General features: G+C 37.8%; 7 protein-coding genes and 3 long non-coding RNA genes across 39 annotated transcripts in view; 5 read left to right on the top strand and 5 right to left on the bottom strand.

Annotated features, from left to right (window-relative positions):
• Window positions 1–5,370: 5,370 nt before the first annotated feature.
• TMEM200C (transmembrane protein 200C) lies at window positions 5,371–7,689 on the bottom strand. Its single transcript, XM_021525194.3, has one exon. The coding sequence runs from the start codon at window positions 7,687–7,689 to the stop codon at window positions 6,058–6,060; it is 1,632 nt and encodes a 543-aa protein (XP_021380869.3). The 3' UTR covers window positions 5,371–6,057.
• A 123,576-nt stretch (window positions 7,690–131,265) lies between these two features.
• On the bottom strand, window positions 131,266–142,369 carry LOC146768365 (uncharacterized). 2 transcript variants are annotated; one of them, XR_014952860.1, is made up of 3 exons: window positions 139,145–142,369; window positions 136,569–138,080; window positions 131,266–132,103 (listed from the first exon to the last, which is right to left on the bottom strand). It is a non-coding gene; the product is annotated as an uncharacterized LOC146768365 (long non-coding RNA). The 2 variants fall into 2 exon arrangements; XR_014952859.1 differs by having other exon boundaries at window positions 131,266–138,080.
• Window positions 142,370–305,926: 163,557 nt separating this feature from the next.
• ARHGAP28 (Rho GTPase activating protein 28) lies at window positions 305,927–381,822 on the top strand. 2 transcript variants are annotated; one of them, XM_021525193.3, is made up of 16 exons: window positions 305,927–306,066; window positions 306,234–306,508; window positions 347,277–347,476; window positions 351,937–352,154; window positions 357,758–357,845; window positions 359,722–359,879; window positions 363,404–363,569; window positions 363,682–363,773; window positions 365,138–365,215; window positions 368,352–368,514; window positions 369,710–369,792; window positions 372,693–372,890; window positions 373,584–373,727; window positions 375,278–375,402; window positions 376,059–376,123; window positions 377,962–381,822. In XM_021525193.3, the coding sequence occupies exons 2-16, from the start codon at window positions 306,378–306,380 to the stop codon at window positions 378,051–378,053; spliced, it is 2,001 nt and encodes a 666-aa protein (XP_021380868.3). In that variant the 5' UTR covers window positions 305,927–306,066; window positions 306,234–306,377; the 3' UTR covers window positions 378,054–381,822. The 2 variants fall into 2 exon arrangements, with proteins under 2 accessions (XP_021380868.3, XP_085429883.1); XM_085573757.1 differs by lacking the exons at window positions 305,927–306,066; window positions 306,234–306,508 and adding an exon at window positions 327,414–331,740.
• On the bottom strand, window positions 358,824–370,228 carry LOC144246493 (uncharacterized). The gene is made up of 2 exons (XR_013340189.2): window positions 366,879–370,228; window positions 358,824–365,257 (listed from the first exon to the last, which is right to left on the bottom strand). It is a non-coding gene; the product is annotated as an uncharacterized LOC144246493 (long non-coding RNA).
• A 1,469-nt stretch (window positions 381,823–383,291) lies between the features above and the next one.
• Window positions 383,292–479,700, bottom strand: LAMA1 (laminin subunit alpha 1). 2 transcript variants are annotated; one of them, XM_085573740.1, is made up of 63 exons: window positions 479,561–479,700; window positions 459,033–459,203; window positions 458,568–458,680; window positions 451,408–451,650; window positions 448,141–448,320; window positions 445,287–445,376; window positions 444,724–444,841; window positions 443,488–443,666; window positions 441,888–441,993; window positions 441,256–441,416; window positions 438,294–438,434; window positions 437,148–437,321; window positions 435,730–435,831; window positions 434,809–435,020; window positions 433,636–433,747; window positions 432,617–432,727; window positions 431,776–431,903; window positions 431,082–431,168; window positions 430,621–430,832; window positions 430,071–430,177; window positions 428,950–429,130; window positions 427,527–427,663; window positions 424,709–424,945; window positions 423,494–423,637; window positions 422,965–423,144; window positions 422,177–422,362; window positions 421,936–422,063; window positions 420,764–420,884; window positions 420,440–420,577; window positions 418,787–418,908; window positions 417,822–417,908; window positions 416,939–417,132; window positions 415,824–415,966; window positions 412,859–412,957; window positions 411,789–411,900; window positions 411,443–411,605; window positions 408,919–409,129; window positions 408,582–408,698; window positions 408,323–408,486; window positions 407,565–407,703; window positions 406,275–406,368; window positions 405,026–405,142; window positions 403,442–403,624; window positions 403,010–403,164; window positions 401,052–401,195; window positions 399,677–399,810; window positions 399,349–399,499; window positions 398,704–398,828; window positions 397,286–397,436; window positions 396,038–396,182; window positions 395,283–395,424; window positions 394,044–394,158; window positions 393,706–393,876; window positions 393,126–393,277; window positions 392,452–392,637; window positions 391,825–391,987; window positions 390,619–390,734; window positions 389,376–389,565; window positions 387,284–387,442; window positions 386,037–386,190; window positions 385,307–385,440; window positions 384,021–384,243; window positions 383,292–383,563 (listed from the first exon to the last, which is right to left on the bottom strand). In XM_085573740.1, exons 1-63 carry the CDS (start codon window positions 479,640–479,642, stop codon window positions 383,403–383,405), a joined length of 9,297 nt encoding a protein of 3,098 aa, XP_085429866.1. In that variant the 5' UTR covers window positions 479,643–479,700; the 3' UTR covers window positions 383,292–383,402. The 2 variants fall into 2 exon arrangements, with proteins under 2 accessions (XP_085429866.1, XP_077640394.2); XM_077784268.2 differs by having other exon boundaries at window positions 390,619–390,731.
• A 23,221-nt stretch (window positions 479,701–502,921) lies between these two features.
• Window positions 502,922–505,986, top strand: LRRC30 (leucine rich repeat containing 30). Its single transcript, XM_021525237.3, has one exon. The coding sequence runs from the start codon at window positions 503,023–503,025 to the stop codon at window positions 504,049–504,051; it is 1,029 nt and encodes a 342-aa protein (XP_021380912.3). The 5' UTR covers window positions 502,922–503,022; the 3' UTR covers window positions 504,052–505,986.
• Window positions 505,987–506,578: 592 nt separating this feature from the next.
• LOC110467856 (uncharacterized) lies at window positions 506,579–602,990 on the bottom strand. Of its 3 annotated transcripts, none has more exons than XR_014953397.1 (6): window positions 591,523–602,990; window positions 572,068–572,157; window positions 570,735–570,886; window positions 556,850–557,032; window positions 556,141–556,307; window positions 506,579–555,082 (listed from the first exon to the last, which is right to left on the bottom strand). It is a non-coding gene; the product is annotated as an uncharacterized LOC110467856 (long non-coding RNA). The 3 variants fall into 3 exon arrangements; XR_014953398.1 differs by having other exon boundaries at window positions 506,579–556,307; window positions 591,523–602,607; window positions 602,724–602,990; XR_014953396.1 differs by having other exon boundaries at window positions 506,579–556,307.
• A 453-nt stretch (window positions 602,991–603,443) lies between these two features.
• On the top strand, window positions 603,444–1,046,083 carry PTPRM (protein tyrosine phosphatase receptor type M). 14 transcript variants are annotated; one of them, XM_085573754.1, is made up of 35 exons: window positions 603,444–603,582; window positions 631,400–631,604; window positions 704,284–704,406; window positions 738,006–738,271; window positions 750,062–750,140; window positions 753,101–753,216; window positions 768,815–768,989; window positions 776,576–776,869; window positions 832,543–832,851; window positions 835,927–836,036; window positions 838,326–838,527; window positions 842,139–842,241; window positions 868,534–868,807; window positions 869,928–869,964; window positions 875,133–875,207; window positions 893,154–893,286; window positions 900,156–900,185; window positions 952,139–952,290; window positions 954,826–954,900; window positions 955,128–955,154; window positions 959,640–959,827; window positions 984,902–984,989; window positions 990,940–991,016; window positions 993,801–993,837; window positions 1,011,562–1,011,659; window positions 1,023,862–1,023,978; window positions 1,028,171–1,028,325; window positions 1,028,658–1,028,793; window positions 1,029,385–1,029,534; window positions 1,030,002–1,030,175; window positions 1,032,922–1,033,053; window positions 1,036,135–1,036,260; window positions 1,038,008–1,038,171; window positions 1,040,242–1,040,377; window positions 1,044,635–1,046,083. In XM_085573754.1, the coding sequence occupies exons 3-35, from the start codon at window positions 704,373–704,375 to the stop codon at window positions 1,044,686–1,044,688; spliced, it is 4,323 nt and encodes a 1,440-aa protein (XP_085429880.1). In that variant the 5' UTR covers window positions 603,444–603,582; window positions 631,400–631,604; window positions 704,284–704,372; the 3' UTR covers window positions 1,044,689–1,046,083. The 14 variants fall into 14 exon arrangements, with proteins under 14 accessions (XP_085429880.1, XP_021380855.2, XP_085429874.1 ...); XM_021525180.4 differs by lacking the exon at window positions 631,400–631,604 and adding an exon at window positions 958,869–958,880 and having other exon boundaries at window positions 603,448–603,582; XM_085573748.1 differs by lacking the exon at window positions 631,400–631,604 and having other exon boundaries at window positions 603,448–603,582.
• A 37,803-nt stretch (window positions 1,046,084–1,083,886) lies between these two features.
• Window positions 1,083,887–1,107,017, top strand: RAB12 (RAB12, member RAS oncogene family). The gene is made up of 6 exons (XM_021525178.4): window positions 1,083,887–1,084,257; window positions 1,095,388–1,095,448; window positions 1,102,974–1,103,112; window positions 1,103,633–1,103,722; window positions 1,104,397–1,104,501; window positions 1,104,783–1,107,017. The coding sequence occupies exons 1-6, from the start codon at window positions 1,084,014–1,084,016 to the stop codon at window positions 1,104,894–1,104,896; spliced, it is 753 nt and encodes a 250-aa protein (XP_021380853.1). The 5' UTR covers window positions 1,083,887–1,084,013; the 3' UTR covers window positions 1,104,897–1,107,017.
• A 28,450-nt stretch (window positions 1,107,018–1,135,467) lies between these two features.
• MTCL1 (microtubule crosslinking factor 1) overlaps window positions 1,135,468–1,153,433 on the top strand; it is a 101,719-nt gene continuing 83,753 nt past the window's right edge. For 8 of the 12 annotated variants that reach the window (XM_085573745.1, XM_085573742.1, XM_031504011.3 and 5 more), the window contains exons 1-3: window positions 1,136,240–1,136,373; window positions 1,147,622–1,147,846; window positions 1,149,347–1,149,505. In XM_085573745.1, coding sequence (XP_085429871.1) covers window positions 1,147,649–1,147,846; window positions 1,149,347–1,149,505 — 357 coding nt within the window. In that variant the 5' untranslated portion in view covers window positions 1,136,240–1,136,373; window positions 1,147,622–1,147,648. Of the gene's footprint in view, window positions 1,136,374–1,147,621; window positions 1,147,847–1,149,346; window positions 1,149,506–1,153,433 lie in introns of all 12 variants that reach the window. The other 4 variants (XM_077784300.2, XM_085573746.1, XM_077784295.2 and 1 more) reach the window with 3 other exon arrangements.

Below are 1,153,433 nucleotides of genomic sequence, written 5' to 3'. Positions count from 1 at the left end.
TAAATATACTGCAGGGAGGTCTTGCTAAGTTTGTGTAATATGGGGTGTGATGAGTCTGAAAGACAGTGAACTAAATTAGCACCTCAATGCCTCACATAAAGAAAGAGGCTCTGTTAAGCTGAAAGATGGATCTCCGGTTGGAGGACAAGTGTTCAAGGCTCTGTTCCACAGCAGGCTACTTGCATGGTTTGGAAACATCACTCAGAGGAAGACACTTGCATGCTGTCATCATTGCATACTGGTAACTATATTCTTCTCCATTTAAATAAAATAAAAATCTGGTGTTTGCACACTTTGTCTGAGGCTGTAACTGTCTTGTTTTTGCAGAGGAAGATAGTCGTGCTCTGTACCCAAGACATGAGAGAGAGAAGTACATGAAAAGGTCATCTGATAACTAATTTAATGGGGACTCTATAAGCATTTTAAATAGTAGTTTCTATTAGGCTCTGAGACTAAAGTTCTTTTCTTTAAAATGAATTTTGACTGTAAAGTCAGTGAATTAAAAACCTGCTGTACTCTTCAGAGAGACCTAAAGTATACTCCAGGAATGAGAGAGGAAGGCTAGTCTAAGGTGTTGCAGAAGTATCATATTATCCCATTAGGGGTTTATCCTCGTGGAGCTGACTCTGATGACTTTTACATGCCTTTGCAGGCAGTTTTGTGTGAAATGCTGCCACAGGTTTCTGTGCTGCTCCAAGGTGTGAAGGGAGCTACACTGCACACTATACCAAACCACCTTCCTGCAAAATTTTTAGCAGCTCCAAGTCTTGCCAGAACTGACAGTCATGTTCTGAATTCCTGCTCCTTTAGAGCCTGATTTAGCTGTTGGCAACAAAATGGGAGCTGCATGGTATAATCTCAGCCTGCTCTCAAGCAGGTCAGGCAGGATCATGCCAAATCTTATGAGGGATGAACAAAATGCTGTCTGAGGCAGTATGATGGTATTAAATCATCTGATGTGATGGTAAAACTTGATTGCTGAATGTTCCCTTTTTACTTGCCATTCTTTACTTCAGCTAGGAAGTTTAGCATGGAACAGGCTGCTTATTTAAAATCAAACCACCTCTACCCATTATTACCTTCCAGTCTGAGAGTATCAGCTATGTGTCCTCAGTAGAACCAAACTTGTCATATACTCAGGTAACTCCATATACATAAAAATAATAGAACTGTGTTTCAGCAAAACTGATAAATAAAGTGAACACAAGTGTTTTTTGTAATCTCGGTCTGGAGAAATGGTGGGAGACAAGAAAGGAAAAAAGAAAAAAAAAAATTCTCAGAAATCATAGACTGAAACTTCTTTGTGCAGAGGAAGGTAAAGGAAGCCTCACTGACTGAGTTATTAACATTTGTTTAGTTTGCATCTCTTTTCATACTCTCCCCCAATAAGATTCCTATCTTATTGAAATGTAATTTAAAAAGAATAACAATGGATAAGAACCCCTTTAAAAGTAGTATTTTGGCTTCACTACCTCTATCTAACTAAATGTAGATAAAAGACTCACTAGTTGAAAATCACATGCCATGTGTTTTCTCTATTTCCTGAATTATCCTGAAATCTAGTCAGATCCTTTATAGCAGTATAGTTCCTCCTCCAAACTTCAATGCCATTTTACCTGATTGTGTGTGCTTCTGTCAGATCTCCAGGGTTTCCCTCTAACTCTACGTTTAGAGTGAAATCTCCATGGTAGAAAATAATTTCTAGTGTGCCCACTTAGACTTTTCTGTTTTGGAGCTTCTGGAAATATTAAATAGAGATTCTGGCTTCTAAAATGAAACAAGAGTGGTGTATTCTTCCATGAAAGACTTTTTTCCTGTTGCTGTAATAACCTGTTTATCCTCTTAGACTGTGCCTGCTCATGCTGTACATCTTGTTTGCTGTTTGCAAACCCAAACTTAAGAGCAGTAAGTGAGTGACCTGGCTAAAGCATTACATTCCTTCTACTGGCAGTCTTGGAGTGGTGATAAAGAAGTATTTTGTTCCCTAGAATTAAAAAGTGTCGCCCCAAACCAATGTTTTTATTCACTACTAAGATTTTAATAGTCAGCTAGGAGTAAGCATTGTATTTTGTGGAGGTTTTTTTTATACAAAGAAAATCTGTTAAGCATTACCAAAGGTTGTTCTTCCAACTGAATCCAATAAGATTTATCATTCTGTCATCTCCTTTACTTGTAAAAAACCCTGTTGTTTAATTGAAGTCATATTGCTACTTCTGTGTAAACTGTTTTGGCTGTTATGAAAATTGCAACAATCCATAAGATGTGTATTTCAGACTGCAGACCCAAAACTATGTCAACAGCTACCTAATGCAATGTTTCTAAGTGCACTATTGCTCACTGTTGGACAGCATCAGTCCTTGAAAAGGTTCTTAAAAATGTATCTAAACAATACAGGTTAATAAATCTGGGATGTAGTTTTTTGCAGATCAGCTGATATGTCAGTAGTTGGGGACTTCAGTAAATCAGCCCAGCCAAGCAAGCCAGGTTAATGCAAGGATTCTAAATACTTTGTTAGCCAGTGAAAACTGAGCCTGAACTGGGTTACAGTATGATCACGTCTGCAGCTTCTCCAGAGTCCTGAGGATTTTGTAACAAACAGCAGCATGACTGAAGTACAATTAGGGCATTTCTCTGTCCTCAGACTGGTCCAAACAGCATCTACACTTTTAATGAGCATACACAACCTTCCTTCTAGGTATGGGGGTATTCTGAGGGTTGAGGCAAAAATTAACTTTCTTTTGGAAATTTTATATAAATATCATAGCACTTCTCTTCTGAAAAACCCAAATCAAACCAAAGAACACCTTTCTAAACCAAAATCTGAATTTTCCATAGCAAAAATGTATGGCTAAGTATGCCATCTGAACATATCTTCAGGGATATCCCTTCTCAAATACAGGGACTAATCGTGCTTTCTCAATAAACATTAACAATTTTTCCAAATTAGTTAGTTTTAATTAATTAAATACTTCTTAATAAACATGTGAGACAGACTATCTCTTCCTGCAACATGCAGGAAGCTGTGTATTGGCAAGTAGAGGCAGTTCCTGGTGCTTGTCAAGGACTGTGGAGGAAGCACTAGGTGGCAGGACACCAGAGAGGAAGGCTAGAAGGAGACTGGATTGGAGGAAAATACACAAACATCCTGTGACAGGATGTGCAAACGATGGCCAAGAGGCAGCTGGCAGTCCTGAGAAGCAGTCGGGGCCAGCTCAGAGGTACTCAAGAGTCACTCAAAGCACAAACCCCATCATCCCCATCACCTGTGGCTCACACCAGGAAAGGCTCAGCCCTTTACCAGCTGCTCGTGCTAACATCAGTCACATGCACGGGGTTGAATCTCTCAGTCGTTGTCCAGCACTGGGGTATTGGACTAACTTGCCCAGCTTGAATTTTAAACAAAGCTTTCTGACTCCAACTCCATCCCTGCAGAAATTGCTCAATAGTTTTAAGTAATAAATCTGCAAAAATAATGAGTTGCAAAGACAGAGAGGCAGCTTTTTCTGCTTAGTAATTTATATGCTAGAAAATCACTTCTTGCTGCTGTTATTAAAAAATCCAGCTCAACTGATGAAAGTTCATGTTTCACATCTTTTTTGACAACAGAGGAACAAGCTATAATTTTACTTATTAAACACAAACTGGTATAATTTTGTCATTCAAAAGACTTTGCAGTAAATTAATCATCAGAATAATTACTGGCCTGCTTTGATTTAAATCAATCTAAGGAGTAACCAAAGGCTTTTTAAAGCTGATTTTTTTGTTGTTGTGGTTTGTTTTGTTGTTTTTTTGGTGTTTTTTTTTTTTTCAGAGCACACCTCAGATGACAGAAGAAATAGTTACTAAGAATATTTTAAAAAGCATGTTTCCCCCTCTTGTAATAAAACAAACTCCTGTTACATCTTCATGAGGATTCCATGCTTCAGTAAGTAGTACACAACTTGCCTTTTCCCTTCACCTCCATGGAAGGTTTTAGTGTGAAAAATAACGAACAGGATGTCTTCATCTCTGTCAATAACTAGAATCTGCATCAGTACCAGGTAACTCTGCTCACATGTATCTCATAAATCTTGCTGGAAGTCACAGGAGAAGGAGCAGAAGCACATGCCCAGGGAGAACTGAAAGGAAAGATCCAGCATATGCCAACACCAGCTGAGCCACCTGCTCACCACTTCCTGTGGTGCCTAATCCAACCCCATGCCAATCCAGGCAGTTTTAATATGGACTTTTGCCAGCTGTGTGTTAGCAGTTCAACAGCAAAAAACACCACACTGATATTCATACTGTCAGTGCACTGGTTACCACTGTCAGGAGGAAAGATACTGACACCTGGATGTCTCTCTTGCTCAAGAGAACAAGCACAAGCACCTTCTGCTTCTCCAGTTTCAAGAATCTTATATGGCAAATTATTCTTTCTTTTCTTCTAAATTAATCTTATTTATTACAGAATTTTGCAGGCTTGTTAAATGCAATTGCATTTAGTGATAGCTATAGTCCATGTTGCAATGTACTGTAATGTAAGTAAATATGTAGCTAAGCACTGTAGAACATGGAACCACAAGAAAAATTTTAATTGCAACAAAGATTTCTGTCTGCCTACACATTGTGTTTGTTTAATGTTGATTTCTCTTCCCATAGTAGAGAAATGCCACATCCATATTTAAAATCAGAAGTATTGACAAGATCTACTGAGTGCATAAAGCTGTTTTGACAAAACACTCGTGGCTGCCATGCTGCAGCTACAAAAATGAAACAGCTCATCAATTTACCAAAACTCTGCCTACAGACAAGGTATTCTCCAGGCTCCAGGAAAGCTGATGCTTTTCTCATGCAGGAAGAAATCCTCATCATGCTGAACTCAGTGACAAAGTGCTGCTGACTTCAGCACAGCCAACTGCTACAAGATTGATAGGGCTATCATTATGCTTTAAAATTAAGCTTATGCACATGCATTCATGAATAGGAACCTCAACAGCAGAAAGGCTTAATGCAACAGTTATAAGGGAACTGCAAAATCCAGAAAGAAGATGATGCAGTTCAAGATTAATCACACAAAACCCTAATCTGAATAGAAGATCAAATGTTTAAATTTTTTTTTTCCTTAGCATGTCAAAATATCACATTTCTTAGGCTGTCTGTCACAGAGTACTGTCAGAAATAGAGACAGAATCGGCTGGTTGAATTACAGTGTGGTTTCTCAATAACTGAAACAGTATTTATTTGAAAATTACACATAAATTATCAATGACCTCCTTAAAAGTATAAAGCAAGCCTTTGGCTTCGTAGCATTTCTATAATCTTTCACAGTATAAAATGAAATAGTTTGTGATATCTGTAATTACTTACCAAAATAAAGAAATTTTTGGTAGGTTTTGTTTGTAAATATTTTATTAAAAAACATCTTTTAATGCTATTAGTCAATACATGTGTAATAATACTTCGAGAAAGTATCATGTAGTAATATGTATTTTGGATTCAGGAATGTTATGGTTTCAACTAAATCGTCAGAGCTCTGTTCTGCTCCAGTCTCTTCTAAACCATTATTTTTTCCCAGAATTTAAATAAACTCATTCTTTGTCAAGGTACGTCATCCTTAAGGCCTTGCAAACATTTCAGTAATTGAACCAAAACAAAGAGAGAGCTCAGCTTTCTTTCTGAAGACCACATTGCTTTCGAGCTTACAAAGGTGCCTGCAGCTTTCAAGCAGTTAGTGGCAAATCAGCAAGAAAGAAATCAGAGGAGAAGAAGGGGCACTTAAAAATCAAAACAGTAAAGTGCACAGCTATACCATCCAAAATTGTATTAATCTGATCCAAAGAACTTGCTGGACTGTGGATATTTAATACAATTTGGCTTGCATGAAACATACAATCACGAATAGACAGAAAGGATTTTCTTTTTTCTTCCTGAAGTCATCTACAGGATCTATGGAATTCAATTTTCAAGGGTAACATAGTGCAGCTCTTTGGATATTGATTGGTTTCCTAGTCCACAAGGAGATGAAGAAGCGGGGAAGATGTGGAGGGATGCAAGGTGTCCTCTTGCCATCTGTTTTATTTAGGTGCCCGTACTCTCCGGTTCCCCATCCTCCAACCCTAATGCAGCATGTGACTTAGAAATCATAAAGAGTTTCTCTTTATTTGTGTACTGTTTTTGAGTTTGCTGGGATTGTTCCCCTGTTTGTTCTCTGCTGGTAGCCTTGAGGGGGTCTATCTGTTCCTCCTCACAGTCCTGAATTTTACTGGCTGTAGTGTTGGCAACTGACTCCAAGGAGGTGCCTGCCTCCTCCAAGTGGCTGTAGCCCTTATTGCTGCTGGAAGGCTCAGACTGGGAGCTCTGGGAGTCTGTCCTAGTGATGGCAGGAGGAGCTGAAGGCGGCGATTCCCCCAGGTCTGCAGATTTGGAGTAGCTAGGAGATGCCTTTACCAAGAGGCTGGATTCCAGGACCCTCCTGACAGCTGGTGACCGAGGTGGCTCAGGGGAAAGGGAACGCCTGGCATCGGGCAAGCAGCTGGTGCTCTGCCTCCTGAGAACCAGCTTGTGCCTCCTTGTCCCACAGCCTCCCTTGATGTGGCTGCTGCTGAGGTCGGCTAGGCTCAGTTCAAACTCCCCCCGTGGGATCTCCTGGGCTCCCCGCTCACCAGGTGGTCTCTGCCAGCCTCCCCCTCCACTGCTTGGCCCCAAGGGCAGGAGGGTGAAGGTGCTCAGTGAAGAGCCGACGATGGAGCTGGCTGTGCTGCACCGCCCACAGCTCCCGGGTGGGCTGCAGGGCGGGCTGGTGACAGGGTGGCCAGCAAGGGCAGCACGCTCCTGGCAGATGCTGTACACAGCCTCAGCCAGGCTGGGTGGCTGTGGTGGGCCGCAGAAGGAGGAACGCTGCGGTGAGGACACCAGATCCGGTGGGGAAAGGGAGACACCCAGTCCTGGTGGCCAGGAGCTCTTGGCCAGCATGGCAGCAGCGCCCAGGCCTTCCCCACCAGGCTTTAGCTCCAGGCCCCGGGACTGCATGTAGTTGACAAAGCCATTGAGAGGGGCTGAGGCCGGGGTGCCTCCATCCTTGGCCCGCAGGCTGTGGGCATCAATGACGGTGGAGTAGAGGTCACGCAGGTTGATGATCTTGGTCTTCTTGTCACGGTTTTCGTGCAACACTGCATTGGCGCAGATGAAGAGGAAGATGCCGATACCCATGATCAGAGGGCCCAGCACCTTCAGCTTGTCCGAATGCAAGTAGCTCGAGAAAAGACGGAAAAGGAAACCCACTGAGGCCTGGGGGGATGACGAAGTAGGGGTGGACCCACTGGTGGTAGCAGCAGTGGAGGTGTTGGCTCCAGGGGGTGACTCCAGGTGGATCTCTGCTTGCACCCTTTCCTGGCTCTGGGAGCGGTTCATGAGGGTGCCACTCTGTGGTGCTGGGTGCCGGCCCTTGCCAAAGCTGCTTTCTCTGTACACCTGGCTGGGCTTTGGCCAGTAGCCCACCACAGCCAAGGCAATGCCCACCAGCAGTACCAGGATGCCACAGAGGGCAACGAACCCCGAGAAGGAGCACAGCTTGAGCTTGCCTTTCACCACCACCACGTCATTCTTGCGCTTCTTTTTGGCCTTGCGTTTGCGTTTGGGGAGTTGGCTCTGGGGCTTCAGGGGGTCCTGTTTCCTGGCTGAGATCCTCAGGAGGCCTCCAGTGGCAATCATGGCTGGCTACCAGCGCACTGCCCCCCACGGCCACTCCAGCTCCTGCAGTGAAAGGGAGAAGAGGATGAGAACCAAGGACAGACCTGCAGCACAAGAGATGTCTCTGCTTGCTTTTCCTCCTTCAAAGTCCTGGTAATTACAACTCTGAACCAGTGGGATGGAGGCTGACACTAACAGGCAGACCTCCGTTGCCCACACAGCTCCTGTGTGTGAGAAAGAAACAGGCAGACCAACAGCATCAAAGCAGCCCACTATACACCTGCCAAACAGCTAATTAATTATTTTATACCCCAGGTAAATGACAAACCTAGTAGTATCCACTAGAGTGAACAAAAAAAGATCTCATTCATTTCAGAACAAATGCAAAGCACCAGAGCTCAGAGGACACAAAGCCCCGCTCCCTAATATGTTCTGTGGTTAGTGATGTCATGCAGGATTTGAGAAGATGGGAGAAATAAAAGCAGGAAGGCACTATATTTGATCTATAGATACCACTCGTTTCATTACTTATACATTACTTGAGGGAGGGTCAAACATATGACTTGTCTTTCTTAAATGAGTGGGAAAGGAATTACTGTGAAATGCACAAAGGAAACATTTAAACACTGGAAAGTGGTGCCTTGTGAAAGTTTTTCCCTAGCCATTTGCACTTGATCTGCAATATTAGAAATGCATCTCTTGCCTGCGGTCCAGAGGCATCCCTAGTTTGGGAACATGTGCGATGTTCCAGGTAACTGTTATGTAACACTGACAAAGTCAACCCCCTCCCCCCTGCCCGCAGAAAGGGGAGATGGCTGGCAGGTAAGAGATGGAAGGTCAAATCCTATTAGAGAAGTGAAACTCCATGGGTCACCTGGGGAAACCCTAACCAATGCTTGCAGGAAAACTGGCAGAGGACTAAACTCTGATCATTTGTGGCTTTTGTTTTACTGGACCATCAGAAATCATCTCTCTGTTCCTGTGATCTGAGCTAAAACAACACAGTGTGTAGGAGTATTTCTGCACTCTGCAATTCTTTTTGCAACCTATCTCTTCAAGCTACCGAGAAGCAGCATCCCTTCCCCCTTTTCTCTTTCTGAGCATCCTATTATTTTTTCTTTGACGGGGCAAAAGATGACATCACTGAATATAATACGACTCACAAAGTTCAATTAATTGCACAGAAAGGCGATTAAGTAAGCACCTAAAATAAAATCCCTCCTGCTTCTCTTTGACTGTTCAGCCTTTAAATCTCGTATCTTTTCTGTTCTAATGCAAGAATTGCCACATATGCAGTAATATTGTATCCCATTTACTCTGTTTGTATTTTCTCCAGAAAAAAAAAAAAAAAAAAAAAGATGGGTGCTGTCAGCAAGGACGTTGTTAAATTACTCTCCGTGGTACTGCACTGTCAAAACAAAGAGCAGAGATTTCTCTTTCTTATGGCTAAAGTATTTATTAAAAACAGGGGACAAAAAAAAAAAAAGAGCGTATTTTGCTGATGCAAAAGTGTAATTTTCGGGGCATGCTTTGCTGTAATTGCCGATTCTTTGATCTCATTCTCTCCTGCCCTACTAGCCAGATGCCCGTCTCCTCTCCACGGTGATAACAGATGGTCATCAGCTCCGAAGAACGCTCCCAGTCCGGCATCGCCTGGCACTTAGTTTCGGCGATGGCGAGAGCAGCGCTCGGCAGGCGAAGGAGGGCACGGCCGGGCTGCCGGCCATCGCCAGCGGCCGCAGTGCCAGGAAACCACCCGGACGGGAGCCGCGGGAGCTGGAGCACGTCCCGCACGAACGGACTGAGACCCCCCGAGCCACCCCCGGCAGCCGGACCCGCAGCACCACGACCTTGCCCGGCAAAGCCCGAAGAGCGCTCTAACACTACTAACAGAACCGGCTTAACTCCTTGCCCGGGCTCCGGCCGGCGGGACGCCCGGCACCAGCCCCTGGGGCGCCTCTGGCTCCGGCGGTCCGGCCGCGCCGCTCCCGCCGCCGCAGCGCCGAGCTCCGCCGGGGCCGCCCGGGCGCGCCGGCCGGGGACCGCCGGCGGACGGAGCCCCCGCTCAGGACGGGGGTGCCGCGGTCACTTACCGAGGAGGGCCGGGGAGAAGTCCGGGCGGGAAGCGGGCGAGCCGCCGTGGGGAAGAAACTTTCCAGCCCGAGCGAGCATCCCCGCCCCGCCGCCGCTCACGGCCCCGGGCGGACGGGCGGCGGGGCTGGGCCGAGCGCCGGGCGCCCCCTCGGCCCCGCCGCGGCCGGCCGCCTCCTCAGGCAGCTCCGCGGGAGCGCTGCCCTCTCTCCACGCCGCATCCTCCCCGCCGCGGGGCCGCCCCCCGCGGCAGCGCCCGCCCCCCTGGCGGAGCCGCCGCCGCCGGTGCCGGTGCCGCCGCTGCGGGCGGAGCGCGGCTCCGCGGCTGCCCGCCGGACCCGGCGCCGTTGCCAAGCGACGGGAGCCGTGACACAGGGAAATTGCGGCAGGGCGGCCGCCGCCCCCGCCACCTGCGCACCTGCGCCCGCCCGCCGCCGCCTCGCCCCGCACCCCGGCGGCCCAGCCCGCTCAGGCTCCGCCCCGATCGCCGCGACACCCCCCGGGCTTCTTTCCACCACTCCCATCCTGGAGCCTCGTCTTCAGTCGCCTCGCCTTCGGGGTTTTTTCTCCCCTAAGTTTGCCAGAATGCTTAGGGAGAAAGTCAAGAAGAAGGTGAAAACATGAAGCAAGAGTTTGAAGAAGAAAGTGGCAGCTGAGATCCATCAATGGTGTCAGCCTGAATCTCTCCGTTTCAGCAGAGAATGGGAAACAATATTCTCTTTTGAGCTACTTTCTGAAAAGTGATTAAATTGAAGCTATCACCTTAGTGAGACTAATCTAACGTGTCCTGTCACACTGCTGCATTTACTCTTAGGAGGAGATTGTTGCTGATTGCTTTAGTCAAGTCATATTAGAGATTCACCACGACCTAGAAAAGCAAATCTCAGGCAGGTTTTTCCATAAATACAGAAAATCATCCTGTGGCTTGGGGCTTGCTCCTGAATGTACATAGGAGTGTTTGCTGGGGTGGATAGGCTGAAAACCTGGGGTCTTATACAGTAACCTTAGAGTTCTCTTGAGGCTGGAGTTTTACCTAGACTGAGCCAAACCAGCTTTCTTCTACCTCTTCATGACCTTTTGTGTGGAAGACTGTGGATAAAACAGCCTGGCAGAAAGCAAAGGGCAATAATGAAAATATTTGTCAAATGATGTTTTTAAAAATAAGGGTTCTAACACAGACTGGGAAAACTGTTAGAGAGGTTATGCATATTCAATGAAATTGTATGTATTCCAGCCTCAACAGTTCTGCAATTCTGTGGTCACCCAGACCATGCTATTTTGCATCTTTCACTCCAACCATCAGTGCCTGGTTTGAGACCAAACAAATTCTAATGCTGCACATATGCATTTTAATGTCATTTGCGGTTTGTCTCAGCAAAATCATTTGGGACACATTTTTTTTAGTACATATATAACTTTTGGTTATGCAACAGGCTTGAAATTTAAGATTTATTATTTAAGAACTTCTTTTAAATATGTGCTTTGAACCCTAGACTTCTGACACTCAGTAATTTGCTTTGTGTTCAGCCGAGGCTATCAGAGGAAACCAAACATATCACATCTGTTTCCACTGGAGACCTGTATCACATCAATAATGCAGCATCACCAGACTCTTCCTGAAAGACTCCTGTGTAAGAGACAGAGGAAGAACAGGACTGATTTTTTAAAGGGCAAAGAACTCTTTTCCCTATCTGAGTCATATTTTCTATTTCTGTCAAACGAAACCATTCTATTTAGCCATCTTCTTTATACAACAGCTCTTTTTTTGCCGTATTTTCATTGCTAAAGTTTTGAGTGATTGGGCTATCATCACATTCACAGTTTTCAAATAACTCTTAGCAAAATGTGTTGTAGGTGAGGCCAAATCCTGGAAAACAAGAAATATGTTCTTGGATGAAAAGCTTCTGAAGGTGTTCCATGGCAGATATCAATGTAATCTTAATTTGCTCTATGCGTTAAAAACCAGTTGTACAATGGCAGGCTGAATCTCGCACAGCAAACTACTTTGCCAAGTTATGTATCCCTACCTATTCTACAGATTCCTCTTGTTGAAAAAAAAAAAAAAAAAAAAAGCTTTTGGGGCTCTAATGAAGCATTTATTTTATTTTTAGGTCATATGGATTTTTATGTTCCCAGAAGTGGAATGGTTGCAAGCGGCAGCTTCCCTAATGGTCTGGTTTACTCACTGCCCAAGTGAATTTGTAACTCCTTGTTTGTATTGACTACTGAGCACTGCTGGCAGGCTCTGCTCCTGCCTCACTTGTATAACTTTCTACATGATGTTGTGCACTTATCATTAAACTGTGGGGAATGTAAATAATTACTAGGAATTACAAAGAGTGTATTTGAGCTGTGTTTTTTTTATCCTTTCCTCCTTCTCCCTTCTCATTTCTCAGTTTTCCTTCCTCCATTCTCCTTCTACCTTTTCCATCTCCTTTTCTCTTTTCTCTTTTCCATCTCCTTTTCTCTTTTCTCTTTTCCCTTTTCCTTTTCCTTTTCCTTTTCCTTTTCCTTTTCCTTTTCCTTTTCCTTTTCCTTTTCCTTTTCCTTTTCCTTTTCCTTTTCCTTTTCCTTTTCCTTTTTTTCCTTTTCCTTTTCCTTTTCCTTTTCCTTTTCCTTTTCCTTTTCCTTTTCCTTTTCCTTTTCCTTTTCCTTTTCCTTTTCCTTTTCTTCCTCCTCCTCCTTCTCATTTTAAAGTATACCCTTGGTTTGGTAAGGTGTTTGTACATAAGATGATAACCTTTCTCTGATCCTTGTCAGGGGATGTTTTGGTACATCAGTACTGCCATCGGTTTTAGTATATCCACTTGAATATGTTCCATCCCAGGCTGGCTGGGCACCCAGGAGATGTGTGGCCAAGTTAATATATCTCAGCCCTCAGCAGGCTCAAGATCCAAAAGCAATTCAAAAGACAACCTAAAGTACTTGGTGTACTTCTCTGAAATACTGTAGCATCTTTAGGTTCCAAACACAGACCTGCAGTTCCCAGTGTAGAGATCCAACAAAACTAAATCAGAGAGAAGGCCCTTGTTTTTTATAAGCACAATCTGAACAGCAGATACAAAGGATAAATATGGAAAGGATTTTGAACATAGTATAAAAATATAAGAGACATTTTGCATAGGTTTCAGGTTTTCCCCAGTGACTTTCCTTTACAATTTCTCAGGCACAGAGTAACACAATGGTCATTGCTATCTTAACTTACACCCTGCTAGCAGAACAAGTTCCAGTCAAAACAGTAGCTCTAGCCTGAAAGTCCTTTTTTAAGCTACAAATAACAGCTTATTTAACTATTTTTAATTAGCTAATTTATTGCATTAATAAAAACAAGAGCTGATATGCATTTTCTACATATGTTTCACAGTATATTATACTAAATGCCAAGGTTTTCTGAGTCTTTATTGCTTAAATTGGAATTCATAGCTTCATCTTATTTAATAGCTGGGAAAGTTGTGAGACCATCACTCCAAGTCTGGCCACTGGTCTCAGAGGGATGAGTGGTTGGTTTTTGTTTTATTTTTCCTAATCTTAGCCTCTTATACTTTGTTTGCTTGTTTCTTATGGCTGTAGAAATTCTGATTTGATTAATGGTGGAGGCTCTAGTATAGTTAATGATGATTTTATAACAAATGCAGAGGAAAAGAGCAGCACTGAGAATCAACCATGAGAAAATATCCTCACTGAGGAAATATATATTTTAATTCCTTACAAACCTACATCAAACACAGTGAATCTGCATTGTGTATTAGAGTCATCCAGCTTATTTGACATTTGGTACAATCAGAGGCAACTTTGCTTTTCATTGTGTAGCAAGTCTAGGTCTAGATAATCCACTGAGAGTGGATGACAATTTGCATGTCTGCTCTTCTTTCAAAATTAATTATAGCAGACATACACATTGCTGGGAACATTTGCCTGCATAAAATAATACAAAGCCATGAAATCTGGTGGTTGAAAGGTAAAGGGAATGAATGTTTTCAGATGAACAAGCTTTTTCACAAAAAAAAAAAAAGAAAAAAAAATGAAATTAACTACTAGTTTATCTTACTCCAGTTCTTACTGTCATTCCTGATTAAAAGACTTTTTTTTATTTTTGAGGCATTAATTACACTAACCACTTTATAAATATATGTATTTTTAACTGACATATGGTGAAACACTTGAAACTAGAGGAGACAGACTGTGAATTGCTCGTGGGTCAGTTGTGACATATTGCAGTAAGCCTGTGATGGTCATACCCGGAGGTTCTGAACTGTGCTCAGGGGCAGATGTCACTCACTTTCTTTTAGATGTTCTGTGCTTGACTTCTCAGATGGTTTAAAAACAAGCAGGAGCTATTCAGCCATGTCATTTGCCTTCACTTTTGATTTGCTGATACAAGACAACTGCAAGTAACTGCAAAAAATTGTGTGTGTTATTTGTAGACAAAGCTACATAGCAGCTAATCAGGATTTGCCTGTAAGGGAAGAGCAGTGCAGTATTTCCCCCAAATAACTGAAATTACTTATTTTTTAAACATATTTTTTTGAAGGTGTTCTCCTTCCGCTTCTCTTGGTGCTGTATGATGTAAGCTCTTTCAGATGGAGACAATCCCAAAGCTGCTTGACCCTAGCTCCAATGAGATATGTGTGTACAGTTGTTTCATACTTAGAATCATCTTCTTTTTTGAACATTTTTGTTGTTTAATTGAAAATACACAGGAAATTATGTGTGTATTTTGTAAGGCAAATTCATAAAATAGCTTATCTTCTGCCCTTCAAAGCAGTATTTGGAATCACTGGGAGAGCACTAGCCTATGAGAAATAATGTCAAAGCATATTGGATAGGGGATTGAAAATTTATTTTGTTATATACTGCATTAAAAGTATACTGTATGCATGCAAAAACACTTGTTTGTAGGAAGGGAACATTAGAATGAACCAATAACCTCTGACTCGTCCTGTCTTTTTTTCAGCTAGGATGACAAGTATTAGAGAGGTTTTTAGCTTTGGTACTTTAAAATTGTATCTGTTCAAAACCAAACTTGATACCAACATTTTTGCAACTCTGTGCAAAGGTTTTTCAGCAAGGAGAAAGATGCTTCTGTCTGTTATCTGCATTGCCCATTGCAAGTCCCAAAATCAGAGAGTCGTGGCAATATGAAAACAGCTCAAAGTAATCAGGGGGAAAAATGAGCAGATTGCCTCCTCCACATGGGGATAGGACATCCATAAAGTAGAGTTAGTCCATCCAGTCCATGAGCTGGGTAGTCAATCACAAGGAGCCACTATCACACAACGCCGACTATTTTATGGGTATTAAACAATTTCAATTATCTCAGTGTTTTCCCCTGTTTCTCAGGAATGCACCTGCTGCTTCCCAGCATTTCCTCAGACTGCTGGGAAGCAGGGCTGCCTTTTCATTATACAGAATACACAATGCCAGTGTCAGTTGGGGAAATTCCTGACTGGTCTGGTGAGACACTGGAACAAAGCAAGCAATCATAACCACATTTGGAATTAATATTAAAATGATTTGCAGTAATCTGCATGAAAGCACAGTCTATCAGTCAGGAAAATGAAACACTGATTGCATCCTTTCTTTTGTAAACAGAGTTTTCTTAGACCAGCGCTCCCCACATACTTACATACTTGTGCAGTTTGTTAGGTGTTTTGCCCTATATTATTAAAGGATTAACTTATCATTTAATAAATTGAAGCTATCACAGTATTGTTTTTGGTTTTTTTTGTATGCTGTCAAGAGAGATTAACCCAAATTTTTGACCTGTTTTTTTTTGTTTTGTTGTTTCCCTTCCTCCATGACCTGCAAACAATGTTTTACTCTGCAGTAGACTTCTCATCATCAATGTGGAGAGACAGTAAGTTAACATGGAGTACTCATCCAATAGAAATAGTTGTTAGGGTCTATTTTTAGGGTCAGTTTGCCCTGATGAATTGTGAATATCCTTTAAGATTCATGGCTATCAGTATCAGGGTAATACAAGATCTGCTCAAAACTCAAGGTCAAGTTCAAGGTTTAATGGCACATGGGAACATGAAGGAACACAAAAAAAAATATTTAGGACTCTGTTGTAGGAATCCTTGTGTTGCAAGAAGAAGAGCCACCTTGTTTCTGCCAGCTCTTCTTCAGCTTCTCTATAGAAAAGGGTCTTTAGTGTAAAAGTCAATAGCATTTCTTAGAGCACTTCTTAAAGGCAAAAGGTACTGTTACTAATCAGCACAGGTGTGAACAGCCGGGAGAGTTTTTTTGTGTGTGATAGGAGCTAAACTCTTCCCAGGCTAAAAGCAGCACCTTTCAATTGTGCAGGCTAAAATAATGTTGCTGGTGCTGGTCTTTTCAATGCTCCCACTGGTATAGGTTATGACCTAGTTAATGTATATATCTATATACCACAAAAGTGGAGCTCTTTGAGCTCTTCTATTCTTGACCCAAAGGCCTGGGTCAGCATGCTGATACATCTTCAGTTACACTTGTGTTTTGAATTTTTATAATCGTCAAAAGTAGCAAAGACTATTTTCATAAATAACACTGAACTTTGCCCTAAAATGGTAGAATGGTGATTTAACAGTGATCAGTAGGTGTTAAGTCCTAAAAGTAGACAGGAAATAAAACTCCTATTCAGAACTAGAGCTTGAATTCTATAATTATACAACACTTAGGGAATGAGATTGTAAGCCATTGCTTATTAAATATAATTCATAGCATTTTACATGGACGACTTGATTATTATTCTTTTGGTATACATGACACAGATCATACCTCTGCTTTTATTTTGAATGTCAATCTTGCAACATTCAGTTATGTTAGTCAAATGAACAGCATGGCACTAATTGTTCTCAAAGAGATTTGTAACTTTAAAGGTTTCAAATTTTATAATTCAAATAAAGTACAACTTGGTAGCACTTTTCTGTATTCATACAAGCGAGCTGAATTTACAAAAGGCAGATCTACAGGAAACATTGTGGTTTTGCCCAAATAAGAGAATATTCATAGCAGAAAGCCTATAGAAATATTCTTTTTTTTTTAATATAAGAAATATTACCATGAAAGAGTGAAACAAAATAAATGAAAAAGAACTAGAAATATCATGTGTGCTTGCTGTTACTTTTGCTTTCATTATGAAACAACTCTCCCTAAATTTAAAAGGAAAAAGCAGGGATACCTTTCAATTGTGCAGGCTAAAATAATGTTGCTGGTGCTGGTCTTTTCAATGCTCCCACTGGGGTAGGTTATGACCTAGTTAATCTATACATCTGAAGGAAATACAATTGACTTGTCATGAAATTTAAGCAGAGATACTGAAAGGACAATCTAGCCTGTAAGTACTGAAGAATTATGCATTATGTATTATGAAAGACACAAGGCTTTGGCCCCAGCTGTCAAGCACTAACTGTGTTGTTCATGTAGCAAGGTAGGAGGAACATTCTATAGTCCTGAGAGAGCTTCTGTAGTCTTGAATGTTCATGAAAAATGCAGACATTCCATGCAAAAGCAAAACGTATGTCTTATCTTGTGATGCAGAACATAGCTGATTTTCAGTCTTTTCTGTATATCTAGTTATTTTTAGCGAGTTATTTGGTTGAATTTTGTTTATTGATATTAATAATGTAGATTAGGTAATTTTGCTCTAAAGCACTCAAAAAGACAGAACCTGAAATAATGTTTAGTTTTCCTGAAATTTATTTGTGATTACACCTGGCTTTTGAACAGAAGGGTGGGAAGGGCCTTTTCACATTTTTTTTCTCTGTGCTGGTTTGAATATTTTGTGTGTGAAATGAAGCTTGTCATGCATGTGTGTTAAAAAGCCTCAATACCTTCATTTATTATGCAAGGTTTTTTTGATGAATGCTTATTATTCATGCATAGCCAGGAAATGAGGATCACAGATGTATTAACTGTTCATTTAGCTTTTAACTAACCGATCAGCGTGGAAGAAAATTTTGCACAGGTACTTCCAAGTAACACCTGCAGGTATAAATCAGTACATGGCAAAACAATTAACTCTCTCTATCAGAGCTTCTGATGATGTCTCAACCACAGTCAGAGCACTTACATTCTTCATTACTTATGATTTTCCTAGGTGTCCTTACCACAAAAGACTGTGTCAGTTCCTGTCTCAAATATAACATATTCCATCTCAAGTGTGTGAAATCTATCTCACCTAACTTTGAAAGGCTGTGACATGCCTACATCACTTCCAGAGTAATGACAGATCTGGTCTTCTCTTGGAGTGGCAGTCTGAGGGGAGTGGATTTCTGCAAATACTTTTTTCTTTCTAGTGGTGATAGAACTACTAAAAGTTTAGGTTTTGATCTTGCAGATTTTCACATTTCTGACTTTTCCCTCTGCTTATCTGTACTGTTTACATTACTTCTGCTGGAGCCTTTTTGCATAACATCATAAGAGTTGAGCAAAGCAAAGATCTCAAGGTCATATTCAACAGATTTCTATTCTGCATCTCATAATGCCTTTGATGTCCCAATATCTCATTCTTTACACCACTCAGTGACTTCATGCATCTCTATTTTACTTATGGATTCTTGAGGGAATTCTGCATTTGACTTTCAGCTTGGCTATATTTTCTTTCTCTATTCAAAAATTTAATTTAGTTCTGATTAGAAATCTGAATGATGTGTGTGCTGAAGTGTAGACAAATTTTTTTGAGGGAGAAAAATGGATAAGATAAACATTTCAGGAGAATGGCAGGTGGTTTCATTTCACTGGGTAACAATTTGAGAACAGCAAGTAACTCCTGATGGATCACATTGTAAGAGGTGACTTAAATAACAAGAAAAAGTTGCAGAACATTTGGGAGTGGAAACTCATGTCCTTGAAGTTTTATTATGAGTCTTTTAGCACAGATATGAGAATGAGAGTTGCTTTGTTTACAGGTAAAAGTGGTTTGGCTGCCCTTGAAACTCTGCTGTTCTTATTTACTATTGCTCAGTAGGCACTATATTCTGAATTGAGTTAGAAGGAGTACCAAATGTTAGGTGTGGCCTACAGACATTCACTCTAGTTCTGGCATTCCTCCCATTATCCTGGTTACTCATCCACTTGTCCTCCTTACACCATTAGCCACATGCTGTGCATAGGGTTTGTTTTAATAATAAAGGTTCAGACAATGTTGCTCTTTCTTCACTGGTATAAGCAACATATTGGGGACCCAAGTACATGCAGAGATTATTAAATGTTTACAGTATACTGGCTAACTGAGGAGTAAAATGAAAACAAAATATCCTAAAAAATCAGGCATGACCAGCTGAAGACTCTATTTTAGGACTTATCAAGCATGAGACAAGTCACATTCTCCTCATCTAAAAGGGAGCATAACACAGTGAACAGGACCTCTGGGTGATTAAATTTCAAGTAATGGGTCTAAACCCAAAGACTGGTGAATGGGAGCTTAGATCTTAACTGTTTTATCTTTAAATTTTAGTATTTACATTACTCTATACCGGACTTTTTTCAACATGAAGGTAGATGATATTGACTTTGGTAAATGCATCTTAGAAAAAAAAGAATCTATTATTTTGTTCAAAGGAGAACTCATCTCTTGGGACTTCATTGTGACAGGATCTACATCTGAGCACCATCACCTTTCTCCTAGAGACAGGCTGGTTCCCAAGGCTCCCATGACTGCATCTTCCCTAGAGGTATCCCATAGCACAGAGGGCAATATTGGCTTGCAGCAAATACAATTATTTGGTCCCAGTATGTCAATAAAACATGCTGTTCCTCATTCCAAATACGGAGATAAAACCCTTCTTCCTTTTCTGTTCCCTCTCTGGGTTATGCCTCTCTGTCTCAAATGTCTCATAGCGGAGAGGCTTACTTTTTGGGTTTGGTTTGTGGTTGGGGTATTTTTGGTTTTTTAATTCCATTTTCACTTTTTAAAAAGTTCCTCACTACTACTTTCACTTTTAAAAAGTTCCTCACTACTCAATCCCATTTGACATATCTCATATTTTTAGTAAGAATATAAGAAAAGTCTTACTAAGAATATGAGATATGTCAAATGGGATTGAGTAGAAACCTGATCCTCTGAGTTCAGTGTTGTCTTTCTCATAAAAGCCAGAAGAGTAAAACTATTCAGCTGTGTGTTTCCCCTACCTCTTCAACTACTAAAAAGGTAAAAAATCATAATAATTAAACAAGTGAACTAAAAAATATCTTAAATAAGATGAATTTCTTTTTTGTGATATTAATTTATATTAACTTTAACTTTTCAGTAAAATATCACTTTGAAATTGTCAAAGAGATATGCTTGTCTAAACCTGTTCAATAACAATATTTATTTTAAAACAAAGTTTTAAAGTTTGGGGGGTTTTGATAGCTTGTTGCATTAACTGAATAACTATCCCCCATCCTCAAAATGCTCATGCAGCTGATGAGGCCCCATATTTATCGTGTCTCAGACATTGACCTGTGAGTGAGCAAAGATGCAGAGGAATTGTCTGAGGAAACTGAAGGGTCATGAAAGGGATCAATGCTCTCCTGTGAAGTCTAGGTGAAGTCATACCTAACAGCTCATAAACAGCTAGTTTTTCAATTAATTTAATTGAAATACAGAGTAATGGAGCAAGGCCAATTTGTGTACACTTTCTGATGGATTCTGGAAATGGGGATGTACTAGTTCATTAAACATAGCTATGTTGCAAGAAAATTAAGTGGATTTGGGTTCTTTATCAGTGGAATTAAAGAAAGATGTCTTTCCTGTGTGTTGTTTGAGATGAAAGGGATGCAAACATATTATCTGAGCAAGGAAAACACAGAAGAGAGCATTATGTCTGTGGAGACAACTTACTGTGAGGAATTTCTATCCCGCAGAGCCTTGTGCATATATTTTATAGTTAGTGATAAAATAAATGGGATGCTTAGCATTTATGGAAAGGTAATCTGGGGAACCATTGGAATAGATAAAGTATTTATTTTATCAACTTTTCACTAATTGATGTGAAAAATTAGAGAATAGATTTTCTTCTTAGTCATATATGTGTCAATCTTCAAAAGTACTTCAATGAGTGATGAAATTGATGTAACAGAAAGTGACTTTTTTATTTCAGACAAGTGAAACTTAAAACCTGTATGTTCTTAGTTTACTTATTATAGCATCTGCTTTTGTAATTTATTTTAGAACAGCTTAAAATGTTGCATGTGGCTCTAACTACACTAAACTCCTGCCTGGGATGAACTATAAACATGAACCAAACTGAACTGAGATTATTCTAAGTGGACTGTTGACATATTAATGAATAACAGACAAAATTAACCTCTGTGTGGGCTATAACTATCCAAATGTGTGGAAACTTTGAAGCAGAATTTCTAGAATAAATTAGAAGGTGGAATTTGTATCTCTCATTTAGCCATTCCTGCATAAAGCCCTTCCACCCCTTGACACTGGCAGGACACATCCACCTGCAGAAAGTCTAGGGGGATCGTTGCTATGATGAGACCCACAGTGTTGCATGGTCCTGGTACACTACAGTCATCCTAAATCTTCTGCCACTGTAGTGTGAAGGTAAAGTTTATTTTATCATGGGCTGTGCTGCTCTGTTGAAGTGCTGTCAGTGAAGTTGCAGACAGTTTGTGACATGGAAAGTGATGAGTGTCGAGTTTGTTCCTTCACAGACGACCAAATCATTTCAGTACATCAGCATGAAGAATTTCATATATAGATATAATGAGGATATCACAGAACTGGCAACTTCCAATCCCACTCGCACACTTGTCTAGAGGTGTTGTTGTCATCTCCCACTCATAGAAAAATATCCAACACTTCATATGTATTTCACATGAAAAGAGCTACAGACATGAAGCAGAAGCTTGGATTGCAACCTAATTTTCAGTACTTTATCAACAAGACAAACTACAAAAGATACTGATAAACAGAGATATAATGACAATAGAAAGCTGTTGTGTAGATGTTCTAGGATTTGTCTAGTAAACAATAGCTGGGATTTGTTCTAGTAAACTAGGATAAACCAGATGTAAGGGGAAAATATGTTTAACCTTTCATAAGAAACGTCAAAATACTTAAAACACTGTCTCAAAAAATAGAGAGCATGGCCATTGTTTTCTAATACTTTTCTTCTTTAAATCTGAGATTTAAAAATGGATTAAAGTGATCAGTTTGGAAAGCAGCTAAAGCTTATACTGAGCAAATGATTACATATATTAAAAATATAATTTGTATCTCCAAGACATGCCATCTCTTCTAGGCTGGTCTTTTCTGAAGAAAATATGACTGCCCTTTCCATTCCTGATAAACATGAGTCAAGCTTCTTATGAATCCATGAACTAAACCATTTATTTGCAGCCTCAAACTTAAACTTAAGCATCCATAACCACTTAAGTCAAGGGGACTTATATGAGTGTTGTTCATATTTGTTTCTCTGGGACAAGCAGAAGAAATAGAATGTGCCTCAAAGAAGCACAAAATGAACAACCAAAGCCAAGGGACACAGACTGAATAAATATTGAGACTGTGATCCTGAAATGAATGAAAGCCTATACAATATAGCCTTAGGATTAATGTCAGCTGGAAAATGGTCCAGAAAGAAAGCAAAAGTGCTAGTTTCCTTCTTTCAAATACCTGTTTCATGCTTTCCAATATAACTAGGGGGTCAAAGAAGAGTCTGTTTTCTTATTAAAAGAGAGGATTTTTATTTTGAGGAAAGAAAAACTCAAGAGGTAACATAGAGCCTTTAGGCTAAATGGCAGTCTACTGAAGATGCTGTAACAATGTGACATTTTATTACTGAATTTGGACCATTCAGAATTAGGAACTTGATATTTACCTTATATAAATTCTGTCTTTCTGTGGTTCTTTCAACAGAACTGGCAAAACTCATTCATCTTCAGAAGGTGATGGAAAGGTAATTATTGCCCCATCTCTGAAATTATCCTTCCAGCTTGTGCCTTGCTGTGGTTATTTGCTCTAAACACAACAGAGTAATTAATATATTACTGAAAATGATTGTGGGACCCATTTTTTAAAAGTATGGGTGAGTCAAAATTAAGAACCCTGGAGCTGTTGTAAATATAATTTAATTTTTGAAAAAATAATGCATGACATGAACACTCAAGTTCTGACCTTGAATAAAAGGTTATGTCTCAAGGAAAGGCTTTTTGAATCTGAACAACTTTTACTGACACTGGCATTTTAATAAGATGGAACCTTACCTGTGGAAACTAATAAACATATGACAACAATGACCCTGCCATCAATATATCAGATATGACACCTACTGATGATGTGGAGGACACTGGTAAAAGGACAATATGCCAGTCTGAAAATCTATTTGCCTTTCAATCCATTTGTTTTGTTCTGTTTGGCTGCTTCAAGTGATGACAAACTGAGCCTTTTCACAGCTGAATAAGTATTCCATGGGACTATTCCTTTCTAACAATTTATAACTCAAATTTTGTGCTTGGCTGAAAATGAGTAATTAATCATGGTGGTCATTTGTCACAGGCTCTTAAACTCTGGAGAAACAAATCTTCATATTCAGAGATGCCTAGAATTTGCTCATATATGTTAGCTGTTTCCACTTACATTTTTTGACAATGCAGCTGACCTTTCTCTTTTTCTTTTTTTTAAGTAGTAAAGCGCAGCGGGAATCCAATGGCTATGAGGTGAGGCAGGTCATGAACTCTGTGCTTTCAGAATGTACTGTAATAATGAAAAAAAAAATCTCAAACTTAACTCTTTTTTTTCTCTCTGGTGTTATAAAGTGTTTGAAAATGTGGTGAGAAAGAGCCATGGAAGTGGGCACTTGCAGTTAAAAGGAGTGTTTGATTTACTATAAATAATTGTTCCAGCATTTAGCTTTTTTGGAAGATCTCAGTCAAATGCTATTCCCAATTTGGTAAATATTTTCAGGAGCTTGTTATTTTCAGCCAGAAAGGGATTGAAAACAGGGCTGAAAAAGAGGTCTGCAGCTTACATGAAGTCTTGACAATAACTTTCTTTTGCCATCCTGTGCAAATGCTTTTCAAAAGCACATTGGTGAAAGCTGCTGTGTAGAGAATAAAGATTTACCTGGTATTTGGATGAAGGGAAGAGGAAACAACTGTATTTGATTTAGATCTCTCACAATTTAGTTGCACTCACCACTGCACTGTGTCAAATATAAATTTACCTTGTTGTAAATGAGAGAGGGCTTAGACCCAAAACTTGGATGTTTTGGAAACCAGCAGCAGACTAATTTGCTACAAAAACCACATACTAAAACTAGGAGCTTAGAGCCTTTTCTTTTTGAGATGACCTCTTTCTCACAAAGCAAGAATGCTCAAAGGCTGGTCTTCACTTGTTCTCTTGCCCTAGGTTCACTTTTGTCACACTGAATAAGACCTGAATTTGTAAGTAAGGCATTCTCTGATAGGGGGTCCTTGCCTGCATTTAATGTAGACCCTGCTGAAAGTGAGGCACGACCATATGCTGCCCTGAGGCCTCTTATGGCTTCAGTTATACCATAATCCTGTGAATTTTTGCCATTCTATTCCAGGACAAAAACATCAGAGTGTGTTGTTAATTCTGACTTAATTTGTAGATTTTTTTTTTTTTTTTGCTGCATGAGTAAAGAAAAAGCTTGTGCTTGCCTCTTTTTTTTTTTTTTTTTTTTAATGATTATTATTAACATGCATTGAGATGCGGACAGTTTTATCCATTTTTTACACTTTTTTGGCAGATATATTTTAAAACTTTTAAATTTTCATTTAGTTAGAAATGACATTTCTATTGTTCAGACAATATGTAACCATACCTCAATCATTATTTTTACTGCTCCAGTACTAAATTTGGCCTAACCCATTTAAGTCATTTTTAGAGACAGATTTGCATTTGAGCTGATTATGTGAATGCCAAGTTTCAGCCTACAATGACTGAAAACAGCTGAATAGTGAAATAGTGAGTGGCACTGTTCATAAAGGAAACAGCTCCTGACCCTCAATGACAGCTCTGTGAATATGACGGGACAATCATTCTAGGATTGTTCACAGCTATTGCTACGCAGGTTCTTAATTTGTTGCTATCCTCCATCATCAGAACATGTTCTCTAACTCACATTTTTAGAGTGCTGAGTTTTATTTCTGTCTGTTTCCTCTGAGTGATATTTTGTGAAGGGCCACAATATTCATAATATCACTTGCATTTATTTTCATATGGCTACACTCTCCCTTTGGGCATAGCCTTCAGACAGAGATGCTACAACATGTTGTGCCAGAGCAAGGGTAGCCCCAGGAAATCATATGTCCAGACAGTCCAATAAAGCACAGCTTTTCTTGTTTTTCTCTTTATCTGGATAGTAAGTTGCAATTAGCTAATATAGCAATGAGTTTGGTCAGTCCTTAAATGATTTTTCTTGTGCTGAGTGCATGTGTGTGCATATGCAGAATGAGGGTGAGTGGGAAAAGCACCAGTGCTTTACAATAGATTCATTACTAGGATTCTGGAGGTGTGTGTCACCCCTCACTCCTTTATTTTTCTTTTTTCCTCTTAATTTCTTACTCTCCTTCCTGCTCTACACATTCTCACTCACTCCTGTGGAAGTAAGTCTGAGGTCTGGGGGAGGCAGGTTCAAGTTCACACCCACAGTCACTGCACTCCCCTCTGAGTATCTCACACCCACCCTGGCTCTAATTTACAGGGAACAATGCACAATTTTGTCTCAGGAATTCTGATGAAAAGATCTAGTCCTGGAATGTTAGTCCAAAGGGCAAAGTGTGAATGTCACCAAAGTGTTTCATGGATTACATAGTCTATTAATTTTATTACATACTCTGTAATTTTTTTTTTTAAGAACACCAACAAGATAATTTTTAGTATTTGAAGCAGTTTTAGCCTCTACTTGAAAAAAAACAACCAACTAAACAGCAAAACCCAGAAAAAAGAAAACAGAAAGAAGCATTTTGGGGGATACCCCTATTATTTCTCTAAACCTAGATAATCCATTACTTATTCACATGTACAACAGAACAGATTCAAACATGTAATTTTGAAAGACTTCACATAAAAAATACACCTATTCATCCTTAACTCTGGGGTAAGATAATTTAGCCATGTTTGTCAGTAGGAGTAAGGTGCTATAGAGACGGAAGAGTCTCTGCTTCTTCTACAGTGTGGGGTGTAGATCTGGTACTCAATGTATTAAATGAAAAGGGCAGGGAGAAATCTTTGTAGAAAATAACTAGTTTCACCTAGGAGTTTTTCCTATCCTTTTAGGTCCCCTTGGTTTTGGGACTCACAAAAAACCATGGATTTATTTTTGAGCAACAGCCACCATAAAAATGAACCCCAACCAAACAAAACCAGGAACCAAGCCAAATTTTTTTTTGGTGTCTAAATTCAGAGTGTTAAACACCATACTTTGCTTTACTGAGGTCATAGTAAGTTTCTTGCAAAGAAATCTGTCATTTATTGGCATCTCTAGGTGAATGGGATGCAACAGTCTTAAGACTACTTGAACAATTGGTTCTGCTGTAACTTTTACAAAGCCTTTGGTTTAGCCTTGTTAGACATTTTGTGCCTCAGATTTTATACACTGTTTGAAGTGTCTTTTTATACATTATTCATGTTCTCATCAGCACAATATTGAATTTTGACATCCTTCCAAAATCTGGTAACATTCATTTCCAAAATGAGACTGAAAAGGAATGGAGGGGAGATAAAGATCATATTTCTCATTTTTCACTGAAATTTATCTGACCGCTGACCTACTTTATTTTCTTGAATATCATGAGAGATAAAAGTGGATTGATGAAATAATTTCTACAGATATCTGAGTGAAAGTGAAATTAAATGGAGGGAATACAATCTTTAAGAGACTGGGACAAATTTACCATTGGGATCATGCCATCTAGGGGTAGTATAGAATTTATTGTAATTTTCTCATAGCAGAAACTGAAGATGTAAATTTGTATTAGTAAAGAGGTGCTATCACCTTTCAAACACTGAGGCTTGGGCAGGGATCAGATGGAGTCTGAGAAGTTGACATCTTAGTACTGGCACAACCCCTGTAAGCTAAGCTTTATTACACTCCTTCAGGAGCTTCTGCCTAAATCCCTGAATGCAGTAAATTCTGGTGTTGATAGAAAGCTGTCTTATCTTCAAGGAAAAACCATGGAGGAATGTTGTACCACTGCCTTTCCTCCATGAGGACAGCATTCACATGGCTCAGATTCACCAGTAGAGAACACCTCTTCCTGCAGCTTTGTCAGACAGGATACTATAGAGCATGGTATTCCTCTAGCTTGTGCTAGCTCTGAAACAAATGCTTCTCCACTCATTTGATAAAGTTGTAAAAAAGGCAGTGGAAGGTAACAGGTCTATTTAGAACAGATGCAAATTAACTTAATGCTCTTGTCCTGGTCTGTTTGAATTGACTGCTATGGAGAAGAGACCTATGACATTTCATGATATTTGGCAAAATGACAATATGAAATAATTGCTTGGACTTCATTTGAGTGAGAAGCCAACCAAGTGAGCACTCAAACCGAGAACTACATGGGCAAACCCAAAAATTAACAGCCATGCTGATGACCTCTGTGCCAGCATCTAAACTGGATGATCTCAGAGATGGTTCCTCAAAAAGTCATCTGACTAACCCAGCACTGCCTTCCAATCCATAATGCTCCTGTTTGGCCCCTAGAAGCAAGCAATTCTAGACAAAAATCATCATCTGGTTTAACCAAAATTGGCAGCTGTTACATTTATGTTGATAAACTAGAATAACTCCACTTTTTTAGTGACAATTACCACTTCAGTGGGTTGCAGAAAGAACCAATATAATTATATATTTTTTTTCTCATTAATGGTGAGTTGGATCAAAAGATAACTATTGTTTCCAGAGTAGGAAATTCTTGTCAATTGCATTTTTAGGCACTTTCTGCTCTATCAAAGACATTGTAGACACTGTAGAACACACAGGATATAAATCTGTGTTTCATCCTCATTAGCAATTATTTTCTCCATTCCACTGACCAAGATGAAAGCAGATACCTTAACTTCAATTCCTTACTGTGACCAAGCATGCATGGAGGAGCAACTCTTTAGGCACTTGGATGAATAGTTCCAAATATTCCTTATGATCATTCTCACATTCGCTGCTAAGTCTGTACACAAGTGCCATGCTGAGCAAGACCCTCTGAAAGCTTCACTCTATGTGATATCCTTGACTTCAATGCTGTAGCCGTCATTTTCAGGAAATTTTTATTTTTATTTTGCCTTTTTAACCTTCAGAATTTGTCTTTTCTTCAGGCTCTTAGGGAAGACTGGGTTGAGAGACGAACAGCCTTCAACTTATTTTTTCCTCATGATAAATATTTATGTGCTGAATTGTGATGAGCTGTCCTTTCTGTATTGCATATTACTGGGTATTTTAATTCATGAGATGGAATTCAGAGCAGAGAGGTGCTTCTGAATGTTTTTATAGCTCTAAATAAATAAATGAGGCAGACAAGTTTTTGTCTCCTCATCCACCTCTTCAGCAAGTGCACTTCTTTACTCTTCATTTTGTTGTTCCGCAGGACCAAGCCACCTCAGTGATAGACACCATGTGAATCAAAAGAAACTACATCAGCATCATATTGACATTCTCTCTTGAGAGTAGATAAAAGCAGAATTGAGAAACTACTCACCTTTTTCATTAGTTTTCTTCATGAATCTGGAATGCAGAGTTTCACCAGAGTTGTGCAGACAATATTTCTAAGCTGTCCTCAGAATAATTGCTAAGAAATTCTCCCTCTGGCTTCTGCACATTCTATATTCTTCCCATCATATGAGTATGAGAAGGCATCTTAAAAATGTGTCACAACAAGAATTTTACCTTTTGATTTTTATCTTCCCCCACTCCCAAGCTGTTGTGTTTTTCACTAACCTCATGTATTTGCTTTTTGAAAAAAAAAAAAAAACAAAACAAGAAAAATTGAAGAAATGTTCAGAAAGTATGAAAAGTTTAAACTTTCCAGTAAAAATACAACATGCAATAAAGACTTTAAATATCAGCATAATAATCATGAATCTTCCAGCTTCCTTCTGCAAAAACACATAAACCTGGAACAGAATTAAACTCATGTACTATTGATAATGCTTCTGAGTTGAACAAGTGAATTGGTCAAACCCTAGCGAAAAGTTCTTACTAAATAAGTAAAAATGTCAGTGTAGCATTTATTACATGCTTAAAAGATTGGGTGAAAAATGTATGATTCCTCTGGCTTTCTTTTATGATTGTGTGCTGCAAACTCCTTTTTCCTTTTTCCGTCACTTTCTTTCATATTTCCCTTTTGTCTCTGAAAAGGGCAGGAGAGGGATACAAAAATGTGGTAATTTTGTTTTTAGTGCCTTGAAAAATTTCCATTCTTTCTTTATTAAAAAATCAGTTTTGTCAGGATAAATTCTTAAGATACTTGAGAACAGAAGTAAAAGTAACTGTGACTAAGCCCTCAGTTCCTTGTGCAGTCTTGAGGTTGCCATATTGTTTGCCTGATGCCTACATTCCAAGGGATACCTAGACTGCTGAGAGCCACAGAGCTTTTGTGATAGGTAGCATGTTCTTGTTTGAAAAGCTCCTCTGAGCTCCTGAGATGGAAAGGTCTACAGCAGCAGGGAATGTTTCTTAAGGTTATGTGCAAGTAAACATAGGAGACAACTCTTCTAGCAGACTAGAAAATAAGAAATAAACTCATTTCCTGAGTTGTTTAACCATGGCCTTGCTACTTGCTTTTTCAACAAATATGGAACAATGAAAAAGTGATTCTATCACAGTGAACTCTGAGCTTTCATATCAAATATTCTTTATTTGTGTATTTTTGTAGGTAGAAAGTCAAGGAATATTATGCTTTGGGGTACAACAGACTTCACAGTGGTCGAAACCCTACTTTAGTGGTTACATCTCTCTGTCATGGGTCACAGGACTCCCTTTAACAGGGCATGGGGTAGAGAAAAGCAGATCCTGGGAACTGCCATATGCAAGCTCTTCATTAGAAATTACTGTTCTACTGCAAACACTGAAATCCAATGCATATCTAGTTATCCATCCAGCTTTATTCCTCTGAAAAAAAGATGTGGCTTTTTTTCCAGTATTTTATACACCTTAGTTATCTACAGGAAGAGCTCTAATGATCTAATTTTAAATCTTGTCTGCCAGTGCATTGGGCAACAGGCAATATTTCTTGCTAGATTTTTTTTTTTTTAAGAAGCATGTGGAATGGGATGTAGCATGACCAACAAATCATTTCAACTAAGTAGAGGTGGATCACTGGCTAGGGTTGCCATAGCTGGGTCCTTACTGGACAGGTCACTGTTCCATCAAGAACAGTATCTAGAAGAGAATTAAGGCATGATGTCAGTGTGTTAGGAACTTAGAAGCAGAACTTATAGCCAGAGTAATTTTCCATGGGAAGTACAAACCGGTACTATTTAGGTATTTAAAGACATCTTGTGGACAATGGCATGCATACAGTAATATCAGAGAGAAAAATACTTTTGGAAGTCTTAGGAAAGTAAATGTCTGGCTGGGGTGGCAGAGTAAGGTAATATGAAGTTCCAGCTATATGAGTGTTTCTTTCTTTAACAATCCTTTTTTTTATTTAAGAGACCTAGAAGGATAGTGAACTCCTGGGTGTATAATTAAACATTAAGTAACACATTTCTTCAAGAAGCAACTAAGGAGCCAAAGGTGTAGTATATGTAAGGTTAGCTTGCCCTGGTTTTGTGCCAGTCTATAGTTTTGTTGAGTTTAAAGAATCTGAGTTAGACATATTTTGATACCTCTATAGGTCACAAGCTGCTTGGGAGAAAGATTTTTAATGAGTTAAACACTGCCTGGAGTTGAGACACTGCAATTTTAGGGTTTTAGATGGCTGTGTCACAGAGAAATCTAAAATACTGCACAAATAAAGAGAAACAGAAAGGTCGTTCTCTCTGGCTCATGCCCTGGGAAGAGTCTCTATATGGCTCTTTCTTCCAGTTCCTCTCCTTTACCACCATTTGTTTTCTCCAAGGATGTCCTGTGTTTTACCCTTACTTTCTAACATTTGATAGTCAGTCTAAATGAAATAAGAAAGCAACAATTTTTATAATAGCATAAATTTGGTAGAATTTGGAAACAAAACAGAAATGTGGAAAATACAGCTCCTTCAAGACCAAAATGTGTGAAGAAAGTCTGTTAAAAATTAACATAGAAGTGTTTGAGCGGGAGGTAAAGAAGGATGTTCCTGATTTAGGGATCAATTCTGAACAGCATGTGGCCATCTTGAAGAGGTGGAGGTTCAACAGATTTTAGAGAAGGGGAATTAAAGGAATATTTTTACTTAATTTATGTTGCTGCTAAGAATCAACTGAAGTGTAGAGGAATCTATATTTTAGCTAGAAAAATGGAGGATGCAGAAGGAATGACTGAGTCAGCCCACTGTTTGCCCAACCTGATGTGAAGAAAATATGAGCTCTGAATAATAATTTGTCGATATCAATGACACACTAACATAAAAGAAATAAGCCTGAAAAATATTAAGAACAAATATATAATTCTATGGTACTACTAAGGATCCTTTAATTAAGAATCCTTTAATCCTGGCTGTCCTGGAGCCTGCACACTCTACCAGGAGGATGAGGAATGAGGTGCCCAGGGTACAGGAGCCTTTGCCAGTTGCATAGCAGGTCTTAGTAGAGTACTCCAATAGATGAAATCTGGAGAAATATCCCTAGGGAAGTCTAACTCCAGAGACACTGTCCTCTGTCCTTTCTATTGCAGGAGTGAAGGGACATCTCAGTGCAGGCAGGAGCTGTCCTCAGGCTGTACTGTGGCACTCACAGGCTACCATTCCTTCATGGACACAGAGGCAGGGCATCCCCACAGTGTTTGGGTTCCCTGTATTTAAACAAATATAGGACATGTTTGGGCAGAGACAGATGAGGATGAATGTCTGGGAGTACCAATTCTGAAGCTGTTGACACTTGGGGTTGCTGTGGGTGCAGCTGCATAGGATGTGGTCTCCTTGCCTCATATTCTCTGCTTTTCCTGAGCTCAGTAAAGAGAAGGGAGAGGAGGCAGGGCCAGAGAGTGAATCAGATGCCTGAAATTAGTTGCTGTGAAACCTTTTCTCATTTAATACCAATCTCAAAGGCCAGACTGCAGTTGCAAGAAAGGCAATAATAGAGAGCATTAAACTCTTGTGTAGTCTGTCTGGGCTTCAAATGTCCAAGAAAATGCTCCACACTGCTAACACCATGCCTTCTATCTCCACAGAACAGTAAGTGCATAAAGCTCCTGATACCAAGTATGTGCAGCACTGAATACTTAGTCATGATGGGGAACAACCTCTGCTGGCAGCAGAGGATGGTGCCTGCAGAGTGAAAACATTTACCAGCTGATGCTTCAAACAGCAGCTGCAGCATCCTCAGATTCACCAGCTCCCACTCAAAGGCCTTGCCTGAATCAATCCAACGTGCAGCAGGAAGGGCATGTGCATCCGTAGAGGAGCCTCTAAGCAGAAAAACATCTGGCCACAAGTATGCAAAAGTCTTTATCCCACTGGAACCAACAAAGATTAAGGTGAGAGCTCTATGGGGAAGGAAGCAGAGCCTTTTCAGTGTCAATGATGTCCATGAACCATTTGCGGGGGAAGGAAAGCAGTGAGAAATGCTGCTTTCAAGAATGGGAGAGGTTGAAGCACAGCGCAGTAATAACACATTGGATATTAAAAATATCAAGGCCTGCTACCTCATCATTCAAGAGGTGAGGGACCCAGGCTTGCACTGAGGAGAGGGACCTGTACTAGAACAGGAAGACTGAGCTGGGATCCCATTATTGGGTTGCTAAAACTTTGGTTTTATATCTGTGTATATCTGGAAGGACACTGTTGGTTGGCATTGGCTTTTGTAAGTATAGAACTTGGGAATGTCTTTCCAAAACATACATAACAAAACACAACATGTTCTCTAAAAAATGTTTGTGGATTTAGGTATATATGTATCTGTTTTCCTGTATTTATATGTTGTATGAGTATATGTAGATGGGGGAAAGAAGAAATACTTGACATATGGGTAAAATATAGGTCTGTGATCAAGCATTTGTTCTGAATAGTGGAGAGATTCAGAATAGAAAAGGGCAATATTTTTTTAGTGACTGAGATGGACTTTTATAATTTTAAAAGGATCTTTATACTGTGTTATTTGTCCATTACTTTCCAGAAGGGCATACATGATATATGGCTGAATGCCACAAACAATTTTTTTTCTAGTTGTCAATGAACAGGCAGTGTAGCTGAGAAGAGGATTGCATCACACTTTCTCCAGATTTCCTAGCTGGCAGTCTCTGCTCACCTCCCAGTGGCCCTCTGCTCTGCTGCTCTGTCAGTGTTTAATGTTCAGCTGGAAACAAAAAAAAGGATTGTCCTTTCAAAATGTACATACATCAGCCCTGTCTGAAAGAGAAATACAGCAGGAAACACTGATTCCAAATTGCTATTTAAAGTGTTGGACTTCTGAAATGCAGACAAAACAGAAATAAAACACAGGCTAAAAGCAGTGATTTTTGTTCAAGCAGAGAAAGAACTCTCTTTTGGCTCCTTTTTAAAGGCATTAGCTATATCCAAAGAGCAGTTGAAATGGGGTGAGAATAAAATGGTATTTCTGATGCAAACAACTAAGCTTTGATAGCAATAACTACTCCTTTAGATACTGGTCTCTGCTGTACTGGAATTTGGGAGGTAAAAACAGTTTCTTATTCCTGGTGGTAAATCTGCTGGGCTAAATCTGAAGCTAAAAGCTCCAAAATCTCCAGGCAAAGCTTGCCAAGTCTAAAGGCTCCTACTAAACGTATGTCATCTGGAGGCTGATACATGAGCTACTGCTCATATACTGCACAGAATTATGCCAGCCCCTTATGCAAAGCCCTCTATACAGGACACTGGGATTTTGTGGCTGAGAAGTGGGTCTGGGTCTGCTCCACTCTTTGGTGTGGAGAGAATGATTATTGCATACAAGATGGGCAGTACTGTGTATTGCATATGACATGCTTGCTCACTGGGTTTTTTTTCTACTACCTAGCCTGTGAATAATCAGAGACTAGAACTTGCATGGCACACTTTCTGGACTAATACCACTTGATGCATTAGATAGATCTAAAAATGAATCACTTGCTGTGCTGCTCCCCAGACATTCTTTTATCATTCTCCTTGAGTGATAGTAGATATAGATGATACCCCAAACCACCAAAATTTCTTTGGGTTTAGTGCCAATATTTAATGCCTTAAAAATGAGAAGATATAGCTCTTATCTATACTTAGAAAAGCCTTTTTGGGGATGCAACATGTCCAATTCTAGCAGAGACATATCCAGGGCTGCCATCTGCTACACTGAGCCTATGTCTTTCTCATTCTGATCCAATGCCAATTAAATCTAGCATACAGAAAGCAGAGGTAAGGAGTCCAAAACAATCAAGAGAACATGAAGATCACAGAGGGAAGTTGATGCCTCATTCATACACCAGTATGGATCTATCCACTAGCAAAGGGCTTAAAAGAAAGAGCAGAAGCAGGAGACTAGAAAAAAAATACAGTGACTGCATGGCAAAAGAAATGCTACTGTGTTGGTATTCCTGAAGCACTTCAGCCACCCCTATTGCTTAGAGTAGGCAACAATGACCTTCTCTCACAGAACTGGTATGAGCAGTGGCTGGCTTTTTATAGTGCTTTATTTAACTTACTAATGAACCAATATACAAACATACACTTGTATGTGCAGAAAATATGGACTGTAAAATTAAACTGTTTTCAGAGAAGGCCAAAAAATAGAGATGCAACTGCTCATGCTGAGGTGCTAAGCATCTGATCAAGCTCAAGAATCACAGTGCCCTGGATGGAGTTGGATGCAGTCTCTGGCATGTGGGCATCACGATTACCACTTTCTTCTCCCCCAGAGCACAGAATAATCAACAACAGACCATTTATTTCAAGCTAGAAAGGTGGCTGTAGGTGGCTGTCTGTGAGAGCTAAGGGCAGAACATAAGAACAAATGAAATGTTATATTGTTCAGACCGCGAACAGGATACTTCCTCTTATACCTGCAACTGCTCAGTTCACTATAAGTTATTTTCTGAGGTTTTCTAGTTTCTTGTGGTGTTGTGTAGAGCATGTCTGGCATTTGCCTCTTTATGTATTACTTGTCTGGCTTCTTTTTACACCCATATATGTTTTTTTCATAGTCACAGTAGGAAGGAATTTCACATGTACTATCCACTTGCATGAATAACTTGCTCCTTTTTCTGATTTTGAACCCAGATCTTGCTTTTTTGTCCTTAATTCTGGTGTTGGAAGTGACAGTAAGTGACTGGTCTCTGCTCACCTTCTTTATGTTGCTAAGAATTTCTTGCACCTTTACACTAAATACCTAAGATGCCTTTTTTCCATAATAAACAGTTACAGACTCTTCCTCAAGCTTTTCCTGCTTTTATTTATCCCTGTGGGTCTTCTATGAACCATATATGTCCTTTTGCAGATGAGAAGAGCAGAACTGAACACAATATGGGCATGGACAAAACATGGATTTATATTACAGTATGATGACTTTTAATTTGTTCTCTATTCTCTTTTTGATAATTCCAAACATTTGTTGTTTTGCTCTTTCAACAGCTATAGAACAGTAGAATGATGCTTTTTGTGGCCCTATGTACCACAAAATGACGGTCTTGTTCCCAAGTGGTAATAGTCAGTGTAGAGCTCATAATTTTTGTGTGAAGCAAAGATTGGTTTTCCTCATGTGCATCACTTTACATTTATTTACACTGAATTTCATCTATCAATTTATTGTCCAGTTATTTGGCCCCTTAAAGTTAGAAAAAACCATCATGGTTGTTCTTGTTCTTAGTGCCTTGGATTTTTGTATATTATCTGCAAATTTTTTTATCTTCTCAATTATCCTCTTCTCAAGTCTCTTAAACAGTAAAAGTTTCAGCACCATTCCATAGGAAATTTGACTAGAGATTGCACTAAGAAATGACCATTAATCCTATTTTTTCTTTTGATCTTTATATGCAGTTTTTTTTTCTGTACATAATTATTTTCTTTCTCTTTGATAACAGAGTTTTAAGAAGACTCTTGGAAATCCAGTTGCATCAAGTAGATAATTTTCAGCTACCCATTTAACCCTCTTCTTGCACCTTGAAGCCATGCTGACTACTTCAAATGAGGCACCATAAGTGGATAACACGTCTCTGATGAATCTTTTTCCCCCCTTACATGGCTGATGCTGTGCTTCTCTAAGTGACTTTTGACAGGCAGTTATTTTAGCTAGACTCCCATTTCCTGTTCTCAATAATAGCTCAAGAATGAGCATGCATCAGCTCTTGGAAACTGGCTGCAGCAATCTCATGGGGAGATATCATGTCGAATCTACCAATACATTTCTTGTGAAGGTCTGTGAGGTGCTGTCCAGCTGATTTACTCTGATGAGCATCCACAATGTCCATAGTGCTCTGTCTGTGTATGCGCGTGCACCCTGTTGCAACAGCCTGATTGCCCCACAGAATATCAGCTTCCACACTGTCAAGGCACCCACCTGCCTGCATCTCAGCAAATAATTAACTACTAGAATGGTGCCTCAGTACCTCATACTGATGGAGACCTCTTCTGCCAGCTCTCAATTTCTTTAGTAACCACTGAATGTCCTTTCAGGGCAAACCATTGGGGCTGCTGGTGAGATTGTTTTCATACTGGCACAGAAAACATTATAAAGTTACCACACCTCAGGTCCTGCAGGAAACTGTTCTAACTCCACTGACAAGCAAGCAGCTCTATGACATTTCTAGGTTTGGCCTCTGTCATTAAACAGGAAAGACCAATTACTATTTGAAGGTACACTGGTGTAGTATCTGGAGATTAAGGCACAAATGAGCTGTGCCTCTATCTGCCTCAAGGGGTATAGACTCTCTCACACCTTCCAAATACCTACTAGATTTAATCTCAGAGTATTTTTTTCATAATTAGAAGACTGAAAACCAAGAATAAATATTTGCATGTAAAATAAGCTGCCTTATTGTGGATGTTGAGTATTAATCAGACTCCAAATATTTTCATGTGCATGCATCAGTGCAAGGACACAGGCATAGGCCTACTCCAGAGAGCTCACACATAGGCTGCCTCTTCCTGACAGGGACCACTTAGACTTTCTCTAAATCTTTCTGGATGGTACCAACTGAGATTTCTCTCTGTGCTGCAGGCTGGGCATGCCCTTAGGGAAAGAAGGTGTACAGGTAAAATTCAAACACCTGTAAACAAAGAGTGCTCACTGAGAACCAATGGACGCATGGAGGAGTGTGGATCAAAAGTGGGTGGTAGAATTGCTTAAGAAGGAGAGAGCCCTAGCTGCTGGTAACCTTGGGGATGGTTACATAAGACCTTGTGGGGAAGAGTCCAGCTGCTGGACACTGCCTCTTGACAAATCCCAATCCTTAGCTTCCTTTGAAATGCTGATGGAATTCTTCCAAATGACTGCTTACTGCTTCTCAGAGTTGCTGCTATGACTGTGGATAGTAGCAAGCACTGTTTTTTCCATAACTTAGCTAAAATGAAAGGAAGTCCTGGCTAGATCATTGTGATTGGCTACTGTTCTTTGCCATGGAAGCTTGTGTTGGTGTGGCCCCTCCTTATCCCTCTGCATGATTAAACAGATGGGTCATTTCAAAAAAGCATGAGAAGAACAAGCAGGACTCTGAGTCAAAAAAAAAACCCAAAAAACAAACAAGCAGACAAACAAAATGTACACAGTTGCTGGTGTTCAAACACTTCTGCTAAACCTAAATAAGCTGAACATGGGAGGCTTCCTTTGGGGCAGCCTTTTCCTTTGTTCTGTTATTAAGAGGGGCAGAGAGGATGCTTGAGCTCTTGAGACCTGCATGAGGTATGTGTTTCTGGACAGGGGGATGTAGGGATGTGATATAAAACTCCTTTGAAAGGGCATCTCTTAGGCAAGAATAATTTGGACTAGGTGTGGATGTAGATAGTGATCTCCATTGTGTTGTTGCACATGGACTTCTTGCTTGTAGCTGTTTCTGTTGGATTGCTCTCAGGACATCTCAGGAGTAGCTTGAAGGAGTAAGCTGTGTGGAGGGAAATAGTGGTGGAATGTGAGGAACCTAACAAAGATAGTTGTAAACAAAAAGACCTAAAAGACAGTCTTTGGGTCTGTGTTGTACAGGGTACTCTTGGATAAGGAGGGTTTTTTAAGTCATAATGAGAGAGAAGGAGGTAATTTAAAATTATGTTTGTGCTTGTAATCACAAGCATTTAATGTTCTTGGGGAGCTATCTCGTATCTCCAAAATTCTACACTAAAATAATAAAAAATTCAGAGAACATATGCTTCTACATGCCAACAGTTGGTTCAGTGTAATCCGAATACACCTGCTTTGTGCAAATGCTCCTGTCTGAGTCTCAGTCTTGAGTGAAAAATATCTACACGGTTACATGTTTGAAGGTGTCAGAGTTTCCATCTAACTTCCAGGTTGGGCAGTTCATGTGTAGCAAAAATGGTGACAAGTGTAAAGGAAAAGGGGGATTATGAAACTGTGAGGAGATGTGCTTTATTTATTACATATGAAATAAAATTAAAAATTTCACACTTTTTAAAGCATACACAATTCTCACTTTGATTATTTTTAAAGTGCCGGGTTATCCTGTCTTTTACAGATATAAGTGAAAACTCCTCACAGTCCAGATGGAAAAAACATCTGAGTATTGCTCTGTTTTGCTGATAAAAACTTAAACATATTTATGAATACTACTTTTACTATCAAGCTGAGGATTTTTTTCACAAACATTTGAAATAGTTTTCTGTTACAACACTGCTTTCACAACAATGCTTCAAAACTTAAAAGTTTTCATGAAAGGACACGAGCATTTACATTTGTGGGCCTATACTCTTTTAGCTCATGTTCAACAGAATCCCTTAACAGTACAAATTTTTTTGCTTAGTTGATATACATGACCCAACCTGAAGGATAAAATTTGACATATTCCTCCAGTTCAGAGGATTGCCAAAATGTATACATGAACACATGCAGATATTCGTAAGCCTGATACTCTTGTGTATAAAACCTATGTTAGGGGTTTTTTTCAGTGCTGGATCAGATTGAGCATGTCTTGTTTCACCATTCCATTGGACCCATGTGCCAAACCATGATTATTCCCAGTCCATATCTACCTTATAATGTATACAAGACTTTTTCCAAAAGATATCAGAAAGATTAATATGAGTGATTTCAGCAACAAATACACCTATGTATTTCCACTTAGAATCTTTTAACATAGACAATCTAATTTCAGAGTTCTTCAAATACACACCTAGTAATATACACAATCTTAGTTCAGAGACTTTTCAGCAGCTGAATATATTTCACTGAATATGGGACCTTGGACACCTAATTTAACTTAGCTAGCACCTATTTTTAGATGACTAGAGACTCCAGCTAAATGCTCCTCCTAATATTTTCTGATATTTTATCTTCCACATCTGATTGTCAACTCAGACCCTTTTTATTACCTTTTTTCACTTGATTTTCAAATTTGATGCCAAGTCTTCTTTAGGTTTAATTTTTCTGAATGTAATGCTGGGAAATTTCAAACACCCTTCCTGTAGTAGTCTAGAAATCAAATCCACGTATACTTATTTTACACTTACTTAAATTTTTATCAGTTTTATTATACTATTTTAAAGCATGATCTGCTCTTCTTTCTCCTTTTCAAGATCTTGTTTTCTTCATTATCCAATAGGGTTCTTCATATGCCAATTGAGCATCCAATGCTGTTCTTCATATCTATTTACTGATGGTGGCGAAATGCCTAGATAAGGTGATTTAGTAAATACTTGCTTGACTCCATTATCACAGTATATTATCAGGTTCTAATAGTGAGGCTTTCTATCCAAGCAGACTGTGAAGCAATTTTTGATACGCCCCTCAGCCATCCTTTTCGTTGCCCAGCCTGTGCCAATTCAAAAACTGCAAGGTGAAAGAAGGCACTCTTTCTCCTGCTGTGATTCTTGAGTCAGCTTGAATATTTGTCAACACAACATTCTCAGTTTTTAATATGTGCTAGTATTAGTAATATACATCCCGGAGAGATTTCCCTTCTGCTTTGTGCATTTTTGTTCTTTATCCTGGTGTATTGTCTCTGTCATGAACTAAATAGATTTAATGAATACTAGTAACTATTATCTTTACGATATGCTTAAATCAACAGGTGGGATATTTTCCCATTAACCTACTAATAAGTTATATTATAATAAAATGATCTTAATGATTTACAATGAAGGACAATTTTTCATTAATTTCTGTGTAAAGGTATACAGGTAGCAATACACTTGGCAGAAAAAGAGTAAAGAATGCTTTAGCAGATACAGTATGCTGCAAAAACTATATTATAATTAATAGACATGCATAAGACACTTTTAAATACCAGTCAGGTAATTCAATGCAGCAAGAGCTGGCTTTCGTGGCTAAAAGAGTTTAAAATTAAATTTTACATAATGTTGGACTAGTTCATACTGAATTATTAAAATGGACTAGACTATAAACCAAAACCTTCATTACCTTGGGTTTCTTGAATTATATATATTTTAGTTAAGCTAGGTCTTCCTATAGGAGATCATGACTAATAAATAGCTTTGCAATTCTCTTCTACAAAGTCCCAATCCCTGCCTGTGTTCACATAAATAATTGTTGGCAGTTCTATATTTAGAATTTAGGCATTTCAAGGATATTTACTTTTACAAAGTGGAATATAAATAAAAGCCAGTGAAAATGAAATTTCAACAAATGTAACAAATGTTTTTTTCAGGCATCACACTGAAGCAAACCCATGCTCTTTACTTCATGCCAATCTCTCATGTCCTGTGTCTCATTTCTTCCTCTCTAATTGCCTCTTTGCTTCTGAAAGTCTTGCCTGATACTGACACTGAATTAAGCAAGGATTCTCCAAATACACTCAGGGATTACTGCATCTATGAGTTTGATTCTTGCTTTGAATTTAAAGAAAGTGATTCTGCCTTTGTAAAAAGGGGGTTTTGTCTTTTGGTCTGAATTTTATTTTCCTATAATATTCTATTACCAACTTTCCCCTTGTTACATGGATGATTGGCTGGAGGTCTGAGCAACCTGGCGTAGTGAAAGCTGTCTCTGCCCATGGCATGGGCTTGGAACCAGATGATCTTTAAGGACTCTTCTAACCCAAATCATTCTATGATTCTGTGATTCTATACAGCGTGACGACAGCACTCATTTAGATACGGAAGAGGAAAATTCCTAGAAATTAAACTTTTAAAATATTTATACATAAAAATGCAGGCAGTACAATAATGAGTTTAGAATTCCATTTGAAGAATTTTGGTATTGATACAGAAATGTTTTATTTCTTATGAAAAAAGAGGATTTGCTACCTATGAAAAAGAACCAATATTTAGATTAGAGCAAGTCAGGTAAAACATGTTACTCATGGAAACTTCTTTCCCTGATAATATTGCAAATATTTCTCTAACTACTTTAGAAATCAGTTCCATTGGAAAGTAACGATGTGAGATAAAGACAAGTGTAACTAGACAGTGGGGGTAATAAAAGGAATTCCCTCACTTAAATTATCTTTTTAATAGATTCTATTTTCAGGTTGCTTGAGGAGACAATCAAACTAAATTTGTTACATGCATGGAATAATTTCTATGGCAACTATAACATTTGTAAACAATGAAAAAGTAGGAATCACAGTAGGTACTTAGAATATTGTAATACTATTTTTATGTCACTTTCCTAGGGCTAGCTAAGAGGAGAAAAATACCGTTTTGCCTTTTATTTCTTTACTTCTACCTGCTAGTGTCTTATGGTGCAATTCAATCCTCTAAAAGTAGTGGAAGAGCTCCTGTTTGGATTTGTCCTTTGATAAATAGTATTTTTTTAATCTAAACCAAATTTATATTTGCAATTAGTACAGAAAAGAAAATACTGTAAATTTAAGAGTTGCATTTCTAAAAAGGAGAAAATGAATTGTTGCTCCTTAATGAAAATGCTGAATTATAAACACTTTCAATCATGGTAGATGTAAACACACAGGCAGAATTCATGTTTCAAAAGTGTCTTTCTCCTGGTGAGAAGTCACTTTAATCACTTTCAAAGATTCATTAATTTTAATATATTTTTAATTAGTTCAGTAAACTTGTAAGTATGATGAAGAGATAGCAATCAAGGTTGTTAATTTTAAGTATTCATATCCACTGTGTGGCATCAAGGCTATAGGATTGTAGTCAGTTAAAACGTTGCTTTTGGGGGAATTTTTTAACTGGATATAACTCTGAAAAATTAACGTATTTTGCTCAATCAAAGGAGGCAATATTATTTGAATCTCAGAACCAAATTACTCTTTTCAACAGCACACTGGAATTGCATCCCACATATTCCACTTTAGTTGGTTGGTTTAGTTGGTTAAGAAAAGAGCCATCAGGGAAAGCAAAGCCTCAGATGAAATTATCATATTCTGCAGTGATAAATCAATAAACTTGAAAGAGGAGGGAGAAATAGATGTTGAGAGTTGACAAATAATGTAAATACATCCCATAACATTACTGGATTGAACACACTAAATGAAGGACTGAAACTTAGCTGCTTTTAATGCTTTAGCTGCTCCTAAAGCTTTTATGGTGGAAAGGTTTTGCTACCCTTTAAGGGATGCAAGGAAAAAAATAGAAAATCAAGAATTTCCTTCCTTAATGACATGAACTATCTAAAGACTACTGTGATGATGCATCACAATTTATTAGTGATGCAGTGTTACTTCTTCAGAGGTCTAAGGACATACCTCATTGTTTTTCTGGACCTTTGTGGAACATCACACAGGTCTTATAATAATATACCTCTGGGAAAGAATACATGTTTCCCTTTATAGTTTTCAGTGCTCATGTTTATGGACTACAACATTAGTTATTGTTGAATGCATTTCTTTACAAATAATTGACAAAAGGGCACAGACCTTTAATTATGTAACAATGGACACCAACCAAACCAAGCCAAATGTAATTTTACATTTCCTAGCGATAGTCAGACTAAAGAGTGCTACAGCACTGCAAATACATTTTCATTCTGGATCAGCATATTTGCTAGGGTACATTCTTCCCTAATTGCATCAAAGAATCACAGTGGTGTAGAAGTGCTCTTGTTCAAGCCTAAAAACTTACGTAATAAAATTTGTCAGTGGATATTTGCAGCTGAATTACCTTTGTGTCTGGATGTACTGTATTCCCCCTTCTGCTAGCAATTACAGGATGCTTCACAAGAGATGCCAGGCATTACGCAGTGTTCTTTATTTGTGGTAAATTAGGGAGATGTTCTGGAGCACTGAGGTTGCCGAATGTATTTACCAAATGCCAGGTAACTGCAGTTATCATTTTATAGGAGAACAACTAGAACTATCTAATTGTGCTTTGAGTGTATACATCCACAGCAGTACAAATTACACCAGCAGTAGTGCTGCTATTTATACAGGTGGTAATAACACTACAGAAAATACCACCCACCTGGGAATCAGAGACTGTAGTAAAAGTCCTTATTTATCTGCCTATCAAAATACTCTAAGGCTGAATTTACAAAAGGGTAGTGTTTATATCAAGAGTGGAAAAATTGTGCCTATGCCCTTTTCACACACAGAAAATGGTCTGTGAGGGTTTTTTTTTTTTATTTGTGCAAAGGAAAATCACCACAAAAATACAGTGTACTGAATTGTGAGGAGAGCTACTAAACAAGTATAGATTGGAGGCCTGAGGAACAAATTATAGAAGATCAAGGCAAAAATTCACTTACAAGGATGTCTATTCTTACCCTTTCATGAATACCTACTCTGACCTGTAGTAGAATGGTATCATGTTTTAGCATACAGCTACAAATGGACATATTGGTTTGGCATGGCCTGGTTTTTGGCAGGAGGAGGGCTACAAGATGGTTCCTGTGGGAAGCTGCTGGAAGCTTCCCACCATGTCCAGCAGACCCAATCCTTAACAGCTCTGAAAATGGACATGCTGCTGGCCAACACTGGGCCAATGAGAGAGGTTGGTGGTGCCTCTGTGATGACATATTTAAGAAGAAAATAAAAACAAAGTCATGGGGTTTTCCTTCTAGTCAGAGAAGAGGAGGAGGTGAGAACGTGTGAGGGAAACAACATGGACACACCAAGGTCAGTGGAGAAGAAGGGGAGGAGGTGCTCCAGACACTGCAGCTGAGATTCCTCTGCAGGCCATGACCATGGTGAGGCAGCTGTGCCCCTGCGGCCTGTGGGGATCCACGGGGGATGCAGAGATCCACCCACAGTCCCCAGGGATCCACGGGGGATGCAGAGATCCACCCACAGCCTGTGGGGATCCACAGAGGATGCAGAGATCCACCCACAGTCCCCAGGGATCCACAGAGGATGCAGAGATCCACCCACAGCCTGTGGGGATCCATGGGGGATGCAGAGATCCACCCTCAGCCTGTGGGGATCCACAGAGGATGCAGAGATCCACCCACAACCCCCAGGGATCCACAGGGGATGCAGAGATCCACCCACAACCCCCAGGGATCCACAGGGGGATGCAGAGATCCACCCACAGCCCATGGGGATCCATGGGGGATGGAGAGATCCACCTGCAGCTCATGGGGCAGGTGCCCAAGTTGGCGTGGGTAGATGCCTGGAGGAGGCTGGGATCCATGGAAGACCTGGTGGAGAGAGAAGGCCCCTGCTTCCAGGCGGGAGCACCCTGTCCTTGGAGGACTGGACTCCGTGGGAAGAGAGCCGTGCCACAGCAGTTTTGGGAGGACTGTCTGCCTGTGGGGGGATTCACGTTGCAGCAGGTGCAGTAAAACTGATGCTTGTGAGAGTGGACCCACGCCGGAGAAGTTCATGGAGAACTTCATGGAGTACTGTCTGCCTAGAGAGGGACCCCATGGCTCACAGGGGAAGGACTCCTCTCCCAGAGCAGTGGAAGAAAATCTCTGGATTGAACTGACCAAACTCCCATGCCCTGTCTCGCTGCTCTGTTGGTGGGAAGGAGGGAGGGGCTGGAGGGGGAAAGATGTTTTAAGGACTTATTTTACTTCCCATTATCCTCTTCCAATTCTGTTAGCAATAAATTTCATTTTTGAACCTTAAGCTGAGCCTGCTTTGCCTTGAAATATTCCTCCCAGTCCTTATCTCACACATGAAGCCTTCGTTATTTTTTGTTCCTTTTTCTCCCCGCTTTGCCCAGCTGTAGCAGGTCCAGGGGGAGGGGTGGGGTGTGTGATCAAGCGACTCTTGTGTGTGACTGGTGTTGGGCCAGTGTCAAACCATGACAGTGGAATGCATGTCTAGACAACACATGGCCTCACTGAGGGTAGTGGTAACCCTGCTCTGGAGTCCTGCTGAGGTGCCACAGCAGTCAGTGCATGCTAACACATGAGTCTGTGTTTCCCAAGGGGCTGCGAACGCTGAATGAGTTGTGGTTGTGCGGGGTGTAGTGGCTTGTGTGTGCTGCCATAGAGTCCTAGCTCAATGCTGTCGAGACCCAGGGGAAGCAGAGGTTTCTGCACAGAGCTCCTGGGACCTCCCAGAGCAAGTGTGAGTGCAGGCAGAAATCTTCAGGGATCTCTCCACTCTTTACAGATGAAACATACCCTAGATCAGTGGGCATTCCCACTGAACTGCAATACTTAAACACTTTAGTTGGTTTAAGATGAGAAGCACTGCAGCTGTAATGATCTGACTATACTGTTCCACATTGACTTCTGGGGGGAGAGAGAGAAAAAACATCACTTGTTACAGCTGGGAAAGATAGTCAAGCTTATAGACAAGTGGGCTATATACCTTCAGACATATAGGTATGTTCTGGTGAAAGCTGGAAGTTAAAAAAAAAAACTCTACAGACTTGGCTAGTAGAACTGATCTTTAAAGAAATTCTTCAATTTCTCAAAAATTATGATATTAGCTGTTTGTTGGTGTAGTTGTATAACTAATATGACTTTCCAAACCATTCACTTCAATTTGCCTCACTTCACCACTGAATGAACTAGTGTATGCTGGTGTTTGCTGTAAATTAGCATTGTCCCATTTCAACTCATACAACTCTCTTGTGTAGGTCATCAAGAGCCTTCAAGAGTAAATTTCGTGTTAACATCTTTATAATTGGAAAGGCTGAAGGGAACCAATGGGGTTAATCCATCAAAGTACAGAGTGAATGTTTCTTCTTACAACTATTATATTTTCTAAGTGGGCTATTATGGTTTTTATATCTTCATTGATAAAATTTATTTTTTCATTAGTGGTTTTGAATTAAGGTGAAAAGAGAACTTAAAATGGTAAATGTAGTACTTTCACACTAAATGCACGTGATTATTTTGGCCTGGAGCCCAAGAAGAATGAAGAATTTTTCTCTGCTATAAGCTTCAGCATTAGTATTTTTCAAACTCTAAACACTTGCCAAAGAGCTTAAGATGCCCCTTCTCTCTCCTTCTATGTGTTTTGAGTTCTATTGCTTTTTGATGCACTCTCCTATGGTTTCTAGTGTCTCTAAATAGTTTAATTCAGGAAGTGGGATTAAGTGAAATATGCACAGATGGCTAAAGCAGAGGCTTGGTCAAGTGATTTGTCATTAAAAACAACTGCATTTTGTCTTGGCTATGACAGTCACTGGATCTAAACCTTTCCCAGGGAAAATTAAGGGCACTAAAAGGGCAGCCTGACCAGATTGTTATAGGGATGTGAGTGTAGTTTGTTCATGAATAGAAAAACAATTCAGGATTGTATTCCTAAATTCCATTCCAGTTATTGTCAGCCAACAGTGGACCTTCAGCCTCTTCTAAGCTTTTACATTTGTCATACCTGGATGACCTACCCTGGTGCCTACAGAAAACTTAAGTAGGAGAGGGAAGGTCTAGTTTGAGTAAATGTATTACCTCAAGATAATTGTTATGGAACTGAAGTTTGAGAGAGAGTCAGTCATTAGTACTCTAAGTTGTTTTGAATTTAAACATTTTAAGTTAATTTGTTTAGGGCTATATTCTGACTTAATGTCTAGGATTTAGAAGTGGCTAGTTCCTGATAGAGTTGATAAAGCATTTTAGCAGATAGAGGATGAGCCACTGATACATGGGAGCAGAATTAAACTTCGAAAAGCAACCAGCATGGAAAGATCCTGGGGACAGGAGCAGGAGCAGTGTGCAATGTTGTTCCTGGTGCCTTTGCAGGAGTGAGGTCTGGAGGAGAAGGTGCTAATGAGAAACAGTTGGCGTGCCAGTCCTTCATCTATCAAATGTGTGCCATGTCCTGTGGTGCCCCTGGCAGTATCAGCAGGCCTGTGGTAGGTGTAGACAGTCTGAACAAATGCCAGTGTAAGTGCACTGAAGGCTCATTGCAAGACAAAGTGGTGACAATCTCACTTGCTAGAGGCAGAGAGTAGAGTTTGATGTCCTGCATAGCATCCCAGCCTTGGCCTAGGCCTTGACAAACCACCACTATGTTCAGGTTATAACTGAGATTATTCAAATACTTGGTATTGTAAAGGTCTATATACATCAAAGAGAAACCCTGCTGTATTTGTCAAGAGCGTATCTTCTAAAGAGGGCAGTGATTCACAATGGGCTTCCTCAGGTGACCACAATTTGTACTAAATAACTTTGTTCCAGTGTAATTGCAAATCTCTGATTTGGATCAGCCACAGATTTTAATTATCAGCATATGCTTCCCTGATGAGTTGCTTGCAAAAGGTTTTGCTACATGCCTTTTTACAGATGTAAGTACTAACTATATTACATGCTCAGGCCAAAATTGGCACTTGCTTCCCTCACTGACATAGTTCTATGTGTTTTTTATTCCTCCTCTCAGTTTACTTTTGTAGATCGCCACACTTCAGTCAGGTTTATCCCAAATGTTTAAGCCTAATGTGCATTATAGGATATCTTCACAAGGTGTGTGCATGTGCATGAGTTACATTTGGAACAGCAGTGGTATTTGCACCATTTCAGGTGTATCTTCTCTACACTTCTGTATATGGATTTGCAGAATATAAGCTTAAAATTTGCAACATGTTGCATATTGCATGGCAAAGGGAGGGCTTCACAACATGTATTTGCCATCAAGGACAAGATCTCGGCAGGTGACTTAATTGATCCTTCACAGAACGGATGAAGAATTAAAAAATAACTCACCAAGGTTAGATTTTACAGTTTACGTTGCTTTGTCCAAATTGTAATGAGCAAAAATGTAGCACTGTGAAGGATGGGTCAAGAAACATTCAAGAGAAAGCAGGAAAAGTTCAGTCTACTTTTTTCCAGTTCTCCGAGTGTGATGATTTTCCCGGTCTAAAAGTCTGTGTGAGATTTTTAGTCAAGTGTTAATGCAGGTACAGACTCTTCTGTGAGCTGATAACACTGGGGTACAGGGCACTGACCTAATAGCATTCAGGCACCAAAACACTTCATAGCAGCAAAGGTAAATAAATTGAAATCCCCATGATCCATGACAAAACTAAATGTGGGAGTGTCTGTCAGGTCAGGCAGCCCCTGATGTGGCTGTTACTCAGGGTTTTGGCATTACAGCAGAAATATAGGCCCTTGTACACAATTTTTCACCCTCTTGTTGGCAGCAGGAGAGGCAATTTTACTGCTGAGTGCAGAGCATTTCCCCTTTACTCTTCTCTCTTTATGTCTGAAGAGCCCTGCACAGAGGGCTCTTCATGGGATAACAGAATCAATGCTGGTAATGCTTTTAAGAAATTTTAAGGTGTGCTGCCTACCCAAACAAGTTAGTTTAAAAGCAACTTGGTTATGTCTGCACAATTTAAAGTATCTGAAGTGTAGATATATTTTCAGATATGCCAGTTCTCTTGGCTAAAGCCACATTGGAACATACTACTTGCCATATTATGATACAATTACAGTGGGTAGACCTATACTGGCATTGAAATAGTATAAAATAAGATTTGAATGTTTTTAGTTTATATCTGAATAAAAACATCAACCTGAAATCCTACTGTGGAGTTTATATCACAGGCAGAGGCACATAAGGATCTGTGAATATTCTTCTACTTTATGCCCTATAAATTCTTTCCTTCTGGCAGGTCTCACTGAATAGCTCTTGTACTGTGTGATATTTGCTTTTGTGTAAGTAGCAGCATTCTGTTCAACTGCTTCACTATCAGTTTCTCTCCCAGCTGGAAAGAGATTCTTATGTTTCTTGCTAATGATTTTAAAACTTTGCATTTAAAAACTATTGGCTTCCTGCAATGCCCAGAGGATCCCAGTGTAAAGAAGAGTGATAGCTGAAATAGCCTAAGGGTGATGAAATCCATTCCCCTCATTTGGTATTGCCTCCCACTCATTCAATTTTGGTCTTTATTGCAATGAATAGAAAGAATAAAGTAGACCCCTCTGGACTTCTAAAATTTCCCTTGCAAAGTAACTTCTCAGTAAGAGACAGATCAAAAGACAACTTTGCACTGAAGTGCAGACTAGAAAAAAATAAAAGGTCTCAAGACTAAGACTGCTGGTGTTATAAAGCCTAAAGGCAGGTGCCCAGCTCCAGGAGAAGAATTCTCAGCGTCACTCCCTGTCCACTCCCGTACCAAAACTGGGATCTACAACAGGCACTGAACCAAGCCAAGAGACCTGGTGGCTAGGAAATGGCTGTGAGAGGCTCTATCCTCATGGTTTGGGCACCTTTGAGATACTTAGATTAAGATATTTGCCCTCTGCTTCAGGATTAGCTGGTTAGGGGCAACAGCTTTCCTTTGAAATGCATGGGTCCAGTCCCCATGGAGGGCAGCCAGTGCCTGTCCCACCAGCAAGGCCAGGAGCAGGGCAACTGTGAGACCTGGGGACAGCCCCAATCCCTGGCCTCAGTCACCTCCCTGGAAACAGGTAGACTCAGTCTGGAGCATCCCATGGCCAGGCATGGAGGCTGACCCTGCTGTGGTGTTGCAGAGGCAGGGGCTGACAACCCTGGGGGGGCTGAAATGTGGTCCTTGCCTGTAGTGGGGTGGGGATAACCCAGAGATGGGGAGCAGGGACAGGCAGGGCTGATGGTGTGTCAGGGCCATGGGGGTGTGATATTTTGCACCCACCTTTTGTGTGGTGCCGGGCACTGAGAACATTCCCTGAAGGAGAAGGTATGGTCCCAAACCCTTCCCACCCAGAGGGGTTTCCATTCATCCCTCCATTATAACACAAGGGAGGCCATGTGTTTCAACACTTCCACACTTTTTATCCTCCATGATGCAAAACCCAGTCAAAGGTGGTGAGCTCTTTGCACGGGAACCTCTGTGTCCAAATCAGGCTTGTGGAGCCCAGCCTAACATTGAGCCTGAGAGGTTTTCTTGTCAGTCCGGAACTCTGCCACTAGCCCACTATAATTTCAGCACCAGTTACTGTGTGCGCATGCATTTCTGTTCTTTCATGGAAAATGTGAAATTTACACTATTATATCTCACTACTTTAGAATAAATTCTATGTGAAAATTTCCATTTTATTGAACTTTTGTTTGCATCTCTTTAAATATCTGCTTTAAAGTGAATGTCAGTGTATTAAAACCATGGGTAACATTGACAATCAATATCTCTTCAATATGATAAAGGAAGCTGATTTAAATTAAAGACCTTTTTCAAAGTCATTGTTCAAAATTTCCTTATAGAGAAGTATATGAGCCAGTAATAACATAAAAACTCCCCTACTTGCTAGTTCTAGAGGATTTGTGAAGGAAATATAGGATTAATAACTCTGGTGAGTTTAGAACAACCCCAGCATTGAAAATTATAGAGGATCTCAAAACACTGAAACTTTTAAATAAGTCCACTCTGCACCTGTATTTTGAATGTAAAGGAGGACTTCAAATGGCTGACCACTTAATTAATTTAATTTAAACCATTTTGATTGCATGTGAAAATGAAAAGCATGTGTGAGTAAAATGCTTATTTATATACATGTCTCATGTGACTTCTTTAGAGGTGGGTAGTAAAAGGTTAAGGGACAAAAGACACAAGAGGGGAAATTATGATGAAATATTAAGGTAAGATTTTTGACTGTGACATTTTTCAGATATTGTACCAGATTTTCCATAGAATTCTAATACATCTCTAGTTGGGGATTTTCTTGACTGTACTGAAAAATTCCCTGATTCCTCTAAGTTGGTCCAGTTTTGAGCACTGTGTGGGATCAGTTGATACCCAGAGGACCATTGGAACCTGCATCATTCTATGGGTGGGTAAGATTCAGAGGATTGCCTATGCAAAGTGGTGAAAATCAGGGTTAGTGGGAAAAAATATCAAGTTTTGGTCTTTGGTCTTTCATTGTACAGCATACATTACTTAAAATTTCAGCAAAACTACAATTTCAATTAAAATTCCTCCTGGTAACATATAATTGATTTCCACCAAGAAAAAAAGTATTATAGGTCCTCAGGTCCTCCTATTTTTAAAAAAGACTATAAAATAATATAGAACTGAAAAAATACACATTGTTCAAACAACTCTCCCCAGGACCATTATCTCAGTGTGAACTGTTGCATATAGATGTCATTCCTGGAAAAGGGAGGTAAGGGATTCACTGGACAGAATTAAAAGGACCAAAGATAACATTAAAAATTATGGGCTTTACTTCTCATACTTGAGGAGCTAAGAGAATAAGGTGAGTCCATTGGTGTGAGTGGAGGAGGCACAATCCAGGGTCAGGCCTTTGATGATGGTAGGTTCTACGCTTTCATAAAGCATCAGCTGTGATTGTTGGAATATTTAACAGGGATATTTAATCACTTCACTTGGTGAAACAGCGTGTTGTGGTCTTTAGCCTGTCCTTGAATTCGCCTGATTCTGCAAGCAGATCTGATTGGATGCTGCAAAAGTGACAGGAACTTGGAAATGGTAAGAAGGGAAAATATATCAGTAAATTACCTAGTGGCAGTCTTCCCTGGCCCATTTGAAATGTTCCTGCCCTTTTCCTTCAGAATGAGTCCTAAAGTTATTGTCATTACCTAATGGCTGGAAGAACTGATGCCTCTGCTATAATAATTGACATATTTGATAAACATCCCACTGAGAAGTGGCGGGGGGGGGGGGGGGGGGGGGAGGAGTTTACAGCAAACTAAAAATCCTATCCATGAAAGAAAACCTTAATTAAAAACATTATAGCAAAGAGGAGTTTTTATGATATAGTTTGTATAGCCTCAGGAAATGCTAAATTGTCCAGCTAAATTTTGTTGGGTTTTTAAGGTTTATTTTTGTATTCATGTGGTTCTCCCCCCACTACTACTGGAGGTAAACAATAATGCATATACTTTGCTTGTCTGAGTCCTAGGCAAACACAGGAGTGGTTTGCTACACTGTTTAAGGATGAATGGAAAAGTCTGAGGAAGAGTGGGGCTCTGTCAGGGCTGTCAGGGAGGCAGATGGCTGTGTTCCCTCAGAAAGGAAATTCTGGAAAAGAAAACAGGGCTGGAGAGGATATTTCACTTCCACAGAAAATTCCTCTTCCTGGAAATTTTCAATCCTTTTGAAGACCTGCCATGTGGCCTGTCCCAGCAAAAGATTGCTAGCTATTTGGTATTTTCTCCAAGATTATGGAAGATTTTCTTTTTTTAAATATCAGTTGTAGTGTGCCATATAGGACTCTGTTTGAATCTAATTGATGAATACTCTAATCCCTGTAGAAACCGAATTTTTAAATAAAGGAAATTATCACAGAACGAAGAAAACACTTGATGTCATAAGAAGTAATTACACTGGGATTCATGAGAGTAGAAAGAATTATTAGACAGGAGAGAGACAATATGAGAATCACAGAAGAAAACCAGACAGGAAATAGGAAAAACACAGCAATTATCTCTTAAACAATTTTAAGTTAATTCCATATGTTTTATGGGATGTGGTGTATACAGAAGCTGCAGGAGAGAGGCTAAGAAAAAAGGACGATGATTTTCATGGAAGTTGCAGTAGTATAGATTTCCTGTTGAATCACAGTCTTTGTGTCTTTTACCACATCTGATCAATTAGACCACAATATAGCAGAAAACTATGCTAGAGGTACATCAGCTTAGCAGAGTTTATAACTTCAGCTGACAGAAGCAACATGGATGCATTTATACTTTAATTAGCAGGGGAAAAATCACATCAAGTATAGGAAGCTATGCCAATTTACACTAGAAGAAGAATTAGTCCTTGATATTTTGGATAATCACACTTGAATTAAAATTTATAAATATTTGTAGCAGTCTGTATTCTAGTTGCATTATTGCATACAGTAAATTAAATAAACAAGTAATGTAATTCAAAACCTATTATAAGGGCTTCTCTCCTGTTAACTGGGTCTGAAAATAAAAGGCAGCTATTATGCAAATGTAACACACCCTTGAATTAATTATGTATTTTAGATGATTAATCTAACCCATATTTTTTGTTTGTTGCTCCACTCTTTTTTGTTCCTATTAATAATCAGAAAGGTTTATATTATGAACATGCTTGCCAATCGCTTGACTTACCCTAACATACTGCATTATGCCCCATAAAGATGTTTCAAGCCTGTGTACATAGAGGTAAAAAGGCAAAATTAATTCCTGGGTTCATGCATTTTTATGTTTCACTTGAATGCAATGATTATGCACTGTTAATACAGATTTTTTCAACATTGACCTTTTCAGCATGTAAATAAATCATCTTCCTGCACAGCGCAATCAACAGGATAGAGGGTGATTGATTCAGGAGAAATTCACTTGAAAACTTCAAGTAAATGCTTTTATGAAAAAGTTTGCAGATATAGCATGGTCCAATCTAATGTGTAAGATGTGCTCAAGAAGCATGTAGTTGCAGTGCTCTAGTCTCTGCCTACCCATCATGTCTATAGCCAAATGGTAATTCACTGTTTCTGTAGTTGTTAGAGCATTTCTTTTTTGAAAAGAAAAGCAGATGACTAACAGTCAAAACTAGATGATAAATAAATACCTCTATTTTTTAGAGATTTATGGACTGTGTCATAACTGCTGAGGTGTGATCCTTTCAGAAACCAGATACTTCCATGCTGAAGGACAGAAATAACATAAACATAGGAATTCTTTGTCATAATTTAGTGCAAAAAAAAGTCTTCTACCATGTAGACCCCTGCATTTCTACAGTTCTGAAGCCTTTATTTCTTCTACAGAAGACAGGCTGAGAATTTTATAAATGTAGTTTGCACACCAAGGAGGCAGATTCAACTTCAGTTGGTCTATTATTGTGGGGTAGGACAGAAAAATATCACTTAAGTTTTTTTCAGGGTCCAAATTTTCTTTCCCCTATGAATTCTTTCCTCTTATCATTTTGAGAACATCTGGGGTCAGTGAGTTCTACTGCTGGAGAACATATTTATGAGGATAATACTGTGTGCTGAGAACAGATCTTGCATGTATTTTAGGGGAATAAGGAGAAACAGTAACAGAAACAACCAAGTTCCTGATATTTGCCAGTCACAAATATCAGCCCTGAAAAGAACAAAACCACTGCATATCAAGAGGAGGTCCTGTTTTTCAATCACTATTATTCCAAACCTCATCAGTAGCTGCTCCAGATGGCAGCTGCTAATGCTGCTGTTGTCAATCAGCTCTCTCTTGTTGGAGCCCAGGTTTCTATCAGAAACATCACCTGAAGGTGACACAAAGGTCAGTCCTCTGTGCTGGCAAAGTGCAGTAGTTGCTAGACAGTCAAGATAAAATAATTGTATTCATTCTTCCTGGTAAGGTGAAGGAAAATCCCTGTGACACTAAATTCCCTGTCTGCTGAGACATCACGGTGTCAATCTCTGACCTTGCACAAGAAAGGCCTTGCATTTCTGGCAGCAGTGATGCACTGAAGGTAACATGGCTTATCATCTTTCGCTGCTAACACCTTATGCCTCTTGTCTTGTCAGGAATAAAAATGGCAAGGTTGAATTTCATCACACAGAACCTAAGGAAACAAAGAACTGTTCATAAAAGTGCAGCCACAAATGGATTTGACTGCTAAAGCTTTTAAAATATTTTATTTTAGTTTGTTAATAATTGTCTGGTGAGCCCTTCTCTGAAATTAGAAAGACGATATATAATATGGTGCCTTGCATTTAATTAGAACATTTTATAATACTGCTTGTATGACTGAATAGATTTGGACAAAATACAGTTGAGTTGTTCTTAATTTGGTCACTGGAGAACTGCCATTTTTTTCACTTACAACAATAGAAAGAGTGAAAAAAATTATTACAAAAGTGGCTGGCCCAGAATCTCAGCTATCGCTAAGCAGCTCTCAGAACAGCCTGGGAATGACAGTGTGTGGGCATATAAATATAGACTTTTCACTCCTGTGGATGTCTGTGTCAGGATGGCTCTCCATATTTTCCAACCTCTATTTTTTCTTGTAGCAGTTAGTAGATGTTTTAGTCCCTCAAAATACTGAAAAAACACAAAGGCATAAAAAGGATTTGAACGAAAACCAAAAGAAAATAATGGCTTTTGTTTGTTGTTGTTTGGGGTTTTTTTTTAAGCATTGGCAAATGGGCTGTAAAATCTCTGTGCTTATATAGGACAATGAGTACCTGTAGTGACTTTGCCTGTGTATTTTGTATGGTTTACAAAAGAATACTGTACTAAACTGAAAACAGCAAAACCAAAAATATATAGGAAAAAAACACTGTATGGTATGTGAGACAAATCCTTCTTACTATAGCAAGATTCATGGCAAAGTCAGAGAGAAATCATCCCACATGTATTTTGTACTCCTAAAAAGTATAGAATTGCAAGATAATACAGGTTATTAAATTATAGTCCTCTACATTAGAGGACTGTGTTGAAATGCATTAAACTAGATGAATCCTTAATGGTAAGTATTATCTCCTATGGCAGAATGCTTCTAACAGAATAAAGAATCATTTGCCTGAAGGGACCAGTCCTGCTCTTCAATATCAAAAGAGTGTGCACATCTAAGGACAGACCTTGGCAACTTTTGTAGTCACAAAGGACTGCTTAGCTTGGGGACGTGGTGCTGACAATGCTAATCTTGGCAATATAACTAATATAAAGTGCTTGTTTTCAGCATTTTCTAGCATTACTGTGCTCCCTGAGACCTGCAGATGTGTTCCTGTAATTTTTTCAGAAACTCAGTTAATCCCATGTCTAATCTCATTTACACAGAAGCAGCAAAATAGCTGGGAAAGAAATAGCATAATGCTGCAGTCTTTGCCAGAGATAAGCACCCTAATTCTCTCTCTGTTATGCTGACTTGATGCCAGTGTTGCTTCCTAACTTCAGTGTAGTTCCCTCTACCCCCCATGTATAACTAGTTTGGCAGAACACACAAGCAGGTCCAAGGGGGGATGTTTGCAGGAACTTTGTGCATTTGCTGTATTATTCTTACATTGAAAGTATGTAGTCTGCTTCAAGTATGTGTCCCCCAAGAACTGGGTAAGCTGGAAATGCCTCAGTTGAGCAGCAGAGAAGGTGTTTATCATTGCACACAGGTAATGCTGTCACTTCAAGTAACTCCAAGCAAATCTAAATCTAGACTAAACCAGTGTTTCTTTTACTGGGAACTCTATTTCAAATTATTTACTCAGAATCAGAAAGCTTTTCTAATGAAGAAAAAATTGACATTGCACTGAGGTATTACCTAGAAGAATGTGTTATGCTTACTAATCATAAGAGAGTTGAAGGGCAGCAGTAATCCAACTTAGGACAGTGAATGAGCCAGGTTGATGCTCTCGTTATCAGTCTTCTCTGAAAAATTTCACTTCACTGCTTTTTCTCATTGTTAGAATCTGGGCACTGAAATGAAAACTGAAAACAGCGTGTAGCCCTTCTTCCTCCTGTTTTGGAAAAATACTTGGTGAATCATTAAACAGAATATTTCCTTCCTTTACCCTTGAGAAACAATGTTTTTAAGAAGCTAGGACTGGGATATATTGTACATCTAAGCAATTTTATGTTACCTTGTTAGTTTTATGGACTTAAATGTAATTTCAGAAATTCAAGAAAGAAAATAAGCAGTATGGCAGAGTAATCTGTTTTAAGAGAAGAAGGAGAAGAAGGAGAAGGAGAAGGAGAAGGAGAAGGAGAAGGAGAAGGAGAAGGAGAAGGAGAAGGAGAAGGAGAAGGAGAAGGAGAAGGAGAAGGAGAAGGAGAAGGAGAAGGAGAAGGAGAAGGAGAAAGAGAAGGAGAAGGAGAAGGAGAAGGAGAAGGAGAAGGAGAAGGAGAAGGAGAAGGAGAAGGAGAAGGAGAAGGAGAAGGAGAAGGAGAAGGAGAAGGAGAAGGAGAAGGGAAAGGGGAAGGGGAAGGGAAAGGGGAAGGGGAAGGGGAAGGGGAAGGGGAAGGAGGAGAGGGATTCCTCAGACATACATTGAATGTCCTACAGCTGTCCAATGTCATTGAGAGAATCATTTTTCTTGGAGCAAGTCACAATAAGTTTTGCTCTTATTTAACCTTCCTACTGCCACACTGCTAGGCTGGCAGCAATATGATCTTCATCCCATTGTCTCATACTCACTGGACAACATTTATTTTGTCTTATTACACTGGCATGAATGAGAGATACTAACCATGTTCACTTATGCTATTTTTCACTATAACCAACCCTTAAATTTTCACACCTTTTAGAATTAAAAACTAGGAAGAAATAAATATCTCTACTGAAATAGTTTTTTTTTTAAATGACTGCAAACTTTTCCCAGATTTTGCAAGCAAAGAGCAAAAACTGTACGTGACCTCTCTGTGTGGTTACCTCCATATAAATAAGATACAACATGAAAATTATTGTAATTTTCATCCAGATATCTTCTGACCCTTGAATACACAGAACGTTGCCCACAGCAAGAGCAGTCGATTCAAATGTTAATGTTCCCTATTGAATAGCACTAAGAAGCAGAAGACTGTTAATAGCTTTTGAGAAAGCATATGAATAGACAGAGTTCAAAGATAAAAGAACAGTCCCAGGATCTGGAAAAAAAACCCACCCATTAATCTGTAACAGTAAGTGGGAGGTCTAAATGAAGTATTGGACAGACTCAGATGCTCACATGTGCACTCTGTCTAATAGCACAGCACAAATTAAAAGGTATCAAAATTGCTGTATTCAGGTATGTCTGTCGGCACTGCAATTATCTTTTTAACTGGGGGCCATATGAATCACCACGCCAGATCACAACATATGTTGATCTAATTCCTTGCTTCTAGAGGTGACTAGCCTCTGGCTGGCTGGCCATAATCCCCCTTCTAACCCTCCTGGTTTTGGCCTTAAAGGTCTGTTCATACCTGTATGATTTTAAAAAAATCTATTTTTTTTTTAGTATAATTCACATGTTTTGGTGGAACCAGAATTTCCATGGATATGAGCAGTACTGAGAGGAGAAAGCAGGCATGCATAGAAAGAAGTAATCCCTTTATGGAGCAAATTTGAGATAGTAATTTTTATGATTCTTGAAAATGTGATTAAATGCACAGTATTAGGACAGTATTGCAACATATGTCACGTGTTATATGACATCTGTGAATGAGTCAGAAATGGTGTGCACTGAAATTTGGAGCTAAAAAACCATTTTGCATGCATGATTTTAAACTGTGTCATAAACACTCCAAGACAAGTTGTTTAACACCAATTTAAGTATTTCCTTGGAAGCTGTGTTCTCTTTTGACTTTTTTTTTTTCTTTGGACTTTAGTATGCTTGATCCATGTCTTCATATCACCTTGAGCCTTGCCATGTGTTGCTCTGTTTATGTGCTGTAAGTCAAAACAATGTTCTGGGTTTCTGAAGTCAGTTGACACAGCTTTTGTAAATTTTCCTTTCAGTGCAAAAAGAGTCTTTATTTCCAAAACATGGTTTTTTTCCACCGCTTTGTAAACAGAGAACTTAGGGGAAACTTATATCCCATTTCCAACTTTGCTGTAACTGCTGATATCTATATTGAGTTGTTGTGTTGACGTACAGGCTAATATAAGAAAACCCATAAAATTGCTAGTTTTCTGTTCAGCAGAATGAAGCAACATGATTTGAAAATTCCATCACCAGAGAAGCTAGCAAAATCGATGGCGCTACTGTGTCTCAAAGCTTCAAAGCATTAAGAAAAATAGCTATATTTGTGTTAACACCCTGTAGTCAGCAAACTCATATTCCCACAACGAGTAGGTCTGAAGACTAGTGGTCTTGCCTGGAAGTCAAGAGCTTTGGATTTCATTATGTCTTATTCTGCATCTTTGAGATTCTCCTGGGTAAATCACTTTTTCTGTGTGCTTTGGTTTGAAGTCAGTGGTTTCGCAGTGTGATGCGGTGCTGTGTCATTAGAGCAGCAAGTAAAAGCTCTCCAACATCCACTGCTGGCTTCCTGTAAAAGGGAAGGGAGAGGTGGGAGCATCGACAGATGGTGGATGCCACACACAACTCTTCACACACAGCTGTGGCATTCTGTTGAAGCCAGTCACTAGAAGTCTATACCAAGTCTTTATTTCTGCTGTTTGATCCTGTCAACACCTACAAATAAAGACTTGCAGCCCAAATGGTTTCATCTGGGGAAAAAAAAAATAAAAAAAAGGGAAGTATTTGCTCAGAGTTTCTCTTTAAGTAAATGTCAGACAAGTCAACGTGCCAGACATGTCTCTTAGGTACTCTCAATTGCACTGGGGCAGACAAGTTCATTTGTATCTGAAAAATGAAAATTTGACTGTGGAGGACCTTGCTGTAGCTGGTGGCCAATAGGAAGAGAAAAACTGGTCTTGAAACAAACTTCATTGTGTTGATGAATTTTTAAACCTTAATATTTGTGCTGGGTATTGTTAAGTGTTATGAGAAAGGGTAGTTAGAGGTGTGGTATCAGGTTAAGATGTTGAAGAACTGGATGGTGTTTTGACTTTTTCACTGCTTTGACTATAATTTTTCTTATATATTCTTACTCCATACCTCAGTTTACTAAACAGGATTTGTAATCCTGATTTGCTTGTCATGCCAGATCTAGAAGGCACAAATAAAAGGAGACAAGATTTGTATATTTTTTAATGTTATTTTATAAACACTAAGTAATAATAAAGGTATTTCAAGTACATTCCTTCCCTTCCAATAAAAATGCACTAAAAAAGGCTTAGCTTTGAAATAAAAACAAAACAAAACAAACAAAAAAACCTAACAAAACAACCCTGTTCTGTTCATTTGAAGACAGAGACCTCTATTTTCTGTGATTTGTGAAAAACAAAATCTATAATATGCCTGGCCCATGCTTAAGAAGATAAAACCTCACAAATATTGTAAAGAAATTGGTAGAATAATCTGGCAGACATATTTCAAATGAGAATCAAATACCCTTTTTTATTTTTTGCAGAAGCAAATGAATATGCCTCTGGATACAAGCTGAGGGGTAGATGGCTTGACCTCATTTCATCAGGGGATACATTTCCAAATGTGGTCAGAACAATATTGTGGTTTCCCTGAAGAAATGAACTCTGAGGAGATTATATGGCAAGGCAAGATGCAGTTTAGATGGAGAGATCTTGTTCCCAAAAGAAGAAGCACCAAGGAAGCAGAAATAACTTTTGGAAGAGATATTGAGAGTGCATTTTATAGAGTTATCTGATACGCAAGTTTTGGATCATTGTCAATGCTTCCTATGGAATCTTTCTGCATTTACCACAGACTGTTGGTAGGTTAAATTGCTTAAAATTAAGCTGATTGCTTCATTTTCTCATTTAAAACTTCTTTTTTCTCTATAGGAACTAAAGCTCTGACAGAAACAAAATTGGCATTCAGCTTGTCAGTAAGTAAAGGCATCTGTAATCCATAAAGGTAGCAGTGCCAATATTGGCATCTGTCTTGTTTCTGGTCTCACAGCTCTGCTGCTGAGAGCAGTGTGTATTACAGCCCTGCTCTCTGATACAAAAATTGCTCCATTCCCTGGAAGAAAGGTTTGTACTGTTATGTTGCCAGTTTTTATTGGCAGGCTACTGGTGTCAAAAGGGACATAAAATGAACAACTAGTATGGATTCCTCAGGAGGCCCATAGGAAATGTCTGTGGCTTGAGGGTCTTGTTAGCTCTGTCACAGCACTGCCTGTAACATTTTCAACTGTATCTGTGCACATCTGCAGATGCATCACAGCATTCCCTTCTAACTACTCTTGTTATTAGGCTGTAAAAAGAGGAGAGGTGTCAACTTGTGTATTGTTATTACACAGACCTTACAAAAAAGAAACACCCAACAGAATCCAGTAACATGGAAGTAGTAGTCAACATTTTGAACAGTATGATTTTTCTCCTTGATACTGACTTTACAATCATCATCCTTTTTTGTATCCATAATGGTTTTGCTCTCTGAGATTGGGCACAATGTGTATGATTTAAAAATCTCTGGATTGCTATTGATGCCTTTTAATTTAATGTTTACAAACCACCTGGCATCATCATACACTGCTTGGTGTGATGGTTTGAATGAAGTCCATGTGCTTGTTTCCTTCCAAAATGATCCTCATGTGTTTAATGCAGCTGGAAGACAAAGTATGTCTTTCAGATCAGTGGGGCTTATATATTCTGTGTGTCTGAATCAGAAGGCACTGTGCAAGGAATTGTGAGTTAAAGGGAAATATTTCAAATATGGTCTTTTCTGGAACTTGTTGTTTTAGGCTATCAAAACTGCTGGATGTTGCAATCTTTGAGCAGCTGTCTCCATTGCAAGATTTTTCTCTTCTACTCATATGTCCCTCTGAAATGCCTGCAGCAGTGATGACCAAGTAAAAGAATACTGTCCTAGCTAGAGACATTCCCTGCCTTGTCAACTCTCTTCAGTATTTCTTCTTACACTAGATATTGTCTCCTCCATGACAGCTTATCTATGTACAGGCTTTCCATTAATGCAACATCTTTTTGCTTTTTCTCCTCATTTTTTCCTAACCTCTTTTACTACTAAATTTGCAAAGTTGTAAGTTAGTGCGAATATGCATCATCTTAAGCTTAAGAGTAGGAGCAACTGGACAAAACTAGGGAGTCTTACATTCCTGGGAATATTTGCAGGTAGCTTTCCTGTGCACAAGCTGTTTGGTGTCAGTGGCTGCATGCACTCTATAGGTATGTGAGTTTTGGGAATGCACAAGGACTGTCTTGTGAATTAGTATTGACAACGATCTCTGTGTCATATTGAGCTCCTTCACAAAGTGAACTGGCTACAAATCTTACTCATCCTTGCAACAAAAAGCAGAGTCTACTCTGAGTGAATAATCTGTGTCTGCTCAAACACAGTCAGACCACGTCAACATAAAGGTGGGAACAAAACGTGGAGGTGGCTGGATGGAAAGTGCTCCATAATCATGACTTAATGCTTACAAGATTTTTTTATTTTACCTTTCCTCCAATCAAAAGGATAGCTGGAGGTGTTCCAAGAAGATGGATGTATGAATGGTAAGGTAATTCTACATTTCTCTAGTCTTGAACCTTAACTTGAAGTACAGCAAAGTCCTGCTACCTTGATACAAGCACATGGGAACACAAAGTATTTTGGATGAAGATTAAAGCAAAAATAAGGGATTTTTTTTTGAGAGGGAAGATATTTTTGTAACTTAGATTTGTCTTTCAGTGAAACTTTCTGCAGAACTGAACTGATTTTAAGGATTTCTCTTTGAGTAAATTAAGTATTTTTTAAAAAAGTGTATATTTTGCTCTATGATTCAGGTATTTTAAGTATGTGATATACTGTACAACAGCAATTGGATTCGGCTACCCCCTTAGCTAAAAAAAAAAAAATTCAATTTCTGAGAAAAAGAGAAAAAATCCAATTGTATTTTCTTAATAAAAATCTGCTTTAGAAATCAAATTACCTTTGATATATTTTATAAAGCAATAATAAAACTCCATATTGTTCTAATGCTGTGCAGAGAATCATTTTTCTTGAAGTATCAGTAGTATTATCTACATATATTGCATATTTGAAGTAAAAGGTTGTCCAGGGAAATATGGGAAGGTTATACTGCAAATTCAATCCTGACATTTTGTAAGAACTTTGGGTACTGCAGATATTTTTATTAGGTATTGGAGAATCTCAGCAACCAAGCAAAAAAAACAAAAAAAGAAACAACTCCCCTAAAAAAATTTCTCTTTTGTTAAAATCTAGTGATATGCCTTTTTTTATTATTCTTTTTTTCTACATAATGAGTATGCCTCCTGACAAGTTCCTTGAGCTGTACAACATTCTTACTAATCTTTGCCTCTTACATTTGTGCAATGCAGCATGACTTTTAAGAAACCTGCTAGATGACCATCACGGACATATTCTGGATGCAGTTTTGCACTGGTGCTGATGGTGAGAACATAGTCTAAACCACAGAAATATGTACTGGTTACTGATCTCATCATTATGCAGTTTTCATTAGCAGCAGCAGTACAGAGTAAAAGAAGCATACTCTTAGAGTGCAATTTCTCAGAAAACTGACACTGGAATTAAGTATTGTGAAATATTATTTTATATGAAAAATCTTACAACATTGTCCTAAATTCTCCTTCCAGATTACCTGCCTGTATTCTGTTGTTGTCCCTGGTCTTGATAACAAGCCCTCTAAAGACATTCTTCTGTGCACGGTGCCCTGGTGCAAGTACTGCCATGCAAATAGTGATGCAGACTGAAAATAAATTCAGGACCAACATAAAAGTTTTCTGAGAGAAAAAAATCCCACCAAATATTGGATACATGTAGCTGAATAGAGGGCTTAAACATGCAATCTGGGTCATTCAGGATCTTTGCTTCAGGGAATTTCACTTTTATGATGGCCTGAGTCAGATGTAGCTTGATCTTGACAGGGATCTTTTGCTTTTTGAAATTGCTTTGGTAGTCTACATGAAAGTCCTAATGCACACTGAATGTCACAGAACAGATGACACTTGCTGAGCATATCAGGAGTAAAGATGAAAGACTGGACAAAGCCAAATTCAGCTGACACTTGAACATGACTGCTGGAGACAGCTCATCTTTCAGTCTGTGTAGCAGAAAGAGGAGCTCACCTGGCAGTAGATCTGAACTCAAATAAATACCAATTCAGACTCATAAAGCTTCCTTCACTGAGGCAGACCACAAGGCACATTGGCAAGGCAGTACAAAACATTCCAAATGCATCTAGCTGTGCTGCAAATGCTCTGTTCAGAACTAGAAGACTGCTGGGGGTAGGAGTACTGAAATACTCAAAGTCCAGTGATTGAAAGGGAGTGTTAAAACCCCTCCATGCAGAAAACAGAGTTCATCTCTGAATGTTCTTTCTTCAAAGGAAAAAATTATTATCTTCTTTGTGTTTTAAATTTCATTTTAAAAACTCTAAAATTCTATCTTTATCAGTTATCTTTAGGTTTTCTCTACAGTTACTGAAAATGTGAAACTCTCCTGATGGAGACATACTGCAATAATTCACCTTCAATTTTGTTCAGTGACTCATTGTTCTTGGATAATGAAGCAGATAGAAAGATAGAGTGGGAAAATTTCAGATTTACCTTTTCCATAACTTTCAATTTTATTAAACACATTTCTGCTCTGTTACATTCTAGGATATCAGTTAACAAATTAAGTTCCTATGAAAACACTGAGAGGTTTTAGAGAATATTTGGATTTAATGTGAAATAATTCGAGATTTAATTTTTTTAATGCTACCAGATGGGGGTTTTAGGGGGTTAGGTAAAATCAGATATTATTTTAGCTTTCATAAAGAGTCTGGATTTCAAAGTTAATTTTCAACTGTTATTTAAAGTTTCAAACATGCTGTGTGGAGGTTCAAGTGGAGTCCAGTGTAATTCCACAGGCTATTGTGTGTTCCCTGAGCTGTGAAGTGCTGGACAACCTGTAAAATGCAGTCTGACAGCCTTCTGCTTACAGCCCTCTGCACTCTCTGCATCAAGGTTGCACACCTTGATGTTTTTGCATTGGACATTAGTGATCTTGGGCTATGACAGCTCTGCAACCAACTGATAAACCTCTTTTCCTTCATTTTGATGTCACATCTCATCAGAGCAGTAAATGTTTATGTCCAGTTGTGGCATCCTTGCAGTCCTTAAAGGGAAGGGAGGAATTTCATACAGTCCTTGCCTCTGCCCCTCAGCATCATCCAGCCTTTTGTCTCCCCCTTGCCTCGGGTTAGATAGAAAATAAAACCTGTTTGTCTTTCCTACAACAAAGATCAACCTAGGTGTACAATCAGGGCCAATGGAAGACAACAATCTTTTTTAAGAATTCCACTGAACTTCAGTGATGCAGATACCAAATTTTTCCCAAACACAAACATTTATACAAATGAAATAAAAGAAAATACTAAGAATACAAATTTTATGAGTAATCTTAAAGAGGGACTCATAACACTGTTCACATTGGCACATTGCAGTGCACTTTTTCTTCACCACAACTATTTTGGGAATGAAAGCTTTTTACTTGTTTCAGACAGCAGTTTGTTTTCTGTATTACTATTTCAATGGGACAACTGGAAGGTAAGTTGCTACTCAACTGGCTTCTTTTTCTATCTCAAAGGCTCACTGCATTACTTTACTATTACTTTTCTGTTCTCCAAGGCCATTTGTACTTGAGGTGAACTTTGCAGTATTGGTCCTTTTCCAAACTTTAAACATGATTGCAGTTTTTGACTGCTGTGATTTAAAGTTCTTGAAGACAAACATGAAGTTATAAAACCCTGAGTAAAGACTCTTAACATCTTTATAACAAGGAATGCAACACAATCTTTAGCAAGTTCCACAGAAGATTTTAAAGAAAGATTTGTGCCTTAGAAAACTGAAAAGAAAACCAAACCAAACCAAACCAACAATCCTTAAAGGAGTAGCACATTTTCTTTGGAAAGGAGTCTCAAGATAAGTCCCTAACAAATAAGCTGCTTACAAATATTGGCCACTCTAGAAGACTGCACCAAAACAAATATCCTTTATAGCTCTGAATCATTATTTTACATAAACCTGCAGGTATTTTAATGCATAGGATTAGGGATTAGGGAACCAGTAGATATGGTCATTTTAGTTTGAATACAGAGATCCTGATCTTTGTACTTGGATATCACTGTTTCAAGCTGTCCCTGGAAATAGAAGCCCAGTGTGATTTCTTAAAGAGTATGGCCAGGAAAGAGTATGAAAATATTCCCTGATCAGCTCTCAGACTTGGTATCACATTCAGAGCTTTTAAGAGAGTATTTTCATTTTTTTTTCTTTTACGGAGCAGTGTCACAGGGCCTCACACTCTTCCTTCCATATTCTTGAGATAGGACTCAGCATATTATATCATCTCCTCTGTGTAGCTCTCTTTCTAACCTTGCCCTTTCCATCTTCTGACATCACGTTGGGAATGGAAATTAAGCCTTTTCTTACTCCTCTTTCATCTTCCTGCAGACTCCTCTGCTCGTCATAATCTCACAATGTTTTTCTGTGCCTCTGTAGAGCAGAGTCACCACCTCTCTGCTTTCCAACCTGTCTTATTCCCATGTCTTGCTTACGTGTTGGAGGTGAATGGAGAAGGAGCCAACCCAATGCAGGGCCATCCATCATCCTCATTTCTTGTCTGTACTGTGAGCCTGGAAACTTTTCGAGGCAGACTTTTTAACCAGATATTGTTATGTTTATTTCACATTTTGAACAGAAGGATGGAGGTGACTTTTGGGTCATGAAGTTCATTATCACATTTCAAAAGCCCTGATGATAGTTAGTAATATAATTAGATTATTTCAAAGTTTTATATATTTAGGAAAGCTTATTTAATAAATTCCAATAGAGAATTGGAATCTGCTGAGAATTGCAAATCTACAAATAAAGGAAGATGGTGAAAGATACAAAGTACACACTTTTACAAGGAAAAGGCAAAATCAGATTCATGGTAATCTAAAGCATTGAGGTCTGTTTTTTTCAAATGATTGATTTACAGCCCCACATTTTTTATTCCTTTTCTCTCAAGAACAATAAATATTCTAAACAATAGATTCATAATAACTTGCTAGGCCATCTGGAAGGTGGTTTGGCCATGTATGAGCTTGTCAAACTGCTTTTTTACATAAATAAACCAGTAGAGCAATAGTCTGTCTAGAAAGATCACTTTTTTGTTTATTTTACTACCATCAGATAATCTCAGAAAAAAAAAATGCCCCAAAAGTTCTAGAAAGACAAACAACTGTCAAATACAAATAAATTGTCCAGATAGAGAAAGAAAGAACAATAATTTAAGGGCAAATTAGTGCTCTTTAGGCAATGAGACCTCTGTTTTTCTGAAGCACATTTAAAGGAAGATTTTTTAAAATGGAATTTGAGTAGAAAAGAAATATGTAAGAGAAAATGTGAAGAAAAATGAACATTTCTATAGTTATAGTTTGAGGTTAATGCCACAATACATCAGCATGCCACTGTCATTAAATAGCATTCCAGATCTTTTTCTGGCTCTGATCCCAGCAATTAAAATGATACTAGAATGAAATAGACAGATGATGTGCCAGAATTCTGACTGGCTTTAAAAAGAGAGGAATTGCACCCTTTGGTAAATGACAGTGATTTTAATCTCATGAAGAGCCAGAAATCAAAGATCCTTGTGACATAGCTGAGACCATCTGAACCCTAAGGAAATACTTAAAGGGAAATTAAAATGCAACATCTAGTACTTCAGGTCTAAGCAAAGCCCCACTCTCCTGGGTATTTGGCTTACAGAGGAGGAAAGCTTCCTAATTATGTCACATACAGGTTTGTTGGACAAGAAAATTTGGGCAAAATTCTGCATACTTTCAGACTCATCTTGGATGCCCTTGGCCTTCAGAGAATTAGAAAAGGAATAAGATAAGAACCAAGTAAAGGGTATGAGCATTTCAAGTGAGAACATGCTGACATTTCCCCCAAGCCCATATAGGATGCAATATCATAAACACTCATTATCATCTTGAATTATAGGTAGTGTTTTTATGTTATATACCCTTCATTTATATAAATTACAGCAACCTCCATCCTTTACTTTCCATCCCCCAAAATCAGACAGTCCTTCAGTTTTAATAAGTTGTGAAGACCCATTTAGCAGCAAAAAAAGAGTCAGCCAGAAAGACCCTTTTAGCAGCAAAAAATAGAGTCATCTGGAGTATAGCATAACTGTTCTGTTGCTGTTTTAGTTGTGTCAGATCAGGGATACCAACCAAGCAGAATCGAGATGTTGTTTTCATCACAATGTATTTTTCTCATGAGACAATATCCTTTGAGATAAGAACCTGACAGGTAAAACTACTTGGTATATCACCATAATTCTTCCCTGGTTTTTTTCTTCTATAACCCTCAATTATGACATGATGAATGCTTGCATAAGACACAGTACATTTACTTCATTTTCCAAGACTAAATTTAAGTCTCTTGGCTTATTTTTTAAAAAGTCTGACACTTCCTTTTCAGCAAGTAGGTTAATAATCACACAATAAAGCAATTTTTATTATCAAGATATGATAATATATTGATTTTCCATGGAAATTATTAAGTGTCTATAGCATCACCTCACTGACAGTTATAAAATAACACTGAGCACATGCTGATTGAATAATTTCAGATTAAATCATATTTATCTCATTTAGATTAGATGAAAAGGGAACTGATGTTTGTTCATTTTTCAGAAAATGAAATTCACAACATGAAAAGTAAGTATCTACTTTAAAAACTGTTTTTATTGTTATTTATAGACAGATAAAATATCACAGTGATTAAATTAATGGTTTCAAGGCAGTGATGAGTAAATTGCTGGTTTCATAATACTGCTTAAGTATTTATAAGTTTCTGAGACTTTTGCAGTTCTTCTCTAAAATCTTGCCCAAATTCATTTTATGTTAGTATGCCATGAATCTGATGATTTCTTACTGGAAAAGCCATAAATAAACAAAAGAACTTCTGACTCCCTGGGAGTTCTGGCTCTCAGCAGAGGTGAAAAGTTCCTCAGGAAGACATCAGCAGGAGGAAAATAATAATTTCAGGAAGTTCAGCCTGGTTACAGAAAAAGAAATCTGAGATCTTGCTTAAAATTACATGATGCCTAAAGCACACATCCCATTCCTAGGGATGACTGTCATGAGCAATGTGTCAAAGATATTGTTATGTTTAATCTTGTAAATCAAATATGATAGATGATTTTTTGATAAATAATTTTTAGCCCATAAAATCTCATTTTTGCAGGGCTCTCTAAACTATTAAATTGATCAGATGTCAGCAAGAAGCCAAAAAAAAAAAAAAAGCTATTTGCAAGACAATTGTTTTTGAGGTTACAACATTTAAAACTATTTTCATTGACAGGTTTTTATGCTTCTTGAGATGACCACTTGCTGTATCTTTATGTATGCACAGCTCTGTTTTGCTAAATTGTCACTTGCTCTGCCCTCGGATTATGGAAATCAAATGGCACCTCTCCATCTGCTGTAAATTGCTATTTGTAGATCTTTGGGTGCACCAGTATATTAAGAGCATGCAATTACCTCACTTCGTACAGATTAGGAGTTGTAATATTATATCAGCACCTCTAGTAATTATGATCTATGGAATTGTTTGTTTGAATCTTTAGCAGTTTGCCTGTGTAAGACAGGACCTGCCTTTCACTGTTTTTGTGTTCAAGTCATGGGTGTTGCCCTTGTTTAACAAGTAAGAAGATAGTGGATGTTCTTATCTAAATAACTTCTAATAGTTTCAGAAGGCTTCACTGCGTCAGTTGCTCAGTGAAGTCCTGCTACAAAAACTGCAGAGCAGATGCAGCTCTGAGTGAACCCTACACTTTGTTCCTAGAGAACAGACTTTGAAAAAAACATGCACTGTGATGGGGCCTCATCCAGGGAATGGTCATGGAAGAAACTGGAAATAAGTTTTCACTCAGCCATTAAGAGGTTCTTGAAAACTCCCATGAAGGGAAAGGGATATGTTTTGTAGCTACTGGATAAAACTCACCATTGGTAAAAGTGTGAAGAACTCCCTGAAATCTCTCACATAGAAATTACTTATTATTATGCACTGTAAGTAGCTGCTATGTGTAACAGTTATGCAAATGTGTCCAAGAGCAATAGGACAGCCATGTGATGTTTCCAAAGGTTTATAGAGGAATTCCAAGCAAGAAAAAGAAAAATGAAATGTCTGTCATCTGCAGATCTGAAATTCATATAAGTGAAAATTTCAGGCTTTAAAAAAATTAATTAGTTACCTGGTACTCAGCTAGGAAGTGAAAAAAATTACCATTTTAAATTTAGCACTGCTCTATTGATAGCTTAGAATATATGTTCTAGGAATGTTTTCCAAATTCTTTTACTTAAGTACAGACAACAGTCTTTGTATAGAAATGCTCAAGAGTCTGATTGTCTGCATTTGCATGTGCAGTTAATGCAATTATTAAATCTATTACATCAATTTGCAATGGATACAGGACTAATTATTTGTATATATTTATAATTATTCATCCAAACAGAGGTTTATATGTACATTTTGTCTTATGGCTAGAAATCCAATGCAGTTAAACAATTTTAATACTCCTTGTGCAATTAGCAGTTTCTCGGATAATTTTGCTCATGTAAAACATTATTTTGCATTCAATTTTGTAATTTGAGTCAAGATGTACAGTAGAGAATACTGGGAAGATCCTTAGCTGGTACAAATCACAGTAGCTTTATTGATTTCTTGCCTTTTTTTAGGAGCTGGAGTATTAGACAAATTTTTCTCCCATGTCTGTTCTACAGAGCTGTAGAGCCATGCTGAAACCTTTGCTGAATTTCTGTGCAGAAGCTTGCTAGTTTATCTCAAGGTTACCAGTGAGGGACTATAACTTTTTTAAATTATTTCCATAGGAAGTGAAGAGGACAGGTTTTACTTCAGCCAGAATAATAAAGATAAATGAGAAAGTGTAACTAAAACCCCATGAAAGCTGACACATTTAATTTGAACTTGAAGGGAACTGTAGTGCTGCTTTTGATAGTGCAATCATTTAAGCATATGCTTAACTTAGAAATTAATCAGACCTGAGAATGTGGCAGAGTTTATATACATGTTTAAGTACCTCACTAAATCAGAAACCTTATCCTTACCACATAGTTTGTCAAGTAATATAATAAATCTAGCTTTCCTTTGTTCAGAAATCACATAAAGCCAGGTTTGGATTTATATAATTGTATTTATTATTAATATACACTTACTGAATTCTTTATAAAACATTACATTGTCTAGGTCTGAAATTCCTGCTTTGGATATGTATTGTCACACCACTTGTGACAGCTTTTTGATTGCCAGAAAAAAAAAAAAATAATGAAGAGCTGAATACTAAAATACTAACCATTTATATATATATATATATTCTCCTTTTTTTCCCTTTCTTTCTCCTCTGCTGTTGTGCTGCTCATCCTAATCATTGATACACCAAGGTAAGGATTCAGTTTAGAACCAAGCACAATGATGCAGACTCAGTCTATAACCTAATCTACACTTCCCACTGCTGTTTTATTATTAAATGTTATTTCCACTTTCATTTTCATGCATAATTTAGCTAGAAATGTTAACACATTTTATTGATTTTAATACAAGATGAGAGTTCAGAAAAAGTTTAGAATTCTCTGCACAATAGAGTACTTGGAATTCCTGAACTTTGGCAGAAGTTGAGGGACTTGATAAGATTTCTGCAAAGAAATACTGTCTTCCTTTTTGGTGGAAATAATGAAGCATGAAAGTATCATTTAGCTATCCTGGCAAGTCTTCTTTCTTATTAGGGAATATGTTATTTTATCCTTTTCAAATTTATGAATATTTTTTCCTAGACAAGAATTGACAAACCAGGTCCTGTGAGTTTAAGTGGCTAATGACGTTAATATGGGACTTGAAACAGACCTAGGGCCCTTGGTGATATACTCTTTTTTTAAAACATATTTGTATTTTTACCACTATACTTTGCTAATCCTGAAGATTGAAAGCTATGATGAAGAAAGATGCCTCAATGACTGAGAATGAATTTGGTAGTGAGGAGATGTGGTCTATCACTTTTCCTGCCATGGGCTTTGGAGCAGAGATTCAGACAGCTAAAAGCAGTCATCTGCTGCTAATTCTGCCTGGCCTCCAGCTGTTGATGCAGAGGAGCACAGGTTTCCTGTGGTTTCTGTGTCATCATTGGCTCCCTAGAGGACTTGTTTTGGACATAGTAGTGTTGCTACATACATGCATGAGACATCCAGATCTCTCTTTTAGACTTGAGCAACAATTAGAAGCCATACAGGGAGGTCATTGTTCAGTGGACTTGCAAAAACCAAAAGCTATCTGACTCCATAGTACTTCTAATAAATGCTTGAAGAATATTAAATACATCTTTGGACACCCTAAATACCAAGTATCCCTTTAAAAATGGAACTTGTTCTACGTGTAGGTATTTATGAGATGCAAGGAAGCAGGGGCAGAAGCATGGACTCAGGCTACTATCCCTGCAAGGTGGTCTTGAACACCAGCTTAGACTGGTGGGCACTGGTATGTCCCCAGAGTGCCTCACAATGCAGTGGGTACATGGTTTTGACACAGATTACTGGTTGGAGGAGAGTCCTTCTCTTGCAAGGTGTTGTGAAAGTAAGGCTTTCTAGGAAATAGAGAACAGGAAAAACATTTTCAAAATAGACTTTCAAAATTCTTACTTTTTTCTACATCTCAATTGAAGCTGTTCCAGTAAGGGCCTCAGTTACTTTAGAAATTGTGACTGGAAAGAATATTTTTTCGTCAATGTGCAGAGGAGAGAGAGATTCTTGGTTTATGCTCGTTTATCTGTATCATTGCAAGCAGCTGAGGAATTATTTTCAAATGTTTTGTAATATTTAAAGTAACTTGTATTGAAAAATGTGGTGTTTCTCTTCCTTCATATAAAGAGCAATGTGTTTTGCCTTGGTGACTTTTATCGTGGTTGCCCTAGTTTTCTGTTATAGAAGTGAAAGGAATGATTCATGTTCTCTCCCTTTAATTTAAGCAACATGATATTTGGCCTTAATTATTCTCTTAAATATGTTAAAAAAGAATTTATTTAGAGTTTGATAAAATTTCATATTATGATAGGCTGAAGCAGCAAAACAAAGCCAGAATTACGTAGAGCATGACCTTTCCTTGTATGATGTCTCCTTGTATAAAAATAAGTCTCATCAAACTGTGATTTAGATGCCAAGCCAAAGGATGGTAACTGTAATTAGAGGCTTAAAATGGCAAGATGAAATATCATTATGTTAAATCTAAAATGAAGCCTCTAAAAAAATCAGGAAAATGTTTGATTTTTTTCCACTTTATTTATATATTACCCAACCAACTTACTTCTTGCTATTTGTCTGCAGCATCTTATATTATGGAAATATCCTCATTAATAGTATTCTGAATAAAATAATTGGGGTATTATGATTTTTTATTATTTTCTTTAGAACCAGCCAAATGATTGTTGTGCATTTAGAATGTACATGGGAAAAAAAACCACGCACAAAAAAAAGCACTATAAGGCTTATTTATATGGTAGCTTTGAAAATCTGGGAGAAAGGCATCATCTTATTTGCTGCAAGAAGACTTTGAAGGAAAGTAGAGCAGACAATACAGTTTCATTAATCCTGTGTTGGTACAGATTGTTTTAATTTCATACCTTTTCTATGTCATTGTACACTTTATTATTCATTGGTTTCTTGCTTATTTCTTTGGTAGCTGCTCAATTATTGTGTGGTTTGCAAAGAAACTGCTGACACAGCTTCAACAATTCAAGATTAATAAAGTCAAATGTATGAGTAATAGTATTCTAACAATATAGATAGTAATTTCAGGAATAAGTTTAGGCATTTGCCTTGGAGTAAAGCATGACTAATACCTGTAATCTAGCAGTGGAAAAATATAGAGGTAAAAATAATTTTGACTATGACTGGACAGAACAAAAATCCTGTAATCTCAGTAATAGCCCTCTGAAAGGATACTGCAAACACAGTTTAAGATATAAAAAGTTACCTAACAAGTACAGTGTTTAGGGAATAAATGGTGGAATACAAAGAAAGGGAAAAGTCTTCTAAAGAACTAAAAACTTTCCAAAGCAGGGATATGAAATCACTTTCCACCTCCCAGAGAGAGGGAGGTGTATTTTCAAACAGTGCACTGAGACATAACTGAGCAATTCTTGCTGGCTTTAAAGCGACATCACTACATGGTGGTGTCTACAATGGCTACAATGGCTACATTTCTGAGCACAGCTTTGAAAATCTGGCCCATAATGTGATGTAGTAATTATTGGAAACATCTAACAAGGAATCTGATTTTTTTTTTTTTTAATTTTCCCCTGACATAAAGCATTGAGACTGTTTAGATACCTATTCATCCTATACATTTAACATGAAAATGTTTAAAGTGATTTCTCTCTGTAAACAGGCCCATCCATCAAATGACATACACAGTTTTACTAGTTTCCAACTGTACTCTGTTCATTCAATTCAGTTGCCCTGGAATCTCCATTTCCTCCTTCTCAGTCTCCTGAACAAAACACATCCACAGAGAAGATGGGAAGAAAAGCATTCTTCCCAGCATGGTGTATCCATAGTTCCATAGATCTTTAACCTGATTTCTCCCCTTGCCTCCTTCCTAACTACATATTTGGGATATAAAGGTCAGGGCTAAATTATACACTTAGTGGTTTCTCCCCTTCTTGCCTCTTCCTGTTCTTCCACATCCCTTGTCTTCCAACATTGTTTTAAAATAAAGTATTTTCCTTGTTGATTGTTATCTGGTGTATCAGAAAAGTAAAATAGAATTTTACATTATATACCAGATTGTCTAACCTGTGGATTCACTACAAATGGAAGAAGTCTTTAAAAGAGAAACTCTGTCAGGAGGCTGAGACTAAAAAGGACTCATTAACTCTGATTCCTTTTGAGAAATACACAATAAGTTTAGAAGCAATCAAATACTGCCAAGGGAAAGTCTCCCATTATTTTAATCTGTTGAAAAATAATTTTCTTATGCAAAATTATTCTGCTTCTTTTTTTGAGACTGTCACTCTCATGATTATAATTCCCCAAGTCAATTCTGTTATTTATAGCCATACTTTACTCCTGCTGAAAAGGCAGAAGTTTAGATATCTATTCAGTGTTTTCTGGAGACAAAAAGTGAACTGAAAGAACAAAATCAGGAGTTTTAGTAAGGGGATTTATTTAAAGTGAAAATAATTTTCTGTAAATGTTTGATATAATTTCTCAGTATGTAAGCAAGGTTTTCTGGTCAAGAGTAAAGACAACAGCATTTTGTGAGTGTAATTTATAATTTTAATGAGTATAAATATATAATTTTTCAGGATATTTTTTTTGAGACTTTGTAGTGCTGGACTTTTCATTTCATTGTTGGACAGCCAGGGTATGTCAGACAGGCATGTGTAATGCAACCCAGCTAGACTTATTGAGCAAGGGAAGTTCTGGTGTAACTCAACATCCTGCTATTTGGAAACCAAAAATCATGCCCAAGTGGGTTCAATCCAGAATGCTGTACCTCATATCCACTCTCTTTATTCTTCTATATTCCTTCTTGCTTTTCTCTTTTCGTTTGGCACCAGAGGTGGAGTGACAATCACAAGATGAAGTTGCACAGCATCTGCCACACCATGAAAATCTCCCTGTTGGCCACCTGTCCCAGAATATGTTCTCATTCATGTGGCTAAGAACTTCTGCAAAATGCTAGCTGGTGAATCCAGACTATATTGAGTACCTGATACTGCATTCTGCCCTTCTGCTAGTTGTTATGTCTTCAATAAATGGTAATTTTAGAAAAAAAATAAAAAAGAAAACCACCAAACCCAGACAGAAATTCTTGAAGATAAAGGAAAAAGGACAAACAATAAATCAGTCATTAAGTCATTTTCATCAGACAAAATAAATTTCTTTTAAGTTTTTATATAATTTCAATAATGCAAAGCTAAAGACCAAATTCATTTTAAGCAAATGTGACAGGAATATAGAGTAATCTCTACCCTTGTGCAGCAAAGAAGAAAAATGACCTGCTGTGTTATGTTGACCCAAATTCTAGTTTGGATCAGACATGTGCACAGTGCTACATTTCCTAATGTAGCTGAAATCTAAATACTTAAGTCCTCTTTCTGGTTGCAGACCTTGGAATCAACCCAATGTGGTTGGCAACTTTTGCTTTTTAGTTTGTGCCCCTGACATTTCTTATTGTACCTGTGCATTGCGCTTGCGTGGCAAGGTTTTAGTTCAGGGGCAGCTACAGAGGTGGTTTCCATAAGAGGTTGTGGAAGCTTTCCCTGTGTCTGACAGAGCTGGGACAGACCTGCCACTGGCCAAACCCATTAGTGATGGTGGCAGCACCTCTAAGACAACAGGTTGCTCTGTTAGGAGGGGAAAAAACTGTGTGACAGAGAGAAGAGTGGAAATATGCCAAAGAAACAGCTCTGCAGGGACAGTGAAGAAGGAGGTGGAGGTTCAGGAGCTGGAGCAGAGATTCCCTGGCAGCTTGTGATGCAAACCATGGTGTTCCTGCTGCGTCCCCACAGCCCATGGACATCCAGAGAGGAGCATAAATCTGCCCATAGCCTGTGGAGGACCCCATGCTGCCATATTTGGATGCCCAAAAGAAGTCTGTGATGCTAGAGTAAGCAGGTTGTGGAGCAAGGTCCTGGCAGGACCTGTGTCCCTGTGGAGCAAGAAACCCACATAGGAGCAGATTTACTGACAGGTCTTGTGACTCCATTGAGGATCCATGGTGGAGCAGTCTGTTCCTGAAGGACTGTGCCCTTTGAGAACAATGCAGGCTGGAGCAGTTCATGAAGAGCTGTAGCCCATGGGAAGGACTCAGAGAAACTAATGGAGGACTGTTCCTTGCAGGAGGGACCCCATGCTGAGCAAGGGAAGAGGGTGAGGAATCCTCTCCCTTGAGGAGGAAGGAGTGGCAGAGAAAACACAGGATGAACTGCGCACAGCCCCTAATCCCCATCCCAGACTGCTGGGATGGAGGTGGGGAGTTAGGGTATTTGTGAGTGAAGTTAAGTCCAGGAAGAAGGGATATGGTAAAGTAGACTCAGTACATGAAAGATCAATGTTCAGTATGTGCTTAAGAAAATTAAATTAAATACATTATTATTAAGGAAATTAAGGCCATGGCTGTGGAAAATCTCTGGCTCTGAGCTTTTACAGCTAAGACTGAATTACAGTCTCTAATGCAACTCTCTGCCATTGCTCCCTCCATTTCTGTATATTTCATCTCTTTGGTGGCAGTGTTCAGTGGCTGCTTCCTACCCAATGCCAATTAAAAAAAAAAAAAAGAAAAAATAAATAGTAATTTAACTTTTTTCTGATTATAAAGATATACCTAAACTCATTTTTTCCCATTATAAGAAAAGAAATAATGTCTCTTTTCTGAGCAGCTTTATAGACAAAACCACCGCATACTGTAAAATTCAATCTAACACAGGAAGTGTAAAAGTCCTTCCAATTGCTTTTCCTAAACATAATTAATTCTAATCTGTCCCAGTCATGATCTTCCTTTTACCTATATGTTAATGCAGTCAGAATAGATCCAACAGCAGAAGGTTCACAAATTCCTTTCTGAGTCTTAGGCTATTCTAGGATTAAATCACACTGTCTTTATGGAGGTAAGCCCTTGTTTTCAGAAATAATTCTTAAGCAGTCCAATAGGTCTGCTACAAGTGATTAAGTCTTATTGAAATGAATGAGGATTTAGAATTTTTTCTTGTAATTCTTTTTGGTGCTTTAATCCCTTTTTACTTAATACTCATACCACCCTTTTCAGGAGTTCTTCCAGTTTTGTGAGATACTCTGAACTTCTAATGGTTTATTCAAGAGGCCACAGGATATTTGGAAAAAATGCTGGTTTTGCTGCATTTCATGGCAAATCACTAATTATTTTCAAGAAAACTAGAATTGAAAATCATAGATATTTGTTGATATAGAACTCTATTGCACCTAGCAGACCTTGTAGCCTCCATGAAAACTCTTCAGATTGATGCACTTGGTACACCCTCTCTGAAAGAAAAATATATCATTCTGCTAAGTTCATTGAGCTCAGAAATAAATAAGCCATGCAGCTTTAACCCACTAGTATTCATTTTACTGACAGTAAAACTTGAGACATGCTTTATCTGTATTTACATCCATCTCAAAGTGAATTCCAAGTTCTCAACCTGGAAATTTTTGTTGTTGTTTTGGTGAGAGGAGTTGTGTGATTTTCTTTATTAATTATTTTTTTACAGGACCAACAGTCTGATTTGTATTTTCCTACTTCCTTCTCAGAACTGTTTTGTGTAATCTCATCAAATACATTGCTGAAATCAGGTATACTTTAGTGCATCTGTATTACATCCAAAAATCTTGGGTTTATATCTCTGAAGGAGATCAGTTTGAACTGACAAATTTGTTAGGTTTGACAAGTGCTAATGTACTTAAACTACCTATCTGCTTTACTGATCAACTCATCTTGGTTTTAAAACCAAGAGTTTCAGTTTCAAATTTGCCAAGTCTTTTTTTTTTTCCCCTATGGGTAAAAATAGATTCAATGTATTCACTTTAAACTTGAAACTATGACATGCAGATTTCAAACCAGCCTTCATAAGTCATATGTACCAACTAAAGTACATTTCTTTATATGGTCTTTTTTCTAAAAGCTATTACTATCAATGACTTCTCATTTACAGGAAGAAATCAACAATTTATTTTTAAATAACCACATCCTAAATTACTTTGCAGTTCAGAGATCTGCTTCCCATGTTAGTTTCCACAATTGGGTTTTACAGGGAAAAACCACAGCATACCAGCACTAGGCTTTGTTTGAGGAAGAACTGCTCTCCTCTGCTTAGATTCAGTGTTTCCCTGTGAGCTCGCCCACGTACATCAGGCCTAATTTGGTCCGCTTTATGCAAGTAAGAAAAAAAATGAAAAGAAGGGGAAAAAAAAGAGATTGGGATGACTGCATACAGTCCTAGCTATCCAGAAGGCATATCAGCTGGAGACAGAGAGCAGTAACAGAGTGCCAGCTTCTGAGCCCAACTGAGTCTGACAACAAATCCCCGCGGGACTGAGGGAGCCTGTCACTGGCGATGACATGGAGCTATTGGCAGCAGAGGTAGCTTTAAGGTGCCTCCTACCTCCCTAGTAACAGCAGGTCTGTTGCTGAAAGCACTGAGAATCTTGCACATTAGCTATTATGCAAAATTAAAAGTCTAAGTTAGTAGCTTCAGCAGTCAACTCCTTGCATTTAGGAGATCCTGCACAGTTTCCCATGCACAAGTGTTAGAGTTTCATGGGTTTTTACAAATGTTGTTAGGACTGATGAAAGTTTTGGTTTCTGATTATGATTATGATGTGTCATAGCAATTAAATGCAAAATAAGGATACATAAATTGTATGCTACAATAAACCTGTCACTAAGATAGACATCGCGTGTCAGTACAGAGATTTGGAGACAGACAAATCAGTTGTCAAACATCTTAATTGCAAAGCTCTCTGAAAATGACTACCTCCATCACCAAAAATAGAAGAATGTAGCCTGTAGCTAAATAAATAGCATATTTATGTGTTTGTAGATAAGCCTTTTTAATTCATTTTGGGATCAGCACAGAAAAAACATGAGCTCTGTCCTACTGCTTATGTCTAACTCCCTAGATGATCATAAGAATAGAAACTATTTTTATTCTTTTCCAAATCAATAGATGCTTCTTCCTCAAAAAGGCTGAATTTGGCTTGCTTAGTTTATAAAAAAAAAATTATTAGACATAACTAGGTATCTAAACTGCAGTGAAAACAACAAACTCTGATTTTGGCAACTTCAAAATCCAGCATACAGAAACTTTTACTGTAGTTCTGCAAAATAGTTCCCATCAGTCTTTGTTGATTGACTAGACAATGATCCTAAGACTACCAAACTCAGAAGGACAACTTGCCATGATCTTGGAGTATAGTGCAAGACACTGGGGTGATCCCACTCCCACTTCACTAACTTCAAGGTCTAAATTAAGTCTTGTTCATGAGTACCAGGTGCACTGGACTTGATTGTAAAGACAGGTTGTAAGGACCAGCGTTACTTTAAACGCTGCCATGAATAAGTGGCTTCTCCAGCTAAGAAAATCCATGGAAATTGTGTGCTGCAGAAAAGACAACAAAGAAAAAGTGAACCCAACTAGAGTGAGAGAGGATAGCGATTGCTTATATTAAGGGTGACAGAGCAGAAGCTGGGTGTTAATAATGTTTTAAATTATTTTTTTCCTGCCTCAGCCTAAGAGACAAGATTTCAACTTCAGCTCACCTAAACTAAGGGAAGGTGAGACAAAGGAGAAAATGGGAACCAAAATATCAGAAGGAATATGAAATACCAAAAAGTATTAATTAGATACAGATAAAATACTGTAGCTCTCTAGTGCAAATACACAAGTATATTAACCAACAGCAATGCATAGATTTCTTTAATGATTTTATAGAAAAAATGTTATTCTTTTATAAATCTCTGAGTGAAAAAAATAATCTTAGATTCTGAAAAAACAATTGCTAAAATATTATTAGATGTTCTGTTTAGTGAGAAGATCTGAAATTATTCATCTTCCTACTTCTGCCTGCTCTCCACTCAGCAGTCTTTCTTCTTCAACCTCCTGGGTGAAAGCCTGTGAAAATTCAGGTCCTCCTGCTCCTAAACCTCCTTTCCAACAGTCTGTACCATAGAAATCCTATTCTTTTGATGTCACTTTTTTAATAACCTTCCTAAAGATCTGAAAAGAACTGTACTGGAATAAGGGTGATCACCTGACTCAGTTTCTGCAAAACCATACTGAAAATACAAGGGGAGTTTCCACATGCAGTTGTGTCACAGCACATACAAGTGGTTCATTTTCCCTCTATTCCTCTCTGCAGAACATCCAAGGAAACAGGAGATAAACCTTTCCCTGCAGTTGCATGGTAACTGGCTGTAGCTGTGCAATGACATGAAAGCCTCCAACACCTCAATCTTGCTAAGACCTGAGATACTGCTGTGGACCCGAAGATAATACTGCTGTTTGAAAAGGGTGAATCAGCTTCCCAGTGTGAATGCTTACCATTTAATGAAAGCTTACACATCTCTAAACATGCTCAACTCTAGGACTGTACCCAGTGATGAAAAAGTAGGCTTCCCATGTAATTACTGCTTTGCAGTGTAATGTATCCTGCCTTCTGTTGCCTGTCTAAAGCAGACTATTCTCTCTTCAAAATATAATTTCAACTGCTGTTATGATTTTTTGGCATAATCACAGGACTTTCTGTGAATAATATGACATTGGTGATGTTATTTATGCAAGTTGCCCATCTAAACTCAAAATACCCTGGCACCCATTCCTATACCAAAGCTCCCAGTCAATATGTGAGCAGGCTGAATGCCATCTGAAAACATAGACATGAATGTTGGCAGCCAGCACATCCTTTTTTTAGGATCATATGGGTGCTTGGGGCAAGAGTGCCAGCAGACAGTCTAGCAGAGTGCTGCTTAGGCTCAGAAACACATCCATTCTCTTTTGAATTTAAGCTTTTTTTGTTTCCATTTTAAGTTTACTTAACTATTCTTAAGTCTCCTTTAAAATATCAATGTGCTGAAAAACACATTTTATTTGCTGTTATAATGCACATATTTTTCCTAGAAGAAAATATTTTCCAAGACAGAAGTTATGATAGTAAACACTTTTGCTTTTTGTCCAACATTTTCAAATGTAAACAGTTTCAAGCAGTTTTTGAAGAGTCCTGAAGAAAATGTCAGTGGGTCCTGTTATGTGTGATATGACACAGGACATGCTGTATTCATTCTGACTTGGCGTCATATCACATCAGGGACACATGCAAGCCCTGCTACAGAGAGATGTGGAATCTCTTACTCTGTGCAGGCTAAACCTATTTCTGGCCTCTTCTGAGCTGGAGAAGATTAGAAAGGATTAGGTCTTGACACAGTAGTCTGACCTCCTTCTTCTAGGGTATTACAGTTACTCTTTTTACCAAAGTAAAATTCTTAATTGCTCTTTGATTCTATTTCATCTCTAGGACAAAATGACTTTGTGTGTAACGAGTTCCTTGGTTTGGCTGCACCCATGCTGGGTGATAAACTATTTTCCCTTGGTTTTAAGTTTTGAATATTCTATTTTTTATGCATTAGGAAACAAAACAATATTTTAAATATTCTGAAAGTTGTTTCAGTTCTACCCAGTTATTCTTCTCTGAATCCTCTTTGATTCTTTATTATGCATACTTTACATATTATTCCAGACACGAATAACAGAAAGCCTACATTCAATATAATTATATTCTTCATGCTATTGATAGTTCTGTTCTTTATACATGCTTAGCATAACACATGATTTATACCTGGAATTGCACAGTGAATAGAGGTCTCCATTTCATTAACTACAATGACATACAAGATCATTGATGTTAATGTAAAATCCCTTAAACTGCATGGATGTTTAATTCCTCTTCCCTCTTCCCTCAGACACTTGCCATTACATGTTATACTGGTACTAAAATGGATTTTGTCATTACTGCAACATGATTGGGTTTTTGCCTGCTAGCCAATGACTGCCATCCCTAGCAACATGGAATACCTTGGAAGTCAAAAGAAACTGTGGTGTCTGAGTCTCTTTTACACAGGGGGACATGAGTTACCTACAAGCAAATGTTCAAAGTGTCAGAGAACATAGAGGAGAGACACAATATTTCTTCTCAAAACAATGTTAATCCAATCTATTATCTCACAGAGGCATTCTGCTGTACTGGTTTTTGTTCCTGTATTAGGAAAAAAACCCATATTTGCTATCTGTTAGTGCTTTGGATCAGCACCTTTGATTAGATACTTCAAATTTTGGATAAAAAAGAAGCCATTTCTGTTCATCTGTTTCAGAGCTCCGAATATATTAACTCCAGGATGGGTAGTTTATTGCTGCTGCTGAGATATGTGTAAAAATTATGCTTTTGACACTTGTTCATATTTCTTATTATTTCTCTTTATAAAAAGAATTAAAAAGGAAAGGACAAGAAAAGCATTGCTTCTCAGCAATATGCCTGATTGCTGCTTGATTGGGCCAGTATCTTCTTTTACCAGCTTTCTATTTCTGTTATATCACAGAGTATGAAACAGTCAATTGAGTGTTATTTAGAGGTTTTGGAATTAAGATCTAAAATACTTACATTTGGAAAAAAAATTCTAAGTTTAGGATATTCCATGACGTACCTATAAATATCCTGAGTACTGGGATTCACCTTTCTCACAATATAAAAACCAGTAATAATATATACATGTACATATATATGTTTGTGAAAGTGTAAGGGACTAAGGTCTAATTTTGTCATTCAACTTTGATAATGTTGGTGTCAAGAGAAGAAGATATAGCTTCATTAACTCATGACTATCTGTAATATTTATAAAAATTAAATAAATTATAAAATCTTACTGTAATTTGGTAGATATTATTTGGTCACTTTTGTTCCTAGAGCTTGGGCACATTACTAAACCACAGAGTATTAGAGCTGACTGTACATGAAATCTGTCAGCCTTGTGTATTCTTAAATTTACAGTGTTTTGCAGGATGTTAAATGTTATTTTAAAAGCTTTTCTTTAACCTGTTCTTCTGTCAGTGGTTTTCAATTGAAGAAAAATAACTCTGTTTTTATAAGGTTAATTTTGCTTATTTTTATGCAGAGGTCAATGAAGAAAAAATGCCTGTGAAATTCTTAAGAAAGGAATTGCTATATAATTAATTTTTTTTTATACAAAACCTTTTCATTCTTATTGAAATTTTTTTATCAACACTAACAAGAATTAATATATCTAATTAAATAATTCTGTTTTGAAAGCACAGACCCTCAGATCTTGATTTCTAGTAATGTTTTTGATGAACACAAACTCTTTTTCCTGGAATTTTCCAGCTATTTATGGACCAAAAGCCCCAAGAATGTTTTGGGAAACCCAAGGGGGCACAGGTTATATAAAAGGATATGGAATCTCTGTGTTAAATTCTGCAGTGAAAATAAAATTTTAAATGATCTGCACTTCTAACCATGTTGGAGAGGGAGAAGGTAGGTGGGACCGCCAAAGTTATTTTCTACTGTTTGGGGTGTCTGAGCTGTCACTCAGGCTGATATCTCTACATCCTTAATTCACTGAGCAAGATGCCATGCTGGAATAAAACCTGTATGCTGGAGTAAAACCAGTTTCTCCTGCCTATACCAGCAACCAGCAGTTCCACCTCTGCTGCAAGTACCCCACCTTGTTTTTTCATGAAGCATTTTGTCTGACAGCATTGCAAACCAGCCCTCCTGGCTGCAAGAACTGAGTAACAAATGCCTTCTGTCACTTCAGAGTATTCCAGGTCCTTCCTTCTCCAAGCCATCCCCAGCCTCAACCAGGCTGCGGGAAATATCCTTGAGCTAACGCCGCAACTGTTCATAAGACATCCAGAATTGACAGCTTCAGGGAAGGGTTTTATGCCAGCAAAGAGCTTGCAGCATTGGGCCTCAGCTGGTGGAACTAAATGCTGAAGTGCTGTGGAGGGTGACTTATTCCCAGTCATCCAGCTATTTGGTGTCTCCAAGGTTTCTGACACATGAGCAAATCTTGTTGCAGTAGTTTAAGACATTATCATCACCAGCTGTCAGCTCGGCTGTTCTGCTGTAGGTTACCACCTCCACAGCAGCATTTGCTATTTGCAAATACTGATTCTTTACTCAGTCCTTCTAATTTTTAGCTTAGCATTTTGCTCAAACTCAGTTTCAGTGAAAAATTAAACTAAAATGCTGTATTCCTTACCAGGGGGTCAGAAGTGCAAGCTACAGCCTTCTCGAAAGCAAGAACTCTCCTGACTTAACCATGACAACTTGAGATCAAAGGAGTCTCAAAATCTAATTTTGTCACTCATGAGTACTTTCAAATGCTCTGTCAAATTCAAGCAATTTTTATTTTTAAAAAAGGTATCCCATGTACCTTCAGTCATGCCTATCTGAAAGATAAAACCAATAGTATTAAGGAGAATTCAAATTGTTTGCAATATCCTATCTGAAAATCTGTTTTGCTATTTATGGCTTTGCCATGTTTGAATATATTTAATCTGAAATCATCCATAATCGAAGCCTGCATTTTCTTGGAAATTTGTTTTAATGAAAATTACTCTATTTTCCTGAAAAATGAGACAAAAGAAAAAAATATTTTGTTTGGAAATGTTACAGAAGTTAGTTTTGTCAGCACAAGTGTGCTCTTAGGACACCCGTTTTAGAGTAGGGAAAGAATTGCAGCAAGAAGTGGATAATTGTAACACCAGCATGTCTTCTTCTGGCTCCAGGAAATTAACTTTAGAAAAACTTCAGACCTTAGTGTGGGTTTGCTTGAGTCAAACAGCCAAATACACTGAAGTCATCCTTTCTGGAGATCACCATACCTTCAATCTTCTGCTCACCAAAAATTCTGGCCTGCTCTCAGCAGCTTACAGCCCTTTTTTTTGGCAGTGCTATGCAGGGGTCTTCACTAAAGGCCTGACTATGTGATAAGTGGTTGGATGTGGGTGACCTCTAAGGTCCCTTTCCACTCAATCATTCTATGATTGCACAGCCTCAGTGCAATCCCTGTGGGGATAAAGATGGTATCTGAAATAACTGAAACACATCATTCAGTACACACAAAGATTTTCAAGAGAGAAGGACACATGCACGGCCCCAAGGGGTCCTGCAAGACCGGATTACTGGTACCCAACAAAGTGTAAAATCATGGGTGTAAAATCATGTACTCCATGGGTACATAGGAGCATACTCTCCCAGTGGTATACAGAAATTTCTGGACCAAAATATTTTTGGACCAAGGCAATTGATTAATTAATTTAACTGCCTTTTGAGTCCCTGTAAATATTTGTCATCTGCTATCTTCCATAGCAATGAGTTCTCTACTTGAACACTGTGCTGCTTGGAGAATGGATTTTCCTTTGCTTTGACCCTTTCACCTGCTAATTTCTTGTGATGTCCCCTAGTTTTGTATCATGAGAAGCAACGTCATCCCTGTCTTTGTGTTCTCCAAGTTGCTCATGGTACCATAGATGTCTGGTATAGTTCACTTCAAATATGTTTTTGTCAAGACTGAAGAATCCCACTCTGTACAATCTCTATCCACCTAGCTGTCTTGCCTTGTAACTCTTCTCTTCTTAACTTTATTGGTTGTATAACATCCTTTCCTGGGATGGGACAGGGAGGAGAATACAAAACCAATTCAATATGAAAGTACATCATCAGTTCACAATGTCATATTCACATTGTCTCTTCTCTCTTTTCTCCTCTTGCTCTTTTATCCAACACGGATAGTTTGAAGGTTTTTTTGGTGTTTTGGTTTGGTTTGGTTTTGGTGTTTTTTGTCATTGTTATTCAGTTCTAACCTGAAACGTAGAACTGGTAAAGTTAATCTAAAGCTTCTTCTCTGAGGTAGGCAGCCAATCTAGAGACAGCCAGTTAAGTATGGTTAGAAATATTTTTCCTCTTGTACAATGCTTTTAACTTTATAGTAAATAAATACCACCCACACTGCATTGCTCAGCTACCCAACAGCCTAGCAACAATTAGTATTTCTTCTCAGTTGCATTTTGTTTTGACTGTTGATTAATTTGATATCAGTAACAAAATGTATGTATTTTCTATTTTCCCTCTTATGAAATCCTTATAGCTACAGGTGTGCAGTAGTAGTAGGTTCCTGAGTGACTTCTTTTTCAGAAAATGGGAAGATGTAGAGTGAATGAGCCAGGACTTTGTTGAGAGGAAGAGAAAAACCTTTAGTGTCATGGTACATGTACATTAAGGAAGAAAATCTGCTTGACTTTGCCTGACACTTGATGCTTTTCTTTTGAGGTAGCAGCTGCAAGAATACATTAATATTGCATAAGCTGAGTTAGTGACAGTAAATATATATATAATTTTATGTGACTTGTGTTTTTACAGTTTGCTGGCAAAAATCTACTCACAGACTGATGATCTAAGGATTTCTCTGTTTGTGTTGGTTAGCTTACTCAGTGGCTCTTGAAGGACTGAAGTGGCACAAACATTTTCAGAAAAACTGTTGATGCTTGGAGACATAAGGCTGGGTTTCCTCTTCCCTTACATGTGAAGAAAACAATCTGATGAAAAGACTAAACTCTTTTTTGTCTGAGCAATCTGATAACTACACTCATCCATACTAGAAAGGTCAAGGGAGTATTTGTGAATTCTTGTGCTATCATTTAAAATAAATATTGTAGCTCATGAAGTTACATTCAAAGTAATTTCTGTGTAACATAGAATTTGTTTAAAAGTAGCATATGCAGAATCCATTTGAAGATTTGCATTTCATCTTCTGTAGTGTATTTATTCATGGAGATAAGTAGTGTTTAGATTACAGGAATTTTTCAGCCTGTGGCTATTTTACTTGAGACTGAATAGGTTTGTTTCCAGCACTTCAGTGTATCTGATAATGAATCTATCCTTGCAATCAGAATTTGCAGGACCCTGTATTTTCTTCTGTTTCCATTATTTAAGGATAAAGATTTTCTAAAATTTCCAGAGGAAACCAAAGGCAGCACGTGTCACATGCTTCTCTTTTGCTTAACACAGCATGCCACTGACTAAGCCCAAACACTTGAAAAGGGAGTTAGGGCCAAAAGCTGTCTTTAGCTAAGGGGAGAGACCTTTCTTTGGGTCTGCACCAACACACTGCTTCAGGCAGAGGTGTAGCCACAGCAGGTGGTGTCTGTGTGGCTGCCCACTCTCTTTGCCAGCTCACTTCTGGCACAGTTTAGGCCTGGGTCAACTGGCGGGGGGCATGGCAGAGGGAAAGGAATTGTCTCCATAGCCCACCTGGATGAGGGAATATCAGAAATATATCTGAACACATGCTGTGCTGCACCAGCTGTGATTCACCAGTACAGTGCTCGACTCTCCTGGTTACTGAAACTCCCCAGAGATGACTCCTCACTGCTTCAGTCTCAGCTGGAGTTCAAGATGTCCCTCATGTGCCTGTGAATATTTGCAAACAGCCTTTTGTTTTTACACTCATCCTTTTAAGAGGTGAGAGAAATCTCTTGAAAAACAATGCATAACCTTTAATGAAACATTCTACATTGTTCAACTGGTCCTGCTTTTCGTACCTTGCTAATGCAAATATCACACTTTGTATGCTGCAAGATTACTGCAGTCATATAAGCATGGAAATACCAGAGAAGTGCCATCTGTGATGTTGAGAATCAAAATGTACAGTGTTTATTCAGCTATGAAGAGTTTATTTTGCAAATACACATCTGAATATTTGTAGAAAAAACTATGTACAGAGTGTTTCATTTTGCCAGAGTTATGTTGCATATCTAATGCCTCCCCTTCACTTCTCTGTTTTGCTCATTCTTAAAGCCACAGAATGGGACAATTTGACTTCCCAGTGGAGACCATTTCTCTTAAAAGATTTCCATAGCTACAGACTCCTTCAAATATTCTTTCTGGTCCATATGTGCTTTCCAAACTAGAAGACCTCAAGGATTTCCAAACTCATTTTTTGGGCACTTCTCTTTTATGCTGGATCAGATGTGCTTCTGCAAAGGAATTGTAGTGTTGTACTGTAGTAACAGTGAGGTTTACTACCCGTATCAAAACCATGAATAATCCTTAAAAATCATAAAGATTAAAAACTAAATCTGGAAATCCTAGCAGTTTTTTATATTTCCTTGGCAAAACATTTCTTCTTGAATGTACACTTCTGGTAAACTGAGGTAATAATATTTCATATAACACAGTCTGATATTAGAGAAATATTAGAAATATTAGAAATATTTAGAAATATTAGAAATTATTAGAAATAATAATTTAGAAATATTTTTCTCGTTATTATTTTCTAGGACTTGTGAGCTGTCACTTTTTTGGGGGGAGGTGGGGGAGGGGAAGGTAGAGTAGCTTATCTCTGTCCTCCCTTCAAATCAGAGGAAGCAGAAATCCAGTGCTATACAAGCACTTCAACAGTTTGATGAGGTTGGCCTAGAGATTAAAAATAAAAATTGTGGCTGTCTATTGTTAGCCATCCAAACAAAAAAAAACCTGCAAAATTGCTGAGCAACCCAATATATTACTGATTTTATACATTCTCGCTGTTGAGACATCAGAATATTTCTGTCTAGGGGAATGATTTACATTAGATCATTCTGAATCTTGATATGAGGGGTCTTTCCTTTGGTGCTTCATAAGAATGACAAAGTGAACGCTAATTTAGATAGCCTTATATGAATGAGCATAATATCAAGATATTTTATGAAGATTATTCTTTTCTAGATAGATAAAATTTCATCTTTTTTGATCTGAGCAATAATTCTCTAGAGGGATTAAATAAGTTTTACACAGGGATTTTTACAAAAATTATTTTCTAAATTAGCTGAATTTCAATGTACATCTCTCTTGCTGTTTCTAGCTTGGGAAGTGTGAGACTGTAGTGATGTGAAATTTGTGTACTGAATAATTCCAAAAAAACATTGCTTCAGAGAATATTTATTCTGACTTCTTTGTTATTCACTCTTTCCACTTTATGTAATGATAATTTCCAGCAGATTTGTCAGTGTCAGTTCCATAGACTCAGGACAGTCTTGTCTTTAGCTCTGAACAACTCCTTTTTCAGCTAACTGTTCTAGATGTATCACCCTTGCCTCTGTTTGTTCATTAATTATATGCTAATGAACTGCCTTTCTTTTATTCTTTTGGAAACAGCATATCCACATCACTTCTAATTTACTTATCTCCAAGTATATTGCATAAGTCCTGGGAAGTATGCTGAAGAATCATTAAAAAAGAAAGTAAACAAAATAAATCAGCCAATATAAAAAATCTTGATACAAAAAAGAAATTTAAGCATTACCACTGGGAAAATGCAAGATCTTTGGTAGACAAAATGCAAGTATTTTCTTCTGCTTTGCCATCAAGTTTTTTAGCTCCATGGGTACTGCCTATTAATTTTCTTTGATCCATTTTAACATTTTTTAACTATTTAACCTACTTTGTGGCAGATTAAAAAATACTGGAGTTTTTGCTTTTTTTGTACTTACAGTCAGAAGATGGTATTAAGTAATTCTATAGCTCCCTGAAGGCAAATTCAAAGAAAACCCCAATATTTCATGTGCTGAAGAGGTTTGGGGCATTGCCCTTTTTTTCCTCAGAGTGGGGGAAATGAATCATTAAGATAAATATACTTTTTAATTTATTTTATTTTATTTAACCCCCATATGAGTTTGATGCTAATACTTTATTGACTTATTTTGTATTCAAAGCAAACTGAAACAGAACAAAACAACAAAAAATATTTTGCCTTTTTTGTGTCAGGCCTTTTATAGGTACAATTTGCAATGAGCTTTTTGTCCTAAACAACATCAAAATCTGAAAATGTAATACCTAAGGCCCAATCATACAAATGAAAATGAGAAGTGAACTGAGCTTGTGTTATTGCATTTCCTGCCTACTATCTAGAACAAATTGAATTTGGGTTTTGAAACACCAGGATGTCATGTCTTTCAGTAGGCTTTCTCCTTAGAGTGAAAGAAAAACCCACAGACAGTTGGGACTTTGTGTATCAAAATACAGTACTTATTCAGGACTAACAGCAAAAGTTCTAACTGTTCCCAAGTGAATATAAAGGTTGACCCAAAGTAAGAAAAAATGTGCTGAGAAACAGATGGCAGATGGGAAAACAATATCCCTGTAGTTAAGAGGAGGAACACTCTGGCAATATTAACTCCAGATTAAATTGTAAGATGGATCAGTTCCTGAAGGACAAAAAGCATACACAGAGCAATAGCTCAGAAATTTTGAAGTCTTGCAAAAGCCTGAGGAGAGAGCTGTTGCTGTTTTAATGGCAGATAAGTAGAACATAGATGGTTCTTATTTCTGGAAAGTTGGATATGTTTTCTTCTTTGCATATTTTATTCTTCAAATCAAGAGAATCAGGCACTAAACAGAGCTGAAGGAGCTCTGTTAGGTGTATCTGAATAGAGTTACACCTCTTATGTAGAAATCTAGAGTTCTAGAATTCCTGAATTCTAGTTTAGAAAGAAGATAACCTTTATACTGCAAAAACTAGAGTCCTTGACTACCACATCCAGAGATGGAAGAAGATATCCACTGAAGAAACAAAAACCTTGCTTCCTCTCCAGCAAAATATGTTGCTAAAATGGAGGGGACCAACAGTCACAGTTACTGGATTTGTTTAATCCTAGAGATAAACTCAACATTCAAGCAATAGCACAATAAGCAAATAGTGTTATGTTTATATATTAGAGTCACTAAAGTTTTCTTACACTTAAAATCAGTTCAGATTCTTGGTATTCTTGAGGAATTCAGTAAGATATTTGCTGCTTCTGTAATATTCCCAAATAAGATATCAGACTGTTAAAAGGGAAATGAGAGATGTCATCCCTAATTTTCATTGTGGAGATTTGCACTTGAAGTTAGGTATTAATCTGATACATGGAGTTCATATGAATCAGTTATTTCAAAAACCATAAATTTATTCTGATGAGATAAAATTCATTCTATAAAAGTCAGATACAAGCATCTTACCTACTGAGAACAAAAGCTTAATCCTCCTTATTTATTTTCTTGCAATTTAAATCAGGACATAAAATGTTTCCACTTTTCAGATTTTGTTCAAGGAAAAAAATATGGAAAGAAATTTTATTTTTTCCTCAGTTTGAAAGCTAAAGACTATCTTACACATTCACAAATCAGTCAAGTTCTCCCTTTAGAATTGCATTTCTTTTTAGGCTGCCCTTGATAATATTGCTTGGACAGGATAAAATTATGTATGGAAGAACAAAGAATAGCACAAATAATGGAGCACCTGTTACATTCAATCTTTTTTAACTGTTCAAATGGGAATTATGAGCATACTAATTCTCTATTATGAAACAGCTGGGTCACATGGAGGGTAAAATCAGTAATTGTTAAACTACATCTTTAAGCTCACTTAAAGAGTGTACACTGAGGCCCACAGAATTCAGCTCAGAAAATACTATTTTCTGATTCTATTGCAAAGTACAATACAGAGAGAAAGCAATGAAGGTACTTGAGAATGATGTTCTGCTAGGAAAGAACATTAGTTTGACATGCTGTTTTAGCTTAATTTAGTGCTCCAAGGAACAAAGAAATTGTCTTGTCTTTGTTACATTGCCTAGATGATCTGGGCAAACTGAATAAAAATCACTTGGGTATCAACAGGGCAACATAAGGTGAAAACAAATGTCTAAATTAATATGAGTGAATGAAAGTATTTCTACTTGGGCTAATTAGTTCTTTGAGAAGCTAGGCTTCTTCTTACCTGTCTTGTTGTTGAAGCGATGGTCTAAGGATATTTATTTCACTTAACTTTACTCTTGTTAATAAACAGAAATTACATCTTTAAGGGAGGTAAAGGGTGGCTATTTCTCGTCTTACAAGGGAAATCAAGATTTCCAAGCCAGCTAAGGGATCCTTTAGTTATCGCTTGTTCATTACCATATTTGCCCACACAATGGATATCCTGTGACCCTGAGAAGCCGGGGTTAGCAGGCAGATTGAGTTGTGTTTGGCAGTGGCAGCAGCTAATGCAGCACCAGATCCAAATTGATGGTCATGACTTTTCACAACAGCTTTGGTGGCTGTTCCTGACCTTATGGACAAAGAGAGCATCCCTCACCCAGAGAGTAGGAATAAATTTAAAGGAATGACTCCTAAATTTTTAGGCATCCATAACATTAGCCTGTTTTGCTCCAACTTGCTTGTTGAACCTCTGCTGCCCTGCTGCCACAGGTACAGACATGGATCAAAGGAGAAACATTGAATCGGTGGCATAGAGATTGAAATATCCATGCAAGAATCCTGTGACTTGAGTAAAGGCCTCTGTTCCTGAGGTTGGATATGAAATTTGCATGAAAAAATTATTGAATAAAAGCATGAGTCTTGCAGTGAAATGCATGTCTGGGAAGTGGAAAATACGTTTGAGAATCCCAAACTGTCAAGCAACTAAAACCCATCCTGTCTGAATGCTTTAACTATAATATGGAAAAAGGTCAACTCTCCTCTGGTCATATCTAAAATGACTCTGAGACATTCCTTTGTACCAAAAATACAAAAGAGGTGGCTGAGTAAATTGATTTCTAGTTACAAATCTATTAATGCATAGGAATCTAATGTGCATGTATAAGCAACCAAGGCATAGGTCTGAGACAGAGAATTAATTTCAAGTCTATTCCCCTTTATGGCATGTACTACACAACACCAACCTGACTACTTTATTTTAAGGCAATTGTCAGTCTTCTGGGGCCTGCATTTTTCCATTTCTTATGAAATGAACTGAGACATATAAATAAAATTCTGTTGGTTTTTTTCCCCATCTGGTCCTTTCCCTTCTGTTTCATTAATTTATAAAATTCCCTTCTCTTCTTGTCAGGCACTTTGTTCTGTGAGAGACTTGCAGTAGAGAATTAATGTCACAGAATGTGTGAAGAATTAATGTTGATCTGCTACTACAATGGTATTTTCAACATAAACTCTATGACAGCACAGTATAATGAAAGACAGGGATCTGAAATAACTGTGAAATCCTCCAGCAATTTAAGGGTCATATTAGCTGTAAAAAAATATGCTTATGCAAACAGTGATACTGGATACAGTGAAATATTGCCAAATGGGAGAGAACATATTTAAGAAGCTGATCAGAATTTGTGATCTGCATCAAATAATGATGCAGTATGAACGAAAAATATAAAAATTCTATACACAGTAGCCTTGAAGAGAGAGTGCAGTTTTTTGGCAGATACTCATCTGATCATAAGTCATCCTTATCGAGCTCACAAGGGCACTGTCCAAAAGAATTAATGTACTCCTGTCATGACTCAGGAGAAGATTGAGTAAGAAGTGCAAAGATGACTTTACATCTCTGTTTGGTATAGGTGTGATTGAACCCACCTCTGGTGTATGATACTGCTGTCATCAGTTCAGGTCTGGTGTATCCAGGTCAGGATGCATGTTAATAGGTCTGAGTGGGTGCAGAGCAGGCTGTAATTAGAAGCCTGGAAATGTTCTGCACAGTAAAATGCTTGAGAAGTTGCCAAAGGGAAGGTTAATGGGGTACTTGACCAAAGCTGATGAATATTGAAGCAGAGGAGCGAAACTTATGCATGTACCTGTGCCTAGGAGACAAATAAAACTAGTTCCAGTGGCTCAAACTGCAGTTCTCATGTTGGATTTAGAAAACATTTTGGGGACAGGCATGGTTGGGTCCCTGATATGCCAAAAAGGTAATGTGAGGAGAAGGAGGTATCTAAAACTAGTAAGAGTCCACTGGTGGAGAAATGGGCTCTTATGAGAAGGGGTTAAATTCTTTAGATTTCTGTCTCTTTCCCTACATTAAGTACCCTATATTAAGCCAAATCAATGTTTCTATGGATGTGAAAAGGATGTACTACAAGAAATTTGGCTGCCAAGGCTGACAAGAGAGTCTGATAGCACAGATGTCTTTTGGCCTTATAACTTATGTACTGCCTTCTTTGTGCTGGCTTATGTAATACTTGAATTTTTGTTTGTATAGTGGTTATTCAATCTATTAATAAAAATGCAAATATGTTGCATTTTTATTAATAGATTGAATAAGAGAATAAAATGGAAGTTAGTTTTGAGAGCCCTGTTCCATAACTTTGGGATCCATTGAGTTATTAATTAATTCTCATTTTAAAAAGCCATTTTATTTCATATATTTATTTAAATAAATATTTATTTCAATATTTCATATTGATTTCTGATTGTAAAGCAGAAACTGACAAGATAACCTGCTTCCCACCCAAAAGTGAATTTCTTCTCAAGTTACGTTGCAACATTGAGGAGTTTCTCAGCAACCCTCTGCAGATCTCATAGATCATGACATATTTTTTCAAATCAAAACCTGCACCAAGGGCCTAAATCAGTATTTCAGGCATGAAAATTCATAACTTTAATTTCAAAACTATTCAATGCTTAGAAACTCCTAGTGCTCTTATTCATTATTATTCACTCTTACTCATTATATCTCACTCATAGTCACAACTCCTTGGTAGTTTTTGGCCAATAGTTTGTTATTTGGGGGGACATTTTTTTATGGCACAATAAAATATTAGGCTTTAATTAAAAAAAAAAAAAAAAGTCTTATCATTGTAAAATGATAGAGAAGCCAAAAGAATAATTGACTGTGAAAGTAGCTACAAAATAGGTCATATGGCCAAAAGCAAATCTTCTGTTCTGCTATCATATTCTTACAGAAGTGCCAGTAGTATTAAGGATATTTTAAAAATTACCAAAGCAAGAAAATTTGAAGCTAAATGATGATTTGCAGAAGTGCTGAGTAACCACAGATCTGATTCAAGTCATAAGAGCTGCAAACATTTAACACTGCTGCAAATCAAGGAAAATTCTATTGCTTGCTTTTAGCTTTGCTGATATGTCTTTATAGTGTGAGGATGGGAGCTTGTGATTTCTGCTGAAACAGCACAGCATGAGGTCCCCAGGTTTTACAAAGAATGCCATCAATAACTTTTGTTGAGACTGGTGTGAAGGTCTTGTTCCATGCCCACATCTCAGAGCTCTGCAGAAATCCTGGCAGCCCATTCATGGCAGCCCATGCACTGGCTTGGGCAAAGCAGAGGTTATGGAAATCTTGAACTGAATGAAATGCATCCTGAGAGGGCTTCCTACTGTTTGAAGAGGAAAGGAAAATACTTAACTGAAATGACTGAATATGCCTAGCATAAATCTCTTACTAATTATGAGATAAAAAAGTGAAAGAATTCAAATAGGTCTCCCTCAATCTTTTCCTTCTTGACCCCATTCCTCCGAGCTTGTCTGTTAAAAACATTGTAATATTGCTGCTACCATCTGTTCACTTGATAAAATTGGCAGCTATGAATCTAAGACAATTCAGATATAAAAAAGAGAATTATTTCCCAAGAGTTATAGGAAGTTTGACACCATTTGAATGATACATGAAAGAATAGGCAATAACACAGGAGTGAGGAAACAGGACAGCCTCATATCCAGAGATGAGGATCTTCTAGTTTTTATATATTGAAAATTCCCATAATATGTTAGATGTGTGGAAAAGCTTGAATGCTTTTAAGTCACTCTGAAAACAGTCCAGCCTGGTCCTATTTTTTTTTTGTTTTTGTTTTTTTGTTTTTATTTTTCCACCTAAAAAAAACATGAGAAAAGCATCTGTTTTTCCATTCTCACACTCCCTGCTGCAAAAATAAAATAGGATTAGCAATGCTGATGAGGCCATGTCATACATTAATTTGGTTTTTTTAAAAACTTCTGTGCATGAGGCATACAAAATGCCAAGTGCTGGATTGTTGTGGACTAAAAAGTTACATATCTCACAGGAACAGTTTTTCAAAATACTGTTGTTTTGAATGGTAAATTAATTGGAGAGAAGTTTAGTTTTTTCTAACTGAATGGAGAGGAAAAATGTGGAGAAAACTCATTTTATCTGCCAACCTTGGAAATCAAGAATCAGTCATTATTGTCTCAGAGGAACACATTTAATTCTTAAACAGCACATTCAAGGACTGCCATGAACCGGCAGGAGATGCAGGATTACATTTAGTTGAACTTTGATATGACAAATGAACTTGATATGACAAACATGTAGAAATTCAGTGTGTTCACAGTATTAGGTGAACTGTTTGTAACCCTTTGATATTGTTTCACTGGAAGCAGTGAGGGAGAACTGCTAAGCACACCTGAACAGTACAAAGCAGTCATCTAATGCAGTCATCAGCTCCATATTATTACTTTTCCTCTGTGTAGAAGACATTGGAACTTCTTTAGTAACTACAGCAAAATATAGACCCTTATTTATGTCCTGATCCTAGGAGGAGCAGGAGCACTAGAGTGCCTTCTGTGCTAGAAGATGACTTCAGCAGAGGCTTTAAATGCTCTGCACTCTTGGTTTCAAGCCATTATCATTCATCCCCCTCTAGGGAATATGGAATTATTACTCATACATGAAATGAGACAGTGCTGAGGTTAGCAGCCCTTGTAGCTCTTTCCAGCTTAGTGTCAAAATGAGCAAGTGACACCAATATGTGTTTTCAAACTAGATTAAGAGAGTGCTTGAAGGGGGCTGTGCAAGGCAAGGTGACAACTGTCCTGGATGGTAGCCTTCTGCAAATGCTCCTCTCCTGTATTATGCTCCTACTCCTACTGACAAGTCAGGATGAGAGGATGCAAAGAAATCACAGAGAGGCAATCACAGAAACTCTTGTGAAAGGCAACTAACTCCTTGTTCAGCCTGGTACTGGGATGTGGCATTAGGTTTGAAATGGTGGCTGTCAAATTCAAATTCTCTTGCTGAGGGTCAACCTTCAGTGTTGCAAGGTCACCATAGGGTTGTGGGTTTAGATTGGTGGGGGCTCTTGAACACATTTTTAATAGGAGATAAGTCCCATATTTAGAGAAGGATTAAAACCCAACTGTGTTAATCTGTCATTTGACAGTAATAAAGTGTCAGCTTCAGCTGAGGCTCTTGGGATACTAAAGAAATATGAGAGAAACTGATCATTTAGGGGAGTGATTTTCAAAAGGGTATTTGGACATAACAAGCTAAGGGTGCTTGTGTTGTGCTATTCCAAAGCCATACTGTCACTATTCTTAGTACTGGTTCATGCCAGAATTAAGGCTTTGTATCTACATTATAAGCCCAGTTTAATGTTGTAAGGGGAAACAGTATCAAAAAACTGCCCACACAGAGTTCGTGATATCACTGCCACAGTGAAATAGTGGAAACTGCCACTTGTCTCTAAGAAATGCCACTCCAAGCACAGAAATTATTCTTGACTGCATATTACTGCCATTATAACAAAAAGGGAGGAATTTTAATTGAATACCATGCACTTTTTAAGTTTCCAGCTTCTGAGCTTGGCCAAATCTTTACCTCAAAGCCTGTACATGGTTCTTTTCCAGAACTCTTTGTCTCTCCATCACATCACAGCAACAGCACAGCACAGTCCAAAAAGTACAGGTTACTTTGCTGTAGAAGGCAGGCAGCTTGCACTGCTGTGTTGAGATATATGGGGTAATATTCAAGCATTATCTTTCCTTTTATTTTTTAGGCAGATCACTTACTCAATGTTGCAATGTGTTTAACAAATATTTTAATGCCATAAAACCAAAACTAGCTAAAGATGCATTTTCTTATTTTCTCTGCTTTATCTTCCCAAGACATCAACTACAGGATGAGTAGATCTTTGCTATTGTCAATAAACTAGCATTAAATCAGCATAATTTCTGAGGATTGTAGTAAACTGTGCATCAAGAGAAGTCTGAATTACCAAAGGCTAAAATAATACATAAAACAATTACTTTTCTTTCTTTATAACATGTGATCAGGCCACTGAGTTAACTTGTATTTCCTCTCATTCCTGGAAAAGAATTGATAATCCTGTTGAGAATGCTGTATTTAATATTTATCAAAAATAACCCCTCACAATCTGTAATTAATGTTCACAAAAAATCATGAAAGGCTTTATATTTTTCAATTGAAAATTATCTCTTGCCATTTCCATGACTGTCTAATCTGAAATCATACAAGTCACGTTCAATGAACTGCTAGAGAGTGAAGCAACTGGATGGTAGTGCAGCATAGAAGTGAAGTGGTGAAAGAAGCAGTAATCATATAAATAATGGATGAAATTGCTTTAAGTGCAAGAGAAGAGTGAGACACTATGTACTCCTCAAGGCCACTGTAACTGTGGCAACAATGATGCATGTACTGTCTTCACTGCAGATCAACCATATAAATATGTGAGAGATGGACCAGACATGGTCTGTATTTTTATTGTAGTCACTCCCTAGTTGTCTCTTTATTATTGAATAGTCTTCATGTCTTCTTGTTACATTTTTAGAATGTTTACAATACCTCCAAAGAGAAATTCCATCTCAATAAGTCAAGAACTTTTTCTAATGGAGAAGCAGAATATGGATGTGTGTGTTGGTGTATGTGCTTGGGAGCAGGACCTGGAAAACAACCCTGGCACCCTTCAGCCTCCCTGCTTTTAAGGCACAGGTTTATGAGGCTCACCTCTTTTTCTCACCTCTCACCTCACCTCTTTTTGAAGGCAATATTCCAGTTTGAGGTATGTATTTCACATGACCTAGACTCCAACCTAGAGAGGGAGGATTATTTTGTATATTCTCTAAATGTCTGGTACTAGCTTTGGCTGCAATTAGGGATGATTATATGAAATTTCTCAGGACATATAATTTTCAGTTGCTTCAGAACACACTGACCTGTTTACACTGCAGATAGATAAAGCTCTTTAAACCTTCAGTGTGCATGCCAGGAACCACAGAGGCATGAGGCTCAGAAGAATTCATACCATGTGTTAGTTCTCTACATCCCATAATCAAAACTTTTTTTTATGTATCTATTCCCTCCCCTTGGTTTACAAGAATGCTGCTTCTTTTAGCTCTTTAGCTGTGCAGTTATGTTCCCATCCTGCTGATACTGCTACTGCTGCCAGAATGTAAATTATGTCCACTATATAAATGCCAGTATTTTCACTCTTCTTTGAATATGGATAAATAGCTAGCAATCCTTAAAGGTCAACTCATATTCAAAATTGCTTAACTTAATTACAGGAATTAATTTTGAAAGGGCATTGTTCATCACCCTGTGACACAGTGTGTCACACTCCATCATTTACATTGCAGGCAATGAATGCTTTCCCTTTTTGGTCTACCTGTATTTTATGAATGAGAAGTTCCTTTTGTAGTTCACAGAATATCTGAAAAGTCTATATTACATATATTCAGTCTGTTTCCTGAACTGTAAAAAACAGAGAATTTTTCATTCTTTTGAAAGCTTATATTGCTATTTACACTGTCTGAAAACATGGTTTAAAATAGAAACATTTCTGGAAAAAGGCAAATAAAGACAAAAAATACAAAAAATGTGACATAGATTTGTGGGGTTTTTGTTTGAGAATATCTGTATTCCCTGAACCTATAGTCATCTAGAATTTTTTAGGGCTACCTAGTCCCTGTAATTCTGAAAAAAATTGGAAAAAACTGGAGAGTTGCTTTGTAATAAACTCTATAAATGTCCTTCCCCGGTGAAGTCCTAGATAAGAATCTGCTGCCTTGGAAGGATGTATTGATCACTACTGTCCTCTGAACTGCTTCAGCTGTATTTTCTGTCTTGGAAGACTGTACCCTTGTGAAAGGGTTTCTTAGCAGCAGGTGATCCTCTAGGTCTGCCCTCTGCCATTACTCAATGGTGAAGTGCCTTTACACAGAGGTGAAGAGATCCACAGGTACTGCTGAGTCCAACAGATGGAATGACAGCTTTTGGTACTATTACAACCACTAGACCAGTTGAGTCTCCAGTTCGCTGCTTTATGTTTATGATTTCTGACATCCCAAGTGGATGACAGTATTTAGTCATAAAATGCTCACATAAATAATTCAGCTGAATGTGGCATGGTTCACATTGTAGCTACATAGAGTCAACTGCAGGCTTTTTCCTGTGCAATAAAATCCATCCCAAGACCGAGCAAACCTCAAGCCTTATCTTCCCAAAAATGTGAATTTAATTTAATAAGACTGTCTTTGTCTAAAAGAAAATCTAAGTATGTTTTCAGCACTTGAAATTTTACAAGCCATTTCTTGCTACACTTCATAAAACAAGTCAATGATCCAGAGCAGAATATTAGCATTTAATTGGCTATTTTTCCTCTAACATTTGCTGTTATGCACTTCTTTTTTGTTTTTTCTTTTTTTTCCCTCCTATTTTCAAGGCCCCCTGTACTGAAATGTGTGGGAGAGGTTTGAGATAAGAAGTTTTCTCATGTGATTGATCAGCACAATTTCCTGTGCCTCAGAAGTGCCCGAGTGTCACAAGGCAGCAGCATCCTAGCAACTACTCACAGCCTCACCCTGGACTGGCAGTGCATTGAGTTGCTCTTTTACACTCCACATAATTAGAACATCTTTTCTCTGGATGTCTTTAATGAGCACAATGTCACCTTATAAGCTTTACCTGAGTAACAGGCATTTCAAAAGAAACACTTGATGACACATAGCTCTCATTTGTACATCCTCTCTGTTTTCACTAAATACCTGACTGAGTTTTTGTTATGTGGTCTGTTACATACTGCATGAGATAAGCATCTCTCACAACTGTTTTGGTAAGCTGAAATTGATCAATAACATCAATACATGGTTTATTATTGTGCAAGCATTTAAGAGAGACTGTCATCAGCAAAAATAAACTAAAAGACAGAAAATAATATACTTGTAACAATGGCTACTGCTACAAATACCTATTATTTTTAAGCAGCTCACATTTCTCAGTTATTTATTGTGTAAATTACACTGAAATATGTTATTGTAAGAGTACTTACCCCTTTTTGGTGAGTGATATTTTATACATTGTATAAGATAATATGATCCTTTTGATACAAAACACAGAGTATGACAGGAAAGAAAATTAAAGGTACCACAAACATTTATAGAAAATTTGTTTGAACAGGAAAATTGGAATTCAGAGAAAATGTCCAATGTTGGTTTTTGTCTCACTATTTTCAATCCCATACTCATTATTCCATCTATTCCCATGAGAAGGAAAAAAACACCATGTGTAGGGAGATTTGTTACACGGAGGCAAACTGAATTTCTGTGTGTTTCTATCAGTGGACAATTATAGATGCTTATGAAAGCAGCAGTATAATGTTCTGCTTGGAAAACCACTTTAGAGATAGGACGATGGATGGAAGCTGATATGACAGAGCTTCATTTCTGCTCCAACCATCTCAGTGAAAACCTAATATACACTAAACCAAGTGATAAATACAGAATGTCTTCCTTAATATCAAATCTTGATTGAATCATAAGAAAAGAGACCTTGGCAGAATATTTAATTCTGCTGACTGTATTCACTGAAAGCATTATGTGTGACTAGTTTGGATACCATACAATATAGATCCAAATATTATCTTGCTTTGATGTGTTTATAGATGACTAAATTCTCAAGGAGGTCGTTTTAGGCATATGTCTTAAAACTTTCAGTCTTTAAATGACATAGAAAAAACATTTCCAAGTACAAAGATATTCATATTATGTTTATACTTGCTGGTAAAATTGTTGTGGATATGCAGTTTTTATACATTATATTGACATGTTGCCATTCTGCTCACTCTCTTTTAAGTTTCCCAAGATTATACTTTAGGGGAATAACAGGATGGTAAAGGTATCCTGAAGTGGCAAATCTGCTATGCAAGTTTTATTCCTAAACCTCGAATCATTTGTGTTTTGAACAAAATGGGAAGGGAAAATCAATCTGTCTTCTAGTCATAATGAACAATAATTTTTCAGATTTTTGTTGCAGTTGAAAAACAGCTTTGTTAGCTCAATGAAATGGTAGTGAGGATTATGAACTAATCCTTTTTGATGAAAATTATAAATATGAAATAGCATAATGATTCCATTTTAACAGTTAGACATAACAGCAGCCAAATGCACACTGCTGAGAAAGAAAGGAGAAAAGGGGCACTCTCAGCTTGTCTACTTTATGAACACAGGTCAGAGACAGCTACAGTGGAGTAGCTCACTGGAGTAGCTCCTTGGAGTGCCTAATGAACTGAGACATTAGTTTTTTTACCTTGGAGTACTCAACTTTAAATAACACCTGAACATCCCCGAACATTTTTAATGCACCTGCATCAATCAGTGCTGCAGTGAAATATTTATATTTGAAGCAAAGCGTTTATGCAGAAATACTAATGTTAATCTGAACTGTATTTCAAATGCCACTACCTGTAAGGAAGCATTGCAAAGGGGGAAGTCTCCTGCAGCAGTGTGGTTTTAGAAAACAGATTTAGGACAATGTCAAGAGCATAGTATGAATACAGTATGAACAATTATATTAGATCACACTTTCTGGCTATTAAAAGAAGATTGCCTCATCATGTGTTTAAATCTGAAGACAACCAGATTGCTTTCATTGGCAGGCCTCCTTAGAGTTTTGCTGTCTACAGCACCAGCTGACACCATACTTATTCAATGTCCTCTCTTCTCTTCCCTGTTTAGTTATCTCCTGCATCTTGTTTTGGGTTTGTTTGGTTTGGTTTGTTTTTGTTTTTTTTTTTTTGAAGCTATGTGTTTGTGGGTTGGTCATCCTCTTCTTTTAATTGTTCTGTCTCAGAATAATTTCACTGGTTTTCATCAGTTTAATCTCAACTACCTGTGTGTTTTATAGATGGGAAAGAAAGCTATGGGTGAGCTGGTCCCCAGTATTCTTTTCTGAGTCAATGGTGAAGAAAAGGACAGTTTAGTGTTTGAATATGTCTACCTGGATCTCTGCATTAGGATGGGGCACATCATATCTCAGAAGTATTTCTTTCCTTTGAATCCAGGGGAAAGCTATAAGACTATAAAGCTATAACAAGCTATAATTCACACACGGATATATCCATAATACAGATAAACATATTTGTTTAGAAGAATTGCACTCTTTGAGTGCTTTGGTCAGAATAATAAAAATAACAACAACAATAAAAAAACCAAAACAAAACAAACAAAAAAGAAATCACACTGCATATCTCATGTAGTATTAAAACTCCAGATTGGGTAGGAAGTTTGGAAACACAATCACACTTCTGAGGTCAGTTAATTTTCAGGGCTTCATCTTAAACCAGTTAAGTCAATAGTAAATTTTTATGGCACAATGAGGTCTTACACACACACTGGGATTAAAATGTCTTGAGATAATGTGGTATTTGGTGGATATGAAAAAAAATTATTTTAAAATCCCTAAGTAAAATTATTTAAGCCTCTTATATAATCAATTATTTAATGCCATCTTGCCAATCAATACAACTCCTGCTCCTATCCAGAGTACAAGCTGAAGAGTTCACTCACTCCACTTGGTTGTGTTACAAGAACAATAAATTCCTGATGTGAACAGCACCTCATTCTGGTGGTAGCTGAATAGGACACCGTGTGCCACTTCTACATATTTCCAATTGTGAAAAAATAGCAAAGTGCCAAAATTAAGAAAGAAAACATATGCCCGGAGGGAAAAGAAAGAAAAGTCACATCTGCTGCCATTTTATCTGCTTCATGTGGCCAGCAAAGCAAACTTACTGCCTGAATCAAGGTTTTGACCATGTCCTGTTGTGTCACTAATGGCATGAGCAGCCTCTCCTTGGTTGTGTGCTCGTAGTGAGGAGCACTGAGGCAGAGCAGTCGTGGATGGGGCACTGCTGTGGGCACTGTACCTGCACAGGCCTGGGAGAGGTAGGTGGAGGAAAGGAGCTCCTTGGAAACTGCAGGGCCCTTTTCTTCTTCTCTTACAATTAGTTTTGTACTCACTGACACCTCTCTTTTAAGGTTACTTTGAAAGTCAAACCTGAATGCACAAGTCAGTTAAAACTGTGATGAAGAAAAACAACATCCTGTTGTATTTATCTGTGTCTTTTTTATCACTGTAGGAAAAGTTTTTAGCAGATCTGTACCTCCAACCAGCTTGCAGACTGTTGTCCAGATCATTCAGCTGAAAAAAAAATAACAACAAATCTCAGCTACTTCCCATTTGGAGGGAGTGGATAACCTAGCCTAAATTCATTATTTGATGTTTCTTGACAGAAGATTTTGTGTGTGTGTGTGTGTGTGTATAAAAAAGAAAAGGAAAGGAATCATAATTACCTTAAAATTATTTTTACAAAATGAACAGTTTTTTCTGTCCATTCACCTTTGTTTTGCAGATATTTATCCTGCAGTACATGCCTGCACAACTAACAGAAATAAAATTTTGACTCATTATCTTCTGAGGTGGAACTAAATCACTGTAGCAGCACTAATCTAAATGAACACCATGGGGCAAACAGCAGTGAGTCAGCAGACCTTTCGCTGCAGCAGATTTTCTTTGTAAGCATAATACTGTTTTCAGATGAAAGTGTAAAAATTTGTTCAGACAGCACACTGCAAGGCACACAGATTCTCAAATTCACACTAGGAAAATTAAAACAGATATCATGTATCCACAAAGCTTTCCCAAATGATTCCATATTTAGAAGCCACAGGACAGTGGCATTAGGCAAAAAGATAGTTTGTTGAATTAAACATGTATTTTTGCCCCCTACATTGGATCTAAATTGTTTGAATAATTTAACTGACTTTGATGGCGCACAGAAAAAAAAGTCCAGATTTTCTAGAACACTAGGAAAAGTAGAAATAGGCTTTCATATTACACATGTGATATATTTTTGTCATGACATCAAGGTGAAAAATACAGTCTTCCAGGGATATACTACTGGCCACTACAGACAAAATTTGAGATTATGGACTTTTTATCCATTACATGTATAAAAAGTTAAATTAACACACTCCCATTTAAACTACAAAGCTCTATTGGTGAATAATTTTTAAGAAGCTTGTTCAATAGTTGAAAGAATAAAATGGTTTAAACCTGCAAATACTTAGAGAAATTCTGTCATAAGGCACATGGAATTAATTTATCAGTAATAGGAATAATAATATTGGCTAATATCACACAAAAGAAATATAGTTTCATTATATCCATATATTTATACAAGTTTTTCATCCTTCCATTTCTAAGGCACCAAAGGACTGGGATATTGGGGCCCTATGCTACAAAAGGGAAAACATTGTCCTTAGACTCAATATAAACCTGCAGCAAGTCTATGGGACTGCTCTTTGAAGAAAATGGTGATAAATTTCAACCCTGCAACATAAACTGTGGAGGTGCTGAACTAAATCAATGTAGGCTACCCTGACTGAAGACATTTTTTTGGATTCTCTAAATAATGACAAGGTTCAGCTGCTTCCAAGACCAAGCTCTGAAGCAAATTTTGATCCCAAAAACAGGACCAAAATATTTGTCATGACCTTCAGTGCTTTTTCTCTACTGTGAGCATTGTTTGTTTCAATGCAATAATGAGCATGGAGGTTTACGCAGAAAACCAAGAGTTCATTTTTGACTTCAGGAACCTGAAATATTATTGATGAAATGAAAATAAATGGTGAAACTCCAGCAAAAGTTTGGAGTAATGAGAAAGAAGGCATTGAATCAGATAAATTCTTTAATGATATAACATGATCCTTTTTTATAAACAGGGAAGGGTGGTTGCATGCCTCTTAAACACAGTTAGAGATGGTGCTGCATTGAATACTTTAAGTTGATTTTTCATCACTCTTTAATTTTGTGGAATTCAACAACAACATTCAAAATATTTACTGATCTATGGCAGAAGTATTAACCCTGTTAAAATTATGAAATCTGATTAATTTAATAGAGTTATGAGAGTTTTAGAATTGTTTTTTTCTTAGTGTGGAAACTGGAGGTTATAATTAGAAAGTTGGTATTATCAACATATTTTTCTTGTCTTATTAAAATGTGAATTAGCTTCCCCTCTAATTTTTTTTTAATACCACCTCTGTCTATTACTTCACCTGTAACACTGTAGTGACATTCTTAGGAATAGATTCTAATTGTTTTGGATTATGTTTTAATTACTTGTTTAAGCCCATTGCAACTGATTTGTGGAAAATGTCAGATGTCTTTCCCAAATACCCACATCAAGAGGATTGCCGCTTGGTCCCACTGTTTTCATCAACAGTCTTGAGCCTTTCCAAATTCAGATCAAAATCTGACACTCCAAAACAGGCTTTAGAGTATTAGAGAAACATGAGATGACAGTGTTCTGGCCATAGCTTTTGGAGGGCTGGGCCTCATGTATCATTAGTTTTGATAAGGATGATGTGATTTCCACCATTATAATTGTTTTAAACATTATTTTATGATGGTATTAACTTCTATTGGGAGACTATTCCTGTACCCATCCTAATATGTTAAAATTTAATTGTGTTTATACTTGGCAGTGTTACAGCCGGTTTTAAACTGCCATATACAATTTCAGTGTGTATTGAGTGTATATAATGTGAATTTCACATTCAGGTACAGAATGTGTTCAGTCGAAAAGAACATTGTTTAACTGATTTCAAACCCACCAAGACCAAATCACATCAGTTGGTGTTTCTATAAATAAGACAAAACTCAGCCTACAGATGTCCAAACTTGCTCTTTATTTCAGTATGAACTGCATATATTAATCTGGAGGTGGGATATGTTTGACCATGGCTTGGCTGATCTTTGGAGTTGGACTTCTGTGATCCTTGTGGGTGTCCTCCTCCACCTCAGGATATTCTGTAATAATATGAGCCATTATTTCTTCTATGGATGTTAAAGTGGGGAAATCACTATTACGTCTGTATCAGCATGAGGGTTTCATACATATTTGTCATGTGTGTGAGTCTAGGCCTCCATCTTTATGATTTCTGGTGCAGTGTGGAGGCCCTGGCCCTGCAGCTGCTCAGAGCACAGCTCCTGGGTGCTCTCTCAGAGGACACTGGGGCCAGTTTGGATCCTGATGAACAGGGATGCTAATTTAAGGAAAATAGGAACAAAGTTTACTATCTAAGGAAGAGTCACAGAAGAGGCTTAGTACAGTTGGATACATGGAGCAGGACACAAGGAGGACTGTGCTGTTGAGAACTCCTGAGACATGTTCTTGTGTAGGAGGAGGGTTTTAAGAGCATTCTGAGCTGGGCTCTTCCTAGCTTGCAGCTGGTGACTGGATCCTCAGTGGGGTATCCTGGCAGCATGGATCCCATATGACTGCAGCAGCTTTCAAAAGGACAAAACATCTCCAGAGTCACTCTACAGCCAGGGGTAACCATAAGGATGTAGCCCAGCTGTGAGCAGGAAGCAGAATTTCTCTTCAGAAAATGCATAAATTGCAAGCTGGCTGAATTGCGGTTGCTCCGGAAACCATCCATTGAGTATCTTTACTCCTGTATGTGTAATTTCTCAATCATAACATTACACTAATAATGTTCTGGGCTTTAATATCCCCTCTTAGAGCCAAAAGAGAAAGGGAAAGGCAGAAGTACAGCTGATTGCAGATTGAAATGAGTTAACATACATTTACCTGAATATATTATATTGTAATAACATTAACAAGCACTGCATTGACCTTTAATTGAAGGACTGAATAAAATAATTGCAAATGCATGTATTTGATGGCATGGGTGTCTAACCAGATTTTTAAAGATGTCTTCTGTTTTGCCTTGGGGTTAAGATCCATGGAAAATCCACTTATGGATTTTTTTCAAAGATTTTCATAGGTCTTGAAAAACAGTAATAGAATGGTGTAATCATGGGGTATTTTAAGGGACACTTCCAAATCCTGTTTAAGAAAAAAATTCAACTTTAAAAACCAAGCTATTTAAAAGGGCATAAATTCATAGATGTTGTTTTTAAACTAATTCATAGCTTTTTTTTTTTTCTTTTGCTCCTATAAGGATAAAAATTCATCTCTTTCTGTATGTCTTGTAGCTTGTACAGTGTTTTGTTTTTTGAAGTAACCTCTTGTAAGCAAAATAAGGCTGGTGGGTTGTCCTTTTTCTCACACAGAAGGAAACAGTGGTGGCATCAAAATGACAAAGAAATAATCATCAAAGTCTGCATGAGATTTATATATATATTTTTTACAGTTGTCAGAGGGGATAAAGCTGCTGTTGGAAGCGAAGCAAGGAAATATTCAGAGGGGATAAATATCCATGGAAACATCTGTCCCTGCAAGGAATTAAGGCAGAAGGCAAAGACACAGGGCATGTACAGTTGAATAAATTGGTTCATTGGTATTTAGGAGGGATTATTTCTGGTTTTGACAAAATAAAGGAGAATCTTTGACAAATAAAAAGCTCTTGTTGCAGGAGCACAAGTTCAGACTTTTGATGACAGATTGGGTGGGTGGCAAACTAGTTGAGAGAGTCGGAAAAGTATTAAAGTATCTAGTAAAAAGGAGTCAACAGAGCAACCATTCCACCACAGCATCCGATTTCTCATAGATCCAAGCACTGAGGGCCACAGAAAGTACAGCTATACTTGTAGCATTTTGATACCAAAGGCATAGATATTAATCAGTGAGATGTCAGTGAAATGATGAAATATTGTGGGATCAGTGCTTGTGAATAAAAATTCAGTGATATATTTTTTTCTGACTAGGGTTTATGGATAGTGATTGTAGTTTATTCTATAAGAATAGGAATGGAAGAAAAGCAATTATTGATTTAAACTCATGGGCAATTCAAAATTATGTGGCCCAGGTTCTTGTACATGACACCTCTGATCAGTGAAAATTAAAGACTCAGAGAGCTGTTAGAGATTACCCCATCTCAAGGCAGATTACAACAGCACAAACTGGTTGAACATCCACATGTAACACTTGAGACAAGAAATGTGCTCTTGTGGATGGCAGCTTTGCTGCACTCCTGACCATGGTGGAATTTCAGGCAGACCCAGAGGACCCATGACGCCTTGTGAAGGCTGACCTAGAACAGTGGCTAGACAGAGTTAAAGAATAAAGTCAGTATTTACTAAAAGGCCTCAATGGATACACCTTAGGCAGTACAAGAGCCCAGCCAGGGCTACACCCAAGATGAACCCAAAATGATCACTTGACTGGATGACCAGTCACGGGGTCTCTCACTTTTGTAAGTTCTGGTCATTAGCATACTGGAGTTAATTGTCCAATTATACCTTTAGGTTATGAGGTTCCATCTTTGATTTTCTCTCTACAGTCCATGTTGTTTATGCTCTTGTGCCTGAAATTTAGATCATTTGTCCTTGGTCTCCATCTAGAGAAGTAATTTTTTTGTCTACCTGCTCTGTGAAGAGAGCTTACTATCTCTTAATATGAAGCTCAGAACTACACACTAAAGCAGTATGGAATCTGAAAAATATAAAAGCTAAAACCTGAGGCATCACCTAGATGATCCATTCATGGACAAGCCCCCAGCCCTTACAGGCTTACTGCTCATGTACAACTCACTGTGTTGTACCTTGTGTGGGTGCCCAGAAAAGAGGGAATCCTAACAGGAGACATTCAGTTTGTGCCATAAGCTGGGGGAGGCTTTCTGGTAACATATTTAAAAGAGAGATATTTTAGTATGCTAAAGGTTTACAGCACTTTTGGCATCCAACTGTTTTATCTGAATATACATGGACTGATTATCCTGAATGACACATTTGGATGCTGTAAAAAACCTTCACAAATTGTTCTTTGTACTGGTCATGTAATGATGATGAATCACATTTCTAGAGATTTCTCTCCCTCTTTTTCACTTCCATGGATGTGGTAGTGTAGAGGTAATTTGAACAAGTGGTCTTTTTTTCCATTCAGATACTTCAAACTGTGTATTACAATAAAAGCAAAGAGGAAGGCTGCTTGTGTTTTCATTGCACACTGCAGTGTGCTGAGAAATAGTCATTTCAAGGACAGGTAAACATAGAGAAATAAAGCAATTCTGCTGATGCTTTGCTTCTGGTGACAGAAGTTTGGCTTTCCTGGTGTGCAGAGGAGACACAGTATTTGGATTTTATGTCTTTTAAGGCTTGAAATCTCATACAATTTAAAGCACAGATTTGACTCTGACATGTGTTTGTTTGTTTAGTGAAGTAAACCTTGTCATATTATAATCTCGAGACTGCTGAAGAATATAGAGTAGTACAGCTCCATATACATATCACTTTATGTGATTCAGTCAAAGAAAACAATCATGTCTAATGACTAGAAAGACATTGATTTTTTTTTTCGAGAAAACAATTATTTGTTTGGATTTTTTTACAAGGATCTACAATACATCTATATAACCTTATTGGGTCTTTATATTAGTGGATTTATATATCTTGGATATTTACATCTAATATGACCTTGTCAACAGCTTCCCCTGTCTTGACCTCAGCACTGTGTCCTATCATGGAGCTTTCAACGTGTTCAAGGGAACCTGAATCCTAGTAAAAACTTTGTTTCTTTTGCAGGTATGAGCTTTCAGTGACACATTTCTATGTTTAAAAGCATGAGTTTTTGATAGCCAAGCAGTATATAGTATATAAGCAAACATGTATTTATATCTTTATGGGAAGCATCCCTCTTTAAAATCAATATTTAAGTCTCCCCACACTTCAGCTGTCAAAGTTCTTATGTCAAGACCCCACTGCTGCTGGTTTAGACATGAGACACATTTAATCTAACTCTAATATCTTAAAATCTATGCATTTATATCCTGCTTTCAGCTGGATAGTGTTCATTTTCTTCCCAGTAGCTGGTACAGTGCTCTGTTTGTGATTTAGGATGAGAATAAGGTTGATAACACAATGATGTTTTAGTTGCTGCTGGGCAGTGCTTCACATTAAATCACGGACTGCAGTTTCTCAATCCCTGCCAGCAAGAAGGCTGGAGAGGAACAAGTAGCTGGGAGAGGACAGCCTGGACCCCTTGGACCAAAGGGACATTGCATACCATGTGGCATCATAGTCAAGATATAAACTAGAGGGAAAGCTGGCAGGAGGCCACTGCTCTGGATCTGACTGGTACTGGTAGGCAAGTAGTTAGCAATTGTTTTTCATTGGCATCACTTGTTTTTCTTGGGGTTTATTTCTCTCTCTTTTTGTTATTTTCATTATTATTTTTGTTATTTTTCCATTATTAAACTGTCTTTATCACAACCTACCAGTTTTCATACTTTTTTTCTCCCCATTCTATCCCTTGTTTCCCAGGGCAAAATGAATGTGTGGCTGTGTGGTGCTTAGCTGCCAATTGGGATTAAACCACAACAATTTCCATCCATTCTAAATGTTTGTCTGAGCTAAGAAGTACTGAAAGTGCACATTTCTTTCCACTCTCTGTTACAAGACTCGAGACAATTAGTTGAAATGTGTAACCTTTGATTCCTTACTTGCCACTAAATGGAGATGAATCCCAACCTCTGTTTTCACACACTCCATTTCCTGAGCAGCTGCTTGTTTTAGGTCACTGAGCAGCTGAGTTCACTGCACCATTTGTAATCTTCTGGCTCTTGATTATAGCTGCACCAACCTGAGGAACCTAGAAACATCTTTTTGATTAAGTACTCTAGAGAGCACTCAGAGTCTACACCACCATAGGGCTTCAAGGTGCTCTGTGTAGTGACATCTCAGGTGACAGAAGCAGTGCTGTTACCTCAGCACAGTGTTGCAGGCAGGGATTAAGCTGTGTCCTGCTTCAGGCTGGTATCACAGATAGATTGCTCCCAATTCTGAAGCAGATTCTATTGCCAGTGTCTCTGAGCACTGGTCTACGTGGTGTAGATTGGATCTGTGCTTTATTCTCCTGTCCCTTCAGTCCTAATAAACCACAACACAAAAATCAATGGCTATACTGAATCACATGCTATCCCCAGAAAGTAACTTCATAGTTCCCATGCTGCATGTTGCCCCTAATTCCTCAGGAATTGTTCCTGACTAACATTGTTGAAAATGGAATCTGCCTGCAGATGAGTGGGGATCTAAATGAAGCTGCTGCAGTCTGGTGGTATTTTTACCTCACTTGCATGTACTGATTTATGTTTCCTGACAGTTTTTCTACAATAAACAACATGTATTAATGACTTAGTAAGCAACCACAGAAGAGTTCATTTGCCTTGCCATTGCTTCCTCATATGGGTCACATATTTGTCAGCAACATGTCTTCCTCTGCAATACAAGCATTTATTGGATCCTCAAATATATCAGGTTGCATTGTGACTTCATTAATAAATAAAACTTGCTGTTGTGGGGTAAGCTTATTTAAGGAGGCAGGAAAGAAGCCTTGTTATTATGCTTTTGACTTGCTAAACCCTGCAATAGGTATATTTATGTTTCCAGGGCAAAGTTTGAGTTTAGTTTAGGCACCAAAGTAAATCTTGGTGGAAATTGAGAACCCAATACTTATCAGGAAAAGTTTTTTCACCCAGAGAGGGGCTGAGCCCTGGAACAGACCCCCAGGGAAGTGGTCAGAGCACCAAGCCTGACAGAAGTATTTGGACAACACTCTGAGGCGCTTGGTGTGACTTTTGGAGAGTCCCAGGCAGGGCCAGGAGTTGGACGTGATGATCCTGATGGGTCCCTTCCAACTATGATCCTATGATTCTTTGTGAGAGTAGGTATCTGGAAATGTTTTTCATTGTTGTATTTGCTACTTCCAAAAGAAGCAAAACTTTAAAGATTTTTGATTGAGAACAATCAAAATGCTCATTTCAATTCTTTCTTCTCCCCTGATATCTTGACTGGAATGTTTACATTAGATATTAATGTAGCTAAATCAAATTTCAAACATTTAAAAAATTAATGTAAAATTAAACACATTTGATATTACCAGAGCAAAGCAATAAAATAGTCTTAAGTTATTTAATTTATAGTTTGGGTACAACTGGTTCAAATGGTTCAGACTTAGGAAATTATTTTAATAAAATTGCCCTTTCTGACTGAAAACTGAGTTTGTTTTTCCCCCTGTTCATTCATACGCTATTTCACAAATTTTTTAATATTGGGCTTTATAATTTTTATTACAAAATATAAGTCATTCTACTACAATTGGAATTTGTTTCTAATTAGGTATTGATGATTTAGTCTAGAAATTTAATTGTCACAATTTTGCTGCTTTTCTTGCCATTTTTGATGCAAACAATCATTTTAACTTCTGAAAAACATATTTCATTGCAAGACATGGAAAAAGTAAAGGAAAAGGAAATCAAAATTAAATGGAAATGGGAATAGAAATGGAAACGGAAATGGAAATGGAATTGGAAATGGAAATAAAAGTGGGACTGGAAATGAAAATGGAAATGAAAATGAAAATGGAAATGGAAATCACGTGTGCTTCTGTGGAATTACTTTTTTGTTCATGTAACAGAGTACTAAATGAATAAAAATTCTTTTTTATACATTATGAAGATTTAATATTAATTTCCAGGGCTACCAGGGGTGTCATGTGAAACAGTTGTGGAAATTCAGTCACAAGTTTCACAGCTGGAAATGGCTAGCAAAAAGCAAAATGTGTCTTGACCCAAAATGAGGCGTATCAATGAGAGGTAACCTGTGACTGAATGTCAGAAGAGACATTATAAAATTGCCATTTTTGTTTAGTTTTGCAAGCAGATGGTGAACTACTTAGACTGGAAAGAAGGGAGACTGTTTTTAGAATTCTTAAAGAATTAATTGTAGCACAACGAGCAGAGGACTTCATTGGTTTTTTGTTGAAGAGCTGTTTTTGGATTAGGTAGCTCTGAGGCCATGCAGTTAAATTTATGAAAAAAACCCCAGATTTTTATTTTCTCTTTTGCTAGAGCTTAGACATCTTGGAATGAAGGCTGATGTGTTGGTTTTAAAACAAACTGCATACTCATATAAAATATAGTTTTACCGTACTCTGAAAATGAAACCGTAAAAAAGTGATTGCTTTTTTTTTCCTGTAAAGAAAAAACGGTTTACAACTGATTTGCCTCCTTGGCAGGCTGCAGGGACAGTGGAAGCAACATACTCCAGAAGGGAGCAAGGTAAGGCACCTATGCAAGGAGGTTTAAAGAACTTCAGTTACCATAGTGAGGCTTTAGCGTGTGCCCAGCAAGCAAAGTTAAGAGAAAGATGTCTGGCATGGTGGCACCATTCACTTTAGCAGTGAATAGAAAGCCTGGAAGACCACCTTTGGTCTTCTTTGGGGCTGATTTGCATCTCCCATATACTTTAAACTTACACTGCTGGAAGAGATTCACCCAGATCTATAGCTCCACTCAGTGCCAAACCCAGCTTAGTGGTCAGCTGATCATTCCATGATGGTAGGGGAGGGTGATGCAAAATATTACACGGACAATTTAAGCATTGTTACAGAATAAGAGTCATCTTTAACTCTGCAGCTGAGTTTTGGAGGAGCTGTTAGAATCAAAGAATCATAAAATCTCAGAATCATTTGTTTTGGAAGGGACATTTAAAGCTAATTTATTCAAATCCCATTGCAGTGAGCGGGGATATATTCAGCTACACCAAGTTGCTTGGAATCACATCTAAAATGGCCTTGAAAGTTTCTGGTGATGGGGTTTCCCCAATCTCTTTTTGTCTTATTGCCTCAGTTTTGTAAAATTTCTACTAACAATGGCATCTCTTCCAAGGATAAAAACACAAAAGAGTAAATATAAAAAACCATAGTGTCTTGGTCATTAAATAATAAATTCAGTCTATATAAAAACTTAGGTTACTGAGCCAACCTTTCTTTTCCAGTGGAAATGTTCTGAAATATGTGGGGCTTACAAGAGTAAAGGCAGGAAAGAAGTGTACTTAGATCATAAATTTCAGTGCAGGTTTTCTTTATTTTTCTCTGAGCCCATGCTAGAATATCTTTGCAGCTTCTGGAATGTGCAGCATTTTCCTTTCCTTTGATTTAGTTACACTTTAAAAAAAAAATTGATTCCTTATTTATAGCTGTTGCTTTTGTTGCTTCCATAGCTCTGGTGATTCTGCAGTGCTGACAGTACTATCAGGCTTTCTGTCTGGAAGTGAAGGCTGGAGGTGTGACAACAGGTCTGAGGAAGACGAAATGCTGAGTGTGAAGTGTAATTTTTTTTTAGAGATCATTTCTAGTGATTTGTCCCAAGGAGCACTAAATTTATTTTTGTATATTTTCTTTTGGCCTGGATAATAAATTTTAAATTTTTATATTTAAACTAGAAGGTATAGAAATTATGCTTATCTATATTATCATATATACCAACTAGAAAATATAGGAAGTATATAAATCTAGGAAAAATATACTTAGGAAATAAGAAGAGCCTACATCCTACATGGCTCCTTTAAAGATCTTATAAATAAGAAAAGCCTAGATGTGACTGCCAAGCTCTGAAGATGATCAAAGTTATCAAAGCTGAGAAGCACTTGGTGAGCCTCTATGATAGCATGGCAAAGTGCACTCATATCTAAGATTAACTGCCAGTAATAATTATGTCTGCCATAGAGAATATGTGTTCTATACAGATTTTATTTTATGTTCAAATGTTCTTACACTGGTGTGGTGGTGTTGCTTTGGAAGATTACAAATATTTAATTCTGCTTTTTGCTGGAATTCATACATTAGTATCCCTACTTTTAATTATTTCCATTTTCTTTTTCCTTCTTGTTCTTTTTTTTTTTTTTTTTTTTGAGCTTATAACTATGTATGCAAAACCCTGTGAAATAGAAGAGAAAAATGAGTGAAGAGTGAAAGTGTGTAAGGACAGGAGGCAGTAGAGGCTGAGAATGCAGGGGAGTAAACATCCCCTTGTGTTTCTGTTCTGAAGAGTAGCCTCAAAACCTGAGTGACAGGAAGAGGATGTGCCCAAGGGCACTGGGGGATTTTGGCCATGCTGAGGGTAATAGAGCCCTGTTACATCTCCTGCTCAAAGATGGGGAGAGGTGGAATGTGGGCAGAGCAGAAAATTTGCATTACCAGCATTGCAGAGGGGTACCAGGAGGCTGAGACAACCTCAGTTTGCAAGGGAAAACTCACTGCCAATTTGTAGCGTCTAGGGATGTGCTCAGGGCAGCAAGCTCAGCTCCTCTTCAGAGAACACAGTCTTGTGGTGTACTGAAAATGATGCATCAGTTCAATAAATGACACTGCTGAGATCTGAGGGGAGGCCATCCAGTACCTCTCAGCTAGCCAGATTTGATTAGAGAGATGTGAGGAGGCACTAGCTGGCAAGTTTTATAGCAAAGGATGGCTGACCCAAAAAAAAAAATATCAATGAACAAGGGAAAAGCTGTTGAGCTCAGCACTTAGAATAATAAGGAGGCTTTTTATTTATTTTATTGTGATCAATCCTGTATTTGCTGACAAAACCCTGGACTACCTGTGATAAAAGTTTTAATTTACTTCAGTAGGTTCAGGACATCATCTTTATATTCTTGTTCCCATTGACGTATGAAATCCTGACAAGAAAAATAGATGCATTTTTTTCATTTATGAAAAACATCCCTGTTATAATATCCTAAAAGCACATGATACTATGTTTTCTGATAAAGTGTCAGATGAGATTGTTCCTCATCTCTTGATTTGAATGTCCAGGAATACAAATCCCTACTCTCAGAGGCAATCTACCTTTCATGCTTCATGGAAATGAAACGAGATTGATTTTTGTACAGTCAAGGTTTCACGTATTCCTTAGCAAGGGTGATGCTTGCCATCTGTTCCAGGGCAGAGTCAGAGCCTCTGGGGCTGGCAGAACTTGCCTAGATTAAATACTCTGTAAGGGATGGTGGAAACAGCCCTCATTTTATTTGATCAAGGAATGAACCTATAGAACCCACAAGCTACAGCCACAAGACACTGCTTTCTTCTAGAAATTTCAAAGCTAAGACTCTTTGGTTGGATATTAGAAAAATGTACCTTGCCAAGATGGTGGTTGGGCACTGGAACAGACTCCCCAGAGAGGTGGTCACAGCACAAGCCTGACAGAGTTCAAGAAGCATTTGGGCAGTGCTCTCAGGCACATGGTGTGATTACTGGGGCGTTGTGTGCACGGCCAGGAGTTGGACTCAATGATCCTTGTGAGTCCTTTCCAACTCAGTTTATCTGTGATTCTGTGATTTTGTGAAGCTGAGTAGTGCATTTAACTGAGAGTAGCACAGCTGTGATTATGCAATGGGAATGGGATGGAAGAGGCAAAAGCAGTGAGAAGCTGTTTAATTAGCAGCATCTAATGATGAGCTGAAGCATTTCCTACAGTCGCAAAAAGAGTGATCTTTTACATGCTGAGGTATTTCCATGAGATAAGCAGCAAGGTCATTGCATCTTCACTTAAGAGAATCAGAAATTTGTCGAGTGCAGAAGAAGAAAGAAGGTAGATATTTTAAAGGAGAAGAGTGCACAATTTTGAAACAGTATATGAATCCTGGAAAAGGATAGTAAGTTTTAATAGGGCTGTTTTTCATTAATGACAATAATGCATCTATTTTCTTGTCAGGATTTCATACACCAATGGAAATGAAAAAATAAAGATGACATCTAAAGCCTACTGAAGTAAATTAAACATTTCCAGTTATTTAATGGGGCCATTTTTTTCTCATTAGTAATTTTATCAATAGGAAAGTATATTGACAGAGAGGCCAATATTGTGGTGCCAATGGTCCTCATCTGACCTGAGGCACATAGACAAAATAATGCTAGCTGATGTGTACAGGAAGAGGTGAGATATAATTGCTTGCTATAATTCAACTTTCCCCGTACTGAGTTCCTCATTGTGGACAATGAGAAAGTCCTGACTCCTAGGTTAACCACCAAGGAAAGTGTTCTATATCACTAAGGTCCAGAGTAAGAAGAAATCTTTGTCCCACTTATTTATTTTTTTGTCCTGGAACACAGTGATGTCAAAGAATAATGACAGTGCAATTTTAAAGTTGTTTTCTGTATTAAAATAGTTAATTAACAGAACAAAGAACTGGTTTGGAGTCCTTACTCTGAGCTGTTCTTGACTCCTATGCAATTTGGAGCTTTCTGGAGATGATGTTTCCAGATCTGAAGAAAAATTGCTCCAAGGCAGTGCAGCCTTGATAGTTAAGACAGTCAGTCCCTCCTTATGCATTTTGTATTATTCTGCACAATTTAACAATGCTTAATATAATAGTGAAAACTTTAAATCCAACAGAAAGTCTAGATAGCATTGCACTGGATGGATGTCAGTATTACTCAGCAGCCATCATCAGGCAGCCTTCCTCCCTCTGTATCCATGTAAGCAACAGAAATAATTATAGACAAGTAATGCTGTTACAAAAGGTGGTTTTAAAAGGCAGCTCTCTATCAGGAATAGCCCCCATGTCTTCCATTTGACCCAGGCATGTAATTTTTCTTTCTTTCATAGATCCTGGGGAAAAATTCCACAGCTGTTTCTTCCCTCAGAGGCTTGTCCACTACTCTCCTGCTGGGATGTACCTTTCTGCTTTGGCTTCAGCAGCAGTGGCTGTGAACTGTGATAATTTTACCAGATGTTTATGTCCTGTTTCTGAGATTAAAGACTTGAATCTTTCCTAGCCATTTATCTTCCTAATTGGCTGAGAAAAGCTGGTTCTCACAGGCATTGTAATAGTCAAGCTAAACTCTGTTTATATAAAGTAATGTAAAAAATGAGGTATAGCTAGTGGATCTCAGTAGGTAAATAAAGGCCTCTGAAAAACAATCTTTAGAGAAACTATGTCCTCTTAAGACTGCTGTAAATAACAGCGGCTGCAAAATTATTTTGCCAGGCCAGCTGACTGTGACTTACATTTCTCTCTTTCTCTCTTGCCATTTTCTTTCTTGTTTCTTTTCTAAACAAGATTTAAAAAATTGAGATTATACTTTGCATCTGTCACAAATCATATATCTGTGCCATTGCCTGCATTCCTGCTAATGCATACTGCTTTCTGTGCTGAAGTTATATAAGAAAGTAAAGCTCCCTGTATTCAATTGAGTAGCTGAACCCTTGCCATGGTGCAGAACTTTTCCTCCTCTTGTCTGAGTCCTGTTGAGGATCCCTTTGGATAAGGAAAAATGCCAGATTCTTTCTTTAAAAAATCTCTAGATCAAATTTGACATTTGTAAGACACAAAAGCCATCTCTGATGTGTGCCCCTGTCTCTCATTCACAGAAGCATTTATCCCTGGTTCTTTTACAGTTCATGTTTCTCATTTCCAAGGATGTCCTATGTTTCTACTTTTCTAAAGATTATTACGCAAGGCTGTATTTAAAAAAAAACACATGACTTTTTTTTTTTGTGGAAGTGATTTGGAGGGATTCACAGTCTGATTCCAAGTCAATATTGACTTCACTTTCACAAATTTGAAACCAAAGCTGGGTTATAGTACAGCCTTAACATAAATAATTGTATTTTTTTCTTAAGTATTAAGTCTTAGAGCATCATGCAATTAAGGTAACATTATGAGAAGAATATTGAAAACATTTTATTTATATTTAAGTATGAGAAATATCCTGGTTACACTTAAGTATGATTCACAACTCTTATACATAATACTTTATTTAATGGTAAGTTCAGCTGGCTCATTCTTCAAGTTCACTGGAAATACACATGGGATTTCAATATAGTATTACAGTCACTTGCAGAGTCTCCCTAGAGTCATTAGCAACTCTCTGACTTAGCCAATAATTACAGGTTAAATAATAAATTTTGTTAACTTCCCCCTGTCATCTCATAAAGAGAACGCAGAAAAACAGGATGATAAAAATGACAGATTTTTCTTTCTAGTTGCCTCTTCCTAATTTCAAGCCTAATCAAACACAACTATATAAAGACTTATTGAAGCACAGAGTAAATTGGAAGATGCACTGATTCTTAGAATTTCACTTTAAAAATAAATAGATTGGTTTATCACTAGTTATGTTAATGAAATCTTCAAAGTGATGTTTCTTCTATTGTTTACTGACCAAACAGCATCTGGTCTTTGATGGATAATCCATATGGTCACTTTTCGCTTTTAAAATTTGTATTTTTACTTCTCAGAGAGTGCAAGTAACCTTGCATTTAATTTGTTTTTGGAATCAGACTCATCCTGAAAACTATTGCAAATATAGCTATCTGTGTAGAAGAATTCAAATAAGAACAAAAAGCAAAAGCAATCAGGCTATTAAGATATATATACGTGTTTCCATCAGGTAAAGGAGAATAAGTAGTACAGCAAATATTTTTGAGCATGATCATATTGCACAGGAGAAACTCAAATATGGCTGCCATGTATCATTATATAGTAATAGAGATTTCAACCCCCTATTTCATAGTGCAACATCCTTTGATATCATTTAAAAATCAGCTTATTGCCTAAAAAAATTGTGCCTTATCCACAAATAAATCATTATGTATATAAACCACAATGAATCTGAACCAAAAAGCTTTCAAGAAACATCAGGCATTAAATTAATTATTAGTCATTTTGTTTCAGTTTCCTTTGCTTCCTGTTTACTTTTTAGCTTCATATTTTTCTAAGATAAGCAAAAGTTTATATGACATTTTTCTGGTCATTATTTGCTGGGTTACCAATTTGGCAAGTGTTGTTGCTTTCAACAGAAGTTTCCTTCACTGACCCACCAGTATATTTAAGTGAGAAAAATTTGGAAGGAATCTGTGGTTTGTGCTAAAAAAGTATTGCAGCAGGTCTAATCGCAGGGTAATCAATGTAAATTGCTGTACATACATAAACACAGTTGCTATGTTTGTATTTGTGGCCAATAACTTTTACATTTTGATCACAATGAAAATATCAACCACTGTTCTCAATTCTTTTGAAAGGCAGGAAACCTTATTTCCATTGTTGCAGAAACAAGAAGATGAACACAGGGAAAATAACATGAGATGGTAATTTGAGTTCTTTCCATCCTCATTATTTTTATCAACCCCATGTTATTTTTGTTTTAGAATAAAAAATAATTTAGTGTTAAAAATATTATAACTTTCAAAATATAATCTTAGTATCTAAAAACTTCAAAACACATAATTCAGATTTCAGAATCTTTATTCAACAGATTCATGAGCCACAAGGCATGCACCCAGGGAAAGTACAATATGTGTTCTTTCAGGGAAAATGAACCACTGGTAGCAACTTGTCTTAGCACTTTAAGCTATACTAGACTTAAAATCCCATAATACTACAAAAAAAATTTAATAAAAGGTTGAAAATACTGGTATGAAATTAGAGAAGAAGAAAGTGTACAGTCCCCAAGAACTTTGCAAAAGACAATGTAGTTTTTAATCAAACCAGGAAATCAACATAAATATTATGACAGAGCACAATGAAATTACTCAAGATTAATGTTGTAGTTTGGCTTATGGTTGGGCCAAAGATGCACAAAGATCTAGAATTAATTTCCTGAAATATCCTTTCGAGATGTCTGAGCAATAAGTTATTTATTGATAAAAGAAATTTTGATACACCAGAAATACTATTAGAGGATTTAGTTGGGATTTGCCTAACTTTGCACATTAAAAATTTACCTGGCTTGACTAAAAGCCTTATCAAGATTCTACTTAATACCAATTGAGAAAAAGAGTCACCTTCAAGGGATAATATAACATATGGTTTGGTCATTGGCTTTAGGATGGAATGAATTCCTGTGTGGAAGTGTAATTTTCTCTCTTCACTGATTATGAAGGGATCCTTGTTTGACAGTAGTTGCTGAACTAGAATCTCATGAAATGATTTTGCTGGGGTTTTTTTAGGAGACTATCATGTTTGAAATAGGATTGCTGTTTGGTCCTGAATATCTTCCCTTCCCTTCCCTTCCCTTCCCTTCCCTTCCCTTCCCTTCCCTTCCCTTCCCTTCCCTTCCCTTCCCTTCCCTTCCCTTCCCTTCCCTTCCCTTCCCTTCCCTTCCCTTCCCTTCCCTTCCCTTCCCTTCCCTTCCCTTCCCTTCCCTTCCCTTCCCTTCCCTTCCCTTCCCTTCCCTTCCCTTCCCTTTTTCTTTCTTTTATCTTGTTGGGGTTTTTTAGTTAAACATTGAAAAAGAGGAAAACATTTTTCTATGGCTTTTTCCCTTCTTGGAAGGCACTTCAGAATTTCTCCTGTTGAATGTAATTTGAATGAAAAGCAGAAAAAATCAGAACTTTATCCTAAGAAGCCTTGACATTCACATTTACTATGGGTATTTTATTTGTAACAGTCCAGAAAATAGAAAAAAAATAAGGCTTTTTACATCTCTTTGTTGATGGCACCAAATATAATTTATCTACTGAAAACACACATAATTTTATTTAATTTATTACATCATTATGTGAAAATTATCTACAATACGGTTGAAAATCATGGCAATATTTTCATCCTTGAGGGAAGGAATAAACAATTAGAAGATTGATTATACTGTGGTTGCTGTTGACTTTTATTATTATTTGCTTGGGTAAACTACATGGACCATAAGAACCCAGACCATCAGCTGAGAAAATTATGTATTAAGAGATAAATCCCGCTGCAAAAATGTAGCAGTCAACAACACAGGAAAGAAAGGTTTACTATTGTGTTCTACTTAGTTTGTAATAGCTGTACTTAAGCAGCAGCCTAATCCACACTCTTAATGCTTTTGTTTCATTTTATTATTTGGGAGTTAAGTGACTATTGAAAAGGTGGAATCGTTATATATTTTTTAAAAGAAATTTTCATTTTATGTTATTTCTGGTGCTTCTTTTTTATTTCCCCCTAATAACTGTTAAAATCTAACACAAGTAAATAGAAGGAAAAAGGAATTTTACTTTTGAAGGACTTCAACCTGTGATAAAAAACTCACACTGGAAGAGAAAACTGGGAATTAAACTGAGCCAAAGTAAAAGAAGGGGGAAGGTGTTTTAAGATTTATTTTATATTCCTCATTATCCAGTGCTGGTTTGATTGGTAATAAATTAAATTAAATTCCCAAAAATATGTTTTGCCTGTGACAGTAATTGATGGATGATGTCATTTTACACAGGATAAGACATTTCCATGGTTGAAGGCAATTCAGAATTTAGAAGGCAAATTAAAGACCATGCTTATGGACTTTAAATACTAGACCTGGTACAAAACGTGGATCATTTCTGAAATATCTTATAAGAAAAAATATATCAGCTTCCTAAATAAAGAGGATTACAATTCAAACATAGAATTTTAACCTTCGCAAAGACATGCTTTAGAAATATACTCATTTTTTTCTCCATTAAAATAACATTTTTAACATATACACACCTAAAAGTAGGAGATGGCACATTTCATTATAATAGATTGGTTTTCACAGTCAGATGAAACTACTGTGTAAAAACAGTAGTTTTTACAGTCAGATTTCAGCAGAAGTCAACAAAGTTTAGAAACTATAAGAAAATGCATATATTTCTACCAACAGAAAGAAAAACAAAACCAATTTTTTAGTAGAGCATGCATAAATACAGTTTAGTATGCAAGCCATTTGCATTTTAGTCAGGCAGTATTTACACATTTACCTGACTCGGTGGTTCTGGGAAAAGTTAAAAGCTTCTTAACCAGGCATTTTTTCCTGATGAAGAATTATTCTCCATCAAATAATTATGTGGCTAGGGAATTGTAACACAAGTGAATGCTGGCCTACGTTTCCATCTTAAATCCCTGTCCTGGATAGATGCCAGATTCTTAATAGCTCTTCTGTAGTTCTCCTTGGCTCATCTTGGTTCATGTAGGGAAATTGCTGTGCCTCATCTCTCAGATACTGTGGGATGGTGTCTTCTGTAAACAGAGAGATCATTTCCCTAGCCTGCACCAAAGTCACACACTTCTAAAACAATAGTGATAGTCCATTCCTTTGGGAAGAAGATGATATAGACACACCTCATTGAGTTGCATAACATTATTTATTTCAGAGTTTAGCATAGTTTTTCCATTCAAAGTCCTTTAATGTTAGGGCGGAGGCAATGTTAATTCTCTATTTATGCAAAGATTAATCTTAGCATTTACAAAAAAGAACAAAACCAAAAAGTAGTAAAAACCAAGAAACACTTCCCGCCACTGCCCACATCCCCCCAGAAAAACCCAAAATTGGCAAAGCCACTAAAATATAGCACATTTATGTTACTTAGGACTGACTCAGACAACATTACTACACACATGCAATGCAACTGGTGAAGTAGTTACACACAGCTGGCCATGTAAAAAGGCTCAAAAAAAAGACACATATATGATTTCTCAATGTTACCCTATCTCAGATGTCTTACCTCAAGTTATTAAGAGCATTTTTCCAGGATGTTTTGGCATGTCCTACTGGCTGTGTTTGTCTTGCATTCTTCCCTAGCCAAATATGTTATCTTTTCTTCCATTTTTGTTTTTATGAGTTTAGTCTTTTAGTCTCTAGTCCTGGAACTACAATAGTTTGTTTTTTTTTCTTCCACTAGCTCCATGTGCCATCTTCCTTTCCATTAAATATATTTTGATGTCTCTTGCCTGAAGTTTTACAGAGGATTTCACTCCAAACTGATGACAAAAAAGCCTTATTCTAACCAATATTATTAGACTTTTCCTGTGCTCATTGAAAGGATCAGTTGAGGTAAAAATAATGGAGACTGCTTTTAAGTTTTACAGAGTCATATAAATATTATTGAGAAGAGACCATGGAAGCTATGTAGTTCAATCTCTGGCTCAGAGAACCATTAACTCCCCAAGAAAGAAAAGGTTTCATCGATGCCATTTTGTGTCCAAAGTTTTTATACAGAAAAATAAAATTAAAACAAAAGTTTAATCTCCGAATTAAGATTTTGATGTGTCAAAATACTGTGTTTTATATTTTGAAAAAACAGAAAATTATTTGCTTTACCTCTAAGACTTATTTTAAACTAAAAATCTTGTTTTAAGTTTTCTGGAAACTAAAGAGTTCCTGAGAATGCAACATTTTTTTATTTGGATGTTATAAAGGAAAATCTCAATTGTTAAATTTTAAAATGATAATTGTAGTATGGAGTTGCATTTTACAATGTAGAATTTCTATTAATAGATAAATGATTTGAAAGTAGAGTTCAAAACAAATATTTTTGAAAGAAATTTTGAAACAATTTAGATAGAACTAGCTGAACAAATCTTGATTTATTCTTCACTTTCTCTTTCATTTTGTCTAACAGATTTTCACTGTCATTAATTACTAAGGGGACAAAACTCACAGATAATGATAATCTGTCTCAAAACTGGAAACACTGTATTTAATGAAAGTTATCTTAGTGCATGGATTCCTCCTTTTTTAAATTTCATTTTCAGGTTTTTGGGTTTTGGGTTTTTTTAATTTTTTTTTAATTTTTTGGGGGGTAGGATTCTATGTAGATAGTTAGAAAAGTTTGAATATCTAACCATTTCCTCACAGAAAAAATATAACTAAGGGTATTTTATTAAAATATGTTATAGTTGCACCAGATAAGTGCAACTCCTACAAATTACTTAGGAATTCAGCTACAATGTTGCCAGTAGCAGATGTTAGTTTATACATCAATGAGTTAATTTCTGGTAAATTCTATAAATTTGAAATCCAGCCCTCAGTAATACTCTGCCATAGTTCCCTGCTATAGAGGAACCCATATTTGAAAGACTAAAATCTTAAATATTATAAGACTGACATTGGCCAAATATTTAACTAGAACATGCTGTCACTGAAATTATGTTTTCAGTAAATTTTTGCAGTTCTCTTCTTATGTCATATGTAGAAAACAAGAATTACTTACATTTTCTATTATGGTAATATAATTTGTTTTTCTTTCTATCAAGTACTAAGAATACACTGAATATTGCAGACAATCACAGTAAAATATAAAGTATATTCAAGCTAGGCTACAAAAGAAAAATGTTAACACTGTGTAACTAAAAATGTTAATCCTTGATATGGTCTTTCTCAAGCAGAGAACAATGCAAGGTTCTTCATGGAAAACTACAATATACTATTTATAACTAAGATAGGAATTTTTAAAAATTACCAGAAGCTAAATATGAAACAATATATTTTCTTTATTGAAAATGAGTCATGAAAGCTTTTTCTAATTTTTTTTTATTTTATACATGAACATTTACACAATTCCATACTCTTTTAATTTTTTTTTTTATTTTATCCTTGGACTGAAAGACCTTCTGCAGAATTTTCCTATTGCTACAGCTACAGATGCTCTTTTTATCTGATATGTATATAGAGGGAAGGTCAAAAACTGTCTGCTGCTAGTGCTCATAACAATTTGTAAATTACCATCTGTATTCTGAAATATTCTACATGGGAATGTAATTCCCAATTAAAATGGATGCACATTCTGCTTGTGGGAGATTGGTTTACCTCCTCCTAGCTACAAAAGCTGGAAGTGAATTTTGATTTATTGTTCTGTTAAGGTGTTTAGAAACAGATTGTGTGCTTCCAGGAAGAAGGGATCCAAATATTTGCATTACCATGTTTTGTACAAGGCAGCTCAGGACTCTTTTCTGAAATGGACTCACCCAAATGCTCACCACACACTGTTTCATTAGCTTCCTTTGATGTAAAACGTTTTACATGAGGAAATGCATCATGGCATGCAATAGTCTATATTCCTTCACTAAAAGGATATTTTCCAAGAAGAGACCAGAAAAATAATCAAAACTAGAATTTTTCAGGAATTCTAGCAAATTGAATGGTGACACCACTGGGAATAAAATGTGACCTAGTGTGCACTGAATTGAGGTATAAGTTCCATTTGGTTTGATTTGGAATGCGTGTGTGTGGTTCACCCAAAGTTAACAAAACTAACTGCTGATGTTCATAATAAAACATGGAAAAAGGGGTCCTTAATAAGTAACTTTCCCCCCCTTGTGCTGGGTAGGTTCAAGAGGTGGGGTTGATAACACAAAGTCCAGGAATGAACTGTCTCTCACCTTCATATTGTTTGTTTTTCTAGCTGTAATCCCTTGTCCTGTATTTGCTTTGCCTTCAATGTTCTGCAGTTCATGAGAACATAAAGTATATTGACCATCTCATAGACTATTATTTTGTTGTGAACTGTTTTTCTTTCTCACAAAAGGCTGTTAAAAGCTCATATGATGTTTACTATTCTTTGTATCTTTAAAAAGTTCAGTGAAGAGTTTAAATTCTGAATATAGCTGAGGCAAGATTTGTCAGGGTAAATAGTTCATTTTATGAGATCATCTGTTGTAGCTGAAGAAAAGCCTGGCCACTTTTTGGTTCATAAAAACTCCCACTGTGCTGCAGGTCTGAAAGAGTATCAGTAATTCTCATAAAAATTTGGGTTTGACTCCCTGCAAACATCAACACTTAATTATGTAGCATATCAAGGTTCCTCCACTATACTTTGAACACTAATCAAAGGACTTAAAACCTTTGTGCTATGCTTTTAAGGTGAAAAAGAAAAAAACAAAAGCAAGTTTGGCTCTCTCTTCAGAGGCCAGGAGGGATGATGGTGGGCATCGTTAATCCTTTGAACATCCATGGAAGGTTTGGCGCAGTGCAGGCATAACTGGATTGAATCTCATGGCAGAGACTCAGACTGTGCTGCTTTCCATAGAAATTCAGATCATCAAAAGGTGCAAACTCTGCTGAAAATTGTGTGGTGGAGAATGTGGTACCCTCCCCCAAAACAAGAAGAAGAAGGAACTTTTCCAGCTGTCCTTTCCCTCCCTCTTATAGCACACAGCCCACACATTCATTTCTAATTTTCAGTCACAGCTCCTGAAGGCAGTATAAATTTACAGCTATTGAATAGCATTTAAAGATAGTCAATAGTTTACTCAGAAAACATTTAACTGCTTTTCTCCCACAAGAGGCAGACAGTGACCTTTCCATTTTCAACTCAAATGATGCGCAAAGGAGTGACTGCACAAATGGGAACACTGTCAAAAACCTAAAGTTAATTCAGAGCTCAGTGTCTGAACTATTCAGTACCACTGGCTGAGCCTAATCTTGACATGTTAAGAGTGCAAATTTCTAAAATAGAGCGAATAATGGATTCTGGATAGGGGTAGCAGAACAGGGTAAGAATGCATTTATTCTGCATGTAATTGGAATTTGGCAACAAAAATTGAAATTTTTAGTATAATTGTAAATTTTTCAGATGGAAAGAAAGATGTTTGATCCTTGTCTTCTTTATGAAGATCAAGAATTGAACTTTTTGGTCCCAACTGCTCCTTTGCGTTAGAAAGGATCCTAGCACCTTGTCCATGCATATTGAAATGTTATAAAAGTATTCATAGTAGAAAAGTAGGATGTCTTCCTGCCCCCATCTAATTGTCAGATGACTTTGTTTACATGCTAATTCCCTCCTCAGGGATATGCCTCAGTGGCATGTCTTTTTGCTAATTAAGATTTGAAAATTCAAGTTTTCAATCTGCACTTTAAATCCATAAATGATAGTCAGGGTAAGAATTTATGCTCTTGTGAACATCCCTGTACCTCACAATGTGTCCAATGCATTAACCTTCAAAGAATTGTACAGTAATTGTTCAGAGTACTTTAAACACTTATGAGTGATCTCTTCTAACCTCATTAATGACTAATAATTGCATAGTTAATCATGTCATAGTAAAAGCTGAAAAAATAGATAACAAACCACAGCTCCTCTTTTCACAGTTTCAGTACTCTTTAGTTTCACTGTAAAGACACACTATGATTTAAAAATGAAATCAATTATATGGAAGTCTGCAAGCTTATTTTGGCCTTTGTAGAGGAAGACAATTGCTTTCATGAAAAGACCTAGATATTTATGTTTCAACATAACAGTCTATAATGCTGAGATTTATGCCTATTCAGAAGCTCTTTCATGGGTTTATTTCCATCATATTCCATCAAAAATCAGAGCAAAAGCCACCATCATCTTGGGAGAACTATAATTCAAATGAAGAAACAGCACTGAATTAAGCTTAGCATGAATGGGTTGGGCAAGAAACCACAGTCCTGGTACAGAGGGAATACAGAGCAGAAGGAGCAGAAGTTCTCTTTCTTCTCAAACTGCTCTCTCAATTTTTAACTAGCAGAGCACAGTAGGCATGAAGAGAAGCATTTGTACCTTCTCTTACAACAGGTGGTGTGCATTTGCCACACTTTTCCAGACCTGTTCTGCTGTTGAGAGACTCAGATGGAAACAGAGAGAGGGAGGAAGAGTATCATCTGTGAACTCATGTTAAGAGCCATCATGTGAACTCACATAAAGTCCTGGCCACCTACAATGTAAAACACTGAGGACACGCTATGTCTCCTCATGCCTAAGTGAGGAAAACATGGAGCCTATAACTTTTGTTTGTGTTGTCAGGCTGCCCAAAGAGTAGCTGCATTGCTACCCTGATTCTCTCTTTTCTCAAAGGAATAATCACTGATAGCCTTAAAAATGCTCCTTTCAGATCACAGAAAAGTATTTACAGAAAATATAAAAAACTCATCAATAACCATGTTTTGCTGCTCAGGGTTTACCCTGAGTATGGATTTCTCTAGAGTATTACCTCTGGAGGTCCATGTTAGTCACTTCTGTGGCTGGTGGTCATTGAACCAGAGCCCATGTAAAAGTACGAGAAAGCATCTTTGTTTAATAGCAATTCAAGCTTCAGGTTCTAGGGGCAAAATAACACCCTCGTTAGAGAACAGAATCATAGAACCACAGATTATCTCAAATTAGATGGAACCCATAAGGATCATTAAGTCCAGCCTTCAGCTCCTCAAGGGACCAAAAACTAAGCCATATGAATAAGACCATCATTCAGATACACCTTGAACTCTGATAGGTTTGGTGTTACTCCTCTGGGAACCAGTCAAGAACATTTTCCTAATGTCTAACCTAAACTCCTCAGGCTTCATCCCTATTGTGGGTCATGAGAGAGTTATCAGTGCCTGCCCTTCTGCTGCCCTCCTTGAGGAGGTCATAGGGTGTGATAAGGCCACCAGCTTTCTCCTCTCAAGGAGAATAAGCCAAATGACCTTGGTCACTCCTCAGAAGTTTTGTGCTCAGGGCCTTTCATTGTCTTGGTCACCCTTCTCCAGACTGGGATTTGATATCTTCTTGTACTGAGGTGTCCAAAACTGCACACAATTTTCAAGGTGAGGCTGCAGCAGTGCAGAGCAGAGCAGAGCAGGACAATCCCTTCCCTTGACCAGCTGGCCATGCTGTGCCTGATGCACCCTGGAACATGGTTGACCCTTTGTCAGCCAGAGCACTGCTGGCTCATGTTCAACTTGCCATCAACCTAAACTGACAGAGCTCTTTCTTTGGAGCTGCTCTCCAGCCTTTTGTCCCCCAGCCTATATGTCTAAATAGGATTACCCTATCCCAGGTGCAGAATCCAGAACCTGCCCCTGGATTAAAATTGATATTTTCCTGTTTTGAATTTTATTATTACATTTTCTGTATTTTGGTATTAATATTACTTAAAAATCAGGCCAGTTACAGGGAAGATTAATTTTAACAAAACCTGAATTTACATTTGAAGACAAAGCAAATGCTTGCTTCATGACAGGAAACATATTCAGTTCACTAAGAACTGGAACTACTTGTTTAACTAACTGTCTAGAAATTCATTGTTTGGATAAATGTACCTTATCTGAATCTACCTTTTCAGAAATCAGATAGTCCAGTACAACTGGCCCTTAAGAGACAAGAAAAGGAACACTACATGAAGTGAATTATAGCGGGTTTATAAGGTGATTTTATTACTTTTGGAAGTCCTGATGATACTTATCTGAAAATGCTTCTGAAAATCTTATAAGCTCCATCAGTGCTTGTGGTGAATTTTATACATTTCTAAGTACTTTCAATCTCTGATTTTCAATAGATAACTGAATCTGATGATAACTGAAATCAGAATGAAGGTTTTCTGATTTATAATTTGTCTCCATGAAATCACTTGGTGCTGTTATCTTCCAGGTATGATTTATGTATTTCCATCTTGTAGGTGAAAAATATCTTTCCTGTTGCCTCACAGGTGCTGGAATAATTCACTCAGAGGGAAAACGGAACCTCTCGCATTCCTTGTTCACCCATCTCAATTTGGTTGCTCTCTGTAGGGAGCATGTGAAAACTACTGAGCAAAAGATCAGATGTAACAACCAGTTATTTTTAGCCATTCTTTTAGCTTAGAAAACAGTTTGCTTCTCTCAGAAGTTTGAGATGTGCCTTTTAGTGTCTTACAATGCCTAAACATACACATATATGAGAATATTATTAATATTTTATTAATATATAATGAATATTAGAAAAATGGAAAAAGTAACTTATAAAATTTTGACAAGCAGTTTATACACAAGAACTATCTCTAGTTTCCAATTCACCAGACTGTATATTTTAAACATAACTGGAAGTAATTTTTACTTGATTGTGCTGGTATATAAAAACATCACATGTAAAATAGAGTAAATTCAAGGAAATTCAACTCTATGCTTTCAAAATTATTTTAAAAATCTAAACAAGCAGTTCAAAAATCATAAAATCAGAACACCTGAGAGAAATTACTTTCATTTTACTGTTTAATGGTTGCTTTATTTATTTAGTTTATCCATGTTCATGAAGCAGTCTCATGCTTTCCTTGTATTGTCTTTCCAAACAGCTGTGGGTGTGAATTCTGATGGAAATATTTGAGCTTGGAGAAAAGGCTTTTCAAAATAGATAAAAAGATACTTTCAGAGACAATTTAGAAGTGAATACTTGACTTTTGCTCTATTTGATTCAAAACAAAGTAAGCAAATTCTTCAGATTTTATTGGCATTATCATATAATCTAAAATATGTATACACTAATTACCTACTTGGAGTAGGTATGTTTTGTATTATGCTTCATAAAGTGAAACACATTTCTTAACATTCAGAGAGGCCATAGAAATAAAAATATCTGGAAATTTGGATTGCTGTTACTCCCCTTGCCAGTTTTCCAGCAAGGGAAACAAAACAGCCCTTAGCCCTTGTTACCAGCTTTGTCCATGGCAACCTCTGAGAAGACTTTGTGCAAACTCTTTGTTTTCCAGTTGCAGAAGGAGTCTTCTTCAAAATCTTCCACTGTGTATGAGTGAAGAGTATTTAGATAAAGAAACAAGCAAAAGTATACTGCCATTTGAACACATGATCTCTTCCTTTAATATTTTCATAAGAAAATTATTCTTTATTGATGATTACAAAACAGTGTGCTGAATTGTAAAGTATTCCCATGAATGCAAAGCTAGGGTTCATTAAAATTGCTTTTCTTCAGCTGAAAATACTCTTAATTCAATAGACAGGGCATCAAACATAAATTATTTTGATAGAATGTATTGTTCTGGGAAAGGAGACTATACCAAGCAACGAATATTGATGTGTGTAAAATTAAATTGTCATTCTTCCTGACACAAATGTTATTTCTCTTGAGAACAAACCTCTATCAATATACTTAATAGTTACAACCTCTACCAGATAATCATGTTATTGTTTGATTGCAATAGGCAGAGATATAAGACAATCTCCTTTGTTTCACAAGCTAAGTGAAAATTCTAGTAGAGCAGCTAAACGAAAGAAACACTTTATTATAATCCCTAAAATTAATTTGACAATCTGCAGGTCAATTCTTACATTTCATGACGCTCCTATTTCTTTAAATTGTAGCAATTCTTTCCTTAATATTTGTATATTGGCATGGGGAAAAGAGGAGTCTTAAAGGCCAAATCCCACCTCTCTTCAGTATTGTTTTTAGTATAAATTCCCTGGTAATTCTAATTGGTACTCCCTGGTACTGTTTTTAAATTCTACACAATGCTTGGGATTTGTTTCTTTGTTCTCAGACTTTTGAATTTCTCTGCCTCTCCTTTTTCTGTTTTGCATGTACCATTATATTTTTCTATTCTCCTTTATCTTTCTCAAACCCTTTTTACTCCAGTGCACTGAGACTGCTTACAAAACTGAATCAGAGGGTGAGGAGTGACTCTTTTATCTCAAAGGTGGAGACCCATATCACCTATAGCTTCAGGGACCTGTAATGCTGTCGTGAAACAATCCAAAATGCTGCTTACATTTCCCCCAGACACCCACAGTCTCTCAAGGGAATGAAAGGCATCCTAGATATGCATCTTCAGCTGCCACAAGAGGCCATGGGAATAGTACATCAATGAGCACCAAAGAGCCCTTTTGATCATGAAAAGTGTGTTATGGCATATTATACAGACCCTAGAACACACTGTGTTGCTGAGAGGAGATTCAGCAGTCCCATCAAAGGAAAGGATCAAAGGAGGACAAGTAGACATAGTTTAGGTAAGGGCTGATCATCAGGGGAAATTTACTTGTGAATAAAATTTGAGGATTATGTTGTCAAGCCTGTTTTCAACAAATAGAATAGAAAATATTTAGCTGGCTTCCTCTGGGGCAACTGGGAGAATGTAAAGTATTTTTAAAAATTCTTTCTTTGTTGAAAGAAAATTATACACTTAGCAAATTATTATTTTCATTGTCTGTCCTTGAGAATTCCCCAGAGGCACTGCAGTCTTAAGTGGCAACTTGTTGGAATGAGCAGTGCTGCACTGACTATGAAAAGCATCACAACCCATTTGAATCATTATCTGGCTATTACAAGGACATTTATAAAACAGAACATCATTTGAATATTGACTCACTTCTTAAATATTCACTTTGTTCATAAACTCACTTTTTTTCCAGAAGAAAGTGCAAATTAAAAGAGTGAAAGTAACCAGAGTAAATTGTATTAAGGCAGCAGTTACCAGTTGGTGCCATAAGCAATTACAGATTAAATAGAGTCTCAGAGAGGCATGGAAATACTTAAGTGGAGGCTTCCTCAAAGGATCCAAAAATGAAAGAATGAATTCTACATTTCCTCATCAAATAAGGATGTAACATGCTGAATTTGTCAGATGCCTATTTTAATCAATGCAAACCCAAAGTTCTCAGAGGCATGCTGGTCTCACAGTCCTCTAATTGTCTCAGAAAAATGTGGGCAAAAAGCATTTCTGATCAGCAGAAACGTTTATAATTTCAGATAAATACAGCACGTAGCTGAACATATGTTTTTGCCTTATCACCTGCAATACTTTGTTCCTGAGACACAAACTCTCTGCTCAGGTATTGCAAATATCTTTTTCCACATAAACCAGCACAGCAGCACTAAATGTGGTTGCAGTTCATCACTTATTATAACAACAACACTGATCAATCTTTTTGCAAAGTAACTAGAGAAGTGTATTTGTTAGAGGGAAAATCGTTGTTGGCAGACCAGGTAGGTAACCAATACATCAATCCTGAAAAATTTGGTAAGGGAGAGAGTCGAAGATACACTTAAGTCAATCTTTGTGATATAGAATAATCTATTTTCATCCTGCCATCAGAAGGCTTTCCTCTTGCTTTATCTGTCACATTATTGAAATTTTCTGCTGAGCAGTAGAAATATTGGGAGCCCTCTGTCTGGGTCTGCTTGGAGAAACATTATTGATATAGCGTGTGCAGAACATTTTCTTTGTGTGATTTATGGGTTTGATTTTCTCACACACTTTCTTCCAAACAGAGGGGCAGGGGTCAAACTGTATTGTCAGCTGCCTCTTAAGCTGTAGCTTTAGGTTTAAAGAGGCATAAAACTGTTTTGAAAAGGTCATTCTGAGCAAAGAATCAATTCAAGTTACAGAGATTACAGAAACTTCAAGACAAAGAACCTTGACAGAAAATGTATGCAAGGATATGAAATTCTAGCAAATCAGTAATTATTTTGTCCTTGTGTCAGCTTTTATGCCCCTCCTTTCAGAAAAATCTGGAAAAACATGGTCAGACAACAAAGAAATATCTCTTTTTGCAAGTTTCAGAAGAATACACTGATTGTTTTCCAGTGTAAATTCAAGATGAAAAACAGTAAAGTGCTCATTTTTGTAGTGTATTTTGAGGTGTTTGGGATTTTTTGTGCTTCAGATAAGGCAAACTTGTTCTACCATCTTCACAGCAGAAATCTAGTAGACTTAGGTCTAACCAAGGCCTTTGTTATAGGCAAAGTTTTCTCATGCCAGAAGTTGTGTTCCATAGTTGAACATAATGCAGGATTTCTGGTCACACACTAAGAGCAGGTACTTATAATATTTCATTTAACACTCTTATTGCTCAGATTTCCTGTGCCATTGCTCTGCTGGATTTGATTACACAGCTTGATTTTCACAGAGACTTGATAAACTGATCAAAAGATGTGTTCATTAGGTTTTTCCTTCACTCAGGCTGTGCAGTAATATGCCGCAAAAAAATCAGATTTAATTTCAAGAGTAAGAGAATAGGATTCATTGTCACTACTTTTCTTTTTTTAAAAACAAGAAGTCAAGTAAGTGTAGAGAAAGAAAGGCAGTAGGTTTTGTTGGTTTCCCATGGCACTCTTCCAAAGTATTATTTTTAGGATACAAACACTCATTTAAATGAAAGATTATCATACATCTAAGCTTTGACTGAATTAAAACCAAAGATTTAGTACCCTATGAAACACAAGTATGAAATTTTGGATAGGGGATAAAATACCCCAACAGTTCCTAACTGATCTGCATGAGTGAGAAAAAGGAACTTGATTCAAGCTCACAGAAACTGCCTTAAAATTCTTATTCAGTATTTTCACAAGTGCCATTTTGTGTGAAGCCAATAAAAATATTTTAAAACTTTATTAATAAATGCAAATGTCACATCTTTAAACTCATCTTTAAAACACATTGATATCCAAAACAGAAGAAATTAAATCAAAGTTTTAAAAATTCTAAAAATAAAATTTGTTTAATTGTGGGGTTACTACAAATATTTTTAAGATAAATGAAACTAAAAATGGCACAAGTTTCTCAGTTTACTGAATTATGGTAAAAATTAAAACTTTTGCAATGTATTCAGACAAGCAGATAATTGTGAAGACTTTTGGAAGCCCTTTTTTAATTAACACCCCTATCACACAGATATTTCATTGGGACTTGCCTAAAAACTTTGGGTTTAATTGTACCTAACACAGCATAATTGTCTATTAAATTAAAGAGTTTCTTAATGCAGTGTTTCTTAAATTGCATATTGCATTTTTGCCATGTGCATATAATTGATCCATATGACCAAATAATAATGAAATCTTCATCGAGACAGGATGCTTCTTCTCTCAGCAGCAGCTATGCTTATTAGCAATTCCTTTTGCCAATAAATGGAACTGCCAAACAGGATATCCTTGACCTTTAAAGGGTAAGAGCAGGGACATTTTGATAAAAAGCATCCCTTTTCAAATTAAATAGGAAACTTCAAATAATGGGCACATAAAATCAACAGTAACTTTTGCAACTTGGGTAGTAACTTTTCAGAGATATTAGCAAGACTGTTTCATATTTAGGTCACCTCACATGTGTCTGAAAATTTCAGTGGCAGTGCCTAACATATAAAAATCCTATATAGGAAAAAATAAAATATCAGAATGATGAAACCAATCCATTTTTAAAATCCTTTTGCTCCTTCTCAATGTGTTCAAACATGGGTGATTAGCATGTACGAATTTTACCTGAATCCAGAGCTGATAGCAAATGTTATCCTTGGCCAGTGTGATTGCTGATACGAAAAGATTTACTCTTATCTCTGAAGATGGCCATGGTTCTCTCTTGAAATATCGCTTCTGCCTTGAGAAAAGGCAATCTTGAGGAAAGCAGTGTCTTCTCCCCAAAAACTGTGTGCCAGCCTTCTCTTCCTCTTATGCCTCCATTGCTGTGTGTTTGCACCTGAGACTATTTAGATATTTTAACCTGATGTGAGAGTTTGCATCATGAATTTCAGTGGAAAAGATCACATAGCCTCTGAGAGAGTATTAAGTGTTCTGCCTGGACTATTTTCATTGATTTTCTAATTTATTTAAGCTTAGGAGACTTCATTTTCTCAGACTTGGCTGGAATTATACCCTGTGTCACACACAGCATTTCCAGGACAAAAACTTTAATTGAATTTCTTAATACTAAGAAAGAACCTTTTTTTTATTTTGTCTAGCAATGCCAGTGCTGACAGCCATGTTCAAGAAGCATTCAGATTTTCCTTTATTATCTCTCTGTGTATCAGGAAATGCACTAGCAAAAAGCACCTTTGACTCTGTTGTGCCATCAACCTTTTGAAGCACATTGAAAATACATTGAAATCAACAGGGAATCCTATTAAATAGGCAGTTGTACTGCCTTGGGATGTTTGCTAAAAGCCATACTGTTTTGGAATGAGGTAAGAAGGAGAAAAGAAATTGTCACATAATTAGAAAATATAGTTCTTTCTATACCGTTTGTTCAAACTACAGCACTCATTAAGGCAGTGGATGGAGAGTTTTTTAGGCAGGCATAGAGGAATAATCAGGAAAATAGGGGGACCTTGAATGACTCTGCTCATAGCACATGAGCAGCTCCTAGAAATGCTGTTTTGCTTTTAATCAGAAAGCGAAGGGCTGGCAGCTGGCTGCCCTGGGCTGTAATTCATCAGAGCACTTCAGCATGTAAGCAAATGGGACTTCAGCTGGTCCTTAAGGTGCTGACTCGGCAAAACCTTCCCCTTCCCCGCAGCAAACTCTGCCTCTCCACAGGAGGCAGAGAGTTCCTGCAGTGCCTGCACTCTCCGTGCCCTCCAGCCCATTGTCCCCCAGGAAATGACTGCAAGGTAGGCCCTTCTTTCACAGACTCCTAATGGAAGCGGACAGAAAGGCAGGACACAGAGAGAATGAAGCTTCTTGCCAAGTTCACAGAAAGCAGCAGTGAATAGTAAACTCGTCAAGATGCCAGGCAGCAGCGCAAAGGCTGCACCACTTTCTCTCCCTCACTTTGTTTGACCTGAACAGGGTTGGTTATTCCTGTCCTTAAGTCGCCAGCCAAGCAGGGGGGATTGGAAGTGTTTGCTGAAAAACCTTGTGTTGACCAGAATATTCTGCGTGTTGTGGAGAAGCATAGTGAGATTATATTTTCCTGAAGAAAATACTTCTCAGTGCCTTCTGCAATGTGAGGAAAGACTTGGCATTTTGTACACAGAGGAAGATTTTGGTAGGACTTTCCTGCACAGGAAGACAGACAAAATAAAAGAGAAAAAGTTTCATTAATTGCTCTGGAATGAATACATAATTTGAACATCTGGCTAGGGGACCTTATGTGGAGTGAAAAAAGAAATCTTTACAAAGAAGTACAATATACAATTTATAAAATATATGGAAACTAAAAGCTTCTAACATGGCTAGAGATACTGTGCATCAGTTCAAAAGTGCTTTGGAACCTAGGTTTAGGATTTCCAGAGCTGAGAGCTCCCCTCAGTTTAGGGACTTCACCCAAAAACAGATGCGTCCCTGGTATTGCACATCTTGGTACCAGAAGTCAGTACAGTTCACGGGGCTGTTAGGCACTTTGTTCCCTGTGTACTAAATGGGAATGCTAAATGCCATTGGACTGTGGAGCACACCTCTGGAAATGGCTAAGATGAACAAGGGCATGAAAAGACAGTGTCAGGACTGAAACTGCCCATGGGTGAAGAAATTCCTGAAAATTCATTTTATCTTTCATTCTGATTGTCCATATTACTATGTTGTACCAACAGATTATTAGAATGCAAAATGGAATGAAATATTACCCATTAGAGATGTGTTTGTAATATAACCCTCAATGCACATGACAAACTTGAGGAATGAATGACCTCAGAGAAACTGAAGCATATTTTATATCAGTTTTCACATAATATGGCTTCCTTTTAGTTCTGACGTATTTGGTAATATTGCAATGGACAGCAAACCCAGATTTGTCGTGATGCTCAGATTAAAGCTAAGGCTCAATTATTTATTCACTAAAAGTGGGAAAAGCATAGTAAAAAACAAGATGGAATTATACTTCTCAGAATTCTTATTTTTGAAATTATTTTTTATAATATTCAAAGATTAAAATTGTCAATCAATAACATATTTTGAGCAGTTAAAATAGTAATTATATCATGCATTATAAATTACTTATAAGAAATGAAAGTTCATTTGTCCTTATAAAATGAATTGAAAACAGCACATCTTGCCAAAATTTTAATCTCTATCCCACAGTTTATTTATAGAAATAATTAATGCCAGATCTAATAGGTACTTACCTAAATGTCATTCTTTCTATGTCTTCCATTGCAAAATGAGTTTCTTTGTACCCACAGTACAGTATCTCTGTGTAGTGTTTCAAGCCTCCAAAATGTATTAATATTGATTTTTTTGTATATTAACTGTACTTTAAAGAAAAATAGCAGTTTCAGTAATGACTGGAAAATAAGTAAATTTACTAGACTCTGAAAGTAGATTTCTTCCTCCTATCATCCTTTATAGCCCTATGCTCTTGTCCTGCCAGTAGAAGGAATATGACCAAAGTAGATCCTTGGTCAATGCTGTCCCCTCTGGGTTTTATCGGTTGGTAACTACAGGAGGGATTTATTGAGTGTGAAACTTGCCTGTCTCTGTGAGGAGTCAGTGAGAAAGTAGAGCAAACAACACAAACAGAGAAAAAAATCTCTGAGAAGAGTAGGCTCTCAGTAAAGGTAGTTTTGCTGCCTTCCCTGGAAAAAAAATAAATAAAAAAGGGACAAAAAAGTGCTCATTCAGTATAGTTAGGGAGGTCTTTTAGGTGATCGTTTTCCAGTCCATAACTCATGAAGTACATTATCTGGTAGGACTGGTAGTTGGTTAGACTGTAGCATTATAACTTCATGATCAGGCATTTAAATTATAGGGTTTTGTTTTGTTCCATGACAGGATGATTGAAGTTTTACGATCAGGACCAGAAAGCAATTAAATTCTCTTTAGTAGGGAGAGAGTATTGTAGCTTGTAAAGAAGAAGAGACACAGGCAGGCAACTGGATGTTGTTATAATTACTAGGGAAAATGTATTATTTTAAAACAAACTGGGTAAAGTCAGATTCAATTTTCTCTACAGTTACAGACAGGTAAAGGATTGCTGTTGACAGGGAGAATTCATGTAGCCTGTAAAGCTCTGTACTAGAAGATTTATGTGGGCTGCTTTAAAAGTCCATGTTACATTACAATGGGTAAAATAATATACAAATCCTACCATAAGCCAGTTGTTTTTCTTCAGTGAACTGCATTAATGTGATTAATAATCACATTATTAATAATAACCCCTCCATTAATGATCAGACACACAGCTTGCTACAGTGCAAAGAGCAAAGCTCAGTCCCAGTTAGAAAGGATCTGCTTTCTCATTCAGTTTATTGCCTGTACAGCAGTCACTCCAGCAGTCTTCTCACTGATGGGTTAAATTACATATTGATACAGAATTATATTCTCCTGAATGCCTTTGAGCACAGTCAGCATCACAAGTGTGCACATTTTCCCACCTTGAAGATGCAGGGAACATCAGGGATGCTGGTGGAAATTCTTAGATGAGAATATATTTTAATAAATCTTTGGGCATCTTTGGCACTCAGATGTGCTCCTTAGTTTTTCCTGGCATGCCAGAGTCTTACTTGTTATCTCTGGTTATCAAACGATAGATTAGCTCTCTCCTGGACTCATGCTGAGAGCTCTTAAATTGGCACTAGTGTCTTCTGTGGGGACATATTTGGAAAAAAAATAGTTGTTTAGAAAAAATATGCATTTGCCTGAAAAAAAATGTTTTTTAGGAGTTAGGGTGTTCATCACAAAAATTTCCACAGTTTTAAGGGAGCAAACATGGGTAAGTCAAGTTTGGTATAAATTTTCATGATGTGCATTTTTTTTATGTTTCTTTCAATATTTATCACAAGCCAGAATAATAAAAATGCATATTCAACCACTAATAGTCCTCAAAAATGAAAAATGACATTTCTATTCAGCAGTCTTCTGAGTCTCCTGAGATTTTACCACTGTGTACCTATTCCAGGAAGTCTAAAGCAGCCCTTGCAAATCATTATTTTAGTCCTATTTTTAAACTAATATGAAGCAGTGAAAAATAAAACAACAAAGTCTGAAGTCATACAGACCTGTAAAGCTTCTCAAAACAGCATTGTTGATTACTTTATTAGAAGAAAAGAACAGAAGAGTGGTGATTAGAGGAATTTTGTACCAGTGTTACTCTTTTGAGAATTATTGATTGCATCAGAAAATCAGAATCAAAAATGCATTGAAGTATTATCTAACTTACCCCAGATCAATACTCTCTTTACTGAGAAGCCTTGAAAGCAACATTATACAAGAATGTTTTAAATAGGAGCAAACTATCAAAGCAGAAATATAGAGGGTCAGGTTTTGGTAGGAAGAAATTATCATTTCCCTAGGAATGAAGAAAATTTAGGAGATACTACAATTATAAAAATTGCAAGTGATAACATTAAAACTAAAAAAAATGTTTATTAAAACTCAAAAGAGTAAATAGAGGGGAATTAATATGGCTTGGAATTTATTATATGCAGTACAGATAAAAGTGTAGCTAAATACAGGCAAAAATCCATGTCAGAAGTAAGGATATTTTTTTTGGACTTACATTAGGAATAAAGAATGGTAAAATTATTCATAAACAATGTAAAAAGCCTACATGTCCAATAAATGCTTCTGCTCTTTATTTGAAAAATAACAGAGTTGTGTGATTTGTTTTCAGAGGAAGACTATACACATTTCAATTTTATAGTATCCAAGAGAAATGTGATTCATGTCTATCCAGAGATAGATACCTTAAATAACAGCCAATTTTGATAAATATAATCCAGTCTTTCTGAGATAATCTTTGGTCTTTTAATATATCATGGAAATTCAAACAGAAGGAGAATAATTCCCTTGAATTTGAAAAGAGCAAGGGCCTGAGGAACTGCTGGCTGACTCAACTGAAATTAAAGGGAGAAGTTTGGTGCTTGGGAGAAGCAGTAGCTGCCAACAAAATCAAAACATTAGAGTGCAGCAGACATAAGTCCTCCAACGAATTTTCTAAAGAGTAAGTCCTATTTCCGTTCTTTGAGGTTAGAAAATCAGTTAGTAGCAACAGCATAATAAACTTGAATAGAAGTTTGGTATGACCATAAGAGCATTAGCAGTCTAGAGCACTAATGGAATTCATGTTAAATGGATAATGAAGAATCCAGTTCAGAGCTATTGCCAGGGGGTATTTGCCTTGAAATAGAGGTCCTGGGGTGATTAAAACCAGGCTGTTATCGAGCATTTTCATCAGGAAGAATGTCAGCAATAAACATTGCCCAAAATGTGAGTGTAAATGCCAAAAGAACTTGTGGAAGACCAGTGTGAGATTCATCATAACTGAATGGTGGTGGGGGGAGAGGAGAGGAGAGGAGAGGAGAGGAGAGGAGAGGAGAGGAGAGGAGAGGAGAGGAGAGGAGAGGAGAGGAGAGGAGAGGAGAGGAGAGGAGAGGAGAGGAGAGGAGAGGAGAGGAGAGGAGAGGAGAGGAGAGGAGAGGAGAGGAGAGGAGAGGAGAGGAGAGGAGAGGAGAGGAGAGGGGTTTTAAGCACAGAGAAATGCAAAATCTTCAAGAGTACCAAGTTCCTGTAGAAGGGGGGAATGGTACACTGCTAAAGAAGAACGTATAAATTATCCAGGAATCCAAGGGAGAAAGAAAGCAGCCCAGTTACTGATAGAGGCTATGCCAGAAGGGTTGAATAGAGCTCCTGGATGAAGAGGCAAGGGACTAACTTCTAAGAGTAGAAGGACTGAGATAATGCTACTTTTGCAGACTGGCACAGAGCAATTTTAAGCTCTCCCTGTACAATTCTGATGCACCCATGTAACAAATTACTTTGTGGGGAAAACATTGAGAAGAAATTTTGGAATATAAATGAAGTAAAGAAAAAAGCTGAACTAAAAATTCAGACATAAGGTAGCAGATAGCCTAAACAATTGCTGAATGCAGAGCACCAAATTGTTGCTTGCATTATTTGATTTATAGAACTTGACAAAAATTCCCTGTGAAATGCAGCAAGGTGGTTCTTGGCTTTGCAAACACATTTTCTATAACAAAAAACAGCCAGTGTGAATTCCCCAGACTAAGAATGGAGAAAAGCTAACATTTTCTGTTATTTATTTTTAACTGCCACATTATTAAACAGAACTGAAACAGCTACAGGACTGATGTCAGGAATGCAGAACTCAGCACTTGTTGAAATCAACACAAACATTCCAAATTCTTACCTGTCTCCAGCTATTGTGGTGCAGAGTTAATATCAGTGAGGTCCAGGTCCATAAGTGAAGCTTCTAGATGATATTAAAATGCACATAACAGCTCGTTATAATAATGAACTATAAGCTCTGGAGTATTTCTTTGGAAAATTAACTGTGATTTGCCTGCCTTCAATATTTCAAATTCCTGTTTAAATTCATCCAAGGGGAATGAGATTGGTATGAAACCAAGTTTGTTCTTATTCTCATACCTAGTAAAAATATCTACAGTAAATAAACACACAGCATCACGTAATTCAGTGTAGTTGGATATTTTCTGTTTTAATAAGATTTATAGGACAAGAAAAAGGGCCCAGGGACAACTACTTCTCCAATTTTTAATTTTTTTTTTTTTACCAAACATATGTAATATCTCTCCTCAGGAGTGCATCCTTTCAATAGAGACAGTGATCTAGTTGTTTTATTCCAGAAACTAGAGTCTAGAAATCGTTCACTGTAGATAATGCTTTCCATAGTGCCTTTTTTACAGCCTTTCTTTAGGACTTATGGATGATTTTATTTCTAAGTGAAGGGGGAAAAATAAAGGGAATAAGAGTTTTATATCTCATTAGTGAACAGACTATTTCCTTAATTAGCCTTTTCTTAAATTCTATGACACATCTCTAGTTTAGATGCACTCATTTTTATCTACTTGTTTATCTGGGTGCATTTAACTAGATGGCCCAAACAGTGATTGTGCAATGAGCTGTGTAATTGGTTTAGGATATGTACTTAATAGCAGGCAGGTGGTTGAGGTAACCTATTATTACCACAGGATTAGATTTCAGTAATGTGTTCCTGGTCCTATTTTTTCCCCAAGAGAACAATGGCTTGAGTAGGTGCTTGAGTAACTCTTCTCACAGATGCTTCTCATGTATCTGGAGGAGCTGGGTTCAGTTAATACTTAGAGTATGTCCAATGACATTTGGTGTAAATAATGAACCAAAGCATTATGCCTCAGCATTTTGCACAGTAATTACCCAAACTGAATAATTAAAAATACTCCATTGAATTATTTAAAACATGAATGATAAGCAGCCTGGGTAAAATTGCTTGGAGAAATATGGCTGTTATTGCCAAGGCATTCCTTAGTCTGTAAGTGAGTCTGATTGTGTGATCATGTGCAAAAGGTTACTTACAGCAGGAAGAGTCCTCAAACTGAGGTCTTGAAGTGTTTTTGTCTGCACAGTAAAAATTGCTGAGGTTTTTTTCTGCTTTAATTCCTCTCTCTGCTTCAGCACTAGCTACTGCTTTCAAAGCCTCTGCCCCTCTATATTGCCTGAACTCCCAGCTTCATACCTCTTCGTCCACCCACATAGGATTTGTGTTCTGAATATCAGATTATCTATAACATTCAAAGTAGAAGATTGATTCCATGCTCCTCTGCTTCAAAGGAATAAAGTAAATCTGGACTTAGGAAAGAAAACCCTAATATACAAAATATTTTCATATGCATATGCCACTTAATTTGCAATAGTATATAATAATGAAATAAGCACATAAGTCTTTCTCTCTGTTTATTCCACTACAGATGAGCTGACTTGATTATGCAGACAAATGTGCTTATCTTCTCTGATTTTCCAGGAAACCATATTAAAAATGCTGGAAGCTAGAAGTGCTCCAGCTAGAAGTTAAAGCATTGAAGTGATGTGATTGCTAAAAGAACTTACACCGTAAGAAAGATTTAATGTTTTCTTTTCAGACCTAAGTGCAGCATGTTCCCATCACAGTGATTTTTACTAGATCTTAATAATTAATAGACTAATATAAAATTGAAATAGTAGATAGGAGTCTATAATAATATTACAGACAGCATTAGTGTCAGGTATTAGCTCAAAAAGGGTGAGAAATACCCAATTTCGAATAAAGATAGTTCTTGAAGTACAAGACCACAGCTTAGATTTTCCTTTTGCACCTTTATCACAGTCAGCTAGAAGTGTTCTGGTAAGTAGACGGCTGAGATACAGGATTATTGTCTCACATTCAGCCTGCCACATATGCTATTATATTGTCTGCTCCATCAGACATCTCATTAATGGTCTGGTCTGACTATCTCCATGGAAACAGGGGGATAAAATCCATTTCTCCAGCATCATTGCCCAGCAGTGTTAGGTAACAGCCACCTTTGGTTCAGTGTGAGCACTGTGGCAGCCAGCACAAAACCTTCCCCACTCCTCACAGATCCTCTTCTCCCCATGCAGCTGCCTGAGCAGCGAGAGGTATTCCCTGTGACTAAAGGAGAAGCTTCTGATGACAATCCCCTTAAGGAGCACAGATGCTGTAACTCTAATTTTTGTGGGCATGCCTACAACCACAACTCTACTTTCTGTCTGCACTGACTGCAGCTCTGTTACAGAAGTTGCCCCTGTGCAGCTCCAGCCTGCCCAGAAGCACTCAGGAGTTTGCTGTTAGTGGTAGCAGGAGATGCCCCAGGCACGCTGCCTCTTGGCACTGCTCTGCATCTTCAGCTGAGCTCTCTTCAGCCCTTGGATGATTTTATTTCTAAGTGAAGGGGGAAAAATAAAGGGAGTAAGAGTTTTATATCTCATTAGTGAACAGACTATTTCCTTAATTAGCCTTTTCTTAAATTCTATGGCACATCTCTAGTTTAGATGCACTTATTTTTATCTACTGTGTTTATCTGGGTGCGTTTAAATACAGGGCATTTCCTCTTTCCCTCTCACTAATGACAGCTGAGGACTGTAGCCAAAATCTATTCATTTTGCTGAAAAGTTTTTTAACCTCCTCCAGAGATTTTCAGATCGATCACAACTGTTTTCTTCTAGAGCCCATTATCTGGGTTGCTTTGCAGAAAATTTGTCTTCATATTTTGGACTCACTACCCTGCTATTTCCAAACTCCAAAAGAATTTACATCAGCAGCTCCACTGCATAGGTCTGGCATGTGGCTAATGCTGCAATATTGTTTATGTTCATTGTAACTTATAAAAACATAAGTAGTTTTTTAAATTACAGACTTTAAACAACACATAGTCAATAAAAGCATTGGAAGCAACTAAGTCATCTTACTAAAAGTAGCTTCCTTTTTTTGAAACCAAGTAATTGTTTACCAATATTCTGCTGTCTTAATTATGTACTGTCTTAAACAGGGTAACTGCAAGTCTGCAATTAAAGAATTGGATCTGAAAATTTTCATCCCCACCTCCAAACATATTAACAAAAAAATGGAATTACAACTTCTGAAGAGATTTCTAAAAAATACCTGTTGGTATTGGGACTTTAACTGAAACTAAGCAATATTGAGTTATGTTTAAAATAAGCCTGTACAAATTTGCCTTTAAATATCTGTTGCTCATTTCTACCTTCACCTCTGCAGATGTGCATACACATGCATTTGTATATAAATTGGTAATTGCCATTAATGTAGAACATTACTACCCTATATATCTAGGTATAATATCTGGATATCATATCTCCATACAAAAACACATGTAGTTCAGATGTAAAATAATTTGGGCAAGCGTGTGTTGGTTAACTTATTTTTTATACTCACCAGGTGATGGTAGGAACTCCTCTATTACCCTGGTTATGGTATCTGCAGTTCCCATAGATGTGACATGTCTTAGGCTTCTTTGGGTCTTGGGAGCTTTAAATACTAATGACTTGTCAAAATTTAGAATTTCATTGTAAATGCAAAAGCCAGATTATGAAAAACCTTTAAATCTCTATAACCCTGGAAACAGAGATGCAGAATACTCTAACTTTTTTTCCTGTTACCTAACCTGAATCTTTCTTTCTGCAGTTTCTCCCCATTACTCCTTATCCTGTACTGTAAGGGTATCCCTTCACAGAAGACTTGTGTGCCTATGAATATGATCTCTGGCTTTTGTTGTTTGGGGTTTTCCCTGCAGGTCAGCAACTGCAATCTGTTCACATCATTCAGCTGATCTCAGTAAATCAGGTTTTCTAACTTCTGGGAAATTCCCTACTCTGTAGCTCTGCAGAGTTTTTTAGCAGAGATACCTGTAGCAGTACCAGACAGTTAAAATGGTGCTGAATAAGGTTATGCTCTGGTGAGATTTTCTTTCATTTTTTATGGTCTTTTCTTGATTTGTGACCTTTTCAAATTAGCTGGGCTCTTTTTTTTTTCCTGTTTCATTTGATTAATGGTGTGTAATACTAAACCTAGGATGCATTTTTACTTCACATTTATTCTATCCCCTGTGGCAGTGATCATCACTACTCTAGACTTCCATATGGATTTTTCTTCCATAAAACAACTGGAAAATTTCTGCTGCTGGAATAAGAGAATATAATGAAATAATGTCAGAAACTTTTTGGGTTTTCATTATAATGAATGGTCACTATCTACAATAAAGGAAGATAAAATTCATGTTTTTATAATACTTTTAACAGGAGTAAAATTTGTGTCATCTGTGATGTCAATGTTCTGAAATTTTTGTCATATATGAAATGTATGCCCAAAATGAAAATATATATTTTATCTATATACATGCATATATAAAAAATATATATGTATATGTATATATATGTACACACATATACACACATATACATATATATACACATATATATATTTTTTTATACATACATACATACATATATATATATATATAAAATGTCATTATAATTGTGTTCCCAGAAAGCTTACATAGTTTAGAAGCCTGTGACAGAGTGAATACAATCAAAGAGTACATCTTGTAAGAAGCTGGGTTAAAAGTGTCATTCTTCACATGCCAAAGAAAGTTACTGCATTTACTTGTGCCTCCAGCTGTGTAAATGTTACTTTGTCCTCTGCTTTGCTTCAGATAAGGGATCTGAAATAAAGCTGCAGAAGATGACCTGAAAATAGACTTATTTTAATCCACACTGTGGGTAAGTATAAATCGGACATTCCAGTAATCCAAATTTAAGAGGGTTTTAATCTCATTTGCTGAAGCCTTCATCTTGTCCACCTCACCACGAAGTTTCTGCTCTGCATGTCTTCAACCTTGCCTTGAGCTGCCAGATGCCTGCCTGCAATGTTCTTACAAGTCATCCAGACCCTTTGAAAATCAGTAGGACTCAGCTGAGTGCAAGCTATCACACTGTGCTAAACAACTGATTTCAGGTGATGCCCACAAGGCAGCAGAACATCCTGAAGAGTTACCAGGCTATTGATGGACTTCCTGAGCCCAATCTCCCACTGTACAGGCTCCTGTGCTTTTCTTGCAATTAATGATCCAGCAGGAAACACCAAGGGTTCTGGGAGATGTGGATTCAGCTTGTGCCAGTCTCAGAAATTTCATGAGTAATTAGTATCATCAGTTGGTACTAACTGAGAGAAGGAAAGGATGGTTAGAAACCCAATGCCTATTGCATACAGTTTTGGTTGAGGCTGTGCTTAAATCTGAATTATAGGTAATCCTAGAGCACCTTTAGGGGTTTTACAGTGCAAGTTTTAACAAAATTAAGTTTAACTATTCTTAGCTTTCTGTCAGCTGGGGAAATCCATGAAAGCATCCCATTGTATTTTATATTTACTTTTGTGGAGCATTTCTCCATTATTTTAAAAGTGTATATCAGAGTTGATTACTTGCTAGAATCTGGCCCTGCTGAATAGAATGGCAAAACACCCATTTATCCCAAGCAGAATTTTACTATCAAGTGAAGAGGGGAGAGCTCTGTACTTCTCAGGTTTAGGGGACCAATAGATCTTTTTTTTTATCTAGTCTTCAGGTAATATTTGTGATGTCAAAGAACCAGAATGTGACTATGCTTTGAAGCTTTTATATATTTTAAAATGTCATCAGTGCTGGGAAACCCAGCAACGATTATTGCCTTTCATGAAGCACCATGACATTTGTTGTACATTAGGAAATAATAAAGCAGAAGGATTTACAGATTTCTGTGATGTGGGTTATTAGTACAATGGCCCTATAACCTGGAACATGCCAGTGTTCTGACAGTGTTGTGATGAACTGTCCCAGTGCACATCATATCCTGGAGCTGCACATAGTGACATGATATACCATTTTAATTATATGTCAACATTTTAGGACAGGAAGTTTTTTCTTGCATTTACAAATTATACCAATCACAGGATAGCTGAGTTTGAAAATCACCTCTGGTTATGATCTAATGCTACTGCCTCTCTCAGAGAATGGTCAGTGAGAGCATATGGCTCAGGATCATATAAAAGTGACTTTTTAATATCTCCAAGGCTGGGCACTCCATACCCTTTCTGGGAAATACTCACAATAAAAATTTAAAATAATAAGGTATATTTACATGGAATTATATGTATTTCAGTTTTTGCTCATTGTCCCTTGTTCTGACACTAAACGCCACTGAGAAGAACTTCGCTCCATCTTCTCTGTTCTTTGCAACAGATATTGGTACACATAGATAGGATCCCTTGCTTGATTCTTCTCCTCACTTTCCAGGCTGAAGAGTTCCAATTCCCTCAACCTTTATGTATGAGGGATGCTTCTGTCCTTTAATCATTTTTGTGGTTCTTTTCCTGATGCACTTCAGTGGCTTCATGTCTGCCCTATGCTGGGAAGCCCGGAGCAGGACACAAAACTCCAAATGGACTACTAAGGGTGAGATTAGCACGTTGTGCCTAGTAAGCATTGACATAACTCTGAGGTGTACCAGCTTGTGTGCTGCAGTGCTGGTGATCTCAGTACCATGAGCAAACCTAGGATTGAGGGACATTTACCAACAAACTGTGAGCAGTCAAAATACAGCTTCTTGTAAAAACAAAAAATGCTAGCTGACAGCTGAGATATGTGTAGTTTGTATGAATCAAATAGGATTGTCTTTGTGACAGGAAATAATATGATTGTCATTGAGGAAACAAAATGTGACTTACACACCGCAAAACCAAAATGACAGAATGGATGAGAGTGACATTCCAGGGTGAATTGGCAGGGACTTGCTGTCATTTCCACCCCTTTGTATCTGCCTGGTTTGAGTTAGCCATTCTTAGCTATCTCACATAGAATAGTATCTCCCAGGATGACAATTCAACAACTTGCCTTGCGAGCTTTTTGTAGTTACTTTTTATTGGTTTGTTTCAGTGTAAATTTCTTACTGACTGTTTTTTTTTAATAATTCTCCTCAACTTTTCTGAAAAGAAATTTGTACTTTATTAGTAGACAACATCAAATGTCATCCTCATTCCTGACTTTATATTCTTCTTCTTCTCTTCTTTCAAGCTTTTAGAAGAAAATATTACTTTCCTTTTAAATTTTTATTTCCCAACCACTGCCTTCATAATTTTCATCTTTAAGAAAATTCTCTAAGGCCCTCCATATTCTCATGGGAGACTTTCTATGCTGTATAATATTGCTGCTTGATGGCAGCACAAGGAAAAGTGTTCTTTTGTGCTGCCAGGCTCTGCTACAGAGCAGAAAAAAAAATCTGAGCAGAAAAAAAAAAGCCACCATCAGACTGGTAAAGCAAGATCTGATGGTCAAAATGCCAACCCTCATCTAAACATAATTTGCACTATTTACCCAGAGTAAACCTGCCAAGTCACTCACACCTGCAGTGATGGTGATGTAGAAAATTTGCTGGAAACATTTTTCCTTTTCCTCTCCCCTCTCTGAAAGTTAAGAGGTGGCGTGTGGGAAGTTTTGCTTATGCCTGGGAATTATTACTGCTCTTGGAGAAGCACCAAGTTAGAGTACTTCTTTTGTGCACCCCCATGATGCTCAAGCTGCTGATGGGTTAGATTTCAACCAGGTTATCAGACTGCACCTGAGATACAAACTGTTTTTCTCTCCTAGAAAACTGCAGTTTCCTTCTTTCCCAAGGAACTGAGTTTCCTGGCATACAGCCAGTCAGGTTGGGCTGGAGCTTAGGAGCAATAAAACCTTAATCCAGCATGGCTAAATCCTTGATTGTTCATTTCTCATAGCCCTGGGCAAAATCAAATAGAAGTTTTCACACAAGATATTTTCTTTCCTTCCTATCAGAATATGACTACAAAGATAGTATTGACTTCTCACTTTCTATGTAATAGGCTTCGCTGCACTTTACCAAGTTTATCTCCAGCTGTTAGAGTATATTCTCAGTAGAGCCTGTGGGAGAACACAGGGATACTGAAATTTGTCCATGTTCACAAATAACAGTGTTTAAATCTACATGATGTTCCTTGAAGAAAATAACTGTCTGAGTCTTGCTTTTCCAGTCTCCAAAACCTGAACTAAGAGAAAAATAGTTGCATTTTCTGTCAGGAAAAAATATGTTTGTGTGTGTTTGAGTACTGTTTACAGCTTGAGAGTTTATATATTGGGGGTGTGGAGGAACAAAGGTTGGGGGGAGGCTACTTCCTCTAAAAATGTGAAAACTTTGGACTTTAGCACAGCCTCTAGTAAGCAGGTGCTACCTTGCAGGATAAATAAAGTGAGTATTTAATTAAGCATGTACCCAACGAACTCTTTGTATCAGAACACTTATGGTAAGCTGCAGAGACATTTGCACTAATTTAGACAGTCTCTGGGCCAGCAATAGGACTAAAAATATTTTCTAATATTCCTTTATTGCTGCTCTTTCCTTCTTAACAAGAAGAAAACCTGACCCAACAACATTTCATGGGCTCTAATGTCTGAAGACACTAGGAAGGAAACATTAACTTTTAGATTTTAACTTGTTTGAGAGTATTTTAAACTTAAGGGGTTCTGGGATGATTCTGGGAGACAGATCCCCTTTTTTCCTCTAAATATTCCTCCTATTGAAAAGCATTTTTGAGGAGACATAAACATTACATCAGATACTGTTACAGAAAATAAAACATGGGCTCTTATATTTATTTTCTCTTCAAAACCTTAGTTTAAATAATTTGTTTTCTTTAAAACAAGTGAAAACAATATTTATTCTCCTATCTATGAATATATGCCAGTTAAAAATCAAAAAATAGATTGTCCTCAAAGAAATGTGTTCTGCATAATTGCTTAGCTAAACAATGGCAGGTAAGCCTACAGTATCATTACTGCAGCTAGTCAGAAATGTCAAGATCTTAAGAGTTTGGAAAATTTATTGAAATTTAACACAAAAGTTTAAATGAATCTGTGAATTCGAGCAGTGTCTGCAATCTATTTTTATACCATACATCCAGAGTTTTTAATTAAAACATTGTTGCAAGAGTAATATAACCAATGAAAAGCATCTATTGCAAATTAAAAATGCACTTGGATACAGTGATTTATTAACCAATCATAATGAAATTATCAAATCAATGTAAGGAATTCTATACCTTTAGATCTTTATAGAATGATCACTGTGTTTTAGTCAGGCTGCTGAGAAAAAAGTTTATTCATTTTAAGCCTCTTAAAAATTTCATCTGCAGTGCCTAGTGAAGATTTGATACCTCATGTGTACAGAAGCAGATACCAGAAAGGGCTGGTTTAGCCCAGAGGACCCCAGGGTGCTGCTCTTTAGGACACTCAGCTTCCAGCTGTCTCAATGCTTGGCAGAATATGCAATGTCTAAATCAGCACATGTGTTTCTGTGCAAGTGACAATGCCAGTACAGTGACTAGAGAGCTTTGTAAGGCTGATATCAAACACTGAGTATGTCTAAAATCTCCATCACCATCAGCATCTTCCCACCCTTTTCTGTCCTGCTGGGATGAATCTCCTCTGCTTTACAAAGGTAATTCTTGTGGTCCTGGGCTCTTCAAGTTTAAATATTAACTTGAAATATTTCAAGTTAAGGGCTGAGCATGGAAAATTGAGCTGCTGCTTTTCAGAGTTTCTGCAGAGTTTCTCATTGGTGGGAATGCAGGGAGCTTGTTCATCCAAAGCTACATCCTGCTGCTTTGTATCAATGTAAGACAAAATTATATCAGGGTCTGGTATCACAGTGGGACTTACTGAATCTGCAGGATATCAGACTAAGATGCACCTCATGCTATTAATATGCCTTGTGCAGGCTAAATCAGGTCATTTGAACAAATCCTAATCTTGTTAATGGTAACTATAGCATAAACATTAATTTCAGACAGATGGGTATCACAGCAAAGTAAATAGGCAGGGTGCTGCTAATAGTAACTGCTGGTCTGTGTGTTACAGATGAAAAACATCTTGCATATATTAGCAACATTTACCTTTACAATAAAAATTGTAAATTTAATACTGCAAACTCATTCAGAAGACCTACATGACAAACATTTTTAGAGCATGTATTTGCAATAAGAAACAAAAAAATAATTTTCACATAAGTGATTTTTTGGTGGTGCCTTGATCTTATTTAAGTGCAATCTTTTACATTTTCTAGCTTTTGAAAATTAAATAGTTCATAATTTTTAGTAGAATATGCTACAAGTATGTTACAGGGAGCAAGCCTCCATCTCTTCTCATGGCCACTTTCTCCCTATGAAGTATTTGCAAACCCGAACACTGATTTTTACAAGCACCATACTGGAATAATCACTTGTAATTCAGCTTCAGCCACATGGGTGCCCAAGCATGTCCCCAGTCAGGCTCTGAGGGAACCATTTGTGCTACACATTTTCCAGCTGTCCTGCAGGAGCAGGGAGAGGCACAGACAGTCTGGGAAGGGGTGAAAGGGGAGCCTTCACAGGGGCCTGGACAAGGTCAAGACATGGGCCCATGGGAATCTCATGAAGACCTAGTTCAAGGTGATGCAGAGTGTTGGAACAACCCTCTCTACCAACACAGGCTGGGGGATGAGCAGATCAAGAGCAGCCCTGGGGAGAAAGACTTGGGAGGGTTGGTGGGTGAGAGGATGATGCTGGATACAAGCTGGCTTGCAGGCCAGAAGGACAATTGTATCCTGGGCTGCATCAAAGGCAGCATGGCCAGGGAGGGAGGAAATTCTTCCCCTCTTCTCCACTATGGGGAGACCCCACCTGCAGTGCTGCATCCAGCTCTGAGGTCCCAGCAAAGGAAGGACATGGACCTGTTGGAGCAAGTCCACAGGAGACCACCAAGATGATTAGAGGGATGGAGCACCTCTCTTACCAGGAAAAGCTGAGAGAATTATATTGTTCAGCCTGGAAAAGGGAAGGCTTAGGAGTGACCTACTTGCTGCCTTTCAGTGCCTGAAGGGACCCTACAAGAAAGATGGAGGGAGACTTTTTATAAGAGTGTAGAATGATAGGACAAGGGGGAATGTGTTCAAACTGAAAGACAGTAGATTTATATTAGACACTAGGAAAGAATTATTTACTGTGAGGGTGGTGAGTTACTGGAAGAGGCTGCCCAGAGAAGGTGTGGATGTCCCACCACTGAAATTATCCAAGACCAGATTGAACAGGGCACTGAGAAACTCAGTCTAGTGGAAGGTGTCCCTGCCTGTGGCAGGGCATTGGAACAAGGTCATTTTTGAGGTCCATTTCAATTCAAACCTTTCTGTGATCCTATTATTCTAAAATTCAATAGTCTCCTGAATGGACCGCCACATGAGAGGTAAATCATGGAGGGGAGGAGATGGGCAGCAGGTGGGTAGGGTTAGCTGTTTGCTGTCTGTGCTGTGGAAAAAGAGCCCACTACAAGTTTTTAAAGAGCTTCTTCAAATGTTTGCTCTGCTGGAGAAGTGATATTTCAGATATGAATGCAAAACTTAAGCCTTTAGTTGAGGATTGCATGCATAGGACTTTATTTAAGGTTCTACCTAAGTGCACAGTCTACCTCTGTTTAGTTGTATATGACCATAATTATGTGGTCTTCCTTTCACTCAAACCCTCAGTGATTTTCCTCTTGAACATCATTCTTTGTTATTTTCAGAAATGCAATACTCCAACTTAATGCATTAAATATGAAAAGACTTACTGAGGGGACCCAAACTATAAATTATTCAAAAGGCCTTATGGTGGAAATAATTTATTTGAAAACATTTATTATTGATTTCACAGTTTAGCTGAAGTTCCTATAAGGCAGTCATTTATTAAATATTGACTTCTGTTCAGTCCCAGATACGTTTATCTGTAAGACAGCACCTATAACCAAAGAGGAGCAAAACACCAAAATGTTTCAGTCACTGATTTAGGTAATGAGTAGAAAGTGTTTATTTTGCTAAAGCACTACCAAACATAACCAAAGCATTTACTTGAGACTACAAACATTGCGCACTGTGTCACTCAAAGAAAGAATGACTTCAGAGTTAGAACAAGTGGAATTAAATTGAATACAGGGATAAAAAATGGGCAAAATGTTATAAATATTAATTAAACTACAGTATGCTAATAAAGAACATGTCATCTTGAAAAGAAACATATTATTTTGCAGACAAGTATTTCATAATAGGAACCAAAACTACTACTACAGCCTTATGGAGGCAATAGCATCATTTTGAAAGCTGCACACAACACTGCTATGCCAATGCTGGTAAATTAGCTCCTTCCTACAGCCAGCTCTTTCTAGGCTGGGGAGTTAGTAATTTACTCACAGTGAAAAGTTCATACAGGTATCATTTGCTGATAGACTACAAAAAGTGACAGTGAAGAACTAACACAATAATTACTTTTTTCTCACTTCTTAGAATAATTTCATATTATCCAGTTGGGTGTTGTATCAAAAGAACCGGAAGGTAGTCTTATTCCAAAAATGGGCAAGTGAGGTCAGGCTGTGTGGAGATGCATGTAGATTGATGGAATCTTCAGCAGCATACTAAATTACTCCTGATTTCCTAAACTCAAAAAAGCACAGCTATTTGTCATTGTAGTGTAACAAAGCATAAAAATGAATGTTAAGTACATTAGCAGCAAGATGAAAGTAAATATATGGCAATACAAACCTGTGAATTATTTAGATGTCGCTGCTGATAGATCAATGTGAGGTGATCTGAATTTTTGTTATAATTTTCCCACCTAATGCTAATCATTGTCTGGAAATGCTGTTCCTGTGAGACAGAAAGGAAAGGGCAGATGCATGAAAGAGGCCAACATAAAGAAAGTATTTTCCTTCAATCAGTTCCACAAATCTCAGACTGAGGTATTTGGTAGGGAGGGAAATCCTTTTCAGCAGTGGTGTCATGCAAGTGAGGAACACAGAGGGCACCTACTGAAGAGCAGCACATCCAAAATACTAGTCTAGATCTGATTCAACACCATATATAAAATACTTGTGAAATCAGTGTCAGAACTATTTCAAGACATTTGACTCCACAATCAACCTGCAGTTCTGAGCATTACTGTGCTTCCTGATATTGTTTAAATTTTAATTTATCACCTCAGAGTCTATCCTGACCCTGTCTTTGATTTTTAAAGTGTTTTTTCCTTTCATTGTGCTGTGAGAATGTGCATGTGTGTCAAGACTAAAATAAAAAGTATTTTATGTACAGTAAGAAAAATCCTTATTTTCTTTTTAGCTTTTATATTTAGGTAACAGCAAAGCTTAGTCACGATGGTAAAAAATCAAAGGCGTCAATATTAATGCTGAAATTATAGACTCCACTCTGATGTCATTTGCATTCATAGGAATTAAGGATGCTTTATTCTGCTACCCTATATCACAAATCCAGATAATTCTGAAGAAACAATTATGGATTTACAATAGCATAAATGAAATATGGGCCTTAATAGCTCACATTGCCACTCAGAACTCATTGTCCGCATGCATATTTCATGACCATCACTACCAGCTCATCAGCCACTTTGCCATTTGTGCGGATCTACTGCGCTGTATATTTCTAACCTAAAACACTTTTCAGTCTACTCTTGAAGGCTGATTGAAGACAAAGCAGGTGTATCTGTGAAGGAGTGCCTAGTGTCAAAAGAAGAGCTGTGTGCTCAGCTTGAAGATCCTCCTGTGATGAAAGGATATACTTTCAACCTGTGACTGCCATGTCAGCAGCTGCAGCACATCTTTAGATGGTTGCCTGTGTCAGTAAAAACATATTCAGTTTTCAACACCTCACCCTCTCTCATGTTTTGGGGGAGAATAGTATTTAAAATATAGTGAGGGCCTAACTCAACAAAAAGAGAGGCATTGAAAGGTGTTGTTTTATCTTAAGTGACAAACCTATTGCTATTCATCAAACGGCTTCCAGTGTTACAGCAGTGCTGGATTGAACTCCCCTGCCCAATTAAAAGGTCTAGCCTAACCTCACATTGGTTTCATCAGTACTGAGCCTGCACTGCTGGAAGTGACAGCACTTAGGGGACTGTAAAATTGATCCAGCTGAGATGATAATACACCCTCTTCCTTTTCACAGCTCTTTTTTCTGATTCAGCTAAAACTAACTTTGACATGCGTGTGTAGCGCAGGATGAAGTGATGGTCCAGAGACTCAGAAGCTGTAAAATGCAGGAAGCTGTAGAAAAGACAAACACTTAAGAAGCTTAAATCCCATGGGTAGATGTTGTAATTCGCAGTTAGAATTTGCTAATTGAAATACCAGCAATCCACTAAGAAACTGTCCAACTGTGAAATCCACCATTAGCAGTGCTGGATATGAAGGCAACTTGAGGAGCCTCTAGCTGAGGTGACACCCACATGGTTCAAGTGCCCAGAGGAAATGCGGGCAAACAGGAGCAAGTACAGTGCTGCACTTTCCTCATTTTCATGCTTTAGTGATCTGAGTCCTTGGTATTACTGCAACGTTTTTGAAGGAGAATGCATTTTCAATAACTTAGTTTTTGAAAAATATTTACACAGGTTTGCAGACAATTTTGTTTCTAAATGATCATTTTAGACTTTTGTAAGTCAGACCTAAGTCAAATTTAGAAGAAATCTATCCTTTCTGCTCTATTTTTCTCCACAGGAAATATTTTTGAGAGAACACCAAATAAGCAAGTTGGAGACATTGGTCTGTGGATACATTTCAGAATTTACCCCATTTGGAACAAGAAAAGAAAGAGGAGATTGTGGCTCCATGGAGCTGCAAAAGTGGTGCTAGACAAAGAACTGTCTGGTGTAGTCTAACAAGAATAAATCATGGAGTGGATATGAGAGGAAGCACAAATGCAGAATAGGTGCTTACCTAAGTACAAGAAGAAAATGCAGTAGCGTTCAGTCCTCTCAAACACGTTGAGAAAGCAGGATGCTGGCATGATCTCTAGAAACATGATAAGGTTGAATGGAAGGGTACCCTTATAGTCTTTGTTGCGATAAGTTATTGTTACCATAATTGTAGCTGACTATGTGCTGCAAGATGGTGAAAATTGTCTTGTTCGTAAATGCATGACTGTCTTCTGACCATGCAAGTGTTTGTGGGTTTTTTGAGGGGAGACATTCTGCAGGATTCTTTGGAGCTCTCAATTCCTCTTCCTACAGTCATGTTGGAAAACTCATCCAAGTGCTTTGGTGGAAGAGAAGTCTAAGGGAATTCTTCTTAATGTGGTGATCATATGAAACACTAAAAAACCAAGGAAAGTCTGTGGGAAAAGAGACCAGACAAAGGGGAACAATCTGTAACTCACTTCTGTAGCTGTGAAGGGCTCTGCACACACTCAGATCCAGATGAAGGGAAATATTCAGGTTGAGAGCACACCTCTGCCCCAATGCAGACTTCTGCTTACAGGGAGGAATTATCCAGCTGCCTCAAGGGGATCAAAGGAACCCTGGCTCTTTGTCCAAGAAAGATGTTTGAAGTGTGTGTGGTTAACTTAAAGGTCGTATACATCCATATCAGTCTTTCCTTTTTCATAGTTTGCAAGAGTCTTAAAATAGTAAGGAAGAAAAAGAGGGTCTCAGAAACAAAATAAGATTTATATGGGGTTTGAGATAATTCCAATTCAAAATTTGTTTTGTCACAGGTTTTTTGTAACTTGTGTGCTGTTTTGTTTATTTTTTAATATGCCATTTCAATCTTTTAACCACTTGCTCCACAGGAATATTTAAGACTGCTAGACCCTTGAAAATGTTCAAATATTCTTGACCCTATAAGATTATAACAGGAATATTTATACTGGCATTTGTGGAATATTTACGTATGAGGAATGAATTTGGCTTTTATTTTATTTCCAATATTAATATTTGATCAATACAAGTATTTACTTTATCTTTCCTTGAGTTAAGAGGTTTGGGGCTTCATGTTGATATTCCCATATTGAAAGTGAAGTACTCCACGGGAGTGTGGAATGACAGCAGTAAGTGAACAGTAGTTTCCTCCAATGTAGATTTTAAAATGGAAGCTCAGCTGATGTCTCTAAACCCATCCCAAAATAAGACATAATCTCATTCATAGTGCATCTCATCAGTAACTCTCATTTACCAGTTCTTTTCTATACCAAAAACCTTTGCAAAAATAGAGTTATGGACAGGAAAGATTTTTATCATTTTTAATTAAAATTATATGCAATTGTGCTTGAAATCTTGCCTTCTGTTTTTCTTTTCTTTTGCATGCTGTATGCACAGTACTGTAAAATAAAATCAAATATGGTGTCCCTAGACTTCTACAAAAGAATTCCCTTCAGAACTGTCTAAACCAAATTTGCTATGTCTCTTTGCCTGCAGCAAGAATATCAACATATACTGTAAATCTTTCTGGTTCTCTCATTTCCTTTGGCTGTTTAAACTGCTTTGAGACAGTGAGTAGCAAACATAAAATACGTTATTGCATTCTGTATATGTCTGCAATTGTGATGCTTTTCTAAATTAAAATGATTATTTTTTCACTTTGTTTCTTTGTTCCTTTCTAAACAATTTCTATTCCATCTTTATGCCAGTTAAAGTAGTCCCACATTCTACCTCCCGAAAACACTTATTTTTTTTAGTTAGTTGAAAAATGCAGTTAAAAAAAAATAAAAACTGATGCAGCATTCCAGTCTGCTCACTCTGGAGCTCCTCCCATGAATGCCAAGGTGGGGTTGCTGGGTCCAGACAATGCAGCCCTTGCTTTCAACAGGCAGGTCTGTCTCCCTCATTTAAAGAAAGTTACTCAGTCCCAAAGTGTTTCCTTCTCCCCACAGGTAATGAAGAGGAAAGTACTCACTGTAGATAGCCATCTTTCAGATTTCTATAGTTGGGGGGGGGGGGGGGGAACCACACCCAAAATAGTAAATGCTGCCCTAGTTACTAGAGAGGGGAAACTGAGTTTACTTCACATTCATGAGACATCCTAAGCTGACTCTTGACTAGTCCTAGTTTTTGTCTGGGCACCACAAAGCCAAGCTGCCAGTAGTTCTGCAGTTCATTCCCAGGTCCTAGTCTGATATGTTGCTAATATTAGCTCACAGGACCTTCACTACCATGGCCTGTGGAAAGATTAAGGGACCCTTCTCAAAAGGCAATATTGATTCTAGTGAATATCTAGTGAAAACTGCGTTGAGCTTTTCTTCTGTTGCTCTAATTATTTCTCCAGCGCCACTCATCAAGCATTTAATCCTTAGTCAAGCTCCCATGCTTTTACGCCATGCTTTCTCATTATGTCACACACGTTTTGAGTTTCACAGTGTGAAAATAAGGCCAAGTTGCTGTCAAGTTGACATTCACCACTGCTGCTAGAAAACATTTGGGATATGGAGCTTGAAGTATTCACATTTGTTCTCAGGTCATTGTTGGAGATTTAATACTGGACACATAAAATTTAGATCTTATCTGTTCTGTCCACTTCTTGTCTCTCATATATTTTGCTTGTCAATATTGCTTTCCATCAAAATTGCAATTGCTAATCATACTCGTGAACACAAGCAGTTTTGTTCCCCAGGATAGCAATTGCACATTTCAGGATCTTTATTGCAAATCTAAAACATTCTTGCTTGTTTTGAACACTTTCAACTAAAGATGAATACCAGGAGTGCCTTATGTGTGGACCCTGTATGAAGATTACAACATCAAAAATAATAACTTTAATCCAGAGCCCCAAATAAAGATGGTTTCTAGGAAGCTGTGTAGGGATTGGGGTCAAATAAATCATTCTCACCACATCCAGTATTCTCTGCAGGAGACTTCTAAATGAGGTGGGTTTTGGGGAAGAGAATATAAGTTGGGAGACTCCTGCAGCATCAGTCACAGCCTGCCCTCACCTCCATCCTTCTCCTGGATGTCACCACACTGGGGAAGCTGCTGTGTGATAGAACAGGAAGGGACAAGCCCTCAGGTCTTCTGCTGAAGGGCTGTCACAAGAGCTGACAAGGTAACTTGCTGTCAAACCCAGTATTTATCTGTATGCCAAGGTATCCCTGGCCATCAGCTTTTGAGAGTCTGCTAAGGATGCATTTAGCATGTGGTACCACGAAGATACAAATATAGAGATATGATGGCAGACAGATCCCAGAAAACTTCTGGGGTGGAGGCCAACCTGGACTTCACTCTCCACATTAAGTACCTTATTGAAGAAGTACACATATAAACATTAGTTTTTACAGTTGTGGAATTAGGGGATTCAAGCTGATTCAAGCTGTCAATGTGCTTCAGCATTGAATCAAGCAACATCAGGAGGACAGTTGTATCTGCTGAAACTTTGCTTATGGGCTCAAATGGGATATAAGACTATAAGTTCAGTAGCATTTTTTTGTCATTTTACCTCTCCTAAATTGCAAAGTATAAACAGTTTTAAGTTAGAAAATAAACAGAAACAAATGGAAATTATGCATATTTTATTGTTCGGTTCAACAACAGAATGAGGATTTTTAACTACATAAAACACTCATCAAGTACTAGCAATCAAATTTAGACTTTATATAGCACAACAAAATAGAATGAAAAATATGAAGCCTTTCCAGACGAATAAGAATAACTACTCTATAAATCAAAGGATAACTGAATATTCTCCAGCATCTTCCTGCTTTCAACTATTTAATCCAAGTACCTTCTTCAAATGAGAAAATCTATTTTATATTAAAAAAAGCTCATGTTTATTAACACAAAAATCAGAGCATTAAAGCAACTGCTAGACAGGAATTTGCATAACTGAAAACTGCATAACTGTTTCATAATTTTCTCTGATGGAAGATGATTTTTTTTATTATATCTTTTTTTCCCTTGACATTTTTCCTTTTTCATTGCAATCCATCAAAATTTAACACAACTCACTAGGGACAGTTTCCAGGTCTCAACCCATGCAGCTCTATTTTCATGTATTTAATTTGCCTCAGAAGAGCAATTAGCTATATGTATGGCCTTCTTATCTGTACTTATTTTTTTTCCTGGAAACTACCCAATTGATGCAATATATAAAATATAGAATGTCATGCGAGGTACCTATAAGCCATGATACTGACAAATCCCCTTGTTTAAGAAAAAAAATATTTCTCATTAATCGATGTGAGGAATATATATATATATATATATATATATATATATATATATATATTTGTAAAAGAAGTGGTCTGATTTTATGTATTATTGTATTCATATGAGTAAACATAGCAATTAAAACAACATGTGATTTAAAAAAATATATCTGTTGGATGTCTTACCATAAGAAATAAACTTTCATTATTTTCAATAATATTATCCATAGGCTAGTGATAGATATACCATCTTGTGAAATATATGTATAATCTTATAGTCCTAAAACATATTTCTTAAAAATATCTCCTCTCACAGAACATAATTAATTTTAATCCCTGTGTTTAACACAAAATTGACACGAGTTCATTTTTTATTTTTTAAAACCCTGGATATCTAGATATAAAGATGACAGTGTGAAAACAAATGTTAGCTCTAACTTAATTTTCAACTTGGAGTGTGAATAAGAGATCTTCGATTTTTTTTCTATTGGGCTAAATATTCAGCTTACACAAAACAAATCACCTCAATGGTTGAATCTCCAAATAATCCAAATTTCAATCAAATCTGAGCCTTGTGACCTCAGTATCAGAAGGCATGTTCATGTGAAACATGTTTCTCTCTCTGTCACCCCTCTCTTTTTTTCCTTTCCTGAAATGATAAATTTTTTATCCCTTTTTAGTTTCTAAGTGAATAGTTTGCCTTGAATGGCTGACAGAAGGGTTTTATAAGTGTTTATCTGCTTTCTGCTACTTTTACTTCTGTCACTGTTCTATTATAAAATATGGTTAGTGTTAGTCACATGATCACTGATCCCTATGAAGCAAAAGACTTGGGTTATTTGTACTTACAAATAATGCATTATAGGTAGTTACTATAGCACATATCATATTACTGACATGGTTAACTAAAGGTTAAAAATACTTGCACTTAATTTTCCTAATAACTCTCTAAAGTCTCTGATGTTTGAGCATCTAATTTGCAAGGGCACGTATGCTGGTGTGAAACTATCTCTGTACAGGGTAGCAGGAAGTATTTCATCCTCTGCAGACACCAGCCTGCAAATATCCAGCAGCTGTTGATACTGAGCTTTTAAAGAACACAATGCATTTAAAGGAATGGAAGTGAAACTTCTGCACTGAAATCAATACCATCTTGAAAAGAATCAGAATATCTGCTGGAACAAAAGAAAACAATCCATAGGGACAAAAAAGTGGTCCTCAGTGAAGCAAACCATTGAAAGCAAACTGAAAGAGTGATTTAATATTAAAACCTTATCTCTTTATATTGTAAAATGATAAATAATTAAGCTCTTTCTACATAACTGGCCTGTAATTAGCAAGAAGTTCAAAATCTGCTCTAGGAGTTAGTACAAATGCAGACAGGCTACAGATTCCAGGATGCTGTTTCAGCCTATTTTTTCTGTCCTCAGCCAAAGGAAGAGAACATGTGAATGTGCCCGTGATAAACCTACTGTGTTTATGGATTTCAGCGCCCAAGGGGGCGGATGAGAGTGGGAGGCAGCTGCAACAAAACCAAAAACATTTCATTTTTTCCCTGAGAATTAAGAGTGTGTTCCAAAGGACAGCAATTTAAACTGGATTTGAGCCCTTGTAGTCCCCAGAAATCCTTAAATTTGAATTGAATGAAGCACATAGAACCCATAAAAATGCTATTGCACTATGTGTGGAAAAACGTTGCTTGGAAAGCACTGATGTGAGTAGCTTTTAATATCCCATTTCCAATCATCAGTAACCTAATTCAAACTGACTGCAGCCATATTTAATAAGTACAGTCTTAAAAATCATAGTAAATTAATTGTTTTCAACTTTTACTCACCTTCTGTTAGTGGCAAACCTGTTCTCTTATCTCTGACTAGAATTTAACCAGGTGGCAGTCTTTGTGTACCTCAGTGCCCCTCCAATTCTCCTTTTTCCTTTTAGCACAGCCCTACATTCATAAATACTGGGAAAAATATGAAACCTCTAAGTCTCTATATTATACAACACTGATTGCCCCCCCTTGCTGCACTTCCTTTCTACAATGACCTCACTATATTGAGGTGACCAGAAATGCTCATGGAATATTAAATATGACCTCATTAAAAGGTATAAATGTCCAACTACTACTGCTTTACTTGTATGTCACACTAAGGGTCAAATCAGCTTTTGGCTGTGTGCATGGACTTGACTGATCTAGTATTTCTGAGAGCATAATTTGGCTAACTGTGTCCAGAGAGGATGTAGTGTTTGTATTTATCTTCATATTTTCTTTATGGAAATTAGGGTGGGAAAGAGTCCAGAGCAATATGTCTTCTGTTGTGGAAACGTTTTTTTTTGGTCCTTACTATGATACAAATACAAAACACTTTGCAATATTTATTAGTGCAATTTTTAGGATGGGCTGGAACTGAGTGGAAATGCTGCTCCTTGAGCAGGGCTCCTTGAGAAATAGTGCCAAGGATTTTTTTGTTGACATTCAGCATGAAACTCCCAATATAAAAGCAATATAACATTCTGCTTTTAGTGGTGATCCATCTTTTCCCTCTTTTAACCTTATTCTCACAAAGGCAGCATCTTATAATTTCTTTCTTTCCACATCACCTCTTTTAATCCATCTGTCTATCTTCATAACACTTCCAGTTGCTCTCTTCTACATTCCTGACAGAATCTTTCTGTTTTGGGGTGCTTTGAACTGCACACAACTGTTGCTGATGAGGTCACAGCAGGGCTTCTGAGAAAGAAATTATAATTGGCATTTTGTTGTTACATGATGAGACCCTTCACAGACTGCAATTTTAATCCTTATTGGCCATTTCAGATTTATACCAGGTTTTATTTCAGAGTTTGTGTGCAGGTTTCATGATACCAGAATTACCCCTCTGTTGTGGAATCAGGGCTGTTGTGCACTGCAGGAATTTTGTTAGACTGTAGAGCCAAAGCAAAGTTTAATTGGATGCACCTAGCATGTAAAGTTATGTATAATCTAACCCTACAGCTTACTCCCAGGTCCTTAGATGCCCACATGGTGTATGTGAATGGGTACTTTTGTGAAGGAATAGTTTTGTGAAGGACTACAGCGCATTTTCCTAAGTTTTTGCTTTGTTTACAGGTTCCTTCCTACCAGGCCATTCTGATTGATTCACTTCAGGGTCCCACCTCAGCAATATAATAAAGAAGACAACTGCATTTGGCTCCTCCTTCTGCCCTTTTCACTTCAGGTTTTGCTCTCCCAGTTGCCCTGTTGATGACACACCATGCTTCAGGGTATGTCAGACACACTCTCAGGTTTCCATCTTCCAGTTAAGCTCTTCTCCTGCACAGCCCTAAGTCACATGTTTTCTTAATTTCTCCTTTGGTGTATATTTGCATTTTCCATCCTGGATGGGATTCTGGTCCATACCCAAGCAGGAAATGATACAAAGATTTGTTTGTTCAGTTGGTATAATCTTTTCATAATCATTTTAATTCTTTCTCCAGCTATGCCAAAAGACCTAAAGAATATTATTCTGTGTTCTGAAAGGCAATAAAAGCACACTGAAAGGATTGGATGGTTAAGAATCCATACAGTAAAAAGCAGCATACTTTCAACTTCTCTCTTTGCTTGCAGTCCTGTTACTTTGAGAGCTGTAGTCTATAAGGATCAGTCAAAAACGGATGCAAAATATACAAAGTCAAGATCCCTTCCATCCTGTGTTCTATGTTATTATTATCTTACATTTTAGAGTAAGTTATGTAGAAGTTACATGGAGTATATAATATCTCTCTGAATTAAAAACTGTTACTAAACCTGACCCAGTCATCAGCCATACATAGTTCAACTCTGTTTTTCCATGGTGGTCTGAACTAAACACTATAGAGAAAGTTTTCAAATCCAAGCAAGAATATGAGGGGGAACTGTCTGCACACACTTAAATAATTTCCTTCTTAATTTACAAAAATATATTTTCAGTTTAAAAATCATGAAATGAAAATGCAAATCCAATGCAAATCTTGTAAAGGGTTTTCTATCTAAAGAGAGATCAAAAGCATTTCTAGATTTCCCACCAACCACAAGTACTACTCTACTACCCAAACAATTGAATTCAAAAAGATTTGAGTGGCCACCACTGGTTTCCCTCTTTAAAGTTATGCTCTTTCATGTCTTGGTAAGTATGATTTGAACAACTGAGAGAACAGAAAATTAAAACAGCAACAAAAACATCAGGGGGAAAAAAAGGAAAAAGAAAATGCCCATGGCATAGAAATCAATTACTGAGGAAATCGCAGTAAATAAATTTCAGCAGAAATGATGTCAAGTATCAAATAGGAGAGGAAAACATATTCCTCCAGGCAGCAGAATGTATACTGTTTTCATCCAAACCCAGCAATGGCAATTCTGTAGCTGAAGATTAATGGCTCAAATTCTGTTGCACAAATCAAAACAGAGCATTCTAAAACCATCCAAAGAAATGATGCAGATTTAAAATGAGTATCAAGAACATCATTCAGGTGTGCCATAGCAAATAATAGACGAGACTGTATCCTGTATTCAGTGACTCACACAGAGTGAGACCTGCTCTGTAAAAGGCTGCAACATCTCCTTTTTTACCACCTCTTTTTCCAAGTCACTGCAGAGCTGGTAGCAAACTCCATTTTTTTTTCCAAGGGCTCTCATTCTGCTGGTAACTACTCCTGAGACAGAAGCAAGAAACATCCAGGTGACCTCAGAAAATGAACCCATTTTTACAACATCTAAATCCTTTGAAGGGGACACAGGAAAGGCCAGAAGCCTTTTTTCCTCCTCTTCTTCTTAGTAGCCAGGCACGTACCAGATACAATCTGGTCTAGCAGAGAATTAAATATTACTCATACTGGATGGAACAACACACTGAAGTCTTCTCGGTATCAATGGGCTTTGTGTCTGTACCACATTCAATTTCAGAAATAGAACAAGCAGTTCCATACATTTAACGAATACAGTGGAAAAGCATGACTTAATGATTAATGTGTAACTTGAATGTAGCTGAAAAAAACAGCAAGAAAAAGATGGAATTGGTAATAATATCTTTGCTACTCACAATAGCTGATCTAGTACATGATTTTGCATATAAATTTCATTTCTAATTTCACAGAAGATATGATGACGCAAAGGGGGAAAATATGAAAATAATGTTAGGTCTGCCATTTTTATTTAGTTAGTGAATTTTCTGGAAATGCACATAACTTGTATTAAATTTGTTTCTTTTTTTAAATAATAAATAAAACATCCCCACTGTGTGGATTATTTAGTTTTCTATAATTCCTTATTATGGCTGTGATTTTGTACCCAGGACTAGTGGCTAGTATTGTTTCTTTCCTGTAACTAAACTTTATAGACTGCAATTGGCATTCACTCAAATAAATTTTGTTTAGTCACCAAAAAAAAGTCTTTTTGTGAAGAAGAAAAAATCTTGGGTGTTAGCCAACACAAATCTTGATTTGCTTAAAAGCTTCAAAAAACAAAAAAGAAACACCAAACAAAACATTAAAATGGATGCAAACATAGTCAAAAAAACCTTTTGATTGAAAATTATTTCCTTTTTGTTCCTTTTTATTTATTTTCACTCAGTTTTGACATATAACTTCCCAATTATTATACTCATGAAATTTGTCAGTTTGGAATAGTTGTATAACACAAATTGTTTCTTCCTTACTGCAAGTTATTTAAAATGTAAGGTATTATTGTAGTGATTTTGTAACCTCACATTTTCCCATGTTTCTGTACATCTCTAACCCTATTCAAAGAAATTCATGCAGTGATACAAAATACCACCTGACTAGCTTTAAGCTTGTGTGGGATGAGTTTCTCTTTATTTAGAATTAGTACAGGAAACAGTTATTCAGACTGCAAGTCGCACAGGTTACATGGGCAACACAGAAAAAGTGTCTGAAACAGCTCAAATACAGAAATAAGAGGTCATGTAATATCTTAAAACTTTACCCCAGAGCAAACACTGAAATCCTAAAATTCATATGTAATTACATACAAAGAAAGATCTTCATATTTCATGTTTGTCTAGTCTCTGCTGTCCCAGTGTCTCATGAACCTGAAAATGAAGGACTCAGCAGATCCCCATGCTCCAGTAAAGGTCATTAAGTGGTAGCCTATGTCCATGGGATACTATGGGAGGAGGTCTTGCAGTTGTCAGAACATAAGAGACTAAAAGAGCATTATGCTTTTCAATGGAATGAAAATCATATCTATATATAGTCTGACTGATACTGGAAAGACTCAGCAGTTTCTGGGAACTGATAATAGTAGCTAACCACAATCTACTGGTACAGCCACATTTTGTTTTAAAATTCTTCTTATGGCTTTGTCTGCTCTCCATTCTTCTTTTAAAGACCCATTTGTAATATCCTGTGCATTTATGTGCCAGGTGAAAGATTATTTTCCTGTGGTTACTAATCATGTGGTATAGCATGAAGGATAGAGTCTCATTAAGGATCAGCTTTCTTAAAAGATTCTATTCATAGGTAATACTGCTTAATATAAATTTTATAGCACAACAGGGTTCTGTTCCTTATTTTTATTGCTAGGAGCATTTCTAATAAACACGACAATATGAGCAATATTCTATTACATTTGTACAGTATTTTCTATCTGAGGTTTTTCAAAGCATTTATGGAAAATATTTAGCATGCAGCAGGTCTGTGAGGAGCCTTCTGCTTTTCACTCTTATCTCTGCACAGTTGGACCCATCTTAGTCATTTGTCCTGTAAGCTGTTGAAGTTCATTATCACCAGATAAAAATAGCTCATCATACAGCTCAGTTCATGCAAACAGATAAAATTATGTCAAACTCAGATTTCAGATCAGTTTCTACCAACACTTTGGTTGACATAATAATTCTTCAGGCTGCAGTTTTTATAATCCAAAGAGACTATTGATGCTTATGAATATGTCCGGAAAGGACACAATTCCCTTTTTCTATCATCCCTCCATCCCCTCTTTCAGTATTTGTTTAGTTTTTAGAAGTTTTTATCATCTGTGAAATGGAGAAAGTGACCAAGACCAGCTTTTACTTCACGAGTAGGAAGATGTAGTCCATGCTTGTCTTTTTTGGCATAGAAACACAGACTAATTTACATAGTAAAGGTCCATGGATCCAAGGTCCTGCTCAAAGAAAGTCCTGCCCATGGCCTTGGCCAGGAAAGTCCTGAATATTCCCAGGGATGCATGTTCCACATCTTCTCTGGAGAACCTGCTCCTGGAATTAACCACTCTCTTTGTGAGGGCATTTTTTCTTATCTGTGGTTTGAGCTGGCCATACATGTGGCAGTGCTGCCCATGAGGCTCTGTCTCATTGCTCCCAGGACCTGTTGCTGACTCCTGCTCATCATGTACTTGTCAGGTCCCCATGTCCTCTCCTTCCCTGCTGCTTCCCAGCCTGCACAGGAGCTGCATGGGTCATTCCCCTGCAGATGCAGAGATCTGTGTTTGCTCTTGTTGAGCTGCATGAAGTTGCTGTCAGCCTGTCGTTCCCTACAGTTTTAGAACTGGTTTGTAATTTTTCTTTATTATTTTACCAGCCCTACCATTGCTAAACCTGAAATCAGGCAAAGCAGGCAGAGAACACTAAAATGAATGGCAAATGCTGTTATCATTTTCTCCTCTCCTCTGCATTTTTAATGAATGGGTGTTCTAACTATAGGAAACTGTGGGCAAAACACAGTTCACCACCACTGCTTGTGAGGGAAATGCTGCTCCTGTACTGCCAGAGCTGAAGAGCTCTCTCCAATACACAAGTGGCAGGGATGCTCCTCAGGAGGGGGAGAGCAGACACTCAGAGCTCAGGCTTTACCTTCAGCCTGCTTGTTTCTCAGATGTAGTTAAAGTACACAGCTGCTCAACTGTGCATGGGGACAAGTAATGAGGTGAAGAAATCCTCTCCTGCAGCACTGTAGATATTTCACTTAGGTTTTGAAAAGGGGAAGATGACAAATCAAACCTATTCTGTCTCAGATATGATATCCCATGTTCTTCACAGAGAGCACATCCAATCCTCTTTACAGTTTTTTTAGCATGAGTATAAATTAATCTGCTCCTTCCACTGGAACAAAATTATTTTGCTGTTTTTATTCTCCCCTAGAGAAAAAAGGCAGTTTCAGTTGTATTTGGTATCAAAAAATATCATCAAAACATAATCTGAAAGAGTATGCAATTATTTTTTCATTTCAGATCAGTCTTTGACAGACATGCCTGAAGGCAAAATAGATTCATATCCCTAACAACCTTCTCGAGGCTGAAGTCTATAAACAGATTATACAATGTGCAAATTGCTATTTCAACAAATCGGGAAGGCCTAAAATAAATCTCTGAAAAGTAAAGTAACTAAATTAAACCCCAGTGAGTGAACACATTCTGCAGAGCACAAGACTGGATGGACATTTAATAGATCTCTTTTTAATTACATTCATTTTGTTAAAGGAAATACTTCAAAATTTACAAAATCTGGATTGGTTCTTCTAAATGCTGCACTGAAGTCAAAGCAACTACACTGACTTACTTCTAAAGACCATGAAAACTCAACCATGTCATGAGGGTATGAAATGGGAACTTAGATACCACCATACAATACATATCCTGAGTACACTCTTGAATTACACAGGAGCCTGAGGACAAGTTGTCTCGGAAATAACCAAAACACCATTGTCTAAAACTGAGTTATATCTTCTGTAGTAGCATCTCCTTTGGGCTTTATTCCTGTAAGTCTTACGACAGCAGGAATATTTCAGATTTCTCAGTGAAACTGTATCTCTGGAAGGGGTTGTCAGAGTTCAAAGTTGAAACTTTTTTCCAGAACCAGAAAACTGGGTGCTCTGAAGATTCTGATTAAAACTAGCCAGTGAATCATAGCATCAAAAAATACAGAGGGAATATGTTTCAGGTAGGCAGCTGGCTGTCCTCAGGGACACACTGATGGCCTTAACTGTCCATAAAGAAAAGTTAAATAGTCTATTCTTAGAATTTAGTGCAAGGACACAGCCATGCAATCTTTTTATTTCCTCTTTTAATTTGTCCAGTTTCACTTGTCTGAGGAACAGATAGAGGTGCTGAAAAAGGAAGAAAAACAAAGTGAATCCAAAGGGAGATAAGCCTTCCGTTTCTTTGTCCATCTTAACTGTAACCACAGGTCACTGTACCGCATTCCCAGGGAGAAGATTGTCGCGGCGCGTGGCGTGCGCCCCCCCTCGCCGCGATACCCCGAGCGGTGGCGTGCTGGGCGGCGAGAGGGAAGAGAAGGGGCGGCCGCTCCCCCCGGGGTGCTCTGCTGTTCCAGTCGGTGGCGCGGGAACAGAGGAAGGCGACACGGGACTTGGGGGCGAACAAGATGGATTTATTCGGTGAGCCCCAAGACCTTGGGGAGAGGGCGAACAAAGGTTTTATACAGAACTTAAGGGGAGGGGAGTAGGAACAGCAACCAATGAGGGTAGGGCTGGGGAGGAGTTTAAGGCGGGACTAACATAACACAAACCTATCAGGGGAAACAGGGGAGTGGAGTAACACAAAGTAACCAATAGGGTGTTGAGCCTCACTGAATAGACAGGGAAGGGTCTGGAAGCAGGGGAGGAGGCTGAGAGGAATGACAGGGAATGTTCTGGGGAAAGGGGCAGGGAAAGGGAAGATTGACAACTTGGAGGGGAGTGGGTTAGGGCAGAGCTTGGGGAGATTGACAACTGGGGAGAGGAGGAGACGGGGGGGTTGGGGGGTGAACAGGCATTGAACAAATATCAAATAAAATAAAATAAAAACACACCACCGCAGAAGATGGTGCAGCTGGGGAGTGCAAGCCCTCACTGTGCTTCCCAGGATCCAGTGCAGCCCCTACACCAGCCCATGTGTGCCCCACTGCTGGTCTGCATCATGAAACTGGCTTGGTGTATATGCAGAAGACAGTAGAGCCTCTTTGTTTCATACACTGATAAGACAGGGATTTATTATTTGGCTGAAAGGAAAAGAAGATATCTGTGTCCTTCTTGTGACTAAATAATAAAATGTGTATGTCAGGTTTGTAGCTGATTCAGCAAGTAGTCCTATTACCACAGGAAAAAAATGCTGGTATGGCATGTCATGGCATGACCATTACAAGTATTCATCAAAGGAAAAATAAACCCCAAAGAAGGAGACTGATTTAATTACATTCAGAAATGCTTTTGATCCAATGAGAAGCATTATTTGTTCAATTAATGCTATACTAACAATAGTTCCCAGATTATCGCCAGAATGCTTAAATCTCTACATCTGCTGTTTGTCTATGGATGAGACAGCAGGTAATAATACTTTTCTTATTATGTGATCATCTAATATCCACATTTTGCAATGGAAGAACACAGCAGTATCTAAGTGGAGAGTTTTGTATTACAAGCAACACCTGTTTTAATTACTGCTGTGTAACAGTGAATCAAAATACAAGAATAATCCAAAACACCACAGTTAAATCTGAGGGTGCATCTGTAAAAAATGAAGCAAAAGCATGTGTGCTTTCTCATATGTTATCAAAATATGTACTTAAACATTTTAATAGAATTTTGGTCTCTTTTAAGTAGTAATACACTCTGGCAGTTATGCTAGCAAAACTTAAGGCATTTAAAGCAATAGCATTTATTCAAGATTTAGCATGCATTCCTCTCAGTTAATGCTCCCTAGGTCTTTTAAAAATCTGAATTATCTATTTATGTTTAAATTCTGAAACATGTTTCATTTACTCTGATAGTACAAAGTCTTACTGAAGCTTTTTAATCCATTTCAGCTTTAGCAAATATTCTCCACAGTATTTCAGCTGAAGGCCTTCCCGTTTGTCTTAATTTACTGTGAATAAATTTGTTTCTACAATTAGCACATGGGCCCCTAAAGCCAGAAATACCCTAAATTAGTGGTACAGTGCATTTTGGGATGTAACTTAATTACTAAATCGAAGAACTAGAACTATGAACCAGAAGCTTATTATAAGTATTAAGTTACTTGCAAGACCATACCGAAACTTCCCAATGGAAATATGATGGTCTTAATGTGTTTCACTAATTAAACCTACTTCAAGCAATGTGAGGCATTATGTAACATTTAAAAATTAGGAGATAAAACAGTTTTCTTTTTGTGAAGAATCCTTTCATATAAGCCTGCCAAAGCACATGTGACAATTAAAAGTACTATGCCTGTCATGTTAAACTTTTCCAGATAAGCGCAGAACCTTTTGTTGCTACAATTGTGGCTATTTGTGGGAGCAAGCAAGAAATGCCATGGGTGTTTTGAGTTTTTCTTTGCCTGCAAATGGGCAGATCAACAGAGTGATTCCTCTGTGCATTCTCTGTTCATGTGAAAAACATGAGCAGAATTGGGTGCCAGGAAAGCACATTTATCTGTTATGAGCTTCAGAAAATCTGTCTCCTGTGCTCAAAGGCATTGGTCTTCCACAAAGCCCTGGAGAGAAATTTGCAATGCTGTTGCACGAGACTGAATAATTCAGCTTATACTTCTTTTAAGAGTCACAAAGCAGAGACAACAACAAAGGAAAGATATTTGTTAAAGCAACTTGCTGTTTAGGCTTTTTGGCCAATGCAGTATCCCTCATGATAAATGAACTCCTTTGAGAGGACACAGAGCCATGCCCACTGCCGCTTAAGGTGAAGATTAAAGCAGTTTGTGAAAGCCTTAGCACATTTCATTGCCTTTACAATTTTGCCACCATGCCAGAATTTTAACATCACACAAAACTTATTTTTTTTCATAATCACATAATCTAAATCAAGAGTTTGGTTTCTTTATTTATAATAAGATTTCCATACATGGTTCCAGCTCCAGGCAGGGCACCATCTCTAGCATGGATTGTTAAGCAAGCATTGCCACATTAGTCACTAGACAGGTACAAAATGAACACTATTGAAATGTAAAAAAAATTGAGAAACAGATTAATGGGAAAAATAGGCCTCTGAAGTGCATACCATCTAAAACTGGAGTTCTTATCATTTTATTAATCTGAATTTGTTTAAAGTTTTTCATGTTACATTAAGCAGATTAACCTTTTTCTTATATTTCCATTTCTTGCAATGTTGTGAAACTGGTATAATAATACATAGCAAAATCATGCAATCCTACTAGTGAGGTTTACCTGCTTCCTAAAATAACAATAGGGTGAATGTTGTTGTTATCTATATGTAGTTTTTTTCATCACTTTGTATTGTATTGCATTACTATTTTACTTCAATATTTATATTGTCACAGTCTCTATAGCTAGTACTACTTACTAGCAGATAGCAGGGTAGCTGCTCACCAGCAACAAACTGTTTTGGCAGTGAGGTCCCTGGGCAAGATGGATGGATTCTGACCAACATAACAGGATTTTCTTCTGGAAAATTGGGAGAAAAACAGGAGAAATAGCGCTATTGTGAATGATCTGGAAAGGATTGTCACATAATTATATAATACAAAATATTATCAGATGATGCTTGAACAAATATAAAATTTGTTGAGGACACTGAAATCCTTGGAATGCAGAAGGACAGAAAATTTTTTGTCTCATTCAAGGAAAGAAGTTTGAAAAAATCTCTCAGTAGATTTAGTCTTCTTTTAATGTACAATTCTGCTTAAATTAAAGCAAGGTAGCAACCAAAAGTGATGACATTCATCCACTTTCAATCCAATTCCTGGCATATCTAAGCTCTCCAAAACCTTCAGAAGAACTGTATGGGTAAGTTTTGTAATGGCAAAAATCTTCAGGTAGTAAAAGGGTTCATTTACTCTAAAACTTAAGAAATTACAAGAAAATATAAGAAGTACAAGTGAAGAAATAAAATAATATTTTTATCATTCCTCTATTAAAAAATATTATTCTTACCTTTCTTACCCCAGCTGCAGTCAGAGAAAGTCAGGCTCTTAAGACTTAAAAATGGTTCCTTTTTGTCGGTTCTAACTGGCAATGAAGCATTTGCTATGGATTCACAATATTAAAATGCAGGAGAAGATGCACTGCTCTCCAGTCTGCCCTTGTGTCTAAATGAGTCTGTCAAAGAAGTATACTGAAATATAGCATTAATACAAGGGACAAAGCAAAAGTAATAACTATTTCTGATAATTCCTGCATAACTATTCAAAAAAATGTACAACAGTAAGACAGCATTTCCAGGGTGGTAGAATAACCTAGACAATGTTTTTATCCATGGATCAAATAGATTACCATATAAGCAAATAAAAATAAAGATAAAGTAGAAATAAAGCCAGACTTCATACATGATTTTTATTTTGTTTCCTTCCAAACCCACAAAAACCAAATACATCAGGAAAAGGATGATATAACTGTCATTTTATTGAAATTGTGATGCTTAAAAGCCAGCTTTTTTTAGAAGAATATAAATGCAAACACATAAAGAATAAACTTCTTAAAAATGGCAAAGACAAAGAAGGGCTCTAAGAAGAAGTCCGCTAAATGTCATGGTTTTAATGAAACCATTTCATTTTAACTAAATGGTCTTAATTCTCCTCTATATATCTTTATATATGTATAAACTTTATTTAACTTTAACTCTCATTTCTTTAGAAGTATCTAATGCCTGCTAAAATCTTGAGCCCTGGCTCTGTCTACTGACAGAGGGTTTTTTACAAGAAAATATCTTTTTAATATTTTCATTAAAGGATTTTTGGGCAAAGTCCTGTTTGCAAGGTCAAAACAGAGGTTTTATATTTCCAGGTCATAGAATATCCTGAGTTGTTAGAGACCCACAAGATCCATTGAGTTCAACTTCCAGCAGGTAGAACAATATCTTCTGCTAGTCTTAAAAGACCACAATACCATACCTGGTCCAAAGATAAAAAAACAGTGATAAATTACATATAAAAGTTAATTTATTGTATTAATTTAATATTATAATTTTAATATGAAATTTGATTAGTGCACTTCCATTTAATCTATGAATGGTTTTATAATTCTACCCTTAAGATGAAATAATTTTCTTTCCTTTAATCTCAAATTATATTCTCCTTTCACATTAGTTGTAGTCTTTCTTCCTCTCCTCTACTGCTGCCCAGATGACAATTAAACATTTATTTTCTGAACTTACAAATCTCTACAGCTCCTTAGTGTTTAATATTAAAGCCCAGGTCTGTCTCAGGTAGAATATTTTCACTATGCTTTTTTCTTTTTCAGTCTTCAGTTGTGGGGTCTGAGAGATGCAACTTTATTTTTCATTTTTTCTCTGAAGAAGAACATGTCCTTCTTTGATCATGTCTCAGAGAGAGTTCACAAGATTCTACCATCACCTACCCACTGACATGTTTCCTAATCTATATTCTCTCAAATGCTGTAGACACCAGACTTTTCATAAAATAGATATTTCACTTAATCCTTCTTTAACTTCCCAGCCCAGCCATTAGGCCTAGACCTGTGGACCATTTACCTGCAATTCTCCTTTTCAACATTTAGGACCTCAGTGCTATAACATGTCATTACTTGTCAATTTATTCCCTAAACAACTCTCTGGACATTGATTATGTTTTCTTGTATTTGTCAACAAAAAGCACATCAGATATTTGCTTCCTGGGACCTGCTGCAGTGAAAATAATATCTTCAGGACCTCTTGTGTGTTTACTGTCATCTCTCTGCACATTGTTAAGATTCCTTGTAAAATGATGGCATTCTTCATAATATATTTGAATAATTTTTCTCCTCCTCCCAAGCTCTACTTTGACAACCATCCTTTCCGGAGAGATCTCTGAAGTTCTGCTGAAATAGTTTTCTTTGGTGAAAGTAAGAAAGCATGGATGGTTTTTGATCCAAATATTTTTAGGACACCAGACGTTCCCATGTTAAAAAAAAAATAAAAAACACTTTATTCAGAGAGTATTCCTAATGAAATACCTATTTTAATAAAAGCAAATATTTTAATGTCTCATCACTGTGACTTACTTTCTAAGTGAATATATTTGTAATCTGTTAGAACATTACTGTCTACATGGGATCATTTGGCTATTTAAAATTAAACAGTGCTCTGGGTTGAAAATCTGCAGAAACATTCAAACAAAGCAGGAAAATTCCTTCTTTGAAGACTGCTAGCATGAGGCTTTTCAGGTACACCATGAATATGAAAGGAAAACTGGGAAATAAAGTGCAGTGTAATGGTAAATCTAATACAGCTTCTGAATTTGTGGCAGCAAAGCTGTAAGGTGACTTATACTGTTGAATTTAAACTAAGGCATGTCTGGTTAATGATGGAGAGGTGCATACTTGAGAGACATATTCTTTCCAACTTCCCTTTGAATGCATTAGATTCCTGAGGCAATGCACCTCAGGAATGCACCTCAACCATGACCTGTGACGTTTTCCTGTAATCGAACTACTCAACATCACAAGTTCTGGGAAAAAAAAAAGCAGGGAGGGATGTCTCCAAGCTCCATAAAGAAATCTATTTGTGATTGCTCATGCTCTACCCATTAAATGATTCAATCTGATGAATATAAAATTTCAGAGTTTGACAGTACACATGGGCCCAATGATGCTTGTATTCCTTCATCTTGCAACTCAATCTTTTACCAAGTGAAAATCCTGAAACTAAAAGTTCTATGACATAGATTTGCATATTTGATCTTAAATGTATAATAAATAAATTTATAGCTTCAAAGGATGCCATGTATGCCATGTGGTAAGATACAAATGAAAGAAAAGAGATCATACTTGTCAGTAGAGTTGGGATAAGCTGGGACTAAGAGTTTACATGGGTATTAGAAGTCACTGCTTAGACCTTTAGGACATGAAGTAATCTGATACATCTAAAACACTTCTGGAAGGAAATGTAAAAATTTGCAACATACAAGTGTATATAGTATTAATAACTGCTGCATAATTAAAAGCTTGAAGACATTCTCCCAGCAATGATTGATTGTCAAAAACCCATATCATTTCAGTAAGAAACTGAGTAAGAACAGCAGAGAAGTTGGGTGAAACATCTGAGCCTACAGGAGGCAGGCTCAAATTCTGGCCTTGTGTGTGAGTACTCAGTAAGTCATGGGCCCAAGAAGTTTTATCCTGTGCTTTTAGTGGACAGAGAACTGGCCTTTAACAAAACCCAGGTGAGTCCCTGAGCTGCAGCAGCCCCCAGGCAGACCACTGAGCCCCTGTACTGGCTCCGGGCCACTGGGCTCACAATGCTCTTGTGACTGGCTCGTCACCATGTTCTGCAGGGACTTCAGCACTTAAATAAATTAATAAATAAAGAAAATCAGCTCTAACTTGAGGAGCCAAAAGGCACAGTCCTCTGGGAGCTGAGACCTAAAGGATACGACCCTTAGCAACGAACCTGATTGTCCCAGGTAGGAGTTGTTCTAAAATTAACAGGAGAAGGATACAAACCAGCTCTTGGAATGAAGTGGCATAGTTAGGGAGGCAGGCTAAAAATCAAACTTTCATAAACAAGCAGAGAGACAGATGTCAGTGAAGTAAGCAAAATTTTATACAACACAGATATTCACTAAAATTACTATTACTGTCTCTCTGGGTGCAGCAGGTTGCAAGCATATTACATATAAAGATCACAAGGAGGCACTTTCCCAAAAGATCTAGTCTGAAGAATAAATTATGCAAATTAGTTCGTAAGCCCAAAAGTATTGATTTCTGTTTTGTAAAGAAAAGAGTTGTGGATTAAGTCTAGATTTTAAAACCAGTCAATGAAGATTTTCTTAACTTGCACTCAGAGATCTCTGGTTACCTTCCTTACATTGGAATTCTGATGTGTTTCAGTTCTGCCATGCCTCTATCGCCATATAGAAGTAGCAGCACTAAAGCAATTGTTGGAGAATCAGGCCTGAGATATTCAGAATGAGTAATGATTGACTTCAGAATTCAAGAAAAAGGGACTCATTTAATTAAGGCATCTGTGAGTATTTTTTAATAACCTTGCCCTTTAACATGTAGAAGTTTGAACATTTCAAGCAGAGCCCTATTAATTCCTCTCTCTTCCTCAGAATGATTATTGCTATTGTATGCATTTCTGAGGATGCCATTAGATAGAAGTAGGACACCATTTCCCCCAGGGATAAAGGAAATTTCCCCCTTTCCTCTTTCACAGAATAAAGCTATTTACATAGAGGAAATGGATGCATCACATTTCTAAGAACAAGCTGCCATGCCCACTAAGCCATTTTAATCTAGGAGTATGAACACTGCTTCTATGCAGCAAAGATACCTTCTCTCCTTCTGTTGTAAGAGCAGGAAGGTGCAGCTTTGTCTCCAGAGCTCAGCAGAGGCTGTTCACCATCAGGGCTGCTGCTGCTTTCTCCCACCTACTGTTACACTTGTCATCCTCTGCTCCAGCTGCAGGGACTGACCACCAGGCAGGAAGCCCACTCGGAGGAATGTCTGAGGCTTACATTAATTATTTTTAAATAAAGACAGCCTATCTGCCTCCAATTCCCTGTGGTTTGTGGGCTTTTCTGATTTTGTGGCAGCTCACTGCCTGTTTCTTTATTACAGTTTGTGAGTCACTCTTAGTAGGAATTAGGAAGTGACTATGTCTTTTCACTTACTTGGGGCGGAAGCTTATGTGACATTTGCATCATCCAGATTTAGCATCAGGCCCTCAAAATAGTCTCTGAAGTCTATTTGGGCTCGTTTCACCCCAACCCAAGAATCTGACCTATTTTATGTTTAGATTAGATTAAACTCTGCCCAGAAATGCCTATTTTTCTCTTCTGAGTACAAAAGGTATCTACAAAACAAGCTGAGATCTAAACAGCTGTACTATAGAAAACTAAATTTGTTAAATTCCAGATGGTATCAGGACAGACACAGTCTTGCGTGGGATTTACTCATGATGACTTGTGTGTTTGAGGAAAATTCTTTTGAAAGTGTTCCTAGATAGTCTTTGTAATTAACAAAGTAATTATAGAGTTCAGTTTAGGAAAGAGACTTTAGACTTGTGCTTAAATAATGCCTAAGGCTGAGATAGCCAGTTCAGGGAATGGAGCATATAAGACTGCTTAAGGCAACTCAGCATGTTACCATTAGGTATATAGGACTGGTATAGTACGAGTCACTACAGCCAGCAGACTCCAAGTTAGGACCCCTAACAACTCAGAGGAAATTATGGAATAACCCAAATCTGAAGTGTCCTGTAGGAGATTATTTGCCTATTTTTTTTGTTTCAGCTAAGCCCCTCCCTTAAGAATGTAAATTTACACAATTTGTGAAGGAAAAATGCACAAGAGAGTTAGACACATTAGATAGAACTTTAGCTGACTCTGACAATACAAAGGGCACCACAGGATATATATAAACACTGTCATTATTTGGAAGAGACATGAGGACAGAGGTTAGCCCACCAGCCTGCAAAGGAGAGCCAAGAAACTGTGGCTCAGATTCTTGAGGCAAAAGAAAAACAGCTTGTGAGCTTTGAGAGGTGAGGTTTGTAAGACAGCCAGAGGTTGTGCTTCTTAACAGCACAAAGGACTGCTCAACCTGAAGTGCTGAGGTGCAGGACTGAAGTGTTCCCTCAGCCTCAGGAAGCAGTTGATTTGAGATTTAATTTACTTAGGAGGTTTTCAATGAAGGCAAGAGCTAATGTCAACATTAAATATGGAGAAACTTGTGCATGTATATAAAGGTCATGCATAATGTAAAAACAGACTGCGTAGCATTAGATCTCATCTGGGCTCTCTGCAAAGCATGTGTGTGTATGTGACTGGGGATATGGAAATTCATGATGGAAGGATGATGCCCAGACACTCACTGATGCCACTTATTAACTGCACTTAAAAAGGAAATATAGCTTATACAAAGGGCTTGCAACATTATGCTGTATTTGTGCCCTTCAAGAGGGACAGATTTGAGATAATTTTGCTGGCTCCTCACTTCTTGGAGAATTGCTATTTGACCCTTTTACTGCTTTCTCTGCCAGCTGAGACTCAGCCTGATGTTAAGCCCAGACAACTTCTACATCAGATACTTTTTCCTCAGCAGTAGTAATAAATAAAAAATTATGTGAATTTGTTGCCAAAACAGAAAATTTAACTTGTTGATGTTAGGTTTTATTGTAGCAACAACAACTTGTCTGAAAGAAATTACATTTCCTAAACCTTCGTCCATGTGGCAGGAAGAGCTAGAAATAGCTCGTGTTTCACACAATGTGATAAAAAACAATTTTAAAATAAAAAAAATCAAAGGAGCCAGAGGCATGTTACAGTGAAGTCTAGCAACTACAGACAGAACAGGCTTTTTTAAATACCTCAGTCTCTGAAGTGTTTGCTGTCAAAAATATAAATGGAGTAGTAGAGATGACTAAAAAGACAAATGAAAAGTTTTAAGAAAGGTTTTAGTAGTTATTATAGGTAACTACAGCATTCCTTAGAAAGAAAGAGGAAAACACTAGGTGACTGTGGCAGAGAATTAAGGTATATATGCCAACCATTAGCAAACTATCACTTCTCCCAGTGGAGTAAATTCAATTCAATGACTTCAAGGTAATGGTAATTTTCTAAATACCATTTCCACTCTGAAAAGTTACTCCTGTGAAGCAATGAATTAGAACAGGAAATCGTACCAATAGATGTTTCAGATAACTGTTGAGAAAAACAATCCCTTCAGGTTCCCTGGGATCAGCAGATCCCTGCCATGTGGTGAAACCTACTCATGCAAGGACCTTGGACCCAAGTGCTGACATCAGCTTTTAAATGTACATCAGAAAGTGTAATTACTGCATTCACTCTGGCAGTAAGAAGGACTTTTTTATAAAAAAAAACCATGATGGTTGCTATTTTATTGTCCTAACAAATCTCTTATTGAAGCACAGAATGACATCAGCTGGGGGAACAGATATGTGAAATGTTAAAAATGTAATTTTTCTGAGGTGCCATTTCCTACTTTATTCTAAGCAGTGGCTGGTGGCAGGTATGTGGCTGGTGGCAGGTATTGTCTGTATGTTGCTATTTTTGGAAACAGGCATCAAGGTGCCACAGGAGATGGCAGGCTGGGTAGGCACAGACAACTTGTTACCAAGGACAAATTGCTGGATGTGTATGGAAAGCCTCAAATCTTTGGTCCTCAACACTCAGATTCTCAAAAACAAACAAAAAACACATTTAGTGTCCTTGTTGCCCATCCAGCTGATCACGTGCAGATGGCAGGCCACGAGCCTACTTGAAGGAGTCATTTCAGTTAGAGAGGATGGTAAAGTTATTAAAGAAAATACGGATAGAAGATGTGTTTTGGAAACTGGAAGGAGCAGAGGAGTGGTGGAAGTGTTCAGGTGCCATGGTAGGAGCAATTTGACCAAAGGAAGAAATCTCCCCAGAAATAATTGTGCTATTTGAGTACCAGTAGTTCTCTCCAAAGGCATTTATCAGAGACAGCAAAACTAGTTCTTGCTCCTCTTCTGATGTTTGAAGTATTTAATGAAATCCCACTTGCATTCTGAAACATAAATTAACCTTCAACTAAATGTGTAGAAAACTTTTACTGAGCTACAGGATCTTTAGAACTGAAATGAAGAAATATTTTCATATGTGGACTTTAAGCTACCATAAAAAAAACCATAAGCTTTATTGTCTTAAAAGAAATATATTGCCCTAGCACAGTTGTTGGTGGCTTTTTTTTCGAGCAGCAGTGTTCTTTAATGCACTTTAAAACACTTTAATCCAGTGGTTTTAGCTATTTTTTAAAAAGCCTGATCTTGAGGAAATTGCAGTGCATAAAATCATTCCTTTTGCACTACACTGTGGAAGCAGCTCCCTGGCCACAGAGAGTAGGCACAGACTCTCAGGATTTTCCTGAGAAAAGCAGAGAAGAGAATCAAAACAATTATTATCTCTGCTCCTTGTTGATCTCATGTGGAATGTATTCTGGAGATTGTTTACCCAAGGTGATTGCTTGATTAGATTCTAGTGATGGTGTTTCAATTCAATGACCAATCAGATGGACAGGTATATCTGGTCTCTCAGCAGAGAGTCACAAGTGTTTCTAGTTGGTTAGTTAGTTAGTTGTTAGGAAGAGTTTTTGCTACTGTAATATACTGTAATATAGAAATATAATATAGTACACTATAAGATGCTATCATAAAGCAATTAATCTAGCCTTCTAAGCCATAGAGTCAATGCTAATTATTACCCAGCTGAGGACCTGAGACAACAGTACACTTCTTAACTCAGCCTGAGTTAAGAAACTTCTCCCTTAAGATTGCCATAATTAGCACCATGTTCTTCTGCTTGTTGCCTATGTGGCTGCTGTTCCCCTACAAGAGATGGTCAGGTAAAATATGATGATCTCTTGCCTTTAAGGTGCCAGGTTTCCAACTTGACTTTGAAGCCAGATTATCTATGTTTCCAGAAAGAAATGTTTCTAGAACAGGATCATTAGTTTCAAAATGAAATTAGAGTGATGGATACTTCAGTGAGGATGACCAGGTGTTGATATGCACAGAAACATATATGTCTTGTTATAGGACTCTTCCATCTTTGCTGCAAAGATTAAAAGTTTTTTGACTTGCTCAAGGAGTTATGCTTAGATTTCATTGTATTTATTTTTTCTTTATTTTTTAGTCCACAAAATGTATCTTGCTAGCTTTTACTCAAAGCAATATTTATATAAAAACATGTTGTACATTTGCAGCTTCTAAAACCTTGGGGCTTTTTTTTAATGGCAAATTTACTCATTCAGTTCCAATACTAGCATGTCAAATTGACTTTAGTTTTTTCTGTCATCTCACTGATATATATTGGTCTTATGATGAATTTTAACTCTGAACCTTAAGTGTCACAACCTACAGCCCATCTCTTTGACAGCTTGAAATAGGCAGAGTGGTAAACCAATAGCTTATAGAATGACAATCTAAGAGAGACTTCTCTCACTTAATTTCAACCCTTTAAAGGTTAGTCAAAGCTTGCTGCTCAATCTAGTTTTAATAGCAGTGAAAGCCTCCAGAGGACAAGGAACTGAAGGAGCAGGGATAAGAAAGCTGAGATGTTCAATGTTTATTGACAAAACCTAGATGCCTAATATTGTCTTGAATTGAACAATCTAGATGTCTAACTTTTAGATAGCTGAAGTTCAATTAAGGAACTTACTCTATTAATGACATAAAAGTTGGGATAGCATCTAGCTTACATTCCCAGAGCTGTATTGATTCACAAATGCACACAAGACCCAGGAAAGAAATGCTGTTCTTAATTCAGGCACTAATGAAGTTACAAGTATGAATAAACATGTTGTCTGGTCAGTTGAATAAACTACTTCTAATTTTACATAATTATTTTTCAGAATACTTTTACAGCAGAACTGTTCCAAATTAAGTGACATTTGCTGTTATTTGTGCTGGTCTAAGTAAGCTGCATAATGTGCATATTAATGATAACTCTGGAATGTTCTCTTTGGAGAAGAAAAGAACCAAAAAAGAAAATTACTGAGTAATGTTAAACATCTCAGACAGCACTGATAGGACACATAATCTAGACAACAGGGACTAAATAAAGCTTGCTGATATGACAATAGATCATTTTTAACAAATAAATATCACTGAATTCATTCATTTTTTTTTTTTTTACTCAAATGATTGGAAACTACCTTATATTCCTATACAGTTCCCTGTTCAATACTGTAAAAACAGTAATATTTTTGAACTACTAAATGTAAGATTTAAATTTGGGAGCATGACTTTAAACCATGCTGCTAGCTCTCCATGATTTTTTGTATTTTTTCTGTCTTAGTCTTCATGGCTTTGCTTCTTCTCTAGATAAGCATCTGTCCATGAAAATGTCTTGCTTTCCATTTCGCGCAGACCAACCATTTGAGCTGTTCTGTTGGAAATAAATTTATCCTTATATATCTTCTTCTCTCTGTTGTCCATTTGTCCAGCATATACACTGAGCTAAGCTTTTATGGTTATTTAAATGGAAATCAGAAATCAGAAGGATTATTTCTGACTTTTTCTTCTGGCTACATAAACCTTGTTGAATCAAACACAATAGGTAAGATGCTGTAAATACAGAAAAAAATAATTATCAACTGTGGAATTCATTTCCCAGCTTATAAGCAACCAGAACTCATGTATCCAAATTAGGATGAGAGGAAAGCTGCTGTAGAAGCGCTTATTCCTCTTTTATACTTTAATAGGTATTTAGCTGACTTTCTCATATGTAGGTGCCTACATTAAACAGTTGATGTAAGGTATTGTGACACCCACTACTTCTATTTCTCTTCATCTCCGTTTTTGCTTCACTGAATCTTTTTTAAAGAATGACAGAGACCATGGACCTCACAATTCATCATGTTTTATTTTCCCTTTTCTAGCTCAGACTTATATCCCTGCATTTCACTTGGTAGGAAAAAACAATAGAACATTTTCTGGAGATCTAACTAATGCCTCCAACAGGTAATGTATGATAATGCATAATAATGTGTAATACTGGTTGCATAATATCAAATCAGGTATTAGATATGGCTACATTCATAGACCACACTCTCTTTTATTAGATATTGTTTCAGTTTTTTTGTGGTTTGTGTTTTAATTTTACAAATATTGTTATTGGGTACTTAGTTGCCAATTATTTTAGCTAAATTAATATTTGAAGGGAGAACTAATCACAGCAGTTCTAATTCTTTCATTCTTTTCCCAGTCCCCTAATACATTAATTTAATAGATTTATAATAATTCTCATTCTCAAATATCCATTGTTTTTTGGGTTTTTTTCCTGCTTCCTGACTAATAGCCTTGTTTCATTTGGGCTCCTTTGGGGCAGTTGTTTTGCTTTGAAATTTGGTACTACTGTGGAGCTAAGGATCCAGTAACAATGTTGCTGGTCTTAATGGGATGTTTTGGGATCAGGTACAATTAGGTTTTACAAGCACTGCAGCAGCCTGCTCACTCCTTAACCCTCTTTTAAATAAAAGTCTTGCAGTTGGTGCTGCATGGTTTGACAGGGTCTGCTCCTGTAGCACTGTTCCTCTCAGAGCTGCTCTCAAAGGATCCCTCTGCGCTCCAGAATTTTTCCTGGTTTTTCCCCTCCACTCCCAAGGTATTGATTATGCTTTGCTGCATTGCTGAGAGATTTGAAGGGATCAAATGAAAAGTCAGATATTAAATACAAGAGAAGCATATTAAGCACCTAATGGAAACAGATGAGCAGGACATTGTACAAATCCAAGAGTAGATTAAATGTATTTCATTATGTCCTCTGCTAATTTCTCACATAAAGCCCTTACTGTAGTGATTACTGATATAGAAGTGCTGGAATAGTCATTAAGTTTGAATCCCTTTTCAAACAATTATCATAGACTCTTTTAGGCAATTGTTAATTGTCTACCATTGTTATTATAAATAGAAATAAGACTACAACAGTTATTTTCTGCATTGTTAATAATGGATGTGAAGAAGAAACACATATATACGTTTATATAATCACTATTGTTATTCAAATATCTGATAAGTAAGAATGGTGGTAATTTCTGTAGGGGCTGTCTCTCCCATTTATCAAATCTTTTTTTTTTTCTTTTTTTTGTACATTTTTATTATAAATTTCAGGGAATATTATACACGCTGTTTTGATAGTAGAAAATGCCTAAAAAATATTTTTTTTTTACTTCTTTCCTCCAGAAGCCAGAAAGCAATCAAGTAATTTATAAGATGATGGAAAGTTTTAAGAAAAGAATCAGCACACTACATGTTAGCAACCAGGAAAATAAATCACTTAACAAGTTACTTAGACAAGGATCAACCTAAAAACTCACCTGAGTGAATACAAACAAATGTCTGTCATCATACAGGAGCTGTACTGTCATTTTGGACAAGCAGATACATGAGCTTCTTAGTGCACTGCAAAAAATGTCTTATCCAGTTGCAGCCCTCCAAAGACTGAATTGCAAGCTGAGGCATTAATTACAGTCATTGTAGACAAATGACAGTATACTTCTCCTGTGGTAAGATGACAAAGTGGAAACAAATTATGGGTCTGGCATACCTATTGAAATGCTAGAGTTTATTGAAGTTTTTAAGCCTGAGGCTTTCTGGAGATACCTAAATTACCCAGATCTGACACACTGATTTCACTTTTAAGAACTAAGTTATCATCTTCACTCAGTGACAAACAAAACTCAGGTGTAAAGGGTCACTGAGGGTCTGTGCAGAGACAGAGAATGAAAAGTAGACAAAATGTTTTGGCAGGCTATCGCACTGAGATGTAAAGAGCAAATAAGCACACTGATTAAACCTTTTTTATTATTATTATTTTCAAAGGTAAGAATATGCTGTAATTAACTGGGAGGATTCTTTCTGTGACTCTCCTGGTAAGCCATACTCTAAGTGAGCCATAACAGTTATCCTCATACATGCAAATTCAACCTGGTTACTTGGTCTGGGAAAAAAGACAAATACTGAGAAAAAGGTAACCATTTTAGCTGGCAATTCAAAATACAAATAACACTTCAGCAGATGCATTTCATACGATAGTTATAGAAAGTAATGGTGTATGCACAAATATGGATTTGGGCTGAAAGATAGCAGTTACCTGTTGGAGAAAAAAAAGAAAACAACATATTTGCTAAAAGATTCCATAGCAAAACTGAGTGTCTGAAAATCTTGAATAAAATATCTCATTCCTGTTGAAGAACAATGCATAATTCTGGAGGGTAACAGAAATAAAACTAACCCAAGTCTTCAATTATTCATGAGAAACCTTCTGACCTTGATTCAGGTCTCTTTCCAATCTGCTAGAATGCTTCCTTCTTTCAGCTTTATGCCAGCTCCCGTCTTCTGAACTGCAGTCTGTTTGTTCTGGACCTGCTATAGCCATGTGGCAATTCTTGATTTTTCTCTGAGCTCCATACATCACTGTTTAATCAATCTCTGCCAATGAAAATTTCAGATGCTGGGATATCCTCATTTATTGGTAAGGACAGACTTCAAAAACTTGCTGTCCCAAAGTATGCATTTAGTATTTACATGCCGAACTAGGCTAATATTCACTGAGTCCTGAACTGTGGGTGGAGGAACCATCCACAATTTTGGGCATGGAATGTTTCATACCCTGCTACTGTTCACCACAAACAGTTTTGTAGCTTATAGGCATATTTTTAGATGGATCTAGCTGATTCTTTCTTGGCTACCTTCCACTGAAGCAATGTCCAGCACAATTCTTTGGGATTCACTTAAAGTAGAGTCCATTGTTGCATTACGTAAACATTTTGCGTTGAACTCAAGTGTTTGAATATATATTAAGGCATATTTAGAAATATAGTTATGGTGAAACATTGCACAACTGTACAATGTGCATGCTTAAAAGGGCTATTCTGTAAATATGGGAAAGGTTTTTCCATGTTTCACAATCTGAAAAAATCCCACTCCTTTTTGTGTGCCTACCTGAAGACATATGGGAATTCTATATATAGGTTGGACATGGAGACAATTTAGCTAGGACCTGCCGAAGTCAACAGGATTATTTCCCTTGTTCTGTTCCTTAAAACAGATTTTTAATCAAACCTTTATTTCATCCACAGCCTAGTTCCCTTGGTATTCACTGGGCATCATCATTAATTCAGTTAGGAATATAAACTACTTCTGCTTTACAAACAATACTTAAACATACCCATGACTTTTATCTTGTGTCCTACTTTATGTAATTATTTATTCAACTAAATAGCTCATTCTCTTTTTAGTTTCCCTTGTGCCTTTCTTTACCTTCCCCAGACCTTGTATTGCCTCCTGGAGGAACAGCTCTACCTGAGAGTATGGGAAAAAATAAAACGTATGTTAGGATTTTTCCTCACAATAATATAGGAATTCAGAGACACGTGCTACAGAAAGGAAGAAAAACAGTTACATGAGCATTGATAACAGCATGTGCTGTATATTTTAAGGCTTACAGAGGACAGTAGCAAAATTTGCATTTACGGGTCCCTGGGAAAAAATTCTCTAAAAAAACTACATTCATAAAACTTTCACAAAGAAAAATGTCCAATTTGGAGCTTTTTCTTTAAAAATGAGATTTCTTTTTTTTTTTTTTTTTTTTTTGGTTATTGTTGGGTATTCCAAGAAGAAATATCATCTCTCCTACAGAACTACATCAGTTTTTCAACTGGGTTAGCTGGGTTTTGACTCGATTCATCAGGCACAAACTAATTTAACGTTCTTCTTTCCCACTGACTAATGAATATCACTGCACATGTCTGCAACTACCATTTATTCAGCAAGAGAAATGCCTTTCCTTTGAACAGCCTTACAGGATGAAAAATAGCACCTTCTGTCCTGTAATCTGGGTCATAGTATCTGCAAGACTCACAACTGCCTCCACCCTGCTTTGTGATGGACCAAGAACAATTCTCTCTCACTATTCACTGAAGAAGCCCATGTTTGGTAAACCCTGAAAAGTACTGCTTTGAGGCTCTGTTGTGGCTTCCCTTCTTGGTTCATGGCCACAGGAAGGCTGGCAGCATGAATGCAGCAAGAAGGCAAACATTTTTTAAATAGGAAAATACATATACAGGTGCTAATCACATAACTAGAAGAAGTACGGATTGAAAACCAGATGCAGGTGTTTGAATTCAGCCAAGTAAGACTTACTTATATTTTTTCTCTGTTTTTTCTTTTTGGTTGTTGCTGTTTTAGAAGCTTTGCCATAATTTGATAACAGAAAGAAAAATTACTAAGTACGATGAATGTGACAACAGTAATAACAATGCAATTTTTTTATTTATGTATTTATTTTAGTTTGGGCATAGCACAGTAAGAAGAAAAAAGACATTAAACATAGAATTACATTTTTCAGTTAAGAGAGGAACTTTTTTGTTATTGGAGTAAAATGTAACAAATGCGTTTTGAAAGGTCATTGTAAAACTAAGTAAACATTTTTCAGAATAACTGAATTTTAAGCTATATAGTAATGGAATTTAAATGTATTTGGCCTTGGATTTTCAGCAATGTCCCTGTCAGGTTTTGGTACAAGAAATATACAGAAGGTTTTAACTTTTTACCTGTAGGAGAAAGTGTGCATTTTCCCCTCACTTGGTAGAAGTGAGTTTTCACACAACTCTTGTGCTGTGTATCCATGCCAGGGACAGGAGAGGCAAAGAACCTCAGTGTCACATGAATCAGTTTTCTGTAGTTCAGCCAGACTCCTATGGCAGATATGTTATTTCTCCTCTACTCATCCTGAAATATTTAAAGCTGTAAAAAGAAACTTCTAAAGTAAATCCTCCATCTTTTAGCACAAGACGCTTTTCTCAACTAAGCACACTTTTGGGGTGCAAGAAGTTATATAAATATAGCTGGTACTAAAGCAAGAAACTTGCTATATTCTATAAAGTAAAGGACAAAATTCTATCAAATTCTATCTTCATTAAAAGCAATGGAAAGATGCATGTTGATTTCAAAAGATTGGATTGCACCTTCAGGTAAGAAGCAAAGACCCTGTAGGATCTGTTGCTACATCCTGTCATGGGAAATGCAAAGTGTATTCAGGTCTTTTCATCAGTATATCAGTCACCAAATGTGTAGGAGTAATGTTAAAAATCAGTTCCTAACAGACATGGAAACAGGATAACAAGATAAACTGGTGTTTTTTCATGACAGATAATTGTTCCTCCTCATCACTTAATGGTTTCAAGTATATATGAATGTAACAAAGTCAAGAGGTTTTGGCGAGAAAAACTGAGGAATAATGGAGAAAACATACTGCTGACTTATCAGAAACTGCTATGCAGGGTTTCTTTTCATTTTCTCCAGATTTCATAATAGGGAAAATAAACATGATGAAATGTTTGAAATCAGAATGTTTCCCAAGCCTCATGACTTATTGTTCTGTCTAACAATAACATAGCAACATTTGGTAGACAATTTTACGTAGAGACATTTAGCAAAGAAAATATGCTTTTAGACCAGTTTCTGTCCCTCAGGATTTGTAGAGATGCAACAGCACATTAAATATATGTCTTGAGCTTAAATGCCATCCACAAAAGACTGCACCATTTTTCAAGTTAATTCTTTATTCCATAATTCCCTTTTTCTTCCATTCACGCGGTTAAACACAACACTGATTCTAATATTTTGTTTCTGAACACTTGTGTAAAATTTAAGTGTAGAACTGAGAATGCATCCAGGGGCTAAAAATAGAGTTGTACCTCAAAGTCTTTTATAGATACTGTAGACTTTGAAAAACTCAACTCCTTTTCATTTTTTAGCCAGTCAAATTCACTGTAGGATACCATACCCTGTTTTCCTTCAGAGCTGTAATATGTTAATATTACATAGATTTTACACCCATAAGGTTTTGAGATCTTGAGAAAGCTCTTACAAATAATACCTGCAAAGGGGATGCCAGAAATAATTTTACCGTAGCATTCTTGGGGAATTCATTAAGCTGCAAATTGCAGAACATAAATGCTCTCAGTTGATTATATGTCCTGAAATTCTTTCAATATTATGGGGTTTTTTAGGGTAAAAAAAAAAAAAAAAACAAAAACACCCAGAGAAATACACTTTTTAATCACTGCCTCCTGCATATATAATCAACAGCGTATGCTGAAATGCTTGTGTGCTCCTTCACATGCAGCCTTACAGGTAAAGCAGAGGAAAGCACTTTACCCAGTGCAGAAGTCTTTCTGGCCCTTTGCATTTGTCCACAGCTAGAGATAAGTGCATTCCTTGTGTGAATGGGAATGGAAATGGAGATGCAGGTTCCTCTGTGTCTCTTAGAAAGAGGTTCAGAACAGAAGGGCTTCTCCTCCACTACCAAATATCAGCAAGGTGCTTTTCTTCCATGCCATGCTTTGCTTCACAGGCCCCCGTGCTTATGGGGCACAGCATATGCCCAGGTGCCAGCTTTAATGCCCCTAGGTGGGCAGGAAAATACCAGGAGAGCTATTGCCTTTGTAAAGAGATAACTCAGGATAAATTATTTTGTTCACACTATTGCATATATGCAAAAATAGCCCAGGACAGAAAAGGTGTGTGTGATACACATGCCAAGAAAAGATTATGTGGAACCTACTTGCTCTAGAGCCAACCTCATGGCATGGGACAATTTAACACAGCACACAACTCTGTCTGCCCTTGTATCAAGGAAAGTAAGTTTAAACAAAGTCTCACCAAGTCATTCAGTTCCATCCAAACACAAACCAGGATCAACCATATCTGTGTATATAAATGTCTGCAGAATGGGTGCCCAAAAGGATGGGGCCAGGCTCTTCTCAGTGCTGTGCAATAGGACGAGAGGTGTCCCAGATTGAGAAGCAAGATTTATTCTATTACCATCTGTGTAGCACTTGTCTTCTGTTAAGTGAGAAGTTTTCCTTATCTCCTCCACAATCCCTCTCAGGGGAGACAACTGCTGATAATGGGCTATTGAATGTCACTGCATGACTGATAAGAGCTATAACATCCCATTGTGAGATGCTCCACCCAGAGGGAGGAGCCAAGCATTTCTACCTGGATATAATCTTGAGTTTCTGGAACAGCAACACAGCTTTTCCTGCACTGGATTTCCCAGAGGAGCAGCTGCTTCTTCCACTGCAGGACGACTACACCCCTTCTTTACAGGATCACTGCTCCAACAGAACCATACCTGCCACTGCAGGAGGACTGCAGCCATAATTCCCAATTGGACTGCTGCCAACACCCTGACAGGGTGTCAGGTTGTATTCTGACTCTGTCAGTGTTGTTTTGGTTCACTGCATTGTTTATTTTATTTGTTTTTTATTTTTAATTTTCTTCCCTAATAAAGAACTTATTCCTGCTCCCATATTTTTGCCTGAGAGGCCCCCTTAATTTATAACAATTCAGAGGGAAGGGGTTTACATTTTTCCATCTCAAGGGAAGATCCTGCCTTCCTTAGCAGACATCTGTCTTTCCAAACCAAGACAAGAGGCAATGGGCATGAACTGGAACACAGGAAGTTCCACTTCATCACCAGGAAGAGCTTCTTTACTTCAAAGTTGACTGAGCACTGGTACAGTGCTGGTTTGCCAGAGATGTTTTGGAGTTTCCTTCTCTAGAGACTCTTAGGAGCAGTCTGGACACAACCCTGAGTAATGTGGTCTAGGGGATCTGCTTGAACAGGTAAATTGGATTGAATGACCTCCAGCAGTCTCTTCCAACCCAGACATTTTTTGCATTTCTGTGATTCTACATGCTCAGTTTTGCTCTAGATATGCTCTAGACATGTGCAGTAGAGATTCTCCAATATTTTTTCCTCCCTTTACTTATGGTTGACTCAAGCACTTCTTCTTTTCACAGTGTCTGGCTTGTGACACAGACAAAAGACTGCCCAGCGGCAACCCTTGCAATCTGCTTTAATGTGCGCTACTCACCAGCTTCATGCTTTATTCAAACATCCAGCAAAGAAGATGAAAGAAGACACAGACCACAATGATTCATACAGATTACAAATGTCTACTTTATAATCAGTGGAAAATAATTTGTGTGCCTCATCAATGACACTAGTCCCATTTATGTAGAAAAAAAAAAAACTAATGAAAAATGGGTTTCAACCTTGGCAACATCTACTTCTACTTACAATGGACAGCCACTGGAAATGAAAGAGGTATAGCTCCCTGCAAACAAAAGGCATATCTGAAGACATGGATGTGTGTTGCATTCCTAAGCATTACCTGAATTCCCCCTGCACAATGAGCCCTGCTGGAGAAGGCTGTAGGGAAGAAAGAGAGACATAAATGACATATCATTTTTGTGACATGAAGCAAAGGCCACTCTAAATTAAAGAGAAAGAAACTTTTATGTAATAGAAAATGAATAGGGTTATATTTTATGTCTAAAATACCATGGAAGTTTATGAACTCATAATCAACATTACACAAAGAGGTATATGCTTTATGAGGTGCTCTTTTACACTGTGTTCCTTCACACTGAGCGCCAAGAGGCAAGTAGAAATGTGGCAGATAGTGCCATGCATTTGTTTTATGTTTTACCTGGGGGTGAGGAAAATGAAAACTCTCTTTAAATTCTTGAAATATTTACATCTTAAGAATATCATCCTGAAGGAGGTCTTCTTTTATGTACAATAAAAAATAACCCCTTTACATAGAACTGTGCCTTAACCTATAAAAAACACTGAACAGCATTTTGCTGCCAGAATTGCATAGCTTTAAAAAAAGTTTCTTGCTTTGTTAGAGGTGGAAGTTTTTGTTAAAAGTCCTGAGAAGCTCAAAACCTACCTTAGATCCCAGTATAAGAAATTAAATGTATTGGAAGGAAACAAAATGAAGGGGGGAACCTATCCATTAAACATCAGTGATGGGTGCCAATATATTATTTTAAAGCCACACACAGTTTATTATATTGGGGAAGATTGATGTATTCCAGATACAAGAAGGTATTCACAGACAGCTGACAGCACTAAATATTTGTTGAATTCTTTAGAATAAGATAATAATTATCTAATAATTTATTGTTTTCCTTCTGTATGAAAATGAGATGCTTTCAAACACATTTAATGTCTCTGACTTTCTATAGTACCTCCTTCCAGTGATTTTTCAGCAGAGATACAAAATGGACTTTATTCCATCATTGTAACTTAGTATCAGATTAAATAATAATGCAAATATTTCTGCTATTCGTTTATCAGTATTCAAGTCACTTAATGGGTAAGTGAGGAGTATTTTATCATTCAGTCTACATTTGCAGATATGTAACTTGCTCGGGGGACAAAAAAAAAAGCTATCTGTAAATTTTTCTACACAATTTTCATGGGGAGTAATATTTCTGTAGCTACAGTGAAAGCTGAAGTGTATTTTCATTTTTGCTCAGCCTCTTTGTGGGGCTGTCCAATTGACCTTGATACAGCAGAGATAATTTGGTAGAAATATCTGGAGTTTGCCATGTTTGCTGTAGGTTGACTATTGTATTACCTTTCAATTAAACTGCTACATTTTAGGTGAATGACAGTTTAGCACCTAATTTATTACTTCAAAAGAGGCATTTTTCTTAACTATCACATGTAAATTTAATAAAATATCCTCAAATGTCACTTTTTGTATGTAAATAAGTTAAATAAATATGCAATTGCAATATCTGAAAAATTAGACCAAATTTTTTTGCTACTTTTCTAACGTAGCAAAAGGTTTTTCCATTCATTCCAATAGGTTTTGAATCAAGATCTCCATATAACTTCTGAATTCAGCAGTCTTTGTAATTTTACAGTTACTGTTGACTCGGAAAAAACTACATCTTTCCCAGCATGGTATAATTTAAAATTTTAAAAAAATCCTTAACCAGAATTTCTCACTTTCTCATATACAAAAGTATTTTTATGTATACATTAATAGCAAAAAGGAGTGGCAAGGAAAATCTCCACTCTTTATTGGATGGGGGTGGGGAGAAAATAGCCACCAAAGTCAAGGAAAAGGCCAAGGTAGTTAATGTCTTTATTGCCTAATTCTTTAACTGTAAGACTGGTAATAGCCAGTAAGACTGGTTATTCTCAGGATAACTTGTCTCCTGAGCTGGTAGACAGGGATGGGGAACAGAATGGACCCCCTGAAATCCAGGAGGAGCTAGTTAGTGACCTGCTGTGACACTTAGACGCTCACAAGTCTACGGGAGAAGGTGGGATTCATTCTAGGGTGATGAGGGAGCTAGTGGAAGAGCTTGTAAAGCTGCTTTCTGTCATTTTTCATCAATTCTGGCTAAATGGGGCAGTTCCAGATGGCTGAAAATTGGCCAATGTCGCAGCCATCAATGAGAAGGGCTAGGTGGAGGATCTGAGGAACTAAAGGCCTGAAAGCCCGACCTCGGTGCCCAAAAAGGTTATGGAACAGATCTTCATCTTGAAGGTCTCTTCCAGCCTTGAAGATTCTATGATTCTACTCTATAAAAAGTTTGGAATTTATATATAGGCTTTTATATAGACTTTTCATTTTATTTTTGTAGCTTACCCAAATCAAGTTGCAAGGAGTCTAAGGCACAAAAAAGATTTGAAAAGAATATTTACAAAATGTTTCCTTCATCAGTTCCAAGATTACATAAGGTACTCTTCCCCTATAAGATTTTGAACATAGCTCCTACACAATGCTGGATATTGCCTCTACTCTATTGGAAATGGGTCAGAAGTTTCTGGCACATATTTAACTTGTATTTTACTTTGTATATCTCTCTCAAAAGCTTTTTGAAAATAAACATAGTCTCTTCCCAAGGTAAGGCAATAATTTTATAGTTGACATAAGATGTCTTCTCTCAGACTGCTCCGTGTCAACTGCACTGGAAAAAAAGTGGTTCAGCTTGAGAATGAGTATTTTAAATAATAGCAATACTATATTCGAAGGAATACTTTTTATCACCATACCTTTTCATCTTGATTCTCTGCTGGTTTCCTCAAGCCTTGTGACCCAAGATCATTCAAGGCAGTGTCTGTAATGGGCTGGCAGATATTTTCACTTTATAGTGGATACCACTGAAGTCTAAGTGCATCATTCCTGTTAATATGAATATCAGGTTGCAATTCTCCATAATGGAAGAAGTGAATTATCAGAGATTTTTCTAAATATTTAAATGTGCTTATTATTAGAAGTATTTTTCTGGCAAGGATGATTTCCCACTTGGTGGCAAAGGGCCTTGCGTATTTGATGTGGTGCATCATAGAGAACAGAAGGAGGGCCCCTCATGGAGATTTCCTGTGCTTAGTAAAGGGATGAAGAGTCCCTACATCTCTAATTCCAGACCAAACTTGAACAATTCAGCTTGACAGACCATGGGATCCCCACCCTGGTGAAGATTTTTCAGGATTAGGAGGCATGATGCTTGTTTCTGAATCAGCTCCCTCATTTCCTAGAAATACTGTTTTTTCTTGTGATAAAATTTTGGTTTTTAACAAATGATTCAAAAGATTGATGAACAACCTGAGTAAATCTCCATGATTGGTAGCCTCATACTTGGTTTAATCTTGCAAAACCCTGGATTAATTTCTGGGTGAATTAAAAGAAGCTAGCAAGTTTTATTTTTCTCTGGTGCTAATTATCCAATTTTTGCTAAAGCTTTCAGTACGTATTTCTAGCCTTTGTAGCTTTTGTCCTGCTTCACATTCCAAGGAGGGAACATGTGATTTTATTGTTGACAGCAATTTTAATCAAGTGCTATTTCTGCTGGTATAGATAATGCTGGAGAAATCTGCATGTTAAAAACCCCAAACAAAAAAACCTAGAAACACAATGCAAACTTCTCTATAGCCTTGCATGTTTATCTTAACTTCAAACAACACAAGCAAAAGAGCAGAGTTATGTAATTTTACTACACATTCCTCTGTATTATCTATTATGTCTCACATCTTTCATTTTTTTTTTAATTATCCCATTGAAATTTCAGAGCTTTTCAGTTAACAAATATATCCTGTAGCAACACTTAATGTAGAAGGTAAAATAATAATTTTTATGTAAGCCTTTTTTTCTCCCCTGAAAAGAAAGAAACAAGTGCAAAAAGGCTACATCAGGACTGCTGGCATAAGTGCGGAGACAGGTTTCAGTGTAACAAAACGCATTTAATTACCTTGCCTCGAGTTTTGTGCTGATGTAGAAGTTGCAGGAAACTCAAATTTGAGTTATATAAATACCAATATTTAAGAAGTTTTATTAACTTAATGAAGAAAAATTAGCTCTTAAATTACAAAATATGTTTTAGTAATGCAGAAGTGTTAATAAATGCATAGGTCAGTATGGCAAAAGGATGATTGTCCTTGACAAGAAAGCTGATTGATTTTACTGAGAAGTAAAGTTTGCTTCTGTTAAACCTAAACAATGAGCTTGCTTTAGCATGTACAATTTATGCTTTATTGCCTAATATAAATATATGTAATAAATGTATGTATTTCAACTAAGCTTGTACTGTTCTGATCTTAAGATACCTGTAAATGGCCCTTTTCTTTATATGCAGATTTATCTATAATGGACCAATAAAACATGGAACCCTGGTTTATTGTGTGGATCACATTTGTAATATATATTTTGCTATAAGGTGTATTAATTAAATATCTTGAAAATATAAGGGGTGTTATAGGTAAATATTTAGAAAGTATTCTTTCACTCAAGTATCTACCTTTCAATTTGCTTTTATCATGTCAAGATTTTGAACATGAAAGTTCTGATATCTAGAAATGAAAACAATGCAATTCCCTCTAGGAAAAAGAATGCTTTGTTGAGCTAACAAAATACATTGTAGTAAGTTTTATGAAAGTGTCCAAAAGGAATCAACTATGAATCCTGTAAAAGGAATTAAAAACTAGAGGCATCCATGCTTAAGAGCACAAGAGAATACTTACAGGCAGAATTAATATCTTCTATTAAAAGATTAGTATAGCTGGAAATTTTAATAAACTTATGGACACATATATGTTTCAAATTGATGATGATTTCATGTACCCAAATGCTTGATCAACATTTCCAACTATACCTACTTATAAACCTTGTCTTGTTTGAAAACTGACTTCATTTTTCCTAAGCAGTTACAGCACCTTAAAACTTTATGGAGTTAAAAACTGCAAGCTTTAGTTAACCAGTGTTTGTCCACTTACATACATGGTACAGATACTGCACCAGATAGGAAATTTGGATTTGTTCTGGCATGTGTGTTCATGAAAACCAATAAATATGTATTAGAAATCATAGATTAACCAGACCAATATATAAAGCAATTTCATACAGATGTTAGCCACCAGATTATATTGTCATCAAAGAGAAAAGTTAGAAGAAAATTAAACAGAACATAATATTATAAAAGATAACATTTTCCCCCAGGTTTTGTGATTTTCACTGGAGATGCCTAGGACTTGTTTTCATAAAGGCCATTTGCTCTTTTGAGCATGTCTTCTAAATACAGCTCTTTGCTTTTCAGGCAGCTCTTTCCAAACAACACAATATTACTATGCATCCAGGTAAAACAGTTAACAAACTCAGGTTTTCACATGAAATAATATAAGCAAGAAATTGTGAAACACAGCATTACATATTTTTTCCCTAATTATATTAATGCCATCAAAATATTTTTATCACCATTATCTGATTCTCTTTCAGAAAGTGGCATGACATTCTTTTCACCTCACTCTGCATGCCCCAAAAAGTGAGTTGGAGTATGACTAACTTTAAAACATGAAACTTTAGTTACAGAAATGTCAAATTTTTAAAAAATTACTTTGGGAAGTGTCTTTTGCTCTCAGTTGAGTTTAGATACAGACAGGGAAGTCAAGGTGTCTCATATTTAAAGTGCAAAGTTAGATAAAAGTAGTCCCAAGGTGAGAGGTAAAGGATTACATTTTGTCTTTTGATAGTCTAGACTAATCTCATTTTGATGAATTTCATTAAAATATGAAGATTTTCTCAGGATATCTCATGGAAAAATTGTTCATATCTATTAGAGAGAGGAGAGATTCAAACTGGGACAATTTCATTATTGTCCTTTAATACATTAAAGAGAAACTAAGATTGAATCAAGACAAATATTAAAGGACAATTTACAGCAGGAGAAAGACTTCATTATTATAGCTCCTGTCTGCAGACAGACAACATAATTGTATCCTTTGGAAACCTAATGCAGTTTAACTATTGTAATATTTAAAATTTGTTCCTAACAGCAAAAAATAAGTTTATGCATGTGTATTAATGAGCCACACAGTAGGAAAACTGAATTAACTTGAATCACATTGCATATTATCAGTGTCAATTTTTTGTTAGTTTTGTAAATTTTGAAAGAATGCATAATTATACAATTTTTTTCATGAGTTCTCTATTTGCTTGATTTAACAGATGATTAGAGGCACGGAACAAGGAAAGATTGAGAAAAGGGTTTATTCAGCTGGAAAAAACAAGGCTTTGGGGTTACCTAATTGTAGCCTTCCAATAGAGAAGAGAACCTACGAGGAAGACAGAGACTTTGCACAAGAGCATGGAGTGACAGGACAGAAAGGGATAGATTCAAACTAAAAGACAGTAGGTCCGAATTAGGCATTAGGAGAAAGTTCTTTGCTGTGGAAGTGGTGAGGATCTGGAACATTACCTAGGGAAGCTGTGGATGCCCCATCCCTGGAGGTGTTCAAGGCCAGATTGGATGGGGATCTGAGCAATCTGCTCTGGTAGAAGGTGTCCCTGCCCATGGCAGGGAGTTGGAACTACATGATCTTTAAGATCGCTTCCAATTCAAACCATTCTATGATGGTTCACACACAAAGCTATTTTTTTTTTTCCTGTGGTCCCACTAAGATTTGATTCTTTCAATATGCCAAACTTTGTGTTTAAACTCCAGTGTTTGAAAATGCTGAATTAAAATAGAATTTATGCCTCTTTCCCATAAGCACTCTGAGATTCTTTACCTTTAAAACACATTTTTTATTGCTTTTAGAGGTCCTTCTCATCATTGAAGGAAAGGATAGCAATTCCAAGCAGTAATCAGTAGACCATTCTTTGTTTGTGTTTTTGGTTTTGGTTTTTTATTGTTCGGTGTGTATATCCCATCTGAATGATCAGAATTTTGGCTAAAGAAAATTACCGATTAAGTTCAAATCTACCATAAGCAACTCATGGTTTCATTCAGAAATTATTTAGTTTACCAATTTTCATTTCCTTGTCATGTTGTACATCACTTTTAAGCATAGTGTTTTAGAACACTATGCTTTTCCAGTTAAGACCAAAGAGACTGGATGACTGTCTTTCAGCTTAATCTCAGGTTTCCTCATAAACCTTTTCAGTTTCTTTTACCTCTTGTTACTGAACAGAAATCTCTTAGAAAATTCCTTGTGAACATTTCTTCTCTTGAAGAAAATCCTACCATTCTCTTTTAAAGTTCAGGAGAAGAAAAAAAAAACACATTAATAACTCTACTTGGTGTTCATACTGGAGAGACACACAGCTTCAGACAACAAAGAGAAATAACTTTCAATTTTTTTTAAAAATGTAAACCCAAAAAATGAAAAAAAACCCCAAAATGACTCACAGCAAGGACTTAAATTGTATAGTAACCAGTCACTCTTTCTCTTAATGTTTTGAGTTACTGGTCAGAATCACCAAAAAAACAAATGCTATATTTGAACATATGCCGTTTTTGTGTTGATGTACAGAATTCCCTGGGAATAGTGATTACAGATCCAATAAGCCATTGCTGATAGTTCAAAGTAACAATAGGAAACATATCCTGGTCCAAAGACACTTCTTTTGATTTTTGTGTACATGTGTATTTATTTATCTTTGAAAATTATTTCTATTCAATAGCTCCCTACCTGTTGAAACTGGGAGACAAAGGCTGAATAAATTCCATATAATAAAAAAATATTACTTTCATGCTGTCTAACTAAAATTCATAAATTCTGTCCTTCTCTGTAAGTGAACAATTTGAAATCTATGCCTGTGGCCTACAATTGCCAACACTTCACCGTGCTTCACAAATGTGTCTCTTGATGCCTGCCTTGCTTGCAGTAATTAATGATGACTCACAACTTGCCACACTAAAATAAGAGTCTTTGTTTATAGCTTATCTCCCTCTTCCTTCTTCCATCTTATTCAGAACATGCTAGAAATATTTAGGACTCCCAAAGGGTTTTATCAGGAAACAAATTTACAAGACTCAGTACTGCAAAAAATACAGCAGTTTCACTGAAAATGTTACCAAATAATATATAGTAACTACTGCATGGTCACACCTTCGAGCTTTTAAATATAAAACCAGAAATTGGAAGATAACTAACTTAACTCACCTTGAGCATAATGTCCCTCCTCTATCATAAAAGGTAAGATTAGCTAATAGGAAAAAAAGAAAGAAAATTATCCTGCAGACCTTTGCAAAACCATCTGGCATGCACTTTCCTTTGCCTTTAGACATTAATGTGTCCAATACAAATCACAAGTTTGACTTTCTAGGTATTTTCCAACCATTCTGGTTGCTGTCCCTCAGGCAAAGCAACACTGGACTGTCATGAAAGAGTAGCAGCAAACCCTGCCATGACCTTGCCATGGTGAGCACCAAAAAAATGAGCCCATGAAATGAAGGCTTTGCCAAGTGTCAGCCTGATTACCATAACAGACCTAAATAATTTTGCTGGAAGAAAAAATGAAGGAAAAAGTGATTATCGGGCCATAGAAAGTGAAGAGATACTAGATACACAAGATAGAACGTTGTTGCAATTTGCCAAAACTAAATAGGCAAAGGAGAAACTCTGTTCCACACACAGCATGATGGGATTCAGCTTTTTCTGCATTTTTGGCTGGGTTTTGTGATGCAGAAATACATGCTCAGCCACTCCCCAATGTATTCTGTTTTTTCTAGAGTTTCCTACAGCTTCTACAACTGAGTCTATGTCTACATCAGTCTCATAGAAATACAACAGCAGCATTGCCTGATAAGAACTGGTCTTGAGAGCAAAACTGCTGTTGCTGTGGAATTGTTATCCATATTATACACACCACAGGGGCTTTGCTGTATTCACTCTAGTCTGGCCCCTTAGACTGAATCCCCTCGTCACTGACATGCATTATGCATGCTCTTAGGCCCTTTTTCACACTGGAGGATCCTAGACTTCTAAAACTGCTGTACAGTATAACCTAAAGTGCTCTGAGTAAAAACAACAGAGACTCACTCAAAACCCACCTTCCTTAACTAAACTGAAATATGCATTCTTTGAGGATGGGTCTTCAGTTTCCTTCAGATGGTGTGTTTCTGAGGATGTGAAACAAGCTGTCCCTTGTCTGTCTTTCCATGTGGATATTACAATTATAACTAAAATTCACCTACAGTGTGTGGGACAGGGGGAGATAAAAGTCCTTGTATCCTCCCCATTTAACATTCCTTTACAGGAAAAATCATTATTAGTTGTTAAAATAGTTAGTTGTACAAACCTAAACAAATACTCTTATATTGATAGTCTGTAATATCTTTTACTTGTATAAAGCAGAATATATTATTACTCGAGAGAAGAATGACGCATTTTCTTTCTAGTTCCTTTTAGTTAAAAATAAAAGAAAAAAAAAAACAACCCAGACAGAAATAACAGAGAGTGTTTAAATATCATAAACATATTAGCTGGTATCCTGCAAGGCAGACAGTATTTTCCATGACATTCACAGACAGCAATATGCCAAAGTATCTTGCATCAAGTAGCTGAGTGGGAGGCAGAGCAATAATGCTATAAACATATGCCTGCGCTCTCACCACAGGGTTCTCCTTCTCACAATGCAGGACCAATTTCTCTGAACCCTCACTGTCTTCACACAGATAATCACCATCAGGAAACTCAGCTTTCCAACTCATAGCCAAGAGATGTAGAAATATCTGCTGCTCCTTGGTGAAATACGGTGTTGTGTGTCCTAGGAGAAACAAGTACGGAAGCAAGAGCAGCAAGAGGGATTACCAGTCTTAGTGATCACTGCAGGGAAATGTGTTTTCAGTTCCAGGTTCACTATTTTTTTTATTCTGTGACTGAAATGGAAATGCATAAGCTGCATTAGTGGGTGAGGAAGTCTTTTATTGTAGCTGCATAATCATTGCCATCCTTTCTTTTTTTTCCCCAAGGTGCTAGGAAACCCTTTCAACTAAACAGAAAGAAAGAAGAAAAATAATGAGTGCTGAACTAAAAACAAGGCCAATAAGCCACTTATTTGATTGAGTAGAGTAATTCCATACTTTAAATCAAGTTTTTCCATTCAATGCAGACTTCAATGCAGGTACAGAAATGCCTGCCCTACTTCTAAGCATAGCTCTCTTTGCTTTAGTATCTGAAGGAAAATCCCTACAGACTGTGTGACTGTAGCATTATGATCATTAAATTCAAAATCCTGTGAAGGTAAAAATACTAGAGCAGTCTGTCCAAAATAGTCACCCAAGTATCCAAGTAGAAAACTTGAGTTTCAAACAAAGAAAATGGACTAGAGTGAATTAGATTCTGAACTTTTGTCCTTAGTTCATCATAACAGAAAATAAATATGTGAAATGGAGGGAAATTCTAGACTTTATCTTTGAGGGGAAGAAAAGACCTTCAAAGACAGCACACACTACTCTGTGGAGATGCAATTTCCTGAGTAAAACTCCTGAATTTCAAAGCCTGATGCTAATAACTTATAAGGCCTTTTACATACTCAGTGAGTTGCCCTTTACAAAGAGGACTGAAACCAAACATGAATCTGTTATTTGTAGATGACCACAGAAAAGCTTGAAAGCAAAGATACCTATGTCATTTCCTCTTTCAGAGGCAAGTGCAATTAGAGAGTGCTACTAGCAGCAGAAGATACCCAATATGGAGACAAGTTCCTTTAATATGGTGGCAAGGAGTGTTTGAGATTCTTCACAGCCATAACAAGAACTCTGTTTTTATCTTCATCCCACTGAAGGCTGTCCTGGAGCAGAGGAGAGCACCCAGGCTAGAAAAACCTGTCTGCAACCTGCCCATCCCTCTCCACCTCTATTAAAAAACCTGCACTCTGCTAATCTTAGGGACTGAGTTGCAAACACAGAGTCAGAGGTCAACAGAGCAAAGGAGCAGTTCAAAATGCTTTTGGTAAACTCAGGTGAAATAAAGAGGCCTCAAGATTTTTTTGAGTGAATACAATGGGATGAAATAATGCAATGATGAAATTAAATTACAGGCTACTGTAAGGCGCTGAAGTTTATGATGGGTAGAGTAATAGGATTTTAGGAGAAAACAATTTTAATTTATGGTAGAGATAGCATACTACAAGCCCAACTTGATTTCTGAATATCCATGAAGATGTCATGTATTACCTCTTAGAGTAACAAATTAGGGAATACATGAACTATGACTATCTTCTTGTTTGTAAAAAAATGTAGTTTTTTCATTTGTATATTCAGTCACTGATGCTGACACATTTAGGTAAACATAAAGACTATTGTTACCTTTTATTGCAGCTTTAAGGTATATTTATTTAAGCTACCCAGGAAATAGAATACTTTTTTAGGGCTTCATTTTCTTCCCGGTTTCACCCACCACTGATGTATGCAACATGAAATCTGAGGAATCTTTGCAACTTGGCTATAATTTCCACATCTAACTACTGAACAGTGATTTTGCCTTTTATTAAAAAAGAAATTACTTTGGAAATAGTCTATGTAGCAAGTAGTGGATTTGGCAATGTTTCTGTTTGTATCAGAATTCACTTTAAAGTCTGAATTTCAATGTAAAATAATAAAAATAGATAAAGATTTGGGGGGGAAAAAAATAAAAAAAAAACCCATGATGGTCTCCAAGAATAAACTGGTATATTTCCCACACTTTGATCCATTTTGTGATGTCTGTTGCATATTTCAGCAACCTTAAGTGTGACTGCTATATTTATTAGTAGGAAAAACATTTCAATAGAGATGACAAACAAGCAGCCTCCTGTAGCATCTCTAGCAAAGTAACTCAGAGGTATTCATGAGAATCTTAGTGTTCCTTTGTATGCAGAGGGATGGGCATTCCAGAGGCAGATGTCCACCTTTTTTTAACATGCTCAGCTAAATCTCTTCACCATCCAGATTAAAGACAGATTTCTGTGGTGTGGAAAATGTACATACAGTTTTTTGTGTGATTGCCAGAAGGTTTAGAGAGTTATCATTACCTATGGTGTATCCTTGGGAATGAAGTCATCTGGGCTGTTCAGCATTAAGTTGAAAGAAAATAAAGCTAGTTTGATTAAGAAAGTTTTGATATTTCCTGTCATAATGAAAGAAGGAAATGTAGTTGAAATCAAATTTCACCTAATTCTTCTAAATGGAAATAAGACAATAGTTTGCATTCTCCACTAATTGTTGGACAAAGAATTTTTTATTCATTAAACACAAGGTAGAATGTATCAGAGTGAAGTGTTCAATCAAAAATATTGGTGGATTATATTAAGAAACTTCTTAGTTCTTACTGTTACGTGAGATATCAATATTTTTAATGACTGCGCAAATTTTGCATATGAGAAATTGTTGTATAGCTGGTGCTCCTACCACATTATTCCAGATTCTAATAACTTTTTAGTCTTTTCCCTGGACTATCTGTTATCATCGTTCTATCCCAATTTAATGAAGCTCAGGACTCCTTTCAGCTCCCTTCAAATAATCTTCAAAGAAAATTCTTATCTAGACAGAGGGAGATAGGATTGCTTTACAAACTGGCTCATTAAGCTGGCATCTTGGGAAGGTGGTGGGTGAGAGGATTACTGAGCTGAGTTTACATTTAAACAGCTTAGGTCTTGCTCTGCACTCCCATACTTTCCCATCTCCAGTTTAATCTGAGTCTGTATCTGCTCTCAAGAGCCATCTCTGGATAATGGGTAAGGTTAGATCACAGGCTTCCATCTCACTCATGAGACTACTTTGTTTCTATGGCTGCACTGCTGCTGACCCCACTGAGACAAAATTAAGCTGTCTTGGAGGATGTAGAGGTGAAATTCTTCTGCAGTCTGCAGGCAGCTCATCAGGATGCAGGTTACTATAGGTGCTTGCTGTGCCTCCAAATGGCTGCTGATTGTTCAGCCCTCCATGAAGCAGCCTGGACAAAAATCACAAGACACAGCAATTGGGTCTGAGTTAAAACCGCTGGCACATTTCTTCATTTCTGAAGCACATTTCTGCTTCAGGCAGTACTGGGTTGCACCCCTAAAAGCCCAACACTGCCAAGAATGTGGCCATGAACCAGACTGCCTGCTTTAAACAGTGCTGCTGAAATGAGATGGACTATGCACAGGCTTAGAGATCCATGTTTCTTAGATAACTTGCTTGAAATAATCACAATAAAGTGTGTGGAAGTGCACACACCCATTAAAAAGAAATTTTCCACATGGGCTTCCATATGCATACATATCCATGTAATATATCTGAATTTATAAACTACAGCATCTGCAGAATGGGGAAAAAATATTATTTACCTCTTACTAATGCATTTTTTCCTCCCACCCCAGGCAAAATGACAATAAATGTCTGTATTTATTATTTTAGAGAGCATGGAAATGAAACATTCCATTATTCTGGTCCTTATGAGAGTTGCAAACACTGGTGAGAGAAACTAGCAAAAATTTTTCTGCAATCTATGTAGGCCAAAATATGTGTGTATTTATGTTTCACCTTTCCACTGAAGCCTACACAAACCCCAGACTACTGAGTAACCCAAGTACCTGCTCAACTACTTGGCTTTGGAAATATCAGACATAATTTCCTCCAGTGTAAAACTTTTAATTTTCCTGGTAGTGCAATATCAGCAGAATCCAAAAGTCAACTCAGATCTGGGACCTGCAAGCTGGCTCTGCATCATATTTGTTTAAATATTACCTCTTGGACTTTCAGTTTTCCAGCTGTCCCTGTAGGCTTCAACATTAAATAATGTTGTACAAGACATTTAAACCAAATTGAAATATAAAATGATAAATGTATTAGATATGGTTTTTACTGTCTCAGATGTTAAGGTAAGCTTACAAATATGGTATATATGCCTACTTATGTGCAGTCTTTTTACTGTTCTGTCAGAAATATGCAGAAAATTCAAACTAATCTAAGCAAATGAGAAATATTTCTGCCAATTCAGAGTTCAACTGAACCTTTTCAGCTTCATTTAATTTCTACAAACCAAAAGCAATTTTCAACGGAGATAAATTATATTCACTGCAGGAATGCTAAAGCTTCTCAGATAAAACAGGCAATATTTGATGGACACAAATGTACAATAAAAAGCTGTTTATTCTACCACTAAAATAATCAGTTTAATCACCTTTTCACAGATTAAAATGGAAAATCTTTTATATATATTTATGAGAAAAGATGTTTTTACCAGACTGATAAAATAATGTGACAGTTTCTAGAAACACTTCCTGAGTGTAAAAGGTATATAAAAGATAGAGTAGTCCTATGGAAAAACTGTCCCTTCACTTACAGACCATCTAGAGGGAAGACAGTGGAAAGCATCATGTCCCCAGTGGACTCCTTACTTGAAGCTTTTCAGCAAGTAAGGACAGACAATTCACAGGAAGGGAGATGGGTGCACAGTGCATTCAGCACCAAAAAACATGCAGTTTATACATTATGGTGGCTTATAATTTGTCAGGTGGAAGGTCAGAAGTCCCTATTTCACTTGAAAGCTGCAAGACAACATGTTGCTTTTTATTTTATTTTAAACCATAAATTCAACTTTTATATTGTTATTTTGTTATTTTTTGTTTAAAATTCTATTTTGATTCCAGTGAAAACACCAGTTAACTAATTATTCTAAATGTAAGAGATATTATTGGTGTTTGTATGTATACAAAAATCTGATTTATGCATTTAATTTTGCTATGTTATTAGCTACAGCAGTAATTACAACTGTACTATAGTAATACAGATTGACACCCCAGAAAAGCAATTTTGCATTCATAGAATCAGAGAAATCTCTCTAGCACAAAAGCTTAAATGATCTTTGAGACTTAGATGCATGTTCTGGATCAGGAGGAGCATAACTATTAAAAGTAGTGGCATTGACATAACTTTCCACATTTAGGCAAAAGTCAATCATAGCTGATTTTTTTCTATTGGTCAATTACAGGTCCTCAGAGTTCACGTGATGGTGAGTACAAGAGTGAAGAGTGCTCCTGACTGATGATTAACACACATGTTATAGTTTCTTTCAAACATTAGATATAACACACTCATTCACTAAGTTGCTCAGTAAGGAAAAAAAGACATTTGCCTTTTCCTAATAAATCGTGGCACAGAGAAAAGACTGTGACTTCTGGAAAATAAGGCGAAGAGTAGTTTGAACACTGGATTATTTCCTTAGTGCAGTATTTTTAAAAATACTGATTTCTCATTTCCCTTGGCATAACCATAGTTTCTTAGCTCATACTCAGATTACATCAAATCCTTTCAAAATTAACCTAACAATGCTATTTTTATTCAATGGAGGACAAATGTGATACTAAAAGAAAGTTACAGGAGTTGTTATTATTATTATTAATAATCATATCCTGCAATACACTCCAGGAGTCCTAGGAATTACTGAATCCTATTTTGCACTCTAATATGAAGTCATAATCATCTCATGATTTCTCCTCTCACACATTTTCAGCTACAGTGGCTCTCGTATACAAAAAATACAAAGGATTTTATTTTACTTAGGTAATTTACCAAGTGCAAAGCCCTGCTCCTGGGATGGACACAACCAAAAAGCTCAGTACAAGCTGGGATCTGTATGGATGAGGCAGCCTTGCTGCCCTGGGGGACAACAAGGTGAACTTGAGGCAGCAAAGCACAGCTGCAGCAGCAAAGGCAAACTGGATCCTGGGCTGCATCCACGGGGCATTAGTGGCAGAGATCCTCTCTACTCAGAGCAGGTCAGGCCACACCTGGAGTGCAGTTCAGGTCCCCCACATCTCAAGAAAGATACAGACAAACTGGAGAAGGTACAGAGGAAGGCTGTGAAGATGATCAAAGGGCTGGAGTACCTGCCCCATAAGGAAAGACTTGAAGGAGTGATGCCTTTCATCCCTGAAGAAGGGAATGGGGACCTCATAGTACTTTAAGTATTCCAGTACTTGGAGGATGACCACGAAAAGGATGAAGGTTTTCCCTCCACAAGGAGGTGCATGGAGAAGACAAGGGGCAACAGACACAAATTGTACTGAGAGAGGTTTCATTTTGATGTAAGAAAATTTTTCCACAATGACACAATCGGTTTCTGAAACAACCTCTCCAGGGATGTGATAGAGCCCCACCACTGGAGGTTTCAAGGTGCAGGGGGACTGGATAATATATAATCTCATCTAGAGTCTTTTTTCCCATGAAAGATTTGTGGATCAGATGATCTTCTGAGGTCACTTCCAGCTGGGCTGTTGTATGATTCTGTAAGACATTTATTTCCTGAAGGTCTAAGAGTAATTACAGTGCATAAAAAGGGGCTGAATCAGAACCACAGAAAGATTGGAGTTTGCAGGCACCTCTGAAGGTTATCTTTGCCAAACTGGTATTTGAAGGCACAGCTAATGTCAGGTTTCTCAGAACTTTTTATGGATAAGGTTTGAAAATCTCAAAAAAAGCAACTTCTATTGCTTCACCATGTTAAACTAGAGCACTCCATTGTTTTTCTCCTCATGACTAATGGGGATTTCTTTTGCTGTAGCTTGTGGCCACTGCCTCATTCTTCCAGTGTGTATTTCTGAGAAGACACTGGCTTCATCTTCTCAACAACTCCTGTCTAGATGCACAAAGACAGTAAGTAATATTCCCTGACACTACTTTAGGATGAAGAAACCCAGCTCCTGTAGCTTCTGTTTGTAAGACATAAACGCCATGCTCCTAAATATTCTGGTGCTGGACTCTCTTGTTTGTTGATATTCTGTTTGTACTGAGGAGGAGAGATCAATAACAGGATGTACATAAAGCCTCAGCACCATGCCAGGCTAATCACTGATCTCAAACTGCTGCTTATCCTGCAGCCAGTGCAGCCCAGTGTGCTTTCAGCTCTCCTTGCAGGAGCACGCTGCTGGCTTGTGTTCTGTGGCACAAATAGGTTCAACCTTTCTGGCTTGAATAGCTGCAGTCATAATCATATTTGGGACTTGTCAGCAGGGCCAAAAACATCTGATTTAGAGCTAGTTTAGAGTGTTTTCAAAAGTAGAAGTAACAGAGCATACATTTAGCCCAAGTTTCAGGCAACAACAGCTTGAAGATAACATCACTTGCTTGATAAAAAATGTGTGGAGAAAGGCAGCACGAGTGATCTGGATGATGGACAGCCTCTTGGGAAAACACCACACTGTATGGTAATTAACCCTGAGAGTGCTGAGGGCTGTTGTTGAGGGACACTGGGCTATGTCAGATAGTTCCTGTTTCCTACCTTGACAAGCTCATTCAATCCACCTCCTTGCCCCAAGGCAGGCTCAGCCGCTGCTGACTCCATCACACTTGGCTAATGTTTGTCTCACCCACAGTCAGAAACCTCCCACCTGGCAGCTTCTCCCGGCAGCTACGTCCTTGCTGCCCTAACCTTACAGTTAGAAACAAATTCCTGATGTCTAACTTGATGCTGAGCTGTCATTTTAGGCTTCCAGAAAAAGATAACAGACAGACATCTGCAAGATGTGATTTAGGAGCATCTGGCCCTGCCTTAGACCAACTTACACAGACTAAGTGACATCCTGGGGGCCTTTCCAGCCCCATGTGCCATGCTTTCTCTGATTATCTTGTTGCCTTCAGGAAAATTATTTGACAGGTTAATCATCTGAAAGTTGTCTTTCAGTATGAGGCTGGAAGGAGTACTTAAAGATGACAGTGAGGCAAATGCCATACTAATGCAGCTAAAGTTAAAAACATGTTATAACATTGACCTTCTTAGGATATGATTTTATATCTGCCTAGATACTGCACCAGTTCCATTGTGGATGATCTGCTCTTTTTAAAAAAAGTAGTTTGAACTTATATAGCAACTTATGCATAGAAAAACAATTTTAGCAAGCCAACTTTTTTTTTTTTTTTTTTTTAATCTAAAACAACTCTACAATTAATCCAGAAAGAGTGAATCAGTCATAAAAAACATTTTGGAGGAAAGAATGTAGCGGTGTCCCTAGTCTAACAGAGAAAATCTAACTTCAGTATTTTTGGAGCTTTATTGCTGTCTCTGGACAAAGTTAATGAAATTGGATTTATCTCCACCTAAACTCATGCTCGATCATATGGACTGTAGATAGAAGTTAAATTCTTGCTGAGTTTTGAAATAAACTCAGAAAAACTCACAGAGCACTCAGAATGATTTTAAATCAAATAATATATTCTTCTTACTCTTAATTCCCTATTAGAATCCTAAAATGTTTCTTTTCCTCCACAAAATCAATGTTATATACACACTAATATTCCTTTTTGGTTTCTCAGGCTTGTAATGGATGGTATAACAGACTGCAGAAACAGAGCTTTCTATTTTTACACTATATACAAACTATGTAGAAGATATAGGTAATGAATGACCAGTGAGTTTGAATGCTACCATCTTTTCTGATTTTCAATGGCCACATGCCACCAGACACACAGAGACACTGAAGAACTGCGAGTAAGGCTGAATGAGATGTGCAAAGAATACTTTGAGGATCTGAAATCTAGGGCTTTATATAGACCTCAATGCAACATTAGCAGAATACTAATATTTCCTTTGTTCTGACCTTTCCTTTCTTCAGTCGCTTAAATAGGTGCAACCTTGTGAGTAGAAATTGTCTGCTCCTCTATATTTATTTATATTTGGAAGGCAACCATTCTTATGTAGGAGGAAACAGCAGTTGCAGGTGGCCATTCACTTGCCCTGTAGTAAAAAAATCCCAGTGCCTAAAAATCCCACTGAGCACACTGCTGAAACTGTCTGGATGTACAATGGCCAAGTGGAGCCATCACCTTGCTCAGGCACTTCAGGCAGGTCAAAAGGCCTTCAAGTGAAGCAAAGGATCATGTCTCCTATGATGCAAGTCTACTGGCATTTGTTGCTCCAATTCTTTTCCAAAAAAATGTTGTAGTGCAACAATGAACATGGAGATGGAGGCACCAGTGCACTACTTTCTTGATCACAATTTCAATTTCACAGTCTTAATTGCTACTTATGAGGCCCTGGGTATCTCAGTTGCCTTAGAAAGCTAATGGTTAATGCAATTTAAATTAATTAAGCGACATTAAACATTCATAGCCAGGATTTTTAATATTGTAGTCTTAAACCAGGGATTGTACTAACAGATATTTTTTTAAACTAAGAAGAAGTCAGTGCAGGATGCAAGACCTTGATAATGACTTGGCTACCAGATTGTTCATACTGCAGTCTGTCAAAGCAGATTGCCAGTGCCAGCCAGATATTGAAAGTTCTATTTGATTTATAGATTCCCTCTAGGTAGCAAAAAAGCCAGCGTGCTTTCTGTGCTTCAGTATGCACATAGGACAGAAAGTAATAGAATCACAACACAAGCCTTGAAATCGGTATAATTTTGAAATCTTTTTATGATTAAGAATTGCATAACAAGAAGTTGATATTTCAGAATCAGTATATGACATACTAATAACAAGTTGGCAAGTAAAAAAGTAATTTTCTGACACGCAATGCATGTAAATGCAACGCCCAAAGCAGAAATAGATTTTTCAGAACCAAGTAACTTTGAAGGCTAAATGTTAAAGTGAGTAATGAACTACTTAATTCTGAGGGCAGAGGTTCTTTTGGAAATTACAATAGTTTGCATTTAAATTATCTTGAAGCAGATAATCTTGATGTTCTTTACAATTAGTAGGCAAACTGTAAATACCTTATCAGGACAGCTAAATGATAATTAGATCCATTTTAAAACTATCTAAATTAAAGGCCAGGGAAGGTTATCTTCATTTCCTATTTACGCTCAAGGGCAAAAGTTGAAACAGTTGATCAGATAAAAAGTGGAAGGAAACATATTAAATACTTAAAATTTAAGAAAGTTTGTGTGAAGACTAGATCCAAAGTCCACCTCCTCCTGTCAGAACAGAAATTTTAAACAGCTCCTCATCAGAGAGTTTTGCTTTTCCACTTCTGCTGAAAAATGATTTAACTTGAACACTCTCAACGGTCTTTTCTTTAGCTTTTCTTCATCCAAATCTCCAGCCCATTCTTTTTTTTTTTCACTGAGCAGACAAGTAGAGTACTGGATACATATCTGTTGATGGCTTAAGGATTTTTGCTGATGTATCCACTCCTATGTAAGTATTCTAGTTATTTGAGCCTTGCTTAAAATTAAATTTCAAAATTTCACAATTTTGAAAAAAACCTACATACATTCCACTGGAAGGAGGCAGAAGAACATTCAATCAGTTATTAGAAGAAGAAGCAACATAAGTTGTTGAGGAAGCACAGAAAACCAAGAATTCTGGAAAAGGGAAGTACTTCAATTTTCAAAGATGTGAAATAGGGAGAATCAAGTAATACTAGGGGGAAAAAAAGGAGACAAGCAAAGGGAATTGAGAATGATGCAAAACCAGAAAATAAAAAGGTTGAAAAGAACTTTACTTTCCCAAATAAACAATGATTTATAAATTCAGGGGCACAGAGAAATTATAAAGGCATAAAGGAAAACTGAACAAAGAAAAGAATAACTGGGAGAGAGAACGGAGGCAGCACAATAGAAAGAGAATGAGATACGGATTGAATAGAGATAGAAGAGAGCAAGAGCAATGAAAAAAGCCCACATTCTGTGTTTAGATAGTGATATATATTTTTAGTACAAGTTTAATCTTTTGTGGCAGCCATAATTATGCAAAATAGCAATCTGCATCCTAAATATCTAGGAACAGCAGGAGTAGTGGTTTACAGTCTTTCTGCGAACACATACCATGTGTCAGAAATTATGACATTTTTCACCATGATAGCTGTCATCATCAGTCTGTTCAGAAATTCAGTGATTAAGATTTAGCCAAAGATTGTGTAATTTTTACAGCACTTATGTGGCACTGTTCTTGTTCTGACATGAGGATTTTTAAATAAGTGTCTGACACTTGATGATATCCTGAAATCAATAAGCTGAGACATAAGCCAGGAGGTATAAAAAAATAGGTTTGGTCTGTAGTGGGTTGCAATCACCACTACAACCTCTCAAAAATTCTTTATGCATCAAGCCATCTCTTTTAGCAGGAGAATAAGGTGTAAATTAAAACTGGCACCCTAAAAGGCTTTGAAGTCTAAAATAGCAGGATTAAAACCAGCTGTACTTGTTGCAGGAGAAGCCTGACTAAGAGAAAACCATTGATTCTCTAATGCTGTCACAGAATCTTCTTTCCAAAGTTTGGTGGTTTATTGTTGTTATAGTAAGGAATCATCTCAGACTTCTTACTGGACATTACTTAAAACATGATACATTGAACTAGTAACTCCAGAAGAAATATAACAACACTTTACTGTCCTTAACCTCCATGACACATGCTGGGAATTAAATTGGCTGGGCTATTTCTCTCAGTACCAGCACTGAAAAGATCTTGAAAGTAGCAGTAGCTATTTACAGCTAGCAGGCTCATTTTTAAGTAGGACAAACCCTAAGCCAAACACATCCGCAAAAGCTGTATTAAAAACAAGCTGTATAGAAAATAAAATCTACAATTTAGTTACAGAAACTGAGCAAAAGCAAGGAAATATCATAGGAAAGTAGCATCTTTTTCTTCAAAATGGATATCTTGATTCTAGTATTGTGTTGAATACTGTAATCATGTATCATGTTGACTTGGTCAAATAGTTATTGGTATGTAGATGATTCAAAATCCAGGTGTAGGACAAATCTTTTGTGCCAGAAAATAACCACTAGAAAATAGTGATATCAAAACATGTATGGTTTCTCTAAAGTAGGATTTAGATAAACATCATCTAAAATTCAGCTAATGTTATAGTCAAACAAATTATGATGACTTTCTCCCTCAAGAAGAATAAATAACATGGTAATCTATTTAGAAAGCATCCATTCCTTTTTAATTCTCTGTAAATGAATATAAAATATTCTGGTTTGTTGAGATGTGCTAGACATTTCCCAAATATTTAAGTAAAAGGGCTTCATTCATGATTGGTTATGTCGGGCACATGAGTATTGCTAAAATGGTAACACTATAGATTTTTTTGTCTGCACTAAGCTTCTCAATCCTCTCTTCAAACATTTGAATAGTGAGATTAGCATCTTCATTTGGCAAGGGAAAATGTTAAAATTCAGATGGAACTCATCTAATTTTAAGCATTATGGAAATTAATATGCAGCTTCCTATAGAATTGAGTTAATCAAGCTCTTATTATTGTTATATCTGCATATATTTAATTATAGCAAGTTCCACTGCATATTTCATGGAGAATTTTGTAAGGGTATGCAGAGCATGGCCATTGTCTTTAACTTATGAATTTTCATCAGAACATTGTAGGTCCTTTTTTTTTTGTACAGGACTCTAAAATCAGGAATCAGTTTGCTAGCTGGAATCAAGGTTCACTTCAAAACAAGAAAAAGTATCCAGAACTTTCAAATAAAAATATTCTTCACATTGATAATTAATTTTGTGGTTATTTTTCTAGCCTGCTATCAAACTGCTTTCTTATTGGTGCCACCCTATTAGCAGGTTGTTTGTCCCAAGTTTGGATACGCGTTCTGTTGTGGGTGAGGTTGTTCTCATATGGCAAGCCTGACAGCTGCTGTTTTGTGGAAAGTTTACTCATTTGAAATTACCACTAGTACTGTGCTGTGGCTCTGCTGCAGACTCAGTGGAATGGAAACAAAGGCAAAGTGCTTCTCTAAACAAACAGAAAACTGGTATCATTGCTTGTGCAGCAGCTTCCACTGAAAAAAAGAAAGAGGTGTCTGCAATCCAGCAGTGGGGCTGTGGTCTATGACCTGCAGCAAATTAAGAGCCTCAGGACAGATGGCCAGGTCTTGCTCTCAGGGAGGCAAAGAGCTGGGCTTCCATTTGGGGCAACCAGAGGTTTGGGATTGGTAGCTCATTTTCTCCTAAGGTTAACATGTTAAAGAGGAAGACCACCTATTGTGAAAGTTTAAAGTCATACTCATAAACCAGGTTTAGACAAGACTTTTCTCCTCACACTTTTTCATAAGATTCTTTTTCCCTGCCTGTTTTTTTTGGTTTTTTTTTTTTTTTTTTTTTGGGGGGGGGGGTTATCAGTGGCTTGAGGGTTTTGGGGGGAGGGGGGAGGGGCAAGGATGGAGGAGAGGAGGCGGAATAACAGAGGTCCAATAGCTCAAAAACACAGTAGACATATATAACAGCAGATTAAAAAAGAAAACTGCATCATTGGCCTGTGAAAGGGAATGAGTGAGCATGCTTTTTGCAATGCTCCCTGCAAAGACAAACATACAGAATCAGGGAGATTCGGGTCATAAAAACTATTTTGAACTTCTGCCTTAAGGCAGGGTTGCTGGCAGGGAACAGAAGCTGAAACACACATTTCCAGTTCTTTGAGTAACTCCCATGTCACTTTGATCACCCAATAGAAGATTAAGTTAAACATGGATGGTCTCATGACTCCAGAAGAGCTTACGGTGCTGTTTGAGACAGATCTCTGGAAAAGAAAAATATCTGCTCCACTGAGGAATATGTGCATTCCTCTTCATCTATGCCACATAAATCTGGAATTAAAGATGATGAAAAGTACATAATGTAAACCCTGCATCACTGTTGACATTAAAATAAGCAGCTGAACTGTTGAGAAAATAACAACCCTAAATTTAAAATTCAGTTGCCATATTGATGAATTACATTAATTTATGTACATACATATCTCAATAAACAGTAGCAAAATCAGGAAAGAACAAAACAGAGCAGTGATTATATAGGACCTCAGAGTATGCTGAGATCTACCTACCATAGACATTGGGTTTATTTATTCAAGAAAATGTTGCAATTTTCCTAATATTTCAGCTCCTCTGTGTCAGACACTTCATACAGGAATAGTTTCTTAAGGTACAGTGAGCCAATGAAACTCTGTGAATAAAGAAAAGGAAGAGACCTGTATACATTCTGTATACATTGCACAGAACTCAGCTTGTTCCTGTAAGGAACAAGAAATAGACAACTTCTACTGTAAATCTCTGCATTCTTCTAGGTTTTTCTATGAGACGTGTCCACAGACATCCTCAGGATGTCATCAGAGAATGTCTTACAGATCTCTGAGCAGACTGGGATTTTTTAATTTTTTTTTTTTTTTTAAACAAACCACAGTGAATCTCTACTTTTTACTGAAAATTTAGCTAGCAACTACAACACTTAAAAAGATTTGGTCAAATTCTGTGAAATGTTCTCTCTTTAAATTAAATGTTGTATTGGGTCTGATTTAGATGAAGTTCATTTTCCCGCAGCAGCCCAGTGTTGTGCTTTGTGTTTCCACAGCAGCACAGTGTTGTGCTTTGCATTGGTAGCCAGAAAAGCATTTATAACTCACCAGTGCTTTGGCTACTGCCAAGCAGGGCTGGCACCACCACTGCCTCTCAACACTCCCCCTCTATCAAGGGTCTGGAAGTGGCAAGATCATAGGAGGAGATGCGACCATGCCAGCTGACCCAAATTAGCCAAAGGGATATTCCATAGTATATGACATTGCTCAGATACAAAAGCTAAGGAAAGGAGAAAGTTGGAAGAAATCCCTTATCTACAACACATGCCTTCCAGAGCAACCATTGGCACCTGAAGCCCTGGTTGCCAGGAAGCTGCTGACCATCACTGACTGCCAGTAAACAAAGAATTTATCTCTTTTCTTATGTGCACATAAACTTTTGCTTTTTCTTTAGTAAATTGCTTTAACTCAACCTACAGGTTGTTTTCCATCTCATTTTCTCTCCCCTGTCCCACAGGAAAGGGGAGAGATGGAGTGGCTCAGTGAGCACCTGGTGCCCAGCCAAGGTCAACCCATCACAAATGTCTATAGAAAAGAAGGAAACCATTAAATAAAAAAATAGCAGAAACAGCCTAACATCATGAGTTGTTTGGCATTCCCTGGTGTCTTCTTTCACAGATGGATTATTAGAATAGTATGACATTCTTGATGGGTGCTCAGTAACTTCTGTTATATTAATAGATGATAACTTCTCAAGTTCATGAAGTTTCTAGTAACACTATAGACCACTGGCAGTCAAAGAGAAGAAAAGCTTTGTGGAAAAGACTGGCTAAAAAAGGTGAGAAGAACACAGATATCACAGAGAAGCCAAGTTTCATGATTTATTTTAGCTCATGCTTAAAAAATAGCACTAAATTACAGAGCATAATAAACTACATCCAAAAAGGTAGTTTTGCAAAAAGACATTAACCATGACTCAATAGTGCAGTTTTAGTGGCACAAGATATTGTAAAACTCTGTCAAGTGGGAAACACTACTACTTAAGACTAAGCAAATACCTGGAGAGATGATTTCTATCAGGAGTCCTTTTATAAATAAGAAATTCAGAAATTACAAAGCAATGTAATGTAATGTTCTATGGGCTCAGTCCAGCACACTCTGAGGTTTCTTTGCCACATGTGAACTGAAACTCAAGTTTCATTAGAGAAGTCCAGCAACTACTCCTAAGGCACATCACTGTAATGATTGCCCAGAAAATAAAAAAAATAATAATATTGCTGATTTTAAGTGTTTCTCTTGACATAAAATATTGCACCAGGCTGTGATTTAGAATATATGGGGCAGAGCTGCAAAGCTGCAAACTTTATCTACTTGCTTAACATCGGGTTACAATTGTTGGGATAGGACAACCATGCTTCATTGCATGCAATACATTCCAGCACAATCTCCGTCCACTTCACAAAGTGTTTCAACCATATTTTTGTCTTGGAAGAAATTAAAATGTACTGCTTTATTATTTTTATTTTGTACATTGCCAAAGGCTTATTGATAGTTGATGGGCCCTGTTTAAAAAAAACTGTCAAGATGAGGCATTTTATAAAGTCAGTAAATTTACTATTAAAGTCAGTTATTATTAAAATTAGTTAGTAGTAGTAGTAGTAGTAGTAGTAGTAGTAGTAGTACAAAAGAAGAAGAAAAAGAAACATTAATATGATCTGATTTTTAAAATATTGGTGAAATAATTTAAGGCAGCTTTTGATATTGTAGCTTTAATTATGTTCAGTGCTATGGGATTTGCTATTTTCTTTTTTTTTCTATTTTTTTTCACACTTCTTTGTGACATATCAATGGAGGTTCTCATACTCAATGGATCCAATTTAGATCTTGACATAGGTGACAGCCTAGTTCCTAACTATACTAAGTCACAATAAATCACATGTAATCATTCTCTTCAAGACAGTTTAGTTTGCAAGGCACAGCTGTAGAAGGATGGATCAAAAAACCATGGCTAAAATGGAGCTACATCTTCCTTTCACACTATAATTTTCCTGAAGGAAGGCTCTTCCAGAAATGGCATTTTTTACTATGGAGGATCCTCAACTTGAATTTAGATGAGTTGAATATAGGGCCTTAATGGAATTGTAGGGAAAGTGGAAGCAGGCCACAGCAATAAGTGTAGGGCACCTGCCTGTAGAGGATGAAAATTTCACCCTCAAGCATTTCTCCAAGCTACAGAACACCCACAGTAACTGTGGCACATAACAAAAGGTGATAGACAAAGACTGTAGGAAACACATGCCAGCTTCAAAGAGAAAGGAAGGGAATAATTACAGACCCGTGAGACAGTCTAATGTTTGTCCAGTTCCTTTTCGGAATGAAGCCTTAATCACAAAAAGCACTATTTTTTGGAGCTTCTGAAGCACGGTGACTGCAAAGGATTCAATAAGATAAAGGAAACAGTGCCACCTAACTGTGGAAACTGTAGGGGTTTTTTAACTCATTAAAGCCTAATGAACAGATATTTTGTATTTTAAAGCTTGGAGGAAGGTAGTTCTTTGTAGAGAAATCCTGCCTGAAATTTAAGTACCTGCCTTAAAATGGCATTACTGGGAAAATCTAGTTTTCAGGAAGAAAAGTCATCTTGACTGCACTGCATATGTTAAAAATCTGTGTTTTTTCATTTGAAGGCACCTAATAGGTACAGGACACATACTTAATTGAGGAGACCATATAGGAGCCATATGGCCTGAAGTTTCACTTTATATACAATAATTACTCCCTTTCAAACATAATATATGTATGAATATGAATACACAGACGTGCACATCTGCTTTTTCTTTCTTTCCATCAGAAATTGTTTTCTAAATTATCACTTTTTCTTCTGTATTAGAAAAAGCAAAGCCTGCTGTGACTAATTGCCACAGAAGTCCCTCAACTGAGAGCAGAATGGGAGTTTTATGAAACTTTTCACCTTAATGAATGAATGTATTTTGCAGTGCCAAGAGAATTGATCCTTAGGCAAGTATTGGCAGTGTAAATGCCTATCCAGATCTGAATTATACATGTGTAGGCTCTTAGCTGAGTTTCGAAAATCATCCTCACCACAAGTACCTGTGCAAAAACTATACACAGAATCTCTGAAGCTGCTACAACTGTTCAAGTGTCTGCATGTAAAACAATGAAGAGGAAATACTTTAAAAAACTAGTCAGGATGTGAGCCATACAGTTCAGTGAACATCATAGGTGCTAAATTGTTATCATATAAACCTTTTTATTTGCAATGAAAAGAATGTTTATGCTTGGTTTCGATGTATCTATTATAAATTCAAATGTACATATTTTGAGTAAGTTGTTTTCTAGTTGAAATAAAAAAAGATTTGATATGGTGGGCCCTGGAGTTTACACATGTGTCTGTTCTGAAGACAAAAACCCATCATCTCTTTCTTGGCATCTTATTCTTGTACCTTCTTTGAATCTATTGCTTATCTTCTTACACTTACATTACTTCACATTACAAATCTCTCACAAAGAAAAGGGTTGAAAACGTGAAGCAAAATTTCCATCAGCCAAAAACAAAATTTAATTTTTTTTGAGAACAAGAAAATAGTGTGCTCTCAGGCATCGGATTTTTAGCTACTTGCTTTGATGTTTCCATTTTTAAAATCTCAGTGGTTTTTTGCATGATTTTGCCTAACAATAAGCTTGGCTGACTAACAGTGTTATAGATGAGAATCTCTTTACTTCAAAGACTAGAGTCAATCTGACATTTTCAAATAACAATGAAGTATTCAGAAAACCACTGTTGCATATTCCAACACAGTAAAAAGAATCACACTTGAGTCTGATGCTAAATATGAGATCTCATTCCCACATTTGACATTTGATATAGGCTCTCCATCAGTACAGAAATATGCAATTATTTCCCTTTGAACTTTTTAGCTTTTTTGTTGGGTTTTTTTATAATGTTTTTAGGAAAACACCAGTAAAATATTTCAGTAAGTGATAATATATCTATGTGATCCTTGTTGAAATTTTCTCTCACTTTTTACTTCAGAAGTATGCTGGGAATAATGCAAACACACAATTCTGGGTCTTGATCTCTAAAGGATTACATGTATCTCAACATCTAGGAGAACCTTCATTTCTGCAATATGAATGCCACTAATAGAAGCCTGCCTGTTTCAGGGCTGTGTACTTTGAGTATGAAATATCCATATCTAAGAAAAGCGAAAATTGTGGCTGTGGAAACAGAATTCATAATATCTTCAACTGCCTGGGAAAGAGATCTCATTATCTCTCAGATAAACTAAGCTGAAAAGACACCAAAAGTTGCTCTTTCAAGTTTCTTTCATTAAGTATTAGGTATTAGCTACACTATTAATGTACACACAGAAAAATGTTCCCTTGGATTAGAATTTAGTTTATTGTTTTCCATCTTCAGTTAATAAGTTGGGAAAATGCAGCCAACCCCAGTTTATACTCCAGTAAGTGCCACTGGGCATCACTAAGCAGGTGGTTAGTAATTTTATTGGATAGCTCTTCTTTTTCTTGAATTTTATTCCTTTTCTCTCTCCTCTCTCTTTTCATTGCTATTACTATTATTTTAAATAGCACTATTCTCATTAGTATAATTAAAATCATTCATAGTAAATTTTATGTTGCTTCTGTTATTAAACTGTTCATTCCTGAGTTTTAATTTTTTTTCCCAGTTCTTCTCTCTATTCCACCTGGCTGGGGGGTGAGAGTGAGTGGCTGTATGGTGCTCAGCTGCTAGCTGGGGTTAAAATATGAGTGTCCTTTTGAGCACCCAACGTGAGGATGCTTCAGCAACACCTCCTGCTTTGGTGACATTTCAAAATCTTGCCTTCTGGCCAGTCCATTATCACTTCCAAGGTTCCTGGGTGACTAGGTTTTCTTATTCAAGCTTGTGTGATCAGTGTGACCCACTTGCTCTGTGTGCAGTGTGTGGAGGAGGCCCTTTCACCATCCAGCCCAGCACCAGCAGCTGCGGTGCCTGGAGAAACTGTGCTTGCATGGCCTGACTCTTTGGTGAAGGAGCATCTAATGTGACATATCTTCAAAATCAGGATTTCCACCCAGGCAGCAAGATCTTACGATGATGGTTTACCTCTGCACTGCCAATTATCCTGATTCCATTTCTGTTCCCACCCTCACAGGCCATTTGTCACCATCTGTGAGTCAACAGAGAGGTAAAGTATTGCTCATTTTTCTAATTTAGCATGTCATTCAGATTTTTGCTATTTCAAAAGTAAAATTAAATAAATAAGTATTCCATTTGTCTAATTCTAATGATAATTTTCTCATTAATATAAAATGGAAAAAAAATACCATTTTATTTAATTTCTGTATTAAGTGTTAGCTTCGCTATTAAGGGGCAGAAAGAAAAATCTTCCCTTGGGCTAATATTTATTTTACTGCTCCTCTTATTTGGTGACAAACTGGAAAAATGCAGCAAAAACCAGTTTATGCTGAAGCACAGCAAGTAGTGAGGCATGCAATACTTTAAGAAAATATGATACAAGTGCTCAAATGTATCACATATCACACAAGGATGTTAGAATATCACTCTGCTCTTCCATCTTGTTCCCACACTTTCAGTCCCTGACTTTCCCTACCTCTGCATGCACAAGCACTCACATACACAGATCTATTCAAATGCAGCATAACAAAAGCAATCACAAGAAACAGAAGTGATTGCCACACTCCTGAAAAAGACTTTTTGAAAAATATTGCACATGTCTTTTATATCAGCCATATCTAATTTTTTCTTAAAATAGGCTTTCTAACTAGGAATAATGATCTGCACAGATATTTCTGAAGCAAAATAACAATAAAAAGTTGCATCCTGTAAAATTAGAATTTGAACACCGCTAGTCAAAGTCAGTTGGTTAAGGAAAGATTGCTTTAGGCTCTTCTACTTCCAAAAGCACTCACAAATTTCCAGTTAGAAGCAGATCAGAGTTTGAATAAAACAGTAAGGAATGGAAAAGAAATTTCCACATAAGAGACACAGTACCTGCCATCATTTCAATAATTTGAACTGATTTAGCAGGAAGCTGAAATCATGGCTTGTATCTGTAGAGTCCTTGGCATATCCTAAAATCTGTCCAAAAACCAAGTTGATACCCTGGACATGTATACTTATGATTTTTACCTTGACTAGCAGAACAGAAAATTTGTTGTGCAATGGCGTAGAGATGTGCTTTTTAATGATAGATACTGACAGCCTGAAACAAGAAGGATTTTACTTTAATGTAATTGATTTCAGTTCAATTACCCTGATAATTTGTTGTTGTTGTTGTTGTTATTTAAAATAAAAAATATTTATATTTGATTTATATTATAAATAACACAGAGACTCAGAATTCCCTGTGTGCAAGATTTAGGTACATAGTAGCTGCTAGGCTAAAGCTTGGATGTTGAGATCACACAGTGAAGTTGTTTACACTATATATTTTCTGCTGATAGCTCTATAAAAGTTTCTGATGCATTACAACTGTTGCTGTTGGAAAGAGGAGCAGTCTACTGATCAGATCCCAAGAGATTCGTAGAACTTGCTATATTTTAATGGGAGTCAGTAGGACACAGGTATCCTGAAAATGCTTATTATCACTCAGGCTGTGTACCAAACTGAAGACAAGATACAACAAGAATTGCTGAGTGATGCAGGCAAAAAGGAAGATGAAAAGCAGAACAAAAGATTTCCCTGGAGGTAGTAAAATAGATATGGGAAAATCTGTGTCAGTGTCTAGGACTGGAACCTGCTATCTGTCCAGTGAAATGATCAGAAAGGCAGCTGAACTTTGTCTTAAAGGACTTCCTGGGTGGAAATTAAACCAGTGGGTGAAATTTCAGATAGCCAGACCACTGGGGGAAAGTCAAAGGTTCTCATGCTCTATCTGTTCTTGCTTCCAAAATTGTCCTGTGGGTGGTAGGCAGCTGGAAGTGAGTTACAGCAGTCCAAAACTATTCTCACTCATTATTTAGAGCTGGAGAGCTGTGAAGATGGGAGTTCAGCTGCATTATCTCTTCTCACCCTCCAACCACCTGCTATGATTTCAGCTTTGTTGGTCCTAAGAGTGACTGACACTGAATACACTAGTGACACAGCCTGGCCTCAAGAGGAGATGTAGGCTGAAATTGTATCCCTTGTCAAACAAGCCATCATTGAGATCAAGAGGCTGAATGTGGGACACAGAACTGGGCAGGGGCTATAAGGGTGGGTAAAGAGTTGCCGAGAGCTATCCAAGTGTTACTCCAGGGCATGTGGAGAAGTCATCTCATTCAAAAAAGCACTCAGGAGAAGAGTTCCTGTTGTCCTTGCTATGCTTATCATAGAAATCATCAGGAATTTTAAGAATTACGATCTTTCCTAACCTTTCTGTCCACTGCTTCCTTGTATGTATACATCGCTTTAATGAAAGCTTGCCTTCCTGCCTTCCCTTCTATTTTATCAAGTGTTTTTGCAGTTCTGTATTTCCAGGACATCGGAATGACAGCTGAAGTAACTTGCATTTTCCCAAGTCTCTGCCACATCACCTCACATTGGACACTATTTCAGTATGAGGTGTGCTGATATTTAACTCATCTTTTTATGTAAAGATGAGATCTCTAGAGCTGTAATTTTTCTGTTAGAACTGTTGGGCTGCCTCTGTTTCTTTTGTGTTTGTTTTTCATGCAGTGACCAAAATTCTGTATAGGCGACTCATTTCAAAAATATGACAATGATTTAGTAATGGCACTGCCTTTACTGCTGTCTGTGCTTCTCTTTATGCAGCTCACTAATGGCTTAATAATACAGCCTACTATTCTCTCCAGCAGATCTCTGAATATACAAAGACAGGCTATTAGAGATTTTCAGCAATTTTTGAAAACTCTTTTTCATTTAAACTAATCAAATTCAAAGTTGCTCCTCAGCATCCCCTGAATTACACATTTCAAACAGAGTTTCCCTGGCCATTTAGTCAGGGTTCATTTATTAATTTGGTACAACCAACTGGCAAAGAGCACAGCTCTCCTTGCTGGTCAGTTATTTGTCTCATGTCCACAGGAGGAGTCAGGAGTCTGAGGTTACAGCCTGACAACCAAAATACTTAAACCCTGAATAATTTGGCATGCCCTCCCATAAAGCCACTCAGTTTTTTTTTCCTTTTGTTAGAAGTTATTGACTTAACTGGAGAGAATAACATTATTGATAAACCAGGGAAGGATTAAATGCTATCCTCTGATATTCAACATGAAAATGTGTTGACAAATACATGCCTTAAAATACCATCAACTATTAAAGTGTATATTAAAATTAATTTTATTCTTGATAGAAAACACCATGCATTTTTAAGAATTACTTGCATTAATACCATTTTATTTACTGTTTAGATTCATGAATAAAGGTGAGGTTCTTGGATAATGCTTTTGAATATGCTACCTACTCCAGTATTTGTTGCAAAAGAACATTTCATAATGCTTAGGCCTTTTGGAAACTTCTCCATAAAACCCACAATATATGCAAGAAAAAAAAATGCTGATTCTTTTGAAATTTTATCATGGACTTCAATTAATTCAGGATTCATTTCTTATGTCACTACCATTTAAAAAAACACACAGTAATTTCCTCAGGGAGATTCACAAGATGACAACAAGAAAATGTTAAATCTCCCAATATGCTTTCTTTATGCTTATTGTTATAGGTTTGGCTAGTTTGTTCAATGGATAGAATCCACCAGTTGCTTACAATACCATATTTCCTCTTACAGATCCATATCACCTAAATTATATAGCAGGGCTAATTTGGTTAAAGAACAGTTAAACAGGTTAAAGAACTGCTCTTGACTACATGAATTTGTATTTCAGAACCTTGCTCAAATCAAAGCTACCCTTACTGTAGATCTTGTCAGCCATCTCCACGCCTACCCTAATGTCCTTTTAAAAATCCTGGAGCAGTGACGAGCAATGTTCAAATGGTCACAGTACCACATATACCCTCACACTTCAGTTTTATGTCATCAGAGGAAACTTTGAATGTGAACAGATTTTTGTGAAGCAGCCATCTTTCATAGAATATTCAACTTTTCATTCAATGCCTCTATGTTACTCTTCAAAGATGGCTAGCTTTTATGCACAAGACTTTTCCTATAAGCTTTATAAAAAAATTAGCACAGCTACAGCTTGTTAATACATCTGGCACAAAGCATGGATACTTGGAATTATTGGGCTTTTTGGCAGCAAAGTACCAGTAATACCCTAAGACTGGTTTGGTAGCCTTGTGATTATCACCCCATGATACCTGTTAGACCTTTTTTTTTCTACTTAGCAGGTCAGCAACTGGTGAAAATACTACAGACAATATTTTTCCAGAATGCAGTTGGCTATCAAGATGGGTTCACTGAGATAAAAGCTCCTAACAATTCGCTCTTGGCCAAAAATGAATTAATGCTGCTTAAAGGTTTGTAAAGAAAAAGAAGAGCAGGGAACAGTGTGTCTGTGTTTTTTCCAGAGGCAGTTATTTAGTGCTGGAAGGTGAAGAGTCAGCATTGGCCTGTATTTTGTAATACCATGGTAGTGTTGGTGCCAGTGTACCCTTCATACCACAGTGCAGCATTCACAAACAAAGTTTTGTTTGAAGATACAGACATTAGTCAGACTCTCCATGATTTAATTCAAGCTTGTTGCATACAGAGTAGGATGGGTTTTTGAGGTTCACACGCTGTACCCACACTCATTTTCCTGTTTACTCTCATGTTTTCATGTATGCCAACAAGTACTTGGGCTAAATGCATGTCTTCTCCACATGTGCAGAAATACATGCCCTTGTCACGTGCACCTGTGACTGAGATCTCATGGAAAGAGCCAGATAAATACTCAAGTATATGCTTGAAAATCAGTCTGCTTTTCCACAGGTTTATTGTCCCTTTTTCCTGAGTTCCAAATAACAAAACCTTTAGAAATTTTACTGTGACAGTAGAACCCCTTTATCTATAAAACTGCTCCATTTAATCTCAAAGCAGTGATTGTGAGTGCAAGACTGTTCATTTTCTGGAGAAGTAAAAGATTTCTGCTTCTTTTGAAAGTATTTTCTTTCCTTTTTTTTGGTCTGTAAAATGAAATGCCATGTTACATTGTCAGATGAATGAATTCTGATTACTGTATTTATATCAAAGCTGTCTACAATTGCTTCTTCAGAGTTTCAACTGCAGATATTATAACACTCTTAATAACCAATGCGGCCCTTTGCAAGCATAATCTTTCATTCACAGAATTGAGAGAACTGGAACAGGATCTCCCAAAATGGTTGAACTTTATGTAGTTTTAGTGGGTATTTTAGACAGGTATATCTCAGTCTTAATCTCACAATAACATTTGAAGGAAGGGGTCTTGGGAGGTCTCCTATTCAAAGCCAGAGAACCAACGAGGTTGCCCAGGGCCTTGTCCATTCGGGTCATAAAAACCTCCAAGGACAAAGACTGCACAGCCTCCCTGGGCAGCCTGAATCCCTGCCTGACTCTCCTCAGGCTGAAAACTTTCATTTAATCCAGTCTGAACACATCTAGTTCCCGTTTATGCCTATTGTCTCTCATCTACCCAACATGCGCCTCTTTTATGAGTTTGCTTTTGTCTTCTAAGTCACCCAGTGTATATCAGGAGCTGCTCCTTCTTTGCCTGCCCCCAGAAATCTTCTTATCTCCTGGCTGAACCAGCCCCAGCCCCTCAAGCTTATGCTACAGGACAAATGTTCCAGTTCCAACCATCCAGATGGCCCTCCATCCAGACTGTGATAGCTCAGCTCATATACAAGGACACAGGAGAGGAAAGTGTCAAAAGCTCTGCTAAAGTGAGGGTAAATTACATCTGCTGCCCACCCCTCATCCATCCAGACTGTCACTGTATCATCAAGGGCAGTCAGGCTGCTCAGCTGGCACCCACCATGAATTAGAGCCATGAATTCTCCTCCTCATCATCTTCTTCTCCTTCTGATATCCAGTCCTCATTCACAATTAGTGTTTCTGACAACCTTCATGGTAACTAAAACATTAGGAAGTTAGTAAATATTATTTAAATTTCTTACTAGGGAAATTAATTAATATAGTGCACTTTGTGTGCAGATCTATTTAAATATTTTTCATTAAATGAAACTAAATCTAAATCCAAAAACCAGAAATTCCCTAAACTAGGGGAAGTTTTCATCTAAAATGAAAAAATATGTGAACCGTACCTTACTTTAATAGTTTATTCCTGCTCTGAAAGTCCACTCCCTATTTCACCATATTAAAGCTTTATTTATTATGCTTATTGGTATTATGCTTCAGAAATAGTTGTTGAAGAAAAAATATAGTCTTAATTCTGTAGATTGTTGAATAGATAATAGTCAAATGCATTATAGATCTTAAATAATTTATGAAAAATAATTCACACAAAAGGATTTAGTTAAATAAATAAATTTTATTATGATATTTTCTAATAGTAGTTATAAAAAAGCAATGCAATACATATGAAGATTAGTGACACTATGACTTTCTGCATATATTACATTGTCTTGCATTTCTGACCTCAGTTGTTTTTGATGTTATGTGCCATGTTGTGAACATCTTGATGTAGTTTAGTAATTGGATATATTTTTTGCCCACAGTAATTTTATCAGAAAGCTGTAAGTAGAGAAAACCTTTTAATGTTATTTACAAAATTACATTTTCCTGGAAAAGTAATATTTACAATAGTACAATATTCAAATAGATAATCAGTTAATTTACTAATTGATGCCTTTATAATTCTCCCTGCTTCTCCTGGCAATGTTCTTCCTTCCTCTTCTGCATTTTCACCACACATCATTGTCACCCCTTATGCAGTTCAGTCACAACAAGGCTAAATTTTTTAAGTTTTCAGAATTCTTAAAATTATTTTCCAGTGTATGCTCTTTTGCTTCCCAGTTGCTTTTCATGTCCTGATTTCTAATGAACATCACTGAGGCCATGAGCATGAAATCCAGTTTCTCCACATCCAGAATGGCAAATAGTCAGTAAAGCAAAGTTGATTGCAAAGTATAATCTAATTTATAAGAAAAAAATAAGTACTTTGATAGGAAATAAAATTCCATAAAATCTGGAATAAAAATTATTAAATTGAAAAAAATCTGTGAAAAAAAAAAAACCCAAGGATTTACCAAACAGAAAAAAATAGGCTTCAAAACAACATGGAAGTGGTTTCCAGCAGCAGGAGTCATCTGATGTTATATTAAAGTACATAAATTAAGAAGTAATTTCAGAAATTACTACAACTCAAGTTTTCCTTTCCCAAGTGACTGACCTAAACAACACGTTGATACCTTGCTCTGACTCTAATCAGGTTGTATTCATGGTCAAGTGAATCAACTGTGATGATTACAGCATATTGCTAAGTGAAGGCTCACAGCTTCTTAGAGTACACACTCATCCATAGTTTCATAACATTCTGAATAATCAAGATTCAGCTCTGCTTATGGTTGTGGCAGCTGCTGATCTGGGTGGCTATTTAGCATTCAAAGTTTAGCTGGAATGATAAAAAGAAAGTAATCTATTACATTAGAGCAAATAAAAATATAATTATTAAATATTTGCAGTCTACATAATGTTTATCTTGTGTAAATAACACGAGTCACAAATCTGATTTTATTGCAGACTCTTCAATAAAATGCATCATATCTACTTTGAAACATTTAACTAGCATAATATCTTCTCATGTGTATCTTTAGCCCAAATGTGTTTGAATAAATTACTTCAAATCAGCCTTAAATTTGCTGTCTATTTACAAAGAATGATCATTATTGACCAATAAATGACTGTGTGGGTGCTATATAAAATAGAAGTGCTTTATATTATCTGTCAACTATGGAAAACCCGAAAAAGATGAGAAATTTCCTATCACACACCTTGTGATAGAATGTTATCTGTATCAAAAGGAGCTCCCTGTATCTCTTGTACTGTGGAGTCCAGAATTGGAGACAGTAATCTGGATACAGCCTCACTGTATCCAGGGCTGAGGAGAGGGCCAGGATCACCTTCCTCAGTCATCATGACTTGGAAGCAAATGCAAATTAATTATATTTTTAAAATTCTCACATTTTACTAGCACAGCTTTAGAAATTAGGACAGTTGTTTCACCAAGCTCTTTACAATTCTAAAAATAGTTCTAATAGTCTAAAAGAGTGCAAACTTTAGAATAAGATTAGATAATCAGAGATTAATTTCTTCCCAAGTAGTATAATCCTCCTATTGGATAGCCAGCAACTCAAGAAACATGACTGTGCAATGATGACAGTATAAATCAAATAATTTAATTGTTCATAAATGTCCTCTTATAACAACACTTTTTTTGTTGAATTGAAAAAAAAAATCTGGAAATCTGTTTTTTTTAGTATGATCTTCAAAATAAACTTCAATTGCAAATAAGATTTTTAATAGAGTTTCACCCTTTAAGTAGGATATTTTGAAAAATCAAACTTTGAATGCTTGTGGGATGAGAAATGAAATTATTGAAAACTGTGATTGTGAGAAATTCTGGGTAATGACCTCGGAATTTCTCTAGTTATTTGATTCTGTCTCTATGATGAAGGGATGCTTTGGTTGTGTAAATAGGGATCGAGACATGAAAGTATGGAATTTACTTGCAAACTACTCAGTTTGCAGTAGCTGATTCTGTTTCAAGATGACCATGGAAACTGGAGAAGTTTCAAAATACTCTGAAAGATGCAGGAATTGGAAAACAACATTTCTAACAAGTATGTAAGGACTTCATTCAGGTCCCCAAGAAGACCACAAAGAACTTGACAACTGTGTTTAAGTACAGGAACAAATACAAGGTCGTTTTAAAGGTCTGATGAGCTGGTGAGAAAGTCCAGCTGCTTCTACTAGAAACTATGGAAACTCATCTGGTGTCATAAGCATCCAGTGTAAGCATGGAAAGTAATGAATCATCACTGAAAACTCAGCATGATACAGCATTTAGAAATATTTTAGAAATATTTCTATGTTTTTAGAAATATTTTAAAGGTACTCATTATTTGGGCATAGACACATGAATGAGCTCACATTCTCCAACCTCTGTGTAAGAAATGTGTCAGGCAAGAGCTGAGACAAATAGTAACCCAGTCTTGAAATGTGGGGCTCCAAGTTCCTACATTCACCCGACTCCTTTGGAGCTTCTAACCTTGTTCTGGCATTGGCATGTTTACATTAAGACAAGTATTATAACTAAACATCAAGTTCCAAAGTTTCTTTCATCATCTTGATAAAACTAAAGTGGATTTTTGTCCAACACCATCACTTCTGTTTTGCTTGGGGTTTTTATTAGGATTTTCTTGAAGCATCAGATAAGCTAGCCACCTCTAAAATCAGGCTAAGGTTGATGGCCACAGGCCTGAGATAGCACAAAGAATCCATGCAACAACATTTGTAATTTCCTGCACTATTTGCCATCTGCTTTGATCTTATTACTTTAATTGAACATTTAACGTGTGAATAGCTAAGCAAAGGCTGTTAGCAGACAATGCCCATTTTTGCTGCTGTAGTTCAAAACATCTTGGTCGGTACTTCCTGTGTTTTGGCTGCTATTTCTTCTTCCTGCTGCTTTTGATTCTGCACAATGGAGAAAGGCTTTGAGGTTACTCTTAAACTCTGTTCCTACCAAGTAGAATTTTCCAGTTTTCTTCATTTCTTGCTCTGATTTACTGCAGTGATCGCACCAATTATTCATTAACACTGGGCTCTAACTAATTTTCTTTCCCCATGAACATGCAACTGTGCAGATTCCATTTGTGAGAGTAATTCTGGAGAGTAGTTACCATGTTAGTAGCTAAGGTGTACAACTTGTGTGCCATTGTATTTTAATTTATCTTCACTGAAAAATACGCTATATATATTTTCACTTTAAAGATATGTATAGGCAATGCAAGCATATATATTTTTGTGGCAATTGTGCCTTTTCTAACTGTAGGATTCAGTGAATTGGTTAAATTTGCTGATGTGCTTGTTATATCAGTGTTTTCTTAGATTTTTTGCTCACCTTTATAATCTAGACCATATTTTCCCTATTTCTTCATATCACTTGAGATACAAATCAGTATAACCTTTTAAAGTAGTTGGAATTTCTTTTCTGACTGACTATAATATTTAAATATTTATTACTCAAAGAAAAGAACTCAATGAAATAAAAAACTTGTCTGCTTGTGTGATGCCATAGTTAGAGTAATAGAAATTAAATATTGCTTGATTGTAGTGAAAAAAAGTATATTTATATTTATATTGCCTCATGGCAAATTGTTGCAGCTTTTTTCAGGAAGGAAGAAACTAGAGGTAAAGCTGGAATTAAACAGCTCCTTATCTGAAGTCCTTGAACACAGAGAAAATCTGGAAATCTGTCAAAAAAGGGAGGTATTGGGTGAGCTCTGATACACTCCACAAATCTTCATTTTAAAGCTCATTTCAAATTCATAATCCCAGAGCTACTGAGCTTTGTGACACAATTGCTGATGATTAGACCCAGCAATGGACAGCTTTGTCTGTTTAAAAGTGTATTTTATCTTCTCCTCTGTCAGTGGTTGCACAGAGGGAAGAGGGAGCATCTGTTTTGAGGGGAGGGCTGCTGTACCAGTGAAGTTCATGAAATGCAATTTCATTGCAGGAATATACCCATGCATACCAAATAAGTCCTCTCCACAACAAGTGACTATTCTGATCCTGTGGCACTAAATTTTTGAATGTCATTGAAGGGACAAGGCTGTTATTCCTCATCAAAGGATGCGGGATTTCTTTTCCAGAAAACTGAGAGTTAGATGAAGAGCAGCTTTTGAAAATATCTTCTGAGGATATTTCTCTAACTAGCATGTACTGCAGTGTCTTTGTGTTGTCTAATTAGATATGTGCTATCTGCTTCACTTCTGCCAAAAAAAAGTCATTTATCAGGCAGTAAAAGAGATTTGACTTACCTCACCTACTGTCAGAAAATTATTACATCGGTTCAATGCTTCTGTCCTAAAGCTACCTCACAGTCTCTAGTCAGCTTTTGAATCATGGAGTTAGGTTGATGCTCAGTGTAACAATGAGAATGAATTTTAAAGGAAAGGAGATTCTGCTGCTGAGAAAGTCATTCCCTGAACAGTGGGACATTTTGGGAACTCATTTTTAGTACTATCCTTTTTTCATAGAATTTTTATTGCATTGCACTTGATAAGTTGTCTTGCACGTGAAAATTGGTACTTGAGAGAAAAGAAAGGAACACCACTAAACATGAATGTGTGGTTTAAAAGTATTCTGTCTTGGTAATGGCTGATTGGCCACCACTTCCTTAAACTTATATAGGGGCTTTTTTAGGAAAATAGACATTTCTTTCAAAAAAACTGGTGAGAAAAGGCAGTGATTGGAGCAGTAACTGAAAACAGAAGTCCAATACTATATTCAAGTGATTGAGGTTTCTACATCAGGAAAAGTGGATTCTTCAGTGAAAGGATGACATCAGAGCATTAGTCACTGCCATTCATACTAACCTATACAAGAAGAACATGTTTGACCAAAACCATCTTCTATTCAGATTCTCAAAGGTGTTGAATCACCTAAATATGCAGAAAGTAGGCATTTTTCTTAAGACTTTTAAGAAACCACCAAATATTAAGCACAAGGAAATTAGAAGAGGAACAAGAAAATGCCTCTGGGTACTCTGTAAGTAGGGCATAGCTGCAGCTCTGTAATATCTTTATGATGTAACTCTTTGAGGAATTGCCCTGAGCTCTCTACAGTGCAAGAATATACCAGGAGCATTCAGAAGCTCTGCAAAAGTAAAACTCTAATACCATATTCACTCACAGAAGGAAAGTGTTATTTCATTATCCTTTTATTTGACATTCATTTTCTTCCATCAGCAAAAAATTCTTCATAATGGTGACTACTAGTTCTTGCTTCTTAATAAAGCATGAAGGATATTTCATTGGATTTTATAATTAAACGTATCTTCAAACATATTCAAAAGAGGCCAGTGCTATTTAACCAAGTAGTTCATAATAACCATCACCAATGACAGGACCGCTCCTCACACCATCCTCGACTTCTCTGCTGAAATTGCAAACTATTCCAGCTTTTGGGAGCTTTTTTCAAAGCCTAAAAAAAATCCATTTTCTGTTATTACATATGGCCATAAGGAAAATATTTTTTTTTCACTTTTGAACTACCTGACTTATACAGCTGCCACCTACAAAAATGAAGTCATACAGAATAGCCCTACACAGCCCTGGCTGTTTTGTGACCATTAATGCCAGAGCTGCTTCCTACACTTGACCAAGCTTGGCTTCACAATATTGTCTGTTACAGCTGATGAGAACAAACAGCATTGTCCAATTTACAGCTGAATAGTCTGAATCTACCATCTCAGTATAATTGCAGAATTTAATGTGGTCAGACACGAGCACAAGCCAGGACACAGTTTCAACTCTTGAAAATGTGATAGTGACAAGACTAGTGATTTGTATTAATAAGATAAAAATTTCCACTAGTGACTTCTTTTCATTCTCTTGATCATTAGTGGACCATCTGTGACATGTGATACTTGCTGTAGGTAAAGCAAGGGACCAACTTGTTGGTCCAGTGCAGGGTGCTGAAGGTCACTGCAAGGTAGAGGGGAAAGCAGAGGATGGCCAAGGCCAATTCTAGCTGGCTTACCCATAGTTTTCATCAAGGGAGCTCTTGGGTTTAAACAGGCAAGTTCAACACTGAGGAAAATCTAAATTTCAAGCATAATCTTTAAAAAGGTTGGTGAAAAAGTATTTTCAACTTCTTGAACTCTCTAGGTTTTAAATGCAGAAGCTATCCTTGTAAATAATTAAAGTAAATGCTGGAACAACTATCCAGGAGCAAATACTACTGTACATTCTCTCTGCCACCAACTACTCTGGTCATACCACATTCTACAAACACACCTCAAACGGCTCACTCCCAAATCTCAAAGACTCCTCGGAAATAATTTCCAAGCATTCAGTTCAGCCAGAATATCCATGACTTTATGCCTAAGAAAAGCAAAGTGCTTGACAATAATATTAACCTATAAAATTTTGAAGACCCAGCTGAAGCAACAGAGAAGACACACAAAGAAGATGATACAGGCCCAGTGATGCAGATATTTTTGATAATTTCTGAGGGTTTTGTACACTTCAAAAAGTTCAGGTATCAAATTCCATCAAAAAATAGACTTTGTTGAAAGGTAACAGCAGTTCCAGCTGCCTCTAATGGAAATATAAATCAAGCAATGTATTGCTGATAGTATTTTTCTTAATTTGTTTCTTGTTTTATCCTGTTTGCAAGGACAGACCACAGAAGTTCTTAGTTCCTTCAACACTGTCTATATCTGCATCAATTCCAGATGTTAATGTGTATATACAGATTTTTCATGTACTACATACATGTAAAGATTCTTTGCTCAAACAAATTTTTTTAGACTTCTGATTCATTGACTTATGTTCCTAGAAATCCAGGACATAAGACTTATGTTCTCTAGAAATAACTAGAGTTATACAGTTGTCAGGACCTGTAGTTCCAGTATTGTTGGATTCCCTTCATAGAGTCCCAGAGGACTTTTTCACAGGGCAAAAAAGTTTAAATCAGCAGTCAAAATCTAAAAGCCCAATCTCAATTATCAGTACTATTTACAAGACTAGATTTGCCTCTCTGTAAAAGGGTGAATTTGACTAGCTTCATGGAGCCCATGAGGGAGAAAGAAAAAGAGTTAGGACAAACATAAAGATAGGACAATATAACAAAAACAAACAAACAAACAAAAAAAACCACCCAGTATAATAAGCACGGAGTAAATAGTTGTCTCACCACAATATTCCCAGGGCTGCTACAAGGTCCTGCCCAGAGAGCCCTCATTTTTGCTTCCTTTAGCTGTGTCTGAGGTACTCGGTCTCTGCAGAATTTTGATACCCAGCACACCACTTTTCACATTTCAGTACAACCCTCATCTCCTTTGTTCCTGCTGCCAGATGAACTGTAGATCAGCACTGGCATTAGGAACAAATTGAAGCAATTTATTACCTGAAAGCTGCATACCACTGAAGAGAATACCAAACATTTATGAATGTGTCTACTCTACTATAAATCCTGACAGGAGGAATACAGTTTAGGAATTGATCAGTAGATACACTTTTAGCATACCAGTCTTATGAGTATGAAGTACCATGCTCACAATTGTGTATGTGCTCTAATTTACACTTACTACAACAGTCAATCTGTAAGGGGTAATGACAAAACATTACATTTGTTTCTAATATTTTACTTCTGCCAGCACTCTGCAAGTAAGCAACAGACCACCAAAGTAGCTCTTTTTACAATCTGCAACTGCAGGGTGGTCCAGAACTTCTCTGTTTATCTACAAAGCTTTGAAATGAATCCTGCTTGTTAAATCTTGTTCTTGTCAGTGTTTGTTGACATAAAAGAATTTATTGCTAAGGAGCCAGGTGTGATGACAAACACCTGGTAACTTGATGATCTTCATAATTAAAAGCTAAGAAAATGCTGCTCATTGTAAGGCCTATCATCAGAGGAAATACCTTCTGTTAGACAAACTGACATCATGTTGAGAGGGTTGGTCAGTGTGATGCTCCCATCTCCTTAGGCTATAGTGAAGCAAAGATGTCCTTTTAAATTGGGAGTGTTGGATAAGTTGTAATGCAATGCAGATTTCAGTAGAAAACAGTCTTAGTCTATGATGGATACAGTTGTTTGAACAAATGGAAATGTAAGTATTTCTGCATTTGCTCATATATTGATTGTTACATATCAGTGGCTTTTAGTTGCTCAACTTGGAGAAATATTTGGACAATTTTCAGAAAGGTGTGAAAGCTAATTATTTTGTGGAATTTTTGATGATGTTGGCTGTGATCTTCATGACCATAAAACAAAATCAAAAATAAATAATAACAAAAAACCAAAACAAATCAAACAAAAAAAGCACTAAATACCCAACCCTACTACCACTAGATGGCATTGATTCAGCAGCCAAACTTATAAACTTACTTCAGCTTTACCACAATTAAAGCTCATCCTAGTGACAGCTTTAATATTAAAAGCTCTCATAGCCACTGTTCTTCACTTTCCTTAATGTGTATATTATCCATCCCATAATTCTGTTATCTATCTCTCTATTTATCTATCTATCCATGTATCTATCTCACATACTAACATTGGCATGCATTGTCAAACTGTATCATTGCTGAGATGGATATGTTTCATAGATGGATGTAGGAGAAACTTTTCCTTTGATGCTATTCGACCATGCTACCACCTCCAGAGTTTGGGTGAAATCCCTGAGACTGTCAGTTTACGACAAAATCCAGAATTCAATGAACTTGGTTGGTAACTGCAGGTTGTTGGAGTTGTGTTGCTTTGGTGTCAATAACTCCAAGAACTCCTGTTCTGGCCTCAGGTTTTTACAACCACCTTCTTCAATCACTAAAGTATTCCTTTTCATGGGCTTGAAGAGACTCCTTTCTCTCCCATTAGACAAGAAGCCTTCAGACTGGGGATTCAGTCCCAGTCTTTCCATCTTTCCCACTGTCATTCTGGAGGCATGTATCAGGCCTTACCACTGTCTCCTGTATGAGCTCTGATGTGAAGGAAGAAGTTTTTTCCTGTTCTTTCTATTTCCATGTCAGTTATTTAAGAAGTGCAAGTACAGTGTCTGCTGCCTGCACCATTCCTGGTGTCATTTTTGGTAGCTGATCAACAAAATACACCTTGGTGTAGGGTAATGGGAAAGGGAATGGTGACATTTTTCTTCTGGCTGACTTTTCTTCCTACCCTGAGAGGACACCCATTGTGAAGACAAGCCTTTCTGTATGGGGTGATGGCGCACATATGACTCACTTGACACAAACATTCCCCCATATCTGAATTTCAGATATCTGCTCTACCCTGTAGAGGTTTCCTTCCTCTCTTGGAGCTGAGACAGCATGGACCAGCTGGGCAGCATATCAGGATGGCACTCACGTTAAGAATGATGTTTGGACCTCCACTTCTGAAGGCATGAGCATGCCAAATGTCCACACACGGGTGCACATGGCACAACTCAATCTACCACCTGTGGTTACAATGATGCTGTCCTGTCAAGCCTCTATGCCTTCTCTTTTCCTTCTCTGTGTGCTGGGATGCGCTTTTTTACCAGTTTTGGGGACACCAGACAGAGCTGGGTCTGAATGGTTAGCCAGGGAAAATGATGACAAGGCACAACAGTACACAGAGCAGGAGAAAGAAGGGAAGCTGTGGCGAGGGCAGAGGAATTTACATGTGTTCTGCTCCACTCAGAGCTGTCAGGAGAGGGGGAAGCTGTGGGGAAAGGAAATGTGATAAGGTCTGTGTTGGCTGCTGCAGTCTTGGAAAATGAGAAAATGAGACTTAGAGCTAGGAGGCAGGGCCTTCAGGAACCTCCTGTTAAGGAAATCTTCTCTCCCACCTTCCACTATGAATTCAAAAGCTTCTGGCTTCTGAGGCTTTTTCTGAACCCTCATGCCCAAGACCCTCCTTTTCAGCTATCAGAAGAAATTATCTATCTGTTCTGTGATCAGGTTTTTGAGAGCAAGCATGATTCTCAGTTATTCTAATAATATAAGCTTGAAGATATTTACACAATCCAGACTCACTTTTAGTAATGACTTGGTCAGGAAGAAGATGAAGTTCTCTGACATTGAATGAGACAAAGGACTAGGCTCACAAAAAAGCAAACATGCGTACTCAGCACCTCCAAGTCTGTATCCCACAAAGCCCTGCCAGAGATCCTTTGGCTGGGGTAGTCAATTTTCTTCACAATAACTAGTATGAGCATTTCTGTAATTTAGGGATCAAAATGTTTAGCATTGAAATTGCTGAAGCACCAAATTTATATGGGTTTAATAATATGAGCATTACAATGTGCATGTTGGATCTGTTGCCCCACACAATTTGTGGGCAGGTGAATAATGGAAAATTGATCAAGTTGAACAAAGCTGAAAGAATTAACATCCATGGAAGAGCACTTATGTGACTGACCCGCTGGAGGCAAGGGGTGCCATCCAGAGGAACCTTGACAAGCTTGGGACAGTGGGCTTCTATGGATCTCAGGAAGTTCAACAAGGCCAAGTGCAAGTACCCCAGGCCCAAGTCCTGTACCTGGGTTGGGGCAATCCCAAGGAATATATAGACTGGGTAGAGAATGGATTGAGATGTTCCCAGGAGAAAAGGACTTAGGGATATTTGTGGACAAAAAGCTCACTATGGTTTGGTAATGTGCACTCTCAGCCTGGAGTGCTGCATCAAGGCCTGGGACTCCCAACATTAGAAAGACAAGAACCTGCTAGAACAAGTTCAGAGGAGAGTAAGTTGACCACAGGGCAAGAACACCTCTCCTATGCAGACAGATTAAGAGATGTGGGGCTGTTCATCCTGCAGAAAAGAAGGCATCAAGGAGACCTCCCTTCCAGTACAGAAGGATGGGAGGGGGGCTTTCCACAAGGGCATGTAGTGGTAGGACAGAACTCACAGAATTCACAGAATGACTAGGTTGGAAGACACCTTCAAAATCATAGAGTCCAACCCATGCCCAAATACCTCAACTAAACCATGGCACTGAGTGCTACATCCAGTCTTTTCTTAAACACATCCACGGATGGGTGACTCCACCACCTCCCCAGACAGACCATTCCAGAACTTTATCACCCTTTCTGTAAAAAACTTCTTCCTAATATCCAACCTATATTTCCTTTGACGCAGCTTGTCTGAGTCCTTTGGTTCTGATGAGGGGCAATGGCCTGAAGCTGAAGGAAGGTGGGTTAATATTGAATATACAGAAGAAACTCTTTATTATAAGGGCACTGATACACTTAAACAGATTGCTCAAGAGAGGTTGTGGACTCCCCATCCCTGGAATTGCTTGAGACAGGCTGGATGGGGCTCTGAGTAACCTGACCTAGCATAAAGTTTCCTGGCAGGGACATTGTATTTAGATGATCTTTTAGGTCCTTTCCAACCCTAACCATTTTATGATTCTATGATACTGTGCTCTTAAATCACCATCTGTGTTCTTCTCTTCCCAGATTGTTTCTGAACAACCAAGGATGTACTGAAACTTTGGTAATGCTAAGGGGCAAGTTAGTTAAAAAAAAAGACCTGGAGGACCCAAACTGGTTTGTCTTTCTCAGACCACACTTGCCAGTTTGCTTCTAAAGAAAACTTGGGATGTAGGAGGCCAAAGGCAGGGCAGATAAACATCTGTATCCTGTAAACTGTAAGGAAATCAGAGCACCTTCCTGTAATAGGAGAGATTCAGTTTCAGGTCACTTTTCTGCTTGCAATAACTTCATCCCCCATTTCCCTGCTCAAGGCCCCAAGTTTCTGGCACCATCAGGTTTCTTTTGTGGCAGGTTGACCCTGGCTCGATGCCCAGTGCCCACCAATAACACTCTATCATTTCCCTCCTCAGCTGGACAAGGGAGAGAAAATACAATGAAAGCATAGTGGGTCAAGATAAGGACAGGGTGTCTTACCAATTACCATCACAGGCAAAACAGACTGTACTTGGGGAAATTAATTTAGTTGATTACTAATCAAATCACACAGAGTAATGAGGAAAAAAACCCTAACTCTTCTTCTCTCCTTCTGTCCAGTCTCAACTTCGTCCTTTCCCCTCCAGTGGTGCATCACACACTATCTCTGCTTGTCCTTCGCCATTAAGATGAGGATTCCTCAGCCTTCCCCTGCTTCAGCATGGGTCCCTCCCATGGGAGACAGTCCTTTACCATCTTCAACAGTGTGGGCCCTTCCCAGGGGTTGCAATCCTTCGGGCACAGACAGCTCTGGTGTGGGTCTCCCCCAGTATCACAAGCCCTTTCAGCAAATCTGCTCCAGCATGGGCTCTTCTCTTCACGGGCGACAGGTCCTGCAAGGCCCCAGTTCCAGTGTGGGCTTCCCATGTAGTGACAGCTTCCTTCAGGTCTCACCTGCCCCAGCGTGGGGTCCTCTGGCTGTGGGTGGATCTCTGCCCTCTGTGGATCTCCATGGGCTGCAGGGGCATAACTTCTTCACCATGGTCTGCACCACAGGCTGCAGGGGAATCTCGGCTCTGGTGCCTGGAGCAGCTCTTCCCTCTTCTTCAATCAATCTCAATGCCTGCAGGGCTGTTTTTCTTGTGTATTCTCACTCCTCTTCCCAGCTCCAATTTCCATTTTGTTTTTTTTACTTGTCTCTTCCTTCTAATGTATGTTATCGCAGAGATGCTACCACTGTTGGTGATAGGCTTGGCCTTGGCCAGCTGCAGGTCCATCTTGGAGCTGGCTGGTGTTGGCTCTGCTGGTCATTGTGGAAGCTTCTGGCAGCTTCTAACAGAAGCCATTCCTATAGCCCCCCCTTTCCTATCAAAACCTTGCCAGGTAAACCCAAGGCTTTAAAATTTACTGCCAAATTCAAGTCCAAAATTGGTCATAGGATATGCAACCATTGGTAACACATTCAAATGTCTTTATGAAATCAGACCCTAAAACTATTATTAGTTTCAATAGTTTTGTAGGTTTTTTTTCCAAGGAATCTTGATCTCCTTTTCCAGAATAGCTGGGCTGACTTTTAGGGTTTTATTCCCTCAGAACACTGTTCATGGCATGTTGCCATGAACACCAAGTCTTTATTACAAAGATAGACTTATTCCAGCTCATAAATTCTGCCAATAACAAAGGCTAAATTTACTGCAGATTACAAGCACATGGGATGAGTGGATAAATTGGATGGATATAACACAGAGGGTGAATGACTCCTGGTGGCAAAACTTGCCTAAGTCTGCAAATGAGGTGGGAGAGACATGAGAGGAAGAGAAGTCAGATTTTGTGAGGTCTTAGTGTGACTCCTTACAACTCTACTGTGAAGCCTGTCAGTAATCAGCAGGTGTTACATGACATGTACTTTTATTTCTGGATTACTTGTTGGATCATGTGTGAAGCTTGATCCTTGCCTGACACAAAAACCCATAGAATATATGGCAAAAAAAGCACTGCTCTAAATGCTCTTTTCTTTAACTGCAGAATTATTAAGCCCTAGGGGGAGGAGGGGAGGGATGTGCTCAAAAAGAGACAAATTTCATAGTTTGCCTGTTAGCAGTGGATCACAACTCTTATTAGAAAGTGATTTTATTTGCTGCAATTTTTTTATTTACAGCTAGAGATTAACTCAACTGTAGGCCTTTCAGAAGGCATTGAGCAATACTTCAGCCAAGTCACTCCTCTGGTGTCCTGCAGCATGTATCAGTCTATTTATAGGTGTAATCAGATCAGCAGCACATATGTATTTTAAACTCTTTCACACTTCAGAAGTGGCTGGTAGCACCCAAATTGTGTTTTGGGGTTGATACCCTGGTCCACACAAATTCCTTAGTTGTGCTGTGAATAGCTGGTGCTGGTCCCCATGCCAAGGACCACTCTAAATATTCAGATTACCAGTTGTGTTCTCTAACATCACCAAGCCACAAACATGGATATTTTTGACTTAATTTTTCTCATATTTGCCTGAAATAAGTCTTCTCCAGCTAAACATACAAAGCACTAGAATTCAAGTTTTGGTTAAGTCCTCCCATATCTTAGAAAACTGTTTCTCTTACCAAAACCAAACAGGACTGTGAACATTTCACCTTTTGTAACACAGAGTGATGAAACACTCATTACACAGGAATAAAAAAAGCAGCAGCCACTCCTATGTCTCTTGCATGTAAATTCTTGTTAGCATCCTTCAGCACACTGGAAACAAACCTCATTGCACAAAAACCATTTTTATCTCAGTATGAAAGTGAAGTTCCCTCCCAGACTAATGTACAAAGCACCCATAAACTCGTGGACATTTATCATGGCACGGATGTGACGGATATGACCCCAAGACACTTAAGAATTAATGCACAAATGCAGAAAGCAATATTACATGGAGACACTTGCAGTGGATCCTGAAGGATAAATTCACAACTCAGCCAATTAAGTCTATGTAAGGAATATGTACCATGGAATATGAAAAGAAATCACAAAGATATCTGCATGAATAAGATTTTTTTCTCATCCCATTGTGCCATTTGAGTATGAGAGATTGCGTTCAGATTACTTTTATTTCCTTTCAAAAAAATCAACAGAATTGCTAAAAAGAGTGACATAAAAAGCTGTTCCATTCATCCTTGAAGACATTTTGAAGATAATTGCTGATTTTTTCATACTTGCCATATTTGCTTGAGACATGAGCTATCCTACGGCAAAAAAAGCATCTTGGGTTTTTAAAAGTTCACTTGTGTTGCATACTGGTGAATGCCTGACATCTGCCTCTCTCTTCCAGCATTTAATCATTGCCCTCCATGTGCCCTCACATCACAAAAACAATCCTTTTTTCCCTCCCCTCACATAATTCTCAGTTTCTGTATTATCTCTGTCTTTGAAAAACCTCTACCTCAGGCTGTTTTCTCTTATTTGTACTTTGGCACTGAAACTATCATTGTTTTCATGAGTTATCAAGTACATGGCTACAAAATCAAAAGAAATATTTTGAGAAGAAGAGACATTATTAATTTTAAATTCCCATGTTTCTTGCCAAACTTGAGTTTTACTTCCAGAAGAACAAAGAAAAACACTATAAAACACAAGGAACCTTCAACTTTTGATCTATGGAAAATTAATAACCTTTTTTCTCAACCTCAGTCTTACAACCAAAAGTGATTATCAGTTTTAACCTTGAAAAAGCATCTGTGACTTGAGGTAAACTGTGGTTGGTTAATGAGGTTATCTAATGTAGCCCAATGAATTTGTCAAAGCTAATGATGATCAGTATATAGGCTCAAGGGATTTTTACATCCAAGCACAAATATCTCTTATAATTTTTTATTAAATTGCTGCTCTGTATGATTGTTGATCATATTCTACAAAAAAATAATTTGTAATCATCTTCCTTTGTGTAACTGTACAGAAATAGCATACTCAAGGTTGTTGCAGGTCTGTGTAGATGAAATCTGACTCATTGATGGATCTGAGGACAGTATAATAAAGTAGATTGATGTCACTAGAAGCACTTAATGCTCTATGAATTAAAAACATGGACAATATATTTAAGTAGAGTGGTTCAATAATTCATCATTTAGTGGACATGCAAGGAAAGAGAAACTTTTTGTCTCCCCACAAAAGTTAATAGAAATGCAGATTGGAGGTCCAAATGTCAATGAGAGGAGGGCAGGGGAGAAAGAAAGAAGGCCAAAACTCACCTATCAACCTATCAATAAAGCATATATATATATATATATATATATATATATATGTGTGTGTGTGTGTGTGTGTGTGTGTGTGTGTACTTGGCCATGAAGGGCACAGAGGATGCAGAAACATGAAAATGAGTGTTTTAATAAAAAATGCAGACTATAACATGCATATAGTAAGTATATATACATTTGATCTAAATTACACCATATCAAAAGACCTTGTATAAAGCTGTATTAAGTATTCATTTTTTCAAATGCATTTTTTGTAAAAATGTATCTTTCTGGTCTGTGGAATGCTTGCCTTAGCCTCTGCAATTCTTTCCTGTCCACTCCCATTTTTACAAGGACTGGCCCCTCCAGAACCCTGTGGGATTCTTGAGAATATTTCAGACAACCTAAAAACATATTACGTAAGGTACAAATGTATTCACCATACTGCTGTGTTCTACAACAAATTATTGTTACCTATCCTTCAAATGAGTCACTGTTGTAAACCAAGTACAAACCACCATCATACATGATAATTCAAGAAACTCCTTTTCATCCCGAAATAATTGCTACTAACAGGCCTCCTGAGTGTAATTATTTACCATAACATCTCTGTTTACTTGCACTGTGCAGCAGATCACATTTATGATGAAGTAACAAATCACAGGGGTTTTACTTTCTTTTTGCTGTTTATACAGACACCAGAATGGCTACAAACCCTAAATAATATGGATGACAAAGTAGGACAGAGACTTTTCCATATTAACATGCATTCATGTCATGGGATTCTGCACCAGCAGTATACTTTCCACCACAGGTGACACAGTAACAAGAAATTTCAGTGAAAATTTTTAATTCTTAGACAGATCTCTATATAAAAGACTTGTGCATATTACAGAAGCATATTATTTTTTTCTGTAAGCTAATAACTGGGAGACATGTACTGAAAGTGTCATCTACTATTCACAGACTGACTGAAATTGGCATTTTTCTGACTATTGGATTTCCTTACTCACTAGTTTTGATTGAAAGACCAATTTTCCCAAATTATACACTCCACTTTTACAATTTTCACCTTCAGGTTCATACTGAAATTAATTTTGTATAAGTAATCCAATTGTACTGAATTGAAAAGTCATAAAAATCTAAAAAAAATGTATATTCATAAAAATATCACATTTTTACATAAAATTTTTTTAGGCTCCTTGAGGACTCAGAAAAATTGCTGGCATATTTGAGAAAGCTGTGAATCTCTCTCTCTCTTTTGTTAATAGGATAAAACACACTTGTAGAACAAAATGAGGGCTTTTGAGTATGTGTAATACACACTACAAGTCACTAGTTTGAAAAGTGCCTGCCACTGATGAAGGGCTGTAACTTTGCTATCTATAATAATTTTTCCCATTGTTCTGACAGACTTAATCTACTTACATCTGATATGAAAGCAATATCAGAAAAGATAGGTATCAAGAAACAGCCAATTAAAGAGAAGTATATGCAAACATTCAATTTAGCTGTCTCTCATCTGTCTGATAATTTACTGTCTATGTGTTACAGAGCAGAAAACAACACATCCTGTGCAGTCTGATGCATTTTTGGGGCAGAATCCAAGAGTATGTCACCACTAGAGAATGTGCCCTTTCCAGAATTGCCAATAAAATAAGACATATCTGAACATGTAAACAAACATGGTTGTGTTTTTGCAGAGAATTGAGGGAGGGTTCTGGCTGATTACTACATTGTTTGTTGTTAATGCTATGTTGAAGCCATGGGTGGAAGCAGTTATGGACCACAGCTTCTGAGAAATATGTTCTTTTACTTCATAGGCAAAATTTCCTTGTTTCTGTAGAAGTTTGGATAAAAAAACAAAGTATGTAAAGGCAGTTATAATTAGTTCAAATATCATTGGTGATTATAAGGAAAGGCACTTTTCTCTGGCTTCTCACCTGAGATGAGGAAAGTGACTGTATGTGAATGAAAAGAGTATTACTAGCTTGATCATTTTTACCTGGAAGATTTTACAGATGCTATTTACTGGAAAAGGGGGGGGTTTGTGTTTATTTTTTTAAATTACTGTTGGAGTTAAAGATAAACCTTATAAACTTTTTCTGGGTAAAATTTGAGAATATCTACAAAGCTATGCACAGTACTGCCTCCCACTTTAGCTTCAATGATGCAGCTATTTGCATGTACAGATGCTAGTGTCCCTGCTGTGGTCCTGCTTACCTTAGCAGTACTGGATCTGATAAGGTATAGTGACAGTATATACTTTCAGTGCTCTATTGATTACATGTCTTGCACATTCAGAGTTCCAGAATGGAATTCTAGAGAATTTTCTACATTGCCTATCTGCCACGGATAACAGCACTTAAGTCTCAGTTTGAGCCCACAGAGAGCTTGCACAAAAGATTAGGTAAAACAACTTTGCTTGAAGGGGATGCCTTTGAAACACAAATATCCTGTCAGTACTCTTTTAATGTCTCAGTTCACTTCTTTCAGCTCCTTATTTTTCCCTCTTCTTTTCACCCTAACATGAAAGTCCTAGCCAAAAATGGTTGCTTCACAAAAATTAGCCTGATAATGAGAATTGCTACAAGTGGTGAACCAGACAGCTCTTGGTGCTATGATAATCTGTGTGTGAAATTTGCAGAAGCAAACATTTAAATCCCAGCTTCCTTTTAGCATTTCCTCAGTAAGTCACTGGCACCTGCAATATCTTGTCTCCTTCTTATTTTTGCATGCAATATATTACAATCACATGCACGGTGACCTAGTAAAAGAAATTTTCCACAAGACCCTTCATGCACTGGAGTATGAATCTCCTGCTGCTCATCCACATCTCTGCTGCATGTCAGAAGACATATAGCACTCATATTGATTTTTGCCTGGGCAGTCTTTTCTAAAATTGCCTACATATCTTTGCTCTGCACGATGTTTCTTATTTCTTATAAGTGTGAAGGGAGTTCACTACTTCCAAATTCCCATTTTAAATCAATGTTGCATTTTGCAAGGGTTTTGGCAGATTGTATCATCTTGGCCTGCAAAAAAATGAAAGGTGGCTCAAATAATTATTTCCTTTCCCTTGCTTTAGTTATCTGCTTTTCTATTATTAGGTTTTTGATAATGGATTACCTGCTTTTATGGATTTTTTCCTAACCCTTCCCACTTCATATCCTCCAAAAGGAGGAAAAGGCTGTTTTCACTAAATCCTACAAGTCCCACTTGTTTTTGTCATCACTTTCTCCTGGTTAGTTATTTCACACTCCTTCTCTAACATCCTCTTTCAGTTTGTAATTTTTCAGTCTTCTTTTCAGACCAACCATAGCATCTTAGTCAAAAATGTTCACTTCCTATTTGCCTGCAGTGGTATGGCTCGTTCTTCAAATTCCATTACTAGTTTCAGTCTTGGTTTTTAGCTCTTTCAATGCTCACCCTCACTCTGACTTGCAAATCACTTTTCTCCTCCTCTTCTCCAGAAACACTGCTCTTCATGAAGAATTCAATTCCTGTAAGCAAGGAAAAGAAGCTGTGGGTAGTATGGTGGCCCTTATGGGTACTAATAAAGGAAGGTTACACCCTTTCACATATACAAAGTAATGACAGGGTCAAACATAGTGGAAAATTATGGCATTTCCTACTCCAGAAAAAATACAGTGAAGGTACAGAAAATAGTGGGGTGGAATTTTCCCAAGGTTTGGGCATGCAGGTATTGCATTTTTGCCTATGGCTGTATCTGCACATATCTCTAGGTCTTCCCCTACTGACCTACAAGGTATCCTTTTTCTCCATGTGTCTCAGTTTACACAGCAATTTGAGTTTTTACTTCTCAAACCACAAAGGCAAGAGTGGTGAAGACATAAGGTTTTTCAACCCTGAAGCCACTAACTACTAATCTAATTAAAACAAAGTTGTAAGACATGCAATAAATATGTTCTAGTTTTTTTGTAGCAGCATTTGGAATACAATGCAGTATTAAGGCTCTGAGGAAAAGGGAAATATTTCTAAGATTTCTTGTCATTCTTAGCAGAAACTGAACTTGGGACAAAAGAAAGAGATCTTTCTGCTTTAACATTAAAGATGTTGAATTTTCAACCTAAAATTAAGGAAAGAAATCACAGTGAGGAGGTACATGAGTGTGGAGTTGCGTTATGTATATGTTTTATTATCCCTGTATTATGTATTGGTTTATTCCTTTGTACTCCCGTGTGCAACTTGGTTTATCCCCAGTTTTCCCGCCTTGTCCTCCCTTCCCGCCTTCCCAGTATCTATCCATCACCCTGAAAGAGGCATTTTACCCCCCCCGGTGCCTTGTCTATCACTCGGTGCCCCTTCCCATCCATCCAGAAGCTTCTACTCAGGGCACCGGGTGATTGGGCGAGGACCTGGGGCTCCCCCCATATCCTTCCCCCATTGGACCCCACCATATCCCCCCATCCCGGAGCCACCCCCTATCCCTATCCCCATTGGTCGTTGGATACCCCTCCCTTACAGTTTATAAGCCAGTGCAAGCACCTTGTGCTTGTTCCTGTTGGCTGGCACCGTTCTAGGACATTTGGCCCCGTTGGGCTACAATAAACTCGGACTTAGCCCCCAGCAGGATCCGCTCTTCATTTACCACCGCGAGGCTTGCTAGCGCTGCCCGGAACCCACAAAGGCACTCTCCAAACCCCAGCTGGGAGCGGCGGAGGGTGCCTCCATCGCCCGCCCTCGCCCCAGGATGAGAGCTAGCCGGGGCTGAGACAAAGGGAACCGGGGCGGGAGCGCGGCACATGAGGGCTTAAGAAATTATGGCTCTGAATTGTCATACTATGTTGAATATCAATAATACTGACAACTAATGCATGTATGTTCATACATAAAGGTATATAAGTGTGCATGATCACAGATTAATGCTATTCAGATTTGGCCTTGATTGGCTGATGGCTTACTGGAATGAATACTGCATTTTTTATAACCAAAATTTCAAATATGGGACCCAAAGGAGGTACTGAATCACAGTCTGTGGGAAAAATTAGTTTTGCTGTTTTGCAGGTTTCCCTTCAGTTTTGTTGAACTCTGTTTAGTTCATGTTGCTGTTATGAGGAAATGATTGTTTATATCTCTCATCTTATGTGTATTGGAAAATTGGCAGCACTACTTTGTAATTCATCACTTATTGTGAGTCAGGGGACAATGTATTTTCAACTTCAGGGCAAAGGATTATACAGAGTCATAAAAATAAAATATCACATCCCTCTGAGCTGAATCAAGATAATAACAGATGTCTTATACAACTTTGCAATAATATGCAGCAGAATTAGCAGGTTTTCATAGCCCTTAAGTTGTAGAAAAGATTTTTTTGTTTTGTCTGTTTAGATTTTATTCAGCCACCTGATGAGTCATGGTCAGAAACATCCCCTGTGAAAATGAGGCTTTCTGAGAGAGTAGTGCCTGGCTAAGAACTAAGCTATTTTTTACTTTAAGTTGCTGTGTGTTTGCATTCAACTCCACACAGTGACAAAGCCAAGATACAGTATGCAGCAGTGACACTGCTCTTTAAAATTCACAGAGCAATTATTCAGTACTTGTATTGTCTGCAAACTTTACAGTAATGTACAATGTGTACATGTATGCAGACAAGGTTTCACCCTATGTAATTACCCCTACTCAAGAGAAACGTTTTGGCACCTTGCAAAGCCCAGTTGCCATTTTGTCAATGAATTACCCGTCACATAATTTTCATAAACTTGAAAATATTTCAAGTTCCTAAGGGAAATTAATATTAAAGATACATCAAGCAGTCCATCTTGAACCTTGAATTTTCTATCTTGGCATGGGTGACCAGTTGATTTGGAAAGTACAGAACTTACTACTCCTTCATCTGAATGGCATATTAATGTTGTAAGCTACTTCATTATGTGTCATAAGTTAATTATAGTCTACTGAAGTAGATGTCAGTTGCTTAATAAATATGAAATCTATTCAATTTAGTTTTCAATAATGATTGAATATTAAATATTCAATGTTGTCAATTGTTAAAAGGAAAGAACAATATCTTTCTACAATATTTGTGTTGCAAATCATTAGTAGGTGCTAGCAGATACCAACAGTTCACATGAATGAAGGTTCTGAGATTTGAAGAGTTACAATTCAAGCTAATGGAAATTTTGACTCAGGAAGTGTGTATTATGATCAAATTTTAAGTTTTCTCTTTAATGATACATACAATAATACAAACAATATTATTACTTAGATAGCTCTGACAAATCTAAGAATCTCATGTCTGAAAAATAAATTATACAACTCCCCTTCATATTGTTTCCTTTAGGTGAAGGAAAAAAGTTTAATTCTGTTCTAATTTTTTTTCTCTCACTTTCTATGCTAAGTGGAAAGAGAAATCATTAGACTTGTTTTCTTCCTGCAAACACAGTGTACCATTTCTTACTTCATATGTTGGTAGCGTGAGTGGAAGAAATCCAACATCCTTTCCACCAGCATGCAAAGCAAGTTTATTTCTTTCTCATTCACTGTCCCAGCCAAGTTGATTGTAAAGGATAGAAATATATTTTTTAAAAATCCCTTAACTTTCATCCTATAATATTTTGTCAGCAGATTTAGTCACATACATGTAACAAAGAAGTTACTTAAATTATTTTTATAATTAATAATTATCTTTTTTTTTTTACTTTTGAAACCACTGTTGATCTTAGCAGAGTTTTGAAGATTCTGGTAAAAGATTTTATCTCTCTTTCACCCATACCTGGCATTCATAGAAATGTTTAATGAAATAGGGGACAAAGTAGCCCTGGCTCCCTGCTGCTCTCGGAGTTGCTCTTGTCAGTGTTTTCTGAGCCTCTATTAAGAAACAGCTGAACTTAGCTAAACCTGCAGTTACCAGAAAGGTTTTAGCAACCTCTCTCTTGGAGTTAGCCATTAAACTAAGGAAGATGTTGGCCACTGGGGAGAAATAAGAGCCTCTGTGTACAGGCACCTATGTGCCCCTGTGCATAATAAAGAACATGGCATGAAAAAACCCTCCACACATTTCCTCTATCTCTCAAGTGCAAGCAAAGCTATCTTTGAGACAGAAAATCTCTAGGCTGCATTAACATTTTAAGTCATCCTGTCACTAATGGAAAAGAAACAGCCAAGCAAAGGCTTCTTCTGTTTTGTCACAAAAGCACAAGGCACCAAGTATGCTGGTGGAAATTACCATAACTGCATATTACTGAGCCAAAAATAACAGAAACTCTCCATTTTACATCCCATCTGACTTTAATATAAGCAGCTCAGGTTTCTGTAGGGATTAAACTTTGTTTAGTCTCTGATAGAAAGCTAGTATTTAAGTAAATAGTAACCAGAAGGATGTCAATCAGCTTTGCCATAGTGCATGGCAAACTAAATCAGGAAATTCTTTTGCTGCTCACTGAAAACTCTGGCCAAGTTTTTGTGATTTCTCTTGTTAATAAAGTAGTGATTGAAATAATCTTGTGTTCAATTAACTGCGACATCATGAAAGATCTTTAATAAAAAAAAAGAAAATGAAGTACCATACTAAAGGTCACAAGTTTTCCAAATATAAGTACTTATATTGAGCATGAAGTGTCTGTTAACGTGTTCTCTGAGACTGTAAGCCTGTGCACACATGCTCTTCTGTAAAGAGCAGCAAAAGGACATTTTGCAGCACAAATTCATATTAGTCTGAGATAAAAAACAGAGCTATTTTATAATGCTTGCTTGTGTAGTGCAACCCATATTATACCCTAACTTTTCTTTAACAAGGTTCAGAGAGTTTCTCACCCTTTTCTGTTTCCTCCTTGATTCCAGTGAGTGCTAGAGGCCTTGGACACAGAGAACTCTCACAGCAGCTGCAATATCAAGGGGCTGAGGGCAAGGCAGATTGGAAGGAAGGCAGGTGAGGAAGGCATAAAGGTTTTGTTTAAGGCATGAAACATGTGGACCATTAACTGTGCTGGCAGCAAGGAAAGAGTTGATTGTAGGAAGGAATAGCATTTAGACCTGAACAGGTTTTAATCTTACAGTATTAATAATAAAAGATTTTACCCACAGACACTTATTTTGGTGTTCTTATGCTTATTTCTACAATGTTCACATTGGTTATGTCTACATATAAAATACCTTTGCAAGTATATTACTTTAGCTCACTGGTTTGTGTCCACCAGTTAGACCATCAAAATCTTAAATTCTCACTCAGCTTGGCACATACATACAAGGAAGTTCCTACAAATTCTCCTGGCAAAACCCATGGTGTTGCCAGGGCAAGCAGTGTCAATATTACAAGGTCTGAAGGCAGGCTGGCCCCACTGGTCCTGCAGCCATGGATAATTTGTTGAGGAGGGAGCATATGTCACATCAGCCAAGGCCAAGAGGACAAGGAAGGTGAGAGATCAAACTTTATTTGGCCAATGTGAACTGACTCACTAATATGAGAGATGAGTTAACCAGCTGCTCATACATGAGAATAAACCTGAGTCTCTGCCTCTCTGGGACCTGAAGTACCCCTGCAACACTATTATTTCTCACAACTCATATTTACAGGGCCTGTGTACCCACAATTTGCAGGTGATGGAAGGATGAGGAACACAGCCACAAGCAAGCAATGATTTTTGACAGACAGATTTTGTTTGAACTCTGATAATTGATGACATAACTCCTATTAGGACATTCTCCTGGATAGTAGTGAGGCATTCAAAATTATTTCTGTTCCTCTCCAGAACATGAGGATATACTACTTTTATTAAACAGATCCAAGAACTTCCCAGCAGAATGAAGTACCTCTATAATCTGCTTTCTGAAGTTCAAGGAAGCAAGAAAAACAAAAGGTAAATTCTTTCATAAAAGTGTCAGGATGCAGGTCTCGTTAGGTCTCTTGTGGAAGCTGTCCCAGAACTGTGTTTCTTTCCTCACTCTCAGCCTGAAATCTGGGTTACTCAACCTTCTTTGCAAAATCTTTGTTGAATCTAAAACAAAACCACTACCTTCTGCTAAAATTTATACTTGGTAGAAAAAATAAGTTGTGATGCAAGTATCTCAATGCCATTTCTTAAATGTTCTTTTGCTTGAGCCATGTCTGTTTTATAATGATCTTTTAATAATCTAAGAATAATAATCTTTGTTTTTCAATATAATGTTCAAACATCTAAAACACTGCTCAAGTTAAAAATTAGGTACAGCAGGTTCAGCAGCACTCAGGAGGCCAAGGTTGCTGCGTGTTAACTTCTGAAATTAAACCAGGAAGGAAATCTGCAGTTTCACCCTGAGAGATCACAGGACTGTCTCATGTTGTGTCTCCGCCTTGGAAACAAGACGTGGGATGTTACAGAACTGTGTTGAAAAGAAATTAAACCTTACCTATAGACCATGCTCCCTAAGAGAGAACTTTATGCATCATCAAAGAGCTTGCTACTAAATGTGGAGTCTGAAATGCTTCTGAGCTAAAGAACTGCTTGCTGTTGAAACTATTGTACATGAAATGACTATGAACCTGAATATAATTAAAATCGTGGATTACAAGATGAATCATATTTTGGTAATGAGTAGCTTGGTAGAAATATTATCATGTAAAAGGATATGCAGGATATTGTCTCAGTATTTCCCAGCAATCCAATATACATAACTTTAATGAAATTATGAAGTAACAATACAAATTCTGTAAGGTTTTTGGGCTATAAATGTTAGGTTTAGGTTTCATTTCACAATCTGTTCTTCAGAGGTCTTTGCAGTGTAACAGTGTTTTGCCCTGAACACAGGATAAAATTTCCATTATTAGGAAAAGCTAGTAAATTCTTTATAGGACTATTCTGCAATTAGTTTTCAAGTTTTTAATTACAAAAATCAGTTTCTACAAATAAAGGCTCTTTTTTTTTTTTTTTATTTTGACGAGTGAAAGACTGAAATAATCAAGTTACATGATTTCTCAATTCTTCCTTAATATTTCCCCTTCGTCATCTTACTATTGCTCAATGTTATTTGCCAACAATTTCCAGGTAGAAGATTGTGCCAATGACTTCTGGTGCTTACTGTGATTGTGGAGACTATTTTTGTGGTACTACATTAACAAGTGGCTTCAGCAGTTGTCACCTCCTTGGAAAGAGCAGACTGCAAAAATAGCTGGATCATTTGTGTTGTTCCAGCTCCACCTTATGCAGGATTTCCTTCCACAACAGACTCAAGTTGGTCATTTGCCTCATGGGACTTTTTAGCAAAAAAAAAAAAAAAAAAAAAAAAAAAAAAAAAAATACAGGACCCTACAAGGCTTTCTGATTATAACATGATCAAGAAACCTCCACTGGCAACATGCAATCATTTTGTCATTCAATTTGCTCAGATGAAGGGAATCTATTCTTATCTGTCTGGATAAAAATGTTCATGCTTCTATGATTCTCACATAGGGTCTAAGCAGAGAAAGCCCTGACAAAGCTGCCTGGGAAAAACTTATTTTACATCAATTCTTTTTGTGTAGGCATGCTCTTTGTTTCAGAAATCTTGCCCCCTTGTTATGGGTCTTACCTGCTTTCACATGAATACATAAATACATAAAATCTGAAGAAATACTGAGCTGAATGAGAGCAAAGAGCCATCTAGAGTGCACAGCTGGGAAAATGTAGAAAGGTAAGGCACACACAGCTAGGCCTGCATACTTCCAGCCAGCAGCACTCTTAAGATTTCAAAGGCAGAGTCTGCAATTAGAAGGTGAATTTAACCTCTTTTGAAACACATGTGATCCAGCAGAAGTCCTGATTCAAGTAGCTCCTCTCCTTGTTCATTAACTGACTGCATAATAAACTCTTAAGACTCATGAAATTGTGTCACTGAACAGGAGATGAGTAGTTAAGTAATGTTACTTAAAAAATAATTTTTTTTTACCAAACAAAGCAGTGATATTGTTGGAAGCACAACAAGATTTGTGTCATCATGGCTGGTACAGAATAAAGACAGTATATTAACCTATCTTTATCTGTACCTTCAGCTAACAGAAGTAGGGATTTTCAGCTACTACTAGCATCACACAGGCAAAACACTCACCTAACATTTAGCCTACACACTTATTATTTCACCAGAATATAGAGGATCCTTGTGTGAAAACAAATCTAGGGATACTTCATGTTTGCTTTTGCAAATAGATTAGCAATAGTCATTTTCATGGTCTTTCAGAATGTTATTTTTGACAGTACACTGCCAATGATTGTGTTATAATTAATGTTCTTTCTTATGACTTTCATTAAACAGAAATATTTTATTATGGATATGTTTAATATGCCATGAATTATTATGCAGTACTTTATTTTATAATATTAATTCTTAATTACTCTTTATTCTACATTCCTTCACAAAGTATAATTATACATGTTAGCAGTGGAAAATAAATCTTTCCCTTTGTGAAGGGCAGCTGGTTTGTATTTTCACCTTTTCTCTGCCCACATTTAAAAATTGCAGATTAGTCCATACAATAAATAGTACAATACCATCAACATGCTAAGAACAGTAGCTATTCTTTCAAGTGTATCCCATCTGTCTACTTAAGTGTTGAATAACAGCAATTTTAGCCTAATGTAGACATTTAAAAAGCAACAGTACAATAATTCAGAGGTGCACCTTAAGAAATTAAGGTGTTTCAGTCTGGAAAATAAAATATGTTCAACTGCACATGTAACTTCTTAGACAGGAATAGGCATTTAGTAACAGTAACCAGATGATATTTCAGCTACTAATGTATCTTCACCAGATCCTTATAGTTTAAAATAATGCACCTTAATCTTTAATAATTAATCATAAGCATCTTGAATTTTTAAAGATACATACATACGTACATACACACATACATAAATAATACAAATATTACTGAAAGAGCCTAGCACTGCAAACTGTCCATAGCTTTTCTAATAGGATAGCATAAAAATGCCATGAATGGAAGGGTCAATGTTATTTCACCTTTTTGAAGACCTGATCTAAAGCTCAACACTCTTTGGAAGTCATCTTAAAACATTCCAAATACTTAGTTATACTAGCAATTACTTTGGTTAATAGATCAAGTTAAAAAATTCAGGTAATGCTTTCCATTGAAAGCTTTATTTTTTATAAATATAAAGTTTCTCCATCTGTGAGTAAAAGCTATTCTGCGTTAAGGGTCAGAAGACCCTTACTTTTCAAATATTTCTTTTCAGATAATGCAGGGGACTTAAAAATCAGCCAACACATCTGAGCACACTGATAAACATATATAAACTTATATACATTACTCATATCATATATTCAAATTATTACTGCATCTTCAGTGCTTTGGCATACCACAGGATTTTTGTCATGCAAGCCTGAGTGAAACGCAATAACAGAATAAGTAAAAACAGCCTAAGTTAATCACTTAATTTCTTGATTAGCTATTGAACATCCTTGTAATAAGGATGAGAAAATGAGTAATTAATGCATCAGAAGAACAATCTCCTGATTTGCTTCTTTCCATACCACTATAAACACCTCTAATTTCTGCAGAAAAGATGGCTGTTGTAAGCCTTGTTGTTATAGCCATCAAATCTAAGCTCTTATGAATAGATTTGTGTTATGTATATTCATATTGCCTCATATATGTTCATTCTACAATTCACACTCTAATTCATAATATCAGTGCACATTGATTAAAAAATTAATATAAACTTTTCAATTAGCATCATCTCCTGCAGAGCATATTTGTCCCATCCAGTAGGAATCCTAACTTTCAGTTACATCAGGTTAAATTGTATGTTGCATTGCTAAAACATAGTGACCCTGTGCTTTGTTATGCAATCTTTCTAATATTATTTGGTTTGAATACCATTTAAAATGTGTGTGTTTTTAATACTGTGATAATCCATTGTTATTAGTGACAATTGTCCGCAAGGTATCAATAAGTACTAAGAACTCCCACTTCTCTTGTTACTTACTTGGCAACTTCCAAGTCAGATAACCATCTCTTTTATAGCTTGAATACTCAGGGATTTCCTACCTGGTTGCTTCTAAGAGCTCCCTAGGAAGGTAATGAGCAAGAGCTGGGTAGCAATCAGAGGCACCGTCTGTCACACAGAGCAGCTAATGGTTCCCTCTTGACTGTAGCCTCCTGAGTTGTGGACTGCATTTCCTTCACAGCTCCTGTAATAGGAGCTTCATTGGTTTTGTTTTTTTTTTTTTTTTCCTGAGTGTTCTGGTTTAGGAATGGTATTTAGTGCCCCCTCCACCAGGACTCCAAAACTACAGTGCCTCCTGCTTGCTTCCCTCTCGAGGCACAAAAGGCAAAGATGACCAGTTGAGATAAGAACAGTCTACTGGAAACAGCAATGAGATAAGAAAAGGAGCAGTAACAGCAACAATATAAATAATGAAAGCATACAAAAGACTGAGTGTGGTGCTCAACCCACCCACAGCCACATCACTCAAACTGCTCCCTCTGGCTGGGACCAGCATCACCGCACTGCTCATCTGCCAGCTTTGCTCCACTGGAAAGGAATGCCCTGGCAGTGACATGAAATAGCACTGAAAAATATTTGAGTCTTGGCCACATCCATACTGTTCCAGGCTCCTCCCCCTTGCAGGTACTGCAAAAAATTAACCCTGTTCATGATTAAAGACCTTGACAATGACTAAGCTCAGCTGGGAAGTATCAGATTAAAAAGCACATATTATGCTAAAAAAATACTACCCTTCTTACCTGCATACATTCTCTGAGTTTAAAAGGGAAATTAAGCCTACACTTAAATGACTGTTTCTTGATTGTTAAACTTGCACATGCTATGTTTCAGTTTCCGGTGATCATCATTTATAATTTAGTGTGCCTTGCTCCTGCGTCAGTAACACAGATTTACTAATGCCAGCATTATACAACTTGTACTACATTTAATTAGGAAATTCTATCTGATTGTTAGCACAGTGCATTATGTAAAGAGCACAGCACATTAAACTATTGAGCTCCTATTCGACAACCCACTTAGAAATGTTCCATCCAATGTTACAAAATTTATGACTGCAATAAGTGACTAGAAAGAGTCATTAAAAGGCTGTAGATTTCAAAGCTGTGAATGCACTTACACTGCAGTGTATGAAATATATGTTCTGGAAGTTCTGAAACAAATGTACATTTCCTCTAAAATCATTATAGTATTTTTGTTTCACAGATATTGCAACTATGAAAGATCAATTAATCTCCAAGAAAGAATGTAGGAGAGAGGAATCCTGGTCAGCGCCTGATGAAGGGAAGATTTTGTGCAATATGAGAAAAGAAAATCTATTCTTTGTACAAGCTAAATAGATTATTTCACTACTCTTCCAAAGCAGGAATATGTACTTTTTAAAGTAGGTCTAGACATGAGAACTTACAATTATACTTAATTGTATATCTTATTGCAGATAAGTGATAAAGTTTTCAGATAGTGAATATTGTGCTCTTGACCCACTACAGATTAATAATGTAATATCTGCCCAGGCGGTGAGTTAAAAGTCTTTACAGTCAGTGTCATGTATTTTAATGAGGCATTGGTGGGTTTAAAATCAAGGTAAACCTGCTAATAGGATTGTTAAGGTCAGCGAAGTTATCCCTGACTTCAAGCAAACTATGTACCTAATGAGCTGGCTGACTCATATTCTACACCTGAAATTTGATATTAAATTGGATTAATGTACATATTTTGTCAATGTCTCTTAAGAGACATTTTAAAATTATTACAACTAGAAATTATTGTGTTTTGGGGACATAAAACAACTTGCCCTAATATAGAAGAAGGAATAAAAAACTAGAGGGAAAGAACATTTTAAGTGTCCCCCAACTGCAAAGGGCCATTATATTGTAACAGATTTTTCTTTTTAAAAATAGTCCAAATTTAACAATATCTTTCTATATTTTTTCCAAAAAGATTTTTTTCTTTCAGCATGAAAACCACTATTGACATATTGCAGCTGTGTTTCCACTTTTACATGAGTATTCTGCTATGCCTTTTTTTTTTATCTCTTAATTAAAATCCTTTGTTACTGCAGTTATCAGTTATGTGAGAAAGAGTATTTTGAGGGGTTTGTGGTGTTTTTAAAGCTGTGATTCATTCCTCACCATAAGAGGGAATGTCTTGGAAGCACTAATTTCAATTCCAAAACCAAGGGAGACAAGAAGAAGAATCTTTGTCTCTTTGGGAGCAGGCTATGGAGGTAGCAGCATGGCTTCTTGTGCTGCAATGTAAATGCTTGAGCAAGGGCAGAGGAAGGAGACAAAGAGGAAACAAAAAGAGAAAAGGTATAAGGGTTAAGAATTGGGCAAGATGCAAGACTTAGGAGTCAATAAATGGAGGTGATGCTCGAAGTGTTGAACTTTCCTCTTTCATGACTTGAAGGGAAACCATCAAGTAAATAGATATATTGATAGCTAGGTGGTAGCAACTGATGTGCGCTTGAATTCATCCAAGGCAGAACATATCTGTCCTAGAAGCCTAAACAGACTTAGCCTGAGATACTGGAGCTATTAAAAGTATCACTGTACAAGCTGACAGCTGGGTAACAGCTTTATAGCCAGACTGCCAGAGCTGGCTCAGGGCTTCACAGAAAATGTGGAAAGCTATAAAGGCAAAACTCACATCCTGACAAAAGCACAGGAAACTCCAGTACTTCTAACAATATTTACCAAAGTAAATTGATTTCTTTGAAAAAAGCTTTCTTTTTAAGTAAGGCTGGACAGCAGGAGGAATTTAACAGCACAGTGGATTCTGAAACACACATGTTTTGGATACCTGTACCCACGTCATTACTACAGGGCTGGTTTTAAAATAAGTCACATTATCCTTCCTCTTGTGAGGAAAGCCCCACACAAACTTAATCTACACAGTGAGTTTCCTACCAAGGATATACTCAAGTCCCCCAGTACAGGCCAAGCAATAACATCAGTAATTACCTTTTCTCTTGGGAGACCTTTCAGTAAAAGTAATGAGCCTTTCCTGCAATGTAAGTGTTCATAGGACATAATAAAGTTCATTTACTTTCAAAGTTTAATTTTAAAATGTTGCATTTTAATTTAAACACAGTTTTCCTCTCAGTTATGCTAACCTGTTCCAAGTCAGATAGTGCTGTTTAAAAATAATCCAATTTCTGCTCCTCTTCATGAGGATTTCCATATGTATGTTGAACAATATAAAATAATTTAATGAAATTATGTAATTTTACTTACATTTATTAAAGTCGGTACAACATTGTGGCTTATAAAACAGCAAGGAAAACAAGAAACCTTCTGAAGCAGTTAGGGATAAACATTGATAAACATGTCACAGCTAATTGTTAAAATTTACTATGTAATTAAGAATTTTTACATTCCACAATAGGTCAAAAAAAACAGGACATCCCAAATTCACTGGAATGCCTAGTGGCCTAGCAGGTTGTATAGGATATTCTTATCTTATGAAGATCTAGCAGGGCAGATCTTCAGAAATATCTCACAATCACAACAAACTGTGTGTGTTCCTTCAAATTGATGACCATCAAATACCCTCAAAGTCAGTTGATGCTTATAATTAAATACCTTTCCAAACAAAGAAAAAAGTTCTATATCTATCCATTGTTAATAGGAGGAAATCTGGGTAAGCTAACCAGGCTTCTTCCAGGGAAAATCCATAATTTAGACTTGAAGGTGAATTCAAGCTGTGATCAAACTTAGTGAAGTATGACTGGGCAGTCTGAAATAGAAGACAAGCACTTCAAATTGCATCCTAGTTGTAACTTACTTTTAAAGTGGCCTTTTTTCATCTGGTTTTGCCCTGATGCTTTTTATAGTAGAAACTGAAAGAAAACAATGGACAGTAGCCTTTTGTTTCAATATTACCGATTTTCTTCTTATATGCCAGAAAGGACTTTATATTTTATGTATTCTTGAGACTGCATTTTCAAAGTTTTGAATGTTTTGATTTGTGAAAATTTTTCAAGATTGCGAGATCTGTGATGCTCTGAAAGGATTGATTCTGACCATAGTGACACGTTTCTGAAAGGAAGAGATTGTATGAAAAATACTTCTGGAACATGAAAAACTTCAGGTTGATCAGCCCCCAACCTGTGTTGGTCCTTGGAGTTAGTCTACCCCAGATGCAGGACCCTGCACTTGCCATTGTTGAGCCTTATTGTGTTTCTCTCTGCCCAAATCTCCAGCCTATCAAGGTCCCACTGAATGGCAGCACAGCTTTCAGGTGTATCAGCCACTGCCCTCAGTTTAGTATCATCAGCAGCCTTTCTGAGGGTGATTCAAACCCTTTTTCCAGGTCACTGATAAACAAGCTGAATAAGACAGAGCCCAGTATTGATCCATAGGGAATGCCACTGACTACAGACCTCCAACTGGATTCTGCTCCACTGATCACAACCTTCTGAGCTCTGATCTAGATCCTATGAGCTCTGCCTTTAGTTTTTGATCCACCTCACCCTGTCCATTCATTTCCTGAGCTTGCCTATGAGGATGTTCTGGGAGACAGTGTCAAAAGCCCTGATGTCAAAGCAGACAACATCCACTGCCCTTCCTTCACTGTCCCATCCTGCCATGTCATCACAGAACGCTACCAGATTGGTCAAGCATCACTTCCCCCAGGTGAATCCATGCTCACTACAGCCTTCTTCTAAATGCTTGGTAATGGTCTCCAGAATGACCTGTTCCATCACCTTTTCAGGGCTGGAGTTGAGGCTGACTGGCCAGTAGTTTCCCTTGTCCTTCTTCTAGCCCCTCTCGAAGAAACATTGGCCTTCTTCTAGTCCACAGACACCTCCCCTGTTCTCTGAGTTTTCAAAGATGGTGGAGAGCAGAAGAACAACATCTGTGGCTCTATCAGCACCCATGGGTGCATCCCATCAGAGCCCACAGATGTATAGATGTTAAGTGTGCCTAGTTGACCTCCAACCCAACCCTCTGTGACCAAGGGGAAGTCTTTCTTTCTCCAGCATTCTTCTTACTTCTGAAGTCTGGGACTGCTGAGAGACATCTTCAGAAATAAAGACTAAGGCAAAGAAGGTGCTCAGTAATTCCACCTTCTCTGTCTCTTCCATTACCAGGACATCCATCTGATTCAGCAGCACCTCAACATTATCCTGGATCTTCCTTTTGCAGCTGATATACTTGCAGAAGCCCTTCTTCTTGTCCTTGAGGTATTTTGCAAGTTGCATTTCCAGGTGGGTCTTGGCCTTCCTCATTGCATTCCTGCACAATGTTCCCATAGTGCTCCTACATGGCCTATCCTTTTTGCCGCATCCCATAGATTTCTTTCTTGCCTTTGAGATAGGAGGTCTCTGTTCATCCATGCAGGTCTTCTGCTCCTTTTTCCTGATTACTTTATGATGCCCTGACCTTAGAGAAAGTAGTTCTTAAATATTGACCGTGTCTCTTGGACGCACTTTTCTTCCAGAGCCATAGAGCCATAACCCATGGGATTCCATTTAGCAGGTCATTAAAGAGGCCCAAGTTAGCTCTCTGGAACTTTAGGGTTCTATCTCTGCTTACTGATTTGCTTCCCCTGTGCAGGATCCTGAGTTCCACCATCTCGTGGTCACTACAGGTGGCCTGTAATAAACATCCACAAGTGTCACTCATATTAGCTTGTCCCTTAATTCTGACCTGTAAACCCTCAAATCATGTGTCTGTCCCAGGGTAGATCTCAATATATTCCAGCTGCCCTTACACATAAGCAGCCCACCTCACTTTTCTGTAGTCTTTTCTAAAAGTACATAGCCATCCATGACAATATTCCAGTCATGTGAGCAGTCCCCCCCGTCTCTGTAATTGCAATGGGATCATGGCCTTGTGACAGCACATAGGTTTTCAGTTCTTCTTTACTCCCCATGCTTTGTGCATTTGTGTACAGGCACTTCAGAAAGGTAATCAAGCAACAAGTTTCCCTAGAAAGAAATATAATAACATCAGAACTTTTCCTGCTGTTTTCCTCTGAAATCAAATTCTGGGGAAATCAAGTTCTGGGGAAATTTACCTTACTCCAGAAGCATTTGCTTCTTAACAGGTTTACTTTTTATAAAAACGAGCACATGGAGTTAAACCAAAAAAGCCATTTGCCTCAATATCCTGTCATATGCTTAGGGAGGTATATATGAGATGGAGAATGCATAAAGGATAATATTTCCCCTGGTACTCCATCTCGGTTTTCAGCAATTAGGTGTGACTTCCTGATCTGGAGATCATATCTACACCATCATTCTCCATCACAACTGATCAAAATACCACTCCAAAAATCATTTAGTCAATTTCTGTTGAGTTATGGTGGTTTTAACATATGGGAATTGGTGCTAAAGGAACACAGTTTGTGGCCTCATACACCCTACTACCAAAGAGAATTGTTCCACAAGCAAAACAATTCTTCCAGTTTATGCATTTTTTCATGAGTTTTGAAGGAACAGAACGATGTAAAAGTAAGGAGCCTGTGAAAACAGAGTTTGAAAGAAGAAGCTGAGAAAGTTAAATACTTACAAGTGATTTGCATACTGTATTGCAGTAGGAAAGGCTTACATAAGGATGAAAACAAGATAGAATGGGAAGGAAAGGCATTTGCTAGAAACAGAAAAACATTGTTCCAATTGCTGAAATCATGCATGTTCTAATTAATATAAGAAAGGATTTAATAAAAATTCAGGCATATCAAATTAAATGGAAACCAGTGCAGACTAAACCAGAATTTGAAGTTAATACTAAAACAATAAAATTAAAACTAGTACTAAATGCTCCACACGCATCAGAAGAAAACCACAGACTTTAGGCAGGGAAGGCTGATCATGAGGAGATAGTACTACACAATTCTTTTGCCTTGCCATACATTGTGGAAATAAGAAAATTCCCCTTCTTTAAAATTCTTGTAGCGCACTCTGCAAAGGCCCTGTCTGAAACTGAAGTGGTTGCAGGAGGGCCATGGAACAAAGCAATGAACAAACACTAAAACATCACCAGACCTAGATCATGTGCCCCCAAGAGCTCTGAGAGATCTCAAGAATGAAACAGCTAAATTACTAACAGCACCATCTAACTTCTGCTTTAAGGCTCCCATGGCACCTGAGGACTGGAGTGCAGCATCTGTGGTATCACAGATGTGATATATTTTTAAAAGCTCGTTTGGGATCAAGAAACCTCTAAGTCTGCCTTCTTTACTGAGGAAATTACTACAAGTACAAACCAAGTGTAGAATTGCTGGATATCTTGCGAAATACAGCTTGCCTGGGAAAAGCTAGTGTGGCTTCAGTAAAGGTGAATATTTACCAAGTCATTGATCAACTTTCATACACACTAGAACTACATGCCTTGTTTGCATTTATCCTGAAAAAAAAACCCGCAGTAGAAGAAAATAGGTATAAAGAAAATAAATTTGAACAACTTTTTGGTATCTAAGAGTTAGGAAGAAAATCTCCGTAAATATAGTATACTTTTTAATGTATTTGTATAATTTAATGGAATAATATTTATCAAAGCTTTTAGAAAAGTAAAGTTTCCAATCATAGGCAAAATAGTAGATCAGATTCTTTTCTGTCCCAAGATATAACCTCATGAAGTTCAACTAGGGAAAGTGTCAAGTCTTTCACCTGGGATAAAACAGCCTGAGGCAGGAGGAGGTGCTGGGTGCCATCCTGCTGAGAAGCAGGTTTGCGGAGAAGGACACCCACTTGACCATGAGCTAGCAATGTGTCCTTGCTGGAAAGAAGGTCATCCTGGGCTGCATTAGACAAAGTGTTGCCAGCAATCTGGGGGAGGTGATCCCTTCTTTCTGCTCAGTACAGGTGAGGTCCCTTCCTAAAGTGCTGTGTCCAGGACTGGGCTTTTCAGTGTGTGATACACATGGACATAGTCCAGCAAAGGGCCACAAAGGTAACTTAGGGCACCTCATGTGTGAGGAAAGGCTGAGAGAGCAGGGACTCTTCAATCTGGGTAGGAGAAGGTTCAAGGGGATCTTATTGATATGTAAACACACCTCAGGGACAGGGTAGAAAGAGGACAGAACCAAACTCTTCAGTAATGTCCAGTGACAGAGCCAGAAGTGATGGGCACAACCTGAAACACAGGAGGGTCCCTCTGAGAATCAGGGAACACTTTAGTGTGAGAGTGACTGAGTGCTTGCACAGGTTTCTCAGAGATGTTGTGGAGCCTCCATCCCTAGACATATTCAAAACTCCTCTGAGCAACTGGCTTTGGGTGGCTGTGCTTGAGCAGGAGAGGTTGCACCAAATGGCCTTCAGAGGTCCATTTCTGCATCAGACATTCTGTGATTCTCTGATATCCTTAATGCCAGAAGAAAAGGAGAATGAAAAAGGTGCAGAGGGATGATTACCTTCCCAATCCATAAACTTCTTCAGCCCTGGATAAATTGGTATGCATTCATGGCCAGTCTAGTTTTAATTGTGACAAGAAAAATTCCACTCTGAAAGCTGCCAGGCGAGCTTTGGAATGGCATTGCTTTATCTCTCCCTTTTCTTTTTCTTTTGATCATTCTCTTCCTGTCCTGGCCATCATAAGCAGATCTATCCTGTTTCACTTGTGCTGAGAATCTTCAGTCTCAAGACGGGCCTGCTGTAAGAGCCTTTCCATTTTTTTGGGTTAAGAAATTCCTTCACACTTTATCTTTCTGATTAGAACTTTAGTCTTATTTCATTGAGGTCACCTGAATCTATATAGGTTGCACAGGCCACACATATTTTTTTTTCATTACCTCTCTGTACTCTGGTGGTTTCCTGCCAGAAAGTACTTGCAGGGGAAAATTGGCAGTGCATTACTTTAAAACATGGAAATTTCATGCTATTACTGAACATTTATACCAGTCTAACTCCTCTCTGATCAATCTGCCATTATACACTTTTTACTTACTTTCTTACTTATTGTTCCTTCTTTTACACAGCCAAATTTTATGCTTATCTGACATTTTTAAACAAGTTGACAGAGGAAATGCAAGTCTGGGTCACAGCTTTTGGTGGGGTATTTTCCATTTTTATCCAGGAAATCTGAATTGAGCTGTTACAATTCCACCTCACAGTTTAACTACTTTGGCTTTAAGAATGCAGAATAACTATCCTGTTTCTGCTTTCCTGAAGCATTCAGCTGGAGTTAGCTGTTGTAGTTGTGGTGCCTCCAGTCTGCAGCAGCCCTCCAGCTGAACTAGGCTAGCCAAGAGGAAATAACTTGAAAGAATCCATAACTAGGATCTGTTTGGCTGATAAATAAAATGTTTTGTTTCTAGTTTCTTTTAAGTTCTCTTTTCAAAAGCAGCCTTCTTGCAATTCTCTAAGTATGATTTTAAACATGTCAAACTTGAATCCTATTGTGTTACTCTTAACACCCTTATGCCTCTGTGCATGGGCCAGGGATAGAGCTGGCTGTAATCTGTGGCCCAAACCCCTTCCTTCTTCATAGGTGTTAACTGGATCAAGCTCCAGCAATAAAAGGCAGCAGTAAAGACCTGAAGCAGAACAGAGCTGCTCTAAGTCCCCTTCCAACTCAGCATATTCTCTGATTCTGTGATCAGACCCCAGGACCTGACAGACACATCAGGAGGGGAGCCAGACAGAGGGACGGTTCTCAAAATGTGGGGAAGGAAAAAAAAGAGGGGAATTTCTCATAAGGTTTCTGCAGCCATTCTACAAGATTTGCCCTTTACAAACAGTCAGATAGATTTGTAGAGACCTGTGAAGATTTATTGACGCTTGTTCTGAAAATTTAATAATACACTTACTATAATACGCTACTAATAATACACTTACTTTTAAGATGCCTTTTTTATATCTGCTGGTCTTGTCAGTTGGTAAACACAAGCATTTTCTTTCAAGTACTTTAAGTACTTTAAAGTAGGTAAGTAAAGTAAATAACCTAGTAAGTTATTACTTAAGTAAGTGCAAGGAATTTCATTTTTTATATCTTTCCACTCTCCAAAATGTGGGATTTTTAACCCAAATAACCTCTGTGCATGCCTAACAATAGCTGAATACCACAGTTTAGAGAAGCCCTGTGTAAACATTTGTTTTGGCAAAGTTAGTTGCCTGCTCAGTCTGCAGGGAATAGATTCAGTCCAGGTAATGAATACAGCAGTTCCCTGGGAGGGAAAGCAAGAAAGAGTAAAGATTTTGCATTGGGGCAAAAATGTATAAATTTTTAAATTTATAGCAATACTGTGTGTGGGAGCATTTTTCTCAATGGGTAGGAGTACATTCAGAGAGAGAGAGAGAATCTTGGCAAGGATTTTGGCTGCTGTGCTGGACTGACTAACCTCACCAGCTCACACTGAATATTGCCATCTGTGGTCATTTGCAGCAGTCTGCATGTTGCTGTTGACTCTGTATCACACACTCATAACCCAGCATACTTATCCAGGATTCACAAACACTGCAGGCTTTCTCTCAACTTTAGTAAATCAAATGCAGACAGTATCTTTAGCCCAATCCAGAAGGAGGCCATTAATACACTGTTTTGATCAATGATGTAATAACCTCGTTTCCTTTATCTAATCCAGATAAAGGGAGATAGACAGATTACACAAACAACCTCAGGAAAAATTTAGAGCTGCTAGAGAAAGCAGGCAGGATATTTGTTTTAAAACCAAGGTTTTAAGATTCTTTTTAAGTAATAATTTTATGTCCTCCTGAAGGCTCATGCTGCCAAAAGCACATGAACTGCTGCATTTTATTAGCTCTGTTGATTATCATAGCACTGGAAAGCTCAAAGGAACACTCTTACAGTTTCTGTCACCCTGGAACGTTTGGGTGGTTTCTCCCTTACCTCTGTTTCTCATAAAACACAAGCTGCTAAAACAGCTTTGTTTTTCCTTCTGTAATTCTTCACCAGCATAACTCATTTAACTGAAATTTCCTGTAGTGCTTGTTAAGCAAGGGAATCCAAAGCCATCTCAAGATAATAAAAGTTAAAAACTTCTTCACTCTGCATCCAAGGAATGGTGTGCAATTATTTCGGATTCAAAACTCCAGCCTAAAGAGTAGTACCATAAAATGCAAAATCATTAAGTGTGTGGGGACTACCAGAAAGCTGCACATTAAAACTACCAACTGTATTAGAATTAGGTATGCTAGTGCTTTTCTAATGAAAGAGACTCATTTGGTTAGATGGTAAAGTTAACTGGATCATTATTTTTGATCTCTAGAAGAAAGTTTATAGTAATGGAATTGGATAATGATTTTGCTGAAAGCAAAGAAAAGACACTTATAAATTATTCTCCAAAGTTGCACTTGTATAATCCACAACAGTACAATCCATGGGGTTTGCATAAAGATGTAAAAAGGCTTAGTTTTGTCCTATTATTTTTCTGCTTCAAAGCAGTTACTGGTGGATTTACACAAAGAACTTCTGCTGCAGGCAACTTCAGTGACTTTGTCAAAGGAAAAAAGGGAAGTTGGCTTATTTGCCTCACAAAGTATAAACTGTTAAATAGCAGCCAGAGCACAAACTTACAACACTATTTTTAAAATATGATCATATCTGCATCAGATATCATCTGAACAGGACACTAATTTGAAGAAAAGTCACAGGTTCAGTGCCAAAGAATGTCAGCAGGTATAAAGAGAGACACTCTGTTGTGCTAGATACAGTGAGTTGTCTGCAGATATGTCTGTTGAAAACAGCTTGACAGACAGATTTATGTTTTTTAATATTATTCATCTGAGAGAACTTATATTTGCAGACATCTGAAAAACCTTCAGTAGACCCCTAAATGTGCTCATTATGTTAATCTCTTTTTCAGACTTCTGAAGTCTAGGTTCACTTATATGAAGCAAGAAAAATTTGACTACTAAAAATCAAAAATATTTATAGATTCCAAAGTCAGCCATCTGCAAAACTCTTAGAAGGCATGAAAAATCATTGGTTCTAGAAACTTAACAGCAAACAAATATTATGTTAAGCATCATAGCAATAAATACTGTTTCTAGCAGCAAAGGTTTAGACAATGGAGCATTTCCCTTTTTTCTTCTTTTTAAGCAGTTTTTCCTTCCTATGTTGAAGAATATTATTGAATTATCAAACTGACAACACTTCCTAGCTCTGTATTTTAATATTTATATTAATATTAATTAATATTAAAATTAATTAATTTTAATATTGATTGTATCTTTTTTCTTTGAGGAATAATTTAGATTAACAGATTATTTAGGGGGAAAAAAAATCTATCCTTGGATTGCTGCTACTTACAGTACTGATGGCATTCTTATTCTTCTTAAATGACTCTATCCTTTAAAGCAATAATAACACTGGAAGGGATTAAGTAGGATCAGCCTGTTGAGACAAATATTGAGAATATAAATAATTACTCAGTCTCTAATGCGTTTATGAATTTTGTGGTTGTCTTTCAGTTTTGTCAACCATACAACCCTGTCTAACAAAGCACAGTTTTCTGGTTGTTTCCCCGACAGGGAGCACCAGGACTTGACTTTCCCACCACTCATACGTGAGACCAGGAGATAATTCAGCCACTCCAACCTCATACAGGCATAGCCATGTCCCAAATCTCTTTCAGCACAATAGAACTTCATAAGAGAACTTTGAAATTTTGTTGGCCCCATGGTTTTGGCCCACACTTACTATCTTGTCTGCATAGCATGTCAAATTAGGATCCACAGGATATCATCACATCACATCCAGAACAGCTTTGCCAAATTTCAGGACATAAATAGCATCAGTGCCTCTTTTCCCTTCCTTAGGTTTAAGGGGGAAAATGCAACCGTGGTCCAGATGTAGTGCATCATCTGGATGGTTATATCTGAGTTTTAGAGAGATTTGGAGGCTTGAAGTACATTGTTGTGTTGAAAATAAAACCCATCCTGAGAGGTATGAGTCAGGAAAAAAGTAAGTTAGGTAAATTATTATGGATACATTCTTTGAAAATGTCTATAAAATGTCAATAATAAACATATCTATACTTGTAATTTATTAAAAATGGTAGAATGAAAAATTTCAAAGCTATTTTATTCCAGTTAAGGAGTACAATCACCTTAAGAAAACATTTTTTTTCAAAATAATTATTTTGAAATAATATTTCAAAATATATATTTTTTTCAAAATATATATTCTTGGCTTCTAATAATGGACAGAGCTGAAGGTTTGATGCCACTGCTCTCTGAAATAATTCAGAAACTCTATCTAAAGAGATGTTATTTTCTCCGTTTTTTGGTATTATCTGAATTATTAGTGTCATATTGAGAATAATGTTGTTGTCATAAATAAATCCTGAATGTTTTTCTTACATTGCATAGTATGTGTTAAATTTTTTTCTAGGATAACTAAAACACCAGGTTGGATTCCTCTACGTGTGAATACTAAATGCAACTTCCTTTATTTCTTAAGTCTGTAATTACACAAAACACTATACACTCTATGTGATTACATGGAAAAGCTTGTTCTGGAAATTTGCATTTATTACAAATAAAGATTTATACTGTCATTACTTTCTCACAGAGATAAGACTGTAACAGGAATCTCATCTGTCTATCTGGCAATATCATTTCATGAGATTAAGTATTTTGATTTGTGTTGCAGATGTGTATTAGCAGCAATTATTAAAAGGGGTGCTTTAACCAGAAGTTTGGAAAGCCAGAAGGAACATAAGCTGCATCAGCTTTAGAAATCAACTTTTTGTTAAGCTTTTATTTGTATTATACATGAATATATGGTATTTGTTTTTCCACACTCTACTAGCATTCTGTCTAATCACAGAATGGTTTGGGTTGAAAAGGACCTTAAAGATCATCTAGTTCCAACCCTGTGCCATGGACACCTTCCACTAGACCAGGTTGCTCAGAGCCCCATTCAGCTTGGCTTGGTCAGGTTAACAAATATAAATAACAAAGTTTATTGATTTTTAAGATCTTTTTAGTTATCCCAGGGGCAGTGTTGACAACCTTAGGACCGTGCTGTCATACATACCTTCTGTGTTTGCTTGGATTAGAGGTTTCTTATTCTACCTTTCTGAATTTTGGAGTGGGAAATTTATGGAGGAGCCTGTTCAAAGAGCAAGACTCCCTGATAGAGAAGCTGGCATATGCATTCACTAGGAAATCTTCCAAATTTGTTTCTTAATCCTCATTCATACAATTTAGCATGCTATTGCTGCACTCTTTAGAGGTGGGGTTATCTTTATACTTCTCAGCTTTCTCACACCAGCAAAGCCCATCAACACAAATGTTCACATTGAGGCTTTTATATAAAATAGAAGGGAGTTATAAAAAAACTGTTGAATTGTAAAAAGGAACAAAGTTAGTATACATTAGAAAAAAAATCCCCAATAAAAAAAAAGACCACTAAAAACCACCTAGAATTTTACCAGTACCTGGAACACATTTGATTTTGTTTGACAGTTCAGCAAGGTCCACTCCTTATTTTCATCTTCTGTATGTCTCTCTTTTAATTTTAATTTTAATGACCCCTTACTTAGTCCAGATGGATGAGGATTTGTTTTTCTAGTGAAAGGGGTTTATTCTTAAGGTTCTCAAACTGTACCAGGCATTCTGTGAATAAGTTTTTTTTTTGAGACCTTATGATTAATATACAAAAAAGGATAATTGTGTACAAATTAAAATTAATACCATAGCAGTGAAAAAGATACAGTAATTTGTAATGGATTTGGCAATGTTGCACATTTAAATTAATAGTCTGGACAGTAGGGAAAGATGTTTTCAAATTAAGCCTGTATGGGTTCTAAGCAAGTTAGAAGGCAAAGTATGAGTTCAATACGATATATTACAATTTTCAATAAGGAAATCACATTGCAAGAGGTCTCATTAGTTACACAAAGAGACACAAAAAAGAATTCAAGGTAAAAAAGGCCCTGTGGCTCACATGGCACATAAAATGAACAGAGATAAACTGTGTTATATTCTCAAAAGAAAAACAGGAATGGGGAAGACCAAACCAGCATCTAAAAAATATATTATTCTCTACAAGACTTAAGAATCTATGCTTTCTCTTGCTTCTATAAGAGAGAAGTCTTAGATTAAATACCATAGCAAAGGGATGAACTAGGTGATCAAAATTCCTTTTAGATCTATTACTACTGCTATTGGAATTTTTTGAACATAGGAACTATTTTGTGTCCTAATGGAAAATCTGTCTGGCCAATGTAAGACAACTGACAAATCATACCATGCTTTCTGAAGTCTGTCTGTGCTATACTAAATGTAGCAAAATAGTTTTACATGTAGTGCATGTCATGTTCAATAAGCCCTTGGGAATCAGGAGGCAGGCACTTAGTAATCAGATTTGTCAGTGGTGGTGCTTTGTCACTTTTATGAACTGTTCAAAAATTAAAATTGGATCAGGCAGTAAAGATTAGGCTCAGATTTCTCTAGACACATTGTTTATATGTATCAAAGATAGTTAATTTTATAGATGTTCACCTAAACTCACTTGTCTGATTAAAGATGTGCCAATGCATTTCTTATCATTCTAAGTGAATTGATAAGAATTTAGTTCCCACCATGCTTACACAGCCTTGGCAATACTGGTGATTTTGGTCTCCTGAATAATTCTATGCCTAAGGGTCATGGCAGTGCTGGTGCTTGCAGTGATTTTCGTAGCAGGGACTGCATTCTTTTATTGCCTTATCTGTGCCTTGCAGAACTGCTGTTCTACCTTTTCTGCTTCCATCAGCAGCTGCCTGAGAATTCTCAGATATATCACCTATTGCTTGTACTTTTATCTCCACTTAAGCTCTCATTGCTCAAAATATGTCTCTAAAAGATAAGACTATGGTAGACTGATTTGTTAGACTGATTTTTAGCTTCTTGCTTTTCTCATTCTTATTGAAAATCTGTCTCAATGCTTCCATCTGTCTATGCAGTTCCTAATGTATGTTGTACCTTCTTTGTTATAACTTCATTGTGTGCAAACTTCAAGTTCTGCCTGATTGCTTTTTAGAGTATTTTAGGTCTAATAACAATAATACCAAGTGAACTTTTTAAAATAGAAAATACTTAATATATGAAACAAACAAGTATTTTTTCATATTCTGTGTCTTTTTCAATGAAAATCTCACACTATGCTTAGATTTACTGAAGAGAATTCTCTCTCTGGAAGTTACATACTACCACGGGAAATCTGAGATAATTTTTTAACTCATAAGTATTATTATAATCTGTGTGCATCACTCAGACTCATCTTTGCAAATGCAATCAGCAGCTAAGATGCAGGCTCTCTTTTCCTCTCATTCATAAAGCTCTTTGTTCTCACCTTTTATCACAATTTGCCTTTATTCGGATGATTGGAGGATATTTTTTTTTTTTGGTTGGAAAAGATTACTGGAATAAATTACATTTTATAATTTGGAAAATAACAAAAATATGTAAAATAAAATCTCTGCACAATGAACATGGTCTTTTGGCACTTACAGAAAATTCAGTTTTAACTGTCTTACAAGAATAGAAGGTTAACAACTAAAGAGTAGGAATGTAACTGCATTTCCTGTTTAGAAAGTGATACTACCAAAAATATGTATTTGAGTAGCTACATGTAATCTTAATGCTTTTACACCTGGAACATGTTATAAATTTCATTTTCAGTTTCTGTATTTTTTCCACAATAAAAAGATAATTTTCACAGAATCCCATTGCATTGTACTTTTGTAATCATTTTAAATCACATTGTTCTGCAATTATTATTTTGTATTTCACTCTGAATCATGACTGCACTGTTTCTTCAGCATTAATTGTAAGAATGAATGTCTGAAAAAATTTATCTTTTTCCCATCTGAAAAAATGCAGATGTATTGTGGCTCATTTCTTGATCCATCCAAAGCAAATTTTGTCAATTTAGTGATATTTGTTTCAGGTGGGAAAAATTGCCATTTTGGGTGTACTTTTCTCATCACTGATTTGGAGAAATGGACAACAGGCACAACTGGCTTAAAACAGACATGTTGGTTTAAAGTGACAGAATAAGATAGCATAAATCCTAACATGTTCCACGTGGAAAACACAGGCAGCATTGCATAGAATTTGTTTTCAAATTATGGTTTCCTATTTCTGCTGATTCCATGGGCTTGAGTTAAAGTTAAACAAGTTTCCTTTTAACAGCACTCCACTGAGTGTAATCACACTCTGTAAACAAACCTGGCTTAATCTTTTCTCCCTTTGCAAAGGAGAAAATGAAACAACCTTGTAGAAACAACTTTGGCAAAAAGACTGATATTTTTCAACTCACTGTAAATATGTTCTCTATTGGAAGAGTTGCATGATTACCTAATACATCATTAATAGTGTGGTGTTTAATTATAAACATATATATAATATGTTTCAGGACTTCTTTACCTCTACTCTTGTGGGGGTTTGTAACGAACAGCAACATAGCCTTATACGAGACAGATCATATTTTTAATATACACCCCTATTCAGCACTGGTCTGAGTGTCTGGTTAGCTTCAGCTCCAAAATTTAACAAAGTGTAAGCATTTCTGTTAGCATGTTTTTTCTCACTGAATATTCCTTTGCTGCAAAGAAGGTAGCTATCCCAAGTGATTTATTGTTTAATGCCGTAAATATCACATGGACCCTTTATTTATGTTACTATTTGATTTTTATCTGTATTTTAAACAATTTTAAAAGTCCTATTCTAAATATAAGTGGTCTTATAACTGAAGGTGTTCTTGTTTCAAGGATTGAAGTCCCAGAAATTGTGTTTATGATGCATAAATAGGCATGGTCTACAGAAAATATGCAATCCTGCTTCCATGACCATATGGATTCTCTGTGTGTGTCCATCCTCCCCAGGTTGGAAAGGAGTAGGGTCTCACCTTGCCCAGATTCTGCCACCCAAATGTTCAGGCAGGGATGAACCCCAGAAACACTCCCAGATGTGCTTATGTTAAAGATAAAATTTAAACCAAATCCCATCAAACGGCTGCAAGGAAACATGAACTAAATATGTTGGGTGGCCAGAAACAGCTGCAATCAACATAAAGTTTAGTGTCAAGAATTACATTCTTTTTAGCTCCAGAGGTGAAAACAGAGCAATTTGCAACTGTGGACTTTTTCTTCTTCCTTTAGCTCCATTTGGCTCCATTTGGCTGGCTCAGGCTCCATCACAGCTTGTGAAAAATATTTTGAAATATATCCAACATTGTTTTACTGAAGGAGGATCAGTCATTTCCTCACTGAAGAGGTGAAATATTTACCTGATTAAACTATTATGTTGTGTGCACTGTAATTAGCTACATGAATGCAATGACTTTAAAAGTACCAGATCAGCTTGACTAAGCTAATTAAAAGAATATAGAGATTTGACCTATGAAAATCAGGAGGATATTCTTCCCTATACCTCTAGGTAGAGTACTAAGAAAGATAATTGCCTAAAAGTTCAAAGACTTAAATTTGAACATGTCAAAAAAATTCTGAACAGTATGAAAATCTAAATCCAGGATAGAAACTTAATAGAAACACTGAGGAACCAGATTAGTTAGAATATGGACAACAATCAATTTATTACTAGAAACCAAACATTTCTTGTAAAATTTTATTGCCATTAAAATATCAGTGCTTTTCATATGGCCATTACTTTCTGAAACTTATGAAGCTTTCTGTTTGCGCTCGTTTTGGAAGGAAATTAGTTGATTCTCCACCTGTTTTCCAATGCATTTCAAAAACTACATGCTAAATTCCATTTTTTAATTCTGTGGAGAGGAACATTGACAACCAGTTTCCAAAATGACCGAGACTGTAAACACAGAAAAACAGGGAAAGGAAATAGAAACTCTGATTTGTAATCTAATGAAGAATCAAACTTAGCTGAAATGTTCTGCAGACAACACCAGGTTATCAAAGAAGCTGAGTATTCAACTGACTTATATGGGCAAAAAGCTCTTGCTAATCCATTCTCAAGTTCTGATCTCTGGAATTTTTTCATCCTGGTAGTTTAAAATTAATGCACAACAATACATTTTAGTCTCAGTATCAGACTAGCACTTTGTTAATTAAGAATCTCTACTTTTTTATAGAAATATTGTAGCCTGTAAAATCTTATTAAAGCTATCTTTCTGTTACCACTTCTGTGATGGAAAGGTGATGAATTTTGTCTAATTTTCCTTAAAAAATGACTCCAAATCTAAACTGGTTTTTATGTGTAGATTTTAAATGGAATAGCGTTATATTGTGTATAGAATTTTGACGAGAGTGAAAAGGCATCTACGTGATGGACAGCAATGTAACTCTATTATTCAAAGCATCTCTGTGGGCAATTCCTAGCACATGCTTTTCTTCCTGAAACAGGTGTTTTCTAACAGCTGTGATCACTGGCTTGATTATCTTGTTTGTTATTCATGTGTGAAGGATACATCAAAAAGAAGTGATTTTGTGAACAAATCTGCTTCCCAAAGTGCCTCTGGCTCCTCCTGCAAATTTGCAGAAAAATCAGAGCTTTTTCAGTTGAACATCTGTCTGCAAGAAAACTTTTGAAAACACCCTGCCACATCAGATGGCTTTCTTCGTAATAATGCCACTGCTGTTCCACAAACGATTACACTCATTTTCGTCTCAGGACTCAGCCTCCCTTTTAAATGTTGTTAGGATATCCAGTGCTTGATCAAATTTAAAGCAGGACAGCTTAGGATCACCACTTGTTAATGCATCAGCAAATTCCTTTCAGGAATGTCCTGTTCAGCATATTGTACTCTGGGATCAGTTGGTTCCTGTAAATGAGGTCATGAATCACTTAATCAGGATACAGTCCTGGAAAACAGTACTGTGGTTTGGAAATCTCAACATTCTGTGTTTTTCATGTGCCTGGATTTGCTAATGCCAGATTCAAATTTAATTGATATAGACAGATACAGTTCTAAGATTCCACATGACAGTATGCTTTTTTACAGCAGCCACAAGTACTTGTAATTACTCTAAGGTGGTAAAGAGAGGTACCAACCAGAGTGACACACACACAGAGAGACACACACACACTAATTAGTTCTGGGGTTCTGGAAATTGAAATACCTACCCTGTATGAAGTAACAGCTTGTTTTATAGGCTTATTTAACATTTCTTCTCAAAAAAATCAATCATGTCTGTAAACACACAGTTGTTTTTCTACCTTCTCATCCTTTATTCCTTTATCAACAAGTGATTCCTCTGTTTTGATCTTTGTAGCTATCAAAAGTTAGAACAAACACAGCATTGGGCTAAATCTGATCCTTTTGTCCAGACAACAGAACCAGCAAAAATAAAATCAAAAAGGGTTAAGCATTTATATTGGATTTAACAGAGTTATGCCTTGTTTTGGCAGTAAAATGTAGGACATCTCCTTCTTGCTCTACTTCCCTAATTCCACATTTGCATGTTGAATTCAATGACAAAATTACTATGAACTTCAGATGTCCTGTAATGAAAATAAACTGTCACATTCAAAACACATTGGGAATTATAACTGAAGGATTAAATTAAGTGACAGAAAAACAGCAAAGTGTTGGGAATTAAATGCTCCATTCACACTATCTAAGGAACAGGAAATGTCATCTTCAGAATTTATTTCCCTATAAGACTTTGTCAGGCAAAGTTCTTATGATTGTTTTCATGACACAGAGAGTATGAATCCTTCATTTTTTAACTGAAAATAATCAAAATCCCCTATGACTGTTCTGAATCCATTTTGTTAAAGAAAACCAGCTGAGACTACTATAAGAATGTGAATGATAGTGCTGGACAAGCCTGTGTCTCCTAGTCAGACTGAAAGGACTAAGTTCTTCATTTATGCTGCTTATAGTAGATTATGTGAACATCTCCAAACCTCAGCAGATTCATTCAGTGTGGATTTGTAAATAAGAAGTGTCTCCTAGTAAAAAAAAAAATACTCCCTCACCTACATTCTCTGTATGCCAGATTTCCTTTGGAGTAGGCTACTAGAAGTCTTGTTGTGATTTTTTGGCTTTATGTTCTGCTAAAGCAATTCCCTGAATGCTATTGTGCTCACTCCAGCGTGCTTGCTCAAGTGTGAATAGATCTTCAGTTTAGCTCTCTGTTCCTGAGATAGGAGACACCACATTCCTATGAGAAATGTCCTTATCAATCTTCTGTACTTGACATTATCTATACAAGGGGCAATAGAGCCCTAAAATACCTTGTGCCTCTGGACAATCCTGTCATCAGCTGTAGAGTGAGCCTGTTCTCACTGTTTTCCTTTGCTGTAGCTCTTCAAAGGTTATTTAACCCATGCTGGCCACAGACAGCTAAGCTGGACCCTATATCCAGTATCACTGCAGCCTTCTCACCAGCAGGTGATTATCACAACCACGCATTCTGCACAGGAATAAAGCATAATGAGAATCATCGTCATCAAGGAAACTGCAGCTTTCTCATCAAGCTATTAACACAACAAATACATTGAGTTATTTATTTTTCACAAATAGCTGAAAACATTTTCCTTAGCAGAAACATAGTTTAGACTTTTATCTCACTGGCCTAAATCTATAGAATAATTCTATTAACTGCCCTGGTCTTACTTTTATGAATTTGAAAGAACTGGGGCCTTGATACATTAAGACAGCCTTGAAACAGCTTTCAGACTCTAATTAGGAATCCACTGAAAGGGAAAAAGTGTTTGTTATGATAAATACTGACAGAAATGTAGTTACATAAGCCAAGCACTCCTGGTGTAATAACACTACCCACCTGTAACTCAGCCAAACAGAAGGCTAATGCCAGACAGGGAAACAAAGGGGGATCAGGAGGCCCAGACAGAACAGGAACCAAAAGGCCATTTGTCAAGCAGTGGTCTTTTCCTTCACCAAATATTGGCTAGGACAAATCCTTATATGTAATGGATCCATAAAACAATTAGGAGTGAAAGACTAAATTATCTAGCTCAGCTTCATAGATCAGTTGCCATACAGAAAATTTCCTCACTGCAGTTTCTCCTCTGACTGGAAAAACAAGACCCAAGGATTGACACCTTAACTTTGAAGTCACATTCCTCACCTAAGATATTCACAATTACAAGAAGTTTCAAAGGAATTTGGAAAAGTTCTGTAGAAAGTTGTTCTAGGAAGAATCCCACAGAAGTCCATTTCTACCTTTTCAGTGCAATTTATTTTTCAATATGGAGTTTATATTTGGTTTAGATTAGGCTTGATTTTAACTAGTTTCTTTAGAGGCAAGTATATTGCAATCATGTCTTTTATGTCAAGCCTGCACCCCCTAATCAATTTGATTTGGGAAATGTAAAGAGGTGTGATGGAAGAATAAAAATTTCAAAGACAGTTAAATTCATATGAGTTCCACAAAAACTGTCACAGGACTAGAGAGAAAAAAAAACCGTTAGTGGACTTTCTGTGCAAAAGTTAACTCATTATCTTTCATGTTTTGTCTGTTGATGCGACAGATGGCCCATAACCTGCTGGCCAAACTATGGCACATACCTCCCAGACCATGATGGAGTGAAGAGGGCAGATAGAACTGCTAAGAAATTCTGAAAATTCTCAGAAAACATGCAGAAGGACGGATCTGAAGGTATCAAGGCAGATTTATTAGACTAAAGTATATTTACAAAGGACATGAACTGATGCAAGGTAAATAGTTTGACTTTCTGTCATAAGAAGGCACAGGGTAATAAGCCATAGAAAAGATCAATGTTCTTCTTCCAGTTCTGTCACAGCTCTGTTGGGTGTTTTACCGGGTCATTCATTTAATCAGTCTGTGCACCAGATTCCCATAAAATAGGGATAAAATGCTTACTTTACAGGTTATAGAGAGGTCATTCGCTTTTGCTAGAAAAAGGCTTTGCAGCATTTGAAAGAAGTGCAAAATGTACATGAACAGAACACAGAAGTGAATGTAGGCAGACATCACGTCATCCATTTAATGTGACATCCATTTAAAATTGACACTACAGTTGGCCTAGGTTCATTTCTTATCAAAATTCATTCAGTGAAAATCTCCACACTAAACCATCAAGCATCAGAATTTGCCTTTTTTGTGTGCCTTCTTGTTCTTCAATTGAGAACCTTGCAACTACCTCCTCTGACAAGTGGGCCCTTGAGACAACCACCTGACACAGAGTCCAGCACAGGCTTCCCGGAAGGACCCTTCACCTATCCTTCTCAGGATCTTCATGCAGTTTTGAGTATTTCTGCTTCACACACATAGAATTCCCAAATCTCCAGCACCCTTTTATTTTTTCATATACAGCCAATCACCCTCTGAAAGTAAATGGTATCTTACCTTTCCTTAAGGGAACCTTTGGGAGTATAGCAACTATATTCAAGAAGACACATGTTGTCATGTGAACCTCTTCTTTCATGAAAACTGATCTATTTGCTTCCCCTCTCCTCCTGTCCAAAGTTTTCCATGTCTGCATGAGGCTTACTTCTTCTGAAGCCTTATTTAAATCTGTGTTTTACCTTTTGGCTTCTGTCCATAATGCTAGCACCCTCAGTAGCCAGACTAACTGGCCACTCTGATTTCTGTAGGATAGGTCTATCTGATTTTCAGGATATTGTAAACACAAATTAAAATGTGATCTATTATTATAATATCCAGCTTGAGAACAAGGTATGATATTTTTTCAGAAGGAAGTTCTATTATGGATATAGAGACATTTAGGTGACAATAGATGTCAGAGAAGCAAGTGCAGGTTAAAATAATGAATTCAACCTGCAGTTGAAAGTTCTTGAGTTAAGTTCACCAAAATACTGTACTTGCTTCTGTTTTCCTGGACAGCTCACTACATTTCTGATCTCATCAAATAGACATATACTCACTCATATTTGACAAAAAAGCTTTTATGTTTGAAATACTTAAGAGTGGTATCATAAACATATGAACAATAAATAAGTTCAGGCAACTGAGGTACAGAGAATGCGAATTATGCTACATCCATGTAGGATCACCAAGTATCTTTAGTATGGTAACCAAAGACAACTGTTGGCATGTGGTGTGGGGTGTAATTGAAGCTTTGTTAATAATTAGAGTAGTTTTACTGGAGTGCTTCCCTGCAGATTCTTGAGATTTTGTGGAGGTCATTCCTCATACTATTACAACTACCATAAATACCTTTGGTTGTCTTTCTAACTCTCAAATTAGCAGCTGCTATTCCCTTTCTAAAATGACCTTGTCTACTCCAGAGATACCAATACTTAAAATAGCAATATGGGTTAAAGAATTGAAATGGTTTACATTTTAATTTTTCCTTCTCAGTGACAAGGGTTTCTCATCTAGCAAATCTGGCTTTGTTATGGCCTTTGGTCCTTTCATCCCATTTGGAACAGGCTGTATTTGATGAAGATCCATTCAGAAAACTACTCTTAAAATCAACAAAGATAATTTCATGCATGTTAGGAATTCAAATCACTTCTGGTCCTAGAGCAACCTGACTCAATTCTTTCAGAATGGTCTGACAATTATAAAATAAGATTAATTACAGTAGGAAAGAATAAAAGCTGTGATATCTATTTTTCTTGTAAGATGGGTAAGCTAAGTTCAAGATATGGATCCTGTTAATTACCAGATTTTTGGTACAAAACAGTAACATTGTTACATCAATTTACATTTTCATTATTGGCACTATAGTTAACTGGCCTCATTTCCTAGGTTATTCATATCACAACTTTTGTTGAGTTTGACATTGTTTGATTGATCTCTCCTACACTGAGAGCCATCTGCCCACATTGTTATAAGCAGCAGGACCGCAGAAATTGACCATTTGTTACTATTAAAAATGGAAAACATTATGATTTCATTATGTCCTTAAACCATACATGTCTACTTCTGTCCTCTATAAAACACAGCATATCAAACTTCAGTATTCATTATGTTCAGATCAACTCTTTTCTGGTTTTACTAGAAGCTCCACTTTCTTTTTAGCCCAGGGGTGTTGAAAAGTATATTAAGCTTAATATTTCACACAAAACTAGGTTATATAATGGTTTGATATGTAAAGTAGGTGGACAGATGGATTTCTACTCTTGTGATCTGAACTAGATTAAATTAGAACTAGGTTTAACTAGGTTAAATTGCATGGTCTTAATAAGGTCATTTAGAACAAGAAAAAACATTAAATAAAGGAATCATTAATTCCATCCAAAAAATATAATTAATATCAAGTTTTATTTATTTATTTGAAGAAAAATAATCAGAACTTTTTTAGCAATAAGTTATTTTTCTAAGTAGTAATAAGAGAAGTTTATTAGCATAATCCATGCTTGATAAGCTGTATTCTAATGTTGGAATTTTCTGTTACAAGAATAATTTCTTCCATTCACATCTCCTATGATCTCTATGTGACAGAGGATTAGCAACTGTTCATAAACAGATGCTTGTATTTGTCACAGGTATTTTGGCCCACAGCCAGCAGTAGCCAGACAGGTGTTTTGTGCAAAACCGAAGTCAGCCTCACAGGAAGAGGCTGATGTCTAATAACTGCCTAATAACTGCTCCTCCCAGAAAAAAATCAGTATTAGAGCCACATCTGCTCCTCCTCTTGTGTCCCAGCAGCTGTATTTGAAAGTCAACAACTTTCTAGGCTAAAACACCTTTTCTTGATGAAATTCCTCAGCATTATTTTCATGCATCATGCAGCTGATTTGTCAACACTGCATGATGCAACCTAGTTATTCTGGTTAAACTCATGGCTAAATAAGAACCAGATTTAAATAGTTAGGTAAATTTATATTTCATTAAATAGAGGTCAAAACATGTTTCTTAATTCTTGTTCTGAATAAGGATTTTGATGGGAAGAATAATAAACTTTGGCAGTCCATAAATAGTGATTTGTATAGCCCAAAGGCTTAAATATTAACTTTTCACACTGCAGCAAGCAATGAACAAGTAGACAAGGACAGAATACATTCCTGAACAAAGCAAAATGCTTTTGGCCATGGTAAAATGTGTTTCCCATAATTTTTTTCTTTAAATGTAGTCAGAAAATCTTCCAAAATTAGTGCTACAATTCTCAAAATTTCTTTAGATATGTAGGAGAGGTGCATAAACTAAGAATTTCAGATTATTAAGTATTTTTGTATTATTTCTCCAATAAACAAATTATAGCCTACTCAAACTCCATTATGAAATCTGATAAGATTGATGGGAACTTAAGACACTCACAGTGAAACATGTGGGAAAGAGCAAGTAGACAAGAATGTTCCCTCTTCTAAGAGAAAAATAGTTGACGAAAGAAAGAAGTAATGCTGAAACATCTCCTAGAAGCAGAGTTTTTTGACCTAGAGGACAGTTTAGCAAAAATCCCAAAATCCTTAAAAGGAAGTATTTTATCTCAGTTATAGACTTCTCCGGTGGTGTTTTGGGGGATTTCTCTGTGGCAAGGAAATTCTGAAATTCTGCTTTCATTAGGATGCTTGAAAACATGATCAAGAACACAAAACTCTCAGAGAAGAAGTATTTCTAATTTTGATAATATTTTTTTTATCTTATAGGGAGATAATGGGAGTCTCTCAAGTTGGAAGAATAGAAAAAAAAAAAAAGAAAGCTCTTAGGAAGAAGATATCATCTTTGCTTTTTAATGTTTCAGTTCAGTTCTTAAACCACAATTATTTTGGTTAGAAAAGTGAGATGAAAAATCCCTATTATGCCAAGATGCATTTATTCTTGCTTATAGAAGAACTATTTAGGCACAGTTTCATTTTCTCTTTTGTGGCTGGCTATTTTTATAAGGACCTGGAAAATCAGATGTTTTGAAGGTGTTTTAAAGAAAATATATCTATGAAAACACTTGTTTGCCAGTCTTTCACACCTTTGTAGCGTTTTTGACCTAATCCAGAAAAGGCTAAGCAAGTCAAATTCTGTCATTGTATTTTTATCTTTTAAAAGGATCTGAATGATCCCCTTTTGGAGACTATCAGATTTGAGGCATTCTAGTCAAATTTTTAAAACTATTTAAAACACTCAAGTGGATTCCATAACTTTAATTACTTCACAATGTCTCACAATTTTTAATATTTACCCCCTTGCTATTTTAAATGGCCTGTATAAAAAGCTATTCCAGTGTCAGTAAACAAAGGCAATCCCAATTATCTGAATTCTCCCCTTTGAAGGAAAAACCCTCCAGAAATTCCTTTTTTTCCATGACTTGTTCTGCCTGTGTCTGGCAGCCTTTCTTGGAAGTTATATCTGCCAACCCTTGCTGGACTTAAAGTGGTAGGATAAGGTGATGGGTTTTATTGCACAAGCAGAACCCATTGTGTTATGAATCTATGGTAACACTGTACTTATCAAACAAGAAAAAATAAGTTCAGTTGCACTGCCAAGTACTTTATGTGCTGACCCTATTTTCGTTTTTATCAAATTTTGTGCAAGAAGGAAAGGGGTTTGGATAGATCCTGATAATGTGTGTCACTTCTGAATTCTGGAGGAGTGTAATCAAATCTGTAAGTGTTCTAGAGACTGATACACATTCCCATCATCAGGCCTGCAATCTCTATGAACTCATCAGAGTACGGAGAAGACCAGAAACAGCAAGATATAACATGTAAGATTGATTATATATCATTGCATACATGTCTCAAATATTCCCACAGGCTTAGTTCACGTTTTTTAGGTTTTTGGCTTTATTTCTGATTCAATTTTCAAGTAAGTTCAGAAAACCTTATGAATTTGCACTATTAGGAACAAGTGCTTTTTGATAACAAGGAGATTTTAAATACTGTATCAGTGATACACCAACTGAAAGCCTGCTCATTCCATGGCCTATAGATGCAGTCTGGAGCTTCTGAATTGCTCATTTCTTTTCATCTTTTTCTAGATTGCCTGGACCCCCTGGAAAATAGTAGCAAGGAAAAAGCATTCCTACATAATGAAGAACATGATCAGTGAAAAAATCTCTGACAATTGGAGGGGAACAGTGTGTGCTAATAAATACAAGACTAGGTAGGATGTAGAAACCAGAGTCCATCCCACACACCCTGTGCACATTCAGGTTACGTGTGAAAAAGCTGTGAGCAAATAACTGCCCATTTCCCACAGCTGCCTTTTAAAGTTAGATTTCTCATTTGCCAATTCACACGATACCACTTTAGCTCCACAGTAGTTCATTTACAGTATAAAATAATGAGCTATGAACTCCTGCAGCCTGGTTTTTGTGTCTGATATTGTACTGAATCAGAAATAATAGCTCACAAGACTAAACAAAGTGGAATTTTATAGACAATTAAAAGCAATTGTGAGACCATAGTAAACCAAGAATATTAATAGAAGCATAAAAAAATTATCAGCCATACCTGCCAAGAATTACGTGCTGAACTTTTATCATTTTACTTCAGCAAGGTATTTGGCACAGGAATGCTTAATGATAATCAGTGTTGGTTTCTGGTTTATGTTTAACCTCTGAATGTGCTAACCAGGAATGCAGGGAATCAGTCTGATTTTGAAATACTACTGAGTAGTTATGTGGGAGGGACTGTACAGCACTGTGGTCATAAGGTAGAAAAATAGGAGTAGATTTTTCTCTGGAATTTTCCTTTAATGCCATCTGGGAATATCATTCATCTGTGCCATAACAACCAAACCTAAAACCTGATGGTGATGCTCAGGCAATGGATTCTTAACAGCAACAGAACACTGTATATGATGGGCACAGTTAAAACTCACCCAGGCTCAACTTAGTTCTATTCCCTTCTGCAAAAATGCTGTACACTGGGATTGTCCTGGCACCATCAGATCTGTTGTACAGGGCATTGTTCAAATGCTGCTGTTGAGCCACTCTGTCACTGCAGGACAGGAGGAAAATGTCCTTTAGTCTTTATGCTTTAATAGATTTATAGTCTTTTTTTATTCCTTTTACAAATCACAGCTTTCTGTAACTGAATAAAGTTACATTAAGCGTCACTGTTTACATACTTTCTCTGCTTACTGAAAGTCAGCTGTCATGTAAGAAGTTTTCAAATGAATAATGCATTTGGAAATAGCAAATTCTTCAGCTTTGCAAAACCAGCAGGGCTTCAAAATGTATAAAAGCTTTAGTTTGCTAAGATTCAAAGTGGAATGCTGAAAAAAAAATAAAGAAGATTCAAGAAAAAGGTTCATTTCAGGGCTTTTCAGTAATTCCCCCTTTATTTACCAGAAAGCCCTAACGAAGTTCCTCTTCAGAGTTGTTATGAGAGGTAGTTTGGTGGAAGATTTAAAGAGTGAATGACTTTTATTTCTGTTCATTGTCTATATTATGATTGACACCGGAATCTGATACTGGACTCCTTGCACATCTCTTTCAGCTGAAACATTCTTGTGGAACACTCTGTGTTGTTTATATTTAAAATGGTATTTCAGCTTCCAGGGCATCCTATGGTCAAGCCACTATCTACCAGTGCATTCTGATAATATTGTTTCTAAAATCAGATGACAAATTGTGAATACTGGTTTCAAGGACTGGTTAAAACCCGCAAGGTTACACCCTCTTCAAATCTTTGAATTCTCAAATAGAAGGATTATTAAAAGAACATGATCAAGGTTAGTGGCCCCTAAAATTAGACCTCACAGCTGTGTTTTGACTTTGCTGTCTGTGTATGAACACAAACATCATCGGTGCATTTGGACTTCTTTAAAATATAAGAAAAATCTCTTTTTCTTTCCAGACTACCGTACCATTCATTAGAATGAAGGAATCTCAAGGCACAGTATTTGTATTTTACATATATTCCTGTATCAGTTCATGTTGCATGCTAACTGATAACACAGACATGTAAGGAATTCCATTAGAAAGCTTTTCGGAGGCAGGTAACTAAAACAGTCCCCTAATTTCAGATTTAGTTGACTTTTTCCCAGTTTAATTTATGTAAGATACTGTAAAAGGGCAACACATCTTATTGATGTGATGAAATGATACTTGTAGAAGAATTAGCTCTGAAAACCTAAAGAGATGAGTCATTCTTATCCTCACTTATTTTTAATTTGAGCACTAACACGTCTCTCTTCTGCTTTTACAGCAGTTTCACTTTCTAGGAGGACACAAGCATTGCTTTGAATTACAGTGACTTCTAATGACCCCAAGGCTATCTAGAAACTGAGGGACTGCTATGCTGCATTTGTTCATTGCATCTGTGGTGCCCTCTCCATGTCAAAATCATGTATTTGGTGGTGGAGGGTGGTGATCTAGGACTGGGCTCAGGTAGCATTTGCTCAGCAAAGGGGGACAGCATGCCCTCCACAGAGAGCTGGGCACCTGCCCTGATGGCAGGGTCTAGTTGAACCACATCACGCACTTTGATATCCAGAGGGACTCTGCAATCAGTAAAAGTGAGTTTAAATTTTCAATTTTAAGCAAATAAAGTTAACAAATGAAAAATTTAATAAACTTGTGGTAAGAGGATAACTTAGAGAGTTTTTATTTTCACAAAGTAGATACTCTGTTCACCATATGATTATCTGAAACTGAGGCAGCTGCGACCACTGCTCAGCCTCTCCTCTCAAGGATGCTTAGTTTGAAGTCTGCAATATAGAGCAATCTAGACCATGTCCCTGAAATCCCTGTAGGAGCTAAACCATTGTTACCTTAACACTTTGCTACTTCACTTTTCCTAGAAGCCACGTAGTAACTGTCCCTAGAGTCCTTTATTCTGTGTTAAAGGGAAATAATGTGGTGAAACAGGATTTACCAGGCTGGTTATATCTCTATATAAATGTTAGGAGATTTCAAATTTCAGTATGTGCTTTCCCTCAGATAGACTGGGGTTTGCTGAGACCTTTGGACTGCCGACGGTTTAAAAGATGTTTCAAAAGCACGAATCCTGGGTTCAAATATGAGCATATAAAAATATCTAGTTGGGGGTTGTTGTTTTCTTCCAAAGGTCAGTAATGTAAATAGTCATATGAGAGAAGGAAGTGGTAAAAGGCACTAGACTGGAACTCCAGGCAGGGTTGAGCTCCTGGCTCTGTTTCAGCTTGGGACTGCAGGCAATTCTTATAGGTATAGCATTTCACTGCCTCAGCAGGCTGCTATTAATTTATGTCTGTGTCTGAGGTCTGTGTTAAGAGGGATGAGAGCAGGGAGTCCTCTCTGTGAAGCAGCAACAGGGATCTTTCTGTGCCCAAGGCACTTCTTTCAGAGTTGACAAGGGGTCTCAGCACAGCTCTCCACAGGTAGTCCAGGCAGTTATCTGCTTCCTGGGGCTGAGCTTCGCTTCTTCCATGCTCACTGCAGTTATAAAATTATCATTTCAGACTATGAGAATCAGTTACAGGACTATGAAAATCAGTCATGGGGGGAAGGAAAAAGATCTCATAGTTCAAGAATGAGGGGATGTTTTTTTTTTTCTCCAGAACATATGAATTCAATTTTGGAGAAAAATGAATCTCAGACTGTAAGCACATGAGGAAACATATGAGGAGTCAGAACAAAGGGCCTCTTAAATGACAATCAGTCATTCTATCAACTCATGACTGTAGCAAAATGTTTTTGTTGTAAAACAGTTGTCTGACATATGCTTGTAAACCTGCCAAAAAGGATATCCCACCTAAACAAAGCAGAAAATAGTGGGGTTCCAGTTCAATATATCCCTGATTTTTCATAACTTTTGTTTATTTCATGCAAATACCTACAAAGTACTGTTAAAGTAAACCACAGCACCACTAAAGTCCCTCTGTTTAAACAGAAAGGCTTCTACTACTGACACCACCAGTCAGAGATGTCACTGCAAACCCAATTCAGTCTGCAGCTTGGCACAGCAGAGGATGGAACAGGGCTGCTTCCCTGATGGGATGGGGATTCTGATAAGGGGTTCCCTCTCATTAGGCACTGCTGTTTAAATTGGGCTCCTTAGCCATGATTTGCAGGGCTGCAAAGTCATCTGGTTAACTCAGTGCTGGTAGAGGCTCAGAGCCTTTCTATGTGTGTGGAAGCTATGGGAAAGGAACTGAAAGATCACTCACTCTACAGTGGGAGGGACCTGGCAGCAACAGGAATGGAATAAGCCCAGGCAGTCCTACAACTTAGGAGAGACAAGTGTTGAGAAGGTACTTTGCAAGCACCAGTGAAATTACTAAGAAAAAATTAAATTATTCCATCGTAAGCTTAAGGTATGCTTATAGCTATGCAAGTGGAACAGGCATTGGCAAGCTGGCATTTCCAGAACATTAAGGAAAAAGTACTAAAACAAAACCCTGGAAATTATTTTTAAGATTACATTATATTTTTAAGATTACATTAAAGCTAATCCATCATAAGTGACAGGATAGTTTGCAATACTAAGACCTTCTATGAATCCAAATACTCTTGTTCCATCTATCTATCTATCTATCTATCTATCTATCTATCTATCTATCTATCACGTATTGACTGGAATTTCGAAAAGTGACAAGTTAATATGGGGTTAAATACAATAGAATTATTAAGTCTATATTATGGTTCCATTCTTTGTACAGGAAATACAAAACAAACTGTTCTCACTAGCAATCATTCTTCAAAGTTATAGAGGAAAGAATATATTCTGTTAGGTATATAATATAACTAGTAGGTATAATTTCATTTAATCAAAGTAATGTCCATGTAGATAAAAGGAGAAAGAGAATGAAACCTTTGAACATATTTTTAACTTTATGCTTTATACAAAGTTCAGTATCTTATCAGGATCCCTGTGTAAAACAACAAAGATACATAATTTAAAGTCAATTATAAAAATGTTAGATGGGAGAGATGGGATGAAATGGGGATCCAGTAACTTTTGAAGACTGTTTTAAGAATTTATTGAAAGCTATATAAAAGAGCTCTCTGTTAGGGGGGTAACATCTCAAAATATTTGGACTATATTGAAGCAAAAGTATTCAACTTTAACTAACTTGTTAGAATTCTTTGAAGATGTTACTGCTATGATAAGTAAAGGGAATTCTAATTTAATTAGATTTTGAGAGGATACTTAGCACTGCTCCACATCAAAGATTACTGGATAAAAGGTATAGAACAAAGGCTAAGAGCTAGAGTGGAATAAAAATAATTTCTCAAAGAACAAAAGAGAATGATGTATAGCTATTTTTAAGGAAGAAAAGAGATTGTTACATATGACAGGGTTAGTTGAAGTATAAGCTTTAAACATTCTGAAATTTTTGAGGCATGTGTAGCTTGAATGAGACTTTTATAAATCAATGGGGACAGTTTCTGAAGCAGTATATCCACTTTGTCATTCACAACTGCCAAAAATTTACCTAACTCATGCAATATGAGAGCTTTTTCCAAGTTGATTAAAAACTAACGGACTAAGGGAACTTACAGATTTCTTCCGATATTCCCTTGTCTTGACAATGATCAAATGGGAAAAGAAAGACTGATGAGACATTTTCATGCCAAACTAGTCAAAAAGCATGGTAACTGTGCTTATCTAAAAGTTTATAAGAACAGTTTACAGGCTAATCTAAATTGGCACAAGAATTTTAAAACTCAGCAAAGTTGTAAAGCATACACAGCTATCAGACAAAAGCTGTGTGCTCACTGTCTGCACTGGCCTTTAAAACTACAGGCAAAGAGATTAGAGCTTCCACAAGTTCAAAACAGAAGAAAGTAGGAAATGTTGCCATCACAACTACTTTATGCCAAGACTTTATGTAGTGCTAATGGAAAAAGTGCTGGAAATTAAAGACAAGTTCAGAACAAGTTAGAGGAGCAGAGACAAAAAAGAAGGGAAGTGAGTTTCAGATAAACAAGGGCAGAAAGAAAATACGGGGCATATTGAGTCGGACAGGCTTTTCCTGTCCTTGTGCTGAACATTTCTTATGCTGCCTTCCCTGTTTCCTAGTTGTATAGTCCAGGTGAAAGGGCATGCTTTGCTCTTGGAGCCAAGTTCCAAAACTCATGGATTTTTTTTTTACATAATTATGATAACTGCTACCAGTCTAACCCTTTCCTAAAAAGTATGTTAGTAGTACTGGTCTCAAAAACGGTAACACAAAATTCATCATTCACAGCAGTCAGAGAGCCAAAGCTGGGGACTATATACCAATTCTGGGGACTGTGCCTCCTTCTTTGCACCTTTGTTGCACAGTGAAGCAGAACACTCTAAAGCCCTTTAGGGGATTACTTGCAACTTAAAATGGCACATATGTATTATAATTACACTGTATTCCAATAGAATCAGCACACTATTTGCAGTAAGAAATCCCTTTGATCCTCTCCACAAAGTCAGGTAAGTAGGTTTCTCTGACAGAAAGTCATTTTATTGAGTGATTTGATGGAGACAATCTCTCTTGGCTGGTGCAGTAATTGCAAAGTAAGAAGATCTCGGTAGCTATTCAGGATCATGAAATTTTTTTAAAATTATATTCTTTATCCTTAAAATAAAAAATATAATTTTCAACTTATTTTCAGCACACAGGCTGCAATAATTTTGCAGTCTAAATGAGGATGCAGTTCTCAGACAAACAATGAGAATAGGAGTTAGGTTGAATAGTAAAGGGCAAATTATCAAAGTATCTGCAGCACCAAGGGCTGCTGCCACTGCAGAGGCAGCCCTGTGTGTGTTACAGAGCAGACCACATTTGGATGGCTGCCCTCCTCATTGCTGCAAGCACAAATAACCAACTTATGAAGGAAAATTTGGCTCCCATAGACAGCCGTTACTAAGAGCACAGGCTACAGCACAGGAAACCCAGTCATGTTCAAGCCTTTTCCTCTGCTTAAATCCACGTTCAGTGTCCTGTATTGTTTTCTGTATATGCGCTACCACTTTGATGTTCTTTGGGGGTCCTCAAACTGACCTTTCCCTATTTTCCCAAAGAAAATTGTCCTGAACAATATTCAGCCCAGAGAGAAAATTAAGAACTAAAACGACAGAACCAATCTGCAAACTTGTATATGGGGTTCAAAGAATTATTGGAGAAATGTTAGAGGGCCAATGGGCTAGAAGAGTGGTCTGACGAACGACCAAACCTGCAGCAGAAGTTTAGGGTAATAAAGTTTTCTGGAAATGAGCCTTTTCTTGAGCAGGGCAGAACCTCAGAGTCACAACTCCTAGCACTTGTCCTAACTCAGCCCTTACAAGCTGGAGCAGTTGCTTTGATCAACCATTTGTGCTAACACTGTTTGCAGTGGCATAAATAAAGAGTACTTCTATTTTGGTCAGAGAAGTTTAGCCCAGAATAAAACTGCAGTGACATCAATATGAGACCACAAGGATCACAGCCTGCCAGTTTATGGAATAGTTATGAACCCACATAGACAATGTTTCCCAGGAAAAAGAGTTTTCTGTAATTCATTACTAAACTTTCAAATCCTCAGAAGAGTGACAGTAAATCCATTCTATTTATTGTTAGCTCAAGGTCAGTTTTGCTGAGTGTTTATCCTCTAGAATACTCTCACAGACCAGGTTGGACAAAACAGCCAATAAATAAACCATAAAAACATCATGTGCACCCTCCAAAAACACTCCGTTTCATGGTTGCATTCACAACTGCCTCAGCATGATGCAGCTTTTCTGACTCTCTGTTTCTATACATCTACCATTAACAAAGAGCCTAAGATTAAGCTGATGGCACTGCTGGTGGTTTTCTCTAAAACAGGAACAGCCCTTTGTCATGGACTGCCATCAAGGGGTGTGGTATTCCCAAGCAGATAGATTCTAGTCTGCCTAAATGTTAGAACTCAAAATGTCCCTCAGACATTTTTGGAAGTTCCAGGCCCTGGTCAGAAGCATTTTAGACCCTGGCAGGCAGCTGGAAACAGCTGTGATTTTGAGTTTGAGCCATGGAATGATTTACCAACTTTGCAGAAAGAACAAGAAGTCACAAAAGTTTAGATATTACAGCAGAAGTAGTTACAAATTAGAGGGAAGAATTTTTTAGTATTGTACAAGGGGGTTTAAACATCTGTACAGGGGGGTTTTTACTTTGTACATGGGGGTCAGAGGTTTTAAGATGGAGGAATGTGGGCCGGTCCTGTTCCTCCTCTTTCTTCTTCCTTACCTCCATGTTCTTGATGATGTTGGCACTCATTAATTGGTTTAGAATAGAAGAGTGCCATTTAATATAGGTTGTAGGTATTGGGGAAAAGCTGTAAACATGTAACACGTAATGTATCATATAAAAGATAGCAGCAGCCCTGGGCAGGGGGAGAGAAGAAGACACCAGACAGTGAGGGTGTCAGGGTGTGTGTGTGTCTCTGCCTGAGCTGCTGAGCAAACCGCAGCAGCCAGAGAAGACAATCTTGTAGATAACTCGCAATAAACTGCCTTGGGACTGAACAAGAAGAGGCTGTGGAGTTTTTCTTTGGAAGCACGGGTTGGAGGAGAGACTTTAGCACCCCACGAGACCCCTGAACCAGGCCTGGTTTTGACACCTAAAGAGGTAACACAAGGCTCAGGTGGACACCAGTGCTCAGGTCCAGCACAGGTTTCAGCAGTCAGGAGAACACTAAAGGCTTTGCATTGCACCAAGATCTGCTAACTCAGAGGGCATCCAGGAAACCATACCTGACATGAATGCAGATTTGGGAATTTTTCATTAGCAGGATAGTGATTGCAACTTTAAGGCTGTATTGCTAATGATAATAGGGTGAGGAAGTCACTGTAACGTGTTATAAACAAGTCTTCATATTGAAGTAATTCTCCCATGAAGTGAAACTCTTTTTAAGGAACATTATTGTTCCATATCATTGCTGGTGTTTTCTAATAGTGTTCAGAGGAAATGACTGGCTTTCAGAGTGCCAGATCCCAGGATATAGAAACAATGGGGGGCCCTATAAAATAAAAATTAAAAATAAAAAAAGAAGTAATATTTTTCAGGCAGCCTTCTGACTTGCTACAGAAACCTCTTCAATCCTACTGATGTTCCTTGCTAGGGACTGAGATTTGTAATAAAGTCAGTGCTTTTCAGACAAAAGTTCATTGCTGTTTTGAAACAAAACACTCACTATATCCAGATCAGCCTTCTCATTTAGTTTTCTGCACTCTCCTCCTTGTTTCAAGCATATTTCTAGGTTGAGGCCTTTCCTGACCTTTCAGGTTATCCCTAGATTTTTCTTTCAAGGAGTGGGTGGCATTTCAGTAGGCTGGGTTCACTTGCTCAATCACAACAAAGGAAAATAAAAATAACCCGTGAAAAACTGAAGTTGCTGGAATGTGTAATACTCAGCATTAAAATGGCACAAAGTGCCTGCCTATTTATAGCTCTTGTTTGGAGAAAGAGTGAGACACACTTTGGGCACAATGCATCACCCAGGAAAACGCGTGGCCTTGCATTCTGTGTGAAAGACTTTTTGTTTGTTGAAACACCAGTAATTTCCCAGGAAAATGAGGTTTATTCAGCATTTTGTTTATCTCTTTTATGCAAGCAAATGCCAGATTTGACATGCCAGTTTGGTTGCTGAGTAAACACTTGGATGACTAAATAAAATTGTGTAATTCAGATTAATACACATATCTTCATCATTAAATCTTTGCTGAGACATGCATGCTTAGCATGATTATACAAGAAATGAGTTTTCATGTATTAAAAGACCTGTAGTATCCCATTCATCAAATGATAAGACTTTGAGGTGGACAAAACACTCCCAATTTACCAGTACCTGTATTTATTTTATAAATAGCTTCTTTCTCCTTATTTGGCTCATGCTGAACTATATTTAATAAATTATTACTTTCTCTCTTTCTTTCAAAGTTTAATCTAATTTTTTGTTTTGTTTTCAAGTTCAGTAGAAGGTACGAAAGAATGAAATGTCAGAGAGCAAAACAACTGGAAAGAAACAACGAAAGAAATAGAAGAAAGCTATGTCCAAACACCATGCAGAAGACATATACAAAAAGACAGCAGTCTCAGTAGCAGCCCAGAGATTTTTCATCTTGTGTTTAAAAGTAAGCCAAGCCTTACTGTGCACCACGTGGGCTGACAGCAAACAAGGGTAAACAATAAGAATACTTTAAATAATAAGTAAATAAGAGTTAATAAAAACTCATTCTGTGGACTCAGGACCACAAGAAACTCCCTGTAGAGTCAGTAGGTCTGGTCTGTGGTCCATCTGTCTCAGTCCCCTGTCTCCAACAACAGCAACAGGAGATGCTGGTTAGGAAGAGCACATGAGCTGAGCCCTGCAGGCTCTTCTCCACGTACTCTCCAATACTCCCAGTTCCTGGGGCAGAGGCCAATTTCTGTCTATTCCCTTCAGCATGTCCCCATATGGTACTCACTTTGGAAAAAGAGCTGGAGACTCTCCATGCTTTTTGAGTCTGAAACCTGTAATCACGACAACAAAGATAGAATCAAAAGTGGGGGAAAGTGGAGTAGAAAAAAGAAGAGGAAAAGATTCTGAAGTAATGCAGCAGAGCACAGCCACTGGGAAAAAAAAAAAAAAGAAAGAAAGAAAAAAGAAGAAAGAAAATAAAAAAGAAAAAGAAATTCTGAACTGAAGCCAAATTATAAATGCGGTCCCGTGGATCCATTAAGGTACATTAATGCTGCCACCTCCCCATCTGTTCCCTGAAGTTCCAAACCAAAAACAATTCATCTGCAGTCTTGGCTCCCGTATTGTGTGAAACATTCATCTATTAAATTAATCTGGAGAAAATGTATCTATTTCATCCCCTGGTGGGACTTTGTTTTGTTTTGATAGGGCTGCATACCATGGATTGTAGCCCATTGAGGCCACAGATAAAAAAACATGTGAATAATAAAATAACAAATGAAACAAATAAGTAATGGCTACATGCAACTTTTTTCCTCTAGCAGAAATGCCCTTAGAATAACTGCAAATTTTTTTCTGTTGTTTTGAGAAGGCCAGCAATTTACACTAACAAAATTGACACAATAACCCTGAGAATGCTTATTTTTCCATTAACAATGTACAATGGCAAAATTTAATGGGAAATTTCCATGTTCTTAAACTCTGATAAAACTTTCAACTATGAAACAGAATTCCTTGTGCCAGTATCACAGAGGGAGAAACTCATGCCTGACCTTGTTAAGCAAAAAAAAAATCTAAAATGTTCTCTGCAATCTCCTTAGCCAGTAATTCCCAGATCCTTGGTATTGCAAAATTTCCTTCTGTTTACCCCCCGATTATGATAACTCATTTAGCTAACTATGGTGATGCAACCACCTCCTTGCAGCAGGGAGAAAATTTATTTGTAGTGCTTCTAAAACATATTTAAGTTCACAGTGTTCAATACCGTGACATAAAAGTAGCCTAAAAACATGACTTGATATTTTTAGCAAAGTTGTGTTCATGTATGTGTTTTCACTTAGGGCTAATCTGTATGATTTAATAACCATTAGGTGGAAAGCCCTCAAGTCTCCCTAGATACCCCACCAAAACTGGCACACACTCACTGCAGAGAATAAATCTCTAACTAAGGGAAGAATGTGCATTTCCGTAGCTCACATGGTATGCTCTCCATATCTCCTGTTATGGTTCTGTTTCTGTGGCTGATTAAATGTATTACCTTTTTTACCCATTCCTTTACAAAAGTACCCCCTAAATTGTTGATTAATTGTGGGTTGTCTGCTTTTTTTTTCTACCTCTGTCAAGGTTGGGATTGAAGGCACTTGAGATGGTATTTCATGTTTGGACTCAGGTATTTATTATTTCTTACCAATGTTACAACCTCACAGCCATGAGTTCTGCAGTCTTTCATTAGCAAGGCATAAAATGGCCCCAGCTAACTCTTTGTTACAAGGTCTTTTAAGACTAAATTATCCAATTAAGAAATGACACCTAGATTATTTTCCCTTTTAACCCAATAACTGATCCCTTGAAGCCTGCAATGCAGACTTTTCTGTCCAATTACAAAACATCACCCAAACCCATGAAGAAGAACGAAGAAGAAGGTAAAGAACAACCTGCCTCCATCCTCAAAATCCATATTGCTTCATATTTATTTCTATATTCTAAAACCCTAAACTCTAAGTTTTCCACCCTGTGATATTACACACTTCTAATCAACTACACACCCATAATCCCAGTGCTCTTAATCAATTTTGAAAGTCTTCTCCACAGCCTCAGGGCAAATGCAGTGCTCTCTTGTGAGTCTGTGCCTTTCAGCACAGGAAGTTTAAAATTCTCAGCATACAGGATTCCAACAATTAATTAAGCTGCCACCAAACGTGATTAGGGCACAGGACTGTGGGTCAGGCAGTTCCCTCTATAGTTATGTCTGGCACCCAGCATTTTCCTGCAAAAGACAGTTACAGCATGACAGAATAACAGACTCAATTAGGCTGGAAAAGACCTCTGAGATCATCAAGTCCAACTTATGACAGAACACCATCCATGCCAACTGGACCAGTGCACTGAGTTCAGTCTTCTTAAACACCCCTGTGGACAGTGACCCCATCACCTCCCTGGGCAGCCCATTCCAAAGTCTAATCACCCTTTTTGTAAAGAATTTCTTCTTAATGTCCAACCTAATCTCCCCTGGCACAACTTAAGGTTATGCCCCCTTGTCCTTTTCCCTAGATGCCTGAGAGAAGCTGATCCCTACTTGACTACAACCTACTTTCAAGTAGTTGTGTCATGAATGAGTGTTTAAGAGCACTTAAAGAATTATAGGAAAAATTACAAAAAAACACAGATTTAATATAAAAGCACAATAAAGTTTTCTGGTGAGGTTCACTCTACTACTTGTTCTAGTATGCTGTTTATAGGGTTACAAGAGAGTGGACTTTAGCCATAATAATGTTTCATCCTGGCCACACTTGGGGTTGGAAAGTTTCTTTGGAAGTTTGAAAACTCATTCCAGCCCTTCTCATGGATGGATGTCATACTGCCAAACATTCAGTCATCCGGGACCTCCTGATTTAGCCAGGACTGATGATAAATAATGGAAAGCAGTTCAGCGAGCTCTTCCACCACCCTAGTATGAATCCCACCTGCTCCCACAGACTTGTGAGCGTCGAAGTGGCACAGCAGGTCACTAACTAGCTCCTCCTGGAGTTTGGGGGGTCCATTCTGCTCCCCAACCCTGTCTACCAGCTCGGGAGACCAGTTGCCCTGAGAATAACCAGTCTTACTCTTAGAACAGTGAGGCAAAGAAGGCATTAAGTACCTCAGTCTTTTCCTCATGTTTGGTAACTATATTCCCCCCACATCCAATAAAGAATAGAGATTTTTCACTGCCCTTTTTTAAAACCATTTTTTATTATCCTTTATATAATTGGTCAGATTCAGTTCTAACTGAGATTTTGCCTCTAATTTTCTTTCTGCATGAACTAATGACATTCTTAAACATTTTCTGAGTTGCCTGCCCTTTTTTCCAAACATGATACAACCTTTTTTTCCCCATTTTTGTGAAAAGCTCCCTTCTCTACCAGGTCAGTCTTCTTTCCATCTAGCTGGTGTTTCAATGTCTCTATTCCTAAAACACAGTGTGTTCATGGAGGGGTTTATGAAACATGCCTTTCCCACAGGTATCTTTAATGCTATAAAGTGAATGCCAGCCTTTGATAATATGATTTCAAAATGAAAATACATTTATATTAATAATGGTGCCATCCAGTGCTTTTCTGCTGCATATTAAATTTATTTAGATATATTTAGTCTGTTTTATTTTAAATTTGAAAACATCCTCTTCCTACTGTTCATAAATTATACAATTAGGGTTTAAATTTGTAACAAACCTTCAAGTAAATTATAGCATTAAATTTACTTATAGAGATTTTAATTTGGTTTATTTGTGCTTCCTCTTACTGAAAATCTTTAGTGCTGCTGTAAATCAACATATATCAATTTACTTTTGCAGCAGATCTGAATTTGAAGTTACTAACTTCTAAAAATGTCTCTATCAAAAAAGCAAAATCCCTTTTGAATCTAACTCACTTCATTGTGCAATAACTTATCTAACACAGGTATTGCAGGGAAGTTCTGAGATAGCACTCCTGCATGACCAACACAAGAATAGGATTTCCTCTGACAACATTAATAACTATTTCTGTGGTGATATGTCAGTTCTATAATTAGCAGATGAGAAGAGTACTTTCTTCACTTTTGCATAGAGAAGGCAACAGTTTAGTAACCGGGAATTCATCATCAAGACACAGAATGTGAAAGCAGGATGAAGATGTAAGATATGCTTTTTGAAATACACCCCTCTTCTATAGATGGGAAGGTGAATTTGAGGTTTCACTCCTTGTATGGAGATGTGAAAAATCCAGTTAATCATGCTATTCGACTCTGTAATTTAAAAAAATGCAGCTCTTGATTACTCTTGAAAAGGAGTAGAATGCAATCAAAACAAGGCAGCTGATATTGACATGTCTGGCTATGTGCCCAAGGAACATTAGTGGTTCCTGTTAACACCTTTCTACCTTGCTTCATCAAGTTTCTCACATATTCCTCAGAACATAGCTTAAAGAATGGTTTAATTAACAGAGCTGTCCCCTGGTGAACACATAGCTCAGCTTTCAAATACACCAGCAGAGCTGGGGTCTACTGCTACTGCCTGGGAAAAAAGCTCAGTTATGAAACGGCAAAATGGAAAAATCATTGGCAGGATTATGGGGAAATACACATTGTATTTTACATAAAGCCATCCCTAGTAAATTTTGTTGTTTCAGGGTTATAAATGTTACAAAAAGGCTGAATGTGAAGTGATTTATGAATGTAAAAAGAAAGAGGCAACCTTCTTTTTCTTGTGTTTGGATATACTACCAAAGTGCTGCTGTAAGGATAAAGGTAGATTCACAAATCATTACTAACTTCAGAAATTGCATTTTTCCTTTGTTGCCTAAAAAAAAAGGAATACCTTTCTTAAATGTTAAAATGGTGGTTAAAGGTGGAGGGTGAGGAGGTGCAATGTGAATATATATACATATCCTAAACAAATACATATACGCACAAATATACACAGCCTCTTAGGAGTTTGACTGGCCCCTGGAAAATAGTACTTTTTATAAGACTAAAGGTATAAATCTCTGGTTGGCTTTTTATACAAAACCCTATCTTCCTATTTAACTTTTTATTACTAACCTATTTGTATGATGCGTAATCTATAAATGTTTATAAATAAGTATCATCTGAATATGAGGACTCAATTTCCAGGACATACACATATGTACTGAAAATGCTCATTGCTGTCTATCCATGACCATTTTTCCCCTTCCACACTGCAGAAACAAATTCCCATTTTCAGCTCGTGCTTAGAGGAACATTTCAAAGAAGAAACCAGCCTCTCCCAGTGCTACTTTTCTTAACCACATTACCACTCCTTCATGTAATTTTAACTTACTGCCTCAGAACAAAAAAGAAAAAACAGACCACAGCATTCAGCTGTGGATGTCAGCTGTCCCAGCTGAAGTGCTTAGATCAACATGTCATGAAGGAGCATAAACCTCATGGATGAATGAAAGGATATGAGCTTTTTCTGAAATTAAACCTCCAGAAAGCCCTATTGTGGCAGACAGATTAAGGAAGTTTCCTTTCTGGACATAATTAACATGGGAATAATATGTGGGTAGTTTCATCTGGGTTAAGGAGAAGCAACTTTTAAGATCTTAGAAAATAAATGAGGGTCACTGTTCAGCAAGAAACTACACAAAGTTGCGTAAATAATTTTTTCTACCCTTTAATATCCTTTTTAGGATAAAAGAATCCATAGTAAATCAATTTTTAAAAGACCATGTTAAAATTCACCAAAATGTGATATATATTTAAATTGAGTCTGGAACCAAAAAATGTGAGGCTATATTTAACAAAGATGAATGCTTGTTTTATACTTTAATTACAAACCTTTGCAAAACCACCAGTTGCCACAATACCTGATTTCTATTATCTTTGCTTAAATAGCCTTGTTAATTAGCCTCCTTTTAAAGGATAAGCAACAGTATTCTCTGTCGTTTCTGTTCTCAGTTTGAAAAGACAAAGCAGAATAACAAATAATTTTCTCAATTTTTTTTATTTTTTCATTTATGTCTTTTTCAGTGTTATAAAAGCAGTAGGTCTCACCCATGCCCTCATTTTCCCAGCTGACCACAACAAGGCACACGCACAGCTCTCCTTTATAGTAGAAAAAAAGACTCTAATCCTTCCAGTATCACCAGAATATAAGGTTCAGAGGCTAAACCAAGATTAAAAAATATCCTTCATTACACATAAAATTATCTGAAAGGAAATAGACCTCAAGACACAGTGAAAATTCTCCTGACACAAAGTCAGCCCCTTCTCAGACACTTTTTTTTCGTGTGAATTGGTACTGAGCAGTAGAAGATGCACACATCACTGCACTTGGTTTTTATGCAATGTTGTGTCACTGCTTGTTCTGAGACAGTCCAGGTGCTTTCTGATGGCACCAACTCTTTGGTATGATGAGGCTTTCTGCTCCCCACCCAAACATCTTTCCATCCAAATGAAAAATTAGAGAGAAGTAAGAGATACCCTTTGCCTTCTCCACCTCCTTGATCCCCCTACCAACCTCCCAAATAAAGATGAAGAAATACAGTGGTTCTGGATTTGGTTACTTTCACACAGACAGATACAAAATTTACTGCAAGAGGGCTGGGGAAATTTAGACAGTGCAAGAATTACATTTTTCTATGTATTATTTCACTCATTTTCCCTTGATTTAACCAGTGAAAAATGCTGTGCTTTACACAGCTTCCTTATAAAACATAATCTAACAAAAACTGAAGTTAATCTGGTCCAAAATTAACTTCTGGGTTTTGCCAATTTTGTCTAATTTTGCCCTGGGTAATTTAAGCTGGAAATGAGCAATGAAATTCAGAGACTTTTGTGTGTTTTGCAGTTCAAAGGGGAATCTTCCACTTTCCAGGATCTACTCTTAATGGTGAATGTTCTGACCATGTCAGGACAAGAATCCCTAGCTGACAAATCCTATTCTTTTAAGTAACAACACCCCCTTGAATTTGACCAGAAAAGGCTGTTTAAAATCAGTTTGAAAACATTAGAGTTCCTTTCGAAGCAATAGGTACTAAATGTGCTATGCAAATGTTGCCCATCATCTTGCTGCCAAAATGGTTATTAATTAATTAAATGTAGATACAGAATTGCTATTAATAACAGCAACACTTTCTTTTTCATTTCAGTAACCTTGAACTAGTGACTTTCTGTGTGTTTATATTTCTTGTTTATGGCTGTCACAGATATTCTTCAACAGATGAGCTGAAGGCTTGATCATACAAGCATATAGCCACTAATGTACGTTTCTGAAGTAACAGGTCAGTAAAGATTTCTCACTCCTAGTTCAAGCCCACTAATTCTTATAGAATTATTTTTTATTAATTATTTTGCAAATGTGTGAAAGTGCAAAGCACTCCCCTTGACAGAAGCACAACTTAAAATATGAAAGCACAAGCCCCTTGACTACAAAACCCAAGACAGCTGCTCATGGGATTATGGACCACAGACTCCCCACAGACTCTTCTCTTACTGCACCTTCACTTTACTGCTTGCCACCAAAACGATCCTCACAATATTTTCTTCCCACTAAAATGTCATTTGCATAGTATTTGAAAGGTCTAGAAAGCTATTAAGTATCTGAGAAAACAATTAGAACTGTCACAGTCCTGAGTGCTTCACAAACTAGTATTCAAGGGAATCTTACAGAAACACAAACACATTCGATTAAAATACTTTCCTACTTGTTTCCTTATAAACCAGGAAAACAACTTCATTGGGAACAGAATTGCTCTGATAGAGCTGGAGTCCAGCTCATGTTGTCTTGTACACTTTTCTTATGGCTGTTCATTAGCCCAGTTAAAACTCTGTTTAAAGGCTGATGTGTGTGTCTTGTTGATTTAGCATATTTTTTGGGGTTTCAATAAGATGCAGATGTCTAACCCCAAGAGCAATTAGGCATATAAACATTTTTAGCTCTTGGTTTGATACATGTCTTTTGGCTGATCAGTTTTCAAAATATCTATTTGTACTTTTGCCAAATAGTCTACCATTTCTATATATGCCTTCAGATTGCACATCAGCCCTTTATAAATCTCCAAATAAAATCTTCAATGTTTATTTTTTCTTAGAGAAAATCCCATTTAATAAGTGTGGGCCTCCTTTATTTATACGCATTTTTCTATTGAGATGGTAGCTGTATACTTTCTAAATGTTGGTGTTTGAAGGGTTTTATTATGGAAAGAGAAAATAAAAATAATACTAAAAATATATTGCATTTCTAGTGTGGGCTTTATCTATACATATCTTAAAACACATAATCATCACTTTTTGGCTGATGGTACTGCAAAAAGACTAGTGTTTAGAAAGGAAAAGGCTTTCCTGGAGTTTAGCCAATATTTTGTCAGCATCCTGATCTCCTAAAGGACATCCACTTCCTTTTTGATAGTGTTTGGTTCATTTCACTATGTGTGCTTTTTCAGGTGCTTAATTTCTTGAAGTAAATTGTGAAGAACATCCTTAAAGGGTGTCAGCAAATATTTTATAACATATATTTATCGTTTTTTGCTCTCAGATCCTGTTTGATATATACATATTGGTTGATTATTATTCAAAATACCTATTTGCATTTGTGCCAAATATAAAGTTCTATTAACAATTACTCCCCCTTGTCAGAGAAGGGGATTTCTCACCCTCTGGTCTAGGAAGGAAAATGTAAAACCAGGATAAGACCGAACACCCCAGTAATCACAGAACACTGGTCATTGCCTTCATCCCAGCCATCACTCATGGCACCACGGCCTATGGTCCTAGTGCTGCTTCCAGGGATTACTCAGAGCCTTCTCCTTCATTTCTGTCATCTGTACGTGGCTGCATGGAAGCTCCTAGAAGGCGTCCACACTGCCATGTAAGCAGCCATGATTTTATCCTGGGCAACCTGGCCTGAAAATATTTGAGCCAGGATATCTTAACAGCATAGCAAGAGCAGGCTTAGAGGCTCTGTACATTCAAATATTTATGCTTCCTGGGTGAGTCTGGCAAGAAGTGCTGCCAAGTGTACCTTTATCAGTGTCCTATGCTGGCTAATTTAAAATTAACTTGGGCACTGCCTACATGAGTCGCAGCAGCGTGTTTGACTGAAACCACTGTGTCCCTCCAAGCAGGGTACCCAGTTCAGGGGGAGGGTGGAGGTGAGAAGATAATTTTATGATTAAAAACCTGAGCTGCTTCACCAGAGAGACTGATAGTGTAATATAGCACTGCATAGCAGTGCTGGAGAGAGAAACCTCACTCAAGGGAGACACAAAAGAGAAGACCAACAAGCATTTTGGAGTGAACTTGCGCTCAGGATGCTGCTGGCAGCTGTGCCAAAGCTGCACGGAGGTCGGTCTTTCACAGCTGTGCTCAAAAGGTGCCCAGAGACATGTGGCCCAATGAGTAAAATAGGAACATCTTTGACATGATTTCATAGGCAGGACAGTAGTTTTCAGGAATTTGCATTTATCAGAAACTTATCTTTAAAAAAACAAACAAACAAACCCTAAAGAAGTGGCAAAGGAAAATAAAGGGATTTACAAATTTTCTCACTTTGTCCTACAGTTTTCTCTGAGTATTATTTCAGAATGAGACCCTGATTGTTCTTCTTGATTGTCTCCTTTGAGTGAAAAGCACTTAATTAACACAGAGAGATCAAGTTAAATCATGAAAAAATATCAAGTATATTGGTGTGTATTTATTTACAGGATTGCTCCAGATGAACAGGAGTAATTCACTCATTTTCCACTGCTTTTCTAAGTATGCACACAGCCATATCAGGCAAAACGAAAGCTTAATCTGTTTTCAGGAGACAGCAAGTGCAGTTCCTCGCCATGGAAATGATCCAGCATGTAGGAAATCACAGCTCCCGCTGCTTGGTGATTTAAACGGAGCAGATCCCGCGCGGTTCCTGCATCCCTTGGAAGAGTCCCTGCTCCACCAAACCATGTGTCTGTGTGCTTGAGTACTGCTGTCCACCAGATCGTTTCACTTAGGCAAGACTAATTCAGGAACAGGAGGAGTAGCGCGAATTTGCTTTTAAAAAGGAAACAAGAAAAAAAAAACAAACAAGTAAGTAGAGAACTATTCGCGGGGGGGAAGTGTTCGGGCAGGAAGCGTCCCGTGCAGGACGGCAGGATTATCTCAGGTTTCTCTTTTCCTAGGAATGTAGTAACTTCCCCGTGGGTTGTTTTGTGGGCGGTGTTTTTGAATTTATGCTAATTGAGCTTCGCTGACAGGGAGAGGAGCCGTGTCTCGGTGCCACAGCTCTCCTGACAGCCGGCAGCGGCGAGCGGCCGCCGGGCCGGGCCATGGGCTGGTGCCTGTGACGGGGCCACTCGCCCGCCCGCCGGCGTCGCCCGCAGCGCGGCCGGCATGTGCCTATGACCATGGAGATGAAGGACTCGGGCAGCGTGGTGCTGACAGCCTACCATCCCCACAGCCCGGCCAGGATCCCGGGCATGGAGCAGAGCTTCGTACAGGACATCCCGCCCAGCCATTCGCCCACCAGCAGGTAAGGCCTGAGGGGCGGGGGGCCGGTGGCATGGCCAGCGCTGGATGTGTGTGTGTCCTGGGTGTGTGTCCTCTGCCAGCCTGAGCGCTTCGCTCTGCTCATGGCGTGTCTCCGCCGGGGAAGCGGTTCAGCGCAGGGCTGCGGGTTGGCGCTGGGACGGGGAAACACGAGTGCGTGTTTTAAATGTGGCAAGGCGACAGATCAGCCCAGTTTGCTGCCCAGGATACGCACCAAGACAGTCCCTGCGAAAAAGGCACGTGGCTCAGGCTTCTGCTCAGATCGCTCAGGACTGTATTGACGAAAAGTGAGGTGGTGGGACCGGCTGAGCTTGGCACTCAGAAAGTTGATTCTGGCTTTGGTTTAGAGGATTATTTAATTCTTTCTCCGTTCACTCGCCGGGTCAAAACCAGCCCTTGTGCTTTTATCCGTGAAACTGAGGTTGCTGCTTTGCTTTGCACACCCACCTACACACAATGGGAGACTGCATCGCTAAAAACTTTGTCTAAATACGAAAATTCCTTTGTGTTGCAGGAAACTAAGTATTGTCTTAATTAATGCAGTCGTGTGTATATTTACCTTCCTGCCTTGTAAGAATGCATGTATTTGCACAGTTCGAAAACAAGTGGTTTGAGCAGTTTCACTATTTTAGAAAGTCTGATCTTTCTCCTAAACGTACATATCTGTGTTTTGCAACTTTCTCCAAAAGAAGTGATATAAAAGTTCATACTGTAAAAAGTTGAAGAAAGTAGCAAGTCTTGCCTATGGCTTGACTGAAAAAATAAGAACTAAAGTCTGAAGAAACAGCAGATGACATTATCCTCATGAATTAATTCTGTGTCTTCTCGTAATAAAAATAATTATATTTACTTCATATTGTTTATTTATAGCCCAATAGCTATTTTGTTTTCAATGTCATTATTTAGATTAGCTGCATCTTCCTGTTCTTTGTGTGTTTCCCTGGCTGTCCCATAAAGATAACTCCTTTGTTCTGGTAAACTGCTGTTTGAGAGCAGTACCAAAATACACAATTACATGTTGAGAAAAGAAACGGAGTCTGGGCTTTTAGACGCAGTAAGAATGGCATTTGCTACTCAAAACAGAGAGCAGTGGTTTGGCATTGGGTTACAGGGAAGTATGCATTTTTTTTCTCTGTGCTCTTCCCTTAGGAAGAGCATAAACTCAATCTCCCTCTAAGTTTGTGAGCAACAGAAATGTGGTATTTTGCTGTTTTTCTTGTAGGCGTGCTAATTGTTTTAAAATGCACTTGAAACTTAAGCTCAGAGTGTCTGAGGGTTTAAATCGCACATAAACCACATGCATATCACCTACAAAAAGCAGAAGTGCCAATTACAGCTCCTGAAAGGAAAAACTAAAGCGGATCCTGACATTTTGATGAGGAACATATTTTGGAAGCTCCTGCCATGAGGCAAAGCCATGTATCTCTCTCTATGTCTACATATCTATAAGATTTTGGTGATATCTCCCCTTTCTTGTCCTCAGCTTCCCACAGCTGTCTAATAGCAATAGTCAAATTCTGCCATATGGGCAGTCAGTGGCTATCTGAATTTACAAAGCCTGTTCGAGAGAGTGATTTTATTAACCCAGCATGAAGTCCTCTGGAATGCAGAACCCATGAAGGCAAATGTACTGAGTGTTTTAGCAAATGGTAAAACAGGCTCTGGCTTAATCCCTACTTCATCTTCTAAGAACTCTTTCCTGGACTGCATTTTTTGTATAGTTTCCTCAGCCGCCATCTAATCCAAGACCTTTTATTATAGGTTCTGTCTGGTGTTCCTTGATCCCTAGGGCAGCTACCCACACTATGGCGTGTTAACTCCTTAACTCTTCAGGAAAATTATTCAAAAAAGCATGAAAAGAGCAGAGGTGTCACCCTTTTCATGTTTGATAACAAAAACAGTTGGGACCCAGAGCCTGAAGTTAGCTGCTTAAGTTACATGTAGCTCTAAAGTAGTCTGTGTTTGAGATATTTATTCATTGGAATATAATCTGTCTTGGATATTAGCCTTTAATGTGGTAAACTGCTGACCCGTTCTCTCTCAGTTTAGGGATCAAGATTCTTCATTTTCCTTTCTCTTGTCATAACATTTTGCTTGCTTTAGAGTGATGCACTCTTTGTATTAGAATAGCTCCACTCACCAGAGTCACGCTTGGAGTTGTCTTCCAGCTATTTTCTCTTGCAGAAATTTTCCCTTTGGAAACCCTCTGATGAGAGTTTTCTCACAAAAAGTGGAATCTAATGCAGCCTCAGACAGCAATTAACTGCATCACTCCCCACTGTCAAAAAAGAACACTGATAAAAAAAGAAGGAAATATTTAAGTAACCATCACGAGCCCCTAAACAAATAAGTAATCTTAAATACTCTTGACAATCCAGACACACAGCTGAGAAGCCAGTGTACACAAAAGGTTACACTGACAGATGCATCAGGCCACTTGGATTCATATTCATACACAACTCTCACAGGGCCAACCAGGCTGGTATCCTGTGTGCATTTCTAAAACACGCTGCCAGCATCAGGGTCAGCATGAAGTGTAGCAGCTGCAAGTATTTCCATTTCTACGCCCAGTGGGTATATACCCCATAATAACTTAGGGGATAGTAGCTGGTGGGCTGTAAGGAGAACAGGAGAAAATTTGCTTAAATTGCTTTGAATGGAGGATGGATCTGTATACAGTGAAGGATGGAAAATTCATAGAAATAATGAAGAGGAGAGTGGGATGAAAGTTTGACTGCATAGTGATGACATCACCAGTTTGCAAAGGAGAATTGTAGCTTCCAAATATAGCACTGGATAACATCAATAAAGTGTCTAAGAAAGGGACCACAAATTCCAGCCTTCCTCCAGAACAAGAGTTTATCAGAGGGACTAACGATTTTAATATCTTTACTTCAATTATCCATATAGTTCAATTATATGTTTCTCTGTTGCATCTTGCAGACTTATTTAATCAGTTCTATACATGAGCTGGGGTGAGCCCTGAAAACTGCACTATTGAGTATCCTAGAAGAATTCTCCAGGCAAACCTTCCTTTAATGCTAATATAACTAGCAAGTTAATTTTCCATTTTCTCATGAGATATTAAGGTCTCTTTCCTTAGCTTACCATCTGCTTTTATGTGCATTTTATAAGCATTTATAGTACTCATATCTTTTTTTTTTTTTATTTATTGCTTGTGAGAATGAGGTGTTGGGGAGATCTGTTTTGTTTGCTTGCAAGTCAGGCTAGCTTTACAGCATACGAGTATAATGGGAAAGATTCTTGTTCTTGTGGCAACCTCATAGCTCTTTTTAAATCATGTTTATTAGAAAATAGATGTCACAAGTACCAGCACCAAAGAACCCAGAATATCACACTATCCCTGTCAATACAGATCCTGTCTTAGTGCAAAGGTTAAAGTGCTGATTCATGTTACTTAATGGTCAACTTTGGCTTTCTCATTTCAGAGAATGAAGGACTTTGTAGTGCACAAATACTGTTCCTGGGTTATATAGAGGAAAATTTGGGCCATGGCCATATGTCTTTCTCACATCCACTTTCTATCCTGTTAGGAGTAGCACAGGAATAACTCCCATGCTCAGAGGAAACAGGCGTGACCTTTATGCCAAATGGTCAGAGAGCTCTCTAAGGTAATTATGCAATTAGGGGAAGACAAAGCATTCCTAAATGAGTCATGCTCCAGCTTTCCTTGACTTCAGTATGATAATTAGTGTGTTCCTCTGTTTGCTATCAGCACATCTACCACCAAAGAACTCATCCTCTACTGCAAATCACATTTTCACTGCAATAAGTGGCTGTCACTTACATGAGTATAAAATAAGAATTAGGGGAAAGAAAAAGCATGTTCATAGGGTTTGTTTCTGCAGAATGGTGTGAGAGCAGCTTTTAAAGTGCACATTAAGAGCTTTTTATACATGGAGTAACCTTTTCAATCAATAATCACACAAAGAGCAGCATATATATATATTACCAAACCTAGGAGCTTGCTTTACCTTACATAGGTAAGATGTCAAAGTAGATGTCAGCACTACTGATCAGCACAGCCACGAGCCCTTCTTAACTTCCCTAGTCCCCTGCAAGTCTGGTACTTCCAGTTGTTTCAGAGAAATGCCTTCCCAATCTCTTTGCATTCAGCATGCCTCCCTCCTCCTACTGTCAGAGGGTTGACTTTCAGGCAGACATCACTAAACTGAAGAGTCAAAAAAGAATAAGAATATTTTCTATATTGGTTGAAAAATACTGTGGATTGAGTTACCTGCTCTCCAAGTCTAAGACTTGCAGAGTTGGAGCTGGTAGTCAAGTCATTACACTGGACAAGCATGACACCAGATTGTTTTGTAGGATTCATTCCTCCTTGCAAGCCCCAAGATACTACAGATATATGTCAAGGTGAGCTTAAGTGTCCAGAAATAATTCCCTGGAAGAAATACAACTGCAGGAGGAGTATTTACAGACCAAAATTTGTCTTGTGACAGGAGAAGCTATGTGAACAGCTCAGGTTTTATCCCAACAGAAGCAGATTTTATCTCACTGAAGTAAGGTCTGTAAGCCCCAGGGCCAGGTGATCTGGGTTGGATTTCTGTCAGTGTTGATTGAGCAGCTCCCCTGCTCAGTTGTATACAAGTGATGTCAAGAATGTCTTCTTGGTGATGCAGGATAAACAACCTTAACTATTTTGGATGTTTATCTCACCTTATCATAAACTTTCCCAGAAGGCAAAAATAAAAATCTGGCTCCTTTTCCACAGTAGATCTTGACATGACTTGAGCCTTTTGCAGTAACTTGGACTAGAAAGCTATGAATTTAAAAATTTTACATGTACTAAATGTGATAAAGAAAATCCCAGAAATCAGTAGCCTAGGAAGAAACAGCATCGGCACCAGTTGCACCAAACAAAAAAAAATATGGAAAAAATAACCTTGTTACAACTTAAAGAAGCTTTCTAAAATATGATTTTTAAAGTATATTTTTATAGATGCTAATAATAATAATTCTTAATAAAATACTTACCAGGAGGATGAATATAAATAAGTCAGACAATAGTAGACACACTTTTCCTGTAGGTTTTAGAAATATCCTTGTCCTCTGGGAGCCACTCTGAGGAATGTAGTATTTATAGCCAGCTCCTCATGTTGTGGTTGAAACTAGAGTTGGCTTCTCTGGTTTCTTTTTAGTTTGGTGCTCCTGCTGCTCTCCCTGGTACCTCCATATGTAGAGCTAATGAAAAACATCTGGCACTGTCCCTTTGATCATTTTGTTGGGTTGAGCATTTAGCCAGCTGCCCCATTCATTTTTAACTAAGTCACTTATCTCTGATTACATGAGTGTTGGAACTGCCTGCAAAAAAAAGAGTAGGACCTGAGAGCCCTGCATGCCCTACACAGTCTTGTTCAGATTGCATCTGGTAGCCTGACATCACTGGCATAACAAACTGCCAGGAATCCACAACCTTAGTGTTACTTCTGCACAGGAGATCATAATAATTCAGTGCAAATGTGTGGAAAACGTGTAGAGGTGGCAACTGCAAGACGCAACTATGGAGTACTAGTAAAAGTACTTACCTCGAGCACGATCTGAAAAGCATCTGGTTAGTGCTGTACAAATATAGAATCACATCCTGAAATAGTGTGGGGTATCCACAGCAAACAGTCAAGCTAATATCCTGGATTTCAGCTAACCCCAGTAGAGCAGCCATTTGGCCCACTGCATTGCTCAGCTCCAGCTGTCCCGGCAGCACAGCAGAGCCAGCCCAGCTGGCAGCACATCTGCCAGAGGGGCAGGACCATGTTCTGTGCAGCCTTCAGGTACCACCATGGTGGCTGCATTCAAAAAGCACAGGAGAGGTACCCAGAGAACAGAACCCAGAGTCCCATCCCAAGGTGGTGACTGAAGCTAAGCATCCTACCTAGAATTTTGGCCCCCCTTTTCCTGACTCCTACTTTCTCTCTCAGTGAAAATCAACTCATACCACCCTGGTCTTCCAAGTTCTGTCTGCGTGCTAGGGACTCAGAACAGGAAGGCATATAAAAATAAAATACAAGGGGGTGTGTCGTGTTGCACTGGGGTTGGAAGAAGAGGGGAGCAAAGGAGGACAGGAGAAGGACCACATTCCTAGGTGCATTACCTGATTTGCATCCTTGTGTGCAAATAAAAGGATCTGGAGTCAGAAAAGAAAGAACTCATAAATGTTGTTTTGTGGTGGGGAAATTTACAGCTGGGCCTCAAATCCCAACAGACACATGGGGTTTGGAATGGCATTAAGTAGTGATTTTGAAATCAAAACATGAAATGGTTTAAATGACAGGTTGTTTGAAAAAACCTGAAGGACTGTTTCAGCAGAGATCAACAGAAGTGCTTGAGTTGGCATACCGTGTAATTAATGCAAGCTAAAGATTGATGATCTGTGAGGGATCCCTCATTTCTGTGATTTATTTTTTCCCCTGCCATATCTTAACTTTCCAGACACTGTCAGAGTCTCTGAGGAGAGTGGAATAAACACTGGAGCAGGGAGTCTTTAATCAGCTTGTTCGTTTAAAGACAGTTATGTTGTCTTATTTGGGATGCTGTGTAATACTCAGCTACTGTAGGTCTGCAGGATTTTCAGATACATGAAATTGTCCAGTTTAGGATGGACTTACTCTGGATGCTTAGGCAGAGGGCAGCTGAATAAAGGAGAGACAGAAATCTCTCCCACTAGACGTTGCTGTTAATTTCTGCCTGAGGGCTACACAAGCCTTTTTAAAAATTTCTTGGTGCAGAAGGTCCTCTGACCAGATAAGGAGCAAGATAGTGACTATAAGGCTTTTTGTGGAGGGTAGAAGAGCCCTACCAGAGAGAAACAAGAGGAGAACAAGTATATATGGAGAAGAAGTATCAGATGTAGAAGTACATCTGTGTTGACATCATTTATCAGATGAAAGACAAGTAAAACAAGAGAAAAGCCAGGGAACTGTGTTTTAAGTACCTGTGCATTAAACCTCAGGACATCAGCCACCAAGTAACTCTCATAATTTGCTGCCAGAGATGGAAGAAGTTCTAGAGCTGTAAGACTTCATATTTTACTAGAGCTAATTAAAAAAACCCTAGTTTTCAAATGCTAAGACTTGGGAAGGGCATAATGAATGTATAAAGGCCTGAATTTGACTCATGGAATAGTAGGTTCTTTGTTAACTATGTCCCTGCAGAGCCTGCAGATAGCCAGACTGAGTTAATCAATGCAAAATATAGATATGGCAGTGGAGAGCCTCCTCAACATCAGTTTCTCTAATGAAAACTCAGAACAAAATGACATCCAATCATGTTTTCTGGCCCAGTGATTATCATACCTAGTGGTCAAGAGGGAATTTAGAAGTGAGAAGGATAGATCCTTTTTAAGGTTAACCTTGGTATAAGAGCAAGAACTGGATAGCATTCAAGCCAACATGAATTAGTCCTTTTCTTCATTCTAATTTAATAAAACATCAATAATAAATCAGGCAGTGAAACTCAAGTGGGGTATGAGTCTTGTTTGTACATACAGACTGACTTAAAGGACACTTAGGCATAGTAATAGAGGTTTTACCTCTGAATTTAGTGGAAATGGAATCAAATAATTAGAACTCATATACTTTTGTCAATAATTTTGCTTACAGGGCATGATTTGATAGTGCTATCTCCTGTCTCAAGTCAGGCTGACTTCTTTAACAGTATTCTTGCCGAATAGGGCATCCGTATGAAGTCTTAGATAATTAAAACGTAACAGTGACTAGGCCTGTCTTCTTTATGCACTACTTCCCTCTGTTACTCAAATATTTTGAAAACCTGAGTTCTAAATATTTGTCTGTATGTATCAGAGATGATTATAAAATCTTTGCTGTAAATACAGGTGAAACATGGAGCACGGGGGCCTAGGGCATTCTGCGAAGATGTTTTTCAGGCTCAGCTGTTCTTGGCCATTTGTGGGCCAGATGGTGCCCAGGTCACACATTTGCAAGGAGGTGAATGGAAGCAGAGAGTTTATCCTGATGAACAGAGGCAAGGGAAGCCCTGGTACTCAAGCTGCAGCAGGGATTTTAAATTGCAAGTGCTCACTTTTGGAGAGAGAGTGGGAAGAAGGAAGCTAGGACAGCTTTCCAAGAAAAGGAAAGGGATTTTTTAAGTACTTGGGAATCTTTTGTCACCTGCTGAAACAATAGTGTCTGCCTCATATGAGTCTTTCTTACATCTTCCACTCAGAGGATGTTTTTCACTGTAAGGCCCTGTGATCTGCGGCAATTCTTTGTTGCCACCTTGTTTGTTTGCTTTCTTCCCTCCTTCTTTCTTTCAATTAGCAAAGCAATTAGCACATGAGAATTTTAACATTACTAGTAATTTAAATTTTCTGGAAGTATTCATTTATTCTAATTTCCTGTGTGTAGAATATATGCAAGCCCATAGAGGGAGCATAAGGTTTATGGTTACCCACATGTTATTAACAATTCAGAGTATATGGTAAACATTAGAATTACTTGTCCTACAAGTCAAATATTAACTGGAATTTTCTTCAAGCATATTTGTTGAAATCATCTGTTGCCTCTGACAATGAGTACCAATTAAAAATAAACAAACAAGAAAACCTATGTCAGTTTTTTAAGAGCTTTCTTCATCGTATAGGAACTCCATGTTCTGTATTTAGGAAGCACACCACATTTTTGGAAGAGACATTGATTCTGCAGCTATTTTGTGTGGTCAAAATGCATTTCATCCTTAATGGACTCCATCTCTTAGGCCTTTTTTTTTAACTACTAAATTTGTTTTACCAGATTTAGCTAACCCTGGCCTGAAGTTAACTGTGCCACACTCAGCAATGCAGTAACATCATGCAAGCCAAAACAGCTTGCTCCAGTCTACACTGAACACAAGCAAATCTGCCTTATATGTCATGCAACAATAAATCACTAGTTTTCAGTAATCACGCATCTGTACATCATGGAGTTTATTGTCACGGGATGTCCATGGAGGCTCATTTTCTCTTTCCAGATTCAAACATGGGGTATGATATTCATGTGGATAACAAGGATGTCTATAATTGACACTTACTGCTATCAAAAATTCTAAAAGATACAGTTAAGTTGTAATTTTTAGGGGTAGCCTTCTCCTCCTTACATGAAGCTTTCTGAAGTAAGAAAGATGTGTATTGATTTTTTTTTTTTTTTTTTTTTTTTTTGCTTTCAGACACAGGACACTGGAATTTGTGTACTATTAGTATTTAGGCCCAGCTGTGATGTCTGTATTCTGCTGAAAATCTGCATTACAGGCAAAAAAGAACCAAATAAAGCAATGAAAAGAAAAAATAAAACCAAAGAGATTCAGTCTGACATCATGTGGTTTAACAGCAAGATAATAAATGCATGGCTTTAGTGCATATCAAGATTGCCACGAAATGACTGCACACAGGAATTCAGAGCATACTTTCATGGGGTGGCTCCAAGCAAATCTGAGCTCCCTCTGCCTGTGTCCAGGAGCTGTAGGGCCACGTTAGCACAGAGTTTTGCCCAAGCTAAGAAACAGCCATGGTGATGCACTACCTCAGCTGCTGGCTGCTGGCCCTGGGAAACCCATGTCCGTCCCACTGACAGGGCTGTAGGAAACTTGAAGGCTGGAATTCAAGGTGTTTAAACTAATGCTTCAGGACTGATAAGGAAAAAAAAAGCAACAAAACAAAACAAAACAAAAAAGCATGTGTTTTTCTAAGCAGGCCATTCTGCTGATTATTAGGTTAGGTTGGGTATTTTCAGGTTTAGGTACATAAACAGGTGTAAAGTTACACTGCAATTTTCTCAAATACTTTGCAGCCTGGAAGGGAAGCTTTATCCAACTTACCTGAACCATAGCAGAATATGTTGTTCTTTTGTGCAAATCAGATTCCTACAAGGGAAAAGCACATGAAAAAGGAGTGCTGCTTGTGATACTCACTTAGAAAAGCTTATTGACAACAATATGAAAGTATTCATCATCTGAATCCCTGTAGACTGCAGCAGAACAATCAAGGGTACAGCAGGGATCCAGCGCTAGTTCTGATGAATAAATTTAAAGAAGATTTTACATTTTTATTAGGTTAGATTTTTTAGGTAATCCATCTGAAGAGCAGAGTTCTGATTTTCTGGAAGTATAGAGCTTGAAAACCTTTTATTTCTTAAAAAAGACTGAGGCCAGTCAGCATCTGAATATCCATTAGAATCTCCTTTCTAATTAAATTTCATCAGCTGGGTCAGAAATATGATGATGTTCAGAAACTGCATTGAGCCACATTCAAACACTGTAAATAAGGTTTATAACCTTTATTCTTGAGCTGTCAGTTCAGCCTTTGGTTTCTGAATCATTTCATGGCATTGATCCAGTGCTTCAGTTATGCTGAAAAAGACACTGACCACTGCAAAAGTGGGTGGAAAAACATCATTCAGCAGTCAGCTGGGTATATCTGCTGAAAGTATGTCTGTAATTTTGTGAATAGATGGTGTTACTAAGAACAGAATGGTTTCTGAGACTGCCTTGAACCCAGCCAGCTGTAGTTAAACCCTCAAAGGCTGGCAAAGTGCATTCCTAATTATATCAGTGGAGTGGATGGCTAGATTAAGTTACCTCCTTTGAGACTATTGGTGATGAGTTTCCATCACTGCGATAGATTATATATTTCATACAAACCAAGGGGACCTCAGACTGTGCAACAATAGGAATGACCCAAATTCTGACATGATGCACACCTGCCAGGCTACCCTAAACCCACAAAGAGCCATATCCTGTTAATTCACTGGACATAGTAATAACATTTGATAGGCAATCTTGAAGACTTCAAATAAATCTAAACTTAGTATGGGATTAATCTTTGATATTAAGTACATCAGTTTGCACGACATACCAGAAAAAAAAACAGGAAAATCATAGGCAGTGGGAAGAGGTTTTTGGTATCTTTAGAAAAAACACATATTTATGGCTTTGGCCATCTTCGCAGGGTCTTAAAACACTCACTGACATCAGTATACTTAAGCAACTGGTATAGCTGAAGATAATAAGCTCAGTGTTTATTTTTCTGTACTTTTCTATGATCTATAGTTAGTTAAAACTTAATACCACTTTTCCATAATTTTTAACTACCTGTAAAATGAGTAATGCTCTGTAATGTAGTTATAGCAGACCAAATTTAACATCTTCTGAAGATCACTTGAAAGCAATTGGTTATCTCAGGTATAAACAATTAACTACACATCCTTAGGTACAGTGAGAGGTGTGACATATTCTTACAGAAGGGAAGGAAACCTCTTAATCTTCTATATAGCTTTCATATTTGATGAAAAGAGTTTGCTGACTTTGCAAGACTGCTGTTCTGCATTTCATGTTTCGGAGACATAAGGAAAATTCCTCTTTACTTGAGCTGACATTTCTGCCCTTTCTCATGCTTAAACCATGATATCCAAAGCTGGAGAAACATAGTGCTCTGTTCATGATACCAGGAAAATCCTTTTTAGAGTTAGGTGCTGTGGTGGGCTAATCAGATAAGTCACTCTGGAGAAGAGTACATGTTTGTTTTAATTGTTGAACTGTGGAGGCTAGACATAGTTGAGTCTTAGGATTACAAATGTAATTGACATCTCACCACACTGAAAGTCAGACCTAGAACTTCTCCTCATGACAGTAGGCTTTGGGCTTGCCTCTGAAGATCTAAATGTCCTGTGTCAGCATTCTGAGACTGACTCTGTATCTTCAATACATGATGTGTTTCTTTTTGTCATTTATCCTATTCACACTATCCTTTTATTTAGGAACTCCTAAATTCCACATGGGGATGAATCAATTATTAAATTTCTCTGTAATTGCATTTCTATTGTACCCACTTTGTGCATTTTCTGGACTTTGATGAAAAACAATGAATTTAGCCAAAAACCACTGAGCTACACAGGAAAGATAATTGAGTGGGGCAATTCTGTAATGGTCAGTCATGATGGAAAAACTTAGCAAGGCTCAATGGGATATTTTTCCTTTTACATTCATCACAGTCACTTTTTTGGATTGCACTCAGAGAAATATACTTACAAATGGAAATATTATCACAAGTTAGCAGTGGACCCCAAAATCCAAACAAAACAATGAAACAACGCAGGCTTTCCTTCCTATTCTGATTGCATCACTGGAACCACTGCCTAATAAAGGGATTTCGTTTGAAAAAACTTCCTTCTGTGTTTTTTTACAGTGCTGTGTGTCTGCATTCCTGTTCATTTATATGCTTGATTAACTGAAATCAAATACAATGATGCAGATCTCCAAGCAGCTATAAAAACTCAAAAGTGAGCAATACTAACAGAAAAAAAAATTCTACATTGCAATCTTCATGGGAATTGCTGTGCAGAAAGCAAAAGAGCTGATGCAAAATCATGTATGTGTTTTTCCTTCATCTTATCTGTCATTTTGTAAGAGGAGTTTGCTTTTTAGTGGACTTCAAACAGTTTTGTGAACAGGTAACAAAGGATGTACTGTTTGTGTCTCTGCCTCATGCACCACTGTCCTCTGGCCAGCAGCTTGAACGACATAGCTAGATTTTAAGAAATTCTGTAAGTGTTAATTGTGGGATTTTTCTTTCCTCTCCCTGTGATATTCTGTGTGCTTTTGGTATTACTTTTGACTTTTGCTAAGTTAGTCTTGTGGTTTTGGAATGAGTCCTGTAGATGTTAAGAATGGGGAAGGTATTTTGGTTTTTGCAGGTGATGTTGTATATTCTAAAAACAAATAATCAAATTGGTTCTGATTATAGCCATCAATTGAAATTAATAGAAATATAGAGATGTATAATTTTAGGCATCTAAGATAAGAAAATTGGTGAAGATCTACGTCATCCTAACTGTAGATTCCAAATGTATCACTCACGTGAAGATAAAAGAAAATAATACACATATGAACCTTAAGCAAGAAAACTTCCAATCATTAATAGAATATAAAGGAACTTAGAAGAAAACTCAAAAGCTAAGGGTAAAGTGGCAATTACTTAGCAAGAAGTACATAAGTAAAAAAGAAAACATACCTAAGATCTACTTGAATGGCTATTCCAGAAGTGCCTCTTGCTCAGTAGTTGAGGGCTTATTTTTGCATTTGCCTTGTTGTTGACAAAATCTTGGTTAGTCTTTCTTTGAAAATGGGTAATATTTGACAGCATTGGAAGAGATCTTTGTGAGTAGATACACTTTCCCATTACTAAGTAGTAAAGTGAAGGATAGACTAAAGCCATTATGAAAGCAGATGAAAATAATCAAAATTCTTTAGCTGAGGCTTGTTCTTGAATTCAGGGATTTGTTTTGATGTGGTGCTTTACTTAAATTACTGATTTAATCATGAACCTGTTGAAATTAAAGCTGTTGAAAAGTTCTGTGATTGGATTATGTGGAAAAGAACATTTTTGACTAGAATATTGAATAGGGATTGTAGAAATTTTTACTGAGAAGTCTGTAAAAGTAACTGACACACATGTTACTGGGCATTTTCACAAAGAAAGCATTTAAAAATACACATTCATTGCAGGTGTGATGGCAGAAGTTTTTTGACTGATTTTGTACATTTCTTTGATGCAACTCTTGAAATGCTAAAAGTCAAATTATTTATTACACCGTATTTGAGTTTTGACTGCTGTCCTATACAATATGTAAATAGGAAAGTCCTGCTTCCCTGGAAATTACGATAAGAGGGTAGCTTCTTGGTTAGCTGTGATTGACCTTGCGCTACTATCCAATGTTTGCCTAACAAAAATGAAATTAACTTGTTTTGCATGAAAAAAACAATCAGATAATATCTTGAGGGGAAAGCCTTCACTTAGACACATGTACTGTCTGTACCATAGAAAATTTTATTATTTACTGTATTTCTGAGTACTTTGAGCATTTTTTGATGGATGGGCTGGTTTAATCCCATTGACAAAATAAATAATGAGAGCAGCTCTGTGGCTCCTCTGAGTTGCTGTGGTTGTCTAATTTTCATTGGACACTTTATCATGAACTTACTCTGAGTAGCACTTTCCCTGCATTTCCTGTAAGGTTTAATGGACTTGATTTGCACATTGTTAGTCATATTCTGTTTCATATAGAAATGTTCTATACAAAATTGTTGGGTTGTACTTTTTTCACAGATGGACACCTGGGGTGATTAATTACATTGTCCAGTTGCTCATGAAGGACAAATTCAGGTGACTTCTAAGCTTGACTGTGGTCTGTGGCAGGGCATGCTCTGGGGTTCTCCTGACCATTCACCCAGCTCATATCATTGCCTCAAAATGTTACAATGAAGTCAGAAAACTCTCCCTGTCAGCTTTCAGAACTGCAGGTCTAAGGCAAATCTATGGACAAAAAGTGTAGGAGAAGCAAAGAAAAACCCGCCCATAGACTGGTGTATCTCCTGCAGTTGTGACAACTGCATCTATGGGACCATTTTCTGGAGGACAGCTCTAGAGGACTAGGCAGTTCACAAAAAGCAAAATGGCTTCATTTCGGTTTGTTCCTTGCTTGATCAAAAGTTATTGTCAAATTCCCACCAAACTCATAGGTTCTATCTGGTAGTCAGCTATCCCCAAACTACGTTCATTCTTTCCTAGTCTACTGGGGCTCAGAATCACAACCAAGTTGTGATGACAAAACAAACTGCCACTTACACTGTGAGCTTTTATAACCATTTAGGGACTTGCTCTTAGCGCATGGCTAATAAAAAGTAACTTAACTAGGCTTTTACTTCTTTCATTACAGAATTACTTTGAATTATGTCACGTTTGCCATGGATAAAACTTTCACATGGCAGTTAATATAGCTCGGTTGCTAATTAGGAACTTTTCCAGCACTAGAAATAGTATTATTTATCTTAACTCTCATAATTGTATTCATGTGAATTTCATTTCCCTGGACTACAAGAACTCCATAACTACACCTAAGAAAAGATTTTTCTTGGATGATGCATAGATGTAAAATAAAGGGGCATTATTGCTTCCTCCAGTCTCCACTACCAACTTTTGTGATAGGAAAATCTATGTTTCTCAGAAGTTCCCGGTCATGGTAGTCAGCTGTCAACTTCTTACATAAAAACACAGCAGCAGGAATTGTCACTAAAATTATTATCCAGTGAAGTTTAATTTATATTGGCCAATTCACTGGTCTTATCATTCATCAGTTCAGGATCCACAGCATAAGTAACTGAGAATAAAAGCTCTGAGAACACATGTTAAGTTCATCTAAAATTTCTCTCCAAGGCCAGGAGTAGATTAATGCAGTCATGAAAGCAAAAGTCTGGCGCCTCCATCAGCACCTTTTCCAGTTGCCTGAATGCTAAAATGATCACAGAAATTTCCTCTTCAGTCTAACTGCACAACCCACACACATGCACAGCTCCAACAAAGTGATGACTTGCAGTCTGTGCAAAAATACCCCTAACCTGCCTGGCAGCCAGCTGGCATGCCCTAATCCAAGCTCTGAGGCTCAGACTTGAGCCCAGACTGCTCTGTCTTGAGAGTCAGCAGTGCCAGCAGGGCAGAGAAAGAGGCACATGTCCCGCCTCGGCTGGAGCCCATGTCCTCCCTGCAGCAAAGTGGCTCCAGCTAGGACAGCTTCCAGTTGAGCAGTGCTCAATTGCAAAAACATCCATGTAAAAATTGGCCTCTGCACAAATCACAAGTCTGAGGAAGTTCTGGAGATAGTTGTAACCATGCTGGAAAGGAAAAAAGGGAAAGCCATGAGCTTGTTTAAAAAAACAAAGCAGCAACTAGAATTTGATTTTTTTTCCTGCTGCCTCCTGGCAGGTGACCTGTGTGAACACTGCCTGGCAGCATTCTTGCTTCAGTTTGAACCCAGTTTATAAACAGACAGAAAGCTGCCTTCCACTGTTCCTGCTCAGCTATCCTACCTGCCACATCCCCAGAAAACCCCAAAGGCATTAAAGTAACCTCTGATGCAGGCACTGATTCTCTCAAGTGCAGTAGCACACTCTACACGTTTGGAGAGCTCATTAGAGGACAGTCAGCATTTTCCTTCCTTCAGCAGCTCCAAACTCCTGATGGTCCTTTTCCAAGTACTGCTGATTTAGTTTCAGTCAAAAACAAGCAGCTGCTTTCCCAGCTCTTGGTTTAGCTCTGTACTTGCGAAAAAGTGATAAGGGGCAATTTCAGTGCATTGCCCTCCTCTGCTAGTAAACATGAATTGTTTTATTGAAAAGTCAAAGCAAAAAGGGAGAAAAGGGGAAAGAGATTAAAATGCAAAGTAAATAACTTATTAATGTGGGAAAGCTGACATAATGCCATCTGGTTTATGTCTGGTGCCTGTTCGGAGCTTGATCCTGCCGGGTGCTTAGTGCTCAGGCTGCTCCCTGTGCCGCTCTCCAGAGCACACAACACTTAAGTGCTTTACTGGATTGTGGCCAGTGTGCTGAGCACCTCAAAGGAATCAGACTTTGCTTAATTCTTCTGGTTTATAAAAAAACTTTCCAGCTCTGAGTCCTGGCACTTCTAAGTGAGATTTTTCCTTCTCTACTCCACACCAACACCCATATTTTTTATTCTGAATAGTCAGTTCCAAGCAGGATTAGACCACTGGCCCAGTGGAAACCAGAACAGACAACTGACCTCTGAGGAAACTCCAGGGAACAATATTTTCACTTGAGCTGAGGTCCTATCTAGAGTTATTCAAAATTCCTTTTGCTCAGTCAGTGAAAAAGTTCAGCTACAGAGCAGAAAGGCGAGTGTAATAAATTCTGGGGCACATTCAGCATATGCTCCAAAGGGGCAATAAGCTGTTAAATCAAATCAGAGAAATCCCTACTAAACCAGAATTCGTGGTGTGTCTGACAGCATACACTACATTAAATATTTCAAGTCGATAACTCCAAACATGGCTGTCAACATGATGTGCAACCTCCGTGCACTCAACTTTCATCTCTTTCCAATAATTGTGAATCTTTGTGAACAGCTGCTGTAAATTACAATTACTAAGTAAATTTTCAAATCTTATAGACAGATTTGTACCTAGTCTGAAGACCATGGTGAGAAAGGAATGATGAAGCAAGCAGAGACACTTTTTACTGTCATGGCAAATCTGCTCAAGGTTTTAGTTTCAGGGTCAGGCTGTGTAATTCCTCTATCAGCTGATCCTTAATGCTTTAAAAGTCCTTGAAGTGTACACACTCACTGTGGTGTGGTCTTGCCTGTGCTCTACATGCATCCATGCATGTGTGTGTGTATCTATGGGGGGTGTGTTTGTCACCTGCAGTGCATCAGCTGTACTGCTGAAGTGCTGATATCCAGCATTTTAGCCATGTGGAAAAACACTCTCTAGGAACACCACTTCTGCTCACCTGCTCCCTGCTCACTCTCTGCTTCCACTACAATAAAATTTTACCAGCATTGAAAACATCCATCCATCTTCAAATAGCTGATGTATTTTCTAAACAGCCAGCCAGAAAAAGAAGCAAAAACAAAAGAAATATGTACCTCCTTTCCTCAGTTACAAGATTAATGTAGGGCCTGAAAAAGACAAGCGTATAGTCCTGTATCATTGGTTTGATTGAGTCCACATATGTCCATACCTTTTGAGACTAGAAATCACTGGACCAGAGCACTATGCCTCATAGGCACAGCAGCTTTAAAATTGCCATGTAACTGGGTATGGGAAAATCTCTGGCCTTTTGTTTTTATTGCTATGCTTTTCTTACAACCCTAACTTCCTGATTGTATCTAATGAGAAAGAAGCAATTCCATCCCTGAAATGTGGCCATCTTAGGGTTATAAAATGACGTTTTCTGCCTGAACTGCAGGCAGAACATGGCTAGGGAGCACTGCACTCTGCATTGGCACAGGTGGGCTGCAGGCTGCTGATAGTAAACAGTAATTTTCAGGGTAGCTGGTACAAAGGACAGTGAGCAGGAGGCTTTTGTGTCTGACTCACACCTCCAGTGAATAATAATGATAATAATACACAGCAACATTTTCACAGCACATGGAAACAGACACAAGTGGCATAAGCACAGGTGGCATAAGCAGCAGACTGAAATGTCATGATCACTGTAAACAGATCTGGGTGTATGCTGGAATTTGTCAAGAATACTGGACACAGCACTGCAGCCCTATCAAGAAATGGATTCTCATGGGAATTCCTGGTAGGCCTTTTGCACCCAAAACCCAAAGCAGGTGTTGGTGGGGCAGAGAGTAAGGGGTATCTTCCTCAGTTAGTGCTTGTATGTATCCTCTGTGAGTGACACTGTCAGATTTCACTGCCTCCCCTTTACACATGCTTTTCCCCATCAGCTATGCTTTTCCCCTCCACTAAGTTACCAGATCATGTCCCATAAGACATAAATTGCCTTCTCAGCTCTTATGAGGCCTCATGAAACACTTGTCCATTGGAGCATGTGAAGAGCACTGCCTGCAATTGCATTAGCTGGCAAAGGAGGCTGTTACCACAGTCTTGGCAGTGTTGACACAAAAGCCTTTTTGAAACTCCATCTTTTATCAAATATCTTGAATTTTCTCTCTCTCTGATCCAGAGCTTTCTATTAGTTTTAATCAACAATTTTCTTCTGTCTTGCCAATGCCAAAAAAGCTCTGCCAGTGAAACAGTTGTTGCTGGGATCAGTACCAGCTGTTAAATGCATAACAGGGAGCTGAAGGGCTTTGCTGCAACAACGTGTTGCAAGAGGAAATAACTGTCAGATATCTTGCAGGACTCCATGAAACCTGTGACATTATCATATGGCTGGTGTCCTCCCCAGTCTTCTCACCTGGGTTTGTACAGATGTGAGAGGGACTGGGAAACAAAAGCTGTGAAGGGTTCAGTCTGGCCCTGAAGTGTTCTTCTATCTCTGTTCATGAAAACCATGGGTCCAGGTATATCTTGTTTACAGGACAGTGATGTTGAAGCCAGAGATTGCTCCATGCTGAAGAAAGCCTTGATCTTGAATGCATGCAGGAACTTCATTCAGGTTTTTGAAGGCATTTACATTGACAGGAGCATTTACCAGTCCATGCCAGCCTGAGTCTCTAGTACCTTCAGCTATTAAGACTTGCACAATTAAAGGAAAAACACCACTGTCAGCAGTGCTAGTGATGGTCTTGGTTCCTCAGGTGGCACTGACATGAGTTTTGCTTCTCTGGATGTGCCAAGTGCTGATCATGGTGGGCTCTAGTTCTCCGGATTGAAAACAGGAAAATCATTCTGTGGTGTCAGCTACACTTCATGCCCTATGGCAATGGTAGATAGTACTATATCTACCTTTTTTCTAATCTACTTTTTTTTTTTTAATCTCATGATAATATTTTCACATGTCATGTGTTTTCATTTTTTTTTTAATATTGAAATGTCTGTGATAGAATGAGTAACACAGATTCTTTATTTTGAACTTGGCAATAGAAGTTTTTTGTCCTGTCTTCTATTTCACTGTACAAGACAGCCATCCCAAATTCTGCATGACTGCCAGGGCCAGATATGATTTCATGTCAAATAATTAGCAAATTCTTAGACTAACATAATATTTATACATTGTAATTAGATATGTCTTTGACTTATGTATGTTTCTGTTTAAAGGAATGGACTTTGGGAATGGGCAATTTGTGATGGATTGAGCATATTCAAAGTCAAAATTGTGTACAGAAAGTAAAAACTTCTTTTTCCTTTGTCTCTTTGTATCCAACAGAATTTTCAGATGTGATGCGTATTTAGTTAGGGATTTTTAAAAGTCCTTTTCCTGGAGCACATTCCATGATTTACAATCTCGCTGAAGTAATACTGCTGATTAAAGTAGCATTACCAAATAAGTGAAACTAGTAAGGTATTTTGTCCAAATTAAATCCACCTTTAAGGAGAAACAAATTGGTCATCAGAAATTCACCATAGTTCTTAAAATAAAAGTTACTGGCCAAATATGAATCTGGCAGTTACTTTTGAAGTTACATTCCAGAGAGCAGATACTTTTGAAAAACATCTGTTAATATAAAAATATCTCAATACATTACAGTGGTTTAGCTTCAGTTAGTTCAGAAGTACTTGGTTAACATCTAAGAGAGGAAGGAGAATAAATATCTTACTTTTGGCAATCAGTAAGCCAGGGCTTTTACCCATTGCTTGGCTTTGTTTGGGTTTAAACAATGTTCCCCTGTTTTTGCTCAAGTTGCAGTAATCATTTAGCCCTTGATGTCATGCATCCTGGGTTTTCTATACTCTTTATAATAATCTTTGAATGCTCAGCCCACATCATATGTTATGAATATTCTTATTTTGGAGTAGAGAGGGAGGCAATCATTTTAGACAGCAGGAACCCTACTCCTAACATTTCCCTGTGCATCAAAGACATGGAGCAAGATGAAGCAGAAGTAAAAGAAAAACAAGTTTTAAAGATGGTTTGGGATAAGAAAAATCAAAATGGGGAAGGATCAGCAGAAAATACTGCTTTTAAGGGTCAGCATTTAACTTCTTTTGAGGAGTAATCCAAACTGTACCTAAAAAAGCCTCTTTGAGGCAGCAGTTGTTTCGGGGTGTAAGCTAGGTTGGACTCATGGTGAAGGGTTGGAACATGGTTGGGGGTTGGAACTAAATGATCTTAAAAGTCTCTTTCAACACAAAGTATTGTAACATTCTGTGATTCTATGATTCTGTTGTCAAGTTGTTGCAAGAAAGTGGTTCTGGAGAATATAGAAAATGGTGGTATTACAGACAATCATCTCAGGTCCTTCTTTCCAGGTGAAATGGCCTCAGCAATATCATCAATGCTATAGCTTATAACAATGCATCAGCAACATCACCAATATGAGCTGAAAAATATTATTTTCTTCTTCTTCTTGCCATGTGACTTGGAGTGTTTGTTATTCGTGTCCTCCTCAGTTAGTAACTCATCTTCCAGACTGCAGTCTTTTTATTTTTGGCCTTCTTGGTTTAGCTTTTAAAGAAATATAGCTCTAAGGGACACTAAGTGTCTTCCTTAGGGAACCGTTCTGTAAATCTTTGGAATTAGGATAAATAAAAGTTTGTCTATGATACTGCTTCATGCAAGAAGCAATACAGGCTTTTCTTAGAGGATCTAATAGGAGAATATTGTCAGAAGTCACCTTTGAGAATTTGATTGAAAACTAAGCAGGGAAATAGTATTTGTCCAAAGATCAAAGAGTCACCTGGGAAAAACTGTTTGTGAGCTCGGCACAAAACGCAGCTCTCCCCTCACACAGCTCCAGACGCTGTTACCAATGTATATATGGCCCTGGCTTACAGCTATCACAGGGGGCCCTGCAAAGCAAGCTCAGTCCCTTCCTGCTCATTGACCAGTGGAGGAGGTTTTTTCCACCAGGCAAGTTCATTTGTCAAGGTGACCTTCTCAGCCTGCGCGAGATAAAGAAAGCCGCCCCAGCGTGTTTGTGAAACCCAGCCTGGCGGCCCACGGGCCTCCTGCGAGGAGGCACAGGGGCATTGCCAAACTAAACCCTTCCCACTGGCACGCCAAGGATTTCACTGTTCCACAGTTTTGGCAACAAAGGCTCTACCTTTTGCGGTCCTTTTATCATGCTCTGCAAACCCTCTCCTCTTGTCTGACTGCTTTTATTGTCTAAATGGTCTTGAGGTTAAGTATTCTCTTTTGAAAAATCCCTGTTCTGTAAATTAATGGTCTCCTAGGCAGAGGTAAGACTGCAATTGAATCTTAATTGATCATGAGTGTAGGTAGGACATTTCACAGATCCTCTGCCAAGGCCCAGACAGAAGAAACAGATCTTCAGCGATCTCCTAAGAGAAGGTTTAATCTTCTGTAACATCTGAGGAGTTGATGTCAAGTCTGGACTGCCTGGCCATGAAATACTGTTTTCTTTCTATCTATATATCTACTTTCAAATACATCACTTACTAAATGTTAGCATATTGCCATTTTTATACCACAAAAAACAAGCCAGATTTGAAGCATGTGCAGTTAATGTATCCCAGTGTTAATGCAAAATCTAACTTGGAGAAGAGCCTCTGGTTTTTACTCACTACAGCTGGAATAGATCAGTATATAGAGACTCTGGAAAGAGCAGTCTTGTTTCAGAAGAAACCACCACACAGTTATAATCATGCCAGTGAATTTCTGTGGAATAATTAATCCAATGATAATTATTCCAGTTCCTTCCTTGTAGTTTTATTTTCATGCCTGCCATATGACATCAGTTAGACAAGTCCTTAAAGCTATTCCCCGGCAGCCGTGACCTGTTAAAACAGGAGACTGTATTCAGAAGTGGAACCAAAATAAAAGGAACATTTCTCTTTCAAGGGAAAAAAAGTTTGGGTTGATCAGAATAATCTACAAGAGCATGTTTCGAGCCAAGGAAAAGAATTGGCAAAAATCAGAAAAAGCTAAAACATTTCATTGCAACATCTTCTAAAATAACTTCTTTCTTTCTAATTTGTGTGGATTTAACTTTCAACAGAAAAGTAAAACAAATCTCTGAGATCTTCTGAAGTTCTACAGGAAAAGAAAATGGCTTTGTTTCAGAATAAATGAAGACTTTGTTCAATCACTTGTTTGGCCAAAGCCATGAAAAAAATCAGTTATTTACACAGCTAATTGTTTATTACTGGTATAACGTTTAAATTTAGAAAAAGAATAGCATGAAATAATGTGTCAGTATTTATCAGATGTATAGCATTCAGTATATCTGCTGAAATATTCCATCATTATGTCCCATATATGGAATTGGTTCAGAATTACTTATCTACAAACCATAAGACAGAAAACTCAAATATGAAGAGAAATGCCGGGGCGGGCAGATCCTCAGAGGGACACCTGTGTATATGTGTTCATCACTCTTTATTTTTAATAGGGCAGATATGATTAGGGCTCCCCACTGTGCTGGTCCTGAAGCAGTGAGGCAAAAAAATTATGTTTAGGCATATTTACACACTTCTATGGCAAGACTTTAAACCTAAAGGTTATTTAATATTTAGCTAAAGAAGATACTGTATTTTGGATGTAAAATATGTTAAGTAGGACTCTGTTGCTAGAGGGTCTCACCTCTCTTAATTTTAAATGCACCTAATGCCCAGTGAACAGTTATCCATTTGCAGCATTTATTAGCTCTCTGGAGAGTCCCTCACTGTTTATGGATAGCAAGAGAGACCTCTCAGCCAAGGGTGAGCTGCATTGCTCTTTGGAAGTGACTTGCTGCTGGCTGTGGCAAGCAGCATCCTAACTCACACATCCTGATTCACCACGTAACATGAGGAGGATGCAGCACTTCTGGGAGTCTGGGGAGTGTTTTGATTGCCAACAGCAGCCGAAGGGAAGATACACTCATAAATTGCTGCTCCAAGCTGACTTCCATTTCCTTGTCTCCCTTCCCAAAAACATTTTTCTCTACCCCACAGGCAGCTAGCTACAAGAAACAGGGGTTGAAAATTTCATATTTGCAAAGTGCAACCACATGTCACCTTAGTTTCTAGGAAAACCTAAGTCGTCGTTACTGATGATTGTATAAATTTTATCAGAGACCAGCCTTGGGAAAAGGCAATCCTAAAACTGTTTCTATAACACGAGGACAGTAATAGTGGGGACAGTATATCATTCGCTGAGAAGAGGGAGACGACATCATTGAAGGAAGCAGAGAGAGCAGTCTCATGACTGTTCAGCCTAGAGGTTGTCTTTACATGCTTGTAGAAAATAACACTGTAGAGATATTTACTTGGGATGATATGGAATAGCATTGTTTTATAATTCCAGGCAAAGCAGTAGGAGCTTCCAAGCAGTTTTTGGTCATCATCAGCTGGATTTGTAGCATGAATAGCCCCACAGTCCACTACCAAATTCCTGAGCCACATTCCCTCTTCCTTGCAGTTTGTCCTTTAATGCATAACCTAAACATGGTCCCTAAACAGACAATGGTAAATAACTAGAAGTTTTTAAAATTTTCAAGGATTTATGCAATCATAAAAGTTTCCTAGAAAAAAAAAGAAAGGTGACATTAAGTTTAAAACGCAGAGCAAATTTAACTTCAAGATGAACTGTAAAACCAAATCACTTCTGGTTTTGCTCTTTTCTGACTCTTAGGAAATCTGTGTCTGATTCAGGACATCCTTTCCCTTCTCTCTCCTTTGTTTCAGTCTTTTTTTTTTTTTTTTCCTCTGATTAAATAACAGGATTTCTTTTTCCTTTATTCTGCTGTAGGGTTTTAGCCATGTCTTTGAAGGAAGTATAGGATATCAAAAAGCTTATAACCAGAAAGTTAGCTTTTCCTCCTGTATTTCAGGGTGGAGGAATGATGACAGGAATGCTGTACATTTGACAGACCGGTTTAAGCATTTCAGTGCATAAACAAAGGTTTGGTGGAGGGAGTAAAGTCTGACCAACTCATATGTTTTTGTGCTCAAGAGTTTTTTCTTAGGGCTCCTTTGACAACTGCCTGTGGCAGGGAGCATTTTGCACAGTGTGCAAAAAATAATGTGTTTGCTCATCCCCCCGCTGCAGCTCAAAACCACCCTTAAATCTCAAGACTTTACTGATCTTGTGGCCACAACCCAGTTCTGGGCCACTATTCATATAAACCTGGTGAGTGCTTTTTTTCAGTAGGCCCCCCACTGATCGTCCCATTGTAAGAAAAGGAAGAAAGGTTTCCTCATAAATATTTGATTTCTTAACAGCTCTACTCTGTCTCTCTTCTCCTTCCTCTCTGGCTTTGCACACTAGGCTTCTCCTCTGGGTGGAGCAGCCATCTCCATGCAGAAAGAGCTCCTCATTAATTTGCATCTGGCCACTTACGAGCTTCTGCACTATGCTAATGACAGTATCTCATATCCCTTTAGAAGAAAACACATAGGCTGGCTCTGCTTTTTCTGAGCCACCCCACTCTCCTGAATTACAGAGCAGCTTAGTGCTGATTACTTTTTTTATTTCTCCTCTTAGGAAATGGATAAAAGGTTTAAGTTCTGACACAAACAGGAAAACATACTAAGAGGATTTATCCTGAAGGCATCTGCTCTTTAAATAGTGATGGAGCAGTGTCAGTCCATTTCCCAGAAGGGGCAGAAGCTCCACCACTCTTTGTTCCTGCAGCCCTTGTGTGACTAGAGGCAGAATATCCTGTCACAGGCTTTCAGATAACTCCCAGAATATGCAACTTGGTGATTATAGGCTAAGGAGGGATTCACTACCACTAGGAGCATGAAGAAGTCGGGTTTAAGAAAGACTCTTCTCTGCTCCTTTAAGGATAACAGCAAGGCTCTATTCTGCTCTGAGGTAAGACTTTGTAGAATTTACTAAATCAGTAATTTCTCAGCCTTTCAGACCATGTTCCCTCCCTCTTGCCTTCTTAAACAAGGAGCGACAGGAGGGTGAGTGAACTGTCAGAATTATCACTAGTGGAATTTTCCAGCTTTACCAGGCAGGAAAGGGGGGACAAAAAAAAATGTTCCACTGTAGAAAAACAACTGGACACAGTGGTGCAAGTGAAGGCAGTTTCAGAAGGGGCATATGCATGGTTTGATCGACTCAAGCTGTATGAAAATATGCCTCCAAAATCTTTTAATATAAACCCTTTCAAGGTTTTATTAATAAGGTGTTCATCTAGGAAGTTATACTCTGTTATATTACTTTATTTTTCTCTGTAATAAAACGTGTTCCCCTGGAATAATATTCCAGAGAGAGAAGAATCTTCACTTCAAATTGGATTGCCCACAATTTTTCCTGGTTTTGCTCTCATTTGATTTGAGGTCATAAATTTGCCTTTTTCAACTTTTGCCTTCTGATGTCATATAGTTGTTTATGGCAATTACGTGGATTTCAGCTCAGTGTCATGGCCAGACTCTAATTTGCACAAGAAGAGCTTTATGCAAACCTAGCTATAAGGAAATAAGAAACTTATTACTTGTTCCATGGGAGGAAAACCAGGACTGACAATTTAAGTGATGCATTTATAGAGATTACATGGGTAAATGAGCTAAAAGGCTTCTACATTCACAAATACGTTATCCTAATCCTAATTTTTCAAATTGTGCTCAAATTTGGCTTGGTCCTGTACACTTGGCAGACAAGGATTTGCAGATAGTGCAGTTTCTTTCTTATGACTGCTTTCAGTTTGAAAGTACTTCTTACTGATAACCTGGTAAAATCCAGCGTGCCAGGAGACTGGTGGGGAAGAGCAGCTAAAAATGTTTTCCTAGTAATGAAAACAGGAGAAATTCAAGGGACTTGGAAATTAGGACTTGTCCACATAGTTTTAAGGAAACTGAAAGCTTGTTTTTGTAGTCTAAATAAATGGAAACAATAGACTATCAGACTCACAAACAGGCTCTCTCCTCTGTTCCAAAAGGATTCCAGGGGATTTCTCTCCTACCAGCTGGCTGGCATGACACTCACAGCTCTGCACCTCCAGAGTAAACATCAGGAATACTTGAGGAGTTTCTTTTAACTGTTCTTGCTCTGGGACAGTTTTCTCACATACTGAAATGGCCAGCTCAACCTTTCTGGTTCCAAAGTCCCCCTGCAGCAAAATGTCATGAGCCAGGGTCATGACCATCAGCAGAAATAATACTCTGCCTTGGGGAAAATTTTTCAAGGATTTCTCACCCTGTTATTTCCTCCATAGGGGCAACATGAGGCCTGTACTGGGGGGTCAAAGGGAAGTCTGAAATTGCATCAGATGCTGCAGAGCAGTGCAAAATGATGACCATGGTCAAGATGATGAGTACATAATTGATTTTAATTGACTTTGATCAGGATGAAAGAGCAACTATTTTCTTCTTCCCTTGTCAAATATGAAATCTTACTGAAAGGAAATCCAGGCAACTAATATCTCTGGAGATTTGACTTTTGCTCCCTAGATTCTTGATTGATTTGTTTGGAAAAGTTAGTCTAATCAGTGGGATTATTGAGAAATTTCTACTGGATAATTATACTCCTAGCACCAATAGAGTTTCCAAGTCCCAGCAGTGTTCTGTCAGGATGGGAGATAGAGTTTACTGGCACAAATGATTGTCCAAGCTCCTTTGTCTGATTTTGTGACCCATTTCTTATATGAGTGGAAGAAATTTGAAGGATCTCCTATCACTGGGTTTTCCTATGTTTGTTCCCAGTGAAGGTGATCATGTATATACCATAAAAAGGCAGCTCACTCTTACATGTTAGGATTTTTAAGGCAGGGCTTTACGGGAAAATTGCAAAGTTATTTCTAATTCAGAAAGTCTCTCTGAGGCGCTGAAATGTAGATGTTTCTAGACAGCTACAAATTCTCCACTGTTGAGGTTTTAAGATGATGATCAAATTCTAATGAAAACCTAGAAACGCTAAACAATATTGTATTTTTCTTGAACTCTTAATTACTTCTTAAAAAATGTCTCTTCAAATGTATTATTTTGGAAAACCTTAGGTAGTAAGCAGCATATTAAGTTATCATAATGATACAGCAGTCTCATAATTTGACAGATCTTTCTCCCACCCAAATGATTCCAACTTCTTTGAAGAAGAAGTTTTCTTATTTTGAATTATGCTTTCATTAAGCAACTGATTAATGTTGATCCTGTGCGTCATATTATATAAAATATTCAATTTTATGTGTTATCTAGACTTTTTCACAGTTGCTTTTAGGAGATTACTCAGATGTTCCCTCCCTTTGTTGCTGTCTTTGTTGTACATTCATACATTTATTTATATGTGAGTATGAATCCATATAAATGTATAGTAATCTTCCCCTTAGGATACTGTGGATGTATGTCATAAAGGAAAAGGAGATTAACAGTAGAATACAATACAAACAGGCCAACTTTATGGCAGTCTTGCAAAAAATCCTGCCAAACAAAAGAATAAATAACAGCTGTGTTAATCAAAGCCAAATTTAAAATATAAGGCTTGAATTTAGATGGTCAAAGTCCCAGAAAACTGGGCAAGATTAATGTCCACAGAAAAAAGAACTCCAAGGACAAAGAGTGTAATAATATATATAGTTAAATGGAAGGCAAATTTTGAAAAGTTCTCCTGTGATTTAAAGGTCTAAGTCAAAACTGACTTTGAGAGCAGGAGCATTTACTTTCCTATAAATCCATAGGGTTTGTGCTCTGGAATCCTTCAGTCTTTCCTGAAAATAGGAGTTGGGTGATGGCCTGCCTTAGTCCCTTTTTGGAAGTATAATCTGTAGTTGCCTGAAAGTCCAAAACATGTTCTGGTCCAAGAATATCAACCTGGACTACCGACTCACACCAAAGAACTAGAGGTTTGAGCACGATTATTCCCTGTTATACTGGAAAGCCGTATGTCATCTGCTTTGGATTAAACTCACAAAGATGTGTTAGCCTATTCAAGATCCTGTGGAAGCATTTTGAATCAATTGTAACTGATGTAAATATAGCCCTTGACTGGAAATCATCCAGAGAGAGAAAGAGAGCTGCAGCAGTTCAGCCAAGATGCATTATATCAAAAGCATGGATAAGTAATTTGGTGTCCTTATAGGAAGGATAGCATTACAGTTTCACAACATTCATAAAGTGCCTGCACAGTGAAAGATCTAACACAGTCATTAAAAGATGAATGAATGCCCAATGAATCTTCACCTCCTATCATGGATCATGGCTCTCTTATCTAGGCAGGTGTGGGAAGAGGAGCATGAACCACAATGACAGAGGGCACAACAATGGCTTAGTCGTACTCCTTTGACAGGAGTATGTGAGCTTCCAGACATGATTTATTATGTTTGCATAGCAATATTAATTACTTTTTAGTGGTTATCTAGACAAGAATATGTACAGGATTGCAAAGGTCAGATAGAAACTTCAGCCAAGCTCTGTAGGACTTACAGAAGCAGTCCTTTTACTCACAGTGTACCACAGCATTAAGTCATGAACTAGCACTTGTATTTTTAACCCTCTTCTGTAACAAAACATCTGTGTCATTTTGGAGATCTCATTTCACCCTCATCCATAATTTTTATTTGATGTCTTTGGAGCTGTCATATGATGAATTAGCTCTTAACTATATAATTAATGAAGTGCTACAGGGAGTGGTTGAGGTGTTTTGATAATTACCAAATTCTGCTGTTATCTACTGCATGATGATTTGGTATCTGGGTTCAGACTCTGGGCTGTGACTGGTTGGGAAGTAGTCAGCTTAAAGAGGCAATTCTCTAAAGTCCTCTTTCCATTGTCCCAGTACAACCTGGTGCAAACTCTGAAGAGCTTACAATAAGCCAGTACAAAACAGTAAATGTCAAAATAACCAATAGTAACCTTCTTGTAATACATGTCTAAAAAAGATGCTGAGGAAATTTCTAGTGCAGTTCTGGGCCATCTAAGGTTTCTGCTTCCCAGGAGAATGTGAACTGGCATTTTGTGCCTATGTTAAGATGCTTCAAATTAAGGTGCCATTCCTCTATGTCTTCTGTGTCTTAAAGTCTTCCTCTCAACATACGCTTTTTTTTCTGTGAGATTTCCAAGAGCTACATCTTCTTCCCCCAGCATCAGTACTAAAAAAAGTTAAGTCAAACCTTACACACAGGAGTAATTTGGCTGACTTCAACAGGGCTGCTTGCTGGATTCAGAATTACTAGCATCACTGAAGCACCATATTTTGTAAATATTAATAGCCTCTGTAGCTTCAGGAACTGCAGTATATTTGAAAACCTAGCTTTGAAATACCTGGCATGCTATAGCTTTCCTCAGAGTCCTCATAGATGAAATATTTGAGACAAACCTCAAAAGTCATATAAGCAGGAGAACAAAATGGTAGTTGAAGGAAACTGGAAAGCTGTTGGGTGTGATGTATTAGTTTTTCCATTTAAAAGGTGATTTTTCTTGTTATGGTATTTTATGGGTATGTGAAGAAGTGTGTCAGTCTAATATTTCCAGCTCTCACTGGAGTCCTGCTGGTTTGGAAGCACCTCTGATTCATTTGACTGCTAACATAGAGAGGGCATGTTTTTCACAGCCATGCAATACAAACATTTGGACACAATTAGAAAACTACCACTTAAGATCTAGGATGTTGCCTTGACAGCTCTCATGAAGATGTTCTTTCTGTCTCTTTACCATAAACCTAGCAATTACTTTAAGATCATAGAAAACCTTTTATACTCCACTGATAGGAACTATATAGCCAAAGTATAAGAAAATGCATTGGTTTTTTTGTCTTGACTTCTTCATTCCACCATTGAAGACCTGAGATTATAACAAACTAAATTTGATTTTGTGGTTCACTGTTTCTTCTTAATCTGCTCTTTAGAGGCCTGTGAGGACCTATTAGGTGTTCTCTGTCTGTTGTGTTTGTCTCCATGAAAATTCAGCCTCCTCTCATTTCCATCACTTTTCTGTCATTTCTTAAGATGTCATTTGCCATCACCTCACCATGACATTTCATAGCAATGCTACTAGACTTAACTGGCAACTCAAGAGTTTCTTGCCAGCACAGTTTTGTACCTACATTTTAAATTAAAACACTCTAGACTAATCTCCAATAGGAGTCTTCTACCAGCTTTTGATTTAAAATCACCTTTATGTTTACACAGTAATGTTTGTATAATTACTGATATCTTGAATATGAGAGAATATCAAATAATATACTGAAATTTAATTTTAAAGTGAGTAAAACAGCACAAAATTTTAACCAAAAGAAGATAAGTGAATTAGCAAGAAATACAACCTTCAGTGTTCCCCACAAAATGCGAGTCAAAAGCCTATTCTGGTACAGTTTTCTTCTTAAAGCTTGAAGGTGAAATGTGCACCACATTAGCAAAACATCTATTGGTTCAGCAGAGACAAGAGGATTTACTTCTGTTAATATTGCCTGGCTGTTTGAGATTTTTTAGTCATTAATTTTTGTAGAATGTAAAGTGCCCTCATTGCTTTGACTGAGCTTTTTGCAAATATTTGGAACTGAGTGGAGAGATGGGCTGGTGTGTGACTATATCTGATAAGGAAATGTGACAGTCAAATGCTGTTGGAGAAACATGGGAATATATCCATCAGCTGCAATGCCCATCCCATGCCCTGTGTGCTTTGGCATTGGTGTCACCTCCCCACTGCACAGAGAGCCCCTCTCAACTTCTCTGCTTGCTGCTGTCCTACAGAGTCTCTCACCCCACCCAGCAGCACTTGATTTTGGAAGGTGGAAAGGGAAGGGAAAGAAGCAGGGTTCAGGGACATCTGCAGACAGAGGGATGGAAAGGGGGACAGAATTAGAGGTGAGGCCTCACATTGCCTCAGGTTATCAACAATAAAGTCACAGACCATTCAGGACATGGACAAGAGTTTCCATGTTGATGTACTTCCCAGCAGTTTCCAGCTGATGTATAACCGTTTTTCTTCAGGTAGAAATAGAAACCCAGCGCTGTGAGATATTGTCCAAGATCCATCTATGTTTCTTTATTCATTGCACATTCTTTATCTACACTGCTTTTTAAGCAGTCTCATTAACAAGAAGACAGACTATTCAACAAGTGTGGAACAATTTCCAAGGTAATTCATACAATCTTTACCAATGTACTTGAGTGGCAGAAAATAGAATTAAGCCCACATCTTAATTTTTGTTTGGCTACAGAAATTTCCAGCAAATTTTTCATTCCCTCTGACTGATTCAATATAACACAAAGTACAATACAACACAGAAAATACCAGCTGAGAGTCTGGAATTGCCAGATACCCAACCCAGAGCTGCTGAGAAAAATTTAAATGGTGTACATTTGCTCATGAAGTTTTTGTGATTTGTAATGACTTCAACATTAGCAGTACCACAAAGAAGGATATTCTGAATTTAAACATAAGGGATAAATTAAGCCAAAGGGGTTGTAACAGTTTATTGCAATCTGAGAATCTGATCCAGGATTTTCATGACAGTGTGAAGTTATTCATCATTCTGTCAAAAGATTCAATAATATCTAAAGTGAATATGCATTTTTTTTCAATAAAATAATTTTAAAGGTAGTGTTTTGCTTAGCTTTAAAAGTTCAGTGTGTTAGTTTACATTACTTCAGTCCACTCCTGTGAATACTATTAAGCCCAATGGTCAAAACATTTTGTCATGAATACCATGCATGACAAAAACATAAATGAATACATTCGAGTTTATTTATTCATATTTTATAGCTGAGGCGTGGCCTTCAATATATGTTAAAAACATCTAAAGGAGAAAGCAATAACTCAAGTAATGCTTGTTTGCTTAGGTCCTGAAGCCTTTGAAAAAAGTGTAATGGGTGGAGTGGTGACATTTACTTAAAAGCATCCATTAATTATAGGAAGGAAGAAAGTAACGGTTGGACTTCACTTAAAACTAAGCACAAAGAAAACTTCAAACAGACATTGCATAACTTTAAGCTCCTGTTTATATGTTCACTCTCTAGATGTATCTGCCTCCCTTCATTGCTTATATGAGGACCTTAAAGTGCTTACATTTGCAATATATGCAGTTTCATTAGATATTTTCCAGTAGACACTATAGTCCAGTTCTTTATGCTATTACCTTAAGTCAGTCAAAATTATTGACTTGTTTTTTGAAGTGTTTCAGAAAGTCATACAAATACTATTGAGTTTCTTAATGATAATAATCATGCTGGTTGAAAGGATAGCTCCTCTAGAGTGATATAAAAATAAAAATGTATATTCTTTCACATTTTCATCATAAATGTACGCAATGTTAGAAGATGTATTGAAACTTGTAGAAATTTTGATCCCTTATGTTTCACTGCTTCATTGTATCTGCTGAGTTTTTTAATATTTATTTTTCTTTAAAAACTCTTAATTTGTCACTATAGAGACAAAACTCTTCTAATATTGTCAAGTTTACATCTCACATGGATTTTATTTGGTTTACTTCTTTGTGTGGTGAATCATTTGGGCCCCTTTGGAGGTCTTGGGCATTTCCTGCACTTTTAACTATCCTTTTGAGTAATAAATAATGAATCTGGCTAAATGTGAGTTGCTGGCAGACACTAATCAATTTTACTGTGAAAAAATATTCTGGATCTGTCTGCACATTACTTTTCTCCTCCTTCTGATTCCTTGGTACTTGTAGTTGCACACAGAAGGATGCACAGTGGCCTGATGTACTCCAGCTGACATGAGACCATGGTGTACGCAGGGAGTGTTCATAGGGCTCTTGGTTACCTTTGAAATGACACTACCAGAGCAGTAGGAAGCAAAAGAGCATGACAGCACTGCCTTTTGTGAGATCTTCCTCAGGACTGCAGATAGCTCTCTGTGGAGAGACTGGGTTCATGCAGTGAACAGCATCACACTTCGTGCAGTACCAGTGTTTAGACAGAATCTAATATATTTGTGCTTCCTGCTTTCCTTTTCCTTCATGTGACTCTTAACAATCTTTGCTTGCTACTTTAGTTAAAACACTGCTCGCCCTAAACTGCAGAACAAAACACTTCTGCTTAATGCTATTTGTGTGCATTCACTGAGTAATTCATGCCAAGGACTAGTAGTAAACCCAATGTATTTTCAGGTCAGCCCAGGTGGAATCTGAAGAGTTTGCCTTGGATTTCAGAGTGCTCAGCTAACTAGGATCTCTCTGGGCGAGTGCCAGATGGAATTTATGGAGTCATCTACTCAACAGAAGTGGATAAATTGTACAGTCATGTTCAGCGAGCCTGGTGCTCCCGGAGCCTTTCATCAGCTCTAACTGATAAAGTGTGACATCAGTGGGTTCAGTGCTCAGACACAACTCGCTTGTACTGTAAAGGCACAGGAGAGCAAACATTTTCTGGAAGCACAGGATCTAAGCCCACAGTACATGGCCCGCATGCCTATGTTTCCTCCTGGGAAACTTTGTCCTACCCTGGATACATGGGTTTATTTTTAATATAAAATAGGTCTTAGGTGAGCATCAGCACAACAAAAGAATTTATCACAATAACAATAAATATGTGTGGGAAATGTTTAAGATGTTTGAACTAGTTGTCATGTCCAGCTTTTGTCTCCTGTAGGTCATGTCCAGATGTTTCTTATCTTGCCCATACCCACTGAAAATTACATGTAACATATTCTGCCATGATCTGTTCATGTTCTTAAGTCATCAGCATTGAAAACTGGATTAAACTGTTTCCTTTTAATGCATTTGAAAAGAATTCTTTCCAATTAACTTGAAAAAAAAATGGTTAACAGAACATACTCTTGTTAATCATTTGGGAACCCCTTCTGCCCTTTAGCAATAGCTTTGTTAGGAGAAAGAAGATGAAATAGAGTCCCTTTCAGATTTTGGCAGACACATTGCAGCCATGTAGTGCACTGTCTCTGTTGGATCGGGCCAACACTGAAGTGATGTGATTGCCAGTGTGGAGGGGAGGTCTGGGTTATGTCCTCAAAGGTCACTGTTGCCAGCAGGCAATACCTAGAGAGTATATTCCCTGAACTCCCCAAACTCAAAGGGTTTGATTGTGAGAGCCCTCACACTGAAACCCACAGACAGAGAGAGATTCTTCTGCAATCTCCATGCTTGGCTGAACAGGGGCACAATGTGGCCTTTGTTAGGCAGGGAACTTCCCTGCCACTTACAGTAACGTTGCGTAAGAGACAGTTGAAGAATCCAAGGTGAAACGCATTTTTAAATGTTGTCAGGTAACACTGCTCTGCAAATTCTGCAACTCAGTCTCCTAACTTCTGTTACTACCTTGATGAATTGCAGACAAAATATAATTAAATAAACAAAACTTTTAATTCCTGTAAATATTACAGCTATTTTCTCTTTTAATCTTAAGATTCAGTAGACAACCCATTTTGGTCCTAAAAACCATAGAAGCATAGAACATCCTGAGTTGGAAGGGACCACAAGGATCATCCAAGTCCAACCTCTATCCCTGTGCATGACAGCCCCAAGAGTCACACCATATGCCCGAGAACATTGTCCAAACTCTTATTGAACTCTGTCAGGCTGGTGCTGTGACCACTTCCCTGGGGAGCCTGTTCCAGTGCCCAACCACCCTGTGGTTGAAAAAATCTTTACCTAATATCCAACTCAAACCTCACTTGACACAGCTTTATGCTATTCCCTCATGTACCATTACTGGTCACCAGAGAGAAGAGATCCCAGCTCTTCTCCTCATGAGGAAGCTGTGGACTGCTGTGAAGTCTTCCTTCAGTCTCGTCTTTTCCAGACTGAAAAAACAAAGTGATCTGAGTCACTTCTCATACAACTTTCCCTGTAGTCCATTCACCATCTTTGTAGACTTCTTTTGTATGATCTCTAATAGCTTTATATGTTATACTGTGGCTCCCAAAACTGCCCCCAGCACTCGAGATGAGGCTGCCCAGTGCAGAGCAGAGCAGAGAATGACAATCCCCTTCTTTGCCCAACTGGTGATGTACCTGAAGTCTCCAGGACAGGGTTGGCCCGCCTGGATGCCAGGGCACTGCTGACTCATGTTCAGATTACCATCAACAGGATCCCCAGGACCTTTTTTTTGTGGTGCTGCTCTCTCTATTTTGTTCTTCAGTCTGTGCATATATTAAAGGTTGACCCACTCCAGGTGCAGAATCTGGAGTAAAATTCAAGTTGACGGAAACATATTTTGAAGAATCTTTTGTAGACTACAAAGAAAGGCAAAACAGAGAATTCCTGTGTTTTGAAATCTAACCAATAAAGTAAGGTGATAGTTTATTTTCGACCCCATCTTTGTTAACAAAGAGCAATGAGATTCACGTGTTTTGGAGTTCTGCTGGGCCACAGGATGAGAAAATTAATAATGAAATAAAGCCTTCCTCTGCCTCTCACTCAAATACTCTTTTACAAAGCAGGGCAATGTGACAGCAAGAGTGAGCATGATATTTAAATATTTGCTATACCAAATGCTAGAGAGAGGACAAGGAATCTTTAGCATCCACTGCCTACAACTTGCCTAACATCTGCAAGATAATCAGAAACAGAAGAGTGTAGACAGAATTGGGGGAATATTTTATGATCTATACCCTTCCTTGTGATCAGAAGCCATGAAGCATGAGCAGAAGGAAATAAGCAGATCACAAACAGTGCAGGAACAAGGTCATGAGGAAGGAACCAGAAGATGAGAGATTTGGGTTAAGAGTGAACTGTGCACAAAAATACTATTTTCCATTGCTGGTCTCTTCCTTTGCCTGGAATTTGTATACATTTTATTTAGAAGAAAGAGATCTATTGATACATGACTGCTAAAAATTCAGAACAGTTCTTAATAATGAGGAATACATGCTTTTTCCCTGTCAATGCAAGCTACTATCCCCTTTCTTACATATGGGAAAAGAGAAACAAATGGCTATACTGATAGAATTATTGCAGTGTGAAAAGGTGGATATTCATCCTACAATGACCAGGACAATTTGATTCCTTCACCTTTCCCATTCTTATAAATGTGACTAATTGTGGTGAAGCAGGTTCAGGACCCACTGAATGAAATAAAGATAACAGCCCACAAGAATAAGATGTCTTCTCCCTCTGTGTAAACAACAATCAAGTGCTGTTTTTAACTACAAGATGGCTTTATTGCTCCCATTTGTTTTATGGATTCTTCACCATCCATTACTTAATTAAACTCAAAATACAAACCGGCTTTATCATTACTGAAACTGTGAGCAATCATTAAGTGTCACCGAGCCAGCTCTTCATGTGGTTTTACAAACCTTTACTTTTGAGGATAGGGTAAGAAGAGCTTATTGGATCTGGCTTGGCTATTCTGAAATCAATAGGTGGTATCAGATCCTGAACACACTAGTGCAGTGCAAGATAAAATATAGGGTCAGGAGGCCTATTTAGCTGATGCATTTCATCAGTATTCTAAACATACACCAGGCCAAAACCAGAGTCAAACACAGCTGAATTAGCTTTCTAGTGCCCCATGGAAATACCCTCCTTCCCTGCAATAGTTTTTCCACAGCAAGCTTTCTAAATTATATCATGTTTCTCCTTCCTGGCACTCTTTAACCCTTTCTTCTGTGAATATCCAGTAATACAAGTTCTTTGGTAAGTTCTTATATACTTTTAGTTCTTATATACTTTTCCCTTTTTTTTTTCCCTTCCTCAGTGTTTTATGTGGCTTTTCTTTTTTATTTTATTCCATCCTGAAAAACATTTCAGCTCATTCAGTGGAGTTGCTATAATTTTTGCTCAGTGCTTTTAGGTTCATATTCCTCTCCCAACTTTTTCCATCAAGGAAGCCAGGATCTGAGATCCCTCCCATGTTTAATTTAATCAGCATTTCAGATTAGCACAGTACTACCCATGTATGTGAAGGAACAAAAGAAACTTAGCATGAACTTTGTGATCGCTGCTTGCTTAACAGGACTGGTTTACAACTTTTCTGTAGGAACAGCAGAATCAGATTAGTGAAAACTTTTTATTGTTCTAAAGTTTTCTTGAGACACTGAGAAAAAAAGACCAAAACAAAGGATGGCTTGAGGGTGAAAAAGGTGTCAGGAACAGAGGTTGTCTGCTGCAAGAGTTCCAAGGTAGCAGGCAACCTGATCTTCTCTAGACATTTCTGAGACAGTTCTGAGATGTTGCTGAGTCAGTGCTCTTACAGTGTCCTTCAAGAATTAATTAAAAGCAGTGAAGAACATGCTTTGCTTCCTCAGTAGGATTTTTTTTTTCCTGAAACTGTTTGGGCAGCTTTGGCTGGAGGAAATGGGAGACAGCTGCCATTATCACATAAAGGCAAGACCACTTCCTCCCAGACAAAAGTCACAGGTATAGGGGTCGAAACAGCAGCTGGAAGTCTTTAAAACACATGAGCTTTAGTTAGACATACTCAGAATAATTGGAGAAGGTTTGTACCAGAGCACCTGGAAGCAACCTTCAGATGTTTACCAATAAGGGTAAAGCACCTCTGCCTAACCTTTCTTGTTACTGGAATTTTACACAGCTTGATTTAATCTGGGTTGAGAGAACAAGCCTCAAATACAAAGTTCTCAGGAACTTTGTTCAGCTGCTTTTCCAAATAAGCTCTGTGCTTGTAATATTGTTGTAAATGCACATTAATTACACAGGAACCTTAGACATATTTGGCAAAGCTTGTTGCCAAAGCAGTTGTTGCTGTTTTACATGGTCTATTTAAGCAGTTAGCTTTCTGGTATGGTTATATTACAAAATAAGAACACTCAGTGTGAGGAGAAAAGCAACAACCCACCAAGCCTCTTTCTTCCTAATATGGTGAAATAAAAAGCCCTTGGTCTGAGCCAGCTGAAGTGCTGATGGAGTCAAAGCCCAAGGATCAGTGTGGTGTGGTGCCTGAAGAGCACAAAGGTCGTGGTCAAGATTCACACTGGGAGGGCAGGAAATGTTTAAATTCCCTGACCGTGACTAAATGATGGGAGGCAATGATGCTATCACGGATGCCCTCTTCTCATCCCAGCTCATGTTCGATTCCAGAATGGTGAGAGCGTTCTTTCCTGCACTTGCTGGCTCGGGAGCTCTGGGCTGTGCTATACAGCTTGAGTAATAAATCACAATATTTATATTAAGCAGGGACACAAATTTCTCAGTGAGCAGCTGTGTTGGGGTCTCAGGCCTCAAGCTGAAGAGGAGGCTGGTGAGGGACAAGCTGTGACAAGAGGACACACACCAGCCCTTGGTGTCTCCTCTGCTTGCACAGTGTCCAGTGAATGGGAGCCCCAAACACTGTTGGAATACCAGGCAGTTTTGCCTTTTTCCTTATTTGTGTTCATGATCACCTTTTAAACAAAAGAGCTCAGGTTTTCACAGCAACAAGCAATGGGTTGGTGGGTGCTGTTTGCTCCATGCCACCCAGCTCCCAGCAGAAGAGATGGGGTTTTCTGGCTGCTTCTCAGGAGTTCCATTTCTGCTGGTTAAAACCTCTGCTCAGGGATGCTTGGTACAGTATTAACTCATCATATTTAAGTCCAGAGATCCTTGGATTTTTGTTATTTGCTAATGTGAGGATGATACATAGGTGAATCCACAAAAGAAAGGGAAATCCATACAAAAACCTCAGAGACTGACATGTCCAGATGCATAATTCCAGTGATTATAAATTTTCAGGTACCCCAGCCATGTGAGGCTTTGGGGACAAAAGCCAACTGAAACTCCCATCTCCCCAGAGGGAGAGCTGCAACGAAAGCATTTTTAACCACACTTGTGTCACAAATTCCTCTCGCATTTGGTGACTGTGGCTTGTTCTAATTAAAACAATAACAGTTTAAGCACTGTGTTTTAAAGCAAACAAACTGTTTATGAGGATAGAATCAGAGAGAAATACTGAAGACAGTGCTTCTCTTCCCAGAGGACACGTCTCCACCACCACATAGCATGTTCTCTTCTGCTGTAATGTTATCACCCATCAGAAAGTTTTGCTTCCCAGCTTTTTTTCCAAGAGCACAGGGGCTAATTTGGCAGATGAATAATCCATATTATACCTATGAGTGTTCAAAAATAGGCAAAAGCCTGAGCTTTGCCTTTTATAAAGCCTGATCATGTCCAAAGCTGGATTTGTCTGTTGTTCCCACCACAGGTCCCCAGCCTGGGGCTCAGATCTAACCCAGAAGGACCTGCCCAGATAAAGTGAGGAGGCTCTGCCAGCCCCAAGGAAGCATCCAGCCCTTCACTGGCAAGGAAGGGTAAAGCAGAGGCAGCAGCACAATGAAGGAGAAGCATGCTCAGTCAGCTTTATGAAATAATACATTGTTTATACATCCATTAGGAAAACTTTGATAAGGAGGGAAACACTGTAAAGGAAATAACTTTTTTTCTAGTGGAGTAAAAGTGATGTCTGTGGTTTTAAACAAAAGTATTTTGGCAGGATCATGCCATACAGAAGAGGAAGAGCAAGGGAAACTGCATTTGAATTAATTCAGATAAGTGAAGGTCAGAAGACCTTATGTCAGAATTTTCCATTAATTCCTATGGTCTAACTCTCTGCAAAAATTGTTTTACCTCCTAACTCCTTTGTACAAATATTGTTGTGGTTATTACTACTGATTACTGTATCTACTGTAATTACACATACAAAAGCTGTTTACAGTATTGCAGCCATAATAATGCAAAAGAACAAAGCCAGGCAATTTTCATGGTAGATGTTATATGAGATTTTGAATGAATTTGTATAACTGTTTTCAGCTGCAAGTACTTAACAGTGGGGAAAAAGACAAGAACAAAAGAGTAAGGAGCAAACTTTGTTTTAATTCAATCCCTGTATTGAATCTTAACTTGAAACTTGATTTTTGTTGAATCGTAACATTTTTGAACCTGTGATCAAAACCTCTGTTTGACCTAGAATATGCTACTTTAATTTAAAGTCAAATGTTGTTTAAAATTAGTTTAACTTAATAAAAAAATCCAAAACTTTCTAAAAGGGTTTTCAATTAAAAAGTGATTATTTTTCCAAATTAAAATCTTTCAAGTTTGTGTTTTTTTTTTTTTCTTTTTTGGAGTGAAGATGAGTTTGTAAAATATTTCAGTGTTCCCAATTCTCATTTCTTCCCCCAGAGAAGTTTTCACTGAGGCATTTCATCCAGTAAGCAGAACAGGAAGGGATAGAAAGAGAAACTGAGGCAAAAAGAAGTGAAAATAGTTTTCCAGGATACTAGTATGAGAAAAAGAAATTGCATTTCCTGAGTTCCCTCTAGATTGTGAAATACTGAAGGACATTAAAGAGATAAATTACCAGATGCAAAATACATGTCCAGCCATTATTGTTGTGAACGACAGAGATCATGACAATTACCAGAGCTGTGTACTTGGCCTCTGAAATCTTGTTCCCTATTTCCTGGTATAGTCACAGGTCAAGCACTAGTTGCCTGCTTCCATTTGCATGGGACAAGTCAGCATGATAGAAAGATGATTTTATTTGTATGGCTTTGTCTTTTCAGAAAGTCTCTCTCTCGCTGTCGAAGAATTAACAGGATGCTTTCCAACGAGTCAGTATCTCCTGCTTTCAGTCGCTCCAATTCTCAGGCCTCCATGGACAGCACTTCCATGGAGGACTTCTGGTGTGAAGTAGAGAGCATCAAAGAGAGCAGAGAAGATGGATCTGAAGAAGCAATGCTCTTGGAGTTCAAACCTGCTGATGGTGAGCACATGAACACTACTTACTCCTCATACCCTGGCTTTGCTTCCTCTCCTGAGGAGCCTTCCTTGTGTCACTCAGTCTGAGCAGAAGTACTGGTCTGGATGTATGATCATTTTAGCTCCTTTTCTGAGCATCACAGTTAATCACTGGCAAGAAACAATAATTGTCTGGTTTATACACTAGAGCCAGTAATTAACTTCTGAAGTAAGTTTTGTTGCATTGATTTTAGTTGTGCTTCAGGAGGACAGATACAGTGTAATTCAGAAAATAAAGGCACTCAAGGAAAATTAAATTTTCAGCATTAAATAGATTAAACCAAAACATTTAAAGTAGAAAAATGTTAATTTAGTATGCTATAATTTTAAACTTTCCGGCTTTTGATAGGACATGATTCAGAAATTATTAAAGTCTTGAAGCAGTTTTTGGTTAGATGTCGTATTCCTCTATCAGGAATTTAATACTGCCTGTTTTGCTGAGATTGCCCAATTAACATATCGTCAAGGAGAGGTTAGAGATAAGTCTGAATGTAGGCATGCCTGTATAGTTCAGGCTGCCCACTAGACCACATTCATTCATCACTTATACAATGTATCCTGAAGGTATTTCTGCCTGTTACGTTAATGGTTTCCCCTCTCGTTAGGTACTGTATTTGGAAAAACATGCACTATGTGCTAGCTTGTTGCAATGGAGCTTTGTGTTAGATGATTTGATAACATCTAGAACAGTGGTTCTCATTTTTTTTTTAATTAGGACCCTCATCACAAATGCATTATATTGTGTAACACAAAATACCAGGTGTTACTATACAATGAAACCAAATTTCTTCTGAGGTTGTGACCTCCTGATAACTGCTGCTACCCTTCTATGGCTCCTGGCCACTGGTCTGGTAACTACTGATGTAGGGATAGATTTTGAAATGATGGCATGTTCTTTCCATACAATTATTAACACAAGTTATGATGTATTTTTCCTACCTTGACGTACAATGGGATGCCATTAATTCTGCTACCAGGAAGAATGGTGCAAAGTACTTTTTATTAAGCAATCAAATATGCAACCAGTCATGGTAAGTAACCCACACAGAGGTATCTAGCTCAGACCGTGTACTGTTTCCATGGGAAACACCTCCCATTCACTAGTTTCCATCTGGGCTCCCCTGGGAGCAAAGGGAGAAGACCACCAGAAATCTTGGTCTGCTGTGAGGGTTATGATCAGTCAGCCTAAATCTACTGTTCTGAATTTTGCTGTTCCTTACTGGGAAAACTCCTGTCTGGTCATACTCTTTAGCTTGGAGACTCCATAAAGAGATTGTGAGCCTCATGGTGCCTCCTCCATGCAATTGTCACCACAAACTAACACGTGTCCCTGACTTGTCTGCACTGTCAGGGAAATGACATAAATCTGTGGGCTGCCAAGCTGGATAACTTAGTAGGACAAGGCAATACAGGAGCTTATTTTCCAGAAACGTTTCCATCAGTTTCATCACTGCTGAACTAAATCTCCTCAACAGCCCAAACTCTGCTGCAGTCCCATGTTACCCTTTGTCTGAGTACACCTCATTACATCACATTGATTTTTCCCCTCTGCTGTGAATTAAAAATGAGACTGCAAGTCAAAATGCAATACATCTCCACACTACATTTACCTTCATATTGTTGTCTTAAACACATATATATGTATTGCATATACCCACACACAATCAGGCAGTGTTTGTCCTAGTTATTAACATCAGGAATATATTCAGTCTGGGATTATAAATCTTGGAAATAATAGTGAGTTCTATTAAGGTTCTAATAGGATAATACTCCTTGCCAATAATCAAAACACTAAAAATCAATGTGGAAACCCTCAGGGCAAAATAAAAGCAAATATTCATCACCCTTTTGAGATGTCTTTGAGAGGAGGAGATGAAGATCCCTTAGAAGGAGGCCAAAGGGTGATAGAAGCCAGGCAGGCATGACTGTCAAAACCTCAGTGTGATTTGCCAGACATCATCTGCAAAGGGCAGACAACAGCATACTTATTCTGTTGATTTTAGGAAATTCAGTCAAAAAAGAACAGAAGATCATGACAAGTGACACAAGGAATGAAAATGTAGAGAAGGAGAAAGTCATGGTGTATTTAAGATGTCCATGCCATGTAGAATTGCTTTACAATTTTTGTTGCAAGGCTTGAATGCTGTGAGTTACTTAAGGTTATTTCTCTGGGCTATTTCAGGTTATATCTGAGATTCAAAACAGGACATGCCTCTTTCCTAGCAAACTCTATGAGAAAAAGAGAATTACCTTTTCAATTTTCTGTCTTCTAGTGGAGCAGAATCAAACACAGTATCAAGACTATGCTGTATTAGTAGCTAACAATGTAAAAATAATTCTTTCTTAAACAACATGGGGGTGGGGGATTTACCTTAATTTAACACCAATGTGTCATAAAATTTTGAGCATTTTTAATGCATAAATTTCTTCTCTTTAATACTTTTACTCCTCTGATTACTGTTGTTATGTGTTAGTCTATTGTTTGTGTGTGGTTGGAACAGGAAAAGGGAAAAGTCAGAGAAAACAAGTCACAGAGTGACTAGTAAGTAGGCAGAATTTAATGTCTGCCCTGCTATTTTTCATAGCAAGTTTGATTACAAGCTCAGTTCTTGGAAAGAATATGTCAGGACAAAAGCAAAAATTAATGTAATTTAAAAGCTGAAACATGGACAGATGTGGCTCCAACAGCGACATATAAGAAAGAGAAGAGACCTTCTTAGAAAGAAGAGTGAAAGTGGCAGAAGAACCACTGATTCAAAGCTCACAGAGAAGGAAAAGGAACAGTCTCCATCCTGTCTGTGGATACAGAAAGAATAAGAGCAGAGACAAGCTTTTTTATGGGATACAGAGCTGGTCATACCCCTGGCTAACACAGAGCAGGGGGTTTAGAAGCAGCTATTTTTGTAGTGCTTTGTAAAGAGGCAGGGCAGTTAACAATGAAGTCAGTGATGGCACATGTATAAGATGGTTTTACTTGTCCCTACAGCCAAGTCCTGTAATTTTCTCTTTTGTGTATGTAACTGCCAAAGTGCAGCAAACTGGTGTCCATCAATCAGCCTGCATTCTGATGTCAAAAAGAGGCAATAAAGGGAGAGTGGAAATACCAACCTGCCATTAAGACTGGTGCTGGGACAAGAACAAAAAGTGCATTGACGAGTTGTTTTATAGAACATGCTGCAAATTAATCCATTTCCTGTTTGACATGTTTATTTGCAGTACCTCTTCTTCAGTCAGGGCTGGAATGAAATTACTGTTTTGTGTCAAGCAGCTTACTGCTGAGCTAGGACTGCTCACAAAACTGAAATGAAGGTCCTCAAAATCTCCTATGTGAAGAGAGACTTTAAAAGACTATGATATTTATTGTAAAAAGAACACAAATCAAAAAGCAGTGACAGCAAAACTTAAAATTACTGAATGATTCAGAGAAGGCAGATTGGGACCTTTTCACAGACAGATAATGACAAGGCACATTCATTTCAGGTAACAGGTATCAAGCTGAAAACCTACATTGTCTTCACATGGCCAGGTTTTGATAGTGAGGGGCCTGCAGGTGTGGCTCAGTGAAAAGATGCCAGAAGCATCTGCCATGTCCAGTAGAGCCAGGATAGAAAACAATTCTTCCCACAATGCATACCCTCACTATGGGACAAATTGCAGTATTGAACCAGTTGGGAAGCAGGTATTCAACAGATTAAAGAGGGTATTAGTCACTAACTGAGATCCCAAAAACACTGGGGTGTACAGTGCTAGCGAGTCTTTACGAATTAGAAGTTAGGGTGATACCTAGCATGCCAGGATGGCTATTTCTGCATCTGCCTCCCTTACCTGACCTCTTAGACACCTACCCCTTCCTGACCCTTGTTCTTTAGAGAGCAGCTCTGGTTCTTAACCATCTCATTCAAAGCAAGCAATTCGACTAGGTGGACGTCAACCTTCTCTCAGTGTGGCTTCTTCACTAGCTACCACCAACCCTCTGGAATATGAAATTGCATCAATAGTGTGCAAATACACCTCCAGTATTTCTGTTTATTTGAATTGGAATACTGATTTTATTTCCATTAGCCAAATGGCTTTCTTCAGTACACCATGCTACAAATTGTGAACGTGGCATAAATGGGAATTGAGTGGATTTATGCTTTGGAATTAGGGGTTAATTTTTAGGGTCCTTGCTTTGTCAGGTTGGTTATTCTTCTGCCTTCTTCACACATATATGTTGATTAAATGCCTCTTCTGTTTTCCACACTGACAAACTGAAAGTTTGTCAAAGACAGTATGTTTACAAAACTAACTTAATTTGCATTTGTGGCCTAAGAAAGGTTGGAATTAGAATATTCTCAAGGTAAAGACTGTGGTTGCAGTCCTCTTTTCCTTCAGCCCTCTCTCCCTTCCTTGCCAGGCTTATTAACATGCTGTCTTCCTCCACAGAAGGGGAACTGGAGGCAGAATGGCTGCAAGATGTAGGTTTATCCACGTTGATCTCAGGAGCCGAAGAGGAGGATGGCCAAGCCCTGCTGTCCACTCTGACCAGAACTCAAGCTGCTGCTGTACAGAAGAGGTACAACACCTACACTCAGACCCTGAGGAAGAAGAACAAGCACACAGTCCGGGATGTGCGAGATATCTTTGGCACCAGCGACTCTTCTGTAAGTGTCCCCATGCATGCCTTTGATCTTAATTTTTATGCAATTTGCAAGTAGCTCACAAAGTTTCCTCCAGATAGGAACCCTTTCTTGCTGACAATGCACAGACAGTAATTAGCAGTTTCTGACTTTAAGACCAGACTTTAATGCTGTATACAGTACATTTGAGAGGAAAGGAAGAAACCAAATCCAATGGTACACAGTTTTGTAACTAACGTGTAACATAAAGTTGTATCTGTTGCCAGCCTTCCTCCTGAAACCTCATGTCAAGACTAACATTTACTCCTTTATTTTTTGGAAATTGGTGAGTTACTCTTGGCAGCTATTCAAATTTTGGATGGCTTCTGGGGACACTTGCTATTTACTCAGCAGTCTCAGTGGCGAAGTAAAACTTGTCTAATGAAGCAACTGGGGTTCACACACGCATAAGCAATTAAACACCTGCCAGCACTATTGTAACTTGTACACTGGCAGTTACATTTCACTTACATAGCAAACAAAAACCTATTAACTGTTCATTTGCTTCATGGCTTCAGAAATCAGCAGTGCCTCTGGAGGTTTCATCCACTTTGCCCTGAGGATAGCTCTGAACACACCAGTTCCTGTCAGTACATGTTTTGATTCTGGTGAACGCAGTCAACTGTGTGAGTTTAGTTGCTCAAAGCAACATGGGATTTTATGTTTATTACTCATGATATCTTAAATTGGAGTCACCAATAAGATCACAAGCTCACCTTTGAAATAAATATTAAAATTGTTGCCATTATAAAACTCCAAGAAACTGTTTTTCATTATGGCATTGCTTTGTCCTTTCCTGTTTGTTCTACCATCTCCTCAAGGTTTGATATCCTGGATTATTCACCAAAAAAATTTGGAAAAAAATTATAGCTGCATAGTTATATTAAAATTACAGAGTTATAATGTCCAGATATTTAACTTATTTGTTTCCAAATTAAATGTCTGGATTCTTTTAAACCTTTTGCACATATCCCACAAATACATTCAGAAGCATCCAATAGTTTCCTGTGGGCAGACTTTCTTTCATGAGAGATACCAAGCACATTTGCATGAACATCAAAAATCTGGTGGTACTTCTAGCTAGATTAGCTCACTTCTCCTGATTCAAGCATCTGTAAACCATAAGGTGTTTAATTTTTTTTTACAGAAGCTTGAGTTTCCTAATAAATTTCAATTAGCCAAATAAGCATTGTACATTTCCTCGCGGATGGGCACATTATTGGTTTATTTTTGACCTGCTTATTTTCCCCTTCTTACTTGAAAATATTTCTCATTTGCAAAAGGAATTTGGATGTTCAGAGCAACTGCCCTTCAAATCAGTGTTTTACCTCCTCCAAAATACTAGCTCTGCATTGTGAAAGCCTAAAAGATAAAATCAAATAAGTAATTAAGTCTTCTAATTCTTTTTCCCACAAAAATATGCAGTTCTGCAGGTGCTGACCTAGATGTTAAACCCAGATGCCCAAACACAACTGCAGAGCACGGCATCACCTCTCCAACAGCCTGTGAAACACTGTATTTCTAAAAGCCTGCAAGGCCCCAACTCTCTAATTTTCCTATTCACCAGTGCTCCTATTTCTGCTGCTTGTTATGGGATTTAGAAATTTTGTCCTGATTATCAGCCCTTTAGGGATAAACACACTTTAGGAGGGCGTGTGTCCCTGACCTAAGGGTTTCCCAAGTAGTCTTTTTAATGGGGTATCAGCAGTCCCTGGAGCTTTGCTGCCTCTTTGGGCACGGCCCTACAGCTGCCAAAGAATCTTTGTGATTAATCAGTTTAGGGAAGAGAAGCACATTAAAAATAACTAGCCAAAAGAAGAGTGGCAGGAGTTGGGGACGGGCAGATCTTTTCAGCACAGCTGGGGAAGAGAGGCTGGTGAGGAGACTGCTTGAAATGACATGCAGTTTTGTTTCCCCATCCTGCCTTTTAGCTGGGAAGGGCAGAAGTAAACTGAACATGCTGCAAATAGCAAACCAGCTCTAATTATTTCACTTAACTCTATAATCCTCCCCATTAGGAGAATGGATTTACACCTCTTCCAGCAACCAAGAATCACAAGAGCCCAGAGGGATGGGTCACAGGATGGATTATTCTCTTCCTTGGCTAATGATGAGAGAAAAGGTGATTAGCTTACTAGGGTCACCTGAGATGAGATCAAGGGGACCACTAAACAGGCATAAATTAGTTGTCATCTGGAGTGGGGGAAGAAAAAGGTAGATTTGCCCAATTTTTTTCTCCCTGTTCTGAAAAAAACTTGGCTACTAGATGTTTTGCTGCTAGTGCCTTGTGGCCAGGCTCTGCATGGGTCAGCATAGAACAAAGGGTGCTTTTCCATCCATCCTTCCTTGAGGTCCATGCCTTCATGGTAGGAGTGTCCCCTCAACAGACAAAATGGACTGAAATAAAAGGAAATTCTTGTTTGATAGCTTTGGGGTTTTTTGGGTTTTCTTCTTGTTGCCTGTCCTGGAAAGGAGCAATGATCCTTAGGGATCCTGTGGATCCTTTGTACCCTGTGGTACAAAAAATGCTACCCTTGTGGTTATAAAAGGCTACCTTGGCAAGTAGAGCAGCCTGTCCCAGTTGAGGTGCTTTTGCTCTGCTTCAGACAGGTCCACAGCCAGCAGACTTGACTGACAGCCATACTACTGAGTTGTAAATTGGAGGATTTATTAAGCAGAGTGGCCTGATTTTTCTTACTGCTGGTACCCTGCTGCTTCCATCAGAAGCTGTCGGCTCTGCTGGTGCTCAGAGCTTAGAAGTATCAATGTCAGAATACAAATGGGGGACAAACATACATTCATTGATTCTGTAATTGTGGAGAGGAGATGAAGGACTGTGTTCATTAACGGCCCAACCCTGTACGTTGCAATTACTAAAACTCCTTAAGACTTTTTACAAGCATTTTACTTCAGCAATGCTTGACAAAATCATGTCCTAGTTAAAGAAGAACCACTTACTAACCCAAAGCTATTTGCATGAAAAGGTATTTGTGATGGCAGCACTAGAAAATATGAATATATTCAAAGCATGGGCAAATTGTATCCTGGACAGATATAATGTTATCCTCCTTCGCTTCTATTTCCTTTAACTGCAGGGATAAAATAAAATTTGGTCTCTTTGGTGCTCCAATGATTTGGTTTTACATCTTCTGCAATGAGGGTAGCTACTGAAAAAGTGTCTGTCTGCTTCATCTCCATCCTCTCCTTGCTCTTCTGATTTCATCTTCCCTTTGGAAATTCCTGTGTATGTTGTGGCAGCAAAGAGTGGGCTCATTTTTACTGTGTCTAATGAATCACTTTCAGTCAGAAATCAGGATATGGGAAGCCTCACCTTTTCTGGAGCCCTAGGCAAATGAATAAAGCTGTCACAGTTTATTTAAGGATACAATCTGACTCTTGGTCTTTCACATTCATTGAGAAAAGGTCTTCAAAAGTTCTTTAATTTTCTTTTACCCTACAGAAATAATGTGGATCTTTAAATTCATGCATTAAAAAGGTTTTATTCCCAGTGTTTCTAACATTAAAAAAAAATAAAGGGGTGGCAGGGAGGGGAGGAAGGAAGACATTTTCACAAAAGAGACACAGATTTGGTTTCATTATAGACTCTCACTATGGAGGCTGGGAAATGGGACTGAGAATATGACATTTTCAGGTACCCCAGTTATTGTGCACAGTTCACATTATTCAGGTCCCCAGGTTAGAGCTGCCTGCTGCCAGCCCTGCTGGGCGCCAGGCAGAGGTGTGCAGTCCACTCCATCTTCCATCTCTGTGTCTGCCTGCTCTTCCCTGCTTATCAGAACCAGGTTACTGCAGGTGCTTCATGACTCATTTCACTCATGTAACAAGGCTGGAAGTGTATTTTTTCTTAATAAACTTGACTGACCGGAAATCTATTCTGAATATTGTTCACAGGGTCAGACATTTTGAACACTGAAAGTGGATGAGCCAGTTGCTAATTTACCATTAATTTCTCCATCTGCATCTCAAGCAGAAGCATAACTACTTTTATGGTTGATTTTCCCAGATTGCTGAGAGAAGTTTAGCCATCCTCTCCACTTCTGTACTCCCAGCTTAAATTTATAGTGCTTTTTTGAAGATTTTTGTGTAAATGTTGTGGGATTTTATCATAAAAGTATGCAGTTCTCTTTTTTAAAAAACCTATAGTCCTTAGAGTCTTCTGGCAAAGGAAGCCCATGTGACTCAGATCCTGTTTGCTATCAAGTTCACAAGCCATTGAATGGACTTTCTCAGGAGAGATTTTATTCATGTTACATTTGACTTTGTTACCCGAATAGCTCAGAGGATAAGATTGGATAAAACAACTGAAACGTTGTTTCAGGCTTCCAATTGGAAGAGCTGCCTGTCTTTTAAATAGCTGATATTTTTTGACAGCCAAAACACTTCTCCTACACATTGACTACAGCTGGGGAAAACAGAATTTTTTCCCCTGAGGCATTGCTACTTGTTGATAAACAGCTGATTTAGCAATTTGAAGAGCAATTAAAAGAGCTGGTATTAAGGGCTCATGGGAGCAGGTTCAGCTGGAAAACTGGGTCTATTCCATCTGGCTCAGGGTGTGTGTGAGACAACAGGTTTGAGAAAGGCTAAGGATTTCAGGGCCTCCCATAAGGATGCAAATAACAGCAGAAAAAATGTTCCAGGTTTGAAACATCGTAGTTACTTTCATGAGTAACCTTCAGAGCAGCTTTATAATTCCTGACCTTGTTTTTGTTTGGATATTTTTTTACTCAAGAACAAATAGTTGAGCTGGCTGCTATTTCCCATGGAACACAGACACTCAGATTTGTCTTTATGAGCCACAAAACTGCTGAGGACAAGGCCAAAACTCCATTGCCAAGAAGAGGTGACGCTGCTTGAAAGTCACTCCTTGGGTTGTCAAGCACAATAATTGGGGTACCTGAAAATATCATAATCTTAGTGCCATTTCCCAGCCTCCAGAGTGAGAGTCTATAATGAAACTTCTCTGCAATGCAGAATGATTTCTGGAGTGGAAAGAAATGGATTTGAATATAGAAAATGTTTATTTGTTCCCTCAAGTTGTTTGTTGCAATTCACTGATAAAAGTATTAGTGTATAACCTATGAGAGGACATCCATCCTTTAATAGCTTTCAGGTGCCCAAATCATAAGAGGTAGCAGACTGACTGACTTCTGACAGGTCCCTGGGAATAGCAGGTATTCAGCCTGTGCCAGAGAGTCTTCAAAAAGATTTGTGGCCAAAATTATTAAAACCAGGATTAATTACAATTTGAGGAGGACCTTTTAGTTAGCCTAATTCTATACAGCAATTTACTTAGCTAATTTCAGTCATTTTATAAGACAGGATTCATTAGGTACAGCAAGCTGCAGTATTACTGACCTCCACATGGTCCAAATCTGTGCAGTCTGGGGAAGATTGATTCTCAGGCTTGGCTATAAAAAATATACTCTTGACTAATCACAACATGTTGCTTAATCTTGTCAAGAGAGTGTAAGCTGAGAGTGATACACCTTTGCTTGAACTGTAGCAGTTTCTGTCCATAGACGTTTGCCTTCACTGCACTCTGATCATTTTTCCTTGCCTTTCAGCCCACATTTGAGACAGTTCCAGTGTCACCAGTATCTTCTAATGGCATCCAGCTTCCTGGGCAGAAACCAGTTTGGAAATCAGTTAGCTGTGAGTATGGCAACATGTAACCAGTGTTCACTTCCTCTTAGGAAAATGACAGAGGGAAAGAGCCTTTTGTGGTTCAGAGGTTAGTCCCTTCTTTCATGTTGGGGCAGTACTGCGTATATTTCTTTAAAATCATTGTCAGCTTATTGTCATTCAGGAACCAAAGTTTCCCATTAAAGACCAACGTTGTACAGACACAGACTGCTGCCCTTGAGGCATCACCATCTAAAAAATGCTGATCATTGCAAGGCTGGGAATGTAAAAATAATCGGTAAGCAATATCATGCAGAATTTGTCCAAAATATGTCATCAGTGTATTTTCTTGCTGCAAATCAGAGAGGCATATTTCCTCCACATTTCTTCTCCAGTACTGCAGAAGTTGTAGTACTAGAAATTTATAAGTTTTCCTAGTTCTGCCCTGCTATTCTGATCTATGAATGGTGTTATCCCTTATATTCTTTGCCCTGACAGTGATTGGCAGTGCTAATGAAAGTAATAGTTCTCCTCTATCCAGTGTCTGGATAATTGTCAGCAACCTTCCACGAGAATGTTCATCTCTTAGTTTGAAAGCTCTTCCTGTCACCATTGTTCAGGGCTTAACTAAAGGGATATTAATACCCAAATTTCTAAACTAATCCTTTGGATGTTTACCTCTGGATACAGTGCCACAGACATTTTCCTTGGTGGCAAAAGCTGCTCCGCTGATACTTCTGCTCTGCAAGCAGTTTTACTGAAACAGATGAGGAACCAAATGTCATGGGGTACTATGAGTAGTCTGTGGTTCCAGGTTCAAGGATGGAAAGAGAGATGGAAAACATCTTAAATGGCTTGGACATAAGACAACAACTAAAGCCACAGTTCAGAAACCAGAAGCCACTTAATAACAAACTTAACTTTTTTCATATCAGACTTGTAAAATATGTGGTGTTGCAAAAAAGTCCCTGTAAACACAATGATTCAGAAAACATGGGCATGCACAAGTTTATAAGACTTGTAACATTTTTTTAATTCACTTTCTGATTGCCATGGCTTTTGAATACACTTGTGTCATGTTAGTAAATTCTTCTCTGTAGTCCTGTGGGCTGAAACTTTACTTTCAATTAGATTCATGATTCCATCACAAATGGATTTAGGAGCTCAACCTTAGAGGAAAGTTAAAAATTGACCTGAGATACTAGAGATCTAGAAAGTTGGCAACCCTGTAACTCATTTACAGTAGCATATTTCTGGACTTGATTGTATTGATTTCAAAAATTTTCCTCTGACATCCAGTAATTTAAGGAGGTGACTAAATTTTAGAGAAGTGCAATAAGTAATTTCACAATATCTACTATAAATGCCAGTAGATACAGTGCTTTTCAAACTGGAATATTGTATGTTTTGTCCTGTTATGGTGCTATACACCTAAACTATCAACAATGAGAAATGTGTGTATGTGAGTACATAAAATATATGCACAATGTCTTGTGATTGTAAATAAGTCATCAGTAACCTGAGAAACTGTGTCAACAGCATTTTTCTGTCAAGACCTTTTATTTGTAATTGTTCATTTGACAAGTGTCACCACAGTTTGCTGGCCTGGGAAGATAAGGATGGAGTAAGAAAACTTGGTAATTCCTGATAAACAGGAAGTTCCAGCTTGACTATATTTCTCATAGAAAGCAATAAGTTAAATACCCTAAAATGAAAGTAAGGATTTTAATTGTAAGGGGTTGTTTTCTCAAGACAAAACAGGAACATGCTGTGGTTTGCAATGAAATTCCTCTTTGAAGCACTTCCTTTATTCCTTTCTCAAGAATTTTGTCTTCTTGGTTCAATTTTTTAATGTCTCTGTACTAAATGCAATTCATTATTCTTATATAATTTCCCTTATTTTCAGCTAAGAGCTGCCTAGACTGTAGAACAGATAAGGGCAGCCCATCCATAACAGAAGAGCTCTCCTATGATGTCTCTTTCTCAGAATCCATTACAGTCCTTCCGAAAACCCAAGAGTGGCCAAAAAACCAGAGGTTCAAAAAGGAAGACTCAGCTTTGCCAGTAAGTTTCTTCTCCATATATTTCCTTGATTGTTTTCTTTAACACAGCAATTTCCTGTTTTATATCCCCAGTACAATGGAGTCTGTTAAGATACATCTGGCCTTTGCAGTGTGTGTTTTGTAGAGACTTCTCAATGTGCCTGCCTACTGCCTGTGACTGATTCCCAAAGTTAATATGGATATCCAAGCCAGGTTTTTACTTGTACCCATCATAAACATGTGCACCCAGATGAGTATGTGTAACTCAGTCCACAAATATTGCATCATCCACAATTTTTTCACACAGAAATAGCAACTGCTTATTGGCATTAAAGCTAACAATCATTTTCATTACTGGTCTGCTTTCCTACTTTTCCCCCCATGGATTATCTGCCTTTGTTAACATATGGATTTAAAATTGCTTTGCAGATTAAGGGAGGAAAGCAAACTTTATTCCTGAAGCAGTACTGGCTGTTTCCAGTCAGTATTGAGTGCAAATCACACTGTAGGAGATACTACATTAATTATTCAATAAAAGTTTGCCATATAATACAACCAAGCATTCACTGAGCTGTTGTGTCATTATCTGGAATTATTTCATGAAGTCATGGAAGTCAGTCACATGAGCCCTCACAACTTCCATCACTGAAAATTGGATACCACCTCTTCAGTGACATGTATGAAGTAGCTGTAAAGTATTTGGAAAAAATTCCTGAATGTTTTGATGTCCTGATGTCCCAAACTAATCTGAAATTGTTAAAATCCACACAGACATTGAATTATCTGAGAATTAGGCAGTTGTCCACCTCAGATTCCACCAAGGAAGAAGCTGAGATGCAGAAGTAAGCTTCTATGTTGAATAAGACACCAAGTAGATTACATAATTTATGTGAAATCCCTGTGCTTTTTCTTTTTCTATCTTTCATTGTTTGATGTTTTTTTTGGTTTTTTTTGTGGGGGTAACTTGGTGTCTTGTGTCAGCTAAGGGCATCTCTACACTCATCATGATTTTGGTCTTTAATACAACTCATGCACACTCACAAATTGTTATCTTCAAAAGCACAGACAACTCCCAGCTGACAGAGCAGGGAAACTGATGACAAAGAGTGAAGAGAAGATGCCATATTGAATATCATGGATCTGTGGATTAATAATTGATAAGCCTTAGAAAATGCCAGTATTGTGCTGGAGTTGAACTGCTCTGCATGCAGGAGGTAATTTTATGAGCTCAGAAGACCACACAAGAAACATGCCAGGTCATTGCAGAGTGTTTCTGAATAAAGTTCATCATAGCTGTTGATGTTGGCCTTTCCCTTGTTTCATCTGCTGCTGCTCGTGGTGTTTGGTTTTTTCCCACGGTGACTCAGACCATAATGGGCCTCAGCAGAAAAATCACCTCTCACTCTGTTACACTGAGCAACCAGTCACCTACACTCAGAAGGACAGTGGGACAATGGGGCTACACTGGAGGCTGTGCAACATCACACTTTCTCCAGGACAGGCATGACAGCATAGCCAACTTCATTGATGGTGTGTACAAAGCTGCACAGACATTATATATCATAAAATAGCATGTCCCAAGCAGCAGGGAATCCTCTGACTCCTACAAGAGTCAACTCAACATCCCCAGGAGCATAGGGATTTCCCCAAAGTAAATGTGATTTCTCCAATGTGGGACCATGGTCCATGTGACTTAGCTGAAGACAGCACAGAACTACAAGTCTTGAGTACACTGCACAGTTCCATGTAGAAAAAACATTGCAAAATATAAGACATGATCTTTAGCCAAAACATTAGTAATCCAATTTCAGGATAGCCCAACCTCCTTCAAACATGCATATTACACCACTATAAGAAAAAACACTGGAAAATTGTGACACAAGACAGAGAAAGAGAGCCAGACCCAAAGTTTGTATTAACCACAGCATCACGTCATAGTGACCCCTAGGAGTCAAACAGCCACTGTGGAAAATCTTTGTAGTACCCTTTTTAATCAGTTTTGCAGTGCTTAGAATTTTTTCTCTTTTACCCCAGAAAATATATGTATACAGTCTGGATTTTTTTTCTTTTTTCCAAGGTGAAAACTTTTGCACTTTTTGTATCACTAGAACCAAAATGTGTGGATATTCTTTAGTATTTTTTGTTTCTTCAGAAGGCTTAACTTCCATGCAGCTTTTGTCACATTTAGTCCCAGAAAAAAGGCTAACAATGTAATCACTGCATTCTAAGTCGGGAATATTCTGGGCTAAAACTGCCCCAGGCAGCAAGTAAAAAAGTTATGCCATTCCCTACACTCTTTCTCCCCCAATTATTGTTTACCCCTATTGAAAGACCATATGCAGTGTAGTTTATAAAGTCCTAAACTACATGATCTAGATGTCCTTTGTACTCTACTCTCTCCCTTTTGCAATGTGGTGTAAGTTTAATTCTGTTTTGATTTGGTTTAGGGTTTCGTTTTTTTTTTTTTTTTTTTGGTGGTGGTTTTCTTTTTTTTTTTTTTTTAACCTTTTTCTTAATCAGTCTGACTGGCTTAATTTAAAGGTGGGTTAAACCTTTTGAGACCAAATTTGTTTAAAAAAATTAAGGACTGGGCTGAAATCTCCAGAAGCAAAAAATTACTAGAGGCTGGGTTTCCATTCAGTTCCCTAAAGGAAGGAGATAATTTTGTAATACTATTTATTTATGCCTCTGACTAACAATACCTAGTTTAAATTTTTAAAAAAGTACAATACCAAAGATCCACAGTTCTTTGAAAAGCATGGTTCTTACCATGTTTTTTACTATGACTTTGTTATTATGCCTAACAATTATGTCAGAAACTGACGGGTGTTTGTTCTTTTTGACATTTGTATAAATGCATCTGTTATGACGCAACATTCCTGGCTCTGGTCCCTGACACTGCAGTTTCTAAAATATGTAGACATCTTCACATGCCCCCAGATTACTCAGTATCATTTAGTTTAAGTCTACTTGAATAAATTATTTGTTAGCTGCTGGGAGTCCTGTTTCTAAGCTTTCTTGAATAATAAAAGATACCACTAAGTTGGCAGGTTGGCTTCTGAACTAAACAATTTTGCTTCTGGGCTTTTCCTCAGATCTTTAGTTTGAACTCCCCTGTAAGACCTCATAAGTTAATAGCATTATGCAAGACAGCCATGGATTCATTACACACACACAATTAACACAGAACCATATCCATCATTAACTGTGTCAGCCACTTCAACAGCATTCAAAGATGTTTTGGGGAAGGCAGAAACAGAGCAAAATACTACATCCTGCAGAAGCTGGGCAAAACTTTTAAAGAAGCATGTAACTCATTTGTCCCGCTGAAGTGTAACCACTGAGGTGCTCCAGCACCACTTCCCAGTCAAACTGCAAGGGTGCATGGTGAGCAAGAAGCTCAGTTTTAGGGCTGTAGTTCATCTCTTTATTGTGATCCATCCACCTGAACACGACCTCCAATCACATCTGCGCGTCTCCTTTAAAACAAAAATGCACTTCCTGTAACTTTGGTGCAATTAAAGATGCGACCCATCTCTACTGTAGAAATTCATTGTTCGGAAAAGCCGTTTTGGACTGACAGAGGTTGGGGACCTCTCTCCCGAGGACATGAAGAAGATCCGCTACCTCTCCCTGATCGAGCTCACGGCCTTCTACGACGCGCTGGGCGTGGAGCTGAAGAGGAACCGCCTAGAGAGGGTGCGGGGCCGAGGTACCGTGTGTGGCATCCCCTTTGCAGTCACCTTCATGTCCATCAGCTTTGAAAGAATGTGCTTAGGAGGCTGTGTTTCCTTGTTTTCACATTTGTTGTTATTGTTTTTAAGAGAATGGTCTTTTCGGAGTCCCTCTCACCGTACTGCTGGAGAATGATCAAAAGAAGGTTCCTGGAACAAAAGTGCCCCTTATCTTCCAAAAAGTGAGTATCACTTGGTCTTCTTGGTCACTAGGATTTTCTTTTCCACCATTTGTATTGATACTCAAAGGAGTCATCAGATAAGAGAAATTTCTGACAGGCATTACAGACTGGCAGGTGTCTAGAGATTGTCTGACTGAATATTATGGTTTGAAAACTTTGTGACAAGAAGAGAAAATCTGCTCCTTTTTTGTTTTTTTTTATTTGTAGTGGGTACTCTTTTTGATTTTTGTAATTATGTGATACTATGCAGGAAACTTTGGGGAAAAAAAATGTCTTTCTGTTTCCCTTTTTCATTAAAATAGAGAGCCAAGCAAAACTGTGTGTGTGCAGAAGTGGCAGAGATGAGTTGTCTCAGGAGTTTTAATTTCACATTAATTCAAGGCATAGGTATTACTTAGCTAGTTTCCAGAATGGAAGCAGTATCGTATGACAAGACAAGGGTATTTAAATGAGACATTTGGCCACACAGGGATATCCTGGGGATGTCTTGGAGGCAGGTACACAGACACAAGTATGTGTGCAATTGCACAGATTTACACAGACTCGAAATGGCAACAGCTTTCCTTGTACATACTGACAAAAGAAGTGTTGGGGAGTGTCAGGGAAAAGAGTGACACGACTTGAGCATATACATGACTTTGCGATTAGCTCCACTGCTGCCCTATCAAGATAACATTGGAAATTAGATGATTAAAGGTTAGGGCAGGAAGCAGATCTGGTGGTGAAAATCCAGAGCTGTATGATTAAATGCTGGAAAAATTTTTTTCCTCTATGTTCAAAATTACATAAAATCAAAGCACTTTTTTTGTTTTTGTGGGTTTTTTTTTTGTTTTGTTTTGTTTTTTTTTTTTTATAACCAATTGGAGTGGAAAGTGTAGTCCTCTATTCACAGATATTTCAAAATAAAATATCCTGGGATCATTTTCTAATCAGAGTTCTCAGTTCCAAAAAACCTATGTTATCTATAGACCTTTCCATTGTGTCCCTTGGGGTGCACTTAAACATTTCTCAGAGGTTATTTTTCCTTCAAAACACCATTGTGTTTAAGTATATCTGCTGTTTCATTAATATATTTATGTGTTAATTGTTCTATAGCTGTGCCAACTTTCAAGTCAAGGACAGAGGGGCCTATTGCACTAGCAGTTTTTTATACTCTACGTACTCCTTACTTCAGGATCAGGACTATGGAAGCAGATTAGGCAGATTTATTTACATAAACTGTCTGGACTTCATTAGCTGACTCCATAGAAATGTATCTTTTTTCAGATTAGTTTAAAGGATACCTAGATTGAAAAGAAAGTCAGGAGTATCTTAAGCACTTCTGAGTATTTTCCTGGGTTTTTTTTTTTTGTCTCTTCTTTCAGCTGCTGCTCAAGCTTGAGGAAACAGGTTTGGAAACTGAAGGAATTCTGCGGGTTCCCGGATCTGCCTCCAGAGTCAAGGTATACACTCAAGACAGTTTTCTGTCTTCTGGACCACAGACTCTATGTAAAATAATACAGGATACACACAAATTCAGACTGAACACAAATACTGATCTGTGTAGCTCAGCATTCCTACTCCTGCCAGTGAAAGGTCAGATTAGTTCCTGGGAACCAATAAATCACAGACCATTTGGTCTATTACTTTGATTTAGTTAATGTTCTATATAAAGTGCAGAGGATGTTGAATGTGATTTTTCTCCACAAAACTTTGAGACATCCTTTCACTTTATCTCTGTCATCCAAAATTGCTGTGGTCTTATCTCTGTTTTAATTTATTTCAGAAATGCAGAGTTCCTAAACTGAGTGAACATCAGATAAAGATCTTATTCTATGTCATTTTAACCTCTGTGTCAATTTATTTTTCATTTATCATCTGTGATCTCGCAATTTCATGATCCAAGTGAGAGAAATTTGGCCTCTGTTCACTGCTGGCAGCCTGAAGTACTGCATTTTCACAGGCTATTTGTGGGCTATGAACACAGTATAATTGGCACCCAATAACCTGACGCTGTGGGCCAGTGATATGTGCAATTGTTTCTCCAGACCAACTTCATTCCAGGAGCTGGAGGAGGCAAATTAGAAAAACAAGGCATTTTTTTGGTTGGTTAGGCTTTTCTTTCTGGGCTTATTAGAGTCTATCTCTTTCCCAGATTTTTGGGGTTTTTTTCCTTATACTTTTTTTTTAATCTGGTTTAAGCAACACCTTACAGTGCATCCTCCTCCCACTTTTTCATGCAGGAAGTGTCAACAAATAATGGGGATTGCTAAACAGTTGGGTGGACTGAGGATCATAAAAAATGGCTGAATAAGAAAAAGCAGCATTACATGAAACACACTAAAGATAGGCAGCAGCATGCCAGCTCCTTCGACTCCATGTATTGATAAAAGTACCCAAAGCCTTGAAAAGTGCCACATCTTGCAGAAGGGAGCTCCTAACTTGCCCTGTACTTTTCAACTTCCTCATTTTTTCATACAAATGATTGAATCTTATTTTACACAATCTCAAATTTTTCCAGTCTTTCCATGGAGATTGCACAGCAGGGCTGTGCTCTAGTTCAATTATTTTCATATTCTTTGCATACACTGCACTGTGTCTTGTTCACTTCTTTTTCACAACCTTTATCCTGGGAGCTGCTATGAGATATGACTTCATATGCAACTCCTCTATACTAGGTGGTAAGTTAAACTGCCCATATAAAAGTTTTAAACTATTTGAGTTTTGGTTTCATTTGACTCTGCCCAACAAACCAACGAGCAATAGCGAGATTTTTTTCAAAGCAGATCCAGATTTCATCCTTCAAAAGCCTTCATACATTATTATGACATTAGGACCTGAGGGTATTTCAACTTTATTTCAGTCTTGTTTGGAAAAGAAAAGGCATATGGAAATGATTAAAGGTTTCTCTTCTATAAAACAAAGAGTAAAAGAAATTAATACAAGTTTTCCTCTGTAACCAAAGCTCCAGTGAACCAAAACTGTATGATAGTCTAGTGAAGGATCAGTCATGTAAAAAAAATTGCAGCACATATTTTAAAATTATTAGATGCATATATAGATACATGTATACAAGGCAGGAAGGCAGAGGAGAGAGGGAATTAAATATATAAAATATATGCTTACCTATATATATATATAACGTTTATGTTTCCAAAACCTTCCATTCTGTTTTTGTGGCTTTTTCCCAGTTCTCAGCAGAAAAATGTGGACTAGAATTCCGTCCTCTTGTGCTTTTGATGAGGTGGGGATTTCTGTTCCACATTTCCAGTCAGTTGCAGGAGAAAATTCAGTCTAGGTGTTTGTATTGATTATGTGCAAAGGATGTGACTACAGAGGAAGCTGAGATAGCCCAGATTAAAACCAGTAAAATGTGCTAGTAAAAATGACACTGTAACATTTTATGAGAAATCCTGAACGACTTTCTACTTCTGTTTGTGCAACCATTTGGCTTCATTATTTGTGACTGTACTTGAAAAGTAATTTCCTTCCATTCATGTGAGATGTGGCAAGCAGAATTCATTTTTAAAAGCTTTTCTGCCTGAATGGACTGAACTTTTTGCATAATAATAAAGTACATCTGACAAAATCATGATCTGAAACTTAATATTTGCTACAGATATATTTTATCATAAATGGTCTCGTAAAAAGCAGCAACAAACTTCCTATGGATAGGACAGTGTTTGGCCAGTAATAATTGTGAAAGCTGCATTATTTATGGACATCCTTATATTAAAATTCTCTCCTTCAATCTTTTTAACTCAACAATTTTTTGAGGACCTTGCATTTTTTGAACGGTGATCTGGGTTTGAAGCCAAATCCTGTCCTACTAGGAGCCTTGCTGAGTATTTCCCTTTCACATACGTGTTTTGAACACTGGATAGTGACTCTCCAGAACTTAACTGACCTTTGTTATGGAGAAGGAAGCTGCCTTTGGAGAACAAGGGGATTAAATGGGAACCCAAAATGGTATCATCATCAATTCTATCTTAAACCTCTCCCGTGTCTTTAGAAGTTTGGGGGGCGGGGAGGTTTATGCATTGAGGTTTTTTCTGACAGTAATGGATTTGAATATTTCTTTTTCTACAATTTGATCAAATCTAACTATAATTATCCTAATGTAAGTCTTCCTTTCAAAGAATGGAAGATCTGAATTTTAAACCATTTGCTCAAGGCCCATGGATTCAGAATACCTAGCAAATTCACTGGCAGTGAAGAAGAAACACCACTGCTTTGTGACTTAAGAGTCAAAAACTCTGGAGAGTGTTCTGAACAAAAAGAACAGCTGTGCAAACTGAGTTTTCTGCTTCTAGTTTTAAGACGTTGCACAAAATGTCTTGCTTTAAGGTGGTTCAAATTGTTCACTGGCATAAATCTAGATAGAGCAAATCAAATTTAGCCTGGGTTGCCAAATATCTGCAGGAACTTGACTTGTTAACCTGCTCTGAGCTCCACATGGTTGTCACTGGGTTAGGGCCGCTTTAGTTCAAGTGCTGTAGTACAAACCTATCTGCTGCTTGTAATGGGATTTCTGAAGTGATCACAAACTGCTCGATCAGCAGCAATGATTGAAGGCCAAATGTTTCTTTTATTTTTCAGAATCTCCATCAAGAACTTGAAGCAAAATTTTATGAAGACACCTTTGACTGGGACCAAGTACGAAATAATGATGCAGCAGGACTGCTAAAAATGTTTATAAGAGAACTCCCAAGCCCACTCTTCACAGTAGAATATCTGCCTGCATTCATCATGCTAGTAGAAAGTATGTGGAATTGGAGTTAGTATGGACTGATATGATAAAATGCAAGAGCAGACGTTACATTTTTTTTCTCTTCTCTGAAGTATTTAGAGAAAAGTCATGTAATTTTTTCTCCCTCTGAAGTAGAGAGGAAAACAGATCTGGTGCTTTGCCTAGACATTTTAATTTTCTGTAAGGTTTTGTTTTCAAAAGAGAAGGCTGTCTGCATTCAGCTAATTGCACAGCTTTGTTATGTGAACAAAACAACTGTTTAATGTAAAATTTGGAACCTGTGTACTGGTATACACAGTGACTGAGTAATGACTTTCATATATAGCCTCTGATTCACATTAACTGTAGGTTTTACAAATGAAAATTTCTGGAAGGTAAAAAACTCAAATCTCTATCCTTAATCTACTAGACCTACTGGGCCTATTTTATTTATGTTAAAGTTTATGTTGAGGTCAGATCATCGGTACAGAGATGTATGTGAGCACAGAAAGGTTCAGGCAGCTGGGCTTTGTTTTCAGTGTACATACACCCTCTCAATCTCAGCACATTTTGTTCATTTCTCTTCCAGGAAGAATGCAATTGTACCTTGCCATACCAATGACTTCACTGTAAAGTCACTCGAGCTAGGACACACTGAAGTCTCAGGATGGTGAATTTATTAGCAAATTGGTACAGAAAACTGAGGATCTTTACATAAGATTGCAGTCACGCTTTCAGTGTCTCCATGAGTAGCTTAAAGGGCAGAAGGAGGTGACCTCTCTCCATAAACTTCACATACCTGAGTGTGTGTGGACTGCTTTTGAGCTCCAGGCTGCATGCAGTTACAATGGCTCAGTTTGGAGAAGACTGAACAGGAGATGTCTGTGCAGAATAAAGTGACTTTGTTCCCTACAACAAATACACAGATATCTAAGAGAAACTAGCTAGTACTAAAAAATACTGGATTGTATATTGATTCACATATTAATATGGTTATAATTTTATAGCGCCTTGTGTCCCTGTGTGACAAAGATCCAAGATGATGAGGAAAAACCTACTCATTAAGGTGATTTTGAATTTGGGGAAAAGTGTATGGTTAATTAACACCTAAGCATGCTAGTCTCAACCAGGGACTAGCTGGTGTTTCTAGAACTGCTGACACACAACATTTTTAGAACAAACCAATTCCAGTTGGGATTTCAAAAGCATTAATTATTCATGTCTTTAGAAATCTCCAAGATCAAGTTACAACTACAAGCTTTGCATTTGTTGATCATGCTGATGCCTGAAGCCAACAGAAACACAGCCAAGGTAAGTTCTTCATTTGCTATCACCTGCTTCACCTGCTGTCACCTGTGGTGCTATTGACTTTTAAATGAGAGACTCATTTTTTTTCAGATGCTACACGGGGAAAGTATTCGTCTGTGTTTTTTGACGATTTCCCTCAAAAGATATTCAAATTTCCTGGCTGTCATTTCTTTTACAAGCAATTAAGAAATAATTGGGAGTATCCAACTGCTGGATCTCAGGCATCATTGTTATGGAGCACTCATTTCAAAGAGGCATATTCCTTGCTTAGTGTGAACAAAGGAGGTCCTGTTTCTGGAATTTTTGTATAACTGAAATTCTCCAGAATGAATTTGAAAGAGAAGCTGCCCTGTAGGATTTTGCCTAGTACTCCTGGTACTGGAAGGGCTTTCAGGGCACTGGACCAGGCTGCAGCATGCAGTCCAAAGTAAAAATGTGCATCTGTAGCACAGATGTCAGGAGCTCACCCTCAGTTTGCCTTACAAATCCATGCCCACCCCCATGTGCCAATTCCTGGTATGAACACAGTGGGTACAAGCATTTTGGATGTTCGGGAGCTCCCGGATCTGACTGCAGCTATGTCCTGACCATAAGAGACACTGGTTGCATCTTTGAGCCTGTTTCTACATCAAGGAAACCTGAGTGAAGAAGCTTCCTGGGAACCTTCAGACATTTCATCAGGTCCCTGTTCATCAAAACCATGCAAGTTTCCCATTTCTGAAGGCCTTTAATTAGTCAGTTTAGACACAACCTTATCAGTTCAGGTCCCTTCTTTAACCTGAATTTATTTATACAATAACCAGGGACAAGAACAAGAGCTGTCTTCAAAGCACCTGGAGGTCTACTAGTGCTCTGTAAAGAATGGGGGTTGTTTCTGCTACCAAAGTTCATTTGGATATAAAGCTGCATATGTAAAACACATGCTAGAGGAGTAGTCTTAATTATTACTTTATTACTAATTAGGCTTCTGTACAAAAATAGAAGTGATGACAAAACTTTACACAGCTCCACTCTCTTGTCTATAATGAGATCTTAGAAACTTCTCCAATACAGTTTCTATTTTGTAATTCTTGGGTTTGTAAAAATGTTTTAATTGCTATGTCAGAGTACCAAGACAGTGTTTTTAGTGGTATGGTTTTCATGGTTTAACCAAGAGGCAGCTAATACCTGTCATGGTTTAACCCTAGCCAGCAACCAAGCATGTGCAGCTTCTCACTCACTCCCCCATCAGTGGGATGAGGGAGAGAATAAGCAGTGTAAAAGCTGGAAAATTAATGAGTTGAGATAAATGTAATTTAAAAGGAAAACAAAGGCTGTTCATGAAAACAGAGCAAACAAAGGAACTCGCCATTTCCCATGGGCAGGCAGGTGTTCAGCCATCACCAGGGGAGCAGGGCTTGATTGCATGTAACAGTTACTTGGGAAGACAAATGCCATCACTGCAAAGTCCCCCCCTTCCTTCATCTTTCTCCCACTTTTTTACACTGAGCATGATGTCACATGGTCTAGAATATCCCTTTGGTCACCTGTACTGGCTGTGTTTCCTCCTTATTTCTCATGCATCTCAGCACTGGCAGCACAAAAATCAGAAGCCTGGGCTCTAAGCAAGTCCTAATCAGCAATAACAACAACAACAAAAAAATCTAATTATAAACACTGTACAGCACAAGTCCCAAACATAACCCTATACCAGTCAGCATGAAGAAAATTAACTCCACTCCATCTGAAGCCAGCACACCACCACACAGTCATTCCTTCAGTCCTCCCCCTCCCAGTGGGATGGGTGAGAAAATTTGAAAAGAAAAATGAAATTCATGGGTTGACAACAGCAGTTTAATAGGACAGAAATGAATGGGAAAATAATAATGATTGATTAATTAGAGCACACAAACTGTGCACAACACAGTTTTTCACCACTCACTGACTGATGCCCAGCCAGTTCTTGAGTAGTGGGCCAAGATTAGTTTTCCCTACAGTTTAGATAGTGAGCACAATGCCATATTAGTATGGAATATCCCTTGGGAGTCAGCTCTCCAGGCTATGTCCCCTCCCATGTCCTTGCCCCCTTGCTGGCAAGGCAGCATGAGAAGCTAAAGATTACACTTGGCTAAGTGTAAACACTGCTTAGCAACAACTAAAACATCAGTGTGTTATCAACATCATTCTTACCCTAAATCCAAAACACAACCCTGTACCAGATATAAGGAAGAAAATTAACTCTATCCCAGCTGAAACCAGAACAATATTGCAGAAGGACTCATTGGTAGACTCCAACTCTAGCCACAGCTGCAGTCTGTGCTATTTAATCATTCAAGCAAAATTCTGAATAAACTACCCAAAAGAGGAAATTAATTTCCTTTGACACTGCCAAGTATGTGCAGAAGTAAGGTCAATGAGCAATCACTTAGCTCTTCTTGCTTTGTTATCCCAGAATAAAAGTTTGAAGGCTGTTGGCAGAAATTTCAGGTTGTATTACTTGTGGAACTGGTGCATATTTGAAGAGAGACTAATGACCCCAAGTCACTGTGATATAAAAAGCTCTGGCTAGATACATCAAAATGGACACTTGATAATTTGTGAAGACAGGAACTATTCCCTTTGGGTACATCTTACCTCTACTATAGGATTCAAAGCCTTACTGTAGACACTGTATTTGCCTTATAAATTTGGGATTATGGTCTAAGTGATAATTTATTAATGTGTATTTTGATATCATTAACTATCCCCCTGTGGTTGACACAGGCTGTTGTAACAACAAGTATCAGAGTAATCTAAATACAATGGAAAGACCACAAAATTTCACTTCCAAGTGCAAGTATAGCAGCCAGACACATGCATTTGAAAATGCTGCATTTCAAGAGCAAATTATTTCCTGAAATTAAACAAGTCTTGCTTTTTTCCAGGCCTTTCTTCAGTTCCTGAAGAAGGTGGTTGCTAATGAAGGGAAAAACAAGATGAATTTGTGGAATGTGTCTATGATTGTTGCGCCAAACCTCTTCATCTACAAAGGGAAACGTGCAAACCAACAAGAAATGCAAGCAGCCGCCACCACTGCGCACATTGTGCGGCTTTTAATCCGGTACCAGGACATCCTGTGGACAGTGAGTAGTGCTGCTTCTCCTTTATGGTTCCATTACAGTGCAGTACTTTGCTATATGCAGGACGTGTGCAGAAATCAGAATAAACGGACCTTCCAAGGAGAAACAGTTTCTTTGGAAACTGGCTGTAGTCTTCCATGTCTAGAATGAGGCACCCTGGCAGATATTTCTGGATTGAGAGCTACCTTTCTTATCTAAGACACCTATTTTAGCATCAATTGCGTTCTGGAAGTACCTCTCCCACACCATTGTTTAAACAGAGTGATGCATAGAAGAATTATTTAATCTGGATGTGTAGGTGATATGTCTGAACTTGAATGTGGTTAGATATCTGTTTAAAGTCTGCACCACAATAAAATGGGACAAAAGTGTGTACAACTTTTTGAGCTTCTGAAGGTTGGCCTGGAGATATTGACAGTCTCAGCTTGTTTGCTCATAACAGAGGGAGAGTATAAAGGGGGTTGCAAAGACTACCTCCTGCAGCTGCAAACATCGCTTTAAAGTTTCTTATGGCATGAAAGATGATCTACAATTTCACCAAAGGAATAACTGTAGGTTCTTAGAGGAAGCTACTGATTGCATGTATCTTCTAGGAATAAACAGAGTTTCTGCTGCCTAAAATTTGTGCCCTTCTAAAGACCCAACACACTGGGGAAAAATTACTGTATATTTTCTGATATGGTTTCCTCCTTCTAGGTCCCATCCTTCCTGATTTCCCAAGTGAGAAAAATGAATGAGGCAGCAATGAACAACAGCAAGAGACAGCTGATGTTTGACAAAGGAGTGAGAAAACTTTTGAGGAGAAAGACTATGGAACGGGAGAGACCTGAAAGACCAGAGGTATGATAAAAAGATACAGGTTTTAAGGGCAGCTTTAAACAGCCTCTCTCCTTTATCTCATGAGAGATTCTGGGTGTGGAGAGGAAATTTTGCCATACAACGTAAGCTGATTTGAGAGTTATCTTGAAAGGTGTGCTTCTCAGTCTAATACTCTGATAAGACAAAGTTTTGGGAATTGATTCAGAAAAGGTAAGGAAGGCAGAATGATTTACAGTAGCCAAAGCTGCCAAGCTGGTTTTTTAACCTGTTTCATAAGAAATGGTTATATGTGGACTGTCCCTGACAGAGAGTCTTCCATGAAAGTTTAAAAGAATGAAGACTGGTGAATTGTAGGAGAAGTAATCAAGGAAAGGGCAAAGGATTCTATAGGCATTGAAGAACAAAAGAAAAGACAAATTAGGAAGGAATGATATCACAAGGTTATGAGAAATAGAGAATGAGATGCCTAGTACAGGCAAGAGAGAAAATGCAGAAGGTAATGTATGGGGAAAAATGTAGGAAGATAAATGTTATGTATGAATGGTGAATACATTCCAATTCACCTTTCTCAATAATTTGCTGGCACTGACTGAAGTATTTTATCTAGGGTAGGAGATACATTGGTGCTGCAGATGGAGACAGTGATGTTTGTTTTAAATGACAGTGTAGACTACTGTGCCGCAGAGTTACATTCAGGCCAGGATGAACACATCCTTCTCTGAGGAGAGTCAATTACTGAAGTCATTGCACCTTTGGGAAGACAAGTCCATTGATCGGAGTAATTGGCTCTACATCTAATAAAAATTAGGGTAGCCATGGCAAGGAGCTGAAATATGAAGGGTAAATTGGAGGCAAACTCTGTTTGGATAACTGAGTTTAATGTTGAGAGCACTTAACGCAATCCCCAGGTCTCAGATGTTCTAAATTACACAGAGACAGAGACTGGAAAGACTATTGTGTTCTAGTCAGCGTGGTATTAACTGGATTAGAACTGGAATGCAAACCTTGCTAATTGATTTATCCACCGTTAATCATGGAAGAGTGCATAAACTTCATAGATGATCATTTGAACCCTACACAAGGTCAAATTTCAAATTAACAGAAACCATATGGTACTTGATGTTTTACTGTACGCACACTTCAATCTGGTTGAAGATATAGGAAGCAGAAACAGAGAACTGGATTTTTATGCCTCAGGGGAATTTCATCTTCAGAAGGAAACACAGATATTCTTAATAATTTTTATGTTTTTAAATAAACAGTTGGTTCACTGCCAGTGTTAACAGAAATAAGTTAAAGTTACAATTCAAGGGCTTTACCCTGTGTGTATTTATGTGCTACTTACCAAAGAGTTTGTGTCTTTGTGTTGTATCTGATTTATGTCTACAAATTTGCATTTGTATGACTATAAACGTCTTTTGAATAGCCAAGAGAACGCAGGACAGTGAGTTTTGCAAGCAGCCTCAAATGAGGTTGCAGAACTGCTTGCAAATTGAGCTAGAGCAATATTTGCCTTAGAGTTACTCTATTGAATATTGATTTTAAGGAGCTGTCACTTTCCCTCCATGCAGTCTGACATACCGGAGGGAGTGATAAGAGTTTATGCTCCACTGCATTCAAAAGTCTCTATGGCAATTCAACTCAACAGCCAAACAAAAGCCAAAGACATCCTGGCTCGATTCCACTGTGAAAACAGGTGGGTAAAGCAGAACATTTTGTTTTTCCTGAACAACAATGTCAGAACAATAAATCAATAGATTGTTCCCTCTTCAAAGATTCATTGTGTTACAAGAGCTCTTTTTCTAATCTAAAATTGCTAATTTATGGTTATGTCGATCAAAGAAATTTTAACACTTATCTTACTCTTTTTATTTTACTTAATAATTTGCTCTATACAGAATCAACCTGCCCTCCCTTACACCACTAAAAATGTACATTAAACATATATTTTATAGACTTGCCACATAGAGAACCCAAAGGGATTGTTTTACATCTACCCATAAGTGTAGAATATTTTTATTTCTGTAGGATAATAATTATTACTTATGGGAAATGGCAAATTGTGTCTCTGAAAGTCTTTTCTGCAAAGTCTTCCCATGTTACCACATAATTTTGTTCTTTGAATAAATAATATAAAAGAAATTATATAAAAGGTTTAGTTGATTGTAGTGCAGTACTGTACCTCTGTAACAGATTCATTATTCTGCAGTGGTCTGTTCGGTATAAATTGTTGGTTTTGACAAGGCAATTTACAGGGGAAAAAATATCAAACTTGTTTACCATAGATGGTGGGTGATAACGCAGTGGTTATAACAGAAGGACAAACTGAAAGGTTTTTTTTTTCCATCCTAGCCATGGATCATCACAGAACATGAGAGGCCATATCCAAAGTTTACATGAAATTGGAGGAAATATAGGTAAGTCTTCATTTTGAAAATTAATTCTGAATGTTCTTAACCTCCTAAAATACCTCAAGATAGTACTGTTTTGACACAGCTGGGTCTCTCCTACCCTCCAGTCCATTTGGAGGAAAGGAGCCTGACCCAAAAGCTGTTAGAATCAATGTCATTATTTATTCCAACTCCAGAGTGACAGAAGGGGCATCCCACAGGAGAGAATGAACCCAGCAGCTGGATCTCAGCAGCACTTCTTACAGTCTTGCCAAATGCATCTGACCTTTTGCTTACCTCTCTCACTCTCGTAACTGAGCATTTTTCCATGGTTAAGAGATCATTGGTCTTCCTCTGGCAAGCACATTCCACCTTGCTGTCGAGCATTTTTCCAAGACCTCTTTCTTTTTTACTGTGTATAAATGTTAACCTCCCGCAGATAAAAACCCCCAGAATTGTGAATTCAGCCTCTGCATGTATGTATGCTCTATACTCACACTAATCTGTGCGCTTTATTTAGATTGCAAATTTCTTGCAATAGGGCTTTTTTCATCTTCTGTTTCATGCAGTGACACTTCTTATAATAAAACAACAGTGGGTTGCCCCACAAGTTTCTGGCTTAAAGGTCAAAAAACATATTTTAATTTGATGTTACACAATCCTTTCTCTTCTTACTCTCTTCTTTCCCTGTACATGCCAAAATTCTGGATGCTCTGTTGAAGTCAGTTGTAACTCACCTGATTAGATTATTTCTTATTTCTTCTCGATTCAGTTCTAAAGAACTTCTGCAAGGTTATTACAAAACATCACAGACTTACTTCAGTAGCAATCAGGAATCAGTCTTTATTGCTGATGATAACAAAAAACTAAATTGGATTTGTGATTTGTTTTGCCCGTCCAAACAGGATGACCAACTGATGCTAAAACAGAAAAATTGTCCTAAAGGCCTTGTGAAACAATCCCAAATATTCCTGCCATGGTCTTCCAAAAACTTGGGGCATTTAATTTACATCTTCATTTAAAATAATTTTTATAGTCCTAGATCCTTCAGGGTACTTTAGTCTGCTGATTATGCATTAATTCATTTATATTGCTTTCACTTGAATAAAATCATGAGGACCCCAGTGACCTTATAAGTAACTGTACAAAAATTTTACCATAATCTTGTGTCACAGCAAAGTAACCTTACCAGTGAAATTACTTCATTACCCCATGTACATGTAGTATAGTCCCACAAATCAACTTAACTCTAGAATTTATTGCCTTATTACTCAACTAAGAGGCACAAAATCCTCATTCAGGCAAAGGCAGCCACAACTTCCCAATCACTAGCTAATTAAAGAGCTGGAGTGCAGAGGAGTTTTTTTTTTAACCAGCAAATTGGCAACTCCCAAAAACCTTGTTACAGTCCCTGCATTACTTTCCAAAATCCTACTGTATGGGAACACGTTTAGAGACCTACATTTTCAGCATTTAAAAATAGTGTAGAAGTTAGAGTTGTAATTCCAGCTCAGTAAATCCAAAGAAATAAAACCCCCCACACTGCAGCACTTAGACTAACAGTGTTGTTGATGATTCTAAATAGACCATATTCACTGTTTGACTAAATGCTTTGTCCATTACTCAGTGTAATGCAGGATATCCTGCCTGGAAGTGGCAGTGAATTCACGACTGTCACAGAGTAAAATCACTGGCAGATTTACCAAAGGCCCTCTCTGTATCCAGGCAAGATGTTAGCTGCATGGACACACCAAATTAGGCTTGCTGTGTGCAAGTCAGAGGAGCATTGAAGGACTTTTTAACACAGCTCTGTCCCCGTGTGCTCAGAACATCTTATGATTCATAGCTGACAATTTCCTTTTCAGGTCAGCACTGTCTGGATCCAGATGCATTCATGCTAGATGTCTACCGTGCAAATCCTCAGGCAGAATGGGTGATAAAACCAAAAGCCAGCTGAAGCAGATGGCAGCAGTATACTGGACAAAAGCCAAATGGACAGGAGTGATGCCTGTCATTTTAAGCAGCTCTTGCAGAGACATAACAAAATGGTATCCACAGGACATCATTCCTACTTACTGTACTGTCCAGCTGATGGTCAGCACATAGTACTTTTGGTATTCCAGCTTCCAAACCATCGGAAAAATATCAGTTATGCTTTCACATGGATTACACTTGTGCCAGTTGGCCCCAGAGGTGAGGAGGGCAGACCAAGGTACGGTGTTCGTTTCCTGACATGGTGTTAGAACAATTTTTGGAAATAATGCAGTGGCATCAGATGAATGAAACACTACTGCCCACAGCATGACACAAAAGCATGACAGACACTGGAGAAGGGAAGATGTCTGTCAGGCATGGAAGGCAGGAGCTCAACACGCAGCAGTGGCAAGACAGCTGTGTGAAAACCAAACCTTTCTCCTGAAAGTAAACCCATACAGTGTGTGTTACTGCAATGCTTGTGTCTCTCAGTCACTCCTCGTGAGTACCTGATGCTGGGGGAGGGAGGCAGGAGGAGGAACTACAGACAGCTGTACTGCTCAGTGTACGTACCACTGTATGTCTCACTACCAGTCTTCCAAAATCATATCTGAATCCCTCAGCTGTGTGCAACTGTAATGCCACAAACCACACTCCCCTCCCTTCCCCTGTCACACAAGTTAAAGGAGACAAAGGGTAGGTGAGGAAGGGATATGCCCCTAGCTCTGCCTTTTACTTGATACTCTCAGAACTAAATCTGTGTAATGCCAGACTATGAGATGTGTTAATGGTGCCACAGTCATCACCTTTTTTGTTAATCATTATATTTTCTAATTTGTAACCTAATTCTTTTTATTTTGTTTATTTTAGCTTTAATATGTAAGCAATTTTTATACTCTTCAGCTGCATCAACAAGAGATCTTTGTTCAGGTCTTGGATAATACAGCATGGAGAAGAAACTGGGCTTCCAATGAGAAAAGGGATTTAATAATTTACACATTAGGTCTTTAAAACCGCAGCCAGTCTAGGCCCAGTTGTGCTGGGGGTTTTACAATACATAGCAATTTGCAGCTGGCATGAAGTCTAAGCAAACACACAGGCTGACAAGAGAATAGTGAGCTGCCACTGAATTGGGAATGTCAGATAGGTTGTCTCATTTGGAGCTAGTCACAAAAGCAGGTGGTGTCAGTCATCTCACTTCGGGCTGTGCTGAACTAAAAGAGGTTTTTTGAGTAAGGAAATCACAAATCTCTGGAAAAGAGCCAGTTGTTTTTTAATCTGTGTCATATGCAATAAGTGGGAACCAATGCCTTCAACTGCACTGCAATGTCCCCATCATTAGATGATGATGTTGCACAATGAAACCACCCTCAGCCTGAGCAATGATCTGGACACAGGGATGAGGCAGCAGCTCTGTTTATTACGTAGCAACCTAGAAGTACTCTGAACCAAGTTCTCCAGGTGAACTGGAGGTAACTAAAGTCTGCTGTCCTGCTGTCTGTAACTTGTGATGCTCTGCTGAAGCTGTGCACTGAGGATCTGAACCAGAGGCAGACCCTCTAAAATGTGTCAAGTTAATCGTGTTCTCTTTTTTTGTTAGCTGTCAGTGAAAGAAGTCAACATTGAATCAGTAACTTTACCAGCAACAAGAATGTCTACAGAGGGCAGATCCTATCTCCTTTCTTATCTTCTTGATAAAAAATGAGCAATTTTCTTTAAAATAGTGACATTTTTAACTTTCTAGTTGTTTTGGCAGGTTTTTTGTTTTGTTTTGGTTTTTGTTTGTTTGGATTTTTGTTCTGTTTTTTTGTTGTTGTTCTTTGTTTTTTGGTTTGTTTGTTCTGTTTTGTTTTTCCATTTTCTTCTTAACACTAAAGGAGACACAGTTGCAGCCAGGAAAAAAACAGGACAATTGTATTATAAAATACACTCCTTATTTTGACAACTATTTATTTTAAGTATACAAGAGATAGTACTTCTGTGGCTTGTTTGTAGGACTAAGCATAAACGTTTTGTCTGTGCTTTATTCCCTTTAGTTCCCTCTGTAGCAATGGACAGCTCTTTCTGCTTATGCTGCCCTTGAATGTTAGCTGTAAAACAGGACTAGTACTTTCTATATAAAGGCAACATAAGAATTAATTGAGTTAAATTCTACTCTCAGATGTAGCCAAACAATTCCCTAAGCAGATCAGGAGTAATGAACATCCATCTGGGAAGAACAAACTCAACAAAGGCTTTTTATGTGGAAAGTGCTTTGAATATAATCAGATAAATGCTAAGTATCATTGTATCTATAGCAAACTAAAAAGCATTCTGTGACTATACAGAAAGCATAAACTAAGGAAGTAATTTGAAGTGTCACAGCAAATGAGCTAACTTCCTACAGTACTTTCAGACAAATGCATTGACCTCCTTCATCTTGCCCACTCACTTCACTCCGTGCTCTCAATGACTGTGCAAGGGAAAGGACAGAGCAGCCCTGTGTTCATGCTGCAACTTGCTCAGCACATTCTGGACCTCATCAATGTTATTTCTGAAACAGATCTCCCTGCACTCTGTATAGAATATAAGGGGGTTTTGTACCACTTTTACCACTTCACAACTTAGGGAAATCAAATATGATGTAACATGCTGTGAGCTCTACTTTTATGCTGAAACTGCTTATAAGACATGCATATTAGCAGATGAACTGTATTATACGTAGAGTGGCCAAATACCTCCTGTCTCTGAAACACAATGTCATCATTCTCTTTTGATACAAATGGCCTTAATGACCCATGTGTAGTGGTTAATACTGTTCCACATCAAGTTGTTTTGTATTGTTTTGGTACACTAACTTGACTTAATATGCAGCAGACAAATGGAACAAGCTCAATGGCATTTTGAAATATGAGGTCTCAACGTTAGGTCTTATATTTCAAGATACTGGTTGGAGGCATGAGGAATTTTGTTTCTCCTAACAGAATATGAAGTCAAAACTAAGCTGCAAGAGGATTGTCAACTAACAAAAAGTAACATATGTGGAAAGCTATTAGTAAGAAAGTGGTAGCAAGCAGAGAGAAATTTGCTGAAATTCCAAAGATGCCTCAAGCATTTATATACTCCACGGTTCTACAAGGACAGCATTTTGCATATCAACACATAGAGAGAGAGTATTGTAAAAAGCAGGTGTTTCAAAACAGACTGGAATGCTTTAACCTATATATGCAGTGAATATCATTAGAAAGTCTGTGTGTGTGCAAATGTGTCTGTGTCCATGTATAATATTAACTACCTCACTCTGCATTTTCCAGGAAAAAAATATTTTGGCTTAGACATTTACTACTTAATCTATTATGAATTTACATTAATGCTGACAAAATATTTTTTTTGTATGAGGCAAGATTTGAAATTACAAAAAAATATATAGTAAAATATGTATTTCGGCATATGGATGAAATTTTATCCAAAACATGTTGCATAAATTATGCTTGTAATGTGAACCTTGTGAGATCAGATGTTGGGGTTAATAGACAATGAATACAAACACGCTGTGTTTCATTTTTATTTTTCAATGGGTTTCTATTAATGTGCGTCTTCTCTGAAAAATAATACAATGCCACTAATTGAAGTGAAGTGTTTGTATGTTTCCCTCACAATCCTCATTAAGTTATGTGTTTTGTTGAAGTATGCCAACATGTAAGTGTATTTGTACAGCAGTGTGTCCACTGTATTGTATCCATGTCAAAAATAAAAACAATACAACAAAGCCAGCTCTTCAAATGTAAACACGTGTATTTTGGATAGAAGCAGGGGGCAGAAAAGCAGCTTAAAAACTTTTAAAAGCAACTGTGTTGTTACAGCACCTGAACAGCTGTAACTGAGGCACCTCAATACCACCTGAAGAGAGGATCACATTCTGCCACCCTTGCTGAAGTGGAGGAGCTCTTTGCTCCAGGAGCTATTCCCTTGGATTACCTCTATGCAATGTACAAAACACACTGCTTGGAATCTTGCCTCATTGAAAGCAATGGCAAACTGCTTTGGAGTTTCATTTCAGCCAGGATTTTTTAAACTAGCATAAAATACATAGAGAAAAACTAACATTAGAACAAATTGTATGAGTGCATAGTAAAAGCCAAATAAAATAGTAAAGAACAAACAGAAGTACTGCTAGTTCAAAGAGAAAAAAAAAGGGAGATGGGAGTAACTTGCAAAGAACTATGTTTATTATAGATGCATATTAAAGTATGGGACACATTTGTCACTGCTCAGTAATCTAGCCAGTTGATGAATGGATGTCCTTACTTGATTGAGCACACATCCCTCAAACCTGGCTCAAGAACAGCTACTGGAAGACTCATTTTAGAAACTGAGGCAGGCACAGTAAGAAAAGACAAAGGTAAAACTGCAGGCTGGCCTCAAAACTGCCTCCCAGTGTCCATAAGAAATACTGCTTCCCAAAGAATGATTCAACAGTTTGCACTGCCAAAATACATCATTTTTCCCAAATAAGATCCAAATTGTTTCTTCAGCAACACATCATTTCACAGGCATCTGTACTGTAGAGATGCTGCTTGGCCTGAAGCTGAGTCCATGGAAGCATAAACAGGAACATAATCCATCTAGCCAATGCATGAGTGTCAATGAGTGTCAGAAGCACTGGATAGTAAGGCACAAGGAAAAAGAGCTGGAGCTACCCTATGATGTGTGACTAAGAAAATTCTATTCATTAAACTGAATCTGAGACCTTCAAAATTATGCCTTTACTCAGTCTCCTGCTCCCTCTGCTGGGCTATGTCCACTTGCATTTCATATAATCAGAGCCATATAATGGCCCGGATTGGAAGAAGCCTTTAAGATTATCTAGTTCCAATCCCCCTGTGGTGGGCATACTTGTAACTTCTCAGCCTACCAGGTCTTTTTCTTCTAACTAAAATACATGGACAACCGAACTACATGAAATAATGCAGTTTATTGTAGTTTTATTATGTGGTGCAAAATTATTACCTTCTTAGAAAACCGCCAACACACAATAAAGTGAAGTACTGTCAAGTAATCAAAAGAAAACATGCTGTAAACACTGATTAATAAAACTTCCCAAAAGAAAAATACTCAATGCCATTAAAATTGTTGTAGAGGTATTTGTTGTTTAAAACAATTTTGTTAAAATGCAGACATGGAGCTTCTGATTAAAAAATAAATGACCTGAGTTGGAAAACAACCAGAAAAATCAAATAGATGCAGGTTCTTATCAGTTCTTCTTTTCATTACAAAATGAGAATGCAAAATAACAGATCAACCAAAAAAAACCAAAAAACCCTCTCTCAATCCAGACAGGCTTTGCTACAGTTCAGTGCTCAGCCCCAGGGCAGGAATGAGGAAACACTCCACGCAGGTCAAAAGCTCTGCTAAAGTCAAACAATTCTGTATGTTGGCCCTTGGTCAAAACAAGGTTCCTCAAACAGCCACGGAATGAACTCTTGCTTGTGAGGCAGTTTTGCTTGACATCAGCTGAAAAACAAGCAGGAAATACATAAAATTTATTTCCACCAAACTGAAAAAAATACCAAGATCCAGGCTATTAAAACTTTTTTCCCCTCTGAAAGAGATAAAACCAACACCTGAGGAGCATCAAGTTCAATTCATGTTTGTATGAACTGTGACATCCCAACATGGACAGTCATTGCTCTTTTCAAGCATAAGCCATGCACAGCAAAAACTTGGCAGAGTTTGCAGAAATAATTCTTGCCAGGGGTCAATGAAGATGAGAGGGAAAAACAGAGGAGAAAGCCCCTCTGCATGGCTGTTTCTTAAGTTAAAATAGAAACTAGAAGGATATGAAGCAACAACTGAGCTGTACACAGTCACAATTCCCATGGCAAATCAAAAAGGAGCACATGTTAAGAGTCACTCTTGTGAGAGTAAGCACAGGAGGGACAGAAGGAAAGGGAAATATTATTGTACCTACCAGGATAACCTCCAACATAAATGGGATTGTTCGTATCTGCAGATGTTGAGTGGACGTAGGGATTATCAGTGTGAACCAAATTCCCATCAATTACCAGTGAAATGTGATGTTTGCTTTTGTTTGCTTGAAGCTTGTGCCATTTCCCATCACACAAGCTATTTGTGCCTCTTGGTTCGTATGTAGTCGTTATTCTGCCAGCTCCATTGTTGACATGGAATAAAATCTGTACAAACAGCCAGATGCCAATGAAGATATAAAGTAAGAATACATGAACTAATCTCCCTAGATAAAAGCACGATCACACTGGTGCAGAGATTTCCACTTTAAATGTTTGGCAATATGCACAGTTAATATTTACTTTGATGGGTAGAGTAGATCCTTACTAAAGTGTTTTTTAAAATTTAAAACAATAAGGTCTACCTCTATGCAATGGTCCATTGATACACTTCACTAGGGATTTCAATGTTTCTTACAAATACAAATCAAGACATTTTTCACAGAATCTGATACTTCAGATCTGAAATAAGAATCACTGTATATAACTGAAGAGAAAGAAGAATGGCCTGAAAGCACTTGTCATTGCCAATAAATGCACTGGTTCTTCTCATGTATTTATTTTTCAAAGCAGCAGACATTTCCTCAACTCTGCAGTGAGGATTAATATGTAAGTATTAACTGGGAAAATATGTCCTGCAGAAATAGTGATACGTAACACTGTCTCCAGCTAGGAAGCTTTGAATAAAAAATGAGCTATTTCTGCAAAAACAAATACTTAAAAGCAATCAAGTGTATATTTTTTTATGCAAGACATGACTGGAAAGCTATGTATATTGATTGTTAAAAGGTTTATGGAGCATAATGGCCAGTAGAAATAGAGAATGAGTTAATTGCTCATGAATATTGAAGAAGCGGTTACAAAACAGTGTGCATTGTATATGCAATATTTTTCTCAAGGACAAGGATAGCTTTGTGGCAGAAAAAGTATTAAGCAATAAAAAAGATATATATATGATCTAAAAACAAGGTATATAGTACAGGAGGTCAGAGTGGCTGCACACTAACATAAATTACACTAATTAAAAATCCAAAACCTTCCAGTGACTTCTGCTAATCACACATTTTATCATATGATGGCAGTGAGAAACCGAGACAAAGTCTGTCGCATATTTGCTCTGTTTCTTCCATGACACTTCACTGGTGCATTATTCCATGCACTCCAAGGGCTCTAGCCTCCCAGTTTCAAGCAAGCCCTGTGAAATCAGTGTGCCTGGCACAGGGCAGCCTACCTTGCCATGTACAATTTCCAGCCCAATTGCATCAACTTTGGCGCTGCTGACGCCGAGCAGAACGCCGTGCACCGCTGTTGTGCGGAACTCCAGGGTGATGTTCACATCAGACCGCACTTTGTAGCCTTCTCTGGCTGAAAATAAGTTAGAAGCTTCTAGCAGAAGACTTGCAACCCACAGTACAGAGTTAAATATATACATTACCACTAAAAGGTCTAAAGGACTTGTTAATTATGCTGCTGGTATGTGACCTTGCAAAACCTCTGGAAAATAAGTTTCCAAAATCATAATTCCCATTTTTTACTGGAAAAGATAATTTCCCAAGTAAGGTTTTTTTCAGTAATTCAGATTTAATTCATTCTATCTCATCTATAAGAAACAGTAAAGAGCACAAATGTAATCCTTCGTGTTACTTCACAATCTTTTGTCTTTGTATTCTTTATCAGACCTTAACATCTGAGCATGGGTATTCTTAGCTAATAAGATGTAGTTCATTTCTTTCCCAATGCTAAAATCATTATCTCTTTTATTTGTGCAAGATAGCCCTTTGCAGAAATGACCACTTTTGGATGAATGAAGTAAAAGGACTCAGTTAGAAATCCATATGCAGGGCATGCGCTAACTGTGTGAGGAGTCAGTTAATTACACACAGTTCCAGTAAGACCTGAAAGGAGTATGTTTTCCTTAACATTAATTCAGTAAGGCACTCTTTTCATTTAATGACACTTACCAAGAGCAGCAAAGCCACTTCCATCAAAGAAAGTACCATCTTGCACTGTTTCATAGCATTTATTCACAGCAAAGATAGAGACAGGACTCTCATTGTCCAGCTGATTGCCATTAATTGTCATGTTACCAATGCAGGCGGGAATACTGTGACTAACCTAAGCATATGGAGACATAAGAGACAGTTTAGTATAAACTGCTGCAATGCTCTCTCAGGGATTCACCTGATCTTATTGTAGATAAAATATTATCTGAACAAAACACAGCAGAACCTAAAATATTTATGTATTAAATTTCTAGTATTACATGTAATTATGTAAGGCACATAATGTCTTAAAAGTCAAAATCAAATTGTGTAGAAGCAGAGTATACACTGTCTATAACATACAGGAAGAACTGTATTTGCTTGACTGTGAGCAGGGATACACCCAACAGTAAAAACATTCCAAACATGCTGCATCAAATTAATGAGTAATCAAAATTTTTTTAGGCTATTTTGCAAGTTCTCTTCATCAAAATGATTTATCTGAATCACTCCAGAAAGTGGCTGGGCATTGGAACAGGTTCCCCAGGGAAGTGTTCACAGCACCAGCCTGACAGAGTTCAAGAAGCATTTGGACAATGCTTCAGTCACATGATGTGACTCTTGGGGTGTCCTGTGCAGGGCCAGGAGTTGGACTTCGATGATCCTTGAGGATCCCTTCCAAATCAGGACATTCTACAATTCTATGAGAAATATTATCATATCACTGGAATCCTCATTAATATAATGGGCTGCAACAAGGAGGAAGGTGACAAAACCTACCCTCTAAATGCATGTATTAAAAATATGCTTTAATCTAAAGACATCTAAACCAAGTCTTTCAGAGATATTTAAGGTGCCTAATTTCTGTTTGAATGCAATAGGAATCAGGTACCAAAATGAGGTTGTAGGTCGTGTTTTTATCTCATATTGTGAGAGACAGGAATTTATATTCTTTATTCATTTTTAACATGGAAAATGAAAAAAAAAAAGTTCTGTTAAGGGCTATTACTAACACACAAGGATATAAGCTGTAGCTGGACTCATTAAGCCATAGAAAGCTAGAAAGATTTATCTGGTAAAGGGTCATTACTTTCCTTGTTGCTTCTTTCCCTAAGTACTTCTTAGCCTGTCAAAGACAGGATGCTGGTTTAGATGAGTTTGCTGTACTATGCTCATTCTAGTCTTGTAAAATGCCAGAGGCACCCCCTCACCCCAAGCCTTCTTACATTCCCAAGATTCTTTGGTATGTAGTCTAAGGGGAGTCCTCCCACGTAGAGCTTCCCTTCCACATCCAAGGTGCTACCATCTCCCAGAGCATTGACTGCTACCAGTTCCTGTCCATCCACAATGATTGTGCCTTTTCTTTTAACATATTCCATCTTTACCTGGAAAAAAGGGAAGCGTGCAAACATAAATGAGTAAGCTAAATTTGTTACCTAGCCATCATGTGCCATAGAAATAAGCAAGACAATTGTTTAGTGGTTCAATTGCTTTGACATTCTGTTCTGGGGCAACCTCTTGAAATTCTTCCTGAGGCTAAGACCATTTCCGAATACAACTGAGCAGTTAAACAGCTTTCTTGCCTTCCCAAAGGCTCACAATGATTTCATAATATTCTGCCTAAGGTTTTCAGTATTTTATTATTTCTTTAAATCACCAGTTTATTGTCTTAGGATATGAGCAGGTCACTGAGTTTGGAGAAAGGCATTCTGTGCTGGCCTCCTGCAATTATTGTGCTGCCCAACAGCTGAGACATCTCAGCTGTCTGAAGTGCACATTCCTATGCTGTCATTTTTAAGATAGGCAGTGCTATGTTTTCCAGTTCTGTCCATCTTGTTCACTTTTGTCCTTATGCCTGCCTTGCCCTAAAACAATTACTCACATGTGGCTGAGGGAAGTCAGCTAGCTATTTATTCTTCTCTATTTACTTTTGTCACCACTCAGATTCATGACTAGGTTCAACGTGAAGTTTCATGAACATTTGGACTGGTAAGGGGATAAAATGGGTAAAGGGTGGTATGAGCAGAAGGCAGAGAATGAAAAGAAGTGGTGCTTCTTTCAGTAGCAATGCATATTAGTTTGCTTTGATTGCAGACAGACTGTAATAATCACCCCCAATTGGGAAGTGGTGTGACAGCCTTAATCTCTGAAGAAGCCTGAAGCTCTTGTTTTGTGTCCTGGATAGTAAAGATAGGTAAGCTCTTGGATGCAATCTGTTCAGCTCTTCAAATGTAGATAGTGTCAGTAGGAGTTTTATGTGAGTATGTATAATTTTTAAACATGCAGCTGTAAGTCCTAGAGCATTCTTCCTTTCAGGGAAGGCAGCAGAGCTTAACTGTGATATCTCTGACAGAAGTTCACATTTCTTTTCTTCATGTTATTTTTCCTGTTTTTTCTTCTGCTGATTATTTATAAAAAGCAAAAAGAACTCTGTTGATTCCCAAGGCACCTAGGAAAGCTGGCAGCTTTGTGTCATCAATCACTTTGTCCCACAGAAGCCACTTCTTAGAGTGAAGGCTTCACATATGGATAAGGGAGGGGAAGCTTAGCAGGATGAATACTGTCATCCTCACCTGCCTTTAGGAAAAGGGATATCCTCAGAGTTACTTCTAAAACTCCTGCAAACATCACAATCACTTCTCACACAGAAAGCCAGAGCCAGTAGCAGGTGGGTTGCTTGGAGGAACTGGGCCAATAGAGACTGACTCAATCTTCGTGCAAATGCCCCGAGTGCTGTGTGACACCTCCAAGCTGTAGACATAATTTCTCCTCAACTCGACTTAACTCAAGTCCTCCATTCATTTCAAATGTCCCCCTTTCTCATGTTGCCTTGACCAAGGAAAGGAGAGACAGTGCTTCTCTGTTGTCACTAGCTGCTGTGACATGCTCAGGCAATAAGCGGCAAGTGGGAGAAAAGAAAAACGTTGCACCCACAAATCTGTCACACTGTCACACACTGAAGTGCAGGTCTTTAGTGACACAATGCATTGAAATCTCTCTGTAGCAAAGGTCAGATTTTTTACACCTCTCTATTAGGTCCTTCTCTGTTGAAGATGATCATTACTACACAGTTGGTAAACTATTTAATTCCTAAATAGTTTGAGATACTTGACAGTAGTTGGAAGATGGATTTGATGTAGAATTAATGACAATTTTAAAAGGAAATAATGATCAAATAAAAGGTTTCTGAATGACTTCACAATTGGGTTAGAACCAGTGTGCTTTTGCAACACAGAAATTACACAGAAAAGGCAAGCAAAATCCATACCAGTACCTCCAGGGAAGAGAAAATGGAGCACAAGATTGACAACCACCTACCGTATGCCATTTTCCATCACTGACAACAGCTGGGTGAAGAGCTACTGCTTTTCCTTTGCCTAAATCAAATGAGAAATGGAGCTGTCCCCCATAAAGCTGTAGGGCTGCATAATCAACCTGGTTTTGGTGAGCCATGTAGTAAATCAGGCCACTGGAGGCAAAGGTTCTGAGATTCAGCTGGACGGAAAGTCTAGACAATAAAAATTCAGTGTTACTTAAAGGTATTTCTTCTGCAGTGATGAAAAGCTTTTCTGGACACAGAGAACAGCCTGAACCAATTTATTGTTATGAAAGGAGATTTATTATTACAAAGGCCAGAAAAGTAGAATTTGGGTTGATTTTAAGAAAGCATGATGTATTTCATAATGGAAATCAGTGCTGTGCCTGTCAGAAAAAGAAAAAAGTGCTTGTCAAAGAGTGAGATGAACTTTTAGAGGGACAGGCTCAGCTGTTTGTGATTGCAGGCTTGCTTATTGCCCCAAGAAAGAAACCTACTCCAGGATAACTTTATGGCATCCATTACTATTAGCCTGGCTTGCTGGGATATTATGGGCAGACTGAGAACAGAGGGAGGCTTAAAAGGTAGAGGAGATGAATGAGCCATTTATTATGGAGACACCAGGTTCAGACTACATGGCATCAATCATCTGCAATGTCCTTTGCTCATAAGCTGTAACAGAAGGGCTAAAGGAAAAAACACACTTTTCTCAATGCCTGCAGAGACTTCCTGAGCTGAAAGAAGCAAATACAAGTGACTTGCAGTCTGTGTGTTGGGAACCTTGCTGGGAGCTCCTCAAACAGGTAAAAGAGGTGCACACATTAGGTTTCAACAAAATGATTCTTCTCAGTAGTCTTTTCTCCTTCAAGTGCACCTTCAAACGTGAAAGGTGCACTTGCAGAAAATAGGGAGCAGAGGGTGAGATGTCATCTGCATAAGACAAAGGAATAGGGACCAAATGTGAGCTCTGTATGTGGAAAAAAGAAATCCAAGTACTTACAGAAGGAAGAGTGAGACTCAAGTCTGAGAGGAAAAAAAAATGCAGAATTCTGACCATGAATTACTAAACTCATGATTATTAACCTGGGATATGGTACTTCTTCCATTCAGAGCCCACAGAAACCTGAAGTGAGGACCATGTTCAAAGCTGGCAGTGCACTGATCAATCATGAAAACCATCACTGCAATTCTTGCAGCTCAATACAACATAACACTGTGTGCATGGGTAATTTGGGATATACTCACTTCTTCCTGACCGCAGACTGATTGAAGAGTAGGGTCAAGTGGCTGCCTTTGGCAAGTCCAAACTGATGGGCACCTTGAACATGATCAGGCAGCTCATCTTTTGCACACACTACCTGCTAATGAAAGGAATTTATTAAGTAGGATAGTGTCAGGTGCTGCCCAGCAAATGTTGAGTCATAATGGGCCTGCATAGAGCTTTGTAGGAAGCAAAACTAAGCCACAAGATAACCACAAAATACACAGCAAAACATCAATTAACTAAACTCGTAATAATTCCAACCTATCTTTAGGCTCAAAAAGAACTGGATCTAATGATTAAGCTATGTCTTGTAGACAGCACTGAGCTTTTCTACTGAGAAATGTTTGTAGTTTGAGACCTATTTTATTAACTTTTTGTCTTAATTGATAGCCCTTTTGATAAAAAATGCTGGAAGGTACAATTTCAGTGTGAAAATCTTATAGGTTTGGTAGAAATATTTTCTCATTTTATGAGGACACATATTTTTGTTATGATTTGGGATATGGAGAGCTGAGTAATAGAGTATGAGCCAAAGCTACATTTTAGCTCTAAAAAAGACAACTTATTTCTTTTTATAATCCTAAATTGTATGTATAAAACCTTGCTTTCTGTTGCTACAAAAAAATGGTTTCAGGATACTTTGGAAACCCTTCCTTATAAAGATGTGCAGCTGCAGGAGGAGAGAAGTAATGCTGCCTTCTCTCTTGGGAACAGGGACTGTGTGAGAGGTAACAGGTCCCATGCAAGCTGCATTCAGACACTGTATGTCTCTCAAGGGGTTTATGCCTCCTCTCTGACACAGAGCAGAGACTGCATGTGTGTGACCAGGAAAATGTGAATGCAAAACTGCACAGCTTATGCAAATCTGCACTGAGTCCCTTTGGCACAAGTACATAAAGATAATAGTTACTGTCAAGTCCTTCTGTTGGGAGACTATCATTCCACTTTATCTTTTTTTTTTTGCTGCCTGAAGAGTGATAAACCTAACTACTTTTGCATTCCAAATGGCCAACAGGCTGCTGCAAAGGTTAGTATCAGTTTTTCTAGAGGAACCAATAATTTCAAATCAACAGCCATTGAACCATTCCATACTGCAGAGGAAGCAAATATATGCAGTCTATAATTTGATAATTCTCCACAAAGAAAGGGCAAAAGAGATGGTAACTGATCTTTGCTGCAATACATACTTTTTTTGTGTCTGTGAGAGGTCTCAGGGGAACTGGTAAAGCCTGAAGTTCAGGTTGAATCACAATGTTTGATGGCTGTACAGCTGTTTTAGGCTTCTCAGACAGAAAGCAGCTGTCCATATCCACATGTTCATACTTCATGGAAGTGGTAAAATATAAAAGCCTGTATTTTTTAAAAAAAATACATTTTAAGAGGTGCATTTCTGCTTATTTCCAAAACAGAAGGAGAGTGTTTTATAAGGTCTTTCAATAATATCAGGAGAAAAGGAAAGAAGCGGTATCTATGACAAACAGATTGAGAAGAGGCAAATAATCTGTCCACAGAACAATATAAATCTACAACATTTCTGGAAAACCAATCTGTCTGTCACTGATGATGAAATTATAGTAGAGAAAGCTGTGCTTTGTGCAGCATCTCCGTAAACATTAAAGACATTGTTAATACTGTTTAGAAATATAGCTGGTAATATCCATTGTCTGGCTGTTAAAATACTCAGATCATGAGTATCATGCATATCTTATGTTAAAAAACAGATAAACAGAAGTGTCATGGAAGAGATCACAAAATACATTTAAAAATTACTATACATGGTTTTCCAAAACAAGGCAGTTATCCTTCTGACTTACTCCTTGTTAAAAATAAGGTTGCTGATACAGCCATGAAAGGAGCCAGCCAATTTTAGCCCTAAGATGCCCTCTCCTGCTGGAATGCCACCAGCGTAGAAGTTGGAAATATTAATGGGGCTATTTTCTGCTGCTGAACCAAGCCTCAATTCTGCAGGTTTACTTTCATCCACCTGTACAGTTATGATCCTGAAAAGAAAAAGTAAGGAAAACATTCAACAAGGTCTTAAAAGAGTAATTTTCAGATGAAAAGCATTCCTATCAGCTTCAAAAACATCCTCTTCTAATAAATAAATATTCCATTACTTTTATAATCCTTTCAATGTCTTAAAACTGGAAGCCCTTCTTTTGATGATTTTTAAAATGTAAAGTTTTGTCAAATATCTCTCTAAATTATTTTGATAGCAGTGTATCTTTTTTCTAATGCTATTTAGTATATTTGTACTCAAGTGCCCCAAGCTGTTCTAGAGATTTTGAGAGCTTTAGCTACACCTCTATCAGTAGCTGTATGCTGTATACAATTACCATGTAAATCAGAACATCTGCATTGACAGAGAAAAACACAGGCCTGATTATCCCACCTAATAAGCTAGCGAAGGTAATTCCTCAGAGAGTGCAGTGAACTGACAACAACATGCAGTAATTAAACAGGTAGTACTCTTTGCAGTCACATGTACCTCTTATTCCGAATTAGGATGACAGAGTGTTCTTGTCCATCACTGTATGTTCCATTAGCAGACTGAAGAACTACTTTCCTAGTACTTGCTCTATCTCCGGCATTAACATGCACTGCAAGATGACCATCAATCAGCATGATGGAAAAGAAGGGCTGTAGATTTAATCAGAAGATCAATTTTTAACTGTAGCTCAATTTTCAAGACACTCATTTAGTGTTTAAATAGAACATACATGGAAAAAATTTACCTCCAAACTTGTTGCAAATGTTTTAATGAAACTCAAAGACTAGTAGGAATTTTACTGGCACCTCTCAGAGTGCAAAGCCTTCTAATAGCAAACACAAAAGCTGAAAATTTCTCCGGTCAAACTTGCTCTAGGTAAAGTGCAGGAGTTTTTATTATACACTCACACCCACACACTCTTTCTCTTAAAGCAGGAAAATAGTAAGATTTTATCTTTAGATTATAGAAGATCCAACTCTCCATCAGATACACAATATATATATAGCAACCTGACTTGGTCTTACAAAATAAAAATGGCAAAAATAATCTTCAAAACTTCTTTGTTTTCAGTACTTGCCAAGTGTGCTTGTCTTCGCTGTCGCTTTTCCAGTCCCTTGCTGAGTCCAACGAGGATGATGCCACTGCTGTTCTTTGTAGCAAAAGTTGCCATCAGTTCTGACTCTGGGTTTAAGGATTTAGGTAGCAACTCAATATATCCATTGTTCATGATGCTTACACTGTGAATAGGCTATTTTATGAAGAACAGAAATAATTACTGAACTTATCCACACATAGTGTCAGGTAATAAACAAATGAAATATAGATTAGATTATCTTAGAATTTTTAAAGATAAATCTGTTTCAACTCACTGTAAACACAAATATTTACTATTATATTAAAATAAAGATCTCCTACCTCCAATACACAGCCTTTTCTTACTCCATATGAATTTCTAAGCAAGTCAAAGGTGGAACGAGATATTTCCAGATTCTTGATGCATCCCACATACATTCTACTATTAAGACCTTTCCTGAAACACAAAACAAGGCTTTCTTTCCAAGGAGAAGTACTTGGAATTTCCTGTGAGAAAAGATTAATTTCTCTTCAATAAGAAAAGAAAGAGAGATCTGTTTTAAAGGATGCAGTCAGTCTGGTGTAAGTGAAGAGTTTAAGTTTTACTCTCAGATGCTAAATCTGGTCTTAAAAAGAGTCAAAATAATGTTGTGCCCAAATTAATACATATAAGTGTGTAATGCTGTGCTGTTAGGTCAGGTAATTTCCCAAAACTTTAAGGTGAATCTTCAGCTGAAAGAAAATTAATTGTGTAAAAGGGTAACTGTAGCTGACTACCATGCAGATTTTCATTTTTCAAGTCTGGAGGATGCCTGGTTTGGTTCCTGGTTTAAGGCTGAGAAATCTAAGGCTATCTTGCCATAATCCCTTAAAGGCTGGAATGCCAGCTAAGATTAACAAGTCTGCACTCTATAATAACTGTGCAGAGACCAATAATGTCGTCAAATTTACGTTATTGTCAAGAGCATGCAGAAAGTTTAATTAGATTTTCTCTTGCCATATTTATCCTTTCACAGTGAAGCCAGTGGAAGAAATGTGACTTTGCAAGTTCAGTACAAATGTGTAATACAAAAAAAACCCATAAACTAGAGACCTGCTATAAAGTATGTATTTGCAATGTTTTCTGTTGATCTGTTCACAGTTGGTTTTCCTCTCTTCCAAGTTACTGAATTACAGGAATTTGAAGTACAACTTTCATCCTTAAGTGCAGTTTTGCCCATAAATGCCATCTGGAAAACACAAGGCTCGCTGAGGTAGAGACCAAAGAAGCATCATTGCATACAGCAGAGCTAGATGCTTGCCCCAGAGAGCAGAGGAGAGAGCTGTGGCAGCTGCTGTGGTGGAAAAAAACCTTGGAGGAAGAAAACAAAACTTTCTGATCTGAACTGCAACATCAGACCTACTAGTGGAAAGCACCATATCAGAGTTTGAAGTCAAAGGACAGATGAGGTATACATGGCCGGAAACTAAACTTCAGAATTCACTGTTTTTCTCAAATTTCAGAGGAGATAAGGGTGTGTAAAAGTTTTCCCCTCACTTTACAAAAGTCGTAGCAGAGGTGCAAAAACTGAGACACTTTACCTCAGAGCCCTCGATCTTGGCAGCCCACCAATGAAGATTGGGTCCTTATCAGAGCGGTTCAGGTCTGAGGCAACCCCAGGAGATTCTCCTTGCTTGGTTTCTTTATAATTAAGGTTATATGCATCCATGACTGCCAGAATTCCTGCAAAGAAAAGAGTAAAGATCTGGAGAAGGACATGAATACATATTTTTTCCTTTTGGCAATCTTGTCCATAATAAAGGAAAATGTATTCATTGACTTGGACATGTATGGACAATCTTCTTATTTCTAGAGTAAGCAATTTGTTGTACTTCCAGCTATTCTGTTAATCTCATTCATTCCTCTCTGCCAAAACTGAATCTGGAGTAGTCTACAGGAAAATAGATACATATGAGAATATGTTATAACTATTAGCACATATGTGTTATTGCCAAAACAAAGGCCCCCACAAAACAGTAACACTAAGTAATATTAAAATGCAGAAGAGAAAATGCGATCCCTCATCTACAGACTCAGACAAAAACTTTCGGTCTTTAAAGACTGTTGGTATGGTTTTGTGCAGCAGTTTCTAACTATCTGGTCTATGTGAGATGTGCTAAGCCAAATACAAGATTTGCACCGTAGTCCTTCTAAAAGCAAAGGACCACAGGTGTGGCTGCTAAAGACACTGCATTGGAAGTGATCAAATTTGGTTGCAGTGATGTTCTCTGCAGCTATCTTATATATTTGTATTTGTAAATATGCAGACACCCAGTCTTTTCAATCTGTAGCCTACCTTGCTTCTTATTCCGATTGAATGAGATTTTATACCAGGTTCCGTTGTTGTAACGATTCTCCGTTGTAAGAGCAAGAGGTCCTGAACCAAGATCAACAGTCACCCTCACTTTGCCATCAACAAGCTCAAGGGACAAGAAGTCTCTCTGAGAGGATGAAAAAAAAAATGCCAAAACAAAAACAGATTACATTACTGGAAATAAAATCTTCCTAAAGAATGCATGCCTGGCAGGTTTGGCCTACTGTGTGGAAAAGATTTAGTAACTCTTGTACCTGTACCCTGTACTATTTGATAGGCCCAAGATGCTCATCTTCACTTTATTTAGGAAAATTAAGTTACAAGTACCTCACAAGGATGTATTTTTTTTTGTTATTGCCCTTACTTAAATGTGTCATGAGGTTTGATTACTCAGCAGAAGAATGTTTAAATAACAAAGTCACATTTTCCTGTTTTTGAATGACGTTGAAAGTAATTTGGTTTGACAGCATAATGATCAAACACTACGATGTTCTTTCTGCAAGAAGCAAAGACGGTCTTCACAGAGTAAAAAAGACTTTCTGAATTGCATTGAAGGTTCCCCCTCTGAACTCTAAAGCTTAAATCAGATATTATTGTGCAATGTATTCAGGCAGTGAGTACATACAGCAAATGAATAATGCAGTGGCTCTGAAAGAATTTGTACCCAAACAAAGTTTTTCCTTCCTTCAGGAACAGAAAACCAACATCTAAGTACGTAGTAAACTGCATGGCATGACAATGAAGGTCTGGTGACGGGTCTAGGTTATACTGCTTTTGCAGGAGTTTCATTTGATTTGTTTCAGTGTACTGAATTCATATCTTATGGATGTAATTCAATATGGTTTTTCATTATTATATTGTCCTTCTGCAAGCTCAATTCCAAAACATTTTTACATTCTTAAAAGGTTCCTCCAACTGAAAAAAACTAGTTTGTTATCCTTACTGTTTCCTTTTCTATCCTTTAGTTAAGTAATCATTAATCTCAGTCTAAAATAATTTCTTTTTATTCTAAAATTTAAATAAATTGTGAATAATTCTTTTCATTGTTTAATTTTGCCCTTGGTTTAGGTAGATATTTGTTCTAATGAGTTGTCCTCTAGCATTCTTGTCTTTAGCCCTTTAGCTTACGATGTCAATCACAAGTGATGGCACAAAACTACAAAAAAGTAGCAATATGTTTTAATATATGTAAGCTGAATGACAGTTAAGGAACCAGATCCGTGTTCTTACAGTGCCATTTGAAGCAAGGTAGAGAAGAAGCCCATTTGGTGAAAAGGTACTGAAAGATATTAGTATCTGAGTCACTGTTGAGCGGAGTGCCTTCTCCACAACCGAGTATCCACTGCCATCAAAATGGAACGAGGTGTCCTCGTCCTGTGGGCTACAGAAGTAGAAAACCAGTATAAAAATGTTAATTGAACATTTGGGTTTTTTTCCCAGTAATTTTTATATAAAATATAAGAAAAGTTAGGTCATGGAATAGTTTGAGCTGGAAGGGACCTTAAAGCCCATCCCATTCCACCTCCTGCCACATGAGGGACAGCTTCCACTAGACCAGGTTGCTCAGAGCCCCATCCAACCTGGCCTTGAACACTTCCAGGAATGGGACATCCACAACTTCTCTGGGCCACCTCATCCAGCATCTCGCTATGCTCACAGTAAAGACTTTCCTCCTAACATCTAATCTAAACCTTTCAGTTGTAATCCACTACCCCTTGTCCTGTCAATCCATGCCCCTGTATATAGTCTCTCTCCATTTTTCTAGCTGGCTCCCTTCAGGCACTGCTCAGTCAGTGCAGCCTCCAGGCAGTAGTTTATAAAGTGTGGGGAAACACGTGGATCTTGCTGGAATGAATAACTGAAGGATTCCAGCCAAAGGCCACTTTCATTATGCAGCCTCACAACACACGATTTAGCCATGGGGAAGGATTCATACAAGATAAGTGTTTTTCCCTTATATACAAAAATGAAAGCCAAACCCAGTGATTTCCTAAGGGAAAAAATAATTGTTACAGCATACAACCTCTAAATTAAAACACGTCATCCAGTTCTCAAAATGCTTTTCATAATTGCACTTACAATACATGATCTATTAGCCCCTTTCCCTGCAGTACAAGACTTGTAAAAAATATCTCATACAATCAAGCAGCACCCTCTGCTGTTTCTGCGTGAAATATTCTGCAAAGGGAATATGGACAAGCATATTTATTTTTTATTCCTTAAACATAAAAATGGTATTCTGCAAAAGGCACCAAGCTCTGTGCCTACAGTTTTGTTATCGATTTTTTTTTATAAGACTGCTTTACACTGTTTCTTACCCTAGGAAAGAATAAATCTGTCTTACAAAAAACTACTGAAAAGCAAAGATTTCACAAGTATTTTGGTTCACTGGTAGTCCCTACTTCTCATCCACAAAATAGAAAGCAACAATAAAATTCCTCTGAGAAAGTGATTCAAAAATTGGAATTCCATACAAAGAAGTTATTTGATACCACTGAGACATTGAGATTAACGTGCTCAGAACTGTAAGTTAATGACCAGTAAAACAATGCAATTTGAGCTCCATATGCTTAGTTAGTACAAAATATAATATTACAAATGTAAATTACTCTAAACAAGTTAAAAAAAAAAAAAAAGAGACCAAATACCTTCCAAAACAGCCATTGCACTTGCCCTCTCTTTCTATGTAGTTCCAAAGACCGATAGATTTGCCATTCAGGGATGCTTCTCCTAGGCACCCTTTAAAATGGGTCACCTTAACAGCAGGTGATTTCTATAAGAAATGAAATATTTCATGAATATAATTAATGTTAAGTACTCTGAAAATTATGCAGCAAAATTTTTGCTTGGCTGTTTTCCTTGAACTTCAAATTTGTTAGATATAAATCATAATAAGAGAACAACATGTTTTAGTTTATCTATTAACAATTATAATAAATTGAAATAACAATAGATTAGTACATCAAAAAAGTAAAATAACTATGCCCTTGACCTACTTACACATTCCTCACAGCATGAATAACAATTGCCATGGAACAAGCAAACAAAACCTTTTGATAATGTTTATACATGGTACATGCACACACAGACTGCCCTGGGTAAAACTTTATGCAAAAATTTCTAGGGAAAATTAACTTCAGGATACAAGAAGACCCTTAGAGCATCTCTGCTTCATGCTCAGAGTACTTGGCATTTCTTGATGAAGTAACCAAATCAAGCCATTATTTCTAAGGCAAAACTATTTCTCAAACATGTTCAAAACAATTAACAGAATGCTGATCTCAGAATCTAACCTTGATCTGCCCTCCAAGTCCTCCAATAAACATTAGGGTTGACTTGTTGACATCCAATATGCTGGCTGTCCCCAGAGAGGTTCCAGATTTAGGTGAAGGCTTCTGATTGGAGTTCATTTCCTCTATGCTAAGAGTACCTGTTTTTCCAAACCTGCCAAATACAAATACTAATAAATAGTCATAGAAATCACCAGGCCTAATCAACACATACATACTCTTGGCTTCTCTTTCTAAAGACAAGAAAAATCTCATCACTGAAAATGAGTGGACATCGTTCAAACAGTGGATGCTTTGTTTACAACACTTATGACATTTTCATTTTATTTACCTGGTGGCATGTATTCTGTGCCATTTGTTGTTGTCGATTTGTAAATCAGGATATTCCACTCTCGTTGATCCAGAGCCCAAATCCCAAAGAAGAGCTACCTTACCACGTCGCATCTCCACTGCCAGGAAGTCTGGCTGAAAAACAGCAGAGCCTACTCTAATTCACGGTATCAAACGTGTATTTTCACCAGTAACATGGAGAAAGTCTTTCCAGATTCATGTGCCTACATCCCATATAACAGGAGTTGACATTTAGTAAAATCAGGTCTTTCACTCGCTTCTAATGAGACAAAACTCCCTGAGATTATATGCACATAGCTGAATGTGTAACCTGAATGTGTTCAGGTTATATGCAAGTAGCTGAATGTGTTCTACTGCAAGTAGCAGTCTGTGAAAAAGTACTGTCCCATGATAGTGTGCCACAAGGAACTAACAGCTGTGCATTTCTTGGGATTGCAGAGGGAATGAGGAGAGCAATGTGACAGTGAGCCATCACACTGCCTGTCAAGTGGGTGGATGCTCCGTGCTCATGAGAGCCAGCTTTAAGAAATTTAGCTGTATTACCAAGCAAAGGCAGGACGCTGAGACACTTGAGCATGTCCAGAGAAGAGTAACAAGGCTGTTGAGGGACTTGGAACACAAGCCCTATGAGGAACAACTGAGGGAGCTGGGGTTAGTTAGCCTGGAGAAAAGGAGACTCAGGGGTGACCTCATCACTCTCTACAACTTCCTGAAAGGTGGCTGTAGTCAGGTGGGGGTTGGTCACTTTCTCCAGGCAACAAATGTCAGAACGAGAGGACACATTCTCAAGCTGTGATAGGGGATATGTAGATTGGATATCAGGAAGAGGTTTAAGAGTGATAAAATATTGGAATGGCCTGCCTGGGGAGGTGGTGGAGTCACCATCCCTGGATTTGTTCAAAAAAAGACTGGATATGGCACTTGATGCCATGGTTTAGTTAAGGTGTTTAGGGCATGAGTTGGACTTGATGATCTTGAAGGTCTCTTCCAACCTAGTCATTCTGTGATTCTGTGAAATCATTTGACACACTCCAGCATGCTGTATGAAAGTATCACAGCAGGCATTACACTCCATGTGGTTAATGTACAACACAGGAAAAGAACGGGGAGTTTCAGCACAGGGCCAAGAGGCAATGGCTGAGGAATCTGGTGCTTTTATTGTTTAACTTTGAAAATCTCTGGAATCACCTAAGGCACAAAAATATTTCTACCTCTAGTGAACACATCCATCTGCAAGGGGCCTCACTTGGTTACTTAGTTTGAAATCAAGTAAGAAAAGCATATTTAAGACTTTCAAAAGTAATTTAAGACTTTTGACTGCCATCACCTTCAGTAAATGTACCCCAGAAACTTACCTTTCCATTGCTACCCAAGTAGAACAGAAGGTTATCTGGTTCAGCAGTTTTCACATTGAGTGTTAAGGTGTTGTAATTTGTAGATGAAATTTGGGGTTGATAGGCACGAATGCAATCTCTGTCTGCTGATACTGCAACTTTAATCTGGGGGGAAAAGAAGAAGACAGCATCTAAGCAAGTCTCAGTTACACAGCAATCATTGGTGGAGTATATATTTAGCTTCTGACCAGCAAATGCAAACGTTTTGCTGAGATACTTCCATACAATCTAAGTATTTGCTACCTTGGTTAGATTTTTGCAACCATCTAGGTATCACTTGATAAAGAGATTCACAAGAGAAAAGTATGAAATCTGTCTTAATACATTCACTTAATTGGGAGGTTTGAAGCACTAAACAAACTGTTCAAATGCCTCAGAAAATAACACTAAGTCTTGGGTCAGAAGATCATGCAGCTGCAAAAAGCCATGTCAAAATATCAAAAAATAAAGATATAGAAATTAAAAATGTTTTAAAATAAAGGAAACCATTTCTAATCTACCTGGAAAGATTTTTTTTCTTTTGAACAAATTAAGAAGGAGACTGTAACAATTCTGGTTATTTCAAATTTGTAACAGTTTACACAATATTTAAAAATATATTTGTGAATATATGGCAAGTTCAATTTTTAAAGATTAAATAAATAATATTCCTGTTGTCATATCCCTAAGACCACTGTTTAGTAAACTGATGAAAAATTGATCCAAGCTAAATGCAACCAAACTTCCAGCAGCTTGGCAGTATAATGACAGAAAATCCATCTTAGCAAGAAAAAAGCCTTAATTCCTTTAACTTCATGGAATATACCTGTAACTGCTAAATGCATATAGCACGCGTGTGTGTATGCACGCATCTGGACCAGATATATAAAGCTTCTCTTGTGCAGCAAAAAATTACAAACAAAACAACAAACAAAAAAGACCAAACAAAAATATAAACTAACAAAAAACCCAAACCCCCACAAAAAACTAAACCAAAACCTTTAACCCCTACCCCCCCACCCCAAAAAGAACAAATTCCCCCAAATTGGAAAAAGGGTCTTTGCTAACACTTCATTTCACCTTGCCAGGAACTTTTGTGGCTTATGACACCTCAGAAAATACCATTCTCTTTTTTTTGCAGAGGATTCATTAAGCTTCAGTAGACTGTGACAGAGAAGCAATAACCATATAATTAAGAAGATTTGCAGAAAGAAATGAGTGCCTTCCTTTTTTAAAAAAAAAACCTCCCTAAACCTCACAATAGCATATCCACAAGTATGTCAAAGGCATACCAAAAATTACTCATTGCAAAGTCATTTTCATATTTCTCTCACAGTCTAATGAGATCCATAGTACAGTTGATTCACTTTTTCTGTCTTTAAGGTCGAAGCAGAGGTTTGAAAACAAGTACACTGTCTTAAAGTACTCTGGATACTCAGCTGCTTCTTGCAAGGAACATATGGCCATGACAGGCCATAGATGGCAAATTTATCAATAGAATCAACACTCTTGACAAAAAGTTTGCAATGGTAATTGATGTTATATGGGGCACACCACACCAATCTCTAAATAACCTCAAAAATTAACATCTCGTACTAAAGAGAAAAGCTGTACCATCCTCCAACTCATCTCCTTCTTATCAAAATCACTCATGACTGCTCTCTGCCATACTATGTTACATTATTTTTATAGGAACCAGGAGGAAATAGCAGATAAATTACTAGCTGGATGTTCTGACAAACTCACAAATGCAATAAGAGCCTTGATGCTAAAACCTTAAAATATTGCCAGTATGATTTTGGCATCAGTCAGTGCTCTTTGGACTTCACTGAGACTCCACAACAACCAGGGATCTTGAAAGTAAATTTTAGGCACCTTATCTCAAATAACCTCCCTGCTAAAAGTGAAAATTCATTTCAGTCTGGGATGATAGAACTTACAGATGCTGCCTGCTTGCGGGCCTGGCTGATAAGTTCTTTAATTTCAGACAGGTTTCTGTTCAGGTTCTCCTCCAGCATTTTCAAAGGTTTGAGTCTATCCAATAAAAGACTTGCTTGTGCTTCAACTTCTTTAACTTGTTTTTCAGCTTTTAATGCTGTGGAAACATAAAAGAAATGTTGAGGCAGGGTGAAATTGCTAAAATACTTAGCCAAGGTAGCCAGCTTGTGATCATTTTGGTTTCAGCAACTTTTAACATCAGTAAGGGATATACATTCCATGTGAATCCTCTAGAGGACTTGTTAAAAAAGTTAGCATATTTTTACTGAATTAGGAATAAACTCTCAGTCTATCAGAATCTTATTTAATGCCTGTTAAAACTGAATATTAATACTGCTTCTGCAAGCAGTTACATTGCCACAGAGCAAACTTACCAGCTTTTGTTGAATCAGTTATGAGTTCACTTGTTTTCCTCAAAGTGTCATTAACTTGGGACAATGTAGAAGATGTATTCATTAGCTTTTGACTGAACTCTCCAAAGTGACTTAGATCTACCACAGCACTGGTGTTTGCAGACACAGCCAGCTCTTTCACTTCCAGCATGTATTTCCTGGTATCTGAAATACAGTTCCAAGGTTAAAAAACATTCAAAACTTTCATAATTTTGTGACTAACAAATGCCTGGCTTTGTAACTGCAGCTACAAACATTGCCAAAATACTAGGAATGCCATCAGTTACATTCCTGTCATAGTAAGAATTGCTTTCTTGTTTCTTTGGGGAACTTGGTTCTGCCTATCTCATCAGGAAGTTTGTATGAATGCATCAGGCTGGTAGTGTTTAAGTTCCCTACATGAGTGTTGGCACCCTGAGAAACTTTAGTCTGAGATTAAAGATTTGAATCCTATGCAAAGCTGGTGAGGCAGAAGGTCTATTACACCCTCTGGTTTTGGCTGCAATCACCTGTATACTGAGTGTACACCCCCAGTCTCAGCCTTCCCCTTACACCCTCTGCCCACAGGAGTTGGAAGAGGCTGCAGCTGGCAAAAAAGGCCTGAGTTAGAGCTCCAAGGTCCTCCGTCACCACTTTCTATGCAGAAAGCAATGCCACCACCAATCTCTGACCAGAGGAAATAAAAAGAGACAACTTCAAGAAATATAACAACAAAACTGAAATCAATGTTAAGCTGTAAATTAAGGAAAACACTCCTTAATTTTCAATGTGTAGCTTTGTGTTCGATAGCATCCTGCAGTTCATATCCAGTGTATCATCACTACTATTACCCTTTAGCCTGAATTAGGTCTCTGAATTGCAAAATGGGTATTTTAAGGCTTTGAATTTAGCATTCTAATCCAGATTCACAGTAGAATCAAACAACCCTAGCAAGAGGTCTTTATCAGTGTTTTTCTAACTTAAAACACATTACTGAGTTTGGCAAAGTATTTTGAATCCTCTTATTAACAACTTCAAAGTAGTTTTCTCTATTAGTTTCCGTGAACTTTATGTCTTGCCTTTATTCAAAATAATGACTGAAGAAACGGAATTCTGTCATTTTAGAAAAACACAGAAAAATAGATTTTAATCAATTAAATGAAGTCTGGATTTACAGCAAGAAAACATTTACATTCAGGCTGTAAAATTCACAGATTAGTACAAACAAATTTGAAGCAAGCCAGAAAAGAATGTGAAATCTCAGAGTTCCATATGTAAATTTCTCTGCCTGTGGGATTAAATATTCTATAACTTCACTCTCCTTACATATCAGTGCAATTATATTTCTATCAGAGCTCTTCCTGATTTACAGCAATGTGAAATGTGAATCAGACTACAGACCTTCTATAATAACCCAATTATGTTTATCGGGTTTACTGAAAAGAATGCAAAATATTTAGGAGGTTAAATGAAGTCTCCAATATAGTTTATAGCTAGGTCTCTGCAATCAGATAATGAACAGGGTTTTATTACAATTGTACTAGAGAGTTCTGTAATAAGGAGAATGCCAATATAAATTTCACTTACTGTTAGGCAATCCTCTGAGTGCCAACAGAGAATCATTAAGTTGGTTGCCAATTTTATTAGTACTTTCCTGAATCTTTTCTACTTTTTTGTTCAACCCATTCAATCCAAATAGAAGCCCTGTTGAAAGAAATAACATATGCATAAACAGATACCATACAATCCACACAAAACCGAAGTATTCATTTATCTCATCAATGGAGCTTTCTTTTTCAACAGAAAGAGCATTTTACAAACAGGAATGTAAAATGAATGAAGTGTAAATAGATAAGCTCCTATGGGCACTACTCTGTTCACAACTACCCTTTTTGGCCAATTCTATGATACTGAATGGCTACAAACAGCGAGGAAAAGGCTATAAATTAAGATTATTCCATAACTGTGAACTCTAATAATTTTTACAGTGTTCTTTATGCTTTATGTTATCTAACAGGAGCCAAAGAAGTGGCTTTTTTCTATATACTTGTGATCTGTTTGCAGAATCCTCTCATTAGAAATTAAAATATGTAGAATAGAAAGAACAAAAAAAGGTCATTCTGTCCATCTGAATTACAGAAAAATTATACATATTTGTAAACCACTGGTATTGCAAGACAACACTATTTTACAGTTACAGTTTATCTCTGTGAAACATTCTCTTTCTGTCCAATTTTGTCAAAAAATTAATTTAGGGTTTGCTTCTGCTCCTACACAAAGCCTTTGTTCAAAATGCTCTTGAATTTTCATGGTGTAGACTTCAATGCCTTGCTAGTATCTCTGGAGTAATAAAAAAACCAAAAGTATATTTTGAGTTTATGGAGAGAAAGAACTTCAGCTTTTTTTTTTTTGTATTTCAACTGTCCATCAGGAACAAAGAAAAAATGATTAGGATTTAAACATGTTATCTTACATACCTGTGTGATCCATGATTTATTAACTAAAAACAGATTAATGGAATTTTCAAGAATTATGTTTCCTCTTAGTCTAGTACACAATCTCTAATGCTTTAATTCATAAAGTTTGCAAGCACTGCTTATAGGTAAATGGGGTAAAGGTAAAGGCCAAATTTTTAAATGTTCTTACCCAAAAAATGAAAGTACTATGAGAACCCATAAAACATTAATCTTAATTGCATGATAATATGTACATAGTCATATACATATATTTACCTTAGCTTATGCTCATTAAAAAAGAAATAAACTACACAAAAAAGCACAAAACAGAAAATGTGGAAAAGAAATAGAGGCAGAAATATGAATTCTATAGAACTTACCATCACCCTTTTTCTTCAGACTTTTAGCTTCGTTCTGAAATTTGGAGGTAAGCAGTAGAGCTTCTTTTCCCAGAAGACTGAAAGACTTCTCTGGCTAAAAACACAGACATTAGGTTACCACATATGAAAAACAGAAATTCAATTCAAAACATTTAGGTATTTTCAGACACCTACATAAAGTTATTGAACATTCTTGTTATTTATTAAATATTCTACCAATTACCTTATTAAGCATCCATTAAAATAATACAAGTTGTTATCCTTTATTCAAGAATGTGACATTGAATGTCTTTGTGTTGAATAATTTAAAAAAGACAACTGTGAAACAAAACCTACAAGATTTTAGTTTCAATACTGCTAGTGATTTCGTGTTGTCTTTTTGTAATTCTCATTCCAGACCAAACTGAAAATTTCCAGCACTGAGCAATTTAAAGTGAGATATTTCAAAATCAGAGACTTAGAATCATTCTTTTACCTTTCTCCAACTGAAAAAAAACTGGAAAAACACCTTGAAGGATTCATGCTGTAGACAGCTTAAATAAGACAGAGTGCTATATAAAAGCACACAAGCTCACAAAACAATGTTAACTATTTTGATCACTGTCATGTAAATGCATTCCCACACATTTGCTTGTGCAGGTATAATGTGCATGACAAAGAGATGTGAAGAGGAAATAAAATTATATGAAACTGTTAAGATCAGATTGGGAACTGGTCTGGTTTTTCTAACCTATTATTTCAGTAACAATCTGGTAATCTTTGCAGGCAGAGGGATGGTAGATGAGACACAAACATATAAACATATATTTGTTATAAAATGTCCTCTACTAAGCAAAGTAGCTGTGTCTGGGAATATCCAGATAGAAATGGAAAAGGGATATGTCAAATAAGGAGATCATTGAATAATTCCAAAGGTGGAAGGGAGCACTAGAGGTTTGAAAAATTAAGTTCTACAGGAATACATGTCAGATGCCTGACATAAACCCTCATAGAATCAAGTCCAGTCCAGCTAAACATGCATTAGACATTAAAAAGCAAACAAAACAAAGGGCAAATGATACTGTGGCAATGAGAAAAGCAAATTAAACAGAACTTGAAATGTGGTGTCATTACTGCCTTGGAGTAGGGGTTTAGGATACAGTACATACTAGCTGGTAGGACAGGCTGCCATCAAGGACATGCCTCCATCAAGATGACTCAAGTTTTCAGCAAGTGCAGAAACAGCTAGAACAAATATTCCTAAATGAGAAAGGGGCAGATATAAATTAAAATACTAATTTTGATACTTACTAAATCCAAGGGGCCATTCACAGCTTTAGATGCATCATCTGCCAAACTCTCTATTCTTTCAATCACACTTTGGACACTGGAGTGAGTGTAGATAGCAGCAGCTGTGTTCAGAGTCAAATTTCTCACTCTAGAAAGGTCACTGAATAGACAATTAACAAGCAATTCTGTTTTCAATCAAGCACTGATTTCTATGTCTTCAATTACAACATGCACATCTTTCCAGAATACATGATGCACTCTGAAACAAACGAGCACACCTTGCCCAACGTTGCATAAGGGGCTTTCAATTCATTATTTTGAACTGAAAGAACCAGAAAAAAGATTTTCAATTATGGGGCTTTTTCATGTTTTGTTAGTTGCTGTTCTGTTTTGTTCCATTCCATCTCTTTTTTTTCTCCTATTTTGCTCCCTTTTGTTTATGTTAGTTTTTTCAATTTATAAAGACCCTTAGAACAAACAAATCGTATTACCTAAACAGAACAGAAACAAGCCCCTATCTGAAACTCAAAAACCAAGTACAGATACAGGATCTAGGAGGAAATTATAAGCATCTGAAATCTAATCTATAATAAATTTTGCTTTACTGAATTTATCTGGCTGTGGTGATGTCAAGAATTGCTTGCAAGAATTCCAAGCAAAATGAATTTCAGTTTTCAAAAGATGGGCAGGGAATTAGTTTGATGAGTTAGGCCTTTACCTATTTATGTTAAATCTGACACTAATGTAAATCTCAATTTTGTAATTCTTGAGTTGATCACCTCTCTAGTGCATCTGCAAGTCTTTGGAACTGGGTGGCATGTTCCTCAGCTCTGTACACCAAGTCAAGGACTCCTCTCACAGACATCTGCATCACCAGCTCATCCACATGATGTCGCAGTTTGGTGCTCCACAGGACCAACCCATCCTGGTGGACTTCAACGTTCTGCAAAAAAAAGTTTCCCTTTTTTTTTGGTTTTTGTTTCACTAGCAAAATAAACTTCAGAGTCTGTAAGAAGATGTTAAAACTTGAGGACTTACAAATGTAGAGTTCTCTACATCTTGGGCAAGAGCAGCAGCATCATTTAGTAGGACCTCCCCTTCTTGTATGAGCATGGTTGAGATTTCTTCACCTTCATTTATTTTTAGCTTTTTGTCCTATAGTATAAATCAAGTGTTTTATAGTAGGCTGAAAAGCCAGCTATACTGATGAGTTCACATAACATATAATATTGTAGTTTTCAAACAGAGGTCTGGTTTCCTTTAAATGTTTAAGGTATCATACATATGAAAACATTTAAAAATGTAAAAATCAGCTTTTAAACACAATCACATACTCAATATTTCTTATGCAGCAACTCTGACTATCCAGTCTTACATTTAACTCTGCCAGGTTGCTGGAGATGAGAGGAAACAAGCGATGGGTCTCATTGATGTTTGCCAGTGCCTCGTTCACCAGGTCCTGGGCATCCTGCAGTCTGCTGTTCTGCTTTGACAAGAATTGGCTTGCATTTGTTTTTAGTTCAGCAAGTTCCTGCTGGGGTTTGAGATACTCTTTCTGAACCTGGGTCAACAACTTTTCTGCAACTCTGAAAAAGGAGAGGAATCAGAACTTAAAGAAACAGCAAAGGAAGAACTTAGGCAGGGATTTCTTAAGGAGAAAATGGTGTCATGTGAAATTAATTTCTATGCATCTTCCTACTAAAGTCTGCCATTTTTTTCTAGAATAGCACACATACACATGGTGGCTTGGTTGTTCATCTTACCACACAAAATGATGACTGTCTGGGGAGAGGACAGTAATACAGTTCATAAACCTGGCATGTAATGACTAGAGGGGAAAGGGGTGAGTATGCATCACATTTGTTTGGACTTGATTTGGGACATACCCACCCACATCAAAATCTCTGTGAAACATTCCTCTGGGAGTACTCTATACCCTAATTGTAGTGATTCATATTTTGAATGTAGGATCAGAACATCATTTACAAGGATTGGCACTGGAAAGAAACAAGTAACCAGAACTGAAAGACACATATGCAAGAGTCCAGAAAAGTTTAAATATAAAATAAAAATAAATAGCCTCATTAAAATGAAAACTGATATGAACAATCTCTGCTCTTATATTTTTAATCAGCAACAGAGATTATTGGAAAAATATTAAAATCTCCCAAATCTGTCAGTTGTTAATTGCTTCAACTGTTCTATTTTGAAAAAAATTGCATCTTCATCTGAACACTTTCCAGAACTGAAGGAACAGAAATGAAAATTATCCTGAAAGTCTATTCCTTTGTTTCTCTTCATTTCAGCACCTATAATGAACATTGCTACTCCTGAAATGGTATTTTTACATAAATATTTGCCCTTGTTAATCTGAGTGCATATAACATAGATCTTTAGCCAAAGTGGAAGAAACCTAGTAGATTTCACAGTCATATACAGCAAAATGCATTCCATCTTTCTTGCTGAACAGCAGATGTACATTTGCATGGATATCCTAAAACTAAAATTTCAGAGTCCCTTCAATCAGAAGCCACAGCTTTAAAATGTTAAAAGATCTAAAAAATTTTACAAATCAAAAATGGCTTCACTGTACAGTCAAAATGTTATATTCCAAATAACCTGGGGCCTTTGTTTTTCATGGCAAATGTGTGGAGATCTCAGTTACAAATGTTGCCTGTTGCCTAAAGTACATTATCACAAACTCAGTCCACTGTGAGTCATGTGGCAATATCTACTCCCTAAAATACAGACTAGCAAGCTGCTTATTTAAATAATTTTTGAATTTACAGCTGCATTGCATTGAAATTCTGCAGAGCAAACAACCTTATAGAACTTATTAGCTCTCTTCTTCGATCTGTCAAAGGGCCCTTATCAGAGAGCCTTCAGAAATTTCCAGAGACTATAATTGAAAAAGTTAATTTGCAAACACCTTCTATAACAGTTCAAAAGTTGTTGATGTTGAAAGTCAGAACATTCTGTTACTATGGAACAACACATTTAGAGACATATTTGAAGTTCCTAATGAGAATAAATGGTACAGTTCTGGTCTATTTTCATGTTTATATAGTTTCTATACAGTTCTATATTCAGCAGAAGAGTCTGCTGAACAAAATGAGACATAGTACCAACACAAACAGTCTATCCTTAATCCAAAACACTTTATAAAAAAAGTTCAAATTTTCAGAAATATTCTACTTTGGTATAAATCTTTGTCCTTGAAGCCAGTGTTAGAATTCCTACAGGTTTTTGTGTGATATGGCATTGGTTAGTATTTTTGAAAGTGGAAAAAGAAAACTGCTGACTTTTGGAACAGTAATTTTTTTATCTTGCCAAGTCTGGCAATAAGCACTTATAATGAATATAAAATCCATTTCAAAATAGCCTTCAATTGGGGACAAATCAAAACAACAGAATATAATCCTAAGAAATAGCTGAGTGTGCTTTAAAAAAAAGCCTTGGTTTTATTGGCTGATCTTTGTGTTACATGTTCCAGGGGCAATCAATTGTCATGTCCTTCAGCAGGCCTGAGAAGTCCTGGGCTTTCAATTGACTGAGACAGTTTTCAGCCAAAACCAACACAGAGATGTGTATTAGGGTCAGATCTGAAAGAATCTGAAATCAGTGAGTCTTTTGACTTACTGCAAGGGAATTTTGTATCACATCCAAGTTAACAGGCTTTACTATTGATTTTACAGACTTCTAAAAGACTTTATTATTGATAAAGTATCACTTGGGATGACCAAGTACCACCAAATCATGTAACTCCAAAACAAAGTTCATAACCCACATCTATTACACTGCCACTTATGACAAAATGTTTCTCCAGATACCTCTTCAAAAAAGCAGTGTTGCATGGCAGAGACATACGTGAAATAAAGTTTTTGGTAGAACAGGCTTACTTCAGGACTGTGGTAGCATTATGGTGCTGTTGAACAAAATCCTTCTTGCGCAATGCATCCAAAAGTGCAGAAATATCATCCTGCAGGCTCTGAGATGTAGCATCTGACAGTGGCAGATCCAGGCCCAGTGTTTCATTTAGTGACAAAGCAACTTCAGCAAGTACTGAGCAGGAGAGTAAACCATTTAGTCATACCATTAAAAAAAAAAGAACATATTTGAATCCCCTGTGCAAACTGTATGCATTTCCCTGTGACATTTTCCATGTAAATAGGACTTTAAGAGCAGCAAAGGACATACCCTTACTAAATTTTGTAAAGAAATGGAAATATCTTAAAAACAGGATACCTTTGATGGTTGAATGTACTGTGTCAATAAAGCCAGTCAGTTCTTGACTTTTATTCCTGGTTTTCTGAGTCATTGTATCAAGTTGCTGAGCTTTTTTCAAAAATCTAGTTGTCTAGAATAAAATCAGAGATGATATTTGACAGTTCTCCTAAAACACTGATTAATTCCTGACTTTTGTCTATGGTTTTTATGCTTATTTTCTTAATATTGAGAATTTTTTAGTTTAAGGAAACAATGCTTTTTGGTAAGGTAAATCAAAGTGCTTTACAAATCTATGATGCGTCCATCCTTGCAGATGCCTTAATTGTGTTTAAAGTTCCAGACTCTCAAATCAGACTTATAAATTATTTCCATAATCAGTAAGCTTATAATTAGCAAAGCTATTTCTTTAATGAAGTAAATATTATAAAATTTTTTGTGGTACAACTAATCTTTGTTAATAAAATCACTGTTCTGGATACATCAATATTAATGCAATACAATAACAACACTCAGTGGAAGCACCTGGTTAGATTCTCTATACATGGCCAGAAAATTATAAGAACATTTGGTCAGCAAATGAGATCTAATGACTAAAGTACCGTGGTCTATTTCCTACCTATAATTATTCTCCTGTTAAGACTGGATAAAGAATACAGACGTTGTCTATTTTTCCTGTGAGACTTTAACAGAATTTTTTCTCCTGAGATTATTATAAACACAATACTACAGGTATCAAGGACTTTTTGGTGAACATTCAGCTATGACATGACTTTTAATTAGCTCCACATATGAAAACCAATGAGAAGAAAGTAACTCTCTCCAGTTTTAGGACATTAAAGGAACACAGCACAAAAAAACTTAACTTTAACAGAAACCATGTAAATCTCCTGTACAATATAAACCACTGTAAATTTCCACAAAGCAATTAACTCCCCTTTTCAGGAAGACTACAGCATGGACTGAATTCTTTCAGTGAACTCTACAGATTTTAAGTAATCTCTGAACAAATCTCTAGCGTTCTGCTATTATGCTATGAAAACTCAAATGATTTCTCCACATAGGCTAAGAATAAAGAAGCCAGCACCTACCTCTTCACGCAAGTAATCAATTCCTCCTGATAAATTCAGAAGATTTTCTTTTGCTGTATCTAATGAGTAAATTGGGTCTTCTCTAGGAACTACAGACCTCTGTAAGAAATGAGAAGTGACAGCTCATTGTAATTGGAAGACTTTGTTGTGGATCCAGAAAAGTTGGGAAGAAAATAACTATGCACACTATTTAGATTATTTGTATATTTGAAAGGACTGATTTTCAAAGCACACAAGAAGATGTAAATTAATTACATACGTACAGTTCGTGCAACACAGTGTACCATTTCTTTAAATAAGCAAGAATCCAGCCATGTCGTGTTTTTAATTGAGTAAAAAGGAAGGAAGCAGCAGTTCTGCATTCCTGATTCTCAATTTCACCACAGTCTGAACTGCCCAAATAAACTACTTTGAGGAGTTCCAAGGCCCTTCAAATTAAATATTTCATCCAGTACCATAGCTGCTATCATTTCAGTGGCTGGTCCTGTCAGAACAGCTGCACTAGAGTGTATCTGTGAGGATGGCCCTGGAGATCAGCAGTCCTGTGGATCCCTTTGTCAATGAGAAAGAATAATAGGTTGTCTTTGCCTTCAAGGTCACCTCAAACCTGCTCCATACAGCAATAAATAGGTCATTGTAACCAAGTTTATCATATTTGATACAGTCAAGACCTGAAAGAGAATACCACTTCTCTAAAGATGCAAAGAAACTTAGGGCATCTCTTACAGAGACAGCAAGTCCAGGAAAGGTTATTTTTATATGTCAGATGTTTCAGAACCAATCATCATAAATAAATAATATTTTTTTATTTATATATATATATTAAAAAACACACACAAAAATAAAATCCAAATGTAAAAAAAAATTACACAAGAGTATCCAACAGCCTTGTGTCAAATAGAAATTTTAAAGTCTTTTCCTCAGCATGAAAAACAAGTGAAAGAGAAAGCTAAAGCTCTTGAGCCTTAAAGGCCAGCAGGTTTCTTTAAAAGCCTACTTCAAAAAAGCAGGACAGGCCAGCAACCCAGATTAGGTATAATCAGGAGGAGTAAAGCAGGAGTCTTTAACTAGAAAAACAGAACTACTGAAGTCTTCCAATGGACGGAGGTGCAGAAGCAATGGAGTAGATAATCTGATTTGATAACACTGTCATTACCAAATGACCCACTGAAAGGTACAGAAAAGAGGAAGTACTCGAGTTCCTGAGCTACCAGCATGAGGCAGAGGCAACACAGTGAAGGGACAGCCCTTCAAGGAAGATCTGTAATTCACAGAAATAACCTTGGGGAATTTCTGGCCTCCAGCCACAATTTCTTTGCTACAAGGCAAAAGGCAAGGTAATCTTTAAATGTCCAGAAAAAGGGGAATACCTGCCTCCAAACAGAGAACAATTATAAGACTATCAACTTACCCCCACTACTAAGTCGTTTAAAAAACACCATGGCCCAACAAAAGCGAAATTACATGAGTCACAAGAAGTTTTAAGCACCCCACTTTCAAGAAAGTGGCATCTGGCTTTGATTTAATTTTAATATAGAAAAAACATATATACTAAAACTTAAGAAGTAAGTAGAAGCTTACTTAAGTAGTTACAATGAACTTACTACAAACTTACTATAGCTAAGAAAGTTAAATTTACCTAAGAAATAAACAGAAACTTAAACCGCCCTTATTTTTACATAAGTTTTGACTTTTCTTTGCAATAAAGTGCTGAATAAAAACTGCATATGGATAAGGTTTCCAAGTAAAAGATGATGGTGCAGGAGCAAACAAATAGAAATTAATTATAGAAAGCAAATTAATTGTATCCCTGAAGTATTACAATAGTTCAATACATTTATGCCTTAGGACATGCAGGAAGGGAAGCATAAACGAAGCTTTCAAACTAAAAGGTTAGCAACTAAAATTAAAGTATAAGAGTACCTCTGCTGAAGCATAAACATGTAATTTAATCAAGTTTGCCATCAATTGTTGTAAATATTAACATTTTGAAGTACACTGATTGGAATTCATTCTGCCTTATATCTTAAATAGAAGAAATTATAATTCAAAATTTTAATTTGCTGATTTTGGCAGCATGAAAAGACTCATATTATTTTGTTTTTCTTGTAATATAGTGAAATACAAAGAAGATGGCTTTGTTTCTGACTCAGAGGTTGTGTGCTTGACTATTGCTGAGAAGACTCTTACCAATAAATGTACTTAGTCATGAAGCAGGGAAGTTCCTGTTTATCTCTGGTTGTGTGCAGAGGCCACATGAACCTATTTCTCAGCAACAATAAATTACCTTCTGCCATCCAAAAAGTGGTATTTCATGCTTTGTTTAAGGGGGGAGGAACTGAAGGGAAGTTAGCCCCAAGCAGTCTGAAAGTGTCCAACACTGAAACATTCCACCTGACCTTAGTGCCCTGAGATGAAGGATAGTGTTAAGCACTTGGACTGCCACATAGCCAAAAAGAAAGCATATTGCTGTACCCCAAGCACCCCTGCTAATGGCAAAGCAGCCTACCACTCCAGGGAAGGACCCAAGGAGCTCTAGGGAAACACTAAATCTATTGCCATGGCAGCTCTTTAGCAAAGAGACCAAAAAGGGAGAAGACCTGGCCTGCTTTCTATTTCACCACTGAAAAGTTAATCCCTTTGCTAGCCAGACTTAAGAATGGACATAATCTAGGTGAAGCACATATATACAGCACATTCAGAAATGCATTTGGTGATTGAAAAATATATTAATCCATTTATTTTAATGCTAGTGCAATAGATGGAAAGAAACTTACACAGGCAGGCAAAAAACTTAAGGTATATTTCCACAGCAAACATAATGACCTTAATCTGGTATCACTTACACATATTCAAACTATGAACTTCAGGAGGCCTTCTGTCAAATCACCAGCACCTGTGGGTGGCTGTAAATCTTGCTTTAAAAGTGTGATTGAATATTTCTGCTGTTTATGTGTTCATTTACCTTCAGATGTTGTGCTGCATTCTCCAACTCTGTCAATATCCCATAGGGCATAAGGTCAATACCAGTGAGGTTCACTGAAAGAATGGCCTCGTTGAGATCATCCAAACTGTTTAACAAGACTCCTGTGCAATTGTCATCACAAGCTAAATAAAAAAAATTAAGGAAGCAGTATTAATATTAAAATGAAGACAAAAAAAACCCTTCACTTTTGATTTAGACAGTAAGTGCCTTCATCTTTTGAGTTAAGAGTGATAAAGTATAATAACTCTCAATGTACAGATTTGTAGTCTTGCCTTTCCCATCTTGCCCAAGAGTGAACTTATTCCAAACACATTCTCCTTAGGTTAGCACATATTAGAGCCTTAGTGGTCCTGCAAACTATTGAGCTGCTTGCTGCATTATAAGCTTATTGAGCCTATTTAGCTATTTTGCAATAAATCCATGTTGAAGTCACTCCATCAAACAGGTATGGCAGTCAGGAAATTTAAGCCTACAGTAGTTTAATTTCATTTATTTCTCAGAATTTTTTTATTTATACAAAATAAAACCAGAGTTCTAAATCCTGATTCATTATAGAAGCAGATTGTTGTGATGTGCCTTTCTGCTACTTACATTCTCATAAAAAATTACAAGAGTAATTACTGGGGGAATATGACTTATTTTTGGTGGAGAATGCCTATAAACCTGGCATAATTCCAAAAGTATTATTACAGCAGCCTCACATCCAAAGAGTCAATGACATAGGAATTCAAGATTTTGCAATAAATATTATACAGTTAGCAAAAGTCTTAAAATTATCTTTCCTTAAACTTGTTTGTAACACTAAATAAGCCAGTTGAAGGATTAACCACTTTGCTGATGTTACAATCTCTACTGTAGCTTCCTCTGTGTTCACAGAATGGTTGAGGTTGGATGAGACCTCCAGGGAATACCTTCTCCAGACCTCTCTGTTTTACAGAAATAAGGAGTTGTTAGGGTTTCTTTCCTTCACGAAAAGAACAGGGCCTGATATCATAAATCCATCCATTCCAGGCAGGGAATACCCATGTGCACATATATACCCCTGGAGCAGGGCACAGCCCCTTGGGAAAGTAGCCAATTTAAAAAGCACCTACACACACACTGGTCTTGCAGCAGAAGATGCCTGGGCTCACACTCCTGGCAGAGCTGCCCCGTCACCCCCGGCTTGCAGAGGCACTGCCCGGTGGCACCGTCGCAATCCCCGTGAACGGAACCGCCCGGATCGCACTGGCACAGACGGCAGCTGCCGCCAGCGAGCTGAGGGTCACCGTAGTAGCCAGGGGAGCACCTACAGGGAGGAACGGAACACTGTACATCACAGAATCACACAATAATGAGGTTCAAAGAGACCTCCAAGATCATCAAGTCCAACCTATGCCCTAACACCACTATAGTACCAAGTGCTAAGTCCAGTCTCTTTTTAAACATATCCAGAGGTGGTGATTCCACCACCTTCCTAGGAAGACAATTCTAGTATTTCATTATTCTTTCAGTGAAAATTTTTTTCCTAATATTCAACCTAAACCTTCCCTGACATAGCTTGAGACTGTGTTCTCTTGTTCCGCCAGTTGCTGCCTGGTGGAAGGGATCGACCCCAACCTGTCTACAACCTCCCTTCAAGAAGCTGTAGAGAGCAATAAGGTCACCTCTAAGCCTCCTCTTCTCCAGGCTAAACAACCCCAACTCCCTCAAACGTTCCTCGTAGGGCTTGTGTTCCAAGCCCCTCACCAGCCTCATTGCCCTCCTCTGGACGCGCTCAATTATCACAGGATGATCATCATGACATCAGATGTTACATTTACTGATAGCTTGGGGTCTTTATTAATAGCTCAACAGTAACTAGCAAATTACTCCAAGTCCTTGAGCACTCATTTATACACTTATTTATGAACTCTGAATAATCTGAGTTCACATATAGCTCATATTAACCAAACTGTCCTGGGGAGTTGAGAATAAATTGGATCATGTGTAACTCACCTCTCACAGTACTGTCCTTCATATCCTGGGAGACAAGCATCACAGTGGTAATCCTGAACACCTTTCAGGACACAAGTGGGACTAAAACTAGGGGAAGAATAAACAAATACCTGCTATCATATAAATAAAATACCATACAAAGACAGATAACACCTTCAGCCACTGGTTAAATACTGTAAGAAACAGTTTAATCTGTTTAATCTGATTTCATTTCTCTAGAAGTTGTACTTTAAGTAAGTTAAGTTTGCTTTCCCAATGCAGCTCCCTTACTGAATAACATGCTAGAGCACATTATGACCTTCCTTTAAAAAGGTAAGGCAATGTAAAACTGATGCTGTATGATATGGCTAATGCATGTATTTAACTGAGACTTGCTAGACTCTCATTCTGACTCAATTATACAAACGCAAATAACAAATATGCTTAAGCTTCTGAAAAAACCCAGCCTGTACAGCATTTTGTTTTTCAAAATACAAAGTTAACTGTTCCTCTACCAAACAAGCATGTATATAAATTTCAGACAAAAGACTATTTGTTCTTCCCCTTGGACTGATCTCATGAAAAGTTCTTGCATTGAGTGGGGATGGCTTGAATCTTTGTAAATACAAAATATTTTTCTCTGAATGAAGAAAGAGACTCACATTTGATACTAAACAATGTCACAGCAACTTAGTCAACCATCTATGAAACAGTCTATGTGTCTGTTCTAGTCTTAGAGAAAAAATGACTCATCTAACACCTAATCTCTCTATTTTAAAATTTCATAGAGTTACTAGTACAGCTCAGAATGCAAGCTGCATTTACTAAATAAAAATAGGCAGCATTCAAATGTCTAAAAATTAAGGACACAACAATAACCAATCCCTACTATCATAGTGTAGGAGGAGCAGAAGGAATAGGAGATTGGACAAACGCAAGAAATGGGAATGGTAAAATGTACAGTGGATTTAGTAAGTTCTGGTTACCTGACAGGGTTGGCCCTAGGACAGGCACAAGGAGAGCAGTCACTGGCAGATCCAGTTACTTTCCCATAGTAGCCTGGGGCACAAGCACTGCAGTAATCACCAACCGTGTTATCTCTGCAGTTCTGAGACACAAAATTCAGATTATTTAAAACAACAGCAAACGACAGGAGTAACTTTATCTACTCCATCAATACATGCATACAGTTTCCAATAATGATCTCTACATGTCACTATCCCTGATCAACATTCTCTGAGTGAAAAAACTTTTTATGCAAACAGAATGCCAGAGCATTTTCTCTTATGTGAATGCCCCTTCAGGCAGGCTGACCTAATTTCTTTTTTAAATTCATGTAAAGTCTATGTATGAATACCTGGCTTTTCTGTTTCAGTATTTCAGCAATTGCTGACTATCCACAGTTAGGATTAACAGATCCTACATTTTATTTGTCAAGAGTACTGATCAATAACCAGTGCTCTTAACATTAAAACACTAAATTGGTATTATAAACAAAATTTAACTGACCAGTCCCTCAAGTGAACAAAAATATTTTTCTGCTTTACCCCCCTTTTATTCTTTTAAGCTTTCTTTTTTCTTATTCTGTATTTCATATACCTGCTAGTGTGTATTTTAGGTTGGTTGATGAAATAAACAGTAGCAATGCAACCTCTTATTTTATGGGAGCAGAAGTCAGGTGGAAACCAACTCTCCTGCCTACACCACTCAGCTGGAAATGTCTGAGTAGTAATCCCAAAACAGAGATTATTTCCTAACCCTCAACAGGAAACTAAGAAGAATGATGAATATTCATCTCTGTGAAAGACCTATGCATCTTAGCCTTGTAAAAATGAGAACCTTAGTTCTTATTCATGAGATACAAACTTTTGTACAAACCTGAAAGCAAAAGAATGGCTTAGAAAAGCCCGAAGGAGTAAGGAAACTCACTTAAAAACTAAGAATGAATTCAGCAGACATTGACTTTGAACTAACCCAGTCACCACTGGAAAAAAAAAGCAACTGGGAAAAATTAGAAAAAAATACTGAGTAATGTCAGAGAATGTACTTAATATGCCTTATTTGGTTAGCTGAGAATTTGCTGTCCATAGACTGTCAGACCACAAGACAGAGGAATAAAATGGGATAAAATGAGAAAAGTAAGCAAATCAACTTAGCTGAGGCATATCTCTACAATACTGTAGTCTCTGGACATTAAAAAAAAAAAAAAAAGCCTCATTTAAAGCCACCCAGAAAATTCTCTTCCTGTAAAAGAATTTACCTTTAAGTCAGTGGTGCAGTAGGGCTTACTGCATTCTTTATTTCTTCTTTTAATTTTTGTGTGCCTAAGCAGACCTTGTCCAGAAGCCCAAAATGTCTCACAGAAAAACAGACAAATTCAACCGATATAGAAGTAATATTAAGAGTAAAGTTAAAACGAAAATAATTAATGATTTTGAGTATGTTAGTGCCCCAAAATCTTGCCAATTTTACTGAATGAACCATAAGGGAAGCTATTCTGATTTGCCATTTTTCAGAGTTATAGGGGAAAAAAAAATCACATTACACATTGCCATATACTTCTCCTAAAAACTCCTTGGACAGGTTACTGCCATTTCACTCTGGTGAAATCAATAGAAGAATGTATAAGATGTACATACCAAGCACTTCCCAGTGTCAGGATCACAGGTTTCACTGTGGTTGTTGCACTGGCACGGCACACAAGGTGCTATCAGAGTGTGTTGCTCTCTTACACCGAGTTCTGTATGCCTTCCCCTGTAGTATCCTGGAGCACAGCTCTAGTTGTAAGGGGATAGTAAAAACTTTATTTAAAAATTTAAAAATAAATAAAAAAGCAAAATTTTAAAGAAATTTATCGCAGCTGTCAACAGCAACAACAATTTTTAAAGCCATTAAAGTTGTTTTTTTTTTTTTTTTTAATTTCACACAGTTAGACACACAAGAAGGATTCAAGGGTTCAGTACCTGGCAGGACAATCCAGTGTAACCAGCAGGACACCTACATTGCTCTACAAGATGGGCTACAGGTCTGCCTATATGCATTTCTTCAAACTTGACTGCAGTTTCCATTGAGATATTTGCAATTCTACAAGATATATGCAGAAGAGAGTATGAACATCTAAAGAAGCATGAAAACAAGACCCAAAAACATTTTCATGTTTCAAGGTCAGGGCTACAATACATTATCTTCCATAATTTCCCATGCAAACATCTCAAAAACTGAACATTTTTAACTTATTTATGAGATTTAAGAATCTACAACCACAGACATCAGAAATTATTAAAAGTAGTAAATGTTGATCCCTCTCAGTCTGGAAGACTTCTCAAACCCACCATGCAAGAGTATGGAAAACTTCCCAAACCCACCATGCAAGAGTATGTAATTTTTCCTCAGAAATATCAGACAACTACATTTGTCTCACACAACAATTTTGGACATAGCTACCAAAAAGATAGTTGAGGGCACATGAATCAAAAATAGCACAAAATCCAGAGGGGGAAATCAGACCTCTTCAGAGTTGTGAAGACATACAAACATTGGGTTTTCATTGGATGCGCCTTTGCTTGTCTTTCTTGTTTCCAGGCTGACAGATGGAATGATGATAACCCATCCCTTCCATCTCATTATTAACAGTTCTGGACAAAATAGTAATAAAATGCTACTGTTCTGAGGTAAGATGATGTTATTACCACTGCCCAGAGTGTTTCAAGCTACAGGAGACACCTAGATTGATTAAAAACCCAAGAACTCAGGGGACCATGTGCTTCAACTGAAAAAAGAAATAAATCAATATCCATAAAAATTAGATGGGAAATGAATATTTTAGAAAATATCAAATATTTAATTATATCATCAGTCCTGCAGAACACTGCACCAGCCTGTGCTCCTTTGTGTTTTTTGATATCAAAGTAAGCAGGAGACTCACTTAGTGTTTCACAAAAAAGAATACAAAAGGGATTCTGCTGCAATTAAAAGTTATAAATGTTTTCTTGTCAGAGGAAGAGCAAAATCATAAATAGGAAATTGCAAATTTCCCTGAGGTAAGTCTATACTGTATATCTCAGTTGGGGCTATTTGTAAATTAAATTACAGGAAATGGATTACAATAAATAAATGCAATCAGAGGTTGCTTTACCTGCTTTGCTGTAATCCTTGGCCATAAGCTGCCTTGATAAGGATGTATTCAATATTGCTGAGCACAGACATGAAGTCAGAATGTAAGACAGGCTCATCAGACACAGAGTTAAAATACTTCCAAGAATCCTAGGGAAACATAACACATTTATTATTACTTTTTTTAAAATTTGTTGTTAAACCCAGGAACATTCATGTTTACTTCAAGGTAATGCTATGTTCCTGCCTGTGTTTTGGCTTACCTCCTTCATTTCTACTTCCTTGTCAGTTCTTACTCCATTTTCTGGAGAAGGGATGTCTACATAGATGACTAACTTGCTGGTCTGACCTCCTTTCATTAGAATCTGTGGCTCAAAATTTGAGGTTCCAAAGCCATCCAAAGCATAAAAGGCAACAGTATATCTCAGCTTCCCTCCATAGGCCATGAGCTGTTTGGATTAAAAGTTATTACTATTATTTATTCTAAGGTTCGAGCTACTAGTTGAAAATATCTTAAAATCATCTGTAGACAAGAAAACTGCCAGTCTATTGAAGAATTGGCAATAAAACAACTCAGTGGCTTTTCCACCAAGGTTAAATACATACTTCTAAAAAGCAGTCTTAGTTTCTTTACCTAGACCCTCTCAAGGTGTGCACTCAATTTTCATTCAATTCCTAAGCAATAGAGATTCCATGATCTAATATACTGATACACTGATTCTAGCATCAACATTGAAAATTCTTTTAGGTTTCCAAAATGAAACCAAATATATAATTGTTTCCTTTGAACAGAAACTGTGAAGTAATTATACATGGGTATTACCAATTTACAGAGTCAAGAAAAATCTTGTTAGGAAAGGGCAATGTAAATATATTGTTTGTGCTTGCTATATGTAAGTTCTATCACTAAATAGTTACAATATTATGACCTACAAGAATAGAACTAACACAGAAATATGTTATGAAGATAAAGTTACTATTCTAGAATAAAGGAGTGTCTATCGGACAACAAGGTTATCTACAAAGCATTCCAGTTATTTAATGTTCTTACCTGGTCTCCCTGAAACTGCTCTGGCAACTTCCAGTAAAATGTTTCTGTATTTAAATATTTTCTAACTATGGCAGCATCCAATAAAACATCCGGAAATTGTGAAAATACTCCTTCCACTGTTCCAGTCAGGTTACTTTGAGCTACTACATGCAGAATAGCCTGATCTGGAGTTAATGTTATCTGAAACACAAAAAGCAAAAGATTAATTCAACAAAATAACCTGTTAACAATTTTAGCTGCTTTGAAACAGTCAATAGTCCATCTTAGAGTAGTAATAAATGCCCAATCCAAAAAACTGTTAAATACGTTTGATATTTACGTTTTTAAGAAGTGAAGAGTGAAATCCAAGGTTCCAGAAATAAGTGTATGACCTTTTACCATTTGCTTTCTTTTCTGTTCTGACCTCTGCCACTGGCCCCATAAGCCAGTCAGGACACTCAGCCTGATGCATTAAATATGCACACCAGTGTGGCACCTAACATGAGGATAACAGCAAATTGTCTCTGTGTGCTTATATTGCTTTACTTACAGGAATTCGCACATGGTCTTCTAGTTCTGAACAAGAAGTAGACATTCCAAAACAGAAACATGGAGAACATCCTAGTGCATTGTTGGCAGACAGACCAAAAGTTCCAGGTTTACACTCACTGCATTGTAGACCAAAAACATTTTCCTGGAGGATATTTAAAAAAAAAAGTAATATTACACTCATAATACTACACTATATAAATGAAAGATGATTATTTTCTGAAGAAAAACTAGTTGTTACATAAACTACATAGAAGAATATCAATTATTGTATATACAATGCAGTACATTACTTTTTTCATTATTTTCCAACACTGTTTTGCTTTCTTTCTTAAAAAAAAACACCAAAAAACCACACACACACAAAACTCCCCACAAACAACCACAGAACATTTAAGTTAAGCTCATATATTTGACTAACAAAAATTAGCAGCTATGTATTTAGAATGAAGACAGAATTTCCTCCCAAACCTGCATCTGGAAAATGAGCTCTAAAAGCCAAATAAATTGCTCAGTATAAATAAGAATCAAGGGACCTATTCCCAAGTGTCTATTTTTCCACTCAATTCCCAGTTGGTAAGCTGAACCTCAAGAAACACCCAAAACTACAGTCAATGTCCACTGGTACCTTTAACCAGAGATTGGACAGACACCTATGAAGGCATAAATTTGTTGTCGTGAAGTAAGTTTTCTATCAGTCAGTTTTTCAAGAAATTATTCCCATCTTGCCAGAGAAATCTATACTATCTGTGTTTTTAATGTTTCCTTTCCTATATACAAGAATATCAGACTTCACTATTAGCAATATATCTGAGTTATTCTTAAGCACTTTGGTTGCAGCATAGGAAATTAATTCGAACTTGCAACATAAATGTATTTCAAAAAACACTGAGTCTCCATTTAGTATTTATTGTTTCTTCCTATCATTATAATTTGAATTTTCAAAAAAGCAGGCTGTATCATCTGAACTAATGTGTTGCTCTTAAACCTAAGAAAACCAAATGTGTATGAACAGAAAAACTTCACTGGTTTTCAATTTTTCCTGACTAATAGCAAGATCACAGAGAATCCTTTAGAATGATCTAGGTGTACTCATAAATGATGCAGATTGCCTTTTGAAGTCCTTTCAGCCTTGTATCTTCCTTGACTTTAATGCACTCAATGTCTAGAAAGCACTAATGCTTTCTGCTCCAGAAGGGGCTGAATAACTCGGTACCTTGCAGGTACAGACACCAGTTTCTTCTTCACAACCACAAACTCCTTCAGTGTCGTTACACGTCTCTGCCTTGGTTCCACTCAAATCACAGTCGCAGGCTACACAGTCTGGGTAGTCCCTGTAGCCCAAGGCACACCTGGAACAGTCTCGTCCTCCAAATTCAATTTTGCACTGGCATTGACCTGTCAACACATTGCACTGGAAATTGGCTGAACCAGCACCGCTACAGTTGCAAGCCTTAGCGGAAGAGAAGAAAGGTTCATAAATAGCAGATCTTTAAAAAAAATTTACAACAGAAACAGTACAGTAAATTTAAAAATGACCCTTAAAACCCAATGTTTGTCAATAAATACTGTACAATAATAAAATGGAAGAAATTCCATACAAAAATGAGGATGTTTGATTTGTTTTTTAGCAAAGAACTACATTTCCAGTAAACAGTGGATGGCAAAAAGTTAAAAGCTTTGTTGGTGAACCAAAGGAGTTGAAGGAATCTGCTCCAGAAAACAAAAATATATCCAAAATACTTAATTTACAGTACTAGTAATTGAATACAGAAAGTAAATTAAATTATGTTACATAAACACTGAATGGAAGAAATCTGTATCATCACTTTATACATATAACAGAAAGGAAAATCTTAAAACTAACATTCTCTTAACGTTTCAAGAAGCTTTAATAGCTTTTGCATCTTCCTCAAGCTATTTTTACTATTTGATGAGGAACCAAAAATCTCATTGCATCCCAAAGGTGGGAAGCTCAGCATGCAATGCAGCTCAGTACCAAAGGAAAACTGCTTCCTGGCAGGGCATCCTTCACTATGCAATCAGTAATATGAATCGGTTATTACAAACATGCAAAGTGGGTGTACTTTATTTGTCATTCTTTTTTGAAGCAGTCTGGATTAGCCTTCACTCTTAATTTCTTATCTGTAGTTACTTCACAAGCCCAATTCTGGTCTGTGGTTATTTCTAACTGAACAGGAAAAAAGTACATTCCATCTATCATCATCTACTGTGAGCATTTTCCCTGAGTTAATTTTCCTCATCAGCTCTCTTTGAGATGAAAAAGTCTTTACCTTGCCAAGACCGTTATGTCAAGACCCACAAGTTCTAGAAGAATTGCTGTCTATCCTTTAGCATTCTTCACAATTTTGCTGGTTACCCACAGCACTCTTTGTATTAAGCATTTTTTACTCTAGCACTGGGTACTGTAATGCTTAGTTTTATACAATTTACGGTCACACAGGTTGACGACTTTGGCTCTCAGGTGTCAGTAAAGGCCCACAGCTCTGAACATCAAACTCTAAGATATAATAATTTACATGTGTTCAATCTCTAGCTACTTGTGATAAAGATAAATAAAGACTCTAAGATACAACGCACTGTGATGCCAGCACACATGAAAAGGATTGTAATCTAAAAAAGACTATAGGTCTGCTACACTACTGCACCCAGAAATGGATACTAAAGATCAAGAAACCTCTAGAAACAGTGCCAGGTAAAGTAACCACTTGTGCTGCAAAACCAGTCTGGGCTTCTCAGCATCTCCCCATTTATGTAGAGAGTACGCAGAGTCTCTCCTGGGTTTGCCAAAAGACATTGCTCCTGATCTTAAGCTACCACATCTGACTATTCAGCATAGGGACTATCCCCCTGTTGGGACTATTATCTGGAGATCACTTTACTGTCTGTTGCATCAAGAAGGGATCTAAAATACTTTAGAGTACTTCACATTCATTACCGCGATGCTGCAACAAAAAGGAATGATAAATAACCTAGAAAAAGTGAGCAACTGCATATGACTGCATTTAATTGCACCTGATCATGGGAAAGTGCTGTGGAATCACCCTATGAAACGAACACCTGAAAGGAAATGCAGAGACCAGCACATTGTATTTGCAGTACATTAGGTAAGAATGACAGTAAGCTGACAGCTAACAACACCGTGGTTTAAAGACCAGTTGCCAACTATGTTACTATAAATCACTAAGATGGTTAACTCTGAAGACTTATTAGGAATACTTTATCACCCTTACTCTAAAAAATTAAAGAGAGAAAAAGAATACAAATTTATCTGACACTTAAGTACTCACTGCATGTAATGACAGCCCTTGTCAAGTTGATTATATTTGTGGTTTCTCCACTGAAGTTAGCCATTTCATTCATGTGATTGAGGCTTTTAAAAATCTCAACATTTAAAAAATATTTTGGACCAATGCCATATCTGACAGGAATTTACTGCATGAACCTAAAGGCATAAATGGTTGCTATTCCTTGGATTTGCACTGACTTCTCATTTTACTGCTAAATCGTAAGTATTAAGCTGAGATAATGGGAACTACCATTATTCCACCCATTAAACATTAATTCCGTTATACCATTTAAATTATAAATTTTCAGGAAAAATGTCTTCAGTGACTTTCAAGACACTTCCAATGTTCTTAAATCTGTAACATTATTACTTATTGATTTGCACAGAAAATATGTCCCCAGTTGCCCCTTGCTGCTATAATTCTGGTTTAGTACCACTGTTTAAACACCTAAATGTTAGAATACACATCTCACAATTTCAATGTGAACTATGCACCTATCCAGAATAAGCACTCTGATAGTATTTTCAAAGACAGCTCTCTTAGAAGGTTCTGCAATAAACATTGTGCCCTCTGTTGTTTTGCTGTTTTTTGTTTCAATGTGAGCATGGTACATAACACTGAGACAGAATAAAGATCTTGGTTCTCAAAAAAAGAGTCCAATTCTGACATTTCCATAAGGCAAACTGCTTTTAACAGCCATGGCTTTTCACCCAGCCTACATACCTTGCAACCAAGTTTAGGAGAAAGTCCCCAGTAATTTTCTTCACAGAGTTCACACTTTTGTCCCTGAGTGTGAGGGGGACAAATGCACTGGCCAGAATCAGCATTACAGTTGTTTTGAGTATGGGCACAGTCACAGGCTGCAAGAGAAACAAAACCAAATGGTAACTTTATCTATCTTATTTCAACTTTATCACTTTACTACAGAGAAAAAACTCCAAGACCACCAATTATCTTTCCTTGCTTATGCAGTACATTTGTCTGTTCCATTAGAAACTTCTTGTCGTCCCTAATCACTGAGAAACAAACCATGACCACAGTGACATTTCATCTTTTTGATGGAAGCCCATTATTGCTTATTGACTTAGCCTATTTGGTGTTTCAAAAAGCAGTGCTGTACTTCCACAGGGGGATCAACAAGATCAAACAAAATTACTTCTGGAGTAGAGTACATTTGTAGGAAAATTTTTCTATTATAGACAACATAAAACTCATCAGGAGATAAGCTAATGTTCTCAAGCAGGTGAAAGGAATGATCTCAAGAATTGCTTATTGAATAATAGGGAGAGATAATTATTTTTATAATAACTAACTATTGCAGGATGCACTTGGCTATTTAAGAAACAAAATACTATTCCAGTTAAAAGCAGAATTTCAAAAAAGTTATCTTCTTAATCTTTTTGGTAACATTTAAGTAATTTCCAACAGTCAAATGGTTAAAGGTACCCAAGGGATCTTTGATTCTTAGTATAGACAAAGTATATTAATTTCAAAACAATCTTATCACCATCTCACTGCATATTTCATTTTAATGTACTGTTTGAGACATGAGAAAAGTGGTTTTATCTGGCTGGAGAAAAGGCAGGCATTCCTTTAGCTATACTGTACTGAAAAGGGCATCTTATTAACATGAAAAATCAGGTTTTGATGGCATATTCTCCTTTTAGATGAACAATTTCTTCCTTATCATGACTAAAAATTGCACACAGACAGGTGATGATGGGAAAATAGACTCAGTGCCTTTTTATCGAAGTATGAAACACATATTTAAGAGTTAAATGAAAAAAAAATAAAGTAAAAATCTTTAGAAGTAGATCTTCACCTTCCCAACTGCAGAAAAAAAGGTTTCATTCTCTTTGAAGGACTGAAGGGTTTTGTAATGAAGAGACAAAGGAGCCATTGAGGATGTAATATTTCTCTCACGCACCCTTTATGAGTTATTTCATAGTCACCACCTTTTACAAGGAGTCACACAGTAAGCAAAGAAACATCTTGCTCCCTAGCTTAATCAAAGCATTAGTAGACCTTCCTACAGATTCTTCTGTATTGTCATCAAAACAACTGACCTTTGCCAGAGTTCAACATACAATATGGTGCTGAAAGAAATTCCAGACCAGCTCTGGAAGGATCATGGATTAGAGCTTACGTGTGCAGCCACCATCCTGGAACGCATAAAAGCCATGAGCACAATGATCACACTTCTCTCCAGCCACTCCTGGCACACAGTGACACTGCCCCTGATGATTGCAGTCCTCGGACACCGAGCCAAACTGACTGCAGTTGCAGGGAACACAGCCAAGCCCAGTAAGCAGCCCATAATACCCATTCTGTTGGAAAAGAAATAAATAGATTTGTGCTGTTCCATAAATTTTGAAAACACTACAATATACACTCTTGTTTTCTCTTGTTTACTCCCCATGATGTCTGACCTGCATGAATTTTGGCCAGCACTGCATGACTGCTGTGGAAAGACTCCCTGGTATTATGTCTTTACTGTTGCCAGATATAAATCAATATGCATTTGGGTGAAAAACTCAACCCTGAAATGCTCTCATGGTCCTCTAATCTCCCAAGCAAGCCACTATGTTTTAAAGCCTGATGTTATTCTAATTTAAAGACTTGCATGAGGGTGAGGCTGGGCTGTGCTGATCAAAGACCTATGACCTATGACTATGAATGAAAGCCTGGAACAGGGCAGGTCAGTGACCCAGTGTACATGCACATTCATTCAGGTGGGCCAGCACAAAAGGCAGTAACTGGGCACAGATCTCCTGCTCTGGTCTCTGATGTAGTTCTACACTTAGCATACACTTGAAACTGCTGGTTTATCTCACCATTAAATATCTGCTTGGTGTTATAGCAGGCCTGCCTTTCAGTTGCTGTTTAACCATGATGTATGTATTATCACCAAACACATTTCTTCAGATATTCCCTACTCAGATTTCATTTCACAGAAGCACAGCTCTAAGATCCCTTCAGGTATGTTAACAGCGTTTGGTTTGGTTTTTGACCGCACAGCACCAGCCTGAACAGCCCTATGCAGGAGGGTGCTGAGTCAATTACATAGCTTCACATCTGAAAGGAGCACATGCAGAGCAATTTTCAGCCACAAAAACCTCTGCAGATAAACTTTGGTCTCCACTCCACAGGCCCCTCTCCCCCAAACCTATTTGCTGCTATTCTCTGTGTCTGCTCAAATCAAAATCTATAGATCAGGAGAAAGATAAGAAAACCTATAAATTAGCAACAGGCAATGTATCTGCTTACCAAGCATTTATCACATTTTTCTCCAATTACATTTGATTTGCAGGAGCAGACACCTGTCTCATGTTGACAAGTACTTGAAAGGGAACCATTCACATGGCAGGCACAGGCTTGTGTTCAGACAAAAAGAAATCAAATTAAAAAATTATTTATGTGTATCTATAGACATCCATTATTATACAGAATTCAAAATCTGGTATAGGATGTGTTTCATCTGTTTATATCCTACAGATGCTAATATACCACAGAAATGCCTGTGCATTTGGACTAAAACTTAAAAAAAACCAAAACAAAACACCTCTGAATAGCTGTATTTGAAAAGTTTTTTTCTTCCAGCCCTATATGTGACATTCAGAAGTAGGAAAAACCCTAACAAAATACATTCTCCTCCCCCAGCCTAACCCAGCCCCAGAGTTTTCAACCTGCACTTGCCAACTCACAACTTGAAGGTCAACTCTTTCAGCAAAGATGCACACGTCCCCATCTGTCTTGCACGTGAACACTACACTTTTGTGTTCTTTAAATGTTGAGAGTAATAAAAATAACAACTTACCACGACAGTTCCTGTCAGTCACTGCATCCCCATAATACCCATCAGCACACTTTTCACAGTGGTGACCTGCTGTGTTCCCCAGACATTTCAGACACTGTCCTGTGGAGGGATCACAGTGGCCCTCTTCTTGAGGGTTTACATTGCCATTGCATTCACAAGGAGCACACGACTGTCCAGGCATAAGAGGATTCCCATAGTAACCATTAGCACACCTGCAATAGAGTTTAAAAACCTTATCAGCTGGAGCGTGGTCATGTCATACACTCCCCTCAATGAAGGGAGACCTTCCTTTTATATTTTAAACTAAAGTGTCTCTGTATTACAATGAAAGACAAAATAATATGGAAAATATTATTAGGAATGCTCTGTACATGCGCTATGAACAATATAAGGAAGATAAGATGATCAACACTTAGTGATGGCAATGATATAGATGTTTCACCCAAAATTAGTGTACATACCTTTCACATTGAGAACCAGTGTAGCCTGGAAGACATTTGTCACAGACAATCCCACCTTCTTCACTCAGCTGGCAAGTGGGACTGAAACTATTAAGAATAGTTATGGCAGTTTGCATCAATTCACAGAATCATAAGACTTCTGCAAATATTCAATATCCGCCCTTCCTTGCATATCTTGCTATATGAACACACAATCGCAATTTTTCCTAGTTTAACAACGCCTTTAACATTAGAATGTGTCAAAAAAAAATGTATAATTTTCAAAAACTCTTGGGTTTTTTTTCACCTGAAAAGCAAGATTTTAAAACTTCCTAAATATTTGGTTTTCATTCAAGCAAAGCAGTGCAATTACTGTACTGAGTTCCTTTTTTTAGATACTAGATACAACACTTCTGTCTTTCTACTGTTTTCTTAAAAAACAAGGAAGATAACCATGGCTTTTGTGCAAAGTTCAAGGACAGGTTGAATTATTACTTTCACCCACTGTGCAAAATCATACCAGTTCACTCAGCCTGTTTTAGCTCAGTCTATATATTTGTCTACCTCAAAAAATAATGTTTCTATGAGATATAAGCAAATAAAGATGAAGAAAAAAATTCCTTTTCTATCACCTTCAGATGTCATGACATTTTTATTTTTCTCACTTTCTGGTTTTGCTGAAGATGCAAAAGACAGTCTTGCATAAGAAGCTTACTTGTTTGCAGCAGAACTCAGAGGACATGCACAGGGCTGGCAGTCCTCAGATGTTCCTTGGGATGGATTTCCATAGAATCCAGGCAAGCACTGATCACAGAAAGGTCCTGTTGTGTTATGTTGACAAGCCTGTGAGACATGGAAAAAATCTTTTTGTATTTTCTGTTCATGGTTTTTTGGCCCCTGAGGGATTCCTAGAGCAGTCTGTATGCAGTATGACATCCAAGGAAGCCATTCTTCAAGCCATGAAGAACTTCCTAGAACCCTGAAAGTAAGTGTTGGATTTTTTTTTCTGAGTTATGACAATCCTGATGGTTTTTTCCTACATTTTAGAATATATTTTATGAAACCAGGTATATTATTTATACACATACTTAAATGTATTTCACACATTGCACACATTTGCAGTAACAAACATATATAGTTTTCACTGGTGTTTAGCCATTTTATTCCAGTAACATTAAATTTTCAGAAGAGATCTGAGAGCTAATTTTTTTCTTCACAAGGTAATGTGCAATTTCCACTGGTGTTAGTCATGGAAGATGCACATATATCTGCAAGCAGATATTCACTGCTTCAATTTGTTCCTTTCGGGAACCTGCAGAAAACAAAATCAAGATTTTTATCAGCCAGTATATGATGGCATTTTTATATTAGTTCTGACTATTCCCCACTTGAAATGATAAACTGAAATAAATTGTTTATTGGAAAACACAATAATGGAGTCTTGAAACATACTCTGAACTAAACAGTGAAAACCGACAAAAATAAACACTTGGTACCCATAGTTTGAAATTATGCACACTAAATAGATGCTTGAAACACTTTGAAGGATGACTTACAAAGCAAACACCGTGAATGTCACACTCAGTTGCATGTCCATTGCACTTGCAGGGTTGACAAATACCTCCAAAGAGTATTCCATCCACACGGTAGTACCCAGGGAGACAGGACTGAAAATAAATGAAGGGGAAAATAGCAGTAGCATTATGTGTGTTGAAAATACACTTCAAAACTTTTTCAAAGAGTGTGCTTCCTACCACCCACCATCCAACCCATTCACACTGTGGTAAATGAATGCTCTTTCAACCCTATTGATGTCACTGTAGCTCTTTTCAAGTGGTTGATTTTTACTTGCACTGGATAAAGGGGATAAGAATTAACTCCATCAAACTTTGATTCATCCCTTTGTTCCCTGGAGGCATGAAAGTTAACTTTTCTGTGGTTTAATATGTGAAATTCCTTATTATGGGACAATAGAACAGATATTCTACCACCTCTGTAGAATTATTAACAATGATATAGCACAATTTCAGTATTTTCATACTTAAATTATTTGTCAAAATAATGTCTGCTATTCTGCAGTAGGACTGTGCCTCTCTAAATCTTCTATTTACAGATACACAAGACACCACCTTGCACAATGCATTTCACCCCTGTGGGCTCTTCCAAAAGCTAGCATTCCTCCCTGCTAAGATTCCTCATTGCCTCCATAAACTTAATGGCACATAATAAGAATAAACTGAACATGATCCAGCTTCAGAAAAAGTGCTATTAATAAGTAAGAGAAGCTCAAAATATCTTTACAGAGTTTTAATAGCTGCTTCCTCTTAAACACTGATATTCTGAAGCACATCATCATCTTTTAGTGCCATGAAAAATAATTCAATAAATAAGTTTAAAATCCCATTTAGAGTATCTGAAAGAAAATACCTTCAGGATTGCATGAAGTATAGTAGGCAGCAATTCACCAAAGAAAACACACTTTAATGGTAGTTTAATTAAAGGCAGCCTGCCTTTAAACCTAGATCCTTTGCAATAGGAGATAATTTTGCATACACAAAACACTGTAAGAGATTACCTCACAGGATAATCCGGTGTAACCCTGAGGGCATTCACAGAATTCTACATCTGGTGCTGAAGAAAGATCTATAACATTTGCACTTGCAGTATCCAGGGTCACGGAGTCCAGCCTAGGGTTAAACAGGAAAACATCACATTCTTTGTTTCCCCAGACTTATGTTCAGCAGGACAGTTTGCTTCTGGGGAAGTAACACCAGTGAGCACTGCTCCCTGGCAAGGATAACTGAGGAACAGGCACAAATCTTTAAGAAGTGTGTGATCATACTCTTATCAGAGCATTTGCAGATGTCTCCTGTTATCATTATTGTTACTGGAAGAGACAACCTCCTCAGCCACAAGTAAAATTTTTGTAAGAAATCTGTACAAACATTATTGACAGGAATTGCTACTAAATGACAAAATATTCACAGAATTTTTTGAGTTGAAAGAGATCATCAAGTCCAGGTCTTAAATAAATGGACCATATTGGATTTGAATCTATAACTTTAGTGTTATTAGCACCATGCTCTAATTAGGGAATAAGGAAGAAAGGCTGTCAGTGAGTGTAAGGAAATTAATTAAGTAAATGATGAAGCTGATTCCCTTGAGAGCAATACAACTTTATTTCTGTATCTTGGAGAAGAGGTGAAACCAAAATCTTTAAGGTCTGATACTGTAAGCATCTGCCAATGCTGCTTTGAGACTATGGAATGATCAGCTAATGCATTGCAGCCTAATTTTCCTATTAAGGATCCCTTAGAGATGAGTCTCAATAACATCCACAAACATACATCAAAAGAAATTACAATCAACGTCTTTATTCACAGGTTTTCAATAGTTAGTGATGGGTTAACTTGCCACATACCCAAAGTAAGCATACTGTAGAGAGTTCTGGAGGCATTTCCCCCTAAAAACAGTAGTCATTGTAATAAGGTTTTTATGCACTCTTACTTTAAAGCAGAAGACAACATCTCTGCTGTCAAATATCTTTAAAATCAAATGTCCCTTACCATACACTCTATATGACTGTATTTTGGGGACAAAGACTGGTCTTAGGAAAAATCAATAAACAACATTTTTTCTAGAAACTATTAACATAAAACTTCAGGAATACTGTCACTAAGAATCATGATTCATATACAGAAAAATAAGAGAAGTAAATAGATTAACTTGAATATTTTATCTCACTTACCTGTACACAGCCTTTTTGGCAATGTTGTAGTTGGCCCTGATCAGAAGATGGGTTACATTTGCCAGAACAGTCATCAACATTTCCCGGTCTATTGCCTTTTTTGTATTAAAATCTATGAAATTCTCTGACACAAGTCTCACTGAATTAGAATACTCCTCATATGGCTGTAATGATAAGCCTGCTGCTCTTGTACTCAGAATCTGCCTGTTACCCTGAAATTGAAGGACAAGAGAAAATATTTTCCATATTTGCATGTAAATATTATTAAGCAATAACATTTAGTGTTAAATACACATCCATGTAGCACAGAGAAGAGGGAATCAAATTAAATTCCTTACATTAAGAAAAAGTAAGTAAAAGGTCAACACTTTCTGTGGCTTCAAGACCACAATCCCGTTCTCTCTCAATTCACAAACTTCAGAAATCTTTTGCAAAATAATAAACTGAGTTGCAAAAATTAAATATCTCTACAAAACAGAATCTCCTTTCTCCTCTATTCTATTGCTAGTACATTAAAAAAAAATGCTTTTGGAGATGGCTGGATTCAGTATAGACCCTTACTTTTTAATTGAAACATAAATCTAGAAAAGTAAGCAATCAGCAAGAACACTCACCTATTTCATAAGCATAAGTCTTTCCAGTTTATTGCAGTTTGTTTTGTAAATACAGCTTTGTATATTTGGTAATAAGCAACTCACCCATATACACACAGATTAAATTCTAAGTATTTAGCATTTAAAACTAGTATTGTATATCTACAATTTCAGACAAATGGATTAAAAAATGAAAGAAATTATAAGAATACTTTGATAGTGACTTTTAAGGGACTTAAAACTACTACTATAGAAATTATTTTATTTTTTAACACCTTCATAGATTCTTAATAACATCTGAATAGTAACAAGCTGAAAAAAAAACCACCTGAATGATGACATCCACACTAGACACTATATCACTGTCCACACTCTCCATTGGAATGTCATAAGATACTGTATACTTCAAGTCTCCACTAAAAGCTGTAAGCTGAAACAACAAAAAACAAAGCCTTAACAACACAATAACCTCCAACCAACACAAAGAAGTTACATGGGTCAGTACAATGTCCAAATTATAAGACAACTGTAGGATTACAAACACCATTTTACAGAACAAGCGTAATGTGCCGTGAGTGTCAGCACAGAAACAAGACCCGGCTTGCTTCTGTGCAGGTGGTGAGAGCTAGCTCAAGGCTCTACAGGTGATTCAGATAAGTGCCCTCATTCAGTGAAACACTAACAGAACTCTAAACAGACAGCTGAGGTGTACAATATAATCCTAGCCAAGGGGTACAGCATATAGGAATTTTTCACATTCCATATCTGACTCCAGTTCTGGGCCTCCCAGTACAAGAGATAGATACTGAAAAATACATACTGAAAAGAGTCCAGCAAAGGGCCACTAAAATGATTAAGAGCTTGAAGCATCTTTCATATGAGGAAAGACCAAGAGTAGCAGGACTGTCCCACCTACAAAAGGCTCAGAGAGATCGTATCAATATATACAAACATCTTAAGAGAGGGTACACAGAGGATGGAGCTGGGCTTTTTTCAATAGTGCCCTGTGCCAGGAAAAGAGGCAGTGGGCACAACCTGAAATACAGGAGGTTCCTGCTGAACATCAGAAAACACTTATTGTGAGGCTGCCTACACAGTGGCACAGGTTGCTCAGAGAGGTTGTGGAGCCTCCATCCTTGGGCATACTCAGAAGCAGCTCTCTGATTATGGTACTTGTTAACTGCTCCAGGTGTTCCTGCTTGAGGACAGAGACTGGGCAAGATGACCCCCAGAGGTCCCTTCCAACCTCAGCTATTCTGTGATTCTGCTGCAAAAACTAGGACACCTAGTTACTAGAGCTTTAGCTAGTAAACAGGGAAAAAATTAAAGACTAGTTGTTTGGAAACACAAGATGGCTAAGAAGCAGGCAAGAGATTTTAATGGTTCCATCTACTGTTCTTGGACAAGGCATTAAGGGTGTATGTTTTGGGATAAAAACCAAGTGCATGGGAAATGAGCATATAAATCAGTAACAGTCAAGAAAGATTATATCATGTCAGGGATAGGCAGGGAAGGAAGTGGAGAGATGATGGAAGGAAGTGGATGAACTCAAAGTGCAAAAAGAGGATACTGGGAATATCTGCACAGGAACATTCTGATTAGAAAAGCAGAGATACAGTGACAAGTTTGGTTATACTGAGCTTTATGCGTAATATTTAATTACAGAAACCATATATTTAGAGCGATAGGTTATGCTCAAGACAGAGAGCCTATGAAGGAGTTTTGACTTCTTAGCTGAGTACTTACTTTATTTCCTAGATATGCCTCAGGTGCTGACCAGTAATAAGTGTTTTTCAGTACTTTCACAGCCTCAGTGTTGTTAATACTTATTTGATGGGGTCCATCAAACTGGCTTCGCTGAGGCTGCACACTCCTTTCTTTGTACAGATCAGTAACGAGCCATCCAGTCATGTCTGAAATCTACAATAGTAATATTAATGGCAGTCAGGCAGTTGTGCCACTGAGAAAGTGTTCACCTTTTCATAGGTATTCACTCAAACTGCTGGATCTGAAACACTTCCATTAGCCAAGTCTGATACCAAGATATGCAAATATGTATATGTTCAGACTAGGATGGTCTCCACTTCTATTTGACAGGAACAAAAATATAATTAGTGCAATTTCCATCCTTCCAACAATATTAACATTACACCTATGCAGCTCCCTGAGACAGAAATGAAGAATTTCAAAGGCTTCAAAGCCAATTGTCCCCATTTATATATAGGGCTGAGCTGGAGGAAAGCAAAAACTACAGCCCCAGAAGAGGGACCAAGATGAGAGAACTTTGTTCTTCTCACAGAAAGAGTTTTTTATTCAATCATCTTAGAATTTCAGTCAATTTGATATGTTGTCCTCCCTTTTTTTCACACACAAAACAAAAGAACAAAGTGTAGCTAGCTCTGCAAAGACACATAAGGTGGGAAAAGAGTGGCCCCAAAGCCCCATAACTTAAGAACTTTCTAATCAGAAAACAGTGATATTTATAAACACTGTTTACTAAGAAACAGTACTGGCCATATTGCCAGAGGTCCAATAGCCTTGTCCATTAGGTATGAGACCAAGGAAAGAGGTTTGGGCTTATCTCTTCAGCATAAAAAAAAAAAAAAACAACTTTAACAGTCAGAAAAAAATTCATTTTTCCAATGCATTATTGCAGCCTTCATTACCCAATGCTTCTGATACTATTGCAAGTCAGCAGGGCCAAAGCCTGCACTGGGATGACTTGCTGATTACCTCAGAACTGCCCAATGATACTAAAAATCCATTCTCTGTAAGGAGACATACCAGAATCTGAAGTTAAGTTGGGCACATGTCAAAGAGTACATGTCAAATAGTACATTTTGCAGCTGCCTGAAGAAAGAATATTAGGTCATGGACATAACATTTAAATACCTGACTGATGGGCCATGTAAGACTGTCACAGACATCAGAAACACCAAAGCAAAAACACTCTGTGCAGCCCTGAGGATTTCTTTCTTGCAAATTGTAGAATCCTGGTTTACAGAGATCACAGTTTTCACCTTCTACATTTTCCTGTCAAAGGCATATAACATTTGGTTCACATCAGCATTATTATGGTAACAAATACCATGGATTAGGTGGGATTTAGGCATAACAGCATTCAGAAGGTTGTAAAAGAAAACACATTTCAGCACAGCAGGATTATTGAATAATACTCAGAGCTTAAAACTGAAACTGATTGGAAAAATTCATCAGAATTTGCCAGTTCATCAAAATCTAAACAAGCCCCAGCAAGGGTTCTATTGTAGTAAAATTTCAACACACAGGCAGGGTTTGAAAAAACGTCTGCCAGCTTGCCAGTCTACTTCTCTTGTAGCTTGACTTTGTAGATTGCTCTGGATAAAAGATCTCATGCTTTCTGAATCCAGATGGATTACCTTTCAGATATCTCACCAGACAGAACCCAGAACCCTTTTGGTGAAAGGCCAGGCTCTAGGAGCCACTACAGCCAGCTTCAAGACAATAGTTTCTCAGCCCTCTCTTAATATTTATGCTGTGATGCCCACTACTGCTGCTACCTCTTCCTGGAAGAACACCACATTTGCTGGCTGGCAACTCTTCCACCCAATATGCTCTGGGGCTAAGGTCCAGAAACTCCTGCTCCAGAAGTAGAGATGCTCCACTCTCTTAGCTCCTTTCACTGGTCTTCTGCCATGCAAATTGGGTAGTTCAGAGTATATAGCTACAGACCTTTTTCAATGCAGTATTTACAGGGAATAAAAAAGTCCAAAATGGTGTACCAATATTTTTCCTCATAAAATTTGTGCAGGAAATATGTGGCTATTTCTTCAAAAAAAGTTTAAACAATTGCTACTGACAAAGAAACCAGCAGAGAAAATATATAATAATTACCCACAAAGCTGGGCAAATAGCAGATCTCCATGGGCATTTCCACACACTAAGATACAGAACATTTCCTACTGCCAAGGACAAAATTCTTATAGTGTTCTGACTTCATATCAGGACAAGACCTGAAAACACACCACTCTCCAGTCTCAACTTTTGGTTTCAATTATGGAAAAACTCCAGTATAAATGCAAAAAGAACTTTACAGAACACCTCACAAAGTTCCCTGATACATATGGTTAGGACACTAGGACCACAAGGCACCCATGTGAAGAACTGTCTTACTGTTTTGAAGAGGCTTATACAAGCTCTGCATTACCATGTGAAATCCAAAGCTTGTGGACCAAAATCTGCTTTCAGAAGCAGTTAACAGGGTACCTTCACTTCAGTCACAAGAATCACTCCAGACTGCAGACTTATATCAGATCTGGTCCTGTGGAGCATATTTCAGGCTCACCAGAGAGAAATCTGAGACTTCCAACTGTCTTTCCTTCTGGAACAGTGTTTGGCATGTCAGATTACATCAGACCTCCCTACACAGCCAGATTACATGTTTTTGTAAGCAAAGTACAACCTGTGTTGGCAAAGCACACTAATAATTTATGATCTCCAGTTCTGATTCAAAGGTTGAGGATGGCTGTTTTTATTTTCTTATATGCAAACTTGGGAAAAATCTCAGGCAAAGTGTCCCAAGATAATGAGAACTTAAAATCGTGGATGTTTACAGAAATAGTTTTTGTATGCTCTTTTATTTCTCAGTCTTCAAGATAGATTTGGATCATACATTTCACTATCTAACATTATTAGACAGAAATTATTTATTTCTTAATGAAAAATAAAAATCTTACCCAATGATTAGACCTCAAGAGCTGTGTTTCAGGAAAGATCAAGTATCACAAAATGTACTACATAAAAAAAGAATAGAGTCTGCAAAGGCTTAGAAATCCTGTCTCTTTCATTTGGAGCACACAACTTTTCTCCTTTCATCTCCGTAGGTGGTCCACTGGCTACTGACAGTCTTTGAGATCGGGCCTAAAAATTCTGTATGCCAGGCTCACGCCCGATGAAAAGGGGCAGTTTCTAGTCCAGTTTATACCAAAATTTTCACTAGTTAGCTGCATTGGCTGATAGATACAGTGTTACCCTAGCTCAAAATCAGGCACTTCCATATTTAAATTGGTGATTGGAGCCATTTTATTTTTCCAGAGTCTTGCTATTAATATAGGTTTGATTTTTCAGATCAGATAAATTATGCAAAAGGACTAAATTCTCAGAAGAATTGTCAAGCAAACCATGTTATCTTTGGCTCCTGTTCACTATCATATTTGGCAACAAATACATAAACTACTCTAACATTTGGTACAGAAAATTAAGTAACTTCTTTAAATATTAGCACAACTTTTTAATAAAATTCAGTGGAATCTACAGCTGCAAGAAATTTTAAGAGGTTTGGATATTTACCAAAAAATAAAATGTTGCAAAATATTTTAAATATTTTTATGGTTTATATTTTGTAATTGAATAATTAAACCGTATTTCATACATATGTCTAGTGCAAGTATTCCAATAGTTCTTTCCAAATGCCTGCTGTTTCTTTACACAAAGCAGATGTTTTAAACACAAAATTTGTTTACAAGCAATCAGTGGCTTTGAAGAGAAATATCAGCTTATTCCTAAAATCAAACCCAGCTAGGCATGCTCACTCACTATGGCTGCCTCACACATGTACAGGTTTTATTTAATTTTAATGTCAATCTGGCACATAATTATAGAAAATGTTGTATTAGTAACATACAGAACTACTCAACAAAAAATACCATATTTTTCAGTACAGAGAATAATTAGTAGTTTTGAGTTCCAGGCTGCCAGGTGTACAACAGGTTACATCTTATAAAGGAAATGGTGTCCGCAGTAAATGAAGTAATTTCGCTATTAAAAAGGAGCTAATAGACCACAGATTGAACAAAAGTGGAAGTTTAGTACTCACTTTGCAAAGACAAGGTTCCGTGCATGGATCTTCATTGATGCTACCAACCAGGCTGCAGTTACAACGCAGGCAGTTTGGGTAACCTCGATACCCAAATGCACAATGATCACATTTTTCTCCTGCATAACCTTCCCTGCACTGACACTGGCCTGGCCAAGTCCCTTGAATAGCAAAAGTAGAGAAAAAAAATCAGAGCAGGCAATAGGTGGATTCAAGATATCTCAGAGGGTACAAAAAATTTATCATTCCTTTTTTATTACACTCCATGTCATATTCCAAATATATGTGGCACAAGGTCAATCTCACCATTTGTTTTTCACATTTAAAGAATCAAATGCACAGAAATTGCAGCTAAATGAATTTTGTTAGAGCTGTAACAGCATTCACAAACAACAGTGCTAGATCTCAACACTTCACATTGTTTTACACAGTAGGAGCCCACAATCCCCATAGGAGAACACATTCAGGAACCTGACATACCTTAAAATAATGAAATTGCGTTATGCCTCAGCCTCACCTTCCCAAAGTGATACCTAAAAGGCAGCCATTCAAAGGTAGCTAGTGTTCCCTCAACCTCAGTGACCTCCAACCAGACTTGAAGTTTAGGGAAAAGGCACTTGCTGCTTCCTTACCATGCTGAGAGTCAGAATGGTGCTCATCTTTAACACAGACAGAACTCAGAGAGCCAAGAGGGTCGCAGTCACAGGGATAGCAGGGGTGATCCTCATAGGGAGAAACCTATAAAATAAAAGTTTACTGGCAAATTCTCAAATTATTAACTGGGAACAGTAAAGTTACATCCGTTTCCTGTCACCAAAGCTAAAACAAATAAAGACTGGAAAAAGATAATATGGGGCAATAGATAAAGGGACTAGTCTAACTTTAGCAAGCAGAAGGATCAAGGGATTGCAGTCTAGAAAAAGCTTAAATGTGGCAACAGAAGCTGATCTTCAATAGCACAAAGACATAGTAACTGCTAATGGCTGGAAGCTGAAGTCTGACACATTCAGTATAAATAGACATTTTTTTAAAGTAACAGCAATTAACCACTGTGAAGGTTTGCCAAAAGGTATGGAAATGTCTAAGACAAGTGTGGATGCTTTTTGCAAAGACATTCTGATTCAAAGAGGAGGGAAATTAAAGAAATCCTTGGCTCTGTGTTCAATGGAAGGACAGCTTATCTGTTAATAAAGACTCATTCTGACTTCATGATCTATAAATCTTTGAAATATGAGGCAGTGCAAATCATATGGCAAGATTCTATTTTTTTTTTTTTTTTGCAAAGAAAATTGTCCTTTGAGGTGCTTTACCTGTAAAGCAAATCAGCAATGACCTCACAGTTAATGAGTTGATCGAATGCCTTTCTTCAATGCATCTTACAACTCTGAGACAATCTCTGACTTCAATTTATTTCTTTGGATGAGCTGTACCTGCTGTCTATCTATAATGCTATGGACTCACCCTTGCCCTCTGCACCAATTTATGTCAGATTTTTAAAGTATGGGTTTTTCAAACTATGCATGAACCTATTAAAGCAAGACCATATGGAGTAGAAACTTAGTTCTTAATGTCTCATTATAGAGAGACCTCTAACACTGCAGTTGCATGTGATGTTAGTTATGTAAGTTCATATGGTTAACTCTGTCAGACACATCTTAACAAATGTCTTGTAGAGTTTGTGACCTCTTTCCAAAGAGTGACACTGGAAACTACACTCAGAGAGTTTAAGTTCTGCAACAATCATATCAAGAAGAGCATTTGTTGCAACATCTCATGAGCCAAAGATTCTCATCTTCAAGCCAGGTTCTTTTTAACACTGATTGAAATGGGCTGATACAGCATGGTACACAATTTTTGCACTTTTGAAGACAGTGAAACTTTAGTACTTTGGACCTTCTTAGAGCTTTACCCACAGGAGATTTCCTGTGTACATTATTTCCTATCAGAACATGTATATTTGCACACTAGGATATCAAGTGTCATCTTCTCTTATAATTTTCTTCTGCAACATCTTGACTTGCCCTCCTACACACCTAGACAAGCATTTTGGTTCTTTCTGAAAGTTTTGGTATTAAGTAATTTACAAAAAAAAACCCCAAAAAACACTTCTATTATTCTTAGCTATTCTGCAACTAATAAAAAAAACAATATATTAATCACAATCAGCTGAAATAGGCATGATACCATGTTATAATTCAACAAAATATTAGAATGGTATTTTCTACATCTTACTTTGTGTGGTCTAAAATATCCATCAGCACACATTTCACAGTTGATCCCAGTAGTATGTTGAGTACAGTTTAAACACACACCACCTCCTATAAATTGGCCATGAATATCCATGCTCCTTTTCTGATCTGCAATACTCTGGTTGTAATAACAATCTTCTGCTTTGTTATGACAGTTACATTCTGAGAAAGAATGGAAAAGAAATCAATTTTTTTCTTATTCACACTGTGTAACATTTCCTATAATACTGACATTTTTTTCAGAGTTGAAAATGTAAGTGGAGGAGCCTATGAATTGAGCTCAAAAGTGTGCTTTTTCCCTTTAGCCATGCCACATGCTTCATCAGATATAATACATTATATTTCTTATCAAGTAAGCAAATTTTAAAACCACTATTATAATTTTAACAGCACTGTTTTTAGAAGTATTCTGTATATCCTACTACACCAATTTTGTCAGGACTGTTGTTGACAATGATGTGTGCAATTAGCAATAACTGTTACTTCTTCTGTCCTCTGCATTACAGATAAAAACCTGACTAATTCTTGTCTTATTTGTATGATAGATGAAATCTGAGAAGTCAACAAAGAAATACCTAAGTATAAATTTTATTTAGTTTAAAGAGTGATGACTTATGCAAAGATTTCAACTAAAAAGACTTCTTTTCCATCTGAAATTTTAACTTTTATCCAATAGGTTCTTAATTGTCTGCAGCTTGTGCTATGCATTAGTAATGTGAAGTGAGAAAATGCACCAACTAGCCTTAGCAACACGTTCAGCCACACTGGCACAGCCTAAGTCAATCTATCAGACAATCTGAAGTGTAATTGGCCAATAAGGAGTTTCTTTCAAAACATTTGCTATCAGAACAAAGTTCTTCATATGACAAAATTGATGATGAGCTGATGAAATTTGCATTTCAAGTAGCTAACAAAATAATTGATGCAAATCTGCTAGTTTCTACAGGAGTACAATAAATCCCAAGCCCCTTTGAAAAAGAGATTCTGGAAGCTATACTACATGACAACTCCACTAGCCAAGGAGTCACACTGAACAATTATGAAAAATCATCTGAACATTTATGATTAGAAGTAGGTTCTCTACCTCTGAACAATCCCATGAAGACAGTTAATAGTTTGTAGCTTTTTCTGGGGAACCAGTACAGATCTGTATGAAAGCAACCTCAACAAGAGAATAGTAAGACTTCATGAAACTACCTAAATTCCTGTGCATACTTACTTTCACATTTGTTCCCAGCAGAAAGGGTTCCTGGTCTCCACGGTTTTTGGTGGTAGCCTGGACAGCACTTGTTACAGCTCTCTCCACACGTGTTGTGTTCACACTGGCACTGCAATTTCTAAGAATAAAAAAAAAATCCACTTTCTTGAAATATTTTTTAATGGAAAATTTAATCAATTTTGCCAAAAGTCTGCTCAGTATCAATCTTACTCCAAAAAATGGCATGATCCAAAAACACCCAACAAGTGGCACTGAACTACTCTACCATGGTACATCAACTAGTAGGAAATAGCCTTTCCAGAGCAGGAGGGAAAAATCTCCTGTGTTGCACGACAGATTGTGTGTTGTGCCTTTTGAATTGTTTAAATTCAATGCCAAAGAAGAAGAGTTAACTTCAAGAAAGTTACACTACAAAACTCAGATATGCTTGCTCCGAAAAAAAAATATAGTACCCATCATAAGATTTATTTTAGCTTCCTCTTTCTCATTCTCCTTAAGTTTTTTTTTTTTTATCACTTTAATTTGAAAAGCTATTTTGCAAAAACAATGAGATTAAAGAATACCTTTGTGATTTCATCCAGTGGGCAGCTTCGAGCATGGCCATAACAAATACACATGCCACCAACAGAGATGTCTTTTATTGAATAGTAGTACTACAAAAAAACAAAGGTGAGAAATGTATGAATAAAAGACATTTACATGTATTCACATTTCTCTGCCCTACTCTGCAAAATGAAGTGCCAGCATTCAACTGCTCTGTGTAAATAAAAGAACTACTTGAAAATATTTGCCATTTGGGGAAGCCTTCTAATTTTGAGAGTTTTATTTGTCCCATGCTTTTCCCTGTTGGTATGAAACACTAATTGACTTTTAAGTATGTATGTAAAATTCCTCAGCTTTGAGATAGACCACCAAATGTGACCTCAACTGAAATGTACTTGCAAAAAAAAAAAAAAAATCTTTTTTTTCACTTTACAAGAAGCCATAAAGCATAAAAAATTGCCATATTTTAGAGTCAGTCTGGGGACTAAGAGTATGCTTCCTCTTCCTTAAAATGGGAACTCTCCCTCCCTTAAAACCACTTTGCACGCTCATTTTCAGACCAGCTTTTGGTACTACTGTGTGGCCAATGAAATCTTCTATCCAAACTCTTAGCTTAAAAATTGTGGATACAGCAGAATACTATCCATTAATATTGCCAGGTGGTGAACAGAAACAACATACATAAGGAAAGGATTTAATTTTCAAGGCAAAGAGGAGGCAGGAAATGACCATCTGGGTTCAGTTACAGCTGCAGTATCAACATTGTTGGCCTGTTTGTATCCTGGGAAGTATGTACTACAGGGGAATGAAAAGAAACTCTTTTTGAGGATACTTCTAAGGGAAGAGTTCAATGCTCTTGGACCTAGCAACCCTAATGTCAGCTGGTTCAGGAAGAGAGGTAGCCCTGGGTGGTCAGACATGCTGACTCCTGAACTGTTATTTCTTTGAAGGTTCTTGGAGTTGGAGCAAACTATCTTCTCTGATTTCATACTTATTTTTTTATGGTCTTAAATTTCTTATGATCACTATTTTGGGAGGATTTTTAATGTTACAGGCTTGAACTACAAAAGTCATTCAGGGGCTTACCATGAGCAGTCAGTCCTAAACTACAAAGAAGGATGCTCAGGCTGAGAAAGGGAGAGGACAGAAGCAGAATTTAATTTCTCACTGCATTCCCTGCTATATCTCCTTTGTCTTATTTTCTGCCATTGTATGGCTCACAGCAGCTGTGTGCAACTTGGAGTTGAATGAGAAACCAGTGACAATCAAATGCTACAGACAGAAGTAAATAAAAAAGAACACAGAAATAAAGGTGCTGTTGAATACTTAGAATCTGAATTGGCCATTTTTCAAGACTACATACAGGAAACAAAAGATAATTGGTATCAACAACCATAACAAACTCTTCAAAGCCAATAAAAACAGCATCCAAAAAGTTGGAAGCAGTTTTGTTACAGCTGGTTGCACAGCAAAGTGAGACCCAAGGTGAGACATCAGGATTTGGGAAACCTGGCTAACATGTGTAGTTCTTCATGTAAAACTGCACTAAGCAGTGCTAGGTGGATAAGTACTAACCCCCGAATTGCACAGCTGTGTATGTTACAAAACCGGTGGCAATGCTAGTTCTTCAAATTCTTGTTTCCCAGCTGTATGTTTGCATTCTTCCATGTCAAACTTTTCTTTTTGGGATGTGTGTCTTGATATGCCAATACTGTCAATAGATTTAAATATCAACCAGCCTGCTCTGTGGGAACATCTTACCTTTCAGGCTGTGTGTTTCCCTATTGCCAGTAAAGCACAGCTGGAGCAGCTGTCCAATACTCTCCTCTTGCAGTCTCCATGCTAGTAATTCCCACTGACAGAAAATGCAAACCATCCAGATTTTACACTTTAAAATACTGTAGTTGAATGGACACCTTGAAATTACCCAACAATCCCTGACCAAATCCAAGTTCCTTCCTCCCTTGTCTACTCAGCTATCTAGACAGCACAAGGATTGTCTGTATCAGAGAAGCCACAAACTGCAAGAATTCTGTTGCTGCACAAGGAAAAGTTGCCTGCAAATGTTTTTCAGGAAAAAGAGCTACAAAGAAAGGGGAAGAGGAAACACTTCTCATGCTCTCCTGTCCTCACAAGAAAGCCTACTTTCACAGAAATACTTGAAGCCTCTGAAGTGTTAACCTATGGGTCATGGGCAAATTAAGATGGTCAAAATTGCAAGATACAAAGCAGAAATCCTTTTCCAGCAGAAAAACTGTTGAGACTTCCAAAGTTAAATTTATGTGAGAACCTGAAGAAGTCAGCCTAAGTGGCTGGGGCTCAGTTTCCACAGTTGCAGTATCAAATCTGGAAATCAGTTAATGCCCTTGGAATTCTATACAAACATTTTACATTAATTTATGAGCTCTAAAGCAATTGACTATAACAGCCTTTATAAAATGACATGAAAATTCACAACAGTAACGTTTTCAAATAATTATGTTTATGAACGAGCACTGGGTCCTGAAATCCATGATACACCACAAAAAGTACTGCAGTGACATCAAGAGCAACCTCAAGGGGCATCAGCTCTATCAGCCAAATCATATTTTGTATTTTGATGATAAAACGCTATAAATACTGCTCCTAGCACAAATCAGTCACACAAACAAATAAAAATAAAACAAATAAAAAACATATTAAAAAGCTTTTTCTAAAAGCTGTTTATGACAAGATATTGTTGCTAATAGTGTCAAAGGCAAGGCAAGAATTATCTAACAACCGATCAGAGTCACTCTGAACGACAAGGATTAAGTACTTCTCCTTCTCAAATAGGTCAGAATAGACCTACTCCCATCAAGCTATACTGAATATATTTATGAATAATCAACTTACCCTTCTGGTAACAATAGGGTCTAGCTCCTTAGGATCATTATGGCTGAGAGTCATGAGGTCAGCATTCAGAGTTCTAATACGCTGCAGTCGCAGGCGAATGTACCGTGCAGAAGTAAATTCCAACAGCTTCTGTGAAGGATCATCAGCACTAGGCCTACCATTGATCAGTGATGTGTGAATCTGGAAAGAAAGGCTGACTTAGTCACAAACATAATTGTGATTCATTTACCACAACAAGCATTAGTCTGAGAATCAAAACCACAAAATTTATCTTGTTTCCCAACAACTCAGGATGGTGACACTTTAAACTACCTAGTACAAACATAGAATTTTCTGAGCTTCCTGAAATTCTTTGATTTCTTCAGCATTGAGAGCAGGACCCAACTACAGCACTGGAATTTCTAGCACACTATGTTTGCTTTTTATTACTTGGGCATCAGAGATTTAAAGATCCAGAAATGTCTGTCACAACCAACTGGCCTCACCTCCCATGTGGCACTTCATTTTACATGGTCTTTCCTGCCTAATATATACTCTCACTAATCAAAAGTAGTGTCTTCAAGCCATGAAATGTAAATTAGGACTCACTTTTTTACTCTCAAGTTAAAAGCTTGAACAGTAGAAATTCTACTGTCTAGAAATTCTACAAGTAGAAATAATGCAACAATGCACTTAAATCTTTATAGAGACTGTAGAGGAATCTTAACAAGCAGAAAAAGGGAGAAACAGAAGGGATACTAAGATACTAAAGAAGAAATACTCTGATTCTCCTTGCACACTGCTAAATTTGGCTAGTGTATTTCTTATAAAAGCTATTACTGGCAAAATGTCAGATTTGGCAAAAAAATGTTATTACTGATATCCATATTTAGATATGTTGTCTCTTTACCCTAACAGTTATTTCACATTAAGACACTCCAAGCTGATGGCAGAAAACTGGGATGCTAGCAAATGCTGGATACAAGGCAGACTGGTTTGCTGGGCCATTCTTAAGGGCAGCAGATAAGCCAGAACAAATAACAAAGCCCTAAATATACATATATTTACATATATTTTCCATAGAGTTCCAAGATTCACTAATGCAGGTTGAGATATTCTGTACAGGCAATATTCCTGTCTGACAGACAATCCAGTTACAAAGGAGCAGCCTGTCCTTTGAATGACAGCTTTTATGCATGTGTGTTGATCCTGCTGGAGGGCAGGAAGGCTCCCCAGAGGGATCTGGACTGGCTGGATTCCTGGGCTGAGGCCAATTGGATGAAGTTCAACAAGGTCAAGTGCTGAGTCCTGCCCTTGGGTCACAAAAGCCCCAGGCAGCGCTACAGGCTGGGGCACAGCTGGAAAGCTGCCCAGCAGAAAAGGTCCTGGGGGTGCTGGCTGACAGCAGCTGAACCTGAGCCAGCTGTGCCCAGGTAGCCAAGGAGGCTGATGGCATCCTGGCCTGTGTCAGCAGCAGTGTGGCCAGCAGGAGCAGAGCAGTGACTGTCCCCTTGTACTCAGCACTGGTGAGGCTGCACCTCAAATTCTGTGTTCACTTCTGGGCCCCTCAATCCAGGAAGGACATTGAGGTGCTGGAGCATGTCCAGAGAAGGGCAGCAGAGCTGGTGAAGAGTCTGGGGCACAAGTTCTGTGGGGAGCAGCTGAGGGAGCTGGGAGTGTTTAGCCTGGAGAAAAGGAGGCTTGGGGTGATCTTGTCATTCCCTAACTGGACAGGAGGCTGTAGCCAGAGGGGGGTTGGCCTCTCCTCTCAGATATCAAGTGATAGAACAAGAGGAAATAGCCTCAAATTGTGCAAGGGAGTTTTAGATTGAAAACTAGGAAAGTTTTTTGCATAGAAAGGACTGTCAAGCATTGGAGAAGATTGCCCAGGGAAATTATGGAGTCACCATCCCTGGAAGGACACATATAGATGTATCACTTTAAGAACATGGTCTAGAAGTGAAGTTGGCAGTGCTGAACTCATACAGTAGTACTCAATGGACTCAGTGACCTTAGTCCTTATTAGTAGGACTAATAGCTGGACTCAATGACCTTAAAAGTCTTTTCCAACCTAAAAGATTCTGAGATTCTCCATAGTAAACAGAAATTTAATTCTGTCATTTTTTTGCGTTACGTTTTTCCATCACCACACTCAAAAAAAAAAAAAAAAAAAAAAAGCAGTGTTTTGATAGTGAAGCCCAATTAATTATGTGTACCACCAGAAAAAAAGAATGAGAAAAAAATGTCACAAAACTGAATTTCTGGCATCCCTGGAGCTGGAGTTGTATGGGCTACTAAATGCACATTACAAGCAACACTGTTGCTATGCAGTGCTATGCAGTCAACCTCCTATACAGTCAAAAAGGGTTTTCTGGTTAATTGTGTGGAGAGACAGGTTTAGGTTTCTTTGTTTCATCTGATCTGTTAGTTTTATGTTGACTATATATTGGCCACATGGTCACAACATTGCAATAAACATTTTATTAAGGTAAGCGTGACTCTACTGAATTTCACTGGGATTTTTTTTGCTGTTAGTTTTAATTTTATGTGAATGGCTACATACTGTCCGATCTATTTTTTATCCAAGAAATAAAAACATATTAATGTCTGTGAAGCTAGGGGTTACTAACACTCTCCATGGGATAACACCACACTTATTATCACGGTCATACATTATAGCCTTCACGATGGAATAACCATTGGTTTTAATGTATCATTTCATTGTGTGGCTGTCTCTCCGTAATAAATTACAGAAGTACCATGAATAGAGTTTGTTAAAAGAAAGGACAATCAACAGCAAGACTGTACAACTTGTAGCCCTTTTAATTATGCTGCATCCTTGAAACAATGCCAAGGCTTGTTTAGGAGTTCCAGCTGTGCTGAGCACTTCAACAGTGTTAGCTGCTTTATCTCACACAACCAGGTGTTCCTAACACAGGAGTTTTCTCTACTAAATGAAAAAAACTGGCAGAACACAGAGCCTCTGTTATAGTTTTTCAGGATAAAGGAACTAATAATTCACAGCTAACAGCAACCATCAAATTATATGGTAAGAGAGAACAAAGAGTTTAGTAATGGGAACACATAGAACCAAAAACACATTTCATCCCAAGATTTAGAAGTTTACTATACTCCATGATGTAAAGATAATGTTATTAAAGAAGAATAACAGATCACCTGGTAGTGCTGAGGATGCTAAACTCTGTAACTAACTGCCATTCAAATGTTTTCAAATTGCTATCATTCCATGTCCCTAATCACAAACTGCAACTACAAAAAAACAGATACCTCTCCGTGTTCCAGGGGAACTAGTCTGGAATAATAGGAGGTGCAGATCACTTCATCATCTCTCTTGTAAGTTGGCGGCCCAATTCTTGGTGTAATATTGTAACGAGTTAAACATTCAGTATCACTAATTGCATAGTACTGCCATGGTCTGAACTCTGTGCCATCTATGGAGCGTTCCAAAATCCAGTTTCCAGGTCGTGGAGCATTAGCAGCTTTGATGATGACATATGCAACTTGAAAGACCTGAAAAAAAAATGCAAGAAGAAAATTTTAACACTTCATTGTACTGTGAAACATCACCAGAAGCCAACTGGGTAGGAAATTTAAATTTTAAAAGCAGTTTACAATTTGCGTGGGCAGAGGGTAAAATTTGGTAAAGTAACTCTGGATAAATTTTTTTGCACAAATGTTTGACAAGAGGTCCATCTAATTGTGTCCAGGGCATCAGTTTGTGCTGATGTAATAGCTGAAATCTATATCTATACTGCACATTTCATGATTAGTTGAGTATAACAATCTGTGGGAATTCCTTAGCTTTTCTGAACCACTGAGGGCTTCAAAAAAATGGAGTTTGGTTTGGTTTTCTTGTTTGTGTTTTTGTGCTTGGTTGTTTTCGTAGGATTTCTTATAAATTTAGCCAAAAAAACCTCTTTGGTTTACAATTTAGCAGGGAATGTAATGTTCTCTGTAAGAACATTTCTGATAAACTTTTCATACCCTTTGTTAAAACCTCTTTGCATTACAATTTCATCCTTTGTTGAAGTTATTTCAGCAGAAGACTACTTGCAGACACTGCTAAAAATACACAGAGACAAATAAGCTGAAAGTGACAAAAAAAACACGCTAAAATAGCTAATATTCTCAAGTAACATTGAGATGTATGTGTATGCAGGTATCTTGACTATTTTTCTAACAACCCAAAGTGAAATCCCATGCACACAACAGGACTGTTCACTTCTGTGAGTAGGCAGGGCAGTAATTAAGTTCATATTATCTTTTAAATTACTTTGTCATGCAGCCAGATAACCTGCACTGGCTCCAAACTCACTGCAGTATCAGACATGAACACTGAAGAGCCCTTACTGCAAAGCCACCATGTTCTCCCTTACCCAGTACCTGCTACATCCCCTCACTCAAAAACTTGCATTTGCAAACTTATAAGACTTCTATATAGGAGTTTAATGTTTCACATACATTGGAGTAACAAGCCAGGTTTAGATGAAAGAAAAATTATGTATTATTCAGCCATCTCAGAGAAATGTATTTCCACTTGAGCAGACAGTCTTGTTGGCTGCTATTATCATCATAATTCCTGCCTGCATGTGCAGTATTAATACTGTGTTGAGCTCCAATCTGGCTGCAGTGAGTTTTTTCATACATTATAAATTTAAATTTAAATTTAAATTTTTAGGACTTTTTTGTTGTTGTTGCAATACAGTAAAGCCAGAGCAAGAACAATACTTGCCACATTAAAGCAGGTTTTGATTTTGCCAAATGGGAATATAAACTCACAAAAATAAATAGTAGCTGCATTGTGTATGCAATTCAGGAAACTACTTTTGAAACAAAATATTATTTAAGTGAACAAAGCTTTGATTAGAAGATCTTGCACACACGACAAGGAAAAAAATTTGGTGATACTTATCTTCAAATGATTCACTACGCATAATATCTTTTAAAAATTAAAACAACCTTTTTTATTAAAATCAGACATAACTTAAACTACAATATTCATTTGGTTTGATTTTTGTTACAGGCACTCCAATTTTATCCTGTTAAACAACAGTCAGATACAAACAGAATACTTCTAGTTGTTCCAATAAATATGAAAATTTACAGAAAACAAAGATTTTGCTGTGACCTTTCAGCAAGGCAAGGAGATGCAGGCAAAAGGAGAAGCCAGGTCACTCTTTAACCAGTCTTAGAAATAAAATTCCTCTGGGTTCTGTGAATTCTTTGTTGTTTCACACAGTCTTAAAATTTGATCAAAGTTAAATGAATATCAAGAATTATAGTCCAGCTTCCATGAACAGAAGAGAGTCTTTTAAATAAAACCTACATCATGCCAACAATCTCCAACTGAAAAATAAAAGCCAAAAATACATGGCTTTAAAGGAACAAAGTACACCATCTGGGCAGACTTCAAGCCAAATAACTATATTCTCTACACACAACTCGGATTTCATGGATTCAGTTAGTGGTATTGAGTTTTGCACTCAGTTATAACCAAACAGAACCTGGTGTATCATCATTTCAGTACCCAAAACCCAAAGACACTTGTATGTGACAGGAGTTGCTTGTATGGATATTTTCTCCATCACAGATAAGAATATCACAAAACTATTAGAACTAGAGAAGTTTTATTGACTGGGCTTAGAAACAACTATGTACTTCCAAGTTCCTTTGAAGTCAGTAATCCTTCTCAAATGCATAAAAGATGCAAGTCTGGAACGCAAACCTTTTTCAAATACCCTGGTAAAAAATCTCAAAAACTCTCATATTTTTTTTATTTTTTTCCCACTCTGTTTGCTGTCATCAACTAAACTGCTTCCCTACTTATTACACAGTTGGCTGAACAACAAATGATCCACTTTTGATTACTTTGAGATTTTTCAAGACCCATTATAGTCTGCAGCTGATGTGGCTAGTTTTAAATCCAGTTCCAACTAGGAACAATGAGCTATCCTTCATCACAAACTAACTGCTGCAGTAAAAGGTATTCACAAGATTATGCAAGTTAAACTTATTTTAAATATCAAGTTCCTTGGTAAGGGGGGAGTGGAGGGAAAAGCCAGTTAAATATTAACATTTTCACAACAACTGCACATATTCAATGCACAGTTCAACAAATTACATCTCCTCTCAATGCTTCCATTTACACACATAGCTCACAGGTATCCCATTTTACTTCACAGGTAAATTTACATGATAATGAATATCAATAACTTCAGGAAAATTTGTCAGCCCCTGAAATAATATAGGTTAAATAAATAAATAAAGGATTTTGTAAAAATGTTCTCAGACTGGAGGAGTCACAAGACAACCTACCAGGAGGAGCTTTATTCTCGGGGATTATGTTTCCCAGCAAGGGAATGAAGCTGGAGAAAGGGACAAAGGTGTCCACAGTGCTCACGGATGAAGATGTTTTAAGGAATATCTGTAGGCAGGGATTTTTCAGACCTTCTATTCCACAGACTCTGCAACCAAAGTCTCTTGACCTTGTAATGAAAACTGATTTTCCATGTAAGGAAAAACGATTTTCCTTTGAGCACTTTTTTAAAGAATTTGACTTTTATAAGTTCTTCTTCAAGTTTGAACATCAAAGGCAGTTTCTTATCACTTTCCACGTTCATTCAGTGCCCACCAACCAGCCATGTGATAAACCTGAGCAAGAGCTAATGATTTGTATACTTTTATTTGGCTGTATTACTTTCTCAGAAGTAATTTCCTTATTGAACTACAAGGGTAAAAAGGGCAAGTCAAAGCAAGTTAGCAATTCCCAAGCCATATATTAGAAGTGCCATTTTACAGGTATTTCAATCCTGATTTTTAAAATGGGCCAAATAAACTTCTATTGAAGAAACTTTTTTGTAGCTGAAATGCCAACAAAACAAGAAATTTCTGCTTTAATTAGACTTTCTAAAAACCTTGTTTCTGTGAATGCTGATCCAACAAATGCATCATTCTTGAACACTCTCAGAATAGGAGACTAGATGAAGGAAAGTTTATCAGCTTATATTGTTTACAGAAATATCTTTTTAAGAGATAAAGACAGCTTCCTTCTCTTAGAAACTGTGAAACCTAGCAATTGTTTGCAGTATTTTTCTCTGATGATTCTGTGATGTTAAAAGTGCAAAATACACTAAATCCAGGAGAAATTCTAGTCTCATTAATTATATTTTCCTCAAGATTTTGATTCATTATGTGCAAACATTAATTTGGAATTGAAGGGAAATTTTATTGTAAGAATGTACAGATGAACACCCTGAATCATCAGTTTTACAAGGCCACAAAAGGCTTTTAAGGAAGCTTGCCACATACAATAAATCAGCATTAGTCCTGTAAAATCAACAGAATACCATTTTTTGACATTAGCAAACCATGTATCTTTACAGAAACATGTTCTTGCCAGTTGATTTCAAGATGAAAGCTCTGGAAATATCATATTATAATATTTACATTCTTTTCAACTTTGTAAAAGCAGAAACTACAAATTACTTCTATATCAGCCTCCAGTACTCATACAATATTCATAAGCTATGACTTAATCAGAAATGAAGTTGTTTTCTCAATTCAACTTAATATCAAGGGTCTTCCAAGAAGAACTAGTCTTGTTTTGCAATTCAATAACTTTTTGATATACAAACATCTGCCTTTCTGCTACACCGAGGACACAGAGTACATTTAAATACCTTTAGAAGCCTGAAGCATGGCAATAAAAACTGAGGTCGGTAGTCTTTGTTTAATGGTGTCATAGAGTAATATTTTACAGCTGGCTCAATCACACCAGTAAAATATATTATAGCCAAAATTTATTAGAATTGTAATTTCATAGTGCAACTGCCCAGAGGAGTCAAACTCAGACAAAAAAATGCTGTTTTTATAGAAAACCACTGCTGTGTATTTTGTTTCTGTAGAACTACCAGTGTAGGAAGCACAAGGTCATAAATCAAATCTTAGTGTCTTGTACATCAATTCTACACCTCATTGCTACACTGCTCTTCCCCCAGTTCTGGATCATTGCCATACATTTAATGGAAAGGGGGAGGAGGAGGCAGTGGTATAGGGTGTGGGAAGGAAAGATTATCATATATGTGGATCTTGGAAAGACTGAAAGGCACACTAGAATAAATGCACCTATTTGTCATGATGTATATGAGCTAGAAAATCATACTATAAGTACTCACTATCCTTATAAAACACTATATTAGCTACAAATAGCACAGATTCTGCAAAGGAGAAAGATAAAAACAGCAATTTCAATGCTGGTTTTATAGCTAGCCTTCTTTTCTTACTGAGACCTCATCAAACTACTCTGTAGTACAGCTGGGTTTAGACTAAATAGACTAAGAACAAGATAGAATATTAGCTAAAAGAATATCCTCTATTCCGTTCAACTTGAAGCCAAAAGGTAAATAGTCATAGAGGTTCACCTAGGAAATTTGGATTGAGTCAGTTTTCCCCATATTTGCCAGCCAAGAGTATGTTTCAGCACTAACAACCCAACTGCTTGGATTATATCTCTAATGTTTCTGTACTTTGGTAATAACCCCAAGAAACAATAAAACCCTCTTAGTCCTAGAACTTCTAATAACTGCTAAAAAAACCACCCATAATAACCAGATTTTTAACATCACAAAAAGGTATGAATACATTCTATACTCTGGCAAGGAAAGTTAAAGGACTTGTTTAATATGGTTCTTGACAGATTTAATGTACAACACTTGAAATGTGAAAAAAAAATACCAATGATGAAGTTGTACTGAACACCAGTACTGACTCTCACAAATATTTTTACAGGTCCTATTTTAAGCTATTCTGAAACAAATGTATGAAGTAAACAATTGCCAAAACCACTAAGGTGCTTCATATGCTTTTCTTTTGTGTTTTCTTTACTTGTGCTGACTGGCTTAAAGTAAGCACACCAAGTCAGCTCTAATAACTCACTGACTTCAAGCAATCTCTATTAACCAAATCCTTTCTCACAGAGCAGTAATTTACATTCAGTTTTCGTAGCCCTAGATGCCTTCTCTCTCTCAAACTCTCTAGGGAAAACACACAAGAAAGGCCCCTTAGGGGAAACTTATCAAATCAAATTAGTGAAACTGAGCATGGGTCAAGAGAGGAAAGATAGGTATTTGTTAAAACATCAACAGCACTAAGACTGAAGAATAAATGAGTCAGAGGGCAGCTCAGCTGGTCTGTTTCCAAAGTGAAATTGTTCTAGGACGATAATAACTGAGGCATCCATCCCCTCATCCTTCATTTTTCCTTCCTGTTTGTCCATTTACAAAACAAACACAAAGTTAACTCTTCAAATAACATAAACATCCTATCCTAACCTTCTGTCACTGACAAAAGGCACCCTGTGATCATTATCCTAACAGTTCTGCTTTCTAATTAAAGAGTAAACCATGCACTATATAATCTATGCTTTATTTGAAAACATCAAAGTTAAACTCTCTGTTTTAATCTTTAAAATAACTTTTAAGCAGGGTCCAGAGATCCTGCAAAAGCTTCTTACCAATTCTACACCTCAAGTATGCATTTCTTAGTAAGTAATAAAGCTGCTTCTTCCAGAGTTTAGAGGCATCCCCATATTAATAAGGAATTGCTGAGCTATGACTTTCAAACAACATAGGTAGGCCAGCACATAGATCAGTTCAAAGCAAAACAACAAGAAAAAGCCAAGAAAAATACATTTCTTCACCAATTATTTTGTCTATTCTTGGAGGAGGGTAGGAGACTTCTGATTCTTGTATGTCTAGCAGATGAACTTATAAATTAGTAAATACCCTGTACAGTTTAGCATGCTTCTGTCTAAGAATGACAAATCCCTCCAAGTCTGACCATGCAGAGTGGCCAAAACAGAGACCACCAACTTTTGCCCAGACAGTTCCAGACTCCCCAGGGTCACAAATCACTGTTTCAGAAATTCAAACCCAGGTCTGCAGAACAGCAGACAGCAAAAGTTCCTAGAAGATATAGTTTAGAACATTTTTTTTCCAGTGCTCCTTCCAATAAGATGATGATCAGAATCAGCCAGAAGCATCCTCACATATAAAATATGTACTTTGGCCAATACCCTGAAAACACTCCTGTTTAAAAATAGATGTTGAAAACACAGACTTTAAGTAACTTTTAAAAAATAAAAGGTGGAGGAAAACAATATCATAGGACTGCTGGGGGAAAGACAGAAGCATGAGGAAAAGACAGAAGGTTAGACAAATCTTCTTTGTATAGAAGTTACCACGACAAAGGAATTGGTACAGATGGAATTGGTTACCAAGACAGAAAGAACATGGATGAGAGATTTTACTAAAAACTTTTTTGTTTATCTAAAAACTTTTTTGTTTATCTAAATACAGGAGAGCTGCAATCAGTTTATATTGGCTTGTATAAAACATCCATTGAATGACACTCACATAAGTGTTACTCACCTGCCTTAAATCCAAAGTGATGGTGACCCAGTGGTATTGCCTGCCATTCTGAATGCTGGGACTCTGCCACCAGTTATTGGTACCATCGATTGCACTGGAAATTGGGTGCTGCTCTGTTTCAAAGCAAAAAAATTAAACATCTCTTGAAAATAAATCTCACTGAACTTTTCTGACCCAGCACATTTGTTCTTTCACACGAAGAACAATCTCTTCCTGTCATAAAGACGTAAAAGCTGAAATCTGCCCTCAGAGAAAAAAAGTTTGTCACTGGATCTTGCAGTGCTCAGTGGTGATGCATAGTGCTCACACTTTGTCAGCCTTTTGCTCCAAGGTAATTGCACTCACATAGTACAGAGACTAAACCCACAACATATTTGACTGCAGTACACTCTGTATTTAAGGGGAAGGGTTAAAAAAAGACACAAAGTCATGAAACAAACAAAATCCAAAACATGTGAAGCTTGCCTTTGGGATTGGCGCTGTGACTGTCACAGACACGGCACTGAGCGTTGCGCAGGGGCCGTCCGGGGACGTGCTCCACCAGTTTGCAGAACATCTCTGGTCCCTTCTCCCCGCAGGTAGCATTGGTGGAGATGTGAGCATTGCTGGCCAGGTTCAAAATGGCAGGAAACAGGCCTTTAAAGAAATAATGTTTATCAGCCACATTGTAAGGCATGCAAAGTTGGCACCGTGACAGCAGTATCCCTGTTTTTTCACTCCACATTTGGATGTTTTGTGCTGAGGAACACAAGAGTTTGCAAACCATTTCTCCCAGTTACTAAATCTTCCCCTGCATAGTGAATTGATCAAAATCTGGGGGACAGCTGACTCACTGCCAGAATCACAGAGGGATTATAGGGCACACACTCTGGCTGGTGTGGAAATTGGCATTTAACACATGCTCTTTGCAGCAGCAACACCACTGGCCTGAACGGGACACTCCAGACTTGAAAGATTTAAGGACTGAACTTTAAACCTTTGCTACAGACATCTTCTGCAGTCCCTGTAAAGCCTAAGGGATATTTTGCTTGCCACTTATTAATCTTTATACAAACACTTCAGTGTACTTTCAAATAGTTTTGCTCTTGTGCACTGGACTACTGTAACAACAGAGTAAGTTTCAAGATTACAGCTACCTGACCAGGAATCCTTCACTTTTTCTAAAAGGAGTAAAGTTTTACTTTGGTTTGAAGGCTACTGATAAAATTTCTAGAATACTGTATGTGACAGAAGTTAAGCACAGTCTCTCAATCAGCTTCCAGCTGTCCCTCATGAGCTAAAAAGCTTCTATTTCTTGCACAGTTATGGTGTAACAGAGATACTCCATTTCCACCCATACGTAACTCTTTGAAGAAGAAACAATTTTGAAAAGAGGAGTCCTGTCTTTACAGATTAACCCCAGTGGGCTAAAATCAAAGCTAGAACCTTGGTATGGCACATTAAAAATGCCGCAAGACTTGCTTGTGTTGCAATAGTAAGGCATTACAATCATTTGTCTTCTGTTAAAAAGAAATCTGAAAAAAATTAAAAGCCATATTTGTGGAAATATGTTCCTATTCCATTAGTAAAACTGTATGATTTTTTTTTACTTCATTATCCACAATATACATCTAAAGAGACTAAAATATTCAAGTTTTGCTTTCCTTAGCTGTTTATACATATAAATATCTCGAAGGTAGGTGCCAAGAGAAAGGTTCCAGGCTCTTTTCAACACTCTTCAGCAACAGGACAAAGAGTGATGGCCATAAACTAAAACAGAAATTTCACCTCAACACAAGGAGGAACTTCTTCACACCAAAGATGGCAGTGCAATGGAGTGGCTGCCCAGAGGGGTTATGGAGTCTCTCTCTGGAGATACTCAAAACCTGAACAAATCCCTGTGTACTGCTCAGGGTGACCCTGCGCCTTGGCAGTGTCATTGGACCAAATGACCTCCAGAATTCCCTTCCAACACTAACAATTCTGTGATTTAACAAGGTTACAGTAAATATTCCTTTCAAGTGTCTTTGCCCAGTAATTGCATTACTCTAGGAATATTAGAGAAAAGTTTCAGTGTTATTTAAGACTTGCTTCAGCTATTGAAAATTTGGCTAAATCCTAACCCACTGCACCACTGTATGAATAACAAATTGTGTGTTTTCAATTGTGCTGTACTTGAAATATAATAGGAGGGAGATGGAGCTTTTTATTTTTTTTTAAGTCCTGACTTCATTTATGGTAAATCCAGACTAGGTCAGATGCCTTGTTCTCATTACACCTAAATCTGATGCAGATGAGGATGCTGAAGACATCCTAATGACTACACCAATGAGACCCTTCTGCCAGTAAGATTTTCTACAGAGGCTTCTCTCACCTTGTGCAGAATGTGTGTAGTGCATCTCCAGATGTAAAGCTGGAGCCAAAAAAGAAATGCTGCCTCTGTTTTCCTACTCGACAAGAAAACTTAGCAGTGGAAGAGGGTGCCTTTTCTAACATTGTCCTCCAATTACATAGAATCTTTCTTATTCAGTATTAATTACTGTTCATGAAGGGATCTACCAGCCTGTCTTCATGAGCTCCCATGAAGACATGTCTCCATTACTTCCCAGGTCACTCATTACCTTCACTCACACAGTAGCCCTGGCATTTCTTTCCATTTGCTACAGTGAAATAATTTGCCTCCAACAACCTTCAGTCAGACTTGTGCCAAAGGAATAGCAACGCTCTCTCATGGTGAGTTTTCTGAGTCCCACAGACATAAAAAAGAGCACTTCAATCTAAGTGAGTGGCACTGGAGTTTTGCCCCAGGATCCAAATAAATAAAGGTTGTTAGCTTTGTCCTGTAAGGTACTGCATCTCTTCAAATCCTAGTTGACTATGTTCACCTCCGAATCTCTTTACCACAATTAAATTTTAAGGAAACTGCAGAGGTGCAGCCACTGATTTCAGGCAAGATCAAGGATAGTGTTGGAGATGATTTATTAGGAAACAATAAACATCTGGAACAAATGAAATTGAAAAAAGGCAAATTTCAAATAAGAAGAGTTGCATCTTCAAAGAACATTGTTCCTCTTTATTCTTGTACTAAGGAGAGCCGGGTACTCAGAGTTAGGAGTTCAAAAGCTCTTAGATGCTGCTCTGCCAACCTCCCTTCTCTCTTACTTCTCCAACCCCCTCCTCCCCAAAAAAATCAGGAAACCGAACATCTGCTAAGACATTTTTATGCCTTGTAGGAAGCAGTAGGTATGATAAAGATGAGAAACCACAGAATCAGTCACTTAAATGAGCCATTTACACATAAACAGACGACTGTCATCATATCTTGGTGTGAAATGTAAGTGGCTGTAATTGACATGAAACTCCATCAGAAGATAACATATTTCATTAAACTGAAACTTCAGCAAATTATATTTGCATTTTTAAGGACATCACAGCATCATTAAGTCCTTAGGAAAGGACCTCTGAGATCACGAAGTCCAACCTCTGATTACCACATGGTCATCTAGAGCAGGGCACCAAGTGCCACACAGAGTCATTTCTTGAATACCTCCAGGGACAGTGACCTGGGCATTTCCAATGCCTAACAATTATTCCCATGAAGAAATTCTGATCTTGAGGTCAAACCTGAATCTCCCCAGGCACAGCTTAAGGCTATGTCCTTTCATCCTATTACTTGTTGCCCGGGAGAATAGGCAGACCCTTGCCTGGCTACACCCTCCTTTTCAGGTAGTTTCAGAGAGTGAAAAAGCCTCTGCTGAGTCGTCTTTCCTCCAGGCTAAACAACCCCAGCCCTCTAAGTCCCTCCTCATAGGACTTACCCTCTAGGCCCTTCATCCATTTAACTTTCATGGTTTTCTATCTAAAGTACAGCACAAATGATACATTAAATTTGATTTATTATATTATTCCCACTAGAAAGGAAGGCAAGTGCTCCATGCAAAACCATGAGAATTACTGCTTAGCATTTGCAAGAGAGTATGATGGTCCTGAGAAAAGCTGGAAGAATTCTTAAACTAAACTCATTTACTTCTAACTGCTGGCTGGCCCTTTTCATGGTAAGGTGAACTCTTTCATTATTTTCCAGCTACTCAGATGCTCATTTGCCTCAAACCAGAGATTTGTACACACCCCAGTGCCAGAAAATGAAGTGTATAGAAGTTAATTTGACCTTGAGAAAGAATAACAATTGGTTCACTACAGCTCAGCACAAAAGCTAAGCACAATGTTTTCATTAAAGTTCAAACAAGTTGCTCTCATTTGTAAGGACTTGGTTTTAGCCAGATGCATGACTAAAACTTAGTAAGAGAGAACTGAGAATCTGAGTGGGTACTGTCAGAATTATGTCATTCAGAGCTTTCCTAGAGACAAAATACCTCAAGCTCAGAGGAAGTGGAGGGAATTACATTCCTAGTAAGGTGACCTGCAATGTGAATAGTGCAAAATTTGTCACATCCACACGCTACACTGTTCAATCCATCAGGAAATGACAAGAAGTAATTACGAGGTTGGATGGATTTGTTGTATGTACAGTTTAGCAAGCAGACCTTATGGTGAAGGACATGGCAGCAGTTTTCCAGCAAAACTCGGGAAAAAGACTTGTTCATAATGAAGCCACTTGTAACATTTTCAAAGGATGAACAGTTGGTCAGCATGCAGTATGCAATGGAAAAAGTATACAGGCAAAAAGCTTTAAGGTGGACGAGGCAATTTCTATTTAATATGCTTCAATATACCTATTGACTCTGATTCTTCAAATTAACAGGGACAGGTGAAGCATGCAACTTATTGGGGCAGATTTAAAGTACTCTAATTCAGGATTGCTTAAGACACCTCTAGCCAGGACAGCTATCCTTCTATTGTGAAGTTAGTGGTCAAGTATACCGCCTACATTTCTTTGGGAATTATTCTAATTCAAACCAGATTATACAGAAATCTTCACAAGTTCCTTGTTACTGATGTAAATATCATTATCTTTCCTGGGGACTCAAGTAAATTCTTTGTGGGTTTGTAGGCTTTAACTTTGTTACATATATAGAGTACCAAGGGCCCTGAAGTTTTCAACAAGAAGTATTTCAAGAATTTGGGACATTTGCAGGATTCTGGTAACTCCAACTGCAGTCCATGCATATTTGTTGCTTCATTCTGGATACACCTGACTTATTGCACATGAGCAGATCACAGCAATTGTAATCATTCCATGCAATAAGTCTAACATATCTGGACTTACTGAGCATTTTGTCCAGCTCAGATATCCTGTCCATCAGAGGATAGAGCAGCATCAGTGCAGTCTAACATTAGACTTACTCTCCATGCTCATCCCACAGCACATATCCATCACTAAATGTAAATATGAAAATCATATGCATTTGTGTGCCATCTATCAAAGCCTTTTTAGACATACTTTTTTCCCTTCCTTCTATTTAAGTTTTCTCAGTGTAAGACCCTTGGCTGTATTTTGTACAGCTAGATCTGAACAAAACCCCAATTCATTTTCTGATTAATGATTATGTTCAATCATAAAATTAATAGTATTTAATCACTGTTTTTTGGGTAGAAGACAAGTGGATTTGTGCATTTTGGCAAAACACATGCGTGACCTGTGTTTGTGACACATTAAACTGTATGAATCTTCACAATGTGACAGACAGAGTAAAACTACTTTTTACAGTTGGAATGTGAAGGGAGACAGTGCCAGGAATAGAAATCTTCCTCACAGAGGCACAGCTGATTAAAATAATTTCTCTTACAAACTCTTGCACAAACAGAAGGATGCACATGAGAGTTCTACTCTACATGGGCTTCACGCCACCAAATATATTCCACGAGCACAATTAAGAGAATGCATTTTGGTATCCAGATCAATATTGTAAGGATGGCAAAACTCTTACAGAAATGTCACATTTAGGACAGCTTCTTCCTGACTCCAGATTCACTGATTTGTCTGATATTTCTAGAAAGCTAACTAAATTAGGGAGGTGTCTGTTGGGTTTTTGTTTTGTTTTTTTTTAAGACAAACTAATGGGATGGGAAATGAACACAAAAGATTATATGAAGCAAGCCAAGGACTGAGTTCAGAAAGTTTTCTGGATTGGTCATAAGTGTATACAATGAAGCCTCTAAACCAGACTTCAGTGAGTAACATCAAGACATTCAGCGATGCCAAGAGCCTGATTTGTCTCTAAGTATTTTTTCATTTTTTTGTGCTGAGTGTAATAAATCAGTAATTTGCAAGTGAACAGAGTAGATCTGACTTAAAAAACATAAAGAGCTGATGTATTCAGTAACAAGGAGCTTTTATTGTGTCATTTTTCAGAACACAGAAATAGTTTAAGGAATCTAATCTCATTTGCAAGTTACCGTTTTTTTAAAAATGTAGAGGCAATCAGCAGCTCATAACAAGCTGGCAATGCTGAAGTTTGCTCACAAGCAATGGATTCTCCCTTCATTGAAAAAATTTACAGAGTACACAGTTGCTCAGAATAGTTTGATGCACCTCAGGAGAACAGAATAGACTAAAGATAAAATGTAATAAAATGTCAGCATTAGAATGTATAAAATATGTAATAGCATTACATACAGAAGTTGAGGTCACATTCTTTACAACATTCTCAGGCTGTTTTCAAGCACAGATTTAATTTAGTTGTTCTGTCTTATTCAAGTTTTGGATTAAATGAGTTTACTAAATAAAACTCCTGGAACTATCAGGCTTGGGTTCAGATTCCTAGCCTGCTCAATAGATTTACCCTCATTATATTTTACCAACAAGCAATTCTAGTTTAACCTTCTCTATACACTTTCATCAGAATCCTACCCTGTAATCACATCAAATATCTAGGCTGGTTTCCCTAAAATAAATGGGCTGAAATTGCTAACTTCTAACTACAGGAATTAAGGTACTAATTCTCTGTTCTTACAGTCAGAAAGAAATGTGGATTTAACACTCAACGTGCCTTATAATCCACTTTGTGGAGACACTGTGTAAAATGTGTTAGCTGCAGCATTAATCCACTTGAAAAGCTGAAAGTTTCACCACAACTTACGCAATAAGCTTAGGTAGCAAGCCCTTAGTTAGAAATTATTGTGAAAACTGATCACACCTTTTTCTGTAGCTCACCATAGAGGAGAATTTCTGCTAGCAAAACATCAGGTTTACAGGATTTAACTATGTAGTATGTTTAGGGTATTTTAGAACATCTGCAAACTTTAATTTGTAGTATTTAGATAAAACTGCTTCAGATTTATAGAAACCTCTACCATGACAGAACATTATATTTTCCTAAATCCCATTCTCTATTTCTTCTCATATTGTAAAGCAAAGCTGACTAGCATGTCAATCACAGAAATACTAGGTAGTGAAGATTACATTTACTTAATTGAATCAGCTTTTAATGTAAGAACATACTAAGTTTGTCTGTTCTCAAGAGCTTCCAATGAGGATATTCCTCAACATCCTTGACAAATCTATTCTGACACTTTATCACTTTAAAAGTTACAAATTTTCAGTCCTCTTTGCTGCATTCATCATCATGATCTTGATTACAACTTTTGTTTACCTGAGCTGTTATCACACTCTTTTCCAGACTATGCAAACAACCCTCTCAATCTTTCTACAGTCCATTTGCTAAACTGCTTATCCTTCTGAATTCTTGGCAGCTTGCATTTTTCCAACAGTGTGGATCCTCAGACCTCATCAGCACCAACTGGAATAGACTAACTTCTTAAATTCTTGACAGTTTCGTTAACACACGTGAGAATAAGTTTTGTATTTTTTCCAGATACTGCTGTTCTGTTTGCATTGTACACCAAGGTAAGTAAAAGATCCTGGTCTGCTGTACTGCAGAACTCGGTCACTTACAAAAGATAAATATACTCCACATCAGACCCTGAGATGAGTTCAGGTTATCTGTAAAACAGATTACTTTGCAGCCATTTGCTGAACACTCAACCACTTGCTTTCAGAACAGTCTGATGATTATTTTACAGCTCTGATCCACTCAAGCTTTTATAAATCACACTTAAGCAATCCAACTGGAGCGCCAGAAAAAAGGACAACAAAACAAGTTCATTACACCAGTTAATGTAACAAAAAACATTCTGTTTGAACTCCGCAAGCTGTTAGAGCACAAACAAGCTACAGAGGATGAAACTTTGCCCCTTCTTCTAAATGGCAAAGTCTTCTCTGCCAAATATTTTTTTCTGCAGTTGCTTATGTGCACTCAGCATTATTAATGAGGGCCATAATGCAGACAGGGTACTACAGCAAAAGCATTTTACCTACTGTGGTCTCCTTTAGGCTAGATGATGTGCTAATTAGTATTCTGTGCTCAGAAATTTATTGAAAATAATTACAACACTACAAATTAATAAAGTTATAACACTACAAATTAATGAAATTCCATCAAACGCAGACTGGAAACAAAGTAAGCAAAAGTTTGCTCATTCAAGAATGAACACCAGCTGCATTTTTCTCCCACAGCTAGCTTCCTCAATATAGTTTGTGAAGGTTAAGGAGCAAGTGTCTGGCATAACTTGCATGTCTTCCTTAAAATTCCCAAACGCCAGCATATAGCCAGGCTGATGGGCCCAATATAACAGAATTTGAACAAGGTAAAAAAAAAAAAAGTGCTTTTTCTTTTCCAAAGGAGGGCAGAAAACCTGAGTTCTAAGAAAAGTTTCAAAGTGCATGAAGTATCTATATACAAATGATTGGAAAACTAAGGAGAGAGGATAAGGCTGCAAAGACATGGTCAGAGTGCAGATACTTTAAACTGAAGAAGCTCGAGTTTTCAGCCCCAACCAGACATTCCTACAAACGTGCTACTTTGTTCCCAAAGGAGTGCACATCATCTTTGACAGTGTGAGCATAAAAACACTGGTGAATTCAATAGGTTTCACAGCTTACATCCCAGTCATGAATGTGGTTTCTGGTATTATGGCTTGGTCCTTTCACAGATTTCAGGTATTTGAGAAACAAAAAATCATTTCCTGGGGAAAAATAAAAAATCTATCACAGGTATTTCTCATACCTTCAATTTTGACAGTAACTTACTGCTTATTTCAATCAGAACAAACTAAGGGGTAGTGGAATAAAAGAAAACTAGATTTCATGCTAGTTTTCAGCATCAGACTGTAAAACTTGATATGAAAAGTAAGTAATTTTGAGTATTCTATCATGCATTTTCAAATTATAATCAATATTTCTTCTGTCAAGTCATGCCTTGCAAGTATTGATTTTTTTGTATGCTGTTGGCCAGTTAAAGAATCTGCCCAGAAATTGTCACAGCATTTACACCAAAGCAAAAGAGCTACAAGTTGACAGATGGGCAGGCTGCCAAGGAACAACAAACCTGCCAGACCATGAAATTAGTTCTTTCTTGTTCATCCAAAGCTTTTTCTACACTTTAAGGAGTCTGCATCACTGTGCTTGTTGGTTTGGGGGTTGTTCTTTCTTCTACTAGTACACTAGCTTTTTTTCTGTAGTCATCAATCGGGAACAATCTTTGCTCAAACCTGAAGTAAATACAAGCCACAGCTATTAAAGACTTCAGTGTCTTGTAAGTTTTGCTTATATGCTGCCTAAGATATAATATTAGCTTAAAGCAACAAAACAGAAGTACTGGCAGTGTGACTGGCATGTCAAAGACTAAGGACCTCAGTCACTTGTCACTTATGATGTGCCCCAATATCAACAAAACTAAACATTTTTGTTCTTACTAATGTAGGACCCATGGTAGACTTCCCTCATGCCCCCTTAATATGATTCCTTAAATAATATCTCCCCCTGAACTTCTTTTCTATCACCAGTTTTCAACCTGAAGCAAATGTCTTGTAAGTGAAAATCCTCTTGGGTTTAATCCTAATTAAATTTGCATGCATAAATGTGCAGCCTCAGCCTGCACACCTAATTATTCATTATAATAAAAAGGAAGTTATGACCGACGTACCTATTAGCCTTCTTCTGAATCTAAATTTCCATTTATAATTTGCAAATTCTGGGATACCTGAGCTTGAGAAGAATTTAAGGTTTAGAGGTCCCACTCAGTACTGTGACTCAGTATCACAACCAAAAAAAAGTCACTACTTTTTGCTCCATGTAAACATTAAGATTAAAACAGTTAGAAATGCCCATGAGTCAGTTGGCATCACCTTGTGATCATAAATTAAGTAGGTCCATTACAAAGTAACTCTGAAACGTATTTTTCACTAAGTGAAAGCTTGTTATTAACTAGATGTACATAAAATCAAAATTTATTTCATTTTCCTAATTTAAAAAAGATTTGTCACTTCCTTAATATTAGAAATTGCAGCTGTGTTAGATGAAGCTGAATTTCTATTTAAATTAAGTCAAATTTTTCCATTTATTAACCAAAGCTATAACAAGTTTAAGAGGTTTTGCCATCTCAGAACTACCAACTGTCCTGTTTTCAGATAGGGGAAGAAAAATATTTTCATTCCAAAAGGCACAAAGCCATTACCAGAGCATATACAGCTCTGTATCACTGCCAGATCTTCCTGGGTAGAAGGAAGCACATTTCCTCCAGCTTGAATGGACCTGAAAGGATTTGCAACTGTGTAACCCCAAAGACATGCAAAGCTTGGTCATTCCCCAATCTCTACTGACAAGATTTAGCAAGCAATCTCTAAGTTTCAAAGTTAATTGGGAAAAGCCTAGTGGGGCATTTTTGTATTTTTTTTTTTTTTTTTTTTTTTCAGAAGTAACCAACTGCTCAACATGATGTAGAGGTAGCTTTCTGCTCTTTGTAAAAAGTAAAATATATCCTGTTACTTTTTTTCCTAGGCATTTTACTCTAAGCAACAAAGTAAAACTGCAAATCACCATGCTTTGTTTGGTCTTGCATATGCTGGTCTCTAGGCACACAAAGTAAAAAATCTACAGGGCACAAACTGCAACTGTTTAAAAAAAAAATAGTACGGAGTCAATTGTTGCACATATTTTATGTTTCAAACTCCCACCACTTGTAAATTCTTATTTCATTATTTTACAGCAAATACCTCGATGAAATTCAAAAGCTTTTGTGTCACACAGGTTAAATTCCTGAAAAAGCGTAATTTTAAGTACCAAAAAAAACAAGGGGGAAAAAGAAAACAATATTTTAAAAAGTTCTTCTGTTCTGCCATTAACACTCAAGAACTCAGCCGGTCACATGGAATTTTAATCAAGTGTTCTGAAAGTATTTTGCCTTTGGCCTGAAAACAAGAATGATGCATCTCAGCCCAAAGCACAATTTTTAAGGAAAATTCTAACAGACTGAGAGTTCAAGTAGTTTAATTTAAAATTCAGCAATGTTACAGTGACACTAAAAAAACAGTGAGGCACAGTTGGATCCTGCCTGAAACACCCCAAACATTTTTTGCTGATGACTGTGGGAAATGCAGCACCATGGGTAGAGCTGCAGAGTGGGCAACTTATATCCCATTGTCCTTAAGAACGGAAAAGATAAGGGGGGCTGCTCCCATTTTAGAGAGATTGTATCATCTGTAGATATTCTTTGGTACACAAAAAGGGTTTTCCTCTTCCCTGCCACTGTACCACCAAGAATTCCCTTCTGACCCTCTTTTCCTATCACTCCTGCAGGATTCTCAGCTTACCAGAAACACCCAAACTTGGATGTGTCTATTATCACTATCAGCCATGGCAGTACAGTAACAAGCAGACCTTTCTACCAAGTACCCACAGTAGAGTTTCTGAGCAACCTGACACATCACTGGAGCTAAACATCAACATGGCAACCTCTGAACACTGAACACAGCTGTCCACCAGCAGCTGTGCTTTGTACCAATTGCTTCACCACTGCCTTTAGGTCACATCCTACTGCTCATCACAATGGAAAGATACTCAATCCATCTGGGAGTTCCCCACCACATCACATATATCTTTCTCAGCCAAGGGCTGCCTCCTCCATGTCACTGAAAACCTGCACTGTACTTTGAATAATCATTTCTTCAATTAGAAATATCCCCATTGCAATATTATCAAATATGCAGAAAACTAAGCTGTTCCCAGTGTGACCATGCCCAAGTAAAGAGTGGTCATCCAAGGATGGACTCTGCATTTGCTGCATGACTTCAGAATTGATGAACTTGCTCTGGAGAACATTGACAGACTCACTGTAAACCAATTTCAAGGAAGATAAACCACGATAGGTCTGGAAAGAACTTAATTACTTAGTTCCTGTAACTTTTAGTTTAAAATTCATGTTTATGTCTAAAGACAATTTCAGTATCAAGTTCATGGTTTTGCATTAGCAAAAAATGTGTGGTTCCTAAACTTCTAATCAAGACATAGCAAGATGTATTAGCTATAGTTAAAGTTACTAGCTATAGTAAAAAACAGAGACAAGTTGCAGACTTGCCTTCTATCTATACAAACCTTTTTCTTTATGCTGTAAGAGATATATTATCACATAAGAGTGAATTGAACTATTTTGGCAATTAAGACACGCACACAAAATGAACGCATTAGTTAGCAGCTACTGAAGGAATGAAGAACTGTGAGTAGACATAATATCAAGCACAGCAACTCTCCCCAAGCCAGTGAAGTCAATTTAATCCTTCATTTTGCCATCAAATTTTTTATGTCTTCAGCATATCTTAAAGGGTATTTTCTAGTAGAAGACATTGAGCACACATTTCAGAGACTAGAAGCTAAAGTAAATAAAAGGAATCCTTGAAATTTCAACAGCATATATTTCACAACCCTAATTTAAACCACAGGGTATCCACAGATCTTGACAATACAAAGACCCTTCACATCAAACTTCTGTTATCTAGCCCTTCTCAGCCAATAAAGTAGAAACAGTCTAATCATCAGAGGCATTGCCACACTGTTACAAATCTTTTCTGCCTTCCTGTCCTTAAGCAGTGGAAAGATACACACAACAGACAGCACAGCTAAGGAAAAGAAAGAAAAATATATGAATGGTATGCATGCAGAATAACATAGCACACATCTATTCATGCATCTGAATTAAAACCAGACAAGAAAAAGCAGTGGGCTCTCTTCCATAGTTTTATCAGTAAGTGAAGCACTTTCAGGAGCTGTATTTCTCACTTCTGTAAAGAAACAGCCAGGAGGAGGGAAGGTGGAATGCAGTGAACTGATTTTTAAAGTACAGGCCTACTGCTGGTGCTAGATTCTCCCTGATTCACTCACTGACTACATACTCCTAGATGGATAGGAGCCAGTGAAGCCTGGCTGGGCACCATCCAGCCTGGCAGCAGCTCTGCCTGGGTACGGAGCACCAGAGGAGCAGCCAGGCTCCCCAGGCTGCCCAACACCTTGTGTGCTTCCTACAAAGCTCACTCTGCCAGCACCCACAAAAAAAATGAGGGATAACTTGGATCCCTGCTCCAGTGCTCCCTGGCAAGGCTGCACCCAGCCACAATCAAATTGCACTGGATGTCTCACTTGCTACTGGGCTTTGTTCCTTGCCTTCCCACGCAAACATTTCTTTATATACATCTTTGGGTTTTCTGACAGAAGGCAAAATTGCAGTCATTCAAAAAATCTGATAAAAATAATCAATACTAATCTAAGTTACCATTAATGACAACTCCAATTCACATTTATGCTCAATGACTGAATTCCAACACTTTTTCCAGTCAGTGAGACTCACCTTACTGATTTGTAGAGTTAGGATTTTTCTATTAAAAACTTCCTGCTTAATTGGTTCCACAAGCAAAAAATAATAATTAAAGAATCAAACCAAGACTAGAGAAGTTGTTTTGAATTACGTGTACAGGTTCTGCACTGTCCTCTCAGACTTTCAGCAAATAAAAGCTATGGAAATACAGTGAAGAAGGTAGTGGGCACCAGCCCATTTTCAAGGCCATTTTTTAGCAAGCAGCAATAAAAACGCAGGCAGAGCCTGCAAGGAGAAAAAACAATGTTTCCACTTTGGGAAGACCATTTTTTAAACAGATTTTTAAGCCTTATTTTCATGCAGGAATCAAGATGGGGGCTGAGTACCACAGCGCAATAAATGAGCTCATAGAAAGGAATTACATTATGCTTGCAAAACAACTTTCAAATCTGAATCTTTAATCTAAAAGAATTGGTTAGGGAATATCTCTGACAGAGCTGTTGCTGTATCGAATGACAGATAAAAAAAAATCATCAAAAGCTAACAAGTTAAAGATGACAAAACAGAAGGAATTTATTGCTGAAGGCTGACATCTACTCCGCCTACACAAGCAGCAGTGGGATCTTCTCAGCCTTGGCCTGGTGGAAAAGCCCAGAAAAGACAAGAAAAAAAAAAAATCAACTGTGTCAGCCCATCAACCCACATTAGCTGCTGCTTTTACAAACACAAGTTGAACTTGTGGAAAGGGCAGTGGGTGAAAATACCTGCTATGAATCTGCCTCCCTTCCAATGGCTCTCTGAGCTCACATGGCCACTAGAACAGTTGTGATTTTCAGGAGATATTTAAAAGAAAAAAAAAAATAAAAAAAACAGGTTTTCAGGTAAATCCAAAGCATTCTATCTCTATGTTTTGCCCTGCACTTCTCAGGAATTGTAACTGCTGTTTCACATCAGAAAGAGAAATTTAAATTATGTGCACCTATAATATTTGCTATTAGAATACTGAAAGTTAGTTTCTAGTCTTACAATTTTATGTTTTCCTATTTTCTGACTTTTATTTATATCTACTGTAATTACAAAAGGAGTCTTCCAGTTTTCCTGTAAAATTGTTATGCATATAGCTTTTAATACTCAAAAATGTGTCTAAAATAATTATTTGCAGGGAAAAAGCAATTTTTCCAGCCTCTAAAAAAAAGCATAGAATGATTGAGAAACCACTGAAGTCCTTAAATAGCAAAAGTAACTAAGAAAGAATAAGCACAGATATACCTAGCCTTATTTCTGCTCTGACACACAAGCAAATAAAGCACTGGCCTCAAGGACAGAGAGCTGTACCCACATCTGCAAGCTCAGAGGCTCTGAGATACCACTTGAGTACTTAAAAGCATAAATAAAAATTTAAGTGATGTGCTCCTAAGGTTTACACCAACTAACAAATCACAATTCCTGCAAGGTGACCCAACCAATCTTGCCTTGCAAAACTTTTGCAATACAGTTTCTCAATTTGGTCAGGAAGGGATGTCTGCAGGGCAGGAAAAGCAACAAATAAAAGTAGGGGAAGGCAACAAACCTCACCTGATGATCTCTTGTGAAACTGATGCAAATACGAGCAAGTGCTCAACATACACTGATAGCCCTAAACTTTTAGAGATGCATTTTCTAAGTCCTCAGGGAATGGAGAAAATATTTACAACAGACGATTTTTTTTTTTATCTTAATCCTCTATCTAGAAAGCTTTAGAATGCTTTCATGTGATTTTTCTCTGTCACATACCTTTGTACTCCAAGAAAAAAGAAAATGGTCTGTGGCTTGTTGGTGATTTCTTGCAAAATAAATCAGGCAAAAAAACAAAAAATGGATTTTAAATGTAGGGCTTTAATCAACACCAAGCACATTTTCCCCATAGAATGTCTATTATGTTCCTTGCAGACTACCAGGAAAAATGACATTTCTCAGTTCTTTCTTCTTTTCCCCAACCACAAGTCAGGTCCCAGTCAGCAAAATTTCTCCCTAGTTGAGATCAATTACTTTTTTACACTACCTATACCTTTTAATAAGACCAAACCTCATTTATATTTAATAAAAGTTTTAAAATATATGTGTGTTGCTTATCATGAACTTAGGGAACCTTGTAGCTTTAAGACAATTGTATCCAGAAAAACAGCATTCCTGTTTGAGGTGACATCATCAATAGGTCATCTAAAATTGACCTTTTTATAGTGCTATATCAAAAAATTCCACTACATTAAAGCTTTGAGAATCAGATTGTTGTAGACAAAAATAATGAATTCAGAGGAAAGAAAAATCCAAGAGTTCTGGCATTACACCTACTCTTCCACAGAGTTTTGCTGGGGTGTACCAAGGCCAAGAGAGATGTGGCTGCTGCAGCTCCATGTTCCTAGGCCCAGCCATAGTAAAGGTGAGCAAGTATTCCCAACAGGCACATATAGAGCTACCCACAAAATGCAATGCATATATGGATATATGCAAACACATATGGCCAGTCACATAGACTCACAAAGACAGAAACACACAAATGCAACCACCACCAATGGTTTCATCCTGTTCCTTGCTCCAGGGGAAAACATGGATTCTTAAACAGAGACTGATTTCTTCAATGCATATCCACAATTTGGATTTCTTAAAATACCCAAAGCTGGAGACTCACTGGATCCAGTTACTGTGCTCCCCCACACCCAAGATCTCCCCACTGCTGCTATCTGGCATGTGAACCCCTGAGGCACACAGCTCCACCCCTGTCATGAGCCACAAACTGCCCTGCACACACACTCTATGGATCCCTAAACCACTTTGATCCCTGCATCTTCAGCCCTTCCTCCATTCATCCCAAAATAAATCCTGTGCAATCCCAAGATGTTTTCCCCTATATCCCAGGATGAATCCCATACCCCTGTAGACTGCCACCACCCCCATCCTGTAAGCTCTAAAGAGCTGCTCCCATGACACATCAGTGGCTGTCAGAGGAGAGCCCTGGGCTCATTTCTCTGGGTTTGTTATTGATGGTGCTCCACCTTGATCTTGTATTAATTTGTAGGTGAACATGAGACTTCTCACACAATCTAAGAACTTAAATAAGAGTGTGGACAGCTAATAAGTATCTTGGACCCTGCTACTTAGCCCACCCTAAAACACAAGGGATGTACAGGTTCACTGTAAATGAGATTTCAAACCCTGAGGAAAAAGTGGAAATTTAAGCCAAGTACACCATTCCACCCAATCTTGCCAAAAATTAGGTTTTTACCTTATCACAATGTTAAGTGATTCTGCCTCAAACTCCTGTCATATTTTTAGCTCACTGGTCTCCTGCCTCACACTGCAAACTGCAAACAGCACTGTTTTTAAGTCTTCCACAAGCCTCGAGGAATTTGAAGTTTCTTCTAGTGTTCTTACCAGGAAACAATATTCACATCAGCAGAAATACAGCAGAAATGTTAAAAGAAAATGTTAAGAAGTAAATGCAAACTTTTCATGGGATAGAAACTTTCTCATTTTCTATAACAACTCTGTTGCAGATGTTGGGAAAAAACTGATATTTAAGACTGATGGAAATTAGGTCTATTCAAGCCACTAGCATACATGAACACAAGATGCAGTATGGTGAAGCACTTAAGAGACTTACTTCAACTCATACAGAAAGCAATTGTGAATACAATACAACATCTAAGCCATCTTGAAATTCCAGAAAATTTTCCTCTGAGTACATTCTGGAAGTTTGTCTCTCTATTTTAAAAGTGTCAGAGGAAACTATTCTATTGCACAGAACAGCTTTGAATGCATGAGGTTGTGGTGAGGTGGCTGAGAGTGTAAGATCCACCTACCTAGGCTCAGAGATTAACATCCCTAATTTCTGTCAAATGCTGTAACTCCTACAATTAAAGTACATCACTTTTTGAGGTGGAACTCACTATCCTGAATTAGGCACCAAAGAGCCCTTCTTCACTAAGTAGGATTCACAACCACCCCATGATTGCTGCCAGGCTTGCATAACCCAGTAAAAAAAACAACTAAAAACTAAAACAACAAACAAACCCCAGAAGACATTGGTACAATAAAGGAGTTTTTCCTGAAGTCAAACACCTTATTGCTGCTTGTGGTAAATACATAAAAGAGAGGGCCTGTACTTATTTCTCCTTACATTTTGAGCACAGTAATTATACAATGGAAGCATCGGCTTTTTGTTCCTTCTGGAAGGAAACTTGCCATCTGGGCTGTACAGTAGCTCCATTTCAAAGAGAGGTCTGGAGAGATTTCACACACTCCTCCTCTGCATTACATGTCACAGCAACTTGGTAATACAGCACTATATTCAGAGATTGGAGATGTGGGTTCAAACCACCTCAAACTAAGGAGATTCACATAAATCTCCCACTGCCTGGGAATGTTGTCTAACAATATAATTTATATCACTTGTGTTTCAACAAAAAAAATGTGATTGCTGACCATAATGTCATAATTTGTATATTAGCCATAGCCTAAGAATACTTGCTAAACCAGATCCTTGAAGCAAAGCAGGTCTGAAACCCAATCGGTGACAGGTATATGAAATACCTGTGTTCATCTCTGCCCCGATGGAGCACCTTCCCAGGGCCATTCAGTTCCCCAAGCACCAGCACTTATCCAAAACCCCAAGAGCAGGCTACTTCAGCACACCAGCTTACACAAACAAACTGAAATGCAGCTGAGGAAATATTTAGTGTACAACTATAGCCTTCCAAGTAAACATTACCATAGTGGCAGAGTCAGATTTATGAAATACAGGCAAAACCATTAACTGATTTTCCTTTCTACTTTGAAGACATGTATCACTTAACTCCAGTATAACAAAGAATGCATTCCAACAGAGTAAAGCGGCTACAAGTCTCTGAAATGGCTTTTTGCTTCTGACGTAAAGTAATTCCTCTGTACCTAGACACAGTTACATGTTTCATGAAGAGTTACTCCATTAGTGAATACAAACGACTCAACAGAAAATGCAAACTAAACTTTCTACCATGATAGGAACACTTTAATAAAACACCTGTAATTAAAATTCCAACTAAATTTTATAGCTATGTAGATATTAATCTTTAGGTTGAAAGAATCAATCATTAACTTTCAAAGCTGTTCCGTGCAGTGACTTCAGTACCATGTGCTTCTTTTTCTTAGAATGGACTTCAGCACTTTCTGACAGACCCTTACAGCTGCGGTACCCCCCAGTTTCTTCATTTGCTGACAGGACAAAAGCAAAACTGAACAGTAAAACAAACAAGAAATACTTTGAGTTCTACCACAGCACTCTCCATGGCAATCCCAAGATACCTTTTCCCCAAGCTTCTCTAGACAACTGCTCTGAGAAATCTTTCCATCCTCGCTTCAAAATGTATTTTTACCTCAACAAGATGCTTACAATTCTGAGCTAAAGTTGTTTAGTTTCTGTAAAAGCAACATTGCTATTCTAATCTGCATCGCATTCTTCACATTGTTTTAGGATCAGTTATCTTGAATTGTGGCTTTTGTAAGGCAGTTCACCACCAGGGGGGTTGAAACTCACAGCTTCCTCGGATGATCTGTGCTCTCATGCTGAGAAAAAAAAAAATCTATCAACTTAATCTAATAGGAGGAATAGTATCTCGACCTGATCTTTCAACTAGAAAAACGTAATTATGAATTTAAATATTCCCAGGAGGCGTGGCTTAAAAGCAATGAAATATACTGGTAGCTTCAATCACTGACATAAAAAGCAACTGTATTTTATCCAGATGCCTCTACTCGTGAGCTGCTATATAAAAGCTACACATTACTACAGTGAGATCACTGTAAATGTCAATGAAAAAACCAAAAATGGTATTTGCTCTTGTCACCTCTACAAGCTTCAGGAAAATACCTACCTTTTATACTGCATGTTATCGTATATATTCAAACAGGAAATAGTATTGAATTAAGGTTATTTGATGCAAGATGGTACCTTAAAAAACTAAAAAGCAAAATTTATGTCACTTCAGCATTTCATTTGTTTCTACAACCGAATTTTCATAACCCAAGTACAGTGTATTTATTTTCAAACTGAGACATATGGCCTCTGAAATTTACTTGGGCTTAATTTTTGTCCTTTTTACCTAGAGGATATTTTGTACACATAATTATGTTAATAAACACTGGCTTTTACTGCAGCTTGTAAACATCCAGATGCTAATCTCCCACCCTACATCCATCTCAAACACCATACTTCACCAAGTCATGCATCTGCACAACATATGCCTTCCAACCATTTTCCATTCAAGATTTTTTTTTTTTTTTGGTTTTTAATAGAGACCTAATGGGGGGACTGGGGATTCATGTACAAAGAGTAGGGATCGGCAGAAATTCTGCGGTGGATCCCAGCAGCAGCTGACCCAAACCAAAGGTGAGAGCGTCTGGTGTCTACCAGCGCTTCCCATCGCGACCCAGCACACCGCAGAGTCAACCACTGTTAACCTCGCAACAGAGTGAGCCGATGTGCTCAGCAGCTTGGGTCCCAACAGGACAACCCAAGTTACAGCCGAGTACAAGTTACAAGTTACAAGTTACCCCGAACAAAGAGGATGCGCGACATGAAGTCATTCGCAGGGTAAGAACTCGGCGCGGAGCGTTCCGGTGTCCCGGCCACAACGCGCCAGCCGGCCCACGTGCAAAACAAAAAAAAAAAAAAAAAAAAAAGGAAAAGAGAAAACTTTCCTAAATTATCTTCATTACTTCTTCATGCTACCTCTGCCTCGTGCCCGGAAAGTGGTTTGGGACTCTTCTCACTCCGTATAACCGAGCTTAATGTGGTTTATATTACCGTCAGCGTGCAGCATCCCTTGGGGCTCCTTCTCTCCCTTCCCCGGAGAGGGAACCCCAGGACTGCAGCCCGTGCCCGGCTCTGACCCCATCTCCCGCCGGGACACAGGCTCCGCCGGGAGCTCCCGGGGCGCCGCAGCCCTCCCCCGGCCCAGGAGCGGGGAGCGGCGGGGTCGCCCCCTCCTCCCCCGGGGCTCTGCCGCCTCTCGGCGTCTCCCACAAAGGGAGTGGGCGGCCCCGGAGGCGGCCGGGCGCACTGGCCCCCGCCGCCGAGGGAGGAGAAAGGACTTCAGGAAAGTGGGGGAGGGCGGCCGCAAAACGTGGAGATGGGGGACGAGAACAGGGATAAAAGAGATGGGGGGGCCGTCGGGAAGCGTCGGCACCGCCGGACCCCAGCCCGCCTCCCACAGCGGGCTGCCTTGGCAGCCCAGCAGCGGCCGTGCCCGGCGGGGACGGGGACACTGCCGAGGCTGCCCCAGCCCCGCGGGGGACAGAGGCACGGGACGCGGCGGGCGGCTGCAGACCAACCCCGCAGGCACTGCCCTGCGGGGCATTGTGCTGCTCACCCCCGCACCCCCCTCCTGCGCTCACCTCGGGGCTGGCCCTGCCCCGGCACCCACAGCAGCGAAGTCGCCGCCAGCAGCGCCAGCAGCCGCCGCCCGCCGCTGCCCATCGCTGATGCCGCCGCTGGAGGGACGCTGCCCGCGCCGCCGAGCCCGCCTTATATGTGCTGCCCCGCCGCCCCCGGCCCGCCCCGCCCCGCACCACCGAGGGCTCGCTCACACAGCCCCCTACACACACACAGAGTCCCCTTCACACACACAGTCCCCTTCGCGCACACACACACCCTTTCTCACACACTCCCCTCCTCGCACACACGCGCTTTTCGCGCACACCGTCCCCTCCTCGCACGCTCGGGGATCCCGCGCCCCGCACCGCGCCTGTCCGGCCCCGCCAAACCGCCCCGAAGCACTTGCGGTCCCGACCGCATCTTGCGGGTGATGCGCGGGGTGCGGCGAGCCCGAGCTCCGTGCCTAAAAAGTTCTCGAAAACCCTAGTTATCGAGGTAAGGAATTTTTGCAATGAAGAGGAGGAAGGGAAAGGTGAGTGCGCGAAATAATAGGGTAAAAGTGTGGGAAGGGAGAAAGCACCGCGAAACTAATTCAACATACATTCCCATACGGCTGGTATTTGCACGTGTAAATAAATAAATAAATAAATAAATATCTGTTAAGGCTTTCCTTATAAATTTATCATCCCCACCTCTGAAACTTCGTTCCCATGCTGATAGTTTTCCAGCTCCTGTTTCACATAGCCACAACAAATCAGCCATGTTTGTAAATTAAATGAGTTCTCAGCTGCTAGCAAACTATGAGGCTGATTACTTTTTGTCCCATAGGAAATCTTTGCAGCTTTTTGATAATCAGCTACCTTATGAAACTAGCACGAAACATAGCAAAAAGATTGTAGAGATTTCTCAAGATAGACATATTTATTTGGTGCTTCAGGAAAATTCATCTCCATTAGGCTTTACTGCTTTAAGGTTTGTCAAGTCACAGAGCTTATATCTACCACACTCCTTAATGAATATTTCAAGGAAGGTGCAGCAGGGAGCACTTTGCTGGAAAGAGAACTCTATGCCAAAAATCGGTTAAGGTAGGGGAATTTGAGTCAACTTATACCATCTCTCAAATGCGAATTCCCTCTTTTTTAAGGAAAGAAAAAGTAGTCTTGTTTAAAAAATGCTGTTTATTTTTTTAGGTAAACCTTGTGCTCCTCTCCATGGTATTGGATTAAAAACCATATTTCAAAATACAAAAATATTTGTGAGTTGACATGAGCAGAGTTATGATGCAATTCTTCAAATTGTGGGCAGCTCTTTGCAGAGTTTGGACTTAAGCTTTGTTGGCTGGATCAATTTTTTGATTGATCAAGGAAGTCAGAAAATTCAGGAAAATAATAGCGAGTTACATATTTTACATAAAAGCAATTTCTTATCATGTAACTCAGTGTTATACTTGACAAAGTATAGCAATGTTTATATTCCAAACATAGACAAAGAGAAATATCTATGGGTCAAGGATATATAAAATGAAAAATTTCTGTCATAAAACTTTATCAAAGGCCTTCAAGCCTGCAAATAAATAACACTCCACATCTGTCCCTTCCCAACAGATCCATTCTTTGCTCACACCAGGAACTTCTTAAATTTCAGGACCGGCGAGGAGGAGCAAAGCAAAACATCTGTGGAGAGAAAAGTCAACAAATTTCAAGAGCCAAAATGTCTTTTGGTTTAAAATCATAGAGGTCAGGTTAAGGAATCCTCTGTGCAGGATCTTAAGTACCAGTTGGGAGCCAAGTACAAAGAAAAGGGAAAGAGGGAGCATCTGTGCAACATAAAATCCGCCAGTTTACAGCTTTATGATCAGTTTAACCACTTCTTCAAGTAACAGCAAGCTGAACAATGTTGCAACCATAATAAATGCCAGTTTATTATTACATGTATTTATCCTCATTAGAATATTACACAAGAGCTATGAAATGTAAATTGAGATCCCTCTCTGGACTTTATCATCTGACTTGATTATTACAGTTTAACTAAACATCTGTATACGAATAAAAAAAATCACCATTTAATTCGTTTACAGGAGCATATTACCATTGTTCAGTGCCCTTTATTATAATATCCTAGGAAAACAGTGAAATTTCTTCTGAAATTTCACTTCAGTATGTATGTTCTTGGAGAAGAGGATTACAGTGTTTTCCATTGCTCCTTTCCCCCAGTTCATTGCTGGTACTACAAAGTACCAGGCAATCAGAATGGTCCGCATTGCAAGGTACGGCACCACTAATATAATTTTCTCCTAACATCAGTTTCTAATGAGCTTTGAATGATTATGAGGATAGATGAGAATCTCAGCTTCTTAAGCTTCTTCACATTTACCCCGAATGAGTGCAGCGGGCATTGCAAGGAGATTAGGAATTTCTTAGTCTTTGACAAACCAACCCAATGAGAAAATGGAATGCCGTGGTACAGGTAAGACCACGAATGAGTGAAGAAATGCACACAAGAATGAGAGCATTTTAGAGCACTTTTGTGCATGTTTATACATTCCCCAAAAACCATCTGCACAAACTGAAACTCTGAGTGCTACTTTATCACACATGCATCACACAGCTAGTAGAACTACACATTCAAACAGTACAGGAAGCATCTATATTTAACAAAATTAAATTGTTGCTGCTCCAGCTTCACTTGAAAGAAGGACAGATATTGCACAAACTTTAGGAACTGTAATATCCAAATGCCTCACGCTTACTGGTCTTGTCAATTAAAATGTATGACAAAATAAACCAAGCTAACAGATTTGAAAGGTAAGACAAAATCTGTAAATACCCAGAAAAATACTCAGAGATGTGGTTATAGGGAATTTCTTAAAATCTTGGTTTTTCTCTCACCTATTTTCATTAATTATATTTGTCTTAAGGACTGAGTGTTTCAGTTGCAAAGGAATAGAAAATCCTGATAGTTAGGATGATGTATTACAAAGTGGATATGTTAGTCTAACCATCCACAGATAATAAACTATGGACAAAAACATTGCCATTGGCAGAAGCAAAGGTTTGGGAGAGTTCAAAATAGAGAAAACCCAAATACGGAGTCTGAATAGAACCACTCTGCTATCCTGCATGTAAGTAAACTCCAAGAGAACACCAACTATGTTTTTTCAGCTTTTGTCTGTGTTGCTGTGCTAAAGGCAGAGCTATTGTGTTAATGGCAGGTTCCCTTCAGGCCCCTCAGGAGCATGAGGTCACCTCCTGACCCCAGAGGGCAGCGGGGGCACTCATAGCTGTCAGCAGTGCTGTGCTTTTCCTCATCCATAGCATTTAATAACTTGCATATCCCACCATCCCACCTTACCATCCATCCCACTTCCAATGTGTTTAGGAACATTTCTACACTTGTGAACGCCACTGATGCAACAGCTGCTCGAATTGGGGTAGGGAATTTGGCATAGTTTCCAGAAGGAGGTATACCATTATAGCCAGTAGATAAGCACACATGAAGCTACATCAAATGGCTAAATAAGATTTTATCTATAGCTGTACTGTACAACAAAGGGTTTATCTTTTTGGGGGGTTTTTGCACACATTTGCAATCCATTCTGCCTCTCTCTCGTTATCTCATAAGCACCTCCCGAGTGTTCTGAAAAAGCATTTTGGAAATGATTATCACTATTAATTGGAGGTAAAAACAATACAATAAACTGCCTGTCTGCCACTAATATAAACGTTCAGTCGCTACTAAAAGCTGGTTTAGATAACTCTTCAGCTGTTCGCCAGAACTCAAGTATTTTTCTCCCTCCCTCAGAGAAGGACATCCAGAGGTTAATAAATCTGAGTTGTGACAGACTAAAGAGAGGAGCAAATTCAAAGCAAAAAGCTCTTCACAACACACCCTGCCTACAACTTCCTCTCAACAGAGACACTACATCAGCAACTTGACAGGTTGGAAGTGCAATCCAGAAAAGAGATGTAGGCCAAGACATCTCTCTGGTTCTTCCTGGTATTCCACAGCTGGTAGCCTGACACTCTGCTTCAGAAGGAAAAGTCTTTCCCCTTTCTATTCCTGAAAGTGATTTCAAGCTGTAATTTGAAATCCATATTACTTGGCTCTGTGAAGACAAAGGCTTCCATGAGGATTCAAGAAAAACTGCTGTTTCAGAGAAATCTGGAGAACAGTTTCTCCAGGAGCCTACACAAAGCTGTCACAGGCCAGTGGAAAATGGACAAGAAAATTGAATGCCTCCTGCCTAGCCAGAAAAGACACACCCAAGAGCAAGGTCCCACAAGGGCTTGCCTACTTCATGGTACAAGCTTCACTGATCTCAGGAGTTGCCTAAACTGAAGTGCTCACCAGATAGCAGGGCTGGCTTTGGAGAAAAGCAGGAGCTCCAGGACCATCTAGATGCCATAAAGGGGGAGCAGAAGAAAACAGGAAACTCTCTAAATTCATACTTTTCTTAGAACCATAATTGCCATAACACGGAGGTTTCTTAAAACTTGAGCTATCACCTATGCCTGGTATACGGCTCCACAATCATGCACCTCCCCATCCCTGACACTGACAGCACCTAGGATTGGTGGTACCCTTCCATCCAGCTTTCCAGGGGCTGTGAACAGTCCATCACACCCTCCTATTACCAGCTGTAATCTATCCCAGGAGCTAAAGGCAGATGGTCCAGACACCTCCTGTCAGGCTGCTCAGAAGAAAGTACCAAGGTCTACAGCAAGGAGGTCTAAGGCCCTACTAAGAAGAGGATGTGGGCAGGAATTAGAAGAGCACAGAAGCATCAGCACAGCCTGGTTGTGCAGGGTCTTTCCCTAATTTAAATAAAAAAGGCACAACAGCTAATAACATAATAAAAGTGCTTTAATAATAAGATACTAATAAGAAGAGGAATATAGACTGTAAGTCCTAGATATCTTAATCTTGGGAACCCTGCTCTGATGGAGCATTGGATAGACCAAATAAAAGCAGTGCAGTTCTCAGACTCTCTGTTTTGAAATGAAATACAGAACTATTTCATTATATGGCAGTAAATACATCAAATGCCTGTATTGTGCTTAGGCACACATGCTTGACTACAGAGACACTGCTTGTAACTCTGAGCTCTTCATGGCTACCAAAGCAGGAGATGCAGGCAGCAAGAGACACACGGTAGCCCAAAGCTGTGCCTGCAAAGGGTGGCATGGTTTGGAAACAGGTTAATAAAGCTGCATGGATTCCACATTGCAAAGTGAGTGGTGATGGTTTTCTGTTGATTGTTTTCTGCTGTTTTCCTGCTAGAATAGACTCATTGGTATCAATGATGTTGAAGGCAAGACTCAGCATATTTTCTGTGATACAGGAAAATGGTTATGACTCAGCAGGACTGATTGGATGTATACTGAATTACGGCAAATATAATCCTCCCCAAAAGATCACAGTGAATTCACGTTAATTTTTCTTTTGTTGAATAAATGGAACTCATAGGCAGGAGTGAAATATTGCCACTACAGATAATCAGCAACAACCTTCCATAATGCTCTTCCCAGTCTGAGTTTTAGTCTTTTTCTTATGTTTTGATTAAACTTTGCAGGAACTTGAAGGCTCCAGTAGCCAATTCATGTTAAGGAACAACCACAGTAAATTTCACAAGAGACATCTTTAACATGAGGAACAAAAGCTAACAACATGAAAAATTTTACTGTTCATCTCGCAACTGATCTTGTGGGAAAAACTTGTGGAACTTGAAGGATCCAATCCATCACCTCCAAATTTGTATTAGGAAGCAGTGAGAATATGACTTGGTCTTCACAGAGATGTGCAAGCTAAATGGCATTCAATTTATGGTCCTAACATCTCAGATAGTTCTGAGTGGATAGAAAAATTATAATTTAGCTCATACTTTTAACCCACAATTAATTTGTGAGAGCAGTTGTATTTTGTGGATAATTTTTGCTTCCTTATTATTTTGAAAAAAATATTAAATAGGAGTTAATCAGTTAATAATACCATCTGATCTTTTCTTCAGTGAATTTGCATTTCTTTTCAAGTGTAGTTGGGTATGCAGCTGGGAAAAGATCTGTAGGACACCAGTGTTATTCTGGTGGTTGATATTTTACTAGCAAGTAGCTGCTCAGAGAATACACCTGTCTATGCAAAAAATCTGTGTTAAAAGATATTGGTGTGAGATTAGTTAAGGATTCATTGCTCTTTTTTGTAGATTATATAGAGATAATGCAAGAAACAAAACTTTAAGAATGCATAGGATGAAAGTCAAGAGCTTAAATATGTGACCTTAGTCCAACTTGTGGAACAATGAACATCTCCAGTTGTCTCCTGCAGCTTTTAAAATTAAGTAATTTATTTATACACTTAAACATGAATTTGATGTCAACTTTAAGCTTCTGTTACAGAAATTTGCCTTAGAATCCAAATCAAGAGGCAATTTAACTTTATTAATGTGGGAGGAAATGTGAGCATAATGTGAGCTATTTTTTAACCTTAACTGCCATTCCTGCTATTGCAAGAAAGTGCCTTACACCTATCTGGAAAGCCATTATTAGCAAACTGAATAATTTATCACTTCCAATTTACAAGAAATTAGCCCTTCCTAAGACTGAAATCAGAAGCCATTTAAAAAATAATAATTCAAAAACTTATGTGAGGTTCCTAATTTGAGGAACAGTAGGAGCATCCTAATGTGCAATTCAGAAAGCATTATTTTAAAACCAGAACCAACTTTTCCTGTCTATAAAAGCAGGTGACCGTGCTTTGCTGCTACCTTATGGGCACCCTTACATGTGTTTCAACTGAATTTTCACAGGTGGATAAAAGTGGGAAATTGTGACATGTAAATCTCTGTGCTTCACCTTCAGAATGCTATTTAGAGTCATCCTCTACTATTCAAACGTACGGCAAAGGACAAAGTTTATGGGGCAATCGTAGGTTAATTCCTGTCAAGTGAAATTGCACTGAGTAGAACTTATTTCAGATTCCCTTTCCACCTACATATCTATCCACAGTGCATAGTCTGTATTAAATGCTGCCGAGGCTGGCAGTAGTGCTTGCTGTCTCTTTTGTGCTGAGTAAACAAAGGCTCATCAGTGAAGAAGAAGTCTAACAGTTTTTAATATCTAGTGAGGTATCAGCTCCACTTTAAAAAGAATTATAATTAAAAATTTATGAGGTATTGGAAATGTTTAGAATATGAATTGCATAGGGAAAAGAGGGTGTCTCTGTGACTACATAAATGTTATACACATGATGGATGGATCATCAGGCTGTATTTACTAAGGTGACTGTTTCTGTGTAAATTCCAGTGCTAATTAGAAGTTTGTTTTGGAGAACAAGACACAAAGCCAATCAGTTTGATGAGCTGAGAGATTAGAAGCTGAGCTCACTAGCTGTCTTTGACTTCAATCAAGAAATGCTTGTGTTTAAACAAATGAAAACATTATCAAACTTTAGTCAATAATGATCTTCAGTGACACTGCAGTGCTGGATTTACTGTTCCTGGATTCCTCCCTATCATAGCACAGCGTCCCTGACATGGTCGTGATTAGCATTGACTCCATGATTCCAGAAGGCTTTATTATACCATACTATACTATACCATACCATACTATACCATACTATACTATACTATACTAATTAAGAAACCCATCACCCTTACAGTCCAATACAGACAGACCTAACTGGTCCTTGATTCCAAAGCACCATCACCATTGGCCAATTAAGAAATCACCCTTTGGTAAACAAATGTCCATGACACATTCCACATGTTCACAACAGGAGCAGCAAGTGAAGAATAGTTTCTTATTCTTTTCTCTGATCTCACAGCCTTCCCCAGGACAATGCCTGGGAAAGTTGTGTGCTGCTCGCTGTGGCCAGAGAGCTGTGGCCACACTTCCCTGCACATTTCTGGTGGTCTGTAGGGAGCAGGCAGAGGTACTGTCCTGTGAAAGGTAATTAAATTTCTTTTGCTATTCCATCTGCAAAAACTTTCTTCTTTTTCCCCTTTCTTTTCCACTGCTCTGCAGCCAAAGGTGACTCCACCACAGGTACTCCCAGGAATGTTTAAATCTCTGGTATGAGGCTCCATCAGCCTGAAGATAATGTTTGTATATCTCATCTCGAGCTGCCCACAAAACTACTATTTTCTCTCTTTTGTTTTTCCAGCTTTCCTCCTGTGTAAACACAAGGGGGGATAAAACCACCTGACTGATGTCTCATGCACAGTGAAACCAAGGAAATATTCTTTCTCTTTTTTTAATTTTCTTTTTTTTTCCCTTAAAATCTTTTGTAAATCTATAAAGGAACATGGAAAAATATAGCTGTTACTGCAGTAGGAGTTTTGATAAAATATCAAGAACTACAGCAGAAACTTGGAATTTGTTTTGACAGCAAGTGACTGAATCCAAGACAACTATAAAATGAACATAGGTTATATAGGTCAGCATATGGAGTTTATCCTGTGATTTTGGGGAAATACTTTATATTATAGTATTCTGTAGTTTATATTCTATAGTATTCTATGATCTTTAAGATCATCAAGTCCAACCATCTACCTAGCACCATGTTCACCATTGAACCATGTCTCAAGTGCCATATACATATGTTTTTTGAAAACTTTCAGGGATGGTTACTCCACAACTTCTCTGGGCAGTCTGTTCCAATGCTTTACAATCCTTTCAACCTTACTACAGCCTCCTTTCAGGAAGGTGTAAATGTTTCCCCCAAGGCCCCTTTTCTTCCAGGCTAAAGAATCCCAGCTGCCTCAGCTGCTCCTCATAGGACTTGTGCTTGTGCCCTTTATAAGCGCTGTTGCCCTTCCTTCTCTGGAATTGCTTCAGAGCCTTGATGTCTTTCTTGTAGTGGAGGGTTCCACTACAGAGGGAGTAAATGTTTGCAATAATTATTTAAAAGGAGAAATAGAAACAACTCTTAATCAATTTAATGTCGTTTCACTGTCCAGACCTGAGAAAATCTTGCTACACAGAGAAAGCTTCAGTAAACTCCAAGTTTCTGATGTTACTCTGCAGCATTTAAGGCAGCCACAGGATGGCACTGTAAAACTGCAAGTCAAAACCCCGAACTCCGTTCCTGCTAACACGCACTTCAATGTGCTAATTGAAATCAATGCGACCAGTCGGCACAAAGCAGGTCCCACCAGCTTACTCTTTAATGGCTTTTTTTTTTTTTTTTTTTAATTTCCAGCACCATTCCCGAAGCAATTCAGCACCCTTAGGTTCAGGGTCTCACAAACCCTGCTGCTGTCACTGCAGGCAGAATCCTGGGGCTGGTGGTACCTGACAAAAGGCTGGACTGCTCTGGATGCTTCAGGCAGGAAAAGCAGCCACTCTGATGGAAGAAATTATGAGGCTGTCTGTAGAGGAGTTTTTTCTATTCCTAAACAGTTCAACATTTGCTTATTTCATAAAGCATTACTTTTATGCACTTATTTTTCAAGGGCCTGATGTAACTAATTAGTTGTGTGATTGTCCTCATCATTCATATAGTGCCCAAAGATTGACATTATCAGGCTTATTTCACACACTGTTCTCCTGATAGTATTTCTGTAAGAAGCAAAGTTCAGAGTAGGTTGCAACTACTCTGTTGGGTAGTTGCAACTACTAACAGAGTACGTGTGGGAGAGGGGTGTACATACTGAAACTAATGTGCAATGTTGAATATTATTGTGAGTACAATGGCTGCTTCTTGACTGTAGAATTTTAGTACATAATATATATATTTTGCTTCATCTAAATGTCAAATTACCCTCATCCCTTTGAAAAGCAACTTTCATGGAGCCCTTTATTCCTTAATATTTTCTAATATTGGGCTCCTCCTGGTACCATACTGAACTAGCTTATTTGCATTTGAAAAGTATGACACCTTTAAAGTTAATGGGTTTAATTGCTTTGCCAAGGTAATGGGTTTAGTTTTTATGTATTTTGTGTAATATAGTGTAATACTGACAAAATAATAAATTCCACATCCCATCCTGAAGCAAATATCTCATTAAAGTCATTAAAGTCATTATGAACTTTACCACACACACACACACACAAAAAAAAAAAAAAAAAAAAAAAAGATTGAGTAATTGAGCCTGGAATTCAGAATTACCACATGCCAGATTTTGCAGCAGTGACTGCAGCAAAGCTAATAAAATCCAGAATCGCTGGAGATAAAATCTTTTGCTAGCAGTAAATAATTAATAGGCAACTGTTACAAAAAAAAAAAAATTATCTAGGGAAGCTAATGGCTGTTCATTTTAAATTCTTTTTTTCCCTCTAATACACATTTTAAAATACTTATCTTTAAAATTAAGTTAATTTTTGTGACCATGTGAATTGGCTACACATTGTAACAGAGCCTTTCCAAGAATATCTGAAACATAACAGCCATCATGACAATTTTCAATAAATCATTCCTGTCTGGGAGTCTCAGAGGAAGAGAAGCTAAATGATGATTGAATTATCCTTCAATCTTTAAAAGCGATCTTTCTGAATCAGGGCTGAGGCACTGTGAGGAAATGGGTTTGGAGCACTAATATTTCTGGTATCATGATTTCCCCTGTTCTCTGAAGAGCCAATGTACCAAATTTCTGCTTTATAGATGAGATTTCGCAGCGCAGAGTTACAAAGTGGCCAGTGACTCCATGAAGAGGTTGAGGTACAGGATAGTGGTAGCGATACCCCACCTGAACTCCTCTTGCAGAAATGCTGCAGATGCTGGAATGCACCCCCTTAGATACCAAAGGCAGTGTGACCTGCATAAAGGGCACGTAAACCCAGAGTTACATGGCTAAAATAAAACTAATATCTCCAAAATAAAAGCACCAGGTCACAAAAGGACCTGATGGCTCTGCCTCAGCTTCCAGCTTCCCAACCATGTCTGTGCCCCAGGCAGAGCATGTCTGTGCTGCCTTCTCTCTCTCTGGCCAGGTTTTGCTATCTTCACCTCCAGAGGTAGAGAAGAAAGAGGCGTCTGTAATCAGGCTGTGAATTTAAAGGCAGGACAGATGCTGTTGTGGAGCAGTGTGCCCCTCTCTGGCCAGAGCTGAACACTTTTCATCCACAGAGAGATGAACATCTTATTTCTGCAGCATCTCCTGTTTTGCAAACACCAAAGTAAGAACGTGCCATGGCTTTTTAGCTTTTCCAGAAAAGCTGTGAGGCCATGCTTCCTAGGCAGTCCCAGTCCACCTAGATGATCAAGCAACACAGTCAGAGCCAGTGGTGGACAATGCTGTAATCCACCTAGCAATATTAAAGGTCTCAGTTGCAAAATCTCTCTGAATAAGACAAAATTATAAGAGGATTCAAGTCTTATTTTTTTGTAATCTGAATACAAGCAGAATTTGAGTATTTCCTGAAAACAAACAATATTTGCATATTTTAATCACATGATCAATTGAAACAATCAATCCTAAATTGTACATATATTTTGGTATATTGAAGAACCTATTCTTATATAATTGATGAAATATTTCAATGATCCTTTACACTCTACTAGGATGCTCAGTGGTTTAGACAGAAGAAATCTCACAAAGAAATCTTGCAATAACAAGCCTTACACAAAGCCTGGCTCCTGTACTCCACTGTCCCCTGCATGTTCCTTAAAAGTCTTTGAATTAATACCTTAAATATTTATACAGCTATTTGTTTTCTTATATTCTGTCAGGAACTAATGGGCTTTCCATTAATAAATTATATGATGCACATCTAATAACTTCAGTAGTGCTTGCAAATCTCTGTTCAAGGAAGATGTAGAGACTTGCACAGATGTGTCTTATGTCATGTGTCTTACCTGCCATAACTGGACAAATCCAATGGCTTTTGTACAGTAATTTACTGCTAAAATGTCAATAGAGAGTTTATATTAAAGGAAATTAGCTGTTCAGGCACAGTTTTCCAATAATCACTAGACAGAGATCTTTCTAGATTCAGAAAGAAGAAGGAAGGGATTGAGAGGTGTGATTGCAAGAGTCTATAAGAAAGTCCCTCCATTTCTGACTTTAAGATAAGTGTGAATCTTTAAGATGCAAAGCCAGAGGGTCGTGTTCCATCTAAAAACTAACAGGTGTGACTTTCAAAATAAACAGCATTGACTGACATTGATTCTGAATTTGACATGTTGTTTAGAAAACATATTTGTCTGGTTAATACCAGAATACAAAATAGCTTCACATAGTCACAATTATCTAAATGCAATGGATTGCATAAAAATGATATTTTTACATATACAAAATGTACATAGAACATAGTTAATATAATTTTAATAATTATGCTGGAAATATACAATATATCTTTATGCCATATGAAAATAGTGGCCACCTATACAGAGATTAAAGTTTAGTTTAAAAGGTTCTGCTTTTCATAAACTCATGCTGGCTGGGCCTGATCTCTGGTTGCCTGTGTGTGCCACAATGCCACTCAAATGTACTGCTCTGCATTTTCCCCTGGCACTGAGGTCAGACTGACAGGCTTATACTTTTCCAGATCCTCCTTCCAGCCTGTTTTGTAGATGGGCTTCTCTTGTCAATGGGGATCTCTCAAGAATAGAGAGATTTATATCACGTGGGATTTTAATGTCTGAAACAAAGCTCATCTGTCAGCACTTGTGTTAGAAGACCCCATATTGCCTAAATATTTCAGGAAGTAAGTTTTCATCAGGGGTCACCCTTGCATTCAGGTCAGCACAGAGCAGGAGCTGGAGCTGAGCTGTTTCAAATGTGGTGATGCCAAAGCTTACACCTCAGCTGAGCTGTGTAGTGGAAACTGTGCTCACTGTTGTCTTGAGAAGGATTCATTATAGAGCACATAAGAAGAGGCTGGGGATTAGTGCTGTAGTGTCTTCCCTAATTCTATTTTTTTTCCTTTATTTTAAAGCTGCAATAGAAAAACTTAATACTTCCTACAAGCTGTACATACAGTGTTGTAAAAAATGTAGACCTGTTTGCACCAGGAAGTACAACTGCAGTTCCAGAAGGTGGTTAGGAAAAAACTGCTTCTGTAGCACTGTTGGGCATTGCTGGTCCGTTCTCTGGTAAAAACATGGAAGATATTGGCTAGGCTGACCTAATAAGAGCAAAGTGGGGAAAAAAGTGTGCCAGGCTGTGAAATAAAAGAGTCTGTTGGTCTATCACAGCTGATGGTCTCACAAATCAGTGGTGCAGAACTGTGCTTACTACACAGAAAGAGAATCTCTTACAAAATCAACTAACATTTTTGCAGCAGATGTTATATGCTGCACATGTCAACTCAAGATGACAGTCTCCTAAATGCTTTTCAGTGATTGCCTGGATAGTTCAATAAGTTATCTGGATACCACTTATGCAAGAATGTTATGGCTGTATACTGCTGCTAATGGAGAATTTACCGTAATTTATGACTTCTACCTTCACAACATCTTTTTTTCTTTCAAAGCACTTATTTGAAAACTAATAAAGCATGTAAGCATTATAGTAATAGCTAAGATTTGTTCATGAGATTTACAGGATACAGTCTGAGTTGACACAAATAACATCTCTAACTAGTTAATTATTGTACTTCCCAGGACATTGATCCAGCAGCAATTATCAATATCAAGGTAAAACGCCATGTCCAGTCCTTTCCATTTTACCTGTACTCATATTTGTACACATTGTTTTGCTAATTAGAAAAAGAAGGAGTTTCTTTTCGCATTTCAGTCTTTCTGTATGAGGTGTGGCTGGTGCACACTCCTTTTAGCCCTGTCTTCAGCAGCAAGTGCCTCTAAGGAAGGTAAATGTACATCAAATTGGCAGCTCCTTAGGTTGTCCTCCAGCTTACAGTTTCTTTATCCTCAGCACCCACAGTCTGGCTCAGTCCCTGGGGCCTGAGGTGTATTCTAGAGGCTTTGATATGAGCCAGCCAACAGGTGAAATCCTCCCCCTACAAGATCTACATAATTCTCAAATCTATATATTGCTCAATCCAAATCTGTGCTCCCTTTTTTTTTTTTTTTTGCCACACCTACCTGCATGCTTCTTTGTTCCTGCACTTCTCACAGGGTTAGCAATTTACAACAGCTTTGAGCAGCAACCCCCAACTCTCCCTGTTTAAATGCTGATTCAGAGTAATTATTGCTCTTGTGTGAGTGTAATTTAAGGGATAATCCTGCAGATTGCTGCTGCTTACATTCACCTTTCCCTTTTTGTTTAGGAAGCAGCCTTGTTCAGCACAAACATTCATACAACTCATATAGGAGAGGGCATATCCTTGACTTATCATCATCTGCGATTCTTTTCACTTGACAGGTTGAAAAATGCATACACCTATTTTCTCTGATGGTTCCCTTATCACTGTGAGCCTTCCTGAGGCTAAATCTGCTCAACCATTCAATTTTGATTCTGGAAGCAATGTTAAGGCCATTAGCTGTGTCCACATAAGGATGCTGTTATAAAACTTGACATGCTTATTAATCATAAATTCAGTAGATATTCTGCTTCAGTCTTTCTGGGGTCTGCTTATGCTTCATTTATGATGTAAAGTGAGGGTTTAGGGGGAAGGTGGTGTATTTTTAGATCAGTATTTATGTCAGGTAGCAGAGAGCGTTCGGTATTTCCATATCGCTTTCCACCCAAGGAAATGCACTTAGCTCTTTCCCACTTGGATTGCACACAGTTTGCTCCAAAGTGAGAGAGTTAAAAAGTGCAGTGAGAGAAATTCAAGAACAGGTGGCTGCAGACAAATGTTCGCTCTGACTTACCACTACGGGACTAGCACCATCCCTTTGCCACCATATATTACCATTTATTACCTCTGTATCATGATACCATCATTTGAGGGGGAGGTAAAAACATCATATTAGAATCACTTTCCTTGCTGCTGAATTTCACTAGTGTCTTTTAAAGTGAAGCTGCCAAAATCTATATTCCTGAAATGGTACTTGTCTAAACCTGTAGAACACTGGTGGTTTCCAAACTGCTAGTTAAATGCATCTCACAACAATAATTTTTGGGTTGCCAAACTGACTCAATTAAGACATTTGTAACACATTGTATATTCAGCCTGGATTTATGAAATGGCTTAGCAAAGATCATTACCCTTGGAAAACAGGAATGTATTTCCATGGAAGAGGGAAGGAAATAGATTGTAACCTTCTGCTAGCATCTGCCACCACATTGCTCTGAGCCCACCAGCCCAGGTCATATCTGCATTTAGCTCTGGCTACAGATGAGATTTCTTGTCACTTGGAAAACAGCTGTCTGCAACTCTGTTATAATTGCATTTCCTCTAATTGCCTGCATTTGTTCGAATCCAATAAACTAAAAATGAAATGCAGCGAGGCAGAAAATGTGGAGATCAGCACCAAAGATAATATGAATGCAGTGGCCTGTGAACCAAGGCTCCTGAATTTTGCATGTGTAGAAGAGTTGAAAACAGCAGAAGAAGTCAGATTTAAGACCATAACATGGGATGAGACAATATGGCTCACCATGTTTAGTCTCCAATTTCACAGGCAACCATATAGTAGAATTACTTTAATCAATTTATTTAGTTCTGCATGTAGAAAAATTTAATGACAAATGCAGAGGCTGACTGCTGTTTCAAATCCTCTGCAAATATTTCATCTTCCCTGGTCCAGGACGATATGATTAAAAATAAAATACTCCAACTTCTTGCCCTGTTCACCCCAATCCAACCTCCTATTTTAATTTCATTTTTAAATAACATTTGCATTCCTTTCAAGCCACACATCATTTTCCACCTTTTTGAAGAAGTTTGCCTTGTTGTTAGGTGACCTGGCCACACATCAGAGCATCAATGCTCCCCTTCTACTTACCTCCATGGCTGCCAAATGGGCTGTCATTTCACCTCAGGTGGAATCATTAACTACAATACCCTGTCTTCTCACAGTCCAATAAGTGCTGAAACCCTGTGGTTGTACATCACAATTAATCTCTTCTGATGTTCAGATACAGAAGACATTCATGTTTGATTCTCTCTATTGGGAAGTTGCTCATTAGAGGTTGTAAAATAAGAGAGATGACTATTATGGGTGGGCTTTTCTTTTCCTTTTTCCTTTTGCCTGTACTTGGGCTTGAAGATCATATTTTCCCTTTGATTTACTCTATTTTATTACTTTTAAGGTAGTTTTTATATGCAAGTTACTTTTCATGTGCTTTTTTCACCTACCAAGCTATATCTTCTGCCTCCAGGCTGTGCTCTGTGGGATGTCCTCAGCTCCCCTTACCTGCAACTTGGCTCAGATCTCACCAGCTTTTGTTTGACCATAGAGTGACCCTTACTATTTCACAGAATTTCAAGTATCACTGTCATACTAATAATATCTAGAAACATTTCTTTACTGATTGCCTGAGAAATTTTATTTGTTCACTAAAGCCTTTTGAGCTAAGTATTCAATATATTTCCTTAAGTTAGAGCTTGGAAATTTAAAAGTCAGGCTATTAATTGTCAGCATTGAGTCTTCAAATGTCTAGAGGGATGTCTGCCCTTTCCTTTGATAATGTCTCTGAAAAATTCCAAACTGAGACACTGGTATGTGTTTTAGGGAGTTCTAATTAGATTCTGTTTTATCATTTATCAGGCATATGAAGGAAAATGTAGAGTTTCTTCTTGTATCAGTAACATTTATGTAGGAGTCATGGGTCTGGGATTAAGGCTCCACAACAGCTTTGATTGAATTATGTCTCAAGTTCTTTTTTGTAATCATTATTCTAATGGACTCTGGATGGAAATACCTAAACCCCTTCACACTGGGTTCCACTGATTTACAGTACTGATTTACCAAATTTCATGAGGACCAAGATAAAAAGAGCTTGTGCTTTCAACTGGAGAAGCATGCATTTAGTATATACACTAAATCAGGCACAAAGACCTGGATTACTTAGTGTTTTATTGTATTTCTGAAATAAGTTTTCAACTTCCCTCTGGATTTTTTCCAACATTTTCAAATACACCTAAACAATTAGAATAAAGATGAGGGTATTGGTACGCAGCAATGAACTTTACAATAGCTAACATTGAGTCACCTGGTCTTTACTGTGTCATGCAAAATCTCATGGAGCCAGAAGAGAGGCACATTGACATTAATAATGCCTGCACAGAATTGCTGATTTTAAAAATTCTGTTAAAATCAGCATGTTGGCAGATTGAGCAGGGAAAAATCTTAGACTCTTACTAGATAATGCCGAACTGATGGTCTTTCTTAAGTCCCATCTGTCTCTGAACTACAGGTACCACAAGTAGGACCCTATGGAAATGCCTCTCTTCTCACAGGGCCCTCAGAATTATCTCTGCCTTCTGTTTCCAGAACAGAAGTTGGATTTTTCATATTCCTGAAAACTAGACAACTGCAACGACCCATTTAATGTAGAATACTAAAACAGTCTTTGGAGGAGGGACTGGGAGTTTTGCCAGCAGCCCATAGAGTCGTGCTTATTTTTGGACTCTCAACACACATAGATGTTTAAGAAAACCCTGCTAATCTTGAGCAACAGCTTCACAAGAGGTGGGGATATTCCCCTCATTTCAGAGTGACACATAACCCCTGGGCACAAGATGCTTTGGAAATGTGGGTGTTGTACATCACAGGCAGCTGGGCTGAATCTGCTCCAGGTGCTGAAATATATCTGGAAGGACTTGAAGAGAGGGAGGGAAGAAGGCAGGCAGAAAGGCAGGCAGGCAGGAAGGCAGGAAGGAAGGGAGGGAGGGAGGGAGGCAGGCAGGGAGGAAGGAAGGAAGGAAGGAAGGAAGGAAGGAAGGAAGGAAGGAAGGAAGGAAGGAAGGAATGTGTTCTGCCTGAAGGCCAACCTTGTAGGCATGTGATGGACACTTAGATGATCTGTTTCTGTGAGACAGGCCAAGAAACATCTCTTATTATATCAGATTAAATTTAGGCAAGGAGGTCATGAGGCTGTCTCTTCTACTTTCCAAGAATTGTTGTTTTCTTATCATGCATCCAAAATGTAGGAAAATTATCTTCAAGAGCTCTGTGAAATTGAGTATCTGTGGCAGAGATCATGTGGCAGCAGTTACAGTAGAATTACTTCATCCAGTTTGGACAATCTGTTCCAACTTTATTTCCAAATTTATTCAGAAAGCCATGGACTTTGGGTAGCAGTTAGCAAACATCCATATTGCTCCTAGACAGGTGCAGATTATTTTACAGAAATTTATGAATGTAGATGTGACTGCTCAATAAATGTATTGAAAAATAGAGTAGCATATGCTTTCTATATTGCAATGGTATCCTCTGTGTAATGACTTCAGATACATTTGTGACTGGTGTCAAATCTGTCATCACCCCAGCCCTAGGAGGAGAAAGCTGAGTCATGGAGGCTGGGTGCTGGCTAAATAAAGCAGGACAGAGCCCTCTGTGTACTCCTGCAGGGTGGTGGTGTTCCATAGGGCACATCTATGTGCTACACACCTATTTTCTGCAGAAGAGTGGGCAAGCACCTAAAGGAAGCAAGTTTTGATGGTGCCAGGGAGAACCACTATGGGCAGCAGATGAAACAGTGCCCCGGAGAACATGGATAATGGCACAGTGCAGGATCAGGGGTTGCTTATGTGTAATATAGAAGGCAGACCAGCTGTTTGGCTTATGTACACACAGGGAAACTGTGGCAGAAGTAGGAGGTGCCAAAACAGTCATCCGTGTATTTGCTGAAATTTCAAAATACTATGGCAAGTTTGCAAAAAAGGAATAAAGCTTCCTCTAATTCCATGTTATATAAGAATTGCTGCTGTCCCTCACTACCAGGAGGAAGAGCCTGTCATTTCTAGGCTACACATACACATAGCCCCAAATCTCTTTCTTTTTATTTCATACTAGGTTTAGTTTAAACTTGTCTTCTGTCAAGAGGTCTAAAGAAAAATGAGCCCCTGTACAGGCAGTCATTCACCTCCAGGTCCAATTCTTCATGGGTCAGGCAATCCAGCAGCTCCACATGGGACCTTAATGAAACATTTCAAGAAAGCTCCAGGGACTGATAGTCATTAAAAGCTGTTAACAGCACCATAATTAAAAACAAATTAACAGGAAATCTGAAATTGCCTTAAGAATTGTTTCTGTCTTGTGTCACATCTCATAAATCTCAAATTACTATTAAAATTTGACTTAGTATTTCACAATAGCTGCAAGATCAACAAGCCACAACAACATAGTTAAAAACCTACAAAATTTGCTTTCTTAGCACTAAGACCAGAGGATTTCCCTGACAATCTGAATTGCACTGGTGCTTTTAAAATCCTTTATTAACTATATTTTAGGGGAAATAAATAGCAAAGGAGAAGATGGTTCAGTAGCTGCAGCTGTAGTTGCAATGAATATTTCTCCAGCACTGCTTCTTTTCTGCTGAACTTGAAATGAGTTAACCCTTTTTAGGCAAATCATCCTTCCTGTCACAGGAAGTATTAGGTAGTTTCTGTATACTTATTTAAACAGGTGTTTATTAAGACTGAGATAATGAATGAAATGAAAATTTCTTCCAAAAGAGTGTGGGTTGAATTTCCCAGCATTTCAGAAATTGTTATGCTTAAAGTTTTAAAGGATTTCTTCTTATATTAATACATTTGTAAAAATACTGAGACAGAGGAACTATATAAGGTTTTGATTCCACAGAGAACATAAAACTTGTTTCAAAATAAATTATTAACCTATACATATATCATAATGAAACTATAAGTATCTATTGTAAGCTAAACAATTTAAAAGACGATGACAGGATCAATTTTGGAGCAAAACAAAATTTAAACTCAGTGTGTCAAAATTGCTATGGTTTCATTAAATGCCTGATACTACCAGATACTTAATTAAAAGCTCAAATCCTATGGAAAAATAATTATGTGATGATCTCAACTTTTACTTAAAACCAGTGCAATTGATTTTCTGGCAAGTCCTGCCTGGATGCAGAAAAAAAGCTAGAAAATGTATCCCAAGTGCGTTCTACAGACTCAAAACCTGAAGACAAATAAAAGATCCCATAGATAATAGACTTTCAAATTCCAGGTCTTTTGTGAGCTCATCTTCAGATTTTTTTAGGGCTGACAATCCTGATTCCTTAAGAAAAAAAGACTCTAATAATTTGCATTGTCAAAGAATGTCAGAAAATATAGCTTGTCATTTTTGTCAGCTTACCAGTTTTTTATCATTGCTAATAATGCAGTTTATTATATTATATTAGTTAGACTACAAAATTCTCCAACAGGCTTTCAGTTATTTTTTTCCCTTGAATGCATTTTTGTTTAATCTACAAAGTGATTATCAAGTACACTCTGTCATGTAAAGCCCACCAATTCAGGCTTCCAAACCTGCATGCATGAAATTAATTTCTGCTTGCTGCCAGGCTATGTGGGCACAGGTCACTGCTGCCTAAGAGCATTCCAAAGGAATGGATCCAGCATAGCATGGCAAGGGCCAGGGCACGGCAGCAGGCAGCACAGAAAAAAAATAACAGAAAACTGTTTTTAACAAAGCCAGTCCAGGACACTAAGGGACCAGGGACTATTTTTGTAGAGAATTTTAGTTCCTGAGATGTCCAGATGAGGCCACTGTGGTTTTATTATCTCAATTGAAAGAAAAATTTAATTTGGTTACCTCAGAGTTTCCTGTCTCCACAACAGCAAGCATACTCAATAGCCTGTTTTTCTGTTGGAGAACAAAGACTAGGAAATGGTTTGTCTTTTATTTTTTTGTTTTGATTTGGTTTTGTTTTGTTTGGCTTTTTTTTTTTTTGGGGGGGGGGGTGGGTTTGTTTTTTTTTTTTGTTTCACACAGTGGTTATGAAACTCACCAGAGGCAGGAAGGGAACTGGACAATGAGAGCTGCAGATGTGGAATTTCTTTTAAAAATCCCCTTTACTTCTGCTTGATGTCTGGCAGGCAGTGGAGATACAGCAGGAGATGCTGTGAGGCTGAAGCAGAACAAGCATTTCTCTTTGATAGAGATCCCCCAGTGAAGCCTTCCAAAAACAGCCCAGCCCAGGCACTGCTGGGCTGTATCACAGGCCTGGTTTCAAATGGACAGTGTGATGCAAAGCCAGGAAGGATACAGACAGAGAATTTTGTCTGAGTCACACTGTTAGGAAATGAGGAATTCTGTGGTGAGAAGCCACAGCTGGCGCTGCCAAGTCTCCAGGCAGTAAACTCCAGTGTGTTTTGGAGATGGGGACAATGTTCTCATCCAAAAATATCTGCCCAGCCATGGGGGGGAGAAACGGCTACAGGGAGACTGTGCTTCCTTTTGTTTTGTTTTCACTTGTCACTAAAAGTGACCATCAGAAGAAAGAGTTCTGAAGTGACCATGGGGCCATGGTCACAGGTGAGAGCCCAGCCACAGGGAGCAAAGCCAGCCTCTGGTAGATTCCCTAAAGCAGATTCCTTGTGTCAGAACTGAGACTAAAATAAGGGAAATTACTAATTTTACCAATGCTCTCTAAAAAAGCCTTTTTCTTCCCTTTGCCATTGCCACTGCAGAAGCAAAATGCCATGTTCACATCCATGGATGCTCCTTGATAGTAAGTGCATTTTGAACAGCAGCTGGGCAGACAATACAAAGGCAGAGCTCATGAGGGGCTCATGCTTCCCCTTCTCCACCTGTTTGGGATGAAGTGCCACATTTTAAGTCCCCATCACGCAAGGCCCAGTCTTGCCCATGCCGTTGGGTTTCCTCTTCCCCAGAGCATCTCCTCTGCCTGCAGCATCAGGGTTATCTCTGGCACTCTGGGCAGCGTGTGGGGATGATGGTTAACAAGAACACTGAGTCAGTACGGCTGCGATGGCAATTAGTATAACATTTGTATGTAAACTGACAAATACTGGCAAAAAGCACTTGTGAGGGAGGGATCGGTGACTCACAGGCTGCCAACTCACTCTAACCAGATACAACTGGCTTCAGCCTTTTTCAGGCTCACCCAGGCACTCCAGAGAATGCAATATTTCAGCCTCAGCACCAGCTGGATTTATGCCACTCAGCCCTGTTCAAACACAGGTTTTAATTGCATGTCTCACTCAGCTAATGTGCCTTGCACTGCCTGTTGTGGTCCTGACTGGTGCAGGACCCCGCTCATCACACACAACTGCAGGAATGCCCCCTCTCTTCCCTCTCTTCCCAAGCAGATGCAACTCTGTGAGGGACCCAAAGCTCAAAGGAGATTGCGTGGTTCTTGGCAGTAAGAAGGGGCTGTAGGGATTGACTTCAAAGTGGTTGCTAGAGTGCTTCAAAATCCAGCTGCAGTTTTCTGCATAATCCTTTAGCATCGGTACTAACACCAGGTTTTAAGGTGAGGATCCCTGAAATGAGATAGCAAGGGAGGATACTTTTATCACCAAATCTCTCAGAAGGCAGCAACACATCTTCATCACCATAGATTCAATGGAGAGAAAAAGCCCTGAAAGCCTTGCACTGTTTGTTGCAATTTTCACCTAGGTTGGATGATACCTGAAGTTTTTGCAGATCCTTTTTATGGTCCCTTTGAGTTTAAATTTAGTGCATACGTATTCCTGTAGCAATACAATTTCCTTTTGCCAGCAGAGCTCACTTCAGCTGTTGTTGGGTATTATTATACCTCACTGCTCCTTTCCTCTTCCACCAGTCCCTCTATATTGGATCTAAATGTCACTTATAGTTCAAGCTATTTGACTGCCAGTTCCCCTGTACCCCAGGAATAGCCCAGGAAAACCTGAAAGTTCACATGGAAAGGGACATCAAGAAGCTCCATTTTCTAGAGTAGAAAAGAATCAGACTCCAAAAATCTGGTTGATAGATGTGAAAGTAGAACAGGACATTTAGGACAGAGTAATTTGGTTAGAACTGTGTGGTATGACTGCTCACACTTGGTACTGTGGGTAGCAAGAAATTATCCAAGTGGGCACAGATACTACTGGGCAAAATGTCACTGCTGCAGTGAATTTGGCACCCTTTCTGGAAATAAAGAGGCCAATCCTCACTACAAAGGACTAGAACTACAAAAAGCTAGAACTTTTTGTCAATATTATTTTTGTTTAACTTAGCAGAAACCAAGGACCAACATAAAAAGTTTTTATCAGTGTTTTTGCAGCATGTAAAATTTTCTGGTAGACTGGTAACTACTTCAGAGAAATCAGGAGCCAAATTAAACGTGGTTAGGAAAACATCCTTTAAATCTGAACTGAAATGATGACTTCTTTGCTTGTTTCCTTCTTTAGCTTGCTTGTTTGGTTTTTTTTTTAAATCACTCTTGCTAATTGTCCTGCAGTCATGGTATGTACCAGATAGCCAAGAAAGCTGACATGGTGAAGTTATATACAGCAGCATCCTTGTGACCTTTTCGCAATGAAGATACACGTCTGTCCAATAAAGCCCAGGCCAAATGACAGCGACAGCTGTCTTGTGGCATTCAGTTTGAATTGAACAGGTTTGCTCACAAGTCAGGAGCAAGTGTTTCATTACAGACTGTGCACCAAGATCAGCATAAGCCCCCAAAAGTGAAACTTTCCCTCAGCAGCTATGGAAACTGTTCCGGTGGACTGAGATGCACTTCACAGGCTCCTCCCTGTCTCCTTGCTTTGACTTTCCCACCTCCTGCAGGCTGTCATCCTCTGTTGGTATTTGCATATTGCAAGGGAATAAAACCTCAGTTCTCTCAGGAGTGAACCAGAGTGTTATGGGAACTGAGCACTCAAAGAGCAAGGAGAGAAGGAGCATGGTTTTCCTTAGGAAAGGCCCAAAGCTGCCTGCATGGGAAGATGCCCTTCTGGCAGGAAGAGAGCCCAAGTCTCTGCTGAAACGGGGATTGCGTTATGTCAGCTTGAGCCTGATAATGAAAGGGATGACCAGCACACCTGACTTTTTGTGGGGACTGCATGAGGTGCAGAAGCTGAACCTTTCACGCAACCAGCTGGTGGTGATTCCTCCTTCACTGGGGAAGCTGGACAGGCTGGTAGTCCTGAACTTGGGCGGCAACTGCCTCAAGTGCCTACCTAAGGAGATTGGGCTGCTGAGGAACCTGAAGGTCTTGTTCGTCAATATGAATTGCCTGAAAGAAGTGCCAGCAGAGCTCAGCTTGTGCAGGAAGCTGGAGGTTCTGAGCCTCTCGCACAACTGCATCTCACAACTGCCTTTGAGCTTCACTGAACTGACGAGTTTGAGGAAACTGAACCTCAGTAACAATCGCTTTGTGCAAATTCCCCTCTGCATTTTTGCCCTGAGAAGCTTAGACTTCTTGCACCTAGGGTCCAACAAGCTGGAAAACATCGCAGAGAGCATCCAGTATCTGGTCAATCTGCAAATCTTGATCGTGGAAAATAACAACATACGCAGTCTGCCGCGGTCTCTGTGCCACATCAGCACTCTGGAGCTCCTGAACGCCGATTACAACGCCATACAGACCCTGCCAGATGAGCTGTACCTGCTGCGCCGCCTGCGCCGCATTGCCTGGAACCCCATGGACAAAGGCCTCCACATCGCCCACAACCCCTTGGCCCGGCCCCTGCCCGAGGTCGTCGAGGGGGGGCTGGATGTCCTCTTCAACTACCTCAGGGACAAAAAGGAGCACAACTGAGCTTCCGCTGAGCTTGTCATTAAGCTGTCATCGGGACTCAATTGCATCGGAGAGCTTTCCTGCACAGGCATCTCCACTTCATAGTGCTCGGATTTTGAAGGCTACGGGTGGCTTTAGTAACAGTTGGAGGAAAGCAAGTAAAGTATGATGGTCTTGATTAAGTGTGGGAAGAGCAAACTTTCTAAAAATAGCCACCTCTGTAACCTTCACCGTTGTGGTACTTGGGGGTTTTTATTGAAAAAAAATACAATTCAGTTGTGATAAAATGTTTGCTCTTCATTTGACAGAAACAAATTAAAGCAGACTGCCAGACATGCAGAAATGTATATTTGACAGCTATTAGGCTGAAGAAATATTAATATAATTTAGACTTTCTCTCTGTGATTGCAGTTGCATTTCTACTCCTGCTCACTTCTTCATACACAGGTAAACCATGACATAAACAAACACTGCTGTCCAAGTGAATCTCAAGGAAAATGTTTGCTTTTGGCAGTGAATATATCCTGAGCTATATTAGCTCACAGACAATATATTACTGGTCAGTTCAATACCACTTCTTGTTTAACCCACAGCTGTGCTCTGGCCTGTATAAATTACATGTAGAGATTGCCAGTGACGAGGCAATTTGCCAGTTCTTTGGAAGTAGATCCCAAACATCCCCAGAGCTCCTACTTCCCCTGGTGAGATAAGCAGCCCTTCACATGGAGCCTCCTAGGATGCATACAGCAGTGCTTCACATCAGCTGGGAGCAGCCTCTGCACAAAGCAGAGAAAGGACTGTGGCTTCTTCTTTCACAAAAAGGATGGAGTTGCTCATTGCTTGATGTACAACTGCTCTCCTTTCCCATATCCCTGCAATCTAAGCTATGAAGTAACTTCAGGAGGCAGCACATCTCCTAAAGGTGAAATATTTCTTTCAGGAAAAGCAGCATCAACTCAGTCATCACCTTAAGTAAGAGCTTCAAAAACATATAGAAATTATTATTTCTGGGATTTTCAGTATCAGCCAGTAGTATAAAAGTCAGGTCTTATGTGGTTTCTCATATTGATCTTCTGTGAATGTCCTTCATCAAAGTTTTATCTGGTAATAGAGGCAGTATGAACGAGCTGATAACAATCTATGCAACATGGGGTTTTTTGTTCCCTCACACCAGTGTAAAACAGAAGCAGCTCTCTTGAAATCAGTTGAGATAAATGCTTGTAATAGCAGTGTAAGAGTGGAATGAAATTGTAACTCTTGAGCTAATTATGAGTATTCAAAGCAATTTTCAAAGTGCTTCCTATGTCAAATCTCAGGAATAGATTATTTTCTAAAATTTTATTTTTTCAAAATTAGGAAAGGCTGTGAAAGGCTGATCCTGCTTCTAATGAAGTTGATGGACAATGCCTGGCTGAGGGAAAAACTCCTCAGCAGAGGTAGGAGCAGCCCAATAACAGCAGACAATTTTGTAATTCATAGGTACATGTGAGTAAACGCAGCACCTTTGGTCACACTGACATTGCTGGTGTGATATTGAATGCCAGCAATGAGGAATTGGTGCTCACAGACCCACACTGGGTCTGCCTGCCCTGATATTTTATTGTGTTGGATTGTTTTGCTATGATTTGTTATCTTAATTGAGAATTTAAGTGTTAGGCCCAGAAATCAAAGTCTCCAAGTGTGCAGTCAAGGACAAATCTTATGTCTCTAGCAAACATGAAACAATTTTGAAGGATATTTTTGCTCAAGCATTAAGAAAACAAAGCAATAAAACAAATATTTTGTGAATTTTTATAACTTAGTGCATGTTTTAAATGCAAAGATATTTTATGTGTAGCTTTACATATATTTATTTCACCAATGGAAAACTCCAAGTTTTTAATGAACAATGCATGTAATAAATTAATATGTGATTCCATTAGCGACAAGCAATAAAGCTGCAATTATTTTTAGAAATGCCAACAGATAATTCTTGGAGGGGATTAGGGGCAGATTATTAACTTTTCTAAATGCCTATTTCATATTCCTAAGTCTGGCATGCATGTAAACACTGCAATATTGCTTTGCTGGAAAATTAGATGCCTATGGCATTAATCACCTGAAAAGATTTTCCACATGTCAGTACCCAGGATTATATGACACCGGATAGCCCCTGATATGATCTGACTAGAAGAGCTATGCACAGTAATTTACATGGAAGATATGAGGCTACAGCCTGTGTGTTCATTAGGATACCACTACAAGGGTGAGAAACACTGAATGATTCAAGAAAATGATCTCCAGACAGAGGATTAAAAGGCAAATTTGGACATAATCAAATGCATCTGCAAAAGCAGTTATAATATGAAGTGCAATACCAATAATTTAAAAGTAAATTATTCAATTGAATAATAATGACCTTTTACTCAGGCTAATAAACCTCTGCAAGCATATGAAACACATAAAAGTGACTGCCTTTTTAAACGGAATAATAAAATTGATTGAATAAATGGTGCTTTAATGTATAATTCAGATTTTGCCATTAAGAAAATAATTTCTACTGATCTGCTTTAGTTTTGGTTTTTTTTTTTTTCATTCCTCAGTCAAGGGCCCTGCAAATACCTTTCTCAGAGACATAGAAAATTATCTCTCATAAATGAGGGTAGTGTTCTGAATTCTTCCTGTAAAAAGAAAAGACTGTATACCGCTGTTATTGTATAGAAATATGCATGAAAGGCAAATAATGGCATATGTATTTGCATCTGAGTAGGAGCATGATAGAAGAAGCAAGCAAAGGCTCAGGAGGAAAATAGAATGTGTAATGTCACGTGCCAGCTCTAGTTTTGAGCAGGGCATTAGAAAAGAATTGGTGGATCTCAGCGTTGTCATCTGATATTAGCTGTGCAGTTGACAGGGAAAAAAGGAACTGAAAGGCTGCAGGGCCTCTAGTCATATCTCATAATATATGACAACAGTACCACTTCTGTGTGTATCAAGTGATACAAGTGATCAAATGATAAAATTTTATAACCTTTCAGAGAACTGTATGCAGAATATTATTCTTGTCCTAAGAAGCACTGAAGTTTTCTCATCCTAAGCCTCACAGCAGCATAACTTTTGATCCATCTATTATTTTTGGTGGTGGTAGTGTTCTAAAAGACTAGAAAATGTGGGATCCACTCATGGAAAGGATCCTTTTCTTGCACAGTGGCTTTTCTATGGCTGTCACTCAGAGAAGCTCTCAAGGTGCTCAGAAAAACTCTTGAGGTGGACAAAAGAAAGGGCAAAAAAGAACGAAGTGGAAAGAATATAGTCAGGGGTCAAGTTGGTTGGGATAAATGTAATATACAATAGGGCTATAGAATTTGCTTTTCAGCTGTCATCAACTACACTGGTTGTACATTTGATCAGATCTGGTGAAAAGGCTCCACCTCTTATTTTAAATTGAAAAGAAAGCTGCATTCTGTGTAAAATTTAAAGTCTAGTCAATAAGCAAAGCTTTTGAAAACTGGAAGGCTTCAGGCTTTTGGCCTAACCAAAGTTAGTGATTCAGCCTTTGACTGAAAGGAAAAAAAAGTCTTCTTAAGTATTGCATTAATACCTGACTGAAATGTCTTGTACCTACTGCTCTGAGGCTACTCAGCTCTGGCACATGGGCCAGATTCTTAATGCCACTGGTAAATTCCCAAATACATTGCCTTGTCCCAGCATGTCACCTGACCAGAAACACCAGTCCCTTACATGAGCAAAGCAGCAAGAACCTACAAAGACCAATTTCCAAGATGTGGAAAGTTTCCAAGATGTGGAAAGTTTCCAGGATGTGGACTGAAGGGGCATTTCAAAACAGTTTTCCAACAGAGTCCAATTGAAACATCTTGAAATTTAGATTTAAAAGATTATTAATTGGGATGAAAAATATGCCAACTTTTTATTTTGGCCAATTTGCCAATATTTTCTCCATACTTTTTTCTCATTTCCATGAAAATCCTCTTTTTTGTCAACACAAAGAACACTTTCTAGTCATTTTACTATAAGAATATGCATTCTGCTGTTTAAACTTTTTGGAACATAAATGACATAATTTCTTGTTATGGTACAGGTAGCTTCAGGAAACCAGATGTTTCAGTTAATAATTTTAAATCAGAGAAGGAGAAGAAATCTAAAAAATATTACATTGATTTTGGAGGGATTTGGACTTATTATTTACTTCACTAGGTCAGCACATTACTTGAAAAAACATAACACAGCATATAAGTTCTTCAAGTAGAAAAATCATTGATACGTCAGCTTGTTTCCTTAAAGAAAAAAGCCTCAAAGATCTTCATCACATGAAAGATGGAAAGAAAGAAGGAGGGAGGGAGGGAGGGAGGAAGGAAGGAAGGAGGCAAGGAAGGAGGGAAGGGGAAAGGGAAGGAAGAGAAAATTATTTGATTTCACCAATTTTCAAGGGTAAATTTGCTGCACAGTCTCCAGACAGCAGTTCTTGAGTAATTCAAGGAGTGTTTTGAACTGCCCAGCACAGTTCTAATTAGTATTCATGAAAATAATTATATAAAAATAAAAATATATAATAATTCATAAAATATTAAGGAAACGTGTATTATTGTGTCACATGTTCTTCTGCCATTCTCACATTTGGGAGCTGAAATCTTGAAATAGTTACAGATGAAGGAAAACTCTATCTCTAGAAGGGCTTGTAATTATATGAGAATATATACTTTTCCCATTTTATATGTGGCAAAACCCATATTTAACAACTCAGTAAATGTTTAAATTGGAATAAGGCTTTAGATATATTGCTACAGAGGTAGCCTTTAATACACACATGTGGAGTAAGTCTGAAAATCCTTTTATAAAATTGCATGATCATTCCTATGTACAAGTAAGAGGCAGATTAATAATTATAAAATATGATGCTCCCTCACTGATTCCACGCATTTATCTGTGGTGCAACAAGAGCCCACCAGCCTCCAAAAACCACCCTTCAGCACTGCCCAGCAGAACAAATACCATCCTGTATTGGTACAGCCACCTACAGCACAGGATTATTTTGCAGGCTTAAATGACAAAGCATGAAATTTATATGCCAATGTATGTGGAGTCATATCATGCATGGCTAAAAAGGTGGTTTCCAGCAAGGCAAGAACTGTATCAACAGCTTCAGAAAAGGTCACTACAAATTATGCTGCCTCATAAAGTGAGGTTACCCAGGCAGAGTGAAAAGAAGACCAAAGGGCAGAGCTATATGTTTTCCTAGGGCTCGGAAGAGTTTCAGATGCCATAAATTCATTGCTGGATAGCCTGCTTTTAATTTATACTGCCCAGATATTAAAAAACAAAAATTAATCTTTTTATACAACAGTCTGAGGTAAATATGTATTGCTTCATTTTCTTTCTGCTCTCCAGCCTTTGCATCATTGGCATGTTCACAGAAACAATGAATTGATTTTCTCTTCCTGCAAAGGTAGCGTTGCCAGGTGTGGGTGGGCATCAAAATGTACAGAGGTTTTTATCTCTCACCCTCCATTTAAGGGGTGCAGGACAGCAGAGCCTGACAGGCTCCACAACCACTGGTGACAGGATGAGTAACATACCCAAAACTGGTGTCATGCCCCCAGCACTCACCTTCAAGGTAATAGGCAAGGCAGTGGTTATTCTCCAGACACTGTTCTCGTGGTTGATAGAGAGAGATGGATACAGAGAGCTCTAGATCATCTGCAGACTAATCTAAGCATGTGAAGTAAGGACAGTGAAGCTATAGGGTACCCAAATGCCTTCCTTTGCCTGGCCTTCCTTGCCTCTGCAGCATGTGTGCAGAGGGCACAGACCCCCATTTCTCAGCATAGTAAAACATTCAGATTTGCTGAGATGTGTCAGAGAAACAGCAACACACCTACATTGCCCTGTGACAAATGCTTTTGATGTCAGAAAATTCTTTCACCCTAGCTATCAAAATGTTCCACCTCAAAACAGGTATAAGCAGGACATGTTTAAAAGAATTCTTGCATTTTTTAGAAACAGCATGCCAAAATCAGCTAAAAGAAACTACCAAGTGTGAGTAACAGCAAAACTGTTACAGTAAAGAATTTGCTTCCATGTAGAAAATATGGTTATTATCATTATGCTTTTCTTGCTTGTTCTCTGTCCTTCTTTTTTTGTTGTTGTTGGTTTTTTGTTTGTTTGTTTTTTTGGGGGGGGTTGTTTGTTTGTTTGTTTGTTTGTTTTTTGTTTTGACATAACAAAAGTCTCTGTATGTATATATAGGTTTCCATACTGGCCCATGCATGTATACATACTTTCACTGCAGGAAACAACACAGGCTATTATCCATTCCTAAATTGTTTGTGTAAACAGAGAAGTCTGGTGTAGAGTAATCTAGTGTCCTGTTAATGGCATTGACCAGAGAGCTAAAAAATACAGAAGAATAAAACCTTTACTTTGGGAAATTCATTCAACCAAGTGTGACTTGGTTAAGATAATGCCTTTCCATATCTATTGCTATGCACAAGGGTCCTCTATATCTTTCAGCACACTTATGTTCTCTTTCCAGTTTGAAAATAACACTGTGAAGAATGGCATTTGTGTGTTCTGTCTACCTACAGATGAAGCCATTAAAATACTAACTATGAGTTCAGTTCAGTAAATGAAATCTCTCTGAGCACATGTATGTGTGCCTTTCTGTGTGTGTATGTTTGGAGGTATTTGGGAGGTTGTTACCATGCTTTGCAATGTAGTATATGAAGAATATGTATGGGTCAACTGAGAAGTAGCATATTCTGCAGCAAATAAAATTCTGATAATTCAGCATCTAAATGGGACTTTAAACATTTGATGGTTAATTATGTTGCTTTTGAATTACTTACACATCCTCTGTGGTTTTTACCATTAGATATCACAAAGTTCTGTGGCATTTTTATCAGTCTATGTGGGGATTTAAAATATAGAAGAATTCTAATTTGGTCTTTTGCTAAATTGATCAATAATCATACAAGAAGACACATTCATTTTCTGTCACTAAAAGTTTGGTAGCTCTCACAGTAAACAATTTGAAATGTGTTTTTTATCCCATAAAAGAAGAAGTTAAATTCTACACACCCTGCTTGTCTAAGAAAAATGTATATATCTGAATGCTTCTGGAGTCCATTTTGGCTTGAATGTTTGTAGGGGGCTCGAGTGAAATCTTCACACTAAATTCTCTGGGCTGCTCCTAGAGATAATTGATTAAAAACTTTATTTAACTTCAGAAGAAATTTAGTAGTGATTGTTAGTAAAAAGCTGATGTATGTCTTTTAATCCTGCCAGTCAATATCCATATTTTATTTGGATAAGCAAATATAACAGTCTTTACTATGAGCCTCTCTTATACTGTGTAAAATCACAAAGCCAGTATCTCTCAGATTTCTGGTACTGCATTTTCTAGTCCCACTTAGAGGAACAGAGATTGCCCTGGTCTAAATGATGCCACAGAGACTAGAAAACAGAAAGGAAATTAATGCCCTTAGAACTGGTGAATTTTCAGTTTCACAAAGCTCATGCCAGACATAGATTTATTTATAATTTGGCTCAAAGTTATGAATTTACAGCAGTTAAAATGTTTCATCTTTCTTGGACTAGCATGCAGATATTGGAGTGTATGAGTGAGAAAATTCATCCAGCATGTCCAAGTCATTATAGGGACCAACCTTAGGGGAGAATGTGGAAATTCACTCAGAGTCCTTCCTTATGTCTCAGGTGTCCATTAGAGAGGCTATTTAATATTCTTTAGCAAGGCTAATATATTGCAAAGCAGTGACATTTCAAGACTTCTCCATAAAGCTAATAGCCTTTCTCAGTAAGTAATTTTCGCATTTACATCAATTCAGCACAGTTTAGATTTGGATAAAGACAAGCATCGCTTTTCTCTTGCCACTGTTGCCAGGGTGATGATCACCAAACTGTCCCAACAGTCCTTCCTCTCTTGTTCACTCCCCAAACCAGCAGCTGGCTATTCTGAGGACGACTTGGACTTGTGTGCATATTCAACAGCAAATGCACTGCAGAAAAGCCCCGCAGTTGTCTTAACACAGTTGATAGAAGCGACCAAATATTTTAAAATATCAGACAATCAATAAATACAAGGAGAACAAAGGAAAAGGGATTACAACTTTAGAGGATGTTGCCAGCCATATCATCACTGTAGTAAGAAGCCAGGAAAACTGATTTACAGTTTCTCCTGAATAACTAGCTGCATTTTCCCATTAATTCTGTTGCTTTTTCCTTTCATTTGTCCATTCTTTTTTGATTATGCTTTCTCCTTCTTATTGCTCCCCACTCTCCTCCTTTTATTTTTTTGTTGTTTGTTTTCTATCTTTGTTTCTTATTAATGAGTTTCAACATTTTTAATTAAAGTTAACTGCTTGGCTGATGCCAATTCAACCTTCCTTTTCTGGATCTGGCATCCAAATCAAGTTAATCATTAGTAGAAGCCTCTCTTCATTAACTACACAGAGGGATAACAGAAAAAAAAAGAATAAAAAGACAAACAAAATAATAAGTGAAAAATGGAGAATAAACTTCAGGGAGCAGCAACCAGTCTGAAGAGCAGAGTATACTTTGCACTTAGTGGCATCTTTCTGTGTCCCTGTACCTCCTAAATCCTCCGTTTCCAATATTATTCTAGATGGATATTTATCTTAACCAGCTCCTGAAGGGCTATTGCAATGCTATTGCAATGTTAAAAGCATAGGAAAGAGTCCATGCACCACCATGAAGAAAGAAGAAGTCCTGTCCTCTCTTGACAGTCTCCAGAGATCCTCTTCTGTTTCCCATGAAACCTCCCATAAATTCACTGTCCCTGTTACTTTGGAAGTGAGGAATGTGGACCCCTGTTGTCATATTGCTACAGAATGATTTAGAAACACATAAAATGAGAACAGATTCTGTTGCCTAGCTCCAGATTTTACCATGTGCTGTAGACAGTGAGATTTATGTCTAGTTCTCCCTCTCCGCTGCAAAATTATGCCTGCCTCCCTCCCTTTCATGTCAGTCCTTTAAAAGGGAAGCTGCATTGAATCTGGAGCAACAATGCATAGCCACAATTACAGAGAGCAGTAACAATTATCCTGTTCACAGAGAGGTACTCACCTAAAATTCAGGATATGAGGAAAAAAGTAGAATAAAGAAAGGAAAGACAATAGGATCCAGTAAGGAGGCACAAATTTTCTTGCATGGTTTGGACTGACCTTGCTTCTGTGCGTGTGGGGTGTGAAGTTCAGAACTGCCCTGCCATGACTGTCAGGTGGTTTTTTTTTTTTGGGGGGGGGGGGAGGGGGTCTCCTTGCATGAGGCATTCACCCCAGCAAAGCAGGATGAAGGAAACAGCTCCTGTCAGCTTCACCACACTCTGAAAACAGTGGGGGCTGTAGGGGTGCAGCAGTGAAGAGGGATGGACCAGGGTACACAGCGTGTTATGGCATAAGGTGCAGTAACTGCATAATAGTAAAATCTATTCACTAGTTCTGGAAGGAACCAATCAAGGCAGAAAATAATGTTGTTGCTTACTGCTGGGTACCTGAAGGTGCATCCAGCTCCATGGAAGGTGGTGCCACATCAGTTTTGCATTTTAAGGAAGGACACAAAAACTCTCCTGCCTCCAAGGAGAACCTCCTGTTTCAGGATCCACAGAAACTTGGGGGTAGATCTGAACTGACTATGACAATCAGTTTTTAAGTCTCTTCTCAGTCTGACACTACAAAATACAAGTCAAACCACTGTACAGTATCATTGAACAAATGCAGATAGAGTTCTATTACATAAAAGTAGGGAAATAATATGACTAGAAGGACACTAATACATTATACTCATTACATGGTAGTTTGATGTCAAATATATTAAATATTAAGCAAAATATAATAATCCCTCTAGTAATGTAAAAATGTTCACATTTTTAATCTAGAAATCTCACTGATGAGGCATGATTGTTCAACATCCTATAAGGCAGCTTTCTAAATTATGCTATTCCCTGTGGCAAGTGCAGGACAGATCACAGACTTAATGGAAGGAGCATTTTCATTTTCCCTGTTGCACAGTGGGATTTACATTTCAGCCCTCCAGCAAGCAGAGTTACTCATGATACCTTCTAAATTAGTACCACCTCATAAGCTGCACTCAGGGTACTTCCTAAATTAACAAGTAATACATTTAGGAATCCCTGAAAGGCTCATTATCTCCTGTCTAATATATTATTATCACTGTATATAATTTCTGACACAGTGTGCCCATGCCTTCTTCTAGTGAAAGATTCCCATAGGTTAAATAGGGCATTGTAGAGGTCCATTTCTGGCTTCCCATTATACCTCTGCATCTACAGAGGAATTAAGGATAACTGCAAAAGGATAATTCCTCTGGCCTTTCAGTTTATGTACTTCTGTACTTGCAGAATAACAGCAGAAGTGCTGGTCCATTCTGTTATCATTTCTATTTGATGGTACAAAAATAAATGCTGCATTCATAACTCCATCTTCAGATGAAAGAGCTGTCATTCCAAGGTTAGGATATCTGCTTCCATATCCCAAGCCCTCCTGTCTGTTTTAGGTATCTACATTGCTGAAATCACCTTTGAGCTGCTCATGCACCTCTGTGCTACTGCTCATGATAGCAGCAGGAAACAACACAGGGAGAAGAAACGCTGATATTACAGTTCTCGTTGGGAAGAAGCTGCTCATTAATGTGCTCTCAGGCTGTCACACTTTGAGATGTTGGTCAAAGGTGTTTACCAAACTGAAAATCAAGGAAGCCTTGTCTGTGCTAAGAATTTAACTCATTGATGACAGAGCACAGCAGCAGCTGGAGCAGCACTCACACAGGATTAGTCAGGGCATAAAGATATTGCTAACAGCTTAATACACCAACCCCAAACCTTGTCTGAATTCTCTCTCCATGTGTTTTTACCCCAGAACATGCCTGTGGCACTGGGGTTCAGTTGCTCCAAAAGGTTTTGTTCACTTAACATCAGTGTCAGATGTCTTCATCCCACACAGAGGCTGCTGGCAGTGGAGAGCTGCTCCTAGGCAAACAGGATCCCTGCAGGCATTTGCTGTGACAAAGGCACCTGTGGACTGGTCATCCACAGCTTGCAGGGGTTACAGCCATTCCTTGCGTCTCAGACACAGCTGCCACAGCCATCCCTCACTGAAGTTCTGTTCTACTTTCCTCCAGCAGGTGTTAGGCAGAGCAAATGCTGAAATTTCTGACTTTAGATGGAATAACCACAATTTTATTTATTTAGGGTTTATTGTGAGACCTGGAATAAATTACATCTGTGAGCTTTTAATAATGTTTTTAACTGTAGTTAATAAGCATTGACATGAAGATGTCCATCACCTTCTTGGAAAAGGGCAGCCAAGAGTTTACACCATAGGAGGGTATAGTTTATTTCAGGCTCACAAGAAGTCATATATTATATTTCTTCATGGAGATACCTTCCAGCTGCTCAGTGAGGTAACAAAGAAACAAATCCATCTACAGATTCCTTGTTACTTCTTTTGTGAATAGCCACCAATTTCATTGTAAACAATTTAACAAAGACACATTGAGCTAATTTTAACCCTACGACTTTGATGAGTTTAGTCCATTGACTTTGTGGAGGCAAATACAGAGCTGAGTCTTGTTTTTGATTAAGCTCATGAGTACAAAAAACTCTCTCAAAAATTGCCACTGTTGGACCTCAGCCAGCAGAGGCCTATAACTAAATAATAAGAACTTTTTATTACACTTTGATTATAATGGTCTGTTGGCTAATTATGCACAAAATGAATGTCTCTTATTTTTAATAGATAATCTTGCATCTATTTTTAAAGAACAAAGTCTCTTCTCTCCATTTTTGAAGGTACTGCTAACCAGTTTAAATACAGTATATTGGATTCCCGTATGACTAAATTTGATTTGCAACAAGAAACAGATCAACAGATTTTTCTTATCTCAATGCAAATATTCCCCATCCATGTGAATTAGGAGTCTCAGTAAACTCTGAGTTGACTCTCACAAACTCCTAGAATTCAATTTCCTGAGCAGGAGACAGTATAGATTAGTTTGATTTCTAATAAATTTCAACCCTCCCAAGGTAGCTACTGCCAGCAGTGTCTCCTTTTCAGAGCTGTAGCTCTCAAAATATAGGAGTCAGATACTGAGATTAATAATTGATGTGAAGTCTCCAGATCTTATATCTATTCCAATCTAAAGTAATCATATAAACTTTCAAGAAGCCAAAAAAAGAGTCCAAGTCAGAAGAAATGCATCCTTGATGTAGCCTGTGTGTGCTAAGACACAAGATTCCGGTACTTTAGTGATGGAATGTGTTCATTCACTACCACTAGAGACTGGGATTCATATTTTGAACCCATGCAGGAGCTGACTTGAGTCCCTAGAATTTATGTCTCCCCATAGCAAACACTCCATAACAAACTTTTCTCTTTCTGAAATTCAAATTTGGACCCTTAATTGTGAAGATCAGGTCTACAATATGAAGCATCTCTGGGTTACCACAGAGCATCTGTTGCACCAGAATCCCACACTGACTAATTCCAGGAGTCTTACCTCCATGCGTTGTTAATGAGTGCAGGAACAGTAGCAGAACACATGGAGGACAGCTTGAAAGTCTGCAAATCAGCAGGAAACCAAAGTTGAACATCCCCAGCAGATAAACTGCCCAGACCCAGTAGCAAGGTACAAAAAGAGTCAGTGCCTGAAGAGTGGTCTAATGAGGAAAATTAGTAGATGGTGGAATATGCCAAGAGCAGCCTTTTGACTACAAACACTTTTGAAGCCAAATATCCTAGTATGGGGGATTTTTTTTAATGGGGCCTGTTAAATCAGTACCTCCTAGGCTAATGATGATAGATAATCCCTCCTGCAAAACATCCTTAAGAAATAGGCTAAACATCCAGAAGGACATCATATGTAAGGGAATAATTTAATCAAAAACATTCCTGATCTGTCCTGGATATGCTTTTGAGGAAGCCTTCCAAAAAGTAAGAGTGTTGAATAGAGACTAAAATTATTAGATGCATAAACATGAATATGTGAGTTATAGAATTAAATCCACCACAATTGTGCATTGAGTGGCTACACCTGTATTTTATGAGTTCTGTCAGATTCAATATTTAGAAATGAGTTTTGAGAGCTATGATGGAAGGCATTATAAAAAATTCATAATATTGATTAGAATTTTCTGCTATAATTGCTCCAGATAAGATAATGCATAAAGGCATTCAGAGATGTAATGAACACGGTGAAAAGGACTGTGTTTAAAAACATGGATTGAAACTGACACCAGATTTGCACAAGTAACAGAAAGCCCTTTTACAAGGTGACATAAATACATCATAGGAAAGGGATTGGACTGCAGCTGTTTGATTGCTTGCACATGTACAGTGCCCATCTCACTGATGGACAGCTTTAGAGTTGACTGATCTTTCAAAAGTGCCTACCCAGAGGGTCCTGCTACACTGAGAGAGAGAAAACCATTTATTAATTTTTTTTTTAACAGGGAATGCCTTTAGCAACAATAGTCCAGACCTGCTTTGTCAGGAGGCCTATAGACACAGTTAGGTACATAGGCTGGGCTGGAGGGAAGGCTGGATTTCATCTTGCCCTCCTCAGCTCAGTGCTACATGGGGGTTCTCAGATTTACCATCTCTGCAGCAGAGCAGGAGACAGCTGAAATCATTTGGCTTTAAGAGGGGAGTATGCAGCAGATGGCACTGTTGCTTTAGCAGTCCTGCATCCGTTTCTTTTTCCCTTTGTAGGAAGTCACAGGTACAATTTTCCTTCCAATCGTCTCTCTTTCTGTGGGATTTTACCCTTTTTTTTTTTTTTTTTTTTTTTTTTTTTTTTTTTTGTAATCGGTTCCATCCACACTCAAATGTGATGCTTCTGTGTCAGGGTCCCTCAGTATGAGCATCAGCTGGGCAGTCCTGATTACACCCCACTCCTTATTTGCCACCACAACTCCTAGCATTTGATTTATGTAGAGAAACCCTTGCTTTTGCGTAATAATTTATTCCCATTGGTTCCTATGTATGCCAAATTTAATTAGTTTGTTACATTTTGGTAGTGTTTTTTCTCAGACATTAACAGCATCTTGGGGAAGCTGAACACGTTTCTTCCATGTCTTTTCACTTGGAGCACACATGGACTTTTATCTCTTTCCATAACTTTGTCTCAGTGATTTTTTTGCTTGGTTTTTGATGCAAGATGCCTTGAGGTTTATCTCCACTCATTTTAAAATTTTTATGCCAAGCAATTTTTAAAAGGCTAATCCTTCTGTGTTTTCCTTACCTCCTTATAACTTGTCATTTAGATGTTAAATTAGTTTAGACTTTCCTAGATGTGTTTTAATTAGTGAGATACTTCTTTATTTACCACTAACTGTATATGCATGAGCTGGCTTTTTAATGCAGTCCTATCCTGAAAGCTGCTGAAATCGTCCACTAAATCAACCAGCATCAGGACAAATGGAATGTTATGGAAGATAAAATCTTACAAGAAAAAAAAAAAAGTAATTGCAACTGCTTTATGTCTGTCCTAGGAAATGCTTAACTCTACCCTTTTAAAAATCATAGGCTTGGTGCCAAAATGTGTAATCCTGAGGTGCCTGGTCACCTGCATGGAAACTGAAACCCACTATTTGGTACCACTGAAAAAAAATAGTTTGGTGTTTCAGATCAGGAAGGTAAGAGTCCTATAAGGGGAATGGGAGCCTCCTAGTACAGGTATTAGGAAGCTCTGGGCACAGAGATGTGTCTGAATCATTCCCCACAGCTCAGATCCTGTGTCCTGAACCAAAGATGCCAACAAGAACTGCTGTGCCCCTGAATCCAACAGGTAGAACTCTTGTCTGAGGGTAGTGACCCCCATAGCTTCTGTGCTTGAGCTAAGCATAGAGCACTCTTTTACTCTGGAACATTGGAGGAATGTGGGAGGTGTGGGTACTGGCACATAATTTATATTTGTCTGAGTAGTAGGAAACCTTCCCACCAAGCTGAGATTTCCCATTCCATATTTTTATGTCTTGCTGTGGAGTGTGGGAGCAGTAAAGAAATAAAAGTTACCTTTATGGAAGACACAATGTCAAAGCAAGCCTGGCAGGAGATCCTGGATGTCAGCATCCCCAGGTGGTTGAGGCATTGCTCTTCTTTGCACCTCAGCTTCCCAGTACTTTATGTCAAAAAGAAGGTGGCAAAATGCCAGCAGGATTAAGTGACTGCTGAGTGCCAAGGTCACATCATAGGTTTGAAATTAGACACTAAATCCTGTTTTGATAACCAAAGTTGTATCTATACTGTGTAAGGCAGGAGCTCTTCCCACCTCCTGTTGAGATAAGCCATAATCATGCTCTGCTGTCATTGTGAGACAAATATGCTGTCCATCATCTTTTTGAGGGGTTCCTTTATGCCCTGAGTTTCTTGCAGGGTGACACAGTGAAATTCAGTATATCCCAACCTAGATCTGTTGGGCACAGGATTACTGAAAGTACTACATTCCTCATCACCTTTGCTTGTAGCTTTGAGCTAGAAACATAAGTGAGCCCCTGAAGTTCAAGACAGATTTTGTATCTGTCTGAAGCCCACACATCTTCCCAAATTCTAAATCTAAATGGGTCTCAAGGCATGAAAACGCTTGGTGCTGCATGTGGGAGCAGTGGACTGGCTGAAATGGGAACACCCATGACTGCAGGTGCCAGGAGCCTCCTGGCTGCTAGGACCATGCAAAGCATAGGAGCTACTAATTTGGCATGAAATTCTAAAAGTCTGTGCTGCCCTTTTGACACCCTGTAAATATTTGGTCATTTTCTTTGTTACAGGAGTTAATTGACATTAAGGGGTTTAGAGAGTGAAGACCTATATTTCATTTCTCCCTTCGAAATTTAGGAATTTTCCTCACAGCACAGAAATATTCATCCTCTTAGGCAAGAAATGTTGCCCTTTCAGTCTGTGTCTGGCTGCATTTAGCATAAAAATTAATTTTACTATGAAAGCAATCTCAAGAAAAAAACCTGTGTGTGTGTTTTCTAAGAGAATGAACGTGGAAGAAAAATCAGACAAAACAAAATAAAATAAATGCAAAATCTTTAGATTGAATTATGTAATCCTTACTCACATGAATATTAACTGGAACTATCCTCATGAGTAAATGTTGAAAAAGCGAATCAGTATCTCATAGGCTTGCTTTTGTTTGAAGACAGCTGGAAAACAATGTATTCTTTAATGACATATGCATGTTAATACAAATTGTATACTCTCCACTAATCTAATTCTCATGAAATGAGCACATCCATCATGGAAATTAAACAATAACTTCTTACTTGAACAAATTCTGCAATGAATATTTTACAAAAATAATTAAGAGATAATGTCAATTGGCTAGAACTTTATCATAAGAGAATGGTCTCCATTAGTAAGATTAAGACAAATTATGGAAAGTTATAAAATAAAATCCCATTAATAGTTTTTCAAACTATGACGCATATTTTTTTACAATATTTTATTATATTGATATTTTTTCTATTAAATCACTTGATTGAGAATTGTTTTAGACAGCTGAGTGATAATGGTCCTCTGTAACATTTTGGAAAATCTGGGTCCTGACAAGCTTCAAGAACATTTTTTTCCCCTAGCCAACAGTCAGTTCTATCAATAAAATAATAATTTCTTATTAATGTCCTATATATATTTGAAGAAGGCTATTTGATTTCTTTAGATAGTTAACTAGAAATAACAAGACATGCTTTGACAACATCACCACCCACTCATTTCTTCAGAAATGTCCATAAGAAAGGAATAAAAGAGGTATTTTTAAGCATCAAAAAACCGCTTGCTAATATTTGGTTTCAAATACATAAAGAGGTAGGTTTGGTTCTTATTTAATCTCAAACTTTTCCTTGGGGCAGAAAACACTGACATTTTCATTCCTCTTAGGTATAATGGATTTTGCCATATTTTCTTCATATTGGCTGCCTCATCTCCTGCACGGCAAAGACAAGCAATGTTTTGCAAAAAATACAAAATGCCTAATAGCCTCTGGGATTCTGCTCAGAGCTGGAAGCCAGCATTTAACTCTAAATTCTGCCAAGTCTTGTGTATGTTTCCTAGTAGATCCCAGCCTTTGTTTTAGATTTACAGCTGTCGTTCTAGGAAGCTAACAGATTTTACAAGTAATTTAAGTGCAAAGCTTCACAGGTTTACCTCATGTAGAGGTGGAGACTCTATTTGAATACAGAAACCTGCATTCAAATTGTCAAGAGCCCTGATGTGGTTAGAAAGTCTAACACTGTGCAGAAGTTCAGAGTACCAGCTATGAGAAACACAACTTCATTTCTCTGCCATAGCCAGTGAAAATCAATATTCTAAATTTTCATATCGCAGAGAATGCTGCTACATACCCAATTTAAGCTGATTGCCTGGAATAGCTAAGAAGAAGCAAAGCTGGAAAGACTTAGCACTTGTTGGTAAAGACATTTCTTCTTGAACAAGAGTTTCACACATCTGTGAGAGTCATTAGAAAAAACTTCCTTCACCTGAGTTATAGTTGACCATGTAGATCTTCTGCGTGTACAGGTAGGATCTTTTGTGCTCACTTCTCACCTCTTCATTTTTTTTATTTGTATGTGATAGAATTGCTTCAAGAGCAATTGGAGAAGGACCTGCCACCCCTGGCTAGTTTATGAGCTAGGCCAGTCATTCCTTTATCAGGGTCACAACAGAGAAGAGAATTGAGCCTCAGTTTCTGGTCTTCAAGGTGAGAGTTTTCAGCCTGTAATATATCATAGAATCATAAATATCCTGGCTTGGAAGGCTCCCACAAGGATCATTGAAATCCACCTCTCTGCTCTGCACAGGACAGGCCCAAGAATCACATCTGTGCCCAGTGCATTATCTAAACCCTTCTTGAACCCTGTTAGGCTGGTGCTGTGGCCACTTCCCTGGGGCGCCTGTTCCAACACACAACCACCCTTTTGGTGGTTTTCCTTTTCCTAATATTCAATATAAACCTCCCCTGACTCAGCTTTGTGCCATTCTTTCTGGTCCTGTCACTGTCACCACAGAGCAGAGATCAGTGCCTGCCCCTCCTCTTCCCCTCACAAGGGGGAATGCAATGTGGTCTCCCCTCTTCTCCAGGCTGAACAGACCAAGCGACCTCAGCCACTCCTCACACAGCTTCCACTCAAGGCCTTCACTGTCCTCGTTGCCTTCCTTTGGGTGCTTTCTAATAGTTTTATACCTTTTTTACATTGCAGTGCCCAAACCTGCACACAGCACTGGAGGTGAGGCTGCCCCAGCTCGAGCAGAGCAGGACAATCCCCTCCCTTGCCCGGCTGGCCATGCTATGCCTGATGCCTCCAGGACAGGGCTGGCCCTCCTGGCTGCCAGGACACTGCTGGGTCATGTTCAGCTTGCCATCAACAGGATCCCCACATACCATGTGTATATACATATATGTGTATATGTGTGTGTGTGTGTGTGTGCGCATATGTGTATGTGTGTGTGTGTAAATTGAGAAGAATTACCTCTTTTAATGGGAACTAGTGAGTACTCCAGGTTGTGAAGACAGTCAGCTCCAGCTAATGGCAACTGGTCCTTTCAGAGACCATCTTCTTGACTGCATCAAGCTCCTCAGTGTGGGGAGCTGGCAGGCACAAGCCCCAGCACCTTGCAGAGTTTTGATGTCTCTGAGGATCTGATGAATGTGAGCCCCTGATAATTACTACTTGGACTTAAATCCAAGATAAAGTTTAGAACCAAGCTGAAGCAATTATTACCTTCTCCAGATGTTATAAATGTTCTGATTGATGATATAAATGCCATTAACAATAAGAGGTTTGGTTTGAATGTTTTTTTTTTTTTTAGATAGCAGTGGCAGTTGTACACAATGAATTATTTGACTCATTATTTTTACTTTTGACATTGTCATTAACTGTAGCTATAAAAAATGCATTTTGCCTCTTTTAGACCTAATCTTGCTTTCATTTAAGTTAATGGCTAAATTGCTATTGACTGTGGTAGAATGAGCTCTATGCCTCTATATATTAAACTGCTGTAATGTAATTGCTTCACTATATGGATCAGTGTTTGTAATACAGGATTTAAGTTAATAATCCTTTTTATATTGCTATATATGTGAAAGGCAAATTTATAATACAGAAATAATATGGTCAGTGTTGTCAATATGAAAGATAAAGTCATACAACTTGCATTTTCCATAACAAATGTGCAGATTCTAATTAGAACTAAAATGAGCACTGCCTATGGATTTATCTTAACTCATAAGGATTATCTTCTGCTTTATAATATGAATGCAGGCTTTATAAATTGAGAAGTAATAATGAACTTCCAGGTTGATTAAAGTTGTCAGAGTAACTGGGGCAAGTTACAGCTTGAAGCCCATTGGTGAAGCGAGTTTTAAAAATACATCCTTGCTTATCTTGACTCACATTCTGCCTCATTTGATAGGCTCAGGGCTTCACCTCTGTGAAAGAAAAGATGTGGTACATCATGTTTTGAAGAACATAAGCAGATTTGATAGAAGTCTGGAAGTAAGGGCCTACTTTCATGTAAATGGAAATTTAAGACTGCATGGATTTCACTCCTCTCAAGCAATCATCACGGACCATGTTTCTTGGAAAAAAAAAGAGACTCATTTCAGGTAAGCTCATTGTTAACACTTTAGATTCTGACCTTTCATCAATCAGTAAATTCTTCTGAGTTTTTTACAAGCATGCAATATATTTGGCAATGCTGCACAAGGCCTTTGCAAAGGGGCAAATCAGTATTATTATTTATGTAGTCAGCCTATATTTGCAGATATTTGTTACCACAAACCTGAAGTAATTTATTATTGAGGTCATAGGACATTAATAGATCAAGTGTCTGGTAACAGGGACAATATTTCTCTGTTTAGTTTGCTACATAAGTAAATATGCTGTCTAATAGATAAAGTGGAAAGAGACTATAATTTAGTCAACAAAAAAAACCCCAAAACCACACTGGAGATAGGTATGTAGAGACTTCCACAGATAAAACTAACATTTCCTGAGAAGGAACTAATTCTGGTTTGTGCTGCCACTGTCAAAATAGAAGACAGCTACAGAACACTAAACTACTCATTAATACTATTACCACAGGCAAAGGTTTACCAGCAACAACACTCTAGCATGTCCTTACACGGGAACTATTACTCCCACCTCTCTTTAGTAGCATAGTCATTACTTACATGTTCAATCAGTGCTGCACATTCCCTTGTGCCCTGCACTGAAGAAGCAACCATGAAGAAAAGGTTTGGCAGTACTGGTGAAATTAATGTCCTCCTCCTCCTGGTCCTCATGGCCCACAGTAGCCATGACATCATGTAAGGATGAGGTTGCTGGATCTGCATAATGTTCCCTGTATACTTGAGCTTGGGGTTGCTGGTTTCTGTGAACATCCCTCTTACACATGAAACATGTCTCTAATGTTCTCTGGCTTGCATGTCTTTGAGTAGAGTAGTTACCCAGTCAAAAAATGTAAGGTAGGGCCACAGAGCCAACCTTTATTATGAACAGTGTATGTGTAATTGTGAAACATAAGCCTCTGGGAAGTGACCAAGCCTCTTGCCTTTAAAATAAAAATAAAGAATTTTATTCAGTTGAAGAACTCTCACAGCAGAGCTGGGAATGCCTCCCTTTCACTTTCTCCTGCCCTCACATAGCTGCAGACTGACAATCAACAAATGTCCTAAGATATTAGACACTCTTCAGGCTTAGGGGTGGGATAGGGTGAATAGCTTTTGAGCAAACATTTGCTTCCATGAAGAGCTCGCAAACTGGTACTAATGTATAAAGAGACAGTAAGCGTCCTCTGCCTTGCCCAGCTCTTTTTGAAAAAAAGTCTGTCCATACCCACTTTCAGCTGGTGCTAGACTGTTTCCTTCCTGTGAGGAGAGAAATACAAGTGCTCTTCATCCACTTCTCCTGTCTCAAGAACAGTAGACCTAAGGCAGAGCTCTGCTTGCATAACTCTGCTCTGTCTCTTGGCATAGGTGAGTCTCTTCTCATATCCCAGATCCATGTGCTTATTCCACTGAGAGCCTACAGGATCACCATATTTCAAAGTGGGATTAGGGCTGAATTTTTCATGCCCCAAGCCAAACTGCCAGGATGCAAACTTGCACTCAGACACTGTGTTTAATCAACCTCCAGAAAGTGACAGGGCAGAAAATATAAATGTCTCCTGCCCCTGGTGCTACACCATTACATTAAACCTCCTTCCTGTGTGTAAATCGTAATCTACTAATCTTTGTAGTTCTTGCATTGGTTAAACTAGCTATATGGATATGAATCAGGAGTTTAGAACAGGCTTATAGAAACTGTTTTCTAATTCTAATTAGTTCTGCTCAGTTTTATAGAATGTGTATACTTTTGCTTTTCTTTCTTCCTGGTCAGTTAAAATACCTATGTGAATAAATAGTTTCAAAGAAGACTTGTATTATAGGAAGGTTGTATCAGAAGGGATTTTTGGAGGTCAACCAGTCCAAATTCTTGCTACAAAGCAGGAGTGATTTCAAAGTCCAATTAGGGTTGCTCAGGGCCTTTACCTGTCAAATTTTAAAATCTCCAGTGATGGAGTTTCCAGAAACTTTCTTGGCTTCAAGACTTAAGCAGATTTTCTTCACAGAAGAGTGTTTCTAATATCTAGTCCAGATTTCCCTGGGTGCAAACTTGTTATTCTATTTCTCCTTGTTCCTCTGAGTCGGGTTTGGATTCTCCTGTCTGTAACTCCCCCTTAGGCAGTGGAAGGTAGTTATCACTCAGCTTCCTCTCCTTCAATCCACAGCTCCCTTTCCATACATGTCATGTCCTCCAGCTGCCAAGCAACTCGATAGTGCTCCACTGTACCTGGTCCAGCTTGTCCTTGTCTCTTTTGAACTGGGTGTCCCTGCAATGAGTGAAGTATTTCCTGTGAAGCCCCTCCAGTTCTGTGGGAATAATTCTTTTTCCCATTCGCTGGCTACACCTGGGCTAAAGCAGCCCAACCAGAGGTTCACTTGCACTGCTGCAAGGGTGCATTGCTGACTCCTGTGCAATTTGCCATCTCCAAAGGCCTCAGGCCATTTTCTGCAGAGCTGCCTTTTTGCCAGTCCCAAGTCTGTGTTACAGCTCAGGGTTACTCCATCTTAGGGAAGGACTTTGCATCTGCTGTTAAACTTTACAATTCTCCTGGAAAATAATTTCTCCTGCTTGTGGAGCCTTGCATGATAGTGTCAGCCATGACCTTCACTGCAGTGATGCCTCCCCCTAATTTAGCTCTAGATATGAGCTTCCTTGTGGTGTTAAATCAGTCAGGATGGTGATGAATAGCATTTAGAGAATGTTAAATGTTGTCAACCTCCACTACCACCAGTTCCTTTCAGTTAGACTTCCTTACATCCAACAAAATGTAGCAAAATATCAATTTCTTTAGGCTCTTTTTTCTTTGATTTGGCAGTGATGGTTGTTGTTTTATTGCTACACTTCTAGCAGGAAATCCATGGAAGTGTTTCCACCATTTTTATGATTTGTAAAATCTTTATGATTTATAAGCGAATTTACTTCTGCATTGCATTCAACCAGAATACCTGTTTATCAGATAGATAGTGGTAACAGTAACAGTGCTAATGCTACTAAATTTTGAATATACCTTAAACCAACATATGCCTGTGTGCATTTTGGTATTTTCCAAGAAAATAAGCACAAAAGTTCCCTCCTGACAATAATGGAAGATGAGGTATTTGTGGAAAAAAAGGCAGCTAAAATCTGACAACTCCTGTCTAACTGCCTCATCTATTGAGATTGCAGCAGTAAGGTCAGTTGTATATTTCACTCTTATATATTCCTAATTCATTCTGCAGGTACACATACGTGCATATACCCATACACACATGTGCATGTGTGCTCACACTTCTCTCATTCTCTCCCCCTGTATTTTCTGTTTCTTGTAACTGTCTTTAAATATGCTGAATTGCAAAAATTATTCTTTTATTCTTTAGTGCAAAACTACTTTTTATTTGTCCTTATTAGTCTATTCAAAGCTTTCAGCTTTTGATACAGAGGGATTTTAAATGTAGTCAATTTTTTTCAGTTTTTTGTTGGTTAGGAGGGAAAAAAGTTTCTTAGAAGCTATCATTTTCAGCTTTTAACTATATTATAATAATAAGGTTTACTTTTAAAAAATCAAATGCCTAAATCTTTCTTCTGATTTTGCATAAAATAAGCTTTTTCCCTTCTTCTTCCTCACAAAGTATAATTGACGAACTCCAAAAGTAAGCTCAGCTGATATTGTTCCTATTTTCAGTCCCCCTCATTCATAACCATTTGTATATACAGACTTCAGCATCTTTATCACCCACATTTCAGAAACTTTTACTGCTGTCTCTAGAGGTTGTCCCCATTCTTACTAAGTTAAAAGGTATTAGAAATCAAATACCATTAGCAACAATGCTCCTTTGCTGAACACTCTGGATGGCTGAGGAGGAGGATGATTCTACTCTCAGCCATTTCTGCAGCTCCCAAAACAATAGAATTACTCAGTGTAGGCTGCTTGATTTCTGCACTAATCATACTGAGTGTACCAGGTCAGTATGCAAGGCTTTATTTCCCCTTTTTTTCCACTCTGTGTACATAAGTGAATTAAGGGTTTTTTGTTTGCTTGTGTCCAGAACCAGGTTCAAGATCTTTGCTAAACTGGTTAAGTCACCAAGATTTCTAGGCAAGCATTTCTAATAACTGCTCTGGAGTGCTGTTTGCTGACTATAACCACCTTAAAGCTCCTCAGCAGCTGCCTCTCCCCTGCAGACATGGATTCCTCCCTATTCCTAGTGCAGGAATGTGGGTTTTGCAACACTGAGAGAACAAACTTCCTTCTCTCCCTTCATTTATGGGAACCTCACAATGTGGTATTTGAAAGCTGAGTGACACTCACTTAACTCCAGTGAACTGATTTTTATAATTCTTTTATCTTCCTGATCACTTTTGCAATGGAAAAGACTGATGTTATTTTAGACTGAAAGATGAGACTTTCCAGTGTGCCTTCAAACTGGGTGTGGGCAGTGCAGTCAGAGGGTTTAGGGACATCAGAAATGCCAGCAGTAAAAGGATGGCATGCAGCAACAAGTTTTTATAATCTCCAAAATCCCACCTTCTCTTCTATTTGCTCTCAGTTTACTAAGAAATAGGAAAACATTCCTGCTGTTCCAGGAACACATTTCAGCCAAACCATAAGGACATCATCAGGTCAAAATACTCCCAATTAAAAGTTAAATAAATTATGCCACTTATCCTGAAATCACAGCAAAAGCTACACATTAAAAAACACACCCCAAACAAAGGAAGAACCTCCCTCCCCCCTCCAACAAACCAGCGGTGTCCAAGCAAGTTTGCTGTTACAGATGCTGTAGATACATGTGTTACTGCTCCATTTGACTTACACGTGGGACTGTAGCAAATTGAAAGGAAAATCGCATCAGGTTATGCCAAGTCAACCAGAGAAATGTATTGTGTCTCCTTAAATGCATCCTTTCTCCCTGCTTCAGCTGAAAAGTGCCACAGCTGTGCTTATGCTGCTGGCAGTGCTGCGTGTGTGCTAGGCTTGGACTTCTCAGAACTGAGTTACCTTGGAAGAGCTGCCCCTAGAAATGCTGATCTGTACCCGGCCCCTCCAGGGCACTTGTGATTGCCCTGAAGGTGAGAGACCCAAGCTTCAATAAATTCTTCTAGAAATTCAGGGCAAGTACAGCACTGTCAAACAAGAGAGATTTAGTCAATTTAAAAGTATGAACTCACCATATGTTTTGTGAGTGCATAAAATAGCATTATTAGCATGAATAAAACTGTCATGGTTGCAACATATGTGATTATTTGCTATATGTGGTATTCATTTATGTACATTCTGGAGAGGTGTGGAAGTGTTTACAAAAGGATTCACATATTACCAGCAGTGACAGCTACATTCAAAATTGTCTATTACCAAATACAGGTTTTCATCTGCTTTTAACTTTTTGATCTTTTCGTTGTTTTTTTTTATGCCTGAAGCTTGATTTTGGGAGTGGGAGGGAGCAAATATTTCTGTTACTGAACTCAGCTATTAAATAGAGACATTTCTTTGCCCTAATGAAAATATATTTTGAAGAAGTTAACCTATTCATAAAATAATATTTCTATGGTATATTCAAGATTCAGACCAACCAACCAACCAACACATAAAACAATCAAATGGGGGGTTGGATAAGCAAGATGCACTGAATAATTATCCACTGTGTGGCCTTCCTTCAATTGTGTTCACTGAGACACGGAACCCGAAGGAAACTAAGGGAATGTGTTTGCTACAACCTCTAGCAGAACAGAGGAGAGCTTTGCTAAGCAGCAGTTTGCTCAGAGACTGTCAAGCAACAGAGAAGGTGGGCATTGCCCCCATAAGCCACGAATATTCAGTAGCTAACCATCAACATTTTAACAACAGTCAATAAGAGGCATAAAAAGGAATTGGGTATTAACACAAAGTTAAATTCTCCAGTGCTTTCAGACACACCTGGAGAAAAATTCCAAGTCCTTGAAATATCTTGGTCAAGGACATATCAAGCAATCACTGCTGCTTCCTTTTACTGTCCAGCTTCTGGAGGCAGGACTGAAAACTGTATGTCCTCTGAAATGTGTTCTCCTTTGCTATTGGTCTCTTGCACTTTTCAGTGCTTTCTCTATGTTCCTCCTGGAGTGTTGCTTGCCTAACAGCGTTTCAGAATTCAGAACTCAGTTGAAATATGACCAGCCAAATACCAGCATTTTCTGTAGTGACCTAAATGTTGTTTGTCCTTTTGTCTCTTTCTGATTGCAAGGGGTTAAGTTGTAACCAAATAGCTATGCCTTCACAACATTTCCAGGCAATTCCTTTTGTTTCCTCAGAGCTTGCACTGAAGTCAGAAGAATCTACTCAAATCTTTTCTTAGCCCCATTAACTGGTGAGTGATAAAGAGCTATGCTCTGAAATATAATTTCTTACTTCATGAATGCTAAGCTCTTTCAGAAACAGATGGAGGTTAGCTCTCTGGGAGAAAAAAAGAAAACCACAGCAATTTTGTGATGCTCAATATAACAATTCTTGAAGGAAGTCTCCTTTCATATTTAAAATAATTTGCTATTTAAACAAGCTGGTACATTTAGCACCACCCAGGTGGTGACGAACCACTTCTCTGGAGGTTCTGACTGCTTCTCAGACTGCCTGCTCTCTAAGCACACGTATCAGTCCTTGGGAAAAATCTGTTAATATAATTTTACCTCTTTGCCAGAAAAAATGCTAATCCAGTCCTAGGAGCTCTATTTAACTTTCGCTTCAGCTATAATATTGTCAATTTAAAAGGTACTGGATTTTGGATCTCATAAGAAATCACACAGGATGGAGCATGAAATCTGGAAATCCAAGGTTTTAAAGAAATCAGTTATATAAAATTCACTTTGTTGGTTCTTTTTTTCCTACGGGATGTTAGCCTTCTGATCAGCTGACATGAGCAAAAAAGTAGCCCAGTAATACTGTGAAAGGTAAAACTGAGTTCAAGTGGTAATGCTGCATTTTCTACACTTGGCACCCATTACTGTCCATAATACATATGTTTGCAATGTTTTCTGATTTCATTTACCCTGATGTAAACTCCAGAGTAAATCTGTTATGAACATGATTATTTTGGTTTTGTCCCCGTAGAAGCAAACAAAGGATTTATCCTTCTGTTGATTTCCCCCTGTAACAAGAAGAATTATTATCACAAAATGATGGAGTGCAATGTTTCTGATTATGCTAATAATAAACCCAAAAGAAATCCTTCAATCTTACATGGCCATAAGCAGCAGAACAAATTTTCTTGCATGCATGTTAAACAGCAGTTTATTCCCTTTCTTTTTCAGACAGGTTTAGAAGGTAAGCTGATACAAGAAAGTGACAGCCAAATCTGTAAATTCTCTCTCCCCATTATCCATGTCTGCCGAGGTACCATCTAGTGTAGCAGTAGGTACTTATGAGGTATTGCTATGTCCTTAATATTGTTGGTTTTAATTACTTTTCATTACTTATCCAGTATCAAAAAACATGCTTAATACTCTCATAAAACCAAACTGGGACATGATTTCAGCCCAAATGTAAATAATTTATAACTATGTACTATAGATGAGCAAAATTCTTCTTTCATGTTCACAGAGGAGCTGTCCCTGCACAAGCAGTAGTGAATGTGCTTTAGGTTGGTCTTCTCAAATAGTTTAAGTAGCAATAGTTTATTTTATACTAGATTTTAGCACTGCTTACAACTGCTGGGACACAGCATTCTCCATCAGATTCTTTGCATAAACAATTACAAACATGTCAGAAAATTCTCTGATGATAGCTTTTGCAGGAAGAACTAGTTATTCTTATGCATTTCCTGTGTACAAATGTGATAAAACAAAATTAAATTCAATACTGCAGTCTTAATGCAGCTTGTTTTTTCAATTTTTTTTTTTCTAAGAAAGATGCCTCAGGCAAGGCAAGTATATTTCAGTAAGGAAGAGATTAACATTTTCTAAAATTTCTAGTGTTTTTATCTAATACCTTTTCCTAAATTGCTAATGCATCTTCAAGCACTAAAGGTGCAATGGGTTCTATCAATCCACTTTCTGATTATGTGAGTTAAGCTATGCATTTGGGACCAAAAAAAGGAGAAAAAAAAAAAGCCTGAGTGAGTTATGTCTCAAATTGCTTTTAGTGCTTCAAATTCAGGCTATCAAATACAGAGGCACATCATTCAGGATTGTTCCAGCATTAAAATAAATAGTAATATAAGGCCCTTAGAGCTGTAAATGAATTACAATCCTTATGCCAGGGAGATAGGTTTGTGAGTGGGAGTAGAATCTTTTATTAGACTAATCCCTACGGTCAGAAAAAGTACATAGGGAGAGGCTATACACCAGGAAGACTTTCTCCTTTTTCCCATTGTGTTAGTTTTACCAGTAAAGATTTGCAAATTTTAGCTCACCCATGTCCTCTGACCATCACAGTTATAACCATAGTAACACAAGGCTTTTTAAAAGCAACCTGAAAACTAAAAATAAATAGAATGAAAAAACAAGAGGATATCTTCAGCCTGCAGTGTTTTCAAACTTTCTCAACTTTTGGCAGGTACACTGAGGTTACAGTAGGACTACTCAGAATGAGACTTCATAAATTAAGGCTTGTACTGCACTGCTGAGAACAAAAAAAGCCACTTTTTTTCCCAGGTTTTCTTCTTGTTCTAGTAACACCAGAGGACAGGAGGGGAGAAAACTGGGCTCTCTAGAGCAGGCTTTTGTGAGGCTGCTTGCACAATTTTGTCCTGGATGGATGGAGCTTTTAGGAAAGGCTATATTGGCAGACATTTCTATACCCTTCATGCTTCTGTACAGGATTTAGAAAGTATTTATTGTTCATACATGTTATGCATGGTATTTGACAATAACATTTTCCCCTTACAATTTAAGAAGCTGCACTGTGTCCTTCATTTCTGTTCTTTCTTTAATTCTGTTTCTTCTCTTTTTCTAGTCTCTGTCTCCATGTTTTTGCAATTTTGTCTGCTTTCCCATGAGCAAAGTCACTACTGCATTGGATAATATATCTTTAAAAAAAACTTAAAACTGCCAGGGATTTTTGTCTCCAGGACCATCTTCCCATTTCTCCTGAATATATTTTGCTTCCTGTCCCAGAAGCATGGAAAGTAAAACAAAATTCAAATTTTGTGGCATAATTAGGCCACAATTTTATTAATAAAAGCCATCTGGGAACAAGTGTTAATAACTTGTGCAGGATAGGTCACAGTCTCTTCTCTAATTGTTTTCACCTGCTGGAAGGCTCTTTCCTGCTTCCCTGCCACCCTGCTCTGTGCCAGCTCCCTGCCCTGCAGAGCTCTCCTCCCTCAGTCCTTTCCATCACTACTCCCCAGCCTAATCTCTGATTATGCAGAGACTAAAGGCCTAGAAAAAGTAGATTTTTTTTCCCCTTCTACTGATCTGGTAGGACCTGTGCTTTCTGCTGTGCTCTGATCTGATTTGACTTTATCAGGCAAAGTATGAGACTGTCATGAGATAAGTGTCTAAAGTGGCTTTCTGTCGCCTGCTGAAATGGGCTGGCCTGAACTCACCATTTCGTGTGACCCAGCCAGGTTCCTTGAAAAACCAGAAAAATTCACCCTGTCTCAATCAATCCAGTGATGGATGAAAATTACCTGAGGTCTCAAAATGTGGTAATGACTGCAGCAGGCTAAAAACCTGTCTGGCTACAAATCCCAGTGCAATCTGAGCATGAGGGAGACTTTACACTTTTGCTCTTTTCTACTCTCCTTGTAATTCTTCTACCAAATTTGTGTCTGAATTATGTCTAAGCCAAGAAACCAATGTTTTCTTGAAGTCAGGAGAAGGAATTCCCTCTTGGCTGTGGTGAAGAGTGTCCAGGCAAGGAACTATCTTGAGGAGGAATAAGCTCCAGCTGCTGCCATCAGCTATTCCCAGCTGCCTGCACAGGGGCTGTGAGCATCCCTGTCCACATGCCTCTTTCTGCACCCACAGCAGTCTCAAAACCCAGAAAATTCGTTTTACCAAAAACAAAAATATATAGTTTCAGCAGCTGATGTTCATCTTTAAAAAACCCCAGTAAACCCCATGACAACACAGGACTGGTAAACTTAATGATAGAGGAAGTCTGCCTGCTTTTGTTAATGTACCCTCTGTTGAATGGAATTGCAGTGTGCTACCGTCTGTGCAAACTCAAACAGAAACCTTGTAATTGAAGCAGTGAGAACAGGGAAGGAAAACATGAGAAAGAAAGCAGTTTGACCAAAGTCCTGTAGGCAGCCAGTGGCAGAGCAAGAACAAATATCCTCCAATTCCTAATTCCCAGTACTTTTCTCCTGTCATCTGAAAATTATTTATTTCAGACACTCACTATTTGCTGGTTTCAGTGGGTTAAATTGGACCAGAACATTTTGATGAAAAACAATCATTTTTATGTTCCAAGAATCACACTGAACAATCTTGCAGCTGATGTTTCTTAGGTAATACATAGCTGTTATACAGAATGAAAGTTTGCTCTAAGTGCTTGCTGCTGAAATGTAAGAGTGAAAGATGACTTTGGAGAGCCTCAGGAGCAGCTCAGGCAATGTGTGTCCTCTCACAGATAGAACAAGGAAATTACATAGTCAGGGACAAGGCAAAAATCATAACTGTTTTTTATTAGGCTCTGTCCTCTATTTGTTGGGATTATTGCCTTCACTGTCATCAACCATAAATCTGTTTCTTCTCCTTTGCACTGTAATTAATACCTTGTTTGTGTGAAGTCATATTGTGGAGGTTGAAAGAATACCCCCAGACCCTCACAGTACCACCAGCTTAAAGGGAAGAGATAATTTCTTTAAATAACCCTAATAATATATTTTGCTCCGAATAATATAGCACAGCAGAACTACCTAAAATATATGGCTGAAGTCTTTCTGAAGTGAAAACAAGAAATTTAATCCTGGAGCTTTCTTTCATTCTCTGATAGAACATCACATGTAAAAATATCAGGACACTATTTTAAGAACAAGATGATGTTTCATTCAGGCTGTGGGGTTTTCTCTGTGCTATATGTATTCCAATTGTGCAAATGCAATTGTACAATTGTAAAACTACCATAATTATGAACAGATTGTGTTAATTGGTATTAAAGAATAGTCATGCTGGATTGACTAAGTGAAAAACTTTAATTGGCCAGAGACACTTGGGTGATGATACCCAGGGAGTCCTATTAGCACTGAATTGATGTAGGAGCTTATCCTTGCAGTTGATGGCTATCACCATAGTGAAGGAAGTTGCAATGTAAAACTCCCACCTCAGATTTATGATCCTGAGAGATACAAACCACACTCAATTCTGCATGGTCTGAATTACAGATCTCTATTTAACGGGACAACATAGACCTGCTGTTACAATTGTATCTGTGATTACAGCGCTCTGGAGTGTGCATTGCATTGTAATGCAGTTATTTATGCCGTGCCTTTTTGCTTAAGGTAATAATACATCAGTACATACATGAAAGTCCAAGGAAATTATTGTCTCTCATTACTTGAGAGAATTTTCCCTAAGAGATGCAAGACAAACTCAGAGAAATTTAAGTTTTTCCCTGCAATTGTTCAGTGGTAACTTGCACACCAATCTTCAAAGCTTTTCTTTCAGCAAAATGTGTTATTCCTGTACTAGATAGTTTTGTGATGCTTCTATTCAGTATCTCTGGAAACTTTAACCCTGTTCAGATGTGCAGAGCTCTGACCTGTACTGAGCAGCAGAGAGAATTGCATCTCTCTTACAGAGACCAGGCAGTGTAGCCACCTGGAGCACTGTTTCTTTTGTTGGCATTCCTCTAATCCATGTTTCTATGGATCTGGTTTATAAATACAGTCTCATGTATCCTGAAACACTACACATTCCATTAAGAGTCTTTGCCTCTGTCCTTCCCTGAGATCTCCAGCAGCAAAGAGCATTGGTGCTATGGAAGGGTTGTGGAATTACAGAATTCCCAATACATTTCTGGCACCTTTCCAGGGGAGACTTTTTAAAAGCAGACCATGTGTTTTCTGAAAAGAAATAGGTAAGTGGCATCTGAGTCCTTCAGCTACCTTAGAAAAATTGTTAGAAGAGTCCACTTACCCTTTCACTGCACTGAGTTGCTTCCCTTGAGGGTGACCTCTACCATAACGAGCCAGGTGACACTGAAAGCTACAGGTCTCTCAGGACAGACACTCAGTCACCATTTGCTGTTTCCCACAGCACCTCGGCAGCTGAAAGCTGTTGATTTGATGTGACCACTGGAAAGAATTATTTGTTCAGCTTCAGTGGCACTGGCTTGACTTTGTCTGAATATCAATCCAGACATCATGGGAATACTACACCAATCTACACCCTTGACAGTGATGTCAAAGTGTGGAAAGATCATTAGGCTGCACCAAGCTAGGTTGGATGGACATTAACATACCATGAGATAACCTATCAGTGACACCTTAAATGAGAAAGCAACCCAAATACTATACAGGCTTGCCAAATTTCTCTGCGAAGTCATTCTGTCACTACTGAAAAAAATTGTTTGGCAATATTTTGCTAAAATATAATATGGAAGTTTTGGTTTAAAGTTGTTTTATTCACTGCTAATATCTCATTAACTCTGGTCAAAAGCAGAGTTCTTCATTTCCTTAGTATTACTTATATTTGACAGAAAGCAGCTGTAGGATACCTTCTCAAATCCACGCATGCTTATCATCACTGCTAGGACTATTAATTCACTGCAGTATACTTTAATGTACTATAACATTTAGAAATGGCATTTGGGTGTGCAGTAATACTATTTTGCACAATTAACCTCCAGTTCCCTTCCATATAAGCCTGTTCTAAAGAAATATCAGTTATGCTGTGTTATTTTCAAATTACATTGAGTTTTGTGCCTTTTTCATAATAAGTTGCCCTTTCCTCAGAGAGTAGTAACACACATTGAATTGTAATAACACTTTATTTTCCTTGCAACAAAGCAGTATAAATCACAGAGATAAAAGGAGATTAACCCATTCCCCAGCCCTAGATCAGACCACTCCTGATCACAGTTTTTAAAATCAGATTCTAGGTCCACATGTTAGTTTTGCAAACAATAAAATGAGTCAATATGAAGAAGAAAATCTTTCTCCTTGAATAAGAAAATTTTAAAAATTCTAAGTAATCCTGTCTTCAAACCTGTGCCAAAGAGCAAATCATCCAGTTCAGTATCACTGTAAAACAGAATTGATGCTTCATTTTTTTGCCTAAGACCTGTGAACCAGAATGTTCTGTTAGAGTGTAGGGCAGAGGACAAGTACAGATGGCTTGCTTTCTAAATTTCATCTTGAGGTATTTAATTATTTTTCTGGAACTGATAGTTTTCTAGAGACTTAGAGAACTAGAAAAGTATGGAATGGTCATAGAGAGACAAGTTTTTCAAAGTATCATGAGAATAGAGTTGGTTGTCTAGAACAACAAGCTCCAGCTCCATTATATGGAGGCACATAATTGTAAGACATTTTCAGAGGAGGAATATATAAATTTGTTTTTATTCAGGATATAGTGGTTGAAAATTTTAAACTCATTCATTAACCCTACTAGTGAGGAGTAACTATAGAGTCACACACAAATCTAGCAGATCTCACAGATTCAACGTTCTGGTGGAGTGAACAAGAAAAAGTAGTTTTTGGGATCTATTTGATGCCTTATGGTTTTGCAGTTCTGCTCTGTCAAAATGCACAGATCTCTTGGTACAGGTAGGAACCTCATTTTTTGAAGAAAGGTGCTAGAATTTTATTTAAAGACTCAGCATCTCATCATGAAGGAGAATGTTTCCATCAGACCCTACAACAAACATTCTGCTCTTTTTTTGCTAGCATATTTTAAAATTACAGTAACATGGCTGTCTGTGTTATTATCTCAAATATAAAAATGCATCCAAGATCTGAATTTAGCCCAGTGTATTTTCCCAGTATTTTATATTGCTAAAAAGAATGGATTTGGCTCACTCAAATTATGCTTTCTGTTGTTTCATGCATATGAAGACTATCAGAGCTGTATTTGTGCATCTCATTTCAGAATTTGGCCCAAGGGTTTAGAGCTCCTAATATTTACCAAACAGATTGTATTCAATTTGCTGACACAAATATATAGCTTTAATACTGCAAGGCTTTAAAAATTTATATTCATACCTAGATGCAGGATAAAAGTGGAAGTGAAATTAGTAAAATCTTCTGTTTATGTTGCTTATTTTGTGGTAGAGTGATAGAATTTGGCAAGCTAGTCTCATCTGGTTACCTCATTGCCTTGACTTTCATCCGAAGTTATCAAGGTTTTCACAAGAGCATGCTCTTAATCCCCCATAGCTTCTTTCTAGATTTTCTGATCTTGGGCTATTATGTTCAATCACATGTGAACACATTTCTCTGGCATTTGAGCTGCACAAATTCTTTTGTGTGTGGTTTCAAACAAGCTTTAATACACCGCCAAGTTGTTCAGTTTATTCAGTCCTTTCAAATGGGGAAAAATAAGTTCACAAAGCAGCGTAGAACTGTTCCAAAGGCATTGTTTCTAGCAAAAGAAAGAGGTTCAAAAACATTATCAACAAAGTTTTCCCCTCAGGTATACCTAGGAGAACATCTGGATTTGCCTCAAGTAACCAGGAGAAGAATCTGGGCTAATGAATTCAATCAAGATTTAGAAAACTGCCGACAGTTTTGATTTTGCAGAGCACAGACGTGAGCTGTTGCACAAAGGCAATGTAAAAAGAAATGCATAGAATGGCCAGTGTGAGAGTCCAGCAGGACAGGATGTATGCTAGGTGGCTGTCAAGCTTCTTTTGCCTGGCAGAAAAACTACGAATACCTCAAACACCTATTGTTATACTGGCCAGCAGACTGGAGTTCGCATGACATGGCAAATGCCCATTGCTTGCCCATTTGTATGTTTCCAGCCCTCAGTACTCCTGAATAAAAACCACAGGGGATGGAAAAACTTTCCATGTGGGACATTGCCCAGCAGCTCACTCTGGTGCTTCAGACATTCTACAGCCATGAAGACATGGCAATTTGGGGTTCCCACATGGGTCTGGGAGAAGTAGGCTGTTCCTGAGGTTCAGACACAGAAAAGGTGCTTGAGAGACTGTGTGAGGGCTGCACCGTGGATGTGCTGGATGGCCTTGGGCAGAATATGGATGGTTCTTTGTGCAGTTATCTTCTCCATCACAAGGCAGACATTGCCTGCTGCTGAACCCCATAAGCAGAGTTTCACACTGATGTGGATGAGCAGATGCAGTGCAAGATGGCAGCAAGGGGAAACCCCCACTGCTTTGAGATTTCGGTATCTGTTCTCTAAAATGGCATCATAAATTCACACAGACATAAGAAACAAAGTCCCAACAGCTGGATATTGTGGATTCCAGAGTAATATCAGCCATTCAAAATACATGCTTTTGCATTTTTCTTCTGGACTCATCCATAGGAAAAAAAAAGAAAAAGTCTGGCTGGCATCTATTCATTCTCTACTGCTCTCTTTGTATGAAATCTTTTTTACAAGGTTCATTAGAGCTACTTCTTTCCCTTCCCCCTACTATCCCTTTTATCACCCACTTTACCCACCTATTTTGCTTTTCACATTCCTCTTCCATTTTCATGCATCTTCTCTTCCCATGGCTTTGGCTATCACTTCTGAAGAGCTTGGAGTGTGTCCCTGGGGCTGACTTCTGAGCAGTGAGCTCCAGTGCTTCAGGAAGGTGACCTGTCAGTAGTTCTAGGCATGACAGAAAAATCAGCAAATAACATGAACATGATGAGATTTTTGCTTTGCACCCTTATGCACACACTTTGGGACTTGAATCCTCAGTGGTAATGCAGCACAGAGGTTGTTCATGTGCAGAAGCAAAGAAAGAAATTATCTTCAGATACATTAACCCACACAGAAGAAATAAACACAACTTTTGCACTGTTTGCTGAAAAGAAAATTGACTGAGAAGAAAATCAACACCAAAGAGATGAGTTAGGCATAGAGAATAATATATAGTCTCTGTTGCAACCATGGAGCTGAGTTCAGTTGGAAAGAGAGAAGGAGGGAAAAAATAGAACTTGTTCTGGTAGAGAAGAGTCTCTCATGCTGCCAATCAATTCAGTGGCCAAATTTGCTATTGTGATCTGATGGTTTAGCTCTGCCAACTCTTGTAATTATCTCTATTCCCATTCTCTATTAGTGGACTTTTCAAAGGATATGAGTTTCCACAGTGTCAGACTATGCCATGCAGTGAATACCACACCACCAGTGCGTTGCAAACATAATACAGCATAAATGATTTACAAATATAGCCTCTTGCAACAGTGGGTGGAACACAGCAGTTTTGCATTCCTAGGCCTTGGGATTCTGGTTTCCTAATGGGTGGCCTTTTGTCCCTTCATATTCTTTTCCTTACTGATCATGGTGTGGCAGCCCCATGCCGTCTCATTAGCTGTGGGAAAATCAAAGCATGTGAAAAGATGAGGAGGCATTCAGATACCTAGAGCTGACAGGTATCACAAAAGTGCTGGAAGAGCCAGAGGACTCTGGCCAGCCATTCAGTCTGCTGACTATTCCCCCAGACATCATTTCACAAGATGCTGCTGCAGAGAAGGGCATCACAGCAGTCCACAAACACAACACAGTGCTTGGTACAGGTCTCACAAGTGCTGCCACACAGGAGCAATGTTTTCAGATGTAAACAAAACTCACAGAAGCTGCATGACAGAGCTGTTGAAAGAGCTGCTGTGGCTGAGGGTGAGCAGGTGGTATAATGATTGAAGGCAAAATGAAATGTCTGCTTTGACTGAAGGAACATGTGCTGTTTCCCAGAAACTAAAATGTGGCTCAGAGACCCTTTAAGTACACACAGACATAACAAGAACAGTATCTAAGAAATGCAACATCACATACAATATGTAAGTAATTAATCATAATATTGAGAAAATAAGATACATCACACTAAAAATTCAAAGTGCTTCTTTTTTTAAAAATAAGAAACACAAGACTGAACAACCAGATGATTCCCAAGAGAATCTGATGATTAACTGGCTAAATCAGGACATCTGCAGGATGTAAGAATAATAGAAGGAAGCGGGAGTTTTGGCTACCACTTTTATAATTAGCAATTGTAATGATCTTAGCAGTGTCCTCCTGAAAGAACTTGAATATTCATGTAGAGGCACAGCATTCTGTTTCAGCGCTTTTGGTAACTGTAGCCACTTGCACAGTGTCAAGCACACACTCAAATCAGGAAGTCAAAATGAGTGCTCCAAATACTTTCTGTCAAAAATTGTGAGGAAAGCTGTTATTTGCATGCAGTAAGATGGGGAAGAGAAACATAGCGTCCAAGAGCTCCCTTGGCATTTTCAGTTTCCTAAATAATTGTCCTGCTTCTGCTTTTTTTTTTTTTATTTCTCCTCTGCAGATTAAATTCAGACTTGACCCAAGGAAATGCAAAATACATCTGAATCTGTAAAGTTAGATTTCATAACGTCAGGCCAGACATTAGTCAAAGGGACCCAAAGTAGCAGTTTCTATCTATAGAAAGCCAGGCATCCATTCACTCTTCCTGACTGGGTGCTAAAATTTCATAATGACCTAGGATGAGCCTGTAGGTCATACAGGGTTGTTTGTGGTCATAATTAGTAGTTAGGTGGATACTCTGACTGCTTCTCAGTTTTTCACCTTCACAGATACATCAGATATATGCCTGACCAAGTTGCTCTGCGTTTGCACCACAAAGAACTAAAGACCGATGAGATTCATCATCTTTGATGGATAAGAGATGGAACAGTCACTCCTCTGAAAGGTTCTAGAAAGAGGGACTCCCGTCTGCCTGCTGATTGATCTGTAGCCCTCAAAATGTTGAATATGTCCATTGCATATGTGAGGTGATGTGAGGAAAAATCACTTCCTTTGCTCCCTTTAGCCACTGGAAGATGACAACTCAAACAGGTTCTTGTCCATGTGAGTGTGTGCACATGTGTGCTTTGGCTGTGGGCACCAGGAAAAGCATGCAGTCCCCAGTTAATGACCAACACACACTAACAGGTTCATTATGCTTGTGAATTGCTCTTGGGCAAGCGAATGTTTTGCCTCTCTCCAGGACAAGAAGGAATTAATTAGTGGTGAGCCAGAAGGCAATGATCCAGGTGCACCCCATGTCCAGAGGAGTGGCTAGCAGCTGCAGTGTGGTATCTGGGGCAGAACCAGCTTGGAAGGTTCATGCCTAGGGAAAATTGCAGGCTGGTCAGGCTTCCTATTAGTCAGATCAAACTGATTTAATTTCCTGTGCTCAGGCAATGCAGTGGCTACCCACAGAAAGACTAATTTTCATCAAAATGCTACATTGAAAATCAATATATACTTTTTCTTTTCCCCTGCATCATACAAAAGTGTGTGGGCATACAGCTCCTCCTGGGACTCCATTTTCCAGTTTATCTACAGTTTTTGTTTGTTCTTTGCACATGAACTTGCTTCAGATAGAGCACATGCTTCAGATAGCACCATGTCCTATGAAGTGCACTCTGAGGAGGCAGGTCAGATTTCAAGCACAGAGAATATTTTGATGGATGCAGGTTTCTTGCCCAAGCATCCATCTGCCAGAATGGAAGCAGCGCTGCTGGTGGCTTGCCTTCACAAGCAATCTGAGTTGTGACGCAGTTGGCTCCAGCAATGCTCCCTACTTTGCATAGCTGCTGCATTAATTTAGCTGCTCCTCTCCAGCTTTCAGTCTAGGGTTCATTTCCATCACTGTCAAGATGCTCCTCAAGTTCCATCAGCGAGAAGTTCAAGTTCCTAGAGGTCCCACTCTTACCCTGGGCTGGCCTCCAAATCTTCCAGGTGCTGAAATGTTTTTAATGATCGTGCAGAACATGTCTTTTCTCAGTTCCTCTCTCCAGACCAAGGGAGTGCTGCAGCAGCACAACAAACACCACTGCTGATCTTCCTCTGTCATTTGTGCAGCCATCATATTTTACTGTGTTCATTTAGCAGAGCATTTAAAATTAACCTAATTAACAAAATACACCCAAACTAAAGAAAAATTACACTCAGCAAGTTAAAAAAATTAAAGCTTTATTGAAGACGTTAATCTTGCTGCGGACCAATTTTCACAGCAGGAGCACAAGTGCCCTTTTGGGCATGGGTGTGTGTACTTATAGGTATGAAGTTGAGCTAAGGTGCCTTGCCCGTCTGGAAGGAAGAGTCTTTGCTTTAGTCGCTTAATCTTTGGCATCAACTTTGTTGAATTTTGGGCAAAACTTTTATAGATAATGACTCAGGTGGGCTGCAACTTCAGATCCAGCCTCAAAAATTTACTTTTTCAAATCCAGAAACATGTGTGGAGAGGAAATGTATGTAAAATAGGGACATTTCAGAGATAGAAACTGCATGGAAATCCCTTTTCCCGGCATATTAAACCCAGAAGTTTATATTTGCTCATATTTGCAAATCCATTTTTTTGTTTTGTTTTGTTTAGCTTTGTTCAAGACTTACTTTTAATTACACAGTAAATAGAATTTAATGTTTAAGTCTAAATTGTACGTTTTGGACTGCATTCATCTACACAGATTTGCAAACAGCAGCAGTTGGACTCCTGAATAACTGAGGTGCTGATACTGGAAGAACTAGCTCAGGGACCACATTGCCTGTTCCTGTATACATGACAGTCAATGAAGTAAACAAATAAGAAAGGGATTTGGGGTTTTTTTGTGTGGTTTATTATTATTGTTGTTGTTGTTGTTGTTGTTGTTGTTGTTTTAAACTGCAATAATATTTGTGCAGAGGAGGAAATAATCCAGAATTTTCACGGTGAAAAAAACTTATGAAACCTACTTGCCCTTAGATGGACCAATCATGGCCTTTAAAGGCCATCTGAAAAGCAGCCCCAATATTCAGGGAGGCCCCTTGTCCCCAGACAGCTGCTGACTTGGAGGTCAGTGGGAAGGAAAAGGAGGAGCATCCTGTCTGCACATATTTCCCAGAGGAGAAGCTTTGCTGGCAAAGCCAGGAAAGATGCTTTTCAGTGATAACTCCAGTGCTTATTGTTTTGTGCAATATGGCCAGTCTTTCAGAAAGCAATACCTAGGTAGAAAGGTATTGTCTTATAGAAATGGATAATGGATGGATCTGAACTGACAAAAGGCTTTGCCTTTGTGTAGGAAGATTAAATAATTCCCAGAATATGCTGTTCAATAGCATCTCTATGCATCGAATACTTCCAAGGGGATTGTGTTGTAAAGCTGCAGCAAAGTGCCACCAGTCTCTTGGATTATCTCATTTGGGAATACTGAGGGTGTTCACAATTCTACACATGTAAAGATGCAGCAAGCATCTGATGTTTGAAAGGTCTCTCTGCAAATAATAGGGTGCTATGAGTTTTTAGTACAGGATTTTGTTGCTGGATTGTTTTGCATTGCTATTTGTCTGCTCTCCTTTTAGCTCAAATATTACAAGATATAAAAAGCAAGATAAGTGAAAGCAAAGACCAATTTTTGTAAGTGTTATGACACTGATTCATGAACAAGCCTGATATCATACAGCTCATGGGGAGACATAAAGGCTAGAGGGACATGAGCCCTGAATCTGAATTTCAACATAGGATTACTATTACATGTAATGTATGGTTAATGTAAAAAAGTAAAAAAAAAGCCAAGGAATACAATAGGATTCCTATACTTATGCACCAAAAAGGATATGGGGTAACCCAAAGACTAACAAGATTCCTTAATCTATTTACAGCTCATGGTGTAAAAAACATGAGCAGTCTGATCAAACAGTCCATTATTTTAACAAGTGCTCTCATATCTCAAGGCTTACAAAGTGAGCCCACCTCACACTGCAGGATGGCTTGTTATCTGGGCCACCCATAATGCTGGGACCTCAACCTCTACCTACAAGCTGCCTTCAGGATTAGGGTGAGGACTCAAGGAAGCACAGAGGCTCCAGGAACACTGCCACTGCAGAAGTCATAACCAGGGGAGCACAGCATTGCACCAACAATGTTTTCTCCATACCTTTCTCATCTGGGCCACATGTGGTGCTGGGGACTTTGATGTCAGCCCTGGGCTGCCACTAGGATTAGGGTGAGGTGTTCCATAATCTTTAGAATTATTATTGCTATTGTACAGCAGGGGATTTTTGCTTGGTTGTCTTTTTTTTTAAAAAAAAAACCCAACATGATCTGAATAAGTCTTTAAACTCCTTGCTGCTTGATGGATATTTTTCCCCTCACCCTGAGCATTTCCATGTACATATATCACCCCCTAGGAGTCATCTTTCTTATTGCCATGCCTGCTAGCATTTTCACCTCTTCCAGATGCAGCTTTCTTGATCTCATCACTAGTATTTCCATCCTTTCCACCTGCCCTCTCAGCACAGCCAAGCAGGGGAAGCAATTGACTTGCCTGATTGCACAGAGCAGCCTGGCAGGGCTGCTCCCTTAGCTTTCTTTTCTCCAGGAGGACTTTTCTAGATGGTGTCTGCCTTGAGGTGACCAAATATGATCTGGCTGCAGTCCAACCCTCCCGTTGCAGCTGACAGATGGAGGGACACTCCGCCCCTTCCAATTTTTGCATCTTCTCATGAGCCTACTTCATTAAAGAGTGTCTGTAAGTGTATATTAATGATCCAAACTACATGAGAAAGCTGATGAACAACTTGCAAGGCTTTGTCTCTCTTGACTGAAGAAACCAGCCAGACAGACCCCAGGAGTGCCACATTGTGTTGGATTTTTCCTGTGCCCCCCTTATACTGGACTTTCCCCATCTCTCCCTTGAGAGGAATAAAGCAGTTCCAGCTCATCTGAGGATTGTCTTTTTTCCCCACTCACTGGCAGCATTTTTTAAAATCTTCTATAGAAAAGGACTGTTTTTTTTCTTGCTGGTGACCACTCTAATGCATACGGCTGCTTTCTTGTAATGTCTTGATAAAGGGCATTTTAGCCCTGGGAATGCTCGTTTACTGGAGCAGAAATACCAATAAGGCATCACCTTAGCTAATGGTCATAGCAATGTAGGTCAGTGGGTGAAGAAAGAATGCTCGTGGATAATTTAACTCCCTACATGGGCACACTTTGGCCAGGAATGAAAGAGTATTTTAAATAAGGGTAGTCCATTGACTCTGAGGTAGTCTTCTGCACAGATAGGCAGAAGATTGACATGCCAGGGTCAAAGCACAGTCTTTTGCTCCTCAAACTGGCATAATTTAAGAGCAAGGGAATGCAAAGGGAAAGCACCATGCTGGATTGCCTGACAGTAACTTATCTAAGAGCTCAGCTGGGAGAATATTTCAGGGTGAATACTTTTTAAATAAATTTGCCTCTTTTCCATTTGGAAATTGTGTATAAACATGTTTTTTTAAGACTGTTTGTCATTCAGAATGATTTACATTGAGTGAAAATCAAGTTCAGGCCCATTCACAAGAAGCTTATTGCAGACTTTCAAAGAAGAATTTCAGTCTGATCCAATTTAACAGAGAGATCACAAGGCGTGCCTTCTTGCCTCAATTGGATAATTCTTTGATTTAGTTTTTTGATGTGAATATCAATTATTCATTTGAGTTTTAACATTCTAGTAGTATTTGATACTATTATAATGGTATATGCTGTTTCGGCAAATATTTCTGTACAGATACTACTTGTGAGAAAATTTACGGTGTGAAAATTAAAACCAAGAAAATGCAGCACTCCTTTCAAAATATAGATGAATATTCATAAAAGCATTACAGTATTTGCCTCCCTCTGATGTTTAGTGTTGCTCATTCATCCAGAGTCGGAAGGATATAAGCTGAGACATGATACTTCAAGAGAGCAGTGAAATGAGGAACTGGGGAGATTAAGTTATAAGATGATTGTAAAACTCCTGGACATTTTGGGGCTGAAAAGCTTTTTTCAAAGATGAGAGAATATACCACTGGGTGTAATGTACAAAACTAGCTCAGAAAATAGGACGTTCAGATGCAAATTACTTCAAGAGCCCTAGTCCAATTGTACCTTGCAAACAGGACTATACTGAGATAACAGAAATTTCAGTAAGCTTAATTTTTTATCAACTGTGACGCCTACTTCTAATGTGATAACATGCAGAAGTCTACATTGGAGCCTCATACAATAATATGTGGGTGAAATACCTTTTAGGAAAAAAAATTCACTAAGGAAATTATATGTCCAAATCTCTCAGGAGGCCGCTTTCATGAGAGGTGACTTAGTTGACCAACCAGCTCTAATGGCAAAGCCACTCACAAAAGTATTGACTAAAATGTTTTGAAGTATTCGGTGTTTTTCTGGTGTGTGATTTTTATTTTGTTCTTTTTTGTTTTATTCTACCTAGGATGAAGTGTTTGGGGCAGTCACTCAAATGCAAAGGAGCTATGTGGATCACACAGAGGTTTACATCAAGAGGTTTGACAAAGTCAAATGCAATAAGTCTTTACCAGAATTGCACTCTGGAATTGTCAGCGTTTTGAGCCCAAAGTGGTGAAAGTGAAATAATTGTGTTATTAAACATTTGGCTAAGCCACTTAGAAACCAGCAACTGGAGGAATGTCTAATCACAGTTACCTGTTTCAATACAGTTGCAAGAAAACAAGTGAGTGGGTCTGATTTCTCTCACATATGGGGGAGTTGCTACTATAGCAGTTTCACCTCCATCCCAAAGATGGAGCACAGGCACCCAGGAGGAGCAAAACTGCCTCACCTCTTCTTATTCTGCTGGAAATATTATATATCTGCAGGAGAAACTGCTGCAAGAAAAGATACGCTGAGAAAAGGAAGGAAGCAAAAACAGGCTGACAAAGAATACATATGATAGGTATAGAAGGACAGGCAGAACAGCTTCAGAGAAAAAGCCTGGAGAGTTTTTGGGTTGGGTGTTAGTTCAAAGAGATTCTTTGCTCATTGTTCAGTGCTTTATGTTGTTGTTGTTGTTTCATTCCTGCCGTAGTCAGGTCAAATAGATTAGAATGCATAACAACTATCTAGATTCAGCACGAATTTCCCTTTCTACCACACAGCACTTCAGTTGAGTGCTTGTATGAGCACACAAGTTAACCTCCCTGGAAACTGAAGGAAATGCAGCTACTGTCCTCCACAGAAGAGAGTCACAAGAAGCCATTAATTTCCTTTATGTAACCAGTAAAGTGATATGAAAATTACCAGCTGGTGTGTTTGAACCTCATTCTGCCCTGAATTTAGGATGAAGCTGCCCCAGGTCCCTGCTTCACTAGTGTTTCATCGGCTGGCATTTGAAAGCTGCTTTTTCATGACACTGAGTTAAATTTGCAATAAACCAGTCATTCTTTAGGAGATAAAACACATTAAAAATAAAAAAAAAGGATCTTCTGAGATCCAAAGATGTCAGCATTATTTTGATCCTATGAATTTGTACTTGTATCTCTTCTATGTCCTTTTCCTAAGGTTTCTATTTCTCACCCCTCTATTTAATTCTGAGGTACGCAGGAAAAGCTACCCCTTCACCTTCTCTCTTCACACAATAAACACTGAATGAAGTTCATACTGCAAGCATTGGCAGTAGAATCTCTCACTCCCCAGCAAAAAAGATTAAAAGTGTCTCTTGGCACATCTCATCAGGGGACTTCTTTTATCCCTTGAATCAACAGAAGCTTTGGATCAACAAAAAGAACGGAAGCAGGTGTGTTTTTACCTCATGCCAATCTGTCCTACTCTCCATCTTCAGTAAATGGTTCTTTAGCTCTCCAAAGGATACTAAGCACTTGGGTAACCATTTATTTCTGCTTTATCTTGACAGTACAAACCATAACAACAATAACCCTGGATGCAGAAGGACTCAAAATCATCTATGCTTTTATTATTATTTCATATACATGATATATGGGATTAAAAATCCACACAAACTGTCATGTTATCAGATATGAAGCAGTACTCTTCTTCAAGGTTATGTTTATCATTTCTCAATTACAACTTTTAATCAGAAATTTCTGGCTGTCCAGAAAAAGTATCTTTTGGTGGATATTTTCTTATCTTTATGAAAGTTGGAACCACAGTTTCACACACACTGTAAGACTTTGAAAGAGTGGTTTAACCTTCTGTTCATTCCCAGAGTCTCTCATTTACACATTATGCTTTCAAGCCTATGTTGGAAAGACTATTTAAGAGTTTTGCACTGAACTACATAGGGGAACTAAGGCAGCACATGACAGGAAACTGCTTTTTTTCACTGGCAGTTCTAACCATTCAAATTGTATATGGGATTATGGATACAGTGAGTTTTCTTGAGCTAGCATGAAGATGAACTTGCAGTTTGCTCTTGCTATGCTCTAGTCTTATCTGACATGAATAAGCACAACTCCAAAGTCATACTGTTTCCACATTAATGTTACTGTGCTGAAAGACAGGATATAGGACCTGTCCTGCAGCAGAGTGCGAGCAGTTCTTCTGGGTTTTATTTTTTGGCTTTCTTTGGGTTCTGATTTTTTTTAAAATTTTGTGAAGCAAAGCAGCAATTTCCTGCCCTACTCTCCCAAAAGAAATGCTTTTGAATCAGCAAAGAGCCAGCTGTTCTCCCAGATTTGTATTATCCTTTTTTGTGTTTCTCCTTCAGTTATATATTCTTGTTCCCTAACCTACCATAACCTATTTCCATACTTCTGCAATTGTTTAAGAAAAAGCGATCTCCCCCCGCCACTCCTTCCCACTGCCTGCCTCCCCAACCTGTTTCTGGAATCTCAAATCCTCAAGCATTAAAAGACTAGAGGCTTTTTTCTTCAGCTAAATTAACACCAATCTGCTCTTGTTAGCTTGACGTTCTCCCGAGAGCAGCCATACAACCTCTTCATTTCATTTCCCCTTCTCATGCTGCTTAAGAAGTAGCACATCCTCACACCAGAGACAATTGTGTGAATCAATTTGCAGTGACCAGCTTAAATGTCTCCTGAGCCACTCAAGCTTTTTTCATTTAGATTTGTAGAGTGTAGGAATAGCTACCTTGTGATGGCTGTAAAAGAGACCTGACAAGGGACAGAGGTGGAGTGCTTGTGTTGGCACACCATGCTTGCTCCTCAAGTCGGCTTCCATCGCCTCAGTGGGAGCATCATCAGGCCTGCTAAGCCTGCCTAAAATATTAATCTTTTTTATGACCCCTCCAGTTTTCTTCATGCACATTGGACATTTGGGCATTTGTGTAGAAAAGTAGTCTGATTTCTTCCCTCAGGACCAGTTTCATGCCAGTAATTCTTTCCAAACTTGACACAAGCAAGGATGAAATCCTGGTCCAGCTAAAGTCATTAGCAACACTCCCATGGGAGTGAAAGTCCAGATCATACTGTCAGCGTTTTGCACAAGAACCAACCTTCTCATGCCTGCTTTTCTGTAGGGATGTCTGTCAAAAGAGATACTCCTTCCTCATGGAGGAGAAAGAGCTGGAAGGCAAGTAAAACAAGGCCTGTATGGAGAGGATCTTAAATGTGACATTAGCACTTTTAAAGATGGTCTTTCTTTCCCTTTGAAAAGTGTGTTATAAACATAGCTGACAGGTGCAAAGCTCCCCCAGGCATCCTCATCACCCACAGAATGACATAAGAAGTTGTAAGAAGTAATTAGTGCATTTCTCTTTCTGCCTTTTCTCCAGTGAGTATTTCCTGGAGAGGAAATAACCATAAACAAACTGAGAACCTCTCTCTGTTCTGAAAGTCACACCTACATGGGAGTAGCTATCTAACCTTCTGGGTGATTATTCTTTTTTTTTTTTTTTTTTTTTTTATAAAAGGGTTCCGCATTTTTTTTAACCAGAGAAGAATCTTAATTTAATCACATAACCATAAACAAGTTCCTTGCTGGCCTCACTTGTCAAGCTGCTGTACTAGCAGCTATCCAATTACACACCTAATGTCTGTGAATTGTTTGGTCTGTTAGAGATGATTTGCTGTAGGTTGCAGACTCCAAGTTACTGCATCTGGTTGGAGAAAGACTTCGTTGCCATAGTTTTGATGACTTTTCCAACATTGAATTGTATCATTTCACTGCAACTCAAAGATGAAAGTAAAATACAAAATAACATTTTCTAAGATTTTAGTGTCTTCTTGGCTCTAAAATATCCCAAGGGCAGGGAAAGGGGAACCTCAATATAATCACAAAAGCATTTTTGGGATAGAAACTATGAAGGTTGAAAAAATAATAAAAAAGGTCAGTGCTGACTATAACATTGATCTCCTTTAGGTGCAGTTTAGGGTGAGCTGGACACACTGTTCTATGACTGGAGAATCCTCTACATTCCCAGAGAAGGTAATAGAGAGCATAAGATTTTCATGCCCAATCCTCACTCTCTGGTAGGAATAAACAACAGTAGCTATTTACTTGTTCTTTGTCTGGGCTATGCAATCACACACAAAAAGCTCACATGCTTTACACTACAGTAATTTAAATTTTTGGGGCTGCTGGTTTTGCTTGAAGCTACATATTCCAACTAACTGTAATCAGAAATATATCCACTATCAAAGGTAGAATATTCCCCTCTCTGTCCAGCAGATTGGTTTACTGCAAGAAAACTATCTGCACAAGCAAATATCGCAGACATGTCAGACTTCTAACGGAGCTATGAATTTTGGTAACAGTCAGAGGTAGAACATTAATAACCAGAACCATAAAACAAATCTAAAAACTGCAGAATAATAATAAAAAAAAGATATTTATAGAGGCAGCACAGAAAATGCAATAGTAAAAGAGCCTCCCTCTGGATCATCAATTCATGAGTTCTGTGATCCTAAATAACGGGCATGCTTCCAAACAATAAAATAAAACACATCAACTATTCAAAATCACTAACTCTCCTCTTGCATTCCTTAAAGGTGAATTGCAGCAAATGTATAAATTTTAGTGTGCAGTAACTTGTGTGCATTTTACTACCATAGGAAGTGAACTTCACAGTATTTATTGGAAATCATTATCCTCCTCTGCTTTTTAAAATTAAATTTAAAATTTGTCACAGCAGCAGCAAAGCTGACACAGCCTAATACTGGTGATGGAGTGATACTTTCTGAAAGGACTCCATGGAAAGATCTGCCACGATTTGCCATTAACAGCATCAGTAATGATATTTTCCTGTCAAAAATCTTCAAAAATAAGATAATTAAATGTTTGTGTCTAAGAAGGACTTATGGACAAAATCATAACAAGTCACAGAATATCTTTAACTGATCTAAGCTGCAACATCATTAAACCTCCATGGAAGCAAAACACTCTGCCCTATTTTCAGTCTTATTGGTTAATTAATTCTTTAATTCTTTATAATAATTTCATGTGGGACTCTGAGAGCAGATGTAACCACTTGCTCAATTATGGAGTGCTTCACACCTGCTGTACCCAGACAGAAGAGGCAAGCAGGTGAAAATCAAGCTTCTGCCTATTCTAATCAAGGCATTTTTTGGCAGAAGGAGCATTTTTTTTCTGTTATTCCAAAACACTCCTGCTTGTAAAAATCCCCTACCACCTTGACTACCACTCATGATTCTTAACATGGGGAAACCAGGCCTTTGCTATTAGAATGTTATCAAACACCTAAGGGTCATAACTATAATATGTTATATATACAGCTCAAGGTATACTTGATAAAAGAAAAGTAATAATCAAGGAGGGATGTAGTCAAATGCACATGAAATACAAATCTGAGGTTTTGGGTATGCACACATGCATTTACCTCTTTCATTGTAGGTGGACAGGCAAATATGAAGTGTTTTTATCTGATGTTCATTAACCAACTCATTTGCAGCAGGTGTTGGGGTAGAAATGCTTACTGTTTAGTTGAATATTGTTTTCATTTCAGCCTGAGGAGTGGTGAGGTTTTTCTATTCTGACCTCTTTCACACGATCCCATGCTGATTTACATAAATGGAATTTCACCATGAGTTTCATGAACTCCCTAATATCTTTCCAGGTGCCTTCTGACAAGACATAATTTGTGATTGCTTCTTTCAGTGTTATCAGATGTCTCCTGCAATCCACATCTGTTTATGGAATAAGTCACCTGGTAATTGGTTATTATTTCACACAGGCTTACTGAGATGGACTGGATTTAGACACTATTGTATTGGCAGTGCCTTCAGATCAGGCCTTAGGATTGTGGACCTCTGACCTAACTGCAAATAATGTTAAGGAAAAGCCAAAAAAATAATGCTACTAAATGCAGGGAAACTTCAAAAACAACAACATATGGCACATATGTAACTACTAAGTACCTACCAAGAAATCCTTGGTCTAGCACCATAAATCCTTAATCCAGAGACACCCCCAAAAGAGAGCCCCTAAATAACCTTGTAATAAGAATTCCACACTAAAGAATGGGCTCTAACATTCCCTAATCCATTTGGAGCCTTCTTCAGTACTTGCTTCTGCCTAGCAGGAGCAGTTAGACAGAATACTAAAATGCATATGCAACTGTTTAGTCACTTGAAATCTTTAAACACTAATGGCATCACAATCAAATTGTGGCATTCAGCCTCAGATCCAGACAGACAAGGCTGAATGTGAGCAAATGTAGACAGCTAAATTGAATGTTCATATCAAATGTGTAAGGATCCCTAGCTATGATTTTCCACAAGAATGTGTAAAAGGCAAGCTCTGTCAGCTGAGTTGTTGTAGCTCATGTTTTAAGGAGGTAGACATGGGTTAGGCAGATAACAAAAGAAATGAAAGATTATTCATCATTTGATGTTTTATAAACTATTCTATAACAATCTGTAAAAATGTCAAACAGAAAACCCTTCATTTGGCATTTCCTTGCTGTGTTCTTGTGAGGAATCCAACTCAGCAGGGACTTAAGCCTAACACCTTCAGATCTCCCAAGTTTCGGTTCCCTCTACTACCACAAAAAAAAAAAAAAAAAAAAAAAAAAAAAAAAAAAAAAGGAGCACAGCCAGCTAATGGTGGTAGAAAGCATTGTCATTTTTTCAAACATCAGGCCTTGAAGAAGAGCAGATCATAACAACTGCTCCCAGTTCCTAACTAGAACAGCAAAAGAGTCAAACCTCTTTGTGTATTTTCTACAGTTTATTTCTTCAGGGTTCCAGCAGCTGTTTCCTTCCAGCTGTTTCCTTCCTGTGGTTTATTTTAAATTAACACCACAATTTTGTGAGGAAGTGCTCAGGTGTGAAATAAAATGGTAGCACAGTCCTTGTTTTTGATGCTGAAAACAGTGAAAAAATGAAATAAGACTGGCAGATTCCTTAACAAGTATCAAATACATTTCTGTTGGTGATGATAGAGCCTACATGTTGCTGTCCCAAAAAATTTCACTAAAAACTAAAGGTGCCTAAGGCTCTCCATAGAGGTGTGTTTGATATGGATTTTCTTTATTGTGGGAAGGTTACAGAAGTAGTACACAAAGGTATTTTGCAGATAAGGTCAAAATAGCATAGTGATTTCACTGCTGGAATGTTTCTTTCTGTGTATGCTCCTTAATTGTACCTCAGCTTTCCTTTAAGAGAAATAACTTGTTTATTTCAGAGAAAAAAAAAAAACAAAAAACAAAAAAAAAAACAAAAAACAACTTTATTCAAGCAACTGAAAAGATAAAAACATGAATTTATTACAACTATGCTTTCATTTCTATAAATTATAGAGTCTGAAAGCAGCTGTCTGTTGCTTTTCTTTATGTAAAGGTGCTATCCCATCCTTTATTGATGTAAACAGGCTTCCATAGAGAGGTGTACAAAGAGCACTGAGACATTTTCAGAAGCAGAGGTGGCCACAGGACAAGGGGTTATGTTGAATGGGGTGACATCAGGCTGGTGACTGGTCACTAGTGGGGTTCTGCAGGGCTTCATGCTTGGCCTAGTTCTCAACATCTTCAACTTGGACACAGGACTCTAAGGTAAATAAGTTTGCAGATTATATAAAAGAAGAGTAGTTGTTGACACCTTTGAAGGTAGAGAGGCCCTGCAGAGAGACCTCAACAAAACAGAGGGCTGGGCAATTACCAACTCTATGAAGTTTAACAAAGACAAGTGCTGGATTCTGCAGCTGGCATGGGGAGGTACACACAGACTGGGAATGAGAGGTTGGAGAGCAGTGTCATGGAAAGGGACTCCCTTTCCATATATCCTAGATGATGGCAAGCTGAACGTGAGCCAGCAGTGCCCTGGCAGCCAGGAGGGCCAACCCTGTCCTGGGAGCCATCAGGCACAGCATGGCCAGCCAGGCAGGGGAGGGGATTGTCCTGCTCTGCTCTGCACTGGGGTGGGCTTACCTTGAGTGCTGGGGGCAGTTTTGATTGCCACAGTATAAAAAAAGATATAAAGCTATTACAAAGAGGCCAAAGGAAAGTTATGAACATGGTGAAGGGCCTTGAATAGAAGCTGTATGAGGAGCTGCTGAGGTCACTTTATCTGCGCAGCCTGGAGATGGAGAGACAGAGTCTCGCTGCAGTTACAACTTCCTCATGAGGGACAGAGGAGGGGGAGATGCTGATCTCTTCTCTGTGGTGACAGGACCTAAAGGAATGGAGTTGTGTCAGGGGAGGTTTGTATTGCATATTAGAGAAAGGTTCTGTACTCAGAGGGTGGTTGAGCACTGGAACAGGCTCTCCAGGGAAGCAGTCATAGCACCAAGCTTGACAGAGCTCAAGAAGGGTTTGGAAAAATATTCTTAGCACATGGTGTGACAGCTCATGGTTCTTGGGCTGTCCTGTAAAGGGCCAGGAGTTGGACTTCAGTGATGCCTGTGGTCCCTTCCAACTCAGAATAATCTATGATTCTGTCTTTTTAAGCCTGCCAAATTAGGTGGGAAATTTTGTTTCCACTATGGCTGCCAGTTTTGTCTCATTCCATTCCTGACAGGAAACCCAAAAATTGGCATGACTGATCCCCAGAGTTTGTGAAAATGCAGATATTTTCATTATGAGTCACCTGAATTGATGGCTCAAGCACTCCCATCTGCTCAGCTGCTCAGTATGCCATTAGGCAGCTTACTACCCCAGCAGGCCCACCTGGAGAGCCTGCCCACAGGCATTTCTTCAGACTGCTCCAGACATCTCCTGTCAAATGGGATGGGATACTGATGCAGCAGTTTTCCAGCCCCTGTGGAGACCACTGCTTTTTAGGCGTGGCTGGGCAGGGGTGGACTTGGGCAAAAATTCACATTGAGGGAAATGGAAGGAAAGCAAAAAAATACTTGTTTTCTTGCTATAATAAGAGAACCTTGAAATTTTGCTAGTCCTAGCCTAAAAGTGCTGCTATTGAGTCCACTGCATCTGTTGGCTAATGGAACTAGAGATGCCAAACCATTTCTCTGCTAAGGGTTACTTTGAAAATTTCCCAGAGGATAGCTGTGGTAACATTGTGATAACATTGCATCATATTATCATCTTAGAGCATTGCATCATGTTTATTTTGGGATGTAGAAAGAAATGCGCTTAGAATTTGTTTTTTGGATCTAGGGATCTGCCAAATGCTCAAAAAGGAGAATCAGACCTCTGATACAGTGCTGAAAAACCCACAAACATCAGGTACTAACTAGAACCTGAGCAGCAAAAGAACAGAGTAAAAGTTACCAAATCCTATTTTGTCTTGTCCTTTTTCCTCAAGAAATTTGAAGAATAATTTCCAAAGGTCATATGACATGGAAATCAGAAGGCAGTCCTCTGAGGTTGATGTAGTGGGTTGATGCTGGCTGGGTGCCAGGCATTCACCAAAGCTGCTCATTCACTTCCCTCTGCAGCTGGAAAGGGGAGAGAAAATAGAATGAAGGGTTAATGAGTTAACTAAATACCATCCCAGGCAAAATAGGCTTGAATTAGAGATGCCAGTCAAATTTATTGCTAACAAAATCAGAGTTGGACAATGAGAAGAAAAATAAAACCTTAAAAACACCTTCTCCCTTCCCCTCCCTCCTTCCCAATCCCATCTCCTGCCCCAGAGGTGCAGGGAGACAGAGAATCTGGGTTATTGGCAGTTCATCCCCTGTTGTTTGTCTCACTGCTCAGGGAGAGGAGTAGTTCCCCTGTTCCACTCTGAGGTTGCTCCTATGGGAGACAGCTCTCCATGAACTTCTCCAGCATGAGTCCATCCCATGGGCAACAGCTCTCTGTGAACTGCTGCCATGTGACTCCATCCCACAAACAGCAGTCCTCCCAGAATTGCTGCAGTGTGGGTCACTCTTCCATGGGGTGCAGTCCTCCAAGGACAGGCTGCTCCAGTCTGGGAGCAGGGCCCCTCTCTCCACAGGTCTGCCACAGGGTCACAGCCTCCATTGGGTGTTACCTGCTCCAGCACAGGGCTCCTACATGGATTTCAGGTGGATCTCTGCTTCTCCACGGATCTCCACAGGCTGCAGGGACACAGTTGTCTCACTATGGTCTGCACCACAGGCTGCGGGGGAATCTGAGCTCCAGCACATGCAACATCTCTTTCTCCTCTTTCACCTTTCTGCAGTGCCCTTGGTGCCTGTGGAATTGTTCCTCTTACAGACTCTCACTCTGCTCTCTGGCCACAATTAACTGTGCAATAATGTTTTTTTCTTCTTAAATACATTATCACAGAGGCAATATTCCCATTTCTAATTGTCCTGGCCTCAGTCAGTGGAACATCCAGCTTTGGAGCTGCCAGGGACTGGCCCTGCCAGACATGTAGGAAGCTTCTAGCAGTTTGTCACAGAAGCCACCCCTGTAGCTGCCCCATACCAAAGCCTGGCCATGTCCCAGACCAGGACAGAAAACCAATACAGTTGCCTTGGGAAGATATCGGGAATATGGTGATCATTAATTTTCTGTATTTGAAACTCATTAGAGTAAGACTGCACTAACATAAGAACAATGACATGCAGCAACTAATTTTTTCAGTGTTTGGCTGTTGAATGTATAATTTCCTCCATGCTTCTCAATTTGAACATTTTATTCAGTTCTGGCTTTGGTGTTAATCACTTCCATGTATACATAAATGTTGCTGTTGAACAATGACTCCAAAGCATTTTTACTGAATTATGCAATGTTTTTACCAAAGTTATCAAACTCCTTCACAGAAGTTTTGCGTGGTGTCAACCACTCATTTTGATGGTTTTTATTAAAGCTAACCCACAAAGTAACTTTTACAATACACACTTATAAGTACTGTGACAAATTTTTTGTGAGCCTGTCTAAATACCCCAGAAATAAAACCAAAAGGTATTGTAGGTATCGTAATTGTGTTTAACTAATTGCAGTCTTGTATCTAATTTAATAACACAAAGCAGGTATCCCAATAAATAAGATTATTTCCATGTTCTGCTAGGAAAGGACTAATAAATGAATACAGATATATAGAGGTATATATGCAGGACTGATTTCTGTAGAAACTCCTCTTGTAAAGACAGTTACAGAACCTGGTTGAGTAGCCCTGTATAAAATGAGGAATTTGATGCTGCTTGTCCTTCAAAGCACTGGATAAACGCATTAAACTGGACCTCATCATCTCCCTTAATAGTATTCCTGTTGCTAGGAAACGGTTATCTGGACCCCATCCATAAGCCTTGTCTTTGGTACTGCTTTCATGCTTGCAGCCCTAGCTCTGACATCCTTGAAATTGTGCTTTCATTTTTCATTGTCTATCCTGCTACTTTTTGCCATTTGTTTTTGCTTACAAAATCCAGTTTCACAAATGAGCAGATAAATATCACGTAACTAACCAGATGAGTAAAACAGAGATCTCCTTCAAATTGTATCCTACAAAAATATTCCTGGAGTTGCTTTTTGCCCTCACCATTTTTCTTGGGATAAGTGTTAGTGCGGATGGGACTACTCATGGAAGTTTTTAACTTTCCAAGTATTTACTGAAATGTCTGTATTTATGTGTAAAATACAGATTTTTCTTTCCCTTCTCTGCTGAGGTATTTCTTGCACTCACTTACTTCAAGATTATGCTTAATTAGAAGCCTCATTGCTTTGTTTGATGCTCTTTTAGTTGATTTCACTCTGCATATGCAACTTACCATGGATTTAGTAAAGGGAAAGGACACTAGGTCCTCTTTGCTTATCAAGCTTATAAATAGATTGCACAATTTATCTTTCAGAAATCCTAGCAAAGCCAAAATGATAATAATAGCTGTATAATTATTAAAGTGTGTTCCTAGCAGAGCTTGTTATCGCCTCTCAAGAATCAATGAAGGAATAGATGCTGTGGATTTAATGATAGGGTTGTTTTAGTGGTTCTTATTTTACAAAACAGAAGCAAGGAGATGGTAAAAAGGTCAAAGAAGGTGGCAAAAAAGGTAAATTCAGCATTCTGCTATAGAAAGTGCTCTTTAGGATCCTTCAAGGGTGTTTCTGAAAAGCTGGTCAGAGATATAAAAAAGCCCAAAAATCTAGACTTACCCCATTTAACCTTTTACATATCCCTGATTCAACACAATCTTCAGATATGCATTGCCAGGACACTTTTCCCTCAGCATATCAAACTTCTGACCTTGCAGCTGCTGTAAGTCAGTCACAGCAACACGTCCTGCTGTACCATGTTATAAATAAAGGTAACTTGCTCATCAAATGCCAAAGACTGGCCAGGGTTATACAGACTGATCCTGTATGAACTGCAGTTCTCACACAGGCAAGACCACCACTGACCTGAGACTTTATTTCACTGATGGCTTCAGCTCCCTTTTCATAGGGAGATATAAATCAGGATCCACCCAGACAGAGTCATGGGTTTAGACAGAAAATCCAGTGTGAGTGTAGTGTCCAAGGGCAAATTCCTGTATTCAGTAATCCTTCAGGTTTCACTGCAATGCCTGAAACCTTGCTCCATGGAGAGCTTGTCCACCAAGCTACCTGAAACCACTGAGAATCTTGCCTCTGAGCAAAGTTTTGCATCAATGCTACTGAAAACAATTTTTGAGTAATTTACATTTTTGTTCATTTCTTACACTGCTCTCTTATGGAGTTGGGTTGCTTTAGCCAGGCAAGTAAGGTCTTCCTTCTGCTTCTTGCATATGACAGTGTGTCACAAAGGCTCTCACTTAGCCCTGTCATTCTGCATTGCCAATTTAAAATTCATCTTTAAAACAGAGAAGAAGAAATTTGGAGTTGGGGACAAGATGCTGCAAGAATAATCTTTTTGTCCTGAAAGGGGGAGCCTAATGTTCCCTTTTCTGGCTATGAGCCTCAGATTTGCCATTAATGAAATGCTGGAATGCTTGATTTATATCACTAATAAGTGATATAAAATTTGTTTTGCTGCCAATGCAGACTGTTCAGAATGCAGGATGTGAACTGATAAACATGTATTCTAGATCACAGTGAGCCCAAAAAAGAGACAACATTGTAAAACATCCTACAGAGCACAGTCTTGCCATGAAAATCCCAGCATTAGTGATAACTACCCTTCAGTGAATTCAGAAATTACCCTGTGAATCTTTAGGGTCAAAAAGACATAGACATTGTCCTTGGATTTTACATCCAAATCCTAGCACTCACTGCAAGCTCTGATTTCAGAAAAACAAATTGTTCCGGTTTTAAGGCTGCCTTTGGGTGATATTGTTAACAGGACAATATATTTACAGACCAAACCAAATACAGGTTTAGCCAAATTCTTGTTTTGCTGAGGAAGATCTGATCACAACTTCATTACTTGAATTTGCCTGGCTGTCATTCATTAAAATATGAGTACCAGATATTTCACTGGGCCCAGTGACAAGGGTAAACAGTGCCACAGTAAAGGAGTTTAAGATATGCTCCAGCTGTCCCCTACAACTCCTCTGTCCTAAATATATCTCTGCAGTGGTTTAACTGGCTTAGTTTCCAGAAAGAATGGCAGAGGTTTAACTTTAGAATGAGCAATAAATAAAACAGGGGGTTTAGGGAAAGTTTTGTTCTCACCACACAACAGAGTACAGGACTTAAGAAGTAGCTTTGCTGTCCCTGTGTTTTGTTTTGAAAAGAATTTTTGAAAAAGCATGATCACCAAGAATATAGTTCATCTCTTATTTGTATTATCCTCTTTCAAAGTCTCAGTAAAACTCTCCCTTTTCTTATGTCTTTGCTAACATACCTTGGCAAAACCTTGGCAACAGTCAGGTTTTGCTCTGCTAAGAACAGCGTCTATCAGGCTGGTGGGGAAGTTCTTACTGCTTCCTTACACTCCCCTTCTCCATCTGCTGCTTAATATGCAGCATTTATAGCTCCTGTGGCAGGAGCTGTCTCGCGGCTGTGGGCTTGTGAAGGAGGTACTGGTCCAAGGACAAAACTCTCAGTTCTAAATTCTAGAAATAATATTACTTTTCAAGGTTTCTGAACTGTGTTGGCAAAGGGGTATTTATGGCAGTGACAGACAACTTCATAAAAAATGTCGAGGCATGAGTTCCCCCATTCACTCTTGCCTTTCTCTTTGCCTGTGAGACGAGAGGAGAGGAGAGGAGAGGAGAGGAGAGGAGAGGAGAGGAGAGGAGAGGAGAGGAGAGGAGAGGAGAGGAGAGGAGAGGAGAGGAGAGGAGAGGAGAGGAGAGGAGAGGAGAGGAGAGGAGAGGAGAGGAGAGGAGAGGAGAGGAGAGGAGAGGAGAGGAGAGGAGAGGAGAGGAGAGGAGAGGAGAGGAGAGGAGAGGAGAGGAGAGGAGAGGAGAGGAGAGGAGAGGAGAGGAGAGGAGAGGAGAGGAGAGGAGAGGAGAGGAGAGGAGAGGAGAGGAGAGGAGAGGAGAGGAGAGGAGAGGAGAGGAGAGGAGAGGAGAGGAGAGGAGAGGAGAGGAGATACTCTTTGGAAAGTCAAACTGTACCTTTATCTGCCTCAGAAGCATGTGAGTAAGCCATTGAGAAAGAAAGCAAGCTGGACAAAAGGATGTTGCTCAGATATATGAGAGAGATGCAATTGGCTTCATTGTCTAGTGTATGTCAGGAATTATAAGACAGGTTTGGGATCTCATTGCCTTCATGGTGATGAAACTCTTTGGGCTGCTGGCACATAGGCCTCAGGCTTTAAAGACCCCTCCAGGCAGGAGAATTCAGAGAGCACCTTCCAGAGGAGACAGTAAACCATTTTCAGAGTTGTTGTGAACTGGAACTGGGGAACTTAGCATGACTTGTGTGCATTGCAATCCTGTCTCTCACTAAGATTTACTACTCTGAAGTTCCCCACCCCCCAGGTTTCCTTCTCACCTTGCAGAGGGACTGAATCAGGACTGAGGCTGCTCCTCAGTCAAACCTGAAGGTTTTTGTGTGTTGCTAGCAGCATGGCAGGGCCAAGGGAGTCTTGCCTGTGGATTTGCACCTCCCATCACTTTTGCATGCTGTTTTTTTGGCCCCAGTGTCCTCAGAAGCACAGTGTCTGCTGGGCACTGTGCCACAAATCCTCTCTCAAGAAAACACAGGTGGAAAGCAGCAATTAATTCTGCTCAGTGGAACACTCATTTAGGCAGCATAGCTATTGGAATGATCACTGAAGATGAGGGGACCTTTTTGTGCTGTCCCTCAAGGCAGAAAAAGCCTCAACTCATATGTGATAGTCCTGAATGAAGTATGTTGGAATAGCTGGTTGAAAAAGATTTTTTTTTTCCTGATGCCTTTTCTCTACTGAGCACTCAGGTTAACAAGTGGGGAGCTCATTCAATTGAGCAGAGGCAGCCTCTGGACTCCTGTGAGCTTATTCTGCCCAAATGAACTTGTTTAATGAGGCAGCTTCCCAAGCCTGAAACTCATTCCTTTGAACTTCCACACTTTGTAGACCAGTAATTAAAGATATTAGAAAGAGAGGTTGAGGGAGGGCACAATTTCTTCATTTTGTTCTCTTGTTTGTTTGCTTAGAGTTCAGCCACAGGAAATGTGATATCTCTAGTGTTTAAAAGAAATCAGAATATAAAATATCCTGTTGCTTTTGTTTCTTGGCTTTCTCAGTTGCCAACTAGTTAACTCAACAGGAGAAAAGGAAGCCATGGTTTTTATCTTGGCATCTAGCTTCTGGCACTTATGCTTTTGTAATCAGCCTTCAGGAGATTCTATTGCATTTTTACCATTTTCATGATTGCTCAATTATCAGTCTGCCATTTCATCCAAACTTCAAGGGGACTTGACAAGTTCTGTTTCCACCATAGATTTAAAGCTGATTGCATCTTTGGGATCCTCACAAACTCCATCTCTGAACCTAGTGTTTTCCCGCAGGATGGTCTTGTTGTTTCTGGGTGTTTTTCTTTGGTTTTTGGTGGGTTTTTTTGTTGGTTTTTTTTTGGTTTTTTTGTTTTTTTTTTTTTTTTCTTGGAGGCCCTTTGTCTGTGGTTATTACTTTGGCTGCCTTAATAAGTAAGAGCCATCTGGAGGCATGGTTGACCGAGTTTGCACCTGCGTCTACATCTGCACTGTCTGGCCATGTCAGGTGGATGTTCACCTAAAAGATCTATCTCAGTGTGATAAAAAGGAAAAGAAAAGGGAGGGAGAGTCTAAAACTGTTATTCCTGCCTCCCTGCAACAGCAGGTGCACCAGATGGCTCACAAAGTAATTAGGGAGAAGAAACAGTGTCAAGACTTCATGTGGTGTGGTCTGTAAATGATCATCAAATCAAATTCTTTATCAAAGATGGAGTTTTCTCTCTCCCCACTGGCAAATCGATACACATTTGAAACAGCACATGTAATCTGCTTCCTTACGTGCAGGCACCTGGAATGCAGACAGAGAAACCTGGTCAAGAGACCATTCTTGTTAAGCAGCCATCTGTCATAACAGACTGTCCCTAAGCATTCCCAGCCTGTTGAATTGTTATGCTTTGCTTTCTTTGAAGGCAATATTTCCTTAAAAAATATTTTTTTCACCTCCTTAAGTGGTAACCTAGAGGAAATTTTGCCATGCAGTATGTAAGGTAAACAGCACAAGGCTTCCTGGTCAAGATGTGCTTTGGCAGCAGAACAAGGACCTTACACTGGTTTAATCTGCAGATCTACTTATTTCTAAAGCTTCTGTGTTAGCTCCCTTGGATGCAGGGAGACTCTTGCTCCTGCCCAAGCCTGCTGGACAGACCTACCAGAGCTGTGGTTGGCGTGTTGGGTATTTGTTAACGTAGGATAACGCACTGTCACCATGTCACAGTGTCACAGCCCAGGGTGCCTCAGCTGAGGACCACTGCATCCCTGCCATATTGCAAAGGGGCTGCTTCTGCACAGCTGTGTGCTGCCCTTCTCTTCTCCTAGCCCCTCTCTGCACTCACCTGAGCTACCCACTCCAACTACCAGTGTGTTCTCTCCTATTTTCTATGCCTTTGTCCCCATTTCAAACCCCTTGTTGTACCCATGGAACTCTGCACCATCCTGGCACCCATGGGAGCAACATGGATGGAGATTACAACCACTGGTGAGCAGATGAATGGCAGTCTTGTGGCTTTAAATACTTTTACAAGGTTATTTCTGAAACAACTCTTTTTGTCACACGCAGCATTTCGTTAAATAACTGCAGTAAAGCAATACCCCACAAAAAAGGAGAAGCCTAAAAACGAGCCTTCAGCTGGCTTCTCACATAATCACAGAACAGTGAGGGAGCAGCTGCACAAGGTTTAGATACTCCAGGATAAATTCTGTAGAAAAGCTTACACATAGAAAGAAGTTTTAACAATGTGTATAATGCTAGTCTAGAATTTGAGTCTAAGAAAGGCAGTCTGTTGTCCTCCTGCTATTTACAAACTGAATTATTTTGATTTGACTGTCAGCGTGTTTGGGTTCTTTTTACAAATTATATTCTGCTATGGTGAGTTTATATATTAAAATTGATAGATTTACCTTTCCAAATTTGTGAGTTTTAAAAAAGTTTTAATTTTAGTTTAGTTTATTGGAAAGCCTGTCTATAGCTGAACATTCTCTGTTAAAGGAAGTTATGACAGAGTTAAAGGGACACAGGGTCCCTGTGGCAAACACGTACTGCATGCAGGACAAGAAACCTCATCTGGATTACAGCACAGGAGACTGGAGTGGGCTGCTGTAGGGCCTTGTAATCTGCCAATACAATGTAAAGCATGGGTTACTGAACCCAAAAAATTTCTCCAGAACTGCATTTGCAGTGTTCATGTAAATAAATCTTGAACTATAATGTTTTTAAAAAACCTGCTTAGCAGCTGGCCAGCAGTATCTAAACTTGCTTGGCTTTTTTGGCCAGGACGTTTGGCACAGTTCTTACTCATTTTATACTGAGATCCAAATACCAATCAGAAGATAGTCTAATTCCTCTAAAAGATGAGTACATCTCTGGGACTGGACTGTGCCCCATAGAAATACACAGTGTTCTTGCTTTCTTTTAAAGGCTGCTCTCTACCTTCCCTGCTCCCCCTCTTCTCTCCCTTTCCTCTTCCCCCAGGCTTGGCAAGCCCCTGAGCCCAATTCTTGGGCAGATACTATTGCAGAAAAGGCAGGAACATCCTGTGATTTCTCAGGAAGAAAACTCAGCTCCTCACCTGAGCTGTCAGGCTCTGGGTCCCAACGACATTGAGAGGCCTCTGTTCCCTTGGATGGTTTGGCATACAGCCTGAAGATTTTTTTTTTTCTTGCTAACTAGCTAAAAATCAGGTACCTGCTCAGGATTCTCTGGACCAGCTGGACTTTAGTTTCTGCTCAGTGAACTAGGTGTTTTTGGTTTTGGGCAGATCTGTACCTAATATTTTTACTTATAAATCCTTTACTGCTTCTAGATCTCAGTTTAATATAGCCAGCAGTTCAACTCTTTCAATATCCACTCTCTGTTCAAACCTAGATAATTGTCTATCCTGTAATTACAGTGGTGAACAGTGTGTCAGTACCTTAAATGTGAATTCCTGGTTACTCATAGCCATACTCTTCTTCTCCATACCAGTAAAAAGGAGCTAAATTTCCCCATTGGTATTGCTAAAACCACCTTTTCAAATCAAACCTAAGCAAATAAAGCAGCTCTTGTATGTGCACTCTGACCTTAACTGTTTCCACAGCAGAAAAACTATTCTGTCTCACTCTACCATGCATCTGGAGTTTTCCCCATCAAATGTCTTCACTAAAAAGACAAAAAAAAAAATCTGTTTGTAAAATACCTAGATCTTTATTTTCCTGCAAGAGGCAGGCTAGGAGTTTTCCCCTGTTATAGTTTGCATTTTTGCTTTTGTTTTTGTATATCTTCATATGTACCAGAAAATACATTTTATTTCCCTACTGCTTTTGATTACTCCTGGTTGGCAAACAATGAAGACTAATTGTTTTCTGATGTAGCAGAAACAAACATGATTCTTATTCACAAGTAACCTTGGCAGTGTCAGAAGGGGCATACACAGCCCTGGGAACAATTTTCTTAGCTAGCTGTACTTACAGAGCCACAAAGAAAAGTCATTTTGTTGCTGTTTTTAAGATAAAACTATGGCAGAGAACTAAGATTCAATCCAACTCTCATATTCAAATTAATAGGTAATTAAGCTGAAATGCATTTTTAAATAGCAGGAACATGAAAACAGTGATGCAACTGTTCTTGGGTGAGGTTTGCATGGAAAAGAAGCATAGAAAGCTGCCCAGCTCCATCACAGCCTCAGCCCCAGACCACCTGATGAGAGGGGAAGATTTAGTGGTGCAGATACAGTGCTGTGTTCTAGAACTGTTTTTCTTCCACCTTATGTTATCAGCAGGGCTCTGTATAACAATATGTGGACATATAAGCTGGGATGAAACCAACCTCAGGCATCCTGCTGTACCCCTGTGCCAAACACAAACATGCCCTTAGTGATGGATGGAAGAGGGGGCAGGTAAATCTTAAGGTAGATGTATTTTTTTCACAGGTGTATATAAACAGTCAGTTCAATTTAACTGCTTACAAAATGAAGAAAATGGATATATTTGCACTGGTAGATGACGGAATAAAAAAATGTTATCGTTCTACAAATGGTATCTTTTATATGTTTCCAAAGAGAGAAAGAAAACAAATAGCAAAATTAATCTATTCATTTTGCTCTGTGGTAATGTTTCTTCAAATTAAATTATTCCATAATGACCTATTCAGTGTTTTGCATTATCTTTGAAGCAAACAGTCTATTATATTGGTACTTCTCTGGCCCTTAAAAGTGTGTCTCAGTTCTTCAAAAAGTGATGTAGGAAAGTAATATTTTCTTCTGATTCTCAAATAGGAAACAGGTACTGGAATTCTAAAATCTTAGTGAGTGTGATCCCACTAAATTTCTGTGCATAAGTTTTGCAATGGCAGAACCTTACAGGGGACCAAGATCAAACAAGAATGAGGACAAAACTATGTCTGAAGCTCACCTCACACTGAGCACACTGAGATCATCTCACACTGAACCCACTGGGATCATCTCACACTGAACTGAAACTACCCTTGCTTAGCTGCAGGAGTTTTGCTGAAGCAAGAACTAGAAAATTAGGTCTCTGTGCACATTAACTAAGTTAATAAATTCTTTTTTAGTCATAAGTGTAAAAGTCAAATTTCCAGTGTTTAAAAGCGGAGCATACTTGTGGTCAATTTGGATTCAAACAGCCTTTCAACTGAAATTCTGCATTGTGAGGATGTCGTACTAAAATATTTATTTTGTTCTGAGCAAAAAGCCAACTGTGCTCAGTGTATGTCTATGCTGAAACTACTCTAGGACTAAGCCCTATGTGGCAGCTATAACATTTGAATTAAGAGACACAGTAGAATATTTTATGGCTTTTCCAATTAAAATAATAATTATGTAGTGTCTATCAGCATGGAATTCCAAATGTAAGCCTCAGGGTCAAATAGCTTAGAAAACTGAAATTCTGCTCCCTTCCTGGGAAAAAAAAAAGGAGATTAAGAAGATTCTATGCAGCTTCATTTACATAAATTGCAAATATTGTTTACAAATAATACCATTTACTGGGTTCTGCACTTCATAAATGACAAAATATTCTTACTCATGCACCACAGTAGCATGAACCCCATCAACAGGCAGTGATTTTATATTTGATACTGTAGTAAAGAGAGCTCATTTAGAGGGGGCATGATATTTTTATGAGCACAGCTCTGGTGCCCTTGAGTATGGCAGGTAAAGCTCATTTAACCTGGTTAGCTTTGGGACTGAAGAGAACACATGGTCAAGATAGTTAGGATTCCTTTTTGGAAACACAGCACCAAACCTACAGAAGTAGATTTGAAATCACAGAACTGAGCCCAATTAGCTACACATGAGAGTAGATGCTGCTGAAGTGATTTTCCTTGAACTGAAGCTGTGTGGTGGAGGATCAATCAATCAATTTATAAACACCTCGAGGGTAATAATAGTCTAGTGAATGTGAATTTGTCAAGGACAAATTGTATCAAACCAATCTAATTTCTTTCTTTGACAGGATAAGTGAATAAGGGGGAAGCAGTAGATGTGATCTATCTTGGCTTCAGTAAGGCTCTTGAGTCTCCTACAGAGCATTCTCATAAGCAAATTATGGTATATGATTAAATCACCACAGAGAAGGCTCACAGCTGCTTGAGAAAACAAAATCAAAGAGAAACTATCACTGTTTTTTTTGTCAAACTGGGAGGACATTTAAAATTGTGTATTTCTGAGTCCATTTTTATTCAATCCTTTGCTGATCAATGATCTGGACGATGAAATCATGAGGATGCTTTCAAATTTGGAAGGAGTTCCATAAAATAGGAAATTGTTCCAAAAGCAGCTGATGGAAATTTGATAGAGGCACATGAAATTGCAATAGAAGTGCTTTGTGTATGTGAAACTGGGGAGAAAACACTCAGGAAGCAGTATAAGGCAGAGAAGGAGTTAGGAGGACAAGGACAGTGGCAACAGCGTGACACTACTATGTCAAAAAAAAGATATCTCTTTTTCCTGGACAAATTAATTTTCATTTGTGAAGGGTGAGAAGCTCTAGGTGGCTCAAGATGACCTTGCTTGAGCAAAGAGGTTGCCAAGATGACCTTCAGAGGTCCTTTGCAGTCTCAACCCTTCTGTGTCTCAGTATCAATCTCACTATTGAGATAAGTGATACCTCATTTTGAGTAAAGTTTCAGGGTTCAGACTATGTTAAGGATGTAAACAAACACTCAAAGGGCAACAGGAAGATAAGATAAACAATAGAGGCTTGAAAAATTTTACATCTGAAATAGACTGAAAGTGAAGTAGGCCACCTCGAATCATTTTTTGCACTGGGCAGTAAATGTCCTCCAATTTCTTAGTGTCATTAAAGCACATAACTAACATTTGAAAACTTGGGCTTCAACAGACTTCTGATGTATATTGATTTTGTGTTATTTTGTTGTGTATTTAAAAGCTTAGATGTTCTTTATTTCTTTCTCTCTAACTGAAGTTCGTAATGTTTACCATGTTTTCTTGTTTGCCTTTTTGCTCCTTTTGTTTTTGTGTACTGAAATATCCCTAGGCAGAAGAAACTCTGCTGTTGATGTTGGCAACTAAGATTTACAGAAAAAATATAATTTCAGCTCTGTGTATTTAGGGCTTTGTAAATTTTGTAGCATTATACCACTCTCTTCTGCATTTCTGTTCTACTGATTAGAGCAACACAGGTGAAGAAAATGAGTAATGCTAGACAGGAAAATACTGTGGCTTTATAGAGTAACTATTCATGAAGAAAAAGGCCTTGAAACATTTCCAGAACTGGAGGCAGAGAATTTATTGTTCCTGCTGGATCTCAGAATAACTACTGCTTTGTGTCATCATTTTATAATCCTTGTCTGTCAATAAACATAACTGTAGCTAGCAATAAAAATGATACAGGCTCAGTCAGGCAATGCTACCCTGGTAAAACAAATTTATGAGCCAGTTAATATTTTTAATCCTGTTACAGAGATGACCTCAAAACCCAGACCATTTATTTAAGCCTCTATCCCCTAAAGGAGCACATGTGCATGTCAGATAAATGAAACCTGCTTTTGAATCATGTTGATCTTGGGCTGAGGTTGGGCAACAAGAGGGAGAAAGGGTGGAACTGCAGATATCTGTCTGCAAAAACAAACCAGCCCCATTAGTGTCTGTCTCCTGTCCAGTACAGAGTTGGTGAAACACTCTTGCAGGCTCAAATGAAGCCATTCATTTGATAACACAAAATTCAGTATGCTGTATTTTTCCCTTCCCCACATCAGTTACATGCCAGCGATTATTCCAGTTCTACCATTGATCCAAGATGACTTTTCACAACAGGGAGCCATTCTGTTTATGCTGCTTCAGAAATCTCTGAGATGTTATTTGATCTACACCATCCATTAGATGCTGAATACATTTCCTTCTCTATTGTTTCATCTTATTAGGAAGATATGGCAATGACACTGTCTGCTAATTGCTATTCAACCAGTGCTTTGTGCCTTGTTAATTTTGACTAAGACTCTTTTCCTACATAGCACACTGTAGATATTGCTAATAGGAGAAAGACAGGTAGTTAATTGGTGTCTTGAGTGTTACACAGACAAATGAAAATTCACTGATAATCAGGTTTTCTTTGATGGAAGGGTCAGCTCTTCTCACTACTTGCTACACTGTGCTTTCTCTCTATGCTGCAAAGTACAGTATTTTATACTTGTAATGGCTACCAGAAGAATATATGCTGCTGCCCACAACTTATAATGAATTATTATGAGGAATGGTCACTTTTTAAACCTTGGCCAGGTATCCTCCTGAAAGTGAAAGCCAGGGAGGGTCCTAGGTCAGAATGTATTTTTGCACTGACTGCCTGAGTCTCCTGGAAAGTCTGCAACATACCAAGACAAGACATATGGTCTTAACAACACAGTTACAGGTTATAGGCACCAAGTATAAAGTAAGAGTGGCTACAAATACATGTTCTGATTTGGGGAAGCCAGATGAGTCAATTTGGCAATAGAAGTTCTAGTTCTAATCTGCCATATAAGAGAGGAATTTTTGATGGCTCCAGACAGCAATCCCTTGCTGAAAGAAAATAACTGAAAGGGCAAGGAAAAGAGTTTTCTTTCACCCAAGCTACTTACAAAATCTCTTTGTTCTTGGATTTAGACCCCAATCCACATCTTCTGCACTGCCTCATCAAAAATACAGGTTGATGTTTCACTACTTATGTCTTGTGTATACCAATTCTCTACTGCATCCACAGACATGCATCTCAGGCAAAAGAAATTATGACCCTTATAGAATGAGAGCTAATTGTTGAGATAGATGGACAGAAACAGCAATCAAATATCCTAAAACAGGATAACAGAAGCTTTCTGGTCATGAGCAAATATATTTACATACCTGATCTTATAGAAAAGATGGATTGAGTATACTTAGTTATCTTCCTGCAAGTTGGTAGTTTGTAGAGAATTGGTGTTCTGTAGCCCCCACAAAGTGCAGAACTGAGTATGCAGCATCTCTGAAGTAATGCCGAGACTTTTAGATTTATATGCCTGTATTAAAGACAAATTTGGTAACCATGTAGAATGCTATACATCATATTCAGTGTCTCTCTGTTCACTACAAAGGTTTACTTGTGAAAAAATGTTCTGGTTTCACTGTTAATTTTGTCCAAATTTCTGTATGTGAAGAACAGCCTTCAGACAAATAATCATTTAAATATAGCAGCTGAAGACAAATGCTAGGAAGATTATAGCATCAATTAATTTCTTAGACATTAGAATGGCTCTCTGGATAACAATCAGAAGTTGCCAGACAAGAAAAATCGAGCAGTAACGTAAATGAAACAAAAAGGCCCACTAAATTCAATACAGTCTGGTGACAGTCAAATTCTAGATATAGCTTCCTGCTGAACTGCAAGAAGGTTACGGGTGATCTTAATCATTGTGTAATGATATGGATGAGCACAGCTTGGAGCAGCACCCTTGCACTCTTCATTCTGCCTAATGTGCCACTGCTCCTGGACACAGAAGCCGATGAGTGACAACTTTTCAACCACTGTCTGAACTTACAGATATTATAAATTCAAAAATAACACCTTCATCAGAAAATATTTTACCTACATTGTCACAATAACACCTAGGATTAGAGAGGGGGAAAAAGAAACCCACCAGTTTTTATCTCTTCTCTCCTGGTTTGGTTTTTTGTGTATTTGAAAGCAAACTGTACATTGTCTGTTTCAATGTTTGCTCAGTCTAGACACTCTGTTATTCTTGGGGCTAAGGGAGCAGCTAGGAAAGGAGAGAGACAAAAGAATCACAGAGCAAAAAAAAGGAAAAGGATAATATGATTTTAAAATCTGGAGAAAGGTATTAACACAGGTTTTTGTGGATACATCTGGAGAAGGACAGGCAAAGTGTTTTAACTCACTGGATTTTGAGCTTGGAGAAAGGGAGGGCTGTGTCAATATTCTCGCTGCAGGGAAGGCAGAGAGAGCAGGGGAGGGAAGCAGGTGAGAATCTTCCTCCCTCCTGTGGCTGCAATTCTGTGCCTGTGTTGAGCTATGCATGTGCTACACACAGCCTTGGCAAAATGCTGATGTACTGCTCTCACAAGTCTGTCTGTGAAAGAGCAAACACTCTCCCTATCAGATCCCTTCCTCTCTGTGTCTTAGTGCAATTGGCAAGTTTGAAAATTACAGACATTGCATGTGCTTAAGGAATTGCTAACTCACCCTTCTGATTTCCTCCTTCCCTTCTCTTCACCAGGTGGGCAGTTTTCATTTTTCACATTCAGTTTCACTCCTTGCTTTTGCCTTTCAAATCTAGCAGTGACGCAGGAAGAAAAAATAAAGACGTCAGTAGTATAAAGAATATCTCATTAGTTTTGATTTATTATTTTTTCCCTTCCCTTGCACAGAAAACTGTAGATTTAATTTGAGAACCTAACTGGTAAACTGCAACTGAGAAGGAATTCAGCTGGAGAAAAAATGCAACTCAACATGAGCAGTTTTTATAGGCTTACTTAAATCCCTATACACGAGCTCTTTCTTTTCCTCTCCTACAAAATGTGTGTCACATTGGCTCTTGTAATTCTGACTACCCTAAAAGGCCACCTTGAAATTCATTTCACAAAATATCATTTCCAAAACATGTTTTCAAAACTTTATTTATTATTAGAGAGGGGAGCTGAAAATTTAACCTTTGATCTAGACTAAATAACTTTTTGCTGGTTCACCCTGAACTGTCATTTCCATTGAATGGACTAAAAGAAGCAGAACATCTGAGAAGCAGAAACCTGTTTTCTGAAAATGCTATGGTTCTGCCAGTGTCTCACAGACAACCTGGAACTAGTCTTTATCAAGCTGCTTTAAAAAAATACCATTTTTATTATTGCAATATTTCTTCTTTAAAAATAGGTAATTTTAATGATGGATTTATAAGTGATGAAAGCAGCCATTCCCCCAACCCCTTTGCTACAATGTGTGGGAACATTTACCCATTGCTATATCCAGGCAGAGATGATTCCAGGTGTCTGTTTAGTATTTGAAATGGCTGAATGGGTTTTCCACTCACCATGAGACCAGAGGGAGCTGAACCCACAATCTGCTATTAATCCCCATTTATTTTGCAAAGGTTTTGGTTGTTTTCAGAACTCAGATGCTGAGGCAAATTTTTGTTTCCTAAAACTATATACTAGTTCTGATTTTCCAAGTGACTAGATAAGTAACACAGCCCAGAGAAAGAGGAATGAGTGGGTAGGAGGAACAGGGAGGAATGGCCCCTGTGTCTAAAATCGACACTGACATATCAGCTTTTTGGGACTGGAGCCTGGATTGCCCTACAAATCTGTAAAGTGCTTAGCGCATTTTGGGCTCTGTGAGCTGTCGCATTAAGAATGACTTTGGCATGCACATAACAAACAGCTTTAAGCTCAGGCCAGTCAATATTTAACCTGGACTGGGATGGAGGAGAAGCATCATCCATCTGAGTTCCCAAGCTGTGAGATAAAGCTCTCAGCCATCAGGCAGATGTTCACATTATATTAATGGCTGCTGCCTATTGTTCATCAGCACTGAAATGGTTAACAGTTAGAATTACCTAAAATACTGTCTTTGGCTCCTGATCTTTTCTTCAGTGTTCTCTGACAACCCAGGTCAGCTTAAAATTCTTGTTTATGAGAAGAGCATGGCATAAGTGTGGCAAAAGGGGAATGCACCCTTTGTACCAGGGCAACTCAAGATAGGTTGGGCCACTGCTCATCTGACATGAACTTCAGTTAATGGAAGAAGCGATTCAGGAAAAATAATATTTAGGAAATATTCAGGAAAAAGAATAAATGTAAGTCCAGAATAGTAATCTGTATTCCAGGCTTTTACAGTGCTAATGTAAAGCCATAGGAAAAGGATATGATGCTATACAGAATTTATGAGCAACTGGAAACAATGTGAGATGTTGCAATATTGCTAGCAATAACAATTTGTGTCTTTGCATTGTTCAATGCAAAAATATCATGGAAAAATAATGTTACACTGTTTAACAATCAATGATCTTTAGACTGTAGTACTACTGAATGAGCTTTTGCTGAGAGGATTCTATCTATGAGGGAAGAGAAGAAGGGAGGGAGAAATTCTCTGTATTAGTTTTAGGTTCACAAAGCAGTTTCCATTTTCCAAGGAAATGCTACTGGAGGAAAAATAAAAGTAACTTTCATTCACCATTTTGTAACTATTAAATACAGATGCACCAGAATACAAAATCTTTTATTTTTAATTAAAAAATGTATGAGTGTTATAAATATGTTAAGCTCTTCTGTTGTCATGGGTCAGCACAGACTAAAAAAATGTATTGTTAAGCAAGCTGTAGTCAATATTGGTTTTTGTACTTCCAAAATTTTTAGCCAATGATTACATATTTGTGAATATGCATTTTGAAATTTATTTCTGCTAGCAAATACTGTTTCTACAAATAAAGATTACTTAGTTCCTCTTTAGGGAGAAAATCCAGATAAGCAGAGCCATGTAAAGAAGGTTTGGGAGCATTTGTTGGGGGGAATTTGTATGGGAGGAGGAGTGGGAGTGTAAAGCAGTTCTGAGTACTAATAAAAAGCAAAATGTCTCTAGAGAGACTTCATTTGTGTTTTTTCTCCTGTAGTGAGAAAGCTTTTTAATGAAAGAAATGTCCTTTAAATTCAATGCTAAGTGATGTTAAACTGAAGTGTGCATTATGGCACCAATCTAAAAGACTAACAGGTGTTTAATTGCTGTTGAATGATAAACTACAAGTTTTTTTTGAGACTATTTGTGTTAGGGGCTGCTTGTTTACAGCTGGGATCCTTAAGGAAAGAAAATTTTAACCTTGACAGAACAACAGCAACTGGAAAAGAAGTGACTGGCTGAATGACTCCATTTCCTTTCAAGTGCCCAGTGCAGCAGAGCAAGATATCATCCGGTGTGACACACAGAGGCTTTAAACAATAGCACATGTGGAAAACAGCTTTAAAATTTTTCAAAATAGTGATGAATTTGTAGAACAATGAATGTTCAGACCTAACTTCCTTCAGCCTTCTCACTCCCTGCTCCTCATCACCCTGGTACATTTATATAAGATTTTTATATCATACCTGAAGATTCCACATTTATAAAATAAATCAATAATTTGATGTATTAAGTGTCAATAGGAACCTGAAGAATGGGAGGGAAGGCTAGACATTTTGTGTAATTTTAAATAATTTTGTTTAATGGTAAAAACTAGCTGATAAAATTAAACCTCTAGTGTGTTCCCTTTCCTGGCAATCAAGTTTTGCAGAACAAAGAGAACAGAAACAGCTGAAGAATAGAGTTACTCTCGCCACCACCTCAGTCCCTAGATAAGCTCAGCTGGCTTGTTTATAACACTCCAAAGTTAATTTTGTATGTGGTTATAGTTTAGTGACAGAAAGTCCACCTATATTCTTGTTGTTGGCTGGGTTGTTTTTTTCCCAGTAGCTTAGCATGAGCATTCAATACTGCAGTAAAAGCTAAAGTCACTGATAATTTCCTTGGGTCATATCCATTGCATGGTGTTTTTAAGACCACAGAAGCCATTTAAGGGCTCAGTTCTGTTTTTCATGATTATACAAACTTCTGCTGGAAACAATATTTAGTGAAGAAAGCAAGTCTGTGCCCCAGGGCTTGAGGAGGATATCCTACTTCCACTGACCATTCCTGGATGACAAAGAAAACAGGATTTGACTGAAGTGGCAGAGCTAGAAACAATAGTAATATGAACACCTGTAACAGCACTATAATTAACATGGTAAAACCATGTTTTGGTACCATTATAAGTCAAGAGACTGTTTTCCTGCAATGACTGTACCTCTTTAAGATTGTGTAGTGAAGCTAAAAAGGTTGCTTTGCAAATTGTGACCTCTGTGACTTTTCTAAGGAAGGTCTTGGGATGCTTGAGAGGCAGCACGTTTGGAGTTGCTGTTTGTTAATTGACTCATTAGCTTTCACAAAAACGATGACCTCTACTAACAGATCCTTCATATGGTCCTCTTCATATTGAATTCTTCCTGACTGATTACTTCATCCAGTGGACGTCAGTCCCCTCCTCCCATTTGGTGCTGAGCATGGACTAGATTTCCAGAAAACCCTTTAGTCTTCTCTCTCCAGGTTTTCCATGTCTTCCTGTTTGTTCTGGATCATCTTTTGCTTTCTGTTCCTCTGCAGCTTCTGTTCTGTTTAGAAATAGCACCAGAGTGAAAGTGGTTAATGCAAACACACAGAAATTCTTGATGCCAGGATTCTGAGAATCTCCTCTTGATGGTATTTTTCCTTTATTCACTGTACAAAGTGCTGAAGCAATACCTCAAGGAATGTTGGTTTCTTTATTTTTCCTTGCATCATCCCCAGTTTCAGCTGATCATTGATTTCTTCTGACCCAGGATTCAAATATGTTGGACTCTGTTCCTTCTGGCTCCTGGAGATTTTTTGACTGCCATCTGACCAGGGCCCCCACAGCTTTCATCTGTTTTCACTCCAAATCCTTCTTCTAAAATATAAAATTATGTCCTCTAGCCAGCATGTTGCCTTTTACTTTTTCTGTGGTCCAGACCTCAGTTAAAGATTTAACAAAAGCAAAAAAAGCTCTGTTTCAAGCCAAATAAAGGAATAAAATCTAAAAGTTTTTCCAGATGAGAATGTTGGACATTTCACAGGCAGCTCATATGCTCTTTGGCAACTGAAATCCAGCACAAACTTTGCTCATGTAACACAAAATAGGAGGTTTTTTTATATAAACTATTTCTGGAGTTTCCAATTGTTGCCTTTTTCTTTTAATACTTCTTATTTTATAAAATCTGCATGAAAAGATTAAAGTATGTGAAACTTTGCATCTGTGGAGGCAGACTTCCTGAATTGTCATCTCCAGTTCCGTGCCAGGACTGCTGGGTGGCAACAGCTGCTTGTACTTCAGTGAACATCACTCTGTGCAGCTCCCTCTTGCATACAGCTCATCAGTCCCTCAAGGGTACACAGCACTGTCCTGAGTTTTCCCACCCCTGTGGAAGACCCCCCTCCTTGCAAGGACTGACAAGTCCAGCGGAATGTCTCAGTCACGTAGGTGATGTATACACCTGAAGAACTAGGTTTTTCTTTGAACATCAACAACAGAAGCCCCATTTCAGAAAAGCACTCTGATCAAACTCTGCTGTGCTCAGGGGAATCTGCTATTTAAAATCCAGTGGAAGTGGGGGCATTGAAAGCTGATTATATTCATGCTCACTGCACTGTGAGATTTTGCTTGCTATTGAAATGACTTTACAAAGAGAAACTCAAATGAGGGATGGATTGGAGGAGAGGATAAACTCTTTCCCTCCCACTTTCCAAATGACAGGCCTGCTGCAATGTAGTTATATACCACATTATGCTAAGCTTTCTCACAATACAAAGTACTATTCAAACACAATGTGTGATTACTACAATTTCCCCTCTTTGGTTCACAGATATTATATCTGTAAGCATCTCTTAATTTGCTGTTTGTGATACCCAATGCTGGACAGGATTTTCCTATGCCATTCATGTTGCCTGCAGAATTTCCTGTTGCTGTACAGTTCTCACCAGTGCAGCATGTACATGTGTGTGTGCTAGGGCAACCAAAACCCAGACTGGGCTGCTCTCAGCCTGCTGGGGAAGATAATTCTGGATGTACTGCTGGAAGAGATGATTCAGAAGGATTCATGACATTAAAGCACTACTGTCCAAATATATGAAACACATTTGGAATGTGTGACACTTAGAACTGATCCAGCTGGAAAGTGATTTTAAACAGAAGAGGGTGAATCTTTTGTTTCTCAGATGTTTTTGAGAGAGAATAGACGTGTTCTCCTCCCAAACCAGAGACTTCTTTCCTTCCTCCTTAATTCTGAGGACATCTTACTTGGCATAGGTTTTGTGAGCCACTGGTGCAAAACTAAGTTTAGTTCATGAAAACAAAATGACAATTACTTGTTATTCTTTAAGACCTAGTTTCACATAGCAAAGCACATGCAATAGGTTTGGTTTTTTTTTCTTGTTCCATGCATTTTACCTCTAAATAGTGAAAAAATATTATTTCTGTGGGGTGTTGTTTTGTATGGATCTTGGCAGCCACTTTGAGAGTCAGCACCAGCACTATTAATGCACTGAATCGTATCAAAAATTTCTCTCACTTTTCCAAGTGCAGCTAGAGGACTGAGGTTCCAAATACAGATATTTCCTGTGACCTTTAATTAAGCTGAGGAAAAGGCTGCCAGCTGCTGCTCGAAGCCTAATATTGCAATGGCAGGTGAGGAAGAAAGTGGATGTGCAGGTAGCTTTTGAAAGTGGTGGTGAGGCAGAAGGGTGAAGAGGTGGAGGATGAGCTGAAGCGGGGGAGGAATATAGAGGCACCAGTGTGAAATCTAAGAGACCAAAGGATTAAGAGGAACAAGGAACACAGAAAAAAAATGAAATCACACCATGAAAGGAGATCTTTTCTTACGAAGAAAGCACAGAAGCTGTGGCAGGCACACCTTGTTGCTGTCTGTGCTTTTATTGTAAGGATAGATACCAAAGAGAAAAGAGAGATTCTTAAACTAAAGGATTGAACTTGCCTAAGAGGAAGAAACTTAAGAATTTATGAAATCAGGATGCAAACTGGATTTCTATTTCTAAGAAAAGGAGCTTTCCTAAAAATTAGGCTCTGTGGGATCTCTTAGTTAACGATGCCACCTTTGTTGAAGGTGGTACTGGATAACTCCATGAAAGCAATCACATGACATGAATCTTCCCAGGCCTCTACTTATAAAATATATCAAATTTACACACACATAGGTGTAGAACTAGATGAAACATGAAATGAGAAATATGAAAGTTTACATGACCTTCAATGGCGTTATTATGGAAACTCTGATAGTACCACCATAACAATAAATGCTCATTTCATTTGTTCTGGGGAATTTGTTTCTTGAAAACATTTGTTGTCATGGTGTATTTTACCTAAGACATTTTCAATAAGAAAGAAAATGTTCTATAAGCAGAATGGCTTTAATATAGCATTGCCCCTTGAAACTGAAATACCTATAGTAATCAGTTGCACAAGAAAAAATGACCTGAGAATGTTGGGGAAGGAGGAAACAGGAGGCAGGAGTTGCTGTTGGCTTTCCTAGTTAAATTCAATGAACTACTGAGTGGTGTTGACATGGAAATTAATGGAGCGAATATTGTTTTTCAGAAGATATATTCATAAATATGAGCAACTCATTGCAAGTGGAAGTCTCTGGTCTCTACATGTGCCAGGGACTGGCTCTTTTATGTTTCAGTGCACAAATTAGAGATGCTTCCCAGGCTTTTGGAAACAATTCCAGATTTTTGGCAACTTCATCATTAGAACAGCATGTTGGAACAAACAAAAATTAATTCAAATCATTAAGATTTCATTTGTACTGTGGTCACCTCACCTTCCTGCTCTTTATTTTTGTACTCTTTGTTCTCGGATTCATTCTTCCAACATAACTTCTTTCATTCATAAGATATTAATTTTCATTGTCTCGGAGACTAACTGATGCTGTCTCACTTTCCACTCCAGCTCTGCCCCCTTGTTCTTGTACAGCTTACATAAAACTGATGCCTTTTGGGTTTTGCCTTTTTTTCTATGTTCTCTGTATTCTTCATATATATATTTGTAACTCTGTACTCACCCCTGGTGGGGGGGGGGGGGGTGGGCTTTGGTGGACCTCTTTCCCTAACTGCCTCTGAAGGCTTTCAAATAAAGACCCCCTTTTATATTACTTCCTTACTAAAATTATCTCAAGTTTCATTTCAAGTCTTCATTGCACTAAATAAAAGTTCTTAACTTACTCAGCAGAGTAAGTTATAAAAAGGACTTAACAACAACAGTGATAAAAGTCTTGCACTGATTTCACATACATTGCTAACCTTTGCCTAACTTGGACAGCATATGAAACATGTGGCAAGTAAAATAGTTATTTTTTAAAAATCAACTAAGAATCAGCAGGGTTTTGTTTTTTTTTTTTTTTAAAGGAGAGTTTAGGATAGTTATTGTAAAATAAATGTAGTTTTAAAAACAGGTACATTTTGAACTCATCAAGAGAGATGGTAAAATAAATACTCTTCAAAGTGTTTAATCAGTTTCTTACAGTTAGTCTTCCCAGGGCTTTAAAGTTTTTTCTCTCTCCTCCATAGATAGGCAGAAAAGTATCCAATGCCTTGTTTTTGTGAACAGAAAATAATATGTCTTAGATAGCTAGAGCCTTCAAATATCATGAATAAGCACTTAAAAATGCCTCACTGGCTGAGAAAAAAGAAAAGTAACTTAGATCATAAATGGATCAGTTTCAGAAATTGTAGTGATTAACACCATAGTAAATCTTAAGAAAAGCATCAATGAGAAAGATTCTGCCACCTTTATACAGGCTTAATAATAACTTACTTTGAAAAAGAAATCCCCACTGGAATTTAGTGAAGGAAGATACTTAGCAGTCAGTTTAAGTATGTCAAAGCCTGATCCAATGGCAGCAGAACTTTTAAGATGCTATTTTTGCCTATCTTAAATATTCACTCAGTTTGGAAGAGAACAATTTAATAAGCATGAGTCATCATGGATTTGTGAAAGGTAAATCATCTCAGACAAATCATAGTATTTAATGAAATAACTGTTGGTATAGACAGAGCCAGCAGATTTAACATATTTGGATTTTCACAAACCTGTAGTTAACTTTAGACATGATGGATTATTGTGTCATGATCTTTCAAATACAGGACAGTTAATAAAGTAAAACAAAATAAAATAGCTAAGAAACATCAGGGAGGTGGGAAGCAAATGGCTGAGATTACAAAGGCCTGAGCATTTTCACAAAAGCAGGGACCCAGAGGCATCTCTACTGAGATCAATGACTTTTAATACCAGCTTACATAATATTTAGAAACTGATGGCCTCTCATGAAGGTTCATTAGATTTTTGCCAATGGCTTTAGGTTGTGTTCTGATCTCATAATCAATTTATAGAGCATATGAAATTACATATTATCTGTTCCAGGAGGATCTTGCAGGCATGGCCAAACCAGAAACACAACAGTGAGATGAAAAGAAATTTAATATTTAAAATTATACCTTTAAAAAAATGAGGCATTTGAAGTAATATTCACATCATTCAAAGGGCATTTGATTTACTAATATGATTGAGACAAAGGATTCATGTTCAATAGAAAAGCAAGTATTTCCAAGCATACATGTACACAAGATCAGCTGCAATAGCCAAGAGGAATTGCTTTAGCCATCCATATGTGTTCTGTCACTTTTCAGTGCTATTACTTGTGCTTGAGGGTGTAAAGGCAATTCCTTTCTGAACTGTGAACTGAATGCTGGTGATAGAAAAGGCCCTTTGGAAGAAAACTAATTCACAACTTAAGTCAGATTATTTCTAAGACCTCCAGTAAGAGATTCACACTGTATATTTTTAGCTGCAGGTGACCTGAATCACTGTCTGGTGGTATCTCTAATACAGGAAGGCTTGACTGCACTACTCAACATGCTCTGTACTGCACAAAGTAGATGGTAGGAATGCCTCTTTAAAGTATGCAGTGCTGATTAGTAGGAAAATTAAGATTATTAAACTGATATGAAAAGTTTAGCACATATCCAACAAATAAAATTAAAGTTGATTGTAGATATTTTTAGACAGATGAAGACTTGAGACAGTTTCTATAAATTTGGAATAAAGAAATGTAGAAAAGCCTCCTATGATATGATAGTGTTTTACTAGTGCTGATGTACCGAAATCAGGAAATTTTAGCATGCTTTGAAAGCTGTGTGGTTATTAAATGTAGTGTACTAAAAGTGTACTGATCAATTGACCATGCTGCAAATTTAATAATTGACTTATTTTGCTTTGATTGATTTGAGTAGAGAAGTAATAAAATTATCTACATTCAAAAATCAAATACATGGATTTTTTTCCTTGGGATAGTCACCACTCAGCCTGATTTAACAGTGAGGGTGGTAAAACACAGGAATAGGTTACCCAGAGAGATGGCAGATGTCCCATCCCTGGAAACATTCAAGGTCAAGTTGGATGGGGTTCTGATCAACCTGATGTAGATGAAGATGCTCCCCTCCATGGCAAGTGAGCTGGACTAGATAACCTTTAAAGGTTCCTTCCAACTCCTACTGTTCAATGACTCTATAACTTTTTTTTTGGTTGGTAGAAATTTGCCTTCTCTTGAATAGTCACTCATCTTTTAAAATGTGGTGACGGTGTATCATACACATAAGGTTTACGCACTGCATTGCAAACATTTAATTTGTTTAAGTATCACTGGTATTACATTAGAAAATGTTTTTCACTTTTTTTTTTTTAAGATGGCTCTGCACAGCTCCATACAGACTTGTTCCACACAGCTCCCATGAACTGTCTGCACACAAAGTTGAATACTAGTTAATACGGCAGGATTCTGGATGCAAATTGGATCTACAACCCAAAAAATACATTTAATGCATTTAATCCTCTTCTTACCAGGATAGAACAACAATCAAAACACTTCATTTTTAAGTGTGGTATTTCACTTTAATTCAAGATCTATAAAAATGTGTCTATCAAGTACAGTTTGTGTGATATTTCACAACAGACGTCAATAAACATCAACTCACAGGAATTTTCCTCAAAACCTTGCCTCCAGGAATCCCACAGTTAGTGCAGGGTAAAAGTCAGGCTTCGTGGACAAGATGACTGTATGCCTGAAGGTCAGCAAGCTAGCACTTGGATCAATTAATAGCAGGGCCATCAACTAGAAACACTCTGTCCTCTGCTGCAGATTCTGGTGGGAACGACCTCCACCATCAGAAGCAGGAATCTGAGCAGAATTTTTCCTCCAGCTTTTGTGGGCATGGGAGTTCCAGAGAGCAATGTGCACTTCGAGCTGCATAGCAAACAGCCAGAACTGCCAGATGCCGACTCCTTCTGCAATCAATGGGCAAATCTTGTGATGCCTGTTAGCTACCTGTAGGATTTATTAGTAATCTGCAGGGCTTATTTACTATCTGTAGGGCTTGTTAGCTGTCTGTATGGTTTAAATATATATATAAATTTTTTTTTTTTTTTCAGAAAGGACACAAACAAGCTCTGTTCACACTCCAAGGCCTGGGTCCTACTTCAAATCACACTTCATGCAATTGTGCCTGATACTATTCTGAGACTGCCCACAATGCCTGCTGATTTTCAGTCTCTAAAGAATGAATAATTGGGAATGAGAGAACTTAAATCTATAAATGCCAGAAGGGTATAAATTGCTCTGCTTATGTAAGTAGAGGAAGTAGCTATAAAAGTAAGCAATAAACAACAGAGGTAAGCAATACTGAATATGAATTTTCTACTAATTTCTGTCAGTGTTTTAAAATTGGACAATAAGTCATTCAAGAAACCTTCTACTACCACATTACCTTCTTTTGTTTTCTGCATTAATTTTTTCAAACTTACATTAGGAAACAGCTAATCATAATTTCTCAGTGGTGTTTTTCTCTAAGGAAAACCTTCACTGTTCACAGCAGTTAGCATTGAATTCTTCTAGTCCTCCAGAGATTTGCACTCATTTCCCCAGTAAAAACTTATGCTGTCAATATTGCCCCTTGGTTCTTTACAAAACTGTTCCTAGAATGTTCCTATTTGTTTATAGTGGAGATTTGATTATCTTGTAATTTCCTAACATAGCCTTCTCTTAGGAATAAATCTAGGTTATATTGGCTCTATTTCTTATGATTCTGTGGATAATGTCTCCCCTACAGTCTAGAAAAACAAAGCAAAACACAATCTTTTTCTTGCAGTTCTGTGAAATTCTTTAGCTATTTTAATCTAATTTCTTACATATTTTTATTTTTTACTTTTATTTTAATGATTTCTTTTCTGAAATTAGTATCTGCAGTATGTGATAAAGATATTGTGATAAAGAAAAAACGACACTGGACTTATTTCAAATATATTTGAGCCCAGCCAGTTTTTGGTTTGTTTTTTTTTCACTCATTATAGCAGCATAATCCTATATTTGCTATAGATTTGTTGGTGAAAATAGATGAGGAAATTTGGAACAATCATTTTAGAAAAATCCTCAAGCTATTTAAGGACAGATATAGTATGAGATACAAACAAATGAAAATTAATTAATATATCTGTAGATACTAAAACTTAGTACTGCTTCAATTCTAATATATTACTTGGCACATCCACTGCCTATTCCCATATTTATATGTATTAAAAGTTGCTAAGATGGTTTTCCTTAAAAAAAAACCCAAACTACTCTTTTATTTTTAGAAATATCTATATTCAGAGAAAAAAAATCCACTAATCTAACTTCAGTGCTGATTAAAATGCAGCCCTGCTCCCTCTGCTTTGAACATAAAGCACGCTCATTATGGTGTAACCAGTTTTCAAATAGCTTTATCTTATTATATACTTTGAATGAAATGCACTAGTTTTTATTCAGAAAAACATTTCACTACCTGATTATAGATCTTGATGCTTCAGGGGACAAATTAAGAAGTACCCTTCCCCTCTACAGCTCCACCACAGAGACTAGGCAACGTTTTGTGTCTTATTATTCCATGTACAAGGCACTCAAATGAGGGCTATATTGCCACCTCTGTGTTAAAAAGAAGTTTTCTTTCTAGTCCTCTTAAATGATGAAAATGATGGGGTTTTGTCAGTTTAGTCCCTGCCCTTGTTAAAATTTGTACTCACATTTAGACTGCTAAGCAGGCACAAACCACCTGATCAGGTGTATACCCACACCTAAGGCAAGCCCAGTATGTGTGTAACAGCTCACAGGTAGCCAGGAGCCCTTTTGCAACCCCAAAGGGAACACAAGTTTAATTTCATGATTTCCAAAATCAGAAATTTAGATCAGTGAACAAGGGATCAGTGGGATCAAGTCAAGGGCAAGAGGCCCCAAGCTTTTTCAGACATCTCGGTGATGGAGTTCTTGTTGTGTGGCCGTGTGCTGGTGTGCAGTAGCTGAGGTCAATCACTGTCTTTCTGAATTGGTAGTGTCACACATCACAGCAAGACTCAAGTAGCCTAGGCAGAAACAGAGATGTTGTCCTTTCCATTTCCCACCTAGATGACATGACAGTCAGCATGTTCCCTACATGCTACAGACTAAATCCTGTCTAAATCTGTCCTGGGAGCCGTATCCACTTTAAGCCATGTGTAGTGCTCAGAGCCCAGCTTTCGGTATCACCTATTGGTTAAGGAGCTAACAAAGTGAGCTAAACACATCAGCAATATAAATGGTCAGGATCACTCCTGTTCATCTTCTGCTCCATGGCTCCAGAAGACGATGTGACTTTAAGAGAATAAACTGCAAGTAAAGGATCACATCTTTTATTTTTGTGTAATCAAGACTGATTTATAACACCATTTGAAATTATCCCTTTAAAACTTCCTTCCTCATACACACCAAAACCTAGAAGACATTTGCTTACACAAATCCATTACATCAGAGGAATTGTATCTGTTTGATGAATGCAGAATATTATCTTTTGTTATTCAGTATCTCAGTGAAATAAACTAGATGAAAATGCATGGGGTTTTTCCTCCTTTTTTCTCCAAAGCCAAGCCATTTTAAAATTGGAATGAATTCTTGATAACTTGGATCTTACAGGCAAGTCTTAGTAAACTGTTATGACCTTGAAAAAAGTTCAGTGAAACCACAAGGAGTCAGACTATTAATTCTGTTTCAGTTCTCAGAAAAACACCATCCAAATATTGCTGCCCTAAATAAATTAAAGAAATAAATATTGAACAGAAGGCAAAACTTGAACTAGCCAAAAGTTAAGCATAGAGCTTACCTCATGCAAATAAGTACCAATAAGCACCATTGTTTATTGAACCTGAATCAAATAAGGACTTCTTTTGTATGTCTCATGCCAAGAACAAAATAGGATTCTCTCTGCCACAGGGTCCCATAGGCAAAGTCACACTGAAATATTCTTGTTCACAAAAAAGAGACAGTCTGATTCAAACTCTGAATACATGATGAAAAGAACTCTCCCCCACAAAAAAAAAAAAAAAAAAAAAAAAAAAAACAAAAAAAACAGAGAACAGACATTAAGCTTAACTTCTCTTAAACAAGCACTAGAATGAAATGCTAGTAATTAAGGATGGAGACCAGTGGTTATATGTGATAAATTATTTGGCAGTTGTTATTTGCTTTAAAACATTTTCCCTTAAGGGGGTATTTATTATTCCTGAAAGCTTATCTGGGAACAAGAAGAGACCTGAGTAAGAAGCTGGATGCAGCAAATGAAACAATGTGCTAAATGATTTACTATGTAAAATTTGTGTACAATTTTAAATATGTAGAGTTACATCAATTTTGCAAAGCAATTTCTGTGTGCAATTTTTTTTTTTACTTTTACTTTTCACTCATGACTAAATAACTTTTAACTTCACCATTTCCATTTTTTAAAGCAGACTGCCACTACACAGAGACAATGAATTTTTCATATTTGTGAAAAGAATGAAAAAATCAGATTAATTTTTTGTTAATGAAATTTGGCATGCTTCAGAACTGAGTCAGCAAAGACACATGAAGCAGTCCAGTTTAACTCACATTCAGCTGCCAAAATGATCCACCTATTGAGCAGATAGCTGGCATTTATAACTCAACAGAAGCAGTTATGTTTATGTAACTACAAATAGTATTCTACTGAAAAAGCATATCAGAGCTTGTCTTTTTTTATTGATATTGCAAATAATATTTGCAGAATTTGGGAATGAAAAGCTTCTAAAGTTCTGAGCAACTTCATAGCAGACATAGCCCTATGTTTTTCTCCTTCCTTGTAATAATGCTGCAATTTTTGAGAAAATGTGCCATAGTGAGTGCTAAATCAGTCTTAATCATTCAAAGGGAGATTATTTACTTGTTATTGCTTAATAGACACAGAGGCTCAAACTCATCATTTCACTGCCTTCTTGACTGACAGCATCCCTGCTTGCACTCCTTCCATGATGGCTGGAGCAGAAGCCAGCTAAGCCAATAGCTGGCTGAAGCAGCTACAATTATCCTAGGATTTTATGAGGAGAACAAAGAAGGATGTAACTCCATCCTCTGCAATAAAAATAGTTATATAAAAAAAAGTATTTCTCCAGTGTTGTACTCCATTCAAGACATACCATGGTTTTAATAGCAGAATGAAACCCAAACGGCTTTAAAATTATTTTACCATTTCTGGAAATGCAGATGTTGCCTTAGTTCTCCTCAGAAACATATTAGTGACATCAACCTCCAAGCAAGCTCTCACAGGTTCTTAACAGCCTATGATTTCCTTCTTCATGTTTGCTTACCACAGGCTGATGGTAACACAGATCACTGAATATGTTTGCTTCTGTAAATGTTTCGAAATTTGATTAAATGCTGGCTGTAGATTTTGGAGGACAGGACAGCCTACATCTTGGTTCTGAATAACATTTTCACCATATTCTTTCACATTAATATATGATTTAATAACACATCTGAACTCACATTTTTAGGTCTATTACGGTCTTGTTTTCTACTTGTTACAAAACAAACATAAACCCCTAGAAATTTGAATTTGAAATGTGTGAGTCATTTTGAACATTATCTTATTGACTGAAGTAAAAAGAATAATTTTCTATTCTCCTTCTTGAAGTAGAACAATAAGTGTTTATGATCTTTAAAATGTAGCCATGCTGGTATTACAAATAAGGAAGCTAGTGGAAAGAATCAAACACCAAAACAGCTTTTACTTAAAAAGTCAATTTATGGAAAAGAATTTGTTTTTTGAGGAAAACTAATGAATTGTTTTGAAATGTCTACTTCCAGGGTTTATAGAATAAAAGAAAAATCTCTAAATCCCTGTGGTAAAATTGCTTGTAAAAATAGAAAGAAAAAAATAAAAGGATCATTTGATAGACAAGTGGTTGGTACCTTTTAAACCTGCAGAGAATTTGGGTTCCAGTTCTTTCTCCACAAAATGTCTAGAGATTAAGTACTGATAAAAGCAGGAACTGCAGGTGTGAGGATTCCCTTTTTTCTGACTCAATTTAGTTGTTTCTCTAGATGACTTTGTAAAGCTTTCTTTGAAGTCCCTTGAGAGGCTGTGCTTAAATACAAAAATTAGACTTGGCTCTGAGGGCAAGTTAACATTCTGTGTCCCCTTTGCTTGTCTTTTCTTCATGTTTTTTTTAAAAAGTGAAAGAGCAAACCTATAGGCTTAATAGCCATAATGTCCATAAAAGTGCTTTGGATGCAAGTTTCTTAAATGCATATTATATGTCATATGAGCATTCTTTTATTGGATTTCCTCTCAGTAGCAGAAAAAGAAGGACAGCCACTAATTATTTTTCCAGCAGCTGAAATAACTCAACATTTTTGTTGGTTAAATTTGATTCTCCCCCACCTGCAGACATATTTATTTTCCCTAAATATACATGATAAGGGGTGTATGTCAAGTCAGATGTTATGACTATACATGTATGTAAGAATATACCAAGCATGCAGACTTAAATAAAAGATAGCACCTCCGCAAAAGCATAGAAATTCACCAGCATTTTACACCTCTCAACATTCAGGACAATAGATGGCTTCTATCTTTTCTCTGTGGTTTTCCCTTAGTTCCAAAGCAGGACCAACTTGCTGTGAAATGGGTAGTAACATATGCACTGGATTCTAACAGAATGTGACTATCTCACTAGCCCTAAGTGACCTTTTAAACTCCCACCTTGCACATGTATTCAGAAGAGGTTCAGACGAGATCTCAAGGACTGGTAAAAATGTTAGCAGTGGCCTTCTGGCACTTGGGTTCTAAGCCAAATGGACTTGAACTCATTTAGGAAATAGTGGGATGCTTTTAGAAACCTTATCTTAAAGGAGACAGAATCAGAGCTACAAAAAGTGAAGAGAGAGAAAAATGAAACAACAGACTAAGGGGGAAAGAAAGCTAATGAAAAAGCAGAGTTGAAATAACCTTAAATCTCACAGCCTTAAAGAAAGTTAATATAGCATTACATAAAGCAGACTTTTGGACAAAAGAAGGAAATTGGTATTTCTGGTTGTCATGTGAGACCCAGTCATAAACACCCAACAGATTCTGTTCACTTTTCTAATCAAAATAAAGAAAGTTTGTATAGACAGAAAAGGCACCGTGGTTTGCTGCTGAGGGACCAAGAGGCCAGAGCATGTAATGAACTCACTGTTTAGCAAGTTTAGTCCTATTATAAATTACACACATTTGGAGAGATGAAATGCATTGCACATTTCTACACATTATTTACATGGTGGGAATAGACAGCAAGACATCCCCCCACTCCCACTATCAAAAAGTAATGTACTGCAACAGTATCAGAGATATTAAAAGAAAAATAGATCCAAAGACTGTTGATGTTGATTGAACTGGAAAACAGGCCTCAAAATGTAAAATCTTATTATGCTTACCATGAAGACCAGTTCAATGCTCTGAGTCATCATGACTCTAGAGCAATTCTTTTAACATTTCTGACAATGGTGTTTCCTCTCTGAAAGAGCAGAACAGGAGAAAATCAACTATATTTAGTTTCTGACCTGAGAACATGTGGGACAAAGAGAAGGTGCATCTCATAGAGTCTCTTCTGTGGTTTGTTCCCAGAAAGGCCTCAGCTGGAGGGGTCAGTCTTAGTGTGGCAGTGGTTCCCACCCTGACCAGCTATTCCTACAGGAATGTATGAAGCTCCTTTCAAACCTCAGCATACCGCTGCAAGAGGATAAAGACAGATCCCTTTATCTAAGAGTGGAGCTGAAAGTTTCACCTGTGATCTCCAGGACTTCCCTAAACACAGCTTTTTATAAACTTAGCCATTAGAAAATCCTTTGTATGCTGTTAGTTTAAATAAAACAGCAAGATTCCAATCCTAAAAATGCTGAACTCAAAAAGGCTGAATGCTAACTTGCCCAGCTCGTAACAACAACCAGCTAGTTCTGATCAGCGAATGACTCCTTGGCTCCCTTCTTAATGCCTAATTTTGAGGGAGGGGAAGGAACCGCATTGCCGAAACCACACCAGAAATTCTTTGCACTTAGAGGCAGACACAAGGGCTGCAGCAAATAAGACAGCTTGATGGAGTGCTACAGTGAAACAAGTACACAAAACTAAGAAATACTCAAGCAGACCAAGTACTTTGGCCCTGTGAGTCCTGACAAACAAAACAGTCAAAACACATCTCCACCCTCAGGAAAGAGTAAAGGAGCTCTCAGTTTCACAAGTGCCACTTTCCCACTGGCAGAGGAATGCATGTGAGATCCTGCCAGCCTGGCCCTGGGGGTGAGTATTGCTACTTGAGTTCCTGCTCCTTTAGCAGTCTGATCCCCAACATTGCATCCTGCCTAGTGCCTCCATAAAAACAGTGAGCTCCTTTCAGTGTACCACTGCTGCTAAATATTTAAGCTGTCATACACAACAAGCTTGTTCCACCAATCGAACTGAAACAGATGCTTGGCCCACAGAGCTAGAGGCTAGATGGCCATTTAAAGAAAAGTATGCATAATTAAATTCTGTCTCATTTTATGCCTTATCCTCCCTCTCCCCTTTTATCTCCAGCTACCATTAACAGGCTCCTTTTCATTCTCCCCTTCTTATCCCTTTTCCTTCTTTTCCTTTCATCCTTGTTTATGTCTTTTTCATTTTCCCCTACTTAAATATTTTTTTCCAAATCCTTTTGATCATCTGCCTCCTTAGCTCCCCAGTTCTTTACCCAGCTGTGTTCATGGGCTTTTCCATTTTATATCAGCTTCTCCCTCTCTTCTTTCTTACTACATTACTATTTCTTCAAATGAATTAAACCTTATTCCAGCAAGCCCAGGACCTAATTTCAGCATTGTCTGGAACAAATGTTAGTCACTCTTCCCTAATGAGCAGATTTGGATGGAAACAAAGCATATGGCTAGAAGGAACAGTGTGAAAATGGGGTGATAAAATCAGTGGTATGAAAATGAATTTAATTACATTATTCTTATCATTGTATCATCCAAATGCTCATTTGCTTTGACAATGATTTCTGTTCAGCATGTGTGACATTTTAGCCATATAGTTAATGTGTAGCATTGTCTCTCATCTGTTATTAAAAAGCAGTGAAAGGTTTGTCTAAATGAAATCAGATCTTCATTCGAACAGCAGGAATATAATCTTCAGAGCAAATGATCTTGGCAAGAGTGTCTGTGCAGGTCATGTATACAAATAGCTATTTTAATTATTCCCATATAAATATGCTTGCTTTCTGTAGTTGTACATAAACACATACACCTAGACTGGAATATGGGGTAAGTTAACCAGTTAAAAATTAACCTCATTTTTTCATTAAATTGGTGCAAATAGATTAATCTGTTCACTTTCACATTTTTTTCAGGCAAATTGCCTCTGCTTTGAGCCCTCTTATAGTTTCTCAATCTCCTAGTTTGAAACTAACACTGTTGAACTAAAGAATTTTTTTTGTCTAGCAGTCTAGCATTCTCTTTTTCTAATTAAAAAAGTGATAGTCTTCCAGTCTTCTTTACTGCAGCATCTGCACATTCCCAAGCCCTCCAGTCATGCACTGAGTGATTTGCAGATCCAATTTATACCCTTCAAATTCCATATGTCAGAAATATCTGGAATTTAAGTTGAGAAAATAAATGCTTTTGAGTTTACCTTATGAGATGCTCTGAAACCCATGGATGCTTTGGGTCTTCCTCCTGATTTGAACTGATCTCTCCTCTAAATTGGGGGATTTGTTATTTGTAATTGGGACTGGCAAGTTGCCTCTTTCCTTCCTGGCTCTCCTTATGCAACAATGTCCTACTCTCTTCTACACAGTACCACATTCACATCTCTCTGTTCAGCGATCATGAAAACATCACCACTCACACCAATCTCTCGGAACCAGAAGTCCTGTGTCAAGTAAAATTATTGGTCAGAACTAGTGTTTCTTAAAACTTACATTTTTGCCTCGAGAAGCATTAAATGTCTTTTTCAAACAAATCAGCTACTGAGGATGACATAACACAAACTCTAAGAATACCTCAGTAAATAGTACAAAGAAGACCTCTTAAGTTGGTAAAGCTACTACTCACTTCATTGTAACTTCTGAAAAAAAAAAACATTTTCCCACAATTTGAAGCATTTGAAAATGTTCTAATGCTCTATGCATTAAAACTTCACTTTTAATGTTGGATCAGTCTTCTGCAAACTCTTTTATTTATGTATGAGTAATATCCATAACATTAATTACTTGAAGTTTTTGAAATAGTTTGCATTTTATAGACTGTAATTCACTATAAAACAAGTACTACACATACACATGAAAGCACTGATATTTCTTTTCTTTCTGCACAGAATGAAAATAATGCCACTGATATATTTTCTGATTTCTCTCACCTGAAGAACTCAGTGAATTCAAAAAGGTGTCATCAATTGAGAGCAACAATCACATAATATGCATATACATAATGAAAGCTTTCTACACCTTCCATTGTGTCTTGTAGACTGCCCTCCTCCACTAATATTTCTCAAATGGGCTGGACAGCAAGGACCAAGAGGTATAAGCAGACTGTTCTTATTCCAAATGTCTTTTTTGTGTTAGCTACTGGTAAGTTCCACTTTTCTGTGTCAATCACAATTGTTTTATCTCTTTCTGAGTCCCTTTATTCTGGGTCTCGAATTCCTTCATCCCTTCATGGCATCCCATTTCATTAGTGCTTCTGTTACATGCTGAAGTTTTTCTTAACTGCACCTTTCCTTTCTTTCTTTGCTGCTCTTCTACTCCTTTCCTTCCCCGACTTTTGTTTCTCCTAAAGTCTCTGCTTTGAAACTGAATCACAGAGGAGAATTAAAAAAAAAAATAAATAAAAAAAGACAAAAGCTGTTCTCAAAGGCATCAGGAGCAGCCCAGAAATATTTGCTTCTCAGTAAAACCTAAAATGTTCAGTGACTACAAGAAACAACATTTTTACTTACATTTATCTAAGACAGATGCAGCTAATACAGCTGGTGCTCTGTTATTAGTGAAGAAAGTCTTGTGGCCAAGTGAGCTGAAACAGATTAAAGAACCTGCAGCACATTTATGTCAAAATGGTAGGTCAAAATATAACTTATGATGACTGAAGATTTAAGCACTAATTTTGAAGAAAGCAAGTGCCTGTAAGTGGGCAAAAATACTCCTAAGTTTTGAGAGGAGAAATAATATGTAATTCTTGGTTCTTTCTTTTTTGTGATGTGCAGACTGACAGCTTCCTCACTTAATCGTGCCAGGCACTATGAGTGTTACAAATATGTGACATTGTTTACCTTGCCTTCTTGTACAATTGTTATTTTTAATATTAGCAGAAATATTGGCATGCCATGGCAGTTTGAGTAATTTAGTAAGTCATTCATCTTCACAATTTCATTGCCTCCCAACTCCTGTCAGATTTAATTTCTAATTAAAATTTATTATTTTGCCAGTGCACTTAGTGACTGTTAGCGGAGCCAAACACGCGAAGTTCAAAACTGGACATAGAAAAAGGCATGAACAAAATAGGCTATTTCCTTTTGGTGTCTTTAACATCTACCTCTGTGCTATCTTGTAAGAGTATCTTCAGACACACCCTTAAGGCTAAATGGACTGTAAAGACCACCCATGCTGAATAACCTCACAACAAATTTCAGACTGTCATTCCCCAAACAGGTGACTAATGCAAAAAGTTTCCAGATCATCTCAGCTAACAGAAAACATAATCCATAGCAGGAATACTGCCCACTCTACATGGATCCAAGTCTCCCCAGACATCCTCTTTGGTTCCAGGTTTACACAAGCTGTCTTTGTATCATTATGCAAAGCCACCAGCTGCGTCAGTCCTACCAGGGAGATGACCTGCACTTTGTCAAACTAGATGTCCATGGGTTGGGGAATGGCCTTAGGACAGAGCCATGCCTATTGCTCCATATTCACATGCTTGACATTGTGCAAGCACTGCACGCTGGTTACCTACTTCAGGCAGCTCCTCAGTCACCAAAATGCGGCAGCTCCTGTGAGTCATGATGGGGAACTGGCAGGGCTCAGGAGCTTTTTGTGTTCTCTGTATGAAGAGAACAAAAAGGCCTCACTCTGGCATTTCACCATCATCTTTGCTTCATTCTGCACAGCTGCATATAAAAATCAACATGGACAACAGGGAGCTGGGACAAGGATAGGATGGTGCTTAGCATCCTGAAGTGCAGCCTGAGTGCTGAGGGAGCTGCACTGCTACTACTGGCTTCACTGGGAGCAGGACTGCTGTTCAAATAGGAGCAGCACTACTGGTGAAAATATTAAACAAATCAGGCATAGGCTTGTCCTTCTACTAGTGTGATCATGAAAATAAAAATAATTTGATTTCTTCTTTTGGGTTTTTCCCCAGTTACTCTGTTTCATAAGCTGTGTATCCCTGGTTTTGAAGCATTTCAGAGATGTAAAGCTGTTATTTCCAGTAACAGAACCAGTTACATCCCCTAATAATATGGATTATTCCAAAGCAGAAAGAATTAACTCTAATCTAGGAAACTTTAATGTTGTATTTGCAATGCTTCTGATCACAAAGGTTATTGTACTTAATTCATTAAATTATATTCGGATGAGCTTTGTCAATTCATTGTTTTCACCTGAATTTTTGAATTTGGCAGAGGTATAGACCTGATGTTACAGAATTGTTTTAATCTACTAATTCCCATTAGTATAGGTGTAAGGGTAAAAAAACCCCAGATCTTCCACAATGCAGCTTTCCTGTACATATAATTCCCGTTAACTTTAATCTAAGTTCTGCACAATAAGCAACAGCAGGATCAACACTCATTTTGAAAAACAAAGTAATATGTAATGATTCGCCACATCTGCAAAGCCTTCCTGCTTTTATTTTGGCAATCATTCTTCTCATCAAAATGGTTATTTAAACTTGTGAGAAGAATCCATTTCATCATTATGTTTTAGCACATACATTTATATCCATCATAATTCTTAATTTAGACTTAATAAAATAATTTATCAGTATAATGTAAAATATTAAGTAATTGATTTTTAGCACAATAGTGCACGAAGCAGGAGAATCAATAGCATCCATGGCCACAACAAATTTCAAATTATCATTCCCAATGCTTTAGACGAATCAATGGGTAGTTGATTTGCGACTAATTTTATTATGTGTAAAATGTTAAAAAAATTCACTGCATGTAAATAAAGTCATTCTTTGTCTGACCATATTTCTGCTCTTATTCTTTCCTGTGTTTGCTCCCCCCTTTGTCTCCTCAGAGCTATACTATTTAAATAAGCTTCCATTATTTTCAGTGGAATGGCTTGCTAAAGGGAAATATTTGTGTCCCTTCACTGGACATCTGCTGTTGGTATGAAAGCAATCAAGAGGAAGAAATGATGGTATGAAGCACATTTAACTTTCACGCCTCTTCATCATTCTGCACAAGCAAACACCAACAAGAATTCAATCATAAGTACTTCAAAATATATTCCTCCCCTTTCTAAAAAAGCAGATATTAAAAAAAGGAAAATAAAGAATAAGAATAAATTACTAAATAACAATAGATTTTGCATGTGAACCTTCCAACTTTTTAGTACCTCTCCTGATACACTATCAACATTAAAAAAAATTATTCAAATACTTACAAATATGAATTACATTCTACAAATGACTAAGACAAACTGTGTAATTTAGAGAAGCCATCATTATAACATATAATTTACTTCTCAACACTTTTTAACATATTAGGGTAAAAACCTGCATTCAGCACAGGTGGTGGTGTGAGAGGATGTATTTACACCTATGCTCATATCCTGCCTCTGATGGATTCTGCATCACTGACTACTCGGCCTGCCTGCTTAGAATTGACTCTGATGAGAGGGTATTGCAGTGTTTTGCAGGAGTATAAATTGTTGTTAAAGTGGACTTCACAGGAATTTTTTTTTGAGAGACAAGATATAAAGTTCAGATTCTTCCACTCAACTACAACTGTAGGAATAAAAAGAATCTTAACTTCCTGCTCCAACAGGATCCAATTTAATAATGTCTCATGCATCTCATATGACAATTGCATCAAAGTAATAGCAGGAAGTTGTCTGGAGGTGCTGCTGACAACATGAATGTTACAATGCTACATCAGAGTTAGTAATAAAGAGCTGAAGGAATGATAATTCCATCCATCAATCACTGTTTTTAAGACCCACAAAGAGAACCAAAGAGGCTGCATATTTCACTTCTGTTTCACAAACTCTTAATTTGCTGTAAATGAACTTTTGGGAAAACTTAATCTTATGCCAAGGCACAGATCCTATTATCTGATGCTAATTTAGAGCTATGGAAGAAAAATGAGAAAAAGACATATGAGTGAACAAATTCAAGAGGCAGAAAGAACACTAACCTTATACTGAATGTAGCTTTTCAGTTGACTTTTGCTTCTGTGCATTTTTGGTGGAATGCACCCAAGATGTCAGAAATATGTTTTCCCAACTGGAAAAACCATCTGAAGGGCCCTCGCAGATATGATCAGTCAATATTAGCACTGATGGCATCAGACATTAGTATTTCAGTTGTCTACTTCAGTTCTTTGCCTTTTATGAGGACGTCTGAAACTCAAACTTTTGCCAAGCATTCCTAGGGATTACTCCTAAAGGGAATGTTCCATCTGACAGAAGCCTGCAGAGAAACCCCCTCTAGAAAATGGTTTATCTATGGAGAGGGATAGACTAGAATATTTTTAGCAGAAAAAATAAAATTATATAGCTCTGCTGGTAAAACTCAGTGTGTGTTCCTTCTATTATGTAATAAGCACTAATTTATTTTGGAACAATTATTCTGTCTTGGAAGACAGAGAAGTTAGCTTACTTCACAGTGCTCATCTAAATTTCAATTCTTCTGGTTTCACTCTTTGACATGGTTGATTATAGAAGCGCTGAATAGAAAGAATAGCAACTTGAAGTTCAAATGAGTAGGGAGAGGTGGAACAGTATGGAACTTTAAAGACAATGAAATTAAGCCTAAATTTGTAATAGAAAAGGATGTTAACCCAGATGACTGACAAGATCAAAGCAACGAGTGACAAAGATGATATTACAGTCGGTATTTGTACAGACTTTGAAGACTGAATATATGAATATTTGCAAGTATTTGCATTTAATCAATTGTGTTTCTGCTTCTTTCCTGACCGATCCTATTCAACCTCACACAAATCTGAAGGTTGTATACTCTTGGTAGGTGTTTGTTTAACAGTGCTTCATACTTGGACTACTTTGCCCTCACCTCCTGTATGTACCTTCTAATAATGAGGACAGAGACACAGCTAAGGACATGTACATATTGGGAGAAGCTAAGAACAAGTAGTAAAAGAAAAACAGTGGAGACACTTCTTTACAAGGTATCAGAGGCTGGAACAATCATTAAGACCCATGTAATACATTTGAAGATGTGAAGGTGCAATGTGAGACAATTTTGAGTGAAGTAATGATTCTGATCAACCTCATTTGGAATACTCACCCACACCCTTTTCCCATTTGTCCCAGAAGCACCACTTCAGCTCCCTCTGGGGCCTTCAGACTCTGTTGGAGATATGGTGTAGGAGCAGTGGTCTCAATTGGACTGGTCGTAGACCCTGATGACCCAGGACTCAGCGTGTGGGTTTATGCTGGGCTTTATCTTGGACCTGTCTTATTGCAGTGGACCTGGCTCCTCATCCCTTAGGGAGCAGCTGACCCTTCCTGTTCCCTGACAGAAAGCTCAAATTTGAGGAGGCCTGCTTCTCACATATACTGTACAGACAGATATATTTCTAAGAGTAGAGTTAAAAGCCACAACGGTTTTAAGGTTTTGTAGATAGTTAAACAAATAGTTTCTCAATAAAATGCTGACATTCAGAAGGTGAGACATAATTTGGCTTGCAGACATAGAAATAAATCAAACACAATGTGGTATGAGGTGCATGTTCTTCCTTGTTGGTACAAATCACACAAGTGGTAGAAGGAGACAATTTGGATTATGGCATTGAAATGTTACGAGTTTACAAACTTCTACCTACCTAGGCTACACTCTCTCTTATCTATCTTATTATAACAATTATGAAACAGATATTCTTTTACAATCCAGTTAATTTTTTTTTCTTGAACTAGCAGTAACTATTTCTGTACAGCGTGTTCTGTTGCTCTTTCCTTCCTTCCTGACACTCAAATCCTAAAGTTCCCCCACAGTTTTACTTGGACACTTCAGACTTTTTTCTCACTTCTAGTTCAACATTTTCTGATTAAAGGTTGCTACTCTCTAATGTTTTAAATACTTCTCAAAGATCTGGATGTGTTTTCTCTCTCAAGCTCCAACTATAGTTTAATATCAAAACCAGTAGTGGCCATGTAAAATTTCCTCAGCTATTATAAAAAACATTGGGTTTCAGCAGCTGGAAACAAAGACTTTGTTTTTAATTACCACAAAATTTCAGAGCGATCAAGTGAATAAGGCAAGATCCACAAATAAGTGGATATTTGTGTGAATATCCACACAAAATTGATAATTATTGTTGCTTGCCTAAATAATTAGCAATAAAAAAAAAAAAAAGAAAGGAAAAAGGATGCAGTCATATTAAACATGGCAATATCTGATGGGGAGAAGTCACAGTTGTGATAAATGTATCTCAATGCCAAATGAATGAGCAGGGATCAGTTCTAATGCCAGCACACCCCAGCAGCAATAAGCTGGAAAGATAATAACCCTCTACTTAAGATGGAACATTTTGTGTGCAGCAACTTTTGCATCTGCTTAGATTGGTTTTGACTGACCTTAGATTCCAAGCAGTTCTTTGTGGTTCCTTGGAGGAAGGGAAAGACAAGGTATGGAGTCGATGTGATCTTTTAAGGACACAATTGGAACCTCACCCTACCCCTCAAAAAAGGGCACAGGGAGGCTTTTTTGAATAAACACTGGAGGAGTTACAGTTAAACTGAAAAAGCTCTTCAGTAACCATGAAACCATTATAGCATCTACAGATACGGATACGTTAATATTATGAAACAGAATATAATTGAGTATAATGCAATCAGTAAATCCTGGCAGATAGATAAGCACACATACTTTTCGTTTTGTAGCTTTAGACAAAAATCAGCAGTGAAAAGGTAAAGAGCATCAGTAAAACTCTGGGTGAGAAGATAAAGCTACCGAAAGATAAGTGACTATTAGCTGCTCTGTATTTAAGAAAAAGCCCCAAATGTAAAAAGAAGAAAATTTTGGCACATTTTTCTTGACCTACAGAGATGATGTTATTTTTGAGTAGTTCTTCTGAGGAAGGATTGCCCCTGGAATTTTGCTGAGCAGAAAAGTAGCTTTGATAAAATCAGAGAATTGGAATCATTGCCTGTCTTTTTTCTAACAAAGCAAATCATACTTTTACTCACTAGCTGTACTTAACTAAGAAAATGTACCCCTGTCCCAGGAAGAAAATTACTTTTTCATTATATTTAAACAGCAGTGTTATTGAAAGATTTGTGAAGCTTGTCTGCCTGAGCTTTAAAACAAGATGGAGAAAGCTAGTGAAAATCACTCTTGTCTAACTACTTGATAGTGCAAAAAATAGCTTTGAGCTGTGAGAGTGATGTTATCTGCTACTGAACTAAAAGATCAGGTGACAGCTGTGTAGTCCACATTCTTGGCCACTTAATCAGCATTGTCACAGGTCAAAAAAAGGCAGGGCGTTTGGGCCTTCCTCCAATATTTGAATATGAGTCTTTGCTTTTCTATTTCTGCTGTAACATGAGCAAGAGAGTGTTCCTGTTTTGTATCATTATAGGAGGGGTGACTTCATGCTACAGATTATGCAGGGTGGCCTTGATGTCTCAGAGAATTCACGATATGTTTACTTGTTCTTGTGCCGGTGATACAGAATAAAAAGCACTGCAAATATCACTGGCAATTTAAAGGTAACAGCTAAATAAACACATTCTATATATCTAATTGTTAAATGTAGATGTGTGCCTATCCAAAGGATTCTTCCTGACATAGGTTAAGCGGGCCTTTTTCCACATTATGATAAGTATTTGGACATCAGACCTCCCTAACCAGTAATACAGTTCTTCTTCAGTTTGAAATTTTCAAAAATCAGTTGCCAGAAGTAGCTCAGAAATCTGGAATATGGGAAAATATTCTGCAAGAGAATGATTAGCGAAGAGAGGGCAGCTCTGCCAGTGAAGTTTATGTAATAAACAGTGTAATTATTCATAATTTATCATCAGGTTGTTTAATTTTCCCTCAGAGAGATGTATAAAATTTTCACATTTAAAAATAAAACAAAATCTTTGCAATGAAGGCTGGTTATGTGCATTTCCTATTGATGTACATTAAAATCTACAAATTAGTTACAACCATTTCCAGATTTTCTCCTTATTCTACATGTTTTCCTGTCTCATGCTTTGAATCCCTTCAACAGCAATAATTTTATTTGTGATAATTGGAAACTCCTGTGGTCCTCAACTGAAGTATATCTATGTAGGGAACTGTAAATAGGTATTTCTTTGAGGTGATCCAGTTCAAGAACAGATGCAAGGTATCTAAAGTCTGTTTGTCAGTGAAAAACAATCAGCAAAGTACTTTTTTTTTCCCCCCGTGCAGATGCTTCCAATCCCCTCTCCAGCCACAGCTTAGCCTTTAATGAACTTTCTTGAATGCATTCTTGGAACCAAACCACCAGTGAACCTGTGGGCTTTGTCTAGTCTTTTCCTGATTCTTTTTCTCCAGTTCTTTTTGTACAGCTTCTGGACAGTTGTCATGCACTCTCCAGTACAGAACACAGTGCAACACAGCTCACAATTCCTGACCAGCCACGCATGACCTGTGTTTTCTATTGTTCTTGTTGGTTTAGCAATTCCCTGGAGCTCACCCACTTCTTAGATTTGCTGTAATTAAAGCAGACTGGCTGTCTTTTTGAAGGTCAAGCACTTTAGCCTCACTCCCACTGCGACTATGACCAAACACTCTTATAATGCTCTTCTGTAATCCTCAGAACTCAGCAACTTTCTATCTCACCTTCTCTAAACTAACATCAGGTAGCTGTGGATATAGGCTTGGATTTTTCCAATTCCCAGAACAAAGACAGGGTGGAGAGATACTGTTATATGTCTGAACACCATACTTTACCACACTGCACGGCTGATCAGAGATACGATTTCGTGTGCATCTGGACATTCAGAATTGAGAGAGGTAATCATTAGCATAAACATTAGTGGGTGTAACTGCTCATTTCTGGATTTTTAGTGGCAGACTACCAGAAGACAAAATTTAAAGTTTATTTCGTTGCAAGTTAAATTACTTACGATACTTCTTGAGGTTTTTTAAGTTTTGTGCGACAAAGGTAATACATTTTCTAGACCAGCTATACTTTCTAATTTTCGGAAGCTATAATTGCAGCTGTTAAAGAAAACAGAAATTAACTCAATTATGTAACCATGAAAAAAAATCAAAATTAAAAAAAATTTTGAATTTTTCTTGTTAGACACCCATAGGTTACCAAGACTTCGGGGAATGAAGGCAACGTCTTTTTTGGGGGGCGGGAGAAGATTGAAGTTCTAGGCAAACAATAAACTAAGAGAATACTTGATATTGACAAGAAGTCTGACGTCAGGAAACACAACAATTAATGCTATTCTGCCCCCTTGCGTTATCTTTTGAGGCAGCTGCCGTAGCCCCACATCCCGAAGTTCATGTCCCTTCGCGAAGACTGCGAGTCGCAGATGCATTACCTGAAACAGAGCAGCGTCCCGAAAACAGCACGGTTGGGCGATCACTGGAAATGATAGAGCTACGTGCCTAAGCTCGGACTTCGTGTGTTGTATGTAAAAACAGTTCAGAATACGCTCAAATCACTAAATATGTTGGAGCTCTCACGACTGTATGGGGGATGGGTAGAGATTGGAGTTCAATTGAAAGCGGCAGCGAAGCCGGCTAACTACATGGAAGAGCAGCATGAAATACAGAGAACCTGTGCTGGAGAAAAATCAGAACCTAGAACCTGAGTTCAAGCTCTTAAAACCAGCATTATCTAAATTCTTGTTTTATCGTTTTAGTAATCCACACGGAATAAACAAGGCATTAAATTTGGCCACAGTTGCAATTGAAAGGAAAACCTTTATTTGAAAGCGAGAACCAACAAAAATGTTTCCACCCTCTACAACTCCACTTTAGTTTTAAAACTGTTTTAAAATCAGCAAACACATCTTTGCAGTGCCATGGACACCAGGAGCCAGAGCCCCAGCGGGAAGACGGCTGTCATGCAGCTGTATTTCATACGTGACGCGGAGATAAATGCCAGAAGTCACACGCTGCAAATGATGAGAGATAATTGCCATTTTAATGTGATTTTATTTCCATCACTCCCTCACTAACTCTGCTAATTCTCGACGTTATTCTTCACTCGCAGGACTAAGAGGTGCCTGCGCCCGTGTCTTGAACCGGGGCCCGGGCTGGGCGCTCTCCAGAGATCCCTTCCCGAAACGCTCCGGAGGAGCGAAGGGTGGCTCTTACCGAGGGCTAGGCAAGAAGATTAAGTTTTATGAGCAGCCCGCCAATGCGAAGCAATTAATGTACACGACAGTGCCGCTCCTCGCTAGCCCGGAGAACCCTTTTACATCTCAATTTCCTCTCGGTATCAGCCGCTCGCCGTGCGGGCAGGGCTCTCACGCTTGCGGTTTCCGTGGAAGGCTGAGCGGTGGCCTCCAACTAGTTCGTCCGACAGGCTCCAGACCGCCTGTACAAACAAACCGGAGCGCTTATGGAAAGCCGGCGCTCTCCCCCTCTCCTGCGCTTCCCCTTCCCTGACCCGGTGCTCGGAGCAGAGCGGCGGGCGGGGGCGAGACCGCTCACCCGGAGTCGGAGCGCTCATTCCCGAGGGGGCCGTCCCGGCGGGGCGGGGATCCGCGGCGGCCACATCTTCAGTGCCTGCGGCTCTGGCCGGGGCCGGCCCGCGGCAAAGTTACCGAGTCTCCTGGCTGAGATTCTTTTGGGGTTTTTTTGTTCCGTTTCCTGCTCCCCCCGCGCTGTCCGCGAACTTTCGACATCATCCTGCCCGGCACGGAGCCACCCTGTCCTCAGCCGAGTGGCGCTCGGGGCAGCGGGGCGGGAAGGAGACCCGAGCGCTTCACCCCGCGGCGGCGGCCGCCCGGAGCTGCTGTCGGCGGCGGGGCCCGGCCGCCTCGCCCTCTAGCGGGATAGAGCGGCGGCGCCGGCGGCTGGGCGTGACTTTCCCCGCTCCCTTCAGCCCGCCCGCCCGCCGGGGGGGACCGCGAGTCAGTCAGGGAGCCGAGCTGAGCCGGGACTAGCGGCGGCGCCGGCCGAGGAGGCTCCGCGATTAAGGGTGCCCCCCCGGGCACCGGGGGAGGCGAGCGGCGCCCGCACAGCCCCCGGGGCAGCGGCGCGGCCGGAGGAAGGCAGACGAGTGGGCGGCCGGCGGCCACTTCGCACCCTCTTCCCTGCCCTTAAGAGCGGAGAGAGGGCGAGGAGGGAAGAACAGCCCGCGGGGCACCAAGTGCGGGAGTCCGGCTGCCCCCTCCTCCCCTGCCCCACTGGACTGGAGGGGGGCGAGAGGGGCGCTTCCTACTTTGGCAAACACTTTGGCACTTTGCTGGATTCGGAGGAGGAAGGGCTGGAAATATGGGGAAAGTTGGAACTTGCCTGGTTACTTTGGCCGGACTTTTGCTGGCAGCGGGAGCGCAGACGTTCACAGGTAAGGAGTCGGCTCGCCAGCTCGGGGCCGCGCAGCCTTCTCGGGGGCCAGGCGGCGGAGGGGCAGGGGGGAGCGCGGGCGCTTTGGAGGTTTGATTTGGGTTTTTGTTTTTTTTCTGTATATTTTTTTTCTTTTTCCCATCCCCCTGACGGGTCTGACACTTTGGAACCGCTGCGTCGATGGGGTGGAAAAAGTGTCCCGAGGAGGCAGCGGTGCCGGGATGCCGCTCCGCTGGCGGCCCTGCGCCCCGATGGAAGGTCGAGAGGCTGGAGGGGCTCGGGCAGCCCTAGGGCAGGGCTGGAGAGACGGGCGGGACTCGGGCTCGCTCCTGCGTTTTTCCGCCGCTGACTTCCCGAAAGTTTCCCGCTGCCCCGGCACGGGCGGCGGAGGGGCGAGGTGAGCCGCTCCCCGGCGCTCCGCCCGCCGCCGCGGCGGGCACGGGGAAGGAGGGCTTGCGGTGCTCCCGGAGGGGCCGGCGGGGCCCCGCCGCTCTGCCCGCCCGGCTGGGCACTGGCCCCCGCCGCTCCCCGCCCCCGGCGCTGCCCGGAGGTGCGGCTGTGAGACCCGGCAGAGCCGGGGGAAAGGCCCGGCCCCGCGCTCTCTGCAGCCCCAGAGCGGCACCTGAGAGGGCAGGGCAGAAAGTGCCAGCGCCTGGTGGGTGCCGGCGCTCACAGCCAGGAGGAGCCCCGCCAAGTACCCCATCAGCGGCGGCGTTCCTCCGTTCCGCGAAGCCCCAAACCTGCAGATGGTTACTTTGGTCTCGAGTCCCCTGCCTGCACCCCTGTCTTATTTATATGTTGGAGAAACCCATAATTTTGGACAGAAATTTGGATTGTGAAATAGTTCTGCGTGCTCCACTGCAAAGAGTAACTTCAGAATTCTTTTTGGTGTGTTTTGTTCCGAACATGAAGTTAGTGCAACTGAAAGCACGTTAAATTGAAGACATCTGGTCCTCAGCTCGTGCGAAGTGTGCTTTGATCTGGTGGGAAGCAATCCTTTTGACTCCTTGTTGCTCAGGCTGCAGAATAGTTTATATTTTGCACATTACATGTTCCATCTATGAAGCAGTGTAGCTAAACCAAGTTTTGTGGCTGGGAGTTGCTGGTCTGGTTTAGAACTTCATAAAAAAATCTAAAATTCTGGTTTTATATTTGGTTCCAGGGACCTCTTGTATACGTAGCTGCATTTCCCCTAGCTTCTTGAGAGCATTTTTACTGTACATGAGACAGAAGATCTCCCAGTAGAAAAATGTTTTGTTCCAAGGAGATAAGTAACAATGATGAAATATTTTCTGATCTCCTGTTAGAAGGAGAGTATGCTGTGCAGCGAATTATGAAACTGGGCTCAGTTATATTCACTCTACAACTCATTAATGTTGGAAGTCTAGTGTCGAGACTTCAGTGGGAGCACTTGTTTTATTAAGATAAATCCGTAACTCATTGCTGACCTGCGTGAACTGTCTTTTTGTTTAAAGTTAAGCTGGGGTGGCTCTTCTGGACATTTAAATGGCTTGTGCATGAGATGTGCTGATAGTGTACTGGGATAAGGTCTGAAGCGCTGTTTGTGTGGCTGAAGAACAATCCCACATTACTCTTTGATTTTTATCTGTCGTATTAATTTACCTGACATGCTATGGAGAGAGCAGTGCTGTAAGCCACAAACAATTCAATGACTTGTGCATACAGGTATTCCACGAGTGCAATTCCACACCTTCTGAGGTACTCAGTAACGGAGGCTGCTATTCACACATTTCAGTGAGATGGCAAAAGATGGCATGAGGTGCAGAATCTGCCCAGTTTTCTCCCTATATGTGTATATGTATGTTAAGTACTGAAGGTAAAGATTACTTGTGAAGATGTACATACATAATTTTTTCTTTTTAATGTTGATTCTTGCCACTTGGAGCAAAATTGATGAAACTTCCATTTTTGTAATTTACCATATGAAGCTTGTGTCTGGGTATCATTTTTGCTTGGGGGAAAAAATGCTATTTCTTTTGTTAAAGCCTTGATGCATGAGCATCATAGAAATTAAATGACAGAAAAATCCATCCTTGAGTTGGGTAGTTATCTTTTATAACAGCTGTCCCTTATATCATAAGGGAATTACATTACTAGCCTATGAAAAGTTTAAAAAGAAACAAAGCCAACTCCACACATGTTCTAAGCAAAGAATAGCAGTGTGTGAATTAAATGCCTGTGGCATTTATAGTTCCATTTTTATTTTTACCCTTTTTTAAATGGACTGATTTGTTTCACAAAGATTGGTTCTAATGTTACATTCAGCTATTGTCTTATTTGAGTTTCTTATTTAGAAAATAATCTTACTGAAAGATCAGATCTTGGCTTTTTAAGGCCTGGGAGCTTTCAAGTAATCTTTTGGAAGCAGCTTAACAGTTAATAACAATGAGATTTTCTCTGAGTCCTTAACTAAAGATTTTAAAATTCTGGATTCGTCAGTTCAAGAAGTAAATGATCTCAAGAATTGAATTCAAGAGGTATTACTGAAAAGATTGTCTTAAATGGACAGTGCTGCTTATCCTAAGTTTTTAAAAGTAGCTGGACTCTTTCTGCAAGATTAGTTTTGGGTTTGCATTTTATTACTATTTTTTAGTTTCTAATTAACTATAGCACACCAAATTTAGCTAGTTTTGTTTATAATTTTAGCAAAATGTTACGTAGTTGGTCTCATTGAGGACTGAATGTTAATATTACTTAAGTTCCTGAAAAGCGGTGTTCAGTCACAGAAAACGCCACTTGACTCCGCCATGTTCTTTCATCCACCTGCTTGGTAGATTATTCAGGCTAGAGAAAGCAATTCACTCCTGTAAGGGATCTGTAAACTTACATATTGTAATAGACATTGTAAACTTAAATATTTGAGCTCCATAAAATTAAGAGTCTGGATGGGAGGGATGAGTTCTGTCAATTACAAAAACGGGGAGCTGAAATTGAAAGCAAGGAAATGTGTAATAGAACTTGGAAATTGTGTTTTTATGAAGGCATTCGTATTCAGGTAGATGTAAATGAATTCTGAAATTGGTGCTTCTTGGTTACAGCCTGACTCTTACAGAGGGAGTGTTGGAGTTCAGGACATCCCTCTGGCTGGCCTGGCTGTCTCGAGACCCTGGCAGCGGTCTCAGAGACCCTGGCATGAAGTCAAAAACATCTGTGGCTTCAGTTTTAGCCCATGAAAAACTGCCAGCTCTGGATGAGGAATTACAAGTCACAGGGGTTTTAGTAGTGTGATATTTGAACTAACACAGCGTGGAAAAGTAGAATTTTGGGTTTTTTAGAATGTAATTCAGGGGTACAAGACAGAGGAATCTGGGTGTGTCTTAGCCTTTTTTCCTTTCTTCTTGTCCTCCATGTTTTGCTGTGATAGTGACACTTTTCTATTGGTTTAAGGAAGGGACGCACTGTACGATATAAATGTTAGGTATTGGTAATAAATTGTAAACACAGTATACGTAACTTTTGATATAAAAGGTAAACACCACCCGAGAGGGCACGCAGAATGTTATGGCCTCCTTGCAAGCCAGAGCTCGGCAGGTCAGAGAGAAAATATTATAGATAAGAAGAAATAAACAACCTTGAAAAAGCACAATCGGAAGCATTCCAAGACTCCTCATTTGGCTGCGTTCGGGCTAGGGAAGCAAAGACTCTTTTCGGATCTCTCTTGGGGTCACTCTGACCTTCAGGAACCACGAGAGAGAGGAATCCGCATACTGGCGTCCCTCTGGGTGGGCAGAGCCAGCCAAGGCACTGCTTCACCAGCTGGACAGAACATCAGGCATCGAACCCTAGACCGAGAAGAAAAATCCTAAGGAGAACAACCTGAACCCCTGCAGAGAGCAAATTGCTGCAAATTCGGACTGGAACGGAGGCGGCTCAAGGATGCGGGGTCTCCTCTACCTGTTACCTGCTGGCCAGAGACCAGGAAACTCTCCGGAGCGACTTTTGCAGACTGCACAGTTCTTGGTGAGATCAGTCAAAATAAGAACATGGTGGAAGTCTGGATCCGAGGGTGATACTTGAGCCAGGATTTTGGCAGGAAGTTAATACGCATCTTTATCATTTAGTTGCAAGGAGAGATGAAACGGCTGTGAAACTTTCGGTTCGAGCCAGAGCGATGCTGGAAGAATTGGAAGAAATTTCAGGGAATTCCGCGGGGTTTGTTTGCGAAAAGCAGACAGCATATACTCCCACCACAGGGGTGGGATGGGGGGGGCATCATCCTGCGAACTCCAGGAGAGGGAAACGCTGAAAAATCAGGGTGGGGAGAGGACCTGACACCAATTAAAGGGGTGCAGGGGGATCGGGAGCAGCAGCAGCAGCCCGGGCACAGTGCGAGGCCGGCCGGGGAGACCGCGGGGGTCGGTGGAACCGCGGCAGCACTGACGGCGGGGCCGTATCCCCTGACAGCCCCGCGGTGACGCGCAGGATGCGGCCGGCTCTGGGCACGGACCGCTGCACGGCACCGCCCCCTCCCGGTTACCATGGCAGCCGCAACGCCGCGGGCAGCAGCGCCGCCGCTGGCCGGACCGCAGCATTGCAGCAAAACGCAACAGCGTTTTCCCCATTTCTTACAAGAGAAAACACAAGAGAAGATGCAGCAGTACCGAGCCATTGTCCAAGATGCAAAGAAGGGGCAGCACTATGAAAATGGGTGGAAACCACAGTGTAAAGATAAATGCATTAGTAATGATTTAACTACCAGGGATGTCTCTAAAAACAGAGCATTTGAGAAATGTCAGTCAGATGGATTGCTGGTATTGAGTTTGTAATATTTTTTTTGTTTTTATAAATAATAAAATAAATATTATTAAGTTTTTATAGATAATAAGATAAATACTGATTATTGTTAAGTTTTTTGTAGGCAATGTTAACATAAATAGTGATTGTTGTTAATGTTATATGAATGCTTTAAAAAGATTGTCTTAAACTATTTCAAACATTTCTTGTTGATAAGTTGATCATATAATGTGAGTTCTCTGATTTTTGTGATAAGAATTATTATTAAGATACTAAAATATTGTTATAGTATTTACAGTCAGTTTTCATGTGTTTTACTATCTCTTTGTGTGATTGTTTACAAGACGTGTCTCTTCAGGATCCTGCTTTTGACTTTTTAACTACTCATATGTTTTCTTTATCCAATCTTTTATGCAGCTGCAATTCATCTTCCTTCACACTTTCATTGTCCAGATTTTGGTTCAAAATTTCAGATTTCAAATTTTCAGATTTATGAAGAAAAGGTTTGCTGTGTTTGAAGAGTCTCTATCTTGAGGGAAATTTTGGAAAGATTCAATTATTTGATAGTTTGATAAGTCTTTAATCATAAGGGTTCTAACTCACAACTGTTATTTCTAAGACTTGTGTTTTATAATGTGTTAAGTGATATCCTCCAATTAGAGTTCAGGCTATAGCCAAGCTTTAGCTCTACTTGGAGGAGTGATTGACCCAGATGTTTCCTGCATCAAAAAGTATTCAAGTCCTTTTGGCTTGGCAATTTGACTATATAGGACAGCTGAGCCTCAAAGTGAATTTTGGAAAAGCATGATCCAGACATATTTTCTGCAAATCTCTGTTGTTTTAAGGTTTGTCAGCTGTTGCAAACTCTGGGATGACAATTCAGTGTTGCAGTGTTTGACAATTGTGTGATTTTACATGTGATATTGATTGTATATTGTCTGATTGATTTTTATTTGTTGTTAGTTTCTTTACTACATGCATTGTTCTGTTCTTATTGTTTTGTTCTTGATGTTTGCTCATGTTTATAACAAAGATGTTGTTAGCTTCATTTCTTTATGCAATTTTACAGAACAGAATTGATAAAGAACCCTCCAGTCTCCATGGGGATGTTTGGTTTGTTTGTGTTTTAACAAGTGCAGAGTCGAGATGCATTTCAGTGAAGAATATGGAATTTTACCAACTGCAAGAAAGAGCTGACCTCTCCATAAGCAGAGCAGAAGATGCACATAAGATGTAGACTGGGCAAAGATTTGTGTTTCACCCACAAAAGATCATGGACTTTGGGTTTTTTCATGGGTGTGGGATTTTAGTGATGTTATAGAAGATAATTTAGTTACTGGATTTTGGTTGATTTTAGTAGGGCTTGTAATTCTTCTGTTCATTTTGCCATGCCTTTTCCAGTGCATGTGGTGGGCCATGAGCAGGGCTGCCAAAGAGGAGTTTTTGGTGCAAAGAGGTGAGGGGATGTCAAAGTCCAGAACATCCCTCTGGCTGGCCTGGCTGTCTCGAGACCCTGGCAGGAGTCTCAGAGACCCTGGCAAGAAGTCAAAAATATCTATGGCTTCAATTTTAGCCCATGGAAGCCTGCCGATTCTGGATGAGGAATTAGAAGACACAGGGGTTTTAGTAATGTGATATTTGAACTAACACAGGGTGGAAATAATTGAATTTTGGGATCTTTAGAATGGGGTTCAAGGGGGTACAAGATGGAGGAATCTGGGCGTGTCTTAGCCTTCTTTCCTTTCTTCTTGTCCTCCATGTCTTGCTGTGATAGTGACACTTTTCTATTGGTTTAAGGTAGAGATTCACTGTCTAATGCAGGTGATGGGAATTGGTGAAGAAATGGTAAACATACACATGTAGTTTTGAGCATATAATATGGAGCCACCCAGGACTCAAAGCGAGACTGCTATGGCTTCTGTACTAGGTGGACCATGGCAGATCAGAGAGAAAATATTATAGCTAAGAAGAAATAAACAACCTTGAAAAAAAACAACTGAAAGCATTCCAGGACCTCTTCTTTGGCTGCGTTCAGGCTAGGGAAGCAAAGACTCTTTACAATCTCTCTTGGGGTCACCCTGACCTCAGGAACCCTGAGAGAGAAATCCACAAATAACAATAAAAATTAAGGTGTATTTATGCCTCTGATACATACCCATGCTCAGTATCTGCAGAGAATAGGAAAGAAGTGTCTCAGCTAGAAGTGTATGGCTCAGCGATGATCCTTTGCCACATAAGGAGCAATGGTAGGGGGAAAAAAAAAAAAGTAACATACACAGTTGTACAGACAAAACCATGGCAATATTAGCATGAAGGAGTTCTGAAAACAGGTTAGGCTTCGTGTGTTCTGGAGGGGAAAGATGGGAAAGAAGGTATAGCATTTGCTGGAAGAATGGAAGAGATGAAAGTCACTAGAAAAGACGACGTAAAAAGATACTCTGAAGTCTAAAAGGCAGACAAATTACTTGTGGAAAACAGGAGTGAATTTATAATTATTCATGTTTTATTATTTTTTATTATCTTTAAACACATTTGTTTTTAATAATGTGTTTGAGGCTTAGATATGTCTTCTGACAGCTTTACATAGCAATAGTTGATTATCTTTACACATATGATTAAATGTATTGATGTTAATGAATCTTTAATATTTTTCTGCAAAATGGTGTAAACCCAGCAATTTGCTTATGACTGTTTGTTTTTCCCCTCCCCACCCCCAACGTGTAATCTACCCTGATTTAGAACAATAATTTTTGGGTAGAGTGGAATTTTTTGAGGGGTAGATTAGCTTTTTTATTGCTCCCCCCTGTTCTTTTTGTCTTTTTAATCTTCTTCACAGTTAAGCTATTATAAATATCTCTTACAGCATTTTTTTTGTTAATCACTAGAAATGTGTTTTTGCTCTGGAATAACTAAGAGCTAATTACCTCTTTTATCACTTCAGCTCTTCATCTTCTAGGAGAAGGAAATAGAGCATCACATGCCTGTTTTAGAGCAGATTTTTTTTTCCACCATGCATATTTTTGGGGGATTTTTTTTCTTGTTTGTTGTTTTGTTGTTTGTTTTTTTTTTTTTTAATGTTTAAGGCAGGGTTATTTTTGGGAAGCTTTCAGAAAGATTGTGCTTTATTATCTTGAATCCTGTCATGTCTTTTCTCCTGAACTCTAAAATCAAATGTGGTTTGGGCTATTTATAAATAATGTAGTGTATAGAATACTTTTGTCAGTGGACCTTTGTTTTAATTCTGTAGCACATAAATGTAGGCTCATTAAGTGAAAGAACTGTTTATTTGTGCTGATAAGATTCTAACATAAGATTGAGAAGGATATTACAGGAGTTTCTGTGTACTTTCAGATGGATAAATAGTGGATCGGTAACGTAATAGTTAAGGTTTGCTGGATGGATTGTTACAGATAAATTAAGTGGCTATTCAAGTTTTTTTTTTCTGGTGAATATACATTAGACTGAGTAAATAACTTCCACCCTGATATGTGCAGTTACATTCTTATGTATATGACTGTAATCTGTGTACTAGTTTATATGCCTCTGTCTTAAAGTTGATGAGTTACTACCCATTGGCAGACCTTTGCATTTTTCATGGTGTACTTGATGTAGAGGTGGTAGCAGAGGGGTTGTGGTTTTTTTTTACCCTCTATGGCCAAATAATTCCTTAATTTTGGCAGCTGATGCTTAGTCATTCTGATGCAGTAGTTCATGACCAAAAAATGGTCAGCTATATGCACATCTTAAAGTTTTGGTTACCAAGTCTACATAAATTTTGAGGGTAGAGTTCCTGAGCATAGAGTTTCTCATAGTTTCTGATAAAAAGAGTGTTTCCAGGTTATATCTCAAGGAGAGGTGAAGGTTTCCTAAAAGGATTCACATTGTTCTCTACCTCCATAGAAACTTCTGTTTGTCTCACTTCTGGTTTTTTTTTTTTTTTTACCTTCCTGGCTTTTTACTGTTCTAGGAAACAGTTCAGTGAACAGTTGAAATCAAACATGAAAGTCAATTGCCATAGCAGACATAGCACTTTCCTCTGTAGCTGCTTATTTTGGTACAGTCGCTCTTTCTTTTTACGTGATTTAGAGATTTGTTTAGTTTGAAAAATTTCATTGTTGCTTCTTCCATCTTCCACTTTTCTCATTCACTGTGAGAAGTCCAATGTTTCCTAATGACTGTACAGCCTGCTCAGAGTGTGCTCAAAGGTGTGGCAGAAACTTGAAAGAAAGTACTTTTGTTTCAAGGTGTTTGACACTATTTGCTTACCTGTTGGGACTATATAAAGCATATTGTAATTGCTGTGATGTTTCTGTCAATCAGTGTAATTCAGGAACAACAGTGTTCTGATGATTAATTTGGAAGTTAATAGAGTTTTTATAATGCCTCTTTTTCCTTAACTGTTTTAAGATATGTAATAAAATGTTGGGATAACATTGCCTAATAAGAACCACACCCCTGGAGGACATAATGAAGAAGACATACATGTGTATGTGTATACATACACACACACACACATACATATATATATGCATATATATACACATTAGAAAAAAATCTGGTTTAATAGTTGCTTAGGGATCAGAACTCCCACATAGGTGTGGGAGATCCAGATTTAACTCGGTGCTCTGGCATTTGATTGTGACATAGATGAGGATCTTCACAGATCCTCAGACCTTCCAGAGCAGTTGGAATTTTGGAATTTTTTTTTTTTCTTTCCACATGGTTGATAAATCTGTTAAATTTCCATTTACAAAACATTAAAAGAACGGAGGGTGGCAGCTCAGAACCCCCCCAAAAAATTAGAAAAAATCAACGGTAGCTTCAGTTTTCCCTGGAAACTCAAAAACATGGTTAAATACTGTCACGTTTAGGAGATAAAGACAGTTACGGACATTTCCAGAAACCATAGTTCTCAGTGGGGTAGTTCTTATGTTAATGACTGAAAACAGCTATAGCCTTTTTCCTTTAATGTTACCTTTTCTGAATTCTGCAGAGTAGATGAAGATTATTTTACAAAGCACCGCATTCAACACTAAAATATAAGCACTTTACATAACACATCACTTAAGCTTTTTCTTTTTAACTTCTGCAGACACAGCCTGATACTGAAGTAATTTCTCAGTTATGTAAGATAAATTGTTGTCCCAGGAATAATTTTGAGGCACTGTGTAGCTGATACCCTTTTTACCATATCTGAGAGATGTCATCTTGACTCTGTCCTAGCTCCTAGCTCAGGGGAAAACCTTTGCAAGCAACTTTCTAAATGGGAAAGAAGCCTTTTGGGGTTAGGTCTGTGAGCATCACAGACTTTGTGTTGGCAAATCAACAAAACCAAAAGACAACTAAACTTAGTATCTATTTAAAACCTTAAAGGGTGAAAATGTGAAATGGAAGCCTCTATGTTGCCTGACATTAGTACCTGCTGTTTATGTCAACAGCAAAGTACATGGATTGAAGGCTGCATATGAAGTTCATGATATGTGTATTATTTATTTTAACTTCAAGAATTGTTGTTAGAATTGCCTCCATAAATCTAGGCTAGTAAGGGATTTATGTGAATTGTTGTAGCACTTTCATTTGTGGATTTGGAAAATGCTGGGGTTTGTTTTATTTATTTAGGACTGTTTGAGACAAGCACACACCCTTTAGAGCAATTATTGAGCAAATACAGAGCAAATTGAAATTACATAGGGCCCAGGAGCCCAAGACAAGTTGAAATACACTCTTGACAAGTAAAACCCCTGACTTCTGCAGCAGCCATGCACCACCAGCAGATATGGACATGGCTTTTTAAATGAGGCTTGCAGAAGCTTCAGGGCTGGATCCTTACATGTACAATTGCTCTTTGGAAAGTTTGTCCATGAGAATTTGGGACTTCTTTGCAATCCTGAATTTTGGGCACTTAAATGTTACCCTTGTTAAAAACTTTCTGTGGCCACAGAAAAGTATAAACATAAGAAGCCTTAAAGTGTTCTTGAAGTTTTAGCCCAGTATATGGCATGAGGTTATCCATGTGGGGAAATAACCCCTTAAAAATAATTTTCCTCAGCTACTTCTGTTTTCAGTCATAGACAAACATACTGTAGTGCCTGTGGGTTGGTTCAGTGGCAGATCATTTCTGACTGTGAACTTCAGCCATATTCACCTGTACCTTCCTCTGTCATGCAGTAGAATTGGAGTGTTGAAGAGCAGATACTAATTCTGACTTGGAGTAAGGGTGAAGCATATGTTCAGACTGAGAATTTCAGATAAAGACTGTCTGGGCTTTATCTAGCTGAATGGCCAAGGTCAACTCAAGGGGAATTAGGGAATGTAAACAGTGCATGCATTTTCTGCTGCATTTGAAATTTTTTCTCTGATTCCTTTGGAGAAACAGATACAGCCTTTGGAGGTCTAAATTTTTATTTTGGAAGGTATTTGTAATGATTTGATGAATGGAACTGGAAAGCAGCAGCTGTGGAGTCATTCTGGCATCGGTCAGAAATTACTTAAGATGTTTTGGTTATATGATTGGGTTGCAGTTTACACTGCAACATGGAAACTTGCATTTTTAAAGTTACGGCTTGCCTGTCATTTCTGTTGGCCTATTGCAAAAAATGGAACCAGTTTCTGATTTGTAGCCCCAACCCCAAGACAGCAATGAATACTGAATTTCATTTGAATTATATTTAATTACAAAATGAACATAAATTTATGGTTTCATGAACTGGTCCACAGTAGATCTCCTTCAGTCAAGCAGTATCTCACATGCCTGTTTGCTTCAAATCAGTGCACATAGTGGGTGGATCACAGCTTTTCAAACAACTGTTTGGGAACCACTCACTGTCTGTGAGTGAGAAATCTCACGTTTCCAGAACTCAGTCTGTTGAAGTTTTCACAAAGTGCAGTATGCCACACTAGATTTGTAGCAGTGAAAAATTAATTCTTGTTTGTATGCCAGGATTAAAAAATGTGCATTTCTAGACTTTTGGGAGGAGGACTTCAAAAAAAGGGATCTGTATGCTTGAAACTGGCTTTGAGCAGATATGTGACATTAACAAGTAGCCAAATTTCCATGATTTTAGTGCTTTGACTCTGCCCAGTGGTCTAGCAATAAAAGAAAGAATTGGCCAATTACAGTAATCTTCCAGAGCTGTGTACTGTGGAATTTTGTGCAGAGGAAGAGGGAGGGTTCTTACCTGCTCTCAGTTCTAAAATTGTGCTTTAGCACAATGTATTTCACAGAAAATATAATACATATTTAACAAAGCTGTTAGGTGCCGGGCCACCATTAACAATACATTGCTTACCTGCCACCTCCTGAGCTCTCTCCACCTCCTTTTCTTTGTTGATGTCAGCTCCTCATCACTGTGTTCCACAAATAGAATCATAGAATGGCTTGGGTTGGACAGGGCCATGAAGATCATTTAGTTTCAAAACTCTTTTCATCTAGCAGGGACATGTTCCACTGGACAAGGTTACTCAAACCCTGTCCAACCTGGCCTTCAACACTGCCACGTTGCATCTACAACTTCTCTGAGCAACCTGCTCCAGTGCTTCACCAGCCACACAGTGAAGAATTTTTTCCCAATATCTAATCTAAATGTACTCTCAGTTGGAAGCCATTTCCCCTTGTCCTGTCACTGCGCTGCATGATGAAGTGTGCCTCTCTGGCATCTCTGAAGGCCCCATTCAGATACTGGCAAGCTGCTATGAGGTCTCTGTGCAACTTCTTCTTGAATAACTTGTGCCATGCTCTGGGCAGCAGTGACTGAGCTGGGGAGAGAGCTGAGCCTGCAGGATGTGCAGCTCTGCCGTGGATTTCCTGTGTTGCTGTGGGGCACTTTTGCCCTTCCAGTCTGGAGAAGTATGTGCATGTTGTCAGAAGGCTGCAGAGCCTCTGGGTGGCTGTGGTGGAAGCTTGGGGATACAATTCGTGACTGCCTGAGTGTCATACATAACAAGTTAGGGGTGTTGCCTTTTTTATTTCTCCTTGAGACTGATAAGACCAAAATGGTGCCATGCATGTGCTTGCACACATGACAGCAAAGCATGTGCTTATGATTAAGTGCTGTGAATGAGTGAGGTTTAAGTCCTGCTTTGCAGTGAGTGCGTTCTCAGGGAACGCTTGATAGCAACAGCAGGCAGTGCTGGTGGGGAATGAGATACAGCGGCCAGATCTAGATTTCAGACCAGATGGACGTTGTTCATAATATTATTTGGGTGTGAATGGTTTTTACTAGAGTGTGAAGTAAACTGATAAAGATTTTTTTGTTTGTTTTCAAGCTAAAAAGAATTAGTAATACGGGCCCTAATTATACAAACACAGGCTTAAAACCTGAAGATAAATACAGTCAGTTTTGGGCATGCTGTCAAAGTAATTAGAAAAAGCTCCTGTTATTGCAAGTAATTCAGATTTTAACACAAGTCAGCATGAACACACCAATATTGGCATTTTGTAGAAATGTAGTTACATATATAGTTTTTTGGCAATTGGAACAGCACTTTTCAAACAGTAGTTGAAATTTTAGTTTTGAAATTTTAGTTTCTTATGATAAGTAGAGTGGTTTTTTAGCCTACCTTTGAAAACTCATCTGGAGTATTTTTCTGTGTGAGCAGTGTGCCATTAAGAAGCATGCTAGAGATACCAGCTCTTTTAAAAAAAATCTTTCAAACACTGTTTGTGGGAGAAGATGACAAAGAATCTTTTGTTACATATGTCTGCTTCCATTCTTAATAGATCACAGAATCACTGAATCACAAGGCTGGAAGAGACCTTCAAAATCATTGAGTCCATCCCCTTCCCTAGCACCTCAACTAAACCATGGCAATGAGTACCACATCCAGTCTTTTTTATAAACACATCCAGGGATGGTGACTTCAACACATCCCTGGGCAGACCATTCCAGTACTTTATCACTCTTGCCGTGAAAAACTTTTTCCTAATATCTAACCTATATTTCCCTTGATGCAGCAAGATACAGAATAAATATGGTTTGCAAAGTCTGGAAGATGGTTGCTTCTTTATTCAAATACTGTGGTTAAATATTTTACAATATAATTTCCATACCTTGGGTTGACCTATGTTTGTCCATGTTGATCTATTAATTTTGGGCCTTTTTTCTATGTGCACTTCTAAGGCATATGCAGTGTATTTCACACTACTATTTTTACTAGTTAAAATTGTGCTTTAAGATAAGATCAAAAGTTGCCACTCTGTACTTACTGTGCAGAGTACTTACTTATTATTGTGTTTCCTGTTGATGAAGTTTCAATATATGAGCAGGCTGCTGGCCATGCCCACATCATCCTGTACAACACAATGTATGTTCGCATTAGCAGAAGCTGAAGTGGTCTATTAAAGCATTCAAGTTCTCACTCCCATATTGAGAGTAGCAGATTCCTTCTTAATCCTCATATAGCTGATGTCTCTGCTGGAGTGTTAATAGATAGTCTAATTTGTGAGCTAAATTACTAATTGTATTATGAGCCTAAACCTTATTAAGCCTTTTGTGTAGAATTAGATCACAGAGCTTTGGGAAGCTGAATGCTGGTTGGGTTCTGTTTCCTCTCTTTAATGATGGAAGCAAGTTTTACTGGAGTCTTCAGCACTATGTAGCTCTGAGACTGCAGCTGATTTCTTTTGCTGGCTTCTACAGTATCAACAGAATCATAAATTTGAAAGGCAGGGTAACTTTTAAGAATAGCTGAAGGTTTCCAAACAGCGTCTCATGTATCTGAAAGCAGTAAGATTAGCTGAGGTGAGGTCATGATTTGGACTAGAAAAGGATTACTCTGATCTTGTGTACACACACTGAGTGCAGGTCCCCCTGTGTAAGAATAGTTTAAATCATTCGAAAACTATGTAATGGCTGCAGTTGTATAATGGGATAATGGATTTAGTAGAGGTGTGTTCCTGTAATGGTTCAGGTAGATGAATTCTTAAGTCACTTGAGTTATTTTTGTTTCTGAAGATACTCACTACCCACCTAGAGATGGAAAATATATGCCTTATCACACAGCTATGCCATGGATTTCATGAGCACTCCTCATCTGTTTCTGTTCAAATCTATCTATTTTCAGAGCTGGTTCATGCTCCTCACTCTGACTTGGCTCTTGCGTTGGCCAGCTAATGCAGCCCAGTTGGGGATGGAGCTAATTGCCTCCAGCAATGAATCAGTAATAAACAAAGTGGGATTTAGTGGATTTTCACATCACTTGCGATAAATTTTTATGTTGATGTGGAAGGTGAGCTAATGCGCCTTTGATTTAGGAATGTTTCACTCAGAGCAATGAATTTTCTTTAAGAGAAAATTTACAGCTTCTCCTTACATTTTCCTGTGCATACACAAGATAGAGGTGCGGTGGTATAGTTTTACTCTCTGCACTTTAAGCACAACAGAACTCTGAGCTGTTGTGAGAAACTGGTCTGTTTCACACCTGAAATTCTCACAGCTCTCTATGTACTTAATGGCTTTGCTTTTTACTATTGTAAAGTAATGCCATTTGACATGCATGGGTAATAAGTGAAAATAATAGGCTGTATAGCTTGCATCACATCATCTTACGTTTTTAAAGAGCTTTTTCTTTTTCTATTCTTGCATTACATTTAGTGTTTCTGCATCACATTTAGTGATACTTTTTAGAGTATTGTAATAAAAAAATTGGTGTCTGTCATAAGAGAGAGAAAATCAGAGGCTTCAGCACTGGACTGTTCAATGTACATTGGTTCTTTTGAATTATGTACTGTATATATTTTTTTTGATATTATGAATAGAGCAGCCAAAAGTCATTGCCAAAAAACTAATTGTCTTCAGGTGTGTTCTGTAGAAGTCTGAATTTGTTAGGCATTTCTGTGTAGCTCCCAAGTTTGTTTTTTGAAGTGTTTTGTTAGGTGACTAGTTTATGAGGCAATTTTTGTATGTTAAAAAAAAAATCCAGTATTCACTTAATCAAACATAATCTATCTAGAGATGAAAACTCAAGGGCTCTACATTCTAAATTTCTGCTGAAGAGGGGTAATCATGCTGAAACTCACAATTGACCTTGTCTACCTTTTGGTAGCAAAATGCAACTCGCATTGGCTTAGGTTTGGAGGTGAAATAGTTCTGGGATCCAGGAATAAGAGAACTTCAGAGGTTTTTACATGCTTAGTCAGAGACATGACTAGGAAGGCAATGACTTCCAAATCAGGCTGCTGCTTCTGTAAAAGAGTCAGGTCATTGAGGCACACACTTCATTAGAAAGGCTGAACTAATGTTAAAAACCCTAAAGGTCTAACCTGATGTCCTGGGAGGGACTAAGTGATAATACTGTGCATGTACAGAAAAGCAAGTTAATTCCTCCATCTCTAGACTCCGTTCTTAAAAAGTACAGAGTCAATCTGTATAAAGATCTTTATAAAGATTGCCTTTCTCCTCTGATTTGTTAAATAGTCTTGGTGACTTTTATAGTCTGGCTCTGATTGATCTGTTTGTGGGGTTTAGTTTGTATTTGTATGTTTGGTTTTGGTTTTCTCCCTTAGGATAACAAGTGTTACTGAATATCAGTAGCATTCTTGTGGTGATTTTCTTCATGTTTTTTTTTGTACAAAAGACCAGGAGTTTGTTGGTAAAAACATCAAAGTTGTATATACATGCATTTTTGTTTGATCTAGTACACCACTTTCTCTCTCTCTCTCTCTCTATTTTTTTTTTTTTTTTTTTTTGGTAGGTTTTCTTCAGCACCTTTAATTAGTTATTTTGAGAGTGGGCTGCTGTACTGCTGTGGCTGGGAGCTGCACTACACCCATCATTCCAAACAGCATCCAGCCCTACAGAGTCAGAGAGAAGCCATTTCACTCATACTTTCACACTTCCTATGTAGGAGACGAATGCTAGAAGCAAAAGCTTAATCTTAGAACTTAACTTTTAAAAACACAAATAAAAAGAATCAGATGTTCTTCACCAGTTTTGTGGGGTTCTTTTTCTGTTATTTTTTTTCCCTGTAAATAAACTTTTGTGAGTATGAGAGAGGGGATGGGAGGATAGTTGTGAGGTAACTAGCTGCTTTACAGTGCTAATTATGGTATATATTACATATTAATAGGGAATTTTCTGTTGGCACAGGCAGAATCTCCCAGTGGGAGGCACAGGAGAAAGCTGTCTCAGAAGCAGGGAGCGATGAAAAGGCCTGGCTCTGCTCCTGTGCGTGGTGGCAGCACAGGAGTTCCAATTGTTCACTGAAGTTGGGGGCTGCTCTGACAAACCCTGGAGTGTTGCATCCTTGCCACGGAAGCAGCTAGTGCTGTACTGGCTCAGAGAGAGCTGAGCTCTGAGCGAGGGAATTTGTTCCAGAAGTTTTCCAGGGACTACTACTGCTGTTACTACGCAAAATGTAGGGACAGTTTGTGCATGGACGTGAAGCTTTATAAAAGCATTGAGAACTAAGAGCTTTTCAAGGTACATTTAGTTGCAGTGTTTTTCTGCTTAGATTGCTTATGGTCTCCTATATTTCATTTATGCCATGGGAGTTTGAGAGCTGTGGCCTTGGTGTTTATTCCTAAAGGAGGCACCACTTGTTTATATAAAAAAAAGGGAATAAGAAAGCATAACTGCATGGTTGTTATGTTAAATGAATTTTAAAGGCGGTGAGAAGAGGCATTCAGAGTTAAAAATGCTTGGGGGGAGAAATGAAAGTGCATTGAAGCTCTTTCCCCTTGAGGGCTTTAGACAGGATTGAGAAGAAGTGGTGCATACTGAAGCCTTGTTTATAGTCTTTCACTTACTGTTAATAAAACAGGGATGTTCTAAAAGGTTTCCATAATTAAAATGCAGTCCTTGAGTATAGTGCATTTTCAGAGTGGTCTAAAGCCCTGCTGCCTCTCAGACTGCTTAAATCACTATTTATAAAAAATTCTACAGTGGACTTAGTGTTTTGAAGTTGTTTTCTATGAGAATGATGTTAGAAATGTTGGGTATTGAATAAATGAAAATAGAATTTATGGGGAAGCTGATAGGCGTACAAATTGACTGGTTAGTAACTAATTACCAGTAAAGAGATTGTTTTTGCCTTCTTTCTTTTTTTTAATAATTGGCTGAATATTAACAAATTAGGTTTATTTCTAGAAAACAGCAAGTTTTAATGGTCTGGCAGAACTTAATAAGAAAAAAGCTGAAGAATTAGCATAATAAATAATTATTGCTTCCAGGGTTTTTATTGTTAAGATAATAAAATGTTAAAAAGCAAACCACTTGAGTAGAAAGTAATTGCACTGACAAGCACCACATAGCTAGCATTCACAATAAAGTAAACCTTCTCTCAATGTCAACCTGATTTGCTATCCACATAAATGCTTCCTCACATTATGGAAATGTGCTTTTTCTATCAACAGAAAAGAATAAAACTCCTGGCATCTAATTAATCTTCTCTGACATTTGATTTCATACTCAGGTTAAAACATGAGGCAGGTGGGTCTGGTTTCCCCCCCCCCCTCCTCACTCTGTATGACCACAGGCAAATCTCTCCATTAATGTCATGCTGCATCTATGTGTCGGTGCCTTTGCCACATGTCAGTCATTAATGCATTAGCATCACTTGGATTTGGCTCACATGCACCAGTTTTCCTGTCTGGAGGGCTTGGAAAATAGGGAACTGCAAGGCTTCAGCTCTACATCACAAGCATTTCACCTTGACCCTCCCTGTAAAGGAATAGGGATTCTGCTGTATAGGAGAAGGATTAGAAGTGGTAATTTGTAGCATTGGGAGTTTCAGAGTTGGTATGATCAAGGAGAAATAAGAAGCAAAACTGATTCGGCTTTGACATTTTTATTGATTAAGGATGCTCTTGATAAAGACTCAGAACTCTTAATGCCTGAATGTATTACCTGCAGTAGTTTAGACTTGTTGATGGCAGGATTGTTTATCTACATTGCCCCAAAAAACTCAACAAAACTAGTTAGATGCATTATGGGTATTTTATTTTCTGAAGTTCCAGTTAATGGTTTCTGCCAGAGGCAGTGTGCAGCTCTTGAAAATGTGGTGGGTTTGACCTTGTATGCTAAAACCTGGGTAACTCCATTGTATTTTTTACTTAGTTAGGTAGTATAAACATTTAAAAGGACAGTTAAGAACTTAGCTTCAAGTAGGAGAATCTCTTAGAAATAAAAGTGTTAATTCTAAACCATTTCATAATTAAAATAACATTAGGAAACAGAGATATATATTAATTTACATAATTTATGTATTAAAGTATTTTCTTATAGTGTTTGCATGCAAAACCCCCATGGTGCTGGAAAATAAATATGTGCTTATGAAGTCAAAAAGTATTAGGAAGAGCCAGTTTTGTTTTGCTTACTAAATGCAAATTATGAAAAATGTCTGCTTCAGTTTTTTTATATTTTTTAAAAGTTAAATTTTAAGCTTTTGTTTCTAGTGTCTGTCTCCTACATAGTCAGTGCATAAATTTGAGTGAAATTGTTTGTCTCTATCTGCAGAGATGGGTGGTGTTGGAAGGATGGGTGTAGTGCATCTCCAAGCCATGGCTCGGTATGGCAGCCCATTCTGTAAATTACTTGTTAAAGGTGCTGAAGAATCCTTACCAAAGGGAAAAAAAAAAGAAAAAAAATGACAGTGTACGAGATGAAACAGAAGTGCATATGTTACAACTTTGATGTTTATGCCAAATTGGTTTATATGAATAGTGTGCTACCAGAAGTTAATAGGCAAAAATTGTAAATGAGCCATATTCTCATTATGATGAGCACTGCAGTGAGTAGATAGCTACTTCATACATCACCTGCTTCTGAGCAGTGACAGGTAGACTCTGGCACTACAGCAATTAGCATTTAGACCTAAAAAGAGAGAAATTTACTCATGATTGACTTTTGGCAACAGTGGCTTTCACTGTGTGTTGTGACTGTTGTGTTTTGACTGTCTTTTGTAATCTTGAAAGGCAGCCTCACCAGATGGAGGTAGAAGATGGACCAGAGGATGCCAGTCTCTGCCAAATGAGGCTCGACCATGAGGTTTTTGCTATCAGGTTTTTCCTGGATATTTCTTGACAGACTTTGCCTCCAAGAAGCAGATCTAGAAACCAAGAGGAGGAGCAGTAACACAGCTCTGGTTTGCACTTACTAGTTTTGCCCACCTCGAAGAATGAGTATTGCTGGTCTAACAGCTTTTCAGAGCCTGTGAAATGTAGATGTGGAGTTGGAGAAATGCTGTCCCCCTCAGGATGGATCCTGTGTTGGTAGAAGCAGCAGGTTTTTTTAAAGAGATCTGTAGTAATGCTTTGCATTTATGTACTGCAGAGTCTTGAGTTGCTTTTGGGAGGGTTTAGAGTCATTAAACAATTAAAGAAGGAAGAGTACTTTGAGGGTTTTCCATCTCATCCTCTGCTCAGTGCTGAGAGAGTTAATTTCAAAGCCAGGTGATGTTACTCAGGTTGTCCAGTTGAGTTTTGAGCTCTTTAACGATGGAGGGACATTTTGCAGCCCCTTTACATTAAATGAACTTGCAAAATATGACCTCTAAAATTGTTTTGGTAAGTTAGAGTAGTATTTTTGTACAAGAAGAAATATTCCAGTGCATATTAAAATCTAAAAAGGTAAAAGTTAAAGAATTTTGCTTTTAGGTTTCAGAATGCATTGTGTTTGAAATGCATCTGTTAGGAAGCTCTTTCTTAATACTTTCTATAGTGTTGACAAATACGTTTTAAGAGTGTCAGTAGTATAAACTCCTGTTGCTGTCTGTCCTAGTTTGGTTCAGTGTGAGTATGCTTCTAACAGTGAATGCTTCTAATTGTCTTATTTTTTCAAATAATAAAATGATGACCTGTATAAAGGAAGAGTGTTGCTCCAGAAAACATTTTAATTTGGTTTTCAGATTCATGTAGGTTAAAGTCATAGACTTAACTACTTTCATAGCAGAAGTTTTCATTCTGTGGTACTGGCATTCTTGTTTAATAACAGAGAATACTAGAGCTCCCCTGATGAAGGTGCTTTTTTCAGTTAAAAAGTTCAGCAAAAAGAAAACACAGGAAAATAATAATAATAAAAAAACCCCAAATTGCATAATTAATAAAATGAATAAAATGTATTAAAAAAATTCCCAGTGGAGAGAAGTCTGTAGGTGAAGATAAGAATTACAGAATTGTAACTGAGTTTTGTCCTAGATAACACTGGCAGGGAAAGAAAAGTCATTACTCTGTTATACTGTGGAGAGTTTTAAGGAAGCGTAAGGAAGAATGAGTGATGCCTCTAGAGGAGTTTTTGGAAAGGAACAAGCACAAACATGCTTTCCTGATGCAGAAGAGCTAGAGTTTATTATACCATGTCTGAAGTTTTTTTCCTATACTTTTTTTTGTATCCTAATTCATTTTGCTATTGTTGGCAGCCATTTCAGTAGAGTTCCATGAATTCCAAGTGCTGTAGAAACCTGAACCTTTCTCTTTGTTTGGAGAGCAAATAAAAAAAGACTCAGACAAATGGGCCTGGCTAGACATACTTAGATCCCTTAGATCCCAGGCATGCTGCTATTCACGGGGGTATTGGTTCATTTGTGACATATGTAATTTAAGTCTCCATTGCTGTTCTCTTTCCTTATTTATCCTTTTGGCAATAAATTTTGTTCTTGCCAGAAATGTGCTAAGTAATGAGATGACACATGATGGTCATTTCCAGGGAATTAAAGTTCATGTTTTCAGAGAATTCTGGAGTTTATAATCACAGTAAAAACATCTTGCTAGTAATCACTGAACAGTGATAAGGTTATAGGCTATTCTGTGTTTAAATTAATTACCATGTCAGACTTCTTATTAGGAGTTGATGTATGATAGTTGAGGTTTCAGAAATTGCTAAAATAAATGTCTATCTTCTTTCATGTCTTTTTTCTGTGTTTTGGGAATCTCCACACGTTCAACACCATGTAGAATCAACACCATAAAATAAAGATTCCAGATGCAATTCTTGCGCTGTTTAAAATGTTTTGGGATTTTTTAAAAGTTCTTTAAAATGTTGCAAAGGGGATTTTTAATTCAGTTACTGTTGGTTTGGGTAACCGCATGCTGATTTTGTCTTCTGAGGGCATAAAATGCGGAAGACTAAGTAGCATGCTTTGCAGGTAATCACATAGCTGCTGTTACTTGTGTCTCCTTGTCCATGCATATGGACACATAAATGCCAATTTTAGGAGCTGTCAGTTCAAAGCAAGAGAAAACGAAGGAGTTAAAAAACATCACCACTTTACACTTGCACATCAACAGAATTATGAATATTGGACTTGGTGTAAATAAAAGATATCTGTGAACATTTCCCCAGAGCTAACATTTCACTCAGGCCAGCAGGAAAATTAAAACAATGAAACAAACCAAACCTCTTAAATTTACAATATTTTTTTCTGTTCACACTTTCATTATCTGACACTCTCAGGACTCAACACACTACTTTCATTTAGACTGTATTTTTTCTGCAATAATATCCCATCCTTCTTGCTCTAGTAGTACTTGTGGCTATTGGTGGGGTACTGCTTGCTGATAGGAGAATGGCATTTTGAACAGAAACTTCAAGTTCTGGCTGATTTTACAGTGGCTTTTTTTTATACCACATACTGTAACTTGTTGTAGGACTGACATTTATCCCTGCATGAATGGTGGACTGCATTTCCATTATACTATTCCTTTGGTTCATTGTCAGTATCTGATGACTAGAATGCCTTCACAGAAATGTTGGTGCAGTGGTTTGTGCATGTGATGATGGCCTTGGGTTTTTGGTGCTTGGAGGAGAAGTGAGCATTAGGCTATGGGAAGCTTGGCTGCTGCTGAAAGTTGTTACCAGCAGAGATGCATGAGTCTTCAAACACTGTCAACAACAGTTCCTCGTATTTTTGGCTGTAATCACATTGTTTAGAATATTTTAATTTTTCTGATATGATGCTATTGGTACATCAGAGGTATTTGAAATGTGGAGAAGAAAGAAGGGGGATACAAACAGAATTGGGAAAAGAAAGGGAATAGAAAACACAGTGGAAAACTGCAAAGCAGAAGAGAAAGAAAAACCAAATGTATAAGGAAAGGGAAAATGAAATTAACAGGCAGCAACAAAGTTTTCAGTTTATTCATGAAAACTACTTATAGTATGTTGAGCTAAACAGATTACATGCTGTTTGAGGAGCTTTTTTTTTTTTTTTGTATGCCTGATTATGCATACATTTAGGTAGATTTGGTTCTGTAACATATGTCAGGTTAATTTTTCAAGTTCTTGTATGCATATTGACCATAAGTTGGTACTGTCTTGTATCTTTCTTTGCAATGATAGTTTGCACTTGAAAAAAACAAAACATTTAAAATTAGGAAATTTCTTTTTAAAAAGAAAAATTCTACACTTTTGTCAATCTGGGCAACCCACTGTGTTTTTAATTGAGCATGAAATGAAAATAGATTTGTTTATGCACTTAGTTGGTGTTATCTGACCTGTCAATACTGGCAAAACTGCATTGGGGAGAAGTTTGAGGCTAATGTGTTGCTCTTCTTTTCTTTTTGACATAATTCAGAAGCCATAGTGTTTATAACTTAAAAACTAAAGCAAACACCCCACGGGGTGCGTTTAAAAAAATATAATCATGATGCTTTATACTTTTCCCAAACTAGCTGATTGCACAAAGCAAATAGCTGATCTTCCAAAATACTCCAGTAGATCTGTGTATGGGATTATTTGGATTGTCATTGTCATGACAGAAGTCATTATATATACATATATAAAAGTTATCTGCTACTGACCTTAGGCTAATATATTCTTACACCTATTTTATAGAATTTCAGTGTGTTAGTACATTAATGAAACTGAGTTTTCTGCAGCTGTAAAAGGTCTGTATATATATTATATGTTTGAGTTCTTCAGGCAGATGTGGGAAAATGCTTCAGTCTTGCATACTGTCACTTCATCAGTGAAAAATATTTCTGTGGTGTATGTAAGTTCAGTGATTGAAATATGACTTTGGATCTTATCCAGGTGATTTTACAATTTAATTTACTTATTTGGTATTTCTTGGGTTTTTTGCATTGGGCAAATGTGTGATTAGACAGGTGCTCTTGCACTGGTGTTGTGTGTAGCTTCTTACGAGTACATTTATGTGGAATGAATTATTTAAAATTCTCTCTTTTGCAGAAAATGCCCTATATATTTTGACTAAATTATCTTTTGACTTTAAATATTTATTAAGTATGTAGTAGAATTCCAGTGGTTAATTGGTTTTGCTGCAAATGTGTAACATAATGTAGTTTAAGGTTAGGTGGAACTATTAGATCATGATCTCTGATCTCTGGGGCACAAATCAAGAATTATTGCTGAATGAAGAACAAGTAACGCTGCACCTATAAGTATCAGGAGAGGAGTGCTCAGGAGTTACAGTGTGTGAAATCAGATGGCACTAAATCCCTTTTGAGTGGACACTGGCAATGTGGCTAACTATTTGAAAAACACAGTATTATCTTTCTTTTAGGATTTGTGTATGAATTAATTTACGTGATCTGGGTTGAGGTGTGAATGTACATTGTGCTGGCAGTTCTGTACCAGCGGTGCAGAGGGGCTTCTGGAAAGGCTGTGTGTGTGAAATAGCAGCGTGAGCCACCAGTGCTGGCAAAGCAGAGCAGGCAGCCCAGCTGGGAGCTACTCCAACTGCACTAGGAAAAGTATCTATGCAGTCTTTATAGTGCCTTATGCTGTAAATTCCTTCTCCTGAGATTTTTTTTCTCTGTATGTGTCTCTTATGTCATATTTTAAATGGAATTCAAGTTCTGACTTCATTATGCTGTGTTTCTTACACTCCATTTCACTTTTATTGTCTACTGCAGGAGATTCAAGAAAATCTTTTGAGTTGGTCAAAAGATGATGATTATTTAAAAAGATTTCCCCTTCCTCCTCAGCATCTGTTACAGGGTGGCTTGCAGTAGCTGCTCCTGATGCTGGCATCTTACAAACTTGAAGAAACAACAATAAAAACCCAAGATACAGTGTAGAAGACGTACACACAGAGACAAGAATTTGTTGCTGTTGGTGCGAATTAAATTGCCACAGCTGTTTGAAGTTAGATGAGTGTGCACAAATGTGACAGCTATTTTGACTGTTTAATTTTTTTCTACTTTTTTAATGTTTAACCTTCAGTGATTCTTTTCCCCCCATTGTGGTATTACATAGTCCAATTCTCATCTCCTGAATTCAAGCGCTGCTGCTTAGGGCTGTAACAGGCACTCTTCTGCTGATGTAGTCTTACTTTGCACCAAGGTGTTACAGAAGAATGAATTAGTGAGTAAAACAGAAGCAAGGCATTATCCTTTATTTATTTTTCAAAATATCTCAAAGCAAGCATATTAACCATACTGCATTATCTAGCTCCCTCTGAAGCTTGTGACTCAGTTGTTTATTATAGAGACCAGACTTTTTGCCCCTGTGCTGTTTGTAGCATAATACAGAATCACAGAATATGCTGAGTTGGAGTGGGCCCAAAAACATCAGGTCCAATTCATACTTCTTTGAGTGTATGTATTTTTAATAGAGTCAATAACACTCCCCTTTTTTTTGAGTTCTCAGACTATTTGAAAATTTATATTAATTAGATCTCCCATCATTTCCTCTCATGCAGTTGCTGCTTCATGGACATAGTGCTTGTTGTGTGTGTCACTCTTGGTAAAGAAAGCTTCTATAATTGGAATAGTTCTTCATTGTTTCTTTTCAAGTTACGCTAGATGCAGCAGGAAAACCAGATGCTCTCTCAGGGTGATCTGGGTGAAATAGAATCCTTTTAAGGATTACTGTAAATGCTGGTTTCTAATGTAATAGTTTTTAATTATATTGATTTAGCTAATATTTGAAGCTGAACTTCTGCTTCCTGAGCATTTCTTAAATTTTGACAATAATCTAAGAAGAGAAGGATGATATCTTGGTGGCTTTCCAATTTTCAGATGTTTTGGTCATATTGTTAACAGTTTAGTCAAAAGTCTATATTCTTAACAAAATGTTTATGACTTAATAGTAAAACCTTTGAATAAGGAAAACTTTATTACTCCTTGTCAGTGTGTTCATTGTGAGCTCTTAATTCATTCTAATAATAAGGTTATCAGGGTTAATTTGTAAATATTTCCACTTTTTAATAAATACGTCAATAAATGTACTTACTTAAAGCTAGAGATATTTTAATATTTTTAATATTGTTGCAAGGATACATATATGAAAATACGTATTAGGTAAAAAGTGTAGTTATGTCACATGATTTAAGGTTAAAAAGTACTTAGCATGTGTGCCAAGCTGAAAAGACGTGCTTAATCTCTCCACACTCATCATCTATAGCTATCTTTCAGCAGATCTCAGAGAACATGACAAAGGAAGATAAGTTTCCTCATTTTATGGAGGAAATGTGGATCATCTGCCTTATTGATTAATGCAGCACTTTTTGGGTTTTTGTTTTTTATATGTCATAACAACTATGAATGCCTCAAAAACTCTTGAAGGCTGTCAGTCATGGTGAAACGTGATTTTTTTGTCTTCTGCAAACATTCTGGTAGAATGCCTCTTTATGTGATTGGATATGACCCTTCTATTTGAGCTGGATAAATCTCCATGGATGTAAAACTTGGTTTCTAAATGAATTTAAGGCAACATAAATGTGAAAATGCACATACTTCTGTTTCTCTAAAAAATTAAACACTGGCTTTTACAATATTTTTATCTTTCACACCTTTGTCCATTCATCAAGCATATTCTGTTTAGAGAAAGCTTATGCAATGTAAACTTCCTGAAAGCAAATTTTATTTGAAATTAGTAGAAGTTTTAAAAAGTCACTCAAATACTACACTGTATGGATTAGAATGCTTATTTGGTATGTGTAGATTGGACTGATCTGGAGAGATAGCAGAAAAAATTAGCTTAATTTTTTGTTTTAATTAAACAAGAGTGAAATCAGTTATGAAGATTCTTGTGCAAATAATCTTCTGAGTAAGTATATTTTTACCAGTCTCATTTAAACTATCATGTTTCAGTATCACTGTCTTGTAATGCAGTTACTGTGACATACTAATTTGCCACTAATTTTTTATTAACATAATTACAGGAAATTCTAATAAAGTCACTTAAGCTGATATTAATTTGCTATGGCTTTGGTATTCTGTATTGGAGTGTGAAATACTGTGCTCTCTCTGATACACAATCTTCCTGAGATTTTGTTTTCTGTTTTCAAAAACTGTACAGACAAACCCATCTACTTCTTTGGAAATAAGTTCTGGAACAGTTTGTGAAACTTCTCACAGCTGGTCTTAATTACAATTGGGTAATATGTGGAGACTTCTGTGCTAGACTTTTAGAGTGTTTTTGCAGAGGTTTATTCCTGATCTGCTTCAGAATAAAATCTTTTTTTTATTTTTCATCAATCTCACCCAGGAAAAAACAGTAACAAACCTCTGCTTTCTCTGTTAATTTATTTTTCTGTGGGAGAGTTTTGTAAATTCTTGCTGTTGGGAGTACTTCCATTGAGTTAAAGATGGACAGAGATAGGAGTTTCCTAAAACTGCCCCAAGTTGGGAATACCTGCAGTGCAGTTAACCTAGATAAAACGTGATGGCATGCAGTGACACTGGTTATGAAACAGTTTCGACGCAACTGGTCTGGGGTTTGTTTTTCTTTCCTGAATGCTGGGCACATAGCCCGTGAGCCATTGCTGCACTTTCTAAAGACAATATCGTAAATGGCCGAAAAGCTAGAAAATATATGGCCTTTTTACTGTATGGACTTTTACTTCATTTTACATGAAGTTTTCATAACAAATGAAGATTTCTATTTCTTTTTTAATCTGCGGCAGCCTTAATGGAGAAGCAGCTTAATTATTGATAATTTACTGGCTAGATTTCACCCATGTAAATCTGCTGATGCCTTAGCAACAGCTACAGTGTATCATTTAGTGCTTAGGCTGGTTTTGGACTGTACAATATTATAATTAGAGAAAGAAATGTACAGATGTTGAATATGAGTTGTCTTGTTGGATTTTTAGGCGGGATACATGTGATGAGTGTATATGCATCTAGCTCCCAAATTTCTTGTCCCCCCCATTGCTGTCTGTAGGGAAGGAGCAATTGATGATTGTTTAAGGATACTGGACTACAACACAGAAGAAAGGAGCACAGGAGAAGACAGACAGCAAGGAAGCTGTTACCATTAAATGTGAGAAGCAGGACAGTACTTCACAATCAAAGGAGCATCACGGCCAGCCCTGTGAAGCCAGAGCAGTAGATGCATTTGGTCTAAGAGAAGACTACAAGCAGCTAAGGTACAAGGTTGACAATGCAGAGAACAAATCATTGACCAGAGCAGCATTACTAGAACAATCTCTTTAAAAAGTGCATCTAGATCAGATTGATTAGATTTATCTCCTATTTATTTATAATGTAGCAGTCACCTCTGTCTGGCAGTAACTGTAAAGAGAGTAAATGACTGATTCATTATATTTGTTTACAAAGACACATTTTGCTTTTGTGCTTAGTACTTGATTACTGTGTGTGAAATCTGCTATAACACTGTGCAGCTTTTTTAATGATACTGAATACTTACAATACTTTCAATATGGAACAAATGTACAAAACTTTGCAAAGCCACCTGAGGAAGATCATTGAAGATTATTCAATCTCCAGCACTACCTTTCTTTTCCATCTCCATTTGAATGAAGGAGTTTGCTGTGAACGTTGATTGTTCTTATTGTGCACTAATTTCACCACTTTTTTTCAAAATAATAGAATTTTGCTAACAAGCAAGCTCCTAAGCAGAACAGCATTTCTGAAGAAGGGTAAGAAGAAACCTGAAGTATACTGAATGTATTGAAGAAATCTCAAAATATTTACTTATGTGTCAATTCACCTAAGTCTTCACTTGAGCTTCTTTATGAGGGTAAAATGACATATTATTAGTTACATTTTTTTCCCTTCAAAAGATAGTAATTTAGTGCACTATTGTACTGAAATGTACATTGTATAGAGAAGAATGGGTTTGAACAGAGCCATGAGCTAGAAAGGAAAAGAATGGTGTTTTTAATGCCAAATTGTTTTTAGATGTTTCTAAAGAGTTGATGTAAAAGAAAAGCAGCAACTATTAAGGTACTCCTTTTAATTTGCTGCTCCAGCCATAATGCGTTCAGCAGTGCTTTAGGACTGTGTTAAGCACAACCAAGACATCTGTAGAGACTTGACATGGCAGAAAAGCATACAAGTAATATAAAGGCTGTACTGTGCCCATTTCCTTAAGCAGTACAGAGCAGAAAAGGGAATTTATTATTTAAATGTTTATAAAAAGAACAAGAAGTTTTAATGTGTGAATGTGCAGAAAAAAGAAGAAAGCCTAATTGAATGTTGCAGAAAGCTGCAGCTTTCAAAGCTAGTGGTGGCTTTTTCTTGCTGCTTAAATTAGGCTAGGAAGAAGGCTTTCTTTTCCATTAAATAGCATAATTAGCCGTACAGTAACTGTCTGAGTGTCTTCAAGTCTCTTGTTTGTTTTCATGACCTCCTTGTTTACTTGCAGGAAGTATTATCAAAGTTAATAAGGGGCTTTGCTCACTAAGAAGTGTGTGGGAAACCCACTAGAGAGTGGGGTATGATAAGTGATGCATGATATGAGAAATAATTTTGGAATTTTTTTTTTTATTTTTAGTGTAAGCATTGAAGTTTTAAGTTTCTGATTTTTGGGTTTAGCTTTTCCAGTGATTAGTTATCCCATGTTAATTAGATTCACCCTCCTTTTGCCTTGTCATAAAAATCTTCTGACAGGATACAACTGTTACTGAGTGTATAGATAATTTTGGACGTGTCTGTTGTACTCTACGTAAATGATACATCTACTGTGCTGTGTATGAAGTCTGAATCCATGAAATTTAATGAGTAACCTGGATTTAGCCTTTGGTCTCTAATGCCTGATGAATTGCCCACAGCCTTCCTTTTAAATGTATGAATTTCTTTTGTTTAAATATACGTCTCAATTTAATATTAGCCCTCATTTTGTCTCCAAACAAGAATGTAGTCCAAATAAACTCCTGTGAAAGGTTGTCTGCTTTTTGGGGATAATTTTTTACCCCCAGTTTAAAAAGAAGTATGAATTGGGATAATACACTTTCTCCTCATGGAGCGTAAATGTGTGTTTATTTTCATTTGGTCATTATTCTCTATATGTAATGGTTCATCTTTGTTCATAAAGAAGAAGGATTAGACAGTGATTGCGTGGGTGAGAACACCGACATCACTAAGTAACAGTGTTGGTCTCTTTGAAAAAGTTGGAAGTACTTTGATTATTGAATTAAACCTGACCAAAGGCTTGAAATTTTCATTTTAATTCATTCCAGAGTGTATCTAAGGAGCTTTCTTCGATAGTTTACTGTTTGATTAACATGCATATTCCTAACCCCAAAGAAAGCTTATGTAAATCTGTCTGTGTTCTAAAACTAGAGTAGTTGTATTCTGTAACAGATCAATTTTGTTTCTTTTAATTGAAGAGAAAAACAATGATTGGCAGACTGAATGAACTAACAACTGCTCTGGTTTACCTGAAAATTCTAACTTGGAAAAAAATTCTCAAACTCATTGCATTATTAAAGTTACGTCTGCAAAATCTCTAGTGTGTGTTATAGAAAATAGAGTTGTTTGCCATCCAACTCTACAGCCCTTATTAAGCTTTTTTCATTCTGTAAAGGCAATAGCTCTGAAATACAGAAGAGATTGCATTAAATCCTTGGCTGGCAATTTTGTGTGGGATTGAGTATTGAAATGCAGCAAAGCAAATAATGAAGGCATATGTTTACCTATAATTCTTTTTACCTTGGGAGAAGGATTAAATAGGAACAGTTTGGTTGTTGTCAAATTCTTAACAGTTGCTTTCAAGCATGAAACAGTCCCCCGGCTCTCGGAGGATTTACTTAGCAGTTTGAATAGAGAGGTCTTTACTGCTAATGGAACTGAGATGGCAGGCTTAAGCAATGGGGTGCTTTATAGCCTCTTCTGCCACTTGAGAAGATGTAACATCAAATAGCTGAAATCGTCTTGGTCTCCATTGGTGTTTGGGAAGTTGCACGAAAACTGATGAATAAATAATTCAGAGCTGTATGAACGTCTTGATGTCAGAGCGTTGCAAGTATCTAAAAGCTTGATTCACAGAAGGTTTAGTACCAGGAGACATTCTGTAGTTTTTGTGTGAGCTTTGCCCCAGGGAGCGTTTACTGAAGTTTCCAAAAAAAAAGAGAAAATAAAGAAACAAAATCTACTGGGATTGTTTGAGGTTTGTAGAGAAGTGTTTAAGATTCTAAAATATTCTTCATAAAAAGGGATATGTTGTATTTGGGAGGCTGCTTTGCAATTATTGGAACTATTTTGTAGTTGAGGTTTTTTTATCAGTTGAAACGTTTGCTGTTAAATTCCTTTGCTGCATGATGATTTTTTTATAAGAAAAATCTATGATTCTGAATATACCCCCATCCCACTATAAATCAGATTTTCACTTTCGTTTTGACCTCAGGCTGGGTTTCTTTTGGGTTTTTTTGTTTGTTTGTTTTTGTTTGTTTGTTTAAAGTTAGTATATGGGTACATCCCTTTTTTGCAAGGAGAAGGCCTCAGAAAGGCTATTAGGATGAGAAGAACATAAGATTTGTATATCCTAGGATTTCTTTTCCTTTCTGCCAAGTGAAACAACATTATTTAGGGTTCCAATTTTAAAAAGTAAGAAAGCTTTCCCTCCAATATTCCCATCTCCTCTTTAAATTTCTTATTAAACCTGCTAATGAGATATGTAGCATTTAGTAGCTTTACTACAGGGATCAAAATGTAATGTGAGAAACTATTCTGGTTGAATATGCACAAACTTGGGATAATTTTCTGCACTTTAAAAAGGTTCTTGCCTATTTGGTTCATCTAATTTCTTTGCATGCTAATTGCTGTGTTGGTACAGAGCTCTTAAATTTCAGCTTCTCTAATTTTTCCTCTGAAAGCTATAAAGTCTGTGCTGTGACTCATCTGTAAGAAGGTGCAATAACAATTCAATTAATTTATAGATTTGTAAATTTTAATTTCCTCTGTTGCCTACACATGCTTTCCCATTACATTTTACACTATTTTTTGGACCTGTATGGGGGAAGGTATTATGTAAAGTTATTGTCTGATGGCCAGAGAATACCAATCCTAGGGTGTGTACTTTAGTGTTAAATTACTGTCACTTAGATAATTTAAATGAATGCCTATTTCTAATTTGAATTTGTTTACACTTTGAAGTTCTGCTCTGTTGTATTTCATTATGCATTTTTTTGCTAGATGAAGAAATTGCCTATCAGAAGTCTTATTGTTGTTTAAATTCTCTAAAAAATGAGTAAATTGCCTCTGAAACCTTCTAAAATAAATAGCTATTTGGACTTCATAGTTCTTGTATAAAATGGCAGATTTTCCAGAGTTTCATTAATGCTTGTGTTCCTTCTAACAATTCTTTGGTTTATTCTGCCAGAATTGACTGTTGTGCACTGAAGTCTGCTGAGTTATCTAGCAAAACCAAAAAGTGGTACTGAATTATATTAATGAGTATTTTGGTTGTAGTATCAGCATTAGAAGATTTTTGACCTCGGCTTCATGTTTTTAATCCTTTGGTTATCATTTCCCTACCCCTCATCTCTTAAAAATTAGCATCCCAAGACTTCAGAAGCTGAAGTTTATGTCTGACAAAAAGGCTTAACTGTTATGACTACAGGTGATGACATCCTGAAAGCCTGTATTTGTACCTGTATTTGCCACTGGTCCCCTCAGATAATGGATAAATACTCTCTCACCTAATATATTGCTTTTAGTCTCCAGAGGAGCCAGAACCCCTCTGATTAGATTCCCTTGCAGTAAAAGGAACAGCCACTTTCATCTGGTCTTGCATTGCTGTTTTCTGCAAAAATTAGTCTATGGAATTTAATAACAAATGGGAAGTATCACAAAGTCTGTTAGGATAAGAAAATACTGCTGGGCTGAGCAGAACTTGCTTCCAAGCAGGCTGGAACCAAACCACAATGTAGCACTGGAAAACATTTTTTTATTTCTAAGAATGAGCCATATTAACAAGGGGCACCCCAGAGAAAAGTGTAAATCTTCCTCTAAAGGCTTTCAGGTAATGTCTGAAATGTCAATCTGGACATGTGCTCTTTGCTGTAAGCGTTCTGTCAAAATGGTAGGTGAATTCACAGTTCCCATGGGAGAATGGGAAAATGATGTCCATCTCCAACTGCCTTTGAAAGCTATGTGGTATCTTTTAGTCACTCACCTGATTCTTATTTTTTAACTTTTTTTTTTTTTTTTTTCCTTTTTGTCAGGGCTACCTTTGGTGGACAATCCATTTAGTGACCTCTTGCTGTGGAAGTAAGGGCACTTTTGTTCAAGTCAGCCAACCTTGGCGTGAGATATTGTTACATTTACTTGCCTTTTTAAAATGAGCATCTCTCCAGGGACTTCGTTAGCTAAACTCTGAAATGTTCTTGGGAACCTGAAGACTGGTCATCTCCTGTTATCCAGGAAATAGTGTACTTAGAATTCTGCTCATGTGTTCAGGGCATAGCCAGCTTTTACAAGCTTCTCTTCCCATTTAAAGGAAAGTCAGTGCTATTTTCCAGGTCAAGCACTCTTTCCTCAGCTGTGAAGTGAGGCACAAGACTTCTGAAATCAGCAATATGAAATGGGACAGGTTCATTCTCCTCAAATCTTTTGGGAACCCATGCAGTAAGGCAGTTTGTAGCTGTTGGCTAGTATTGCTGCAGTGTTTGGGATAAATTCCTTATGGATTAGAGGTTGGGTGAATTGTAAAGTCAACCAGAAAGAAGAGTATTTGCTCAGGTGGCTGATTGTGACCTGTGAGCTCATAGCCAAGATACAATTCCAGCAATTCAGTTGCACAGAGTTGCAGAGGGATGAACAATCAAATATTATTGGCACTGATGAAATCACTGGATTAACATTGAGAAGATGCTGGCAAAAAGATAATGTTTTAGCTGCCGTGAGAGTGCATACATCGCAGAGGATTTATTTTCTTGAAGATATGCAGACTTCTAAAATTGAAATCTTAAAAGAACAACACTCTGTCTGCATATTAGATTGGGCAATTTAGGGATCTGATCAATGCAAGCCCCTGATGTCCAATTTCTCCCTCTCCACAGTGTAGTTGTAAAAGAAGGCAAGAGAAATCTGAAATCCTGTGGGGAAATTCCAGCTGTATGTACAGATGTCATTGGGGTGTGGGTTGATCTTACACAGAGAGAGATCATATCAAATTACAGTGTTGAAAGGAACTCAGTTAATTCAAATATAAATTAGATAGGTGTATTATACAGTGTTAAATAATTTACAAAAGAGTATTAATTAAAACAACTTAACTGCTCTTCTGGAAATGTAAAATGCTAGTATTGCAGGTTAGTGTGCATGCTCTTGCAAATATTGGCCTACATGAGACTCTGTTTTTCTAAAATACAATAACAGAATTCCTATAGCTACCATTATTAACCAATTAGTGTGAAAACTTTGTTGAGGTGGTTTTAAGGCAGACTGAGTCGGTGTGGTGGAGCTTTTTTCCTAAAAAGTCTGCACTTAATAGCTCTCTCACACAGAAGTCTTCCAGGTCTTACGCATTATGATTGTGTAACAGGAAATTTTGAGCTCAGGGTCAGCCCACGCTAAGAGGGAACCCAGCTTGATGAGTTCATAGCTCTCCTTTTGTTGCTTTTGTCAATTTCTAGTCTTATTAGTGCTGGATTTTAGGAATAAATGTTCACCCAGCCTTCCTTGTGTTGCTCTATTGTTTCTGCTAATATTTTGCATGCATTTATCAATTACTTTGTTTAAAGACTGTAAGAAGAAAGTTTCAAGTATATCTTCTATTTGTGATTTCTACACAGTGGTGTTAATTTGCTTTCTGGCTATCTGTGCCCGGTATTTTAAAAATACTGTAATAAATTTTTATCTTAAAATTAGGATAATATTCCCACACCCCCAAGTTATATAAAATAAATGTCTGCTGTGGTACTACTGAAGTCATGTAATGGATAATAACAGTATTTAGAAACTTGGAAGTGGGTTCTGCTTTCTCATACTCGTAGTCAAATAGCCATTACTACAAAATTTTTGCTACAAAACCAGTGAATTTCTATTCCTCTTTGCCTTTGAAATTGCTAGTGATTTGATAAAAATGTATATTACTCTGTTTTGGCAAAGCAGAAATTTGTGTATGTATCATTACACATACTTAGTGGTGGGTTTCTGTAAAGCACAGTGGCTTATGCAAGTTGGAAGCTACTAGAGTTCATAAAAAATTCCAGAGGTTACTAATTATAGTTCTGGCAGCTAAATATTTTTAACCTCACGGGTTGTCCCTTCTTACAGCTTTTAGTTGTTCTGTCTTTTGTTGCATAATAGTATCCACACATCTCATTTCTGCATCCTGATTTAGGGCTTTACTGATATTTTAGTAGTCTTTATCCTTTCATGGAGATCTTGTGGAAATAGTTTTTTTTAATTAAGAAAATCAGCACAGTTTGCTATTGTGAAAAGTTGATTCTACTAGGCAAAAATTTTCCCTGTGTTCCAGGCCCAAGATAATTTAATACTGAAAAATACTGTTGAACAAAACCAGAAAGGGTAAAAGATTATTAATTGCCTGTTAAAAGGCCAGTTTCCTTCTTTTGTTTCTCTTTCCGTTTAAAGGAAGCTAATCTTGTTTGGGGGTTATGGAAATTTTTACGTGATGTGTAGATTATAAAACCAGAAGGGGATTGGGGTGGGAGTTTGTCTATTAATTGGTCTGTCAGCCTTCATAGTCTAGGCTGTGTAGCAACTTCCACAGTTGAGTCCTCCTTGAACTCCAGCATTTAATGTTCAGGCAGTGCACGTTTGTTTCTTTTGCCCCACGGTTCTATAAAGAGCCCACAATTGTTTAATTGTCTGGGTTTTGTTTGGGTTGGTGTCTTTGTTTTTAAAAACTTTTATTGTTGGTATTTTCTGTCCTTCCTTCCTGGAATAGAGGCCCTTGTTCTCAATACTCATTCTTTCCTTCTAAGTGCAAGTTTTCCTATGTGTTTGTCAAAGTGATTTTATACTAGTGGCTGACTTTGTGATTGTTGCTGAGGTTGCTGTGTAGTGCTCTTTATTACTTAGTTGCTTCCTCAGTCTTCCATCATCATCCAACTCAGTTTGGGGATGGTGCAGCTTTCTGAAAGGTTGTTTGCAGTGTCCTGTTGAATATTTTTGTTAAGACCTCCCACTGCACACCTAGTGTTTTGTGGCTTTTTTCCAGGTAATTACTGAATAGATTTTAGTTATATGTGAATATAGTTATATTTGAAGTATTTCAATAGATTTTACTTATATTAACAAATTTAATTTTTAAATTAATTATTCTGATTTTTCTGATACATTATTGTAAAGTCCTCATGAAAAAAATACATCAAAACTTATATTTGACAAATTTGCTTTCAAGCACACACTTCAGTTTTTTAAAGGTAATATCCATAAACTGGTGTTAATTTATGTTAGTTTGATATAATTGAACTTTGTAGCAGCTTTTCTCTCACTGGAGATTGTTTCAGGATCCAGGGAGAGTTCAATAGGTTTCTTGTTCTCGTCTTTTTTTTTTTTTTTTTTTTTCTCCATTTTTGGTGTCATTTCAGCTTTATCTGTTGATTACAGTTTTATCTCCTGAAATTTGTTGGTGTTTCAGGACTTCAGTTTCTTACATGGTTATTTCCTGAATACTATGCATGAACTTCAGAAATTCCTGAAGACATCTGTCTTGGAAAATTTAAACTATGTGATCATAGCAGACCTGCTTGTGACATGTTAATCATTGTTTAACATCCTCCTTTACTGAGAAAATAATACATTTTTTTCATTGTATAGAAGAATACTGCCCCTGTCTTTTGACAAAGGTAATGTGTGCAGCCTTGGATGCTTTTCTTAGCATTTTGAATATATGGAGGCTAAAGCAAGTAAAGCTACATCTTTGTTTAAAGAACTGTGTGACCTGCCAGAATTTTTGGGTTTCAGTTTCTCAGCCATAGTAAATGATCCAAAGCAGACAGTAACTTCACCAGGTTCATCAGACCATGCTTGTTCCTTAGTATTACAGCTTGCAGTTTTAGCCAACTTCCTCTGGAATTTGACCAGGGAAGTGCATTGGAAGCAAATGAAGGTGCATGGGCTTACACACTGTGTGATTAATACTGATACAACTGCAGTGAAAACTGGCTGGTAATCTTTCACCCTACTGTCAGAAAGTGTGCTATATGAACACAAAGGTCAGGAAATCCCAAGCATAAGCAAGAATGATTATTTTGGCTGTACACACTTTTCATCTAAGCCTTGAGTCAGAAACAAAAGCTTTAGCTTTGCCAGGTCTGCAGCATATTGTCCCAAGTGCTGCTCTCTGCTTCTTGCTCTGTCAGCCCCTCATTGCAGAACTGGAACCTCCTTCTCCACATTTAACAGCTGTAAAAAACTCAGAGGAGGAGGTAATTAGTTCCTGCTAGTTGTGTGAAAATTTGTGACGGAGTAAAGGAGCGAGGTTGGAGTTGGTGTGTGCCCGGGGAGCAGTAGCTGCTGTGCTTGGCTGTGTCCGGGCTGGCTGCTTGCCCACCTGGAACATCACAGCGGGGTTCTGTGTCACACCTCAGAGGGGAACAGCGGCGGGGATGAGGGAAACATGAGGACCCTGCTCTGTGGAATTTGGGATGAGATACGATAATTCGTTGCAGGAAATCCTGAGCTATTTCCTAGAGCTCGTATTTGTTCCATTGTGAAAGAAGCCAAAATGCTGATTTTTCTTCAACTTTGATGAAACTTAAATATACAAGTTAAAATTCACTTTCAAGTGGTGTGCAATGGAGAGGGCTTTCGAGAGATATTTTGTCTCTTCATTGCTGTATTTTCTTTCAAGGCTGTTTCTTAGTGTATTTAACATTCTGCTGTGTCCTCAGGACAGTTCTTAAGCTTCCGAGTGTCAACATTACTGAATTAATTATTACTTTTATTTGGATTTGATGAAGATTATGTTTTGCAGCATTTAAGGTCATTTGCCTGAGGTTGTAAGTTGAAGAATATGATTAGCTGGTTGGTCTGCCACTGCTTTTGTGGTCTTGGCTTAAAAACACATAAGAGATCTGCATGACAAAGCAAGGATTATGTATTTCCATGGTAGTTAAAAAACCTACCCAAATAGACTGGTAGAGGATAAAAGAAGAATAATTATGAAGGCTGGTTGCATTCCTGTCAAATTGCATTTCTTTCTATGAGTGCTACTTTTAGTGAGGTTGCTTTTCTTTCACCCTGAGAAAGCTGAAAACTCTTGAGGTCTGTACTTTTTTGTTAGGAACAGAATTAATTTGTTATTAGACAGGAGTGGCAAGGGTCAGCTAGACTTATTTCCAGAATGCTGTTGTTGTTCAGAAGTTAAGATAAGCAAGATAAGACAGTTGAAGTAAAATACTATGCCAGAATATCTACCTGAATAGCAGCTGAAGTATACTATTAACCTAGTGTACAAAACAAAAATATTATATTGGCAGCGGTTTTCAGGAAAGATGCAGGCCTTCCTGATCTGCTTGTTCCTTGCTAGCCGTCCTTGCCTTGAAAAATTGTGAGAGAAGTGGAACATTTTGCGTCCTTTTGTGAAGGTCAGTGTTGTGTAGTTTTGCAGAATCAACCAGTTTCAGAGTTAGGCATCCCCAGCTGAAAAGCCCTGCCAGATTATAATGCAACTAGAAGAGTGTTTTCCTAAGTAGCTGACTCAAAATTACTTTCAGTGCTGCTAATCCCCACACCTCCATCCCTCTCCCCCTAACAAATAACTCACTGAGCCCTTGGCAGTCAGCAGCCACAGAGGAAAAATCAGAGGTGATCTGAGTCAACAGATGTGTCACTCTGTGGTCTGTATAACACCATGATTTTTACAAGACTTGCAGTGTAACGTGGAGAGGAGGCATGAGAATAGAGCATGTGAATGATGCTGTGAGAGCATCACTCTCAAAGGTGACAAAGGACAAGGGAACGAGGTCAATACATATTGAATGTAATGACCTTGGTAGGAATGCCAGTTGTGAAAGTGTTGTTTAACGTGTGCTGCTGGTAAAAATATACTTTTGTTGTTGTTGTTGTTGTTGTTGAAGCAAATGGACTATCTTTAAGAAAAGTGCAAGAAAAAACTAAAAAAGTAATTGAAGGCTGCCTACCAAAGGTAGCTAGAGAAGGAAGGAAAAATCCAGCAAGGAGCCAATAATTAAAGGCACTAATTGGGAGCACTAAGCCCATTCATTAATAAACCTCTGTCAACAAAGCAATCAGTAGATTAAAGTCCATATAATGAAAACATTAGGATTGCAATACTAATATAAAGAACTAAATTAAGCAGAGGAGACACTGCTGTTGTCTCTGAAGATTCACTCTGTGTATATGTCCTCAAAAATTAAATTGAAATTCTAAATAATTAAATAGCTTTTACTGGCCTAGAGAGATTAAAAAAAACCCAAAATGGTTTCATCTGCATATCTTGTGGTTCAGTTTTGCTGAATAATACTGGGTTGCTTGTATTCCAGCCACAAATTTTTAAAATCAAAATGTAACCATTCTAGTCAGGAGTAGATATAATATCACAAGTAATTAGTCTGAATATTAGTAGATGATGTGTTTGCTCTGACAGAGCCTTAGTAAAATAAGAAGAAATAATATCTTTTTGGTAGTTCACAGATGGATTTCAAGTACTAAATGTTTCCTGGTAGAAAAAGTATCTCTATCATAGTGTGATGTGAAAGGCAATTATAGCAAATAAGGGATATTCTTTTGTTTTGGAAGAAAACCCTTGAATATCTGATCTTTGCAAAATGACAAATTTGCTATTTTTCAGTTGATAATTTCAGTTAAAATTGCTGCTAACTGCTTTATTAGATCAGGAAAGATTAGCCAAAATGTAGTGAGCCATTAGGACTGTTCTGCTAATTTATCTGTTGGATGAGAAAAAAAGAGATGGGATGAGTTTTTAAAACAGTAAAATATATCACCTTATTTAAGTATTACAAGATTTCTGATTTAAGGCCTTTTTTTATGATTCAGTGACATGGTACAGCATCCCTTTTCCAGATTTTTTTCCTTCTTTTTTTTTTTTCTCCTGAAGATTTTTATAGGACTGTAAGCTTTACTGCCATCTATCAGCTTCTGCCTACTTAGTCATTCACTGTTGTAATTGTTTATGCCACTATTCCCACAGCAAGAGGCATAGAAAATAATTGCTGCTAAAATTAGTTGAAATGTAGTCTGGGAAAGAAGTCCCAGTTCATTGTAGGCATTTATTTAGGTAATGGGTAACAATTGGACTTAGGCTAGAAAGTGAATTAGAATACTGCTGAAATTTCTGCATTTTTTTTAAATTGCAGAAACTTACATGGGATGAGGTAATCTGTTGATATCTTTGATATACCTAAAATATCTTCAATAAGTTTCTGTTACTGGTTTTTAATATATTGAAGATATGCAGCTGTTAAAAGTTCAGTATGGTACAAAGATGAAAATCCCATTACTTCAAGATTCTAAATGTCATAGATGTGGTAAAGGACATCATAATACAATGCAACCGCTTCCATCTTGTAAGCAGCATTTCCAATCTTTCAGTTTTGTATTCTAGAGACTAAGCCAGGCACATAATGCACGGTTAAACCTGGGAATGGTTCTGGATTCTGGCTTGCAGGTGATCTGCTGGAATCACATGCTGAGAGCAATGGTTGATGTCTCTGAGTTTCTTAGTAACTTGTCTGCGTGGGTTGTGTTTCTCCAGCTCCACGCTGCATTTGCGTGTGATTACAGCCTCGCTCAGATGTTCTAGCACCTGCTGGCTCTCGTACTTCCAGCACAGGAACACTGCAGGTAGTCATTAAAGCAAAGGCTTGCTGTGAGGTGTCTCTACCATGGTTGATATAGCTGCAGCCAAAGGAAACTGGAAACCAAAAGCTGTAATGCATATTTAGAAGGAGTGCTGCATTACCTTACTGTCTGAAGGAAAATGCATTTTGCTTGCGCTTAACAAAATGTATGTGTTCATCCTGATTTCTGCTGCTGGGATAGAAAAGCTGCTGGAGTGCAGCAGTTCCTGTGACATACTGTTGAACTGCAGCATATGCTGAAGTCCAGTGGCTGTTTTCTAGATACTCTTTTAATACCAGTGCACCAGGGGAGTTCTTTCAGGTGATTAAAATAAAGGAGAAAGATCCCTTTAAAATTCAAACCCATTTTTCTGTGTAAATTAAACATACTAGTTCATTGTTGTTGAGTCTTACTTTCAATAATCTTCCATTTTCCAATAGTCCTTTTTCACTTCCTAACTTGCTTGTGCTTGAAAGTGATAGCCAGAAGTTGTGGGACTCAATTGTTATTCACCTCTGGCAAAAGACTATATACTTTAATATTGTTGGGAATCTTGATATTTGGAGGTTGCTTCTACTGCATTAGCTACCTCTAAGTGTTAAACTTATTGTGAATGTCATTATAAGCATACTAGTGTAACTTCAGGATTCTTTTTCATCCTGTTGCAGTGTTGCTCTATTTAAAAAGACAAGTCTTTTGGCTCTTTTCTTAGATAAAAGCATCTTAATATGTTTTTAATCTTCAGATATAGTCAGATACTGCAGTAGACAATTTTAATGATAATTTTAATGATACTTCATACTGATTTCTAAGATAGATGGAGTTTCATATTTGGGAAAGTAAAAAAATATGGGCAAATAATGTGTAAGAGCACATGAATGGTATTTTAGTAGTGATGCATATGGTAAGAGAAATCAGAATTCCAGCACATTTGTGTTGCATTATTCACCTTCCTGTTGTTAAACAGTTAAGGAGTTAAATTAAAAAATACTTTTTATGTTTCACTTAGAACTACGTTCTTCAAAACACTGACAAAAAGCTCCATTAACTATATAATATCAGTAAAAGGTGACAGATCTCTATAATATATCTTTTTCTGGAGTTTTAACACTCAAAATAGATGCTTTTTAAGACAAGATGGAAATGCTCTCTCAGGATTTCTGTTGCTGAATTAAAGTACTTATGTTCATAGGAATGACTTTTATGGGCAGTAATCTACTAGTGGTGGGGAATAATTTCTACCACTTCTGGTCAGGGTAGCAAACCACAGTAAAGGCACTGATAATGTCTGTGGGATACCCAGGCATTAAATGCTATGGTATTTGTGGTTTCAGATGTGTGAAAGCAGTCTTGCAGTGAAGTTAAAAATCCAGGTCAGCTCTGTGCCCAGGCTGTGGGAGGCTGGGATGGTGTAGCACAGGCTGCACATGCCCTTGCTTTCTTGGGAAATGCTGCCTCTCTGGTGCTGCATCATTTGACCTGCAGATGTTGGCAGTTCAAGAGGTTTCTGACTTTTGGAAGTCCTGAACTGCATAGGGTGCTGGAAACTTAGTGTTATGTTAGCTTTTCATTAGTTGAAATCTAGGAATGGATGTCTGTATGTTAGGGTCATTGCATAAAATGAGGAATTAGTTGATATGTTTATTTCATTAATTGCTGGTTATATGTCTTAACTTAGAAGCAAAACTCATAAATGTTACATTTTCTTTTTTTTTTCTGGTCAGCTCTCTTTATGTTTTGTGTGTGCTGCCTTTTCCTCCCAAGGGAAGATTTTTAAGCATGTTTTCTCACTGTTGTTGAATAGTAATTTAGTTTAATGCTTTGCCTTTGTCCAAGGGAGGCAGGCCATCTTTTATGTTAACCAAGTTGTAAGGGTTTTTTCACTTGTTTCTATGTTTCTATTTCTGTCATTTGTGGTATTGCAGGTGAAAATGCATCTCAGTGTTTGGTGGCTCATATACTGCCCTGTAATCTGCATGTTTCCCATATTTCCATCACATTTTGTTTATTTTGATTACTTGGTGAGAGCTCAGTATGCTGATCATCAGCAGTTCAGGCGTCTGTGTATTTTGGGACTTAACAAAACACCTCCACTTCTTTCATAGGTATTCACAATGAAACCACACTGTTCAGCAGAAAAGCTGTGATTTCTGCTGAGTGAAATTGTTTTTTAATACCCATCTTATATTTTTATGGCCATAAAAGTAAGGCTGATCAGTGCACTCATCCAAATGGTCCAGCACTTTCTCATAGGGATCAGGCATAGAGTTTGAGAAAGGTTAAGAGTTTTCTCATTTTCCTTAGCCTCTTCCTGTGTTATGTACAGTTTTACAGAAAGTCAGTTAACATCTCTTTATCTTACTTTTGTGTCAGTGTTTAGTATCTTTGATTGTTGGTTGTACAGCTGCTAAACCAATGAACAGTTAATTGGGAAAAGGCTTTGTTGGGACCAAGTGATAAAGCATAGGTGTAGTGATTTTTATCAACATTCCGTGACTAGTTAATGTATTGCAGAGGAAATCTAGGAAGCCTTTATCTTTATTCTTTTTTTAAAATTATTATTTTTATTCATGTGGTTGCCTCAGTGCCCTAAATACTCCTGTGTCAGCAATTAGCAGGAGCAGTGTTTCATTAATCCGTCAGATCTCTGATGCAGCACATTTTAAGGCCAAGAGATAATAGGGAATCATTTGTTTAAACCTCAGGATTAGCTTCTGATGGATCAGGCTGCAATGTCATTAACAGCAATGGTGGTAGAACTGTAAACCAAAGCAGTTACATGGTTTGTGGTTGATACTCCTAAAATCAAACAGAAGCTCTGTTGCCTTGTACTTAGAAGCTGATAAACTTCACATAACTCACATAAATTCAAGGAATAGCTGTATTATTTCAATAGTGTTTATAGTTTCCTGTTTTATGAAACACTTAATATGTAGACATAACACATCTGATATCAAATTCTTGCTGAAAGAAACTTGGTTTTAGTTTTCATAATATTAATCTAGATACACTTTACTATTATTATAAATGCAAAAATCCATTCAAAATGTCTGCTCCCTATAAAGCACAGTAGTTCTGTTAAACCAGAGGAGTTTTTACATTCCTTGTAAGCTTTAGAATGAGGTGTTTCATTTCTGTGCTGAAGCACAAGCCTTTAAAAATGAGTACTCTTCAAAATGCTAGGAGTTGATTTAATTTGTAACTTACACACTATATTGAACTTGCAGATAATTGTGCTCTTATATTATAGAGATAAAAGAGGATTTATAGGTACTTTCTCCTTTTGATTGAGTATTTCTTTCAGAAGAACACTGTAAGTGCAGTAGTGGCTGAAATGATAAACTCTGCAATCCTGTTTGCTCCCATGTGGAGACAGGAAGGGTAGAGACATCCTATAGGACTGAACGGCAGATAGCAGCTATGTATAATCTACAGTATAATCACAATCAGGCAGGAGTGAGTTCCAGTTGCCCTGTATTGACAATATTAGTTCCATTTTCAAGAAATACCATGCTGCACAGAGTTGGGAGAGGTTGTGCACTGTGATCAGATAGATTCTGCCTGCTTTTTCTAATGCTCAAATTATATCTGTATAATATAGTATATTATACTTCTTGTTGCAAGTTAGCTTTTGCTTTCAGGTTCATTGGCCTCTCCAGTATATTTTGCTTTTTAGGTCAGTTGATTGGCATTCAAACCTCGCAGAAAATTAGGAGCTGAGGGCTTCTTCCTTATTCTATTGCCAAAACAACATAGCCTCCAGGTCAGTTGTGACCTATATATATATATTCACTTGCCAAAATGTACTCTTGCCTTATCTTCCAATACTGTGGAAGGGTTGTGGGGATTTAATTGAAGACAGTCCTGTCCTGGTCCTTGTTAGGGCCAAACAGGTCCCTGCTTGGATGCAGTACAGAGGTGGGTGGGAGAGAAGCAAATGTATTTGCTTTCCTTTCTTATCTTGAAATGTATCACCTAATGTGAAGGCGAAACTACCCTGCAAAGTCAAAACCAAGTAGAATTTTGTTGCTCTCATTTTCAGTTGTTATTATTCTTAATAATAATAATGTAACTATTTCAGTTGTTGTTATTCTTAATTGGAAAATAGGAGCAACTGATTGAACATTACTATTAAATTGCATTGCCTATTGAGTTCATTGACTCACATGGTGGTCCTCTGCACTTCTGAATAGTTAGACTGAGTATAATGGCACTAATTCTGCAGAAATTGTTATTGACAGATATGTTACTTTTTATAGGTAGACTTAAAGTTATTTCAAATCAGAACCCTACTGGAATAAGCAAGGTAATTAAAAACTTGAACAACATAAAAAACACCCCAAATGCCATAAGGTAAATAAATAAAGGCAGTTGGCTGACTGAGATGAGTGAGCTCCATTCAGCAGAGATATATTTATTAATTTTTAATTATATGTGCATAGTGTAAAAATTGACCATTTATGTGAATTTCTTGCTAGTGGTAACAAATGCCCAAAAAAATAATTTCATTGTAAAAATATTTTTCTTCTGTGCTTTGGGCTAATGGCAATTTAGGATTATGCCTATGAAATTAGAAATACCATGTTAATCATTCATCTGTTGTATTCTTGGAGCTCCAGCTGTAGCATCACATGTATTGGACCTGCAGTAGTGTGACTTAAGTCTCTTTTGAAGAAAGGGGAACTTTTAGATAAATAAAGGTCAGTCTGCTCTGGGATTGTGTTAGTGCCATAGGCTAGTGAAGCTGCATTTTCTGGTGTATGGGCTGTGGAGTTCTGCACAGAGTAAAGTGATTTCTTATTGTGCCTTCATGATCAGCTGTCTAACGTGGAGGAGAGACAGATATGGATGGTTGTTTTGGTGTTTGCAGTGTAAGAAAAAAATGAATATTGTTATTTGGCCATGATGATGTGAAGCATAAAGCAGACTTGGATACAGTTCCCATGTTACCTTTCTGACTTTGGTCTGAAATGTTTTGTACCTTAACACTTTCTTTTTCTTCTGTGTGGATTTTTTTCCTTGCCCTTAGTGGGAGGTCATAGGAAGAAATAGTGAGTGTAAACTGGAATAGATTAGACATGTGCCAGCTATAATGTCCAATTACATGGATTCCATAATTTTGAATAACCACCTCCTGTTACCATTATTACAAAGATGAAAGTATAGTAAAGTTTTCTTCATTCTGCAAAAAGTAGTGATTTTAATCTTTAAACTTGGTGACTTTATACCTTCGAATTAATCTTTTCTTTTTGTAATCTCCTTCTGTAATTTCTTCAGAGGATAATTACAGTCTTCCTAATGTGCAGTGTTTCCATGTAGCGCTCTAGTTGTTTTATTCCGTGAGATTTTTCAGTCTGGAAGTGATTAGTTTATTGTGCTGAATTGCTTGTCTTCCACGTTACTCTTTTTGAATTATTCTGGTCTAATTGTGTTTTTTCAGCCCTTTTCTTCTCCAGCTCTCGCACCCATCTCTTTCACTTTAGTGAAACACTAGATGGTTAGTGTATGCTACAAAGAGGTAGAAGAAAAAGCAGTGTTCATTCTGCAGATTTTGCATGAGGGCCCTGAGATCAGACTGTCGTCGTCCTCAGTAGCTCTGTCTGTCTGCATGAGTCTGTACAGTGAATTCATCTTCACTGTCACCTTGGGGATCAAGAGGGTTTGGTTTCTCACAGATGCCTACCCCAACCCAAAAGCTGTTCTCTTCCATTCTGTGTTATGGCATTTGTGGAGCAACTCGCAAGAGCCCTGGGGATTTCTCTGACATTAAAAATTAAGGGGGAAAAATGCTACAGAGTGACCTTTTATTAACTAGAACCTTGAGCAACTTATCAGGGCTGCTGGGGTAAAAGCAACACCATGGTGAATTCAAATTTAAAACTGGTGTACGTGCATTTTCAATTTCGTGTCTATTAATGTGTGCCCTTATGCACTGGCTGGCTGTAGTTTTCCTAATAGGAACCCTTAGCTTTGGAGAGATGATCCAGGCTTGGAGATTAGTTGATCGAGCATCATTTATTAAAAGAAATAGGTAAACATCTCAGCAGAATATTTTTATAATCAGAATCTGCATATACTGGAAAAAACTTCAGGATTGTTTTTCACTGAGATGGATAAAAAAAGCTACATTTCCTCATTTAGGTATTTGAAAGCCTTTCTTGGCTTTGTTGATTGGCATTCTGGGGCCAGGAGTCAGAGCCCCTTTTTCATTTAGAAAACCAGGGCTGTTTTGAGAGTGAGTCGCTCTTTCTATGATTATTGGAGTTAAAAGGAAAGACTGAGCAGTTTGTCTTTCACATGTATCTTATGGGACTTTCTCCTCCCTTCAAATTAAATAATTTTTATATAGTAGGATCATTGCAAATTCACCTGACCTGAGGCAGTCTGACCTGTGGTCAATGATGATCATACTGTTAAGACAGATATATAGTTATGGTGAGATGAGGCTGAGGGTGAATTACTTTTAAATTTGGGATGTTATTTCTGCAGCTGGGAATAAGCCACTAAATAAGAAGCAATCTTATTGCATGTATCCAGCAGAACTCTATCTTCAAACCAATTTGGCTTAAGAAAAATAAAAAAAATTAAAATTTGTCTCTGATGGATGGTGAATCAATAATCCCCTGCTGTAGATGAAGTGTTCCATAAAGAAACTCCATCCTGGTAGAGTAAATGGAGATTAGTCCTGCTAGGAGAGAAATCTTGTGTCATAAGTCAGTGAGACTGCTTACTTCTTCTCCCTCTAAGGCTCCTGTCTTGTTTCTTTCACTTCTTTCCCACAGAGAATATCGTGCTGATGGAGATAGAATGGCAATTCTCACAGTGTTAAACATATTTTCTCTTGGTTTGTGAAAGTGAATATTTTAGGGGAGATTCCTTAAAAATTCCTTAAAAATTGTTTTTTCCTTAGAAGTCTCTTCCCATGGCCTCTTTGCCTAAATGTTATCAGTGACCCTTACATGCCATATTTTGCTGTGCTTGTGCAAAAGAGAATCCTGGAAAGAGACAGAGGCAGTGAGAAGTAGAGAGGCTGATGAAAGGCCAGATACTCCAGCCTGTGAACTGTCAGAAACTGGGGAGTTTAGAGGATGGATAATAATATTTAATTTTTTTTAAAACCTTTTTTTTTTTGTGGGGAGGAGGGTGAGGGACAAAGTGTCAATCTCTGTATGGGACTTTCACTTACAAGTTTGACTAAAGGAGTCTGTGGGTTCCTTTCAACTCAGAATATTCTGTGATACATGATGGTGTTATGAGGATGGATAGAGATACACACACACTGTATTTATCTTACACGTTGTAAGTGGAAAAAGCTACAATTCAAGATATTGGGAAAATGTGTATTTAAGAACAAAAAGACCCCAGCTAAACAAAAAAAATATTTGAAAGCTCCGTCATCCTCTGCTCTTTTGTGATGGGATGAAATAATAGGAGTAACAGCGCAAAAAATTGAAAACACTGTGTAATAGCCCTTTCTTGGAATTACTTTCCATTTAAGCAATTTCTACATCTTTTAATACCTATAAATAGGTTAAAAATTCTTGCAGTAATACATATGGTGACAAACTAAGCTGTATGTTTTTTTTCAGGCTTGTACTAAACAATACCATTAGAGGAATTCAGAACAGATATTCATGCTGTGTGACAGTCTTCCACCAACTGTTTTATTTCCTGTTTATATATGGATATTAGGTTGGAAGCTGTGCTCATCTTGTAGGGGAGAAGGTGAAAACATGTCCTGGCTTGGCACAGAACCCTGTCAGAATAACACAGTCAGCTTCTGAGCTCTGTATCAGCTTTAAAGCCTGCCCCTTTGCCAAGGTGTATCCTATGCCAACTACTACTTAAGGTTCTGGAGGCTGTTAAAAAAAAACTTGTTCATTCTGGTGTATTTGCCCTTAAGACAGCAAAGACTCTTCTGGGTACAGGTTGTTTTGATTCCTGCTTAAAGCACCTGGCAAATTGGGCATGAATTGCCAGAACTGATGTGTTTTCAGCATCCCTCTCACCTGCACTGTCTGTTCATAAATTACTAGCATATGCTTGCCTGGGCTCTGGTGATTTGTTAGGAGAAGAGGACGCTAGATCTGCTGGAGTAGCAGTAGTCTCTTTTGTAGCACAATATCTAGTTCTAAATATGTTGTATGTAACACCCAGAAGACTACAACATTGATCCTTGTCATGTGGATGTAGACGTCAGGTCTCAGGTGCTTTAAACTATGTTCTTACTGTGCTGACATTTAATTGGATGACAGCCTGGATGTGAGGTTCCATAAAATAAGTAGTAGATCTGGAGTGCTTCTGAATATAAAATTTACAAATTTTTGTGTTGCTGATTTTTTTTATGAGCGTACAAGCTATAGGACATTATTTTTCAAGTTTTTACCTGGCTGTGAGTGAAAGCCATTACTGGAGATCTGAAATAAAATGCAGTTGGTTTAATTAATTAACTGTGTACTTAATGAGGACTCTTTATAATAAATACTTCTTGTGCAAGACCCTAGTGTGGCTTAGACTACAATAAATGGTTGTGAATTTTAGGGTCTCTTAATAAAATACTGTCAGATCTGGGCTTTGGCTTTGTGTCTATGGATGACCAGAGGATGACATTTATGGTTTCTGTTACTATTGTAAACATTCTGCACTATTTAATATTAATAATGTGTCTTCATTTGTAAATTATTCTTAGAAAATGTCAAAACACTCTTTAAAATCCTCACTTATAGGAAAGATTTAACAAAATAAACTCTAAATCACTATTCTTTGATGAAGTAGGATATAATCCTCTTAGTATGCTTTCATGATGTAAAAGAGAAACAGCCATTCTGAATTTAACACTCATATAGACCTCTTCTGTTTGTAATATGCCGAGACACCCAGCATCATATGTAAGAAGAAAAATACTTTAAAAAATAAAAAAGCAGACAAGAACTAGGATAAACTGCTTATCATTGTGTGCTCATGATGCTGCTGGTTTTAGAAGTAGGTAGCCTGTGGTCTTTCAGTCAGACTTGTTGCCCATAAAGAACAAGTGAGTATGCTACCTGTTAACGTGCCTCCCATTTGTCATCTCATGGCTTATTATGAAGCAGGAGAGAGGAAATGACTTGTAAAAACTTCAACATGTTTCTGTGTCTTTTCTAATTTTTAACTATTTTTATCAGCTTCTGTTACTCCATTCCTTTCTTAATGACAGTAATGGCAGTGCTGCTTCTCTCTTTTACATTTTCATTAGGACTTCTTTCAAATTTTAGCTTGTATTTCTCTTTCGTGGTCAGATGGTCATTTGGGCCAGCTGTTTCCAGTCAGTCTCTTACCTCTCATCATGAATCTGTGTGAAAAATGGGACAAGTTGGTGTACTTGAGTATCTGTCCCCTCTCATGCTGTGATCCCCCCCTGAAATTGCCTGTAATCATTGTTCTGTTGTTTCTCTGGGAGATGGGGAGGTGGGGGGAATGTATATTCTTTATTTTTGAAGGTTACAAGCCATGTTTGATTTCAGTTTCTAAATTTTACATTGACAGGAGGCAGATTGCAGTGAAGACCAAAAACTGACAGTTTAGGGCAAGCATGCTATTGCCTGAGGCAGTCAGGGATGTAGCCCACTCCATCCTTCTGACTTAGGACATTCATTCCTCCTGAGGTTCCTTGTCCTTTCTGATGATAGATTGAGAAAGACAAGCAGCACATGGGTAGACAAACACCTCACCCAGGCACTTGGTGCCATTTAACAGTTTCTTCCTGCATTTGACATTTTCATTTCCCTTCTTCACCTCACTCATCACTAACTGTTTGGGTCTTGTTTTCTGTACACAACACTAATAGAGAATGACAGAATACAAATACAAGCTCCACTACTCATTTTATATGCTGTATATTCTACCAAAATTATATAGGAGGCTCAACAGCTGGAACATGAAAGGAAAGCTTAAGATTTAATTGACATGGACCTTATGCCACTATCATTCAGGATAAAGTGCTTGGGGTTTCATTGCTTTTGTTTGTTTTGTTTTGTTTTTGTGTGTGTGGTTGGAGTTTTTTTCTTGGTTTTTTTTTTTAATGAAGCATAAATACTCAAGAATGTGTAGGTGTTTAATTTATTGCTCTGTGATTATTTTCTGAGTTTACTACAATCACAGTACCACTATCAAAAATCCTGGACCCATTAGAAATCTCTATTCAATAGTCTGTCCCATGCTTTGAGTATGGGTGTATCGTTGAAGTCATAATTGGAAAAGGGGAAGAAAGTAGTCCCTTGGAATAGGAAATAATTTTTATCTACTCAAACCCACTGAAGGTACAAATGGCAGTGATAAGGGTGAATTAAAAGAAAATGAGACTGTGATGTTCTACTGCTTGTCCCTACAGGTGCTTCAGCTGCAGGTGTAGAGCAATGTTTGGAGCTGTGGTAATGCACTTTTTTGATGCAGTTCAGAAATCTTAAATCAAGTTTTAGAGGTTTATTTCAGTATAGGAGGTCTGTCTGCAAGCTGAAGACCAGACAAACTGTAGCCTGCACAGTCATAAAATGAATGTGTGAGCTTTGTATTGTTTTGTATTGTTGAAAATAATGGGAAGCAAAAGAAGCTTATTATGCTGTGGACTTTGATTGCTGAAGAACTTGGCAATGCAGGCCCATTTACTCAAAGATCATGAAAAGCTGTATTGGCTTTAGAGGACACAAATGTGTGCATTCTTGCTTTCTATCATTGTATCCTTCCTGACTCTAAAAGAGGTGCATCTTAAGAAATAATGTGAGAAAAACTTAAGCTCCTTGGTTGTGAGTTTTTAGTTTTTTTTGGTTGGGTTCCCCCCCCCCCTTTTTTTTTTTTCCCCTGCAAGATATAGTTCTTTTTCCTTTGTATAATACACAGTATGGTTAAAACTTTTTTTTTTTTTTTCGGGGGGGTGGGAAATTATGTGCCAAAATATATCAGTCTAGTTAGATCTTCATTCTCAGGTGTCTGTAAATTTATGCTGTTTAATCCTCTTGCACACTGAGCTGCCATGAGGCAAATGGTGAAGACACAGAAAGGTTTAGGCTTTGTGTAGCTATTGCAGGCTTTCATTTAGCTATCACATCTTTAATTTATCTATATAATACACGGTTCTGGAAAATATGAAAATTCTCATAAAGTCTGTTATTGCATTGAGAAGCTCATTACACTGAGTTATGGAGCTATCTTGACCACTGTGACAGATTTGGTTCTCCTGCTTTATTTTCTGGATAGAGACTACATGTAAAATCATATGTTCCTAAAAGGATAATGCTACTGCATGTTTAGTATTAATGCAGAAAAGATGTTCATTGTAAAGTATAAAAAGGAATATCCTGAGCATTTGCAGATGCTTTGCTGAGAGTTAAAAAAGAACAGAATGCCAGATTCCGTCAAGAACAAAATGGAAAGGTTAATTTTTTATAATCATCTGTAATGTTACTCATAAATTTTCCAATTTCTCTGCTACTTAGCTACAATACATTATTTAGAACATAAAAGGTATTAATTTGAAAGACTGATCCCTAGATAAGCCAGCTTTCCTTTTTAATAGACCATTTAAAATACAGGGTGCCTAGCAAGAATTCTGCAGATAATATTTCTTATTGCATTACAATAATTACTTATTTCAGATTGTATTATTCCAGACATTTGTACTCTGAGGAGGAGTACATGATAGGATTTAGACTTCATATGTGATGATACAGCACCAGGTTCCCATGTGGAAAATCTGAATTTCTTTTGGTACATTATTTGCTTTAGTTCTGAGTATTTATGTAGTAAAATCCTGCATGCCATAAATGTGTCAAACCCTTTTTGTGTTCACTGTCTTTTGGTTTAAGATATATCCTCCCTTAAGCATTTCTTCTTTACTTCCTTGCAAGCATGAATTAAAAATGTTTTCTTGTCTACTAGCTGTTTTTTTCCTCTGCTTTAAGGCATGTTTATCCTTAAATGTGGAAACGAGGGCAGGATATTATATTTTCTTAATCATAGATGCTTCAGTCAGATGAGCATGATTCTCTTGCACTTGTGCATTTGTGTGTAACTTTGAGAATATAGAGATTTACAAAATTGCCCTCTTTAATGAATGATACCTGAACAAGAAAGCAAAACTAGTCTCTGTCAAAACCATAATTCTGAATTCTTAAGGAGGTAGCAAAAACTGTTGTTGGTTTATACTCCCAGGAAAGTTTGAAGTATAGTATTTTTCTGTAGGCACATGAATCAAGTACCCCATGCAAATAAAACTTCTGTGAAGGCTTCAGCTACAAAAAGATTACCCTGTAACTGCCTTATTAAATAGTTCCCTATTTTGAAGACAGAGTTTACGTGCAAATATTAAAGCAGCCTTAATCTGATTTTTGTTCAGTATTGGCATGCTTCAAATCCAAAAACTTGTTGGCTTTTGCTGCCCGTTTGTGGCTCATTTCAGGGGCTGACTTGTGTGAGTGTGCTCAACCAATGACTGGCACTTAACTGGATCTTCAGGAATCAGAGGACCCCTCTATGCTTTCTGATATTGCCCTGCTTCCTTATGATTTCTAGCACAGGTAGTTGAAGACTAGACAATTCTTTTTTCAGGGGTAAAATGTAATGTGAAATGATGATACAGTTTACTGGAGTTTTTATTGTGATATAGCTGTGAACGTTTAAGATTGACATATTTCTTGAAGGTCCACTTATTCAGTAAGAAGGAAAAATTTGTATTTTAGTAAGAACTTGCAAACTGTCTGGGGCCATCTGTGTCCTATAAAATAGAAAATGTTTGACATCAAATGTTACTTTTCTCATTTCAGCTGCAAGTACAAGGCAGTAGAGGAAGATGTTGTATTGCATTTGTTTGGGGGGTTTCTTTTATGATTACATAACACAACAGGCATTCACTTAAAGTTAAGCCAAGTTTCCCTGAATCATCTTTGCATTTAATGCTCTTTTTATAGTGACATTTACTAGGATGTGGTTGAATATGGTGTTTTTTTGGTCTTATAATTTCTCCTCTTGACATGCCCTTGCTGCTAGAAGGGTATAAAATCAGCTAAAGTATACAGTCATGAGAATCATTGCATGGAACAGCATCACTCTCCCTCCCTCTCATGCATTTAAAGTAATATGCAGGGATGGCTGGCCCACAGAAATTTGTTCTAACTATTACAGGTGTATAACTGATAGTGGGGAGGTTTTCTTCCTGTGTGGCATTAGCAATAGATACAGGGAAGGGTGAGTAAATCTGATCACCTGCATAGCTGATTCAGAACTAAAGCAGAATGTTAGATGTTGCTGCTTTTTCCCCCACTCAAAATTAACTTGTTTTTTCCTCAATTATATCACAAGTAAGTACTGTGTAGTTCTGTTTGTTTCTCCCCTTGACTCCCTTTAATGGGTCTCTATATTAAGAATCTTGAATGTGTGTTTCACTTATGATGAAGGGGATACTAAAGCTTTGGTTATGAAACTAGACAGCGTGCTTCAACATTACAGGTAACTTAAGCATATGCTTAGATATGAGGTACCATATGTTATGGAAGGAAAATTTTATGTGCAATCACTCTTGTAGCAGAATGGAAAACAATAAATCAAGAAAGGACATCTGGAGTCATGTTCTCTGGCCAATGACCTTTACATTTTCAAAAAGGAAGTTTATGTACTTCTCAAATATATCAACAGCTTCCAAGTAGGGTAGGTATTGCTCAATGCCCTTTCCAGGCAGGGCTAAGGGTTACTAAGTTTTGTTACTGATGTAGTGTCAACACTGTTTATAAAAATTACAATTTTTGCTATGTGCTTCATTAATTTAAACTGCTTTGAGATTGAAAATGGCTCTGGTTGGAGGTAGACAAGATGTTTAGTGTTACTAGAAGATCTTGAAAAGAGAAGGTATGAGAGATGCAGAAGTCCAAGTTCGAAAGGTCATGTTTTTGTTGGAAAGAAGCAAAAGTATGCAGTAGCAGGAGATGGAGGATGTTAAATACAAGGGAAGTTATTTTAAGAGGAGACTTTTGAGTCTTTTCTTCTGTGTTATTTTGAACTACCAGTTTTTATTCTCATATCTTTGATGCCAAATTTGTGTCCAAGCCACCCTTTTTCTTCACAGAAGGAATACACATGGTAGTTCTTGGCATATAATGGCTGCAGAGCAGGTTTGAAGCACATGTCATCTTTACATATAATTGAACTGGGTTTTGGTAGTTACTACGAAATTTAGCATCTCTTGATTCTCCTCCCTCATGGGGGTTCCCTTGGTTGCTTATGTTCTCTTTCCCCTAACTCTTTTGCCTGGCATACTGACAGTGTCATCTGCTTCCTTCTCTGTCTTGAGGGAGCTGAGCTGTTGAGATATAATTAGCAAAATGTAGTGGGTGGAAGAAGGAGATATGTTAGTACTTTGGATGGTTGTCAGGAGCATGTTTCTTTCTTTTTTTTAATTTTTTTTTAATTTCTAAGGAACATTGTAGTGTACTTTGAAGACAGGTTCGGATGTACAAGTGAAATATGAGTAAAACACCAAACTCCAATCTCTGAATTTAAAGGGTACAGGAACACAATAGACATATTTTGGAGATACACAATTTAAATGGAGAAAAATTCATAAATAAACTTAGGGGCTTTGAAATACTCAGTTTCTGTTGTTGGGTTTTATTATTTCTACTGCATCTTAAAAAGGAAAGAGTAAAATGTGCTATAAAAAACAGTAAATGTGTTGGAAACAAAGAAAGCTATAAAAATTTTATTCCAAAGGCCAAAATTTGTTACAAGGCGCCAGTATTGTGAATGGCTAATTTATGCATAAAGACTGAATTGTGTTTTGCAGCATGTCTTTTGTTCTAGTTTATCTCTTCATACAGTAGTCCTCTAATCATTAAATATAGCTTACTTATGCTGGAAGACAAAGTACTGTGTGTTTACAAATCTGCACAGTGATCTTGAAGGAAAGAATGTGTAGTTCTATTGTATTCATGCAAGTGCCTCTTTCATCTGTGGTCAAGACTAAAATTCACTGTGGCCAAAAAAAGAAGGTTTTTTGCATATTCTTAGGGGTTTTTTTTAGTATGTGTACAATGAACTATTTCTTGGCCAATAGGATTTTCAATAGAATAGTATATAATTGTTTTAAATGGTTTCCATATATTCCACTGTGTCAGAAAATATTATGCTGGAATTATGAGTTGGGTTTTTGTTTTTGAAACAATATTGTACTTTTAAAACTAGAGCAGGATGTTTAGAATGGTTTGGGCTTGGGCTGCACAACGTAATTTGTGTGCTGCTGGGAAAAGGAAGATCTTGTCCTTACCAGAACTTAGTTTCAAGTGCCTTAAAAATTTAATCACTGTAAAGATCAATATATGAAGTATTTAGTCAATATTTCGCAAAGCTTAAGGGAAGTTTGGAGTTACAAGATTTTAATGAATTATTGAATGTCACTTGCAGACTTGCAGGAGAGAGATTTAAACAAACTAAGAATACTTTTCCTTTTTTCTTTCTGGAGTGCATTGCTTTGTTAAGAGAAGCCTAAAGTATCCTAAGGCTGAAAGACAGTTTGTGCACAAGTCGCTTACCAGGCATGGCTTGCCCCAGAATTATTTGGAATGATCATATTATAAATGCATAGACTTTCAGGGCTACATGTAAACCGAATGCCATCTCATAAATTATTCATAATAGCCCACAGGTATAATTATCCAGAGAAGTGAAAATGAAGGAAATTACTTCCTATTAATGTTTGCTTATTCAGATAATTATTTTACTTATTTTTATTCAGATTTTAATCCTAAATTATCTGATTCCAGCTCACAAAATCTATGTGTACTTTGCAAGCATTTTCTTGTGATATAAAACCATGAAAGATGCATGAATCTTGCATGTTTCTGTTTCCTAACCAAATTATAAATTTTATTTCACTCCACTCAGTTGTGTTTTCAAACAATTTCCTCCTTTATTTCAAGTGCAGAATATTGCCATATTTCGACACGAGCTTCAGTGCATTACAGGATTTAAGAAGAGTGCTGAGGTTGATGAAAGTGGTTCTCTCCAAGCTGCCATGTATAAAATATGAGTGTCATATATGGAAAATAAAAGGCCTCTGCATGAAAGAATGTCAAGGAGAACAAAATTGCTTTAGGTCTTACTCTGCAAACAGGCATATATACAAATGTTTTTGCTAATGCGAGTAGTCCCATTGAATCAAATTAATCATGTTTGCTGTTTAAGATAAGGACTCAATCCTCTAACCTCTCTAGAACAAATGCAAAATTTATTACAGCTTTCTCTGCTCTGCAGTAGCTGGAGTAATGTCCATGTTGCCTCTCAGCCTTTGTAAACTGAAAAAGAGAAATATAATTTATATGTGTTCCTTCTTTTAAAATTAATTTTGGCCACTCTATTTTATCTTAATAGTGTTTCTGTGAATGACAGCAGCCTTGAGTTGTCACAGTTTTTTCAAGCATGACAAAGAGCTAAAACTAATTTTTACATCAATTGCATTGTCTGCTCTTTGCTTCTTTTGAAGCATTGTCTTCTATTTGTAGTTAGAGCAGATAATGGAAAGTAAGTTCTTCAGTTAACATAAAATCAAGTACCCTAACTCAGTCAAAAGAACAAAGGGATTTAATTATTTCTTTTGACTTTATGTGTTGAAATCAGACAACTTGTCTAATTTTAGTTGTTTTAACTTTTCCGGTTGATAGTGGCAAGAGACTTCTTGTAGGGTTGCGCATCTTATTTTTCTTGGCTGCCTTCCTTAGTATGGGATGGATTAACTTATACAGTTACTGTTGACTCTTTATTATAGAGGGGTTGTAAATTACTAACTGAAATAATGGCTTTTAGAGAGCTGAGAGGCAGTGAGTGGTTTCATTGGTATTTTTGCAGTTCAGTCTGTTGGGAATCCTCTTCAGATACACTGCTGCAGCTGCATGGTGTCAGCACCGCTTTCATGAGTGGGCTCCTATAAAAGAGAAATTAATGAGTGGCCTCTGCTTTTTCTTGATCTGTCCCTGATCCCTCCATAGATTCAATTAAAATGCATGTAATTCTGTATTTTGATGAAAAAATTTTTCTTTGCATGTTGGTATCTACACACACTGGTAAATAATACAGTAACTCTGGAGGGTCTGGGATAACAAAGAGATCAAATTAATAATGATATATAATTGTCTTGAAAAATAGGACAAGAGATAATTGCTTTAAATTAAAGGATTGGATATAAGAAAGAAATTAGAAAAATTCTTTACTATGAAGGTGATGAGGCACTGGAATACCATGCCAAGAAAAATTGTGGATGCCCCATTCCTGGAAGTGTCCAAGGTGAGGTTCCTTGAGAAATCTGGTCTAATGGAGGGTGTCCCTGCCCATGGTAGGGGGGTTAGAACGAGATAATATTTAAGGTCCCTTACAATGCAAACCATTCTATGATAATTTGGTTTGATAGTTGCAGTTGATCTTTAAAAATGCTTACCTGTGAATTTTAAAATTCTGAAACTATTCACTTTAGTGATTTTAAAGATAATCAAAAGCTTAAAAAAAAAAAGATTGATACGCAGAATTGATCGTCTTGCTGTATTTTTTGTTTCTTTGTGAGCTGCAAAAGTCTTGGTTTAGCAGGGTTAGGATTGCATGTCCTTTCTTGAGGAATAGGGTCTGCAGTAGGATGGCTCTAGGTGCAGTGGTGCATTTTGGCCATGATGGGTATTAGGAAGGGTAGCACTCCATCATTGATGTCCGCGACTCCCGCAGACTTCAACAGAAGAGAACATAAATGAGGATGAAAAAAGACTGTGTGATAGAAATCCATCTGGCTCTTACATCTTTACCTCATCAGTTATGAGCTCCTAGTGTTTGTGTTCAGGGACTTTCACAGCCCCTCACTACACATCTCCACCCTGCGCTGTCTTCTCTCATTCGCACAGATGAGCTGGTGCCAGCTTCCATCATCAGATGAGTAAAACTGTGGATGTCAGTTTGTGTGACAGTTTATCCATCTATGTTCACTCCATAAACCTCATTGTCAGTAGATGGCTGTCATCAAACTTGGATATGAAAATGTGGATGTAAATAAATCAAACAGTCAAAGAATTTCCTGCTGGCAGTGAGGTTCAGAGACTTTTTGTAGAAATACCTTCAGATTCCAGGGTCCCTGAGCCAGTCGACTCAGATCCACTAAATTTTGCAGACATAAACGTCACAGTCTATTCCAGTCTGGAGTACCAGTGAAGAATTTCCACAGTATCTTTACATTTCACTTGTATGAAACCAAACCCCAAAGAATTACCATTAACACTATGAACAGGGTCATGCTTGCACTGTGTTGTTACCAGACCAGCAGACAGAAGAAAGATGGAGCCAGGACTCATGCTAGAGAATGTCTGATTTTCAGCTCTTCTGTCCCTGAAGGGTCTTTGTCAAATGGTAGAGAATTCTGCCTTCGCATCTTATTTCATGACCTTTAACTGATTTTTTCCTCCGTTCCTTTGTATATCACTCTATCCCCTGCACCATCTCCTTCTACCACTCCCTGCTTTATCATTTTCTCTATTTCTATATTTTGGGGAAAGTTTGATCTTAGCATTGTTTGGTTAACAGTGTCTAAGTTTGAACTATGTTGAGTTTCAGCATTTGAGGGTTGTTCACATTTCTCCTGGAGGTATAGATAGATGGAAGAAGGATAGAGTCAACCTGTCATACCTGGAAATATGATGTATCTATTTTTGCTGCCAAATGTTAGAGTTTATTTGTTGACATCAGGATTTGTCAAATTGTCCCTTTTGATAGGTGTTTTGAAGAATTCCCAGTATTTAGGAGACTTAGTCTGCTACTGACGATGGTGGTTCTTGAACAGGGACTCCATGGATTTAACTGTTTCCTGAAGTCCATTTAAATAAAATGTCTTATTTCTGTTTGATTTTTCCTGGATTTCTCAACAATATTTTAGAAACTTCTCTGTAAAATCTCAGAAATGTAAAATGTGCAACTATGTTAGGACATAAAGAGCAACTTATATGTGCAACTTAAAAAAAAAAAAAATCAAGAACTTTGATTGAAGCACATTTCTAATTATAGGAAAATAAAGAAAGTAGTTGCTCGTTTATTTTCCTTAAATGAAAACCTTTCAGGGAGAGTAAAAGATATTTTAAAAATGCAAGGCATGAGAACAGTTTTCTAGATTTTTCTAAACTTTAATGAAATGTGAAAGTTCATCCTTAGGCATTAAAATCTTATTGTGCCATTGTCCAATATCTCTCATTTGTCCACTACTTTTGCTTTCCTCTTCACTTTAACAAGTGATCATGTGCACCAGCTAAATGTCTGATAAATCTTCAGGCAAAGCTGGGTTGACTTGTGTGGAACTGACTTTAAAAACACTTGATGGAACATTGCTTCAGTCTCTGAATACTTGTCAGCTTAGATTTATTACAGCTGCTCCCACTACAGAGATGTGCACTTTGGTCCTTCGGGATCTTTCCCTCTCTTTTGCTGTGTAGTCGCAGCTATTGCAGTGTCACAGTCGATTAATTATTCACTTTGACACTTTCGAGTCCAGCAGAACATAGGTAGAGTAACATCACCATAACTTCTGGGTTACTTTTCTCTCGTAGAGTTTATTGGGGTTTTTGAGTGAAAGCGCTTTTTGGTTGGTGGGATTTTTTGTTTGCTTGTTTGTTGGCATTTTTTAAGTGAATGGGTGGATGCTACGTTTTATTAATTCAGAGAAAAACTATTCCAATGTCTTCTGGAGGTTTACATAGTGTGTACCTGTGAAATAATTGGGTATCAACACCTTTCCCTAATAGATACCTTTTCTACATTTGTATTTTATGTAGTTATGGCCCAAGATTTTGTGTTCAGAGGTAGATAGCTGTATATGGTTGAAGGGGGAATAGAGATGAGAGATTACTTTGCAAGACCATTATTAAATACATCAAACTTATGAAACTATTGTCTTAGGGATGACCTGTCCTTTATTTTCAGCACTTCCAACAAGAAATTCAGAGTTCATATAAAATTGCAGCTGGCATGACATACTTCAGTAATTTGTAAATTAGATATTCTTAAAGATAACTTTTGACCCTCTGAAAATACCTATGATTTACTGCACTCTAATATCAGCAGGAAAAAATAATTTGACTCAAATGAGTGAAGCACATCCTTTCAGTGTTATAAGCAAAGATGGCTTAGTTACACATCTACTATTGATTATAACACTATGAATAAATTTTTTAAAAAGCCCACATGAAAAAAATCCCAACAAAACTTCACCACAAAACAAACCTAACCAAACTTCTTAAAAAAATCAATGCTACCAATATACAGAGTGGAGTCAATTGGAACTGATAATAAATCAACAACAATTTTAATTAAATTGGAAACCTTTGAGCAGTCTCACCAAGAAAAAAATTTATAGCCTATGTATTACCATATTTGTATCTCAGGTGGTTTGAGAAAAACTTCAGTAGTCAAGGTTAAACATTCAGTAAGTATATTTATTGCTCTCAGTAACATAAAAAAGTGTATTCTCTAATGTCTTAAGTGGAAGTATCATTTAAGATTTCAGTCAGCATCTCTTGTCTGCCCTCAGGATAAAATCCTTCCCCCTCCCTTTTCCTGCATCTGCGCAGGAAAAGTGTGGGTCAAAACTGAAGAAGCTTTTAGTGTTAGTGGTCAGCTGTGCTATTTAAAGTTCTTCTAAGTGGAGCCCCGTAGAGCTGGTCATTTATCACTGTAGAGTGGACTTAAGTTAGCACTGTAAGGTCAGTTAAATGTTCCTTCAAGAATTTTCTTCTGAGCCTTGGGGTAAAAGTATGAAACTTGACTTGTTACCAGCCCTTGTCAGAGAAACTGCAGTTGACAAACTTGAAAGTGGTTATGATCCTGACACACAGCACTAAGCCATCCTCTGCTTCATCAAGAATTGAGATTTAGATTGACCCACTTTTCCTTTATCTAAATTCTGGGTTTGCTTCTGTTCAAACAGAATGAACTGAAAACTCAGTTTCCAGGAGAAACTAGGTGAGTTTGTTCTGGAGGCAAATTATTTTGATTGAAATATGTTTTTGTATTTCTTCCTCAAGGTATTTACTTGATGCTCTAGACTTTTCTCCTCTTAATAAAAGAAGGTATACACAAATAAAAAAATAGATAATAAAATACTTTTTTCCTTGGTTTTGGTGAATTAATGTCTTCAGCAAATATGATAAAGGACTTCAGCCTACAAGAGTAAGGCGAGTTGAGGTGGAGAAGGAATCAGATGTTGCACACAATCTGTAAAGCTGCAAGCAGAAAACTTGAGTGGAAATGGAGGAGAAGTACCAGTATTAACAGTCTTGTACAGTAAATTTTGTCTTATGAATTCTCAGTTCTCTGAGGAGAGGGCAGTTATTACTAGAACATATCTGTTACCTCAGAGGAACTGGGTGAGAATGAGTGATCTGTAAGGTAATTGAACTATTTAGGTATTTTTATAAAACATGAATAATCTCACCTGGAAAGGTAACGGCTACCTGGGAGTTTGAATTTTTGAGTGTGAAGCTCTGATTGTTTAAGGAAATTCAGCATCCTGTGCAAGGTCCACTTCCACTGTTGACTCAGAGAACTGAGCATGCTCTGGGCTGGAGCAGTTTCTTGGTTGGGGTGCCCAGCACAAGCCTAGGAAGTGCTGATGTACCCCTGGAAATGGGTCAGTGGGCTGTTTAATGCTAGCATGTTCTCCGTGGTGACCATTAAGGTAATTGTCACCCTACTTTTACCTGCTTCCTTCGGCTGCTGTTTTAGATAGGTATTGAATCAAGCCCATTGTACTGGCTCTGAGAATAAGGCATGGATTTAGTCTGCTCCCAGCCTTCTTTGCTTCTGTGCTGTGTGAAGTGGTTCATTGTCCTTGGGTTAAAGGTCCCTTAGGTTTTTTGCTGTGTGAAATACACTTCTCTTGGGTATTTCCTACCAGCATTAAGAGCAGGCTTAGCTAACAATGATGTGTCATGTTTACATTTTACTGCTGTCTCATTTTTTTATCCACTAAGATTTTGATTGAAACTTCAATGATTACAGGATTATTTTAATCTGTTGAATATTTTAGTAGACTAAATTTTGGGAATGTAGATTTGTGCTTGGAAGTATTCCCTTGTCTAAGTTCCCAGCCACTGGATAGCCTTTCCAGGGTTTGGGATACTTCTGTGATGTTCTGTATTCATTAGGCTGGAAGTTCTTAACTGGATTGTTATTTGCTTGCTTTTTGAAGAAATCCAACTTGCAGTGTTCTGTTCCTCAGTGATGTCTGTTTGGGGTTTTTTGGTTTTGGCTGTTGTTTTTTTAATTCCCCCAAAACCACATTTGAGAGCCAAGTGTCAGGCTTAGCTTCAACCACAGTTTGTGACCCAGGTGTGGCATAGAGGGATCAAAGAAAATATTCTTGTCTAAATTAGTTATTTATAAGGACAAGAATTTTTTAAGTTCTGAAGAGTGCTATATAGATTTGCTAGTGTCTAAAAACTTAGGGAAGTGTTTCACGTTTGAAGTTCTTAAGACTATGTATAATTTTCTTAGGATCTGGGACTATGAAATTATTTTAAAATTACTATTTCAAGTCATCAAAGGAGTTATAAATGTAGTATTATTAAAATATGATTAACTTACTTCTGTTGTTCAGATGAAGTTAGTAGTCAGCCAAAAGGAATAATGACAGAAATTTTTGGAGTATTCTATTTGTCAGTAAATAAGCAGCATTATAAAGGCAGAATTTTGGTGTGAAGAGTTGGTGCTCAGGGCTTCTTTGGATATGCTTTCAAGGCAAGCTTAATTAAATAATTATTCATCTGCTCTTTGTGTAACACATTGAGTGTCCTCTAGACCCTTGAGCTGCTATTTTCTATAAGGAGGTTTTTTAGTGTTCATGGTTACACCTGTACTGTAAGTGTCAAGTGTTTCATGCCTATTTTAAAATCATGATTAGGTAAAAACTTTTGGATTTCACACACAGGATGAGCCAGTGTTCATACTTTTTTGTTCAGAGACAAGTACTGTGTGAATGCTGCTTGGTTAATCAAAGTGACTGAGTACCTTGTTAGCTTTCACTTTGAACCTCATACCTAATTTGCCTTTTTCAACTAACACCCCACACATCCCCACAATAAATAACAGTATATGTAAGGTCTTGACTAAACAATTTAGTTAAAAAAGAAAGACCCATTTATTTCCCATTCCATTTATTTCTCATTCCTATCAGTTGAAGGCCTGCCCTAGGTTTCAGCAGGCTGCCTGTTGAACAGCGGATGCTGAGGTTCAAAGCCCTCTCTTCTAGATGCTGGAGGGCTTTGTCCATGTGCTCATACAAGTTATGACATTTAGCAGCAGAATCCTTTCCATCTTTGCCCCATCTTCCAGGGCATACTGGACTTAATCCCCTCATACTCGGCTCTGGTTGAGTCCTGTGTCCAGTTTTGGGCCTCTTAATTCAGGAATGTCACGGAGAAGTTGGGTAAGTCTAGAGAAGGGCAGCAGAACTGGTGAAGGATCTGAAGGGTATGTCCTTTGAGGGATGGCTGAGGGAGCTGGGGGTGTTTAGCTTGGAGAAGAGGAGGCTCAGGAGTGACCTTATCACTCCCTGGAATTGCTTGAAGGAAGGTTGTCACCAGTGGAGGTTGGCCAGAGAGAGGGCAAGAGGACATGGCCTCAAGCTGGGCCAGGGAGGCTCAGGTTGGACGTGAGGAGGAATTCTTTCACAGAAAGGCTGATGATATATTGAATTGGGCTGCCCAGGGCGGTGGTGGTGGACACACCATCCCTGGAGGTGTTTGGAGAAAGACTGGATGTGGCACTGAATGCCATGATCTGCCTTACAGGGCGGTGTCCAGTCATAAATTGAACTCGGCAATCTCAGAGATCTTTCCCAACATAATTGATTATGTGATTCTGTAGTAATTGGTGGGTATTGCTGGGGTGTGTTACTTTTACTAGCTTTTTTAGGTTATGGGGCAATATGCTGTTAATTTAGGTCCATGCCTTGGTTGTTTCTGCCATTTATTGTGAGCCATACTGATTGTATGTTGTCTATCACCTCCTGAATAGACATATAAATACACATATTGAATACAAATATAAAGACTGGTCTAATATTCAAGTCAGCAGGGAGACAAGTATGTTTTTTTTAGTTGCTAACATTTTTAAAAAAAGCTCAGGATTAATTATCTGAAGTATTAAAGGAAAACAAGGAATGTAAAAATGATGGACTGCTTGCTGTCTTCCCCTTTAGCCTGTGTATGTGAAGCAGATGTAAAGTACTCTGCCAAATAAAATCTCTTGTGGATGGGCAGAACAGCAGTTTTGTGATTCCATATTCAGCCTGTTTTAAAATGGAAGGTGAGCTGAAAAGCTGTTTGGAAGATTGCTGCGTGGTCAGTGGTGGATACTTAGGGAAAGGAGAGAGATTCTGTATCAACAGGATCGGTACAAAAGACCTCTGGCTATTAGGACATCTACTCTTTATTCTGTCTGATGATTTGGCATCTCTCATCTTTAATGTGTCAGTCTACTAGAACTCTTTCAAAGGAAGTGCTTCTTTCTGCTGCTAGATTTTGTTGTGTTTTTTTTTTTTTTTTAATCTGAAGTCAAGGTCTATAAGACTAAAAATATTTTCAAGGGTAATAGTATGATCTGGAAAAGTAAGTGATGGGTATTTGGATATTTCAAAGTGTGAAGAACTGTATACATTATGTAGGCTGCTAATTCTGCAGTGCTGAATCCAGTGTATGTACAGTTGCACTGGAACAAAAATGCTTTTGCTGACAGTTAATTTCTCTTGCTGATCACATATATAAGTAAGTGTCTGTCGGGGCTTCTGCATTCACAGCTAGCCCACAGGAAAGCTTTCATCTCTGGTTTTCATGGAGAGCTTGTGGGAGGAATACTGCAGTGTGCTGTGCTGAGCTGCAGGTTCCCAAGGGCCCAGTTGCAGCTATTTGTGATTATCCTCTGTACTCTTTGGAAATTCAGGAACAGGTGAGAAATTATGTTGATTATACTGAAATAAAGATGTGGTTTATCCCTGAAAGAGAGTTTCAGAAGTTAGATTATCTGTTTAGTCGGCGAAGGATTCTTTGTGTGCTTAAGTTCTTGCACATCTTTCACCTCTCTCCAAGACCCCAATTTAAATCCACCACTCAGGGATATCGTGTGGATTTGTACACTTGCTGGTGGATTGTGGTTCCATATAACAATGAAAAGATTATGCTTATCCATGTTTATTCCATCTGTAACAGATGTAATATTAATAATATATTTTTTTTACTTAAGTCTCTCAGCTATAATCCAGTGCAAATTAACTGAAGTTAGAGACAGTCTTTATTTTAGTATTTCAGAGCACTTGAGGAAAGAGAACACATCTGAGTGATTACTGCTTGTAGATGTACTGAGATAGGTACTTTCTTTTTTTGCATATAACATGATTTTCAGTGAAACAAAGTTTTGGTGCATCATGTTCTTTCCACAGAGATAGGCTTGCTGTTACATTGACTGATACATAGTTTTGGTGCCATCCTTTATTTTTTGTTATGCAGAATTTGGGGCTTTAAGTGTATAGTATTAGGCAGTAATAGATGTTGAGGAATGCTGTGGCAGATTTCCTGAACTGTGGAGATATTTCAGTAGCAAATTGCCAGAAGTGTTGTCTTTTGAAGCTTCCAACATTGTTCTCAATTTTATGGAATAGAAGACATATTGGGAAGGGAAATGAGAGTCATATTGCCATTGCTCCTAACTGGTGACCTGGTCATCTGGTTAAGTGTGGTTAGTATCTCACAGGTACTTCAGTTTTCTAAGATTTTCACAGATGTTTGTAATTGGAAAGCCTGAGGTACTGTTCACTCAGCTAGATTAGCTGAATTGTTCCATTAAAAAAAAAAAAATCAAGTATGTAGGTATTTTTATGACGTTAGAATTAACTGTGAGTTTCTGTTTTGAAGTAGTGTAAAAGGAAATGTCCACAAATGCACAAAATTTATCCTGTGTTACTGCATTCACTGGTTAGACAGATCTTAGACATTACCACAGACACCCTCTATTATGGTTAGCATAAACCATTTAATTACTGCCCTGAATTTCCAAATAGGTCTGTGGGTAAATGTTTCACTTCATCAGCAGCTGAAGTGAGATGAAATGGAGTGTCTGGTACCACAGCAACACACATTTGTAGCCCTGCAACAGATGCATACTTTTCTAGATTTGTTGTTTTCCTAATAGAATTGCCTTTATAAGTAAAAAGTTAGGTACAATTTTGAATCTGTCTCAAAACAATAATGGTACACTGGATTTGAACAGCAGACAGCATTCCCAGTGTCTGTGTGCTGTGCTGACAATGTGAGTCTGTTACTGCCTACTTCTTTTAATAGGATTGCATATATGTTTATTGAGTGCTTTAAAATAATCCTTTTTTATTATTTTACAATATGACGATATTTCTTTTTAAAATGAACAGCATGTATGTTTAACATGCATTTTTAAAGAGTCTATAATTTATGTGAAAGCTATCATGGTGTAATAGCATTGTATGAAAAGCTCCTTTTCTTCATAAACCCTTATATTTAATCCCTCAAAGCAGCAAGCAACATGCTGGCCAGAGAATTAACTTCAGATTGGAGATAAAGAAGAGGCCAAAGTTAATGACAGCTACAGAAAGCTGAAAGATGTAATTCAAGTAGGAGGGTAACAGCTTGCAAAACAGGTTGCAATATTTGCTTTATGGTGAATAACTACTGCAAAAGAAAGTGTATTTCCTGTGTCTACAGAAAACCAAATTTTCTGATAAATAGATTCTTAAACTTAATATTCCTGCGAACATGCAGTAAGTTAGTTAGAGGGGTTATGTTTAACATGATACTGGCTAGCTGTTTGACGTTAGAATATAAATGGTAATGCTGTGTAATAATAAATTAATTACCATGGTCAGACTTAAAATTTCTGCATCATGTTATGAAATACTGAAACAGAAAGTAAAAGGGAAAGGGGGGAAGTAATAAGTCAAGGGAAAAGTAATAAATCTGACTTGCAGTTAAAACTTAGACTAAAATATACCATATTATTAAAAGCCAACAAAATCAAGATTTTCATTATTCTGAAGGTGCTCTCACATAAACACATAGTAAATATTCTGAAAGGTACAGGTATTTACCAATTATTTTTATTCATATTCTGTTAGGTGCTTCAGTTCTGTACGAAGTGAGTTTGTAAAAATTGATGTGATGCCTCTAAATGTAGCAGGAGTTAGAGAAGCTAAGTTGCACAGGAATTTACCGCTGTCTTGAAAATAAGATTTTTTTAATATGATCATTTAATGTCATCTGCTTGGGGTAATGTAAAATACTGTATGCATCTCTTAGCAGTCAAAATGTGAACAACATTTTCAGGTTTATAACGGACATTTTAAAGTAGGTTTTACTGTCATGTGGGTGTAACAGGCAAATCCTGGGTCAGACATTATTTTTGGCCTATATTCTGCCACAACATAATTCACAAAATTTCAGATGTCTGAAGTTGGAAAGGGCCTCTGGACATCATCTCATCCCTCTGGTCAGGCAGGGACACTTACAGCAGGATGCCCAGGGTCACGTCCAAATGACTTTTAAATATCTCCAAGAGGGACACTCCACATCCTCCCTGGGCAAGCTGTGCTGGTGCTTGGTCACCCTCACAGAAGGTAAGTGTTTCCTGGTGTTCAAAATCTGATGCTATGAGACCTCTCCTCTGCCCCAGCTCAAATCTTTACTTCTGTCACAGACTCCCAGCCTGAGACAATTCAGGAGCTTTTTTAGTTTTTCTTGTTTGGATCTTTGTATTCACCTGTCACTTGTGCTGTCTTTCAGTGCTGCAGGAGACTGCTTTGTTACTGAAGGTCAGCAACTTTGTCCTTGCTTAAAGGTGTAGTTTCCCTGGCATGGTGCTGCCATGTTCCCATTCCTCTGGGTTGGATCATGTTCTGCACACTCACTGTGGGGGAAAACATTGCGAGACTTCCTGCAGTAAACTAGAGTTGTTCCTTAAAGCATATACAAGTATGTTGTAACAGTGTTCAGCTGGCTTGGACACAGCACTGCCAGGGTTCAAATAAATTAACAATTTTATTTGGAGAATGAACTTAAAACCTGCTGGAAACATATAATAATGTAAATACGTAACAACATTCAAGCAGTGCAGCTGTCAAGATATGTTCATGTACAGAAAGACACTGCTAGTAATTCTTTGTATCACCTTGCATTGAGAGTACAGAAAGTTGATTCCAAGTACAAAGTTGGTTCAAAGTATTTATTCTATTGAAAACAGAACCAGGGGATTTATATCTTCTTATTTTGCATAGGGTATCTGTGTGGTTTGCTAGAACAAACATCATAAATTAAGGCTGCCTTTAAAAATAACAATTAGAAGTAATATAAAAATGTCATGTTTTAATCACCATAATTGAAACCTCTTGGAGAATGAAGCCAATACAGTCTTGGAAGTTAAATATGGCAGTTTATTAAAACAAATGGAATTGATCAATTCCAAGCTTTCCCAGTCTCAGCCTGTATACTAGAGCAGGAATAAACACAGCCTAAGAGAACACTTTAATGACAGAATCCTCTTATCTCAGATACCAAGTAATAAAAATAGTTATTATTGTCTGGATGCAGCTAGCTTAGCCTTGGCATTAAGTACCACCTGCCTTTTTAAAAAAGGCTGGCTGGTAAAGAAGGGCTACATGGACCAGAAGGGAGAAGGCTTTGATTTTGTTTTGTGCATGCTCTCCTATATAGTTCAAAAGGTAAAAGGCAGTGATGATACTTTTGAAGGGTTAATATTTCTTCCATAAACTTCTGACGCTGGCTTTTGCTTGAACTAATTGCAAAGATTTATAACCTGTAATGGAGGATTGGTGTGGTCTGTGTTTTTAGAAAAATAAGGATTCTTTTCTAAAGGTTTGTTGTGTATTGCATGAGAGCAATTAAAATTAGTCTCTGTCTCTGAATTCGTAATGTTTTGATACTGAAAAAAATCCCGTGTTTGAGAAATACATCCAGGCATGGCATAAGCTACCTCTTTATGAGGAATTTTGGAGTGGTGAGTGATGGCCCTAGAGGCCCATCTTGAACTGAAATGTTTAAGTTCTACTCTTAAGCCTATTTGAAAGGAATCACAGATAAAAAGTTTTGTAACAGAAACTTCTGGCTGTAGAAATTGGTGTCTATCATAATAGCACTCAGTCACTTCACTTATGGAATGGAATTAATGTTTTTTATCTCATGACTCCAGCCTTTAGATGTCAATTAAGCAAAGTAGTCTAGCAGAAGTGTATTGTTATATAGCCAGTCTTGTCAAAATAATGATGCTCTTTATACCCTAAGTAAGCACACTTTTATCTTCTGTGGTAGTACTGTGGACGGCTTTACTTGAAGAACAGAAATCAGGAGGTAGTTCTTCAGCAGGAAGTAGTTCTCCTCTCAGAGAAGTCACAGAAAATAACAGTATTTAAAATTTTTTTTTCCACTCTGCACAGTAAAATATTCCTAACACATAGTTTAGTTTTATCCACAAAGAATAGTCGTCACAATTTTATCTTCCCATGGTTCGTCTTTCATTATGATATAGTCAGCATACAACATTTGACATTTTTATTTTGCATGGTGTGAATGTTTCAAAACACAGGCCTATGGCCTCAGCTATAGGAAGACAAAGTTCTGTGCCTCTGATTTGCCACTTTGCACTGCTGCTTCTAAGTGATTCAGTTTATCCCTTTCCACTGTGTACCTTGAAGATGGATCATGAGCATGGACAAAGGGAAAATTCACCTTTGAATTTCATTTGCCAACATGTCAGCTTTGTCCTACGTCATGAAATCATTAATCTTAGTCTTAAAAAAGCCTGTACCAGTGCCATTTTGGGCTTGCTATCCTGTCTGTAAGGAGCTGACTCTTTTTAAGTTCAGCTGTACTCATGCAGAGGGTAATCCCAGAATCAGCTCTTTCCTATTGACTGGTTTTAGGCTTCAGACAGACTTTTCTAGAAGAAAATACAAGGAGTTTATTGAATCTGGACAATTAAAATGTCAAGTTTTTAACTTTTTTATTTGTGAGCTTGATTATTTTCTGTTTGTAGTCAAAAAAAAAGCAGTGGTGTCTTAAAATCTAAAGTGTCTATAACACCTTCCTACTTGTACTTTCTGAATCATCTGAAGTATGTGATATATTTCTCCTAATGTCTCCCTAAAATACGCTGTTCATATTGTGCTGAAATCACTCAATTCCGAGCCTGCTGAGCTTTTCTTAGTCCTTCTCTTTCACCTGACCAGGAAAAGAAAATGACCTGCCAAGTAATTAGTACAGTCTAGGTTAAGTAAAATCACCTTATCTTCAGGACATTTCATATACCTTGTAATGAATGACAGTGCTGGCATCAATTCACTTCTTCCACTTAAATGCTGTAGTTCTGGTTAACGGGGTTCATGTGATGGGCACATGGAGATGTTCAGAATTACAGATAATGGGCCTTTGACTCCTTTTGACCTTTCTTCTCTCATTGGATGGAGCAAGCCCTAATTCATTGTTCTGAGATGTTTAAATGGGTTTTTTTTGGTAATACATGAATTCCTTTGAAAAATATACTTCCTTATTTCTTACAAAACATAATTATTGCTTCACTAGTAAGCTATAGAAGTGAGATTTTGTCTTGGATGGCCAGTTAAAACTGGTTTCTTGTTTGATCATTAACAGAATGTTACAGTTAAACAAACAAATTGCTGACTTAAATGCCTCAAAATACTTGGAGAAGTCCAAACCCATTAGCTGTTTTGGATGACCTTGAGTTTATAGAAGAACATCCAATGTACTCCATGTGCTTTGCTAAGCGTCTCTGGGTGTTTTGCTGTGAGAATGGGCAGCCATGTATGCATCCACATATTTCTGTTCAAAACATTTGCTCGTGCTTATGTAAACAAAATGTTCAGTGATGGGACATCATTATTGTAATTGTGTGTTGTTAGGAATGATTTTCAGTTATGGTATGAAGTGACAGAATAACAATATAAGCAGTCATAATACTATTTGGGAAACATCCCGTTACTCATACTTCATGTAGCCTGTGGGGAAGTTCTTTCATTGCTTCATGTGCTGAAGTTCTTGGTTTATGTGATGAAAATGGTGGAATTGCATATTACAGCTAATATGAGTAGCTTCCTGACTTTCATTAAGTAGACTTGAAATTGTAATTCACTTATGTTTTTACTGATTTAAGTGACTTTGGCCTAATTTCAGTCCCACTGAAGTCAGTAGTTGAAGTGATTTTTAAATTATTCTTACTTTAAAAAAACGAGAGCTGGTTTGTGCTAATGGATAGATTATAAAAGTTGTTACTTAGTGATGGGGTTTAATGTAGCTGGGCAGTCATAGTAATTAGTATGTGTAATGTGCCAGGTTTTGCTGTGTGTAAATACTGGAAAGCTGTTATCACATACAAGGTGTCAACACTATTTTGTAATTTATCTGAAGTAAAATAATGTTGGCAGAAGTACTGGTATGACAACTGCAAAAGCTTAGGACTGTAAGAAGTGTTTATTTTCAATTTATATTTATAAAAATCAGTTTCTGCTTTCATTCCCTTCTGTGTGTCCCATACAACACTGACAGTACTAGAGACTTTGGGCATCAGTAGTAGTTGTGTACTGACTGGATTACTTTATTGTTAAAGATGACATTAAATGTGATAATTTAAAAAGCTTTTGAGAACTGTATGAGCCTATGATGACTTCTTGAGCATTTACAATATACCTTCTAAAATCTTCATTCTCTAAGACCACATCTGCAAAATTCAAGCTATTTGGATGCAAATTGTTAAACTACATTTTTCCCTAAGGACCTTAAATGTTCAGTGTAGCTGATGTGATAATATATTAGGTAAAATAAGTATTGAAATAAGTACTTCCCAGGTTAGACATTTCTCTGTGCATCTTTCTTGTCATATCTTGTTGGCAACAGATCTATTTTGTAAAATTGGCTTTTGATTCTTTGAAGCAAGAAAGAGGTTATATTTTATATGATGTTACATGATATTGATAACAGTGGTGATTTTGTCTTTTGTGTGGTCATGCATACATATATATTACTTTAAAGTGCACTTTATTAGGTAGAAAAGTGAAGTGTACTGTATTACTGATAGTTTTTTTATAGAATACTGTATTTCCATATTTATCCTGTTTATGCTAATCAAGCCATGGTTGTGTATTCATTTTAGCAGATTTTCATTCTGTGCTCGTCGATGTGGCTGTTTTAACTCTGTAGTCTTTATGTCTGAAGATGGGCCATAGAAATACAAACAAGGAATTGTATCAGCAGTATTTCATTACCAAAGCTGAGAGATGTCAGACATAATTACTGAGACTAACATCTGGAGTGGTTTATTGAAGGAAAACCTGCCAGTATTGTTAGCACATACAAAGGAGCATTATCCATATGTATGAAGCTTTATAACTGGAGCAAGTTGGGCAAGTACTGCAAGTGAAAGGTATAAAACACAACAAAGATAATTTATGAATTGTGCCTGCTACAGTGATGTGTTTCAGTAAACTACTCAAAACAAGCTGCATCAAGGTAGTGAGTACTGCCCATCTATAGAAAAAATTAGCAAAATCCTTGGAATACAGTTTTGAGCTTGTACTGAAGAATAAGGTTAAATGAAATGTGGTACTCTAGCAGAGAAAAGCTCTAAGGCAGCATGTGTCTGTAGGATGACCAGCTCAGTTTTGTGCCCTTTTATCAGGCCACTGTTTAGCTTTCTTAATGGTTAGTATTGAAAATGGCTTTGGCATGTTGAGGGTGTTGCTAATGGCTCTTCTTGTGCCAGGAGTTTGAAAGGATGGTTTGGAATAACCATACCTTTGACTTGCCTATACTCTCCATCCTGTCGATTCATAGTCTCTCCCTACCAGCAGAATGGGTGACAGTGACCTATGAATATCTGATAATTTCAATGGGCATAAAGCCTATCACTTATTTTGATGAATGTAAGGTATATAGAAAATGCTGAGGTGGAAATCAAGAAATCTCGTTCTCAGTTGCCTGCAATTTTCTTATCAACCTTTTAATATTTTCTGCACGAGGGTTCCTGTCACAGATGGGAGGATTTTGTGCAACTGCTATGCAGCACAAAGAATTAGTAGTGGATTAGTGTATTATAAATGGAGACAAAACTATATACATATTGCATCTGTGTCTTAAGTTTATTACTGTTTTTTGGGTTATGAGTTACAGTAGTAGCACCCAGTAATATTAATAAAATTATTAATCTAAATCCTCCGTACCCATCCATGGTTACTTACCAATATCTCTCCAGCAGGTGTATTAGAATAATAGATACTATTGGAGGGATATAATTGATAATTTAAATAGTGATCCCATGAATATGCTCAGTATTAATTGTAAAACTTCTCTTTTATCCAGGTTACTCATATGTCTCATTATTCTCACGGATATTCACTTTCTGGTCTTTTTCCCCCCCGTTGTCTGTAAGATAGCTTAATGATTGTCAGAAAGACTTAAAAAGTTGCTGTCAAATGCCTTGTAATTGGGACATCAAAGACAGGTTACCTGTGTTTTTGGTTTCTGGATATTTTCAAAATTTACATAACTTTTGAATATATTTTACATTAATTATTTTAAAATAAGTTTGCAAAAAGAACTGGTCACAAAGTCTTCAGCTATTTCCTCTACCACTTTTGGTGCTACGTACCTGTACCACTACAGGTACTACAATGTATACTAGGAAACGTAGAAGAAATACATTACTGTAAAATGTTGTTTTGTGTGAACTTGCAGAATAACCTGCTTTTGGAAAGTGATGATCTCAGTTGATTGTTTCCTATTGACCTGCATAACAAAGACCAAGATTGGTTACATGTAAAATGGAATGTGTTTACTGACTGCCTAAGTCCATATGTTACCCTAAAAGTTAACTTGCCCACAAAAGTGGTAGATGACCCATCCCAGGAAAAACTGAGTATCAGGTTGGGTGAGGCTCTGAGCAGCCTGATCTGCTTCCAGATGTCCCTGCTCATTGTGGGAAGGTTGGGCTAGATGGCCTTCAAGGATCCCTTTCCACCCAAACTGTTCCATGATTCTATGTGGCTATTAATTGCTGGTTGCAGAGCAGCTAGACTGCCCTGTTTTCTTCGCTACAGTAAATACTTGTTTACAGATTTGCCCTCAGCAAGGGTTTCAATTTATGCTTAATTACTAAAGAACAAATGAGTCCCCAAGGAGATGTCAAGTATTTCATTATATCTGCAAAGAGCTAGAGTGCTGTTTCAATTACTGTAGTTACTATTTTCTATACCAGCTATACCCTGTTCACTGGGAACATCAGTACTTTTTAGAATCAAATAGTGTTTGACTTAACTTTTTTTTTCTATTTCTTACAGTTTTAAGAAATTAGACAATTCTCAAGGAAGCTTTAATTGTAAAATGTACAGCTTCGTTAGAAGAAAGTAATAGCCCATTAGTCTAATATCTTCTGTGTCTGAGACTAGTATTTTGTATTTAGTAAAGTCAGTTCAACTACACCAAAAGTTAAAACTAGTGAGTATGGTGCACGCAGTGTCTTTTAAATAATTTTAGTAAGTCCAAATCATACTGAAGAGTTCCTGCTTGGGAGGCAGTTATAAGGAATTTTCTTTTGGGGATGAGCTAAACCCCAGTGATTTGACATGTATGAGAAATCTCCAGGTTCTTTATAAAAGATGTTTGCTCATGTAATGAGTTGCATTTACTTTCAATATTAAGTGTTTAAGAGGCCACTGTGGATTTAATCTTGGTCAGCTGTAAAGTTTGTGAAACACATGAATAATGTATATGGATAATGTAAGTAAATTAACAGTAGTCTAGTATTTATTTTAGAAGCAATAAACAGTGTAATTTATTACACTATGTCAGCTTTTCATTTAGATCTGTTTTTGCATAGGAAGAAATACTGAAAATATGGTGTTTGACAGTCTTATGGATAAAAATGCAATATATAATGTGCCAGTTTGGAACTGAAATATCTATTTAATGAAGCAATGTCAATGCAACAGATTTATGTTGCAAACAAATCTGTATCTGAAGACCAAGTTCAGCATTTGTTTCTGTACATATTACTGGTTTGGTTTTGCTCAAAAGACAGTAAATAGAGCATTTATTACTAAGGCTAAAACACAGCGTAAACCCCAACTTATCATGTTTCTGAACAGAATGATGATCATTATTTAAAAGAGCGTGCATCCTGCTCCCTCCCTTCCAAACCCCTTTAATAACCTTCATGTAATCCTTTAATCCTGTAAGCTTTTATCTGGGGCTTTGTATATATTACCAGAGCAACTTACTTTCATTACAGCATCATCAAAGAATGGATTTCTGATGTTCTGTAGTGCACAGGGAGAATTAAGAATTTTTAAAAACCTATTCCTTTCTGTTAGTGCTTTTCCTTTTGGATGTATTTTCTCCCTCTTTCTCATAATGTGTTTGAAAGGCTAAGCATTTACAGCTTGGAAGTGTAGTTACAAAGTCTTACAAGTTAATATTTTTTCTGCAAAACATCTTAGTGGGGAATAACTTCAGGTTCATAAGGAATGCCATGTAACTCCCTTTAATAATTTATGGTCTAAGAGTTTTCTCCATAGTGTATGACAAGCTGACCTTTTGCAAATTACCAGGACAGGAGGAATAAATGATTGTTACATTGAAAAATATGTATAAAGTAGTGAGTGTTGCATTTTTAGTTTTGAAGGACAAAGGTATGATCACATTCAAACTTTTTTAGTGGTTGATACAAAATTAACGTTTAACAAATTTTCTTAACAGCTTGATTGCTATAAAAAAGGTTTGATTTGAATTAACATTTATGGCAGTACTGTGATCTTTATTCAGGACAGATCTGTATGTTCTTCAATCAGTTGCGGTTATTTTAAATATAATGTAATTTTTAAAATTACATTTAATTACATTTTTTAACATTTCATTTAATTTTTATCGATTGGATTGAAATTAGTGGTAATGTCCAGTTGTTGTCACTAAATAAGCTTCAAAATTTTGTATTTGTTTTATACTTTAAAAATGGGAACATAGGCTTTGTGTAAGTTTTCTCAGAAGAGTCAAAGTATGGGTAAAATTGGGCATTTTATTTAAAAACCCATTAATTATATGGATACCTATGCATTTCATAGTTCTCTTTGGTAACTGAAATTACTGGAGAGATGTCCTGACTTTTTTTCACAGCCCTTCTCAGGAACATGTATAAAAGTTTGACATCTGTCTGCATATGAGGTGTTTCTACATGATTTTTAGGGGAAAAAAGCAGCTAAACTAAGAGGAGATACAGCTTTCTAGGTTAAATTTGAGGTGTATTTTATGACCATGATTTATGTGAACAATAACTGTCAGTATTTGGGGAACAATTTGGTGTAGAGTTTTGTTACTATATATTAATAACATACAGGATATATAATAATATACTACTATATGCTAAATTAACCTATTTAGAAAGGCTGAAAATTATAATCAGGTGTCTTTTGAAGAACGTGCTGAGGATTACATTTTTAAGGGGGCAATATATTTGCTGAAAACATTTTATTGTATTTACTTACCATGTTCTTTTCATCGTTTACTGAAATGTTTGGGCCTAGTGTTTTTCACTGCAAGTGTTCAGCCTATACATTGTTGCAGAGAAATATAATAAGTATTGAAAGAGGCCTAGATTATTTGCAGAGGATGAAAATAATTCCTAGGTCTCCAGCTTTTATGAGGAAGGAAAAATTGACATTGACTATACATAAAAAGAAGGAAGAATTTTTTTACTAAGTCTTTATAGAATTCACATAATCCACTTTATTGATCGAATGTTAGTTTTGTTTTTAATTCAAGGGTAAAATAATGAACTGGTTAGTTGATGTTGGGGTGTTTCAGTGATGGCTCAATGCAGCTCACTTGCTGGTTTTATTCCACCCATATCCTCTTCTCTCAAGAGCTTTATTTAAAAGCTGCAAAAAATAAACTTATCTAGAGCTATGTAAATGGAAGTTGGAAAGGAATAAATATTTAATAAAAAATTTGCAGTCACTCTTTTAATAATTATGATTTTTCTCTGTCTTCATTCTATAGTTTTCACAAATTTCTCTGTTTCCTTTAATTTCTTTCAACTATTGTTTTTAGATATGCTGAATAATTATTTTTTGATCATGTCTCTTTTGATGTCTCTTTGCATTCCTAATTTTCCTTCTGTAAAGAAAGGATCTAAGGACGTTCACTTCTATTTTTAAAGCTAGTGGTGTTTTTTACTCAGTCTTGAAATAAACTTGCTTATTCAGATCACTGGCTCTCTCTTTCAGTATGCCTAGAAGACCTCCCATTTATTTGTTTATTTATTTATTTTTATAGGTCATCTCTCTGTTTCACTCTCTCCTATTCTTCAGAATAAGCACTTAATTCATTGACATTTAGGGACCTCAGCTATAGAAATTAAAGATATTTGCTGTCTGTGTTAGTTAGGGAAAAGGAAGAAATACTGTACCCTCCCAAGATAGTTAAATAAATCTAAGAGGATTTACTGTTCTTATATCAATGAAAATTCAGCACATTTGCTTGCTATGTGCAGTCCAGGGATCTATTTCAGTATCCGTGGTAAAATGTGGAAGTTGAATAACAAAATCTATGTTTTCATCACCTTGCACATGTTGTATGATAAATTGCTGTTGTCTGTTGGGTTAAATACAGTGGATATGTGTTGGGGTGGAAAGAATGGTGGGTGATTTTTCTGTCCCTCTGTGTTTCAGTCAACCTTGACAATTGAAAAAAGGCAGTCTCGGTAAGAAAAGAGTTTCAGCATATTCTAGGAAGAAGTTTAATATGACTAAATCTTCATCCTTTGCCTATTGACTGGTAATTATTGAAGATAACTGCTATTTGGGGGAAAAATGCCATTCCTTATACAAGCTGACAACTTCTTGCACTATGGGACTTTGTAAATGGACACCTGAGAAAGCCCAGAAAAAGCTACAGAAATGTAAGAAATTGTTGAATATTGAAAAGAGATCAAGGAGAAAGAAAAGGAGAAAACTTGCTGTCTGGATTCCTTTACTGTAGGCTACTGCAAGGAGGGGCAAACAAACACTGTTTAGTGTGTCTTGACTGCTGCACACAGGCAGAGCAAGCAGTGAACAAGATTTGTCAATGAGCCATAATCTGCCTGATTTTCAGGGTCTGAGGTGAGAAGCAGTGGGTGCAAATCCACTGGAAATACTTAAAGAGATTAACTGTGGTGCTTTTTGGGTGCTGCAGTGAAATGCTGGATTGTCATTGGGTCTTCCTGATACATTCAAGGAGTCAAATGCAAACCTTTCCTGTGGCCTGTTTGGGGTCATCAGCCTTAGCTTTAAGGAATGTAGAGTGAAGTTCTGTCACTCATTGAGTTCAGGCAGTCTGGGATTGTGGGAAAACAATTAACAACTGGATTTCATCTTAAAATCTTCTCCAAATTGTACTACAACCAATTCAGGAGCTTTTTCACCATTTCATGGTGTCTCTACTGCTGTTGTAACTTGCTTTCAACTGCATGCATGGCTTCTGTCATCCAAGTAACACCGGGTGGGGCAAGAATGAGTGATTTTACTTAATTATTTTTCTGTAATATTTATGTCTAGAAATTTCTTCTACTTTCTGTGTGAACATTTATATCTCTGAAGAACAGGGGCTTGCTTAGTCAATAAAAGGTGGAATCATGAAGGAGGCCTGTGTCAAAAAAGAGTGCTTCTGTCTGCCCCTGTCAGGTGTGCCTTAAAGGAAAGGTACTGAGAAAGTTTCAAGAAACTGAAAATAGCGTTTTAGATTGCAATAGCATTTTTAACCTTAAGTATACAGCATCACTGAGGCTGCACACTGTAATTACATTGTCAATTGAGAATTGCTTAACACTTTTGATGCTTTAAACTATGACAGACTAATTCTGAGAATGTTATTTTAGTTCTGTGGCACTTGCAGTGGTGCACAGCTGCTTGAAATTTCTGAATGTACACTACTTTCTGCTTGAAATTGGAGACAAAAAGGAGCCTCTGAAATGAAATGTCAGGTTTCCTTTAAGGAAGATGATTCAGATCTAACCTTCCACAGTAGGTGGTATCACTGCAGATGAATGAAGAATTCTGCAAGATGTAATGCCATTTTGCCAGCAGGAAAACACTTTACATTGAAGATAAAAATGCTTTTTGAAAGCTCCTGGCAGACACAAAGTGACAAGGTAGTTCCTAGGCATTAGGTCTATATCTGGATAGAAGACATCAGAAGTACAACCCTGGGACAATATGTTCAAGGAAAGTTAGGATGAAATGAAGGTAATACAGATTGAATTTGTCCCTGAGGTTTTTTTGCTCAGAAATCTTGTAAATGTCACATTTTAGTTTTAGCAAACTTTATTTAAAATACAATTCTTTGTGCTGCAGTATGTTTAACTGTCAGGATGTGTTTGTGAAGCTGTATACCTGTCAGTCAGACCAGATATACAGATTGCTGAGATTTGACAGACCTGCTGCCTCATGTCTGTACTTTCATAAACTTTTCATAAGTCCTTTCATCAAAGATGGAGAAACTTGCTAGTGAAGTTATTATTCTGGTTGTTTGGGTTTTGTATCTTCTTCTTTTTTTTTTTTTTTTCTTCTTAATCTTTAAAATAGGTGTTCTAAGTTGAGTCCTTTCATTTATTTTTGACAAAAACATACCATGGAATTTTACTCATTTTTGTAGTGTGAATCATATGCAAAATGTTATTCTTCAGTTGTCTTCAATTACACCTCACCAGCAGCTAAAGTAAATACCCTGCAGGCTTTGAAATGTGTCGCATGTGTAGTCAAATCAAATCTTCTTTGTATTCTTGCTTTTGTTTCCTCTTTTATAAGTCTTAAGGGACACATTTAAATCCTGACTAGATTCTCTTGTAGACTTGTCTTTCATTGATGTACCTCCATAGGTTTCTTAGACTTTCTCCTGGTGCACATCAGCACATCCACAATCAGAAGTGGTTTCCATTAATTTTGTAGTGCACCTATCAGACATTTTGAGTTGTGGTAGTTTATGAATATATACAGTTATGTGTGGAGACATATATAAAGAGAATCTGTATCAGTTATTTTCACTTTATAGTTTTCTCTCAGGAATTTCAGATGCTTTACACCTGTGAGTAGATGAAGACCGATCCAGTAGAAGGAATAATTCCAAATAAAGGTTCTACTAGAGTGCTGTACTGGTTATGGAAACCAAAAGAGCTGTAAGTCAGATGCAGTCACATGCAAAAATTATAGCAAGATAAAAAACCCTTTGAAAAAGTAGATGGTATGGATTTTCTTTTTTGAAGCTTTGTGGTCTGGGATTTCATTAAAATGACAAGCTGTACATCCTAGAATTCTCTGTGAGATTGTTGTCAAACACCAGATAATTACCTAACAGTTGCTTAATTAGCTAATGGCTGCTCAAGTGAAGTTGTTATTAGAAAATATTCTATTATGTTCAACAATGTGTTTTTTACTTTTTTGTTTTAATAATTGCTTTTTACATAATTTTCAATATGTGACTTTATACCATGTTAGCTAATTGCTAGAAGAAAAAAAAAAAAAACGTGTGTCTTTTGGGAGGCTTGATTCATTATAGTCTTCCCTCCCCCAAGGTTCTGATGAAGTGATAATAACAAGCATTTTTACCAGATACAGGTTGAGTTACTTTATTTAAAAAATAGATAGTAGAAAGGGTTAGATACCTTACATACAAACCTTTATTGCTGCTCTTAATGTCAAGGGACTTGTTCTGAAGCATTTTTGGCCTTCAGCTTCTCTCTCATAATACTAGAACATTGTACGGTTCTGATGGAGATGGATTTAGACTATTTATTGACTGGATGTTTTTCTTGAAGCAGGCGTGGTGAACAGAAAGAATTCATTGAAATTCACTAATGTGCATAATTCATCTATCATAATTTAACAAATGGAAAAGACTTAAGACATGCTGCCATCCATCACAATTATTTAACTACACTCCAGGGTGTGATAAATCGTATTAAACAACTTTTGGCTTAGCAGATTCAGAGAATTGTACTGAGCAAGTTGCATCTTCTCTGTCAGCTTTCTGCTACTGTTCAGTGACTTGCAGTTTTGACATGTGTTACAAAACATTTAATATAAACTGGAGATTTTTCAAAGCTGTTTTAAAAACAAACTTGCATAGAGACATAAATAGCAGCAACCAACCCTAAATAGGAAGCAATACTGTGATTGCCCTTTAGAAGTACAAGTGCTGCTTGTTCACTGGATTATATGGTGGGGGGCCAGGGCTGTCAGGGAGCTGATTTTCTTACCAGGCAGCTGTGTCCAAAGTAAAGGGCAGGTAAATCCTAGTGTATTCCTGAGACTGTTTAGCCCTTAGGTGCAGCAGGACCCTTAGTTTTTTTCTTCCTTTGTTAAGATCAATATACTAATCTATGTAGCCTCTATGTTAGTTTAAGAAACAAGTTAAAAAAAGAGGAAATTTGTTAGGGTTTTTTTTGCTTTTTTGTTTTGTTTTTGTCTTTGTTGGTTTGTGGGTTTTTTTTTTTTTTTTGGTGTTTTGTTGTTGTTTCTTTGTTTGTTTCGTTTTTGTCCTGTGCAATGGTACTCCACAAAACACTTCCATGGAGAACAAATTATGGTGCACTAACTCTGATTTCCAGGCCTCAGCATGTGATGATTTAGAGTGAGCATTTGCTTCTGGACCACATCTCTGTGAAGAAGCCTACCAGATATGGGGAGAATTACTGAGGGGATGGAGGAACAGCAGTGCCTGGTAGTGACTCCACAGGGTGGGATGTGCTTGCTGTTAGACATAGCCCACATATGGAACTCTGGGGGTTGATGTGTTGCAGCACCATTGCCAACGTCAGAGTAAAGTCTTCATCCTCTGTTTACCATAGCAAGCTCTGAAATACTACAATTTAAGGGCTGTCAGACTTTCTTTAACTCTTGGAATGTGGCTTCCATCAGACCTATAGCATCAACTTGGAGAGTCTGGCTGTACTATGAATCCACATCTGTGGCACTGGTCAGTGGAACAGGATGCGAGGTCTGCACTTTGCAGAAGAGTTTTGAACAGATTCCTTTCCTAATCCTGTCCTTTTCCTCTTCCCTGCATTATCTTCTTACTGTTTAGTGCATGTCATTATGCTGAGGTGTTACATCAGTGTTCACTGAGTTGGGGGACAGGAATCTCTTAAGTGTTGCTCTCTGTTCTTCCTATGGTCCTTGGTTAATGATTCTGGTTACTTTTTTTAGGGTATATCTGATGCCTTCTTTTCTGTTATCCGTGCTTACCTTCTCCTGATCCTTTCAATATATTCCTTAAATCAGACATGTTCTTTTTTTTCCTTTGCAAAGAAACTCATCTGTATGCTTTCCTCCCCTCCTCCATTAGTTACTGCAGAATTTGCTGGTATTTCTTTGTATAAGTCATTGAAAATCCAAAGTCACATTCCCTGCTATGATGCTAGAATGAATGTTCAGACTGCAGTCTTTCCCTTCTCCAGTAAAAGCTCCTTGCTGTTGGCCTTTGTGGATTATCATGTTTGTGAATTTGCTGTTGGCTGTGGCATCTTTTGTTCCCCTTTCCTTCCCTTAAGCCAAGTTCTTAGTTAGATAGTTTTGCCTACCTGCTGCTTGGGATCATCTTGAAGCTGAACACAGGCTGTCTTCCATGCCCCCCAGTTAAGGGGCTTCTTCCATATGCTTACCTTCATTCAAAAAACATCTTCTAACCTGGTGCTGAGATTATGTGTTAATAAGTAGTCAAATGATTAGGCTGAGGAGCAGTGAAAGGCAGCCTAAGATGATACTAATTAGGGGCTTTTGGCGATGTAGTGAAAGATGAACAAAGATGATTACGAGAGAGTTGGGCCTTAAAGGCGAGGATTTACAGTTTTTAGTAAGGGATTTACAGTACAGAAGCTGTTGTTGATCTGCCATCTGTGAGAACTGCTTCAGCAGTGTTAATTTGAGATGTTATCTTGAAAATCTCTTCATGCATAAATCAATGTGATAGTGGTCCTTTTTAAAATAGTGAAGCCATCTTTATGACTTTATTTTTTGTTTGTATGTTAGGTGTGGACCTTAACAATGACCATGTTTTGCTTTACCAAAAAAGATTTCCAAGTTTTGTTTCTTGTCACATTTTGTGGGTGACAGTTGCACCACATAATGCTGAGGATATTGCAACACAGGGAATAGTTTCCTACAAATAAAATGCCAGAGTTTGGGCATTGCAGATATATACAAGTCTTATGATCAAAAGCAAGCAGGCACAGAATGAGACTGTAGTGTCTTCTCTTAGCAAGGAAGGATGTGATCAGAGTGCAGCTGAGTCAATGTGCAACATCCCCATTACCCCCATGTCCTGTATCTACCAGGATCTGAAGTATGGATGGCTAAAAGGATGGACTGTGAATAGGCCATTCTTCAGTATGCTCATTTTGGGAAAACAAATCATTACAAAACACAACAGCTTCCCCCTTAAAACCCAAAAAAAGGTGAAGGGGTTGGAGTATGGATATGTGCCACTAGTCCTTTGGCACTGAAGAACAGACCTATTGCTGCAAATCAGTGAAGGAGGAAAATTACTATAGGATTAATATAGCATTTACCTTAAGTCTACAATATTCTTGCATTTGAAGTTAGACTAAAATAATTCCCTAAAAAATTGTAAGGTAAATGTGCCAGAAAGTGTAAGAAAAATAAGAATACAAATTTTGTCTTATTCTTGTTGCTTAAATTAATTCTTGTCTGCTCTCAGGCTTACCTGAGGCTACAGGGAGAAAAGCAAAAAACAAAATCTGCCAAAGAACATGGGAAAATATGTCTGAATGTAATGTATGCATAAAATGCGGGACACTCATCTTGTAAATGAGGCAGTTTTCTGCAGGAAGGAGATCCATTATTTTGTAGTACTTTCACAACTGTGGAGAAGCAGAGGTGCTTTTTGTCAACCATGGTTTAAATTTTACATCAATAAAATAACCTTCTAAGGTACAGAAACTATTAAAAACAGTGAAGCTGGCCATTCATCTTGCAAGTCTCATCTAAAGAATAAAAACTTAATATAATTTTTTTCTCCAGAAAGTTCTCATGCACAGAATTCCCTGTCTCCATGAACATCTGCTTAGTCCTCTATTTAATTTGGTTTAGCTCTGTTTCTTTAGCCCTATTATCTACAAAATAAAATACTTTCTAAATAAATACTATCTAAATATTATCTACAAAATAAAATACTTTCTAAATAAAATACTATATCTCCCAAAACACGGCTAATCAATTCATGCCACAGGTGAATTATGTCACAATTTTTTTACCATTGTGAATAAAACAAATTGTGTGAAAAGGTGTGTGTGTGTGTGTGTGTGTGTGTGTGTGTGTGTTCTTCAAAGTCTCAATCCATTTTAGTGGAGCTATTTAAAAAGAGCAGTGACTTCACTGATTGTGAGGATATTTTCTGGAATAGGTGGTTGTTTTTCATCACTACTCTGTATGACTTTATATGATAATTTCATGGCAGGTTTTGGAGTGGCAGGTTCTATATAAAAAAGTGTTTTTATGTTTAAGTCTTGTGGTTTTCTGGCTTGTTTCCTTGATGGTTTTGGGTTTTGTTGTTGTTGTTGTTGTTCTTTGTTTGTTTGTTTTTTTAAGAAAGGATAGATCTGTGAAAGAATTTCCTTGCTTCACAATTTAGAACTCTTTTATAGATTAGGAATTGCCTTGTATTGTCCCTACTGCTGTTGTTGGCAGTTTACATACCAGCAATATAAAACTGTGAAGCTAGGCTGGTGTCCTTGTTTATCATGAGAATAAGACATTTTTTCCTCAGAATTCATTGGCAATTACTCCTGGAAGCAGAACTAATATGGATTTGGAAGAAGTAGAAGAAAATATATGCAGAATATTACTAATTGCAATAATAGAATTTTTTGGTGTATGCTTTTTAAGACAGGAGGAAGAGTAAAATAGATTACAAAAATTGAGAGGAAGTGGAGAAAGGCAGGGAATAAGAGATGGATGTGTTTTAAAAAGTAAGTTAGGAATCATTTGAAATTCATAAGACAAAGCAGTAAAAGGGTGAATAGGATGACCAAGCCTGTCAGTTTGCTGTAGTGTAGCATGGCTGCCTGGGAGTAAACTGTGTTACATATCTGTAATTCTTCATTGGGTAATTTCACTCAATATAAAGTTCTGAGAGATTGATTTTTTTTCTCAGGAGAACGTGATGTTTTGAGCGAACAAGTTTAACTTTTCAGAGATATGTGGCATCTGATATTTGTAAAATACTTGATTTGGTGCCATGTGACATGTTTATGTAGAAATTGTAATGGTACGGAATCATCAGCGTACATCAAATGTCTTTTAGAAAAATGGTTAATAGGCAATCAGGGTGGAGTATGTGGAGGTCCTCTGAGGATTAGTTTTAAATCTGATGATGTTATTAGTGATGAGGAAGAAATACAGAGTCATTACTGATAAAAGCATGCAGATGACAACAGATTTAGTGCCATGGTAAGTAGTGATCAGAGGAGAGAGAAGTCATCTATTAAGGTGGAACTATATGTTCTGACACAGAAATGACACATGCTTCCAGCCTCAAGAAACATTATCAAGGAGCCAGTGATTGAGAAAGACATGGAAGCCATGCTTTGTGATGTGTGATCAGAAATATCTGAAACACTTAGTAGGAGAAACACTTAGTATTATTAGTATGTCATTGGAATACTTGATCTGGCTCATGCAACATCTCAGCTCATGAATGACCACAAACTCAGGAAAGCTCTGAAGAACTATTCTGAACCATTAAGTCTTTGGAAGTGCACCTTTGAAATTCCTTACATCTAGAATCTATTCAGCAAGTTGTATTTACAAGATTTGATCTAGGTTTGGAAACATGCTGTAGAGAACTGCTGTTTAATAATTGAGGCAGGCCTCTACTACAAAGAAGCCTGAAGGACTAAACAAATTCAGGCTGAGAATAAAGCGGATTGATTTTTGGAAAAACTGGAGAGTTTAGTGGGTGTTCCTTTGGACCTAATGGGTGTCCTGTGGACCTAATGGGATGCATCAGAGCGCTGGTGATGTCATTACAAGGCCATTCTTCATAACCTTTCAAAGATCATGGCAACAAGGAGAGCTAGAGGAAAACAAATGTCAAAAAGAGTAAGGAAAAGGATCTGGGAAACAACATGCATGTCAGCCTCACCTCAGAAGGAGATGGAGCAACTAATTCTGGAAACGGTTTTCAGGCATATGAAGGACAAGAAGATCAGGAGGAGTTATCATGAACTCATCAAGGGGAAGTGACCAACATGATGACCTTAACCAACTTAATAACCAGATATGATGAAAGGGTTGGCCTGATAGATGAGAAGAGACCGCCACATATTGTCCACCTTGACTGCAGTAACTCACAGAGAAGCTGATGGAGTATAGGCTGAATGAGCAGACAGTGGGCAGGCAGAAAACTGAGTGAGCAGCCAGGCCCAAAGGGTGATGGTCAGTGGCACGTAGTCTTAGCTAGAGGCTGGTGGCTGGTGATAGACTTGAGGTGTCCAGTCCTGTTTAGCACCTTCATTAATGATCTGGATGAGGGGGCAGAGCACAGCCTCAGCAGGTTTGCAGGTGACACAAAACTGGAAGGGATGGCTGATATACTAAAGAACTGTTCAGCAAAATGCAAGGTCTTGCACCTGGCGAGGAATTGTCCCTGACATCAGTACAGGCTGGCATCTGACCAGCTGGAGAACAGCCTTACAAGAAAGGCCCTGTGGATCAAGGTGAACACACATGGACCAGCAACAGGTCCTTGCAGTAGAGGCCACTGGTATCCTGGATTGCATTCGGAGTATTCCCAGCAAGTCTGGGGTGCTGATCCTTCCTCTCTGCTCAGCACTGGTGAGGCCAAGCCTGGAGTGGTGGGCCCAGTTCTGGGCTCCCCAGTACAAGGGAGACATGAATATATCGTAGAACATCCAGTGAAGGGCCACAAAGATTGTGGACTGGAGTCTGTCTCTATAATAAAAGGCTGAGAGTGCTGGAATTGCACAGCCTAGAGAAGAAAAGGCTCAGGCAGAGCTTATCAATGACTATAAATATCTGAAGGGATGGTGCAAAGAGGACAGAGCCAGGCTCTGTTCACTGGTGCTGGGTGATGGGAGCAGAGGCAATGGGCACAGCCTGAAATACAAGAGATTCCCTCTGAACACCAGGAAACTGAAAGAAGTGACAGAAGTCTGCCACAGATTGCCTGTGATGGTTGTGGAGTCGCCAGCCTTACAAATACTCAGGAACTATTTGGTTGTTGTCACTTGACACGCAATTCTTACCATCTGATTAACTCTTTAGACCTATTTGCTACTTCAGATACCGAGACCAAGTACAACTTTACTAAGGATTTTTAAATGTTTAAGTAGGATGCAGTTGAAAAAATGTGAAAATTGCCCTGGAAGCTCAATTGTTTTAATGACTAATAAATAATTAAAGGTAAATCAAGAGAGATATTTGAAAATATGCATTAAAATGTATGTATATATTCCCTATATAACAAGTAATGTTAATATTATATCAGTACTTTGAAGTAATTGAGCCTAAAACCTCTGACCTAGCCTCATCTGTCATAAATCAATGACACTGCTCTGATCTATACTGTATGGAGACATGAGCATACACTTAACTATTTTTATTTTTATCCCTATCCTGAAGCAAACTTTAGCAACTGAGAGGGCATGACCTTCCCAGTGTGACATACTAGTGTCCCAGGAATATCAAATGTTTTTCATGAAGGATCAGAGATGCTTGTTCCAGCATTACAACCTGGAAAAAACATCCCTTTCATCAGGTGTGAACCACAAATTAATGGAAAGCAAAAAAGAATTTGAATGAACCTGACAGTTTTTTGGAGTCGCTCATACTCAGGTGATTACAGTCACTCACACACAACCTGGTTGGAAATTAGATTGACGATTTGTATGGCCCAAATTTTTCTTTCTGTTACAGTACAACATTTAAGTGAATTTACTACTGACTTAATCCTTTTATAGGCAAGAATTGAAAATAATTATCTGGGTAGTGTAGTGATAGTGCCCTATTCTGCTGTGTGGGAGGTTCAGGAGTTTGCTTCTTGGGTCATCTAAGCTTGGACATGTCAGTGTTGCAGTAGTAATGTTTTCAGCAGTGTCAAATGTGGGTCTCTCTTGTAGCTGAGGCGACCTTGTGAAAATACCAGAGGATTCTAAAATTAATGCATTTTTTTGCTTCTGAAAGAAGGTTATAGATGTGATGAATGAAATAAAGGATAATTTACTGCAAGAGATAATGACTAAAACTAAGGGGAAAAAAGTAGTAGCTAACTACATTTAAAAATAGAAAGTTATTTATACCTGTAGCACAGTTAAAGCCTGTTGTGCTATCTGAATTTAGCAAGCAGACCTGGGATTCAGCCTTAGTGCTGCTAATGACTGGAGGCATTATTGATGTAGTGAACTAATTACCCGTGTGATGAAGTTGCCTGCTGGAGGTTTTGACTGCTTCATCACTGTGTCACCTCCTACAGGTTAATTCACAGGACAGCACAGGTACAAACCTCCAGGTGGAGGTCCTGCTCTCCTTCATCCAGTCACAGAGTCGTAGTGACAGCAGTAGCTAATATGGAGATGAATATTTTCCTGAATTATTGATCGAGTAGAGCTGTATCAATGGTTGCAGAAATAATGCTTGCATCACCCAGCTAAAGTCTGTAGCACTTCACAGTTGCTGCATGGAAAGTGCATACTTGGGGACTTTTAAGAAGAAAGCCAAAAAAGGTAACAGCCTTTCTCACCTGAAGGAAAACGCACAGATATTAGAAAGAAAGGGGAAAAAAAAAAAAAAAAAAAAAAAGAGTGGCAGGTTTCTTAGGTTAGCAGACAGGACGGGCTGCAGGGGCTTTAATGTCTGATTTAAAGTTTGATCTACATAAAATTCTTTTATGGCATTTGTTCTCAGATGTCTCAGTGCACACATTAGAAGTCAGAACATAAACAGCTTGTTAAATTAGATAATAAACTATTTTACTCAAAATTTATAGGGAAAAATGGCATTAGTAAAGTACTTTAATAAGGAAAAAAATGAGTACCAATGTGTTCTGTTTTTTATTTTGCTCTACCCATTGATGAAGTAGAATATAAACTTCTGATAGAAGAGGCAGATGACTTATAAAATTTATCTGAACATTATTCATTTATAGAAGTGTTTAGGGTTTTTTTTTTCTGTTTTTAATGGTGGCATAGCTGAAAAATCTCTTGAGACTAGCAAAACTAATACTGCCTTTGTTCTTTACTTAAAGCTAGAGCTGTGTTGTAAATAGTCTGTATTTTTCATATGAGCTTAATATGCTGTAGTATAACAGGATGCATTAAGTGTTCTCTAACAACTGCAGAACTCATCAAGCAAATGGAAAGATTAGCCCTGAAATCAAGCTTCAAACTTTTATTTTCTCACAATCAATATACAAGTAATGCATGTTGGATTTATAATGATATGAGATTGACTGCTTAAATCCTTTTTAAAGTTCAAAGCTGATAGAGACAGATTGTGTCTACAAGCAATCCACAGCAGAGTTTCTAAGTAGAGGCTTGTGATAAATAAGTGAAATTGGGTTTGACTGAAATGGCCCATCAGTCCCATATGGGTTTAGCAGGAAGATTTCAGGCTCAAAAAGACAGAGGTTTGGAGGAGCATCAAGCATTGGTTTCACAGCACCTGAGATTGCTTTGTGGAGTCTGCTGGGAGACGTAAAGACTAGAGGCTCATTAAAAATGAGTATAGCACCAGGGAGGATGATTGAGCTTCAAGTACACTTGTGTTTTTTAGTTTGAAGAGTTTAAAGGTGAAGATACATTTTAAAAGCTGAACTGGCAGATGTGAAGAATGCTGTCAGGTTTCTCAAAGAAATCCCTTTATATAGAGATAAATAGAATGTTACAGTAGTTTTTTGACAAGATCAAGGGAGAAAAAAAAGCAAACCCAAAAAATTACTCAGTTCGGAATGTCCTGATAGTAGGATGAAATAATAGTTAATCTCTCAGCTATCAAAATTGAATTTTGATAAAACAGGTTGTCTTCAGTCCTACTATCTTATACTTTCAGAGGCAGTATTTACTGCCTGTAAAAGCTGTGAAATCTGGGGGAGAAATTAGTCTTGGGGCTACCCTTGAGGATATTATATCTGTAATAGCAGTTCAGCTATGGTATCTTCAAGTGTGCAATGGGTCCACTGCTTTAGAGATGGCTTTTACCTAATCAAGATTTTTAACTGTTCTACACTCTCGTATTTATTTACTTTAGAAAAACATTAGATTGTGCTTTAAAATCAGAACGTAGCTTCTTATTTGCTTTTTATTCAGATATAATATGTGCTGTTAACAGATACAGTTCTTACACAACACTTAAAGTAATATGAAATATCATAGGTTTTGATTAGTCTGTAGGAACTTAAGGATTGTTTGTCAATGTGTGTCCATTTACCTAATGCAGGAAGACAAGGAATGAACAAAGCCACGTTGACCTGGGAAGTAACACTTTGGTTTGGTTTCTTCAGTCAGAACAAGTGTTCTTTGGCTCAACCTGAATTCTAAATTTATGTGATAAATATATTGAAGCAACGTAGTCCTTTTTTTCATAGTCTCATAGCATGAAATGCAGCTAATCACTGTTTGTTTGGTGAAAACTTTTGTGGCTCTTAGCATGACCATAGACAAAAGAACAGTAGATGCTCAGTGTGTTACTTATGTTTGCCTTCATTCAAATCCATTCATTCCTGCCTATCCTTTATAACATGGGGAAAAGCTTTGTGAGGGAATTGAATAGCACAATTTCTAACTAAGAATGAAAGTGCTGGATTTTTAGTAATTTTAAGAAAAAAGTGCTGCTTTTTGAAGTTATTAAGAAGTGCCTTAGTGAAAAACAGATTCCGCTGGGATCAGAAATTTAATGGCTTTGTGAGTTGAATGGCGAGCAGGCTGGTTGTGGAAAAGGTGTTTTGACTGTCTTTTATTAGGCTGTATTTCCCCAGAGCCCTAGGATGGATGTAGCATGAAAAGGTTTGTCTTCATGACAAACTGAAAATCTAATGTGGTGTTTCCTGAACAGATGTTAGAGAGAAATGGTCTGGTGTGGTCTCATAATCACAGTCGTGATGATTGTATGTTTCTTAGGTTATACTGTGTTTTAAATAGAGTGTTGAGATGAGCAGACCCTGTATTTTGATAAATTTTGGCTGCAAGGCTCTTCCTCCCAGCTGGGATGGAAAAAAAGAGTAGTTCTCCCCACCCTGTTTTTTCCTTCCTTCTGAATTGCGTTTTATTTTGCTTCAGACTTCCCATTATATATGATTTTTTTTTCTTTAATATTGTCTATGCAGTTCTGTATTGTTTTCCATTGTGTACAGTTTTTTGGTGCTTTCCAAATGCCTTTCCCTCCTCTCCCCTTCCCTGGATGAATCTTTCTGTGCTGTTTTAGTGAGTTATAAAGATGCTGGGATGCTTAGGTGAGGTGAAATAAAAAGGACTAAGCAGTTTTGAGGATAATCAGTTAAAAAACTGGAATTCATTTCAATCTACGGAAAGTAGACATCTGTCTTATTTTGCTGGAATTTGCTTATCTTCAACAGATCAGCACAACTGTTTACATCCCTCATAAATACCATATTGAAAGATTACTGGTGAGTGATTCTTGAGTTTACCCTTTGTTAGGGTTAGCACTTCACCTAATGAAACAACTTTGCCTTTAAGCCTTGGTAGCTCTGTAGGAGCAAACGAAACCAAAAAAGAGTGAGACCAAAACAGGAATTTTTAGGTTTTTCTCTTTCCTTGCATCTGCACATGCTTGGCATATTTTGGTGGTAGATTCTCCTCAGTATACTGAAAAGAGAAGTGAAGATAAAATTGCAATAAAATCTGAATGAGAAAAGGTTAGAAGCATTCTACGTAATAATTAAATTAATAGGGGCAGCATCTGTTCCCAATCTAAGAAACCACAAATAGATGCTGAGTGGAAGAGAGATCCCTGTGTGCTTTGTCCCTCAGTTGACAGAAGGGCGAAGTGCTGCAGGCTGCTGCTTCAAAGTCGCAGTTGGGAGGGGCAGTGTGGTCCAGGGGCTGCACTGAAAATCACCCCTCTTCCTTTTCTTCCCTGGAAAAGAGTACAGAGACATCCTTGTGGGTTTTACTGTGGATTTCCAAAACAGAGATGTAATTTCAAACTGTTTAAGAGGTGCTGCATGGTGTCAAATTAAAGTATGCCTAATTGTTACCTTCTGTATATGTGAATTCACTGTGTGCATCCCACCCTCTTGATCACGTCCTTACCAGTCTCCATTTCAAGTAAATGGGGAAGAGAATTCTCCCATACTTCCCATATCTCTGTTCCATAGCATCTGTTTCCTTTGCCAGCCAGGACTGACTGAATGCTTCTACATGTTTAATAAAGGGGTTCTGTGCGCTCCTGGGTGGCAGCTATAAAAATAAATTAAATAAATCATAGGGTATAAACTATATGAAATAGGCGTGCAGTTGCATTTTTGTTTTTCTCAGTAGGCTTGTTCCACTGCCAGAATATAATTTGAATTTTTAATTCTGTTTTAAGTATGTGGAGAAGGTTCCTTTTGTTAGTTATTTGTAGGTCAAAGCTTTATGCTGAAATGTCTCAGGCTGTTTATACAAGAGATTTTTTGCATTTTGAAGCAAATTTTTGTCATGTATTTGTGATAAACAAAATGTGAAATGTATGAGAAATCCGCCTTTTATTTATTCATTTTTGTAGTGGTTTTGACCACAGTCCAGAATTTCATCACATTTGCTCAGCTCCAATAAAAATGTAAATCACCTGTCTCTCTCCCTTTTACAACTGGTATGCCCAGTGTGATCTTTTTAATTAGGTCTATATCTCTGTAGGTTAAAAAGATGTTACAAATTGGACTTTTGGTTGTTCTTGGAAAGTCTTTCCAAAGTACTTCTCATATGGAGCTTTTTTTGGTAAGGCTTTTTTAAGAAAGTTACCATAACATACATTTTTAAAGTAAATTCCCTAATCTAGATTTTGATTTAAGGATTAAAATAGAAAAGGACAACAATACATATACAAAAAAAAAAAAAAGAAACAAAAAACTCCCACCAACCCCCTCCCCCCAACAGCAACTTAAATTTATCCATAGCAGTTATTCATACAAGATATGTCTCTTACTATTAACTCATGTCAAACTGAAAGAATAGCTGTTATTTTTAACACCCAGAATGATTCCTCCCTTTAACTAAAGCATAAAATCTGATGACTTCTACAAATACGCTTGTTTTAATAGTACTTATCAAAACAGGGTCTCCATAATACATTTCTACATTATCCTGCTCGCTCTTTATGGGATTGAACACTCAAATATTTCTCTTGGTAGATGTCCTAACTAATGACAGCTGTAGCAGGGCTATAATTTGTGTATGTAAGCATGTATGTGCACTTGCCCGTATAATTGATGCCATACATTAAGAAAAGCAATCACTAATATTGTGAAATCGAACACCCTGCCATTAAATAATGCCACAAATAAGTTTGCTCATAGAATATTAATGTGAACCCATTTTCCTATGGGCCTCATAAATATTCACTGATACGAAAATGGCACAAATACACAGATTGTATTTGCTTACACAAGATAAATGAATTTTATTTTAAGAGCCTTTATTAATTGTCTTGCTTTGGTGAGTGGTTTCTTTTTTTATGTTTTGATAGCTCAAAGGAGTTTAAATGCATATTCTGAGAGGAAACATTGTTCAGGGCTTTTCAGTTACATCCAGGAACCCAAATTTTGAATTATTCTCAGTATCTATTAGAAAAATGTTAAAAAACATTTTATTTGCCTAAGAATGGGCAGCTTTCTGTGGGAAATTAGAACTGATAAATATGCCTTCCATAAAATTCAAGTTTCCTATATTATCCTCTGTCACTAAAACTGAAACATTTTTGGCAACATTCATGTTGATTCAGTTTCTGTCAGGTAAATGGAGAGAGAACAGAGAGAACAACTGTAAATGTTTTATGAATGTGTGGTGAAGTTTTGAGAACTCTTAAATAACAGCTTTAAGCATTTATCTGATTATTTTTTTTTTTTGGCATGTTGTCATGTCATCACTTGTGATACTGCTGGAATTGTGTCCATAAATTTGGAATTCCTTAGCATTCTTGTATGTCCTTCTCCACAAGTCGTAGCACAGTTTTATAGATATATTTTTTGTCTGTTTTTCTCCCTTAGGGACAGAATTAATATCAGCCTTTCTTATTTCTAAATACATACTTTTACCTCATGGTCTTTGCTCTGACTCATGAGATTTTTTCAGACAATTCTATTATCTACCTTTTTCAAAACCCATTCTGAACACAGCCACAATCATAAAAGGTCTCTAATTGTAAAGTCTGTTTCCTTTTGCTCTTCTCTCTCACTCCCATGGATATGTAGACTTGACAAAAGGTAGATACTGTTTTAAATAAGATCAACTTTATGCAGCACATGGATTTTCAGGCTCCCTGACCAGTAATATAGATTACAGAATTATTTTAGAACTCTGAACACTTGCCTTTGGTAGGGAAAAAAAAAAAAAAAAAAACATTGGTATATTTTGAGAGAAAATAAATGTTCAATTTTAAAACAGACTACCCACTGTTGAAAGCTCACTTGTAAAGCCTGGATAAGAATTTGTGGTGCATGTATGTCACAGCAGATACATGTCATCTCTGTGTGTGTTTTGAAGGCACACAGAGAAGAGTTTATTTCACTGGCTATCTCTGAGCTAGCATGTCTGGAAAGCCTTTTCAACATGTAATACTGTAACACCTTTGAAAGGGCGGGTAGAGCTTTTTTTTTTTTTTTTTTGCTGAGAATCTACATACAAAGTAGAATCTAGCAGACCACTGTGCTCAGTTTCTAATAAGTTGTTTAAACCATCCATTTACCTAGCTGAAGTTCATTTACATGAACCTTTATTGGCTCAACTATTTATTGATTTCAGAGAAGCAAATGGTTTTGAACTAGGCAATTTCTGACATCACCCCATCTATAGTAAAAAGTATGCAGCAGATCAGACCAGTGGTACAGGTTTACAGGCAGCAGTTCAATTTTTTTAATGTTAAAAATTGTACATTTATTCCCACTGTTGCTTTCTCTGTTAGTGAGTTTATAATTGAGAATGGCTTATTTCCTCTTTATGACTTCTTATCTTCTCCCAAAGGAGAAATTGGTTATTCTCTGATGGGATGGTTTGTCAGCTTAGAGGCACAGGATCCCATTTTCCTAATGCTTTGTTTCTCCGATCACTTTCTGTTGTCATCAGAGTGTCTAGATAGGATGACTGTCCTGAGCAGTAACCCTTCAGGAGAAGCTGACTAATTCACAGTCTTAACAACTGTAGTTTGTAATTTTTCAAATTTTTTTACCCAGGTTTTCAGTTTTTTCATTTTTCAGGTTTTTCAGTTATTTCAGTTTTCATTTGCCTTGGTACGTTGTCCTGGTGATGTGCTTGGTCCATTGCTCTTGGATGCAGGCATGTTCGTGGGGACAGGAGGGAATGCAGTTGGCTGAGGAATGCAATGTTGTTGGTTTGGGCAGAGGCTTCTTCTTTGCTGTGGACAGAAAGGGAGGATAAATTGCCTTAACAGGAGATTAATCTCTCCTTGAATATCCAAGCCTCCTGATAGGAAATGTGGTCTAGGCGTCCCAACTTTCAGATCAGATATCAACATTTTAATTTTTATTTCAAAGTATAGTTACATTGCACTTAGAGTTAATCGACATAACACCATTTCCAGTATGAAACCAAAAAGAGACAGCAGAATTCAGAATACTTTTTAAACGAGATAGGAATAGTAGGAAAACGGGGGATTCAGTAAACTTATCTTCTGGATGCATGTATTCTGCAGCAGAATTCATGGCACTATGGCAGATCAGAAGCCATATGTCTTTGCTGCAAAGAAAAAATTGATTTTACCCCAAAGCAGGGCCATTGCATCAGTTCTGGTATGCACTTATGTTCCCTTCTGGTGCTAGCACTGACACTCATAAGAATTTTGCTAGTTTTAGCGCTTGTACACTTGGCAGCAAATTTTTGATGGAAAGTGCATATTGATTTGAGATCTATCAAATCAACAGAAATAAAGCAGTGCCCAGCGTAATTTGAGCTTTTTTTCTTACGTTACTTTTTGTCATTTAAAGGATTTGTAGTATCCTGCTGTTTGCTAACGTATTCTTTGAGAATGCTTCCTAACAGATGTCAAGAGTCTTTAAAACATAAAATAGTTTGAATAAAAATGTATTCAAATTAGGAAAAATATAGTGCATTCTTTATCCCTTTTACTTTAATTGGTTGCTTTCATCTTAAATTATATTCCTTGTTTAAGCTCATAAAATTTTCAAGATCTCAAGTAATTTAGCCAGCTAAAATTGAAGTATCCAAAAAGGACTACATTCAGACAATGGCATAGTTTATACTAAACTGGGTTCATGATGGTTAAATGGATAATTGCAGTTGAAAGAACCATAGGCTCTAATAGACTGTGTTGCATCTTGGGCATTTGTCAATTCAGTTCCCCTTAGGAATCCAAAAATATCTATAAAATGCAGCACAAGCCAAAGAATCTTAATGGGATATGTATCTCCTGTTTTACTTATAAATATTTCAGTCAGCACAGAGATCATCCTTTAAAATACAGTTTGGCCATCCAAACGGTGATGTCAGTATAACAGGCAGGGAAATTGCTTTGCTTGATTAAACTGTGTAACAGCCAATATGTATTTTGATTGTTATTATTATCAATTCTAGTAGCAAAAACTGAGCAGATTTCTCAAGTGAGCTGGTGGATTATAAACAGCAGCCTGTCTTGGCAGTGGCTCGTGTTTCAAAACAGCTCAATGATGAGACACATTAAAGACCTGATAATTGCTCATATTTTACCAGTCCTTGTTGATACCATGGGTCCATTTCATGAGCTGAAAACCTTGCACAGTAAGATAAGCATGACTAGAAAATAGAAGAAGCAGTGCAGTAGCAGCCAGGAGGACTTCAGCAGAGGCAAATGTAGGGGTTTCTCAAAAGTTAATGACCCATTTCTAAAGAACTTCATCTTGTAGTATGGTCAAATGTGAGAGACAGAACTTCGTGGAGTTGGTTGTAAGCCACTAGGATCTTCAATGACTCTTAATTTACAGTAACTGTTTCTTGGCTGAGGTTTTTTTGTTGTTTGTTTTGTTCCACTCAGATGTTCTGTGTTACAAGCTTGCCTTTACTTCCGACACCTATATATGTCATGTATGCTATTTTAAACTGCAAATGGCTTTACATAAAGTCATGGCTGTGCAAAGCCTCAGTGTCTCAGTGTGGAAAGAAACCTGGCTTGACATCTGTGCTATTAAAGATCTAATGTATGCTGCTCAGTTCTCTGGATAGGTGGCTGTACAGCTTGATTACTTGTAGTGATACTTGCTGAACTTTATTTATTAGTTGTGGGTGGAAGGTGCTTAGGAATTGAAGGAGTTCAGAAGTTTCTTTCAAACTCTTCTTGTAACAGACATGGAAGATTTGATGCCCATTTTGATGAAGTTATAGTAATAGTAATACAGCAAAGGATGTAAGTGGCAAAGATGGAAAAAGAATACTGAGAGTATGATTTAGCCATAGACTTGCAAGAGAAATGAAGAAAAACAAGCAGTGAGAAAGGATCCTTTGTTGAGAAGCAAATGTCTAGACAAACAGAAATGTCATTCTATTTATCCATGTTTCTGACATCTTCTTAATTCATGAGAATGGTAGAAGCCTTTATTAACCATTTGTAACCACAAATCTTGCCTTTTTCCCAGTACTGGATATTTTGCAGTGCTTGACTGGGCTTCTGGGTTTGAGAAAGTAAACACTTTATATTATTTTGTCCTCTTATCACTAGAGATATGTTTGATGTAATAAAGTGTGGGAGCTATTCCATATATTCATTGGTCCTGGTTTGAATTGTAAACCCTGATTTATGCCAACTTCCATTTGGGTATATATTTTTTGCCAAGCTTGACTACAATAATACAGACTGCATAACTTGGTGTTTAAATTTATGTCCTATTATCATTAGCATTAGCAGTACTTTGTCAAGGAAACTACTTTTTTATTTTTATAAAAAAACACTAATATATCTGTTAAAGTTGATGTTTAGCTTGTATGTCTGAAACTTAGCTTGTGGTATATTTTATGAAGTTTGAAGTAATATTTATGCAAGTAATTCAAGTACTAGAAAAAATGTGTAAATGGCTGCCTAAATTTCGAAGCCTTCCCTCTGGAAATGTTGCAGATGTTATTTAATATACTCTATAAAAATCTCATGTATTTCTGAATTTTTTTGACTTCAGGAAAGAGAGTTTATATCTTCTGTTAACACTGAGGCAAAATGTTGGAGTTTGGATTTGTGAGTTTTTTAATAGGTTTTCTGTTCCCATTGGATTATCTAATTGAATTTTTTGCACTTAAATTTGTACAGAAAAAAAAAGCAGTTTCCAGATGTGCCAATTTCAGTCATATACTTAGATGTATTGGAGACTTCCTATAGAAAGATATTTTAGAACAGAGTCTAATACAGGATGACCTGCATTTGAGGGCAGGGCAGACATGGTGTGTCTGTAAAGGCCCATGTAATATTCTCACAATTAAGAGAAGAAAAGATTATATGTTTGCAAAGTTCTTGCTATGAATTTGAAATATACACTTTGGCTAGTTGTTAAGAAGACTGGACTTTAGTTAGGTGGTATTTGTCAGGTGTAATAGAATTTTGTCTTCTACTTTTTGATAAGTGTAATGGTTTAAAGTCCTGGGAAGAAATTAATTCTATCCTAGTGAAAATGGGACAATATGATACTCTGTAATGCCATTTATAGTTCTCTAGGAAAATTCAGATTTTAAAAGTAATTTTTAAGCTAGATTTTGTCTGTATCCTATTTTAATACAACTTGGCAAGGCTAAGCCTACTGTGCCTTTGGATAGATAGCAAAGATAATGAATAGCCCTAAAGTTTAGTTTTGTTTGAACAGCTGAAGAATTTCCTTTAATATGGACAGAAATATCTCTGACTAGAGTGATATTTATTTTCCAAAATAGGAAAGATGTCATTCTTCACTGGAGTGAAACATCAAATAAAACAGAATTTTGTAACCCTGTGTTAGTCTCCTGTTAGATGATAACAGCATAAAAAAGCTGAAGTTTCCTCTGTACCACAGGAAAAAAAGTAAAGCTTTTCCATTTTCTTGTGGATAATGTTAAATTCCATTCTTCTAAATTTGGTACATTAATTTTTTCCCTACCCCAGCTTGGGGGAACGTGAGCTTTTGTATCATCTTACTCTCTTCTAATTTACCTAGAAGAGAGTGAGAAAAAAAGAGAAAATAATACTGTTTTCTTTCAGAGATTGTGAGACTGAGCATAATTGTCATTTTGAGGTAGATGTGTTATGTTGTGCCAGAGGCACTGATCCCACAAACGGCTATGCTGGTACCTGTTTGCATTGCAGCACACCTGGGAGCAGTTAGGTTTTCCCTTACTTGGAAACCAAGATACAGGAATGAAAGCTGGTGTTCCCACCCTTAGAGTTTTCTTCTAAAATCTAGGTCCTTGGGTATAGAATTTTTTTTTTCCCTGAAGAATGTTAATCATGTATTTTAATATTCTGATTTTTACTGCTGTTATTTGTTTTTGATACCTGGTGATTGGATAAGAGAAATTTGTCTGCAGTTCTAAATTTTCTCTTTTTTACCCTTAGGTAAAAAAGGTTTTCATGAGAAGAAACTTTTATGCCCTCTCAGAAAGTGAAGATTTGTATAAATTGTATTAAAAGATATCTAAAAATGACATAGCCTGCATTGAGTGATGTTTTGCAGTTGTTAGGATTGGAGATTCTCTATCTGTTACTTGCATGCCTTCATTTTTACCTTTGTGTTTCTTTAACAGGGTGCTGCACTTTTGATGAGCCCCTCAGTTCCTGTGGCTACAGTCAGTCAGATGATGATGATCTCAACTGGGACCAGGTGAACGCGCCGATGAAGCCGTCCTCGGGTCAAGGCCTGCCATCGGGTTCGTCTCCATTTTGCTTTGTTTCTCTTCAACATTAGATTATGTGTTTGTCTAGCATTTCTTAGCAGCGCTGTTCTTAAAATGCTGCTTCATCTGAGTCTGTTTTAAGTGAAATACTCAGATTTTGCAGGCGATTTCAATGAGGTATATTTTGCAAATCAAAGGTTTGGCTTCGTTTGGGAAGTATAAAGGTTTGGAAGAAGAAATTGAAGCTTGGTGTTGTTGGGGAAGACTAAAAGAAAACAGAAAGGTGACATGAAAATGAATCTGAAGTAGTACTAGAAACAGGCAGACAAGGCTTAGTAAGAGAGAAAAGGAAGATAGACTTAGATATTTTCATTGAAAGATATAATAATCAAAATCTGTTATAAAAAGATTTAGAGAGAAGGAGAGGTGAGTGAAAAAGCAAAGGTATCCCAAAACAAAGGATCTCGATACTATGCTCACTGATTTTAAAAGATAATTGTGATACTATTATTTAAAGTATTTTTTGCACTGCATTTAGTTGGACCTTGCTCCATAGCAACAACCTGTGCATTATGCCAAAGTAAACTCACTCTAGTAATATAGTCATTGCCTTAGTACTTCACCCACAGAAAAATGTAAAATCTGGCCACTGGGTTTACTAGCCTAAAATTTACCAGTTGTTCTTTTTTCTAGTTTTTAGGTAGACGTGTTAAGACTGCCCCCATGTTAAGACTGCCTCCATTTCCTGGGATATGATTGCCTGCAGCCAGCTCAGCATCTGCTTTGGCTTTTTTAGACAGAGCCTCAAGTGACTATTATTATATTTTGGCAAAACCAAAAGACCAATAGATAAAATCACTTGTTGTAACATTAGGGGACTTCTTCCGAATCAGACTCATAACTTACCATAAATATATCCATAACACTTAAAAGCATTGCAGATGAATGTCCCAGTATTTCACATCCCTTTCAATGAGGTCTTTAAAGGACCCATAATGTACTTAAGTATTTATATAAAATCTGTTCAAAAGTTTGTTGTTGTCAAGAAAGTTTTCCTCCCTAGTTTTTGAGTAAGGGAGGTAGGAAATAGACAAAATGAATATTTAGAAGTGGCAGGATAAACAAAACCTGAACATATGCACTCATCATTAGTGTAGCAATATATGTGCTAATATATGATCACAATAGGTGCTAATACATGACACAATCAGCCTTAGATATCATTCACTTGTGAAAAAAAGGTTTTCAGTGTTCTTCACTGTAGATTTACCAGTGTCACCCTGAGTTGTGGATGACATCTTATCTAAGATTCATGGCTGAAGTACCTTTTACACTTTGCTTCCTATAGTAAATGCAGGACTCCCAAATTCAAGACGGATGTTCAGTGTCCTGGCATCTGGATCATCATACTGGATTGAGTTCATCAACCTAGATAAAGGAGGTTCTTTCAAATTCCTTTTAAAACTGGCTTTCAGCCAGTGGTCTTGGCATGTACTGCTAAACATTTTCTGAACTATTTCATTAGTGCTTGATACTGTTGCTCAAGTTGGAGATAGCAGACAGTTTATCAGCCATCTTGGCTAGTGGTACAAGTTGTGCATTCTTTTTTTCATTCATGCCACTGGAATTCTCTTCCTATTCCAAATTTCATTTATTACTCTCCCCACTTGGATATGTGAAAACATTGTCAGTATATGATGTTCAGTCTTCTTTGCAGATAGAACAGATAGAAGAGATTTAAATTTATGTTCTCTGATGACCACAGGGTTGAAGATTTTTTTGGTTTGGTTTTTTTTTTTTTCCAGTGGCAGGAATCTAGACTAGGGACTGGCATGTCTATAGAAGGAAAATGATATATAAATTTATCAGATGTCATACAACTTGTTTCTTGTCTTCTTGCATTTTCATCAGAAGTCTGAAATAATGTTCTGATGATCTAGTAAAAATCTATTTCATTTGAAAACAAGTTGTATTTACAGTTTAGGGAGTTTTCTTTCTGCCTATAAAGGAACAGAAATATTCTTTTGGAGCATTGGGTCAGAAGATGAACAAGTTAGTCTGAGGAGGGTTGAGGATATTGGTGCCTTAAAAGGTCAAAAACCCCTTTGAGAGGAAAAGAAATGCTCATTTTTTGCAAATGAGAAGCACTGTGTCTCACAGCACGATTTAGTCAAGTGGTATCTAATTTTTCCTCATAATTTCATCTAGACAGTTTTTTACTGTTCTTGTTCAAATCATCATCTTAATGATTTTAATTAGTTTTCAGTTAGCCTTAGCCAGAGGGTTATGTGATATACTTAAAAAATGATTTCAAGTAGTTTGTCATCAGTTTCTGAGCTACATATTTAGGAAGAAATAACTTCAGATGATAATGAATAGAACATCTTAAATTAATGGTTTTTGGGGAATTCTTGGCTTGAAAGCAAAATGCTTTGTGCAAGTGTTGTAATACTAGACTGAAACAAGAACTCTCAGTTCTGTACTCCCTTGTCAGAAGAAAAAAATTAATGCACATAACATTCCTAATTTCAGGCAACATGCTCCAGTGAGTGAGTTGATGTCGATATATAATATTTTTTATAATTTCGTGGCAGCCAGGGGGAAGCACACAAGTTGCAGCATTTGATTTCTTTTAATCCACATGAGAGTGCTGAAAGTATAGCAGCATCTCAGATAGATAAATGCTTTGGCTTGATATGTTATTTCAGTGAGACAAAAGAAATGTCATCTAATATTCATGCATATGTGTGCACTCTGTAATGTACACACAGTTTACATGTTTGTGAATATTTGAAATCCTGTTTTAGATGAAAATTACTAAACCGTATCAAAGGTAATAAATCCCAGAAGTGCTTCTTACAGTGAACTTAAATCTCTGTTGGATTGTTACTGTAGCACAGAAATAGGAAGATACCACTAAAGTTAGTAGGGTGCTAGTGTTCTAATTTCCTTGATAAATATGAGCATGGCCTCTAATGAATCAGTATTAATCTGAAATTGTATTTAATAGACCCAAAAAAGTAAGAACATGTATGAATATCTGTGTATATTCATATCAATTAAATTAATGTTGTTAAAATCCACTGCTCTTCTGTTTTAAGTGTCCTGTGAGTCAGATGGAGTAAATGCTGTTTGGAAGAGAAGCTCTTCCCATTTCTCAGCCTGTCTTCTCCTTGTCTTTCTGTTCCAAGAATGTGTGTTTAAAATAGTGTTCACAACTTAGTCATTATTAATCCCATCTTGCTTTATCCTATGGAACTGTTACAGCAGTTGGATTAGAGATTTACAATTACAGCTAACTAAGCCCTCTAGTTATTTAGCCAGTAATAATGTCTTGAGAAGAATATGCCCAAACAGTAGATTACTCTACTGGCAAGGTGTGGGCTGCCGGAGTGGCCCCTGTGAGAAGAGGTCAGGGATGCCCTGTGTTGGACACATCTGAACACAGCCCCTGGACCCACCACTGGGCACAGCTGAGCTCCTGGTGCACCTCCAGGATAGAATGTTGAGAAAGGGGTAAAAGGCACTGGGCAGCAGCTGTCAGAGAGAGAAGTGAGAATATGTGAGAGTAACAGCCCTGCAGCCATCCAGATCAGTGCTGAAGGAGGAGGAGGAGGAGGAGGTGCTCCAGACAGTGGAGCTGAGATTCCCCTGCAGCCCATGGGGCTCCATGGTGGAGCAGAGATCCACCTGCAGCCTGTGCATGACGCTACACCAAGAAAAGGTGGAGATTTCCTGAATAAATGGAGCAGACATTTCTGAAGGACTGTGTCCCATGGAAAGAGGTTGTTTTGTGCTTTTTTGAGATACGTGATTGCATTGTGTTAGTTCAGATACGGCTACAGTAAGTCATCGGTGACAGCAATGCAATTAGAATTTTATGGATTACTCTAAGGAACAGAAATATTGTCAGGAATCTTCTGTGATTTGTCATTTACTGGATATAATTTTTGTTCATGTCCATGTGATTTTTTACTAAACACTGTGTTCAGTTGTGTAGAATCTTTCCATGGTGTGTCACAGTTCCAGCTGATTTATGAATTACAGTAGTATAATTTTTATGCAGTGGTCAATTTGATATCTCTGAGGGGATGTCACTGCATTTGCAACAAGTCACTGGCATCAGCCTTTCAATTATTTTAAAACAGTTCAAACCCAAATATAAATCCAATATTCACAGGCTGCCATTCACTGTGTTGAAAGAATGCTTTCTGCAATGAAGCTTTCTGTGTTTAGTACAGTGCTGGTCAAAGCCAGGATGAGAATTCTGTTTGTGCTATTTGAGGTGATAACATATGATTTTCATGGATATATGTGATATTTTGAATGGCCTACTATGCTTATTTGTATTCTGAATATGTACTGTTGCTTAATGCCTATGCAGTGTCTGCAGAAAATGCTTATAATGCTTATATTATTGTTTAAAATGGCCTTTTGATACCTAGTAACCAGACATGCAGAGCTAGCAGATATTCTATAAACAAGGCAGTGATTCAGAGGAGTATTTATTATTATGGAATGTGAAATAGTTGTGTGAAAAATGTACATTGTTGTTTAATTGTGCATAGAAGAGTTGTGATCCATTTTAAAAGACATATAAAGTGATCATTCGGCAAGTGTGAGTTCAAGCCAACTGCAATGTTTTACTGTGTAAAATTATTATTCTTTGATTTTGTACTTTATCATTAAGCACATTTTAGCACTGCATTGCATTTTTGTTGTATATTAACAGGGATACTTCTCTTCCGTTTACATTCATATTGAAAAAAATGAAATAAATTTCTTACTCAGTCCCATAATATGTTACGTTATAATATGTTTCCCCTATATTACTTTAAATAGCTGCATTTTTAATTCATTTGAATGCTGTCTAGGGATAATATAAAGTACTGTCAAGGTGTGGGAGTTGCAGCTTGCTCACTGTATTAAAGTTAAATTTTTTCATAGAATTTTCTAGACCTGGAACAGCAGCATGTTATTTTATTGCACACCCAGGTAATAGCCGCAGCCATTAACAACATGCCTTTTGGCAAGCAGCTTCAGCTTCCAATTAATTGTGTAAGTTAACACCAGTTGCTGCTAATGTGGAGCAACATGGAGGTCACACAGAGCAAACCACCTGAGCAGGGAGCCTGTGCTGCCATGGCTACGGTGCCAGCACTGGAGGGGTTGGCTACTTTAAAAACACACCTAAAGACTTACTGAGTGGTGTGCTTAACAGGTCTGTTCAGCAACAAGAAAGATGCCACCAGCTATGTCTGAGGTATTGCTTGTTGTTATGGTCACTTTTGTTGCTTCTGGCCTGATTTAGAGATTTCAGCACCTGGCAAAAATGCTGGGTTTGTTACAAATATTGAGTATCTATCATTTTTGCAAGGGGGGAAGTAATTAATCAGCATCAGAATCCCTCTTTCTGAATCACTGATGGACAATGTTCCTAGGTTGCTTAGTAGGTGAAGTAGACAAATTTTTATAATGTATTTTGCCTGCATGCCTCAGCTTTCAGAAAATTAGTGCTAATGATATACTTAACCCTTTGTTGTAGATGTTCTCATATATGACTTTTAGTTTGCACATCTTAGAACAAAAGATTTTGAATATGAGCAGTGTGGTTTATGAAGCAATAACACCTAACAGAGATGGCTGATTTGCAGATTGCCATTTGAAGTAACATGCTTTCTGTAGTGTTCGTAACTGGAACTTGAGGACATCAGTTTTCTTGTTTTCTTATACATTCCATCAGCCATCTCATATTTGAGTGCAAAATTGGAGAACATGCTCAAAGTCACGGAAGTCAGTGGGAGACAGTATATTAAAAGCACGAGTAGCTGATAAAGCTTTGTTCAAGATGTTTGACTGAAATATGATGATATAATAGATTATAGCACTTTTTTAATATTGGAGGAACTCTCCTCTTCTGTAGAAGACAGACAGAAACTACATGAAAGATCTGGGAAGTCACTTCTCATTAAAGCAGAGTATTCTCAAAGCAACCTGGAAGATAAAGTTGACTGCTGAGGGTAATTCTTGAGTTGTACCATGTAGTGCCACAGAGTGCTAAGCAAGTCCTCTAACCTAATTCATTTACCTTGCTGTGATTGCATGTTTCCTGCTGAGATTATATCTAACATCTGCCATAATATATGCTGAGAAGCAGCTAACATAATAAGCTAGACACTGGAGCTCGGTTTGAAATCGGATTTCTTGACAGTGAAAACTTTTGAGATAAAAAAGTTCTTTTTTGATACACATCAGAAACCCAGTCTCCCTCCCCATCTTTCACCCATAGTGCCAGACACTATCCTTATGGTTAAGTGCATCAGAATCTAGTTTCAGGTTTCCTTGATAAATTTAAAATAGAAGTACTCTCAATAACTGGAGTTTTGTTCAGGTGTTTGTTTTTTCTTCCTGGACTCCTCATGATGAGCTCATTCAGATGAGGTAGGAGTATTCCAACAGGAGAGAGGAAGTTAAAGTAAGAGAACCAACAGGAGAGAGACAAAGTGCTTCATGTTGTAAAGCTGGTTAAAACCTACTTTTTTACAATACCTTGGAGTGAACTGGCATTTTTCAAGTGGAATATTGTCTGGAAAAGAAGAATGAGGTTACTTCTGGTAAGGGGCTCTTGGTTTGGAAAAGACCACATGAAGAATTCTTTTTCCTGGGGATATGCTTTAATCTAGGTAGTTTGAGACTGTGGTAATATAAACCAAGTAGCACATGCTTTAGTGTAGGGCTCCCTAGGGACTCACTGTGCTGAGGGCATGTTACTGCACCCTGTCATGGGTGTCTTACTGAAACCACTGCAGTTTCTGCTCCAGTTTTAGCAGACTTGTATGAAGTACCAATACATTTTTTGTGCTTGTTTGCCTGTCTGTTTTCCTCTGTTGAAGAACAAAAATATTTTACCAGTTCAAGCAAAGCTGTGTCCAAAAAGCCTATGAATAAACAGCGAGTCTGAAGGTGCTCCTCTAGGAGCTGCACTTCCTGCATTGAAAGATCACGAGAAAGGAGAATAATCAGAATAGTCCTAAATAAGCTTTTTCTTGTTTAGTAATTAATCTACTGGAAAAAAAGCCTCTTAATTTCTTGCAGTCTTCAGGGATTTTCTTTCAGTCTCATGCTTATCCCATTAGATTTCTCCTCATCCATCCTGCCCTTTAGAAACTAATAAAGAGTGGATCAAAACCTTTCCTTGCATTTGCAGGCTTTCAAGTGTGGAACGTGACTGCCTCCATTTCAGGGCCTAAGTCAGTTGTTGCCCGAGTTAGTAGTTTATCTTTTAAGACAGTTCTTCTATATGACAAGATCATAGTCATAGGCACAGTGAAAATGCCACTGAGCTGGAGACAGACTCCATGACTCTTCTTTAGGACAGTAGGTGTTAGACATTTTTAGGGAGTGTTTTTTAAAGATTTGTTTTTCAGAAATGTAAGAGGAATTTCTGCTTTCAATTAGATTTATGGGAGATTTTCCATACACTTTAACAGCATTTAATTTGTTGTCAGTCATTGAAAGTGATGGCATGTTGTTAGCAGGTCTAGTTGTGACTATAATAGGAGGAGCCAAAAGGTCACTGACCTGAGGCAGAGGTTGTTAAATGCTGCATGTGGCTGTAAGTGCTTCCAGATGTCTACAGTTCTTCTCCCAAGTTGAGGAAAGTCGTGGGAAATGTGGCAGCAGAGATATGTTAGTGCACAAGCAGAATGAATGAATTAGTATTTTTTTTTTTATGTAAGTCTTCTGGTATCTGAAGCAATTTGATTTCCCAGAATTTCAGACAAAGTCTTAGTCCTTGATAGTTGTTTGCAGTACTCAAGAGTCAGGGAAGAAGCAATTACATGAACTTCATGAACTGAATTAAAAGAACTCAGTACTTTTTTTCTCAGTGTTAAAGCAATATACTTACTTCCCTCACCAGCTGACATAATGCTTTCTCTATCTAGAAGTCACATTTCCAATCAACTGTTTTTTAGTAGCATAAAGGAAAAAAATATGCTGTCTGGACCTCATTGAAAATGTAATGGTGTACACAGTCATTTAATGAGAAAGCAGGTGCAGGTAATTATCCAAGTCATAATGTTGCAGCAGCTAATAACATCAAATATTTGTGATAATTGCAAGCAATTGATCACATTTCTGTGCTTCTCACATGTAACAGATTTGAAAAACATTTTTCAATACACATGTATTCATGTTAAAACATGGAAGCCACGGATGTACTTTTCTCACCAGTAGATATGTATACTGTGATTTTGCTTTAAGTTCAAATATGTCTGCTTAAATTTTTACCATTTCATTTTTTCCCCTTGACTTAGAGGGGAGGAACATCCTTCTGCCAAATGTGAATTCTTGATTCCCGTATGCTTTTAGAGTCTTTACCTGTTCTAGATGCCACAGTCAGCTCTTGTGTCATTCTGGTTTCTGCTGGAGCACGATGTAAGTCCCGGTGTCGTGCAGGAGGGTTGTCCCAGTGCCAGATGTGTGTGCAGCTGAGCTCAGATGGTGGCACCATCCCTAACTCGGGAGTCAGGTGTTGTTCTCCCCAGCATGGCTCTCTCCTGCAGTTCCACAAGAAATAGATGAAAGACACAGTTACAATGGGATGATCCTTAATGTATTCCCTTACTTGTATATTGAGAGCTACAAAAGAAAGAAAGGGAATGGAAATTTGCTAGGGGCAAATTTCTTTTATGCGAGGGCTGTGTGATAAGGCCACTGTTCAAAGGAGTTTAGGATGCTTCTTTCTCAAGCTTTTTTACATTCATAGCTTAAAGGTGCAAGGAAATGATGAGAACCTAAGTTGGTCAGTAGCCTTCTTTCTGCACGTGGGCTGTTGTAGAAATAAATCTGTAGAAGAGAAATTTACACTTGTCAGGCTTTTCAGAAGGCTCTGAGAGGAAAACAGAAAGTGAAGAGTCCTGTCCCTGGTCCAGTCTTTTATGTGTAAAATATTTTAGCAGTTTTCAGTTGGGAGGAATCAAAGGTAATTACTGTTTGAGTGGCAGACAGCACATATAGAGTGAATTTCACACCTTAGGAAATGACTGATTAATAGGGCGTTGTCATGTCTTTCAGAAGAGAAACTGAAAAAGAGGACAGGCTTTTAGAGGAAGGTTCTGGGCTTGTCTGGATCCCAGGTAAGGAAGGATGCTCCTGTAGGAGCTAGCAGGGAACCTGAGGATAGGGATATAAAACTTGATGCTTTTCTTGGCATTCCCTTAGGAGTTTTCCTTATTAAGCAGTTACACTTCAAATGAAACACCTTTGGAAGATACAGGATAATGATGAGGGTCCTGTTCTGGGGACATCAGTTGGATATTGTGCACCTGCTCTTGAGTTAGTGCCTCTGGGAGCTGATTTATCTTAAAAGCATCAGTCAGGACAAGGTGAAGATGTTACCTGTGTTTTGGAAGCTCAGTGTGTAGCAGCTATAGAAATGATTGTGTGTCAGAAACAAAGAAGTTGTCATGTTCTGGATTAGACTTGATGAGCAATCGCATCAGGTTCCCTTCATGAGTGTACAATGTGCCATGTGAAAGCTAAGGCAGCCCACAGCTTCAGATTTTACAGTGGAATAAATGGATATACCATGTATAAAAAGATGTGTTACATCTTTCAGCAATCACATTTAGGTGTTACGTGTGCTGTGGTGTTCTTGCCATGTTTAATTTTAGTGTGAGGAGCATTTGTGAAGGCAGAAAGTTGTGTGGAGCAATTTCAATTCAGCCATTTTACTTATTTGGCTTGCAAAATGGAAGTAGCTTTATGAGTGCATGGCAGATTTTTTTCCTGCTTTTTAGTATAGCAGTAATAACAATTGTATAATTAATAAGAATCTAATTATTATTTTAGGTGCAGCAACAAAAAGCTATATTTTGCCATGATATATTGTAGTGCCTCTTGAATGAAAATTACCCATGTTTTAGTGTGTCTACATCCAGTTGTATGTTTAAGTTAAAATAAAGCATTAAAACAGGTAATTTTAACTTCTGTGCTAGTCTGTAAAGAAGCAAAGTTAAATGGAAAAAAAAAAAAAAGAAAAAATAAAAAGGCATTAGAATGTGCACCTTTAATAGATAAAGTCAATTATTAGTATTTCTACATGTGAAAACCAGATTTATATTAGGTATTGTCTTCACCACTGCACAGCACCAGCAGGATATCAATATTTCTCTAAAGGTACACATCTATGATAATTAACTTGGTCCAGCCTCCCCTGCAGTTTCATCATTCTTGTCTCCTCTTCAAGCCTGAATGTATTGAAATTGTCTCCAACTCTGAGCTGACATTCTCTGTAGTATTACAGTTCAGACTAAATGAATCCCTTTCTAACAAGTTATTCTCCTTTAGAGATATGGTGGAGGTCAGCGTTGCTAATCTGCAATGATATTCTGACTCAACAGCAAGTGGGTTATAAAGAAATAATCATAAAAATGTTTTATTACTGGAATCTGAAATCTACAGTTATTATGAGATACTGAGAAATACTTAGCAAAGCACATGTGAAATTATCCTGACAGCAATAAGTTCTGTGGGTTTGTTTCCAATTAATGAATTTGCCTTTAAAATTCCTAAAAAGAGCTCCTGAGATCTTTATTCACTCGTATTGCTGTCATTCAAATGAAAATACTCCTTTGGAAAAGCTGCTAATGCTACTTTGCCACTCGTGATATGGAAATAAAAGTGTGTGATGCAGTGATGTTGCTACTTGTCTTTTGTATTTGTCAAATATAGCTTATGCTATGTAATATAGCATAAAGAATATAGACAATCCTTTGGTATAATGTCAGCTAGCCTAATTTCTTTCACTGGTGAATCTTCTTCATATTGAAAAGTATCTGAAAAGTAACCTGAGGCCACTATTTTGCATGTTAATAGGTAATCTGTTTTATTGATGGTGTGAATTTCCTTTATTTTGCCTTTCAAGAATCTTTCAATATTGCGGTAAGGCTGAAGCCTAACAGCAGCTCTAATTTTTGTACTATGGTTGTTAAGTGAGAGATCTTTATAATAGAAGCAAACTTTAATTGCCGAAACACTTAGTTTTATTACTTTGAGATGTTAGAGTTTTGTTACTTCAAGATTATCTTCTTGTTCTATTCTGTACAGTTCATGTGCCATCCTCCCTTGCTGGAAGAATATATTTATTTACAATAATTTTATTCTCTCGTCCTTCTGTTTTAATATCAGTATGTACATGAGATTTCTGTGTTCAGAAAGTCTTCATAGTGCCTCTCTAAATGGTGCTGAATCCTTTAGCCACACACAGACTTTACATTTTACATCAACTGTCATGTTTGTTTTTTGTGTGCCAAATTTCTCTCTTTGTGACCTCTAACTCTCAATGCTTTTTCTAAGCATTGTTATTTTTCACGGATTCATTTCCTAGCAAAAGCTTCGTTGGTGTACTGCATTTAAACATATCAATGATGCAGAGTCTAGGGCAGCACAGACTGCTAAATTCCCTAAAGGATTCTGGGATGTCCTTTTTTACCTAATAGTTCCCTGAGCTTTGCTTTGCTTTGCCTATTAAAATGTGCTCCTTTCTGTTCTTCCTCATTTGAAGAAAATTTGATGGAACACTTGAAGATAGGTCTAGAAAAGCATACACATTAATATTTATGGATGCGTGTGTTTTGACTCCAGAAGGGCTGACTAGCAACTGGATATAACCATGTTGATTTTCAATACATCTGCTGAGCCACAGGATATTCTGAGCAAGGTGGTTGCCTTTACTTTGAAACTAACACATGAAGAGATTCAGTCTTGCTTGGCTTCTCCATGCACAGGTGCATTACTTATATTCAAGATAAATAATATTAGTCTGCTTTTTTCCGAGGCATTCCTCAAAACATCAATACCTAATGCGAAGTTTCATAATACCTGCCCCTTCCATGTCAAGATTAAACTGTGAAAAAGCGTGTCTTTAGAAACTGATAAAAGTTTTCTGCAGCTTTTTGGTTGCTAATTAAGTGCAAACAGCAGATAGCACCAGGTTTTGCCCTCATCTGATATTCTTTATTTGCAATTCTGTAGTTGGTAATACATGACACATTAATTATAGCATGGTAATTAAAATTTTAGCTACTGGGTTTTTTTTGTTCAGTATATTCTTTGTTATGGTGTCAAAAAGTATTTTGCCTCCAATATTCTTAGAGTTTTTTACAAGAGATGTGTCTCATCATTGGAAATGGAATTTCTAAGTAAATTTAATTTTTTTTTTAATTGAAATGTTTTATTACAATAAGACAACACTTCATTATGGAAATTATGAGGACAGCATGCTTAAAATTTAGACAAGATGTTAATGGTTAGTAATGACTAAAGAAACCAACATTGTTTCCAATAGGGGCTTAAGCAGAATTTCAGTTAATTATGTCCATTACTGCCATGGACTGCACCTGAATCTTATTTTCTTATGCTAGGCTGGATATATCCAAATTTTCACAACTAAATTGTGCTGCACTGTACTTTGGGAGTATAAATTTGTAATTCTAACTAATTATGAACTTCTGTGCAGAGTACATGATAAATTATTTTTCTGTATCATTATTTCCTCTCCTGTTCTCTTACTGCTCATACCTGTGCCTTCACATCCTTTTTTAGGAATAACAGAGTAGCTTGGTCTATATAGTAGTGTTAACTTAATTTGGGAGATTATAGTTACAACTCTGTTACATTACAGAAATGTAGTTTTACTTTGCAATCCCACATAATTTTTGTTTTTACTTTGAGTCTCAAATGGGAATACACTTCTAAATTTGTTTAAGTTCCTTTGGGAGAATGATTTTTTTGTTCATTGGTTTTTTGTTTCTTTACAATGAAAGACACTACATGTCTTAATATTCTGTGTTTTCAAACAACAGCACTTTTCAAACATATATATTACTTCTGGTCAGTGAGAGTGGAATACTAAGTTTCTTTAAATAAAACCCAACCAAAAAGCCATAACCCTCCCCCTTCCCCTAAACTCCCAGCCTTTAAAACAATAAACCAAACCCAGCCTTTAAAACAATAAATTAACTGCTTTCATACTAAAAATTGTATAATGAAGTAGCATATCATTTAAATACTGGTGTACTAAATATAGAACAGTTATTAAATGGTTCCACACGTATAGCTAAAGGGAAAAATTCAAGGCAGTGAAGTTATGTGGTCCATATGTCTGGGAGTGGTAGTTTTCCTGCCTCTATAAAACTTTTTTTTTACTTCTGAAGGACAGGGAAAGACTAACATGACTTCTAGATTGTCTCAGACCACCCTGCTTTAGTGTTAGTAGATGCTGTCTCCTCAAAGCTCTCTTTTGTTTTGGGCACAGGCGAGATGCCAGCTGCTGGAATAGGCTGACAGCAGATACAGCCTGGTATTGCCATTGTTGAGGTTCCTGCAGTTCCCCTCTGTATTTTGCAGTATTTCTCAATCAAGAAAAGAGAGGAAATGAAATGTTGCTCAGACTTAGGGCTTGAAGGTAGGTTCTTCTTGGAGTTTTAGCCTTTTTTCATTAGCTACATCATACTGTAAAGCACCACTTAGTTATTTAAGGATTTAGGAAAATGAAAAATGTTTTTAAGTGTAGGAAAGTAGGTCAGAAGGAAGACAAGGGAGTACACATATTGAGTAAAATCATCTGTGGGGAAAGAGCAATTACAATATACATCTGAAAAAGGGTGCTTAGAAAATAGGAAAAGTACATATTTTCTGGTCTTGTGGTAGGTACTGTCTGTCAGCAGTCATCCTTGAAGTCTAGTTCAAGACACCATCCAGTTAATAAATGTTGTCTCATCTTGTGATGGGAGTCAGAAGAATCTATGCTGGAAGCAGACAATCATGTTGTGGTCTGAGTGGGCAAGTCTGCAAATTGTGCTGTGTGGTCAGCTGCTGGAACAGAATTTAGAAGGCAGGGGATGCTTCAAACATGAAATATCCAATAAGATGTTGGAAGAATGTATGTTAGTTAGCATTCATTCAAGTCTAATGCATACTGAAACTCTCAGAGAAGTTCTTTTGGGTGTTTTCTGGTATTTTCTTTTTATACTAAAGGAATATAACATTGAGATGGGGCTTTCTGAGTTATGTCAAATGAATCTACCTTTCTTCATTTTTAAATGGAGTGGAATATCTCCTGCTTTTAGAAGCCTCTCACGATTATGCTAAACATTCACCTCCTATTTTCATGTACTTTAAGATCATCCTTTGAAATAAATGTGATAGGTAGGTCATACTGCTGTTACTTTCTGGGTTGGTGGTAGACCCTCTCAGTTCATCCCTGTCAGTTTTCCTGGTCTATAATTAGTGTGAAATCTGTGAGTGCTATAATATTTTTTTCCTAACTTAGATAAAGGATCAGCATTACCAGGGTAGGAATGGATTTCTTGCATAAGTTTACTCACTGAAATTAATGAAATGCCTCTATGTGTGACACTGCAAACATTAAAATGTAATATAAATGTTTAGCTTTGCTGTAAGTGCTTTTGCAGAAGACCTGAAGCAGTAGCTCTTTGTTTCAGTAAGTGCTATCTCACATAACAGACAGGATTTGTTAAATATCAGTGTTGCTTAGGATTTCACTTTTTTTACTAAGGTTTGTACAACTGGAGAGGAAATACAGACATTATAATTATTTCTTGTGGATTAGCTAAGATGAAGCCTAGCTTTCAGGCAGTAGTTTCACATATACTACCTTAAGCAACACCTTCCTACCTCTGTTATCGAGGGTTGGCACTGGCTGTGCCCTCACAGATGGGGCACAATTCCACAGCATCTAAGTGCCGCCAGCAGGAGCAGGAATAATGCCATGGCAGTGGAATCCAATGGGAAACCCAGGTCCAGGGTCCAGCTAGACAGCTGGAGCAGGAGCCAAAGGTCAGAGACAGAGCTTCAGACAGGCACACCTCCAGCACTGCTGGGGCAGGGACTGGTCTAAAGCAAGGGTAAGGGGTGGCAGGGTACAAGGTGGGATAGTATGGTCTGGGAATGGCTTTGGGGATCTCACACCTTCTTATCACGCATCTCCAGCACTAAAAGGCAAAACCCCAACAACAGAGGAAAAATTGGTTGTGTCTTTAGTTTATTGTGTAACCTCATGGGACAGAAACAGGAAGTCACGGTATAAATGTGTGAATCACTTTCAGTAGCAGTATGGCTCTGTCGGGCTTAAAGAGCAATTTTGGCTATAGAGGTAGGCCTTGAAATGCTTCACAGTATCTTCTGCATGTCTGGCTGATGTGGAAGAGATTGGGTATCCATAATAGTTCAGGCAGTTTTTGCCCATTTAGAAAAACAATTGCCTTTGACTTCAATAAAATTTTGTACCTGGGGAAGCTAAAGGTTATTGAAGGTTATGCATTTAAGAAATGTCTCCTGAGAGAAGACCTTTTCTTTCTTCTGTCAGCATGATCTTTTTTTATGTTTGTTTAGCAAAACTGAAAAATAGTTTATTCCTCTTTTAGTTAAAACAAGGTGGGAAAAAGCCCAGAAGAAGATGTTAGTCACAGACTGTTTCCTGCAAATCAACCAGTCGAAGTGTATTCACTTACTGAAAGTTGATGACCTCGGTATCTTTTATGCCTACTAATGCCAAATATTGCTTATCACTTTGTAGTGAACAGTCTTTCTGTGCTGCTTCTGGTAGTAATAATGAAATAGTAAAACACATATAACAGCTTCAATGGGCTCGATTTCAACATATCTGTCAAATAAATAATAGTACATTGTAAGCTAAGTATTTGGACTCAGTATTACTTATGGACTTCGTTTCTGCTTTTCAGGAAGCAAGAAAATTAATTAAGGACGCAGAACCATGACTAAAAAATTGCTGTTTGTTTTACTTTTCAGAACAAAATGATGTCATGTTTGTGGATGTCACGATTGTGGATGCGACATCCGCATTTCTGTTTCAGTTCTGTGTGAACTGACAGTTACTGTCCTTGTTTCTTGCTTGTCTTCTTGCATAGTAATGTAGAAGCTTGTAAACAGGAAAAACAGGGCAAGGATTGAGAAATTGACATTGATATTTGATGACTTTTTGGGAGAATTATTCATCATGCAAGATAACTGCAAACAGCACTTAGCATGTTCCTCATAAGATAATTTCTCGTTAGCTGGCAGTAATAAAATTTACATTCTTATTTTTCCAAAAATGTCAAATGTTTATTTCCAGACATGAGTAACATCTCATAACAACCAGGAGGCTGTGTGGTGTCCTGCATAATTTACAGACAATGTAATTGACCTATGCAGGTTAAGTGACTCACTTGAGATAATGAAAGAGTGGCAGAATGTGAAATAAAGATGGGAAGTACTTAAGTTAGTTTGTGATTCCTAACAGGATGCCTATATTGCTTTCCATTCCAGAACACCAATGCTGACTTAAACCTGCTCATTGAAATAAAAAAACTTTACTGAAGGAGGCACTAGTAAAATGCAAACTTTTTATAATGAATGTTTGCACTCAGCAGTGAGTGATTACAAGAAAATGCACCAGACGCAGTGAATGTATTCCTGCATGAGATGACAGATGTTGATGTTGCTTAGAATGTGTTGCTATCTTTCTTACTCCAGTAAACTTCCAGGTAGAGTTTATCTTTATATTAGTGCAAGGCTGGTAAAAGTCCTTTTTATTCTTCAGGGAATTTTGTTTCAGAAAGCCTGAGCTACTCCTCTACAGCCTCTGCTCAGAGGCAGAACACTTTATGAGTGGTCGTGTGAAAATTTCTCTCCTGGTTAATGAACGATAATATTCTGATATTACTTTCCAACAGTACTAAGTATATTTTTTAAAATTTCTAAGTATTATCAGGTGATGCAGATCTGTTTTCAAGATTGCTTTTGAAGAGATAGATTTTCTTTGGCATTTCCAAGGCTTTCATTTTAGAAACCAAGTCACCGTTAAGATGTACATGGGCACTCGCCATGCTTTTCAGCATCTTTGGGGATGATTTGGGAATGATTTGTTATTTCCTTCATACCTAGGATCATTTTAACAATTTTGAGAATTAAAATCTGTAGCATGTTTATGTGAAAATTGGTGGAAAAATAAAGCAGAGGGATAAGGAAAATTAAGTAAATATAGAGCTTTAAGTAGACCATTCAAAATTATTGCACTAGATTTTCTATTAAAATGCCAAGTATTTTAAAAATAGTGAATGTTTATATTGTTCTGTTATTATATTAGCTGAGCTTTTGTGACAAATCCAACCCAAAATGCTACTTATCTGTGCTACTGAAGTATTAGTCATTGTTAAGTAATTACAGTACTAAGTGTCCATTTCTTCTTATTCTCAAGAAACTAAAATCAAAATCTACAGTTGCTGTTCTAGCTTAGATTAAAAAAAAACCATAAAAATTAGAATGAATTTATGTTTTATGCTGCAAATTTGTAAAAAAAGGCAAGCTACAGGGAAATAAGAGTTTATATCTCCCCATGCATATAAACTAAATATTAGAAAATTTTAATTATTTCTGGAGGAAAGGTCTCTCTTGAAGTATCAACAATGTTTTTAAGTATCTAAGCATGTATTTTGTTGTTACAGGAAATAAAATACTTTCTACTTTCCTCCTCATGCTTGATTAAAAAGGCAATTCCTAGTAATAATTTATTTGAAAACCCTTAAGAAATATTTTTCTCTGAAAATCTTCAGTGTTTTGAGTTTGGTTTTTTTATCAGACTGAACTAGTGTTTCACTGTTAAAAAAAAGAAAAATATCTTTTTAGATGCCACAAAATGAAAAGAATGCTATAAATAGTAACTGAAGTGCTTGTTTTTGGCTCAGTCACTGTTTTTCCATATGCTAGAAAATAATTTGAGATTTTAAAGGTATGAAGTACTATTTTGGTTGTTTAATGCAGAATTAAAATCAGTACATCTAAAGAATGCTTTTCATACAATAATTTAGGACACCTAATGGGTAGATAGGTAACTGAGGGATGTAAGGATGTGAATGCCTCCTGTGGTATTAAGACCTGGATTGTGTGTTTAGATCAGGTGTATGCTGCTTTTTTTGTAGAATTTTACTTCTAATGAAGTTCAAAGGCTTCATCTACCATGTAGCCATGTTCCTGGCACCTGGGGCAAACCAGACAGTACAGATGCTTATGTACACAATACACCTGTATTTTTAGAAATTATGATAGCTGTATCCCCATTAATAGAAATTAAAGAATTGGGATTCAAGGCAGAAGAAACAGCAAGGTTCATCAACTAACTTCTTTAGTCTGTTAATATATTGAATGCCTCTTGAAACTGATGTTGCTGAATAATGAGAGGAGGTTGGGTTGTTGAATATTCAGTCAGAAGGAAGGCATGCAGGGAGATGATCAGGAGGAAACCAAAGGATTGATGAAGCGGGCATTCCTGATGGAACAAAGAAGCTAAGTAGAATGTGACAGGACAAGAAACTTCAGAAATTTAAAGAATTAGATAGATAAACTGTGAGAATCTTAGATTATTTTTTGTAGGTGTGAAATAAATGCCAGTAGTTGTTAAAATAATAACACAGGGAATTAGCTACAATAAATAAATCAAAACCCAAATCCAAACCAACTTATCGTCTCATAGGAATCCTATCTTTTAATAAAAATATTTTTTTCAGCAACTCTACTTTTCAAAGAAATTAGGTTTTTGTAAAATTTTATTATTTTCCTAGTCCTTTGTTTCCTTCTTTGCTTTTTATTCTGAAGGATTGGATAACAGCAGTCATTATGGACTAGTGTTGATGAAAAGTTTACTCAGAGGGTATCAAGGCAGCAATTTTTTTAACCAGGTGGTAAGATTTCTAAATCAGTGAAACAGGCTTATAAATTGTAATAATTTAAATTAAGATTGTTTGAAAATATTCAGCTGGGGAAAAAATAACATTCTAGAAAAAACAAAAGTTCAAGATTATTCCTGTCTACTTGCTTGAGCTAGACTTGGTAAGCTGTAGGTCACTCCTGAAGTATCCATTGTCAGAATATACTACAGAAATTTTGCCCCTGACTTCTGACAAAACCAAGGCACTCATATCACATTCTTCTTATCTGCTAAAGCAGGCTGAACATTAAATTACTTTATGTTAGCAATATTGCCAGACCACACAACTCTAGGAAGTTCTGGGTGAAGTTTTTATTTTAAAAAAGCAGTAAGAGCTTATCTGCCATTGACCCTTTTCAGTCACTGCTTTTTCACTTTCCTGGTATAACCTCTCTGAATTTTATTACTGAAATACATGAAAAGGTGACAGACTTATAAAAAGATGAGAGGAAGCAGTATATTTGTAAGACTGAGCTGATTAATTCTCACTGACCTCCCACTACAATAATGATATCAACCAATCCACCTACTGAAGTGATAATGAAGTAGAAGTAATTAGGTTTTAATAAAAAAAAACTCCCTTAAATTATTATTTCAGGAAATTAACTTACATTCTGTTAAAGCTTAGTGAGTCTTGCCTGCTGTCTCATGACAGGCCTTATCAAATATGATGAGCAAAGAGTAGGAATAGCCTAGATGCATTTATCTAGCAATGGTTCATCATATTGCAATATCTGTTGAGTTACAATCTCCACAAAAAATAAAGTTTTAGTGTTAGGAAATGGGAAATATCGCTGCCTAACTGTAATGTTTTCTTTTCCTTTTAAAATAAGTACATTTCAAATGATTAAAAAAAAACCCCTCTGTGTATCAAGAGGATTATGTAAGCGAGTAAAAAGAGGATTAATTTTCAATAGACTTCTTTAGTTAAAAAACGTTAGTGTAAACTTGACACAAATGCAAACGGTGGTACTCAGCTTCCTGGGCATTACAGGTAATTAATTGTGTGCATAAACAGCGTTCAGTACATATTCTTGTCCTCCGTGTAGCAACTTCTGTGTGTCAGCAGGCATTTCAGAATATGTGTTTAAAATATCCCCACAGTTAAAGGAATATCTTTACAAGCATTTTTATTTAAATGTTTTTAAGTGTGTTGTTAAACCTCAGTCTCTGAATTTGCAGATTGCTAATTGTGCAACTTGTGAATAGATGCTGACCTCTGCTAGCTAAGTGTGCACTCACTTTCCAGTAGACCATTCTCCACTTTCCTCCTGTGTACAGCAGATGATAAGAAGGAATAGAAGAATATGATGAGTACAACAAAGATAGAGTGAGCAAGTGGGCAATTTCATGTTCAGGTTAACACAGCAGTCTTAGCAAACAATTCATTCTGCCTCAGGATCTGGACTTTTCAGTGTGCTTCAGAGTGAGTTTTTCCAAAGGGGTGGTTTTGTGTATAGTATTATTTTCCACCTTTTCTGAAGGAGGGACTTAAGACTCTTAGGGAAGCTGGAAGTGTGGGTTTCTATTTAAAAACAAGTCAACTTACAAAGGAAAGTAACTTTAAATGTATTTACAGTACCATATCTGCTATCAATTTTCAAAATTATTATTTTTTAAAGTCTTATTATACTCTGGTTTTTTCAATTTTATCTCAATTTTTGTTTTAATATATAGCTTGGAGTCTCTATACGTCTGTATACAAAGTACTGTCTAACTCACAAAAATGACTGAGAAATGGGGGCTGTATTATTTTTGTCTTGACTGAGTATTAGAGTTATAGGTATTGCTTGTAATCATAGCTGATTAAAGAAATATTTGTTTAGAAGTGAAGTTTTTAGTTTGAGTATGTTAATTTCTGCTATTGATATGATTTTCTGGGTTGACTGCAAATAAGACTTTAACATTTGGTGCATGCAGTTGAAATTTCACCAATAAAATGCTTGGAAATGTTGACAGAATTAAGGTGGCCAGGTTTCAAAGGATCATAGCAAAAACTCTAGGAGAATGAACTGCAAGTTTAGTTTAGTAAATCAAACCAAAATAATACTAGATTAAATAATTATAGGCAAAATAAAAAGGCAATAAGTGAGGTGAGAGAAAATAAATGCTACAGTGTCTCAACTAAAGCTGAGTTATTTGCCTAAATATGAAATTATGTCACTAAGTTTTGTATTTCTACTTTTGACACAAAGTTTTAGTCTGAATGAAACAGAAAGTATTATTTTTTCTGTAAAGAATAATTGAGTTTAGCAGTTATTTGCTGCAAAATTTTCATTTTCCTTTAATATTTTAATGTCATCTGTTTTGTTATGGTTATGTTTTATAATAGAATTTTTGTCCCATAAAAAGCTGTTGAAGTATCGCTTATTTGGTTATATGAAACAGATTTTGAACATAATGACAATAAAAAGTCTGTAGTACTTCAGAAAATACATTTATAAAGGTTCATGTTTGCAGACAAAGAACAGAAGTTTAATGGAATCGAGACTTCTAATACAGTCAGGCACAGTAAATATATCAGTTTGGAAGCTGAATTTTTAATGAAATATTTTAGATGCAGAAACATCGCTTTGTGAGTGGTTTGATATGCACCAAAACTATTGCCTGCACTGCTTGTTTTCATGGTTACGTTGATACAAGGCTCAGCTTAAGGATGCCTGCTTGTACACAGCAACTTGCTCTTAATGCTGGGGGCCAGAAATAAAAACTGTTGATGTAGAACAAGTGAATAATGAGTGACAGGCAGGAGCACTGGGGTGTAAATGTGGTAACATCTGCCTGGCTGTGCCATGGTCAGCCTTCATCTCCCTGCTGCAGGAGCGTCACAGTGGGATGGGTTCCTGTGGCACTGGGCTGGTGAGGGCTGCTCCATGCTCCTCATAATGGAAAAAAAGCCATTTGAAATGGGGATTGTCTCCCAGCAGTCAGGCCCAGCTTGGCCAGGGCAGCCACCACAGGGAAGGGATGGAGCAGTGGCTGCAAACTGCAGCCTGAGCCTTTATGGGTCACCCCTGAAAGCTTCAGTGGGGAGTGACACGGCTCCATGGGCAGCACAGGGAAGCAGAATGGTCATGAGGATGCCAGGCCAAAAGAAAAGAGTAGGGTGATAGAAAAACATTAATTTTAGTTTCCTAGATGTGCATTTAAATCCACGGGATTCTTACTGTCCTGTAAGTTTTGGCCAAGGAGCTTTTAAATGTAAGACGAAGTCAACAAAGAAGAAAAGTGCAGAACATTTGTTTTCTTTTAGATTGGCTTCTGTTTGATTGTTCTTTATTCTGCAGCTTATTTTAAATGCATGTAAACCCACATTCCTCTTTCACTGTAATGAAGACACTTATTTATCTCTCTTTTACTTTTAAAATCATTCACGTGCCTAAATATCCAGAATATTAATTTCTGGATTAAATTCTGGGCTAAAAAAAATAGTCAAGAGTTTAAGTCAGCATTGTCCAAACTTTTTTTTGCTCTAGCACTGCTACAAATCTTTTCATTTTCTTGCAGACCCTCAGACACCTTCAGTATAAAATTTAATTTTTGAAAATTTTGTGCTTTAATTCAATGACATTACAATTAGCAATTTTTAATAAAGCTGTGAAATGTCAGGTTCCTGCAACAGCAGGATCTCAGAACTCCAGAAGGCATCCTGCAGAAATATTATGCATGTACCTTCTGAATTTTTAATTCTATTGAAGACAAATTAAGTATCTGAGTGCTTTCCTGAATGGTACTTCAGCACATCGTTAAGCCCTTGTGTTAATTAGAGTCTTATGTTTTCCCTTTTTGAAAAAACCCACCCTGATTGTGTTGTTCTCTTGAATGACAATCTCAGTTCCTGGGATTGTGAGTCATGGAAACTGGAAGGCTTATTTCAGTGATGAATCAGGCCAAATTTAATATCTTTAATGCATCTCTAGCAGACTAGAACTTGAAAATAAGTACATTAAACAGTATCCTCCATGGGACTGCACAGGCAAAAAGCCCAACATGAAGTTCATTTGGTAAATATATTAACTGTTATATACACCAGTGAAATGATGTAGAGATGTTTTCTTCTGTATTTAAAGAGACTAACTAAGACATAGAAAATAGCCATAGTAGTACAAGACTTAAAACCAATTCCATTTGGGGCTTGGAAAAAGCCTCTTTAAAAGAATGTGAAGCAAAATTCTCATTTTATCAGTTTGCAGACGGCTTTGGGAAGTCTGCCGGTTGCTACAGTGAAGGAAATTATTGTGTGAATAAACACAGATAAATTGGCAACCTGCACAGTATTCATTCTTTGTGATGTAGTCTGTGACGTAATCTCGTCTAGATAAGAGCCTTTAAAGATAGGCTGTACTGTAATGGTTACCATGTAAAGAATAAAATAGCTGACAATGGATTTTTTTTTTTCTTCCTGACAAGAAGGTGGTTTTTGCAAGGAGAATTTTATTTTAGAACTGACATTATGTTGAATGAATAGTTTAATATATTGTTTAAAGAAAGACAATCTTAATGCTTTAATTTTTTTTTTAATTTGTCATGTAGTGTAACTCATTCACATAACTTACACCTTGGATAACAAATGCTTCTATTTTTTATTTGCTTTAGAATTTGAAAATCAGGTAGGAAAAAGCAAATCTGAATTCTTAAGATATGTAATTCTTCTCTTTGTCATTGCTAAGTGTAACAGGATCCCTAAGAGGAGGAAATCTAAGTGAAATATGGCTTTATATACCAATTTGTAGAAAATGCTGTCAGCTGCTTTTGTGGCAAAGGTATAAGTGCATTTAAAAACAAAAAAAGAGAAAGAAATGGAGAAATGGTGGTGTAATGGGTCTCTTAATTCCTATACAAAACCCAGCTAAGGCAATATTCCAAACTGATAAATGCACACACAGGCAGGTATAAATCTTGGTATAAACTAGTGTTAAATTTAATTTTAAAAGCAGACCGAATTTATGAGGATAGGGGGTTGTTTGGTTTGTGATTTATTTAAGATGGAAGTAATAGCCCCAACTGAATGTGCTATTCCATCAGCTTTAAAGCTTTCATATTGATACAGTATAAATTGACTAAAGTGTATAGCTTCACCGGCAGAAAGTGCAGTGGCTGATCCATTATGACTTAAACTGTCCTGTAGTTGCCATGGGGTGCATGTGTGTGCCTTTGTGCTGGTATAGCAATGAATTCCTGTGGGACATGAGCTCAAAGTAAAGGTCCTGAGCCATCCTGTTTCTCATCAGTGAAGCACAGGCCCTGATGTGCTTAAAATTTTACTGAGCGAGTCTTGTCTAAGGTCTCTGAAGTGTTTCTGTGGAAGAAAAATGCTGTGAATACTAATCGGAAATAATTTGTAGTTTAACTGGGGAAGAAAACCCACTACTTGCGGTTTGGAGTCTCAATGAGTGATTCAATTAAGAAAAACAGAGCTTAAAAGTATGTTTTAGGGAAGCCAGTCTGATTGTAATTATACTGGCGAGATTCTAATTTCTGAGCAAGATTTTTTTATGTGGAAGTAAAAGAATTGAAGTGACACATGGCCCATGCTAAGGGAGTTGTCAGATGAGTGTATTGAACAGATGAGACAAAGATGGGTGCTTTGGTTCAAAAGAGGAGGGTAGAATAAAAACAAAACTCCACAGATGTACAGTTGATGACAATGCAATGTTTAGCCTACTCTTTTGAATAAATAATTTCTTGTGAATTATCTTTATTCACACTCATGAAACCAGGAGTAAATTACTCCAGTAACAGAAAAGCCCTTGAGGATAATATGCTTCTAAAATTACTGTACTGTCCAGCAGGATTTCAGAAGGCTCTGTGTTATTGTGGGATTTAGGCACTACAGTAGTTTTTGTTTTCTGCCTTACAGATCTGTGCAAAACTGTTAGACATTTGAGTGAAATTCAGAAGATGCAAGCTATTTGTGTGTGGTGTGTTACTGCAGATACTAATCATTGCAACAACTATCAGTAGTTAAAAAATTAGTAATCAGCCAGGTGGCAGAATGGTTTCCAGGAACATTTTGTAAGGAAAGTACAATGACAGCTTTTAAATAAGAAGTAACTTATTGCTTGGATGATCTAGAATTGGAAGAGTATACATAGGTGTGATTGTTAGCCAAACATTAACCTAGCAACCTAAAGCTGAAAGAAAATTGTATCTCTGTAAAAGTTGTAAAGCTCACTGTCTTTGTGCCTTCAGAAGCTTTTTATATTAACCTCTGTGTTTAACAAACCTTTCAGCCTGTCACTGGGAAGGGAGAAGAGTACCAGTAGCACTTAACCCTGGTCTTGGAGATGGTCCATTTCAGATAAGAGTAACATGGATCAAGCTATGATTCCCTCTCCCCTAACCTTTCTACATTTACTTCTGCAAAGCTTTTATCCGAAAAATAACTGGTTTACCCCAGGAGCTCCCCTGAAACATGTTAAAGCTGATTCCTGCTTATCTCCTGAGTATTGTTTCTTAAATGCTGAATTGCATGGTTGAATGGTTTACAAAAATAATGACTAATGTTATTGGTGGTGCAGCAAAGAGAATGTACTTAGAAAAGAAGAGAGACTTTCTGGGCAGCAGCATTGTTAGCATGTGCTGGTTAGTTTTACAGATACTTATCTTCTGTAACAGAACAACTGGCCCATGCTTTGAATGCTAAGTTATAATAAAATGCAGGTTGATAAGGGTAAGGGGCTCACTGGAAAACACAGCTTGCCATTTTGTGTGCTGCTCTCACTGCATGAGCAGCTATTAATGTGGGGACCAAAGGCAGGAGTCAGGAGTCAGTTGGATTGGGAAGGAGCAAGCATGGGAGAAATACAGGGATAAAGGGATAAATGAGTCTCATCTCGTGTATGTATCTGACTGCTCAGCATGCTGCTGAGACTCTGCCTGATGCTTGGTTATTGCAATCTATCCTGTGTTCCTACTAAACCCAGTTTCTGCCATATTGTCCATTGATGCACTCAAGTCTCCAGTGTGTGTGTGAATGCTCATAAACTTCAAAACAAGCTAACCAGGGAGTGGGAGAATTGACTTGAGTGCCAGGAGCTGCTGTGGGACCATGAAAGTCAGGGGCTTTTGGGTATAGGGGCCAGAGCCTGGGGAGGAGCAGAGTGTGGGTTCCTCTAGCAGAGTGAGATTCCCCTAGGCTGAAGAGAAGGAGCAGGGCAGGGCTGTCAGTGCTTGAGTGCTCTGTGTGTTCACAGGGATGCTGATAAAGGCACTGTTTTCCCTGTCTGTTTTGATATGTCACACCATCTCTCTCATTCTCTTTCGCTGTATATCTGCCTGCCAGTGCTGTGAACAGCAACAGCTGGATCTAGGGACATGGAACTGTAGCAGCCTTGTGTCTGTCAGGCAGGGAGGTGAAGACTCACCCTAGTTCCTGAGAGTAGCCTAGATTTGGCTACTCAGATGCTTTGTGGGTTTTTTGGCAGTGTTTGTATAATTTCATTTTTTCCCAGAAACAGGTTTACATCTGTTTTTACATCCTTGTTAAGGAAGTTAAACAGGACTTAGTTTAACAGTTATGCAAAAAATCCAGCTAGCAGAACCTTATCTGTGTTTACTAGGATTTCTTCATTAACAGTTGCTTTATTTATTTAGCTTTTAATACATTTCATGTGTTCTCTTATACTGTTCTAATCAGTTAACTTACTATGTTAAGTTCTACATAGAAGTCTTAGATCTTTAGCTGTTGTGGTTTAAGCAATAGTTGCAGTCTCCTTCAACTGTACACCTAAGGGTTCGCTTTTTTTTTTTTTAGCAAGGCCCATTTGTCTGGTACAATGTTGATTGTTGCTATTTCTATCCTTACCCTTTAATCCTTTATGTACCACATCCTGTATTGTGACTTCCCTTACTTTTGTTCAGGATAAATCTAGCAGATGTGCCTAGCAGACCTCTTCCAATCTCAATGCAGGTACACAGGCTAAACAATCAACCAGTGGAGCTGTGCCCTATTAGGAACAAACAAGGCAAGGAAACATCTGTGAATGTAGCCTCTGAGGCAGGGAGAAAGCTTTTGTGCTGAACAAGTCCTATTCTGTTTGTGACGTTCAAAACTTTGTCTCATTTCCTTGAAAACAGAAGGGCCATGCAAAAAATTCTTCATGCACATACTGTCATTCTGTGTGTGACAATGAGTGGTTCAAGGTGTCTTTTAAAATAATTTTTTATATGCATGTTATATGCTGTGGTGAAATCCACAGTTGGTAACTGTGTGCTTTTTGGTTAGGGAAAGTTCTTAGAAGGGGAGAAAAGGATTTCTTTTTTGGGATCATCTGGCCATGGGAGAAGCTTTTCCAGGGAACAATAGGATAGGCAGTAATATATATGCTAACTGGAGAGCTCATACTTGGGAAGTTTTCTTAGAGTAATGGGGAAGAAACACAAAATTAGTCCAGACAGGATGAGAAGGGGGAAGATTTTTCTGTTAACTCAGAGAAGAACAAGTAGAGTTTGTTGAATCCATAAGGGCTATTGAAAATTGCTGGTGTGCCAGACAGGTCTGGAGGAAAAAGGCCCTTGTTGCAAAGACGTAGTTGGGCAGAAAATGTATTTGTTTTCAAATTCCTGTATTTTACCTCTCTCTCTCAAAAGAATCTGGGTTTTCAGAAAGAAGACAGTTTTTGAAGTTTATGTTCTAATAAAACATCATGTCTTTTAAGCCCTTTTGGTATTTTTTGGTGTGTTCACTTTAAAGAAAAGGTGCAGACAGATCTGTCTCAAAGCTCTGGCATGTTTGAAATCAGTCATAGCATAAAAGTTAAAAAATGTTATAGCTGGTGAAATACATTAGGTCACCTTTAAAGAAATCCAGCTGGCTGCGTCATGAGGACTCGTGAGAGAATTTGAAGAAAACTTGGCATACATTGTTGAGGGAGTTTTTTATCATGTTTGAGAAATTGTTTCTCAATCTTAGCAGTTTGTTGCACAGTTCCCATTGGCTGTAGAAGATACTGGTGAAGCTGCAGAGCATATTAGGATAGACAAAATGTGGGATGACAAAAATGAAAACAGAACATTGTCCTGCACTGGACTTACCTCTTCGAAAACCAAAAGGAGCACAGGTAGTTGTACACTTTGGCTGATGTGGGTTTTCTGAGTGACGGGCTGGGAAGGAAACCTTTCCCCCGTGGTGGTACTGCTCCATTTCCTCAGGCCTGGGCTGCATCTAAGGTGGCTCTCCGGGGACAAGAGGAGTGGCACAATTCCTTGGAGATTTTGTAGTCCACACCACATTCACCTTCCTTATCATACAGAGGGAGAATTACCTTGTAGATGCATTTCCTTTATTCAGACAAGTCAGGTTTCCCATTATAAACAAATAAACTAACCAAACACAAAACTTTCCATTGGTGTTCATGCGTGGAATTGCAGTTCAGATGTGATCCCTTTTCCCTGCCCTTCAGAAGGTTTTATACAAACTAAGCATTAACTTCATTCTATATCAAAAGTAGTCTAGGCTTTTTCTAACCTAAATGATTCCATGATATTAGGACTTTGGAAAGATCCAGATTTCTAATAAAAATTAGTTTCATTACTTTCAATTAGTTTCAGTTAAGTGTTTCAAATATATACCTACTCCCTGCTTTAGACTGCTCAACCAGAATTTGCCTGTTCCAGACCTGGGGAGATGCTGTTGTAAAGCTTTGTGTTTTAAAACTCTCCTTGGGTCTGCCTGTCCTCAAGTCTTACCTTACTTTGATTTCTGTTTTTCTTAAAATGCAATGATTGCTTCAGAAGTTGAATTTGAAACTTGAGACAACTCTCTCAAAATTTATGCGCATACAGTTTTTTTCTCTAATAGCTTGTGAACTTTGTATGTCCCTACTATACATTGCTTGCTTTTTTGCAAAGAGATAATATTAGTTATATAAGAAGTAGCCTTCAAAATGTCAGTACAGTGTTTGAAAATGTTGAGTAGTCATGAAGAAAACAGATAAACAGATTACAGGATGAGTAGTCAAAATCCATAAATATTGAAAAGGCTTGAATAAACAAACAGCATTTGTCAGAAAGCAGGTTTTTGGGTTTTTTATACTGGCCATTGGAAAAGGGGCTGCAAAAAATACAGGATTCAGAAATGCATGATTTAATATCCAAGATTGATCAAAGAAATTTCCAACAAAATTATGGGAGATGTGTCTAAGCATATGAGATGAGGAAGAATTTTAAGAATTGAATTTAGTGAAAGAATTATGAGGCTTATTAGTCTTATTAATTGTTCTGCTAAATCAAAGCTGGCATTATGGGTAGAAGTGAATTGATCTTTTAAAAAAATACACAGGAGTTAACGGTGGATTTTTTCCAAGAGTTTGAATCATTGCAAATTTGGAAGATAAACAGCTTGAAAGTTGAGATTAATGATGTTTTTAGGATGGGTAATAAATAATGATTGAAACTACCATGTTAAATTTGAGTAAATATTGCTCAAAAGAGGACTTAAAATTCACCTGGAGACAGTAATGGTTTGTGAGTTAATGAGCAGAACTGATGGGTGTTAGCTGAGGCACTGAAGGGAAGACTCTCAGCTGGTGCATTTTGGGACACCTCATTATGCCAGTTCAGGGATGCCAGCATCTCTGATGTTTGTGTGCACATTTCTACTGGGTGATGTCTGGAAGTGGTGCATTTGGGTGAAAGTTCCAGTTTCTTTAGGCAGTGCTAGTCATGCTTTGAGAGTTACTGCTGCCCTGTAATTTTCAAATGTTACCTGAAAATGTATTTTCTTTTTTCTATAATATTAATAAATAGTAAGAAAAGGTACTGAATAGAAAACCTGTTTTCTTTGCAAGCCTTGGGAGTTAAAGCGCAAGGTGGACTGTTCCTAAAGTCAGGTCCTTTGTTTTCTGCAGTACTTCCAAGGTGGACTGTATACATGTTTGTTTATGGAATACAGTAAATAAAATAACACTTTTATTGAGTTTGCCTTGTCTGAAAGTGGCACTCATTATGCTTGAGCCTCACACTTCATCTGCTTATGCACAGCAGTTCCACTGTCTTGAATAGTTCCACACTTAGTCTTGGGCAATGAGATAGTTGCAATCTCTTGTGAGTGATTGCTGTAGGGTTGGTTGCCATTTAGGGAATCCTGTTTTGCTATAAAAAATAAGCTTTTCTATGTACCTTCCAGTCCAAGACTTTCTGTGATTCTATGAACTGCCCAGTCACAGCATTTATGAGACCTGTCTGCACCTCAAGGGCATTTTGTTAATAAAGTAATACACAGAATATCTGTTCTTAAAATCAGACTTTTTGCTCTCCATCATTTAGCACATTTTTCAAGATCAAGGATGAAAATCAACCAATAGTAATGCCCAAATAAGTTAAAGACCAATACGTTTTTAATATTTATTGGGAAGACTAGTAATTTGTCCTCAACCATGTATAAGACTGGTGAAAAATCAACAAAGTAACTTTCTTTGCTCACTAGTCACATTTTCTTTATGCATGAAAAATGATACTGCATTCAATTTCATTGTGTTTGACATTCCCAGTATAAAAAGGATCTCTTAACAAAGTGAGATGAAAACTTGGAGAAGTGACTGGAAAATCTCTCTTATGCCATTCCCATCATTTTTTTTGTGGAACAGGATGTTACTTTTCCAATTGTCAGATTCTCTTTTTTAAACTTTTTTTTTTTTTTTTTTTAGTTCTGCCACTCTATATTTTGGCTGTCTTTTTGTATCCAGTATTTCACAGAAAATTTATTTTCTGAAAGAAATTTGAAAATCAACAGAAAGTTGATTTATGCTAATGAGAATGACCAGGATAGTTAATTGCCCATTTACTCTAGAGCAAATCCGTATTTTCTTTTTTCAAGTATTGCATCTTTTTAGAATTAATATTTACACAAACCAAATACCAGCTGAATTACTGCTGAACCATTTTTCTGTGAGGAATTGTAAACAGCAACAGTGACTTCAGTAAAACCACTGCTTTGTTGATTTAAACTCCTTAGCTATATGATGAAATACATGTTATTCAGCAGGGTTGTGGACTTAAGAAGCCTGAATTTAATGAATGATGAGCACCATTAAGTTTTATTACATTGCATGTAGTGCCTAAACATAGCCCTAAAGACTAAACCCAAGTAAATCCCATTTAAACATTTTGGCTGAGGAAATTATCATCATCCATGTGTTTAAACATGGAAGTACACTTAGAGAAATTAAATAAGTGTGATAAAATGAGTGTATTTATAGTAGGATGTGCACTTGCTATTTCTTTTTAGGAATGAGTATTCAGTTGATTATAACTTTACATGTTTTCTTGTGAAATCCTTCAATATAATAAATATACCAGTGTATTGTTTCAGTTATTTTTAATACATACTTCTTATGAGCTCCAGTATATGAGAAGCTGTTCTGGAGAGCTGATCCACTGTCAGAAAGTATGCTGTGGGGATTTTTGTTATTTGTTTGTTGGATTGATAATTTCCATGTAGAATATCTTGCCAGTTAATTTTTAGTGAATTCATGAACGCTTTAAGTATTGCTCTGATAACTTAGCAAATTATACCTTTTTAAGGTTTTTATATTTTTAATGTAAATAAATTAATTGAATGTCAGAGCATGTACTAATTGATGGAAGGAATATTAGCTTCTTTCCTGCCTGTTTTAAGAGAAAAACCATATTCATGACTTCTGTTTATGTTACTAATAACTAAGGATTTTTTCCCAATATATTATAGGAACAGACTGTGAGTTAAATACAGAGTAAAGCCTTTTAGGAAGTAAAATATTTATACTTTTATATTAAAAGTAAGTTCCATTTTTGTCAATTTTATGGACTTGTCTAGAAAGGAAATTATACTTGATAAATAATTTAAATTCAACTGGAAAACTACTATTATTGAATAGTTATACCTATTTAACATAGCTATGCAGTCTGGACAAAGGTTCTCCAACATTCCATTTCAAGAAATGACTTGCATTTCATTAGAAAGTATTGTCACCCATCAAAATAAGAAAAAGAAAAAAAATTAAAACTTGGTTTCTAATAACTATGTGATAAGTGTGTATGTATACTGACATTTTTCTAAGAACACTTAGCTATGCATTTGTAGCAGGGAACTATAACATATCCATTTCTGGACTTAGGAAAAATGCAGGGTTTAAATTATCTCATTGTCCTCAGGACACTCATGCATCTTATTGATATGTTTTCTTTCTAAAGTAGATACTGAATTTTATTTCCTTCTATGATACCATAGGTTATCTGTTAATAGAATTCTTTAATTTCCATTGTTCAACCCAGAAATATGAATATCTCAGAAATCATGTTGTATTTTTCTAACGTCTGTACAGTCTTTCAAATTCCAGAGGTCTGTGTGCATGATTATTTTGAAGGTACACTTCAATGAAACACATTAATAAGCACTAAAAAAATAGAGTATAAATTGACTAGCTGGTCATATGAGAGTTGTTTGAAAGTGACTTTAATTGAACACTTTTGCATTTCTTTTAATTTGCTGTTTTAAGTTGTGGCCATAATATAAAATTCAACCCCAGTCTTTTTATTTTTTTACCTGTAAATCTTACTGGTTTGCTTGTATTTGCATTTGTTCATTCTTTTGTCACCTTTTGAGGACAGGAGACAATTGTCACACTTGGAGAAATACGTAATTTGTGATTAGCTAGAGGCAGGCTAAGGAAGTGAGAACCTTTTAGACTCTGTCTGCATCACGTACTGTATCCAACCATCTGAACAGATAAAATTCTCTTAAATTGCATTGCAACTCTTGTTGTGGATTGACCCTGGCTGGACACCAAGTACACTCCCCTTCATCCTGGTCTCAACTTCACTCTGGAATTTTCTCTCTCCTCCCTCCCAGCAGTGCAGAGGGGCAGGAAATGGGTCAGTTCATCACACGTTGTCTCTGCTGCTCCTGCCTCATACAGTGTAGGACTCTCACAGTCTTCTCCTGCTCTGGTGTGGGGTCCCTCCCCACAGGATGCAGTCCTGCAGGCACAGATTGCTCCAGCATGGGTCCCACACCAGGTCACAAATCCTGCCAGTAAAGCTGCTCCAGTGTGGACTTCCCACACAGTCACAGCCTCCTTTGACCACCTGGTTGATCTGGTGTGGGGCTCTCCACAGGCTGCTGCAGGTGAACCATCCGTGGACTCCATGGGCTGCCGGGGCCAGCCTGACTCACGCTGGTCTGCAGCTGGGCTGCTGGGGAATCTCTGCTCCAGTGCCTGGAGCGCCTCCTCCCTCTCCTTCTGCACTGACTTTGATGTCTGCAGGGCTGCGTGCATGTCTCACTTATTCTCAGTCTTCTCTTCAGCTACAATTCTGTAGTCTTCTTTTTTTCCCCCCCTTTTAATTACTTCATCCCAAAGGCTCTGCCGCCATCACTGATGGGCTTGGCTTTGGCCAGCAGTGGGGCTGGCTGTCTTGGAGCTGACTGGCACTGGCTCTGTAGGACATGTGGGGAAGCTTCTCACAAGAAGCCACCCCTGTAGCTCCCCCATTACCTCTGTCTTGCCAGGCAAAGCCAGCAGAGACCATGCATGTAGAAGCACTCCGACTGCTGAGACCCACAGTTGATTCTGTACTACCATCTGTAGGTTTACTGCAGTGCAGCATTTGGGGCATTTTGTCTCTTTCCTTCCCACCTGTAGAATAAAGATTTTAATATTTACTAGTTGTACAAACAAATGTTGAGATTCTGCAGAAGAAATTTGAGATCAAATACCTACCACACACATATTACTCTTATGTTAGTAGAAGCAAAGAAAAACAGTTGAATTATTTAATTATGCTTTACTTACAGATATTACCATATTAAGATGAGAAATATTAGGAAGAAATTTAATCAGTCACTTTGTTTTTGCAGGTTCTTTCATGTTGGTGAATACATCTGGAAGATTTGCAGGACAGAAAGCTCACCTCCTGATGCCCCATCTGAAAGAAAATGATACACATTGTATTGATTTTCATTATTATGTTTCAAGCAAGAGTGGAGCTAGCCCTGGCATTTTGAATGTGTATGTGAAGGTTAATGATGGTCCTATTGGTAACCCAGTCTGGAACACATCTATCACTGCCACTTGGAGCAGAGCAGAACTGGCAATTAGTACTTTCTGGCCCAATTTTTATCAGGTATGTCTTACTTTCTATGAAACTCTGTTTCTTATAATAGCTGTCTCATTTTAACTTTAAATCAAAATAACTTTCAGTATTTCTGGTTGATGATCATCTTAATCAGATTTTTGTACATCATGCTAAATGTTTGTTTTTACATACATATGGCTTTGTTTCTATGTTTATGTATATTTATTGAAGTGTGTGAAATGCACAAATGCTCTAAAGGTGGATGAAATAATTATGCTGGAAAAAATCTAGAAACTTTGCCATTGATTTCCGTCAATTATCTCTGCTTCTCTGTAATAAATTCACTTGTTCTTTCAGTTCAGTAGGGGTGCTGGAATTGAATGCCAATAGATTTTATTACAGTACAGTCTTCAAGTTTGATTTAGATCAACAATACTTGTTGCTTTAGAACTAGCAGAATCCTTTGAATCCTCAGTTCAAGTCTTAACTCTGAATGAAATATCCATTTGTCCAGTAGTAAACATAAATATAATAGCAGATGTCATAGGGATGGGATTTTGAGTGCATCCTAAAGATTCAGGGGAATTTCGCTTAACAGTCCCTTAGGATGCTGGCTTTTTGTAGGAAGATTTAGACTATACAGTTACTTACTGTTCTGTAGTAGTTCAATGTTTTTCCTTCTTCCTCCTGTGAAAATACAGTCTGTCTCCACAAACAAGTAATTTAATAAGAGCATACCAGTGACATAGAGGTGTTACTGAGGCTCCTGCATCTTCACTTGAAGTTTGGAAAGTTTGAATTGTGTTTTATTTGTTTGCCTGTACTGAATATTATCACCATACATATGGTTTGAAACTTTCTGAAGAAAAGCCATCCCAAAGATGTCAAGTTCCTTGACTGTAGACCTCCCTGGGAGGTGCAATGTTGCTCTTCCACCATTCTGTTCCAGTGTGGGACACCCTAATTCTTAAAGCAATGCCCCAGGTATTAGTGCCACATGTGGCAGAGTCTTGTTGCAGTTCCTGCATTTGCTGTTTCAGGTAACCAGGTATTCGTTGTCCCGTTATATTTTAATGATGAGTTTGGCAATGTCCATTGCTGGTACTCTGGGAGGCTGCTCCTTTCTGTGGCTGCAACATCTGATTTGTGAGGATGTCTCAAGTGAACTCAGTCTGTCCTTTTCAAACCCTTTTTCTTTTAAGGAAAGAAAAAAAAAAAAGCTGAAGAACTTTCTGGAGTCATTCCCCTATGATTGTTTCACCCACAGTGAAACAGATAGTCCTACTCAAAAAGATGAGTTTGGAACATTTTATTCTTAGAATGTGGGGTGCCTGGCAGTGGATGCAACACTTGAAGACCCAGAAGAGCACATTTTTTCATTTTTTCTTGCCTCTGAAAGTGTATTCCTGGGTTGGATATTGGGTATTCACAGGGTCTGCATTTACATCCAGTGTAATACTCAAGATTCCTAGGAATTGCTGCAGCTGAGTTGGCAGAGCTTCCTGGAGAGTATTCAGAGAAAGCTTACAGACATCTCAGCAGACTTAATGACATGGATCTTTTATAATTGTCTGCAGGCTTGATGTGGTGATAGTCTCATGCCTTTTCAAGAAGAGCAGGCATATTTGCAGAGCTGAGGTTCACTTCAGCTGTGTGGGAGAAGCTGTGTGCTACCTAATTCTCTGGAGCATAAGGCTTTATCTTGATTATAAAGTCCAAGCTTTGTTTAGTCATATATCTCTCAGGTGAAAGGGCAGTGTATATTTTGTTGCCTGTCAGGGTTCAAGAAGTGTTTAGATGATGTTCTCTGTCTTTTGGTTTGGTTTTAGGTCTTCCTGTGAGGAACAGGAAGTTGGTATCCATAATCTTTAGGTGTCTCTTCCAACTCAGGACATTCCCATGACTCTTTGACCTTACATCAAGACTTCATGTTGCCAATTTGATGCCAGTGTTGAGAATGCCTTCCAGGGCTGCCAAAAGGCCTTTCTGTTTTCACTGAAATACTGAGGACCAGTCTGTGTTGTTAGCTTCAGTGGATGGTGAGAGAAGAGGATAGAGGATCCCACAGGCAATTTTGTGGCTGACATTGTGTATAAGTCAATGATTTATAATGTGGAATTTAGTGGAAGGTTTTGTGAACATGGTGGGTGATTCAGGAGTACTGAATATTGAGTAAATGTGTGACTGTGTCACTTCTGCCCAAGTCTGAAATGTCCTCATCTGTGTAGTGAATTAGAGGAGCTTCCAGTTTTCTCTCTTCTGAAAGGAGTCTGGTTTTTGTGCAGCAGAACTGCTCTGGAATCAGCAGTCAGTAAAGAAGAGGGTTGTGCTTCAAAGTCTCACTCTAGCTCTGAATCAAAATAGTACAAGAAGCCTTGACTCTGACTATTAATTTTAATGTAAATTAACATATTCTTAAAAATACACAAAACCTCTGACAGTTTGAAATGTTATTACTAATGTTATTAATAATAATCTGTGTCAGGTTTCTGGCAATACGATATATATGGTATTTGGCCATAGAAACAGAAGGATAACCTTTCCCATAGTTTTTTTCCTCAAGACCTGTCGTCTGGAGTTCACCCTTGTTTGTAGGTGAACCTTTACATGCTTGGATGGGGTACTGTAGTTTAGCAGATTACCACGTATCAGCTGATGTATAATAGATGCCTGAGCGTGTCTGTAATGGATTCCATGTGCTCTCCTTGCTGCTGGAAATGTTGACATTTTTGCATAATCTTTCTTTCACTGTGGAGCATAGTCGGTAATTTTCTTTGCATTTGCTGCATATAGTCTGAAATAATACCTGGTTAGGTACTGCAATTTAGCTGATGTGCCAAAAGATCTTATGCTATGTTAATATCCATGGCAGAGCAGGGAATCAGTGTTAAATACTGTAGCTTCACTGGTTTCCTTGTAAATAAGCTCATTTATTTTCAAGGAAGTGCTGTCACCATTTTAAGAGCTTACAGTTAATTGTCTTCATTTTTGGTTGCCTCCATTCTCTCAGAGATCTGTGATGCAATTTCCTCACTTGAGTACTGACATTTTCAATTTTTCATTGTTTCTGAACTCCTTTCATCAGTTTTCATGCTTTTTCTTCTTCACAGAGGGGAAGACAGGAAGTTAGTGCTGTATGTGGATCTTGTGAGAATATGGCTCCAAGTTAGGTGACAGCTCAGGTGACTGCAGGACTCACTTGATAGGTATATAACATAGTACCAAGTCAGTTTCCTGAGCTGCTATTCATTTTAGTCAAAAACTCCAACCTCCTTTGGCACAAATCCACGTGTTCCACCCAAACCCTCCAAACTGTACAAAACTTCCTCCCAGTGATTTTTTGAGTTTGTCTGACCTTACTGAGCATAATTGAGAAAATTCTCCTAAGAAGATTTTTAAGGAATAATGTGGAGCCTTTTTTAACTTTTCTTACACAAAGCTTGGTAGCTTCCCAATGAGTAATCTCCAAGAGAAGATGTGACATTAATAGGTGAAGGGACAAAACAATGTAATTGTGTGATTGTCTTTGTTGTCTTTTAAATCACATAATCTGTGTAGCCATCCACATCTGTGAATGTTGTATGATTCCATTCCCTTACCAGAACACCTGCAAGATGTCTAGATGCAAATGAAACCGAAATGTACTACAGAACTCTGAGAACAAATTATATATGATAACATTTCAGAGTTATAATATTTATAAAATTCAATATTTTTTCAAATACAGTGTGTTGTGTCTGTTTTGCTGTTGAAAAATGTAGGCAAAATAGCTCCCACTAAATGGTAGCTGACTACAAATCAGATTATGTAGTATGGAGTGAATTTTAATCCAACTTCTAAATATTTCTTGGTTCAAACTGTGTATTGTGAACACATACAAGCAAAGTGTTCAAAAGATTTAATAATTAACAGTAGTTTATTATTAGAACACCAGTTGCCCCAGCTTGTAAATATTTCTCAGGTTGGGTTTCTATTTAGAATCTATTTGTTAGTAGTGCAGTCTTTGAACTAAATAATTAATTTCTTTTAATGAACCCTTTTCTTTTTGCCAGGTAATTACTTGTATATGTTGCACACCATGCATAATCTGTACTACATATATATCACAAATCACAATTGCAACCTGCATGTAACAACATTAATTGTTGATTACTTGCTGATTATTTAAATTGTCAAGCATTCTGACAATTAAGGATATATTTAATTCCATAATTAATGATCTTCTAAGTACTACTGCCTAACATCTGCCATTGATTTTAGGGTATGTCTGAACTGCTGTCCAGTTAGTGATAACAGTGTTCTTGCAGTAACATGGGTTCAAGCTGTCAAACACCTTCTGAGTCCAAGATAATCAGCACAGCTTGTTCTTTTCTGCTGTGCCTGCTGGTCTCTGAGCTATTTGTTTTGACGTAGCTGGTGTATTTCTGCAGGTACTAGTCTTATTTCTGTTTTATAAAATCACTTTAGGAATGCTCCCCTGAGGAAGCATTGCCTTCCTCTTTTTAACATTGTGCCCAGGAGAAATTGTTTGCTTTACTGAGCTATTGCCTACTTGGTGCATCTTAAGGAAGAGCATCAAGGAGTTTATCGTGCCTTTGGAGACAGCCTGCAAACAAAACAAAGCTACAAATAATTCCTAAGACCTTCACCCTCCTCCTAACTTGAGTAGAATTAGAATGTATATGGAAAAAGAGATCTGAATGTTACATAGATTTTGCTGGTAAGTGGCAAGATTGTTTTTAGATTCTTGGGCAGCAGTCTCAGTGGGTTGAGAGGCTCTAAAATTGATGCTTTGAGATACAAGTCATGAAAAGACTCGTCATCTAGTGAGGAAAGGGCGGCAGGGTTTTTTTCAGCATATATTTTTATTTTCTTTAATGTTTTAATGTTTTTTTCCATTTGGATTTTTTAGCAGGAGTACAATCTGGTGATTTCAGGGTTGTTTTCCCTTGGTTAGTTAATTGTTCTCAGACCAATTAGTCATATTTAAAATTAATTTTATATCTTAGAAGTGTTGCCATTTTGGAACATCACAATGTGCAAAAGCTACTACTGAGTTGATTCTGGAGTGGGGATTGTGTTCCCTGCTTCTAACCCTTCAAGCAAGCAATTTAGCCCAGCACCACTGCAAGTCACACACCGTCTCCCTATCAGTTTTTATATTTTGAATTATTTGCTTTGTACTTTGCTGGAAGTCAGTCATGGCAGCAGTGAACTGAAACAAATCTTGATTAAATAAAGCAACAAATGCTGCAGATTTGAAATCCAGAAATGGAATTGAAAAGATTAAAAATAGCTTCCAGTATAGTAACACAACTGTCTGTGCCACTGCACCATCTTTAAATGCAAAATCTTATGAAGCTGGTATGAAAAAATGGGGTAAGAGCCTGGCAGTAATTCCTGATCCTTTTTAGTAAGGACACAAAGGAGTTACATGGTATCACTTCACAGAGATGAGATTTACACTTCACCATTCTGACATGTTCCCCTGTAAATTAGGAGTTTAGGGAATAAGAAGCAGCAGATCAAACCTAACTTCTAAAATCTGGACTTAAGCATACATTTGTTTCATAACCTGCTTTGTACATGTTTTGCTTGGAGTTTGGCTCATGCAATGTACTTAAAACCTCATCTAGGACAGAGTATTAAGCTTCTTGTGCAGGAAAAGTCAGGCTCACATTCTCATGTGTTGTGTGTGTTGCATTCAACTGCACACATACAATTCCTGAACTGTGCTTTGAACTCCAAAGAAACTTTGAAATGCATATTGCATTTTGAAAAACAACCTGTGTCAGGCATCTTAAATAGCTCTCCTTCATTGACTTATGTGCTTTGGGAATAACTATTTTGAGAAAGATGCGCCAGGGCAAACCACATACCTAAATTTAAAAACCCCCGGCAGTCTAAAGATGGTCACAAGTATGGAGCCATGCATTTTTTGCCATAGACACAAGACTCTGTTATTTGCTCCTGTCCCTTGTTCCTAAACTAGAAAAGCATTTGGGCCTTCAGTAGAGAAATACAAGATAGCAACTGTTTTAAAAACAGAAAGAGAATAATAAGACTTAACAAGCCTTAATGTTAGGTGGCACACTATGACACAAAATAACTCATGTGCACCTCTAAGATCAAAAGAGTAAAAGGAAGTTAACTTTATTTCTGACTTTGCAATATACAGAATTCTAAAAGTGACTGGATGATGAAATTGCTACCTCTCTAACTACACTGGTCAAAGCAACAGTCTATTCTCTCCTCCCACAAAGAAGAATGCAAAACAATCATTATTTACATGACAGTGCATGAGAAACTCTAGTAGAAATATGTAAACATCAGAAGGTATAGAAAACTTTTAAAAGAACTTTAAAACTTTTAAAAGAACAGCGTGACAGTCAGGAGTTCAGTTTTCAGGCTGGATTGCTTGTTTCTTTGTGGTTTTGGATTGGCAGCAGCCACCAAAATGTTGTTCCATGTGCTTGAGTGTGGGTGTGAGTGCCACGTGGTAGTCATGTAAGAGTGAGAGGTGGGGAGGGAAATGTTGTGAAGCAATTTCCCACCCAAGGAGGCTTAAACACAATTTAGGCAGCCCACATCAGTAATCTGTGATGGACCTCTGCAGGGCCTGGGAAGGACCAGGTCAGGAACCTCCCTTCACAGGGCTTGGATGGGAAAGCAGTTGCTGCTGTTGTGATCAGGCAGGTAGTCCTAGGATGAGTCAGAAAGGGGAGAAGAATTCGGTGCACAAGGTACAATCCAATTTTCTGGAGAGAAACTGTTCCCAGTGCCTTGTACAGTACAGTCAGAGAAAGGTGTTCTGTGCAGTGAAACAAAGCAGGCAGAGAGGAGAGCGCAGTGTGTGATGCAGCACAGCCTGCTGACTGGGGATGCAGGGCGGCAGGATTGCAGCCTGAGCTTAAGCAGCTTTCTCAGCACCCCTTTCTCTTTCTTGTTTTTGCAAAGTGCTATTTTTAAGTCATGTGAAGGACAGTGTTTATATTAGGTACAATCCACCTTTTGACTGAAAGTGTTGTAATTTTGCAGCAACAAAGGCAGGAATTTACAGAGTGAGGTTGTGTGGCAACAAAATCTGTTTATTTCTATTGTTCTTTGGAACAAACGAGTTATCTTGAGTCACACATTTTCAGCAGTAAGCATTTATGTTGGTGAGCAGACCCCCTTTCTTTGTTTGTATGTAGCAAGGGGAAGTGGCAGGAATGAAAAGCTAATTTTGCTCTTCAGTGAAGCAGGGAGGATCAGGGACAGTGCAGTGCTAAGCTGCTTCCCTGGTTCCTGTTTGGCAGGCCTGCTGCAGGGAGAATGGTGTAAAACAGCTCTCAGGGCAGCATTCAGCAGTTTTTCCTGAGCAAATGGATTCCGTGTTTTAACCAGTTGTTTCCGGGCTGATAAGGTGGCGGAATAATAGGCAAAAAATCCAAGGGCCGCCCAGTCTCATGTTGCTGGAGTGTTTTCTCTGTTTTGACTGGAGTCTTTTGTATTGCCTGCAGGTGTTGCATCAGCCATGAGAAAAGGCAAAGTTTGGAGGTGGCAGTAAAAAAGCTAATGCTTACAGGCCAAGCTACTTTTGAAATGGAAAATTAGGGAGAAAATTGGACGTGAAATAAGTTTCTAGGTTTCATTTCTAATGAATTTACTAGGAAAACCGATTCAGATTTGTAGAGTCTTGACATCCCTACTGTAAGGTTTTCAAGGTTACCAGAAGTGTTTCTCAGGTCTCTATGTCACAGTGTGTAGCACTCTTACCAGGACTTTCCGAAACCTGTAATGCATAGGATCAAATTACTTTTTTAATTTAAAAAGGGAAAATGCTTAGTTAGCAGATATTTGAGTCCATAATCTTCATTCATCAACTCAAATAAAACAAAATAATGAATTTGTATACAGCAATTGATGGTATTTCACAGCCTTTGAACAGAAGAGGGATTATATTGCTACGCTTGGAATAAACTGTCATGTTTATACAATCATAGAATGATTTACTATGTGCCTGTGTGAAAAGTTCCTTTCCAGCTCTCCTTTAAGTCCCTTTTAGGTACTGAAAGGCCCTAGAAAGATCTCCAGTATGTATACATAGATTATAGGTACACTTGCAATGTGGTATTCCATAATGTGACAAAGTTGAATGGAGCTCTGGTCTAGTGAAAGGTGTCCTTGCCCATTACAAAGATGGCCTTTAAGGTCCCTTCCAACCCAAACCATTCTGTGATCCTCTGATCCCTGTGCCTTGCCTTCTTCAGGCTAAAAGACCCCGGCTGTCTCAGCCTCTTCATAGAGGAGGTGCTCCACCCCTCTGACCATCTTCATGGCCCTTCTCTGAACTTCCTTCAAAAGGGTTTGTGCCCTTCTTGGGGGCCCCAGAGCTGGATCCAGTACTCCCAGTGGGGTCTCACTGAAAATGGAGTAGAGGGGGAAGATCACTTGCCTTGACCATTTGGTCATGACTGTTTTGATCCAGCCCAGGATGCAGTTGGCCTTCTGGGCTACAAGTTCACATGGCTGGGTTGTTTTGACCTCCTCATCCAGCAACACCCTCAAGTCCTTCTCCTCATGTCTGCTGTCATTGCATTCTGACCAGTCTGTATTTGTGCATATTTTTTCTTCTGTGTATGAATCAATGTTTCTCTTTGACAATGGTATGTCACTATTGGTTTTACTGCCTCTTTCTATTTACTAAAAATGGTATATTCCATGTCAGAAGAGACTAAAAGTTACAGTCATTAAAGTTGGTATCAGTTTGATTATTGCTTTTAATGGAAGCACAATTAAAGTGACAGTATTTCAATTTATAATTCTTTGTAACTTACTCTCTTCATGTCAATAATTGTAATTCAGTTGTATGTCCAACTGGCATTTCTTGATACGCTGCCCGGCTTTTTTGTGGAATGACATTTTTGGTATTTTGTCTAGAGATACAGCAGGGTATTTTAGATCAGTTATTGAGTTTTTCTCTGCTGTTGTCCTTGACAGTTCTGATTCATTTGTTTCAAGGTTCTAGTTTCTGCATATGAACTGAAGGAATAGGAATTTACAAGCTTTTTTTGGCTGTGAGTAGATTGCAGTACTGAGGTACTTAAATCCTCTCAGAGAGCCTGTAGCTAAGCTCCTGTTATGAATTATAGAAATCATTTTGTGATCTACTGAGGTATTACAAATGTTTTCATTTCTAAGGCTCAGGTTATGGGTCTTGCTGTAAGTCAGCTGGCTCTTTAGAAAATACTCTCCTATGCAGCATTTTAAAAAATAGTCAAGTCCCTATTATCTGGCAGTAGCATTTCTAGCAGAAAACTTCTGACTGGTTTGGCTGGCTGCTCCACAGGTGTGCATCTGCCAGTTCCTCAAGATATTTTTAGCATTTAGCATGTCTGAAAGCTGAGAACCTGAAAAAAAATTACTTTACTCTGCAGTGGTGGGATCATGGATCAGGTAGTCCTTTCAGATGCCTCTGTGCATCTGCTCTTATGCCAAGTGTTCCATAAGAAAGAGAGGGTTGATTTTTTTTTTCTTTTTTTTAAGATTATATTTCAGTAAACCCCAGAAAGTTAGTTGTTAATGTATTTATCTTCTTAACAGAGAAAGCTCAAAGCCAGTGGGGAATACAGGAAACAAATGAGTAACTGTCCCCAGCCCTCTGTGATTTGAGAGGCAGGTCTTTGCATGCACACCTAGATTCAGTTGTCTCAGACACTTTGTTGCAGCATATTTCCCTGGGAAACATTTCCATCATTTCTGAGACCTGGTTGTCTGCTCCCTGTTCTCCTCTACCGTGTTGTAACATCCCTGCCTCAGCTGCAGGTTTCTAGGTTCTCAAACCCTGTGGTCTTTCACTTTCGAATAGGCTCGGTAGCTCTTCAGGAGATGGAGCAGACTCTGCCTTTTTTCAAGGGCCTCAGCATAGTTACTTTTTTTTTCAGAGACTGTAACAGAAATGAAGAATGTGCAATTTGTCGGATTTCTTAATAGAGATAAATGCTTGTTCTTTTTTCAAAGTTCAGCGAATGAAAACAGGAGCTGCATTCTTGGGTCCTGCACTGCTGTTAAAACTTCAGGTTACTTAGTGCACAACACCTCTCTATTTCCATTTCAAGGCTTTTAAGATGAGGGTAATAATCATGGTTAGAAAAGTTATTTCAGATCTCTGAATGCAGGTTATTCTCTGAGACTTTGCTCTTTCTCTTCTTAAAGAACTTCTTCTTCCCAAGATAGTTAAGACCAATTCCATCAGGAGATTTTCTTCTTTTCAGGAAAGAGATCCTTTGATATTTTGAACGGTGTTGCTCTGGATGTTCTACTAAGTGCTGGGAGCCAAATCCATACCCTGTTCAGCCTGTTGCTGTGGATCAATAATGCCAACTTTAAGAATCAGTGGAGTGCTACCTTGCATTTAGAAAGCCAACTAATCAACCCTTTTCTTGCAGAACTTGTTTCTGAAAAATTTCTTTGGCGGCATTTGGACTTTGCTCATTGACATCTTGTGGTTTTTTCTTGTTGCATGATTCATGTAGTGGCAACACTGGCGCTTTAGGTAGAAATTTTGTGTAGATGGGAGGTACAATTAGAATGAATCAAGTATTATTTTCCTTTTGAGCCGTGTGGACTTAAGACCATACTTACAGCAATTTTATTCCAGTGAGACTGGGAGGGAGAAATGGACAGAGGTTAGGAAGAAAAAAATCTGGGAGAGAACAACAGGTCAGTGTCCATAGGTAGAGGAATGAAAAACAAGGGAGAAGGCAGAGCAGAAGGGCATGAGGGTTTTTCTCACTGCAAGGTTTGTTTTAAAATTAGAATTGTTGTTCTGAGAAAGTTTATTTAACATCAGGAAATTATGATATATTATGGAGCTGTATGTTATTCTCACAGTATGTTTTCATTTTGTATCATTCAGCAATGGATATGGTTTATAGTGTGTGCATCTATTCCAAGGTTAATTTCAGCATGTGTGAAAAATGGTTTCTAAACTTCAGCTTCCTCAGGGTGCTTCCAGTTACAAAAACCAATTAGAGTTAACTTCCCGAGCATAAGTAAAGTACTGGAAAAAAAACATCTGGATTTTAGCACGAACTTCTTGAGCATTGGTATGGAAATGTACCTGCTAACATTACTGGCATATTTTCTTCTATTCCATATAAACATTCTTGGGATTTTCAAGCTAAGTCTGTCAAACTTTGGAGAGGTTTACTTTAGAGTGTACTCAGCTCAAATGATGAGAACGGTCCATTTATTTTGTGACCTATTTATAGCCATTAAACAAACCGTGGCAAATGGATCTGCTTTGCTTAATTCACTGCAATTGGTGCAAGATTAAAAGCACGCAAAATAAATTCCTGAAAGTAGGAATAAATTCCTGAAAATAGAAGTGTATTATACCCTGCGAATCTCTGTATACTACAAAATTGTAATTCTTAAAATAAAAGCTGCTCATTCTGCAAGACCAAGGGTTGAAAATAAAATATTCCTCTTAATACTAAAGACATTTATTAGATAACTACTTTGGCAGATCAAAGTAGTTATCTAAAAAATGACCAACAAGAGAGATTTGTTATTTCTACTGTGAGCTATAGATGATTCTGCTTGCAAATCTCCAAAAATGATGTAAACATGAAAAAATGTAATTTAAAGTCTGGTTAATTTTAATCATAAACACAGCATATTTTGAGGGGTTTATGATGTTTTTTTGTTTGCCATAACATATATAACATATGAAAGAGTTTATGTACTTTTACATTACTTATTGAAAGAGTTGATGTACTTTTCCATGACAAACTGTTTTTATATTCCCTGTTGTCCAAAGATGCTAACTTAAATTATCTTTCTGCTTCTCAGGTTGTTTTTGAAGTGGTTACTTCAGGTCACTCTGGATATGTGGCTATTGATGAAGTGAAAGTTCTAGGACATCCATGTAGTAAGTACCTATCTTGTGTTGTAAAGACAGATCCCCTAAAATAAATGTGCTAGTATGCTTTGATAAATGTGGAGCAGAAGACAAGGAAAATGTCAGAAAACAATGTCACTGCCAAAATTTCAGAGTATATATATGAAGTGTTGTTAAATATGGCATCATTGCACCTTATTGTCTTTGAAGACATCTCTGCTATGTACACCTTGTGTACAGCACTTAACATGCGTCCCAAACCCAGACTGGGTGATATGGCAACTCCTTTAGTAAAAAATCACCAAATCATCATGATTCTGTGACTCTTAAGATTTTTGTTGATGAGGTTTCTGTCTGCATCAAAAATTCAGTGCAGCCACAAGCTAAGACATTAGTGAGAGCAGACAAACAACACAACAGCTGACTATATACAATTATTTTTTCCAAGGCTTAGAAGGAAGAAAAATCAGCTGGCTGAGTGAAGCTTTGCTAAGCAAGGTTACTCAGGGTACTTCCCAAGGTTCATGACTCAGTTTCTGCACTGTTTTACTTCTTTATGCTTCAGATATATTTCTTTATCTCATTGTTAAGGATATGTAATACTTAATTATCATGAATTGTCAAGTCAGACCTTATAAATAAAGCTTTAATGTGGTAATCCAGATATAATTAAATAGACTACTTATATAAAACATTATTTCACATGTATGCCGTTTGTTAAATAAGATGTATTAAGATCATACATGGAATAGGAGGTTGTGATCTTACAGACCAAATGACTGAGTGGGGAAGAAGACACCAACTTCTGTGTGATCGTTCCTCTTATAACATACTGTACTTGCATGCATTTCTTGTGGCTTTTAAGAAAGAGCTGTGATTCCAAATAAAAAGTACTCTATCAGTTAGTATCAAAGCACCTCATAAAAATGGTTTTAGTGTTAATGGCAGGAAGACACACACATTTCTTCAAATAGAGAGACAGTTATGCAGAATCAGCAGCTGTTATTTCTGAGTCACTTATTTCTAATAAACACTGCAGGCTCTCATGTTGTTAGAAAGTATAGGTGCTTCTGCATTTTGAATTTATATCCTTGGTTCAGGCAAGATAAGTCTGAAGCAGCATTTTGGCAGCTTACTAATTTTTTATACAGATCTTGAGAGGTTTGATGTTTGTGTTCGTACCAATCAATTCCCAAAACCTGCAAAAAATTCTTGTTAGTGTGGAGACTGAGTTATAGCCCATAGCATGTAGAGTTCTAACATAACAGTATTGAAATGCAAAAGCTTTAATGAAAAGTTGTTTGAAGAAGTAATTAAAATGTTAGTAATTAAGACATCAAACCAGTTAAATTGTCTAAGAAACTTGAGAAAGTTTGAAAATTGAAGTAAAACTACTCTGTGTCTAAAACTTTGTAAAGCTCATGATGATATTCTTTCTGTATATCCCCAGAAAAATAGTTCTGGAATTATTAACTCTTTAAACAAAATTGAAATGGGAGAAATATTTGATAGGCAGTTGCCTGATTAGCACAAAAACCAAGCAGAAGACTGTAGGCACATAGAAATTAAAGGAATGGGTTGTGATAGATAGGCAGGTTTTTGTGTGTATATGTGTTTGTTTTTAAAGCCCAGTGCTCTTCTCCACTTAGGCCATAGTTGGTAATTCAGAAAAGCTATTTTTTTAGAATTTTAAGAAGAGCAAGGAAACAGTAAAATGGAAGGAGGTAAAAGCAGGTTTAAAAAAAAAATAGTTGAAAAATGGGGAACATACTGAAGAATTTTACTGGATATTCTGACATTAATAGTTTCATAGGCAAAAAAGTGGAAAATTTTGGTCTGAACTCATTTCCCTAATTGGGAAATGTTTGAAGAAAAAAAAAGGCTATATGTGTAATAAATTTACTGTAAGGATATTTGAAAAAATATTTTATTGCATATTTAGATAATAATTTGAGGCTATTTTATTCCATCTCCTTTTTCTTATACTGTCTTGCACTGGATATTTAGCAACTTTTTCATGAAGCTAGCTATTTATAATTTTCTTAAAAATGCAATTTCTACCAGTAATAAGGGTTTTTAAGAAAATATCATCCACACTTTAAATTATTGCAATGCTCTGCTAGAAGATAGATGCTTAGTTTGCTAGTCTACTGCTAGTACTAAGATTTTCATGTTGAAAAGCAATGTTCACAGCCTGGTTTATCTATTAGTAAAGACAGTGCAAGAAATCTGCTTGGTTGCAGTAGGGTTTGAGTAGGTTGGGGAATATTGTGCTTTAAATTATAGGTTTCTTTATAAAATATCTATATTTTCTATATTACATGTTTGACTCTTTTTAGTAAAACAGAAATAAATACACTTTTTTACTTCAGCAGATAGAATTCTTGTTTGAATATCAGTTTCAGCTTGCTTGTAGGTATATTGCTTTAGTTTTTACTGAGATTGTCTTATCTTTCTAAATTAAAAATAAGCATTGGTATGGAGCATATGTGTTGTGTTTTGGGTTTTTTCTGCAGTGCTGTTGAAAAGTATTATGTTTAAAGAATGCAGCTGTAGTTGATGAGGAGTGTTATGTTAGTATTGTACCTGTTTGGTGGGCTGCACTTCTGAAGGATCTCTTCTATAGACAGTGTACTTGGCTAAGAAGAAAAACCTGTTCCCCTGATAAATCATTTCTTACTGGCTTGTGGTTGGTAGTGCAAGCATCTAATAGGTGTGTCTTCACAACATTTTTCGTTTTCAATACGATCTTTTTTTAATAGATTGTTATTTCAAGAGGGATGCTAAGATAGTTTACAAAGCAGGAACAATTACACAGCACCTTTCTATTCTGCTCTTTCCAAGGCATGGAAGTAAACCAACCTAGAATCTAATGTGTAGTAAGTGACTTGAACCTTTTAAAGCCAAACTATTTCATTTCCTTGGTGTATTTTCTTTATAGCCCGTACTTTGGTCTTGCATAACTTTAATGCTTGTATCTTTTCCAACAGCAAAAACTCCCCATTTCTTGCGTCTTCAGAGTGTGGAAGTCAATGCAGGACAGTTTGCTACTTTTCAATGCACTGCCAATGGCGGAACAGACTCAGGTGACAGACTCTGGTTACAGGTAATTTCTTTTTTTCCTAATGCATTGGTATCTGGAGGGAGGAGTCTGAAAGAAATGTAAAATGTGAAATATTATGGGCTCTCAATCTTATCAATATTAGATTTTATAACGCCTTTGAACTGCTCCATGGTAGGTATTCTTTTGTAGAAAGTGCTGCTGGAGATTTTATTGCCTTGTTTCAGTGGAATGCCTTACTAAAAATAAAGGTACTGTTTTCCTTACCTGTGGCCATCATGAATAAAGTCTAAATCCCCAAGGAAGAACAGATGACTTTCTTATAATGTCTGTGCTCTAACTATAGTATTATGCATAATGATTTTCTTGGCTTACCTCTATCTCTGTTTAGTATTTCCAGCTAAAATTCCATTCTTACCATTTATGTGTAGAGAAGACCGTGTATAACAATCAAATCTGACCTTCTGTATCTCAAAGCCAAGGAATCTTACTTACATTCATTGAGTCCATTGTTTTTTACTGAATCGGTAATGCAGCTTCTAGATGGGTGTCAGATCTTGATTTAAAGTCTGTCTCCAAATCATTTTCTTTCAGTAAAGATACTGTTCCCTTATTCATATGTGTAGCTTTGTATCAAAAACATGCTATTTTGCTTGATCTTTTTTAATAATGGAGGTGCAAGTTTAATGGCTGTCTTGCTGCCATTATTACACAGTTGTTCCTTCAGCAAGCAATAGTGAGTGTTTGGACTTAGCATTAGGGATACAACAGCCTCCAGATTTCCATACATAAAAACCAACATGCCGGAACTGAGACTTTGTGAGAAGGAAGTAAGGACAATCAAAATAAGTGAAACAACGTCTGAGAAGTTCAATCAGATGAAGCTACAGTAAGTGGAGAAAGAGGGATAGGTGAAATTGGCAGTGGCAACAGGTGGGACTTAGAAATTAAATTCTCTATGCTTTTAAGCAATTCCAGACTTTTACTATAGTTAACCTTTTCCATGGCATTTGCATTTTATAAATTATTTAAGTGTGTAGGTTAAACAACTGAGTAGTTACAAAATTTCTAGCAAAAAAGAAAAATTAAGATCACTTGAAAAGCAAAGCCTCATATTTATCTGTATATGAATGATGAATTGTTATGTCTGTTCAGAAAAAGCCTGATCAAGTACATTGAAGGCAATGAAGATCTCCCTTGGTTTTATTTGGGTTTACATGGGTATTTCCAGCCTCTTGCTGATACAAGGCTGATACTTTCCTAGTTCTCCATCACCTTAAAGACAATATTCACTGTTGGATTGGTGGAATTAGACTCCTGTCTTTCTGAAGCCACCAAGATTTTTTTGAAAGAATTATTTTTCTAGTCATGAAAGAGTTTAGCATGTATGGGAAAATAATGGGTTGCTATTTCATCAGCTATATTTGAACTTCGATGTAATGCTCTACTGTAAATCTGAAGGTAGAATTCAATATAAGGAAATCCTCATTCCATTCAGTTTTTTCAAATGTTTCAGGACAGTACCATTTCACAGAATTTAGGACACACATAAATTCTTTAGCATAATGTATTTTTTTTGTTGTAGAAATTACATACCCTTCTAGACTTTATGTAATACAAAACTGTTTTATTAACAGCATATCAATTCCAAAATATCTGAGCTTATTTGAGTTGATTCCTTGTTTATACATGAGATTTTTCTTTTTCTATATGAAGGATAAGAAAGGAGTGACAGACTAATAGAAGAATTTTATCTTCCTACAGGGCCACTGTTTATTTATTCTGCCTGTACAACTATAGGTCCCTCTGGTAATCAGCATAAGGTTGTGCAAATTCCAGGTGTGCCTTTGCATAAGAATGTTTTAGAAGTTGACAGGATCTCCTGGTTAGCTTGGATTTATTTTTGTACTTGTTTGCTGGTTTCCACAGATGTCTGCTGCAACATACAGTAAGGCTGATCAAACAGTTGCATGTGTGGGGTGCTGCAAAGCCAGGCTATGAGAGAGCAGTTCCCTACAGGACCAGCTGTATTTTAGCACACTAGGTCATTACTGGATAACAGATCCCCAGCCCTTGCAGCTGTCCATTCATCACCTGACTCTGGTTTTGTGGTGTGATGTTGAGGAATTTTGTATATGCCTGTGTATGGCATCTCATGATGCAGGACTATGAGACCAGTGCAGCTATCAGTAACAGCTCTCAGAAGACATGGAAATGTGGCATCTTCTACATCATGTGACTGGTTCAATGGACACTGAAGATCCTTGCATTCCCAGTAGCACTAAACCAAATATTCAACTACAAAACATCTTAATAAAAGGCATTCTTATATACACTAGAGCCAGAATAAAATGAACACCATTCCCTGGGAACATTTATGGTAGCACTCAGGTTAGAGGGATTCAGGCTTTAGCGGCACTGCAAACAAATCATGCAATCTCCATTATATGCTTAGTTTGTTCACCAGTAAGACTGAGCCTTTCCTACTATCCTCCTGGTGGTCTGTTTCATTACACCTATAAAACCTTAAGGGTACATAATAGTAAATAAATAAATAAATACAGTTGAGTGTTATTATCAGGGGTTTTTCAGCATTTCTGCCATGTAAGTCGTATCAGGAGACCTAATCTGTTTGGATTTGACAATTTCAGAATACTGTGAGATAATTTGCTCCCAAATGATTTCCAGTACCTGTCATTTTTCTCAGATTCACACTGTTAGTCTAAACTGCAGGTAAATTGCCAGGATGAAATCACAAACCCACTGAATTCAGTGACATTTCTGCAGTTTCCAGTAGTGGCAGGATTTCAGTACTGTACTTCTGCCTCTTTTATTTAGTACCTCTCTGCTTCTATGCAGCAGAGTTCAAGTTTAGAGGTACACATTTATCTGACTAACAAATTCTTTACTTTTTACAGAGAGTTGGTTCATTATTTTAGTCTCCATGTCTTTCCTAAGTACTTGTTGGAAACAGCTTACATGTTCTAAGTCCAATAATGCCCGGGTCTTGAAGCAATCCTAAGTGAAATCCATAAATCATACTTTATTTCCCTCACTTTTCTTTTTTTCCCTCTTTTCAATTCTTTCCTAGTCTTATTCCCTATGGAACATGAAGTCTGTTAATTTATGCAGTATTGTAGAACTTTTTGCAATTGAAAGGGCCTTGAGGGAATCGCAATTCATATGTTAGCTGCCCAAATTAGACCACTGAGGCATGAAATTTGTTTCATGATGCTGTGATCAGTATTTACTCTTTTAGGAAAGGGAAGACAGAAGGCTGTTTACCTACTGCATAGTGCAGAACAACATTTTTCCTCTTTCCACTAGGCAGCCATACTCTGTAGTTCATGAGGTATGATCACAAGCTTGTCAGATAATCTGACAGCAAATTGTGGGTATTTTCAATGATACCATTTCAGGTTAAATTCAAATGAAAGGACTCAAGAAAACCACATGCTATCATACAAGTTTGTTTTTGTCATTGTATTGAGTGTCTTGTCATTGGTCATAAGGTCACTGGTTAGATTGTATGTTTATGAATTCACAGCTCCACCAGCTTATTTTCTTAATGTAAACATGCCTTAAAAATAAATCTGAATTTCTACAATTAAAAAATCTGTCTCATCTGCTTACATTTTCTTTTTCACATCTGTGAACAACACAGGTTTTTGCCAGTATGGGATGATTCTTTCTCTCCTACTGAATGGTTGAGCAAAAATGTCATTCCTGTGCTCCCACTGTTGGAAAGAAATGAACAGGTGCAACACTGAACCATTAATAGTCAAATGAAAGCAGCTGAGATACTCTTCTGAAAATCCTGTTAGTGTCCACTAAATTGGCATAGGAAACACAAATCTGAATTATAGGAGAGAGGGCATAGAATTCCTTTTTGGAAGTAACCTGCTTTTGGTGCAGTGTATTGGCTTGCAAGGAATTGGCTTGGTTTTCCTTAGCTTCTTAGGCCTGTCTCCATCTCTTCATTTTCCCATCCTCATCTGCTTCTCCTCATTATTTGCAGTGGGTTCATTCAATTGCCTCTATGTGCTGCTTATTCTTAGAGTGAGCTACAGTATTATTTACAGGAAATTGCTGTCAAATCATACCCAGATATAATGAAATTCCATTTCAATATCAAACACAATCTTTTGGTACTGCAATTGCATTTTTCAGACATGTGCTCTGACTCAGTGTTAGTAGCCTTTCTTGAGAGAGGTTCCTCAAAGAGTGGAAAGCTATAGGTGATGAAAAAGACAGGTCATCACTTCATTGCAGTAATTTATTTTCCTGGCTTTATTCTAAAACACGGTTGAAATGTAAATAGTTACTTTAAAATATAATTCTCAGACACATAAATTGTATTGCAGAAATAGAGAACTAAAAGTAGAAATTTGTTGAAGGTGAGCAGTTAACAATAGGATCCCAGGATATGTGTGACAGCTGTAGTAAGCAGCATCATCAGATTTACCAGTACAAAGAGACTAATGGATGTTTTTTGATAAAAAGGGAGAGGGTGAAATCCTTCATATCTTGGTTTATGCATGCAGAATGTGTACTGCTTCATTTGCAGCCAAGAAACTGAGAAACAGTATCACTTTAATGGCCAATCTCTCTTCTACCTTAGGTAAATAGTTTATTTCCTGGATTTTGCTTTTCGTTTTGTCTTTCTTGAAAGCTGTCTTTCACCTTATTCAGTGTATTTTTTTTTATCCTCAGTACTCTTTGGCTGAAGGTGTGAAGACTATGAAAGATTTTATTCATCTATATACAAAACTACCTGTATGCATTATTTATTACTTTTTCAAAGGAAGAGATATAGTCCTATGTCAGAGGGAGTTCTGGAAAGCAAATTGTTTTCCTCAGGAATACAAACATACCCAAATGACAGATATCAAAAACATCCTTGTAAGAATGTAGAACAAGTGAAATTACTCTTTGCAGATGATGAAAATCAAATAGATTTATAGGATGTACAAAACTGTGTATGTGTGTGTGTGCTTGTTTATGTAAATTGCATACAGTAACCCAGAAGGTGAATGAAGTTCTGGGATTCCATAAGAATTTTTTGTTGTTGAGACTTTTCTTGAGACTTTCCCATAATTATAACTTTCATTGCCACATTTTGAAGCACTTGAGGAAAAAAATGTTCTGGCCATTTTGATAATGAAGCAGTAATTTAACTGTTATATCATACATGTGTCTTATAACTTCGTAACACAAACAGGTGGAACTATTAATGTAAACTGTACAATGAGATAGGCTTAAAGATGTTCTTTTGAATACTAAAGTATTTGCTGTTTGATGTACAGGTGCATTTGTGTACTACAGGAGTGCACAAGACCATTTTTCCACCTGCTCATGAATAGCTCAGTCTTCCAAGACTGGTCAAACCACCTTGTGCACTGCAAATTGTCCAGAGTACATTGCCTTGAGAAGAGCTTTAATGACATCAGTCAGCAAAATATTTTGCCAAGATTCCATGCATCCTAAAGCATATACATCCTGATGTGGTTTTAGTAGATAACCTAAGATGATTTAACTCTCAGAAGAACAATTAATGTCCTATAGGAAGGGATACTATACATTACATTACTGCATAGGTGAAAGTTAAATATTTTTTTTTTTAAGTCTGGTGATTATTTAATATTATTTCCAGGTTTTGGAATGTTAATTTCTTTGTGTCCCCTTTGCCACTCATGTATATATTTACTTCTTTTTTTGCAACATATATTCTGTATTTTCTATTAATTTTCATCAATCAGTTTTAGGGTTTTTTTTTCAGTAATTGCACAGTAATCTTACCATATGGCAGAAGAATGGCTATGAAGAACAGAGTGTGGGAGGCTTGTGATATGTATTGTGGTTGTGTTAGTCAGTGTCTGAGGAGCTGTGATCTTTGATGAAACCTTTTCCCTCATTATCTACCTTACATATGAATTATCTGATGCATATAATACAATTTTTTACATTTTTTATTCTTGTCTGAATACAGATTTTACTAATGCTTCTCTGATGTTAAGATTTCTCTTACTGTATCTTTAATATTTAGTGATACCAGAGACAAGGAGAAATTAATTAATTGTAGACTGTTAATGATAAATCCCAGTGAACATATGCAAGAAGCACAATGTCATCTTGAAAATGATCTATCTGTGAAGTGTTTTGACTTTGGTGAGGTTTTGGAGGTGGCAGAAACCTTTGAGTCTAGCGCTTTAATTAGTAAGCTGTATGCAGCTGGACATGTTTGGAGTGTGGTGGGTACATCCATTAAAGGTGGCTTTCCCCTTTGGACACCAAGTTCTCTGTTACAGGCCAGCTTCAGCAGCACTAAGTGGTACAGCAGGTGCTGTGTACTCTTCCCTTGTAAAATGAGCAGTTAAAGGCACAGCTGGAAAAAGTCAAATGCCTGCTAGTGCAGCAGCTACTCTGAATCTAAAGCCTTCCATGACTTGTATGAGATGGCACCCCTGTAACATTGGAGCCAGAAATAAGCCTTATATTCTCTCCAGATATTGAGGAAGCCTGGCCAACAAAGCTCCTCTACAGGCTATGCCTCCCAATCCACCCAGACTGGAACACGCAGCACAAAAAAGCCAAATCATGAAGGAATGTCTGTGAATTTTGTTATTAATAATAAAATAATTCTGATAGGGGTAGGTTGAAGAATAAACATCACTTCTATCATAGTGTACCAGCCCCATCATTCCTAAATGGTGTGTAAGTGTTACCCAAAATAGTAGAATTCTGGTGAAAATACTTAACTGAAAGTTGTGAAGTTCTATGTTCTGACATTACTTAAAACCCTTAAATCAGAAACTCTTCAGGTCAATAAGCACAACAGACCATTTTGATAGTGATGCCAAAAAAAGAAACTTACAGGGATATAAGCAATTTTGAATATTTTATTTAAAACCCTAAACCCTAAGCAGCCCTTGATGCAGTAGGAAAAAAGTAGCATAGATAGAGGGAAGATGTGCTTTCCTCTGTAGTCTTGCTGGTCATCCATCAGGCTGTAAGGAGTGATAATGGGTGGTGTCCTCCAAAGCCTTCCTTCAGCACCTGTCTAGCAGAGGTGGAGTCTGCTGTGCCAGAAGTCTGCTTGTGACACTGAAATATACATTTGATATCTAACTAGTATATAGTATATATATATATATATATATATAGTGTATATATATATATATATATATATATAGTACTATATAGGCAATATGGGGTCTGAACATTTTTAATAGAGGCATTAAAGTTTGAAAAAGCCTTTTTATCACAAAAATACTGCCCCTCGTCGGCTGTCTCTTTGGCAATCTCCAGTGTCCAAAAGAGACTTGGGAGAAGAAGTAAATCTGCAACATTGATCAACTGTAGAAGTTTCGCTTTTAGAGTTACACTGTAAACTCTGTTAAATCCGCTTCCTTATGGACAAGACTGCAAACCCGTTTGAGACCTGCTGAAGGCTTGGCAGAGTTTGTTTGCAAGTAACCTGAACAATTAGTGGATTTTGATATTCTGCATTTGCATGTTATATTTGTAGTCTCAGAACTGCCATGCAAGAGAGCTGTTATTATTTTTGTACTACAAGGATGATACAAAACTTGAACTATGGACAAAATACTTGTGGTAACAGGTAATAATAGTTCTTGTTTCTTCCTTTTCTCCCTTTTTTTGATATGTATCTCAGGTGTTCAGAAGGTACCAAATATTAATGAATTAACTACATACATTGATTTGCAGAAAATTTGCTTATCTGCAAACAGTTATGGACATAAGTCAGAGGAGATACATATAAACCTTTCCCTTCCTCCATACCCATATATATATTCTCATATGATGAACTGACCCATAAGAGAAGTTATTCTGGGATTACCTTTATCAGGGGTAACCTTTTTGAAAGGTCAAACCTTTTTGAAATTCTTGTTTGATTTATAAAATTAAGTAACCAAAGTGTTCACTTTTCAAGAAACTCATTGTGATGTGTTAGTCTTCCAGTTATTCTGGAGTGTTAAATTATAAAATGGTGATTAGCAGACATAAGATAACTAAACAGTTGACCTGTGCCACAGAGGGCTGGTTAAATTCAGCTTTCCTTTCAAGAGTGCAGGATGTTGGCCTGTTTCTGGATCCTGAAGACTGCCTTGATATGAAGCACAGTTCAGCAGAAGTAGAATCAGTCAAGGACATGCAAGGATTAGGGAACTGATGAAATAAATTCAGTAAATTTTCTGTGTTATGCTGGACCTTTGGGAGGAAGAAATAATGACTTTTACCATGAATACTGCAGGTAAAATGTACAAACTTACTGCTGGGAGGAAGGTACCTTGTTCAAATTAGAGTTGAGGAGAAGCTTTTTTTCTTCTTTTTTAAATAAAGAATAAAGGTTGTTGAAGCTGTTTTGAGGCAAGGAGAACCATAGTTTAAATTAAATCCAAGGAGAACACGATGGGAAGGAAACAGACTACTGGGAAAGGTGAGTGCTGGGGAGGGAGCTATTAAATTGTGACTGTCTCAGTAATTAAGACTGAAGACAAACCCCTCTATATCATCTTCCCTGTTACATGAGCCAATGTGTGCCTTCTTTACTACTGATTATTACTGCTTCATTGTCTGCATTCATACACTGCACTGTCAGTATTGAGGGGTTTATTGCAGTTTTCTGCCTCTGTTCTCACCATTCATTCCTCCCATTTGGAAGAATTGATCCAGGAGGCAGTAGTTGAGCCCCTCATGCTTTGTCATCCTCAAAGCTGTATGTGTTTCTATCTTAGCTGCTTCTTCCTTACCTGCTTTGTAGGACTCAGTGTTGCTTTGGGTTTGCCTGCTATTCTGATTGTTTTAAACTTTGGAATCGACTTCAGGGTGGCCCCAGAACTTTTTCTTCCCATGCTGCCTTCCTTCCTAAGATTAACACTTCTGCAGTGAAGGGAATGTGGGGCATGAGTGCACTGGTTTTTAAGTCTCCTGTCATGTAGTTGCATAGAAAAGGCAGACAAAGACCTGCATTGCTATGCTTTGTATGGTGTGTACCAATGAAAATTAAGCTAATGAACTCTGCTTCCTCATTGTCACTGCATCACTCTACTCCTTTCTAGCCCCTCCTGGCATCTGCAGAATGCCAAGCCCCAGAGTATTTAAATTCCTGTATATGTTCTCTTCAGTTTTTAGCAAGTTATTCATACTAGCTCTTGGAATTTTAAACACAAATAGAAGGATGATGAGACGTACTAAGTGTTTTGTACTTCAAAGAATTAAAATACAGTAGGTCGGCGAGTTCAACAAAATGCATAGTAGATACATGGATCATTGCCATAATTTTTATCCAAAGTATTAAATAAGTGTTAGATAAATATTTCCTGGTACTTTGTTTTCTCCAGATGTTTCCAAGGCTGTAGTTTCCTACAACTCATTTTATATTCTATTGTGTGCTATTAAAAATGAATTGAAAGAAAATTTTGAATTTTACATATTTTGTGAGCACTGGCAAATTGTTAGAATAAATAAACTCTTCTTAGATGCTCTGGAATTTAAAGGAAAAATAAGAAGTAGATTGAACAAGAGTTTCGTTTTTGGGTTGATTTTTCTTACTTCTATAATGTCTGTGTAATGGTAACAGATTTTCTCCTGTCAGAATGATGCAAAATAATTCCAGTACATGAGTAGAGAGTAACTGCTTTGGTTAAATTACACAGAATTTAATGACTCCAGAAAATGCATTGTCTTTGTTTACTTTCTGTGTTTGTATCTGTGTCTTCAAATAGATGTCAGGGCTTAATATTTGATGTGACTACTCCATGTGTAACTTAAATAGTGTTTTATGGTACTACCTGACAGCTCCAGCCAGTATTTAGGTTTAGTAATAATAAACAGGGACTTCTGCAGGCCTGTGTGATTTGAAGAAAAGGCTCAGTTATCAAACATTAAATAACTGAAAGGAGAAACCTTTCTTGAAAGGTAAAATAATAATAGTTTGCTTGAATGCCCATTAGTTACACCTGCAGAGTGCAATTCTGTCTCATAGAAGAATAATTCCAAATAGGACAATAATAATCTTTTTCCATCATGGCCTTATTACTTGAATGAAATATAGTTGTTAACTTAGACAGATGGAATAAATACAGGATAATCACAGGATATGTGATGGCTCTAATCTAGACTGACAGTTGTGTTGGTTATGAACACGAATCTAGAAATTCAGAGGTAGCCATCTTAGTTACTGGAATTATATGAACTCTGCAAAGCAATTTTCCCGAGGTATTAATTACTATTTGATTTAGATTTCATACATATTTTAAACAAAAATTGCTTCTGGCCTTGCTGGTTTTATTTGAGATCCCACTGGTATAACTCTATCACAATTTTATAAATGTGCATATTTGGAAGTGGGATAATGCAAACCCTTTCTTCTGCTAAAAGTATGAAAAGCTGCCTAATCTTCCTTTATGGACAGAGGGTGACTGATGTTTCCTTTTAACTCTCTTCTCACAAAGTTGTTGATACATGCCTTGAGAGTGACTATCGCTGGTAGTGCTTGATGTAGCATCCCAGAAGTTCAATACCTTTGAATTGCTGCTATGTCTTTGTTAAAAGTATTTCTGAAATGTTTAATATATAGATTGTTGCTGCTAAATTGCTGTTCATTTAAAAGACTTAGAGTTAGTTCATTGCCTAGAAGAGCCAGTAAGTGTGATTTAAATAACTATAACCTATTTCTTTTAATTCTAACTTACCTAAAATGGAAAAATAATGTGCATTTTAAAGTGCTTTTAGTTGTCTGTATATGCACTTAATATGTTGGTACTAGGAATATGGGTTTTTCAAGCTGTGTAAATCCTGAAGTTAAATTAAGCTTATTTTTATATCCCTATATATTAAATAACTTGTTGTTTAATAGAAAATTTATTCTTACAAATGACTTACTAGTTACGTATTTTCATTAGTTGGCTTAAGTAGCATTTTTTTATATATATGTATTTGGTATTTTTTGAAAGCTTTCTCTGAGCATTTGAAAATGCACAGGTTCCTCTGCAGCCAATGGAATCAGTTACTTTCATTTCTGGATCTCAGTGTTTATTCTGTGACCATAGTTCTTGTGTTCTAAGGAGGTGAGATAGCTCTGCCCAGGGGACGTGGCCTTTGTAGTCCAAGCAGGTCTAACATTAAATGATTATGGCAGCTTCCTCTTTGTAAAGAATGAAGTATCCTGTTCACACAGCTCTCCAACTCCCAGGGGCAGGAAAAGCTAACAGCCCTAATCAGTAGTAAAGCCTCAGACTTTTGTGTGGCAAAGCAGAGCTAAAGTAAAGAAAGTTAAAAGAACAGTGTATTTATTTTAAAATTATATTATAAAAAACCAAACAAATGAAACAAAAAAAAAAAAGCCTCACCCAGAAAACAGGATGCTACAAATTTGCTCCAACAACCTGTGCTAGTAGGTCTTAATACCAGTACTGTAGTGTTCTATTGTAAATCATGAATTTTATCCTCCTTTCTGGAATGGGGTTAGTAAATTACAGACTTGTCATTTTTTTGTTTATTTTTCAATAAAATATCATGTATTTTGGAAGACTCAGGCTTTCATGTAAAAAATGAGAATTTTTAAGACCTGCTCGTAAATGTCAGAATCTCAAAAAACCTGCGATTAAAGTTTTAATTACTATAGCTAGTAAAACATCATATCATAAGTGAACTCTTATTTGTGGGAGTTCAGATTGTTATACTAGTGAGGAATGAAAACTTACTTTTCTGAAGGCTACTAAAAATAGTTCTTTCTAAAGAAATTCTAGCACCATGTACTAGTATGCTTAATAAACAAATTTTCATTTGATATGTTATTTTTAGCCATTCTAAATGAAATAGCTGTTGGCACGCAGCACTAAGAGCTTGTAATTTATCATACAGTGAGCTGAAGTGGGCCTGTTACATACTGGAAACAAGATACCATACCTGGGTAGCTTACTGAAGTCATTGCAGTAAAACAAAATGTGAATCACAAATAGAGGAAGTGAAGCTGGGTGTGTGGGTACAGTTACAACAGAAATGATTCTGTAGTCATAGATCAAATTGTAAATAGCATTTTTTCAGACTAAAAATAGTCTTCTGCCATTTGTCCACTGCTGAAATAAGAGTTTGGGAGAAGTAGGTGTGGGATTATTTTTTTAAAAATATTTTCTTTGCAGCCTTTGTAGCTGTCTTCTTCAATGCCTATAGATTGAACTTTTTTTATACTTGGAATTCATTACCTTCATTACTGTTCCTTTATGCTTAGGCTTAAATCAATTAGGCAGTTCTCCTACTCATTTGCTGTCATCCCAGAAGTGAGGGAAAACTTGCTCTCTTGGGCTGTATTTTTTCTTGTGGAACGTAAAGCAATTATGTTTCTTTGTCTTTGTCTGTTATAGACACTATATTTTCCTTGAAAGTATTTCTCCCCAGAGAGACTAAAGAAAAAAATTTGGCTTATTTCTTCTCCTTTGAGTTCTAGTAAAAAATGTCATGGTAGTGATTCTGTGGGACTATTTGAGTTCTAATATATAATTAGATACTCTACACTTTGCCTCCGTGAGTTTGTAATGTTCAAGAGAAGTCAATCAAGATAATCTTTATTGATAATAATCTCCCATATATTTACAGCTTTGTTATAGTAATAACGGCTTTTTATTCTAGAACTCTTTCATTAATTTTGAAGCCACCATTAATAACCTTTTCTCACCTGGATTTTGATAAGAGGGAAAATATGCTCAAATCCTCTGTGGAGCCAAGCTGAGTTACATTTTAGCTTTCTCAATTTTTTTCATATGAGCAGGTGATGTGTGCCTCCTGAAGTCTGATTTGGCTTCTATTTTTTCAGTTAGAATTATTGGTATGTGAATCGATGGCATGTGTCACAAAGCCATGTAAGTCAATTATTTGATCAAACTAAGATTTTCTGTTGTAGAACAGCAGTTAAAACACTCAAAATCAGGTGAGATTAGTATATTTGAGAATCAGCAGAAGGTGAAAAAGATTATGGGACCCAAGTGAAATAGTAATTTATTGTTATTGCAACAGTGCATTGATTAGTTCCAATTCCCATTCTAGATATGCATGAAAAGGATGGGAAATATGTCCTATGGGGCTGGGTATTGGAGCAGTTGCCTTCCAGGACTGCTGGCAGTTTCTGTGAACACCCAGACTGTGAAGTTCAGGATTTCTACCAGCCACTTGGAGGTCTGAGGGAATGGTGTGGTAGGACACAGTTCTCTGTAGGACCAGCCGGGTCTGTGTATGCATCATATCTTGGCATGGTTGCCCCTCTTCATGAACTGCAGATTAAGGCAGAAATTACAGTGTCATTTCCTAGTCCTCTTTCTTCATCTCCTCCTCTGTGGGAACAGCAATATATTGTTATTTTAAAATATTTCCACAGTTATTCATTTGTATGGTAACTCGTAAGAGTCCTGGTAAATTGTGGATGCAGGTTCCCCACATGGAAGGGAGGATGTACTGTGCAGGCTGCAGAGCAGAGGGGCATGTTCACAGTCTAAATGAGCAGAGCTAGTTTAGGTCCTACAATTAATCAGTGTGTGGCAGTATGTTCCTCCCTAGGGAATAATTTACCCTATTTCTTGCCAGGATAAAATAGCCTGCATGCATGTTGCATGCCTTCCTGATGTTGCAGCTAGAAAAATGGGAATAGTGATACGGATGGGTGCAATGTAACCACAAGATTTGGGTGTGTACAGGATCTTTCAAGAGCCTGAAAGCTGTAGTAACATACTTTAAAGTTGGCTTATGGCTTGTGATTGATCAGCAGTTTTGCTTATCAGGATTAATTAAATTATTGTATTAGGTAAGAAATAATATAGCTTTTAAGAAATAATCACTCTCCAAACTCCTAATTCACCCACACCTTATCTCCTGTTATCGGCAGCCATTCTTGCTAGAAGGACTTTACAGTGGCAACACTAGTAAAAATAGTAGTTTTGAAATAGTAGTTTGAAATGTTTCTTTCCAAGCTTAGGTTTTGGTAACTGTGATGCCGTGTCACATAATCCACTTTATCAGCAGCTCAAACTTCAAGGAATCTTAAGGAGCTGTCAATTATCTGAAGTAATTCTCAATAATTTACAACTGAGTAATTTTTAAGGCATGATAGCCCATTCTTCTTTGGACACCTTAAAAACTTTTTTTTCTTTCTTTCACATAAGCTTTACATGACCCATGTTACCTTTTGAAGAGGAAATAACTCTACATTACTGTGCATTAGAATCAGTATGTATTGTTAATTATGTTGCTTCTTTGGTATAACAGCATGATTAACTTCGACTTGGTTTTCTGATTCATGGATGAGTTTAACTTTGTGTGACTGTTGTTTAAAGCCCTTTTGGTATAACTTGTATTTCAAAGATATTGCCAATTTAGTGGCAAATAAGATCACAGTAAAATCAGATCAGTATTTTCTATGTATCTTAAATTCGGCTGGAGAAACTACAGATGCCTGGGCAGAAAAACAGACATCACCAGATATGTTGTTTTATAGAAGCTTGATAGTGCAGGACCCTTGACCTGCTTGAAGCTCCTCAAGTCAGAGAAACACACTAAACATACCTGGTGTTATTATGTAGCATCTGATTGTGTATGTGCCTTCCTGGAGACAGTGATTTTTCTGAAGTGTTAGTTGGAGTTTGCCAGTTTCTCTTCATGTTTCAGTTTGTTGGAATACATATCACTGTATGAAAAGTGCTTCTTTCTTGTTTGCTTGTTTGGGGTAATGTTGTCAGTACATTTTGGTGGTCGCTTTGATGATTTTTTTTTCCATCCAGCTTTCATAATTCAATCATTACACATTTTCTGTGGGTTTTTGAGCATTCATAGTGCACATATCCTATTTCATGGTCAGGTGGAGCATGAGTTTGATGAGGATTTGAGAGCCAAGTCTCTCTGCCATTATCTTTGTTTCAAAGGACGTAGAAAGTTCTCATCTCTGCCTTCTTCTGTCTTCCCCCCTCCATTTTTCACTCCTTGTGCTCCTTAGCTGTTACAGGGCTCATTTTCTTGAGCCATACATGTAATGTGTTGAATTGACAGCAAGACACTGCACTGAAATAGAAAACACCCATTTTCCAGTGCCATGCTGAGGAAAGGAGAGGTGGAGACAGCTTCAGGTCATTTACCTGGTAAATCCCTGCCTAGTCTCTTCTGGCAGAGTCACTGATAACCCCCTGAGTGGATGCTGCTATGAGCACCATCCACTGATGTCTCCCTGGAAAATGCATATCCTAGGCAGCAGATGCCAGAAGGGAAGAGAAAGCATGAACTATCCTAGGCTTCATTTTTTTAAAAAAGAAATAAATTTAGGTATTTGTTTAAAACAAGCTAAGCAAGTAAATGTTACATTGTTCTCAAATCTTTTTTATTACTTAATCTATAAAGAGTTGAAAGCAGCTGTTACAGATTAATGGTTGTTCACTCATGATGAATGGTTTACCTCACATGGGAAGGCAGAAAAGTCTCACTGTCACACCTGTAAAAGTAACATGCAGACTTTTTTATTTTTATCTGCTTTTATCTTTCCTCTCCTCCTGGGGAACTTGAGAGAAATAAAATGGGCTGTCAGTATTTTTTTTTTTTTAATATGAGTAATAATACTCTTTATTTTATTTTCTTTGCCTAGGGCATTTATGTACGGGATGCACCTTTGAAGGACATAAAAGTGTTCAATGCCCGACGATTTGTAGCTCTTTTTAGTGTGGTGAATGCCACGAAGCGGGACGCTGGCAACTATCGCTGCATGATCCGGACGGAAGGAGGAGTTGGTGTATCCAACTATGCAGAACTGATAGTCAAAGGTACTTCACCATAGAAATCAGTGTTTGCATGCTCCCTGTATGGAATCAGGGCTTGCAGTTGCTAATGCAGCAAGAATGTCACCCATAGCCTGTTATATTTGATAAGAGGTTCAGTAAATAGATTTTATTTATGTAAATCTTAAGAGTCTAGCCAGATGTAACAAGGGAGTGGTAGAAGAAACCAGGGCTAATTAACTAGCTACTTGTTGATTGCTGTTTTAAATATTTTCCAAAAATGCACTGTTTAGACCTATACATCTTTACAAGCTTTTATTTAAAGTATGAACATAATAATGGCTACTTGTCTCCTTTGCAGAGGTTGCATTATAAAAATACACTTACTTCAAAATATGCAATATTTACATTTCAGTGAACACATAAAACACACATATTTCAGTATATGGAGGGATGTTTTTAAAAACTGTGAGGAACACTGAGATGTAAGTAGAATAGGGAATAGTCTGTCACCAGTAGAAGAGGATGCAAGAAAGCCATAATGAAGAATAAACCATTTTCCAAAAGCAAGAATAGCGTTTTAGTGAATGGGTTGTAGAGAAAATGAAGAGAAACAGACAAAAGAAGGATGTTGGGAAAAACCAGAGTATGAAGATAACAAGACAAAACAAATTGTAGCTTGAAAACCTAAGAGCTATTTGAATGGACAGATAAAAAAAGAAACAGAGTGGGTGAGATGAGAATATAATTTTACGGTGTGGTGGAAAAAATGAGGTTATTTCAGTCCAAGCATGAAAAGAAAAAGTAAATGGCCAAAATTTAAAGTAGATGGCCAAAAATAGATACATATGAAAGTCAGCAAAGAAAAGAAGCGTGGACTATAACCCCAGTAGGAATGATGAAGCATCTTTCAGACCTAACACCAGTGAAAACAAAGAGGAATGAGCACTGACTGAAGGAGGTAGAGGGAGAAGTTACTGTGTCAGTGGGGAGAGGTGCAGTAAGCCAAAGGAGTTCATTTCTTCTCAGTCTCTTAGATTCAGGGTGTTTTAATTTGTTAGTGCTTCTTTTGAGGTGCAATAGATGAAATTATGAAGCATATCATTAAAGCATTTGTGCTTACCCAGATTCTTTCAGAAAATTCGCACTGGGCACTGTGAGCAAGTGGATAGCCTTAGGGTGTAATCCCATTAACTGCTTGTAGAGTGGCAAAGTAATTATGGTAATCCCCATTGCCTGTGTTGGAGCTTTTATGAGACCACCTGCAGGTCATTCCTTCCTGACCTAAAAAGACCCATTTTAAGCATTGTGCTGTAAAACATTAGATGACTGTACTGAACAGCAGCATTAGGGGCTAATGAATAAGTACCTTTCTTATTGATGACATATCATTAAGAAATGGTATTTCCTATTTTTTAGCAGGTGTTCTGCAATATCAGTTAACAGACTTCAAAGATAACAGGTTGATTTCAGTGCAGCTATATACTTTTTAATCCATTACTATCTGTAAATCATGAAGAATGTACATATGCCCACACTGCATGTAATGTTTAGTATACTTGTGAATTGCTGATGGCTTAATAATGGTATATGTAAAAACAGTGGTGTAATTACTTCCCCCTCTTTGCTACAAACAATGAATTTAATTCTCTTCTCATTAACACTTGTGTAACTAAACTGCCTTAAGAAGAATTTCCTTGGAATTAGATGCCTAGAATGACAGGAGAGTCAAACAGAGCATCCTAAGTTGAAGAAAATCAGTTCTTCACATTTGTCATGGTCTGTTTCATCTGGTTAACTGAACCTGTAACTCAAGTTGCAAAAAGTTCTGCTCTGGAATAGGGCTTTTTTCAAAATATATTTGCTTTTAAGTCGAGATGTTTGCACAGTAGAGTGGGTTAGAACTTTGTACAACAATCATTCCACTTCACTGTAGACAAAGTTTCACTAAATAGGAGCTTACTCTAAGTAGATTCCAATTACGTGTGTAAAGATCTTTAAGGTTTGTAGTACTGTTGTGGCATGATGTTGTATGGTATTGGAGGTGAGGTACCAGAACCTTTGAAAAGAGCAGAAGGGTTGCTAGTTTCAGGTGCTGCAAATCAAACCTGCAATCACAAAGGAATAGGAATGACATCTTGAAAATGAAAGACATGTAAGAAACTGCCAGGTGTTCTTACTCTCATTTTTTTGTCTTCTTTTTTCACCTGAGTGAGCATGTTACACCAAGGTTTCAGCAGTATGGAGGGGGGGAAGGGAATTGCAATTAAAGAGCTGTCTGTTCTGTTATTAAATAATAGTAAACACGAATATTGTCTAGTTAATGAGAAAAAGCTTGTCAGTGAACAATTAGTCTGGCCTCAAAAAGCGGGGAGGAAAGAAAGGGTTTTATTTCAAAACTTGTTTGTGGTAACTTACATGCCTTTCAGAGGATGGTGTAATAAAGTATTGATTGTTCTATTTAAATAAATCCTGAAGGGGAGGTTTTCAATTTACCTGAGTGTTTGTTCTGATAAGAAAGGCTGAAAAGACAAGTGCCTTGTCATTGTATGTGCTCAAACGGCACAGTATCCTCATCTAAGTTTGTCAGAGAATTGGATTGAAATGTCACTTCATCTAATGGGAGGCATGAAATTGGCCTTATCAGATAACCCACTTATTGTAAAAAATATCAGCTCGTATCTAATAGATGACATAAGAGTAATCAAACATTGAGCAAAAGGAAAATAGTCGGGTGGAATTGATTAAATGCGTTTGGTGAAGTAAATTAGAGTTCTACTTACAGTCCCTAGGTTGAAGTTTTCTAATAGTGGGCAGATCCAACACAGATTAGATTTAGGAGAACAGAATGAGCCTGTCTAGCAGACATCAGATTATTACAGAGTTCAGACTGCTTATTGAGTTCAAACAAGGTAAACCTAGGTGTCAAATTGGTTAAAAGGAGTTTGGCTAGGTTTTTAAGCAAGGGCAAAGAAAGGTAGCCATCTGTAATGCTGGCAGCTTAAATGTCTGCATTTTCCAAATTTTTTAACACTGGGAACAGAAACCTCTTCAGGACCTCTAGGGCAAAGATTTTATTCTGGAGGGCAAAGTCATTTTGACATCAAGACATAGTAAGAAAATATCAATGTTTACTTTCCTGTGATATCAATTATTCTCATGCATTAAATATACATAGATACTTGGCATCTGTTTCTTGCTCTCTCCAGCTAACCTTTCATGCTGGAGCCATCACTATCCGTACCCTGTTTTTTACCAACAGTGCTGGCATTAGGACTTATTTTTATTGTTGCCCAACAATTCCTATAATGAAGTCCAGTTTCATAATGCTCATTTTCTGGCAAACTGACTAGAGACTTGTATTTTTCAGTGTGCGTGTGTGCATCAGCCTGGAGTTGTTGAGAAAACCTCCAAACAGAAGAGCTGATACAGTTCCTCCATCTTAGTGAACTTGCCATAGGAAAGTGCTGAAGGCTCTGGACTTGGAAGCAGTAATATTTTTTCAGAAGGGTACTAGTTATATCAAAAATGCTATTTTTCTCTTCCTGTGAAAATGTGTTCTCAAATACAGTTAGTTAACAAACTGCTGAATAAAACCCATCAAGACCCTGGGACTTGGTTGAGTTCATCTTTCACATTCCCCCAAAATTCTAAATACAGTGTACCAAATTTAATTGCAAGTGCAGATCTGAGCTCCTCTGGGGCAGGCTGGATCCAGGCACAGGGATCAAGACCTATGAGCTTACCATTTGTGTGCCTTTAGTATACAGTCCTCCATCTTGCTGAATCCTTGTATTTTGAGAGTAAAATGGTGATGGGTTAGCAATGTGGATAGTGAGGAGTGCAAGAACAAGAAGCTGCATATCCAGATGAGGGGACATCATTGCTCTCTGCAGCTGCCTGACAGGAGGTCGTAGCCAGGTGGGGGTCAGCCTCTTCTCCCAGGCAACAAGGAACAGGACAAAACCTCATGGACTCTAGCTTTGCCAGGGAGATGTGGGTTGGGCATCAAGAAGAATTTTTTCCTTGAAAGGATGGTTAAGCATTGGAACTGGCTGCCCAGGGAGGTAATGGGATCCCCGTCCCTGAAAACATTCACTTGGTGCCATGGTTTAGTTGGCATCCTGGTGTTTGGTCAAAGGTTGAATTGCATTATCTTGGAGGTGTTTTCCAACATGATTCTGTGATTTTGTAGAGGGGGAAAAAGAGGAGAAAGTAAACATATACACATTCATGTATTTCCAAAAAGTTAGGAAGTAGATTTTGTTATTTTTCAAGATAGTGCTTCTGAGCCGCGGAGAAGAAATGTCTATTTTTGTCGTCTTTAACTCACTTAAATCTTAGAGATTTACATTATCTCCAGTGGCATCTCAGTGTGATGCCTTCCCCTCCCAATTAAAATTTGAAAAGAACTGCAGAGTAAAAGATGCTAAGATGTTGTAGAAAATGTTTGGAAAATCTGTGTACTTTAAGAACAAAGAAGTTTAAACGAAGGAGTTGGAGTTTCAAGTGTGTTTTCAATTAATAAAACAGAATAAATAGTTTACATTCATGTATGGCTATATTTGTTTTTTTTATCTGTGCAAGAGAAGGGCTGCTCCTTATCATAAAGTCTGTCTTTTTCTCATATTTAATATAAATGATCTATTTATGTAGAGTGACCTGAGAGCACCTGCTTAAAGCTTTCTGTCCCCTACAGACCTCTGTCTTTGTAGGTAGCCACTATTGCCTTTCCCTAAGGGATTTTGCCCATTGTCATTTGTCAGAGAATTCAAGAGGAGATTTGAGGTCTAAAAAGGCATAAAATTTGAAATATTAATCCACTTACCTTCTTTTTTTTTCAGTTAATATTCCATTTTAAAACTTATGTTTAAAAGGGCTTCACAGTACTGAATAAATTTGTCTACTTGCTTCAGGAGGAGCTCTGCAAGGAAGAACTCTTTAAGCTAAGTCATTGTACTAAATAGCTACTGCTACAAACTTGTTTCTTCTGTCAGTTGAAAATTCCTCCTTGAACATACGCAGCACTGAACTATCAAGTCTATTGTACTGTTTCATAAAGGTATTAATTTGCATGTTATTTAATTGAGACTACCTCAGTGGCTGCCAGTAAAACTGCATTTAGTGAAGGACAGTTGTACTGCAGTGTGGTACTTACCTAAGTGATTAAAACTCCTCAGCATCCTAAAAATATTAAATCATTCTGTAAAAAGAAAAATGAAAATAATAAGGCAGAAAAATACATTTCAGACTTCAGTCTCAAAATCAGTTAATTATATTTGGATATACAGTGTTTGTATTAGAGGATCTGCTTAATTGAGCCTAATGTTTTTAACCAGTCACTTAATATGAGCATCATATTTGTAATGAAAGGTTGATTTCAGGTAGCCTCAATCTCTGGTAAGAAGGTAACTTTTAGTATTAAACCATATTAATAGTATGAAATTGCAGTATATGCAGGCTTTGCTGAAATAATGTAACTTGAATTAACCTTTTCATTGTGGTTCCTGCCAAATGAAAAACATGCCCTGAGGTATGAAAACACAACAAAATAGTTTCAAGTACTTGTAATATTTGGAATGAATTGGTGTAACCACTAACCTTAGTGACCTAACTCCTGAGTTTGCATTTTGAATGGCACTTCAACAGCCCTTAGTAGCATTTGAAACTTGAAAGTAATTAACTGTTCTTTCAGCATGGCTAAGTAAATGCCTTAGGATCCTCTATAAAAGTTCCATTTCACGTCTTGGTTCACAAAACAGCATAATGATTTAAAATGATAAATCATTTTGAGGAAAGTCAGAACTGCTTCCAGACATACTATCACTGTATGAAGCCATAGTTTATATACTTGAAGAAGAATAGTTTCAATAAAACTACAGTATGTTTCTAATTTAGCAATTACATCAGTTTGCCATATATTGCTGTTGACATAAAACAATGCTTTCACTGCTGATTTGAATATCTAAACAATATTCTTTGTGTCCTGGGATCTGCCACAATATTTTTATAGCTATTATTATGTCTATTCCAATTAGTAATGCTTAATAGATATCTTTGGAGATGTTCTGGTTTGCTGCCCTTTGTATTGTGTTCATGATAGTAATCACTTAGTTTTGTTAAGATGAAAACACACAGTGATGATGCCTGTGTTTGCTGGTTTGTAGTGTTGTATTTCAGCAATTGCTAACAGATTGCACAGATCGAAGCTTGCATACAAGTGTGCCCTGCTAATTAGAAACACTATCAATCTGAGGAACAGCTAATCTTCAATGTACTTAGTGCTCTGAGTTGCTCTTTCTATAAATGAAAAAAGGTAGAATACTGTAGGATAATTATGTGTTTGTTAAAATAGCAATTCTACTATTTTTCAGGAAGTACTGAATGTTTCCGGGAGATCCTTTCTCACTTCTGCTTCATTCTTTTATGTTCCTTGCTTTAACTGTGACTTTGAAGAGCATGACAAAATGATGAAATACATAAATTCAGCTTCTTGTCTGTTTGACTACATGTATTTCAACACAGAGGGAAATGGTTAGCAGAAGAGGCTAAATCTGAATCTAAAGCTTAGGGAAGACAGATGTCCTGTGTTCTTTGCATATTCTGTGTAGCCTTAAGAAGATGGCAGTGTTTGCTGATAGATATGTTAAGAATAGAATAGAATATTGGATCAAATAGTGCCTTATTACAGTGGCTTGATTTCATTCTACTTTACTATATTTAACCAACAGGAAGTCGAATTTTTGGCAGATATGATGCATGAAATAGCAGAGTAATTTAACCAGTAGGGAAGATAAGAACTTGTTATTTACCTTTAAAAAAAGATGATGTCTGCAAATTGTTTCTGCAGTCTAATTTAAAATAAGATGCCCATCACAGAGTAAATTAAAGTGAGTTTAAAACTTTGGTTGGTTTTGAAATATTCTGAATCCAAACTGTCGGGTTATCACTTGCATACTTGTTCTGTGATACAGAGCACCATTTCTATGTGGTAGTTAGTGAAAATAGCCATTACATGAAGTAGAAACAGACCTCTGGTAAAAACTCAAGAAATCCCCCAGCTTTCATTTAACCAAAGTATAGAACTTGAAAAATTACTGTATTTACTCTGCTTAGGCAGAAGTCTGAAAATATGAAGGCTGAGTAGTTGAGTACATGAAAAATAATTAATAAAAAATTCATTTTGTTTCTGTGCAGAAATTTCTGTTCTCGTTATGTGTAAGCCTAGGCTACAACATAAATGTTAGCTTGAAAACATTACTTTTGAGTAGGATTAATATTAATATCCAGAATGAAGTGTATTTGTATGAGAAAACCTGAGATTATCTTTCTTTTTAAATTGGGAGTTGCCATGGAATGTTGAATGAATAGAATTGCATTTGCACCTGATTCGAAGTTATGAAGATTAAACCAAAAACTTCAGGTTAAAATCTCCAACTGCATAAACAAAAGAACTCTGAATATTGCAGTTAATGAAAATAAGTCAGTTGTAGTGGTGATTTCTTCATATCCATGTTTTTATGCAGTCTTCAACTCTAATGTAATACAAAACCCTTCTTATTTGAATATTTTAGAAACAGAAAAAATGGAAGTGTAATCATAGCTTGTTATCATACCTTACTGTTTTTCAGAGCCACCAGTTCCCATTGCTCCACCTCAGCTGTCCTCAGTTGGTGCAACCTACCTCTGGATACAGCTGAATGCCAATTCCATCAATGGGGATGGACCTATTATCCAAAGAGAAGTCGAGTATCGAACTTCAAGTGGGAGCTGGTATGACATACAACCCGTGGACTCCACAAGCTATAAGATTGGGCACCTGGATCCTGATACAGAATATGAAATCAGTGTGTTACTTACAAGACCAGGTGAAGGAGGAACAGGATCTCCTGGCCCAGCTCTCAAAACAAGAACTAAATGTGCTGGTGAGTACTCCAAGGTGATAGGAAAGTTGTAAGCATCTTTCTAGGGCTGAAGACATAAGTTAATTCACTGGCAGATTTTACTGTTTTTCTTAAACCAGCAGGTTGCAGGAATTAATACTGAATGGTTTTAAGTATAATATATTAGCATTTTCCAGCTACAGTGACCTTGAAAACAACCTTCCGTGTCACTGTAGACTAGATGAAATAATGACTGTGCATGCTTTTTTTTTTCAATGTCAGTTGTATCAAACTTGTAGATAAAGTGAAAAGAGATCCTGGGTAACAGCAAAAGCATTCACTGTTGAGTCTCAATTAGCAGATGAGGTTTAGCAAAGGACTGCTTTCTTGAGTGACTGACAGCATGTCTCTTTACTAAATGAGATAGTGCAATTTTTGGTGCATTGTAGCAATCTTGGCCCCTGTTTTGGATGTTATAATTAATAGAGTTGACCTGTGATTGTAACAGCATACAAAATTCACCTATTATACAGAAACAATTGTAGAATAATTTTCAGTAAGACTGGCAGTAATATTAGTTTGGGATTTAGCTGCTCAGAAAATAATAGAGGATACTGTGACCTGGATTTTCTTTGGTCATTAGTATTTCCCCCCAATATTTTGAATCGTCTCTTTGCTGCTGTAAAGGTGGTGGAAGATAGGCAGGAGTGTGGCTAGAGGAAATGGGACTAACAAGGTTACAAGGTTAGCTCATTGTTCTTAGGCTTTTAAGGAATTAGTCTTACTTGCCTTTCTAACACAAAAAAATTATGTACTTCAACAGAAAAAATATGTTTCCATTGCATATACTTTTTTCTAAAGTCACTTGTCAGTGAGTAAATGTAATTTCAGTTGAATTGAATTGGTGTGATGTCAAACAAAAAATGAAATACAGTTGCTGTCAGAATCCCACTTGTATGTTCTGAAGATGCAAACTTATACAAGTATTAACTCTTTGATGTTATTTTTGGTATTTTTTCTTCCTCTCATTACTGGAAAGAAGTATTTAATGGAAAGTACCCAAAAGCAGAGCAGCAAAATTATAAAGTTAAGTACTTTGTATTTATAAGATAGGCTAAGATAACTTCAGTTTGTCAAAAGTGGAGCATAAAAATTAAGTATAGTTCCCTTCAGGAGGGTTTCGGGGTCACTGTGCTGTTCATAATAATGTGTCTGTCTAGACAAAGTAAGTACATATTTAATACACAGTTATTTCAGTTATTTTAAAATTAAACAGTTTTTCTAATAGTTTTTTCATCCGCTTGTATGATCAGCTAATGCAGTACTGGGTGCTGTGTAAGTGAGCCTGTCCTGTAGGGCTGTGTTGTGTTACCAACCCTGGGTTAGTCACAAATCCAAAATGCAGTGCCAGACAGGCTTCTGTGAAGGAAATTTAACTCCACCTCAGCCAGACTTAGTAGAGAGTGATATCCACAATTTTAGTTGTATTTAAGAATATCATATGCTCTCTGTTTTCTCAGTGGTACATACTGTTGAGTATTAAAACAGGCATTCAGTTTCATAAACCAGTGTGTACTGGTAGTGACTTGTAATACATCAGAATTATTTATGTTTTCATTAAGCTAAACAGTAACATTCTTAAATTAAAAGCAGAAAGTTAAATTACTCAAAATGTAAATTGAATGATGATATTAAATCTGTATCTACAAATTGTTTTGTTGTTTTTTTTTTTAATAGCAGAAGACCCTGCTTTGAAGGTGTAGTGGTTATTGGTTAACTGTTAGCAAGTGACATGCTAATAACTGGCCCAAGGGTTTAAAAAGAGATGCTGATAAACTAATGACGGTATAATTAAGCTGGGTAGGAGTAAAATAATGCTAGTCTCCAAAGCATACCATAGAATTAATAAAACAGGAGTCTTTAAGAGAAGAATCATTGCACCTTTTTAATTACTGTGATAATTGCATGCTGTTTGCCTGTTCCCTAGGGGAAGATAGTGAACCACTTGGAGACTTGAAGCAGTATGCTAGGCATTCAATAATCTTAATAGTTCTCCAAAGCATTTGAAATATGTTTTCATTTTAACAAAATGAGATTTCAGAGGCTTGTAATAGACAAGTCTTATCTGTAGCTTTACTAAATAAAAGCGTCTATAATTAGAATGCAAAGAAAAAAAATCTCTCCAGACTTGGTTGCATCACACTCACAGGAGCAATTGCCACTTCAGAAAGTGCTTTGTTTCCTTTTGATGAAATATAATGTAAGGGCTCTTTCAGTGTAATTCTCAGAAAGCCAAAGAATTACATTGAGGTCTGGATTAGATTTAACCTAGAATGTGGAGTTCAGGTTTGAAGGAGTTTAATGGATTTTGGCCATGATGAACTACATTTCAGTCAGGCTTAGAAAGAAAGGTTTTTCTCATTTAAAGGTATGAAATGGAGGCCTTCCCAGGTTGTCTGGAATTTAAATCACTGTTCCTGTGCTGAAAGCTCCCTCTCCCCACAACCATCTCATGCAGTGCTGTGAACCTAGAGTACAGAATGCCAGGAATGAGGCATCTGCAACTTCTCTGGGCAACCTGTTCCAGCTGCCTCACCACCCTCACAGTAAAGAATTTCTTCCTAATATCTGATCTAAACCTATTTCCAGTTTGAAGCTCTTCCCCTTGTCCTGTCACTATTGTTCCTGAGACCCAATCTGACCGCAAACCAGTAGAACTGTCCATTGTAAAACTGAAGTAGATATGTTGAAGGATTAGTAAGATAGACTGTGTTTTGTAGTTTCTTCTTATCCATATCAGTATTTATGTGGGCAGATTTATTTATTTCAGGGTATTCCAGCATGCTTTGTCTTTGACATTTGTTGCATGATACAGTTCTTGATCTGGTCTGTGTCTCTGCATTCTGGTGATGAAACAGTGCCCCAGTTAAAACACACCTGAATAATGCAGAACTGCTAAATGAGCTCCTGATTTTTATTTTTTTTTTTGCTATAGCCCCTCTATTAGGAGATGTTATTTCTAATTTATGTTGTTCCTTGAATCGGCTGGTGAACAGATATGTCTTAAAGACAGCTACCTTAGGAAGAAAAGTTAAAATAAAATCCTCCCTCCTGCTAAGGGAGGGGATTGTTAAGGCCCCCTAGAGAAAGTTATTTTCTTTTTCTCATTTTTTTTTTCACTGTGACATTTAGTATAATTTCTGAAAATTAGCATATTTTCCTTTACTGAACCAGAAAACTCTATTGTAATTTAAGGAAATTTAAAAAATAAATAAAAGAATCCTCTGATGAATTATCCCCAAACTGTGGAGTTTTTTTAACAGTCAGATCTCTACTTCTTTGTGCTAAGACACAATTACTGCCCTGGAGTATTTGCAAAAACAATCACTGTCAATTTAACCAATAATTTTCATACAATGAAGTAACATGAATGTTTTAATTAACATAGTTGATTTTGCTGTCTCTTCTTTCCTGTCACCTGAGCTTGTCAGGAGGAAAGCTGTTACTCCCAGTACAACTGAGCTCTTAAAACACTGCTGCACGTTTGTTGTAGAACGTCTGGTACTCCTAGAAGGCATGTTACAATCTGGAAGAACAGAGCAGAGGAATTCTTTATATCCCCTCTCTTGAAAAAAAAATAATCTTTGTTTTTCTCCATTCGCTCATTCCTTTGCATTCAGCTGGTTAATCTTCCAAGGTGTCAAAGTAATTTCACTGGTTCTGTGCTGCCCATTGGCATCCACTGGCATTGTGAAAAAAATCTACGTGTATCAGAATGCACTGATGGAATGAGTATCCTCTTCCCTCTGATCAGTTCAGACCTGCATCAGGTTGCACCAAGCAGAAGTATCTCTGGGCAGATGGCACAGGCCAGGAGCTGTCTTGAACCCTGCATTTAAATTCAATGTGCCCAGGTATGCTGGACAGTACTCACTGCCACCACTGACATTCTGCCCAGGTCCTACAGAATGGACAGCCTGTATTTTCTTCTGTAGAACATTTTGAATAATAAGTCAGTTTTGCAGTTGGTTTTCCCTGCCTTCCACCTTCTTTTGTTATTAATTCTCTTGTTAGTTTCTCACTTTGTCAGTGCCTATATCCTAGCCTTTCTTGAAACTCAGTGGTGCTTACTGCTGATTTCCATGCCCTTCCCCATTCTATATCACTATTAGGAAAGATGAGTTCCTTCCTAAAAACTTCTCTAGGTTGAAATGGCAGCTGCCTTTCTCTGTCCTTCAAGACTTCAATCTCTTGGCCTTTTTGTCTCAAGAAGAGAGGAAAGATATTAGTTTAACTGGGCATTAAGTTATTCCTTCTCATTGCTATACCGTGAGGAGGTACCTGTGCTCTACCTGTGAAGAGGTTCAGGGTTTTTTCAGGCATGTAACAAAGTCTTAACATTGCTTAGTTTTGTGATCATAGGAAAATGTCAACTTGCAGCCATACTGCAGTTTTTTTCCACACCTCTTTCTCTTAGCAATTTTTTTCAGAAGTTTTAACCAAGGTTTTTGCAGCTGTGTTGTATGAGAGCTAGACCTCGGGTCAGAGACACCTGAACCCTGAGGAGTAGAGTGCAGATATTGCACCATTTTATTTTCTATGGAAAGTTCAATGATATTTCTAAAGTCTCAATTCCTAACCTGAAACTGTAATAAACTTTAATAGAAAGTTGCATTGATTTATCAGAGCTAGAAGTCCACAGTGAACTTTACATTTTATTTATGCTTTTATTATGGAAGTAAAACCCTACTGTATTCTCCTTTTTTTCTAACGCCTTTCTGATACACAAACCATCTCATATAAGGTCACTTTCTCCTAAGGGTAAAAGCTATTTGGGTTTTCTGCACTGTAGCAGGTGAATTGCAGCTTTCAGATGTGCAGGAGATAAATGGAAAGATTTTAGTAGAATTCCAAGAAGATACTGCATAGTGAGATATATATGTTTGTGTGTCTGTATCACTGGTCACTTACTTCTGATGGGGAAACAAATCGGAAATGCATCTTCTTGGAAAGGGCCCTTCAGAAAACACAAATGGTTTTCAGCATTGACTAATGTATGAAAGCTCTTCTTTGGCAGACACTTGCCTGGAAACAAGTGCCCAAGGTGCTGCTTACTGAGATGACTTCTCTGATGCCGTGTTACAGAACAGCTTCCCCTTGTGTTAGCAGGAATCTTGGGTTGTGAAAAACCCAGATAATCCAAATTCCTACCATATCAAAATCTCTTTAAATTCAGTTCTGTTCCTCCTTGCCTCACAATCTAGAATTTCCCCTAGAAGTCCTTTAAATTCCTGGGGAGGAAAAAAAAAAAAAAAAAAAAAACCAAGAAGGAAAACACCAAGCAACATTCCGGACAGTCTCACCATAAACCCTGGGAAGATGATGGAAGGAACAGCCAATCTTGGAAACCATTTCCAGGAATACAAGGGACAAAAAAAAGATCAGGAGTTGTCAGCATGGATTCACAGTGGGGAAGTCATACTTGATGAACCCAAACTCCTTCTGTGGAGAAATGGTTTTGTAAGTGAGCAAAGAGCACTGGAGGTACACAAAACTTATCCAGACAAGATGCTGTGGTTGGCACTGCTAGAGTAAGGGTAGTGTACAGTGAGGGTTGGACCAGATGAACCAGACCTTTCCTACCTCAGCTACTCTGTGATTCCAAGTTTCTGTCAAAATCTTGAAAGAGAATATGTCACCATGGTGTTTGTTAAATTCTCCTAGACTGTTTTAATATGCAGATCATGATCTTTCATTGTATTCCTGTCCTTGTCACAGACAAAAGTTTGGGTTACACTGCATCTTTCTAGATGCTTCTCTAGATTTGTGGTTGCTAGTGATAGTGAAAACCGACAATTTCCTTTTAGGAAAGAAACATCATGAGAATATCTGCCCCTTCCTCTCAAATATGTCTTCCCTTTGCAGGAGAAGTCACAGGTTGGTTCTCCATTCAGTGAATCTTCAGCCTGTGAACATGAAAACTTCTAATACTGGCAATCAAGAGAACTGGTGTTATATAGAAATTACTAACACCTGCACTTTTGTGTCTCCATTTGTCCCTGAATAAATAGTTTTTTGTTAGATAGAGCATCCAGAGATGTCACTTGAGAAACAGAACATTTTCACTCTCCACCACATGAAGGGGAGGGAAAAAAAGAGGACACGAAAACTGCTGCAAGTATGTAGGTCTATTGGCTCTTTCTGACACATGTGCTTTGAAGTATGAGCGGAATATAGACACAGCCTAGAGTTGGTAAGGACACAGAACATGAAACGTGGCTATCAAATCAGTTTGTTTTGAGAAGCTGCATATTAGAAGAAGGAGAAACATTTGGGATTCTTTCCTGACAGTTACAGCTGGGTTAATATATGGATAGAAGCACAGTGTATGTAAAAATAACTGCCATGTCTTTGATTGTGTGAAAAGCAGTCTTATAAATGGTGACTTATTTCTTCACTTCAACAGATTCCCATTTCAAAACATTTGCAGAGGAAGAAATTAGCCTGCTCTTTGAGACAAATGAACCTTCACTAACTTAGAGCAGACCTGAGGGGCAAAATTATTAATTTCACATCTGCCAGGTGGAGGCAACGCGAATAAAACATAATGACCCTTAAGGAAAACTAGATAATATGATTTCTCTCGTGAAATATCTTCATCTCCACTCTTTGTTGCAGTCTCTTATTAGTTACAAGGATAAGCTCAAAAACACTCAAACAATTATTGTACCCAACTTCAATTCAGGAAGAACTGCTTGTTATGGAGTGAGAAAAACTCAGCAAGCTGGGAATGTATTGGTTATAAATAAAAGACTGCCATCTGGGCACCTTTAATGAAAGGGCTGAATAATAAATACTTGTAAATATTTGTAAAACATACTGTATTTACAGGGCATTCCTTAGTATTACTCTGGTCTGAACAAATGAAATACAAGCTATTTCATAGATGTTTTGGATATCTCTTCTCAGAAGTATATTATTACTGAAGATTTAAATGAATACATTGGTATTCTGTTACTAAAAACAATTAAAAATGACAGGAAAGAGCATTCTATGTATTTCCAGTGAAGTTTCATGGGTGCCTTGAAATTTATCCTTACCAACTTTATGCTAAGCACTTTCTCCCCTATTTTGAGGCCTATTTTTACATAAGCTGTTCCAATTCTCAAATGCAGTTATACCATACTGTCTTCCACTCATAGGCAAACTTAATTTTGAATTATGTTAATCCTTTGGCAAAAGCTTTAGCAAATGAAACAAGAAAGTACGACTTTTCCTCTGACTTGGTCTTATCCAAAACATAAGCAAAATCATACATTTGAAGTGACCAGTGTATATTTACTTCAGTTTGTGTCTAGAAGAATAACTGATTGTGTGTGCCAAGGAGCGTGTATGGGTATATACAGACCCACACCTATATCCCCATCTCTTTTTCCTTCGTATATACATATGAATCATATATACATATATACATATGTATCAACCCTATGGCCAAAGAGAATTTAGGCTCTAAAGGGCAGGTTTCTTGCTTAAAAAAAAAAAAAAAAAAAAAATATATATATATATATATATATAAATATAACTTCTGAGCTGAGTCTAAAACCTCCTTTTGTTTTAGGAGTCAGGAAAATAAGATGTATCATAGACATCTATGATATTAAATATCACCACTTTGTGAAAGTAATGCCATTTTCCCTTATGACAGACCTGCATGGCAGGAGGGAGCACCCAATTAACAACAAATCTGTCGTCAAATGGAGTATTTGATGTTAGATTTCTGGTTGTCTGCCCTGAACCTCCTGAATGGGGGCACTTGTTTGGCTTGCTCATCTTCTGGAATTAAATTCTGGCAGTACCGTGTCAAATCAGTTTAAATTTTAAGCAAGTTATTTGGATGAAATTTGCCAGTGGTTTTAAAGGGTATTGAAAGATGGAAATGGATGAACAGACACGCATGCTCCTTGATTTTAATATTTTAAGGCTCACTCTTTTGTTTGAGACTGTTAGACCGTATGTGATCTTGCCCAGCAGCTTTGGCCAGCTTTAAAAGCACATAACATTCTATTGAAGTATCTATGAAGCATGAAACATCCAGGAATGATGTAGAAAGACAGAGGTGCTGTAGTTTTTTAAACCTTAGAGTAGTTTGGGGTTTTTTTCAAATTACAAAAAACATAATTATCAAAGGTTTTTAGAAGGAATGGTATATTAATTTTACCTCACTTCAAAGGAAAATAAACAACTACACTACTCAGGTGCTTCCAGGTTTTCTCAGCACTTGGGAGGCATTTTGACTTTGCAAACATGTTTGTTTTGCAAAGGTAGAGTTGTTTGCAAAATTCAGTCTAACCATCTAAAGGTTCCCAGGAAGAAATGCTGGTGCTGAGTTCTGGTTTTTTGTTTGATAATTCCTTTTTGCTAGGAAGTTTAATTACAACTTTATTGCCTAGACTGTAGACTATGTGTCAAGTTTGAGACCTGAAATGTGGGCAGATCCTGATGAAGATATATCCTGATTTTGAAGAAAAAAATATTCTGTCTTCAGAGTACTAGGCTGTTGCAGTGCTATAAATAGGTAATTGTGTCCTACAATCCAAGGATCTCTCATGGTGAGCAAGTGTGCATCAAAATTCTGTTTACAACCAAAACAAAGTTGAGACAGTTCACAGAACACTAGACCTCAGCTTCTATATCTTTAAAAAAAGAGGTTTTTTTGATGATCCATCTAATTGCTGCTGAGTATGTTGTTTAGGCAGAGAGGGGCATCCCCATGGAACTGAGATTCTTCTGGACTCTTAAGAGACCATAAATATAAAAGTGAGGAAAGCTGCTCTGTATTCTTTTTTTCCCCTACTCTATGTCTACATGGCTAAGTGAATTCTGGCCTGGCCCAGGAAAAAAAACAAAAAAAAACCAAACAAAAAACAAACAAACAAACAAAAAAAAACCCAAACATTTTATTGGAAAGAATTCAGCAAGAAATACTAATTTAAATCTTTAAGAAGAAAAAAAAGAAATAAAATTGGGAAAGGCTTTGCTTAGGATTATCTAGTACTGTGTTAAAAGACAAATCGTGGATATTAAAATCAATTTGCCAGTAAAGTTAATGATTTATGGCTCTTACATTTCAGTATGCTCAGCCATTTCAAATATTTTCAACAATTCTGTTTGCAAATTTATACTTTTGATGTCTGCATTTAGCTGTCTTTTAATTTATACCGTGATTTGACCACCCTTGTTATTATTTAAAATATATTAACACCTATCTCTGCATTTAGTTCATGTTTACTCATTCCATTAAATTTGATCCACTTCCTGTAAGGACAGAGAAGGGCTTTCTTTTGGGAAAGGGAGAGTTCAGTTTCATTTCTTAGTTCATTATTCAGTACTTTCACAAAGCTGTCTGAAGGTATTTTGGTGCTGAAATTTTGCAGTAGAAAATCATGTTTATAGTGGACTGTTATATTCTAGAATTATTGTATGGAAAAATGCATGTAAAGCAAAAAGGTAATAATAAGTGTTTACTCTTGACATGCAGAAGTGCCTTTTCATTTCTATGAACAACTACTTTATTTCTGAAGTTTATGTTCTTTGGAAACAAAAATCAAATTGTCTGTCAGTCGTTCTTTGTTTTGACTATTCCTGCAGATGTTTTGTTGGCAATTAGCCTAAAAAATTTTGAAAAAATCAGTAATTTTCTTAATTACTGTTGTATAGTGTTGAATTTGAGAGGATGAACCAATGTGTAACTGGCACGTTTGGCCATGTAAATTAAAAAAATAACTTTAAATGACCTGAGCATAATTATGGGTGACTTCGGAATGATGACTAGCAAAAGTTGTACTATAATTAAATTTCCATTATAAATGTTTCAGTTTTTTGTCTGACATGTGGGGCTAGATTGTCAAGAGTATTCATTTATAAGAGGAAAAATTAGAGAGCTATAATTTATAATTCAGGGTAATCAATGATAGCATTTCTTTTGTCAAAAAACCTTTCACTGAAAAACAGCATTGCATTGTTAGTTGTTTTAAAAAGAAACTAAAAATCCTTTTGTTATTTTTTTCACTTACTGTAAAAGGAGGGGAAAAATTCTGGTTGTTGAATTGTGCTGTAATTCACAGTAATATTATGCAGATAGGGCTTCTCAGACTGTTTCTCTTCCTTAACCTTTACTTTGTGTAAGTCTCTATCTAAGGCTGTTTATGAAGAAGTATGAGCTTTTTAAGGCCACCTTAGCAAGATCCTATTTAGTCTTGAACAGAGTTGTTTCTGATAGGAGAAGTGACAGCATATTCTCATTTTCAAACTGTCTAGTTATTGACTGAGATAGACCTTTTGCTTTCCAGTACTGGAGTCTCAAAGAAAATTAATAAAAACATTATGAGGCTACTCTGTTAATTTCTACATAATCTTTCAAAGGGAGCACCAGCAAGGAGTATTATTTAAAAAGTTTGGGTACCAGATTTTTAAAGGCAACATCAAAGCTCAAAATCATTTTCATTTAACAATTAGATAAGTCATTCTTCTTCCATACACTGATTTGGTCTCTGCATTTACAGTAGTATTTTATGTGCTTCAGTTATCACTGTTAATTAGGCACAGGTTTAATTGCACTCTGATTCCTCTTAATATGCTATCTGTTAATTCTTTAAATGAAATGTATATGCCATTCATCTCAAAATATGGTTGGACTCTTAACTGAGTAAAAATTGCTTTCATCTTGCATACAAGTCTGTTAAAACAATGAACTATTACTGCTCTGATAGCATCACAGAACAGTTTGGCATGAATCTTCCAAAACTAATTTATTTCATTCTGGGTTAAAGTGACACAATCTCTGCTAAGCAGTTAGTGTACAATATGGTACTGAGTTCCTAAAACAAGTGCCTTGAAAATAGTTTATTTTCATAATGATTATTTTCAGAGACTGTCTACTAAAATTCAGAGTGGTTGTTTACTGCTTTGTGTACCACTTTACTGTAAATCTCTCCACTTACAGATCATTGACTATGAAAGCAGTCAGTGCTAAAATCTTAAAAATCTGTAATGAAACCACTTTTCTGCCTTCATCTTTATGCTCTGCAGTAGTTGCTTCCTGGTTGTTACTGCAAGTTGCTGAGACCAGAAACAACAGGTTTTATTCTTCACAAACTTGATTTATGCATTGACTGTTAAAACGATATGATTTGCAATTAGATAGCATCCTAGAGGTTTATTCTGCATTTGGAGGTTTACAGATGCACAGTTCTGCAGTGGATCAGATGCAAGTTTTTTTCTTTAAAATGTTTTGAGCTGCCTTCTGTTAAGAAGCTTCAAGTGGCATGGCCCAAGATGTCTTCTGTAACAATTGTAATCTAATAGCAGTTGATTTGACAAGTTGAATTGCTGAAATGGCAGGGCAAGAGTGTTCTGACTTTTCAATGTCTTAAGGATGCACAAAGAAGAAAAAACTAACATTCAGAGAATTCTATAAATACTAGTAAATCCCAGATCCGTCTAAACATTTAATTATTTCTTCATAGCAACTAGCTAATTACTTTGATTAAAAAAGGTTGTATGTAGTATGGCTGAGCAACTGATGGGAGCAAATCTTTATGAAGTTCTTAGATTGTAAATAAATAATGACTTATTTTTCAGATTTACAACACATGCATCTAGGTTTATTTTTGTAAGCACAAGTAACCAAGTAACCAATTTCTTTTTTTTCCTTTTTATTTTTCCCCATTTTTTTCCCCCACAAGATTATTTTTTTGCCCTGAAGGGATGGTGGAGCTATTAAATGATGATGGAAAGACACATACCAATGGATAAGATAATTTTAAACTCATTCTCAGCAAAAGCTAAACTATGTTTGCTAAAAGTTTCCATCATGATGAAAGAGGAAGAGTAGCCATTTCAGAATAAGTTCCTAATAACTGGCAATGTTGCACAAACAGTTGGTAAGGGACTGATGATAAAATGTGATGATTCTGTGCACTGGTGTCTCTAGGCGTATACTTGCTTGTGCTATTTCTCATGCAAAACATTAAATACAAGGTTAGCAAATTAATTCAGAAGTTACGTAGTTGCTTTAACGTGCCTGAATAAAAGCAAATGCTTTGAGTATTGTTTAAAGTAGTATTAGTGACTATCTGATTTTTTTCAGTATGAAATATTAAAGAATATCTCCTATTCAGATACTGTTTTAAAAGAAACTGACAGTGATTTCATTTGTCTTGGCTGGTACAAAATTGTCCAGGTATTCAAATCACCATTTTGTATTGCTATAGTAGACGAGCAGGACACATGATGTAGGGAAAAAAAATAAAATTGCCTGTTTTCAATTTTATGTTTCCACAATTACAAAAATTACCAGTTCTGTGTTTGGGATGGGCGGGGGGGGGGGAAGGCTTCAGCAGTGTTGCAGTGATATTAGATGTTGATATTACAGATGGAGTCACTTTTTCCAGTAAAAAACAGAAGCTGAGATGTGGAACAACTGAAGAATGCTCTAGAATGAGACAACCTGCAGGAATATACAGAAGGTGTCATGCATCAATAAGCTTTTACCTGTTCACAGATCAAAACTTGTGAAAAACTGGTACGCATTACAGATCCTAGCTCTTCATACAGGGAAACAAAAGGCAAAAAGCACTTTTCTGGGCTGGATGTGGGAGCAGAAATCAATGTGGAATCTCTCTGTTTTTGAGGAGGGAAGAGGGGAAATGAGCAAGCTTATTTGAGATAGAAGTATTCTAGATGAGGTTCAGGAGACCTTGAGTCCTTTCCTTTTGTGAAAGTTTTTATTTGGCTGAAGCACATTAGTCCAGGACTCATTGATCTTGCATTTTTTGCTGTTTTCCAGCATTTTAATTTGCTTATATGTTCCTCATTCTCATTACATTCCTGTTTTATTCATTATGTTTAACTCCAGTTTTTGGGTAGCATTTTATGTGTAAGCCACATAACAAAATAGGTTATGTAAGCCTAATCTTGAAAAGCACAGTTGATAAAGCAATAATTTAAATAACACTAGATTTTGGTTCTCACTACTAATTTTTGCTGCAAAAAAAAAATTATTATTTTAAAATTATTGCTGCAAAAAAAAAAAATTCTGAGGCAAGTCTATGGTAGTTATCAAAGGTAATCATGGAAGCAAAGAAATATTTGTTTTTAAGGTGCGAATAAGCAATCTAATTATGCTGTATAATTGTATTGCCATCATGCTGTTATTTCAGGTCATTTTATTTTGGCAAAAGTAAATATCAGCCAGTAAGACTAGACTAATTTTGCTTCCTATGATCAAATTGAAAAGGTTTTGTCAATATTTTCATAATAAACTTTCTGTTGATTTTGCCCCAGAGTTGCTATGAGTAATCTGGGGAAATGTTCTGGTTCCTTAGACAGCTTAGTGCCTATGGAAACAATAAATATTACTCCCATAAATTTGCTTCCTAAGATTCAGCAGAAATATGAGTTTCTAACTAAGAGTTTCCAACACAGGCTATCAGGAACAGTGATTGTGCTACTGAGTCTGTGTCTTTGGTAACTTCTGTAGGTAGCATGGAAGACGTCGTAAAAGACTGATTGAAAGCAGGAGCCAAACAAAGTGGTTCTGCTTATCTTTTAAAGGACTCATTTATTTATTTCCTATTTTTTATTTATATTTTAAATTTTGTTCTGTTCTGATGATAAAATACTTCTAGGGAAAACAACCTACTGCATCTTCATTAGTACCCACAAGTCTCTTTAGGGATAAAGATCAAGCATTTTAGGATGAAGGTAAGATCACTTGCTCCTATCAAATATTTAGAGACCTGCCCAGGCTGTTGAACAGTGATAGTCCTAATTTCTATTGATGAAGGACTAAAAACAGTTACTTTTCTAAAATAAGATCTAGTTGAAAGCCTCTCTCTTAGGACATTGTTGATTAAGTTCTGTGATATAATGTAAGATGGTGCTTCGACTTTCTGAATCTGAGCAGAATGTGGTCTTATTCTAAACAAAGACAACTGTCTCCTTAATCTTCCAAATTGCATCCATTAATTTTAGATAGGTCATTGCCATGGTTAAAGTATAGCACACTGACTTGGCTTGATTTCAATAGCTTTTTCAAGGATGATACTATTTGTTCCATTAGTGGAGATAGAAGTTGTCCAAACATCTAATATAAGCAAGAGAATTTCCATACCAGATAAAAAGACAAAATTCTGAATTTTATGCATGGATTTTATGCAACTGATTATAAATACTGTAAGAGATGCCAAGGAACTGTGCTGATTAAGAATAAACTGACAACAGTACAGCGTTAACAGCAGAGTTTCATGTTCTAGAAGAAAATAAAAATAATTTGCTCATATTGTCCAAAGAATTGGATTTGTTTGTGTTCTATTTTTAAAAATTATTAATGGAAGGGCACAGGTTTTTTGGAGGGTCTTTTTTCATCAGATTTCAAACAGTAGTAGAATCACTGAAAAAAGAACTTCTTGTCCAGTCATTAACCTAGCACCAGATAATCGCCCCTAAACTGCAACCTCAAGTGCCACAGCCACATAATTTGCTTTTCGAATGCTTCCAGAATGGTGGTTCCACCACCTCCCTGAGCAACATATTCCAAAGCCTCTTTCAGTGAAATTTTCTTTTCTAGTTCTAGTATCTAATCTGAACAATTTAGGGTCATTACCTCTCATCTTTTTACTTGAGGCATGTCAGAAGAGAGCAATCTCCACCTCACTACACCCTCCATGCAGGCAGTTGTAGAGAGCAATAAGGTCATCCCTGAGCCTCCTTCTTCTCCACACTAAACACCTCCAGCTCCCTCAGCTGTTCTTCATAAGCCTTGTGCTCCAGACCTTTTGCCAGCCCTGTTGCCCTTCTCTGGCCATGCTCCAGCACCTCAGTACCTTTCTTGTAGGGAGGAGCTCGACTGAACACGGCACTTGAGGTGTGGCCTCACCAGTGCTGAGTACAGGGGCACAATCACTGCCCTGGTCTTGCTCACCACGCTATTCCTGAGATGGTGTCAAATGCTTTTGTGGAAATCTAGGTAGACAGCACTCATAAGCATGTTGCTGTTGTCATAAAAGCAAACAGGTTGGTGAATCAAGGCTTGCCTTTTCTAAACCCATTTTGGGCTTAGAAACCCAACCCTGTGGGAATCCAGTTGGTTGACCCAGTTCTCTACTTGTCCTGTGGTGTGTGATGGCACTGTGGGTGATCTGCTCTGCCAAGGTCAGGCTGGGAGGCCTGTACTCTGACCCTTCTTGTAGCTGGGCTTTTTCTGTTTTCCAGTCACTGTGAAAAAGACTAAATTGTAGTCCCAAAAATATCTGTTATCCATTGCTGTAGGTAAATCAGTATAGGACATACAGATTACCTATATATCCACTTTTTAATTTTTTTTCTTCTTTGGGGCTTTTCTTTCCATGAACCAGCATAAGTTTTGCATATAGGGTGTTTGTTCAAAGTACAGATTATTCTTACGAGCTTTTTCACTTAATTTCACTTAGTTTATTCTTGTGACAGCTTCATTCGTCTCAGATCTTTACATTTTACTTTTCTTCCTTTGCTTCTGGTTTACACAACCCCTTTATTTAAAGCATAGTATTTAGAACCAAATTACACTTAAGTCCCACTGAAGTAAATATGCACACCTGTAAAAATGTGGTAAACTTTATGCTATTCCATTTTACTCTGTTTGGGGTGGTAAGACTGAATGGAGTAAAGATATGAAAATTATCTTAAGATACAGGCTGTAGGTTTGCTTTACTGTTAGTATCTTGTCCATCAGAAATTAAATGCTAGAAAGAAAACAACTAACAGATTATGCTCTAATGGACAGTATCTTTTTTTTCCTTTTCCCCCGCAACTTTATATAGGTTTTAACAAAAAAAATTGCTGATACATATGGGCATTTTAATTTTTTCAAAATTGTCAAAAATTATCAAAAGAATTATTTAAAAATACTAGTCTATTGGTGCATTTAACATAAGACATTGCAATGCTTTATTTGTAAAATGATTAAACTTTTTTTTCTTTTGCAATACTTTCAGAAAGAGATGTGAAGTTGTCACAGGATAGAAGAGGTTTGGCCATAGCAATAACCACAAAAATGCTCCCAGCTTTGGACACCTGACATTTGAGCTAGGATTTTATAGACTGTGCTCTAATCCTTTCCATTTCTTCTTAGTTCTGCTTTCGGATCTAGAAACTTCCCTGAAACTTTGGCTAAGTGTCTCTTTCAGTTGTGACCTGTTGTCTTTGGCCAGCCAAGGTCTGCAGCAGTCTCCAAAGGGATTGTCAACAGGGGAGAAGAAGCTCTTTTCTGTCTTGTGGAGGAATTATATTTGGCATAGGCACTCTTCAGGTGCTTCAAGCAGAACTGCCCTGTGAAACAGATCAGAGAAATCCCAAAGGGAATAATGTCAAAAGAATCAAAGAAATGTGAATGTCCTGCATCATCTGGTTAATCTTCCTTGTGAAATAAAGAGCTGCTTCAGAGCTGAATTTGATCCAAGAAACTCTTGACAGTTTCTTTGATGCTTTTTCAAACCAGAAAGGATATTTTTTTAACTTAAAGTTTCAGCATTGAAAGGACATCTATTGTTGATACATATGTGCCATTTGGTTTCTGTATGATCCTAGGAATTAGTAAAGCATTTTTGAAACTTGTGGTGATGAACCTTTTTCTTTAGTTGGATTACACTTTTATCAAGTCATCAGTCTCATCTTCACTGGAGTACTGACCCCTCCAGAGATTCAGCTAAGCACCAAAAGAGACAGAGATGCTCTTTCAGAAATTAGACGTAGAAAAAATTAGAAAGCCGCATTTCTGCACAGTTTTCTAGAGCTATATCATGTTTTGGATTATTCAGAGTTAATTTTTTTTTCCCCATAGAGATAGTGAACCTGCTCAAAAAGTGCTAACTTAAGCATGAAACCGTTCCTGGATGCAAAGGAGTAGCTGGGATCCATTTAGTAATATTCTAGTTGACACAAACCTTTGTGACCCTGTGTACAAGGAGGGTCCACTGGCAGACAGCATCATTCTGGACTTCAGAGCACATGCAGAAAAGGAATTTGGACATCTGTCAGAAGACGACACAGCCTTAATGTCTTGGAATAGGAGAGTGTTAAATTGTTGAGGGAAGTCCCTAGAAATGAGAAGATTTACTAAATAGTTCTTGGACTTGTTTCAACTAGTATTTTTGCTGAAAAACATAAGGAGGAATATTGGCTTCCCAAAGGGTTGGATTCCAGCCCCAGCACATATGCTTTCCCATAATTTTTTCTCCAGTTTCATGGTTTCCCTAGAAATGTAGAGCTGAAAATTATCAGGTGAATAACCAAACATCCAAATAGATTTAGCCATAGATTTTTTTTTCCATTAGAGAGACAAAAGCCAAGATATTTTCTTGGGAGTCTGCCTGCTTTTTCACAGTTTCATTCAGTCTCACTGCTTTGCTTTTGAAAGTCAAATTTTGAGAGCACTCAGAGATATTCAGAGAAAGCTATTTTTGATGCCTAGTCTTTTAAGAAAGAATCATGAAATCAGTATTTTAAAAGGAGATGAAAAGAGATTTACAGTCTATATAAATCCTATTACCATGCAGATATATAGTGAATTTTATTTTATGTCATGGATTAAAAGATCTTTAGGAAATACAGAAGTGATACTTTATCCTTTCTTGGAAAAAGCCAATTTATTCAGCCACTTTCTATAGAACCAGAGTGTGCTATAATAAGTTGCAGGATCATCATCAGGTAGGAAACACTTGCAGATCTTAAATGTCATGGATTATACCTTAAATGTTGACTTGTGCAGAGATTTGCTGTCAAGATACAGTTATACAGAATATAGTTATTCTTGGAAAGTGTTATTAGCAAAAGGAAGTAAAAAGGAGGAAATATGTAATGATCCTTTCAACAATCTGCAAGACACAGTATTTCATGTTGCAAAATGAACTTTCTTTTCCATGCCTGCAAATGGCAAATAAAAATTGGGCAGAGCAAAGCAGATGGAAAAACTGTTTTCATTTTCTTTATGAACTGACTTAAATCTTGGGGAAGGTTGGCATATGAAAATGGCAGTTTCAACTACAAAACTCCCTGAAATATTTCATCTAAGTATATTTTAACCACAAGAGTATTTTCCACATCTTGGACTGATACTACTGTATTGGTACTGAACTTCTCTGAAGTCTGTTCATTGAGATGGAGGGAACATATGATTAAATTCAGATGTTAGTATGTTTTCCCTGATGGCTAGTCTGTGGTTTGTAGAGCTGCAAATGTTTCTCTCCTCATAAAAGAAGCAATTCCTTAACTTTAATGATACCTGTAGTTAAGTGTGGTTCCAAAACACATAGCAGAAATTATGTAGAAACTAATTACACCACCTGATTTTCACCATAATAACTCGTGTAAAATAAATCTATGATGGGGTAATGGGTCTTACTCATCTTGTATTTTTCATGCTTTTATTCTGATTTATTTTGATTTTGTTTCATTGCACTTGATTCATTTATTTGTATATGTTTTCATTTTAACCATGCGGTTAGGAAAAAAAAGAAAAACAGAAACAGAAAAAACCATACTGTGTGGTCCTCTGCTGGCTTTTTCATGGCTGTATGGGTTAGTGCTGAGCTGACTGCTAGACTGAAGACAGAATTCCATATCTTGGGGCCTTGTCTTCTCCACAGCAGCTTTGCTATTGCCAGAGTAATTACCATCTCTGCTACTGTGAGAAGTCCCAGGCTCTGATCTTTAGAGGGTTTCAAAGCTGCCTGGTCTTGAATGCAGACAGTAGTAACAAACATCTCTTGCATAAAACTGCAGGCAGAGGGGTCATTTCACTGGTGCTTTCCTTTTAATGGATATTTCCCCCAGAAATGGCTTGCAACCTCATGCAGTCTTTCATTTCAAAATCACTCTTGGAGATAGAGTGGAGGCTAGAACTGCCTGTTTGTACTTTCATTGTGTTGATAAATAAGATAGCTTTAAATGTGGGCAAAACACTGTTAAGTGAGTGTGGTTTTTTTCCCCTGTACCTGATTTGTAGATCTCCATAAGATTTTTAACAGCTGTGCCATTGCTGAATGCAGCACCCTGGATAATGCATATAAGGCTATTGACTAGAGGTTTGTTCAATTACCTGCTGAGGATCACAGAGAAAACAATTGATGGAAGCCCAGAAGTTTCCACTGAGAAATGCTGATCCTGGTGATTTTTAAAAGGGTTTATGGTAAACTGTGTCATCTAGACTGAATTGGATACTGATGCTTTGGGACTTAAAAATGTTGTAAATCCACATGGTTTTTACTCAGTTACTTTGGATACATTTTCTAGCAGCAGATGGTTCAGAGCTGTGCTAAATTCTGCATAAAAAGGAAGCAATCCTCATGAATCTCCACACTTGCAGCTTTTTAGTACAGTGCAAGACTCCTCTGACTGTTTCATCTGTGAAATCTCAGTTGAGAACAATGGGGGTTAAGGGCATTTGCTGACTCAAGACTAATGGGAAAGAGAATAAATGTAATTTTCTAGGAGTAGAAGGGATAGATGAGATTTCTGTTAAGCCAAATTAAGTCTGCTAAGTGTTGCTAAGAGAAGAAAGCCTCTGGGTTGTGAGCAGGGCTAAAATCCCTTGTTGCCTTGTTATCGTGTCTGCAGGTAGAAAATGGTGTGGGTTGTGGAAGAGCCACATCACAGTCCTGTATTGCACTCTCACCATAATACCTCAGGAGAAGCGTAGGAGGTCTCAGAGCTCAGATGGGTCTCCTGTCAACTCTTACTCAGCAGTGGGAAACCCAGCAGTGCCCACAGGAACATGAAGCAGTAGACCAGGGGTTTTCATCAGATGGCCTTCGTTTCAAGACACTGTGATAAGATCAGACATTTGCAGTAAAGGTGATAAAAAAGTTAGGCCATATTGACCCTATTTACTCTGAAACACTTGTAATAGTAAATATATTGTACATAAAATAGTTCAACATAAAAAATTTCTCCAGATGAATATTGTAAGAGTTTCCTAAATTTCACATAAACAGTACCTGCAATAACTGCTGCTCATAATTGATATTGATTGTTCACCACACAAACAAAAACTGTGCCATATAGTAAAGCTTGACTGATAAGCAAAAAACATCCAGATATACTCACATTGTGAAGTTTTTTGGTTCTCCATGCAATTTTCAGCCCATACCATAACAGAAGTTGTATTGGGTATAAAATAAGGCAATCCTGTTGTTGCTGGTGTGTTTTATTTATTTACAGTTTTAAACAAGTTTTGTTTTAGTGACAGTAAAAAAACTAACAGTAGGAAGAGTTTTCAAAGCTCAAATATAATGCATATCTTGTTCCTAGGTATTAGTAAGGAATGTCAAATAACTGTGAATGATTTTAAGAAAGGAAGAAATAAACCATAAAGAGTTCACTGGGGGAAAAATATGATATACCTGTGAAAAACAGGTGAAAATTTGGAAAATATACTTCTATGTTGATTTTTCTTGTAGCGTTTACCAGGTGAGTTAAGTTTCTGTGTGAGAAAGAATGCATCCTGAAAATACTCAGTGCTTACACAATGCCCTTAGGTAATAAACAATAACTTTTGAAGATTCAGGTTCTTGGAATACAGTCATCCTACAAATTCCTATATCCAGCTGTTTCTAAAATACATATTTTCTTGGGTAATGAACGCAGGTAAAGCTTTTTTCATACTAGTGTGCACCAGTGTCTTACCATGTTAATTTGTTTTTTGTAGACAGATAATTTACAGTTTAAAAAAATATTTCTAATTAGAGACACAGTATTCTATTCTATTCTATTCTATTCTATTCTATTCTATTCTATTCTATTCTATTCTATTCTATTCCATTCCATTCCATTCCATTCCATTTCATTCCATTCCAGATTTTCAACAAACATCAAGCCTTGCTGAAAGGGTTTCAGTTGTTTTATAAGCAGACCCCTCTTGAGGTTGTACACAACTTCAGAAATTCAGGTAGAAAAAATTATATGTGATATTTCTTTACCTACCTTTATTTGTTTGGGATTTTTTCCCCTCTCTGCCCTTCCAAAAAAAAAAAAAACAACAAAAAAACATATCACAGTTACTAAGAAAGGCTAAGGAAGTGCAAAGGCTAAGGAAGAAAACAAGTTTCTAAAAAGGCAATGTTATCCCTAAGCAGTAATTACATGAGTTATAAAAACAATAAAAATAGTAGCTAAATACTACATAATATTATACTTGTAGCTATATATATTATATATATATTAAAGCTATATGACATAATATTAGTCGCTATATTATATGCATTGAAGGAAATAGCCAATGTTATGCAACATGTAAACTGGAGGAAATTCCAGGTGAAACCCACAACACTAAATACTTATTTTGCATTTACTGGCATGGCTTTATTATTTCTTAGCTACTGGTTTTCCAGCAAGAGCAAGTCTAATTATAATGGCATGTCATCACAAAGTACATTGCTAGGAAGCTGATCCCCACAGTTATCCAAAGGTAGATTATCCAGCTTCAAGTTGGTTGTGCCTACCCATGCAGAGACCTGAGCTGGCTGCTGGTGAGCTCGCTCGGGTCCTGAATCTGCATGGCATGTTTGCATGAGACTGCATTGGACCCCTCAGGATGAGTTGGCATTTCCTTCTGAGCCTTCTCCACAGGCTGTCTTTTCTCTGTTACATCCATATTGCACCTTCCATTTCAACTTTGCAGTGGCGTAATTTGTACAAATATTTTATATTACCTAGAAGGCTTTTTTCTGTCAGCTATCTCATCAATATTCTGATAATTCATTGAATCTTCATTTTAGTTGCTTACAGCCATGCAAACTTGGCTGGCCCTATAGCTTATGATATACCCATAAGGCTGTTCTGGTTTAATTGAAGTTCTGGCCTTAGACTGGTTTTTTGAGGAATAGGGTACAAGTTGGCCAAATGCTAATCAGACAATTTCTTGATTAGCAAGAAATTTAGTAGAGTAAAATCTGTGTTCACTTCCTAAATTTTCAGATGATATCAAGCAAATTTGAGCAGAGGGCTTTACTCAGATAAAACAGAGAATGTTTTATGTGACCTAGTTAAGGTTTGAGTCTTGCCAGTTCTCTATTTATTGTGAGGACTTTTTGTTCTTGGTAGTCACAAGTATAACTGTTCCAGTCTTTTTCAGTTGCTGCTGGGTGTGCTTCTTGCTTTTTCAGGCAGCCATGGTAAAATAATCTAACCCAGGGTAGTTTCCACAGCCTTAGTCTGAGGTGGTTTGGTGGAATGTTATGTCTGTGGAACTTGAATATGGCCCGTCTAACCCAAATTATAGTTCTGTTAAACCTGGTAGAAAGTAATGGAACAAAATTTAGGGTTTTATGTGGTTTCATATGAGCTGTGAAATCCTACTCATGAGGCCTGCAAAAAATGAACAAGTCTTCAGGGATATTTAAAGCTTTAAAAGCTTATTGTCCTAAGGAAGAGCCATGTTCATAAATTTTCTATCTCCAAAAATGGCTTTGGTTAAAAAAGAGCTTTGACAAATGTTGCGCCTCCTGAGCAGTAGGCTCTAAATGGTATTTTGGGATTACTGCTTCTGCTCTGGAGGTTTGAGGAGAAACTTTAGCATTGCCAGACTTGGTGCTGAAACATAAAGCCAGATGTCAGCTATTTAACTGTGTATCTGTTCAGTACATCTTTCATTATGTAATCAGATTTGCCTCCTATTTGAAGGTATTTGGTTAAGAAATCAGTAAATGTACAAAATAAAATAAAACTCAGTTCTCTAGTCATTATGACCTGCACACAAACTACAGTAGCTATTTTGAGGAGCAAAGTCAGATAATGCCTGAAGATATTTTAATTTTTATGGCTTCTGAAGTAATAGGAACATGCTGTGACTCTGGGGCATATTAACAAACTAAAATCCTTATTTGGATGAACCTCTTTAATACCAACTCAAGTGTGATGCAAATTTTATAAGAAAATAAAGCATTTTAATTTTTAATCCTGTCAAATATCTTGGTAATGTTTGGAAAAGATGGAGTTTCAGCTCTGTTCTGGAATATTTTTGCAAAATTACCTACCATCCATGCCTGGTTATGCAGATTGCAAAGTTTTTAGATGGCATATGCCCTGACAGGCCCCTTCAGAGGATCACAAGTATTTTAGTATGGAGATGAACTGTAAAATGCAGGTGAATAGTTTTCAGACTGTTATTTCCTGATTGGAATGTGTGGTGAATTAGCAGAGGAACACTACATAACAAGCCTTTGCCAATTTAGCAAGGTGCTAATATTGATGCCATGTTAACTACCAATATCAGGTAGTACTCCTACATAGCACAGAAATTACAGACTATCAGATGTGTGCAGTAGGAGGTCGACAGTGAAATCCTGTACAATGCAAAATATATGTTAAAAAAGTCAATAAACAGCTGACGACACACTATGGGAAAATTAATGGGTAGGGAAGAAAGGTAGTGGAATGTTCTATTATTAAGCTTAAAATAATTTTTTTAAGAAAAAAATTCCACTTTTTTGAATTATAGATAAAAGAAATCTTCTTTACATCTATACATTTTGTTTTCAGAACAAATCTTACAGAAATGAAAAATCATACAGAACTATTTATGTGTTACAAAACAAATATTTTTTATTATTTGTTTACAAAATACTTAACAAAGTACATTATTTTCTTTATCAAGGTGGAAGGCTGTCTTTTCCATGGAGTAATAGTAACAGGAATAGTTTCTGGTTCTTTTCATAGCTTCATTCCTGTCTTTGGAAATAGGTGTTACCCGTAAGACAGGGAAGGCAAACCTTTTTTTATTGGTCCACTCTGCAAGACTGCTTATGGCTTTCTGTTGCACAAAAGCTTGAAAAACTTGAATTTGGACATTTGTTTACCTCCATGAAGATCTGTGGCTCTGAAAGCGTATGGTACTTTCAGATGCAGTTTACAGAGCGTGACTCTGCTGGTGTTGCCCAGGCATGTGGGGCCAAAGGAAGAGAAGATCTGAGTCCAGAAAGTTCAAGTAAAGCAGAATTTCTAAGCCCCAGCAGGAGAATAGACTTTTGTCCTCTGGCCTTGTATCATGCCAACATCAGCATCCAGAAAGCATCATTAAGAGCTGATTGATTCTGTTTAAGTGTTGTTGAAAATGGCTGAAGGGATGGTGATGAAAAAATCCCAGAGCTGCAGCAGGAAGGCATGTTTTGTTAATCATTTAGTACTACTTTCCAAGCAGGTAAGCACATTAATAACTTGCAAAGGGTAACGTGTGTGTTCCCTAAAGCATTTCTTCCACAGGTGTGGAACTCTTGTTGTGATTGGAAAAAAAATTTTCTTTGCTTATAAAGCTTAATATTGATCATAGCAGGGTAAAATTGCACAGAAGAATGAGAAAGAGATGCATAATCATGTGCTTCTAGGATTTCCACTTGTCTTAGTTCATTGCTATTTTTGAAACATAAAGCTAACTTTTAGTCTGTGTCTCTGTTCATGTGAATTCATTTCACACCTTGAAATTTTTTCTAGTTACAGACATATAATATTACACTTTGCTGAAATAAATCTAGCACTTAACATATTTCTTTTCCATCATTGTGTAGTTAGTTTTGTTAGTTTACATTCTTCATAAGAATAGAAAAATTAAGTACAGTGGTAGTGGATATGAAAAGAAGTCATAAACCAAGGAATAAACATGGCTTCTCCTGTTGCTTCATCTGAGTTGCTTCCTTGATTCCCTTCTTTTACTTTTTCCTACTCCTTTCATTTCTACTTAGTCATGATAGATCACAGATAAATTAGCAGAAGTAAAGCTAATATTACTCAAATAATAGTGTGTTAGACTGGGTATAATAATTTACTGTTTCTTTTTTTTTTTCCCCATTATGCATTTAATATTACAGAAGAAAACACATTTTATTGGCTTGTGAGAAATAGTAGTCAAACATAAAAGAATTTGCTTTGTGTGGCAAGCACATTTCTCTCCCTCTCAGGATTTTTCATAGAGGTGCACAGAGAGAAATGAAAGAGAAAACAATTTCTGTTTCTGCTCCTTGTTTTTCCTATGCGGAATGTGTTTGGAGAATTGTTTACCTGGAGTGAGTGTTAATTGGATTCTGGTGAGGATTGTTTGAGCCTGATGGCCAATCCAACCCACCTCTCAAGAGAGGGTCATGAGTTGTGTGGGAGTTAGAGTCAGAGAAAGTAGTATGTAGTTTTAGTATCCTCCTTTTATATAGTATATTCATGTATTTTAGCATAGTTATAATAAGGAAATAATTCAGCCTTCTGAATTGAGTCAGACATTGTCATTTCTTCCCATTGGGTTTGCCTGCATTTACAATAGCTTTGTCTTTTTCCTTGCTGCTTTTTATGTTTGACTGAGATTTGTTTTCCTTGTCAGTTCAGGTCCCAAAACACAAGCAACTAGTGAGTATTTTTAGAGATCCTTTGTAGTGTCCTTCCTGGTCTCTCTGCCAGTCCAGAAGGACAGAGAATCTCCTAAGAGCCCATCTTGTCTGAAATCTGTCTACAGTTCAGATACACTAGAACATTTCAGGTAGCAGGCAACTCAGCTGTGCTCAGAAGTAGTTTATTGAGTCACACTCAAGTAAATCATATGGATGAATTTGTTGTTCCTACATTTATATTTTCAGATTTTGTTACTTACTTGTGTGGGTGAAATCTTGATAGGTTAGTGCAGTAGCTTTTCCATCCTCATATTGCTTCTGCAGAAGGCAAACATTTGTATTCTGTTACTCTTGAAGTGCAGAAATATTACATAGCAATTAGCACTGTGAAGATAATTGCCTCTTATGGGTACATTATGCCTCAGTTGTTTACTGCTAAGTGAAATGTGGAAAGTTGATATCAAATTAGGTAATAATGAAGGCAAGAGCTTGACAGAAGGGAACCTGTTCTTTACTTGTGGGTTCTGAGTGAGGAACTCTATGTATCAGGAGTGTGAGTCTGCTAAGTCTGTAGATCTTGTCAAAAAAACCTTCTACTGTGGAAAATACGCACCATTCCCTATGACTGCTTGGCATTTATGTTGCATCCCAGTAATATGTTGCTATAAATCCAGAGAAAAATTGTCAATTACCAGTATCCACTTGCATGCTTTGGTAACCAGCAAGAGCCTTGAAGAAAAAGACTTTGCTCCTCTCTGTCCTTCACATTTCATTTCTAAAAATGTTGTGCAGTTTCATCTGCAAAACTCATTCTGATAAGCTCACTGAACTGCTGAAATTGTCTCCTTTCAATAAATCTGCAATTACTATGTTATTTAGAGCATCCACTGCGGACTAAATCACAGTATGAAAGGGCATAAACTGTGTGTGTAATCACGAGTACAATGTGTACAATTCTTTCTACACTGACCCTAATCTCTGCTTTGCAAGAATGCCCTATAAAACATTCCGTACACATAATGGGCAAAATAACACGGGGTTATTCACAAATTCTGCCACTATTTTCCTTACTTGGTTCTTAACAGTAAATAGAAAGTCAACTGATTTCTTAAAGCTTGTTCTGAAACATCCTAAAATAAGACCTCACCTTTTCCACCCTGCTCTACAAAGAAACTTCTGGAGTATGAATTTCTGTGAAATGTAAAAACATGCAGTGGGGCAGTGAAAGACTGATTTTGTTTCTGTGTCCTTGACTTCTGAAGAAAAGTATGAGAAATTCACTTAGATGTTTTAAATGTTTATACTGTGTGAAAAGGGAAGTGGAGGAATGTAGCCTACACAGACAGCAGAGGACAGGTTTGGGTGAGGTGTGTTGTCCCTTTCAGTTCTGTGCTGTTTGTCCTATTCCCTTGTGTTTGTCTGACGTTACGGTGTGTGTAAAAGCCCTGCATAAATAATGAAGAGAATTTTTTTTTTTTTATCAAAATGCATTAAAGAATTCCATCTACCTTTTTCATGGATGGGACTTTTTATTCCAAAAGCATTAATATGGAAGAAATATTTTTAAACTCTATTCTGTATAATGCTAAATATTTTAATGGACTATCCCTAATGAAAGGCTAGAGATTTACCAGAGATATGTAGAGATTTGATTAATTATATAATTTGAACCCTCTGGTAATATATGTAAATTATCATTTGCCTTAGATTAGACCCTACTGGTAGAATATTATCTGCTTTGTTGATCATTTAGTGTTATAACATTATTATTTTTAATATATTAAAAGTGTTATGTGGGTTTTTTAATAGACTGCTCTTGCAAACTACATTAATATAGTATCTAAAGCATATTTTCCCTTTCAAAAAATTATTTCCTCCCCCTTAAAGACTTCTATCTCTTGAGCTGCCTTGTTGGTTTTCTGAAAAAATTCTGTTTATACACTAGTCCATTATCCTCTCTGGAAAACCAGCGTTGCATTTTAAACCACTCAAGTGAGCCGACTGGATTTGGCAGTGCACATGTGTGGAGAGCTTGAAAGGAATGATACAATTGATTCCTTGTGTTTAAGTCCATTATCATCCACTTTTTGGTAGATGGCTATTCAGGAGATAAGTAGTAGGTCAAGACTTTAATAAAGTCAAGAGCTAACTATTAAATATATTACAGGTCACTGTGGTGATTTTTAATTTTTTTCTCAGTCTTGAATGAGAAAACATTACTGTTATTCTAATGAAATATTAGCAGGGATGTACAAGTTAAATAATTCAGTAAAGCAACATTTTTAAAGTAGGCAGTATTGAAAAAATGTTGCTTGGTTTTTTATTTCTTTTTGTTTGTCACACACCATTAAATGTGCTTTCCTCCAGGCTAAACCAGACATCTGCTACTTTGGCCTACTTATCAAAAGAAATGAAACTTTCATTGGCATGACATCATTACATTTAAGCTTCTTTAGGAGAGGAAGAAGATATAACTGTATGAAGCCAGGATGCCATTTAATATCTAGGTGAGCTACCTCCTGTTAGCAGAGAGAAGTGTTAATTTGTAAATGAACACTCAAGTTCAAGCACTTCTGTGTGCATTCTCCTGCACTTGCTGACAAGCCCCTAGAGAGGGGGCTTATATCCCAAAGTTTAACATGTGAGTGGCCACCAGCTGCTGCCTTGGGAAGAAGAGAGATTAGCCAGTCAACAAGAGCAAGAAGTTGGGGATATCGATGTGTACACAGGTTTTAGAATTCAGGATTTCTTGACATCAGAGTTGGATTTTAAATTTCCTGAAGCTATTGTTTTAAATTACTGGCAGATTAAAAAACAATGTGTAGTACAGGCTATTGTCATCGCTGTGATTGCAATCAAATGCAAGATGGTTTGTTGGGGGGAGATTTGTGAGGTCTTTTTAATGCCAAAATTAAATCTTGATTTCTGGATAGAATTCTGGAGCTACAGTCACAAAATATAGAAGGGATTGCTGCATTCCACCCATTAGCCTGGAGCTCTCAGTCTTCTATATTCATCACATAGTGCTGTCTCAAAGGAGTCAGTAACATTTTCTTTCTAATGCTGATGTCAGGTATTGCCGGTGGGGAAGCTACACTTTCCTCTGTCTAGGTTTCTGGAAGTTTTAGCTATTTAGTCCATACGTAGTACTGGATTTCAAAAGACAAGCACGGGAGGGAACAATTAGTGGAAAACTTCTGCCTGGAAAGAAAGCAGCTCTCTCTGTTCTCTTTTTTAATTTCTTGTGTTCTTTACTAAGAAATTTTATTCAAGCAAACAGTGTCAAATTGAATTTCCTAGAGGCTTGCCCAAAGCAAACCACATTAGTAATTGAGAGCTATGTTTCAAAATAATGGTGCAGTAATAATATTTGAATATTTCTTAGTAAAATCTATGACCAAATAAAAAGCCAAACCAAACCCTAAATAAATAGTTCAGTATGTTTTTCCATTTCAAGAGGCCTTTTCTTTCTTCCCTGTCTGAAAATATGCTATAAAGCATGCAGCTATATTTCTGTTCTTTGTGACATCTTTTTGACCACCTTTCTGAAAGTTCTCAAGGAAATGGGATTTTGTAATTTCTTCATCCCACCCACTGCAGCAGTTCATGCAGTTACAAGTTTTTCTAATCCCTAAACTCCATCTTCTGTGCTGCAATGTAAATCTAATTTTTCAGCTGTAGACACAAAGAAAAGGTTATCCACTACCTGAAAGTGGTATTCTAATTGAGTCCTATGTAGTCCCAACAGTGTTACCTTTTTCACATATGATACTGCTAAATAAAAAATTATTTGAAAAACTTTGTGCAACTCATTGTTCTTGCCTCATGGCATCATCTCACGATTCTAATTAAGGAATAGTATCACGATGGTTTGTGGTAGGGTGGGATTATTCCTCTCTTTTTTCCAGAATTTTTGGCCGAGATCATCTGAGCTTTGCTGTTGCACACACCACTGGTGATAATTTTTAATAGCTACGGATCCTAGACAGATGCCTTTCAGCTACACTTTGGCAGGGTACCAGATCACTACATTTTCAGTGCAATTTTCCAATGGGATTTTTCTTTTGAGTCCACAGTGTAACATTTTGATTTAGGCTAATCCTCTTTAGTTTCTCTGAGTTATAGAAAACTTACTTAAAGTTGTGTTAGAGGCTTTAATAAGGTAAAAGCATATGTGTCTCTGTTTCCAAACCTGAGGCCTGTTGCCTTGTCAAAGAAATAAAATGTTTGTAATTTTCTGTATGATGTGTTTTTAGCAAGTCTTTTTTTGTCTTCTGCTAATTTGGCAGGGGTGAGGAGGAGTTCTGTTTCTTGCACGTAGTCTAGTTAGTTGTTCTAGAGGCCTTTAATTCTTCATGTGTCTTTCTTTAGGGTTTTAGAAATAGCCTTGGGAAAATCATACAGTATTTTTTTGCTCTTTTGAGATCTTGCTTGCAAGTTTTCCAGATAGTCAGTTTTCAAGTAAACAGGGTGACCAACAGGCCTAGGTGGGCAAATACCCAGCTTAGATCCAACTAACCTTCAGCATGCCTCTTCTTCCCTACTACAAGCTAAGATCTTGCCTCCTTGCATGGGCATTTTTGACAAACAGTAGGTCGTAGTTGATTTTTGTAGTGGATACTCATACAAAAGGAGCATTGCATACTTAGTTGTCTTGATGTCCATTCTGGATGCTTTTCCTTTTTGTTTGATACCAAACCTCTTTTCTCTTTGGTATTCTTTTTACCATAGTTTGTATGGTGGTTGCACAGTTCTGCTGCACCCTACTGATTTCTGTCTTTGCATGCATCTGTACTTAGTGATTTGACCAACTTTGTCATATGTTTCCTTATCATCTCCAGGGATTGAAAGTACAGAGGGTAGTTTTCTAAACTTGGATAACTCTTTAACCATCATCATCTTTGCTCCATAGGAGATAAAATATGCTTTTCAAGATTTAACAGTCTATGAAAATTTCATAGGTTTTGACCAAAAAAAATCTGTATAGAGAAATTTACAGCAGATTGGACTTTGTTGCATACATATATGTATTATTTTGTGGTCTCTATGGCCTTAATATGCACAATCCCTTCTGTGTTAGGTTATTGATTATCTGCATTGCTCAAAAGTAAAACATCACTCTGACCAGCCAGAGTATGTTACAAAACAGCAGAATGAACCAGAGCATAATGTTTTTACAGTTTGCAAAATTTTATTATGCACTGTACATTGAAGGAGTAATGACCTACCTCTCTGGTTTTAGACACAACTTTGTCACTCACGAAGGAACATTGTACATTTTTCTCTCCCTGAAATGGGTATCAACATCAACAGTGTAAATGACTTGCTTATAATTTGAAAAATGTATATATTTTTTTCCCCTAGAAACCTATGTAGTTTGTGATTTTTTTGTTGTTTGCTGTTTCAGCATGTAAATCTCATCTATTAACTCTTGATTTCCAGGAATTTTTCAGTCTGTCTGTATAGAAGTGCTTCCAAATACTGTAGAGCTAGACATAAATGAATAGCCAAGATTTAGCATTTTTCTTACAGTCATTTTATCTCTTTTATATCTGTCATAGTATGTGGTTAATGAATGAAGAGTGAGTTATCTTATTTCCAACATGAACTCTGTAGTGTCACTATATGGGATTTCCATTCCTAGCTGTGTCATTATCAGTACTGCTAAAAACAACCTAAGTTTGTTAAATAAATCCCATGGGCTTACTTTAGGTTGAAATTTTCATTGTAAAAGTAGTTCTTTTGAATAAGAAGAAGGAATGGAGGAAGGGAGGACATGGAGAATGAGACTCTTGGGATCATACAGAATCATAGAATCTGGAAAACTGAACTATGGAAAAGACCTTTAAGATCACTGAGTCCATTAACACAGCACTGCCAAGTCCACCACTCAACCATGTCACACCTGCATGTCTTCTAAATACCTCCAGGAATGATAACTCCATCCCTTTCCTGGGAAGCCTTTTGCAGTGCTTGGCAACATTTTCCATGAAGGATTTTTTCCTAATATCTGATCTTAACCTCTCTTAGAGCAACTCAAAGCCATTTTCTCCTGTCCAATCACTTGTTACCTGTGAAAAGAGGACAACATCCACCTGGCTGCAACTTCCTTTCAAGAAGTTGTAGAGAGCAATAAGATCCCCCCAAGCCTTCTTTTGTCTAGGCTAAAGAATCCCAGCTCCCTTAGCTTCTCCTTATGAGCCTTATGCTCTGGATCCTTCCTCAGCTCCCTTGCCCTTCTCTGGACATCTTCTAGCACTTCAATGTCTTTCTTGTAGTCAGGGGCCCAAGACTTAACACAGCACTCAAAGTGTGGCCTCACCAGTGCCAAGTACAGGGGGACAATCCCTGCCCTGGTCCTGCTGGCCACACTACTTATGATACAGGCCAGGTGCCATTGGCCTTCTTGGCCACTTGGGCACATGCTGGCTCATGTTCAGCTGCTCTCAGCCATCACTTCCAGGTCCTTTTCCACAAAACCACTTTCCAACCACTCTTTCCTCAGCCTGTAACACTGTCTGGGATGTTGTGACCCAAGTACAGGAGCAGGGACTTTGGCTTGTTAAGCACCATCCAGCTGGCCTTAGCCCGTCAATCCAGCATGTTCGGATCCCTCTGCAGAGCCTTTCTGCCTGGATGTAGCTCTCTTCACTGCCACTCCCCAGGCCTGGCTATCCAGACAGCAAACTGTGCACCCATCCAAGCCATGAGTAGCCAGTTATTCCAGGAGAATGGTGTGGGGAAGTGTGTCAGAGTCTTCAGAAAAGTCTAGGCAGACAACATCCTTAGCCTAGCCTGTACCTCATCGTCCAAGTGTGTCGTATGTCATGCATTGTCAGAAATGTATTCCTGTATCTTGGCATTGAAGTATTGAGACTGCATATTCTTCTGGAATATAAGTTTCATGAAAATAACCTCATTATAAAGTCATTATAAATTTCACCTTAGAAGTCCATGTTTGTTACTTGCAAGGTTCACTCAATGTACATTCACATGTACTCTCACTAATGTATACATTCACACGCATTTCCTTGTTCAGCTGTGATTACCAAACCCAGAGGTTTGGGTGAAAAAGAAGTCAAACTTCTGATCCTTAATTTGATTTCTTAAATGCATTTTTAATCAACTAAATCAGAACTGTATAGTTTCTAGAAACACAAATTACTTTTTGTTCCCTGTGAAAATGCTTCATTTGTTTTTTCTATGTACAGATGGTGATGATTTATAACTAAAGGAGCAAAAAATGATTTTTTAAAGGCTAATAAGAAGAAAAGGTACCCTTGATCTCCCATCAGTCTTGGTCATCTCAGAGTCATCATCTTCCTGTCTGTTGGAAGGTGTCCTTGTGTGTTTCTAATGCTCAGAAGAGCTCTTATTCATAGGATGCTTTTACAAATTGCTCTGCATTATAAAAATCTGCTTCCAACCCTCTTCTTCAGTGGTCATAAGTTTATAGGTCCAAGTTTCAACCTGCCTGTGTGAAATAAGGTACCTGCTGAAATTATAAAGCACAATGCTTGTAGACCCTTTTACAGGAGAGTGCTGTGAGTTGTTTCCACAGTAGCTGACTAGCATCATCTTGTCTCTGAAGAACAGCAGGAAAATGTGTTGAGAGGCAAAATACGAAAATGGTCACAAAAAAGGCAGTGGAGAGAAAACAGATTCACAGAAAGAACAGTCAAAGGCCAAGGGTGAGCAGTGGAGACAAAGAAAATAATTAATGCAAGCTTAATGAATGGAGAATTGGAAGGATCTTGACTCTGGAAAGATGTAGGGAAAATTAGTATCTCCCAACGATGAAGAGGGTAACTATAATAAAACAATGCATGGCAAACTGAAAGAAGCATATATCAGATTAAAGCACAAATGGCAGAAGGCAATTTTGCTATTTCTGATGCAATATGAGAAATATGGTTGCCAGGATAACTGGCTTCAGAAACCAAGAGACTGAGTCATGTTTTGATAGTGCAACAGAGACAGAGAGAATGGGCTTTGGTAATAGGCTGAGTGTACAGAGGCTTAGAGGGGGCTTGATGTTGAGATGCTTTAACCCCTTTCTTGATCTACAACTAGAAGAATTGTGCTTTTTCCTTGTGGATTTCTGCTTATGGTTTTATTAACTGTAAGGTCTGTGGGTTAAAATTATGAGTTTCTGTCATCTGGCCCTAAACAGGTGCATGTTCATTTTGGGTTTTTTTTTTTCTTCTTCTATTATGTAGAAGTAATTATTTATTCATTGTTTTCATTGAACTTTAATAAATACATGAGGAACTAGCTCACATTTTTGCTTGAGACATGTTAGTAACTCCTTTACATCTTCATCTGCTTGAAGATAATGGATGAAATGCAGGCTTCTACTGGAAATTAAGGCTATAAATTTACAGGTAGAGATTTCAGTCTAATCAATATTTTGCTGATAATGATAACAGTTTAATCTTATGAAATATGTTGGTTTTAAGATAGAAAATCAATGTTTGGACATGAAAAACAGGTGTCAAGTTTGACAGTGGCTTTGCTGTCAGTATCTGGAGGAGAGCGGATTAAGTCAGCAAGCAGAGCAGTAATTCTGTCAAACACAGTATGTGAGAAACTAATGAAAAAGTTAAAAACAGTGGTACTTGCTTGTGAGCTTTATTCCTTCAATAATATGTTCATTTATTTTTGGTTTTGTCTTACATCCCTTCTCCCTCTTCTTTCTTTCAAGTTGCAATTAAGAATACAAAATGTATTCTCTCTACTTCAGTCAGTCTCCTCTGTATTATGCTCTGAGAGCTGAATTTATTTAATTATGGCATAAGGAAAGCACTGCATTGTGTTTCAGTGTTCCTAACAGTTACTACTTGAAAGAGAACCAGAGCTATGTGGTCATGCAAACAAATACTCCAAGATTAAAAAACTGTTGAGAGACATAAAATGAGAACTCAGATAGGATAAATCTAAACACATTTCTTCATCAAATTCACAAGCACTAACAGGAAAAAAAGAGTTCTAAACATGTAATTTGTAATCAAAGATAGAACAAGTGTTGTATTAAATTAAGTAGGAAGCTTTCCTCTAGTGTATAAGAAAGCTCTGATTTTGCAGTCTGTTTTCCTGTACTACCTTAATTTTACCTGTCTACCTAGGAGCATTTTAAGAGAGAGGAAGAGACTGAATAAAACATCTTTGGTATTAGTTACACCTCCTAAGCTTTGGAAACAGTTCAGATAACATGCTGAAAGCACACCAACTGTTGAAAAAACTATTGTTTAAAGTTATGCTAATACAGAAAAAATGGCATCATTTTGGAAAAGGGTCTCCAAATTCTGTAGGTCTTTGCAGCTCTAGTAATGTGGAGAGATCAGCTCTGGCACCAAGTAACAGTGGTCATTGTAGGTCAGCTGCTCATTCATTTCACTGGGATCTGCTCACCTTCAGAGCTGTCTTCCCATCACTTGCCAAGTCTCACTCCCTCTCTTCTCTTGTGACAACAGGAGCCACTCCATCAGTACCAGCTCCCAGTATTGCCAGATGCATCAGCAGCTGCTACAGCTCTCATCTACAAATTATGGGTTATAGCAACACCATGCTGTTTCACTGTGAACAGTTAGAAGATGTCAGTCATGCTCCCACTTACAACCAGCATGTCTGTGCACTTGCAGTGCCTTGAAGCAGGCACACTTGACCTTTGATTCTAATTATACCCTTTTAGTGACTACAACACAAAGTCAGGATATTTTAGCAGAATTCTTGCAAAAGCAAAGCTAGATGTAATATACATGCAGAGCTGCTCTCTGCCTGAGATTCCACACCTGATAAAAAGAACTGGCCTGGGACCAGCAGTATCCCTGTCTTTTAGATGAACCTGAAACTATTGCCTGCTTTCCTTGCCTAAACTGCAAATAAATGAGAAGCTTTTGCCATAGATGCTGTGTCTTCATACAGACCTTTAGTTAGGCCCCTGATTCACCTGATTTCATAATGATATTATTTCATAACAGTACCTTAGCTGAAAATAAAGCCATGAGACTTTTTAGCAATTCTCACCTTGTATTTCTAGGTATCATTAGCTAAGCAGTGGACTGCTGAGGGAAGCTTTGCAGTGGACTGAAAAGAGAGAATATGCTCATATTTCCATGTTTTCTAGAAGGAAGTCAGTGTATTCCAGAAATAGTCTTTTCCTGAAAAATGCATGCAAAGCAAAGATTGTGCATAGGGAATGAATATTGCATTCAATTATTGTAGCTTTATGGCATTAGCTGCAAGCGACGATAATGTCCTTTCAATACTCCTCTTAGGAACTTAGACTCCCTGGAGAACCTAGACATCCATCATAAAATCTTAGGCTTCAGCATTCTTTGTTCATTGCTGTTTCATTTTCCAGTAGGGTGATCTATAAAGTTAATGTCCTGGGTTTTATCACATGTGGAAGCCATATGATTCATGTAGATTAAATCTTTTGCCCAGTGGATAAATGTGGATCTGATATTTCATCTCAGAGTGGATATTAAGAGCTGAACAAATGGTCTCCACTTTGCCAGCCTTCTACCTTGCAGGAAAATGACCAAGGAAAACTGTCTTGTTCACAGAAATTGAATTGCTCCAGGAAAATGTCATGACAGATTGTAAGACTAAATTTGTCATCAGTCTAGTAGGACAGGCTCATTGCTTGACAATCACAACAGCCTAGTTGCCATATGGATTTTTGAGGTCCATGCTGCATGCATTCCAAATCCTTGGGTTAAAGTTGGTTTCCTGACAGAGTTACCAAAACATGACATCGCAGCATTTGCAAGTCAGAAATATCATTACCAACAAATCTACTATGAATCCATTTGCTAGGAGTCACAAACTTGTCAAAGAAGGCAAGTCAGCAAAGCTTGTGAGGACCAGAGAAAATATTTTCCCCAGTAGAGATGTCTCCTGATTTTGCCAGGTAGAAATGTCTCCTGATTGTGGAGACTAAATCACCTCATGCAGGCTTCTCATTATTCCTAAAGATGGGCACTATGCAGTAAAGCAGTAAATGCTTTCATTAGACAGGAAATGCTTTCATAGTTCTGTTGAAAGAATAAACCAGTGATGCATAATAAATAGCATAGCCAAATTGTATTACTCCTGAAAGAAATTAATGGATAAACCAGAAACTGTATGCTCAAGCCTTAGGTCACCACATATTAAATGCTTATACGTTATTTTGAATGAAATGTTGCTCAGATATAATGCTGTTCTGTATAACAGGCTATACCTACCTAGGTTTTATGACATAAACCCTTCTTTGTGTGCTTTTAAGATTTTGCAAAACATCCAAATGTACCACAAAAATCATAGAAGCTTTTTATTTTGTGAGATCTATGTAGTCATCAAATAATTAATGACAGTGGATTTTTATCTTGTGTTTTTAATCACACAAGGTATTGGTATGAAATATTAAGGAATTATCATGTGGAGTGAAGAGAGAACATTAAGTGAAAATATGTGATTAACAAAAAAAAATTAATTTAAATTAAAAATGTACTGAAATGTACTGCTTTTTTTTTTTTTTAAGATTTGATTGCCTCAGGTCTGCTGTATCAGTGTAGAACAAGAACCTCCAGTCCTCTATTTTCTTACTTTACAACTAGTAGGTGACCAGTCTGCAAGCACCTTGCAGATACCCTAGGCAATATGCTTGCCTTAGCTTTGTAACATTGTAATTTGTCTTTTGTTGAAAGGATAGATTTATTTCATTTGCACTCAGGTGCCCAATTCTGCCCCCGGATGTGTACATTAGATATCAGGCTGCCTGACCAAAAATGACAGAGTGTGTTTTACTATGGGCAATGTTTTACTATAATATAAGATTGGAATGTTAGCCTGTGGTCCCAAGGGGAGCCGTTTGCCACCTAATGAAGTTGTTTTTCTTTTGGATGCAAGTGAAGCAGGTACTTTTTAGAAAGTAGAGTCAGTTCCAAAACGAAAAGAAAGCTTAAAAATTTCCAGCTCCATTTTGCCCTCTGCCTCAAGCCATGAATGTTTGATTTATACAAAGGACTTTGGCTCTTCTTCCACCTCAGATATTGCATTATACGAGTTACATTTTCTGTTTCCACAACATTATTGTAAAAATATTTTATCTAGAAAAACAAGCTCAAAGTGAAATGCAATGACCATTCAGACCATTCACATCATAATGAGTGTGTAGATTGTGCTATCCATATACTCCTCTGATTGGAATAATTGCTAAGTAAAGATGGTAATTAAAGTTCTTTCTTCTTTCTTTTATCCTCTCATTTTTTATGGTTCTTCTGTATAGAAAAATTTTTTGCCTCTGGAATCTTGCCAGCAGCTTCCATTCCTTAAACTTCAACCTTGTCTTTGCTGCTGTTCAAGTTCTGCTCAACAGCAAGGATGCTCTCTCCTGTAACTGCTGAAAGCAGTGTAAACTGCCCCTCCCTCCCCAACACTTGGGAATGTCTCCTCCTGCCTTTGCAGCTTTTCTGGCCAGTTGTGCCTGGACTGCCAAGGACTGGCTGTGATCTGCAATCTGCAGTGACTTAGGACAGTTCTGTAGACCAGCTGTCACACAAAGAGCTCAATTTTTCTCACCAGACATGCTTATTAATAAACATCTCATATGAGATCCAGCCATAAACTTGATGGGAGTCAAGAACAGGAGTCCTGTATTTTGTGAAATCATGTTTTTGCTAAAAAGATTATTTTTCTGTTATGACCTAAGTCCTCATGGTATGCCCTGCTTGCTCTTCATGCAGTATGTGATTTTTCTCTACTTTCTTTCCATAACTTCTATCATTATCCACTGCTCTTAAAAAAGCTAGTTATGAGCTATTTTGTCTAATTTCCAGAAAGAAAATTATACTAAATTTTTAAATACACCTTTTTTTATATTACTTAATAATTGGGTTAATGATAAAAATTAATGTACTGACATGGCTCTACTTAAAGTTTGGATATGTGGATGTGTTTTAAAGAGAAACAGCAATCATTACTGTTACCATATGGTTTGCTAGACTTAAATGCATGTAAATTTATATTTACACAGGAGTGAGATATCTGCAAATAACTACTAAATTTCTCTCCTGGTGGACAAACAGCTACATCTAAACCTAAATGTAGTATCTAATACATACACAAGAGAACCACAAGAGAGCTGAAATGGATACCAGCATTTTTTGTGCAATTCTGTAGCTTTATTGAGAAAGAATAAAATTCTTTAATTCTTGCAACTAAATAAAGGAATTCAGCATTCTTTGTGTAGTCTGTGATACTGTCAGGCATTTTTGTCCCTGTTACATTTTCAAAGTGGCTTTGTATGTACAGTGATCTTTATAATGACTACTGGGTGTTGCATGGGGAGTCAGTGGTTTTGGTAGATTGCCTTCGGAATGTTTCAGATGCTCTTCTTCACTCTTCCTTAAAATAAATGGAGAAAGTTTAAACCAACTATTAGGAATTTTATTTCAGGATATTCCAGACCGTCCTTAGGCAAAAATAGAATAATTTGTACATATATATATAGAACAGTCATCCTGCACGTATTTCTTTCATCTCCACAGTATTGCTATATTCATTTTGTTGTCCATATGTTTCTCTCTTAAGAGGTAGTTTTCCTGATCATTTTGTAGAGCTATTTCTGTTTTAAAAAATTGAAATGAGTTGCAAATTCTTTTGAATCTAATGGGTTTATTTGTTTGAATTTTAAATAGCTTTTCAGTTCCACTGAGAGCAAAATTGTTTCAACAACATGCAGTCATGTAGATAATCATATGACCTGCTGAATGTACTGTAAAAAATAATGTGGCTATAGTTACAAGCATTAGGCTTTACCTTTATCAAGAGATTCTAGCAACATCATAAACGACAGGGTTGAATCTTGAGTCAATTGTTCATGCTTTTGAAAACTGTAGATCGAATTAGTGCTTTATTTTATGTGAATTCATGGGGATAAGTTTGTATGGACCATAATTAATGCCTGTAAAGCTGCCAGAAGTCTCCTAGGGTTTGTACTTCCAGTTGTACCTAACTTCTTCTATGTGTTTTTAGTCTTGTTACTCTAAATTTATCTAAAGAAAATTTGGATAAGTGATTTGGCATAAACTTGTAAAAATGCATGCTTTAGACTTCCCTGTGCTAGAAAGGAAAATCACCATAATAATAAGTTCAGATTTTAAGCTTTGTGTTTTTAAAACCCTCTTAAAATATGTAAGGTGGCATTGCACAGCATGTATAAACACTACCTGTTTTTGTCTTTCACCTACAGCATTGATATATAGCACTTCCCTCCAGTGGCAGGTGACATTGTGAGCCAAAGCCTGATTCAAATAATCAAACGTTGTCTTTATTCAGCTGCTTTTTCATACGCCCTGAATCTGCTAAGCTAAACAGTCAACTAGAACCAAGAAGAGACTTTCTGATGAGATATTTGGCACTTCTGCTTTTTATCAGGGAGTCTGGGTAACTTGAAGATTTTGTGAAACATCTCTGCATGCTGTAGGAATAACCAAAGGTTTCCAGCATCCTTGAGGTCCCTCATTATCCAATTATATGTCTGTCTGCTGTGGGTCCCCCACGCTTCCTGTAGGCAGCTGAGAATAGCTGAAGTCTCTCTTCTAGTCTCCACTTCTGCTGCATTTTGCCAAGGGCAGTGGAGAGAAATGAAAAAAAACAGAAGTGTGTTTTCCTGTTTGTGTCAGCCAGCAGCTTTTACCACACCTGTCACTCAGAAAGTGAGACAGGAAGGATGGAAGTTCTTGGGATGCATCTAAAGCGTAGGACATGTCACAATATTGGATGTATGCACAGGGATACATGATAATGCTATGGTGAACATCTCTCCCAGGGCATTTGTATGCTCAAACACAACACCAAGTGAGAAGGATGATAGGATATCATTCTGAATATTGATAAGAGGTTGAACTTAAATGTTCCAATCTCTTGTTGTTAGTGGAAGTGTTGTATTTTGACTTTAGGTGACAATTTGGTATTTGATGGGAAGCCTGAGAACCCGTGCGACTTGTCTGTGTTAACTGTTTTCGCATACCAGGAGTATGTCATCCACACTCCTGTCCAACTAAGGCAAAACTTAAGGCCTTTGTCGACTTGCTTTCACTAATGAGCCTCTATGTCTGGGAGCTTTTCAGGTCTCCTTGCTGTAGGTGGGATCCCCCATACAGGGCTCCTGTGCACTGTATGATCCTGGGGGGAATTGCTGTTCTGCAGCATGCTGGAAAAGGCAGAGTCTTCTCAACTTGCAGATCTTTCTTCACTGTACTGCATTACAGAAGTTTTGCTATGACAGCCACATGTCATGGCTGTGTAGTGGTTGAATTCACTCATGAATTCAGAGAGAAAACTACACTTGGGCTTGCAGAAACACTTCTCTTATTTTAGCTCATAATTGAAAGCAGATTTTTTCCAGAGATCGTCTTGCCATATTGAACAACTGTAACACTTCCAAGAATTTCTCTTTTTTATTATTGGCAGAAGCCAGTGTTGGAAGTTTCAGATCAGTGAGTTAAATCAAGAATGTTTTTATACCATGCTAAGCATTTTTATAAAAATTAGTGCTGAAGTGGTTCCTTGCTGTTGCCTTCTGAGTTTTTTCTTCTGTCATAAGCAAGGACTGCAGTATGAGAGACCAGTCCCTCCAAACCCTGTTCACCTGTATTCTTCGTGTTAGTATTAGATGTTCAGTTCAGTGAAAGGGCTGAAAGAGCATTTACATACTTCTGAGCTGTTGCGTGAGCACCCCCTGTTTTAGCTAGTAAAAGAATGAATTTTTTATTGTTTTGGTGATGTGGTATTTTCCCAGTTAGGAACCAATCTTGTATTAGAATACTTGTAAATATGAACTGAGGTAGTGAAATCTTCATTTAAACAAAGGGAAGGAAAAATTCTAGTCAAAATATTCTTGAACATCTAACAGTAATTTGCTTTAAGGCTTCTTGAAAGTTCTGTCCATTGAAACTCCTATTTAATTTAATTCTTAATTAAAATCATTACTTTGTGGCATATCTAACTAATTGTTTAGCAAGAGTAAAGAAAGTCTGTGTCTTAATAATTTTCCAGACTTAACGAGCTGTAGTTATCAGAAGAAAGATGTTCTTTCTTGGATACTTCCTTTTCATGTGTCTTGAGTAGTCTTTTGTAATTTTAAAAAATAATATTGTTTTAATTACTATGGTTACATGCTGCTAGTGCTGATAGAGTTTAAAATGATTGCTTTCTGCTCCAATATTTAATGCAGTGTGAATTCATCAGCAATTAAACACAAAAAAAATTTTGTAGTGCAAAATTTCTTGTCTGTTTTAGGCTGCTGTCTGTGGAGGCCTTGACACTGTGTTGTTCATTCAGGGAACACTCACTATACCTGAATGCAAATGAAAATACTCAAAATACCAAACTAATCTGTGGTAGGTTGAGCTTGGCTGGCTCTGGCTGCCCGACGTGTTGCTATCTCAAAGTCCTTCCTCAACAGGATGAGGGACAAAATAAGATGGAAAAGGTCATGCATCAAGGTAAAGAAAAGTAGATCTCTTGCCAGTCACCATCAGATGCAAAACACACTCAACTTGGGAAGAACTAATAGGAGTTTTTGTGACTTGAAATAGACTTCAAATGTCGGCAGTGTGTTGGCTGGAGCCAGCTGGAGCCTGGCATCTCCTCACAGAGGCCGCCCTAGAGATCCTCTGCCAGCATCTGGACAGCTGACCCAGGACACCATCCTAACTCACCTGTTTCATGGTTTAGGAAAGGTCCTCCCCAGTTTAGTCCCCCCACCAAGACTTTCCAAAACCAGATCCACCTTCTCCTCCACCTTCCTACTCCAGGGATTTGAGAATTGGAGGCATGAAAAGTGAAAATTACACAGTTGTATGGGTTGGTAAGTGACTTCATCATTTGAATAGCTTGAGATACCCTGATCTTCATGTTGCTTTTCTTTCAACTTTCAAATAATACTGGAAAAGTAACAATATCTCCTTCCAATGTAACACTAGTGAAGCTGGTAAATAGTCTACAGCACATATCTTAGGAGGAGCCGCTGAGGAAGCTGTGATAATTTAGCCTGGTGGAGAAAAGGCTCTCTGGGGACATTATCCCTCTCTACACTTACCTGAAATGAGGGTTTAGGGAGGGGATTTCAGTCCCTTCTCTCAAGTAACAAGTGACTGGTCAAGGGGTAAATGGCCTCACCTTGTTCCAGGGAAGGTTTATATTGGGTATCAGGGAAAAAATATTGACAAAGGATTGTCAAGCCCTGGAAGAGGCTGCCCAGGGAAGTGATGGAGTTGCCATCCCCAGAGGTATTTAGAAGATATGTAGATGTGGCACTTGGGGATGATGTTTAGTAATGGCAGTGCGCTGATTAATGGTTGGACTTAGTGATCTTAGAGGTCTTTTCCAGACTTAACATTTCTATGATTCTGTTTTATGATTCTATAAATATCAAAGTACTTGGCAAACAGAGGATTTAGTTATTTAGATTGGAGTTATTGAATGGGATTTCTGTGATCTTACAGTGGTAAGTACCTAAGTCAGAAATTGAGCCAAGGTTTCATATTCTCCAATACAGGGATCTTTCCACTAAAACTTACCTCTGTGGATAATACTGATCCACACAAAACTTTAAGTGATGGATTGGATCTGACAAACAAGCTTTTGAGGACTTTGAGTGTCTGTCATTTTATCTAACTGTGACTTTTTTTTCCATTTTGATTGTGTGGTTTACTTTTGAGATCCAGCCAGGAGAACCTCATGGGAGTGTTTGCATCTATTCTGCACTGGTGCTATGCAACCTCAAGTGCTGTGTGCAGTTCTGGGCACCACAGTGTAGGAAAGATACTGAGCTATTAGAGAGTGTCCAAAGGAGGACAACAAAGATGATGAAGCCATAAGGGGAACACATGGAGCCTCTGTTCTACCTGGAGAAGAGGAGATTGAGGGGAGACTTCATTGCAGTTACAACTTCCTTGTGAGGGGAAGAGGAGGGTCAGGCACTGATCTCTGCTCTGAGCTGACCAGTGACAGGACCCAAGGAAATGGCCTGAAGTTGTGCCAGGGTGGGTTTAGGTTGGATATCAGGAAAAAGTTCTTCACTGGTAGCTGGGCACTGGAACACTGGAACAGGCACTCCAGGGAAGTGGTCACTGCACCAAGCCTAACAGAATTCCAGAAGCATTAGGACAGTGCTCTCAGGCACAAGTGGCTCTTGGGGTGTTGTCTGCAGGGCCAGGAATTGGACTAGATTATCTTTGTGGGTCCCTTCCAACTCTATGATTCTATTATTTAGTACAGCAAGATCAATTAATGTTTATAATACCTTATTAATGGCTACTTTCTGTTTTTGTAGATTACCTGTTGGAAATGTTGTTCTGAATATCACAATCCTTATTATAAGTCAATGAAATTATTTGTTCTTACAGAAGGAGTTTGAAATGCAGTTGTCCTACTGTTGGGAATAAACAAATATAAACCAGATGCTCAGTTAACAAGAAATTTCCAGTTTAAGTTGGTTATGCATTGTATGAATATTTCTAGATCTTGTGTGCATATATATACTAAATCCAGCAAACCATTTTTATTTGCATGTAGATTACTGACAAAAAAATAAGCATCATCATAATTCAAGATTATAGCAGACGACCCCTGAACCATTCTGCAAATTCAAAAGCAGGAGCTCTGCTATTGTTGGCTTCTCATTTGGTTCAATTATGAGTTACAATAAGAGCTTATATTTTCTATTATGCAAATGCAAATTTTGATTCTTAAAATGTATGGTTTATATCTTGCTGAATATTTCCTATTTTCTAAATCTGCTTTAAAACTTTATTTTCATTTTTAAATAAGGACATCTCCATGGCTATTCATTGACCTAAAACTCTGGGAACTGCTGGTTTTGAGATATTGTAGGTGCTCATTGCTTTCTATAGATTTGGATTTTATGATTTTTTTGCTTCCTCTTTACTTTCTTCACAGTTTTGTTAGGAAAAGCATGCTGAAAGATTAAAACCTTGCAAACTCTGAGCACTTCACAAACTCTGTGTAACTTATTATCCTGAATTTTTCAGTTTCATAATTGTGATAAAGACAGGGCAAAGCTGGCAATGAGAGATTTCTGTGCTTAGAAGAAAACTGCATGATTTATAACAGATGTCATCAATTTATAAATTCAAATTAGAATAACTTACGAATAGTGACTGTACAGTACTTGTTTTTTATTACTTGGTGTATGACCTTTTTCAGCATAGGAATTATTTTCCATTAGTTCAGTTCAATTGGAAAAAAACAATGCTTAATGGACTTTGAATCCCAAATCATTGGTGATAGAATTAGATAGTTTTCAGATTTATTTAATTGCTGTTGTATGCAGTTCTGTAATTTGTCACACCACTTTATATCTGGTGCACTTTTTCTCTGTTCTCCTTGAGTTGTGTGGTAAAATTGGGATGCAGGGCTCCTGAGTGATCTGCAAAGCAATCTGCTTCTGTCTCAGCAGAAGAGCATCTGCCTGTCTTGGACCAGTGAAACTGTAATCTAGTCCTGGCCCCTCTCCTTTGCTCATGTTCACAGGTACTTCAGCAACCTCCCATCACCTCTTCTTTCCTGAATATTTGATTGCTGCTTTGTGCTCTTCCATGTCAGTTATGGTTCTGGCATAAATGCACAGGTTCCTTAATGCATTTGACAGGACCAAGTGTAGAGGAGGGGAAGAAGCAAAAGGACATAGCCAAATGCAAAGTGACGTGTAGAGTTTAAAGCAAAGGATGCTGCAGGCAACAGAAGGAAATAAATGTCCTGATAAATGTTTAATCTTTAGGACTAGAGAAAGGGAATAAACAAAACAGGCTCAAGATCATGGATGGAAATAAAGCATGGTTTAAAGGAAATAAATGACACAGGCTTGACTAATATGTAATTCACATTACACAAAAGAATATTTTCTTTTGTTTTTTTTTTATCCCATTCTTGTGTTTGTTTATCTGTATTTTTTTAAATTATATATTTCTGTATTGAGGCAGATATCAAATTCCCAGGCATGTATGTTTTTGTGGGACTCTTCGGACTCTGTTAAATCTTAAAAATAATTAATTTTGAAGCAGTTTACCATCCGGTACACCCCCTTTTCCCAGCTGTTCTCCTTTCTCCTCCATTGGCAGTTTATTTTCTTAGTAAAATGTATCATTAGCAATGATAGGCTGATTTCTTCTGTGTTTCATGTTTCAATGTAACAATGGAAATTCCCTTCATCAGCAAGCATAGTTTCTTATGTTTGCTTTTTATGGGGAGTGACATAGCAAAGAAGACTGGTGGTAAATAACTTCTTGAGCTGTCACAAGAAAATTCAAACACATCTACCAGAGAAGGAGCAATGTGTGGGATTTCTTGGAGTATTTTCTAGATATAGCAGGAAAAAAAAGTTTGAATATATAAAACCAATAAATCAAGAGAGTCTCCTCTTAATGTAGGGACTTGTCAAAAACTTTAATTTATAAAATATTATATATAATTGAATGACACTGAAAACAAATGTTTTAGTTAGTGACAGTATTAAAGACAAAGATGGTATTTAAGATTGTGGGTGAAAAAACATCTTAAATTATTCAGTACTACTTGGGTTTGGATGAAACTCCTGAAAAAGTCCTGTGGATGGACCTAACATGAGGATGTTATCCAGACTGAGTTGCAAATACATAGGAGATTCTTTCGGGGAGTGAGTCTTGTCACGAATTAAACAGATTATTTTATCACCTTTACAGTTCTTACATGTTTATAGTAACTAGCACATAATAGTATAGTAGGATGACAGAATATTCTGTTCCCCTTTGACATGTGTGTAAGCTCAAAGTTACTTTTACCAGTTATTAAGAGAATCTGATTCATTTATCAGGTTTATGCATTTGAGAGCTATTTCTCAGAACTGATCCCACTGTACATCATTTGGTTAAGGTTCATTGCACATGTCAGATTAGAAAGAATGGTAAATACTCTCTTTAGATGAGTAACATTGATTGGTGACATTTTACATAGATTTTTGTACATAGATTTATGTGACCATGTTGTCCTGTCATCAAGGTTCAATCTAGGTTCTGTTTTCAATCCCCAATTTAGCTACCACTGCTGTATGTAACAGTTCTAAGATAATGTGATTTGTCAGTAGCAATAGGCCACAGTGATAACCAGAACACGCTGCTACATCTTATTCTGACTGATCTGTGCACCAGCATTGCCCATTTATTCTTTTGTGCAACATAACAAACAGTCTCTGGGCTTCTACTTTCAGGGCAGGTATTGAACAGCTGAAACTTTCACTGATTTACAGAATGGTTTCTCTTTTCTCTGGTTGGCTTTAGGGGTAACTCAGGCAGCGGTACCATAAAATGTAAGGATTTTGAGCATGCTAATCTGTCACACAGCAGAGCAACAATGTATGGCATTGCCATCAATACTAGTCACACTCCGAAGGTGACTGGGGCACTTTAAAAAAACCCATGTACCGTATTAGCGTATGGAGAGAATGGTTTACCATCTTACAATGCCCTAGATGTATTCCAGCCATTTCTAGGAAAATAGGCTAGAAGAGTTCTTTTGTATTCTTCCCTCACACTATAACTTCTAAATGTTTATAATGTTCTCCTGGGTTCCCATTCTTTGAGGAGTGAATAGAAGAGTGTTTGTTACATTCATGTAATTTCCCCTGTTTACAGTGTGTGGTCAAGTTGTGTCTGTTGTACTCATGAATATGCTTAATTATGAGCCACCCACCTGCACCATTCCTTAATATATCTGAAAGTTTGTGTATCGACCAAGGAAACCAGATGGTCTTATGTTCACTGAACACAGTTCTGTGTCATGGTAAATGTGTGAAGAAGGTGGCCACAAAAGCAATTCCTCAGGCCTTCAGCTTAATTTTCCCTGCATCTTCTCAAATATGAACAGCATCTCATCTGCACTCTGTATAAATTGGTCTGTAAATCTGTTCCAGCTTCTGAAAAGTGCCACAGGTGTGCACAATGTTTGCCGAAATGTATCTGTGTCAGATCAGCAGCTGATGATGTGCTGTGTTAAAAAATTATGAAGAAGTGATAGAAAAGGACAATAATGACACTGTAAAGCAGTCATGTGGTAACTCAAAGGGTTAAATTGAAATGCCTGTGATAGGTTCAATGGAGATGGACAGTATATACATCACAGCTCATTTGACTTCAATTTTCCTCTAAGATCATTCTGATCCAGCATCTCTCAAAGGCAGACCTACCAAAGGTAGCTTCTACCAGAGGTAGGCTCTTCATTTGCAATATGGTAATTTTTGCAAGAATTATTTGTCACCACCTTTTAATTCTTGATTTACATATTCATGGCAGTTTCCAGGGTGAAGTTGGGATAAATTGTTACTGCCGTGTGTGTGAAGTGGAAAGTATATGTCTGCACTCTTTATTTTTCATTCCTCAGATGTGTGCTTTCTTCATGCAAAAGAAAGAATACCTTAAGAACACATGCTTGTCTGTCTTTCAAACTCTGTAGAATTAGCTTGTCATGAAATATAAAACTAATGTGTAGTTGTAGAAACCACTGCCAGCATTTTCCTCACTAGTGGCTGATGGCTAAGAAGATTTAGAAATGAAAGGGGTTATTATAAAGTGATTACTGAATAGCTAGGTATGTCATTTTAAACAAGCAACTAAAATCTGTGTTGCAGATTTGGAATGTAATCTTGTTTGTATCATTCATACTTAAAATCTGATTTTGATTGTGGAGGAGTAATCATGTAATATAGGTAATTTGACAAAAATATATCAAATTATGGGTTTTTTTTCATACCTTATTTAAATGTATTAGAATTTAAATTATTTACCATTCAGAGTAAACCTATAAAATGACAACATAAAGAAATACTAGATTAAATTTACATGGGTTCACATTTAAATTTTACTATAAAGTGAACTATTCATATCAGCCCTCTGTTGAAAGAAAATACTGTATAGAAACCAACACTTTAGCAAATGTTACTACCCTTAAAAGGATGAAATGGATGATTACAAGTGTGTTATTGATGATTAGGCCAATATATTTTGCTACTGTGAATGTCAGCCTGAAGACACAGGCCTCATGGAATATGTGTAGCCATAAATTGGAGAAGAGATAAAGCATTAAGAAAATTTCTCCTGCATTATTTTATCACTCATTCATGTTTCTGTGTCAAGTGCTTGTAATAGTATATTACTAAAAGCTTAAATAAAATTCCTGATCTGGTTTCAAGCAACAGCTACACTTACTTTTGTAAGCAGTGAGCTGATGCCTTAGATGCTTACTAGAATTTGCTCTCCATTAATCTTCTATAGTGGCTAAATATTATGGTTCTCTCCCAACAATTCCTATATCTTAGTTTGTGTCTTATTTAGAAATAGCACAGAAAAAAATCTCTTAGTGATGATGTGATGCTAGTATTTAGGATCCTTCCTTGTAAAAGTAGACTTGTACTATATCTCACATTTGAATTTGTGAAGTGAGTGAGGATTTAGGCTGGCTTATTATAAGAATTTGGCCTATTCATTTTGTTGCTGTGAGCTGCGAGTATTTCACACATTTTGGAACTAACTTCTTTTGCCACGAAGTACAGAGGAAAAAAAGCACATTTCAATGTTATGTTCTAATGAGTTAGAAATGAGACTAAGAACTAGGATTCCATAGCTTTTGAACTGATGAACTGCAGCCTTCAGCAGGCAATTCAATTTCTTCTCCGTTTCAGTTTCTTTGGATATAAACTGGGGGAACGTGCTTTTGTCATACCTGATACAGATGCATAAGGTTTATCTACACAATACTTAAGAGTGTGTATAATAAATAATAAAATCAGTGGAAGCGTGATCTTGCATCTACTTCCACACTGAAGAAGAATGGCATTAGCTGTAATCTTCTGGCAGCACGGCAGTTTGGGAGTTGCTTTGGGTGATGCTAGCTTTTCTCTTTCAGCTGGTAGACTGTTGGCATCTTGAGCAGGAAACAGAAGCTGAGTATGGGCACATGCTCTAAAATGTGAATCTTCCAGCTCTCAGATGATGGGAAGTGGTTTAGTCCAGAGAAAGAAAACTACCTGTGGTAGCGGGTGCACTGAGATTTTTTTTTTTTTTTCTACTTCAGTCTAGTCCTGTTGATACCATCTCTCTGACCATTGTGACACTGTGGATGCTGATCATGATAGTAAAGCTGCTGAGGGAATTGTGTGCAGAAGGCTTATTCCTGCTTCTCAGTGCTCTTAAGTCTGGAATAACGAGGGTGCAAAAGGATCCTCGCGGGCTACTGCTCAAAGCTAGTACACTAACTTTAGAGTATGTACATCTTTCTGTTCATCTTTTTCACTGGCATTGTGACTGTGGAACATAATATAATTGAAAGAATATAATCAGACATAAGAAAATCTTTCTAAAATAACACAATTAAAAAGAAGACATTTTACTGAGAATTGGCAGAAACAGTCATAGTCTAGTTTTCAGCATATATTTTTTATATATAAGAAAACCTGATTATTCCTTCCTCTTTGGCATTGCAGGTGACTATGATTTCAGTTTTGCTGTCTCATTGTTCTTTCTTTCATTAGCACTAAACTCTGCAGGTCTTGGATCCCAACATTTTTTAAAGTGTCAGGGACTGATAGAAGTGCTGCTATTCTGCGGGAGACAGCTGGTTTTGCAAAAGTAGAAATGTATTCTTTTGGAAATGGTATCAGTTAGTATTATGAAATATTGGTAAGAATTTTAAATACAATAATTTGGAATCTTTCCTGGAGATGATGAGTATCTTCTGTGGTCTTTTGTGTTTTCCTGAATAACCTTAGTAACTGTTGCTATCAATTTCCATGGCTGCTCCATGACAGGAAGTAGAAGTATTCCATATGACACCAGTGTTTCACAAATCTACAATTATTCTGGGCTGGTTTTTAGCATTTTTGGTTGTTTCCTGAACATGCTGTTCTCTTAGATGAGTAAAATGACCAACTTCTAATGTGCTGCTCTTAACTCAAAGATTGTTTCTGGATCTTCAACAGTTTTGTGCACACTGGCATCTTAGTCTTTGTTTTCATTTTTAAATAGTGGGACTAGGCAGTACAATCACACCACCATCATTATATTAGGATTTTGATTCTGTTCATGAGTCATTTGTCCCTTTGTTTCTTTGTTTGAATACTTTCTTTTATAACTCAAATAATGGACAGTATGAAAAATCATGTGGTTAAAGTGTTCTTTTTCTCCCTCTAATCCTAACTGCAAAGCAGTTCTTTGTATTAACAAATCTGACTGAAATAAAAATGTGTTAAAAAACTGCAAAATTGCACCACCCAAAATCTTGCTCATTGTTTCATCAACTGCATTCCGCAGTTTTTGAAACTGGAATTTGAAAAACCCTGCTCTGTTATCAGTTTAGATAAATCATGTGGCATTTGGAGCAAAGAGCTCTTTTTGAACTTCAATCTGTTGTTGAAGAACTCAGATGAAAAAAATAACAGTATAAAAATCACACCATCACAGCTGAATGTGATCTTTTACACAACTGTCTTACCAAATTTGCAAACAACCTCAAATTGTTAGTAGTCATGTGTAGATTAGATTTCAAATCAAATGAGGACAAGCCAAACAAGTAAATTATTTTACCTATATTCTTGTTTGGCATTGACTGTAGATGTATACAAACAGGGAGATTTGTTTTCTAGAAAGAAACCAAATGTTGTTACTTTGATAGCAGCTGGCTCACAAGCCATGTTTTCTGTTTCCCTGCAGGTGGTCTCCACCACTGTAATGTTCTTTGGAGGCATTCATGAAATTCTCTATGACACCACTGGATACTGATGCTAGAATACTGTGGCTCCCACTTTACTCAGAGGGAATTGATATGAAAAGATATTAAGTGTTTTGAACAAGTCTGCTTAGGCAATCTGTGAAGCCTTTACTTTTAATTATCATTAACTAACTATTATGTTTTAAAAAGCTGTTTTGTGGATAATATCTTAAGTATTCAGTTCTCATTATATATTTATTTTCCTGTTTTATCTACCCCATACTTCCTGTGGAAGGACAATAGAGTCTGATGTGAAATTTCAGTCCTGAGAGTTGTTGCATAACTAAACTCCACTAATAGTTTGCCTCAACAAGAAATAAATTCTTAATTCCTATTGTTAGGTGCCTTTCAAATAGTATCTAACACGGACCAAATGTCTACAGCTACTGGAGTACCCATGGAGAGGCAGAAAATCACCATGCCATTCCTTTCTTGTTCTTATCTCAGTAGGTCTGTGCAGGCTGTGATGAAAAGACAAAACTTCCAGTCTCGAGTTTTCATCCCTAACCCCAGTTTTGATGATCAATGACAAGATGCTAAAAATACACCTAAATGTCTCTGTGATTCTGAAATTGAGTTTCTGAAAAAGCATTATACTTGTGGTAAAAGGTAAAGAGCGAAGTTCCAGAGAAATGAGCTGTGAATTGCAGCTGCAATGGAAATTGATCCTGTCTGTCAGTCTGTGCTCCATATTCTCAGGAAAACAGAGTGGAGCAGAGAAGGAGCCAGGATCACCGATTAATGGGATGCTAAAGTGCCAGGGGCTAGAACCAGGCTTGCTGGTCCCCCAGGTCAGAGCTGCAACTGTCAGAATTCACTGTCTGATTCCCTGCTGAACCTGGCAGAAGGAGAGCTGTATGAAAAATGCTGCAGGCACCAGCAGGGGAATGGGTAAAGAACTACCTGGCTAGGCTTCAGGCTTGACAGGCAGTGTGCTCCTTTGGGAAGAAAACCTCTTCTCTTACGAGTCGGGTGGCCTCATTTTCCCCATTTGCCTTATGATTTTTACCAGTAAGAAGTAAGAAAATAGCTGGAGTACTGAGGAGGAGCAGAGGCTGGGTTCACTTAGAAAACTGCAGTGGGTGGAGAGATCTGGCTGTGTAACCTCTGGAGGTGGGCATTTACCCAGTAAGGAGCAGGCAGAGGCTTAGCAAATAGCACTCGTCCTATGAAGTACATATGTTGTATATAATACAGTTGGTGTTGTGTGTTGAACTCCTTATTCTTGTGCTCTAAAAGGTGTGAGTTCAGCTGTGGTCAGCAGCACTGTGAAATGACACTTCTCTGTGTAGCTATCACTTACCATACCTGGTGCAAGGTAACAACAACAGACCATTGCTGGTTTGACAGCCTTCCACTTCATAAGGGTAAGTTGTGCAAGTCTCATGAGCACAATAGCAGCATCTCTGAAGGATGCCTACTTCTTCACTTAAAGTTGGTACCCCACCATGGGAAAGTGATAAATCCTGCAGAAAATAAAATCAACTGAATGAAATCATCATGCCGTAGTAATTAATTCCGCTTTCCTTTTAAATCACAGTCATTAGCTGTCATTCTGTTAGTGCTGAGTAGCAGTTTCCTTTCCCCAAATATCCTGTGTCCTTCCTGATGAAGAGCATATACCTTCCAGTGTATTAGAAGTGAGGTACTGTGCTCTCAGACCTGTATTACATTAAAGATAGATAGATAGAGACAGACAGACAGACAGACAGACAGATAATAAGATTTTTTTTTTTTTTTTCACAATTAGGCTGATCAGGCATTGGAATAGGTTGCCCAGGGAGATGTTGGGAATGACAATCCCTAGAGGTGCTTAAGAGGAATCTGGAATCTGGATCTAGCACTGGCTAAGGTGGTTTAGGGGTTACAGTGACAGTTAAGTGTTGACAGGTGGACTTGATGATGTTAAAGATCTCTTCCAACCTTGATGATTCTGTGATTCTATTCTGTGAAATATTTCCCCTGTCATCTACAGTGGTTCCTCCAGAGAAATTAATTTAGTTGTTAAATTGATCAATTGGAAACTTAGTTTTCTAGCTTTTTAACTGCTGCTTTTCAGGGCTGTTTTGAGCCACACTTTTTTTTAATCCCAAAATTCCATTGTTACCTTATCCAGTTTTTTCCCCTAGTTAAAAGTAGGGCTGTTAAAAAGCACTCATTGACAACAGGGTTCATTAGGACCCTATTAGTTGCATAATCTCTGAATGAATGGTAGGAAAAATAGATATGAGCTGTGTACCTGACAGATGCTGTGGGTAATAGAATCAAGTCAGGAGCCAAAGCAACCAGGCTATTAGCCTTGTCTGATGAACTTTGTCCTTTGAATATCAAGGAAAGCTCTATTGTCTCTATATTTTTCAATCTAAACTCTTCTTTCCCTTGTCTCTTTTGTTGGAGGTGAAAATATATCTGTCATTCTCATAGATTTAACTAGAGGGCTAACTTGTACTTTTTCTTAAGGCAACATGACATAAGAATACCTTCCTCCTAGGCAGAAATCTTGGTTAGGTTTTGATCCAGGTATTTTGTACAGCTACTCAATTTCTCTTCTAAAATGCTATGAATCAGGTTTATGTCTCTAATAAAATGATTTCTCAGCTCCCCTGTGAATTTTCTGATGTGCCCACTGTGGAACTAAGCAGGCTGTTCCATATTCTTGCAGGAGGAGCTTTGTTCAGTTGTTTAATGTTGTATATCAGGGTCACCTCAATTTTGTTGGGTTTTTATTCCTATTTAGCCAATTCAGATACAATTACAGTTGTACAATACCTCTCAAATGTCCTTTCCTGTTGATCATCTCACCTAAACCAAGAAATTCTTAGAAACTGGTATGAAATTAAAAAACAAACCAGGAAAACTCATTTTCTGTGAAGTTTATGTCTGAACTACACAGAAGTAAATGTTTAGGAAGTTATTGAGTGTGTATGCCACTCTCTGAGGTTTGCTTCATATTTATTTTAATGGTTGTAGCAATAGAAATGAGGCAAAGCTCCCAGATGCCAGAATTCTTATCTGGGATGCCTGGGCATGGAAGCAGATATAAATGGCTCAATAGCAATTTATCCTTAGTGGGGACATTTTTACCTCTCAGTTAAGTTGCTAGAAAGGAGACTAGGCTCAAAATTTGGTCTGTTTTCTCCATTTTTCACCAATTGCCAAATATTCTATAGTGGTTATCAACACTGTTTGACAGTAAAAATTAATTAAAAAATTAAAAAGCAGCTGGACGATTTAAAAGAGGGGAAAAATAACCTCTTTGTAGATACTAGAACAAGCGATTTCTTAACACCTTTTCTTCAAGGAGTTAAGATGAATAACATCTTTGAAAAAATATTTCAAGCATGCGGGGATTATGTTAAAAAGTAAAAAGATGAAATCCTGTGTAAATTGTTTAGAACATTTCTAGTGAAGACATGTTGATTAATAAACATAAAAGGAGGAAGATGCATATTAATTTGTTTACGTATAAGAATCTTCTAACTCATTAAAAGTCTTCTAAGTGTTTAACTAGTGAAGCAGTGGATAAAACCTGACATTGTCTTTAATCTTTTTGAGGACTCAAATATGAAAAAAAAACTGATTATTGCTAAATATGTATAATAGCTCTGTTAATGACAGTGTTTTGAAAATATGGGGGAGTGTCAGCTCAGTGGTTCTGCTGTAATATGGTGGAAATTTTAATGTACTTTTCTATCTCAGTTGCTTTGGCCAGATTGAAGAAAATTTAAGTTTATCAACCACAGTCTTTGGTGTTTGTGCATATATTTTTGTAGTTTTGATTGATGGCTCATTTTCATCTGGGAGATCTCTAGAAAAGCACAGATGCAGCATAATATCTTGTTTATTTTGTATCTTTGCTAAACCACTATAACAAATCAAGGTGTTTGTACTATTAACAGCTAATGTTTTTGTGGAAAACAACCCTAAAATGGTCTGTTTTAAAGAAATTGGAATATTAAATTAATGTCATGGACAAATAGAGATTGAGTAATTCCATTCAGTCTAACCTAAAAATAAATTAATAAGAAATAGCTGAAAAACCAGCTAGCCTTTGTATAAACAGTCCTGCAAGAAAATCAATGTATATTTGCAAGTTTACTCTGAAACTACATTTTCTTTTTAGATACTTGTTTTGTGCAGGTTATTGCTCTAAAAGTGTTAATCAAATAACTTGTGCAAAAGAAATTAGACATGCTTACTTTTGGCAAGCAAATAGGTTAAAAAGTATCATTTCATCTGTATCATGCAATTTGAGTTGAATCATAAGGACTTCTTAGTGTTTTGTTTGCTCTTCATTTTTCAGCAGACAAGACTTCTCACTCTTTTCTCCATTTCCCCCTGCTTTTTCAGAGGCTGCACTTCTATTATACTATGATTCTGTACAGCAATGGATGTCTGTTCCTGCTGCTCTGGCGCACTTGTAGAACTGTACAACTTGCTTCTCACGTCACTGTTATACTATGAATAAGTAATCACGCCAGAATTATGTTGGCAATTTTGCAGATCCGATGCGTGGGCCCCGAAGACTGGAGGTTGTGGAGATCAAATCTAGACAGATCACTATTTGCTGGGAGCCCTTTGGATATAATGTCACGCGTTGCCATCGCTACAACCTCACAGTCCATTACCGCTACCAGGCTGGAGGACAGGAGCAAGTGAGGGAGGAAGTCAGCTGGGATACAGAAAGTTCACATCCCCAGCACACAATTACCAACCTATCACCGTACACAAATGTCAGCATCAAATTAGTATTAATGAATCCAGAAGGACGGAAAGAAAGCCAAGAACTTGTCGTGCAAACTGATGAAGATGGTGAGTTTTTGTATTTACATATACATGGCACATGACCTGATAGTATAAATTCTCTGTTTAAGTGCATGTTCTGCTTTCTCTAAACTTTGCAACAGACTTTCCACCGACCTCACCATTAATAGAGTAAAGCTCCATTATTAGAGTGATCTTTCACATAAACTGTAACATCCCACAACAGTTTAATAATTTCGTCCTTAAACTTGTAGCTTCTGCTTGAGCTATGTTCTGCCTCTCTAAAGTTCCAGTATCAGTTTGAAGAAATTCCAGGTGATTGTCAGCAGTATCCTCATGGAAGCTTCTCTACTGAGTGATGTGGTCTGCATTTTGTTCTTCATTTGCAGCTTCAGTTTCTCTGTCTTTGGCTCTCTAACCACTGGACACTGTTAGTTGCTATTTCAACACTATATTCCATATACGGGCATTGAAATATACAGATATTCCCTTCCTTTTAATAATTTTCACCTCCTATGGGGTTTTCAGATCTCTTTTTTTTTAAAAAAATCTATTTAGATTATTATTAAATATAATAAATAATAAATAATCTAAATAGCTAATGTCTTTTTTGAGACAGAGACAGCAGGGTTGGATAATGTGTCTCTGCAATGCTGTAATAATGTTACATGAAAAGGTTATACCATCCTCCCAAGTCTTTTGTGATATTATTTTGATTACACATGCAGAGAGTTACTGCAGCTCTGTTAGCTACAATACCAAAATGCAACTTCCTTGTTTAATTGGTCAAGCACCAGGAATCAGTTTCATCTTTCCAGAATATTCTGTGCTGATATATGGCCCCTTACAAGTGTACCTTAGTTGTTTTGACCTTGGTTTTGGTTCTTTTAAACACATACAATTCAAAGGAACCTTGTCAAATGACTTGGCGTTGCTTTTTATCTGTCCACCTTCCATTTTTATCCTCTGAAATCTGAACAGGAATGGATTTGTATTGTCTTCCACATCAATTACAGATTTCCTTAAAACATGATGGAAATATTTCTAGTAAAAACCTAAGCAGTGCTGATCTTCTTTTATAATAAATACTTGAAGTCTGTCATTTAAGCCTATTAAATTATTTAATACATGCTGTATTGGTTTTATGTAGTGCTAATTTCTAACCAAAATATATGAGGGAATAAATTAAACAATTTAGGAATATATAGTTACTAATGCAACATTTTCAGTAAAGCATAGCTAACAAAAAGAAATGTTTAATTAGAATTAATTGTTCTGTCATGCTCTAAATTTAATTCAGTTCAATTGTAGGATGACAGCACTAAAGAGCTTATTGTTGTCTGGGATGTTTATGTGTTTTACCTAAAATTTCTTGTTCCTGTCTCTCTGGAACCTCATGTTATTTCAGAACCTATTAAAAACCAGTGTCGCTGTCTGAGAGAATACCTTGAAAAAAATTACAACTTTTTAGTGTATTGTACACATTCAGTGAGCTATATGTCTGAATGTTAAACAGAGTATACTAACCCAAATAATCATCATAATTTTTCAAATCACATAATCTTGTTGGTTGCAAGGGACTTGTACAGAACTCAACTTGTACAGTTGAGTTTGAGTACATCTCTAGGTGACCTCTGCCACTATGTGAACCTGCCCTGTATGGTACAGCTGCTCAGGGTTTATGACTTTCAGATTATTTGAGAGGTTACAGTGTTTTGCTCTACTTCCAGCTTATTTACACAATACTTAATTCCTCTTCCTTCACACATAAACCATTGCTCTCATGATTCCAAATGAGTTTTGCCAGTTCTCCTACTTGGAAGAAAGATTTAGTGCCCAGAATTAAGATTGCCCTAAAGGTGTCCTAGTGCACACAGGACTGGTAACCCAGTTCACAGCCTGTGTCCTTGGAGCATCCATTTGATAGAGCAAGGAGCTCTCTGGAGAACTATGGAGTGGTGATCAAAAAGCCTTAAACCTTGAGACGTCCCACAGCAACAGCATGGAACCGTAGGAAGCTCTGTAGCAGAAATATAGAGAAAGTTCTGTACCAGAAGTGCCAACAGGAAGGAGTCACCAAATGTCTTGCTTGCAGATTTTTCTATTCCTTAACCATTTGAGTAAAAATCTCAGTCTGAGAAGTTTTTTAAATCACTGCAGCAAGTGGCTTCCACCTTCTTTCTGTGGCAAATAGAAAATGTTATGTGTATCTTTCTATTGGATTTTCACATGGAGTTTCTGTCGAAGTGCTAACATCATAATGTCTGTTGCTTCACAACAGTCCTGTGTGCATTTTTAGGAGATTTTCCTTTTTGCATTACTTTGCCAGTGTTGTTACAAAATAAAATCACAGATATTTGTCTACGTGCCATTTACATTTCCCCTCTAAAAATTGTGTTGTCTTGGGGATAAGGCAATGGTTGCAGAACAAATGGGAAACACAGATAGATACCTGACAGCAGTTTGCATACCTTTCATCAGAACCTTCTGACATCCCTGACTCTTCACAGGTCTTTTTCCCACATTAAGAGACTTTAAGAAAAATTAATACTGTCCGATTTTTACTTTGACTGTTTCATACTTTTCTTATGTCCATTCTGTTGTCGGTTTTCAGGCCTATTGTCCAGTGAGCATTGCTGTTGAATGCAATATGTGGCTCATCTTTCCAGTATAACTTCTCTGTGAAACTATACCTTGTTATTAAATGCTTGTCCATTTTCATATATGAAATGTGTAATATCTTTTCCACTTTGGGAAGTAACACTGTTGATAAGTAGGTACCACAAGAATATTTTACTTCTTTACTTGTGTTTACTTGGGTAGATTCAGATTCTTATGTAGAATCAGCTTCTAAAAATCTGATTTGTCCTTTTTTTAAATTATCAGTAGAGGTTTACAGGAAATGTGTGATGCTCACTAATTCGTTCTTACACTGAAGGTGTCACATAATGGCACTGTCTTGTTAAATAAATCATTCTTCTGCTGAGCTATCCTGGCCTTTGCTTCAGTCTTTGGGGAAATTATGGTGGGATGATTTTTATGCCTCAACAGTACAAATATTTAAACAGAGCATGTCCTTCTGAGATTTTTCTTAAAACCACTTCTTTTTTTTTAATCTGTTAGTCCCGAGTGCTGTGCCACTTGAATCCATTCAAGGAAGTACCTTCGAAGAGAAGATTTTTCTTCAGTGGAGGGAGCCAGCGCAAACATATGGTGTGATTACTTTGTATGAGGTATCTAGAAATTTGCCACGTTTTATGTCTAGTTTGATTTTCCAATGTGCGTAATCATAAAAAAATAAATGTGTTTTTGCACTTTATGTAAAATTAATTTAATTTTTTTAAAAGTAGCCATTTAAAAGTAAATATAATGTAGGAGTAAATTACACAGGACGCAGCATGTCCTCAAGTTATCAGCTTTAAGAAACCTGCTATATCTAGAACCATGACACAGCATTCTATCTAGTACTCTAGATCAAATATTTAAAAGATTGAAAGACAGATATTAGCAAATTCCTTTAAAAATTGGAGACATAAGATAGTGGTTACAGTCAATGTCACATTTAGATAGGCATCATTATAGGAAGCCTATTGTAACAGAAACAAGCAAGGAATAATTTTTAAAAATCTAGCTTTTTAAAAATGCAAATTCAACAAAATTGTATGTTGTTAGATGTCTAAAAATCACTTGTTTTTCTCATGTGGAAGTCTGCCTGAATACCTCTTAGAAAAATTGACAAAAGGCTGCACAGATTAAGCTGTCAGACAGTAATCACTGTTAAGCTTCTTACCTGACCTTACTACAAAATTGGTATTGAAATGCTTTGTTTAAAAAAAACCCACCTAAATACAGTGTAAAAGAAAAGTTAAATTGAATAGTAACCTATTGATACTGTTTTGAAAACTTCTTTATTGTAAGAGGATAAAATGTTATGAAAAAATATGAATTGATTTTTTGTAAAGCTAACAACTTTCTAGCTACCACAATAGCTGCCTTTGTTCAGAGATCAGCATGTTTTAATTAAGTGTTAATATTGTTACTGTTGCTAGATTTATGTGCATAGAAACACAGGGTGGTAGATCTGGTTTATACCTAGGAACATGCCTGAATGTCTAATTCCACTGCTGAGGAGTACACCCACTGTATCCAGGCAGTTCATCCTTAAATGTGTACGCACACATGACTCCATCAGCTGTATTGAGATAGGGAGATTCATGTGAGCAATATGTTACCTTAATTTCTTTACTGATAAAAGTTCAGACAGTTGGCTGTTTAATCTTCCGTCATCTGATAGAATTAGAAGGGTTAGTTGGGTGCTTTTTAAGGTACTTTGAGTTCAGTTTATGGATGAGGATTTGTAGAGGATATGCCTGTATCTACTGTAATAAGGTCAGGGTTTATCTGAATAGTCTGAAAGTTTTTATTACTAATTTTCAGCCCTTCATTGATGTTATATTAGATGGCTCATAGAAAAATGAATTTTCATTAGGTCAGAAGTTTTAGGAAATTGCAAGTGTTTAAGGTGTGTAACATCGACACTTGGATGTGTCTATGTACTGTATTATGGGTCCTCTTAATTAAAATTATATTGAATAAGTTTAGCAAAAAGAATGGCAATTATCACTTTTATATAATAAGGGCTTTGTAATTACTCACATGAAAATGAAGCTTTAAAAGGAAAAAGGAGGGGTGAATAATTTTTACTTTTCTATTTTTTTTAATGGCTTTCATATTTTTAAATGGTTTTCATATTTTTAAATTCTCATTACAGTGCATAGAAATCAGTAATTAATAGAAGAAGTCTGGATAAAGTTTTACTGTGAACTTACATTAACATTTCTAATGAAAACTAAAAATACTGTTTGAATCAAGGAAAGAACTGAGGATACAATATACACTGCATATATTACTTAACATTTATCTTTTCTTCCCTCCAAATGAGAATATGACCTAGGTACAATATGATAACCTGAAAAATTCCAAATTAGCAATTGTAATAACTAAGCTTCAGACTAATATAGAAGCTTTACCCAGTTTCTGAAAAATTTGCTTTAAGCTGCCCTTATCATCTTTTACAGATAACCTCATTCAGGGCAAAGTGTAATTATAGTAAAGTCAGCTGTATCTGGGGGGCTGCACTCCCTCTTGGTCACTTCTCAGTTTTCACCCATTTGTTTTGGTTTTGTTACTGGTGCTGATCAAAACCAACATTAAGATGAATTCAAAATGTGGCACGGTTAAAGGCAGCATCTTGAAGGAATTAACATAAGCCTGATCCCATCCTTTAGAGTTGTAATCTAGCTGCCTCTAAGTCTCTGTATCTATAAAAGTAATAACTCATACAAGTTATGACTCAGTTCCTGTACCCCTTCCTGGGATTAGGGATTTGAAGAGTATAAGAGAGTAAAATAGCTTATCATAAAATGTCTGACAGCGCATACATCAGAAGGGCTTACTGGATAAAGATGCAATCTCTGTCGATCTGCTCTAAGGCAGTTTATAACTTTCTTATTCTTTTGCAGATCACCTACAAGGCAGTCAGTTCCTTTGACCCAGAAATAGATTTATCCAATCAAAGTGGACGAGTCTCAAAGCTAGGAAATGAAACACACTATCTCTTTTTCGGACTGTATCCTGGCACTACCTACTCTTTCACCATCAGAGCCAGCACAGCTAAAGGCTTCGGACCGCCAATAACAAATCAGTTCACGACTAAGATATCAGGTACTTGATCAAAGAATATTATTTCCTTATGATAATGAGTTGGGTAATTCTTTTGTTGTTTACTTCTTTAGAATTTAACAAGCTGCAAATTGAAAAAGGGAAAAAACACGTTCATCCCTGAAGATGTCAAAGTCATCCCTGAAGAACTTCTAAGTGCTTAAATATTAGCCAGTATTTTGAAATTCCTGTTCTCAACTGTAACATATCATTCAAGAAACCCCTGTGAATTATGTGTTTGCAGTCAATGCCAGCTGCACTTGCAACATTTAGCATAGGGTTTTTTTGGACCTGAAGATGAGGGTTTCATTCAGAGCTTAGTCAGCCTTGACATGATTCTAAATTAGAACAGTAACAGTGCTGGAAAATCTCTTTAATGAGCCATGAACCATCAAGAGTAGAGCAGAGATGCTGTACATCTAGAGCTCACTTTAAAATTGTAGTTAGCTGCCAGGCTGCCTGTGTTCTAACAAGCATGGGGACTGAAGTGGATAGGAAACTGTATTAGATAAGAACATCAGGACTAGTGGTTTTCAGATAACAGCATCATGACTCTGTCACTTCTGCAGATCCTTGACCAATATTTTAAGCCCTCCCTTGAGGCAGAGGAACTTTTCATTGAGGGGATAGAATATTATTGCATCCTCCAAAATGCTTACGTAATTCATGACAAAGAGTTTTAACTGTCCCCTTGATAACATTTACAGAAAATTGCCTTACCTATTTGTGGGCAACTGGGCTTTCCAGAAAGCATCTGGGTACAAAATCTTCCTTTTCTCTTATTGTCATTTTTTGTTCTTCTCCCCCATCCCTCATTTTCTGTCCTCAATGGAATGAAAAAAATGGACAAGTGTTTACCAGAAATAGAATTGTTTCTCCTATCTTATTATTGGAGAGGACAGTTAATGCAAGGTGGAAGTTACTGCCAACACAGCTGTTTGTAGAGAAACAAAAATGTTAATTTTCAAGTTAGACAATTAACTCTGTATGGAATATGAAAGATAAGTAACACTCATCAGTAAAGATGGAGTTTACTCCTATAATGAGTAGAGATTTTCTCTGTTGAAAATCAATGTCTGACACAGCAAACCTTTATATCAGTTAGGAGGATGATGCCACCCCTTATTAGAATGAGGAATGGAGACTACTGAGTATGGATGAGAATCTGGACATTTGAGAATAGTACCGGATCTTAAATTGTTGTTTTCTAAAATGTTATGTCATCAGCAAAAATTCACTAGTGGGAACAGGCATTTCAGGAGTGCTTGAGGGTGAGGGAAACCTCCAAATCTCCATGTGGCAAGGTTCTGCAAACTTGTCTTGTCTGCACCCCACTCTCTCATTGCTTCCTTAGTTACTGTACTAACAAGAAGTGTTTGCCTTGTGCTTAAGTAATCAAAACCAATCTCTGATGAATTTAAATTAGAAACAAAATGTGTGGGTTTTTTTAATAAAATTGAATTTTTAAATAAAATTGAAAAGTTCCAACAGCATTTTAACTGTTGAATATGGAGCCCTCTTTGCAGTGGTATTGGCTGTGATCTCATTGTCTCCCTGGAAAGTTTTGAGGCTCTTTTGTGTAGACAGTGCTCTCCATTTTGGACAGATGTGAAATAGAACTTCTGAATATTTCTGGATGAAAAGTTTCACTATTTTTTAGAAAAGATTAGGTGCAATTTGACTAATTTTTGCATTTTACTCCGACTAATTCTGGACTGCATTTTCTTCTGAATAAAAACTTCCAAATTTCCTGTCAATGGTTTTGAATAGTACTCTTATGTCCTGGAAATAGTTACTGTGTTTTATTTCACTATTACATTAATATTTCCTGTTTTTCTCTGTTTATTAGTAAGTTCCTTCTTTACATGTAGGCAGTGTGGAGGAGGAAGAGTCCTAAAGTAGACAAGGAAAAACGAAGAAGAGAAAAAGTAGCCAGGACTAAAGGTTATGACTGGGAGAACCATAACCCATATCTGGGACAGGAAGATTGTCTTTGTCTCTGTAGAGACAGTAAAATTAGTAAGGAGAGCAAGCAGGGACTTAGGGTACATAAATTAGGAAAATCAAAAGACTTGCTAAGTTGTGGGCAGTAGAACAAGGACAAGAAATGACAGAGTACTCAAAAACTGTACAGCTTTCAGAGATACAGTTCCTGTCCATTCTTGTTTTCAGGATGGTCAGGTTGAGAACAGGACATTATATGAACAAGTTCTGAATATTCAAATCTGCAGAGTATGCCTGAACCTTTAAAGTAGTTTTTGATAATATGACTTAAGTGGTACCCAAATTACTTAAAACTGTTAATCTTAATATTTGTGCCTTATATTGAGGATTGTAAACAGAATAAAACCTTCTCAGCGTACGAGGAGGTTTTTGAAGACTAACTTTTTTTATTTGTGAAACATTTCGAAACTGGTTAATAGCAATGCAAAGCAATGAAGATTTTAATGTTTTCCCAGCAGTCTGAGGAATTGCAGTTCACTGGAGTCCAGTGCAGTTCTTCACGCAATCCTTACTTGGATATGTAGGGTGCTGTGGATAAAGAGAGAGAAATTAATTTGCCTTTCAAAGATGTAGATAATACTGGAAAAAATGAAAATTATTGGAAAATACACTTGAAAATAATTTCCTAGAGGTTATTGCAATCTGTATGTGGGGCATAATACACTCTATTGGTATGTTACATGCAAAGTATCCAGTAAGATGAAACTGAATTAATCGAGATGAACTAAATCAATCTTTGGAAGAACCTTCTAAGGAAAAGGTCTTCTTCCTCACCAAACATGTTCTCACTTTCAAGTGGGAATTAGTTTAGCAGAGTTAATTGCCCTGCATTATTCCTGCAGTTAGAAGAGACCATTGCAATGACCACTTTTTGCTTCTCTAGCCTTTAAATCTGTTAATTTTGCATCACCATTAACAAGTGAGCAATAAGGATACAGCAGCCTGTCAAATAACCAATTAACTCAGTAGCCTTCCCTCCATTGTAATGATACAAATGTGAGTAGATGATAGCAGTGAAGAAAGCAGCAACAGTAAAAGGCAGTAACTGAGGCATCATTTGTTTAATCACAACTGTAAATCTTTAATGAAGACAGTTTGCAAAAGTGCTGAGTGGGGCTTCAAACTAAGATGAACTCTTGTCTTGGTGGACAATAGACCCAAGACAGTTATAGCACTAGTTAAAATTCCAGGAAAAACAAATTATGAGAGTACATCCTGATACAGCTGTCATACTGAGAAAGCTGGGCTAAGTTTCAAAAACAATAGTCACTTCAGCATGCACATTTGCAGATGCTGTTCTTAAGATAACTTTTCATTTCCAAGTCATGGATTCTCAATAGTTTCTGCAAACTTACTCCCACTAGTATCTGTTTCCTGTCTTGAAACTGGGAGTGAGCTGGCATTTCTTTATTTGGGATTTTTTTTTCTTTTTTTCCTGAAGATATTTAACAATAGTCTCACACTTGCATTGTAACAGAAAGCATCTTAGACTTGTAGTATGGTCTTAGTATTTGAAGAAACCTTTAAAATTGCATATTCAAATAAAGATACAGCTCTTGAAAGAAGAAATACAGGAATAATGATTTTATTTGCCTCTTTTCTTATTCTAGCACCCTCTATGCCACCGTATGAACTTGAAACACCTTTGAATCAAACTGACAGCACTGTGACAGTCTTGCTGAAACCTGCACAGAGCAGAGGCGCTCCTGTCAGGTACTGGGTGAAAAATTCTTTATGAAATTAAAACCAAATTGATTGATTTCTTGAACATATTTTCTGGGGATTTTCTACACGGTAATCAATGTCTAAATTCATGTCTGTATTAGCTCTAATTAAATTAAATAACTGAAGAAAATGAAAGGGCTTTGATGTTGAGTGCTCATGTATTGTTTAAAGGATTTGATCCAGATGCAAGTGGCTTGTTCTTTGAAGATAAGGAACAAAGCCATAGTTCTGTTGTGTGGGTGGCCTCTTTAAGGTAATTGCTTACTGCAGTGTTACAAGTTCAAGGGCATATCACATTTTTTATGCTGAGCTACTGTCTTTAATATTCAGTCTTCTTGTTTACTTCACAGATTTAAGGTAGTCAACTCTTACTAAGTTAGCCAATTTTAACAGTATGTACTGTAACATTCATAAATTTACATTATTTGACCATGATATCAGAAATAATAATTTAAACAAGCAACCTTTAAAACCAGTATCTTGGATTCTTCATTGTTATATAGTATCCATTAATGAATTTCCAGTTTTCAGAGGTTGACATCCCTTCCAGATGCATGGTACAGTGTAAGTTCTTCATGATTAATATAAAGGATGTCTGATTTCCAGTGAGGAAGAGAGAGAAATTGTTAGATTATTTTTACTGAGAATCAGTATTGAGTTCTGGACTCACATTTATAGGATGTTTTTCCTTTTGGCCAACTGTGTATCCTCCTTAATTCTTTCATTACTGTAGGAAGTGTTTCCATCTATACTGAGTGGCTATCATATATTTTCATCCTGATGCTGAAGTTTTTGGTAATTTCTCTTCATCTGGGAAATACAGATCTGGTATGCTTGTATTTGCATGAAAGAAAACAAATGTTCTTTGGGTTTCTTCAGAATATTCATACAATTCGTATAATTAAGACTTTTTACTATTAATTATATATATTGTATGTACATAGGTCTGCATTTTGGAAATGCTATCCAGTCGTTCATTCAGACACCTTTTTACAAACAAAATGGAGCAGAAGTCTGAACCACCCAAGAGAAAAAGCAGCAAATAGTAGAGCACATTTAATGAAACAAATTTAGCAGATTGGATTAGAAACAGAATTATTTTATATTTGTCTAACTTTATCTCACAAAGCTCTAGTGTAGTCCTTCTGTATTCAAGCATCTGGATGAAAATGATACAAGTTAGAGTCATTGTTTAAACATGAATGTATTAGGCTATTAATAAAAAAATTGTTTCATTCTTTTTATCTACATGGTGAACTAAAGATGATTGGCTTCTATAGCAGTAGTGACATAACAGAAACTTCACTGACAATAGAAAGGAGCTCATTAGGAGATGAAAGTGTGCTAAATGTGTGGATGAGTGGCTAGGGAAATAGGAGGAAAGATTTAAAGTGACACGAAGCTATAGAACTGACAGATGAACACAGAGCAGCAAATTTACCGAGGTCCTTTGCAACAGGTCCTAAAAAAAATGAAGCCTGACTGCAAACTTAGCGTGTAAATGCTGAGTGAAGCAGAGTGGAAATGGAAGTTAGAATTTCTTAATACTTCTAACATTTTATAGTACATTCCACTCCCAGGCACACTGCTTGCAAAACATATTCTGCATATGGATTTTATCATCTTAATCTGTATTCATTGGCTGTTGAAAGTTTAGTCATACTTCATTTATCCACACCAGTAGGCAAGATGCCTTGTCTATTGATTCTGCTACAGCTACTGGCTTGGTTAATGCAGATATCTGAAAGTGCTCTTAACTTTCAGTGTAAAAGACAGTTGTTGTTTTATTGATCAACACATAAACCATGACACATAAAATTCTTCCATTCCTGAGATAGAAAAGGAGAGCACAAATTCTGCCATTCACATCAACAAAGCTGATACCTGAGGTCATTCTGAAGTCCAGCTTTTTTTCCTGTGATTAAATTCTTTTTCTCTTCTTAAATAAGAAAAATCCTGATATTTTATGCCACTTAGAAGCTGCACACAAGCAGCACAGCATCAAAGGAGAGAAGGTGTAATGCTGATTGCTTAAATGTTGATTCACAAAACCAGAGTTTATGGAAATGTTCGGAAAGCTCTGTTTACAATGATTAAGTACACAATAATAATGAAGGCCAAATGGCATTCCAGGTTGTTTTAGAATTCATAGGACTGGACATGATTGAAATGTATTTTGTCAGATTTTTAATACAACAAATACTGCTTGCTTTGTCTCCAGTTTCAGGTCCAGCATGTTTTATGTCTGTTGCTGTCTTTGTTTCAAGGAGATTATTTTGGAATTATATATGTTTAAAGCAGTAATGCTTTCAGTAATGATGAATGTATGTACTTTTTTAACAGCTGGCTAACCTATTTTGACTTTTAGAATGATTGTCATTTGCAAGGCTTAAATGAAACAAAAAATGTTTAATTTTAGATGATCCCTTTGTGGAAATATATGTCTTATTGCAGATACTCTTTTTGTTCTCAGATATTTGAATTTAAGAGTCTGTAAAATTTTGAAGAATTTGCATGAAAAGCATACAAATGCAAATATATTTTCTATGAGGGCTCTTCAACATCTGTTGAGGGGGGACTCACTCTTCCAAGGCAATACAGTTTGTATATTTTACTTCTCCAGGGCAAGTTATCCTAATGTTTAGAAGACTCTAGGGCCAAATTTTCTGCAAATGTATAAATTGGTCAGTGCCATATACTCAACCAAGGAATGCTAATTTATTGCAGAGATCTGGCTCATACGCAGGAATGTTAAGTGCTATTTATACATTCATCTATGTTAGAAAGAACTTTAGATTGTTTGTCACATTGCATTATAAAAGGATCTTGTGACCTCCTGTGAAAAAAGTTGTCTTGCAAGGTTTTAACTTCAGCAGGAGAATGAAGTTTTCTTTGTTGCGCCTATTTCTATTCAGTCTTGTCATGACAAAGGTCAAGTGTTTCCACTTCTTTTATCTGTTTACATAAGCAGCAAAATGTTGTCCCCATACCACCCTCTTCCTGCTATTCTGTGCCACATCCTCAAAATGTTGTAATAGTAAACATCCCAAAGATTTTGGCTCAAATAATACTGGAACTACCTGGTGACAGCAAGTCTCTGTGAGGAGCTGACTTGGAAAAGGAGCAAAATGGATAAGAAAGAAGGCAAGACCATCCAGACTCTGCCTCATGATCTGTTTTTGATGCTACATTATTACAGAGTTTGGCTCAGCTGGATTTGCCCCATTAAACTCTTCAGGCCAGTTAATGGCCCATTTAGCCAGCCTTTCTATTCTTAAAGACACCACAGACATTTGGTGCTTTCCTATTCCAGTCTGAAATGAAAGAACAGGATGACCAAATGTGTCAGCTAGCAAATCCCTGTAGATGCAATACTTGGCATTTGGGACACCAAAGTACTTCCTGCTCCAAGCTCTGAGTATATGGGTTCAGTCCAGCTGCATCTGGGGCTGCAAAGCCCAGACACGATGAGAGGGAGAGAACTGTAGCAATTGCCAGGTAGTATAATTTTAAAGTATCTTAAAGAAAACATGCAGAAGGAAGCAAGTAAACTTTGAATTATGTAAGCTGAAAGCTAAGCATTCTATAGTGAATGCAATCTGTGTAATCTCCATGCATGCCCTTTATCACCTGTGTGCCCAACTTCTTCCAATTGCATAAATAAGAACCCTACTGGGAAAATAAAGCAAACATCTCTTTACTTGAAGTGCTTAATTTTGACACATACTTTTAATGTCTCTACCTCAAAGAAGTAGCATTTATTATACTTCACAAGGCCATAATAAAATAATAAGTATTTTGCAGTACAACTGGAAACTACTGTAGAAATTTCAAACTACATGTTATCTAAAGCGATAAGCACTCCTTTCTACTACCTCATCAGAGTGACACATGAGATTGCCTAAATTTCACAGAAATGTTCATTTCTTATTGGCTTATCCAGACCTTTAAAGGCATCATGTAAATAATTGTTTCATTGTCACAGCTGGAATGAAGGTTGTCTGCACATGGTCGCTGACATAGGAACAGCATGATTCACAGGAAGTTGAAATGGTGTAAAGAAACCTTTGTCAGCCCAAGTTCAAGGAGTACTTAATTCTGTATGTGGTTTAGCCATTTCAACAGCACTCAGAGTGTAATAATTTTTAAATTAATGACAGGCGACACCTAATTCCTACCCACTGACAGTAGAAGGATGGAGTGAGTTAATCTGAGGGGGTCACCTTGAAATGCAAAGACTCGTATGTAATTCAGCAGTTCCCCACAGAACCACCTGATGCTATGTGTGAAGCAGAGGTCACAGTTGCCTTCCTATGCCTGCCACACACATGACAGGGCAGGAGGCTTTGTCTTAGGGCGTCATCTCTTTCCTTCAGCATGACTAGTGCTGTGAGGATCAGCCTTCCACATGTCTGGCCATCACCTCTTCTCTGTCGCTTTGTCCACTCCTTTCCTCGTAAGCTGGCAGCAGGCATTGGCACTCTTGTGCCACATATGCCTGCAGCATTGTCCATCTGCTTCCATATGAAGAAATGGAGTCATCTGAAGCCTGAGAGAGCTTTTTCAGGATTCTGCAATCTCAGAAGAAAAGCCTTCCAGAAAAGCCACTGCCTACCCTTATTCTTGAAATGTACTAGCTTTACAAAAATTACTCACTTGGTCAGGAGATCAGCAGATTTGATTGTTTCACTGACAATCAAGAAATAAAAAAGAATAAAAAAACCTAGCAAGCCAGGCAGGTTGTTTGGAAACACATGCAGATATCATTGAAACTCAGAAAGCAGCAAGGTTTCAAACACTCTGAATGCCAAAGTTTCAGGATACTTTCCATTACTGTGAAAAGTCCATGAGATTCTTGCATTGCTCTTGTGAGTATGTTGTAGCCACAGGCCTGGGCCTCAAAGTTGCAATCCACTTCTCAAAGTTCCTGATATCTCTGTCTGAGTTTCTGTGTTGCACAGTAAGAGTGAAGGATTAGTTACTGTGCATGAATTCCAAAGGCAGACGTTATGAGTATAATTATAAATTCAGGATATGTGAGCAAATGAGTTTTTAAATGGGAGAATGCTGATTGGCACAATAAGTGATGTTAGTGTTCTGTGCAGGCAAAAACATGGCACCAGCACATGCCAATAAGGACACGGCAATATCTGCCTTTTTAGCTATATCCTCTTGCAATTCCTGCCTTGCATATTATGTAATGCTGGCATGTTTTTGTAATTTCCTTCTTTCCTGAATTTGTAATGGTAATGCAGTAATGAGAAAAAAGCCATATAGACACAGCTGAGAAGTATCAGAACTGTAGATTAATCAGCAGAATTTGGAAAGCTTCTCAATAAATTGAAGAGTGAACTCTGGCCTTTCAAGAGCTCACAGATAAAACAGTCTGGATATTAGGTGTATTTATGATAAAGAAATGGGCATGTTGAAATAATGTAATTATGCATGTTTAAGTAGCATTACTAACTTAATAATATTCTGGAATGCCATGTTCAAAATACAGCCTTTCAAATTACTTGAGACTACCAGCTCTAAAGAGCATGAAGGGAACCTTTGATTTGCTTGCTATGAGCATCCTTTCTATTTCTTAAGGGTCTGTAAGCATAAAGGCCTGAATTGTGTGCTGTAGGGTCAGCTCTTTCCAAATCATAGTTTTACAACCTGTAAGGCAGCCAGTAAAGTTGTTTGAGGATGTCTGTGGTAGAGAAGGGATTGGGTTTTATTAATGCCCATAATTGTCACTTCTTTATAGCAACAAGTATAATTATTTACAGCAGAAGGGTCAATTTCTGTTTCATTGAGGGAACAGTACAGTAATTGCTTATGCTATAAAAATGCTGTAATTCTTTTTTGTTATGTTATTGCAGTAGAACTTGTCCTTGGATTTTTTACTGTGACTTGAACTAGAATTTATGATACCTGTTGCCTGGACATGCGTGGTGCAGCTTCACATGTCCTGTTAGCTACTTCAGAAATTTCCATGGTCCTTTTAACGTGACTTCTCTCACAGTCCCTGAGTAAAAGGAGTATTGATCCTTGATTTTTTCAAGTACCAATTTTTCTCACTGAGAACTCAGCATGTAATGACACCTGTCATTTAGTAATTAATAGAAATTAACCCATAATAAGTAAAGCAAGCTATAACAACTGAAGGATAAAAGAGAAAAAAGATTATACCATATCTGCTAAGAGATTAATTTCAGTTTCATAACTCACTAATATTTTCTCACAGATTTTGGTTCTAATTAAAAACTTAAAAATTTGCTGCACTGGTAGGAGGCTCTGCTCTTTTTTTTTTACATTCCTTCTACATGCTGTCCTTTAGTAGGTTGCAGTGGAGACCATATATTTGCAAAATCCCTTATGGTAGTCTTCTCTATACTGCTTACCTTTCATTCCTGCGGCATGATAGTCCAGTTCATGTATACCAGTTCTTTGCTAAGATCCTTTGAAGCACTGGGTTTTTCCAATCTCCCTCATGAAGGCTGAAGTCCATCAACAGTTCAACCAGTGAATCATTAACTCGTGGAACTCACACCTGTTTTGCTGGCTCTGGATTGCCAGCTTAAGTCAGAATTGATAAAACATGTTTATCTTAAATCTACTTACTAAAATGAACAGCTCAGTCTCTGAGTATTCAAGGAACATAACAGGGTCATATTTTCATGGTCCCTTTGAGAGGAATGGCTACTCAGTGCTCAGATTTATGTACTTGGGCTCAGACTTCAGGTGTGCATGTTTACCAGTGAAATTTGTGTGTCCGGGACCATTCTCTCATGCTGAGGCCAACTGGCTAAAACCAGTCTGTATTCATACTGCAGAGCTCCCAGGCACTAGGACCCCTTAACAGATTGCCATTTGGGAATGGGCCCTGATTAATGTCTGGGAATTTTGGGGAGAGGTGCCACAGCCCTGCTGGAGACCTTTCCAACAATTTTAACAGGGAGGACAGTGTTGCATAAATAGCTTAGATGGATTTTAAGCAGCTCAGTGTTAGCAAGTCTGAGCCACCAACCTGTTCTCAAGTATCATATGTTTCCAATAAAGCAGCAGAAACCTCTAACTAGAAGTACAGAGTTCTTGAAGCTCCTCTCAGGCAAGCAAGAGACCTGAAGGGCCCTGTTATTTTCTCATGGAACTTTTGGTGTGTTACAATTTAGATGATATTTAAATAAAAACAAAAATAATGGACAGAAGAAAGAGAGTCTCCATTTGATTAGAAAGGTTGAAACCTCATGTACACTCTCCTGGCTCTCTGATTTTTCTTGTATTTGTGTTTTCATGCTAGGCCAGCCTCAGCAGGAGACCACAGTAATGCTGTACAGATGGTTGGGATGTGGGAGCAGTGTGGTGAAAGTCTCTCAGTTTGAAAACAGTATTTAACTCCAGCCTCTGGTTTCTGCAAACCTGCTGGAGTTGTTTGGCTGGAGAAAGCTGGTGTGAATGTCACATCTCTCCTGAGAGAGCTCAAACACTTGTACTTTAAGCAGATATAGACCTATACAGTAAAAATCCCAAATAAAGTGTATTTTAGGTCCTTAAATGTAATCATCTACTTTTGTCAGAGTTCAGGAAGTCCTTGATTAGGGGCATTGATCATCCCGTAGAGACAGTGTGAGAGGTACAATCCTATCTTCATGTCAGAGTAGCCCTCTGGAGTTGCAGAGACATGCTTCTCCCACGGAGTGTGTAGGGGGCTCAAATGTCCTTCTGGGTGCTTGCCTTGTGAGGAGGTGTTCAATGTAGGGACCAGAGTGAAGGAATTACGAATGTCAGTGGAAATTACTGCATTGCATGATTTTTGAAGGAGTACTCATTTTAAACATACCCAAGCTCAAATGCAGAACAACCAGAGCACTCCTTAAAGATGTGAGAAAGAGGTGCTGTTGCTCTATGCTTACTGAAGTGTTCCAGGGATTTGTTTTCATTTTACTGTGTGCTGTGGAAGGATTAAAGGCGTAGTATATGGACCAGCTATGTTTATCCTGGTGGTTGTGGAACAGGATTATGTGGGGATGTACTTTGTGGAGACATTTCAAAGTAATTTTCTGACAGCATCACATCACATATATGTTAGTTGTACCCACAATGGTGAATGACCCATTCTGAATTCCTGTAAAACTGTGGTTAGGAATTGTCAGGCACATATAACCCGTTGCTCTCTCTGGGAGCTTTCACTGTTGACCTTAATGTGTATTAGGTATGTGCAATTCCCATATACTTGTCCGTGTGAAATTACTGTAGCCTATAATCTTACCTCAGTTCTTTGTTTTTGTGAAGGTTTTCCCATCAGTATTTTTCCTCTCAAATTCTAGATGCCAAAGTGAGGTGTCCCAAGTGAAAAGTATGGTGTCACCTTTGGTCTTTGTTCACCCGTCTGACTAAATGAACTCCCAGGTCAGACTTGTAGGTCATACTGGAAGCCCCATCTGCTTGGCCTCTGCTAGTGCTGAAGCCTTGGCAGTGTTGCACATCAATATTTCTGTGCTCTAGCTATGCCATATACTTTCTATTTTTTGTGATTCTCAAGATTCGGTTCCTTTTCTTTCATAAGTATTTGAATTAAATACCTATTTCTAAGTGGTTCATAAGGGCTCTGAAACAGAGACTACAATACATATACATGTTCACTGTGCTGTATAGTAGCATACTGAATTATCAACTGAGAAGTGACCCAGTGCCTGTATTGTTTATAGATCTAAAATATAACACATTTTGATCCATTTGACAGTAATCCTGCCTGCAGCACTGGATTGTAATCTTGCACAGAAAATACTGAATAGCCTTCAGGATGAGCTGCAAAGTTTGCCTTTTATGAGCTAATAAGAAGGATGCATGTTGTAAGATTGAGGCTCATTTTTGGAAATAACAGAGGAGAAGAAAGTGTGTGTGTATGGCTCACAGTATGACTGTGAATCATCAAAACACAGGATGGCTGTGAAATAGGCAAATGGACTGTACTCAGCAGGTGGGGTTTCAGCAAAGGTGACAGGCTGTCAGCATCATAGGAGTTCACACTGGCCGGACCTCGTGTGAGCTCCTACACCTTGTTCTGATCTATGAAGAAATATCAATTCTGTACTACAACAGTGGAGTGTTTTGGCATAAATGATTATGGAAAACCTGTGTTACATATGGAGGAGCTGAAAGAACTCAACTTGTTTTTTAACTAGCCAGTTAAGGCCAAGAGAAAAAATGGTTGCTTTTTAAAAATGCATCAGAGGAATAAACTTCAGAGGGGAAGGAGGGCAATTTTAGTTCAGAGGCCATATGTATAACTCTAGGCAGTGGTGAATTAAAACAGGTATATGTACCTGTCAGGAAGGTGGTGCTAGTTAAAGTTACATAGCACTATGATGCCAAATGTTTTTCAGTGTTCTGTACATGACAACCCCCAAAGGAGCACAAACTTTTGTCAAGATTATCACATGGATCAGAGTTGTCTGCATGACAAGGAGCAAACAGTCAACGGGATTTTTGTAATAATTTAAGTTACAACACAGTAGTAATCAGTACACCTTTAATTGCCTTTTCTACAGATTCTTTGACAATGGTGCATTTCCATACTGCAATTGACCTTTTGAATTTTTCTTCAATATTGTGCATTTTGAGCAAGTTTGTATGAGCCCTTTATTCACTAGCAAACACTAAATGGCTGCATTAAAAGAAAATATGCTGCTAATACTTAAATGTACAGTAGGAGGACTGTGGTTTTCAGAACAAAGTAATTTGGGGCAATTCCTAGCTCTCAGTATAAATTTTTAATTTAACCATTCTGAACCATTGAGCCATTTGTACTAAAGCGTTTTGATCACACATTGCAAGCAAGCAAATAAATGCTTTTATTTGATAGTAAGTAATGTTAAAGGGAAACAAAAGGATAAAGAGGAATGCTGCATGGCAAGAGGAGGAAAAGCTATAGATGCACTCCAAGTGAAACACTGTCATTCCCCACACTTGATGCTGAAGGAGTATTCATTTTGCTGAATATTAACATGTAAACTTTCTGTTATGCTGTTCATTTGAGTAGGAAAGGAAATCACTGGCATTTACAACAAGCATCATGACTTTAAAGCATTGCTAAGTAAAAGCTAATATGCTCAACTGGATTACATTAAATGACACAAAGAAACATTAGAGTCACTTACTGGGCTCTACAACTGAGAGCAGCAGCTCTTTAGTCAGGAGAAATGTAAAAGCCTCAGCCTAAAACAGCATCAGAGAGTGGTAGGATAGATGTGTAAGGCATTATAAAAATGTTGAATTTAGGGAGAAAGTTCCATGGGGAAATCAGATGAGGACAGATGAATTAACTGCATTGTCCCATCTGGAGTTGAAGCTGTTTTCAAGATGAGCCTCGTAGGGTAGTAGAAGCACAAGGCCAAAATCTCATCTGTATTTAACAGTTGTGCTAATCCTGAACTGTGCAGAATCTTTTATCTACAGCCAGATTTCCTGTGGGAAGAGATGTACAATGTCGTGCTGCCAAGGTTTCTATGCCACCTAATCCTACCAGAGTCATTCCCAGTGCAGGGAGGAGGAAGAGTTATACCTTCACTTACAGAATAGAAGGTCAACCTTGTATTTATCCACAGAAGTCCTGAAAACTGGGGACAATGCCACAAAAACTGATTTGTTTTTGTGCATCATTTTGCACTGCTGATTTAAGTGCCCTGCAGAGCTTTTTTGTAGGGAAGAAAGAATGAAAATGAGCATAGTAATCTCCATTTCCAAATTGCTGACCAGAACCCACTGCATTTAAGTTGTGGAAAGAGACGATAGCATTGAGAGGCTAGATTCTGTTGTGGTTATTTTTGTTGTGGCCTTGCTCTGCTGCAGAAGAGCTGGCAGGAGAAAATGTGCCTGTGCCTTGGGTGCTTAAGTGATAACACTGGCTTCTGCAGTTGCAGCTGGAGCACAGGCATGTGCTGCTTCCCACCAATTTTCCCATGTAAACAGACCATCTGGAGAAAATGGCCAGGAGAAAATGGACACATCTTAAACAACTGTAGTGCATCTCTTTGAGGTAGTCTCTCCATGCTCTACTTTGAATCCTCTCACTAGATGAATAGATGAAAAACTTCATATCCACTGTGAGTGCTTTAATGAGCAGTAAACAGTTTTCAAGCTTTGAATCAAAAAACCTGTTGAAATTGGCTTGTGTATTCAGTCAGCTGCCTCAGCAAATATTTTTCTTCCTGTACTGTACACAAACCAGCAGATTGCAAAGCATCCTTGAATAAAGGGAGAAAATAAGCATTCTCCTTCTACTTGTAAACTGCTCATTTTAATATATCTATTTTCTTAATTCCTCAGCTCAATTCAGTAGTCAATTTCCAGTGCACAGCTTTGTAGAAGATGTAGGATATATTTACTGTTAACAGTGTTATTAATCCATTAGCAGATCTCCTGCTCTAAACCCTACTTCTTAATTTCTGTGTAATATTCAGGCTCCTTGATCAATTTTCATGTGCATATTAATTCACATTCATAAGTAAAAGCTCTGCAACTGGCCATAGTCATGCCCATGAGCATTGGTGCATTTGCAGACTGTCCACACCTCATGGGCACTCTCCAGGGCATAGTTACAGCATTGCAGTAATCTGTTGTTTACTAGAAAACATTGAACTAGAATATCACTTACTTGTAATCTTTATAATCGTTTCTCTTAATAAAATTACTTTTTAAATTTATAAAACCCTGAAGATATTTCAGTGTACATGCAGATCTACTTGTTGTGATTTGAAGTCCCTAAGCTATATGTTTTTCTTACCTCCTGCAAACTGCATTTTCTACAAGTTTGTGGAGAACAGAATAAAAACCACTGCTCTAGGAGGCAGCATCACATATAACATGCATAAACTGGGAGTTGAATACAAGAGGCTGAGCAAGAGTGTGTCTTTATCATTTATGCATGGATTTAAATCTGAGGGATGTTCCTACTCCTTAAGGACATCACATACTTTCTCAATGTGGTTTTTCATTGCTTTTCTGATTTAACTTTGTGTAGCTATTGATCTTCTTCATGGCTATTGAGGAAGAAATCTTGTTTGAAAGTGACCCTGGATTTCTTTGAAAGTAGATATTACTTGGGCAGATTGTTGTATGAAGACTGCTGGGTTTTTGTGTTACTCCATGTCTTTTAACTCCAGTAGAGTATGTTATTGTATCATATTCAGACCCTGTAGACTGTAGAATGTATCTATTTTATTGTATCTACCTTGAAGAGTGTGGAATGAAAATAACATATTATAGCATTAATTTAAAAACAGATACTTGAATCTCAGAACTGCTTAGTAGAGATGACATGACATGTTCATCCCATTTAGACTTAAAGAAGTACAATTGCCTCTGTTAGGTAGGAATTGGCCTTCTTCTTTTCTTAAGAATCAAAGTAAACTGGTCATTCAGACATTGCTAGATCTATTTTCTACATAATTTGTGAAGACAGGGTAACAGCATTCCGTCTTATTCTATAATAAGAAAAATACCTAGTCTGTTTCTTTGTTGCTTCCTGGCTCACATAGCAGGGTGGAACCAGGTGAAATCTGATGGTTTAGGTGCCTTCAACAATTTTGCTGGAGCTGAAGTTGTGTTGTAATGAATCTTTGCATTCCAGTCGTAGGCAATTTTCAAGCAGCAGTGAGCTGTCTTTGTGTATCAGAAAGTTAAGAATACACTTGCAGAAGTGATAGTTCTGATTCTAAGATGGGCTGTGTGATCTTTCAGATTGTTACGTATTGGTTTGCATGTACTCCTCGAATTTCCTTTCATATCTTCCTCACGAATCTGTACTGCAGTACCATTGTGCATCAGAATTTCCTTTCTCTGAGATTGAAAAGAGAGGAATAGTCAGCCCTGACATGGCTTTCCATTTTGAATATTTCCTTCAAATCCCCTCTAACTTTGTTCTTTTTTAGACTAAATTATTTTAGACAGTTTTGCTTTCTTTAATTTATTTTAAACTGTGACAAGACTTTACTCCTTTTTCCTTGCTTTCCTGTTGTTCTGTAAATAAGCTTTGGCAACCTGAAAACTGGTGAGTTAAAGGGTGGAATATTGGCTTATAAAAGCACTTTGCTTGCTGTACCAAGATACTTTTATCTTATACTTATGAACTTGTAATTTTTTCTGTGTTCTTTTTAAAAAGAAATTAAGCAAAGTACATAAAGCTGATTAAGAAGCTTTGAAATGGTCTTTGAATTGTTCCAAGTATCATAAATGTAAATTCATTGGAAGTCTGTTTTCTGGCTTGGTACCAAAATTTATTGCCATAGTTTCAGCAAAATTTGTTGAAATAGAAAACAATGTTAATAGAGAGCACAGTTCATCAGACAATCAGAGAATCTTATTTTACGATCTAGTGGCACATTTTAGCCTGCAGTAATAGATAAGATTTCTTAGTCCTTATGATTCGCTACTAAGCATAGAATTTCAAGGTCATGTTATTTGATTTGCACTAACTTTGGATCACTGTTGTGCTTATTTGCAATGTTGTCACATTCTTTTAGGTCTTTGGTAATGCATCTGACTTTACACTCAAGTAAATCAAACAGATGAACAAAAATGTATGTATTAAGAAGTCTTAGAATAACTTACATTCCACTGCTGGTATTTTTTGAAAAACAAAAAAACCAAAAAAGATACTTTCTAAGATGGTATATCCACATCTGCTTACATTTGGTTCTGAGAAACTGGCAATCTGACTGAAATGAAGACTTCTCAAATAAACTGCTAATTCTTGCCACAATATCATTTTGCATCCTATATATATCTAAACTTTCATTACAATTGCTGTGTCCTTGTGCTTGTTATAAATTTCTAATTGCTAAATTGCAGTGACATCAAAGAAAAAAAATACTCAGATAAAGCTTTAAATTAGTTAAGTATAAAAATTAGCAGCAAAAGTCTTTCATCTTGACCTAATTTACTTGAAATTCTATGCCTGATGTGAAGATTTATAACAGGTGGCCTTTTAGGGAGCACTCAGTTTGAGTCTAATGTTCAAGTTGTTCTTTCATTATCCCAAACATCTATAGCTAAAGGGTTTTTTCACCGTGCCCTTTGTTCACAATATGGGACTGTAATTGAGTTCATATTTCTCACCCAACCTTTCAGCTGTAATTAATATTTTATTATATCAGGTTTTATCACTAAATAGCCTAGCAGCAGGGTATTGAGCCACACGCACACTCCCACACACGTGCACACACACAAAAGCCGTAGTGACTTATTGATACCAAGCAAGTTCCATCTAATGAGTTATGGTTGAGAGAATACAAAATAAATTTGTGGTACCCAGCTAATATTCCAAAGCAATTTAGAACTGATCTTATCTTGATCAAGCCAGGACAGAAATTAAAGTTACAAGACTGAAATATTCAGTGTTGTGTTGTTATATCAGACACATGGCATCTAACAAAAATGGTCTTTGCAAGACCAGCTATTAACTGTTTTCATTATTATATTTTATGAGCAAGACCAGTTTAGGTCATAAGCTCTTTGTACTAAGAGTTACACATTGTCCTCTGAGCTCTGCTAAGCACAAACACCTCCACAGCATGACAAATGTAAAAACCTGAACATCTAAGTTGATTTCCTATTTGTCCTTTAAACTGAAATAAACCAAAATTATTTCTTTGTGCTACACTGCATACCAATGGATGTTACTCTAAGCTACTCTGATGGAAATAAGGTATTTTAATACAGATTTTGAAAGATGGAAAAAGTCTTACCATATAAATATCTGTAAACAAGACTGAAGAGAAATATTTCATAAACCTAGATAATTTTGATGATGGGTGGTTTTCATGATAAAAACTTCCCACATAATTTGTGACTAACTGGCATCTCTCTTCTCTGCAGGATTTTACACAGCCACCCCCTCTGCCTCTCTGTCTCTACCTTTTTTCCTCTGCTTCCCTCTTTCTCCCCATCTCCCTCTCACCCTCTTCCTTCTTCCCTCATTGCTTTGAATAGGTGATTACTGGAAGAAAGTACTCAAACTAAGAACAGATCAGTAGCAGGATAGTACAGAACAAGCTCTGCACTTGAAATGGTTTGTTCATTATTTGTTAACAGCAGAAATTGCCTCTTGAAATCCATACCTGCAACTTTCTTTTTTAATGATTTTTAGTTGTTTATACACAATACAGTTGCTTAGAGAATGAGTAGGCACTTCTTCCCCAGGGGAGAGCTGTGTTGCAAAGATGAAGAAGAGCTAAGCCTCCTCACATGGTCAGGAGAGGAACTGCAGTGTGTTTCTGGCTACAGAAAAGTGGTGATGGGAAGGATGGCCCTGGGGATCGATGCAGATGAGAGCACAGTTTTATTTCTGATGGAGGTAGGGACAATCTGTTTAGCTTTTTGCAAGCCAATATATCATGCTTTCTCCATTCCTGTATCTCAAGTTAAAATAACTGGAAATACTCTAAAGAAAAAGAGTACTTATATATGATTGTAAACAACTTGGCAATGGTGAGGAGTGTTGTAGTAAGCAGCTGAATGTATAGCTCACTCTCTGAAAATTAATTATTTATCTTTTATTCAGTTTTTCCATGCTGACTACCAGATCTCAGAATAGTGGCTTTGTGGACTATTTTGTGGGATTAGTAACCTCACAATTTCTCTGTGGTTTGCATTCATTTTAAAGGCAAGTTGTGAGCAGACCAGAAAGAAGGTAGGAGGCATCCCTGTTTTGTACTGCTTAGTAATGAAGTCGGTCTCAAAGCCCTGGAGGATGTAAAGCTTTAGGTTAGTTCAGTTTAGACCAGCATCATTGAAGTTAGTGATATTGCTGCTTGGGTTTAAATTAAGAGCATAAAGCCGTGTGAAGTGAGATCAATAGTATCTGGTTCCTTGAGGGACTGAGTCATTACTCAGTAGGAATAAAACTTTTCAATGGTAAAATGAAGAAAGGAAGTACTCCTTGTCTTCTGTGTGGTATATTACATGTCCAAGATTAGAATTAAACTTTCTGACTCATAAATAAGTTAAAAGTTTACACCTGACTTTTTTACTGGCTTCCTAAGAAAACAAGTCTTAAATATCATCCTGGTCATCTGCCTGTATGTTCCTTCCTTCCCTCACTAATAGAGGAAAATAGGAAATTTTCAAGCAATAGTGTGAATGTTGCATAAATAGTGAGATTTCTCATATCCTTTGGCATCTTTGTGGAAGACCCAGATTGGCATCTGGAGGGTTAGGTTGTGTTAGAGTTTGAGTTAGTTGATTTCATGTGGGCCTTCAGCAGCGAGCTACAATTCACATACCAGCAAGCCAGGATGGAGCCCAGAAGCAGCCACAGCTTGTGTCTCCTCTTTTCTAGCCAGTGTATGGGAGATACTCAAAGGAGCTGAGCATATTGAAGGTGGGAGATGGGTATCACAGATGACATGTAGAATAGAAATGGGATTACAACATTCTGGATTTCTTACAGTAAAAGTTGTAGTGTCTTATTCTATTTATAAGGCTTTGATGCATCTTTGGTTTCAAATGGCCTTTAAAAAACCCAGTTCCTGATCAATGTAAATGGGATATTCTTGTCCCTAAAACATGAAAGAGCTGTCAGCAGAGATGTTTTATTGTTGCAAAAAGTTAATGGTGGCATACCTACCAAAAAGATTATAAGGTTATGTTTACCATAGTTATTTATAGAAGAAGCCAAGTGTCAGTTGGTAGAGCAACATAAAAATGCTCAGTAGTTTATAGTGAGTGTAAAGAGATCTTGTAGGCATTCATTCTTGGATAACAATCCCCCTCAATCTTATGAAAGTGCACAATATTATTCTCAATTCTATTATGAAATAAATGAATTTTATAAATTATGCACAATTTGTTTGTAAAGGGTATTTGATTTTATAATATAGCTGTGGAATCAAACATCTTTTACAAACATACTGTGTGTAATTTATAAAAAAGTAGCTGGGTGTAAGTTGTTAAAAATGCTTTGTTTAAGGCGTATCTATATTAGATAGACTTCATTTTTATTTTTTCTTTCCTACTACTGCTTTTTATTTTCACTTCTTATTTAGCAAACAGGATGATACATGTCAAGCTGTTTTCACTACATTATCTGTTATTTTCTTCTTTTCTTCTTTACATTACTGCCTTGTGTAAGCTTTTGTATTCTTGAATATTTCAATCTTTTCCTATCTTTGTTTTGTCTCTCTTTCTCTTTTCATATGCACAATTGCTTACCTGCAACATTTCTTTTTCTATCTGTGGAAAAAAAAAACCAAAACCAAGTTAAACCAGACAACAACAACAAAAAAACCCAAACCACAAACAAAAAAACCAAACAACCCCCAGTCAAACAAAAAAATACCCAAAAACACCCAAGGGGAAAAAAAAAACACCATCACCAAAATACTTTGCCAGGACTCTGGTGCCCCTCTTAGTTTGTCACTTGCAGCCTGTATTTAGCAGATTGATCTCATTGATACTATGTGGGGTACATTAGGGGAGCTCTGTAGTCAAAGATGTCCTTTTCTTGTTCAGCATTTAATAGCTGAAATAAATTGTGAACATGGAGGCAAATGCTCTCTTTTATCATATTACTTCCCCCCTGTAAAAAACGACTTTGAACTGCTTGTGAAACAGTACTGTTTTAAGCAGGCTTAATTTTCCTTACATTTTGTACTCACTTTGTATTGTGCAGGTCTACACACTATGTACAAAATTTATATATTTTCTTGACATTTTTGAGTTTGAAGAAAAAGCAGCCAAATACATAAATCTATATGAAGCATGGAGAGTAGAAGCCACAGTTTTAAGTGTACAAGCAGAAGTTTTAAGTGTTTCAGAAAAAGTATGTTTCTGATCATATGGGGGTTTTGTGGACTTCAATATTTTAGAACATTTAATTTTTTCAGCAGAAGAAACAATAATTAAATACTTCCCCTACAAAATAACAAACATGTGTATATTACCTTGTAGAAGAAAGTCAGGTAGAATTGCATGGTTATTTCTAAGTATGCAGAGTTGCTAAGACATTGTGTGTCATCAGATGGATCATATCAGTATAGAGTAGTACTCAGCCCCTGGGATAGGGGTAGGAAAACTGATAATTAAAAAATTTCAGGTGTAGCAATGTACAAACATAGTTGCATCCTGTCATCTTTGTCATCTTGTTTGTGGTAATTATGACAGTCACTCTTGTAGGCCAGTGCAGTAATAACATTCCCAAGTCCTAGTTGGGCACCAGTATTAAATTAATTACAAATAATTAACCATGCAATGGTATTACCAGGGAGAAAAATACCATGTCATCAATATTTATCCTTTTATCAAGGATTAGGGGGGTTGGGAGGGTTGAGAGAACAGTTTTGATTCCATTGCCGGTTCACAAATCTCAGTTAACAGCACAGCAGTCTCTTGTGCCACAATTATTGCTGGCGTTATGTCTAACCACCACTTACATACTTGTTGGGCAAATGGGTCTTAAAAATTTTAATATGCTGTTCCAGTAGTAAGCTAAATACTTCTTTTGAGTAAGTGTAGGTTAGCATATGTATTGAATGTATTGATTTTTTTGCAAAGGATGGATGGGACAAAGTTGAAACTGCAGTCCATCAGCAGGCTATGTGTTGTAAAACCAAGCACAAATTATCTACTGCCACAATCTTTATTGTCCTGCTAAATAACAAAGTATTACAACTGAAATCCTTTTAAGATTTTTCACTCTCTCTCTCCTCTTCTCTACTAACAAAACAAAACTGCATTTTGGATTGTCATTTGTGATAACTGAATCTAAAAGAAACATTTCACAAAGGTTTTGTGAGTGGTATTATGGTTGCCTGCAGTTACAAGGCTGAAGATCTGCTGGACACTCTCTGCCTCTGACAAGTGTGCTTAGATTTTCTAACACAATTAATCTCTGTACTAGGAAATAAGAAGTCAAACACCCAGTGTCATCAGGACTAGGTGGCATCCATCTCGCCACTGGAAGATGGAAGGAGCTTGCATCACTGTCTCCTTTTCCTTGCAGATTTTCTTTGTGCAATTTTCTGAGCCAAAGCTCTGATGCATCACTTCAGTCCTAGGGAGTCCACATTTGCAAAAAAAAAAAAAAAAAAAAGAAATGTATTCTTTCTTCTGCACCTGGAAAAAATAATCTGAATGTGTTATGAATTTATGGTGGCCATTTAATTACCATTTTCACAGCCTATCTGTCTCTTCTGCAATTGAGATACTATGTAGCAGGTGTTTTCCTTCTCAAGAGAATTGAACCTGTTGTCATATCCTTCCCTGATGACTGTCCTTAGAGGAAGGAACAAGCAAAATAGTTTTAACTTCCAGTGACATAATGCTTTCAATTTGAAAAATTGTCAGGATTTCCATAGGAATGCTAAGGAGAGATTTGCTTGAATGTATTTTTTCCCAGAAAATCTCCTTTGTAAATGCTGACTTTTAAGTCTTTGAGACCATCCATACAAAAGAGTTGGGCAGTCACAAAGCAGCTTAGGAGTTTTACATTAAAAACCAGATACTGTTCCCCAGTGGACTTGGGTCTGTGAAGATAAAGCTTATTACGACACCTGAGAGTTTACATTTGGCACTATCTCTAGGGACTGAACCTAAGCTGTCTTATCTCCTCCTTTACAGCAGTTTAGGTATTTCTGCTGTGACTGATCTGAGAAATAGGGCTCCTTGCATGACAATGGAGGTGTCGTATAATATTAGTCTCTCTTGTGTTCACACCAGGTCTGATTCCAAAAGATTCCTTGAATTTTATTTTTTCCCCATGGGCTGAAAATTTCACGTGCCAGTAATAGTATTTCCTGAGAATGAAGACAGCATTGCCTTGGAGAATCTAACCAGACTTATCTCTTGACCTGCAAAGCTAGTAAATAAAGGCAGGTGTGAAAGTAGAATCATTCCATTCAAGTTTGAACAAGCTGGTAGCACAGAGTATTTTATTTACTTAGCACCTTTTCTACATTTCTGAGACAACAACTGTTCCGCAGAGTTAGAAACCTGCCAAAGGAATGGTGAAGCTTTTGTTTACGTGGAACCTCTCCTAGCTTCAAGTAAAGATGCAAACAAAAAGTTAGAAGGATTTAAGACTCCCTTCACTTGGAAAAGCTTTAAGATAAGGATATAAGATTCCATTTGCTTGCCCAAAGAAACAGGCAATACACCTCTAACACTGGTACATCAGGGGCTTAAATGGGAACCATTGCAAGAATTTTGATGATTATGTGTTGTGTGAATATTATTTGCAGCATTGCCTAAATCACTTATTTCCCCCCTGTATAAATTACATACTAAGGTGTGATTTTAAAACTACTTGTTGGCATTGTTGTTGGCATTGGTACAGCAACATCAGTTTACAGGTTTTGTTTAGTCTGCTTGTTTTTCTTCACTCTAAGTTCTGTATTTTCATACCTGAACATTATGTTCCTACAAGGGATTTTTTTAAGGTTCTTTACCTTTTTTCAGAAGCTATAGTGAGCGATGCTGTATTTTGCATAAAGCCCAGAAAACCTCTGATCTCCCAGATAAAATATCCCTGAAACAGAGGTGTCTACCTTAAACAGTCTGCTCCATCATTAGTAGGTATACTCATTTGTCCTGCTGCTGATCAAAAACTCCCTGGTCTTACCTCTGGTCTACAGCTGAACCATGTGTGCTTCCCCTTTGATAAAATATGCAAAGTGGTCACAGGGACAGTGGTCAGCATACAGGACTGATATTCAGCTGATTCTCTGGCGTTGAATCTGTTCTGGAAATGACTGCACATGAAGTATATTTTATTCACTGTATATTCAGTGTTGCTAGAACTCCTGACCCACTGTCAAGGCCTGTGTAGCTGTGATGGTGAGACACCTGATAAATCAGGGGCTGTTCATCACCTTTGTTTAATCCACATATTATAAATACACAGGCTCTTACACAGTAGGAGGAGAGTTAGTGGCAATTTCTTGTAGCCTTTTTCTATTTGCCTGCTAACCATAAATTATTAATTCCTGTCCTTTAAAGAGTAATTTCCCTCTTCCATTTCAAGGTGCATTACATATGTATAATTGCATATAATTTCTAGAACTTTAAAATTTGAAGATACAGGATGAATTACAAGAATCTAGTGCATTATAAGGGCATGGAGAAATAGATATGTATCTCGAATGTTAATCCATATAAATATGATATGACCATGTCAGAGGACAACTGCTGACAAAGATGAAGTTATGTTCCATATTATATAGAAAAAATTGTCCAAAGGCTGTATTCTTTTCAGAAAACAATATTAGGCAATAAACTTGCATAACACATGACGAGCAAAGATATATGAAGTTTTAGATGCAAAACATGAACAAAACAAATGATGTATTTTTAAACTCTTAATGTCAGTATGATAGAAGAATTTTCAGGGTCTACAGAAGATTTGCTGAAACTGTGGGGACCCTACAAACTGGGGACTCTTGCAGTTTGAGCTATCAGGTTCTTCATGGGCTTAGAGCTGTGATAATGGGGTGGGGTTTGGGTTTCTTAATTTTGCCCTCTGTTGCAGCTGATATTTTAGTAGAAAAATGCAGTAAAGTGATTCTGACATGCAGATAGATAGGGCTCTGGGAATGAGTAATGGAAATAATGTCAGTGTGTAGATTAAGGGTTATTCTATTTGAATCTGTAAGCATTAAAACAAAGTAAGCATGCAAGTCAAAATACAGAAATAGATTTATAAAAAGTACTGGTTTGCTATATTTCTAATAAAGTATGAACTTAAAACAGTAAGCAGAAAACTTCAAATTAGGCTCAAGAGTGTTACCATGACAGTCTACAGAGGTAGCCCAACAGTTTACACAGCTCATTAGGGCACTCTTAGTGGACCTTAAGAGTTTTGCAGGCTTTGTGCATTTCTTAGGGGGAAAAAAAGCAAGGATAATAAGATTTTGAAAATATTTTAAACAATTGAAGTAGGAATAAGAAAGTTTCTTATTCTAATTTTACAGCCGGATTTCTGAGGCCAATAATAGTTGATTGACTTGGCTAGGATCACACACAGCAGCTGTTTTAAGACTAGTAAATAAATTCAGATAGTCTTTGTCTATATTCAGTTCCTTAGGCCATCTCCCTTCTGTGAAATTAATTCTAAAAAATTCTTCAATGCTTCAGTTACATGAAGTATCAAGACTTTTAGACAGACAAAATGGAGCTGACAATTCAATAATTAAGTAATCAAGCTTGTTTTCCCTTTGATTGTAATTTGGAATTACTGTGGAATTAGGTACAATTATAGATTAGTAAATTTCAATAAATGCCTAGATTGTACATGTTAAGTATATACATGTATATACATACTCCTGTATGAAGACTTCTGAAGTCCATGTTTGCATTCATTAGGTCCTTGGAAAGTTATTACGTAACTTTGAATGAGACTTCTATTAATTAAAATTTGATTTGCAGCATTCCAGTAATGTGAAGTAATGTCCTGATTCAGGAGGTTACCAAAACCCATCATTTGATGTAGTAAATATACTTAAGTCTTCTTTGAAATTGTCATTTGTCTAAGTACTCTGAGCATCTTTTTTTACTGTGCTATGTAACAAAAATTACAGTACTGTGTTCAAATCTGCATTTCTGCATAATCATTTAAATTTGGAACTGGATTTGGAATTGTTAGAATAGAAAGCAGTGAAAAAGTGATATAATTTTTTTTTTCTTTTTCCATACACCTTTTTTAATCCCTGAATTTGAAGCATTTGAATCCTAGGTTAAAAATAATTACCATGTGTTCCTTTCTCACTGCAACAACAAACTATTTATTTATAAAAATAAAATTTTTATTTAATTTCTAAGGCATTGAAATTTTATAGTAGAACTGCATAACATAATTATACTTAAATTACGTTTCTCTCCTTCTGGAAAATCAGTCTAAATGCTGCTGATAACCAATGCACTTTTGGCACATTTCACTGTAGTGTAGTACTTGTTTTCTGGATTACGGGTAAGAAGACTTTATTCTCTGAAATGTAAAGGTGTGGAGAAGGAATAACTCAATTTCAGACAAGCCAGAAATCTGACTAATATGTAAGAGGAATAGTAGAGTCATGGCACAGTGCTCAATTCACTGAGCTTAAACCCTTTTCATAGTCGGTAGTCCAGCTGTTACATATTAAAGAAAGTACTATTAATTGTAAGACCTAGAGAAAGCTTTTGGATTATAATTGTAATTGGGATAATTTTGTAAAATTCATTAGCAAGATGATCTCATTTGTACAAATGTAAAAAGTATCACTGGTAAAATTCTGTCAGGCTTCCATTGACCCAGGTGCTCATAATGTGTTAATTTACATCAGAGAAACAGCAGTGTGTGGAAATTGGCCAGCAGATAGGATTTAGTTATTTTTCATTAGCACTTGGACTTTGATGAAGGGGAACAGAAAAAAGTTGTTTGACCTTTCAGTGCTTAAATTATTAAAGAGCAAATAGATTTGAGGTCTAGATGCTTGCAAATCTAATTTGTTTTGTGGAATAAGGATTAAAAGACATTTTGAGTTTGAAATTGCTCCAGTCAACTTACTTCTTTCTTTAAAGTATCTGAAAATGAGTAGATGGTAGGCATCTAAAAGGCATACAAGGAGTAGTGCATCTAGTATAAATAAATATGGATTTACCATAGGAAAAGGAGCATTTTAATGGCAAATTTGTTTCTGAAATGTCTACTGTCTTTAGCTTTAATCACTGAGTGAAAAATTAAGAGAATCCTCATTTCAGACAGTACTGAAACAAGTCATACTATCTCATCTGGTCTGAAGTCCCTCTTATATTCAGGCCTGCTGCAAGAAACAAGTAACTTAGTTTACTATCCATCATGCTGTAGTGAAACTGCAGGATTCTTGAATTTGCTGCAGTATTAGGCAAGCATATCCAGCTTCACTATCTTGTAAGAATAAATGTTTGCATCACCTTCTGAATTTTTTTCAATACTCCATTTAAGTTTGCAACTGGTATTTATTGTAGATTCACTGCAAATTAATAGTTAGAGGAAGCAACATGCTGTCTTCCAAGTAGCTTGGAATCGCGGTTCTAAGTAACTCTCTTTTGTTCTAGAAAATTAATCGTGAAAATTATGTCAAAAATGGATCTGTAAGAAAAAAACAAGATTGTAATGTAGATATTCCATGGCTAGTTTTTTTACAAATCAGTTCCCACAGGATCAAAGAAAGATTGCTTTGGATTGACCTTCATTTACTACTCAGCATGGAATTAAACAGCTAATGAAAATGTTTCTGCTTGATATGAAGCAGAATATCTCTTGTTGCACAGAGCTGCAAAATGTACAAGCAGAGGCCTTCAAGTGAACCCTCAAGACATTCCTGTGTCCCTGGCTGTACTAAATTAATGCATGGTTAGATTTCTGTATGAAGTTCAGCATTAAATTAAAACATCCAAATTTGAGTGTCCACTTCTAGATGTCTACATATGAGCTGAGTATTTAGTTATTATAATCAATGGAGTCTGGGAAGCAAATAGGTTGACCTAAAAGTGGACACCTTCTTTCTGCTCAATTCTCTAAGAACTGTAGATGGATAGAAATCTTCATGAAGGCAGATAGGTTTAAGTGTGTTAACACTGAAGTAAAGCTCCACCATATTAAAAGTCTAAATCAGGCAGAAGGAAAGGTATTTATTGCATTCTGGGTGTTAACTTTCTGGGCATTTTTTGTGAATGTAGAAAACCAGCATCTCCTACTGGAGATGCTAGATTTTAAAAATATAGTCTACAAGGTCTGTGGCACATGATCAGTAAGTCTGGTGAAAAAGCAGTAAGATGGTCAAGAAAATTGGCATTTTCTGCCCCTTGGTGATATTTGACTATAAAGACTCTGCAGACCTTAAATGATAGTGTCACAGAATCATAGAATAGTTTGGGTTGGAAGGGACCTTTAAAGATCATCTAGACTGACCCCCTATTCTGGTGAAGGGACACCTTCCCCTCCAGGTTGCTTGAAGCACCATCCCGCCTGTCATTGGACAGTTCATCCCTTTATTTCTAAACCAGATTTGCCATCAGAAGGGAAGTAGCCATAGCTGTGCAGGATATGACTAAGCCAATACATTCTGTTGGGTCCAGATTGAGATGGTCCTGCAGAAGCTCAGCCCATGTGTACTTTGGGCAGAATCTTCTGTAAATATAATTCTCTACCTACAGATGATGGAACAGTAACACATCAGAAGACTCTGTGGGTATTTAATCTTTAAGAAACTTACTATACAGAGATTACTGGTTTTTATGAACTGTCAACTTGAAAGGTCATAAATTGTTACTGGATGTAGATGATAATGCAAAAATGTGGACACGTTGCCACTTTGACATCAATTACCTAGACTGACTTGTTTACTGGGATTCAAGATTCCAGGAGACAAATGCTGATTAAGAATCACTGGTCCCCAGTGAAGCAATAAACCTGTAAGCCAGTCCTCTTTAGAGACATGGACTTCCCACATCACGAATTTAAAAGCACTGACTCAGTATTTCACAGCAACTGCAAGGGTATAATGATTACACTGTTTGCATATACAGCAGAAATTGCAATTTCTTTGTTCCTGTTTCAATGTCCATAGCATCTTTAGAGTGGAGAGGGATGGACTGTTCTCTGTAGGTCCCAGTACAGCAGAGACTGCAAGTGCTAACTGACTTGCTAGAAACTGAAAAACATGGTTATCTATGAGATGTGCAAAAGTGCTTTGCTGAGTGATAACTTTCATCAAAAAGTGTTTTATACTTGCTCAGCAATAGTCAATATGCCACTGAAATTTTACTTTGTGCTTTTATAAATACTTAAAATGTCAACAGTTAAGCGAATACTGGTCCATGTCTCTGTAATTTATCTCTTCATTTTTGTCTTGGTACTAATTTAATTTCATTTAGGTAAGATAACGGGTTAGAGAAGGGACACTATAGCTTTATGCTTGCTTTTGTAAGCAAAATAATACTTAATTCCACATTTTAAACTGATTAAACACACTTTTTCTGTACAAGAGTTTGAACAAGAAAATGTGCTTTGCACTCACTTGTGTCAAAAAGCTGTGGTATGTATGGCTATTTTTGTTTTTCCAGAACAAAATGAATTTGAAAGCATGAATCTGTTCCACAAATTCATACACCTGAATATTTAAAATGTCATTTTTTTCCTGTATTATTTGCTTTTGATAGTTGTTTTTTTTCCGGTAAATACTGGTACACTATTACAGTTTTAGGATGGTTTGACTACCCAACTTTTAAAATAACATTAATAATGGGTTTTTTTTTGTTCTTTCCTTTCTGCACTCTTAGTGTCTATCAAATCGTTGTTGAGGAAGAGCGCCCACGGAGAACCAAAAAGGCAACTGAAATCCTAAAGTGCTACCCGGTGCCCATTCATTTCCAGAATGCCTCACTCTTGAATTCCCAGTACTACTTTGCTGCAGAGATTCCAGCCAATGGTTTACTAGCTGCTCAGCCTTTTACTATTGGTGATAACAAAACCTACAGTGGTTTCTGGAATACTCCTCTTCTTCCTCATAAGAGCTACAGCATCTATTTCCAAGCTGCTAGCAGAGCCAATGGGGTAGGTCATGCAACAGACGTGATTTTATACAGTGTTTGTTTGTAAATAAATGATTGGCAACAACTAGCAGGATGCCCAATTTAGTTGCTAATGAGAAAATGAAGTAACCATGAAATTTTACACACTGAGTTTAAAAAATAGCAGTTTTCCTAACACAATATTGCTTAATGATTAAAGGTTACAGGAAAGAGGAGGGGAAAACCACACATTTTGTCAGTAGTGAGCAGGCAAAGTAGTTACCATTCTGACTTATTAGCTAAAAGCTGTCCAGTGACTGTGTTGACTGGCTTTTTTTCTCTTCTGTTATTTTTCATGATTTGAACAAGAAAATGTTATTTCTTTTGTTACTTTTAAGCCAAAAACAATTGTGGGTTTTAGCACATCTGTCTTAGCATGTCCAGTCCTGTTACCTTAGTTTGTAACATCTTGATCTCCCTTTTTCTCACTTGGTTGCCCTGATTGAATTAGAAATCACTCACTTTTTTTGTCCCTTTCTGCAAACAAAATAAAAGGAAAAAGAAGTAGATGGAACTGAAATGAAAAGTGTGTAAAAAGATCCTCACAGATCATGTTTCATCAGACTAATTCTTCCTGGAATTGTTTTTCATTTCCTGGACAGACCTACCCAGAGCCCTTCAATTCTTGATAAGCTTTGGCTGTCTGTGCTGACAACCTGGAAATGTTTTCTGCCAGAAACCGTAATGCTCCCTCATTCACAGTGCACCGACAGTGCACAAATGTGAAACACTATTGATTAATTTTTCTTGCTAAAGTTGTCTAACATGATGCCTCAAATTATACTTTCTGTAAGAAAAAGAAAAATCTCCCAAGGTCATTATGTTGCTAGAGTTAAAAAGCTGAACACTTGCCTATGCTCCTGCAAATATCTTTCACATTTTCTACTTTTAAAGGAATCTTAAGTGAAATGTTTATGTACCTTACCCAAGCAGTGCTTGTCCATGTAATGAATGCACTTTGGAATTAGCTAATAAGTAGTTAAATATGGAATGAGGCACATTCTGCTCTGACATTTTATCAGTAATTTTAAGACTAGAATAATGGATTACTTTCTCTGTCTAGAAACACAAGATGTGACCTTTTCCCTCTTTGTTTGACACAGGAAACTAAAATTGACTGCGTCAGGGTAGCCACAAAAGGTATGTTTGGATTATGTCATATATTCTGTACTTCAGCTTGTTGACCTTCCCCTCACATGGTGTTTGGAAACTTTCAGAAGTGTTTATATTGCTAAATCAGATCGCTAAACATATTATAGAATTTTGGTAGAATCATTTGCATCCTTAACTGAGATTTAGGAAATTTGTTTGTTTGTTTGTTTGTAATCATAAATGTATTAATTAATTTTGGTTGTCTGTTTGAACACAGGGCTTTTAAAATATATTCTGTGGGTTTTTATATGATCTCACAAAAAATACTTTGTTCTTACAAACACAGAGACATACATGCATACATATATATATATATATATCATAGAGCTGTAAAATTGTCAATTGCAGAGTACATACCAGCTGCTTATACATCCGTAGTGCAAAAATTGCCCCTCACTTGTAAGTAATTGCCTTAACTTAATTGCTGTGTAAAAGAGAAGTAGAGAAATCATGTTCTTCATTTTAATGAGACATATCAGCTATATTTACTCGACTGTCAGAAGATGATACTACTAATTTGTGAGACAAATATGCATAATTGAGACAGTACTGGCTATAGGTTTTGTCTCCAAACAGGGAAACATAAACACATTGGTGATCTATTTATCTTTGGGGGCTAGATCTATCTCTGATTATCTTTGTAGTCTCAGCTTTTTAGTACCTTTACCTGGTGGCAACTTAAAGCCTAAAAAAGAAGTGATGGAATAGTACAATTTACTTGGAGATTGTAGTAAAGGAGCAGGAAAGAACATGCTGCTGTGAGTAGAAACAGGTAATAGCACCTGGCAGTTTGGGCACCTGGCAAGAGCATGAAAAAAAACCTGCTTCATTCCTATACCACTGCACCTTGCAGGAGATCATACTTGTCTCAGTGACTATCCCTGATTCCACCATGATTTCCTTTACATGTAGACTTCACAATTTCATCACCAGCTCTAAGTCTTAATGGGATGAGAATGTCATTATTTAAAAGTAACAGAAATGTTGGCATAAAGTTACCCCTGTTGAAAGTTTGGATACTCCCTAATGTGACAAATACCTTTTTATGCCTCTTTGAACTGATTCCTAGCTTATTTTCTTTTACAAACCAAAGGAAGTAGTTTAATTTACTAACTGACTGGTACTAAACCATAGAAATCTTTCAAATATCTGAACCCAACCCAAATATAATACAGATGAGAGTTTAATTCCAGATGCAAGTGAAATCCTGTATTGTTTTCAAGTAGCTTCAGAGATATCAGGAGTGAACTTGGTTACATCAGAAATCATAATAGATGATTAGAGGAATGGATTATAATTTTTTTTAAGATTTGTATTCCTGATCACTAATGGATGTTCAACTATTTAAATTACTTGAAAGACTGAAATTTTTTACTTTCTCATTTGAGAAGCGAGGGTAACTTTGTGGATTGGAATAGCTCCCATAGCAACAAGCTACTTTGAGCTAACCCATTTGGCAATGGAGATATGAGAAATGCAGGTTTTATTTTTAAAAACTCTTCCTACATTCCTGCTTGAAAGCATGTTTTAGATTTTTTCATAATAAAATAATGTAATAATGTTGGAGGTTACTGCGAGGACTTTTTTTTTTAAACCAGAGTTATCCTTGATGGTATTTTTAGTCTCTGGTGCAACATTTTCTTGGGGGGCTACAGTAGAGCACTGATTTTCATGATTTTAAACTGAATGCTAGTATTGTATTTTTAATATGTATTAGTTTAAAAAGATTAAGTGGAGACCATGACATATTTTAATATGGTATTAAAAGTAGCTTTCTGCACAGATGTTTTCCCTTTTGATCAAACAGAGATACTTAAGGGAAAAGCAGAATTCTGTGCCCTCTCTGGACCTCCCACATTTGCATTAGAAGAAAACAGCAAAAATTGTCTGTGTGTGTAGGTCAGAAATCGCTATACCTGCATTGGGGCAAGACAGAATTATCCTCTACCAATCTCCTCTTCTTCTGTTTAATCCCCATGAACAGCTCGGTACAGCTCAGTGCATTCACACTGTTTGTACCCCAGTAAGCAGCAGCTGCTCTGACCACTCTGCCAGATTTCTTAGACTTGCACCATTTTCCTCTGAGCTTTGAGACTACAGTGTAGCTACGAGACAGTAAGCCACTTAAGTTCTGTGTGCTTGTTGTGTCCATCTATTTATGTGCTGTAGTGCTCCTGACAAACAAGATTAGGAACTCTCTCCAGTACTACATCTAGTTTTCATGTACTAGTAACATTTCTGAAATATTCGTAATCTGGGCTTCTCTTATCTTCAGAAGTTCATGTTCAGTGGTTTTTAAAGCTAGAGGAAGTGCTTCAGACCATTCATGTATAAAACTGGTGCAATCTCCTTTTGAATTAAGGTCTGATCCTGAAAATACCTACAGCCTTATGTACACCACTGGAATCAGTAGACACACTATGGATTTTACTATGTATGTGAGAAGCCATATGGTTTCAGAGAATCACAGAATATTCTGAATTTCAAGGCATCATCGAATCCAGCTCTTAAGTGAATGGCCTATATGGGGATTGAACCCACAACCTTGGTGCCCTTAGCACTATCCCCTGACCAGCTAGGCCCTAATCAAATCAATCATGTACTTGCTTTTGCACACAGAGAATAATCTCATTGACTACTTCACAACTATTCCATCTTAAAGTAGACATATAAGTATTTTACTGGATAAAGGCCTGTGCCATTCCTAGGATCAAGATCACTCAAGGTAACTTCCAAATTGCTCCACTGAGACAGCTGAGATTGGCCAAGCCACTTCATTGTGTTTTGCCCGTTTGAAGTCTGTCCTGAGGACCAATATGGGGACTCAGAACATGTCGCGAGCAGAGCTATGTCACTTACTTGTTACATTCCCTTTAATTATCTCACCTCCCGATAATAAAGTTGTTGTTGCTCTTAAGACCTTCCTAAGGTCATTGAGAGTTGGTTTTATCACTGTCATGCAGTGTTAATTCCATGGCCTACCATACACTTTCTAATTTTTTGTAAAAATAAAACTATATAACTGTAATATAAACACAATGTTCGTGTCCCAGATCCAGCAGAACTGTTCTGAACCTTGAGCACCCTCTTCTCTCCCGTTGATGTCAACAGGAATAATGCATGTGCTCAACTAGCAGACATTAAACTCTGTTGCTGTATCAGAGACCAAGTGCAGCATATAGCTTATTATCATATTGTCAGATTTCCTGTATAGAAGAGTACAGCCTATCTCCAGAAAAGTGGAGCCTGATTCTGCTGGGTCAAATGCATGTCTGGGGTCAGTAGCTAGATAATACTTTCTCATTTTATCAAGTGTATTTTAAACAACCTCAGTTTGTATCCTTTTAAAAAATTATCATGTTTTATGACCATTACATTTTTACAAACGCAACCTCTGTTAAATGTGTTCTTTTAGAGATCATATAAAAATCCTGATTGCAGTGATTACAAGTATAAATTAGGGTGAGAATGTTTAATTCTGTAGAGCTGAAAGTTCTCCTGATTCTGATGAAGTCAAAGAAAGCCTTTCCAGTGACTTTGTTAGTAGAAGGATCATAGAGCACATTATTATGATGTGGAGTCTCCTGATCTCAGTTTTCTGTAGAGAAAGGCTTCTGGGACCTCTGTGACTATTTGGTGTATATACAAATGGGGAGACTGCAGGGTTTCCACTCCCATTATTTTTGACAAGATAATTAAGCAAACAAACAAACAAAAATCCGGAATAGCTTTTTGTACCAGTGGTAATAAAGGTTGTCATATATTGCTTGAAATATAGCTTTCATATTCCTACTCTTTCTTCAAGCTAAATGACTGTAAAATCTCAACAGACTAAGCTGAAAACATTCCAAAACTCCTCCAAGTTTATTACTATCAACTTTGTGGTGGTTTGTGATTTATATTAAGACTATATTTCCTGATAAGACTTACAACACTGTCTGGATAGAAACATCTTGATTATCTCCAAGGAATGCAGTTCTCAAGAGGGAGGCATCATTGTTCTAATTTTGCAATATTGGAAGGCTTTCATTAATTATGAGAGAGAAAAGGATATTATAATATTTTAAATCCAATAGCAACAGTACTCTGGAAGCTACTATCAACACTGCATTTCAGTGTTGCTGAGGGATATTTCCAAATATTATGCAGCAGCAGTTTGGAGTTTAATTGTCTGCAGATGGTAGATGATCTATTTTCCTCTCTCACTGCCACATTTCTAATAGCACCCAGGCTGTTCTATGTAAATGAGTGATCTTTCATATAATTTTGTCCTTAATTTTCCAATATTTTTTCTTTGCATCATTCTCCAGCTGCATCATGTTGGATCTGACCTTTTAATTTTTTTAATATTCCTTAATATATATGTATCACAGCGTGCTTAACCATTTAGAGGCAATCATAGAACTGCTGGAAAACAAAGAAATAACAAATTTTATTAATTTGAGCCACAGTAATAGTTGTCTGTAGCAGGGAGTGGTTATTGTAACTCTGTTAGAAAAGTCTGGATATTTCAGGGCACAAACAAGTCAGGGTTTTCAGCTTTTTCTTGTGAACTTGAAACTCAGACCTGGGACAGTTACACACCTACACAATAAAAGTGTGCCACGTCTCAGCAGTCATTCTCTATATGCTGAACATTGAGTATATGGGTAGTGTAGTGCATGCATTTTTAGAACAGTGACCCAAGTGGGTACAAGAAAAATTAATCTTAACTAGCTCAAAAATGCTTTACATAAAAATTGTCTTTAAAAAATTGTAGGAAAAATGTACTATTATGAAATAGGAAAATAAAAATGAAACTAGCTTAAATTACTTAGAGAAGTTGATATGAGAGTACTCTGAATTATCAGCTTGTTTTCACTTAGAAAAATTAGTGCCCTGACTAGCAGAGCCAAAGAGTCTCCAGTTTCCTCAAATACACTAAATAATGTGCTTTGAGTCCTTTTCCTGAATGAAAGTCACACACAACAGCTTATTAATTTGCAGAATAACCACACTAACAACTGAAGATGAAAAGGAATTTGTGGGAGTTTTTGCTTTTTATTTGTGAAGTTCAGACAATAAACAACTGACCAAGATTCTTCTTGCTGGCGTAGCTTCAGTCTGGCTTTTTTTTCCCTCATGCATGCTGACCTGGAACTCTTCCTTTGCCTTAGCTGCGATAATCGTGACTCAGCTTACAACACCATACATTCGCATCGCCCCTGCTGCAGGCGACGACCAGCTAACAGGTCAGATGTTCAAGTACAGACAAGTCACCATGCCCATTCTGTCTCTTTCTTTTTAGCTCCTATCCCCCGACAGTTTCTTCCTTCTCTGCTCATCAACAGTTTCCTGAGTTAAAAGTTCCTTTCTGTGTATAATTTTTTTCCTCACGCACGCGTCCCTGTATGTACGACTCCACTGCATGTGCCCATTGTGTGTGATCTGTGGAATGTTCCTTCAAGCCTCATGGTGTAAAGAGATCTTGTCTTGCTCCATCCATAAATTAAATGAAAGTTTGAATATAGATATCTATATGTGTACCTGTTTATTTTTTTCTTTGTTATTAGATCAAGACACTTGAATTTTTAAATAATAGAGGCTCAAAAGTTGCATGTGCAAGTTAGGACAAAGATCTAGTATTAGTGGATTCAGGTTTTTTTTCCTGTGTAATGGTAGGAAGATCATGTTTTCTGGCAAAATTTCAATATGAAAGAAATTAAAATAAAGAAATAAAAAATATTTATTTTTATTATGACATACATGAGTTCTAGGATTAAAATAAAACAACCTAGCACGTGACATATGAGAATGAGCAAGACTTAAGAATTTAAAATCTAATTGTCAAAGTAAACTCAGTATTCAAGTGGAGCCATTATTAGGCTGTATATGGCTTGAAGGATGGCTCAGAATATGCTAGAAAACCTTTATGAACCTGGGGAAATGATTGATTTTGTCAGCAAATAAACCTGTGCCTAAAACCTTTCAGGGATTTGCAAACATTTTTATTTTCAAAGAGAACCAAAGAGCATTAAAAACTCTAGAACCTGAATTGATAAAATATCTAATGGGGGAAGCAAACCTAGTCCATCATCTTTTAGCTTATGGTAAATCTTTGCCTTTTTGAAGAATACTGGCATAGTTCCTTGGGAAAGCACATTGTTATCATGTTGCTACCAGGGTGTGTAAGAGACAAGTTCAGATGTCTGGTATCTGGATACTGCTACAGTAAATAAGAGGCAGGTAAATGATCCAGTTTAAGATAAGAGGATTAGTGACATGTCTGCTCCAGCTTTTAATTCTGGGGTATGTGTTATAATAACAAAGCTGAGTGATCCATAAGGCCCAAGTTACCTTGTCAATCAAGGCAAAATTGCTGCATGTATACTTTTATTTTCTAATAATGTATGAACTAACCAGAATAACATGCTTATATGATGCCATTAAGTAGCTTGTTCTTGTTACTGCTGCTTGGCAGAAGCTGTGTCTGCATACATTTTTATACCTCAGTTAATTTTTACTTGACAATTCAAATAAAATATTGAACAGACAGGATCTCTTCTATATCCTTGACATTCAGCAAGTTTTGATTTCTTTATCTCAGGATTCAAGTAAGCTTCTATATTTTTCCATGTGGAGATTGAAATGTTTCTCTTCTCATGTTTTGGTTTTTTATTATTTATTTCAGTGTAAAACTGGGTAGCTATAGGTAACACTGGAGATATGCCTGTTCCACAAAAAGATGGCTACAGTACTTAACAATGAGAGAAAAGATATATGGCTAACATAGGATTTATTTCATTGCTTTGTCACTGGTGGCATTGGCAGTTTGTGGTTATCTGTCTGATCTGTAAAATTTGTTTCCTTTTTCTTGAAAAAAAAAATAAAAATGTTCTACCAGAATCTAATTTTGTAGTGAAAAAGAACATATCAGATTATACCTGCCAACAGCATTTATAGCTATTTGTGAAATGTATTAAAGAGCCTTTGAAATACCCTCATCATCTTCCCAACCCCACCCCACTCTTGAAAGACTGTGCTCAAAAGGAAAGAAACATCTTCCTCGTTTGCCACAACTGCAGTAACAAGCAAAGAAACCTCACCCAGCCCACATGGTTGTCCCATGACAGCAGTGAGAATTCCTCTTTTTCTAGGGAGACATCCTGTCTAGGTGTCCTTAGGGCAGGCTTTTTGACTTCAGGGCAGTACAGCAGTACTGCAGTACCCATGAGAAGCACAAAGGTTTGTTTAAAGGAGGTTTGCAGAAACTGGACCACACATGAGGGAGCTGAGAGTGCTGCACATTGTCCCCACATTTCTCTCCTGTAAATTTCAAGACTGTGAAAAGGATTTACATGTAAAAGCATTTGTTTATGTGAAAGTACAGGGCTGTTTCTAATTGTAGTTACCACAAGCCCTACAGCTGTAACTGTTAAATGTCACTTAGCATTTTCTGTTCAGTGCTTTTTCCTCACTTCTTTGCTCAGAAACAAAGTAATTATATTTGAGATGAAGAAATTACTTTCATCTTTTAGCATTTGAGGAGATACGTAAGCGGCGGTGGGAAGGTCAAGGATGGCATTTTTTGGGTTTCTTTACATTGGAAGTTGATGCTTCTTGCATAATGAAAATTTAAAATCTTGGCTGCATTTCTGAATATCGTTACCAAATTTGAAAGGTCTTCCTTTTCACAAATATCATGATAATACAGCTCCGCTTTCAAGCCAATTCCACTTGCACTCATTTCCTCCATCCTCGTCATCAATTTATCTTACCTCTTACTGGTGCAGTTGATAAACAATGCATTATTAATTTCTCTTTGTCCTTCCTTTCTCCTTCCTTTTTCATATAAAAAGAAAAGGTCTTCCATTTATAGGATTACCGGCTAGTTGCCCTAAATATCTTGACAGCCACTCCAGGCTGCCTTTGCAGCCTGTCGCAAAGAGACCTTTTCCTTGCAGTTGCATCTAAATACCTACAGCATAGTTGTCCTTGAGTTATAGCATAAGATAACCTAGTGTAAAAGCAACTGTGTGATTTTGACTCTTAGAAGCCAAAACAGGGAAATTAGTGCTTAGTCATTATTATCAGTGATCCAATAATGTAGCAGCAAAGGAATTCAAATTTGGGGGATAGTGTTTAACTTTCAGTGTTACCTTACAAAAAGTAACTAACTTGAAATCTACTCACTTGACCCTGTCTTTCAACAGACAGAGAATATCTAATATCTTACATTTGTCTATGAGGAAAAAAGATTATGTATACATGAAGCATAGTAGTAGTCATGATGCTGTCTCCATGTTTTCATAACAAATACAGTTTAAAATGCAATTGAAATAATGTAGAATGTTATCAAAAAACTTACCACATACATATGTGATTATATGATCTTAACTTCAAAGTTGAATTAAAAAATCCATCTTTTTGAGAAAGACTGAAATAATTTGCAGTTTGTTTCAGTATTTTGTAAGAGACACTTCATCTAATGGGTTTAAATTGGCCATATTTGGTATTCACTTGGCCCTCATATATTTTGTTCTCTGCATTCTGATAAAATAGCATGCTTGGAATCATGATTAGGGTGTTCCATTCTGTCAGGCATTTTCTTAATTGTTGAAATATGTCTGAGCTACTTGTATTTAAATTAAAGTATTTCCATTTGTGATTTAGTGGAGCAGCCACTACTTCACTGAATATTATTAAGACTGATTTCCATAGAACGCCCTTTTTACAACCCGTTGTAATTACACATCCAGCTGCAAGAGAGAGCTCTGTATTGTACATTCTTCATACATTAAATTCTTGGTAAAAATCAAATGCAACAAGATCTGTCAGAACTTTGTAACTTAACTGATACTTAACAATTGGGCAGTTGTTTTTTTTTAAGATAGGGAAAAATGCTTAAAACATAAATTAACTTTATCCTGCACACCTTAAAGTCTAGATGATCACCATATTTTATAAACAAGTTAAAAGCAGTCATAAAATAATCCCAGTCAGTTTCTTCTCCCTTTTGAAGTTAGCACTATAATAAAATATACACATTTTTTTAAATGGGCATTCAGTACATAGCAAGATTTATTATAGTGTTCTGGGCCACATTGTTTTCCCAGCCTTTCCACTCTAAAAGTGGAAAAAATAAACTGAAATCTTTGATTGATTAAATCACAACTTCGTGGTACTTTTTTTATGTCAAGGTATTTACTCCAGTTTTATACCGCATTACTGAAAACACTGTTTATTAACAAAAAAACCAATAGCATAAATTTGAGAAAGAGTGTTTTGCTATTTACCTAGATTGTTCTGCTTTACAATGCATCTGAGGTATTACAACATGTGCTGGACAGACTTTCACATTTATTTTTTCTCCATCCTGGAGCATGTAACATTGATTTATAGATATTCTGACATGCTAAAACTTGAAGTGCTATTTTGGGCAATGTAGAACCCGCTGTTTCCTAGTTCAGACAATTTCCTAGTTGAGTCTGTAATAACAAACCTATGTGCAGACATGTCTGTATGCAGGTTCAATGCACTGTTTTAGAAGTTTATTCTTGTCTTGCTACTTCTGGGCAACATTTGCATTAGTTGGAGGTGTGGATAGTTATCCAGGGCAGAATAAGCACCTGTGTGCTGTAAAGTCAAAGCCATATTGCAGAACTGTTGCAAGTTCAAGTGACAAGGAAATGAGAATGGATCTGACTGTCGAAAGTGAAATTCTGAGCCTGTTTTTATGTGATGGCCCCAACGATTGTTGTGCCAGTTGTTCAAGGATTCTGGTCCTCTTGCTCAGATGGGCAGAATGCAAAACAAGGAAATGTTTCTACTTTCTGCAGCACTGGCTGAATGCATTTCAATGGTTGAGGTGTCACTTGTGATTTATTGCCCATTTCTGTTCTTTTATGTGTTATATTTGTCATTTTTGCAGTGACAGTTTCATCTATAAAACAGTATAGTTACAAGAAAATGTTAAGAGGATACAGGAGTGCCATGGGAGCTGCTGTTTCCTTTTCTCCCTTTTATTTCCCCTAGTACGTTAGAGAGTCAAATGTCAGGTTTTCTGTAAGGCAGTGCAGCCAAAGCATCTGTGCCTTTAAGCATAAGTGCACTTTCCACAGAGCAACTGAAGAAGAGCTAAAGTTAAACAATAAGACAAAGAAGGCCTAAAAATAATGCTAATAATATTTCCCAAATGTTTGAATAACCCATAATACAAATACAAGCCATTGCCATCTGTACACAGTTAGGAGCCAAATCTGATTAGAAGTCAGTTATCAGTGTGATTATATTAGTTATATTAAATACTCCATTTCTTGTTTTAAAATAATAGTTGTGTTAACGTTCTCTGGAAGTGGGACCTGTCCAATTCCCATGCATAAGTAGGAGAACAGGGAGGAGAAACTAAAGAGGGTCATATCAGCAGTTTTTCTCTGGCCGTTGTGGGAATCCAGGGCTTCCCTCTGGCTGCCCTGGAAGGTCTGGGACCCTGGCAGGGGGTCAGGAACGCCCCTGTACAGAGCCCCTAGAGACACTGTCTCTGATCTCTGTCCATGGAAAAGAGTTTTCAATCTTACAGGATGAGTTACAAGCTCTGAGTGTTTGATATGAGTAATAATTAAGTGTGGCATGGGTGCAAAAGTAAAATTTTAGGATTCTAGATTAGGGGTTCAGAGGGGACAAGATGGAGGAAATTGGGTGTGTCTTGTCCTTTTTCTCCTTCTTCATGCCCTCCATGTTCCACTGTAGTGTTGGCATTTTTATGTTGGTTTAGGCTGGGGACACGCTGTTCAACGTAGATGATAGATATTGGCACATTATTGTAAATATAGCACACGTAGTTTCTGGTATTTAATGTTTGTAACATCCCACTGAGGGGCAGAGCCCACACGCTGCCCTGCAGGACAGAGCTGCGGCAGGGCAGCAGAACGTGTTAGAGATAAGCAAGAACAAACAACCTTGAAAACCAGCACAGATGAATTATGGCTTCTTCTTTGGCAACGGGGCAGAAAGACAGAGATTTTCTACAATCTCGGAATCATCAATACCACAGATTCCGACAGCCATTGATGCTTGGTTGGCCAAGGGGGAATGGGCTCTTCAGCTGTCCTGGCACTGCATCGCCAGAGCCACTGTGTTACAGACGTGGGACAGGAACAGCTGGAGTAGATCCCATGAACTAGAAGAAAGTATCAACCTTTCCCTACCCTTTAGGAAGGGACAAGTAGCCTAATTAGGTATGTTCTCCATTGTAGAAACAGTTTGTCTTTTGTTCAGGCGAGTTAAAAAGTTGGGTGCCACAGAAGTAGTAGTCATTGTAGGAGCTGTGTTAAATCCCCCAAGTACAAAACCCATCTGGAAGTTTGAGTAGACCAGTCCATACCTGGGAGAAAATTATGATTCCAAGTGTCTAATAACTCTTTCAGGACAAGACTCATCCAAATTTAATGTAAGCCACTAAATATGGGTCTGTTTGGTTCATCCTAGCTTGAAAAATAATCTATACTCTTAGTAATGTGTAATCTTCCTGTTACAATATCTGTGAGGCTGTTTGAGGTTGGGCTGGGAGGAGAGGGAGCTTTTCTTAATCACATTACAGAGAATGGAAGCATAAAACCTAGTCATGAAAATAATTATATTAATGAAATGACCAGGATAAATTCTTAATAAACTGAAGGACTTTCTGCCATCTGTTTAGTACTGGTATTGGTCAGTATCACACCTACTTCAAAATGTTTCAACATCAACAATTTACAGAGAACATAAAACCTGAAACAATGTAAAAATAACAGTAGGTACTTTTTAGAGCATAGCTGTCATATAGTGTTATTTCATTTCTGTATTAAAAAAATATGCCTCTGATTTTTACATTTGAAACAGAACATGTTTTGTATGTATCACAATGAAAAATTAAGGAGAGATGAGGGAAGACAAAGAAATTCAGAGATATAAATAGTAACTTTAAAACCCTGTGAATTTCAGTGTTTCCCATTTGTAGTTTTTGACTGTATTCATAAAATGCTATGCAACTTGAATTTTAAGTTGAAATAAAATATGGGACAAGTTGTAGGTAAAATAATCTGTAGTTCTTGGAGTCTATAAATCTGGTGTTTGTACTCCTGGAGAGTTTGACAAATGTTTAAGGCAATATTATGTGGATTGCCTCTGTTTTAATGTATAGGTAAGCATTCAAATGTGCTGCAGTTATACAGAGTAGTGCAGCAATGAGGAGAGTAATACTGTCAACTTTAAGCAAAAGTTACAGAACTTTCGAGCAAAAAAATGTTTCAGCAATTCACTCAGTTTAATTTCATTGAAATAACTCAAATCTTAATAAGTATCTAAGCTACATTTGTCTGCTTGGAGTAACAATTCAACAACTGTGCAAGCTGTAACTGTAGTTATCGACGAGTTTTTAACACCTTCTTCAGACAATGTATTGAAAAATGTTCTTTTCTGCAGTAATGGGAGTTTGACTGTAAAAACCAATGATTTTAGAGCTCTGAGAAAGGCACTCAGGTGTATCTGCATTTTCAAGTCTTCATTTTTCAAAAATTTTGAATCTTCATTTCCTTCCCTTCATCTGATTTTCTGTCAGTGCTGAGCACTAAGAAATTTTTGTGTACATAGAAAATTCCTGTGCAAATGAAAGTTGAGTCTCAGTTTTCCATAAAAGTGAATAGAAGTTGGGTCTTGTTTGGTTTTAAGCTGTCAAGGAGGGAAATAAGTACTCAGGTTCTGTTTAAACTTTTGAGTTCACATTGGAAACACAAAATGAAAGAGGATAAATAGTTAATTCTAATCAGTCAGAAGCAAACAAAGTAAACCGTTTTGAAGCAAAAGTTGCACTTTTCATTATATTGTCATTGAACTAGACTGCTTCTGGTTATGAGTAAATGTGTCAATAATTAAAAGTAAAAAGAGCTGATAATATAAATGACTGTTCAAGGCATTCTTAATCCTTTAACCCCTAAAATGTCCAGGAAATAAATGAAAAACAAAATGTAAATCAGTGATAAGTATTCAGAGGAGCCTAGTCTATTCTTGTCCCTGTACTAGAATATTGGTGCATTCAACATTATTTCAGTCTGAATAGGTTTTTTTATTGGCAGTACTGTAAAAATTTCTGAAATAGGAACAAAAGAACTGCTACACTGTATTGGCACAAAGACAGATCTGGAATTCTGTGAAATTATATTTCCTTTGTTGTGCTTATTCTCCTTTCCAACTCCTCTAGCTGACCTTCCTGCCCCAAAACAACATTGACTCTGAAATGCTTTAAAAGAAAAAAGTTTTGAGTCCTTTTTCCTACTTTTTATAAGTTTATCACAAACATATTTTTCCATTTCTTCATGTATCATTGCATATATAATTCCATTTGTTAGTAGAATGAACTATGTTATGTTTTGTTACAGGAAAATATGTGGGTACTGAAAAATGAGAAGTAAATTCCAAGTGTGATTGTTTCTGAAGGATTTCTGAAGAATCCTTCATAAGGATTGCAGTGTGAAGGGAGGTTGGTAGTGGAAGTCACCAGGAATGTCAGCCTCATCTGTGAGCCAGTGGCAGCACAGGCTAAAACATCCATAGGCGATCAGACCTCCCACAGGAGGGCATTACCCTCTGCCCTTCTTCTCCTAATGGCAAAGTAACCAAGCCTTCACTGGCTTTCCATTTGGGACTGTTCATTTGTGTTCCTCTGCTTAAGACCTTGGCTGACAGTGAGATCAGAAGATGCCTCACTCTGCTTGCCCATAGCTTCAGGTTGCTTTGTTCCCATGCAGGATGTAATCCCTTGCATTCAGGGATGGGAAATAAAACAGCTGTGTTTGTCCAGGCCAAAAGCATCCAGTTTTATAGCTGAGTTTCACCCTGAGTAGGTCAGCTCCAGAAACATTACTGTGATTTGATTTCTCATCTTCCCTGCTTGATAGAAGCCAATTGAGTACTAGAGAACCACATTTTATCTCCCCCGAATAGGCAGAGTCCTCTTCAGCCTTCAAATCAACACCTTTCTGTTTCTGGAAAACAGCTGAAATAAATTCTCAGTGGTGTCTGATATTTCTTGTCATGTCTCAATATACTTTCAGGAGTAGATCTAGTGTTGAAAGCATGAGAGTCAACAAAAGGTCTACTTCAACAACAGGTGAAAGTCAAATACGCTTGGTGGGCCTGATGATAAATTGTCCACGTCATCTGTAGGGATGGCCTGAAAGTGTTGCTGACTTGCTTAGAAAATGTATTAGGTATGGACAGGATCAATCCAGACTGTCTGCTTTCATTTCCTTAGAGCTAATTTGGGAGTGTTACTCTTCTACCGTGAGTACTGTTGGTTTGAGGTTGTGTAGAGAACCATAAAATCAAATGTTTCAGGTCTAAAGGCTACCCTAGTTGTACATTGTATACCTCTCTGACTTCTTGTTCACAGAAGTCAGGGCTATAAGATGCAATTTCACTTCCAATGGCTGCAACTGGGACATCTTTCACAGAGCATCAGCTGGGAACAAGCCCTACATTCAAAGTACTGATACCTTCAGTTTCAGCCCTTCTTGGTGCTTCTTTTCTCAGACCTCCTCATCCTTATTCAGTATGATACCTACGTACATACAGCTAATTTGATGCAAGTATATTCTCATTAATCCTCAGTCAACCTTGATTAGAAATGTGTGTCCCATCATATTGGTCATTGTTGTGTTTTGTAGTCAGAGAGTAGTTGGTAAAGAAGCCCAGTTTCATCTTTCCACAGAAATAAGGGGGATTTCAACTTTTATTTTAGTGGTGGGAACAGTTTTCAGATATGCTGCCATGGCTTTTCCATTTGTTGGCATAGAGGTCTGTGATGTGCACCATTGTGGCCACTTCTTTGGCCACACATAGTGAGTACTTACAAATACGTAACCATCCTTTTTTCTTCATCAAATAGACCAAAGTGTGTGGAAGTACCCTTTAAAGTTTTTAAAGCCATTTGAAAGCTTGAAGTTCCAAAGAGTTTTTCCTTAGTAAATTATTTATTTCCAGGAAAATATATTTGAGACATGTTAATAATTTCTGGTTATGGTACACCTATTGGGTGTGCTTTAAATGTCCCTTAATGATCTCAGTGCTGTTAAAGTGTGAGGGCTTACGCTTTTTTTCCTGAATGAATGAAGGCTTCCGACTTGTTGGGTGCTCACTAGAGAGGAAAAAATTTCTGAATTTTAATAATTTAAGTTTCCTTGCTTATAAGAAAAAGGCAAAGAAGAGCTAGTTGAAAAGATGATGGCTGTTTCAATGAAGAAATTTTATCAACATTTGATAAAAGCTGTTTATCAACACTTGCTTGCTTACGTTTGTTTGTTTTTTTAAAAAAAGAAAAATCCAGTCTAAATAGTCTGGATTAAAATCCTGTTAAAAATAGATTGTGATGAGATCAATAGATTGTGATGAGACCAATAGTCAAACTGGGAACTTTATTTGTTTTAGACATGTTTTGTAAAGAATGTTGTTATTCCTGACAACCAGAAATGCAGATGTTTAACCAAAAAATGTCTTTCTGCTCACATGCAACAACATGACTCATCTACCAGTGAGAGACACAGTTCATGTGATAGTCTGTTAAATGAGTTGTATTCATCAGTGAAGTAGTTCTTTGCATTTCTTTTCATGCAGTTCTTTGTCACTTATATTTACATTTTCCTAAAGAATATCACAATCAAAATTAATAATTCATAAGTATTGTTACACAGCAGAGCCTTGTTTTGATACTTCCTCTTACCACAGACCTTCTAACAAGCCTGTATTTTCCTGTATTTAAAAAACACCAAATAAAAAATATATCAAATCAACATGGTGGTCCTAGGGAAATACAGAAACCTTTTTCTGGAAAAAGAGGATTTGTACACAGCAATATGTATTGTGATGATGATCATAAATTACAAAGAAAATATTCTCCCGCTAAAATGTAAATTCTGCTTGCCCTCCTTCCCAGACTTAAAAAAACATAGAGTGGTGGGCACATCATAGGAGGGAAAATCAGACTATGTTGATTTCAACACTTGAACACTTTGATTCCTGTGCTTAGCAAAATAGAAAGAAAACATTGTCAACTCCATGTAGAAAAAGCAGTTTATACATGAGCATTTCCAGGAGAAACCAGGAACAGAAAGGAAGACTATTGTAAGAGAAGTAAACAGACCTTCCTCTTGTGACATTTCCCAAATTAATATATTCAAGACATGGGCTAGAGAGTAAACTGAAAAAATGCTGATCAAAACCACCTTCTGGCACAAAGTGTACCCTGCCCAACAGCACCTCATAACTTCTACCATATGGACAAAACCTGCCGTTTTGAAGGAGAACGAGGAGTGCTGATTGGAAAGCTAACAATGAGGATGGCAAGGGAGAACTCGCTCTCCTAGCTGGATTTCTACCAAGAGTAATAAAACAAAGACTTTGTTAGCAGAATATGTGCTGGCTAGCAGATGAGGACTGAATGCCAGTCACTTACAGTATAAACAGAAGAGCCAGTGTGGTAATTCATTTCATCTACAGATCTGTATGTGTTTTGGGTCTTCTCCAAGACAGGCTCAAATTTTGGCATCTGGAATGAACTTGAAAGCGTGTCAGACTGTCTTGTCTCTCACAGTATCAGTAATGCTGCTGCTACAGATTTATAAATAAGGGTGCCATTTTTTGCAGTCATGGGTAAGATGGAGACATAGTGTTTCTGGAAGAAATGGGACATTTTGCACTGCTGCCCTGTTGCAGTGTGTTTCATGATTCAGGATTGGGTTTGTTCTTGGTCATTTGACATTTTTAAGGACCTACCTCTGTGAAGCACCTGTTTCATACCAGGACAGACATATCAGCATTCTTTCTTACTTTGTCCTACTGCCTTTTATCTCAGCCCTTTACATTTGGCAACTCTGCTTTCCCTACCTTTATGTTAATGAACCTTTATGTTGCTTCTTTCTTGAAACAACCCAACTAACATCATCAATTAAAACATTTTTAAGTCCCCTAAATCACTCCTGAAGATCAGTTTCTGCTGTGGTACTTACTGAAAATGCTGAGTGATACCAGCTAGGTAAAAGAGCAGGAAGGGTAGAAATATTTGGGTATTACAAATTCATATTTTTAGGGGTTTTTGCTCTCCCTTCCCCCTGTGATTGCTATATCTGCCTCCTACAGCCTAGCTCAGCTAAGTTTTGTGCTTTTAGTGGCAAAGATTACTTAGCTGTGTGCCTGCCCTGTTCTTAGCACAGTGGGGCTCTCAGTCTGATTTACAGCTTCTAGCTCCTGCTAGCATACAAATAATAGGAAGTTATAATGGTAGTAGCCTCTGTAATTCATGTTGTCCAAGGAGAGCATGGGTAGAGTCTTTAAAGCCAAGTTCTCTGTTCTTTTCAGTCTTCTCACTTTGTGGCAAGGACAGTAGGAGCCTAGTGATGGGTGTTCCAAGGAAGCATCATATCTCTCTGCCTCTCTTCTGCCTTGTACCATTTTGTATGATTTCTGCCACCTCATCATGGTGCAGCTGTCACACAGCGGTATAATGTTTCATTTGCCTGACTCACTCTGTGGAATGTAGGTGCTGAGAAGGGATAGTTGAATCTCACTGCCTGCATAAAAAAATCACAGGGTAGTTACTAACTCAAAAGTTGTTTTCAAATTTGACTGGAAAATAGGATGATCTGGACTAACTGTATTACTACCTTAAAGCCTTGTAAGGTTACCCATGACATCAGTTAGTGGAACACCTGTGGATGAAATATAGCTGGAAAGGCTTGTAAGCATCTTACCAAGCAAGTACCTTTTGAGAGTGTAAAGCTGGAGAAAGAAAGTACAAAAGGTAGGAACTATGGTCAGCCTTGAGTGGGGGAAATAAAATGAAACTGGTCTAGTTAATTAATGGGAGGGATTCTTTTTTTACTCAAATAGAATAAAAAACATCTGGATTTTTTAAAGACTGCTTTAGAGGAAGCAACCTTTAGCTAGTTTTTACTAGTAGCAGCTTAAATTTTAACTCTCTTTTTGTAAGTATAACCAGCAGTACCTAGACTTTGGAGCCAGGATTATTTAATTGGTTATTCCATTCTGTAAAATGGTCAGTTATTTCTAAGTACATTTTTTGGGGGAAAGAAATATTAAAAAGCAAGTCCAAACTTTGTTCATTTATGAAGAGAGAAGGAGAAAGAGGGTTTATTCAGTTTCGTAGAGGTCCATTTCTTTTACTGGAAAATATTTTCATTTTTCTTGAAAAACAGGATAGTGCTTGCCCCAGAATTAAAGAAATTATTATCTTGCTCACATAATTCATTCACCTTAGCTTTTGTTTTAGTAATTAGTAGTTCTGCTACAAACTTTTCTATCCATAAGCTACCTGCAAGAGATTATTCTTTATGAAGTTTTCAGGTTGATGATAACACGATACTTGTGCCTTCTGAGTGAGAAGGGAAAGGAAAATTTTCCACCAAAGGAAGTGGTAGAACTATAAATACTTCACAGAGAGTAGGAATTTCTTTTAAACGGTCTTCTAACTTGTTGTGTGGAAATAAAAATTTAGCTACACAAAGTCATTTAAGAATTCAAACTCTGGAAAACACTACTACTACAACTAGAATATAATTCCGTTCTCAAGAGGAAGTAAGATGCCATGAACTGGCAAAGTAATGACTAAACTTTAGAGGATATTCCAATATTAAGAAAAGGTTAGTGGAATAGGTCTGAGAGTAAAAACTAAGTGAAATATTATCTTTGGATGTTTCATGGGTACTACTTAAAAATATTATCACTGAGGTTTGCAAAGTATGCAACAAAACAGGATCCATGAGGAAAAGTCAGGCTGAATGCCATTCTTTCTAAGTGAAGGAAAAGAAACACATTTCCCATTTTAAATGCTTCTGTTGGGAGAGCCACAAAGAATGAGAAATCAGTCAGTAAAAGGGAAATTGTAGTTGCTGAGATTAACTAGAAAAGTAAATATCTAAAGGTATGGAACCAAGCAGTGTGACTGTCTTCCACTGCATTCAGCACAGGAAGCCTGGGCAAATACTTTGCTGGGTTTTGCAGCACCTTAGGGTTTATCTTTAAGTGTTTCTCTGTTTTTCACTTCTGGCAGGAAGCACTCTAGTTTGTTTTCATCAACTGAAGACTTTCCAAAGTTAGCACCTTGATCTTTTTTAAACTGGCAGGAAATATCTCCTTGTCCTTTCATTTTCTAAGCAGCTCCCTTGAGCTGTCCTGCACTCACTGCTCTTTAGTGACCTCTTGTCTTTCCAGAGGTGCGCCACAGTGTGTATGTCAGTTTAGCCTCCATTCTTGCAGATCCACTAGCCCAGACAATCTCAGAAAACAGAAGTGAGGGGTTTTTTATGCAAGTCTTGAAGTCAGTCATCATATGCAAGGGTAGAATCAAAATCTTAAAAGTAAAACAAACAAAAAAAATCCGAAAATTCAGTGTTGTGAAGAAAATGCAGTGGGCATAGCTCAGTTGTTGGCATCAACTTAATGACTCGTTTTCATTAAACACAGGTATTTTACTGGAGGCACTGAATTAATCTTGTAGTTATATATTCTTAAAGGCTCCAGGGCATTGAAGGACATTAAAAATTACTGTGTCAGACAAAGAGTTTGCAAGTACAGTAATAAAATAAAGAAATAAACCACCAAGACTAGATCATCTTGATAAAATAGTGTATCGGTAACACTATTTCTGTAATGCAAGCTTACATTTCAGTCAATATTTTTAGCATCTGTCAGTACAGCAGAGTAAAACAGAAATCAAAACACCTCTTTTTTTTTTAGACTTGCAATAGTACTTTTCCACATCTCTCTTGAAAGCATACAAACAAAACCAAATGCACAAATGGACATTGCAGTTTATCAGGAGGCAAAGTGAATTTCAGAACTACAGCCCTGAGTTGCACTGCTCCTCTTATGGACAGCTCACCCTTCTCTCCATGGTGCCAGTGCAATTGCCTGTGTGAACATGGGTTAAAAGTCAGCTAAGAAGTAATTAGGAGGTGAGAGGCAAATATCATTCTATCAACATCTACCTATCAGACAGAAACATGGGACAAATTAAGTGACACTTTAGTATTTAACGCTAAATGCTGAATGGTATGTTTATTAAATGCCTGGAAGAGTCAGTGTCAGGGCAGCAGTTCTTGGTTACATTGCTAGATGGTACGAGTTAGCAGAATTCACATGGGTCTATGAAGAATTTCAGTGGGACAAAAGCAAACTGAATGAAAAGGTAGTACCAACTCAAATTTCAGTCTTCATAAGTGCTAAAATGTAAATTTGAATGGCTTTTAACTTGTAAAGGGTTCAAAGCTGAGCATTGCACTGAAGAAAGGGATGCATGTTTTACTGTAAACAATACACAGCAAAAAACTTCCAGTGTCCATCTGATGTTGAAATAAAACCAAACAGAATGCTAAGGTGTATATAGAGTGGATTAGAACACAGTAATTTTCTAAAATCCAGTTGTAGAAAAACTGAGGTATGTTAAATGAATAAGCAGCATTAAATAAAATGCAGAAAGGTAATCTCAGATTTCTAATACTAAATGACTCAAGGAATGTTCAAGAAAGATGAAAGTTCTTTTCCTTTACCCAAATAGTTTTTGGAAACCACTAAGAACAATAGTGGAGCAACATTTTGTCAGCAAATAAATAAGTTGCTGAATGGAAATAAAGGAGAATTGAGGTAATGCCAATATTATTTTACAATAATTAAGGATAGGGGTTTTTAAAAGGCATGTTAAACATCCAGTTTAAGGCAACCTCTCTTGTGAGTAAGGCTGAGTCCATCACTGTGAGAAGCTGTATCCTATTTTTATCTCAGCACTACAATTATTTTCATAGACAATTTCAGGTGATTTCTCATTTGGATAATCAATAAATTATGCAATATGGGTGTTTGAGTGTCCTGATGTTAGGCTTTGTGTCGTTTCCTGTGTAGGCTTTCTTTAGAGATTTTGTATTAGTGGTGGATTTGCCAGCTTGTTTAATAGTCCCAACAGGATAATGCTTTGTGTGATGGAAGGCCTTTCATGAATGTTGTTCTCCATTGTATGCAGAAGATGTGTGTGCTTCTAATACAATTTTACTCTGTGTAGTTTAAGTGTAACTGGTTCCCTTAACTGAGGACCATGACCTGCTAAAAAGAGACATGGCACTGAGATAGAACACATTGGATAGTACTGTGATAGTACCTTTACTTAATTTCATTGTTTAGCACCCATATTCCCAAAACTAATGCTGGAAGCCTTAACCATAAGGCAGAAACTGCTTTTAGGAAGTCATTACTGATGAGTATTCCAGTTGGCTGGGGTAACCTGAAGGAAATAATGAAGAATTGGCTTTGGAAGGAACTAGTCTTAGAAGCAACATCTGAAAAGATACTACTTGCTATTGATTTAATATTCTTCCTTTCTTGGGTTATAGATTTAAAAGAGAGGTTTAGAGTCCTTCATATGTATTACCATTTGCATCATACTTGATTCAGTGCTTCCTGATGGCCAAGTGCAGCTCAATAGCTGCTTTATGCATGAACATGCTCTAGATGTCTTCTAAATATCTACTGCAATTTTGAGTGCTGTGAAAAGTACAGCGGTATAGAATTTTTTTTTATATATAAGATACAGGAAAATAAAAATAGAACTGTTTCTTCATACGAAGTATGAATCATCCTTTATTCGTATAAAGTAAGGATTTTACCAATTTGGAAAAGTGTGTGTGTATTTCTATCAAACTAGCATTCTTGTGGGACTGGGCACAAGGACAGCAAGCACATCATCTTCTCTGATTTAGCACTCATGTAAAGTACCTTAGCCAGAATTTTCCAAAGAACCTGATTCCTGCAGTTAGCTCTAGATATGATTTGATTAATAGTTATCACCTTTTCTGGCAGGGTTTTCTGGCATTCCTCTTGGCAAGGAGTTTTGAAGATGTAGGCCAGAAGTGTAACTGTGGGCACTCAGAAGCACACTTCATTTTAGAATATCCTGGTTAAAATTGAGAAGAAACATTGGAAATGTTTTCATTCTGTTTTTCAGAAAATAGCTCTTCATGTTGATTGGCCATTAATTTACTTCCTTTCCAGAAAGAGAAAGTGAAGAAGCAAGTAAAATATAGTTGGTGCTGTCAGAATCCTCTTTGAAACCCAGTTAGTGGTACAAGAATGTGGTCTTAAAAGATTACACTTCACTCAGGTTTTACACTTCTTTCTCCCTTCCCAAAAAGCTACAGCAGGAAAACGATCCATAAATCCCTGTGTCCACTTTATGGCATGGTGCCTCAGATGATGAATGCTGACACATTTTGATTTCAAAAAGAAAATGGAAGTCTATAAAAAAATAAAATCAGCTTAGTGAATTGAATGTTGCTTCCTTAACGTTTTTTCATCCTGAACTCATTTAGTAGGGGAAATGGATATTTCATCAGACATGGATTTGACGTTCCATCACATTATACAGTAAACAGTACAAATGATGTTATTTTTTTTAAATGGAGAAGCTGGAGGAGCTAAGACAGTAGCTGCTGTAAGGCACTGGTTATCTCATTTAAACAGATATTAAATGTAGGTGCCAGTGGTGTGATCATCAGCTGCTTCCCACTTTGTGAATAAATTGCTTAGAAGGAGTCTTTTTTCCTACCAGATGTGACCTAGATTTAGATTTCCAAAGGCAAAAAAAAAAAAAGTCTATTGTGTAAAAAAAACAATTGTGGGTAAAATGCATGGTAAATGAGCTTATCTCACTTTTCCAGGTGTTTAAGCTAATATGTTACGGAATTACAGCTTCATTTACGAAAAATAATTGAGGAAAATGTTCCAGCACATCAAATTTGGATAAAGGCTTAGTATAGTTATTGTGTTGTTAGCAAGTTTCTAAATGGAAGAAAGAAAAGGGAGCCAATGCAGATAATAAAAATATAGAAATTTGTGAATCTGTGAAGAGGCTCCTGTGAAGGGTCAGGTCTGGCAGTGGTATCCCACCTGTATTGTGGTCCTGCAGAATGTCTTGGAACAATATAAAGAACTATATACCTGGCAATGCATATGAAAGCAGATTTTTTCTTAAAAGATCAAGCATTCATATCTGTTGGCCCTGGATAAGATTAATGACATTAGTAAGCTAAGCGTATAAACATCAAAAGAATAACACCTTTATTCTTTTCCTCATTCCTGTTTTTCTTTTGTCAATTCTATAGGGGCTGCCACTCGAAAACCAGACCCAGAGCCTGAAAAGCAGACAGACCATACTGTTAAAATTGCTGGAGTCATTGCAGGCATCTTGCTGTTCGTCATTATATTTCTGGGAGTCGTGCTGGTAATGAAGAAAAGGTGAGCAATTAGTAGATGTTTTCTATGTCCATATTCATATTGCATCTCCTACAGCAGTACTCAGTTTGATATTGGTAAAAGTATCCAGCCACCTTCATACCCATAGAGCATTAATGTTCTTTGTTTTATATGTAACAGCTCATGGTTAATAATTCTAGAACTTCTTATGTCAGTACTGCATGATGGACTCTAGTAATCAGAGAGTATCTGGTCCTGTGTGAGTCTCCACCCTGTTGACAGATCAGCTGGAAGCTAGATGTAGTTTCACTTTTGCATGTTAAAGAAATCCTTACTCAAACAGGAGCTAGAGTTAAGATAATGAGATCTGTATTGTTCTGCATAAACTTTGTTTCCTGAAACTGTGGAAAATATTGCAGTGGTGCTAAATGTTTCCAAATGCTGGTTCAACACACTCACACATTGAGATTGTTTTGCCTTGAATATAATTTGAAAACTGCTACATTATTAGAAGTATAAGGTTTTTAAAACTGTCTTTCTCAACACTGTAAGAGATAAAATAGTAACAGGAAAAATATAGCTAGGGAGGTAGCACAGAAAAGAAAAAACTCCCTATGGTCTCAGAATCTTAGTCTAGATTGGGAGAAATTAATTAGCAAATAGAATTAAGGTTTTCAGTTCTACAATGAGCAGTGTGAGATTTACCCCTATTAGAGGTGGGGTTGGGAATGTGCAAGTGCTGTGTAAAGTGGCTGAGTGACAAATTCTCCTTCCACTTCTGCCACACTCTCGTTACTGTGTCCCATAACCCCTCACCTCCTTGCTATTCCCCTTGAATTATCCCCTTTTTTCCTCTGAGAGCAATCCTGGCCTGATTTGGCTCATCCCAACCCTGTGTGATTTAATTGTATGTTAACTAGTCTGGCAGGTCTGAGATAGTCCAAACCCCTGAGCTGCCTGAATTTCTTCCAGAATTTGAGCAGTGGAGGTGCACAGCAAAGGAGGCAGCTGTCTGACAGTGCCTCAGGGCAGGCAACAGAAGTAGCTGCTTTTCACTCTCCTTGAAGACAGAGGCAGGGCCATGAGATAGAAGGTCTGTATGGAGAGGAAGGCGAGCTGTGGCCAGGGCTGGGGGCCAGGTTGTGACAAGAGATATGTAAAGCACTCAGAATCTGCCATACAGAAGAGACTGAGACTTAAGCCCCAGGGTGAGTCTGACTGGGGCACTGGAATTGACCCAGTAACCAAGTCTGCTCAATAAAGTACAGTGTAGCAGAGTTGAAGTCTGTTCTGACTTTGCAGTACTTTTTTCTTCCCACTTCTGATTTCTTGCATCATTCATACCTTCAATTTTAACAGTTGAACTCTCAAACTCCTCCCTAGGGCCAGACACAGCACTTGGCATGCAGGGGGAATGCTTCTTGGATTTTCTGGCCAGTCCTTCTTCACACAATTCCTGACCAGCATTCATTATTCTCTCTGTTCACTTCTGAGCCTCTCCTTAAGTGTTTCTGCCAAAGGTAGAATGTACTCACCCAAGGGAGACAAGTTATTCCTAATCTTGAAGGGAGAACATTGCAAAATGATCCAAATAGTTTCAAAATGAATAAGGTGTCAGGGTCTTTGGCTAAAAGGATGCTATGCCAGCTCCTGCTTAATTCTCTAGAGAAAAACTCTTTGATAATCTAATTATTAGAGGCAAGAATGCTCAGATCCTAAGTGTTTGCATTAATGCAGAAGGATACTTGATTCCTTCTGTCTACCACAGTGGAGTAATTATTATTTATAGTAATTCTGTTGTTAGAGAAAAAGTGCATTATATGAGCTTCCTTGGTTTTTGGAATAAAACTGCTTGTGACAGAGATGAAACTATTGAAAATACAAGTCCGGGAACTCTGTTGCCAGATACACACAATTTCATTGTGTAGTACAGAAAGAATGATACCAATAACTTAAATATGTCCCAGAATGATGCTGCATCCTTGAATAAAACAAACTGAAATGAGTCGAAGCGAATATTAAAAAGTAAGGATGGTTCATTTGTGTAACAGGATGTGACTAGGCTTTAATGAGAGTTTCGGGAGGTGGGTATATTGTGTCCCAAGCCTCTTAAAGCATCTGCTGTAGCATAGAAGATCTTGAATACAATTACACTCATGACTTAAGCAGAAGATGAACTGATTATTCAATACATTGTTATTGGTGCATTAATTCACTAGGCTGCTGAGGGCCCCTATGGTTTCACTGTGGTTCAGTTACTGTGTATACATTATGCATTTGAAGGAAACATATAAATCATGCCACAGGCTTAGTGTGACTGTAGTGATTTTGCAGTTCTGCGATATTTTAGGTGCTACTTTGGGAAACAGTGTTATCAAGCTAGTGAGCCGTTTGACTTATGCACTTGATCATTTTTTTTCATTTACTTTATCAGGAGCTTTACTGGTGTAAAGATCTGAGTGAAAAATAAAATAGCACCTTGTAATTCAGTGGCACCTTTTCCCTGAGAAGCACTTTGTTCTCTGCACTATTATGTGCAGACGATCTGGGCTACAATGGTGGGTTTCACTGCACTGAGTCTATGTCCTTTGAAATTTGTCTTGTTTGAAGTTGGCTACAGCAAAATTCCATCCACAATCTGCTGTCCCAAGGTATATCCCAAAGCAAATGTGTTAGTCATTCTTCCACAGAAAAGAGTCTTATGCATTTGATCTTCAGATCATACCAGTAGATGAAACCAACTGTCCCTGGGGCTTCACAGTACTTAATTAACTTAATGTCAAACAATTTATTTCCATTGTCAAGAGTTTTGGAAAGCAGTTTCACTCATGTTACAACCATGATTTTGTCCAGCACATTCCTTAAGTAGCCGCCTCATTTCACTCAACAACCATTGTTTGCTTGTTTGGTGCCAGGCACCACAGATTTTCACATATCAGTCTCTTGAGCTTTTAATTCAGTAGCCAGGTAGAAAAGACCAACATTCAAGGTTTTCAGTGCAGCACAGACGTGCTTTGGATATGCCTATTACTAAAGTAGTATGTAAAGATGTTCTGCAAATATTAAGAGTCATTAAGCAGCATTATTAATTTGACTATATAATTGTCTTCTGAAGCAGTTGTATCATAAACCAGGGAGATTAGATGGCCTAGCAATTCATTGCATGGTTTGGAATCACTGGTGAGGGTAGAAACATCATGGATGTTGAAGCATTTTGTGTAGGGACACTCATCTTTTGACTAAAGTAGACCAAATCTGTAAATTTGGCACCTGGGGTAGGGGAGGACTGTTAGCTCTTTCCTCCTTATCTCTCCACTTGGTTGTTCATAGTTCTTTATCCATTCTGTTCTATCATTCTTTATCCATTAGCATTCCTGCATAAAGGTGTTGAGTAATGTAGTCTAGGAACCTGCAAGCTGTTCCTAACCCCAGTATGGTCATATCAATGGAACGATTCTTCTCTGTGAAGTCAGAATAGTGCCAGTAGGCTTTCTGCTTCCTCAGATATGCTTTGTATCTCTCACATAAGAATTAACAGAAAGTTAGATGAATACAATACTTCCAAAAACTGCCCCAAAATTGATCCACAATAAAGTGGATTTTGAATCTGATCCTGAATGTTAAATCTTGGACAAGACCCAGTCTTTGATGTACTTGCATAAGATTTTATAAAAACATTAAAAATAAAAAATGAACCAAGTAACTTCATCTTATGGTCAACTTACAGTTGAGCAGTGAAAATGAGTATACTGTTGCTACAACCTTTGGATAAGCAATAGCAATTAAATCAAGACTAGCATAAATTAAACCCTTACTGCTTTATTTTCTCAGTTCCTGGGTTTTTTTTTTCTTTCTATTCTATTTAAGTTAAATTTTAAAATTCTGCCTAAGATGGTAAGTTAGTGGTCCAACATTTGCTTAAAGGCCCTTTATATATCTTTGGGGCATCTGTTTCCATTGGGGCTGCCATTTTCTTGCTGCAGTGGAAGTGTAGTAACAAAGCTGTTATTAAAACTTTATTCCATTGGCTTCTTATTCAGTTGTAGAATGGAGTTTTTCTGATCATAAAAAGGCTATTTTGTTTTGCCTCGTTTTAGTAGCTGTCTCTATGCCTGAGCCTTCCACGAGTTTCTAATATATGTAATTGTGGCATTTTTTTAAGTCAGAGACCTTGGTTCTTGGCCTTGGATAAGGAAGGGTTTTTCACCCAGTGGAGCTGGGCTGGGAATGCATTGTTCCCATTCCCTGATAGCAAATCAGGCTGTTCAGTTATACGTACACCTTTGCCAACAATTTCAAACACTTAGGAGAGAAACTGAAAATAATAAGGCTGAAGAAAAATTCCAGTTTCCTCTCCCTGAACTGTGTTTTTCCCTGTAGGCCAACTATAAATGAGAGATGATGGAAGAAAACACTGAGGTAATGACACAGTTCCAAAAGTTTCCATTCTGATGGGTCAGTCCTTCTGCAGACAGCCTCCTGTGCTGCTTTTGTTAAATTTTATAGTGGGGCTTATTCTTCAAGTGGTATTCATTAAATTAATTTATATATTCAGTCCTAAAGGAGTTAAAAGTGCATAATATTGCCACTATATGCAGAAAAAGTTTATTGACATAAAATAATCTTACTACTGGAAAGTGACTGAAGAGCTATGCTCATAAGGAAAATCAGCCTAGGTTGGCCAAAATCTTTGCATCAGTCTTTTAAAAAGACTTTTCATACATAGACAGAAACTTTAGTTTGTATTCATTATGTAGGAGAGAGAATGGAGCTTGTCCGTATTTCTTAAAAAATCTAAATCCATTCAGTTATGGATGGTGCTTTAGCATATGCCTGAAATACTTGTATAAAACTTGCAAGTATAAAACTTTCTGCAGGATTTTAACATGCTCTTTTTACCTGTTTCTTTCAGTGTATGGTATTCTTGAGAGTCAAAACCTTGGTGCTCTTTTTCAAGGACTTTTATATGGAAAATCTCACAACTGTAGCAACATAAATAGCTGGAGCTCGAGACTTCCAATTTTTCTCATGTTACACAAATGCATAACGGGACATTTACACACAATAAAATTCCTGGATTTTCAGCATTTTTTTCATAAGGAATAATTTATAACATATTTGGAAAAATTCTGCATATAAGTACCAGCAGTGCTTCACTGATTAATTGTATTTATTGTTGTTTCTCAAATTATTATACATTTTTTAGAAGTATGAGAACATTTGTACTAATTACATTAAATCTCTCTCATGGAAACATATGGCAAGAAACAGGGTTGGCAGTGTCATGAGATTCTAAATCAAAGTGAGAGAATAAGTAATTCTGAAAAGAAAGGTAAGGGGAAATACAATTATGACTGAACTGGAAAACAACCACTTGCTTATAGTGCAGGTAAGTGCTTTGATAGGACCTGATCCCATGGTCCCTATGGAATGCAAAGAGGCTTACAACTGTTTTGCAGCTTGCAAATCGAGTAAGGACCTGATTCTTAGTTAACTTTTAAAACGCAACTTTAGCAGGTATACATTTTCCAGATGTGCCATGTGATTAAATATGCAGTGTGTAGTGTCTTGTGTTTGAACAATACTGTTTGCATCTGAAAAATGGGAATAAAAATTGGGAAGTATTTCTAACGGCATCTTCACAAAAAGATGAGAGAGAAAATTTGATGAAAGCCTAGTTTTCAAAGGGATGCCTGAAGCATGTAGCCAGAGGCAAGTTAACATTAGTTATAGTCCTTTGCAAGGCCTGTTTACATGTTTCCTCTGTAGTCAAAGGGCTGTATGCATGTGCTGTAAAAATTACAAATGCCTACATGGTTCCTTTCAGTCTTTTATCTTACCAACATGTGAATGCTAGTTGACATTATGCTCAGAGATGTTTTAAGATCTCCAGCCTTCTTTTAATTGCAGTCAATATATGGAATTTATTTGGATTGAAACTTGCCCTTTCTGGAGAGTTGCAGTGCTGCTTGTAGTGGGCTCATAACTGGGGGAGGGAGGGAAGGACATAAAGCAAAGAGCACAGCTGGAGGGCTTCTATACTTTGTGCTCACACAGAGCATGTCTGGGTGGAGTGTCTGTCTGTCCAAGAGATTATGCAAGGCTGACAGAGCCCATATATGTCAAGGGGGTGGTGCTAGGTCTCCCAGGTTGTTCTTTGTGGCATTCACGTGGGCAGGAATAACATGGGTACAGGATCACTTCTTATTTTTATCTCTGCCACATGGAGAAATACCACAGTTTTAGCCCACAAGGATAGATTTTTTTTTTTATTTGCATGACAGTAGGTATCTTTTCCTTCTGAATTTAAAAGGCTATTTAAAAGCTGAAATATTTAAAGAGCTGTGGCCATGGATATTCCCCTTCTGGAAGTTAAGTCCTTTCAAAGGCAGAACTGACTGCCTTAAGTAAGAAAAAAAAAAGGATAGGATAAGATTCTACAGTGCTATGACAGAAGAGAAGCTGCTTAAAGTGTATTCTGAAATTCTTTATTACTAAGCTTCTAAAACCATGCTAGAATTTCTGTATCCTTATTCCTAATGCAGCTGAGGTGTAACTAGCAGTGATTTAGCACTTTAATTGGGAATATTTCTGTGTGTAGTATGTGCAGATATGAATGGACATTAAATACATAACATTGCTTAGTAGGTGTATCTGAAGGTGGTTTGATTTAACAGTTGGAGATGCATTACATATTGTATTGATCAAAGTGTTATGGAGATTAGATATGTCACCTGTCTATTCCAGAAACATTGCATGATATGCCTAGATATACATTCTTGCTACCTTTCATTTGTGTCACCAGTTCAGGTCTCAGTTTCATCTTGATTTTTCATACATTAATATTTGACTTTTCTTTCCTTCCATTTCATCTTTTCCACCACTGCCTAATCCTTCCACCATCATGGCAGAAGAAGCTATCACTCCTACACTTATTACCTGTAAGTAACTTCTTTGTCATCAGAGACACACTATCTGCCATGTTGTTCCATGCCTGAGTAGTGAATGCTAATGCTGAAAGTTCCTTTATAAAAACATACTTGTAAAAGTTTCACCAAGATAAAAAAAAACATTGGTCAATAATGTAATGAAATATTTAGCTTTTTAAGAGTTTCTTATGTCTCATACTGTGAATTAGAGTCCTTTGAATAACATAAAAAATTTTCTTATTTGAGAAATAGGAGGTATAACTATCACTACCATGACAATGAGAAATTTTCATGCCTAAAAATCTATTTTTAGAATTTATTTAGTAGTTTCTTTCTCATTTGTACTGTTGAAATTACAACATTGGTTAGACATGTACAAGCATTTCCATTTGTTGCTGTGTACATATTACTACTTTTTTATGAAAAATTGATCATGCATAAACATGATAAGTTACCATTTCTGGAGTGAATTTCAAAGGGAAAGCATTAAAAAATGAGGGCAGGATGAAGCATAACTTTAAATAACTTTTTTTTTTTTGTACAGTCCTTAGTAATACCATTATATGCTTCTTTATTTACCGAAAGCCTTGCTTCATTCCCTGTTGTCAGCAGGTGATTAATGAGAGGGGTTCTTCTGTGAATTTCAAAAATCCCTTTCTAAGGCTCTTCACTTTTTCTTGCTTTCCAGGTACAAGGAGTACATAAGACATTAGCAAAATACTAGGGGTCTTGCTTAGTTGCAAAATGAGATGCACTTAATCTTGTGTAATCCTGTTGGCCAGCAGCAAAAATCAGCTGTCCAGCAGATACCTGTCTTCTTTAAACCTCAGACTTAAGAGTCACAGGAACCTATGAGATATTTTTACATAGTTACAGAAGTTGGGATGCTACTTGCATTAGATAAATTTTAGTACCAGTTTTTAAGTAAATATGGTGGTAGCATACTCTTGAAAGGATCACATTTCAGTAATGTTTTTTTATTTAAATGCAGTATGTCATGGTTTGACACTGGCACAATGCCAGTGCTCCCATGAAAATGTAATCTTACCATTGAATGCTGTGAAGTGGAATTGAGAACAGAGCAAAGCAGGCCCAAGCTTAATAACAGAAAAAAAACTTTATTAAGCTACTATTACAAAAGAAAAAAAAAGGGAAAAGGGGGGAAAAAAGCACATAAAGATCAAAATGAAAACCTTGCAAAAGCATTCCTCCTCCCACCACCCAACTCCAACAAACCACAGTGAGACACAATCTGGACCCCAATCAGGTTTCCACCCTCCAAATAATCGATACTCAGTCCATCGAGGGAACAGAGTCTCTCCTGTGCCACAGACCCCCCAAGAAACACAGCTCCACATCCTGTGCTTCCATGTCACACATGGCACCGCCCGGAGAAAAAGTTTGCCATGGTGACCCTTCTCCTTTCCATGCACAGTGCTCTCACCACCAATGCATGGATGGACAGACTGATTTTAAGATTTTTCTTTTCAAGGATGCCCGGCCAAGAGGGGAGAAAACAACAGTTCAGTTTTCATTGTTTGGGACCACAGTCCCCCCCATTTTCCCCTGGGGCCGAGGGCTCAAGAATAAAGATCTTCTTCTCTTCTCCTTCTTTTGAGGACAGGGCACCACTACAAACTCCTTAACTTTTTCTCTGTTCACTCCACTTTTTTCTTTTCCCAGCTGAAGCAGGTCTCTTGACTCACTGGCATCCTCCTAAAACACAGTCTCTCTTGGAGGAGAAGATTGGTTCAGGTTGTGGCTAACACGGAAAAGTCCAGCCAAAAGCCACTCCTTGTCCCCCTCCCATCTAGAATTCCTCCTTCCAAAATCCCAGGGTCCAAGGTGTCCCTCTTCCTCTCTTTCAAACCGAGGAGGGGAAAGGAAAATTCACAAAGCTTTCGTTTCTCAAGGAAGGGTTAAAAGTCCGAACTCCCAGGGATGGCTCGATGCCCGGACATCCAGCAACTTCCACGCACTGGGCACCTTGCAGCCCCCCCCGCTCCTCCTTCCTCGCGGTGGAATTGCTGACAAACTGCCGCTGCCTCTTTCTCTCCCTCTCGGGAGAGAAACTCTGGCGGGGGGGGGAATGGAGACATCCCTGATTTCTCCACCCTTCCATCTGCAGGGGGTTCCAGTCCCCTCCACCCTTGGGCCCACCTCAGTCAGGCCATGGCCCTTCCCCTCCCCACCCAGCCACAGCCGGGCAGGGGAGAGGCTGCACTGCAGCTGAGCGGAACCAAAGAGAGTGAGTTTCCCTGGGAATTCTGCTTTTAACTCCTCTGTGTTCTCAGAGGCATGTCCACCTTCAATTGGTCAATATCCAAATTGACCTCTTCCTTCCAGAAAAATTCTTTTTCCGTGTCAAACTATGACACAGTATAAAGTTTACCATGTTCTTCTAGCTGCTCTTCAAACGTTTTAAATACATATTTTTTCAGTTTATATTTTGAAAAAGCATCAAACATCCATTTATAGAATTTATGGAAAAAATATTAAATGTTTTCTATTTTGAACACTTGGTCTTCAAGAAACCAAGCAGAACCATTCTTCAAATTAATTAAAGCAGCTAAAATTTAAACCTCATTCCTAAAAGACTGAGACTTCACAATATATGGAAACTGTTCATGTGGTTGGTAATTCAGATTTCATATTACCTTATTTGACACTTTATGTGTAGTGCAATTTTTTTAAACTGTAGTTTAAAGCAGTGTATTAATGTGGAGGTCAGAAAAAATTAGCTCTTCCACAGATACAGTATTCCAAAATCTGTTTCTGTCCTGAGATGAAAAGACATATTTTCCATTAAATACACCTTAAAAATAATAAATTCCGTTTGGGACCATTTAAATGTAGTTCTTCAAAATGTCATATGAATATAATACAGTAAGCCATGTGGCATGGTCTTGCCTTAATAAGTAAATAATTTTATATTTTAATATGATTCATGTCTCAAGGCTAAGTCAAAGACAAAATTGAAACAAATGGAACATTAAATTAAACACTGTTTCATTATTTAGATAAATTGGTTTGTATTTTTTTTCTCATTTTCCACAGACAAAGGAAAATGCCTAAATTGAAATGGTTTCTTTAGGTTTTACAAACAGGTTTTGTCCCTAGTTTTACAATCACAGAGACTGTTAATAGTGGATGGAATAGGACATCTCAAGATTATTTGAAGTACTCTCCTAGTGACTTCAAGAAAAGATCTTTCTGTTAGTGTGATACAAATTCAACAACTTTGTAGATTGGGTTGATTAACTCTTCCAGAAGAAATTATGGGATTTTGACCTCTTAGTGTTTTATTCCCCATCTGGCAAAGTGAGAGCCCTGAAAAGTGCAGTCAAGATTGGCTGTCAGTAGGAGAAAATATTTTGGACCAAATTCCCCACCTGTTTACGCATTACACAATTTCACTGAAATTGGTGGAAATCTTAGATGAATGCAGGATTCATTACAGTTTTATTTTTAGCTGAGGAAGTTGGTATGGATTATAAAATGTTCTATATTTTGAGAAACATAATTTCAAGTACTCTGCCACTGCTAATTTACCACTTCTATACTGAGTATCATATTCAAATTTACTGATTAGTCATTGTAAATGCAAGCTGTAACATCCAAGTGAGCATCTATGCACTGAAATAGTTACTATTGTCTTGTATGCTGCTTTCCTTGTGTGCTGTGGGCTCCTTTTCCCTAGCAGACTGCAATCTCTGCCACTTCTAGATCCATCCTAAATTAAAATTTAAAAAGAAAAAATTGGCAGATGCCTAGAGCTGCTGATGAATCATCAGAGGTGGACCTACAGCTGTGCATATTTGGCAGAGAATTATTTCTATTTTATCTTGTGTTTACTAGTTAGTCGGTCAATAGATATTACAGAAAAAAGAGTTGAGTACTGCTATTGAGAATTCTTTTTAATGGGCCTAAGTACCTCTGCTAGTCTTTCCTCCCACTCTTGCATTCCTGACATCTGGTGCATTTTTTACCTTTCGCCTCAATCAGGCAGCGGATTTTTTTTTTTTTTTTTGTCTGGACATAGTTAGTTCTCTATGACTTCCTTTGTTCTTAAGATTAGACCAAATTCCATAGCACTCATTAATTCTGCAGCAGGTCTCTTGGCTTGGCAGTTGATTCCAGGTGGAAAAAAAGAATGGAGATGGTGTCATTTGTTACACTGGCAATGAGTGATGTTCCCAGCATGGCAGGTGGCACTGGCATGACTGCTTGCCCCTGACACATTTTCTGATAGGAAAAACCCCTGTGCCATGGGCTGAAGAAGGAAAAGTGCATTAGTATTTTGTTATGTAATTATGGTTAGGCAAGCCTGTTGCTGAGGTGACAACAAGCGCCACTGTGCAGACCATTGGCTTTTTTTATTTGAGATTTTATTTTTTATAAAGATTCTGCCCTTGGAGGTCATAAATCATTTGTCAAGAGCAAACAACTACATTTCATGAAAATTAAAGAAAAACAAACTGAGTGCTTGGACCATCAGAGTTTACTCCAGACACTGTTGCCTGATAGTTTGGCCAGTTCAATTTACCCCAGATTCTTGGGCAGATAGTTACAGACTGTAGTTTTTTTTAAGTTCCTTTCTATAAAAGATTTCATTATATTGCTATGAGTAGGATGTACACCAAATTAAAGTGCAAAGTTGTGAAGGCAGCTTTTGATGCTGTTCCTCAGTTTGAACTTGATATAAAAATGATATGTTATGATTGTGGTTGAAATTAAGTACTTATGCAACAACAGTGCTGCACAGCAGTTACGTGCATAATGTTATTATATTTTGTGCCTTTTCACATGTCATTTCAGCTTGTGAAAGGTGAAGTAGGGAAATATGAGACGATTATTACCCAATATTCTTATACTATGCTAATCATGTTAAGATCTTAATAGTGTGGAATCTGCTATTATGTGTCCCAGCACTAATAATCTAGTTAGGTGCCCTAGAACAGAAGTGTATCACAGGTGCATCATCTGTATGGAAATCTCAATCCCAAAGCCTAATACTATATTAAAATATTAATATTATAGACTGTATAGGACTACAGGTTCTATTGCCTAGTACTTGGCGTGTGACACAGGGGACAAAATTCCTCCTGCATGAAACATTGAGCTTTTTTATATAAATGTGTATGAAAGCATATCCTAATTTTCACAAGAATTTGATAGTTTGGGGCCCAGTTGAAGTATGCTTTTCTTCTGTATCTAGCTCGAGCTCAGGAGCCTGGCAGTCTGTTCTCAGTTTAGTTCTCCCGCTTCACTAGCAGATACTCAATGTTGGCTTCTGTATCTTTGTATAGAGACTTAATTTCTAGTTCATTTGCTCGGTCCCACTGCCATTGACCTAGTACTTGGAGCAGAAAGCAAGAGGTTAGATTTGCAAAATTATCCTAATAATTAAATCAATAATGTATTCAAAAAAAATCAGTACTGTCAAAACTCTTAAGGGTGATTACTGGATAATTCCAGAGAATATGCAGTTGTCATGTTTAAAACTTCTGTAGTAATTCAAAAATAGTGAAAGATGTTAGAAACAGTCCTGTTTTCTCAACTGTAGTTGCTCCTGGTACCAAAAACAGTATCGTGTTTGTATCATGTAGGTGGAGGAGAGATTGAACAGAAAAACACAAATGTGTTTGAACTGTTTGATCTGTTAGACTATACCTGTGATCTCTTCTGCATCTTTAAATATGGAGAGTTGCATAGGCTTGTATCATAGAGCCCTGTAACCAAAAATAAGGGTGGATTTCTGTAATTGTCCTGTAATTGATATGGGAATATCCCAGGAGTTTTGTTGCATGTTGCAAAGTATACAATGCTGACATACTGAAATATTTGGATAATATTTAGTGTCCAAAATAAGGCAATGAGGGTGCTCTACTAAATCACCATTACTAAAAAACACATTTTTGTGCTATGTGCTGTATGCTTTTTGTACAGGTATGCAATATCTAGTTTTTATGCACAGATAGGAAGCCGGGTCAGAATTGGGATTTTATTTTTAATTAAAATATATGACATAATTTTTTAAATCTATCTAAAGTCATTACTTCTTACACTGATCCTTTTATCTTCTGATTCTTTTGGATCTGATTGTATTGCTTTATAGCCAAGGCTTACATTCCCATTTCACTGTAGAAAAAATTGTAAATAAATATTAGTAAACATTAATAAACACTGTAAGTAATATTTTTTTAATTTTATTGTCTCTTTCTGAAGTGTATGAGGGAGCTGCCAGTGTTTTCAGGGGCATGTCTCTGTTTCCTCTTTCTTGTACCCTCTGTCATTAGTACTGTTGCTGTTACCGTTTGTTTTTTTATCTCATTGCTGTTTCCAGTAAATTGTTCTTATCTCAACCTTTACCTTTTGTGCCTCAAATTCTGCTCTGCTGCCCACCACAGGGAGAGAGAGGGGGAAGCTGGGAGTGAAGGAGTGTCTCCTTGATTTGGAGTGGTTTCAGTGGGAGCACTAAACTGGATAATGTGTTCCTAAACCACGACACAAATTACTATCTGTGCTCCATTATTGTCAAGCAAAACATTTGCAGATGAGCTGAGGTTTGGAGATTTTTCTGTCCTTATTTTCACTACTTATTTGGTGAAGGTACCAGACATTTAGTGAGGGAAACAATATAACTGTAGAAAAAATAAATACTTATGCAGCCTAGAGACATTTCTGTTCTTTCCATGCTGTTAAAAACTTTTTGTTGTTTTATGAACTATTATATGGGATTTGAATGGTATACTGAGATTGCATTTAGAAATTGTGGAATCCATATACTCCTGTAGGATAAGTCTGAAGCTTGTCTTTTTTATATATAACACTGAGACAGGATACATGCACTTGGGAGAGAAAAAGATGATAGTGACAGATAAGTGTATGTAAGAAGTTACCATTGTATTTGAGTATTTGTGTTGCCATCCCATGTGACTCTTGTTGAGGTACTGTTACCAGAGCAGCCTGTCTTCTCTAGAAAACCATGTATTGAATAAATTTTTAATTAGCCTGTTGACATTGGGTTTTAGTTTTCTTGAAAATTTGATTCCCAAATCAATCATGTTTGCTGTCAACAGCAGTTATTCTAGGCAATAAGGTTTTGCTATTATCATTGTTGAATTATACTGTCAAAGACAGTGTAAGGTGAATAATTTTCATTCACTTTGTTGCAAACTTTTCCCTCGGGGAAAAAAAAGCTGTTGTTATGTGGTTTTTACTGTGAAATGGTATTGTATTGTACACTTGTATTGTACAATTGTATTGTATTTCTGTATACACAGCTCAAAAAAAAATTAAATACTTCTATTTTAAATACAAAAATAGGAGGATGAGCTTCATATTTTAGTATTGCTATTTGTTTTACAAGGGAGTAATGGTGTTGGAATCTTAATTTCTCTAAAAGCCAAACCTGCCATTAAAGTTTATGTGATTGTAAATATGTTAACAGAAAGTAGAGAATTTGTGCTGCATTTAAGACCAAAACTCACTTCATAATTTATGTTGGCCTGTATTTTTTCTGAAAGATTGAAGTGTTAGTTTTCAAAATGGCATTATGTAATATTGAACTGATTGACAGAATGTGTCAGCAAAAGATGGGACTACAGGGAATAAGATGAAGCATGCATTGTATTTCTCCTAGTCTCAAGGAGGACAAGCAGAAGAAAAATGCTTTAAGTAAAATGGGTAGAAGAAATCATACAGTAGATCTAACCCTAAGACTTCGTAGCTCCAGTAAGCCACAGGTTTAGTCACTTCTGTGGTGCAGATAAGAACAGCTGTAACAAGATGCTGATGTCTTTTGAGTGATGCCAGCACAGGGCACTGAGGTGTTGTAGTCATTAGTATTATGATAGCTTCTACCGAGTGATATTTTTTTTTGGTTGAGCTTGTTATCTGAAATCTGTTCTGTATCACTGAATGCCCTGGGAGATGCTTCACCTGAAATATATTTCTTGTGCCTATCTGCAAGGGTTATGGCCAGGTTAATGATGATCCATCTCAAGGCAGCATCCATGACTCCTGAGTGTTAATTTCACAAGGAAAATGTTCTAGTCTTGGCTTCTTTTCCTACTTCTCCTTTACATTTCCTTTCTTACCTGAAGTACACCTTGAGCTCCCTTGAAGAGTAGACTGACAGGTCCCCAAAGGAAAGAACAGTGGCTCTTTACTTTCTGTGATGTCTAGATCACCAAAACCATTATTAATTTCCAAATTTCCTTTCTGTCATTTTTCTTGGTCATTGATTTCCTGCACTAATTACCTATTTCTGGCATGAGAGAAAAAGGAACCATATCTTAGGTGCTTTCTTCTGCTATTCCTGATGACTCTTACCTTTTGTTTCCACTTGAGAGTCTATGCAGAGATTCTGTATGACCAGGGTCCTTCCTAATTTCAGGGCAATATTGCACTTGCAAAGCGTAGCTGGGAAGGCTGCATCAGCTTTGAAACTGAACATCACAAAAGCTAATCAAGCAAGGAACCAGAGGAATGGACTGTGCTGTGTGCTTGTGTGCCTGCCTGGCATTTCTTCAGCCCCAGACACCCTGTTGCAAAAGAATGTATCTTTTATGAGATTTATCTTAACATGTTAGAATCGTTGTTCCATTTCATTTACAAATGTGCAAGAAAGGATTTGTTATTACTGCTATTATTACTAGACTGTAACATTTAGTGTATGCTACAGGGAGAAATCTATAGGACTGTCAAGAAACTCTTGCATAATTCTGTCAGCTCCTGTGCCAACCAGATACAGTGATCCAAATAAAAAGAAGCAGTAGTTTGAGTAGAGCAGAGTGTCGTAGGGCTTGTGCTGTGAAATATCTGCTCCTGTGAGTACTGAGCTGGTGAACATAAAGACGCACATTTATTTTTCTTTTTAGTGGCTGAAGCTCAGGGCTGTTTCTGCTTTTAAACTGAGATCTCCTGGTGAGATTTGGAACCAAATGTCTGGTGGTGTCTTGATTATACTCAATTCACCTGCAGAGGGAGGTAGCTTCTCTCCTTCATTCCCATTCCGTGATTCCTCTGATCATGAAAACAAAAGTTGGAGCTACCAGAGATGTGTCTTGTCTGAAGGAAAGGCAAAGGAAAGCATTTGCCAACCTGTGCATTCCACAGTTGATCAGGAATGAGAGAATCAGCTGTTTCAGAGCAGTTATGCCACTCCAAACCTCCTATTTCAAAGTGATAGTGTTCTTTCAAAGGGATGATGTTCTATCCTCCTATGTTGACATCAGTAGTCCAAAATAAAACCTTCAGGTATGGATTTCATCAACACGTTCTTATTGAGTATAACAATGCAATTCACAATATTTGCTGCAGCTACATAGTTTTTGCTTACATTTTAGGTATAAAGGCTTGTATTTTTCTATTTATGGTCCTATTTGGAAACTGTCAATAGTAAGGTCACTTCTGATCAACTAAGTTCATGACTTACAGTGTATTTTCAAAAGCAGATGAAATACTGAATGCTTTGTATTTACTGATTTTTTCAGGTCAGATTGTCATGTTTCTGATAAATGGTAGATTACAGCTCTGTTCCTGAGCTGTAATATCCACGTGTACCTTGCAGAATGACTTTCCTTTCTGATTACCTACATAGAGAGGAACTATGTCTGCACTTAAGGTTATATAAGATTAAGGTTATATAAGATAATATAAACTAACAAAAGAAGAGAAACATATAAGAGTGTTAGTAAACCAAAAGGATTACCTACTCTGTGCTCTAAAAAAATAAATTAAGGAACAGAATTCATTGCTGGCATATTGATAATAATATGCTCCCGGCAACAACAGAGAGAATATTTTTTTTATTAAAAGGCAAATGCAGCTTCAACTTTTGATGAAATCCAAAGCACCATGAACCTATTCTGAGGGAGTAGTACTGAGTATTCATGCAAGTGTCTTGTCCAGACCTCTGTCCAAAAAGTATTGTACCTAACTTACTCCTTAGATCCTACCATTGTTGTTTTTCTTCCAGCTTCTTTTTCAACAGTAATGTGCCCAGCTCTTAAGCCTGCCTCCTTGTTCTCTTGGCCATTTACTTTTTCATCTGTTTCTCTTCTTACTCTGCTCCCTCTTTCACTTACTACTACTATTCTTCATCCCCTTTTCTTTTACCCCTTTATCCCTGCCCCAGATACTATAATGTCTATCATGCCCTGAAAAATATTTCTTTAGGATTACCTTATTTTCATTCTCTCTGCTTTGCATTTTCTCTGGAGATTTTTGCACTGGGGATTGTTTCTTTAGTTTCATGGGAAAACCGTATCCTATTTTTATTTGTTTCTTTTTTTCTTATCTAAAAACCAATTTAGGCTTTTAAAATATTTACCTCCAGATTGAAGCAAAGTGTGCAATATTTTGTGTTTAAAAATCTTAAAAATTATCTTAATCAATTTAAAATTATTGCACCATGAAAGCTTCAATATAACACTAATTTTAGAAATGTATATAAATACTACATATTTGCTTATGTCAAAACAAGGTAACACTTACTGTATTAAACACAGCTGTTTATTTTATGCTCTCTTGTGCTTCTTTGAATCTTAACCTTCACTCATTTCTTTAATTTAGGAGAAAAAGCCATTAAACATAGATACTTCCTGAAAGTGTGTGCTGCATGAAAGCTTTAATTAAATCTACAAGTAAAGCTTTAAAAGAACAAGAATCAAATTAATTGCAACAAGGACCATGCATTTATTTCTGTGACAGGCCCTTGCACATTAGAGAAAAGGCAATCTGTGTACCCTTATCTGAATTAGCAAACTCAATATCACTTTTCATTAGCATGGTAGGTCATTGCCATGCGTCTTCAGTGTGACACTGTTTACATGTTAATGACCTCACAAATAGAGTCTGTTCCAAATGGTTTGCAGTAGCAAAAAGTTGTAAATCCATGAAGTGGAATAAACTGTCCTCTGCTTTCTGCATCATTGCTTCTTGCAAGTTCCCCTCTAGACTGAGCTTCATAATTAGGCAACAGTATAATTAAGGCAAATTCAGCAAATGCAAATAGGTCAAAAGGATTTATGGCTGATTATGGTTCTTACAGCATACCTGAAATAAATTAATTTCTAAGCATCACTATTAGTTGAATTTTCAGTGACATGGAATCTAGAAGTAGAAAGTATTGTTCACAGAAAACACTCAGAGCTTGAGTAAGCGTGAGTCCATGATGATTTATTCAGTTTTACACGCTGACATACACATGAAAAAAAACACTGAAAGGTTCAGTAAAGCATACTGCTTTAGTTGTTCAGGATGAGATTGCTTTGTATTAGATAAGATTTTTAAGATTACAAATACGTATTTTCCCCCACTGTATAATGTAATGAAACCAGCATGCTCCCTAAAATCATATCCTTAAAGAAAATATCATATATTATATCTGGTAATTTGACTAGGCAGTGGAAAGCTTCACTGCATTTAAATCCTGGAATGATAAAGCCAACATGAAATGAGTAAAACAAACTCAGCATAACCACTTAAATTTGATTGCCTAAAATAGCTAAAACAAGGCCCATTCTGATAGCCTGCTGTGTGAATTCCTTTAAGTGCTGAATACTCTGAGTTGCCATTGACTTCGGCGCTGTGCAGAATCTGGTCCTATATTTGGATGTATTTGGATGTCTCAGCCCTGCCAGAACACAAAGCCTGTGTTTCCCTGCTCACGTGCAGCCTGTACCTACCTGGTGCTGCAGCAGCCTCGGGAGGTGCCTCGCAGACAGAGAGTGATGGCTTCTATTTTGGTCGCTCACCTAATACACAAAGCAGGTTTAATTACATGCTGTCCAAGCCTCTCTGCTACATATTTTTCCACTTGCTGGTTCTGAATGAAATACATATTTTCTACGTGCAGAGGTTACCAGTAAGGGTACAGTGCCCCTGGAAGCATTTATGGCTAATCTTGCCTTCGGCATGAGTAATGTAGCTAAGTGCTAATTGAAGGTTAAAGAATAGGGATCCATCTTCTCTGTGCCGGATGATTAGAGGGTTGTGTTCTGCCTGGAATCAGGTGCAACATTCAACTGGACAGAATTGCTAGGGTGTTGCAAAACCTAACTCTGTGAGACTAAAATTCAAGAGGGTCCAGATTTTCTCGCTGTGGTACAAAGGACCAATAAATCACTGTCTTGTGTTTTGTAATAAATTTAGCTGGTTTACTGTGTTTCATATAAATATGTGATGCTGCAAGGCATACATGGGTAGAATGTAGATTTTATTTCATAAGGAACATTTCCTTTGTCCTACATACTGACTTCTGAAAATTATCCATGGCCTAGTTGTACATTTTTTCTATTAAATACAAAGAGATATACAGTTCTGGTAAGGCAATAAAGTTACCATGAATATTATTGCTGTTACTATATCTAATAGCTGATTAAAGTGAGTTTTTATGATTTCTAAATATTACCATAACTGCTGTTATTCAATATAAGAGAAATGAACTGAAGAGTGAGAGTGTTATGGTGGCAGATAAAAAACTGGCTGTTCAGTGAAAGTCTGTCTTTGCCCTACTATTTCCCCCCCTCCAATTTCCAGATGTTTTGTAATTTTAATACTTCTGCAGAACTTTTCAGACCAGTATTCTGTCTATAGCTTTTCAATTGTTTGAAGTTATCCTTTCAGAAATACTGTTGTTCATTTCTTTCCAGAAGGCTTCTTCCTGACATAAAAATCTAATAGCAATTGATTTTTTTAAAAAAGCTTCCAAATAGGTTATGGAAGGAGCATGGGAATCAAGAAGTCTGGTTTCTGCTACCAGTGCTGATGAAAGTTCTTTAGGTGCCATATTCTCCACATTAATTACATTTTGATTGCTATTAACTACTGCAAAGCAGTGGTATCAGAGCTATCAGAGGTCTGATAATCAAAGAGACTAAGTGATTCATGCTTCCTTTACCATCGCTTGGATTTGAGAAGATTTGATCTTTATGTTTCTAAACAGGGAGTCAGCACGGCCAGAATATATATGTTGCTGGAATATTAGTACCTGAAAATCAGTGATGGAGACATCACCAGCTAAGTCAGGGTTACCAATACACACTTGCAGAAACACATGTTCTCTTAGGAGTAGCCCTTGCAAAAGCACCAGGGGAGGTGTAAGGTGTTTTCTCTGACAGTAGCTGCTTTGACACTCCAGTGGCTGCAGAGCTGCCTTTCCCACAGTAGGAATAATCAGCATCCAAGCTTTACTGCTTGAACTCTTCGGCATTTGGATTACTCTTTTGACAAAGGAAATTATCTCATTATGTAAAGCCCAGATACTGCAATAGTAGGTTTCTTTTGATAAAGGTATGGAAACAGTAAAACAGCATAATACACTAATTTAGCATCTCATAATTTTCAGAAATATATGAATAAATTAGCTAAGCATACTGTGCCACTTACAGTCCAGTAATTTGCTGTCTGGTTAGAAGAAGTCATATAGCCATCGGGTGAAAATAAGATGGAGAAGGTCATATGATTAAATTAGCTCAATTCAGACAGGCATTACTTACTCTTTTTTTTGCTATGATTATAGAAGATCAACATTAACTCAAGCAAATATGATTAAGTTAGTGACCCTCAGAAATGGAAGTTAACCTCCATCATAAATGAAAGGTTACTGTCCACTATGAGCACTCCACAATATGCCACTCTTGGTTAATCACATCTTTCACTTCCAGCTACAAAATCTGCATTTAACTGCCATTCTGATTATTTACAAAGGAATGTACATCCTTAATACAGGATGCAAATATTAAAATTTATTTTCCTTTTGTTTTTGACTCACACTGTTTTTTAGTAACCTAAGAAATACCTACTCTGGTCCAAGTGCTCATTGCATTTAATATTCTACCAGGTTTGTCACTATTTTCTCTGGTTGTAAACAGGTTCATCTGAGAAGTGCCGTTTTCTCTTGTGTTTTCTATCACTACATTATTGTATAGTGAGTTAAAAATAATGACAACAGGTTAAAATTTTGGTCATATGTTTCTCCTATTTTTATGTTGGGTTTATTTTCCTTTTGTAGACTTTCTTGGGAGAATGGGTTTTTCTTCTGCTGTGTCCTGCCAGAGTCTAGTGAAAATCCAGGCTTAATTTATAGGGTATCATTTTCACAATATATCTCTGATATTTGTCTACTCATGGAGAATATAGACTTTTATACTCCAATCAGTTCTCTTTTTCAAAGCTTTTAATATGGGTGAGAAATTGCAGTAGTCCAGGAAGTTGTAATACACTATCAAGAGTCATTTGATGTTATTTTGGTACTTGTGAATTTCCTTTGAAGAAAATATTTTTCTGTCTTGCATCATCTGAGAGCCAAGAAAAGTTTATCTATTGGGTAGCTAACCAGGAACAAAACTTAGCAGGAAAGGTCACTGTCCTGTTTTATGACTGCTGATGAGTCACCAAAAGTTCAGATCTATTTTGGCCTGTCTTCATCTTGCCCATATCTCACTGCCCTCTAGAGTACCTGTAATCAAGGATTTTGCCATTGGACTTGATGATCTTAGAGGACTTCCCCAGTCTTCACAATTCTATGTTTCTCTGTAAATATTGATACAGATCATGTCTGTGACAAAGGAGATCTCAATGCATATTTTAGCTACTTGTTGTAATTTTACAAAGTTCTGTGCACTTTTTTTCTCTTTGGTGTTGAGAAATGTCCACGTTGCAGACTGTACAGTGAACTCTGGCAGAACAAAAGACAGTGAAGGACTGTCTTTTTTTTGTTGTTGTTGCTTGTTTTGCTGTTGGATGCTTATCAGAAATTAAATCAAAACAGCTGTTTTAAAAATCGCATTAAACACACTAGTTTGCATATTTAAGACAGCAGCATAGTTAGCAAGGAAACAGTAAGTAGTTAACTGATTACTTAGAGTTTTTGTATTTTGAAGTGATACCATCCCCTCAATTTTGAGTAATCCTTGAGAAACTGAATTGAGATACTAACCAAACTTGCTACTTCTTCAGTATCAACTAACAAAATATTGTCACAATTTCTCCTGCTCTCTGCAGGCACTTATTTTATTGAATTATGTCCGACAGTGGTCCTGTCATCTTTACAGAAAAAAAGTCTTTGCTTTCCTTATCTGTCCAAGGTCAGTAAGAAGGAGAATGCTAGTTTGTGTCATGTGCATGCAAGTCAGGAATGAAATGTTAAAGAGGGGTTGAATAGACCAGCAAATGTCCTAGAAGTTCAGATGCAGTTAGTTTGCCCTTGCTTTAGCTAGTGAGAGTGATTTGACAGCTGTACTTTGTAGTTTCTTCCTTCTGGAGCATGTGATCATGCTTTGATAGCAGCCCTTAATCTATTATTAATGTAGTTGTATGTAGATCAAAACTGAAGAACCTTGGTCATGTCAGAAAGTAATGCAAATCTATTTTTATATCATTTGAGAATGTGAAGTGAAGAAAGTGAAGTGCCAGTGTACTGGTATCAGGTATTTCATCCCTCTGTCCCTCTATGCAAGCTGTAAGCTGAAGCTCTGTAAGCGTATGTGTACATGTGCTCTGCACAATGAACTTCCTCTGGGTTTTGTCCTAATACCTAGTAAATAAGTGCCTCCTTGGAGTCTTTTCCATTTTTTGATTTTTGAGCTCTGGTTTTTTATCAAGCTTTGAAGAAGACACTTTGAGACTTTTTTTGGATCAAGTCTTACTAACATCTAGTTGCCAACATTTTGATAATCCATGTATATAAGCTTTCAGAATTAAGGGAGCTGATGTAGTCCTGTGTTTTTCTCTAATAATGTAATTATTACAGACTATTATAGAAGTAATGCAGTATGAGTGATGTTCACTCTCTTGTTCTGAAGTGGGGTTTTTATGGGTTTAAGATGATGTAACAAGCTGTAAAACTTCACTGCAGAAGAGCTCATGGCCTGCTATGACTTCATCTTCAAACCATCTTTTGCCCTCCTTTTGTTATTAGTCAGTATCTCTGCATGGATGATCTTTTAAAAGTGAGAAGTTTAGCTCTTCACATGGCTGTTTTGTAACTCAGCAAAACTTTGTGAGAAGAAAACTTGGAAGCTGGTGCTAGGGTGCCTCAGAGTGTTTGATTCTTCTTGTAACAAATCTCAGGAGGTGAGGCAATTACAGCTCCACATCTCTGCTACAGGAGACAGCTGAAGCAGCACGTGAACACCAGATAGTGAGACTTGAGACAAATGCCTGTGAACTGGTAACAACAGATGGGCCATATCATCCCTCTCACATTCTGCTGGTTTCCTGCAAGACCAACATGTACTTGTCCACCAAGTCCTTCTTGCAGGAGCTCCACTGCAAGACAGATGGACAGATTTGGGTATGCTGGCTAACTAGGATCCCAAATGCTCTGGACATTGGAGTGATCATTCTCAGTTTCACCTAAGAGTCAGGATGAAGTCAGGATATGCACCAGGCTGCTGGGACTAATGAGAAGTCCTGGTTTCCTCAGTTTAGCCATAAGCTGGGACACAGCTATATGCTTCATCAAGGAACAAATGTGCCCTCAGAAGGAATAGCTGAGGAAACATCCCAGGAGGCAAACCAGTGAAGGAAAATATCTGTGAGACAGAGGTAGCACTTTCAGTAAAAGGAAATGTATTCATCTGACATCCTCATCTGACAGTGCCTCAGCTGCTGACAAATTTCTCTTACAGCCTAACATCCACACGTATCCATTCAACCAGAAAAATAATTAGCTGGTACCACATGGACTATAATTTTTGGTGACACAGCAGCAAAGGTACTCTCTGGGAGGAGGAGTAACTGTGATCTTTCTCTTCTTTGGATGCAATAGCCACACACCTTGTCACAACATTGTGCCAGACAGTCACCCTTCTAGTATTGCTGAAGTCTCAAGCAGGAAATTGAGACCTGTCACCTGTTGTGGTTTCTTGTGATAATGTAACTTACTCCATAAATGGCATAAAAAGCTTGGAAGAAGGAGGTGGCAGAAGTCCACAGAAGCTTCAGGATGGTCCAGATTTGAAGTTGCAGTTTTTGGTGGTTAAGTCTGTAACATAATGCAACACGACATTTGTTATTAAATTCTCTCTTTGCAAATCTAATGGGCCAGGACTGTGTTATGTTTTCTTCACCATCTATCAGCTCCACTACAAGACAGTGTCATATCTTTTATTACTCGCACTGGAAAATTCCTACAGTAGCTAATTTACCAGTGACATATAGACATTCAAACATGTCAGCTGCTTTTTTTTTTTTTCCCTTCTTATATGCTGCTTGGAGTTTATATACAGATGGCATTTTTATGCTTATATCTAATAGCTATTAAATTTTCCTATGCCTTATTTCTTTTGAATGTCTCTTTACCAAGCCAGTCAGCTTTTCATCTCTGAAGCTAAAAATAAATGTTTATACAGAAATCAGAAGAGATTGAAATTATGGGTTGATTCACAAACAGAAAAAAGAAATTACACAGCTTTCATTAATTATTCCATGGATACTTTTGTTTGTGGGAGTGATGCATTGAGCATCTGTTTTTTTCAGTCCTGAAGAAAGTTAAGTAGCTGAAAACATGAGATTAGAGAGAAACAAGCCAAAGTTGCACATTGCATTTAGTCATAGGAAATATCACTTCTTGTATTACACTGAAAGAGGGATTGCATATCCACAGCTGGAATTTTTGCTGCCCTTTATTGTAGCAGCAGCAGCTGCCATTTTTCTATTCCATAGCATTAAACCAACCCATAATTTTGCAGCAAATTCTGACAGAAATGTGCATGTGAATACTGACACTCTACTGAACCAGGTCTTGAAATCTTTTTTCATTCTTTGCAACAATGTTAAAGGAAATGGCATTTTCACGTCAACATGGAAAAATAATGGTAAAAAACTGTAATCTTGTGGCATTTTCAGGTGTTAAATGAGTTTACAAGGAACAAGAAGGATGAGTAGTTCCCAAGAAAATGACGCTGCAGCCATAAGAAAAGGAAAGAGCACCGTACTTTGAGCCTTTCAGTGATCCTGGAGTTGAAGATAATGTTCATTTTCAGAAAATGCATTTTTCTTACCTTTACTTGGTTACATGTGATAGCAAGGTTAAAAGTGTGATAGATGAATGAGCTTCCAGAAGTAGAGTTGATGCAGCAGTATAGAAAGCTGCATCTCAGGAAGAAATTCCATGAAAGATTTTTGAAATAATAATGTTTCACAAAGAATATTAGAAGCTAAACTAAGAACAGAATTCTGTATCTTAGTCTGTTTTTCACATTAAAAAAGAAAAAAAACACTTGAGCTGAATGTGTTCCTCAGCCATCAGGTGTTCTTTTTTCACATATGTGTGCCTTGCACATAGTGCAGTTTATTTAATTCAATGCTCAACCTTCATCCAAATATAAGAGCATTGACTCCAAGAACAGAGGATTCTTGACTATCAGTACTGTACCTCGTTTTCTTAAGGATGGTTCTTCCCTTTTACTCCATTCAGATAGATGCAGCACTGTTTAAGTCACCTAATGATTACTCTCTCATATGCAGGTGTACCAAACAGATCTAAGATAAATCAGAGCTGCAGGTTAACCTCACATTCAGGCAACTATTTGCTAGGTAACTTTTAGCAAAGAAACAGACCATCTTTAGGAAGAGAGCTGGTAAATCGCAGAAAAGCTAAATCCAGCCAGCACAACTTATTAAGAAAAGCAGCCTACCATGTCAGTTCTGAAGTGCCCGTTTATTTTGACACAACTGTGTTTCTCTCCATAACTGCCAGCGATTTCATGTTCACCTGATATTTACTCATTATACAGTTTGCAGTTTATAGGCTATTTCTAAAGTCATGTGGCTGTATCTCATCTTTCAGCTAGACTTAGTCCTCAGTCTTTTTCCTTTTTGTTTGCTAAACCCCTCACTTTGGAGATACTCACAACACTTGGTGATGTGGCAAAGCTGCACTGTGTTTTCACAGAGATTATTTTTTCTGTTGCTTGGAAAACAGTTAATTATTTGAAGATCAGTTGTGTAAATGGTATTTTCATATCAAATATGTTCATATTTTTATGCCAGCCAAGTGGAAACTGAATTTTTAATAATGGAGTTGAATGTCAGCAGATGTACAGCAAAAAGAAGAGAAATCCAAAACAAATCAATTTATGATGTTTCATAAACTTATGTAATGCCACAATTAACATCTGTCTCATCAGGAAGTAAGAAAGCAAAAAATAGAATCCTTTTTGTCTGTTCTGTTATGAATTGCAAGGACACAATATGATGGAAACAATATACAACAACTGTTTGTGAACAGGAACACCTTGACTTCTCTAAAGTAGGAATGGTATAAATAAGCAATTATTTATTGCTAAAGTAGCAATATTATTATTTATTGCTAAAGTATCAATTATTAGACATTGTTTCTTTGCTGTGATTGCAGCAGATGAATTGTTCATTGTCTGCTCAGTCTGAAAATGGCATAGGCATTTGTTTATAGATGATGATGTGGAATTTTTTTCAGAGTTCTTTTTCTTCCCCGTGCAAGAGGTACCAGCTATGTACAAATTCCTACTATATATTCAGACCTCTAGAGAGGAGCAGTGAAACTCATGATAAGCCTTTTTATAATTCTTGGTTTACTTGTAGCTGTTTCTTTGATAAGTTCGGGCTGTTCTGGGCTTTAGAAGTATCAGTAGGTAAGCAGATACAAGCTTACAGAATAATTTAAGGTGGAAGGAGCCTTGTAAGACAGCTGGTCTGATGACACTTATCCACACATCGCATCATCATATGGAAATCACTGGGTCCATTCTAGCAAAATGTCCTGTTATATTCAGAAATGCATTTGATAGAACAATCAGAGGTGTTTGGAATTTGGCACAGTAAATCATTCTGACAAAAGGTAGGAGCAGCTGTGATATGTATTTTGTAAGTAGAACACCCTAAGATATTTAGAAATAAAGTAGGAAATAACCAGCAACTTTTTGTCTTTCCAAATGACCTTTCAAAAATTATTTTAAAGCTTATCCCTCCCAAACAGTACCTTTTACCTTTACTTCCTCTCTTTTTTTAATGGATAATGAGGCTGTGTCATCAGTTTACAGCTGAGTTGCATGGAGCTTTTTCACTAAATGAAATGTGGAAAATCTTATCAGGTGTGTTGCAGTTATTCAGCAAGTCCTCTGTATGTGTTCAAGGAAGCTCTTGTGAAAGTGTGCTGGAAAGAACATCTTCTCATCCCCATGGCTCTGGACTGTATGTATCCTGAGTCTGAGGTCTCCTCCAGAATGAACCATGCTGGCAATATGTAAGCTGATTTGAAGGAGCATATACTATGGGGCTCCTGACCCAGATCTTTCCGTGTTCCCTTTCCATGAAACCTGCTCTCACAACAAGTGAAAGGAATTATATTGCTGCAATTCAGTGTAGTTTCGAGATCTGCACAAGAAGACAGGACCCTAAAATGTTTCCAAGTCTCCTGTTTTACCTGTAGTTTTTATCAGTTCTGGATGGAAGAGCATCATAGATACTCTGTGGTCTTCTAGTGCTGAACTGGACTAAGGACAAGACAAAATTTCTATGCTCTAAATTGTGTCAGACTCTCTGACACTGGCAAATCTGTCTCACGACTCTTTGGACTGCCTGAAGGTTTCTATAAACACTGAGCAAGATTGTTGCCCATGCAGTAAGTCCATTGCATCACAGCTGGGATGTGCATACAGAGCAAGTGGTGTGTTCATCATGTTCCTCATGGCAGATCTTGGAGCCTTTTGTGGCTGTGGACCTGGAAACTGGTCAGGTGGGCCTGTGTTCAAAGGCAGGCTGAATGTCTTCTTTTCAGTGACCCACTCCCAAAGCACGTATGTTGTGCCCAGAGGCTCTTTGATTCAAAAAATAGTGAAAAAAAAAAGATTGATAATCACTTTAGAACAAGAAAGAGTTACTGTATCTTTGCACTGAGGTATATTGAGAGTGTAATATCAAGATTATACCGAGCATGATCTGAGATCCCAGACTCATACACTGTGCTCCTTCTCAGCCTTTGATTTGATTGTTACCCATCTCAGTACCCAGTTCAGTATTTCATTAATCAACAGTAAAGTTGGAAAGTAATATTAGGCAGTACCAATCTTACTGGCAATGTTAGAAATCACAGGACTCAGCCATGGAATTCAGGATGTCATTATTGTTTGCTTAATTTGGAATGTAATGACCATTAAAAAATATATATGCGTATGTGTCCCTTCAGTGATCAACAACACACCATCATGTGCACATGGTAAATGTTAAATTCCAAATGTTTTGAATAATTTCTTTTAGATAGAGTCTCTTTTTCAATAGTTGTTATCATAGGCTTAATTTGAAACTGGAGATAGAATTCTGAAGCAGCTATTTGTGACAACTGGAAGTAATATGATCACATTATTTCTTGTTGAGCCTGAAGGTGCTACTGGCCATTGCTCTGAAATCTTTGTTTTTATTTGAAGAAGAAAATTACACTCAGAGGTCCTCCAGGGCATACTTTACTCAGCATTGGATGTTGATATGCCCATAAATGTGTAATCTACATTGTGATCTAGTAATATGTTAATGCCGAGTTCACAAGATTAATTGGGCCACATGCTGTCTTTTGGTTCTGCTAATATGGTTTTGAGTAGCATCAGCATTTTCATGCTTTTAATTTGCAAATGACCCTTGCATGGCAATACATTATGTAAGCAGACATCTCGCAAGATGTTTTCAGGGTACATCATCCAGACAGTGCTGCAGATTTCCCGCATCTTGACCTGCCTCTGCAATTTGCCCCCATTTGCTATAAACCTATTAAAGACCAACATTCACTGACCTTTAAAAACTGTCCTATTTAAAATAAAGTACGTAACTCAGGCAAATTTTAAAATAAGTCCTCTATTAAGGGATATTTTGACCATTTCTTAATTATACATATGATAAACCATTTTCCATTTTATATCTGAATCACCAGATTTCATAATTCAGCACTTGATATATTCTTCAGCATTAAATTGCAGCATCTGGAAAAAATAGCTGCTTGCTCCTGCTGTTGGTGTGAAGAGGTGGGGAAAAAAATTGAAAAACAAGGAGACCTTGTGTACATATTAACTATATAAAATATAATCTGTGTAATTTTACTGGGGGGGAGGAATTCATTTTCATAGGGAAAAACAAATTTTGTTAATTCGATTTTTTAAATCACAAAATCCTATTCAACATCATAAATTTATCCCAAAATACTTCAAGACAGACTTGATGTTAAAAAAAAAAATGCAATTTAGGCATAGGACAACCTCATTAGCATGTTGCTATTAAAGACAAAATAAAACTGCAAATGCCAGATTCAGTAGTACACTCCAACTGTTTTGTGATGCTTTGGAGATTCAAACTAGCCATTAACTGGACTTAACTACCCAGTTAAGTCAATTTTATGCTAGTTTTCCACTGTGAAAGCAGAAAAACACATCCAAAATTTATTGATCCAACTGTTTTATATTAGGTATCTCAGAAGTAAAGCCTTTACAACCAGCCTTAGCTGAGATTATCTTTGTCCACTGCAAAGGCAGTGCAAATACAATTATGTTCTGCTTCTAATATCCTCTAATTCTTCTCCTGAGGAGTAAGAAGGGAACTTTCTCCTTGATTCCTGTGAAAAAATAGCCAGCTTAGTCATGGAAGGCCTATATCACATCTTTGTATGCATCCCAAATCCACTTTTGCCCTTTAACACAGGCACAAAACTCTAGAAGTAGGACCAAACACCAAAGCTTCAGCTTAGGGAGCACATTCTTGTTCAGTTACATCTGGATTCAGTGTTGAGTTTCCTTTTTACAGTATTACTAAGTTAGCAAACTCCCTTCACACTCTATCTCAGGCGGAAGAGCCTGGGTAACTCCCAGTAATAAGTCAGTGATGATTGTAAATATGCAATTCTCAGCCTAATATGCACTTGTTTTTAAATTAATAATACACAGATCATATTCTAGTATCATACAGTATGATCCATTCTAAAAGTAGAGATTGTTTTCCTGACCTTTCAGACAAGGCATTTGTGAGATGCATGGTTCATAACATGTCCCTTTATGTACCACATTAAATTACATCCTTATGCAGCGAATGGAAATTAATTTGAACCTTAAGGGTGATCAGCATTGCCTAACTCATGCCTTGTTTATGTCTGCTAGTTTCTTTGGCACTTACATCTGTCTGAAGATCAGACACGTTTCTGCTGAAATCTGTCACAGAGAGTTGTACTCACTAACTTTGTACTACAAGTCTTCTGTTTGGAATAAATCAGGCAAGGCAAGTACAGGATGAGCAGTTAGCATCAGCCCTTGCTTTGTAAAGGCTTTGTAAACCTAACCAGGATGGGCAAATCCATGTACTCTTCATCCACTCTTCCTTTAGGTTCTTTTACTTTCAGTTTAATTCGGTTGCAAAAATTGTTGATGATGAGTGAAAGCTAAGTCACAAACTAAAGGTTCTGCTTTCTTTCTACTTTTACTGACTGCCTCTTTATTAGTTATGTACTATCAAGTCTTGGCCCATGTTGGGTGGCTTTTTCTTGATTTATCAAGAAAATAACTTGTAATAGTATAAAAACTTCATTAAAATGCACCAAATGTACATGGTTACTTAATACCCAAATACTGGTCCCCACTGAAATTCCAACAGAAAAATATACAATTTATCCTACCAAAAAATTTTGTGTACAGAAAGATTGCATGTTTCATCTTTATATGGAATGGCTTACTTTGCCGAGTTGTATAAATCAGTAAAAAAACATGTGCAAAATGTCATGCACGAAAACTTTGCTCCTGCTATTCTGATTAGCACAGCACATAAACTTCTAAGAATGTAGGATCTTCATACTAGAAGGTTCATCAAATCTAATCACTTTCTTCATAATAATGTCATAAAATTGCTTTCCAATTTTATATGTACTGGGAAGCTTCCTCTGCTCTGAAGTTTGGTCCATACATTGACCACTTTTGTCCATACTTGACTACTTCCAGCACATACACTTCATAAGAAATTTTTTTCTTTATGACAAGATTGACCACTAATTTATATTATTCTCTTAATCTCCACATTATTAGTTGACAAAAACATTAAGTTCTTCCTAGAGATATAGGTGGTCCTATGTCGTATCTGTATGTGTCCTAGGGGGAACTCATTTCTTCACATAAGCTTTCTGAAAATTTTCCTCTGTTAAATAAGGTCTCTACGCTGGATAACCCAGAACCCCTTCTTTGTATCTAATCCAGTTTGAGAGAACTTTGGGGTTTTTTTTTCAATCTGAAAAGTCTAGATAAGCTATTGCCAGTGCTTTGTACAGTGAAATTCTGACATTAATGCTTCTCTGTCTCTAGAACTGTCTATCCTGTTACAGCCAGGAACTGAATTTCCTTCTTTAAGGCTGGATCATATTGATGGATTATAATAATCTGATGATAAATAATATACAAATATTTTTTACTTCTTTGTTAAGTGTGCTTTCATCTATTACCAGAAATTCTTGATACTAAAGTAAGTGTGTAACTTCATATTAAATGACAGATCTTACAATAGGAAGACTTACTTTAAAATTGTATCCCAGGGCTGTGTTAAAATTTCTGCCTTTGTTAAAACCTTTCCTGCATGTTCTGGAACAAGTCAGACTTTCTGTGTCTCTCTGGAACAGAGCAGTGTGATATTTTATATCAGAGCACCAGCACTGATGTAAAATCAGTAAAAACTCAAGCATGGGGATGATTGATACCACAAAATGAGTGCAATTAGTATTCTTCAAAAATACTTTATTTTAGCTGTGAATTAAGGTTGTTACCATAAGGTTCAATTATTACATAACTCACCAAGCAAATCATCAAAGATGTGAGTATAATCATTTGAGCCATACAACATAATATCTGTTCTGCATGCTTGATTTATCTTTTTTATGCTATTTCTTCCTGGTCTCCATGCTGAAATGAGTTTCTTGAACAAAGGTTATGTTTCTATCTTATGATTGTGGTTAACTTGGGGATAAATGCCTGTAGAAAGAATGACTGCCATGAATGAAGGTATGGAAATATATTTTAAAATGGAAATTACCCCTGCATGGTGGAAGCAAAACTCAAGAGTCCCAAGCTGGAGGAAGCAAGTGAAGCACCTTCCCAAATTCCAAAAGAAGTGTCAGATGGAATGACAGGTCCACCAGCAAAAGCTTTTAATAGAGTTATTGGATCAGAATGGTTGTGTGTGAGTGGAAAATGCTGAATGTAGACCATCTTCAAGGAAAAAAAAAACAAAACATGGGCAACTGTTGTCTTAGATAATCCTACTTTTATTCAAGACATTAGAGCATTTTTAATAAAATTAATTGAGAAAGAAATTAAAGGCAAATCATATCAAAGTAGATTTTCCAAATCTGGTCGTGCTAAATTAATAAAATATTTTTGTGTAATAGTATAAGTGATCTTCTACACATCTTCTTCTAAGGATGTAATTGGTCAGTCTGCCTGGTATTCAGTAAGACAACAGGTGCAGTACCATTTGGATGTGTATTACTTAAACAGGGCAGGATGGCAATTATTACAGAAATGGAATCACAGAAAGTGATCAAAGGAGAGATGTCAATGATTAGTTAGTATTAGTGGCAAAACACTTTTTTTGACCTAGAAGCTTCTTAAGTATTGCTCTAAAGACTGATCTGCCATTGTTCATCGTGTCACAGAAAAACCCAGAAATGTGCTAATGAAGTTTACTGATGGGTAACAAGGATTATAAATATCCTGGAGGACAGGGAAATGAGGATGAAGTGGGGACAATAGTACTGGGGAGGAGATGATGGAGTTTAGTAGAAGAAAAAGTCAATCTCATAGAGAATGCTTTTTAGCATGCACAGTATGCATAGTAGTTGTGGTCTAGGAGACCAAGAGGTGGCATGGCATGCTGGTTGTCAGTGTTGTTCTTTGATATGTGGATTCTTAGAGGTTATAATCCCTGTTCCTGCAGTCCTGGATCTTCACTCAGACATGAAGGTTTCACAGTGATGAGAAGGAGGTATAACAGGTTCACTGAAGGAAGTTACACTGATTCCATCTTTGTTTATTTAGCCGACATGAAATCTTCCTCCAGATAGTCTCTCCTGTTTCTCCTGGCTGTGCATACAGTCTTGTGCTGATCTAAAGCTAAGTTAAAGGTAAATAATCGTCGATCTCTATGTGCTTTGCAGTATTTAGATTACTCCTTTTAACTGCTTGGAATCATTACAACACAATGCAAACAAGAATAGAATAAATCACTGAGTTGTACAGTATATGTGTACTGAAAACATGTTGTGTGATCAAAATATCTTTGCATTAAAACAGCAGAGGTTTTTGCTAGCATCTTTTATGTGACAAATAAACAACTAATTAAATATTGCAAATTATATAGAGCATACCTTTAATAGCTGAGAGGCATTTCTCTAATGTTCAGCTCCTTGCAGACGGTTCAAAATTATGCTTTCAAGACCAATCTTCATTATATACATAGAAGTGATGTATTGTTTCTTGGTTTATGCCTGTGAATTCATTCTTAGTAAACATACTGTCATGAAAATGGCAGAAAAAGACACAGAGGAATTCTAGTGGCTGGTATTGAAGTTGAAAGTGTCCTCCTTAGATTATTTTGCAATCATCTCCTTAGAATAGAGACACTCTTCCAAGATAGAAGAAAAAAGGGGGAAAAAAAACTTGAAAAATCTTCAAACAGTCTCTCTATTTACTTAAACTGCCATTGCTATTTTTGTAGGAACAGAACACAGACAATGCTATCACTGTATTGTGGATGCTAACAAAGACAATAGCAAACTCATTTCCCTTGCTTTAGTGTCACTTCATATTTATTGTAGATACACAGATTAGAGTCTTAATTATCACTTTTTTTCCTGTCCCTCAGGGGTGTGCATGTGTATAATTGTTGTCATTAGTACCCACTTCTTCCTGTTCTTCCCCCAGGTTTATCAATAGCTCTCTACCTAAATGTGACATTTTTTGATTGGTAGTTACTTACGACACTTTAGGATATATTTTATCCCTTCTTTGTGTGTGCTGAATAGCATGGTAGGGTGAATTGCATCTTGACATTTGAATCTTGACAAGTGAAATAGGCTTGTTTTCTTTTCAAATCCCTGAAGTTGTTTAGTGAAATGCTGCAGTCTAGGCTTTCTTTTATTGATATATAAATAGAAAGAAGATTAGTTTTGAAAGCACAGTGACTGCTTACAGACTACAAAACAGTGGAAAAAAGGGACAAGCATACCTTGATTCAGTAACATTTTTTTGGGGATGGGGGTTGTGTACAGGAGGGGAGAAAGGTGGGAGGGAAAGATTCAGAGATGACAGGAGATGACTCTCTGCCTGGTATCTGCATCAGTGAAGTGAGCTGAATGGAAGGTGTGGTAAGAAAGGTCAGTCCTTGCAGGTCATTTAAAACTTACCTGAATTGTATTTGCATCTGATTCAGAAGAGTTATTGGATTGGAAGTTCCATATCTATACATCATCTTCAGCTTATTATTCCATGTATGCTGATTTATTATTTTCAATTTTCTTTCATCCTAAGTTACTTTTATTCCTTTGAATTTCCTTAGTTCTTTGTGATCTGTGGTGCTCAAGTCTAGTAATGGAGATAGCTACAGTGTTCAAAAAGACTATATGAAAACTTCAAAAGGTACCTAATTTCTGAGGTTGCTTGTACCTGTACTGCTTGCAACTTTACTGCTGCTTTTAGTGAATGGGTTCTCTGTTGTTATTGACCCAAATACTACCAAGTTAAATACTTCAGAGTTTATCAAATCTACTTGTCAATTAGATAAGTATTCTAGCCAAAGAAGCATAATCATAGAATCATAAAATGGTTTGAGTTGGAAAGGACCTTAAAAATCGTCTTATTCTAACACTCCTGCTGGGGTCAGGGATGTCTTTCAGTAGACCACGTTGCTCAGAGCCCCATACAGCCTGACCTTGAACATTGCCATGGATGGGCATCCACAGCTTCTCCAGGCAATATATTTTAATGCTTCACCACCCTTAGGTGGCGAATTTCTTCCTAACATCTAATCTATTTTCTTTCATTTTTTAGCCATTACCCCTTTTCCTATCACTACATGCCCCAGCTCTCTGTACCCCCCCATGGCACTGGAAGGCTGCAGTGAGGTCACCCTAGAGCTTTCTCTTCTCAGAACAGCCCCAGCTCTCTGAGCCTGTCTTCATAGGACAGGTGCTCCAGCCTTCTCATCATCTTTGTGGCCCTCCTCTGGATTCACTTTACAGGTCTTTCTTACACTGGGAATCTCAGAGCTGGGGACCCTGGAATGGCTCTCTATTGTTGGATTATGGGACTTCAAACTTCATTACTTGCCCAGTGGAATGTAGTGATTATTTTCAAATGCTGAGTGTTGCTGTATTCACAGAACTGAGATACTTTAAGCATCCCTTAAAGACTGAAATCTGGCAGGAGCCTTGTACACCAAACCATCACAGTTGTACTCATTTGTCAAGGAAATACGTTTAGGTGCTATCTGAAACAGGCAAAATTAATTTTTTTCAGCACAACAGTTCTATGCTGTTCAACTAGCTTTATCTACCTAATGATTCATCCATCACAGACATGCAAACATTCCCACAGTTTATACACAGCCTAAACACACTAGGACTTTACTAGCAAGAGCTTTCTGCAATTTTTCCAGCTTTCAACTAGCTGCCAAGCATCTTAGAAAACTACAGAATTCCAGGAACTTCAGAAATACCTAGAGATAAAACAGAAATGTGAGGCCTCTGATGAGAAAATTTATCTATGTCGCTCTCTACTGCAAATCTGTGGCCAATCCAATCAGCACAGCTTCAATTCACACCCTTCTTGGGATAAAGCAGTGAACTGATAGACAGTACAATTCCACCTTCGCAGCAAATCAAGAAGATTTTTTGTTTATATTTGTACTGACACAATCACCTCTGAAAGTCTTAAAATAATACCATGGCTCCAATTGTGGCATTCCTAAATGCTAATTCCTAAATGCTAAATTCCTAAATGCTATTAAAAGAATTGATAAGTGGGATGAATAAATAATTTAGTATTGTAAGAGAAGTTCAAGAACTTATACCTATTATAACAGAAATTTTCTCATAAAGGATTTGAGGTACAGACTCCTGAGATGTGGCAAGCATTTACACACATGAGGTCCCACTCATATAGCTAGTTACCAATGCAAAATTTTCATTCGTTATCCCCAAATGTAAATGGCAGAGCAGATTCAAATATTTTTAATAAACTTTTGTGAAGGCAAAAAAACAATTTACAATTCAGCAATGTCCTAGAGCACATTTAAGTTTATGGAATGAATTAGTTTCAGTGGGAAAGGTTTTTAAAAGAAGCCATATGCATCATCAAATTAAACATATAATGGTAAAGTCAGTTAACTGTCTTTTTGCATATAATATGAGTTAATAGTTGGAAAATATTGTTTAAGAGGTTATATAACAGAAATACAGAAAACCTTCTTATAAATTGTTGCCCTGTACCATTAGTCTGGTAATGCAGAAAGATACATGCACACTGATCTGTATTATATATACGTATGAAAATAATTTGACAGATTAGAAAAAAAGACATTTTTAGCCATGATCTAGATTGCCAAAAATACCTCTGTTTATTCAGTTAGCTTCCATATTTAATTGCCTACCTAGTCATCTGTGGACATAATGTTGGTGGGCTCTGTATAATATGATAGATTCTCATTTTAGGTGTGTAATGAACTTCAGTTTCAAAGGTGGAGCTTATATTAGGTGACATTTTCCATGTTGAGAAAATTTCATTTCTTTGAGAAGAAGCTTTAAGGCAAAAGATAAGAAATCTAAGTTAGTTTTGTCAGTTTTAGCAAAACATTTGCAATGGCTCATAGTTAGAAAGTAAGCTTTCCCTCATACTAGGCTGAAGAGACACTATCAGTAAGTATTCTATGATTTCTTGAGCTCCCATGAATTCTGTCAATTATGACTCAAAAGACTGGCACAGGTAGAGTCAAGAGCTTCTTGAATGACTATGGAAGGAAGACATGCTTTTGTTGTGCTGTTTAAATTAGGCAAAAAACAAATCCCAGAAATCTGTGTTAATTAGAATCCACTAGACTTCTGTTCATAAATTTCATCTCAGCATTTAGAGTGCAAATGTTGAAACAAATTTTAGGCATCATTCAGAGGTAGGAACTTTTCAAGCAGAACCTTCAAACTGGATGTTTTATTTACAGTTGTCTTTGTCTCTTCTGAAGACCATTCTCACAGAAGTTAAAGGTCTCTTGATTAGAGCGTATCACTTAGAAGAGCATGAAAATGCCGGGGATTTAATTATTGCTGTTCTGTTGCCTCAGCAATTGTTGTGTATATTTCTCTTTTAAAAGTAGGGCAAGGAGTAAAAAGCAAGTAAGTGCATGCAATGTGCTCAGTGTTTTTCCCCCTCTTACGAAGCTACAGAAAAGTCCTGTCTGACTAAGACAACCTGCGTCGGTTTGTCCAGTTTGTTGTAGAATAATCAGAGCAAGGAAGTTTATGGAGAGGGAGGGCCATTCAAAGCGCAGGTAAAATAATTGCAGTGATTTTTTTGATGCACAGAGCAAACCTCGCCACACAATCCCAAAAATTCTGGTAAAAACACTGGTAGTTTTTGTATTTGAAGTCTGCTAGGCTGACTGACCCTAGGGGCCAATTCAAATGGCAAACAAAAGCAGGACTGCATAGTTTACAGGAAACCTTGTTATCTCTACCTCCACCACAGATACAACCCTGATTTTACCATACCTTGACACTTAGAGACTTCACTTTTGACACAAGTAAGAAAGCTGAGAGCATTCCCTATATGTTTATTAGCTTTTCAAATGAAGGTCAGGCTTTCCCATTTTCCCCTGTCTATGGAAAATTTGATGCCCTGAGGATGGAATGGATTTTACGTCATTCTAGACACTCCCAAGGGAAAAAGTCCCTTCCTCTTCTTGCTATGGTAATGCAGAGCCTTTGGAACACACTAATTACATGTGAGGGCTGCCAACATGTGCTTATGCCTCTTTGATTTCCTTTGAAAGCCATCTTGTCTTTCCATTTACCTGGAAAGGTTAACAGTGTCAAGTGTTGCTACTTAGAATTTGGAAAGAAATACATTCTCTTGTCATGCAAGTTTCTGTCTTAATTTGCTCTTGTAAAATCCATCCATTGTCGTTAGACCAGTTCAAAAACACAAAGGCTTTCAAGTGGCTTCTCCAGATTCTGTGTTGCAATCAATCTCATAACAAAGTGGAAGAATTCAATTTAGAACAAAATAGTGAAAGAATTCAACATAGAAGGGCCAAATGAGCATCTGAGTTGTAAACCTCTACCCTGCTCATAATTTGATCAGTCTTCATCCAGAAGAGAATAATGAAAGAGCAGAGAATTTTCGGAGTCAGGAAAAGAATAAAGTACATGATCAGGGACTGAAACACTGGGCATTGACCATTAAAGGAAAAACTTAAAAATAGGTACAGTAAAAATAAACAAATCAATTAATTGTAAATTGTACCAGTAATTTCTATTCTCCATAAGTCAGCTAATGAGAGCACAAAGGGAACAGTTTTTAAATTAAGTTGCATTTAAAAGAGAAGGGAAAGCATAATTATATTATGAAACTGATTATACTATGAAACAGGTGCTGCTTGAGCTAAGATTATAGTAAGACTCAAAGGTGCACTGGACATCTTTGTGGACTTGTAGAATATATAGAGGTAAACGTGTTAAAATTCAGGTGTAAATACTGTTAAAAGAAGCATTTTGGAAGGCATGTAAAACTTGACATTTCAAAATCTAGAACAATCTCTTGCTGATAGGGGGTTGGAATCAGGTTTTTTCCACATTTTCATTTCATGGTATCTCTTACACTTTCCCTGAAATACACAGAACTTTATGGAAGCAGGATATAAGAACAGTTGGGCTCAGGTCTAATCCAACATGGCAATTCTTACATTATGATTAATGAGGTTCCCTTTATCAACAGCTGTGATTCTGACCTTTGTGGCTCTGCTGCTTATCTCCTGATTTATACATCTTCATAACCTGCATCTCATTTAGAATTAAATAAAAAATAAATAACTTCCATGCAATTACTATAGCCTTTTCAAATATTTGCTCATTCAAAGAATTGATTCACAGAATCTCAGATAGTACATCAGCAGTGCTTTCTAAAGCATAATACTACTACTAAGATTGGTTTTTTACATGCAGGCATTCATTATGGTATGTAGGAGAGAAATAATATGCTGACATCAAGCTCCCTGCATCTAAAACTTGGAGACCCAGTGTTAGAAATGTGCATCTCTTTTATTTAATATTGTGACATGGTCAGATGTATTCAGAGATTTGTTTCCTGGTTTGTAATGTTAGTGTGATTCAGGACATGTTAGCTTGATGTGTTATAAAATGAGCCAGTTTATCTTTAGTTTAGCCTGTGATCAGTGGGGAGAGTGCCTTTCCTTTGGGAGCTGAATGCAAAATAACTGAAGCAGATTGAAGTTGGCAGTGACTAATGAAGTCTTGTGAAGGAGTCAGGAGTCAGTGGGTTACTACATAGAATGGATTGAGAAGACAGTAACAGCAGCCTCTTTGTTGAGTTTATGCTGCCTTTTTTCCTTTTTTTTTTTTTTTTTTTTTTTTTTTGGCATACTCAATGCTTCTGTGAAGAAAATCTCAAAAAAAAATTAAAATTCCTGATGTATGTCTCTGAAACACAGACATCCGCACACACATTTGTTACAGTGGAAGATAATTCTAGGCTTCCATGTTTAATGAGCCAGCATGGTTGCCTAAAGGTGTTCTACATGTTAATAATTTTAATCAGTCACACAGAATTTATGGAGCTAGAATTTCAATTGAAATTAGCATGAGTTAAAACCTCGGTCATTTATTTCTCTGAGAGCTCCCCCTACTTTGCCAGTCTGATAATGTGCCCTGTTGTCACAGAATCTGCCACAATAAATCAGTAGTTCCACAGACACCACCAAGCAGCCTGGTGTGGGACTTGCACACAGAGCAGAACTACTGGGAGCAGCAGGCACTGCAGTTGGGTTTGCATTTTCTATATGTGTAAAATCCGTGGGCACAGAGCAAAAGCTGAAGGAGCATAAGGAGGAGGAGTATGCCAGCCTGGCAGAGAAGGTACTGGGAAAGGGGCAGGGACAATGCCAGCCGAGCCCCTGCCTCCAGCCTGGTGGCTGACCCAGGTCAGGAATCACTGCAAGCTGCTTCTGCCTTAAGCCTGAGATGAGATGGCTTGAACCTTTGCACACAGCTGCCTAACCTCAGCTGTGTGCAAAGCAGGGAGAAGAGTCAGGCAGCAGGGAGGGAAGCACACCTGCCTTACGCAGCCTTATGCAATCTCCGGAGAATTTAGCTGGGCTTTCTGCTGCGGGTAGCACTGATGCAAAGTTACAGCCCTCACCACAGTTCTTGGAAATTTTTCAGCAATGCTACACAAAACTGCTGTGGTGTTGCACTATTTTTGTTCCTCAAATACTTGTTGAAGCCTTTAGTTAAACAAAGTCTTAAGACTTGTCTTTTTTTAGATTATTTCTTTTTTAGGCTCACAGTACTTTGGGGATTTTGACTGAAACATTGTGAGGCAAACTGATTCAAGCTCTCTGCAGTCTAACTGTCCCAGCCTGTGTGCACAGAGTGCAACAAGATTTGTGTTTTCCACCTCATTAAACTGACAGCAGAAATTAGTTTGTGGTATTAAAGACTAAAAAGTTAAATTACAGCTACACATGTCCTTTATGCAATGGTGTGTGTGAAAGATGTTTGATTTTAATGTTTGCTATAATGGAGAATTTAAATTGCAATGTTTGTCAAATCTCTAATCTTTGTTTCAGAGTGGAATATTAATTATGCTTTTAACTACGAGAGGTAAATAAAATGAGCATCCACTGCCTGCCTAAGGGTAAATTGCAGATTACTGGCAACGTGACGTGGCGTACTAAATGTCAGTTTTGTCAAACAAATTTAGAGGAACAGTTAAACTATTAGCTTCCTGTTGTTACAGGGGTGTTTTTTTGCGATGAATGACTGTTCCTAGCAGCAGGGGCACTGTACCATATGGAACACTAACAGAGCTAAATCGAATAAGCGCGATGAATGAGGAGATAGCACTACAGACGCACTCAATTAGTTTATAACTGTCTATTAACTTCTGTTGGTGGTTTTGAATAAACAATAGATTAACCATTACACCCCTTCTCTTTCTTTATGAAACCAGTAGAAAGACAGTACAGTGAGGGCACACAGTGAAGAAGAAACTGAGCAGTTCCTTTCTTTTTATTTTTGCCTCCTGCTTCTTACTAACTCGTGTGGTATTGACAGTACCTGCAAGTAACAAATGCATTAGATCCAAGAGGCAAATAAAAATATTTCACATGTGGCTATGCATGCAAAATAGTTCTTCAAATCACCAGGAGGTTACTCTGCCTGATTTTTTTTAGGACCTGGTTTATTAGCAGGGAAGCACTAGTATGGCATGTGAACCTAAGCCAGTCATTGCAATTTATTTGGCACTTAAAGTGTTGTGATCAGTACAGAAATAAAATATTATGAATGTGTCTGCCAGTCTGTCTGTGCCCCAAACTACTTTGAGACTTGAACTACTTGAAGCAGGTCAGAAGTGATGCATTAATGTGCCCCTCACTGATAGAGTCATTGGAGTCAGATTATTTCCTTCTAGTTTAAATCCTAAATAAATAAACACAGTATTTTCCTATCCCTGGCTTCCATTGTAAGATATTGGAGAGAGATGGGAACCTCCAGAGGGTACCGAGCTTATGTCTTACATACTGTGATATTTTTGCCTGTTATTTAATTTTAAATTGTTAGCTAAAAATACCTAAAGACCATTCAGGCTATTTCATGTCACTTTTACATTAGGTGTTCAAACACTTAATTAGTGAAGATCGTACCACTGCTGAACTTGAAATCCAAAATACCAGGCAGAAAAGGTGGGTAGGGCAAGTTAAGAGAGTGGCTCTAGATGGAGGGGATAAAATAATAAATACAGCAAGACATGATTAGCTCCCACTCTGTCAGTGAGAGTGATCAATGACTGCCATAAGCCTTGTCATCATGTGATTGCTTAAAGCTTAGTACTTTCAGACATAATCCTGAATCGAGTTTAAGTTGCAAACTTCTCTTTAAATTCTAAGCTAAGAATTTGCTTAGAATAAATTTGTTTTGAATCATTGTCCCAGTGCAGCGCTGAGGGACACTGCCCATCTGTTGGATCATCTTAAATGAGGAATTTACAGATACTTGGAGGCAGTTTTAAATTTCATCCAATTTTTAGCCTTCTTGCTGTTTAGCAATTAGTGCTACTTACTTCATTATATAATTAGGAGAGGTAGCTGGGAGATGTTGGGGAGCACGTGCTGTGGACCCAGAGGAGATCTGGGAACACAGTACCTGGGGAACACAGGACATTAATTCATAGAAAACTTGAATCCATAGTGCACAAAAATGGAGTTGTTTTAAAATGCAGAGCTTCCATTTCCGGGACCAACCCTCCATTTAGGTGCTAACATTCATCCTGCTGAAATCCTTTCTACTGTCGGCTGAATGGAACTGTCTTCTGCATCTTCTGTGGAAAGAATAACACTGCTGTCAGCCTACTGCCAACTTCCTTCTGAGATCCATATTACTGATGAGTGAAGTGGTTTTTGTCTGTCCCCTTGCCATACATACTTCACACAGTTTTAATTAGCAAAACTCCATTAAATATTTAAAACTCCTCAGGTGAAAGGAGTGATATTAGCAAAGTGGAAAAATAGCATGAGAGTCTTTTATTGTGTAGGAACACAGACCTCATAGATCCTAGTGGAAAAAAAAATAAAGAATTGGCAGTTGCAAATTCAGGGTGGGACTGCAGAGGGGAGGTAAGCTGTCCTTGTCAGATTTAAGCCACAATATAAATGCATTCTTATCTGTAGGTCTTTTCACATGCAATACATAATTTTCCAAGTTACGCAAACATTTCTGTGTGCTTCTGACAGCGTCTGTTTTTTTAAGTTTTACCTGCACATGGCAATAGTTCATAAACTTTACCTAATTTCTGAAATCAGCTGTCAGAGTAGAGAAAATACTGGTTTCCTGCCGTTTTAAATTCTACCCAGACTTATGTCCAAGTGTTCGATCTAGATGTCTGTGTATCTTCTTCAGCTTGCATTTCTGAGTCTGGATTTTGAGAAAGCTGTTGTTTATCTAGCTTCTTGCTACCATAACTTCTAATGTAAATTCAAATAGAGTCTCCTCACCTGTAATTCACCTATGCCAAAATCCTGCTGCAATGTCACTACCCACTCTTACTGTTATTTATAGTGTTGCAGTGTTTTAAAGGAGGGTATTGTTTAAATAGTGAACATGTGTCCCTAATGAATTGCACAGATGTCCACTCATCTGTTTTCAAGTTGCTTATTTCCTTGCTGTTGAAGAAACTATCACAGTACTATTTTTTATCCAGTGTTTGTAAGCTTAAAGATGAGTAATGACTGTTAAAAATTACCCCCTGATGGAGGGTAATGTCATTCCATGCAGTGACTTGCATGAAACCACATTACCCTCGGTCGGGGGGTAATTTTTAATTACTATAATGTTCTTACAAGTACCCATGGTGCAGCACTGAGGTCATCTTTTCACTGAGAGGATTCCATTACTTAGTTTACTAAGTGACTGAGTTTAATGGATGTACAAGAGCTCCTGCTTTTACATTTGGTCTCAAACAAGTAAAAGTTAGCAAGTGGAAACCTGGTAATCTCTTGAAAGAGCACTCCTTTCTCCAAGGGCAGGAGTGGAATATGCTGTTCTGAATTCCTTGTTTACGTACCCGTCTACTGAAGTTGGCTCTAAGGTGTCTCGTAATTTCCCTTGGAAGACACTCCTTTTTAACAAGTGGTCTAGATAGGCTGGTAAACGTCAATCTATTCAAAACATTTGTTTGACATCTGATCCTAAGGTACTTATAATTTGAACCACACAATATGTTAAAAATAAATTGCTGTGATCTAGCTTATGAATGTGGGAAACTTGCCATTGTGTATTCATATTTCTTTAGGTCTGGAAAATAGTCACAACACTACAGATATTTTCAGGTACTTTTTTATTGTTACATAGCTATATATTTTTTATTGCTTACTTACCCTATTTTGTTAGAAAATATACCAAAACTTGTGCCAAAACATGAAAAGAACCTCTTCCAGAGTAAATGCTACACTACTTTAGAAGCATTCCTGCTCACTTTTTGTTCTTAATGCAGAGAAAGATTTGGTAAGTTCTCCAGGAGAATAAAATAACCACATATTCTCAAATGTTATTGACTGGTAGTAATGCCTTGGACTTTAATCTCCTGCTAACCTCTCTCTCGTAATTTCTGCTAATGGGGCTACTTCCCAGACCTGTCTCTTGACCTAACCTACAGTTTATTAAATGCACTAAGTTACTGCCTCTCAAGTACCCACTCCCAAACCATGAAGAGCTTTGACAGAAAATTCTGTGCTATGTTATTCAATAAAATCTCAGAAAGGATATTAATATTACCAGAGGTGCAGAATCACTTTGATTGAACTCTTCTAAGTTTTGCTAAGGGGGTATGCTTTGTTTGTTAACAAATTATGATAAGGATTTTTGTTGAGGGTTTTTTTTAATAACGAGCAAGCCGTTTTCTTTGCAACTGTCCCAGTTTGTATCCTTTCTCTGTAAATGATGAGTTGGAGAGTTAATTTTAGCACTAACACATTATAGCTTAGAAACTTCACCGCTGTCATTATTGCAAAGGAATAACTTGCTATTTTCAACACAAAAGTCTGTTCTGTTTCTGGCCTCAGGGCCACCTCCCTTCAGACAGTTCTCTCTATCTATAAATCTCAGTGTACTTACTGTATTACACCACTACTGTAAACTGCAATATTTCAGTATATTTGAAGTACTGGACTGTGTATTGTAAATACAGTAGCTATCATTATTCTTAAAATTGCAAATTCTAATTGACTGATGTTTTTAATGATACAGTAGTTTTTTAGTTGCTTGAGGTTGTTGCCTTTTGAAGAACAGCACAGTACCTAGCAGCTCTCTTTTTTACATATAGTATTTTTTGTGATGCATGATTTCATCAGGGGAAAGGGTATCGTTATTTTCTGCTTTGACTCTGCTCAAAGAAACTTTGCCATGCAAGTTCTGTTTAGAAGTCTCAGGTTTTTCGAAGGATAAAAGATGTTGTTCTGTCTTTGAAAGTGTATTTTCATAGGATTTAGAATTAGATGAGTACAAGGCATTCATTTTTCCTTTGTGTGTCTGTGACAGAGGTATAGACTTAAAGGTAGTGCAGTTCCATGCAAAATTTGATTCCTCAAAAGTCTTTGGATTATCATTCTGCTTGTGGGTGGCAAAGCTCTGAGTGAAAATCCTGTATTATATGCAATCATTAATTAAAATTCTTTTCAAATGTTAAAGTTATTGTGGCTGAAAAACCAATTGTGTTTTTCAGATGAAATTGTATTAGGAAGATTTAGAGAAGCTTTCCTTGACACCTTTCTCACATCTTTTAATTAAGAAAGCCTTTGGTGTTAATAGGTTCAAGTTTGCCAGAATTAAAAATGAAGGTATCTAAATATTTGAAATGTTCTTGCATAAAGCCACCATGGTATGCAGCTGTATCAGCTGCCCTTTCCAGCATGCTGTAAAGAGCCCTAAAGTGGATTAATCAGCCTTCTTTGTCATACAGGCCTCACATTAAAATCTTCCTTATGAGCCACTGAATATTGCACAAAAGGCCCCAGCACACATACCTGCTAAAAGAGAAGTAGGGGCTGGACAACTTCATTAGCATTTTATACAGGGGACAGATGACAGTTTCTCCCAGTAGTCACATTCTGCTGTGTGGGATAAAATTGGATTGAGCGTGCAGCTGCATCTTGGGCTGACCAAACAGTACCAGCCACACAAGGTCTCAGCTGGAGCGCTCCCTCCTCTGGTCGTGCCTTTGGATTAGCAGCAGTCCATCTGCCACCACACTCCCACTGCCAATTAAATGATATTCCCATGGCTTGGGAGAGCACTGAATGGTTTACAAGCTACATGCTGCTAAGGATCCACTCTTCAGTGCCTTCCACAGTGAGCACGAAGCACTGGTGCATTAGTGCACTTCCAAAAATACTCCAGGTGTATTCTCATGCATCCCAGTTGTTATTCTACCTGCCCTAAGAGGATGGCCCAATTTCAGCAGCCCCTTAGGAGGAATTTTTTTACATGACTGAATATTGCCTATTCTGAGCTTTTAGTCAGCGACTTTCATTGAGACAGATACTTCTTGTGGAAGCAAAGAAAGGTAGGCTCCAAAAAGACTGATTAAAACCCTTTGCATTGGATATTTTGAACTGCTGAGGTATATTGAATATTACAGAAGTCTTGAAGAAGGGAATTGCTTGAAAAAGTGAAAGGCATTAGTGTAGGTAGTACAGAAAAAGTTACGTGCAAGTTTGTGAATGCTCAGTTCCAGCATTAGCAAGTGTGTTCTACAGGCTGCTGCTTGTATTAGGACACAAAGAGGCAAAAATCACCTATTCGAGTAAGGGCTTTGGATCAAAAGTCAGTATGAGCAAGGAACTCTTGTCTTTCACAGAGGGCATTTTATTCATGAACTGAAAAGTGCCTGCCTACTGCAGAACTTGCGCAGGAGATAGGTCAGGATGCTTATCTGATTGCCACAACATCTGGACTAACACGACAGAATTTCTCAGCAGCAGAAAGTCTTTTGTTCTTTTGTATCCCACTACTGGGGATCAGCAAAGTAGTGAATGAGTTGTATTAGGTTAAGGCTGTCAAATTCTTTCCTTTTGACTCTGCAGTACACCACTACATATATTTAATTATGTGGATATATTTAATTATATGTTTACATATCAATATGCATTTATATAATAGATACAATATATACAATGCATTTACATATACCTAATTAGAAAATATGCTAAAGATCCTTTAAAAATATGCTAAATATCCATTTTAAGGGATGTTTAGGAGAACTTTAAGTTATTTATTTTTATGATGTTTTATGTCCTTATACTGATAAAGCCAAATCATAGAATGGTTTGAGTTGGAAGGGACGTTAAATATCTCTAGTTCAAAACTCCCTGCCATGGTTGGGGATACCTTCCACTAGATCAGGTTGCTCAAAGCCCCATCCAGCCTGGCCTCACAGGACTATGCCTATCACAAGCTTGCTTCTTTTGCTGTATACCCAGCATACAATTTGCCCTCAAATGCTTTAGTTTCTGGCCAGTGAGAGAGGGATCTGTATAAAGACCTAAATACCTTAAAGAAAAAAACATCTCCTGTATTTAAAACTGTCACAGTTGCTATTGCTTTCTATGAACTTGAGGCTATGCAAGCACAGAACTAACTTATTGGATGCTGTAGACATCCGGGGATATGCTTCCTCCACTGAGACTTGCAAGACAAATCTTCTAACCCCATAGTGCAAGCAACAAGATATTTCACCTATAGACACCTGTTCCATACCCAGATCGGCCTCAGGTAGTGATGCACCATTGGACTAGAGATTTTCTCTTTGTATAAGGAAATGCTTATGTGGCAGATAGACTTCTAAAGAAAGACATTTGCCTGGCCATGCTTAAGGACTTTGAGAATATCATAGCAAACCTCATAGACAGAGGCTAGTGTATCTTAACAGACACAGCTGCCATACATCTCTTTAATTCCTCATCTTACAACACTTCAGAAAATATGGTAAAAATTTGGTATGGACAAAACCATCCCAAAATAAACTTGTATTAGTTTAACACTGCCTCTTGTTTTGGTTTTTGAAAGCAGAGGGATTCTGGACACCTACAGTGCATACTATGCCTGGGTGTTTGAGACTCTATTTAAACCTGACAGCTATAAGATAAGAAGGGATAAGAAGGTGTTTTCTTTCATCATTAGCCAGCCTTTTCTAAAATGGTAATTAGTTTCAGAAAGAGAATTTCAAAATCTGTCATGGATGTGTTCCTGTGAAAAGCTTTCATGTTCATGTTGTCTGGCACTACACATCACACAACTGCCTCCTCCTGAGTCGGTCCCGGTGTCATCTGTTTAGTTTTTTAATTCTGATCATAGGATAATATGATGAGGGCAAAGAGGAAAAAGAAAAGCGGTTGAGACAAAGGGGAATTGCAATTTCAAATGCAAAATATATATTTTACAATATGTTATAAATAGGGTATTCTTCTACCTTATGCACTATCTCTAATATGCATTTACACACTATTGTGGAGAAAATACTCTGAGCCAATATGATATGATATAACTTTCATTCATCTACATAGGTTCCTTTAAATTTTAGTTTTTGAAACAAGATCATGTATGTATAATAATACATACATGTACATGTATGTGTAATAATACAAAAGAACCTAGGTATTCCTGTTTAAATGTAGATCTGGTGTGGTTTAGCCTGGAGAAAAGGAGGCTCAGGGAAGACCTTGTCATTCTCTACAACTCCCTGCATTGGGGTGAGGTGGGATTCAGCCTCTTCTCCCAGGCAACAGGACACAGACTCAAGCTGTGCTAGGGGAGGTTCAGTTTAATCAGGAAGAATTTCTTCCCTGAAAGGGAGGTGGAGCATTGGAATGGGTTGCTCAGGAAAAGGGTGGAGTCACCATCCCTGGAAGCATTCAAGAAATCCCAGGATGTGGCACTTAGTGCTGTGCTTTAATTGACAGGGTGGTGGTCAGTCAGAGCTTAGACTTGATGATGTTGGAGGTCTTTTCTGACCTAATAATTCTGTGAGTCTAAGTAAAATGCCATCTATGGTAACAAAAGAGAAAGTGTGTGTTCTGTGTAAATTTTCATTTCATGTTCTTCAAACTGAGTTATCTGAGAGAATGAAATTTCTTTTTGTGGGGGAGAAAGTATTCTCAGGCAAAAGGAAAGGTCAGGTATGTAATTTTCCTGTGACCATACATTTCAGAAAAGGATTTCTTCAAAGACTTCAAATACGTAATTTCAGTAAACTTGAAATAATATCATAGAAGCCTGTAAAGTAGTGTAAGGCCATTTTACATTTATGTACAATTAATGTAGCAGAAATTAATACAAATAAAACATAATGGAAAATTGAACATTTCATTTAAATAAGAACACATTGTTAATATCATTTTAGAGAATCAAAACATAATTTGTCTTTTTTCATTGAAAATTTTTACATTCTCATTATGCAGTTCAATGTGAATATAACTAGCACTCTAATGAAAAACCTTTATTGATAAAAATATTTACACAAGCTTCAATCCTTAGAAAGGTGGTTTAGTACAAGTGGCAGAAAATAATGCTGAAATAATGAAATCATTAACTAATATCTATCATCACATTTAATTATTTGAGCGTTTGTAATTTTGCTAGTCTATATTGGTTCTGACTACATCTTACATGTAGGACTATTCAAAGAAAAGGCTCAACTGAGGATTGTGTTCAAATGTGTAATGCTTTAAATCCCCATGTCCTCCTTTTTATGAAAAAGCCCTATTACTAGAACACTTAATGGGAATTCTAGACTAATTTGAATCCGAAGGGTACTTCAGAGGTCATTTTTTCTAACCTCCTGTTCAAGGCAGGCTTAGAATAAATCAAGTTGCTCAGGACATTGTCCAGCAGGGTTCTGAGTATTTCCAAAGATTGTGATCCCATCTTTCTGAGTACCTGCTCCACTATTTCACTACTCCAATGGTGACAAAAATGTTCCTCTAACAGGAATTTCCTAAATTGCAACTTCTGTCCAGTATGTCTTGTCTTTTCACCTTGTTCCTAGAGTCTAGTTCTGTCTCCTCCATATGCTCCCATTAGGTTGTTAAAATAACACTAAAATCCCCTGTGAGCCTTTTCTTCTCCAGGCTGAGCTAGCACAGCTCTCTTCTTGTCCAGGATTTGTCTATTGAGATAAGTCCAGGCTGAATTCCCTGCTCAGTCACGTAACATTTAAAAGTCCATTTCCTTTTCTATCAAAAAAGCCTTCAAGTGTTGCAGCTGGGCTACTGGGTTCTTCCCTCTGCTCATAAAGGATTTGCCACACTTTGGTCTCCTCCATATTCTAAGTGGCACCCTGATCCTCATCCTGCAAATAATTCTATATGGCTGCTCTAATCACTTGAATAAATAAATCTTTAGTGAAATTAACAGATTCATAAGCATTTGCCTTGTAATTAATTTGTGGGGGAAAAAACAAGTTTTAATATTCTGTGTGGGTTTTTTATATACCCCGATAATTCAGGAGGACCTATAGATCAGTTAAACATTGTGTTCACTATTTTCTTTTTTTAATTTGAGGATCATAAGAAGCAAACCACAAGTAAAAATTCATATTGCAAAGTTGTTAAATCTTGTAACAAATTGAGAGAATTTGTGACTTTTCATTTTTCCTTCCTCAATTTAGCTAAGAATGGGACAATGTATTGCCCAGTTTATTACTTACGGTATTCAAGATCCTTGTCAAGATAAGATAATAGTAAATTATGGGAAATATTTCTGCTCACAACTCATTACTGTTTTATTCTCTTGGGGAGGCAGAAGGTTGTTGGAATTTTTTTTTTTTGTGTGTGTGTGTGGGTGCACTTTTTGAAGACCAAGAGCAGTGACTAACTTGAGCCAAAAATAGTGCAGCCAGCAGCTTTGCAGACATAGAGTTCTGCCAGAGCTTCTCCAATTCCCTTTTACTGCCATAGCCTAGAGCCTCCCTGAAGAACCTATCAATCATGCTAAAATGCATCGAGGTCCTCTTGGGTGGACATGCAAGAACTAAACTGTAACCACATCTTTAACTTTCTCTGAGAGCTAAGACAAGAGTCAACCCATTTCAAATAAATGTTGTTAAGTTAATCTGGTGCACCAAGGCGTAGCTCCATTTTTTGCAGTCAGTCAATCACCAGGGCTCCTCCTCTGCATCAGCAAGGTCTCTCAGTGCAGTTCCTCCTTTGACCTGAGGTGTTCTTGGGTTTGATGCTATAACCCTCACTTGCAGAAACTCAGATAATCTGATGTGGAATTCATACAAAGTAGAAACTGAGAAACAAGTAAGCAGAGTTTTTTATTATGTCACTGTAAGCAAATCTCAAAGCATATGCTGGATACTTGAATTCTAGAAAGAACCCTTAGGAGCAAAAGTAGATGAGATATGTGTCTCTCACTGCAGCCATACCCTACTTTTCCATCATCTTTTCCTCCTCATTTCCCATTCGTTTCCATACTCTCAGCCACTGTTTCTCAAGTTATGCCATACTTTCCCTGTGAGCTACAAGTGATATTGGGATCTTTCCAAATAACTTTTCTTTTCGGGTCTGATCTCTTGTGATGCTAATGAACCAATCTACAAGTAACAAAAAAGTGCAAAAAGACCACTGAAGTTCTTACAGGCAGTGAGTAAAAAGCCAAGTTCAGAAAGAACCACAGAAATCAAAACTGGTTTTGTTTATCCTAATTAAAATAAAACCCATTTTTGTTAACCTCCACCTTACTGTAAAACATTTGCACTCTTTTGCACTCAATTCCCTTATCTCTGTAAGTCAAAGGAATCCTTCCCCCCGTCCCTTTATTTGTATTCTTTTCTCCTTCTCTCTTTACAATCAGTGCTGGTATTATTGGAATGTCTTCTTGGTCTGAAAGTTCATCCAATGTCCCAGTGGCAAAAAAATGAAAGCCACAGTGAATGAAAGAGATGAAAATTAAATTTTTGATACCATAGAATTTCCAAAATTTGAGCATCATCACAGCATTTTCTTGAAGTTTGTTCTGTTTTCTTTGTCAGAAAATGGAAGAGCATGATGAAGATTAAATGAATAATATTAGCATTTGCTTTGAAGCAGGAAGCTGGTAATTAGAACAAAGAGAAGGCACCTAAAAGAAATTATAATAAACTACCCCTTTGTACATGAAGTGAAAAGGCTTGTGCACCCTTGGCTATATTAAAATATTTGTAATCTCTAAATCAATGTTCCATACTGTTCTATGTCAATGCAAAACAGATGTTAAACTTCTTAGGACAAAGAATAATTTATAATCTAATATAGGATTGCATACTAAGAGATCATAAGCAAGGTTATCAGTGTTATCCTCCCACCTTTTGCTTTTTTATAATTCTCCTAACAGTTATTTTTCCTGAGGTTGTTCTCTAGAAATGATAGTCCTTGACGTGGGAAGAGCTTGTAAAGTATTTTATTAAGTGTTCTCTAGTTCTTGCTGCAAAGTGTAGTGCCTTTAAAAATACTTCTCCAAACCTTATTTCTTGTCTGATAGAATATTGACAGAACACAGTTTAATGTCACTGTGAAATTGCAGTCTTGAGCATATTGGATATACATAAGACATATAAATGTTAAATTGAATGACAGAAGTTCTGGTGACTTTACTATCAGTAATGCTGTACTGTTTTATTTCATTTCCTTATTTCATTTCAATTGCTTCATATTTGTGGCTCAGTCCATTTGAGGGAGATAGAAAGGGCTCTGTGCAGAGTGTTTCTGTTTTGATAAGAAATGTAAAGTAGACTAAAATACTAATTACTTGTAGTTACAGTTATTTAATAACACCTAAAGAAATTCACCATTTTGATTTAATTGGATTTGATGTTCAGGTTCTGAAAACTTGTTTTCTAAAAGGACTTTTTAAAAATAAAAAGCAACATAAAGAGTACAAATGAGGCATTGGGGATTCAAAGGATCCCAAAAAAATAAAAAAATAAGTTATAAAAATAGAAAGTAGCATTTTGAATTTTCTAATGCAGATTAGAATAATACCCAGTGTTACCAAATATGTACCAGCTCACACTCATGTATTTCTCAGGATGATATGTGATGTGTGGGTTTGTCTCTGTCTTAGAGGACTCGTTGTTGAAGACAGGAAAGCAATCACAGTTATTTAGAAGAATTGTTTTGTTGTTCAAGAAAATAATTTCAACATAAGTTGGAAAGATGTATAAATCTCGATATACAAGGAACAAGTCTGTTATCTTTGCACTTTTTTACCCACTTCCTATGGAGAACTTTTATCACATTGCATCTTCATGCTGAACATTGCTGAATCAGTTATGCTTATTAAATTATTTCATGTTGAACCACATTTCCCAAAACTATCTATGAGTTTTCTTTTAGCATATCCTAAGAAGCCAAAATAGATGAGGAAAGTAATTAATTTAATTTGTATACAACAACTGCTACTACTACTACTGCTGCTGCTGCTGCTACTACTACTACTACTAATAATAATAATAATGTTGATTAATACAGCTAGTATTGTGAGTAGACAAAAAAATTTTTTAAAAGTGAGTAATTTTGAGTGTTAGAAAAGCAAATAATATATTCAAATCCTGTTTCCTGAATTATCTGTTGAAGGGATTGTTAATACAATAAAAAAATTGTGGAATCAAATTTTGGAAAAAAAAATCCACACTATGTCTGTGACCAGGCCAGTGACAGACCTTTAGATGTATACAAAAACAGAGTGAAATAAAGGTAATGCATTCACTGTCCTTCATTCAGCCATTAATCAAATTTTCTTTTACCGATATTAACTTTCAATATCTTATGAGTCCTAGTGCTGATATGTTACAAAATTTTCATAGAATATCCTGAATTGAAAGGAACCCACAAGAATCATCGAGTCCAACTCTCGGCCCTGCATGGGACACCCCAAGAGTCACACCATGTGCCTGAAAGCATTGTCCAAACACTGCTTGAACTCTGTCAGGCTGGTGCTGTGTCCACTTCCCTGGTGAACCTGTTTCAATGCCCAAGCACCCTCTGGGAGTAGAACCTTTTCCTGATGTCCTACCCAAACCTCCCCTGGCACAACTTCAGGCCATTTCCTTGGGTTCTGTCACTGGTCAGCTCAGAGCAGAGATCAGTGCCTGACCCTCCTCTTCCCCTCATGAGGAAGTTGCAGACTACAATAAGGTCTGTCCTCAGTCTCTTCTTCTCTAAGCTGAACAGACCAAGTGACTTCAGGCATTCCTCACAGAGCTTCCCCTCAAGGCCCTTCATCATTTTTGTTGTCCTCCTTTGGACACTTTCTAATAGCTTAATGTCTTTTTTTATATTATCATGCCCAAAAATACACACGGGACTCAAAGCAAGGCAGAGCAGAGCATTTTCTGGGTTTTGTGAAAATATTTACTTTTATATTTTAAAAAAATCTATATACTCTCTGCTTCTGGTTCTTTCATTGTTGAGAAATACAAATTTTTTATTAATCTCTTAATTTTCTTCATGTTTATTATATACTTCTATCATATTCTCAGTTCAACTGCATCCTTTTTAAACTAGGTACTCCTTATCTATGGAAGCATTACTGCTCTTCTGGTAGGATCTGCCCCCCTGATCTTCCTATCACCTTTCTGTATATGTTCTCTACTTGGTGAAAATCTTTTTTGGATAGGCATGTGTCAGAACTGAGTGCAGCGTTCAAAATGTGGAAGCTGCATTGATCTATACAATTGTTTAATCCCATTTTCCAATTTGTTCTCTATCCCTTACATAGTAATTTCTGACTTCTTTTTGCTATTTTGACTATACATAGTGTTAAACTTCTTGTCTTAAAAGAATCAGTGACTATCAGATTCCTTTCTTCTGTATTTTATGACGTCACTTAGATGCAATATTGTGTGTGTATAATTAGGATTATTTTTCCCGTATGCACGCCTTTGTATCTTTCAACACTGAATTTCGCCTTAAGTGAATTTCCAATCACTCTGCCTCATGAGATAAATCTGGAACTTTTTATCCCTATTTCTAATTATTACTACAGTTTTAAAAATTGTGTTCTGTTGAAAAACATTCTGGGCATTTTCTAGGTCAGAGTGTATATGGTAAATAGTACAAATAACAACATACATTTACGTAGGATAGCCACTAGTAATGTGCAAAAATGACCACTTAACCCTACCCTTGGTATCACATCTTTCTAACCAGATGCTAAAGCATTTCACTAAAAGATCATTCTTATTGTCGTTTAGATACCTTTAGAGGTTTGGTGAGCAAACTGTTAAAAGGCTTTTGCAACTGTAAGTGCACTGCACTACTGGGCTACATGGAAGTCCCCAGTCCTTTCTTCATCTGAACCATTTCTGTGATTTTTCCACAAGCAGAGAAGTAAAATTTGAAACAATAAGTATGTAAGAAACAGCTATTTTATCTTGAGTTGCAGTAAGTGCAGTAAATTCAGCTCAATTCCCTAAGCAGCACAATTACGAATTTCATCTCACTTCGTTTATTAATATCTTAGTGATGGTAATGTGTTGCTGGAGTTGTGGAAAGTGCAAGCATCTTGTTTCTCCTTTCTTTGCTTGCTGAGAAGGGAGGTATACTGATACAGAAAGGAGACTAACACTCAGCATGGAATGGGGAAACAGGAAGTTTTTGTTAGATGCAAATAAACTTGCTTTTCTCATTGTTCCTAAGTTAAAATGGAAGGCACGTTTTTGGCAGGGCCTGAGTTAATTTCAACCCCAGTCACAACTTTAAAACAAAAAAATTTTTTTTTGTTGTTACGTTCCCTAACTATGGCAGTGTTCCATTGTGCCTCATTCTTTGTGCCCAGTGCTTTTTAAGTAGGAAGAGAAAAGGCAAGTCAGTTCCAAAAGAATTTGGTATTTAAGTCAAGACAGGACAGAGAAAAGGGATACAGGAAAAGAGATGAAAAATGAGCTAGAGGCTGACAGTGTAGTAACAAATTAGCAGTTATTTGTGTTGGTTTCTTGGAGGGTTTGAGGGTGAAGTCACTGAGGAGGATTTTGAGAGAGATACTGAGCTAGGCTTGCACAGGTTTTACAGAGTGGGCCTTTCAACAAGGAGGCACTGTACAGGAGAAGATGCATCATTGGAGAGTTTTTTCATGGTAGATAAAATGGGGACAGATTGTGATGAGCTGTTTAGCTTATATAATTTCCTGGACTGTTTTTATTAATATTTGTTAATGGAGCAGAGCAAATGATACACAAAATCCCACACAGTTTTGCAGGGGAAGTCTGTATTTTGTCTACTCTGCATTTTACCATATTTTAATCATCGCACCAGTTCACTTCTTGCTATTTCTTGTGCCTTGAAATTCCAACAGTTCCTAGCTAGTCTTGAGATCATTCTGAATATCAGGCTCCTCTTTCCTGGGACTGAGCACATTCTCTTTCCTCATATAGTATTGGTAACACTATTTGTGTGATAAGCTGATCTTTTTGCTTTCCCTACAAAAAAAAATAATTTCGTGCTAGGTAATCATTCTGGGAGCTTCCATCTGCTTTATGTTTTCCCTTTGATTGTATATCTCTTTTCCTTTAAGAAGGATGAAACATCAGATAGTAGCTATGAAGTGTCTTTTCCATGAGTGATGATCAAATATTTAAACCTTTTCTTCCCCAAAAATTTACTTCAAAAATAAGAGTATGAGTGGTGGTGGAGATGTGAGGTACCACAGTTTTGCGAGTTTCTTAAATCTTGTATAGCTAGACCCTCTTGGGGATTGAGAGATCCAAGGAATGGATGAGATGCAGAGACTGCAGCACTGGCAACACTTTCAGTAAAATCTCAAAACTGCAGATTCTACAAATGTTATATTCAGCTAAAGTTAACTTAACTGAGTCCAGTGGGTGTTTTTGTTCACAGTACAGAAGTCTGGCTGGTATTGCTCTGTTGCTGTAAGTTGTTTCAGATTTGAACTTTTCCCACAAGACCTGTTTCCAGAATTAGATTCAAATTGAGGAGTATTGTACAGTTGTTGCAGTCCTAAAAAATAAATCTTCTTTAGCTTGATCACAGGACCCAAGGATTGGAAGGAGAGTCATGCATGACTGCTGTCTAAATGTACTGCCATCTAAGGGTGAAAGAGGAAAAAAATACCCATTTCATGGTACCACTTTGATAAGCCTGTCCTTACAAAGGACTTCCATTAAGTTATTCATGTATTAGGTGATAAGTCTCAGATTCTGCTTTGAATAATATATTACTTATTCATTACAATTAGATATGAAGGAGGAGGGAGATTGAAGGATGCAAAGATCTAAGAGTTTTGTTTTACTTATGGTACTTTAATTAAATTTAACTGTCTGTGATATGACAGAGTTCAGACCACTCTCCCTTGTGCATTCATGCACTCTGGAGTAATAAAGAACCCATTTCATTATCAAGTCTGCAGAGCAAGCAAAGGCTCAAGCAAACACAGGTGTCTCCTGAGCTGGGATGGGCAGAGGCATAACGCTGCTCATTGCTGCAGATGTTGCAGCGGGTGTTTAAGGCAGTGCCTTCATTCAATTTCAGTCATGGGGACATGCCCTTGGGAATGGGGTGGCAATCTGTCAGCTTATTGAGGGCCAAATGTGATCCTTAATACTTTTCTGTCCAGTGATCCAATATACTGCCTGTACTTACTCTTCCTGCTTTTATTGTTATCAAGCCTTTAATTTCAAAGACATTTTGACCTTTATTCATGGATTAAGGTACTGCTGGGCTTGGTACTACATTGGTACAGAACACAACCACAGCTCCTGCCCAAATGGCTTCTCATCTCTGTGAAAGGTAGGGGATACCAGGTGGATAGATGAGGAGGATGAGGAGGCTGAGGCAGTAGTAATTTGAAGTGGAAGAGCGAGATATCAGTCGGGAGAGTTACAGAAAGCCCCTCCTGTGTAGCGTGAGAGGAGACAAAAGTTTGAAAATCTAGGGGAGGCTGGTGTAAAATTTTGCCTATGGTGGGAACCATCTGTTATTACTGAATAAGAGGTAACAAACAGAAAGTCTTTGAAAGTTTACACAAGTTGGTTATGCTTGATACATTCGACCTCTAGAAGCAGAAGGAACCTAGGTGAGATAATAAGCTCCTGTTAATTGTAGTTAAAGATATGTAAAAGATTGTTTTGGCAGATGAATATGAGCTGTCTCGTTGTGTTTTCCACAGAGGAAAAGTCATTAAATTAACAGACAGGACAGCTAAAGTCTGTGTAGCAGTTATGTTTTTTTTAAACCCATACCTTGATGTTACCCTTCAGAAGGAATCTGGAAAATTTAAATTAAGGCTCAAGGCAAGAACTTGGAGAAAGGCTTGGTCTCAGACAGAGTCCTGGCCCAGGGAAACAAGCCAAATAGTCATGGGATCACTATCATCAGGATCACAGATGCCTCACAGCAGTTGAAGGAAAAAGCAAGAGTTTTGGATATGTTGTTTTGTGATATAGCTAAGCATAACTCAGGGGGAGACAGTGAGACTTTAGACTGAAGCAGACAGATCTGGCAAAAAAAAGGGGTATATGCATCCAAGGCAATTGTATAGTTTAATGAATCACTAGTAATTCTGTAGTAGCAGATTTAAGATCTTGTCTCTGACAGACCAGTCCTGCTGAGAAGCAGTTAATTCATGTGGCTAATTATCCTGAAATTAGGAGTAACAGAAAATAGTCTTTAAGAATACAAGTCAATTTGAAATGTCTCTTGTGTGCAGTGTGTATTGGAATTCCAACATAGACTATATAGTATTATATAAACTAGGGTGTCAATAAACAGGGTCTCAATAAAGCCTCTCCAGACTCTTCTATGCATGTGAACATTGGTACTGATTTGTCAGACCCAGTGAAATCTGTCTTTTCATTTTGATTTATATGTTTAATCAGATGTAGCCTCTGATACTGTAGTTCACATCACCTTCGTATCCAAGTAGTCCCCTTTAATTCAGTGGTGGTCCCCAAGGATTGAGGTGCTGTTGACCATGTGTCAGTGCACTGGCAACTATCCCTTGATTATCAGACTGAAAGAGATCAGAGTAAAATAAATTTAGGGTTCCAGAAATGCAGAAACAAATGTAAATGTTACTTAATAATGTATTCACAAACTACAGTACTGATGTAAACAACATGAGAACTATGTCTGCTTACTGAGAGTTGTTTTTCTCCTTTTTTTTCCCTCATCATTCATTTCTTAAGAAAATTGGCTAAAAAGAGGAAAGAGACATTGAGTAGTACTCGGCAGGAAATGACAGTGATGGTGAATTCAATGGATAAAAGCTACACTGAGCAAGGCACCAACTGTGATGAAGCTTTCTCTTTCATGGACACGCACAATCTAAATGGGAGATGTAAGTTTTTTCTTTTCTTTTCCTTCCTTTTCTTTTTCTTTTTCTTTTATTTTTTTTTCACAAAGGTGAAAGAAAGGTGCAAATGGTTTTTAAAATATTCCTCATTACTCAGTCATGGAAAATCCATGGGACTGAGAGTTTCCCACTGTGCAGCACATTACAGTGTCTATTCAAATGAGCAAGACAGTCAGACATCAAGTATAGACTTCTTTAAAAATAATAAGGATAATTGAGCCTTTTTCTGTCCATCCTTTTCTTCTGCAGAAGAGCAGTGACATTACTGAAACAGTAGTTTTACCTTTCTCCAGTCTCCATTATGTTGAAAATTTTATATCTCTCATGCTGTCCCAAGTCCTTCAAATGCTTCCCTTGGTCACATTTCTTTGACAGTACAAACTTATTTTTGAATGTAATAACTTAATAATGATAATCTGATTGTCTTATTATTTGCAATTCTAGATGATGCTCTTTCTGTTGCTTGTACAAAGGAAGAACTCAGTGGACTTTTATGTTCTGCAATTTCATAAGATTCTCTAATATCCTGGGTCTTCTTGGATCTACCCTGAAAATAAATAAGATTTGGGTTATAAAATTTCCTATATTAGAATTTTAGTCAAGGTCTCACTTCTGTCAGAGGGTTGGCACTAAGCAGAGACCATGAAAAAATGATAGGTTTTTATAATTGTTTAAAAGAATGACTGGGTTCAAAAAGGGTTTTTTAGTTTTGGTTCTTAAGGAACCTCAGGGTTTTTTGTATGCCAGTGGTTTTTTAACATCTTCAGAATTTGCCAAAGATTAAAATTTTTTCAAGTACTAAGAGTATGCAAGGCCTAACTCCCACACTTTAATAATATGCTTAAGAATTTATTTTTTATGAGCTCAATTGTACAAACACTCTGTGAGGTTTATACAGTGAGACTTTTCTCAGCAGCATTAGGCTCAGAATTTGCAATGTTAATTTGCATTTGAGTTACTTTTGAGATTGGTCTGAAATAGATCTTTCAAATCAGACCTGCCTTTCTGATGAGAATATACCCTTGCAGTTAATGAGATTGCTTATTTCTGTTAAGAGATCAAGAAATTTACTTCATCTTCTATCATCATAGTACAGTTTTCTAGTGGTGCTACTGAATGGCCATAACTACAGATGAAGCTGCATTGAGTTCCTGGTACTAAAACCTTTTTATGTAAACTACCTCAAACCTCTTTGAAATTATTGCCATAACATGTTTTTTATGCTGCTCAAAGGCTAGAACCTCTAATTAGACTTTCCATAAGAAACATGGTCACCAGAAGGTGCACCCTGACAATCTTTGGGAATAATCTTTGTGTAAGACCTTGTACACAAGAGATTTAGAACATTCCTACTTCCTAGGAAATTTCACTACCCTGCCTGCATTTTCTACCTAACAAATTTTATTACCTGCAGGAGCCCTGATTTCAACTAATCTCTGTATCCATTCCCAAAAGAAATATCACTCTGTTCTGAAAATCAAGGAAATGTCATCTCCTCATTCCGGAGACATAATTAAAGGTCTCAGATATAGTAATTTATATGATAAAGGATAACTATCAGCATTATTTAAACCAGTTTTGAGATTCCTCATATTAACAAGGGCTAGTAACTGTTTGCCCTGAAAGATCAACTGGAAAAAAAGATGGATGAAAGCCAGCAGGAGTAATCTCACTCCTCATCCATTAAATCCTGTCTTCCTCAACTCTTTTGTTTCACACATTCCTGTTAGTCTATTTGCAGGTATCCAGAATATGCTTCCATCCACTGGTCAGACTGAATTTGAGATATGTAGACAAGCAACTAAGGTGGAATTTGCAAAGAGCTTTGCTTAAAAGCCTCTGATGACTCTTAGGCAGAACATGTTGTGATTAACTCCTACCTGTTAAATGTATCTGTGTTTACAATGGTAATTTGCATGATATTTGTATACTAAACAGGGCAAACTGAACTTAATTTGTTCCCATTGGTTTTACAAATGGTTCAATGATTAAATACCAATGTAAGTATTGGTCCGTTTATCAGTCCCTGAAAACCACCTTTAAACAAAGAGTAATATTCAGAGTCTGTTAGAATCTCTATGTATACTATCCACCTGTCTAAACAAATAAAATAATAAAAGGAGAGGAAAAAACAAACTACAGTAGAATATTTGCATAAGGTATTTACAGTGTTATAAGGAAAACTTATTAATGATCAAAGCTTCTGTCAAAAACACCTCTTGTTGCTGTGATGTGTTGTTTCAAGCATCAGTATTCATTCTAATCTAGTGATTTAAGAAGTACATTGCCCATCAGCAATCAAAATGCTTTCTCCAACAACACTTCTTTTTAGAGAAATGATCAAATTCAGTGATCTGTTTCATTCACTAGACTTGCCTGGTTTTCCCTAGGTCCTGATTCCAGTGCAAGAAACACAGCAGGATGAACTCTAAGTCAAGTCAATACCATCCACTGTGTCACTCAGCTTAAGTAGCTGCTTATCATATCTCTGTCTCTAACCAGCTTTGTTTCTCTTTGCAGCTGTATCTTCACCATCTTCATTTACAATGAAAACTAACACACTGAGCACAACCGTGCCTAATTCTTATTACCCAGGTAACCAGTTTTTTTCTTGGTTTCCACCCTCTATAGACCTTTCCATAATAAAAGCATACATGTTTATGTTATTATATTTCTTGCCATCAGCATTTAATGTATGTATAAGAAACATACCATTTGCTAACAGCAGCTTTCTGTAAGAAAACTCGGGAACATGTATCAATCATTTACTGTTCTCTCTCTTTTTACCTTTCCTGCATTGACCTGCTTATGATGTATGACAGATCCATTTGTGCCAACTGCAATTTTAGGTGAGAACATTTCCCTTTATCAAAGTTTATTGCTGAAGTAATTTCGGAAGTTGCAGTTTTTGGGGAGCAGACAACACTATGGAAAATGCTGGAGCTTTATGCTAAAGGGAGGGGTGGTAAACTTGGCTACACTGAGATGCTAAGGGCAGTTATCAGGTTTGATTACTACTGTCATAATGCAAGTCAGGGGAGAAAAGACAGAAATAATTTTAACAAGTGGATTTGCAAGGAAATGTTTATGCTTGTATTTGGAGTGACACAAAAGAATTTGATTATCACAGCAATTGAAATAGTTTTCCTCAATTTTTTTCTGTTTTATCTCAGAGCCAAAGGTGTCACTTCTTAAAAATAACTTTTTTTCCTAGTTAAACTGTTCAGGATACAGAAAATCAGACGAAATATTGTTCTGCCTATCTACCAGCTATCATGGCTTCTGACAGTTCTGCAGAGTTTCTGATGTGCTTGTCAAAAAGTGAAGTTTCAGAGAGGAGATGGTTTTTAGAACAGCAAAATCATGACATGACACTTAGAGTATATAGTTTATTATGCATAAAGTGTCACAGGGATGAAATAAAACAGTAAAAGTGTAGGTTAAAAACATATAGTTAAAATGTAAAGCAGTTCCACTTGGAATGTAGGAAAATCTGCTATTGTCCAATGTCAGAAAAAAGAGAGGTTTCTGCACAGTGATAAGAAGTAAGCATGAGGCACTATTGCATTTTCAATGCTTATCTCTAACCCCTTTGTGGCTTGTATTCATTTGCACCTCCTTCCTGTGCTAACTTTAAACTAAACAGGGGCAGTTTTTTAATAGTAATTCAAAACATAACAGTGCACTGTAGCAGGAAGTCAAACTCCTTAAGTGTTAAGCCTATTCATTTACTTGGTTTTCAATCTGTATTTTCACAACAAGTATTTTCTTTTCTCCTCTTTTTTCTTCCAATCACTGTAAAAATTTAAAGACCCCTTAACTGATTCCTGCCCTTGAACTGTGAATTAAACAGGCTTATATTGACATAGAGTGAAGCGTATAAATAAAAGTTTAAGAAGTGGTCTTGAAAATTCGTTATTGTGAAAGAATATTTAGTTCAGTGCACTTCAGTGTGATAACTTTGAGAAGGAACTTTTCTGGTTTTATACATTATGTAAATCTGGAAGAAGGTAATGGTAGTGACTGTAACAATGTAATAATCTGCATGCAAATGAAATTTGCAGTGCCTTTTAACTGCCTGAGATGTTAGATTTTTTTGTGTGCTTTAGCATTCATTCAGCACTTCATGCATTAGATGTTCTTTCTGACCTTGTGGGTGGGCAAGGAGAAAAGTACTATTATCAGGAGAAAAACTTTGAGATTTCCTGTCTGTATTATGTAGTTAATGCTTTCTTTAGTTATTTTTGTCATCCTTTTCTATATAATAACAATGGTAAAATTATTTTTCCCCCAAGAAATAATCTCTATGCAAGTAGTTCAGCTATCAGGCAAACACACACTGGGAAAAATAAATTCTCTGATTTTACTAAGTCTGTAAAATCTTCTAATTAGTTAGGTATGTATTTTATGGCCTACTACAGCAAACCTGTGCTTACTCATTTCAGAAAATATTTTGGTTGTTTCACTGCATTAAATATTTTTTTTTTTTAACTTTACATGTTAAAAATTTAGTACTATTTAATGAACGGTGTTCAATTCAGATTAGATCTCTCTCCCAATATGTGTTTATGACCCTCTGCACAGAAATAGTGTTGTATCTGAGGTAAACCAAATTAACTATGCTTGAGCTGGTAGAAGAATACAGCTGTTAACAAAGTATGCAGGGTTTTAATTAGTAATACCTGCTCTTGCTGTCTTCCACTGTCCAAAGAAGTTGTGTTAAACTGCAGGATCAAGCCTGTAGTGAGAACTAAATTATCTTCTTAATGTGACCTCCTGGGAAAGGTACAGGTCTGTTAATGGTTGAGTTCAGCTTTCAACATCTTATAGAAAAGCCACAGCACTCTTACTGTTGCCAAATATATTATTTAATAAATGCTGTATAGCTCTACAGGAATGGGTAAGTGTACAGGAGGACAACTGCAGCTGTAGGAGAATTCAAGCCAGGCAAACTTCCCATTGCACATGAACAGTGCATCTGGAGGAGCTCACCCTTTGAAAAACTCACAGCCTGAAAAGCTCTTGCTGCAGTGCTCAAAGACAAAATAGAAAACTGTAGTGTGTGGCTCCTAATGTACTATATAAACCAGGGATTAAAACCAGTTTATTTTAAAAAGTATAAATGATAACTCCTTCTGTATTAAGGCCGCTATAAAGAAATGGAGAGAGAAAAATTAGACTAAAACTAGGGAGATTGCAGGAAAAAGATCCATTATTATTAAACTGATATTTGCATAGTACAAGACTTTGAAAGCTTTGCCTTTATCTTGGTTACTAACAGTATGCGTTGCAAAGAATTCTGCAGTTTGCAAAAAAGGAAAAAAAAAAACCAAAAACACATTTTCTAACCTGTTTCTAAAATTGAAATAAGCAGCCAAAAAAATCATTATCAACTTTCTACACTTTTTTTTGTCTTTTGTGTCTTAGCCACCTTGTAGTTTTCAGGTGCCATTTCAGCAGCAACATACTGTACCTACACTTGTATACCACGCTTCATGCCATGCATCCTGAGGTGCTTTGCAGTACAATTTTATTCTACATCAGACAGACGTTGTAAAATTTTATTACTAAAAGATTAATCCCTTTCCTCTGCATTAGACCACATTAGCAAACTGACAGGAAAAGGAGGGAAATGGCCATACTCATAACCATACATTTATCTCTGCTGTTTTTGATTTAGGTGTCAATGCACAGTTCATGTTGACAGTATGCTTAGTAAGGACCAGGTTTCATTTGTCTTAGTGGGAATTGAGAGGGCCTCAAAACATCTTTGAAATATTATTCATTGAGCTTTCTGGTTTTAATATCAATTTTTAGTAGTACCACTAAGACCAGAATCTCACCTTTAACAAGGTGTTTTAATATTTTTGGTGTGTACATGAGAATCTGGGACCTTTTCATACAGAGTATTTCTGGAACTTGCTGCCATAATACATTTAACTTATGAATGTGGAAATATTATTTTAATGCTTCCCTTTCATATGGCTTATTTTAAAAAGTAATATTTTTTAATAAATGCCTTATTTTATAAATATGATACAGATTTAGTAGGTTTTTTTTAAATGTTCACTCAGGAATAGCTTGAATAAATCAAAGCACCATATTAACAATTTTGGTTAAAATTAAAAAACTTTCAGATACATAAAATTGTTATTTGAGTAAACAAATAAAATATTTGTGATGATTCTTGAACCTTAGAATTTGGGGTGGGTTTTTTCTCTTGTCAAGTCAGAATAAATTTTTAGAAATCCATCTACACAGGAAGCAAGTCATATTGCCTCCTTACGTAGAGAGTGCAGTTTCACATCTATTTACTTCTAAGTAGAGGTTTTGATCTCAGTTCCATCTGTGTGAATTGACTCACAGTATGATAGCTTGGTTTTAGTAAATCTAATTCCTACTGTGAAACTGAGATCAGAATCTGACTCATTTAGGGAATCATTCTGTAAAGACTAAATTAAAAACATAAAATTACCTGTAATTATTAATGTAGTACTGTTGCTTATGCCCTGTTTCCTTTTTCTCCTCCTCTTTTTTTCTCCTGATATGTATCTTCTTAAAAGTGCCAATCAATGGTAAGTTGCCCATTTGCCCCATGGAAGAGATGTGGAGGGTTGGGAGAAGTATGTGTCTCATAAAAATTTTAACCAGCCCACGGGGGTCTCCTGTTTGTTGGCTTGCATGTTAGCTGACATATAACATTCCATGCCTAATGTGGTGGCTCATGATACACCATGGTCCTAAAGCATGTTCAGCAGTCAGTCAAGAGCTTTCTCCCTACCAGATGATCCTTTGCATTCGTCCTCTTGTAGTTTGTCTCCAAGTGTCGTTTTCAGATCTACATTTCCATTGCAGTCCTAGCTTGATGAAACCATAAGCCATTTTGTGCATCTTTTTATTTTGCTCACTCCAAACATTTGCTCTAAATTCGCAGTGTAAAATACAGCACTTTAGTAGTATATGAAAAATACAAGTCCAGTTTCATTCCAATGGACTTGTTGAAGTTTCAGAATGAAACTTCTATGCAGTTTAAAACAAAATGCCTATTTTAAAATTTATTTGCAATCAGCTAGCAACATTTCAAACAATATTAGAGTTTGGACTGCTCTGCAATGCTTCCATTGTAGAACTATGGACTTTGCCTCATTCCAATCAGTCTTGCAATTTCCGTGTGTAAACTGCTCATGGATTTACTGTTCTTCTGGTGTAGCCTTCACAGACAGAACCAATGCTGATGGTGTCAGATTCTGCCATTCCTCTAGAAGTCTTTGTAGTTTCTATTTTTTCTAATAAGCGAAAATGAGCCAGTACATGATGAGATACTCTTTTTCTAGATGAAACCCACACGATGGTCAGTGACACAAGCAGCCTGGTCCAATCCCATACCTATAAGAAGCGAGATCCAGTGGATGTGCCCTACCAGACCGGACAGCTCCATCCAGCCATCCGTGTAGCTGACTTGCTGCAGCACATCACCCAGATGAAGTGTGCAGAAGGCTATGGATTTAAAGAGGAGTATGAAGTAAGTGTCAGGTTTAAGGATCTGATCATTATGTCTTCTGCACTGCTGGTTGTATGTGTCTGATGCTGAGATTCTACCAGTGTGAATACTGCTTGCATTTTACAAGAGCGGGTGTTTTTTGAACTTCACGCTTTGCCATGCCAACTTCACGTTAGAAAAATTGCTTAAATAGATAATTGTTTAAACTGGTGTTTGTAGTATTAGATTTCCAAAACTCATGCTTTAGGCCACTTCCAAAGTCACAGATTACATTTTTTCCCCTGGAACGTAGAAAACAATTCATTCCCAGGAGGACCTAATCACTTGTCAACTTTAATTTGTGTGGCTGACTTAAAGAAGTTTGTTCCTGTGAGGTTTTTTTATGTCACTGCTACTTAAAAGTGATGGAATTGAAAACTCTTGTGTTTGGAAAAGATTTGCTCATCAGCCTAAACCTTTCATACCAGCATTATGCCTAGAGGAAAACTACAATTAATTTATTAAAAAAAAAATAAAATAAAATCAAGACCGTAAAATGGAATTTGTAGTGCAGCCAATGGCATGGCTTTTTAACTACAGTGGATCAAATTATTCTGCTGAGAAACAATTTCCAGGAAAATCACTTAATTTTCAGCCTACCAAGCTGATGAATGTCATCCCATTACAGACAGTAGGTGTAGTCATGACTAATGCCAGTAGATGCAATACATCTGGGTGCAGTTTGTTAATAGTGGCAGGGAAGGAGGATTTAAAATAGTAAAGCTGGAACTGAAAAACTCATCTTTATATATGGAAACTGTTGTAATCAGAATGAACTATAACTAGCCATATATTTGAGGGTTTTTTCCATTGAACTGCAGTAATGCTGTTTTTCTTACATATGCAGTGAATGTCTGCCCAATATATTTTAGCACTGCAAAGGTTGCAAATCTCTTTGTTTACATTTCTGTCAGACTGATACTGTCGTCTTTACAAATTTGAACTAGGCAACAAAAGAATTTCTTCCTTATGTATTATCAGAAGGATAAACATCCAAATGAAAAGGAAGAAATAGTTTGACAGGGGATTTGTTTTGAATGAAGTGTCTCATAGATGGTTTTTGCTCTAACAAGACAGCAGGATTATATAGTCTCACCAGGGAAAGCATTTGATTCAGGGGAAATTCACACAGGATTCACTGTGAAAATAAATCTATGGAACAGAACAGAAAGTAAAGTAGCACACTGCCCATTAGGAGCTCTTCAGAGGAGTGCAAGGATGCAGAGCACTTGCTGTCATGCATAGTTTTAAGTGCTTTAAAATAAAACTTAATAATTATGGTCACTATTCTCAATAATTTGGGCTATAGTTTACCATCTAAGCACATATATGTAATTTTATGTCCTGTTGGTGCCATGCAGATGTTTTTGGTGTAGCATAACTGACACAAAGGATAAACGTTGAAGAATCATCTTTGAGCAATGGCAGGCTGGTGCTTCCTTGGTCACTGCTCAGCTCTGCATTAGGATTTACCAACTTGGGATACTGAGTGTCTATAGCTCTGGGACTTGCAGGAACACCCTGTTTTGCAGGATTTTACCTGTTGTTCTCTTGGGAGAAGGCTCCTGTTCCCACAAGCAGGATCAGGCCCTTGCTCTTGGCTGGAGAGACCGATGTTGTGCCTGTCTGTAGAACCAGAGAACAGGCAGACATGTCCTTAGGGCCACACCACTGGCAACTTCACTGCTGCTTTCCCATCTGCTTCTTGGGTGTGGAAATCACATGAATGCATTTCTGTAAGCTGTGGACTTAAGTGCAGACCTTCATTTGTAGCCTAGTGGAGTGCAAACCATCGGGATTGCGCAGAAATCCTGAAACTCAGGGAAATTTCCACCTAGCTAGTCTGCAGTGGATCTTAAAAATCCTTTCTATCCCCTGCCAGACCCTTAAGAAAGGAGAAGTTTTCACTTGGTTCCAGTGGTGTTAGATGTTAGACTGACAGGATATCATTGGCCTGATTTCCCAAGTACCCCTACACTGATTGTGGATTATTCAATCTGTTCCCGAGTACTACAACATGGGAGAGCTTTTACTGGTCATGAAGGAGCCTCCTTGCTCATCTTCTTTCTGCATTAAAGAAACAAAGTAACTAGAAAAGGGAAAAGTGGTTTCCTCAATTCATCAAGTCTTCCTCCTTATATATGTCACCTTTTGGTTTTAGACTCAGTACTTTCACAGGCTATCCTTTCTCAAAAACATCCATCGTCAAAGGGCCATAAATCCAAGTAACGAGTTCATCTGCTTCCTAAACAGATCAATTAGGCTACTGGAGGTCAGCATGGTTAGGCATAGCTAGGGCAGAAACAGATAAATTCATTAAGGCCTTACAATTTCAGATAAGTTTTATTTTTAATCCTGTTTTTGATCAACTTAAATTGGTGACTACTCAGTGTAAAGTGGTTCTTTGCCAAATTAAGGTTAGTTGACATAAGACAGTTCCAAATCAATTTCAGAGTGTCTGCACTGGAGCTTAGACTGGTTTAACAAAATCGATTTGAAAACACACCTTTAATTAAACCAGTGCAACTTTGTGTAGATAAAGCCTTGAAAAATCAATTTCACATTATGTTCCATGACAGGGAGTTCTGAGCATCCATTATCTCAAAACCAGAGGTTCCTTTGAAAAGCCAAGATTTGCAAAAGGTGTCCTGCTCAGATCAGCCTCACTTACTGTCACTAACAGGACTGTGTCAATAACAGAATTTAAAAAAAAGTTCCTCCATGTAGCTTTATCTTTAAGGCTTTCCTCCCTATCATCTGTCTCATCTTCCCTCTCCCCCACTTCTGTCAAACACATCCTTTCTCAAAGTTTTCTGGCAGTTAACTGTTTCAGTCTGGAAATTATTTCATATCATTAAACCAATACTATTTAAAATACAATAATATTATATACTGACAAGATAAACTGCACTGCATATGTTTCTTCTGTGCTGCATAGCCTTCATTTTGATGTGTTGCACCAATGTAAATTTAGTAATGTCTAAATTATGATAGTTAAATAGATTAATACAGGCTCAGGGTGCCTGTCAAGGTCAGGAACATGAAACATATTATCTAATGTGTGTTAAACAATTCATTTCAGTTTAGCACTTCTGAGTACCTGTTAGAGATTGGTAAAGGATTTAAAAATAGTATTTAAAATATAATAAAAAGATGGATAATTTAAAGAGAAGTTGGAGATGAGTGTTGAAAATAATTGGGGGTATGAAAGAAATTCTGTCTTAATAGCATGTATTCATTTAAATGGAACTTCAGAAGGTATGCTAATGTAGATACTCTAAGGTAGATGTGGTAATCAGTAAAACCAAACTCACTGAAAATATTTTATTGGCCTGTGGAATATCTGAGATAAGTACAAAATTATTTTAAGAAATAAAATAGAGGGAAAACTCTCTAAAACCAGTAGAAATACAGATCCTTGTTTGGGGAGGCAGAAAATATTGCAGACAAGCAGGAAATTTTTCATGGAGGATGTTTGCCCCATAGGTGCCCACTTTGACATTTTTTTTCTCCAAACCACTCTTAGAATAATGTCTGACTTTGAAAGAAGTCTGTCATAATTTCCATTTTCTGCTGTCATGCAAAGCCATAACAGACTAGAATCCTGTCACTCAAATCCAGTCTCCAGTCGCATCTTTTCTTTCTCTTTGGTCCCAGCTGGAAGAAAAATTTGTTGCCACGTGACACTTTTAAGACTTGTGCTTCTGGGGCCCTGTTCTGAAATCTTGAAAATAGTAGGAAAATTGAGTATCTTTCTAATGTTAAGTTATTATAGCTATTGTAGGACCCAGCTAGCCCTATTTTTCCCTGCATGTTCCTTGTGACTCCAGCTAATCCTTCTCACTGCCAACTTGTACATTTTTATCACACCTTTTATTCTGATTTTATTTGATATTTTGCAATATCAGCTGACACAGTCAGTACCATAATTGGTGCAGGTTATTTTCTATCCCACAAGACAAAAGTTACACAGAAAACAGAAAGATTCTGGAACACTGGGTGAGGATGGGGGCATTAATTCACAGTGTAAATACAGGAAGGACAGCATCCGTGTCTTCAAGAACCAGGAGCAGGTAACTGTTTCTTTCTGCTTTTGTATTACAGAGGAAAACTCATTAGGGATTATAAACATAACAGAGATAGAGATAGAAGTGAAATAGTGTGAAGTTGTCCAGTGAAAATGTCATGAAAAACTGTTAGAAAGATTCATCCAAAGAGATCACTATTATTTTTTTTTCAAGTTTCATCTGTTCAGATGGAGCTCAGAACAATCACAGAATGCCCAGTTTAATAGTTAATCTTTAATACTGGAAAGTTGTTGTGGTATGGTTAAGCCATATATTACTATATAACTTTTCTCATACACAACAAGGGATGACCCCAGCAAATGGGGTGCAGAGGTCCTTTACATAAGGCAGGTACTCCTCCATTGTAAAAGAACTTTTTTCACACATAACCACTTTCTTCACACTGCTGTGGGATTTCCAGAAGCCTTCCAACAATACCAGGTCATTTTTTCCTGGCTGGGATTATCCCAGACAGTTGAGTACTGGAAAAACTTGGTACTGTGGAGGTCATATATAGGGAGGCTGAAAGAAGTAGTAAAAATGAGCAACTGCCTTATCTGCAAACTATGTTTTGGTTTGTAAATCCTAATGTACTCCAGATCAATAGCAAATTGTTGAAATAAAGTAATCCCAAACTTGAAATGACATTCATTGGTGAATAGCCTATGTTAGTAGTGACAGCTTTCCAGTGCATGCAATATCCATTTAAGTCTTGTAGAAGAATGGGTGCCTTCCAGTTCTTGATCACCAATAATCAGTTGTCAACAATTTTAACTGCATGGTAGTTTGGGATTTTTTTCCGTTCAGAGGAAGGACATTTAGTTTGCTGAATGCCTGTTCTTGTCAGTTTTATGCAATTCTATCTATCCTTTATTATGCAATTCAACCTATCCTTTATCACACTAAATTTCTTTTCTTAACAGATTTCACATGGATGAGAAGTGCTGTCATAGTGCTTAATACCATTCACATGACACTGCCTTATGTCAGAGTGGTTAACTGCCCAGTGATCAAGATGTCCCACAACTTTCTAAATCACACAGTTTCCCATCTTCCTAAATGCATTCTCCTCCAATTTAAATGAAAGTGCATGTATATGCAGAAACAGCTCTCTAATTTGTTTTGTTTAAGCAGGTTTAATTAGAATTTATTCTTATCACAGAAAATAGATTTAGGCAGGTCATGGCTTCATTAGAAAGGCTTTGTGCTTATATCTGTTTGAATAATAAAATTGCAGAGGTGTATGGAGAGGAACACTTCCAGCAGCCTTAGGATTACTCTCAGTGGGGTGTAGGCAGCTGTTTGCTTATGCTGTGATTCAGCTATTTTTGGTACTGATCAGTCTGTGATTTACTTGGGTATGGACCTCTTGTTTTCTTCTTCTCAGCAGCCTAAACAGTCTGAACTGTGTGTGATCTCAGGCAGCAAAGACACTTAACAAGAACAAGAATACCTAATTCAGCCAAATGTTTTTCTTCATGAAACTCTGCCAGACTTAGTCTTGTATGTAAAGTTTAGACCGTGTTTTAAGGAAAACCTGGTAGCTTTGAGGTGCATCTTTGATAACCGTTGTATCTCTCTGAACAGTTAAACCAGAGACTGGTGGTATCGATCCACTCAAAAATGTTGGTCCACTCAGAAGTGATGACATATAGATTCTTAAGCTGATCGATTGAATGGATAAACAAGTGCAGGTTGTTCTTATGTAAAAACTCTGGCAGCTATTTCAATCATTCACTGCTTCTACTGTGTCTGGTAGTCCTGGTTCATGCTGAGGCAAACATATGAATGAGTACAAAATATGTCAGCAAGACAAAATGTTCTGTAACATGTCATTTTTCTTGGTCCCGAAGATGCCCTGGAAGTCTTTTCCATGATCAGATATTTAGTAGACATTTGTTTTGCATCTCAGCATAGAAGGACTGAAAATCTAAAGCGAATTTAAAGCATGATAAGCATGTCTGATATTATTCCTGATCTTTAATGAGTGAGTCTGCATTACCCATTTTAAATGGGTAATTTTAACTGTTGCATGCAGGATTGTGGATGTGCCTCTGGCTCTTCATTATCCCATGGTAATAAAGTTTCAATTTGCTTTAGGAAGTTGTGGGGTTTTTTTTCCCATCTTGAGTCCAGCCATCACAGCAGTCTTTCAAAACTGGTTTTAATCTTTCTCCCCTTTTTACTGACCTATGACTCCATCATTAGGATCTTTTATTCTCTGAAGACATTGCAAAATCTTTCTCAGTTTATTCTGGAAAGATTTGTGGGTGTGTGCCATGTAAACTTGGAGCAATAAAAGAAATTATTTCAAAGTTTCACTGGTTATTGTCAACTTAGTACTGAGCAGATAGTTGAAAATCCTGTATCCACATGTGATAAGTCCAAGTAATTAACAGAGGAGTTATATAATATTAATGGAAATAATTCATCTTTTCCATCATCCTTCTTTCTTCCTGCATGTTTGAGAAGTATATTCTTATTAACAAACACACATCATTCCACTACTTTAGCATGTGAAATCTGTTGAACATTATTCTCCTGCCTGTCTTGTCTTCATCCCTTTTGGCAGCCACAGGTTGAGAAAACGTCAACCTGCACTAAGCAGACTTCTCAGTGTATTTTACTCTGACTGTCCATTAGTGAAGTCATTTTTGCCAACTGATCTTTCTACTGTGCTTTTGCTAGTATCAAATTTATGCTCTCTCCTTACCTATTGAAATCAGGGTTTAATTTCAGATTTAGCCAATCTATGTATTGTTATGGGCTATTGAACACGACAGTAGGAAACTAAATGAGGCCACTGAACGTCGTTTCAGTCATAGTGTGGATTTCCACAGGGAAATCTGAAAGAATGGCTTTAGTGCTCACAACAATAAGGTGATAGGTTAAACATTCTAAATGCTAGTGACAAGTATGATTAGAAACAAAGAAAAGTTTTTGAAATGTTGCAGGCCATTTGCTGCATATTTGCACCAGCCTGACTTATTAATTATTCAAGTAAGACATTGAATATTTGATCAGAATCTGTAATCCCTTCTTCAGTTAACATATTATTTACTTTGGAAAAGTGCTGATGCACCATACTTTTCCCATTGCACCTGCAAAAATGAATTGGTCCTATTTATGTGCACAGAATAATATATTGTGCTTTAATGTTTAAGATATTATTCATTACTCATATAAGCCTTCTTACCTTCTTCATATTTTATTAGTACCCTTTAAAAAGACATAAAAAATCAGTCATGTAGTTATTCCATTTTAAATTATGCAGATGATGTTAAATGCAATTATAATCTATTAATTATATATACACTATGTGTTTTCTACAGATTGCATTTATTCACTACAAATAATTAGGCATTTCAGTCCATTGCTGGTCTCATGACAAGAGCATTATTGCTAGCTATTTGTAAAGTGAGAGGAACACTTTTCAAATCAAATTAGCATAATTTAGCTATTGGGGTTTTCATTTAGCATCAGTTTATCTACAACCTATGTAAAATATGCAATATTTTCTATAATGCATTTCTTTTAGATAAGTTAAGGTAGCCTTACAAATTTTTCAGGAAATGAAAACTTGTATTTTTATGTAGCCTGTGGCTCAGAGTATCTTTTAAGACATTTTCTAATTGGAATACAAGACTTCTTCTTTCATGTTTCCTATAGTGCTTTAGTGATTGTCCTGTCAATGGAACATTGATCCATGTCAATGGATCATCATTTTCATTTTCTAGCAGGAATTTTTTGTTTGTTTGTTTTGGGGTGGGTTTTTTTGTTTTTGTTTTTGTTGGTTTTTTTGGGGTGGTTGTTGTTTGTTTTTTGGTTTGTTTTTTGTTTATTTTTTTTCTTGTTACAACATACTGATTTGATGGGCCCAAAAGAGTCTGTGGGAAGTGTTAAGTCCACTGGAAATCTGCCAGGTCATAATTGGGCAGACAAGGGGGTTGGCAAGCTTCCATTCACTCTTGCTGGTTTCCTGCCATTGCCTCTGTCTCTGTGTGATAGCTGCTCCCCTGGTTTACCCATCACACCAGGTCTCTGTGATGCCCCTGCCTGCACTGTTGTGGGGCCGAGCTGTTTTCTGAGCTGCTTGGCTCTGCATCTATCTTATTAATTAACAGTGATGTCTCCTGGGTGCACAGCAAGTCATTTCAGAGGTGGGGGGATGTGGCCTGCTAAACAGCTGTGAGAGGATGCAGGCACCTTGGTCAGGCAAAGATTAGCAGAGTAACAATGGGCAGAAAATGCAGGGCAAAGCTGATGGGAAGCCCAGAGTACCCATGGAAACAAAGCAGCCCAGGAGGTGAGCAGAAGGAAAAGCAGGCTGGCTCTGGGGACTTATGAAATACTGTCAGTGAGAGTCACTATTTCAGAAGTGACATTATGGCAGCGTCAACCATGTAAAATTATTGGAGTTACTGGGTTTGCAGTTCAGTTTAAGACTGATAACAATTCATAATATTGACACTTCTTCACAGGACAGAAACAGCAGGTCCAAGTCATTCAACATAAATCCACACACAAAAGCTGAAAGGTTTAGGTCTACAGCATGATTTGGAAGCCAAAACAGGGAAGACCTTAAGTACCTGTTTAAATTCAGCTGGTTTTAAAGGGATTTAAGGGACTGTTTTGAAGTTGCTTTGAATATACCTTCTTTCCTGTTTCAAATTTTACAGTTTGCAAGTGGAAGCCACACAAGGGACACCATAGACATGCTCATATAATGGTGAAGAAGCTTGAATATCCATCCACAGAAATGGTGCAGTTTCTTCCCCTTAAGATCTTAAAAAGATTCATGACTGGCAGTGCTCTGCTTTGGTCTGTGTTAAAAATAAATGGCACATGTTTCTGTTAAAATCAGCTGAGCTCAGTTATTACTCATCTAGCTTTAAGGTGTTTGCCTGTGCTATAATAACTGTTCTTAATATATTACAGAAAAGAAGTTTTTGTATCTACAAGAGAGAGGTCTGGGTCTCCAAGAGACAGGCAATCTCCGCTCTTATGCCACACACCAAAGGGAATAAAAAGAAGTGAGGACCCTCCTTGATGCATTGCCTGGGGCTGTTCAGATGCAGACATAGCTATGGCTAACAAAGGGAGCCTGCAGTAAAGGGAGCATAAGCTCTTTTTGTGAAATGGTTGATCTTTGTCTCTGTCCTATGCATAAAGGGTTCCTTTCTGAATAGAATGTCTCCTACTGCTTGCTTTGGGACAGTGGAAGCTTCCACACAGAGCAGTATTGGTTCCTGAAATAAGCATAGTTTCTGATTAGCCTGGGAGATGACCACAGGAATGCTTTGACTTTGTTGCTGAAATACTTGGTTGTGTCACAGAACTTAGAGTTTTGATATGAGATAATATTACCATTCCAGTTGTTTACACTAAATATCTACATGAGCCATCTCTGTGCTTTTCCTTAGCAAAAATGATGGCCAAACAACAAATTTCCAGTATGACATAACAAATGTTAGAAAGGTAGGTCAGATCCTGCATCCTATACTCAGGAAATAGCAGTAAAAGCAGCCACCTCCAACCCCACATGAATAGTTAGAAGAGAACAGAGGAGACTTAAATAGATGAGGAAAAGCTTGTAGTGCAAAGCTCTTTTTAGGTTTTTCATGTCCTTCCAAAGTCCTCTGAATCTAAGCATGTCTGTCAAGTTGAGACACAAGCTTTTTAATCTTGAGAAAGTCTGCACGCAAGAGTTTGTCAGTCTTTTGTGATCCCAGTATTGCTCTTCCATGTGCTGTCAACCATTAGTCATTGCCAGAACACTTTAGTGTATTGTTTGCTTGAAAAGTATTTCAGAACAGTGTCCGCTGCATTAGGCTGTGATATCTGCTGAGCTTTTGTTCACTTAGCTTTGATTTTTTTTATCTGCAGCAGTTTCTGTTTTTCATTGGTATCTCTTGTCAAGCTGGACAAAGAAAACGGAAGTAAAATTCTGCATTTTGGGTTTGTTGTTTTGCTCATTCACCCACTCATACTTCAACTCCAGCTTTTATGCTCTGTGTAACACTATTGTACACAGCTTCCGTAAGGTTGGCATAATAAACTATGTAAAGATTATGTGAGTAAGGAAATCCTTAAAAGTGACACAGAGCCACTTTATCAGGTCCAGTACCAAGTCTCTACTTTCTTTCCAGGACAGTGAAATATTGCTCATTCCTGGCTGCTGTAATACCCCCTTAGGATATTCTGAGCTGTTCCAGAGATCAGTGTTACTTCTGCAATGCTAACAGCAATTATTCATTATTCCTTATAATTCAGGGAATCAGGAGCACCCAACAAAGCTATTAAGCAGAAGGTTTAGAATGAACAAAAGGAAATATTTTTCACACAGCACATAATTACATTGTGGAGCTCATTGCCTCAAGATGCTGTGAAGCCAAAATTATAAATGGGTTAAAAAATGGGCTAGAAAAATTCATTATTAAATACAATGGCTGTGTACAGTCTCTGGCTGAGGAAGAGATTGCTCAGGAAAGCCATTGATTGCTAGAAGCTAAAAGGGTGTGCTAGGGAAAGATTCTATTTGCTGTATTCTTCATACTGTTTTGTAAACATCTGCAACTAGTTCTGTTGTAGAAAAACTAATCAGTTGTATGGACCTCTGGTTTGACCCAGTATGGCTGTTAACTCACACCAAAAGGAAAAGAAATTAATCAATGCTCCTGTATATACACAGCAAACGGTGTGATGTGAAATAGTAATTTTTTTTTCCCCATAGTGGTAGTCAGTTTTATAGAACTTTAGTTTATAAAGAACACAAATTGCTTCTTAATCAGTTAGCACCCTCAGTGTTTTCTAGTTCTTTTCTTTTGATAGCTGTTCTTCTGGTCTGCTGCCTTACTGGTGGACTGCAGAACTGCTGGGGTCTGCAGCTGCAGAGAGATGATGCTGTAAAGGGAAAGAGAAAAAATAAAACAAATTCACTTGTAAAATACTTTTATATAAAATGCAAATAGTTGCTATGCTAAAGCCTAATCCTTGAACCTGTATTCTGAGCAGCTATTTATTCTGAAAAGTGTCTTGTTTCCATTAATTAGGCCCTTTCAAGAGAGTTATATTATATATAATATAGAGTACATTGAGGTAGTGGAATGAAACTCCTAGTGTGGGCAATAAACCATTTTTTCTCATATTTTGGAGAGCAAAAGGGGCACTATTATCTGAATTTTGAAGTTAAACAGGTTGAGCTTCCAAACCACACCAAAGCATTTCTTTCGGTTTTGCACTGGGAAACACATTTAAAATCTAAGAAAATTTGGTATCTCGCTGCTTTCCTAGTAGTTTTCTACACATTTCAGTTTTGCCACTGACTTTTTAATTGTCTCTTCTTTTACAACATCAGCAGCTTGAATTTTGAGTTTTGATGGTTACATTGTGAATCAAGTCTATAGAAGCGACAGTAGCTAGAACATAGAAAACTGTTTGAATACAAGGAAAATCACATAAATTGCTCATGCTTTTTATATGTTTAATTGTAGATCTGGTTTGAGATTGACATATTTTCCCTCCATTTGTCAGCTTTTTGCACAGCATTTGTGTTTATTTTACTGGTATATACTAAGCACATGTATCTGTGGCACACAAAGATAGAAAAGTTGTGCTATGTGCAGAATTTACAGCTTCTTTGAAGTTTAACTATTTTGTGGATTGCTTTTTATTTCTTGCTATTGAGACCGTGTGTTTCTTATTTTTTATTACCTTTTTTAAAAACACTTTATTCCTGCCATTAATCGATATTTGAATATTTAAGGTAGAAGGACAGTCTAGTTGGGAACTATGTCTTTCATTTTGACATAACTAGGAGTATGTTTTCTTTAACTGAAGTGTGCTACGGCAGAGTTGCCGTAAATATCTTCTAGGGGATCAGGTTGAATCTTTTTTTAAATAGTCCTTTTCCAAGGGCCACTAAATTAATGAAATGACTAAGTTTTTGTCTAACTGCACACTGACACAGACGTCTGCTTGTGCTTCATCAGTATTCACACTCACTCTCTGCCAGAGTCCCTGGAAAGCTGACTGACAGATCTGGGAGTGTAATAGTAAGATGATTTTTTTTTTTTTGGTGTAATGAAATATTTGGATAGTGCTACCCATATGAGTGTTTTAGTGTGGAGCAGCAGTGTTTTGGAGTGCTCAAGCTTAATAGTGCAATAATACTAAAAAAAAAAAATCCTCAAAAGATTGGTTTCCTCTCTGTTTTCATGAAGAAAAAGGAAAAAAGTACTCTGTAGGAAGTACTATATTGATTGTCACTAATACACACCACATTTAAGCTGAAATTCATGCACATAAAGTGGTGAAGTACTCCATTCACCACACAGTTTCTGCCCACGCCTGGAAAAGTTTCAGCATCTTCTAATGAAAAACAAAAAAATTAACTTGATTTATGCCAGAATTCAAGTTTGATCTGATATTATATTAAGTGTTTGTATTTTAAGTGATATGGCAAGTTTAGTTGCCAGCTATTATGACTACAGTGAAGTTATAGAGAATGATCGCTTCCAAATTCAAGTATTTAATACAAGAAAAACAAAACCATACTGTTTTGAGGTATTGTCTCAGATATACTTTTAAATGCATTTTTATGGAACTAAGATTCAGGTCAGCATAGGGCAAGGCAGGGAGCCAGAGTGGGACATGTTAAGACCTTACCTCTCCCTTTAGCTACCAGAAATGATGTTGTAACCAGGTGGGGGTGGGTCTCTTCTCCCAGGTAGTAAGCAACAGGATGAAAGTAAACAGCATCAAATAGGTGCCAGGAGAGGTTCAGACTGGATATTGATTATTCCACCTAATGTCAGGATTGGAACATTTCAGTACCAGGTCACTCTTGTCTGTCTAGCTCACTCTCCATCATTTTATCTTGTTCCATTTGCAGAATTTGGCTCACAGAGTTTATTAATAAATCTAATAAATATGGACTTTACTGGGTTGCTATTTTAAACAACTAGTAATTAGTAATTGGCTTAATGAGAAACAGATGCCTGGAATCTTTGTATTGTCTTCTAAGGGAAATATTTATGTAGAGGCTCAATTTTTTTAAAGTTTTGTTTTATAGAGGGATGCAGAAAATTAAGGCATCTGCTGCTATTCAACAGAGCTATTACAATGTTGGCTAGCCTCAATGAATCTAGCTTGAGTGCAATGTTCTAATGAAAGGAAATGTAGAATAAAATTTTAAGCTGCAATGTATATAAATCTTGAAATGTCCATGGATAGCTGATAAATTGCTATGTTTTGTTCAGTTTATGCAAAAGATAAAATAAAGAAGCAGATTGCAGAAACCAAAATTACACATCAAGTCATTAAACCTCAATCTTCATTACTGAAGAATTGTTTTGATACCCAGCAAAATCAGAATCTCAACAAAAGAGTACCTAGGTGACATGTTCAGAAGAGTCCTGGACACCAGGAAAAAATCCACAGAATAATATCATAGGTATGTTCTAAGTTTAGAACTCTGATTGCTCCTCTTCTGTTCTTAAGGCTCAGAATGGAAACAATATTTTGCACTGATTTGCTCTTTGTGACTAACCCTTTATTTTTTCTTTAAGTTTCATGTCTCATAATCCATTTGTGTTAACATAGACTTGGTAACTTTTCAGTTAGCTCTCTTTACTTCATGTCCTTTAATAAAAAGACTATTCTGTCAAACAATGCTATTTTTCTTCTCTTCTTTTGTTTTCTTTTTATTTTTCTGGAGTCTTTTTTATTGTGAGTATTACACTTGGGTTGTTAATTTACTAAACTGTGCTGTTACTTGTACATAGCAATTTTAAAACACCACCAAACTAGAGGAGAAGAGACATTCTTGTTGTGCATCTGCCCAGTAACTAACTAATGAGACTCAAATTCCCATCTTCATCATTATTGCTGGAGATAGATATTTTCTGTTACTTAGTTCAGTACTCACTTCACTTGCAGAATAGTCTCTGAATGTAGCTGTGTGAGTGATAAATAAGAAGGATGAGATATTTGCACTGGGACATTCAGAGGTCCCCATTGTATTGCACAAGGTCAGTACAAGTTCAGAAGACGTTTCAAAGGTCATTTGGAAGTTTCCCTCTTGAGCATCAGGAATATAATAGCTGATTATATGGTAAGAGAACTGGGCAATCTAAATGTCCATCAATAAGTTCCTGTAAAGACATTCTGTAGTGGAACTGTCACATATGCATTGTATTTTTCTACTGAGAAAATATTAGTATCACATACATGATGTTTGATGAGTGATGTAGAGCTGCTCTTCAAATAACAGCATTTAGGAACAGCAACCCCTTTTGTCACTCCCTCATTGTTAACTTCCACAGAGTACTTCCACTACACATTATCCATTAGCTGATCCTGGGTCATTTGAGTAGCCTTGATTCAATGCATTATGTATTTGAATGAACTGTCTGGTTTTAAGCCTGCTTGATGAATTTCTGCAGGGTTACCTCTCTTGGAATTAGGAAGTGCTGTATATACATTTCAAACATCAAAATAAGGCAATTCAGGTTGGTGAGCTGCAGCTCTTCATTAGTGTGCCTAAGCAGACACTGTTTGTTCTAACGAGTAGTCTGGGGGCTGTATTGAAGGTCTGCTGTCTGTCAGTGTACAGTGAGCAAACTAAAAATAATTAGGTTAACAATTGACAGCAACACTTGTTATCATTGTCAATCCCATTACTACCTCTTCTGTTTCTATGCTGATTACCTTTATGGGCTCTTAAATACTCTGTATTATTCTTTGAGTAGTTTCTCAGACAGATGGGAAATCATCTAGGACCAACACCATTTTTTTGAAGGTTTTATCCACCTTTTCAGTAAGTGTGAAGTTGTCCAAAGGGAAGATGATTGACAGGAAGCAATTACAGAGTGAGAACCTGCAGAGGGAAAAGGGAACATAACTTTCAAACCCAGAGCCAGGATATTTGAACAGTAGCAGGAGCTCCCATTGTGGTGGAAGTTCTCAGTGGCTTTACTGTGACCCACCACTGCTCTCCCCAAAGCAGAAAATGTACCAAATGATCAGCTCAGGGACTGGATGCCAGCCAGGAAAAGCAGTAAATAGACATCTAGCTTTTAGATAGGAAATCTTTTTCTGTAGAACAAGGAAACTGCTGGCCTAGAAGTCAAGCCAAGAGGAGTGACTGATTGACTTTATATATGCTAGCAAATAGTGTATTTGCAAACAAGCAAAGCAGACATCAAGGCACCAAAGCTTCCTGTGAAGATCAAAAAATGTAATGAGCCAGCACAGTGGAGTGCTGATCTTTTTTTGAAAGGGCACTGCAAGTAGACCTTTATCTGTTTTAGCATACCCTACTGCTCTTACTTCCCTTGAAAAGTTCTATTTTATCTATAGGGAAAAACAACAGTGTGCAAAATATTTGTGTTCCATCTGTGCACACCAGTGTATTCTGGCTTTTATCTTGTAGTTAAATGTGATATCAGTGTTGCCTTGTAGCAGAATTAAAATCTTATTATGTGAGCTTTGTTTCTCTCTTATCTTCTATTCAAACTATATTAACTAGAGCAGCTGAGATACACTCATGGAAACCCTTGAGGCCCACTTAGTGAGCCAAATCTGAGGGGCGCTTTATCACTTCCGAAAGGTTAGATCAGCTGTGTGTACATTACAGCTTGCATGAAGATAGAGGAGGGGCTTATTCACTTTTCAGATTCAACATTTGTTTGCTTTTGTTTTGTTTTTCCATGTTTTCTATTGCTTCAGGGAATTCTATAACATTGAAGGTTTTTCCAAATTGTATGGTTCTAAATCACAAACAGCTTGTTTTTACAGGGGATTTGAAGATTGTATCAGGTTTTCTGTGCCTGAGTTAGCTGATAATTTAAAGTCAGGCACTTCTTATGAATTCTGAACTCAGAGCACTGTCTCAATTACAATGATGTATTCAGATAAAATCAGACAAAAATATCACTGGACCTAGAAATGTGTCTTTCTTATCAGTGTGTGTGTCCAGCAGCTTAATGTTGATCACTCTCATAATAATAATCTTCAGTAAGCAAAAGTACACAGGTATTAAATAGTCTCTTTTCAAGTAATATAATTGCTCAAAGAATAATTTCACAGGCTTACAACATCAGTCAAGTCCATGGAAAATAAGTATTTTCCCATGGAACGTATTTCCACTTCAGAAAAGTTTCTTGGATATCTTAAGCCTTGTTTTGTTCATTACATAGTATATCTAGGCAATAGGTGAAATAGCTCTCATTAATCACTATGTAAAACACAAGTGAAATGAAAATTTTAATGACTGCAACACAAAGCTTACTACTTCAGTCAAATGCAGACTTTGGTGCCTGAATTCTTTTGGTGCCGGATTTTTTTTTTATTTTCTTCTTCTCCTCCCTCTCTCTGTCTCACTCAGATTTTTTCATTTTAATTTCCTTTTTTATTTTTTTCCAGTTGTTTTCTCTTTCTTGATAAATTTAAACCAATTGCAAACTCTTCTCTTTAGTGTAGGAAGAAAAAATGTGCAATCCTTGCCTTCTTTTTTCACAGCACATTGTATCTTTATGCTCTACTTTAATAATATTTCATTAGCTCTTTGAAACCATTCCCTAGGGCAAGCTTTTATTATTTGTAAAGTAAATCAAATATCAAAGTGCTAACCTTTAGGAGGAAAAATGGGCTAGACTCAGAAAAAATATTTGCATCTTTTATTAGCTTGTTGAATTAAAATTTAAACTGCACAAAAAATATTCCAAATAATTTTCTCAAAGCTCTCAGGTACATAAAACCAGTTTTTAGAAACCATCTTCCTGATAACATTCGGAGTACATTAAAGAAAATCTAGGAGTGATGTGCCTCGGAGTTCTAAGTATCATTGTGGAAGGAATGTTTTCCTTGGCAGAAAGGGACTTAAAAAAGAATTTCCTGAATAAATTGTAAATTAAAAACAAGAGGTGAAAAATCTGATTATAATGGTACCTTGGAGACCTACATGAGCTCAAATTTAATGTATCTGCCTTCATACAATATTTTAAGACACCTCTTTCTTTTGGCCTCATTCAAACCATGTCATAGTAACCAGAGTGAGTATTTTCTTTCTGTCCAAGTCCTTTTGAGGTATTTACATGTTACCCTTACAAAGATGGCATAAAGAAGTCAATTTAGAATTTATCCTGCCTACACATTCAGTGGGCTCTATGTGACCTGGAGTCGTGCCTCTTTTGTGTAAATCATAGAATCCCAGAACGGTTTAGGTTGCAGGGAACATAAAATATCATCTTGTTCCTCCCCTCCTGCCATGGACAGGGAAATCTCTCCCTAGTTTCTCAGAGCCCCTTCCAGCCTGGCCTTGAACTCTTCAAGGGATGGGGCATCCACAACTTCTCTGTTCAGGTGCCTCACCCTCCTTGTAGTGAAGAAATACCTGTGTCCTGGTGGGTAGTATTTCTCATTAAGAAATAAACTACTCTGCACCATTTTTTACTCATGTGTGTACAACTAACGTGTAATTACATCCTTTGGAACACCATAGGGAGGAATCAAGGAGATGGCACAGTTAATGAATAATGATGCAGATAGTTTTGTTCACAAGAGGATAGATTTTTCCTGTGTGGTGGTCCAAGTCTTTCTCTGGTTCCCTGTCAAAGCACAGAACTGGTTGGTATTCAGAGTAGCCTGTGTTCATTCACTTTATGTTTACAGACATTACAGTCATGAGTCATGCTCAGGTTCACACTCTTAATTATATACTGTGTGAAGAAAAAAAAAAAAAAGATAGGGAGGAATGGGAAGATAAGAAAACCCCACATGCTGTACATAAAAAGTATTCATGAAATCCTCTAAAAGCAGGAAATTCATTTTTATAAGAGGAAATAAGCACTGCTTGAGACCAGCTTTATTTTCCTTTACACACACAAGTAAAAAATAATATATCCTGCACTTTAGTTACAGTACAAGTGTTCATATTGTACCCAGAGGGTCCTTTCTATAAAAAAGAATAATGAAATCCTATCAGCATACTATATTTTTCTGCTGGAGATAAATCAGGAAGATTAATGAGGTTAAGTTATTGCTGTCTAGTATGCCAGGGAATAAGTTTCTAAATTAGAATTTTAATTGTGTGCTCTATTGCAGTCCTCTTACTAATTCACCATATTTCTAAAATCTTTCTTTATACAGTAGTCTTAAAGAATTTTAAAGGTATTAAAGTAATAGAGTTTTTAAAACTTAAGTAGGTAAAATGGAAATAGCCTATCAAAACTAGGTAATCTGTGAATCTTTACACTGCTCTGCAGAATCTATAAAGATTTCTATTCCTGCTGTTTAATATTACAGGTGAGTTTCAGGTATTGTCTTCAGTGTTAGATAGCAATAAATTAAGTTACACCAAGAGATTTCATTGATAGATTGGGTTAAAAATATATGGAAAGTAGTTCTTCGTTAGTTATTACAGAAGTACTCTATGATACTCTGTTTTTGCAGCTTTGTCACGATTTAAGATCATATGACAATTGGTTATTGGAGACTAAATGTACTAAGCTAACAAAATATTTCAGCCACCAATATGTGCAGTTTTACAAATTGCACAACTTCCATTCCACATGGAAATGGGAGAGGACACGTTCCAGGAAATAATTCTGGCGTGTCTGTGTGGTGGTTCCAGCCATGCCATGTGTTCTCCTAACTGGTCTCAGGTCACTTCATCCCTTGGGTTCTTTCCCCAAGTAACTCTAGACACAGTCAAATATAGGACTTGGTAGGAAAATAAAAACTTATTCTTGATTATTTTGTTCAAATGCTTCTAGCACCTAAAAACCAGCCTTCAGCATGGCTGGTACTTACAATCTGCTATTCCTGAAGGTGTGCAACACCTTCACAATTTTTACAGTGACTGCCAAGTCACTTTCACTTAAGTTACTTCTCTGTTCTAGCCAGCAAGTGAGCTACTCTCTTGTCCTGTAGTGTTAACTAAATTTCATGTATATTTCCCAATGCTATTGTCAACTAGAGCTAACTAGTTAGCAACTCATGAGAAGTGGTGCAAGTACCTATGTCATTCATAGTACAATACTGAAGCAATTTGATCATTTTAGTATGTTTTTCTTGTGCTTTTATAGGTTGACTAGAGTGCCCAATTGTCCAGGGAGTAGCAAAGCTGGTGATTTTAAAAATACAAACATATTAGTAAATGCACTGATTGAAAGCAAGCAAGCCCTCTGAAAAATGAGCACACCAATGCAATCATAGAATTAGTACCAGATTTTATCTTACCTGTGTGGTTTTAGTCCTTTCTTTGAAATCTGAGTGTTAAGGCATGCTGTAGTTAGTCAGTGGAGGAGGTAAGACTTCCCCATCCATTTCAACATTTAATGTAGGCAGTGAGTATGATGTTTAGTGTCTCAAAAGGCTAGGAGGACTTTTGCTTTCCTACTCTTCTTCTCATGTGTAATGTAGACTGACCTAAATTCACCTGAGAAAGAAAAGACTGTTTCCTTCCTCTGGCTATGCAAACCCTTGAGTGGGTGTTTTTGGGTTTTGGTACATCAGTTCAAGGAGGAACAACCACATAAAGGACCATTGGGAACAATGTCAGAGAGGTGATGTATGTCAGGCTATTAACTCTGTATCGACTTTAAAACTGATCTGCATCTTATATCTCACACATAAGAAAGCCTTACGTAAACGATCAGCCTAATTTTACCAGAAAAATCTGAACACAGCAAAGGAGTTTTAGCAATAACATAATATTTGTAACCATCTTTAATGGGCTTCGGGTTTTTTTCTTATGTGTTCAGACTTTGGCTACAATAACACACCGGTAAGTGCTTTATAGCTTCTGAAGCCAGTTTACATTGATGAGATAGATTTTCACATTGGCTCTTGCAACAGACACTTTTCAAGGGCAGACTCAGTAAAATGTTTTTTTAAATTCCATTATTTGAAAACTGGACATAATTTTCAGTGATTGAAGCTGACAGAGAAGGAAAAGCTGATGGTGAATATATTCTCTAGTGGCAGGCTGTCATCCACAGATGCTCTCAGTGACCAAAGTAATGACTGAAGTATGAAGAGCTGCTTGCATACTGTGGGCTGTCATCAGTGAAATAATTTACCACTGCTCACAAACACTTGGGGAGATCTATTAGCTAGAGATGATGCATTTTCAATGATGAAAGCTTCCCTCAAAATGACTAGCAGATTTCTTTTAACATAACTTTCAGTCATCCTTTTTTAATTCCTTAATAATCTAAATACTGAGTTACCAACAAACAGAACTTGATTATTTCAATTGTCTGTTTAAAAAAAACAAGAGTTAATGTTGTTAAGTCACAAGAACATCCTAATATGCCAGATATTTAGCGGATTCTGAATACTGAAAATCCAATGAAGTGACTGATTTACTGCACTGACAAATCTTGCAGTGTTCATTAAATGAGCCTGAAGACTCTTCTCTTCCAAACATTTATGGACTTGCTTAAATGTGTATTTACCAGGGTTTGTAAATACAAAGAGTCTAATGTGACCCTAGGATCTTTATTCAGACTTTAATGGATGCATTTTTCCCCATCTGTAATCTCCACATATAAAATGGATACAACTTTGGTGTTGAACTAGCAATGAATCTTCATTATCAAATTCAGGGCATTTTAGGCATCTAATTTAGGTGCAACTCAAAGGGCTATTTTAGAAATGTAAATTTCTTCTCTAGCTAATAGAGTTTAGACAAGGACCTCCATTAGGATTACTGTTAGTTGTCTGGTCTGGCTTAAAGCAGACATTGTACATAACTCTCGGCATGTAACTTAAAAACAAATCCAGAGCTATTTGTAACTGGATGCATCAAATTACCAGTGTTGTTAAAATACATTATAATCTGGTTATTTAGAAATGGCAATGGGAAATTTATGTTACCAGTGAAGAAACTCAGAGGCAGTTGAGAAAATAAGAATCGATAAAGACTGATACATTTAAAAACAAATCCACAGGTCAAACTTAAGACTGTTACAAAGTGCAATAACATTTCTTTGTACCTAAAAATAATATTCTTGCTTATTAAGTAGGCAGAGAGAGATTTATGATATCCTTAACTTCTCATTTCTTTACATAAGAGTTTGCATTTTGTAAGTAACATCATAAGAGAGTACTCTGTTGTCACCTAGCAACTATGAAATATTTTTTTGAAAAGTTGCTGCTTCATTTTTGACTAGTAATAAAATCGTAATTCCACACTTCACATTTTTACACCTTAAAACACTTAAAAATATGTATTTTTTTAAGTATTTTTATCTGGAAGCATGAAATCTGGGATAGAAAGTGTGTTGGCAAAGATGACAATCAACAGAGATACACATTTGATTCTGAAGATCTCACCTGTTCTCTACATACCAGCCTCTTCAAACTGTACTTTCATATAGGTGCTTTCCACTTTTTTTTTATTTTTGCCTTATGAATTTTAAATTAGGAAAGGGAATAATCTAAAAAAATCTGTATTTGCAATGTTTTCTCCCCCTCTCATTTGAAATATTGCAGTTATTTTTCTAGTCAGGGTCACAGTGAATTAGCCCTTGGCAAATACTTAATTTTTAATGGAAACCACTACAGTGTTGAGTTAAAGCACGCAAAAGTATCACATTCCTCCTAAGATGATCCTACTGCTGCATCACTGACCAGTTTTCATGCTGCATATAAAGCAAATCTCTGTAATTAATTTTTCTTCAGAAAGTGTTTTTATCCTAATTATTGTAATATTTTCCACTAGCAGAATGACAGTTGACATGCATACTGAAATGCCTGCTGTAACAACAGCTGGCTGAAAGAGCATTTCATTTTTTAAAAAGATCACGAAGGCTGGGTAGTCAGGGTTCTGTGGGATTTTGAGTTGAAGAAATACTTATTTTAAATTATTTGAGAAATGTCCTATACTCCTTTTCGGTTCTCCATTGCCCTTGCCAAGCATTTGGTGGGAGTGTTTGGGGGCCATATTTCTTCCTAACAGTCCACAGTTTTAAGAAATTTATAAGGATGAATTAGAATGAATAGCCATAAAGATAATGTGTGGGCCGATGTACAGCAGCATCCCTGGAGAGTTATATGTCAGAAAAGAGATTTAAAAATTTTCTGTAATGAAACGTGTATTTCTCACAAGTAAGGAAAGATCTTGACAGATCATCTGTTATGAAATATCTGCTCTGTTCTTTACTTGTGGGACAAATGAGATTTCTCCTTACAATACATTGTGGATTATCATTCTGTTGCAGTTTGTGTAATGGCAGCACACGGGGAATTTAGGAAATGACACTCCAGCTGTCTTTTACAATAACTGGGTTTTTTAATGCTTTTGCACTGTAATACCTCTTCCTTCAAATATCTTTGCTGTACTTCTCTCACTGCAATACCAGTGTGTATCCCAAAATGAATTAAAAAGAAAAATAGATATACATAAATTATGTGTTATTTTCCCTGTGTGATATGTTTTATTTCATTCACTAATTTATTGATAAAAATTCAAAAATAAATATATGAAGTTCCTTTTCTGTGATACATTTTTAATAAAGTGAAGTCAGTAAGCAGTAGCTTTAAATGTAAATCTGTTTCCTGGTCTTTGCTGTTGTGTGAGGTTTGATATATATATATGTTCTAAAGAACATAATTATCTTTGTTGCAGATAAATTTTTAGAAGATGGTTTACCTACAAGGCTCATTAAAATTATTATTTTCAGAAGTTCCAAACACTTGTGAGAAGTAGAACTTGTACATTGCATCTGAGACAGAGATGAATTTCCAAAAACAGTACATTGTCCAGTGTATTTCTTCCCTGAATTCAGCACCACCTGAATCTTTCTTAGTTGCCTCCAGATATTTACTTTATTTGATTGGTTTAAAGCAATTTTGTAAAAGTTCATTAGTGGGACAGAGAGAAACAAGATGTCCCTTGGAGAATATTTGGGTCTTCTGTATTTCAAGGTGTAGACTCAGAAGCTGTGTCAGCAGGACTTTCTCTGTAACAGCCCAGGTAATGCTTACTGAATTAAACTCAAAACCACTTGCTGGGTAGTGTCTTATGGATCAATTCTGTGCATTAGTCTCTAGGAGAAGGACTGTAAAAAAACTAGAATTTTCAGTAGTCTACTTAGCTGTCTGAAATGTGAAATGCACATCAAATTTTAGATCAGATTAATTGTTCATTTGTTGTGTCTTTGGAGCTTTGCTGCCAACCATTTCAATTTCTACTTTGCCTTTAACCATGTTTAATTGTTCATCGCCCAGTGTTGTCTGAGAGTCTGAACTTTTTGAGACATAGATCTTTGCCCACGGAGAGTCATTTCTTATGCAGTTTGGTCAGACTTACTGGAAAAGTAATTTCCATCCAGCCTGAGTTGAGAGTGCTCTAGAGCTGGAGGGCCTGCTTGCTTTGGATGCCATTGGCAAATTTATCATCAGGTAACGATTGACACCTTTTTTGGCAAAGAGCCCCAAAGCTGGAAATCATCTTAGGATTCACAGGGTTACTTGTAGCAATCAATGTTTCTCAGAGCTGTACCCAATGATAGTATGTTCTGAGTAAGGAGAAATTTATTTGTATTAGTGGGTTTTAATAATTTCAGTTTCCAAACCATTAAAAATGTTCAAAGGAAGTGTGGAGAGATGAAGGAAGAGCAAATTGAAGCCATGGACAAGGCTTACAGTTTTCTTGAGTTATTATTTATAAACATTTTAGAAGTAGTCCATGTATTCCCAGGAGTTTCTAGATCATAAATTGGAAACCAGCACTCTAAGAAACTTGTGAAAAGAATAGCCATTTTAGACACTGAACACCCTTGTGTTCTATTGACTTCAGCAAGAGATCAAGGGTTTGGTTTGACTTTTATGCTCTTTGTTATTGGAAATCATTGGGATTCTAAAAACAACTTTTTTTTAAATTTGAGGGCAAAAGACAGTAATAGTAGATGATTTTATGGGCATTATCTGTTTTAAACCACTTACAATGTCTTGAGGTCTTGCAAGAGATACAAACTTCACAGTGTTTTCTCTGTTTAGTGTGGTATGAAAGGACTAATCATTCTGGCAAAAAGATAAAAACATGAGTTAGGACTGGTCATAAACATGATGTAATTCCAGTAGTTTCCTTGGCAACAAAGTATTTTTTAACAGAAGATTAATGTTTCAATACAAAATTTTAAAATGTATCTCCATCATATGACTTATGGATACAGTGCATAAATTAGGAGATTGTGCAAATGCTCTTTTGCACCACAGAAAGCACAGGTCATATAGGGCATAACAACTTGCTTGCTGCCCTTTTGGCAGCCTCTGTGTTTTATTAATGTAAAAATAAACTTTCTTCACCTTCAACTTTCTTATTTACATAAGTTACTAGCTAAATTACAGCAGTTTGGTGAATTTTATCTTTCACAAAATCACATTGATTTTATTCTCTGAGAAAATAATCATCATAGTGGTGTTGTAAATTGTGCTTAAGAGAAAAAAAGGCATGTGTGCTAGTTGAATCTGTGGTTTTTTAAATGCCTGTGTATGTTTTGATCCATGAGGTCATCTGCCAGCAAGTAAATGAAACTTAGGATATGTCAAGAATAAAACATATCAATACAGTCTTTAATTTCTACACTCAAATACTGGAGCAGCTCCAACACTGGTGATGAAGCTCCTTCAGCTTCATGTGTGTGTATGAAAACTATATGGGGAATCCGGATAGCACAAGTGAAGGACTCTTAGTGTTGCAAGAACACAGATTTGGAAAGGTTGAATAGCACTTCACTTGCAAATAATTCTTCTTGCTATTACACAGATAATCTCATGTCAAATTTTAAGTAACATCTGGAGCTATGCATAAATACCATTTAAACAGGAGACTCATATTTTTGCTTAATAAATGAATAATTTAAATGACACTTTAACAACAATACCCACAAGTACTGTTTGCCTTTCTCTTTCATTTAGCCATAAGGTAGCTGTTGCTGCATGCTTTTCTTAATGTCACTTTCTTTCCTTTTTTTAGAGTTTCTTTGAAGGACAGTCTGCACCATGGGATTCGGCTAAGAAAGATGAGAACAGAATGAAAAATAGATATGGGAATATCATTGCATGTGAGTGTTGACAACATAATTGTGCACTTCGTTAACTCCCTTCAGATCTGGATAAGAATGACCACCAGCCTTGTGCTCACACCAGGCTTGTATTCCTTTTCCATAATTAAGAAGATAAAAATGAAGGAAAATGTTTCTTTTTTTTTTCCTTGAGAAAACTGTCAGATTTAATGCATTTTCTTAACTGCTCTTCTGTCACCTTCCATCTTGTGATCAGTGTATGGCTAAAGGAAACAACACCTTTAACCAGTACTCAGCTCTAACAGGTCCCAAACTGCTCCTGTCAGCTTAGCACAAGACTACCCATGACCACACCAATACCTTGGTATGGGTATTTTGGGAGCAGACAGTACTGATGCTTAAGTGTTCCACAGTAACAGAGACAACTATCCTGGCTTATGCTAGACAGACTCCAAGGAAAAAAGGTAACCCTTATGTTTTACTTAAAAATTCTAGGCTTAAAAAGGATTAGATACATTCATAATCAACTTGAGGAGATGATAACAGGCTATGGTGAGTGACCCCTAAATCTTGCATTATGAGAGTTCCAAAGCATTGTGACTAGAGAGGTTGCACATGAACATGGAGGCAGGAAATATATCAAGGTCAGTAAAATTATATTATTTACACACTGCTCTTGTTGCACTTAAAGGTAAGTTCTCAGTGTGTATGTAGGAGATGATCATTTTCCTGTTTTTTCATTTTAAAATCTAAGTTTAACAGCCAGCCAGATAACGATGAGAGGGTATAAGTAGAGAAATAAGCAGCCATCACCTTGTTTGGTAAGCATGAAAATGAAGGGTGGTCTTTAAGGAGGGGTCATTTAATGATACTGCTGAGTTCAGATACCATAAGAACCCAGCAGAGAAGAATAAGCCAAGCTGGTTGCCTGAACATTTGGAGGACCTGTGGAAGCAGTATGTAGTGCATATTTGCACACACTTCAGTACCTGTCCTAGGTGTTTGCCCAGGCACATATCTGCCTAGGTTTCCTCATCAGTGAACCAAGTGGATTTGACAGAGAGAAGGACAGGTCTTCTAGAGAAAGGGTTCTGAAACAGAGCCCATTTGTATGCTTCTGAATCACCACCTCAGGGGGTTCTCTGCAGTGATGTGTCTAGAGAAAACAGCTCCCAGTTTAGTGGTAAGTGATGAGAATAGGGTCCAGTGAGGCTGAGACTGTCTTCAAAGAGAAAACATCTCTGTAGCTTGATGCAGAATGAGAATCCACAGGAAATGCACATGGAGGCAGAAGCAAATTAAGCAAGAGATTATCTGCCACATGGTCTTGAGTGGACATGATAGTATTGCTGTGTATTTTGGATGTACACTGTGCTATATACTGAAAAAGGAAATTAAATCTCCTAGAGAAATGTGATTATCATGATGGCCTGCCACGTATGGAAAAGCAGATAAGTTAACTAGATATGGTTTTGCTTATTTCCCTCCAAGCAATATTTAATATGTAACAAACTTGTTATTTTGTGAGGATGTAGCAATACATTATATGAGTAACAGCTAATGATTTGAGTAAAAATATCAAAGTCAAAAATAAGAAAGACAAAGCAGTTTTATGCTTATCCTTGCTTTATGAATTTTTTTTCCAGTCCAAGCCTATTGCAGTAGATCTTATCTTGTAGTCAGGTTTAGTGTGTCACTCCCCTCTTTTAATGTCATATTAGACATTGCCTTAAACTTTGACACCCTTTGGTTGAAGAAGGCTAGAAAGCTGCTAGTGCTTCATGTCTGAGGTAATCGAGTGATGAATAGCCAAAGGAGAACACATAAAAGATATTAGATACACAAATCAATGACAATTACAAGTGATACTGAAGGCTTTCTAAGAGGCGAAATATAACTCAGGACATTTAGATCTCAATTTACTTGAAACGTCCTCAGTATTTAGCAGAGGCAGACATTTGGACAGAGTTTTTGTCAATAACACTTCCTGTTTATGTGGCTGTGAAAGACAACTCAAGATAAAATTAAGAGCTACTAGAATTAAAGGCATTATCTTAAAAGAAAAGTTGAAATTGCCCACAGTTTGTCATTCAATTTGTCATTTGTTGTTGTTAAATATGTGTATACAAATGGGGTAGTTAACTTTTTAATTACTTTATGTGTTTTTCTCCTACATAAATAACTGCATTTCTCAGACTCTGAGGGTACAATTTGAATGGTCGACTTTTAAAAATTTGTCCCAGATAATTGTATAAAGTATATGCTTTAGCTTAAAAGCATTTTAATAAATTGCTCTTTTATGCTATGTTCAAGCACTTAAAAATAGTGGTTTAGATGCCGCTAACTATGGGTACATGATTATAATGAAATGTATATTTCTTCTGCATAGCAGATTTTTTTCTATCCATTTACCCTCTTTGTTTTAATTTTTCCCAAGATACTACTGTTATATTATTGCTTGTAGTCATTATTGTTCTCAGGAGGAGCTTAAACAATAGCAACAAGCATCCAGCATTGCAGGAGCTTGTCAAAATTGTAGTATGCTTTATGTTACCCAAGTGATGTTCATTTAATTGGCTACAAATATGCCTTGCCCACTTTATGACAGTGGCTACAAAAAGTTGAATCATGATCACAGTCCAGTCACCCACAGAAAACATGTTCTTTCTTCACTGAACAAAAAAAAAAAAATCATGTTTTCTCATTACAAACTATACCCAGCATGAACCTGCTAAATGAATCTTTCATCACCTAAGAAAAATTATTTTTCTGCCATAACTGTGTAGGGTAAGGCATGGATTTTGGTAAAATTTATTCGTTTTTTCCTCAGGAGAGATCTTGAGGGAATGGGAGGGGTTCTGTATTTATTTTTACCTAACTCAATATTGACTAAATGAGAAGAGAATATTGATCACAGCTTTTAAAAGCAGCTAAAGATTTTAGGTGAGACATTTATAGAAGGTTTGATTTGCAGAGAATTGGGAATGCACGTCTCCAGAAAGGGTCATTGGCTAGGCATGCTAATCAACTAGGTGCTCAAGGGGTTTGTTAGAGATCCCAGTCTGCAGGCTGGCATATGAATGTTTTAGGTAACATGAGGCAAGAGAGGATAAAATGCTTATATTTGTTATCTATTACCATATTCCACAAAGACAAATTTATTCAAAGATAAATAATTTTAAAAGCTTAAGTGATCAGTGGAAAGTTAAATTGGATCTCCAAGTGGAAGGGTATCGAAATAACAATGAGGTAGAAAAAAGAGTATTTAAAAGCTGTATAAATTGTCAAGACCAGCTGAAGAATAAAGGAAAAAAGGTACCTTAAAAATGTAGACAGTTAATCTAGAGACTATTTAAGAATCAACACACGTCTTGAAGAATATGGCTTGTGTACTTCTTAGTTTTAAATCTGACATAAGCAAAGCCCACAGTAACATTTCTTTGTTGACATAAGGATTTTTTTCGATTTAACAAGTGTTGCCATGCAGTAAGGAGTTAACTTAGTTCTCAAAGCAATCAAAAAAGGGAGTCACTCCAGTTCCACTGCAAATAAATGGGTATTGGACAGTCCATTACCTCCAGAATTCCCAGAAACTTAGCTAAGAATGCAGTACTAAGAAAAATTTACATAAGGAAAATAAAAGGGAAAGAGATTATATGAAGATATAGGTATGAAGTAACTTCTTTATTTTGCTTAATCCAAAGCAAGAGTTCTTGTAAGAAAAATAACAAAATAATGGAAATTAAAAGATACTGCATATTACTTCATTGTATAAACCAGTCAAATTACAGGAAGTTACATTTTTAAGTTGTTTCTTAGAGTGAAAAAGCTAAGCTTGTTTTGTCCAATATGGAACGTATTTCTAGGCAAGTGATCAAACAGGGGTTTCAGTTACCTAAATCTAGACATGGGATTAGGCTATTTCAGGTGGCCTGAGACTCCGTGCAGGACCAATGAATGCAGCACAGTATGGGAGATGTGCTATTCCACACTGGCAGCTGAAAGCCAGGTAGTATATCCTGGTGGCTATATAAAGTGCCATGAGATGTTTTGTGCTTAGACAACTGAACCTTGCCCTCTGTAATTCAAGAAATGTGAAAGAGTTGATCCTTAATAGCCTGAGTTGTCTTGGTTAGAATGCTTGTAAGGCAAAGCAACAATGTGAGAAATCATGAAAATATAGATGAAGATAGGCCATGAGTCCAAGCAGGCTTGACTTCTGAGTCAGCTGACTTTAGCAGAAGTTGGATCAGGTCCCAAAACTGTAAAAGCAGCAGCCATGGCTGAAGCTTAGAAACTTCCTTAGTATCTTTCTTAAGTAAGATGGATTTTTGGGATTAAGGTCCTGTGAGCCGAATCTCTGTTCTGAAGAAGCTGATAAATAGCTTAATTAAGTATAGAATAGCAAAGCACTTGGATAAGCAAAGCTTGGTAGAATCAGACAAGCAGGGGTTATGTAAAGGAAATGTCACAACTCTATAAATTTTTATTTTTGGAAAAGTGAATAAAGAGGCTGAAGAGGCTGACCTGATTAGCATAACTGATTCAAATATTCCAGCATGTTTGAAAACCTTATTCTTGAAGACTGTTGAATGAAATAATTCAAAGAAAATAGAAATGTAAGACCTGTGTGGAACTTGGAAATGGAATTTTAATTCATTCTGATTTACTATGCTGGGGTTGTAGCACGCCCTTTTTCTCTCCCAAGGGAATCCCAGGGAAATAAATGAGGCTCTGAGATCGCTATTTCCTAAGACTTGGAGCATAAGAGGAAGAGGTAAAGAATTCACCTTGACCAGTTTCTCTCTTGACTTGTAATTCTAAAACGTTATTTTAAGAAGCACTTAAATAAAGTGCTTCTGCACCCTGGTCTTCCTCCACCGTAATGTGGGCCAAAATTATGCTACTTATAATGATATTGGGTTTTTAAGCTACTTCATGCTCTTTCATTTGTCTGCTATCTTTTAGGAATTTTAAAGCTTCAGAAATAGCTGTTCAGAACACAGTTGGGAAGTTTTGGGTGTTTTAATGATTATTTACATTTACAACACAATAACAACCATCATGTAGGTCTATCATCAGCTGCAAGTAATATTAGCTCAGCAGGCAAGCAGAAAACCATAATACACAGGTATCTAATTAACAAGAGTACCTCATAAACAAAGCAGCAATAAAGTGGCTGCTTACCATTTCTTCATCCTTGAGATCCTACCCTCAAATTGTTTTATCTACAACTTGTGCAGCATTTGGAAAAAGCTATTGTTTGTGGTTGCTTTTGAACTAAGAGAGTCAAGAGGAGCTTACAAAGTCTCAGAAAAGAAGGAGCCCTCCCAGTTTACAGATATTCTTGTGCAGAGTGGTAACTAGGCTCTAGCAGCTGCTATATCATAAAGAAGATGAGGCAGCTGTCATGAGATTAATTCATGCCATGATGTTTCATAATGGAATTTAGAAAATAAAGTTGGAAGTGTTTTCACAGTCCTGGATAGATATAGATGACCACAGTAGAGCAAAATTAAGTGACAAAGCCATTGTCTTACTGCTTGGGTTTTGCCATTACTGTGTTTTGCTTTCTCTCTTACTGTAAAGATAATGAGTTTCCTTCAAAAACTCTGAGGTGGCATTATGTCTTGAATGACTTCAACTCCTCCTCAGTACTGGCAGAAGCATTTCCAAATGAATAAACCTTTGAAAACGTAATGTTATTTTATTGACAAAAGCAGGGAGTCAAGGCAAAAGTGATAACTGTAATGAGTTTCACATTATAAGATTTAGGAAATTCATACTGAAAACTAGAGGGGATTTGGAATGCCTGTGAATGACTGAAATGAGAATTAAATGTAGATACAGTTTTCATGTCCGACAAAATAAGCATGAAGTTGCAATTGCTAAGGCTTTAGTTTGACTATAACGGAATATTTTGTTTAGGCCTGTGTTACTGAATATATCTTTAATTACTTTTTTTTCCTCTCCATTGTTCCCTTTTCAGATGATCATTCTCGAGTGAGATTGCAGCCTATTGAAGGAGAAACAAGTTCCGACTACATCAATGGGAATTATATTGATGTGCGTATCCTGATGTAGTCAACAAGCTTAATGTTGTGTTCAGTCAAAGTGGGAACTCTTATTCTCACAGTATTCACAATTTATAATAGATACCACAACTAATAACAGGTGCTGACACTGTTTAACACTGGAGAGTGCTATCTTTGGAAGCTAGGTGTGCACTAAAAGAAGAGAAAACCCTTAAAGGTTTGTCAGTCAGTAAATGAAATTAGTCATTTCCTCCAACTGCCGCTAGACTGAAACCTTGCCAGGAACACTGTATGGCTACTTTGCCTGCTGGTGCTTATATGGGCTGGCAAAATGTTATTTTCTCTTTCTGTCAACAGCTTGGCATCATTCCACATTTAAAAGAAAGCTGTTTGCATATTAATGTGACAAAACTCTGTAATGCCTAATGCAGAGATTTGCAGTCTCTTGTCATCTCTGCACTTTTAAGTCGCCTTCAAAGTATATTCTGCAGCTGTTAACCAGTATTTCTAATGCAAGCAAGACATTTCATTAAATATGTAGGCTGTTTAATTATTGAAAGTGGCTTCTTTGTTCATTCTGCATCATGTTAACTTAATGTTTTACATTAAAATAAATTCTTTAAGAGACAAGGTGTTTTTGGTTGAAAGAATGAGCTCAAAAGTAGAATTGAAAATCATTAAAAAGTCAATATTATTTGTCTAAAGCCAGAAGTCTATGGATAGCAAAGTTAGTAATTTTACTGTTCACATGAATTTTAGGCTAAGTAAAACAATTGCTGCTTCATGGGAAACTGTGCCTGCTAAGGATTTCTTGTTCACCAGTTATATCTTTGAAAAATGGTGTCAGATTTTGCAGTTCAAATTTAATTACTAGTATGAAACAGGAATGTAACAGATTTTTTTTTCTCAGAATATGGAGGAACTAGAGCTATACAAGAAAAGTAGGCACTTCAGTTGTAACAATATGAAGTCTGAAGGAACTTTCTGAAGATATCTCTTGTTACTGATGTTTATATAAGTGCATTCAAGAATCATTAGACTAAGCCCAGATTCCTACTCAGTCCCTTGCTTTTTGAAAGAATAGCACAGTCACCAAGCAGTGAAGGCACATATGGAAATATATTTCATTATATGCCACACTAATCTCTGAAGAGAGTAATCTGTCATGAAAGGAAAGAGAGAGTTCACACTGGGGACTTAGATTTAAATTCACTTTCACATTTTCTCCAGCATTCACGATTGTTCTCATTTTCGGCTAGAAGTATGTTCTTGTGTCAGATTTGGATCTTACTCTAAAATATTATGAGATATGAGAAATAAAGATTTGGATTATACAGTTTCATATAAAATGTTGATAGATATCTGCATAGAAACTTTTTTTTTTTTTTTTTTTTTTTTTTTTTTTTTTTTTTGCTTATGGAGTACAAAAGCATGGAGAGAATGTGATCCTAGAAGAAGCAGTGCCCAAGAACAAAAAATGTCTTTTCCTCATCCTCAGCAGATGGCTCTATTGCAAAGCTTAGAGGCAACCTCCAAAGACAACTCTGCCACAAAACAGAGCATGTTTGTTTATAATCTTGCTAGTTAGGTTTCCATTGGAAACACTGAATTTTCTACTACAGAAGCAGCATTAATTTTGCTCTTGCATGCAGTTATTACTGGAGTTGTTGTGCTGTCAGTATATGGGAATGGCACCATCATAGGCACAATGGTTATGATGTATTTCTTCCCATGCTTTTTTTCACTGGGAAATGGAAGTGTTTGATCCCAGGCACTAAGGATTAGGTAACACATAGCAGGAAAAAAATCTGCTCTGTAGCTCTCTGAACACTTCTTAGTTCACAGACTTCCAAATTTTGCTTCAGTGTCATGTAAAGAAATCAGTTCTGTAACTCATGTCATCCTTTCTGTAATATTCAAAGTAGACTCTGTTGTTTTGATTCTTTCCCACTTGTATCACTGCATTTCCCATTGCTGTTTCACAAAGAAATTGCAATGGCATGCATGCTACAGCCTTAAGTTCTTCCTGCTGATAATTGACAATGCATCATAACCATTATTCAAATATTAACACTCCTACAACTGGATTGATCAGCATACTGGTACATGATCTAAACATCTGGTGACACTCCCATCACATCAGAAATTCAAATACTATAAAAATGCTATCATTAAATTTTGGCAACCTTTTCCATGTTGCAAAGAATGCACAGGGTGTTGGTCTTTATTGCTTAGCCAACTTGTGATTAAGCTGCTCTTGTCATCAGAGTTGTATTATGTTCTTCTTGAAAAAGTATGTTCATAACAAATGATGTAATCAAATAACTTATTCTCCTTTTTACTGTTGAGAAATAAAACATAAACAAACCACCATGATCAGAGTGAACACCATGTCCTTCCCCAGGCTGATTTCAAATCTGAAAATTTTTAACTGTTAAAAAAGGGATAGGATTTGCAGTCAACATCTATAGGTGAAGGTATATCTCAGACTTTATGAGCACCTGATGCCATTTACTGCAAGAGCTAGAGAGGATTTCATGCTGTTCATTTTCAACAGAGCCAACAAGGGACTGAAGGAACATATTACTTCTGGCCCCTAATGTACAAGGCTGCAACTTAAGTATTTTGGAGAAAACACGTTTGCTTTTGTTTCCCTTCTAACTTGCCCTTTCCCAAGTGAAAAGAACTTTTGCATCTAATACTATATTTGTACTATTGTGACATATACTGAATCCTATCCTAAATGAAGTTTCACTCATAGGAACATAGCCAAGGTGCAAATTGCTGATTTTTTTTTTCTTTCAATTTATTCTAGGGTTATCATAGACCAAATCACTACATTGCTACACAAGGTAAGTTTATCACCTTTCCTGTTATGTGAGGCTAAGAGGTTTTGGTACTTGGATTGCAGTGCATTCTCTCTAACATGAATTGTTGCCACAGTCAATATCCAAGGTAGAGTTGGCTCAATCACTTAGGTAGAAGCAAGGAAACCGAATTATTACTGAATTTTCAGGTACTTCAAGTGAGCAGTCCTTTAACTTTGTGTTAAAACAGGTTTTGAGTAAAAAAGCTAAATGCATCCTTTTTCAAAGAAGTTACTCAGCATTATGTTACTCACGCAAAAAGAAATGAGTCATGGTAGAAATGTTTTGTACCTGTTCAGAGAGACAATAGTGTCATGAAAATGTATGTTCTCTTAATTGTTCAATGATCATTAGACTCCAGATCCTTAAAATACAAAACTCTTCAGCTAGCAACATTTGGTAAAGGAGCAAAAGACATCTAAACACTGGCAGGAGGATTCATCACAGGCTTCTACAGAGGCAGTTTTCATTAAATGCTTGCTCAAGAAAAAGAGACTATTCTTTTATTAGCAAACGAAATTATTTTCAATTTGTACTTGTCTTCAAAGACATAATTTGTGAATTCTGATGCAGTCCTTATTTATTTTTTTGGTCAAGTTCAGAGCTGGAACAAATGTGAAGAATGAGTCCTCTCTGACTACTTAGTCATAATATTGAACAATATGCCAATCTCCTACCTATGCTTGGATAGCATGTTTGAAAATTTTATTGTTCCTCCACTGATTGGAGGGAATCCTTTTTGTAATAGATAGCCTGTGGCAGAGCTTTCTACATTTGCCCGTGGATCTGAAAAAGATGAACTCCACCCACAGATGTTATTTTAACCTTTAAAGGGACCCAGCTGGAGTACTGGTTATATGCTCAGAACAATCTTAACATGTGTTGGATTTAGACATCTCATACTTTTTAATGATTTCTTATCAAAGCAAATAAAATGTTGACCGTGTCAAATAAGGCATCTTGCTGTGATTTAAGTTGTTTCTTAAATATCCCAGAGTCTGCTGCCTCCAGTCCCCACTTAAACCAGTGGGAGTTTTAATATCTATACTTTGCTGTACCTCAGCTCTCCACAGTCTCAAATGTGGTTGTGCTTCATGTCAGATGGCAGTGGGGCAGAGCACAGATATTATTTCCAGAACCAATTCACTAGTGTCAACATTACACTTTGGGACCAGAGTTTTATACTTTCAGAATTTGTGATCTTAGAATATGAGCCATGTAAGAGTGCTTCATCTTCCACTTCTGCTACCCACCCACCATGTTCCTTAGACCACAGTCCCTACAGACAAGTCAGATAGGAAGACAGGAACAAAAATGCAGCATTTGATTTATTAATTTTGGATTTTTACACCCTCCTCTTCAAAGAAGAAATGGTTTGTTCCATTTAACATTTACCTAATGATGTTGTTCACTTTTAATTGAAACATAAAATAAAAGAATAAGCAGTTGGCCTTTAACTTGTAGTTTGCAGTAAGTTTTCATCAGGAAGTTCACCAGAAGATCTCCTTTATCATAGGTTCCCACCTAAAGTTTAAATACTGTTTTATCACAATATTTATCATATTTTTATCATCATTTTTATCACAATCATCATAATAATTGAATAGCAGTTATCAAGTTTGAAGTTTTTTACTTTCAGGTCTTAAAACCAAGTATGTAATTATGTATTAATAATGTGCTGAAGGTCCATTTAACACATCCACCAGCAAGTCCCAGCAGTTTCTTTGCTGTGTTTTTTCCTCATATGGTGTCAAGAAGTACCTAGTCAAGAAAGAGAATAAGAGGGGTAGAGGGTAATGTTCTTCCAAGATATAAAGGATATATAACTGTTGCAGCTGTCAATTTTGGGGATAGGTCACATCAATGTCTTTAGTGTAGGTGCAGCTAAGTGAACATAGGGATGCCTAACCCCTTCTTCCCATGGTGTAATGAGTAAGAAACAGATTCTCTGAAGAATGTAATATTAATTTTAAAATAAGCATGCATTTTACAGCAAGCTCAAAATTATCTGGTTATGGTGTTTTTTGTGGTTTACATCTTTAACATCTTACTTTTTAAGGTCAGTTGGAAAGATAGTTTGTACCTCTAGTTTGTAGGAATGAAGAACAGTAATCTCAAAAGTGTGTGTTCTGTCTGGTTTTGTCTGTGGCCTGATGAAGAATAATGAGAAAGTTTCTTTTCCCTCCTCTATCTCAGCTTTTCCATCATCACAAAAGGGTTAAAAATACTCTACTGCTTTTCATGGTTCTCTGCCATATCCTGGATGCAATTGTTTAAAGGCAAGTTAGTGTTATTCTCCAGTATCCCAGCTTCCTGACAAAGCTTCCTGATAAACACTTCCAGTAAGATGCAGTCTCTGTGTTTTGCAAAGGTGATAAAGTAACTGGGAATAATCCCCAGAACTCCTTTAGGACTCAACATTAACTATGAAAGAAACACTTGTTTCACATGTCAGGGTATACCTCCGTATGTTCCAGGGCAGTGGTCACTGCACCAAGCTTGCCAGAGTTCAAGGAGAACGTGGGCAACGTTCTCCGGCACATGGTGGGATTCTTGGGCTGATGCATGCAGGGCCAGGAGCTGGACTTGATGATCCTTGTAGGTCCCAGGATACTTTATGATTCTATTCTAGGTCAGCCTTACTAACAAGCATGTCGTGTGCCACAGCTTGCGCTGTGTTCAGCGATGTTCATGCTCAGTTTTAGAACACACTTCCATCAGGTATGTACGAACACATCAGTGCAGCACGACAGTTAAGCTGCATGTTTCATTCCCTTGATAGCTACTTTTCATCAATCTTTAAATAACTTTTCTCATCCTCCCTTTTCTCCTCCACAGCAGCTTTCACAGGTGCACATGCCTATTGTTCTTTGAAGGAAAATGTCATTATGTGAGTCAGTTTTAAATCTCTGAGGAGTTAGAATGATTGATATTTAATTTTCCTATGTTCTTAAGCTGCATTCAACATATCAAGTGTTAATGAGCAAATATAATTGTTTGAAGTGAAGAAGTGGCAAATTTAATCAGTTTGTAATAGACTACCAATCTGCTTTTAACAGAGCTGGGAGTTGCCTAATCACCTGTTTATTGAAGTGTTACTGTCTTCCATACTAACCAGAGTTTGACGTGCAGACTGGTAGCTTTCCACCTTGGCATTCACAGCATCCTGCTGCTACCTTGAATTACAGCATGAAACGTTTTTTTAAAAGAATTTCTTAATGGAGGCTTTCTCAACTAAATATCAAAAATTATTTTACTTCAGCTTTTAAGAGTAATACATTCAGAGTGTGCAATTTCAATTACTAAATTAATATCAATTTTCCTTTATGTGATAAGTATAATGTGAGTGGTAGACTGAATTTACAGCTGATAAAGACTTTTGGTGATCTGCTGTAATTGGCATCAACAGATGGGATCTGCACCTGAGTCACTATGATTAAAAAGAATCCCTCGTCAAAAGCCAGCATAATGGATCATGCAAAACCAGCAGGCTGGTGCAATTTAAAACTCATTATTTTGCTTTATATATGCCTTTTTCCCATAGATAAAATTCTTTCTATAGGAGAATATCGTGCTCTTGTATGATCTGTTCAATTTATTGGCAGCTAAGAGTTAATTTTTTGCAGGAGTTATGTAATCAATGAATTTTAACCTGCTCCTTCTGTGAGAGCATTAGGTTGAATATCTGTACAGTTCTTATTCTCACACACAGTGCTGGCTGTTCTGACTATTGTATGACTTCTGATCTAGGATGTCTCACCTTGATTATTGAGCAGGAAAAAAATAATTGGGTTTGTACTTATTTTTTCTGTGTCTCCTGAAGCTCAGGTAGTTTACTGAGCTATGTTGTAGCTTCTTTTAGTGAGTCTCTGTCAAGGATTTTGGATGCTTCCTCCTCCACAGTAGCAGCAGCTGTAAATGATGAGTGACAAGTGAATGTTAGCACAGTTCTACAGCATTACTCATGGCCATTTCCACCAGGGCAGGTTTTCAAGCAGGTCAGTCGTGTGAAACAGCAGATATCTCACATGCAGGCTGCATGTCTTTATATATAAAGTATGCTCTTTTGTGCATCTCAGACTTCTGAATGCTCCCCACAGTTCAGATTGTTTCTGCTTGATGCAGCATGCAGAGCAGCTGGATCTGTTTTGTGGAAATACTTCAGAGTGTATCTTAATGACTGTAAAAAGTTAAAAATCAAACTATTTTATTCTTGAAAATAAAACCATTTTTGGTACAATGTTGCAGTGTAGCATTTCAGCCTCTTTTTTTTTTTCTCTGTATCCAGTTGTAAGGCAGATGCAAAATTGCTTTCTGTATTGCTTATTAGGGAGACAGACATCAAGCCAAGTTTCAGTCAGGAGGAGGTTTTAGGTATAAGTTAGAAACTTTTGAAAATAAATATTTACAAGGAAAATGTTTACAGTCTTCACTACCAACAGCATAATGTTTCCTCTCTAATAACCCCTTTCATATTCCTTCTCTTTTCTGCAAAATACTTGTCTTTCTTCTATGCACAACTCTGTGCGCTATGTGAACATTTTAATAAGAGTTTTCAGAAACAAAAACACATTTTCTTTCAAACTGAAACTTCCCTTTTAGGCATCTGAAGTAGAAATAGTGCATTGAATAGCAATATTCTTAACTTCCTTGGCATTTTTTTTGTTTTTATGTTGCAAAAAGTTGTCACAACTACAGCAGTGTGGAAGCCCCACACTTCTCTTTACAAAGAAACTTTTGCTTCTATGATTTTAGCCTTCAGATGAATAATAAAATATGAAATTACTTCAGGGAGAATTAAATAATAGCAAGGCAAAATAGTTGGCCACAATTTTTCAGTTTCATAGATGCTGTCTTTTTTTTGCAAAATGTGGGACTGAAAACAGCCAGGCTATTTTTCTGGTGTATATACTAAGTGATTGAATTCTGTGTACCTGTGTTAGTCTTGACAATTCAACTGATTTTGCTGCTGTTTTTACTTCTTAATCTTGAAAACATTAAAAAGGTGGTTGAAGCCATCTGTCTTCAGTCAGAGAGATGAGCCCATTCTCAGTCCCCCTTTGGAAAGGTGAGGTTTTAAATAACCAAGTTCACCTGTTTTGCAGTAGTGGTGACAAACGAAAAAGAAGTTACTTTTTGCCCCTACCTAAACATGTGCTGAAGGAATAGACCCTTTACATGTGAAAGTGACATCTACAGGTTATACTGTGAAGTCATATGGTAAATTCACCTTAGCTCACTTGCTACCATCACCCACGAAAGACTCATGGTTGCTATTATGATTGAGTAGCTATTAAAAATTTGTACTTTACTGGTGTTGAGGACAAAAACAAACAGTGTGTACTAAAAACTTGGTAGCCATCAAAGTCAATGCTGTTTACAAGTTACCACTTTATGGTATATCACAATACTAGAGTTTCTCTCTGCCTCTTCATCTGTAATAGGAGAGTTTAATGATAATTGTCAGAACAGCTGTCCTTCACCATTTTCATGATTTCTGTATTTTTGTGTCTATGTCATAATCAACTGTGGGGTATTTTATTTGTGCAGGGAATGAGACACCCATTCAGGTGGAAGGCTGTAAATACAGGGATAGTATGGTTTTCTGATATAAAGTTGACTTAGACTTTGTTGCAGTGTTTCCTTTCCCTGGATCTTTGTGAAGATTTATTTACTTCACAGACCAAGTAAAATAGGAACAATGTTAGAAAACTGCTGATAGGTTCATTGCTAGGGGGACCCACTTGCATTTTTCGCATGTGTTTCTACATTTTGCCCACCTTTCATACACCTTTGGAAGTTCTCTGAAAGTATAAACAAGGTCTATATATTATATAAATAATTATTTAGTATTTATTTGCCAATATAAATTCTTAAATCCCATGCAAGCTGATTTTTCATTTGCTTGTCAATGTGGATTATGAAACAAGTTTGAAAAAATGATTATTTTTCTGTATTCCATTGTCAAAGCCACAGAGGAAGAAAAAGCAATTCTTCCTTTCCACTTCCCCACACAGACTGAGCTTCAGTAAATCAGACATAAAGGACTTCAGAGCATATATAGGTCTCTGTCTCAAAGACTAGATCTTGGTTTGATTTCTGTGTTGTGAAAATCAGACTAGAAAAGTTACAACAGATCTTTGCATATCAGAATAAAGAAGTAAGAGAAATGAGAGTCTGCAGTAAATAATAAGGGGCAAATAAGGCAAAAGGAAAATGTTTCTTGGTTGTAGTGTAGAAAATAGAAGATGGTGTGAAAAGTAATGTATTTGTCCTCTTCAAAAATATGTAACTTAAAATATACTCTGCAAACAGGGAAATTGTCATCTTTCTGAAACTCAAGAGCTGAGCACACTGTCCTTGTGAATCAAACATTTTCCAAAAAGAACATTATAAAGGTGACCATCTCTTAGGGTTGCTCTGGCTACTAATTGCTTATATTATGCACTAGAATCCATTTTTTGTTCAAGGAAGATGTATACCGCATCAGCCATACAAATTCACCTGCATGACTGTATTTTAGAGGAAGGCAAATTATGAAAAGCTCATGTGTGATAAGAAGTTTTCCATCTTTGACAAAAAATCAGTCATAAATTGGGCTTGGTGGGGAGGGTACCTAGCACCCAGAGGTGCTAGACAGAGTCTTGTTAAAACACCTGTTAATCAAGTAAGCCTAGTGCTAAAGCAGAAAAGAGGCCAGGAAATTTAGTTTGTCAGAAAAATCACATAGTAGGGGCATCATATTTCTGTGAAGTTTATTCACCAGATGGTCTCCAGCAGTCTGGAGGAAGAAGGCTTTTGTTCTTCTCATCTGGTAGATTAAAAAAAAAAAGTAGTGCAGCAAATTTACAAAACAAAATGTATCTCAGAAACAAATGTATCAAGAAAGAAGGCTGGGGGTTTCTTTGGGTTTTTTGGCTGTTTCGGATGGTTTGGGTTTTTTGGGAGTTGGGGTTTTTTTGTTTGTGTGTTTTTTGGTTGGTTGATTGTTTCTGTTTTGTTTTGGTTTTCTGTCTTGTGACGATATCCAAATCTTTGAAGTCTCTTGGTCTTTTCTCTCTTATGTATCCTTTGGTGGCAACTGAAATCTGTATATTGATATGGCCACCAATGCACATGACAGTCCAGGTGATTTTGAAGCACTGCCTTTAAAAACAAGAAAAGATACAAGCTTATTAGATTGATTTCTTTCCCTGTCCATCTGTATTCTTCCATGCAGTTGCATATTCAGATGTAGACTGTGAAGGTTCCCTCTGCTGCTTCTAAATCTCATTCTGTTGCAAGCATCTTCATGTATTATGTCTATACTGAGTTCAAATGCACTTGGCATGTTAGAATGGCATTCCTTGTTTACAGTGTACATCAAATACTGCTGTCTCCCATTAAATATAATAAAAAAACAGAATTAAAATGTTAACATTGCCCTTTCCTATTCGAAGGGGTGAAAATAACCAGGTGGTCCCGAAAAATAACAACAAATAATAGTGCTGAATTTTTGGTTACACAGATTTTATACTTAATCATAATTATCTTGACATTGAAAAGAAAAATATAATTTTAAAATATAAAATAACATCTGTATTTAATTACTTTTGTACATCTGACTAATAGTTGTTTGATATTGACTATTTCTGTGAGGAAGAAATAAATGTACCAATGTTCTCTACCCTTAAATATAAAAATACATTGTAAGTGATATGTCTCACTAATGAGATACTTATCAGGAGAAAAAACTATGACAGAAGTTTTTTCTAGCATTTTTACTTACGCTTTAATGTATAGTAAATTATCTTGTTTGTTCATCTAGGTAAAGTGTTCATGTAAATGCTCTTAAACTCCCAGTACATGTTTAAAAAATACAGCATCTGAATATCTTACTCACAGGCATGAGCAACATTCCTTCACAATAAGGTCCTTGGGGAAAAATAAAAGAAACAAGTAGCCAAAATGAACTCATATTTTTGAGCTAGAGAATAGTGATGATTTTATTACAATCTGATGCTTATGAATGACTCAACATGGAAATAGAAAGTATAAATGCAAAAGACTAATTAGGTTCTTTTGTCCATTCCCTAAGGAACCTTCTGCTGAAGGGGATAAAATGATCTTAAACTTCTCATCCATCATCAAAATTGATTCTGCATTACAAGTTGATATGAAGAGCCCAGTCCAACAAGTCAATTACTTAAGATTTTTGTTTTGGAAATGTTAGATGCAGCATGTTTTTTACAAAAAAAAAAAAAAAAATCTGTACGTGTTAGTCTTTCCAAACCCAGATGAGCTATTTAGAATGAGTGATTAATAGGTATTCATATTTCTATGATGCAAATCACACTTATTAAGAAGAATGCACAAATTAGAAACAAACAGCTTTTTTGGTGGAAACCACTGATTCAGCAACTGAAACTTTCTGTTGGACTGCTCTCACAAAGACAGCTCAGGTTTGAACCATGGTCTCAAGCCTCCTGGAATAACCCTTTAGTCAGAGCTGTGACCTCAGGCAGAAAGCCAGTACCTCTCATTACTGTCCCATCTGATGTATTCATACCTGTGTCTCAGGTTCCCAGATGAATCACCTATCATTCTTCTCACATGCTTGACTATAACTAAGGAATTAAAATATCTGTAGTACATAGAGAGAAAGTCCATGTATGAGTGAGACCTACTTCACTATAGACAGTACACTGCATTGGAAAATATGTCAAGGCCTCTAGTCAGAACTACATTATTCAAACCTTTCCTTTTCCATAGAAGAAAACCCTGAGACACACTCTCTGCAAGCCACTGTCTAGCAGTATTGTCTTAAAAGCTGTGAGGTAAAGATTAAGGCTCTGGCATTATTCACGTATCCCACATAGCCCTCACTAGGGAATTCCTAACTCTCAGGAGTGCTACATGTAATTCAGAATTTGGAAGATACTGGATTTACACAGTCTGAGAAAATGTTAATGAAAGGAACAGACCATTTAACATCTCTTCTGTGGGGCAAGCAAATTATATGAAAGAAAGAGTTCTTCAGTTAGACTGGATGAACAACATTCAACTACAACTACATTGTTTTGATGTTGGTTTTTTTTAGTTTCCTGCAGTTAAGATCAGAAAAAAACAGCTTTCTTGAGTGATGTAAGGGTGCATACATGGACAGTAGTACTATGTACACCACTTTTATTGCATTCAGCTTTGTCTCATCTCAGGCTGTTTAAATCTGGACAATTTCTGTTGCTGCCAGTTCCTCTGTTACCAGTTTTCAGTACATCTCTGAGTAGTCAAAAGGTGTTGTGGAAATGTACTATTTATTCTTTGGGAAACCATATGACATTTTCATTTTATTTTGTTCAAATAGAACAAACTGAGCTAGTATTGGAAATCTAACTGTGGAGAAATGTCAATCAATAAGTGTATAACACTTTATTAGATGGAAACTTAGCTGGCAGCATTAGCTGTAGTGTTATAAAAATATCTTAAATAGCACCTGTCAAGAGTGCACAAATAAAGTGTGGTCACAGCCTTTAAAATAAGTTCAGCAATGACCTGTTTCTGAAGATGGTGGAAATACTAACATGGAGCAGGAGCAGGTAAGATTATTCAGGAATGGTAGAAGCTGTCATGTTGTGGTTTCTGTGTATTGTACCAAGACTGTTCAGGTCATTCAAACCCTACCTTGCTTCTGTTGTCTTTCAATGTGTTTGGCTTCTTACGACTGTGAGGGGCATGAATACCTTTGTGTATTCATGGGCATTATGTACGTGATGCACTTCTGCTTCAATGGAGCTCCAGTCCCAGACTGGGATTTCTAGATAGTACCATAATGCAGACAAAATAATGCATTGAGATGGGCACTGTTCCAGCCCAATTAGATCTGTAGCAATAAAGAAAATGCCATATGATACTCCAGAGAATAAATACCACATTCCTCCATCTGACTAGCCACAGAGTTGTTGCAGAATAGGATCAGAGGAAATGCCAACAAGAAAAATTATCCAGCTCTTGCCAACAGTTGATGTGTATGTGAATATACATGCATTTAGAAAATATGCATTTTCAAATCAATTATCTAGTTTTATGAAATGAGCAGTTTTAAATGAAAAAATCTCTGGAGTAATCAGTATTATCATTGCTCAAAGAATAATATTTTTAAGTATCTCTTTGTTAATCTGGGAATTCAGAATAGAGGGTTTTTTTATTTTAGCTATTTGTGAAACACTTGCATTATTTCATAAAACAGTGAGACTCTGGCTCCCCACTACTGTACATTGTAAATAGCAATGTTTTTGTTTTCTTTCTATTTTTGGAAGGAGATGGAGAATTTACAGGTCAATCTTCTCCTATTCTTCTTCCTGTAAGAGGTTTAGTACTGACTCCTTAAATATAGGAATAGGTGGTATAGAAAGCCAGCCAAAGCACTGGTCAGTCTCGTGGGAGCTATACATAAAATTTCCACATGCTCCACAGTCACTTAGTAATCTAAGCCTTGTTGAAAGCTAATGGGACTTGAAAGCACTTTGAACATTTCATTTTCTGAAAGCAAATTTTCACATATAGCAGTGTGGGCAGCAGGGCTGGCTGACTGGCTAGCTCAAAGCAGGTAGGATTCAGTTTGTGCTTGAAAATCAGCCAATTACTATTCACTGTGCTGTCCCTTGGCTGGTAATGAGAGACAGCTGTGTTTTTCCAGAGTAAAGGATACAGTAGAAAGCCTCTACATTGCCAGTAGCTGCACTAGGCAGGATTTGTCCCAATAAAGCATTTCAGCTTGCTGTATAAGCAGCATTTTTCAGAAATGTCAAGTTAACAGGATTCAGTCAGATCTGTTTCTTATTGACAATCCATCTAAGTAAGGAAATAATGAAAAACACATTTTAAATTTGTATCTCAGTCCTGATTAACCCATTTGAGTATAGCTGAGGTGACTTACTGTTGAACAGTGTTGCTGCATACTGTTTTTTTGGGGGTAAGCATTACAAGGTGATATAGTTGCAAAAGGCCAAAAAAAGAAATGGCAGACTGGCTGCAACTCAGATGTATCTGATATGCATGGTGTGTTCTGAAGTCTGGGTTAAAACTAGTGTTAGGAGAAAAGAAACAGTTCTATTTGCTTGTGAATTTAGTTCTAGTAGAATTTTTGCTTACAAAATGGTATCTTTTCTCAGCTGACTATGAGGCCATTACTGCCTCTGCAAGCAGTTGGATTCTCTCTGTGCAATCTCTGAATCTACTACAATGAAAGAATTGTTAAAATAAGGTGTAAGATTGGGGCAGAAGATTTTTCCATACCTCACATGAGAGTAGCCGTAGCCTCAGGCATCCTTGCTGGTCTCATATATATAGGGAACCAGCCTCATTGGTAAGCCATCCACAACTTTGTTTATTTATATTTTTTCCCTGGCAAGAGACATTTGTAAGGAAGATTTTATCAGGAAATCCAGCACAGCTGTATAATTACAATATAGCCCTGTTGAAGATTATGTAATAATTAATACTTGTAAGGCTAAAATTAGAAAGTGGTTTTCAAATGTCATCACACTCAACATTGGAATTAAATATGAATTCAAATGAAATAAAGGGATAAAAGCAAAAACATGGAATTGTTTTCAGCTCATTACAGGGGTTTTATTTATTTCATTGAGATTCTTTAGCACATAAAATGTGTATGACAGCTAGAAACTAGCAATTAATAAATAACACCAAAGCATTAGTGGCCAAGTTTCACCTGTACAAATGTCTGTTGCTTTTTAGTGTGCTAATTCTTACAGTGATAGGCCTGGAGGAGACTTCAGTAGAAGTGACCAGGTGGATGGCACTGCAGTACCTTTTACCCTCAATGCTCTTTCAGTTTCTGGAACAGACTTGGGAGGACTTTATTATTTAGAAGACTTCCAGGTTATGTGACCTGATTCTCTTTCATCATTATTTCTTGAGACCTAAAACCACAAAAGACTGATCTGTATTCATTTTGATAGCTAGTGGTGAACAGTGGGCCCATATGGTGTAGTGATATCTTGAGTTCAGCTTTATCTCAGATATCAAAATTGTTCATATAATAGGAACACACATACTGTGCCTTTGAAGATGCTCTTTAAAGTTAAATGTGTATGTTACAATATAAAACAAGTGTCTAAATCTATTTTGAGAGAGAAGAGATTGCATAATCTATTCCTGAGTTTTTGAAGTTTTAGCAGAGTTTTGTTCTGGACTTCACAGAGGCATTAAGTCCTTAAGAGCTCCTGGAAGCATGAGTGAAAGTTCAACACATGCTACCATAACTATTCAACAAGCACATGGTGAGGACTGCCCCTGAAAAATCAGATTATCAACAATTGAGCAGATCTTAAAAGTACCTTCCATTCAGAAACCAGCTCATTTGGGAAGGTGGAGATAATTCAGCAACAGCTGTACTGCTGTTTGGCCATGGAATTATAAATGATACTGAACCAGCAGTTTATCTTGCAAGTGGCTAAGTCAGCACAACTGGGATCTGTACCTTTTTTCTATAGTAAGCTGACTATTTTAGATAGAAGGATGAAGACGGGTTACTTTCTGGAAAAGTAGGATTCAATCTTAAGACTCCTTAGCCTATACCTGGTCACCTAAGGAGGTGTCCAGATTTGCAGAGCTGCTGACCAGTGATGAGCTTCCCATGAGGTAACTGGGAGACCAACAGAACTGAACAGTCATGAAAGCTTGGTCATGTCACGATGCACCTGCAGATTCCTTTTGGTAAAAATCTTGGGCACATTGCCTTATTGAGTAGGGAAGAAATGTATTCTGGTCATGGGAGATGTTCCCGTGCTTGCAGTCAGTGACATTTATAGTGCAAAGTGACAGCTGCAGTTTATTGCATACCTTTTTCTGAAGGGGTAGTTACCTCCAGATTCTAACATGGTTAAAAGAGCTAATAACATGTTCTTATGGATTGTCAGATCTCTGGACTGGCAGTGCAAATTTTAAATTTTTCTTCTCCTGTGAAATGAATTATCCTACTAACAGCCACATCTGTCCCAAAAGTTTTATTAGGAATACAAGAGTTCTTGAAATTTTTTTATCTACTACGTCCTCTCCCAATATTCTATTCCTCTCTGGTTTTATGCTTTTGAGTGTATTTTAGACAATTTCTGCTACATACTGGGTTTGGGGGTTTTTGACACTGTAGTTGCAAAGGAAGTCATTGCTTTTGGGCTTTTGTTGTTATTGTTGTTGCCGTGCAGACCTATCTCTTAATAGAAAAACACTTACTGTATCTCAAGTTCATTTTGAAGGAAACATACATAGTAAAAGAATGAGAGCTAAAATGCAGCTCCCTCTAAGTAGGTATATTAGCTAAGTGTCTTTCAGTAATCCAGCTGTAGGCAGTCACAGCAGCAAGCAGCAGGTTTTGCTTCAGTAAAAAGTGAAGGCAGTTATCATTGCTACCAGAAGCTGCAGTAACCAGCAGGTGAAGGGACCATTTTATAATCACCTCCTCATGCAGTGTGGTTGTGGCTGCTCACTGTAAGAGGTATCTCTGCTCTCTTTTCAAGATGGAATTTAACTGCTGCAGGTATAAGTCTTGCATCTTGTCAGTCCGCTGCCTCTATCAGCACATATTTATGGCTTCCAGTGCCCATGCACTATCCCTGGGGAGCTTTTGGAGCTAAAGGCTATCTGTTGATTTTCTGCACATTTCTAGCTTTAATATCTATCACTGAACTTGGTCTCAGGTGGGCCAAACGTTAGTTTGTGGATTTGACACTGTGCTAGAAAAATATTTTAGAAACTATTTGTTCCTTGTCTAAGCTGCTTGCTTTTCTAGAAATTGAAAAATGACCCACAGATTTTAAAGTCCTATGTAAGTAAGTGCTATGTATGCTTCAGGATTCAGACTTTACTTGTTTCTTTATGTGCTTGCTTTCTTCCCTACATCTGAACATTGTTTCCTATATTCTGGGCTAGTTAATCACATTCAAATTCATCACATACCCCAGTAGCAATACCAGTTTTTAGAAGTGGGTTTCACAATAGGAAGCAGAAATAGAGGAACTAGAAAACTCTGGTTACAAAAGCAGCTTTAAATTGTCTAAACCATTCATAAAACCTGTGTGATGTTCCATTATCTAATATGTTTTTGTTCCCAGAGCAGCAACTACTGCTGGTAATAGAACCAGTGGCTGTAATACGCACAACCAGTTGTTGCTGTTGAGTATTTTCAATAATGCATTTAATTAGCTAGGGGTTTGGAGGGTTGATTTCTTTTTCTTATCTTCCTTTGCTTTTCATCTTCTGGTTGCAGTATGTTGGTGATCTCTTTTTTTTTCACAGCAGAGATCTTTGATACCAAGTACTGTATTGTGGAGCTAATGGGGTGTGCCGCAGGCTTTCTGTCGAGTAGCACAGTACCTTCTCTTCAGACCTTCTCCTCCTGCAAGGGGGCAACTGCTGAGAATAACCTTTCTGCCTATTGTGCACACATCTGTTAAGCTGATGCTTAGAACGATTATAGCCTCTTTCTCCTCCTACCACAAGGCTCTGGAATCAAATTGTTTAGTTCTTCAGGACAATAAATCCCACAACCCTACCTAGCCTCTAATGCTTTTCAATTCTTGCTGGAGACAAGTAATAATCTATTAATATGTCATAAAATATTTTTTTAAATGTCACAAAGAAAAGAAAAATGGGATGCAGAAGAATTACTTTCTGACACTTAACGTATGTTTTGGGGTGGGGTGGTTTTTGGTTTTTCTTTGTTGTTGTTGTTGTCTTGAACCTGAAAGAAGTTTAGAGGCTACATGTAAGAATTGAACCCAAAAAGCAAGAAAACATGTGAGAATATGAAGGGAGAGCAGGAAATCCTTTCAAGCACTTTTAATTATGGTTGTCTTATTTGGATAGTAAGACTGACAAGAGCATACTCTGCACTGCAGAATAGGACATTTCTTGTAGAAATACACTTAGAATCAAGCTTGAAAAACTTGTTATAGCTCAGCTCTTTCTCTGGCCTGCAAAAAAAAAAACCATTATTTTTGCTAAAGATTTCTTTTCTTATAATTTATTGTCTTTTTTTCTTTATGGAGAATGACAAATTCAAACTCTACATGAATAAATTAGTGTTTAGGATCTGTTCCCAGTTGTAATTTGTGATCTCTGGATTGGAAATGTTGGAATCTTTAAATCACAGCACAAATTTTGCAGTCTATAGGGACAAAAGAAATCAGGATTAAATTATTGCTGGTTATCCCAGAGCTGTCAAAAAGAAATGACTGTTACAATGTAGGGCCCAACTGTGTTGTATCTCAAGTGAACCTGTGGGAAAGAAAACTGAACTAATATATAAAGAAACTTGCTACATCACCCCACAGTGTCTCAAAGATTCTGGCTTCTTGCAAGGGGATGAGACCTGTGTAGATGTGTAGACCGTGTACCTTTCCTGCAGCATTACCAAAAATATGCTCAGATTAAATTTATTGAAACATCACACAGTCCTATGAAGACAGAATGCAGAGGAGTCATCTAGATTTTCTCCATTAAACCAGGATTCTTAAAGCAAGAATGTTGTTATTTTTTTGTCGTTGATCAAGTGTAATGTTAATAATGTGTCATGAACTTGAAGGCTTTTTCCAGGAGATTGCTCTGTGGAAAACCACCTATTCCTACTTTTAACTCTGCTCCTTGAAAGATAATAGCAGTAGTAATTGAGCTGAGTATTTGTTTCAGATTTGAGAGGAAGGAAGAAGCTATACAGAGACAGTATTTTCCTAGAGTGACTGGAACACTCTGATTCCTTATAATCGGTAGGAGAGGCTGGCACAAAACCTTTCTAATGCTGTCATGACTTTAATTGCAAAAGAAAGCTACATTGAATCCTAGAATATTAAAACACAAACAAGCTAAACTTTCCCTAGAATATATAGTAATTACATTGCTGTGACATTCAAAATTGCACTTGGACCATGACTGTATCACATATCCAGGACACTTAGGTAGAAGAAAAATACTTGCTGTAAATTTCCATACAATGGAAAGCAATTAAACTGTTGTTGAAATTCAGAATGAAATCTCACAAAAGTATCACCTGTTCTATGCTGTTAATTTAAAGAAGGAAAGAAAGGTGTTCAGTTTTGCAGCTATAACATCAGCTTGAATTTAGTAATTTCAGAAACTATAGCTTGAGATTCTGCTGTTAATTCTATTCTTAAGACCTTCTGACATTTCTTATGTTCTAACAGTCATAGTTTCCTGTTGCTTTAAATGGCTTTTTCTCCTGTTACATGAATAATGAAAGCAATTCAAAGAAACCTATAAGGAAGCGAAAACTATCAGGAGACCTATGAAACTCATAATATATGCATCATTTTTAAAGACAGATAAAATAAGGGGGAGAATACATAGCTTCTTTAAATGATCTGTGCAAATTATGGGTGGAAAAATTATAATTTGGAAGTGCTGTAAATAAATACAGTTTTTTAAAAATTCAAGAGTTTTAGTCTATTATCTTTTTCTTAAATTTCAGATCTAAGTTATGTCATAACTGTGATGTTATTTGCCTAATGAATTGGTTTTGGCTTGCCTCTAACATCACAGAGTCACAAAGTCACAGAATGGTTTGGGATGGAAGGTATCTTAAAATTCTATGTGGTCCAAGCCCTCTGTCGTGACAACATAGTAATAATATATGACTACATTTTCCACTAAATGCTTGATTTCAAAGTGAAGATCTTATTTTCAAAGGGAGATCAAAGTAAACAACATGGGTGCTAATCTTTTCAAATCTGTCAATGTATGGTTTGGTAATGCTTGAAAAGTGTTGCTTTCTTTACTAGAGGAACATTAGGGTAATACATTATCCATTTGTTCTCCAATTAGCTGATTTTAAGTCATTCCTCTAAATAAACCCCTAATTGTTTACTGCAATGTGACAGTTCAGTAATGGATTCACTATGGATGTTAAGCTTATAGTTTATATTGTTTAATTTTACTGGCTCAGTGATTTTAAAGCACTGGTTTAAAATTAGGGTGGCACACCAAGCACCATGAGTAAGATGTGCAGGCTACAAACAGACAGGACCAAGTGCACACAAAGAGATGTGTTTTTTCTCAACATTTTGCATTTCTGTAGCATTTTCTGTGAGCTGATACCCAGCTTCAGCACGATGCTGGAGCCCTGTATGTTTATGAACAGAAGCAGACAGGTTGGGGAAAGCACTACAGAGGATCTGCTGCCATGGCACGTCAGGTTTCTTTGCCGCTTTCTCCACTGTTTTGCAAAGTGATACACTGCAGCTAAAAAACTATAACTTCTGTCTCACTTCAGGAACTACAATTTAGGAGCTGGGTAATTTGATGAATAGTGTATACTAAGAAAAATATTAGAAACCAGGAAAGGCCACATACTCCACTGAGGCTCATTTCATTCCAAATCCACCTTCCCTAAGTTATCATCCAATTGCTAAAAGAAAGAGTCATGTTACCCATTTTTTATAATTCCCCTTCTGGGTATTATGGATATAAATATCTAAGTGCTGGAGAACTTTCTTTCAGAACATTATTTCAGGAGAAAAATACGTAAATGCAAATAGGTAGGATAACAGAAAAGAAATTGACCGGCCCTAAATAAAAAATACTATGATAGTGGTACAAATATATGTGTACAGTCACAGTTTCACAAAGCTCCCCAGAGACAAGCTTCCAATCATGAGACTTTCAGATAGTAACCTTTCATATGATTTATTTTTTCAGGACCAATGCAGGAGACAATATATGACTTCTGGAGAATGGTATGGCATGAAAACACAGCGAGCATAATCATGGTTACTAATCTCGTAGAAGTGGGAAGGGTAAGTGGTTTTTGTACTTAAAAAGATGAAAGACGTCCAAGGTGTTTGCTTTTCAAAATTAAATAACAGACCAACAAGGTTCTTACATACTAAGTATAGCACATAAAATATGTATGACTGCCTGTGCTGAGAGGTTTGTTATCAATTATTTTTAAACATGCCTTGGATGCTTGGCTTTGTTACCATTAGCACAATGGAAAAGTAACTGATAAAGCTGCATTCTGCACAGCAGAGTCTGCAAAGACTGACAAAGAGGGGATGTGTCATATGTTTGTACATATCTCAGAGATACCATTTCCCTTCAGAAAATCAATAATTTTTTTTCAGGACAAGGTATGGAGTTGTCTCTTTATTTTTTTTAAAGAAGACTGAGGCAGGGGGAGGGGGGGTCACTCTGAAACAGATATCTGAGAAAAGTAGTTAAACTATGAAATTGCTTTTGGTATATTGGTCTGTCTTGTTTGGGTTTTCCTTCCTGAAGGTCTTCTGGACTAAAACAGAAAAAATTAGTTTTACAATTTGTGCACTGTTTGTTGATCAGGAGGTCATGTTTGGGAGCTGGATAGTAAAGAAAGGTTGAGTTACCTAATTGATACTGTGTACTTCTCTTTCTTTGCTTGGTAGCTTCTAAAGTAGGCCTCCTACTCTAGTCGTTATGGCTAATTTTGTTTTGAACAAGTATTGAATGGAACCTTTTTCTGTGTTTCACACAAATGTCAGTAAGTGAGTCTCTTCATTTACTGCTTTGTCTGTGCACTGCTGTCTTAGTTCTCATCTGGAATGTTTTTTTCAAGAAAATTTGCTTAGGAATTTGGCTTTCATTTGATATAAAAAGAAATCCCACTGCTTTTTTGGGAACTACTGCAATTATTGTAAATCAAATTGTTGAAATAAGAAGTCAAGTGCACACAGCTTGGTTTGAGCAGCACGGTTTTAAGGGATGTTTTTAATTTCACACTGGTGGAGTGTCTGATACCCCTCTGCCCTGTGGCATTTGCATTATGAGAGAGTACTGTTTATGTGGTGTGAGTTGAAGTCCATTTGAGCAAGTCCAGTTTTACAATCTCAGTTTATTCTTCCCTATGTCCTTTGTGAATTGATAATATAAATCCTAACAGTTAGATGTCTGTGTGCTCGAGCCTGCTTACAGATCAGGTGCCAGTATTATTTTTAGATGTAAAAAAGATGGGGATTGTGACTGCAATTAACACCTGCTGCAGGAACACATGTACTAATTGCAGAGACAAAGAGGGATCATGGAGGCCACTTTAAAAATGCAATCCCTTGAGTGAGGAAGAAGGTAGAAATAGCTGGATGATCACGTATCAATTCAGAACGGGTGGATTTGTAAGAATAGGAAGCTCTCCAGCAAACCTCTTTGTTAAAGCTTTATACACATTCATAAGTGCCCAAACGAACAACTTAAAAGGAGATGTTTTCTGTGTATGAATAAACAAGCCTGGGAGCAAAACCAGCATTCGGCATGAAACCACATGCTATTTTCCCAAAGTCAGTATTTGGAAGCGCCAATTAGAGTGAACTGTCGAATGTCAGCAAGGGAGACACCAGTCTTGGTGCCAGTGCTGGCAGCCTCTGCTCACAGCATTTAGGTGCACAGCACATTCCCACAGCAGCAAGGAATGGGTTCTGCCACCCTGGAGATTTCTTCAGGGCGCAAGAGTCCTAGTGGGATACAGATCTGCAGCTTTGTTGTTTCTGTCAGTGGTAGAAATGACTTTGTTCTCACTTTCTATGGAGGCCAGCACAGGTAAAACCAGAAAGCAGAAATTGAAATGAGCTTTTAATGGAAATAAAATCGTATAAGCCACAGAACAATGCACTCTCTCCTCCATTGGTGTTTTTGTGCCACTCCCAGAGCAGGAATCATCAGCAACAAGGAGGCAAATTACAAACACACCATCTGTCTCACAACCCCTAACACAAGCTCTGTGCCACCGTGAGTAGTAATGATTTTAATGGACTTTTGGTACCATTCCTGTAGGGCAAGCCTTTATAACCTTCCGAAACTTGAGGTTTTCTATTTCTATTGCTATCACTGCTATAAGATTTATAGGGGTTTCTTATTTTCACTTTTTAACCATGTTGACCCACAGTAAGCCAAGAAGGAAAAATCTTCTGCATTTTCAGGAAACAGAAATTTTCAAAATTTAACAGGTTTGCCACACAATGTACGGCCTTCATGAATTAATCATTGAGGGGGTGTATGTGTATTTGTTTTCCAGTACTGGCTGGATAGTCATTAAATCAGTGTTAGGAACTTGCTTCTTGCCCTGGAGCATTATGCATCAGAACTGTTTTAATTGCTGCTAGAGGAATCACCATGAGGCTGTCCCTAATGCAGGCACCTGCTGCAAATGACTCAGTCCCCCATTACCCTCCAGCAGGGTCCGGGTACATCTGCCAATATCTGTCATTATCTGAGGCACACTTGTCAGAACTGCACATCCCTTTAAGCTCTTGTGTGTTCCAGTGAGGGACTCTTGTCAGTGTTTCTGGCACCTGCAGACTGCTGTGCACCTGGTATTTAAATGGCACTGAAATGTGTTTTGATTGTTTTCTCTCTTTAATGAACCCACCTGAGGGACATTTAGCTCTTTATCTAGTAGCCTGTTACCCAGTCACTCACATTTACACTGCTTGTGTGGAAATTCAGAACTATCTTGAGCTGTTACACTAATCCATCTGCCAGAAGTCTTACCAAATCTGCAGGGCTCCCTAAGGAGACTTTTGTACTGATAATTTAAGCTAATGATTTCTAAACATATTTAGTCAGTTTTATGAAGACCTCATTAGAATGTGACTGTTTATTAAAAACCAAAATGAGGTCTCACAGTCATTTAGAAAAAGCATTGCTGAGTTGCATTAGTAGTTCTTTGATAAAGGATGATGAAGTGACAGTTAAGGTTGGCCTGGATTGATAACATCTTTTACAAAAAAAAAAAAAAAAAAAACCCTAAACAAATAAGCAGCCCTTGAAACAACCTTGAAAAAAGGTCTCTATCTTCTTCATGCTGGGATCAACAGCTTTTCATTCACAATGAAGTTCACAAAAAAAAAAAAAAAGGCAAGTAATTAATGGTAATGATCCACAAATCAGAGTTTTCCAAGCCACACACTAATGGATAAAAAGCACAAATGAGAATCAAGACTCATACAATTACATCAGGGTGACAACAAGCTGTTTCAAAGTAATGTATTCTGGATTACATGATTGCAAGAGGCCTACGTGCCCATGTCTGTAAATGGTAGAGGAAGTGAAGATAGTGTAATTTATGGGAGCATCTTTACCTGAGAGATTTAGCATAATCGGGTGGATTATTCTGTAAGAAACAAAAATTTCTATCCAGCAGTGTGATGATGTTATGATCACATGGGGTGATCATAAAGGAGACACAGAAGAACATCTTGCTTGCTCCAAGAGACCACTCTGGAGAGCAAACTCCCAAAGACCCAGAAAAGCAATGGGAATGTGATCAAACTGTTTATCTACTGTCCAAAATCTCAGGTGGTTCTTGATTTGTTTCATTGTTTGCACACATTGAAGCTTTTCTGTCTTCCTTGAAGAGACATGGTGGGAAGATTTAGAATATATTCAATTGTGCCATCTAGCTGTCACCTCCATCTTTGCTCTTGTTGGGTTGGTACTAGTACTTAGTTGGTGGAATCAAACTTGGTATGTCACCTTATTTGTCATTTTTCAGTAGTCGCTTTCTCTCCCACTTGCTTTAGGCAGAAGAAATTTAGTAATAACTGATTAATAAATGCTGAAAAATTCAAAATGCTGCAAAATTCAGTAAAGGTGGTTATAAATAAATGCACTGCAAGGACTTATGATTGTCTATCGTGCTTTTAATGTAACAAAGTATTCACAAACAAAATCACTATAAATAATTATAAAAAATAAAACCTCACCCTAGGATCATGGTAATTACAGTAATTAGAGTTTCTCAATTATTACTCGGAATCAGAAAACAGCCAGTGCTAATAGTGTTAATAAGCACACAAGAGACCCTTTTTGTGAAAGGAAGCAAGGTTGAGTACAACAGAATGGATGTGACACAAAGGGGAATGAAGGTCAGCCACGGACTGGTAAACAGCCCCTATGCCTGTGCCCGCACTTTGTGCTACCCAAACTGCCTCTCCCTGCCATCTTATCCCTCAGGAGTGGTACACTTTCCTAACAGTCATTTCACACTCTTTCCAGGTGACATTTCCCTCCCAGGAGCCAGAAGGGCTGTATTTGCATAGGGAAAAGGGAAGAATACAGTGGTGTTTTAACTTTTCCTTGGCTTGTTTTCCTGGACTTGTGCTTGACATGTTATATATGTGGCACTTCTCTGCAAAAATGGGGATAATTCTGACTTTTCAGGCTTAAAAGAGTTCCACATGACAGCGAGGAGATTCATACAACAGTCTTCTGGCAGAGGGAATATTTCCTTGATGCTGTCTTGCTATAAAAAGCATTACTTGTAAGATAAATGGTGTCAGAAAAGAGTTGTTCTTCCTAGGAAAGCCTGTATGGTCACAGCCCTAAGTGGTTGTATGTTCACGTCTTTGGGTTCTCAGGATGTGCAGCACTGGTCAGCATTCAAGAGACATTTCTTAAACAGATGTTTCCTTAACAAATAAAATCCAAAAGTCTTTATGATGAACCTCATCTTCAGATCTACTTGACAATTTGTGTTTTCGACAGAGATTATACATCCAAGAAGAACTTCTAAATAAAAACCTGTCCAAAGACTTCTTACTGGAAACAGATTAAAAGAAAAAACAAAGTCTTCATTGGAAATTTCAGCAACAAAAAAACTGTGTGAAACTTCCAACAGACTTAACACCTATGCTTAGAATGAAAATGGAATTTTTTTTTATCACAGAGCTATTATGAAGTTTGTACTTATACATTTTACAAGTTTTTGAGAATCTTCCATGAAGAAGATGCTTCTAATAAATAAAGGTAAACTCAAATTGTATTTAAGATTCAGATCACCCAATACTGTGATCTTGCAGAGGTGAAACACAGTGACTCTTCAGCATGTCTCACAAACAGCATGTTTGTATTTAGTATAAATGGAAGAACACTCTGTCTAATTGAAACTGCCTCTAAATGTAATAAGTCAAATTACCTACACTGGAATTAATTCAGGATGCTGGTGCTAATGCTCCTTAGGAGGTGTGCCAAAGAGTTTGTATGCATACTGGAGACTAAGGTTTCATTTTAACTTTTCTCCTGAAAGAAAGAAAGAAACCAGTTTCTGAATAAAAGGAGAAAGGTTGTTATATGAATCCATTCACTTCCTCAAGGTAATTGTAGTCGAGACTTCTCAAATATATAAACCGTGTCCTTCCCCATCCACTGAATGTTTTTTCCTAATCTTGTTTACCTCCCCAAAAATGAGACTTGTGCTTATGTACTTTTGCTTTCACTGTAATTCCAGTATCTCTTACTGGGCAGAGGACAGTTTATACTTTTACAGAATATCAATGAGAAAACCAGAAAACCAATCAAAATTTAAAATTATTATTAATCTTTCAAGTCAGAAAACCCTTCTAGTCATCACAACAGATTTCATTTTTCTAGATTTTTACCAGAAATTGTAAGCTTATATTAGTGCATTATGCATAATAAGGGAGAAGCCCTTAGGGAAAATTGAGTTTGTTGTTCTCCAGGAAAGAGAAGGAAGGACTCTGCAATTGTTTAAAAAAGATGTGCCCAGGCTAGCAGTGTTTGCATCACAAAACAGAACATCAAGCTAGAGGCATTCAGCACTGTCCCATGGCACTCAGAGCAGGCATGGGTTCAACTCTCAGTGTTTTGTTGTATTCTCATCTCCAGTAAAAGCTATGTTTCAAAGAATTTTAATCAACACAGATTAATATTTTTTTGATTACTAATCCAATTGAGATAATTCACTTTGAGAAACGAACAAAAGAGGTTTAAGGATACACAAATGCACTGACCCCTTTGTTGGACTAACTGAAGTGCCACCAAGGTGTAGGATACAACTTCAGGTGCAGTTTGCTAAGAGGGAGGGCTTCAGGTTCTTACTTGAAATGTCAGGGCTAGCAAAATGGCTTCATAAATGCAACTCTCCTTGCCTCAGCAGTCTCTTGAAACTATCTCTCAGTCTCTCTGTGAAGGGAGAAGTATCCTGGAGGCACTGACACAGTTTTACTTTACCCATGGTACCCAGTAGTGTACCATGCAGAGCTGTCTAAGCTAACATCAGATGATCAGGTTTTAGAGCCAGAAGGCAATCCGCTAAGTAGGTGGTGCTCTGTACCCAGCTAATGGCATGATTTTGATCTTGGAATGGAAGCATGATTCAGAGCACAGGCTGGGCTGCTCGATGCAGACACATCAGGTCCTTGGAGCACAGGATCTAAGAAACAGAGCCATGATTTCACAGTTGTGTCAGGAATTAAGACAGGCTTTGAGGAGCTCTAGCTAACTATCCTTCATCTTGGCATGGACCACCCTTCTCATGTGTTCTGTGCTCAGCTTTTCTTCTGTAGGGCTGTACTGAGGTGCACAAAATTGCCTAAACATAAGCAATGCAACAGAGACAATCCATATTCCTCTGTTGGTATTAACAGTGTAGGCAGGAATGCTGGAACAGTTTTACTTTGTGTTGCCTTACCCTAAGGCAGCTCTTCTAGACCAAATCTTCTCTATGGTCAAAAGAAGGCCACACCATAGGTTAGGCCTGTCATCTTAATTGCATCTAACCCACTCTGCCAGGTTGATGGCATGCTGACAGTATACCTAAGTCTTAAGAACAAAGGGTCACACTCATTTTTTCAGATGGAAAGCATTCTTTATGGCTGCTGCTGGACATGTCCAGAAAACCAGCTCTTCTGGACAGAAGCTGAATGAGAGTGCACCCGCCAGGCAACTTAGGGCTGCACTGTTGGAGCAGCAGAAGGTGGAGAACTGTGTCAGCTCTGAGTCGTCCCAGGAAGTTAGACTGAGCTGGTAAACTTCATGGAGACATCTGTCCCCACCCTGGCAGCTGTGAACAACAAGACTTCTGGCTGACTTCACAGAGACCCATTTATCTGATGGTGCCAAACAGTATCTCAAATATTGTATTTCTCTATAGTCTTCCACACCTCTTTTAGAAAACTGCAGAATGAGGTATAAAACTAATAACAGACTGTTCAAAAGCAAACAAAAGAAAATGAAAAAAAGAAAGGCTGGGTTTTATCTTCCGTCAAAGGTTCTTTTATAACATATAAAATGTTCTTATACTGTAATACATTTTTTGTTTGAGAAGTATTTAAGTAAAAATACTTTCAATTATTGGATGTTCTTCTAGTTCAAGTCAGCCAAGTAAAAGTATCTGTTATCCGAGCTACATCTGTAAAATCTGTTAAAAATTTTACCCAGTGAGCATGGTTGGCTGTTTCATTTTATAGCCAAGAGGTTTCACTTCAAAATTTATGTCTGACTTATCATCATTATTTAGTTCAGGATTAATTTTAGATTATAATGTATAATACTGCTCTTCCCTAATGATAATCCATGCAGGGCATAGTCAGTTATATATATGACCCTTTTGCAAAGAATATTTCAGAATCAAAGGCAATAGGAAACTTTGAATAATCAGTGTTATTTAAACTGTTCTGTATGGACTGCAAAGTGTATTTCACAGCCAGCTCACATATTAAGCCTGTAATATTACTCCTATTCCAACATTCTAGGCAAATGAATTACTGTCCTGACTTTCCTACTGCCTTTAGCTACATGTGTCACATTGCAAATGGTTAAATATACAGCTTTGGAAATCACAATTTGTGTTCATTAGCCTTCCACAGCCTACATTATTTGTTATATTTAGAACTAGCAACAACAACTTTCCACCTTCATTTTTAATTCTAAGTTTCACACATTAGAGTATTTTACTGGGGGATGGAACTAGAGGGTGAAAGTAGGTAAAATTCTCTTCTCCACATTTCTAAAATTATTAGTAAAATAAACATGTTTGAAACAATTGGACAGTGTACCTTGGGATGAATAGATTAAACCAGAGCATTTTCATTATGTCTTTGGCAATCATCCTTTTATCTCATCTTGTGATGAACATCTGTATTTTTTGGCATGTTGGTAGGATATAAATGTGGGGTGTATGTGAACAAACTCTCAATTATAATTCTGCTCAGATGAGATTTCAAAATTATGTTTTCTGCTTTGTGGACGATACTTACTGTTATGGTAGCAACTGTGTGGAAAAAAAGAGATCTAGTGCATTTAATATTTAGTTCAGGAATCATGTATCAATTATTTAGTTAAACCTTCTGTTAGTAAGACTTTTTTGTAAAACACATACCAAATGTTTATAAAATAGAAGAGATTCATCAAGATATGGTAGCTAAAGCTGTGCTAAAAAGAAAAATTGAACATATGCTACCAGCAGTGTTTCTCATATTTAATGAGTAAAACCATATTCTACTTTGTTGCAATTGTCTTTTCTTTTACGAATAAAGGCCCTGATCCAATAAGCATTTATAAATGTGATTTTGATTTACACTAGTTAATCTACTTCTGTGTTTAAGACACCTTTGCAATTATTTGGGTGGTCCTAGAGTAGATGGGAGATGGATATTTATGCATTTACTTGACTTTTGGTTCACCAGGAGTCCATGGAATTCTCAAGCCCAGAGCTCAGCATGTGCAGAGCATTGCAGAACAAGAGCCAGAAGTAGGAGAAAAGTCTGAATTAAAATAAAGTTGGGTTTGGGCCTTTTTTCCTTTGCTAGAGAGTGAATCATCAGTTGGTCTGTGTCTCTGACTGAATTCTGGCATGGTTCCCATGGCTTTCACAGCCCCTATTCCACTTGGGAGAGTTTTCAGGAAATTGTGTTGTCATGGATCCTTCTGCTTAGCTCCAGTCTGCTCCGTGCCCAAAATCCCCTGTGCAGCAGAGTAAGAAATCCCCGGCGGCCCAAGCTGCATGAGGCACAAAAGGCTATAACTTCTGTGCAACATCTCCCAGTGCTTCCCTAATTATTCCACTGTATCATCTTAAATAAGGTTTAAAATAGAGTGGAATCAAATCCAGCAGTTGAGGCATAAGAACATAGAGACTGCTCTTCTAAATTGTTCTTTCTGAATTGTCCCTAGTTCTTAGCTGTAATCCAGACAGTCTGGACTTATCAAGTTAGAAACAGGTATGTTTTCCTTCAATGAAAGAGCAATTTAATTCAGCCAAGGTTGAGTCCCAGCCCCCCGCAATTGTTTATTTTGCTAAACTAGAGCTGTTCAAGGATTGCAGGCACCCATCAGAAAGAAAGGAGGCTAAAGTTAGCAACCAAGAGCCTTGCTGATGAGCAGTGCTGTGCCTGGGATCACGGCTGCAGCTGCTCCCCTCCTACGTGCATTGGCCCTCTCTGTGTGGTTCAGATTCCACCTATGGAACAGTTATGTGAACAGGCAGGAAAAGGGAATCGGCTCCAGAGGAGGGGTTGTCAGTGTGTTGCTCCAGCCCAGAGGCAGTGTGAATTGTCTTACTCTTCATGAAGAGTCAAAAAGTCATCTTAGCCATAGGTGAGAAAACCCTGTTTCTAAGAGCTTCTGGCAATGACTGTAAAAGGGTCAGTTTGCTGGCCTGAGGGATTTGAACAATGCGAATTTTCTGGATTATTATAACAACACAGACAAAACAATGAGCATTCAATGTTTTTCACTTAGCTTCTGTGAGAGGAATTTTGGAAATACATCTGAACAAAATAAGATCTGAATAAATATCAAGTAGATGCAACAATAGATAGCAGCAGTAACTACTAAACTGCTTGCAGCAATGCATAATGCTTTTGAAATGTTTATTCATTGCTTACACTGGATAGATATGTTTCAGAGATGAATACGCATTTGTCAGAGAGCCTGTTGTTAGGAATCCTAGGAATGGCCCTCAGCTTGGTCCTTGGCTGATTGGAATCCTTCATCTCTCTGGCATCCTGTCAGCTTTCTGGCTCTGGAGCATGGTGGGGGGAGAAGTCTTGCTACCCTTGCCCTGTTACAGGAGTGCCAAGCACTGTCCAGGGTCCCAGCTCCAAGCCTCTCACCATGGAAGGGAACTTGATGTTGCCAGTTTTCCTGAAACCACCCTTAATACCAGATGAAATATAAAGACTATAAAGAAATTTTTTTTAGCAAATACTATTGTGGTTACTAGGTCTGAAGGCAAGCCCACAAAAATAAATAAAAACCTGCTTATAAATCTACCCTGAACTTCAGCTCTGCTTGAGGAGCTTTACATCAGCTGTGTAAGCAGGAACAAGCTGTTAGGATGCTTGTATAATTTTGTGGCTGGGAGCCGGGGCTTTTGACCAGGCTACTCTTTTTCTCTGAAGAGGATCCTGATGTAGGGCTGCGTTTTGCCATACCTTCAACTCATTTCTATTCAAATTTAAATTTTATCCTGCTAATGAGCCAGAAAAAGGGCCAGAACTACTGACCCTGCCTGGACAAACTTTTTATTTTATCAGCCAATGCCACTGCTGTGATGTGGCAAGACCTCCCATCTATCCAGACAGTAAAGAAGGATTGAACACAATTATCAGTGACATTGGAAACAATTGCTTAAGAAAATGTGCTTTCTTCTTGACAGGACAGGGTTTGATTCTCTGCATATTCCTTTCTATACTGAACCTGGAGTTTGTATAAATAAATCATTTGAATCCTGCATTACAGTTTTCAATGTATGCTTATACATACATTCATCTGTTTTACCTTTTGCTCAGGATTAAACATGGTAGTAATCAAAATATTTTTATGTGAAAATAGGTCTGAAAAATACTCTTATCAGTTATGAAGTTTATTTTTTTAATCAGTTTTCCATTGAATATTTAAAGTGCTCAGGTTTTTGTACCTGACTCATTTAAGTGCATATTTAGGTAAACTAGATTTACATGTATTAAAAGATAATTTTAAATTTTCCCTTTGGTGAGAGAAAGAGAGAAACTGTTCCATGCAGCAGATGTATAACAGATGCCACTCCTAGCACATACTGCACTACTGGATGATGGCCAGATGCAGTGGTGATAGCATAGCTATTACCATGATAAAGCAGAGTAAAACAGAGATGTAAGTAATGTGTTAGCTTCCCAGCCCACTACTTTGTCCACACAAATGGGAAGGAGGAGAAAATTCTTAAGTCTGTCAGCTATTTACATCATCATATACAATCCTCAAAACACCCACTTTTAAAAAATAGCAGTTTAAGTTGAGCTAAGTGAGATGAATCCTACCCATGATGTTTAGCGTTATCCCATGAATTAGTAGTTAAGCTATGTAGAGTTATAATAGTTAAAGCCTGGGCATAAAACTCAACTCTTGACTTCATGCCCTTAATTTTGCTATTTGACCTCTCATCAGTTCCTTTGGAAAGTTAATCTGAGAAAACAGGTGGTTTTCTAAAAATAGAGAATCATAAAATAAATATCTTAAGTTAGAAGGAATCCCCAAGGATCATCAAAGTCCATCTCCTGGCCCTGCACAGCACCATCCTGAAGAGTCACACCATGTACCTGAAAGCAGTGTCCAAATGCTTTTTGAATTCTGTCAGGCTGGTGCTGTGACCATTTCCCTGGGGGGGAGCCTGTTCCAGTGCCCAGCCACCCTCTGGGGGAAGAACCTTTTCCAGACCAAGCCTCCCCTGACACAGATTCAAGTCATTCCCTCGGTCCCTCACTGGTCAGCACAGAGATCAGTGGCTGTCCCTCCTCTTCCCCTCATCAGAAAGCTGTGAACTACCATGAGGTCTCCTTCCTGTCTGCAAAACACTTGTTTTAGAAGGTAGAAAAGTATTTTTGAGACAAATCAACAAGTGGAGCTTGGGGAAAAATCTTCTGGTGGTATTTGTCCTTCTGGGTACACTATGCTTTGGAAAGCACAGGAAATGAACAGTTACCAGAACAGAACGGTGCAGGGCATAAATACCCTTTGTGCTCCAAACAAATTTGCCTTACTTCACTAAGCACAACAAAAAGCTCGTGTGAAACTCTGAAAGCTGTCTTAGAAAGAGAAGAGGCAATGTCCCTCAAACATTTACAGGTGCAGAAAATGTGACTGTTCTGTGCATGATTGCACTTTAAATCAGAAATCATTGCACAGAATGCAAAATGGATTCTGTATGAACCTTCTAAAATAAATGAACCTTAATTTCTTTTGTATTTTTTAAAGGTCAAATGCTGCAAATACTGGCCAGATGACACAGAGATATATAAAGACATTAAAGTTACCCTAATAGAAACGGAGCTGCTGGCTGAATATGTGATTCGAACATTTGCTGTAGAAAAGGTAAGTTTCCAAATTCAGTTTTTTTAAATACATTGGTATCTGCCAGAGTAACTTACATACAGATTCAGCAAGGGAAAGTTAAATCTTTTGACTGACATCCTGTGTTTGTAGGTATTTTTGGGTAAACAACTACCGCCCTCTTATGGTAATCTGTGTTTTTCTTCTTCAAATGCAGCAACTGTTCTGTGCTTTTCATCACTGTTGGCCCCTGCCTGAGTTAGAAAAAGTGATGTTCCTTGCCTAGGAGAAATCGAAGCCTCCCTCCCAGCAATCAATTGAAAAACACATTTGTGCTGCTTTACCATCTTATGTTCCCCAATATCATTTTCTGTCTGTACCAGAGGCTGCATGCAGCATTATTCAGAAGTCTGTGGTAGAGAATACAATTTTCTGTTGGGCCAGGGTGTGCCTGGTCTGCCGAGACAGAGTCGTAACAAATTGCTGTTCTTAAGGCAATTCCTCTTTTCACCTGGAATCCATCCTCACTTGGAGAGTTCCAATCAGTGTGTTGTATTAGTTTGTTAGAGGAATGCCATGCATTTGTTTGATGCTTTGTAGCCTGTAGATCTTGCAGTTCCCCAGCTGCAATATATGGAAAACATAGAAATAACAAATAAGATACTCACTGAAAGTGAGAACACGCAGGGTCAGTCAACAGTGAAGTGTACCATGCATCTTGTACTACTCAGCAGTTTCATTCAGAATTCATTAAAGAACAGAAATGTTTTACTTGTATGTATCAGAACCTATTTGAGTTGCAGAACACCAAGGAAAGGGCCTCCTTGATAAGACTAGATGTTCCTAATGGCACACCAAAGTAATGCTCCATCACCATGAGTAGATTTTCAACTAATTAGCTTAGAATGCTTCTTTTGATTTAGTTGCAGTACCCATGATTTATTGGTTCTCTCTAATGATGAATTAGTATTCATTTATGGGTTTGAAGAACATAATATTTAGCATCAAAGAATCCTGCACCCAGGTACCTGAAACTGCCAAAAAGACTACCCCACAGGGTCTCTGTACACACGTCCAGAGTAACAAAGGAATTAGGGATTTTTTCCTGTTTTATTCTTCAATCTAATACTTAAATATGCATCAATACAGCAACCTAAGGATAATGATAATAGAATTACGTGGCTTGAATGAATTGAAATATTGTATCATGTTTACCACTATACATATTGTAGACTGAATTCACTCAAGCCTGTTGTTTCCTTGCATTTAGGTATTTTTAATAAATAGATGAGAAATGTTGGCTGCACTTTGAAGTAGTTGAAGCACTGGTTGATTTCTATTCTGCAAATTTTAAGCTCATGCTTTGATGTTAGCTTTTTGCTTCTTAACTGGGTCTGAAGAAAAGACCTAGAGGATTTTACAGTTGAACATAACCAAACTGTCTTGAATAAGTGCATTAGAACAGATAGAGATAAAAGGCACTAAACATTTTATTTCTTTTTAAAAATCTCCATCTGAAAAGATTTCATTTAGACACTGCTTTTTAATAGTTGGTAGTTTTTCAGTAAGCCCCTAAAAGCAGTGTCACTGTAGTTTGAGTAAAGTACATTTGTTTTTACTGTATTTTCCATATTCTTTAACTCCTCCAATGGTACTGGAACATCAAGTCTGTACATCTTTTTCACCATAATTCTCACAGATTTATATTTTTGATGTACTGAGATTAGTACTTTTCACTGTCCCTAAGTCAAGGTGCATGATGAGACAGAGAGCACCCTAAGCAAACATGCAGATAATACTAATTGAAAGGTGGTATTGTAACAACACTGGAGCCTCCATTCCAAAGGATTTGCAGATTTCAGTAACAGGAACTACAGTAATTCAACAGGAAAAAATTGCAGAGGTCTAACCCCCTGTGTCAGTACAGTGCAACTTCTGGGGACAGCATCTGAAATCCAGAATCATTAAAGATTTAGCACATATGAACTGCAAGGGTGGAGTTAAGAGAAGTGGTCTTGTCCATTGTGGTAGAGGTGAGAAGGATGGGTAAGGAGGATCTAATTGCAGCCTGCAGGTACCTCATAGACGTTCAAAAAATCAGAGGAATCAAATTCTCCAAGGCCTCTAGTCCCTTTTGACCGTCTTTTCTGTTTGTTGATGAACATCTCATACCTGCCCATAAAGTACAATTTAGAAGTTGATTTGCTTGAAGACAAGTTGATCATTTACTTGAGTCTTGGTTTGTTTTTTCGGGTGTTTTTTAATGGATGTTGAGTAATAGGGGGATAATGTTGAGAAAATTGAAGCCAAAAGTGCAGTCTGATTTTGAAGACTGTTTCCTAGATATGCTTTGCATTGTGTGAATAAGCAGTTCCTTTGGAGCCATTTCTGTACAGCACAACAGTTAACTCAGAGGAATAAGTCATGCATGAATAGTAACATACAGAAGCAGCATAAGTTTTTGTAGAATTCTTTAACATCCTAGGGTTTAGCACTGTACACCATTTTCTGTTTGTTTCAGCTCTATAGTCTTTCCCAGATGAGCACATGCTTTTATGATTCATGCAGTTGTGTGCTATTTTGGGTTTAGAAACCAACAGGAAAGCTAGAGATAAAAATCACTCCTACGTAGATATATTAAGAAAACTCATTATAAAAGTATCCTATATGCAAAACCTTTCCTAAGGAGCTGTTAGCAATGACAGACAAAAATGCAGTCAGCCTGACAGACAGCCTTTTCACAACTAAGGCAGAGGATGTGCAGAACATAACCTGATCTGTGTAGCAGCCAGTCCTCAACTTGTATAGTCATGGCACTGGTTTTTTTTCTATGGCATCTTTGTTTCTTTGGGGATCATGGGCAGTTGCTACAAGTAATATAAAAGTGTTTGAGGCACTACCTTCACATAAGCAGGGCTATTTACAGAGTTGAAGGCCTTGCTTACAGTAGCAGAGATGTGTTAACTAACACGCTCTAAAATCCCTGGAGAGCAGGGGCCAAATTGTATTCGAATGTGATTGCTCGACTGTCTTAAAATGTAGATTGTTTTGTCTATTCCTGGATTTCATTATGTTTTAAAATTGGTTTTTAGGATATTAGGTCGTTTCTGTTTCAAGGGTGTGATCTCCTCAGTCCACACCATTGCCTCATATGCTCTTAATCCTCTCCCTTGCCTGCCTTTTTGTGTCAATTTCCAGGGGATATGAGCTATTCCTGTGAGCAGATACCCTGTCTCCAACAGGGTCAGAGCATCAAAGACTCCAGCATACACTAAGTCCTCTCTAGTCCTGTAGCACTGGCATGTCCAAAATTTTCCACCACTGAAAATACCAGACTAATGCATAATAGCAGTAAATTAGGAAGCTTATATTACTTATTATTCAAAGAGAATAAAATATTTTATATTAAAACCATCTCAAGACAGGAAATATATCTTTAAGAAAAAAAACTGTAAACTAGCAGTTACTAATATTGTTGACATTTAGTCCAGCATAGACATGATGTGCCATAATTTTGCTGTTTGCTTATGAACTGTTTATGATGGCCTCCAGTCTGTGGATTTCTAATAAGAATAAAATACTGGCAAGATACATTTTTAGAGGGGGAAGGGAACATACAAGCTGTAAGAAAATAAAACTTAGCATACACACTTCTAATATCTAGACTGCTCCCAAAAGTCACATGGGAAATTACTTACACAATCAGCTTCTCATTCATACCTGTCTCACCATATCCATGTCCTTGTAGACTGTGGTAAATCACCTGAAGGGTGAGCATGTGGAGGGCTACAAACACAACCCCTATGATTGAAGGTGCAGAAAGATTTCCTATTATTCAGCTTTTTCTTTCAGACCAGTGAAGGAGACAAATGATAAGGAAAATTATGCTGAAGCTGTAGTGCCCTGAAGTCAGCAGCAAAACCCCTGTGGAGGGCAGTGGGAATAAAAAAGTCATCTGTGCTCGTATTCAGCCTTGCTGCTGACCTGTTCTGTGATCATGGCATGCATCTTAAGGCCACAGTAATGTAGAGATGAGCATTTCTCTCGTTGCTTAAAGTTTCTGACCAGCCTAGTGCTTGCTTACTTAATTTTGTTGGAAGGCTTTGAATACCTGACCTGTGAGCTCTCCTTCTATGAGGAAGCTCTACAGCAATCTGTACAGATTGTGTTGGTAGGAGATGCTTTTCAGCAAGGCTCAGGCTTTTGAGGATTTCAACCCTTGTCTTTCCAACAGAGAGGTGCTCATGAGATTCGGGAAATACGCCAGTTCCACTTCACGGGCTGGCCGGACCATGGTGTCCCATACCATGCCACGGGCCTGCTGGGCTTTGTACGGCAGGTCAAATCCAAGAGTCCACCAAATGCTGGGCCTCTGGTTGTTCACTGCAGGTAGGTAAAACAGAAATATCTCAGTTGTGGTTTGCATTAAACTCAAGACCTATTTTTGGTTCTCCTTTACTGTGTATTCCCTACACGGGCTGCTGAAGCCACTGGAGGTGTACTCAAAAATTGACTGTAAACAAGAATATATATATTGTATATATAACAAACACATATACAATATGTAAATGAGAGTAAAAATGTTGAGTCTGAAGTCCTGCAAATGCCCAGCTCGATTTCAGTAATTATCCAATTGATCAAGCACCTCTAAGATGAACCCTTACACCTTTTACATTTCTAATAAACTGCTGCACATTAACTGTGCTCTTCTTCTACTTCAGTGCTGGTGCTGGAAGAACTGGATGCTTCATTGTCATTGACATCATGCTAGATATGGCAGAACGAGAAGGCGTTGTAGACATCTATAATTGCGTGAGAGAGCTTCGATCCCGGAGGGTTAACATGGTGCAGACTGAGGTATTGCTTCTCTACTGGAATACAGCTTTGCAAGAAAAAAGACTCTTCTGGCCCATAAAGCTAGAGCTTTGTAGTTGACACCCTCCAGAAAGTTTACTCAGTCAAATGAAGAAAATAATCTCAGCACAAACCTGAAGAGCCCCTGCCCAAACAAGCACACAGTTATGCTTCAATGAAGGGTCACTGCAAGTTTCCTTAGTTCTTAAAATATAAGGAAAAAATAAGGAAAATCGGGAATGTTTCCTCTCTGGGAAGGATTCATTCTAGAGTACATCTTATTGAGGCTTAGTTTCATGTTAGCACCTACAAAACCACCCAGAGGAATGAGGAAACCAGAAACATTCTGAGTTTTGTTACAGAGTGTTACTGCACTTCTCTAACTACTTGTAGTTAGTTTAAGCCAAACTTTATATATTCATTTCTGAATGAGTGGGATAAGGTTTTATAAACTGTGCTTGTCGCTTCTGGTCTTGCTTCAGTGCTGGTAAACTGAATAGTGAAGTAGCAACCATATTACTTGTTTTATTTACCAAAATACTAATGGCCTATGCAGTTCATGTCAGTAACTATCTATTTTAATTGCTTAACCAGGAGCAGTATGTATTCATCCATGATGCTATCTTGGAAGCCTGTCTTTGTGGGGACACATCTATTCCAGCTTCTCAAGTTAGGTCTGCTTACTATGAAATGAATAAACTAGATCCTCAGACAAACTCCAGCCAGATCAAAGAGGAATTTAGGGTAAGTAGTGGCTTACATTGCTTAGAAACTGTAGAGTTTAACTATAGTAAAGACTTCTGTTTAAGTTTTTATAGCCATATGAATTTTGTAACAGGTCTAGGAGGGAAAGACGGCAGAAAAGGGAAAATAACCTGTCACACATCTCTACTGAGTTATGCTGAATCATAAAATAATGCAGTGGGATAGTAGTAAAATATTCTTCTTATTCAAGGGAAGTATGTCAGTGCTTCCACTGTCCTTTCTCCAGAAGGCAGGCTACTCTACAGCTGTCTTTGAGGTTATTTTTCATAATAGTATGCTTCCAGGATTTCTGTGCTTCCAAACCCTGCTGACTGTGATGTGTTTTCATTTCTCTGCATATTGATTCCCACTGAAGCTGAATGCTGAGCTGATCTATTCTTAAATATTTTGGGTTGCTTTCACTGCTGTGTTAATTTTTCTGTTGCATTGTTTACTCTCTCTGAAAGACTTTAAATATGGTGACTCCAACACTGCGTGTTGAAGATTGCAGCATCGCTCTTTTGCCACGAAACCACGAAAAGAATCGCTGTATGGATGTGCTGCCTCCAGACAGATGCCTGCCTTTCCTCATCACGATAGATGGGGAAAGCAGTAACTACATCAATGCTGCACTGATGGATGTAAGTCTCCACCACATCATTAATAATAAAAAGGCAATAAGCAGCCCTCCAAACTGAGCCGTGCTAGAAAATGGAGTCAACATAAGAAGGAAAACCTTCTAGCTTGTTTTGTTTCCCAGAAGCATGGCACAAAATCTTTAAACTTCCAAGTACATTTAGGATCACACATATGTTATGTCACAGCCAAAGTTCCAAAGCCATGCTCAGAGAGCAATTCAGGGAGTTTTGATAAATTAAATGTGTCTGGATTTCTCCCTAGTGCTTGAATTTTTAACCATCTGGCCTAGGAAAACAAGAGTTACCTATTAAGAGATACAGGCAGTTAAATAGAATAATAAGGTTTGCAGCAATATTTCAGTTCCCTCTGTTTATAATTTAAATGGTAATTAACAAAAAAAATAATTGTCTGTCAACACAAGATAGTACACAAGCCATTACTTCAGCCTTCCTGTTTATTTCTGTTTGAATGAATGGTTCCTCTTCATGTGTGTGTGGAGTTTTTTCCCAAATGCATCTATGGCAATTGTAATCCTTGTAATGGAGTAACAGTAAAAAGTCACTTAAACTGCATTTACAGTCTGTAGATATTTATAGCCTATTTTTGACAATTTACAGCCATAGTCATTACGGTTGTCAAACACATAAACAACAGGAAAACAGAGGTTAGTAAGGAAGGAACACATTGTAAATGGCCTTTTTAAAAAGTGAAGCTAGAGTAATAACAGTTTATTGCAGTTTTTTCATTTCTTTCCTTCCAAGTTCTCAAAGCTTTTTCCTAAAATAAGCCAAAGTTCAAAACACTCCTGTGAAAATGGAGGAAAATTTGTCTTTGTGTTTATCTATGTAGAAAAACTGAGAACAGAAGTAATTGACTCGTCTAGATTCTCACGGTAGGTCAATGACATTTCATATTAGAACAGAACTGCCTTAATCTGTGGTCTGTGACTGTGCCATTACCTTGTCTTCTTTCCTGGAGACTTCAGTACTGTTTTGTTCTGTGAATTAACTAATGCTCAGAAAGAGCAGGGCCTTAATAAGATGCTTGCCTTCTTCACTATTGAAATGATGGGCTACATACAGACCTGTGTCTGGGCAAAAGGCTACAAGGGAGGACATGATTTGGGTTGCTTTCCATCTGAAGTATGCTTCTGCAGCATCCCTGCACTGATGGACAAGAGCAGACATTTGTCCATGTCTCTAAACACTCAATCTCCAGCAAGCAAGATTAAGTGTTTCCCCCTCTCCTCTTGAATCCATTGAAGTGTTGTTGAATCACCTCATGTAAGCCTTTTAGAGCTCACTTCAAGAAAAAGGGGTAGCCAGCGTAGTTTTTATTATTCAGTATCAGAATGAGTTTGAGAATAGTTTTCCCATAAGAACTGCTGAGGCTTCTAATTGAGTGATTAATGGAGACCCCTTTGGACGTCTCTCATCTGCATGAAACTTCCAGCAAGGCAGGACCTGTAGGATAGAAAGCAGCTGCCTAATGTAGGAGCAGCATCATTACCTGCTGGTTGCCATGTGCTGAAACAAAGAACCAAAATTTTGCATGTCTGCATCTGTACCCAAAAGACAGTGGAATCATTTTCTGTGGTCTCCTCAGTGTCTGTCCGTTAAAAGAATGATCATAGAATCATAGAATATCCTGAGTTGGAAGGGACCACAAGGATCACCAAATCCCATAATTGCTAGGGTTGGAAGAGATTTCTGGAGATCATGTGGTCTGACCCCCAAGCAGTGTCACCCCTAAGCAGGTGACACGGGAACGTGTCCAGGTGGATGTTGAATGTCTCCAGAGAGGGAGACTCCATGACCTCCCTCGGCAGCCTGTTACAGTGCTCTGCCACCCTCAGTATAGAGAAATTCCTCCTCACCTTGAGGTTGGAACTTCTTGTGGTTTAGCTTATGGCCATTGCTCCTTGTCCTTTCACTGGGCACCACCAAAAAGAGTCTGGCACCATCCTCTTGGCACCTGCCTAGTCAAAGTCCAACTCCTGTCCCTGCACAGGACAGCCCCAGGAATCCAACCATCTGCCTGCAGTAGCTGATCTGATGGATCTCTGTTGTGGTGCCAATGCTTCAGTTTGAGGCCTGCAGAGACTTCCACCTCCTTAATGAAGGCAGTGGCACCCCCTCCCAACAACTGCCCCAGTATGGCCACGATAGCTTTCAGCACTTGAAGGATGTAAGTGAAAATGCTGGTTTGAGATCCACAGTGGAAAAGTTCCAGCAAACAGCTCAGTCAATGACATACTCTGGTACTAAAAGAAACAAAGAGCACTGAAATTTATCCCCTGGGTATCTTCGCTGCTGTCAGATAGACCAGAATTTCAACAATATTTCTGAAGAATAACTAGATATTTCCTTTCACAGGCGTCATTCAAATTTAGAGCTAAATGCAAACAGCCGAGATTAATCTGTCCATTAACAGCTCAAAACAATCCGTTGCTCAGAATCTTGTAGGAGTTACATTGGAAGCAAAAGCCTCTGATGATTTTACTCTATGCCTGTGGCATGAAATACATTTTAGAAATATAACATTTGCAGAAGTTATATCCTGCCCAAATACAGTTTATTAACTTTGAAGCATATAAGATCTCAGGAAAGAGCTGAAAACAATATATTAATTATACAGAAAATAGAAATAATGCTTTCAGTCCTGAAGTTTTGGGGCTATGACTGACATTCTGCTAAATGGATTTTTCTCTCTTGCCATTCTTCTCATCATCTTGTTACTTCTTTGCAGAGCTACAAGCAACCATCAGCTTTTATAGTTACACAGCATCCTTTACCAAATACTGTCAAAGATTTCTGGAGGCTGGTCCTAGATTATCACTGCACTTCAGTAGTTATGTTGAATGATGTGGATCCTGCACAAGTAAGTCCAGAAAAATTCGTAATTTAAAAGAGGAATACTGGTGCCTCAGCATTTCAGAACAGCTTTAGGATGTAATTAGTTTTGGAAAAACAACACTAAATACTTACACACTAAAATATTGATTTGTAGCTTGCAGATACTCATAGGGGAAGAGGAATAAATCAGACAGGCAGCTTCTCCTCCAAAATGTTAGTGTGCACACACCTAAGTACATGCACCTGTAATTTATTCTAAGAGAACATGTTTTGGAAAGGGCTGCTAAAACCCAAAAATTATGGTTGTAGAATTCTGACTCAAGTCTGAAACATGCTCTAGTGGCCAAAATCATAAACAGAAGCCAACAGCTATTCCTAAGCCTGCCTGAAACAGGTCAATCACCTTAGTCTCCTTATCAGGGAATAGGTGCTCCCAGTGTGAAAATCTGTGTTGTGTGTTGCACAAAAATGATGTCATTAGCAAGGAGATAGGAAGTAAACTAAGAGAGAGGAGCTAAAGATTAGAGACTAAGCATCCTTTGAAAGAGAAAAGAGGGCAATGAAACGTGTAGGAGAATGTAATTACCTAACAAAAGAGTTGCACATGCTGTACATGTTGTTCAGAAAATTGGAAAACCGAACCTACTGGTTGGCAATTTAATCACTAGGATTAATCACTAAGTGTCCCAGAGCCTGGTTCACAACTGCACAATTCTAAGTTCTTACAAAGATACAATTTCCTTAGTTCCAACAAACTGCACCAGCCCTCTGCTGGAATAATGTGGTGGTAATCTGGGTTCTTAATATGTACATATTTGTTAATTATTGGTTAAGAGCAATTCTAATTTTTTAGAGCAGACTGTAGGTCATTTAATGATCAAGAATCTTTTTAGCTTTGTTTGGTATTGCACATACATAAAAAAAAATGTTTCCTCTTCTTTTTAACATGTAGAATTTGTTTTTAAGAGACACTGATTTTCCTTCTGGTCTTTCAAAGAAACATGTAGGAATTCCACACACTGTTTTAAAGACTGAAATTCTGATTCTAAGCCCTGCACCATCTACCAGGAGGAAAAATAGAAATGAAAGACAGAACTTTTATTCATGAATCTAAGATTATTTTCTGAGTGAATAAGGAAAGACTCAAGGGAGACAGACTGTTAGGGACTGCTGAACAGAGTGTTTTTTAATTTGTTGGCTGTGTTTTGAATTTACAATAGGGCATGGCTATTCCAAGCATGTATTAGCCTCACAGGATTTAAAAGCTATTGGGATATGCAGTTAATGCACCTGCCTCTGCAGTATGTTAAACCTTTTACCTCTTAATGCAAGTAACAATATTTTCATTAGGAATAAATCTCAAAACCCTAAGAGCAAACAGAAGTGGAGAGAGGGCAAAGCTTATTAAAAACACACATTACATTCAGATTTATTAATAATTACTGTTATGATTATTATTTATGTGTATATGAAGTGTTTACAGTTCTGTTTAGATATTACCATTTATGTGGATTGTTGTGCTCTATTGGGAAATGAAATTCAACCCTTCACAGTGGCTCTGACTTGGAGAGAGTTGCTAGCATCGCTTGCATGCAAAATGCACAGACTTAAATGCTTTCGGTTTCTTTAGAACTTGAAAATCATAGCTTCCTAAAACCCCAGCAAACAGCTCTGCTTATTATCATTTAAGCATTTTTTAGGGATCTGTTAGAACTGTATTCCTGTGCATATGAAAGATGTGTACTAATCTGTGCATATGTTAAATGTTCTGAGCACTGGCATTTGCAACAGTTTTATGCATTGCATTTTGCTGTCCTGTACACCAGCATATTTCGTAATAAAAAATTATGTAATATTTAGACAATATTTGGAAAGCAGTTGTCTCAGGAGACCACATCATAGGGAGGGTTTAAAAAAAATGAAAATATATTTTCCTGCTAAAAATTTCTGGGTTTAACTTGTTAAAGTGATCTCATGCAAATCAGACCCAATTTTCTTTTTTAATTGGTGTAGTAAATGATTATGTTTTCCTAAAATGTAGTCATCTCTAAACAGCTTTGTTGAGGACTAAGTATTGTAAGAAATGCAAAACAACATCTGGAGTAAATGTGATTTGTCAGCTCAGCTCTGGATCACCAACAGCAATGCAGCAGAATGAAGACCACAGCTGTTTTACTGATTGAAATAAAAAGTTCCAAATATGACATCAATACTTCTGCAAGCAAACAAATTTTCATGAGTTCATATTTAATTTTGGTGAATGCTTACAAAAGCTACATGCTCAAACTGCTCTAAATATCCCTGGCAAAAAAAAAAAAAAATCATTAGGATTTTCATGAAAAAAAAAATGGACAGGCAGATTCTAGCTTCAAAAACCTTCTTGCAAAGTGTTGATTCAATGTTTAAAGTATTAACACAGATGGTAATTGCTCCCTGAATTAAGCCATTGTCATATTATTAGACACTAAAACCATGCAAGATAATAGTAATTTTACTTTGTGATCTTTAGATACCTAGAAGTAATTTTTTCTGAGAACTGAAGAAAGCATAATTAATATTTTCAGGTGTTGCTAATAAGATGAAATTAACCAATTATTGGAAGTTTAAAGCAATGCTAATATTAGCCAATATCATCGGTCACGGGTGAAACATGTGAAAGTTAAATCCTGAGGTTTGAGAATTTATGTGCCTTTCCTAGTATAAATTACATGCAGTTTGAATTATTAGCAACTATTCAGGGCAGTTGGAGGTCCCAGGCCTTTGGTCTTCAGCCTCCACTGCCTCCAAGAATTCAGCAATATTTGTCAGCCTCTCCCTGTCTCATCATAATGTATTGTCGAACTAACATTGAGTGTCAGAAGTGTTTTACTCCAAACACTAGACACTGAAAGTACAGCAGCAAGGAACAGCATGTTAGGTACGCGAAAAGGCATTATGAAAGCAGAGTGCACAAAACCAAATTTGGTGCATCATGTATTTTATAAAGATCCTGTGCAAGAATTCCACTAGTACACGTATGACAAATTAAAATATAGAAAAGTATGTTGAGGCAGCATGAAATCCAAGGTGATTAACTGTGTTCTTTTTTGTCCATGGTCTGCTATAGCTCTGTCCTCAGTACTGGCCAGAAAATGGAGTCCACCGGCACGGTCCTATTCAGGTGGAGTTTGTATCGGCTGACTTAGAAGAAGACATAATCAGCCGGATATTCCGAATTTATAATGCAGCCAGAGTAAGGCTCTTATTTTCAAAACAATTTTGTCTCTGTAGATGAGTTGAGTCTACTCAAATCGTAGAAATGAAAGCTAAACTCACATAGAACCATTTTCATTTTTCAGCGTATTTATTTGAAAGCAATGGTGCAATACTGAGTCACAGCACAATCACAGAGGAAAAAAAAGCCTTCTATGTATAATATAAGTTAAAAAAATTTAATACATATCTCAAGTCTGTTAAATGCAAATGAAATAAATGCAGTATTCAGATTGTATGATAGCCAAAAAAAAGCTGAAATCAGTGCTGTTTTCAATAGTCTGAAATTAGCCATCTTGTGTATTTGTATCCTGTGTTATGTGAAGAAAGCTGTGCACCAATACTAGTTAATGTTTTTCAATAGCAATCTCAGCCTCTTAGTGAAGATCCTCTCTCACTAACCACACTTCATAACATATGTAACTACTTCAGAAGGGCAAGCAGATTGTTCTTGTATCCAGCTTTTATGCTCCCATAAAGTTGTCAGAAGACTAAACAAGGCATGTCTTTCAAGCTGAGTGGAAAACAGATTCCACCACAGACCGGGTATCTCTTCCCATTCAGGAAGACTTTGCAATGGACTTGTATCAACCACCAAAAACTGAACTTCCCTGAGACCTGTTAGCTCACTGGACAGGGAGAGACACCAAAAACATGTTAATATCCAAACAGGGAAGCAGATTTTAAAACTTCAAATACTTCTTTAATACTATGAAGGCCTGGCATTTGCAGTAAATGTGGCAATATAAAAAACACAGCCTCCAGCAGGCTGTGACCTTCAGCAAGCACTGGGTCTGGCTGATCTGCTTTGGGAAGAGGGTCCATCAGCTGAAAGAAACTGGACAGGAAATCAGTAGATTCCGGACTGTGACATAAAGCACACAAAACCAATTGGAGAGCACATCCTAATGCTGCATCCAGTTTTGTTTATTCCTATATTGTGTTAATCTTACATCCTCTCTGTTAACTCTTACTCTACAGAATAAAATATAATGTCGGTATTTCTCTGTGTTGTTCATTTTAGGAGTGGCACTAAAATGCCCTCACTTTGCACAAAAGTGGCAAACTCTAGACTACAAAACCAGTTTTCATGTGCATGTTTATTTTACCCTTTTCAAAGAACTGTAGTTTTCTGCCACTATCACTTGTTCTGTGCTCCTTTTTTTATTTTAAATCACCATAAAGCAACTGTTCAGTAGTGTTTCACCAAAGGGGTTCTGACTGCTGCAGTAGAACACAATAAAATAAAATGTAGTTAGATATTTTTTATAAGCCAAAAACATCTGAGGATTCTGTTTGGTTTTTTTAAGGTTTTCTGCTTCAAAATATCTTGAGAGGGTTTGACCTTTCTTGTAAAAAAAGGACAGAAACACTTAAATGTTCTTAAAAACACTGAAGCTTATATATGAAAACAGTATATAATTGAAGTTATGTTACACCTCTGTCTTTTCTACCAAGTTCCTCCTGTCTTAGTAATTAATTATTTGCTTGATTTTGCATATGTACTGTTGCTGTATTTTAGCCTAGTGTATAGCAGTCTGTTTTAAAGCTCATTTTAATAACTCCATTGGAAATTAAAAGTCATAAATCCTCAAGGGCAGTTGAAATTACATTAGCAGTTTGTCAGCAATCATCTGCTTGAACAACTTTCCTTACTGATGCAAATACCTCAATTACATGCCAATAAAATACTGTTACTTTTCCTGCTTTTGCCCGGATCTCTGCAGCCCCAGGATGGCTATCGGATGGTGCAGCAGTTCCAGTTCCTGGGATGGCCCATGTACAGGGACACTCCAGTTTCTAAACGCTCCTTCTTGAAGCTCATCCGTCAGGTGGACAAGTGGCAGGAGGAATACAACGGGGGAGAGGGACGCACAGTCGTACATTGCTTGTAAGTACTGAAAACGGAAGAGAGGAATAAGGGAATACTGTCACCAAATTTGTGCCAGGCTTTTAAAGATTTGTAATGAGGTGAAGAGGCATCTATCTAATCTGGAACTGAATAAATAATACAACTGCTCATTTAAAAGCTTCAAATGCAAGAGGAATTGTGTAATTTTAATGTAGATTCATGAGTTTCCCCATCTGTCCTTTGTTAGAGCCCTATGAAAAGATGATGGGTTTGAGTTACCTCAATTTTATATAAAAATGTCCAGTGAGTCTTGCAAATGGGAATGTTGCATACTTATTCACAGTAAATCAAAAATGTGCCTTTAGAACAATGTACCTTTTATTTCTGCAGATAAGGACCATAGAAATAAGTCGTTTTGGAGGGGTGATTCATTTTCCAGGCATAAAGCACAGGAGTAAAAGTGGTGTGGTAGACCAGTTACAATGATCCCATAATTGCCTTACTTTTCTGTAATAATGTTATATATTTTTGTCCTCCTGTGACTTTGTGCTCCACTGATGCAGACTCTCATCCACTGCCACCATCCTTCTTTTGATACAAGTTTAATACTTGTACCTGCTTTTGCCCTCAGAAGTAGCTGATCTTTTGAGGGTGAGTCTTCAGCAGATAAAGTTGTATTTGTCTTCCTCTAAACATCTGTTTAAAGATGTTGCCATGATAGAGAAGGGACCTGCTAACACGAAAACCATGTTCAGAAGTTGGCATCCTGTGTCAGAATGATGGAGGAAAATCTAAGAGTATATTAGTAATTCCTACTATCACTGACCTTGAACAAGTCATTGCTCTTCAGTTTCCCCATCTGTAGTATGGGGATAATAATACTTTCATCAAAGGAGTATTGTGCAGTGTGATTAATTAATGTTTTGAGATCTTTAGCTGAAAAGACCCTTTTGAAGTGCAAATTACTGTTATCTCTGAGGTGGCTGATGATATTAAATAGTTGTACAACATCACACATGCGTCACTTCCAGGCAGTAAAGAAAGAAAAAGCTCTAATATAATCCTTTTAAATGACTTTATTTTAATTAAAATTCTCAAACAGTCCCACAATATCAGGCGCTGTTTTGGCAGCAGAGAGCATTCTTTTCATAGTGCCTGGATGTGACAGATGTGCGACATTGTATCTTCCTTTGAAAATCAACCATTTGCAAAGCTTGTTTGAAAGACCTGCTACCTAACTAGTCTGCACTCTGGTAATTATTAAGGTTTATTATTTTCAGTGAAGCACAGCCTAAAGATTCTGATTAGAATAAATGTAGAAATAATGGGGTTTCCAGAAAGAAAGAGATTCTCTTGAAGATTAAAATAACCAGGGATAAAGTATTATTAAATGCTGTATTTGATCACATATATGAACATTTGTGCCTGGCTAATTTGTTAGCAATTCGCTTCAGGTTCTCAACCTCTGATAGCTGTGGGTGGAGGGGGAATACATCTGCCTTTAGAAACAGTCCTTGCCAGGCAGCCAGCCCCTCTTCCTGCTGCCAGGAGCTGAGATAATCAGCCAGAGGGACATGGCAGCACCACCCAGTGCCATACCAATTGCAGCCACCAGGACTCCCCCAAATGAGACTTCTGGTGCTTCTGCAGTTCCTCCGAAATGCCTCTGTGTCCAGGAGGAAAGCACCAGAATCTGGAATAAAAGAACTGAAAGATTTGCTTTCTCGGCGGCATTTCCAGCCCTGATATTCATTGCAGCCATGTGTGTTTACAATGCAAAGCAGTGTTAAACTGAAACTAAAAGTACTTTATCCTTATTTTAGCATCCTCTTTGTTCTGTCTCCAGTGTTCACTGAAGGGTGGTGCAAAAAATTCAATTCCCTCCAGGCTTTCAGCCTGCTGACTTCTGAATCATAGCTTTGAGATCTTTCAGCATGCCAATTCCAATTAAAAATCATGTTTTGCCTAGAATTCAGCAGCCTTTGGGGCAGGAATGTTCTGTGGTTTCTGCCTGCTGAAACTCATGCCTTCTGGAGCCATTCCTGTTGCTGTACAAACTTGTGACACAGAGTCCATTGTAACTGAGCCATTTTATCACTTTCACTGCAGGAATGGAGGTGGCCGCAGTGGGACATTTTGTGCAATCAGTATTGTTTGTGAAATGCTTCGACATCAGAAGGCTGTTGACGTATTCCATGCTGTGAAGACACTGAGGAATAATAAGCCTAACATGGTGGACCTTCTGGTATGAGCTTTTTAACTGCACCATTAAATAGAAAATGTTCTTTTTCTCAGAAGAGTCAGTAAGATTTCCAGGATTTGCAGTGGGAGTTGTTCACAAAGCAAGCAAATCACTTTCAAAGGGGATAATGAAGTCACTTCACTTGTAAGAGTATTTTTACATTGCTTTCTTCCCAAGGAGACTTTGTCTCTGTTCGTTTGAATTTTTTAAGAGTTTTAAACTTTCAGATGAACATCCTTATTAATTTTCTTTTCTAGCATGCTGAACCAAGTGGAGAGCAGCCCTTGCATGGTAGAAATAATAGTTATGTAAAATTAAATGCCAGATTTTCAAATTATATATTTTATAAATAGCTTAATCGCCTAATATTTATCAAAGCCATGAATTTCAGTTTGACATCCAGAATATTGCATTTAATTATGGTTGCTCTATCTCATAGAAAGATTAAAGAAGTTCAGAAACAAGGGGACATGTGCAATTATTTTCCTAGAGAGTGTTTTATGAGCTTTTTTCCTAAATGGAGAACTGCTGAAGTGCCAGCTGCTATGCCAGAAGAGCTGCAGAACAGCTTAAACCAGCAGGTTCTTACACTCTAGTGTGTAGTTTTGTACTTGGAGATGGGTGTAGCTTGATGCCCTGTTCTGAAGCCTGGGCTATAAAAGACACTTTCACAACATCCTGCTGCAGAGGTGGCTGCTTAAGAGGCAGCTGCATTTGATTTAGTATCACACGCAGGAAGAAGCAGCATCTGGGCACTTTCAGGGATGTTAACCCAATCCGAGCCAATTTTGCAAGCTCTGGTTAAACAAATTGGAGTAATTTAGCAACTTTTCTATAGCATGCCCAGGGTGAGGCAGAAGATATCTCACTGAGTTGGTCCAACCAGCTGTAATTTTAGGAGAGGACCCCCTCAGATGAGCTGAGTGTGGCACACACTGGAGAATAGGCAGAAAGAGCGAGGCTTTGACACACCGGTAGGGAGGGATATCTGCCTCTCCACCACATGGATGGCTGTGGCTCCTGTCTCCTGGGGGAGAGTGGCTTCCACTACATTCCCCATCACAGTGCTCTCTCTTAGCCTGCCTCTGAAGTCCCAAACCCTCCCCTAGGCCCAGCTCTGGCCAGGAACATGGAGAAAGGCTGGATGTTGTCAGCTGTGCAAAACAAGGAGGGAGTTCACAAGCAGCACCACAGGGCCATGAGCCAGCAGTGTGGAACTGTGAGTCTTGTGTCAGTGAGAAACTATCAAACTCCCACAGTAATGGGAGGGAGAAGCTTCATTGCCTTCTTTTCCTCTAGTTTATATTCTCAGGAGGAGAATCATTGTGCTGAGAACCATACATTTTTATTTCCTAGATATTAAGAAAAATGTCCTTCTACTTCATTCATGCAGTATAGTTTATACAGGGATTTGACAGGACTGCTGTTCTCCATCCTCCTAGAGCTTAAGCCCACAGAACTCTCTGATCTCCTATTCATTTATTTTATAGAAATAAAAAGAAAATTACGAGTGTAAAAGTACAGTTAAAGAAAATGCTCTCTATAAATTCCCATATGTGACAGTTCTCCAGTTACAGATTTGTCAGGCAGTTGTCTCCATTTCTCAGCAGAGAATTTTTTAAATCAAAAATCTAAATGTGTTATTTTAGATAAAAATGTACCTTTTAGTAAATTGAGAGTGGTATTGAGAATGTCTGGAAGGCATAGAAAGGCTTTGTAGGGCCTTTTTTTATTAGGAAATTTCAAAGCACTTGTGAAGGATATCGGAATTGTTTTCCTCATTTTAAGAGACAGAGGAATAAAGGCAAAGGACAATGAGGATTTTTCCCATTATCACATAATGTACTGACTGAGCAGTTAGAATGACATCTCTTCAGTTGTGGTCTGCCACCTCGTAGGAACAAATATTGGAATTAGCCAGGTTTCAATTTCCATGTAGATTGCTTCTTGGTAAAAGGAATTGGGACACTTTAGTTCTTTTCCTGATCTTGTTACTGACTTTATCTTTTATGACCCTTCTTATATTAATGTGTCTGCCTCAGTTTCTCTACTGGAAAAAGAAGAACAGTAATATTCATCTAACTTGTAAAATTTTATGGTAAAAGATTAAATGATCAAAATCATGACATTGTTTCACAAAAAACAGGTTTAACACTGCTTTATCAATACATGTCATGCACTTTCTGAGTAGATAAAGGCAGTCTTTGCCATCCATACTTAAAGATTCATCTCTTAATTTCACTGAAACCTTTGGTTTTCCTCCAAGTGTAAAAATCTGAATGCCACATCTCTACAGTATGGAAATCTAATAAATTTTTTTCAGCTATCATACAAACATAACACATGATGTTGCAAAATATCTATTATGGAATGCCTGAAGCATTTGGTGAGAAATGTTATTGGGCCTACCCACAGGTGTCCTAGAAAATAAATTTAAATATACCTCTCTGAAGCTAGCTAGCCTAAAGAGACTGCTAATATCCACCATCAAATGAATAATAAAAAAGTACAAAGGACACTAGTGAGTGAACACAGTGGGAAATAAGGTATGTCTGCTCCTTAAGACAGGTATTCAGCTTACTGAAAATGACAGTTATTCTGCTGGATCAGTAAATCGGCATAAAATGAGCATGAAAGAGTGGAAATGGATGAGTGGCTGATCTCTTGTTTTGATCTGTTACGTAGTTACAGAACAATTTCCATTTATTTAGAAATATATATGCAGTAAAAGCAGAAAAGGAATTTACATAATACTCTGTTCTTTCCTTCTTTTTTTTTAATTCCTTTCTCATTCTGAAGAAGACACAAGCAGTTTATGGAACCTTGCAGGAGGGTTTAAAGTCCCGCATACAACACAGTCATCACTTTGGTTATATGTGCACCTAAGACTTGTTTTCTTATGATGTGACATTTCTCAACAAAAGAACTTCTAAATGATCCACATTTGTTAATAGCTTTTTGATTTTATTAATAGTATATGGTCTTTTGCATGTTAAGTGTACTCTCAGCTAAAATGTGACCCAAAATCACAAATACAAGCCAAAAGATTTAATCCTTGAAATTTTTTGAAAAGAGAATATATCTGAATGTCTTACTACTCATGATGGTGGGCAAGGCTGAGTGCTGTCAGCTCATTAAATCTGTTGTTGTTCCTAAATGGCTATATGTGCTTAGTTATTCTTTATTAATCAAATCAAGTGCATAAGCAAAAGAAGCATTTCAGTAACAGAAATAGTCATAAAACTGGCAACTGTTTCCAAATTGAACTTTCAGAAGCAAGAGCCCTTAGATTCAGGGAACCTGCACTTAGTATTTCTTTCAGTTTTTTTTTCATTTCAATATTTGTAGTATTTTTGAGTATTGCGAGTAGCAAGAATGGAAACAGGAGAGGGGTATGTATGCACATAAAACTGGGAATTCAGCAGTGACTGCACCATTTAAATGATACAGCGTGGACAAAGGTTAGTCAAACCTGTCCTCTCCATTCCACTGAAGACCTGAAAGGGGTCAATGACCTTTTGTCCCCAGAGATGTAGAGTGGGTTTGCATCCTCTCAGGAAGGGGATTTATTTCCTTGGGACTTGCTCTGTTTCCAAGCAGTTACAAATAAAACTAGAAGGTCTGTGTTTGAAGCACAGGGCTGGCACCTGAAAGCTTAGCTTTTTATAGTTCTCCTGTTACCCAGGCTAACTTGAGGATCACTGGCAGTTGCTAAAAATTAACTGGAATTAATCAAATTAATTTAGCTCAGGCCCCATCTCACAAGGCTATTGCACAGTCTTGTGGGTTGGGTCTGGGCTGCAGAGAGAGGACCAACAGCAAGTACTCTTGCCCTGAAATGCAGCAAGTGTCTGAATGACATTAAAATAAAAGTTGCATTCTGGGAAGTACTAAACACTGGGTCATTTTATCCAGGGAGGAATTTCAATAACTCCAATTCTCATTGAGTGCTGCATGAGCATTTTCACAAATGACAGAAGGGTTGCAAGTCAATTTGCTTATGTGCAGTCAGTTTTTCTCATAGTAGTGTATTACAGCAGCTAAATACTTATCTAATGTGAGCAGTACCATAAGTTACTATGTATAGTGTCTATTGTCTGGTTAATATAAAGATTTTCTTATCTTAACATAAATTGGATTTTCAAACTGCTTCCCACTGACAACAGCTGATAGTAAATAATTTTAGCAGGAGAGAAATATTGACCCCTTTAATTAAGTTTCTTCAATAACTGACTTTGTGGTTTTCTTTTGATTTTTCAGGATCAATACAAATTCTGCTACGAAGTGGCTTTAGAATACTTGAATTCTGGCTGATTGTCTAGACAGCACAGACAAAGCTTCTCCTTTCACTACCACAAACAAAGCAAGTCACTTCATGATGTCTGTGTAAATGAGATGAAGACTTCTCAGTGTTATGCTTCTACTGCTTTGTATAATTGGCTCTTTTTAAGAGCCCCAAAAGATGTTTATAAAACCGCTTGCACTGCCCGATTCCCACTCAGAAGCTGCTGCTTGGCACCCCTGTGAGCCTACACCAAACCACGTGGCAGTCCTTGAACACCGTATTCATGCTCAGCTGTGGGAGACACCCTGGGGAAAATAGCTCAGGAATGCCCTGGGAGAGCACAGTTGTTTAAGTGGGCAAAGCATTTTCCCAGAGATCCCTGCGCTCCCATGCAAATGAGTTCATGCCAGTCATCTGTTGTACTCTCCCCCATTCTAGAAAGCTCTTTGTTCTCAGTTCCCCCATTGGTTCCCTCAGAAAACCGCTCCTTCTCTTCTCCCTCACTGGTCCAGTTCACATCACCCCATTCCAGCTCCTCCTCCAAACCCTTCCCCCGCTGGACTGTTTGTACCCTGGTCCCTCCTATCCTTCCCCAGGTATATTCCCTGGTCCCTCTTCCAACAGCCGCTGTCAGTGCTCTCACACTTCACGTGTGGTTGTCCTCCTGCTCCCTTCCTGCTTCCTTCAACCCTCAGACTTCCCTCCAACAAACCCTCATGGATTCTACAGCCTGAGCATCCTCTCATCCTTGGTGGAGTTTACATTACATGGTCTGGGCGACCATCGACTGGCCAGCAGTGGGTCACCCTGCGGGACTCAGTCCGGGGCAGCCCACACTCAGCCATAGATGTGGTGAAGCAGCATAGTTCTTTGGTAAATAAGAGAGCACAATTATATTCTTATGAAGGAATTTGTACTTTTTCTGTTACATTTTGTTGCCTGTGATTCTCAGTTCTTGTCACAGCCTAGTGTACATTTCTGTTCTGTGGAGAATGCTGTCTGACATTTTGATAATATATGATTTTAGTTATATTTGTATTCTAACACGTGCATAATAAACAAATCATATGTAGCTTATCTGAACTAACAGAAAGACATGTACCAAATCATGATAACTTTGTTGAGTTGTAATTTCTATCCACTTTGTACCATTTCATAGAGAGGATTTTGATAGGAATGCATTAAAAAATACAAAAGACAGGATGCTCAGATTAATATATCCAAAGCTTTTTCATTTGTTGATATTGTAAATATTTTTTGATTTCATCAAATTATTTATTCATTAAAATGATTTTTTTTGGTGAAGCACAGTGAGTGACAATCATTTTTATTAAGCCCTGGAAATGCTTACTGTATGATAGTGTAAACATTTGTTTATCTTGTATGGATTCTCAGCTCAATAAATAATTACATACATGATAAAATTTTGTTTAATTTAATATCTCTTGGCACCTGAGTGCCTCCAACTAAGCCTCTTTTCTAGATTAAATCTAGAAAATACTGAGCTACCTCCAGTGAGTGTTTATTGTGTGATCCAGTGTTGATCCAGCCAATAGCGAGGTCACAGAATCATGGAATCATAGAATGGTTTGGGTTGGAAGGGACCTTAAAGATCATCTAGTTCCAGCCCCCTGCCATGGGCTGGGACACCTTTCACTAGACCAGGTTGTTCAAAGCCCCATCCAGCCTGGCCTTGAACACTTTTGGGGATGGGGCATCCACAGCTTCTCTGGCAACCTGTTCCACTGCCTCACCACTCTCAAAGTGAAAAACTCTTCCTAATATCTAATCTAAATCAGCTCTTTCTCAGTTTTAATCCATTCCTTCTTGTCCTGTCACTACAACCCCTTGTAAAAGGTCCATCTCCATCTTTCTTGTAGGCTCCTTTCAGGTACTGGAGGGCTGCAATTGGGTCATCTTGAAGCCTTCTCTTCTCCAGGCTGAACAAAGCAAATTCTCGTAGCATTTGCTGGGAGAGCATCCCTGGAGCTGGATACAACTCAGAGTGGAGTAAGATATGCTGTGCCAGTATATGAAAGAGGTGAATTGTATGCTTAAAAATTCACAAATGCAGAACCTGAAAGATGCCCTGCTCTGAAGAAGAGATGGTGTTGTGCTGGTAGTACTTGGTCTTGTCCCAGCAGCCCTCTGCAGCCCTGGGAATTCCCTGCCATTCCCTCTGTGCCTGCTGCTCCTGTGGGAGGGTTGCTCTTGTTCTTGAGATATGTGACTGCTATGAAGGGGATGTAGTTCCTTCTGTTAAAGATGTTAAAAGACACCAATACTAGAGTGGCTGGTGGGGAAGTTACTCAAAAAATCATGAACTGCTCCATTACTAGAGTTGTTGTCAGTGGACAGGTTTACATCATTAAAGCTCCTGAGAATAGCTGTACTGATCTTACATGCTGTTTGTATGGGTCCCCTTTCTACAGAGCACTGACTAGTGTCTGAATATGTTGGGAATTACCTTTGTTGCAGCAACAAAGCAGCAAAAAGGGGGAATGAATCAGCAATGCCTTGCTGAGCCATCTGCTGGAGCTACAGAACATTTTCTCACCCAGAAGTTTCAAGGAGACATTGTGGGCAGAGCAACTGCTCAATGCTTCCAAAATTTTATGGGAAACCCATTCCAGGATGTGGCCAACTGCACAGTATTTCAGCTCTTAAATGATCCTGCTAAGCTGTCTGGAATGGGGGCAGTATCTATATAAATGTCTCAGTCAACCTGATAAGTTTTGAGAAGCTCTAAATCTAACAGATCCAGCTTGGACAGAATGACTTGCAGTTTGTCAACTCCCAGTTCAAAACCACTCTAAAATTCAGATCTGAAGACACCAAGACAGGTTTGCTCTGCACCTGGAAAGCATTTCTTTTAAAGTGTAGCTGGCAGGTATGGGACATTGCTATAAATTGAACAACAGTATTGAAAAATTTGGGAAATACAGTCCCAGTCCTGAGAAGAATGATGGTCCTTGGATAAATCTTGTAGCATTTTAGCCTGTTGCAGAATGTGCTCTTACTCATTTTAAAACCCTAGTGTTAGGAAACAAAATCCAAACCTCCAACATCATATTCCTCACAACCAGCTTGACAGGTCAGGTATGCCAGCCAAGTGTGCTTCTTTGTAATAGTTATGGGACCATAAAAAGTTGTGTTCTGTGATCTATCCATTGAAATATGCATGGACACATCCAGTGTTTCAAAAAGCATAAGTAAGATATGTGTGCCAAAGGAATCCTTGGACAGAAGATAATGCTGGCAATGTGATCCCAAACATGAAATGCAGAAATAATCATGGATTCCTCTCCCGAGGTCAGTGATTGCCAGTGTCAACCAGACATTATTTCAGCTGCTGCACTCATGCAGACATATTTTGCACAGGTAGGCCTTGGGGGCTGGGGCAAGGGGTCAAAGGAGATGAGGAGGAAAGAGTTCTGCAATGTTTCTTATTGTTTTACTGATGCTAGTCTTTTTTTTCCTAGTTCTTCTGACATAGAGTTTATGTTGCAGAGTCTTGTCTGATGTTGTTCCAAAAGGCATTCTGCAAACTTCAGTACCATAAAACTGGAGCCAGCCAAAGAAAGCACATCAAGCAGCTTTGTGTCCTCACTCTCATACTACAGCTATCAATCCATACAAATTGCAGAAAAATCCAGGCTTAGACAAAACAATATTATCCCAAGAATAAAAAACAGATGAGGACTTCAGATGAAGTCACATGGTTGGAGCATCTCTCCAAAAAGAAAAGGCTGAGAGAGCTGGTGGTGTTCTCTGGAGAAGAGAAGGCTCCATGGAGACCTCATTGTAGCCTTTCAGTACTTCAGGGTGGTCTACAGGAACGATGGTGACAGACTTTGTAGCAGGGCCTGTTGTAATAGGATGGAGAGTAATGGTTTTAAACAAAAAGAGGGACTATTTGGATTAGATGGAAGAAAATTTTTCCAGTGAGGATGGAAAAATGCTGGAACAGGTTGCCCAGAAAGGTGGTAGATTACCATTCCTGGAAACATCCAAGGATGTGTTGGATGAGGTTCTTCACAACTTGTATCTAGTGGAAGGTGTTCCTGCCCATGGCAGCAGGGTTGGACCAGTGCATTCCAACCAACACCATTCATTCAGGAGTTTGGAATCAGAAAGGAGGAGAAAGAAGATATGAACATGAGGGGCTGATATTCCAGAACTCTGAAAGTTACCTGGAGGGTGACATTTTAGAGGAGACGAAGAAAACAGCAGTCACAGCCATTGTAAGTGTTCATAATCTAACCTTTTTCAAAATTTCAAAAGAAAGTTGCATAAATACAGGCCCAGTAGAGCTGCAGAATTTTAGGGGACATCAGTCCCAGTCTGGAACGGAGGGATGCTTTCTTCAATGCCCAGTATACCTGTCTATAAACAGTATATAAATTAATAAAGAGATACTTTGAATGGTTTGCCATTTATTGTATCACCCAACTCACTGTCTGTACAAAACTTGAGGTAGGTGATTTTTGCTAAGCTATTCCAAAAGAGCAGCAGTGGGGATGGTTAGAGAGGTGATAGCATGCAGGTAATCTGTATCTTTATAACAGCAATACTCCTGACAGCTTCCTGGGCTTCTTTGTCAGCAAAATTAGTCTGTCCCTGGCAGGATACCTTTATGGAGTACTAACAGTTTAAGGTCTATAGCTAGTAAGATGAAAAATAAAATAGAAAATACTTCTTACTCAGCTCTACATAGTGTGTTTCAAAAAGGTGTCTGTGCCACACAGACTTGATCTGAAGGTGTAATGTGTCATGAAGACCATTTAGGGTATCTCCTTTATCTGGTTCTTGCTCATCTTTAATATCTCTGAAATGTTTTCTCTTTGTTTCATTGTATGTGGGTCTGTCTCCAGATCTGACTGTATGAACCCCTTCACAATGCTTTAATAACATGTAGCAAAGACACAAACAGACTTTTGTTCTTTGAGATGTGGCAATGGAGATAATTTGACACTTCCAGCAACAGGTATTCCAAGTGTCTTCCTTTGGGAATGTCTGGGTAAGCTGTAATGACAGTAGCAAGTATAAAGCTTTTGGCATTACTCACTCCAAAACTCAGTAGGATCATCTTCTGAGTCTCATTTAGTGGCTGTTTTGTGTCTTGTCTCTTTTCCCCCTGCTCCCTCCCCCATATCAAGACTGACTCAAGAAATTAAGTAAATTTAAAGTTTGAGGTTTTACAACCTCATTCGTTTTCTGATTAAAAAAAAATCAGAAAACTTTGCTCTGCCTCCCAAAGTAACTTCTTAAAGTATTTGTGCATTAGCTTTCAGAGGAAGCAAGTTATATATGCAGATCACCATAACAGAACGATTCATCATATCATTTTGGATTTATTGTTGGCTTTACACTTATTTTATCAATTTAGAGACTTGCTCTACAAAATCTCATGCATTCTATATCTCATGCCAAACACAGGGCTTTATTAAAAGAAAAATTAAATTAGGAATTAAAAAAAAAAAAATACAGCTTACATCTGTTGTGTAATGCTTGTCAGGGAAGATGATGACCACCACCAATTTTGGGGCACACTACCAGTAAAACCCCACAGACCATGTGAAAAATAATGCTGTTTCTAATGGAGCCCATTTTTTTGGTTGGTTTTTGTAGCTTAGACCTTTGTCTATATCGTGAAATTATAAACTGATGGGTGCATTTGCCATTCATATGCTCCTCCTGTGGGAGGTTTCCATACACCACTGGCATGAGGGAGATTGTTCTGCACAGCCCTGCCCAGCAGCCAGCATCCCCCTTCAGCATCCTAGCCTGCTTTAATGGAAAAACCTTTCTAAGGCCTTATCAACCCTTTGCAAGCTGCAAGAAACAGCAGCAGCAAAATGCCTTCTTCACTCCTGCTGCTATTTCCAAGCAGATTTCTCTGTGGAAGGCTGAAAAGGCAGCTCCTGCCCTGGTTATTTCTCCCGACTCACCTGATCTGCTTCAAGCATGAAAGCCACTTCCTGCTCCCCACACTTCCTCCAGTCTGTCTCTCCAGATTTTTACCTACTCTCAAGGCAAGTCTGTCACACCTCTACCTCCAGGAGCCCTCCTGGAAGATGGAGTGCCCTCTGGTGCTCCCACTTCCTTCCAGTCCTGTCACAGCATGTGCTGTTCTTTATCAATAATATGACTTGAGAGAAGTGGAAGGAAAATCTGAGGCTGAAGGGAGGTGGGGCTGGGGTCTACAAACACCCTGCCATGATTTTCATTTTTTTAATATTGCTGGTAGGATTCAACGTACAAAGGCAGAGAAAAGAGGGGCCTTGGATATGAAGAGTGAGAATTATACTTGCTGTAGCTTGTCTGGAATATGGCAGGGGAGATTAATATCTCACATTCCCTGACAGTCTTTCCAAGCAATGGTATTTTTATTTCTGAGACTCTTGTATTGACATGTTTCTAGTAGCAGCTAGAAGATTTTTAATTGTTCTCTACAGTTGTGATATTTCTAGCAGTTGATGGTCTTGGTGATGATGTGCTCGGGGGTCACAATTAAAGCCTAAGTATGTTTCATGCTAGACATACATTAATACTGCTGCCAGACCTGAGTAAATGCAATCAGAACTCCCAGTCCTACAAACATTTTCATCCATATCCTCTTGCATACACAAAATAATCATTCTGATATACGCATTATGCATATATGAGTTCATTGGTCCTTCTGCATGCCCTGTCATGATGCTATATTGAGTTTATTTGGGATTAAGTTAATTTTCTTCACAGCAGCCCATATGGTGTTGTGTTTTGTACTTGTGATAAAACAGTGTTGATAGCACACCAATATTTTAGCTATTGCTGATCTGTGTTTGCACAGCATCCAAAACCTCTGGTTCTCACTCTGCCTGTGCTCCAGCAAGCAGTCTGGGGTGGGATCAGACAGAGCAGGAGGGAACACAGGTGGGGCAGATGAGCTCCCCTGACCAAAGACAGTATGTCCTATACAACACATCATCACACTCAACAACAAAAGGGGGATGGAGGAGGGGGAAGCAATTGCTAGGAGACTGGCTGGGCATTGGTCTGTCTGTAGGAGGTGCTGAGTGAATGCTTTTATGTTCATTGTTTGAAGCCTTTTTTTCCCCTTTCTTCTTCCACTTTCCTTCACTTCTTGAACTCTTTTTATCTCAACTCACATGTTTATCATGCGTTTGCCCTTGCTGTTATCTGGAAGGACTGTGCAAATGTCTTTGTGGAGATTTAACTGCTGGCTGGTGTCAGTCCACCACAGCACATAAAGGTTCAGAGGACTAAGGTCTACAGACATCAGTCAACAATATGTTTCCACAAAAAACTTTACATAGGAGCTTACTTGTCGGAAAATCAATAGGGTTGCATATGTGCTCAAGCACATGATGTGTGTCATTAAGAGCACATTTTAAAAATTTTTAAATCAATCTAAATTGATGGAGCAGGTTGGCCCACTAATTCAAAGTGATAAAAACATGAAAGTTTTTATGCCACAACTGTGTGTGGCAGAAAATTTGGGCCAGAGGTTTGGCCCACTCTATCTGTACTGTAGTATTTTGTACTGTAGTATTCAGTCCATTTTAAACAATGTCTATAACCAGCACTTAAAACAACTAAAACCCCTCTGCCAGTGCTTTTGCAATGGCATGAATGAGTGTTACAAGTGCAGCAGAGCACTTCCTGAGAGCTTCCAGGCTGCACAACTGTAGACACTGTACAAGGAGGTGGCATTTGACCCTGATGAGTTGCTCCTACAGAAACTATTACTTTCAGATAACTCAGAAGGGAGAGAGCACCATGCTGGATCACATACTTCACACTCCTTTCTCATAGGAAGTTTACAATGACAGCCTCTGAAGAGACACTGGTATGTATGCAATCTCATTACACTCTGTATTTGTAACCTTAAAAGTTGAGCTGAATGCATAGAGAACTAACCTGCTGTTGTGTCCTCTTGAAATTCTGATTTATATGGTATATAAGAATCAGCCTATAATATGAATGAAAAGTCTTGGGAGTGAAATATAGTTACTGCCTTGCCACATGAGACAGTGGGATGACATTTTATGTTGGTCCTTGAAGATTTCATTATCTCAGTGTTCTCCAGTCTGCACAGTTAGGTGTGAACGCCTGGGAAACTCTTGCACACCCACTCATAAGGGACATTACTTTTGTTGGATATGGACAGGAATTTAATCAGTATTGCACACCACATAAACCAAAATATAGCTTTGCTGTTACACAGGGATCAGCACAGATTCAACCACACTGAATTGCAGTCACGGATTGCAGCCCTATGTTTTGGAATGATTATAGTCTACATCTGAAAACTAGATTTTAAGCAAGTCCATAGAGACAGCACTGTTAAAAAACCATCTGCCAATGTCTTGCAATACTTCTGCTTCATTTTATTCAGGTTGGGTTTTTTCTTGGTAGGATGTGAGCAAATTACAAGCCATCAGCCAAACTAGATACTTTTCACGCCCTGATTCTTCAAGCCTAACTGTAACAACCTCTGTCGAGCAAGAAAATAGCACATGCACAAATCCGTGTATCTTCCATTGACAATCAACAAATGAAATGCAATATCAGTCTGTCTTCTGCCTTCTTTAGACAGCCTTGCATGGAGCTACAGCTCAGCCTGACAGCCAAAAGAGCCCAGCAATGAGTGCAGCTGTAATTTATTTGAATAAAAGCCTTTGATTTAGTAAATGAAAGGTTTTGATATATTAAACTGTACTGTCTTTCTATTAGGTGACAAAGCCTGCTGGTCCAATAGAGCTTCTCTGTCCTTCTGTTGGCATTTCTCTCTTCCGTCCTCCCTTCCCATTGCCAACCTTCCCTCTTGCCAAATCATTCTGACTTCCATTCTGGGTATCTGACAACACTTAAGTTGTCACCCTGTGGCTGGTTTGACAGGCAGCTTTGCCAAACCCATGTCCTCCAGTGCAGGCTCTCACATTCCTGTTGGCAGCAGCTCTCCTCTTTGCCATCCCACCATCTGTCACCAGTTCAGCTGGGGGCAGGGCATCATCTGATGAAGATGGGAAGAGTTGTATTGCTTTGGGTGGCATTTACCTTCCATGCTTTTAAATAGAGCATCCTCTCCCCTCCCAAGACCTCTGCTGAGAATGCTCTCTCGCAATGCATGTACTTGTTGCATGAGATTTCCATTTAGCTGAGACTCTTAGGAAGACTTGGATACCCTTGCATCATTGGCACTGCTAATACAACTACAAAATCATATGTTACATTTCTTCTAGACAATGAAGATATAATTTAGTCCAACCTTGAACATAAGACTACTAAATACTTCTTGTTAGCAAGCAGTCAGAACAATATTGCAGTGTAATTTTCCATGATCAGCTGTGTCAAATGTACCAAGGTTATAGTGGATTTTCTAGAAGAGGTTGGGCAAGAGAAGTGTCTTCTCTTTACAACTGATAAATGGCTACATGATTTGGCACCAGATTATTCAAGCAGACAAATTAACTTCAAATATTAATACATACAGCAGCCAGTCAGACAAAATGCTTGTTCTACAAGTGCCAGAGTGGTCATGGGGGGATTTGCCTTCTGCTTTCAGGAAACCTAACCTTCAAAGCAGTGCTCAGCCAGGCCAGCAAGACCATCAATCAGCTAACAAAGTTGGCAGCAGTTAAATGCATCTTCAGTTCTCTCTGGAAAGGAGGTAGGAAAGAAAAAAAGCTTGGCCAACTTGGCCAATATCTACCAGGACAGTCAGAAATCTGTTACAAATATAATCCATGTGCCAAGGCTCTGACTCATCATGGCCATCTGAGGACCTTGCTAGGAGTCTGCCTGCCCCAAAACTGTTTTTCCATGGCCATGGGGTGAGTCATCTTGAAGAGGTCTGCCTGCCTCCACAAACTGACAATGATGGTGTCCCTGTAACATGGGCTACCATCACCTCTTTTCTCTTTTTGCATATTTTACACCTAAATTCTTTCAGAAAGGACAAATCTGTTTAAAGTAACATGCTGTATAATAATACAACATAAACAACTAAGGAAATGGAGTTTAAATACATACATACATAAATACATACATATATATATATATTTATATATATATATGATAGCAGGAGAGTTTAAAATTTAAATGCTCTCATCAGTTAGTGGGAATGAAAAATTCCTAGATCACTTTAACTCTTTCCAGCCTTCAAGCACGTGCATTTATGTATCTTCTGAAGCAATATTCTCTTGAAACTGATCCTAACTGAACTGAACATGGACTCAGAAGCCAGTCTGTCAGTGAAATTCATCTCTGGATAAAAAAAACTGAAAGGAAGAAAGGCATTACCACACACAACACAATACTTACTGTGTGGAGTAATTATTGTGCTCTTTGTACTCACTTAATTGTCTGGTTGTAGAGCTTCAGAAAACATTTCTAGTATGGGAATATTTGAAGAAAGCCTTAAGGGGTGAAAACAAAAGACAAGCTGTCTGTTGTAACACAACTCAGATAAGATTACAAATATAAATTCTGTGTTCAACATACATAAAATATGTTCATAATTTTATCATTTTCTCAAGGTTTCCTTAAAACTTACATCTTCATTGAGTATATACATATTTTCTCTATAACATATGGCACTGAACTGAACCAATCAGGAGATGCTGTTTGTGATGTGAGCACTAAAGAATTCCATAAATTATATGATATATTTTATCAGTAAATTTATAGATGGGAAAGTGATTAACATCACAAGTCATACCTTGTTGATGCATATGTTAGCATATTTTTTTATTGTAACTCACAGGTGTAAAGTTCTAAATGCACTTCACATGGTGATGCAGTATCCAACTGATTGGGCTTCCACAAGACATTTAACTCTACTGGCCTGTGGGGATGAGCTGTTCCTACTGGATTTGGAGTTAGTGGCATTGCTGCTCCAGGCCCAGCTGGAGCAAGACACAGTCTCCTACCCATAGGCTGCATTCCCATTGCTGAGAAAGGCCCAGTGGTGCCAGCACATCGAAGCCACGGATATGCTTATTACAGACCCTGAGCCTCCCACATGTGTCCCTACACTGAATAAATATGGCTAAGTCCTCTGGGGAGAGATGTGTGTAACAACTCCAGGCTTGGTCTCCACGCTTTAATTTAGATGTGAACAGCAATAATGTAGTCTTCATTTAAACAAAGGATTTTTATATCCCTTAACAGTAGGGATAGAGAGTAAAAGATTCTTTGTCAGTATTGCATAGGCAATGTGCACCTTCAACTTAAAAGTTTGTCTTTCCTCAGAAAGACAAACAAAACCTCCATGGATTGTCCTGATTGCATGACAGCAAAGAGAGTTTTGGTGTCTCATATAAGCAGGTACATTTCTGAGCCTTCACAGCTCTTTTGCTCTTCCCTTTACAAGCCCAGGATCTCTTTGGGAGAAGACTTTCCAGAAGAAATCCCCTTCTGCCCTCTGGCCCAGAACTGAGCTGCTGGCCCCATCAAAGCCAACGGCAGAGAGGGAAAGCTGAGCTGTGCTGTTCACAGTTGGTGACGTTTGTTTTCCCTTTAGGGAGTCCATGCCATTGACTGCTGTTCTTCTTGGCTCCTTCCCAACTTGTTTTCGAGCAGCTATGTGTCTGTTGTACAGAAGGAAGGGATAGCATCCAAATTAACTCTCTCTCTCTCTCTCTCTCTCTCTCTGCAAGGTACCACCAATCACCCTCATCTTCTAGCATCTGTTTGTGATGCTAGAACATCTAGACTATGTGTGCTACTATTTTTGGGTTAAGTTCTTTAAATGCAGTTACTATTCCTTAAGGACATCCACATATATCTGTATCTAATTTGATACAGATTTTTCACTTATGAAAAAGGTTAAATGCTTATGAGCAGTTTGACTCATTTGTATTACTTGCTGCCGTGGTAGCTCTTCATAGATTTGCTCAAAAAACAATTTATTGTTCCTTCAAATATTTCTTCAAAAGGAAATTATTTTTTCACTTTAGTGTTTTTACTGCACATTCCCTGACCTCAAACTGTTCTAATCCATGATTAGGTCTATTTATTGTTGAAGAGGAGAACCTACCATGATTCTCCAAACAATGAGAAGGAATCAGCTTTAGGAAAAAGGCCATTGAAAAATTTCACTGGAAAAGATAATACAGTCACCCCATTTTTCTGCAATTACCAGACAGGGAACTCATGCTAAGCAGCAGCACCACTCTGCACTTTCATGTAAAACCCAGTCTCATCAATACTTTTCTAACAGATACTCAATGCATTAAATAATTTTAAAGATATAATAATTTCCAAAGCCAGCTTCTATCAGTGAAATGCATTTACTGTTCAGCGTTTTCCCCTCTCATGTGTTAAACAGCTTTGGGCCTTGAGTCCAAAGAGCCTTGAGGGAGGGGAAGAGGGAGGCCAAAAATACCCAGCTTCATAAGGACGCTTTCCCTTCCTGCACAGCAGAATGTTTGAAGTTGATGCCAGCCTACTCAGCTGGAACAGCAGCACTGATGAGAGCATCATGCTCCTGTTTGTAAGGACTACTCAGAGTACCAGACAGCTGCAAAGCTGTTGGCTCCTCAGTGCTGCCCTGCTGACCAAAAGTGCCTGAGCCACAGAGGGCTCTGGTCTTTGCCACAGGGATCCAAACAGCAGGACCTCATCAGCCACTCAGCCTCCAGCAGCTGTGGGGGTACATGGTGCAAAACACAGCACTGCCACACCAGTGTCCTGGGTTAATGACTTTGCTAATGATGAATCCTTCTGGAGACCTCCTAGTGCTGGCACCCCCTGCTCACTGCCACCCGTGTCTCCTCTTGTGCTGCAGGACTGGGGAAAAAGGATTCCCAGCTCACATGCAGCCATGCAGGAAACACTCCTGCCTCTCTGAAGGATAACTCTGAATGATAAACGGTATAAGCCAGGAATCTTGGCAAATTAAAAAGTTTAATTTATGATGCTGCATAATTCTAGCTGCTTAGCAGGTGTGACATTACTTGCTTATTTGAAAGCCAAAAGAGGTAAATTAGATGAAAATGTGCTTTGTAGGAGGTTGTTAATCAGAAAGGACTGCTGGCTCCTGCAAACCGCAGGTGTTCTCAGCCAGTGGACTGCGCCACCAGCAAAGACCTCTCCATCCCATGGGTTCGCAGATGCCCATGAGGGCTGTTTGCCTTGTTGGTTTTGGCAGCAGCCGAGAGGACTTTAACAAGGCAGCTTTCCCCTTAGAAGGGCTCAGTTCCTATTGCCTTTTCCCCCAGCACAAGAGCTGATCACTGATTCTCAGCAGGAACTGGCGCGGCTCCTTGGCTTATTCAGTATCCTACAAACAGCTGCTGAGCAAAGCAATTCTGGGGAAAGAGAGAGAATAACAACAGTCTGGAGCCATTCCCACACAGTGTCAGAGCAAAGTTCATCAGCCAGGAGATTTCTTTTGTATCCAAAAAGAATGACATTAATCTCTGTAACAGAAGAAAATTAGCCTCTCTGTTTGGCAAAGTTTTGCTATCACTCATGCTCACTACTTCATTTGCTCAAAAATCCAAAATCACCTGAGAAAATGAGTCACAGAAGGTCTGAGACATTCAGAATAGAAATTGCTACAATGCATATACAGGAATAAAAGGTGCTTTCCAGGTCTTCAAGTAGTTTCATCCAACAACATTTAGAAGTAAATGCTAATACTAAGAGGGTGGGAGGGAGTTAAGTGCTTATAAGCAGGTAGAAAAATCTGATGTTGGCACTCAGGACTTAGGGATCTGTCCTAGGCTATGTCATGGACCCTTGCTGGTCCTTTAGCTTGATTGTGTCACCTTCAATTCTCCGGGTTATTATTGAAGAGACACAGAAACTGGAGTAAAAATCAGTACAGCAAAGCTGAATTTGAAGCCTAGTTTCATCAGTGTGCAGACAGGATCTTCCTGTGACATGATATGAAACATTCCTGCACATTCCTCAAAATAACCTTTTTCTGTGCTATGTGAGTCAGGTTGCCGATTTTTCTTTTTTTTCCAATTCCCATCTCTGTAGGTCTCTTAGGTCTCTGCTGGCTTTTCAGCCTTCCAAGCAGAATACAGCTGTCAGGCAAAGCAAGCTGTGAGAGAACCAAAACCCACAGCCCAGAAGGTCACCAGCTGGATGTAGTCAGGTGGTCAAGAGGTCTCTCTACTGAGGTCTGCACTGAACTCGCCATGCCACTCCTTCTGGGCACACATTCCAGTCCTGCTGTGTTTCCCTCCCTTTCTCCCATAATAGGTGCGATTCAATATTTTCTGGGGGGTCTGGAGTGCATGTGTGGCAGTGATGTTGAGTGAATCTGAGGCTGAGGGGAAATTCATCTTTCTACTAATTCTTGCTCATATTTCTAACTCAGTTGAACCTCCTAATTTATTGTCACCTCCACCTTTTGTAACAGCTCCCTAATAGGGCATGAAATACTAGTGAAATGAACACCAGATTTTTGGAGAGCCCAGAGCAAATACGTCCTTCTGGTTTGTCATTGCCATTTATTTTTTGAACTTTCTTTCCCTCCCCTTAAGTCCTTGATTCAATCCATGACAGTTTCTTTGCAGCTCAGATGGCTACTCATTTTTCACACCAGATTTTGTGACACACCATATCAAAACCCTTACTGAAAGCTCAGAACCGCTTAATCGATTTCATTCCCATCATCCATTAGTTTAGTAATTCTATCAAAAAATAATCTAGCTTGGGTGGTACAATTTGTTCTTTGTGAACGTGCACAGATTTTTTTTTTTCCTTGAGGTTTTCTATCGCCCAGAGATGTATGGAGTTCTTTTCCACTTAGTATTTCATTACTGAACAACAGTCTGATATTAGACTCACCAGAAGACAAACTCTGACAGCCATGGCAGGTAAGAAGAAGATGCAGAATTCTTCCACAGTGAGAATCAGTAAGCTAGATTTTAAGACAAGTGACATCCCAAGGGACCCATAACACATCGGGAATCTGGTGGTTTCAGTCCTACCTTTGTAAGATTCCATATTACTGCTTTCCCTCCCAATAGATTTGCATCTAAGTTCTCCAAATGTTTTTGCCATGTCCTGAAATCCCAGGATCCATCTCATGATGCACTACAAAGTCTTTGTTTTTAATCCCATAGTGTAGCACTTAATGTTCCCAAACAGAAATGGGATTTTTGTGTCTTGATCAAATCATCAGCGGACAGTGGGTTTTGAGAGAAACATTTTAAATAGGAATTATTTCCTATTTCCTTTCACTGAGAAATTGAGTGTACTAGGTCAGGATAAACTTGCAAACAAGTGAGATATTCTGACACATCTTGGTCAATTAACTTCTTCAGGTCTATCTTCCAGGTGAGAAAAGCACTTTGAAATCTGATGGGGCAACTAAACAATGAACTGCTCGAAAGGTGCTCATTTTCAGTTCATGAGTCAGGAACTTGTTCTGATTCTAGGTTTTTCATTTCTCAACCAAGGCATTAAGCAGGTGGGATGTTTTGCTTTCAAGATTTAACAGGCATTCATCTGTTGTGATTTCAGGTACTGTCCCTCAGGGCTGGCCACTGGGCAACTTAACCTGCAGTGGCTGTTTGCTGAACATGGACAAAGTTTTCTTCTGGAAGCCCACAGAGAAGACAGAGTGGAATCAATAATTTTAAAGCCCAGTTTAAAGGGACTTGAGAGTTTTTCTGGCCTTATTTCCCTTTCCCATTACTTTTTCACTCAATGTTCTGGTAGCCTAATTGCCATATGGTTTGCATTAGCTATATTTTTGCTTTATACAAGCTTTGTTAAGTCTCTGTTAATATGGATAATTAATATCTCATTGCATGATGTTGTAGGGGACAGAAGAGTTTGAAAACAAATCGCCTGTAACACATACCTTGTTCTCCTTCTTTCCATTCACTTTTTTCTGGTCCCAGTCCAGAAACTTTTTCCTAAGTGCTGTTTGGAAGCAGTCAACTGCAAGAGTAGTTCAGGCACAGCAGACAGGCCCTAGCAGAGCTTGAGGAGCAGGGAGAAAGAAGAGCTGAAAGAGAGAGGGCAGGGAAGAAGCAAATACGTCTTTATCAACTCTTACAATAACTGAAAGAAGCAGGGCAAAAGCATAGACATTTGACTTTAAAAGCTCTGTTAACTTCGGTTTTATTTCCAAAGGAAATTTTTCTCTACATCTTATTATTACAAGATCAGAGATGGTTCATGCATACTGCAGAGGCTGTGGTCACAAAGCACATTCACAATGAAAAACCATTTTGATTTCTATCTGCTGTCTCCTCGTCATACAGAGACACTATCAACACCTGCATGCAGACCATGGACCTCAGCCTAGCAGGACTCCCAGAGAAGATAAAAAATCTCACTTAACCTTCTCAGTCTCTGCTAGGAAGCTGTGATTTCCAGTGTAAATAGCAAAATGGCCTATGCACACTATTTCTGAAATCTGAGGACAGTGAGACCACAGAACTGTCTGATGCCTGGCCTGATATTTGCTATGACTTTCTATTAAAGATCCTCATTGGAAAAGAGATTGAGGACCTTCTTCCTGGGAGCAAGCCATCATACACAACACACTCACTTCTTCCTGCCAGACAGCTTCTCAAAGCCTTCTTTCTGCAGCTCCTGATCAGCACCACTCTGCTTACTTGCTCAGCCTATCACACACCATGACAAGAGGGACTATCTGTCATTTTCCCCCTACTTCCTGTTCATCTCTCCAGTTAGGTTAAAGCATGTCTGAAGGGTTACAGGAGCATCCTTCTGAGCCTTGGATGGTCCCCACCAGGGCAAAAAACATTTTCAGTCTAGTCTAAACTCACTGTATTATTTCTTATGGCCCCTCTTTCCAAGGTTGTGGCCTCCACTGGGCTTTGTGCCCAAAGACACTTTTTCTCAGAAAGGTGCAGACAGCAATGCCTGGATTTTCCCTTTTTATATCGGAGTGGCTCGGGGCTTGAAATGATTAGAGGTGATTAGTCTGACCATTAAGACATTTAGCACCAGCTTGCTAGCTGGATCCCATCTGATTTTTGTCAAGAAAAGCAAAGCAAACCCACTGTTTCAATGACTTAGAATGAGGTGCTGATTTATATTTATTTTGGTAGAAAATTTAAGCCTTTACAAAGAGGATAAAGTTCCACTGAGACTGAGTGACAGATCCTAACATAAGAAGCTTTAGCATTTTATTCATTTATAAAAGTGTATTTGTATTCACTCTAATGCATGACAATTCCAAATAACGATCTTTTTTTAAATGTGCTTCCATTGAAATATGTTAACGGAAGCCTGTGTTCAGAAATCCAGTATTTGCAACATATTTTGTGCAAATAGCTATCCTTCAAGGTTAATTTCTGTTCTTCAAAGGTGGGGAGACAGTTCTTACAGTCTTGTTAGAATGAGGCACTGAATGTGCAACCAGCAGAAAAAAAGAGGTTCAGTCCTGATTTCCCCTTGGTCCAGCTGTGACAATGCATTGACCTCAGTGCTGAAAGCCTAACTCAGGTTAACCAGATCTGCTGGCTTTAGTGAGTGTTTCCCTCGCAGCTGTACTAACATTGTCCAGCCATGTGCTCCAGCTCTGCTCTGTTTCCTCCTGCTTTTCTGGTAAGTGTTCTGTGGTTTATGACTGAATAAATATAAGGGACAAGTGCGAAAGGTTAAAATCTTTCATCTAGCTCTTCAGAGGCAAAGAGCTAATGTACTAACTAGCATCTCCATAGAGAAGAAGCATCTTGAGAAAAATGAAGAGAAAACAGGAGGAAACCAACATTTTGAAAAATGACCCACAACTTCAAAAGAGCATTAATCTCCCTACAGATAAATGTACTGAGGTTAGAGAACACTGGGGATGTTTATACATAAAGTGTTAGAACTTTTCAAAGCCAAAAATAGGAGTAATTATCTTTCTGACATTCATCTTTATTGTTATATTTGTTATTGAGTATTTGTGTTTCAAAATTTCCTCTGCAGTACCTAAACAGGTTTATGACAGACATTATAGGAAAGCTTAAGACATTTTAAATATAAGGATGTCAAAATATATATCTATAATCCAGTTGCAGAAAAACAGCTGTGTCATCTTTCTCTCTCTTTCTGTGTGTGTGTGTGTGTGTGTGTGTGTGTGTGTGTGTGTGTCTTAGATGCTGAGTTAGATCCCCACACTAATGTCTCCAAAACTTGACCGGAGGATGACATTTCTGTTTTGTAGCAGCTCTTCAGGTTGTGACATTTATTGTTGCTGCTGTGCTTTTTTCTCTGTACAGGGACAAAAACAACCTGTTTCCATTGTTTGCACAAAACAGAAGTGCTGGGTTTCAGTCTCTGACGCCTGGCCCCTGGCGATGGCAAGGCTGCCATGGGACACAGGGCTCTACTCTCTCACTTTTCAAGCCTTCAGAAAAAGCCTTGCTGACATGGATACCTTCCTGTGAAAATATCTGACTGGTGAAGCAGCCTGTTTCCTGTATGATAAATGAACAGCACGTACTAACCAGATCTAATGGCAGGATACGGGTGAGTGGCTCAAAATTGGTATAAGAATAGGAACAAATGGAATGGACTGAGGGATAGGAAAAATGCCCATTTGCAGTGCATTTCTTGTCACAAGAATAGAGATGAATTTCTCTAAGCATGATGATATCCCCTTTTGCCCCAGTGGTAGCATTTTTGAAGAGGGTGCTTCCATTGCAGTTTCTGACTCAATGGGATCAGAATGAAAATGACACCAGGCTTATTTAAAATTTGCATCCCAAATATTTTTTCTTTGCATATTTACACTGTTGATTGGCATTAGCATGCAGTCTGGTACCAGAGGAAAGCACAAACTAAGTTCATCAAAGATAACAAGTAATTCTGAGTAATGACTAAATGGCATTCCTAGATATCTACTCTTAAAAAAGAAAATGAATAGTTCTGGTTGTAATTACCAACACAATTTCCATACACTAAGCTAGCATTTATGAATATCGAGCTAGGCTCTAATTGACTATGTTAGCTATGTGTCAGTTTATTTTTCTAATGTAAAAAAAAATTTAGTTGTTATCACTAGAACTGTTTGTTAAAGTTGAAAGCAGATAAATCATTAATAGGGATGTCATATATTCATTATGGTTAAAATATATATCTCTGCTTGTCATTTGGATGAATCTAGTTTCTTTTCTCATCTCAGTTTATTGACATCACAGATGAAAAGAGCTTCTTTACTGCATTCCTGTTGTAGCTTAAAGCCTTTACAATTGTTTATTGATGAACTAGTATTTTGAAAATCAAGACTGCTGAGGCTTAAGATTGTAGTGACAATTACATGGTGTTTTGTTGCGTAGCTAACAATTTGCATGGGATTGATGATAGCTTGACATTAAGCAAATAAGGTATTATTATTGTAATTTACTTCAGAATTTTGTAGAAAACACTGCCTTGGTCCAATGCACAGATATCTATGACTGTGCTATGGAATCTCCTTCATGCCAAAATTTAACCACTACAATAGCTTTCACCTTGGTATTTGCAACTGCACAATGCAAATACAGATCTGCCAAGCCCTATCTGCACTAAGGCATGAGAGTATCTCCTTCCAGGGGACTAGTTCTGCTGCAGATTAACTATCAGTATTAAGGAGTTCATGCACCCAGCTCAGAGGACTAACCCTAGAAGACCAATTATGAGCGTGTGTGGCAGCATAGAAGCCTGAAAGATATTGTTGCCAGATGAACAGATTTTTTAATGCTGTTTTAGCATTTTTATTGCAGCCTACATTAATACCTACATCCTCACTAGGAAACAATTAAATACATTGCTTGTACTGAAGACACCTTGATAGACCACTGATTTTAAAGGAACATCTGAAAAGCTTGGCACAACAACAGAGAACCAGACAACGTGCTCTTCCTGCCATAGTCGGTACCAGGTGCAAGAATCTACTTTCGGACGTTCAAACACTGCGTACGCGTGTCCTTAAATTTACCAGTTGGAAAACAATTGTATTCAACACAAAAAGATATTGTGTGGCAAGCAGGCTAAAGCCCAGGAATTTTGAACTTCAATTCTTACACTGGCAGCTTTTCACCTGTGAGGAGTTTATGGTGCACATTAGAAAACATTTATGCTTTCTTGAGAAATTAACTTTAGGATTTGGTGCTACAACCTCAGGGCTATTCTTTATCTCTCCTAGCTGGATGAGTGCAAGAGAAAACCAGGAAGGCACTGTCCACTTCAGTGCTACTCACTTGGAGGATGATCTTCATCTTGCTGGGACATGTGCTTTGATGGTTCAATGGTGTGTTGGCAGCCCGACCTTCAGTGTTTCAAATTCTCACTGAAAGTCAACAGTTCTGATGTTGGTGAGGACATACAGGCATCTTGGATTCCAATGCACGTCCAGCTGCAGAAATACTTGGAAGTTAAATTGTCCATTCAGTGTATCTCTTGACCAACATCTTTATCAACATAAGCTTTGAAATACATCTTTCAGCTGAAACTGGCATGTGCTGGTGGCACACTCAGCTTAATAATGAGAAAATTAAAGTCTCTGGTGTCCTGACAGCCATCCAGGAACATAAACACACACATGGAGAGGGAAAATATTTTGTATTTTCTAATGCCAGTTAGTAGTGTGACATCCCAGAGACTGCCAGATCTAAGAAAATATTGCACACTTTGATAAACCTCATGCACCTACATAACCTAGTATTGCACTGGGGGCATGTATGAATTAATGATACAGATCTCACAAGATGAAATATGATGGTTGATGCTTTAACACACGAAAAAGATTATTCACTGCTGACTAAGTCAATAGATACTTTTTAATTAAGTATTTTTGCAAAAAGGTATCTTCCTTTCCCATCCCCACATTGTCTCTAAAAGCAATGACGGCATATCCATACTTTTCCTTCCTGTTATTCCCTATTGTGACTGTGCTTGTTGAATGCATGTTGATGAAATTTCTGTGTTCTGTATGAGCCACTGTTTTTTTGTTTTATCACTTAAGACTTTCAAGTATTATTACTTGAGTCAGAATGTAAATTTCACAAGACAGCAGTGGAACATTTGAACACCACAGACAAAATTTATTTTGTTTTATTTTCATTTGTGTTAAATTTACTCAAATTGCTAACTATTGAGAATGCACAGAGTATATGTTACACATCTATTTCCAAAGCATTGTTATTGTTTTCATTGTTAATGTTCTATATTTTAACCTTTCAGGAAAAAAAACCCCACATTTTTTCTTCATTTAAATCTGAAAATATTTGTCAATTTTAACCTAGAACAAAATCAAGAGATTTCTTCTGTCTGGTATCTTTCCCAGTTGACTCCATGGTGTTCTAACTGCAATGATAATGTGCCCTGTGCATCCCAAAACATCACTTGCCAAAGATCAGTGCAGTGGATTGCATATTCTGACTGGCCAAGTCACTTCGGTCATTGTGAGTTTCAATAACAAATTGTTAAACAGAAATAAATGAAACAACATGGGCAATATATTCATTGTGTTCTTTATCCTTATCGTTTATATATTAAAAACACATTGTTCTTGTAATACAGTGAAAGGCAAAAAAGTCCAGTGATGCTACACAGTCTGGGGTAGAAGCTGATGACAGCAATTAGGTGTGAAAGCCATGCTAAACCCAGAGGTGCAAGCATATGAAAGGAGAAGCTGACAAACTCAGCACAACCTGTCTTGCAAAAGGCTGGTGGAGAATGAAGAATCTTGTTGCTCATCTCCATGTCTGCTGAAGCATTTTCAGCAGGTACATGGCTATGGCAGGTACGTGTACAAAGGGTGGAAGCAGGGGCAGATATCCCAGGAGGAGCATACAGTCTGATATATACAGGCTGACTTGGAGCTGGGTCTCACAAGGGGTGTGAAGGACTACCAGAAAGGGTTCTGCAAGTTCATAAACAATGTGGAAAACATGGCCCCACTGCTGAGTGGCTCAAGGGAATTGGTGACATATGATGTGGACAGGCTGAGGTACTAGGTGCCTTTTTTGCCTAAGTCTCTTTTCCTTCAGAAATGCCAGGCACTTAAGACCAAAGGAGAAGTCCGGGGCTAGGAAGACCCACCTGTCGTGGTTTGACACGGAAAGATAATTTTTCCCGGAAGGAAGAGGTCAATTTAGATATTGACCAATTGAAAGTAGACACGCCTCTGAGAACACAGAGGGGTTGAAAGCAGAATTCCCAGGGGAACTCGCTCTCTTTGGTTCCGGTCAGCGTGCAGTGCAGACCTTCCCCCCCCAGCCACGAGCTGGGTGGGGGAGGGGAAGCCCCCATGGCCTGATGGAGGTAACTCCGAAGGGTGGAGGGACTGGAACCGGGCTGGCCCCTGCAGATGGAAGGGTGGAAGAAATCTGGGATGTCTCCATTTCCCCCCCCCAGAGTTCCTCTCCCGAGAGGGAGAGAGAAAGCCGCAAGGAAGGAGGAGCGGGGGGAGCTGCTGCAAGGTGCCCAGTTGTGTGGGAGTTGCTGGATGTCCGGGCATCGAGCCATCCTGGGAGTTCGGACTTTTAACCCTTCCTTGAGAAATGAAAGCTTTGTGAATTTTCCTTTCCCCTCCTCGGTTTGAAAGAGAGGAAGAGGGACACCTTGGACCCTAGGATGGGATGTTGGAAGGAGGAATTCTGGATGGGAGGGGGACAAGGAGTGGCTTTTGGCTGGACTTTTCCGTGTTAGCCACAACCTGAACCAAATCTTCTCCGTCAAGAGGGACTGTGTTTTGGGAGGATGCCAGTGAGTCAAGAGACCTGCTTCAGCTGAGAAAAAGACAAAAGTGGAGTGAACAGAGAAAAGGTTAGGGGGTTTGTGGTGGCGCCCCCTTTCCCTGGAAAGGAAAGAGAAGAGAAGAAGACCTCTGTTCTTGAGCCCTCGGCCCCAGGGGAAAATGGGGGGGGACTGTGGTCCCAAACAATGAAAACTGAACTGTTGTTTTCTCCCCTCTTGGCAGGGCATCCTTGAAAGGAAAAATCCTAAAGGCAGTGACCATCCATGCATTGGTGGTGAGAGCACTGTGCATGGAAAGGAGAAGGGTCACCATGGCAAACTTTTTCTCCGGGCGGTGCCATGTGTGACATGGAAACACAGGATGTGGAGCTGTGTTTCTTGGGGGGTCTGTGGCACAGGAGAGACTCTGTTCCCTCGATGGACTGAGTGTCGATTGCTTGGAGGATGGAAACCTGATTGGGGTCCAGATTGTGTCTCACTGTGGTTTGTTGGAGTTGGGTGGTGGGGGGAGGAATGTTTTGCAAGGTTTTCATTTGATCTTTGTGTGGTTTTTTTTCCCCCTTCTTTAGTTTTCTCTTTTCTTTAGTAGTAGTAGTTTAATAAAGTTTTTTTCCTGTTATTAAGCTTGGGCCTGCTTTGCTCTATTCTAGATTCCACTTCACAGCATTCAAGGTAGGGATCACATTTTCATGGGGGCACTGGCATTGTGCCAGTGTCAAACCATGACACCACCCTAGTGGAAGAGGAGCAGTTTAGGGAGCAGTAGAACCAAGTGGATGGTACTGCAGGGGCCTGACAGGCTGTACTCATGAGGGAGCTGGCTGATATTGAAAGGACATTCTTGATTATCTTTGAACAGTCATGGCAACAGGGAGAGATTACTGAAAGAGAGAAAATATCACTTCTATCTTCAAGAAGCCCAGAATAACTATCTAGAGAAATACAGGACAGTCAGTTTCGCCTTAGTCTCTATCAAGGTTTAGGAAAAGATCTTCCTGGAAAACATTTCCAAATATAAAAAGGACAAGAAGGTTATGGGGAATAGTCAATGAGGATTTGCAATGGGAGGAACATTGTTTGACCAACCTGATAGACTTCTACACTGATAAGACTGCTCTAGTGGACAAGAGGAGAGCAGTGGACACTGTTTACTCTAAATAAAGACTTCAAGTCCTGTAATATCATCATGGCCAAGCTGACAGAAAGATCAGACAAGTGGACAGTGATGTGGATTTGAAGGTAGCTGAATGACCAGGTCCAGAGTTTTGTGATCTGTGGCCCTAAGTCCAGCTGGAGGCAAATCCCTAGGGGCACAAGTCACGGGGCTCAAAACTGGGGCCAATACTGTTCAACACCTTCATTAATGTCCTTAGTGATGGGGCAGAATTCACCCTCTACAATTTCACAGATGATATAAAAGAGAGGAGTGGTTGATACACCAGATGGTTGTGCCACTGTTGAGGGACTTTGGCAGGAAAACAGGGTAAATACAAATCTCATGAAGGGAGAGTACAGAGTCCCACACACAGAGAGGAATAATTCCAGCAGCAGCAGCACGCACTGGGGGAAAGACGATGGAAAGCAGCTTTGCCAAGGAATCACTTGGATTCCTGGTGAATAACAAGCTGTCCCTGAGCCAGCAGTGCACCCCTATGGCAATAAAAAGGTCAAGAGTGTCCTGGGCTGAATTAGGAGGAATGTTGCCAGCAGGTAAATTATTCCTCCTGTGTATTCAGTACTGATGGACCCACACCTGGCATGCTGGGTTCACTTCTGGGCTGACAGATTTTGACTTTCTAGAGCAAGTCCAGCTAAGGGCCACTAAAATGATGAAGGGATGGCGGGATCTCTCATATAAGGAAAGGCTGAGAGAGATGGGACTGCTCAGCCTGGAGAAGTCTCAGGGGTAACTTATCAATTTATATAAATATCTTACGAGAACAAGTGAAAAAGACAGGGCCTGGTTCCTGTCAGTGGTATCTGATGAGAGAAGAGTCAAAGGACACATTAAACCACATGAAATTCCATCTTAACATGATAAAACATGTTTCTACCACAAAGGAGGTCTAACACTGGATCAGGTTGCCCTGAAGGGTTGTGGATACTCTATCTGTGGAGAAATTTGAGATTTGACTAAACATGGGTGTGCAATGGGGTTGGACCTGAAAGTCAGAGAATCATAGAGTGTCTTGGGTTTTGAAGGGACCTTAAGTATTGCCTAGTTCCACCCCCCCTACCATGGGCAGGGATGGCACTCACAAGATAGATTTCTCAGGGCCTCATCCAACCTGGCCTTGAACACTTGCTGGAGTGGTACCTTCTAACCTCATCTATTCTGTGATTCTTAACAATGGATATCATCTGGCTGGTCCATTCCACAGATTTAGGGATGCTTTTTTATTTCATTACCACCTACAATGGGTTGCTTTTATCAGATAAAATTGTGCAACTGGATTGTAACTGGAGGTTACACTTCCAATGAAGAGACTGATCAAGATAAGGGAAGGAATCAGCCATGACTTCCAGTTTAATCCAGTGTCTAATATATCACCTCACTTGGCGTCAGTCAAGAGACACAGTCTATCCCATGATTTCACAAGGGCAGTCAAACAATGGTCACATCATAACAAATTAGGAGAACTCTGTTGGCATTGTCTGTGACCTTAGCTCACCCTGTGAAAAATAACTTACCAAAAGGGCAGTAACCAAAGAGCCCAGCTCAGCAACAAGAGCCCTTTATAAGAAACATGGACAGGGTTAGGAATGAGGAATTGCAAGGCAGGACTTTCATCACAGTAATTTTGCTGGACTGCTCCACAGGGAGCCATAGAGAGAGCTGGGGAGTCTCAGACAGCAGACATTCCAGGATCCATAAGTTTATAAATACTTCCCCTGAACCAAAGTCCCTATTCAGAACACAACTAAACTTTAGGAAAGTCTTAAATCCCATTTTATGTGGCTTAGGACCATTTCTTATTAGAGCTAGGAAGACTAGATATAAATCTCTGTCCAAAACAGTAATCCTCTTATATTTCATTACTAGCACCACAAGCCTCTGTGAAGTGGTCTCTATCAGAACCATAATAACACTGAGTTGTGGCTAAGCTCTCTATCCCAAGTTCAGTCACAGCAAACCCACTAACACATTAAATCTGTGCCTGCCTTTGATTTATTAGTACTCCCTAAGCCTTTCCACAGCCAGGTATGGGTCTGAAGCAGCTGCTAGCAGCTGAAAATGAAGGTAAAAGATATTCTAGCATCACATCTCTGCTGTGCCTGACTATGGGAGCACTTCATTTCAGGCCATGTTATCTTAACAAGCTGCTAAAGATAGTTCAAACTAATCTGTTATTTTGCCTTCTAGGAATTGGATAATGTATAACTCCTGGCTGAGAGCTGGTAACTGGCTACAGGGGCTCTTCTGTTCCATCTATGGGAAAACTCAAGCAGCTGAATGAATTCAAGCTGATTTTTGTCCTAACACAATTCCTACGTGCTCACATGGGCAATTACTGAGTTGCAGGTGTTGGCCACTGATACATGAGGAGCAGCTAAGGTCAGCTTCCAACTTTCTCTTCTTGGTTCCTCCATGTGTTCTGATCTGCTCAGCAAGATGCCAACCCTATTTCTTCCACTGGGTTGTGAAATTTGCATTTAAGCTCCAAGGACAGCTTGACTCAACTAAACTACTTAGGTTAGACTAGTGTCTTTGTCTTTTTGTTGCCTGGGGCATGAACTGTCCTGTGCTAGGACTGTCTACACCTACGCAATAGCTCTCCAAAAACAGATGCTGCATTTAAAAAATCTGAAGTTTGTTTCAGCCTTTGCTACAGGCAGGAAAACTCAGGTTTTTTGATGGTAACCTATGAAATGGAGGACAAGAACACAACAGTTTGGTACTTCATCTTCTGCAAAGTCAGTGCATATTCCTGGGAGATGGCCTTTCCACTAGTCACTTTTGTCTGTACCTGCTTAAGACTATTACTGCACACAAGTTGCCATTGATGTACATTTATTTGCTATTCATTCTCCACATGCATATTACTCCCCTCACTTTAGCATGCATACGAAATTTTGTTTCCAGCAAGCAAGCTGGTTAAATAATAGCTCTATACATATATATATAGATATAGATATAGATAATTTTTTTTATAAATGGAAGTTTGGAATATGCTTATCTTCCTTTGAAAAGGACAGTAGAGTAGAAAATAGTATTCTGCAAATTAAGATCAAATACTTAACTTTTTTCACACAAAATTTGGTATAAATTATTTTGAAATTGTTCTTAGCTAAAAATGCCCCTGAGCTCTGCTGTTGCACTCATCAGCCATGTAACAAATACACTGTTGACTTGTAGCCATGGCTATTTGATGTTGAACTTTTAAGAGGGTGCTATAATATTCTACTTGCTTCCTGTAAGCAAATAACAACCTGCAGGAAAAAAACAAGGATCCATGTGGCATTGTCCGTGTGCCTAAAGTATTTCTCCTCAGTTCCAACAGCACCACACACAGGTTTGTGTTGGTGAATTTGTTCCTACTTAGAGCTCAGTAGCTATTTTTAGAATGATCGCTGGATTTCATGACTATTTTTGTTGTTAGAGAGCCATCTTGTGGTGCATCATTTTAGTAATACATAATAAAATAAATTTTAAATACCCCCATTGTATTACAGTTCAGAATTTGTTGTTTGTAAAGGCTCCGATAGTTTTGCATCTTCCATGTTTCCACTCTTCTCAAAACTCCTTTTGAAATGGGAATAACCTGATCTCAAATTGCATTTCTGATTCATAGCAATATTTGTTAGGGCCTGGGGAAAAGGACATATTTCTCGTCCTTAAAAAAAAAAAAAAAAAAAAAATATTTGGAGTGCAAAAAATAGCTACAAATCACAGCACAGTTTTATCCCTTCTTAACACCCAATGTACTGTTCAAAGCAGAAGGCAGGTGGTCTAGCTCTATTAATGAGATATATGAGTTTTTGCAGCCACAAGACTTATAAAGTATCCTGGAAACTCAAATAAAATTTGTTGTCACTGAAGTTATATAAAAAATTGATTTTTAAAAATAACAAAAGTACACATGGAAATGTCATCCAGGATGCTGACAGGTTACAAGGGTTTTCCAGTGGCAGGGCCTTTTGACATCACACTTTCAATTCCCATTTTCAAATCTGCAATTAACTGAAAAAGATCAACATAATTGAACTAGTCAATAAACCAAATCAGAAACATCTTTGAATTTTGGCAGATTCCTCCTTCCATACGATGCAAATCCTTGCACACTGTTACATAACAAAATAATGCAGCATGCAAAATATCACTGAGCTTCCAAAGAATCAGTGTTTGAAGGAAAGAAAAGAAACAAGTCCTTTGATAAACAGAATGCCTCTATGCATTGAAAATTCCCCCTTGCATCTTTGAATGAGACCCTAAATTTTTTTCCTGTATATATATAACTGTTCTCTTGTCCATTAATAAGCTGTAATTATCTATTGTCCTTTCATTGAAAGGAAAAAAGCACCATGTAGCCAAAGATCATTAGTGGTCCACCCTCTGCTATCAGTGAAGTCAGTGAAAATGAAAAGGTAATTATAGAGGGTTTTTAGAGTAATATATAATGACTAACATATTTTCCAAAATCATTCAGGTTTAACTTCTAAAAAAAACCCCATGGTATTATTCAATTGTTTCTGCAGGACTTATTTAGTTAATCTCCTTTGCTCATCTTGTCTGATATTTGTTCCAGGTGGCCAATAGGCTTTCACTAAAAGTAGTCACAGGATATGGACTACTTAAAAATCAAGCTGGGGGCAGGGGGAAGCCCAAGGAAAAAGAGTCAATGACAGGGTTAACTCCAAATAACAGAAGAGTCTGTAATAGATTAGAATATTTCCTTTGGAAGGGACCTACAAAGATCACCTAGTCTATCTGCCTATCGAGAGAAACTGCTTCAGTGCACAGACTGGAGAGAGGGCAGGTGTGAGTCCCAAAGCAATGCTGAATGCTTTTAGCCCAGACTTTCTCTAAGCAAGTGATGAACTTGGAAGTGAACCTATGAACACAGGCTGGAAAAGTATTCTCTGTTCTTTCAAATTCCCTAAGAGTTAGGAATTAATAAACTGAGCAGAGATATCTACAGACCTCATGCTGGCATTGCCTTGTACCTTTCTGCATCTTTCAAGCATATCTCCACATGCTTTTCATGGCATAGCTATGAAAGAAATTGAGACTAGCATTCTAGTAATGTCATTCCTATTGATAAAGTCACTTCCATTTCCCTTTGCTCCTTCCTCCTAAAACATAGCCTTAATATTTGATTTCGAGATGATCACCTACAATGAACTTTCAGCTATTCTTTGCATCCCTCATCTACCAAGAAAGAGAGTAAGCAAGATCCAATGCAATTGGAATCAGCTTGATCCAATCCAATTCAGACATGCCTGAGATGACCCCTAAAGAGTTAATCAGAATACAGTGGACAGCACAGCCAAACTACATGCCAAGACCAGGTAGCCTGCTGAAGAATACTCAATGCTGGCAAAGACTGGAACTGGTAATGACTCCTAGTTATACATGTGTCTCTTCTGAATCACAGTTCTTTGGACTCTGTAATTGCATTTAATTAGGTAATGAGGTGCTCTCTGTAAAGCAACTTGTATTCATTATGCTCCCTAGTCGATCTTTATGTCATATTTAAACCATCCAGGCGAGGATTCTGTATCATCATCTACACAATTGATTTTTAAAAGAGCATTGAAGTACTTTAATGACCCCTTTGGAACCTGCTCAAGGCACCCAGCTCTGACAGGCTGGTGTCAGCTGCATTTCAAGACCTCTTCAATCTAACTTTAATTCTACATGGTGTGTACACTGGTCGTCCTGTGAGAATCATAACCTTTTTTTTCAGAGTGTGCTTTATTATATCAAACCCTCTGGAGAATTCTAACACTACCATATCAATACAACTGTCTTGTTCCAGAACCCACAGTTCACTATGAAATAAACACAACTGTTTCAAAAGTTCTACTTTCCGTGAAACAACACTTCTTGACAGTTTATTCTGTTATTGTTAACAAAATTAATTTTATTTTTTTTTTACTTTGTATGGGATTTTTTTCACATTGCATGGGATTTAAGCAAATAAGTACATCTCATGTTTCCTTCCCTTTCTCTAAAATAATGCTGGAAATCCTCACTGGTATGTCCTGTGGTTTCCAAGTTAATTTGAAAATTAGTGTTATTTAATACAATTTCAAGAAGAATTTTACAGCACATGAATCATTGATATAAATATATTTCATTTTAAAAGATGTTTATATATTCTCCTTTCTACCTTCCTCAGGTAGAGTAAATGTTCTGTCCCATCTGGAAAAGGAGATGTTTGTTGTGGTGATCTTGTCATGATTGTGATAAAGAAGACACCTTCCCTACAAATAAAAGTCTCAACCTTGTAACTTGGGCAACTGTGTGATCAGACACAAGTCTGCTATTTACACATAAATTTCTAAACAGTGACATTCACTAAGCAGGTCCTTTGGTCAGACTTGGCATGCATAGCTGAAAAATAATACCATTAAATAACTGATGGTTTTCAGGAATTTACAATTTAAAGCCTTGACCCCACATAGCTGATCACTGGGGCAGGCTCTGTCCCAGTGTCTCTTCCAAACCCCAGACATCATAAAAAGCTGCTTTTCTGTCAGATCCCTAGAGAAAGAAATTATGCAAGCCATTAGAGTGTTCCCCAAATCATTCTCATTTTTACTTCTGGGAAACAAAACATGGGCTACAAAGTGGACCAGATGAGCTTGACACTTCCCACCTCTTTTGACTCTACCTAGTGAATATTACACAGTGCTGCCAGTGTGAATGAATAGTGAATGCCAAGTCTCTTGCTCCGAAAAAGGAGAGGAAATCTGCAGCAGAGAAGACTGACTGGATGGCCCCAAACCTGGCAGTGGATGTGGAAAACAAGGGTTTCAGAAACATGGATGAGAATATCGTGCCTGTTCCACACAACTGGTAGCAACCTGCACTTTTCAGCCAGTGGTTAAAATGAAACACTGATGGGTTATCACTGTACAGAAATTACAGATGGAAAAAACTAACCTTCCATTAGTTTAAATGGATGTGGGATTTACCACTGAAAAATAGAACACTGAGAGTGTTTTGATTAATGTTAAATTTTCTGGATCATAATATTGTTCTGGGGTATATGACTTACACCTTGCAAATAAAAAGGGAAGAAAGCAAAAGTTGAACATACAAGGGGTTCATGGTTTCTAAACTTTGTTTCAGAATCTTACCCATGCTCTTACCATGACATTGCTCCTTTGGGCTCTCTGTCACCTAAATATATGTTCTCTTATGACAATCTTTACATGAAGTATTAATAGAGAGATATTTTATAGAAGTGATAAATCTCTTCACCTAGACTACTAATTTTCTTCATTGCATTGTTTATTCAAGCATTACTTTTTTTTCCAGACTTTGAAAATAATGTGCATACAGCTTCATTCTTAGAGTCATTGCACTGACATAAAGAGAAAAATTGCACTTTTGCAATTTTTTATCTAAATCTTCCCAAACTTTTTGATAATACTTAGTTCTGCTTTTCAACATTAGTTTCACATCTTTATTATTCTTTCTACTGAAAAATGGTCTACTTGAGTCAAAGGAAAAATGAAATTTCACCTCTTCTTCATTAGAAAAGAGAGAGTGGTATCAAACACACAGTAACAATGACCAGGCTTTCTGCATACTGCATATTTTATTTCAATGTTTCATTTATCATAATATGCTAATATAGACAAACTATCTTTAATTCTATTTCTTGTCCCATATTTATGTCTGAACTAGTCACAGAATCACAGAATGTCCTGAGTTGGAAGTGGCCCACAGGGATCATCAAAGCCCAGCTCCTGGCCCTGCACAAGATAACCCAAGAGTGATATCATGTGCATGAAGAGCACTGTCCATGTCTGGCTTGGTGCTGTGACCACTTCCCTGGGGAGTCTGTTTCAGTGCCCAGCCATCCTCTCTGTGAAGAACTTTTTCCTGCTATCCACCTAAACCTCCCCCAACACAACTTCATGCCATTCCCTCAGATCCTGTCACTGGTCAGCACAGAGCAGAGATCAGTGTTTGCCTCTCCTCTTCCCCTCAGGAGGAAGCTGTACACTGCAGTGAGGTCTCCCCTCAGCCTCCTCTTCTCCACACTGAACAGACCAAGTGACCTCAGCCACTCCTCATGCGGCTTCTCCTCAAGGCCCTTCACTATCCTTTTGACCCTCCTTTGGATGCTCTCTAAAAGCTCAGTATCTTTCCTATATTGTAGCTCCCAAAACTGCACACAGCACTGGAGGTGAGGCTGCCCCAGCTCAGAGCAGAGCGGGACAATCCCCTCGCTTGCCCAGCTGGTGATGCTGTGCCTGGTGTTGCCAAGGAGAGAGCTGGCCCTCTTTGCTGCATTGCTGGCTCATGTTCAAGTTGCCAGTGACCAAGAATTCAAAGTTCCTTTCCCTGGCACTGTTCTCATTCCCCAGGCTGTACATTCATCCAAGGTTGCCCTGCTCCAGCTGCAGAAACCAGCACTGGTCCTTGTTTAACGTCATACAGCTTGTGTTGAACTTCATATAGCTGTCCATCTGGTAGAACACAGAAATACAGGTTTGTCAAAAACAGTGAAACCACAACTGTTTCCATGAAATTTGATGCAGTCATGAACTTCCATTTGTCTGTGGATAGGTGACTTACATGCTGTAATTTTTCTTGGCATTTCATTCTTAAGAGTTACTTACAACTATACTAGACAGGCTTGTTTGTTTAAAGCTAGAAATCTGCATTATTTTTTTTTTCTATTATAACCAAGCAGAAAAATCTATTCTTCTGCTCCTGTCTGTCCTTAATCTGCAGTTTCATGTACAGAATTAGCAGGTAATTAAATATATTAGGAAGGATTGACTGTTAACTGTAAGAAACCAGCTCTTCCCATGTTGTTTATAAAACAATAGCTGTCGCATTTAAGATGATAATGAGCATCAGAGCTGAAGTGAGATTATAAACTTTTAAGCGAACCTTAATTACATTTTTCAATTTTCAGTAATTGCCTGACAGTAAATCCCTTCTATGCCAGTCAGACTAGAATATGACAGGCCTTTTTAAGTGTACTCCTTTCTTAAAACACTGCAAAGACTTTTTGCAGGATTTTCTTGATACCTTTTATACACCATGTCAGTAATTGAGGACTCAAAACTAAGTGGACAAGGAAATGCTTCTCTTGACTAGACAACATAAGCCCTATACCATATTTTTTAGCTTTATTCTCAGTTATTTGGATTACAATGGGAGGCAAAAGGTCTTAAATTCAGTTTGATATTATGAATAATTCACATAATTCCTCTAACTCACTATAAAAGAGACTGTAACATTTGCTGCAGTGGATAGGCAGCACCTAGTGGTCTTGAAATGCATAAACAGATCACTTTCTTAACAGTAAATTCTGACTTTCTCTGTGATCTAGATCTTCATCTAGAGTGAATTTATCCTTTACTATTTCACAGAAAAATACAAGGAAGAAAGAACTCTTGAGTTTTTAAAAGTTATTGTTTACAATAAAGGCAACCCATATACAGACCTCATGCTTTATAAAAAAATCTTCTACTTCTTGTAGTGAGCAAAGTATTTTAAAGTCTTCATCTAGTTGTAATCCTTCCATATTTAAATCAAGGCCTTCAAGTTAATCACAATAGTTAGCAATATTGATTATCAAACCTCAGAGTTTATTTCTCTTTTAATGAATCAAAATTTTGAAAAATATCTAACAACAGCTCTCTGAAATCACTCATAAAATTGCAGAATTAAAAGTAAGGAGAAAATCTGGTCAGACAACCTTATTATAGCAACCCGAGCTCCATAAAATTGCATACTTCAAAGGTTTGTTTCACATTGTATCATATTACAGTAGTCAGAGATTATTGGATCATTAACTTTAATTTTAATCTAGGAATTTGTTTGTAGGTCTGTTTATCTTCAGAATTTATTTTTTGCACTTTACCAAGTCTCATTTCAATAGCAAATATATTTTACTTGGAGCATTGCTAGAAACAGGACTGAGATAGATATGCTTGCATCAAGAAAATTACTCTGTAAAATTTTTTGTGTATTTCAGAACTTTATTGGAAACTTCAACCACAACAACAAAAAAAAAAAAAGCACCAGTTTGATTTTATAAATGTCAATTAACATTTTTCTGTGGACCAAGAAATCAGCAAAATATAGTCCAAAGACACCCTTGCACTTGGGATGGGGCCCTGCTTACCTTAACAGGACAGACCAGAGTTCCTATGGCAGACCACACAAACCCATGGCAATAGCTAAAGGTTATCAGGTGTTTTGCATCCCCAGATTTGTTGAAAAATGAAGGTTGAGTGTCTGTTTCTTCTGCTTACTTCCCGTTCTCCCAAGAGTCCCTGCATATGTAGAAGTTAATTTGGTTTCCAAGAAGATGTGGAAAGCTGTTCACTTCTGCCTGAAGATAGGCATGGATTACACATGTGAAGCTGTTCCCTATGTGTTAAAGACGTGTTAAACTAAAACCTACTCAGAAGTGACAGTGATCAGAATGCAGCCTATTAACCCTATTAACACTAATGGTGCTAGTAAGAAAGTCCCTCCCTCACATAAAATCCTTTTATTGTTATTGTTCAAATTCAAATGTACAACCAGGAGGCCAAACTCCTGGCCTAACTGAAATAAATGAGAAGACCTGCTTAAAACTGATAGTACAATAAAGAATTTTCGAAGTTGTTTACAGTAGAACTTTTCCTAATTTTTATTTTCTTTCTTGTTGGATTTAATCATACTCAATTTGACATGGTGACACTGGATGATAAATATTCCACATATGTAAGGAATTTCTCAAAAATTAGGCTAATAAAATTAAATATGAGGAAATAATGCTAGTATTGATTTATAAAAGGAGAAAAAATACTAAGGAACTAAAGTGGGGTGTGACATCACTCAAAATTGCTAATTTTGAAATCTCAAAATGGGTTCTTGGCCTAGGTAGAAGTCTCTTTCTGTTCACTCACACAGTGAATAAAATATTCAAGCCTAGAAAGGAACAAACATTTAAAAGGAGGTTTCTTGCTCAGAATAAAAGCTGTTCAAAGAGCACATATAAAACTCACATGGGAACTCGCATGTAATAGTCACATGGGAATCACAGTGGACCACTGAACTGCAAGGGAAAAATATTCAGAGTTGATGAAGTTTCTGAAAACAGGAGAGAAATGGTAATTGCTTCTTTCGGAAAAAATATAGAAGAGGAAAAAAAGAAGTTGCAGATAGATATCTTTTCACAGGCTCATGCGGTAAAAAGAGGAGCAATGAAGCTAACAAAAGCCACTGACTTAATTTATATTTGATAAGAGATTGTCTGAGGATATTATTCTGGGAGGGACAATCTGCATTTTGCTATGCACCTTGAAGAAGCTCTAAAAAACTTTGAGCTCTCTGGGGAAAATGTTAGCTATACCCCCGTGTTTAGCATTTCTTTCAACATAGGTCAAGACTATTATTTCTTGGATCACTCTTCTGAAGTGCTATAAATTTTCCAATGTACTATAGCAGAAGCCTTTGGAATCCCACTTGTAGACAAGTCTGGCATCATAAGCTTCTAATCCCCGTCTTGTGTTCATTTTGACTGCCATTATCTTAAAAATCTTCTTGCCACCCTTGCCAAAACAATATATTCCAAGCAGTTTATGAAGAAAATCCTCAAGACTTAACACATGAGATAACCACCTAAAATTTTTCCAATCAGTCTCAAAGAGCGCACAGCCAAAAATACCAAGGCCTCACTTTCCCACCCGTGGACATAACAGGATCCCTTTAGATGTGCACTGAAAAGACAAATAAATTATAACAGTAACATAGCTCAGATGTGATGGCATAAGTATTGCAGAACAGCCTGTGAGAAAGATTGATTAAAGAGACACTCAAATTAACTATACTGTTGTAGTCAATTGAGTAGCAAGATTCCTTCCACTGGAACAGTGACCAGCCAGTCAATATTCCATCAATATCCTTCAAGCTTAGAGAGATTGGGTTTGACAGCCAGAGAAGCTGATCTATCCAACCATCCCTGCTCTGCCCCCACTCTCTCCAAAGGAATATTTCATGTATTTTCTTTTAAATAATTCTCTTGAAATAAATTCCACCTGTATCAAATCTAGAAGAGCACAAGATGTAGCAGAAGGCAAAAACAACCTGCATGAAGAGTTTAGGCCTGGGGCATGACAGATAACATATAGGGGATATATCCTAAAGGCTGTAGAGTGAAAATTCAATGTACAGACACAAAGTGACATCTCCAAGCAGCTCCCCACATTGAACCAAGCCTCCCTTCACATTTCTAAACATAAACACATGTGCTGGCTGCCCTAAGAGTGTCTAGGATGCAGAGGAGGGATGGAAATTTTAGCTACAGTTTGCCCTAAGAGCACAGCTGAATCATGAATTAAAATAGCCCTTTTTTCCATACATGTGCTTATTAATCAAATGAGAGGCTTGGCGGTTTGGGGACTTTTTTCCCCTTCTGTTTCTTTGCTTTTCAAGAGGATAGAAGCTGTTTTTCTATTCATCCCTGCTGCTGTAGCAACCCTGTGTGTTCTACTCCAACCTTTTTCCTGCTGGCCAATACCAATTTAATTTGTAATGAAAACATAGCAACTCAGACTACACTACCTACTAGCACATCGATTATTTTTCAACAAACAATTACAAGGAAATCAAAATCCCATGTCTTTCTCTGTTTTTTGAGCTAGTTTTTGATTGGGGTTTTTTCCCCCATGTTCATCTTTTATTTGTGTTTATAAATGAGTTGAAGTGCACATCAGGATATCCATAAAAGTTGTACAGCTTCACCAAAGCTTTTTATATAGTAATATGGGTATATTCTTATGTATATATGTTGGTAAGATTCTACTGATGCACATACACTTATACCTCATATGTACAGGCTCTCATTTAGGGAAAGTGTATGAACCACACCAATATAAATCTCTTTATAAAACTAAGAGCAGTTACATAGTGAATGGTGACAGATACTGAAGGAAAGGTCTGGATTCCAGGAACTAGCTAACACGAAAAATATATGCATGCTTACCGAGATGACCCCACCAAATAGCCAAAGAGATAAAAAGGAAGAGTGGCAATGGCTGGCAAAAGACTGGGGGCACAGAGGAATACATTTCATGTTTGCAGATTCTCTGCAGCTGTGGACTAATCAGGGAAATGCTCTTACACTGAACAAATGATGCAAACCACTCAAGACTATGCAATTAAAGCCTGGAATTCACAGTTCAGTTCATTTACTGAAGGACTGAAAATATTAATGTTGCTGAATATCTGTGTGCAGGTACAGGAATAGGGTGTTCAGCAGAGATTTGCTTGACCTACCTTGTTTGAAAGTGAATTGGTAGCACACAAAATAACATGTGGAACTGAGGCTACTCTAATGACCAATAAGGAATGTGCAGGACCAGCCTACAACATAACTAGTGGCCTGCACCCTTCAGGAGAAACAGGAGTCTTGAGGATATATCAGAGTTAGAGATTTGGAAGAACATTATAATTCTATAGTATGGACCTAAGGGATAAAAAACCCAACTAAAACCAAAAGGGTTATCTTGTTATGATGCTGTATTTGGTAGATTAATTCACTCTCAGTGATGAGTTGCCCCTTCAAATACCTAATTATAGTATTACATATAACAGTATGGAGAGGGTGGGGTGAGTGTAATGCACAAGAAATGTTGGGATTTTTATGGTCTTTGTTTGCTTTAAGGTTTAGACCATTCTACTTGTTCAAAGAACTGACAGTTTTTCTTGTAATGAAAATTAGTGGCAATTAAGAAAAATGCCACTAACTAGAACCACCTAGTTCTAGTTCTAATTTTGTTTGTGTTTTTGGTTTTTTTTTAATTTGCTTATTTGTGGGTTTGTGTTTGGGTTTTTTCTATTTTTGTTTGTTTGTTGTTCTAGGAAACTTACCCTCACTATCAAATAGCCTCCCTTGGGCAAGAAAATTAGCTATTGAGAAAATCATTCCTGTATGGCAGTGGTTTCCTAAACGTGCCTGTAGTTTCACATTCCCTTGACAATTTTTCTTAGCTTAAAAATGGTAGTGAGAATCTAGGAAATAGGACCGAATGTTCTCACATCTCCACCAGCTTTGACTGTTCATGCCTCTCACATTCATAATACTTTATCCTACAGGTAAATTTCAGATTCTCTTAAAACCATTAATCCTTCCTATGTCTGGAAGAGAAGCTGTGGATGCTTCAGCCCTGCAAGTGCTCGAGGCCAAGTTAAATGGAGTTCTGAGCAACCTGGTCTAGTGGAAGTTGTCCCTGCCCACAGCAGTGTGATTGGAATTAGATGATCTTGAAGGTCCCTTTCAACCCAGGCCATTTTATGATTCTGCTACATCTGAAAAATCTATATTCTCTGAACTCTAGGTCCTCAGAGCTTGGAGAGATAAGAAATTTCCTCAAAAACTACAATGAACAACACTGATCCTGATGATTTTTCTCTCATATGATTTATTACACTACTTCTACAGCTGTATTTTCCTTTGCTTGGAATTTGAATAACTGAGCTGGCACAGGTGGTTGTTATGAAAAGGTCGGTGCCCAGGAGCAAGTAGGTACCAGGTTCAGAAATCTGACAATTAAATCCATCCCTGGACAACCCCAGAGCCGTGTGTGCTACCACACAGAGGGAGTCCACCCCGGGCTGAGATCTGCTTGACCACCTGAAGGTAAATTTAGGTGAGACAAAATTAGACAATCACAAAATCAAGAACTACAGAGTTGGTCATGTAGGGAAGGTCCACAGGGGGTCATCTGGTCCAACCTCCCTGCTCAAGCAGGGTCGTGCTACAGCACAGTGCACAGAATTGTGTCTAGGGCGGTCTTGATTATTATCTCCACTGAGGGAGACTCCACATCCCTCTGGGCAACTTGTTCCAGTGCACGGTCACTGCAGAGTGAAAAATTCTTCCTCGCGTTCAGGTGGAACTTTCTGCGCATCCGCTTCCCTCGTTGCCTCTTGTCCCATTTCTCAGCACCAAGGAGAACAGCCTGATCTTCTTGGGACCCCTCCCTACACACCTTCTCAGTCGTCTCTTCTTGAGGCTAAACAAGCCCAACTCCCTCAGCCTTTACTCGTAAGAGCAATACTCCAATCCCTAAAGGAGCATGGAGACCTCTCCGTCCCGGCAGAGGCAGCTCCCACTGGGAGCTCGCAGTAAGATCTGGCTGCGGGTCACGCCAAGAGGCGGCCGGGGCAAGGCTGACCCCGGAGCCACACTCCCGAGCCGCCGCCGGGGCCGGGCCGGGCCGGACGGGCGGGCGCTCCGGGGCCGGCCCTGCGGCTCGGCCCGGCCGCGGCTCCGGCGCGGCAGAGGGCGCTGCGGGCGCGGGCCTGGGCGCGCCGCTCCCGGCAGCGCAGTTCCCGTTCCTGCGCCTGTTCCCGTTCCCCTCGGGCAGGGCCGGGCGGCGGCCGCGTCTCGTCCTCGCTGCCCGCTCCTCCCCGTGCCTCGCAGTGGTCGGCGCCGGTGGCGGGGAGGGCGGGGAGGGAGCGCGGCGCCGCCGCATGCATCGCTGATGGAGCCGGGCTCGGGGCTGCCGCAGCGCAGGGCGGGGGGCGGCGGGCTGGAGCTCGGGGCGGGCTCGGCGGCGGGGTCGCCGGCGCTCTCGGGGGGGCAGTCCCGCCGCAGGAAGCAGCCGCCGCGCCCGGCCGACTTCAAGCTGCAGGTGATCATCATCGGGTCGCGGGGGGTGGGCAAGACCAGCCTTATGGAGCGATTCACCGACGACACCTTCTGCGAGGCCTGCAAGTCCACCGTGGGTAAGGCAGCGCGCCCCGTCCCGTCCCGTCCCGTCCCGTCCCGGGGGAGGGGCGTTCCCGGGCCCGGCCGTGGGACCGCGGGTCTCGGTGCGGCGGCCGCCCTTCCCCGGCCCCTGTCCCGCCTTTCCCCGAGCCTTTCCCCGAGCCTGGGCCCGCTCCCCGCCGGCCTGGCGTTCCCTCCCAGACCTTGCCGTGGTCCCCGTCCCCTTCCTGCCCGGGGCAGAGGGGTTGGATGTGCCCGGGTGGGTTCCTGGGCCGTGGTAAGCTCAGGGGCTTGGCTGGTGCCAGACGCCAAGAGCTCTTCTTGGAAAGATCGTGGATGTCCTAGTTACCTTTGCGAGTTCTGAGAAGCTGCTGGCTGTCCTGTTTCAGCCTTGCTAACGGCAAGCAGTTTAAAGAAAAAAATTAGGCATGGTTGGTAAAGCAGGTTTTTGTGCTAAAGTTTTAAATGTTGCATGAAAAGAGACAGAAGTATTTCAGGAGTCGAAAAGTTGCAGTGTGTATTCTGTGTACTCTTCCAAAGTGTTATTCAACTACTCTTCCAGACCGCAGTCAGATTAACTCCAGATGGCTGCTATGGCTTCGTGGAGAACCCGCCTGTGATGTTAGATCCGAGATTAATGTTTTGTTTCTTGATAACACTGCGTGTTTGGCTCTTTAAGCAGCTAACTAGAGAGCAAGCTCCTAGTTCCGTGCTGTACTGTCTTATTCATGATTTAGTCATCTGTGCGAGTCTCTGAGGTAATTTAATGCCTGCTGTCTTTTAATACACAAGTGTGTAAAGGGAGGAAAACAACCTAGTTATTCTGCGTTGTTATTAGAGTCCTATCCTTGGAGTTGAACTCTTGAGTATTGCAGCAAGGTGGTTGTTAAAGTCTGTGTCACTGGAAAATATGTATGCTTAGCTTAATTGTAGTTTGGAATGTAGAGGGAATTTAAGCATCTGATGAAAAGTGATTGTATTGCCTTTTAGAAGCTGAGTTATTACCACCCAAAATTATCTTCCTGTAAACAAAATGAAGCACAGTAATTCATACTTTTGTTTTAAAGTGTGTTTTACCACTTATTTAATTCTTTCCTAGGCTAAGAATCCAGATCTGGTAGTGCAGATTAGCACTGTTATGTTGATAAGTTTTTTGGTTTGAAGTTGGCGACTTAACCTTGTAGAAGTGTTAGAAGGACAGTTTTAGAGGCATTACTACTCAAGGGATGTGTTGTAATGAAGAAATGTCGATGGCTTGTCCAGGTTAACAGATTAATTGAATTTATAGTACAACTAAAATACAATTAATAGTATTCTTTATAAATTTGCCAGGTCTAGACATTGATGTTAACTCTCCTGCATCTTGTTTAGGTTGACCCACATTATGGGTTCAGTCAAGTTTGGGCTGCTCTCTGTAACTGGAGTTAGTTTCCTGCTGTGAATCTTGGGAAGTGAGGGGAGGTGGTCTAGACCCCAGTCCAGACTTCCAGGATGGTGTCTTTTCAACAAAACTGGTTTCCTAAATAACTGAGACAATGATTTAAGTAGAGAAGCTTCCTTATTTTAGGGAAGAAACAGGAAATAAGTAGTGATATGCTGCTAGACAGAAGGTTACGTAATGTTTGTTATACAAAATGTGCCAACATAAAGCAGCATAGGGAAATCAACTTGTGCCAAAATAGATGTAGAAGGATTTGATAGTAATGGCATTTTTTTCAAGGTCCTCAGACTAAACTTGAGAGCTGTTGAAATTCCCCCAGATCTTTTGACTGCTAAATGAAGGAGCTTTTCACAGTCAGCATGTACTCTGATTTTTTTGCACTATAAAGTAAGAAAAAGTAACCTCTGCTATTTACATTTCATATAGATTGAAAATAACTCCAAAACAACCTGAGTTCAGCCTCTAATACACAGTTGAAGTCATAAAGCTCTTTGTCACCACTTAACTGCAGTGGTTTTCAAGAATTTGCAAGTGGCGAATGTGTTTTAAGACATCAGTGAAAATGCTGTGACTGATCCAGTTACATGAACTGAAGATATCTTGAGATTAAATTTGAAAGGGCCATGTAACCAACCAAAAAACTGCATTTTGTTGTATTAACAAAGCTGTATTTAAAATGGAATGCTAGAATACATATTTACTTCCTCATCTTGGTATTATTTGTCTCAGCCTTACTTTCATGCTTTTATACTAAAACCTGTGGATGTATAGGACAAAAAGAACAACATTTAGTACCTTCAGCTTTTGTATGAAAGCAGAGGCTACTCAGAAGACTTCCTCTGACAGTGGCAGAACTGAACATGTCCAAAGACCTTTTCTGTCTTCTGCTCCTAAGTGCTGATAATAGTGCCATGTTATAGAAAAGTGGAGCATTTCTGCAGGAAAGGGAAGATATGGATTCAATTAAGTAAGATACAGTATTTAAATGCTAATTTAAGAAGACTACATTGCCAGATTGGTAAAGAAAATTTTGTAATGAAAACACATCAACATGTCTTCGGTCTCAGCTCAGATATGGAACTTCTTTGAAAGTGTTCAAAAATAGCTTGGCAGATTATTATTCATAACAGCACACAATGTGCTGTTGATCTAAAATTCTTTTGATGTATTTATTTTGGGCATTATATTAGTTACATGGAATATTGTGTCTCCTAAAATCTGCTATTTACATAGCACTGAGAATACCCAATATGCTCAAATATTTACTGATTTTTAAAGAAGGTAAAATTACTCCTTCCATGCCAGTATCAAATCCCCTGTCTTTCTATAATGGGATATTAACTTGTTCAGGGGTAATATTGGGGTCATATTAGGTTTATTAACAAACACAAATCTATACTTTTTCTTTTGAAGTAAAATTTGATCTTCATTTCTTATTTGTTGCCTGCATTATTCACACAGGAGCAGAATCCAAAGCTACCACTTGAAGGTTTTCCAGAATTGACAATTTTAAAAAAATGTGCACCAAATATGGTGTGAAGAAGAATGATCTTTCCAAGGGTAGTGGATAAATACTCACTGCTACATTTGTAAGAAGATTCAAGCATGGGGGTGGAGAAAGTGTTTGCCTCTAATTCTTCCACCTCGTTATCCTGCCTCAACTAGCTCTTATCCTAAAAGAAATACATTCTTATTCAGATCTCCAAAGCCATGATGTTAAATTTATATATTAATATATATTTTTTTTAAAGGGACTCTTTTTCATCAGAGTCCCTTTATTAAATATTCAATGGCCTCTGTTCTCTTCCCAACATCTGTCCAGCTACTGCTCATCTCATGGTTGTATGTCCTACCTAATCCACCAATTCTTAGTTCATTCCCAGTCTCCCTGCTGTTTTTCTTCCATGACAGATCTACAGAAATCCTGTACTTAGCAGTATTTCCTGTCAATCTAATTTTTCTGCAGACATTACACTTCTCTCTGACTTTTATCTCTGAACCTGAGGTTCCTGCTCTCCCAAAGATGAGGCCCTGCACTTACTCTCCTCTTAGGATGCTGATTGTCCTGGTACTTCAAATCAAGTTGGGCTCCTCAGCTTTTATTTTATGTGCTGGCTCAGTATGTGAAGTCTCTTGAGACCCTGTCTTATCTTTCAGCTTTTTTCCACCAGGTCTAAAATCATCCCAGGGAAGAGGCCTTGCCTTTGATAATGCCAGTGCAGTTTATGTGCCTTGTGCATTGCTGGCTGTTTTAGCAGCTGTTCATAAGAAACCAAAGTGTCACATGTAGTAAACACTAAAGCTTTCTCTGTCCTTGTTTACAAGCAAAATGATAGTGGAGCTTGTAATGGGAAGGGTTGTTGTGGATCAGGATGGGAATTTAGTGACCTGTGATCTGTTCTAGGCCTGAGGGATCCAGATCAGTGGCATGTAAATGCTTTGTGGTGCAAGACTCCTTTGACTTCACAGAAGTGCTGTTTGACCTTGTTTCACCTTCATGTGAAATGGTATGGAAGTCAGAAACTCTTGAGATTTACAGAGGTCCATAGCTTTTCCTTCCAAGTGGTATTTTTCCTATTATTTATTTTAAAATACCCATGTCCATGCAAAATTCCTAGTGTCCATCAAATGAACAGTAGCAATAGTGAAAACTTTAGCTTTGTCTTCTATCAGAATGCTCTTAAGTAAGGCAACCTCTGTGTTTAGTATATAGACATTTATATATGGTATACAAATATATACATATATACCTTTTTATATGTATGTTTGGAGTTTCTGTCACAACTCAAACCTGTTTTCATTCTCATTATCCTTAAAAAAATGGGGGCTAACAACATAAATGTTCAGTTTCATTCCCATGAGCTTGTCACATAACATAATGCTTTTCACTTAAAAGTATCAGACTACTCGCTTTTAAAGTTTTTGTCATTTTTCAGAGCTGCTCGCTAAGTTACTGCTCAGTTTTTTTAGTTGCCTATTCAGTATTCTCACAGGCACTGTAAACATAGTATGTGGCTTACTAATAATTTGATTTTTTTTCAGTAAATCAAAAATATGGCTTAAAAATAAATTTAGTAGTTTGATGCAATCTGAGATGAAAAACAACCTATAAAAATTCTTCAGAAAATCATCCTGAGTCAACTAAAATAACATTCTTTTCTTTGATACACTTGTGTGTACCTGTGGGCTCTCTGACAAGTATAATTCATTTTAATTTTTCTTTAAACATTTCCCCCCCCCTTCAGTAAGATATCACTGAAAGCTTACTTGGTGTGGGGAGAGGGAAGAAAGTAGAAATAGATGTTTCTTAGTTTACCACATCATGACAAAGTAACAATAAGATGCTCTTGCTTTAATCAAGAAATAGCTCTTAACGTGAGAAATTTATGCTGTTATATTAAAAAAAAGGAAGGAAGTTTTGATGAGGGATAAGTAATTCTCTGAGAATTGACTGTTCTTACTTTTGCATATCCAGGATGTTAATACATCTGGTTTTATGTATTAGCTTTTTCACTAGTGCAGAATAGTGTAAATAAACCATACCAATACCTTGTTAATGGTGTGCTGCAGTTTCTTGCCAAACTATAAACAGCGAGGAGCAGAAACTTGCAGAGAAAAATGGTTTTGTCTTACAGAAAACCTTAAGAAAATTAGGGAGCATGTATGAATTTCCTTGTTTGTCTGGAGGTGCAAAGTATGACAGAAGCCTGTGTCCCCCAGAAGCTACCTTTTGCCTTTAGGAGCAGTGTAGTCACTTGTGATGGACAACATAGAGGCTCCAGCAAGTGAAAACACCTGGCCAGTCATTGTTGCCCCAGATCTGCCAACGTGTATTTTACAGCATTTGGTATAGTCAGCAATGGTTTGCTATGCATAATGATTTTAATCCTCATAAGTGAGCAAAACTGTAATTTTAAACAGGAAAAGGTAGGTAGATAATATAAATTATTAGGGTTTAGGAATAGGGTTTTGTGAAGGTATGGGGTTTTTAATTAACAAGAGGTTACAAGAAAGAGTAAATTTGAAGTTGAACTTTGGTTTTTTGGTTTTGTTTTTTTTTTTTTTTTTTTTCATTTGTAAACTAGATTTTAACTTCAGCTGATAGAAATATTCAGGCCATCTGTTATATCAACACTACAGGACTGTCAGAGAGCCTTGTAGTCCCTAGCCAGGACATATATGAGAATACACAAATAAAACAACAGGCAGAGTAAAGAGGCCACTTGAATGCTGTCAAATGAGGAGTTAGGTTTGCAAGGAGACTGGAATGCAGCTGTCAGACTCAGTCTCTGCTGTGAACAGCTGAGCGTGTCATTTGCAAAGGAAAAAAAAAGAAAATAGGGCCATATGATTCTCAGGGACTTCTGGAAGTTGGTTAGCAACACTTTTACAACTTATTTCTGCTGATATCCCAAGGAGAGGGAAACTTGATACCAAAACAAAATGCTTATAGGTTCTGCTGTCTAAAAATCTGGGTTATGTTGCTCATAAAATAACCTTTCTTCTTCCATTCAGTTTTCCCTTCAGGTCAGGTAGTTGTTGACCAGAAAATTGGAGTCTGTTTCATTCTAGTCTGTAGCCCATTTTCCAGCTGAGATATGGGTACACTTTTATTTTAGGCAAGCAGTCTCAAATGTCTCCATGTTAATCGTTCTAGAATTACGTGCTTGAAGCTCTACAGACAGCGTATTTTACCTGCCTCTAAAATAATCCCTAAACATACTTAAATCTGACTTAGCACTATATTATTCCAGATCTCTTCTTTGAAATTGTTAAATTTGTAATGTGCATTTTGAAAGAGGAATTTCCACTTTGGTGTGTTTTAAGAACTAAGTGCTTGCCCTAGAGTTTGGTTAAAATAAGACAAAATGGTTTGGGGTATTTTTTCTTTGTAACAGTTTCTGTAATCTTTTCCTGTCCTCCCTATGTGCCCTTTGTTGTTGATTGCTTCCCCCCTCTCAAGCAAGATGATGGAAATCAGAAGGCACGCTCTTTAGCATCTTTTCATTGACTTTGGCAGTTTTTGGATAGGTTTAAGTAAACAGGATGTTTTGTAATAAAGATGGTTTTTACCTCAAAACTCATGTGATCTCAGTTATCAAATGTAGAATAAGTAAGAAATTTTTTTTTTTTTTTGGCATAATGGTGTCAGATGACCAGATTCAATAACCTGTCATAGTCGTTATATATGTTTGTTTTAAGGCTTAATTGGCAATAACCTCTGATTTTTTTTTAACTGTGTTTCTTTAAGCATGGTCTGATTATCTTTCACTGATTTAATTACTTTGTTGCAAATCACTAATAGGCCTCTGAAAATTGAATCCATTGGAATTGATTTTAGTTAGAGGGGTTTTTTTTGTGCTCTATTTGCATCTATTTTCCCAGCTCTTCCATTAACTTTGTTACCAGGAAATCTTGCCACTGAAAGGTCACTCTGTGTGCATTAAGCAAAACTGTTTCGACTTTCTTTTTCTGTCTCTTATGAACGGAAATTAAAGATTATAAATTTAAACATAAAATACATAGTAAGAAGCTTCTTTAATATTTTATTTCTAAACAAATATTTTTAGCTTTAAAGAGAAAGGCTGTACCCAGTTGTGTGTATTTCAGTTTGTGCTTTGGCAGATAAGCTCTAGTTCTGTTTGGGGTGAGAAATTAGTATACTGTAGTCAGTTCTGGGCTAGGCTTCATTTTTGTAGGATTTCAGTCTCAAGTTTGAAACAGTCGCAAGTTTGGTTCATTGACAAGAAATGTCATCCTCAGTGACTTGCCCTTATCTAGAACTTCATTATTGTGCTTCTGTTTTGAGTCTCTGTTCTCTTTCTTTTAAGGCTGTTTAGTTTTGTAAAGAGTGCAGGCAGGTTATTTGGCTGTGTGTTTAAAATACTTTTAAACCTTTCTGTCCTGGTAGCCCTTTGTTTTTCCTAGAGGAGGCATAGCTTCAGTTGAGCCCATGTTGTAATAGATGTTCTTTGCACAAGCTAAATTTTTCATCCAAAGTTCATGTGCTACTAACAAGGATGGTGCACATTAAATATAATGTTGCAAATCCTTAACTTGTGTTACACCAGGTTAGTGTTGCTGTCCTTAATGCTGTGTTTAACATGTGTCTAGCCTGTGGGGAGAGGAGAAATGCTCCTTTGCAGTTTTAAGTTGCAGGGCAAGCTCAACTAATATACGTTCAAACACTTAAATAAATGCAAAATCAGAAACCCAAACCAGAGGCTGAGGTTTGTATTTTTGTGCCTTTTTCATTAGTTTTTGTAGGATGTTTGTTTGGACTCCTGAAAAATGCCTTTCCAGCAAAACATGGGAGTCAAAATGTGACATCCAAAACACATACTATTTTAATCTATAAAATCCATAAAAAGAGAGATGGTGATTTGTATTTACTAGTTGTCAGAGTGTAATAATTTTGGAATATTACTGATTGCCTATTGTCCATGCAAGCCTGATGTGTAGAGAAAGCTGACTTTTTAATGGGATGGGAGATTGTAATGAGCCTTTTGTTTCCCCTAACATCACTGTGACCTGGCAAATGGCATGCTTCAGTATGGTCATAAGCACATGCACTTGTCAGGTTTCCTGGCATGTGTATATTTTGTTACTCACTGACAATTAACCCAGCAGCCTTTACATGCAAGGTGGGTAGCATGCAAACCACTGGTAGTTTGCTGGTATTGTAACAGCCAAAGAGAACCTTTTAAATTCCTTTCTTTTTATAAGCTATGTTATTCAGATTTAATGCAGGTGTCAACAGTAATTGTTGATTCTTCTATTTTATTGAACTATATATAAAACCATGCCAGCGTAATTGTATGGATAGCAAAACTTTTCATTTGGTATTTCCATTAACATGTGTCAAGCTAAATAATTTCTTTCATTGACCTTTTTCTTAACTCAATGCAATATTTGAAACTGAAGTGGAAAACAAATTATTGTGTTGTTGTTTTAATTGAATTACTAATTTGTATGTAAACTTGAAGCGCTGGCTTTGGACTGTTTATGGTGAAGCAGACTAATGAAACCTGACAGGCTTAGGAATTTGTTTCTTCGTGTGCAAAAGGAAAGATGCCACATTTTTTCCTTCAGTTTTGGCAGACACGAAGCTTTTGGTATTGTGTTGATGCTTGCAGAGCATTACTAATTATAAAACGTAATTGAGCAACCTTTGAAGAGTTCTGGCACTCTGTCTGACTTAAGTGATTCAAACAATTCTATAGAAGATTCTGTCTGCTTTTCCAAAACTGTTACTTGTTTGTATCATTCCTTGCAAAATTTCACAGTAGGAAAATATCTCATGGTACAACTTTAAGATGATTAATAGAAAGCTCTTCCTTTAAACTAAGAATGCTGTTGACATATTATTTATTTTGAAACAATCTCTTTAATATGTTGTCTTTTCTCTACTTCATTTTATTAATATATTGGACCTTCTAGTCCCAGGAAGTCCCATTTGAAAATGTGGTTTATTACAACAGTTGGATTTTCTCTCCATAGTTTTTTGGGTTTTTTTTTTTTAATATAACAAAAGCTTTTTGTTTTTTTGTTTTGTATAAGATTGCAGTGGTTTTATAAACCACTTCTATAAAAATAAAAATATTTTTATGTTATAATTATTGAAACTTACATGAAATCCCTGTGGTGGTTTTAACACTCAGCTTGGGCTCAGAGATGATTTAGACTTTTTTTAACATCAAATGAATGGCAAATCATATAGTATGTCCTGTATGACAGAATGGCAGGATGGGGAATTGGAATTGAGATGGCTGGGCAGTTATATTCAAACTTCCTTGAAGACAGGAGAGGTTTGAGGCAAGCAATTACAAGTAAAGTTCTATCTCATAGACAAAGCTATGACTATTAAGACAATTGCATTTTATAGTTTAAATGCATTTATATAGAGAAAAGGCTTATAAGTGTGGAAATGGATGTGTGTTTCTTTACAAATATTATTAGAATAGAATTATGAGAAGTCTCATTTCACACACTTAGAATACTAGAACATAGCTGGATCATTTCTCTTCTGCTTTTGCACTAAGACAGTCACTTTTCAGAAGTGTACAAAAATATTTCTTGAAGTTAGGATTAATAAATTCTTTGAAATTTTAATAATTTGAATATTTTTATCAATTTGCATATGAACACTTGAAAATTGGCATTAAAGATTTTGAGGTTCTTAGTACAAATCAGTTTAACATGTTAACTTCTGGGGTTTGAAAGAGGTACGTGTGTGTAAGTGAAGTACAGGCATCATGTCCTGAATATCTCTCCAAGAATTGGTGATTAAGTGTGCTAGCAACTATTAAGGTCATGGAGAATGAGGACAAATGTCATGGTGTGATGAACACTACTTTTATCAATATGCAATGTGCAACTGTAGGCTGTTAGAGGGGATATTTGTTTAGGAGAATGAAGGTCAGTGATCCTTCCATTTATTTAATCTGGCTGAAAAATGTCCACTTGCTCTGCAAACTAAAAATATGGACATAAGGGCCAAGTTCAGTCCTTTCTGTCAAAGTTTAAATTCAATCTCAATTCTTAATATCAGCAGGGACACTCAGCTTTTACCAAGGATAGTCTTTGGGAAAATATGTCGTTTTTGTTAGAGAAAATAAAAACCATTTTTTCTCTTCACTTTCATCCCTGTTCTTAGTGTACAATTGTATTTGAAATGGTAAAAGTGTTTGCAACACATTATGCTTCTACACTTCTGTGTGAGTTTTAACTGTACAGGTCTGAACCATGTTCTCATGTCTTTTTATTTCTCCCTTTTTGATTTAGCTGTGTTAGGAGGGATGATGTGTAGAAGGATGAACTGAAGCAAAAATCTTCTTACAAATGTATCCTAAAATGAACAGGATCACAATCTACAAATCTATTATATTCAAGGACATTTATTCCCTGATACATTTTTGTAGTTAAGGTGGTAATCTTTTGTGTCCAGGTATTGTTTGACCACAGTATGTCTTACGTGTTGCTAGCCAGCATTAGTTTTTTATAAAAGGTAAATCTTTCTGTTTAACAAAGTCTTCCTGGTTCTATTTTTGATATTTAGCATGCATTCAAAATGCATCTGGAGTTTTGAGATGATCAATGAAAGTACCATACAGGTATAAAATAAATTTTAAAAGTCAAATACCCTCTTTGAATATAAGAAGTTTTCTAATTTATAGGACTTAAAAATTACAGTCTTGATAAACTTTTTCATAAACCAACCTCAATTCTAGCACTTTACTACAGCACATTACACATGCTAAGCATCCATCCTAGAAGCCACACCTATATTGGTCCTGCTTCACAAACAGCAAAACTGATGTGGAGGGATTGGTTCTGCTCCATGCCTCCGGGGCATCTGTACCAGTTGGAAGTAGAACAGGCTTGTCCTTGACAGTCGAGGTGAATAGGAGAGAAACAATCATTCTGAGCCTGTTGTTTTACTGTTGTGTTGGGTTTAACTGCTGCTGGAAATTTTGCACAAAGTGGAAGGTTTATGTTGTGATGCTGCCGAATTGGATGGCTCACAAGTTATTTAGTGGTTGTCAAATCCTCATGATGTTCCTGAGCTGAATGTAGTGGTGCAAACCCTTCTGCTTGTTCAGACTGTTACAAGTTGATCTAAAAAAAAAGTATAAAAAAAAAAATTGCACCCTCATTACTTTTGCTTCTTATTCCTCCTTTTCTGTTTACTGTATTTTATTTATAGGTGTTGATTTTAAAATCAAAACAGTAGAGCTAAGAGGAAAGAAAATTAGATTACAAATCTGGTAAGTAAAACAAACATGCAACCAGCAATATGTTTTAATTTTTATGTTCTAGCATGAATTAATATGCTTGTCTAATACTACTATTAACTGTTCTAAGCTGGTTTAGCTCTTACCCTATTACTCCTTTCCTCCATTCCCACAAGACTTAAACCAAACCACATAGCTCTTAGATTTTTGTGAGGGTAAAAGGAGGAGAAGGAGAGATAAAGTTAGAAGTAGGGCATGAATGTAATTACTGAAATATTAATGCATCACAGAGGCCTTGAGCCGCTTTTCCTGGAAGAATGACATCACCTACATAAGAAATAGGAGTTCTACAAACAACAAAAGTTGACTGTTAAATAGATGCAAGAGAAAGTATATTTTGTTTTCTTTATTTTTCTGGACTGATTAAAACTGACCTTCATTGTAACAGCAATTGTAAAGCAACTGTGAAGTATTCTCGTAACTGTTTTTCTGAAGCTTGGTATAGGCAGTGCTGTTCCTTTGACACTGTTTTTAAATAACTTCAAAGTGAATGATATTCAAGACTTAAGTAAATCATATCCACCCTAAAAAAATAAAGCAATCCCATGCAAATAAAACTCTACCTTTACTGGTACTGATGTCCTACTACAGAAAGGTCAATGTCTGAGCTAAATTCTTCCTTTTTGCAGTAGGCTACATGATTTCTGGTAATGGTTCTCCATGTTAGTGATTAATACTATTTTTATTGCTTAGAAGTTTTGCAGAGTAGTACAATACATAAGCATAATAATGAGAGAATAAACCAGCTATGTTCTATACATTAATCTTACATACTACTATGTAGAAGCTTAGCTTTGGTTTATTAACAGTGTGTGATGCATAATTAGCATTGTAGTTAAACTGTTTAAGCTGCTAACAATCCATAGGCGGGGGGAAGCTCTAAATATTCTTTTTATTACACTTTTGGGATATTCTAGTAGTTTTTCTTTCTGAACTACATGGATGCAGTGAATTCAGTTTACTAACTCCTCTTGGCAGGTCACCATCAATTCTGTCTGTCACACCATGTGTCTGTCTTGCTTCCCTCTGAGTTAACTGCTGCTTCATCTTTGGTCTCATCAGTCACCTAACACTTGAATGTTAGTGGCATGTCTTCATTCATCTGTCCCTCTTTGGAAACCTATGACCACAAGACTGGCAGTTGAGCCAGCAATTGTTAGCCAGGGTCTGCTGGAGCTGACAGAGGTAACAAAAAATTCTGATGTGGAGATGCTAATGTGTACCTAATATGCTTACTGTGAAATGTACTAAGTTTATAAAAAAAATTCCCATGTTGAATAAATACGTTATAGGAGTGAAGACTTTTGGAAAAGAGATGTTTAAACCATTATTTTCCACATATTGAGAATATGCTAGTAGGATATAGGACACTTTAAAAATTGAATTTAAAAGTTGATAGATTGCTAAGATGTGATAATTACTCCTATGGGAAGCCTTACTAAAATGGCAAGTAAAACACAATGTAAAGAGATAATATTTTAAAATATGATAAAATTCATGAACATGACATCCTGCTCCTAAGTTTCACTTTCTCTTCAACAGTGGCTGTTAAAATGTTGTTCTTATACTTAATCTTTAAACCTACCTTGGCATACTTCCAGGTTTTTCAGAAAAGTAATTAGATAAGTATGACTTTTGCTTGACAGTCCTTTTGGTGAAGAGATTTTTTTTTCCTAGTATCCAATGTAAACCTCCCCTAGTGGAACTCGGGGTTGTTTCCTCTTATCCTGTCCCCATTTACTTGGGAGAAGGGATCAGCCCCCACCTGGCTGCAGCCACGTTTCAGGCAGTTGTAGAGATTGACAAAGTCTCCCCTGAGCCTCCTCTTCTCCAGGCTAAATAACCCCAGGTCCCTCAGCTCCTTCTTGTACTTCCAGTTGTTAGGTTGAAGAGGAGAGCAGTTTACCAAATCAAGGAAATTTAGAAATGAAGACTTCAATTGCATGGCTGATCAAAAGTCAGTCTCCTTTCATACCTACATAGTGATAGAATTTAGGCTGCATCATACTTCCTGGTAGTGTTATGTACATTGATTGCAGTAACTTTACTACAAAAACGACCTGTTTTATTCAGTGAACAGATAATTCCTGAAGTTTACACCTACCTGTTTTCTTAAAATGACTAAAGTTACATTTCAAAGCATGAAATTTTGCTTTTGTTTTAGTAGTCTGATTATTCTACTTCTAGAGTTAAACAAGAATGGTTTTCAAAACGTTTAATTCAGTATTTTTATGGTCATTTGACCTGTCTGTTCCCTAACCACTATCAGCAGAGTGTTTTTCGCAAAGCTCTACCACTTGAGGTTATCAAAAGGTACCTTAAAACAGTACAATGTTGAATATTTCTAGCGATTAGGTGTGCAGGACATCCTTTTGAAAGCAGCTTTCACACCTGCTGCTGTTAGTAGAATACAAAAGGACTTTTTTCTTGTGTTCTTTTCATAATGGGAAACTGTGCCCTGAGGGTCAGAGAGGCATCTACTCTCACCTCTAGCTTCCTGTCTGGTCCCTGCTTCCCTGATTTCCCTGACTTCAAGTCAGGAAACAGCCTTCTACTCCTTACATGATGCAATGATAGAGCTTCACTGAGGACACAGGGGAGTATCGACCTTTTCATGCTACCTGGAACAGGTAGTGGTGCCGCTTGGGTTGCCAAAAGTGTTAGGATACAGTAAATCAGCTTCTGCCATGCAGTTCTAGGCTGACACAAGCTCCTGTGTCTTGTGAGAAGTAATACCTGCATGCAACTCAAGTCTTGAAGTAGAGTAACCAGAACTACTGGATAGTGTGAGTGTCCAGGTAAATCCAAGCATCTGTGAATCAGTGCTTCTTCAAAGCTGAAGAAAACTGATCCAATAATAGCAACCCCTTACTGATGCTTTGAAGCAGGACAGGAAGGTGTCTGACTGTGCCCTCTCAGCTGAGTAATCTGGGCAGTCTCTGACACAAACAGCTGACAGTCACTTCCAGCTTCCCCTCTGAAAGAAAGGAGCTGGTTGTGGGAAGCAGTGCTGCCCTGCCACTGAACCCAGTTCCTCTCTGGGTAGCCAAGGGAGTTCTCTGATACCTCTACAGGTTTAATGCTCAAGGTAGCCAGAGACTTGGGAACAAAACAAGCTTCATTTGCTTCTGAAGGTGTTTTAAAGCAATGCATTCTAATAAAAAATTCACATTCTGCCTGCTCTGTTTTTTAAGAGACAGTTGTCTTGGAAAGTCCCTGTTCTAGAATATATAAGAACATTGTTTCTTTGGTTCAGTACCTCTGAAAGAAATTTTTTCTATAATAAAAGATCTTAAATATATTTGTGGTTCATGGGAGGAAAAAAAATCTGTTTGACAAGCTGAATTAACCTTTAAAATTACCTTAAAGCATTTTTTAAAATACTACCTGTAGGTTCCATAGAAGCATAGAGCAGTGAAAGTGTTACATTAGTGTTAAGTTTTTATGCAAGTTTCAAAATATTTTTACTTCTATTGCCACTTTACACCGCTACTCATAAAAAATTAATTTAACTAGAGAGCCAGAGACAGTTTTGACAGTTTTCTGTCCATGTGTTTGTTTCAACTGGTTTGGATAGACACAGAGAACATTCATGTAAAAGATAAATTATCCAAAGATATTTTAATTAAGATTAACTGTATTTGTATTGTGTTTTATGCAGTCTACCATAGAACATGACAAGTCAACACTTGAAAATGGGCTTTATGTTATTTTTTTTTTAATTTGCTTTTGTTTGTTGTATGTTTGTATTTTTGGAGTGATGTCTAGTTTCTGTTTGGAAAGCAAAAAACAGTCAAGCCATTGGATTCTCTCATTGCAGATTATAGCTGGTTGAGGATATACACTGTATATTTCTGACTACAGATTAGAAAGACCAATGCTTTTCATTTAGAAAACTTTCTTGGAAAAAAAAAATCAACAGAAGAAAACTACTTTTAGCATTAAAAAAAAAAGTAATCTTTCAGTTTTTTCAGTTATGCCAAGTCATTGTTTAAGTTGTAGTAACTTCTTATATGAACTTCTGGAATTTACTTTAATTGGAATTAAATTGAACTGCCTTCTGCTATAGTGTTGATTCTGACCAGAGCAAATAAAGAACTAGTAGCACTTGGTATCACTCATGAAAGTCATGAGTGTTAAACAGTGGTCATCCCTTCTTCCAGCTTTCCACTAGTGCTTCAATAGCTATCCTTACTAAAATACTCAAACTGCAGGAGTGAATGCATCCATGAAAATAGTATAGCAAGAATAATTTTTCCAGCCCTGCACATTAGAAGAAGGCATTTAAAGTTGGATGTGCTTTTAATGTAAGCTTTGCATTAGGGGTGGTAATTTTTTTTCTCAACACTGGAAGAATTTGCTGCACATTTTCATGAAAAGTATGATGGCACCTAGTAGAAGACAAGATTTTCCATGCTAAAGATCAACTTGGTATTCAAACTGCAGTTTACTTAGGTAGCCTGGGATTGCATTTTAAACTTACTTATTGCAGAAATAGTTTTCCAACTTTCACCTTACATTTTGAAGACTAATACAATTTAAGGGTAATGTTAGAGACAGCAAATTCAGCTTACTTTCTTCCACTTTTCAAAGGAAATAAGGGCTAGAATATCACGCTCACAGTCAGACACCTGCTGACTGGTTTAATTTCCACCTGCTACAGGAGGAGAGGTGAAGTGTGGGGGAGTCAGTGACTTCAAGCAAGGCGAAGAAAGTCAGCCATAATGCACTGGAATTGGCATGACCAGGTGACAGCCAGTGGTCATCTGGCCATTTAGTATAGGTAGTGAGCAGCCAGGCTGTCCATGGGTGTTCTGAACTGGCCACAGCATGTGGTTGTCCCAAACAGGCAGCAAGCCAGACTTTAGGTTGTCACTTTTGGACATTTGGGTGAAGGACCTACACAAACAGGAGCACAGAGTGCAGCAGCCTAGGAATGCTGTAAACTTTTAAAGAGCCTGAGGATGTTGTGGAGTGAGGATAAGCTGATAGTACCAGGTGGACTTGGAGATAGAGCACTCAGCAGGGCTGGGAAAGTGTGGGGTTGGAGACAGCTGGAGTGGGAGAGTTTTGTAATGTTGCATAGTTCTCTTCACGGCCTACTTATCCAGTGCACTGATGACTGCCTTCAGGGAGGGTAGTGGAGCATTAGTGTTTGTTTCTCCTTTGTTTTTATAATGTATGTACTCAGTGATCTGGTACCCCATGATGGAGTTGCTAAAGGTCCTTAGCTTTTACCTGAAGGCACAGACAAGTGACTCTGAAATACCCTCTTTATTTCTCTTTTCCACTAGGGGCACAGAAAAGAGGGAAAGACTGGCCAGCAAAACTAAACTGACAAACAAAACCAAAAAGCAACTTTTCCCATTGCTCTGAACAAAGATAGAATTGGTGTATTCTCCCACGAGATGTGCCCTTCCACCTGCCATGTAGTTATTTGTGCTCAGAATGATGGAACTAAAGGTACCCCACCCCTAATACACTTCATCAGTAGGCTGGATTAGCAACAGATGACACAAGGCTGCTCTGCAAGGTCATTATTCTGAGAGTTCTGTTCATAAGCACTAGAGCAGTGTTATCCATATGTGGAAAATCAACGGTTCATAGTAAAATTACTAATTTTTTAACAGATTGAACTTCCAAAGGACCTTCCAAAAAATGAATCTGACTGTAATAAAAAAGTAATGGAAAAGAATGTAGAGTTACTTGCTGTGATTAATGTTATATATATATAATTTCAGCTGCCAGAACTTGTATGGCTTTACAAAAAATGCCTCATTAGTGAAAAGAATACTACCAATTAACCATCTAAAACTGGTCTGCAATACTACTGGTGCTTGACCTTATTGAAACAGGCTACCTGTTTTCATTTTCTGTAGGGTCCCAGAGGTTTATATGAATGTAATTCTGAAATTCTGAGAGTGAGATTTGAATAAAAATAAAACAAAAATGGGTGAAATATGAATTGGTTCTTTTTTGCCCTTTGTTGCAGTGTCATTGGCTTGCAGTGAAGCATAAGTCATTATTTTCCCACAGGCTATGAAGCAGAGCTTGAAAATCTTTTTCTATTGGACTCTGCTTTACTTTGTAAAATCACTAGCAAATATTTGTTGCTATCAAGTACACTTGTGGCAATTTCAGGGGCAAGTTAATAATACTTCACTTTGAAACTTGCTTGAAATTCCTAAAGATTTTATGCAGAGTAAGATAGGTTTATGGTAGTCTATTCTACTGCTTGTGTATAGAACCTTAAAGGAGTTAAATCTTCAGGACAATCAATGTGGCATTTTGTGAATGTGACTTTTTTGGTTTTTTTTTTGTAACAAGTGTTTCAGGTCTCCATTGTTAATCTCATTCCCAAATTCATTCTCCTCCTTTTGTCTAAAATGTGACTGTTGAAGAGGATTAATTTCGAAGTCTCGAATCCCAACACACATGCACACAATTTTCCTCCCTCCTAATTTTTAATTAATTTCCTCCTACTCTTAATTTTGATCCATCTTTTGACTTGTTCTAACAGTGAAAATTCAAAATTGTACATTGACTTTGGGAGCTGTACTCCAGCAACAAATGCTTGATCACTTTGGAGCAGCATATAACCTATCAATTGAAATACAAGTCACATTTTAAGACTTAGGATATGTACCAACTATTTTTTTAGTATAACTGTCAAAAAATCTTCCCTAGGCAGGCTTGATGATGTGATTAAAAGCAGTTCAAAAGTTTTCATGGTGCAATAAAAAACAACTCTTCTGTCTCATCTACTTTGGAACAGAAGCCATATGGGTGACTTAGTCTCGTTGCTGGAAATTATTCTCCAGTGTGAATGCACCCTGTCTGAAATACCTAAAGTGCTGACAGTGAGGATGGAAATGTTACTTGCACACCTTAGATAAATAGTTGTAAGTGTGAAAGTCAGGTCTCTAGTGCAGAAGTTTTACCACTTAGTTATTGCTCACTCTTTTCGTTCACTTCTGTGCCAGTAGGTTTTGCAGTAGTTTTAGAACCATGGCTGAATTGCTGTGGTTGATCCAAAAAGTGTCTGAAAGCTCAAATGATACTGATCAGTGCATTGCTCATTTTATAGTTGGGTGTGTGGATGTGTTTAATAAGCATGTATCCATTTTTTTCCTTTATTTTTTCATTTTTTTCAGGGCTGCTAAAAAAACCCAACCAAAAGTCCACAAAACGCACAACACACCAAATAACACAAAACCAGCTTTATCTCCTGGTACATTTTCATTGGATAGCTTCACTCTCAGACACACATAGAAATGTTTGGTGGCCTTTCTTGGTGAAGTTAGTATGGGATAAATAGTTCTAATATGAAAACGTTTTATGATTGAAAGTACTGCTCCAGGTTTTTTTTCCTGAAATTCACACATATGGAAGTGTCTCTAATGAATGTGGGAGTGTTATTATTAAAATGTAAACAAAGTTATTCTCTACTTTGCAAATTGGTGAAATATTTGTGCCACTGTTTGCTGCTGCTTCTTAGGGACACAGCAGGTCAGGAGAGATTCAACAGCATTACCTCAGCTTATTACAGAAGTGCCAAGGGAATTATTTTGGTGTATGATATCACCAAGAAGGAAACATTTGACGATTTACCAAAATGGATGAAAATGATTGATAAGGTATGCCTTAAGTATTTTCTTTTTATATGCTTTATTTAACAAGGATTTTTTCCCCTCAAAAGAATTTACAGCATGTGTTTAGGATTAATAAGCTACTGTCAGATGCTTTCACTGATTACTTTTAGCCAGGATTTAACATTGATGTGTTTTGCTTGCAAAATAGTTGTCCATTCCTGCTTTCTTGAACTAGAATTATCCCAGTTAGAAGTGTCAGTGAAAATCTGTAACATTGCTCATTTACCTTTGCAATGGGGGGATGGGAGTTGGTTTCCTGTCTGTGAAATAAGGTCATTGTGTTCATTCTTAGATAAACTAGAGCAGCTAGTTCTTAAATCATGTTTTAAAAATTGAATTTAAAATTTGAAAATTTTTGAAATAATGTTTGGGAAGAGCACTTACCTATAAAGTGTGTCAGTGTGGTTCCTTATTTATTAGTGGAATTGCCCTTTTTTTGTACTGTGTTTGCATTACAAAATCTTACGTTTCTAGGTTTAGTTAATTAGAAATGTTTTAATTGCAGTATGCTTCAGAAGATGCAGAGCTTCTATTAGTTGGAAATAAACTGGACTGTGAAGTTGATCGAGAGATTACTCGGCAGCAGGGAGAGAAGGTAAGGACAGGTCTAGAGGCAAAGCTGTTGTGGCATTGCTGCTGATGGTCCGTGGCTGCTCTTGTTCAAACTGTTGGATGCAGGGAGCATATTGAGAGTGATGGTTGTGGTCTCTCAAAACCCATGTGGTGTTTGTATGTAATGTGCAGTTTTAAGTGCTCCTGCTGGAGTAGTGTTGTCTTTGGTCTAAAGAAAGAGTAATCTACAAGTCAGTTTACACTGTACCAGTAGTGTAGGGGATACTCCTTTTTGAGCTCTAAAAGGGGACATAGTGAAGACTTGAAGCACAAATGGAGATCTCTAGTCAGGAAATCTTTGTGTGCCTTCTTTCAGATATTTGCTTCACAGTACTATTGTAAAGTTGAGATTAGCTGTTTTGAGAAATTCTTCCTTTTTGGCAGTCTGCAGCAATACGTGTCAACTGAATACATAAATTAAGTCTGGAAAAATGCAGAGTACTTTTCCAATAAACTTATTTTAAGCAAAAATTATGTGTTGCAATATTTTCTGTACCATGCAGATTCAGAATTATTAATTGAATTAGACTTCCATCTCAGATTTGGGGAAAGTTCTACGTTTGGATTTTTTTTAAGGTTTTATGAGGAAGATATATTTGCTATCTGTTGCTGTTTGCATGTATCTTCATGGAGTTATTTTATTTTCTCTCCCATCAGTTTGCACAGCAAATAACTGGGATGCGGTTCTGTGAAGCAAGTGCCAAGGATAATTTTAATGTGGATGAAATATTTCTAAAACTTGTTGATGACATTCTGAAAAAGGTAAAATACTGAGGTGGTAGTATTCCTCTGGTCACATGAATGGTCAGTGTTTAAATAATGACTGCACATGCTTGGGAGGACAGAGAACAAGTACAGATTGTCATATAAACTTTTTGGATAATAGATAGTGGGCATGATGCAGTTCACAGACTGCTGACCATTGCATTTCACTATTAAGACCCAAAATACCCTGAAATTGAGGCTTTGTCTGTCAGTGAACTCTTGAAATGAGTTCTTTTTATGTAGATGACTGTTTACAGGTGATTTTTCTTTTCTTTAAGATGCCACTGGATGTTATAAGAAGTGAGTTGTCCAACAGTATCCTGTCCCTGCAACCAGAGCCAGAAATCCCACCAGAACTGCCTCCTCCAAGGCCACATGTCCGTTGCTGTTGACTTTTTATTTTCTCCAGAGTGAAAAATATGAGCAGGAGGGTAAAGAAAGTATCTGTACTACTCTGCACTACAATCATTTGGCAGTTTCTCGTTGCACTTTGTTATTCGAGTCAGAGCTACACACTAACTTGTAAATATGCAAATATACAATCCTATGTAGGATTCAACTATAACATTTAATTATTACCCCTCTCCCTCACAATGTTTCGTTCATTGCCCCAGTGTTATAAATACTGTACAGTCGGTGGGGGTTTGCCACACATCCAGTTGAGGAGGAGGAGGAGAAATTAAATCTATACCTATTCTTGACATAAATGTAATGTTGTTATAGTTCTTTGTTATTATAAACAGGCAGGCAGAAGCTCTTCTGGTATGAAGATAAGTATATGGTGCTTTGCTAACTATTTTAAAGACAAATTTTTTAAAAACAGAGGACTTTATGTACAAAGCTTCCATAATCAGCATTATGTTTCCTTTTAATGTAGTGAAAACTTTTTTGGCTGTAGCATCCTCTGCTGACTGGATTTATTGAAAAGCTAAGTTTAATTTTTGGCAGTCTTTTATTTATTTTGTTTGATGCTGCACCCTTTCTTTGTATACCAAGACATCATACCTGGTGCAGATCTAAGATTGCACTTTGAAAAAGCATATATAATTTTCTGCATAAACATAAATTTGGTTACAAGAATCATTAAGTTTCAATAAAAGAATGGAGATATATCAAACTCTAAAAGAAGTATAAAAAAGCAATGCTGCTGTCCTAGACAAATTCTTGAGGAAAAAAAGAAATTAAGATGATACATTTTCCTGTGTCAAGGAATATATATGTGTATTTTTTGTCTGGACATCTGTAGGGATGGGGAAAGGGAACCTAAGGTAAAATTATTTTCTTTCCTAATGGTGGAAATTATTCCCATCAAGCAAATACTGTGTTAGGATTTTGTCTGATAATGAACTTGTGAATTATATCTTTGGTATATCTTTTATTAAATGCACTGTTTAGTTTAGCTGTGGTAAATCAGTAGATACATATTTGAATAACTTGGTGTGTCCTGAATGTTGTGGTATTGAAAAACATTGTGGTCTTTCTAAACTAATGAAGTGCAAATAAAATTTTGTATTTATGAATGACAGTGGAACTGCACCTGTTATTAGAATGGCAAGTATCAAATGATGGGTAAAAGGTAGAATGTGGAATATTAAACAACACTTGTGTTAATTGTCTTATGATTTAATTTTCTGTTTGACAGTTCCTTTAGGTGTAGTTGGAAAAGCAGCAGACATTAGTTGTTCACCTTGGTCACTGCTCTGTTGGGAGAGCAGCTGATGACCTGGCCCAGCTGATACCTTCAAATAGCATGTGACTGCTTGTCATGCTGTCTTAGCAGGTGGTCGCCAGACTATTAGTTACACTGACAACACAAGTATGAACCAGTCTTTTTCACACTACAGCTTCTCTACTTCGCATTCTCTGGTGCTGGAACCCATTTTGTCTCCTTTGCCACTCTTCTAGCCAGAACTGGCACTGAGCACTAAAGTATACCACTGACTTAAACAGATTCTCTCTGTTTTATGGGAGAAAAAGAAGACACAACAAACTGTTCACACACACACACACACACACAAAAAAAAAAAAAAAACTTATTTCACTGAATAAGCTCTGACATTCTGAATTCAATGCCAAGCAGGCCTGTAGCACATCTGAATTTCTACTGAAAAACTAAGGAAAGCGTGGTTGATATTTGTGCTTATGTCTTCTGCCACCTTGTGCCTAAACAGTTCACTTTTTAAAATAGTAAACTTAAAGTTTACTATCCTATTGGTAAGATAAAATTAATTTCTAAAGCGCTTCTAGGAGTTCAGATAATACTGTGGGCAATAGCAGGGAAGGGAAAACTGTGGAAAGTGGGTTTTAACTTGACAACCATTTTATTTTAGCTGATTTGTTTTTATTTGTACTTAGAAACTTGTGATTTTTTCCTGCAGTTTTTGAATTTAATAAAAATTAAGAAATTTGACTTAGATAAACTTTCTTTTTGTAATTCTGTGCTGTTTGTATATAGGCAGATTGGTATCTCAGTCTGTTGTACCAAAAATTAAAAACTATTGCATTTAAGGGCATATTTATTTGAGTGCTTGAATGTGTTTTATAATTCATTGGAAATCATAAAATTTTCAGGAAACCTGTTTGCTTTCCATACATTATACTATGAAGAGGGTTTTATCTCCTGATTTTATCTCTACAGCTTTTATATTAATCAAAACCAATTTATTTATGCCCTTGCTCCACCCAACAGGCATTAATGGTGGAATATGGAAAGAGGGGAGGAGGGAAAAAAGGTTATTCATGCTGCTACCTTGTCTCATATGGAAGTTCAGCAGTCAGCCCAACCTATGTTAGCATCTCATGATGAATGGTCTATTTGAATGGTCTGCACAACCATCAAGGATCACAGGATGGAAAAAAAAGGGGAAGATGAGCACTGACACAACTGTGTTTGCACATCACTGTTCTTTATAAGCCCTGGTTAGAGGGAGGCCATTCCTATTCTTCAGGGAGTGTGTGGGGATTGCTTCCTTCTAACACTGAGCCCAAAAATCTTTTTACACTAAACTCATCAGATGCTGTGAGGTCCTTTAGTCCCTGGCAGGTTCTTCATGATGGCCAAAATAAATGTACGAGCATGGCAAGCATAAATCACAGGAGTGTCAGCTGCTCTGAGATAGTGCGGAGGGGAGTGCGGTTCTTGACTTTCTCAAATCAGAGAAATAATGAAATACTGAAATTATTAGATAGATTGTGGTCATTGAAGGGTGGTTTGCCACTGACTTCCATGTGGTGATGATTTATTACAGTAAATTTATGATACTGTGTTATGTCCAGTTAGCACTGTGTCTTTTACCAAAACTAAAATTCATATCTGTTGGGAGACTCAAACAATATTTGATTGTATCCTAACCTTTTAACCTGACTGTAATGAATTCAGCCAGTGAGTTAACAGGTAATTTCTTCCCAAGTGAACAGAAAATAAGAACACTGGAAATTTGTATCATGGCTAATAGTCGCAACACAGAAAAAACTGAAACCACTGGCTTACCAGGACATCTTGAATTATGCACTGTTGTCCTATGTGTGCTAGAGAAATAGTGACAGTCAAATCTACCTTTCACTAGATTTCTCTGCTCCTTCAGAACAGAGATACACAACTAATGTCAAGATTTGGTGCTTCTGAAAGAAAAATGAGAAGAAGGTGGGAAAAAAAAGGACTGGAAGTTAAAATACCCAAAATAAACCTCCTCATTGGAACTTCAGGCTATTTCCTCCTTTTCTGTCACTTTTTACTTCAGAGAAGTGACTGACCCCACGTGGCTATAGCCTCCTTTCAGGTAATTTTAAAGAGCAATAACTTCCCCTCTGAGGCTCCTTTTCTCCAGGCTAAAGAACCTGCTTATAGGCTGTCCCTCAGCCCATAAGCCTTGTGCTCCAGACCCTCCCCCAGCTACGTTGCCTTTTCCTGGACACTCTGGCACCTGAATGTCTATTTTGTTGTGAAACTAAACACAGGATTTGAAATGACAGAAAGTGGCCCATTGAACACAGTCAGCAGTGGCCTTAGGACCCTTGGATCCCATCCAGCCCTGTAGACTTGTGTGAGTCTTAACTGCTGTAGCAGGTCACTCACTATTTCCCTTTGGATTGTGGGGGCTTCATTCTGCTCCCCATCCCTGTCTTACAGCTTAGGGTGCTGGATACCCAAAGAACAACTGGCTTTACTACTCAGCACTGAGGCAAAGAGGCCATTAAGTCCCTCGCATTTTCCTCATCCTTCGTTACTATGTTTATCCCTCCATCTTATAAAGGGTGGTAATTCTCCTTAGCCCTCCTTTTGTTGCTGATATATTTATGGAAACGTTTTTTTATTGTGTTCTATGGCAATAGCCAGACTCAGTTCCAGCTGGGCCCTGTTGCTTCTAATTTTCTCTCTATATAATCTAAACACATTCATGTAGTCCTCCTTAGTTGCCTGCCCATTCTTCCAAAGGTCACAAACATTTTTTTCTTGAGTTTCAGCCAAAGCTCTGATTAGCCAGACCTGTCTTCTTCCCTGCCAGCTCATCTGTCAGCACGAGGGGATGGCTTTCTACTGCAGCTTTAAGATTTTCTTCTGGAAGCATGTCCAGCCTTCTTGGACTCCTTTACCCTTCAAGACTGTCTCCCAAGTGGCTCTGTTAACCAGAAATTAACGTAATTTAATTTTATCTGTTATGTCACCACACTGAAGGGGCAGGAATTTCTAGCAGCAAAGTATTTGCCTGAGTTGGTTTGCCTTTTATCATTCTTGTTTCTGAAAGTGATACCATAAAATGATCATGCCTTCAAGTGCTAGATTTAAGCAGGTTTTGAAATTTGGTGGGTCTTTTTGACTTAGGCAAGAATTTTCAGTTCATCCAGTTAGCCTTGGAAGCCAGCACTTTTCTTGCACACTAGTGCAATTTTTCTAAACGGGCTGTTCTGCTGGCTGCCACTGTGGGCCTTGGCTTTGGGATCCTTTTTGTCCCATGCCATTACTTCTGCACGTAAAATCTCCAGTTTGGAAGATATATAGCAGGTACATTTCTGGAAGAAAAGCAAGGTGCATAGCAAAGGGACAACAGAGCAAACTCATGAAAAGAAGAACGTAAACAAAACCTTTTCCAGATAGGGAATGGAAAATGCAGCCTATTTCCAGTTTCGTCCCTTTTCTGTATTGGGAGTTCATTCCCATGAGTTCATCTCTGCAGTCTGTGAAAGACAAAAAGAAACTGCACCAACCAGCATGGATTCATTCTCCCTTCTGGTGCTGGCAGTTTTTCACTCAGTGGAAATGAAGCAGTTTTGCTGAAGCAGAGAGTCCTTTTCCCGTAATGGAAACGACTAAGTGCTCCCCTGATGGCAGCTATAGTCACTCCTTGGGGAGAAAAGACACAAATACTTGGACTGTGCCTTTCAAATTACAACCATAGATTCTTGATTGTGCTGATGGCACATCTTCCTTTTAAAGTAGTTTAAATGGGTCAGTTGGAGATGTTAGTCCTTAACGTTTATTTCTTGTTGAAAGATGTAAAACCGGTTTGCTTTAGTTTATAAAGCAATTTGAAATTGAATTTGCTGTTAAATTGAATTTGCTATGTGCTAGGTAGGTGTCAGAATGGCTGCATTAAACACTGTTCACCTTCCTCTTCCTTCTGGCTTCTTAGAACACTTCAGACGGTCAGATACGAAGGTGGAATAAAGAAGGTGACACTAAATAGTGAAAAGCTGAGGTGTCAGAGTTCGTATTAGGCTGAAAGGAGGAGTGCTGATCAATGTGAGGTTCTCTGGCACGGCTGGAAATTCCTGCCAGGGCAGGCACTGTTGGGGATTGTCCATTAGGGGTCAGTGAAGCTCCGTCAGTGGAGGAGTCTGTTCCCTGCCCTGCTGGATGAGCAACTCCTTCTCACCCCTTCCTCCTGAGCTAGCGCCTCTTCCGTCAGAACTCCTGCCTTTCCCAAAGCAGCAACACAAAGCGGCGCTTAGCACTGAAAATACAGCCAAACAAATGCACGAGTGTGTTGTTTTGGTACAAGGAAGGAAGTACTGAAGTATTAGACACATATTCTGTATGCAAAACTAGGTTTCCTTAAGTATCTTCTGACAGAAAAGCTATTCATAGCTAACTTCCAGTTAGCTAACTGCATGATAGATACAATCTGTTTGGTTGTACTTCTTGATGATCCTCTTCAGTGACTTACTCAAAAATCAGTAAGTATCCAGATGGGCCTTCTTAATTTCCTAATAAACGAATCAAATGTAAAAAAACCAACCAAACAAACAAAAACAATCAAAAAAAAAGGCAACAAAAAAGAACAAAAACAAACAAACAAAAAATAAACCACAGAAAACCAAAAACCCCACCCTCAGTGTGATTTATGACCTTGCTTTTGCTCAGGACTCATAGCAATTTTTTTTATTATTCTTAGAATTTCTTGTGGAATCTGTTTTCTGTACTTGATTAGATGGCCTGGAGTGAAACTAATTTTCCTTCCAACTCTGGCCAAAATACAGGTAAATTGTCTCTTGTCAAGACTGTTTTCCTTAAAATTCTAAAGGTATACTTTTTATTTCAATGCTAGGTACTATAGAGTTCTGCTTCAATTAATTGTTCCTCAAAGATACTGTTTTGTCACAGAGGATTACAGGGTCAATATTTTTAAAACTAAAGTTTATGTCAGTCTGGCCATGTGCCAGCCCTTGCAAAAGAATCTGACTTCCTGTATATCCTAACAGATAGTTCTGAAATATTTACTTTTATTTTATTTAAAAGTTTAATTTTTATTTCCTTTCTTGAATATAATTTTGGTTCTTAGAAAAGAGGAATCCTAGTTGGTATTGGCTAGGATTTTAGTTGTGATAAGAGAATTAAGATGCTTTTTTAGATTAAAGTTGTTATGCTTTCTTCTAACCCAGATTTCCTTATCAAGTTCTCTAAAGGTGCCTTATGTTGTATTTAAGGATTATAAAATCTACCATGTGTATGTCAGTGTGTTAGTACACACAATCCCACAGACACCTTCCCTAGCTGGCCTAAGAGTTTGGGTCCCTAAAAGCTGCGCAGCACAGAAGAAAAAGATCAGGTTTTTCCTCAGGGATAGTGATGCAGATTCACAGTAGCCATGTAAACACAGGCTTTATGGAATTGTCCAGGCTTGTCTGGGAAGAGGGAAGGCAGTAGAGGGAAGGAAGCCAAAATGTGTTAACTGCCAAATTATAAAATTACTTTATGCTCCAGGCTTCTGACTGTAGTCCATCTTGCAGGATACTGCAGCTGCCCCTAATGGGGTGTTAGTGGCATGTCAGGGGGGAATGACAAAATCCAAAGAGCTCCAACAACCACTGGAAGGAAAAGGAGACCAGAACATTCATTTGCAGCCAGAGATGATCTCTGGATAAAGGCTTTGCTTTTTTTGCTCCAGTGCAGTTTTGATTTTTAATAATAGAGAAATGGAAGGGGCTGGTCAAGCCTCATTAACTTAATCCCCTATGTTATAGACAAACATAAAATGGGCTTTTCCCCTGCTGCAATCCTAAAATAGACAAGGATTTACAGAAAATAAAGTTTTTCCCCTGCTGGGCAGGAAGTCTTGATGGTAAGCTGCTGTCCCTGAGCTGATGAATCACAATAGCGAAATGGATTTTTTTTTTTTTTTTCAAGAATTGGTCCAATTGCTTGTATTTTTTAAGACCCATGTGGATTATTGATATCTTCAATATACTGTGGTAGTAAGTGCTACATCATAAAAATAGACTATGGGAAAAAAGAGCTTTTTTAATTTTATCATCTGCTAATTTTTTTCATCCCCCAGCATTCTCTTACAGGAAGAAACAGTTGAACAATTGTTTCCTTTCTACCATTTCTGTGGTAAAATAACTTCCCATAATTTTAAGATCTTATATCAAGTGTTTCCATCAGTCATATCCTTTTCAGTCTTGGCAAGTCCTGTTATCATCAGCTGTTCCTGTTATTGAAGGCATTTCATACCTTTAAACATCCTTACAGCCCTCCTCTGTACAATTTTTATCATCCCTTTTAAAGAGGGCCAGAACTGCATTCAAAAATGTGGTTTCAGCATCACTTTACACAATACCTTCTTATCATTTAATCAGCAATTTATCCAGAAGAGGGCTTTTGTTCCATGGCATCTTAGTGTCTCTAGGAGCCTTCAGCAAGAGATGTGTAGATGGGTTTTATAAATCCAGGTAAATAAAATCAAGCTGATTTGATCATTTATGATGGTGGGATAAAACAGATATTTTTAGATCCCCAATATTATTTTTTTACATATTCTTTGATTATAGTATCTAACAACTATCCCAAATCAATGTCACTCCAATGTCCCTTAACAATTCTCCTCAGTGGGATATGTGTGGGAGGGAAGAAAAAATGGCTGTTTTTTGTACATGTATAGTCACCACTCCAAAGAAAGCACAGGCAAGTTACACTATTTCTGTCACCTTATGTACAGATTAAAAGCAGTTCAAATGCTTTGAAAATCTCCACATTGACCTATTTTAAAGTATAAGCTTGGTTACATTTAATGTCCAGCACCACTGGTGCTGGATAAAAAACTATATCAAAATAACTTCCTTTTGCAGGTTTTCATGAGCTCTGTGCATCCAAACAAGGATTACTTAGCCTGGCAACAAAACACATCTTAATTGAAATCAGTTCGTTATCCTCAAAGTCTTGTTAAAGGCAAAAATGGGAACATGCCTTATTTGAGAAGCCAAGAATTTAATGTTCATGTAACTGAAATTTCAGTAGACTTAAATTCAATAAATATTTACTAAGATTTTACTCCAGTTAATAAATTTCACAGTCCCTATTATCCAACTAAATTAATACTTCTTGCTGTATGAAAAAAATCAATTTAAACTGTTGCAGAGAAATGCACACAAGCACATGCACACACACTGAGTGGGGTGGGGTGTTTATGACTGGGTTTCCTCCTCTTCCTTACCAAGAGAAATGTGATGTTGGCAACTTCTTCCTCACTCTAGCCCCTCACCTGGGGCTATTTTCATGTTTGCTGATGCTTCAATGGGAGTTGGATTTTTTTTTTCACTGGTCTGCAAGTGCATCTCATCTGCATTTCCAATATACAGTGCATTTTACATGTGTTGGATAATGCTTTCTGCTCTCTTTTGCTCCTAACATTAGTTTTTCCCAGCTCCAAGTTGTATCTTTAATTTACCATTGATAAGTATTTGCATCCTTAGTGTGATTCCAAGCCCCCTCTTATCAACCCATGCCTGTATTTGTCTAGACCACATCCAGTATTCCCACTTTGAAGGCCTTATTGTTACTCCTATATAATTGCTCTGGCTGCTGTATGTGTGAGTCCTAAATTTAAATTTTTATGTAGAATAACCAGCTGCCACCGTTGTCTCTACAAACACTATTACATCATGTGATTAAAATAAACAAAAGTACATAGAATGAGGAGTAGCTGTCAGATCACTAGATAAAAAAAAAAGAGTTGTTACAGCTAAGCAAGCTAAACCAAGGTCACCAGTCAGGCTGAGATGAGTTCAGCCAAAGAGGAGAAACAGAAAATTACTGTAATAAACATCAGATTGAAGAAGCATCATTTGCAACAAAAAGATTAGCAAAATAACCTGCTGTTTTCTATACATAGCTGTAGATCCAAATTAAAACAGGAGAAGGTTGTATATGCTTATGTTATGGATGCTATGTCAATCTTAACAAGTAATGTGATCCAAAATGAGCAGTTCTGCTGAAATGAGTTGGTGCTGGACCTTGCTAGGGCAGGGATTTCTCGGAGCTTCTTGCAGTCTGGCCTTGGGCAGTGGCTGCCAATAGCAGTTGTTGCCTGTGCTCCTGAAGAACAGCTTCTGCTTTAGACTCCTTGAGTAGATACCCTCTTTGTGTTCTCCAGCAGAGTTCTGTGACATGAACCAAAGTAGAGCAAGAGGGAATAGTGCTGATCTGAATGAAAACACTCATGTAGGTATACCTTGTATGGGTTCAGAATCCTGGTGAGTCAAGCTTTTAAGTAGCCTTTTTTACTTACTGAAACATTGCCCAGCAGTGAAGGAAGAAATTAAGGAATTAGGACTGGAACCAGGAAGCTAAACAAAACATGTGAAATGTGAGAGGGATATGAAGTTTCATGATAAATGCACTCAGGCAACCAGTAAAATACTCTGCAAAGGTCCTGGCAAGATATGAAATGTAGCTGCAAGAGACCAGGATCATCTACGCAAAAATCAAGCTGAAAAATGGAAAAGCGCTGTCTGCAAACCTGGATACACTCATGCTTCAGTGAGAGGAAAAAAATGGAAAGTAACAATGTTGAAAGACAAGCACACTTCAAGTTGAATCTCATTTTGTTAGGCCAGTCCTTACTTGTAATGTCTTGATCTCTTCATGACAGCTCAGGCAGGAGACAGTAGGTTATATAAAATGCTAGCCAGCTTCTTGAATTACAAAAGGCAGGGAGAAAAGATCTGATTCTGTGATGAAACCATCCACTCAGAAAATGCTTTTCAATGCAAAAGTAATAACTGGATGCTATTAGCTGTAATCGTAAACCTAAGCTAATATAATGTTGTTTTTATTCCCACTGAGTGGTTTCCTGTGAGTCTGGTCTCTTGCATCTTCTTAATCCCTTCACATGCTACTCCGTGCACTTTTCTTTCTAATGCTCTGCTTTTCTACCTGCTGTCTATGAGCCTCATGCAATTTTAGTGAGCATGCAGGATTATCTATTTAGCAGTAGCTAGCACTGGCTGGCATTTGCATGCTACCTCTTTTCAACTCAATTACTGACTGTGCACAGGGCAGTAATTGCAGTTTCAGAAAGCTAAGGTTAATGAGTAAATTGAGTTTTATGTCTTCTTGGGTCATAAGATAAAAATATAAATAAAATGTATTTGTATAGGAGAGATTTAAATAGTGGTGGTTTTGCCAGGCTATGCTGGTAGCTCATAAGGAAAGTCTGGTGAAATAGAAAATGTAATGAAACCCAATAATGAAACTCAAAGGAGGATGAAAGAGAGCTATTCTAAACAGTTCAGCTTCTCTTTTCCCCCTTAATGGACACAGCATGCCATTTGGCTAGTGATAAAAAGTGAACTTTTTCTGCAATAAGACCAACTTTTACTATGCACTGCACACCTCTAAGTAGGTATCATAAGTAAATATCAGTGTTTGAGAGATAAAAACAACAAAAAAGAGGAGCTTGTCTGATGAAGGGGTCTAAATTAAAATTTGACATTTGTCTCCAGGTGCCTGCCCATCTCTAGATAGGTAAAAAAGCAGTCCCTGCAGTACATCTGTTATCAGTTTGATCAACAGGCATCAGGGTTCTATAATTTAATCAGTCATCCCATTCTAATCAGTTACCATTTAGAAATTGAATGCCTTTTGAATTAATATGGAGCTCTTGTGTATGTTTCAGTTTTTAAAAAACTTTAGCAAGTCAGTGGTTTCAGAAACAATCCAACTTGTCTGATCTCTTCCATGAAAAGAGGAGGAGGTTAGGCTGCAGTAATGGCTTTCTGAAAGCAGTGTGCCTTTTAAGGTCCACATCTCCCTCTTATAGCAAAACATAAGAGTAATTAAGATGAATAAGAGGTAGAATGCAAATGTGGGTAGGTGTGTGGGACAGCCAAACCTCATGTCTCAAGTGCTGCACACCAGGTAGTAACTCAGCTGGGAATCAGATCTGTCCTGCCTCGCTTGGGCCACTCAGTGCCTTAGGCTTTCCCTCTTCCCCTTAGATCCCCTCACTCTCGTGTGAGGAGCTTCAGCAAGGATGGAGCTGTGTCCTTCCTCCTCTGGCACACAGCGATAGCACGTCTGGACAGCATCATCTTGAATCTCCCTTAAAAGCTCCAGAGTAGAAAGTGTCTTAGCCATGGCTAACACCTTGACCTCTCTCCTCAGTGAGAGAGGGATGCCCATTGTGTTCCCTTCTGTCTCATTTTACTATTAAACCCGTGTTGTCAGGCTGTCAGATTTAGTGGGGGAAGTGCCTACCTTGTCAGCACTAGTGAGCCGAGCTGAGCTCCTGGTGTGCCCAGATGAGCCATCAAAGCAGCCTCTTGCCAGCCAGAAGGGAGGAGGCTGAGCACTGTGCAAGTGGCACTCCAGCACCCCTCTGGCAGCCCCTGCAAGCAGAGCTCAGACCCCTGGATCAGGATCCAAGGAGCTGTCACATGAAAGTCCCATGCACACATGGACCTACAGGACAGGACTGCCAGGAGCCTCCAGAGCACTTCTGCAGTGGGAGCAGAAGAATTAGAAGGAATGGAAAGAAGGAAGGAAAAAAGAAGCAGACAGGATGAAATGGAAGAGAGAAACTGAAACAAATACTGATAATAATTAAAAGCATAATCTAGATCTTGCCAACAAAATCTTTAGCATATGAGTGGAAGCTAGATTTCAATTAGAAATGGTCTGTATGTACTTTGTTTCTGGAATAGACAACATGTCAGGCAGCTTTTTTGGTGGACAGAAAACTTCAGCCCTCAGCTTTTCTTAAAACTATGTCAACTACAGCAGCAAAGCCTCTTTTTCTAGCATTACAATATTTGACATGACATTCCAAGTGATGTGCAAGACAGTAAAACCAAAGGGGAGACGCATTAATGTAGGTAAGTATTTTCTGAGTTTTCTGTCCTGGTTTCAGCTGGGACAAAGATAATTTCCTTCCTAGTAACTGGTACAGTGCTCTGTTTTGGATTTAGTATGACAGTAACATTTAAAACACACTGCTGTTTCCCATTGTTGTTGAGCAATTTACAGTACTTCTAGCTTCTTGTGCTCTGACAGTGAGAAGGCTGGAGAGGCACAAGCTGGGAAGGGACAAAGCTTGGACAGCTGACCCCAATTGACCCAGGGGATATCCCATACCATATGGCATCATGCTCTGTATATGAATTGAGGGGGGACCTGGCTGTGGGCCACCACTCAGAAACTGACTGGTACTACTTGGTGGTGAGCTATCACATTGTGCAACACTTGATTTATATATTCAAAATACTTTATATTATAGTTATTATTTTCTTCATTTTCTATTCCATGAAACTGTCTTTATCACAACCCATGGGTCTGTGTCTTCCTACTCTGTCCCCCACCCCACTGGTAGGGGGGCAGTGGCTGAGGGGCTGTGTGGTGCTTAGTTGCCAGCTGGAGGTAAACCACAACAATTGGATGAACCTGCTTAATGCCCATTGCATTATGTCCCTTTCTTCCTCCCCTGTGGATACACAAGCACCTAAGCATATGTCAGGTGGTCTGAAAATGTTGCTGGCATTGGGAAGGGCAGTGTTCTTGACCCTCACCTCTGGCAGAGCTGTAACTTAGGAATCCCTCAAATTCTGAACTGGAGTCATGATAGCATTTTCTCCCATTTGTTTATATTTTATGGTAATGCCACATAACAAAGGTATATCCTGGTAGTTCTTTGCCTCCATACTCTCTTTCGCTAATTTCCCCACAATAGTGCCTATATTCCACAGTTCTCCTGGTCAAATGAGAGTGATCTCTCATAAGGACTAGCAGTTATTTTCCAGGGATTTCCAGAACCATATTTCCTAATATTTCCATAACCAAGATGAACGTTTCTAAGGGAATAGCTACATGAGTGCTCGCAGCTGTGTTCAAAACACAGTGCAGCCAAAGTCTGTTGTGAGTGCATATTACACACCCAAAATTCAGTTCCAGACAGTGTTGGGGCTGCATTTTAAGAGATTATTTTAGTTCCTAGGCCTCTTAATGCTAATAAAAATTCTTGCTGTTGCAGGATTAGTCAATGGCAAAACCCATCTGAAAGATTATTTTTTTCTCCCACTGAAACTGTGGGTGGAGGTCTGGGTTTGCATCCTTACTGTCTTAACTATTCTTTATTCCTGGACAAAGCAAAATTGTTTGGGACTGTGATCCTGAGCCTCTTTGAATAACCATTTTTCTCATTATAGGAACAAATTTCAGATCTGAGATTTGGGTGTCTCTGTAGCCCTTTCCTAGGCTCTACATTATTATATTAGCTTGTGTCTCTAGTCCTGAAAAGAATCTAATTTCATCCTCACATTTCAAAAGGTTGATCTCTTCTCATTAACAATAAGGGGTCGCATCATGTGGCTGAAAAAAAAATAAAAGTAACATATATCTGAATTTCCTACCCATGTCAGCAGTGGAAAAATGAACAGGAGTGGGAAGAAGTCATCACATCATATACTAACTCATCTAAATCTGGATGCTTAAATTAGGTTCCTCCATCAAGTGGAATCAGAACAAGTAATCTCTGTCACTGTTCAGAAAACCAAGAGAGATTAGGCTCCTAGTTTACTTATCAAAATATTTGATTGTACTTTATTATGTGTTAAATATCTTATAAAGGTGCTCTGATTATCTTGCCTTCTTCCCAACCTCTCAGCCTCTTAAACTGCTAACTTACTGATCCTGCTGACCTTACAGAAATACACCAGAAGTGTTTCTCCTGAGCTCTAGAGCAACAGGAAACAACAACAAAGAAACTTAAAGAAAGCCAAGACAAAAATGTTCAGAAAAAACTTCCAGATATGAAGAAGAGGAGCTGCAAATGTGTGTCACAGCCACAACAGTAGCTGCTTCTCTCACCCCACATGGGCTGTGAGAACTTAATGAGCAAAATTGTCCACACACTTAATAAATACTTGGACTGAAGGACTGGAAAAGGTCATATTTTAAAGACCTAACTGCAGACAATTGATCGTGATGGCGCTAACAAAGTTTCTCTAGGAGCAAAAGTGTGACTCCAGCAGAGCCATAGAGGCAGGAGCTGTCATGGGAAGGGCCCCAAGCTCTTGGTCCTCACACCTGGATGTCCAGCATCCCCTGTAGGGCTGTAAGGGCTCCACTGCTGCAACAACCTTCCTACCATTTGCTTCAGCAGCCTAAATGTTTCAGGAACCTTTAATCTGAGTCTAGCTAGATGAAAGCAGCTACACACGTAACTAGCAATGCCGTAATGGCAGCTTTGATTACAGTGTAGGTATCTTCAAAAATAGATGATCTTGGGAATCAAGGTCAGGATGTGATTATGAGAATTACAGGCTTTCCTAAAAGTGCTGAGGAAAACAAAAATGCAAACTGAGAAACTTATTGATTCTTCCATTTTAACCCTGATGACCAGCTACATCAAACTGATCTGCCGGGAGCCATCGCAGACGAATCCACAATAAAAGAAACACAGCGTGGATCAGCAGCAGACATCAGAAACCTTCCCAGAGGAGAGGTAAGGAATGTAGAGCTGCCCTTGTCACTTCTCCTTTGGTAAATGACTACTCAAAAACCCTAATTAAGTTTCCATCTTTAAAATGTGATTTCCATTTGGTCCCTGAGGTTTAAAAATAGTGAAAAGATTTCAGCAATTGATGACACTCTCAGTTGTACTAAATTAGAGCGTAGAGGAATTAGGAGTTGCTACTGGTGTCACATAGTAATGGTATCTCCTTTTCTTCTTGTCCTTGCAGCAGGTTGCTGTTCCCCACCACCATGCTCCTGGGCAGCAGCCACATACCAGAGAGGCAAATCTCACTACAATGGTGCTTGGTGGTCAGAGTAAGTTTTTTATCACTTTTGACTTCATCTAGCTCTTGAATCCCTTCATTCAGCCTTGCCCACAGGCATGCTCCTCCAATCTTTTCTCACATACTCAGGCTTGGGAAAAGAGGTAACAATTTTTCCTTTATGGGTGTATTTGACAACGGCTTAGCTTTACCGACCACTATGGAAATTCTCTAGATTTGCACTGCTGTGAACTAAACTGGGCTCAGGGGATCCATGTGTGTGGGTTATAGACTCCTTAATTGCATGTGGGCAGCATTGTCCTCTGACCCAGAAATATCTCTGCCTTGGGAAAAAATAATATACTCCCAAAAAATTATTGTTGTTCTCCATTCACAGACTTGATCTCTTTAACAATGCCCTGCATTTGTCTTCACAAAATTTATTGGATAAATGGCAAAAAAGGCTATTAGTTGTTTCCACTGAAATATGTGAGTGATAAACACATCTGTTATCTGAACAGATATGAGAATTCTTTACAGATATGAGAATTCTTTACAAATCCATTTCTCACACTCAGTAATTGGGCATGTTTTTGACTGAACAGTCCCTGATTTAAAAGCATCTCACCTGCTCTTAATATGAAGGCAATAAAAATGTAGCTATGTGCTCTGTTTCTGGCACAGCTTCAGCTCTTCCACATTACTTAAATCGTGACCATATATTTCAGTTAGCTTAGGCTTCAGGCTTTAAAAGCTCAATGTGAGTAATGAAGGGAAAGCAATCTGATTAGCTGGTAGAGCTGACTAAAAGGCACCTTCATTACAAAGGAGCTTAAAAAAGGAGTAAAACCACATGAAATGGATTAAAGGTATAATAATGATAGTATCAAACAGCATAACAAAAAAAAAATCTGCATTCAACTGATATTTATATTTAATAGATGGCACAGGCATGTCCATGTCTTTATATTCTTCTATTTTAATGATCTTTACCACAGCTTGAGGTCCTTTGTCTTGTCCCCTTCTACTGACATCAGCTGGAGGAGACAAAGGTTAAAACAAGGGTAATTCCCCCATGGTTGTTGCTTGGCACTATTTCTGCTTTGCTCAGCCATGAACTGAAGTTTAAAGGATGAAGTTCTGTCACTCAGGCCAATTCTCCCCTCCACCCCATCTTACCAGGGTTAACCACTCAGCCAGTCACCACAGAAACACGTGGCTCCTTTGCCACCCCACAGCCTCATATTTGGATCGGCACCATAATCTCATTAGGAGGCTGCATTTGCCATTGAAGCTTGAATTCCCATAACAGGAGGGGAGTGGACTAATGCAATTAAGAAAATCAGCGTTTTGAGCCACTGCATGATATGTGTCTGATACCATGAGTAAAGACTAGGTAGTTTCCTTCCACTCCTTAAAAGAAAAAAAAATCAACAAAACCAATACTCCAGTCCTCTCCCTACATGATATTCAGGGAAATACTGTGGTCTCCTCTCAGCTGTAAAAGTTTTTACAAATGGGAAAAAATTTTTTTCACTTGACCTAAAACAAGAATTGTTTTCCTTTCTTTTTCCCAGTGCTTGGATCCCAGTGGTTCTGATTATTTTTATCAGTATTTATGTTTCTAAAGGTAAATAAAGTAAAACCAGAATATTTTGTTCTGCTCTTTTCTTATGGTATGTGACAGTGTTTACCAGATCAGAACAAAACTCCTGTTGATTTCAAATCTATTTTGATGTGAAGTGTTCCTTAAGTGCTATGAATAATTCTTTTAAAATACACTAGATTTTCAAGAGATAATTCTGGCATATTCAGTAATTCTCTAGAAATGCAGATTATTGAATGCCTAAAGCAGCGATTTTCTGCCTTTTGTTGTGGGGTTTTGAGGCTAACTCAGTTCCCTCCTCCCTCCCTCACCCTGCCAAGTAAACAAAGCTGCAAAAGCAGACTGTAGCAAGAATCAGGAACCATAAATCTTTGAATAATATCCTGGCACATGAGTTTCAAAAGCAACGTATTTCTCTGGGAGCCCAGGGGAGAGTGCGAGGGAGACAGGGAAGGAAGGGAGCAATGGTATCCTCCTGAGGATAATTCTGCCATCTCCATCACAACATTTCTTCCTGGGGAGAAAGAAGTTGGAATGGCCTGGGTAGGATCTAGGAGCTCTTGCGCATATCAATTACTGAGGAGGTTATGCCGCTGGCTGCTCGCTGTCTTCATCTTTGAATGAAAAAGGCAGGAATAACAAGTGCATTTTAGTAGATGTTATTGTGCTACCACTCATCTCCTCACAAACAAATCCCAGTCTGCCACCAGGCACTGCAGTCAGGAGTGGAAGCATGGGTTATTGCTAAATAAGGGCATTGGCTATACACACAACTTTATATAATAAATGGTTCCTACCCTAAGCTGCTTAAAAAATAAATGTATATTATGTAGGCAGTATACATAGTCCCAAAGGATAGTGTAATCTTAGCATTTTTTCCTGAAAATGCGAAGGACTTCAAGACTGAGTCAGTGCTGAGAATATGTGTCACAAGCTTGAAAATAGAACATAGTGTAGATAATGCTGCGGTTATTTGAAAAGCGTCACGAAGCTGAGTATTTCAGTGGCCACAAACTCCCAAAATGTCAGAGCTGAGCTGGTACTGAAGAGACACTGATATGTGCTGAAATAGAAAATACAGGACTGAGTCCCACAAACAGAATGAGCTTTGTGCTGTGATGGCAATAGCCATACAGTTTGGATTAAAGTATTTTGATATTTATGGTATCAGATCAGATAAGGACAAATTAAAAAAAAAAATTAATGTTTTTAAATATTGTTTTTCCTCCTGGTGCCATTATAAAACAGAATCATGGGTTGAATTACTTTCCTATGTGAGTTCTTATGTAACACTGTAAAGTAGTCCTGTTTTGCCTATTTGGTTTTCCCCTTTTATCATGTTTGGATTTAAATGTAACCCTAATCCTGCATATCCTGCTTTGAAAAGCTTAGATCTGTAATGTATTGTATGGTATTCTTTAAAAGGCTTTGCTCTTTACTGTGTGGTAGCCCTGAGTTAACAATATAGGCTTCAATTCTTAACCTTATATTTGATAGTTTTTTTGGGTTGTATTCTTCATTTAATACAGCATGACATTTCAAATATGCATATTAATTGGTACGTATTCTTGAGAGTTCTTCAGGGATAAACACCAAAAAATGTGTCATTTTGGGGAGGGGAAAAAAAAGATAAATTGAGGCCATATTTCGTGTCCATCATGAAAAGCTGTGAATGCTGTTCCTGCAGTGGATGGGTGTTACTTGCTCTTGAGGAGGTGAAGCAGTTAAGCACTGCCAAGTACCCAAGACTAGGTTTTCCTGATCACCTTTCATCCCATAGTGAGGTAGTGAGTTCACTGAGCAGCTGCTATCTTTTTCCCTCTCCTTCCCTGTTCTCTTTTTGAAGGTGTATTTACTGGCATTGTGATTCCCATCGCCAAAGGTTTCAACAGGTACTTTACACAGCTCACCTCTACTACAGATGAGACATAAAAAAAACACCAAAATGCAGCTCTGCAGCTACATCTCTGCATTGACCTACTGCCAGACTTAAACATAATGGTTTCAAACTCTGCAAGCCTCTGGCATCTTTCTTACCCTGATTATATTTTATGCTTGGAAAAAAACATGAAGCACGGGTAGCCTCATGAAGATGGGAGGATAAGACCTAAAAAATTATGCTGCAGGCAACAAGTATTTGACAAGAGGAGTAATGTGGCCCAAAGGAAAAAAGGGATTTTAATACTCTGAATAGGCAGGAGTTAGAAGAGAAGAGAAATCAGGAGATGGAGATAAACAAAGGCAGGGACATGCTTCAGGGGAAGTGTAGTAAAGGAAGAGAATCTAAATGCCAAAAGTGAACCTTCCTTTTATCCTCTTTTTGTGTTCCATACAGTCACATCAGCACAATAGGTATTCATCTAGACCATAGGATCCATTCATAACTTTTTCATTTCTTCAGGAGTCTGTTAAAATTGTTCATGGCTTTACCTCCTGAGATAATGAACTCTTGTCTTGAATGAAAAAAAGGATGGTTTACTGACCCCAAAATTAACTTTAAAGCAACTAAAGGGAGCTTTAAAGTTACAAAATATAATAAACTTAAAAATAATCATCAACAATTGCCAATTTAATAAATATTTCAAATCCTTGTTGGCCTTCAGTGAAGAACTGGGGTTTTATAAAAACAGATAAACATCTCCGGAATGTGGAGAAAACAGATTTTTAATACAAAAGCCCAAAAGATATGAGAAAGAGAAAGCAACATGTTGTGAGGCACTACTACATCCAAATGAATTGCTGTTGACAGACAGCAAAAAGGATGAGTCAGATGTCTATTCTTCATTCAGGTGATGGCTGTCATACTATAATGGTGTACATTATTGTTCACTGTTTATTGCTAAAGGGAATTGTCCCAGTTTTAATATCAGCACTTTGCCCACATGCCTGTTTTTTGGGAAAAGTAATATTGATTCATATAGAGCAGGTGACTAAGAGCAAAGCAGAACATCAGGGAAAAAAGATAAAAATAATGAATCCTTAGTGTTCTTTTGCAGGAAAGGCTCTAGTTATGATGCAAATTATACAAAATTAATGTATTCATGAATTAAAAATGAGAGGTGGCACAAACATAAACTCATTGTTGTTGAAATGGAGTTGCACTGCCGTGTTCCTCATGAATTGCCATGTTATGCTGAGACTCCTCAGGGCAAAGCTGCTCCCCCTCGGAGGGGTGAAAGGCTTCTGCATGACTGAACACAAAAAACAGAGGGACATCCTCGTGCAAGAAAGGTCTGTCCTGTGTGGGGGGATTTGTTAGAGGGAGGCCCAGCCAGCAGGTGTTGTACACATCCACAGTGTCTCATGGAGCCTCCACCATTCCCTTCCTCCTCCCTACCATCCATATTCTTCATCCACCTGGAAAGGGTGTGTGGCAAGTGGAAGAGAGGGAGGTACAAGTCATTGTCAGGCTGCACTGGGATTGTTTTCCAAATATACTGTAACAGGAAGTATGTCCTAGACCTATGGGCATTTTATTAATTGTTGGAAGGTAACTTTATCTGTAACCTTGCTTTTCTTTTTCTCCTCATCCATATTTTGTCTCCTTCCTCCCCAAATTTTCCAGTTTGCTGTGTGGTGATGATAAATTTGCAGAATTCTGGGTGTGCAATGTAAGTTATATTGCACACCCAGAACTGATGCCAGTTATCTGTAAGGTGTGCCAAAACAGGCTCAGCACAAATCTTCATAAAATGGTGAAAGGTTAATCTAGTTCTCATCTCTGAGTTGTTCTCAGCACACACAGCTACAGTGCCTGCTGGCTGGGGCTTCAGATAATACTGACCAACACATTTCTTACTTTTAACCCACAGAGTAAATCCTTTTCAAAGGAAACAAAAGTTATGTTTTCAACTACTGAAATATTTCTTGACTGTCCTAATAAACAAAAAACATTAAAGATGTACCTGTGATTACCAACTGATCATTTTGGGTCTACAAACTCTCTGGGCTTCTCTACTGATCTTCTATCATTTTCCTTCAAAACACAATTTTTCTCCCCCATTCTGTATTTACTCCTGTTGTTATCCTGAACTTCATTTTATATTTGTTTGCTTCATTTTTCTTATTGTTGATAAGCTGTGATGCAGAGTATGTGTTTTTGCTTATATTTTAAAAATCCTGTAGAGTTCCCTCTTGTAGAAAAATGGTGAAGAAAAGCTCATCCCTGTTCTGTGTTCTACTGTCACATTTTCCACTCTAATGTACATTTCTTTTTCACATCACTCAGTTCAGCAAATTCTAAACTTTTGGAAACCTCTCTTTATCATATTCACATAAATGTCTTCAGCATTTCTCAAACACATACAAAAGCTATATATGCTGAATGAATTTTAGAAAGAATTATTTGCTTGTCTCTAGTTCCCAGTCTTGCATGGGTCTAAATTTAGTTGACCATAAAATTTTCTGTTACGTAATTTCATTAAGGTTTTCCTAGAGTCTGTCACAGTCTCAAGCCACCAGAATAGTATTTTGCTATGAGCAAATTTGGTAAATTAAGATCTTCCCTTTTTTTGTCTACACTGCCAATAAACAGGTTGAAAATGCCAATTGTATTGTGATATTTCTTGACAAGTTCCATGATTAACAGTTTTTCATTTCTTCCGATTACCCCTACATACTTTCCACATTGCAGCAAATTGTTAGCTTGGTACAAGATGAACTGTCAAGAACATCCAAAGTCAGATTTTATCAAAACTCTACAGAAAATTTTTACCTAAATGGTTTACTGTGCACTTCATAAGTTCTTGGTGTTTAGAAGAGTCTTAGATTTACTATGGAATGGCTTCATTTTATTATTTTTAATTAATGTCTATGTTGCATCCAATGCTGAATCATCTTCTGCGCTCACACAGAGCAGCAGCTGGTTTGTGATTTCACTTCTGTGCTGACATCCCCTTTTGGAAGGCATATCTTCCTACTCTTTTTTTTCCTCTGGGCTTAATCTAGTCTTACCCAAGCAGTCACAAGCTGTGCCACCATAGTCACTGGAATTAGCTTTCTCCAGGGAAACGAGCAGCAGAGGCAGCATGTGCAGGGCTCCAGCCCACACTCCAAACTACGCAAGTCCCAGCCCCTCTCTGGGGATGGAGAACACAAGTCCTCGGGACAGAGAGTCGAACACACAGCAGCACAGATGGGAGAAAGGGTGGAAAACCAAATCCGGGTCCTGTCTCCTCTCAGCACAGGGCTGAAGGGCTGGGGTCAGACGTGAGCAGCACTCCTGGGACACCCACTGCTGTGGCATCCCTCCAATGTGCCTGTTCTGAACAAGGGTCAGGATAAAATTAATTTAGGAAGTGGCAGCATCAGTGTAAGGACAGCAGTATGAACTTGTAATCACTCCCAGACCAAGACACATATACAGTATACTGAGGTTTTGGGTTATCTTTTCTTTTTTCTTCATATGACTATCAGACTAATTATTGCACAGGTGAGGCATTTAAATACATTTAACATCACAAGGCTGGTCAGTGTTCACACCATGCTGTCACCTCACAATTTGAAACAAAGATTAGCAAAGCTGTAATTCCATTGCCAGGTAAGACGCTGACAAAGATATATTTCTTCCCTCAGAAACTGGAGTACAGACTCTAAGCTTTTTTACGAGATAACTAGAAAACTCTTCTTCTTCCTTGTTTTTCCTGCCCTGTCAAGAAACTTCAACTCCATTCAGGGCTTGACTCTACAACCTGAATTGCAGTATATCAGTTAGTTATCAGATTGTATCTTATTCTTTATAAAACACCATCATTTCTAATACTAAATTATATAAAGCACTGCTTTCATCTAGCCTCAAAAAAGAAAACCCCTAAAGTGCTTTAAAAATACAACATGTCAAAGTTTTTTGCCTCTTTTGAAATTCTAGTAATTCAACGCTAAGGACACCTCTTCAATGTGCTACAAGTGTCTGCTGATCTAAAAATATTTTTCTGTGGATATTAACTCCCTGATTTAGTGAACATCTTTATTGTTCAGCCTTCTGTTAGAGGTGAAGGGAAACACCATTCTCCATTCTGCTACTGATAAGAAACAAGCTATAATACCCTACAAGACAAGAAAGTAAGCAAAGCTGTTTCTTTGACTTCTGAATAGGAGGCGCTAGCCTATTTATTTAAATTCAAAAATTATAGTCAATTATTTATATACTAAAAGAACATAGATCCCAAACAATACCATTCTTGGTGAGTTATATTGTGCTGAGATTGTAGGTATTGTTTTCTTCCATGTTTCTCACAGTAGATGGTCCATCTTCCAAACATTCCTCCAGTGAATGGAAATCAGTCTGTCTTACTAATACTTGTCTTTGTGTCAGAATAATGTGTTCCTGCTCATTGGCTCTGCTTCTTCTGAGCCTTTAATTTTGGTCCTTAAACACTATTTGCATGTTGCTTAAAAATCCCTGATTCCTCAAGCCATTGCAAAGCCTTGTCAGCCGAGTCTAAACTGCAGGAACTAACTGTGTGGTTGCCTCAAAGGTGCTGCATAACTGAGAGCTTGCTTGTGTGTCACATGGGAAAGCAATGGCATGCCCCAAATTTAGATGGAAGTGTTGGAGAGGAAATTCCATGTGGAAACATGGGAATTGTGAAGCAGACTTTGGCAATCAGCTTTTCTGAACCCTAACAGAACAGAAGATGCTCTGATGACAAAGGAACTCCTAAACCATCAGAGTATTTGTAAGAAGCAATTGTTTGGGATTTTCGGAGGCAGGAAAAAAATAAGGAGCAGCTGTCTCAAAAAAACAGTCTTAAATCAAAATGGCTGCAGCTTTGAAGGGAACTGGCACTAAAGCCAGAGGTACTAAATGTTTGGGATGAAATGGAGGTAGATTTATAGAAATTACTGAAAAGGGGTAAAACAAAACATACTGTATGTCTGCCCATGCATCTTAAAGGAATTTAAGTGTGAATGAATGAAAATTTGAGGGTTATTTTCTTATGGGAACAGCCTCCTTAGTCATGGTCAGAAAAAAATTGTTGAAGAGGTGCTAAGGGTAGGAAATAATACAGTGGGAATGAAGCACTGTGGAAAAATACTGACTCTAATTGCTAAATTTGGTGTAGATGTATCTAGGAAGTTGATCCTACTGAATGTTTGCTATATTGGGGTATTGGTTACTTATCAGAGGTATATGTGTGTGCAGAATTATATTTTCTGTAGCTTTCTTCAGCCAACTGTACCATTAAAATGGATAATTTGTAATATTCTAAGACTGATATTTTGCTCAGTGTAAGGTGACACTTTCCTTGCAGGATATCCAAACTAATCTTACTGCCAACCAACAGGCATCTTATTAGTCTGGCTCCTCGGCTTTTAAAATGTCCCATAATTATGTGAAATATTTCTGGCATTGAGATTCTATCAAACTGTATCTTACAAACAGTGTATCCAGTAATGCATATCAATTTCAATAACCAGAAACTGTGAAAAGCATCCATCTTCAGTAAGTAACAAGTATATGACCCATCTTTCTTTTTCCTCATTGAATACCTGATAATTAATGCTACCTTTCTGTCCCAGCTGCACTCTGTCTATGGAGGAAGACCCAAAATGAGCTTGTTCCTCTTCTGGTGCCTATGATTAGAGACAGCCTTTGATTCTCAATGATTCTTGACTTATTTGGTCTCTCCCTGTTGCATCTCATCAGACATAAGTGATCCTTTGGAAGTTAGGGAGCTGGAAAATGAGTGGCACATGGTGGTGTGCTACAGACAATAGTAGATCCCAAGTACTTGTGCCCACAATGGGAAGCAGATGATTAATTTTTAAGCGTGCATGTGGATGTTTATTGACATCACAGGTGGTTTGTAAGGGGGAAAAGTACAAATTTATTAATACTGAAAACCACACTTCCTGTGTTTAGTTCTAAAAGAGACAATAATTCTAACAGCAGGGTATATACGCCTTGGTACAATAGCATGATATATAATTTTGGAGGTTATTTTCCCACTGGAAATGAGAGTTGGCTGTACTCTGCAGAGATGGAACCGTGGGTAACAGACCAAGTCAGTCCTCAGCATGAACTTTTGTGACTCTCAAGCAGGCAGCAGACTGGAAAAACTCTGCCTTTGTGGTGCTAACATAAAGGACTTTACATTCTGGCTCTTTGACATTTCCTTGGATATTGAAAGAGGAACAGTGCACACTTGGGAACACCCACTTGTAACAGAGTTGTAGATTTCAGCCTGGGTAGCAGTGACTAACCCAGAGGTGGAGGAACTGGGAGAGGAGGTAGCTCCATGTTTGGGAAGAGTAAGGATGGCTTCACCGATGGGAACCACCTGCTGCTTGCAGAGGGAGGCACAAGCTCCTCCCCAGCAAGGGTGCAAGTGCCATGTTTGTTTCCCAACCTGATCCTGATCCCAGGAGGTTTCTCACATGCACACACAAAGGCCCAGCACCAGCAGGAATTACTGACAGCAGCTGGTGAGCTCCATCAGCCCCTTGGTGTTTAAGGGTTTGGTCTTTAATCCCTGCAGTCTGAGGAAGCTTCAAAGTCAGACTTCTCACCTGCTGCCCTAACACATGGCCACCTCTGCAAGATGTGAGGTGCTGCTGTTCTCTCATCCAAGCTGATTGCTTCTGTTTTGTGTGGACCCCAAAAATCCCTTTAGAAAGCATTGGTGATAACTGCACAATGCCTGGGGCCCCCATTGATAGCTCTGAATGAGCAGACATGAACAAGGAAAAAGCTCTGGTCATCCATGGAGTTTTATGGCCAAAATGAAGTTTGCCAATGGAGTTAGGAGGCCGTGAGGTTGGCTGAATGGATTTTGGCCATTCAGATTTTGGGGGATCACAGTATGCCTAACCTCTCCTCATGCTCTTTTTCTACTGCTAAAGTCCCTTACAGGAGCTAGTCATGCAATTTTTTTCCATTCTCTGATTGAGTTATGGCAATTAGTAATATCATTACTGTAGGACAGAAGCTCCATGAAGAACTGAGACCTCTAATAATCAGGTTTTGTACAAATACAGAGCAAGAAGTGACAACCTAGATTTAACTCCTGGGACCAGGAATAAAGCTTTAAAAAGGGTCTTTGGGGCTTTGAATCAACCCCTCAGGGAGAGAGAGCAGTTGAGGGAGATCTTGCAAAAAAAAAAAAAAAAGTATTTGTGAACTTGAAAATGTCATGCATTTTTCTGTTGAAGCTATGCCTCATTGTTGTTAACGTGTCACTCTAACACCTGCTGGCCCTGATTAGGATTCCTCTGGGATGGTATAATCACAGAGCACAATGTGGCCACAAAGAAATTACAGCTCATGATCTGCAACATATAAAGGGGAAATAATAATAGACTCAACCAGATTTATGCTGGGTTATCCATACATGGATGGCCTGTATGGATGCATTTGCGTTTTCATTTACTATTTTGATTTAGCTCTGTAAACATTGGTGCTCCCTCATAACTCTGAGCCTGGCCATTAGAAGTTGGCTGTTCTTGTGGTGTCATTGAAGAAGATCTCAAATAGGGATTTGAAATGGGAGAAAATAACAGCTTAGACTTAGGCTACTGCAAGCTGGGCTGGCTAAGGGGCAAATTTACATTTAGATTGAGCCTCTTCACATCTTGTCTAAGTAATTGTAAACTCTCTCATGCCTCAGCCCAAGAAAAGAATTTAAGCAGTCCTGCACTGCCAAAAAATGTCTTATGCTTTGTAAGATGTGTGATAGCTAATCTAAGTAGTCAGGCTTAGCATCTACTTTTCATAATTATTTGTGCAAATACAGCTCAGTTATCAAATGTCAGCATTAATCAGACAAAGGATATCAGCATTGCCAAAATAAACATGTTGTAAAAATGTTGTGTCTGATTATTTGTATTATTCAACCAACACCCAGATGTCCTATTATGTTAAGAGCTACACAAGCATATAAGAAACCATTCCACCAGGAGGGAGTGCATGACTAATTTACGATAAGAGAAAACAATTGAACATTACAGGCAAATAAAAAGAAAGAGAAGAGAAATAGTGGCTCATGGTAGTCTGTGACTGTGTTTTCCTATAAGACCAAATAATGAGTTTTAAGTAAAGGAAAAAAAAATGTTTTGATATAAATAAATAAGTAATATGATAGCAGTAATTCTTACCAGGCATTTGCCTAGCCCAGTGGAGATTTCTGTGGTATGTACTTAGCTTTCATACTGGGGTCTTATCCTCATTCATGCCATGCCTGTTTACACCATTCTCGTAGGGGTCTCCAGTAGGCATTGCACGACAGCAGAGGACAGAGGAACACAGCCAAAATCCTACAGCTGGCCTCATACCACACAAATCTGCCATCTGCACCCAGCCAGGCACATGCCCCGGGAGGGCTACAGGGGCTGCATTTCTTTGTTATTAAATGCCTTATACAGCCAGTACAGCATAAAGGGATCTTGATGTGACTGATCATTCGTCTCCCTCTAATGTGTTCTGCTTGCAGCACGTTTTCAGTGCCACAGCCCGACTTTGAGCATTAATGCAAATAAATCACTTTATTAAGGTACCTGGATGAACTGGTGCTGCTTGGGACAGCGAACATTACTGTATGTTTCAATGAGAAGAAGGTGCACAGAACACAAAGATACACAGTTTACGGAGGTATCAACTCTCCAGTCTCCTTTCCAATCTGAGGTCACCCTGCCTTGTCATGGGCTTTTCATTAATCTCAGTCTCTATTTGTCAAGGGCAACTCCTCAGAAGTCAGGATGAGTTTCAGTCCTCTTTGCCTGCAGGAGCTTGTGGTTGGTGATGCACTGTGATACAAAGGACAGTTTTAAAACTAAAACATTTACCAATTTAAATGAAGTATTTAGTGGGGGAGAAAAAGGTAGGTGAGATAGAAAAAAATATATTTATTCATGTTTTTGCAATGTAAAATTTACAAGATAACCACAGGAAACTGGGCTCTGTCAGGCACTTAAGTGTCTCAGATTAATTCTCCCAGACAATTCCCAGCCTTTTGTGAATGTACTCCTTTTTTCACATCCCTAATTCTTTTCCCCTCCAGTGCAAAGAAGCCTGGCAGTGTCCCTCAGCTATTGTTTGTAGAAAAGTGGCTTATCTTGAGCCATACTTTTCCTTTCATTTTCCTTTTGAATTGAACCATTCTGTTCATGGGGCAAAGTCAAAACAGGCTACTCATAAATTATCACAGAGCAGTTCCCCTTCCATCACAGACATAAACACTTTGCAAATCTAGGACGTGAAGCTGGAATTCCCATCTATTCTTGGAATTTAGAGCCAAAACCAAGTGAGCGTGGTGACAGTAGTGCAAAAAAACCTTTCTGATATCTCCCATGTAGGGCAACATCTCTAGTATTTAGTGCTTCCATAATAATTATTGTTTCTCATTATGAAATGCAGCACTTTCCATCTCTTTCACTCTGTTTCACATTCTCATAAAGGAAAATTCCTTGAACTGCTTGGCAGTGTACTGACAAAAAAATTTTCATAATTTAAAAAAAAACCCCAAAAATAGAACTAGGAGCAAAACACTGTAGGGAACACTGATAATATGTGGTGGCCTGATATAAATGTCTTTAAAATGTAACAGTAGTTTGTATTTTATAAGCCATTTTTCTAGATCAACTGAGCCACTTCATAGTACTTCTATAGAAGTGATAGTGATTGTCTCACCCAAACAAGTAAATTACTAATGTTTTACCTGGAGGGAGAATAAGGGGACTTATACCTGTGAATGGGTTTGTTGTGTTTGACTCTCCTCAAAGTGTTTTCTATATTTTTTAAAGGACTTGGCCCCACGAAGTCCTGCTGGTAGCTGTAGTAGATGTACATACCGGCAGCATCCAGTGCCATCATTGCCACAATAGGTACTTTGGTACTTTGCCGTGTGACCTGGAAGGCACATTTGGATGCGGGAACATAGCCGTCTGGCAGCGAGGCCAACGGTGGAAACTAAACAGCACTAACAGAAATGGAATTTTCAAGAGATCAAAAAAAACCCACCCAACACAGCCTGGCATCACTGCTGGGTGCCCCGGAGCAGAGCTTTCATCGTTTGCCCACTCGCGGAAGGACCACACCGCCCTGTCGAGGAGATTTGTCCTGCGGGGACGGGGAGGGACCTAGCCTCGCCCTCCCTGCCGCTCCAAGCGCCGGCTTTCTCCCGGGGCTGGAGCCGCCCTCGCCCCCTGCCCCGCCGGCATCCCGCTCATCTCCGCTCTCCTGGCTGGCGCTGCCCATGCCCGGGGCTCTGTCGTGGAGCTGCTCACAATTCCTAGAGACCTGTAAATACAGCTCTGATTTGGATGTTTTTTTTCACCTTTGCAGCCTTTACAAAGTAAGGACTACCTGTTGCATATTCATGCGGTAGCGCTATTCCGCAGGATAAATCAGTGTTCGTTTACCGGGAGAAAGGAGCCGGGGATGCCCGGGCGGTCCGGTCCTGTTTCTTCCCTGGGCAACGCGACCTGGCCCCAGCACCGGCCTGGCACTGCCAGAAACAGCTGCCCGCCTTGGCCACCCGCCCCGCGGTGCCTTTGCCCTCAGGCTCCAGCAGACCTTGGGCTTTTGCCTTTAGGGGTAATGCCTTGAGCCCAGATGAGCGGGGGATGTGGAGCGCCGCAGGGTGCTGCCACCATCCCATCCCCCCTAAAACGTCTGGGACTGTCCTCCCCCGAGCGCGCTGCAGTCCCTGACATCCAGACGTGGATGATCCGCGCCACCCAAGGACTTCAGAACCTAAGCACGCATTTACTTTCGTCTGACAAGATAAGGCAGCCACCGCGGCTACTGCAAGGTCCGCTGTGTCCCAGCGGAAGAATCGGAAACATCCCGGCTGGAGAGCCTTTGCTCTCCCCATTAAGGCTGTGCACTTTTCCCACGCCCGAGCCTCTCCTCCCTTTCATTTATTCTCCGGGTGCTTTGCAAACGTAAGAGCTGCAATTTCATATCCTCGTACTCCAAAAAGACGTGTCCGTGCCTTTTGTAGTTCAGCCAGAGCCAGGAACTTGCTGATATCCTCGGATACTCGGCTCCGCCTCTAGGTGAACCTGTATCTGCCTTGAGCAGGGAGATAATGCGGTGGCTGTTGTTTTGCTGCTGCCAGTCCCTGGAGAGAGCATTTCCATGAAGTCTTAGCTCGGGGGGAAAAAAAATCCAAAACAACCAAAACTGACAACGCTATATAGCTCATGACCGAGAAATCAAAATTTCTCCCTAAAATTACTGATAGGAAAAGGCTGGCAGAGGCGTCCCTATAATAAAGCGTGCGAGGAAAGTAGTTTGCGGGGCGGGAGGAGAGCTGCCTGGCTGGTTGACAGAGGGGGCGGATCCTGCGCACGGGCGGGCAGCGCCGAGTCGGAGCGGCCCCGGCAGCCGCGGGGCTATTTCAGGAGCCGGGCGGAGGCGGCGGCTGGAGCCGGGGCAGTGATGGGGTTAGCGGCGCCGGTGGGCTGAGCGGGGGACTTGCAAGTGGAGGCGAAGGCAACCGGGAAAACACGCCTTTGCCTCGGATTGGGTGGGAAACGGATCGGTTTTTTGGGCTGCATCACAACTTGAGCAGCATCAAGCTGAGCCAGGCGGAGAGGGGAGCGGGAGGGGAAGAAGAAGGAGGAGGAGGAGGAGGAGGAGGAGGAGAAGGAGGAGACGGCTGCCACCGGGGGATTTGGGCTCGATTTATTGAAACAAATCAGTGCTCGGGAGAGAGCGGCGAGGAGGAGGAGAAGGTGGGGGTGGGGGGGCAGGAAGAGGGGGATCGAGAAAGAAAAGTGTGAGGGCTGTGGCTGGGAGAAGCAGAAGTGATGAGAGAGCGAGCAGGGAGGCTGGAGGAGGCTGCCCGTCCTGCCGCCGCGCCCCGCGGGGACCGCCGCTCCTGCCGCCGCCGGGCGGCCCCGCGGCCGCCGCTGCCGCCCCGCCGCCCCCGGCCCGCGCCATGGAGGCGCTGAACGGCCCCGGCCCGGGGCCCGGCGACGCGCTGCGGCCGCCGCCGCCTTCGCCCGGCCACCACCACCCGCACGCCGAGAAGAAGCGGCCGCACCGCGCCCCGTCGCCCGCCAGACCCTTCCTCAAGGACCTGCACGCCCGCGCCGCCGCCAAGCCTCCGCCCGCGCCCCCCAAGTCCCCCGGGCTCCCCGCCCGGGCGCCCTCGTCGCCGCACCCGGGCGCCCACCAGCCCTCCGCGGGGCTCCCGGCGGCGCCGGGCCGCCTCTCCCGCCGCCCCGCCGCCCCGGGGGGCAAGGCGGCCGCCGCCGCCGTCACCGCCGTCGGCAGGGCGGGCGCCAAGGCCGCCCCCTGCGCCAAGCGGGCGGCCCGCGGTCCGGAGCCGGGGCCCGGCGGCCGGGGCGCGGGGCGGCAGCCCGGCGGGGAGGCGGCCCCGCCGCCCGGCAAGGGCAGGAAGGCGAAGCGGGGAGCCGCGGCGGGCAGCGGCCATGCGGCGGCGGCGCTGGCCCGCGTCGGCCACACGGACAGCAGCTCCGACCTCTCCGACTGCCCCTCCGAGCCGCTCTCCGACGAGCAGCGCCTGGCCCCGGCCGCCAGCAGCGACGCCGAGTCCGGCACCGGCTCCAGCGACCGCGAGCGGGAGCCGCCCGCCGCTCATCCCGCCGCTCATCCCGGCATTCATCCCGCCGCCGAGCAGCCCCGCGCCGGCCACGGCCCTGGCCCCGGGCGCGGAGCTGCGCCGGCCCCCGGCTTCCGCGGGGATGTGCTACCTGCGGCCACGGGCGGGGGGCGAGCCCCGAGCCGCGGGGAGCCGCCGCCGGCGGCCCCGGAGGAGCTGCAGCGGGAGGTGGAGGAGCTGCGCTCGGAGAACGAGTACCTCAAGGTGAGCATCGCCCGCGGAGCTCGGTAGAAACGCTCGCGGTAGAAACGCGGCCCCCTCCTGCCCAGGAACGTGGGGACAGCGCGTGGAAGTAGGGGAAGAATATTCGCGCTGCCTGGAGTCACCTCCCATGGGACCCCCGCGCCCGCTGGTCTAAATGCCAAATTTTATCTGCAGGAGGGAAATAGGGGCAGGGAGAGCCAGCCGGGTGCCTCGGCCCCCTCCTTCCCCGCCCCCACGAAGCGGGACCCGGCACGGCTTAAGGGACTTAAGCGTATGATCGCGGCTCCCTGCAAAGCCCGGTTTGTGGGCGCTGGATGAACGTCAGTCCGATGCAACATGTACCGTGGCAATGTTGCGTTTGGTTGACGTGGTGGTAGCTCAGCAAACCCCGACTCTTTCTAAAGCACTGCAAACATTCTACTGGTTAGCAGAACTTTGCTTTCCAGGAACTGATTTCCTCAGTGTCACCCTTTAGGAAAAGGCAAAGGAACAGGTTCCCTCATTTGATGTGGAAAGGATGACAGCATTATGTGCTCTGCTTATTGCGTTACTTTATCTCTGGAAAGTGAAGCTACTCGCTGTGCAGTACTAAGAGAACAACAAGAGCAGCAAGAAAAAAAGTGTCATTGCATCCTTGTACAGGATATCAGTATGAATCCATCCTCGGAGAAACAGGAAAGCTAAATTCAGGCAATCTCTGAGCTGGGTTGACCTGTGGGAACCTTTAGTTGGACTTGTACTTACAATCTGATCTTTTGGCAGAGCAAAGAAGCTACATCCATAAAGATCTATAAATAAGATAAACTGAGATAATCCTGTAACCACAACCACTGTTTGGCTCTACCTCTGGTGAAAACAATCTTTGTTCCCTGATATTGGGAACACCCTGTTGTCAAGCAAAAGAACCATATAAATCCATGTAGATCTAGCATTCTTTCTCAAATAAGAGTGGGAGTTTTATGTATAGCCTTGGGAAAGAAGAGTGATAAAGATACAAGATAGGCTCGTTAAGGGGTTTTGGCTAAGTTACACGAAACAATATTCAGCATAGCAAAAGGGTAACAGCAGGGGTGCTGCAAGGTTCTTTGCCAGGTCTGGTGCTGCTTAGTGAACTGGAAAAAGGAACAAGCCATGATACAGCAAAATTTTCAGATGACATTAAATGTTTCTAGCTTAAGTAAAGTCTGGCAAAGATAGACAGAATTTAATAACAAAGTTAACCCCTGAGGAATGTGTGAAAAATAGAGGCAGAGGATGGTAAATAAATCCTAATATGCAAAATCTTAAGTACTTGGAGGGAATAAGTATGCACTTTTCTGTTTAAATGTGTTAACTCAGGAGCGTAATGAGAAAAGGAGAAAGGAAAATCTGCAAAAATTTTTAGATTACAGTGGGAACTGAACAGAGACTAACTAAAAAAATCTGGCAATATTTTATAAAACTGTAGTTGTTACACAGGTCAGTGAGTGTACCTGAAATACTGTGGGCACTGCTGGTCATCTAGAAAAGGAAAATACAAAACCAGACCAATAAAAATTATTGGCTCATAGAAAAGCTTTTATAGCACTCATTGGATGGGAAACTCGAGTGTGGTAAGGATATGTAATAGTCTATAAAAAGATGAGCAGCACAGAGAACCTTTATCACAAGCTTCTGTTTTATTTGACAGCCTAGAAGCAAGAGGAGATGTAATGAAATCAGAATTGATAATGGGAATCACTTAAGGAGTAGCTAACTGGCACTGCCATTAGAAGTCATGAAGTCCAAGAGCATCTCTTTGCATTACAGGATTTGAACAAGTATATGAGTGTTATATAATTAAACCCATTACAAAGTATGTGTCAAGCTCTCTTTATACTGAAGGTGATTTTTAACTATGGGAAACTATGGGAAAAAAAAAAAAAAAAAAAAAAAGAGCGTGTCGGAATTGCCCAGGACAGACCCTTGTTAGTGTGTCCCACCTGAGGAGCCCTGTAATCATGCGACCTAGTTGGCAATGGCAAGTCTTAGGTAAAGAACTTTATTATCTTCATTCCAAATTTTTCACCCTGTGCAACAATGCCCTCAGATCTTTCACCTTGATATCTTAATCATCTACAGCATTTGTTTCCTCACACTTTTTTTGATTCAGATTGTGACTTTATCACGTTCAAAATATTCCTGAGTCTCGGAGGATAATACAGACTGGTTTCTTCGGTGGGCATGTCCTGATGCCTGGAAAGCCATGAACTAATACCATTGCCTCTTCTGAGGGAAATGAGTACATTTTCTGCTTTGCTTGGCCACCTTGGTGTGTGAGGTCTTAATTCTGCTTCTCTCTCAAAATGGTTGGAAACGGCCCAGTGGTGCAAAAATTTTATCAGAATTCCCAATTCTCATTTGCCTCTCCTAGGAAAACCTATAAAAAAGTCTGCAAATTAAAACCACATCACTGTCTGAGTTGTTTACTTGTGGGTTTGTTCCATGTGTTTTTTACAATGCAGTTCTCTTGGTTGGCATTGGAGTGAGCTGTGTTTCTCCAGAGGGGGCTAAGGGAAAACAGGGATGCTGTCAACTGTAAATAGACAAATTATTAGATAAATCCCAGAAGAAACTGTTAATTTCCTGAGCATGGCCACAAGCCAAATTTTGTGGGTTTCACTCCTCCTTATCCCTCCCTGCAGCTGGAGTGCAGGCCTAAGTGCACATAATAAAGTCTTTTTCAGGGAATTTTATCTTTCAGGTAGGAAGGTCTTTCATGTATCTTTCATGTGTCTGTAACAGGTTATCGAAGATACACACACAGATACTTAGTGCTAAAGATTACTAGAGATTAAAGTGTTTTCAGAAAGAAAAAAAACCAAAACAAACACAATCATTTGTTTTTGTTTCTACATACTAAGTACTAGAAAGTCTCCCAGAATGCAGAACAAGCTGCTGCTCTGCAAACATCTCAGACTTCTTGTACCATGAGCCAGATTTTACCTTGGTATCAAGTTTCCACCTTAGGCATTTCCAGGCATTTACTCTACATAAGAATTTGGCCATAACCATAGCTAACTAGCTGCAAAGCTAAGCCTGTAGGTGAAGTGCATGAGGAGATGTGTTTACACTGAGAAGCCTCTCTTCTACTACTTCTGTGAAGTTTCATCATTGATTTCAGTTTCATGTATTCCTTGTATGACCTGATTTCAGCTACCTGTGGGGGAAGACTGTAATACTACAGCAGCATTTAAAAATATATCACTTAGTTGTTGATGTCTAAAAAGAGAATTTTTGTCATGGTGCCTAACTCTGCAGGACCAAGAGACCCTTGGTAACTGCTGGTAGTAGATAAAGTTTCAGTTATTGCTAGTTAGTCCTGTTAGTAGTAGCAAAACACCACCCACACAAGAGGTTGATTTTCAAGTTTGCTTTAAAGTGTCCAGCACATGGAGAAGTGTCACTCACTATGCAAGTCCTTGGGAAACTCGGAAAGAAGCCCTTTGTGGTGTAGAGCCCTCTGAAGGGAGAGGAATCTTAAGGAAGAGGGTCCAAATTTTTGCTATTAGACATGGTTTTTTTTGTCTCAGCCCAACTTTAATTTAGACTGTGTTAATTAAATAAATGTGCTAGCAGAAACAGCAGCGGTGTTTTAGTCACGACACACGCCCCTTTTCTCTTCATAGCCTTAATGTGAAAGCAGCCTCTTATATGAGGCATGGCATTTCCTACAGCCCTTAAAATAAAACTGGTGCTTGCTGTGCTTTTCTTTACCTGCCCTTCTCTTTGTGCCTTTGTTGGTACAAGTTCAATATGCTGGAAATGCTGCTGCAGTGTGGATTAGCACAGAAAATATACTATCTTGGATTTATTAGAGAACTGTCTTTTTTGTCTTGCTTTGTCGTTTTTTCTTTCTGCATTCATTTCTAACAGTGACATATTCTGGATATGAATTGACTAAGGGACCACTCCAGGCCCTGTATTCCACTCTGATGCATCTCAGCTATGTTCATTTTTGTTTGAAATTACAGTGTGTGTCATGAGGTTACATTGTATTTCTTTACTCACTTGAAACTGTAGCTCTTTGAGTTGCAGCCTTGCGCTGAAGTCAGGGGGAGTAATTCCACCACTTTTTTTATTAACCTGACGGCATTTGTGGATGTCAAAGGGTTTTGCAGAGCAAAAATGATGCACAGTGATGGCACCAGCTTTTTTCCATTTAGTGAAGGTTACCAGGGTTAGCAAAATAAAGGTCATCGCACATCTCTGCTGGACATGCTGCTTTTCCCAGCTGGAGAGTGGTGGCCCCGAAGAGAATGGGAGGAGATAACCCTGCCCGGGGCACAAAGCCCATGTGGCTGGAGGGCCGGTCAGCTGCCGAGGAGGATGTCACTTTGGGGGAAGAATAGCGAGGCCATGTGCCTTGCAAGCTCCAGCTGAGTCCCTGGCAGCCCCCACCCTGCCTGGAGGGGATGAGCTGTGTGATGCACCGGGCAATAATTTGCCTCGGTGGCCGTCAAGAAATGCTATTGATGTTGCCATTGATGAGTGCTCCAACAGCTTCATCAGCCCCAGTCAAGGATATGTGTCGAAACAATACGTGGCTAATGGTTGAATGAGGCAGAAAAGCTGCCAGATGCTGCTCTCAGACCCTGCAAAGTTAAACCAGTCCTGAAGTCAACAGGTGTTCACGGTCCTATGACTTTTCAGTTCACATATTGATTTGTGCACAGGCTTCGGACCACGTTGGATTGCTGCATGACTTGTTAAGTAGTCTGATTTGAGAGCTAAATAATAACATCAGGGGCCCAGGGACTTTGGGTTCATTAACATATTTTGCAAGAGGCAAAAATAATGGTTGTTGCTTTCTTCCCAATCAAAGCCTTTCAGAACATATTTATCCCTGCTGCAGTTCTGCTGTGAAGTGCTATGGGGGATGTGTGTATTCCTTAGCAGCAGCAGCAGCAGCATCTCCTACATATAGACAGTTTGAGATATTTAAAACATGAAAACAGAGATTATGTAAAATCACAGTTCGTGAATCTTAGATTTATCAAGGATTTTCTAGAAGCTCTGGATTTGCCAGTGCAATAGCAGCTACCCACTGTAATTTCCACTCTTCCTCCCTACTCCACTCTCCCCTCATTTGGTTAAATGTATATTAAATAACATTCTATTTAGAGAATAGTACTGGCAAAACCTATACATATAACTTCTGGGTAAATTAATAAACATTTTTTACACAGACAACTGAATTTCCTCATTCATCTGCATTGTCTTAAATACTTAAATACAATTTATTGATTTTGTGTGTTTTTGTCTTCCTAGTTTGCAGGTATTTTCCATTTAATATACCACTTCTGGATACTGATGTGTTTTAACTCACTGGACCCCAAAGACTTTGCCAGAGTGTATAACTGTATTCACAGAGTAATGAATTCAGTATTCATGTATCTTTTATGCTGGTTTTTTGCATGTGATTTCTCCCTAAAAATAATTTCCAAGTTTTCTTTGACTCATGGTTGAGTTCCTCTATTTAGTGGCTCAGACTCTGAGATAAGAGCTTTTTTATTTTAGTAATTCGTCTCAGTGAAGGTAGATCAGCAGGCTGACCTAAATGCAAGTGGTGAAGATGACCCTTCCTCTGTATTATATGCAGTTTAGTGGTCTTGCTTTGGACTACATTTAGTGTGATCCCTTGAAGAAAATATCCTCATCGTGCATATGTTTTAAAGCTGTCTAGAGGACTCAAGTAATGGAGCACATTTGAGGCACACTTGGAGTGTAGGTCTCTCTTTTATTTCAGAAGGAATCAATTTCTTGCATGCTCTGTGGACAGAATGAGTGTGCAATTGGTAGAGATGATTGGAAAATTAATTTTAAACCTTGTTGCATATCATAACCAGACTGGCTGGGTAGACAGAGCCCATAAGTTATGCAAGTTCTCCTGGTCATTTCAGTGAGGATGACTCAGATGAGTATGGGTTACTCAGTGTAATAGTTGTATGGCCTGACCTTTTCTCTTTCTCTCTCTCTCTTCTATTTTTTTGTTTTTGTAAGAATCATAAACAAGGCATATTCCTATAATTTGTTCTTAATTATAATTCATTATAATTAAATCAATAATAAACAAGCATGACATCAGGTAGGGTATTAATGAGATAATGGCTTCTAGTCTGACAGGCAAGTGTTTAATTTGCACAGTACAGACAGAAAATGACCTATCAGTATGTATTTGGGCTACACAGTGATAGAAGTTGCACACAAGGCTTTCCCCTTCTCAGCCATTCACACTGGCTTGGTACACTGACAGGCAAATGGGGAATCCTAATTCTGTTGCTTTTGCACTGCAGTTTTGGGACTCCTGCAAATAGAGCGGCTGTTTGCATGTGCCCCTGTGTCCATACAGCCACCCTGTGACTCTCAATGGGTAGTTCCTACTAGACCCCAAAGAGCTGGCCTTTAGGAACTCATTTGGGCCAAGCAAAGCCTTAAGTTGAAAGGCTCAGGAGCTGGTGAAACTTGGATTCCTATTGCAAATTTGGAAAGAGCTGCCAGTTAGAAAACACGTTTTCATTCATTTTTTTCTGGTGACCAGAGTGACATAAGGAAAGAAAAGCAGTTTAGCTTTTCCTAAACAATATTCCTTCTTGCAGGACTCTCTGCCTCGTGCTGTTCTTACTGAAAGTAATAGCATAATTACCATTAAATTAAAAGGGATCAAGAGGAGGCTTTCATCCCCTTCAAGAATGCAGAGCAAAGTGAAGCTTCTGATGCATGCACTCAACCTCCCAATTTCAATTGCCACTTTGGAGTGCTGGAGCAGGTCCTCCCTGTTTAAGGAATGGAGCAGCTCTCCATTTGTAGATGAACAAAAAGGGATGGCTGCTTTCTTGCCTGTTTGCTTTAATTACTTTTAAGTGCTTATTCTAATATCTTTCTTCAGTTTTACAATATTAAAGTCTTCAGTATGAAGCTCCATACCTCCTGAGAGAAAGAGCTTTAATTTTAACTCACAATAATAAGAGTAGTAAGAACAATAGATTTTAATAAAGTCAAGGGTTTAATAAAGTCAAGTTATCTGATTTTTCCATCTGCCTTGCAGCCAGAGCATCCCTTTTTTGCAAACCACCATGCTGAGAATTTTGGCTTTGCTGCATTTACCTTTGATTTTACAAATGATTGAAATGTTTTCCTTCAACGCAGTAGTTTTTGTCAGTTTAGTAAGTAGGACCATCATAGTTTCAGTTGTAATTTCCCCTTCCATGGGTCTTTAACTTTGCTTCCTTCATTTTCTGTGCATGGATCACTTTAGAAGAGGAGTTAAAGCTGTTCTGATTTTCCAGGTGCAATTGTAACAGTTCTGACTTAGGATTTGTTACCACACTGTTTCAGTGTCCACAAGAGAATCACAAGTACTTGCCAAGGAGAATAAACTGTTAAGAAATGAAAGCATCTACACCCTTGTCACTGGCCTTGTGGCCTGTATTGAAAGCAAGATGGTGTCTTTATTGTAACTAAAGTTAAACTTTTATGGTTTAGTTAAAGGTTATCCCAGTATCTATAATTGTGTGCTGACTGACATACAAAATCCAAGGCACATTTTCCAGAGGCGACATGTTCCTCTCTCTATATTTGTTATATAAATATAGGACTTCATGTTGCTATTCAAAAATATTTAATCTGTCTGATTTAATCTAGTTCTTTTCCTCTCTGGGCTGGACACACTACATAGGTTCAAGCCCCAAGCACTGCAGCAATACAGCAGAATATGGGCTGATGCTGCATGCAGCCTGCACAGTGAGGTTTCTGCTCCTTATACAGTCAAAACTCTTTGTGGCCTCATGTTGCCTTGTTTTAAAGCTCATCCAAAGGGTGCTGTATCTCTAAATACAAGAAGTCAGGACACAGTTTGATTTCTATGTGAAAATTTTGGGAGTAGAAAAGAAATTAATTGTGGAAAAGAATCTGTCAGTTAAAAAATATCAGAGAGGAGAACTGTGTGAGATTTTAAAGTACAACCTCCTTCATTGTAGTCTGAATTTTAATTTATCTGCAAAATTACACTAGAGAAAAACAAACCTTGTATTTACAACCAAAACCAGAGGCAACCACAGCACAAAGAAAAAAAAAAAAATCCAAAACCCCCAAGCAGAAATACAACCGAACAACCAAAATAAAATCCCACAACACTGACTTACAAAGTCATAGTTGTGCTGATAAGAGAGATTGAGAAAACTTTGGTTTACCTGGAGGTTAAAGGCAGTTCTATCTCTTGGAACTTAGCTCATGCCAATCCTTGCAACTCTTTGAGGAACTTCTTCAGTGTGAGGAAATAATACACTGGATTGAAGTCTCCAACAGAGACAGTGACTTTTACAGCTGGAAGAATTCCCATGCCCACAGATAGGACTTGGAAATATTCACTTTCAATGGGATGAGTGTTTCAGAGATTGGGTTGTTTAAAATTATGTGAGGTTCACTTTCCAAATTTGGTTGCAATAAATGCTTTTAAATAAAATATTGTTTATTATTTATCTTTAGAAATCAATCAAATTTACTACTAACAAAACTTGATAAAGATAAGAAGATGAGCAATGACATTGTAATTGCAGGCTGCTTTATACATGAAAGCCATTCCTTAGTTCTTAAATGTAAACAACAGATTATAAGCCAGATCCCATTAATTTGTTGATGGCAGTTGTTTTTCTTTATTGTGGATTTGTGTTTCAAAATTTTAATTTAAAACCAAATTACTAACCTAACATTAGCATTCTGAAGATGACATTAAAAAGTTAATTAAACTTAAATCTAGTTGGGGTAAATTCAACACCTGAGTCTGCTGACAACCCTTAAGAAATAACTGTGGTCTTGTTCATTCTATAGGGCTGTGTTAGCTCTGACTGGTAAAGACTCTACTTTTGGTATGAGTATCTTAGCCAAAATATCTCATTGATAAGCTGATAATGCACAAGTGTACTCCTTTTCTTAGGTTCAAAAGCTACTGTTACTCTCTAATCAGTTTCTAAAACCCTGACATTTTCTTCTGCATCTCTTATCTTCACTGGGTAAATTTTTACTTTACCTCTTCAAAGTGTCTATAAATGTGAAGCATAGCAATAAGTGTGTACAGAGAAAAGAAGAGCAGGTCTTGTTCCCAATCCAATCAAGCATGCATTGCTATATTTTTCTTTTTAAAAATATACATCATTTATCAGAACTCCACCTGTGTGTCGGCTGTAAACTGGCCAGAGTATTTGAGGAGGAGTAGATAGAGCCTGGATCCTAAATTGTTTTGAAATAGTCCTGCTGGGTTTGGTCTGTAGAGCTCATTTGCTTTGTTGAAGTCAGCTGTTTGTGTTTAATTAATGTATTTAGAACTCCTGAGGATGTTATTGCTGTAAGGGTAACCTCAATGACTGTGCTTACACTACTCCTTTGCAGGCAGTGTATGGTGTGAGCACAATCCAGCTCACTGGGGAGTAACCCTTGAGTTTATCCATCCACACAAATCCCCTGATCCTGCGCCTGTCCCAGAGAGACTGTGGGACAGGATGCTCCTGCAGCAGAAATCTGAATATATTGAGAATGTACAGTGACATAGTGGGCTTGTGAGAAAACTTCTCTGTCCTTTCAGAACATCTGGGGAGAATGGTGTAGGGTCCTGAGTGGGCTGTACTGGTGGAGCAAAGCCCCACTGGTGAGCCCAGAGCTGTAATTTTGGAAATAACCAGCCTTGTGCATACCCCAGATTTATGCTGGCTCAACTAATTGAAATTAAACCATAGTTGTATAAATACTGGAGTATTTCTACATGGATGGGATTTTGGTGAGAATAACACTCTAATTCTAACATAACTGACAAGGCTAAAGAACACATCTACCCATCTTCCTTTGGCCAGGACTGTGCTCAGGGCCAAGATCTGCCCTGCATTTGTTATCAAAGCTCCAATGAAGCAAGATTAATATGACATTCTGGTTATGCCATGGGAAGGGGGAATGTTTGAGAGAACTGCCAGGAGAGTGTGGGCAGATGTGTTCTTGTAGGCACTGGACAGGAATGTTCAGGCAGGGGCAGGGAGGGGTTGTCAAGGGTACTGATGTCATAGCAGTGCCCTCTCCACCTGAGACAAGTGTGAAATATTCTCTGGCCACCCTTGAAATTTCAAATGCGAAATAATCTCCAGCCATCCTTGGTATTTCAAGAGTGATTTACGGATCTGAAGTGGGATCACAGTGTAGCTAGCCCCAGTACAAGTTCTCCTGGAATCTTACTTAAGCAATGTTTTCCACAGAAAAGTTGGTCTTTGTAATATCAAATACAATTTTAAAGAAACCAATTTAAAAAATAATAGTTCATTTTAAATTTCACCTCCTGCCTATTTTTCTTAATTTTTTTTCCTCTAAACTTTGTTCAGTTTGTAGAATTGTATTTTTTTTTCTCTCATGTAGTAGTTTAATACTTTGTACCATTCTGCCTGGAAGACCTTTATAACAGTTCTAGCTTTGGAGCTTCAGTCATGCAGGTATTAAACAAATGGCAATGATAGAGCTTATCCTGTTCAGCCATAAATCTTTTTTCTGACTTTAGAGAGCAAGTGCTACACATAGTACAACATGGAAGTGGACAGTTCATGATGCCCAGGAAAGAGCAAGCAGGTTATTCCCATGAGCACAGGTTTTGTTTTGTTCCTGTGGTACTGTTATTGAGATGTGTGTGCACACAAAAAAAAAAACAACACTTTCTCCTGCACACAATCCACATGTCATAAAGCCAGTGTATAGTGTAGGCTCAGGTGGGATGGTGTTTCCATGTGGAGCATTTCAGTATTTCATGTAAGGCATTTTTTTTTCCCTAAAAGTTTCATTTTTAGGAGGTGTTTGTTGTTAAAAGGGCACACCACACAGACATGTTGAGGTACTTGGTTAAGTAGGTTTACTGCAGTCTGAGTAAAGCAAGGAATTGGTTCAAATGGTGGTAAAGTATTGTACAGTTTTAATTTTAACTTGAGATGGTAAAATGAAGGTTACCAGTTTCAGGAGACATGAGCATCTGGTTTGTTTTTAATTATCAAAGCAGTTGAAAGAAATATGACAAGTATTCATTAATTTAGTTCAGCATAATTACTCAATGTTGGGTTAAAACTTCTGTTCCTGTGACTTCTGGAGCTGCGTGTTGCAATCTGTATCATTTCATTAATGTGGTATCCTAGCGAGCATGTTTCCTATTTTGCTCCCATGGGTGAGATTTAGAGGTATGATGGAGCACTGTTTTGACTTCTCACAGGATGAGCTGGATGAACTTCGGGCTGAAATGGAAGAAATGCGTGACAGCTATTTAGAGGAAGATGTTTACCAGCTGCAGGAGCTCCGGCGAGAGCTGGACCGGGCAAACAAGAATTGCCGCATTCTGCAGTATCGTCTCAGGAAAGCAGAACAGAAAAGCTTGAAAGTTGCACAAACAGGCCATGTGGATGGAGAGCTCATTAGGAGCCTGGAACAAGATTTAAAGGTGGGTTGAGAGATTCTTATTCACAGCAAAAGAGAGCAGACTGTGATGTGGCTCTCTGCAATGGAAGTGAGGGTGACACATGAAACAAGCAGTAATTCTCCAACGTCACAACCAATTTCCTTCTGCTGTGGTGGAGAACAAATATTCAGTTCATCACCATAAAAAGATGTGTCAGTGAGTAAAAAAACATGTGTTGAGATTCAAAATGAAAGAAATACAGTCAAGTTACATTTCTGCATTTAAAAGATTTAAAGGGTCTTGATTTACTGAAAACCTTAGCTTTGCAATACTGTATAAACAAAACCTGATATCCTTTTTCCAGTTCATGCTGCTTCCTTCCTTTTCATTTCTTTCTTATGCCAAGTAACTGAAAAAAAAATAGTCTAAGTTGCATTTCTTAGTCTAATGAGTTACTTGTAACAGGAACAGAGTGTATAATATTTTTTCAGGGCAGATAGAGAATCAAAATGCTTTTTCCCTACAAACACAAATACCTATAAAAATTATATTAATACTGAAACAGTTTTTATATCTTTCAGAAATGTTTCCATCAAGGCAAAGTAAAGCTTTGTGTACATATGATGGTTATCTAGCTTTACTCATCTTTCTTGATATTGCTATCTTGTAGCTGTTTTTAAAATATTTTCTGTAGAGAGCACTTCTTGCAACTAGAATTATTAAGAATATTGTTCTTATAAATGCAAAACATAAAACCTCCTGAAACCAGAATGATTTGTTGTCAGCAGTGGAAATGAGAGTAACATATCAAGTCATCAAACCTTTTAAAATGTCAGATCTAATTTTTTTATTTTTGATGAAAACCAAATTATAACCTTATAACAATAGCAATGATACACAGTAGAAATGTTGCACCTAGATTTCAAAGAAAGAGATATTGAGTGTTTTTATTATTGATTTCTTGTAAGTCCGTAATAATGTCTTGTAATTCCTCATGTTGTAAGATGTATCACCTTTACAAATGTTTTTGGAGTAAATATCTATTCTTGTTAGGCTGGACTCAGAAAACCTAAGCTAGCATATATTTCTGTGCTTTCATATAATTCTTGCTTAGTTGTGATTGCTGCTAGAGCAGCAAGTTCACGAGGCTGTGACTGCTGCACACACTTTGCTTTGATCGATGGCCCATCAGTTTTACAGCTCAATTCCTTGTCTTTGGCTTTATCTGTGTGATGTGCTGGAACTTTAATGGGTGGCTTTGGTGTCTGCTTGTTTTCTCCTGCTGTTCATAACATTGCCTTAGCATAATGTGAAGGGAGCTGGAGATGCGTAATCAAATATATTTTCATTCTGGATTCCTTTATTAGAAATGAATGTTCATTTTGGTACTTGGAAGGCTTGGAGTGTTCCATCAACAGTGTCATAATTGAATTAAAAACCTCTTGGTTGTCTAAGGCTGTGATATGCATCTTACTGTAGGAGACATACTGTAGCTGTTGCTCCTCATGGATGATCTTCATGCGGTTGTGCTCTTTTGACCAGGTAGCCAAAGATGTTTCTGTCAGACTGCACCATGAGCTGGAGAGTGTGGAGGAGAAACGAGTTAAAGCAGAAGATGAAAATGAAGTCCTTCGGCAGCAAATCATTGAGGTGGAAGTATCCAAGCAGACGCTGCAAAATGAGCTGGACAAGTTAAAAGAGGTAAGCAATTGTCAGAAAAGCCATGCAGAGCAGTATTGCTGGGTTAGAATTGAGATTTGGCACACAGGTGTCTTAGGCTAATTCTTACATTAAATGCTTGCTGATATTGCTTGTACAGTTGCCCCAAAGGTCTCCTTTGTTATATGTCCCAGATACGTCATCAGTAATTTAGAATCAATAGAGATGTAGATGGCTGATCCACTTTTTGTCTGGGGCTTCTCACAGGGCTTCTGTCCTATTTTAAACTATCTCCTTAAGAACTCTCTTCCTGCTGAAGCAAAACTCTTTCTGATTTGACTCCAGCTGGCTCTGGCTGTTCTTTATACAGACTGGGACTTCCACCTATTTGAAAGTCAAATGAAGTGCGCATGACTTGTGTCTGAGAGCAGGGTTCAGATAGGCAAGCTGCTGTTTTGGCTGGTACTCCTCAGTGGTGGTGGTGGAGCCATCAGCATGAGCTGGACAGCCAGAATGTGGTCTCTAAAGTATAAATAACATTGCACTTCAGGCACAGAAACACTGTCTCTTGAGAAAAGGGATCATTTGAACTGGTGCTGACACACAGTCATACTGGGTGAAGTGATGATCCTTGGAAGCAGTGAGCTGAGGAGCAGGGGACGGTAAAGGAAAGCCAAATACTACGCACAGTTCTTTGCTGGAGCCTACATCCCAATCTGCAGTGGTATTTCTGTTCCCTTAACAGTACAGCAGATTGGCAGTTCACAGCCCCTGCTCTGTTCTCAACCAGATTGAGATAGAGCATTTAAGCGTAATGAGGTAAGACATTTATCCTCTGAGCCCTGGTCAGATTTAGAGAGCTGGTGCAATTATGTGTTATTTTAATCTTTCCAACATTACTTGTGAGTCAACTGGCACAAAGCCTGGCTCAGTTTATAAGGACAGTCCCTATTTAATTTCTCTGTGCATTTAAGTTATGAGTAGTCCAGTGCAGGAGTTTTGGAGTGTTTGTACCTAACAGAAGAGATCATCAGCTGGTATACATATCACTGTTGCTTAGATTACTTGTGAACCTGACACAAAAGATAAGGTCTACATGATGTTTTAGCTATTCTTCTCCTTTTTCAATGTTATTTATGAATGCTGTGCTAAGTGGACACGACACCATGTTACAGGGTTTGCAGTCTCGGCTCTGTACAAAAAATGCCATCTCATCAACAGTACCTAATTTATTGCTTGTTGTTGATTAATATGCAGGTCCACTGGGTACTGCTTGATGAGTTCAAGCAGAAACTAAATTGTGGGTGAGAAGTGAGGGAGAAGATGGTCCAGCAGCACTGAAGCCTCAAGCTAGCTCTAACCAGGCTGAATTTACCTTGCTGCTTAGGTTGCTGCAGCCTAGCTGTACTGGGAAGCACTGCTAAGTCAGCTGTCTCTCTGCTGGATTGCAGGATGAGGTGACTGTACCCTTACTTTGTATGCATTCCTTGCCCGTAAGAGACAAAAGCTGGAGGGGAGCTAGGGAAAGGGAGAGATAACAGGTAGAATGATGGGATGTATTAATGCTGATCTGGAGATAAAGCAGGGCATAAGAGGGATCATGAGATGTAGTGGTAGTAGTAGTAGAGATCGTCTGAGTAAAATAGTAGAGATAGTTTCACATGCCATGAGTTGTGGTTTCTCTGGCAGACACAATTTCACAAGGTCACTGGAGGTGAGAAGATGAGGTTGGAGTCCTTGGCAGGTCACACAAGGACAGATGAGCCAAAAGCTGGAGAAACACAGCTATGCATGTGTCAGATAAGTGTGTTTGCAGTGTTGTTGACATTGCTAAAAAAAAATTATTCTTCACTCAAGATGTGTTCAAATAACTACCAGAAGCAGTGGCTCCTTAGGAACATTTGATATGTGCAAGGAATGTATTATAGGCATGCCAGTGGGAAAGCTAGTGCTTTATATACCAGGACAAAAGTGACCCCAAAGCCATGTAGCTTTTTCCCAATCCACCCTGACTCTGCATCTTGTCTATCTAAGGGCTGACAGTTGCAAGGAACGTTTTCCTATCTGGTCCTGGAGCGTTGCCTGAGACCCAGTTAGACAGTGTTCACTCTGATATAGCTTCCTGCAACCATATGCTCATTCTCTGTAATATCCTTGACTATTCTCTATCATCGAATCAACAGAAAGGTTTTCTCCCATCTGTGTTCATATTTATTGCTTAATTCAGTGCTTGCCTCTGCTTTGCTGTGCCGTACAATTCCCTCGAGTCCCATTTCTCACTGCAGTAGATGGCATGTATGTTGATTATATTTAATGTATTTTGCATGCTGAAATACCTTTAGGAATTGTACATGTCTCTGAAAGCACTCTTTCCTTAAAGCCACCTTTGGTGTTTATCATAATCTTTTGAAGAATTTCTAACATTTATCATGTTTAGTACTGTTAATTTTTTTTTTTTTTTTTGCACCAATACCTGTTTTGATCTCCTGTGATGTTTTCAACAGGGCTTCTTGGATATATAGGCTTGTTCTAGCTAAATAAAATTTTTATTTCCTTAGGAAAGAAGCCTTACAGCTTTAACTGGGAATTTATTTTTTTTTTGCCTCCTACTGACCATGTAATTTCAAGTTGTTTTATTAAGCGCATATGAAAGACTTTCCTCTCTTTTCACTAAATAATATTTCTCAATGTGTCTCAATGTGAAAATAATCCTTTAAAGTCCTCTCCTCTCCTCCCCTCTCCTCCCCTCCCCTGTGGATTGCTGCTAATGCACTTCCCTCCCCAGTCCCAGGTGCTTCTGGATTCCCATTCCATTACACACTTTCAAAAGCTTTTGCATAATCTATCAAAACAGCATCTAGGCCCTTTTTCTGTTCTGGTATCTGCCAAATGCTCCCCATCAACAAAATATTCTGATTTCTACTGATTGTTTCATTAAGAAGCTCTCAGATAACTGGTGAGTCACTTGCAGGTTTTTAGGATGCCACCTCCTTGTTCCCCTTGTCTTTTTCTTTTTTATTTTTCATAAATGTGTTCCATCCCTCCAGACTTTTGCTGCATTTCCTGTGTTTTGAGCTAAAATATGAGTTGATAAGGATGTTTAACGAATGCTTGTGAATTTTGTCCAATTCTGATGTCTTCCAGTTAGACATCATTCTTCTTTGAATGTCTTCATCAGTATCCTGGCATTCACTTTGCTTACTCATGCCACTGTACTTCCTTTTTTGCTTTTTTGCTTTTAGTTCTCTTAGCCAAAAGATAATATAGTTCTTTCCTGTCCCATAATACTTCCTACTTTTTTTTCAGATTTTATTAATTTATCACTGTTCATCGTCTGCTGCTCTTGCCTGAAATATTACCACTGATTCTTTTGAAGATATTTCTTTCACTGGCTAATAATGTTTTCTCACTGAATATTTTTTAACTTTACTGACTGTAGCATGTTTTTTTTTGTGTCAGTCTTCTCTATCTGCTGAAGCACTGTGGTTCATTGATTTTTTCCATTATTACATTCACCTACTTTTTCAGTTTTCATTTTTCAAATCTCCCCTTTCTGTCTTTTTTACTGTGAACATTTCAACTGGTTTTGGGCCACTCTCTGATACCTTTTTCTGTGGCATTCTCCATCAGAACTGCAGAGTTTTTCTACTGCTGTGAACACTTATTTGTAGCATATGCTGGATGTTTGTGAGAACTGTCCCTTCTAGGAATTTGCTAGGATTTTCTGTGACTTAACAAAGCTGCTTCCTCCTTAGAGCTTTGGAAGCAAAGGCAGTGTGCCCTCACAGATTTGCTAAGAACACATATCCCTGCCAAGACTTGCTTGCTTTTTCCTCATGTTGTCTGGGTTATTAACATTGCCATTTGAGTCAGCAGGCTGCCAAGAAAGAAAAAAAATTACTCCATCACTAACAAATTACCTCAGCAACATCCCTGCAGCTGTCATTTCCCCCTTCCTAATATCCTAATG

Source organism: Lonchura striata, chromosome 2, assembly GCF_050655825.1.
Source record: "Lonchura striata isolate lonStrDom1 chromosome 2, ASM5065582v1, whole genome shotgun sequence".
Lineage (NCBI taxonomy): Eukaryota > Metazoa > Chordata > Aves > Passeriformes > Estrildidae > Lonchura > Lonchura striata.
Note: the sequence above shows the minus strand (reverse complement) of the source record. Positions and strands in the feature narration are given on the sequence as shown.

Bases quoted from the DNA above. Each gene is read 5' to 3' on its own strand.
- TMEM200C (XM_021525194.3), bottom strand. From the start codon at position 7,689: ATGATTGCCACTGGAGGCCTCCTGAGGATCTCAGCCAGGAAACAGGAC.
- PTPRM (XM_021525180.4), top strand. From the start codon at position 603,510: ATGGGGAAAGTTGGAACTTGCCTGGTTACTTTGGCCGGACTTTTGCTG. The intron at 869,965-875,132 runs GTATGTTTGGAT...CCTTTGCCTTAG, and splicing joins CGTCAGGGTAGCCACAAAAG to CTGCGATAATCGTGACTCAG. The intron at 1,029,535-1,030,001 runs GTAAGTAGTGGC...TCTCTCTGAAAG, and splicing joins AGATCAAAGAGGAATTTAGG to ACTTTAAATATGGTGACTCC.
- ARHGAP28 (XM_021525193.3), top strand. From the start codon at position 306,378: ATGACCATGGAGATGAAGGACTCGGGCAGCGTGGTGCTGACAGCCTAC. The intron at 306,509-347,276 runs GTAAGGCCTGAG...TTGTCTTTTCAG, and splicing joins AGCCATTCGCCCACCAGCAG to AAAGTCTCTCTCTCGCTGTC. The intron at 363,570-363,681 runs GTACCGTGTGTG...ATTGTTTTTAAG, and splicing joins AGAGAGGGTGCGGGGCCGAG to AGAATGGTCTTTTCGGAGTC.
- LRRC30 (XM_021525237.3), top strand. From the start codon at position 503,023: ATGCACTTCACAGGCTCCTCCCTGTCTCCTTGCTTTGACTTTCCCACC.
- LAMA1 (XM_085573740.1), bottom strand. From the start codon at position 479,642: ATGGGCAGCGGCGGGCGGCGGCTGCTGGCGCTGCTGGCGGCGACTTCG. The intron at 422,363-422,964 runs GTAAGAACATTA...TAATCCAAACAG, and splicing joins AGCAGTTTCAGGGAGACCAG to CTCATGGCCTATGGAGGGAA. The intron at 393,278-393,705 runs GCAAGTACTGAA...TTAAATCTACAG, and splicing joins AGCGAAGACAAGCACACTTG to CCCTTCTTTTCCATCATGCT.
- RAB12 (XM_021525178.4), top strand. From the start codon at position 1,084,014: ATGGAGCCGGGCTCGGGGCTGCCGCAGCGCAGGGCGGGGGGCGGCGGG. The intron at 1,084,258-1,095,387 runs GTAAGGCAGCGC...TTTTATTTATAG, and splicing joins GGCCTGCAAGTCCACCGTGG to GTGTTGATTTTAAAATCAAA. The intron at 1,103,723-1,104,396 runs GTAAGGACAGGT...CTCTCCCATCAG, and splicing joins CTCGGCAGCAGGGAGAGAAG to TTTGCACAGCAAATAACTGG.